At 38.9% G+C, this 1,069,397-nt stretch overlaps 2 protein-coding genes, 1 long non-coding RNA gene, 1 other non-coding gene and 6 pseudogenes across 23 annotated transcripts; 3 read left to right on the forward strand and 7 right to left on the reverse strand.

The window, feature by feature from the left end:
* Window positions 35,890–37,525, reverse strand: Gm4899 (predicted gene 4899; annotated as a pseudogene).
* Window positions 147,128–148,317, reverse strand: Gm5354 (predicted gene 5354; annotated as a pseudogene).
* On the reverse strand, window positions 173,109–181,803 carry Gm51582 (predicted gene, 51582). 2 transcript variants are annotated; one of them, XR_003947573.1, is made up of 2 exons: window positions 178,005–178,125; window positions 173,109–173,743 (listed from the first exon to the last, which is right to left on the reverse strand). XR_003947573.1 is itself a non-coding variant. In XM_030243908.1 (2 exons), exons 1-2 carry the CDS (start codon window positions 181,790–181,792, stop codon window positions 173,641–173,643), a joined length of 492 nt encoding a protein of 163 aa, XP_030099768.1. In that variant the 5' UTR covers window positions 181,793–181,803; the 3' UTR covers window positions 173,109–173,640. The 2 variants fall into 2 exon arrangements, 1 of the variants encoding a protein (XP_030099768.1); XM_030243908.1 differs by lacking the exon at window positions 178,005–178,125 and adding an exon at window positions 181,404–181,803.
* Window positions 181,416–973,462, forward strand: Inpp4b (inositol polyphosphate-4-phosphatase, type II). 18 transcript variants are annotated; one of them, XM_011248351.3, is made up of 27 exons: window positions 181,416–181,947; window positions 311,907–311,969; window positions 515,541–515,591; window positions 554,351–554,414; window positions 580,448–580,650; window positions 582,920–582,964; window positions 607,244–607,362; window positions 609,958–610,074; window positions 683,606–683,656; window positions 695,842–695,921; window positions 723,283–723,394; window positions 729,861–729,933; window positions 741,876–742,023; window positions 791,329–791,459; window positions 791,838–791,942; window positions 808,661–808,769; window positions 824,387–824,564; window positions 836,350–836,553; window positions 849,689–849,854; window positions 872,207–872,379; window positions 873,531–873,654; window positions 881,040–881,157; window positions 885,373–885,513; window positions 887,610–887,707; window positions 908,082–908,194; window positions 910,831–910,985; window positions 960,367–961,710. In XM_011248351.3, exons 5-27 carry the CDS (start codon window positions 580,560–580,562, stop codon window positions 960,539–960,541), a joined length of 2,826 nt encoding a protein of 941 aa, XP_011246653.1. In that variant the 5' UTR covers window positions 181,416–181,947; window positions 311,907–311,969; window positions 515,541–515,591; window positions 554,351–554,414; window positions 580,448–580,559; the 3' UTR covers window positions 960,542–961,710. The 18 variants fall into 18 exon arrangements, with proteins under 18 accessions (XP_011246653.1, XP_006530918.1, XP_030099350.1 ...); XM_006530855.3 differs by lacking the exon at window positions 515,541–515,591 and adding an exon at window positions 575,996–576,067; XM_030243490.1 differs by lacking the exon at window positions 515,541–515,591 and adding an exon at window positions 575,996–576,067 and having other exon boundaries at window positions 960,370–961,710.
* On the reverse strand, window positions 629,477–630,099 carry Gm17169 (annotated as a pseudogene).
* On the forward strand, window positions 666,826–667,506 carry Gm17072 (predicted gene 17072; annotated as a pseudogene).
* Window positions 973,463–991,869: 18,407 nt separating the features above from the next.
* On the reverse strand, window positions 991,870–991,932 carry Gm25267. The gene has a single exon (XR_003947670.1). It is a non-coding gene; the product is annotated as a U7 small nuclear RNA (small nuclear RNA).
* A 7,826-nt stretch (window positions 991,933–999,758) lies between these two features.
* Gm9520 lies at window positions 999,759–1,000,311 on the forward strand (annotated as a pseudogene).
* Window positions 1,000,312–1,029,774: 29,463 nt separating this feature from the next.
* On the reverse strand, window positions 1,029,775–1,046,512 carry Gm38590. 2 transcript variants are annotated; one of them, XR_878977.1, is made up of 7 exons: window positions 1,046,413–1,046,512; window positions 1,042,724–1,042,888; window positions 1,040,301–1,040,332; window positions 1,039,766–1,039,808; window positions 1,031,459–1,031,584; window positions 1,030,599–1,030,761; window positions 1,029,775–1,029,910 (listed from the first exon to the last, which is right to left on the reverse strand). It is a non-coding gene; the product is annotated as a predicted gene, 38590 (long non-coding RNA). The 2 variants fall into 2 exon arrangements; XR_878976.1 differs by lacking the exons at window positions 1,039,766–1,039,808; window positions 1,040,301–1,040,332.
* On the reverse strand, window positions 1,044,569–1,044,700 carry Gm51610 (annotated as a pseudogene).
* Window positions 1,046,513–1,069,397: the final 22,885 nt, after the last annotated feature.

Below are 1,069,397 nucleotides of genomic sequence, written 5' to 3' on the forward strand. Positions count from 1 at the left end.
CTTCTTGAGATATATATATGATATTACCCCTATCGGATTTAGGATTGGTAAAGATCCTTTCCCAATCTGTTGGTTGTCATTTTGTCATATTGAGAGTGTCCTTTGCCTTACAGAAACTTTGCAATTTTTTGAGGTCCCATTTGTCTATTCTCGATCTTACAGCATAAGCCATTGCTGTTCTGTTCAGGAATTTTTCCCCTGTGCTCATATCTTCGAGGCTCTTCCCCACTTACTCCTCTATAAGTTTCAGTGTCTCTGGTTTTACTGGAGTTCCTTGATCCACTTAGAATTGAGCTTTGTACACGGAGATAAGAATGGATCAATTTGCATTCTTCTACATTCTAACTGCCAGTTGAGCCAGCACCATTTGTTGAAAATGCTGTCAATTTTGCACTGGATGGTTTTAGCTCCCTTGTCAAAGATCAAGTGACCATAGGTGTGTGGGTTCATTTCTGGGTTTTCAGTTCTATTCCATTCATCTACCTATCTGTCACTGTACCAGTACCATGCAGTTATTTCCCCCCCACCCCCCACAATTACTCTGTAGTACAGCTTGAGGTCAGGCATTGTGATTCTACCAGAGGTTCTTTTATCATTGAAAATAGATTTTGCTATCCTAGGTTTTTTGTTGTTCCAGATAAATTTGCAAATTGCCCTTTCTAACTCAGTGAAGAATTGAGTTGGAATTTTGATAGGGATTGCCTTGAATCTGTAGATTGCTTTCGGCAGGATAGCCATTTTTACTATATTAATCCTGCCAATTCATGAGCATGGGAGATCTTTCCACGTTCTGAGATCTTCTTTGATTTCTTTCTTCAGAGATTTGAAGATCTTACACAGATCTTTCACTTCCTTAGCTAGAGTCACACCAAGATATTTTCTATTACTTTTGACTAATTTGAAGGGTGTTGTTTCCCTAATTTCTTTCTTAGCCTGTTTATCCTTTGTGTAGAGAAAGGCCACTGATTTGTCTGAATTTTGAATCCAGTTACTCCACTGAAGTTATTTATCAGGTTTAGGAGTTCTCTGGTGAAATTTTTAGGGTCACTTAAGTATAGTATCATATCATCTGCAAGTAGGGATATTTGGACTTCTTCCTTTCCAATTTGTATTTCGTTGATTTCCTTTTGTTGTCTAATTGCTCTGGCTAGGACTTTGAGTACTATATTGAGTAGGTAGGGAGAAAGTAGGCAGCCTTGTCTAGTCCCTGATTTTAGTGGGGTTGCTTCAAGTTTCTCTCCATTTAGTTAAATGTTGGCTACTGGTTTGCTGCATATTGCTTTTATTATGTTTAGGTATGGGCCTTAAATTCCTGATCTTTCCAAGACTTTTATCATGAGTGAGTGTTGGATTTTGTCAAATGCTTTCTCAGAATCTAGAGAGATGATCATGTGGTTTTTGTCTTTGTGTTTGTTTATATAGTGGATTATGTTGATGGATTTTCGTATATTAACCCATCTCTGCATCCCTGGAATGAAGCCTACTTCATCATGATGGATCATCATTTTGATGTGTTCTTGGATTCGGTTAGCGAGAATTTTATGGAGTATTTTTGCATCGATATTCATAAGGGAAATTGGTCTGAAGTTCTCTTTCTTTGTTGGGTCTTTATTTGGTTTAGGTATCAGAATAATTGTGGCTTCATAAAATGAACTGGGTGGAGTATCTTCTGTTTCTATTTTGTGGAATAGTTTGAGGAGAATTGGTTCTATCAGACCTTTGAAGGTCTGATAGAACTCTGCAGTAAACCCATCTGGACTTGGGCTTTTTTTGGTTGGGAGACTGTTAATGACATTAATCTGATCCTGATTTAACTTTGGTACCTGGTATCTGTGTAGAAAATTGTACATTTCATTCAGGTTTTCCAGTTTTGTTAAGTATAGGCTTTTGTAGTAGGATATGATGATTTTTTTTTTGTATTTCCTCAGATTCTATTGTTATGCTTCTTTTCTCATTTCTGATTTTGTTAATTAGGATATTGTCCTTGTGCCCTCTAGTTATTCTGGCTAAGGGTTTACTTATCTTGTTGATTTTCTCAAAGAAACTGTTCCTGGTTTGGTTGATTCTTTTTAAAGTTCTTTTTGTTTCTATTTGGTTGATTTCATCCTTGAGTTTGATTATTTCCTGCCGTCTACTCCTCTTGGGTGAATTTGCTTCCTTCCTTCCTTCCTTCCTTCCTTCCTTCCTTCCTTCCTTCCTTCCTTCCTTCCTTCCTTCCTTTCTTTCTTTCTTCCTTTCTTTCTTTCTTTTTTTTTTTTAGAGCTTTTAGGTGTGCTGTCAAGCTGCTCATGTATGCTCTCTCCAGATTCTTTTTGGAGGCACTCAGAGCTATGAGTTTTCCTCTTAAGACTGGTTTCATTGTGTCCCATAATTTCGGATATATTGTGGCTTCATTTTCATGAAACTCTAAAATGTCTTTAATTTCTTTCTTTATTTCTTCCTTGACCAAGTTGTCATTGAGTAGAGTGTTGTTCATCTTCCACGTGTATGTGGGATTTCTATTATTCATGTTGTTATTGAAGATCAGCCTTAGTCTGTGGTGATCTGTTAAGATGCATGGGATTATTTCAATATTTTTGTATCTGTTGAGGCCTGTTTTGTTACCAATTATATGGCCAATTTTGGAGAATATACCATGAGGTTCTGAGAAGAAGGTATATCCTTTTGTTTTAGGATAAAATGTTCTACAGATATCAGTTAAATCCACTTGTTTCATAGCTTCCGTTAGTTTCAGTTTGTCTCTGTTTAGTTTCTGTTTCTAGGATCTGTCCATTGATGAGAGAGGGGTCTCCCACTATTATTTTGTGTGGTGCCATGTGTGTTTTGAGTTTTACTCAAGATTCTTTAATGAATGTGGATGCCCTTGCATTTGGAGCATAGATGTTCAGATTTGAGAGTTCATCTTGGTAGATTTTTCCTTTGATGAGTATGAAGTGTCCCTCCTTAACCTTTCTGATGACTTTATGTTGAAAGTTGATTTTATTCAATATTATAATGGCTACTCCAGCTCGTTTCTTGGAACCATTTGCTTAGAAAATTGTTTTCTAGCCTTTTACTCTGAGGTACTGTCTATCTTTGTCACTGAGGTGGGTTTCCTGTATGCAGCAAGATGCTGGGTACTGTTTACATATGTTAGTGTATGTCTTTTTGGGGGAATTGAGTCCATTGATATTAAGAGATATTAAGGACCTGCTGAAGGTCCGGGGAAGCTGGCCCATGCCCTTATCCCTTTGGAGATGGAGAAGTAGCTGCAGCTCAGGTCAACTCACTCTGCTCTCCTTCCCACCTCTCCCTTTTCTCTCTGGTTGGAGTAGTTTGGGAACTGGTTTGTCCACAAAAACTTCCCCATTGTTCCTTGGCTCACGTTCATGGCAGAACCCCCTGCCCAGGCTGGGTGAAAGATGGGCTTGGTCCAGCAGGCACCCTGAGGGAACAAACCCCTCCTTTGGGGAGTATGCCCTCCCTACTGTGTAGTTGAACAGGGGCTAGGAACTCCACATTCTCTCCCTCTAACAGCAGGCTGTGTGGGTTTCAATTCCCTTTCTCCCCACCCTGGCTAGGTGTCGGCCACCCTGTATCCTATCATGTGTCTGTGTGTGTGTGTGGGTTCTGTACTAATTTCCATGGCCAGTGGCTTTTCCTTCCATGCATCACCCCCCCCCCCCATGCCCAGGGGCCACCCGCCTGGCATTACTGCATGCTGGGGTCATTGGGGGGAGGGGATGGGGCTCATGCTGTCCTGTGGTCTTGAGATTTTTATTTTTGCATATGTAATCCATCCTGTACAGGTAGCTAACTTTGTAAACGCTGTGTATCTCCTCTGCCCCCATGGCTGCTAGTGTAAATAAACTGCATCTCCCGTTGGTTAAAAAAAAAAAGAGAGAGATTTAGGAAAAGTCATTGTTGCTTCCTGTTATTTTTTGTTGTTAGAGTTGGAATTTTGTTCATGTGGCTATCTTCTTTTAGGCTTGTTGAAAGATTACTTTCTTGCTCTTTCTAGAGCATAGTTTCCATCCTTGTGTTGGAGTTTCCCCTTTATTATCCTTTGAAGGGCTGGATTTGTGGAAAGATATTGTATAAAGTTGGTTTTGTCATGAAACACTTTGGTTTCTCCACCTATGGTAATTGAGAGTTTTGCTGGGTATAGTAGCCTGGGCTGGCATTTCTGTTCTCTTAGGGTCTGTATGACACCTGTCTGGGATCTTCTTGCTTTCATAGTCTCTGGGAAGAAGTCTGGTGTAATTCTGATAGGCCTGCCTTTATATGTCACTTGACTTTTCCCCCTTACTATTTTTAATATTCTTTCTTTGTTGTGTGCATTTGGTGATTTGATTATTATGTGATGGGAGGAATTTCTTTTCTGGTCCAAACTATTTGGAGTTCTGTAGGCTTTTTGTATGTTCATGCACATTTTTCTTTCGGTTGGGGAAATTTTCTTCTATAATTTTGTTGAAGATATTTACTGGCCCTTTAATTTAGAAATTTTCCTTCTTGTCTATACATATTATCCTTAGGTTTGGTCTCCTTATTGTTTCCTGGATTTCCGGGATGTTTTGGGTTAGTATCTGTTTGCATTTTGCATTTTCTTTGATTGTTGTGACCATGTTTTCTATGGTATCTTCTGCACCTGAGATTCTCTCTTCTATCTCTTATATTCTGTTTGGTATGCTTGCATCTATGGCTCCTGACTTCTTTCCTAGGATTTCTATTTCCAGAGTTGTCTCTCTTTGTGATTTCTTTATTGTTTCTGCTTCCATTTTTAGATTCTGGATGGTTTTGTTCAATCCTTTCACCGGTTTGTATGTGTTCTTCTGTATTTTTTAAAGGGAGTTATTTATGTCTTTCTTATAGTCCTCCATCATCATCATGAGAAGTGACTTTAGATCCATATCTTATTTTTCTGGTGTGATGGTATATCCAGGACTTGTTATGGTGGGAGTGTTTGGTTCTGATGATGCCAAGTAACCTTGGTTTCTGTTGCTTCTGTTCTTATGCTTGTCTCCTGCCATCTGATTATCTCAGGTGTTCCCTGCCCTCAATATATCTGATTGGAGCCTGTCCTTCCTGTAATCCCAGTTGAGTCAGAGTTTTCAGAGTCCTGCTTTCTTTGTGATCCTGTGATGCTGAGATTCTGGGTGTTTCAGAGTTATTGGCAGTCAAGCTTCCTCTGAGACCCTGAGATCCCAGTGTGACAAAGCTCCTGGGATCCTGGGATCCTAAGATCCTGGGCATGTTAGAACATCTGCAATGGTACCTCCTCTGGGAACCGTGGGGCTATCTGCTGAGTTCTAAACCAAGGTAGACTAGCACTGACAGGAAGGAACCTGAGCCACTGATTGGGTGGGATTCCTGTGTCTGTGTTCCAGCTGTCCCCAGGCACCCCTGGTTCTGTTGGAACAGATGTTGTGTTCCATTCACCAGTGATCCTATGATCCTGGGTGTGCTAGGGAGCCTGTGGGGTGGAGAGTCCTCTGGAGACAGTGAGACTGCCCACCAAGTTTGGGTCCAAGGTGGCCTGGTGCTGGTACTGATAGGAAAGAACTGAGCCACTGATTGGGTGGGGTTCCTGTGTCTGTCAGGACTAGGATTTTAAATGAAGCTACTGAGTTCTGTCTTCTTCAGGCTTGTCTTTCAAAGTTAGAACTCTATGTTTTTTAAATGACAATATATTTTTACTAGATATTTTTTTTCGTTTCAAACGCTATCCCCTTTCCTAGTTTACTTGAACATTTGTTGACTTCCTTTGTTTTTTTTGTTTTAGTTTTCTCGTTTTGTTTGCTTTTTTGATTTTTGTTTTTTGCCTTGTGGATTAAAAATCCAGAGATTTCCTGGCTTCAGGGGCTGATTGATGAGCCTTATAGTAATTTTTATGACTTATCCAACTAGGCTTGATAAAACACATAAAGTTATTTGAACTCATGGTTTCCTAAGGCCCAGTTGCATCTGTGTTTTTGAGATAGCTTTATTTACCTATTATCATACTTTAAATATTAAATCCTTTAAATACTTTGTGCTACCCCAGCTGGGTTCCATCAGACCATTTCTACATATCTCTCTATCACAGCAAATCGAGAAGAAACATAAAACATGGTACTTTTTCCCTGTCATCCAATAGATAACGAGTTTCTGGGATTTAGTCCTTAGATGATATTAAACAGTGTTTCAAAACTCTTAAAAATTTTTAACATCTTGTGACATCTAAGTGATAAATCATCAGTGTTTTCCTAACATGTCAAAGAGAACCATTTTTATCGCATAGAGAGACTTTATATAGAAAGATAATGTTAGTGTAGTTAACATAGTCCAGGCTGTCCTGCTCCTCCTGCATCCACCTCACTACAATGGAATTGCAGGTGTATGTCTCTGACCAGCTAACAGGACAGATTTTACTCTATGCTGTTATTTGTAGTGTTTTACTTGTTTTCAAGAGAAAAGTGTTGTGTTTTATAAAAAGATAAGAAGGCAGGGTGTGAGTAAAGGGGGTGTCTCTGCAGGCTCATGCTGAGGCATCTTTCCCACTGAGGTACCAGCCACATGATGATATAGTATAGAATAGAGTTTATTTAGGCGATGGGGAGGGGAATTGAGGGGGGTAGTAGATACAGAGAAAGGCAGAGAGAGAGAGAGAGAGAGAGAGAGAGAGAGAGAGAGAGAGAGAGAGAGAGAGAGCAAGGGAGGGAGGGAGAGAGGGAGGGAGGGAGAGAGAGAGAGGGAGGGAGAGAGAGAGAGGGAGGGAGAGAGAGAGAGAGAGAGAGAGAAGAGAAGATGAGAGGAGTAGAGGTTGGTCACGAGCACATGGAGGGAAAGGGGAAAGAGGGTAAGGGAGCAAGGGCAAGGGGAGAAGAGAAGAGAGCAAGAGAGAGGAGGGGACAAGCAGCCTTATGGTTTAGCATGAGTATTTTATGCAAATGCATATGTCATGAATGAACATATAAATACATAACATATATACTAAACATTCTAAACAATGAAGTTCTGTGATAGGCTGGAAGGATGGCTCAGTGGTCTGGAACACTAGTTGCTCTTCCAGAGTTCCCGAGTTCAATTCCCAGCAACCATATGACATCTCACAAGTGTAAAATTGTAGTCCCATGGGATCCCATGCTCTTCTTTGGTGTGCAGTGCTACATTCAGACAAAGCACCATATACATACTCTGAAAATAAAGAATTGTTTTCAAATTGACTTTTGTTATTATGTAATTTTCACATTTACCCTCTCAAAGAGAGTAACCAAATAGTATCTTAATGCATGATTAGACGTGCATACAAACTCAAAATTGAACACTTTCCCCGGTCTTGTTCAAGGGTCATGTTAATTTAAGCAGCCGTACTTACTGTTCTTCAAGCTATGTTTAACAGCTTCTTAAGTAACCACAAAACGGTACTTTCCCAGAGGCATCCAGGAAATGTAAGCCTTCCTGGATTTGGACCTCAAAGTAGGCCTTGTGGCATATCACCGACAGGATGGCTGAGGAAGCCCCAGACTCCTGCTAATTACTCTACAACTCAACAGCAATGCATCATGGGAAATCCAGAAACCAGGCAAGCAGCATCAGCAGGCTAAGAATGCTAGCCTAGAAGCAGGAGGAGAGTGCCTGTGGCTCTCCCTTGCTATAGTCTCCCCTCCTGGGTGAACATAACATCACCGGAAACTTTTAGCATGTTAGTCCTCTTGACAGAACACAAAAATCATCCAGACAGCAGAGCAGGGGCCAAACTTCATGCTTTCAGTGCACCTGACCCCCCCCACCCCTCCCCGTGAGACCAGTTCCTTGCAGACACTCTCCAGCTGTGGTGAAGTGCAGGAGATAGAGGGAGAAATCCTCAGAGAGCTCGTTCCTCTGCAGCTGCCAGCTCCTATCTCAGGTCAATTCCCTACTGCATTAACTTCCTTTATCATTGATTTTACACTAAATAAGTGGGAGATCGGTGAGAGAGGTGAAGAGCAACGTTTGATTTTTCTCTCATTTAAGAAAACCTCGAGTGAATATTTGCCATTCCTTGCGTATTCTCTTTAAACTGGAGTTCCTTTGAACATTTACTCAAATTTCCCAGATCACAGAAAAATGCAACATAAAACTCATTCCTAAAATTTCTATTTGATTTAATGTTTTAAAAAGTTACATATAGTCAATACTTTCTATTCCTAGTCATGCTACATAATTATATGGTGAATTTGATCTTTTGATTTTGGCCCTTCACAATTAGTCTAACAGCAATGACATAAGAAACTCAAAATTTTACTGATATAAGAATGCGAACCAGGGATCCACCCCATAATCAGCTTCCAAACGCTGACACCATTGCATACACTAGCAAGATTTTGCTGAAAGGACCCAGATGTAGCTGTCTCTTGTGAGACTATGCCGGGGCCAAGCAAACACAGAAGTGGATGCTCACAGTCAGCTAGTGGATGGATCACAGGGCTCCTATGGAGGAGCTAGAGAAAGTACCCAAGGAGCTAAAGGAATCTGCAACCCTATAGGTGGAACAACATTATGAACTAACCAGTACCCCAGAGCTCTTGACTCTAGCTGCATATGTATCAAAAGATGGCCTACTCGGCCATCACTGGAAAGAGAGGCCCATTGGACATGCAAACTTTATATGCCCCAGTACAGGGGAACGCCAGGGCCAAAAAAATGGGAATGGGTGTGTAGGGAAGTGGGGGGGAGGGTATGGGGGACTTTTGGGATAGCATTGGAAATGTAATTGAGGAAAATATGTAATAATAATAATAAAAAACAAAAGAATGCGAACCGAACGACCATGAGGGTGAGCCCAGCATGTTTATCTCAGCATGAGCATGTCTTTCTCTACTTGTCCACAGGGACTGAAAGTGTCAAGTAAGATTGTTTAAGAAAAATGAATATTAAGAAGGAGGAAACTTGTGTCCAAGTTGGAAGGGTAGCTATTAATTGTTCAGCCAGGATGGGTGGGGTATCAGGTGTCATTTTATGGAGGTGGGAACCAGGGAAAGCAGAGCTAAAATGGCATTATTTTCCATTTTGGACATTTATTAACAGTTTACAGTGAGTAGAACAAAAATCTGAGCTCAGTTATATCACAGGCATGTTCAAAATATGCATTTCTTGTATGGGAGCTGCAGACATGGCCCCGGTTTTAAGAGTGCTTGTTGTTCTTCCAAAGGAACCAAATTTGGTTCCTAGCAGCTGTATCAGGTAGCTTACAACTTCCTGTAACTTCATTTCTAAGGAATCTGACACCTGTTTTGTAGCTCCCACAGGCACCAGCACTCATGTGCACTCATGTTCACATATATGCCCCATATACGTAATTAAAGATTTAAGAAATCCATTAAAATTCTTCCGTTTAATAGTTCTCTCTCCTCTCTTTCTCCCCACCCCTCTTCCTTTTACTTGTTGGTAATATGCAAAGGAATGTTTACTTTTTTTTAAAGGCTTTATCTCTGTTTGTAGTATTTACCAAAGTGTATGTGTTTCTGTTAGTATTTTCCCCCAGACATTTGCTTGTCTTCATCTTTTTTTTCTTCAAATTTCTTTTCAAATATTACCTGTTCATATATACCTGTAACTATGTTCTGATCTAAAAGAACAACTTCTTACCCTAGCCCTGAGTCCCTCAAGTTAACTCCATTTTTCTTTCAGGATGTTGAATCTCTGGTTTAAACATTGCTATGTAATTATTGCTAATATGCTTACTTACTCACATTTATACACTTGCTAAAATGTAACTTCTCTGTGTTCCAGTGTCTTTAGCTTAATAGGCCTTAGCCAAAACATTTGTGAAGGAAATGCCTGCATCAAGAGAATGTTTTCAGTCATTGACTTCTCCTAGGATTTTCTGCTATTTTGATTTGAGTTGTGAGTTCATTTGCTCCCGTTTTTATTTAATAACCAGTGTTTAATTAAAAAATAATGACTTTAATTTCTTTTCTGTTCATGCTACAGTTATTTAGCAAAGCCCTTTCCCTTTAATTTCCAACAGTCTTGGGTGGTTTCTGTTTCTTCTTTTTTTTTAAGTTAATTTTCTGTTTTAGTTTTCAGTCTGTTAATGTACAACACATTGTGTTCTTTTTAAACAAAAATTTTTTTTTAGCATTTATTCGGTTGCCACCATGAAACTATGGCATGGTAATTATTTTTGTAAATAGTATCTGTGGAATGAAGTTTACTTCATATGATAAACAATCTTATTAGCTGTATTAGTCACATCTTTATGGGGTTTTGTTCTGTAATATAGAGTTGTTTCAAATTCTCATTAACAAAACTAATTTTTCTCTTAGCTTTGCCTTCTGGGAGAGAGGCTCATGACTATTTTATTTTCATTTGTTGAATAAATCAGTCATCACTACAAATGGCTCTCTTTTACATGTGAAATTACACTGCTGTTTGCTTTGCTTTGATCTCCTAGTCTATTTGATTCCTAGCATTTTGATGTCTTTATGCTGAGTTAGTTTGAAGTTGAATACTCTTAGGTGAATTCAATTATTTTGTCTAAATTCTGTGTGTGTGTTTTTACTTCTATCATCTTTCCTTTTTATTTGAAACATTTGTTACTGGAATTCTGCCCCCTCCCTGACTTTGGTTCCCTTTTCTCCTTATTTATTTAAGCTAATAGTCTTAACTTCAGATGATATTGGGGGTATTCAAGGTGGTATGGTTGTTTTAACTTCAACAGTAGTAATTTAGTTAAAAACTGTTTGAAAATAAATTGCATCTAACTAGATAGATTAAAGACTTTCAAATGCTACCTAAAATGGTTTAGCATATTGTCTTATGTTCACTTTATATAGAACCCTTAATATAGTTAAGGATTATACACTGGGATTGTTATTTTTATTTGGTTATAGAGTTCAAATTTATGTTTTTCTCTCAAGCCTCAGCTTTGATCTTTTGTTTGTTTGTTTGTTTGTTATTTTAGTTGTGTGAATATGTGTGGTACATATACATGTATGTACAAGGGCACACATGCATACAAGGACACACATACACACACCAGTCTAGAAAAAGATGTTACTGAGTGTTCTGCCTTATCTCTCTCTTCTTCATTTCCTTGAGAGAGAATCTAAGATGTTACTGAGTGCTCTACCTTATCACTCTTCTTTATTTCCTTGAGAGAGAATCTCTCAATGACCCTGGAACTAAGCTGGAGGCTGGCAAACCTCAGTGACCTCTTAGCTTTGTCTCCCTTTCCTCTTGCTGGAGTTACAGAAGCACACATAGCCATGCCTGATCTTTTTTTTTTTTTTTTTTTTGTGGGTGCTGGGATTTGAACTCAGGCCCTCATTCTTGCATAGAATAAACTCGTACTCTTAATACATCTCCCCTAGCTCCTGATTTTTCTTTTAATTTTGTAATGATAGGTGGCAATGAGCCCACACCAGTGTCTGCCATCCTTCTAGCTTTCCTTCTATTACCCACACAGAGACTGGGGTATGGGGTGGAGGTGGGGCTTGGTGTGGGAGGGGGAAGCATGGCAGCATCCAGGCAGACATGGCGCTGGAGGAGCTGAGAGTTCTACATCAGGAACCACAGACAGCAGGAGAAAGAGAGAGTCACTGGACCTGGCTGGAGCTTCTGAAACCTCAAAGCCCACTTCAAGTGAGATACTTTTTCCAACAAGGCCACAATTACTTTGAGAAGCCACAACTTCTAATGCTAATGCCACTCCTTGAGGACTAAGCATTCGATTATGAGTTTACTGGGGCCATTCTTATTCAAACCACCACAGTATGTGGGACCATCTCTCTAAAGTTTGTTAATTTGAATACGAGCAAAGCATAGTTTATAATCTCATCAATTTTCTATAAGGAAACTGCTGACTTTGCCCACTCTTTGTTTCCCAGTGGCCATGGCCTAGAATACAGATGTGATTACCCATCCACCCCTTGCCATCTGCGTGAGAATGGCACTCTTAGAGAAGATGGAGCACTCAGAGGCCGAGTCCTCAAGTGGAGTCTGGCGTTCTGCTTCTATGAAGAGAAAGAAGAAAGTATAATCCTATTTCTGCTACTTCATTTTGTTCTAGCTCATTATTTAACCTCAATCTCTAATGCACCATTTTGTGGTTTTAATATTTTTTTCTATTTTAATAAATAAGTTTTTAGTTCTTTGAGATTTTCATACATGCATACAAGGTATTTTGGTTATATTCAATCACACTCCTCCCCATAACTCCTCCCAGATCTACTTCCACTCCTTAATCCCTCACAACTTCAAGTTCTTTTTTCTCCTTTTTTTGTAACCTACTGAGTCCAATCTGTTCTTCCCATGTGTGGATGGTGTGGGGCCATTTACTGGATCCTGGTTGATCTACCAGAGACCACACCCCTATGGAAAGCCCACTCTCTCTTCCCAAGCGCTCAGCAGCTGACACCCAGTGTTAATATTTGAAACTGTCCAGCATCCTCTTTTTTAAAATCCAGATTCTGGTTCTTACTTTAATTTTTCTCTCATAACTCTGAAGTAATTTTGTTTCTGATACTCTCACATGAATAGGAGAGTTTTAAGCAATTTGCTGCTATTATCGGTCTGAGAAAACCAGTGTGTATCATTGCTGCCCAGCTTCTGAAGACTGTAGAGAGCATTCTGGGTCACTGAGATGAGGCAGATCTTTGTGATCTATGGCCTGAATGAATCGTCATTTCATCGTGTTAGAGTTTAAGCATCTGCCTGTTTATAGTTTAGCTTTCTAGTGGCCTATGTGTTCATCCTTTCTCTGCTCCGGCATTACTACTTTTCCTCTTTAGTGAATCTCCATTGGTTACTGCTGTTTTGTTTGTTCCCATAGGCTGACTTTCCTTTTGTACCATCTCTATCACTTTTTTGAAAATTTCTCTAGGTTGTTATTAATATTGTTTTCTGTCTTAACTCTGTCATGTACAACTTACAATGCACATTTTAATTTTTCTCTATTTTACTATGGTTCTTGAATGTGTCTCTTTTTTTTTCTGTTGCCTCAGCTTTCATCATGGTCCACCTTTTACTGCACTGAGTCCATGATCATTTCATTAAGGTTAAAAAAAACAGAAATAATATAAACTTTTATTTCTATTTTTTTTAGGGCAGTAGCTAAGTTATTTTTTGTATGCCACAATGGTGCTTTTATTTTAAAGGTGTCTCTTTTGCCATTTGTATTCTATGTCTTACAGTTGAACAAGGAATTATTTCTCTGGGTCTGTTATTTGTCAAGTAATATGGTAGTTTCATCCTTTTCAAGTCTATGTATTAGCTACATCTTTATTGCTAGAATTCCCTTATCAACTCTTAAGCTGGCTGCCAATGTCATGAGCACAATGACATTGCTGGCATATAGCAGCCATTTAGAAGAGCTTTGTCATGGAGAGTAAGAAATTCATTTTAGTTGTTCACTTCCAAACAAAATAATGGCTGTGAACTTCACGCTGAGAGCCATGTAGAATTTCCAGTCCCAAAGGTGTCTAATTGCCTGTGGAAAACACTTGTTTGTTAGAAAATCCTGAGTGTTCATGAAAATTCATAGAAGTTGGTTTTGTACCTCATTCCAAGTGTGTAAGAGGTTATGTAAGAAGTCATGTCTGCAAATGCATGTGAGGGGTAAGTAATGAGAAGAAATGGCTGCTCACAGCATCCTTCAACAATATCCATACAAAGGAAGAGTGCCACTCACAACATTGCTCAACAATACCCACATAGACAAAAAGCACTGTGGAAGCTTGTGAAAACATCAACATTCAAGTAGCTTAATGCATATCCATTATCTACTCCAGTCTCTGAAACCTGTTTCAATGATTCTCAGGTAGGTTCTACCTCTTCCCTGTTTTCTTATTTCTCAAACTCCCTGTCTCTGCTCACACCCACTGAGTCATCTTAGTCTGTGGCAATGGCACGCTTCATCCCTGACTGTTGGTCTGCCTCTTGGTCTCCTGTTTCAACTTGATTGACACTTTTGGTTTTTTTATATACCTTAGATCTAACTTCATCCAACCCATATCTTTGGCTGAGTGAATTTGGTTCTACTCTTAATTCTGTGACTCCCCATCCCCATACTGAAAGTCTTTAATGAGATGAAATGTCTAACAAATTTACTTTCAAGGTAAGTATATGTAAATGTGACTGCATTATAAATTTTGAGACAGAGTTTCACTATGTCCAGCATGTTCTCAAACTTGGGCTCTTCCTACTTCCTACAAGAGTCCCAAGTGCTGCAAAAACAACCATGTATCACCATTCATAGACAGACTACATAGTGATTTAACAAAATGTACATATCATAAAACCTTGAAACTGTCACTCCTAACCCCCCCAAAGCAAAGTTATTTAAATTTACAAATAGCATCAACAAACAAATGGGAATAGTTTTCTATCCTCTCTATTCTGACTTCTAAATAATACATTCTTCAGAGACATCAGGATCAAGTGAATCAGAAAAGTGTTAATTTTCACTGCTTGGGTTACTGTGGAGTCCAACAATCACACAGTTACACACCGCCTTTCAAGTCTAAGATCACTACTGTGCTATGTTTCTCTCTTTGTATGTTTCCTGGGAAGTAACAAAAGTACCAGCTGGAATGTACTCTACTTAAAGAATGAGAAGGGGTTGGAAAGAAGGTGTTTGACAAATGTTATATTTAGTTTTAGAAAACCTTCAATAAATTATATTCTTATTATGATAAGCTTACTATAGTCTTTAAAATAAGGGGATTAGCCAAGTCTAGATGATCTTTGGGGAGTACCAGCAAGGCTCTGCTGATTGAGATAACAGTTCCTACCCTTGTAATATTTGCATTATCATGAAGAATCTATAAAAGCATTTTGTCCTAATGAGATCTATCTTCTTTCCATAGTATTCTAAAGAGCACACAAGTAATAAAGGTACAGATTTTTGGTATCTAATAATTGGTGACCTTTATTTTGCATAGTCAGCATTTATTATAGAACTCTAACAGAGCAAAGCTAAAACAGAATTTGTTGTTGTTTAAGGAAGGCCCAAGGGAGGATGGCTGAATCTTTCTCAGCAGGAGAAATAAAACAGATATCAGGAGTGGATGGAGGGAAGGAACGTGGTGGGAGAAGGGATGAGGAAGGGAGTAGAGCAGGGGAGTTGAGGATCAGGTGTAAGAAGTGCAGGGGAGAAAGAAGAAACTGGTGTTGGGGGAGCATCTCTAGATGTACCAGAGACCTGGGATGGGGGTTGGGGAGGACCCAGAGTGCCTATAGATCCTGAAGCGGCCACTTCCTCTAGCCAGGCAGGACTCCCAGTGGAGGGATAAAGACAGTAACTCACCCACAAAGCCTTCAACCTAAAGTGTGTTCTGCCTATAAAATATGCTAGGTTAAAGATGGAGCAGAGATGGAGGGAATCAATGAATGGCTCAAACTGAGACCCATCCCATGGGCAAGAACCAATTCCTGACACTACTGTTAATGATACTCTGTTATGCTTGCAGACAGAAGCCTAGCATAACTGTCCTCTGAGAGGCTCCACCCAGCAGCCAGTGGAAAGAGACACAGAGACCTACAGCCAAACTTTAGATGTAGCTCAGGAGTCTTGTGGAAGAGTTGAGGGAAGGATTGAGGGACTGGAAGAGGACAGGGACTCCAGAAGAAGACCAACAGAGTTACCTAATATGGATCCTCGTGGGCTCCCAGGGACTGAGCCACCAAGCAAAGAGCAAGCATGGGCTAGACCTAAGCCCTTCACACATATGAAGCAGATGTGCATTTTGGTCTTCATGAGATTCTTTCAACAACTGGAATGGGTACTGCTCCTGACTCTGTTGCCTGCCTGTGGATCCGGTTCCCCTAATTGGGCTGCCTTGTCTAGCCTCAGTAGGAGAGGATGTGCCTAGTCCTGCAGAGACTTGATGTGGTGTGTGTGTGTATGTGTGTGTGTGTGTGTGTGTGTGTGTGTACATGCTCCCGCTCATGCATGTGATTACTGAGGGGGGTCCTCCTTCTCTGAGGAGAAGGGGAGAGGGAAATGGGGGAGCATCTGTGTGAAGAGAGGACTAGGATGAGAGGGGGGACTGACATTGTAATGGCATGAATAAATAACATAAGTCAATGAAAACAACAACAAGAACAAAAATCTAGCAGGGAAAAGATTCTGAGAAAAGGGAGTTGTTTGATTTTAAGATAGGATCTCACTATACATTCTAGGCTGGTGTAGAACTCCACTTTAAAGTTTAAGCTGGCTATGAACGTCAATCTCCTATCTCACTGTCCTCAGTGCTGACTGTAAAAGTAAACCATCATGGTAGCTGCTGGAGAGGGCCGTAGTGAATGGTGGCTAAGAATGAAACTGTTGTGAGAGGCAACAGTCCATGAGATTTCAATTTAACTGCATCTAAATGCATTTGTAAAGCAATTAAAAAATATTCTGTAATAGAAGAGAACAGCAACCGTGATAGGTTCTGAAAAGAAGTAGACATGGGATTTCATTTAATGAGGTTTATTATAACGAAAGCCTTCAGGACCATGACTGGGCCTCTAGGTAGAAGTGAGAAGGCTAGACAGAAACACAATAATACGTAGAGAAATCTCAACACTTTAAAGAAGGGAGAGGCTTATTTTTAAAGCCTGTAGAGGTTCTTCACTAAGAAAAGGGGTAGGGAAAGGGGAGAGGGAGAAGGAGGGGAGGACCACCATGAGAGGAGGGTGTATAGTGTGTGTGGCAGGTCAGAAAAGTCTCTTCCAAGAGCAGCCTTCAGAGCTATCTCCCCTGAGTCTCAGATCAATCTCCAGAGCAAAGGAAAGTCCTGACTTTGTCTAACTGTTCAGGAGTGCTAGGAAGGTTCTTGTCACATGACTTAGTTCAACACAGAGTGTGGAGGATCTAGGTGCTGATTAGGACAGTGAAGCAGAGATTGCTGTTAGGCCACAGCACAGATAGCTTCATAACTCTCTTTAGAGGGAGCTACAGGGACATGTAGCTGGATCTCTTCAGGCTGTGGAATTTGGATCATAAATCATAAATGTAAAGACTTGTGTTCTAACAAAAAACTATTTCATATTTCTACTTTAAATGAAATTCAAAATTTTTGTATGTTTATTAAAATTATAAACTTTACTTTTTTCTCCCAGAAATGTATCATTCCTGGTCTTGCTTATGACTTCATAGAGTTCTATTTTGGTATTTCTCTGTTTCACCAGTGTTTAGCAATTTGCATTACTTTTGCTTTAGACTTTCATCAGTTTGCTTTTGCTTAGCTTTCCCTTTCATTTCCCCAGCACTGTGTTTTAATCTTGTTTTCTCTTGTCATTCCTTGATGTGATTTTTATTCTTTTAAATTAATTCATCTTTGATCTCTCAGTTATTTTTTTAAAATCATCATTCATTGTGAATGTAGATCTAGGAATACACCTTATGAACTATAAGGTTGTTAAGTACAAACAAGATGGATTGTGACTTGAGGTAGGACTTTCTACCTCAGAATACCATGTTTCCATAGCATCCATGATACCTGAGGGCTTAGATCTTGTTAACTAAGGATAGCAAAGGCTCTGTGACTTAGAGCACGTGTGATCAGACCAGTGTGCCCACCCCAGGCCACTGTAGTAAGAATACTGAGTCTAATATTTATTTATTATAGAGAAGTGACATAGCTTCTCATCTTTTAAAGTTTTATATTAGTACTCAATGATACACACAGGAATAAATGTTTATAAGCTCATATATTTCTTTTCCAGTTAATAGGGTGGTCAGAAAAAAAGTCATTATTGCTCAAAACTCCAGGGGCAGCTCATAAGTGAAGCACAGTATTCGATTTGTAGGAAGCTTCCAAGCTTGTTTCTGTGTACAGTAAAATGTTTTTCTGAGCAAAGTAAATCGATAAGGATTATGAAACTTAACAGAAGGTAGAACACACAGTCTTAACATTCCTTTTCTGCTCAAATACAGTGTACTTAACGATTGAGATGTTCTCCTGCATGCAACAAAATCACAGAAAACAACATTGATTTAAGCTTGAATTACTCTCTATAATTTATTTAGAAAAATTAGTCCACATTTTATTTCAGAAACAAATTAAGGTGTCTATACAAGGCTGTATCTCAAGACTCTCCTGAGAGCACAAATAAAGTCACAGAATGAACCGACTGAGTTAGCAAAGCAGCCCAGCAGCTGCCAAGCAGTTTGGCTGAGATCTTCCCCTTTCTTAAGCAGCAGAAATCCTGGTAATTTCAATCCAGAAACATTTCCTACCATGAGAACCTTCCTGATTCCCCACCCCTTACCTTTGCCCAGGAATGATGTAGAGTTTGCTCTGTAACCTTGGGGCACGGGAAGAGGTAGCCATGAAGTCATGACCTAATGCTGATTCTGTGGCGAAGGCTGGTCCTGCAATTAGCTCCTGTCTGGAAGATCACCACATTTGCATAATAACTGATGATCTTTTTGTTCCGTCCTCAACATAATGGTTTTAAATTTAATATATTCAACTCATAGTCTCATTAGGGGCTGTTAGTACAACAAAGGTGTTTGGGGAGCATAATTAAACTCTGATTTAATCATAACGCTGTCACACATGCAGTAAAGGGCTAAGCATATTAAGTCATTTCAGAAACAAGAAGAGAAATGCACAGAATCTTTAATTCTCATGAATTTAGGACTCAGTTTTCCTTTTGACAATATTTTGAATTCATTAATTTTCTAAGTTCTAAATGACAGCTTTTGAGTCCAAGGCTCCAAGAGACCTAGTGCTTCTTGGGTTCTGCTTTCTGTGAGATTTATTTGCCTTTTCTGAGAGTTCCTGATGATGACAATGGGTGTGGTTCTTAGGTTATTAATATGGTTTACTTCATCATCTCTAGTTAAAAGGAGCTCTAGTTCATACCTATCATGCATGCATGTATGCACACATACATGTATCTCTCTCTATCATCTCTATTTATTTATCATTATCTATCTATTTATACATACATGCATGCATATATGTATGTATGTATGTATGTATGCATGCATGCATCTATCTGTCTCTCTGTCTGTCTATCCATCCACCAACCTGCCCATCTATGTGCCTGTCTGTGCTGAAGTTCTGGACTGCACCCAAGGCATTTTGTGCATACCAGGCAAACACTTACTAAGGAGCTAACATTCCCAGCCCCATTTTATTCGTCACACTGACACTTGCTTGAACATTTATTCACACAAATTATTAGAAACCCTAGTATGTTAGTAAAAAAAAAAAAAAAACCTCTCTCCTTTGACAGTAAAACTTATTCACCCTCTGGGGATTTACTTAAGTCTTACTCATGTTTCTTCTAAACTCTTGGGAAGATTCTGCTTTTAACACCACTGCATGTTTTTCCAAAAAGTGAAAGTTCTTTTGTATTTAATATGTTTAACTATCAATTTTCTGTCATTTAGTTCACAGTTTCAACACCACCACTTTGGATCTAGTAGTAGGTTTTTATTGCTGGGAGCAATCTTCTGGATAAGTTTTCCTACATGGTTAATCCCAACTATGATAATAATAGCCTAAGCTCCAAATAGTAGTAATGTTCTTTAACTGTGAAAAGTGGGGCAGATGCCAGGATGCATGGAAGTAGTTCTAGAAACAATGATCTCATTCCTTCAGTGTGATGCTTTAAAGTGTTCTGTAGATATAGGCCACTAGGCTCAATTCTGGTTCTATCTATAATTATTGATCTGTTGCAATCAATCAGTCCATCATGAACTTTTGTCTTGATTCTGAATTGTCTCATTTCACAAGATGCCTTTCCCCTGCCTTTTCTCTAACAGTTCCTTTCTATTTTTATGTCCATTCTATCTTTCTACTATCAGTCTGTCTGTCTCTGTCTATCATCTATCTATCTATCTATCTATCTATCTATCTATCTATCTATCTATCTATCTATCTATCTATCTATCATCTATAATCTATTTATCTTCATCTATCTACTATCTACTATTTATCTACTATCATCTATCTATTATCTATCTACTATCTGTATCTATTATCTACTGTCTACTATCTGTCTTCTTTCTCTTTCTTTGTCTCCCTTCCTTCCTTCCTCCCTCCCTTCCCCCCCTCTCTCTTTCTTTCTTTCTTTCTTTCTTTCTTTCTTTCTTTCTTTCTTTCTTTCTTTCTTTCTTTCTTTCTTTCTTTCTTTCTTTCTTTCTTTCTTTCTTTCTTTCATTCTTCTCATCTATATAACTCATTGCAAAATCTTAGTAAGCCATCATTGGAGATCCACAATAATTTTCATTTTAAACCAAGCCTATTTTCTCTAATAGCATGAGAGACTTGGTTACCTGTTTTGTCACAACATTATGCTTTATTTTTTATGACTTGCTGTTTTCAACTTTAATGTATTCAATAATATGTCAAAAAGTTTAGGGGAACTTGAATATGTGATTATAAGTAAACAAATATGTGTCCACTTCATTATTTATTCACTACTCATCTACCAAGTTAAGCAATGCCCAAACTACTCAAACACCAAAGTGGCAGTATCTCATTATTATCTTTCAAAAAGCAGTGACTCTTCCAGGGTTATATGTGTATTAGTTAGATGTAATTTCAACATGGCACATCACAAAAGCAACTTAATGAAGGAAGGCTTTATTTTTTGCTTATTTTTTCCAGAGGATATGTTCTATCCTGGAGGGGCAGTTCTGGCACCAGGAGCAGGAGGAAGCTGGTCACTTTCACCTTTCAATTTGCTCCTGGACTGCATGAAATGGTGTCACCTAATTTAGGATGATTCTTTCATTTCAATTAACCTAATATAGAAATATTGTTTATATTTTGATTGTAAATTCTATCAAATTAGCAGTTAAGGTTAGTCATCACATAGGATAGCAAAGGACATACCCTTTCAAAAAAAGAGGAAAGGCTGAGAGAAGTAGTAAGTTTAAATTGGGAAGCTGAGGAACTAGGTGATTAGGTTACATGGAGATGGGTAACCTAGAGACTCATCACCAATGATGGTACGGTACCTCCCAGATGCTAGGCAGAGCTCATCCACTCTGACTAATCCCTCTGGAACCACCCTCTCACTCACACCTGGAGCCACACCTTCACCCATCACACTGCTATTCCAGTTTCCTTTCTGTTGATGTGATAAAACACTAGCCAAAAGCAAAGCATCTTGGGAGAAAAGAAATTTTTTTTTTTGCTTATGTTTTTATATTTCCAGGTCAGGGAGGAACTCAAGTTGGAAACACAGCAGAGCCCATAGAGGAATGTAACTTACTTGCTCACTGGTTCGATACAACCCAGGCCAACCTGTTTGAAGATGTTGCCACATCAATCACAATTTAAGAAAAATCACTTGCAGAATTTGCCACAGAACAATAAGAGGCAATTCTTCAGTTGAGATTCCCTCTACCCTCTAGGATGTTTCAAGGTGGCAATGGAAATAACACAGCCTGGCTGATTAAGCCAACCATTACAAGCAGACATGAAGGTAGATATGGTGGTGTAAGCTTGGAATTTCTTTCCAGAACTCACTTTTTTTGAGAAACGGGAAAGAAGATCCAAGGGGAGACAGTGCCGTCAGTGTTTGCACAGACTGCAGAGGAGAAGGGAATGTGGCAAGCTCACATCGGCATGCTTCAGTGCTTTTTCCTTGGGACAGAAGTTGGAGTAGAATCAAACTGGACTTGACAAGGAAAGAGAAATAAGGAACTAAGAGTGAGTGCTCTACAGGGGCTTTTGGAGCATAGGACCCCTGCTTCTGAGTCCGACCTGTGCAGCCAACCTGAGATTTCCCTTTTGTTCTGGTCCTCTTCACCATGGCATACAAATGGTATGAGGGATTTTCAGGCTTCTGTCAGGTCTTTTAAAATTAATTAATTAATTTATTTTTTACTTATTCACTTTACATCCTACTCACTGCCCCTTCCTGGCCACCGCCTCCTCCTACAATCCTCCCTCCCACCCCCATCCTCATCTCTTCTGAGTAGTTGGGGGCTCCCTGGGTATCTTTTTTACCTTGGCACGTCAAGTCTCTTCAAGGCTAGGTGCTTCCTCTCCCACTGAGGCCAGACAAGGCAGCCTAACTAGAAGAACATATTCCACATACAGGCAACAGCTTTTGGGATAGCTTCTGCTCCAGTTGTTTGGGGCCCACATGAAGACCAATGCACAGCTGTTGCATATGTGTGGGGAGGCCTAGGTCTAGTCTGTGTATATTCTTTGGTTGGTGGTTCAGATTCTGAGAGCCCCAAGGGTCCAGGTTAGTTGACTCTGTTGGTCTTCCTTTGGAGTTCCTATCACCTTCAGGGCCCTCAAATCTTCCTCTTATTCTTCCATAACAATCCCCAAGCTTCATCCACTGTTTGGTTGTGGGTGTCTGCATCTGAGTCAGCTGCTTGGTGGAGCCTCTCAGAGGACAACATGCTCCTATCTGCAAGCATAACAGAGTATCATTAACAGTGTCAGGCATTGGTGCTTGCCTATGGGGTGGATTTCAAGTCAGACAGGTTATTGGTTGGCCATCCTCTCATTCTCTGCTCCATTCCCAGTTCTTGCATTCCTTGTAGCCGGGATAAATTTTGGGTGTACCTTGAGTTTGGTAACTGAGACATTCAAAATTCACACCTCCAACAAGGGATCTTTCTTGGATGAGTTCAGCCTATCCATTTTCACTGGATACTCTAAAATACTTTACTGATACATTTAAGGCTCCATCTCTGGGGCAACAAAGTGTATAGACTTAATGCATTAGAGGTTTTTCATATTGGGTACTAAAATGCAGTCAGTTTGAGCATGTTAATAAACTCAGAGTCAGCATTAATGCACCAGTATAACGTTGAGAACACACTCTCAACCCCTTGGTGTCACTTGGCCAAGGGTGAGCCCATATTTGGAGTCTCTGCTTTCTTCTCCCTTTGTCTTTTGCCATTCCTGTTTGTCTGTTGTCTGAATCTTTGCCTACTGTCCTGTTAATTTGTCCTTATGCCTGTGTCTGTTCCCTGTGTGTCTGTCCTTAACTGAAGGTTTTTTTTCTTTCTTTTATTGAATGGCACAAAATGAATTTTATGGGGAAAGACTGGGACACTTTACAAAAATCTTTAACAAAGTTTAACAAGGAATTAAGTCACTGGCTCCAACCGACCCTAACTAACCCAGATGAGGAACAAATAAACATTATCAAGCAATATTCAAGTATTGCTTTCCACATTTTCGGTGGAGACTCATTTTATAAGATTGCTTTCAACTTATATTTGCTGCTTTCAGCAAATGATTATCACAAACCACATACAAACATACAAACATTACTCTCAGGTCAATAGTCTGGAAGAGTATGTAGTTTAATATTACAGCAATGGTGAAGCAAAACCCAGGGTTGCCCCTAGAGCTGCAACAGAACACCAGGTGCAGCCTCCCTTTCCCGTTTTTGACTCTTCCTGTGCATTCCCACAGACCATCAGCTCTGACCTCTGCTTCCTTCCTTGTCTTTGTGTCCCAGACCCCAACTTGGGTGGACACCCCCTGTTCATCCACAGGACACAAAAGCCAGAAGGTAAGGTAGGCCCCTGGCAGACCTTCTCCATTTTCTCTGTTCTTCCAGACTCAATCTTTAGGATTGCCCTTCATGCTGCAATAGACCAGCTCCCCCGGCCTCCTCTTCCCCCAGCCTCCAACATTAGCAAGCATTCCCTGTGAAAACACCATCCAAGCAGGCAAGTAAAACAGAAAACATTGCCATTACACACTCTGAAAAATCAGAGACTAAACAGAAAGGAAGGGACAAATCATCCATCTAACAAAGACAAACCCAGAAATCAGCACCTAGACCTATAGTCACCCTAAACCCAGACACCTAGACACCAGAGTAACATAATCAATATAGCCAGAGTAATATGTCTCTGCCAGAGCCCAGCTATCCTACCACAGCAAGCCTTGAATATTCTAACATAGTTGAAGCACACACACGCACAAGACCTTAAAACCAATTACATGAACATAATAGAGGTGGTTAAAGAAAATATGAATACATTTCTTAATGAAATCCAGAAAAAACGCAAACATTGGAGGAAATGAATAAATCCCTTAAAGTAATGAAAGAAACAAAACAGGAAAACCACAACCAAAAAGTTCAGGATCTGAAAACAGAAATAGAAGCAATAAGCAAATCACAAACTCAGGGAATTCTAGAAGTGCAAAATTAGAAATTCAAACAGTAACTACAGAAGCACACCTCACCAATAGAATTCAAGAAATGGAAGGCAGATTCTCAGGCACTGAAGATCTAAGGGAAGATATGTATACACCAATCAAAGAAAATGTTAAATCTAAAAAACTCTTGACACAAAACATTGAGGAAATCTGGGAATTTATGAAAAGGTCAAACCTAAGAATAATAGAAATAGAGAAAGGAGAAAAATACCAGTTCAAAGATCCAGAAAATAATTTCAACAAAATCAAAGAAGAAAAAAAATCCAACCGAAGAAAGGACCTTCCTATATAGGTACAATAAACATACAGAGCACCAAATAGATTGGATCAGAAAAGAAAGTCCCCTGGACACACAATAATCTAAACAATAAATATATAGAACAAAGAAAGGATATTAAAAACCTGTAAGGAAAAAAGACCAACTAACATAAAGATGGACCTATTAAAATTACACCTCATTCTCAACGGAGACACTAAAAGCCAGAAGGGCTAGGACAGATGTGTTGTAGATTTTAAGAGACCACAGATGCCAGCCCAGATTACTGTATTCAGTCGATCATCATAAATAGGGAAAATTTAGATATTCCATGGTAAAGTCAAATTTTAACAATATCTACCTTTAAATCCATCCTACATAAGTTTCTAGGAAGAAAACTCCAACGCAAGGAGGCCAACTACATCCAAGAAAACACAAGAAATAATGTCATACCAGAAAAATTAAAGAAGAAAGCACACACACACACCACCACCACCACCACCACCAATATCATCAATACCACCACCATCACCAATATAACAGAAATTAGCAATTGTTGGTCAGTGGTATCTCTCAATACCAATGGTCTCAGTTCTCCAATAAAATCACACAGACTACCAGAATGGATGTGAAACAGGATCCATCCTCCTGCTATATACAAGGAATATGCCTCAACATCAAGGGTAGGCATTTCCTTAGTGTAAAGTGGCTGAAATGTAATTCCAGGGAGATGGACCTAAACAGCAAGCTTTTGTAGTCATTTTTAACATGTAAAAAATATGCTTCAAACCAAAATTAATTATTAGATCGGGAGGACACTACATACTTATAAAGGGAAAAACCCATCAAGATGGCATTTCAATTCTTAATATCCATGCCCCAAACACAAGGACAATGGTGTTTGCGAAAGAAACATTACCACAGTTTATATCACGTATTGACTCTTACACACTGATAGTGAGAGTCTTCAGTACCCATTCTCACCATATGACATAATCTAATCAGAAAAATTCTGGAGCTAATAGGCTCATTTATAAACCAAATGAGCCTAACATAATACATCTATCTATATTTATATATCATTATACCCAGACACAAAAATATGCCTTCATTGCACTTTACAGAACTTTCTTCCAAATTGACCATATACTATGACACAAAGCAAGTCTAAACAGATATGAAAAAACTGAAATAACTCTCTGTATCCTATCAGACCACCATTGATTTAATCTGGATATCAACAACAGAAAGCTTACAAACTCAGGGAAACTGAACAACTCTCTACTGCATGAAAAAATATGTCAGGAAAGAATTTTAAAAAAATTGAAGACTTTTTGGAAATGAATGAAAGTCAATACACAGGATGTCCAAACTTATGGACACAATGAAAGCAGCTCTAACAGGAAAGTTTGTAGCACTAAATGCCCACTTAAAAAGTTGGAGAGATTTCATTCTAACAACTTGACAGCATACCTGAAAGCTCTAGAGCAAAAAGCTGTAAACTCACTCAAGGAGTAGACTGTAAGCAATAACCAAACTGAGAGTTAAAATCAATTAAGCTGAAACAAAGAAAACAATACAAAGAATCAATGAAACAAAGAAAATCAACAAGATTGACAAATACTGATACAAACTAATGACAGACTATCCAAATTAAATATAAATAAGCTGAAAGAAAAGAATCACATGATCATCTCATTAGCTGATGAAAAAAATCCTTTGATGAAATCCAACACCCCTTCGTGATTAAATTCTTGGAGAGATCAGGAATACAAGGCACATACCTGTTGTGTCTGGCCAGCAGATCACAGGTCTGGGTTCTAGCCTGGAAAGGCATTTTGGAAACCTGGAAGAGAAGAGGGGCTAGGTGGGCGAGAAAAAGATGCAGCTAAGACAGTCATTTTGATCAAAGCTCAATTTTACTATTTCGACACTCAGTTATGAAGGAGGGAGAGGGGCCTGATTCCCGTCAACTCATCTTAGGGTCCAGTAGCAGGGTGACCACGTGTATGGCTCTGGAACAGCAAAGTGGCAGGCTCCAGCAGTGGGCGTGGCAGAGCGATTGAGTGGCAAGCTCCACCCTTGAGCAAACAGGTTTCAGGCTGGGGAGGGGAGACTACATCTCCTCCCTGTTGTTAATAAAAAAAAAAGAAAAGGCTGGCCTGAGGCAAAAATTTTATTTATGTTCAATAGTTCTGTCTGAATTTTAAGGGCTAAAGAGAAAACTTGTGTCTGTGGGATTTCTTAACTATTCTTATGGAAAACCGTATCTGGAGAAGACTGTCCTTACAGTCCTAGTAAACAACTAACAGAAAAGCCCTGAGCTGTAGGCTCTGACTTTATAATGTTAATTAGTATTGAATAGGTAACTTTCTAGTTGAATTTTAAGTAGGGCGTTGGAACTCTGGCGAAGGTTGACTGTACGAATTGAAATGCTATTGAACTTTATTATGAAGAACACTGAGTGGATATTTCTCTGCATTCTTGGCTGACAGGCGGGGAACAGGGAGGAGGGGATTATGACCAGCTCTGTAGTACAAGGCCAATTGGTTTTTTTAGGGTGGGAGGCTGTGAAGGGCTTGCCCTTCTAACAGTATGGTCTCTAACCTTTCTCTCCCCCTATTAATTAAGTTTAATAAGGCCATGCTTAACTGAGGTGATCAAATGATTTTTTCATCCGTAGATGAGTGGGCTTTTAACCTTGGCTTGGGTGGAAATTGACCTGATTTTTCCCATGGGTGTTGTCACGACCCATACCTGTGACTCTTGGTATCTTTTGGGGAGGGGAGGCAGAGCCTTAGAAAGATATTTTTGGTTGTAACTGGAAATAGATACCAACCCCCATCCAAACTGGGTGTATTTTACAGGGAACTCAGAAATGGTCAAGCTGGACCTTTTCCTGTAGTAAATTTTTGCACCAAGCGATACCCATATTGTATTTGTATGATCACGAACCAGTATGTACAATTTTGAGTATTGTGTAGCTTCTAAAGGAGAATTGTCATCCTCAGATTTAGCAAGGCCTAGACAAGAATTATGTCATTAGTAACACCATGATTTGTGGCTAAAATAGGAGCTGGAAGTCATCCTCTTCATCTCTGTTATTCTCACAGCCTGAGGAACTAAGGGAACTTGCAGTAACAGCAAGGGTGGAACACCAGAGGCCAGCTAAGGGACTAAGCCCGTTTATCAGAATAAAAACCAATCTCTTCTAGTATTAGAAATATCTGCCTTTCTAGTTAAACTTAAATCTCAAATCAGACCCAAAGCCATGAGACGTGCTGGAATAACAGTCGCCACCTGGACACTCTTGGGGGCAGGGATGTATGCCCGCTGTGGTCTGGCTGGAGGATGTTGATTGACCTGATTTTAAAAAAAAAAACAAAAAAAAACAAGATCTAGACATGAGAAAGTAGCAACGTAAATTTTTTTTTGGGGGGAAGTCTAGGTACTTTATTTATTTGTAAATTAGCAATGCTTAAGCTCAGAAGGCCAGAGACTCTCTGGAAGTGGGGGATGTGCTCTGAATTAACTTTGCTAGGTAATTAAGAATATAGGAATCTCTAATATTGGACTGAATATTAGACCAGTCTAAGATTGAGTTAGAATGACTGGTCACACCGAAGAAAAGAGAAAAATCATTATGACTCTATTAAATGACTAATCTTACTAAGTCAGAATATACAGTCTCTGATGTACTATTGCCATAAAGTTAAAAGGCCTGAAGCTAGTCTAAACTGGAAAAATTGTAAGCAAGGATGGATCTAAAACATGAATTTAATTTAGTTTCTTAGTCATTTCAATTAGGACACTGAGTCAACTTACCTGTCAGCTTGCCACACGAAATAACCAATATGTTTTTGCAGCATTTAGTGGAGAGAACCTGTTTTTTCCTTTCTTAATAAGGTAGCTGTTTTAGGATCAATCTATAAGCCAATAAGTAGATCTTTTTAAGATACTATAAAGCATTTATTAAATTCTTTGACATTTAAATTTAAAAATTTGAAAATAAAGGTATGATTTAAATAGTGTGCATGGGAATGCACTAAATAGTATGTACGGGGATACAATTTTTCTCTTTTTTGTCTTTTAAGAAGTTAAAGTTTTAAAGTTTTACAATATCTAATCTTTTGAATTAATAACTTGTTGACAAAACATTTTAAATACTTGACTGTAAAGGGGCAGTGACTAATTGCACTTCCAATCATTTTTCTTAAGGAGTGGTTATAACTAGAAAGCTTGAAAAATTATTAAGAGTCACATGTGCATAATTTATTTATTTATTAACTAGAAATAAGAGCATTTATTTGTAGCAAATTATTAAGTAAAAGTTCTCAAGAATTAACACTATTATGTGGAAACAAGTAGTAACTGAGGACACTAAAAGGAAAGAATTATACATGCACAATTTTTTTTTACAAAAACTGTGGGAAGCCACATGTGCCGTTGCAGAGTGGCACTGACTACTGCTGGCCACCACGCATAAGATTGGACAAACAACCAATGTGTACATATGCAGTAAAGTTTTTTGCAAAGACACTGCCTGGCCCAGGCATGATAATGAGGTTCTGTAAGGTACTGAGAGTATAACCAATCAGATGTGAGACATGCAAATGAGGTATGATAATGAGGTTCTGTAAGGTACTGAGAGAGAGTAGCCAATCAGATGAGGAACATGCAAATGAGGCTTAGTGCATAACCAATCCGGGTGTGAGACACGCCCCTCCTAGGCCTATAAAAGCAGCACCAGTTCTGGGCTCGAAGTCTTTTCGCCTCTACAATCAAGCTCTCCCAATAAACGTGTGCAGAAGGATCCTGTTGCAGCGTCGTTCTTCCTGGCCAGTCGAGTGCGCGCAAGAAGTGGTGCCGAAAGCCCGGGACAAGAAACATCTTCAGGCACAAGCGAAGACCCCCTGCTACAGGGAGGATTCAGAACTGCATCACGGGGAAGGAGCAGTTAATAAAGGTTCCCGCAAAACAGACTGCTGAGAAGGATCCAGCGTGGATTCAGAACTCTTCAGCTGGGGAACGGTGGTAATGAAGTGTTCCTGCAAAACAGACTGCTGAGAAGGATCCGGGGTGGATTCAGAACTCTTCAGCTGAGGAACGGCGGTACCGGTAAGTAGAAAGAAATTAATGTGAGAGGCATGCTCTCCTACGAAATAGATCTGATAATTGTTGCTGGGGTTGCTATCTTTCTTGCCTTGATCTTATATCATGGCTTTAATTGTCAACTCCCAAAATGTAAAGATACAAAAAATAGTATAAAAAATAGTAAAAAGCAGAAAATTAAGTCAATTTACCCTCCTCTCGAGGACTCTGAGTCGTTAGAATTGTCTAGCTCAGAGGATTCCGAATTATCAACAGGAGAGGAGGAAGATTTGAAGGAGGCTGCTGCGGAGTATGAGGCAGAAAGATCTGGTCCAATAGGGAGGAGTTTCAGTGCTCCCCCACCTACTCCGCCTTATGCAGATAAGAAAGCAATTGGCAATGGTCACTCTTTTTGCACTCCTAAAGGGTTGCAAAAAATATGTCAGGCTTTTCCTGTTTTTCAGGATCATGCTCAACAGCGATATTATGAACCAATATCGCATAAACAAGTAAAAGAGCTAGCAGAGTCAGTAAGGACCTATGGAGTTAATGCCTCATTTACTCAGTCCCAAATTGATAGATTGGCTCACAATGCCATGACTCCTTTTGACTGGATGAGTGTGGTAAAGGCATGTCTTACGATGGGACAGTATCTAGATTGGAAGTCTATATGGCATGATCTGTGTTTGAGTCAGGCCCGTACTAATGCTACTGCAGGGCAACAAGCATGGAGCTTTGAAATGCTTACAGGTCAGGGTATATGGACAAACAATCAATTAGGATACCCAGTGCAGGTCTATGATCAAATTAATCAGGCAGCAGTGAAAGCTTGGAAAGCATTGCCTAATAGAGGAGAGGTATCTGGTAACTTGACAAAAATTATTCAGGGAACTAATGAGCCATTCTCTGAATTTGTGGCTCGCATGATGGAAGCGGCAGGACATATATTTGGTGATACTGAGGCCGCAATGCCATTAATTGAACAATTAGTTTATGAGCAATGTACCAAAGAATGTAGAAATGCTATCACACCATGGAAAGGGAAAGGGCTACAAGCATGGATGAAAGCCTGTAGAGAAATAGGAGGACCTCTTTCAAATGCAGGGCTGGCTGCCGCAGTTTTGATGGTGCAAGCAAAAGAAATAACCTGCTATAATTGTGGACAAACAGGTCATATGCAAAAGCAGTGTACAAAGGGTAGAAAGAATAGATTTGAAAAGACAGAACCAGGTACTTGCCCAAAATGTGGGAAAGGAAGACATTGGGCAAATGAATGTAGATCAGTCAGAGATATAAAAGGAAGGCCAATACCTCAGTTTAAAGTGCAACAGCCAAAAAACGGGGTGAGGGGCCCCCGTCCCCAGGGCCCCCAAATGTATGGGGCATTTCAGACCACAGTGTCCATGAGGCCACCCAGAGACTGAGGAGAGCCACTCCGGGTTCAGCAGGATTGGACATCTGTGCCACCTCCAGAGTAATTCTTACACCTCAAATGGGGTGCCAACCTATTTCATCAGATTTTAGAGGTCCCTTACCAAAGGATACAGTGGGCCTACTGTTGGGTAGGTCCTCTTCTGCTTTGAAAGGATTGATGATACATCCCGGAGTTATAGACTCAGATTATGAGGGACAAGTTAAGATTATGTGTTCTGCACCCCGAGGTATTGTAGCCATTTCTCCTGGAGATCGCATTGCTCAATTACTGATTCTTCCTAGTTTGCATAACATGTTCCCTAGTAGCCAGGATTCCCGAGGAGATAAGGGACTCGGTTCTACAGGAACTAATGTGGCCTACATATCTTTAGATTTGGATAATCGTCCCACTTTACAATTACAAATAGAAGGAAAAACCTTTCAAGGTATAATGGATACAGGAGCAGATAAAAGCATTATATCCAGTAATTGGTGGCCCGCTTCTTGGCCTGTTAATCAATCGTCACATAGCTTACAAGGATTAGGATATGAGGCTACCCCAACTATAAGTGCAAAATCCTTACAATGGAAAGATAAAGAAGGAAGAACAGGGCTTTTTCAACCTTATGTACTCCCTTTACCTGTAAACTTATGGGGAAGAGATGTGTTGTCAGCCATGAACTTTATATTGACTAATGATTACTCTCAGAAAAGCAAGGAAATGATGAAAGGAATGGGATATATACCTGGACTAGGTCTTGGAAAAAACTTACAAGGTAGAATTTCACCAGTTAAAGCCACAGAAAAAGTAGATAAGAAAGGGCTGAGTTTTTTCTAGGGGCCACTGAGGAGCCTTTGCCCATTCCATGGCATACGGAGGACACGGTGTGGGTGCCTCAGTGGCCTTTACCCTCTGAGAAGTTAAAAGCAGCTAAAAAGAATTAGTACAAAAACAATTAGACCTGGGACATGTGGAACCCACTCAATCACCCTGGAACACCCCTATTTTCGTTGTAAAGAAGAAGTCAGGTAAATGGAGATTGTTACATGACCTAAGAGCCATTAATGCACAAATGCAAGTTATGGGTCCTGTACAAAGAGGACTCCCTCTACTCTCAGCTCTACCTAAGGATTGGAGAATTATAGTAGTAGATATTAAGGATTGTTTCTTTTCCATTCCATTAAATAAGAAAGATAAACCTAGATTTGCATTCACCTTGCCTTCTATTAATCATATGGAGCCTGATAAAAGGTACCAATGGCGGGTATTACCCCAAGGAATGGCAAATAGCCCTACAATATGTCAGTTATATGTAGGAAAAGCTTTGCAACCGGTTAGGGATAGTTTCCCCTCCTTAAAAACTTGTCATTATATGGACGATATAGTGATTTGTGGACCTGAAGAAGAAAGTATACAGCAAGCTTATGGCTTGCTTAATGAAACTTTAAAAAATAATGGCTTGATTATTGCACCAGAAAAAGTACAGCAGTCTAATGTTAGTCATTTTTTAGGAGCCACTATTACTTTACGATGTGTCACCCCACAAAAGATTAGTATAAGAAAAGATCATCTAAAGACATTAAATGATTTTCAAAAATTATTAGGAGATATAAATTGGATTAGACCTTATTTAAGGATCCCTACTTCGGAATTAAAACCTTTATTTCAAATTTTAGAAGGAGACTCACATATTACCTCATTGAGACAATTAACACCTGAGGCTTCTGATGTTCTTAGGAAAGTGGAAAAGGCGATCCAAACAGCACAGTTAACTCGTATAAATGAGCAAGAACCTTTGTGCCTATGCATATTACGCACCATCAATTTGCCAACTGCTGTGTTATGGCAAAATGGTCCTTTAGTATGGATACATCCACATATATCCCCTAATAAGACTATAGAGCATTATCCCACCATGGTAGCAAATATGGCCCACAAAGGGATAAAAACTTCAATTACTCACTTTGGAAAAATGCCTGATAGCATAATTGTCCCTTATACTGTCGCACAAATGCAAATACTGTGTGCTACTATAGATGAATGGGCCATTCTTAGATGCAGTTTTTTTGGTTTAATTGATAATCATTATCCTAAACATCCGTTATTACATTTTATGTTATTACATCCAGTAATATTTCCAAAGGTAACAGCTAATACCCCTATAAAGGGAGCCATTGATATTTATACAGATGGATCAAAAACAGGAATTGGAAGTTATGTAATCAATGAAAAGGCTGTAAGGTTGCAATTTACCCCGGAGCCCCTCAATTGGTAGAATGTTTGGTGGTTTTAGAAGTTTTTAAAAGATTTCCTATGGCCATAAATATTATCTCTGATTCTGTTTATGTAGTTAATGTGGTTCTAGCATTAGAGACTGCCGGAAATTTTAAACAGTCTAGTCCTGTATCTGAAATTTTGATGAAAATACAAAATTGTATTTTGATGCGTGAGCATCCCTTTTATATTCAACATATTAGAGCACATACATCATTACCTGGACCTATGGTTAAGGGAAATGCAATTGCTGACTCAGCCACCAGAGACATGGTTTTCCTATCACAAAGTTCTATAGAAAGTGCTAAGAATTTTCATCAGCTTTATCATGTCCCTGCTTCTACATTACGACAAAAATTTAAGCTCACACGAACAGAAGTCCGAGATATTGTCCTACAGTGTGGTAAATGTGTAGAATTTATTAATGCACCTTCCGTGGGTGTTAATCCTCGCGGATTGCGACCCCTAGATGTTTGGCAAATGGACGTCACGCATATCCCATCTTTTGGGAAATTACAATATGTACATGTATCTATTGATACCAGTTCTGGTGTCCTACATGCCTCTCCCTTGACAGGGGAAAAAGCAGTTCATGTCATATCTCACTGCTTAGAGGCTTGGGCTGCATGGGGCAAGCCCCTAGTGTTAAAGACAGATAATGGTCCTGCATATACTTCTTCTAAATTTAGCCAATTTTGCAAACAAATGCAAGTAAAACATATTACTGGATTGCCCTATAATCCACAGGGCCAAGGCATCATTGAGAGAGCCCACCGCACTCTGAAACAATATTTGCAAAAACAGAAAGGGGAAATAGAGGCTATGACGCCAAAGATGGCTCTATCCCTTGCAATATTTACTCTTAATTTTCTAAAATTAGATGATGCTGGAAGATCACCAGCAGAAAGGCATGGACAATGGCCTCAATCGCCCAATGAAATGGTCAAATGGAAAAATGTCCTTGATAATAAATGGTATGGCCCGGATCCTATCTTAATCAGGTCCCGGGGAGCTATTTGTGTTTTTCCACAGGGTGAAGAAAATCCACTTTGGGTCCCGACGCGACTGACAAGGACCCTGAAAGAGCAAGATGAACCCCAAGATGATTCTCCTGCTCCTGATGATTGAAACCAGGATAAGTATACCTTTATGGGCCATAGTAAGATCATGGCCAGTACCTTTACCGGTACATTCCAATTCTTCTACCTAGCCTTTGTTTTTTGCAAAGGAATGTTTTTTGGATGTGCCTTATGCACGACAAACTCCTCAAGAGCCACGGGTGTATAAGAGTACTAGTTTTCATTTAAATTATACATTATGCTTTGTGCATAATGTGGATAAACCTTTTACACCCTGTATATTTTTTAAGAAAAAGATTATCTCTAATTGGGCAGATCAAATTAATACTGCTGACACTATAAGTCAGATAGCAGAAAAAACGTCTGAGGCATTGCTTACCCTGCAAAGGGTGGATTCTCATATCACCTCAGGGTTAATGTTAGTGAATCAGAGAGTGGATATTTTACAACATGACATGGAACAGATGATGGATGTCATACAAATGAGTTGTGTGGCATCCACTTTGCATGTGTGCATTACTCCCAATAGGTACATTAATAATTCTTTTATTAAAAGTACAGACCTATCGAATTACCTGAAGGGGAACTGGTCGCAGGAGCTGGGAAGGTTGCAGACGAGGCTGCAGATGCAGATCCTGAACCTTAATGGGACCAGAGTGGAACCAGTGACCCTTGGAGACTTTACCTCTTGGCTTACCTCTGCTTTTTCTTACTTTAAGGAATGGGTGGGAGTGATTTTGTTTGGTGCTGCCATATGCTGTGGACTGGTGTTCATGCTCTGATTGGTATGCAAATTCAGAACTCAACAAAAACGTTACAAGGTGATTATAACTCAGGCACTTTTAGCTATTGAAAACGGCTCCTCCCCTGAAATTTGGTTATCTATGCTCAAGAATTAGTCAGCATGAGATGGGATGAGAGAGACTCAATGATCATTGATCAGCCCTTGCTCATCAATAGGGTGATCATGATTTCCCCACTAATTCATTTTTTGGCTGGCCTCTTTTGCAGAGTTCGCTCTAGGTCATTTAGCAGTTATTGTCACACAGCACTGCGGTATCCAGAGACGGGCAACTTTCCTCGTGCACAGTCCAACCTAAGATATGGGGCCCGGTGGCGATAGGGTCACCCTATGACGGGTAAGGCTGTGACATTAGAGGAACGACCTAAAACAGGAGCCACGGTGGATGGGCATAATTGCACAGGCCTAGTCCAGCCTCATTTTATTAAAACAAACAGGGGGAGATGTGGGAAGCCACATGTGCCGTTGCAGAGTGGCACTGACTACTGCTGGCCACCACGCATAAGATTGGACAAACAACCAATGTGTACATATGCAGTAAAGTTTTTTGCAAAGACACTGCCTGGCCCAGGCATGATAATGAGGTTCTGTAAGGTACTGAGAGTATAACCAATCAGATGTGAGACATGCAAATGAGGTATGATAATGAGGTTCTGTAAGGTACTGAGAGAGAGTAGCCAATCAGATGAGGAACATGCAAATGAGGCTTAGTGCATAACCAATCCGGGTGTGAGACACGCCCCTCCTAGGCCTATAAAAGCAGCACCAGTTCTGGGCTCGAAGTCTTTTCGCCTCTACAATCAAGCTCTCCCAATAAACGTGTGCAGAAGGATCCTGTTGCAGCGTCGTTCTTCCTGGCCAGTCGAGTGCGCTCAAGAAAAAATAAATAATTTAACTTTATTAAGTCATGACTTTAGCCTTTATACTGATTTGTGGTTTTTAAAAAAATCAGTTCAGAATATTATTGAAAGTGAATATGCACAATAAATAGAAAATGCCTTGTGTGGTGCTGGAGACAAATTAACTACTTACTTATCTGTTGCCTACAGTGGCAGACAAAATTTTGACACACAATCAGCACAAAGCACCTGGAAGGAAGTTTCAAATGTCTAGAAAAGTAGCTCAGAGCTCTGGATCACTCACCAAATAAAACAAAAACAAACAACAACAAAAACAGAATAAAAACCCAACTCAGTACATCTGGGAAACAACTTCCCAACAACACTGAATCATCTACTGCTACCCATAAGAACAATTTAAAATACCCAAAGTGCTAAGACTTCATTAGCAATACTGTAAATCACAGTTTTAATGATAAATATATGATTACTCAAATACCCTAAGCCATATGGCATTCCGAATAACAATAAGTTACAAATACTCTGAACCTAATCTTAAACATGATATGGTTAATATAACACACATTGTATCTCAGCTAACCTTTTCATGTAAGGTGAGAATTAAAAGACTTGTTCATTTGTACACTCAAACGAGGAATGTGGTATCCTAGCAACAGTGATGACATCTGTTATTACAAAGGTTGACAGAGCCTGCAAATGTACATGATACTTAGAGTCACACTTGATTGAAGAAATAATTCTATGTACAAGTGGGTCCATGTTCTATGTGCAAATTTTCAACAGAGCAGGCTTAGAATCCAGGCAGGTTTAACAAATGCTTTCCGACTTCTCAATAGATGGTGAAAGGACTTCCTAGAAGTGAACAAACTAGCCAAGAGTAGGTGGAGGCAGCTTGTATTTTCCTCTTAGGTGTGGTGAATTTCATGAAGCATTAATTCCCGAGGGATGTTTGTCTCTGGACCATACATTTTACATGCTCTTCTTTCAAAAGCTGCTACCATTTGTTTCACAACTTCATCGAAGAACAGTGTAGCGAGCTGAGAGTGCAGAAGGGAGCAGAATTCAAAAGAAATTGAAAAATCCAAGGTACAAGTTTTTGGATAGCCAGGAAGACCTGGGCTAAAACGCCAAATAGTCTCCAAATGATTGAAAAGTTTCCCGTCAGTACAAGATGCCTTTACCAAATGTGGTTTTACCAAGGTTACTATTGATGTGTATCTCTCCAGAACAGGGGGGAACCCAACTTCTAATCTGGTTTTACAGTATCCAGATCGCCTTGATATTATATCTGACTTTTTACACCAAGGAACGAAATGCTGATAGTCCTCCATTCCTGATACTACGTCATGCATTTCTTGCATTGAGTACCCTACAATTCTTCTCTCTGAATAGTCCTTTCGATTATTTACTAATGGCGCAGTGATTCTGAAGAAGGTTCTTGCACAGATCTCTTTAGGCAAAACTGAGGCACATGGTGGAAGGGTTCTGTTCATCAGTATACACAGGCAGCTAAGTATCTGACGTCGTGAGCAGACCCCCGCGCCGGGGCTTCCGTCACGGTGGTCGACTTCAGATGGCACCCTGATGCCACCCTCGCCAGGGCCCTCTGACTGGTACCAGCTGCCAAGATCATCTTTGTGAAGCCAGTAGCCAATCACATGCACAATTTTTAAAGAATATTAAAATATTATCTTAAACCATATCTGTTATGAATATATAAAGAACGAGGTTATATATCTAATTTATTTTATATGGATGGCTTATAGACGGCCTGAGATTAAATTTATCCTGGCATTGTTTTAAAAATGTCCAGGCAATTAGGACAATTTAATAAATGTCTAAAAACTGCCTTCTTAAAAGGACAGCATTTTTTAATGAGTTGTATATGCATAAGCAATTGCAAATTTGAGAATTATAGCATCTAAGGGATGAACAATCTTAAGCAATTGTGAGTTCAGAGATATAGCATTGACTATTAATATACAAAATAAGGTTGGATTGTTTAGTATTTTAAAACACCATCTACAGCACACAACTAGATTATTTGTGCTGAAACAGGGGAAACTGTGTGTCTTAAGGCTCTGCCCCACAGCAGCCCCACAGCTAGCTGGGCCCACGTGGGCCAACGATCCGCTGGGAGGATGAGAAAAATGACTTTACAATATTTTTCTGGCCAAAGAATTGTCTTGGGCACAGCTAATATTTAATTACCAATGAATATAATTAATAACAATTATAAAAGTTTTTTTTTCTAAAACCTCTTGTAGTAAACTAAAACCCTAAGTAATAAAAAGATATTGTCTCTGAATCTTTTGGGTGAGAGCAAGGATTTAAGGTAAACTTTTCTTGAGAAGCATAAGTTAATAAAAATACTTTCCACTTAGGAAACAAATACACTGAAAGATTTAAACTTTTAGCTTCTTGTATAGAAGCAGAGACAATAAAAAAAATCCTTTTTACATAATGTAAAGTTACATTAGCCATACCTAGAGGCAAAATTTTTCAGTGATTACCAGTTCACTAGAAGCAAAACTCTTTGAATTTAAGCATTATTTTAAACATCTGAATAGATCTGCAACAAAGCTAAAAAGAAATTTCCTTGAACACAGGAAAACACAAGAAGTGCCACAAACCCTTCTGGGGCTCTCCTGAGCCCTGTATTGACTCAAACGGAAAATAATTTTTAATCTGAGCATCTTGGCCCTCTTGTAATAAGGACCGATTCTAGAGGAACAATTTAACTGTTTATGCCTCTAATTTTTGATACTCTTTTTTAAAGATGACTTACAGTTAAAACGTTTTTCACAACTTTAGTGTTGTGAAAAAATTGCCCATACTGCAGTTTCCTGCCAGGCAGCAACTATAGCCAAACTGATTGTTTGAGGGTCTAATCTATGCACAAAGATAAACATAGCTAGATAACACTGTCCCAGTTTTGTATGAAGTGAGCTGTATTAGCGCTCTCATAAGATGATTACTCTTGCAATAATCTTAATTAACAATATATGGGTGAGTAGAAAATCTTAAATTTGCAATCAAACTGCAATCTGTAGTCAATGGAACACTGGCAGTTTTAACCAGAATTTTCAAGTTTTTTATGTAACGTTAGGATAATATCTAAAACCTTGGGAAAGCAATACCCAAGTTTAAAACAATTTATCATCTATAAAGTCAATATCAGAAGCATTACTATTTTATTACGAAGTTTGGCTGCCAATTAATACCTATGAATACATGCAAGCTTTAATGCTTTAATAAAGAGACATTGTTTTGAATCTTATCTTTAATTTTACTTTTTAGGATAGGAACTACATTAATTATTATCTAAACTAGAAATATCTTTAGAGACCCAGCCTCTTGGCCTGCCTTATGCCATGTGTCGGAAGGACTCTAAACTTGATTTATCAATTTTAAGACTAACCATCTTTAGCAATGTAGCAATTATTAATCTTAACCAACAACTTATGAGCTGATTGTGAAAACATGCAGAGCATATTACCAATAAAAAAGAACCAAATAAATCAGTTACATTTAGACCAATCAGAGAATATTAATTTTTCTAGCTACAATCATAGAATAAAAGGCACTTTATCATTTGTCAAACACATTAATCACGAACCATTTATCAGCTTTTTTACCCCGAAACTAAGAGGCTGTAGACTCGCCCTTTTTACCTAAAACAAACAGTTTTTCTAGTAGGGACCCTCCTGCTATGTGTCTGTTTCCTGGATGAAGCACATGGCAGCTCACGGCTTTGCAGATGAAGTTTTTTATACCATCTTTATTATCCAACATAAAACATAGAACATTCCACGTCCTAGAAAAAACAAGAAGATAATCCCTCAACAAAACTAAAAGAAGACAGCCACAAGAACAGAATGCCAACTTTAACAACAAAAATAACAGGAAGCAACAATTACTTTTACTTAATATCTCTTAATATCAATTGGCTCAACTCCCCAATAAAAAGACATAGACTAACAAACTGGCTACACAAACAAGACCCAACATTTTGCTGCTTACAGGAAACTCGTCTCAGAGAAAAAGATAGACACTACCTCAGAATGAAAGGCTGGAAAACAATTTTCCAAGCAAATGGTATGAAGAAACAAGCTGGAGTCGCCATTCTAATATCTAACAAAATCGACTTCCAACCCAAAATAATCAAAAAAGACAAGGAGGGGCACTTGATACTCATCAAAGGTAAAATCCTCCAAGAGGAACTCTCAATTCTGAATATCTATGCTCCAAATCCAAGGGCAGCCAGATTCATTAAAGAAACTTTAGTAAAGCTCAAAGCACACATTGCACCTCACACAATAATAGTGGGAGACTTCAACACACCACTTTCACCAATGGACAGATCATGGAAACAGAAACTAAACAGGGACACAGTGAAACTAACAGAAGTGATGAAACAAATGGGCTTAACAGATATCTACAGAACATTTTATCCTAAAACAAAAGGATATACCTTCTTCTCAGCACCTCATGGTACCTTCTCTAAAATTGACCACATAATTGGTCACAAAACAAGCCTCAACATATACAAAAATATTGAAATTGTCCCATGCATCCTATCAGATCACCATGGACTGAGGCTGATCTTCAATAACAAAATAAATAATAGAAAGCCAACATTCACGTGGAAACTGAACAACACTCTTCTCAATGATACCTTGGTCAAGGAAGGAATAACGAAAGAAATTAAGGACTTTTTGCAGTTTAATGAAAATGAAGCCACAACATACCCAAACTTATGGGACACAATGAAAGCATTTCTAAGAGGAAAACTCATAGCTCTGAGTGCCTCCAAAAAGAAACTAGAGAGATCACACACTAGCAGCTTGACAACACACCTAAAAGCTCTAGAACAAAAGGAAGCAAATTCACCCAAGAGGAGTAGAAGGCAGGAAATAATCAAACTCAGGGGTGAAATCAACCAAGTGGAAACAAGAAGAGCTATTCAAAGAATTAACCAATCAAGGAGCTGGTTCTTTGAGAAAATCAACAAGATAGATAAACCCTTAGCCAGACTCACTAGAGGGCACAGGGAAAGCATCCTAATTAACAAAATCAGAAATGAAAAGGGAGACATAACAACAGATCCTGAAGAAATCCAAAACACCATCAGATCCTTCTACAAAAGGCTATACTCAACAAAACTGGAAAACCTGGATGAAATGGACAAGTTTCTAGACAGATACCAGGTACCAAAGCTAAATCAAGATCAGGTTAATGTTCTCAACAGTCCTATATCCCCTAAAGAAAAAGAAGCAGTCATTAATAGTCTCCCAGCCAAAAAAGCCCAGGACCAGACGGGTTTAGTGCAGAGTTCTATCAGACCTTCAAAGAAGATCTAATTCCAGTTCTTCACAAACTATTCCACAAAATAGAAATGGAAGGTACTCTACCCAACTCATTCTATGAAGCCACAATTACTCTGATACCTAAACCACAAAAAGACCCCACAAAGATAGAGAACTTCAGACCAATTTCCCTTATGAATATCGATGCAAAAATCCTCAATAAAGTTCTTGCTAACCGAATCCAAGAACACATCAAAACAATCATCCATCCTGACTAAGTAGGTTTCATCCCAGGGATGCAGGGATGGTTCAATATACGAAAATCCATCAATGTAATCCATTATATAAACAAACTCAAAGACAAAAACCACATGATCATCTCATTAGATGCTGAGAAAGCATTTGACAAAATCCAACACCCATTCATGATAAAAGTCTTGGAAAGATCAGGAATTCAGGGCCCATACCTAAACATGATAAAAGCAATCTACAGCAAACCAATAGCCAACATCAAAGTAAATGGTGAGAAGCTGGAAGCAATCCCACTAAAATCAGGGACTAGACAAGGCTGTTTACTCTCGCCCTACCTATTCAACATTGTACTTGAAGTCCTAGCCAGAGAAATTAGACAACAAAAGGAGATCAAGGGGATACAAATTGGAAAGGAAGAACTCAAAATATCACTTTTTGCAGATAATATGATAGTATATATAAGTGACCCTAAAAATTCCACCAGAGAACTCCTAAGCCTGATAAACAGCTTCAATGAAGTAGCTGGATATAAAATTAACTCAAACAAGTCAATGGCCTTTCTGTACACAAAGGATAAACAGGCTGAGAAAGAAATTAGGGAAAAAACACCCTTCTCAATAGTCACAAATAATATAAAAAACCTTGGCGTGACTCTAACTAAGGAAGTAAAAGATCTGTATGATAAGAACTTCAACTCTCTGAAGAAAGAAATTAAAGAAGATCTCAGAAGATGGAAAAATCTCCCATGCTCATGGATTGGCAGGATCAACATCGTAAAAATGGCTATCTTGCCAAAAGCAATCTACAGATTCAATGCAATCCCCATCAAAATTCCAACTCAATTCTTCAGCGAATTAGAAAGGGCAATCGGCAGATTCATCTGGAATAACAAAAAACCGAGGATAGCAAAAACTCTTCTCAAGGATAAAAGAACCTCTGGTGGAATCACCATGTCGGACCTAAAACTGTACTACAGAGCAATTGTGATAAAAACTGCATGGTACTGGTATACTGACAGACAAGTAGACCAATGGAATAGAATTGAAGACCCAGAGATGAATCCACACACCTATGGTCACTTGATCTTTGACAAGGGAGCTAAAACCATCCAGTGGAAAAAAGACAGCATTTTCAACAAATGGTGCTGGCACAACTGGCGGTTATCATGTAGAAGAATGCGAATTGATTCATTTCTATCTCCTTGCACTAAGGTCAAATCTAAGTGGATTAAGGAACTCCACATAAAACCAGAGACACTGAAACTTATAGAGGAGAAAGTAGGGAAAAGCCTTAAAGATATGGGTACAGGGAAAAAATTGCTGAATAGAACAGCAATGGCTTGTGCTGTAAGATCAAGAATCGATAAATGGGACCTCATAAAATTGCAAAGCTTCTGCAAAGCAAAAGACACCGTCAATAAGACAAAAAGGCCACCAACAGACTGGGAAAGGATCTTTACCTATTCCAAATCGGATAGGGGACTAATATCCAATATATATAAAGAACTCAAGAAGGTGGACTCCAGAAAATCAAATAACCCCATTAAAAAATGGGGCTCAGAGTTGAACAAAGAATTCTCACCTGAGGAATACTGAATGGCAGAGAAGCACCTGAAAAAATGTTCAACATCCTTAATCATCAGGGAAATGCAAATCAAAACAACACTGAGATTCCACTTCACTCCAGTCAGAATGGCTAAGATCAAAAACTCAGGTGACAGCAGATGCTGGCGAGGATGTGGAGAAAGGGGAATACTCCTCCATTGTTGGTGGGATTGCAAGCTTGTACAACCACTCTGGAAATCAGTCTGGCGGTTCCTCAGAAAATTGGACATAGTACTACCAGAGGATCCCACAATACCTCTCCTGGGCATATATCCAGGAGATATCCCAACCGGTAAGAAGAACACATGCTCCACTATGTTCATAGCAGCCTTGTTTATAATAGCCAGAAGCTGGAAAGAACCCAGATGCCCCTCAACAGAGGAATGGATACAGAAAATGTGGTACATTTACACAATGGAATACTACTCAGCTATTAAAAAGAATGAATTTATAAAATTCCTAGGCAAATGGATGGACCTGGAGGGTATCATCCTGAGTGAGGTAACCCAATCACAAAGGAACTCGCACAATATGTACTCACTGATAAGTGGATATTAGCCCAGAAACTTAGGATACCCAAGATATAAGATACAACTTGCCAAACGTATGAAATTCAAGAAGAACGAAGACCAAAGTGTGGACACTTTACCCCTTCCTAGAAATGGGAACAAAACACCCATGGAAGGAGTTACAGAGACAAAATTTGGAGCTGTGATGAATGGATGGACCATCTAGTGATTGCCATATGTAGGGATCCATCCCATAATCAGCTTCCAAATGCTGACACCATTGCATACACTAGCAAGATTTTGCTGAAAGGACCCAGATATAGCTGTCTCTTGTGAGACTATGCCGGGGCCTAGGAAACACAGAAGTGGATGATCACACTCAGCTATTGGATGGGTCACATGGCCCCCAATGGAGGAGCTAGAGAAATTACCCAAGGAGCTAAAGGGAACTGCAACCCTATAGGTGGAACAACAATATGAACTAACCAGTACCCAGGAGCTCCTGTCTTTAGCTGCATATGTATCAAAAGATGGCCTAGTCGGCCATCACTGCAAAGAGAGGCCCATTGGACTTGCAAACTTTATATGCCCCAGTACAGGGGAACGCCAGGGCCAAAAAGGGGGAGTGGGTGGTTAGGGGATTGGGGGGGTTGGTATAGGGGACCTTTGGGATAGCATTGAAAATGTAAAAGAGGAAAATACCTAATTAAAAAAAAACATAGAACATTCATTTATACAGACTGGACACGAACATACATGATTTAAACACGAGAACAGATTGGTGCACCAGACATTAGACAAGACACAAAAGGGTCAGAGTACTTCTGCTATAAGGCCCAGAGAGAACAACGCATGACACTCCTGAAATTTGTCTCTGCTTTTTTGGGACATTTTCTTCCTGCATGATGTAGTGGGTTTTTTTGTTTGTTTGTTTTGTTTTTTGTTTTTGTTTTTTTTTAACTGCGGCAATCTGCCTGCTTATTAATTTCTCCTTAATAAACCCTTTCTTTTCTCATGCCTAAAAATGTAGCTTCTGAGAGCTATGGCTAACCGTCTGTTACAGTTCCTAGCTCCTGTTAAGCTTACTGCTGAACCTAAGTGAATTAGCGCTCAGGTTAAACTCTGTTTTAGTTTAGCCCATACTGACCTTCTCCGGTATGAATTTCCTTTAATTATTTTCTTTTTCTACAGAGCTCCAAACCAGCAGTTTCTTCTAAATTTCCTCTGCTGTTTCTCAGCCCCACGTTGGGCGCCAAATGTTGTGTCTGGCCAGCAGATCACAGGTCTGGGTTCTAGCCTGGAAAGGCATTTTGGAAACCTGGAAGAGAAGAGGGGCTAGGCAGGTGAGAAAAACATGCAGGTAAGACAGTCATTTTGATCAAAGCTCAATTTTACTATTTCGACAATTATGAAGGAGGGAGAGGGGCCCGATTCCCGCCAACTCAACTTAGGGTCCAGTAGCAGGGTGACCACGTGTATGGCTCTGGAACAGCAAAGTGGCAGGCTCCAGCAGTGGGCGTGGCAGAATGATTGAGTGGCAAGCTCCACCCTTGAGCAAACAGGTTTCAGGCTGGGGAGGGGAGACTACACATACCTAAACATAATAAAGGCAATTTACCTTTTGCCTATTGCCAAAGGGGAAATAGATTAGATTTTGTGGATTGACTGGAGGTAGTTGGGGATGGGAGCAGGAAAGACCAGATGGAAGGGAGAGAGAGAGAGAGGTGGCAGCTGGAACTGGAATGCTTTGGGAGTGTATATGGAAGCAAACTAGTGCAGTGGAAACTTCCTGGAATCCATAGGGGTAACCTTAGTGAGAACTCCTAGTAATGTAGGATATGGAGTCTGAATTGTTTGACCATTTTTGTAGCCAGCCAAGGCTTCCACTGGTGGACTGGGTTGCATTTGGTTAAGTTGTTGGCTGAAGGGTGTCATGGAGATCCCCACACAATGCAGGCAGATGCTAAGGCAGAGGGTTGCTTTCTGAAGACTGAAAGTGTCCCATAACTGAGTACAATATTTACATAGCCCACCGAATGTAGAGAGGTCAGCTGGTGCCTGCTTGGGGCCCTCACTCCTATGTTCTAGTGTTTAGGTTGCTTTTACTTTCCATGCTATTGAAAGAGGAAACCTGGACATCAACCCAGCTTATAATGTAAGATACATCTTATACAAGAAGTGTTGGGACAATGGAGCTGCAGAACTTGTTTAGTGGCCAACCAATGTTGAATTTATCTTCAGACCTAAGCCACAGAGGGGTCCCATGTGGATGGCTAGGAACCTGAGACTGGGTAGCCCAGAGACCTAAAGTGGAAGCAAACATGACTGAAAAAAAAACCCCAATTAAATGCTTCCCAATGGTTTTATTTTATATTCATAAATTAGTGCCTTGTCCAGTCATCATCAGAGAGGGTTCCTCTAGAACAAGATGGTAACAGGTGGAGAGAGAGAGAGAAGGAGAGAGAGAGAGAGAGAGAGAGAGAGAGAGAGAGAGAGAGAGAGAGAGAGAGAGAGAGAGAGAGAGAGAGAGAGAGAGAGCCATGGGGCTTGGAGACCCCTGTGGTAGAGGGGGTTAAAAGTTGTGGGAGTCAGGAGATGTAGGACACCAGCAGAATATGGATCATTAAATCAACTAAGCACGAATCTTATGGGCTTACAGAGACTGAAGTAGCAAATGGAACCTGCAAGTGTCTGCACCAGGTCCTCTGTGTCTATGTTATGGCTGTTACTTGGGTGTTTTTGTGGGACTCCTAACAGTAAGATCAGTGTATATCTGACTCTTTTGTCTGCTCTGGGGACTATTTTCTTCCTTTAGGTTGCTTTTCCCAGCCTCCATATGAGGACTTTTGCCCTTTCTTACTGCTTTTTGTTTTGTTCTGTTAGGTTGTTTTCTCTTGGAGGCTTCCTGCTTTTCTTTGAAAGAAATGATCAGGGAGTGGATGGTAGAGAATTGGGAGGAGTTGGGGGAGGGGAAACTGTGGTTACAGTGTACTGTATGAGAGAAGAATCTACTTTCAATAATAAAAGATTACAGCCTTAGGTTATGAATGTTGATTATATGGGGGGTATCCAAAGTAGTGAGGTTTCTGTTATATTCTTCTCTTATGTGACCTTAAGGTGTGTCTTTAACTCTGGCTTTGAGGTACAGAAAATAGCCTCTGAATAATAAATATTTTTATGATAATATATTTGCCACAACAAATGTCAGAAATAATAAGCTATGCAAACTCAAGAGTGAACAAATCTAGAAAGCAGAAAGCAGAAGCTCATGAACCTCTCATGGTCAGGTATTAGGAAGAAAAGGAGACCAAGTTCTGTGCTTTTCTTTATTATTATTATTATTATTATTATTATTATTATTATTATTATTATTATTATTATTACATCCTGGTTATTGCCCCGCATCTTGGTACCACCTCCCACAGTTCTTCATCCCATTCCTCTTCCCCTTTGCCTCTGAGAGGGTGCTCCTCCAAGAACTCCACCTTCCCTGGGGCCTCAAGTCTCTCTAGGATTAAGCACATCTCCTCCTACTGAGGCCAGACCAGGTAGACCTCTGCCACATGTGTGCCAGATGCCTGGCTCGTGTATGCTCCTGGTTAGTAGCTAGTCTCTGAGAGCTCCCTGGTATCTGGGTTACTTGAGACTGCTAGACTTCCCATGGGGTAGCTCTTCCCTTCACCTTCTTCAATCCTTTCCTTAATTCAATCATAGGGGTCCACAACTTTAATCCAATGGTTGGGTGCAAGTATTTAATTCTGTCTCAGTTAGGTTCCGGTAGAGCCTTTCAGAGGACAGCCATGCCAGACTCCTGTCTGTAAGCACATCATAACATCAGTAATAGTGTCAGACCTTGGTGTCCCTCATGAGATGGATCCCAGGATGGGACGGTCCCTAGATTGCCTTTCCTTCAGTCTTTTCTCCCTGCAGTTTTTTTTTTTTTTAAGACAAGAACAATTCTGGGTCAGAAAGTTTGGCAGTGTTGGCAACCCAGTTGCTCCTCTTGAGGCCCTGTCTATCTCATCTACTTTAGATGGACTCATAGAATTCCCTCTCCCCACTGCTGGGCATTTTGACTAAGGTTACCATCATTGAGTCCTGAGGTTCTCTCTCCTCTTGGATCTCTAATATTTTCCAGAGGGTCCCCCATCTCCTTCACAACAGGCTGCTTATTTCTATTCATCCTCCTGGACCTCTGAGCTTCTATCCTGTCCCTCCCCCAGTACCTGATCCTGATCACTCTTTCCTCTCCACCTCCATCCTCCCACCCAGTCCTCCCCTCCCTCTGTCTCCATGATCATTTCCTTCCCCCTCCAAGTGGGATTGAAATGTCATTTCCTGGGCCTTTCTGCTTGTGACACTCCTACGGTCTGTGGGTTGTATTCTAGGTATGCTGTACTTTTTGGCTAATATCCACTAATCAGTGAGTACATACCATGACTGAGTTACCTCACTCAGGATGGTATTTCCTAGTTCCATCCTTTTGCCTGAAAATTTCATGATGTCCTCATTTTTTAATAGCTAAATACTATTCCGTTATGTAAATGAACCATATTTTCTGTACCCATTCTTTGTTAGAGGGACATCTGGGTTGTTTCCAGCTTCTGAGTATTACAAATAAGGCTACTATGAATATGGTGGAGTACATGTCCTTGTGGCATGATGTTGCATCTTTTGGGTTTATGCCCAAGAGTGGGTCTTCAGTTAGAACCATCTCCAGTTATCTGAGGAACCATCAGATTGCTTCCCCCTATCCTATCCCCCTCCCCTTGCTTCTATGAGGGTGTCCCTCCACCCAATCACCGACTCCCACCTCTCTGCCCTCAATTCCCCTACACTGGGGCATCTATCGAGCCTTCATAGGACCAAAGACCTTTCCTCCCATTGATGCTGGACAAGGCCATCCTTTGCTACATATACAGCTGGAACCATGTGTACCCCTTGGTTGGTGGTTTAATCTTTATGAGCTCTGGGGGGTCTGATTGGTTGATATTGTTGTTCTTCCCATGGGGTTGTAAACCCCTTCAGCTCCTTCAGTCCTTTCTCTAACTCCTCTATTGGAAACTCCATGCTCAGTCCAATGGTTGGCTGCAAGTATCCTCCTCTGTATTTGTCAGGATCTGGCAGAGCCTCTCAGGAGACAGCTATATCAGGCTCCTGTCAGAATGCAATTCATGGCATCCACAATATTGTCTGCATTTGGTGACTGTATATGGGATGGGTCTCCAGATGGTGCAGTCTCTGGATGGCTTTTTTTTTTCCAGTTTCTGTTCCACACTTTGTCTCCCAATTTGCTCCTGTGAGTATTTTGTTCCCCCTTCTAAGAAGGACCAAAGCACCCACACTTTGGTATTCCTTCTTCTTGAGCTTCATTTTGTTCTATGAATTGTATCTTAGGTATTCAGAGCTTTTGGGCTAATAGCCACTTATCAGTGAGTGCATACCATGTGTGTTCTTTTGTGATTGGGTTACCTCACTCAGGATGATATTTTCAAGTTCTATTCATTTGCCTAAGAATTTCATGAATTCATTGTTTTTAATAGCTGAGTAGTACTCCATTGTGTAAATGTACCACATTTTCTGTATCAATTCCTCTGTTGAAAGACATCTGGGTTAACGTTCCAGCTTCTGGCTATTATAAATAAGGCTGCTATGAACATAGTGGAGCATGTATCCTTGTATGTTGGAGCATCTTTTGGGTATATGCCCAGGAGTGGTATAGCTGGATCCTCAGATAATACTACATCCAATTGTCTATGGAACCGCCAGACTGATTTCCAGAGTGGTTGTACCAGCTTGCAATCCCACCAACAATGGAGAAGTGATCCTCTTTCTCCACATCCTCACCAGCATCTGCTGCCATCTGAATTTTTGATCTTAGCCATTCTGACTGGTATGGAATATCAGGGTTGTTTTGATTTGCACTTCCCTGATAACTAAGCATGTTGAACATTTCTTTAGGTGTTTCTTGGCTATTCAATATTCCTCAGTTGAGAATTCTTTGTTTAGCACTGTACCTCATTTTTAAATAGGGTTTTTTGATTCTGTGGAGTCTAACTTCTTGAATTCTTTGTATATATTGGATATTAGCCTTCTATCAGATGTAGGATTGGTAAAGATTTTTTCCCCAATCTATTGGATGCTGCTTTGCCCTATTGACAGTGTCCTTTGCCTTACAGAAATTTTGCAATTTTATAATATTCCATTTGTCGATTCTTAATCTAAGAGCATAAGCCATTGGTATTCTGTTAAGAAACTTTTCCCTGTGCCCATGTGTTTGAAGCTTTCTCCCACTTTCTATTCTATTATTTTCAGTATATCTGGTTTTATGTGCAGGTCCTTGATCCACTTGGACTTGAGCTTTGTACAAGGAGAGGCAATAAGAATGGATGAATTCGCATTCTTCTACATGCTGACCACCAGTTGAACCTGCAATATTTTTTGAAAATGCTGTCTTTTTTCCACTTGATGGTTTTAGCTCCTTTGTCAAAGATCAAGTGACCAAAGGTGTGTGGGTTCATTTCTGGGTCTTCAATTCTATTCTATTGTTCTATCTGCCTGTCACTGTACCAATACCATGCAGGGTTTTTTTTTTTTTTTTAATCATGATTGCTCTGTATGAGGTTGAGGTCAGGGATGGTGAGTCCCCCAGAAGTTCTTTTATTGTTGAGAATTGTTGTCGCTAACCTGGGTTTAATTTATTTTTTATTCCAAATGAATTTGCCAATTGCTCTTTCTAACTCTATAAATAATTGAGTTGAGTAGGAATTTTGCATTGAATCTGTAGATTGCTTTCAGCAAGAAGCCATTTTTACTATATTAATCCTGCCAATCCATGGGCATGGCAGATCTTCCATCTTCTGAGATCTTCTTCGATTTATTCCTTCAGACACTTGAAGTTCTTGTTATACAAATCTTTCAGTTGCTGGGTTAGAGTCACACCAAGGTATTTTATATTGTTTGTGACTATTGTAAAGGGTATTGTTTCCTTAATTTCTTTCTTAGCCTGTTTATTCCTTGAGTAGAGGAAGGCTACTGATTTGTTTGAATTAATTTTATATCCAGCTACTGCACTAAAGTTGTTTATCAGGTTTAGGAGTTCTCTGGTGGAATTTTGGGGTCACTTAATTATACTATCATATTATCTGCAAATAGTGATATTTTGACTTCTTCCTGTCCAATTTATATCCCCTTGATCTCCTTTTGTTGTCGAATTGCTCTGGCTAGGACTTCAAGTACTATATTGAATAGGTAGGGAGAGAGAGGGCAGCTTTGTCTAGTCCCTGATTTTAGTGGGATTGCTTCAAGTTTCTCTCCATTTAGTTTGATGTTGGCTACTGGTTTGTTGTATATGGCTTTTACTATGTTTTGGCACGTGCAATGAATTCCTGATCTGTAAAAATCTATTACCATGAAGGAGTGTTGAATTTTGTCAAATGCTTTCTTAGCGTCTAATGAGATAATCATGAGGGTGTTTTTGAGTTTGTTTACTAGTGAATTACATTGATGGGATTACATATATTAAGCCATCCCTGCATTCCTGGGATGATACCTACTTGATCATGATGGATGATTGTTTTGAAGTGTTCTTGGATTCAGTTTCTGAGAATTTTATTTAGTATTTTTTCATCGATATTCATAAGGGAAATTGGTCTGAAGTTCTCTTTCTTTGTTGGGTTTTTGTGTGATTTTGATATCAGTGTAATTGTGGCTTTATAGAACAAATTGGGTCGTGCTCCTTTTGTTTCTATTTTGTGGAATAGTTTGAAGAGTATTGGTATTAGATCTTTTTTGAAGGTCTGATAGAATTCTGCACTGAACACATCTTGTCCTGGCTTTGTTGTTGTTGGGAGACTTTTAATGCCTGCTCCTATTTGTTTTGGGGTTATGGGACTGTTTATATCATTTATCTGATCCAGATTTAATTTTGGCACTTGATATCTGTCTAGAAATTTGTCTATTTCTTCCAGGTTTTCCAGTTGTGTTGAATATAGGCTTTTGTAGTAGGATCGGATGATTTTTTGGATTTCCTCAGATTCTGTTGTTATGTCCCCCTTTTCATTTCTGATTTTGTTATTTTGACTGAGGGTTTATCTATCTTGTTGATTTTCTCAAAGAACCAGATCCTGGTTTGGTTGATTCTTTGAATAGTTCTTTTTGCTTTCACTTGGTTGATTTCAGCCCTGAGTTTGATTATTTCCTGGAGTCTACTCCTCTTGGGTGAATTTGTTTCCTTTTGTTCTAGAGCTTTTAGGTGTGCTGTTAAGCTACTAGTGTGTGGTCTCTCCAGATTCTTTTTGGAGGCACTCAGAGCTATGAGTTTTCCTCTTAAGACTGGTTTTATTGTGTCCCATAAGTTTGGATATGTTGTGGCTTTATTTTCATTAAACTCTAAAAAATCTTTAATTTCTTTCTTATTTCTTCTTCGTCCAAGGTATCATTGAGTAGATTGTTGTTCAGCTTCCATGTCAACATTGGCTTTCTATTATTTATGTTGTTATTGAAGATCAGCCTTAGACCATGGTGATCTGATAGAATGCATGGGATTATTTCAATATTTTTGTATCTGTTGAGGCCCGTTTTTTGACCAATTATATGGTCAGTTTTGGAGAAAGTACTATGAGGTACTGGGAAGAAGGTATAATCTTTTGTTTTAGGATAAAATGTTCTGTAGATATCAATTAAATCCATTTGTTTCATAACTTCTGTTAGTTTTACTGTGTCTGTGTTTAGTTCTTGTTTCTAGAATCTGTCCATTGATGAGAGTAGGGTGTTGAAGTCTCCCACTATTATTGTGTGTGGTACAATGTGTCTTTTGAGCTTTACTAAAGTTTCTTTAATGAAAGTGGGTGCCCTTGCATTTGGAGCATATCTATTCCGAATTGAGAGTTCATCTTGGTAGATTTTACCTTTGATGAGTATGAAGTGCCTCTCCTTGTCGTTTTTGATAACTTTAGGTTGAAATTGGATTTTATTCGATATTAGAATGGCTACCCCAGCTTGTTTCTTGGGATAATTTGCTTGGAAAATTGTTTTCCAGGTCTTTACTCTGAGGTAGTGTCTGTCTTTGTCCCTGAGGTGGGTTTCCTGTATGCAGCAAAATGTGAGGTCCTGTTTATGTAACCAGTCAATTAGTCTATGTGTTTTTATTGGGGAATTGAGTCCATTGATATTAAGAGATATTAAGGAAAAGTCATTGTTGTGTTCTGTTATTTTTGTTGTTAGAGTTGGGATTCTGTTCTTATGGCTATCATCTTCTAGGTTTGGTGTAGGATTACTTTCTTGCTTTTTCTAGGGCCTCATTTCCTTCCTTGTGTTGGAGTTTTCCCTTTATTATCAGTTGAAGAGCTGAATTCTCGGAAAGATATTGTGTGAATTTGGTTTTGTCATGGAATTCTTTGTTTTTTACATATATGGCATTTGAGAGTTTTGCTGGATATAGTAGTCTGGGATGCCATTTGTGTTCTCTTATGGTCTGTATAATATCTGTCCAAGATCTTCTGGCTTTCATAGTCTCTGGGGAGAAGTCAGGTGTAATTCTAATAGGTCTGCCTTTATATGTTACTTGACCCTTTTTCCTTACTGCTTTTAATATTCTATCTTTGTTAATGCATTTGGTGTTTTGATTATTATGTATTGGGAGGAATTTCTTTTCTGGTCCAGTCTATTTGGAGTTCTGTAGGCTTCTTGTATGTTCATGGACATTTTTTTCTTTAGTTTAGGGAAGTTTTCTTCTATAATTTTGTTGAAGATGTTTACTGGCCTTTTAAGAAAGAGAGGCCCATTGGTCCTGCAAACTTTATATGCCCCAGTACAGGGGAACACCAGGGCCAAGAAGTGGGAGTGGGTGGGGGAGCATGTGGGAGGCTTTTGGGATAGCATTGGAAATGTAAATGAAATAAATACCTAATAAAAATTGGAAAAAAAAAGAGATAATCCTCATTCTCATCTATTATCCTTAGGTTTGGTCTTCTCATTGTGTCCTGAATTTCCTGGATGTTTTTTGTTAGAATCTTTTTGCATTTTGCATGTTCTTTGATTGTTATGTCCATGTTTTCTATGGAATCTTCTGCACCTGAGATTCTTTCTTCCATCTCTTATATTCTGTTGGTGATGCTTGCATATATGGCTCCTGATTTCTTTCCTAGTATTTCTATCTCCAGAGTTCTCTCCCTTTGTGATTTCTTTATTGTTTGTACTTACATCTTTAGATCCTAGATGGTTTTGTTCAGTTCCTTCACCTGTCTGGTTGTGTTTTCCTTGTAATTCTTTTTTTCTTTTTTCTTTTTTCGAGACAGGGTTTCTCTGTGTAGCCCTGGCTGTCCTGGAACTCACATTGTAGACCAGGCTGGCCTTGAACTCAGAAATCTGCCTGCCTCTGCCTCCCAAGTGTTGGGATTAAAGGCATGCGCCACCACTGCCTGGCTCCTTGTAACTCTTTAATGGATTTTTCTGTTTCCTCTTTAAGGACTTTTACCTGTTTAGCTGTGTTCTGTATTTCTTTAAGGGATTTATTTATGTCCTTCTTAAAATCCTCTACCAGCATCATGAGATATGATTTTAAATATGAATCTTTCTTTTCCTGTGTGTTGGGAGTACCGGGTTCTGATGATGCCAAGTACCCTTGATTTTTGTTGGTAAGATTCTTTTGCCATCTGGTAATCTCTGTTGTTAGATGTTCTAGCTGTCTCTGGCTGGAGCTTCTTCCTCTTGTGAGTCTGTTAGCCTCTGTCAGCACTTCTAGGAGACAAGTTCTCTCCTGGCAAGACCAGTACACAGAGCACTGTGGAATAGCCTCAGCTCTTGGTCCCAGATGTAGGCCCATAGGACCCTGTCCTTGAAGTTCTGTTGAATGTGCTCTCCTGAGTTGATCTGCCTCAGAGAGACACTGGAGAGAAAATGGCAATCTCACCTTAGTCCTGGGGTCAGAGCACTCCCTGGAGGTAAGCTCACCTCTGGAAGAGATGGTGCACAGAGGACTGAGTATCAGCTCCACCTCCTGGTTGTGGATGAAGGCCCATAGGGACCATGTCCAAGAAGCTCTGTTGCTTCTTTGGCCTGTGATCTCCTGCATGCATCTGCCTCAGAGAGATACCAGAAAGAAAAATCTTTTTTTGGGTTTCTTGAAAAAAAGATTACTTTTTCCTTTTTCTAGGGTGTAGTTTCCCTCCTTTCATCGGAGCTTTGGATTTGTGGAAAGATTCTGAGTAAATTTGTTTTGTCATGGAATATCTTGGTTTCTCCATCTATGGTAATTGAGAGTTTTGCTGGGTTTAGTAGCCTAGACTGGCATTTGTGTTCTCTTACAGTCTGTATGACCTCTGCCTGGGATCTTCTGGCTTTTATAGTCTCTGGTGGGAAGTCTGGTGTAATTCTAATAGGTCTGTCTTTATATTTTACTTGACCCTTTCCCCTTACTTCTTTTAATATTCTTTCTTTGTTTTGTGCATTTGGTATTTTAATTACTATGTGACAGGAGGAATTTCTTTTCTGGTCTAAAGTATTTGGAGTTCTGTAGGCTCCTTGTATGTTCATGGGCATCTCTTTGTTTAGGTTGGGGAAGTTTTCTTCTATAATTTTGTTGAAGACATTTACTGGCCCTTTAAGTTGATAATCTTCATTCTCATCTATTATCCTTAGGTTTGGTCTTCTCATTGTGTTCTGTATTTTCTGGATGTCTTGTGTTAGGACCTTTTTGAATTTTGCACTTTCCTTGACTGTTGTGTCAATGTTTTCTATGGTATCTTCTGCACCTGATATTCTCTCTTCTCTTTCTTGTATTCTGTTGGTGACACTCACATCTTTAAGGGAGTTATTTATGTCCTTCTTAAAGTCCTCTACCATCATCCTGAGAAGTGATTTTAAATCAGAGTCTTGCTTTTCCAGTGTGATGGGGTATCTAGGACTTGCTATGGTAAGAGAACTGTGTTCTGGTGATGCTTAGTATCCTTGGTTTTGGTTGCTTATGTTCTTGCACTTGCCTTTCACCATTTGGTTATCTCTAGTGCTACTTGCCCTCATTGTCTGTAAGTGGAGCCTGTCTCTCTTGTGATTCTGGGTGTGTTAGAACTCCTCAGAGTCCAGCTGTGTCTGTGATCCTGTGATATGGTATCCTGCGATCCTGAGATTCTGGGTGTCTCAGGGCTCCTGGGAGTCAAACTGCCTATGTGATCCTGAAATCCTGATGTGACCAAGCTCCTGAAATGCTGTGACCCTGTGCATGGTAGAACACCTGGGAGTGGAACTTCCTTTGGGTGTTGTGGTACTGGTGGAGATCTAGTGCCCAAGCTCTAATCAGGGTATGGCTCAGAACTGAAGAAACCCATGATACTGGCTGGGTGGGATTTCCTGCATCCCTGGATCCTGGGAGTCCCAGTTACTCCTGATGTTGGGGCAGACATTGTGGCTTCCTCATCTATGATCCTGGGAGTGTTAGAGCACCTGGTAATGGAGCTTCCTCTCTGAGGTCTTCTTTGATTTATTTTTCAGAGATTTGACATTCTTGCCACACAGATCTTTTTCACTTGCTTGGTGAGAATTACACCAAGATTTTTTGGGGGTATTTATTTCATTTACATTTCCAATGCTATCCAAAAAGTCCCCCACATGCTCCCCCACCTACTCCCCTACCCACCCACTCCCACTTCTTGGCCCTGGCATTCACCTGTACTGAGGCATATAAAGTTTGCACGGCCAATGGGCCTCTGTTTCCATTGATGGCTGACTAGGCCATCTTCTGATTCATATGCAGTTAGAGACACGAGCTCTGGGGGTTACTGGTTAGTTCATATTGTTGTTCCACCTATAGGGTTGCAGTTCCCTTTAGCTCCTTGGATACTTTCTCTAGCTCCTCCATTAGGGGCCCTGTGAACCATCCAATAGCTGACTGTGAGCATTCACTGCTGACACCAAGATCTTTTTTTATTATTATTATTACATATTTTCCTCAATTACATTTCCAATGCTATCCCAAAAGTCCCCCATACCCTCCCCCCCCCACTTCCCTACCCACTCATTCCCATTTTTTTTGGCCCTGGCGTTCTCCTGTACTGGGGCATATACAGTTTGCGTGTCCAATGGGCCTCTCTTTCCAGTGATGGCCGACTAGGCCATCTTTTGATACATATGCAGCTAGAGTCAAGAGCTCTGGGGTACTGGTTAGTTCATAATGTTGTTCCACCTATAGGGTTGCAGATCCCTTTAGCTCTTTGGGTACTTTCTCTAGCTCCTCCATTGGAAGCCCTGTGATCCATCCAATAGCTGACTGTGAGCATCCACTTCTGTGTTTGCTAGGCCCCGGCATAGTCTCACAAGAGACAGCTCTATCTGGGTCCTTTCAATAAAATCTTGCTAGTGTATGCAATGGTGTCAGCGTTTGGAAGCTGATTATGGGGTGGATCCCTGGATATGGCAGTCTCTACATGGTCCATCCTTTCGTCTCAGTTCCAAACTTTGTCTCTGTAACTCCTTCCATGGGTGTTTTGTTCCCAATTCTAAGGAGGGGCATAGTGTCCACACTTCAGTCTTCATTCTTCTTGAGTTTCATGTGTTTAGCAAATTGTATCTTATATCTTGGGTATCCTAGGTTTTGGGCTAATATCCACTTATCAGTGAGTACATATTGTGTGAGTTCCTTTGTGATTGGGTTACCTCACTCAGGATGATGCCCTCCAGGTCCATCCATTTGGCTAGGAATTTCATAAATTCATTCTTTTTAATAGCTGAGTAGTACTCCATTGTGTAAATGTACCACATTTTCTGTATCCATTCCTCTGTTGAGGAGCATCTGGGTTCTTTCCAGCTTCTGACTATTATAAATAAGGCTGCTATGAACATAGTGGAGCATGTGTCCTTCTTATTGGTTGGGACATCTTCTGGATATATGCCCAGGAGAGGTATTGCTGGATCCTCTGGTAGTACTATGTCCAATTTTCTGAGGAACCACCAGACTGATTTCCAGAGTGGTTGTACAAGCCTGCAATCCCACCAACAATGGAGGAGTGTTCCTCTTTCTCCACATCCTCGCCAGCATCTGCTGTCACCTGAATTTTTGATCTTAGCCATTCTGACTGGTGTGAGACACCAAGATCTTTTATAAGATCTTTTATAGTATTTGTGGCTATTGTGAAGGGTGTTGTCTGTCCAATTTCCTTTGCTGCATGTTTATTATTTGTATAAAGGAAGGGGATTGATGTGTTTGAGTTAATTTTATATCCTGTCACTTTGCTGAAGCGGTTGCTGGACTGTAGGAGTTCTCTGGTGAAATGTTGGGGTCACTTATGTTTACTATTATATCATCTGCAAGTAATGATACTTTGACTTCTTCCTTTCTGTAGGAGTGGTTTCTGATGCTTAGGTTCTGCTGCCCAATTGGTTTTTGATTTATCAGTAAAGATGTCATGGGCCAATAGCTTGGCCAAAGGAATAGGTGGGACTTCTGCTTGATTTCTCTGCCCCCATATTCCTCTGCAAGCTAACAGACAGAAGGAGAGGTGGGAGAGAGTTTTTGTCATGCTTTGGAGGGAATGTCATGCAGCCATGTGAGATTCTGGTTAGAGTAGCCACAGGCTGCTTCTACAGGTGAGAATTTGGGACTGAAGGTGGCTGAGCAACAGGAATTGAGTACAGATTTAGGGTATTGAGCTGGGCATTCTGGGAAGGACACACTAGTCAAGATAGATTGGAGGCACCCAGCAGTTGAGCCAATTAGACAAGTTGAAATTGAACAGCTGAGTATGTCCAGGATCTTCGGGCTTTTACAGTCTCTGTTGAGAAAACTGGATAATTCTGACAGGTCTTCCTTTATATGTTACTTGTTCTTTTTCCCTTACAGTTTTTAATATTCTTGCTTTGTCCTGGGCATTTAGTGTTTTGATTATTATGTGATGAGACTATTTTCTTTTCTGGTCCAATCTATTTGGTGTTCTTTAGACTTTTTGTACATTTGTGGCCAACTCTTTCTGTTAGGGAAGTTTTATTCTATGATTTTTCTTGAAGATGTTTTCTGGCTCTTTGAGCTGGAATTTTTTACCCTTTTCTATTCCTTTTATTCTTATGTTTCATTGTCTCCTTAATTTTTTGTATATTTTGGGTTAGGAGCTTTTTATACTTTATAATTTCTTTGACTGATATGTCAATATTTTCTATGGTATCTTCTATTTTCGGGACTCTCTTTTCTATTTCTTGTATTCTGTTGGTAATGCTTGCATCTGTAGGTCCTGATCTGTATCCTAAGATCTTGAGTGTTGCTTCCCTTTGTGTTTTCTTTATTGTTTCCATTTCCATTTTTAGTTCTTGGACCATTTTGTTTAATTCCTTCACCTGCTTAATTGCATTTTTCTGTATTTCTATAAGGGTTTTATTTGTTTCCTCTTTAAGGGCCTCTACCTGTTTGCCTGTGTTTTTTTTGTATTTTTTTAAGGGAGTTATTTATATCCTCCTTAAAGGTCTCTATTATCTTCATGACACGAGTTTGTAGGTCATTATCTTGCTCTTAGATATACTTGGGTATCCAAGGCTTGCTGTGGTGGGAGAACTAGAACTAGGTTCTGCTGGTGCTGCATTGCAGTGGGTTCTGTTATTTATGATCTTGAGCTTGCGTCTGGCCCTCTGGTTATCTCTGATGTTATCTGAACTGGATGTCTCTGACTTGAGCTGGCTTCCTTGGAGGCAGGTAGAACTGTGTGACCTGAGTTAGAGCTGGTCTCCTTGGAGGCAGGCAGTGCTATCTCTGATTAGTGTGGACCTCTTGTGTCTCTGGTTACAGCAGGTTTCCTGTGTCCCTGGTTACTGTGGACTTCCCATGCCCCTTGTTATTGCAGACCTCCTGGGAGGCAGATAGGCTGTGTCCCTGGTTATTGAGGAGCTCCTGGGCAGCCTGTAGGCTGTAACATGTGAATGGGTTGATGATTTCGCTGTGCTTTTTTTGTAGTCCTATTTGGTTGTTCAGGTGCACAGGTGAAGGAAGCTGGGAGGTGGGTTTCATCAGATGCATACAGTTGAAGGAGAGAATGTAGGGAGAGATGGGTACCTGCAAAGAAATTATCATAATTATTAAGTATGGGATTGGACTTCTATAGGGTGGTATGTGATGTCAGAGTGGAGATAACAATGAAAATGCTGTGGTTGATGGATTGTAGGCAAAGGACTAATAGAATGTCTACCTGAGAGTAGGTAGTACATGGAAGGTCTTGGCTGAAGTATTGATGGGAGGAACAGAGAACTAACTGCATGTCTATGTTTTCAATCTGTTTATTTTATTTCTGTCTCTTTTAAAAAAGATTTATTATTTATTTATTATATGTAAGTACACTGTAGCTGTCTCCAGACACTCCAGAAGAGAGGGTCAGATCTTGTTATGGATGGTTGTGAGCCACCATGTGGTTTCTGGGATTTGAACTCAGAACCTTTGGAAGAGCAGTCAGTGCTCTTAACCACTGAGCCATCGCTCCAGCCTTCTATTTCTGTCTTTATTTCTGTAGCAAATATTTAATTGCCTCATACTCATGGTGAGTTTTGTTTGTTTGTTTTAAACAGAATCTTTACTTAGTCTTGGCTGTCCTGGAACTCACCAGGTAGACCAGGCTGACTTTGAACTCACAGACATGCAGTTACATCTGTCTCCCAAGTGCTTTCAAGTTTTTAAAGGTGCCCTTTTTCCTGTAAACTACATTACTTAGCAATCACTTGAGCAGCATCTATCTGACGACTTCGTCTGATCTTGCTACTAAAACTTTTGAAAGACCCTTTCAGATCATATTTTGCTATTCTTTACAAATGATGTCCCCTATAATTCTATTATATCTACTACCTTTTTGAAATTTTGTCCATTCCATGCATTCATATTCTACATATTTCCCAGGAGTTCTATGGAAAGGGGATCACTTTCTCTGTCTCCTTCCATCTCGCTGTTCAGAAAGTGAAGAGTATATCCTATGGTTTCACTTTGATTGTATAAGTGGCTCTGTTTAGTGGCTTCTCACCATCTCTCCAGAATGATCACAACATAGGCAGATCTTGCTCTCTACCTTTTGGCTTATTTCTTCTTGTGATAGAGGCTCAAAGCATAGACTTCAAGTTGTATTTATATTTAGATATTTGGCAAGATTCAGGAGGTATATTCAAATGCAGTGTGGGCTTTGCTCTGTTTTCCTCCAGGCAGAGATCCCCTGTGATGTATTTGGAGGAGTTGACTTTGTGAGCTTGCATCATTATACCCTGTTCCAAGCTCCAGGCTCCAGGCTCCAGGCTCCAGGCTCCAGGCTCCAGGCTCCAGGTCCCACTTGACATCCTTCCCTTAACAGCATCATTTTTGAGGGCTCAGTGCTCCCCTTTCTCCCTCTCAACAAACCTTTGGTTACACCAAGTAATCATTTTTTCTCATTTGATCAATCTCTTCTGTAGCATCTACAGAATAGTGAAGCTTGGCATTTTTTTTTGTTGTTGTTAAAACAATGATCCAAAAATATGCCCTTTCTGTTTCTCTCTTGTCTTACTACATCATTCACCCCCTGCCCTGGGGCTTTAAGAAAAATTACTGTTCTACTTACAGCGATGGCTCAGGAAATAGTTTTCACAATGCTTTTAGGCCCAACAGACACTTTCTGGTAAAAACATAAAGGTGTTTCTGATGCCTGGATATTCTCAGAGATGCCCAATATAGGACAATTCATCAATCACATGAATTCTTGTTTCCCTTTGAAGAACTGTTTTAGTGTTTTATTGCTGTGAAGAGTCACCATAACCATGGCAACTCTTATAAGAGAAAGCATTTAACTGCATTTGAAAGTACATTCAGATGTTTAATCCATTATCATCATGGCTGGAAGCATGGAGGCATGCAGTAAGATGTATTGCTGGAGAAAGAGCTGAGAGTTCTACATGTCCTTGGGCAGGCAGGAGAAAAAGCAAGACACTGGGCTTGGCTTGCGCTTCTGAAACTTCAAGCCCATCCCCAATGATTTACTTCCTCCAACAAGGCAACACCTACTCCAAGAAGGCCACACTTCCTAATAGTGCTACTTCCTGGTGGCCAAGTATTTAAATCTAGGAACTTATGGGGGCCATTCCCATTCAAACCACCACATTCCGTTCCTTGGTTCCCATAGGCTTCTAGCCATATCATAATGCAGCCCAACTTCAAAAGTCTCCGTAGTCCATAAGAGTTTTGACAATGTTTAAAAGGTCAAAATTCAAAGTGTCTTCTGATTCACATGATAATCTCTTAACTGTAACCCCTTGTAAAATCAAAATTGAAACTCAGATCACATACTTACAATATACAATGGTACAGGGCATAGATAGCATTTCCTAAAGGAGGAAAGGAAACTTAATAAGGAAATACTGGACCAAAGCAAGGCTGAAAGCCAGCTGGGCAAACTCCAAACTCTGCATCTCCATATCTGATACCAAAGATCTCTACAAATCTCCAACTCTTTTTAGCTTTGTTGACTGCAAAACATGTCTCTCTCTTGGGATGGTTCTACTCTCTATTAGCAGCATTCCTCAGCAGGTACTTCATGGCTCTGATATCTGCAACATCTTGGGGTCTACAAAATAATCCAAGCTTCATCTTTATAGCTTTACACAATGGTCTCCCCAAGCCTACATACATGCCTACATACCTTTCTACATGCCTGATATATGGCTTAGTGGCTTTCCTTGGTAATGGAGATTCTATAACCCCCCCCCCCTTTTTTTGTAAACTTGACTATCAAGCCAGAACCTCATGAGTGAAGCTGCCAAGTTCTGCTGCTTGCTGGGGCTAGAACATTGTCCCCTTGCTTAAATACATCTTCACCAGTTTTTTGTTTTCAATAGTTTCCTTCATTGCCTAAGCTTGCTTGTCATGGAATTAACTCACTCTGTAGACCAGGCTGGCCTAGATCTTAGAGATATGCTTACCTCTGCCTCCTGAGTGCTGGGATTAAAGTGTATGCTACCATGCCTATCTCAAAACTTCTTTTCACAAGTTGAAAGCTTAGCTGGGTGAGGTCTTAACCTGAGGACACTACTACCTTTATTCTATTTAACTTTTCTTTCATCTGTTTATCTACATTTTGCATTTCTCAACTTGCTTCTTTTCTTTATTGATCTGCATAAACTGGTCACTCATAACCATGCCACATGGGCAATACTAAACTACTTTGAAATCTCTTTTGCCAATTCTGTTAATCCAAAACTCAATTTAGTCTCAGGCAAGTTTTTTTTTTTTGTTTTTTTTTGTTTTGTTTTTTTTTTTGTTTTTGGCAGAGGCAGAAAGCAGCCACATTCATTAACAAACTATCACAAAAATGGTCCCTAGGACACAAACTAATATTCTTCTCTTTGGAAACCTCTTAAGCCGGGTGCCGACAGCTCCAATCACACTCAGCACCCTATCTTCCATTCCACTAGCATGGCCATTGCATCTTAGCAATCATTTCTGCTTCACTTCTGCTGTGCTCCCAGAGCCTCGGGTGCAAGGATTATAGATGTATTAACTAGGTGTATGCACCCTATGATAAGTTGTTCTCCGCATTTAACCAGTTGTGTTTTTCTGAATGGTCTCTGTTGTAACGAGAAGCTTCTTTGTTGGGGGGTAGGAGCTATACTTATCTGTAGGGATAAGGATAAATATCTAGAATGCAATTTGGAGTTATGCTGGTAGTAGATCCTCTTTTAAGACATGTGACATCACCAGCCCTTAGTAGTTGGCTAGGATCCCAGTCCCAGGCATGACTTCCTTACTGTTGAATGGGCCTCATGATATACTTGTGTTTTTAATTACAGTGCCAGTGGAGATGATAACTATGGATTGAAACTTCCAGAATAAGTCTTTTCTTCTTAAAAATTAACTGCCGTACATATTTGGTCACAGTAATGGAAAAACCTCCTAATACACTCTGCTGAAGCTTTTCACTGTGTTTATGATGAAGAACAGTGGCAACAACAACACTAGTTAGTGTTTAATAAATGCCTACTAAGTGCTATCCACAGCACTGGGTTATTCTGTTTATGAATTAAGCCTTACTCTTCTTCCTAATTTTCAGAAAAGAAAATGCACTTAACTTGGTTTCCTAAAGTCTCCCAAGCAGGCAGGGGCCTGAGAAAACAAAGGTCTTTAGTATAGACTCCAGAAACATTCCAGTAAGTCCTTACCTGTATCCTTACCTGTCATTTTTAGTTAGAGACATCACCTGACCATTTATTATTCTAACTTTAAAGCTCAGGTTTTAAGCCTTTTCTAACTCTTGGGTGACAAGCAGTGTAGGCTGTGGTTATGCAATTACTTGGGTAGATGGTTAATTTATCTGGATTATAAAGCTTTTAAAGGCTTTTCTTGAAGGCAGAACTTGGCTTTGTTGGGGCTTAGTAGTTCCACAAACCGTACGAACACTGATGTCAGTTAAACTGGGATAGTTTATTGAATGCACACCCCAAGACTGATTGACCACAGCAACGGCTCAAAGTTGTGCACTGGATATTTCTCAGCGTCAGCTTACAAAGGCAAAAAGAGCAAAACCCACAGTGAACTCATACACTGGTGATGGAAGTGCTGCCCAGTGGTTAGCCCTGACTCAAATCATTTTATATGTAATAGTTCATATTGACCTTTAATTTTATGGGTCCTACATGAAGCTTTCAGTTGTGGAATTTCTTAAGATTAACAAACCTCATAACATTCAGAACACAACAGGGTATTTGGTCAGCATGACTCTGCTCTGAGTCAAGTTATTTTATTTTATTTTATTTTTTGTCAATGACTGGCAGTCATGTTAAAGCAATAGTGTGAAATATATAGCTGATATGGAACAAAATAACTACAGCTATGCTAGGTGGGGCAGGCTTCAACAGCTTTAATTAATTTGCTCTTCCTAGAGTAACACAGTAAGGTACTGTTTGCTGTGCCATTTGAATTTAATCTTCATTAGTTTTTTTTTTTCATAAGTTTATGAAGGTAAGAACAGTCTACTTCAACAACCTCCCAAATTTCTGGCTCAAGTTAGATAGAAATTAATTTCCATGAGAGAGGACTAGGGTCCAGGGAAGGTAGGGCACGCTGTCCTCAAACAGATCAGGGAAACCAATTTCTTCTGGCTGTTGTTCAGCAATTTTCTCGGCTTTGCCCATCTGCACAGGGGAAAAACTGGTTTACTTGTTTTGTGTTCTGAATATATATTGTAATGAGAAGAAGTATAAGAGAAGCAGTTTTCATATAAAGAAGCACATCAGAATTGATTCAACAGATTTTCATTTATATCCAGTGATGGGAATGTGACCACGTAGCTACCCTGCGCTTCAAGGAAGTTTAGGAAATGCAGTTTCCATATGTGTAGTATATTCATGTGTAGTATATTCAAACCCTTATAAATTCAGGGCATTTTAACTTCTCAAAAGAATATTTAGGGAGTTAAAAGCAGGGGATAATTAGCAGTCACTATACTTCCTCAACTCTGATTTGCTGCATTATACATTATCTATGGTCTGGGTTATCTTAGAGATTCACTAGTCTGAAAATTAATAAATTTTAATAAATAAGAAGCTTTATTAAATACTGGCCAGGACCATTAATACTGGTCAGGTCCACACCTGAGATTCATGCTCAGAGTATGGACCCGAATTACATTAATCAGGGGCTTATAAAGGCAAGGCTAGATGGTCCATCCTTTCGTCTCAGCTCCAAACTTCCATCTAGAGACTGCCATACCCGGGGATCCATCCCATAATCAGCCTCCAAAGGCTGATACCATTGCATACACTAGCAAGATTTTGCTGAAAGGACCCTGATATAGCTGTGTCTTGTGAGGCTATGCCAGGGCCTAGCAAACACAGAAGTGGATGCTCACAGTCAGCTATTGGATGGATCACAGGGCCCCCAATGGAGGAGCTAGAGAAAGTAACCAAGGAGCTAAAGGGGTCTGCAACCCTATAGGTGGAACAACAAAATGAACTAACCAGTTACCACCCTGCCCCCCTCATGTTTCTAGCTTCAAATGTATCAGAAGATGGCCTAGTCAGCCATCATTGGAAAGAGAGGCCCATCGGTCTTGCAAACTTTATATGCCTCAGTACAGGGGAACGCCAGGGCCAAGAAGTGGGAGTGGAGGGGTGAGGGGGTGAGGGGGAGGGTATGGAGGGACTTTTGGGATAGCATTGGAAATGTAAATAAAGAAAATACCTAATCAAAAAAAATAAAGGCAAGGCTACATAACTACCTGTCTTTGGTTAAGCACACATCCTGCTCATCTGGGGCAACCTACCTTAACTACAGAAGAAAAGACACTTAGATTATTATCTTATATGGGCAGTCTCTAGTATTCCTGAACATTATCTGTCCTTGGGCAAGTAGGGATTACAGGTTAGAGGCATTTTTGTTTTATAGATAAGCACTTAAAACATAACATTAGCCATCACAGACATCTTAGACAGCTCACTATGTAGTCTTGATTGTCTTTCAGCATGTAGCAACCTCCCTGTCTCTGACTCATAAGAACTCAGATTACAGGCATGAATCACCTTATTCAGCTTTTAGCATCTTCTTATAATAACAATCCTTTATAGATTAAGTCATTGAGGGCTTTTTGATAGTTGAGTAGATACCTATCAAGTTACTTTTTTTTTTTTTATAAAAAATGATTCTTTGGACACAATTTTTTGGTACTGCCTTTTCCATTAAATTATGGCATCTTTAATATCATATCTTGACGATCAGATTCTTCTTTATGACCATCATCATCATCTATATTCTGAGCTGAAACAGAGTAGTGTCCTTGGATGGTACAGGTTCCTCTTTATACAATCTCACTACCCAATTTGATATAATGAAGTGGTGCCCTTGGGTCCTTTGGATCTAATTTGAAAAGTCCCCCTATGAGATGCTTACTGATAACAGCTGGCTGGTATCAAGGCAGTTGCCTATAGAATCCCTTCTCCCTCTCCTTTCTTGCTATTTCCATTATTTTTATGAGATTAGAAATGAAGCAAAAGCTATGCACCTGGCATAGTTCTAGGTGTTTCCCATATTTTAATTTAGTTCATTATTGTAAAAACCCCATAAAGATATTTTATTTCACTCATCCTATGCTCAACCTAGGAGAGCCAAGCTTAAGTCACTTGCTCAAGGTCACAGAGCCGGTTGATGTCAGAGTTAAGGTCTGCTTCCATCTTCACCAGTGCCAGTGCCTGTAGTAGTCACACTACACTGCCTTTAGGCTCGTCAGACTCTGCTTGTTGTGCATAAGAATAAATGGCTCTGAAGTGAGGAGACCTCTAACACACACAGCCTTTCTGATCTTCAACATGCTCTCTGCTTGCTCTGGTACATACTGATTGGACTGCAGGATAGGCAAGTTCCACAGAGGTAAGGTTTGGGGAGATTAAGGAAGTTATGTGGGAGAGTACTGAGATAAGTTGTGCTGTGCTGTGGAAAGACTATCTTATGTGTGTATGGATGTGGCACCTGTCAGTAATAAATCTGATGGCCTATGGGTTAGGCAGGAAACAGGAGGTAGAACATCCAGGAGGAGAATGAATTCTGGGGTAGAGTGAGGCATGCAAGATTCTCCTGGCAAGATGTGAGGAGAGGGATGCATGGTACCTGAACACAGGTAACCAGCCATGGCAGAATGTAGATAAGAATAAAGGGGTTATATTAAGTTATGTTGTAGTCAGATGTAAGCCTAGCTATATGGCCAAGGCATCTGTAAATATATTTTGAGTCTGAGTCTTATTTCTGGGAGTATGGGGCTGGAAGGCAGAACCAGGCCAAACTTTTACACTGTGCCACTGTGATCAAATGTGATGGAGTCACATCTGTACCCCAAGTCAGGTCTGGCCACCTGTCCTCAATAAACCAATCAAAAGAGCCAAACTTAAAGTGGAAAGCAGAAACTGGAACACTGGGGCAAGGAGGTCCAGAGGAAACCCCTCAAGTCTGTCTGCAGGGTCCTGAAATGAGCTGAAGGTTTAAGCAGAGGGCCAAGGATGCACCTATCTAAGGAGTACCAGACCAAGTGTGCCAGTCTCCCACCACTAACCCATCACTGACTGAGATTCATCATCATCCTGTCAGGTGATCTGTCTGGCATATTGTTAAATGTCTGAAATCTCTAGGGGAAAATATCTTCTTCTGATAGATACATTTTCCCTCTCCCAGCATGAGAGTCTGGGGAAATTCACATTTCTTTGGAGAACATTGTTTCAACAGTCTTATAGTCAGACTGAGAGACACAAGTGTCTCTCTTTAGACTCTTCATCTGCCAGGCTAAGTACACTAAGGGAAGAAGGCCAGGTACCAAGAAGGGGATCCAAGGTAGAACCATGTGTTATTCAGTCTTTGTATCATTGGTTTTGGAAAATTTTCAGTCTCAAAACCAGCCAAGAACATCATTCTGACAGCAGAGAGGCAAACCTCCAATTGACAAGCAAGTATTTTCCTCATTTACCCAGTACTGTGCTGCTCAGGGTTTCAGAAGACATCAGTTTAGTATGAGACAATCCCGGCAGCTTTGCAGAATCACAGAGCACTGGCAGTTTTTACCTCTGTATATCATTAGCCTGTGAAAACCATCAGTAATGTTCAAGTTTTATGTGCTAACACAAAACTGTAAGTTATGGAACTTAGACTAAAATGGGGAAAGGAAAAGGCCAAGGCTAAGTGTCATTAACATGAGTTGAAGGGTCTAGGCTCTGGTGTCCTAGCAGAAAGAAATGTTATATTTCATGAAGATTGGCAGATATCATCTGCATTCACCCACACTCACCAGACACAAGCACCTCCTACTGCTTGTCATCTGACCCAGCTACGAGAATACAAAAGTTGCTTGTCCCTTGGGTGGGTTAGGCAAGTATGTTGAAGTTAATTATTGGTACATGGCCAACAAATCCCTTAACTGGTACAGATTTTCTTAAATATGAGCAATATGGGCTGGTGCCCATTTTCAAGGCTGGCCTCACTTCAGAGTGTTTAGGTCCCTGTGATGATGTCACTAGTTTAAATGAGTAGGAAGAGATGGGCCAAGGTCAAATCCAAATTGCTTGGGCTCCTGTGAGAACGTAGAATTGGATTAGCATTGTCGCTTTGAATTTGGAATGAAGCAGTGATGGAGAGAATCTCCTGTGCTTGACCTTGTAACTTTTTTCTGATCTTTCTGACAGAGCTGGCTCCTCTGACTACAGCACCAGTATGCGATTACCAGACAAAGGGTGATGCCCTGTGTCAGCTGCCATGTTCCTGCCACTGGAGAGACGAGTACCTCCCCTGTCACAGGTAAGGCTGAATAGTAACCCACATCCCAGCTCTCCCCCTATTCTTGGCTTTTATGTCTGTGAGTTTTCTCTCTCTCTCTTTTTTAATTCTAAGAAAAAGTTGAATTCTATCATTCTATTGGATTGTAAAAAAAACACAACAAAATCTCTATTGACAGAGCTGTCAGAAGTTTTCTACATGGTTGACTATTTGAAGGCTGCAAGATCTGTTTCTGCATTTTTCTCTTCCCTCTTCCTTCTCTCCCTCGAACAGTTTATTTTGTTTCTGGTTATCATGCATTAATTGTATGTATTAAGGAGGTCCAGGGTGATAGTTTTACACATGTATCAGTGTACTTGATTAATTCAGCCTCCCTGTTTCTACCCCTCCCCCCTTTCTAATCTCTAGTCCTCACTGTCCTACATTCCGGTAGGAGAACAAGTTCTTATTTTTCTGCACTTACTATTATTTTGTGTTCCTCTTGCCTTGCAATTCTCAAGACTGCGTCTTTACACTACATAGCTTGTCGCTCTTTCCATGGCTTTCATTAGTTGGTATTTAGGCCTTGGTGAGCATTAATTTTATTATAAAACCTTGTTGTGTTTTTGTATCTGAGACAGCTTTCTTCTCAGAAGAAACACCTGGACATCTGTTACAACCTCTAATTAGATTATCATGGGCAATAAGATAGGTCTAGTTGATCAGCCTAGTATGGGCATTAAGATAGGTCTGATCAATGAGCCTACCATGGACATTAAGAGAAGTCTGATCAATCAGCCTACTATGGGTATTAAGATAGGCTGAAACTTGGTCAATTGTTTACTCCCTTACACTGCTCTGTCCATTTCATAGTATCACTTCTTTCCTCTAGTCTTTCTCTTTTACTTTCTTATGACATTTTATCTATGTAGTTCCTATACCAGTGTGTGTGTGAGTGTGTGTGTGTGTGTGTGTGTGTGTGTGTGTGAGTGTGTGTGTGTGTGTGTGAGTGTGTGTGTGTGTGTATGTGTGTGTGTGTGTGTGTGTGTGTGTATGTGTACCAAGGGCCACAGTACATACGTGGAGATGAGAGGACAATTTTCAGAGTTCTGTTTTCTCCTTCAATTCCAAGAATCCCAGAGATAAGATTCAGGTCATCAGGCTTGGTGACAAGCTTGTTTACCTGCTGAGTCATCTTCTCAGCCCCTTTTCTCCTCTCCTTTCTTCTATCTTGTACACCGATAAGCTCTAGAGATCTCCTAGCCACACATATAGGATGATGCATCAAGTCTATGTGTTACCATTTAGGGACCTTAATTGGATTCATTTTCTCTGCCAATTAAAGAATTAAAAGGCAGGAAAACCTTAAAATTGTCAGGTAGCAGTGGAGAAATCTCATGCACAGTAGAAGGGAGTGGACAGAATCAGTGGTTGAAGAAAGAAGTTTATTGGAGGTTGAGGGAATAGGTATGTAACACACACACACACACACACACACACACACACACACACACACACACACACACACACTCCCTCTGAAAAGCAGTTGGGAACTTGGGAAGCTAAAACATCCAGTCTTCTCTTGAAGGCTGGGGATTTTCAATCTCTGAAGAGTCTTTCACAATTTGGCACTGGTCAATCTGAAAAAAGACAGGATGGCTGATTGGCCCACAACTGTTGTATAACAATCTTAGTCTGACCTTGAACATGTTGAACTTGACCATCAGCAGGGAGTCTGCTGTTGGGAGACAAAAGCTTGCAAGGCCTTTGTTTTAAGTTGTCAGACTTCTATCTCAGGTCAGGAGAGTGAGGAGGAAGGCTGGTGTCTTAGTTTGGGTTTTATTGCTGTGAAGAGACAACATGACAAAGGCAACTCTTTTTTTTTAATTAGGTATTTTTCTCATTTACATTTCCAATGCTATCCCAAAAGTCCTCCATACCCTCCCCCCCACCCCCCTACTCACCCACTCCCACTTTTTGGCCCTGGCGTTCCCCTGTACTGGGGCATATAAAGTTTGCAAGTCCAATGGGCCTCTCTTTCCAGTGATGGCCGACTCGGCCATCTTTTGATACATATGCAGCTAGAGTCAAGAGCTCCGGGGTACTGGTTAGTTCATATTGTTGTTCCACCTATAGGGTTGCAGATCGACCAAGGCAACTCTTTTAAGGGCAAATATTTAACTGAGTCTGGATTACAGTTTTGGAGGTTTAGTCCATTATCACCATGGTGGTAAGCATGGCATCATGCAGGCAGATTTGGTGCTGGAGGAGCCCAGTGTTCTATATCTCCTTCCAAAGGCAGTCAGGATCTTCTGCAGGCAGCCAGAAGGAGGGTCTCTTGTGCACTAGGTGGAGCTTGAACACTAGAAGACCTCGAAGCCCACCTACAGAGTGATACACCTCCTCTAACAAGGCCACACCATATCTCCTAATAGTGCAATTTCCCAATGGGCCAAGCATATTTAAACCACCACATTGGCCCTCTTGGGATTCACTATCTTTATTAACTAGTTATGGTCCCTTTTCTTATTTGTCTGCCTACCAGGGAGTCTGTCTAACTCTTATTCCCTCATATCTTTAAAGGAAACATCAGAATAGAAATGGAAACCAAAATGCTTTCAGTGTCACATGCAGAGGGGGAAGATTTGGATCAGGAAGTCATCTCATAGTTGGCTAATTTGTGGGTTCCTTTAATGAATTCACCACTAGTGCAAACTTGAATAAAGGAATCCAGGTCCTCTGCTATGTGCATGGGTGTAGAGCCATTCACTGGAGCATGGGAAACCAACCCGTGGCCACATCTTCAATAAAGAATTATTTGTTTTGAGCTGGTGTGTGTGTGTGTGTGTGTGTGTGTGTGTGTGTCTGTGTCTGTGTGTGTCTGTGTATGATGGAGCTGAAAAAATAGAATAAAAAAGATCAAGACAATCATTAAAAGATTTTCGTAGTTAAGACGATTCATGCTGAGGACTTCTCTAAGCATGGAGAGTGTGCAATAGTCATTGTAAACTGGGAATACTGAAAGGGCTCTCTCACTCTGCAAGGGCACAGGAGCTGAGGAGATTACATGCTTGTCAACAGCAGAGTTGGCTTTTCTGAAGTGATAAATTGCTTTGCATTTGACACCTCACAAAAGGTGATTTTATTCTTCTATTTTGTATAAAATAAGTGATTGGTTTTTATGATCATTTTATATTATTTCATTGCTTTTATAAGGATCCTTGCAATAAACTTCAGTGAATTATTTTTACAAGGAGAACAAAAAGATAAAGTTGTAATAGGGCAAAAATAATCCTTCTTATCCATACATACAACATATTACATATTACAAAATAAAGTTGTAATAGGGCAAAAATAATCTTTCTTCTTATCCCTACATACAACATATTCCATCATAAAGTTGTAATAGGCAGAAATTATCCTCCTCCTTAGCCTAACATACGCATGTATATGAGTTCAGTTAAAGCGCTGTGAGCCCAGGCCTGGTCTCTGTCCAGGTTGAAAGGCTTATACTCTATCTCTCTCAGAGAGAAGCAGTCTTCTCCTTTGTCAAATGTGGATGCTAGGGATTCTATGACTCAGATGCCAGTCCATCCTTCACACATATCATGGGAAGAAGCTACTTGATCTGTAAGCCCCAAGTCACGATAACTTTGAAGTTTCCTTTCAGACTTACTTGTCTGAGCAGACACAACTATAGTGAGGGCCCCAGTCCAGAAGGGCTCAGGAGCTAGACTAGGTAAAAGGTGACTGGTTGAACAAATCTTACGATATTTTTTAAATATAGGGCAAAGCTGTAAGAATTTTACATTGAAAGCAAACCCCCACTTGGCAGTTCTCACATTTATAGCACCCATAGATGCTTCCTCATGTCCCTTTAATCCAGTTATCTCTTCTACAGTCAATGCAAATTTGAGAAGCCTGTCCAATTCCCCTTAAGAATTTCAGTGTACACGTATCAATAGCTGGAATTCAATATGAGTTACTGTTTTTCTTTTAAATGAGCTTTATCAATATAAAACATATAATACATAACACATTGCACAAATCTTACCATCCCATCTCTGGATTTTTGACTAAGCAGACACTTGTAAGCCAACACATGTCATGAAGTGAAAAAGTGCTGTACCTGGGGCCGTCTATGCTGGTGGAAGAATATTTTCTACACTATAGGTTAACCTTTTCTTTTCTAGAACATCATATAAATATAACAGTAATATATGTATTCTTTTGTATCTGGCTTTTAAAAATGATTACAATAATTTGTAATCTATCTAATCATTTTGTATATAGTTCATTCTTTATAGCACCTAGTGATACTCCTTTAAATGGACTTAATACATATGGCTTATTTATTTTTCTATTTATTTCTATTTATTACTCTGGTGTCCTAGAGTTTCCCAGTGTGTTACCATAATAATATTTCATTATGAGTGTGTATGTGCCTCTGTGTGTGTGTGCTTGTGTGTGTGTGTGTGTAGAGTTTGATGTCAGGTGTCTTCCTTAATTGGTCTCCCTCCATCCCTGCCAACCTTTTTAGAGACAGGATGTTTTAGTAAACCTGAAGCTCACTGATTGGCTAGAAAAGCTGGCCAGGGAGCTCTGAATCCGTCTCAACCTCCTTAGCACTAGGATTAGAACTTTGCCCCTTCTTAGAAATGGGAACACCCATGGAAGGAGTTACAGAGACAAAATTTGGAGCTGTGACAAAAGGATGGACCATCTAGTGATTGCCATATGCAGGGATCCACCCCATAATCAGCTTCCAAACGCTGACACCATTGCATACACTAGCAAGATTTTGCTGAAAGGACCCAGATATAGCTGTCTCTTGTGAGACTATGCCAGGGCCTAGCAAACACAGAAGTGGATGCTCACAGTCAGCTATTGGATGGATCACAGGGCCCCCAATGGAGGAGCTAGAGAAAGTACCCAAAGAGCTAAAGGGATCTGCAACCCTATAGGTGGAACAACATTATGAACTAACCAGTACCCCGGAGCTCTTGACTCTAGCTGCAAATGTATCAAGATGGCCTAGTCGGCCATCACTGGAAAGAGAGGCCCATTGGACACGCAAACTGTATATGCCCCAGTACAGGGGAATGCCAGGGCCAAAAAAAAAATGGGAATGAGTGGGTAGGGAAGTGGCGGGGGAGGGCATGGGGGACTTTTGGGATAGCATTGGAAATGTAATTGAGGAAAATATATAATAAAAAAAAAGAAGGGCTGGGTATTTGCTCTTTAACATTTCTGAACTTGTCCTGTGCCCTCCCCTCATCTTCTGAGATCTTTGATTGATTTCTTCAGAGACTTGAACTTCTTGTCATACAGATCTTTCACTTGTTTGGTTAGAGTCATACCAAGGTATTTTATATTGTTTGTGACTATCATAAATGGTGTAGCTTCCTTAATTTCTTTCTCAGCCTGTTTATTCCTTGAGTAGAGGAAGGCTACTTATTTGTTTGAGTTAATTTTATATCCATCCACTTTACTGAAGTTATCAGGTTTAGGGGTTCTCTGGTTGTGGGAAGCCATATATGCCATTACAAGGTGGTGCTGGCTACTGCTGGCCACCACGCATAAGTCTGGGTAAATAACCAATGTGTACATATGCAGTAAAGTTTTTCACCAAGTCACTGCCTGGCCCGGGCATGATAATGAGGCTCCATGAGATACTGAGAAAGAATCACTAATCAGATGAGAGACATGCAAATGAGGTATGATAATGAGGCTCAGTGAGGTACTGAGAGAGAATAACCAATCAGATGAGGGACATGCAAATGAGGTAGAATGCATAACCAATCCGGGTGTGAGACACACCTCTCCTAGGCCTATATAAGCAGCACCAGTTCTGGGCTGGGGGTCTACTTTCCTATGCAGTCAATGCTCTCCAAATAAACGTGTTGCAGAAGGATCCTGTTGTGGCGTCTGCTTTGTTGTCGAGTCGGGCGCTCACATCTGGTGGAATTTTTGGGATCACTTAAGTATACTATCATGTTATCTGGACATTTTGACTTCTTCCTGTCCAATTTATATCCCTTTGACCTCCTTTTGTTGTCTATGCTCTAGCTAAACTTCAAGTACTATATTAAATAGATAGGGAGAAAGAGGGCAGCCTTGTCAGTCCCTGATTTTAATGGAATTGTTTCAAGTTTCTCTCCATTTAGTTTGATGTTGGCTACTGGTTTTCTGTATATGGCTTTTAGTATGTTTTGGCATGTGCAATGAATCCACGATCTCTCAAAGACTATTACCATGAAGGAGTGTTGAATTTTGTCAAATGCTTTCTCAGCATCTAATGAGATAATCATGTGGATTTTTTTCTTTGAGTTTGTTTACATAGTGAATTACATTGATGGAATTTCATATATTAATTCTTCCCTGCATTCCTGAGATGACACGTACTTGACCATGATGGATGATTCTTTTGATGTGTTCTTGGATTCTCTTTGCAAGAATTTTATTTAGTATTTTTGCATCGATATTCCCAAGGGAAATTGGTCTGAAGTGTGGGTGCTGTGGTCCTTCTTAGAAGGGGGAACAAAATACTCACAGGAGCAAATTGGGAGACAAAGTGTGAAACAGAGACTGAAGGAAAGGCCATCCAGAGGCTGCCCCACCTGGGGATCCATCCCATATATAGTCGCCAAACCCAGACACTATTTTGGATGCCAACAAGTGCTTGCTGACAGGAGCCTGATATAGCTGTCCCCTGAGAGGCTCTCCCTTGCCTGACAAATACAGAAGTGGAGGCTCACAGACATTCTTTGGACTGAGCACAGAGTCCCCAATGGAGGAGCTAGAGAAAGGACTGAAGAAGTTAAGGGGTTTGCAGCCCCACAGGAGAAAGAACAATATGAACCAGCCAGTAGCCCCAGAGCTCCCAGGGACCAAACCACCAACCAAAGAGTAAACAAGGAGGGACTCAAGGCTTCAGCTGTGTATATAGCAGAGGATGGCCTGTGGGACTTCAGTGAGAGGAGAGGCCCTTGGCCTTGTGAAGGCTCGATGTCCCAGTGCAGGGCAATGCCAGGACAGGGAAGTGGGAGTGGGTGGGTTAGTGAGCAGGGGGAGGGGGATGAGATAGGGGGATTTTGGAGGGGAAAGGGGGTAAAATTTGAAATTTAAATAAAGAGAATATCTAATAAAATTGAAGAAAATTAAAGAAAAATAAAAGGATCCTTCTTGATCTTGGTAGGAAGTGCACTGGAGGGGAGCAAGAGTGTAAGGAGGGGACCTGCTGGAAAGTTTTCTGTAGTCAGCACCATGCATGACTGCAGTTCAGATAATGTATTTAAACTCTCTGACCCTGGATTTCCCAGGTATGAAATTATGTTTGCCGCGAAGTACTGCTGGAATATTGTGTGAGGGCCCTGTGCAAACATGGAATACAAGGGAATTGCTTGTCATAGTGCCTTGCCTGTGTTAGGTATGCAATGCAGTCTCACTGTTTTAATATTATTAGTGGCTATGGCTTTAACAGGGGTTGAAGTTTCTGCAAAATAATTCAACATGAAGTGATACATTATAAAAACATTCCTTTATATTGGATGATTTAGGAGATAAAGACTTAAGAAGAAAATTTAAGTTGAATTGATAGGTATATGTATATATATATCTGTTACATAATATTTCAAGTTGGAGAATATGGCTGGAATAGATTACATATTAGGTCTGAATTTGAGCATAATTAGAACCTTTCCAGTGTCTGGGAGACATAAGATACATTCTATATAATGAGTATTGTATAGAAGAAATGAACTACAAGGGATTCTACAACTGCAGAACAAGCCAGAGGTCCTTGGGAAAATGATTGCAATGTGTGAGTAGTCTGATATCAATGGGTGTGTGCTAAATTGTTTAGATTTTATTCATATTAGTTGTGAATGAATCTTTAATTGTGAACTCATGTTTGCCCATTGAAGTACTATTTTTTTTTTGTTTTTTCATCTGTTCTTCAAAATGCCTTTTCTTCTTTTAGTTATATCTAGTGGTTTATATCAGTGAACACTTACCTACCCGTCTCTGAAGAAATATTATAACTTTGCTCAAGGACAAAAGCTTTGCAAGAAACAAATAATGAATCAGGGAAGGTATACATTAAGGGCTCCTCCAGGAGTAATAGACTAGACAGCCTCAGGAGAGCAGTAAGAAGAGTCAATAGGAATTAACTAAGTGTTTAAAATAGTAAATATTTTATGTCTAAGACAAATTGGATTTTAAAAGTCATCAAGACTGTGGAATTGAAGCAAATAATACTGCAATTCATTCACTCCTGTGAGGGTGTGAGCATCTGAAGATTCAGGAGAGAGCCATTCTTGAATGGAAGCATATAAATAATTAAGATAATCAAGCCGTAAGAACAGCATCTTAAAGCAACCGTGCAGGCCTGAATTTAATTTCTCACAGATTTAAGAAGTTAAAATATGATTTTATTTTCTTACCACTAAAATTAGTCTTTGTTCTAGCTCATTCTGTCTAGAGGAACAGATGTAAGTACTGTTACTTTAAGACAAACTTAATTAATGAAAGAATTCATTAGGCCATTCAGGATTTTCTCTTTTCCACTCTCTCTCTCTCTCTCTCTCTCTCTCTCTCTCTCTCTCTCTCTCTCTCTCTCTCTCTCTCTCTCTCTCTCTCTCCCTTTTTATGTTCCTATCTGTATGTTTTTGTTCTTGTTATTTGTTTTTTTTTTGAAACCACCTCCTGTGTTTAGTAGGAGAAAGGCGGGGCATCCCTTATTCACCTATCAAGCATCCCTGGAATTGTTCTTGTGCAGCAGCTCTTCTTCATTGCCAGTTTTTGACAGTCATCCATATGACATCTTTATTCTTTGGAGTATTGCAACTCTTCTTGTGGTGCTGAGTTCACCATTGATATAGCAGGAAGGATGCCTTGCTGTGACATGTCAGAGATGGGTTTGATGGCACACCTCTAAGATGGGTTTTGTCACTTTTGTCCTGCCCTGCTAGTCTTTGTAAGCAATAGATGAATTTATCCTTCTCTTCTTGACTTTAGGCTCATCCAGTTGACATGCTTGACCAATAAAATGGGTGATAGTGATGTTCTGGGATTTCCAAAGCTGGGTCATAGGCAGTATTGCAATTCTTATCTGGATCTTTTGAATATTTTTGAACGGGATGGAGAGATGAATCAGCAGTTAAGAGCACTGACTGCTCTTCCAAAGGTCCTGAGTTCAATTCCCAGCAACTACATGGTGGCTCACAACCATCTGTAATGGAATCTGATGCCCTCTTCTGGTGTGTCTGAAGACAATGTCAGTGTACTAACACACATAAAATAAATAAAATCTCACAAACTATTTGGGATAAGTTTTTAGGTGAGTTAGGGCTTAAAGTTCACCTTTAGGGGCTGGAGAGATGGCTAGGAGTTTAAGATCACTTACAGAGAACCAGGGTTCTGTTCTCATAAGCCACATAGTTGTTCAAAACTGCTCATAAATCCAGTTCCAGGGGATCTGGCTTCTGTGGGCAGCTATACATATGGCATATAAACAAACAAACAAACAAACAAACAAAGAAACAAACTTTTAAAACATTCATTTGTATTTTATATGGATGAACAACCCAGTACTGTGTGTAGGTCATGCATCAGGTGAATTTGTGCTTTCTTTGTCTGGTATCTGTTCATTGACACATTTATCTCTTTCCTGAAACCTTTTTCCCCTCATCATCTGGGGTTGTAATATATCTTGATATCAGAGAATGCAAACTCTCCAAATTTGTTCTTTAAAACTGTTTTAATTTGTTTGTTTGTTTGTTTGTTTGTTTGTAGAGAATCAATTTGTTAATTTCTACCAAATATCTTGAGGGATTTTCATTGGTAGTCTATTTATCGCTCAATCTGAAAAGGATGGACTCCTTCCAATATTGATTCTTTGAACTCATGGATTCATTCTCCATCTCTACCCTGTTTCTCCCTCTTCCTTTCTGTCCCCCCTCTTTCTCCTTTTCTTGCTCTTTTTAAAATTTTATCTCACTGATGCTTTGTCAGTCTCTATGTGGGATTCTGTCATGTCTTTCATTTGATTATTTCTCCAGGCAGCGAGCCTGGGGATCTCATCAGTCTCAGAAGAGCAGGCATCTCTGAAAGAGAGGGTAAGAAGAGAGATTTTGATAGCTGTGACAGTCAGCAGAAGATTTACTGGATTAGAAATTTGTTCTGTGGCTTGACCAACATTTCCTCTTTTTAAGTAAAGTGATACATAGTCACATTTTACATGGTGTTGGCCTTATTTGTAAAACACACGAAACTCAAGAAGAAGAAAGACCAAAGTGTAGATATTTCATTCCTTCTTAGAATGGGGAACAAAATACCCATAGAAGGAGTTACAGAGACAATGTTCGGAGCTGAGACGGAAGGAAGAACCATCCAGAGACTGCCCCACCTGGGAATCCGTCCCATATGCAACCACCAAACTCAGACACTATTGCATATGCCAGCAAGCTTTTGCTGACAGGACCCTGACATAGCTATCTCTTGTGAGGCTATGCCAGTGCCTGGCAAATACAGAAGTGTATGCGCACAGTCAGCTATTGGATGGAACACAGGCCCCAATGAAGGAGCTAGAGAAAGTACCCAAGGAGATAAAAGGGGTCTGCAACCCTATAGGAGGAAAACAATGTGAACTAACCAGTACCCCCCAGAGCTTGTGTCTCTAGTTGCATACGTAGCAGAGGACGGCCTAGTTGTCCATCAATGGGAGGAGAGGCCCTTGGTCTTGGGAAGATTATATGCTCGTACAGGGAAATCCCAGGGCCAGGAAGCGGGAGTGGGTAGGTTGGGGAGTAGGGCAGAGGGAAGATGAAACTAGGAAAGGGGATAGCGTTACTTGAAATGTAAATGAAGAAGATATCTAATAAAAAACAGAATCTTCATTGCTAGCACTCATTGCAGCATAAGAACAATCACTGGCAATATTTAAATGCATGGCATGGTTATGTTGCAGGGAAATTTTACATACAAACAGCCTCCATCTGGATTTGGTCCAAGGACTATCAGTTGTTGCCCTTTTGTTCTGGGGCTATGTTTAGAAAGTATTAGCTTCCATTTGTAGTTGATCCATTTTAAGGTCTGGTAAGCTTTTCAAAACATGGCTACATGGTAGGATGCTCAATATAGTTCAGAAAGTGAAAATATATCTACATCTCTGCCTGAGGGAGCAATGTGATTTCTGCTTCCTCAGAACTGGGGATCTGGAGCAGAACAGAGCCGCTTCTCTAATATATTCCACTAAGAGCCTTCACCCCTTTTAATGAAGAGGGAAAGGAAAAATGAAATTCCTCCCTGATTCAAATATGCATACATATCAATGTATGTGTCAGTAAATAAATATGTATATTGCATATACTTTTGTTATCCTACCTGTATACAGTTTTTTTTTTTTTTGAGACAGGGTTTCTCTGTGTAGCCCTGGCTGTCCTGTAGACCAAGCTGTCCTCGAACTCAGAAATCCACCTGCCTCTGCCTCCCAAAGGCTGGGATTAAAGGTGTGCACCACCACTGCCTGGCTCTGTATACAGTCTTTTAGAGCTAGTTTTTCTCCTTTAATAAAACTCAAATTTACATTGAGTTCTATATGTCAACAAGGTTATTTGTTAATATGGAACTCAGGTAACTTATTTTGAACTTTGGAAATTTAGCTACATATTTCTTGGTGCATAGTGTTTTCGTATAATCATATCTAGAAGACACAAAATTCTGTACTCAAAAGCTATCAATTTGAAACTCCTTAAAGGAAGACAATTTGATTAACCATTTAAAACAGTGGATATTTTTAAATCACCAGTCATAAAAATGGACTAATGAAAAGGGCATCTGGATATGTGGAGTCCTGATAGGATGAACAGAAAAGTAACAATTGCCTGGGGATTTTGAAAACTTTCTTATGTGATTTTGGAACTCAGCATTGTGTGATGCATCCTGTATATGGCGTAAGTTCGTCTCATTAGCTAAGGAATCAGAGGTGCAATTTGTAACGCCTATATTTGGAACTAATTATTTTAGCTTTAGTACTTTCCTTGACATATTGCTAAGCATTTGCATAAGATGAGCTTGTAATAGCTTCCATTGCAAAAGAATGAGTTCAAATTGATGTGGGATTCTTTTGTTAGTATTTCTTTGTATATCCACCATTCATATGATGCAGCAAGGGCTTCAAGAAGTCTGGAAGTTAACACACATCCTCACGCCTAGCCTAGATTTCTCCCAAACATTTTTGATGATGAAGTGATTTGATCTCTCACAGAACACTTAGATTCTAAAGTCATGCTTCAGGGGAGATGGGGTGGGAGACAGCTGTCTTAATCCATAATTTATTATTTCATTATTTCCTCATAACTGCATCTTCTCGTTTCTGACATTTTCAATGAAATAGTTATGTTTGCGTCTGTCTTTCCTTCAAGGCATTTAAAGCCAGCTTTCTGCTGAAGTAGCTTGGTTAGAGAAGTGTATTTCTTGCTGCATGGTTATTCCGGTCCAATCGGAGAGGGCAGTGAATGCATACTTGTGCCCCTCTGACTCTTTCCATTCTAAACATTTTAGGATCCTGCCAGAGGATCAAATAACATCTTGTAGATGGTCTTTTACAGCTGTTCTCAGGGGTTAGCCTAAATCCAGGTAACCCCTCACAGGTATTCTCTGAGACCTATCTACTAGGTGATTCTAGAGCCATCAAATTGACAATTAGCATTAACAACCACAGTCTGTGTCTGAGAAGCCAAATGAAATGCTCCAAACAGCACATTTAGTTATGTTACTTTCAGCATGTTTTATGGAATCCAAGCAAACATCCAGTGATATATGGTGATGGAGGTGGTGGTGGAAGGGAGAATATATTTAAAAAAGAACAGGAAAGATAAGACAAGAAAAGAAAAGAAAAGAAAGAACAAAATTTAAGTATGAAAGTGTGATTTGTGTACTATACATAAAAAGCCCATTTCTTCAAACAGGGGGCAGGGAAACTAAAGAAAGCAGCAGGTGTTCAACTGAAGTTGTGCGCACAGCTCTGCACAAGTGCATCCAGGCTGAGCATGAACGACAGCAGGACCCCAGTGGCTGCTCCTCTGAGGGACGTGAGAGACACCGTGATCAAGCATCCATGTGAAAATGTGTTTATCAGTCTCACCAAGGGGGCTGCTGATGGCAGGTGATTAGTGGGGAGCACTCCCATGGGGCAGGTATGGCACAGGGTGATGATAAGGATGGCTCATTTTGTTTCGAAGTATTGAGCAGCTTGTGGTACCAGAAAAGTCAGCCACAGTGACAGGTCCTGCACTCACAAACGCTGTTTGGAGCAGTCTGTGGGCACCAGTCTTCCTTTTTAAAGCTAGATCCATAAATATGGAAAGTAGCATTGCCAGCATCATTAACGTTATATCTGAATGAAGATGATACTTGTCTATAAATCATCTTAATGAATGCCAGCTAATGGTGATGTACCAGGGGCTGTGTTCCATCAAAGTCTTCCAGTCATCCTCTAGCTGAGTATCCTGATTAATTTTCTTCATGGTCTCCTCTTTGCCAGATATTTTATTATATACATATTTATTCCATTATAAGTTGTTTCCTTCTTATTCCTTGCCAAAAGAAAGATCGGAAGGTGGGTTGATATTTGGTCTTTGAATATTCTGGCTTACTGCTGCATACCCAGATCAATACTGGAACATAATAAGGACACATTTGCTGAAACATGAGTTATTAGAAAGGCCCAAGACATCACTTTAGAATCACCATGGTAACACACCTCTTGGTTTGTTTTTGGGGTGAGCTAAGCACGGAAGACGCATTCCAACCGTTTATGGTATCATCCCAGAGTTGTGGTTCTAGGCTGAATATAAAGCAGAAAGTGACCTGAGTACCAGCATTGATTGTTCTCTTTCCTGACTGCTGATACACCATGGCCAGCTGCCTCATAGTCTTACTGCCAAGCTTCTGAGCCATGATGGCCACAATGGACTGTCCCCTCAAACTACGAGTCAAAATAAACTCCTCTTCTCTTAAGTTACTTAAAAAGAGAGATTTATTTATTTTATATATGTGAGTACATTGTCTCTGTCTTCAGACACACAAGAAAAGGGCATCAGATCCCATTACAAATGGTTGTAAGCTACCATGTGGGTACTGGGAATTGAACTCAGGACCTTTGGAAGAAGAGTCAGTGCTCTTAACCATGGAACCATCTCTCCAGCCACCTTTTAAGATGTTTTTGTCATATGTTTTGCCACAGCAATTTTCTTCAAAGAGATTCTCAGCCGCTGAATTTTAAAGTGTTCAAGATGTGTGATGTGACTTTCTATTCAGTCATATTTGTAATTGTTTTCTCAGTTAGCACTGAAAAGTTTAGCTACTTAACTACTTGTTTTGTGAGTGCTGCCAGGTCCAACATGCTTTGATTAGATGCCTCCCTTCTTCCCCCTCCTGCCATATTGCTGAAGAGATGTCAAAGCACAAAAATACCTCTAAGTCATTGCCAATACAACAGTAGCAGGAACTCAGGCCTCTGCTTCCACTTAGAGCAGCTCAAGCAAAGATGAGGTAAATGAAGTCACGACCTCTGTAAGGCAGTTTGGATTTCATTCCCATTTTAGGACTGTTAATAAGTTTGCAAACAAAATAGCTTATAAAGGTGTTTGATTATTCAAGGTTCTCTGGAAGAATAGACCCAACAGAACACATGGAGAGCAATGAAAAAGATTTATTTTGAGGAATTGAGCCACTTTAGTCTTGGAGACTGAGATGTTCCACAATGTGTCATCCTGAAGCTAGACAAGCAGGATAGCCAGTGGCTCAGTCTCAACCTGAAGGTAGAAGACACAGAGGAAGTGCCGATGGGCAGGAGAAGAGAGCAAACTCAACTTCTTTCATCATCTGCTTTCCGTGGGCTTCAGCAGGTTAGGTGGTGCTCACTCACACTGGGGATGTTGGATTCTCTACATTCTGCCTGACAAATCAAATGTTTATCTCTTTCAGAAATATCTTCATAGATATTCCTGGGGACTCTGTGTTACAGCGATGATCCTATTAAATGGATATGCAAGTTGATGTGTTACAACCCCTGTTGTGAGGTTGTGGTTCCAGTTCACCTGTGGAAGCAACACTAGGCTTGATTTCAAAACTTAAATCAATCAAGACTTCAACTGAGTGTAAGGTACAGTTTCAAGTTGCAGAGGAATTGAGCAGCATCAAGCTATGAGTAACTGTCATATTTACTTAAGGCTTTCTTCCCCACTGGGGTTCTGATTCAGTTGTACCAAACCCAATCTTTTTTATTTTACTTTTTAATAAAAAAGTCTTTGAATATGCATGTGGTGTCTGTATGCATATTTGTAAGAGATGTGAGTGTGTGTGTGTGTGTGTGTTTGTGTGTGTGTGTGTGTGTGTGTGTGTGGTGTGTGGTCATGTGTCTAAGTATATGACACATACGTGGAGGTCAGATGACTTATTTGTTGGAGACAGTATTTTGTTGTTCAGCTCTGTGTATAGCAGTCTGGCTAAGCCTTGAGCATCTGGGTATTCTCTGGTTTCCTGCTCCCATCTGACTGTAGGAGCTCTGGGGTCCCAGTCACTGTGGTTCCTGAGATTCAAACTCAGATTCTCTCCCTTGTGCAGCACGTGCCTAACCCATTGCATCACTCAGCTCTTTATGAGCTCTGCATAAGGCTCCGGTTGATGTTTATTTCCAGATATATAGAGGGAGCACAAACGCCTAAGACCTTGAAGTATGATGCAGTCCTTGAATTTGATGATTATTCTAATCCTTTTCTGTCACATTCAGTGTAGTATAGCCTTTAAATCACATTCCTTGTTGCTATTAGGAGTCATACAGTTGAATTCATAGATGGTGGTTTATAAATTTGGCAGTTTATGTCTGGCTTAAAACATGCAGACGAATATAGGGGGCTCATTTCATGCAAACTTCTCTGGGGAATGACATGCCCCATGGATCACTGGGCCCGGTAACGTCATTTGCTAGCATGCTCTGTGGGCCTGCGTAGTTGGTGGTATTCAAAGGTTAAACTCAACAGCTAGAAAAATGATGACAGTACCAAAGTTTAAGTAACAAAAAAGCCTGGTGCATGAAAAGCAATCTTCAGACTCTATAAAAATCCTCGGTGACAGTTCTTCATTATATTTTTAATGGTGTCGTGATTGTGGGATGTGACCTGTGCCATAAGCTGGAGAGCAAGCAGCTAGGATAAGTAGCAGGGGTTTCCCGATGTTTGCATTGAATTTTGGGTTTGCTTCTTTTATTTTTTTAAATAAACTGCATGATTCGAGTGAATTGAACAGAGGGCTTAATTAAGAAACGAATGTTCCAAGCCCAGTTTGCTTCTTGGCTGCTGTATTCTGTGGTCTAGTGAGTTCTTCAATGGATCGTAACATGGCAAGATGTTTCTACTTTCTTTACAGCCGTATCTCCATCAGCAGTATTTTTGGCAGACTTTCAAAGTCATACTACTTTACAAAAATGGATATTTTTAGAAATACCTTACTGATGTTTAATTTTTACCCTATGTTAAAAGTGCCTGACTGGAAGAACAAACTATTTTCATCCCAAGAAATGGTGAACAAATCCTGCCTCATCAAGCTGTTTTATTCAGACACATACTACTCAAGTGGATGGGCAACTGTTACACTTTAGTCTGGGGTCTCCAGATACCATTGAGAACAATTACAGGAATACAGAGCATTGGAAATCAAAAGAACATTCAAGAGAGTCCATGGTAATGTGCCCAGCTTGCAGATGTGAGGAACGAGAGTCTAAAGGACTCAGTGATGTGATTATGGCCACTTAGTTCATGGTGAGCCAGTGCTAGGTCCTGAGAAATTGAAAGCAGAGTCTTTACTCTTCTCACCCTTCATATTGACATTAAGACTCATTGGATTTTAATTTTTCTTTGAAGTTACTGAAAAGTTTATTGTTGGTAATTCTGAAAATGAGATAGCTTTACTCATATTCTATGCACAAACAGGCACACAGGCATTTGTAATGCCTGTAGCATTGAATGTATGGCATGAAGACACTATGCAGACCTCCACTTACAGTTGATTTCCTTCAGGAAATCTGTGGCTTCCATGTTCCTACTCTCCTTCATTTGTATCTCTTCTTACACTCAGTATATTTCTATTCTGTCATCATTGTCTTAGGGAACCTTCCTTCCTATGGCCAGAGTAGGTCTGGAGTGTTGTGCATCTGGCCCCAGAGAGGCTCCCCACCTCACAGCTTTTCTGGCACCCATGATTCTATGTTTATGTGCTTGACAACTTAATTAGTGTCTTCCCTTCAATGCTCTAGACAGATTCTAACCATATGAAGCTCGGGATACCTGCTATGTTCCTCTGGCACCACAGCACCTTGCTTAATGCCCAGAACATGGAACATTAGTGTGTAGGGGTTGAAGAATTAAGTGAAATATCCTTTAACCTAAAATTAAATCTATAATCAATTTTTTTCTTTTAATTCTCAGATAACTTTTATGAAGATGGATTTTGATTTATAGTTTTTATTTCTTCTTCTGTAGGAAAGGGATTTATCCTGTGTGTTCTCAGGTGGACCCTGGCCGAGGCTTTCCTGAGTGGGGTATTATAGGGTAGGGTAATCTGACAAATATCAAAGTCCCCTCATTCATGTGGTTAGAGGTAAAGAGGTGATGGGAGTGAGAAGCCCTGTATACTCCCAGCAAGACTACAGCTGGTGACGGTAGATCAAAGGTGTTCAGAACAGAGCTCCAATATTTATTCTAAACTAGAGTCAGGGGAGATCAAGACAAGAGCTACTAAGAGTCTTCTTGGCTACATGTTAAACAAGCATGTCTGCTATTCTGTCTTGGCTGTAGGGTGATAGTGACGTTTTCAGAGGGTTTGGAATACTCTGCTGATACCAGCAAGATAAATCCCGGTAACCTTCTGAACTCTGTGGGGAAGACGCCTCCCCGGACAGGGACAGTACAACCAGCGTGATCTCTGTGTGGCCGATGAAGCCTGCAGGGAAGCACGGGCTTCCCCAAGCACCTTCATGAGGGGAGAGTGGAGGGTGTAGGATGTCTCTCTATACATCCTGATCCCTAAAAATAGGAACGGTGAAGAGCGTTCTCCGTGTAATTAGATGCCCCTCTCGCTTGTAGAACAGAGAGCCAAATAAATGCCTGCTCAGATTTGTATGAATATTACTAGGATGCTTGGGAGGAAGTCCACTCACGATTGAATCTGAGTACAAAGGCACCTGAGATTATAAATGAACTTCTCTGTATTTTAGATGAAGGTGAACAGAGAAGGGTAGCCATCTTTGCAAGAAGTTTCAGGGATTTTACTGAGAAGGACATATCCGACACTTTCTTACTTTCAGACTCTGAAAGTTGGGCTTGGACTACATAGGACAGATATTAATCCCGAGATTTGTTGGAGAAAAACCAATTCCATCATTTTGGGGCAAATTTAAAGGTAGCTTTCTTTAATATTAAGTACTGACCAAGAGACCAACTTTGGTCAGGACCATTTTCTGGAATTTTCCAGCTGATTGGCCTCAAGACATCCATTGCAAGGGTTTAATAAAGACAAACCTATAGGCCACCACACTTTTCCATGAGGCTTTTGTAATATTCCAAGAACTACAATATCCAGCATTCCAGGAGGTTAGCTGGCCCTTGGGCAAGTAGGGCTTTTGGGTTAATTTTGGCCATTACGGCTGACACATAGGGGCTCTGGCTACATTGAGACAGAGGAAAGCAGGTCCCCGAGGAGGCTCACTGACTGCACATGAGGCACCACAGGACATACCAGAAAGCAAAGGGACCTATTTCTAAGGAATCACAAAAGCATTAGACACAGTGGGGACAGACTCGCTTTCAAAGTCAGCCATTAGATTTCTATTAAGGAGAGATGTGAAATCTTTGATGCTTACTGGCTGGTAATGTGAAGATATGTGAATTAATTTGTCCCAAACAGCTTCCAAAGAGGTGCATCAGAGTTCCATTATATCAGTAGTAGTTAGCATTATTGATCACTTGCTATGTGTCAGTCACTATTATCATCATTAATTTCTTTTCTGTTCTAGGGAATTAAGATGAAGTAACCATTATGTCTATCATCTATCTATCTATCTATCTATCTATCTATCTATCTATCTATCTATCTATCTATCTATCTATCTATCTATCTATCTATCATCTATCTACCTACCTACCTATCTATCTATCTATCTATCTATCTATCTATCTATCTATCTATCTATCTATCTATCTAATCATGCTTGTATGTATCTATATTTCTGTCTTCTATCTATCTATCTATTTATCTATCTATCTATCTATCTATCTATCTATCTATCTATCTATCTATCTATCTATCTATCTATCTATCTCCTATCTATTCATCCACACATATACATGCATATATGAATACACATAATATAGTATACATTATATATATGACAAATGCTAACTATTTTGTTTTTCACATCATCATTATATCTCTTGCTTTATTCTTTCTTGGGAGCTCTTCCTCTTTCTTCATGTCTCTCTTTCAGTTTCCTGTCTTATGTTTGAGGTTCCACAACATGAAAGAAAACTTTTTTTGTCCCTCTGAATTTAATTTATTCTGTCTAACATGATGACAGCCATCCATTTTTCTTACAAATGATACAATTTCATTCTTCTCTGTGACTAAATAAATTTTTCTTGTGTATATACCATAGTTTCTTTGTCCATTCATCTATGAATGGGCATCCACTCTGAGTCTATGTCTTGGCTATTGTGAATAGTGCAGCTGTAGATACAGAAGTGCAAGTGAATCTATAACATGGTAAGTCAGATTGTTTTTGAGATATAGCCAGGAGTAGGTTAGCTACACCATGTAGTGTTTCTACTTCTAGTTTTTGAGAAGCCCCAAATATATTCCTCAAATTGTTTCACTAATTTATGAAGTGGAAATTTCTAATTTTGTTGGTGAGTCATGTGTCATGTGATGTTTTTCTGGAAGCTGTCTTATGGGAGGATGTTTTGCTGAAGCAGACATGTGAGAGGATATTTTACTGAGAACAGACACAAGGTGTGAGGGTTTTTTGGAAGCTGCCTGGAGAAAGGGCATGTGGATATATTGCTGTAGCAGATGCTTGGGGGGAGGCATATGATGGTTGGAAAGAATATAAGCATAACCCAACAGACAGTGCGTGTTCTTGTATTAGTTTGCCTTGAACTGTTTGCTGGTCTTTGTTGGACTTCACCAACACTGACTGATCTTCGCTGAGGATGCTCTTGCATTGATTCTCCTTGCTTTCTTTGCTAATCTTCGATTGTTGTGACTTTGTAGAGAAAAATGCACCAGAGAACTTCTGGTAGTATTTCAGTTGCTTCTTGCCACTTCCATAGATTTTTGTTGGTTTCTTCTGGATCAAGTTGCTGCTACTGATTCCTGTTTGGTGGTTTGCTAGTGGACTGTACTGCTGACAACAAAGATTGGAAACATACTTCTAAACATGTCCACATCCCTTTGTCCTCTTTTTTTTTCTTTTCTTTTCTTTTCTTTTCTTTTCTTTTCTTTTCTTTTCTCTTCTCTTCTCTTCTCTTCTCTTCTCTTCTCTTCTCTTCTCTTCTCTTCTCTTCTCTTCTCTTCTCTTCTCTTCTCTTCTCTTCTTTCTTTCTTTCTTTCTTTCTTTCTTTCTTTCTTTCTTTCTTTCTTTCTTTCTTTCTTTCTTTCTTTCTTTCTTCCTCCCTTCCTCCCTCCCTCCCTCCCTCCCTCCCTCCCTCCCTCCCTCCTTTCCTTCCTTCCTTCCTTTCTTTTCTTTTATTCTTCTTTTTTTTTTTTTTTGGTTTTCTGAGACAGGGTTTTTCTGTGAAGGCCTGGCTGTCCTGGAACTCACTTTGTAGGCCAGGCTGGCCTCGAACTCAGAAATCTGCCTGCCTCTGCCTCCCGAGTGCTGGATTAAAGACGTGCACCACCACACCCGACTCTCCCTTTGTCCTCTTAACCATCTTACTCCCCTACCTCTGGTTGGTGGGCTTTAAATGAGGTTGAAACATTTAAGAACCTTTATTAAAGGTTAAAAAATCTAATACAAGTTTACAGCTCTATTATCAGTGTGTGAGAGTCTCTCTTTTTTTGTGCCCTCACCAGCATTTGCTGACAGCAACATATTGACTTGGGATGAGATGGAATTTCAATTTTTTGATTTGCATTTCTTTGATGGATGAGAATGTTGATCATTTTTTAATAAAAAATATTGGGCTGGAGAGAGGGTTCAGAGGTTAACAGCTGCTCTTCCAGAGGTCCTGAGTACAACTCCTAGCAACAACATGGTGGCTCACAACCATCTGTAATATAATCTGGTGCCCTCTTCTGGCCTGCAGGCATGCATGTAAGCAGAACACTGTACACAGTAAATAAATGAATAAATCTCAAAAAAATACTGATTAAAATTTTTCTTCATTTGAGATCTCTTGGTTCAATTTATGAGCCCATTTATTGTTTAGGTCCTTTTTTAGTGCTTAATTTTTAGAGTTCTTTATAGAGTCTAGACAATAATTCCATTGTTGGCTATATATATATATAATTTGTGTAGTTTTTTAAAAAAGTTTTTACCCTGTCTGGTCACTCTAATGATGGTTTTCTTTGCTATGAAGAAGCTTTATAAAAGATTTATTTATTTTATTTATATGAGTACACTGTAGTTGTCTTCAGACACACCAGAAGAGGGCATCAGATCCCATTACAGATACTTGTGAGTCACTGTGTGGTTGGGAGTGTAGTGATGCATGCCTATAATTCCAGCACTCAGGGGGTTGGAGGCAATTTAGCCTGGACTACATAGCCATAAGGAAAAAGGAAAAAGACTCAGGGCATATGCTCTCTCCAAAGTGTTTCAACTTAATCACTACAAATTATAAATATTAATGGGAAATACTTTCTTTAGATTTATGGTTAACTATTCAAAGTATTTCAATTTTCATTTGAATTTAGAATATGATAATAAGCATTTTGTAGATATTTAAATCAAAATTATATGTTAAATATTTAACTTGTACATTGAGTTTTTATTGGTAATAAATATAATACTGAAGTAAAGATGAAAAGCCACTTAAAAGAATATAGAAATATTAATTAATATTTTAGTGTTTATATTTTGTAGAATTATTCTTTGGAATTACCTTGTCTCAAAAATTAGAGCATAAAGTAAATTTATGAATATTAGTTTTTTCATATAATTTTGTATATAAAAATTTTGCTATCTACATAGGTATAAGCTTTGTTTATGAGGAAATCAACTATGTCCTTGGTGGGTATATGAAGTGCAGTTAGTAAAGGAAATCTTCCTTTTTGTGGGTCTCTAGAGGAGAACTTGCTAATAATGCTTTTAACCCTTCATATCAGAGAAGTTATTATTTACTCTGGGTATATAGTTATATAATATATGTAAATACTTACATAAATTATACAAACATAAAATCAAACATTTAATATTAATATAAAGGTATTAAAAAGAATTCGTTGGGACACATATAATTTTTACCATTTACTAAAATGGAAAGTACATTTGTATGTTAATGATATGCATGTGCGTCTTTATTTTTGCATAAAGAATTAAATCTCGGCTGAATATTTAATCCTGCAGACTGTGGAGCAGGATTGACATTTTGATTTTGTTACCCAGTGTTGAGACTTTTGCATAAATACCTAGTACCAAAGTACAAGAACAGACTTAGAAAGATTTGCAATTTCTCTTCTGATGGCAAGCCAATAGTTATTTAGTGATTTTTAAAATGAAACTACAGTCAGCAGCTCAGACAGGACTCTTGAAAGTCAGATATTCTAAAAATACACTCTAAAGATATACTAGGTTGAAAGCTGCTGAGCAATGATAGTATGAAAATATCGAAAAATATTTTTGAAATTAAAACATAGTTTCTAAAAGAGCAGAACATCGTAATTGATGATACTCAATCATCTTAGCTCTGAGCTGCATTCACTGGAGTCTCATGGCACAATGATGTGCATGCACATCAAGTTGTGCAGTGTGTCATGGCTGAGCATACACTTCAGACTCATTATGCACTTGCCTTTGAATTAAGTTTTTTTTATTAGATATTTTCTTTATTTACATTTCAACTGTTATCCCATTTTCTGATTTCCCCTCCAAACCCCCCTCCCCCTATCCCCTCCTACCTCCCCCTGCTCACAAGCCCCACCCATTCCTGCTTACCTGTTCTGGCATACCCCTACACTGGGACAGAACCTTCACAGGACCAAGAGCCTTTCCTCCCATTGATGACCAAGAAGGCCATCCTCTGCTACATATACGGCTGGAGTCGTAGATCCCTCTATGTGTACTCCTTTGTTGGTGATTTAGTCTCTGGAAGTTCTGGAGTTGGGGGGTCTGGTTGGTTGATATTGTTGTTCTTCCTATGGAGTTGTAAATCCCTTCAGCTCCTTCAGTTCTTTCTCTAACTCCTGTATTGGAGACTCTGTGCTCAGTCCAATGGTTGGCTGAGATCATCCACCTCTGTATTTGTCAGACACTGGTAGAGCCCCCCAGGAGACAGCTATATCAGACTCCTGTCAGCAAGCACTTGTTGGCATCCACAATAGTGTCTGAGTTGGATGACTGTATGTGGGATGGATCCCCAGGTGGGGCAGTCTCTGGATGGCCTTTCCTTCAGTCTCTGCTCTATACTTTGTCTCTGTAACTCCTACCATGGGTATTTTGTCCCCCCTTATAAGAAGGAATGAAGTATCCACACTTTGGTCTTCCTTTTTCTTGAGCTTCATGTGGTCTGTGAATTGTATCTTGGGTATTCTGAACTTCTGTGCTAATATCCACTTATCAGTGAGTACATACCACGTGTGTTCTTTTGTGATTGAGTTACTTCTCTCAGGATGATATTTTCTAGTTCCACTCATTTGCTTGTGAATTTCATGAAGTCATTGTTTTTAGTAGTTGAGTAGTCTTCCATTGTGTAAATGTTCCACATTTTCTGTATCTATTCCTCTGTTGAGGGACATCTGGGTTCTTTCCAGCTTAAGGCTGCTATGAAGATAGTGGATCATGTGTCCTTACTAAATGTTGGAGCATCTTCTGCGTATATGCCCAGGAGTGGTATAGCTGGGTTCTCAGGTAGTACTATGTCCAGTTTTCTGAGAAACTGACAGACTGATTTGCAGAGTGGTTGTACCAGCTTGCAATCCCACAAGCAATGGAGGAGTGTTCCTTTTTCTCCACATCATTGTCAGCATCTGCTGTCACCTGAGTTTTTGATCTTAGCCATTCTGACTGGTGTGAGGGGGAATCTCAGGGTTGTTTTGAATTATATTTCCCTGATGACTCAAGATGTTGAACACTTCTTTAGACACTTCTTAGGCGTTCAGAATTCCTCAGTTGAGAACTCTGGGTGCCTTTCATTTAGAGCATAGATGTTCAGAATTGAGAGTTCTTCTTCACAGAATTTTTCTTTGATGAGTATGAAGTGTTCTTCCTTACCTTTTTTTTTTTTTTTGATGACTTTTGGTTGAAAGTCGATTTTATCCAATATTACAATGGCTACTCCAGGTTCTATCTTAGGATCATTTGCTTGGAAAAATTGTTTTCTAGCCCTTTACTCTGAGATAGTGTTTGACTTTGACACTGAGATTCATTTCCTGTATGCAGCAAAATGCTGGGTCCTGTTTACATATCCAGTCTGTTAGTCTATGTCTTTTTATTGGGGAATTGAGTTCATTGATGTTAAGAGATATTAAGGAATAGTGATTGTTCCTCCCTGTTATTATTGATGTTATTTTTATGTTTGTGTGGTTATCTTCTTTTGGGTTTGTTGAAAAACGATTACTTTCTTGCTTTTTCTTTTTCTTTTCTTTTTTATTTCTTTTTTTAAAATTTATTACATATTTTCCTCAATGACATTTCCAATGCTATCCCAAAAGTCCCCCATACCCTCCCCCCCCCACTTCCCTACCCACCCATTCTCTTTTTTTTTTTGGCCCTGGCGTTCCCCTGTACTGGGTCATATAAAGTTTGCGTGTCCAATGGGCCTCTCTTTCCAGTGATGGCCGACTAGGCCATCTTTTGATACATATGCAGCTAGAGTCAAGAGCTCCGGGGTACTGGTTAGTTCATAATGTTGTTCCACCTACAGGGTTGCAGATCTCTTTAGCTCCTTGGCTACTTTCTCTAGCTCCTCCATTGGGGGCCCTGTGGTCCATTCAATAGCTGACTGTGAGCATCCACTTCTGTGTTTGCTAGGCCCCTGCCTAGTCTCACAAGAGACAGCTATATCTGGGTCCTTTCAGCAAAATCTTGCTAGTGTATGCAGTGGTGTCAGCGTTTGGAAGCTGATTATGGGGTGGATCCCTAGATAAGGCAGTCTCTAGATGGTCCATCCTTTTGTCACAGCTCCAAACTTTGTCTCTGTAACTCCTTCCATGGGTGTTTTGTTCGCAATTCTAAGAAGGGGCACAGTGTCCACACTTTGGTCTTCATTCTTCTAGAGTTTCATGCATTTGGCAAATTGTATCTTATATCTTGGGTATACTAAGTTTTGGGCTAGTATCCACTTATCAGTGAGTACATATTGTGTGAGTTCCTTTGTGATTGGGTTACCTTGCTCAGGATGATACCCTCCAGGTCCATCCATTTGCCTAGGAATTTCAAAAATTTATTCTTTTTAATAGCTGAGTAGTACTCCATTGTGTAGATGTACCACATTTTCTGTATCCATTCCTCTGTTGAGGGGCATCTGGGTTCTTTCCATCTTCTGGCTATTATAAATAAGGCTGCTATGAACATAGTGGAGCATGTGTCCTTCATACCGGTTGGGACATCTTCTGGATATATGCCCAGAAGAGGTATTGCTGGATCCTCCGGTAGTACTATGTCCAATTTTTTGAGGAACCGCCAGACTGATTTCCAGAGTGGTTGTACAAGTTTGCAATCCCACCAACAGTGGAGGAGTGTTCCTCTTTCTCCACATCCTCGCCAGCATCTGCTGTCACCTGAATTTTTGATCTTAGCCATTCTGACTGGTGTGAGGTGGAATCTCAGTGTTGTTTTGATTTGCATTTCCCTGATAATTAAGGATGTTGAACATTTTTTCAGGTGCTTCTCTGCCATTCGGTATTCCTCAGGTGAGAATTCTTTGTTCAATTCTGAGCCCCATTTTTAATGGGGTTATTTGATTTTCTGGAGTCCACCCTCTTCAGTTCTTTATATATATTGGATATCAGTCCCCTATCTGATTTAGGATAGGTAAAGATCCTTTCCCAATCTGTTGGTGGCCTTTTTCTCTTATTGACAGTATCTTTTGCCTTGCAGAAACTTTGCAGTTTCATGAGGTCCCATTTGTCAATTCTCGATCTTACAGCACAAGCCATTGCTGTTCTATTCAGGAATTTTTCCCCTATGCCCTTATCTTTGAGCCTTTTCCCCACTTTCTCCTCTATAAGTTTCAGTGTCTCTGGTTTTATGTGAAGTTCCTTGATCCACTTAGATTTGACCTTAGTACAAGGAGATAGGAATGGATCAATTCGCATTCTTCTACATGATAACAACCAGCTGTGCCAGCACCATATTTTGAAAATGCTGTCTTTCTTCCACTGGATGGTTTTAGCTCCCTTGTCGAAGATCAAGTGGCCATAGGTGTGTGGGTTCATTTCTGGGTCTTCAATTCTATTCCATTGGTCTACTTGTCTGTCACTATACCAGTAACTTGCAGTTTTTATCACAATTCCTCTGTAGTAAAGCTTTAGGTCAGGCATGGTGATTCCACCAGAGGTTCTTTTATCCTTGAGAAGATTTTTTGCCATCCTAGGTTTTTTATTATTCCAGATGAATTTGCAGATTGCTCTTTCTAATTCGTTGAAGAATTGAGTTGGAATTTTGATGGGGATTGCATTGAATCTGTAGATTGCTTTTGGCAAGATAGCCATTTTTACAATGTTGATCCTGCCAATCCATGAGCATGGGAGATCTTTCCATCTTCTGAGATCTTCTTTAATTTCTTTCTTCAGAGACTTGAAGTTTTTAATCATACAGATCTTTCACTTCCTTAGTTAGAGTCACGCCAAGATATTTTATATTATTTGTGACTATTGAGAAGGGTGTTGTTTCCCTAATTTCTTTCTCAGCCTGTTTATTCTTTGTGTAGAGAAAGGCCATTGACTTGTTTGAGTTAATTTTATATCCTGCTACTTCACAGAAGCTGTTTATCAGTTTTAGGAGTTCTCTGGTGGACTTTTTAGGGTCACTGATATATACTATCATATCATCTGCAAAAAGTGATATTTTGACTTCCTCTTTTCCAATTTGTATCCCCTTGATCTCCTTTTGTTTTCGAATTGCTCTGGCTAGGACTTCAAGAACAATGTTGAATAGGTAGGGCGAGAGTGGACAGCCTTGTCTAGTCCCTGATTTTAGTGGGATTGCTTCCAGCTTCTCACCATTTACTTTGATGTTGGCTACTGGTTTGCTCTAGATTGCTTTTATCATGGTTAGTTTCCCTCCTTGTGTTGGTGCTTTCCATCTGTTATCCTTTGTAGGGCTGGATATTTGGCAAGTTATTCTGTAAATTTGGTTTTGTCATGGAATATCTGTTTCCCTGTCTATGGTAATTGAGAGTTTTGCTGGGTATAATAGTCTGGGTTGGCATTTGTGTTCTCATAGGGTCTGTATGAGATCTCCCCAGAATCTTCTATCTCTCATAGTCTCTAGTGAGAAGTCTGGTGTAATTCTGATAGGTCTGCCTTTATATGTTACTTGACCTTTTTCTCTTACTGTTTTTAATAGTCTATGTTTATTTAGTGCATTTTGTGTTTTGATTATTATGTGACAGGAGGAATTTCTTTTCTGGTCCAATCTATTTGGAGTTTTATAGGCTTCTTGTATGCTCATGGGCATCTTTTTCTTTAGGTTAGGGAAGCTTTCTTCTGTAATTTTTGCTGAAGATACTTACTGGCCCTTTAAGTTGGGAATCTTCACTCTCTTCTATACCTATTATCCTTAGTTTTGTTCTTCTCATTGTGTCTTGGATTTCCTGCATGTTTTGGAATAGAAACTGTTTGCATTTTGCATTTTCTTTGACTGTTGTGTCAATGTTTTTTTATGGTATCTTCTGCACCTGAGATTCTTTCTTCTATCTCTTTTATTCTGTTGGTGATGCTTGTATCTGTGACTCCTGTTTTCTTTCTTAGTTTTTTTTATCTCTAGTGTTGTCTCCCTTTGTGAATTCTTTATTGTTTCTATTTCCATTTTTAGATCCTGGATGGTTTTGTTCAGTCCCTTCACCTGTTTGATTGTGTTTTCCTGTATTTCTTTAAGGAACATTTTTTTTTGTATTTCCTCTTTAAGTTCTACCTGTTTTCCTGTGTTCTCTTGTATTTCTCCCTTAAAGTCCTCTATCATCATCATGAGATATGATTTTAAATCAGAGTCTTGCTTTTCTGGTGTGTTGGAGTAACCAAGGTTCACTGTGGTGGGAGAACTGGGTTCTGATGATGCCAAGTAGTCTTGGTTTCTGTTGCTTATGTTCTTCTGCTTGCCTTTCACCATCTGCTTATCTCTGGTGTTATCTGGTCTTGCTGTCTCTGAATTTGGCTTGTCCCTTCTGCAAGCCTGTGTGTCAGTTGTCCTGGGAGACCAGTTCTGTCTGGGAGGAATTTGGGCATGGAGAGCTGTGGTACAGGGTCAGCTCTGGAGTACAGAGAGAAACCAGAAGGATCCTATCCTCAGGTGATCCTTGGTTCCTGTGTTCTGATGACTTTGTGAGTGTTCCTCTTGAGCCAGGAATTTGAATAGTAGTGGTGGTGTTATCTGTGTTTGCAGGTGTATAGGCACTCCTGGGAGACTAGCTATCTCCTGGCACTGTTTGGGTATGGAGCTTAATGGCAGAGCATCTGCTGCAGGCAGGAATGGAAACTGGAAGCTTGAATTTATTTTTGATAGTTACACATTCATAACACTTTTACTATTGCCAAACTTCTCTTAATCTTCACATTTGATAACTTGATCCCACACAGAGTCAAAGCCACATAGTTCAAGAAGATAGGTTCAAGATGACTTCTCCCCTCCTATGATGATTAGTTTTAAGATAAATTCATCACAAAATAGATTTATCCAAGTAGGGACCTCAACTAAGGGATTGCCATTATCTCCTTAATTTATGTGAAAAAACTTTTTCAAATGTGGCCCTTACCTTCTGCTAGCAGACCAGATAACAAGGGCAAGGCAGAGGGACAATGACTTCCACTTTGATCTCCTGACTCTCTCTATTAACACCCAGTTTATTTTCTCTATTTACCCTGCTGATTCTTCCACTGATACCAGAACCATCATCTGCAGGCTTCCTCTGTGGACTGAGGACTGAGGACTGGTGGCTCTCAGGACTACTGAAACACCAAAGCTTTATGGCCTGAACAACTTCCAGGCTGTCAGCCTTCCCAGTGGGAGACAGCCACTGTGGTTCTATCTGACTACTGTGGCTCCCACATATTTATATGTTTGTCTTATTGATTCTGTTCCTCTAGAGAGTCCTGACTAATTCACCCACCCTTTATCCCCCATTTCTTTTGGTGTGAGGAGTTTGTCCTGTTGAGATTTGGTCTATGTAGCCCAAGCTAACCTGGAATTCAGATTCTTCCTGCCTCAGTTTCCTGAGTGTTAGGATTACAGGGGGCTACCATAACCAGGTCTCTTTTTTCAATATAAAGATGATTTGTTAATAATAAGATACTGCATTGTTTGTTACTGTTATAGAATCCTTGATGCTGGGTAATGCATAAAGAAAAGTAGCTTATTTGGCTCATAGCTCTGAGGATGTGAAGTCCAAACAGCAGGGCATTGCCATTTAGCTGTAGTCTGACAACAGAGAAACAGAAAGGAAAGCAGCTGTGCAAGAAGGAAGACATATGTGAGCAAGGAAACCAAATACCAGGGAGGAGCTGTGCCTGCACATTTATAAAAACCAAGACTCAAGGGAGCTGACCCTGCCTTCCAAGAGCTGACTCACTCCCGAGAGACAGGATGGATCCATTCACCCAGGAGGGCAGAGCCCTACGGCATAAGGACCCCCCAGTAAGTCTGCCTCTTGGGGATTACACCACCTCAACACTGTCATACTGGGAACCAAGCTTCTAACATAACCTATCTAGTACAGCCAGAGTCTTCTTAGAACATCACCATGCCCTCCAGAATTCTGTACCAAGAGTTAATGCCTTGGAAGCCAGACAGTCAGCAAAAACCCACTTTTGTAATTCAGAAAAACCTTTCTTGTCTGTACAAAGTATTTAGTTTAGACTGTGTGGATTTGTTCCTCACCAATTTAACATTATTATGTTTATTATTAATTAATTAATACATAATTACAGATGACCATGACACAGATGGGGGCACAGACAACTCAAGGACAATGTCTTGGACACTAATCAACCATTCTGACTCAGCAGCATTGTGTGCGGAAGCCACAAGGTGGCATATCCTGAGACACTCAGATCTACATCTTTGGCACCTTTATAAATTATAACAAGTGGGGAGACACCAAGCATGGTGAGTTTGTAAAGTAGTACAACTCTGGCTCCTCAGAGTCAGCCAGGCAAGTCTGCTTTGGCTCCAGGTGTCCACATGCTCGCAGCTATGGCCTTGTAAACAGAAGTGACGTCAGTAGGGCCATCTGTGCTGCACTGCAGACCTGCAGAGGCCTACCAAGGGTAGGAGCCTGAGGCTATGTCATGATGCATCCAGGCATCCACTGTTCTCTTGAATGGTTTCAGGATCCAGCTGACACATCTGGAGGTTTTATTGAGTCAAGTCTACAGGGAAAGGAGTTTAGAGATGTTTAACTGGCTCAGCTGTTTGGAGGCAGCTGTGAGTTCAGCTGTAACCAGAAGAGTCTCAGAGCGCATGCCTGTGTTGCCTAGACCCAGACATATAACAAAATTCAGTAGACGATGATTGTCAGGTTTCTTCATGGGCGTGAGGTGTTCATTGGCTGCCCACAGTCTACTGAACTGAGCTGTCAGGAAGATAAAAGGAATAAAAAGAAGAAGAGATTAAGAAAAAAATCCACAGAGATGTCATTCTAAAGGTGTCAGAGAACATTACAGAAGATGGAATTCTAGGATGCCAAAGAGTGGAGAGAAGAAACATTTCCAAGCAGAAGGACCAAGTAGCTAGAAGCATGTGTTTTTGATTTAGACTGTTTGATTCAAACTCCTGGTCCACCACCCAAGGCTAACGGCCTCAGGGAGTAATCTATGCCTTCTTTCCTCAGTTTCATCATCTGTACCATACTAACATATATATTTGTCTGTTAAGATTGTGGTGGCACAAAATGAATTAGTATACGTGGAGCTTTTGAGACAGTGTGCAGCACACATGAAAGCAGTTTAATAAAGGCCAACCACTGAGACAGATCCCAAGAACAACACTGTGCCACACTCACAGTGAGATAGCACACAAGCCACCAGGTGCAGAGTGTGGGGAGCTATGACAGTCCTTGTGTGCGCCTCTGTGTTTGAGAAATTACCACACTAAGAACAAACCACAGATATGATTCTACAGATCGTCATATCACTGGAATCATTAACATGAGGCTACCTTTGGACAAACGTTGGTAGGATTGTAGACATATTTGTGTGAAATACAATGTACACAGGTAGCTCACATTCTCTTAAGCTCTTTCTATGTGTGTGGTGGTTAATCTTGCTCAGCAGCTTGATGAGATATAAAGTCCATTAAGAGGAAAACTTTCCAGTGGGTCTATGGATACATTTCCAGAAAGGATTTACCATGAGGAGACCATTCCTCAGAGCATATGGCACATCCCAGGGTGTGGCCCTGCTCCACACTTGTTTGACAGACAAAGCAATCTTGCTTGCCTTCTTCCCTTGGCTCTTGCCAGTGAGTGCATCACCCTGTTTTTGTTTTTGTTTTTTTTGCAACTGCTGCTGCCACCACTGTCCAGGATTCTTTCAGGCTTTCAGGGCCAGGTAGGACTGCTTCCTTGATTGAGCTGCTCTCAGCCCCACAGTGCACAAACTAAGTCAGATGTGGTGACATCATCTAGGATCACACCATGTAGTTAAGGTTGGAGTCACCCCTGTCCAACTCGGAAATGCAGGCTTTTAGCCATTGCCTGTGTTCACAAGCATGGGCCAGTGTTTAAAGGACCACGCTGGGCAGTACATTTACCATTAGAGAGAAATTAATCCATTACCTTCTGAGTAGGGGAAAAAAACCAAACACTCACCGTATTTTCTGTAGAACTCAAACAAGACATCTAAAAAGTCACATTCTTTGAAGTCAGGGTATACATTTAACAGTTAAAAATAAGGTTTACAAACAGTGGAGCTTTGTGTTTTACTCTGAGCTCAATATCTTCTCAGCCTTTCTTGCTATTAATGACTGACAATAGTAAAGACCTTCCCCTTGACACTTAAGAGGCAGTTCACATATTTTACGATATTACAGCTTTCTGGGAGTAAAATAAATCTCGGTTCGAAGCTCATGACATCTCTAAATGTTTTCTTTCCATGCTTCCCAAGACTGTAAGCTTGGCTGCTCTCAGGTTGGCCAGGTGGCAGGCAAGGCAGCCAAGCCAGTGACTAAGGTAGGTAGAGGTCTTCTTCCACGTGATCAAGGTCAGGGCTCCTTGCTTGCTCACTGAGTCTCCTTGTTTGTTCTCTGAATGTTGCTGATTCTATAAAGCATGGCAAGGCCCTATTTAATCTCTGGTCATGTCACTTCATTCTTTATAATGGGACCTTCCCACCTTCACCTTCTAGTAGCTGTGCTAGACTGCATTGCTGGCAATGGGTCCTGTAACTTAGGAATGTGGAACCTTCTTTATAAAGACCCCAGGAGAATGAGTGCTCTCACTGTTCTATCCATATACACAGTTCTGCTAAGGTGTCTCGGAGGAGCCTGAACAATAAGAGACTTCCTGCTGAGATGACCCAGAACTCACACTTTGGCCACCCCACCCAACAGCAGAAAATGAGCCTAATGGCAAGGGAGCAACCATGGTCTGTCCAGTGCTTGCCCTGCGCTCTTCTCTGCTTTCTTCCCTTTGTTCTATGGGAGGTGCAGCCAACAGACCAAGTTTTTTTTTCAAGCATTTATTGATTTCATAATTAAACAAACAAAGAAAGCAAAACAAAAATCTCTTCCAAACATTTTTCAGTGTTTGAGGGGAAGTTTCTGGGAAGTCTGGGGCAGGAGCATGGTGTGTGTGTGGCTCGAGGAGAGAATTGCTGAAGGAGACCAGACTTCAGGGCTCTTCCTCACCATCAATGTAACAGATGTGTTTTATTTACTTAGATTTGGGCAACCCCTGTTTTCTAGGTATTATAGGGTTTCTTTCCCCCAAAGAAATTAAAGTTCTGAATTCAGTGCCTGAGAGAATGACGAGGATTTCAAAATGCTAGTTTCAAGATATGGCAGCCATTAACCAGACATGTAGTTTAATGCTACTTTTGGAGTATATTTTCTGTTAATGATGTTCAATTCCTGAATTTCATTTGCCCAGTTCTGTGTAATTACAGTTGTGGTTTAGCTGACTGGGTTTGGACCAGTGCAGTGAATGACGAACAATCTTCTGTACGACAGGGAGAGGGGAACAGAGGTAGGCGTGGCAGTCAGATGCTGTCCTTACAGGGAACAGCTTCTTTAGTCCTAGCTTTGAATGTGCTGGATTTATTTTGTTAATAAAGGAGGTTGTTTGTATCCAGAAAAGTTTAATGGCTGGCAATATTTTTACTATTTTTTCCTGTCTGCGGATGTTCTGCTTATGGGTTTCATTGACTATAGAATGCAAAATATGCACCATTACCCAGGATGTAGAACGCTGTAACAGAGGAGACTTCCTGTGAGGGCTTATCCATCACATAGGCAAGGTACAGGATGTTAAATCTTATTACATTGTTGGAGCTGACATCTCATTGTGGCTTGTGCCTGGTATTCTGTTAAAACTCAAACATTAACAAGGACTCGATGAGAAAAATGTAGCCTGTTCCTGTTTGCAGGAGTAGGTTTTTCTGATGATGAAAGAGAGTTTAGAGACTTTCGTGTAATCATTCCCAGCAATACCACAACTTGTAATTTTGCAGTGAGTAGTAATGAGATTATCCTTCCCCAGCCCTGATTTCTACTTGCTCCCACTCTTGACCTAAAAGGGTGGGGGAAAGATGTTCTTTCTGTTCCATTTTTTTTTACTTTGCCTTGAATATATCCATACCAGTTTACCTTTGTAAAAATGTGAAAAAAAGCCATTTAAATGAGAACATTCTGTGGGTGAAGGCGGTAACCTGCTTTATATGTTGTATTTCTCCAGGTTCAGCTTGGCTTATGAGATTCTTAGTGTAGTAAATAAGCAATTTGAGACTGACTCTCTAATCCAATGAGGAGAGGGAGAGAGGGAGAGAGGAAGAGAGAAGGAGAGAGAGAGAGAGAATATATTGAGGTATGTGAAAACCTGCTAGTACCCCTCCTGAAATACATATACATATACATATACATATACATATACATATACATATACATATACATATACATATACATATACATATACATATACATATACATATACATATACATATACATACACATACACATACACATATACATATACATATACATATACATATACATATACATATACATATACATATACATATACATATACATATACATATACATATACATATACATATACATATACATATACATATACATATACATATACATATACATATACATATACATATACATATACATATACATATACATATACATATACATATACATATACATATACATATACATATACATATACATATACATATACATATACATATACATACATACAAGAACATATCCAGGAGTTCCCTTTAGGTGTAGCTTTAAGGCTAAGAGCTGAGGAGAAGCAAGGTTATGAAGGGGAGAAGAGGTAGGCATGATGAAGCTGGGGAGTCAAGAAGGGAACAGGGCAGGAATGATCATGAAAAGGGCCAACCTGCTATATTACAGTGACAGAGAAGGTCTCCATGACTGTCTGACACGTATTGGCTTCCTTTAAATGGCCGTTGCCAGATACGCTTGAAAGAATATCTCAAAAGAGGAAGGACTTACTCTGATTCACAGGCTTAGAGGTCATTCTGGAGTCCACGTGCTTGGGCAGAACATTCAGTGTTAGGGGCACAGGAAATGAGGCCATCACTTTATGGGGGATAGTAACAAGAACTGGCAGGGAAAAATTACTACCCAAGAGCCTCTCCCAGTGACCCACTTCCTCTAGCAAGCTCCCACCTGGTTTCCAGAATTGTATCATTAGCTGGGGCCACAGCCTTTAACACATGAGTCCCTCATGGACAGGTCAAGTTCAAACCATAATGCCACATTTTAAATGGTTTCCTTACCCCACTATCTAAATGAGCCTGTACCTTTAAATGAACAAGAGCCAAGATGTAGCTAGAGGCCGATACATTTAAATTCCAGGCTTCTGCATGTTGTTCATATTTAATGTTTCCAATTCTCATCTCGGAATCTTCATATTTCTCTTTCATATCCTATGCTACATTTACCCGAGGGCTTGCCTTTAAATAAGGGTCACACACCATTTTGTGCTGTATTTCCCATTCTCTATGACTAGACTAAACTTGACTAATGGTAGAGCTTTTTAATTGCTCCCAGAAATGCCTTTTCTGGCTCTTCTTTGTTTGTTGGCTGTGTGCATAGCCAAGGCAAAATGATGACTATTGGTGTGGGTGCTCCAGGCTGGTCTGCTTGTTTTATTTCCCAGCTTTGAGTTATTAGTAGGTAAACTCAAGTGACCACTCTGCTGATGACCTCTAAATGAATTAAAGGAATTATATCAATAAAAGGGGGCAAGTTCAAATTTAGTTGAATGTACTGATTTACAATTGCTTTAAATCTTCATTCTTGTATCTAATTTACTTTTATGTTGTTGTTTTGGGGGAACCAGTGAGACAGGATTTCTCTGTGAAGCCACAAGTGTCCTGAAACTCACCCTGTAGATCAGGATGGCCTCAAATGCAGAGATTCACCTGTCTTTGCTTCCTGAGTGCTGGAATTAAAAGTGTGTGGCACCTCAGCATTCTAATTTCCTTTGATATGTGATTCTTCAGGGCTCTTTATTCAGGGACTGACCTGACACATAGCCCCCCCCCCTTCTTGACAATGTGCTGACCCTGTGGTTACTTTAGCTGCTATTGCCTTGTTAACAAAAGGTGTAAAAGCAAAAGTCTCGGATGTATATACTGCTTGGGGCTTTCTTCCTTGAGCTTCTCCTAGACAATAGATGTGGGCCTTGAGTGACCTTCTGAAAGTTGAGATACACAAGAGGAGACATGAACCCTAGGCTGGACACTGGGCAGCTGTCAGACATACACATGAACCTAAATGACATCTATCTGATAGTGGACTCTGAAGCAGTGCTTGCTATTCTGAACCAGGCATTCTCAGGCCTGAAGCATGAAGTGGGCAACTGGAACTGGAAAAAGAGAAGCTTGTGAAGAGCAGAGCTGTACAGTTGAGTTAAGGGAAGAGTCCAGAGCATATCTGTATCATGGAGAGTTAACTGTGGCATGAATAACCTAACCCCATTCTCTCTAGTGGACCCATTGCTGCAGTTGTTGGAGAGTTGACAAGGACTTCATGAATCCTTCTTGTAGGGAAATGTTGTTCATCAATGCTCAGAACTAGGCTTGTATGAACTTCTGAAGGTCTGAGATCTTTCTTTTCCTTTCTGTGGTACACAGATTTGGAAAGTGACCACAAGACAGGGACATGGTTCACGTTTAAGGGCCTGGGCCTTTCTCAAAGCTGAGGAAGGGACTCTTGGATTGTGAACTGGCTTCAGTATAATAAATGGGCTTTAGATCTGCACTAATTGTGAGCTAAGTTTTAATACCCAGATCAAGAATATGTCTGTGAATAGACTCTTCTGCTAATGTGTACAAGAAAACCTTTCATTTGCAGCCCATCTGCTTCATTTGTAGGGAACCTCTGATCAACTCACTATGTGCACAAATTCCTTTGGGATAAAATAGTCTGGCTGCTTTTTCCCAGAGGCATGCTATTTAATTGAACACACCTTATCACCGATGGTTAAGTGCCAACATCTGGTCTCTCTTCCTCCAGGATTCCATTATTGCCACTGAGATCAGAAAACCAAATTTTCATGCAGCGTCATCCATCGTTATCTCTAGCTTACAGAGGAGAACCAGCATGGGCTTTAGGATATATTGGTGGCCTTTGCATCAGTGCCTTGGTGGGGGAAACATTTTCATGACATGTGACTAGGGGTGAACAAATTACACACAATGGGTCCATTCCAACCTTCAATTTACCATGGTTGCATCTTTTTCTCTAATGCTTTAGCATTTTGATCTTAGTGATGTAGATCATGGGTGAGTGTTTTCAGTAAAGGATTGGATAGTAAATATTGTAGATTCTTGTCTCTATCTTTTACTCAAAGGAAAATCTCAGATAACATTTAAATAAGCAAACCTAGGTGTGTTTCTCTACAATTTTATTTACAAAATCAGAGGATGTAGTGGGCTATGGTTGATGTATCAGAGCTTGTTGACCTCGGCTGTGGGCACTTTTAGGTCCTACTTCAACTGGCTAACTTAAGAGGACTGTAACTTGGCTACCATGCTCATGACGGAGTGTATTAATTTTGAATCCTATATTGATTTAGCTGGATCAAGCTTTGGGCTTCATTCTTCAAGATGTAATCCTCCGAATCAACTTCCATATATGCCTCCCAGCTCAGGACCTCTTCTCTCCTTGTTAGTGTGCAAACTCTGTTTTGGGTCTGTCCTTTAATTTGTTTCTTGGATATTTTCTTTATTTACATTTTGAATGTTTTCCCCTTTACAGGTCTCCTCTTCAGAAATCCCCCCTCCCCCTTTTCTTTAGGTGTTTCTGAGCCCTTCTAGTTTCCTCAGTTGAGACTTCTCTGTTTAGCTCTGTTCCCCATTTTTAAATAGGGTTATTTGGTTCTCTGGAGTATACCTTCTTGAATTCTTTGTATATATTGGATATTAGGCCTCTATCAGATGTAGGATTGGTAAAGATCTTTTCCCAATCTGTTGGTTGCTGTTTTGTCCTATTGACAGTGTCCTTTGCCTTATAGAACTTTGCAATCATAAATTTTGTCCCATTTGTCGATTCTTGATCTCAGAGCATAAGTCATTGATAGGTGTTCTGTTCAGGAACTTTTCCCCTGTGGTCATGTGTTCAAAATTTTTACCCATTTTCTCTTCTATTAGATTCAGTGTATCTGGTTTTATATGATGGTTCTTGATCCATTTGGACTTGGGTTTTGTACAGGGAGACAAGAATGGATCAATTTGCATTCTTCTACACATTGACTGCCAGTTGTGTCAGCACCATTTGTTGAAAATGCTGTGATTTTCCACTGGATGGTTTTAGCTCCTTTGTCAAAGATCAAGTGACCATAGGTGTGTGGGTTCATTTCTGGGTCTTCAATTCTATTCCATTGGTCTACTTGTCTGTCGCTATAACAGTACCATGCAGTTTTTTTTTTTAAATCGATCACAATTGCTCTGTAGTACAGCTTGAGGTCCCAGATGCTGATTCCCTGAGAAGTTCTTATATTGTTCACAATAGTTTTCGCTATCCTGTTTTTTTTGTTATTCCAGATGAATTTGAGAATTGCTCTTTCAAATCTATGAAGAATTGAGTTGGAATTTTGATGGGGATTACATTGAATTTTTAGATTGCTTTTGGCAAATGGTCATTTTTACTATATTAATCCTGCCAATCCATAAGCATGGGAGATCATTCCATATTCTGAGGTCTTCTTTGATTTCTTTCTTCAGAGACTTGAAGTTCTTGTCATACAGATCTTTCACTTGCTTGGTTAGAGTCACACCAAGATACTTTATATTGTTTGTGGCTATTGTGAAGGATGTCAATTCCCTAAATTCTTTCTCAGCCTGTTTATCCTTTGAGTATAGGAAGGCTACTGATTTGTTTGAGTTCATTTTATATCTGGCCACATTGTTGAAATTGTTTATCAGCTGTAGGAGTTCTCTGGTGGAGTTTTTGGGGTCACTTAAGTATACTATCATATCATCTGCAAATAGTGATATTTTGACTTCTTTCTTTCCAATTTGTATCATTTTGACCTCCTTTTGTTGTCTAATGGCTCTAGCTAGAACTTCAAGTACTATACTAAATAGATAGGGTGAGAGAGCAGGGCCTTGTCTAGTTACTGATTTAGTGGGATTGCTTGTAATATCTCTCCATTTAGTTTGATGTTGGCTACTGGTTTGCTGTATATTGCTTTCACTATTTTTAGGTATGGGCCTTGAATTCCTGATCTTTCTAAGACTTTTTAACATGAAGGGATTTTGAATTTTGTCAGTTGATTTTTCAGCATCTAATGAAATGGTCATTTTTTTCCTTTGAGTTTGTTTATGTAGTGAATTACATTGTTAGATTTCCACATATTGAACCATCCCTACATCCCTGGGATTAAGCCTACTTGATCATAGTGAATGATGGTTTTGATATGTTCTTGGATTCTGTTGGCAAGAGTTTTATTGAGTATTTTTGCAATGATATTCATTAGGGAAATAAGTCTGAAGTTCTCTTTCTTTGTTGGGTCTTTGTGTGGCTTTGGTATCAGCATAATTGTGACTTCATAGAACGAATTGGGTAGTGTTCCTTCTCTTTTTATTTTGTGGAATAATTTGAAGAGTATTAGTATTAGGGTTTATTTGAAGGTCTGATAGAATTCGGCACTAAACTCATCTGGTCCTGGGCTTTTTTTAGTTGAGAGACTTTTGATGACTGCTTCTATTTCTTTAGGGGTTATGGGACCATTTAGATGGTTTATCTGATCCTGATTTAACTTTGGTATTTGGTATCTGTCTAGAAAATTGTCCATTTCATCCAGATTTTCCAGTTGTGTTGAGTATAGGCTTTTGTAGTAGGATCTGATGATTTCTTGAATCTCCTCAGTTTCTGTCATTATATCTCCCTTTTCATTTCCGATTTTGTTAAATTGGATACTGTCTCTGTGCCCTCTGATTAGGCAGGCTAAGGCTTTATCTATCTTGTTGATTTTCTCATAGAACCAGCTCCTGGTTTTATTGATTCTTTGTATAGTTCGTTTTGTTTCTGTTTGGTTGATTTCATCCCTGAGTTTGATTATTTCCTGCTGTCTATTCCTCTTGGGTGTATTTGCTTATTTTGTTCTAGAGTTTTCAGTTGTGCTGTTAAGCTGCTAATGTATGCTCTTTCCAGTTTCTTTTTGGAGGCACTCAGAGCTATTAGTTTTCCTCTTACTACTGCTTTCATTGTGTCCCATAAATTTGGGTGTGTTATACCTTCATTTCCATTAAATTGTAAAAAGTCTTTAATTTTTTATTTCTTCCCTGACCAAGTTACCAGTGCGTAGAATGTTGTTAAGCTCCCAGGTGTATGTGGGCTTTCTGTTGCTTTTGTTGCTATTGAAGACCAGCCTCAATCTGTAGTGGTCTGATAGGAGACATGGTATTATTTCAACCTTCTTATATCTGTTGAGGTCTGTGTTGTGAGTGATTATATGGTCAATTTTGGTGAAGGTATCATGAGGTGCTGATAAGATATATTCTTTTGCTTTATGATGAAATATTCTATAGATAACTGTTAAATCCATTTGGTCCATAACTTCTGTTAGTTTCACTGTTTGTCTGTTTAGTTTGAATTTGCCTGATCTGTCCATTGATGAGAGTAGGATGTTGAAGTCCCCCACTATTATTGTGTGAGGTACAATGTGTGCTTTGAGCATCAGTAAAGTATCTTTTATGAATGTGGGTGCCCTTGCATTTGGAGCATAGATATTCAGAATTTAGAGTTCTTCTTGTCAGACTTTTTCTTTGATGAGTATAAAGCGTTCTTCCTTATCTTTTTTTTTGATGGCTTTTGTTTGAAGGTTGATTTTATCTGATATTAGAATGGCTACTCCAGCTTGTTTCTTGGGACCATTTGTTTGGAAAATTGTTTTCCAGTCCTTTACTCTGAGATAGTATTTGACTTTGACACCGAGGTTCATTTCCTGTATGCAGCAGAAGGTTGGGTCCTGTTTATGTATCCAGTCTGTTAGTCTATGTCCTTTTATTGGGGAATTGAGTTCATCGATGCTAAGAGATATTAAGGAATAGTGATTGTTGCTCCCTGTTATTATTGATGTTATTTTTATGTTTGTGTGGTTATCTTCTTTTGGGTTTGTTGAAAGAAGATATTTTCTTGCTTTTTCTAGGGTGTAGTTTCCCTCCTTGTGTTGGAGTTTTCCATCTATTATCCTTTGTAGGGCTGGATTTTTGGAAAGATATTGTGTAAATTTGGTTTTGTCATGAAATATCTGTTTCTCCATCTATGGTAATTGAGAGTTTTGCTAGATATAGTAATCTGGGTTGGCATTTGTGTTCTCTTAGGGTCTGTATAAGATCTCCCCAGGATCTTCTAGATTTCATAGTCTCTGGTGTAATTCTGATAGGTCTGCCTTTATATGTTACTTGACCTTTTTCCCTTACTGTTTTTAATATTATTTCTTTGTTTAGTACATTTGGTGTCTTAATTATTATGTGATGGGAGGGATTTCTTTTCTGGTCCAGTCTATTTGGAGTTCTATAGGCTTCTTGTATGTCCATGGGCATCCCTCTCTTTACGTTAGGGAAGTTTTCTTGTATAATTTTGTTGAAGATACTTACTAGGCCTTTAAGTTGGGAATCTTCATTCTCTTCTATACCTATTATCCTTAGGTTTGTTTGTCTCATTGTGTCTTGGATTCCCTGGATGTTTTGTATTGAAACTGTTTGCATTTTCTTTGACTGTTGTGTTAATGTTTTCTATGGTATCTTTTGTATCTGAGATTCTCTCTTCTATTCTGTTGGTGATGCTTGCATCTATGACTCCTGGTTTCTTTCCTAGGTTTTCTATCTCTAGTGTTGTCTCCCTTTGTGATATCTTTATTGTTTCTATTTCCATTTTTAGGTCATGGATAGTTTTGTTTAATTCCTTCTCCTGTTTGATTGTGTTTTCCTGTAATTCTTAAAGGAATTTTTATATTTCCTCTTTAAGTTCTTCTACCTGTTTTCCTGTGTTCTCTTGTATTTCTTTAAGGGAGTTATTTATGTCCTTCTTAAAGTCCTCTATCATCATCATGAGATGTGATTTTAAATCAGTCTTGCTTTTCTGGTGTGGTGTGATGACCAGGGCTCACTGTGGTGGGAGAACTGGATTCTGATGATGTCAAGTGGCTTTGGTTTCTCTTGCTTACATTATTGTGCTTACCTTTCATCATCTGGTTATCTCTGCTGTTAGCTGGTCTTGATATCTCTGACTTTGGCTTGTCTATCCTGCTAGCCTGTGTGTCAGTACTCCTGGGAGACCAGTTCTCTCCGGGAGGAATTTGTGTATGTAGCTCTGTGGCCCTGGCCTTTGATTTATCAGTTCTTTTGTTTAGGGTCAGAAGTTAAGGTTGACCCCACATAGGTAAACCTCCTGAGGCAGCAGCTTTCTCTAGTTAGTCATAAAAAGACTCTTATTTAGCATTAAATTGTTTTCTTCAGAGGAAATTCCTTCTTCAGGTAGAGTTTCTAGAATTCTTCGAATTATGAATCTAGGGTTGTGGGTTCAAATCTTTAGCCTCTGCGTTCTAGGAAGATGTCTGTGCCAGTAAGGAGCTCTCTGTATAAATATGAGGACTTAAGTTCAGATCTCTGCACCTACATAAAAAGCCAGGTGAGAGGTTACTCCTATAACCCCTAAATTCTAGGAAGGCGAAGGAAGAAGATTTCTGAAGTTTTCTGTCCAACCAATCTAGCTCAATTGGTGAGCTGTAGTTTCAATGACAGACCCAGTCTCAAAAAATAACGTACAGAAAGATTGGGAAAGACACATAGCATTGACTTCTGGTTTCCACCCATATATTGTATTCCATACTTTAGGCTATTCTTTCTTCTCTGGGATTCTACATTTGGAGATGTTGATCAATTAATTACTAATGCACTACTACAGAACTTAAGGCTACATTTTCAGATTTTCAAATGACAAATGTTTAATTTGAAGATAATTGGAAAAGATTATTTAAGGATGGGGAAGGGCATAAAGGAAACACTAAAAATAGTGCAGCACTCAAAGGCTAATTGTATTGTGTCCTCTTGCCCATCTTAGGCTTATAGTGGCCAGGAGAGGGTGTACATATATTTATATATGCATATATTTACTTAGCCTTCATGTTGAAGAGATGCAGGAAGCCCGACTCTGCTCTTTCTCACCACTAGTGCAGAGCTCCCCTCCCTCCCTGACCTTTCAGAGAGAGCCTGGCCTGGCACCAAAATATTGCTATCCCTATTTTCATTGTGGTACTACCTAAGAACCCCCAAGACCCCGGGAGCAACAGATGCCTGCTTCAGAATAGACAAATGGCAACACCTCTTAGCCCCCGTTTAGCAGAAACTGGCACCCTCTCTGATAGATGGCTATCACTTCCCAGTGCAGATGGCTTCTGCCCTTGGGAGAAGAAAAGACCAAACATCCTTGAAGAGATAAGTGCCCTACTCTTGGGCCATGAAAGGAGAGCAATTAAGTGATCCCATACAGCTATGGCCAGTTTGTAAAAACACACTAATTCCTGATAGCACCATAAAGTTACTTTCCAGGTCAGAAGAGTCTCCCTTCCCCATCCTGCTGCTTCCAGTTGCACAATTCTGCTCTGATGTCTGAATAAACGATATTGTGTTTGAAGGATGACTTCCCTTGTTGCCTCCCCCCTGTTAAATAACCCTGAAGTACAAGAATCCCTGCTTATCCTTGTATGTGCATAAAAACTTCTAGCTCCTAAACTCGGGGTTGCACTCCTAATCCTCACAGTGGGAAGGTTTGCCATCCAGGTCAGACTGAAATAAAAGGCTCTTTTGTTACTTTGTGTCAGGTTGGAAATTCTAAGAGTTCTGGGAATCCCGAGACCTGAGCATAACAGTGTGTGTGTATGTGTTTGTGTGTGTGTGTGTGTGTGTGTGTGTGTACTTTTCTTTGAACTTTTTACATTGAGGCATTATCCCCCTTCTTCATAATTATTTTTATATATTTCCTAAGAAATTAAATGCTTATTTAAAAAATCAGAAACTTAATATTTGTGCAATGCTATTACCAACCTTCTGTGTATTCAAATTTCTTTAATTTTTTCATTCCTGATTCATCTCCAGTCTAGGAACACAGGGGTTTACATCTCTGGTTTCAATGTCTAGAATATTTCTTCAGTATCACATTGTCTTTACTGACAATTCTGGGCATTTTTAGTGATATTTTATTTAAGTATAAAATTATATCACAAAATAACTCTTAGAGATTATCTGATGTCTCTATTTTAGCTATTGTAATGATTAGCACTGATTGTCAGCTCAACAGGATCTAGAATCGCCGAAAACAAGCCTTCATGTTTATCTTAGGTTTTCACTGATGTGAAGAGACATCATGATCAGACAACTCTTATAAAGAGAAACATTTAATTGGGGCTGGATTACAGTTTCAGAGGTTTAGTCTGTTATCATCGTGGCCAGGAGCATGGCAGCATGCAACAGATATGGAGCTGGAGAATCAGCTGAGAGGTCTACATATTGATCTGAAGGCAGCAGAAGGGGACTGTGCTCCATACTGTGTAGAGTTTGAGCATAGGAGACCTCAACACTCCCCTCCCTCATGACACACTTCCTCCAACAAGGCCACACCCACTCCAACAAGATCATACCTCCAAATAATGCCACTCCCCATGGGCTGAGCATTCAAATCCACAAGTATATGGGAACCATATCTATTCAAACCACCACAATGTCTATGGATTGTCTAGATTAGGTAAATTGAGGTGGGACGATCTTTAACTGTGGATGGAATCTGTGCGTTGGAGTCCTAGATTTAATAAAAAGGAAAAAGTGAGCTGTGTATTAGCATTTATTGACTTCTGCCTTCCTGGTTGTAGATGCAAAAGTGTGACCACTTGGCTTCCTACAAATGCTGGCATGCCTGCTTTACCTTGACAAAACAATCCTCAGAAATTGTAAACCAGATTAAAACCTTTAAGTTGCTTTTGTTAGCCATTTTCATCCCTGTCTTCTCCCCCCCTCTCTGTCCTTATCCCCCCTCCCTATCCTCATCCCCCCTCTCTGTCCTCATCTCTCCTCCCTGTCTTCACCTCCCTTTCCTGTTCTCCCTCCTCCCTGTCCTCATCCATCCACTCTTTCTTCTTTCTTCTTTATTTTCATTCTTTTCCTATTTCCCCCCTTATATTTCACTTCCTCAAATGTTTACTGAATGCTAGACATCCAAGTTGTCATTCACAGCTACTATTTTAATGGTAAGGTGACTGAGAAATGTTTTCTGGGTCAGGTCATTCCTTGCTACTTCAGATAAGACTCATTTCCTAGACTTTATGGGTTTCAGTGTTAAAAATCATCAGAGAGCACACCAGGATAGCTTAGAATTGGGGTTCCCAGAAACTAGACAATTCCTGCTTCCTTCAGCCATCTTTGTATCAGAGCTTGACCATGGCCTCCATTAACAGACTTGTTACGCCAATGTCCTCTGATGCCCCTAGTAAAGCCTGCTTGCTGTGAGCTTCACTGAGTTAGCATGAGCTCGTGGTTCTGAGAAGTACTGACCACCCAGAGGGCTTCTATAGCACAGGATTCTACCCCTTCCTCCCTGGGGTTTGAAATTGACAGATACTGGATCCAGTCTCGAGACTTAAACTCTGACTGACTGCCAAGTGTTGCTAGTGTTGTGGTTCTGGATGAATGCTCCTAGCAAAGGCTAGCTCACAAAGGAATGCTCCTAGCAAAGGCTAGCTCACAAAGGAATGCTCCTAGCAAAGGCTAGCTCACAACCTTGATGCCCATTTATCCTATCATCTGCAGCTGATGCTGTGGATTTCAGTTAGCATACAGGTTACACTGCATAGCTAAGGGACTTTAAACTTCACAACCCCATTGAAAGAGCAGTCAATTATTTCTTTTGTTCTTGAGATTATAATAGCATCATTTCTCCCATATACTCTTCCTTGATTTCTTTCAAATTTGTTGCCTCCTTTCTCATTGTCATTACACACACACCCCCACCCCCCACACCATATAGCATAGAACATATAACATTATATATGATATAATATGTAATAATATAATACATCATATATAACATACAGTATACAATATATACTATAATATTATACCTAAATATGTTTTAAGGACTGCCTATTTTGATCATTTGTGATTAGATAACCAACTGGTGTGCTCTTTCCTGGGAAAGAGTTTCTCCCACTCTCAGTATTCCTTAGTTGCTTGCAGTTCTTCATGTATGTTGAGATCTTGTTGGTTTCTTTATTTCTTCTCTTCTTCTTCTTCTTCTTCTTCTTCTTCTTCTTCTTCTTCTTCTTCTTCTTCTTCTTCTTCTTCTTCTTCTTCTTCTTCTTCTTCTTCTTCTTCTTCCTCCTCCTCCTCCTCCTCCTCCTCCTCCTCCTCCCCCTCTTCTCCTCCTCCTCCTTCTTCTCCTCCTCCTTCGATTTATTTATTTATTTTATGTATGTGAGTACACTGTAGCTGTCTTCAGACACACCAGAAGAGGGCATCAGATCACATTACAGATGGTTGTGAGCCACCATGTAGCTGCTGGGAATTGAAATCAGGACCTCTGGAAGAGCAGTTAGTGCTCTTAACTGCTGAGCCATCTCTCCAGCCCTGGTTGGTTTCTTTTTGTTATAAATATTTGGTGGTTGAGTGGCTAGTCTAGGCCAAAAAATAGGCACTAACTCAGTCTGTGCATCTCAACTCCAAGCTAACAAGAAGGGAGAAGGCATAGAACAGCCTGTGCTGACTCTAACGAGATGACCTGGCTGTTCCTAATCCTAACCCCCAAACCAGGACTGTCACTAGTCACATGTCACTTCAAGGAGGCTGGACAGAAAGTTACCATCTGGGTGCTCACATACCAAAATTGGCTGTCACATAGCTTTTATTGCAAAACTCAAATAAGAGGGACCATATTCTGGGTGACAATTTGGTGTTGCTGCTTCAAATAAGGTACCTTAAGCAAATATCTGGTAATAAAATATTGGCAGGAACTTGATGGCAGTATGGTGCCCATACATCTACTATGCTTGGGAGAACTACGTTTTGGTCTGATTTTGTAAACTAGTTCATGGAGATTTAGTTCAGGATTCTAATATAATTGTTAAAGAACCCAAGTATGTTTATTCGTCTGAGGGCAGCTGTATAGTAAGTGGTGTTCTTTAGTTGAATGGCTGTCTTTTTCCAGTATCTTGTCCAGTTTGTATTGGAGCATGCCTTATATTTAAATTAATCTTTCCAGCTAGCATCTGCACTAATGAAAGGTCAAGAACCGAAGAGGATTCTTGGAATTTAAGAACAGTTTACTCTGACAAAGTTTGGAGCTGAGATGAAAGGATGGACCATGTAGAGACTGCCATATCCAGGGATCTACCCCATAATCAGCATCCAAACGCTGACACCATTGCATACACTAGCAAGATTTTATTGAAAGGACCCAGATGTAGCTGTCTCTTGTGAGAGTATGCCGGGGCCTAACAAACACAGAAGTGGATGCTCACAGTCAGCTAATGGATGGATCATAGGGCTCCCAATGGAGGAGCTAGAGAAAGTAGCCAAGGAGCTAAAGGGATCTGCAACCCTATAGGTGGAACAACATTATGAACTAACCAATACCCCGGAGCTCTTGACTCTAGCTGCATATATATCAAAAGATGGCCTAGTCGGCCATCACTGGAAAGAGAGGCCCATTGGACTTGCAAACTTTATATGCCCCAGTACAGGGGAACACCAGGGCCAAAAAGGGGGAGTGGGTGGGCAGGGGAGTGGGGGTGGGTGGATATGGGGGACTTTTGGTATAGCATTGGAAATGTAAATGAGTTAAATACCTAATAAAAAATGGAAAAAAAAAAGAACAGTTTACTCTGTTCAGCAGAGGTAATATTTCCACACTCTGGAAAGACTTTCATTGCATACCATAAGTTTAATTTTTTCAAAACCTATTTTTAATGATGGTTCTTAAATGTTTTAACCTCTCTTTTAGCCCACCACCCACCAGAGGTAGTGGGAAATAAAGAATATGGGGGAAGTAAACATGTTCAGGAAGTTTCTTTGGAGCAACTTCCATTGTTATCTGGAAATCTGCAGATCAGTTTACAGGTCAACAGCAGCAGCCTGATCCATTCACAAACACTTCATGGATACACCAGCAGTCTAGTTCTGTAGAGTCAGCAGAGATGGCACTATCTAGCAGAGAAAGCCAGGCCTCAGCCTTGGTTCTAGTCTGCAGGAGGTACCAAAAGGAATGCAGGAAGAAGTTCTCAGCTGTGCATCTCTTAGGGAAGCAAAGATCAGCAAAGATAACCCATAAGCTTGCACAGATAGCTCTATAAGCAAGCCTTGACCCTGTGTCCACTTTAATGAAAGGTTCCTTCATGTGTTTGGCCCAGCAAAACACCACCCAACACAACTGATTCTACAAAGAATCCTTAAGTTTCCACTTCAGTGTATTGATGAAGGTCTTACACCTTTCTATTTCTCCTTCTGTCATATAGTGGGGGACATGTTACTCCTCCATCCATGAAAATCTAAATGCTACTGATCATCATTCATAATAATTTGATAAAAGTTTGAAAGGAATGCAATATTAAAAGTGGAGTGCACATGGTAATCAAAGGCACAATGGTGGTTTTGACATCTCCATTCCTGTTGATGTTGGAACTGATGACAAAGAGAGATGAGTTTTGACACTTTAAACATTTTAGGAATGATGAATCACATCTATGTGACATTATCCTTTTGGGTGATGCCTATCTCTCTTAATTTTAACTGTAGGGAGTGAGATAAAAAGGTGAGTCTTTTCTAGAAGATTAAAACGCGTTTTTAATCTGATTTCTCCAGGCTAAGTAGAGTGAAGATTTGAAAAATTATATGAAAAGTCAGTGATATTTTTAGATTGTGTTTCTGTGTGCCCAGTGCCAATGTCTTTGCTTTTCACAGGCTGTGTGAGGGTATTGTCATTCCCATGTTACAGGGAAGTATGGTGAACGGTGGAGATTAGCACACTAACTCAAGCATGAAAGACTTTAATTTGGCAGGAAAAAAAAGGAATAGATCAACTTCTGCGTTAAACTTGGGTTTTTGCCCTGCCCTAACTACAATGCAACACTAATTATGATAATTTATATTTCAGATAGCATCTGTTATTCTAAAGTTAGTATACTTATCAATATTTTCTAGTGTATATATTTCAAAAGAACACTGGGAATGCTCAAGTTCTTAGACTGGCTTTCTGGAGCTGTTATTAAACATGCTTGTATTCATGATCTATGCAGATACTCTCCACAGTGTCTACAGGTTTGAGTGTAGGCAAAGGTGACATGCTTCAGAGTCCCATGTACCATGGAGGCTGCTGCTGGAAGAATATTTCTTAGTCTTTGAACTGTGCATCAACATAGGGGTGACTTAGCATCAGGTGGTAGAAAACTCCTTTCCAATTAACAATTAAATTTTAAGTAAGGAAAAGCTTCACAATAAAATACAAAAAGTTCCAAGCTCATAATTGTTTTATCCAAGTATGAAGTGAGATGGCTTTGATTTCTCCTGAAATAATACACTGCTCAGGGTGGGAAGTTTAAGCTTTTAGACAAACAGCCTTCTCCTGCTTTATTTTTTAAAGAAATCTCAGCCTGTGTCGATTTGGCAAATAATGATTCTAGACATTCTGATCAAATATGTATCTCGTGATGTTACAGGCTTCTAGTGACATCACCCAGGACTCCCTTGATGTGAAGCTATCCTCCATAGCTAGAAGCGTCCACAGAGTGGAAGAGCTAGTAATTATTGCTTAGGGAAAAAGAAAACAGTAGACCCCTGGATTTAGTTTGAATTTTCGTTAAACTCTGTTCGGTGTCAGAATTGACATTGATAAAATGCTTCATCACATACAAAGTATGCGGTCAACAGCAGCCGCAGTGGGAAGAGGATTAGCAGTGAGCAGGTCAGAAGCCGCGCTCACGGAGAGAGCTGCACGCATCACCGTTTGTTCTTCAGAGGTTCTGGCTTCTTGCTTTAATGAAACACGGACAGGTTGGCTCTTGTCTGTGTAGTTGTGGAAATAAAGCTCTCAGCCTGGTGGATTCTCAACATGGCCTTTCTCTGCTACTTCAAGCAAGAGTACTTGCATCTTGTGAGAGGGGAAACAGAGGGAAACATGATTGGCTTCCTGTCCCATCTCAGCGGCTGACTTGGCTTGCTCCTGGCTCTTTGCACTTGCTGGGCTCTGTCGAGAGCTTCAGCCGCTGTCGTTTCCGTCTCTACATGCTCAAGCCTGGTGCTCGGCTTGCCTTCCTTTCTTGTCAGTGCCGAAGAAGTCCACACTTATTTAAGTCACCTGAAATTGATTTCTTTGATTTTTTTCTAAAGAAAATTGACCTGATGATATTAAAAATGTTTGCTATTTTCTGCAACACCAAATCAATCACATTTTTTTTCCCAGAAAAGAATAGACAAAGCAGGAGATTTAACCAATATTTTGGCGCAAAAATTTAGTAACAGCCTTCCATGATTCATAGCTATGAAAAGAAATCCTAACACATCATTTTGAGGCTACCTCACTTCTCAAGAGATTATAACCAACTTTTGAAAAGGCATTTCCTTATGTAGTATGAAGTCCAAGTTGAATGTAACAAGAGATCATATTTACCATATAAATATTAATTTTTATAATTTTTAAAATTAAAAAATTTTGATTGAAAACATATACCATTAGGTTATATGATTTTAGAGTGTTTTAAGTTTGGCTTAAAGCATATCCAAATATAATCAATATTTTAGATTTACTCTATGAAAAGAACAGATTTGCTCAGTTGGTGTAGTGCATTCCTATTGTCCAAGAAGATTTGGGGTTTCTCCCCAGTACCACACTACCTAGGAGTAGTGGTGCACACCTGCACTTACAGCACTTAGAGATGAAGCCTGGAAGAGCACAAGCTCGAAGCTGATTACTCAGTGACACTGAGAATAGCCTGGGCTATGCGAGAGCTTATCTCAGAAAACAAAAATCATGTCAACAACAAAAACAACAACGACCCTCAAACCCCACAATCAATTCATCTAAATACAAGGAAGGATGTATCGTAGCTCCACATTTTGTGCCATGGCTATTGCTGGATACCCCACCAATGCACTTTTGATAGAAAAAAAACGTTGCCAGTGATGCATTGCTTTCTTTCCAGTACCATATTTTTTCATTAACTTTGGAGACTTCTTCTCAGCAATGTGATCTGTATGTTGTCACCAGAAAGTGTGTAATAATGAATAATGCTTCTGCAGTGCCGTCTCTCCCCTCTCATTAGTATGAAACATTATCAAATTTCTTCCTCAGAAATATTATTCTGTAACTGTTCAGAAAAGACAAAATTCATTTGCAAAGCGGCCCCAGTGCTTTGTCTGAAAATGGAAGCAAAGCCTTGAAAATGTTTCATCCAGGAACTGGAAACTGCCAGTGGGACCACAGATAAATGGAACAAAGATCCAGTAAAATTTAATATCAAAACTTATGTAAAATTACCACAACTCTAAGAGGCAATTGTTTCAATTGACTTGGTGTATTCATATCCATTAAGCAAGCAAATATTATTTTCTAAGTTGCAACATTTACATTAATATTTTCATTAGTACTATCATGCTTTGATAAGCCAACCCTAACCTGGAATTTCTGCTTTTGTTAGCAGAACAACATTAGGCAATTGTATGATAAAATGCATTAAATAACAAAACCCAAAGCAACAGATGTAAATGTTAAACACACGAATGATGAAAACATGTTTGGGGTTGATTGCCCTCTGTGTACTCACTGAGTGCCATGCAGACTGCAGAGCATCCCTAGAGTGTGCTTGCACTCATAAAGATGCAATGATTGGTGAAAGCACAAACTGATTCAGAGTTCAGAGGTAATATTGCTCTGCCTATCAAAGAGGATTATGCAAATATATATATTTATTATTTTTTTCTCCTCTAAAATCATCAAAGTCCAGATGATTAGCTGGTAAACCACAAGGCACTTTGCCAACTACATGTTAAGAAACTCTAGGTTAGAATGATGTTTTTCTATAGGATTTTTCTTCATTTTGAGTTAGGGTCTTTTTTTTAAAAAAGATATATATATATTATGGGAGTGGGAGTAACTAAGCAATGTCTGATTTGATGTAAGGCCCATTCCACAAGATGGAGCCCATACTTGATGACTGCTTTATCTATGCCAACTACTGCATCCTAGAAGCCATTTGAGGCTGGGAATTATGTCTTCCGTATCCCATGCACCTATGTAGAAAGAATGTCTGTCATATGTCAATCTTTTTTCTTTTTATTGAAAATAGATTCTTTTCTCACATATATCCTGATTATGGTTTCCCCTAGCTCCTCTATTCACAGTTCTTCTCTACTTCCCCTGCCCTCTGAATCCATGCCTTTCTTTCCCTCATAAGAAAAGCACTGGTTTTAAGAGGTAATAATAATAAAATAGAACAAGATAAAACAAAAACTATCACATCAAAGCTGGACAAGAAAAACCAACAGAAGGAAAAGAGCCCAAGAGAAGACACAAGAGTCAGACTCATTTGTTTGCACACTCAGGAATCCCATAAAAGCAGTAAACCAAAGCAGACCCACATCAGCTGCTTCAGTCTCTGTGAATTCATAAGAGCTTTACTTAGTTGATTTAGAGAGCCTTGTTCTTATAGTGTCCTCCATCCTTCTGGCTCTCACACTCCTGCCTTCTCTTCTGTAGAGTTCCCTGAGGGGAGGGACTTGCTAGAGATATTGCATTTAGGGTTGAGTATTCCAAAATCTCTCATTCTCTGCATAGTATCTGGCAGCGGGCCTATATATTTATTCTCATCTGCTACAGGAGGAGGCCCTCTGATGATGACTGAACAAGGCAGTAATTATGAATATAACAGAATGTTATGAGGACTCATATATTACTACATTTTATTCTGGTTCTCTGGGCTATCTAGTCTGTGGTTCTTGGTCATACAACCAGTGTTTGTTGTTCTTTCCATCTTGTGAAGTGGGCCTTAAATACTATCAGACTTTGGTTGGTTACTTCTACAAGTTTTGTGTCATAATTGCCACAGTGTATCTTGCAGGCAGGACTGCGTTAAAACCAAAGGTTTATGGCTGGCTTGGTGTTTCCATTTTCCTTTGGTACTATGTAGAGCACCTTCTTGTACCAAAGATACCAGAACATGAGAGTCAAGGCTCTATGTAGGTACCAGCTCAATTTTACCATGTTCGATGAGTTGTGTGTGGGTTATCTTAAGCAATGGGACCTTGCTTTTACTTGTTGGTGGAGAGCAACTTATAGCCTTGGCAACAGCCTGAGTTGTTTGCAGATTCCCAGAACTAGGAGGCTTTCTCATTGGGTATGTGAACCACCCACTCAGAAACTGAAGTTTTCTACCTGCCTAGTAACAAAGTGTGACCACACGAGGCTGGTTAATAAGGTGTAAGCAAAAGTGATCTATGTGATTTCCAAGCAGATGTTAGATTTAAAGGTCTGTACAGTTCGCTCCTTTCCCTTGCACATTGAATTGCAGCAGTGATGGCAAAGCTTCCTGCTTGGAGCCGCGGATGGAAACTGTTTCCTGAAAATGGCAGACTCATCTTGTCAAGGGCTGAAACATGAAAGAGAAGTAGGCTTTCTCTTTGAGCCAGTGCATTATAGTTTTTCAGGCTTTGTTTTGTTTTTAAGCAATGTCCTACCACACACTGGTGAGTGGCTTACAAGTCATGATGGCCTCAACCTTGCAGCAGTCTTGCTGCCTCTGCCTCCAGAGCATGGACTCTTGCCCTGTGACCTCTATTATGGCTCCATACTTCTTTATGTAGGAGGGGCATTGTTAAATTATCTCTGTGAATAGTTTACCCAGAAATGTCTACAATAAAGCATAGGTGACTTTGACTCCTCCTCTTTACCCATAAGAAGCAGAAAGAAAGGACAGCATCATGGACAATGTGTGCATACAATAGCAACCGCCACTATTTACCAGGCACGTACTGGTGTTCAACATAGCCTTTATCGGTCAATCCCAAATATCTGTACATTTTTAATCATTACTCTAATTTTTCAGACAAATGTGTTTGTTTAGAAAATTCAAATGCTTTACATTTTCTAAGAAAAAGGTCTAATACATCATTATGATATTAATTATAATGTCATTATGACTTAAGAGATATATAGATAAACATTATGAGAGTGTTTACAGAAAAGACTAGTATTTCCATTAGCATATGGAGTAGAAACTACATGTCCACTGGTATGAGGGTGAGTATCATTCATATCTGGGGGTCTTGGACAGATGAAAAAGGTTAGAGGAGAGAGGGCAGCACCCTACTCTGCTGGACCTTGCCATAGCCACATCAGAGGAAGTCCTGGTTCTCTAGGTGGTGGGTGACACTTCACACCACTTCTTAGCCTTTATAATCTCTCTAGTCAAACTGTGATAAATCTACTCTTATATCTCTAAACATACCATTAGTTTCCTTCCTCTAATAGCCAAGGTCTCTAATCTCTTCTAATTCAGATCTTTAAAGTTTTTATAAGGATATAACTTGATGGGCAAAGTCACACTAAAGTTTCCCCAGTTTTTTTTTTAAACAGAGGATTCAGATTAGATATTAGAATTCATAGTTGTGGATGTATTCCATATGGAAACAGGATGCTAGGGTAGTGTAGCTTATGTAGGCCATGTATTTCACCAAGAGGTATCACGGTCGATTTGACAAGTTGGTTTACATGATCTTCCATTGAGTCACTATGATAAATAAGCTTTCCAGGAGAGTAAGTAAAAAAACCTTTGTTGTATATCAACTGTCAGTTTTAAAGAGCTGGATGATTAAAAGGACTTAATGTGTTTTTCATGGTCCACTCGTTTTAGGTTAGCAAGAGGTAAAGTGACATAGTATCACAAGGGGAGGAAGGACAGTCTATTAGAGAGGCACAGGATTACCTGGTCCTGCTCCCAGGATCCTCCCTCAGTCACACAGGACTTGTTTTGTCCTTAGCTTATGATTCATCAGTGCATTTGCAAGTTGAGCTGTCAGGGAAGCTGGAGTCCTAGTAGGTAGATATCTTATATAAACTTCTTTTCACATGTCTTAAAATAGTATTTATGATAAGGCTCCAAAACAGAGACCAACAGAATAATAGAAACCAGGTGCAAGCCATCAACCTACACTTTATATAAACAATACTGAGAAACTGGTACCAGTTGTCCTCTGATCTCCTGGGTCCCTAAGTTCATAATGAGGTAGTTAGTTTTATTCTGGTTTGGCAAAGGATTAGCAATGTAGCTCAAAACATCTCTGGTGAGCACTGGGTGTGGTGTCCAAGCACTCAGGAGGCTGAGACAAGAGGATTATAAATTCAAAGACAGCCTTGGCTACATGTGAGATCCTAGTTTTTTGTTTTATGTTTTTTTTTTAAACTGGAAGCGGAATACCAGATTCAATAGATTATCAAGAACTACTCTGTACCATTCACATTTCTAACCTTTCATCAATTTTCTTAACTACAAATTGGTCTTCACTCTCCTCTTCTTGTTTGATAGCATTTGTAGACATAAAAGAGTGGAAGGAGAGCTGCCCAGCTACTAATCATTAGTACCACTCAATGATGTGTGGATGTCACATGAAAGAAATGCTTTGGAAAAAAATTCTAGCAGAAAACTCTTCAAATGTTTTACTGTATATATAACCTCACTAAATTTGGTGTCTTTCACCAAAAACATTCTCCATGTAAAAGCAATAGAAGTAAATAAAAAGTTCAAGTTAGTAGACAAAAGGAGTCTGGTAAGGTGTCATCTAAAGGAAGCTATGGATGAAAACCAGGATTTGTCTGACACAAGGAGGGGACAGTAGAGGACACCTCAACCCCAGTCTTGTAGCTCAGGGCAGGGTCTTCACAGAATCACAGGGAAACAATAGCCTAGGAAATCAGGCAATAATTCAAGACTCATTAATTTGAATTCTATTAAGAAACAACTTTGGAAAGCTGGAGCCTACCAAGGAGACCAGAGCAGCCATTGGTTCTTCATTCATTTATTTCACTACCTGAATAACTGTTCTCCTAGTACCCATTGCATGTCAGAAATCAGGGACAGAATCTATGGGGCTGGGTGAATGAGAAGCAAAATTCATATTTTCATGATTTACATTCTGCCGAGCAACTGGGGAAAAGCTTCCAGAATACAATGGCTTCATTTCTTCCCCGGTAGGAATCATGTCAGCACCAGGGTCCTGAGTTAGAAGGACACTGAAGGAGAGGGCCTGGTATCCATAAATATGCTCTTTAAAAGCCTGCTTTGAACAGGCAAGTGGGCCATTTCACTGCCTACCTCTTTAGAACAGGGGCTAAAATTGCATAGTCTGTGTTGAAAATATAAATTCCTGTAGAAAATTCAGAGTCTCAAATTTTCTTTTATTGCTATGATAGAATTGTGACTCTATGTAATTGGCTGTTTCAGCATCCCACTTGACTTTGTTATTATAGACCTAGACCAGAATGAACCACAGACTGAGGAAATATGTAAGCCTTTGCTCGCTGATGGCTGGTTTGAAAAGTAGGTGTTTAACAAAGGCTGTGCTCAAACCCGCAGCTTAGTCATAACAAGTGAACTTAATGTCATCCCTCTGCCTTGTCATTCAGGGTAAGTACTTACTACAGTTAAGCTCTGTGGGTTAAGAGACCCAAGCTTAAAGATAGATATCTTCTATCAACTACAGGCATGCAGCTTCAGTGTTATCTCACTTCCTGAAGTTTTCAGAAGCTAACTTATTTATTGCATTTTGCCTTATTTTTAATCCTAAAATAGGAGTGCTAATACATGTGGCCACAGAGGCTGACAGTAAAGGCAGGAACTTCAGTAGCCAGTCAAAATTTTCTTGTTGTTTACTGGTAAAGAAAAGAGCTCATGTTTCCATCGCATTAAAAGATCGACCTGCTCCTTTGCTCCTTTAAAGGAATAAAGTAAATTGTCATGGAATTAGCTGCCCTTTTAAAGACTCTTATGCAAATTGGTAGCAGGGCTTAGCAGCTAGGGAGGAAGCTGATAACTGTGGCAAATGAGAAAATGGGGGTGCGTTTGCTTATAGACACATAAGTGACAGAACCGAAAGGTCAAACATGAACTAATAGACTCCACAGAAAAGCAAGCCGGGTGTCTGAAGTCTGTACAGTGAGCAGAATGACACAGCGAGTCAGAATCTTTGAGAGGAAAATCAAAGTGGAGAAAAAGCCAAAGAAATATACTGTGGACTTAGAGGCAAAAAATGGGCATAGCAATAGATTGTTCTGTGCTAATCAGAATATGAAGAACGGAAAATGAAGGCAGCAGATGTGAAGTCATGTACCCATGATAACTTGGGTCATTCTCATTTTCTGACAAGCTCTCTGCCATGCTTAAATCTATAGTAATGGCTTCCTGTCATAAGAGTTTGCAGTTTTGTTTTTGCGTTTGTATTTCACATATCTGTCTTCTGATGAACAGCCTAGTTGTATTTCTGGAATGTAGATCTCATTTTGGAGAACAATGATACATTTTTAAGTAAAAAGGCATAAACAAATCACAGCTTTGCTGACTCTCAGAGTCCTTGGCTCATTTTTCATTTGTTTCAATTATAGAACCTAATTAAACAATAATTCTTGCACATTTCATTGGAAGAAAGATCGTGCACCATATGCCAAGGTTAATTATTGGGCAATTGAGTCTAACAACGAGGGAAGGATGTTGTAATTAGGTTCCTATGCAGAGAATAGTGTGAACTTGCACTTTTTGTGATGTGTAAAGCCACATCAGAAATGCATTGTCTACAAGTGACCGGCAGGATGCCCAGCTCTGCCTTCAGTGTTTGTGGCCAGCTTCTGTACACTGCGTTGTTTTCTAGGGAGGAAGCTTTACTGCCCATTCTGGGTGCTGGGCTGATGTCTGCTTTTATTTTCAGATGCATGGCCAGCTCTACAACAACTACCATGAAGCCTGCATTTGGAGTCAAATGCATTGGGCTTAGTTGTAGCTTTTGATTTTCTTGACCTTGTTGACTATAGAATAGAAAAGTTGGATTCAGTGATCTTTAAATCATTTGTTTACAGAATTGTACATCTTTTCCAAATTCTATCATTTCTTTTTTAAAAAAATTCTCTTATCTCATATATTTATTAATCTTTTTACTTCTTTATTGGATATTCTATTTACATTTCAAATGTTATGCCCTTCCCACCTATCCCTAGGAACACCCCCCATCCCATTCTCCCACCCCCTGCTTCTATGAGGGTTTGTCTCCACCCATCCACACACCCCTACCTCCCTGCCCTAAGTTCCCGTACATTGGGGCATCTATCAAGAATTCATAGGACCAAGGATCTCTCCTCCCATTGATGCATGACAAGGCCATCCCCTGAAACTTATGTTGCTGGAGCCATGCATATTTTTGGTGATGGCTTAGTCCCTGGGAGATTTGGGGGTCTGGTTGGTTGATATTGTGGGCTTGCAATCCCCTTCAACTCCTTTGGCTCTTTCTCTAACTCCTCTGTTGGGGACACTATGCTCAGTCCAATGGTTGGCTGCAAGCATCCATCCCTGTATTTTTAAGGCTCTGGCAGGGCCTCTCAGGAGACAGCCATATCAGGCTCCTTTCAGCAGGCACTTCTTGGCATCCACAATAGTGTCTGGGTTTGATAAATGTATATGGGACAAATCCCCAAGTGGGACAGTCTCTGGATGGCCTTTCCTTCATTTCTGCTCTACACTTTATCTCTTTATTTGCTCCTGTGAGTATTTTGTTCTCCTTCTAAGAAGGACCAAAGTATCCATACTTTGGTCTTCCTTCTTCTTGAGCTTCATGCAGTCTGTGAATTGTATCTTGGTTATTTGGAGCTTTTGGAATAATATCCAATTATTAATGAGTGCATACCATGTGTGTTTTTTGTGATTAGGTTACCTAACTCAGAATGATATTTTCTAGTTCTATCCATTTGCCTAAGAATTTCATGAATTCATCTTTTTTTTGGGGGGGTGGGGCTTTTTCGAGACAGGGTTTCTCTGTATAGCCCTGGCTGTCCTGGAACTCACTCTGTAGACCAGGCTGGCCTGGAATTCAGAAATCTGCCTGCCTCTGTCTCCCAAGTGCTGGGATTAAAGGCGTGTGCCACCACTGCCTGACTGAATTCATCATTTTTAATAGCTGAGTAGTACTCCATTGTGTCAATGTACCACATTTTCTGTGCCCATTCCTCTGTTGAAGGACATCTGGTTTCTTTCCAGATCCTGGCTATTATAAATAAAGCTGCTATGAACATAGTGGAGCATGTGTCCTTATTACATGTTGGAGCATCTTCTGGGTAAATGTCCAGTAGTGGTATAGCTGGGTCCTCAGGTAGTACTATGTCCAATTTTCTGAAGAACCAACAGACTGATTTCCAGAGTGGTTGTACCAGTTTACAATCTCACCAGCCATGAAGGAGTGTTCCTCTTTCTCCACATTCTTGCCATACCTGCTATCACCTGAGTTTTTGATCTTAGCCATTCTGACTGGTATGAGGTTGTTTTGATTTGCACTTCCCTGATGACTAAGCATGTTGAACATTTCTTTAGGTGCTTCTCAGCCATTTCATATTCCTCAGTTGAGAATTCTCTGTTTAGCTCTGTACCCCATTTTTAATAGGCTTATTTGAATTTTTGGAGTCTATATTCTTGAGTTTTTGTATATATCGGATGTAGGATTGGTAAAGATCTTTTCCAATCTGCTGGTTGCGTTTTTGTCCTATTGACAGTGTCTTTTGCCTTACAGGAGCTTTGCAATGAGGTCCCATTTGTCTATTGTTGATCTTAGAGCAAAAACCATTGGTGATCTGTTGAGGAATTTTCTCCCCTGTGCCCATGGGTTCAAGGCTCTTCTCCACTTTCTCCTCTATAAGTTTCAGTGTATCTGGTTTTATGTGGAGGTCCTTGATCCACTTGGACTTGAGCTTTGTACAAGGAGATAAGAATGGGTCAATTTGCATTTTTCTACATGATGATCACCAGTTGAACCAGCACCATTTGTTAAAAATGCTGTCTTTTTTTCCCCACTGGATGGTTTTTGCTCCTTTCTCAAATATGAAGTGACCATATGTGTGTGGGTTCATTTCTGGGTCTTCAATTCTATTCCATTGATCTTCCTGCCTATCTCTATACCCATACCATACAGTGAAATACAGCTTGAGGTCAGGGATAGTGATTCTCCTAGAAGTTCTTTTATTGTTGAGAATAGTTTTAGCTATTCTAGGATTTTTTGTTATTCCAAATGAATTTGCAAATTGCTCTTTCTCACTTATGAAGAATTGATTTAGAATTGTGATGGGGACTGCATTGAATCTGTAGATTGCTTTAGGCAAGATGGCCACTTTTACTACATTAATCCTGTCAGTCCATGAGTGTGGGAAAATTTTCAATCTTCTGAGATCTTTGATTTCTTTCTTCAGAGACTTGAGGTTCTTGTCATACAGATCTTTCACTTGTTTGATTAGAGTCACACCAAGGTATGTAATATTATTTGTGACTATTATGAAGGGTGTTGTTTCCCTAATTTCTTTCTCGGCTTCTTTATCCTTTGCATATAGGAAGGCTACTGATTTGTTTGAGTTAATTTTATATCTGGCCACATTGTTGAAATTGTTTATCAGCTGTAGGAGTTCTCTGTGGTCACTTAAGTATACTATGATGTCATCTGCAAAGAGTGATATTTTTATTTCTTCCTTTCCAGTTTGTATCCCTTTGACCTCCTTTTGTTGTCTAATTACTCTGGCTAGAACTTCAAGTACTATGTTGAATAGACAGAGAGAGAGAGAGAGAGTGGGCAGCCTTGTCTAGTCCCTGATTTTAGTGGGATTGTTTCAAGTTTCTCTCCATTTACTTTGATGTTGGCTACTAGTTTGCTGTATATTGCTTTTACTATGTTTAGGTATGGGCCTTGAATTCATGATCTTTCCAAGACTTTTATCATGAAGGGGTGTTGGATTTTGTCAAATGCTTTCTCAGCATCTAACGAGATGATCATGTGTTTTTTTTCCTTTGAATTTGTTTATATAGTGGATTACGTTGATGGATTTCTGTATATTGAACCATCTCTGCATCCCTGGCATGAAGCCTATTTGATTGTTGTGAATGATCGTTTTGATGTATTCTTGAATTTGGTTGGCAAGAATTTTATTGAGTATTTTTGCATCAATGTTTGTAAGAGAGATTTGTCTGAAGTTCTCTTTCTTTGTTGGGTCTTATATGCATAATTGTGGCTTCATCGAGAAAATTGGGTAGTGTTCCTTTTTCTATTTTGTGGAAGAGTTTGAAGAGTATTTTGTATTAGGTCTTTCTTAAAGGTTTGATAGAATTCTCCACTAAACCCATCTGATCCTGGTCTTTTTTTTTTTTTTTTTGGTTGGGAGACTATTAATGACTGCTTCTATTTCTTTAGGGGTTATGGTACTGTTTAGATCATTAATCTGATCCTGTTTTAACTTTGGCACCTAGTATGTGTCTAGAAAATTGTCCATTTCATCCAGATTTTCCAATTTAGTTGTGTATAAACTTTTGTAGTAGGATCTGATGATTTTTTGGATTTTCATGGTTTCTGTCGTTATGTCTCTCTTTTGATTTCTGATTTTAAAAATTTGGATACTGTCTCTGTGCCCTCTGGTTATTCTGGCTAAGGGTTTATCTATCTTGTTGATTTTCTCAAAGAACCAGTTTCAGGTTTCATTGATTCTTTGTATTTTTTGTTAGTTTGTTTTTATTTGGTTGATTTCACCTCTGAGTTTGATTATTTCTTGCTGTTTACTCCTCTTGGGTGTATTTGCTTCCTTTTGTTTTAGAGTTTTCAGGTATGCTGTCAAGATGCTAGTGTAAGCTGTCTTCAGTTTCTTTTTAGAGGCACTTAGAGCTCTGAGTTTTCCTCTTACCACTGCTTTCACTGTGTCCCATAGGTTTTGGTATGATGTGTCTTTATTTTTTTAATTTCTAAAACGTCTTTAATTTCTTTCTTTATTTCTTCCTTGACCAAGTTATCATTGAGTAGAGCATTGTTCAGCTTTTATGTGTATGTGTGTCTTCTGTTGTTTTTGTTGGAATTTAAAACCAGCCTTAGTCCATGGTGATCTGATAGAGTGCATGGGATTATTTCAATCTTCCTGTATCTGTTGAGGCCTGTTTTGTGACCAATTATATCGTCAATTTTGGAAAAGGTACCAGGAGATGCTGAGAAGGTATCCTTTATTGCTTTAATCACCTCCAAGTCTAAGGTCTCTACAGGTGGTCACCCAATCCAATGGTGCGCCATTCAGAGAAGCAGAGGATAACTAACTTGCCCTTCTTTACTACTACTGACAAGTTTTCTTCTCTTTTTCTTCCTTCCAGTGGTTGACTAGGATGTTTAATGGTGTAGAGTCAGTCTGCCCAATGTCCAAAAAAATGTCAGTCCAAGTCAAAGAACACAGAACAAGATAACCAACACCAACAAACACAGAGAAAGACAATCAACACACAGTTTGCTCTTGCCACACGCACAGAAACCAGGTTATAGCAAGACTTGGCCCCTGCTGATACTGAGTCTTGCCATTTCCAAAAGGAGTGGAAGTACTCTCAACTCCCTCTGGGGGCGGGAGTTGTGGTAGGGGCTGAAGCATCCTCCAGACTTCCCATGGTCATGGCATTAAGGCATGTCTGCCTGCTGCAATTGACCACATCAGACCAGAGGCTTTCAGGCCTACAATGTGCTTGCAAGCCAAAAGTGGAAGCATAAGGCAGAAGACAAAGAGATAAACACTTACTTAGGTACCTTTGCCATTGCCAAGCTTGGTCTTTTTCCCTCTGATCAGCCTAATTGGTGGTCACTCCGGGGTCTCCTCAAATCCTGGACAAAGTCCTCAAATGTAAGATCCTGATGCTGGGCCAGTGGTACTTACTTTGAGATGCCCTGAGTGAGACACTGAGATGCAGATTGATGCAAAAGCAAGAGGTTTATTTTCAAGGTGAGTTACTAAGAAACCTACCTTTCCTGTATTTTTTAAAGAAAATTCTTTGTATCCTCCTTAAAGCCCTCTATCATCTTCAGATGGAATTTTAGGTAAGAATCTTACTCTTCAGATGTGTTAGGGTATCTAGAGCTTGCTGTGGTAGGAGAACTGGATTCTGATAGTGCCAAATTACATTGGTTTCTGTTGCTTATGTTCTAGTGATTGCCTTTTTCCATCTACTTATCTGTAATGTTAACTAGCCTGAGTGTCTCAGACTGGAGCAGGCCTTTTTGGATACAGGCAGGACTGTGTGACCTGGGTTAGCATACACCTCCTGGGAGACAGGCAGTGCTGTTTCTGGTTAGAGCAGACCTTCTATGTCCCTGGTTAGAGTAGGCCTCTTGTGGCCCTGGCTAGGACAGACCTCCTATGTCAAGACAGGCAGGCTTTGGGGTCCAGGGACAGGTACTCTGATATGCCACCGATAGGTCATTTTCTTAATTGGTGACTGATGTAGAAGGACCCAGCCCACTGTGGGTGGGGCCACCCGGATCTATTGGTCCTGGGTTCTATAAGAAAGAATGGAGTACTACCCAGCTATTAAAAATGATGAATTTGTGAAATTCTTACACCAATGGATAGAACGAGAAAATATCATCCCGAGGGAGGTAACCCAACTGCAAAGGAACACACATGCTATGCACTCATTGATAAGTGGATATTAGCCCAAAAGCTCCAAATAACCAAGATACAACCACATGAAGCTCAAGAAGAAGGAAGACCAAAGTGTGGGTGCTTTGGTCCTTCTTAGAAGGGGAACAAAATACTCACAGGAACAAATATGGAGATAAAGTATAGAGCAGAGATTGTTCCATCTGGAGATTCATCCCATATACAGTTACCTACAGTTACCAAACCCAGACACTATTGTGGATGCCAAGAAGTGCATGCTGAAAGGAGCCTGATATGGCTGTCTCCTGAGAGGACCTGCCAGATCATGACAAATACAGAGGAGGATGCTTCCAGCCAACCATTGGACTGAGCACAGAGTTCCCAATAGAGGAATTAGAGAAAGGACTGAAGGAGCTGAAGGTGTTTATAACCCCATGGGAAGAACAACATCAACCAACCAGACACCCCAGAGCTCATAATGATTAAACCACCAACCAAGTAGTACACATGGCTCCAGCTGCATATGTAGCAAAGGATGGCCTTGTCATGCATCAATGGGAGGAGAGGTCCTTGGTCCTATGAAGGCTCAATAGATGCCCCAGTGTAGGGGAATTGATGGCAGAGAGGTGGGAGTGGGTGGGTGGGTGGAAGAACACCCTTATAGAAGCAGGGGAGGGAGGATGGGGTAGGGAGTTTCCGGGAGGAGGGGGGGGAACCAGGAAAGAGGGGGGGAGAAGAGGGAAATAAGGCTGGGCATGCTATGTAGAACAAGGCAGTAAGTAGCACTCCTCCATGGCTTCTGCCTCAGCTCCTGTCTCCAGGTTCCTGCCCTGTTTAAGTTCCTGTCCTGATTTCCTTTGTGGTGGGGAAGTATAAACCAAATCCTTTCCTCCCCAAGTTGCTTTTAGTCCCAGCAATAGGAATCCCAACAAAGACAAAATTCATGAAAGTATAACTCAATGTAATTTTTAACCACTGGCCCTTTTTGATTTAGACAAATCCTGAATAGGGACACTACTTTACTCAGATCACTTAACTCAAGGGAAAAAGAGTTGATTCAACTTTTTTTTTTCTCTTGCTTGCTTCAAGTTTATTTGTAAAAAACAGCACAGGACAGTGGTCATCTGCAAATAGTCTGCAGGTAGGTGTGTTTCAGCAGTCCATTGTCTTCACATTGGCAGGAGCCTTTTCTGTGGGGCTTTCACTGGGGCACGGGCACATTTGGCAGCCTAAGCAGAGATGAGGCCTGGGCCTTAGCTGGAGCTGGGGTGGCCCCTGCCTTGGTTTGAACCTCGGGCTTTGGTTGGCAGAGCCTATGACCCTTGGCCATGTAGCTTCAAATCTGCTTCCCAAGTTTGCAGTGAGTGAAAGCCAGACGGCTGAGTTTGTAGCTTGGGTCTTTGGCATCTTGGGCTCTGGCCTTAGGCTTCACAAGGGCCTTGATGGCCTCTGCACATGCACTAATTTTCTTTGTGTTGTTGGCCTGCATCTTCTTCAGGCCTTTCTTGTACTTCTTGACAAAGTGCAAGCTCCTCAGGAACTTGGGGTCACCCCCTTAAATATCCTATCTTTGTGACGGGGCTTCTGGGTGATGTTTCTGTGCCATTTATTTGACTGGTTGTGTGTGGTGTGGTTCTTGGACTTGGCCAATATCTGCACCTGTGTATTGGTTCAACTTCTACTAATTAAATTATACAATTTCAGTGTTTGAAAATGAACAGTGACTTATCAATATATAAACCATCCTCCTTGTGCTGTTGGCTGCTGCATGGTGAGATTATGGACATCATCACCATCTTAGGAGCACCTCTAGGCAAGATCATGATTTAATTTGTGGATTATTTGGGAGCCAAAGAATCTGGGGTAGTGTGTGTTTCCCTTTAAAAAAGAACAGAAGAGAGAGCAGAACAGGACAGCAGCCATGGCCACACAAGGCCGCACACTGTACACAAGGCACACATGGCCATACACGGTCGCATGCATCCATGGAAGACTGGAGCTTGGGGTTTGAGCCTCTAAGACATTCAACTTTAATCATTTTGGCACAACTGAATTTCAACTGAGAAATCATCGTGAAATAAAAAAGTAATTAAAAAACAGTTGTCCCGGTATTGGAAGACATCATGCACTGTTTTTTTTTCCCAAGAACATTTTATAAACACACATTTTACTAAGTGACTACAGATGACTGTTGGAGATAGAAAGAAATGAATGTATTTATGTTTTTCATGGATCAGTGAGGAATTTGTGTTGTTTCACTTGATGGAAAATTAGAAAGTAGTAATTTAAGCAAGATGGAAATAAGTTCCTCTCTCTCTGGGAAAATCCTGAGGTGGACAGATGCTTGTGTAAATTCTCTCTCTCTCTCTCTCTCTGTCTCTCTCTCTCTCTCTGCACATGTACACATATGTTCACGCATGTGTGATGCATGTAAAACTGAAGAGATAAGAAAGACCTTCCTCTATTGCTTTCCACATTATTGTTCGAGACAGGGTGTTTCATGGAACCAGACATGCTCTTCTTAAACCAGGTTCCTGGTTAGCATGCATAATGGATCTTCCTGTTTCTTCCCTGCAACACTGAAATGACAAATACTTGCAGCCATGCCTAGCTTTTTACATGGGTTCTGGGGATCTGAACTCAGGTACTCAGGCTTGCACAAGTAATCTTCTTATACACTTAGCCATTTCCTTAGCCCTGTATTTTTTTAAAATAAGATTAGTCTGGATTTTGTACTATCACATCCATCATCCAATCTAAGATCATTTCATCTCCAGGACAGCTAATGCAGCTGAGCCCATGTTATTTCTGTCCCAGATAACAAGGAGGAGGAGAGATAGAGAAGAGAGTTTTTCCTTTTTAGTGCATTTTCCTGAAGATTCAAACACCATATTCCTTGTATTCCATAGACCAGGACTTAGTAACTTGTCAATGAAGAATTATACTTATGGGTAGAGAATTTCATTATTTGGAGTAGGCATGTGCGGAACCGAAGTTAAAGGACAAGAGATGGATGGCAGAATGAAGAGATAATAGGTGATACCTCCTTCCAACTTGGATGCAAACCAGTAGCTACAAAATATGCCTCTCACTGTCTGGGTGACCCATATTGTCCCTGGACCACATGGTCTATAGGCATTCATCCCTGTGGTTCAGTGTGTGAAGACTCACAAGTTCCCTCAACAACTGGAAAGAGAACACTGAATCCTCAGGTGTTATGGAATATTTATCTTGTTGTTTGGAGTCTATTCATCCTACTATCATCGCTGTCATCTCCTTAATATTGCATAGGATAGGATCTTGCTTTGTTTCTGTCTTCCCAACATTTACCATCCTTTTGGTTTATTAGCGCTGGAACTACATTTTTTTTTTGATGTACACATTTTGAAGGTTGTTTTATATTGTACCCTTTATTGTTGTAAACAATATATCATGCACTGTTTTCAATTATGTAAATTAAATTTTAAGATAGTCCTGTTTCATTAACTCCTGCATCTATAACAAGTTTAATTGTATGTTATAGTTAAGTAGTTATGAATAAATATAATTTCATAAATAGCTCACTGCTAACCTTCACCAAAGGTTTGGTTTTATATGTTATATCTCTGGTAAGTTTGTTGAATGCTTCTCTGTATTCTATTGTTAATCTTGCTATGAATAATTTGAAGGCAACTTAATTTTCTCTTTTCAAACTGAATTGAATTTTTTACTGTGTATTCCTAGAACAATATATATATGCATATACATATCATGTATGTGTACGTGTACATGTACATATACATATACATAATGTCAATGTATTGCTTCGCGATCTTGTCTGATTTTGTATTTGTCTCAGATTTTCTACTTTAAAATTTTGAAAAAATTCTATTCTATTTTACAAATAGCTGAATTATAATAAACCTATATCAATCTGGTAGACATGTACTTTATACTTTCAGCTTCTCCTTGAAATCTGTTAACTATCCACACAGACATCAGAGGTAAACATGCAGTTAAATCTAAGGTTTGATTGGCAATGAACTTTTTTTACTTGTTTTGACTCCAACTACCTATAGCACTATAACAGCTCCCCCAGCCCTGCATGTTCAGTATGTGGAGCACAGTCTATGAATGCAGTCACACATGCATATCAGGGACCACTGGTTCCATTGACTCTGGAGGTGTGCCTCCTGCCACTTAGTGTGCAAACAGCTTATTCTGTGTCATGACCTTTGAGACACAGAGAAGCTTTAAGATGTGAATTCTTGTTAATAGCACAGAGAAGTAAGCAACGAGGTTCCCCTGGATAACTAGAGGTCATGGCTGTATCAGGCAGCAATCTTCGAACTCAGATTTAATTCTGAGTGTCACAGTCTCTTGTGTCTTGATTTTGCCTTTGCTTTGTTGAGCTACATTGCTGATTTCATCTTCTCACTTCCCTCCATCCTGTTATACCTGCTCCTGCAAAGGTGGCATGTTCCAGCCCCTTGTAGAGCTCTGCCCTTTCACTGCTTTGGGCTGCTGGTAGAGCTCAGAGGTGTGCATTGTTTCCAGTGTCCCAAGCTCCAGCAGGGCTCATTGTAAAGGGTGTGCAGCATACTTTGGGGGACTTCTTAGGTGCCCACAGTCTTTCTTCTGTTCTTCCTTAATTTAGTCTTAAAGGTGTTAATTATTTTAAGTAACTTCTTGTTTTTAAACATAACCCAACATTATTTATTATACTCTCTATCTTTACTTTTTTTTCCTCTAGGTTTCAGTTAGTAAAACTGTAAAAGAAACACACTTCTTTGCACCTGTTCCAGTTCTGTTTTAGCCCCATACAGGTCTTTGGGTGTCTGATGAGCTCTCTTATACAAAGCTCTGGACTACTGTCTTTCTTTCCATCTGAATTCTGTCTTTCTGCTCCCCTCTCCTGTGTAATCAGAGTAGGAAAGCCAGTGTGCGGTTTAGCCTGAGGTGAGCAGTAAATATTTGTGGCTTAGCAGTAAAGGACTTTGTACATTGGGGTTGAAAAAGGGTAAGAAAAAATAGCCCCAAATTCGCTGAGATCGTCTTAACTAACGCTTTTCGGACGCTGTCAGCTGAAGTAGGCTTTTTCCCATCTTTAAATCTCGGTTCTAGTTGATTACTTTGCAATTCTATTGTTTCCTAAATAAGACAGAGATTCTGGGAGCTACACAAATGGACTCACAGTATCCCTTGCAAGACATTGAGCTATGATTTATGGGGGAAATTTAAAATGAAAAAAGATTCCTGTCCATCTAACTGCTCTGACATCATCATTCAGAAAGTATCTGAGAGATGCCCATCATCCTTGCGAAACGGGCCTGTGTTGGTTTCTTTCTAAGTACAGTGGGACACATATTTTAGAAAGTTACTTCATGGTTGAAAATTGTCGCCTGCATTCTAGAACAGACCATATTTCATCCCAATTATATGGAGGATAGACATTCAGAGCACCTAAGATCTAGCATAGGTGAAATAAAGGCCAACTCTAGGATTTTTAATAGTCACATGATCAGAAGCTAAATACAGAAAAGATAGAGTTTGAAAATTAGGGGATGAGCTAGAAAGCCTCTTCTATAACTAACATAAAAAATGACACAGACTTGGACCAGGGTGAAGGTAGAAAGAAATGACGCCATTAATAATATCTGTGCAAGACAGTACGTGCTGATAGGCTACGTGAGATGTGTGAGGAGAGAGAATATTAAGATGAGACTAAGTTTTTGTTCTTATCATTTCCAAAAGCTCGATTGACTAGATGAGATAGGGAAGTGTGTGGGATGATCTGGGGAATAACAGTGCTCCTGTGAGGACATAGGTTCCCTCGGGTACTTAACAAACACACAGAGAAGCTGAGTAGATATAGGGTTCTGAGGTTTTTTTGGAGAAGTGTAGACTGGAAATAGCGTTTGGGAATCCCTGGCATCTAGATGGTATTTAATACTTCAAGTCTGAGTGACGTCACAGCTCGGGATAAAGAGTTCAATGCTGTTGATAGGTATGATGGCTAATATTATCATCTTGACAGGATCTAGAGTTACTGTCTTAGTTATTGTTCTTGAGACTGGCCATGCTTTTGAGTCTATGGGAGTCATTTCTATTCAAACCACCGGAGTCATCTGGGAGTCAAACCTGTGGGAACATCTGTGCGATGGGTTAACTGAGGTGTGAAGGTAACAGCATTCCATGGACTGGATGGAGTTACAAATGAACACGCTCATTAAGCACCAGTATTCATCTCTATTGGCTTGTCTGTGGACACAGTGTGTCTAAGTGACTCAATCTCCTGCCTCCAGGATTCCCCCATAGTGATAGACCACCTCCCCAAACTGTGAGCTGAGGGAAAACCTTCTTTCCTTCAAGTTGATTTGTCAGTCATTTTGTCACAGCAGTGAGAAAAATGATGAATGTGATGGGTATGTAAGAACAACTTGAGAATTAAACATGAGGTTGGAGACCTCAGAAAAAACTGACTGAGGTGTGTGTGTGTGTGTGTGTGTGTGTGTGTGTGTGTGTGTGTGTGTGTGGTGTAAGTGCACATGTGCATGCCAAGGGCTGTGAGGAAGAACAACAAATGGCTTTAGAACTCATGGAATGGGTGTGTCTTGAAGGCATGGTCCTAAGGACTACATGTCCTGAGGACGTCATGCAGTTGTGGAGTCCTGCTCTGCTTGTTGCCCTCACATCTCTCTTGATCTAAGAATTGTATGAACACTTTATGGTACCTTCCAGTCCCTCACCGGGCAGTATTTCTGGCAATCACAACAAGAGTGCTTGATCTTTTTCAGGCATTGCTGCTGAAATTAGAGCAGATTGATTCAATCACCCTAGGAAAGAACTTAGAGATGTAGATGGTCAGCAATGACTGCCACTCTTAGAAAGCATTTGGAAAAATAAAATAGTGAAGCGAGGCTGAGAAGCTTTTACTGTTGGCTCTGATGTAGAAAATCTTAGGAACAATTTGAAGTTCAGAAAGCACTCTCTTATTAGTAAAGCTAGGGATCTTTTATGGTCAGGGAACAAGAACAATGGAAGCACTGGCTGGCATGATTTACTGAGGCTGGGTTTGTGATGGTTGATTTCTTATACCATTTTTTGCCTTTATATTCTTCAAATGCTTTAATACGAATTGTTGATGAGTAGATATACATTCTGAGGATTTAAAGTAGATGTGACCATAGCTAATTTTTTTATATAAAAGTTTAGATTTGTGATTCTTTTAAGATTCTTACAAGATTATTTTAAGATAAATAATAGAATAATTGATCCTTTCTTTGGAACCAAAATTGCTGCCTGTCAATAGAGAGACTAGCTGATGAAACTATCCTGCGTGCTTACACTTTGCTGCTTGCTTATATCTATAACAAGTATGTGGATCTTGGGAATAATTCTGGTTTTTTTTATGTTTTTTTTCACATGAAGGTATTGGGCAGCATACTGTTTTTTTTCATAGTCTTTCACTAAAAGAAAACTAGAATGTAATCACATTGTAATTTTATACTGCTTGAAAGATTTTGCTGGAATCTATACAGTTTGGAAGTAAAAAATAGAGTGTGAGTTTGAGTCTGCTCCATCCACCAACTGTGTGTATATGTGTATATGTACATGCACATACATATACATAAGTGTGTGTGTGTGTGAAATGCTTGAATCCTGCCTGTTAGAGCTTTGCTCCACTCACTCAATTTGTGAATATGTATATACATCCATCTATTTGTCTGTCTGTCTGCCTGATGTATTTGTTTGTATGAAGTTATTGGAACCTGCTTTTGCTTCAACCACTCTGTGTGTATGTGTGTTTGATTTCTCCCTCTTTTCTTTTTAATCTATGGCTGCCACAGCCAGCAGCCCCAGTCAGTTGCTCTCAGGACCAACTCCCCCATCAGCCCCTCTTAGTGCTGATCACCTTCAGCTGCTTTAAGAACTGACCCCAATTGCTGATGCCACAACTTGCTGGCAGGCCTGTGGTGCCAAGGCTGGTCTTTGACATCGTGTGTGTGTGTGTGTGTGTGTGTGTGTGTGTGCACATACACGCGTGCATCTGTGTCTATGTATTTTGAAACAGGGTCTTGCTGTGCAGATGAGGCTGGCCTTGAATAGCTATCCTCCTGCTATAGCCTTCTAGTTGTGAGGATTACAGATGTGCCATGGTGGTATCCATGCTTGGTTTTATCTATCTATCTATCTATCTATCTATCTATCTATCTATCTATCTATCTATCTATCTATCTATCTATCAATCATCTATCTATCTATCTATCATCTATCTATCTATCTATCTATCTATCTATCTATCTATCTATCTATCTATCTATCTATCTATTTTTTGCTTTTAAAACAAGTATTTTCTCTCTAAGGAATTTCATACACCACAGACAATTGTCTTTCTTTCTCAACAGATTACTAATCACTTAATATAATAAACCTTGCAGATATTTGTTGGCTGAGTAAATTCTCAAAAGACAACCAACTTTCTACCCTTGTCTCCAAGATATTTCTGAGATTCTACATTATATTTTTACATATAATGAGAATTCTCCTCCTGATTTTACCTGTCATCACCAAGTTTTAAGTTACCACAATGGACTGATCCTGGTTTTGAGATTTTTAAATGAGATAAAATTGGAGCTTGTGATATTGAGGTAGCAAAGAAATGAATGGATCATCGGGATGCCCTTGGATGAAGGTAATGGTGAATGGTGAATACAGGTGGGCCAGGCAGACCTGGGAGTAAGGGCAAGGGGAATCTCAGAGTCTACATCTGCCAGTGAACTGAATACATATACAGATGAAGGTATGCAGGAGGCAGTCACACAACAGGATGGGCCTGAGCAGACACAACTGTAAATAGATACATCTATTTCTCCCAGGATTCTTTGTTATGAGCACGCCCTTCTGTACCTAGACCTCTGATCTTCTCCAGCTTTATTTTGCTTACTTTTAAAATCCTTATTTTTCTCTCCACTCCATCTCTGTTCCTGTTTGTGGCTGGAGTTTCTTCTCAGCACAGCCCACATGTGGTTTCCTATGTCATTTATTTAATTTAACCTGAAGTCTAAACTGTTCCCTTCTCATTTCTTATTTCTCCTTCACTCTGAGTAGGCTCCACAACTATGACCCACCCACCTCTTTCCTCCTTAACAATTTTCCCATAACTCCATTTTCTTGTACATATAGGCCACACAAAGTTTCCAGAATTTGATTTTTAACCTCTCTGAACATGTTCTGTGTCCACCCTGATCTTCTGCTCCAACATCCTTTTTCCTTCTTCTGTAACCTACTTTGCAGTATAACACACACATCTGCCCACTTGGAATGCATCATCAAGAAGGGCTGGGTATTTGCTCTTTAACATTTCTGAACTTGTCCTGTGTCCTCCCCTCTCTTCTCTTAAACTCATTCTTAGTTGGTATTTAAAGTTCTAAGCAGTCTGAATGTAAAATAAAATACTGAAGAATGGAAATATACCTTGACATTTTAGCACATGCAGACATGTTTTTTCAATAATGTGCCTCACTGAACTTACCCATTTAGTCCTAAAATTGGGTGTCTTAGGAGGGTGGGGGGGATTGCTCAGTGGTTAAGAACCATTGCTGTTCCTGTAGAGGGTCTGGGTTCAGTTCCCAGCTAAGAAACTATCAGAATCAGCATTATTTCAAAAATTGTTAAACACAGAGGTTCAATTTCTAACCTAGACTTTCTGCTCTTGAATCCTTAAAGATCTCAGATGATTCATGTTCAGGCTAAAATTTAAAAGCAGTGTTCTGCAATGCTGTCAGAAGTTTCTAGCTAAGATCATGTATTTCTCCTTGCATAGGTGAAGGAAACATGGCTGGTCTAGCATTGTTTTATGCCTGGCTTTCTCTATTATGGTTGGTCTATTATCAAAGAAATAAAATTAATTGCTCCTAAATAGCTCTAATGTGGCCAGTGTTAGGTTAGTCATGGATTTAGACATTCTGTGGGAAGTTAGAGAGTTTACCAGTAAATGGAAGCAGTGAAAATTGATGTTATTAATTGTTGCTGTTGCTGTTGTAATTGTTACTGGACACACAATGTTCACCCAAGATGTGGAGGTAATGAGTAACCTTGTTTCTTTGGAGGTTGTAAGGATTTATTTTCCAACACAAATGAGACACACAAAGACACTTTTCTTCAACCAGCCTCATGGGCCAGATACCTTTGCTCATTGGTTTTAAGACATGTAAATGTGGTCACTTAGCTGATCTCAGAAGACTATACAGATACTGTGAAAATACCAGTTGCTCGACTTCATAAAGTAAGCACTCCTCTTTATCCTGGATACGAACCTTAAGAACATTTTTCAGAGTTATTCATGAAGAGAGTCCCTTATTGCAAGCATCTTTCATGTGAAGATACAGCAGTGATATGTGGTACCTGAGATGATTCAAGGAGGACAGGGGTGTGCTACACTGGCTCACACCTGAGTGATGAACACAGGGAGCCAGTTGAATCTAGTCAAAGGGTGATTTGGTACTGTGATAAACTTTCTATCTCATGAACATCAAAGGGCAAGTTTTACTGAGAAAGTATTGTTTTATGATCTGCCTTGAAGCTCCACGAAGAAGGAAATCTCACATCATCCATCACAATGAATAGTGAAGCTCAGCATAGAAAATGTTAGTGCGGAGTTATGTGGGAGATTTCACTCTGGTGTGAAAGATTGCTAAAAGATTCTCCACAACTCTAAGACGACTTTGGTTATAGGAACAGCATTGTACAGGGCGCTCATAGGCGCATCTGAAATGTAGGTTCTATCCAAGAGCCATCAGTATGGATTTATTGCAAAAATACTATGCTGGTTTTAGTGGTTGTACGTTTCCGAGATCCTGTGGTTGTAATGTTCATTTTGCTTTACCCATACATAAAAAAAGCCATTAAAATTTATTGGATAATAAATTCATAAGCAAGTGGCAACATCTAATATTATCTGTCAAGTAAAAAGAACCAGGCCAATTTTATCACATATTTTTGTGGCCTCCTTAGCATATTTTCTTGAAAACATATCAAACAAACATAAATGAGACATATGTACCAGGGAGATACCACTGCATCTTCTTAGCAATCACAGCAGTTTGCACAGCTATTTTAACTTGTTTTGATGGATTAATTGGTACTTACAACAAGGATTTCTTGGGTAGTTTAATATTTTGCAATGTGATCATGAGCAATATATGAAAAACATCTTTATGCCATGACAAAGGCTAGACATTAATGATGAACATAAATGAGTGGGGATATTTCTGTCTTAGTTGTCTTTCATGTTTTGCCAGAAATATTCCTACAGTCTTCTCAAAGAAATGGTACTGCTGACAGAATATTCTTATGAGGTCAAATTTCTTGTTTTCATACCTAGTACTTTATGTATTCTTCCAGCTCTGTAGTGGCTGATCTGTCAGGGTGACTCAAAAGCACCTTGTTTTCCTTGTCTGTTTTTATTTTTCATTTTGGAGATAAGTTGCATGTAGCCTTGGTTAACCTCAAACTTAAATGCAGCTAAGGAGGACCTTCAACTCCTGACTCTTCTGCTTTCCCTCCCAAATATTGGTATACAAGTGTGTATTACCCCAGCTTTGTCTGTTGTTCTATTAATAACACAGCATAAAAATGACACACTATTGAAGCTTTAAAGGTGTTTGCTTGCTAAAAATGGATAAAAAGTATCAGGGATAAGCAAAGAAAAAAATTAAGGACAAACAAGAAAAAAGTAACAAAATGGAAAGATGTTCACTTTATAATTTCACTAAGATGCCATAGTACTAGCATATGGAGAGACACAGGAAGTGTATTCTGGAAGTAAATTTTTATGTTTTTGGTCAAATTAACATTTTTCAAAGGAATTATTATAATTCAGTAAAAGAGAGAAACAGTCTCTTTTCAGCAGATAACTCTGAGACATGTGAAAATATAAACCAAATACAGACTAGATTCCCAACTGTACAGACACTCAAAGTGAATCAGAGATAGAGGTAAGTTCAAAGACTTTTCAACAGATAATGCTTAGACATGTGAAAATATAGACCCAAACTGCTTCCTGCACAGACACTCAAAGTGAATCACAGATGGAGATGAGAAGTTCAAAGACTTTTGAAGGAAAATACAGGAGATATTAAGATATTGGGCAAGGCAAAGATTTATTAGCTATGACAATAAGAGCTTGATTTTTCCATAGTATAAACAATTAATAGATTGAACCTCATCAAATTTCAATACATTTTATGCTTCCAGACTTACTATTATAATAATGAAAAAAGCAAGCCAGAGAAAGGGAGAAAATGTTTGCAAATCACAGCTCTAATAAAGGGTGTGTATTTCATGTATAAATACCGCTCTTCCATTCCCCAAATAACGAAGTTAAGCAACCCAACAAAAATGGGCAAAGTATCTGCTCATTCATATATCTTCTTGGATTAGGTGTCCACAACCTCCCCTGTTGTCAATGTCCCACACCAGAGAAGTACAGGTTTACCATGAATGAGTGTGCACCAACACACTATGATCATTTAAACCTACAACTTAGCTAACGGTTCTGTGTCCTGCCTGCTCATCACCCTTAGAGTGTGTACACTCTAATGCTTACCCTCAGTTTTACTTTTTCCAGAATGCCACATATTCACTGTCATGCAATATAAAAAGTGTGCATCTTATCCAGACGAGGCTTATATACTTAGCAATAACTTCCTAAGGATCCTCCATGTCCTTTTTTCTAGCACTAAGGAATATACCACTGTCTAGATGTACCAAGTTGATTTCATTCACCTACTAAATAATATCTTTGTTGCTTCATAGATATATAATACATCATTATATATACATTACATTATATTATATGATATATGACACACACACACACACACACACACACACACACACACACACACACACACACAATTAGTGATCTAGATTCAGGTATTCCTTTCTTTCAAAGGTGAGAATCTTGAGAGCCATTCTGGACTTTTACATCTTAAACTCACTGATATTGGACCTGTAGTGACTTGTCAATCACAGTTTGAGGCTTCCTTTCTTGGCAGTAGTGGTATAGCAGTCTCTATCTATGAGGGTCTTACCCAAGTAATTTGTAGTTTCTGTTTACCTGATTGTCTCTTCAATCTTGGAGGCTTGGTTTTCTGTATGTTCCCACTTCCTTGCTGGATTCTAGAAAAGTCATTTTTCAGTATGCTATTTACTTATTATAGGACAGAGTAACAACTTCCTCATTTCTGACATGTAGAATAGAACCACTGTATTTTTAAAGAAACAATTATGTGTGTATATGTGTTTCTCATCTATGTCTGTCTATCTATCTGTCAGTCTGTCTGCCTTCTTTCTGTCTCTCTGTGTTTCTGTCTCTGTTTGTCTGTCAGTCTGTCAGTCTGTCTGTCTGCCTCTCTCTCTCTCTCTCTCTCTCTCTCTCTCTCTCTGTGTGTGTGTGTGTGTGTGTGTGTGTGTGTGTTTGCACCTGTGGATGCCTGTGAACAACTGTGGGACCCTGTCCTCTTTCTATCGTTTTGATCCCAGAGATTGAATTCAAGCACTTTTGACTGTGAGCTACCTTACTGACTCCTGAACATTTTTAACACTACTTTACTTAGGAGTATTTAAAAGAGCATATAATGCATCTCTTCAAAACATGCCTTTTAATGTAATTTAACATCTTGTAAAATCATCATCAGAATATTCTTGTCACCCCAATGATGCCCTTCATGCCCATTTTCTGCCCTTTTCTATCTCCAGCATACACAGCCTGCCTTGGATATCCACTAATCTCATTGCTTTCCATAGAGTTTTCTGAACATTGCACAAAAGTGATGTTTGAGTTTAAGGATTTAGTGTCAATAACAGATGAATGCAAGATTCAGAATAGATGTATCCGTGGCTCATTCCTATTGTTGGTTGCTGAGCAGTATTTCATTAGAGAGGCTCCCTACACTTTCTCTACACATAGTTTTTCTTGACTGATGCTTCAATTGTTTGAAAAGAAAAGGATATCATGATTAAAATGCCTAATAATACTTGTGTCCAAATGTTTGTGTGATATGTGTTTTGGTTGTTTTTCTTGGATAAATAGAATATATGGGTTGTGCAGTAAATTCACATTTAACTTTATGAGATAGGACCAAAGTGTTTGATAAGGTACTAACACAATTTTATCTTCTTAATTCTCTACGACTTGAGCAGCACTAGTGGTTACCTTTCTTGTGATAGCCATCCTAGTTGCCAAAATTTTCCCTACTAGTTAGTTGTCCTGAACATCTTTCGATGGGATTATCATCCATTAAGATATTTTTGTGGTGAATTATTGAAATCTCTTGACTATGTTTTTAAAAGTGTCTATTAATATTGTTCACTACTGCACTGTAAAGGTTCTTTACATATTCTGGACTAACTGTACAATGTGTATGTTTTCTCAATTTTTTTCTTTCCTATGGTTTATGGTTTATTTTTTACTTAATAGTATAATTTTAAGTACACATATTTTAGATTTAGAAGAAAACCACCAATTTTTATAGACCATGATTTTAGTATAGTATTTAAAAAATCTTTTTGTGTGTGTGTGTGGGTGAAGTAAAATTAATTGGTGGTATTCAGGAGAGAAGGGCCCTCTAGGCCCCTCCCATTATTCTCAGGGTTTGGGATGGAAACTGTGAGAGAGATGCTCAGTGTTGGGGGCTGAGTTGATACAGGGAAAACTCAGCAGCCAGGGGGCTCTTCCTTGCTCTCATGTTCTTGCCAGGGCAGGCAGACCAGGGGTTCTTATTCCTTGAAGGTCATGTAGACCATGTGGTCTACTACCCTGCTGTTGCAGCTGTATTCTTTGCCGTACCAGGAAATGAGCTTCACAAAGTTGTCATTGAGAGCAATGTCAACCCTAGCATCAAAGGTGGAAGAGTGGGAATCACTGTTAAGGTCACAGGAGACAACCTGTTCCTCAGTGTAGCCCCGGATGCCCTCTAGTGGGTCCTCGAATGTCTGCTTCACTACCTTCTTGATGTCTTCATATTTGGCAACTTTCTCTAAGTGGCATGTCAGATCTACTATGGACACATTGGGGGTAAGAATGTAGAAAGCTACGCTAGTGAGTTTCCCATTCAGTTCTGGGATGACCTTTCCCACAGCTTTGGCAGCACCAGTGGATACAGAGATGATGTCCTGGGCAGCCCCATGGCCATCACAGCACAGCTTCCCAGAGAGGCCATGTACAATCTTTTGGGCAGCAGTGATGGCATGAACTGTGGTTATGTGTCCTTCAACAATGCCAGTGTTTTTATGCATGACCTTGGCTGGGAACTAAGCAGTTGGTGTGTAGGAAGCATTGCAGACAATCTTGAGTGAGTTGTATTACTTGTGGTTCACACCTATCACAAACATGGGGGCATTGGCAGAAGGGATGGAGATGATGACCATTTTGGGCTGACCCTTCAAGCAGGCTCTGGCCTTTTCCATGGTGATGAAGATACCACAACATACTCAGCACCAGCATCACCCCATTTTCTCCCTCCTGGAAGATAGTGATGCCCTTCCCATTGATGACAAACTTTCCATTCTGAGCCTTCACTGTGCTGTTGAACTTGCCATGGGTGGAGCCATACTGGAACATGTAGACCATGTAGTTGAAATCAATGAAGGGGTCATTGATGGTAACAATATGAACTTTGCCAGATGAGCTGGAAGACCTGGTAACCAGCCATCCAATATGGCAAAATCAATTTACTCTGACCTTTGCCATCCTGCCTAAGGGACAAGGCTGGCACTGCATGAGAAGATGCTGTCTCTGAAACAGGGAGAAGCATAGAGCCATACTTAAGAAACCTTAACCCAATCAAAGTTCTTAAGCATTTTCAATGTTATATTTTAAGCACTATTGCCAAGACTCTTTTAATATGGGATAATTTTTGTGTAAGTTTTGTTGTGGGGTGTGAGGTAACGACATACTGTGGTTGGGAGTGGTTTGTAGTCAAAAGGTACATGCATGAGTGCCTTTTATTTAAATTGTTGTGAAGAGACACCATGAGCAAAGAAACTCTTATAAGGAATACATTTAGTTGGGGCTGGCTTATAGTTCAGAAGTTTATTAGTCTATTGTCATCCTGGTGGGGAGTATGGTGGCATGCAGGAAGACATTGCTGGAGAAGGAGCTGAGAGTTCCACGTTTGAATCAGTAGGCAGCAGTAAAAGTGAGTCACTGAACCTAGCTTAAGCATTTGAAACCCCCAAACTTTGAACTCCCCACAGTGACATACTTCCTCCAACAAGGCTACATCTACTCCAACAAAGCCATACATCTTAAAGCCATTCTCTAAGCATTCAAATATATCAGCCTATATATAAGGATCAATCTTATTCAAGTCACTACAATGAGAATTTGGTCTTCAATGTGATGATGACCACATTATTGAATCTATCAGAGGTGGGGATTATCAGAGTAATTTGATCCTTGTGGGTACTGCTTCAAAAGTAAACAATGCTGGTCTTTAGGGAGAAGTTAGTTAGAAGCAAACCTGGAGTATCCCTCATCTCTGACATGTTCTGCCTGAGAGCCTCTAACACACGCACTTCTGTTGCAGTGTGCTCTCAGCAAAGAAAACTTCAGGCCTCTATAATTGTGAACTAAAATAAATGCTTTTTGCCCAGTGTCAGGCCTTCAATGGAAAATAATATTTTAAATTTTTTGAGGCTTAAGTTCTTTTACCTTATGAGGACATCCAGTTTTCTAAGTACCATTTTCTGAAAGTCAAATGATTTTTTTCTCACTCTTTACAAATGAATGTCTGCCTGACATTACATTATCTTTTTAACTCTAGTTTTGTATTAGGTTTTGATACTGGAGTTGATTCTTCTCATTGTTCTCTTCTTTTGAAATTTATTTTGGTCATTGTAAGATTTCTGTAATGCTACATCATCACCTGGCCAATTTCTGTTTTACTTTTCCATCAAATCTGCAAAATCTAGTTTGGTGGAATTTTGATAAGCACTAATTCTATCGAGTGTTTTAGCTAATGCACATGGAATATATTTTGAATCATTTAGAAATTTTATTAATAAACATTTGCAATTTTTAGTGTGAAAATATTTCACATGGTTGTTACATTTTATTCTTATGCATTATATATCCCTGTGTCTTTCTGTCTCTTAGTCTCTTATCTCTTGAGGGATTTGAGGTCTAGTGAATAGATGTGGCTTTTAAATTGTTCCTGTAACAGTATGGTAGTTATATTTGATAATTTAATATTAGTTGTAACTTTATTTCTAAATATTTTCATACTGCCCAAAATGTCCAAAAGTTTTGTGAACTTGTTTTTAAGTTGATGTCCTCCCTAAAGTTTAATAAATGATTAATATAAGAAACTCATGAAGGAGAAGCCCTATGATAATAGTTAGAAGCATCATGAATTGTACTCTTCCTATGTACCATTTTTTTCACTGAACATCTTATATTACTAACTCATTTGGATTTGGTTTCCATGAATGGCTGTGGGGAGCAAAAGGAACCGTGTTTGTGTGTGTGTGTGTGTGTGTGTGTGTGTGTGTGTGTGTGTGTGTGTGTGAATTACTGAGTAACTGTGTTCTATTGACATTGTCATGGCCTTATCAAGAGCCTTAATTTCAGACACAGAATGAAATAGCAAAGTATTCTCCCTAGGCACTACCTCTCTGCTCAGGAAATGGCAAAGCCTCCTTATGGTCCATTTGTTGATGCTGACAGTGCATATAGAAACGATATACCTTAGATTTCTCCCTCCAGATATGTACCACCAGACAACTATTTCTCTGCAGAGGCTCCTCCTACATAGACTAGGTAAACCTGTTTCCTTGATCTAGCTGTATACTAATAACCTGCCTCCTTGTTTTTCTGTATGTAGAAACCCTGGCTTTTGTTCAGCTTTATATATAACCCTGCTACTCTGTTATGGTGATTTTAATGAAAACGGCCCCAATAGGCTCATACATTTGAATGCTTGGCCCCTAGTTCATGGAAATGTTTGGGAAGAATAAAGAGGTGTAGCCTTGTTGGAGGAGGTGTGTTACAATGGGCTCTGATTGTTCCTAGTTAGTGCTCTCTCTGCCTCATGATAATTGTGCCTCAATATCCCACCCTGCTCCTCACCAAAGACTCACCATTGAAACTGTACTCAAGCCTTAACTAAATGATTTTTTTTTAAAAAATAAATTGCTTCACAGTCATGGTGTCACTTCTCAGAAATAGGAAAGTAACTAAGACACTAGTCAGTTCCATATAATAAACATCCTGAGCTTCTGGGGCGCTGCATTTTCTCTATGTGAGAGCCAATGCCATCTGATCCCAGCTTTCTGTCTACTTGTTATCATTTCATTCCCTTGCTGCTCCATATCTGGATCTTTACTCCAAGCTGCAATTGACTTTGTGTGTTAGATCTATTACTATGGTGATTGTACTGATACAAAACAAAAGCACAAAGGAGCTAAATCTGTCTTGGTGCCACATGTAGAACCACTTAACAATTCAACAAATTAGTCAAAGTACGGATAGTAAATATATCTGTGTATTTTAATTTCAAATGGCCTCCTGAATTTTTAATGCTTATTAATATTTTTGCATTAGAAAGCAATCCTTTTAAATACCATAGAATAATTTATTGGTGAACTCCATTCTTGCTTATTCTGATGTATCATTTAGTCATTAATTAAGATGGTTAACTTTAATTATCAACTCAACACAACCTAGAATTACTTGGGAGATAGTTTCAATGAGGGATTGTCTGCATTGGGTTGGCCTGTGGGTATGTCTATGAGGTGTTTTATTAAATAAGTTAAATGATATGGGAATACTCAGCCTACTGTGGACAATGATATCCCTTAGGCAGGGATTCCAGGATTATATAAGAATATAGGTGTTGAGCTGAACATAAACAATCAAGCAAGTGGGCATATATGTGTTCATTTCTCTCTGCTCTTGACTGTAGATGCTGTGTGAATATCTATTTGAAATCCCTAGGTTGCTCTCCTCACAATGATGTACTGTATACTGGAATTTGAAGCTGAAATAAATACTTTTGTTCTATAAGCTGCTTCTTGTCAGGGTATTTTATCATAGCAATAGAAATGAAACTAGGACACAAACTTTGACTCAGTGAGTAGAAATCTTTTTTTTCCTCATTAAAATATATCCTATTAGTGCAATAAAAAAATTTCACACAAGGGTTATACAAACTGTGGGACAACTCTGTAGCAGGTTTCTTTTTCTATTTTAAAAAATTTATTTTAAAAGGGTTGCAAATAAAAAAAATCTCACATCAACATTGATTAGCAGTTTTTAATATACAACAAAAAATTGCCATCCTTGTCTTCAGATACACAATGAGAAAGCAAAGGAAGCTTAGATATTTCCAAATAAATCATTATTTATACAAGGCATACAATTCCATCCTTTTATTCCCATGTGCCATTTAAACTGACATTTCTGTTGTTTTTGTGTCTTGTTAGTGGACAGGTTATTTAATGCCTCCAAGGCAAAAGGCCATCAGGAAAAGCTTGTGTCTTATAATTAAAAATTGCTACCCTGGAGCTGTTTTGTTTAGCAAAGACACAGAGCTAAGGATCTTAGAGAGCTGTTGCTTCTGAGATGGGAATGAAGCACTTTGACCTTTTACTGTGGCACTCATGACGACCCTCATTTCTCATTTACTTTAGGTAAAGAGCTTACAGAGCAGTGGATGTGGTCAGCTATTCAGGGAAGGCTGGACTCACCCACATTTGGCTAGCCAAGAGTCTTAGGTAATGCTTCCACTTAAGAGAGCTTTGAATACTCCTGTCTTTAAAACATTAGTGGTCCTAAGCAGCTTGCCCACACAGAGACACACTCTCACACATGGACACATGTTGTGGGAAATAATTAAAAAATGGCAACATCCTGCGCTATGGCCGGCCAGTTATTCTCTACTCCAGCAGTCTCGCCACCTCTTGGCTAGCCCTAGTCGGTGGTCTTCCCAGCTCTGGTTCACCTGCTTCAGAACTGGCTGTTCCTTCTCAGCCATCTACCCCCTGCTGCTAGTTGTCACAAATTCCCTTAACCCAGTAAATCAAAACTCAAAGCTTATAATTAACCAGTCAGATTTATATATCAATGAATTCTCAATTCACAAGATACCCATACAATAATTGATAATGATACAAGCTTCCCACCTAGATTAGAAAAGCAGTCCCAATTATTCTATTTGTAGCTACCTGTGGCTATTTAAAGCCACAAAGAGTCTGAATCATTTTCCTCTTCCTTCATCTTTGTCCTTTCTCCTTCTCTTCCTCTCCTCCATCTCCCCCAAACTTTTCAGTTCCACTTTCCCTTCAGAACCACTGCCCAATCACTGGTTCTAGCCTTTATTTTCCAAGTTAAGGTGGGGAAAAAGTTCACAAGAAGTTACCTGTGTATGTGATTCACTCCAACCCCTCCTGGGAAAGTGCAATTAGCATCAAAATGCAAGTAACACCAGGGCTACCCACAACACACACACACACACACACACACACACACACACACACACACATATGTATATACTCACAGATGAACATGCATGCACATACACACTCATGCACGCACTCATATATGCACACATATGTACACATGATTAAATGACCAATCACTAGAGAACCACAGTCACCCAAGTATGTAAAAATTTTTCTCTTCTTCCTATGGATAGGACCCAGGCTTCAAAACTGAGAAAAAAAATCATTCAAAACATGACTTTTAAATGTAAAATAACTAGAGCCTTGAGGCTTCACCTAGATTAATGTTTAAATATATATATAATGGGCCAAGATCCATCTAATATTAAATCAACTTTATAAGCATAATGATATTGACGGATCCAACATGCCCATATATAAAACTAAATTCATGTTTAATATTGGCACTTGTTTCAACTTAACTTTAAAAGCTATTTTTAACTCTTTGAGAGTATCATACATTGTATTTTGATCATATTTACTTCCTCTTCTCTAGTTCTTCCCAGATACATTTCTTTCACACCCACCATAGTTTTGTCCCCATTTTTAGTTAAGAAATTAAAAATTAAATCATAATAGCATCACTTCCCCCATCCTTATCTTCCCTCCATCCCTCCCACATCCTTCTCTCTTTTCCAAACTGATATCCTCTTTGCTTTATGAGTGTTACATATACATTTATGCAGAAATACATAAACATAACCTGAATCCATTTAATGTGGCTTTTGTATCTATAATCTTAGGGCTGACCACACTGTATGGATAACCAGTTGGGAAGTCAACACTGTAAGAGGCTAGTTTTTCTTCCTTTCAGTGGTTGCCTGTAGCTTTTGTTTAGGGTAGAATCCCATTAGACCCCCTTGGGTCACCATGTCTACTGATAGTGTCAGTGCTCAGGTCATGTTAGGTAACCGTATTGTTGACATATCACAGCTATTGCTTTCATGCCATTTATCAGAGACACAATCTTCCATCTGACTTTTGGATGAGTGGTGTTTGCAATATTTCTACACACAATTACATGAGGCATCCTGAGCCTCAGATGTAACTTTTTTTTTCTAGATGTATTTATTGGGTCAAGGCTCATAACTGTCTGTTGATGTTTGCATTGTAACCAGCTATGTTTTTCTGAAATGGTCTCCATTTGCTGTGAGGAGAGACTTCTATGATGAAGGAGAAAGGTACACATATCTGTAGATGTAAGAAAAAGTTTTAGAATGCAGCTAGAAATTGTACATTGATAGTAGTAGGTTCTTTTCTAAAATATATGATTTCACTAGTTCCAGGAAGTTAGCTGGGCTTCTCATACTAAACACCATTTATTTCCTATCTAATAGTCCTTAAGAAATCCAATTAGACAACTGTTGGTTATAGCCAACATGTGATAGCCACTGCTGCACTGATGGGACTTCTTTAGCATGAAGGCTATTGTTATATTCATAGGCATCATAGCTGACTAGGACTACTGCTTGCTTCTTTACCCTAGTGGCTTACATAGTACTTGCTGGTATTATGAAAGCTAGACTACAAAAGGGAGGGTTTTAGATTAGACTCAATTTGAAATTATGAGTCCTGTGTCCAAAGTATGTGTTGTCTTCAGCAATAGCCACTTACCTTCAACCTCTGAGAGGCAACCAAGGACAACAGTAATAGCCTGTACTGTTTTTGGAGTTTTGTGTTCTACCTTGACTAACACCTTAAACAGAGAGTTCTCATTCCTGTCTAACAAACCAAACTCGGGGTTTGTTAGATAGTCTATAGCTCTTATGGGGAAGCATTACTAGCACAAGTTTCATAAAATATATGCACATGTATATGTGTGTGTATACACACACATATGCACACACACACATATATACATATATACACATATATAATGTATAGTCTATATTCACAACATATACTTATATCAATTGCATATGATTTAAGGTAAATATAAAATTAATATAATTTTTGGAGATTTTATCAAACATCCTTCATGATATTTGTTCCCATAAACTCCAGTTTATGCTACTCATATTGCCTTTGGTGTGTGGTCAACCAACCAAAGGTTAAATTGTTAAAGAAAACTAACTCTCCCTGTCCCAAAAGCTATCGTTCATTAATAGCTACTCAGCTAGGGATGGTACTTCATGCCAACCTCCCCACTCTGGAATGATCTTGTCTGATTTGAGCTCATACAGCTCTTGTGGATGCTGTCATAACTACTATGAGTTCATATATTCAACTGCTCCAATGTGCCAAGAAGATGGTCTTTCACTGCAGCCATCCACCACCTCTGGCTCTTTCTTAAAATTGTTCTACTTCCTCTTTCATAATTATCCCCAAGCTTTGGGGAGAGAGTATTATTAATTTATTTTTAAATGTTTTCTTTATTTCCTTACTTTGAGACAGATTTTCATGTATGTCAGGCTGGCCTCAAACTTTCAATGTAGCTGAGGATGACCTTAAATTTCTGATCCTTCTGCCTCTACCCCCACCACAAGTACTGGGATTACAGGTGTTTATAGCCATATCCCATTTATATAGTCCTGGAGATCAAATCTAGAGCTTTGTGAATGTTAGGCAAACACACTAATAGCTGAGCTACATCCTTAGATAATTTAACTTGAAAAGAAGCAGAAATTATTAAAAATAGTTAGGAAGATATCTTATTAAAATCCTTCTCTGCACAATTAACTATACTCTTCCTCTACCCTTCTGTGCCATATAGAATTACGGCCCTAAAAGTTCATATAGAATGTCAGAGAGTGTTCAAATTACTCTGTGTCTTTGTAGGTCAAGAAACAGTGAGTCTTAGGAAGGCAAGTTCAGTCAGGATTCACCATGGCTGCTCAAAATAGTTCGAAATAGCTGGTATTAACATGGTATAATTAGCCCAGCTGCAATAATGCATCAATCATTAAAAGAAGCTGCTGAGCACCAAACCCATGGATTCTGTCTGCCTTAGTGTGCCTATTAACCATATACTGACATCTCTTTACACATTTGGGAATGCAGGGCCTATCATAAAGATATACTTTGGAAAGCAATGTGGTCATAACATTTAAAAAAAATCTGAGTAAGTAGAAATGATTACTTTCAAAAGTCAGAGTATGGTGTGGGGAGCTATTTGAGGTGCCTAAACTTCCCGTTATGGTCATCTGGAAGACAGTCAGTTAATACTTCTCCTAGTCAGGATCCCTTCAAAGAATAAAGAAAGAAAGGAAGACTTAGGGATGATGGTGTTAGTGGGAAAGACAATGTGTTGATTTTTAAAAACAACATGGGAAGATACATTCTGTGTGATATTAATAACTTTGAAAGTTATGTAATTTCAGAAGGCTAACCTAGGAGCAATCCAAAATTTATTTTTAGAAACTAATGTGTCAGACACATTTACACAAAACCGATTTTCCAACCTATCAAAGATAGAAACTTTGGAACTACATGTTGGAGCCCAAATCTAAATTAAAAACAAAACAAAAGGAAAAATGGTCTTAGATTAAAATGCATATTTTGTTGGTGGCAAAAGTAACAATTCAACCAACAAACTCTTTCAAAGAATTAAACAGAGCTCTGGACCTATGTAGATTTTTAACTTGATCTAAATTGTGCAATGATCAAGAATAAAATCCTGTGATGCACCAGTAAAGATATTCAATACTGTTTAGCAATTCCATCATATTCTTTAAGCTTCAGTTAAACCCTCTTATGGATAGTGTAATACTTCATATCCTGGGGCTTAGAGAGATGGCTCAGCAGTTCAGAGCACTGGCTGCTCTTCTAGAGGTGCTGAGTTCAATTTCCAGCAACCACATGGTGGCTCACAAACATTTGTAATGTAATCTGGTGTCTTCTGGTAGGCAGATATACACGTAGATTGTGAACTCCCATAAAATAGATCTTTAAAAATTATGTACTAAGGCTAAATTTAATTCTGTGAAAGAAAAAATATTTTAAACAATTATGCGTAGAGAGATGTTATATGATTGTATATGATTTGCAGAAAAACCATAAGTTCCACACAAAGCCTCCAGAGTCATGAATGTTAGAGGAAAGGAAATGACTGAATTAGGGTAAATGTGATTAACTGAGAATAGTTGGTCAGTGCAATTAATATTATCTTGGGAACAAGAGGAAATACTTGAATCAGTAAAAATACTGTTGAACACTGCCTGTTATGAAAGGGAAATTGGAGATGTTATTTAGGTCTCTTACCTGAGCTGCTGAGTAGTCATTGTTGGCTAGCTGGTAGGAGATGAAAAAATGGCACCCTTCCAGTGGGTCTATTAACCACATCTCAGGGATCACTGACCAACCCAAAACAGATGAGAGAGAGAGAGAGAGAGAGAGAGAGAGAGAGAGAGAGAGAGAGAGAGAGAGAGAGAGAGAGAGAGAGGTTATTTTATAAAAGAGGGATAAAGCCATGAAGTTGGAGAGATAGGAAGGTGGGGAGGTTCTGGGTTCTGGTTTTCATCTTTGGAAGATGAAAAGAATATAATCAAAGTATGAAAAATTATAGGCATAATGTTATCGTGCATTGTGTTAAGACTATCCTTTTATACTGATTTCTGTGCCCCCATATCAGGTTACAAAACATTGCTCCCCAATTATTCTCTGATTAGTCAATAAAGAAGCTGACCAGTCAATGACTGGGTAGGGGAAAGAATGGGGATAGACTTTCCCCCAGCAAAGGAATGGAGGATGAAAGAGAGGAGAAGGGGATTCACCATGGGGAGAGAGTCCAGGAGACACCATGAGAAAACACCTGGAAACCAGAGAGCAATATCAGTACTAAAATGCAAGTATTACTGGGATTTTGACTGGGAAGTAGCCAGATTAGCTTAGAGGATTAAAATAGAATAACATTGCTCATTTTTTATGCCCTTAAAACTTGTTAACTAAATGTCATATTACAGTCTCAATTATTTGGGAGTTAGCTAGGGATAAGAGGGAAACTGCAACAAACACATTAAATTGTTACTAACAAAAACTTTTAAAAAGGAAAAAGTAAGATAGTGATATGTTTAGATTGATGTCTTTAAAAATCACTTTGAAAATATTACTGGATTTAATAATATGCTCAGGTAAATTGCATTGGGGATAGTCATGCAGAGTTCTAGGTCCTTTTATAGAGTAAGTGCTATGAGGAGACAGCCCTAGGGTAGGAAAAAGGTTCATCCTTGAAAGCATAAAATTATGCTCATTAAATATACCAAGGAGGTCATCATGGTATTCCACACTGACAAGGACCTTTGATAGCAAATTACACTTTGGGTGATATTATCTAATGGGTAAAGCAATACAGATGGGAAGATCGGAAGGTTGGTGGGTGAAAGTGGTATGAAGCATAGTTTCAACCACAGGGAACCCAATGCCCCGACAATATGGGTGTAGTGAATACTGCAAATTGCCTCATTCAGAAATGACCCTAGGCGCCTTCCAGTGTGCCTTCCTTTTTTTTCCCCACATTTTTAAAATTAGATATTTTCTTCATTTACATTTCAAATGCTATCCCAAAAGTCCCCTATACCCTCCCCCTGTTCTGCTCCCCTACTCACTCACTCCTACTTCTTGGCCCTGGCATTCCCCTGTACTGGGGCATATAAAGTTTGCTAGATCATGGGGCCTCTCTTCCCAGTGATGGCCGACTAGGCCATCTTCTGCTACATATGTAGCTGGAGACACGAGCTCTGGGGGTACTGATTAATTCATATTGTTGTTCCACCTATAGGGTTGCAGACCCCTTCAGCTCTTTGGGTACTTTCTCTAGCTCCCATATTGGGGGACCTGTGTTCCATCCTATAGATGACTGTGAACATCCACTTCTGTATTTGTCAGGAACTGGCAAAGCCTCACAGGAGATAGCTATATCAGGGTTCCTTCAGCAAAGTCTTGCTGGTGTATGCAATAGTGTCTGCGTTTGATCGCTGATTATGGGATGGACTCCTGAGTGGGGCAGTCTCTGGATGGTCCATCCTTTCGTCTTAGCTCCAAACTTTGTCTCTGTAACTCCTTTCATGGATATTTTATTTTGTATTCTAGGGAGGAATGAAGTGCCTTCTTATGCGTCACAGGCTGGTGAGGTAAAAGTTATTCTATGCCCATTTCTGCTGTGACTTATCTTTTGTCAGACAGATGCTTTCATAGAGGCTTCACTTAAAATGAGTGATGGAGAATTTATCAAACATAGAAACCAATAAAAACCTGGAGATGTATGATGTATTGATATTCGTTATACAAGTGACCAATAAGCATACAAAGTTCAGCATTACTAGTTATGATAATTAGGTTCAATTGTCAATGTGATGCAACCTAGAATCACTTTGGAAGAGTTTCAATGAGGGATTATCTAAACTAGGTTGGCCCAAGGGCATATCTCTTGGGGATTATCTTGATTACATTATTTGAAGTGAGAAGACTGGTCCACTGTAGGTGGCATCATTCCCTAGCTGTATAAAAGTGGAGGAAGTGACTTGAGACTTGGCATGCATGCGTTCTTTGTTCTTTGCTCCTTGTTATCGATGCACTGTGACTAGTTTCTGTCACTGTGATTTATTTTCTATGACTAGTGATCTGGAACTATGAGCCAAATGAAGCCCTCTCCCTCAAGATGCTTTTGGCAGGGTATTTTATCACTGCAACAGGAAATAAAGACATGGATTACTAGGGAAATGAAGATCAAAATGATGATGTGATACCACCCTATTCTCAGTACTAAGGCAACTACCACAAAAAGTAGAAAATCAGTGATGATGACATTGTGAAGAAGTTGCAACTCTTGTACACTATTGGTCAGAATGTACAATGATACAATGTAGAAGACACTATGGTAATTACAAAAAAAAACCTAAAACAGTTACTATATCATCTAACTGTTTTGGGTTTAGATACAATAACATTTAAAGTCAGGGCAGGAAGTGATGTTCACTTACTAGGCTGAATAAAAGCATCATTTTTTTATTAGGCATTTTCTTCATTTACATTTCCAGTGCTATCCCAAAAGTCCCCCATATCCTCCCCCCCACTCCCCTACCCACTGACTCCTACTTCTTGGCCCTGGTGTTCCTCTTTACTGAGGCATATAAAGTTTGCATGACCAATGGGCCTCTCTTTCCACTGATGGCCAACTAGGCCATCTTCTGATACATATGCAGCTAGAGACACAAACTCCGGGGGGTACTGGTTAGTTCATATTGTTGTCCCACCTATAGGGCTGTAGTTCCCTTTAGCTCCATGGGTACTTTCTCTAGCTCCTCCATTGGGGGCCCTGTGTTCCATCCAATAGTTGACTGTGAGCATCCACTTCTGTGTTTGCTAGGCCCCGGCATAGTCTCAAAGGGACAGCTATGTCAGGGTCCTTTCAGCAAAATCTTGCTAGTGTATGCAATGGTGTCAGCGTCTGGAGGCTGATTATGAGATGGATCCCTGGATATGGCAGTCTCTAGATGGTCCATCCTTTTGTCTCAGCTCCAAACTTTGTCTCTGTAACTCCTTCCATGGGTGTTTTGTTCCCATTTCTAAGAAGGGGCAAAGTGTCCACACTTTGGTCTTTGGAAACTCAAAAGCATCATTTTTGATAGCTAAAATAGAAGCATTCGCGTATCTAAAGATGAGTGAATATGTAAGAAAATCATGGCATATGCATGAGTGAATATTACTGACGCTAAATAAAAGTGAATTCTGACAAATGCTGCAACATTATGAGTTTTGAATGCACCGAGCCAAATAAATAAGTCAATCACAAAAGGAAAAATATTGCATTGCTTGAAGTATCTGAGAAACTTAAGATAGTCAATATCACAAGCAACAAAAGACAGAATGGGATAGACGAGACTGGAAAGTACTGTTTAATGGGTGTGGAGTCTCAATTTATAAGATGAAGGAGTTGTGAAGATAGAGAGTGGCAATAGTTAATTAAAATGGCAATGTAAATGCTGTCAGCAACATGAACTGCATCCTTAACATGATTAAGATGGTAAAGTTTGTGCTATGTATGTCATAACCTAGTTATATGCACGAAAAACTAGTGGAAGTTAACAGAGAAGTTAAAATGAATGGGAGTTAATGGAATATGATGCAGATGTTTCTGCAGACATATCAAAGTGCCAGTGCTTTGAACTTCAGCTATCAGCCTTGCTCATGTCTTCTTTTTCCTTCTTTTCTTTCAATTTTTCATTGGTGCATATCACATATTTATGGGTTTTATAATGACATTTTCATTCAAGTAAATCATGCATTTGACTATGTTCATCCCTCCTTTCTTCTTTTCCATAAAATTGAGACTCGTGTTTTTTTTTTTTTGATTCACCAGGCAGTTTCATAACTATAATTATTTCTACTTTTGTGGTAGTTGACATATTAATAAGGATAATGTGGTATTTCTTTGCCATTTTGATTTAAATTTACCTAGTGATTTATCCTTTTAAATTTCCTGTTGATATCATAAACAACAACAACAAGGACAACAACAACAACAACAAATCACAGCTTTAAGGAGTAGGGGTTTATTTTGGCTCACAGTTCTGGGCTATAGTTTACCATAGCTAGCAGATCACAGGGCAACAGCATCCTGTGTGGGCAATTGCTGCATCATGATTTGGGATTTTCTTTTTTTCCTGGAAGCATAGTCTTTAGTTTATAAGCAGTTTTATAAGCCTTTGAATATTCTACAAAACAAATTACTTTCTGTTGACACAAGTGAGGATCTGTTTTGTTCTTTATTAAATCCTAATGGAGTGGTTGCTGGCTCTGGAAATTACAAGCCATGGGCTCTCAAAGAAATAAGATTCTGAAGAGATTGGCCCAGGTGCTTGAACAGCAGGCAAATAGATCTCATTAGCATCATAAAATGGACTATGGTACCTGTGATTCTATATTAACATAAATCCTTACCTGAGATTATTTAGAATAGGAAGTTTATTAAAGATAAGACTTCTCAAATAATTCATCTGGAAAAATTAAAAATGTAAGGGTTTGTGTGTGTGTGTGTGTGTGTGTGTGTGTGTGTGTGTTTGGAGTAGGATGGGATTTTTTCCCAATCTGCTCAGAGAATTTAAAGAAGGAAAAAAGACATTATGAACTAACCAGTACCCCGGAGCTCTTGACTCTAGCTGCATATGTATCAAAAGATGGCCTAATCGGCCATCACTGGAAAGAGAGGCCCATTGGACACGTAAACTTTGTATGCCCCAGTACAGGGGAACGCCAGGGCCAAAAAGGGGGAGTGGGTGTGTAGGGGAGTGGGGGTGGGTGGGTATGGGGGACTTTTGGTATAGCATTGGAAATGTAAATGAGCTAAATACCTAATAAAAAATGGAAAAAAAAAAGAAAAAAGATAAACCACAAGGTAAATTTCTTTTCATTAAGCAAGGTCAGATAGCCACGATAGCCTCTGTGCTTCCCTAGGGAGTCTCTTCTTTCTCATCTGTGCTGACTTGGTAGGGGGAAAATGCAGAAGTACAGTTAGAATGGGATACTTCCTATTGCTGAATTGATATGTATCAAAAGATGGCCTAATCGGCCATCACTGGAAAGAGAGGCCCATTGGACACGTAAACTTTGTATGCCCCAGTACAGGGGAACGCCAGGGCCAAAAAGGGGGAGTGGGTGTGTAGGGGAGTGGGGGTGGGTGGGTATGGGGGACTTTTGGTATAGCATTGGAAATGTAAATGAGCTAAATACCTAATAAAAAATGGAAAAAAAAAGAAAAAAGATAAACCACAAGGTAAATTTCTTTTCATTAAGCAAGGTCAGATAGCCACGATAGCCTCTGTGCTTCCCTAGGGAGTCTCTTCTTTCTCATCTGTGCTGACTTGGTAGGGGGAAAATGCAGAAGTACAGTTAGAATGGGATACTTCCTATTGCTGAATTGATCGGCAAGGCAGGGTGGATCTCTAACTCAAGTGTTGGGTCACTTACTGGATAGAATGGGACTAAGAAAAATGAAAGGCACGTTGGACAGATCTCCAAATGTCCAAGACTCTTGAAAGCTCAAATACCAGTCAGGATTTTTGAAAGAAGCAAATGAATCCATTGTATGAGACTGATCTTTTTTTTTTTTTTTTTTTTATCTTGACAGGTCTGTGATGACCTTAACTTCAGAGATTTACTCATTTGATATACTGGTCACTTATCTTTGTAGTGTGGCCAAATGCCAAATATTTGACAAAAGAAACTTAAGGTCACAGTTTGAGAGAGGATACAGTTTAGCATGGTGGTGTGGAGTGCGAGGTGAATTTCCTTAGTCGTGAAACAGAGAGAAAAGAATGTTGGTAATCAGCTCATTCTCCCCATTGGAAAAAAACTGTAAAAAACCCAGGTCCCCAGACCTTGGGATTGTACCTATCACATTCAGGGTAGATACTCTATCCTCAGTTAAATTTTCTAGAAATTTAGAAAATCCTCTTAAGACCCAAGGAATTACAGAAGGTATGACTCCTAGATGATTCCCAGACAGGTTGAAAGTCAAGTGCTGCTTAGTATCACCAGAGACAACCAACAGGATGAAATTGGTAGATTGTGGTGAAGGCACATAAGTAGATAAACAGACAAACAGACAGACAGACTAGAAACTATCCTTAATAGAGAGATTAGCTCATAATTATGGGAGCTACTAAGGTTCATGACAAGTATTCTAAAAGGAGAGAGAGAGAGAGCTATACAATGACTCAGTGCAAGTCCTTGGCTGATGTAGCCTCCAATCTGCAATATAAGGTTAAATCCTGTGTGCATTGGAATCTGCTCTTATAGGTCTTGACAGCTCCAGAGCTTTGAAAAGGGAGAAAAGTGGTCTCCTCTCTGTCTTTCTGTTCCTTCCTTCCCAGCTGCCAGTTGATCAAATGGGGCTTGTACACACAGAAGGTGGACTACTTCTGTATGTAGACTATAAACTTGTATAGGAGCTTCTCCATAGATACCCTGAAAAATAATCTACTCATTCTTTAGGTTCTCTTAATTTTGCCAAGTTGACCCACAAACACCATCATACCAGGAAGCCAATCTTCTACGTGTCCTGTCATGTTCCTCCAATCCAGTAATCCAAATCTGTTCCCAGCATACTGGCTTTGCTGCAAACAGAAATTATGAGCTGGAAGGAAAAGGTTTAACCAACAAAAGCAGTCAAAAGGCTTTGCTCATTTGCAATGTCAGAAACCTGGAATATGCGTGAGAAAAGATTCAACAACTCTAACCAATGAAGGGAGAGATGTAATTTTAGACTGAGTTGAATATTTTGTGTTGATTGCACTTGCCAGAGATTCTGGGTTCAATATGTTCACTTGAACAGCATTTCATAGAAATGTGGGTGCAGTGTTAGTTGATGCTAGAGCTATGCTGCCAATCAACCCTTAGGATCATGTAGAAAAATGAATATAAAGACAAAGAAATATTGGGACATATTGATAATGTGTGAATTACTTATCGACATTTGATTATAACTCAATGCAGGAACCAGAGGCATCTTCTTCAATAAGCTTCCACTTTAACCAAGAAATAAGTTTCAGAGATCTGTATTTTATAGTCAAAAGGACTTGGGCTTCTCTTACTTGATAAAGTCCCAGGGGATTGGGCTCAGTGACAGAGGGAAGGCAGACAAAATTATCATAGGTAAGTAGACTTGAGCAATGATCACAGGGTTTAATTGTCAGGTATCATTGGCAGAGGTCAGCTGATTAGAGATTCCCAGGACTGAAAGAGATGCTATGCAGCCCATTATTTCCTTGATCTGTATAAAGTAATATCAAAGCAATAAGAATGCTTTAGGTAATATAAGGAACTAGAATTATAATTTATAACTCCTCTACTGTCCCACAGACTCACAGCTCATAACAAAGAATGCTAGTAACTGGAGAAAGTACCCTATGGCATGCTGCATGGCTCGTGCTAATTCCAGGTGACCAGCATTAACTGTGGTCCACTATTTACTGGGTTCAGGAAGTATAAATGGGGGATGATCTGGGATTGCCTTATGGTGGGCCAATATGCACCCAGTTACTTTCCCAATGTCCTTACGTACCTAGGATAGACATACTCTTAAGAATCTCTATATTGCTTCTGTGTCCATAGAGTCAAAGCTCTAGCAAGGTGTATGGAAGCCTCTGCACTCAAAGTGTTTCCCAGATCAACACCACACACTTGCTGGGATAGTGGGATCAGTGTTACTATCAGACAGTTGGAAAGGCAAGGCTACAAATTGCTCTTGTACCTTCAAATCATTTCCTACCTCATTCAGTTCTTAGATCCTCATTTAGCTCTTCTTTGTGAGCACTGAGAAACTAGATGGGTCCTTGTTACAGTATCAGTGGTTTACCAGAGACAATAAGAGAATGACTCACCCTGTGCTGTGGCTCCATATGTAGCTTGTTTTCTGAAGCCTGTGAGTACAGATTCTGTTACCCAATATACAGTTATTAAGTTGGTAAATGCTCTTTTTCTAATACCCCCCAAAGAGGCCACAGAATCTGTTTCTTTCTGTTGGCACAAGCAACTGTGAGCCAAAGGCTGTATCATTTTTCTGACACTGGGTGACAAATTAGTTCAGGGATTGGCATGTCTTCCTCCAAAGAGGCAAATAGACAAGTTAGGCTTTGCAAGCTGCATATGGTCTCTGTTGCATGTCTTTTTCTTTCCTGTTTAAACAATTATTTCAAAGTAAAAACTGGTCTTTGCTTGCAAGACTTGTATAAGATAGATTGCTAGCTAGATTTGACCCCCAGGTTGTGATTTTCTAATCCCCGATTCACTCATGGGGACTTTAGGGATCTCAGTGGTCCTTAAAAATACTATCCTGCCCCATTATTCTTCTAATTCTAGGGTTATAGGGACTAAGGAAAAATTGGGGTGTTTCATAAATATCTTGACACACTCTTCACTATCAATGAAATTAATTCCACGTAAGTTGAGTGGTCTGCCCATGACACTCAGCTTATTTTCAGGAACCTGAATTTAGAAATGGAGACATTAGGAGACTAGCCACAGGCTTTGGGGCAAGTGAACAGTGAGTATCTTTGAAGACTAGCTTCTCCTGTTCTGTCCTCACATCCTTCTCATTGAGGGCTCTGCAAGCTGACCAGGGCTGAGACTGCAGACTCAAATAGCTAGGCTTCAAGGGAGAACAGATTTCAGTGTCCAGAAACCAGGGTTTTGCAAAATTAGGTCCTTGGAATATTGATTTTTGAGTCTATTCACCAGTAAGCCATTTTGACTGAGAGTACTGTCCGACACAGATAAAAGCCCATCAAATTTTAGCATTAATTGTGTACCCCAGATTCCTAAGGAAAATTCTGCTTACAGGTAATATAAACAATTATGTGCCATGGGAATATAAACAAAGGATTCTGAATTTGTTGGAAACTCTGTAATTGAGCAAGCAGAGATGACTTATCTATTCTTGCTCATTTTAAGAACATTTTAAATTGGTTTGTGTATAATAAAATTTTAGCCTGTGTATAATAAAATTTTAGCCTGTCATCAATACTTACATAAATAAACTTCAGCCTCTCTGGAATATAGATTGTCAAGAAACAATCAAGCTGTGGTTTACTATTTCAAGTAGTATACTTTCTGTCTCTGCAATAGTAAAAGCCACAACCCCGTGCTTTATTATAAAGAACACAGCAAAGTGTAGGCAGCATTTTTATTACTTTAGAAAGGCAAAGCTTAACAACAAAAAACAGATTAGGGGTTTGACCTAAACAGTGAGAGACTCAACTTTCCCATGCTGTGTTGGTTTAACCCATCTCTAAGTGCTGTTGTAGCTATAAGTACTTGAATCTCTCCCTTGGATTCTATGACCTTTAGCAGAAATATTTTGCTATGTGGATATGTGCGTTCACCAATCACTTTTATCTTAGGTATTTGAAGGTATATTTGTTTTTAGCAAGGGTCCCTACTAGCCTGGTTCCCAGCATTCCTCTGATGTTGAAACCCTAGCTTGCAGCATCCTACTCTCAGAAACAATGACAGGCTGCCCTCTACAGCCCCTGGATAAGTGTAGACACTTGATCTAAAGCTAGCCTACTTATGTGTGGGGCAGCCTCCTATGAGTTAAGTTGCTGTAAGAGTGTCTCTTCTCTACAGGAGAGGTTTTAATGATCTTAGCCCGATGGATTGAATTGTAATTTAGCCTAAAGGGAATAGATCATATTCTGTCAATGATAGGAGGAGAAAAGGAATGTCTAAATAGAAATAGAGATGATGAAATCTGCTGCGAAGTGTTAATGACCAAAGATTCAGAAAAGAATGAAACGGTGGTCACAGATGCTAAAGCTGAAGCTCTCCTTCATCTCTCTACTCACAGCTGTCCCATAGAAGGTGACTACTTCCCTAGGAATAGCAACAAAACAGCTATCCTACAGAGTAGGGACCTACAAGGTAGACCAGATGCCATAATGTTTTGGTATTGAATTATTTCCACACTATATCACTACATATGTTCATCATAGCTACCACCTTTACTTTAAATGTCAAAGTCATAGAACATGAACCTCATTCTATTTTAGGGCCTAAGAGTTTATATTCGGTTCACTTTCTTCCATTTGAACAGTCATCACAGCCAAGCATTTTTTGGTTCTGACATGTCTTCTCCAGACTGTTGCTGCCATCTTATTTACTCAGAGGAGGAATAGCATGAGCCATGGCTCACTAAGCTCCTGTTTCTGTACTAGATACCACTGTGCCATGGAGTGAATGTGGGAAGGGATGACCAGGAACAGAGCAGGCACACTAAGGCCTTTCTTTGATATAAGGTACTTTCACAAGAGTAACCAAGACTGGCAGTGTTATGGGTTGCATATGAAATGTCCCTACAGGTTCATAAGCGTAGGTCGTCAGGTGGTGGCACTATTTTGAGGCTGCTGGAAACTTTAGGAGGTATGAAGAAAGTAAGAGGTGGGGAGCAGGTCTCTGCCAGTATCTTGCCTCAGCTCTACCAGTCTTTGACTACAATTCTGACCCATCAGGAGGTGAAGAAGTTCTTCCCCAACATGTGCTTATCACCAGGATGTTCTGCCTTAATGCCTGGGACAACCAACTGTGGACCAAACCCTCTGAAATGATGAGAAAAATCAATCTTTTTCCATTTAACTTGTTCTCTTAGGTATTGTGGTCATAGCTGTGCAAAGGTAACTGATACAGAGAATGCTGCCTATTGAACATTTGCTTCTGTCTGAAACTCATATGGCAAAACTTTAATAGAGCCTTTTACTGGCAAATAGGTCCCAAGAGTGGACCCTTTATGCATGGATAGAATTTCTGTTCTTACATGAGGATGGCTGAAGAAATGAACTCTGTTGTAGCCACATAAAACTGTAGGTAGACAGTGCTTTTGTTTGTTTGTTTGTTTGTTTTTCTAAACCAGAAATGGGCTTTCCCTAGGAGTGCTATCAAATGGTCCTTTAATCTTGGACTAGCAAGGTTTCACAACCATGAGCAATAATTATTTGCTGTTTAGACCATCCACTCCATTCTACTGGATTGTTCTGAACTGCCCTTGACATGGCAATAGAGCAGAATTATGTGAGAGAGGATGCTGCTTGGTCTGACAACAGAATTCAGGATATATCCTGGATCCTAATTCTCTCTAACGCTTTTAATGTCTAGCTAAAGAGACAAATCCAGTTTCTCCCTTATCTACTACACTTAAATCAGGTTCAAAGCCTGCTTGCAGGAGATACAGTCATCTCTACATAGTAGGACCCAGAATAAAGCAAGCACTTTTTATTGTCATAGAGAACTCTTGGTCTTTTCCCCTATGAGTCCTACAGGGACGTAGGTTCATATTTACTTTGTTTTGCCATTACAAAACACACCAAAGTACTTTATTAAAATTCAACACATGATTCAAGTTAAAACTCTGTTATGAAAACTTGATAAAATGCACAAACTTTGGAAATAGATGGCGGTCCTCAACTGTTTGTGGGATAACTCATCTATCAAGTTTGTAAAAATTAGTCAAGGCTACAAGCATCTAGGATTTTGTTGGTGCAAAGCAAAAACATACCGATGACCTCAAGTATCTTCTGCTTTGTGGAAGCATAAAGGGACTCATCCGTTTGCTAGCTTTGGAACAGTCAGGAAGCTGAAATCTGTCCTGAAAACTGCTACTTCATCTTAGACCAAATGAAATGGTTGTCTTTTCTTATTGGTAAATTTCATCTGTGCTTTTTTTTAATGTTTCAAATTGTTCTATTTGCTTATAAGTGCTGTGTTTCCAAAGAACATTTCTGAACCATCTGTAATGATTTCTCAGCTTTTACTGTAGAGAATATTATGGCAATTCTCTAATAGGCTTACGTTCTATTTGCAAAGAAAAATGTGTTCCTTTCTACTTTGTGGAATATAAGGCAGAAATGAACACACCAGTGTATATTCAAAGTTACTTTGAAATTTCAAGTCTTCAGTGAGTTAGTGGTTTCACATTGCATGCTCTTATTTCTGTATTATCTAGGACAGGATAATTTTTTTAATAACTCAGATGTTTTTTTCTCCCGGTGGCTACTCTAATTCTGTGTTTGCTCTGATTTTACATCTGTGAGAAAGAGAAGTATAATGGTTAACAGAGAGAGAGAAGGTTATGGAATTGGAAAGGCTTAGGGAATAGAACAACGAAGTGGAAAATGGTGAGAGGAGAGAGGTCAGAAAACGAGGATGAGAAAAATCCAGAGGATGAATGTGATCATTTGTTTTCCCTCAGAAGCTGGTAGCCTGGAGGTAATCAGTAGGAACCTTGAGACCCATTTTAAAAAATTCTAACAATGGGACTTCTCACATTCTACATTCATATTGATATGGCATCACTGTATATATGTACCAGTGGGCAAAGCTATATTTGTGGGGGACCAAAGTTCCTACCCATCTTGTGGAAAATGTACAAGTTCTCAGGAAAATGTTTCTTAGATGGTATGCTATGGTTGAACAAGCCTCGTCCAGGCAGGAGATCTAAGGCAGTGTTAGTGAAAGGTTCAAATTAGATCCAATTTGGTCAAAATTAATTAAAAATAAAATTTCCTAGAAAATGAGGGTTTCTATCTTTACATAAAATAAAACAGGATTTTGGTTTCCAGGAGGAACCTGTTATACAGACACATTGGTAAACTAAGGCCAGCACAGGTGGGGACCAATGGTCTTCAAGAAGGGCATGTACAAATCACACTGGAAGGGTGAGGTTATTACTGGATAGCCTTTGCTCAGACATATTGTGGAATATTTGACAATTATGTTCCTTGATATCCTTACCGTATCAAGTACAACCCACTTCATGAAGGTTATTTCTTATCCTTCCAATTAGACATGGTTTCTCCTGCTTCTTAAGTTTGACAGTTATTTAGTTTGTTTTATTGGTACATAGTAGATCACTTGGTTTTGAATCAATTTTTGTACTTGTATCCTTGCCTTTATCTTTCATCTAAATTTTGTTGGAATTATCCACATGCATCCATATTCCTGTTCCTTGTGTGTCAGAGATACTCAGTAAATACTTATGTTAGAGAAAACACTGTAGAGAATAGATACGAGAACACTCAGGGACATCAACTTTAAACACACTACATGATGAAAGTAAAGCTTTGCCTTCTCCATCTCTCTCCTTCCACCACTAAGTTCAATCCACGTTTGCTAGTAGTTGTCTATCTGAGTGTTTTCTAGGAGAGATCTGAAGACATTGGAGAGAGAGCTGGAAAGGAGAAGGAGGCACTAGAAGAGGTTTTGAAAAGAAATTTCACTACAGGCTCTGGTAAAACATCCTTCCGTGTGGTACCCACTTCAGTTGGTGTCTGTGAAACCATGTCATCTTTCCCAGGTTCTGTACATTGCTTCCATGGCAAACACCAGGTTTTAGATAATGATGACATAGATAACCTAGACCAAATATATTAGAAGATTTCCTCAAGAGATGATGATCTCCTTCTTGCATGTTCATCATTTCAGTCTCAGCAAAGGCATTGCTGAGCAGAAAAAACAGCACAGTGCCTCACAAAGTCTAGTGACTCAAAAAGCCAGACTCTGGGTGGCAGGAAACACCAGCACCTTTTGACAGAGAAAAGAATCAGACACCCCAATGGAAGGCAACTGTCAAAGTGCAGGCAGGCTATGGATGAGAGCACCGTGAGTGAGGTTTTAACTTGTTTGATATAGGAGTACAATTTTTGTTTGGATGAACCAAGTTCTCTCGAGAAGCTGTCTCTCTTGAGTCAATAGTTTAATTGAAGAATGGTGGTGGCCTCAGTTGTTTTGACTCACTCTGGTAATCACATTGTGTCTGTGCCACAGATAAACCAGGCCACTGGGAGATAACCATGATCCTCCAGGTAGAGATAGATGATTCCAGAAAAATAGATCAAGGATGGTAATTTGACAACATTATTGGATACATAGAAATTTGTGAAAATAAGGGTCCTCAGAAAAATTATGTATTTAAATATGAGATGCAATAAAGTATTCAAAAGTAATATATTTCTGTAAAGAACTCACTTCCCCCATAAATCTCCCTGATGTTATAAACATTTCTTGAAATATGTCTGATATATAAGTTTCTCCTCAATTTTATGCCACCAGTGACATAATTATGTAATAAAAAGCAGTTGAAATGGGAACATGAAGAATAACATTTAATTTAGATGTTTTCCCACTTCATGACTTTTGTGAGAAAATAATAGCTCTATTCTTGTTGAAGCAAAGCAGTAAAATATTACTGATTCTGAAGACCTCAGTCTTTAAGTAGAGCTATCTCTGCCCAGTGAGTGCCTACATCACCCTCATTTGTGAGTATTTTTTTTCTGGAATTTACTAAATGTAATCATGTACCTTATTATATTATAATTTATAGATATGGTTTCTTTAAAAAAATAAAGTTTCATGTTGTTTATTGGGTATGACATAGCCATTACATACATGAACTCACATTAACTGTGATAACATGCACAAGACTGAGCAAGTTAAAAGTTTTAGCAGAGATGGAGGAGTGACTGGAGGTGATGGATACTAAGGGAGGCAGAGTCATTTTTCTTTGGGGGATGACTACTGGCAGGTTGCCCATGCTCCTGTGGCTGACCCCATATCCATGTAGCAGCATTAATTGAACTCAATGGATTTAAAAAAAAGAATACATGTGGTGGGGAGGGAAATGTGTTGGGAGGATCTGGGAAAGGGAAAGGATATGATCAAAATACATTGTATAAACACATGAAATTTCAAAGAATAAATAAATAAAATTAAACATATAGTTTCAAATAATTCATTAATAGAAGTTTACATATATATATATATATATGTGTATATATATATATATATATATATATATATATATATATATATCTTCTATCAATATTTGTGTGTCATTCAGATAAAATGCCTTCATATAACTGGACTAAACAAAACAGATCCCCTTGGACAAATGTTCTTAATCTGGACTCATGGAACCACTCAGAGATACCTGAGCACTCCTTGAGAAGTTATGGGCTGCATGGTATGTAGATTAGATCAGCAGAGTCTTTAAACCATGGGTTGAAAGTGAAGAAGACACTCTTTCTTCCATAAAATTAACTTGTCATAAGATATTATTGGTACTCAGACAACATAATTTGGTTTTCTTTGTCCTACTTAAGAATGTAAACCAAGTTTATACTAGTTTTCAATTTACTCATTCAATGTTGCTTCTGCTTCCTCAACTCAAGAATAGCTTAAGGAGTGTTCAGGGAATATTTCTAAAGCATTGTGACACTGGGGATATCCCTGTCTGGTGATGGTATCTCCTGTGGTTTTCTGAAGAGCTGATTTTACATATGTTTGAATGAAGTGCGGCATGGCTCTAATGTAGCCACAGGCCATTCTGAGGTCATTGCTGGCACCAGCAGATGGGCCACAAGTTTTGTTTTGTTTTATTTTTTAATGATTTTTTTTGAGGCAAGTTTTCTCTATGTAGTATTGGTTGTCCTGAAACTCTCTGTAGACTAGGGTGGCCTCAAACCCAGAGATCCACCTGCCCCTGCCTCCCAAGCAAGCAGAGCCATTCAGAGTGCGCACCACCACACCTGGCTGAGCCACATTTTAATTGATATGTAACATAATGATTTCTCTTAAAGGCCCTCTTGGGACTTTTCTACCACATTGGATTTCTCTTCTAACTGATGCTCAAACCTCCTAGTGTCCTTAGCTTCAAGCTTCCCTCATCACCTAGGCAACACACAGACATAGTGATCTAAGCTCTGGAGGATTCAGGTAAGTACACAGTATACAGGTTTTCATCTTGCACACAGTTACATATTCAGGTTCTCCTTGAAGACTAAAATTTTCAAAAAGGGAGGAAACTGGGCTTTGATCTCCAGGGTTTTAATCACATAAGGCAGGATTCATATTATATTTCTTTGACTCTGAAGTTCAGTGCTGTGTTTACAGATTTGGATGAACTGTGTTCTTTTCCCTGATTCTCAGGAGCTAAGACTATTCAAAAATAGTGCCTTCATCAGGGTTACTGGGGAAAAAGGAGATCATTCAAGAGGTCTTTTAGTTCATATGATTGGTGTCATTTAAGAAGAAGAAATTAAAGCATAAGATTCCATGAAAGATGCCCAGAGAAGTGGCATCTACAAGCCAAGGAGACGTACCAAACAAATCAAGGCTTCAGATTCCTTGATCTTGGAGTTGCATTGTCTAGAACTCTGAAAGAAGTGTTCCCGTGTTTAATCCATCCAGTTTTGTGTTGTCTTGGAGCAGCCCTAGAAAACAAAGATAGCCATCTTGCATACAGTTTCTATCTCCCTGGGATGGCAGTGTTCTGTCCTTCTTTATACTTCAGAGTGCTGTGGCCAGGAACCGCTTCGCACATAGTTAGTTATGACATCCCTGCTGCAATGGAGCATGCTTGGATTGGTTCTCACACAGTCACACATATACTTGCTAGCATTTTGAATGCTTTGTTCAAGTTGTCTTTTGTTTCTTTCCCATTCAAGTGGGGATGATTGAGAGAAGATAAAAATCAACATAGAACCCACAATTCTATAACTCAAATAAATATACCAACTATTACCCCACTGTCAAGGTGAGTACATGCTCAGAGGTCAGCTATGTTTTGCCCTCTGGAGAATAAGTCTACAGATCTCTTCAAATTCCCAAATGTGTTTATGACCATAAGAATATTAGTATCTACCATCCAATTATATTTGAAATATGGTTGAATTTGAAATATATAATTTACATGCTATTCTAGAAAATATTATGCAAAGTAAGAGCAGAATATTTATCTTCAATAAATGTAAAATTATATTACACACGCTTCATTTTAAAAACATCTCTTATCTAATTTGCCATGGAAAAGAAAAAAGTAAACTCTCTGTAAAAATTCTAATTTCTTCTTCAAGCTTACCCAGGAGGGAGTCCCACATCAGGGGATTACAAAATGAGATTTCTCCTGGGACAAGTCACCCTAGGGCCACTGTTGTCAGTAAGAAGCATTCTATCTTACTCCTTGCTCAGGCAAGCAGATGCACTTGCACTCAGGGACCCTGACACTCCTTGGGCTGCTCTTCTTCGCTTCTTACTTCCTGTTGTGACAGTATTCAAGAAAGCAGAAGGAAGAGTAGCTAATAGCAGAGGAACAAACCCTGGTCCTCCTCTCATTGGGTAATTCACATGCCTTTCCTCCTAATCCAGTCTGCGGCTCCTATCCATCTCATTGCTATTGTCATTGCTTGACATGGTAACATGACTACTATCCTTGGCTAACTGGATTAGGGTTTGGTGACTGTGGCAATCATAGTGCTTCAGTGTGAATTGGCAATTGGTCCATAAGTCATGAGTTTCAAGGGGCAATAGTAACCACATAGCAATGCATATCAAGAAGCAAAGAAACTTTGTGGAAAAATAGAAGGGGGTAGTATTGAAGCAGAGAATGAAGTAGGAGGGAAGTTCCTATGGAATATTTGTTTTCAGTTTACCAAAGCCTAGCTTCATTCTGTTCTTGGCATCCATGAGATAGTTAACTTATTTCAGAATAATTCACCCTCTTTGCCTAAGTCAGGAAAATTTTAAATCTCTAATAATATTGCTTTTAACTTAAATACACATACATAAGAGTATGTAAGTATACAAATAACAAAATTTAATTTACAATGTTAACTTTTTAAAAAACTGGGCAAAACCACTCCTATATACAAATGACAAATGGATCAAGAAAGAAATCAGGGAAACAAAACTTTTCATAATAATCACAAATAATATAAAATATCTTGAAGTAATTCTAACAAAACAAGTGAAAGACACATATGACAAAAATGTCAAGTGTTTGAAGAAAGAAACTGAAGATGTCAGAAGATAGAAAGATCATCCATGCTCATGGATTGGTAGTATTAACATAATAGAAATGGCCATCCTACCAAAAGTAATCCACAGATTCAGTGCAATTCTGATCAAAATTCCAATAGCCTTTATAGATTTTAAGAGGACAATTTTCAACTTCATAAGGCAAAACAAAACAAAACAAAAACCCAGAATAGCTAAAACAATCCTGAACAACAAAGGAATTGCTGCAGGTTGTAGATTTTAAGTTGTATTACAAAGCCATAGTACTAAAGGTCACATGGTATTGGCATAAAAATAGACATGTTGATCAGTGGAGTTGAATTGAAGACCCAGATATATATCCACACACATATGAACTCTGATTTTTGATAATGAAGCCAGAAACACACATTACAAAAAGACAGCATCTTTATCAAATGGTGCTGGTCAAACTGGCACTCTTCATGAAGAAGAATGCAAATAGATCCACACTTATCACCCTGAGTCAAACTCAAGTCTAAGTTGATCAAAGACTTTAACACAAAACCAGATACACTGAACCTCATAGGGGAGGAAGTGGGGAATATCCTTGAATGCATTGGTATAGGTGAAGACTTTCTCAACAGAACACAGAAAACATTAAGATAAACAGTTAATAAATGGCATCTCATAAGACTGAAAGGCAGTCTTGGTCAAATTGGACAAAGAGGCAGCCCACAGAATAGGAAAAGATTTTACTCATATAAAGATTAATTATTTAGAATATACAAAGAACTAAAAAAAAACCCTAGATATTGAAAAAATCAAATAATGCAATTAAAAATGGGGTAAAGATCTAAACAGAAAATTCTCAGTAGAGGAATCTCAAAAGGCCAAAAAAACATTTAAAGAAATGTTCAATATCCTTAGCCCTTGGGAAAATGCAAATAGAAAGATGGATTCCATCTTATGCCTGTCAATAACATATATCACTGATAGCTCATGCTGGTGAAGGTGTGGAGTCAGGGGAACACTCCGTCACTTCTGATGGGAGTGCAAACTCTTATATAACCAAAAGGGAAATCAATATGGCAGTTCCTGAGAAAGTTGGGAATTGATCTACTTCAAGACCCTGATATACCAGTCTTGGGCATATACCCAAAGGATGTTTTATCCTACCACACATAAGGACACTTGCTAAACCATATTCATTGCAGCTTTATTCATAACAACTAGAAACTGGAAACAGGTTAGATGTCCCCCAAGAGAAAAATGGATACGAAAATGTACATTTACATAATGGAGTTATTACTTAACTGTTAAAAACAATGGCATCATGAAATTTGCAGGAAAGTGGGTGGAACTAGAAAAAATTATCCTGAGTGAGGAATACCAAATACAGAAAGATAAATATGGTATGTATTCACTTATAAGGGATATTAGCCATTAAGAAAATGATAACCAAGCTATAATTTATAGACTCAGAGAAGTCAGGTAAAGAGGAAAACACTAGCAGGTGGTGCATGGATGTTAAAAGAATTTTAAAATACATTTTTCCTTTCCAGCTCTTGCTCTAGGAATGACAACTTTGAGGTTAATTATTTATTATCAATTGCCTAAGCTACAAGGTTTTGACTCATTCTCTGCCTAGTTCCTAACTTATTTAATCTATTTAAACAACTTTATACGTACCATGTAGTTAGTTACCTCTTCTTCAGTCCTGGCCTGCTTCTTTCTTCACATCTCTCTCATCATCCCCCTTAGCATCTTCCTGAGTTTTCAGCTGCTTTCTGCTAATTTAGTTCTGTCTCCCTGACTAGTCCATCTCAGCTCTCTCAAATCTTTCCCCAATTCTCCTTTTATTCTCTCGATGTCTACCAGAATCCCATTTCCTGCCCCCAGCTCATTGGCCATCAGCTTTTCTATTGGCAGACAGTGCTTATTCTCTCTATACCCGAATCTCGATAGGAGAAGAAATAGAACAGATATTAAGGGCAGATTGGAACCAGGTGGGGTTGGGTGCAGGTGGCTGGGGATCAGGTGGCAGGGTGTGGGGTGGAGGGAGAGAATTTGAAGAGAGATGACTGGGATTGGGGAGGGGCTTTGTGGGGATGGTGTGAACATGAGTGCAGTGAAACTTCCTAGACTATGAAGATGATCCTAATGAGTACTCCTGGAAATGGGCAGTGTGGAATCTCAACTGACCACCTTTTACAGCCAGGCAAAGCTTTCGTTGGTGGGATCAGAGTGCATGCAATTAAGCTATTGGCTAAGGGGTTCCCATGGAAATCACCAAACATCCCGAGCTATTGCTAAGACAAAAGGCTGCTTTCCACCAAGTGACAGCAGGGCCCCATTGCTGAGGACAACACCCACACAACTCATTGAACATGGAAAAGTCAAGCTGGTGTATATCTGGAACCCTCACTTGTATGCTCTAGTCTCTTTAGCATGGAAGAGTGCTCTGCAGGCTACTGAAAGAGAAATATGAACACCAATCCAGCCACAGAACTCCTGACCTATAATCTGTCCTGCCTAGTAGCCTATCAATGTGTGATCTGATCTGTGACCCACTTCACGAAAAGGAACCCATGCCCAACACAGTTCAAGTGACCAAGAACCAAAAACTAGATAGTGAAGAGATCTGGGGTAAATTAAAATATTACTGGAAAAAATCAATAAAATGATTTCTAATGATATACTTGTAGATAAATGTCTTACCCAGTCATCATCAGAGAGGCTTCATCTGACAGCATATGGGAATGAATGCAGAGAGCCACAGCCAGACATTATGCAGAGAGAGTGTCTACGTTGGAGGTCTCCATCAAATCCCTTCCCTCAGAGGCAGAGAACATGGAGGACACCAGGAGAAAAGGCCCTTGGAATGAACCAAGTAAGGCACACATGAGCTCACAGAGACTGAAGCAGCAAGCATAGGGCCTGCAATAGGTCTTTTGCATGTATACTATAGCTATTAACTTAGTATTTTTATGGGACATGTTACTGTGATAATGAGTGAGTCTCTGACTCTGGTACCTGCTCTTGGGACTCTTTTCCTTCTGTTGGGTTGCTGTGTCCAAGTTTGATATGGTAGTTTTTTCTTCATCTTATTGTATTTTATTTTGTAATGTTTGGTGGTTGTCTCTTAGAAGTCTATCTTTCCTAATGAAAGACAGAAAGGGAGTGGATACAGTGGGGAAGAGCTGAGAGGAGTAGAGAGAGGGTAAACTATAATCAGGATATGATTAAAGGTATGAGTAAAGAATTTCTTTTCCATACAAGAGAAAAAAAATGGGCAAAACCAAAGACTTGCTTTGCTGAGTATCATAAACATGAATGGATAATTATGGTTAAGGACAAAGTCCCATACCACACATTTCAGAAGAAATTTTGAATGGCAAAAAATTGTTAGAGTAGAGATGCTCACAGATGGCCTCTCTAAAGATAATGAATATATGTATGGAAAGTGAGCAAACTACCTTATTGCATAGGAGGTGTGATACCAGACTCATGGCCGCTGGCTTGATTTTATTGCTTTAGAGAGCATGCTAACTCTTGGGAGTCACCTTTAACTTTTGACTCTATAAAGGTATATCAAAAGGAAATGAGAAACTATTCTGTCCTTCCCTGGCAAATGGAGTTTCATTTCAGCAGCAGAAGTGGCTGAAACTCCAGGGCTGTGAAAGCAGAGGTTGAATGAATTTAAGCCACAGAAGCACTGGCATCTTCCAGACCTAAGCAGGGGAAGTAACAGCAAATAACCAAAATAGGTACATAGCAGGCTGATGGAAATCTCTATAATGCTGTGTGGTACACAGGTCTGATAGAGCACTCCCCTCCTTTTATTTTAAACTTTCCAGTTGAGTTACATATATATGCCACATCCTTCTGTGAAGGAGATTGGTCAGAATGACCTGTGTCTGAATTTTAATCACACTGGGGCTTTTGAGGGGCGCCTTACTTTGAGTGTTCCTGTCCAGTCAGTAACTCTGCTTGACAACTCTATTTTAGAGGGAACAATTTTCTGATTCTGATGCTTCTATGGCAGCATCTAACCTCATTGTCTAAGAGCTCCATCTTCCTTTTGCACTATTTTTTTTTCCTCTGAGGCCAGGGAACAGATGCATAAGTCCTAGTGAGGTGAAGCTCTGGAGCTCCGGTTTCATTGTCTTCCATTCTGTGTATTTTTCTGGGCTGAACTTCTGCCAGCAGATGATCTGCACCATTTTTTCCAGTAGATTGCATGAAGATGGCTGGCAACTGCATGTTACAGGTGCATAGCCAACACCTCAAGAGTGACAGGGTCTAATGGACAAGTTGGTCCTCAAAATCCCACTTTTCCCCCTTCAGTTCACCTATGATGACATAATGGCTGAGCAGAACAGAAATGAATTGGAGAGAAAGCAAGGGAGGACTTTGGGGACTAGGGTGAGAGGAAGGCAACCCAGCTTCTAACCCACAGGGTTTTGAGTCAGTCTCTAAGCACTTGTTGGAGCCATGGTGTATTCAATACTACTCCAAGCTCTGGGAGTGTAGAGGCTAAAGAAAGTATCTGAAAACCAAACTAAGCAAACATCTAACCAAACCAAACCAAACTAACCAACCCAACCAAACAAATCCAACCAAGCAACTAGCCAACCCAAACCAATCAATCAACTAAACCAGTCAACTAGCCAACCAAACCAACCAATCAATCAACCAACCAATGAACTAACCAACTAACAAACTAATCAAATGAACTAACCAACCAAACCAGACAACCGACCAACAGAACTAATTCAACCAACCTATCAGCCAACTAACCAACCCAACCAACTAAACTAACCCACTAGCCAAACAAACTAATCATTCAAGCTAGCTAACTGACCAAAGGAATCAATCCTAACAACTTACCAACCAGCCAAACCAAGCAACCAACCAAACCAATCAACTAACCAAACTAACCATCCAAACCAGCTAACCAACCAACTTAACCAACTCAACCAACCTATCAAACAAGCAACCTAACCAATCCACCCACCCACTCAATTACCCACCCACTAACCAACTCAGCCACCAACCAACCCAAACCAACCAACCAACCAACCAACCAACCAACCCAATCAACCAACGGAACCAACCAAAGACACCCTCACACCACCACTAGCACCCCGCCCCCACACACATAAATTTAAACCATCAAACTCCCTGCCCTCATCAACAAAGATAATATCTAGTAGCAAATACTTGGGAAGTAAATGGATGTCTCGATTCAGGCAGTGACAGCAGGGGTGACAGCTGGGGGCAGACACAGCTTCCCATTTTGTAATACTGTAATACTGTTAAGCACTGCCTTAACCCAAATTGATTTCACTGACTTTAAGATTCCAGGCTCTTTGTGTGACAAATGTCACACTTGTGTACACGCGTTTTTACTTTATTTAGAGTGCCAGTTTAAAGGGTTGCAAGGAAGAAAAAGGACTAGTGTGCCTTTGTGGGTAAGCTCTGAGAAGAATTACCTCTGAGCAGAGTGGACAAAACCTCTCTAGGAAAGCCGCCAGGTGGCACCTGTAAGGCGCAGATGGAGAGAGTCATTTGCCCCACCCCCACAGGCCGGACTATCCAGACTACCCCTCACCCCTCGGGTTTGTTCGCGAGGAAGTGGGGGAGTTTCAGTCTCTTTCCAGACAGCGTGATTACACACCAAAATTTTCTGACACCTCAAACACACCGAGGGCGGATTGTCTCCACACAACCAGGCTGTCAAAGGCATGAGCCTGGTGGTTGGGAACACTTAGGCACTCTGCAAGGTGGGGAGTGGCTGTGGGCTGCCCCTGTGCCCAGGTCTGCTCAGTCTGGGTCTAGGGGAAAACACTGGCAAGGGAGAAGCAGTTCTCAGGACCGTGACACGCAGAAGTCACCAGAACGTGGGACAGCGCTTCACACTCCTCTAACGCCCAATCCTCCTCCCAGGGACAGTCAGTGGGGACTAGTCTGAGCTACCTTCTCACATCCTTTTACATTTCCGCCTTCTGCAGTCTCTTCTCCTGTCCGGGTCGCATTGTGATTGCCTTGCCCCCCCCCCCCCCCGCCCCGCGCGCTTCGCCCCTGTGATCCCGCACCCCAGGATTGGCAGCTGACCCCAGAGACAGCAGAGTCTGAGTGGTGGGTGTCAGTAAACAGAAGCAGCGTGTTGTGGTCATTTCGAGCTGTGCGGTCGGGCCACCAACTCCATCTGTGGCAGGGAGGCGAGCTGCACCAGTTGCGAGACTGCTGCTGTTCCTCTTTGGTGGCTGGTTGGTGACATTGGGAGGAGACCGCTCCGAGGGAGTGAGCCTAAGACGAGGAGGAAGAGAGGCAGGGCGTTGGGGGTGGGGACGTGGCGACAGTGCCAGGGGGCGTGTGAGCTGCGGGCGAGGAGCAACTTCTCCCGGGCGCGCGCTGCGGGGCGGCGGGCGGAGCGTGAGCTGCCAGCCCAGAGCAGGGAGCGGGGAGCGGGGAGGCTCGGCCCGCGCCCTGCACGCTACCATCCTCCGGGTTCCCAGCCCCGGGTGCTGAGCTCGCCGCTATAAATAGCAGGTTACAGCTTCTGCTTGGGCGCACACGCTTTCACTGGAGAACGCAGGAAAGTCATCCTGAAAAGTGTCTGCCGCTGCTATCGCCCCCTACTCAGCCTCTGCAAGAGGTAACATCCTGCCTGGGATCCTGGGGCTCGGGAGGGAATTTTGCAGGGTGCGGAGGGTGAGGATGGGTGAATCCATAGGCTGTAGTCGTGCGCATCGGACAGTTCAGGGTGGTGGTGGTGGGGAGTACGTCCTGCCTGAGAGACAGCTGGTGTGTTTCTTATCAAGTTTCCCAGCTTGCAGCCAAGATCGTCCCTTCAGCCTTGCTTCCCAGGGACCCTGGCTGCTGGTGGTACCCCTGTGACCCTGATTACTGTCTAGTGGAGCTCGCTTGGTCTGGGGTGAACACCACACACACACACACACACACACACACACACACACACACACACGCACACACATATGAGTTCCAACTCCCAGGTGACACTGAGTTCTGGCCCAGCTTATGGTCCCTTTGAGCTGTTCTTAAAAGGTGCTGCAGCGACCTGGAGTGCTTAGGGACTGCTTCTCAACCCTAGTCCCAGTCACTGGCTGTCTCCTGCTTCAGAGGAAGTGGTCCTGGTCCTTAGAACAAGGAAGGCATGCTGGGGTTGCAGTTGCCTAAAGAGCTCTCTTTTCATGGCTATCTCCAGCCCCACCTTCAGCAACTCCTGCCCTCTCCGTCCCCCCAACACCACCCCCCCAAGTCAGGCCTGTTACCCCTAGGCTACCTTCATGTTCTACCTACCCCAAAGAGAAGTCAAGAAAGAGTTAGAAAATCAGGGCTTCAAAGTAAGAGTGGGTGATGAGAGGCTCCTCTGGAGTCTCAAATTTGCACTACAGCCTACTTGAGCTTATCTGGCCCCTCTAGCAGGACAAGGGTCCTGAGCAAACCCAGGAGCCTGCTGCTAGTATGGACTTTCAGGCTTGCAACTGGCTAGCTCTAGGTGATGCGAGAACCAGAGGCACCGGTGTTTGCCCCTCTCCACCTTTGATTTTGCTTCCCTCAGGGGAGGTGGTTTCTGCCCCAGAGGACACCCAGAGGTTTCTGTTTGGAGACAGAAGCTTTATAGGTAGGGATGTGCATATTGATGAGATAGTTGCAGCCACACAAAACTTATTGGAAAAACCCCAGAGGAGAGAGAGGCAGCAGTGCTGTTAGGGGACCGAGGTTTGTTAAGGGAAAGGATGCTCAGTTGATTATGTGGTTCCTGCAGCGTCAACTTACCAGGGAAACCCTGCGGGACATTCAGTCACGCTGGTCTAAATGATGTAGAATGTCTTCTTTGTTCATCTTACTTTATGTTTTTCTTTCTCCTGATTCTGGCTTCCTTGCTCTTTCCAAAATGACATTTGAGGTCATTATGTGGGTATTACATTTTGCTTACATTTCCCTTCAGTCTGAAAGAAGTTATTTATAAAGGTGTAGCTCTATAAAATACATGAAAGAGCAGAAGACAGGGATGAGTTCATCTCTCCTATGATGGGCACTAGGTGGCCCCTTTTATAGGTGTACATCTACATTTAGAGGACTTGTTCGCACAGAAATTTTCTTAGTGAGTTCTGGAATCAGAATGTTATCAATCTGACTTGGTTCAGAGACTCAGCAAGAGAGTGGCTGCCTGATGCTGTGTTAAAGGTAGAGTTAGGAGAGGTTTGGACAAGTGGGTACTGTCAGCTTACTCGGTGTGGGAGGAAATACATTAGCTCATGTTCTTTGGGATATACTCCAGGGAAACATTGACATGAAATCACAGTAATTGATCAGTGCCTCTGGGCTCAGCACATGGGCCTTAAACTCAAACCTGTAGGAGTTGCACTAAGTTAAAATGCTTCTGCAGAAAAATAAAGGAGAGAAAGAAAGAAAGAAGGAAATAAAGGAAGGAAGGAAAAAGGGGGCGTTTTATGAGAGTCCTGTGTATGTGAGAGAATATGTGTCTCTGAGCCTTGTGTATGTTTTGTGGGTTTTTTTTGGGGGGGGGCTCTTTTTCTTCTTCTATTTTTGGTTTTTGTCTTGTCCTATTTTATTTTATTATTTTTCTTTAGATGCCTGTTTTCTAATGAGAGACAGAAGGGGTGTGGATTCAGGTGGGAGGAGGTGGGGGGATATCTTAGGAGTTGAGGAAGGCAAAATGCAATCAGAATACTATGTATGAAAAAACTATTTTCATTAAAAGAAAAAATAGAAAATATAGAATGTTTTTTTTTCTGTGAGTTTCTTTCAATAGTGACTTAAGAGATTGTCCTTGAAAGGTTATGAAACGTGATTGTGATGAGGCTACAAGCTCTGTGTCATTGGGAAACATTTTCTGATTGGTTTTTATCATTCTAAATTGTATTCTCACGGATGAGGTAAACCGGTATTTATTTGTGATAAACTGATGGCCAATAGGGTGTTTGATACGGGGCTCTGTTCTGACAAAGTGAGAACAGCTTGATAAACTGAGTCTTGACCCTCAAAACATATAAAGAATCATCAGTGTTCTGGGCAGAAGGTACTCTTAGAATATTGGCCTCAGCTCCACTCTGAGGATGCAAGTCAATCGAATGACTTTAAATCTTACAAGATTCTTCTGTCAAAATACTATCTGGCCCTAGTACTGTAGACAGGTCAGCCAGCTTTGGTTAGAAGATGATGCAATCACACTTTAGTTTTCTGAAATGCAAAGTGAAATTAAACGCTGGAGAAGCCAGCTATTTGTTCTACAGCATGCAAATGTAAAGTTTCTGATTTCTCTTCTGAAACCTTGCACTGCCTTCTAGTTCCTAGTCAGGCTGGTCCCCACATGGGCAGTGGGTAACATCCAAGGCCTTCAGGCAAAATCCTAGAAGGCATCCATGAAAGACAGGAATACCTGCCAACCCATCTTATCTCTTAGCAACCAAGTAGACATCAGTCTCAGGTAAGCATCCAGCATCTGAAAACACAAAGTCCAAACAGGAGAAAGTTGTAATTAGTAAGGAAAATGCTTACTGAGTATCTGCCATGTTTGCTTTTTCCACTCAGTGGTGCTAATAGTTAGAGAAACAAGTCTCATATGTTTTATAATCTGCATGGAGTCAACGCTTTGTCATTCATACAGCTTTTTCAATTGGAACATGCAATCGCAGGTTCAAAGCATGTATTTTCTATATTCTGTGTTTTTATTCTTTTAAAGTGACTGATTTCTCTCTCTAAAGGCCTAAGGAACTTACTCCAAAAGCCATGTTATTTTGTTCTCTTTTTCTGTATGTTGCTTAGAAATCTCTGCTAGAGAACCCTTAGCAGACACTGATCCCACACATATTTTGATATTCAAACTGTTCAATACACAGTTTCAGCATAAACATTTCTCAATAGATACATCTAAAGAACAATGCTATAACTGAGTTTTTGCACGTTAGATTCATGCAGTCTTTGTGTTTTAAAACCTTAGTTGTAGTATATACCTAAGAACGATACGTGGGTAGTGGGACACTTATAAGGAAGCTCCCAGAGTCTCATTGAAGTCAGGATATCTCAGTTTATCCTCTTTATGTGTTCAATGCTTCATCTGCCAATAAAAATGATTTTAAGATGCGTATGGCAAGGCTGGAGAGAAGGCTCAGCCCTTTCCGAGGATTTAGGTTTGATTCCCAGCATCTACATTGGTCAGCTCACAAGGGCTTTTAATTCCTGTCCCAGGGGATCTAAAGCCCTCTTATGACCTTCCTCAGATACCTAGATACACATGGTTCACATAAAACCCATACATGCACACATACATATACACACATAAAAGACATGCTGTGATGTTTTATGGATTGTGACTAAACCCCAGACTAATCAGTCTGTGACTGTTGAAGGACTTGTCTTTTATCCAAGGCACTCTGGGGGCTCACATCTTCTACCCTGTGAGTATCTTAGTATAGTCAATCTGCACAAGGCCTATGGACTGCGGTGTGGAATCTTGAGTTTACATCTTTCCAGTTGTTTCTGTAATTTTGCTGACCCGTGGGTATCATCACAGCACAGTGCAGCACTCTTAAGTAATATTTTCCAAACTTGTTTTTGAGGCATATTTGGAGTAAGTCTGCTCTGCACTATGCAGCTATTGTTGCTACGATCCCTGATGATATGTTGGGGACCATGCAGAGAGGTAATTGAGTGAGTAAAGGAGATTGTGAGTTTCTCAAATCATAGGGCTTTGATGGAATTTCCTTTGGGAATTATTTAAATTAATAATTTTCATGGGGATGGAGATAACACTTTAAAAGGGAGTTTTGTCTATCATTTATCTATCAATTATCTATTCATCTATTTACCATCTGAGTATCTAAACGATCATAAGTCTGCTTACCTATCAATGTCCATTTATCTATGTATCCATCTCTCTCTGTCTATCTATCTATCTATCTATCTATCTATCTATCTATCTATCTATCTATCTATCTATCTATCTATCTATCTATGTATCCATCTATCCACTCACTTGGCTTTTTATTTTCAACAAAGCTATTTGTCAGGCTTAACAGTGAAATTATTCAATGGTTCTCTCTGATGTTTTCCAATGTTAGGGATGTTGTGCTGGACATGCAGGCTGTGTTAAAGCCATGTTGATATTACATCACTGAAGTGACAGTAGCAACGGTAAACTTCTTCCAAGGTACAAAAGGAAATGGAATGAAAACTTCTAGACACTGTTTATATATTTATATATTATGTGTTAATTTAAAATATCACAGAAAGAAAGTGACATTTTTTTATTTCTCAAAAGAGTGAGTTTTTAAAGGTTAAGTGGTTGTAGTTTAAAGAGAACTTTCAGAATTATTCACTATGAAAATTCTATCTGAATGAAAGCTAGAAACACCTTTCACGGTGAGACTAGTACCTTGAACCTGAAGCTCTCTGGATTCAATCCCATCACTGTGACAAATGAATTGCTTTAGTTTGGCTTTCTATTGTTTCCGTGAAACACAATGACCAAAAGAGCAAGTTGGGGAGAAAAGGGTTTATTTGACTTACACTTCTGTATTTCTGTTCACCATAAAAGAAAGTCAGGACAGGAACTTAAACAGGACAGGAACCTGGAGGCAGGAGCTGATGCAGAGGCCATGGAGGGGTGCTGTATTTTGGTTTGCTTCCCATAGCTTGTTCAACCTGCTTTCTTATAGAACCCACAACTACTAGCCCTGGGGTGACACTAATCACAATGGGCTGTGCCCTCTCCCAAAAATCACTAACTAAGGAAATGCTCTACAGATTTATGTATAGTCTGATCCTATGGAGGCATTTTTTTTTGTCTCAATTAAGGTTTCCTCCTTTCAGAGAATTCTAGCTTGGGTCTAGTTAACATAAAGCAATTCAGCATATGAAAAACAAAAATGAAATACAACAACAACAAAAAACCCTCAAGCAACAGCGACAATGAAAATCTAACACCCATCCAACTATATATAGCTATATCCTACTGATAGCTTTTTGAGATGAAAATGTAGGTCCCCAGTAAAGCACTTGTCTAGATTGAGGAAGACCTTGGGAAGTCTCCAGTACCATACAATGAACTAACTAGCTAGAATTTTTATTTACTGTTACAGTGGTGGTCTTGAGTAGGCATGATACATTCCCAGAATTTGAGAGGCTGAGGCAGGAAGACTGCCCTTCTAGAATATTACACTAAACACACATCCTCCCAGGCTGTCTAAGTCCTCCACAGAGAACTTGTTCTTAGAATTTTCAATGTAGTTCTTGTTTAATCATTGTTGGTTGCTCTACCAGACAAAAGCCAAGAGGGGTGACCCGTTGACTAAGCTTTCTAGTACCTAAAAAGTCACTTAACCTGAGGGAAGCAAAGGAAAACTGAGAATCAGTGGCATGTTAACCCAAGGTTATAACCTGTGAGCTTGAGCTGAGACTTCAGCAGTTTTCAAGGAAGCATTAAAATCTCATTTATAATTATTTAATATCATCCAATGCTGTTCCAAACACTTTTGTATCACAGACTCCCTAGATGTGTCTTGCTTACAGATAAATATTTTTAAAAGCATTTTTGAGAGTTTACAAAATTTTATTGAAAATATTTTTGTAAGCTTTAGGTGTGTGTGTGTGTGTGTGTGTGTGTGTGTGTGTGTGTGTGTATAAATACACTCAGTTCTAAATATGAAGATCAGAAGCCAGTGTCTATTATCCTGTCTTTCTCTGAGTATTCCTTTAAGGGAGAGTGCCTCTTGAACCTAACACTGCCGTTCTCTGGGCTAGGCTGAAGCCACCAAGCTCCCACTGTCTCCTCTGCTTTTGGAGTTGAGGTTCCAGGGACAATGGTCTTGGCAAGTGTGTGCTGAGACCTGAACTCTGGTCCTGTGTTTGCTCCTAAGCACTCACTCAGCCATCTCTCTAGCATCCATTATAAAATACATTACTAGGTGAAGCACAGTACAAAAATGTCAGTTTTATGTGATATTGTACACCTGTAATCCCAGCGCTCAGGAGATGGAGGAAGGAAGATCTGGAGGAGCTCAAGGCTGTCCTTGGCTACACAGTTGGTCCAAGGTCCCTGTGGATAACAGGGAATTCTGTCAAAAAAGAAACAAATGAACAAACATATGCCCACCTTAGCTGGTGACATAGGCCAGTGGTAGAACACCCTGCCTAGCATAGGAAAAGCCATGGATTCAATTCCAACTGCCACATACACACACACCACCTTAAAACACACCTTTTCCTCTCTTCATTAACAAAATCTAAAGATTTTTATATTTACTCATCTGCTTGGATGTGTCTTAATAAGACAGGTTGCTTTTAATGGTATCTGTGATTTCCTCTGTTTCAATAGATTTTTTTTCTTTCTGCTGAAATCTTAAGGTTAAATATGTTTCCTCATTGTCCTCTGGTAAAGTTGTTTTAAAATACAGCATTCCCTCCTCAGATAGCTGTTCAAGGGAGGCTGGCATTATAGACACTCACCACCAGGTGGCAGTATGCAGCTCTTAGGCCATCTTCACTGCATCCATTTTTAAAGTTTTTCTTTTAAGCTATTTATTTTTATTGTGGGAGTTAACTGAGTTAAAACCCACAAGCACATAAACCTTAGAATTGTATCTGGGAGATCTGTTATTTGAAATACTTTAAAGATTTGATTTAGCATACGCTGCTTTTATGTGAAGTCTGCATACCTGGAGAACTCTTCGGAATTAATTGCCAGAATTTTGCTTATGACTGGGCAAGTGAGAAGGAAAGGAAAAATTAAATGAGCATGACAAAAATAAAGACATATGGTCAATCCAAAAACAGACATTGTGGCACCCATTATATACACACATTTGAATCTTAACCCTTTCACAACACACTCTGACTTTTTTCCTAGGAAACACAGACTATCATTGCTTCCCCTGAGCCTCCTCCCTGTAGTACCTCATCAGTGCAACAAACAAACAAACAAACAAACAAACTTTACAAGTGAGTAGACCATAGTGGTATATGTCTTTAATTCCATCACTAAGAAAATAGAGATGAGAGGATAATAAGTTAGCATTCATCCCTGGATACACAGCAAGGACCTTCCTTAAAATAAAAAAACCACACAAATGAAAAGCAACACTACCAACAAAGCAACAGGAAGGAAGGAAGGAAGGAAGGAAGGAAGGAAGGAAGGAAGGAAGGAAGGAAGGAAGGGAGAAAGGAAGGGAGGAAGGGAGGAAGGAAGAAAGGGAGAGAGGAAGGGAGGAAGGAAGGAAGGGAGGAAGGGAGGAAGGGAGGAAGGGAGGAAGGGAGGAAGGGAGGAAGGGAGGAAGGGAGGAAGGGAGGAAGGAAGGGAGGAAGGAAGGAAGGGGGAAAAGAAGGAAGAATAAATTACAATGTTAATGCTTCCATTATTCCCAAACACACTCTGTGTTATGATGGTAAGAGAGCAAACTAGACCAACCCTGCTGTACTTATGGTTTATTGGTGTTTATGCAGGTAAGAGTTACTGAAAGTATTTCTTTTGTTAACCTGATGGTAGACTTGACTCTATGTAGGTGAATGATTAAATTATGAGTCATAACAGATGCAATCAGTTCATTCATAAGTGCAGCAGGATGGAGCAACTGCATCGTCTCCCTTTCTGGATGATCTGCTTTTCAATCACGTTCGCTGCATTGTAGGAATGGAGATCAAGGGGAATAATCATCAACCAAAGCTGCTAATTATGAGATGCATTAATAAAAATATTTTATTATATGTAAAAGTTCAAAGGTCATACGCCTAGTTCACTGGACTCCTGTCTACCCCATAAGCCCAATCTATAGTTGTCCATTCAGGACGAGTGAATTCTTGTCTTCCCTGTAGCCAGATACTATAGATGTTCAGTAAGGACCATTTTAACTTCATCTCTAGTCTCCTGCACTTTCTAGCCTCTTTGGAGTGTGGGAACAAATTATAGAAATTATATCCAAGGAAGTATAGCTATAAAATAGTTCTTTACAAATGATTCCTTGCCTGGGATGTGCTCCCATTTTTTCTCCCTTTATTTGGTTATGTGTGTCTCCTTCGTATCTTATGCAACAGTGAGAGAGGAATGCTGATGCTGGGATAGTGGATCGGAACATAATGGAGACATTCTACCCTATTTGACTTCTCTATTTTTTCCACTCATTTATTTTCCTGATTAAAAGTGTGGTAAGGCTCCATTAACATAAATAATGGACAAGTGAGGTCTAAAGAGGCAGAAAACATCACCCAAATCAACATTGTTAGCATTTTATCGTTCTTTCTATAATTTTCTATGATTCTCTTATAATGATTATAGTCTATTTGTGGGTGTTTCTTTTGTTTGTTTTTAATTTAAAATTCTCTCCTTCAAGCTAGCTTAGATACTGATTGACACTTGTTATCTGCAAGGTACTCTGCTAGGCTATGTTCTGGTCATAGCAGTGAGTAACAAAGATGGCCACTTTCCCCAGGTTGTCAAACACATCAAGCTGAAAAAAACATGAATGTAGAAGTCAAGGAGTGGCTCACTAGGTCAGGGTGCTTGATGTACAACACCGAGGACTGACTGATTTGTATGCCTGGAGCCCATATACAAGCTACATAGAGCAAATGTCTACAGTCCCAACACTACTGGGGAGATGGGAGGCAGAGACTGAATCCCTGGACACCCTGGTCCAGCTAGCCTGGCATACACAGCAGAAAAGTTACCATATGACCCTGCCTCCAAAATGGTGGAAGGTGAGGGCAGACACTCTAGGCCATCCTCTAATCTCACATGTACATTGTGGCATGCATCAGCATCAGCACATATGAATACACATCACACACACACACACACACACACACACACACACACACACACACACACACACAAGTGTGTGTGTGTGGAACAGGGGAGATAGAGATCAGGGAATTATTATATAGTCATAGAAATTCTTAGATTTTAGATTATTGGCAATGATTTTGTTGTCATCAAATTGTGGCAAATATTTTCTATTTGATCTTATTTTGTATTATTCTAGGGGCAATTCCTAGAAACAGCATACTGAATAAAGAATGTGAAACTTTTTAAAAGCCCTCACACTATCAAATTGTTTCCCAGAAGGCTTCCATTTATTTGCTTTGTTTATTTGCATCGTCACAAGAAGACCGGTTATCATTTCACCAGCAGTAATGATATTAAAAATGTGTTAGTTCTAAAGGTGAGGATGGATTTAACAAGGGAAGCCAGGACTGACATCCTCTAGAAGCTGTTCATAGCACAAGTCCTATTGTCAGTGTCCATGTTATACACCCTCTGTGTGATAGCTACAGAGGGTGGTGGTCTTATGATTCAACTGTTGTTGTTTTTAATTTACTGCTGGGAACTGAATCAGGGCATCATATGTATTATTCTTTCATGAAGATTTATTCCTAGAGCCCCTCTCCCATTTTAAAAGTTAGGAAATGTTCTTTGGAGGATGTTAACTCACCTACCCAAGAATGGATGTATGACTAAAGTTGATTCTAGTTTGAGATCTAGACTTTAGAATTTGGAAGATGGCTCATTGACCAAAATGCTTGTTGAGCAAGCATGAATACCTGAGTTTGGATCCCCAGGACCCATATCAAAACTCAGAGAGGGGTCTGGGCTCACACCTGTAGCTCTAGCACGTATGGGTAGGGGACATAGTCAGGGGTAGTCTGCTGCTCCTTGGCAAGCCAGCAGAACCAAAATGAAAAGCTCTGGGTTTCCCAAGACCCCATTTCAAAGACTAACGTGGCCTCTACATGTACATGCATGGGTGAGCAGACTTGCACACATAGGTACATATACATGCACAGAAAATACACATGCACACACAAAATGAAATATAATCTAGGCTTTTATGTGACATATTTCTTTTCCAAGGCTCTGCTGAGTGAGATTGAATATTGTGTAGCTGTTATTTTCATTTGCATGTTATAATGTGATGCTAATTCACGTGTTTAGTGTGACTGTACATTGAGACCCTGAATTTCTTTTCACCAAACTGTTTTTTTTTCATAGAGTGATATTGGACTTTGGCCAATTATGTTACTTGCATCTTCTTTGTGTATATCAGTTGAAAATATGGTTGTGGTTAAACTGAATATCTTGTTTTTCCCATGGTGTTTTTGTGAACGAAACTGTATTTTTTCCAAACCAACAAAGAAGTTTCTGATTTGCCTAAGTTGATTTAAAATTATTCATATCTAGTTAGTAAATGCTTTTGTCTCTCACATAGTCAACATTTTCCAGGTAATATGAACTATGCAACCCGTTGAAATTCCTCTAAAATGGGTTTTTTTTTTATCATGGTAGTCTTTAAATATGACTTATTCTCCATTTGGTCTTGCTTTTATCGATGGTACCAAACATCCCCTTAGTCTGCAAGTGCACACATGCAGACACTCCCTTAGTTCGCAGGTGCACATATGCAGACACTCCCTTAGTCCGCAGGTGCACACATGCAGACGCTCCCTTAGTCCACAGGTGTACACATGCAGACACTCCCTTAGTCCACAGGTGCACACACATGCAAAAGCTCCCACATTTGCCTTTAGTGGACTTTCAGTTCCCCTATACTTATTTTACTCTAGTGGCTTTTTCAGTTCCTTTACGAATACAACCCAGCATTGAATGATTTTTATATCTTTATGTCCTGTACATCTGAGACCTCATTTTTTTTTAGTACTTTTCTTCCTCCTGTTCAATGTCCGTAAGACACTTCCATTGATCTTTCTTCCAAATTAATTTTAGAATAATTTTGTAATCCAATATACTTTAAGATTTTAATTGAGTCTTATTGAATGGATAAATGGGATTAAGGAGAATTGGCACCGTTTAAAGATTCAGTCTTATCTAAATCTCACTGACAGTCTGATTTTGGCAACTCTTCCTGCTGTGTCTAAGGACAGAGGGCAGACAGCATCCATTCGCCTGAGTGTTTTCTCGTTTTATGCTCCACTTTCAGAACTACCAAGACATCAGGCATTGTGATCGTGACCTGTGATCTTGGCTTGTGCTCTCTACTAGCTTAAAATCAAATGAGATTAGCCATTTTGAGCTATTTATTCTCATTGCGTTTTTAGTGGTATTGTATATCCCTGGCTCACAGTACTGGAGGATATTAGGGACAGAGTTAAAGGAAACCTGAAGGCTACAACCTTGAGTTCAACATATATTTATTTTAAACTATTTTACTTTAAACTACTGTACATTCAGTACATATACTTAAATGATAATATCAATCATAGGCCAATTTTTTAAATGGGATAACTAATTAGGTCTTACAATACAGCCCAAAAATATATACAATTTTGTCTAACAACAACATAAATTGCAACAGATATTGTTTAGGGGAGATTTTATTTCTTGTATTAAATCTGACAAAATTACCTGTAAGATAATCAACTCTGGCTAGTTGCAAATGTGTGGTGGGGTTGGTTGTCTTGCCTGGGGCTATAATTTTTGTGTCCACTAGCTATAGTGTTTCTAAAAACAAAAATTACTCAGAAATATTTCCAACTTGTTTAAGTGTTACTCAAGTGCTCCTTACTGTCTATTCCAGCACAGATCCTTTGACCTTGGAGTAGAAAATCACTTGCATATTCAAATCACACACGGAGGAAAGCCTTTGTTTTCTCACCAGGAAACATCCCCATTTTCTTTCTCTCTGATTAGAGGACTCCATCTGCTTGGGCTAGTCTCAGGCAAGAACTTTTTCCAAGGGCTCTTCATGCCTGTATCATACCTACACCTGTAGTCACATTATTCAAGGACAGCTGCTCTGTGAGATGGGGATTGTTTAGGGAGCTGCTATTCTGAGTTATGAACTTTGGCGCTGTGCAAGAATCAGGTTTATCCTTTATATGCCTCAGTACAGGGGAACGCCAGGGCCAAGAAGTGGGAGTGGGAGGGTGGGGGAGTGGGTGGGGGACTTTTGGGATAGCATTGGAAATGTAACTGAAATAAATACCTAATTAAAAAAATAAAAGAAAAGAAAAAGAATCAGGTTTATCTGTCTGTTTATAACTGCAACAGCTTCTGCACAGGTGGGTTGCCTGGTCAGGATCTACCAACATCCATGGGCTAGGTCATTGAACCTAGCACCAGGTGAAGCCAAGTGAATGGTTTCTAACTGGCTTCTAATCATTTTCTGTTTTCTGCATTCTCTTTTGAATTCTTTTATTGTGTGTTTGAAGCAGAGAAGAAAATCCTCCCAAAGCCTCAGGGGAGTTTCTCTCCCACTTGTCTAACATTCTCTGGCAGAAAGTCTTGGTGATGTGATGCTGAGAAGAATGTGCAAGAAGAACCGAGGATGCTCTCAACCAAAGATATCACACTAGTGTTTTAAATCACATGTTTATTTGGGTTCTCATGTACAAAGAGCAAGGTAGCTAGTTAAACAATCTGAATCAGTGAGTTTGGGGCTCAAGGGAGAGACCCTGCCTCCTTATATACAGTTGAGAGCAAACAAGGAAGACACCCAATGTCAACCTACGGCCTCCCCAAGCCTCGACCCCACACATGCATCTACATGTGCATGCATTACACATACACATACATGTAAAGAAAAAGAAAAAAGATAAACTCATATTGATACGTGTTTTTTCTAGCATACTAGTCCACAAATATTATTTAGAATAAAGCTGGTAAACACTTAGTAAAAATTCAGTCTCAGTTCAGCAGGACTTAACTATGAGTCTATTTCCACATTCTATTTTCTGATGAACAGCAGATTGATTCACTAGGCTCTGAGGTGCCCCAGTGTTAAAGGCAGGAGGGACACAGACAAATGGTATTGTTGGGTAACAACTCCCCAAACACTTTTGAAAAGTGCAGGGAGAGTGGTAGGCTGTAGTCTTTCAACAGTCTCCTGTGGTCAGGTGAAAAGAGCTTTATGGAGACAGGGTAGTGCTACTGGAACATCCTATGAATAACAATCACTCTAGAGAAGTCATGCTGGCCTTGTCGTCCTTTGCTGTCAGAAACTGGGTATTTTTATTTATGTACTTACACTAATTTATTCATCATTTATTCCCTGTATACTTAAAAAAAATGACCTGAGATGGCTTGTGGTAAAACCACAAATAAAGACAGCAAGGTTTTACAGCATTTCAGTAATAACATCAAAAACATATTTTAGAACTTAGCTAAACCTAGATGGCATTCAAATTAAATTTATGATATGAGTAATAGTGTAGTAGATGACTCTCCTCTCTGGGCAGAAAAATATGATGGGGTATTCAGAAACATTCCCTAGATTCCCATGATTTTTGATAAGAAGGAGGCAATTCTTTAAGTTATTACTTGATATCATAAAGTTTCTGCAGGCAAGCAGTATGGGCTATTAAGGTGAAGCCTGATGCAGAGAAGCTCCATGGGCAAATCCTATCAAGAACAACGGCTTGCTTTGACACACATGTTTTTAATCCTGGTGCAGCACATAGGACAACTTTTTTTCAGTCCAGGACCTGTGTTTATGGGATTATCACACTCATATCCAGTTCATCTCTGGAAAAACCCTCACAGAAGTACCCAAAGGTGCCTTGGTAATGCCCTGGGTATACCTTTAGCCAATCCAATTCAATGCTGAAATTAAATATCACACTTTTCATTCCTTTATTTGGAGTCTGTATTTGCTTTTGGTGCATTTACTTTGAGTTTCAGGTAATCATTGGGTCTCATGCCCAGTAGGACTCATTGTACACAATAGTCTTAATATAGTTTTGATAAGTGAATGATCAATACAGTAGGGTTTTTTTTTTTTATACAGTAAGTCAAGGAAAATCACACAGCTGGTCTCACAATAGAGATAAAGATCTAGATAAACTTGACTTAGTAGTAAATTCTTACTATTTCCAGGAGAATTTGGCACTGGAAGAGTCTATGTGTGCATGTGTACACTCCATCATGTGTATGGGTTTACAGAAGCTGGAGAGAGAAAGAATAGCAGCAATGGGAAAAGGGCAATAGCACTTGATCAAAGCCTACCTTATGTCATCAGGCATTTTAGTTAGCACATTGCTCTGAGTATACTCTGATTTCCTACAGGACTTTCATTGCCCGAGCATCAGAGCCTGGGCAAGGTTGTAAAATTCTCATCACATGTTGGCAGTGAACTTTGACAAAAACTTGCAAGGTATTTGCATAAAAGTGGTAGGACCAAATCTTGTTTTGGTGTAGATGAGCAATTTGGAGGGTTCTTCATCTCTTTTGTAGCAGTCATGAGAAAGAACAATAGAAAGATGAGATACACAGAAGGAAAAGGATGTATATTCATGAAGACACACAAAACAGTTCATTTTGATGAAAATAATATCAACTTGTGTTGGTTTGACATCCCGAGTCACATACTGATTCTTCTCCTCCCCACAGTTGTGTGATTCAAGTATTGTTGCCCTCGCCTTTCAGGGGAGAGGCTTGACACACAGAGAGTAGCTTGTCGTGTTCCAGGTGCAGACTAAGGAACTGGTAGATGGAGGCTTCTGGGAAAATTCCAGTTGTCCAGCAGCAGAAGTGTGTACAAAGTTCAGAGTTCAGTGTTCAGTCTTCTTCAGTGAACTTCTATCATTGGGAAAGAAAGTACTTACCCACTACTCTCACCTCCCCCGAGGCTTGAAGCCAGGGTGGCAGGAAGTAGGGAAGGCTTTGTCTGTTCGTGAACTGACAGTGTGACTGTTCCCGTCTGAGAGGGAGTCTGGCTAAAACCATGCTCATCTGTAGGATTATCGCTTTACTTAAGGTTGTGAAAATGCTTGTTGAAGTTTGACTGGAATCACTCTGCCAAGGACACACCTGATTTCTGGAGATTCTGGTGATTATGAGCATAAAAATTGTCCAGCAGTTGGAAGCCTTTAATCATTCACTTTGTTCGTTCTAGGCCAAATTTTGTTTCATGGCCTAAAAAGCCATCATAGTTGAAGGAAACATCTGCTATGCTGTCCACTAGAGCTTTGGAAACCAATCTGCTTTATTTACACGCTCATTTTATGAGCATTGGGCACGCTTAAGAACTCGATGAGTTGCTGAATTTTCAGCTCCAAACATTCCACATAAGTAGAAATAAATGTTAACTTCCATAAAAGGCACTGGCTAAAGCTCTCTATTGAGGTTGGTGGCTAAATTCAGAACAGCCACTGTATGTTCTGTGTTGTCTTCCCCTCCTGCTGTCTTAGAAGATACATATTGGGCACAAAATATATTTTAGTTTTAAGAAGGCTTTGTTTACTCCAGATGGCACCAGTGCTGTTAAGGATTTATTTGTGCTGCGGTTACTTATAGTGCAGATACCGTGGGAACTCAGCTACACTGCAAGAACAATGTATTTGGAAAAAACGAGCAACCTCAGGTGGCAAGTCTTCATTAGGATAAGCATGGGCCAATCGATCCTATGAGGGATCCTCCATCTTCCAAGGGAAGGCAGTTGTGAACTTGTATTGCATGACCGTTGCAGATCTGTTTACTGAGCTCACTAGTGAGGTTCATTTGCAGATCCTTCAACACAGATGCTTAATCTTGGGAGGAAAAAAAAAAGCTTTCTGGAAACATAAGAAGAATTTGAATTTTCCTTATCATCATTCATTGAAAACACAGGGGAATGTGTATGTACATGTCCTCTGAATTAATGGACAGGAAGACTCTCCCTTCACCCTAATCAATCCTTGAAGAAGATATTTGCAAAGAAATCACCGAAGTTGCCCCCTGTGGGGAGATTAATGTTTTAATGTGCAAAAGCAGACAATTCGCAATTCCTTTGCTCTGTGGCACTCTGAGCTGTGCAACTTACTGCCTCACCCCCACCCTATAGCTGCCTTCCAATAACTTTTGAAGAGTCAAATGGGGCAGAGCAGCAAGTGTAAGGCCCTATCTGGCCCAGACTCCAGGATTCAGTCTGCTGCATGAAACTAGAAGACAATGGGACCACTGTCTGCTGGTGAATACCTACCAGGAGTATTGACGGCTTCTGCCTATCCCAGTGTTGTCTTGGACTTGCTACTTGACTCACCAGCACTGAAGCTGGGAAAAGGAAAAATGGCATGAAGGAGGGCTGCATCTTTGGAAGCTCTCATTTGTTTAATTCTGAAATAAACATAGAAATGAAAAGAAATGGTACCTTTAATAAGTTCTCACCTGCTCAATTTCACTCAAGCTTCTTGTCATCATTCTTTGGTCCTCTTCCAGACTGAACTAAATCTGGACATTTGCTCTCAACTGCAATTCTGCCTGAAGCCTGAAGGACATCTGGTGGGCACTTTCTTCATCCTGCCTTGCTTCCTTCCTTCCTTCCTCTTTCCTATCCTTCTGCTGGTAAACATACTCAATATTTTCACTTATTCAAATGAATAAAACTCCCTTTCCCTCCTTTCTGTCCTCTGGCTACCTCCTTCCTCTTCCACAGAAGAGAACTAAGAACCAAGGCAGGAGTGTTCAAGATTTCCCACAGCTCTCATTTAAGTGTAGTCTAGCCTCCATCTCTATAGCTCCAGTGAAGGCAATCATGGTAACTGAAAAGGAGACTTTGTATATTTTAGGTATTTCTGTTTTTAATTTTACTTGATCATTTGGCAGTGTCAGAGACAGTTTTAACTCTTTTTTAAAAAAAATATTTTCTTGAATTTCTTGATACTGAATTCTTCCTAAACTTTAATTTTTGAATATAAAATACATGTACTGCATTATATAAGAAAAACTGAGCATGTCTATGCCTCTCCATATGCCTCTATTGTTCTGTGATTTGAATGATGTTAATCATTGGGTCAATCTGCGTAGATCAGACATGTCTAGCTTTTTATTTTTGTAGGCATCTCATAAATATTTAACCTTATGAGTTGTGACTAATTCACAGCCTCCTGTTAGAGACTCTTTACCAATGTCTGCCTAAAGTTTAGTGTAGAATCTACTCTATAGGGAGAGGACAATTTGTAATAATTGCATGGATGGGTGATCATAAGGCATCCATATAGAGTCTGATTGGTTTGTTGAACTATGAATGGGAGGGGGTTGGAAAAGACATAGAATCAGAAGTTCCAAATGATTTCACTTTATGTCAGCTTTCTGAGAGTATTGAATCTCCTCCTGGGAGCTATATTTTGACTTTTGACTTGTCTATACCTCCATACTGTAGAAAAGCTTAAGTGTTTTTGCTGTTTACTTTAACATTATATATCTGTGATAAGTGTGGTTCGGAGCTCTCAGCAGCCCCAGAAGTGATGGAGGTATTTTATTCTGTGAGCAAGATATTATTGAATCTCTTTTAGTAGATTTTGGCGGATTATTGTTGGCTTCCTCCCGCCCCCCCCCCCAATTAACCTTAGGACCTTTTAGTTTATGAGTGGATGGCTGGTTTTGAAGACTCTGTTTCAAGTGAAACAGATAAAATAAAATTAACTTCTGCTAATATTCAGAGCATGCAGCACCTTGACTACACAGAAGAGCAGCTTGAGCCAGTACAGCATGACTCAGATGCCAGCAGCACAGGCTTGGCTGGGAAATTCTTCCCACAAAGAACGGTTTGAGAGAACAAGTCATTGCTGAGGAGAGACAAACAAGTGATGCTAAGAAGCCCTGGCTTTGCCAAATGAGAGGCGACAATCCTGGATTGTCAGCATGCCAGGGTCTGATTTGTGCTCCCCAGGCAGATTTTGGATACAGTAGAGGGAGAAAGAGCCTGGGAGGTGATGGAGCAGCAGAAGGCATCAGAGGGCCTGTAGCAAAAGTCAAGATGCTTCAGTCTCAGGATCTGGAACTGAGAGCTATCTCAACAAGACTGCAAACTTCCAGGGCTTTTCAAAAGAAAACGGCTGTTGTACCTAATCTTGGCTATTTTCAAGAATGTGCTCGGTCATTCATTCTCCCTGTGTGCTTGAAGGTGGAGAGCTCTGGAGAGAGTGAATAAGAGACAGGCTTAGCTGGCTGTGAGTTTCTACTGAGAAGTAACATTGTAAAGAACAGTTCCCTGGGAAAGATTCTATAAGCAAGGATCAGGCCACCACAGATCTTTAGTCACTGAGCAATTTCAAATAACTGGAGTGGGAAAAAGTGTTATTTAGTTTTTAGTTTTCTGTTTTTTTTCTTGTGCATGTGATTTAAAATTTACACACAATAATTATACAAGCATCATGCCTTGCTAGAGCACTAAAATTACTTCTCGTATTTGATTATGACATAGTGCTCTCTGCCAACTCCCCCTCCCTCTCTCCTCTCTGCTGTCTCTGGTTCTTGGCAACCACCATTCTACTCTCACCTTGTGTGACTTAAACTCTTTGGACTCCAGATAGGAGCAAACTCATGTAGTAGCTGCTTTTCTGAGCTCGGTCTATTTCACTTACTATGATGATGCCTAGTTCTAGCCATATTACTGCAAATCACAGCATTTTATTGACTTTTTATGGCTGAAGACTGTGCTATAGTCATTTATTGCAAAGTGAAGCTCCTCAGACCAGGGCTGGAAGATGCCCCAATCCGTGGGTGTAGCAAGAAGTCATTAGGATTGGGTTTAGTGCTATGTCTATTTATCGAGTAATGATAGTAGGTTCCCCAGGGTCTAGGACCAGTCAGTCTAGTCAGGTATGAATTTAAAGGCATGAAGTGGTCAGTCACTCCCATGATGTTTGTGCGTTTGTGCCTCTATGGCACTGATGGGCATGTCTTGACAGGTTATTCCTTGTAGCTTTCAGGGTTCACAGCTGGGTATAATTGATATTAAGCATTTAAATCTTTTTTTTTTTTTTACATACCTGTTAGGAATTTGTATGTCTTTTGTAGAAAAATATTTATTTAGACTTACTGCCATTTTTCAGTGGATTTTTGTTTTGCTATCAAGGTGTTTCATTTATCTAATCTGGATATTAACCCTTTGTGAAGATGTAGTGTTCTTGGAGTTTCCTTCCATTTCCTAGGTGTCTCTTAGCCCTGAGGCCCATTTGTTCTGCTGTTTAGATGCTGTTGGTTGAGTGTAATTTATTTTTCTATTTCTCTCTCTTTTTTTTTTTTCTGCTGTTTCCTCTGCCAGTGTGCTGAAGCATATTCTATTCACATATATTAGCTTTTTGAAAATTTCATGCGTAAGTCCTATATTTACATAATTTTCATACCTTACTTTCTACTCTAACTGCCCCATCTCTCTCTCTCTCTCTCTCTCTCTTTCACACACACACACACTCACAGCATAATGAGTCCACTTAATGTTGCTCCTAGCCATACATTTTCTATTATTCTTAATTATTCATTATTCTGTAAATTCTGTAAAAATTGTCCTTGTTATTAGGATGAGTTGCATTGAATTAGAGATCATTATGCATAGTAAGGACACTTTTAACAATGTGGCTTCTTTCAACCTATAGACACAGAATGCTTTTTCTATTGTTTTATTATCTAGGAAGATGTTTAGTATTAGGCAATGGAGAAAGTGACAGGCCTCATTAATTATCAGGACTCAGAGATTTAAAGACAACAAGTACCTTCTCCAGAGGCAAACCTAAAGGGACATAAGACACGAGTCAATGCCATTAATTCTTGTGTGGCATTGTCCTGAAATATAAGGCTACTTAAATGGAAGGACTTGGGCCTGTGATACTTGATATACAAGTCTTACTCACATGTGAATTCAAATAATATAAAAGCATAACTAAACCATCTAAAACTTAGAAGGTTTATGTTCTCCAGTTTGGGTTCTCAGAATAGGAAAAATAAGATGTGGAAGTGTTTTCTTGTGTCTTTGCTCAAAGTGGAATCTTAAAAATCAACTTTCAGGAAAGTTTGGTTTACATTGAATGATAGTTGGGCCCTTTCAAATAGAGGGGCATCAATCCAAAATAAAGATAAGATTTAAACGAAGGCACACAAGGAAATATACAAGAGGACATGTAATAGTAAGAGAGAGAGAGAGAGAGAGGCTGTTGAGAACCCTGTTTTAGTATTTTCTCTGATACTTGCCCTTGAACATTTTGTTTCTATTGAGTAAGACTAGATGATCTCCCCCAAATACTCACTGCTTGTTCACACGATTTTCTCTCTTTAGTGCCCTAAAGTGTCCATCCATCATATCTCTGTCTCTAATGTTCTACCCATACTTTAAGGTCCTGCACAGGTAGCTGTACCCTCCAGGCATCCCAAAGCATGCTGGATGGATGTGACCTTTAGTGTGTGACACCAAGCACTCCTCATTGTTGCCATCCAGGACACGCTTCCTTATGGTATGAATATTTGCATTTTTTTTCTAGAATTCTTTAAGTTTTCTACCTTCAGTGGTTGCATTGCAAGATAATTGGTGACACACTGCAAAAAGCTTGGCACACTATAGGTACATGCTATTTATACCTTTACCTGAGAGTTGAACAAAGAAGACAATATGCTGGCAGATTAGAAGCAACCACATAAAATTACAGAATATTTTACATAATTAAAACATTCAAAACTTCTCATGTGTCTAAGTCAAGTGAGCATGCTCCTCTCTGGGCATCCCAGAGATGACAAGTTAGTAATTCAGGTAACTGTCTCCATTTTAAAAGGCAAGAAGCCTTCTGGAAGTCAAAAGAAAGAAACAAAGCTATTACACTCACAGAATGCAAATACCCTGCCCTTTAAATATGTCACGGATCTAGAAAAGTCTGACATGTAAGAACAAGTAACAGCAGATTTCTTCCCCGGCAACCCTAGGCTGCAGAGGAAATCCCTCTCTCTTCTCCTTGGTGTGTTTCCTAGTTTCAATTCTCTAGATGGAGGTAACTTTAAAGAATGCCCATCGTACCTTGTCAAAAACAACAACCCTGAATCCAAAAAAATTTCATTTTAGATAATTTTCAATTTATGTAATAAAAAATAATGTTAAGGTTGTTTTTCTTTCCTAGTTTTGGACTTTTTTTTAAAGAAAATATTTTTAAAGTAATTAAAAATTAGTTTTCTCTTACAGTGTCTCTTTGTGTATCAAACCATGTATAAGCGCAAGCCTTATGCCCAGCATCAGATGGCCACCCGAAAATGAACTCAATGGATTTTGGTGTTTGTTTTGGAAAGTTCTTAATGCTTTGTTTTGGGTGTTTCTTAATGCTTTGTCAGGGTTTTTTTTTTTTTTTTGCTTGTTTATTTGTCTTGTTTTGTTTTTAAACATACGGGTTCTTTGGATGTATACTATGGTTTCCAGTTTTGTGTTTTTATGCAGTTTCCTCTCTGTGTGAAAATGTGTATATATCTATGCATCTCTCTGTTTTTCTGGTGATTTCATTCTTGTTTTTTTTTTTTTAATTTTTTGAATCCTTCTTCTTCCTCCTCCTTCTCCTCCTCCTCCTCCTCCTCCCCCTCCACCTCCTCCTCCTCCTCCTCCTCCTCCTCTTCTTCTTCTTCTTCTTCTTCTTCTTCTTCTTCTTCTTCTTCTTCTTCTTCTTCTTCTTCTTCTTCTGTCCTCTGGTTTGTTTTCTTTTTTTTTTACTGTATTTTTACTATATTATTATTATTATTATTAGATAATGATTGCTTGTTTCTAATAAAATAGAAAAATATTGTCATGGATTTGGGTGGGTAGAGAAATGGGGAGGAGCTTGGAGAATTTGGTGGGTGTAAACCATAAACAGGATATAGTGTGTGAAAAAAGTTTTAAAGTAATTTTTATAAGGACTAAACTTTAGTTCCCAGCACCTGCATGTGGCTGCTCATATATCCATCAGCAGGGGGATTTGACACACACTTAAAGAAAATTAGAGTGCTTGTAATGTACTTATCCATTGTTGAGATCATGAGTAAATGTGACAGTGCACATGAAGTGCCACCGAATAAGTGTGCAGAGGGCTTTTGGTTTTTAAAATTGTTCTTCATTGTTCCATTTGTAAGGATTTTTAAATTCTTCTAGTCAAACTTCCTAGCTCACCATTACAATCATTAGATCAAGCTTTTGTTGGGTCTCTAGTTGCAGTGAGTTCACTTCCTGCTGGGGATCTTGAAATTCTTCTATGTGTAGGAGAACTTACTCTCCATAAAGAGTCTTCCTACTGATTCCTTGTTCTGGTCTTAGGGGACATAGAGCACAATCTAATTTTCTTCCATAGAAGAGTGTGTGTTCCTTTGAGTTGAAAGTTGGAAGCTAAGGTTTCCTCACACCTTAGCTCCTCTTTGGTACGATGTGACTTAGAAAGTGTATCCAGACCTAACATGGTCTTGCTGTAGCATCAATGCCTAGTAATGGGGAATCACAAGCTACTGAGGGGCAATTTTCTGCCAGGCTGTGTTCTTTCCAGAAGTCCAGCAGTGATGTTTTTGTTTGTAATTCATGCTTATGAGACAAAATTGAAATGTGTCATTCTGCTTACTAGTAAGATTGTTGAATACATAGGAAAATAATTCATGTGTAGTTATAATTGGAAAGTCACAGAATAAGTAGTAAAAAAAGACAAAAGCTACATAGTTGGTGGAAATATGAAAAGTAAAATACACAAACAGTATATGTATGAGATCAAATAATGAATATTATAATATAAAAATGTGTGTTTTTATCATGCTTATTAAGTCTTTTAACAACAACAAAAAATAATTTCCTCTAGAAAAGTATATCTACCTTGCAGTGCCATTTTAATTAAGGCAGAGCACACTTCTGACATAATATGCGAAAAATAGAAAACTGACTAAAGTATAAATCTAACTGCTTTGGGAGAAAGTAACATATAAGGCAAGGATATTATTCATTCAAGAGAATATAGGATCAAGAGAATGCGATAAATACTACATCTTCATTGGAGACTTTTATAATGTGAACTAAAACAAAACAAAACAAAACAAAATACTATCTCAGGATTTTCACTGCTATGAAGAGACACCATGACCAAAGCAACCATTATTAAGGGCAGCATTTAATGGTGGCTGGCATACAGGTTCATCACCATCACGGTTGGAAACATGTCAGTGTGAAGGCAGGCATGGTGAAGGAGGAGCTGAGAGTTGGAACATCTGGTTTCAAAGACAAACAGGAGAAGACTGACTCCCATGTGGCTAGGAGGATGGTCTCATTGTCCACTTCCACTGGAATACACTTCCTTCAACAAGGCCACACCTCTAATAATGCTATTCCCTGGGCCAAGCATATTCAAACCACCACAAAAAAACAAATAAAAACCAAACCCACAAAATAACAATTAGTCAGAGAAAAAAGAAAAAAAGCCTACCTTCAATATTGAGAAAGTAATCTATACAGTTTTCTAATAAAATGCAGGGCATAAATTAAGTTCTTAACCGACTATAACTAATATACAGTTGTAATAGAAAGTATGAGATAGAGTCCTCTTAAAATCAAATCTCTAAGGTCAGTTTCATAAGACACACAAAAATCTCACCATTAGAACAAAAGGATGCTGACTCTGGTAACCATCTTATTTCCTTCAGCTTCTGGGGCCAAGAATTTCACATTAGGAGATCAAAAACCAAGCAAATAAATAAATAATACACTAATGTATTTATGTATTGTATGATTATACAAAGGCAAACCAATCAATTGTACATGCATAAAGTTGCTGAAGGAGAGGATGTTCTAGCTGCCCACAGTCCTCATTTGAATACAGCACGCCTGTTTTCTTGTGCATATTGTCACAGCAGGGACAGATAATGAACTTGACAACTGAAATAGAAACAGTCCTGTCTTCACATCCAACCTATTTCCACTTCTATCAACTTGCTCAAAATCAATTAAATTCACATGACCTTTAGACAAGGCAAGGTTTATTCCAGTTTAACCTAATTGAGGTCTACATTATTTTCTATTTGAAGTCAAAAGTCTCACCTGGAAGTAAACTCTTTGATGCCCAATTTGTAGGAACAGAACCTGAATCAGGTGCCATAATTTACACCTTTCAGGAAAAGGCTGTGTGGGAGGAGATGGTGTGGGCTGGGCATGGGGAAGGGGTGTGGGCTGGGAGGGGAGGAGATGTGGGCTGGGATGTGAGGAGATGTGAATGGGGAGACATGATACAGGCTGGGGGAGTTAGCAACAAGGGGGTTCACATAAATTTTCCTTTTGCAAGATGTGAAGTCTAATTGAGGCTTCCTTATGTTTGGATTCACTTTGGGGTAAGAGAAAGGATTATGGATGCATCCACCATAACACATCTTGAGTTGTCAGCCACGGGTCGCAGTCAGACATTGGCTATGAGCCCTGTGGGTATGTACAGACGTGTGCGTGCTCTTCTGTGTGCTAACTTTCCCAAACAGAGCTTTGTTGCCCCTGGAGTTTAAAAGAAACTTCAAAACAGCTTCTACCACATTCTAACTGAATTTTAGTTTTGGCAACTCAGTACAATTTTCAGATATACCTTGCCAGAGAGTGAAGGAATATGTGTAGAATTTCAGCCCCAAACCATATGAGTGCTATCCCTTATACTGCTGGCTTCGGTAAACTTGGATGAAGGTAAAGCCTTGATTTATAATTCGGGTTTTGTCATCCTCTAAGTCTTCCTTTGCATCTTCTAAGTGCCATTGTGAGTTGTTCTATTTTGTATGCTGATTCTTGCCTGTTGCTTGGTGACTCATGGGAGTCAAACTCTGGGTTGTGTTTTCAGCAGGGTAGCAGGCTTTACAGGTGGTCTGGAAGGTAATGGCTCTGACATGTCAGCACAAAATATCTGAATTGTCTTTCCTGGTATGGAAAACACTGTAGAGAAACCATAGAGTCCAATGCTGAACTGAACATCATTGCTCAGCAAAAGGCTCCCAAGCCTATGGAAGTCCACATTGTTTTAAGTGCTGGGCATTGGTAATAAGCTAAATTGATAAAGTTCCTGTCTTTGGGCTTTTGCATATGATTGTACCAATACATCCTAAAGAAGGAGGGCTCACTATAGGTAAGAGCAACACAATGGTGAGTTAAGGGATGCTGAGTGGCTAGTTCATGTAGACAGTGAGAGAGAGACAAAGCAAGTGAATTACAGAGCCATGGCCCTGTGGGACAGGGCAGAAGTCCAAGTATCCTGCACAGCACTCACATGTGCATAGGAACCCTTATAGACTGGTGGGTTTGTAAGTGAGGCAGCCACAGAAATCAATATGGAAGTGCCTCAAAAACTAAAAACAGAACTACTATATTGTCCTATAGTCTTCTCAGCCGGTCCTTAGAAATATAGACAAAGGAATCCAGGTTAGTACAGAGAGAGCTGCACACCCATGTTTGCTGTGATACCATCCACAGAGCCAAGCTGTGGAATCAGCCATGGTCACAGGAGTGGATAAAGAACACTCACTGCATATTAGATACAGGGTTATGTAGCAGAGAGTTTCATTCATCTGTAAAAACGAAGTAAGGAAATGGGTGGAGCCAGAGATCACCGAATTAAGCAAAATTAACCAAATTTAGAAAGAGAAATTGCATGTGTTTTCCAGGATGTGTGGCATCCAGATTTTAAAATATAACATGAATACAGAAGCAAGATCATCTGGGAGAGGAAAGAGACCACTGGGTGGTGAAGAAAAGAAGGGAGGACCAGAGAGAAATGTGGGGGTATATACGGTCAAAATGCATGTATGTATGTATGAAAATGGCAAAATGAAGATCTATTTTGTACCACTGACATATATTAGCAAGAAAGAAAGAGAGGAAGAGTATAACGAGGTCACTGTTCATGGCAATATGGCTGAAGTTACTCCATAACCAAAATTATTTTTTATTGTTAAGGATGAATTAATTAATGTTTCGGTTTGTGGGAACTGAACCCAGGACCTGAGCACGTTAACCATGTTCTCTGCAATCCAAGCCTGTGATTTATTTTTCTATTTTGTCAATGGAATCTTTATAATAAAGACTTTGAAACATTTATGTTTATTCAAATTTCAATTTTTACAGAGCTTGTAATTCTATTCAAACTTTGTTGTGTTTGGAAATAGACACACCCACACCCACGCCTACGTGTGCCTATTTACATTGCATCTCTTTTTTTCTTTTTCTTTTTCTTTCTTTCTTTTTTTTTTTTTTCTGTTTTTTTGAGACAGGGTTTCTCTGTGTAGCCTATGCTGTCCGGCAGCTCACTTTGTAGACCAGGCTGGCCTTGATCTCAGAAATCTTCCTGCCTCTTTCTCCCAAGTGCTGGGATTAAAGGCATGTGCCACCACTGCCCGGCTCCTTTTTTTTCCTTCCTTCCCTCCTTCCTTCCTTCCTTCCTTCCTTCCTTCCTTCCTTCCTTCCTTCCTTCCTTCCTTCCTTCCTTCCTTCCTTCCTTTCTTTCTTTCTTTCTTTCTTTCTTTCTTTCTTTCTTTCTTTCTTTCTGTTTTCAAAAATATGGAAAATGTCCCCTGAAAAGCTGTCGTAATGGTATAAAAAGCAGCTTTTGTGTTTTTCTGGTAGGGCAGGCACTTCTCAGTGGAGGCATGATGATGGTCTTTGAAGTCTGAGTCTGAGAGAGAGCATGGTAATAGGTGGGGGTGAGGAGTAGAGTGAACAGGGTAGCTCAGTGGGGAGCGCCAGCACTGGCACAATGCAGCAAGAGAGGGCGCCTTACCTAGTCTTCTCACGGTTTAACCTGGTTAGGTTTGCATTTCACTGACATTTTTACTTTCTTTCTCTCTGGCTTCTTCTTGTTTAAGCTTCTCATTCCTTCTTTCCCTCCCTGACTTACCCCCGTCTTTCCCCCCTCCATTTCTTCGAAGCTTGCTGATAGTTTTTCTAATTCTAGCAAAAGGAAGCCCCAAACCCACCCACAAATTTATCTAAGAAGTCCCGCTTTCCTGGTGTGTTCTATTGTTATTTTGCATTCCTTTTTATGTGTCCTAGTCATAAAGTTGGGTGAGACACTTTTATTTTCTTAGTCCAGACGTTAAGCCTATAAAGTTCTGGATAGGATGATGGAAGAGAGCTGAGAAATATTAATGGTTCGGAAACCCACTTGTTCTTTTCTTCTTGAATGGTTACTTTCTGGGCAACGTTTAGTGAACCTAGCTCCAGCTCCGAAGTTGATGTGGGTGGGGTAGCCAAATATTTAATCGGGTGCATGTTTGACTGCGGTTTCTCCCTGTCTACCAGTCTCTCAAAAGTGTCCTTTGGAGAAGAGATGATTAGATCAGTGGGGAGGGTGAATGGGCTGGGCAGAGTCTGGGGCAGCAGCACTGCCAGGAATAAGAAAGCCATCCCTGCACAGTTCAGCAGAGTAACTGGGTGGGGGCGGGGGAGACGGGAACACTGGGGGATTGCAAAGGGCTGAAGGATGTTGCTTGCTCCTGCTTTGGAACCTCATCAAGTCTGTGACTGATAATTTCATTTCACACATCTTTAGTTTTATTGCTTTTTAGCCATGGCTGGAAACCTGACTGAAAAACTTTTATCCTATAGTCGGGATCGTCAACCACCCTGTTAAATGAATGAATGCGATGTGCAGTGTAGGACTGGGCTTCGAAACAGCAAAGGAAAAGAAGCAAGGACCATCTTCTCCCTGACGCCATCTTAATTGTATTTCCTTAGAACTTTTAATCTGCGGCATCTATTTTGATATATATGGGCAGGGATGCAGGATTTTAAAAAGTTTATTCCACCTAAATCTATTCTGTTTTAGAACTTATTTTGATCTTCTTTGTATTTGCCACAGCGTGTGTATGTGTACCACCTGCATGTCAGGGGCCTGCAGAAGCCAGAAGAGCGTGTAAGAGTGCTTATGAGCTGTCATGTGGGTTTCAGGTGGAAACTGAGCCCAAGTGTGCAGAAATCGAGGTGTTTTCAGGGCCTTGCTTGCCCAGAGGCCTTGGGGGAGGGGCTTTTTTGCCTCTGTTCTGGGTCTCTGGATTTCATGGTCATTCACAGTCCTTTGACTCATGGGTTTTCGAGTCTCTACGTTTCTGCCTCTGCTGTCACATGCTATCCTCCTCCTGTGTCTATTTCCCCTTATTATAAGGACAACAGTTTGGGACTGACAAATTTGGGATTATGACTCACCTCACTGTAGTGTACCCCTTTCTGAGCTTTACCAGCCTGAACACGCTTTATTTTCAAATAAGTTCACATCCTGGGCTCTGGCTGAACGTGGCTGTTGAGAGGACACTATTTGATGCATTGCTCTGACCACGGGGGTTCTGTACTCAGTCAAAGAGCAGTGTTGTTCTTCCTGTTCAATACAGCACTAAGGGCATGGATGCTCAGTGCTTGATAAATGCTGGCTTACTCTGAACATCCAAATGTCCTGTGAAGAAAAACAAACTACCAGAAAGTCCAGATTTGTGAGAGGGAATAATCATTTCTGAACACATACATGTATGCATGTGTATAATCACAGGCATTGTGTACACACTCTCACGCATGCACGCGCGCGCACACACACACACACACACACACACATACACACAAACACACACACACACACACACACACACACACACACACACACACACACACACACACACCAGAATTACCAGCTACTTTGTTAAATGAATGAATGAGTGCAATGCAAGGTATTCAATAACCTTATAAAAACTGAAATTAATTATGCACATATATATATATTATACATATATTTTATGTGTAGCTATATTTGCATTTAGTTAGCTTGTAATCTTTCTAAAGAAGTTGGACTTCTTTAGGATCTATTTGTCTTTCAAGGTGGGATGTTAGTCCTCTTGCTTGAAAGGAATGATGAGGTAGTTCCCTTTTCCTTCTCCCATGAGTAACTTTTCCTGTGGAAGCTAACTTAACCTGCAAGCAAGGCTACTATGAAAACATATTCAAACAGAGTATCATCAGGTTTTTTGTTAATGAAATAATTTCTTACAAAATACAAGAGAACAACTCTGAGTTGTGACTACTTGATTTATCCTGATAAATTCTTTATCCAAATGGTGCGGTGCTAAGAGTGGCTAGTGGTACCAGCTCTGTGAGTACTCTGCGCCTGAATCCTCACTGCTGTGTGTAAAAGCTGAGGCATTTCCAGAGAGGGTGGGCTGAGTAGCCCAAGAGAAGCTGTGTCTGTCTCTATCCCGCAGTCAGCTTATTGCTTTCCTCACATCAGTTTGTTGCCAGAGAAACGGTGATGTGATGGTAACACAAATTTAGCAATGTGACTTCCTAATAAAGCTGCCCTTTATTTTCTTTACACAGTGGGTAGACAGGAATCCACTACAAAAGGAAAAGCCATCTTGTTTGAATACACAGCAAGTGATTTACACAAGCGAAGATAAACTTTATAATCATCTCCGGAAGGAACCGGTCTCCTTCTGCAGTAGTTTTTAATTGAACTTTTAAAGTAGGACATCATAATTTTGGAAATACACTTCCTAACCATATTCCTAATTTGTACTGAATAAAATAAAATTAGCAAAGAATGTAGTTAATGCAAAGAACAGTGTGTTTGGGATTCATCCAGCATTTGTTAAGTCTCATGTATGTGGCATAAATATCAAGGACAGGAGATCCCTATCCAAAGATGCAGTGTGACTGACAGGGAAGGTAGACTGAGTGTTCTCTTTACAGTTTATGCGTGACTAGTGAGTGCCTGGAAGGCTGCTAAACTGGGATGAGTTTGTATTTGGATGGCTTTTGTTAAAATCTGCTTTTTTTCTAGAACAACTTGGAATTTATAGACAAATTAGGGTAATGCAATTCTCATGCAGTCCATACCCGATTTTCCCTGATAATAAAAATCTCACAATGGTACATTTGTTATGATTAACAAACCAGCACTCGTCATTAACTGTACCATTAACTACAGCTCACACTTCACTGAAATTTCTTTACTTTTTTTTTTAAACCTAATTTCATTTTTCGTCCTGAAATCCTACTGATTTTTACCTTGTTTCTGAGTTGTCACGTCTCTGGAGTCCCCATTTGCCTGTGACAGTTTCATGGACCTGTGTGGCTTTGGCTGACCTTGGCAGTCGTGAGGAATACCGGTGAGATGTACTGCAGATGCCCGGCTGGAGTGTGAGGCTGTCATCCGACACTGCTGGCTTTTCATGGTTTTCTGGGGAGGAAGACCTCAAGATTACATGCTGCTCTCACCACTTATTAAGAGTCCATATCATGACATGATTTTGCCCTTTAACCTTGGTCACCTGTTGGGTACAGTTGGTCAGTGTCACACTACAAAATTGTGTCACCACTATCCCTTCCACACCAGATCCTTTGGAAGGGACTCAACCCACACAGCTCATGACTAAGGAGTGTGGAGACTACTCTCCACATTTTTAGGTGAGCCATCTACATAGATTGTTAAAATCCTGTGCACAGGAGACTTGTCTCTTTCACATTTATTCAATCCTTTATTTATACTAGTATGGATTCTGGGATACTTATGAATATAAGACAATACTACTTTATGAATCTTTTTTTCCCACTCAACTTTTCTCCTGCTTGGCATTGAGAACCATTTTGAGTAGCTTTTGAGTGCCTGTGTATGATTTTTAGGTCAGTCAGAGAAAACTTAAATCATCAGTAATAGCTTTACAATCTTCACGGAATAAGTATATAAAACATTTTTTAAAAAAATCGGATGAATTATTTGTCTAAAGAGGGAGGTAGCTCAGCTAGATAGGGGTGTTCATTTATGTTTTTATTTTTATCTTAGCTTTCATTTAATTTTTGCTGTCTGGAGAAAAATGGATTTAGGTTTTATGATTTATACTATTTTATGTTTTGTTATGTTTATTTTATGATTTATGTTAATATATTTGACAATTCCTTCAGGTTTTCAAAGCGTCTAAGATATTAAACAGATAAGCTGGGGAATTAGATGGTAAAAGCCCTGTCTGAGTTAGGGTTGCTATTGCTGTGATGAACACCATGACCAAAGTAAGTTGAGAAGGAAAGGGTTTATGTGGCTTTATGCTTCCACATCACTGCTCATCATCAAAGAAGTCGGGACAGGAACTCAAACAGGGCAGGATTCTGGAAGCAGGAGCTGATGCAAAGCCTATGAAGGGGTGCTGCTTGCTGGCTTGTTTGTCATGGCTTGCTCAGCCTGCTTTCTTATAGAACAGCCCACGGATGGCAGCACCCACAATAAGCTGATGGGGACATCGATCACTAATTAAGAAAATACCTTACACGTGGATTTTTTCATAAACAATTTTTTATTAGCTATTTTCTTCATTTACATTTCAAATGCTATCCCACAAGTCTCCCATACTCTTCCCCCGCCCTACTCCCCAACCTACCCACTCCTGCTTCCTGGCCCTGGCATTCCCCTGTACTGGGGCATATAATCTTTGCAAGAGCAAAGGTCTCTCCTCCCAGTGATAGCTGGATCTTATGGAGGCATTTTTCCAGTTGAGGTTCCCTCCTCTCAGATAATGTTTGTGTCACAAGCTATCCAGGACACACTCTCCCTGGCCCTGTTCCTGCCAGCCCTCCACCGACTTATTTTTTATTTTTAGTTTTTAGAATGAGAGATTTTTATCAAATATGTAGTTTCTTTTTTAAGGAGGAGAGATATACAACTCTCTTTAGCCCTAATTTATTTTTTAACATTTCTGTTTTGTGTTATTTAGTTCCTATCACTGAAACAAATACCAGGGTAATAAACTCATAAATACAAGAACCTTTTTTGGCTTACAATTTTGGATAATTTAGTACACAATTAGTTGGTCTGGATGCTGCCTTTGGGCCTGTGGCAAGACAATGCAGCAGGGACAGGTGGTTCAACAAAGCTGTCCATCTCATGCCCAAGAACTGAAGGGAGAGATGAGGGGTGGGGTGTACCACAGTCCCCTTCAAGGGCCTATCCCAATGTCTTAAAGTCTTCCTACTAATACCCTTCTATTAAAGTATTGTCCAACTCCCAATAGAGGCATCGTGGAAAGCAAGCACAAAGACTTGTTGAGGGCACTTATGATCCAAACTCTAGCATCCCCTCTCTTTTGCACACAATGAGAAGATGCCCTGGTAGGGCAGAGACTGTATGACATCCTCTACTGGGTGTCTGTTACTTCCTCAGAAAACAAGGCAGAGCACTCAGCAACCTGTCCACCCCTGGGGAAAAATGGAGTTGGTTTATGTGATTATTTCAATTTCTCAGCAGGAGCAGTAAAGTGGATCCTGTGAGATGATGCAGAACAGAGTGTTTTTATGAGATCAACTAGAGAAGTGCGTATTACAATTTTTAAACACTTACAACTATGTTTTACTGGGTCCTAGTGCTCTGTTTGAGAATATAAACTATTGTCCAAAGACACAAAATGTGGCAAAATAAAGGGAAGTGAGAAATAGGAAGTGGGGTTTCCCCAGTTATTTTGTCGTTCTTTAGCACATGAGACACCAATATAGTATAGATTTCTGACTTAGTATTCATTATTGTCATTGGTGGCACAATGCTCTTTTAACGTGAAGAAGTTTTATTAGCTTGGCTCTGTAATCTGTGTTGCTAGAAAGCTTTGCCAGCTTCTTTTATGTGATGATGTTATTTCTTTATCTTTTTATTGCCAGTGGGAAGGTATAAAGCACAGCTCAACTGAGTAACACAGGACACTATCACGTTGCTTAGTAAAACAGGGACAAAAGGAGGGGTTGATGTTAGGGACCCATTGCTATGCTGGCTTACTGCATTAACCCAGATGACTTCTACAGCTGAACTGAGCTCTGAGCCCACCCAGAAATGGTTTTAGTTCTGTATAATATAGAGAGGTTTTTCCAAAAGACCTACAGACATTTCTTGTTGCTTTTTTATCCAATTAATGGTGACGAATGACAGAAAGAGTTGCTATAAAGAATGCTCAGAATGAGATTGTAGTTTCTATCCTGAAAAGACTCCTGTTCACTAAAGGTAAGGTGCTGATAATACAGTGTTATTTTTACTTCTCATTGGCTGGGAGAGGAACAGCATATTATGAGTTCTTTGTTGGATTCGGGAAAAGTGCTAGAGGGCTGGGCTGGAGTGAGAGACGAGTGGTTTCCTATAACAAGCTTAATTTTAAACTTTACTCTCAACATTTTCAGTGCTGTGCTCACAAGCACAGAGGGAGAAGGGGCTGCTGGACGTTCTCCATGAACACCTGGGTCATCACGTGATACACAAGTACATTTGATACTCACTATAGAAGACACTTTCTCTTTTTATGTTTGACATGTGAGGAAGAGTTGAAAATCCCCCATTTCTGTCTGAAATGATGTTCCAGATGAGTGGCCCTCTAAAATTCAGATGGAATTTGCATGCTTCTGTGTCTATAGTCTGCTAAATCCATGAATCAGAACAAGAAAGGATTCTTTAGCCCTCATTCCGTGGATTCTAGAATAGTTGCTCCAAACGGTATCTTTTTATTCTATTTTGTTAAAAGTTATTACAGAAATGGCACCAATAAAATAATAGGATTGTTTTAGGTTTCTCTCTATGAGGCCCATTTGTCTCTGAAAATGAGCAGGTCATGTTCATACATTAGGAGGGTGAGTCATACATTAGGAGGGTGAGCATGACCATAGTGTTTGCAAAGATGAACATGACCAGAACTTAGTAGAATTGATGAAACACCCATGTTGATAATAAATGCATAATAGTAGCTTCTAACTTTCAAAAAGGGAAAACAAAAACAAGAAATTAAATCACGGCACCACTGTGGTAGCCTGCAGAAGCAGAAACAAGTGGTGTCTCCATTTGAGAGTCACAGCCTTGAGTGGAACATGGCTTCTAGCACAATGTCGCTGCTGTACATGCCTAACATCGTAAACTGGTTGTTCACTGTCCCTAACTTACCAGAAACAGGGCCCTATGCATGGTGATGGGTACATGACTTCCTGAAGGCTCTGTTGTTGCTGGAATGTAGAGTTCAGAATGGAAATGTGTGACAGACAGCTAGTTCTCATTACGGTCTCTTCTGCTTGAGAAGAGAAATTGGAGGAATATTTTTTTTCATTTTATTTTTTTCCATTTTTTATTAGGTATTTAGCTCATTTACATTTCCAATGCTATACCAAAAGTCCCCCATACCCACCCACTCCCACTCCCCTACCCACCCACTCCCCCTTTTTGGCCCTGGCGTTCCCCTGTACTGGGGCATATAAAGTTTACGTGTCCAATGGGCCTCACTTTCCAGTGATGGCCGACTAGGCCATCTTTTGATACATATGCAGCTAGAGTCAAGAGCTCCGGGGTAGTGGTTAGTTCATAATGTTGTTCCATCTATAGGGTTGCAGTTCCCTTTAGCTCCTTGGGTACCCCACCTGTATAGATTTCCTATAATGCCTCGTGCTTAGTAGGTTCTTTCTAATCTTTGTGTATATGTATAATTGAATTATTGACCTAGAAATTGTGACTGGGAAATGACTTCTGAGTATACATTTATCTAGTTGTTTAACTTTTTTGTACATAATACTTTGGGACTACTATGTGGCTGGTTCTGGATTTTTCTTCAAGGGCCACTTGATGAGTAAACATAAGTACAGGCCATAATTTGCATGGAATAGAGGCTGATTAAAGTTAGCTGGAAAAATAACATTCAAAATATTAGTATTAGATGAGTTCATATATAAACTATTAAGATTTAAGACACTAGACATCCAATTGATTTTATTATCTGGATGACATAAGATTACTGGTGCCATGAATTATCTAAATAACTTTTTAGATCCTTTCCATGAACCCTAATTCACTGGTTGATTTTTAGCCAGCATTACTGTGATGATTTGAGAAGAGGACAGTAACTGTGGCATCCTTCTCTGAATTGCAGTGTAGTTAATTCCGTCAGTTTCTTAATGCTTTCCTGGTACCTTCCCCCTAGTTAGCTTGTTTGTGTAGTGGGAGGGTGGAGATATGGCGCTCCTACACCAGGGACAGACGAGCCAGCACCTGACTCTCAGAGCTTGTCTTCTGGGTAAGCACTAGGAAAACTCTGATACAGCTCTCTGCTGCTGTTACCCATGCCAGTACTGCTCCTTTGCCATCACCATCCTTCCCTCTCTGTGTCCCGCTGGTCTGAAATATTGACTGCCACTGCCTGTGTCACCACAGCATGGTTCTTCCTTGACATTCTAGAAATGCATATGAGTGGATGCAGGCAAACACCTTCAGCAACACTGAGCTGCGTTCCAGATCCTTCTGCTATAGCAATAGCACTAGTGACTCTTGTAAGACAACGTGTGTAGAATATCATGACTGGATGGAATGAAAGTTGATAATTAATCAAGTTCAGAATGAATCTGTTCTGTGCTTTTAGAGTATTGTACTATCCCCCATTTAGTGAGGTTATAATTCTTTATCTTTATAATGTCAGGAAGTCCTCAGAAATCTGTGTTAGGTCAGAATGACTCAGGTGACTATAATCTCATGCCTCATTGTTCTTCCATTTTGTGACCTCATTTTTGTGACATTTAAAATAGTTTCTCATTTTTTTTCCAGTCTTAACAATAAGCTTTGTATGACAGGCATTGTTCCTTGACTATTGCTTGCCAAGAACTAAAGAACTAAAGTCTGATGTTGATGGCAGGCTCATTCCTAGGTGGCCATGTCCCACTTAGTAAGGAAGAATCGAGGTTGCACCACATGTAGCCACAAATGGTCTCATAGGGGTCTCAGTGATGTGACTTTTGTAGATTCCTATAGTACATCTAGTGATTAGACTACTACAATTTTAATTTTTCTTACAGTTTTGAATTATTAGGGTATACAAATTAGGATTGAAAGTTACATAATCAAAGCAAAAATAGAACAAAAAAATGACCAGCAAAAGAACAATTTGAAAATCCTGACCTCTCCCTCTTGAAGATAGCAAACTAAATATTGAATTGGAATTGAGAAACTCTGGGTGTGATGTAACAGTGTTTGGCATAGTGTTCAAAACAGAGCAGATAGCAATGTAGGACTATGTACAAGTTAGGTCTATTTTGTATAAGTGTATCTCTCAGGGAACTTACAAGGGATGAAAGCCCTCTCTTTATTGTTAGAATTTTACCTTCAAAGACAGGTTTGCAACAAAACTTGATAGAAACCCATAACTCCTCAAAAACAAGAACAAAAGCAAACAAAATCCCACCAATTCATTTAGCCTCACATGACTTAAGCAGATTCTGACACTTTTTTGTTAGAAGTTTTATAAATCAACCAGCCTCATCTTAGCATCTCTCAATCCTAACAGCATCCAGAGGTGTGGCCTTGTGTTCACACAAGTCAGTCCTTGTCGCAGCTGCATTAATTCTTTTGTGGACTTTCCTGAAGGCATGATTCTTGCTGTTTGCAAAAGTTTCTAGACTGTCTCAAGACTAAGGCAACCTAACTGTGAATAATAGGACATTAAACAGTCATGACTATTCCCAAATGAAGGAGAATTTGGTTATTTTTATACAATATAGTAGTTTCATAAAATAATGACACATAATTCAAATGAGGGCTACTATACCGAGACAGAGTATAAGTAGTCTCTTATGAACATGAAACATAAGTAACACATTTATAAAAACTTTTCTAATATGCATCTTTTAAATATCCATGAATTCTGTGAAAATACCAAGGTTAAATATAGATCGAAAAAAACCTCTTAATTGTAAAATCTGATTTTTAAGCCTTTAATAAAAATACCTAGGTTTAAATAAATGCAAGAACAATTAATTTTTAAAAAGGGCATGGATTTGAAGTGGAGTGGGGTGTGTGTGTGGGAGGGTTTGGAGGGAGGAGAGAGAAGGGAGAGATGTAATTATATTAAAATCTCAAAAAGATACCAATGGTTTGAAATACATGCTACAGCATGAACCTGGTCACCCATCTGAAAATGAAAATGGATTATAATATAGAAGGTCATGTTATTTAACGCATCTTTTTATATTGAATCCCATTTTTTTTTGCATTCAAAGTTAATATGAAGACAAATTGTAGGATGGTAGTGGCATATGACTTTAATTTCAGCACTTGGGTGACAGAGGCAGGAGGATCTCTGTGAGTTCAAGACAAGCCTGGTCTACAGAGTGACTTCCAGGATAGCCAAGACTACAAAAGATAGGTGGTGGTGGATATTTGTGATCCCAGCACTCAGAGATCAAGGTAGGAGGATATCTGTGAGTTTGAAGCCATCTTGGAGGAGTTCCAGAACAGCCAGGGCTGTTACACAGAGAAATTCTGTCTCAAAAAACAAAACAAAACCTAACCACAAAAATTTAAGACAAATCCAGCTGAACATAATGATTAAAAACAGAATATAAATTTGAACAATTATAGTTATGAAAATATATTGATGGAGAACAGTGCGAGGCACCTGTACACTTCTTGTTATGCGGAGACCACTAAAAGCCTGTACCTTCCAACTGCATGAAATAAAGAATTTAAACCAAATGTTCCAAGTGCATTTAAATACATTTAAGCCAAGTGTATTTAAGCCAAACAAATCTTGGTAGTATAAGGCACAATTGTTTTTAATTCTGTGAACAGTACTCATAAAACTTAGCACTTCTACAGTTCTAAGACTCACCTTCCTTATGTAGTAAAGACCTCGTAACTGACAGTACAAACGGTTCGAGATTTCCTTGTTAAAACCTTGGACCTTGGTGTCTCAGGTCAGCAATCTGAACAGTAAGTAATACCTTTCACTGTCTGGTATTAAGAGCAAATCAACATTCCAAGGAAAAGTATTGTTTTAACACTGTATTTTAGCTTTGAGTGTGTGTTTTTGACTTAAAAGCTTAATCTACAGACAATTCTCTTCTAATTATACCCAACTTGCTCACACAGAAAATTGCTCTTAAAAATTTGCACTCTATTTTCTTACCCTTTTATAACTGCAGCCTGTTCAGGCATGGTGCACCTTTAGTTTGGGCCTATAATTTTGTCGAGGTTTACGTATTGTCAATAGATATTTCTCTCTTAACCCATACTTTTTCTTTTAATTTGCCAAAACCAAAAATGACTTCATACTTGTGACTTTCCTTATGGAAATGTCTGACTTTCCTCATCTATATCCCTTTTTACTTTGGTTATTGTTTATTAATGCGCAACAGCTGTGAAACAGCACTCCGCAGAACTGTACACATTTATAATTTACAGAAATGACCATTTAAAAAAGTTTTAAACAACATCCCAAAGAGGAGAGTTGTCTTCCTTTATCAATATGACTCTTTCATCCAAAATTTAAGCATCCTGGCAGCTCAAGGACTTCTAAGCAGCTGGAGCTAACAGCTAGAGCCTGTGTCCTCACAAGGGAAAAGCCGGGCATGTTGGTGTGGCCTACAGAGGATTGGCAGAGGTTCGGGATTGACCTGGATGACACAGTCTCCAAAGACTCGAGTTGCCCATGTTATCGCCACTCGACAGAACCCATGCTTCTGAGAGCACAAGCAACTTCTGCTGCAGAGTACACATTGTTGATAATAAAATCCTCGGGTATAGAGATATACTCCAATATTCATTGCCTTTTAATAATATCAAATAATATATCCAGGTATTTATAAATTTTAGGATGTATTTATTTTTATACATTTGGGTGGTCTGCCTACCTGTGCATGTGCACCGTGTGCATGCCTGGCCTGCGGAGGCCAGAGAACTGGAGTTACAGATGACTGTGGGCTGCAGTGTGGGTTTTGAGAACAGAACCTAGGTCCTCTGTAAGAGCAGCCAGTGATCCCAACCACGGAGACATTTTTAGACATACGCAGTGATTGTTTTAAAGGTTTAAGTTATTTAGAAATGATATACATATGTAATTAATGTATTTATTATGTATGTAATTAATTTTGTTTAGCAGAACCTTAAAAATTTCCCAAATCACATAAACTTTGAGATGCTTTTGGATTCATTTTACTTAATTTATGCGTTTTCATCTCTTCATCTGTTTAATATCATAAAGACAACTGTGATGTTTCCAATAGGTTTGGTTCCCATGAGTTTGAGTGCTTGACCATAGGGAGGGATTTCATCTCTTCATCTGTTTAATATCATAAAGACAACTGTGATGTTTCCAATAGGTTTGGTTCCCATGAGTTTGAGTGCTTGACCATAGGGAGGGACACTAATAGGAGCTATGGCCTTGTTAGAGGAAATGTGTCATGGTAGGTGTGGGCTTTAAGACCTCCTATGCTCAGGCTCTGCCCAGTGTGGAAGAAAGCCTGCTGGGTGCCTCAGAAGAAAGTCTCCTTCTGCTACCTTCTGATCAAGATGTAGAACTCTTGGCTTCTTCAGCACCACATCTGCCTGCATGCTGCCACGATTCCTGACTTGACTGATGATAACTGTAAGCCAGCCCCAATTAAATGGTTTTTCTTTATATATGAGTTGCCTTGGTCATGTCTCTGCACAACAATGAAACCCTAAGGCAACAACATACAAATAGTGTAGTCATAATCATTCCTGTGTGCTTCACAGTAGACACACACACACACATACACACACACACACACACACACACACACGAGACAGAGAGAGAGAGAGACAGAGAGAGAAAGAGAGAGAGGGAGAGAGAGAGAGAGAGAGAGAGAGAGAGAGAGAGAGAGAGAGAGAGAGAGAGAGAGAGAGAGAGAGAGAGAGAGAGAGAGAGAGAGATATCTGGTACTTTCCATTCAGTGCCTTCTTCCTTCCTTCCTTCCTTCCTTCCTTCCTTCCTTCCTTCCTTCCTTCCTTCCTTCCTTCCTTCCTTCCTTCCATTGTTTTTTTGTTTTGTTTTGTTTTTTATGAGACAGGTTTTCTCTGTATTGCCCTGGCTGTCCTGGAACTCACTTAGTAGAGCATACTGGCTTTGAACTCAGAAATCTGCCTGCCTCTGCCTCCCAAGTGCTAGGATTAAAGGCGTGTGCCACCACTGCACGGCCAATTAGTGCTTTCATTTGCTAGCTTCTAAGCTCTCTTTTCCTTAGAGACTTGGGGTTTTTATAACTCACGTTATTTTACCAATTGATATGGAGAGCTAAGCAACTCTAATTTTTGATTTTTTTCTTTTTGATGAGACAAGAAATTTTTTTAAAGAACTAGAACTTCATCTTTGCAGAGGTAAAGAAACATGGGTAAAAGGCTGACTGAGATACAGTGGTCCAGGGTGAGGCTTGTTATCGAGTGTAACTCACAGTCTTCTCTTGCTATAAGACCTCTCAGACAGGCAAGAACTTTACAATAGTCATGCAAAACTAGTAGTAGTAGTTAAGGCATTCTGGTGGAGTTTGTAGTTACTGGCTTCAGGGCAAGTAGGGCAAAGTGCATTAACTGAGCCTGTCTGACTGCAGTTTGGGGGACATTTAGAAGTCTTTTTGTTATACCATCTTTTAGTTAAATTAGGAGAGAATGCTGTAGAAAGATATTTTCCAAGTCCACCGACTATCAAATCAATCGGAAGAGTGATGGCAGTCTGGACATCAGTTGAGCAGCCTGAGGCGTTCTCGGGGACCTCTGCTCTGGTGCAGCTGGCTTCTTCACTAACGTCACAGAAAAGAAGTTCAGGAGAGTGCAGCATGTTGGCATTTGTTGAGTACAGCAATGCACACACCAAGAGATAGATTTAAGATATAAACACAGACGGGCCTTAACAGTAGCTGCATGTATGTGAATTCCTGGTTTTAAAGCCATGTTCTTCAAAGAGTATAATCTATATCTAAGCTAAGCCCCAGTATAGGGGAATGCCAGGGCCAGGAAGCAGGAAAGGGTGGGTTGGGGAGCAGGGCAGGGGGAGGGTATAGGGGACTTTCAGGATAGCATTTGAAATGTAAATGAAGAAAATATCTAATTAAAAAATACATGTACTGTGGAGGATATTCTCCCCTTATATGCCAGAGCAGAGGATAAGTGTGTGTGTGTGTGTGTGTGTGTGTGTGTGAGAGAGAGAGAGAGAGAGAGAGAGAGAGAGAGAGAGAGAGAGAGAGAGAGAGAGAGAGAGAGAGAGAGAAAAGAGTAAGTTGTCCATACAAAGCACAGCTTTTCCTTGAAAGTCATAAATCCGTTTATTCTGAGCAAAAAGCAAAATGTGCATGACCATGGACCAGGGGCACAGGAGCAGATTGCCCTGAACAACATGTTCCAACAATGAAGGTACTGAACATTTTATAGTCTCGGGGGGAAAAAAAAGAAAATCATAAATCAAAGACTTATCAAATGCATTGGTGGGGAGAAGAGGTAGGTGGGTTCCAGCAAGTCAGGGAATCTCTGATATTGGTCTCACATGTTGTTTTAATGGCATCCTTATATTCTTGGTTGGTAGAAGCCAGTACTCTGCAAAGAATACATTCCAAATGTTTGACGTCACAGTTACAAGGTTGTTAGGTGAATACAGAAGGAAGTGAGTCATGGATAGACATGAAGAGGCCTACAGTAGCCTGAGGCAAATTTGCTTATGTATCTGTAACATTCTACTCTACAGCCAGGAAGTTCTAGCCAATCAAACATTCTGTAGAATCTTCAGTCTAATTGTGCCCTCCCCACTTTTTCCAGTGAGCATCAATTATTAAAGTAAAATGTTTAGGTATTTTTTTATCTAAATATAACTCCTTCCATCAATGAGGTTGTAAGTTGTATTGTACAAGTCAACAGAGAAGAAAGGAGCATAAAGGACAGAGGGCTCTTCCTGTGTTCACTGCCATTCTTGCTGTCCTGACTGCATCCTTTTGACCAAAATGAGGATAAGACATGTGTTTTGACCAAACATGGTTTATAATCTCACTTGTGAGACTTTCTAAGTAAAGAGGGTATAGCCATTTACAGATCAGCTGTGTTAAAATTCCAAGATTCTTAGCTAGTAACAACTCAGATTCTGAAGAGAGTAACAAGCCCCTTTCTTTCTTGTGCCCCCATCTTCCTATTCCATCTTAACTATGGGAGTGAGACACCGAGTGTCTGGCTGTTCTAATGTTCTAAGTGCAGTCTTCATTCCTTGTTTAAAAGTATTTACTTCATTTCTCCTTAGAATAGGGAACAAAATACCCATGGAAGGAATTACAGAGACAAAGTTTGGAGCTGAGATGAAAGGATGGACCATCCAGAGACTGCCCCACCTGGGGATCCATCCCATAATCAGCTACCAAAAGCAGACACTATTGCATATGCCAGCAAGATTTTGCTTAAGGGACCCTGATATAGCTGTCCCTTGTGAGGCTATGCCAGTGCTTGGCAAATAAAAGATGGCCTAGTCGGCCATCACTTCAAAGAGAGGCCCATTGGACTTGCAAACTTTATATGCCCCAGTACAGGGGAACGCCAGGGCCAAATAGGGGGAGTGGGTGGGTAGGGGATTGGGGGGTGGGGGTGGGTATGGGGGACCTTTGGGATAGCATTGAAAATGTAAATGAGGAAAATACCTAATTAAAAAAAAAGTGGATGCTCATAGTCATCTATTGGATGGAACACAGGGCCCGCAATGGAAGAGCTAGAGAAAGTACCCAAGGAGCTGAAGGGGTCTGCAACTCTATAGGTGGAACAACAATATGAACTAACAAGTACCCCCAGAGCTCGTGTCTCTAGCTGCATATGTAGCAGAAGATGGCCGCATTGGCCATCATTGGAAAGAGAGGCCCCTTGGTCTTCCAAACTTTATATGCCCCAATACAGGGGAATGCCAGGGCCATGACGTGGGAGTGGGTGGGTAGGAGAGCAGGGCAGGGGGAGCGTATAAGGGAATTTCGGGATAGCATTTGAAATGTAAATGAAGAAAATATCTATTAAAAATTGGAAAAAAAAGAAAAAAAGGAAAAAATTCTTCTCCTATGAGAAGTGAATAGAAATTTCTGTCAAAAAGATGTAATGTTGTAGATGGACAAGCTGAAGAGAACTCAGAAGTAACTCAACCTGTGACAGAAATGCCAGAAATGTGTCAGCCATTTGAGTGGTTTCAGTACTTGGGAGAGGACAGACACACATGACAGAGTTGAGATCACAAAGATCCTGGTTTGTTCTCATTAATAGTTCAGTCTTCTCCTAAGGGGTTGATAAGAGGGGAAGGCAAGACTTCCTGGGTGTCTAAGCATCACCAGGTGGGAGATGCAGGGATTGTATTGATGAAGCTGAAAAATCTAAACAAACAAACAAACAAACAAACAAACAAGTGGAGGGTCTCAGAGCAAAACAATAGCTTCCCAGATCGGTAGGTCCCCAGAGAATGTCATGCTTTCCTGACCAATAGCAGAAGCCAGGCTGCGCTGGAGATGCAGTGGATTCCTAGTCCTTGGAGTGCAGAAAGCTGCAGTAGCACAGATGGGTACAGAAACAGCCCTGGCAGATGTTTAATCCAGATATTACTGGAAGGCATGACCAGGAAACAAGTTTGTTCAAATTCAGCCCTAAAGAAGACATAGGCTATGTTCCTCAAATCTCTATCCAGAAAATTTTAGGACACAAAGTGTTTTTGCATGATGTAAAGTGGGGACAAGTAGGAGGTGGACAAGAAGTCTGTGTGCTGGATGGGGTCTTTGACATATTTTCTTCCCTTCAGAGAAATGTCACAATGCATTGGCTTTCCTACAGGTGTTTGACTAAGATTTGAGGAATGGCTTTTTTCTTCAGTAGAAAAAAATTCATGGGGGTTGAGGGTTGGGGTTGGGGTTGGGGTTGGGGGTTAGGTTGAAGGCAAAAGGGAAGGGAGCATCACAAGACAGCATCAAATGAAACTTTATTAGATAAAGAGAATCTTGGTTAAGTTTTAATGAACTATTTGTAGGGAGCAGATCTTTGAACAATCTTCCAGTCTTTGGCTTTAAAACAGTTTCCCAATGGAACATTCAGATTATTACAATTCTAGAATTTCAGGGGTGAGGGAAATGCACCAGTGGTTACAAGCCCTTGCTGCTTTTGCGGAGGACCATGTTAAGTTCCTAGCACCCACTTAGTGGCTTTCAAGCATAGGTAATTTCAATTCCAGGGAATCTATTGCCCTCTTATGACCCATGACGACGCTTCATGCATGCAGTACACATACATACACATAGGCAAACATTCATACACATACAAGTAAAAATAATAAAGTCTACATAAAACTGGATTTCAATGTTCTCTCTTTTGGCCACTTGAAGGTTAAGATTGCCATGAGCGAGTATTGTTTTCTAGGTATCAGAAAGATGACGTACTACAGTCTTGTGCACAGTCAGCTGGGCTTTTCAAGGACAGCTTGGGCTTGTATAATTGTCTTTAATTTTGATGTGACTGATGCAGGGCTGTGTCTTGGTCAAGTATATTATTTATAAGTTTTTCCCTCAAAGTATCATCTCTGAGTCAGTTTTACTCTTTTTCTTTTTTGTGATTTGTAAACCCAAATATCTTAGAAGGAGTAGGTGACTGAGGTGCCAGGCACCAAGCCTTTTTTGCACCTCTGGCTGAATCCATGTGTCTGAAAGAGGAGGTTTTTTTCTGTACACCTGTGAGACCTCTACTGCACATCTAGACAGTCCTGATATTTTCTCTTTAGCGTTGTGTTTGTTTAAAGCATCCTTTCAGGCTTAGGAGCATCAACAGCTCTTTGCTTTTCTTTGAAGAAAAAATTGGCTCTCATGTGTTTTTATTGAGGTCAGACTAAAAAGTGTTGGTCACAGTCAAAGACAGATTTACATCACAAAGAACAAAGAGGGAAGCAACTTCAGTCTCTATAAAATACAGTAAAGCAACTGAAACAAAACTCTAGAACCTCACTGTCAAATACCCTTGCCTTCACCTGAGGCTTGAATTACAAAAGAAGCAGAACTGAGTTACTGTAACTGATTGAGACTGTCTGTCTTCATCCCAGACTCAGATCATCTGTAAAGAAGGTGGAAAGTAGTATCTGCCCATCGGCCATGCAATTTGACTCTTGTTTCAGATGAAGGAAACAACTTACATTAAACCCATTTTCAATATTCTGGGAGACTTAGGACCCTGAGAGGACTCAGCCTACATCTGCAACCCAGCCTCCAAAACAGAGAACACACTATCAATCTCATACCAAAGGCTGAAATTTGGACACCTAAGGAGAGTCACTATATGATCTAGTCACACTCACAAAAAAAGGTCACCTACGACATAAATTGAGGAACTTCCAGGAGAAATTGATGAGTTTATTAGCTTCAGCACAAAGGCTGAAATACAAGAGGAAAACAAGAGGGAAGACTAACAAACACACTCCAGCAAAAAGCCAGCTTCTCTGGGTAGACAGCACTCCTCAAACTAAGGAAAAATACTGTCAAGCCAACATATCATTGTTGATGGTAACTTATGTTTAAGGTACTTTTAATTATAGTAAGAGCATTAGAGGTCAGATATAAAATATGTATGTTAATCAGGGTTGGATTTGGGAAAGGTTGCTTACTGGCTTTGGAATTACAGTGGAGATTCATGGCAGCTTTACACATGACTAGTCTATTGGTTAGTCAGTTGGCTACTGAGACAAAAGTACATGCATCCTGGAGAGCACTTTGTGCTCCCCCAGGATTCAGCATGAATAAGCTGAGATGTATAGAACTGGATTTATTGTCTGCATTAGTGGTGATTCCGCAACAGAAATGCTAATCTCAGTGGACTTTTCTTCTTTATGACAGTGAAATATTTATATCCTGAATCTATGAATAAAAAGTATGGATGGATCAAAGTGTAGCTTGGGTTTATGCGCTATCAAATCAGACACCACAGGGACAAAGCCACATTCTACATTCTTCCTACGCACAGCAAACTAATGTGAAATATTTCATTCCATGATGAAATGAGAATTGACAGCCTCACTGATAAAATTTTTGATGGTGAATTCATTTCTTCTTTGCGGTCAAATAAATATATAATGCGTATTTTTAAATCTTGACCATTTTTGTTATGTAGTTCAGTGGTAATAGGTATAGCCACATCATTGTATAAGCTAATGATAAATTCTCAAGGTTAAGTTCACTTGTGCACATGCATACACACACACACACACACACACACACCCCAAAGCTTTTAAAATGTTTTACATTTAAAGCAGGGCCACACACACCAAAGCTTTTAAATTGTTTTAAAGCAGGGCCACTATGAGTGTTTTCCTATGCTCAGCCACCCAGACATTTAGAAGTCATGATAGCCATGATTCATGGAGCCTTGGCTACTGCTGCCACTAGCAGAAGTCCTTGACATATACATGATGCTCAATTTGAAGGCATATGGGATATAACGGTTATGCAGCGATGAATGTTTCCACTCAGATTTCAAAGTAAAATCTGTATGTGGGTGTGGGTTACACGCGGCATAGTCAGCATCCTTGCAGGCAGTCCGGGAAAGGATATGAGTGTGAAACTGAAGATGCCATGGAGACTACATGAAGTCAGTGATGCCAAGAACAATTTGCTGAGGACGCTCCAGACAGTTAACAGAGCCAGCATAGGCCTGAAAGCATGCAAGGTGTACTGAGCTAAGATGTGGGATTATGGCTGCCTATGCAATCCCTTTATAGACTTTACTATGTGGATGCATGTCAAAGACACTGGACATGGAGCTACAGGATGCCACGTTTACTCAGCTATGCTTTCTCTTACTTTGGTTAGATCTGTCCCTGCTTGCCTCTGATTTCTCTGTTGTGAAATCTGAATGTCTATTTTTTGTCATTGTATCATAGAGCCTTGAGTCTCAGAGCATACTTGGAGCTTGGACTTTAGAAAAGGAAGTGAAGTTAAGATGATAAGGAATCCCAGTGCTGAGCTGAGTGCAGTTTCAATTGAGATGGACATGAGTCTTTGGGTGATTGTGAATGTATCCTCACATTGTCATGGTTTAAGGAAATGCTGTTTGTGGTTTCACGTTGCTGAAGGATGGGCTTGATTTGAGGGGGCTCTGTTTTAGTGAAGGGCACCTCTTGATGTTTTTGTGAAAGAATTTGCTAGGGAGGAAAGACCCTTGATGAATGTTGGTGGTATCATCTCATAGGCTAGGGGTGTAGATGGCATAAGAGGAGAAAAATGCTAAAGCTTGTTACAATGGGCAGCCCCTCAAAGCCTGGGGCTCTTTTTTGCATCCTAGCAACTGTGAACTGAGCTACCCTGCCATGCCTCCCCAACCCTGAACTTTCTGAAACTGTGAGCAAAATAAATCTTTCCCTCCTTGAGATATTTTGCATTTGGTTACATCAATGAAATCCTGACTAATACAGCCATCAGAATGCATTTGGATGGATATTTGGCAGTAATGCATATTTGTGAAATGATTTTTTTAGTGCCTGTAGTGAGTATTTTGTGCTTTCTCTTCACATATAAAAATATCATCTTTCAGTCATTTATTTGGAAAATAACCAACTGGGTGTTGTATGCCTGGGACTATTGTCAGCAAGTGGGACAATATGGTGAATAAAACACAGTGTCTTAGACTTTTAGTGTTTATACTATAGTATGGGAGAAAAGAGTCATGATATATAGTTTGGTAAGTTTTAGAAGATGATATCAAATGCTTCAGAAGGAGTAAGGGAACCAGAGTTAACCTAGGTCGGGGTGGGACAGTTGCCACTTTGTGTGGGATGCTCAGCATACATCTTATTGTGAAGATGGCATTTGACCTAAATCTTTAAGAAAGTCAAGGCTTGAACTCTTCATTGTGTGGGGAAATATTCCAGACCAAGGGAAGAAGAGCGAAGGACAGCAACAAATAGTTATATGGATCCTGGAGGTCAGTGTGAGAGCGCGTCTTTTACTGAGCAAGGTGGGAAGTCTAGATGTTTAATATGATGTCTCCGTTCACTGTTAATGGCAGGGTTTAGCTCATTCATATGGAGAGCTGAGATTTCCCTGTTATTTCTGTTTTACAGCGTTTAACAAGAATTGGCATTAATCTGTTTCTTTTTCTTTCTTTTTTTTTTTGGTTGTTTTCTGTACTTTCATTTTTCTCAAGGTTTGCTGGAATCTACTAAAAAAACCACAGGCACATTTCTTACCTCTATTTCTGCATTTGACAATAGAAGGAAGCACATTGTGTAGAGTTCTGTGTAGTAAAATTCAAATGTAGATCTAAAAAAAAACAGTGGTGTTTTGCTATTTTCTAGAAAAATGCAAATAGAGCCTTTGTGGAAATCTTATTCTTATCCAATAGGAAAATAAAAAGCTAAAATGATTTGACTGACAATCTTTGCTCAAATTCAGTTGGTTAAAATTATTTACTGGGCACATGCCATTTGATTCTAGCAGGAATATATTCTTGAAATTATAATGAACTGCTAATTATCTGATAGCCATCTCAAAGCTCTGTTTGATTCTATAAGCTACTTTATTTTAATTAGCATACCACATAGGAGAGATTGTTATGGCATATTCAATCAAAATTTGTTCTGGTGAATTTTCCTCCCCTTTCCATCTCTCGTCCCCACTCTCTGCTCTTCGAAAATAAACTTTAACTTTAGGCATCTGTCAGTCATTTGCCTGTTTGCATTCAGCATCTCTCTTTACCCTTTGGGTCATTTGTCTAGTTTCTAAGGCTTTAGCCACATAAGCTACATGTCTGTCATGTGGCCTATGATGAGAAAGATGGACCAGATAGCAATCCACAAGCTGAGGTCCTATGTGAGTGAAAAATGTGTGGCTTTTGTCTTCCTGGGTTTAGGTATCACATACATTAAAGCCTTGGTTCTTTGCTTCTGATCCTGTCCATTGCTTTATCCAGCTTTACTCGTCTGTACATGGAGGACTGTTAGAACTGGTTTTAAATGATCAGTGTTTTCTTCATGGCAATTGATAAAGGAGGAATGTGCTCCAAAGCTAGAAGCTGGGGCTCTGTGACATCATGGCCCATACACAGCTGACTTCTGTATCATTTTGGCAGAATAGCACCTTGAAAGGAATCCTGGAATCTATTGAATTTTTTTTTTCTTTTAAGAAACAAGATTCATGACTGAACATGGAATAAGCCGTGGATGGTATTTTTCCATGTGACCTGTGGTTAGAAAGTTAGATCAGGATCGCCACCCAGAGTAAGTGGCCAAGCATGCAGCAGGAACCCCTGTTTGTTAGTGTCTCGTTACTCATGCCCTTTGGTTTTACAGGGTTAGAAAGTAACAGATGCGGCATTTGGTGCTTTGCTTTTAGAACTTAAATAACAGTTTAAGTTAATTTTTGCTTTTAGAGCTTAGAAACAATTAGGTTGTTTTGTTTTTCATCCAGAAACCAGAAAAAGAAAAAAAAATCAGTAAATCATGAGAAAATTCTAAATTCTCCAATATTCTTGAAATATCTGATTTTAACTTTATCTCCATTTGATATATATATATATATATATATATATATATATATATATATATATATATATATATATATCCTTTACCCCGTTACCTTACATTGATATCACACTGGAAGTTGATATCACACTGGAATTATTAGAATGAGAGAGAAATCATAATTTAGGAGATGATCCTTTTTTGAACAGTCTTGAAAGTACATCCTGGGTCATCCCAATGGACTCTGCCTGCTCTGCTGCCTCTGTAAAGATACACTGTTCACAAAACCTATGGCTGTGTTTATCTGGCGCACATTATGACTTACTTTTGGTGGAACAGATGCTGCTGTTTCTAAGGTTATGTTCATCCAACCTAAAAGGCATTATATTTTCTTACTGATTTATAGGGCAGTGGAAAGGAGCGGTCACCCAGCCTTTAAAATACCGATTCCACGAATCTTTCCATAAGCCAAAGAATTGCCATCCTTTGACTTGAATTATAACTCTTCCCAATGATTGCATTCGGGATGCCTTTACTACAGTTTGAATTTATTGGATAGCTCTAAGATTCAATATTTTAGTTTAGGAAATCTGAGCTCTGAAAACAATAAGAGGTGCAGACTTACACACAGACATTTTCATTGCATCATTACTCAACATTAGGGTAAGAAAAATACTGAAAGTCAGCTTTGTTCTTGAGAGCAAAGCAGGAGCTGATGAATTAAATAAATAAAACATGTAGAGGATATTAACGAGGAGATGAAGAAGACTTTTGTGCGACATTTACTTTAAATATGCTGTCATCAAACCCTGCAGGTGCCACAGGGCAGTTACTGAAAGCACAGTACACACAATCAGGGCAGCTGCAGACATAATGTGTGACATGTATGAAAGCTTGTTATCTTTGGATTGTGGAATTGGAAGATTTTCGTTGTTGCTTTGCGTTTTCTAACTTCTGAGTGCTAGGATTAAAAGTGAGCTAGAATGCTGTCGAACCAACCTGGCTTTCCATGGAGACTCGTGGATCCAAACTCCAGGTTTGATGTTTGCATAGCAAACACTTTATCCATTAGCTGTCACCTCAGCCCCAAATGAACTTATTTTCATATATTGAAGGGTTGATAAGATGTATATCTAATGTACTCACAAGGAAGTCCCTCGGGAGACACCTTCGTTCAAATGAAAACAGAAATTAAGAAAGGAAGAAATAGGAGGAATAGAGACAAATAAATAGTGGAAAGGAAATCTTAGTCACACAGCAGATCCAGAAAGCAACTGGCTTTGTGTAAAGCCGAAAGACACTGGAACACCAGATGAAAACCCTCAAATAAAAAAATGGCAGGGTTTTCCATTAGTATTTTTGAAACAAGTCAAAGATTGTGAACTCAGCATGCCATAACAGATAGGAGCTACCGGTCACCATTAGTGACTGTGAGAACGCAGGTTCTCAGAATGAGATCTCTTAGATTTCTCTTCTGGCTGAACATAAACAGCTGCTGCTGACTCTGTGTGTCTTTTGAGTGGACGAGAGGCTCCTTGAGGCAGGTTTTCCTGAAGGCAGACATCTCTTGACCTTCCTATTTGGTATCCCTCCTTTGCCATCAACAGTTTCTGTCGACTCCACACTGCTTTCATTCCTGGTCTGCAGTCTCTTGTACTTGCACACTTAACACATGTGCTAGACATCTGCCCTGTCTCAGGAGTCCAACAATCTGACAGCAGAACCTGCAACTTCTCTTTATAGAGAGATTCGTTTTTGTCATTTCCATGGCACTGTTGTCTTTGAACAAAGGAGAGGCCAACATGCAGTTCCTACTTAACTCAAACAAGAGCTCTTTGATTCTACTGTTTCCATGTTAATTCCCTCATTTCACAGTTACAAGAATCTCATGAACATGTACAAATGACATTGTCACTCAGGGTAACATGGTGGAGTAGAGCATTAAGCGGTGACCTTCTTCTCTGATCCTGTAGCCATGGTAGACTAATACTGTAAAGGAGTTTTGATTTAGTCCTCCAGAGCCTTGCATGTGGCAAGCACATGCACTGCCACTGACATGCACTCCTAACCTGACTTTATTATAACCAAGCTCAGTGATGAAAGACTTGTGTTAAGTATATAGGCAGTATTAATTGTTGTCAACTTGACATATGCTAGAATCATTTGAGAAGAGGGAACCACAACTGAGAAAAAGCTCCATAAAATAGGGCTGTAGGCAAAGTTGTAGCACATTTTCTTCATTAATTATTGATGCTAGTAGACCAACTCACCTAGGCAGGTGATTGTGCATTGTATAAGAACAGAGGCTAAATAGGCCACGAGGAGCAAGGCAGCAAGCAACATTGTTTTATAGCTTCTGCATCATTCCGGCCTCCAGATTTCTTTTTTTAAAAAAATTGGTTATTTTATTTATTTACATTTCAAATGTTATCCTCCTTCCAAGTTTCCTCTCTGCAACACCTCTATCCCTCTCCCCTCTTCCTTGCTTCTATGAGGGCTCTCCCGCACCCATGCACTCACTCCTGCTGCACCATCCTACCATTTCCCTACAGCCTCCACAGGACCAAGAGCTTGCCCTCCCATTGAGGCCAGATAAGGCAATCCTGTGCTAATATGCAGCTGGAACCATGTGTACTCTTTGGTTGGAGGTTTAGTCCCTGGGAGCTCTGGGAGGTCTGATTGGTTGATATTTTTGTTGTTCCTATGGGTTTGCAAATCCCTCTAGCTCCCTCAGTCTTCCCCCAATTCCTCCATTGGGTTCCTTGTGCTCAGTCCGATGGTGGATTCCAAGCATCCACATCTGTATTGGTCAGGCACTGGCAGAGCCTCTCAGGGAATAGCTATATCAGGCTTCTGTCAACAAGCACTTCTTAGCATCAGTAATAGTGTCTGGGTTTGATGTCTGCATTTGGGATGGATTCCCAGGTAAGGCAGTCTCTGGATAGCCTTTCCTTAAGTCTCTGCACCATTCTTTGTCCATGTATTTCCTTTAGGCAGGAGCAATTCTGGGTTAATATTTTTGAGATGGGTGGGTGGGTGGCCCTATCCCTCAACCAGAGGTCATGCCTAACCTCTGGATATGGTCTCTACAGGATCTCGCTCCCATTTTTTGGATATTTCAGCTAACGTCATCCCTGTTAGGTCCTGAAAGCCTCTTGCTTTCCTGGTATCTGGGAATTTCTAGTGTCTACCCCAAGTTTTCCATACCCCACTGCTACACACCTCCATTAAATTTCTTGACCCTCTTTACATCTCCCCCATCTCCTCCCACACCTGATTCTGTTCCCCTTTCCCTCCCTCTATGCCTTGACTTCCCCTTTTTCCTTCAGTGAGGAATTGTGACATGAGAGTTGTAAGCCAATATGAACCATTCTCTCCCCAAGTGGCTTTTCGTGATAGTGTTTATTATAGCAATAGAAACCATAAGACAGGCAGATGCATAGATAAGTGCACAAGTATATAGATATAAACTGTTAACACCACAACCAAAAGTAGCCCATTGTTTCTTCATTTTTAATTATATTAATTTGAGGCCATCACTGGAAAGAGAGGCCCATTGGACACGCAAACTTTATATGCCCCAGTATAGGGGAATGCCAGGGCCAAAAAGGGGGAGTGGGTGGGAAGGGGAGTGGGGGTGGGTGGGTATGGGGGACTTTTGGTATAGCATTGGAAATGTAAATGAGCTAAATACCTAATAAAAAATGGAAAAAAATTATATTGATTTGACAAACCAAATTGGGTAGAACTCACTACTGTAAGATATCCAATCTCCCAATTCACCATCCTGTAGAACATTTCTATGTGTTTGGCTCTTTAAATATTTTGAATAACACTTTAACAGTTTTTCATCAACATATTGGTTCTGTTTTATTAAATTTCTTTCTATGAATTTATTGTTTTGAGTACATTCTTATCACCTTCTTTCTATAGTTTCTCATTGTTGGTGTTTATACTTCAACTTTGTTTTGCATCGACCTCATAGCAATAGAGTGTGCTTATCATTGTATCTTTTTAAATTGACTTTTCTCCTCTGCTTCATCTTTGTAACCAAAGTTCCATATGCACAGGTGATTACAGTCACAACCCCTCTATCCATCATTCTTTAATTAGAACTTTGAGATATCTTAGGGAAATTTTCACAGAAATAGTTTCTTACTGTCAGCATCTAATTCTTGACTACAGGAATCAGTTTGCCATCAGTTTAATGTTTCCACTATTTGTTCTGCTGTCTTGATTATTGCATTGAAATATGGCCTAGATTAGCATCTTCTGACCTCTACTGTGTTTGGGTATTGCTCCACATAGTGGGTTGGATGCTAGAAATTTAAGAACATTCTCTGTCTTCTAGCAATTCGGAGTCTCATGGGCTTTTGACCAGTATGTGATTGTTTCATTACTCTATGTGGCTAAGTGTAATTTGTGTGTGTGTGTGTGTGTGTGTGTGTGTGTGTGTGACATTCCATATCTGATGGACAGTTACTGGAAACATAATAACCCAGATGAATTTTTGTGTTTTTATTTAATATGTATTTACTCATTATTTATTTATGTATTATTTATTTATTGTGTATTTGTTTTTGTGCATGCAGTCAGAGGACAACTTCTAAGAGTCAGTTCTCACTGTTCACTATGGGGCCCCCAGCAATTGAACTTAGGCCATCTGGCTTGTTTTTCTAACATGATGTTACTGATGCATCCCAGAGTCTGTGACAGACTGCGGTTCACTTCAGGCATCTTGAAATGGTTACAGATATCTATGTGGTCATGGAATGAGGATGGCAGTGGGGAGTAGATGGAGCTGCATGGATCAATGTGTTCTTAGGCTGACACTCAGTAACTGTGTCTATCATGTTATAGACTTTCGTTGCCAGTGAACTTAGAGCTTTTATGGATTTGGTTTGGTATTTTTTTGTGCATCAACCTTTTATGCATGCAGAGAGTAATTTCTGCACTTGTTTACAAGGGTTGTCATGCTTATGGGAAAAGTTTTTCTTCTGCAACAGATCTCAGAGAATATGCTATCCTCATGTTAGTGTACACGTGCACAGATCTCAGAGCACATGACATCCTTATGTTAGTGCACACATGCAAAGATCTCAGAGCACATGACATCCTCATGTTAGTGTAAATGTGAACAGATTAGACGTTCTAAGTCCATGAGGATATTTTTCGTCTCAGAAGCAATGTCCCGATCTGACCTCATCCTGAAGCAATTTCCACAAGCTAAGAGGAAAAGATCTCAGGATAGTGATTAAGCATTCCTAGGACGGAGAATCATGCAGCACTCAAGAACATTTTCAACAAAATATTAACGTCCTGAGAAAACGTTACGACAAAATACTAGAAGAATTGGCAAAACGATGGTTATAGTAAACATCCTAATACTAATATTTACTGAGAAGTTAATTGAGAAGCATGTGGAGTATGTACTTTTATTTTTCTCTTTTAAGACCCTAAAATTCAGATGTATTTTTTTTTTAATTTGGAGGTACATTTTCTAATAAGTAAGTGAATACATTTTTAATTTAATTACTGAACATTTTCTCTTTACATATAGCATTTTGATAAAGTCTACCCCTATTCCCTCCCACTTCCTACTCCTCCCATAATCCCACAACCATTTTTTCCCCACAATTCCATGTGTTCTCCTCGTTTGTTGTTCTTGTTGATTTTAAGCCTATGGAATCCACTTAGTACTGCTAGTATATTCAGGGTGTCAGGGCATTTACTAAAACACGTGTAGCCTCTCATGGTTGCCACCTTGAAGAAAACTAACTTTCTCCCAGCAGTCAGGAGCTCCTTAACTAAAGGTAGAATGTCTTTACCTTCATCCCTCATCGTGGAGGGATTTAGTTGGGCTCGACCTTGGCCATGTAGTTACAGCTATTGTCAGTCAGTTCGTATATTTGATTGTTCTGCTGTGTTCACAAATGACTGTTTCTCTAAAGTCATACACTACCTCTGCTCCTTAAAATCTTTCTACTCCATCTTCCCCAATGATCTCTGAGCCCTGGGAGGAGGCAATTAAAAAAATACACACACACACACACACACACACACACACACACACACACACACACACACACACACACATATACATGCATACATACATACATACATATACATACACATACACACACACACACACACACACACACACACACACACACACATATATATATATATATAATTTAGGGATGAGCACACTGCAGTCTCATTCTTTGTTTATTAACCAGATGTGTGTTAATTACTCCCTATTACATGATCTCCTATAAGGAAAAGATTCTTTGATGATAGTTGATAGATATGATTATATATGGCTATAATAATAAATCCTTAGAAGTCAGTTTACTGCTATATCCATCTAATAGGATAATAGCAACAGGCTCTTGCTAAGGATCTGTGGGCTGTTACCAGTTCTGGGAATAAGTTCCATCTTATGGACTGGGTCTGAAATCCAACTAGAGACTGGTTGGTCACTCCTGTAGCATTTGTGCCACTGCTACAACAGTAGGCATATCCTGCCAGGCTGATTGTTATTACAGCTCACAGGATTCACAGTTGAGTGAGATGGATGATTGCTTTTCTTGTCCTGTAGCTCACATAGCACCTTCTAGAACTATGAGAGCTACCCAGTAGGAGTGAGACATCTATGTCAGCAGCAGCTTGACTTCTCCACGTTTCATGACTCAATTTCGAAAAAGGAAGTATTACACATAAAATTTAAAAAATAAGGGGGATTGTGAGACATTCTAGGATCCTAAGATGTGGAAGGAGAGAACTGACTTCTGTACTTACCCTCTGACTCTTGTACAGTCAAAGTAGTCTCTCTCTCTCTCTCTCTCTCTCTCTCTCTCTCTCACACACACACACACACACACACACACACACACACACACACACACACACTGTCAAACAAACAAACAAACAAACAAGACCTGGAAAAATCAGAGCTACCATGACATGGTTACCACAAGCTGATTTAAATCCATGAAGCTGATGACCAAATCTTAGGCTTTTCCAACTTTGACCTTTCCCCAACTTAGCTGCTCTTGATCACTGCCACCAAGCATGGTTCTGAAAACTTCTTCCTGAACCCCAGGCAGTAGAGAGTATGTAGATGCCATAGCAGAAGCCATTTTAACTGCTGTTCTTTTAATTTCTGACACTGCAGCATGAAGCCATTTTTTTTTCTCTTGGCAAATTGCCCATGGGGAAGGATATTTGCTGAACAGCTGAAATCAAATGACACAAAACCAAAGCCTTAGAGACAACATGATTTAACACAGGCATTTAAAAATATGCAGTGGTAAATTTCTGTATTGCAATCTTTAATGCTTTGAAATTAGGCTTTTGTGATAAAGCTAGTAAGCCCAGTCTTTTTCTCAGCCCTCTGATATTGATCAGACCATTTCAATATTCTGAGTCCCCATTTTCTTTGTCCAGCATCACATTATATTAGATCCCAGTTATGAAGCCCAAAGTAAAAGGACTCAGTATGCGAAAGGAACTTGTAAATTCTACAGAAACGTGGGCTGTCATCACTGCTTTCCTTTAATGTGGAGAGATCTCACATGTGGGCAGCGTTCTAAAACATGGTGATGGAGTTTGCGTTCAGTGCTGAAGTTGAGTGGGATGAAGTGTGGTCCATTAACTGGCTCTCATTTAGGATGCCAGACTCCCACTTCATCCTTTCAGGATTTTAACTGAGAACATGGTTTGTTTTTAACATAGAGAGGGAAAATATATCTGAATCTAAAGCAGCATTCTGTTTTTTACCACACAGAACTCAATATAAATATAATAATTTAATATCCAGCCTAAGTAATTATGTCATTTTCCCTCAATTTGTATGTTTTTTCCCCTGTAGCAGCCTGCTGGTTTTGAAAATATATTTAATGAAACTTCCTCAGCTTTTCCAATCTTCACTCCCTCTCTTCTTCCTTCCTTTCCTTTCTTTCTCAGGGTTTCCTCTCACAGACAAGGCTGGCATCAAGCTTGCTATGCATCCAAGGCTGATCATCCTCTGTTAAGCCCTTGAGGTCAAGAGTTGTAGGCATGAGCCACCATACTCTGCTTTCTCTTGTTTTTAATACATACCCAGTACTAACAGAAGAAACCATCTTGTTTGGAAGAATTAATTTCTAACGTGTTTTTGGTGGTGGAAGGGAGGTACATTCAAATCACAGCAGGACAACTTTGTTTTGGCATTTAAACCTGGCATTTATTTGAATAGTTCTTATTTTTAGACTTCAGGTTTAGAATTAGGTTCATATCTAAAGTAAAATTGAGAAAAGAGGACAGAGAATTTCTACATATCTCAGAATATCTTGTTTTAAATACTACTCCTAATTAAGGATGTAATATTAATACTTCACCGATTAAAGCTTATAAATTATTCTTATTTCCCAAGGTTTTCCTTGATGCCACTGCTCTCTCTGAGAATCCATTCAGGACACCACATGACATTTATTTATCACCCTGTCTTCAGTGTCTCTCAGCCATGGCATTTCCTCCCTCTTGTTTTTGGTGACCTTGTTTGTTTTGAAGATGGCAGCTTTGACATTTTGTAGATTATCTCTTGGTTTGGAATTGACTGAGATGCTTCTATGATTGCACAGGAGTTTTGTGTTTTCAGAGGAAAGAGAGACAAAGCAGATGAAGTGATATTTATTTTTATCTCACCATGTGGGAAGTAGACATTATGAATACAGTTTGCCATTGGCAAAGTAGTCCTTGGGTCACCCGCATCAAGTTCTACTTGCTAGAAGTCTTCACTGCTAAACTGCCTCTGAGCCACATCCTTTCTGTTGTGTTTAATTGGAATATCTCTCCTCTCCTTGGTTTGTTATTCAGCATCAGTTTTCATCAGTATGGACTCATGAATTTAACTCCATATTTTAGACCAATACTACTTGGTCATTTAAATTATCCTTGCTTTGACCCAAAGAGGCCATTTCACTTGATTTCCATGCCTTTCTGGTACATTCAGATTGACCTATTGCTTAGGGTTTTGGTTTTATTTTCTGCCCCTTATAGGCACTCTAGACTAGAACAATCTTGTAGATTTATTGTTGCAGTCTCAGGACTGGCCATTCCTTCAGAGTCCAAGTTCCTTCTCTTGCAGAAGGGTGTGGAAATAAGTGTTGGGTGTTCATTTTTATTAAACTATCAGTGTTTTATCCACAATGAATTGCATGTAGACACTTGCCTGGGGGCATGCATACATACATTTCAATCCATATGAACCTACATCTGCATTGATCTCTGCTGTATATCCATCTGTGTGTCTTTCTAGTTACTCCTCTTGCTTTGCTTCAAAGACTCACTCCAACAGAGACAGTCTTGGTGGTCAGCTCCTACCATTTGCTACCTGTTTGCTTAATTTTTCTATCACTATCACTGTGTCAGAATAAACACACTTATTCTCCTGTGAACACAATCATGTCATTTAGAGAACAACACTTATGTGTGTTTTCTTTAGCCTTTAGTCTCTCAGTCTTTATTCAGTGTCAAAGTCACTTAGGCTAATACCTTTCCTTGTCTGTTTCAGTGAATTTGTCCCATATATTTAAAATACACTTAGATTCTCTAATAGTAGTCTACATTCTTGCTTGGAATGTTCTGACATCTCTAATTTATTTTAAAGTTTAAATTTAAAATTGTGATGGTTTGAAGTAAAATGGACCTCATAAGCTTATATGTTTGAATACTTGACCACCAGTTAATGGAACTCTTTGGGAAGGATTAGCATCCATTAACTTACTGGAGGGGAGTATGTTACTGGAGGAAGGTTTTGAGGTTTCAAAAGTTCACACCGGACCTAATGTGTCCTCTTTGCCTGTTGTCCTGCTCCCTGCCATGATGATCATGGATTCTAACCCTCTGGAACTATGAGCCCAAATAAATGCATTTCTTTTATAAATTGCCTTGGTCGTGCTGTATCTTAGCAATAGATATAGAACCAAAGGACTAGAAAAGTAACTAAAGCAAAAATTTACATCATTGGAAACTTTTGTGTACTGTATTTTATATGCATTTAAAATGTATGATGTTATAAATCTCATCAAAACAACATCATGTAGAATAGTTTAACTTTCCCCAAATCATGTCTGTTTTACCCATTTCTCATCCTCCATGTCTTCTGAGTTCTGGGCAAACACTGATTTTTAAAATGGCTCAATGGCTTTACCTTTCCAAGAACACCACACATTTAGAACCATGCAGATTGGAGTCTTACAGACTGGCTTCTTTCACTTATCTTTATGTGCTTATGTGTCTGGTCATAGCCTGAGAGTTCTTTTTTTTTTTTCCACCAAATACTACTTTGTAAAAATATTGCAAGTATTTGTATAAATTATTTATCATGGGTTTTTATTTTAACTAGCAAGGGCTTTGAACACAGTGCATTTAATTGTAAATACGACTTTATCTGTCTTCAAGAAAATTTGATAACATTTTCATTTCAACATTTTAAAATTTTTTCTAAGATGTCTATTTTGAACTATGTCATGTATCATATAGAAGAGTATTGTTTAATAGTCAACTAATACAGGCTTTTGTATTTCTTTTGTTGCATTTCCAGTTTAATTCCTTTTTAAAAAATGGTAAAATGCTGTGCATGACTTTTAATTATTCACATGTACTTTAAGAGGATATAAACTTGAGAAATAAATCTTTGTTGTGCCATGAAATTGTCTATGTATGTCCACCATGCTATGTTGACTGATTATGTATAATGATTTGTTTTCTAAAGTTTCTCACTTGTGGTCTATTACTATAAAGAGTGTGCAACTGAGGTCATGCTTTGCTGTTTCTCCTTGTAGTTCTTCACCTGCTGCTTCAGCATGCTGTGCTTCCTTCTTAGGTACATATATATTAAGAACTGGTATGTTCATTTGGAGATTTAACCCCTTATCATATATAAATAGTTATAAAGACTGTATGGTATTAGTATAGGAACAGATAGATTGATCAATGGAATCGGAATTGAAGACCCAGAAATAAACCCACCTATGGATATTTGATTTTTGACAAAGAAGGCAAAACATAAAATGGAATAAAGAAAGCCTCTTCAACAAACGATGCTCGTCTAACTGGATGTTTGCATGTAGAAGAATGCAAATCTATCTATGTCTATCACCTTGCATGAAACTCAAGTTCAAGTGGATCAAAGACCTCAACATAAAATCTGATACAGTAACTCTAATGGAACAAAAAGTGGGGAATAGCCTTGAGCCCATTGGTACAGGAAATGCCTTCTTCCTGAACAGAACACCAGTGGCTCAGGTTCTAAGATCAACAATTGTTAAGTGGAGCCTCGTGAAGCTGAAAGCTTCTGTAAGGCAAAGGACACTGTAGTAGGACAAAATGTTAACCTACAGATTAGGAAAGGATCGTCACCAAATCTACATCTGAAAAGGGCTTATATCTAAAAATTATAAACAACTCAAGAAATTAGGCACTAATAACCCAAATAATCCAATGAAAAAAAATGGCACACAGAACTAAACAGAGAATTCTTAACAGAGGAATCTCAAATGGCAGAGGCACTTAAAGAAATGAACAAAGTCCTTAGTCATCAGGGAAGTGCAAACTCAAAACAACTCTGACAGTGCATCTTATACCCTGCATGAGAATTCAGTTTCATGCAGGGTAATGACCTAATGGCTAAGATCAAAAACTCAAATAAGAGCTCATGATGGGGAGGATGTGGAATAAGGTGTAACCAAGTTGAGCTCAAAGTCCTGGTGGTTGTGATAGTCCTTCTACCTCAGCACCCAAAGGCTGGAATTTCAGATATGAGCCATCATGATCAGATCATTATAATTAATCTTAGTTGAGTTCCAATTACTATTATTATCATTAATTACACTATTATTCAATTAATACTATTTTTGTAGTGAATATTTATCATAAATATTTTAGTATTTTAATACAACAGCCCCAATTTGTTCCCACCCTTTAAAAACTATAATATTTTATTAATTATTTGAGAATTTTATATATACACACATATATACACATACATATATACATATGATATAGTCTTATCATACTCATTCTCCAGTCCTCCTAACTCACCTTCCATTTTATTATCCAGAATCTTGCTTGTGTTGCCCATATACTAGTGGGTGTGGGATCATTCAGTTGGAGCATGATTAATTAATTAGAGGCCGCACTCTTTAAAAAACTTACTTTCCGTAGATAGAAGCTATTAACTGTAGATAGTACCTCCCATTTTGTTTAATAGTGCTAACACAGGATAATTTGATAAGCAGCTATTAATTTAACTTAGAGAATAACAATTTTATTCATACTCTGACATTCTAGATTTTACAATGTAGATTAAATTCATCTACATACATTTTCTTTTCTCTTTAAACAAAACAAATAAATTTACAAATGAAATTCTTTGACCTTTGTTTGAGAAATTCTTTATCACTATTTCATTTTCTTGGATAGTAGTTTCGTTGGGTAGAGAATTCTAGGTTTGTCATTTTATTTTCCTTCCAACATCTGGAATACTTCATTTCCTTCTTGTTTACATGATTTCAGATTAGAAATTTGATACAGTTCTTACTCTTATTTTTTTAAAGGTATAAGGTGTTTTTGCTCTCTGGCATCTCTGGATTTCATTTCTTTAAATAAGACACGGAAGGTTCAGTGTTTTCTAGGCTACCTGAATATGTTGGATATGTTTGGTGATAGCTTTAGTGACATACCATTAATCTAAAAAAAAAGTTGGTGGCCCTTTTACTTTGTGGATTTCTCCTGAACCTTCTCTTTTCTTTTTCTAGTTGTGTATTTTCTTACGTCTTTTGGTCTTGTTTTGCAGTTCTTGAATAATCTGTTCTTGCATTCAAGATAATTTATTTTTGCAGTCTTATTTATCATCTATTTCTTTCTTTCTTTTATTTTATTTCTTTATTTCTTACAGTGCTTATTTCTTTTGTTTTATTTCTTTTACAATGCTTTTGACTTCTAGCATCCTTCCCAGTTATCTCATCTGCTGTTTATATTACTCCTCATTTTTTACATGTTGTTGAACTTTTTTATTAAAGTCTTTGATATGTTAATCATATCCATTTTTAAAATTTCAATTTCAAGACATGCTGTAGTGGACCAGGGTAAATTATGTAGATATCCTGTAGTGAGAGAATTTGTGTTTTTCTGATGAAGAACACGGTTATGTTTAGTACTTGTGACAGCTGTGATGCTGTGGTTTTAAGTATCCTTTCCATACCTTTACTTGTGTATTAACTGAAAACTCATTGCTATGTCTGGCTGTGTCTTCTTTCTCAGATATCATTCACTATCATGTCTGGTGAAGTGCTGTTAAGAACATGCGCTGTAATTTTGTTTATTAAATCTCCATCTTTTAGTGGGCAGTTTTCCCTGCGCTGGGATCACCACTGTATTTATTGTCCTTTGCTTTGGTAGAACAAGGAATCCAAATAGGCTAAGGTTGAATAATGGCTTTTCTAGGTTGGATAAGGCTCTAGCTAAGTCTCCCTGAAGCCTGGCTGTCAGGAACTGCTCTAGGTGCATTTAAAGATATTTCCCTTCACCATTCCAGAAATGTGAGGGCTTATATTGGACTTTTTGCTGTGAGGCTTCAGCAGGGATCCTGTGGTAGTGTTCACCAGGATTATGCTCCTGAGAATTAGCCTCAAAAACCTATCCTCGCACCGCAAGCAGGCCTTCACTCAGCTTTTGACAGTGCTTTAAATCACCAAGATCACCATTTAAGCCCTTTTCCAGCATGTAGTTCCAGAAGCATTTCTTTCCTCTAAACCTTATCCACTTGTGATTTTCTCCAGTTCTCTGTCGTTGTAGATATAGTAAGGATAATGGTTTGTCCTATGACCTCAGTTTGGCTTTCTTGGACTAACATACATGTAAGATAATTTTTGCCTTCTGTAGTAAAAGGTCACATTGTTGCTTAAAAATTTGTGCAATCACCTTTTGTCACCTAAAAATGAAAATATAACAACAACACACCTCATATTTGTATTTTATTTGGGCCCATAAATGTTCTGGATACGTTTTTTTTGGGGGGGAGGGGGTTTCAAGACACGTTTTCTCTGTGTAGTTCTGGCTGTCCTGGAACTCACTCTGTAGCCCAGGCTGACCTCAAACTCAGAAATCTGCCTGCCTCTGCCTCCCAAGTGCTGGGATTTAAGGCATACGCCACCACTGTTTGGTTCTGGATACTTTTGAAGGTAAGAAAATCACTACTTTCTAAGATAGACCCATCCCATATTGACCTGACCTGCCATTATGAGGTTCTTTCCTAGAGAGACTGAAAGCCATGTCCCCCACCCCCCAAATCTCAACCCCATGTTCTGCCTATAAAGAATGAAAGTCTGGTTCCAGGGGGACAGACACTGGGTGAGGCAGGGGTGTATTCGGCCCTTGGGAATGGGGCCAATCCTGGATCGGAAGGAGAATCTTCCCTTGCATTCTCTGCGGGGTGAAGAGTACACGCCACGCCTCCATTTTCCTGGCAACTGCTCTTATACTGACATTTAACTCACCGCTGTCTTGTTGAAAATCTACCAATTTTTACAACTATCTTACACACAGGCCAAGAGTCAGAGCAGCGATACTGTGCATTGCTACAGTCCTCTGCAGCTCACAGGCTCGGTGTGATGACATTGATTTCTCTAAACCTCTGAGGTCCTAAGACAAATGAGCTCAGAGACATTCTCTATATTCTCTTTAGTTTTATATTCATAACCCCCAAAGAAACAATCATGTGACTTCTGACAGTTTTACGAGAAGAACATTAAGATCAGTTTTAGTCGAGACAGAATCACATTTTGGGTTAAACTGAAAATTCCTTTCCTCGAGTTTTTAATACGTTCTATGTGCTAAGTGTGTGTGTTCTTGGCTTGTTCGGAGGCGTGACTGTGTTTTTCTCTGTTGCTCCTTCATCTTCCTCTACTTTGATGAAGTCTTGTTGATTCTTTTCCTGAAATGTCACATGAGTCCGTCCTGTCCCTTGATTTCCTTTGATATTCATTAGCACTCAGGTGGGATTTCCTTGAAGGTCAGAGATGAGGAACGTTGCTTGATTTTTATCATCTGTGAAGGCACAGCTACTTAACTCTGAGGAGGTGACATTAATAAACTGTAAAAATAATGTTTTCTTTCAGAAAAAAAAGATGTAATCCTCTCTAAATTGAAGCTGAACTTCTCCAAGCTGTCACTGAGTTGCCAGAATGTGCTCTATTCTTTTGTGGCAATGAATATAAAAGACAATGATATTTATTTAATAAATAAGAGCTATTTCCTCTAAAGAGCATCGTGGATATTAGACATCCCATCTCAGACCTGCTGTGGGTATTTTCTCTGGTTCCACTTGCTTGAAGGCTTGTCTTTGATTCCTCTGGTCTCCCTGGTGTGCTCCTTGCTATTTTGCTCTTAACTGCTTTCTTTTTGTTCCTTTTCAGCCTTCCTGATTTTCTTCTTTCATTCCATCATTCTCCTTCTTGATTTATTCTTCACTACAAATAAAAGTCCTATTTGCTGTCTTTTCTTCCTTCTTTTCTTCCTTCCTTCTTTCCTTTCTTTTTTCTTTCATTCATATGGTATACATGCATGTTTGTATATTTATGTGCTGATATAGGCACATATGTGTTACAGTATGGGTATAGAGGTAAGGAGATAGCCTTGTGTGCTGGGACCATTGCCTTCCACCTTGTTTGAGGCAGGGCCTCTCTTTTTTTGTTGACTATTGCACAGGCAGGACGGTGAGCTTCCATTCATTCTTCTAGCTCTGTCTTCTATTTCACAAGCATGCACTGCTTGTGCCCAGCCATACATAGGCTCCTGGGATTTGAACTCATGTTCTCATGGCAAAAACTTTACCCACTGAACTACCTTCCCAACTTATTGCTGCTGTTCTTCAAAGGATACATGCAGACTTCTGGTTTCTTAGGTGGGGAAATGTACCATTATCTCATGACTATTATTTTTTTCTTTGAACATGAAATGTAGGAAAACAGCTGGAAAATGCTGTAGCTATATTGGCTGACTCAATATTGATTCAGATGAATGAAGAATGGCAATAGTTTAAATGTATACAACGAATCTGGGGACCTGCTTTTCTGACAGGAGAGTAAACATATGCCACCAATGTGAAAACTTTCCTCATGGCTTTCTTTGACTACACTTTAAAACTTTTCTTTAAGGTTTTGTGTGTGTGTGTGTGTGCGTGTGTGTGTGTGTGTGTTTGTGTGTGTGTGTTTACATGCGTGTCACGGTGAACATATCAGGGTAAAGGGGTAATTTTTGGAACTAATTTTTCTTCTTTATACCATGCTAGTCCCAGGCATAGAACCTAGGTGACCAGGTTTGACAGCAGGTACTTTCACCCTCTGAACCATGTTACCAGCTTCCTTGTGTTCTTGATGGTTCTAGATGTCACAGATTTCATGTGGACTCCAAATCATGCACAGTCTGTAACCCAAAAGTTTGTTGTTAAATGGCTACCTTGGGGGTCCTATCCGATTAAAATGTCATTACAAATATTTAGAGTCGAGGGTGGTCCACAAAATACCATTCAACTCATTATAATGAATTTAAGCATCAACTGGCATTTATAAAATTGTCTCAGGAAAACAAACTCCTTGAATTCTCTCAGAATGCTAGGAACTTTGGTCTGTGATTCTATTAGTGACTGGGTTTAAATGGCTTGGATTAGTGTCATCTAATATCTGGTCCCCCACTCATCCCATCTGTGCACATGGAAAGTTATTTTTTTGTTGTTGTTTACACAAAATATGAAAGCTAACATTTCAGTGTCTTCCCTAGGCATAGAATTGGCTCTTATTCTCATGGGTTAGTCAAGTGTGAGTCTATGAATTTATAGCCTTTAATATCTTTCCACATGAACCACCCTCATCCCCAACATTAAATTGTGGGTTGCCTACATAAAAATTTATACAATAAAAAAGTCAGGAAGTAACAATGCATAAAAATCAATAGACCCAAAGAAAATAGATACAAGCTTTATACAGTCCTGGATAGGAAGTCCTGTGGGATCCAATCTCACCAATACCTCCCATAAAGAAGTGATGACAAGACAGACCTTCACCTTAACAGCCAGCAGAGACTCCTTTTCTGTCTTCCTTTCAACCTCCAAGACATCCTCAGTGGGAAATCTGTTGTGGTGAGTCACTGCTGTAATTGGCAATTTGTGACCTTGCTCAGTAATGATTGGTGGGGGACATTTTCTAACCATGTGCTTGTAAGAATATGGTAATCAGGTGGCAGGTTCTATTGCTGTTGGATGGCCTTGAGATGTTTTAACCTGTGCTATAAACTTTGGGTTAAGTTGCTTGTTTTAAAGATAATAAAGCACAAAAGGTACCTAAAGGCAAGTCTCAGAAGAAATGATTAATTTTATTTCTCCTGTAACCAGTGTGACATTAGTTACAAGTGGAATTGTACTAACTGATTTGAGGGAAGAAAAGGAAGAGGAATTAAGAAGTTTATATGTCTTTGAGGCTGATAATTCAATAATCAGCAAAGATTTAAAAAGGAACATGGAACAAATGTGAGTATATTTTAAGCACCTGAACTAGGACTTAGTCATTTATCATCTCCTTAACATTTCACAATAAGCCAGTAGAAATTAGTAAGAAAAATTACATTTTCCACAGACAAAAACACTGAGATTGAGTTTAAATAATCTGCTTGAAGTATATCCAGTATGGCAGTGAGCTCTGGCTTCAGGGATGCATCTGAAACATGTGAAGTCACACTGAGCTGTATACTAACGTGAGCTCCTTGCTTGGTGCTATAAGTTGTGGGTTGAAGCTGGTCCCCAGCTTGGCACCATTGAAAGATGAGAGAGACTGTGGAGAAGTGGGAAGCGACCATGCAGTCTTCTGATTATTAGGGGTGGGCTTTTGAGGGGAATCTTAGGATCTTTTCCTAGTCCCCCTTCCTGCTTCCTGCCTGTAGTGAGGGTTTTGTCTCCCACCTGATCCTGCTGTGAGATTCCCTCTTTCCACAAGCAATAAAGAGAATCATGGACTGAAACTCTGAAACTCCCAAGTAGACCTTTCTTGTTTTGAAATTAGTTGTCTTGGGTATTTTGTTGCATACTCACATGTAGCTAGTTCTGGTAATAGACTACACCAAAGTCTTTCCCCTAAAGACATGCGCTGAGGATTCTTAAGCTCTCTAAGGCAGACTATGAGGAAGAGAAAGAACTCAAAGACTCTTGTAGAAAGAACTTTGTCCTCTGTATGCAAGGTATTAGTCTTGATTGATGTGACACCCTTATTCCCTATGTTAGTTTTCATGGTGGTTTCTGGCTATCCATATTGGTTGAAGAGTTATACAATTTTCTATTGTTCCATTACCTGGATGGGTTAAAACAACTTATGTTCATTATTTCACATTTTCTTTTATTTCTTTTTTTTCATTAATTTATTTATTCACTTTATAACCTAATTGCAGCCCCTGCTCCCTCCTCTTCTCCCAGTCCCATCTTCCAATCCACCTCCTCAGAAAAGTAGAGGCTGATCCCAGTAGGTACCAACCCACCTGGCCCATCAGGTCTCATCAGGACTGAGTGCATCCTCTCTCACTGAGGCCAGACAAGGCAGCCTGTCCAGGGGAAAGGGATACAAAGGCAGGCAACAGACTCCAAGTCAGAGACAACCCCTGTTCCAGTTGTTGGGGGACATAAAGGAAGACCGAGCTGCTCTTACTGTTTTTGGTCAAGCCTGTTGCCAGCTATGAGCTAAGGTTGATCACCCACTAACTCTGACCAAGAAAAATACAAGTGGGGTGCATTTTCTATGGGCAGCAGTCTGGGTACACCTTGCCTGGATTCTCTGAGCAGGGAGGTATAAGACTGCATCTAGATACCGGTTGGAGCTTAGGGTCTTGTATGTATGAACTAGGCCTTGTGGACTTGCTGATGGAACCCAGAATCTTGGTATTCTAAGGCTAAGGCCTTTGGCTCACAGGTTACCCATAGTTCCCCCCATATGTGGCTATCTCTACAGGAAGTTCACAGAGCAGCAGGAGAGTCCGCCTGCTGTCCAGGTCTCTCCCCACTCTCCCCCAGCCATTCTAATCTAACCACAAGGGCTGATTTTACTCTTACTACATTCTGCTGATTGAAAGCAAGTGTAAGTATGGAAAGGAGTTAACAAGAATTACCAGGGAGTGAGGGGTAGGTGATGTCATCGGTTGAAGTCTGTTTGCAGCATGGAAAAGTTCATAGTTGTAGAAAGCATTACCCAACTGACAGTATCAGATACAGGTTAAGTATTTGGAAAGGGAGAAAATCATAATGGATCATGTATCATATGATGATTCGGATCTCCATTTGTGGGGTCTCTAAGCGCTTTATCAAACGGGCTTCCTGATCACAGCCTGAGCTCCTTGCTTTCATGTAGTCTATTCCTAGCTTGTAGAATCTCTTCCCAAAAGACGCAGTACAAAGAATGGGCCTTGAGACCTTGTTGCACCCCCAGGGAGCATGCTCATATTCCCCAGTTTTTCTTCTTGACTCTGCAAGTGGTCCAAACATAGCTGCACTGCAACTTGTGGGAGCGTCTTAGGAATCAGAATCTTTGACCCATCTATATCTGATAGAGAAGACTGAATTTTGGGAAGGCCTTGGGTGATTATGTTCATATGTATGCTGGTATTGGAAAGCACCACATTGTAGTACACATTAAACAACTCTGCTTCCTTGGGGGCTGCACCCTACTTGTATTTTTCTCTTGGCCAGAGTGAGTGGGTGCTCGACCTTAGCTCACAGCTGGTAACAGACCTGACAAGAAACAGTAAGAGCACATCAAACTGCTTTGAATTAATATAACTCTCCTGGGTCAGACAAATTACATCCTTGGGGTACAGAAAGAATTTATAGCTGTGATTAGAGAGATGCTGGCAGTAATCTGAAGAATTGCAGGGAGCCAGCTAGGTGCCATTTCTTTTTCAAAGAAGGAAAAGGATGAATCCTGAAAATTACTGGGTAGAGAGCCTGACAGTAATTTCTACAAAATTCTGGGAGGAATTATTAAACAGGTAACTTGCCAGCTCCTAGAAATAGGGATTGTAATCACCAGGAATCATGCCAAATTAACCTCATTTGTTTTTTCTTATAATACGTTTCTAAGACTGGCAGGCCCAAGGAAAGCAGTAGATGTGGTAGTTTGGTTTTTCAGGTAGGTATTTACAAAGCTCCTAATGACATACACACAGCTCATGTGCAGAAATGTGGTACAAATCATAATTTTAAATGAATTCATAGCAGGCTGAATTATTGTCTCCTCCAGGGTAAGTAAAAAATATTTGGAAGTAAGGAGTTTGATAGAAGTTGAAGACTGAATTGGGTCTCTGTGCCAGTCGGGGGTCTATTATAGAGGTTGGAAATCCTAGGAATGACGAGAATATGAGATTTGAATAGGGATTTGATCTTATAGAACTGTGAGATGGATAACATGAGAGGAAGCCAGGGGAAAAAAGAAGATAGATGTGAAGTAATGAGGAGTAAAGACAAACCGGGAGGTGGGGAACACAGTTTGGATCCCGCTGACTTGCTAACCTTCCAATTCTGATGCTACAGACATCTTCCAGAATAAAGAACCTGAGAGAACTGTGTCCTGACAACCAGTGCATGCCAACAAGGCTGACTGGCTGATTCAGGATTGATATGTAGGTACAGAAAAAGGACTGCAGCTCTAGTCTTGGCTTCCAATTTACATACATTTCTTTGATGGCTAGTCTTATCCCACAGCCACAATGGAGTTGAGTTGCACACAGTTCAAAGGTCACGCAGCAATAGAATTCTGTCCTTGGCCTTGCTTGGCTGAGTGATTAATAATGCAAAGCTTTGAAGAACACGCATGTTGGGTCTGAGGATTCAAAAGAAAATGCCAGTAAACTGGCTTCTCACTCTTCAAACATCCTTGCAGCTGAGAAAGCTCCTGTTCACCAGGCTCAATGAATCAGTTTCCTGCTTCTAATGTCTTCATATTACCTTTTGTATATTTTCATAGCATTTATTAGAGATTTTCTTCTTTACAAAACTTTGATTTATTCATGTTCTTTCACCCTGATCTGAATGCAAGGTATATGTGAGTAAGGTCATTTGCCTATTAGGGTCATTGCTCAAGCCACAGCAGTTAGAGTAGACTAGCACATAGATGACATGCTATAAATATTTATTGGTTGATATGTAACTAAATTTAATGAGCTACAAGAGTAACACCATTTATTGAGTGGTAAAATATCAACTCTCTGAGTAGAGAACGAAGGCTATCTAAATGAAGAATAATTCATGGGGAAAATAGATTTGGGATTTAGTGAAGAGCAAGCACAAAGGGAAATTTGGTTATTGGAAAATTAATGCACATTTTACTTACATAGTAGAAACAAAGGAAATAATATGCATACCATGCTGTATAAAGATAAGAATAGCATATTTTAAGAGAAAAAGAATCATTGTGTCAGCAAGCCAAGGGAAAAGCACCGCATGAAGATCATATTAGCAAAAAGCATCGAACACCATTCAGGAGGCATTTATGATAAACGTTCCCATCAAACTGTGAATGTAGAGTCATTCTGTCAATTTGGTGATGAGAAGCTACAACCAACCCCCCTATCATTACCATCAATCAGTCTCATGAGACTTTCCCCTTAAATAATGTATCTAATAAAACTCTACTCTTAAAAATACTTATAGAAAGAATTCTTTACTATTCAAACAATAGCATTCAAACAATCTGATATTTTTATAAAAAAAAGCTAAATATATAAAGAAACATCTTATTAAAGAAGACATGGATATGGAAAATAAAAATAAAGGGTGATTAGAATATGATTTTAATTAGGGAATTTTATGTCCAAACACTAATTTAATTCCACTATGGTTCTTATTAATGTGTCTAAAATCTAAGTAACAATACCAATTGATGGAGAGGATACAGAGTAATTGCTCTGCTAGTAGAAATTGTCCTCTGCTAGTAGAAAAGCAAAAATGGTAGAGACATTCTAGAAAACAGTTGGACAGTTTCTTATACAGAGAAACATTGCTATAGCATAATGATAACAACGGCTGCACTTTTGAGTCTTGTGAAGTTGATAGCAGCTGTCTTCAATTATGTCCACAACATTAGAAGTTTCAACTTTCCTTCCATAGGACACGGGGCAAATAAACGTATACATTTATGCAATGCGGTGAAATATTTTTCATCAATAAAAAGAAATTAAATAGGCATGAGGAACAGAGTTTCGATTCCCAGCTCTCATATAAAATGTAGGCTTGGCAGTGCATTTCCGTAGCCCTGGTACAGGGCTTGAGAGCAGAGACCGATGCTTATCAAGGGTTGACTAGTTAGCAAGCATATTCAAAATGGTGAGCTCCAGGTTTGGTGAGATAATCTTTCTTAAATAATATGACAGAGAGCAATAGAAAAAGACAACCCATGTCAACATCTAAACCAGTGGTTCCCAATCGCCCTAAGGCTTAACACAGTTCCTCATGTTGTTGTGACCTCCAACCATAAAATTATTTTTGTTGCTACTTCATAACTATTATTTTGCTACTGTTAGGACTGTAGTGTAGATCTCTGTCTTAGATGACCCCTGTGAAAGGGTCGTTTCATACTCAAGGGGTCACAACCCACTCATTGAAAACTGCTGATTTAGACTCTACACAGGTGTGCATAGGCAAACATATACTCAAACACACGCATTACATCTAGTAGAAATGGTTAATTTAAAATATAAGGGAGCAACATATACAATAAAATTAGACCAAGCACCTTGTAGTAACTGGAAATGAAGCAATATTTGAATAAATAAGTAAGTTAATAAAAACAAAACAAAATCCTCTCAATGTATTGTTATTTTTGAGAGATGCAAGTGCCTAAAAACACCTGTTAGTAGCCCAGCGTGAAATGATTTCACTTACAAAATAAAGTTTTAGGGGGTTGTCACCCAAGGTATGAAATGATGTTCACAGATTTCCTATACAAAATAAATGATTTGATATGTAAATGCATGAGAATAAAGACAAATATCCATGTGCAGCTCGTGCAGATAAAATTTAAATAATACACGTGGATCCTCCATTCTCATGGACACAAAGCTTAGACATCCAGTTTTTAAATACGGCATATGCAAAACCTGCATCCTGTCAATGAGAGGAGGCTGAAAAGGGATGGAGAGAAAGAGTATGTTTACAGGGAGGACACTTGACAGACATGTCACCAAGAGATGTCATCAAGTGGAGGGAGGTCATGGTTTTGCCATGTGCTGCTTGTGTGTTGTATGTCGATGAGACACTCTCTCTGTGGCTCTCCTTCACCCGCCCTGTTCTAATCATAAAAATATATATTTATGAGATGTACTCTACAAAATGTTTGATGAGACTTACCATAAGTATCAAAGCTGTCAGAATTAAGGACAGTACATGGGGCTGGGCAAATGGCTCAGAGGTCAAGAGTTCTTGCTTTGCCCCATTGAAGACTGCAGTCTGGATTCCAGCATCCACAGAACAAGTGAAATTTTTTTTTGGAAATGCTTGTCATCCCATCTCTGAGAGAGACAGACAGGAAGATCCTGTGGTTTACTGGTTTCCAGCATAGCCAAGCAAATGTGAGTTCTAGATTCAGGGAGAAACTCTGCCTTAAGCATAGGCAGAGATCATAGAAGACTACACTGGGTATCTATTTGGTCTCCACATGTATAAGTATGAGCATTCACTTACAGAAACAGTGGTACAATTAAATTAATCAATAAAATAAATCCTTTAACATTAGAAACTCGCAGACCTGCACAACCTAATGTGCTATCTAGATGGGGTCCTGAATATCAGGTCAAAATTAAGTAAGGCTAAATAAAGGATGAATTTTAGTTAATAATAATGTGCCAGCATAGTTTCACTGTGAGAATAATACTACACTAACATTATATGTTAATAATAAAGGAAATCATGTACAGGCATCAGTAAATTTTGCCCAATGTTTGAAAAATTTTAAAGTCTACTTTGCCAAAATAAATTATTGCATTGTTTTAAAAAGGCAAAAGAGGTGCTGAGAAGACAAAACCAATAAGCCACTTTTTGAAAAAAAAAAGCCTTAGAAAACAAGTGAGGGCATGGTTTGGGGAGTAATTGTTATAAAATAGATGCAGTTGAAGTTCTGCTACTTTAAAATGCACAGATGTCAAGTATGAAGGGATCAGACTTCAGCACAGTTTTGAGTGGTGAGATCAAGACAGACTGATCACAATGATGAGGAAGCAGGTCAACACAGATTAAAAATAGATGGTATCAGTCGTTAGAACTGTCCAGCTTGGAGTAACCTGCCTTTGGGGGAAGGTGGAACACTCCTCTTATGGATTCTCTGGCAAAAGCTGAAGAAGTGTCATGGTGAATAAGATGACGAGGATGAGCCTGAAGGTGTCTTCTCAGCTGCTGTGAGCATCTGTGTAGCAGCCAGTTCTGCCATGGTTACATTGGTTCAGGTGGCTTGAGGCAGGCCTTAGCAGCTAGTTATTTTCTTATGACATCCAGATGGTATGTTTCTCTCTGATTGTCTTGAAATTACACAGTCTGAATAGAAAGCAAAATATAATTGTGGTGCATGGTGAGGGATGAATTCAAGAAAAGAAGCTTCAGACAATATATCTCTCTGTATACACTTTGATCTCATAAGAGAATTAAATACAAGGAAGAGGGCTACAAAACCTAGGCATAAAGTAGCCCCCTGTGGTGGTTTTAATATTTGATATTATCACCTTAGTTTTAAATGCTGTCTGAAATCATGATGCTTGAGGCCATCTCCAGTGAGCAAGAGCGATTCTTGGAGGGTGGCAGTGCCATTATCTACAGTACCAGATGGCTCTTGCCCTCTATAAATCTAAACCCATTGCATCTCTTCTGGGAAAACAGCAACAGGAGGGATTTTGGTCCTTTTTCTCCTGGTACTACTGGTAATGGAGTGGGTCCCTGCTTATGGAAATTTGGGCTCTTATATTTCTTTGCTACATAGTTCAATTTGGTGATTTGTTCTCTAAAATGTGGAGCTTCAGAAATAGATATGATTATGAAGTCAAAGAGTTAGGTCTCTAACAACTATATTCCGCTGAAGCTCAGAAGATTTTCATACTGAAGTCCTTGCAGTAAAGAATGGTTAGTGAAATAGATCTCAAGTTAAGAAAGAGCCTAGCATTCTTGCAATATAAAGTAATGTATGTGCATGTTTGCATAGATGCATGTGAATATATGTTAAAAACAATAAACTGTATACCTAGTTAGGCCTGTGCTGCTGTGTTAATATAAATATTTGGTCTGTAGAATATCTGTCATTCATAAGCCCTATATATTGCTTGGAAAAAGTTTGCATGCACTAGGAAGTGTTAGGTTATTTTTTGTTGTTACCTTTTAGCAATGCTAGCCTTTTAGCTCCTCTGTAGCTAAGTGGGACTTTGAGCTCTGATCCTTTTGTCTTTATAGCCTAAATCCCTGGAGGCATGCCACCTCACTCAGCAATCAGCTAATATTTTAGAAGACCTATAAGTTGGATTTTATGTCTAAAGTCACAGTAGCTTTGGATTTCTTTGCTGATATTAAATTGCATCCAATGAATATTATGGAATATGAACAGTAGTACAGACTAGGAAGGGTCTTTTTGCTCCTTCATCTTGAGCACCATTAGGTACATCAGCTTAGTTTTCCTCTACTATAAAAGGAGCCTTACATTTTACTGCCCAGTCTCTAAACTCATCCATATTGTATTTCTTGAATGACATTTTCTTCACATGCTCATATACTCAGGACTTGGCTCTGTCTCCAAAAAATGTAGTCACACTATTTTTTGAGGTCCCAGAAACTTTAGAAGGTGAAGGGAGACTATTTTGAGGAAATAGCTCCCTGGAGGCCAGTCCTCAGAAGAATCTTGTCATTGTGTCCTCCTTGTTTCCCAGCTATACATTAGAAAGGGAAAGGTGCCACTGTTACAGGTGTGTGCTGGAAAACATTCTGTTCAAGTGCATGGAGCCAACCAACCATGGATCACACACTCTCAAGCTGCATGGCCGAACAAACCTTTGCTCTTGTCAGAAAAGCAACAAAGTCAAACTCTTTCCTGAATTCACCCTCTGAGTACAGCTATACTGCTAGATTCCATCAGTATGTTGTCAATTGTCATGATCCCAATTTTCCATGAGCCCCTCTACTAGCTGCTTTGGCTAGATATTTTGCTTGTATATATATATATATATATATATATATATATATATATATAGAGAGAGAGAGAGAGAGAGAGAGAGAGAGTATATGTTCCTTTACTCCTGGGAACTATAGCATATTGATTTCTTCATTTCTGTTCCTTCCTCTGCTTTTGGCCACTGGACCTTCATTCTGCCTTCAATCACTTATTAATGTTCATACATTCTTTAAGAATTAATTGAAGCATGTCTTGTAAGAAATAGATTGCTCAGTTGGAATTAGTCAAGTCTCCACCACACTTTCCTTCATTCATCTTTGACCTCTTCTTGCCTTCTTCGATGCCTCTGACTTCTTTACATGCACCTACACCCTCTGCTGTTAGACCCTGAAGGACAGGGATCCTGTTCATTCCAGTGCAGGACCAGTATCTGCTTTTGTACACTGCAGGTGCCTTAGAAGTATAACTGGAAGAATCCTCCTGGGGCTCCCAATATAGCTTCAAAATCATCTTTTCTCTGTGACCCACTGATCTACATGCCATTGCAACTCATCTTTATTCTTGTAGCCATAGATCCATTATGTATATAACATAGTTGAGTTTATAATTCGGATCAAACTTAACACAGTCAGAAAACTCCTGCATTTCCCTCTCATAAAGCCATTTTATCTTGGTGAAAGTTGGCATCATTTATAGTAATATGCAGGCTAGCACTGAAAAATCTTTATTTCTCTTTTCTTTATATTAAACATGAAAATTTTAATAGTTCTTGTCAGTTCACTCCAAAATGCAGCTGGAGTCATCTCCACACTGCTGGTTCAAGCTCCAATCCTCACTCACCTGTATCATGTTACTTCACTCTTACCCAAACCATAACCAGGACCTTCAAATTGACCCCCTTTCCTCTTTTATTGATCCTCTAAAATTTGCCCTCCTCACAGTATCAAGAAGTCTCTTAATGGCTTCTATTCACAACAATATGTGAATTGCTACCCACAATAACCAAGGCCCAGAGAACCTGAATTCTGGGTAACTTTGGCTTGCTGCCTTCTTTGTTCACAGTGCCACAGTGACCCTGACCCAATTTCTGTTCCTCAAATATGTCAATCTAATTTCTTCTTGTCTTGGAATTGTGACTTTGACCCACTTGGAGGTTAGAGATGTCTTCTTTAAGAACATGTGACTATCAAGTTCTCAGATGAGCTTCTTATAACACTTGTTTGTGAGTATTAGTGACTTTCATATCATGGCAACTAACACCAACAGAAGAATTTTGTGCTGAGTTTTTGGCTACACAGCTTTGTGCTACTGCTGGATCACACCCACCCAGGAGCTATCTTGGGTCTGTGAATGGAAAACACACATACATACACACACATACACACACACACACACACACACACACACACACACACACACACACACACCAGTTAATTTTAAAATGCCTTGGCAAACTCAATGACTGGGCACTTCCAAACCTTCCCTTGCTCCTCCAGGCCAAATTTGGGAAGTGGTCAGTGGCAACTTAACTAAAAACTCACAGTTGGCTTTATCTCCTGCTTCTCCTGCATCTCACTCTTCTTCCTCCAGTCATCACAATTCTCTTTTTTCTCTCTGTGTCCTACCCACACAACTTGAAGTGTCCCTCCCTGTGCCCAACCATTGGCTGCTGTCATCTTTATTGGTAGGTCAAAAACCAACTGGGGACGAGGACCTTCAGCATCTGGACATGCAGATTCAAAGCATTAGCACCAATTTCCAACAGAAGAGAAAAGGAAGGAGGATTTACTTTGGCTCACAGCAAGGAAGCAAAGAAAGGCAAATGCAGACGCTTAGCTCTTTTCTGTGCTTAACTCAGTTCATAAGGTTCTGGGATATTGTGGCCCATATATTCCTTCTTATTGAAGACACTGTTGTAAACACACACACACACACACACACACACACACACACACACACACACACACACACACACACTCACAGATGTGTTTCTATAGTGATCATTAATCCAGGCAATCAATGAAGATTTGGCAACACATCCTATAATTTCATCTTCTTTATGGCTTTTGCTGGGTTTATGATGTTTTCACTCACCCCCCCCCCCCTTTATGTTAGAGAGATAGAACAGGTCTTGGACACATGATCTGCCTTAATCTTTGTATAACTATCAGATCCCCTAGTGCTGTCTCATTGGCACTTGGCTGGGTTTCTTGGGGTCACTATCTCTTCTTCTGTCTCTTCATGGCTGCTCCTTGGCTCAATTAGGAGTCACAGGTGTCTCACAGGCAGACACCACCTTGTGTCCTCACTGCCTTTCATAGATCTTAGCTCTGAGCAGGTAAGCTCCGTGTGTTTTCCCTTTAACTCATGACTCCCTCTTTCCTCCATCCATCTTTTTTTTTTTTTTTTTCAGATGGAATTGCTTGCTAGTTAGGGAACTTAAATTCCTATTAGAGCTTTTAGAACTGAGATTGGGGAATTGATGAGGCCTATAATTGGTAAAAGAAACTCTGACCTAAGGTGCTTGCCTAATGAAAGAATGTGGTAGGAGGGCAGTGGGAATAGTTTCAGTTAATAGAGAAGATGAAGATTTGATGCCCAGGGTGCCAGTTTATTAGGCAAGGAATCCAACTATTAATTCACTGAAAAAATGGTCTGTCAGAGGTACTCATCTTCTGTCCCAGTTATGGGATAGGTACAAGTATCTCAATAAATTACAGTCCTTTTACCTTTATTAACATTATTAAATTAAAATTTATCTTTATTATAAAATTTTAGATTAGATAGCAATATTGGAAACTCAATATTATTCAACCAAGAGCATGATCCAGGTTCCTTGGCAAACTCTAGTGACAACGATATGGAATTTGAAATGGTGATCACTAGAGTAAGAGGATGGAAAAGGGAAGCCACGATTATTCTTACATTTTGCATGAAGGTTTTGAACTAGCACATTGAAATTCCATACGTGTGTGTGTGTGTGTAAAGTATAATTAATACATGTTAAGCAAAACAACATGCTGTAGTCTATTTTCGATGTTTTTTATTTCTTACTACACATCAAGGCTTCTTAACCTGTTTCTTAGGCATTACATTTTGCCTAAGAAATTTTTACACAACCCTGGGTAGAAAGGGATATAAAATATTGAACAAGTTGAACATTTATTTGTAAAAATAAACTCATTATAAAACAATTCTCTGGTATTGATGTACTTTATGAGTTTATTAAAGCAGGAAACAAATTTGCATACTGATATGTCCATTTAGTTTACCCAAGACTAAATATTGGCTGAAGATTTCATCCTGTGGGGCACAGAACATCTTCAACAGTTTAAAGGACTAGTTGGTATATATTTATTTTTCCAGCTTTATGTATATGTGTGATATCCATGTGCATATACTTTTCTTAGCACATGTTTGGAAATAGGCATGCTGAGTGTGATTGCATGTACCTGCCTGTGTGCGTTCAGAGGTCAGAGGTTGATGTTGAGAATCCTCCTTGGTCTCTTCTTGACCTTATTCACTGAGTCAAGGTCTCTCACTCAAACTTAGAGCTCGCTCATATGGCTACTTTTCTTACCAGCTTCCTCTGGGATTCTCTGTCTCTGTCTTTTGAGGATGGGGTTAAGACAGATTCACCATGCCCCCCAGGCATTTATGTGCACTTCTGAGAATCCGAACTCAGTCCCCACTCCATAGCTTTGGCTGATATTTTGATTTTGTAATTGTCAATGCTGAGCATATCATTTTGCATAAGCATGTAGTACCAAATGGCAAATGTATGTTTAGGGTCATTTCAGAAATGGTTTGAAATTCTGTTCTAGTCATAGGCCAAAATTCATTGAATAGTTTCTTATAAAACTCAGGCTGACAACTGAAAAATCAATTTTAAAAATAAAACATTCTCAGAAACCATAACTCAAACATTTGCTCTCTGGAATTAAGCCATTACGTTTCTGCAAGAGCAAAAAACTTTGTATGCACAGTGAAAACACTGAAATCCATAACTTACAACAGTATCAAATCTGAGCTGTGATGTTTAAGTTTGCTTAAGCCATATAGCATGGACTTAAAACAAGCACCAGGCAAAGCATGTATACCCTATGTTCAGAGCAAAGGCTGTGATGGCTTTGTGTGATGTGTCTGAGGTCAGCACCACCCAGCACATCTCCATCATTACATGTTTGCTTTTTAATTCACTTTGGCCATCACATATTCGGAAGCCTTTCAGTGTTGCCAAGTGTTACACAAGCCCCACACTCACTAATGTGATTTCCATAGGGAGTCATGACCCATAGATTAAAAGTCTAGGGCATACTTTACATCATATTTTAAGGACCTAGTTCAAAGAGCTAAATTAGCAAAGTTCATTCCTAGTGATTTGTCATTTCCTTTAAAGCTCCCCCTACCATTGCTGCCCACCTCCCCTCTGTGCAATGTTAGACCCACTGATGATGACTTCTGATCACAAGGAGAAATCACTCTTTCTGTCTTGTCCTTGCCCAAAGTACTTCAGATGACCTCATTCCTTTCCCATCTACACACCCATTTCCTTAGTGCCTTCCTGCTAGCTAGATTAATGAAGGAAAACAGAAGTTTGTCAATGAGTAATAACACTTCAGTGCTGGATCCAGTGGTATTTGCACTTTTAAAACAAAATTTCCTGGAGAGAACAATATTGCAAAAGTAATAAATCATGAGCAGTCAAATTATAGACATAACATTAATCCACATCATATTATAAAACAACCAAGTACCATTGTCGAGGTATCTTCTACAATGATGATGTAATAAATTAGTGGAGTTCAAAAGCAGGTCAAGTAACTTTGGTAGATTTTTAAAACACCACAACTGTATTTAAGTCAACTTCCAGTTTGAAATCCAATATGTGCAGTGCCTTTGAGAACATCATGGTGCCTCTCTGAATCTCTTTTCACCTAACCTGGACCAATTCCCTCAGTTTACAATGGAAATAAACCACAGCTGTTGCAGGCTTGGAAAAATCCAGTCAACAGACCCAAAACAAGTCACCATTTACTTCCTAATTCTCATCCTTTTCTGTGATCATGCTGGACCTGGACTATGGTAGTAGCCTCTCTCACTGCCTCTTCTCAGTGATCACTAAGGACCTGGACCTGTTAGTTTTATTATCACTGAGAAAGTGTTCTTTAGAACAATCTCATGGAGGGAAGGTTACTTCTGGACTCTGGTCTCAGATGTTTCATACTATGTAGTTGTATAGCAAGGTTACAGAGAATATGTGAGAAAGAAGGAAGACTTTCTTCACAGTGATTGTCTGGTAGCAAAAGAGTGAAAAGAGAAAGAAACCCAAGCGATATGGATATACACTAAGAACATATTCATACCATGCGGTGGTGGCACACACCCTTAATCCCAGCACTTTGGAGGCAGAGGCAGGCAGATCTCTGAGTTCGAGGCCAGTCTGGTCTACAGAGTGACAGCCAGGACAGCCAGGACTACACAGAGAAACCCTGTCTCGAAAAACAAAAACAAAAACAAAAACAAAAACAAAAACAAAAACAGAATGTATTCATTTCTTTTGGGAAGTTCCTCTGAGAACCAGAGTTGAATATACATATAGGCCTGTGAGGGACATTTTACATTCAAACATATACCAAGTCATCCTCCAAACTTCCACCAAGTTCATGAAATAGTAATCCTCCCATTGTATCTATTTCTAGAATTCAGTTCAAACTAAGACAAATACATCTCTGTCCCTTTTATGATTATGCCTATGTCTCTTCATGATAGAGCTCTATTGTCTGACTGTTCCCATGGGACCCTGGAGCCCCTTGTTGATGTCTCAAACCCCATGTTCGTTCTTTCTCTGATTACTTTCCCTACCCTATTACTGTTCACTTGTCAAAGATCCATGCAGACACCATATCTGCTGAGAAACCCAATTTCCATGTTCTCTCTGTAGACTGGGTTGCTCTTTAGTTTCTGTAGCATTTCAACCTAGTGTACATTTTTCTCATAACCTTTAGACTTGGTTGACCAATGCTTCTTTATTGCCTGTTGAAATCTGGGAAGATATTCAGTGCAATCTATTATTTACCCTCTTATTTATTTATTATTTAATTTTGAATCTCATGCTACAGTACTTGATGTCTTATAGACAATAAATATTAAAGGAATAATAATCAGTAATAACCTATAATGATCTCTTAGTCTTTGACAGCTTTATCCCAATCCCAGGAATCCATTTATTCAGTTTCTACAAGCTAGTGGCTAATGCTTCCAGTGTTCTATGTTATAGTCCTTGACTTGACTTTGATTGTGGTCATTGCTCTGGCAGACAGTTTTGTGATAGCATAGACTCGTGCCGAGTAACTTACTTCAAATGTACTGTAAATCAGTTTGCTTTCTCTCCTAGTCTCTCTCCAAAGTATCAGGAAGTCACTAGATCTGCTGTCAGCTTAGTACAAATTGAATAGGACTTAGCTTCTCTGGCCAACCTTCAAGCATGGATAAAGAGAGCTGGTAAGAACATTCTCCACCCTTCACTCTTTGGATAGACAATTCTACAAGGTCAGAGACCTTGGCTGACTCAAGGTTTCAATGCTTGTTGAAGTGGTAGTTGCAATTTTGTTTTGTATAGCTGTCTCACTCTTGTGACCTTTCATTTTTCTCTCCTAGAGGCATCTATCAAATAAACTTGAAAATATTCTCCCAGTTTATTTTGGAGAAACTCAAATTATAGATGATCATTGTCCCCATTGTGTTAGAATCAGGCACAGGGAACTAAGAGCCTTATGTAAGCTTCTTTCCTTGGACAGTGAAACAGGCTAGATTCAAATTCAAAGAACCTGGTTGCAGAGCCATTTCCATGATCATGCTGCCAAACTGATGATGGTAAAAGACTTAGGAAACTCTAACTTCCAGCCACAAAGCTTCCTGCTATTTTTGTGTCTACAACTTGTCTTGATAGAAAAATGAAATGCTGTGCATTTGGAACCAAGGCTATATTCCTTCTTACATCCTTCATATTTCAGGTCTCTCTGTTTTTCCTAGCAGAAGCTCAATATAGATTAATAAACTAACATTGAAGTGCTGTGCCTTTTCATTCTAGAAGATCCATTGTAAGGTTTCCCAGCTGATACATGCATCGTAGAGTTTCCTTGGATTTCTCATGGATCTGTTGTTCTCAGGGTAGATGATAGTTGACAGTGTGGATGGAAGCTAAGCATTTCAATAACATTGCACATACCAGTGTCACCAGAAATAGAACCCAATAAGATTTTATGATGCTGAAAAACCCTAGAATGTAAACCAGGTCTTGTTTTTCTTATATGTAAAATGAAGAGTTTGAGTTAAAGTGAATGTTTGTAGTTGTTTGAGAGCTTAGAGCCCATTAGAATCTATGCTCTGCCCTGATCTCTCTTTTTTCACATGAAGTGCACACATGGAAAACCATGTATCTCATATTATTTCAGGGTTCTTTGTCCTCTCTGGTCCCTATGGACATGCCTCCAGGTTCTATTTCAGTCCCGGTCTTTTATAGCTTTAGGTGAATGCATATCCACCAAACTCATCTTGTGGAAGACTTTTCTATGTGAATTGTCTGTTCCTTTTGCTAACTACTAGACTCACTGTGAGTCAATTATTTGATAAACATCCATGTGATTTTTAAACAAATATTAGGGCTAATAACAAATATATTTATCTACTTGCATCTTATTCTGAAGGTATTCTATGTTTAAATATTCTTTAAGCTATAGTCGTAAGAGATGTACATACAGTGATTGGGGTTATACCCTAAAAATAATTTTTGTCATTTAATATGAATGAAATTAAAAGTAATTATTCAATGATAGTTTAAATGAGTAAATTTTCCCATATATGTCTATTACTGATTCTATAGTTTATAATTAATGTGTTTGTGCAAATGTTATAGTGCTCTAGACTTTTTGATTGGATACAATATTATTCAATATTTCTATTTTGTTTGGCAAGAAGAAATATGTTAAATGGGATTCTAATGGGCTGGAAAAAAACCAACATACCAAATTCAGATGAACTAATGTGCTTACTGATAGAAATGTAGCAGCTTGTTGACTGGAAAAGAACAGTAGGTTTGATTACTTTATACTGAATTTTGATAAAAACCAGTAGCTTTTTGGTGACAGTTTCCTGTAAAAATTTTATGAGCTGAATTTTTGGCTTATAAAAGAGAGAATTGGTAATGAGAAAAAATAGAGCTCAGTTTTAATCCATGTTAGAATGAAAGAAAGACTATGTCATGTTGTATGAATATGCAGGTTCAGCAGATGATTCTCTTAGGATTGATAGAAAATATCTACAGATGTATTTTATTTTAACCAATTGTATTTCGAATGAATTTTGATCTCATGTGGCTGGAGGAGAGTAACAGGAATCATCTAGTTTGGTTTAATATGGGAACCCAAGTAGCTGAGGCTGACCTCAAGCTCTTTATGTAGCTGAGGATGGCCTTAACCATATTATACTCCTGCCTCCACTTCGTGAGTGCTTGGATTACAGTCATATTCCAACGTATTTTTTTGTGGTTCTAAGGATGTAACTTTGCGCACGTTAGGAATGCTCTCTACCAAGGCAACTATAGCCTTAGTTCAAATTTATCTATTCTAATTTCCTGGGCCACTTTCCGTTTATATATTAATTCTTCACCATGACTCTCTTTCCAAATATTACCAAAGTGTTTGGTCCATTATGACTTTTTAGTCCAGGAGCCTGCATTCTGATGTGATCTGTACTTTCAGCTTAAGGCTCAGAAGGTTCTCAAGGGTCCATGGCTTTGAAGGTTGTTTGATTATATAACAGACTCAGGTTTTTAGCTTCATCCATCCACCCTTTTTTACAACCTCAAGTTCCAATAGACCCCCACATGCTCCACTGGCCTCTCCAGACACACAGATAGCTACACAAACTTTACTACCTGATTCCTTTGTTAATTTTAATTGAGGCTCACTCTACTATTAGCTGCCTTCCCCATTAAGAAACTGTGTTTTGTTGCTGAAATCTATGAAACTGAGTACCATGTTCTCCCTATTGAGCTATGTTCTCATTGTGGCTTTGTATTTTATAATTTCTTATTGGCTATGTGGATGATTTCTGAAAGTAGTTGTGTCACCACAAAAGACTTGAGTGTCTACCTACTCCTCGCCTATGTCGGCTGAGAGGGTGGTCCTTGTTTGTTTCTTGATCTGGTGGGTTTTTGCTTCTTTTGGATTTCTCTCACCATGTCGACCACGTCGACCATGCCTAAGGTATTGGCCTCACATTGGAGCTAACATCTGGTCCTACTCCTATGCCTTGATCCACCCCTATGATTTACCCACATCCCTGTGCTCTAGCAGGTTTGTTGTTCGGTTTCTTTAAGTTCCTTACGGGAGACGCTTATCATGATTTATGATGAGAGATGGATGAGGAGGAATAATGAAAACATGTTTTATAGGGAAGATATCCTTAGGGATGTACACTATCCTCTCTCTGGAGCATATTCTATGTAGTGATGACTATTCTTAATTCTGACATATTCCTACAGCAGGAGCTTTTTCTTTGTGTTTTGTTAAAATAACTCAATCTGGTTCACAGAGTGGGAACTCATGATCATCAGAGCTCAAACTAAGTTATTACTTTTTTTTGGTTTGGTTTGAAAGAAACTATAACATCAACATCTTCTTTGATGTCAGCCCAGTGTGGTGCTGTGCCAGCTACTTTCTGGCAGTTGCCTTGAATGTTTTACTACTATATAAAGGGAAAAAATGACCTTTGAGATTTTCAGTATCTGTTTGATGCATATGTTCATTCATATACTTTTAAGAAATCACCTTGAAAGAGTCACAAAATGAATCTAATGATTTTAGTGAGAAAAGAGCATTTATTTCCTGTGTGTGTGTGTGTTTGTATGTGTGAGTGTGTGTACGTGTGTGCCTTTAAAAAGTGCTTATTAAATAGTTTACAGTTTGGGTGCAAATTATGTATTTTTACATATGCAATTTTGTCTGACACTAAAAAGAGAGCTTTAGAATACCTTGAAAACATGTTAGAATGTTTTTAGAAAGTAAAATAAAATTATGCTCTCACAAACTAAGTCATAAAATTAGCACTTTTTCATTACTTTTGAACTGGAAATAAAGCCTCTTAAAAATGAATAAGCTCAAAGAATTTCAAACAGCCCAAAGAGTACTTAGGACATTGTGAGTATATTTCATTATTAATTTCCTGCAGAACTTTGTGTTCCTTTTTTACAAAACCTTAAGTAACTTCATTTGTCTTGACTGCTTACATTTTTTTTGTTGATTTTTGCCTTTATGTTCAAATCTACTCTTTACTAAACAAACATATGCTCTCATCTTTCAAAAAAATCCCTCACTTCAGCAAAGTGAAAACATAACAGTTGAATTTTGGATTATAATATCCCTTTTCACTTGGTGGTGCACCTAGCATAATGACTTGTAGTTAACAGTGTTCTGCCCTTTGCCATAATATCTGCTGTTCTTTACAAGGGGAACAACTGAAAAATTGAAATAGTAATGGCTTCTAAATTCTTAGGATATCATATTGCAACTCTTAATCTTGCTTTCCCCTCTTAATCACATGTTATTTTCTGTGGTAAAACTTCTATTTGGGTGCCACAGGGCAATGTCTTGTCAATTTTGTGCTACGGGGAGAAATATACACAATATATATTTGATATTTCTCTTAAGCTATTTTTATTTTGTCTTATAGAATTATGAAAATCCTAGTGATATTATAGAATTATGAAAAGCTTTTGCTAGCATCAAAAATTGATATATTTTGAAAAACACTTACTTAATCATAGGTTACTATGCAATTTTCAGAATATTATTCAATGTTTAAGATAAGATGGTTTTGAGCAGTTAGAAATGGATGCTTATAAACTTGTAATGATTTCTATTAGATAGAAGTTTTTATTCATTGCTACTACTGTAACAGAATTCCTTAAACTGAGTGTATTAATAAATAAGAGAGGTTTAGTTCTTATGATTAAGGAAGCTAGGAAGTCCAAGGTCAGAAGCAGATTTGATGTTTAGTGTGAACTGCTGTCTGTTACAGGGTGATGGATCACTGTTGCTGGGGCTCATACAGCAGAAGATATAAAGTCAAAAAGGCATCTTTCCAATTCTTTCATAAAACCATTAATCTCATTCATGGCAGTGCTGCCCTTGTATCTTAATCACCTTTTAAAGGTCATGCTACTTAATACTGTCACATTGACAATTTTTAACATATGATTTGGGATGTGGAACCCATTCTGGTCACAGCAGTGACATGGCTAGAAGCCAATATTCCATTCTTGCTGTCACTTTCTTTTCTGTCTTGTGTATTAGAATAGTATACATCAATGAGGCAAATTGTAAAAATATCTTTTCTTCACCAGATGTATTCTTGGAGGTTTACTGTTAAATAGTTTACCCTTTCTAGATCTTTCTAAACTCTATCTGTATGGTTGAACTCAGCTGTTCTGGCTCAAAACTCTTCTATAAGCTGGCTGTATCAAACTGGTTTCTCTTGGCTTCTGACTGAATTTATCTGCTTAGCCTCAAACTAACTTCAATCTGTTCTAATGTTCGGGCTCTGTCTTATTCTCTGGCTCATTCTGTCTTCACCTGCAACCTGTTTGTAAAACTGTCCTGGTATAAATGCCTCCCCACTGCTGGTCTCCCATAGACTTTCTTTCCTCTGCTCTTTTCTGGAGAACTGGGCATATCCTGTCTCTGCTTCATTCTGTCCTTTCTCTGATTCATCATTTGTCTGCCCCTCAATTAGATGCCACTTTTAAACATGGCTGCTTCATTTTACAAACTAACCTTACCTTCTTTGGAATTAAAGGTGTGTACAAAGGGTGTATCTGTATCCCAGCCAGAGGGATTAAAGGTGTGTCATTCCTGCTGGATCACACAGACCTAGAAGTTCCTCAGGTGTGTGATCCCTTCCCAGAGTAGCCATGTTGCTGGGTTAAAGATTCTCTACAGTAGATACATACAAGTTAGGCAGAGAAAATCCATGGAAAAATAATGTAGATTATTGAAAAATGCTTTTTGAGATGACCTTATCATGATGTGTCACCAACCTGCTTTAATCAAAGTTATTTTTTTGTAAAATTTTGCACTACTGAATAAACTTACTTCACAAGAAAATGGTGATATATATGTATCACTATACTGAAAATATTTTTATTGCTAATATGACTTATCTTCCCAAGGATTTTTTCTTGACTTTAGAAAACTTCATGTGTATATTTATTTTTATTTGTGTGAAATATATTTATATTTGTGTGAAGGAAACAGGAGCTCTACTTGGAGAAATGATATGGCTATGGTCATGAGTTTAGATTTCCTCATTTCAGTTTCAACCAGAGTGTTCCCTGGAACTCTGCAATATCTGAGGTAATTTCAGAATGATTAGAGATATACATGAGAGTCAGGGCATAACAGACAGGTGGAGCAAAACCAAATGGATGATATTTGGATGAAAATTTCCAAAATTTAATAGGTTTTAAAGATCTTTCACACCAAAACTATAGTAATGCCTACTATGGAGTACAAAGTGTTTTGTTGTTGTTGTTGTTGTTTGTTTTTGTTTTTGGCATTTCCCCAACCCCCACCCTTTTTTTTTTACTTTATTGGATATTATCTTTATTTACATTTCAAATGTTATTCCATTTCCTGGTTTACCCACTGAAAAACCCCTCCCTCTATCCCTTCCTGCCTTGCCCTACTCACCAACTGACCCACTTCCACTTCCTGGCCCTGGTATTCCTCTACACAGGGGCATAGAGCCTTCACAGGACCAATGGCCTCTCCTCCCATTGATGACTGGTTAGGCAATCTTCTGCTACATATGCAGCTAGAGCCATGAGTCCTGCAATGTGTAATCTTTGGTTGGTGGTTTAGTCCCTGGGAGCTTGGGGGTACTGGTTGGTTCATATTGTTGTTCCTCCTATGGGGCTGCAAACCCCCTCAACTACTTGGGTCCTTTCTCTAGCTCCTTCATTGGGTACCCTGTGATCAGTCACATGAATAGCTGTGAGTATCCACTTCTGTATTTGTCAGGCACTGGCAGAGCTTCGCAGGAGACAGCTAGATCAGGATCTTATCAGCAAGCACTTGTTGGCATCCACAATAGTGTCTGGGTTTAGTGATTGTATATGGGATGGATGCCCTGGTGGGGCGGTCTCATTCCTTGAGTCCTTGCTCCACAATTTGTCTCTGTAACTCCTTCCATGGGTGTTTTGTTCCCCCTTCTAAGACAGATCAAATTATCTACACTTTAATCTTCCTTTTTCTTGTGTTTCATGTGGTTTGTGAATTGTATCTTAGGTATTCCAAGCTTCTGGGCTAATATCCACTTATCAGTGAGTGCATATCATGTGTGTTCTTTTGTGATTTGGTTACCTCACTCAGGATTATATCCTCCAAATCCATCCATTTGCTTAAGTATTCCATGTGTTCATTGTTTTAATAGCTGAGTAGTACTCTATTGTGTAAATGTACCACATTTTCTGTATCCATTGCTCTATTGAGGGACATCTGGATTCTTTCCTGCTTCTGGCTATTATAAATATGGCTGCTATGAACAAAATGGAGGATGGATCCTTATTACATGTTGAAGCATCTTCTGGGTATATGCCAAAGAGTGGTATTGCAGTATGTTCCAGTAGTACTATGTCCAATTTTCTGAGGAACCACCAAACTGATTTTCAGAGTGGTTGTACCAGCTTACAATCCCACCAGCAATGGAGGAGTATTCTTCTTTCTCCATATCCTTGCCAGAATCCGCTGTCACCTGAGTTTTTAATCTTAGCCATTCTGACTGGTGTGAGGTGGAATCTCAGGGTTGTTTTGAATTGCATTTGCCTGATGACTAAGGATGCTGAACATTTCTTTAGGTGCTTCTCAGCCATTTGGTATTCCTCAGTTGAGAATTCTTTTTTTTAGATCTGTACCCCATTTTTAAATAGGGTTATTTGGTTCTCTGGAGTCTAACCTCTTGGGTTCTTTGTATATGTTGCATATTAGCTCTCTAGGGGATGTAAGATTGGTAAAGATCTTTTCTCAATCTGTTGGTTGCTGTTTTGTCTCATTGATGGTGTTCTTTGGCTTACTGAATCTTTGCAATTTTTTGAGGTCCCATTCGTCGATTCTTGAACTTACAGCAAAAGACATTGGGGTTCTGTTCAGAAAAATTTCCCCTATGACCATATGTTAAAGGCTCTTTCCCACTTTCTCCTCTATAAGTTTCAGTGCCTCTGGTTTTATGTGGAGGTCTTGGATGTTGAACATTAGATGTATCAACTTGGACTTGAGCTTTGTATAAGGAGATAAGGATGGATCAATTCAAATCCTTCTACATGCTAACTGCAAGTTGAGCCCGCACCATTTGTTGAACATGCTGCCTTTTTTTCTACTGGATGATTTTAGCTCCTTTGTCAAAGATCAAGTGACCATAGTTGCGTGGATTCATTTCCGGCTCTTCAATTTTATTCCATTGATCTACTTGCCTGACACTGTCCCAATACCATGCAGTTTTTATCATTATTGCTTGAGGTCAGGGATGGTGATTCCACCAGAAGTTCTTTTATTGTTGAGAAAAGTTTCCACTATCCTGGATTTTTTTGTTATTCCAGATGAATTTGCAAATTGCTCTTTCTAAATCTATGAAGAATTGAATTGGAATTTTGATGGGGATTGCATTGAATCTGTAGGTTGCTTTTGGAAAGATGGTCAGTTTTACTATATTAGTCCTGCCAATCCATGAGCATGGGAGATCTTTCCATCTTCAGAGATCTTCAATTTCTCTCTTCAGAGACTTGAATTTCTTATCAAACAGAGCTTTCACTTGGTTAGTTAGTTATACCCAGGTATTTTATATTGTTTGTGCCTATTATGAAGGGTGTTGTTTCCCTAATTTCTTTTTCAGCCCATTTATCCTTTGTGTAGAGAAAGGCCACTGATTTGTTTGAGTTAATTTTATATCCAGCTACTGCACTGAAGCTGTTTATCAGATTTAGAAGTTCTCCGGTGGAATTTTCACATCACTTATGTATACTATCATATTATCTGCAAACAGTGATGTTTTGACTTCTTCCTTTCCAATTTGTATCCCCTTGATCTCCTTTTGTTGTCTAACTGCTCTGGTTAGGACTTCCAGTACTATATTGAATAGGTAGAGAGAGAAAGAGAGAGTGGGCAGCCTTGTCTAGTCCCTGATTTTAGTGGAATTGCTTTAAGTTTCTCTCCATTTAGTTTGATGTTATCTACTGGTTTGCTGTTTATTGCTTTTACTATGTTTGGGTATGGTCCTTGAATTCCTGATCTTTCCAAGACTTTTATCATAAAGGGGTGTTGCATTTTGTCAAATCCTTTCTCAGCATCTAATGAGATGATTGTGTGGTTTTTTTTCCTTTTAGTTTGTTTATATAGTGGATTAAATTGATGGAGTTCCTTATATTGAACCATGCCTGCATTTCTGGGATGAGGCCTACTTGATCATGATGGATGATCATTTTAATGTGTTCTTGGATTCAGTTTGCAAGAATTTTGGATATTTTTGCATCTATATTCATTAGGGAAGTTGGTTGGGAGTCCTCTTTTTTTGTTGGGTCTTTGTGTGGTTTAGGTCTCAGAGTAATTGTGGCTTCATAGAATGAACTGGGTAGAGTACCCTCTGTTTCTATTTTGTGGAATAGTTTGAGGAGTATTAGTATTAGGTCTTCTTTGAAGGACTTATAGAACTCTGCACTAAACCCCTTAGATCCTGGGCATTTTTTGGTTGGGAGAGTATTAATGACTATTTATATTTCTTTAGGGGATATGGAGCTGTTTAGATTGTTAATCTGATCCTGATTTAATTATGGTTCCTTGTATCTGTCTAGAAAATTGTCCATTCTGGTTTTCCAGTTTTGTTGAGTATAGCCTTTTGTAGTAGGATCTGATGATTATTTGGATTTCCTCAGGTTCTATTGTTATGTCTCCCTTTTTGTTTCTGATTTTGTTTATGAGGACACTGTCTCTGTGCCCTCTAGGTAGTCTGGCTAAGGGTTTATCTATTTTGTTGATTTTCTCAAAGAACCAGGTTTGGTTGATTGTTTAGTTCTTTTTGTTTCCACTTGTTTGATTTCAGTCCTGAGTTTGATTATTTCTTGTTGTCTACTCTTAGTGGGTGAATTTGTTTCTTTTTGTTCTACAACTTTCAGGTGTGCTGTCAGGTGGCTAGCTCATGCTCTCTCCAGTTTCTATTTGGAGGTACTCAGAGCTATGAGTTTTCCTCCTAGGACTGCTTTCATTGTGTCCCATAAGTTTGAGTATGTTGTGGCTTCATTTTCATTAAACTTTAAAAAGTCTTTAATTTTTTTTCTTATTTCTTCCTTGACCAAGTTATCATTGAGTAGAGTGTTATCTCCCACATGTATGTGGGCATTCTATTATTTATGTTGTTATTGAAGATCAGCCTTAGTCTGTGGTGATCTGATAGGATGCATGGGATAATTTCAATATTTTTATATCTGTTGAGGCCTGTTTTGTGACCAATTATATGGTCAATTTTGGAGGAGGTAACATGTGGTGCTGAGAAGAAGGTATATCCTTTTGTTTTAGGACAAAATATTCTGTAGATATCTATTAAATCCATTTGTTTCATAGCTTCTGTTAGTGTCCATGTGTCTCTGTTTAGTTTCTGTTTCCAGGATCTGTCCATTGGTGAGAGTGGAGTAATGAAGTCTCCCACTACTATTGTGTGAGGTGCAATGTGTGCTTTGAGCTTTACTAAAGTTTCTTTAATGAATGTGGCTGCCCTTGCATTTGGAGCATAGGCATTCAGAATTGATAGTTCATCTTGGTAGATTTTACCTTTGATGAACATGAAGTGCCCCTCCTTGTCTTTTTTGATAACTTTGGGTTGAAAGTCTATTTTATTAGATATTAGAATGGCTACTCCAGCTTGTTTCTTTAGACCATTTGCTTGGAAAATTGTTTTCTAGTCTTTCACTCTGAGGTAGTGTCTGTCTTCGTCCCTGAGGTGGGTTTCCTTTATGCAGCAAAATGTTGGGTTCTGTTTATGTAACCAGTTGGTTAGTCTATGTCTTTTTATTGGGGAATTGAATCCATTGATATTAAGAGATATTAAGGAAAAGTAATTGTTGCTTTCTGTTATTTTTGTTGTTAGAGTTGGAATTCTGTTCATGTGGCTATCATCTTTTAGGTTTATCAAAAGATTATTTTCTTGCTTTTTCTTGGGAGTAGAAACTCCTTGTGTTGTAGTTTTCCCTTTATTATCCTTTGAAGGGCTTGAGTTGTGGAAAGATATTGTGTAAAGTTGGTTTTGTCATGGTATACCTTGGTTTCTCCATCTATGGTAATTTAGAATTTGGCTGGGTATAGTACCCTGGGCTGGCATTTATGTTCTCTTAGGGTCTGTATGACATCTGCCCAGGATCTTCTGTCTTTCATAGTCTCTGGTGAGAAGTCTGGTGTAATTCTGATACGTCTGCCTTTATATGATACTTGATCTTTTTCCCCTTTCGTTTTTAATATTCTTTCTTTGTATTGTTCATTTGGTGTTTTGATTACTATGTGACAGGAGGAATTTCTTTTCTACTGCAAACTACTTGGAGTTCTGAAGGCTTCTTGTATGTTCATGAGCATCTTTCTTTGGCTTTGGGAAGTTTTCTTCCATAATTTTGTTGAAGATATTTACTGGCCCTTTAAGTTGGAAATCTCCCTCTAGTCTATACCTTTTATCCTTAGATTTGGTCTTCTCATTGTGTCCTGGATTTCTTGGATGTTTTGGGTTAGGATCTTTTTGTGTTTCAGATTTTCTTTGATTGTTGTGTCAATTTTTTTTTTTTTTGGTATCTTCTGCACCTGATTTTCTCTTCTATCTCTTGTATTCTGTTGGAGATGCTTGCATCTATGGATCCTTACTTCTTTCCTAGGTTTTCTATATTCAGATTTCTCTCTCTTTGTGATTTCTTTATTGTTTCTTCTTCCATTTTGAGATCCTGATGGTTTTGTTCAATTACTTCACCTATTTCATTGTGTTTTCCTGTAATTCTTTAAGGGATCTGTGTGTTTCCTCTTTAAGTGCCTCTACCTGTTTACCTGTGTTCTCCTGTAATTTTTTTAAAGGAATTTCTGTATTTCCTCTTTAAGGGCTTCTACCTGTTTAGCTGTGTTCTCCTATATTTCTCTAAAGGAGTTATTTATGTCCTTCTTAATGTCCTCCATCATCGTCATGAGAAGTGCCTTTAGATCCATATATTGTTTTTTCTGGTGTGGTAGTGTATTCAGGACTTGGTATGGCTGGAAAATTGAGTTATGATGATACCAAATAAACTTGGTTTCTGATGCTTCTGTTTTTATGCTTGCCTCCTGCCATCTGATTATCTCAAATGCTCCCTACCCTCGATATATCTGATTGGAGCCTGTCTATCCTATAATCCTGGTTGAGTCAGAACTCCTCAGAGTCCTGCTTTCTCTGTGATCCTGTGATTCCAAGATCCTTTGACCTTGAGTTTCTGGATGTTTCAGAGTTCCTTGGAGTCAAGCTTCCTCTGAGACCCTGAGATCCTGGTGTGACCAACCTCCTGGGATCCTGGGATGCTAATATCCTGGGCGTGTTAGATCATGTGGAAGTGGTATCTCCTCCGGGTGGGCCATGGGGCTGTCTGCTGAGGTCCCAACCAAGGTAGACCAGCACTGACAGGAAGGAACCTGAGCCGCTGGTGGTGGTCGTGGTGGGGGTGTTACTGTATCCCTGGCTCCTTCTGGTCCCTGTCACTCCTGGTGGTGATGGAACAGATTTGTTCTACTCACCAGCGGTTCTAAGATCCTGGGCATGCTAGGGCACCTGGAGAGTGGAGAGTCCTCTGGTGACTGTGGGACTGTCTGCAGAGTTTGTGCCCAAGGTTGCATCATATGTTTTGTGTGTACAACCACAGCAGTTTTTGGACTTATAGTATGATATAGATGTTCTCTGCTGTAAGGCTGCAAGTCAATCCAGACAACTGTCAAAATCTTCACTCAGTTTTCTAATTTGCAGAAGAACTGAGGACTTCTGTTTCCAGGGTCAGGAACTGTAGCCAATAACGTTCTAGCAGATTGTTATACATATTCCTGTAACGATGCTTATACTGTTTAGCCAACAAACAAAAAAAGCAAAACAAACAAACAAATACCCAAAACCCAAAACTAAAAGAAACAAACAAAAATCAGAACTCCAGGAAAGATATTTTTATTTTAGTGTACCTCTGAGGCAAAGTCTGAGATTCTTTCTGCATACTTGGGAAGATAGTACATATTGTGTTCCTTGAAGGATTTTGTATGTTTGTGTGGTGTTGTGTGTCTGTGTCTCTGTGTGTCTCTGTGGGCCTGTATGTGTGTTAATGTGTGTATGTGCATGCTAAAAGGTAAGAAGAATAAAAAATGATAATGAATTTGTGACTAGAGAAAGAAGTGGGTGTTGGGGCTTTATTCAACTTGTGGGCTTCCCCTAGCAAACTAATGGAACGCACACACCTAATAGCTAAAGAAGGATCACAGTTGAGGCTGAGAAGAACTTCGAATGAGAATTGAGTGAATATGAGGTTTTTAGAGGTGGTGGCACCATTTGTTTGTTTGTTATAAACAACCATATATATATATATATACATATATATATATGTTTTTGTGTGTGTGTGTGTGTGTATGCTTGTGTGTGGCTATGCACACATGAGTGCAGGTAGCTGTGGATTGTAGGAGAGGGTATCAGATCCCTGAAACTGTGGTTACAGGTGCTTGTGAGCCACCTGACTATGGTGTTTGAAACTGAAGTCAGGTTCTCTGCAGGAGCTGTAGGCACTCTTCATAACTGAGCCATTTTAAACCCCCCTCTTATATGTTGCATTTAAATTTACACTTAAAAACATTTGGAATCTCTAAACAAATCAAATTCACATTTTTAAAAATTTTGCTATTAGTCATTTCGCATATGGAGTATCTACTCTGTTGTGTGTAGGGGCCAGTCATTGAACATTTTCTCTGCAATTTTTATTACTCTTTAAGATTTTCTTCATCCTCAGAATTGATGTGCTCTCTGTAATTGGCTGTGATGGCCTTTATAGATGTGGACAGTAACTTCCAGGATAGTGCAGGTCATCCATATGAACTTTCAGTTTGATAAAACAATTACCTCTCAAAATAATTTATATAGTTTTGATGTGTGTTTTCTACCAGCTTTTCAGATTTTAATGCTCTTTCCACATCCCTTCAGTTTGCTACAAGACATTTTACTTTTCTTTCCCCCATGTGACGTGGAAGGGATGCTGGGAAGACGTTTTATTACTTTTTAAGAATATGTTGGAATGAGAATAGCATTTCCCAGATTTATTTGTTCATAGAGAGTGTTTTCTTTTTTGGCATTTTTATTAGATATTTTTTTCATTTACATTTCAAATGCTATCCCCATAGCCCTGCTCCCCAACCCATCCACTCCCATTTCCTGGCGCTGGCATTCCCCTGTACTGGGGCATATGAACTTCTCAATACCAAGGACCTCTCCTCCTATTGATGCCCCACTAGGCTATCCTCTGCTACATATGCAACTAGAGACACAGCTCTGGGGGGTTGGGTAATGGTTAGTTCATATTGCTTTTCTTCCTATAGGGTTGCAGATCCCTTTAGCTCCTTGGGCACTTTCTCTAGCTCCTTCATTGGGGGCCCTGTGTTCCATCCAACAGATGACTGTGAGCGTCCACTTCTGTATTTTTCAGGCATTGGCATAACCTTACAAGAGAGAGCTATGTCAGGGTCCTGTCAGCAAAATCTTTCTGGCATATGTAATAGTGTCTGGGTTTGGTGGTTGTATATGGGATGGATGCCCAGGTGGGGCAGTCTATGCATGGTCTTTCCTTTCAGAGAGAGTGTTTTCAACACCACAGAGCTATCTGCTTCATTAGAAATATGTTCCATTAGAATATGTTTCTGTGTATTTGTGAACTTTGGCACTTGTGCATTTAGTAACTCTTCTGAGAGATTTTGGTTTGTGGGACTTGGCTTTACATATCTGTGGCAAAATATCATTAAAAATATAATAATATCAAGAGTTTCTGATTTGCTTTTCCTAGAGCAGACAAAGAAATTTTATTATTTTAGTTTGAGGTGGCATCTCAGGTAACACAAGTAAGTTTCAAACTCGCCATGTAGCCAAAATTGACCTTGAATTTCTGGTCTCTACTTCCTGAGTGTTGGAATTATTGATATGCATCACTGGGGCAAAGACCATATTTTCAGCTTTGTGTAGGCTCGCCAGCCATTCCAGCATTTGAGCTATGTGCCCAGCCCTAATTAGAGGTCTGCTTCACTAACATTTCTCTGCCTTGTGCTCCTGGGTGAGCTAATTCGTTCGGTCTAGCATAATTTCTTTATGTTATTTGTTATCAGAAACATTCTTTCTACACTGGGGCCTGGACTCCTGGCTTTGCACATGCTCGTCAAATACTCTAACATTGAACTACATCTCAAATCCTTATAATAAAAGTTGTTTATGTGTATGTGTGTGTGTGTGTATGTGAAAATCTCAGTAAAGAATATGAGGCAAGTCTAGCTGTGATACAAATGACCTTTGTGGCCCTAAAGAAATCATTTAAACTACTTGTTGCTTTCAACTGTTTTATTTAGTCAAAATGTCTTATCTTCATTGTATGAGTCTACATTCAACTTTGGATGGATGTTTAAGGGGGGGACTTTCAAAATTCGGTGAGGGAAACAAGACACTTTAAAAATTGTTATTAGGCAAGCTATGGTAAACACTATTCTTATTGCCCAGGCTGTTGTGCCTTGCAACATGCTCAATAAACTTGCTTTTTAAAATCATATTTCACATGTATTATAGGTAATAAATGCTATGAGATGCCTCAAGACGGAGAATTTGATTTGACTTAGAGTCATCAAAAGTTTAAGTAGATTCTGACTGTCCTGGAGCATGCTTATGTTTAGAAAGAAGTGGGGACAAGAAGAAACAGTATTGGAACTGAAAAAAACAAACCCTTCTGTCGAAGCCTCATTGGCAGGATTCTGTGGGCCTGGAGAGAAAAGTAACTCCAGCTTAAGTGACTTGAAAGTTGCCATGAAACGTACATGGGAATTTTAGATGGTGACAGATTATAAAAGACCCGAGTACAAAATGAGCCTTACGCTTATTTTGTAGACTTTGAGAACTCACTAAATGTGTAGCCTTGAAAAAACATGGTTTCAAGCAGTATCTCTCCCTATTTCCCTCCTCTCTATCTTTGTCTCTGTCTCTGTTTCGCAGTGTCTGTGTGTCTCCCTCTGTGTTTGTCAGTCTGTCTATTTCACTCCATCCTGTCTATCTTCCCTCATTTCCTTCCCACTTCCCCTGGTCCTTCACATTAGGTCCTAACATATGCTAGGAAAGTGCTTTACAATCAAATCATACTGTGTCCCCGATTTCTTTTCACTTTTTATTATAAGACCAGCTCTCTAAAAGCTACCCCACCTAACCTTGAACTGACACTGTAGCTATTCAGGCCTTTGCAATCCTCTTGCCTCAGCTTCTTGTGTAGCTGGGATTTCAGGCCTATGACACCAGGCCTGGTCCATTTATGGGGCTTAAAAGTAACTTAGCCAGGGCCAAAGAAACTTGATTTCTTGATCTACAAACCCTGTGAAAATTAGCATGTTGATTTTGGGTTGCTGTGAGGATTAGGAATATGACACAAGGAGTTTCTGGCACTGCTGCTGCTTACTATGCAGTAGTGTTTGCTGTATATGCTGTAGACATAAATACGTGAGTCCAGTGGATGCTTCCTCCCTGGTTTGCTTGATCTCAGAATTAAAGCAGCCTTCAAGGTATTCTGGTCCATCCTCTGTTGGAAGCAAGTGTTCCCTTCATAGCCCTTCTGGTTTTATTTCTTTTTATCATCTAGCCTCCAGGGGAATTGCAGTTATGAGAAAATTTACCATTTTTCCAGGAACAGACATTTCCATGGCTGAACATTTAATGGCTTGAAAAGTGTTTTATGTATTGCTCTGGGTTGTCTTGTCAGTTCCACAGATTAGTTCTCTCTGCCTTTATTTCAGAGCTATCAAATGGCAGTTCCTCCTCCACCCATCAGACCTTACACATTGAACGAAAAGATGTGATTTCTTTCTTGGGTTCCCCTGAGTCCTTTTCTTCCTAGACTGAGCATTTCCCTCCCATCACCTGACACAATCACACAGCTCCTCACATCCCAATTTCTTTGGCTGCAATCTGATTTTAGGTTTCAGAACTGTGGCTTCCAGAGCTTAGTGATGCAACACTGATAAGATATATTCAAAGGCAAACTCAGCACTTTTTGTTGGATCTAGATTCTAGACAAGTGTCAATTTCACCATGGAATTTTACAAAACAGATAAAGCCAGGTCTAAATTCCAGTTATTTCGATGCAGTATATATGTTTTTGGGGGTAGCTCTTGACATTATTAGATACTTACAGCAATGGGAAGGAACATTATTCACCACTGCAAGAAATATAACATGTTGGAAGACACTATGTCAGGTTTCACTATAAGACCTTTCAATTTATCTAAGTTAACTGAAAGTTTACATCCATATGCAAACTTACCCAGGGATGCTTATACAGATTTATTCACAATTCTCCCAGCTTGGAACCATTTTGCTCACATTAAGAGCAAGTAAACACACAATGGTAAATCCCAACTCCAGCTTGTGATTCAGTGCTAAGGAGAAGTGACTAGCAAGGCAGGGAACTTCATGGGGAACTCAGAGCCATAGCTCTCAGTGAACTGGCCCATCTGGGAAGTCTACAGATTATACAGTTCCATATCTATTCTAGAAAAGACAAAGGTATATAGACAGTAGTAAGATTCCTGGTGACTTCAGAGGGAGGTAAGTATAATTAGTGAAATTATGAGATTTTGAGGGTAATGAACAATGAATTCTGTACAACAGTGTAATGATTGATACTTGTTCTACAAATATCAAACAAGAAAGTGCACCTGTACATACACATAAAAACCCAGTAAGTATTAGTGCACACTACCACCTTTGTTTGACAATGATGTGCCCATGTAAACATCAGGCAGAGCAAATGCACGATCAGTGTAGGCTTGGGAGCATTCAGATTGGATGGTTAATAATTGGGGATGGGGGGCAGAATTTTTTTTGTGAGGGACAAAGAGGCCTATGAGAATTCTATGTTCTTTTCATTTAAATTTCTGGGAACCCAAAATGATTTAAAAAATAATAAAATGTACTAATTAATCTACTTTTAAAGTCTCCACATTAAATTTAGTATTTAGGCATGTTTGTAAGCCACAAAAATATTTACTACAGAGAAAGTATTTATGACAACCATGGTGGACAATTCAGTCTGCTTCAAGTGTAGGAGAAGTTACAACTGTTAGGGCTCCTCTTTAGAACTTTACCAACATGTATAAGACATTTCCCAAGATACAAACCTATGACTTTGTCTGTTCAGATTATTTTTACCTTGGCCATTTCTGATTATCATTTGTGTATGCTCACCTGATTCATTCCGAGTACCCGTAGGTGTCATTTATTCTGGGTAGAGATTTCAGAATGAGATTTAGCAAAAGCTGCAGCTTTGGGTCTGTACCCTATTTATCACTACCCTTCCCTGGTGAGCATTCTGTGTTGCTCTCGCTCCTTCATATTTGAGATGCCTTTTATTTTGCCTTTGAATTGCCTTTCATTTTTCCAAACTCCATCATTTGCTTATAGAACCAGAAGGTGTCAGGGAATGCCCTTAGAACAGGCCATGTGGGAAGAGACTTCCTTCCCTTGTAGTAAGGTCAGGTGTCTTACTACTCTTGATAGTCTCATAAAATGATATTGCTGTAGTTTAGTTAGGATGATTTTGGCCGTGAGTATCAGGAATCCCAATTTAAAATGTCTTAAATAATGAAGGGATTCATTATCTTGCACAGCAAGAACCCTGGAGGAGGGCCATTCCAAGGTGAGTCAAGTCAGCATTTCCGATGGCATCAAAACTCTGCCTTCCTGCCATATCAACTTTCTACTCCACACACCTCAGCACTTCCTTCAGGCTGACTTCTTCCATGACCTCACAATGGCAGCTGTAGTTTGGTGGTGGCCTGAAGGCAAGGCAAATATCTTCAAGTGTTTTTCTTCTGTCTTTCAAATTTTCTCGCTGGATTTGCTCTCCTTACTGTCCCACTTGAATATACTCTTCAGTACAGTATAAACCAACCACTTTACTGGAAAAAAAAGGGCTCACTGTAGGGGTTTAAGGTGGTCTCTGGGTCTGGAGCTGGGCCTGGTTCCCTAGAAGTTAATGGAAGCCTCTATAGCTTTTAAAAAATGGGGCTTAATTAGAATATCCTGAGGAAAACTGGAATTTTGTGAAAAATGAGAGTGATTTATGTGAAATAATTTCTGAGCAAATATCAGTATTTACTTCATTCCTGAATAACGTAACCAAAAACATTTACCTTATTCAGAGTATATTGCTACTGTGTTTTTGGAAACAGGGCTCCATAGAAGTGATTTATTGTTAAAGAGCAAATTTTAATTGTTTTGAGCTTCATCTACATTACCCCTGTCCCTTCCTCACTACTTCCAAAGACCCCTCCATGACCGTCTTTGTTATTGTTTTACACACACACACACACACACACACACACACACACACACACACACACACACACTTATAGGCACATGTACATATAATCTACTGAATCCATTTAGCATTGCTAAATTGTGCATGTGTCCAGAGCTGACTACTTGAGATGGACAGCCTAAGCAGGAGCTAAATTTAACAGTGTGTTATTCTGTTGAACATGTGGTTACATTGTGCATGTGTCTAAGGAAAAATAATAAAAGTTTTCATAGGCAGTAACTGTGTTTATGGCTCCAGATTAGTTGTAGACAGATTGTTGGACCAACATGAGCACTCCTTGCTTAGCAGGGCATACCTTCATCGCTTAGCGACTATGGCTCTTTTATTTATATTTTAAATATTTCTCTCATGATGACATTATGACAGTCTCCCAAAAACCTTTTGACAGAAGATTTGAAATGGGAGTCTCTTGAATTCTCCTGACCCACACAATATGATTAAATAAGAACACTGACAAACCATCAGGAAGAGGAAATACAAATTTTAATAAGATCAATAATTAAGCACAAATTACAATTCTGTTTGGACAGTTCCATTTGATGTCAACATAGAATTCTTTCTATTGAACCTGGTCAAACAGAGATTCAGGAAATTGAGTAAAGTCAGTATTGGCATACATGTAGTCTGAAAAATTCACACACTATGAATTGCTCAATCTCCTTCTGAAAGAGAAGCTTGGCTGGATGAGTGCTGATTGGTATTTAAGTTTCAAGTTAACCTGCAGAAAAGACTAACAAATTTATGAAGAGTAATGGAAAAGAAGCATGTGTTGCTCACAGAGGAAAATGGAGGAAGTAATCAGAACAGGAGTCCCACTTGTCCTGACGATGTGGCTGGTCGGTTGTCTCACACAGCACTTACTCAGCCTCCCTTTGAGGTAGCTTCCTTAGATGGCAGGTGTAATCATGAAGACTTACGTAGTTATAGACCACAATGTGTTGTACTAATTCAAGGCATTTTCAGTGCATGTCTTTGTACCTATGTGTCACCCTGTTGCTGAGCATACTGCTTTTCTTCAATGCTAGCACGTTTTAATGCACAATAGGCCCACTGGTCAGGGTTTAGCTGAATAAGAACCATTAAGTAATTTATCTCTGATACCTCTCCTCATAGCTAGTACACTTATCAAAGCAATAAAAAATTACCAAATGATAACCACAGGTTGAATCATTTCATGCTAGTGTGTGTGTGTGTGTATGTGTGTGTGTGTGTGTGTGTATGTGTGTGTGTGTGTGTGTGTGTGTGTGTGTGTGTGTGTGTAAGACTCCATACTGATAGCATAAGATAATAACTTCAGTTTTTTGGAGGAATATTTCTATCTTGTTAAACATATTTACATCATGTTCCCCATTTACTCTCCTTCTTACCTTTACCATTTTCCCACCTTTTAAATCTTCTCGGGCCCCACTAAGCTACAGAACAAATGATGTTCTGGCCACTTTTTCTTTGATTATCAGTGTTACATGCTTGCACACATGCTGCATGCACAGGCACATTCATGTACGTGCATACATGCACACACACATGCACAAATATACAACAAAAACTTGCTGAGTCTGTTCTTAAAGTTTGTGTGAATGTGATTTCAGGGATGACCAATTGGTATCAGGTAAAACCATAAAGAAGTTTATCTCTGGGAAAGAATAGTTCTGTCTCTCTCAGCAGTCACACTTGTAGGTCTTAGTCTATGGATGGAATCCTGTGAGATTCACCCTCCTATCTGCATAAGCATGTCTATTGATATTGTCACTGTTTGGGTCATTTTGGGAAGCCTTTTCTAGAAGACACAGTCTCACACCAGATTTCTTGGTCCTGGGGTTCTTAAAATCTTTCTGCCCTCTTCTTCTACAACATTCCAGGAGCTTTAGATGGAATTCTGTTGTAAATTTATTCACTGGGGCTGATCCCACCATCCATTGATTTCTGCATTATGTCCAGTTGTAGTTTTCTGTAATGGTCTCAATATGCTGTATAGAAGATCTTTCTTAATGAAGGGTGAGAATTACACTCTCTGTGGGTATAGGAGTAAGTTTTAGATGTAGTTTGGAGTTATGCTGATCTAGTAAATTGGCAGAAGGTTTCTCCTCTAACATCCATGACCTCAGCAGCCCAAGTAGTTAGCTATATTTCCAATAGAAGGTGTGACTTCCCTCTGGTTGAATGGGCATCAAGGTCAGTTAGACAGCTGTTGATTACCACCAATATATAAATGGTAGTGCTACACTTTAATGTTATCTTGCCATGCTGGCCATTGTTGTTCAAAGGTATCCCAGGAGGAAGGACTATTAATTGTTTCTTCCTCCTGGCAGTTTGCATAGTATTCTGTGATATTATGGGAGCCATACCATAAGATTTTGGGTTAGACCCAGCTCAAATCATTCAAGATCTGTGTACTAAGTATGTAAAGTCTTCAGCAACAAAGACAGCCTCTGAGAGACCACAAAGGGCAATGCCAATAGCCTATATTGTTTTCAGAACCACTTGGACTGTCCCAACCAACAACTTAACCAGAGGTTTCTCATGCTTAGTACTCAGGTCTTTTGTTAGATTTTCTAGGGCTTTTTGTGAGGAACATTGTTGACTGAAGTGCCATAACACTTCATTTAAGATATATGTGTGGATATGGATGTGTATACGGATATGTGTATATATATCTGGATATATATATACACACACACATATATACACACATATGTATATATGTATATCCATAATTCTATATATTATATACATATCCATAATTATATATATATTATATATAATTTTGGTAAATACACAGTAATATAATTATAAGTAATATAATTTCTTGAGGTGTTATAAGTTCCTCTTCCTTGCTTCTCCTTCTGTATGGACCTCCCTCATCCTCCCCATCCTGGTTTCTGTGGTTCCTCCATGTTACATACTCATATCTGAAGAATTGGAGCAAGGAACCACAGATAAAAGAGGATATGTAGTATGTATCTCTCGAGGTCTGGGTCATCTCACTCAATTGAATCTTTTCTAGGCCTATCTGTTTACCTACAAACTCAATTATTTCATTTTCCTTTATAGACAAATAGTTGTTGATGTACCATTGTTGTGCTGTGTTTTTATTTTCATGTAGTTTTTGGTGTCGTTTTATTTCTCTCTTGGTTTCTCCTTTGGCTCATTCATCATTCAGCAAAGAGTTGGTTAATCTCCATGAGTTTATGCAATTGCTAAAAATTTGCCATCAATATCATGTTTTATTGCACAATGGCTAGATAGGATTCATGTAATTATTCCAATTTTTTTGAAATTATTAAAGTTTGTTTTGGGTCTCAGCATGTGTTCTATTTTAAGGAAACTCTTGTGGGCTGCTGAATAGAATTTATATTCTTCAATGTTTGGGTAGGATATTTATTAGATATCTGCTCAGTCTATTTGCTATAAGATGCCATTTGATTTTGAAGTTTTGCCTTATTTTGTTTCTTCATTTAAGGTGAAATAAAATTACATAATTTAATTTAATTAGAGAAAGTGGGGTGTTGAAATTGCCTACTATTGTTAGATTGGTCTTAATCTGTTTTTTTTTTAAGATTGCAGTAGTATGATTTAATGAAATTGGGTATATGGGAAATTTGGGGCATATCTGTTTAGGATTATAATATTTTCTTTCCTCCTTTTCAGACATGATTTATTTTAATTTTTATTTTATATGTATGGGTGCTATGTCTGTGTACCAAATTTGTGTCTTCTGCCATGGTGGGCAGAGGAGAACATCAGATCCCCTGGAACCAGAGTTACAGAGAGTTGTGAGCTACCATGCAGGTGCTGGAACTAAGTCCAGGTTCTCTGGAAGATTAACAAGTGCTCTTAACTGCTCATCCATCTTTCAATCCCCATCTTTCAAGCCCCATGTAATTTTTTGATTGTTTCCATGATTAGAATGGCCTTTATCTCTTCTGATTAATTGTAGTTTTAAGTTTCTTTTATTAGATATTAGAATGACAGTGCCTGCCCTTCTTTCTAGAACTACTTGTCAAGAATTTTTTTCAATCTTTTCACTTTAAGTTGGTGCCTATCATTAAAGCCAAAGTAAGGTTCTAGTAGACAACAGAAACATGAATTTTGTTTCTTATCCCATTCAGGTAGTTCATGTCTTTGTCTCTAAAATATTTATTAAAATATTTTGACTCTAAAAATATTTAAAGTTATTATTAAATGGTGTGCATTGGTTACAGTCATTTTGTTGTTGTTGTTGGGGTTCTTTCTCTGTGTATTTCTGTTTGAGTTCTTAGTCACACCTTGCATTTTATTAATTATAGCTTAATTTGTTTTCTTTCTAGAGTTTCTTGCTTTTTCCTCTTTGCAGTTTGAACTGTTGCTTCTAGTATTCTCTTTATGGTTGTTTTGGTGGACATGGGTTGTTTTTTAAGGTTCATTTTATCATGGAAAGTTTTTGTTTTTCCTTCTACTGTGGTGGATCGTTTTGCTAGGTACAAAAGTATTGGTTAGCACTCATGGTCGTTTAGAACTTGGAGTACATTACTCAGGCTATACTGGCTTCCAGAGTTTTGGCTGTTATTCTGATGGTTGTCATTTTATGTGACTTGTGTCTGTTTCTTGCAACTCTCAATATTTTTCCTTTCACTAGGTTGTCTAATTCCTCTATTTTTATCTTCAAGTCTGGATATTCTGACCTCTGCTTGATCCATTCTATGTGTACATTGCTCCCTTGAGTTTTTTAATTAAGTTATTTAGTTTATCAATTCTATTTTTATTTCACCTTCAATCTCTTTAATATTTCCATCTTTTTACTGAATTCTGATTCATAATTCTGAATTGGCTTTGGCATTTCATTTAGCAGTGGATATGTATTTTCTCAGACATTATCAAGGCACTTATTATTATCCCCTTGAAGTTCAATGATATTTTTGTTCAGGTCTTAACTCAAACTTTTAAAATTCTTTGATAAAGCTCTTTGGAAATTGTTCTTTTAAATTCTGTGTCCTGAGGCTCATCTAGGTTGATCTCATTGTAGAACATGTCTACAGGACTTGGGGTTCAACACAAACATGCTGTCTTGGCCATTGATGTTGGTTTTGATTTCGTGAAATGATGTAGATTTCTTTCTTTTGGTGTGTATCTGATGTGAGAGTCTGGTCTGCCTTAGATTGGGTTGGTGTAGGAGTTGCAAAACTAGTACTTGAGGTGTTCAGTTGGATCAGGCAAAGATGAATTGTGAATGTGGGAATAGCTGTGGGAGGAGTGAACACGAGAGAGTGAAGGAGTGACTCTTCAGACAAGGGTAGCTCAAAAACTGAGCTATGTCTATTTAGTGTCACTCAAATCTATAGGTATTTAGAGCTACAAACTTCTTCAGAGATGAGTCTCCTGATAGAATATTCCAACCCTAAGTGGTCAGCCCTAAATTTTGTCTTTAAAATCTCTAATTTTTAGAAAGGATACATTTTGTGAAAAACATATCCCCATGTTCTTTAGGTTGCTTACACCATAACCAAGGAAAACGATATTATATAATAGTGAATATTGATGCAGTCTGGGGTGGTAAAGAAGAAAATTAAAAGCAGGCTTACACTCAATAGCATACGTAGCTGATTCATGTCTATATACAATTTGAGTTTCAAGAAATTATTTTCATTGTCACATTCAGGGTCACTCTTGCCTTAGTTCAAATACAGCAGCTCATTAGAGAGAGAGAGAGAGAGATGTTGGGAGAACAGCATGACTCATTTACTTGAAAAATGGAATGTGAAAGAAAACCCCAGCTAATAATATTTTGCACTTATTTTGATTCAAGAAGATATGCAAGGGGGTTGTCAAACATATAAAGAGAACTTGAGAATGAAGGGTTCACACTCCCTTCTGCTATTGCTCTGGCAGTGTGGGACTCAAACAATTGGCATTGAGGTCATTAGAAGTGACCTTCCTGTTGCTGTTCTATATTTTCAGTTGCTGAAGGTGGAATCAGTCATCACAGTAAAGCCTTCAGCCTTCAGAGTCAGGTATTCTTCAGTCAGAAAGACCTGGGCTGAATAACTGAGAGCAAAAGAAGGAAGTGAAAGGAGATAGATGGAAAGTAAAACTGGCCATTACAGGAAGCCAATTGTGAGCTGTCTTCGGAGTTTTCCTATAAAATTACACTAAAAAAGCAAGCACTTAATTTTTTGTTTGGGAGTTTTTTTCGTAGCAATTTGTACAAACAAATGGGTTCTAGGATAGTTTTTCAGTATTTTGTTGTTATAAATATGCTTACATAAAGTGCATCCTTTTTATCCAAAGAAGGAAGAATATGTTATTTGAAAATGTTTTATTTCCTCTTGGAAGGACACATTATATTGTCATGAGGTTTCAACAGTGTAAACTCAGGTAAAAATGATATTGTGAGACTCAGGGACAGCTCAGGATAGAGCACTTGCCATTCAAACAGGAAGACGAGATGTTGGATCCCCAGATCTCATGTAAAATCTGGGAAGGCCAAATGCTTGCCTGTAATTGCAGCACTCAAGAGACAGAGTCAGGGATCCCCAGGGTGAGCTGGCTGGCTAGACTAGCTGGAATTCATGAGCTCTGAGTTTGGGAAGGGTGGCTCTGCCTTTATAAATAAGGTAGTGAGTAGTTGAGGAAAAGACCAATGTTAACTTTGGGTCTCTGCAGATATGCATACACTGTAGCTGCACACACACAGATCCACCTACACACATGAAAATATGCCTAATACACATGTACACACACACACACACACACACACACACACACACACACACACACACACACACACACAGAGTGACTGTGAAAGCATTGGTCTTTTTTCATATTGTGTGAAATAGGGAATGAAAGGACTTGGCATGCAAATTTGCTTTGAGCAGTTCATTTGCACTGACCTGTCATCACTACAACAGCTGGATTACTCCTGAGGGGATGGTAATTAGCATGTTGACAACAAATCAATTTTGGTTACATTGTAAAGAAGGTATGGGACCACATAGAATCTAACAAATCAAGCTGGCCAGCAGGTCATGTTGGATATACATAAATATCTCATGAGAAGGGAAATGACAGGATTATATTTCATCACTATTGTTGACCATTCTATTCATAGCAGTTAGGTGCTCAAATGTACAAATGGAAGAATTTGAAGTAAAATTCTGTCACTTCATCAGGTATCTTAGTTAGAGTAACTTGCTATGATAAAACACCATGACCAGAAGCAACTTGAGGAAAAATGGGACTATTTTCCTATTTGTTACCACAGTTTATTATTGAAGGTAGATAGGGCAGAAAATTAAATAGGTTAGGAACCTGGAGGCAGAAGCTGATGCAGAGTCCATGGAGGAGGATTGTTTATTGGATTACTCCTCTTACCTTTCTAAGCCTGGTTTCTTACAACTCAGGACTGTCAGCCCAGAAGTGGCATCACCCACATTAGACTGGACCCTCCTATATCAATCATTTATTAAGAAAATACACTACAGGCTTTTCTAATGCCTGATATTTTGGAGCCATGTTCTTAATTGATATTACTTCCTCTCAGGTAATTCTTGCTTGTGTCAAGTTGGCATGAAAACTAGCTAGTCCATTAGGTCAAGACATAACTCACCAGTATAATGTTAAATCTGATGTATAGTCTTATAACACTATTGTTTAGAACATATTTTAACTATTAGGTTGCAATAAAATGACTTTTTTTTTAAAGTAAAGTTCCTTGGGTGGTACATCTATAGAGTTGTCAAAATAAAGGATTTTAATTTTTGCATGTCCTTAGACAGATGCATCTCCTCTACCTTCTCCTAGACGGGGTGTCTCAGGAAATATTTGTACTGTTCTGAACAAAATCTATAGATTCCAGCTCCATATTTATCTCAAAGGAGATACATAGGAAACCCTTTGTAGGTTACAAGTGACTTCCTGTTGGTAATCCTGCTCCTTCCCTTGGTCCTAGTATAAAATGAAAATTTGCCTTTCTTCAAAGAGCGCTTAGGTTGTATAATAAAGTGTGGCTGATAAAGAAAGCACATCTTTTCCTTTTTGAGAGATTTATAGAAGCAGACTCTTAGCTTTCAGGCTGTTGGTACCTGATCATGTAAAATATAATCTTATTTAAAGGACGACAGAGTGTCTGTAAGAGTCCAGTTCTTGCTGTTTGGCAGCTGCGTTCTATGACTCTTTCAAGGACAAAGAAGGGCTCATTAAGTCCAGAATTTCCCCAGCTGGTTGCTTTAACATCACATAGTAAAGCCAAGAAAGGACAAAGCCTCCTTGTTCTCCTACGGCAACCGGCAGGATGTTCAATTCTGGCACAGGAAAGACAGAGCTTTTTAAGCATTTGGAGTAGAGGCTGGGGCAGGAGAGAGACAACTGAGAACACGTGTGTCACATGGACTCTACACGTGAGATTTGACACTGGTATTCAGGAACACATGAAATGTCACCTCCTGACCTCACACTCCCCTGACTGGGAGTCAGCTTTGGCCTCCTGCATCTCTGCTTCCTACATGGAACAGTTTTAATTTTCTATCTTAGCTGCCTATGGTGAGAATCACTGGTTTTTATAGTCAGCTTGGATAACTCCTGGTTGCCAGTGCTTGGTGTGGGCTTTACATATTGTAAGGTATGTTCCACATCCTAAGTTGTGTTAAACTGGTAAAAATGGAAATTTGTTTTGGGAAAAGCAGATGGATGCAGAATAAAGAAAGCATCAGCAATAGTGGAATAATTTTAAAATTCATGGAAAACTACTGGAAATGTGAGAAACAAAATGTACAGTGGTCAGAACTAGTTAAAAATATGAGGTAACCTAAGTTTCGCATTAATTGTCTCTTTTGGAGAATGTACAAAATCATCCAGGCCCAGGGACTGTTTGTAGTTTTCCTTTTCATATATCAGCATGATGCCGTTTAATGGTTTAAATAATTCCAGAGTGAAAATGCAGCATTTACTTTTGGTCTGCTCAGCCTGGTGACTGTCATACAAAGACCCTTCCTCCTTCCCTGTGTGTCTGTCCTGCCAGGCACGATTTGCTCTCTGGTTCCTTTCCTTTGCTTCTAGCTAGTCTGCTGCCATCCTGAGTTTTGGTATCAGTTTCTGTATTTCCTGGTAAAAATCACCCTGTGGTGTCATCAGATCTTCCCATATTCTCTGCATTGTTACACAGTGCCTGAGCTTTTCCTGCCTTCCTGGTTCTGCACTTGCCCCTGGAGCTTTGCCCATTCAGAAAGGACCATGAGGTGGTAAAATACCATGATTTTCATCTCTCCCCACCATTTTCCCACTGAATTGGATCTTTAAAATGTGGGACTCTTAGTCTGCCCTGTCAAGGTCACTAAAATGAGTTTCATTTATCCTGAGCACAAATCAGAACAAATCCAACTACAAGTGACTAATTTTCTTCTCTTTATACTTTTGAGTTTTTCCAAATATTCCTTACTAAAAAGAACATTACAATGAGTAGCTATAATAGTGGTCTCATGTCTTTTTAGTGTGGCAGGCACAGGGCTATGTTCTTTAAAGGCATTTTTTCACTTCATTCTGCAGCAGCCATGTAAGGTTTGCATTACTGTCTCATTCTCCATGTCAAATACTTCATTTGAGCCTCTTGAGTATGCTTATGATTCCAAAGATGAAGCTATTGATTGCTATACTCCTCTCAGTTGCCAGGATGAGAAAAGATTTCATTCTGGCTACTAACAAAAGCATCAGTCATTTTTCTTAATTTAGTATCATTTGTAAGATTATATGAGGTATATGATAGCCTGCATTCAAAATTTGAGACAAATCATGCTTAGATACTTATCTGCTAGTCCATATGTCCATCCACCCACCCACCCACCCACCCACCCATCCATCCATCCATCCATCCATCCATCCATCCATCCATCCATCCATCCATCCATCCATCCATCCACCCATCTCATCCCATACACTTTTTTTTTCAGGTGATTGCAGGTCGGATCCATTTCCTTCTTGTAAATCTGAACAGGAACAGGAACTTGGAATGCTTCAACTAGTAGATGTGATGATCTTTTGTGCCCCCCTAAGTTGTGAGTTGTGTAATGAAAAGTTTCTTTCTCCTTCTCCTTCTCCTTCTCCTTCTCCTTCTCCTCCTCCTCCTCCTCCTCCTCCTCCTCCTCCTCCTCCTCCTCCTCCTCCTCTTCTTCTTCTTCTTCTTCTTCTTCTTCTTCTTCTTCTTCTTCTTCTTCTTCTTCTTCTTCTTCTTCTTCTTCTTCTTCTTCTTCTCCTTCTCCTTCTCCTTCTCCTTCTCCTTCTCCTTCTCCTTCTCCTTCTCCTTCTCCTTCTCCTTCTCCTTCTCCTTCTCCTTCTCCTTCTCCTTCTCCTTCTCCTTCTTCTCCTTCTCCTCCTTCTCTTCTTTTCTCTTCTCCTTCTCCTCCTCCTTCTACTCTTTCTCCTGCTTCTTTTGCTTCTTCTTCTCTCTCATTTTCTCTCTCTCATGCTATATCTTTGAGGTCTTAATGATGAGGAAGAAACACTGAGACAGGAAGGGATATAGAGAGAGGCAGTAAGGAAAGGAGAGAGTGAAACTCCAGTTTGGAACTAGAATAGAATAGGTAAAATGTTTATTATTATTATTATTATTATTATTATTATTATTTTATTATTATTACTAATGATTTACGACTACCAGGCATTGAATGAAAGGCCTCATGAATTCTAAGTGCTTCATGTCTCTTAGCAGTAAGCTTTTAAGCAAGAAGTAAAATAGATATTTTTTTTATGGATAAAAGTGTTTTTTGAGGAAATAAGGTAAAATAAAATCAAAATTAATAGAAGAATGAGCAAAGCATGAAGCAAGAAAGACATTAAGAACAATATGTTTAAGGAAGAGCACTTTATAACACAGTTACCAACATAGGTAGCCAACAATCAGTTTTTATTATTGGTAACAACATGCTCAGTTGTAATATCTTGGATCTGGTGTGAGAATTTAAGACATTTCTAAGAACTTGACAGCAAATGCCACAGAAGCCACAGTTATCAATTAGGAAATATATATGCATAGAGATATAAACACAGCTTGTTCAGTCTATTTAGTGCTATTTGCTTATCTATGATTGCAGAGCTGAACACTTAGAATTGGATAAGCAGTTAAGAGCTTCATCCCCGGGATGGCTATTTCTCCCATGCTCAGCAATTCTTGGTTGCCTTCTACTTCTTTGGCTGGGGGTGGGGACCCATGCATTTTCCCCCTTCGGGGTTAGCACATCTATTGGTGTTGTACCTGTTCAGGTCTTGTTTAAGCAGCCATAATGTTGAGGTTTCACGGTGAAGCTTCCCTGTAATTTTTAGGGAATCACACAGCAGATTTCCTATTTCTCTGGCTCGTATGATCACTTTTTTTACTGCTCCTCAATGTTCCCTGAGCCTTTGATGCAGGGCTTCTGTGGTAGATGTAGTCACTGGAGCTGACATGCTGTGGTTTTCTGAATTGTCTCTGTCTGTTGCAAAGAGAACTGTCTTGATGAGGAGTCAGAACTACAGTGTGAATATAAGGAATAGTTTTTTAGAACATAGGAATTATGCTGATTTAGAAAAGAGGAGGTATGAGGTTTTCTGAGGTGCATCCTTCCACTAGCCCCAAGAAGTTGGGTAGGTTTCTAGTGACAAGTATGGTTTTCCACATGTTGAATGTTATTACATGCACATATGTATTTATATATCCATACATTCTCATAAATATAACCTCTTGATTCCATACAATGTTACTTGCTCTCAGGCTGAACATTTGAGACTGAACAGCTAGCTGGCATGCTCCCCCAGGGAAGACCATTTCTCCCACTCCCAGCTTCACTCAGTTCCTGGTGGTTCTTTCTGTAGGATTGAGACCTCAGGGGCATGAGGTCTCTTCTCCATCTAGTTTGACATTTTTATTGGTGTCATCCTTGTGCATCTAACATTTGAGCAATCATGTGACTTTACAGGTACAACTTCTGATGGTAGTAGGAGACACAATCTTAGAACAAACTCCTTGATCTTCTGGCTCATGCAATCTTTCTATCTGCTCTTTCCCAGTGATCCCTGAGCGTTGGGAGGAGAAACTCTGATGCATTTGCTTCATTTAAGCGGAGCACACAGCAGTCTCTTAATTCTCTGCAAGCTGGGTACTTGCGGATCTCTCTCTTAATCATAATCTACCACTAAAAGAAGCTTCTTTGATAAAAAGGTTGAAAGATACATTAATGTATGGGATTTGGTGTAATACTATGTACAGTTAGCACAATAATAGTAGTGGTGGCCACTAGACTCTGTGACCTGTAAATCATTCTTTGCTCATAGATTATAGAGCACATTATATTTCATATTTTGCCAGATTGTTTAGTAGTCTTGTATTTAGATATTATTTCTGTTTTCCTGTATATACTTTCACCATTATGTTTTTTTAAGATTTATTTATTTATTTATTTATTTATTTATTTGTTTATTTATTTATTTATTTATTATATGTGTGTACGCTGTAGCTGTCTTCAGACACTCCAGAAGAGGGCATCAGATTTTTGTTATGGATGGTTGTGAGCCACCATGTGGTTGCTGGGATTTGAACTCAGGACGTTTGGAAGAGCAGGTGGTGCTCTTAACCGCTGAGCCATCTCACGAGCCCCTCACCATTATGTTTTTATCTATTTTTTGTTTGTTTATATTCTCTACTGAAGTTTCTGATGTCTATAAAATCATGTGATCACGTGGTAAGAATTAATCTAGCCTGGGCTCTATTCCCCAGCATGGCAAAAGATTTTCTTAAACTTACTTTACAGTGATTTTTTATTAGATATTTTCTTCATTTAAATTTCAAATGCTATTCCCAAAGTCCCCTATACCCTCCCCCCGCCCTGCTCCCCAACCCACCCACTCCTGCCTGCTGCCTCCTGGCCCTGGCATTCCCCTGTACTGGGGCATATGATCTCCGCAAGACCAAGGGCCTCTCCTCCCATTGATGGCTGACTAGGCCATCCTCTGCTTCATATGCAACTAGAGACACAGCTCTCGGGGGTACTGAGTGATTTTAATAAAATGTTAGTTATTTTGCACAATGGAATTATTATAAAGTCATACATTTTTACCCGTTAATTTATTTATTTGCTTTGCATTCCTATTGCAGCCCACTTCCTCTCAGTGCCCCCTTTCTTTGAGAATTGGGAGGCCCTCCCTGGGACATCAAGTTACTGCAGGATTAGGTTCATCCACTCTCACTGAAGCCGGACAAGGCAGCCCAAGTGGAATGGGATCCACAGGCAGCCAACAGATTTAGGGAAAGCCCCTGCTCCAGTTGTTGGGAGACCAGCATGAAGTTGGGAGAATAGCATGAAGATCAAGCTGAATATGTCCTACATATGTGTGTGGGTTCTAGGTCTAGCCCATATAATTCTCAATGAGTTATGCACAGAAAGCTCTTATTGGGAAAATTGTCTTCTCTGGACCAAGCCAGAATATCTCAGAAATGAACACATTTTTAAAATTATCTTTCTTATATAGCATTATAAAGATTTAGACAGTGATCAATGTGATTAGCTTGAAAAAGAGTCAATAAAATACTGTCTCCACAGCAATTTTCAAAGGTAACATGACAATTTAAAGCCATTAAAATACATTTAAAAATTCTTTTATGTTATGTGTGTGGGTATTTGTCCGGCACTTATAGCTGCGTACTATATGCATGCCTGTTGCCTTAGGAGGCCAGAAGAAGTTATCAGATCTCCTCAAAACATGCTCCACTATGTTCATAGCAGCCTTATTTATAATAGCCAGAAGCTGGAAAGAACCCAGATGCCCCTCAACAGAGGAATGGATACAGAAAATGTGGTACATCTACACAATGGAGTACTACTCAGCTATTAAAAAGAATGAATTTATGAAATTCCTAGCCAAATGGATGGACCTGGAGGGCATCATCCTGAGTGAGGTAACACATTCACAAAGGAACTCACACAATATGTACTCACTGATAAGTGGATATTAGCCCCCAACCTAGGATACCCAAGATATAAGATACAATTTGCTAAACACATGAAACTCAAGAAGAATGAAGACTGAAGTGTGGACACTATGCCCCTCCTTAGAATTGGGAACAAACACCCATGGAAGGAGTTACAGAGACAAAGTTTGGAGCTGAGATGAAAGGATGGACCATGTAGAGACTGCCATATCCAGGGAACCACCCCATAATAAGCATCCAAACGCTGACACCATTGCATACACTAGCAAGATTTTATTGAAAGGACCCAGATGTAGCTGTCTCTTGTGAGACTATGCCGGGGCCTAGCAAACACAGAAGTGGATGCTCACAGTCAGCTAATGGATGGATCACAGGGCTCCCAATGGAGGAGCTAGAGAAAGTACCCAAGGAGCTAAAGGGATCTGCAACCCTATAGGTGGAACAACATTATGAACTAACCAGTACTCCGGAGCTCTTGACTCTAGCTGCATATGTCTCAAAAGATGGCCTAGTCGGCCATCACTGGAAAGAGAGGCCCATTGGACACGCAAACTTTATATGCCCCAGTACAGGGGAACGCCAGGGCCAAAAAGGGGGAGTGGGTGGGTGAGGAGTGGGGGTGGGTGGGTATGGGGGACTTTTGGTATAGCATTGGAAATGTAAATGAGCTAAGTACCTAATAAAAAATGGAAAAAATGGAAAAAAAATGGAGTTACAGATACTTGAGAGCTGCCATATGGGTGATGGGAACCAAACCCGGGCCTTATAAAAGAGCAGTCAGTGTTCATTTTTTGTTTGTTTTTTGTTTTTTTGGGGGGGGGGCAGAGTTTCTCTGTGTAGCCTTGGGTGTCCTGGAACTCACTCTGTAGACTAGGCTGGCCTTGAACTCAGAAATCCACCTGCCTCTGCCTCTCAAGTGCTGGGATTAAAAACATGTGCCACCACTGCCCAGCTGCAGTCAGTGTTCTTAACTGCTGTGCCATCTCTCCAGTCCCATTGTGGTATTATAACTAAAAACCACACTTTTTTTTATTACTTTTAATTCAGTAAACTTACAACTAAGCCTTACTTTTTTACTACTAAATTTCTCAATTATTGGGATCTTTTATAGATGTTCAAAGTCCCTCTTCCTTTCTGTTTTTGTTGCTTGAGGTATTATTTTATTTTATATTCATGCTTGGTGCTATGTTCTAGTATGTTAGCAATTTTTCACATTCCAGAAACAAATATTATCTTACATAACTGTCATATGATTCTGAACACTAAAAATTTAACAATAACTTTTTATCCCTGTGTAATACCCACTTCACACTCAAAGAAAGATGTCCCTTTCTTTATTATTGATAATAATATAAAAGTAATTATTTTCTTTGATATTATATCCTCAAGAAAATTAAAATTGTTATTGTATCTAGTTCATATTTTGGAAAACAATATCCAGTATCAAGGAGAAGGGTATCCTTTAGTTTCTTTTTTATTGCTGTGATAAGACACTATGACCATGGCAACTTTTTGACAAAAATAGTTTATAGAGTCTTATAGTTTCAGAGGGTGAGTCCAAGGCATATAAGAGGGAGAATGGCAGCAGGCAGGCAGGCATGGCAATGAAGCATTAGATAAGAGATTACATCCTGAGACACAACCATGGGACAGAAAGAAAGCTAACTGGGAATGATCTGGGCTTTTGAGATCTCAAAGCCCACTCCTTCCACGACCAAACCTTCTAATTCTTTCCCAGACAGTTCCATTAAACAGGAGTCAAGTACTCAATAGCAAAGCCACACAGGTCTCTTTGGATAAAATAGTAAAACAGATTTATGTAAACCCATATGTAGAACATCAATGAAGAGAGAAATGATGAGAATGTTTGAAGAATCCTAATGTGAGGGGGAACAGAAATGAGTGGGTAAGAAAGTATGACATCATGGAAACAGAAATAAAAAAATCACCTTCTATGAAGGTGGGAGCCAAAGAGAAGGATGGATTGGAGCAATGGGAGCATCGTGGGGAAGAAAATAAAGTTAAAAGAAATGTATGTAGATGTTATAATGAAACTCAACATATTGCTAGTGAAAAAAACCAGGAAAAATATTTAAAAATATGAGCCTATGGAGACAATTCTCAATTAAACACCACAGGATAAAAAACTTTTTTTAAAGATTTGAGTATTGGTATTTTATTTAATAGTAAACAAAACAAAATAGCAAACAATAACAACAGAACATATAATTTTATCTTAGCTTAAAAAGTGAAATGAGACTGACTTTTTTTTCTACACTGATTTCCGGATTTTGAAGGTGATTTTGTTTTTCAGTGAGACCACACACACACACACACACACACACACACACACACACACACACACACACACACACACACTCAGTATGCTTCATTGTTGATAGCGTTTATTTTTTTAGCATGAAGCAAGAATTGAATACCACAAATCAATTATTCATCTGGAACTTCTCTATGATAAGTTATGGCAAGAGCAAGAAATCTACAGGGCAGCTTGCAAGTGTATATGTAAGAACTAAAGGTACGCTGGTGAGGACGCAGAAGGACTGAGATCTGCACTATGCCATAACGCAGCATTAGGTCATACAGGACTTTGAACAACAGTAGCTCTTCTGTTAATCTCTTGCCTTAGGAACTTACATAGACATTTGCTCATCAGCTCTAAGACATGTCAGTTCTCCAGAGTGGCAGTTGGTGACATTTGTGTCTCCCGTAGGTAGTACAGAGGCATACAAACAGACAGCTTTGCACTTTGAACTAAATATGGCTAAAGAGAAACTTTCCTAAGTCCTCGATAATGAATTTATTCAAATTTAATAATATTGCTGTCAGAAACAATAGATAGGGATAATGAAACACTCTATAATAATTTTAATATACTTTGTGCTAAAGTTGATAAGACGTTCTTTCACCAAACCCAGGAACATAAATTAGTTGAAGAGAAGATTTTTAAAATCATTTAGTTTAAAGGCTTTACCATATGGTCAGCCTTATTGAATTTTATTATGCCTTTAGCTCTCCTGTGGTACTTAGGAAATGAGGAATCTTACTCCGTTCTTCTGGGTTGTGTCTAATGAGTGTTCAGTCAACAATGGGGATGCTGCTGGGTTTCCTACTTCTCTGAGTATAATGGATCTAGGGTCTTTCAATTTCACTCTGATACTGGCATGAAATCAAAGGTGTTAAAAAACCATAATGAAATATGTAAGAAGTAATCTAAAGAAAGCTATTGGAGGTGTATGTTTGCTTCAAGGAAAACTGAATACTGAATATACTGTCTTACAGACCACACACTGCAAACTCAAGACAGTATGTTTGCAATTTTAGTGAGTACTTGAAAAATATAGAAAGCTGCAAAGACATGCACAAATTAGACAATTTTTGTAGTTGTAGATTTATATAAACTATATTAGCTTACAATAACAGGTAATAAGTGTGAGTGTTTTCAATTTAATTTTTATTTTGTATGTATGTATATGTACCATGTGTGTACACCATCTGTGGGAACCAGAGAAGGTGTTGGGGTTACCTGGAGCGAGAGTTTCAGAGAGTTATGAGCCGCCACGTGGGTACTGGGAACTGAACTCTGTATGAACAGCCGTGTCAGTGCTTTGAACCATTAAGCCATCTCTTCAGCCATGAAATAATTTATTTTAATAAGACATAAGAACACAATATATTTTATAGTACTGTTCTGTTGATGGAACGAGCAAAGGTGTGTTAGCTCAACTGAAAACTCTGGATAAAATGCTGAGAGCTACCTGCTTACACATCCCATCCTTGCTCACTGGCCTGAGTCACAACTCAGGCACTTAGAGTAACCAAAGTGTGCGTCAGCTGTCAACTTCTTGATCTATAATACATGGCCACAAGAGCAAAGGTTGTTATGGATATTAATGAGCAAGAAACAACTCAGCACAATGAGTTGCTTGGGTTTGACAGAGATGAATGTGTTTTATTAGAAGAGCAAGAAGTCACTTTCAAAGTAATGTACAACATATAAATAAATAAATAGATAGATAAATATTATAAATTCTAATTAAGGTGTAGTTTTTTGGTTTCTTCCCTTTATCTTCCTCTTCTTATTCCTCCCATGTTTCTCTCCCTTTCCTTTCCAAGTTCATGAGTCTCCTCTTCTTAAGCCATTGTTGCCACACATTTTTGCACACACAAAACCTTGCATAAACACATGAATGGAACCCACTAAATTCACTCAGTGTCATCTGCATGCACAGATATAAAGAATTTAAAATTTCCTCAGGAAACAGAAGTTCTGAAGTTCTACAAAGTTGTGTATAAAAAATATTTTCTTATTTCTCTCTTTCGATAAATAGCAAAGAATCAAATATATCTGAGGGACTGAAATGGTCAGCAAAACTATGAATACTTTGTTACATTTGGCTCCCACATCCACTTAGCCAACAGATTGGAGATGGATGTATATTTGGTGAACAATTGAATTGTGTCAAACATGTCAAACAAACTTTTATCTTGTTGTTCACTAAATGAAAAGGATATAGCATCGTCCCACACCCATTTACCTTTTATTTGATATTGTAAATAACCTAGACAGAGTTCTAAGTGTATAGGACGATAAATAGGCTATATGTAAATATTATGGAAACCTGAGCATATGAGAGTTTGGAGGTTCATAGTAATTCTCGAGGAAATCTCCAGTACATATCATAGGGTGTCTTTGAAAAGGGGTTGAAGTTAATCACATAAAAGTATTTTTAAAAGAAATAGAATACAAGATTAGAATTGAGTTTCTCCTAACCTCTCTGTGCGTTAAATGTGGAAGTGGCCTTAGTTGTTGCTTTCTTTCTACCTGTCTCTTGCATGGATTGAGCACACCTTTCTAATGGTGTGGATCCCAATATCTCCTCAGAGGTTTCTTATTAGTGATTCCTGATCTAGATTTTAATTATGGGTCACAGAAACAAAAGACTTTCCTGTCTGGTTGCTTGTAAGCATGCACAAACATGTATTTATCTTATTTCTTTATTTTTCTATTTACACTTCCTTTCAGCAGTTTAAATGTAGATGTTTCTAAATTTAGTCTGTAATTCTAAGACTCTTTCACTTCTATTTTTTTCTTGGCTAATTATTTTCTAAGCCAATAAGCATGAGGAATTACCCAGCAATACAATTGGTAGTATGTTTCATACTATTTGCAAAAGCAATTAATTCCAAAGATTATCACACTGACAATCTGATTCATTTCTTCACTAAAGTTGTATAAATTAAAAATATAAAGCTTTCAAACATATGCACTGTTCAGTATTATGCAAATATGTTTTAGAAACTGAGTAGTGTGCATGCGTTGCTATACTGAAAACAGTTTGTTCTAGAAAATAATGTTCTGTTCGTGGGGCTGTCTTGAAGGCTTGGTTCTACAGTTATAGATGGTAATGAATTCTGCATTTTTATTTCCTCCTGATGTTATTTCAAATCAAGGATCATTACAAAGCATCCACTTGTGCCTCTTGTTCTGTGGGTTATACACTGGGAGCTAAGATGATATTGTGCCTAGGAGAAAGCATATGGAAAATCAAACACTGCTTAAGTGTCCAGCTTGGTAATTTGTCTTTCAAAGGGAGCACACTTGCCATAAGAGAAAGGTCAACAAAATAAAACATTTTCAGCATCCTGAAGGCTCTCCTGAAGTTCCCACAACTCACTGTTGCACACTTTGTATCAGCAGCCACAGGCTGTACTTGGCATACTCAGGGTTCCATTATAACTAATCCTTCATTACTTCAAAATATCCTAAGTTGAAAGAGTCTTTCATTCTAGAGTATTGGCTGTCTCCCACCCTAACGCCTGTAATCACAAAGCTCACCCAACACCATCAAAAAGTATCATACTTCAAATCACAGGTGCCAGCAAAGACCAGAACTCAAAGAGAGGTTCCTACCTAGGGCCTGTGCTTTCCACAGAACCATAAAGTTGAAACCTGTGAAAGCACGGTCTGTGAGTTGCCTTGATCTTAATCCTCCGGGGACTCTTCTTATGAGAAAATGAGTCATTAGGGATTAGAACAACTCCAAAGGATGCCATTAGACCATTACTTCTGGGGCTAGTGAGATGGCTCAGCAGCAAAAGCACAAGGTACCAAGGCTGATGACTACATGCTGGAGGAAAAGAATCAACTCATATGTGTTGTCCTCTGACCTCTGTGGACTTTTGATCTCTGTGAGCCCTCCTCTCACCAAATAAACAAATAGGTGTGATTTGAAAGTATTTTGTTTAAATAAAATACCTTTATTACTTCCCCAGAGGCCTCGACTCTAAATCCAATCACACAGGTAGTCAGTTTCACCATTTGACTTCCAAGAAGACACAGGTGGCTGCTAACAAAAGGCTGCTTGTACCACAAACATCCTTGCATGTGACTTCTTTTCTTCAACGTTGTCTGTAATATTCATCACACTCTACATGTAAGTGGACTTTGTTCCTTCTCATTAATATATATCATTTGATCGTACGAAAAATCTTAATTTATTTATCTGTTCTGTTCATAGGGATTTAAGTCATTTAATACTCTTGATATAAGTAGGGTTCATATTAATATGTCTGAATATAAATTTTTGACAACCATAAGATGCTTTGCATGGCTACATGTCTGAACATGGATATTCCCAGGTAAAAGTCAAACAATGTCCAGTTTTTAAGTAGATGCTAGTGGTCTAATTGTTGAGAACTACACCCATCCCATGCCTCACCAGCAGTATACAGCTGTGCCACCTTCCCACATCAGGATACAGCTGTACTACTCTCCCACATCTGTTTTATTTGTTGCCATTAACTTTCTCTTTTATATATTTTTTATGTAGTCAAATCTCCTGATTTTATCTGACATTTCACAGTACTAACAAATGTGAATATTTTATAATGTCTTTGTTGAAAAGTTGTGTGTCTTCTTTAGTGACATTTCTATTTATTTTTGCATTGTTTTTATTGAATGGTCTGCCTTCTTACTATTTGTGAAAATCACTTTATACCTTCTGAGTATCAGCTATTTGTCTGATGCATAGAAGAAGTATATTTGTACTCTGTGACTTGGCACCTCATTCACTACTTGAAATCTTTTGATGAAGATAATATTTTTATTTCAATTACAAATAAAATTCTTATGGATCAGTTAAATGATGCTTAAGAAATCACTGTCTACCCCAAAGACAATAAAAATGGGACTTTCTTTTAAAGTTATTTGCTTCTCTTATTTTCCATATACTAGATCTACAATCCATGCAGCCGAGAGTTTCTTATGTAAGAGTTAGTACTTCTTTTGCCCTAAGCAGATATTTGGAATTATCCTCCCTTCTACCAATTTGTATATGTTTGTTTTGGACCCTATAAGAAGATATGTGTATTCACACATAATCAAATAGTTGCCTTAATTATCAAAGCTTTTAATTAAGTTTTAAATTAATATATGTATGTACATATACATATATATGTACATGTCTATATATGTGTATATGTATATGTGTATGTATATGTATAGTGTTTCATGTGTATGATGCATATGTGAGTTCAGTGTGCCATGGTGTGTGAGTAAAGTCTGAGAATAACTTTGGAAGTCCATCCTCACCTCATATGTGGTTCTGAGGCAAGGCTTTGCTTGTCTCTTGCCTCTTCACTGTGCCAGTGGACCTGGGGCTTCCCAGTATTCTCCTGCCTCTGCCTCCTGGACTACAGATGTGCACCCTCACATTCAACTTTTACATGAACTCAGGATCAGAGCTGAGGTCACCAGGCTTGTATGCGGAGCATTTTGTTGAGCTGTCTCCTGGCTCTTTAAGTTTTAATATGTAAAAATGCAGCACTTTCAAATTCTTATTTTATCCATTAACATTGACTTGGGTAATCTAGATCCTTACATTTCTGAATAAATGTTGTTGTAAAAAAAAAATAAAGCCAAACTAACATAGCTAAGAATTGACTGTGAGATACTGAGTGCACTAGTCAAGTGTAGGAGGATTAACATACTGATGAGTGAGCCTTCTGATGTATGAGCATGTCCTGTCATTCTCTGCTCATTCACATGCTTTCTAGGTCTTTGATATAGAAGCTATAAACATGTCTTGTTAGTCATATTCCAAATATTTTACTTATCACCCTATTTCAAGTGCCATAACTTCCCTTTTATTTATTATTTTATGATAACATAATTTATTTTTGTACAATGACTCTCAATTCAGTAATATTTCTAAATTTACAAATTAAACCTAACAATTTTCTGTATATTATCTGTGTCTTGATTTTAAATGCACTTCATAATGTCTTAAAAATAAATTAATTAAAATGATTTTATTTTGCATTTATCTAAAATGGAATTTGAGTTTCTATTTTTATATGTTGAGAAATAACACAATTTTATATTCATGGTGAAGAAACAATGTAGGCTCAGGAGAGTTTTGGAAAATGTATCCAAACATGAGCAGATGTTATAAACACAAAAAGTTTTTTTCCCCTCATACTTCATGTATAACACTCAAGGAAGGACGTCTGTCATTCCAGTCTGGTGTTCTTATCTATAAAATAGTGACATAAGCTGCATTAATTTTCATTCTCTTTTACCGGATAGGTTGATGATTGGCTCAGCGGTTGTACTTTTAGACACTTCCCATTGTCTTCTGCTCACCCCTCTGTAGTCTTGTGATTTGTAAGGGTGGGTGGGGACAAGGCTCATAGGACCTCATTTTCTGGCAGGGTGGTGGGTGGTGCCAGCCTACTCAATATTCACACACTCTCTATTGAAGACATTTGAGAATGTCCATGTCTTTTAGACTTCTCCTATTGGCTATGGATGATGCCATCTTGTCTCAGCTCCATCTTTGTGCAGAATTACCTTTTCTCACACCTCATATTACCTCCACGATAAGCCAAGAGTTGCTAAGTGGTGAGTTCAGTTTCTCTGAGGATCTTAACTCTGAGCCATGAACATTCATTTTCTACCCCCAGGTCTCCTTTCACCCTCATGTCATTTCCCAGTGGGTGTTTCCCTCAAGGAGAACAGATGTGAGGGTTTTGTTGACCTCTTCCTCTTCAGTAGGTCTTCCTGTTTCACATCCACATCACGTCAGTTAGCTTTTCATCTCTGTGAAATCATGCACAGCCTAATCAACTTATAAGAAAGAAAGGTTACTTCTGGTCTCCAGGTCCCTAATTTTGATTCTGTGCTTATTCTGCTCTCTTTCTTTAGTGATATATCAGGATGGTGCATCATGAAAAGAGATGCATGTTAGAGGAGACTTGTTTACCTTATGGTGGCCAGAAAAGGATTAAGTCATTTATTTAGGGTTTTGATATTCCTTCAAGGACAGACTCCCAGTAACTTTTTTCATTCTCTTACCTCTTAAAGGTACCACAACTGCTGGCTAATGCTACATACATACCTTTGGGAGTAGTCTGGATCTAAATTATTAATTCTTAAAACCAAAGGACTGAATGACAATTTGTACACATAGTCTTGTGTTTTATTTATTTTGAGGATTGAACCCATGACCTAGTTCCACATAGTCTAATATTTTTATGTGAATCTTGTTTTATCTCTAAGTAAAACCTGATTTTGCTTTGGCTCCAAGATTCTGCCAGATGTCAAAACCCAATTCTCCTTTTCAGTTTATCTTGTAACTATCTTAATTACCCTCGAGGCAAGTGCTATCCTTGGCAGAAAAACAAGGTCAAACACGGACTGCCTTTGGATATATTCCCACATAGGATCATCCTTTGTGTGATACTGTGACTTCTTGCATGCATCTTCTGTGTCTTTTTATCCTTCAGGGTTTTTTTTTTTTGAAATTTATAATTGATGTGGCAAAAATAAGGACTTGCTATGCAATTGTTCTCAGAAGACACAGTGAGATATTCATGCTCCATAAGTCAACTCTTTTATCTGCATTAATATTTAATCTGTATGAAGTGGAATCTCCTTATTAAGGATATTTTGATGTATTAGTCATTGCATTAAGTGGCAAGGGAGATCAGCAATAGTCACAGCATGCACCTGTCCTTGAGGAACGTGGAATAGTCGGGGAGACAAGACAACACAAGGCAATGTAAGGAGTCAAAATGAATTGGAGCCCTTGACTTTAATTGCTATACAGTGGTGGCAAATGGTACAACCAACAGAGTCCAAAGTACCTGGGGATCACTTTGTGGGAAAGTAGGCATTAACGTTTTGACAGGTGGTAAATTTGGCTGGTGCTGAGAGGTAAGACCTAATCCTTAAGAATGTTATTAAGAATGGAAATGAGAGAACACCACGCAGACACTTGGGACTCTGATTGATATTGCAGGAAGGATACAACTGAAGAACAATATAACACTCACCAAATGATCATAAAATGGAATAGAGTATCCAATAGACGTGTCATTTTTAGGTAATTTCCTGTAGATAAGCAGGGATTGTGAAAAAATCACCACCACAAGATAGAAAACTGTTTAAAAATGGACCCTTTTGCAACAGTGGCTATCAGATATTCACATGATTTATGAGCTAGATCACCTGGGAGAAATTCCCCATTACCAAGACAAGAATCGGATAAGTTCTACATCTCTAAAATAAAATGATCCTGGGGTCTGGAGATTGCAGGAAGGTTTATTTGGATTGGCTGAGAATATGCTAGATATCTAGGTATATCTGTGTACAGAGGGAGGAAGGTAAGGTTGGTGCTGTTGGTGCTGGTAAGAGGTGTCAAAAGGAGAGCTTAATTTAGTCTCTGGAAGTTCAGGAGAGAGAGTACAAGTACCTTGCTTTCTGATAAAGAAAATGCAAAGAGATGGGCTAGTGAGCAGGTAGAGCTCAGCCAAGTGGAGGTGGCTGGGCAGCACGTAGCTGTTTCTACTGTGGCCAATGAATACAGTTTCCGTTACTGTAGGCCCTTCCTTAAGGGCTGTCCAGCAGCAGAATTATTCTCAGTAGATAAAAGCGAAAAGTGTCACTTGGAGCTATGGTTGCATTGATATATATATATATATATATATATATATATATATATATATATATATATATATATATATATATAACCAATATATATATGCTTCAAAGATTTCAGGGGATGAGGATCATCCAAAAACTTGGGCAAATGTACTTTTGTTGACACTCAGCCTTAAACACATGCTAGACTCAGATTCTGAGTCCTTTTGATTTCAGTGGCCAGAAAGTGAATTTCCCATTGCTCTTCTCATTCTTCGCTTCGGGGACATCAGGGCACAAAGTTAGCCAATAGATAAGGAAGGAACCAAAGGGAGCCGCAGATCCCTGCCCATGGCTGCGAGCCTCAGCATATCAGCAAATTAATTGCAGAGTCTATCTCTGAACAGAAAATTAACTTTAAATCACGATTTCTTTCCCTTTTTTGTCATTTTTTCATTTTTATGGGTTGTTTTACTTATTTCCATTTCAAATGCTATTCCACTTTTCAGATTCCTCTCCACAAGCCCCCTGCCCCCTTTTCCCTCCTCTCTGCCTCTATGAGAATGCTCCCCTACCCGCCCACCCACACCTCAGGCTAGTGCTCCCCTATCCTGGGTCATCAAGCCTCCATAGGATCAAGGGGCTCCCCTCCCAGTGCTCTGCTACATGTAGCAGAATTCTCTGCTACATATCCAGCTGGAGACATGGGTACCCCCTGCATACTCTTTGGTTGGTGGTTTAGTCCCTAGGAATTTTGGGGGGGGCCTCTGGTTGGTTGATGTTGTTGTTCTTCCTATGAGGTTTTCATATGCAGTTTGCATTCAAAGTCAAGGATGGTTTCTGTGAGTTATAGGAATTTTATAAAAACCTCTGGGTAATAAGAGTCTAGGAAGAGGCCTGCCTGATGCTTGAGTGAAACGTTTCACTAATTTCTTAAAGTGCCTGCAAATTCTCAGACTGCCTGGTTTGAAAGAAGAGACTTATGTTCTGCCACTTCCATGGGTAGAAATCCAAAGCTTTCTGGTTCTGATCATCAATTTTCTATTTTCAAAATGTATGTAATGAGCTTCTGATTCTAAAATATTCTTTTTGTGGATGTGTGTGCATGTATTTGTTCACGTGTGTGTACATGTGTGTATAAAAGTTTGTGGATCTATCTACATATGTGTTTGCATGTCAGAATGTACATATGTATGTATATATTCACATGTATTTATGTGAGTGAAATTGTGTGTATGTGAATTTGTGTGTGTGTGCATATTCTGTATCTGTGTACAGGGCTCCTACTTGCAGAGATCAGAGAATAACCTTCAGATGTTGGTCTCAGCCCTTTTACCACATTTATTATGTTAAGCAGAGTTTCTCTCTGCTTTGCCAGTAGACCTGACCTGCAATGTTTTGGAGCTTCCTCCATTCCTGCCTTCCACTTCATACAAGCAGACTGGCATTCCAAATGCTGGCACTAGCACTTGGGACTTTTCACATGGCTTATGGGATCAGAACCCAAGGCATGCATGCATGCCAACATGCATGGCAAGTACTTTTTGTGTTGTTTTTATGCACTGAGCCATGTCCTTGGCTCTGAAACAGTAGTTTCTAACCTATTTTAGGATGATTTCAGGTACTGGGAATGTTTGTATTTTGTCCAGTTTTATTCCAGTGTTGTTAATTTTTCCTTAGGGATTCTCTGAACATATTAAGAGAATTTGAAAACATTTATTGCAGATACTGTGGAAAGGTGGTAGTATAATAGTATTTATATGTTTCGTATTTCCAGTTCTTTATACACATCTTTCCTGTCTTCCTTGAGTGTTGGAATTTGCCTGCTGCTTGTTACTGTAACAGAAGACATTGGGATGGTTATTTTGTAAAGAGAAAAGGTTCATCATGCTTCACTGTTCTGAAGGTGTTGCTGCCACATAAAGTGGCCCCATATCCTCAGTCTGAGAATCACAGCTTGTCTTGGCTGGAGTTTGTGGTCAATCCAATCCCTCACCTTGTAAGACAAGACGCAGAAAGGATGGGCAACAGTTCCTACTCTCTTTGGGGGATGCTCCCTACAACCTAAGGACTTCCTACTAGACCCCACTTTCTAAACGTTTCCTCATCTCCCTGTAGCACCATCCTGGGAACTGAGAGTTCCACACGTGGACTTTCCAGAGAATGACATTCAGTGTCCAAACTGTGACTCCATCTTTCAAGAGTTTTTTTGTCCTGAGAAATTTTCAGAGGAAGCTGACTTGTCTGTCTTGTCTGTATATGGATTGTGGTTTAGATTACTTTTAAATTATTCTTTCCTATGTTACCATTTTCAATTCCCTACAGATTTCCTTGGAAAGTATTCTGTAACTTCAATATATTATATGTTTGTTTGATGAAAACATGCTTTCAAATTTCTTGGTATAATTGTCTGGATATATGTGGTTCTAATTACAGCACAGTTCTTATTCAGTTTATGTTTTGTTTACTAAAGTTTCTCTTAAGGGTATAAAAACCTGGCTTTTTATAGGTTTTTCTGTAATGGAATCAATATTTCACCAGAGAGGACAAGGGTAGATATGTTAAGAGACACTTGAAACATTTCACACTGTTGGAAAGCTTCTTTAGTCCACTCAAGAGGAAATCCTGCAGGAAAGCTGTTGATAGCTTATAGATTATCTTCCTAAGACATGATCTAATCTCTTTCATGTATCCACCGAAGATTTAAATTCAGTGTTTCCTTGACTATCACAGAGTTTGATTAATCAATGGGGAAATGAGGCAATTTCCAGTGTGCTATGGTTTAGTCACTCCACCTTGCCTCTCTCTAGGATGTTGATTTTCAATGGGGCCATAAGCCCTTTCTAAAGCAGAAAGTCGCTAATAATTCTAATAATTACATTGATAATTGTATTAGCCAACACTTGCTATGCTTGTCTGGCATTGTCTCATGTCCTTCATATTTATTTATCTCACTTAATCATCATGCTAACACTATAAAGTAGGGGGCACAATCAGCCCTGTGTTACAGAGGGAAAGAAAGCATGCAGAGTTTAATTTACTTGCCCAAGTTCTCACAGCTGGTGAGATGTAGTGATCGCAGTTATAGGATTATTCTGATAATGGCTGCCATACCCGATTATTTAATACTGCTTCTCTCTCTTAAAAAGTGAATTTAAAATTCTCACCTATGTATGGTACACCCCTTTCTGGAAAGCCGTTCCTCAGACTTGAGATTCTTCTCCTGCAATATGAACATTTCAGATAATGATGCAGTAAAGTCTTTTATGGGACACTCCTCAAGATTGTTATATGCTCTGGGAGGGAGCAAGATATATTTCCATAACTTCTGACTCCCATAGAGAGCTTTCCTCCCCATTCATAGCACAGAAAAGCTTTGGAATTGAGGGTAATCTGCAATTATTTACAGTCATCTTTTGATTTCTGTGGAAAGACACAAACTCTCATGAATATTTCACAGCCCAGCCTCTCAGGAAAAGGGGGGAAAGTAGGTTTGGGTAATTGCAAATTGCATTTTAGTCTTTTGTATTTCTATAAATGTTGGGTCCCAACATGGCTTATAGCTTGTCTTTTGAAATTACGGGGAGCTAATGCTTTTCTTTGCCAAGTGCAAATCATATTTCTGTGTGAGAAAAGAAGAGAATCAGAGAAAACAGGCTGAGGATCTGCACAGTCACCCATGTTCTCAGCTGCAGGGAGGAAAGGACCTTTGGGGAATTATTTGGCATTTACGGCAAGTGGCTCCTGGGGCAGCTGCTGAATGAAGCTGAGTATGGTGTTAAATGATTTTCTTCTCTGACCTTTATTACTAATGAATCTTCTTTAAGAAGCATTTAAAGAGTAAAAAGAAAGGTTGTTTTTATTAATCTTCTCTCTCTTTGCCCACAGAACCCAAAGAAATGGTGTCACCTGGCAAGAGATCTGCCGTGTTTCATGAAAAAACAGCCCAAGGTGGTAAAACTTATTTTGAATTAATATTTTTACAGTTTTTTTAGATACATGGAACTGTTGACTTTCTTTGATGACTAAGTTTAAATATTCTGTGAGCATCAAAACAGTAATTTTTTTGTTGTTGTTGAAAAAGTAGGAGGAAGATTTTTGGTGTTCATTATCTTTATAAAGTATAGAGTAAAAATGAAAATACAGAACAAAAATTGTGGGTAACTATCAATTTTTGATATTACTTTTCATTTATATTAACAAAATCTTGAGAGTTTGAACTTTCTTTTCCTTCTTCTTTTTTTCTTTCTTTCTTTTCTGAAAATAACTCCAAATGCTGAACCATGTTTACAAAGGGCAGGCAGTGAGAGAAATGAGTTTTGTTAGGATATAGTTATGTTAGCTTTTCTTTTATTTAAGCATTAGTCAGAAGGCTGTGCATATTACCTTTTGAATATGCAAAAACACATCAATACAGATTTCTAGAAAACTTCATCAAGTTTTATGAAGATACTCTTACCCAAAACACATATTTTCTCTGGGAAGGCTGAATTACATTACACAGTTGTTGAATAGCAGGCCTGATTATGCTTAACAGATTGCATATTTAGCTGCTAAATTTTCAAATCGCTGTGTGATTTATTTACATATGTTGTCCTAAGACTATGAAAACCCATGCAAATATTCTAATGGCATATACGTGAAAACAAATTGAGTATAGATGAAGATGTATAAAATGTACTTGTTTTGCTGATAAAGCTTTTGCGGAAAAAAATTCACATGGGTTAGAGTTGTGAATGAATCTAGATAATTCTGTTGAATGCTACAATTTTATAGAGTCATGTTGAAATATATTGTATAGTTGCATCGCAATAGGAACTAACTGCTTTTTATTTTGGATTAATTGTTGAATATACCTAACCAAAATGAGAACTGAAATAAGGAAAGAAATTTAAATTTAATAGACATTAGCAGAGAAAAAAAATCCTGTTTCTGAGCTTTGATTTGCAGTTGATCAAAGCTAAATTGTTAAATTACATTACAGATTAGGGTGTTTCTGTTTATTTTTAGTTTTAATTCCTAACAGGAGAAGCAAATTCCTTGAAAAAGTTCTATATCCTAAAGGTTTTTTCTTGTTTTGTTTTTTCTTGGGGTTGTAACCTTCTATCCAAGTTTATTGACATTAATATATCTTTAAAACTTAAAAATGGAACCTGGAAAAGATCTCCAAGGCTCATAAATTATCAAGAAATAAGGGGGGTAGAAAGGGTATAAGGATGAAGAATGAGGATGCTGTGAAATCCTGTCCTCTGGACATGTCATGGACGTTATGTACATGAACTCACAACAGCTGTGACCAGCCAACACAACACATAGACAGGATCCAGCCCAGAGGATAGAGCTCCTGAGGCCACATCATTAGCTTGGAGCTATTGGCAGTTGGCAGCTTCTTGGGCAGGATGTGAGCCAGTTTTCTTCAGGAGAATTATCCTGAATAGGCTGCCTGTGCTCCAGTGGATGGTCCTATACCCATGCACATGGTTCCTGTACTAAGTCAACTCAGTGGTTTATGAAGTAGAATGGAGAAAGAGGAAGGGGTGAGGAGGGAGATGTGGAGGAAGTAGGGGCTGGAAATTGAAACTTAAAACTTTCAAATACCTATTGAAATCATGTCATGGTCACCTTTTGCTTATAGTCACTATCCATGAATCTTCAGTGAGGAAAATAATGGTAACTTATACCTAGACAATACGCAGAGGATGCTGATGTTGTACTGATGATGCTGAGGGAAGTGATGGCAGTTTAGGGAGATGATAGACAAAATATGGTTGAAGGGGAATCAGTATTAGATGGAACAGTAGGGAAAGAGAAATATGATAGTTGGGGGATAAATCAGTGAGGAGGGCCCTGGGTACATGTGCTACTGGTATAAAAATATAGAATGAGGAAAAGCAAACTTTTCAAGGTATGTTTGCGAGATTTTTTTTTCTTTTTCTCAGAGGTCCATACATATTAATATATTCAGATGATGATCTGAATGACTGTGTGGAGAAACTTACTTTGAAGGGAATGTTGTAGAGGAAGAGTTAGGGTTACAGAGGCAATCTTATCACCATGGTAACATTTTAACATCAGCATGGTAACATTTTAATATGTGTTCCCAGAGCAACGAAACAAAACTTGCTTCTTTTCATTGTCACACCAAGGTGCTTTGTATAGAACAAAATATAAGGTTTTTTTGGGGGGGTATTTTGGGCAATATTCCCAAAGAAATCACAGTATAGGATGGTTTTGCATTGATGCCAGAGTGAGAGCAGGTGCAAAGTGGCTTGGGGTGGGAGAGAGAACTGATGTGGAGAAATTAGGCCATGTCATGATTTCTTGGTTAGTCCTTTAAGCAGGAGTGCTTGCCTCTTACAGTATTCCTTTCCTTTCCTGTCCTGTCCTCCTGTCCTATCCTGTCTTTCCTTCTTTTCTTCCTTCCTTCTTCCCTCCCTCCCTTCCTTCCCTTCCCTTCCCTCCCTCCCTCCCTCCTTTCCTTTTCTTTTTTTCATTACTGGAATTCACTTTGTGGACCAGGCCTCAAACACACAGAGATCTGCCTGCCTTTGCATCCTGAGTGTTGGGATTAAAGGCATGTGCTACCCCATCTCACTTATGATATTCATCTTCATAAGGTGACTAACAGTAATGTGTTGATGATCTGCCTGTGTTGGCTCAAGTAGAAATGTGCACATACATGTTAGTGTGCATGTAGTGGAGTTTTCCTACACCATGACTGACATGCTCATTTTGTCTAGGGTTAATTGTTAGTGGGGCTCAGAGTACAAGCTGTTGGATTAAGAGAATACATTGTATTTTGAGTGCTTTTAAAAAGGATGTTTAAATAATTTATCATGTATAATTGCATTATGTTAAATATTTGATATCTGTAACTTACAATGTACATAATTTTGTAATCCAAACGTAAAGGAAATTTCTATTATTCAAGTCAAAATGTCCTTTTCATACACAGTGTGATTCTATATATCATATAAAATATAGTATATTGTACTATATTCCATAAATAGTTATGTATAAGTATATATTTATTTTGTTCAATATTTACCTGTTCTCCTTATCTGAAAATACATTGAATTTCATTAACAATACTTAAGATTTGTACTGTATTTTTAAACTGTGCTTTTAGATTTATTTTATTTACATGGGTATTATATGGATGATGTATATATAGAAGCCAGAAGAGGGTATCACATTCCATGGAACTGGAGTTATGAACAGTTCTGAGCTTCCCTGTAGGATCTGAGAGCTGAAGCCATATCCTCTGAAAGAGCAGTAAGTGCTCCTGACAGCTGAGCCACCTCTCCAGTCCCTGTAATTTATTTTTATTGTGCATGAACATCAGATTTTCTTCTCAAATACATTTAACTTTTTTGGGGACACTAAGATATAAAATTAAAGGCTTAGCAAAACTTTTGCACTCTAGGCTGGAATCTAGGCTTTAGTGGAAACATACTTTTGAGAAATTTAAATAAACTGTATTAATGATTTCTTACATATATTCCAGAGCATTGAGAAATACTTTTTAAGTATACTACTTATAGATTGATTTTACTGTTGTTTTCTTTTCTTGATGTATTACATGCTAATATTTAGAATGATAAATATTTTGATATTTTAAGAATGTATCACAAATTTTTTATTATTAGCACACATACATCATTTTAATAACAACAGAAAGCAGAACATGAAAAATTGAAACGGAATAATAAAAAGCATGGTTTTAAGTGGAAATTTGGATCCTCCTGAGGCCCAATGTGTGTGAGGCAGTTGTAGCAGGGCTTAATTCAGAGCTCATGTTTGATGAGGACTCTGCTTTGCCTAGATGTAGTCACTGTGTCAAGCAATTAGTGCTCTCAAAACTCAGACAATATGTATGTATGTATGTATGTATGTATGTATGTATGTATGTATGTATGCATATATGTATGCATACATATATGTTTTTTTCATGCAATGAGTATGATACGCTTTCATCAGATTTATCTTTTCTCCTCCAACTTCTCCTATGGTCACTCCCATATCTTCTCTTAAAACCATGTCTTCTTCTATCATTATGTATTACATATGTACATAGAGAGCAACTGACTGACATAACCTACTGAGTCAGATGCACGTGAGGCTGATCACTTATCTATGTCTCTCCCTTTAACCCAAGCATTATGCAGATGGGGACAGGAGGGTTTAGTTCATACAGCCAGCCAGAGGTGCTCAATCAGTGAACACCCAGCTCAAAAACTCCAATGAAAAAAAAGACTGACAGAGTGAGATGCCCATCAGCCTCTAGCCTTCACACACATGCACACACACACACTTGCATGTATAGTGGCACACTTATGTACACACACACACACACACACACACAAATTAGCTTCTGAGATCTTTGTCATATTCCAGTTCTCTCCTCCCTCCCTCTCTCTCTCTCTCTCTCTCTCTCTCTCTCTCTCTCTCTCTCTCTCTCTCTCTCTCTTTCCTCTCTCTTCCCTCCCTCTCTCTCTCCCCCCTACCCCCTCTCTCTCATTGTGGGTGTCTGTGTCTCAGGCGCACCCATATATCATTGCTTAAATACATAATCTATTCCAGTATTTTTGATTTACATTGGCTTACATATGTCCTTCTGCTTCCACATGTATATGTATGCTTACATGTGTATATATTTCTATCATTTTAAATAAAGCCATCTGTAATGATGATTTTTCTTTCAATATAATTTTGAAAATATGTTGTTTTCCATTTGCCTTCACTCCAATGTGTAATATAGATATCCTTTGAATGAATATGCATGCTCTTTGATTCTCCAAGATTTTCATTGAAGGAGCATTTAAAAGGCTGAAAGATTCCTTTGTACTATGAGAGCTATAACTTAGCTATGCTCTGCATTAATTAGGCTTATCTGGAGAACATATACTATTTTCATCACATATTTTCAATAAGAATAAAATCATACTGACAATCCAGTAATTTATAAATTCACGGGTGGGACATACTTTGGGCCCTAGGAAGATGGCCAATCTTGTCACCCATTGTTGTGGGCCACACTGCATTTGTCATTGTGTGTGCCACACTGCACATGTTGTTGATGAAATGTCTAACCTGAGTTACTCAGAAAAGTTACTTTGGACTAAGAGAAAAGTCAGTGTCTTTTGTGACCTTTTCCTGTTTTACATCTTACACAAAAATTAATAAAAGTAAATAGTTATGTATTAATTTATTAATTTAATTTTTACCTGCTGTGTTCCCAAGTGCTGTAGTGCTGTAGCAGAAAAGTGCATCTAGAAATAGAGTGTCTTTCTTTTGTTACACATTCTTATATACACATACACACACACACAATTGTTGCATCTGATAGAAATTATCTGTAGGGTCTTGGTTAATGTCATAATCATTTCAGTTTCTTTTGTGTTTTCTGTCTCATCATCCATGTGGATACTAGAGACCCTTGAAGAAGCCCTGTCCTACCATGCACAAGTGTCATATATCTGATCCTCTGGGATCATGTGTGGCAGTTTCATGGCCATTTTGGGTGTGCCAGCATTTGAATGTGGAGTGAGATTTAACACACCCTGCTCGATGGTAGACAAGGCTTCTACGTTATGTAAACACTGAATGTCAAACCTGGGTCTTTGAGAAGTTGGGATAAAATAAAACCTATTGAGGTTAAAGTAGATTTATTATGAGTTGGGGTTCCCATTGCCAATATCCAGAAAAAGACTAAGGAGATTTGAAGGAATTGGTTTTCTTAAGGGTTAACAGACATGGTAGTTTTAATTTATTCAATATTGAGGGACTAGTCATGAAGGAGACTCAATTGACTGAAAATTAAATACCTGGACTGAAATTAATAGTTTGTAATTCAGTTCTTCCATATATATGTATACGTATGTATGTGTGTATGTGTGTATGTATGCATGTATGTATGTATGCATGTATTATACACTATGCATAGTCTGTATCATCTCTCTTTAAGCGCATTAAGCATTTAAACATCATGCCACTAGGTGTCAGCAGTAATCTCCTAGGGTTTCCGTGACCCTTGTCACAAAAAGGAACTTTATTAGAACATCATATTTGAAAACAACACTTATCTCATAATTTTAATGAAATATAAAAGTAGAATTGTAAAGATATAAAGTCTTATGAGATTATTTTATGCTTGTTTCTGCTCAAAGTTACTGTACCCTTCCTCTTGGTGTTTCTTATTTCAATATACTTGTAAGGTCTGCACATCTTCTCAGAAAGTGTACTTGATGTTACACCCTCCATTTCCACAGGTGTGCCCTGTGGTGCATACATTATGTATTGCATAAGCATTGGCTCTTTGGATTTTTATTTTCATTGTCATTGCAGATGTGTGTTTTGTAGCTACCAAATCTCAGAAGAGAGTGTGGCATTAATTTTTGAATACCAATACCTGTACCCTGCTCATTTACTAATGCCTAAGATATTCAGAATCTGTTTTGTTATTGCATGGAACTCAGAACATTTAGGAAGACAACACACTAATTGTGAATGCTTTCTCACCAATTGACAAAACAGCATGGAGATAGGAAAACTATATGTTCTGTGAATTGCAATCCACAATTTAGGCCTTAACAAGGTAGGTAAATATTTATAGACGTTAATAACAAACTATAGCTTGTCAGTGTTCAATGGATGGAATTTATTTGTTGATGCAGTTCTTATCTGGTTAGATTACTTCACATTAGGAGGACTCAGTCTAATCTTTTGGATTTTTGGTGCTAGGATCCTATCCTGAATGACTGTCTATCAACCAAATACCAAGCAGTTTTTATAAATAGTAAAAAAAAAAATAGACTTCTTTCCATCTCTCTTGTTCAGAAAATTTTTGATGTAAGTTGCATTTAAAAACATTTCAACAAAGGCTGTTAAAAGAATATAAAGAGAATTTCTCCCTCAAAGAAAATTCTAACAATGACTCTTCTAATATAAAGTTGCCTCTGCTTCATCCTGAAGTTATTCATTTGTGAGTTTTTAATTTAACTTGTAAGAGAAACATCAAGTTTACTGGAGTTTCGTATCCATTTTAGTAGTAGTAGAAGACTGTGCCGAGATTTTCCCCAACACCGAGGCTGTTAGTTTTAATTATATTCACAGGTGATGAAATCATGCTCCAATTATTTGACCCATGAAATGACCCCACCAGGACTTGATACAGGGGGCAAGTGCTGTGGATACATGAGAAGCACATCATTAGCCAACCTTGAACCTGGGGCCGAAGTGTGCAGCTTACTGGCTCTGTAATGGCCCTAAACCGTGATTCCCCTATTTAATCCCTTAAAAGAGGTCATTGCTGAGATCTGATAGGGCATCTATCATCCATCTGTCTGCTCATGACGTAGATGGAATAGAGATACTGCCAATTTCAACCTAGCTCCACAGTATGCTAACTCTTGCTTCATATCCATGTACATATTTCTCCTTTTTAATTGTAACTCATTATTGAGACTGTATGGCTACATCTTTTCTTGTTATGTATGGCAATTTAGTGCATGTATGCAGTATATTATAATTTAATACAATTGATTTCTTCATTCCTCGTTTTTATGTGTTGGGAATTTCATGTCCTGTGGTCATTGTGAAGTGTGTCCTATGATGTTTATTCATTGGTATCTCTACAATGATAAACAAAATTAGGGACTCCTACACCATAGCTGGACTCCGGTGTCTTTATTTGAACTCTGTTCCATCTTAAACCCCTCCTTTCCCAGTCTCTAGTTTTCCCAGAGGACATGTGGTATTTGATTTTCTGTGTCTGGCTTATTTCACATGGAATAATGCCCTCCAATTTCATCCATGTTACTTCAGATGATAGGATATTGGTATTTTTTATGGTGAAAATATGCCATTGTCTCTATTCATGGAAGGACATCTGAGTTTAGTCTAAATTTTGGCTATTGTATACAGGGCTGAAAGGAACAGGGGGCTGCAAGCATGTTTTTGATGTAACAATTTCTATACTCTGTATAGGTAATAGAATTTCTGGTTCATAATGGTAGTTCTGTTTTTGGTTTCCTGATATATTGCCTTCCTGTTTTTCATAGTGTCTATTCTAATTTATATCTCCACCAGTAGCAGATGCACTTGTATTTCTCCACATCCTTGGCCACACCTGTTAATTTCTTTGTGTTTTCTTTTTTTTTTCTTAGATAATTTTCTTTATTTACATTTCAAATGTTATCCCCTTTCCTAGTTTCCCCTCCAAATATCCCCTATCCCCTCCCCCGGCTTTCCAACCCACCCACTCCTGCATCCTGGCCCTGGCATTCCCCTATACTGAGGCATAGAACCTTCCGAGGACCAAGGGCCTCTCCTCTCATTGATGACCAAGTAGTCCATCCTCTGTTACATATGCAGTAAGAGCCATGAGTCCCACCATGTGATTTCTTTGATTGGTGGTTTAGTCCCAGGGAGCTCTAGGGTTACTGGTTAGTTCATATTGTTGTTCCTTCTATGGGACTGCAAACCCCTTTCAGCTCCTTGGTTTCTTTCTCTAGCTCCTCCATTGGGGACCCTGTGCTCCTTCCAATGGATGACTATGAACATCCACTTCTGTACTTGCCAGGCACTGGCCCAGCCTCTCAGGAGACAGCTGTATCCTGTCAGCAAAATCTTGTTGGCATCTGCAAGTGTCTGGGTTTGGTGGTTGTTTATGGGATGTATTGTTAATTTCTTTTTGATGATAGCCATTCTGATTTGGTATGATGCTGTCTCCATCAGGTTTTGATTTCCGTTTCTTTATGCATCTTGCATCTCTTCTCACATTCATTTGACTGTTCATTTACATGGATTAACCCAACAAATTGAAAAGACCAGGCTCTCTTTAGGATGTTCTGTAAATTTAAACACCTCATCAGGCCATTCCAAAAGCACTTTACCGCTGGCCACATCCCAAATTTTTGCAACTTTATTTCTAACCAATTCCTGGATAATATCTTGTAGCTCTCACAACCCTTCTGACGTCACTTGTATATGAAGTACTTGTGTCCACCAATATTTTTAGACTCAGTCACTTGTATTTTTAATCACTTCCTGTACTAATTTTTCCATCAGTAAAATGGGGCAGTAATAACAGGGAAAATGTGTATTCAAAGAATTTGATTTTTCAGTTATATCACATAGAAAATTTGACCTTTCCCATTTTGAGACAGGCTCTCACTATAGCCCATGATGGACTAGAAATCATGAGCTTCCTGTTTTAACCTACTTAATGTTGGAATTCCAGATTCCCACTATGCCCACTTTCAGAATATTTCTTCCTGGCTGAAGGCAAGTTGCATAATCTTCTGTGTTTTATCCTATTTTTTTTCTATAAATCCAGGAAGGAAAAAATAATTTAAAAAATGAGTTTTAAAGCCAGACTATTATTATTAATTTATAATACTTTCTAGAATATAGGAAATGCTTAATATAAGTTAGACAGTGGGCTGGGGTGATAACTCAATTGGCAGAACACTTCCATTGAAAACTCTGACCTGAGTTTGAGATCACGAACCCTTGTAGAAAAATCTGTATGCAGTGGTGCATCTGTGATATCTGAGTACTAGCAAGGCAAGCTGGACCAGATGCATGGTGAGCTGCCAAGTTCCTGAGAAACTCGATCTTCATAGATCCCTGTAAAGATGGACAGTACCCGAGGAATGACATGCACACATATACACAGCACACTCCCGCTTCATCACAAATAATTAATACATAAACAGCCTACATTAATTTCAAACTAGTCTCAGAATTCACTTCCATAAAACTTACTCTCAACATTTATTGTCATTCTTAGACTTATTAACTTCTTCCACATGTATTTGAAGCTTTAACTGGCCATGTCACCAATATTTTTAGGCTTAGTCACTTGTGTTTTTAATCAGTTGCTGTACTAATTTACTCATCAGTTAAATGAGGCAGTAATACAGGGCAGAGGTGTGTATAGAGTCAGACTAGAACATAAAAACAATAGGGTTGGTTATAGTTGTCACTCATTCCATTCTTGTTATGAATTAGGAGATAAGTTAAAGGCTTTTATTTACATCACTGTAGCTGCTAGAGTCTGCTGGCACAATGGCTTATGTGTGCTTTGCAAGTGACGGATTGGGAGGTAATGAAGTCTTATACCTGCTTTTCAAGCACAAAATCAATATATGTGGATAGATAAAGCTAAGGTTTGGAAAAACTCAAGATGTGTGGAAACTATTAAGAAGTTGGATGGAGGCTGTGGCTAAATACAGCAGAGGCAGTGATGAGCCACGAAGGACACCACCGTCCCCTACCTTACTCTTCATACTGTCATGTTTTCTACCATCTCCACACAGAAGGCACATAATAGAGCTTTCTCAGCGCTGACACCTTTGTCCTTTTTAAGTTTATGGTTGAAAGTACCACTGCACATAGCAAAGGCTTTGGAAAATACTGGGGCAGTTGAAATTGCTCTTGACCTAATTCTTGGCATGCTATAAATATCATTAACAACAGCAATTAAGCATGCCATCAATATTTTATTATACATTTTGCAAGAAGTTATTTGATTCTTGACCTAATTGTGGTATGATGGTTGGGCATATGTCAGGCATCTAAAGTCTACATATGACATATGAAAGGCCTTGGAGATCATTGATTTTTAATTTGTGGACAATAAATGATATGGTTCTCATAGTCAGAATTTAATTTCCACTGACAGAATCCATGCCTTTCCTTATAAATTTATTAGAATTGTTAAAACCTTAATAGGTCAGCACTCACTCATATTAACTCTGGCAAAGTTTGTGATAGACATCTAACTTTTGTTCTTGCTTATTTTTAGAGATTAGTTTGGATAATTTGTATCGGAAATAACTACAATCTGTGTGAAATTGTCAAACTATGGAAACTAGCAATAGCAAACATTGTCTACAGTCAGCTCTCTATATCTGAGATTTCTACATCCTTGCCATCAACTATTTAAAGATAAATAACATGAATTTCACCAGTACTGAACAAAGCCATTTCTTAACATTCTCCATGTGATGTTGTATAACAACTATATTGTAATAAGTATTAGAAATCATTTCTAGATTATTTAAAGTACTTAGGAGAATGTGTTTATGCTATATGTAAACTTTCACCATTTTATGGAAGAAATTTGAGCATGTGTAGACTTTAGCAATCATGAGAGCCCCCTAGGAGGAGGTATATGGTACTGCTATCAGCATGTATGTCTGAAAGTTCATTTATATTTATCTGTTTTATAGTTTATATTGTTGTGATAAAATACCTTGGCCATAAACAGCCTGTGGAGGAAAAGGTTTATTTCAGTTTATCTCAAGATAAAACTGGAATAAAGGAAGTCAGAGCAGGAATTCGAATAGGGCAGGAACCTGGAGGCAGTGCTGATACAGAGCCCTGGAGGGGTTCTGCTTACTGGCTTGCTCTTCACAGCTTACTCAGTGAGCATTTATATAGCACCCAGTTTGACTAATGCAGGGATAGCACCAACTACATCAACCACTAATTAAGAAAATACTGTACAGATTTGCCTACAGACCAGTCTTTTGGAGGAATTTTTCAATTGAGAGTCCCTCTTCTCAAATGAGCTTGCATCAAGTTGAATAAAACTAGCCAGAATATTCTATCTAACCCTGATCAATTGGCCAAAATAAAACACTATAATCTGGATGCCTTGTATACAATGGAAAGTCATTTCTCACAGTGATAGATGTCAGAAGTCCATGGTAAGTGAGTGGCAGAATTGAGACCTGTGGGGACCTTCATTATGGCTCACTTATGGTCTTTTATAAGATGTACCTTCACATGGAGGAAAGAAAGGGTCATGGAGGAAAGAAAAGGTCAAATAAACTCCCCCATGACATGATGCTTCAGAAGGATACTAACATCATCCAAGAGATAGAGGCCTGAGGACCTAATCAAACCAAGGAACTGTCTTAGTTCAAGTTACCATTGCTGTGATAAAACACTGTGACCGTCCCCAATGAAGGATCCAGAGAAAGTACCCAAGGAACTGAAGGGGTTTGCAGCCCCATAGGAGGAACAACAATATGAACTAACCAGTACCCCCAGAGTTCCCTGGGACTAAACCACCAATCAAAGAAATCACATGGTGGGACTCTTGGCTCTAGCTGCATATGTAGCAGAGGATGGCCTAGTTGATCATCAATGAAAGGAAAGGCCATTGGTCCTATGAAGATTATATGCCCCAGGATAGGGAATGCCAGGGTCAGGATGCAGGAATGGGTGGGTTGGGAAGCAGGGGGAGGGTGGAGGGGATAGGGGATTTTCAGAGAGGAAACTAGGAGAGGAGATAACATTTGAAGTGTAAATAAAGAAAATATCTAAAACAACAACAACAACAACAACAACAACAAAGCCACTATGAGCAAAGCAATTTAGGGAGGAAAGGGTTTACGTGGCTTCCGCTTCTGCATGGAAGGGTGCTGTTTACCAGCTTGTTCCTCATGACTTCCTCGCTTGCCTTTCTTATAGCACCCAATTTGACTAATCCAGGGATGTCACCACCCATATCAACCCCTAATTAACACATATGACATTTATTTTATTTTGATTTTCTAATATATAGAATGGACATTGCTTGCATAAATGAGCCTCAACTTCCATTTGCCCTTGACCTACCGATTGTGCTATGCTTTGGTTTTTCTTCCTCTCAAACAGTGGGGTTTGTCTGGACGTTTAGTTTAGGCAGTAGTGGTCCTGCTAGCATGGATAATGTGCTTTAAATACACTCTTAAGTACCTACACTTTTCCTTCCTGGACTCCTTTTGTAGTCATAAGGACAAGCATAGAATAGACAGTTCAGAGGAGGGACTAGGTAGAGAGAGCAGTTTGGGCTGGCTGAATTTCCTCCTCAGAACCCAGGGATTTGACAAAGATGAACACGCAAGCTCTACAGAGTAATCAGTCATTACCACACAGGAACTATTATTTAAGGGACAAAGATTCTTGAGATCAAAACAGGCAGAGTGCCAACACACAAGTTGGTTATTTTGTTCTGTCATTTGGAGAAGATAATGGCACAGCTATTTTTAACAATGGAAAAAGAGAAACAGGTAAGAGCCAAAAAACCAGAGACTGAAGGAGAAAATGTGAGAAAAACTTGGTTGCTTCATCAAGCCACTGGGGCCAGCCAGGCTTCAGGCCCACATGTCTGTTGTTCATGAGCTGGACTCACTGAAGTTTCTTCCTGTTCCTTGAGACTTAAATGGTCCCAATAACAGGGAGGGGTTATTTTACAGAAAAGAGCACCATGTTTCCAGTCATGTGTGCTATTTCAGAACCTCCTTGACACTTCCTAATATCAGGGGAAAATGCTTTTCTGTCCTGTGAACCTGGGTTGTTCATGTCTCATGGTAGAAGTGACAGTTAGGTTAGGCCCCCATAGGTTCAGCCTGGTTTGTAACTCCTGGGAAACTCTTGTCCCCAAAGCCTGGGTGTCATTCTGTGAGACTATCCAAGAGCGCTAAGCTATCTCATGACATTTTCTTCTAAGCTCTCAGCCAATAGTGAATGTCATCTGACAGCCATGTGAATAAGTTGCCCAACTTGTAGTCTAGGGGATGCCTTGGTGGTATTTATGAATAAAGCAAAGACAAACTTTGCTTTCATGAACCCTGTGCCAAATACAGATTCATGAACAAACAAACGCCACTGCTGTGAGCCTGAGAATCGTGGGTATTTTATTAGGCAGCCATAAGTGGGGGTTACATTAGGGGCTCCTTCCCACAGCTCACTTCTGCTAAATATTTTTCTGACCCTGCTCCACCTAGCAAGTGCACTAAATTTTTATTTTGACTTACTATGGTTTATTTCATAGTTTTGGACAAGTGTCTATTGTTGTGTTCTCTATCTTTGTGATGTAGCTTTTCCAAGATGGAAACATGTTGAAGGTTCCCAAAAGCCTCCTGGAAACCCCATTTTTGATAAATTTCTCTCCTGTTCTTTAACAAGGACTGTGATGTGTAATATGACAGGCTGTGGGCACAGGTGATGCTTCAAATTTGAATGGAATTAAAATCTAATGTAACTAGCAATTTTCTTCTGTGGCTATATTAGCCATATTTCAAGTGTTCCATATTTATGTGTGGGTATTGGCTAAACATGTTAAAGATAGAAGGATGTTGGAGCCTTCCCAAAACCTCACTGTTCTACTGGCTTGGGCTGATTCACCATTCACAGTTGGGGTTCGAGTCTGAATCCTTTACATACAGAGATATCACTCTGAGAAATCCCTGTGACCTTGAGTGCAGAGATTAAAGGGCCTGCTTCCCCCCCCCCCAGGCCTGAGCACTAGAGAAGACAGAGAGGGTATCTCTGTCTCAGTCAAACTGGTTCTGTTGCACTGTCAGTCACACAAAAGGATGGCCATTTGTAGCTTTGCCTAAATTCTTGCCTACTCCCTGGAAACAAGGACTATGATTTAGTTATTTTTTTGGTGATATTTTTAAAAAATCCAACCTGACTTCCAAAATTGCACAATTTACAGAAATTATCCGAGTAACAAAAGATATCCCTCTGCAAATACTTGGGGGTCCCTGTTCCTGCTACCCCCAGAGTCCTCAGCACACAGGGCCCCTGCTGACTTGACAGCGAACTCTGGCATGGGTTGGATATTGCTCCCTCAAAAAGAAAAAGAATAACTTCAAGGCAAAAGGACCTTTATTCTCTCTGGGCATAAGTTTCCTTGAAAGCTTGTTTATTGACTTTTCTTTTAACAACAGAAGTAAAAAAAAGAAAGGGGAGCAGAGAAATAATATCAGCGATCAGCAGGTATTCATCAGTGTCTCCTTGTTTGCAGTCAGCCACCGTCTGCTGTGAAATAAACAGTGCCACAAACCCAACGTCAGTTTTTTTGTATTTTTTTTTGTTTTTTAATGGAAACCATAGAATTTAATTGATCAAAGAGCAAAGTAAACATTTAAACTTTCCAGCACAGGCCACTTCTCCTGCAAGTGAAAAGTGCTTGCGCCTGGATTTGTGTCAATGAGGAAAGTGCTGGAAGCAGCTGAACAGATGAAGACATGACTGAGAAAGGGAGAGACAGACTCCTGGTGCCACCTATATGGAGCTTGGTGCCCAGCGCGAATCAGCCTGTCACATTACCTGAAATACCCCGCACATGTGCTATTTCTGTAGCAAGATGTTTTCCAAAAATCTGACTCATACATTGACTTTTTCATGACCCTTGACCTTCCCTAAATTTCTGACCCACAAAGGAGCTTCTTTCAATAAGATAACTCCACAAGCTGGTGTGTTTCACACCTCCCTCCCTCCTGACGTTCTGTGGTGCACAGTAGATGGTGAATATCCTGGTTTTTCTTCTGTTGTTGTGATACAATACCCTGGCAAAGACAACTTAAGGGACAAAGCATTTATTTTAGCTCACAGTTCTGGAGCAGAACAATGCATCACGGCAGTGACGACAGTGAGGACAGTGAAGGAGCAGGAGCCTGTCCTGTCACAGAGCATGGCAGTCTCGAGGCAGAGAGAACAGGAAGTTAGCGCAGGCTATAAATGTTCAAGGCTTACCCGCAATGTTGCCCTTTCTTCAGGAAGGCTTCAGAATAATCTGTAGCTTTCTCAAACACCACCACCAGCTGGAAACCAAGCATTCAAATCTGTGAGCCTGTGTGTGCACGTGCGTGCCTGCGTACCTGCATGTGTGTGTGTGTGTGTGTGTGTGTGTGTTGAAGTGGGGTGGGGAGCACTTACATTCAAACCATAATTGGATATCTGAAAATTTCTACTTAAATTTGTTTAACCCAATATTTTCTAAAATTACTGAATTGTGAGAAATTATTTTACCACATATTTTACTTGGCATACATGAAAGAAAATCTCTTTTAGGCAGCGGAGTGATACATTTTGAAAAGATGATTGGTTAGAATTCATAAATAGTGTTTAGGAAATTGTATCTTATATCTTGGGTATCCTAGGTTTTGGGCTAATATCCACTTATCAGTGAGTGAGTACATATTGTGTGAATTCCTTTGTGAATGTGTTACCTCACTCAGGATGATGCCCTCCAGGTCAAATGAAGACTGAAGTGTGGACACTATGCCCCTCCTTAGAAGTGGGAACAAAACACCCTTGGAAGGAGTTACAGAGACAAAGTTTGGAGCTGAGATTAAAGGGTGGACCATGTAGAGACTGCCTTATCCAGGGATCCACCCCATAATCAGCATCCAAACGCTGACACCATTGCATACACTAGCAAGATTTTATCGAAAGGACCCAGATGTAGCTGTCTCTTGTGAGACTATGCCGGGGCCTAGCAAACACAGAAGTGGATGCCCACAGTCAGCTAATGGATGGATCACAGGGCTCCCAATGGAGGAGCTAGAGAAAGTACCCAAGGAGCTAAAGGGATCTGCAACCCTATAGGTGGATCAACATTATGAACTAACCAGTACCCCGGAGCTCTTGACTCTAGCTGCATATGTATCAAAAGATGGCCTAGTCGGCCATCACTGGAAAGAGAGGCCCATTGGACACACAAACTTTATATGCCCCAGAACAGGGGAACGCCAGGGCCAAAAAGGGGGAGTGGGCGGGTAGGGGAGTGGGGGTGGGTGGGTATGGGGGACTTTTGGTATAGCATTGGAAATGTAAATGAGCTAAATACCTAATAAAAAATGGAAAGAAAAAAAAATTAAAGAAAAAAAAAAGAATTCATAAATAGGTAATTATTAATAGTTTTCCTTTGAAATGTGTAGTGATTAGGTACTGTAGGAAAAAAAAGAAAATGAAATGGTGTTCCTACCCTTTATAATGGACAATAGATGTGGGTGAACGTGTGCACGCATGTGTGAGTGTGTGTGTGTGTGTGTGAATGTGTGTGGGGTGGGGATGAGTACATGATAAAGTACACTATTTCAGACATGTAAGCAACACTCCTGGAGCATTTATGCTCACTGTGTTCATGTTGGTGGGGGTCCACGGCTGAAGCAAGGCATGGCAGGATACATATGTCCCTCTCCTTTAAGACCCGAGATTTTATTATCAGTCTGCTGCCTATGAGTGCCACCTATTTTCACTCCAGTTTTTGTTTGTGTCTCAGGCATGTCTACAGAATGAGCATGGTGGGTTTTATCCCATTCTTTCCCTCCCCCATTGCACTCTTCCCAGACAGTTCTTCAGCTTCCATGTCTCTTTTCTGTGTGTGGTCCAGTGAGTTTAATTAAGGTTACTTTTTCAAGCATGGAGAAGAAGTTATTCAGTGGAACAAGAGACATTCATCTGTGACCACAGTACTAAAGCAAGCAACACTCCTCTCCCAGAAAGCACTGACTGCCAATTCCTGCATTTGCTTAATGACCATTTTAGTGCATCATTTCTATTATAAGAGAAAGCCTTATACTGGGTAACAGGAATGTCTCTGAAAGCTAGATGCTCAAGACAGTTACTAGGATTCAGTATGGTGAAGGACTGGCCTTATTTTTTCCTCAAGCAATAGAAGGGGAGAATGTCAAATAGTTGCCTCTAGCCCCCTTTCTAATGGGACCATTAGTTCTGATCACCAGGAGGTCTTATTCTCATGTTCCCAAAAGACCTTCCTTAAACCCATCATGTTGGTAGTTAAGTTTCACTGTATGAAACTAGATAGGACCCATACAGACAACAGCAATGGCTAGACATTTGTCTTAAAAACCTATCATAAAGACAGAAGTACATGGACTGCAGTCACACCCATGTGAGCTCTCAGGCCTACTATGATAGGAAGAAGAAGTCATGATTAGCTATAGTCATCCTTTCTTTTAATAAACGCCTTCGGCCTCTCTCTATGGGCCATTAACTCTAGATGCTGGGATACAGCAGCCTACAAAACAGAGAGAAATCCCTTCTCTGCTGGATTTTATGTCATACTAAGAAGAGACAGATGGTAAACAAATGTCTATCACTCTAGAAAAGAGCTATAGAGAAAAGCAAGGGAAGGAGGGAGGCAGGGCATCTGTGGCAGGGTGAAGTTTCATATTTAAATTGGCAGGCCTGGAAGTCGCCAGTCAGATGCTGTTTAAGCAAAGACCTGAAGAGGTCAGTGAGTGGTCTGATCAAATGGATGGGCCAATTGAATTTTCTCTTTACCAGGACTGTGGGTCATGTATGCCAGCTCTGAGTTCAGACAGAGGAAAAAAAACAAGTCCATTGCAATAATCTTCACATGAGATGGTGGTGGATAGGGTTAGGTTAGTCAAACTGGAGGTGACACATGGCAGAGATGGTGACCTAGCAGATCTGTAACATCTCAAAGGCTGCAGCTGTTCTGCACAAGTTCTGAGGTCAGATTCAGGGCAGGGAACCGGGAAACAAATAAAAACACAGAGAAACCTTGGGAAGGCAGAACGATTCATTAGAGAGTGAAGCCAGAGAAGCAAAGATTATTCAAGCTTATAGGGGTCTGGGTAATGTTCAACACTACAGAGAACTTAGCAGGAATGTGCCCAAGAGGGGTGCACCACATTTGACAGGCAGGAGGCCATCAGTGGCCTCATCAAGGCAGCTTTGGCTGGTTGCTGAAGCTGAACATCTGAAAAATGGAGAAGTACACAGTGAAGATATGGATTGCCCTTTCAGGAAGCCTGATAGATACTGACACAACAGTCAAAGTTGTTATCATAATCCACAGTGAGATGTACATTTCCTCCAGTGATCTGCACATGTGCACAGACAGCATCCTGTACCACCAGAGCTGCTTTGTGACTTAATGAGTTCTCATGTGTATAGTGTATGCCAACATTCTTCATCTCCCTCATATAATATATTTTTAAAAATGCTTGCCAACAACAGATAAATTGATTCTGACTCTATCTCTAATATTGATTTATAATTTCCAACAATTTCATACACAACAGTTGACTAAAGAATTGCCACCTATAAGCTCATACTCAACCAGAAGGGCTGGCATCATATTTTGGACATTATGATCAAACTTTTAGACACATCATCCTTTCTTCATGTGTGGGATTTATACTCTTCGTGGTAGCACAGTTGTACAGAGAGTGGTTAGCATGTGCACGATCATGAGATTTATCTGTAACACAAAGAAAAAAGTAGAAAAAAAAGATTTGCCCTTGATGTACAGTTACAGTCACATTGTGTTCATAAGAAATCATTTCCTGCCAACAAAACGACATGGGTGTCTCCCTGTTTTGATTTTATTCTGTCTCTGTGATGTCTAATATTTGATCTGTAACCTTTGATCTGTGATCAGGCACAGGATAACTGTACTGGGGAGCTTGGTCCTCAGATGAAATATAGAATGGATCTTTCTTGAATAGGAGTTGGCATATATTATGGAAGAATAGACATCAAATACAAAAATGGCATTTAGTGATATATTTTTGAAAGGCAGAAAATCAGCATAAACTAATGAAAGCAATTTCTTCTTGGGCTGAAAGTCTGCATTAATAGAATTGTAAGGATTTTAAAGCAGAATGGACAATAAAATTTAAACAGTGAACAGAGGAAAGTATTGTAAGATCAGATATCAATCTTCTGTGCTACAGGATAGATCTGTCAGGTTTCAGTAGGAAGGTGAAAATAGAGATCTCTGAGGAACAGAGTGGATGCAAGCAGTGCTCCTTTGAGATTGGGTAGTTCCACACAGAGCTAGGTTTGTTGACTGACAATGAGAAGACAAGGGCTTTCTGTTTGGCTTTGGAAGGACCTCTCACCCTGAGCATGTATGATAAAAGAGGTTACTGAAGATTTGGGCTAGTCTGAGTGGGTGTGCTGCTGGGAGATCAGGACTTGGCTATTGATAGGTGAGCAGTTGTCAATTTGCAGATTCAAATCTTGCCTTTTCCTTTTGTTTTAAAGCGAAGGCCACAAATTGGCAACCTACCCAAAACATACAACACTCATAAATTTGTTTTTTTTCCTCCCTAGTATTTTATTCATAATATTTCAGATTTTATTCAACAGTAGCAAAATGCTACAGAAGTTCAATTTTTGTTCTTTGCTTTGCTTTTAGGGAAAAAAAAGTGGAAAATGTATCCTTTGCCCACATATTGGGACTTACTATTACTTACTATTTTGGGTTCATGATTGGAGAGCCAAAAGTAAAGTAGTAAGCATTAAGCATGCTTATAAAAAGTGTCCTAAAAAGGCATCTGGGATGGTAAGCTTTAGTGTTTGCTCTTTCATCTATGCAAATGCAAGCCTCCTTTTAAAACTCTTTGAGAATTTCAACCAATGCATTTTAATTGCATTCCCTTCATCCCTCAACTCTTCCAGATTCACCTCCCTTTCTCTAACCACACAACTTACCTTTGAATAGCCAATGAGTCCAGTTTGCACTGCCCATATCCTCTTGGATTTGAGGTCATACATTGGACTATGGCCACATAGTAGAGTTACACCATTGTATCCGTCTAACCCTCCATCTCACAACAACTATCAGTTTCCACAGCTCCTCAGTTAGGGATGGAACTTCTACCCACTTCTCTCTGTGCTGAGATTCTGAACGGCTTGAGTTTGAGTAACTCTTGTCTGTGCTACTGTAGCACTGTGAGCTTGTATGTGTAACCGTCCTGTGGTGTCCAGAAGTCACTGTCTTGTTGCATTCGTCTACCACCACCAGCTCCCACAATCTTTCTACTCACCTCAGCTTCACAATTTCTCCTAAGCTTTGGTAGGAGAGGTTAACAATGTAGATGGCCCACTTAGAGCTGAACATTCTGCAGTCTCTTATTCTTTGAGTTTTAATCAGATATGGGTCCCTAATATTTAGTAACCCAAGATTTAAATTAAAGAGCTTCAAATAAAGATGCAAGATTTTTCAGGAGTGATTTTGGGTCTACAAAAGCACAATAAAGAGAGCATTCTCTCTCCCTCTCCCTCTCCCTCTCCCTCTCCCTCTCCCTCTCCCTCTCCCTCTCCCTCTCCCTCTCCCTCTCTCCCTCTCTCCCTCCCCCCTCTCTGTTTCTGTCTGTCTGTCTCTGTCTCTCTATGTATGTCTCTTTCTATGCCTCTTTCTCTGTCTCTCTGCCTGTCTCTGAACTAAATAGTAAATTTAAAAAATCTTCACTTTTAGAAGAAAAAAAGAAAATTAATACATTCTTCATCTCTGCTATGGCTCTGCAGGAGAGAGAGGGCATTCCCTTTGTCTACCAAACTACCCTTCTTTCTATATCTTCCTGGGGTGTACTATCCTTAAAAGCAAAGACAAAAGGAGGGATGCCTGACCCCCTTTTTGAGTTTTGAGAAGTGATTTGGAAATGGCTTTATTTACCTGGTTAGTAGGAAGGGTTTAGCACAGAAATAAAGTTCCCTCAGCTTAGTTGACTCTGTAGACTATATCTTACATTCTCTCAGTGTCCCAGGTCAACATGAAACTTGAATTAAATATAGGGCAACAAAGGTACCAGCTAGAGTGGGCGAAGAAGGTCCAGAGTTTCCACTGTCAAACAGGGTTTTTTGAAGCTCTGTCTTTGAATAAATCTCACATGCTTGCATGATCTTCCCACATTCTCCATCTGACCATCTAAACTGTTTGTCTATTGCCATGAAATACTAGGTTATTCCCAACAGAAGTAGGAGATGATCTCTTTTGAGTCTATTCTGAGCGATCCTGGCCAAGGAGTTTGGATTCAAGTTATACATTATAGTCACTGCTCAAAGGAAAAAAAAAATAAGGCCTTTTTCAAATACTTGCTAAATATAGTAGGTAGACAGATAATAGTAAAGTTTGAGGGAAAAAAAAAGAAAACAGGTGAAGACTAACTAAAACAAGCCTGTGTTTGACTTTCTCCTAACAGGTCTGAGTGACTCTACAATGTATTTTTGGAAGCTATCAGATACCTTAAGACAAACTTTCTCTTTTGTATGCATTCCTTTACCCACTTAGCTCATTATGTCTCTTTGTCTTTCCTTGTTATCACCCCCTCCCATCATACTACAGTGGGCTTACACCTTCTTGTGATTTTTTTTTCTTTTGCCGAGTCCCCACTAGTTTGGATTTCCTAAGGCACCTATTTCAGTAAGCATCTACTTTATTGATATTTTGATTCTGAAAGCTAGAGAAGCTAGAAGGTGCTATTGCTTCCAATCTGAGGCTAGCTACTTTTCTCAATTCCTTGAAAGCCAAGAAGGAGCAGCATTATCTTGCTTTGCAGCTTCAAGACAGAGAAGGCATGGCAGGAGTGGCTGCTGTCCTTGGTGGTAAGGACAACAGGTAGCTTGTGTACATCTTTGCAGACCAGAGGGTATAGGGGCTGGAGCACATAAAGTCCAACCTCCTAGTGAGCTAGTTCTTCTAGCTAGCAATCCTTCCAAAGACCCCACAGTCTCCCAAAATGCACTACTGTGTGGAGATCGAATGTTCAAACACACAAGCCTGTGGGAGATACTTTATGTTCAAACTACAGTCATGGTTCCATGTGTAAGTCATGTGAAAATCATGCTCCCATGTATCAGCTACAAAAGTCCTACTTGCAGTCACTCTGTAGCCATAAAGGATTGGGCTGAATCGATAATTCTTTTGGGAAAATGAGGAGAATATGACTGATTGTTTCAAGGATAGCAAGGTTATGTAAAGATAACAGGCAAGAATGATACTACTGAAAAAGAAAAGAATGATACTACTGGGGCTTCTGTCTAGATCATTTAGCTTGAGCACGGTCTCTGTTGTTCACTGAAAATCAAGGAAAAGAGCTAGCTTCTCGGGGATTATAAATTCAGTCCCTATGTTAATTTAAGGTGCTCTGAGAGAATAGAGAAGAGCTGTCCAACGCAGATCTGTGATCTGGATTAGCAGCTGAGAAGTAGTCACCTTGACTACCAAGGCCCTGTGTAAGTCCACAGGAAATAGATTTATAGTAGGAAATAAATGGTGACATGTGAGATGTGGTGTTTTATGGATAATCAGAAAAAGAAAGGGGCAGTAAACGTGATTGAAAATAGGGATTAGAAAGAAAATTAAGAGAGTATACAGTTTCAGGGAGATAATGGCCTATACTATCCAATGTCTCCAAACTGCCAAATACTATAAGACCAGAGAAATTAATTGGATTTGGTGTTTAGTCTTGCCTTTGGGAAGAAAGGCACTGTTTGAGGGAGATACAGCTGAATTGCTGTGGGTCAAAGAATGAGTAGGCAGTGAAAAGTACAGGGAGAACTGCTGTTTATTTCAAGAGGTTTGGGATAGAAAAGAATAAACTTGTGCAACATCAGGACCAGACACTCAGGGAAGAGTTGCTCTCATCATTTACTAAGGAAAACCAGTCTTCCACATGTTTACTTCTCTGAAAAGAGTGAGCTAAGACTGGTGGAAGATAATGAAGGAGGACTTGTGTTTTAGGACTTCTCAAAAACAAGACACAGGGCTCTGCACATAGTGCTGGTGAAAGTTAACTTTAACTAGTGTCCATGGCAAACACCTGCAGAGAACTGCAACTCTGTATATTCTATGACAATAAGTTCAGAAATTTTCATATGAAGTTTTCTTTTGTCCCATGAATTTAAAGCGGTGACAGATATCATGGTTATACAGGATTTAAATAAAGTATGTATGGAGAGATAGTTTTACTAAATTATATATTATTCCTCTACCATTGTATACACTGCTTGCTATAGAACACAATGTAATTAAAGCTCTCTAAGCAGATGTTCTCTCTTGATTTACTGCTGGAAACTAGCCATCTCTAAGTAGTTTCAGCACAGTATCTATCAATAGAACTCCAAACTCCAGCTCCAGTTATCCATGATGTAACTTTCAATTTCAAGAGTGTCTGCTACCACCCACCCAATATCTGATCATGTTCCTCTCGTCCCCTCCATGTCCTCTTTCCTACTCAGGTCCCTCCCTTTCCCTTCTGCGATTGCTTTCTTCTTCCTCCCAAGTGGGATTGAGGCATCCTCACTTGCGCTCTTTGTCTTGTTAACATTTTTAAGGTATGAAGCTCTGAGGGCCAGCAGAAAGAATGGAAACAGATAACCTCAGGAGAGTGGAGATGGAGAATGTACCAGAGACCTGGGAGGTAGAAGACTTTCAGGACTCAAAGGGAGGGACATTAAAGTGAATGCCCTACAGTGCAGAGAGGGAACTCATAGAGCCCACCTGCAGCAGAGGTTGCCATCCCACAGTCAAAAACTCTGACCCATATTTTTTCCTGCCTGAAAGAACTGCAGGGACAAAAATGAAGAAGAGCCTGAGGTAAAGGAGATCCAGCAACAGGCCCAAATTGAGATCCAGCTCAAGGAGAGGTTCCAAGGCCTGACACTATTATTGAGGCTATGGAGAACTCACAAAAAGTGGCCTATTGTGACCACCCTCTGAAAGACCAAATAAGAAGTTGAAAGAGTCAGATGCAGATATTTGCACCCAACCAGCAGGCAGAAGCTACTGACCCCTGTGGTTGAATTAGGGAAAAGTTGGAAAAAGCTGAGGAGGAGGGTGATCCTGTAGAAGGACCAGCAGTCTCAGCTAACCTGAACCCTTGAGATCTCTCAGACACTGGGCCACCTACCTGGCAGCATATACCTGCTGATATGAGGCCCCTGACACATACACAGCAGAGGACTTACAGGTTTCCACTCAGTCAGAGAAGATGCACCTAACCCTCAAGAGGCTGGAGGCCCCAGGGAGTGGGAAAGTATAGTGGTGTGGGGAGCTGGGGATTGAGGGCATCCTTGTGAAGATGGAATGGGATAGAGAACAGTCAGAGAGTAGACAGGGAAGGGGATGACAGCTAGACTGTAAAAAAGGATTAAATGATTTATTTTTTAAAAAAGAGTGTCTACTGTGCAACAAGTTTCTATGCTTTGTCTCTTCTTGCTTCTTTATCTTGCTGTTTGACTCATCCTGTATTGCGGGTGACACCTTGAGTCCTCTTTGTGATAGACAGAGCTTCCTGTGTTACCCACTCTTACTGAGATATCTTCATTGGTTTTGGGGGTATTACTCTCTTTTTCTCTCAAGATCAGTCATGGCAACTGACTACTGAGTGCCAGGGTTTGCATATGTGTGTTTTCCACATGGCAGTGCTACAGACACTGATGGTTATGCTCAAATTTTGGCACAATGAGTGCTACCAGAACAAACAGAGACTGCGTGGTCCCTGTCATGTCTAGCCAACTCTTCACTACCAGAGTGTTTCCAGTGTTCTCTAAAGCTGTGTGGTTTGGAACAACAGCTTTTTGATCTCTAAGCAGAAAGTCCCTTTCTGTTTCAGTACTCATTACCTCTAATGGATATAAAGAACAGTGGTACACTTTCTTCCATTCTACTGGGGATGAGATAGGCTGCATAAAACTGAACCATTCCATAAGAAATTATATATATATGCATACACACACACACACACACACACACACACACACACACACACACACACACACACATAAACTATAAACCGTAAGCATCAGACCCCACCCATGCTCAATTATTTAATGGCACTCACTGGACTCATTGTGAAAACAGGGGGGGTACATTTTACTTTTGTCTTCCTGAAGCTCTTACCTTAGTCTTAATAATATGTTTAAGAAAAATCTTTTCACCTTTGCTACATACTGACCTCTTAACAGGAAATCTGGCTGATATAGAATCGATGTCCAACCATTTAATGTAACTGAGTGAAAAATTCATTACCTTTGTTCTATGATATTAACTCATCTTTTTAAAAAGAAGAAACTTTTTATTCACTGTGATGGAATTTTGAACACAGAATTATCACTTATGAGAAAGTGTCTCTGTTAGCAAAGATTAATGCTTCAGATAGGATTATTAAATTTTTTCTTGGGTTTAAAGTGACTGTGTCACTTTATGAGGGTTATTTTTTTTGCAGTCACTTCTGACAATATAGGACATCAGAAATATTTCAAAGTTTGTTAGCTAAATTATAGAAATAGGTTCACACATAGAGTAGGAGACAGTGTGCAGGCCACGTACTGTTCTCCCACACGCTCCACTTTAAGCGTGGTCTGATATCTTTTTTGTGTGTAGATGAGGGGTCAGTCCTAGAAGGAGTTAGGAAACCTGTTCTAAACAACACTTCTGTCTTAGTTAAGGTTTCATTGCTCTGAAGAGACACTATGACCAAAGCAACTCTTATAAGGACATTTAATTGGGACTGGCTTACAGTTTTAGAGGTACAGTCCATTATTATAGCAGAAAGCATGGCAGCTTTCAGGCAGACATGGTGCTAGAGGAGCCGAGAGTTCTACATCTTGATCTGAAGGCAGGCAGAAGGAGATTCTCTTCTGCAGGTAGCTAGGAGGAGGCTCTCTTCCATACTGAATGGAACTGAAGCATAGAACCTCAAAACTCACCTCAAAAACTCAGTGATGTACTTCCCCCAACAGGGTCCCATCTACTCCAAGAAGACCATACCTCCTAATAGTATCACTTCGCATGGGCCAAGCATGTTCAACCTTCCACAGCAGCATAGAAGTACTTAAAGTAGACTGAAATATTATCCCTGAGCAAGTTCTTCAAATTCAACTATTTTAGACATATTTGTCTCTGCTCAGCAAAGCTAGATATCAGTATTTCTGTATGAAAATGGCTCCATGGACTGGTATATAATTCAGTGATAATAATGTGTACTTGGTGTGTGATAGTCAGACATTGAATTTAATTTTCAGCAATAAAACAAAACCAGACAAAACCCAAACAAATGAACTTAAACACTCAATCAATACCACAAAGACTACTTTGATGTCATCTAATTTTAGATGGAGCCAGCATCAAGTTCAGGAGTGATCATGGCATTAAATTAAGGGTAACTATTATCAGATTCTAATATTTATTCTCAAATGTTGTAGCTTGGAAATTGAAAGGAAATCCAAATATATGCTATATCTAGAAACTTCTAATTATACATTTAAATAAGTACTTTTATTTGTACAATGTGAAAAATGCTGCTATAAAAAAAAGAAAAAAAATTACATAATTTCAGTTTTGAAATTCATTTTGTTTATTTCTGTAGAAAATAGGCCTAAAATTACTTCCATGTTGAAGGGAAGTAAAATTTAAAAAAAATTGGAGTTGAAACACTATTATGTCTGTTGAGTTACAAGATATTAAATTTCTACTATAATTGAAAACTGGATTTTATATAAAACAAACATTCAGGAAGTAAGAATACAAAAATTATGCATAAAATAGAAATTTTTGGAGGTTGAAGTCAGGGTATATGGAAATGGAAGCTTTTGACGAACAACTTGAAATTTTTTTCTAAGAAATTAGAACAAATCAAAATATTGAAAATTAAAGAAAATTATGATAATATATTAGTGTATGAAACTACAAAATTCTTCTAATTCTTTTAATCATTTATCTAAATTTTAAAGAATAATTTTGCCCAAACTTAGAATTTTTTATTAAAAATAATTACTTTTTTATACAATATGTTCTGATTACTGTTTCCCTTATCTTATCTCCTCCAAGATTCCCCCACCACCCTATCCATACTGTCTTCTTTATTTTTCTCTTTAGAAAACAAATATGCAGAAATAAAAATAAACAAACAAAACAGAATAAAACAAAACAAATATAATATAAAATAAACAAAAAGAGTAAGATATACGTAAAACACACAGACATGTAAAACACACACACACACACACACACACACACACACACACACACACACACACACACCACAGCAGCACAAAATCTGAAACCATAATATATAAGCAAAAGAGCACCAAGATCAAAACAAAACAAAACAAAATAAAATAATAACAAAACAAAAAACTGCTCCCAAAATACCATGAGTTCTTTTTGTGCTGGCCATCTACTGCTGATTTGTCTACACAGTGAGACTCTATAGGAGAAAACTGATTTTCCCTTTGTGAATGGTTGTCAATTGGAAATAACTTCTGGTTCCAGGTTTGGGGTCACATCTAATTTACCCCTCATTGCTGTGACCCCATTTGTCTGTGCAGGTGTTATGCATGCTACCATGATCTCTGAGAATTCATATGTACACTAGTCCTCCTGTGTCTAGGAGACACTGCTTCCTTGGCATCTTTCATTTCCACTGGCTCTTACAATAATTCTGCCTCTTTCTCATGGTTCCCTGACCCCCAAGGGGAGGGATTTGATAGAGATACCTCATTTAGGATTAAGTGTTCCATGGTCTTTCAATTTGTACATTTTCCAATTGTGTGTCTCTGTATTAGTTCAAATTTCCTGCAGGTAGTTACATAACTTTAAAGATGACATCATTACTAACAATTTGAGAACCAAGCACATATATTTAGAGACTCTCATGTCTAATAGGAATAGATATTTGTGTGTTTAGTTTTATGTCAACTTGACACAGGTTGGAGTCATTTGAGAGATATGAATCTAAACTGAGAAAATGGCTTCACAAGATAGGGCTATAAGCAAACCTGTACAACATTTTCTTAATTTATGGTTGATGGAGAGAGCTCATCCCATTGTGGGTATTGCCACCCTGGCCTGATGGTCCTATGTTGTATATGAAAGCAGGCTAAGCAAGTCATGTGGATCAATCAAGTAAGAAGTACCCCCCCATGGCCTCTGCATCAGCTGCTGCTTCTAAGTTCCTGCCTTGTTGGAGTTCCTATCTTGATTTTTTTTCTTTTTTTGATTATGGAGTATCCTATGGAAGTGTAAGCCAAATAAATTCTTTTCTTCATGACATGATTTGGTCACACTGTCTAATCATAGTGATAAAAACCCTAATTCAGACAATGTTTTTTAAACATAAATGAATAATTTTGTGAATAAACTAAAATTTAATGAAACTAAATCTATAAAAGTTCAAAATAAATGACAGATGGAATGCATGGAGTGACAGCCCAAGGAAATCTTGGGTGTCGGTAGGACAGCTCACAAGTCTCTCAGACTCAGTCTTAGCTTCACCTAAATAAGCTTCGGTGTAAGTGGAAGCCTCTTTCCTATGGCTTGATTTCATTTGGGTAGCTTTGTGTTGATTTATTATAATATCACAATATTCTTATTGAGTTATTTCAGTGTCAACACATTTCATTTTAAATTACTATTATTATTATTTGTTAATGTATGTATGGATGGATGTTTTTCTTACATGAAGGTCTGTGTACCATGTACTTGCCCGGTGCCATCTGGTGCTAGGAGAGGCATCAGAATCCTTGGTTCTGGAGTTATAGATGGTTATTAGCTATCATGATGGTGCTGGGAATTGAACTCAGGTCCACTGCTAGAGCAGCCAGTGTTCTTGGCATGAATCAATTTCTCTATCCCCTGAACGTATTTCTGATAGAAGTTTAGAAGATGTTGGTAACACAATACCAGTTTTCAGACTCTCAAAAGCTGTCTTTGTTCTTTGTTTGTTAGTATAGAAAAGATAATCCTGACCATTGGGAACTTTAAATAGAATCAGCGAGTCAGGAAAATATGTAATTATGGAAATGATAGTTTTCCAACTGGTGTTCATAACAAGGTCTAAGATTTCATCTATATGTATATATGTGTGTGTGAAATGGAAGACACCAAGGAAACAGTGTTTCATAGAAACAGGATCAAACACACACACACACACACACACACACACACACACACACACACACACACACACACACACAGTAAAGCAGAAGCAGACCTGAATGTTACCAAGCCTTATCTTCTCTCACACGACTCTTCTGTTTTCCTGCATGCTCAGTGCTCACTGATATCACTAGTTATTTGCAAAGTATTTCTGATGCTCATACCTGTTGGAGTGAGGCTGCCCATGGCAGGTGACATTCTTTGAAGGCCTGTGTTTGACCTTCCCCATTTTTTTTAGCTCTCCAACATAATTTTCTTTCAGAGCATCCCCTACTCTCTAGAGACTGTATTTAAAGAACTATCCATTAGCCATAGAGGATATATAGTGCACTCTTCATGGATGGTGGTGGATTGCTGGTGACATAGTGTGGCTCTTGGTTCACTTTTCTGAAGCTCCAGTTTACAGACCTTGTCAGTGGTCAGTAAAGCAGATGGCCCTTGCCCTGTGACCTTTTCTGTGGCCCCTGATATCTTTATGAAGCTCCCTGAGCCCGGCTTTTTCAGCTCTGATATCTTCCCAATGAGAATGTTTATGTCTTGATAGTCAGAGCCAATTTCCAGTATTTTAAATCTGGAACTCTGACATATGAACTTACTTTAGTGATAGCACCTTCTGAGATAATAATTATTTAAATCATATAGATGTAACATTTTCCAATATTTAAGATATATTAGTCAAATGTGTTTTGCCAACCGAGTTTTTAAAATTGACAACTGGCATAAAAATAGAAGTTCAAGACAATTCACTGGTACATAAACACAAAACCACATGGTTTCATAGAAAGATCATATGACTTTCTTCTAAGAAATGATTATAATCTGCGGTAGAAAAAAACACTTGCTGTAAAAATACAGAATTTTTATTCCATAAAAAATGAATAAAAACAAGGAGTAATACACTTTACAAATAGATGCTGACTGTATTTTTCCCATAGGAAAGTTTGAGTTGTTTATTTGCTTTGTTTTTGTTCTAAAGAAAGACTAAGAGGCTAATACAGTTTAGAGGAGATATTTAGATAAAGAAGGAGTAGTTTTCTATTCCACTAAAGAAAGATATTCAGAAATACAGTTCTACAGAAATCTGACTGATTCATCTTTGGAGATACGACTTGCTGTGGGATGAGTTGAAGGAAGATACACTACAAAGAATTATGAACATGTATTTAATTCATTATTGTGTCATCTATAGGGAATAGAATCCCTGCAACCCATACAACTAATCCTTCCATCATCTCAGATTAAATTTAATGATTCTATTTAAAATAATGAAAGTCTTATTATTGCTAATTCACAGATCTGTGAACTGAAGACACAAATTATTCATTTTCTGTGTCTACTCATTCCTTGCCCCCTCTCTCTCACTACTTCCATTTTCAACTTCAAAAGTGCTTATTTGCATCCTTATTAATATAAGCTAAATGTATCCCCATGACCCTTGAATCAGATTCCCTGGAAAGGCCAGTCACTATTAAGTTACTAGAAACTTTGCTGGTTGTTTAACTGTTAAGTCCTTTTCTCATGACCACTACTATTATGGATATCTCTAGTAATACAAAAATTGAATTTTGTCAGGGTGATGAGTACTGAATTTTATTGGAGTTTTGAATAAAGGAAGGGGAAAAATTAAATATGAGTAATATTGGCCAATGTTGTATGGTATTTTATTTTTCAGGAAAAGAGAGAAATGGTATGATTACTGGAGTAAGTAATTTCTGTTTTGTCTTTAAGTATGGATAGAATTGGCTATTTGTATACTGTAGGCTTAGATTATTTGTATATTATAGGCTTATATTTTTCAACACCTACTTTAATAAGTGTACTTAAATGCTTTAACCTCCATTCTAGCCTACCAACCACCAGAAGTATTGGAAAGGAAAGGTTAATAGGGCAAAGGAGGATGTGGACCTATTTAGAAATACTTTTTTGGTGTGAATCCAATCTGCATTGTCAGGATATTAGCAATTCAGTTCACATGAGTCAGCAGTGGTAGCTCGATCAGCAATGGCAGTTTGATCCAGAAGAAACTAGTCTCTGCCAATCACCCTGAGTCTGTGGAAGTGGCAAGAAACTGCTGTCACACCACCGGAAGTTCTTTAGTGCATTTTTCTCTATGAAGTCATGACAAAGTAGTGACTAGTAAAGAATAGCAAGGGGAACCAATGCCACACAGCACCATCCACTGTCTGTTGGACTATATTTATACCCTTTCCAAATATCATGTATTTTCTCAAGTGTTCATTTTATCAAGACATCACATGCTGTTTTTCCAGGCTGCTTCCAGAAAAACCACCAAGTGTCTGTTCTTGGCAAAACATCCTCCCACGTGTCTGCTTCAGCAAAAACATCCTCTCATAAGACAGTTTCCAGAGGAATATCAGATGACACAACTGCATCTCCAAAGAAACCAGAAATTTTCACTTCAGTATACTCATAAGATAGGACCAGAGAAAAGAAAAATTATTTAGGAAAAATAACATAAATAGGACAAATGTCTGAGAGTGAGTACAATGCAGGTGTGCTGGCTTGAACTATGAGCACTTAGTCATTCATCTGAAGTAGAAACTTAAGCGTTCTTTGGGAAATCGGTTGTTATGGATGGTGTTTTGCTGAGGCAAACACATGAAGGAGTGTTTTCCTGAAGCAGATGCAGGTAAAAGTAAGCATGTGAAAGAACAGGTGATGAAGGAGTCTTCGCTAACTACATGCATGTACTGTCTGCCTTACATTGCTTAGGTGAGCTCCATTTGTTGGGACTCCATAGAGAGAAACGTGGCAAAACACTTCTGGTGAAGTGTTACAGATTCTTGCCACTTCTGTGGACTTGGACTGATTGGCAGAATGATATCACCTGAGAAAGACTCACGTGTTGAGGCAAGACATGCTGGGGAAGGACCCATGGAGTACATGTGATGTTTGAAGGGAGCATAAATAGCCCCAAAGGACTGTGATGGAGGCTGAGTATGGCTTGCTTATAGAGCTGGCTATGCAACACTTGTTGGTTTTGGGTCTTAGCTGATCTTCACTTAGCTGAGAAAGGCACAGCTGAAAGCTTCTAGCATTCCTACTGGTCCCTCCTGCTGTCTCGTGCTGAGGCTGAGGCCTGGCTGATTTAAACCACTGCTGATTTGTGTTTGCTATCCCAATTCTACCAAACAGCACTACTGATATATCCATGAAGTGTTTGCTAGTGGATTGAGATGCTACTGTTGACCTGTGAAATAAACTGTCAATTTCCAGACAATACAGATGGGAGTTACTCCAAAGAACCAGTTCTAAACATGTCCACTTCCCCTATCCTTTCTTTTCCACTACCTTTGGTTGGTGGTGGGCTAAAAGGGAGGTTGAAGTGTTTAATAATCATCATTAAGTGTATGCCTTGAAAAAATTAAAAGTTCCACTCATCATGATATAGAAGGGTTGGGATGGCACAGGTTAAGATGGAGATTAAAAATGTATTGACCATCACCCACTGCTCTAAGAGATTTCTCTGGAGACATTTGAGAACCCACAGTTGTCAAAGCACAGAGTATGCCAAAGTCAGTGGAGTGCTCAGCAACAAATAGAACATCTTTACTTTCTCCACCCCAAGACTCAGGGACTATTTCATAAGAGAGGAGGAAAGGTGGCAAGAGCTGAGGTCAACAAAGATTAGAGCAAAACTGTTTCTTCTAGATTTAACGAGATCACTTCCATCATAGATTGACAACAACCTGAACATGACCCATATAAGAGGGCATCATCCTGAGTGAAGTAACACAATCACAAAAGAACTCAAATGATATGTACTCACTGATAAGTGGATATTAGCCCAGAAACTTAGTATAGCGAGATATAAGGTACAATTTGCAAAACACATGAAACTGAAGAAGAACGAAGACCAAAGTGTGGACACTTTGCCCCTTCTTAGAATTGGAAACAATCACCCATGGAAGGAGTTACAGAGACAAAGTTTGGAGCTAAGACAAAAGGATGGACCATCTAGAGACTGCCATATCCAGGGATCCATCTCATAATTAGCCTCCAAACTATGACATCATTGCATACACTAGCAAGCGTTTGTTGCAAGGACCATGATATAGCTGTCTCTTGTGAGACTAGGCCGGGGCCTAGCAAATGCAGAAGTGGATGCTCACAGTCAAGTATTGGATGGATCACAGGGCCCCCAATGGAGGAGCTAGAGAAAGTATCCAAGGAGCTAAAGAGATCTGCAACCCTGTAGGTGCAACATTATGAACTAACCAGTACCCCGGAGCTCTTGACTCTAGCTGCATATGTATCAAAAGATGGCCTAGTCGGCCATCACTGGAAAGAGAGGCCCATTGGACAGGCAAACTTTATATGTCCCAGTACAGGGGAACGCCAGGGCCAAAAAATGGGAATGGGTGGGTAGGGGAGTGGGGGGGGGGTGTGGGGGATTTTTGGGATAGCATTGGAAATGTAATTGAGGAAAATACGTAATAATAAAAAAATAATAAGCCAGTCAACATTCTATCATAGAGAAGAAAATGTAATCCAACTGTAGCTGAGAAACTCTAGGCTCTTTCTGTCTTTTGGGGGAATCTAAAGTCAATTAACTTCTTTAAGAGAGGGTTGACCACTCTCCAGTAGATGGCCACATACTCAGGAGTACATGAATGTCACAAAGTGGACTCAATGGTTTATTTAAAAATGACATCAAGTGTCCTGGTGTCTCTAGGAGTAGTTGGGAGAAACCTGAGGATGGATATGATCAGAAACAATGATTTAAAGTTCTCAAAATGAGCCGGGCATGGTGGCGAACGCCTTTAATCCCAGCACTCGGGAGGCAGAGGCAGGCAGATTTCTGAGTTTCGAGGCCAGCCTGGTCTACAAAGTGAGTTCCAGGACAGCCAGGGCTATACAGAGAAACCCTGTCTTGAAAAACCAAAAAAAAAAAAACAACTAAAAAATGTGTAAAATTATCATATCAACCTATAAATTATAAATTTAAATTATAAATATAAATAAAATTGTATTATAAACCATAAAATTATTCTATTAAAGAAAAATTAAATATAAAGCTACACATGGAATACCTCTTATGGGATAATGAGTAATTTCTGATTGTATACTTTTTTAATGAATTAGGAAGCAAGGCCAGGCCATAAGAGACACAGAACGAAGAAGGTTGGGATATTTAGTAAGATGGAAAAGGTATTTAGTAGACAATGGAAGAATGGATGGGGCAGGAATGAGGTATACAATGGTCATGCTTAAACCTATATTGATGATCATAGGTTTAAAAAGACACTTGTCAGCTTAGTGAAAAACAGAGTGGGTATGAAGCTGGTTGTACAAAATATGCAGTTTTCTAGTGTGAGCATGATGAACTAAGAGTAAAGTTCATTCTGACTGTGCACAAGATGCTAAAGGCAGTGAGCAGCCATGAAATTTGAGCTTGCTGAGAATGAAAGCAAGGACCAGGGGAAAGAAGCTACACACTGGTAGAGTGGAAGAAACTACACTGGTACAGTAGATGAAGCTACACTGGTACAGTGGATGAAGCTACACTGAGTGGAAGAAGCTGCACTTATACAGTGGGTGAAGCTACACTGATACAGTGGAAGCTACACTGGTACAGTAGATGAAGCTATACTGGTACAGTGGATGAAGCTACACTGGTACAGTGGATGAAGCTACACTGATACAGTGGATGAAGCTACACTGGTACAGTGGATGAAGCTGCAGTGATACAGTGGATGAAGCTACACTGGTACAGTGGATGAAGCTACACTGATACAGTGGAAGAAGCTGCAGTGATACAGTGGAAGAAGCTACACACTGGTAGAGTGGACGAAGCTAAACTGGTACAGTAGATGCAGCTACACTGATATAGTAGATGAAACTACACTGGTATAGTAGATGAAGCTACACTGGTACAGTGGATGAAGCTACACTGGTACAGTGGATTCTAGACAGGAAGGGTCCAGATTAGCTGAGCTGCTGTACATTAGAATACCTGGTGATGATGACCACCATCATGAAGGTAGCAGTGAAGCCTATAGTCACTGCCATAGAATAAACAGCGTTTAACGTGGAGTAAGTGCTTACCTGATCCTAATTCAATGCCATTCTCACCCACTGAGCAATGTGGGATGAGGCTCAGGTGGGTCGGCAGAGATGTGAGGACCACTTTACTCCCAAGAAGGCTGTGGTTACTTATTATAGTGTAATCTAACATTTATTTTCAACTGAGTGTAATCCACCTGTCCAATCTATCAATCCACCCATCACATTCTAAGAAGATACTCTTTTTTAAATTAGACAACATTTAACCTATTAAATATCTGGCATTCTGGGAGCGTGTCATTACTGAGGGAACTTTTTATATTCCTAATTTTTCAAATAATGATTCTAATATTACTAATTTTCAAAGTATGAAGGTAAAGATGACAGAGTTTAATAAATGAATGCCTAGAGAGCGATTTGTAGTATTTTGATTATTCAAAAGACCAGAGATTTATCCTGGTACTGAGCAAAGGAGTATGAAAACACCTAACTCATCAGATTAGGGAATGTAGTGATGATATTGCCTGCTTTTTGTTCAAACTGCTCAATTTATCTACTGTAATTTCCCAGTATACTCTCTGGACATATATACTTATGGAAGAGCAATAAGCTATATAGAAAAGACCACTAAGAATATTAAGAATACATTGTGCAAGCCATTTTGGTTGTGAATTACTTAATTAGTATTGGTTGATAGTATTACTTAATTAAAATATGTTAATTTTTCCACTTGTTTGCATGCATGGGCATGCTTTTGTGTGGGATTATGTGCTTATGAGTAGAGGTTCCTGCAGATGCCAGAAGAGGTTATCTGATTACAAACAGTTGACAGCTTTCCTACAAGGGTACTGGGAACAAAACTTCTGTCCTCTGGAATATGCAATAAATGCTCTTAACCACATCTTCACAGGCTTGAAATAAAAATTATCTCTCCTTCTGTGTTTGCCAGGCCCCGGCATAGCCTCACAAGAAACAGCTATATCAGGGTCCTTTCAGCCAAATCTTGCTGGTATATGCAATGGTGTCAGCGTTTGGAGGCTGATTATGGGATGGATCCCTGGATATGGCAGTCTCTAGATGGTCCATCCTTTCGTCTCATCTCCAAACTTTGTCTCTGTAACTCCTTCCATGGGTGTTTTGTTCCCAATTCTAGGAAGGGGCAAAGTGTCCACACTTTGGTCTTCGTTCTTCTTGAGTTTCATGTGTTTTGCAAATTGTATCTTGTATCTTGGGTATTCTAAGTTTCTGGGCTAATAGCCACTTAAAAAAAAAAAGAAAAAAGAAAAAAAAATCTAAGCCTCTAAGCCCAGCCAGAAAAAAAAATTATCTCTCTCTCCTCTCTCTCCTCTCTCTCTTCTCTCTCTCTCTCTCTCTCTCTCTCTCTCTCTCTCTCCTCTCTCCCTCTCTCTCTCCTCTCTCTCTCCTCTCTCTCTCTCTCTCTCTCTCTCTCTCTCTCTCTCTCTCTCTCTCTCTCTCTCTCTCTCTCTCTCTGTGTGCATGTGTGTGTCTGTCTGTCTGTTTGCCTCTGCAGGAATTGGCAGGGGTGAGGTGGGAGTGTGAGGAGGCAGTTTGGGTGTTTTCTTATATTTCTGTTTCTGTTCTTATGCATCACTGCACATGTGTGGAGGTGAGATGACAACCTTGAATATGGGTCTTCATCTTCAACCTTATTTGAGACAGAGTTTCTTAATGTGGGCTACTGTGTACACCAAAATAGTGGGCCCACGAACTTCTAAAATTTCTCTGTCTACATCCTATCTCACCATAAGGACTTTGGGATTATAGTGGGTCCTACCACATTCAGTTCCATGTGAGTCCTACCACATTCAGTTCCATGTGAGTGAGTTCTGGGGATCCAAGCTAGACCCCCATTCCTGAATGGCAAGCATTCCACTCACTGAGCCAACTCCTTTGCCCTAGCTAAATAAGGGTTTTAAGAGAAGATGAATTAAAAAAAAATGCACGACGCCAGGGCCAAAAAGGGGGAGTGGGTGGGTAGGGGATTGGGGGTGGGTGGGTATGGGGGACTTTTGGTATAGCATTGGAAATGTAAATGAGCTAAATACCTAATAAAAAATGGAAAAAAAAAGAAAATGCACATAAACTGCAAAGATTCAGTTTCCAATAAACATGCCTCTTGCACCATAAAAAAAAAATGCACGTGGCTTGCTTGGTTTGAGTATGATTTTGGTTCACTTGCTAATAAATATAATTTTCTTTCCAAGTTGACTCAGACTCTTTTATTTGTGACAACTATGTAAACAGTCAATTTTTTCTAGGAATGAGGTTGAAGGATTTAGCATGGGATTATCTCAAGGGAGGGCAATGTTGGAGTCACTTGCCCTATGTTCAGTCACAGATCTCTTTTCATTAGCCATCTTCCCTCTGTCATCTTTTCTTGGAATTATAAAGCGTGTGTACAAACAAGATACCTGATAACAACGCAACTTAGGTTGCTTACAGGTGACTTCAATATTATATGAATAAGATGTGAATTTAGAAGTTCGTCACAGGCTAATAAACTACAACTGGCAGACTTTTAAAGCAAAAGTGGAATCTCTCCAAGTTTCCTATTGTGTTTGGTTCCCTCTGACTTACTATTCTGAGAATAAATGCCTGCAATGGAGTGCACAGGCTGCACACTGAGGTTTTATCTACTTCCTCACTGGAGGAAAGTTCTTTTATAAAAACCACGTAAATCATGCAAGGAGAAGTAATTTCCCAAGTAATTTTACAACAAAAGAGTGAAATAGCAAACCTATTTTTTCCTGGACACCTGGGTGTTACTCAATTTGCTCCCTTGCTGGCCTTCTCTACTGGCTGGCTATAAAGGAGCACACTTTTATGACTGACTAGAGCCTCATTTTGAAATGCTCAGAGAACTACAGAACTGGTGGTTGGTGGTGATATGGGACTTCAGTGCTAGTACAGATGCCAGAATATGACAGGTTAAGTAAGGGTAGCAGTGAATTCAGGCTAAAAGTTGGGTAAGCCAAGATGATGTCCTTTGTCAACAAAAACCAAAGAAAATTGTTTGTTTGTTACCAAAGCAAATGGTAAGTGGAGAATGAGGGAAATGAAGGCTTATGCCACAAAATTATAGTATCTCTGTGTATTTTTTGTTTATCTCTCAGATGGACTTCACACTCTTGGAGGACTTTATCTTCCAGGCAGACCTGATCATCACCATTTTGAAACAGAGCAGCTGTCACGACATATAGGAGACCCTGATGTTATTGGACCTACCAACATTCCCTGTGGAGGGAAGTGGGGTTGCAAAGATTCCCAAATTCATAAGGTCTTTCCACGATACTCATGAGGGCACTTTCTTCCACAATTATCACCATATGAGAGCTTGAACAATAGACTGTAGACTAGGGCATGCTTCTTGACCTGGCTGCTTATAAGTTGCCCAGATCATTTATAGGTGGTAGAGTTGTCATTGAGTCACCAATGTTTCTGTAAGAAATCTTGATAAAGCAATTGGCTTACCAAGCTGGACCTGAATGGAATCTCTGCTTTGGTTTTTTCAGTATCATGTCTACCTGAGGGCTGGAGAGTGATTCTTTCTGTCTCTTCCCAGAAAATGTCATACAACAGGGTGGCATTTAGCTTTCTATCTACATTCTTACATGCAAGTTATGGTGTGGAATAAGGTTGCTTGCTGCACAGATGACATAAGATGTTCTCTCATGGTTTTATGGACTCTTCAGGATGTGTACGTGATTGGAGTGCCAGGCTACTCTGTCTTATCAGAGGACACAGAAAAGGGCAGAGAGGGAATATTCTGACTTAGGACCATGGCATGGATCAGTTTATCCCACAGACTAGTGTTGTTGTAACCTTCCTGGTATCAGCCTTCCCAGCCTCCTGTTCTAACCTTCTGATGACTCCTTCAATATTTAATATTTTCTGGGTCAACCTAGGAGCAGTTCTCACAATCCCAGCTCTCATTATATCACTACACTTGACCTCTTGTCTGATTAAATTTTGGTTCATCTTGGCCCGTCCTGTCTCCTTGATTCAATGTTATGACATGACACATGGCTTTCATTTGTATGAGTGACACCAGTACAACCATGGAGCCCTATGCCTGACAACTGAGATTTGATTGGAGATAACTCAGTGCTCATTTAGAAAGAACACTGGAGCTGTCTTAATGAACATTATACAACTGATTTAAATTCTGCTGCACAGTCTATTAAATCATAGCTGCTGGGTAGGCTTCTACATTTGTAGCATGCTGCTAAAAACACGATGCATCTTATTATTCTCCCAACCCTCTATTTCCAATCATAGATTTGTACATAGTATTTTACAAATAAACCACTAATTTTCAGATAATTGCATCAGGAAAGTGACAGCTCTATTATACTTGGTCTTTTGCTTAGAAAAACGCATTAATGTACAAGATACATTTAGATCTCCAGCCTGAGAAAGATTGTTTTCAGCATTATTCAAGTTTATTGTATGAATTCATCTTATCTTATTTTTTTTTTATTTTCAGGAAAAGAAAATAGCTATTGAATTTGGCAGAGTTGTCTGTTTGGGTTTTTCTGGTTAAGATCACCCATGCTTCAGCTTCTGCAGAGCTTTATAAGATCCATGTGTGCATTTTCAGCTCTTGTTTTGTTGGACATCCCCTGCAGAATGCTATGTCTTTGTGCAGTCATGAAACAGGGCCAAGACTTCAATGTCTCTAAATGGGAGTTTAATTTGTCAAATAATACTTTATATAGTTTAAATATAATTATAATTTTACTATGCAGGGATAGGTATTGTTTAAAACTAAATTAAAAGTGAATGTTTAAACCACAACTTGCTTTGTGGTTTTGTAACTATTCTCAACATTGTTGATTCTGGAATAATCTTCTCCTTTATTCTCCAAGACCTAACTACTGGACTGGTAGGGAAATGAAAGTTCTTATAGAAAACGGTGGCTTTTCTTGGGTGTTTGCTCCCTGGGGAGAAAACGTTTTCTTGAGAAGATTTAGTTGTTTTATTTCCTTGTGTGTGTAACCAAAGCAAGGTTATTTTACAAGAGTCTTTTAAAAGACATCAAATTTAGTAAATGTAATCCAATTTTGTTTAAAATTATTTTGTGTATGTATGAATGGTGTGTGTCTGTGTGGTTTTTATGCACAAGTGTGCTGGAGCACATGCCAGTGTGCCTGAACTCCTACATCAACTCCTAACTCAAGGATGTCCTGCTCTGTCACTCACTGCCTTATTTCTTTGGAAGAAGGTCTCTCAGTAACCCTAGAGCCAGGCTAGGGACACGCAAACTCCAGCAATCTTCCTGGTTCTATCTTTCACAGTTCTGGGATCACAGAGATGTGTAGTCATTTTTGGCTTTGGATGGATGTTGGAGATTTGAGCTCAGGTCTTCATGCTTGTTCAGGAAGCAGTCTTATCCACTGGACCATCTCTCCAGAGATCTTAAAACTATTAATCTTTCTACCAAGTAGAAGGCAGAAATTATGAAATCCTAGATATTTCTATTTCAATTCTTTATTTTTTATTTTTGAGAATTCTCTATATAAGTGCTGTATCTATATCATTCTCTTCCTCCTTCCCTCCATTCTCAACCATATCGCTTCCACTCCTCAAATTCATAGTTTCTTATTCTTTTATTCTTTAATTATAACACACACCCCCCCACACATGTATGCACACACATGTTAACTAGTACAACCTGCTGAAATCATTTACTTTTGCTCATAGGTATTTAGGCTGACTTCTTGGGGCTTACTGATTCTGCCATTGTCAACAACCGTCAATTGTCCAAAGTTCTTCTTCTGTCCAAAGTCCTGTGAGAATGTATGTTTTGGTCCTAACAATACATTAAAAGTAATTGTTGAAGAAATAAGACTCCAATCTATCTGGTCACATGCTGGCTTCTGAATAGTAATTCCAGAAAAAAATGATGTCACATGATCCAAAAGTTTTTCTCCCTCCAGTTATGAAGAGGCAGTGCTTCTGTTTCAAGAACACTGGGTAATTTGTCATAGATATTGAGTGAGAAGTGAGGGTAAGTCTCAGGTCCTCTGCTTCATCCACTATTTCAGAGTGACCTTGAGATGGAGAAGAGTATAGAACATATATGATTATGGACTGTCTGACCCAGGCAGTTTCACTCTTCCTCTGTGTTTTATATGAAGCAACTGGTAAGAGGTCATGTGAGCAAAGTGGCATGTCTAATTCAGTGAGTAATTTCAAGACTTTGTAGTAGAGACATAGCCACCTCAGTCTCTGGCTTTCTGATCTAGCCCAGGGAAACACAGAGAAGAGTGAACCCAGCAGATTCTTCAGTCAAATGAAGGCATACTGAGCTTGTCTTCATCAGGAATGACCAAGCAACTAAGATTTTAATCTCCTGTTGCTCCCAAATCAGGATGCATCATAGACTCTAGTACATGTGATTTTCTCCGTTAGTTCATCTCCCTCTACTTGATTTTAAACACAGACATCACAGCTTGACTTTATTAGAAGTGCTAATCTGAGCATCCTCTTTAGAGAAATCTATATCCTAGCCATGAACCTGTGCTATGTTTGGAAATGGGAATGGAATCGTTGCTGAATTCACTTTCCCTTCCTCTTTTGCAAAGGTATCACAGACACATTGAAGTCCCCGTGACAGAAAGGTTACTTTTCCCTCTGAGCTATTTCACCAGGCTTTGATAGAAATGTGGTGACATTGCAACTGCTGATAACATCAGGATAAGAAGAGGGTGGTGATGGTCCCATTGTCCTTGATGTCTGGTGATGAATCTGGGCACATGATTCCTCTTAAGTGCTTATCCCTGTTCGGTTCTGCAGGTCAGCTGAGCCTCATATACAGGACAGAATGCATCATTATCTATCAGGACTTGAATAGGCAGACTGACAAAAGACAAGTCACTTTCTATAAACCCCTTTCTCGGTATTGTCTAAAAATATCTTTGAGGGAAATGTGGCTGGTGTGTTGCTGGGGTGTCTGAGCTCATTTCTTAGTCCTGGCTGTGCTATGTGAAGAGCTCACTGTCATCACTGCCCAGAATGGAAAGGGGATGCTGGGATGTGTTTTAAGAGTTTAAATTAGCTTCTCTAATGAAGATGAAGCAGCCAGGGGAGGCCCTCTAGGTTGAGAGGAGGTGACCACTTACCTTTCCTTCTCTGGCCCTTCTGCCATTTCTCCAGCTGCTCTCTGCAGGAGAGCTCTGATTTCTTACAAGATTGTTTCCATGTTAAATCGACACTAAATCAAGAGCACAGTGAGCCCCCAACATACATAGTCTTTTTAAGTGAAGAAAATTTTGCAGGCAGTCAGGTATCCTGTGGGGACTGATGGAGAAGCAGGGAGACAACTAATAAAACCTACCCAAGAGGCTGGCACAAGAAGAAGTAAAAGAGTATCAAGATTAGTTAAAAACCCTTCACCCATCCCCACAGATCTTTTCTGTACAATATCAGCTAGAATTACTTACCTTACATGATTTTTCCTAATCTAAAAGAATCAAAAGACCATCTGAAATCTTTCTCCCCATGCTACAGCCATGTCAGGGCACTCCAGGTCATCCTGATTCTACCTGTGGGATACCTTGTGACTCAAAGGTCTAATCCAGTGTGTCCGTGCCTTGCAACACAGTCATCTCATATATTCATGGATCAATAAAAAATGTTCCATTGTGCCCTAAAGGGACTTAAGGACCAGACCCCGATTTCTCATCATGGTTCTGTTAGATGCTGAGTAGATCTTTTTTCCCTGCACAATGTTTCTAAGAATGCCATTGCTTGTTAAATAAAAATACAAAGGGCCATGAATGGAGATATAGAAGGTAATGTATCCTAGAAAAGATTTAGTAAATGTGTAAATGCCAATTAATTTGGTGCTGTAGAGAGTAGTATCTCTTCCTATCTCTATCTATCTATCTATCTATCTATCTATCTATCTATCTATCTATCTATCTATCTATCATCTATCCATCATCTATCTACCATCTATCTCTTATCTATCTGTCCATCTTACAAGGTAGAGACAATTCATTTGACTTAAAATTACATGAGTTTGGGGTGTAATTTAGTATCAGGAATGGAGAAGATGAATACTAATATTTAAATACTTTCTTAGTTTGTCTGAACATACATTTACGTAGAATAGGATTAATTCACTCAGAAATGTTTGTGTAAAGTAATAGTGAGACTTTGTGGCAACCTAGAATCCTAATGTATTGTGATATATCCTCTATGATTACCTTTGAAGAAGTAAGTAACACATCTTGAGAATTAATGCAATTAAGTCATACCATAAACCTTTCAAATATGCTATGGCTTCTTGTTCTAAAACAATCCTGGAATAGAGTTTGAGTAATTCTTTAAAGAATCATATTTTATGTTTGAAACTAATAAAATACGTTACAGTGGGCAATTTAGCACTTTCTATTAAAAGAAAACAATATAATTTTTTGCTGAAGATATTGTTCAGAAAATTGAGGTCATTGCACACATATGCTTTGCTATTATGTGGGAAAATTGCTTGGTCCTGGGTGCCAATCTGTGTTTCAAAGATCCCACAGCAAAGAAACATGTAAAGCTAGCATATAGATCTGTATCTCTTGTTAGAGGTTCCAGTAGATACAACAGAGGCACACAAGTGACTGAGATACATTCAGGAAGCATCCAAGCAATGAGGGACTCTGGAATTGGCTGTTTTCTTTAAAATATTACAGGAAGAAATTACAGCAAGACAAAATGACATTAACAGTGTCATAGAGGAAGATAAAACTGCTCTGCATGATCTCCTGTTGAAAGCTTACTTTCATTTCTATATTTGAGAAGAAAACAAATTATGTTGCTTGCAGCCAGTGTGAGTCAGGTGAAATAAGGACATGGCCTTTAGCAGTAGCTAAGCAGAATGACTTAGAATTGATTAAACTACTCATTCTGGTGATGAAGTTAATCTGATGTTATAGGGACACAATAAAAAATTACTATTACTTAAGGAGAGAGAGAGAGAGAGAGAGAGAGAGAGAGAGAGAGAGAGAGAGAGAGAGAGAGAGAGAGAGACTGAATTTGAAATAGAGAGGTACAAACAGGCAAAGTGTAGATGCTGCTTGCTGTTTATCCACAGGCCAGGGGTCATAGGGAAGTGAGTATGGAGTTTAAGGGTGGTAGGATAGTTGTGTTCCCTTCTGGGCAAATAAACCTAGAGGAACTTAGTGAAGTCTACCATGGTAGACCACAGGTTCTACAGATGAGGGGAGAGGCCAGAGAGTGATTCTGGAGGGCAGGTAGAATTGATATGAAGATGATAACAATGACATCCTGGTAGTGAGATGTTGGGTGTGTGTACAGCCTTCAAGAGTCCCATAATGGTACATGAGCTTGGATTATCTCAGCAAATTTTATCCACATATTTCATACTTACCAGACAATATCATCTATTCTTGGCAGTTTTAATGTGACAGCCAATAGACACAGGTGTCTGTCTTTTTTCTCTTTCTTTCTTTCTTTCTTTCTTTCTTTCTTTCTTTCTTTCTTTCTTTCTTTCTTTCTTTCTTTCTTTCTTTGCAGTTAATTTGACGTTTCTGTTTATTTCAGTTATTCACACTTGAACTGTGTATTTTCCTTACTTTCTCTATTTTTCTTTTTTTAATTAGATATTTTCTTCATTTACATTTCAAATGCTATCCCCTTTCCTAGTTTCTTCTCTGAAATTCCCCTATACCCTCCTCTGCCCTGCTCCCCAACCCACCCACTCCTGCTACCTGACCCTGGCATTCCCCTGTACTGGGGCATATAATCTTTGCAAGACCAAGGGCCTCTCCTCCCATTTATGGCTGACTAGGCCATCCTCTGCTACATATGCAACTAGAGACACAAGCTCTGGGGGTTACTGGTTAGTTCATATTGTTTTCCTCCTATGGGGTTGCAGACCCCTTTAGCACCTAGGGTACTCTCTCTAGCTCCTTCATTAGGTGCCCTGTGATCCATCCAATAGATGACTGTGAGCATCCACTTCTGTATTTGCCAGGCACTGGCATAGCCTCACAAGAGAGAGCTATATCAGGATCCTGTCAGCAAAATCTTTCTGGCATATGCAATAGTGCCTAGGTTTGGTGGTTGTTTATGGGATGGATCCCTGGGTGGGGCAGTCTCTGGATAGTTCTTCCTTCTGTTTCAGCTCCGAACTCTGTCTCAGGTGTTTTCTAGACCTCCCTATTATAGGGCCATTCATGGCTGTCAGTTTCCCACTGTACTTTGTCCTGCAGAATGCCCAAATCTCACAAAATCTGAACCAGGACAAATCTTCTCTTTTTTGTTTTTTCAAAAGTTTTCATGAGGAGAGGCAAATGAGTCAGAACAAAAATTAGCAAGCTCACTACCTCTATATCCTCTAATTCTTTGAATCCTGGGAAGTCTAAAGTTGGACATGCTCCCTATCTCAACAACTCTGTAAAAACTTTGTCACATATTTCTTTGTATAAATGCAAATCAGAGCCTTATTTAATTATCTATGGTTATTTTTGCTTTTGCTTGATTTTCTCAATGCTTAATTTTGTGCCTTGATGTTGGAGCTATTTCAAGAAGCTCTCTGAACCCTGGTATAATGAACTGAAAATTAATAAGTAAAAATAATCAGAAATCTTTCTAGGCTAAGAAGTTTCCCTGCATAACCTCAGCTCTCTGCTGAGTTGGTGAACAACCTTGATTGTTAGTCAGTGGGTAATTTTTGTATATGACTGTGTCCAACAGCCTTTCCTCTTAGCATATGTAGTTTTCCAAAAAAAAAAAAAAAGAACAAAAAATTAAGACAAAAAACTCGAATGATCTTATTAGTGGCAAAACATCACACTGTTTTCCATGGATGGGGAACATACTTCTCTACCTTACTTCTCCAAATCTACTTTTTTTCCCCTAAAAATAACACCCTGTGTTATCATCTTATCACCAGTGATAGAGCATTTTTACTTTTCAATTTTTCTCACTTTCCATGACTGACCTTCTAATTTCTATAGAAATGTAACAGAGACACACATCCCTCTTCTGTGGAGGTTATTTTCTCTTGCTTAACTGTACCTTTCAAAATTATTAACCACCACTCAAGAGTAAGTCCTGATTAGAACTGAAACTACTTTTGAGACATGCTGTTGGGTGTTTGGAATGAATTTGATGCTGCAGATCCTATTGAGTAATTGAGGGTGGCTGGCAGACAATAGCAATGACGCTTAGGGGCACCTGTACTTTTTCTTTGCATTTAGATTGTGTGATAAGTCTGTCTCTTTGCTTTATTATCACTTCCTTACCAGAATTTTCTTGCAGTAAACATAAGGACAACTTGCATGGGGACTATCTAGTCTCCTAATCCACATTATATTCAGGCTTTAGCCCTCATTCCATGATTGCTTCTATCAACATAAGCCTCACCCAGTTTGGCATTCAGAATTATTCAAATTATTTAATTTATTGAAAATTATTAGATTTAAATTATTTAAACTAAAGAATTGTTTCTTTTTGTTGTGACTCTTTCTTCTAGAGTTTGCAAGTGTCTGCCTTTGTCTTAATCATAACTACATTTATCTGAGACAGGATAGAAACCCAGTCCTAGTGTCATGAAAACATTTCCAGTCCTGATGCCAACCTGATTTTAGAAGCTGCACAGTTAAGTGAAACCCAAGAACTCAGTGTTTACAATGTAAAAGCAGGCCTTTTGGCTTCTGTGACCCATGTCTTGTAATAAGATATGGAATTCGTTGTTCAAGTTTTCCATATCCAGTATTTCTCTGCAGCTCTGGGATTCTGATTATTAAATCTTTTGATATTTATTACGTATCTGGTTGTTTGTTGTCTATGTACCTACTTAGGTCAGTTTTCTGGCCATTTGCTTTAAAATGACAGGGGAAGGTTTGCACATGAAAATGTCATGTGCTTTTAGTGTATGTAATTCATTTAGGATTTTAAAGATTATGTCAGCTTAATAGGAAAATTCCTGAGCACTTGATACTTTTAGAAATAATTTCAGATAGGAGTATTTCATAAAAATGAGAGAATACTGTGAAAGCCTGCCATATGATATGATTTACACCATTGGGGGTAAATATTAAAATTTTTGTATTTTGCCGGGCGTGGTGGCACACACCTTTAATCCCAGCACTCGGGAGGCAGAGGCAGCGAATTTCTGAGTTCGAGGACAGCCTGGTCTACAAAGTGAGTTCCAGGACAGCCAGGGCTACACAGAGAAACCCTGTCTCAAAAAAACAAAAAAAATGTATTTTATAAAAATCTTAATTTTAACCCTGGAACAGTTTCTGAGATATTACTTACCAAGACTTTCTCTATAAAGAAAGATTATTTCAACTTACAATTGGCTTCTTTTTTCCTCTTTTCTCGGAATATCGAAGAAATGGTAGCCAGATGCTCTTGTTTTGTAGTACCATGTATTTGCCTGCTTTCGGGAAGTGTGGGAATGTGTTGACAGACGCTGTCTGCTACCTGCTAGGTAATGTTACTGTGCCTTATAGAATTGGAAGTCAGTACATCTAAAATGGCAGTGGTCCTTTGATGTCTCACTGATTGTTAGGTCTTTCAGAATTAGTGAAGACATACTTAAACCTGAATCAGGGAATAATGTCAGGGAAAATGAATATCCACATTTTGGCAGCAGCTTAGATACATTCAGTTTTAGGAATGTTCAAAGGCACACACAGGATCTTTGACTTGATGCCTTTGTTGATCTATTACTGGCCTACTGTGTTCGAACTGGCCTTTTGGTGTTTGAATTATCACTCTGGCTAATTCTTTTTGGCAATCTGTGCCAATGTAGTCCAATTATATTTTGTTAAGTAATTACTAGTGTGAAAGTGATTTCTTTTCTGATATAGGAATACTGAGAAGAAGGTAAATTCAATTTACTGTATTTTGGATTTTTGCTTTAATCTGAAATAGCCAAATGTCAAAAGTTTCTTTTAAAGAAATGTTTCTGAACATTTGAGGAGATTCAATTAAATATTAGTTATTAGTAATATATACTAAATCATAAGTGCCTGGACTCATAATTAAAAAAAAATAAACTACCTATTTCTTTTTGAAAGTCTTGGGATTTCCTTTTCTTGTCTTCTTTTCTGGATGTTCAGCTACTTGGGTCTCATAGCTGAAGAATCTCTTGTATCGAGAGGGCATGTGGGAAGGAAGAGACATTTTTGTAGAAGATTTTGAATTACTAACTTAGATCTTGGGCCTGCTATGAGGATACTGTCATGGCCATACCTCTGCAAATAGCTCATTATGTGCTCTTCGGATGATCATTTTGAGCCCTGTTGCCCCTAATGACTTGAGTCTCTTATAAGGGACCAAATTTAATGGTTTTTGGAATGTCTCACTATGCACAATTTCATAAAAACCTACCCAATTTTGGCAAACCTCTCTGACTAACCTAATTGTCTGGCAGAAATTCTTCTTTCCATTGTGCATGTGAAAAGTCTGGCTTTGGCCACCCCAAATAATGGACCAACCAAGTCCTGGATCCTACTACATTCCTCCTTGATCCTATATGTTTGCATGATTGTCCAGCCACTGTCTAATAAATGAACACTCCTCCCTCCAGATTTGACTCAAAGACTTTTCCTCATTACTATCTTCAAAGCAGAATGGTTTGTAGCACTTTCCTACTTACTAATTAATTTCTACATCCAGTGGAAGAGTTAACGGGTTGTATTAATATTTTCTGGTTTGGAGCTGCTGGTTTGTTCATAGTGTTGTTTCATATGAACCCAATAATCTGTCCTGGTAGTTTCCCCCAAGGCAGATGGCATTTTTCTCTTCTCTGGCATGTTTCACAAGTGACCCTTGGAAGCCAATGAAGCTCATTGTCCTACACTTTATCTTTTCTTCTCCACATGGATGCCCGCAGAGCAATCTGCTCAAGTGTTGTGTTCACTCTGTGCATCAGTGTCCTTCCAAAGCCTCCCTGAGGGGAGAATTCTTTCACACTCTTGGTGACTTTGCTTATTCTCTGTTCCATTTTATGTTTTCAATGTTGTATGGAACAACTGGTGTCCAAGTTCTTCTGTCACAGTAATACAAATAAAGGAGCCAGAAAATGGAACAAGAATGACAGCATTTATTTGCAGGAGTCTGTGTGTCTAAGATGCATGTCCCGTGCTAAAGATGATCTAGGAGCTCATGGTTTAGAAAATCATCCCCCTTAGCAGATACATTTTTCTGGTACATCTTGTGTGTGTGTGTGTGTGTGTGTGTGTGTGTGTGTGTGTGTGTGTGTGTGTGTGTGTGTGTGTGTGTATGTGTGTAACATCCACATAATATACCCATTCCAATGCATGCATTATATACTCTCACTTGTGGTCGCAAATCACAAGGACTCACATGTCAAGCTTCTTTCTATACATAGTGACTAGTGTTTTTATTAATACCCAAATTATTATTTAAGTAGTTTTCAATTAAAATTATTCTAACTAATGTATAATGAGGAAGGATATGTGATTTTGATGCAGGTATACAGTGTATAACACTTAAATTAGGTTAAATACTTTATCTCATCAGACACTTACTATTTCTTCATATTAGGGACAGTCCAAATCATTCTTTCTAACTTTCCTTTGTTATTAACATGTAATCTTTGCACAATACTACATATTTCTCTAAAACATTTTTATTTGTATTTATTCTTTGAGAGTTTCATACATGTATGCAATGAATTTCAACCATATTCACCTTTCCCTCTAACTCCCTCAGGACACCCCCACGTGCAAATTCCAACTTCACGTTCATTTTCATTTTTGGTGTTGCTGCTTGGGTTTATAAGTTAGAGTTGCAGCACTTAGCAATCATGTTTAAAACAGAGTTAGCCTTCATTTTGAGAAAGGGTCTCACTATGTAGACTAGCCTAGCCTGGAACCTGTGGTCTCCCTGCCCCTGTATCTTAGTGCTAGAGTAGCAGGTGTGCATTCCTAGAACTATCCTATTACATATTTCTGAGCAAATCAACTTTCCAAATCAGATTATTCTTCTCTTTCTTTTTGGATTTTATTTATTTTTCTTACAAGATATTTCTAAACAATATTCTTCTGAGGATGAAATTGTGCTTTTATATTCCTATCTTTCTCATGAAATCTCTCAGAGTTCTTTGAGAATGATGCCCTTAGCTTAAAATGCTGATATGCTGTATCTTTTTTTATGTTTTTATGCAATAAAGAAAAAGTGTTGTATTTCAAAGAATGTTATTGTTTCAGTTCTAAACTTGGTAGCTACCACTACTAACTGATTCATTTAAGACTCTTAGAAATTGGTGAAATAGGGACACAAAGGAATTATTCTCAGTCTTTTCATAAGTTAATAGAGTTAATTAAAATTAATTAATTTTGAATCTTTGAAAAGAGTTTCACACTTTTAAAATAAACCAGTATACTTGCTGAAAGCCTTGGGTATACAACGATAGTCTTATTAGTCAGGATATTCCAAAGGCTTATAAATTAAGAATCAATGTTATTTACAGTGGTGTGGGTTTTAATAGCTCAGTCCTGTGTGTAAACAGCTCTTGGAGACTTCACTAAATAGTCATTCAAATAAAAGTGATACATAAGTTTAAACAAGGTGTTGTGAGTTTGTGAACTCAGAGGGCTATACAAAAATAAAAAGTCTTGTTTCAATATCATAAGACGGATGCATTCCCAGTGTATTTTAATTCTCAGTGTGTCTGTATTTTAATTAGGATTATTTTTTTTATTTAGAGGAAACTGCTGTATAGTTATGTTTACTTATATTTTTATACTTTCAGCTTACTGTATGTACATATTTATTACATATAGATAAACCAATACCTATTTGTTTAACAATTCTTTCCCTGTTTTAGCAAATTTATTTATATTTCAACATTTTTTGAGTAACACACCATGTATTTCCTCTTTTTAGAATAAGGCCCATGGCTGAGTCTTTTTAGAGTTCGTGCTGTGAGCATCACCCCTCTAAGAATCCTTCATCATTTTCTTTCTAATCCTTTACTCACAGCTATGCTCTGGGTATCAGCATCAAGCCCTTCTAGTTAATACACTGACTGTGCTACTTACAGCCACAGAATCTTATCTGTATATAATCTAAGCGAGACAAAAGCAACATGTGTGTCTAAACCTTTAACTTCATGCCCTGTATCTCAGAGAACTTCAGTTCCTTGTGATTTTGTGTACATTCATTTGTGTTAAACAATTTTATTTTTTTCATTAAGTAACCAATTAATTAACTAATTTACTTAAGGTTAAAGTTTTAAAGAAGAAAATGACATTTTCCACTTCCCCATTGTTAATTTCCCTAATAATCCGTATGCCAATCTTATCTGCTCAGAAGTCCTCTCATGAGCAGATAAGAATTATCTCAATACTCTGCATCCTTGACAGAAAGCACGTCAAAAGGATAGGAAATAAGAAATAGATCAAATTACCAAAGTGTTCTCAACAACTACAAAATGGGTTAGCCATCCTCTTCTTTCTCCCCCTCCTCCCCCTCCTCCTTGTTTTTCCTTCTCATCATCAAATGTACTGGTAGTTCATGCTGTTTTTCTTCAGACTTTTCCCCAGGATTTGACACCAAGCAAAAGACTCTATAGGAGAAAGAACTGTAAAGAGATAATAACATCTTAGAGTGGAGTATAGGGATTTTAGGGTTTCTTTTTTGTCTGGCTTTGTGCTCAGAGCATGCTGTAGTGAAACTGACCTGTTGCCATTCATGCCCACCTCAAACCTGATATAATGGCAGATTTGGATACATGCAAGTTAATAGGATTTTACTCTACTCCCCAACCCCTCATCTCTCATGGGTAGCACGGTGAGCGTGCTCACGCGTGTGTGCGCACACACACACACACACATAACTTCTCCCTAAGAATCCCTGTCTTGTGCAAATGAAAAACAATGTCTTATTCCTGGGAGTCCTACAACTAAAGAGAAGTTTCATCATAACTGTTTAAAGCCACTCAGCTGTGATAATCTTCTGAGAACTCGTTTATCTGATGCCAATGAAGTGTGGTCTATGACCTTCCATAGAATCAGACTTTCTTTTGTTTTGTTTGATCAAGCTATCACTGTCTCTGCAGGGCTTTCTCTATCTCATCGCATCACACAAAAGCGCTAATAATGGGTCAGTAAGAAGTTACTCATCTTAGATTGTGTTGTACTGAACCTCAAAGTTGTGCTGAACCAGATCTTTAAATATTCCAGATTTAATCTTACTCAAAATTTGCTTCTTATACAGTTCATATTTGTTCTTAATTGTACTAGTATAATTTTCAATATAGAAATTTGCAACTATCTTTATAGTAATGGTAATCAGCCTTAAGATAGTTTCAAGACAAAAATAAGGACAAAGGAAATATTTTACAAATCACACATTTTATGCACGAGCAAGGTGTATATTTAGTAGTGAATTATTGCCTCATTGATGATGAACTTGAGGCTTACCTGAATGTTCTCCTTGGATCTGGGAGTGGCTGGAACTTGACTTCTCTGTACTGGTAATGAGTGAGGGTACTGGTAATTATATGACACAGGTTTCCCTTTCAAATAGAACCTACTTTTGGGCTACAGAAATGGCAATAAATATCTGTCAGATTAGTCAAATGGTCAACATGGACATATGTTTGCAAGGAAACATCATTACCCTGAATTTTAAGATTTCCAAACCATTGTGGCAGAAGTTAAAACAATTTCTCTGCTATTGTATATTAAGATAGATAAAAATGCTAAACAATTCGTATTGATCTGGTCTTTCCATGCTATGTAAAATTTTAGTTCATGTTCCTGGTTATACAGTTCAATGTGGTTAATGTAACTTTGTCTGCATTTCAATCAATTCACTATGATACTGATCTTGTCATGTAAATTATTTCAAAGCCTAGTTGGCCTCTATCACTGAATCCAGATCAGTGAGAGGATAAGATTGCACTTCAATATACAGTGTTTCCAGGTAACTACCTGGTCCTTGACCCATCTTAGTACCCCCTGTGGGGTGAACCTTGCAATTCAAGTTTGGATCTTTGTACAAAAGTGATATAATCTCTTTCATCGGGTTATATTGCAAGAAAGTCAGTGATGCTATTTTAATGAAGAAAACACAATAACATAGTTATCTTAGTAGTTACATAATTTTAGGACTTTAAAGATTGTTCCTGTAATTGAAATATATTGTAGAAATGTGGTTCTTTTTCTAGAGTTTATTTTCACTTGACACAAGTGTCAGTTTTCAAAATAGGATAACAATTCTAATTCTTTAGAAAATCTGTTTTATTTCAATCCTAGTTCAAGGTTACATTGAGTAGGTACTGTTTTAGGGGAGAGAGGAGAGATGAGGAATGAAGGAGGTGGGGTAGAGAAGAACACTGGAAGGGAGGTATGGAGAGGCAAGGGGAGGGGAGAGAGGCAGGGGAGAGAGGAAGGGGAGGGAAGGAGAGGGGAGGGGAGGGGAGGGGAGGGGAGGGAAGGAGAGGGGAGGGGAGGGGAGGGGAGGGGAGGGGAGGGGAGGGGAGGGGAGGGAAGGGAAGGGAAGGGAAGGGGAGGGAAGGGAAGTGAAGGGAAAGGGAGGGAAGGGGAAGACTGGAATTCTTGCCAAGTAATTACCTTGAATATTCTGTCTGTAGGAAAAATGTAAAGAGAAGTGGAAATTGGTAAAATTAATTAATTTCTTGCAAAATCACTTTCCACATCATTAGAACATTTGTTTTCAAATGTCAGAGGCAGATAAAATCTTTTTTGCAGCATACCCTTCTTCAAGTGAGCTGAAGCCCACAGAATACAATGGTAGACATGTAGCATCTCAGAGACTCAGACAGACAAAATTGCCCTCAGAACAGAAAACTGCTGTGCTTTTTATGATCTTTAGAGTTGTTGGTGCATGGACTTAGGATAAATATGAGCAGACATCGAGAAGCATAGACAACAGGCTTGCCAGCTATACTCCTTACAGACTGAAACATTAAAATCCTACACAATAAAATTTGTTACATTAAATTCCAAGTAATTGTGAGACATGTTACTAGAAACCGTGGTAGTAAATGTGACTACATCTCTGCTTTCTGTTATATGACCTTCTTTTCATAATTCCCTCTCATTATTAATCATTTTTATTATTTTGTTATTTTAATTTCTAGCATCAGAAGAAAACAACTTTAGGGAGCCTTTTTGTCCTTCCCCTCTCTGCACCCTCTGCTCCTTCCCTCTCTTCTCCTTTCTCCCTCTGGTCTCTTCCTCTCCCTCTCTCCACTCTTTCTACTTTTGACCTTCTTTTATCCAGATGTTTGCTTTAATGTAAAAATTAATGCCACTTTAAATCACATCCTTTCATCTTAAGCTTTAAATACCTGCCCTTTCCTATCCATTTAATCTTTTTACTTTCTCTTCAACTTTACCCCGTACTCAAAGGCAGCTAATTAGTCAGCATCCACAGCAGAGGTGGAGAAAGGGTTGCTCTCATTTCCAATGCCTTTTATCTCGCTAATGAACTGCATTCCGAACTTTGAGAATTCTGATTTGGTTGAGGGGATTTCCCTGCTTGTTAAGACCCTGGTGTGGTCCTGGCAGCTCTGGGTTATTTGAAATCAGTTGCTCTGGGCAGCCTGCTCTCATGTTTATGTGTGAATAGACATATCGTGTCTATACTAGGAAAGAAGATCAGCTTCATGTGCATGACTCAACAGAAGACTATAGTCTTGAGAAAATGATGCTAAGGTGTATTTGAGACTGCTTAAAGGACCACGCACATACAGTCAATAATACATACTGAGTAAGATTGCAATAAAGTAGAATTTTATGCAAAACCTGGCTGAATAATATACTTACTTATGTTGTCTGTATGTTTGACTGAAAACTTACCTGGTCAAGTGACCTTTTCCTATATAAAAGCTTAGAGCCAGGCTGGATTGCTACTCTCCTTGGCTGATGAGAAGAGATATTTTCAAGAGAATTTATGTAACTATTTGGATTTTGTTATTTTTGAAGGTCTGTGTGGAGAGTTTAATTCATGTCCATATTGTAGGTTTAAGCCAAATCATCGTGTCTACAGAGTTCCTGAGGATAACATGAGCCATGAGTGAGGAAAGACAAGCATGGCCATGCCAGTGGGTTCCAGGTGACTTTCATATTTCAGGAACTTTTCCTAATTCCTAAGCAAAAAACCCACATAAAATGCCAGGTTAATGGAAATCAAAGATGGTGGAGAGGGCATATGGAGGATTGATAGACCAGCTCTAGAATTGTAGTTGATGAACTAATACACTATTGGTAGAAACAATTAAGATTAAATGCATTTTGTGAAATCAATGACTTCAATTTCTAAGAGCACACAAGTAAGTGGCTAAAGGAAGACACTTGAAATATACAATTTCTGGAAGCCGTTTTAGTCTGGAGAGGGGCCTTTGATTCTCTAACTTTCCATCCTTTTGAATTTTTATAGTTATTTAGACATGAATGACTATAAATAATGATTTATGATGCTTAGTCATAACCACATAACCACATTACTGGAAAAACCAAATAGCCTTTTAACTTGGAAGTGAAGTTAAAACAGAGAATCCTGTTAGTTGAAGTCCTTTCCTCTGGGGATGTGACAGGTAAGAGTGGCAGTAGGACTTGGCACATGCCAGGTAATTTGGGAATGCAGCATAGCAAAGAGCAATTTGCTTTCCTGATGATTTCTTGGCTGATGTTCTTGGCACGGTAGGAGAAAACCAAATTAATAGGAATATGTGAAGTTTTAATGTCTGATGTTAAAATACCATTTTAAAATTAGACTAAAAGTGATCAAGTATGGTTTGACTCTACCAAGTAAAACCTGTAATTAAATTCATGAGCAGTGATTCTAGAACTCTGACTCAGACTCAAAGGTGGTGAATGGTGAGGCTTGCTGAATCCAGCCAGCTGGTCACCTGCTGAAAAGAAAAATGGAACAATCAAGACTGAAATAGGTCCTTCATGGACAATCACTGTCTATCTTGAAATTTAACTGTTCAAGGCTTTAATGTTTCAATTAAAACACACCTTTGTTTTTAATGTATTGATAGTTGGATGGCTGAAGAACTAGAGAGTATTGTCTTAACATGATGACTGACAAAGGGTCTTCCCTGGGAAGTTCTGCACCCCATGTTGATAACACAAAGGGGCCCTGTATAGAAGTGCTCCTGTTGAATAGGTGCTTGGTAGCTCTTCATATCTAGACCCCAAAGTTCTGTGTGGGGTTGAACTTATTTACTCATAGTTACTACTGTGATGATTATTTTATTAATAGTTAACTCATGATTCTCACCCCCACTCTTTCTCAGTAAATGGGTTTATATACATCTGTGGACATGAGATGGCCAGAAATCCATGAGTATGTGGAGGACGGTGGTCCATGCCTGGTATCTTCCTGAGTCACTTTTCCACAGTCTCTCATTGTACCTAGAGCATGCTGATATAGTGAGACTGGATGCACAGCAAGCCTCGGGGATCCTTCTGTATCTCCCTCCCCAGTGCTGGGATTGAAGCACATAGTAGGTCCTTATGCTTGTGGGACAAACACTTTGCTTATTGAGTGATTTCCCCAGCCTTCTGCTTCTCAACCTTTCTGTAGCAACTATTTTAAAATATGGATTTCCTATTTAGAATGAAAACCTAGTAACTTACCTAACTCACATCATTTACATAAAAAAATCAGTCTAATGCTAGAGAGAGAGAATTAAAAGTAAACTGTCAAAATAATTTTCCCGCTAGAAACAAACACTCACATAGGAATTTATGACTGGGCAAAAACAGTCCCATAGTTTCCAAGACGCCCTTGGGGAACTGTGTTGATACTACAATTAGAAGTCAAGATTTGAAGGCAGTATTGTCTTGTGAAGCCTTTTAGGTCTAGATTGATGTTTATGTGACTTGAAAACACTGAAGAATCCCCTTCCCAGGGCAATCACATAGCTGTATCTTATTGAGAGGGTTAATGCTCTCACTATGAACTATGCCTGCTTCTCTCTGAGGCATCTCTGGCCGAGGGTCCAGCTCGCTAATTGTGTTAGCAATAACTTGGGAACTAAGTGTGAATTAAAGCAGATAAAAGGGAATCTATTTTCCTTTCATCATTTCTAGTAAGGAAATGATTTCTTTCTTCAAGTATCTTCTTGAACAACAGGACAATCCACTTGGCTTCCCTACAGAAAGGGATTTTTGAGCATTAGAAAAGATGAATTAATGCCTCTGGGGAGGATGATTCAGGGATATTTCATACACTTCTTCATTGCTCAGCTGAAGGGAAGTGCATAGGGTTGAGTGGATAAGATATCTACTTGCTAAATGTCTCAAGGCTATTCTAACATCAGGCCAGTTATTTATGTTCAAAATAAAGAACTATTGCCCCCAAATTGCTTCCAGTTCAGTTCAAACTACAGATTCAAATTATATATCATTATTGGAAGTATGACATATATATATATATATATATATATATATATATATATATATATACATATATATATATATTCCCTTTTTGGACCTTACGATATCTTAAATCAGTGTCAGATGTTTTTAAAATAGAGTCACTGTATTTTTTTGGAGATAGGCATGGCATTTATAACACCAATCTCGTTTAGAATCAGTGTTTTTGATGGCTAGAGCAAGCCTCAGGGACATTGAATGAAACATATCAAATTTGAAAATAAGGAAATGAGGCCAAGAGATGTGATTTTTCTCCCAAGCTCACACAGAGTCAGTTGTAAAATGGAGAAGTCAGGCTGACTGCTCAGACTGAATCTATTGATAATGCTCCTCACTAGAAGAGCACAAGTATTTCTCATTATTTTGGACATCACCCAGTACTAAGAATTAAATATCTAGTCTATCAAAATGAAATAGTTTTTATTGATTGACAGGAAGCAAGTATATTGCAAGGATAAAAATCTGATTCAGTTGGCTTCTCCGGTCTCACTATTCTACGATTAGCATTCCATCAGAAGGCCTTGTGGGTTTCGTTGGGCCAACCATTACCGAGAATTCCAATAGGCTTCTTAACCCCCATATTTCTCTCTCTCCTAAGTGCAGAAACTTAGACCTTCATATTCATTTGATCTCAATATGACAAGACTTTCTTGAGTACAATGTTGCAATTCTGTTTCATTGTTCTGATGAAACACTTTGACCAAAAACAGCTTATAGCAGGAGAGGATCCCAGTGGTCTACCTTGCTTTCCACTCTTTTCTCCATTGTGCTTTGTGTTCACTTCCACAGAAAGGTGTACTGGTCAACCTCCACTGGGGTTGCTTAAGGACTCTGAAATCCTGTTCCTTCAGTTTTTCTTAGGCCAGGGTTGACCAGTATACTTCCTTACTTATTTTAATTTGTGGTAGATTTCCAAAAAATGTACAAGAGACTATAAAGGGACTGATATCTTATTCTTTGTTCTCCTCAAGTTGCAGTTTTCATTATTTCTCTTTTATTGAAAATATAACTTTTTATACAACATATTCTAATTATGGTTTCCCCTCTCTCAACTTCTCCAGAATCTTTCCTACATCTCCTCCTATTCAAATCCATACATTTTCTGTCTCTCCTTAGGAAACAAATAGGCATCTAAAAAATAATAATAAAACAAGATGAAACAAAAACATGCAAACTAGAATAGAGCAAACTAAAAAAACAAAAAGAAAGGGAGCCAAAGAAAAAGTGCAAGAAATACATATGGATTCGGAGACACATATATTCATACCCACAGGAATCCCATAAAAACACAAAACCAGAAGCCATTATATATAAAATATTGACAAAATATTATGTGACAAAGAACCTCCAAAATTGATATATAGTCAGTTCCATTGGAGAGAACTGATTTTTTTTTTAATTTGGCGGTGTTATCAGTTGAGAGCTAGAAAATGGATTAAGAATCCAGGTTTGTGTCTGTTTCTCTTCCCTGAACTGGGAGCTCATCTTGTTCAGACACATGTAGCCTCTGTGTATGCTTCTAAGAGTTTCTGTGATTTTATCTGTTTATCTGTATTTACCAAGCCTAGTTTCCTTGGTATCCTTCATATTTTCTGATTATTACAATATTTTAACCTCATGTTGAGCAGAGTTCTCTTAGCCCTGAGTCCTGAGGGGAAGGGTTTGATGGAGACAACCCATTTAGGATTGTGTGTTCTGAGGTCTCTTACTCTCCACATGCTGTCTGGCTGTGGGTCTCTCTCTGTATTTGTTTCCATCTACTATAGTTGGAATCATCTTTAATTGTGGCTGAAAAACACTGATCTATGAGTACAGCAGAATGTTATTAGGAATTATTTTATGGCTCTGCTCTTTTAGCAGACAACTTAGGTCGCTAAGAACCTGAGACCAGATCAGCTAGGAACATAGGGGAAACCAAACAATCACATTTGAAATTATAAGTTTCATCTTTACTTAAGAATCAGAATGCATACAGTGAAATTTTAACTGTCAAAATGACTACTTATTTATTATTATTCATTATTTTTTAATTTGAGATGGAGTTTTACTGTATGGCCCAGGTTGTCCCCACCCTCTGAGCACAAGCTGTCCTAACATTTTATATGCTGGGACTACAGATGGGTGTCACCACTCTCAGTAAAATGATGTTCTACTGTAGAAGTTAGCAAGATTTCACATACTAGGAACTTAACAGCACACCTGAAAGATCTAGAACAAAAAGAACCAACCATACCCAAGAGGAGGAGATGACAGAAACAATCAAACTCAGGGCTGAAATCAATAAAATAGAAATAAAGTACAAAGAATCAACAAAACAAAGAGTTGGCTCTTTGAGAAAATCAACAAGATAGAAAAACCCTTAGCCAAACTGACTAAAGGCAGAGAGAATATCCAAATTAACAAAATCAGACATGTAAAGGGGACATAACAACAGACAATTGGGAAATCCAAAGAAACATTAAGTCTTACTTTAAAAACCTCTCCACAAAGCCCAAACAAACAAACACCCCAACAACAACAAAAACAAACCAATTTTCTCAATAGATGTCACTTACTAAAGTTAAATCACGATCAGATAAACAATCTAAATATACCTGCAACCCCTAAGAAAATAAAAGTAGCCATTAAAAATCTCTCAACCAGAAGAAAAAAGCACATACCAATTTTTCTCAAATTATCCCACAAAATAGAAACAGAAAGAACGACTGTCAAATTCATTTTATAAAGCCATAGTTACCCTGATACTTAAACCACAAAGACTAAAAAATGAAAAAGAATTTCAAACCAACTTCCCTCGTGAACACTGATGTGAAAATACTTAATAAAATAGAAATCTAATCCAAGAACATGTCAAAAAGATCATCCACTATTATTAAGTAGGCCTCATCCAGCAAATGCAGGGAGGATTCAACACATGAAAATCTGTCAGTGTAGTCCACTTTATAAACAAACTGAAAGAAAAACAAAACAAAACAAAACCTCATGATCATCTCAATAGATGCTGAAAAGGCCTTTGATAAAATCCAGTAGCCTTTCATGATAAAAGTCTTGAAGAAATCATGGCTACAAGGGACACACCTAAACATAATAAAGGCAATATACAGCAAGCCAATAGCCAACATCAAATTAAAAGAAGAGAAACTTAAAGCAATTCCACTAAAATCAGGGCCAAGACAAGGCTGCCCACACTCTCCATATCTTCAATAAAGTACTTGAAGTTCTAGCTAGACCAATAAAACAATCAAAGGAGATTAAGGGGATATAAATTAGAAAGAAGTTCAAGTATTGCTAAATGCTGATGATATGATAATATACTTAAGTGGCTCCAAAACTTCTACCAGAGAATTCCTACAACTGATAAACACCCTCAGTAGTGTAACTGAATACAAAATTAACTAAAGAAAAAAATCAGTAGCCCTTCTAACTTCAAGTGATAATTTGACTTAAAACAATATATGGGAAAAAATTCCCATGCCACAAATAATAAAAGATATCTTGGTGTAACTTTAACCAAGCATGTTAAAGACATGTATGACAAGAACTTCATGTCTTTGAAGAAAGAAATTGAAGAGGTATCAGAATATGGAAAGATTCCCCATGTTTGGTAGAATTTACATAGTAAAAATGGCCATCTTACCAAAGCAATCTGTAGATTCAATAGAATTTCCATCAAAATCCCAACACAACTTCTTACAGACATTGAAAAAAACAAAACTCAACTTCATATGGAAAATCAAAAGCCAAGTTATCTACAACAGTCCTATGCAGTAAAAGAATTTCTGGAGGTGGCACATACCTCATTTCAAGCTGTACCACAGAGCAATAGTAGTAGAAATCACATGGTATTGCTATAAAAACAGACAGGTTGATAAATGGAATCCAACAGAAGACCCAGAAGTAAGTCCTCACACACACGGACACTTGATTTTTTAAACAAAGAAGACTTATTGTCTATGAATTATACTTCAGTAAGATAAAAACTTTTTAATAATTTAATGGTGTTTTTCTTCTGCTACTTTGTTGAAAATATTACCATCTGGAAACTTAAACTTAAACTTAAACTTAAACTGGAAACTTAAACTTAAAATTCTAAACCCAGGAAGCTAAAGTTAAGAGGATTAAGAGGATTATGACCCAGGTGTTATCAACTCTCAATTGGGCCATGCTTCTATCTATTTATCCCTTGGGCAGAGAATTTTTCTCATGTGATGTTGAAGCACCATGTAAGCACAATTTGTTTGAGATCAACCTCACCGAAGGCAGTTGCAATATCCTTATACATTTACAGGATTTCCAGGAACAGGATGTCAAAAGAACAAGTACAGGAGAAAGAAGAGCATAATATAGCTTTGAGTCTGTTATACAGGGACACCAAGTACATGTAGAACTGCAGAGGGAGAAATGGTATGAAGAAAGCTAGGTTGTCGATTATTGTGTTGAAAAGGTATATATAATCTACTCAGTGGCTTTGTTTGATGAGCTAGCTGATAGTGACAATTGCCTTATAAGAGAATTGCTGGACCAGTAGTCCTAAGAATATATTTATATACCAAAATTTGGTGAGTTTTCCTCGATATCTATTATCTCCTCATCTAATATTAGAAATGATGGCTTTTCTTTCTGGGTGAAATATAAGAAGTATATTGTGGTGGTTTGAATATACTAGACCCTGGAAGTGGCACTATTAGAAGGTATGGCTTTGTTGGAGTAGGTGTGGACTTGTTGGAGGAAGTATGTTACTGTGAAGGTGGGCAATGAGACCCTCCTCCTAACTGCATGAGAGCCAGACTTTTTGCAGCCTTCAGATGAAGACGTAGAACTCTCAGTTCTTCCTGCATCATGCCTGCCTGGATGCTGCCATACTCTTGCCTTGATGATAACAGACTGAACGTCTGAACCTATAAGCCAGGCCCAATTAAATGTTGTCCTTTTAAGAGTTGCCTTTGTCATGGTGTCTTTTCATGGAATGCAAACACTAAGACAGCTACATCTAACATTTCAGGGAAGGCTATGGAAAAGCATTCTCTGTCACTGACCATACACCTACTTCTCTAGGTTCTTTTAAGATGAACACACTTCATGCCTTGAATCATTATCAAAGCAGTTATTTCCCTGGCTTCTGTTGCTTTCCCAATCACTTCTACCCAATCATCTACTCTGAGCCTTATTCTCCTACAGAGGGCCCCTGGTCTCCCATCATTCTTCACTGTCATTAGGAATCTGCCACTGCATCCACCTACTGATTGCTAGTCATATAAGTGGACTCTCCTATAAACCTCCATTGACTTTTCCCAAGCAGTCCTTGGAGGTCTTTTCTTGAATGAAAACACAGGCTTAGTGATATGTTATACTCTTTTGTACTCAGTCCCCATGAGGGCTTGGGAATGTCTTGTTTAGTCTCACAGCTGATCCTTCCAATCCTTCCAATATCAGATTCATTCAGCATCAAAATGTACATCATGGTGGAAATGACCTCCAATGCACAGATTTAAAAGTTCTCTCGAAGTTGGTTAGAACTCTAGGGAAACCAAATGGAGTATGTACCTCAGTAATTAGGAAAAGCTACAAGATTGTGTTCTAGGCTCACAGAGCAGAGTTTGGCAAGGAAAGCTACAACTGTGTCAATACAAAAATTCTGAGACTTGTTCCTGCATCTGACTATTTGTGGGGGTATTGGTAGGAATGGGGGTGGGGGTAGAGGTGGGTAATTGCCCCACCTTTAACAGGAGTCTTAAACCCATCAGGGTGTCTGTATGGCCAATGTTATTGACAGCTTAGATTTTCAAGTGTCAGGCCAAGATGATTGATCCAGGCTAAGGAAGATAGATGTTGACAAGTGTACATTATCTTCAGTGATTTTCTGTATTTATGAAGTCCACACTTAAAATGATGAGTGGGCACTTGCTGTGTTTATTTATAGTATCTCAGCTCCAGCAGTGATTAAAATGTGACAGAGCAGCATGACAATAGCTTCAGGCTGTGTTGATCTTCCATCCATATAGAATAGTTTGTTTATTGAGCCAATGAATATTAGGGTTATTAGTCCTCATTAAAACATTGATAGATTGCACTTGTCTCTACCTGTTGTCCCAGAGGCCGGTGCTGGTGATGCAACTGAACATTATTAAATTGTGGCGTTCAACAGCAGAGATACCCTCCCTTACTCACCGGGAGCCAATCTCAAGTTAAAATGCTGGCATCTTAAAGCAGAGTCTTAGCACAACTTCAAACACGTTACAAAAGTGCAATTCATATAAGTTTTGGGTTGTTAGCAATATCATTTCTAGGTTTTAAGCTGCCTCTTTTTGCCACATTCTCAATTTCATATGCTTTATATAACAGCATTGGTTTTAATAACAGATACTCATTTATATTTTTAAGTATTTTTTTTCTGATTATAAAACACATTTGTGTTTCAGTAGAAAAATAGAAACTTAAGAAGATCACATGGAGTGGGAGGGATGATTGAATCCCTTAGTGTTTACTAAGAATTCTTGCTAATCAGTGGTGGGGAACAGGGATCAGATTATTCATAAATAACCATTCATTATATATTGATTTATTTTTCAAGCATATTGTAAATAGCAGCTAGTTGTTTTCTAGCTGTTTTATTAATCAAATCTTCTAATTTTTTATGATACTTCACACAGTTTACAGGAATATTTTAAGGTTTATTTTACTTGTGTGGACTTTTTGCCTCAAAGTATGGGTTTTCACTACAAGAATCCAGAGCCTAGAAAAGTGAGTGTGATCCCTAGGGCTGGGATTTCAGTTGGTTTTGAGCTGCCAGGTAGATGCTACAAGAAAGGCAAGTGCTTTTAGTCACTGAGCATTTCTCCAGCTCTTTATAGGCATATATTTAATGACATGTGGAATTTTAATTGTGTTCTTTAGATATATTATTTTTAATCTCTGCATTTTGTAAACAAAGCTGAGTCTCTGACACAATATCATTTCTTGACAATAAATTTATAGAAAAGTAATTCATGAGACAAAGAAGATATGAAATATAATTATTTTGCTTTAAAATAGAAAAAGATATGTTTGTTTTCTATTCTTTCGTAAGCTATTTTGTTACTTTTATTGTTTTGGGATGCTGTTTATAACTTTGTATTGAAATGAAATACTACCATCTTTGTTAGTGTTTTCCTTTAAATATATTCATAGGGCATTGGCATAGTGGGTAAAGGGCATCCTGAGCAAGCATGAGAGGCTCAGGTTCCCAGCATCAATCTTAAGCTTTGTGCAATGGTGTGCACCTGTAGCCCTAGCACAGAGATTGAGAGTAGATTTTGGGCTTTGCCTACCAAATGGTCTAGCTGAAACACTGAACTCTGGGTTCAGTAAAATGTCGCATCTCAAAAATTATGACAAAGAAACAATTAAGGAAGTCATTTAATGTTGAATTCTGGCTTCCACACATTCATGTCCAGACATTAAGGTAAGTACATCTGCTTCTTTAAAAGCTTTTTAATATAATAGTTTTTATAAATTCTTTGAGAATTTAACGCAATGTATTTTCACCCTAAGCACTCCAATTCTTCTCCCATCTTGTCTCATACCCACTCTCTACATCCATGCCCCTTCCCACCCACATTGCCTCCTCTTCCTCCTTGTCTTAATAACCCACCAAGTCATATCTGTGCTGCCCATACAGTCATGGGGGTGGGCATTCTGTGGAATGTGGTATACCTCCCTTAAAAAGAACTGATGTCCCTCCCCCAGTCACCATCAACTGTCAATACATCCTCAATAAGGGTGTTGGAGATCGTGAGCACTATCCCTCCATGCTGTAGAGTTGATTGGCTTGATCCCGTGCCAGCTATGCACAGGTGTCTAAAACTGTTGATAGTTCAAGAATTAAGTGGTACCCTCATGTCCAGAAGAAACAGTTTCACTCCAGGCCTCCACAAAGTCTAACTCTTATAGTTTTTCTACTCTCTCTTTCACAATGCTTCACAAATCTTGGCAGAGCTGATCAAGGTGTTCTTATTTGTGGCTGAGCATGCATGCCACTAACACTTAGAAATTATAACTAGCGTGTAATTGTTGCTTTATAGTTATTTGCTTTCTGTCTACATGCTTGTTGATGCAAGAGAGTATCTATGGTGTGGGAATTTTAATGTGTAAGAAACGGCTGAATACACCATGTGTGATGCTTGCATAACCTAATTCATACCCACTATAGCACCAGGTATTGGAAAAGAATGACTTTTCCCAGAAAAAAACATGGTCCAGGGTTGAGTGGTACCTTGTAGGAGCATCAGCTAGGAGTCTGTAAAGAGACATGACCACACTAGGGAAGAGAGATGCTGAGGGAAACTGAGGACCAAAAAGCCAGGTGAATAGCTTGATCTGGTAGTTGAGACTTCTGGGCATGTGGGGCATGGCAGCTGACTTCCATCCAAGTCCTGGCATGGACTTGAATGTGAATGTGTTGAAGATGGCTGTCATCAATGCTGAGTGGAAGTGCTCTTCTTTTCAATGCTTGTTCCTCATGCCCACAGAACAGAGAAGCTGACCTGTGAGCCAGGTGGATCCTAGTAAAGACATTTAGAGCCACCATTGTTAGGTCTGTGGTTACTAAAAGGATAGTCACAGTGGTCAGCTAAAAACAAAACAAAACAAAACAAAAACAACTATCTATGGTATTGATCTTATGCATGTCACTTCTTTCTCACCTTTTTAGACTATCAGAAAGTATTTTCTCAAGATGATTCGTCCATTGAAACAAATTCAAAAATTCAAAAGTAATTTTTTCTCATTGTAATTCCATATTGCTTAGTTTTAAATTATTTTATTTTAACTTATGTATACAGGGGGTGGGTACCTGTGTGGGTACATGAGTGTAGGTGTCTTCAGAGGTCTCCTGGAGCTGAAATTGCAGGTAGACCTGAGCACCTGAGTGGGCTCTGGGAACTTATCTTAGGTCCTCTGCAAGAGCAGTCTGAGCTCTTAACTGATAAATTATCTTGCCAGCTCCTCTGTTTAGGAGCACAAATCTTCACTTACTGAATGTTTAATGTTTCAGGAGATTTGTTTCAAAATCTGATGACTATGATAATGGTTGTTTTAGAAATTTTTAGAATAGATAAATCACAATTAAAATGATCCCCATCAACATCAAATCTATTTATTTTTACTTATTAAGACAGAATAAAAATTTAATTATTGAATGTGGTTACTTTGGCAGGTGAGATAGAGTTTTAAAAACACACAATTGAGTATCAAAAACAATTATTCTCCTTGTCTCCCTTAAAATGCCAGTGTAGTCTGTTATGGAACATATCAGCCTTTTATTTTCATCTTCCTTTTGCTTCTGGGTTTTATTTCCTATATTAAAATATATAATTAAAAGTTTCCTTTTACTTTCTATTCTAAACGATAAATGAAATTAACACAATTTCACTATCCTTTAATCTACCTACCTTCTGATTAGTATGCTAGCCGTGACAGCGTTTTATGATTCGTAGTTCTCAGCAGCTTTCAAAAGCTTTCACATCTTCTTTGTCTGACTTGACCTTTTAACAGATAAACATGATGGATGTTAAGCATCTCCAGGAGAGTAAGGAGAGAAGGAATGGCTTGCCTGATTGCTTCTGGTCTAGAAAGCACCCTTTGCTCCTTTACACCCCTCTTGACACCTCCATCAGTGTTCTTAATGTCTTCCAATTTCTCATTTTCCAAATTGAATTTTCCTTTTACCTTGATAATTTATTTCAATGAGGGACCTGAGCTTGTTCCAATAGCCTTTTAACCCTAAGTAAAACAACAATCAAGACATTCACTAACTATGTTAGGCGAATTAAGGGCCTTGCATTATGGCTGTTGTTGAGTCAGGGGTCTTTTTATAGAGGGGTCTGGCTTTGAGATTCTTAATCCTCTGGCCTCAGCATCCTGAATGCTGGGAATGCAGATGTGTGAGAGCAAACCTACCTAACCTGTTAGTGATGTGAAAGAGTTCTATATGCCAAGTTTTCCTATGCTCTACTTTTGGATTTGGAGTTATAAGATTATTTTGTTTGCTGTAATTAAGAAAAGCACAAAAATACACTTATCACTTCTATCGGAGTCATGTTTGTGTTCCTCATTAGTGGGGGTTTTCCTTGTCGAAGTCATTCAGGGATCCAGTGCCTTCCAGTATGTTTTCCCATAGGCATTCTCTTACTTCTCTCTCTCAGGCCATCTGCTCTCAAAGGCTTTGTCATAGAAGTGTTGCATCTCTTCTCTGACTGTGCTGGGAACTACTCAATGCACAAACCCCAACTCAGTGCACTGTGTAGCATATTGGATAGTCAGAAGCCTTTCAGCCTCAACCCTATGTTCTCAGAGAAAAGGAGCAACATTTTGGTGGGCAGTTAGTTGTGAAGGCCACAGAAGCTTAGAGTTGTGAATGGCCCATTGGTAACATATGCAATGTTCAGGAATAATGATGTAATAAGAAGGAGTTTCAAGAGTTTGTGGAGAATTTTTCCAAGCATGACCACATGTTTAATTAAGATTAGGGTTAGGGTTTGGGGGTTAGGTTTCAGGGTTAGGATTAGGGTTAGGGTGTTAGGGTTAAGAGTTTAGGGGGTTAGGATTAGGGTTTAGGGATTTGGGTTAGTGTGTTAGGTTTAGGGGTTAGTTCAGGGTTAGGAGTTAGGGTTTAGGGTTAGTGATTAGTTCTATGGTTAGGGTTGGGGTTAGGGTTAGGGGTTAGTGGTTAGGGTTAGAAGTTAAGGTTAGGGTTAGGAATTAGGGTTAGGGCTAGTGTTAATGTTAGGGTGTTAGGGTTAATGGATTGGGTTTAGGGTTAGGTTAGGGTTTTAGCCTCTGACTGATAATGTTTTAGCATCCTGTTAACCAAGTCCCTGTATAGCCATTGGTGGAGATTTGAGCACAAATTAACATTTCCTGGGAGCTAACTTCTAACACTTTATCTAGGCTATACATGTGCTAAGAGCGTTGGACTATTTTCTGCTTAAGCAGAAGCTTTCCAGAGTCTGTAGTTGCAGGTATAGAAGTCTCCCATCCCTGTTTCCAGTCAGCAACTGGCTCAGGACAAATTGATGTTTCTGTTTTACACAAACACCTGAAAGAATAAGGAAGGTCCAGTAGTGTTTTTTTAAGGATTTTCAACTTTAAAAGAATTATGAAATAAAAATAGTTTGTTATAAAAGTTATACTGCTGTAAGGAGAAAGACTCAAATGTACTCCAGCATTGCAACTCTGCATTGTATTTGTAAAATCCTACCATCTTTTGTTGACAGGTGTCGTAAGGACTCAGTATTAGGGACCCATATTGGAATCTGGCTAAAATTGTTTATGCGATAATTATGTTTAATTCCTTTTTGGTTCTTCAGAAGAGATAATGGCTGGCTATGATACTTGGCCTACGGCCTACGGACACTTATTTTATGTGTGCCCATATGTTTTAATTTTGCTGCAGGCAGGTTAAAACCCTCCACAGGGCAACGATTTTGGTTTACTCTCTGCCTATAGCACTGATTTTACTCCTATCCTGCATTTCAGGAATGATGGTAAAATGTGTTGTATGTTGGGCTAGTATGTAAAGAGTAATTAATGTTAGCTTTCTAGCTGAAATTTATTTTATTTTGAAAACCAACTAAATTTTAAGAGACTCGGGAATAAAGGGACAGCCTGGATATTAAAAGCACTTGATATACTTTAAGGACTCAGATTTGGTTCTCAGATGTATACTTTCAGTGACTTATGCAAATGCACACACACATGTGCTCATACATGCATATACACACAAACACACATATGCACACATATAAGCACACGAATAAATACATATATAGAAATAAATAAGTAAATCTTTCAAAACCACAAGAACCATGTAAGGACACAAGACAAAAGAATAGACTGATTAAAGGGAGGCTACTTTTGTCTTTTATGTGGACTTTAAGAGGAAGCATAGACAAAATATGAGGAAAAAGTAAGTTTATAATCTGCAATAGGTTGTCACATTTCCATTTTTTATGCTTATGTAGTTCAGTGCTCCCATATTAGGTTTATAGAACAGTGTTATAGCCTTTTACTTAACCATAGCTCCATGCTGTCAGTTACTGAAAAAAAAATCTAAGCACAATTATTCTTTCAGTTTTTAAGAAACATCACTCATTTAAGATACCTCACAGCACTTCAAATTCAAGACACAAAATCAGCTGCTCTTGTTTGGCAATCATCAAGAAGGTATTGCAAATGGCGTGTGGAGAATCCTCTCAGTTAGAATGGGGCCAAGACTGAACAAGTGTGGTCCCCTGGAACCATAGTGCGATTGCAGTGTTCATTGATGACATAAAACGTTACTCTGCTCTTCTCTGCCAATGAAAGCTTAGAAAATGAGAAGGCAAGAACTGTACAACCATGGAGATAATGACACTCCCTGCAGAGTCAGACCACCAGGTGAGATGATTTCTGTAAGTATCTTCTAACCAGCAAAATTGATGCCACACATAGCAATAATGAAAGGATGCCCAGGAGGGATGCTTGCTGTTGATTTTTGAAGCACATTAACTTCAGAAATCAAACTCGAGTGCGACGAGTTAGAAAACAGAATATTTCAGATCTGTATCAAGCAGGCAACTTGTTATATTGGGTGCTGTTACTGTGAGGATCAAATCAGAGACCTTATTTGAAGATGACTGAGAGATTCTAGAACCTTTCAAATGTGTGTGCTCTGTTTTTAGAAGCACTATGGGGCTGTGTCTCCCAATGGAGGCACTACATTGGTTAGTTACCTACAGGTAAGAACTTAGGGATTAACTCAGCTTATACATGATTATCTATATGCTCCAAAGGAGGGGGACCTCTCTGGGAACATCTCTGCCTCTCTGCACACAGTCAGTCATCCAGACTTTAGGCAATCAGAACACAGAAGAACCATGAGGCATGGCTTGATGTTTTCCTCATCAAGCACATCTATTTATCTCTTTGTCTCTGGAAGATACCAGCACATGGGTTCCCACATTACTGACTACAGGTAAGAATGTTAAATTCCACCTCCATAAAAACAATGGGGAAAATACAGTGAAATAGTGTGACCCAGGCTGATTTTGCCTTTTGTGGCCATGGAATTCACAGTAGTGGGGATTCTTTCTTAGGAAAGAAATCATGTAGCACTTCTTTGTTGCTATTTGTGCCCCTCCTTGGGGCATAAGCTCGTGATGCAGCCTGGGTGTTTACCTGAATTTATCATTTATTTGAGGAGAACTACTTCTGAAGAATAAACTTGTCATAGAAAATGAATATATTTCTCTACAGAGGAACTAAACACAACTCTCTTATAATAGTAGGGCTACATCTTATAAAATTCCTGTCAGAAACAGGAAGCAACAAACAATGGAAGTAACCCATGTGCTCCCAGAATAGCACAGCATGGGCATAGTCCAGGAGGAAGCAACAAAGACGTCTTCTAAAAATATTTATTTATTTATTTATTTATTTATTTATTTATTTATTTATTTATTTATTTATTTATTTATTGTGCATGTGTGTATATGTGTACGAACATACACACACAATGAACATATACATAGACACACACACAGACACACACACAGACACACACAGACACACACAGACACACACACAAACCACACACACACCACAGCAAGAGGAGCTTAGAGGTCAACTTGCAGGAGACAGATCATCTACTCTACGAATGTTGGAGTTTAAACACAGGCCATCAGCTTTGGAACAAGTGCCTTTCCCTGCTGAACTTCCCATCAGCTGTGGATCATATTTTCCTTTAATCACCTATACTGGCGTTTCATTGGCTTTTAAATTTCATTCATTTCCCTCTCTTTGCTACCTGAGTCTCAAAGATCAAACTCAAGTTGTAAGTTTAGGCAGTAACCACTTTACCCACTGAGACATCTCAACAGCCAGGAGAGTAGGTCTTGAGTGGTACAGTGGCTGACAAAAAATAATGTGTAAAAGTAACTTGGGCACCAGGTAGCAGTAACTTTTATTCTCTTATAGTAATTTTCATCTCTAAAGGCTTACATTTGTTGTCAAGGGATTTGAAATGGAGTTTCTCATTTGTAATGCATGAAGAGTCTGTCTATATCATTTAAGTTGTCTTTTGGGGTAGTTTACTGTGATTCTCTATCTCAGAGGCTCCTGAATCTTTCCTTGCTCTGGGCTCCAGGTTCTGGGGTCTTCCAAGTTTCTTCAGACCAAATTTAAAAAAAAAATGTATCCTTCCTCTGGAGATGAACTCAGGTGAATTTCTACTCTGCAGCTTTCTGCAAGGTTGGTAGTCTTTCTTCTTCTCCAACCATGTTGAGATTTTCTTCCTATAATGTTGAGCACAGAGATAAAAATATCTTTTACTTATTTATAGGAATTGTCTCCGTGGCTTCCTACCTCCCTCTGCTAACATAGGCCTAGTCCTGGAAGCTTCTAATCTCCATATGGTCTATTCTAGGCCTAGAATATTTTCAACCTCTGGCACGTCCTGCTGAAGAAGATCACCTCTACCTATTTCTTTCTGGTCTCTGGCTGGCCGATTCAACTCTGCTATTCTGAATAAACCTGATCTCCAAGCTGACTGATTCAATCTAGTTTCTCTTGGTTTCTCCTGAATTGCTGTACTTGGCCTCAAATTAAGTCTGGCAATCTGTTCTGATCTGGCTCCTTCTCACTCTCTGACTTGTTCTGTCTTTACCTGTGTTTAGCTTGTTCTCTCAGAAACCTGTCTCTATCAAATTGTCACAATAAAACTGCCTTTTTCACCCACCTCTCTCTGTCATGCTATCTTTAGTAGCTTCCCTTTCCTCTCTCTTCTTGAGAGAGTTGGCATATCCTATCTTTTCAAAATTTTCTGATTTATCCAATTCTGTCTTTCTGCATCTCTTCCTTCCTTGAGTCCAGCCTTTCATGTGGAAGCTTCTCTTACTTGATTAGATCTTTATCAATTTTGGTGGAACCCATAGTCTTTCATAGGTAAAATTTCTTCCTCAATTTAACACATCTCTGAGTTCCATTCTGCTGTTAAAATATCTTTATTGTATACAAGTTGATATAATTCAGCAAGAGTTGGGGATTTCTTATTCTGTCAAATCTTTCTCTGATTTGTTACTTTGTCTGTGACTCAATTAGACATCACTTTCAAACAGGGGTGCTTCCTCCTATAAACTAACTTTACCTTCATTGTTTGGGATTAAAGTTTAAAGTGTGTAGTAAGGGTGTGTTTGTAGTCCAGACAGAGAGACTAAAGGTGTGTGCTAAGAGTGAGTCATACCACAACTAGACACAGCAATTTTTTTTTTGTTGAAATAACAGTATCACAGGGGTTCACAGAGTGTTCAAATGTCCTGTAACAATGATTTTCTGCAGAAGTGGCAGCAGTGAAGGGCATCATTCTAGGTGAGGTCTTATGTGAATGTGAAAGGCTATTCTCTTAGGATGCTATGTATTTTACCCTTCAGTGGTAGTGTGCTGCATGGAGCATCTTCAGAGTCTTCCAAGCAGGATCTTTGAACCTTTTGCTCATTATGCAGAGATTTTATTCAAAAACTGTACCAAAGACACAGATTAATGGGTAGTTTTTGATAGATATATACCATGGAGTACAGAAGTATAAGAAATATCCATCTTTTATCATGAAATATTATTTGAGGAATCTTTTGGGGGTCCAGGAGTCGCCTCACAAATCACACAAAAAATGATTTTAGTCAGACAGTGATAGTTTGTTGATCATACACTAGATCGGGGGTGCATACCAGATTCAGGAGCGGGCTGTGACACTGAGTCCAGATCCTTTAGGGTTTTAAAGCATGGAACCTACAAACATCTGTGCTAGGTTGTTCCATCAACCAGGACTTAGGTTTAGAGCATTTCTTTAGGAACTCGTCTTTGGTGTACTTCTATCTTGTCCTCATTGGTTGGGTTATTTAACTGCAGCAGGGAACTTGCCTTGTCTAACATTCATGTCTTAGCTTGTCAACCAGGATGTCAGTTACCCATGCACATGTCTCTTTCTGCCAAGTAGGATGTCAATTCCTAGGGAAGTTGTGGGAGCTTACATTTTGATTGATCCCTACTTAAAATGAAAGTCTTATTCCAAATAGCTTCTTATATTGGTGTAGGTGTCTTTTTTTTATTAAAGATTTATTTATTTTATGTATGTGAGTACATTGTCACTGTGTTCAAATACACCAGAAGAGGGGCATTGGATCCCATTACTGATGTCTTTGAGTCACCACGTGGTTGCTAGGAATTAAATTCCGGACCTCTAGTAGAGCAGGCTGTGCTCTTTAACTACTGAGCCATTTCTCTAGGCCCATAGGTGTCTTTCTTATGTTAGGGTTACTTTCAGAGGCAGTTTATAAACACAAAAAACATAAAACTCATACATAGGTGCAGTAAGTACTGCTGGGTGGTTGGTTCAGGCCCACACTTATTGTGGCTAACTATACAAAGCAATTCTAACTGACTTCTTTTGTGCTTGGTTTCCAAGAACACCCTAGCACAGAACATAACAGAACATATAATCAATGAGAGCATGAGAAAGTTTCCTAATAACAGCAGTAACAGCATATGAGAAAGATTTCTTATAACATTAGTAACAACATAAAATGGCACGCTAGACAGCTAATAGTTACTTAGGCCTTAACGGTTTATCTAGGCCTTACCATAAATGTAATCCGGTGTTAATTAATTAGTTTTACCATATGCTAGCTAGGTTGGGTCTTTCAGATGTAAAACATACATAAATTAGTTCTTATTGTTATATATAAGAATTCATATAAACTTAGTGAATTAAATCAGGTCCATTTCTGTGTTCATATGTAACAGGGTTCTCTCTCAGTATGACAAGGGGTTGAAATCATGTTGGGGTAAGTTCATCATTAGAGGTTAAGGTCATGTTTCCACATGTTTTGGTTCCTGGCAAAACCTAGTTCTTTGTGGTTGCAGAATCGAACACCCTGATTTCTAACTAAGGTAATATCCGGGTAGTAATATCCGGGCTCTGCAAAGCTTCTCACAAGTACTGGGTCCATGTCTCCTTTCCATTACCAAAGCCAGTCCTGGAGAATCCCTAAAATCTGAATTTATAGTCATGTTTTGTAAAAATTACCTGATTAGGTCTGAGCCACTCAGGTAACATGATTTTCAAATAGTTTGATCTCCACTATTTTCCCAATCATTGGAATACCAGTCCATTGTATTCACAGTTCTGCTCAAGTTGAGAAGGAGGGAAATGTGAAAGTCAAGTATAGCAGGCAATGGTAGTATTGGAAATCATCTCACAATCCTGCTGGCATTGTAGATCTTGGTCTTAAGAAGGTGGCTCTAACAATGTGTGAAGTATAGATTACTAAAGTATTGAGATATCCACCTTATATATTACTCCTACTTCAACTGCTTCCTGGAGTATGACGCTGAGGATTTACCAAGTCAGGAAGATTAGCACAAAGGACTAGGGGTTTGCTACAAGCTCTTTATGTGTTTAGCATCTTGGAGGGTTTGTGTGTGTTCAAGTGTGTTGTGTTTGGTGGGGGAGTTCTGTAGTCACAACAATGGGCAATGGCAAGCCTCATCTAAACATCTACAGGAGGAATGAGAAGACAGGGATGACAGATAACCAGGGTGTAGTGGAAAGACCTTAGGGTGAAGAAATCAGAGACATGAGCACAGTTCTGCTCAGGTGATTCCCACAATGTCTCAGGAAGACCTGAACTACAAGGACATTTAAAGCACAGAGAGTGGAACGTCTTAAGGGCCAAATCATCCCTTTTGGTAGATACTAATTCTTCTTGGTTTAGCCAGCCAGCTCTTTTAAATTTGATTTGTCATGGAGTTTGTACAATGATATGTACACTTGTGAAATAAATGGGAGGGATTTTAAGCATGCATATTACAACTCAATAAACCTGCTTCCAAGGAAAATACATTGCATGAATCCTGAAGACCAGGTATGCTACAAAAATTTATTTAAATTGACATTTAAGTACACATTTATGGAATGGTAAATGATGTTTAGATACATCTTGTATGAAGTTCAAATCAGTATTAAACATGGGTACTTCTCAAACATTCATCTCTTCCTTGTGGTGCAATGTTTAAAATCCTTTCTTCTAGCCTGTTTGAAATGTGTCACGTGTCCTTGTTTGTCCCTGTCATCTCACTGCGCCAGGACTTCTTAGTCATGGGAACAAATTGTTTGATTATTATTCATTAAGACACTTGTTTACATTGCATCCTGATTGCAGCTTCCATTCCCTTCTCTCTTCCCAGTGGTTTTCTCTCTGTTCCCCCTGTCTCCCTGCATTCACCTGTCCTCCCATTCTCTTAAGAAAAGAAGAAGACTCTCATAGATATAAACCATCCTTGACACATAAAATTGTAGTAACACTAGATGCATCTCTTGAGGATAGATAAGGCTTCTCAGTTAGGGAAAAAGGGTCCAACGGCAGGCAACAGAGTCAGAGACAGCCCCTGATCCCACTTTAGGAGCCCTCATGAAGACCCAGCTGTACCACTGCTACATATGTGCAGAGGGCCTAGGTCTATCTCATAAATTCTCTCTGATTTACAGTTCAGTCTCTATGAGTTCCAGGTTAGTTGATTCTGTGTATTTTCTTGTGGCATCCCTGAATCTCTGGGTCCTTCAATCCTTCTCCCCACTCTTTCACAGGATTCCCCGAGCTCCACTTCCTGTTTGTCTGTGGTTTTCTGCATCAGTTTCCATCAGTTGCTGGCTGAAGCCTCTTATGGCTCTTACACTAGGCTCCTGTCTGCAAGTATAGCAGACTATCATTAACAGTAACAGCAGTGGGCTTCCTCTCAAGGCATAGGTCTCAAGGTAGGCCAGTTATTGGTTGGCCTTTCCCTTAAATTCTGCTTCATCTTTTACCCCTGTACATCTTGTAGGAAGGACAAATTGTAGGTCTAAGTTTTTGTGGTTAGGGTTGTGTCTCAATCCCCCCATTGGAAGTTTTGCCTAGTTACAGGAAATGGCTGGTTCTGGCTCCATTTTCTTCATTGCTAGGAACCTTAGGTAGGGTCACCTTAGGTAGAGTCCTGGGCGTTTCCATTACCCTAGGTTTGTAGCTTGTGTCAGAGATGCCCCACTCCAATCTAGTTTGTCTCTTCCAATACTCTCTTCCTTTGTTCTCTCTTACCTCGTCCCTCCGTATCAATGCCTATCTCCCTACCCAGTCCACTCCCTCCATCTACCTCTGACGTTTAATATATTCCCTTTGTAATGAGAGTCAAGCATCACATCTTCCTCCCTCCTTGTTACTCAAGCTTCTTTGTATTGTGTTTCATAGCATAGTTATCCTGCACTTTATGACTAATATCTACTTGTAAGTGAATACATACCATGTTTTCTTTTCTGGGTCTGGTTGCCTCATTCAGGGTGATATTTTTTACTATCATCTGTTTGTCTGCAAATTTCATGATGCCATTATTTTTAATGGATAAATAATAAAACATTGTATAAATGTACCACATTTTCTTTTATGTTCTTCTGTTGAGGGGCATTCTAGGTTGTTCCAGTTTCTAGCTATTATGAGTAAAGCTGCTATGAACATAGTTGAGCAAATGTCCCAGAGATGTTTGTCCTAAACTATTGTGGTATGGTAGAGCTTCTTTGGGGTATAGTGCAGGAGTGGTATAGCTGGATCTTGAGGTAGAACTATTCTCAATTTTCTGAGAAACTGCCAAATTGTTTTCCAAAGTGGTTTTATAAGTTTTCCTTCCCACCACTAGTGGAGAAGTGTTGCCCTTGATCCACATCCTAATCAGCATGAGTTTTCACTTGCATTTTGTATCTTAGCTATTTGACATGTGTAAAATAGAATCTCAGAGTTGTTTTGATTTGCATTTCCCTGATGACTACAGATGTTGAACATTTCTTTAAGTGCTTTTCAGCTATTAGAGATTCCTATGTTGAGAATTTTCTGTTTAGATCTGTACCATCTTTTTAAATTGGGTTACTTGGTTTGTTGATGTCCAGTTTCTTGAGTTCTTGATATATTTTGGATATCAGCCCTTTGTCAGATGTGGGGTTGGCAATGATTTTTTCCTATTCTGCAGCTACTATTTTGTCCTATTGATGTTGTCCTTTGCCGTACAGAAGGTTTTATGTTTCATGAGGCCCCATTTATTAATTATTGATCATAGTGCCTGAGCTGTTGGTGTTCTGTCCAGGAAATTATCTCTGGTGCCAGTGTGTTCAAGATTATTCCCCACTTTCTCTTCTATCTGCTTTAGTGTATTATGTTGAAGTATTTGATCCATTTGAAATTAAGTTTTGTTTAGGGTTATAGATATGGATCTATTTGTATTCTCTTATATCCAAACATCCAGTTAGGCGAGTAACATTTGTTGAAGATGTTTCTTTTTTCCATTGTATAGTTTTGGATTCTTTTCTAAAATGAAGAGTTCATAGGTCTGGTTCTTTGATTCAATTCCACTGATCAACCTGTCTGTTTTTTTTTTTAATACAAGTACCATGGAGATTTTATTATTATTGCTTTGTAGTACAGCTTCAACTCAGGAATGGTGATAACCTTAGATTGTACAGGGTTGTTTTTATCCATGCTGGATTGAATATCTATGCTCCAAATGCAAGGGCAACCACATTCATTAAAGAAACTTTAGTAAGGCTCAAAGCACACATTGGATCTCACACAATAATAGTGGGAGACTTCAACACCCCACTCTCATCAATGGACAGATCCTGGAAACAGAAGCTAAACAGAGACAGAGTGAAACTAACAGAAGTTATGAAACAAATTGATTTAGCAGATATCTACGGAACATTTTATTCTAAACCAAAAGGATATATCTTCTTCTCAGCACCCCATAGTACCTTCTCCAAAATTGACCATATAATTGGTCACAAAACACGCCTCAACAGATACAAAAATATTGAAATTATCCCATGCATCCTATCAGATCACCATGGACTAAAGCTGATCTTCAGTAACAACATAAATAATACAAAGCCAACATTCACGTGGAAACTGAATAACACTCTCCTCAATGATACCTTGGGCAAGGAAGAAATAAAGAAGAAATTAAAGACTTTTTAGAGTTTAATGAAAATGAAGCCACAACATACCCAAACTTAGGGACATAAGGAAAGCATTCCTGAGAGGAAAACTCATAGCTCTGAGTGCCTCCAAAAAGAAACTAGAGAGAGCATACACTAGCAGCTTTACAGCACACCTAAAAGCTCTAGAACAAAAGGAAGAAAATTCACCGAAGAGGAGTAAAGGGCAGGAAATAATCAAACTCAGGGGCGAAATCAACCAAGCAGAAACAAGAAGAACTATTGAAAGAATCAACCAAATGAGGAGCTGGTTCTTTGAGAAAATCAACAAGATAGATAAACCCTTAGCCAGACTCACTAGAGGACACAGGGACAGCATCCAAATTTTTGGTTTTTCATATGAAGTTGAGAGTTTGTTCTTTGAGAAAAATCACAAGATAGAAAAACAATTAGCCAAACTAAATAAAAGGCAGAGAGAGGATATCCAAATCAACAAAATCAAAATCTAAAAGGGGGATGTGAGAACAGATTCTGACTGAGGAAATCAAAAGTACCATTGGGTCTTACTTCAAAAACTATATTCCACAAAATTGGAGAATCTAAATGAAATGGACAATTTCTTGGATAAATACCACTTACCAAAGTTAAATGAAGATCAAGTAAACAATCTAAATAGAACTATGACCCCTAAGGTATAAGCAGTCATTAAAAGACTCCCAACTAAAAAAACCTCAGAGCCAGATAGTTTTAGTGTAGAATTTTACCAGACCTTCAAAGAAGAGCTAATACCGATTTTTCTCAAATTGTTCCACAAAATAAAAACATAAGGAACATTACCAAACTCATTTTATTAGGCCACATTCATCCTGATACCTAAACCACACAAAGACTCAACCAAGAAAGAAAATTTCCGACCAATTCCCATTATGAACTTTAACCCAAAAATAGTCAATGACGTACTTGCAAACTGAATCTAGGAACACATAAAAAATACCTTCCACCATGATCAAGTAAGCTTCATCTCAGAGATTTAGGGATGGTTCAGTATATAGAAATCCATCAATGTGATCCATCATATAAACAAACTGAAAGAAAAAAATAAGATCGCTTATTAGATGCTGAAAAAGTGTTTGACAAGATTCAATAACCCTTCATGATAAAAGAGGCCAGGCTGTGGTGGCGCACGCCTTTTATCCCAGCACTTGGGAGGCAGAGGCATATGGATTTCTGAGTTCAAGGCCAGCCTGGTCTACAAAGTGAGTTCCAGGATAGCAAGGGCTATACAGAGAAACCCTGTCTCAAAAAACCAAAAAAAAAAAAAAAGGGCTTAGAGAGAGATCAGGAATACAAGGTGCATACTTAAACACAGCAAAGGCAATATACAGCAAGCCAGTAGCCAACATAAAATTAAATGGAGAGAAACTTAAAGCAATTCCACTAAAATCAAGGACAAGGCAAGGCTATTCACCCTCTCCATATCTCTTCAATATAGTACTTGAAGTTTTAGCTAGAGCAATAAAATAACCTAAGGAGACCTAGGGGATACAAATTTGAGAGGAAGAAATCAAAGTATCAGTATTTGCAAATGATATGGTAGTATGCATAAGTTACCCAGAAAATTCTATCAGAGAAATCCTGCAACAAAGTCACTGAATACAAATTTAACTAAAATTAATCCATAGCCCTCCTAATTCATTCTATGAAGCCACAGTTACTCTTATACCTAAACCCAACAAGGACCCAAAAAGAAAGAACAAAAGGCTAATTTCACTTATGAATATCAATGAAAAAATACTCAATAAAATTCTCCCAAACCAAATCCAAGAATGTATCAAAAACATCATTTACCATGATGATCAAGTTGACTTCACCCCAGGGACCCAGGGATAGTTCAAAATATGAAAATCCATCAATATAACCCACTATATAAAATAACTCGAAGAAAAAAAATCACATGATCATCTCATTAGGTGCTGAAAAGGCCTTTGAAAAAATCCAACACCCTTTCATGTTAAAAGTCTTAGAGAAACCATGAATCCATGGGACATACCTAAACATAATAAAAGCAATATACAATAAACCAACAGCCAACATCAAATTAAATGGAGAGAACCTTGAAGCAATCCCACTGAAATCAGGGACAAGACAAGGCTGCCCACTCTCTCCCTATCTACTCAATATAGTACTTAAATGATAAATGGGGTAAGAAAGAAATAAGGGAAACAATACCCTTTGCAATAGCCAAAAATAATATAAAATATCTCAGAGTAACTCTAACCAAGGAAGTGAAAGACCTGTATGACCTGAAATTCAAATCTTTCAAGGAAGAAATTGAAGAAGCATCAGAAAATGGAAAGATCTTTCATGCTCATGGATCAGTAGGATTAACAATAGTAAAAATGGCCATCTTATCAAAACCAATCTATAAATTCAACAGAATTCCCATCAGAATTCCAACACAATTCTTTACAGACCTTGAAAGAACAATACTCAACTTCACGTGGAAGAACAGGAACCTGTTTTGAGGACATTGCAGAGATAGGGCTCTCATTTGAAAGGAGACCAACCTAGTCTTTTGTGCCATTCAGTTTCTACTCCTGAGCCACCACTGATGTTCTGGAATGTGTGCTACTGCCTGCATCCCTTTCCTACCCTGCTTTGGTCTAACAGTCTTTTCTGTCTGATTCTTTCTCTTCTCCATTTCTATTGTAGAAGTTCTTTAATTCCACACTGGGGTTTCTACCCTGCCTTAGATCATTTAAGTTTCAGGATAAACACACACACATATACTCAGGCTTTATATTTACAATAAGCCTTCAACAACACATGACTAGGCAGATACTTAGCCTCTATGCTGTTAGAATCTACTTTTCTATTGATAACTCCAAGATATTATTTATTACTTACTGTGTTTCATCTGGGCTGCTCTTTTTTTTTTTAAATTTGGGATGTCATCTATATTTTATTTTTCTAAATTTTCATTTTAAAATATGCTATGTACAATCTTAAAATAAGTCATGGTGGGTATGACTCTTTCAGGAGATCTGGTTAGGCCATCCTCTGCTATATGCAACTAGAGGCACAGTTCTGGGGTGTACTGGTTAGTTCATATTGTCATTCCTCCTATAGGGTTGGTGACCCCTTTAGTCTTTGGGTACTTTCTCTAGCTCCTTATTTAGGGGCCTGTTGTTCCATCCAATAGATGACTGTGAGCATACACTTCTGTATTTCCCAGGTACTGGCATAGCCTCACAAAAGAGAGCTATATCAGGCTCTTGTAAGAAAAATCTTGCTGGAATATGCAATAGTGTCTGGGTTTCGTGGTTGTATATGGGATGGATCCCCAGATGGGGCAGTCCCCCACCCGCTCCCCCACCCACTCCCCCACCCACCCACTCCCACTTCTTGGCCCTGGCATTCCCCTGTACTAAGTCAGATAAAGTTTGCACGACCAATGGGCCTCTCTTTCCACAGATGGCTGACTAGGCCATCTTCTGATACATATGCAGCTAAAGACACGAGCTCTGGGGGGTACTGGGTAGTTCATATTGTTGCTCCACCTATAGGGTTGCAGATCCCTTTAGCTCCTTGGTTACTTTCTCTAACTCCTCCATTGGGGGCCTTGTGAACCATCCAATAGCTGACTGTGAGCATCCACTTCTGTGTTTGCTAGGCCCCGGCATAGTCTCACAAGAGACAGCTATATCTGGGTCCTTTCAGCAAAATCTTGCTAGTATATGCAATGGTGTCAGCGTTTGGAAGCTGATTATGGGGTGGATCCCTGGATATGGCAGGCTCTAGATGGTCCATCCTTTTGTCTCAGCTCCAAACTTTGTCTCTGTAACTCCTTCCATGGGTGTTTTGTTCCCAATTCTAAGATGGGGCAAAGTGTCCACACTTTGGTCTTTGTTCTTCTTGAGTTTCATGTGTTTAGCAAATTGTATCTTATATCTTGGGTATTCTAAGTTTCTGGGCTAATATCCTCTTATCAGTGAGTACATATTGTGTGAGTTCTTTTGTGATTGGGTTACCTTATCCAGGATGATGCCCTCCAGGTCCATCCATTTGCCTAAGAATTTCATAAATTCATTCTTTTTAATAGCTGAGTAGTACTCCATTGTGTAAATGTACCACATTCTCTGTATCCATTTCTCTGTTGAGGGACATCTGGGTTCTTTCCAGTTTCTGGCTATTATAAATAAGGCTGCTATGAACATAGTGGAGCATGTGTCCTTCTTACCAGTTGGAACATCTTCTGGATATATGCCCAGGAGAGGTATTGCAGGATTCTCCAGTACTACTATGTCCAATTTTCTGAGGAACCACCAGACTGATTTCCAGAGTGGTTGTACAAGCTTGCAATCCCACCAACAATGGAGGAGTGTTCCTTTTTCTCCACATCCTCGCCAGCATCTGCTGTCACCTGAATTTTTTATCTTAGCCATTCTGACTGGTGTGAGGTGGAATCTCAGGGTTGTTTTGATTTGCATTTCCCTGATGATTAAGGATGTTGAACATTTTTTTCAGGTGCTTCTCTGCCATTCAGTATTCCTCAGGTGAGAATTCTTTGTTCAGCTCTGAGCCCCATTTTTTAATGGGGTAAATTGATTTTCTGGAGTCGACCTTCTTGAGTTCTTTATATATATTGGATATTAGTCCCCTATCTGATTTAGGATAGGTAAAGATCCTTTCCCAATCTGTTGGTGGCCTTTTTGTCTTATTGATGGTGTCTTTTGCCTTGCAGAAGTTTTGCAGTTTCATGAGGTCCCATTTGTTGATTCCCGATCTTACAGCACAAGCCATTGCTGTTCTATTCAGGGATTTTTTTCCCCTGTACCCATATCTTAGAGGCTTTTCCCTACTTTCTCCTCTATAAGTTTCAGTGTCTCTTGTTCTATGTGGAGTTCCTTAATCCACGTAGATTTGACCTCAGTACAAGGAGATAGGAATGGATCAATTCGCATTCTTCTACATGATAACTGCCAGTTGTGCCAGCACCATTTGTTGAAAATGCTGTCTTTTTTCCACTGGATGGTTTTTGCTCCCTTGTCAAAGATCAAGGGACCATAGGTGTGTGGGTTCATCTCTGGGTCTTCAGTTCTATTCCATTGGTCTACTTGTGTGTTGCTATACCAGTACCATGCCGTTTTTATCACAATTGCTCTGTAGTACAGCTTTAGGTCTGCTCTTAACTCCAATTAGCCAACACTTAGGGCTGTGTTTTCTTGACTCCTTACCCATGGCAGCTTCTCCCTCCTTCTTCTTTCCTTGTGGTTCTCTTCCAACCTCAAGCCCACCTATGTCTCTTCTGCTCAGCTATTACTGTTGGCAATTTTATTCACCAATCAGAAATAACTTGAGGGCAGGGTCACTTATCATCTTAAGTGTGGACTCTCTCATCTCTGGCTAGTCTTGGGGGCTGGGTATTAGCATTAGAGTCTAAGAAGCATCAGGCCAACCTACTACACCCCCTTCCTTTTCTTTCTCCTCCCTTGGGTCCCTTCCTCATGCCTCTTCTGAAGGAAAGACAATTCATTCACTAGAATGAGCTCAAATCTTCCACTTCATTCTGTTTTATGCCCCATTTCTTTTATGCATTCAGTTAGTTTTTGCTATATCCAGTATGTTCAGGATGATATAAATCTTAAAATGTCAGAATGTAGGTGGACATCTCCATCTAGAGCTCTGGATTGAGAGAAAGAGAGAGTAAGAGATGGGATGTTTTTACAGTGGAAGTTTCATTTTTTGATGAATGGGAAGGACATTAACACTTTATGTCTTTATTGCGTTGTTAAAAGAAAAATGTGACAAAAATGAAGTGTTGGCAAAATAGTTTTATTTACTTCATTAACATTTATAGCCCTGGACAATATGCAGCTTATTGGAAGTCCATACAAAATATTAATACTGCAGTTACAGCCACAGCTACAAATGGAGATCTACACTGTGCTGAATTGCTTAATTAAGGTAATGCTGGTGTTAAGGTAATAGACTCTGGGGTGGGTATACTGAACGTCAGTTCTTAGTTTTCAATCAATTAACATATGACCTTTGTTAATTACATAATGTTGTTAGACCTGTAATTCTGGCCACTTGGAAGGCAGAAGCAGGAAGATCACAAGTTTAAGTCCTGACCTATAAAGAGAGTTCAAAGCTTGTCTGGGACACTTAGCCAGATTTTGTGTCCCAATTTAAAAATTGGAAAAATAGAGGTGGATACAGCCCAATGAGTTGTTTTCCAGCATACACTAGTTCCAGGATTTCACCTGGAGAACACATAAAGGAATAAAAAGAAGGATATATAGATATAGACATAGATAGATAGATAGATAGATAGATAGATAGATAGATAGATAGATAGATAGATAGAGATGATATAGATATATGAATCTCTCACTCTCTCAGATATATATATGAAAAGGTGGGATGTTGATGCTTTCCTACCTATGACAGAAGGGAAATAATAGTACTGATTTATAGAAGTTTTTCATTTTTAAATACAAGTGGGTTATGCTATGCAATAGTGCTTAGAATGGAGTTGTGGATATGGAAAACATAGTATGTTAGTTATATATTTTATGAGTATCATTATCATATACAATCCATACAGTTGCATAACCTAGTAGAGATGATCTTCCTATTTATCCGTGTGAAATAAGTTGAGAGATGCTTGACAGATCTTAGGAATGAGGAGTAAGTTGCACTTTAAATTCCACTGAGTAGCACTGGAGTGACGCATGGTTCTTTGACCACATCAATGCTATGACCCATACATATGTCAATATTGTAGAAGTACAAACAATTGAAATGGAAACTTCTGGTTTCTTTGGAAAGTCAGTTACGTTAAATGATGTTTTGCTGGGGCACATAAGTGAAAGGATGTTTTGCTAAAGCAAACGTGTGAAAGAATATTTTAATGAAGCAGGCACAGGTGAAAGGATGTTTTGCTATAGCAGAAATGAGAAAGTACACGTGATGTTTAGAAAGAATGTAAATGTGGCCCCTCAGACAGTGGGAGCTGGAGTGTTGGCTTGCCTTGCTCTGCATCACTAGACTTCACTAATGATGCACATAAATTGGTTTGCCTTACATGGCATTGATGAGCTTAGCTTGTGGTGACTGTGGAGAGAAACTCACAGTAGAACTTCTCCTCGTGAAGGTACTGCTCCTTTTTGTCAATTCTGTGGACTTGGGCCAGTTGACAAGTCTCACAGTTTCTTCTGGATTGAATGACTCCTGCTGATTTGTGTTTGGTGTTTGTTAGTGGACTGGACTGAGAACAACGAAGATTGCAATCACCCCAAAGGACTATTTCTAAACATGTCCACTTCCCATGTATTCTAATAATCTTTTTTTCCCACTACTTCTGGTAAATGGTGGGCTAGAATGGAGGTTGAACCCTTATTGAAGTAGGCTGTGAAAATATATGCCTACAGACAATGTCATCCAAAGTGTTCTCTTGTCTCTTGCAAGGTAAAACTAGTTGTAGCTGATACATGTCCAGTGCTGAATCTACTGTGCAAGGACTGTACAGTTGGTGGATAGTTGTAATCATTGTTGGCTTTACCACAAGCTATAATGGGACTGAATGAAATTGATACAGTTTTCTAATTTCTTAGTTGATCCACATTGTTTATTTGTCTGCTGTTAAATTGGTGAGTAGGCTTAATATAGGGGGAAAGAAATTCATACTTCACCCTCATTACCTTATTTCACATTTATATTCGATGTTAGAGAAAAATTGTGGGACTGTGAGAGGCAGCCTGGTTTCTGGTTGAGCTAGGTTTAAAACCCCAGTGCCCCAGAAGGTGACCGTAGCCTGCAAGGGACAGTAGGTGTTTTGTCACACTCCTAGACACAGGTTCCAGACAGGAGGCCACAGCTCTCCACTTCATGGGTCTGTGGACATCAGTCATGTAAGGGAATGCCTCAAGCCCTCCACAGGTAGAGGATGTGACCACAGATCATGTAGCCTCAAGACAGACCCCATTTTAATGAGGCACCTAAAGGTCTGAAGGGCTTAGTCAATTAAGCTCCCCTTCCCCGACACTCCTCCCTGCAAAAAATATTTTACCTCAGGCTTGCCCTGAGAAAAATGGGGTACAGTTCCACTTATCAGAATTATCTACCATGACAATAAGTGCTTTAAAACCATGGACTGTCTCTTATTTGGATCCACTGTGGGAAACAATGGAGCAGGTTTTTCTCTAAAGAGCAATGTCTAATCTCCCTCAGGAGGCCTCTCTGCATTCCCAGCGATGGTCACCATCACTGCTGAGCCAAGCCAAGGACTCTCTCCTCCCCACAGGACCCAGCCAGAGCCCTCCTCCTGCCCTTTTCCCTTCACCTTGGCTATATCCAACCTGCGGGCCACCACTCTGTTCTCAGCACTTCTGCTGCATCCAGCGACATCTGTGGTGCCCAAGAGTCTGAGGACCTGCCATGCTCAGCCTTCATGCTGGCCAGGACTCCGAGTCAACTTTGCCAAGTCCACGGGGACATTAGACTGTGCCTCCCCACCCCTGGAGCGGGATCCTACAGCATCTCACAGCCTGACCCTCGTCCTGCATCTGCATGTGGGGGTGGGGTGCAGTCACAACTTCCGTGTTCTGCCTTGTCCAGCAGCTCAAGACCTGGGCAGGACACTGGCTGCCTTTTAACCCACAAGAAATTGTGTAGGATGCTGAAAGCCACCAAACAAAACAGAAGCCATGATTATGGGCATGGATTAAAATGTTCTGCCTGTGTTCTTTTTTTCTTTTCTTTTTTCTAATGTTTCATTTTTTAAATTAGGTATTTTCCTTGTTTACATTTCCAATGCTATCCCAAAAGTCCCCCATACCTACCCCCACAATCCCCAACCCATCCACTCCCCCTTTTTGGCCCTGGCGTTCCCCTGTACTAGGGCATCTAAAGTTTTCAAGTCCAATGGGCCTCTCTTTCCAGTGATGGCCGAATAGGCCATCTTTTGATACATATGCAGCTAAAGACACGAGCTCCAGGGGGTACTGGTTAGTTCATATTGTTCCACCTATAGGGTTGCAGTTCTCTTTAGCTCCTTGGGTACTTTCTCTAGCTCCTCCATTGGGGGCCGTGTGACCCATCCAATAGCTGATTGTAATCATCCACTTCTGTGTTTGCTAGGCCCCGGCATAGTCTCACAAGAGACAGCTATATCTGGGTCCTTTCAGCAAAATCTTGCTAGTGTATGCAATGGTGTCAGCGTTTGGAAGCTGATTATGGGATGGATCCCTGGATATGGCAATTACTAGATGGTCCATCATTTCATCACAGCTCCAAATTTTGTCTCTGTAACTCCTTCCATGGGTGTTTTGTTCCCATTTCTAAGAAGGGGCAAAGTGTCCACACTTTGGTCTTCGTTCTGCCTGTGTTCTTAACTTTGTGCTGAAATTAACAGAGAAATTATAGTACGAAAAATTCAAATAGACTATGCAAGAGCATAGTAGCACTAAGGGCTTTTGAAATTTTTAGTTTGGGGTGTGTAGTTTTATGAATTTTAACACAGTGTAGACAGCCCCCAACACAATTAGACTGAGAAACCTCATCATCTCAGTGGGCTCCCAGAGAAGGAATGTCTTAAGTGAATCTTTAACAAATAAGATTAGAAGGTTAAACCCAGAGATACAAATAAATGTGAGAAATGACAGAAAGTAAATTTGAGTGAAATGGGAAGAACTCTCCATTGGCTAAAAATTCACCGTAATTTAGTGAAACTGACTCAGCCTTGAAAAATGTTTTTTTTTTAAATCTTCCTCCTTCTATCTCAGTATCTATAACTGTGAATCACTGTTACATCCTGTGAGACTGAACATTTAAGAAATAATATTTTATTCTAAATACTAAAGACATTTGTTTTCTTCTTCCATTTCCTGGTGGTTTACTCCTGAAACACAGCCTCTGTGTGCATACAAGTGGAGGTAGAAGACAGCCTTGGGTGGATTTCATTCTTCAGACAGGATCTATCAATGTGCTTTGTTTTGGTTTTCTGTCTGAACTTATGAGCATCAATTTTGCCCTAATAGGCTAGACTGAGTAGCCAGCCATGCCTAGGTATCCTCCTGTTTCAACCCAGCAAATAGCTTAAAATATGCGCCAAGATGACCATTTTCTTGTTCTTGTTAATGTAGGCTGGGTCAAGTGTAGATTGAACTCAGTCCCTCCTGTTTGGAAGGCAAGCACTTTACTCACTGAGCTATCTCCATAAACCTGGAGTTTACTTCTTAATGAATTTGAAAGTGCACAAAGCAGTACTGTTAGCCATAGTTGCCCTGTTGTATAGAAAAATCTATAGAATTTATGTTTTTATCTAACTGAACATTTTCTTTCATCAGATGCAATTTACTATTACCCCATTGCTCCTGTCCCCTAGCCTATTATACTTTTGCCCTCTGTATTTAAGCTATTTTATAACTTCATCTAAATGGTATTGCTAATAGTGGTCTTCCTGTTATTACATTATTTTATTTACGGTGTCCCCAAGGTATATTCATGTTCTTAATTATGACAGGTCTATATTCTTTTAAAGCTTGAATAATATTCAGCTGTGTTGTGTACCACGTTTGCTTTGTCATTTGTCTGTCATAGAAATTGAGGCTACTGTCATATCAAGGTTGCTGTCAACAATGCTGAAATGAATGTGTAAGTTCACAGAACTCTTGTTAATCCTGGTTCAAAGTTTTTTGGGTAGACATGGAATCATGTGGTTTGTCTGTTTTGTGTGATATGCAGACCACTGCACCCACACATCAGTACCTTCTTCCACTGTGGGTATGCTGTGTTCTTTCACACCAGGATATACTGGGGCTTCAGTTTCTTCAACACTAACATGTGCTTTAATTTCTTTTTTATTTTTTAACAATGACCATCTTAACAAGTGTAAAGCTCTTTGTATTTTTCCTATGCTGAGTGAGTCTGAGCATATTTTTGTCCACTGTGTGGTTTACTTGTATATCATTTGTCAGGGGAAATGTCCGTCCAATTTCTTTGACAATTGTTTATGATCTGGTGTTTTTGCCCAGCCCTATTTTCTCTTTGTATTTGGATCTCAGGTAGACATTGGGGGATTCTTTCTCCCATTCCACTGGTTGCCTTCTAGTTTAGTTTTTTCCCCCTTAACTGTGCAGTGTAGAGGGATTTTAATCCAGCAACATGGCTACTCTAGCTGGAATACAGACGTGACCTTAGCATACACCTTTAATTCCAAACAATGAAGATAAAGTTAGTTTTAGAAAGAAGCTCCCATGGTTGAAAGTGATATCTAATGGAAAGGCAGAAAAAGTGATGAATCAGAGAAAGGTTTGACAGACTAGGATATATGCCCAACTCTCACAAGAACAGAGAGAAAAGAGAGGCTACTTAAGAGAGAGCAGTGAAAAGGGGAAAAAGGATAGAGGGCAAGCAGATTTACCAAGACGGTAGTATAGAGAAAGGTTGCAGAAAGAACACAAGCTAGGCACAGGTAAAGACAGAATGAGTCAGAGAATGAGAAGTAACCAGAAGATTAGAACATATTTTCAAAGTTAGTATGAAGCTGAGGTGGAACATTTCAGTCAGAAGCTGGAAGAAGCCAGTTTGAATGGGTTAGCCTGGAGAGGAGTTTGCAGCCAGAACAGTTGAGTTGACCAGCCAGGCAAAGTTCAGAAGGAATAAAAAAGGGTGAGATTATTCAGCAGTAAGGCACAGAGGCTGAAAACATTATAGGCTTAGATTAGATTGTAAGGATGCTAGAAGCTTCCAGGATGCCCTAGGTTAGCAGATGGAGGCAGTAAACCTCCGCAATGACAATTACAGCAGGTGAGTAAAAGTTATTTTTACAGTGTAGCAGTTCGATATATTACTACTAATTTGCAGTATTATTTGTCTTGATTTTCTCACAACCAAGAAGCACTAGTTAAGGTCAGTGTCATGAAAGCTCTCCCCTGTTCTGTGTCTAGGAATTGTTTAAATACTTTCCCAAGCCATTTACTGAAAAGCTTATCCTCCCCATTCTGTAGTGCTGATACTCTGTCAAGGGTCATTTGATCATATATGTGTGTGTTTATCTAACCTTATTCTGTTCCACATCTGGCATATCTGTGTCTTTAGGGCAGCACCATGCTGTTCTAATTGCAATAGTATATTATCATATATTTTAAGGTCAGGAAGTACAATACCTCAACATTTTGTGTTCTTAAGATTGCCAAGACTATTTGAATCTTTTGTATATATGTATTATTTTTAGATGCTCTTTTTGTATTTCTATGGAAAATGTCACTTGAATTCTGATAGATATAGGATTAAATCTGTCACATTATATTGAGTGCATGAGCATTTTAACAATATTAATTTTTAAAATATCCAATGTTCAGGGTAACCATTGGAAATACTACTTCATCACAGAGAGTGTATGAAATCATATCTCCTTTGATTTCCTTTAGAAAGCATGATTGGAATGACCATCAATCACTATATGACAGGTGCCACAATCCTTCTTCTTTCATGCTGACAGTTTTTAAAAATTAATTAAATTTGCACTTAATTTCGTACATGTACATAATACAAGCTGACAACTATCCATTTCCATTTTCTTCTATGTCCCCATGACTCCTGTCCATCAATTCCTCACAAATCTTTCTCCTGCATATATATGTATACACATTTTGCTTTGTGATCCACGGAGGAGGGCACCCAGGGCCACTGATTTGACCATTGGTTCCTTGGTTTGGAGCTATCTGTTGCAACCTGTTTGGTTCAGTAGCACAACCACAACAGTGACTTTCCTCTCGCAGAATCTGAGTGGCCAATGGTTCAGCAGTAAAGAATGTGTTTCCAGAAGCCGCATCACATTCCATGACTGATTGTTGGTAGACCAAGTCATGTGCAGACCTAGTAGAACTGACTGCAGTTAAGTTAGTTCTAGTTGCAGTGCTTGTACTGAGGGCAGAGGATGGCATTGATTAGCCTTTCTCCGTGTCTTTCACTTTCATGTATTTCTCATATTATTTTTGAAATATTACAGTTTGTTTAACAAGTTACTATAATTTGGGGTAGTCTATTTCAAAAGGAGAATATAAAATGTAAGAAATGATAAGGGACCTGGGAAACTCCAACTCTCATGGTGTCTCCTTCCTCACATTGTCTAGAGAATGCATTAATGTGATCCCCATGGCCGGGCAAGATGAAGAATAAGTGAGCTCTCTGTCCAGGGTGACAGACTTGCACTGCAGTTGACTAATTTATCAGGTGATCTCCTCCAGGCCATTTTCCCTTCTGTGTTGGTTCTTCTCAATTCCAGGAGACATTGTTCTTGAGTAACATATACTCACTCAGCCTCTGGAAGATTACCATCTTTCCATTTGTTTCACAGACAAAACTTTATGAAATTAGTGTCAAAGCCACCTCTAATTGTTCTTTAGCCTCATTTCACCTGAGAGACATTTAGACACCAGTCCAAGTGTGGCTATCTGCTGTCTCTTGATGTCACTCTCTTCCTGCTGCAGGGAGGAAAGGTTATTCTGGACAGCACACAGTAGTCTCTGTCATGAACATTGCTTTCTTATCTGCTGTAACAAAGGCAGTATAACCTGCAAGAAGATGGATGCACATCAAGTGTAAGTACATGAGTTAGAGTGAAGGATGCCTCCGCATTTATATCTCCATATCCGGGGACTGAGTACAGTCTCTCCCTTTTAGTGCCTGTTTTTTTTCAATAGAATCAAAAGCTCTACTCATAAAACCTTCGGGCAGGCTAGCAGCACATGACTTTGAAGAAAGGTCCTGTCTGAGGAAGAGAGATGGTAAGTCAGGAGTATGAGCTCCAGCAGGCACATGCTTTGTTCCAATCAGACTGTCATTTGCCCTTCCCCTTTCTGTAACCACTACCACTGAGTTTGAACATGAGTTTTCATTTACAAAGAACTTTTAACATTGTGCAGTAGAAATTTGGATCTTAGTTTGTGTAAGTGGCTTGGAAGATTCCAGTTTGTAAACAACCTTAAGGTTCGTGACCTATGAATATTTACAGTTTAATCAGGGTATGGATTTGGGTATTGTAAATCACGAGGCTGATGCATGCGGCTAAATAACTAGCCTGCAACTGAACCTAACTGCTGTCAACCATACAATACTAATGAATTTTAATGCCTTTTGTAGACCACACTTTTAGTATATATAGGATAGATGACAACATTTTAGCATATTTTCTTTGCAATGGGAGGACATGAGAATCTAGATACAAATTATTTTTGTGAAAAATTCAGGAATCTTATAGCATTTTTATATACAAGTATATGTAATTTTAGCTTTCCCAGATGTCTTCAGTCATAGCTCCTCTAGCTATTATGTCTATTATCACACCATATATGTGATAGCCAGTCATAAAATTGAATCAACATAAAGATGTTTGTTATTGTAGCATATAATAAATATGCTACACTGTTTTATGCCCACTTTATTTATATAATATAATTTTCATGTGGGAAATAGGAGCCTTTACTTATGTTAGCTTATATCTAATAACATATGCTCTTAACAAATATGTATAAAATAGTTATTTGTTGTAGAAATTAATACTTAGAATTGGGAACAAAACAGCCATGGAAGGAGTTACAGAGACAAAGTTTGGAGCAGAGACGAAAGGATGGACCATCTAGAGACTGCCATATCCGGGGATCCATCCCATAATCAGCTTCCAAACACTGACACCATTGCATACACTAGCAAGATTTTGCTGAAAGGACCCAGATATAGCTGTCTCTTGTGAGACTATGCCGGGGCCTAGCAAACACAGAAGTGGATGCTTACAGTCAGCTATTGGATGGGTCACATGGCCCCCAATGGAGGAGCTAGAGAAAGTATCCAAGGAGCTAAAGAGATCTGCAACCCTGTAGGTGCAGCAACATTATGAACTAACCAGTACCCCGGAGCTCTTGACTCTAGCTGCATATGTATGAAAAGATGGCCTAGTTGGCCATCACTGGAAAGAGAGGCCCATTGGACATGCAAACTTTATCTGACTTAGTACAGGGGAACACCAGGGCCAAGAAGTGGGAGTGGGTGGGTGGGGGAGCGTGTGGGGGACTTTTGAGATAGCATTGGAAATGTAAATGAAATACCTAATTTAAAAAAAAGAAAAGAAATTAATACAATAATAGTGTATTAATTACATACAATTTTATTTCTATTTCATGTAAAATTTGGAGACTGACAGTGAAAAACTATTGGGTAGTTCTATGATGTCATCAGAGGAAAAACTCATTTATATTGAACTTTCATTCAACACTGAATTTTTTTATTTCATCACCTAATTAAGTGCCTGGATCTTCAGCCAATGTTCTCAATAGCCAGAAGGTAAAGTAAAGGGAAAAAGGCCAAAGATTTGGTTCAGAAAAATTTCCAGGTGCCTTTCATGTTATTTCTAGTTCTATCACAGAGGCTTCTATCACGGGGGCTGGAACTTCAGCGTAAGAGGCCTAAAATACAACTTTTATTCTAGATGGCATAGTATAAAGATAAATGCGCTCTCTCTCTCTCTCTCTCTCTCTCTCTCTCTCTCTCTCTCTCTCTCTCTGTCTGTCTCTCACTTGATTTGCAAAATGTTGTATGAGAATTTGTTTCACTTGCCTAGTGATGTCAACATCTGATAGGAGAGGGATTTTAAAGTAATTGTCACTTTATTCCGAATCTTGTATTTATCTCTTGTCATTTCATTATAAGTTGGCTCCCTGAGAATTCACATGTTAAAGACTTAATTGGCATGCAGAAATGTTTATAGGTAGGGCTTTTTGATGAAGTGAGGATCATGTGCCTGCTATCTTCAGTGCATTAATGCATTCATAAGATGCTAGGCTAGTGGACCTGATAGGAAATTAGACATAAGTGGGGCATCTATTTGAAGAAAAGAGTTTGTTTCACCCTCATTTCTGTTTTTTAGCTTGCTGACTTCCATGATGAGCAGCCTGCTCTGCCTTTCACCCACTGCTCTCATGATACTCTGCCCTGATAAGACCTCAGCAATTCATTAATCAATTCAGACTGAGCAATTCAAAACTGCAGTCCAAAATAAGCCTCCTTCCTTTCTATTCTTTCTATTTGAGATTTTAACATAGTGGTATACAGCTGACTAGCATATTATCCTTTGTGTTCTTGGTTGAGTATATTAGAATGGAGCTGCCAAATGTGGTAGTAGCCAGGTACATGTGGCTATGACATCTTCTACTATCTAAAATAAAAATGACCATTTCGTAGTCTCTCCTGTCACATCATGAATGCAAAATTTCAAGATTTAGGCAGTGCTTATTATATCTGCCCTTGAAAGGACACATTTCCAACATCCTAACAGGACTTCACACAGTGCCCTAGTTTGGGCCTGCTACATTCAGAGCTCTTGGTGCTTTATAATTCCATTCTTGCTTCAGTTGGTGCTTGGGGGTGTTGTGTGAAGTGAGCAAGCAAACCAGCAGTATCTAAGCGTTTGGAGAACAGTTGACTCTTCAAGAAACATTTTTCCTATTCAAGAGAAAATGAGTATGTGTGAAATTAGAATAATAAGTGCAGCTAAGCAGATAAGTGGCTTTTAGGAAGTCATCAGCACCATGGATATTTATAGATGGTCCTCCACATGAGACTTTATTTTTTGTGCATGAACATTTTTGGATCATAATTTTTATGAACAAAAAATTGCCTTTTGGGGACAATGTGGTAAGTATTTGTTTTAGAAACCTGTCAATGAAGTTTCAAACACATTAAGTTAATATAATATCCAACAATGTGAGGTTGAGCACAATATTCTCTCTGGGAAAAGGGAAAGAGAAAGACCCAGAGTGAAAGAGAAACCTGGGTTTTCATTTTAGGGTAGCACATATACTCAGCTTGTACTATCATATTGAAAGCCACTGAGCAGAAAGCTTCCAATTAAGTTAGTTCACTTCCAACCTGCATCATTGCCTTATCCAGACTAGACTGATGAATTACATCAACATTTTGACAACTGGTAAGGCAGACCCAGCAAGCTCTGACCTTCCACGTGTTGCTGTGGGGCCTTGGTGTTAATCATATTAAGCTATTACTAGAAAATCATTAGGAGTTTTGAGGAGAATCTAGGTCAAGAGTCAATCCACAGAACAAGCAGAAAGAATATAGTAGGTCAATATTTTTTCAAAGGAGATGAAATTTCGATCTAGAGTCATAATTGAAAGACAGTCATAAAGAAAAATTGAAACTTCCCATAAAACCTGAGTAATGTTTTGAGAAAGACAACAGGAAGATGAGCTCTTGTATGTGACTGGAATATACATACAACTCATCAGCACTGAGCAGGAGAGCAAACACAGGGCAGGTGACTGGGATGGGAACTCTCTGTGTCTGACATTAGTGACAACAGCTCTGGCTAAACAATGGGATTTGAGCAGGACAGGGAGGATCTTGGGCAAAAATCTGATGCATTTTTCAATGGCAGATTCTCTGGAATCTGGAATATATTTTCTTAAGAAGCAACATGCTATCTATAAATACTTGTACAGAATGAGAATATGATTAGGTGTAAAAGAGAGGATAGTATAAAAAGGAACCCTGCAGACAGAAACTTGCACTACTGACATCAAGCTTCATTTGTATACCTGCACCTGGAAGAACAACTCAATGATTTTCTAGTTTGATTTTAAAAGAAACTGACAAACCAGAATTCATTTCACATTTTGTAGCCACCAAGAGGTCTCCAGCAGACATGGGTGTTGTCACACTGTATGACAGCCATATCAGGACACTTCTTGATCTGTGAAGCTCTTGACATATACATAGACCCAACAGTCGATAGATTTTTGTGTGTGTGTTAACTAATTCCCTAATGGTAAAATAACAAAGATTGAATGTAGCAGTTTTCATATTTGCACATATTCAGTTTTACAGTTAGTTTCATATTTCATTAAACTATTTGTTTTTCAGATACAGTTTACAATATCCAACAAAAAACATGATCAAATAGATTGTGGAATATCTGCATAATGGCCAGTAGACAGGTTTAATTTTGCCTCTTGTACAGTTTGTTTTAGTTAAAAATTGTAGAGAAGTACTTATGCAGAACATTGAACAAATAGATCAGGATATAGGATATTTTCCGTATTGTCTCAGATATAAGATTGAAATCAGTATTACAGAATATAAAGGTACTCAATAATCATGATATATAATATTATATAGATTGCTGTTATTTAGATTATAAATACATATGCTTATATTCTACCCTTTTAAGTATTCTATAGTGAGAACACACTCTCTTATAATGAGAAAAACTTCAAAGCAAGGACTACAAACTTGTAATCGTTCCTTCTCTTTGTGTTTATGAATTTGTCTGTGATTTCCAAGTTCCTAAAAGATTTATAAAATGTTAACAGTCAAACCTGACACTTTCAAAATGACTCATTTCATAAGTTGATCTGAATTCAGAGTTATCTGATTTTACTTTTCATTTTCTAATAAACAGAAATATTGCCAATGGCTTCCTCCTGGAATTTTAGCACTTTCAAGGCCAGAATATTACATGAGAAATGATTGAAAAAAATTCCTTTAGGCAAACATTCTTAAGATCTAAAATGTTTGAAAATATGTATTTGAACAGCTGTGTTTTAATCTGATATTTTAAAATTGCTTAGTGCTTCTTCATGCAGGTCTTATTTCCACATTAAATTCACTGTGGAGTTAGGGACATTTGGTTTTCAGAATGTAAATTCCTGTTTTCAGCAGAGAATTTGTGAGTTTTGTGGGTTGCAGCCCTCTGTGTCTCAGGAAAGGCATGGCGGCCTTAGACACTGTGAACAAAATTGCTAATGAGTTACCAGAGATTCTTAAATGACACTTATCACTGTATTCATTAACTTTCCCCAAATGGAAAGATACTTACAGATAAAGGGATTTATATGGCATCAAGCCTGCCTTTGAAACCTGCTGACAACCACCTTCCAATTTTAATCCGCTCACAGGAGGAGGTTATCTAGTTAAAATATAGAGGATTCTGAGTCAGTTCAGGGGGAAGATCACCTGGCCTGGTTTGTCTATGCTGCTATGTTTGTCTCAAATCTTCCCTCTGATTTTTCCTGAAAGGTATAAGGTTCAGGAACTCTTTAGTCCTGACAGCCAGCAAATGTGGGTAGTAGTGACACCCACAGGTATGATGCCCTGTTAGTACATTTGTTATTCATGTACACAGCCATGGAATGCACAGGACATGGATCAGAATAAGGTCCTTTAAAGAAACAGTAACCTTTTAATTTGAACATTAAAATAGATTTAAAAAATAAGCAAGAAATCCTGTAGGCTTTGCTATCAATCACATCTCAAAGTAGAGTGCTGGTCTTTTTTCTTCCTATTGGGTGAAGCCAAAGCAGAGCTCTCACTTCCTACAGTATCATGCACTTTGGTGTTGTGAACACTGAGTGACAGCATGTGAGCTTCCAGCCCATTACTCTCATCATCATCATCATCATCATCATCATCATCATCATCATCATCATGGTAACAGTTTTAATAACTGAACTGTAACAGGACAAAGAAAAAGATGCTCCTTATTTGAGAACAAGTCAGATGTCACTTTAAAAATCAGAACAAAAGGTGGGAATGATGTCTTTTAGTTTGTGCAACTGCAGGTCAGGGTGAGCTGCCCGTTTTAGAGAGAGTAGACAGGTCATTTATTGAGAGTTATGGTGGTTTTAAAACCAGCATGGTTTAAAAAGCTTGCATCCTAAATAAATACCAAATGACTTCTATTGTGGTCATTGAAGTGTCAGTAAAGTTATAGGAAGGAAAATGGATTGGTTTTAAGTATTAGTTTCAGTTACTTTTTGTTGAATTAAAACAAAACAAACCCCAAACTTATTTATTTATCTTTTGCATTTAGAAAGAGGAGGGAGCTGCTTCATCTTTTGAGAGTCAGTCCTCCCCTGTTATACAGTATCCTATGCCCACACATTATGGGTCCAACACATGTTGTATGACCTTTTCACACCCAGGAGATCAGAAATCACATAAATAGCAGAATCACAGGGCAGGTAAGAAAGGAAATTAAGGACATTTTTTTTACAAAGAAAAATGAGCTTTCTATTTATGTACAGGCAACCAGCCTCAATAGGTTAAATATCAAGACACAAAAGTGGAAGGAGGACCACTGGGAGAAAGGTTTTGGTGGGAAAGATGGGTAGATGAGATAGATGGAGTGTGGAGGAAAATGCATCAGATTCAGAAGAAATGAAATTGTCAGAAGATGAGTTAGAAAACAAACTAAACACAAGAGGAGGAAGACTTATACTATAGAAAGTGATTCTAAGTGGCCAAAATGCCAGGTTTGCTGAAGGGAAGTGTGGAAGAAAGGAGCCACCTGATAACTGAGTTTCCACTTATCCATGTCTAAGTTTACCTGTGATATCTGGGATGACTCCAGGCTCAGTCAGTGCCTCTGTTTATATCTGCTGGCCAGGAGTAAAATTAAAAACTCATTTGAATATCAAACTTTATTTAATAAATTTTGTTGAAGTAATTCTACTCTATACATCTATATTTATTTCACTATCATGAAAGCAAACAGCACCACTCTTATCTAGTCTTGGATCTTCTACCATTTTGAGTAGCTTGAATGCTTTTTACCACATCAAGCAGCTAAGAAGAACAGCATCCACAGAAGAGAGACTAGAAAAGGTCCATTGTTCATGATATTGGTCATTGACACATTAGTTTGCAGTTGTGCAGGCTGCTGGTATAAAGATATCTATTGGGCGGGACTTGAGGGGCACTATCTAAGGGTTCTTTCATAGCAGACAGAGGCACAGATAGAAAGAGATCCTACAGGGAGAGACAGCAATGACTGCACAATCTACCCCACACTACAAAATGTAGGCACTGACAGCCTTCAAAACAATTCAGTTACTTATTGAAGAAAATACACCCATATACACATTTTATTTCAAGGAAAACAACAACAATAACAACAGAACAAATGAAAACTGTTATAACCACAAAACCTGAGATTTCTTACAGATAACAGTCAGAGGAAAAGCCCTGTTCTATTCTGTAGTAGACCTGTGGTACCATCAACAGTTATGTAACATCTCTATGATTATGTGACCCATGCCATTAGTCAATGGATGTGGCCAATAAAGTGACCATACTCTCAACTCTGTTATAAGACATGATTCTTGGTGAAATTGCTTTTTCTGTGAATGACAATAAAAATAGCATCTACCTTACAGGACTTTTTGTGAGAAGCAAATGATTCACTAGAAATAAAGTTCTTACTGTTCTCAACAGAAAAGTAAATATTTATAGAGGTCTTATACCTCCTAGCTTTTATGACTCTGACGGTGTAGACTAGACATTTTGTAAAAATGTTTTTCTATTGAGTTTTATCTAGGGCATTCTCATGCTTTCTCTTGGCTCATGTATTTCTTTAAGAACACTTCCTGTGTTTCTGGCATTCCATGTTCTTAGCCAGAAAATTACCCATGTCCCCAAAGAACTCTGTTACTTGTTGTCTTAGAGAAGAGTGTTGAAAAACAGAACTTGACATCATGTGGGCTTTGTTGCTACTTAAGTGTCAGTGGAGATGGATCCTGTCCATAGACATAGCAAGGAAACACACGGTTTTACATAAATCTGTGTGTGTATTCATATTTGTAAATATGAATATATTTGATTAACATCTATTATTTACCATGTCAACCGTACACACACACGCACACACACACACACACACACACACACACACACACACACACACACACACAATTTATCTACCTATCTAGACTCTAGCTAACTGATGTGATTTCATACTGCTGCACTTGGATAATCTATGAGTTTTCTTGTCAACAGTAAGGAGACTGGCTTTTACCATCTGCTCTACTCTGCTGGCTTCTATGAATAGTAGTATCAGAATTGCAAACCTGAAATCCAGTGGGGACATTGTCTATCAGCTGGGACAGTGTTTATGTTCAGCTCCTGTGGCCTTTGGTTCAATTGTTTGACATATGCAAAATACAACTAGATTTGCTTTTTATGTTCTGCATTGATCTTGAGACCCCCATGGTGTCCTAATGGATTTGACAATAAATCTGCAGACAAGGTTTGCCCTTTGGGTTGTGAATAACTATGGACCTAGAGAAAGACATAATATAGTATGTCCATCACAATAACATTCTACAAAATAATTTAATTCCTCTAGAAATCTCCCATGCTCTACCTGGTCAGTCTTCCACTCATGTCTCTAGCACTATGGCTTTAACTATCTGCACAGTTTATCAGTTTATCTTCCCCAGAATGGCACATAATTTTTTCAGATGGGTCTCTTCCAACTGGCAATAAGACTCCTAAATTATCCAATACTTAAAAACCTTCATCTTGCTGTGTAATGTATTATTTCATTACAAATGAGTGTGTTTATATATTCTCCCATTGAAATAAATTTTAATTTATTCCAGTGTGGCTGATCATTCACAGCACAAAAATGATGTATTCAGTTTCTGGGTAAACACAGGATTTCACATCAGTTTGGTAAGTGCTTCTGAGCACAGTTGCTAGGTTGTATGATAAAGCTATCTCTAGCAGTGTAGCATATTGTCAAATTAACTTCCGGAGTAGTGGTACTCTCACCATTAAGGAATTAATGGTCCTGCTGCTCTGCACCTTTATCACAATAGTTATTATAATCAGCACTATGATTATTAGATTTTAACCACTATATCAGATTTGCAGTGGTATCTCATTTTCTATAAGTTGTATTCCCTAATGAAAATTATCTTGCTCATTACTTTATATAATATTTTAAGCAGTTTATCTTGTTTAGCAAGTTATCCGTACAAGATAGTCTATTATTAATTCTGAAGTTTTTATCTTATGCTTAATTTTAAAGAAAATTATTTTTTTTATGTTTTGGATATAAATCAGGAACAATATTTTGCAAATAGTTTCTCCTTTTCTGTAACTCTTTACCATATGTTTTGCAGAGAAATTTTGAAGTTATCAATGTCCAGTTATCACATTTTCTTTCACAGTCATACTGTTGCTTAAAACTTATCACCAAATTCAAGGTCACCCAGATCTGTTCCCATAGTTTCTTGGTCTTCAGGAGTTTTGTAGTCTACGTTCAGTATTGCATTTAGGTTTGCCATGGGTGTGAGGCCTCACCCAGGTTCATTTTCTGCATATGGATATGTGTACATTGTGGCAAATGGTTGGGGAGACTATGCCTTCACCATTGAATTGCCTTTGTTTCTTTGCCAAAGATGAGTCAGCTGTGTTTATGTGATTCTTTTTCTGGGCTCTGGGCTCACTTACACTCATCTGTTTTACTAGTCCTTTGTCATTAAATATGACTGCTAGTAAATATGACTGCTCTGGGCCATGGATGATCTTGATTTGTAATTGTCAATGCAATCATGTTGCAGAACACCTTTGAGTTTCTAGAAAGGTCTTTGAGAAGTTTCTAGACATGGTTGACATTCTGGGAGAGTAATGGAGAAGGGGCTACCAGGAATGTGGCCATTTGTACTAAGTAGGTTGGTGGCCAGAGTGGAATGAAGCAGAAGTGGAAGGAAGCCAGTATACACACGCTGCCCTTGGTTCTGATTCTCTGCTTCCTGACCCCCATGGGATGAGCAGCCTTTTGTGTCTCATGCTTCCCCTATCATGATGCTTAGCTCCACATGAGCTAGCAGGTCATGAACTTCAACCTCTGATGTTTTGAGTATTTCTTGGTTTAAATATTCAGCACAATCTTATACTTAACCATCAACCTAAGTGTGAAACTCAAAACTACAAATGTTTCAATAGAAAAGAGGAAAAACCTAGGCCAGTGTTTCTCAACCTTCCTAGTGTGGCCACCCTCCAATACAGTTCCACATGTTGTGGTTATTCCAACCATAAAATTACTTTCATTTCTACTTCATAACTGTAATTTTGCTACTGTTATGAATTGTAATGTACATATCTGTGTTTAACAATGACCTTCGGCAATGCTTTTGAAAGGGTGAATGTCGTGCAGGTTGGGAAGTGCTGGTCTAGATCATTGTGAATTTGGTGACAAGTTTTCAAATACAACAAATTCCCAGACATTTCTCACAGCTGTCTGACTGTATGTCTTGTATCGCTACTATGACTTGTATTCTTGTATTGAGTCTTTTTAGAAGTTTGCTGTTTATTCAGTACTTTTCATACACAGAAAATTATTTAGATAGTAAAATTTTATTTTCAGGGAGCTTTTAGCTCTGTTCCTACGTTTCAGTATTACCTTCTGTTACCAGAGCATTTGGGTCAGTTTGGTATCTCTAACAGATAACTGTGATTTTTATGAATTTTTTTCTAAGTATGTAGATTGATTTGGAAGAATTAAAATCTTATGTCCTTTTAATTTATGATCATGACATATCTACTTATTTAAATGTAACAATTAATTTCACTAAATATTTACAGACTGACACATGTAAAGCCTGGAAATATTTTGTACACATTTTATTTTTGCTGTTATAATTGACAGTTGTTTTTAACTTGAAATTCCAATTATTAATTGCTAGTATGTAGCAAAGCTATTGGTTACTTACTGTGCGGAAGCTCATATCCTGCAACTATGGTTCTTCTAACATTTCAGGTGACATTCTTGACAATTTAGCATTTTCTAAATAGAACTATTTTAAATGTAAACAGCAATAATTAATTAACAAACTCCATATACATGTGTATGTGCATGTACACCACACACACACACACACACACACACACACACACACACACACACACACACAGCTCTATTCTTGTCTTAAGACAGAATCTTCCAGAACAAAATTGAGTCCGTGTTGTAAGGGAGGACCTACTTGTCTTTGTCCATGTAAAGGAATGGTACACATTTTCCTGTTTTTAATCTCATCATGGTAGTTGAATGTTGTTTGAGGATAAGTGGGCCAAGCCTTCTGTACACAACTTTACCCAAGTTTTTCTTGTGAACCATGATTGGATCTCATCAAAGTGCTGTCTCTGTCTTGGCCATTGTACTCATGTCAGTTGATAAGATTTCTTCTTACCTTAGACTTGTGCTATTATGACAAGTCACATTGATTTTTGGTGTGAATAATGAAATGAATGTCATTTGCCCTCCGGCTATAATTCCTAGTATATAGTAAGATATGATTGATTTCTATTTTGTTGAAGATTTTTACACATCTATTATAAGAGTTATTAACTTATGGTTTACCTTTTCAATATTTTAATATAGTTTTTGATTTAAGATAATGCTATTATAACACAATAACAGAACATGATTCTGTTTCTGTTTTTCAGAAGGAATGGTTAAAATTTCTATCATTTACTCCTTAAATATTTGGTAACATAAAACATGTTATTGGGATTGAGTGTTTTCTTTTTAGGACATTGTTAACTATTTATTAAATGTCTTCAATAAATATGAATATTCTAATAGTAAAATTCAAATTCTAAGAGAGTTTCAATTTTTCCAGTACCATACTTCGACTGAAACCAAACACCACTACTGTATACTTAAAGGCAACCGACAAAAACTGTGAGTTTTGAGGAAACTGGCTATATGAATTAAGTATGGCAGAGGGAGAGATGGCTCAGCTTAAGAGAGTATTTGTTGCACAAGCATGAGGACTCAGTGTTTATGCAGTTATAAATGGCCACCTGTAAACCCAGGCCTCTGGAGGCTGAGAGGGGAGCATTGCTAGATTTGCTGGCTGCCAGACCAGAGGTTCACTAAGGGACATTATTGTAAGGGAGAAAGGTAAAGGCAAATACCTGTGAATTTCTTTGTTCACTCTATATATACCTACACATGTATACACACATGCACATTCATACATACACATTCAAACATAAACATACACATATATACACATATACATACAAAATCATACATTCATAAACATACACACATATAAATATGTATATTTATATAATTCACAATACATACACATACAAACACACAGATATACATACATATACACACATATACACATATTCACAAACATACATATGCACATATATACATACATATATACACGTATACCCACATACACACACACACACACATATATATATATATATATATACATACACATACAAACGTACATATGTATACATACACACAGATACACATATATATATACACAGATACACATACACATATATACACATATATAGACACACATACACACATATATATACATACATAGACACACACACACACATATATATATATATATACATGCATACACAGATACTCACATATATACACACACATATACACAATACACACATAAGCATGCACGTACACAAATAGATGATGTATCACATCATTCATCCTTTTCTCCATTTTCCCTTCTTACTATCAATTACCAGCTGCATAATAACAGACTTTTGTCTAGAAAATGAGTGAATTAATGGTGACAAAAGAGTTCGCTCATTCAGTTCAAATGTCTACAAACTTATATGCCATTATTCCTCATATGATTGCGATCAAAACCTTCTATCTTTGCCAATAGGTTAAAGGCTTAATCTGCTTCTGGTTCCACTTCTCACTGTATCTTTTATCATATCCTATGTGGCCACCATATCTAATATTAGTAGTCTTACAGCTGAGCCTTTCTCCACTTGATTTTCCAGCCTTTGTTAATGCACTTTCTTTACTTAGAATCTCCAAATATCTCTGCTGCTGCTGCTGATAAAACATTCTTTATGGCTCAGTCTAAATATCACTTATCAGAATGCTTCTCTGTCTGCACACACCATCGATCTCATGTTGCCTCTTCCCTGAGTAAAACGTCCTTCAATTTATTGCAATACTGCAGTCCTTTACAAGCTCTGTGATGTCAATCCGTCTTTCCACTAGCAATCCTCATGCCCACCAGTGTATGTGTTAGTCCCTAGTTCTGACCTTTAATATCAAAAGCACTTATTAATGAAACACGGTATTAAAATGCGACATTTGACCTGGTTTCAGTATGTTTATGCAGAGAGAAGAGAAAATTCATTGCACTGAAAAGGAATTACTTCTCATATTCATAAGGCTTTGTGAAAGTTGCAGACAGGTTCTGCCTCTCCCTTAATTGTCTCCAGATTCCATGCTAGATGACAAAACTCCAGGGTGAGCTTATCAATATAAGTTCCTTTGAAGGTAGTTAGGTATTCTCTCTGTCCCATGTGCTCTTAATTCCCAATGTAAACTATGGAAAACAGATGTTAATAAAAGTCCTAAATCTTTGGCATAGAGCTCTGAAGTGCCTGGCATGGCTTCCTTCACACGTCATAACATCTAACGGTAAGAGGCCTTCTAGAATTCCTTTTGACAGTAGAATTAGAAAAAGGTCCAATTTGGACTCACTCCAATTCTCAAACAAGAAAAGATGAATTCAGCTATGGCTGCTTTGCCTGGTGGGCTTTGAAAATGTGCCTCATCCAAGAGGTGCGCATCCTTGGATTAGCTAAGTATACAGAAAGAGCTTCTGTCAGCTGCTATGCCAAGATCAACAGGAGGAGCTGAAGGTGATAAACGCAGGGCACTTTGATGTGCTAAGAATTCACAATACTGGGTCTCCTAAAGATACTTCTCTACACAGATCATTCCACCAACAGCGAAGAATATCCCCCAAGACATTACCAATTCACAGCTGAGAAAGAACCTCAGAGAGCACTGGTGTGTGTGTGGGGAGGGGGGAATCAACCAAAACTGGGTGTAGTTTAAGGACCGTCAGAAGAAAGAGGTCAGGAAACATACTGCCAGGAAGCAAGCATACAGAATCACTGATGCTCTTTCTGTCTACTTGCTTCAGCACACACACACAATGCTGTGGACACATCAAAGGGACAGGGGAATGAATGAATGAGTGGCTCAAGATGACGACATTTATGAGAGAAAACAAAACCACACCAGATTATCAGCTTTTAAAGTAAATGCCTATAAATTCATATAAATGCAAATATGCTATTCAATAAGTGGAAAGCATAGATGACCTGTTCAAACATGCACACACAAACACACACCAGTTCTCAATCTCTACAGATACTTTGTTCTCTAGGAATCAACTGTTTTTTTTTCTTTCCATTATTTATTAGGTATTTAGCTCATTTACATTTCCAATGCTATACCAAAAGTCCCCCATACCCACCCACCCCCACTCCCCTACCCGCCCACTCCCCCTTTTTGGCCCTGGGGTTCCCCTGTTCTGGGGCATATAAAGTTTGTGTGTCCAATGGGCCTCTCTTTCCAGTGATGGCCGACTAGGCCATCTTTTGATACTTCCACTCCAGAAACATGATCTGTGCACAGGGCCCTCCTAGTGCAAGTGCTTTACAGTAGAGACACCTGATAGAGTCTTGTCCAGTGTCTTCATTAAGTGACTTCCCTCAGGGATGATGGAACCAGACAGAAGATAACCGGAGGTCATGGAGGGCATCAAAACATCAAGGCCCTCTAAATCAACACGAGCAAAGCTCCTATGAATGTGCAGAAACTGAAGTAGCATGCATGGTGCCTGGATGGTCTGCCTTAGGTCCTCTGTGTATAGATTATGGTTTCCAGTTTAGTGTTTTTAATGGGATTCTTGACCATGTGAGTTAGTGGGTTTCTGATTCTTGTGCCTTCTTTTAGGCTCTTTTCCTTCTGATTGTTTGCCTTGTCCAACTCTGGTGATATTATATTAATTATATTATATTATAATTATGTTATAGCATAATATACTCCCTTAGAAACGTGTTTGTTGTTCATTTAGAGACAGAAAGGGAATAGATCCAGATGGGAGAGGAGATGGGGAGAAACTGAGAGGAAATGATGGAGAGGAAACCATAATGAAGATGAGTTCTGTGAGAAAATAATCTATTTTCAATGAAAGGACAAAGAGTCTCATTCACAAGAACATGTCAGTATGAACAGTGAGAAATCATACTGACTTCATGTGAAGTACACAGAGAGAGAGAGAGACCTTGTGAATTTCCTCTTCCAGTCCCAATTTGATCATAAGAAAAACATCAGGCACTTTACACATAACTGATCTGTACTGTCCGCTGCTGCCAGGGCCCAGGAGAGGCTAAAATGGTGTCATTTGCAAGAAATGCTTAAGAAGATAAGTGCCTTCATGAAAATGTTTCCATGGAGGACAGAAGAGTATGGGGCACCGCAGTCAAATCTTATGATAATGATAACGTGTAAATATTGGTTCCTTAACTCTGACAGGACTCTTATGCCAATTAGTGTTACATGTTACCTGGGTATGAGGTTGAATTTAGGTGTTTTGGTTTGGGTTGTATTATTGACTACTTGCTAATTTGTGTATGTAAAATCATCTTAAAACAAAATGTGTTCTTAAAAGTTCATGGTAAAAAAAATCAAAACTCTCATTTTTATTTTCATTCAAAGAATCTAGAGGGCTAGCAAGATAGTACAGTCACTAAAGTAATGGCTTCAGAATCAGGAAGACTTGAATTTGATCTCCAGAAATCATGAAAAAAAAAGTGGTGAGACTTACAGTTCCAACCCAGGGGATGCAGACAGATGACAGAGGCAGGTCCTTAGGATCAGAGTGCAGCTGGTCTACCCAAGCTGGTGATCACGACCAGAGACTCTGACTAAAACCACAAGGTGAACACTGTCTAAACAGTAGCATTGAAATGGACCTTTGGCCTTCACACACCTATGTGCACTTGCATGGTTACATTTACTCATCCAAGCACAGAGGCAGGAGGGAGAAGGGAGAGGGAGAGGGGAGTCCATTACTCCTGTCACGACTGCAGTTTCTAGGATGGGACAAGGGTGGAGACATTGGAAGTTTTAAAGTGACAAAGAGATAAAAGTCTTAAAATTGATTGCATAAAACTAATAAATATGAAGTATAAGAACAGGTAAAGAAACAGCTGGCAATGGGACTCTTCTGCAATACTGTTCGGAAGAACAGGTCATCTAAAAAGCTGAATGCTATTGAGAAACAATGTTATTTCCTGATTCCACTCTACAAGTCTCATTTAATAAGCTGCTTGGATGAAATAATTAATAGTCGAGGGGTTGCTGAGTGCATCCCTATGTGAACAGCCTTCCGTCAATGTGGCTGGATGCCTTAGGAGATGTTCCCACCCACCCCACATTTCTCATCAGAGGCTGTGTTTAGCCTTGCCCTTGCTTGCAGCACTGTTGTCTGGAAACAGCAAACCCTTCATGCATGTTGTTTGATGCAAAAGATGGGATGACAAAGGGCTGGACAGGATCACAATGTGCCACCTCTCCATTAAGCTTTGTGAACTGAGTTGATCACCAGGAGAAGGGAAGGAAGACTCAAATAAATCTCCTTTGGGGTGACCCATGAGGCATTGTTACAGAGAGGGTGTCCCTGAGTCCCTCCCAGGGCTAGGAAGGACACATTTCCTGTTTCTGGAACAGGGATGGGGCCAGCTCTGCTCCAGCCTCTGACAATTAGCAACTTCACAAGCATCCATGACAAAACCTTTTCACATCACTGTAGAAAGCAGGGCTGGGGCTCCTCATCCCAGCAGGGACTGGTTGATAGGATAGTATGTGGAAGTGAGAGGAGAGTGAGAGCCAGAAAGATTTCAATTGTTAAGTCCCTGTTCTAGTCTCTTGAAAAGTAATTGACACAGTCTTTGAGCTGGGTTCATTTCTCATTTAGGCAGGGAATATCTCTAAGTCATTATAATCTTAGCTTCAAAATAAATATGACCTCATGCAGAATAAAAAATTGGCAAGGCTAGCAATATCAGAGAAGCACATATTTTATCTCATGCTCGGGAGTAAGGGGACTGATATTATTCTTATATCCATTTTGATGATAAAATGAGGCTCAGAGAAGTTCAGATGTGCTAAGGTCACACAGCTAATAAACTAGAAAAATGAGACTCAATCTTAGTAATTTGTTTTCTTCATCATAAATGTGAAAACCAATACAAATGGCAATTAATCTCTAGCTAGCAGACTTTGTACATCAGAGAAATGTGCAGTAAGCAAAATGCCCAATCCTAGTACATTGTGACATAATCCTTCACCCTGTATTAATCAGTTTGGCTTTATAGTGTTCTTTGGAGAATTTTTTTTCTCCTCCTGATGTGTTTTCTTACCAGTCACTAAATCTTTTGCTAGTATTAGGTGGTGAAGCTGCTATGTCCCGAAAAAGATTTTAAGGTTTAAGCAGTCAGCCATGTGATCATTTGAATAGTTTGATTTCACACACACCAAGCCTGCCATGAGGTTTTTGGCAGAGCACCCACTAGAGCAAAGCTGTTCTTATTGTCTCTTAACATGCATTAACTGTGTGGGTAATCATAGATTTTATCCTTTTTATTTTCATATATGTGCATGATATATACCAATCATAATTCCTGTCCACATGTAATTTACCATCTCTTGTGCCCTCTCTGCTATTGCTAATCACTTTTCTCTTCTCAACTAGTCTTCCTGCTTACAAGGTTTAGTTTTGTGATCTGATGGGTTTTGCTAGGGCAGTTTGTGTGGAAGTTAGTTTACAAGAACACAGGCACCTTACTAGTGGTGTATGCCTGAAGTTAGTCTCTTTTCCTCCCTCATCAACCATTAACTTCACTGAATACTGTGGGACAGTGAAAGGCAGCTTGCTTTCTGGTCGAGCTAGGTTTAAACCCTGGAGACCCAGCAGATAACTCTGCAAGGGACAGAAGGAAGTTTGCCTGTTCCCAGGCACCAGGCTCCTGACACAAGGTTCCAGCTCCATAATTCTGTGGCCATCACTCACATAAGGCAACCCCAAGCCCTTGTTATTCTGTTTGGTCTTCACCTCAACAATTAAATGGCAACAGCCAGGTATGCTTCTTGTCTATTGCCAGGTAGGCCTGGCCCACTATAAAAGGAGTTGTTTGCCTCTCCTCCCTCTCTTACTCCTGCTTCCCACTTGCTTCTCTCATTCCCTTTTCCCCCTCTATCCACATGACCATGGCCGGCCTCTACTTCCCTACTCTCTTCTTCTCTCTGCTTTCTACAATAAATGCCTTAAAACAATGAACTGCCTCTTCCATCAGAATCTGCCATGCTGAAGCAATAGAGCAGGTCTTCCTTTAAAGAGAAGTGCATCTAATCTCCCTGCTTAGGCCTCCCTGAGTTCTCAGATATGGTTTCCACCAAGCCATCCGCCATCCGCTTGTGCAAGCTAGAGACTCTCTCCTCCCCACAGGAAGCAGCCAGAGCTCTCCTTCCGCCCTTTTCCCTTCAGCCCAGTGCCAGAGCCCGCCTGCGAGTCCCCACTCTGTTGCCAGCTCTTCTGCAGTTCTCAGCCTCCTCGCAGGCCTGGAGATTCCCGGTCAATTCTGGCAGGTCCGTGGGGGACCTCAGACTGAGCTTCCCCATCCCAGGAGCCAGGTCCTGCAACTTCTCACAGCTGGATGCCAACTGGCTGCATGGAGTATGTACAGTCAGTCAGATTTCTTGTGACTGGATGCAGGACTCCATTTTAATCCACAAAACACTAAAGAAAAAGTAGTGAGGTCATCACCCATCCATGCTCAGTCTTGTGGCAATCTCACGGATAATCCCAGGTAATTATTGCTTCTATGAGTTCAACAAGAAAATAACCTGATCATGCCCGGACAACAGGGTTCTACACCTCTAACTCCACTTCCTCTGGACCTTATATTCTTTCTGCCCTTTCTTCCAAGATGGCCTTTGAGCCTTGGAGGGGGTGACATAAATGTCGATTTATAGCTGGGTGCTTACTACTCATTTGCTAGTTGAGCCAAATTCCTTATAAAACAACTAAGCTGTCAACATCTAGCAACCTCCTTCTCATACGTCTGCTATTTTCATGTGATGTAGATTTTAGTTTGGACTGTTTTCTACTCTCCAGCTTCTGATACTCTGAAGTAATGGTGTTGGAGCACAGTACTGACAATTTCAGGGATCTTTGGGGATCTGGGTTTCACTCTTCATGCTTGAACCCAATCCAGATAGGAAATATGAAGCTGCCTGCATGGTCTCTCCTCTCATATATCTTTGTGGCTTTGCTTGGCAGCTTTAATAAGAATAATTGGTCCAATCCCAGGCCTTTAAAAACCAATTTATAATTTTATAACATCAGCCTTCTTATGATTTATAGCAATCTGCCATTAGATTTATTGTTTTCCCATTAGATGATTATGTTTTCTGCAGATTAAGAAGATGAGTGGAGAGGTGGGCAAGACCACTAAGCCCTTCCCAGGAAGAGCAAAGTATTTGGGAAAAGAGACAGCCTGGACACGATACAAATGGCTGGGGTCATGGCCATGGGCTCCCACAATGCACTGTTTTACCATATGGTCTTTTAAAGTAGACATTTTCTTAGTTTAATTGATATCCTTCCATTCCAACACAATTGCTGAAGGCCACGATTCTCTCAGGCCTCCATTACTGCCAGTCATTTCTTTTATTAAATAAATTTAAATGATATCCATTTACTTATCGCAGTTGCATGTCTGCTTGTTTGCATGCATGGATGCATGTGTGGCATGGCGTGAATAGGGATGTCAGAGACAACTTGCTGGTAGGAGTCAATTCTCTTCTTCCTCTGTGTGAGGCCTGAGGTCAGATTTGGTGGACAGTACCTTTAACTGATGAGACATCTCTCTGGTCCTCCTTCGGTACCATCGTGTGGGTACATGACATCTATGTCCATCAACTGCCAGAAACTCAGGACCAGGTCTGTGACTATAAGACTCTGGAACAATCTTATTGAAACAAAAATGGGTATCTGTCACTACTATATGTATATAACACAAACAAACAATTGATCGTTTGAAGGATTTCTTATTAGGTAATTTGAAGGAAGGTGTATAATTAGAAACAACAGCTATGGAAATAAGAGTGCTTTTCTCTTTCTTATTGACCTAAATTCCATGGAGCATGGCTGTCCACTGAATTTGATGATTTCAAAGATAGCGTGCCCATCAATAACCTATTAATCTGACAATGGCTTGGTAGTCTGTTTGGTTGCCCTTGATTTCCAGGAGGGCTCGCAAAGCTGGATCTGAGAGATAACTGACACTCTCTGCTGCTTTTCTTTGTAAAGCCCGGAACTTCAGGGCTAAGTCCCTGAAGGTCTTTGAGGAATATAAAACACAACCCCTCACATATCACATCCTCTCTTTAAAGAGGAAGTATGCTTGTGTTTCCTCAATAAGATGGCTTTTCCTCTGCTCTCATTTCTTTAGGCTTACTCTTTAGATTTTTTTCCACATTAATTTCACAGTGATAAAGTGAGAGAAAGATCCCTGAATTATTTTTTGATTTAAGAATAAAATATGTAATATTTTACAATTATGGAATGTCTTAAACCTGGAGAAAATCCATATAATATTCTTCATGACTCTATATGCAGAAACCACATAAACTATGAAAAATATGAAATAGCCCCATTATATGCTTTTCTAGAAGCCCAAAGTTTATAAGATGTGGATTAAATGATTTTGACAAGATTTTCTGAAATCTGTCTTTGTCTGTATGTCCACCCATTCCTCCTTCCTTTGCAGTCTTTGTATCTGTCTGTTTGTCTTTCTCACATGCACACACACACACACAGGGTTGGGGGGAGTAGTAGTTTCATGTCACCATTGCTGATGTTTGTCAAGTTCACACAGTGACAGGTAAAAACACTCAACACTATTTACCCATTCTGTCTTCAACCTACAAATGTGCCAACTCTTGTTAAATGTGAAGCCACACAGTTGAATTGCTTTTTAAGAACATAAAAATATTTGATAATGAAAGCATAAGCTCCGATGAGAAAATTCACAGTTTTTGTTTCAAGTGGTTACTCTAACTATAGAGAAGTTCTTTGAGGTTCACCGTCTCTGGTTAATTTTGCTGTATGATTTTTTCCTTTAATTTTTAATGCTGCACATTTTTTTTATTTATGATGTCACTTTTAAACAAAATTATTCACTTTACATCCCACTCACTGCCTCCCAGTTGATTTTTAATTAACATAGTAAGTGCAGGACTAGAATTTCACTAATACATCACCCGCTGACCACTATACTACCGCCTTGCCTGCTTTGGTACTTGTTGACATTTGCAAGAGCTGGCCTCCTTTCATCCAGCCCTCTGTGGCTTTCTGTTCCCCATTTCCAGGTCTTCAAGCATACTAAATTGTGCTTCTTTGACTTGCTTTGGGACTTTGCATTATGTTTCCTCAGAGAGGCAGAAGAAATAGTGAAGACAGCCACTCTTTCCAACGTGTATTTACCTTCACTATATTGGTACTTCACATTACAGTTGCGATTTCTGCGTATTTGCTTTCTTGGTTTTTTTTTTTGTTTTGTTTTTTTTTCTTTTTTTCCCATTTTTTATTAGGTATTTAGCTCATTTACATTTCCAATGTTATACCAAAAGTCCCCCATACCCACCCACCCCCACTCCCCTACCCACCCACTCCCCCTTTTTGGCCCTGGCGTTCCCCTGTACTGGGGCATATAAAGTTAGCACCCATCCTTCTATCTCCTCTACTCTTCTGTAAGTTCCAGGAGTCAAAGAAACCATGCAGACTTTGTTTTGGCCAATCAATTAAACCAATCAATTTTATTAAATGGGTGAAAACAGCCCAGCACAATGTCTAGCACATTAGATTTAGCAACACTGCAGTCATTGTCTCCATCCCTCTGGCTCTCCACCGCCCTGCCTTTCTAGTTGAGGTAGACCATAGGACATTTTATTTTCAGTTACAAGGGACCATGATATGATGCTTCCTCAGAATTGAAAACCCAGAGAACTAAGATTTCTCCCCAAGAGTTAGTTTCTCACGATAATGCCAAGAATCATAGTCAAGGTGGACAAATTATTTTAAACAGGTTGTATGCAGATGAACCCAGTTGCAAACTGACTGGTGCAATATTTCTCAAAAACTGTGACAGCTCTGAAGAACCACAGTGTATTCACAGATAGGAAGTTGAAATGAAGTCATTAGTGAGGCTCCCATTCCAGAATACAGTCTTTATAAGAAGAGAAAGTTGGGTACAACAGAGACACAGAGAGCTATATCTGGAGTAACAATTGAAACTCAAAGAACAGGCAGTGTCTGAAGGTCAAGGTATAAGTCTATATACAGAAGGAAGCTCGGTTCTGGAGATGAACACACACTTGGCACATAGGAAAGATGACCACTGCCGTTTCAGGGGCCTATGTAAGTTGTTGCAACTGACAAATGACAGGGTAGTCTGTGAGAGCAGACTTGCACAGGCTACCTACCTGTCTTTTGCAATGCAGACATCTTGGTCTTAATCCAAAGTTACCAGGATTGCTTTCTGCCTCTCTTCCCACTGTGTCTTCTTTAGCATACAGAAGAGCTCTTGTAGTAATAGGGTTATGCAGGACTCTATATTCTCCACAGAAATTATCATGAGGTTGGTCATGAAGAATAAATTACATCATTTTGACAGAAAAATCATGGAATGGCACATTCTGAGTTGCTTTTCCTAATTTTGCCTTCAGCAAGCTCATGTTGATAGACTAAATTCATCATGACAGAGAAAGAAATCTGTATGTCAAGTGTTGGCTTGCTCTCTTCCTGATTATCTAGACTGTTATGGCCATTGTGTTAGGCACACAAATGTGTTCAGTAACAAATTCCAGTCACATCAGAGCTCAGGTGTGGCCATGTTTAGCGAAAGTATAATCTGAGAAATAAAAAGTTATGCGAAATTTCCTAACATTTTACTGTTTGCAAATTATATGCCTCTTTTCTATCTATAATATTAATATTCAGTTCATACTTAAATGCTTTTGTGTGTCTATGTACATATTGTTACTAAGTCACTGATCTATTTTTGTATTCCCAAAAATGTTTGTAAATAGTATGTTGTATTTTCAGTGTAGCCTATTCCACCAATACTCCAAAGATTAATCACAGCTCTCCAGCTCTCTTTGAATTGTTTCCTGTGTATGGGGCTGAATTTGAACTTGTTATTTTGTTTCCTGTGTAGTGGATGAGGGGGATGAAGTTGCAGATGATGTGGAGATTCATAGGCTAACTGTGGGTGTTACTTTTAACATAAGGATTAGCTTGAGATGAAGGAGAGGGGGAGGAGAGAGGGAGAGACAGAGGGAGAAAGAGAAGTGAGGTGGGGGGTGGGGGTAGCTCAGTGTTACTCTCTTTTCCTTGAAGATATATGCACTTTAAACAAAAGGTTCAGTGTTTCCGTTTTATAATAATAATCTACAGATATCCACCCCATCAGTGGTTATCATTTATTTCTATATATTACTCTACTTTTGAATCTCTGGTCCAGATAAGGAAGTGTAAAATCCTAACCACACTGAAGAGACCACAGTTAGAAAACAGAAAGCATGGTATCATATAGATTTCACATAAAAAAAATCACTTCTTAAAGGCCCCAGATGCTTATCCTTTGCGCTTAGATAGCATTTCCTAGGAATAAACACTTTTATTTCCACTATTTTACTATTCCAGGTCACTCCTCCATAGGACATATTTCTAATAGATCATGGATTTCCCCCTTTTCGTATTCACTGCTATACTCTTGCAACAAGTAAGTGTTGGGCGCACATTAGTGATATGATAAATGTTTGTTTAAAATGGGTTAGCTCTGCCTGAGTGTTGGGTGGAAATATAGCTGCATTATGTGAAGGTTTCTGGAATACCCAGGGCAGTTCAAAGCATTAGACCTCCCAATCCATAGTTTGATATATTTATAACAGTCATGAGAAAGCACAGATAAGCCTTCAAGCTCTTAAAGTATGGAGGTATAAACTATTGCCTTGTGCATAACACCTTAAATCGTTTGAGAAGTCTTGTAACCATAGGGTCAAGGGTATAAAACAGTGAATTCATTTTTGTGGCACAGGGTTATATATGTCACAACTCTACCACTTTGGGTTTCATGCTAGCTTTGTGAAAAGATGTTTATAGAAACTGGTATTAGATTGAAACAAATAATGTCAGCTAGTGGCAGTTACGTTTATTGAGTTTTTCCAATATGATTCTTCTGACCTAACCCTTTTATGCTCATCTCCCATCTAATTCCAACAATGGTTCTGTGAGTTATCTCTTCTATTGCTTCCATGTTATTGATGAGGACTGTGGGGGCTGAGAAGTGTTTTTATTTCTGTTTTTATTATTTACAGTAGACCTTTTAAAGTTTATAGCAGCAATAAAAATACATCAGAAAAGCAGTCAGATATGGTAGGAAAAGTTGATGGTTGGTATAAAACACTAGTTCTGTGAGTTTGTCTTGGTCAACTCACAACCCATCCAGGGCCTCAGTTTTCTCAAGTTAATATAGAATGTGTTTGAGAAATGCTCTGCAGTTTTAAAGAAAAAGTAAAATTCTAGTAAATTTTTTCTTGCATACATATGCTGGTGGTTTCTATCACTAGAAATTCTTTGCTGTAGTTGGATAAGTGTTTCCAGAAGCCTACAGTATAAAGACTTGGTGAGGAATAATTGGAACTACCAGGTAATAGTGGAACTTTTAAAAGGCAGAGTCCATTGTTAAGAACTTAAGCCATTCAGGATACTTCTTTTTGAAGGGAGTGTCATTGGACTCAGCCCCTCCTTTCTTTCACAATCCTTGGTCACCATAGGATAATTAATTTCTTCTGCTACATGATCCAAACATCCAACTCATCTAGGCCCTCAAACACCCAACTAATCATAGAGGCCAATCCTCCCCCAAACTGTGAGTCCAAACAATGCCATTTCTCTTTTATGTTAAGCATCTCACACATTTACTACAGTAACAGAAATCTGATTAAGTAATTATTTTATTTTTTTCCTTTCTATTTCCCCCTTTTATTTGAACTCTGACCATGACTATACTGCATTATGAAGCAAATGGAACTTAAGGGCGTACTGATGAAAATAGCGGTTAGACCTCCGTGGGAAACACGGTCCATGGAAGTTCCTCTTGTATTGAATATTATTAGCTGAATGTTGTGTCATTCAGTGCTCTTCTTGGATAGTTTGAGACCCCAAATGGTATCCATTAACTGTTTCATGGATTCTTCTAAACCCATCCTTTCCTCTTTCTCCTCCCTCTCTCCTTTCCTTTGTCCATGTTTTCATCTCCAAAGTCACACAATGAACATTTAATGAAGTCCGTATTATGTGTGGCACAATGGGTGTATATGTTTTTTGTTGTTGTTTTTGTTTAGAAAACTATGAGGCTGAAGGCAAGAGACTACTATATAAACAATAAATATTAAATATCAAGTTTTACTGAGTAATATGAGAGGGATTTTGAACTAGTCATATGAGGAATCACAGAAAATGATATTGAAAGTATTTATTGGGGGAGATATTTTAATTTAATCTTGATGATTTCATAAAGCAGTCTAGTGATATCTAAGTAACTCATCTGATACATGGGCCGGTGTTGGACACCTTTTTGCCCATGTTCAAAATAAACTTGCTCAACACATGGTTTAGCTTGAGTTACTTACAATGGCATGCTTCTCAGCTGGCTCCACTCACATCTTTTATACAACACTTTCATGGCCCATAGTTATAAAGAGTAGAACTTAAAGCTGGGCAGGTAACAAATTTTTATCTTCAGCACCCTCAAATTTAGAAACAGACAGGAATATGTAACTTTTGTCTGTGCCAATATGTGGCTGATTTTTAAAATTTTTTATCCATTGGCAAAGTACTTTGGTGCTCTGCCTTAAGAAAAAAAAATCGTCTTCCTTCTGCTGTCCAGGTTTGAGGAACAAATGACTGCTGCCCATCAGTGACAAAGGTGAGATATAAATAAGTGTGAAGTGATATCATTCACTTTTCTTATCACTGGGGCAGATTACCTAACAAACAGAACTTACAGGAAGAAAGGATGGCTATTTGGGGCCTATGCTTTAAAAGGTGTATTCTATCATAATTGAAAAGTTATGGTGGGTAGAAGTGCTCAGTACATAGCTCGGCTTCCAGTGTGGCTTGTTCACATCATGGAAGATCAGGAAGCAGAGATGAAGGTCAGGATATAATGCAGAAGGCCCGCCTCTAGTGGCCTGAGTCTGCTAGCTGGATCCTATATCTGAAAGGTTCAAATTGCACTGTCAAGTAGAGACCACATATGCAAACACTTTATATTCAAGCTGTAGTATTCTTCCTCTGGACTCCACAGATCCATGACTATCCAAGAGTGTGAAATACATTTAATCCAACATCAAAAATTTCCATAGAAGTTCAAGGTCAAGAATCTCTACTGAGATTCAAGGTGATCTCTCAAGCTGTGACTCTTATGATGTAAGCAAAACAAACTTGAAAATTAAGTATCTTTCCGATATTTCTGTGGGAATTCATGCATTGTATCAAGTCACCACCACCTTGGGATGTCTCTGCTGAAAAGTGAACCTGACTGTTTTGCGCTTACCCTGATGTTACTTCCCATAGTCTATCCCCAGTCAACTACACTCCAGACGTTTTAAATAGAACATTCTAGAAACATTTGATAAACTTTAGAAAAGAAAAAAGTCATACACTTCCAATTTTCAATGGCATAGCACCAACCCCTGTAGCCCAGTGCCCATCATTTGGGGCTTTGTAGGGACAGCTTGTAGTTTCCAACAGTCTTGGTTAGCCTTCCCTCTATGATCTTACTGCCTGCAGCACACATGGCCTCTCTTAGCTTTACCATACTCAGTGTTGGTAGCCATTTTGCAGAACTAATGCATTCCTGGTATCTTTAACGTCCTAGGTCTCTAATGCATGGCCTTAACATCACAGTTTTGTTTAAATCTCTCTCAGAAGCTCCACATGTGGGATCTCATCTAGTTACATATCACCTAACTTCACTAGAATCTTGGTGTCAACATCCATGAGTCCTCAACTCTTATGAGGTGCTTGTCAGCAAAACCTCCACCATCAGGATGATGTCAAGTTCCTTTGCCAGCTCAATGCATAGCCATGGCTTGCTGAACTATGGCTGCATAAACTCAATTTCTACACAGTTAGACCATGAAAGGCACATCCCTATATGATTCTGCACAGGCAGGATGCCCAGGCGCTGGCATTCTCTGTCTAGACACTTTTTTTTTCACAGACAGTTTATGTTTTGAGGTCAAAAATTTTAATGAGCTTTTACTTTATACCATGGAGTCACTGATGGGCAGGCTCTTGCCCTTCAGACATCTTTCCTATTCTGGTGTAAAGTGAGGCTTTTTCCTCTTTAATAGTGCTGAATATCTTTAACAATTAGAGCCATTGTCCAGATCCACCCTGGCCAAAGCTTTATTTTCTCAGTGCACTTCTATTTATTTTAGTTTAGTTTAGTTTAGTTTAGTTTAGTTTAGTTTAGTTTATTTTAGTTTAGTTTAGTTTAATATTTTCAGAAATATCTGGGGTCTAGCTGTAAAATTTCATGATAAAGTATTCTCCAGTCTGAAGTTACATTACCTTGAAAATTGTCTCAGCCCAGGAAATCAGCCCCACTTTCCTTCCCAGGACTCAGCCCGAGTGAAAACAACTCACTTGCCAAATGTAACATAAATGATAAATGGTCTCTATCCCATTGAAGACAAGATTCTTCTTCCCCTTTGAAGCCTTATGAAAGCAGTTCTTTTTGTTAATGGATTGTGTAAGTAACCTTATTTAGTGTTTTATATTAGTAAAATATTTTTAATTAAAGTGCCTTTATGACATTCCTTTAATCCTAATGATGAGTCTGTAGAAATCAAGTTTTTTTCCCTCACCTCACTCTACCCCACCCCAGACTCCCCCCACCTCCCTTCAGAAAAAGCAGGCCTCCCATGGACATCAACCAAGCAATAACAAGCTATAAAAATCAGGCACATCAAGGCCAGACAATGCAACTAAGTAGGAGGAATAGGGTCCCACAAGTAGAAAAAGAATCAGAGATAGCTTTTGCTCCCACTGTTAGGATTTCCACGAGAACACCAAGCTTTTCAGCCAAACTTACACACCGAGGACCTACATCAGAGCCCTATAAGTTCCCATGAATTCCAGTTAGTTGACTCAGTGGACCCACAGAATGAACACAGTTATTAATCATCGGCTTTTCTGTTGGCACTCAGGTCTTCTGGATGTTCTACAATTGTCTATTAAGCACTAAATACAGCAGTCTGGGACTTCATCCCATAGCTTCAAACTTTTTACATTCCTCCCACAAACCATTTGCAGAGGCCTACAAATCCATGGCCTGTCTAATCAGGGCACTGACCACTCTTCTTATTACTACTATTTTTATGCCAGTGACTCTCTTGCCACTAGAAAAGAATACCTCACAAGAGGGCAGGTTTATTTTGGCTTACAGTTTGAAGATGTGGCTTGGCTTATGCGCTTTTTGAAGTCAGTAGTAAGGTTGGGTCTTACCCTAATGTTCTACATTACCAACAAGGCTTTCTACATCTCGGAAGTCTCACAAACTCCCCAAACTGTCCTACCAGCTGGAGTCAAATGTTCAAACATGACCCAGTGGGGGGCAGTTTAACAAACTGACCTGAACAGGAGCACCAGGCAGTGCCAAGATGGAAGGTTTTTATTTAAATATTAAACTAGGTAAACTAAATGAGCACATTTAGCCAAGATGGTGTGATAAGAAAACGCTCTGCCAGTAAAGGTGGTGGCTTTGTAGAACTTCCTGAGAGGCTGTGCTTTCATAAAGTGTCTCTGAAAGACATTCTAGATAGACTTGAAGGAGCTACTTCTGAGCACCACTTATCCCTGAGAGTTTCTGGAGGTTGGTTTATACTACTCTGTCCCTGATAAAACAGAAATTATTTTTCACATGGTCATATATATGCCTAGCTCATGTGCAGCTGCCTCTATTCCTGTAGACATCATCATCATCTGGTACCATCTGGACTGTAAAAAGAAAAAAAAAAACAAGTGGGTATAAAAGAATCAGGTAGCTTTTTTGGTTTTGGTTTTTTGTTTGTTTTTATTCCTCCATTTTTACTATAAAGAGCCTGGTGATGAGCTAAGACGATGATGAGATTTTTCTCTTCTTTCTGTCGTAAACAGTAAGACCTGTGAGAAAATCACAGTAGGTATAAAGAAGCTCTTCCCTTTGTGATGCTGTGACAGAGCACCAAAGACTGGATCGTTGACAATGAGTAACAGTTTGTCAGCTTAAGGTATGGAAGTTAGTAAGTCCAGTTTAACAAGTCATCTGCTGAATGCATAATTCCATAGCAGAAGGTGAGGTGGGAGTGGAGGGGCATAGCAAGCAAGAAATGCAACCATTTCTATAGCAAGCAGCCCATTTCCTTGAAGACAGTAATGAGTTCCTAAACACCTGTTAGTCTTTTCTATCTGATACCTTGTATTGGCAATTGAGTTCCTGATACAAAAACAGCAGAAAATAAAATCAACTCACAAATGTTACATATAGAAAAGGATATAAATCTATGTAGGTACATATGTATTATACACACACACAAAGTTAATAGCCATCACTATGTATCTGTAGTAAATGATTCCATGTCACTCCATGTGTACCAAAGATTGTGATCATAATTAAGTCTTTTATAAAAATGAAGACATTAAATCATTTTTATATTACTTAGAATACATAGTACACTGTAGACATTGCATATTTGTTGACTGTTTAGGGAATGAGTTTTAAGAAAAGATAGTACTTACATATTCATATAAACACTATTTTTAAAAAAATTATGTAGAGTTCATTGACTTTATAAATGTAAAGCTCACAATTACAGATAATGGTTTGCATTATATATAAACATACATGTACTATATATGATATTGATATATATATGTAAATATAAACATATATATATAGACTTATTCAACGCTTGCTAGCCATTTACTGACAATTTATTGAATCACAACCATGAGACTTATAAATATAAAAATAGGCATCTTATTTTATGATAAGCTGGAGAGAGGTGCAGGAACTATAAGAATATAGTCTAAGATCAGAAGTCTCTCGAATGGAACTTGGGTGTTTTGACCTACATCAAAACATAGCTCCTCCAAAATGCTTAAGACATTAAGCATTTGTTTCAATATATCCACCAAAATCTTATTAGCTGAGATGTTCAGTAACCTCTTAAGACTACTAATTACATGCAAATGTTTTCTTTCCTCTGTTTTGTGAGACTATGGTGGTGTGGTTGTGAGAAACAAGGAAGTCTTCCAAAGTCCTTCCACCTCAGCTCTGCAAGTCAGTGTCTTTAAGTGAGTGCCACACCAGTGTCAGGGTCCTTCATTCCTGAGGGGACAGTGACGAATGAATACATACATTCATTCACACAACACTCCTTCTTGCTCACAACTGTTTCCTGGGACATATACATGTCAGTGCCCAATTTACACAGGCACACCTTGCTCTCAGACATTTCCTGGAGGGGGGAAATACACACACACACACACACACACACAATCAGTGCCCCATTTACACAGGAATAATTTGCTCACAACTGTTTCCTGGGTCACACACATGCCAATGTGCCATACTTCTCAACATGTGCAAGACATTTCCTTTTTTGGTTTTGAGTAGAATGGCATATTTCCATGCTGGCAACAGAAAGAACTCAACAGTACACATGCCAATAGAGAGTAGGAAATACTTTGGGATGAGAAGATAAAATTGAAGGGACCCAGTCTTGACATCTTAACACAGATCTTTAATATTTATTAATAATGCAGCAGCCACATACAACTGAAGTATGTGGGAAAAGACTAAATATTCATGAAGTAAGTTGTCTTGGTATAAAACAGAAAAAAATATGGAATGGTCTACTACCTACTATCTACTATCTGTCTGTCTGTCTGTCTATCTATCTATCTATCTATCTATCTATCTATCTATCTATCTATCTATCTATCTATCTATCTATCTAATGTTTCCTGTATAGTTGGTGTGTAGCAGAAACTATCAACCATTTTTGAGTACAGTCTTCAAAAACATTAATTAGAAAAAATATATGTCCATGTTTTCCTTGACTGGTGCATTCTTTGTAATAGTATGATTCTATTTAACTTTGGCATTCCTTTGGCCAAATTCTCATTGTGTAGTCATTTTGCTCACTTCTATGGTAGCTCTAAAAACCTGCTCTCCCAGTAGATGGAACAAAACTCCTTTGACATTTTATAGCAAGGAATCAATTATGCTATGTATTCAGTGACTTACAGACTGGGTTTGTGTGATAAGAAAAATGTTCATTAGTGGATTAAATAATAGGGACAGTAATTCATTGTGATTATCTGCAATCACAATTGCCCATTAGATGTGCTAATCAGTGCATGGGAACCATGGTCATTTGACTTCTTTAATGTAATCAAACCTAGTGTCTGAAGTCACACACAAATATGGTATATACTTTTGAATGTAAATAATTTTTAAATTAAAAACATGTTAAATTTAACTTGGTTGAAAGGAAAGAAGTCAGAGTTTGGGACAAAATATCAGAGGCAGAAGAAGAGACAATGAGGGTGGAAGAGTTGGTAGGCTGGCAGTCCTTCTGCATGTGTTACAAGGTTTGCAGTTGAAGACTCTAGGGCTCTCTTCTCTCCTCCCTCAGCTCCTGCTCCACATGGTTGTCTCTTGGTTTTGAAAAACAGAAGTCTTGGGAAGGAATTCTAGGTCTTTTAGGGTGAATGCATTGAGCTAGGAAGAAGAGCACTTCTTAAGCCCAAGGTAAAGAGCAACTACAGGTTAAGTCATGAGGGTAAAGGTCTGATGAGGGACTTGTTTGAGGAAGCTGGGGTCCAAGGTGTGAGGAGGTGATGAGATGTAATACACAGAATGTCAGCCTGAAATGAAAGGGCAGGGGAGGAAAAGTCATTACAACTAGGCCGTGCATGATGAAATCATTCTTTGGATGGTAAAACTGATGATTAGTTTGTCTGAGGTCCACAGAGTCATTTGGTTAGCATGCATATGTGCTGAGATGAGTTAGATTGTTTGCACTTGTTAATGCCTTTGTTTCCTTCATCTTTTAATTGCTGTTTGAAATTGCTAGCTCACATGGAGCCTTCTGGTTGATAGAATTGCTATGAAGTTCCAAACTAGCTCGAAGGCTGACTCACAGAGCTTGAAGTTTCCTGAACCCTCACCCTACTCAGAAGAACTGAATTTTCTTCATTTCCACTGTGTGTTTTAACTTTCTCTTTCAAATTAAATTCTTTTGAGATATGTTATTCCTACTACTTTCCAATGAAAAACAGCAATAATATATCACTTGATTATTCCTTATAATGTGTTAAAAATTTTCAGTGGCTACAAAAACAAGTCTAATGAGAGGTCCGAGTTGGTTTTCAAATGAATGTTTGTGGAATAAAAGGGGGAAATGAGGACGTTCCTGGGAAGTGGTGGCTCAGCAGGAGAATGTATTAATAACACTGTTCAAAGTCAGTTCATTATGTGATAGGAAACAAAACACATAAGCAGCAAAATTGGATTTCTTCATTGTTTCACAGACACTGAAAAATGATGTGGCTTTTAAAATACATATTTTGATTTTCTCTAGGAAGAAACAAGCTGGTTAGCTTTCTTAATTTTTTTTTTCTAAAATTCTTGTGGGTCTCTCTCTCTCTTTCTTTCTTCCTTCCTTCCTTCTTTCCTTCCTTCTCCCTCCTTTCCTTCCTCCTTCCCTCCTCCTTTCCTCCCTCCCCCCTTTCCTCATTCCTTCCTTCCTTCCCCTCCCTCCTTCCCTCCCTCCCTCCCCCTCCCTCCCTCCCCCTCCCTCCCCCTCCCTCCCTCCCTCTCCCTCCCTCCCTCCCTCCCTCCCTCCCTCCCTCCCTCCCTCCCTCCCTCCCTCCCTCTCTCTCTCTCTCTCTCTCTCTCTCTCTCTCTAAGTAGGGAAGTGTCTATATGGGTTCTTGCATCCAGATAGTAAATGAAAAGAGTGAGGAATGGAGGGAGAGAAGAAGAAGAGTATTGTTTTTGTTTTTTTAAATTTATTTCCAACATATGGAAATTTATATGGGAGACAGCATTTGTGAAATGTGCATGTGTGTGTGTGTGTGTGTGTGAGTGTGAGTGATGTATGTATGAGTGGTGTTTGTGTGTGAGTGTGTGGAAGTGATAAGTGTGTGAGTGATGCATGTGAGTATGAGTGGTTGTGTGTGTGTGGTCTGTGTGTATATGAGTGTGAGTGAAGTGTGTGAATGAGTGATGTGTGTATGTCAGTGATGTGTGTGTGTATGTGAATGGTGTTTGTGTGTATGAGTGATATGCATGTGAGTGATCTATAAGATTGTATATGAGTGTGTATTATGTGAGTGTGTGTGTGAGTGGTTGTGTGTGTGTGTGTGTGTGATTGTGTGGGTAAATAATTTTAAGTCCTGTATCCTTTATCACTAGAGGAGGGAAGCATCATTCAGTTTTCATGTTGATTTGTTTTGCTTCTCTGTTTTCAAAGAAGAAAGTATCTGCTCAGAAGCTATTCACATGACGTCAGTGCTAACTTTGACTTGGACCGGCTATAATCTTATTTTGAGTTACCTATATCTCAGAGAAAATTTTATGACCACAAGAGAGAAAGAAGCCAGTCACCAATATGTAAGAGTAAATTTTTAGATTAAGTATTTAGAGAAATTCTATCAGTGACTGCCAGAATTCAAGTCCTGGCTTTTTTCCCAAATTCTCTCATCTGCAAAACAGGAAAGATGGCAGCGTTCATTTCATTTCCTGTGCTACATGCTGTACACACTCAGTGGTGCCGTATTTCTAAAGCATGAAGGACAATTTGCCACATAGTACTGTGGGGCACTGCTAACTAGCTGACCCTGCCACCTCTCCATGAAATTAGATGCATTTGAGCTCATGAAGAACAGAGTCATTTTAGGCCATAAAATTCCCATGCTAGTTTGAGGTAGTTGATATTTTGCATAGTTTTTTGATACTCACTTTTGAATAGTTGGATCAAATTATATAACCTTTTTGTGCTTCTTAAATACTGACAAGTGTCCCTCAAATTTCCACTTTTTACAAATTTGCATTGTGTGGCATGAGCAGGACTTTCTTTTTTTTAGTATTTTTATTACATATTTTCTTCAATTACATTTCCAATGCTATCACAAAAGTCCCCCATACCCCCCCCCCCCGCACTTCCCTACCCACCCATTCCCATTTTTTGGCCCTGGCTTTCCCCTGTTCTGGGGCATATACAGTTTGCGTGTCCAATGGGCCTCTCTTTCCAGTGATGGCCGACTAGGCCATCTTTTGATACATATGCAGCTAGAGTCAAGAATGAGCAGGACTTTCATCCAGCACTGTTTGTGTGTAGAAAGTTTCTCTGCTGCTATGGGAATCACTGCATAATTAAGAAATCAAGTATATCATTCAGGAGGCCATGGAACTTAGCAATGACAGGATTGTACTTACATTTTCCAAATATTATGGGGTCCAAAAGTTGATGTGTGTATGTGTGCGCACACACACACACATACACACACACACATATAAAGAAAACAACAATTTTCCTGTTCCATTTTGCCATTCTTGACCCTCTAAGATTTGTAAGATAAAACTGTATGTTCAATCTTCCCCATTCATGCCCATATGTAGTCTACAAATATTAAAAGTAAAATGATCTCAAATCATCCACTAATTTGATTTCTCATTCATCTATAAGTAAAAAATAAACAAACAGGCCAACAAATAACTATTCCTCACTTTCAGTTTGCTTTTAAATTGTAGTCTCACCCAAACTGGTACATCTATAAAGGTCATATCTTTTGACCTACTCTAAGTATTATTGCTCCTCCTGTAATTACCATGAAACCCAATCCATGTGCTCTAGAACTCTGCTCCCAACATACAAAAACATGAGAAAATGCCTGCCTACATCGTCTTTTTTCTTGTTGTTGTTTAAACTGCCACTGATATAATGGGTATTTTGGGAGGAAAAAAAATCAATGTTCATTTCTCAGCCACTTTGGAGAATCTTTACACAGTATTAAGTAGAGACAAAAGAGGAAAGCTAATGGGTAAGGATAGAGTTAGACTTTCTCTTACAGTTCTTTTAGTCATTGCTTCAACTTTTGTTTGTTTCTTTGTCTGTTGGTAGTAGGGTCTCACATAGCCTAGGCTAGCCTGGAACACACTGAGATCCTCCAGCCTCATTCTCAAGTGCTGGGATTGCCTGCATGGGCTACCCCAAGCCCTCCAACCCATTTGCTTACTCAGAACAAAGGAAGTGGGTCAGAACCAGCAAGCAGACTGTCAGGCAAGACTTCATGTAGCTCTTATGCAGACTTTGAAACTTGGTGAGTTACCAGAAGATGGAGGGTGATGTCTTAGAAAGGTAGGAACTAGAAACCAATGTAGAAAGGGGAGAAAGTTTGGGAAAATAACTTTCCTGGGTAAGTCAGATATGTTGTTCCTTTACCCTAGAATTACAATTCTGTCCAGTAGAAATCTAAAAAAGGGGGAAAAAAAGGAAAACAAACAAAAAAAATCAAGATAGAATGACAACCAAAATGGACAGAGAGCAAGGATGAAGCCCAGAGTTGGCCCCTCCCACTGCAGATCCTGACCCTGACAGTGAGGCCAGCTCAGTTCCAAGGCATGTAGCTGTTGGAGGTGACCCTCATGGAGTGATTTATTTCTTTTTTTGAAGTACAGTTATTGGAGGCACACAGGGTTTTAAGGACATTTGTGTTAGAATTGCAAGAGGGCAGAGCATGGCTCATGGGTGGCTGTGAGTTCATTCTCAGCATGGCTGTTCCTTTTTAGGGGGATAAATAAACAAACAGCAGTAATGAAAACATACCTTACAGCCTGCCGTGAACTGAGCGCTCAAGAACACTATTGCTTTGCTGAGACAGCCCTGGATTTATCTGGGGAATGTGTTCTTTTAATAATATGTCTACATATAGTTCAGTTATTGGAGGTGTGGAAATGAAAGTGCTAAATTAGAATAAGCTTACTTATTCTTAGAATAAGCTTACTTATTTCAGCAAATATTAATCCAAACTTTTAGTGTGTTAGCAAAAATAAAAGAGCTATTTTTCACTTTTCTTCTACCTTGTGGAGAAAGGCCCATTATGCCCCATAATAGAAGGATTGGGCACATCTGTCTGAAGACTAACTCTCACCGCTTGCTGGCAACTTTCACTGGAATGATTATTTACAGTCCTATTTGGACATCTTTTTCCCTTGGACATTCTGGGCCTGGAGTGTTCTACCAAGCTCAGTGCTGATACAAAACTGAATGGACTAAATGTGCTCAAAGAATGCTTCTTTTTCTCCAATAACTAGATTCTAGTACTTTATACAAGGAGTGGAGACTGAAGCTGTGAGCTCCTGAAACAGTGGGAATAAGAGGACATCAGTGTCTTATCTTATTCTTATATTTAAATATTGGAATACACAGAATCAGAATCCTGACCTTTGAGATGATAGCATCTGAGTGTATAATCCTTGAGATTAATGGGCTCTGACAGTCAACGGAGTGATTATTAAAATGATGCTCTGGTAGTTGTTTTTATTTGATATAAAGCCCAATGAAATTCAGAGGCAAAGGTAACTTCATCTATCTATCTGTCTGTCTGTCTGTCTGTCTATCTATCTATCTATCTATCTATCTATCTATCTATCTATCTATCTATCTATCTATCTATCTATCTATCTATCTATCTATCTACCTACCTACCTACCTACCTACCTACCTACCTACCTACCTACCTATCTATCTATCTATCTATCTATCTATCTATCTATCTATCTATCTATCTATCTATCTATCTATCTATCTATCTATCCATCCATCCATCCATCCATCCATCCATCCATCCATCCATCCATCCATCCATCCATCCATCCATCCATCTATCTATCTATCTATCTATCTATCTATCTATCTATCTATCTATCTATCTATCATCTATATATCTATCATCTATCATCTATCTATCCATCTATATCTCTATCATCTATTATTTATGTATCCATCTACCTATCATCTGTGTATCTATCATCTCTCATCTATTATCTATCTACCCACCTCTTTATGTATCTATCTATTACTATTTTAATAAGGTGCATGATGGAGGAAATGGCTGTTAATCACTTGTTTCACACATATTAGGACTTCAGTTTGGATCTTAAGAACCTTTGGAAAAGCCAAGCTTGCTGGCAAATACATGTAATCCCAGTGATGGTGAGATATTAGATATGGGTGGAGGAAACTTGAAGCTCACTGTCCAGCTAAAACTTGATCAAGTTCTGGGCTAATGAGAGATCCTATCTTAAATAAAAGATGGGAGGCCCCTGAGAAAAAGACACCTGAGGTTATCCTCTGGCCCCCACATGGCACACATATGTATGCACATCCCTGTGCTAGCATATTCACCAACACATGAATGCATGCACAGACACAAATAAGGAGTGTATAATTTTGTAAATAAGACGGATGTTCTATGCACTTAGAAAATAATAATTTAAGAAATTAGCAATTGCTTTTACATCTTTCCCCCTGATACACCTCAACATATGTGCCAGAGAAAGGAGTGTTGTATCTAAATATAAGCCTCTCCCTTTATGGCTTTATAACACTGGAAATGTTACAATATTCTCTTTAAAACCAGTTTCATGTCAGATGCAATCATTCCTGTGTGAATCTTCTTTCTCCAGCTGTGATTTGATCTTTTCTGCTGAATGCTAGAATTCTCTTCAGGACATCTCAATAATACCTGAGTATCTATCCAGGCAGACTTCCCTGCTGTCCTTCCATTTTCTCCCTCTTGCCTAGACACTCACGTACAGATTGTCACATACAGACCCATCTCCTCTTCTTTCTCCATCTACATAAGTTCATGAGTGAAATACTATCTTTCTCACTCTTTGGATTATTCCTCTTCTCAGCCTCCACATCTCAATTTTGGTGGCCATTTTTCTAGTTGGGATTATTATGATCATGTATCCAAATAATGGCATAAATTATTACAGCCATCAGTACCTTCAGTAATGTTAATTCCTACCCCTTCATTTTGCTTCTTTTCATTAATTTATTTATTAACTTTACATCCCAATTGTAGCCTACCTCCTTCCTCTCCTCCCAGACCCACCTTCATATCTCTTTCTCCACACCCCTTTGCCTTCTCCTGAAGGGGGATCCCCACCATGTGCACTGACCTACCTGGCCCATGAGGTCTCAGGAGGACTAGGCTCCTCCTCTCCCACTGAGGCCAGACAAGGCAGTCTAGGATCCACAGGCAGGCAACAGAGTCAGAGACATCCTTTGCTCCAACTGTTAGGGGACCCTCAAGAAGACCAAGCTGCTCATCTGCTTCATATGTGTAGTGGGCCTAGGTTCACCCAATGCATGCTGGTGGCACATACAGGTAGGATTTGCTGAAGGATGCAGAGGCAGGGGTCTCACTCCTTCATTCTATGTAAGACCCTCTGCTGCCTCTGTCATTCTTGGGGCACAGTTCTCACATACAACCCCTCTTCTTAAAAGTTCTTAAAATAGTATCTCTGAGACCCAAATGAAAGCCACACTGAGTGTGCAGTAAGGAATAGGAGTACACCCCTGTGTGTTTACTACTAAGTCAACAGGGTGACAGTCACTATATTTTCTCTGATATTTCCTAACATTCAGTTCAGTTATGCATCTCTGGCAAGGATACCAAAGTGAGGATGTGACTTCTATGCATGATATCAGAAGAGACTTGATGTTCATGCATTCCATTAACAGAAAAAAAATATTTTTGTTCACTTGGTAAAGGCAATTTAATGGCAGCTTCTGCCAAGTTCCTCTACTGAAAATTTCCTATATTTCTGCATTCATGTAAGTATCTCATGGAGGATAATTTGAATATTTGATTACTTTTTTATATATTACAACACAATCCATCACATCCAAGGATGATTATGCCTGAAACTGTTATTACCTCAATGTTTGACAATAGTAATTGTGGTATTTTTTTCTGTATATATGGTGTGTGTGTGTGTGTGTGAATATACATGTGTGGGAAGTGTAAGCACTCAGGGATGTACATATAAAGTGCGAGGATGGCGCCTTGTGTTCTCTATTACTGTCTGCCTTATCCCCATCAGAGAAACTCTGGCACTGAACATGGAGACCACTGTGCTATGCTGATATCCAACAAGTCTCAGTCGTTCTCCTGTCTCTATGCTACCAATACTACCCCTATGTAGTGCAGGGGTCCACGGTATGCACAGCCACAGCCTGCCTTCTACACAATGATGTGGAAATCCAAGTCCCCATGCTTGTGACATACTCTTATATACCAAGCCAAAACCCCCAGCCCAACAATCTTCTCTTCCCATTACATTTTAATCTGTGGACATTAGTTGACATTTTTAACGAGCAGTAATACATGTGGATGTGTAAGTATCTTTGCAGTATAATACAGAGTCCTTTTAGATGCCCAAGAGTGGTCTGGCTGGTTCATGAAGAGACTCTGTTTTTGGAAAGTACTTATTATTGGTGTGTGTAGGATATGTACATGTGGGTAGTCATGTGCCACAGTGCATGTTTTCTAATTTCTAAATTTAAAAAATGAGTTGGGTTTGGGGCAAAGTAATTAAAAAAACTTTATTGTTTATGATTTGGGGCTGGAATTATTAAGTATATAAAGACCATGCAATTAATTTCCTTTTGATTAGCATTTATCCTGTTCCCATTTTTTCATGACAGGATATAAGGCTACATTAGACATATTTATGCATGCATTCTCAAGAATTTTAAAATCTCCTTGGTATATACTTCCTGCAATAAGGTTGCTTCTATATGGTAGAGATAACGAGCATAAAATTCTTACAGATTATGACACAGATTATGTTTTGGAAAATGGCAGTCTCTGCAACATTCAATACCAGGGTCACTCTTTGCCACACCCAGTCATAAACTGGATAACTGAAGCTATATTTCTGAGGCTCATAATACCCACTTCATTTCCTGTCTAATTTTTCCCAGTTAGTTTCTAAATATAATATGAAATATCATCTACATACATATATAACACATATATACATAATATGAAAAGAAATATCATATATAATTTTATATATGAATATGATTTAAATTAAATATACTGTTGATTAAAAGTTGTCTATGGACTGAATTTGGAAAGTACTTCACCAAAGTATACATCACTAATTACATATTAATATCATATTTATACATATTTATAATATCTCCATCCATTGCACATTCTTAAAGAGGTCATATGTACTGTGCTTTCACATTTTCACTCTTAATCAACTTTATCATCCATCCTGTTGAGTTTTCTTCATCCAAAATACTAGTGAAGCTGAGCTGGCAAAGATCTAAAAAATCTTCCAGTGAGATAATATAATTTTGCATTTGGCCACACATCACAGAGTGAAGTGGAAACTTAAGGGTTCTTTGGAAGTTCAGTTGTGTTAGATTGTGTTTTGCTGGAACAAACACATGAAGGAATGTTTACCTGAGGTGGACCCAGGTGAAAGGCTAGGGAAGACTCATAAAGAAACATTTTGCTGAAGCAGACACAGGAGAAGGCATGTTGCACTAAAGCAAGCCCCTGAAAGGACACATGATGAAGGATTCTTTGATAACGTCATACATTTATTTGTATGCCTTATATTGCATAGTTGAGCTCCATTTGTTGGGACTTCATAGAGAGAAGTGCACTATAAAAGTTCTGGTGGTGTGCTGCAGTTTCTTGCTGCTTCCAGAAACGTGGGCTGAGTGACAGAGTGATGTTAGCTGAGACAGATGCACATGCTGAGGTATGACATGTGCTGAGGCAAGATATGTGGAGGACACATCTTGTTTGGAGGGAGTATAAAAAAGATTCGATGGACAGTGATGGAAGCTGAGCTAGTCTTGCTTATAGCTCTCTGTGCAATGCTTGTGGGTCTTGTGTCTTCACTGAGAGAGGCAGAACCAAGAAATTTTCCTGGTGTTCTTCCTGGTCCCACCTGTTGATTTGTGCTGAGGCTGGGGTCTGGTTGTCTCTGCTAAGCAGTGCCACCAGTGCTGATTTTTGTTTGCTATCCTGGACTACTGAAGTGCTTGCAAGTGGATGGAGTTACCACCGCTAACCTATGAACTGAATGCAGCCTTCCAGACAACACAGACTGGAGTTACTCCAAAGACCTGTTTCTAAACAGGTCCACTTCCTCCACATCCTTCCTTTTCTGCGACCTCTGTGTGGATGATGGGCTAAAAGCAAGTTTAAAGCATTTTTTAAAAAAACATCATTAAAAATAGATGTTAAAAATTAAAGTTACAGCAGTGGTTCTGCGATGTCACTGTGCCTTCGCACTCCAGTTCATCTACAAGCTGTGAGCTGGCTCTTCATTACATCTCTCTTCTAAGTCCTTCACAGGCTGATATATCCCTGAACTTGCTGTCTTCAACACCATCCCTCCTCACTGTCCTCATGTCCCTGGAGGTCGCCACAGCTCCCAGGCTGGGATTTACTGTCTGCCTATTCCTAACTCCTAGCCCTGTGTCTCTTGATTCCAAAGTAGAAGTCTCTAACTTCATCAAAATAGTTCACCTTCATTTTATTGTGTGCTATCTTTAGTGTTCCTCGCCCATTTTTTCAATCAACAAGATCCCTCTCCTGTCAATTCCCTGTGCATCCCTCACACTGGTCTACATCCTCAATACTTTCTCCTGCTTTGTATTTTCAAGGTTTTACCTCTTTCTTTGAATTTGTTCTTTTATACTTGCCTGTCAGTCTACAGGCAGAAAAAGTCAAATCAGTCTGAAATTCTGACCTGAACACAATATACAGATATCTGAAAACTTAATGGAGACCCTCTCCTTACATCTGTGTCCTTAGCAACCTGCATGATGCTTATTAAAAATGAAAGAGTCATAATTTTGTTCTATCAATTACTCAATCTGTAGTTCTTTATGAATAATATAGGGCTCAAACTCCATCTGCTCATAACAACATCACTAGGTGATTTTCATGTGCCCTAAACTTTAATAATAATTATCCTTTTAATATATTTATAAAGTATTCAAGGGGCCATACAAAATCTTCCATGGTGTAATTCTTGTTAAACTTTCAATTCTGGGACTAGAGCTTCATTTCTGCTAATATAAAGCCTGAACCCTCTCTGCTTGTATCTGCTTGCTTCTCTTTGTCATGACGTATCCATTCTTCTTGTCTAGGATACCATTCCACTTACCCTGCTGACCCACAGGTAAATCTGAAATCACTCAGGTAACTTCTGAGACTTGCTGATAGGCCCATGACAACTCCAGGCCACAATTTCTCATGATGAGTTCTGTATCCTGAAAGCAGTTACCAATGTGTGTCAGCATGCCAATGTAGGAAACATGTAATACACTATGGCTCTTATCCGTTGTCTTCACTTGTCTGGCAAATCAGCCTGAAAAATTATGCTTTGAAGAAACAGCCACTTGCTTAGCTCACAATTCTGTGGGGCAGTAGTTTTGTTCTGGTACCAGTTGAGTGGCTCTTTTGCTTCAAGTGTGCCCTCTCATATAACTCCTTCTGTTTCTGAAGATAGGGCCACTGTTGTGTAGAGCAACAGATATAGCCAGTCTATGATTCATAAATTTGAAGGGTATCTTATGCAAAGCAAACATTCTGTGGAAGAGACTAGGAGTAATTCTTTGTTACTGTTATTGGCTTGAGACAGGGTTTTACTATATAGCTCTGGTTGTCTTAGATCTTACTATAAAAGCCAGCCTGGCCTAAAATTCACAGAGATCTTCCCACTTTTCCCTCACAAGTTCTGGGATTAAAGGTGTGTGGTAGATAACCTGGCTTGGGAGAAGTTCTTTTGAAGCTTATTCTCAGAACTGGCACAATTATTACGTCTGCTACTTTCTGTTAGCTAAGGTGAAGTTCAACACCAGTCCATATCTAAAGACTGGAGAAGATTCCATTTCTTGACCAGAGACAAGAACTGTATCATGGTTATTTTTTATAATCTAGTCCCTGTTGTTTATGAATGGAAGTTTGATGTTTCCAATGTAACTACTGACTGGATGCTCATTTACATTATAAGTATACAGTTCTTTTATTGAATCTCCAAACTGTTCCAGTACCAAAGTTTCTTGCTTCTTTCCTGTCTTTCCTATCTGATTTCTCTTCAATTAGCCTCTTCTGGAGTCAGCCTAGCATCTGTTCAAGATGGATGGTGACAGTGATGTGGTCCTTAGTTAACTGTCTGTATTGAGTTAAGTCACATAAGGATGGTCTCAAGCTTGGAAAACTATAGACACCAAATGAAGTGGAGGGCAAGTTGCTAGAAAAAGAGCACAGCACTTCATATATATCCTAGAAATTCACTTTTCTCTTTCATCTTTTTGTCTTAGAAATGTGTTTCCTGTCTCCATTTACTCATGGCACTTGACCCACTTTCTTTTTAAAGTGCCATTCACCTTCCTGCCTGATACCGGACCTTTGTTGAACATTACTTTCTGAAAAGGCTACTTTGCTAATGGCACTGGGTGTGCTCTGATGTAAAGCTCGCATGTTGAGTCTCAATTTCATCAGTAGTGTTGGTACCTCCTTATTCTGATTTCCGTGGTCAGTCTAGGACTTCAAATGCATTGACATTCTTAGTTTTCTCAACGGGTCTTAGAAGGAAATGGAGCAATGCAGAGTAGTTGCAAATAACATGAGAAGTGAAATAGTTTGCAAATCACTAAATAGGCCTTTGGGCTTTCAGGTCTAAGCATTTCCTTTCTTTTTTCCTCCCTTCTTTCTTTGCCTTCACTTCTTCATTTGTTTATTCTCCTTCCTTCCTTTCTTCCTTCCTTTGCCATTTCTTCTGTTCTGTCCCTCTTCCTTTCTTCTTGCTTGTTATTTTCTTTCCCTTATATAACCTCTGATCTTTGCTGTTCTTCCTTAAGGATTTTGAATTAAAGAAAAGCCCAGGACTCCCCTAAACCCTACATTTTTGTTCTCTAAACACAAATAGGATTTTATGTGAGTGTCAGAGCTGGGTATGTCACTCAACAGCAAGATGTCTTCTCAGCTCCAAGGGCACTTTGTTCACCCGACTTTATTGTTCCTGGTCCCTTTGAGCTTGACATCTAATCCTGGCCTTCATCAAGGGAAAAAGAGCTCTACAATTTTCTTTGTGACCTGGCTATTTGGGATGTAAGTGTGTGTTGCAACACTCAATGTGTAAAGCTGTTGCCTGTGATAACAGTCTGCCCAATGAAGAAGTATGAAGAAATAGGATTTGGCTGCCTGTAATGAGAATTTGATGTGACTGGAAATTGAACAGAAGTGTCTTTCTATGGAAGGTACTGAGCCTATGACAATCATTCAGTGGCAGAACTTATTGTTTTTCACATCACTTTCACCTGCAAATCCTTTTAAAACCTCATAAGATGATTCTTATCATTGTATACTCCCTCCCTCCAACACACACACACACACACACACACACACACCCCAGCTCAGTAACTTTTCCCTATGGCCACATAAAGCAAAAAAGATACAGAGACCCCTTACTCTACTCCATAAAGATCTGTCATTTTCCCCCTCTAAGCTAAAGCTCTAATTCTCCTTTGCAGCACAATATAACTGTTTTCTCAGGAAATTTCATTTTTCCTCTCATATGGGAAAATCTTAAGTGAAAAGGGAGGGCGAGAGAAAGAAGAAATTTAGGTATGATACCACAGACTTGAAATGTGCATAGACACTCCTCAAAAAATGTTTTTCAAGTTTTTCATAAAATCTTTTTTTCAGTGTAAACAGACATGAACATTTTAGTCTGTACAGACCTAGAGGAACATGGCTACCAAAGAAATCTTGGTTTAGTATTCTAAGAAATGTTAGAAAAAAGAATTTCTGGCACTACTCATAATTCAGCTTAACAATCTTGAACAAGTTGGGTTGGAAAGATGGCTCACTTCGTAAAGTATTTCAAAATTATAGAAAACCAGACATTGTAGCATTTGCACTTGTAATCCCAGCACTCCTATAACAAGATAACATATGTCGGTAGGAGAGTCTCCAGAAGCTTGTGGGATAGCCATCCTGGTATAGACAGGGAAGACATGAAGGGACCTGTCTCAAGCAAACTGGAAGGCAAGGGGTAACATCAAAGTTATTATCTGACTTCCACTTATTTACACTGTGGCATGTATACACCTGTACACACACACACACACACACACACACACACACACACACACACACATATTTTTAACTTAAAAATGATTGAACACATTTTGAACTTGAACAGAATTTCTCCTTCTGTTTTGTCATATAGGCATTACATCTCTATTGTCAATAATGTCTTAGAACTTTCCTTTCATATAATCTCAAATTTCTTTTATTCACTATAATTTATTCTTTCACAACAAAGAATGTGCCAAGAAAATTGAGTAGAGAATTGTATAATTTTATTTGTTTTTTATTGCACTGGATAGCAAAGAAAGTTCTGATTTTTCAAACATTTTATAAATTATTGTATATGTAAAATATTTGGTAAAGTTTTATCTTACCAAACACCTTTGGGGGGAAATTTGTAATGTGTGTCTGTAAGTTTGAAAATTACTCATTCAGTTACTCAGAATTTCCAAAATTATAATAATGATCTTATCAACTACATCAGCCTTAACTTCTAAAAAAACCAAAGTAACACCTTCAGGTCTTCTAGTCTCAGGAAGTCCACTAAGCACCAGCCGTAGTTTTAATTTCTTTGTTTTCAATTATCTACAGACCACAATTATTAAATGTAAAAATTCTAGTAATAAACAGCTGATGATACAATAATCCCTACTGTATATTGTTTTCACTGCTCTATTTTCTCATTGTGGTTAATCCCCTGTCATTCATAGACATGTGTGCAGGACAAGCAACATTCATATGGTTTGATTAATGTAGTGAATTGATGCATACACTAAGGTCTTAGAGTATGTCTCTGAGGACAAGGAGGTGGTAATTTATCTTGTGTTCCACAGTCAGGGCTTGCGACCTTGTGTCCAAGAGTTCTTATGGCTGCAAAAGAGGGGTCACATCAAAGTTGACCCTCTCTGGGGCTTTTCCAGGGTTGAGGATTAAATCTGGCCAAGCCTTTCATTTATGTAACCACAGTGAGAAAGTCTTACTTGACAAACACATGTTATAAAGTTAGAGAATACTTCTCTTTCCTTCCTGCTGTTTATATGCAATGACATCATGAGATGTAAGAAAATGGGTCACTGGGTGGCTCTGCAGAGTGACATGAACTGAATACCTAACTGAATAGAAGTCAGCTTTATTCTTATTTTAGAAATCATAATATATCAAATCCATCATTACAAATGACATATAACAAATACTGCACAATGGTTCTATGCATATGATAGGGAAGAAGAGCTAGCAGAAGCATGGGAACATTCACAGCTTTCTGTTCTTATTGGTTTTTGTGTGCTTTTGACAGAATGTTCAACATCTGCATGGAGAATTTATTTTAATGCTGGGTCTAGTATTAGTTAATGATAACACTTTCCATAATTAATATATAAGTTTGGTTACTGGTTCACCTGAAAATTGCTATAACTATATAAAATAAATTTATTGCATGTATGGAGTATGTAGAGACATGTGGGTGATGTGTTAGAATTAAATCACAGTGCTGATAAAGACTTAATCATATGATTTCACTGTTTGTAAACTTGTAACCACATGAAAATCTTAAATGTTTCTATGACCAAAACATCTTGGTTATCTCAAGATACTTAAAGCTGGTGCCTGTGTTGATGAGAGGTAGAGGGGTGGTCTTATCAATACTAGGTTTTGGGTCTTTCTATTTCTATGAATTCTATTCTCTTATTCTCTGCAGAGGATTTGAAACTTCACAAAAGTCCTTTTAAGAAACCAAGGGAGCTTTCAAGTTCTGTTCTTGATCCTGTATCCATTCAGATCATCACAGCTGAACCTATATTCAGCCCCAACTTTTATCCATTCTTTAGTTTTTCCTCTCTTCAACTTCTTAAAATATCCTGTCAGCAGCTTACCCTGGAAAGCATCCAGGCTTTCTCCAGCTCTGTCAGCAGTCACGGACACTTTGGGAGATGCTCACCCTTGCACACAGATATTCTAGGCAGTCTTTTTGGAAGCCTTTCTCCGGCTGAGCAGCTGTTTGGAAGTGGAGGTTGCTTGTAGATCAGGGGCCCTGAGGACTAGTTTTGTGTTGTATCAGTTTTTATGCAATAGGAAAAGAGAAAAAAGTCCTCTCTTTGTCTCCTAGTCTTTCCCCTGGGTGTATAAAGAAATATTGTCATTTCCAAGGCATCATCTGGGGTGATAAAAACTGCAATTGATATTCTCCTCTACAATTTGTGCACATCTTTCAGGACCTTTATTTCTCTTCCTGTAACCGCTAAGCTTATTTTTCTGACTCCAAGTGGAAATAAAGCTGTCTCAGGTGATATAACACATTTTCCCAAAATAACATCTCAGTGGGAAATGGCCACATGCATATCTAGGCTTTTCTTTTTTTCAAACTGATCTTACCTTGGACTGAACTAATTGCCTTCCTTTTTATGTCCAGTGTCTGTTCTTCTGGGTGAGTCTGTTTTGATCACCTGCATGGGCTTTCTGCAACTGTACAAGTTTTAGACTCATCCTCTATCCCTGTCTCCCATCTCTTTTATATCGACTCAAACATTAAGTTCTTTTTCTTTTCCCCAAATTGTTTTGAACTATTGATCTCCTCTTCATTCAAGTGACACATTCCATGTCCTCATTTTACAAATAATAATCCCACTGAAATACAGCTTTGATTCCATCTGGAGCAAGGAGCCTAGCAGTGAGATGCCCTAGTTATAGAGAGGTGACCCAGAAAACAAGGACAGGATGTACCTGAACCAAAGACATTTCTAGATCAGATTAGAGTGGAACAAGAAGAATAATCTTTGTCCCTCTTGGAAATTACACCCTTTTCTACTTATAGATGAGTGGACAAAACGTTCCTCTAGCCAGCTGAAGATCTGGTTGCTGATGGTGTCTTGTCTTTCAATTGTGAGGTGGCAAAGTGTCAAGGTTTCTTTTCTATACTCTATTAGTTTCTTTTCTTAATTCAGATAAAGAACTTAAGGAAGAAAGGTGATATTTTTGATTCACAATTAGATGACACGGTCCACGGTGACAGGTGACACATGATCAGGAAAGTATTTTGGTGCTGGGTGCAATATCTGTGGCAGCAGGCATATGAGGCACTTGGTTGCATCACATCCTTACAAGAAGTGCAGAGAGAATGCACTCCTTTCATTTTTCTCTTCTCTTTGTGTACGATTGTATTGTATAGTGTGGAGACACCACACTACAGTCCAGGGAAAAGAGGTGTCTTCCACCTCAGTCAAAATTCCCTACAAACATCTTCATAGAAGTACTTGAAAATTGATCTCCTAGGTGATTCCAAATTCTGCCAAATTGACAATCAAAATTTTACTAACATCAAGCTAGAGAGCCAGTGGCTCAGTGGACAAGAGTACATTTGTTCCTGAAAAGGACCCAAGTTCAGTCCTGAGCACCCATGTCAAATGATTCATAATTGTGTGTGACTCTTGCTCTAGGGGATCTGATGCCCCCTTCTGGTCCCATGGCACCTGTACTCATATTTGTAAACACCCCAACCCCATTCCAGGCATACATACATAATCAAAATTAAAAATAAATCTTAAGATTAACCATCAACTTTATCCAACAATTTACAGAGCAATAACAACCTGTTCTACACTAACGTCTTTATATCCTCATTAGCCACCAAAAGCTAAATACTTTTCATTGTTGCTGAATAAGAAATGTTTGTGATTACATGTGTGTGGGCATACAAATGTACATATGCTGCTTGTAGGCAGAACATGGGAACACTTTTAAGTTTTATTCCACTACTCTTAAAATCCTTACCCAACTGAAGTTGGCCTTGGAGTCTATATAAATGAGCTGTAAAATACTAGTTTACAGCTGTTCAGTGTCTAATAAATATAGAGACAGACTGCGCTGTTCTCAGACTTTGCAGACTCCCCCTCCAGAACATCTTTGGGTGAACCCCTCCTCTTCAAGCCACAGCTGCTGTCTTTACAAGCATGCTTGCACCTGGGCTGCTGAAGTAGCTCCCTAAGCATGATACCCTTGCCAGCACTTTGTCAGCCCCCTGTTCCTCTTTCACAGTGTGCCAGAGCATGCTGGGGGATTCCTTTCCTGTAAGGATGTAGGCATCATCTGCAGGCTGAACTCCTAACCCATTCGCCACCTATTGTCTTTAGCTTGAGATGAAGCCATTCTGTTGCTTGCTATTTGGATCCTGAATGTATTTTACCTCGAATCATTCTCAGAAGAGATGTTCAGTTCTCCAGTGATTCTAAAGTATTATTCAAATGGTTATTCAAAGCACACCCACCTGTAATAGCCCCTTCCTTCAGCTACACTTACAGCTTAGGCAAAAGAAATGACAGGGTCCCTTGAGAGTGCAAAGATTCCAGGGGATTAACAGGTTCTGAAACTCTCAGTGGGGGAGTGGGAGGAGGCTTTTGAATTTCTAGAAAGAAAAAAAAATGAACGTTGTTAATGTTAGTATGTTGTTAGAGCATGCAGGGCGGGGAGTAGGGAGATAAGGTGCATTTAGTTAAGTAGTACCTATTCTACAAGTGGGGGATGTGCTACCACTAGCCCACTGATACGTGGAAGTCTAGAAAACTGGATGGGATTATTGATGGAGATGATGGAAAAGAAATGATTTGAAACTCTTTGTTAGGCAGTGCTTCTAAGACTTAGGAATCGTTGACTAGGAGGGAGGAATAGAGGACAAAGGTCTCACTTTGTGTTTTAGCCAATGCAGTTGGGCTTGTGGTACTCCCCCTTGCCGAGGAGGGAAGCTCAAAAACAGTGTGGAGGAAGACAGCTCAGCATGGCCTTCTCTATGTCAGACCTCAGGCAGGCCTATGGACAAGTGGTTTGAGAGTCAGTTTGGGGAAATACAAATGAAGAAGTGATGAAATGAAGTGGAGGCAGGAAAGCTGGTGATAAAAGGAATCACTATCTTAGCTTCTGCCTTGTGTGAACCCTAGACACCAGAATAGAACATGTGATGCAAAGCTTTTCCTCTTGAAGGGAAGCAGGCATGGGTATTGTTCTCTAGTTTGGCCTTGCATGTGTATAGTTGACTAGTAGACACCATCACTGTGTTCCTTTGTCTGGCCAAGTTGACTGAACATTGAAGCTGCCAATGGTCGAGGGTGGTCTCTATGCCAAGAGATGCAAATACTAGCAGTTGGAACTTGGGGCTATGAACTGAAATAACAAAGTCAGTAAAATATGCATGGGACACAGACAAAGGTGGAGACAGCAATTGTTAGCTTGGTTTTCGTATCTACTGCAATTGATCTGATCTTTTATATACTCACATTGGGATGCTGGGTTGTATATATGAACAGACTGCAATGAGGTCCCTGCTGAGTCTAAGCGATGATGAAGCAGATGCTGTCACCTATGGAAGAAACTATGAGGAACAAACTGAAGAGCAGATTGAGGCCCCAGGAATCATAGCTGTGAGTAGTCAAAGAAAGCAGAATAGTGCCCAAAGACAGCAAAAAGGAATGATTTGAAAAACAGAACAGAAAACCAGAGAGTCTCATGCCCTGAAAATTAGGACGCATGCTAGGAAAATAATTAGAGCAAGAAGGAAAAGTCTGAAAGATTCGATGGCGCATCTAGATCCAATAATGATGATGATGATGATGATGATAATAATAATAATTTATGACTCCTTCCTAGAGATTTGTCCACAAAGCAAAGCCATGTTAGGAGCACAGGAGAAGGATGAATGAGAATAAAATGACTATGAGTAGTGACCATAAGCAGGATTGTCTGTTTGCAAATGCTGGCTAAAACTTTCTGACTTTGGGTAAGTAATTTGTTTCTTAGGCCTTAGATACCTCCTCATTTAAATCACAAACAAGTATTGTCCCTACTTCCTATTGTTGTGCTATTATGAAGAATTAATCATATAAAATCATTAAAAGTGTCAGAGAGATGGTAAGCACTAAATGATAGTCATTGTGAACTTTGTTCTTTAGGGCTTGTTTATTTTTTTGAGACTCAATGTTACCTGGTTTTTAAAAATCTAAAGAGAATTTTAAAAGCATGTAGTGCTGTATGTTCCAGAGATGGCTTTAGTTGTTAGAGATAATAAGAAACTGATACAGTCTAGGGATCTTGGTTCGTTCATTTCCTCTGACAAATGAAGAATTAAAAAAGGAAAGGTCTGAAGTACCACAGCAGCAAAGAAAGCTGAAGTTGAAGAAAGCAGTTGAGGAAAGATAGAAAGCGCATGCAGGCAGCACACACCCACTGGAGAATCTCCACAAAGTGCAGCAGGGACTAAGAACTCTCTTCTCAGAGGCTGGGGTTTAAAGCTACTGAAGCAGTTTCTTCCCAAGACCCGTTAATTGCCCCAGAACTTTGGTGTGACATGTCCTGAACAAGTCTTGAATTCCTTGAACCAGTGGGTCCATCAGCAGGGGCTTGTTGGTGGCAGCCAAAAGGTGGCATAAATTTGTCTCAAGTCAGAAGGTTGAGGAAGAAACAGACCATCTTGGCCATTGACCACTTTTACTACCTATGACCTATCTCCCTATATGTCTACTTTACCAGGGAGTGTGCCTAACTCCTTCTCTCTCCCAACCCAAAGTCCAAAGTCCCCATCTGTAGTAAACAATCTGTGGTTGAAATCTAGTCTCCTAGAAACTGAGCTGAGATGTGCTACAGGATACCATTAAGTGCCTACTTCCTCTCTCTCTCTCTGTCTCTCTCTGTCTCTCTCTCTCTCTCTGTCTTTCTGTCTCTGTCTCTGTTTCTCTCTCTCTCTCTCTCTCTCTCTCTCATTTAGTGTCTTTTATTTTATTCTTCTTACCTTATACATACAATATACATTTATTGGTAGAATTCTGATAGATGGCTTGGACATAATTATGAGTCATATTTTCTTCTGTTTCAGGACATTTCTGTTCATAATTATTCCTGTAATTTTGGAGGGTTGTTTGTTGCTTTGTAAGGCAATGCTTTCAGCATGTCAGAATAGCCACAGCCACAGTGACAGTCATATTAGAATAAAGAGGGATTTTTCCATTAATTTATTTGTTTATTCACTTAACATCCCAATCACAGCCCCTTTTCCTCTCAGCCCCACTTCCTGGCCCTTCTGTCTATCATCCCCCTTCACCTATGAGAAGGAAGTTCCCTCTGACTCTTAGGTTCCTGAACTAAAGAAACAACTCAGTAGTGAGAAACACTCGTTCCTCTTGCATAGGGCCAGAGTTTGGTTCCCAACTCCCACATGGTAGCTCACAACCATCTGTAATTCCTGTTCCAGAGGTTCCAATACTCTTAGTGGCCTCTCTAGGCACATGAAGCACATGGTGTACATACTTACATTCTGAAATTTTGATGTGCCTACCCATCAAATGCTCGTTTGAGTGTAGGGTCTCATGTTGTGTCTGACAACCTGGATTTGTACATTGCTACCCCATCAAACCAAAGTGCAGACAAAACACTCATACACACAATGTGAAAATAAATCCTTTTTTTTCTTGACCCAAGACAAAATGTCTGATAGATTACAACAAAGGCCTTGTGAACTTCTTTTCTTGCCAATATGACCTCTGCTAATGGACTGGCTCAAAAAATTCAAGGTTGGGTCAAGATGTATTTACACAACTGGTATGGGCCAATTAGTCATCCTGTCTTTCCTCAAACTGACCAATCCTAAATTAGAGGAGGAAGAACCTTTAAAGACATTGAATATGACCACCACCACCACCACCACCAACTACAAAACAGCACTTAGGAAGCTGGGCTTATGCTTCCCTAATCCCCACTCTGCTCTGTAGGCGTTCCTTTCAGTCTTTCTAAAGTTGAAGCCTGGTGAGAAAGAAATGAGAGGCCCATTGGACACGCAAACTTTATATGCCCCAGTACAGGGGAACGCCAGGGCCAAAAAGGGGGAGTGGGTGGGTAGGGGAGTGGGGGTGGGTGGGTATGGGGGACTTTTGGCATAGCATTGGAAATGTAAATGAGCTAAATACCTAATAAAAATGGGAAAAAAAAGAAAATGTAAACGAGGAAAATACCTAATAAAAAAAAAGTTCAAAAAAAAAAAAAAAAAAAGAAAGAAGTGGAAGGGAGGGGGGAGGGAGGACAGAGACAGAGACACAGAGAGAGCACTGTGAATTTCAAGAATTCTATATACAAGATTAGTTTAGTTGATTCATTTTGTGGTTTTGTATTGTTATTTTATGAGACTTTGCCTATGACATCACAAACGTTGATGTAAGAGCAGCAGTTTCAGCAACATTGGGTGGCTGGTGAGCAACGCGCACATCCAGATTCTGTCCTACACAACAGGAAACTCTGCATTTACACAAACATTCTAGGTGATAGGTAGGCACATGAACAGGCACATCAGAATTTCATAAGCTTTACTCTCAAGAGTATAAAGCCCCTTTTTCCCTGCCATAGGCATTCAACCTCAGATACCTCTTTACTCACATGACATAAGATGATTTCCAAATGCATTTACAGCTCAAGGCAACCACGGTGGGGACACTATGACCTGCCTGACAGAAACTGAATCAGGCAGCACTTCCCTGACGTCCTCCACCCCCACCCCCAAGGTGGCAGCTGTCTGCTTCTGGTCCACAGTAGGGAAGATTTTTAATAGGCGAAACTGTGTTTAAATCACCTATGATCCCTTGTATGTAACTTCCCCCAAACTAGATAGAATTGACTTTATCCTCATTCATCATCTAACTTTTCAGTGTCTACACATACTGGATACTTTCCTGGTCATATACCATTTGGAGTTTCTGCCTCACTGGCCAGCTCTACTCTATGGGCCAGTTGGGCCACTAAGCATACTATTTCCAGCCCACTCTATGACAACACTTTCCTTGCTTTTCTCATAAACGGTGAGACAGAAACCCCTTCACTGGGTCTCTATACATACTGTAATAGACTCGAGGAGTTGGGAAGGGTTTGCAGGGCAAAAACACAGTGATCCAGAAGTGAGATACGGGCCACTCTTGGCTTAGAATGCCCTGTAGATATTTGAGTTAAAATGCAGTCAATCCTTTGTCCTTCCATGCTCATTATAATTCTATATCATCTCTAAAATTAAGTCACAAAAGGAAAATGCAATCACTGTTTTTCTGATCCTTTAATGGCTGTAATTTCGTATGTAGCCCCACTTTGTCAGCCTAGAGTCTGTTAGAGCTTTGAAAAGGCATCTGGTCATGCTGTGTAACAAAAAAAATTATATACAGTGTCTTCACTCAAGAACGTGGGGATGATGCAAGAAAGGCCAGGGGCCTTGTCCAAGGAAATTGGCGGATGTTCTCCAAGACAGGTCATATGCTCACTGACAACCATAAAACAACAAATGCCCCCATTATCAAACAACACATGTCCATTTATAAGCAACACATGTTCCTGCTGGGGAGATGCCATCTTTCTCTAGTTCCATGATTGTCATTCCTTGGTGAGTGTCACTACTTCCTAGGTTGTCTTCAGGAGCTAATGTCTGCCAAGCACACGACTCAGTGAGTCATATATTGAAACCTTCACATTTACAGAATTGATGGCCAGATTGCTGTCACTTTGTGCTCAGAGCCTAAGATTGTCCAACACAGCACGGCTACATAAAGGACCCATGTAATTTATGAGCTCCTCTGCTTCTTTAACAAGACTATGCACTTTTGCAAAGTGAAATCAAGTAAGCAAACAAACAAACTGTTGTCTTAATGCATGACTTTGAGATGTCCAGTGCTCTGACACACTGCAGGGCCTCAGTAACTATGTGAATTTAAAAAAATACTTCCAAGTTCAAAAGATGAGACATACAGCTCATTTCCTGGTAGATGGATCCAAAAATCTGTGTGTGTGTGTGTGTGTGTGTGTGTGTGTGTGTGTGTGTGTGTGTGTGTGTGTGTGTGTGTATGAGAGAGAGAGAGAGAGAGAGAGAGAGAGAGAGAGAGAGAGAGAGAGAGAAACAGAGAGGAGGAGGAGGAGGAGGAGGAGGAGGAGGAGAAGGAGAAGGAGAAGGAGAAGGAGAAGGAGGAGAAGGAGGAGGAGGAGGAGGAGAAGGAGGAGAAGGAGGAGAAGGAGAAGGAGGAGGAGGAGGAGGAGGAGGAGGAGGAGGAGGAGAAGGAGAAGAAGAAGAAGAAGAAGAAGAAGAAGAAGAAGAAGAAGAAGAAGAAGAAGAAGAAGAAGAAGAAGAAGAAGAAAGGAGAAGGAGGAGAAGGAGAAGGAGGAGGAGGAGGAGAAGGAGAAAGATCATGATATGGGGAGAAAATATTTGAAAATATCTTGTATTCTAGGAAAATCATCTCATGTCAGAGCATTTGCCCTTTACTTCATAAAGGCGATAAAATAAAGATGAAGACATGGCCACCCATTGAAGCTGCTTCTCTGACAAGTTTACTAACCTCTTGGTGTGCTCAGTTAAAGTTTTGGGTCCCTAATCATGCAACACATACATTTGGACCATGCTAACTATTCATAAGGAGAATTCCAATTTGTCTTCCTGACTAAAATCCTCTTGCTCACCACCATACACTCTGGTATGGGAAACCCTGACTAGTGACCATCCTCTGGCATACCATCATATGCCAGAGGTAATAGAAGCTCTCAATTATGCTCATTTGAACCTGGCCCATGAAAAGATCACTTTTAGGGTGTTTAGGTGAGTGTCATGAAGATCTAATGTGCATCCATCCTTAGCTGTCTGCTTCAAGACTTCTGCACTGTGAAGCCTGTCATCATTCCAGGAGGGAATAGGTAGGGGTGTAAGAGTCCAGAGACATAGCCAAGGAACATTTGATGGCTGTTGGCTTATGGGGAAAGAAGAGTCATTTTCTTTAAGGATGTGTCCCCTGGTAAGTTAACCACATGCCAGTGGATTTCCCTCCTTCCATGAGTATATAGGAAACAAATTGAATTCTGTAGGCTCTATAAAACGAAGAGGACATTAAACTTTGGAAGGGACCCAGGGTGAAGGATAGATCTGAGAGCAGTTAGGAAGAGGGAAGGTGGTATGTTACAAATACGTTATTATGTGTATACAGAGTCCTTAAAAAGTTAATAAAAGCATTATATTAGAAGAAACACCCATTCCATTGTATTGGTTTTCAAAACACAATATAGGACTGGAAAAACAACAACAACAACAACAACAAAACTCACACTTATCTCATCAGGGGAATTCAACCACGCCACCCTCCATGGGGATATGTCTGTAACTGTCCTGGGCAAGAGTGATGATATTCTAAAGACACTTACGTTCTTCCCTTAACCTATTTATTAGACTGTTAAAGCAATGGTCCCAAGGAATTGGAATTTCCTCAGGAAGCTTGTGCTGGGGAAAGAGAAAAAGTTGAAGGTCTGATGCCAGCTGGTGGAGGGAGCTGGCTCCCAGGAAGAAGTCACACATTCTTACTACCTGTTTTTTTACCTTGTCAGAAAAGCTGGAGAAGACACAATGACTCAGTGGGATGAGCAAAGCCACAGAGTGACCAGCACTAGGTAGATCTTGCCTTCTAAGTCAGAGTCTGAATTTCCATCAGTGGGCCAAATCAGAGTTCACTGGATGCTTTAATTTGTTAATCTCCCCAGTGTGGCCACAGTGAAAAATATCTTTTATCTGTTTTCCACTCATTTTTTTTAATTGGGGTGTTAACAGTGGTGTCTCTACCAAGCTTCTTGGGGCTTCCAGAGTTCAGGCTCTGTGTCTAAAAACTGCATTAGCACTTTCAGGGCCCCTTGCTTGATGACATTTTGTTCGTATACCCCGTCTTCAATTTACCTTTGTTTCTGTAACTCCAGCATTTGATCAGATCCATTGATTGGAGGCCAGTTAAGATATTTTACGTAACTCAGCTAAGTTTTAAATTTTTTATGAGCATGCCCAGAACTTGCCTGTCCTCATCAGTCACATTGTGATGGTCGTGGGTTCCTGAACAAGCATCTATGAAGAGTGCATTAGTGTATGGAAGAGAGATTATTATCAGTAGTAGCGAATAACGATGGGACCCAACAGGGAGAGGAGACAACATTCTGGAAAGCAAGCAGAAGGACCAGGAAAAAACGGAGGGTGAGGGACTCAGCTATGTAGGTTAATAGGAAGGATTCTGTATTCAAGTGGGGAGGTCTGAGATATGTCACTGCCATCTCTCCATCATGTCACAGCTCTCCTCCCTTGACATTCATGTTCTCATCCAGACCTGCAGAGGTTGGACAAGCACTCCAGTCCATCTGAAATCTGGCATTCTATAACTCTAAGGGCAGCAGAGAATAGACATTTTTGAAGGCATCAGATACATGCTTTCATTACTGTACAGTAGTATAATTAATATTCACACTGATGACTTTGGGTCATCAAGGAAAATTACATTATGCCCAGTGTGCTTTTAAGAAAGACCTCATAAAGTTTAATACATTCCAGAATGATTTTCTGTCAGAACGTTAAACAAATGTGCCTATCTCTGCACTTATGTGTGTGCACATATTATATTTGGTACTTAAGGCAGCCCTTCTGATAGTCTGAAAACATGCCATTTTGAATGACTTACACCTCAAGGATGCTACAGCACTCTATTGTGAGTGCATCTACAGAGTACCCAGTCAAAGTGATTGCTTTATACTAATGCTCTTTTCAATATCAGAGAAATGTTCCACATTAAACACAACAAATGATATTGTGGAAGAAATTAAGTTTGCCTGTTAACTATGAGTGTTATAATTTTAAAGATTTTATCTTCTTGGTGTATATGTCTTCTGTAGGACAGGTGCCTGACTTCACTTTCCCTTCTACTAACTTATATGTTGATCTTATCATTTGTATTCTAGGAAATCTTTGCTTCTGATGGCCTCTTTATATTCTGCTTGGATATTTTTACTATTTTAAATCTTTAGCCAGGGCTCTACCACTGACAGAGAAGATTAAATCACTTGGGTCACTACTAACAATTTTCACACATATGCTTTCATGCCTGTGACTCTTGTTGTTTGGGCTAAAATATGGATCAGTGGTAAGAGGTACTGAGCAACATGGGTCTCTACGGACTAAATATTCCAAGTAACATCACCAATGCCATTGTATTGCAGAGAATTCTGAGATATTGCTTGCAATGCAAAGTTATTCATTTGGGCTTCTTTCTGAGGAAACCACTGATCAGAACTGTGTCCATCTCAAATATCACTTCTGCTAATCATTAGCTTCCACTTTTCTCCAAGAATAAGGAAGATCTCCACCCAATATTTAAGGGTTCAGCCTCTTATATAAACCCCACGATACAAATGAACAAAGTTATGTTGTTGCACACCGAATAGTATGTTTAGGTGATTTCTTACTACAGATTCTTCTATCATCTTAGTCTCAAGATGTTAGACATGATATTGCAGGTTCTGAAATAATTTCTAACTCCTTTTCCCCCAAATAAGGAAGCACAACACAGTAGAAAGTAAGGATCATTTTCACTTATTATTTAAATTCACAGAGATGACCATTTTCATTTCAGGAAATGTGGGAGCAGTATTTCTTCTCCCATCAGAGTTTGAGCTACACTTGGGACACTGTCCCCAGCCAAGCCACTTAACCTGCATGCTCCTTAGATTTCCCGAGGAATAGAAGGGATATATACTCAGTGTCTGCTGATGACCCGTTTGCCGCTCACTCTCTCCAACACGCTAGTGATCAAGCTAGTGATCCACAGGATGAAGACAATTATTCTTTTGCCAAATGTTGCTAATTAGGCTGAAGAAAATTAGTACAGAGATTTGGAGCCAGTAATGATTGCTTAATGTTTAACTGTTGCCCAGGGAATTCTGTAAGCCCCTGGGAATCTAGAGGCTAACACATCCTTCACTGTCTGAGAGAGCCCAGAGCTTGGGAAAAGATTTAGGGCACAATGTTCTTTAGTCAGATGTTTGATTAAGAAGGATCTGGGTAGGATCTTCTAGGAATTCTAAGACACACTGTTTACACACAAAACTCTAGCTCACATAAGCCTTCTAAAGTATAGACCACAACTGTTGAGCGTTCTTTGAGCTTGTGTACTGTTCTGGTTGCCTTGAGCACGTCAAACAAGCAGTAGGAGTGGAATCAGGTGAAGGAAACAATAACTCAATAGCTCAGTATTGCTATGTAACAAAAGTATTTTAGAAGAAATCTGAATGAAATGATTGTTCCAAACACTAAGTTACCCAAAATAACACAAGCAAAGATTATAATAGTATCATCATTTTGAAAAAATGGTAACTATTGTGTTTACATAGCTACAAAAAAATCATAGGTAATTTCCATGTTGCTTATATTTCTCTGAGCTTTTTAATACTTATAAAATGAATTATTTTTATAAACTATGAAATGAATTGCAGTGGGAATTCAGCTTCCTCTTAGGTTGCTTCTTTTATATCCTCAGGGGTGTATTTTGTTCAAGTGTAATCCTTTTGAATCCTATAGCCTTTTTAGTTAAATCAACAAAAGATATTAAGATTGTGAAATATTGTTTTATGATCTCATATTCATAGTGAGAATTATTATCAAACAACTTTTAAGCACTTCTCTCTTTAATACCCAACTTCATTCATGAAATAATTTTATCTGGCCCTGATAATTATTTTTACTAATTCTACATAGCATATCAGTCCAGAAACTGTGTGGTTCTGACATAGGATTCTCTCTGGGTTGCATAAAAATCCTAGGTCCCCCAAGCTGTCTTAGAACTCATGATCCTCCTACCTCTGCCTCCTTCAGCAAATTCTACTGGCATGTGCCACCACAACACTCAGGTGACAGCAGATACTTGTGAGGATGTGGAGAGAGAGGAACATTCCTCCATTGCTGGTGGGATTGCAAGCTGATATAACCACTCTGGAAATTTGTTTGGTGGTTCCTCAGAAAATTGAACATAGTACTACTGGAGGATTCAGCAATACCACTCCTGGGCATATACCCAGAAGATGATCAAACATGTAATAAGGACTCATGCTCCACTATGTTCATAGCAGCTATGAATAATAATAAATTATAACATATTATTTATAATAGCCAGAAGCTGGAAACAACCCAGATGTTTCTCAACAGAGGAATGCATACAGAAAATGTGGTACATTTACACAATGGAATACTATGTAACTATTAAAAACAATGAATTTATGAAATTCTTAAGCAAATGGATGGATCTGAAGGATATCATACTGAGTGAGGTAACCCAATCACAAAAGAACTCACTTATCAGTGAGTGCATATTAGCCCAGAAGCTCGGAATACCCAAGATACAATTTGCAAAACACATGAAATTCAAGAAGAAGGAAGACCAAAGTGTGGATACTTTGATCCTTCTAAAAGGGGGAACAAAATACCCATGGAAGGAGTTACAGAGACAAAATCTGAAGCAGAGACTGGAGGAATGACCATCCATAGATTGCCCCACCTGGGGATCCATCCCATATAAAACCACCAAACCCAGATACTATTGTGGATTCCAACAAGAGCTTGCTAACAGGAGCCTGATATAGCTGTCTCAGGTGTGGCTGTGCCAGTGCCTGACAAATACAGAAGTGGATGCTCAAAACCATCTACTGGATGAAGTACAGGGTCCCCAATGAAGGAGTTAGAGAAAGTACCCAAGGAGCTGAAAGGGTTTGCAGCCCCATAGGAGGAACAACAATATGAACTAACCAGTAACCCCAGAGGTCCCTGGGACTAAACCACCAACAAAAGAAAACACATGGTGGGACTCATGGCTCTAGCTACATATGTAGCAGAGGATGGCCTAGTTGATCATCAGTGGGAGGTGAGGCCCTTGGTCCTGTAAAGGTTCTACGCCCCAGTATAGGGGAATGCTAGGGCTAGGAAGCAGGAATGGGTGGATTAGTGAACAGGGGGAGGGGAGAGGGGATAGGGAAATTTTAAAAGGGAAACCAGGAAATGGTATAACATTTGAAATATAAATAAGGAAAATATCTAATAAAAAAAATCCTAGGTCTCTCAGTATGAAATAGCTACTCTCAAAAGCACTCTATCAGTAATATTTTATTCTTTCTAGCAAAACATTTAAAATTAAAATAAATAAACTGATTTAGAAAGATGTATGTCTCTGCTCCTTTCCCTAAATTCTGCATAGTGATATAAAGGAAGGGTCTTTCTGGGAGCCACAAGATGGCTAATTATCTAACTGCTCACTCTAGTGTTTGGGGTTAGAGTAGAGGCGCTGGGTAGACTAAAAATCCTCACTGGCCACTATTTCTTTTTCAGTTATTACAGATATTTGAGAGTTTTATCTCTGGATCTCTTGTCACTTAGTACACAGTCCATGGTATGCCTGTTACTTTCTCAATACCTACCTCATGGGATATATGAGAACACTTTATAAGCTCTTCGTACAAAGTGCCTAGGAAAATGTTTTACACAAGCTCCTTAACTGCATAGTGAAGGTTATCTCTTGTTATTGTTAAGGATAAAATTCTTAGGCAACACTTGCATTGCATCTGTATATCATTCTGTCTAGAAATAATGCAGACAATCATTTGCTTAATACACTGTATTCTACTGCTTCACACTCATTAGCCTTTTTGGCATGAGTGAAAATAAACCCACATAGCTATATATATATATATATATGTGTGTGTGTGTGTGTGTGTGTGTGTGTGTGTGTGTGTGTGTGTATTTCTTTACTACATAACTAAACTTAGTGCCTTTCATATTCAAATTCTGGATTTGTATGCATAATACCAAGCAAGTACAATTCTTGGAAAGGAACTGTATGATTCAGGAGGTTTATTGTTTCCTGGTGTTCATGTAAAATAGATTTAGTAGAAGTTTTCCCTACTTTACTAGTTGAAAAACTTCAACAAGTAAATTACTCCTGGTTAATATAAAGACTTACAGTCACTGTCTGCACAAAACAGACCATCTTAAGTCAGAAAATAGGTTGTCTGTCATGTCTAATCCAGTAGACAACACTCAATCTTCATTCTCTCCTTTATCCTGGAAGCTATGGCTTCCAACCTAACCAGAGTGTAAAGAGGATCTTAGGGAAGGACTATAAGGCCATGATTGTCTTTCTTGAGTGATTCATTATATCGTGCTATAGGGGGAGAGTTTTTATGTTGGGGATTGAACCCATGGCTTACACATTTGATGTAAGCTTTCTACAGTGAGCTACATGCTTGCTAAGGCTTCGGAAATCTTGAATCATGGCCACCCCTGAGACCCAGGCAAAGCATTCTTCCCATCCAGCTACATTTCCCATCCAGCTACATCGATTAGCATGTGTAGCCTGTGATGGCCCCTTCAAGGAACCCCTTCCAGTGTTCTTCCCTTGTGAGGAACTCAAAGTAACACTAGGCTAGCTTGATCTCCCATGGTTTCTTACATCCAATCCACAGGACAAATTCACAAATACGTTCTAATAAAGTCCAAGAGTTAGAATGATTCTAATATAATAGCAGTACTGCCAACTGAATTACCACCACACCTACTCTTGCTACCTCACACTGGACTTTGAGAAATGAATTCTTGCAGCAGCAAGCTTTCTACCTATGTTCCAGGTCCCAAATAATGACACAGAGGTTTATTTATTTATGAATGTCAGATTTGTTCCCCAGGTAGCTTGTAACTTATATTTACCTGTTTATACTATTTTGTGTCAGTCACATGGCCAGTTAACCTTTCCTTGGTTTTATATTACTAACTTCTTCAGAGCCCAGGTAGGGAATCTTTTTGTGCTTAACTCATCTGTCTCTGTCACATGTCTTACTGTCTATCCTAAACCCTTCCCTATAAGACATAGGCTTCTTATTGACAGGTTATATGTCTACACAGTACATAAGAGATTATCCCTAGAAATTCTGAGCTCCACTGAGGACATACTTTTGTCTGTTATAAAGTCTTATGTTTCCAAAGAAAACTATTAGCCGAATTTCCATAAAATTCTGCTCGTCTTGTCTTTTCATACATTTACATGGTGAGGTACCATAGCTGTAGAGCAAGCTGCTAGGGGCTCTTCTGACCTTCCTGGGTAGAACTCCTTGCCTAACTTTGATGTCTGTTACCTTTAGCATCCTTGATATCTTGACTCAAGCATCAAAGTTAAAATATACTTTTAAGAAACAGATAAGACTTCTTATATCATTAAAAAAATCTAGGACCATTTTAGTGATTTTGTAAAATATATATTCTAGAAGATTTCAAGTTAAATATAACCCAGGCTGCATAAAACGGTACACAATTTAGACTTTGGGTAATAATTGAAGATTTAAAAAGGGGGAAAATGCCATGCAATGAAGGAGAGCAAACATCACTGACTGTCATTAGGAGGACAGTTTCTTAAATGCTGACTTTACAATTGGATTCTAAAATGAAGTGGAAGAAAGACTACTTATTTTACAATGAAGTAAAATGACCTTTTAGCTACACAATTTGAAGTTGCACTAATGGATTTAGCTCCATCAGAAAGGAAAGTTCCATTTCATTTTCTGCCTATTATCTACAAATATAATAGATTATAATGCTAATGGGAAATTAATTGTGCAACAGTGGAAATGAGTTTGCATAAAATTCATTTACTTGAAAATAGAAGCAATCATATTTACCAAATCCACAGTTAGCAAAGAAGTGGAAGAGAAGGAGCATCCCTGAGCCACGGTTCTTACACAGTCAACCCTTAAATGCAGTGGGAAACGGCATCGCTTTAGTGATTGAAACGAAAATTAGAAAATAGAGACAAAAGTAATGTTTTCTCTCAGGATTAGCTCACTTAAATGCAAGGATATTGCAAGTTAACTTGTAAATGCAAGCAACAGTCACTTTAAATCATGCATGTACATCGATCCTCTGAGAAATGGGCTTCTAATTCACATTAATGTAATTTTTAGGCCCTAGAATTACAATATTTCCAGAGGGCTTATTTTGCCAATGATAATGGAAATAAATTGTTTTGTGCATGTAAATATTCAGGTTTTTCTTTCTCTGAGCAAATGTTAATAGTTTCATTATAATACCAGAGAAATGATTGTTTATTTTGAACAAGGGAGATTTACAGTGTTTTCTCTGTGTAAAATATTAATTCATTTGGTGACCTCAAGTCAGGGTATACAACATCTTACTTATTCTCAGCAGATTATGTGGATTAGAAGACAAAAACATAGTTGTTATTGATTTGACAAAATATTTGACAAAAGTTTATTGCTTACACTCTCCCCAGTTTGGAAGGAAAATTATCTTTGTATGCAATTGGCTTTTGAAATAAAGATTGTACCAAAATGCTACAGTTATGGAAGCCAAAGTCTTTCTCCCTCTCTTAAGGTGATACATAGACATACACACAGAAATTCAAATATACATACACATACACACACATACATGTATATGATACATATGATATATCTATATATTGTGAAGTATGATTTATTGATATCTATGTATATCACTTCTCTCTTTAGATATTTGTATGTACATTACCTTATCATTCCTCTTTCTCTATCTATCTATCTATCTATCTATCTATCTATCTATCTATCTATCTATCTATCTACATATACATACATATATATCACACACATGTATGTGTATCATCTAAAAGTATTGGGGTGAAAGAAAAGTAAAAAGGAAAACATCTCTGAAATGAATAAACAATTATAGCAAGTTTGTAGGGTACAAATTTAATATATACAAGAATTAATTTTCTACAATCAGAAGTAAACAGTTGGAATTTGACATAAAATACTTTACTATTTATATTAGAATATCCAAAATTAAATCCTTAGGTCTAACTTTTGTATAACATGTGTGTGAGCAAAAATCTATAAGATATACATATGAGGAAAATTCTAAAACTCTGGTCAATGAACTTTTAAAAGCAAAATATTAGCAACAACAAAAACTCTACATAGCTGGGAAGCTACTCTATGTTCAAATATATCAAGATTACATATATATATATATATATGTGTGTGTGTGTGTGTGTGTGTGTGTGTGTGTGTGTGTGTGCATATATCTCCAGGTATCGTTTATTGTCAAATGAGTCTGCAAAACTCATTTAATTCTATCCAAAAAACTAGCATTTTTTTGTGGGTAATGTTGAGTGTATTTTAAAGTTTCTATGAAGAAAATACCAGAAAACTGTGATATAAGCCTGCATGAATTATCATACAACTTCAGAAAAAAAAATAGAAGTATATTGTCAAAATCATGACCAGTAGGGTAAATGGACCAGAATGAAGAGCTGTAAAATGGTCATTCTACACTCAACTGAACTTGACAAATGAATAAAGGCAAAGCAAGGGAAAAAAAGACACACAAAACACAATGCATGATAAGCTAAATAGACACTGGTAGAAAAGTACTTAGTACACAACTGGATATAGACCTCACAGCCAATAGCTCTCACAATTAGTTATAGACTCAAATATAAAGGGTGAAGCAAAATTACTTTGGAGAAAACCTGGAACTTGGGTTTGATGCTGAATGTTTTTAAAGTAGCATAGGCACCCAAAGAAAAGAAATAGTCAGACTTTGTTAGGACTGAAACTCTTGAGAAAAAACTGCCATATCAAAGAGATATAAGCTACAAAGTAGAACAAAATATTTTTCAAGGCTTGACCAGGTGAAGAACTGATATTAAAACAAAGGACCCAATGATAAGAACATTAGCAACTGCTTTTAAAAAAATGGGCAAAAGTTCTGAACTGACCTTTTAGTGGGAAATATATTTAAAAGGGGATCCATTCAATATTTCTTGCATGTATGTTGCTGGAACCACGAAGAACCAAAACCAAAGGAAAACTGACTCTTTTTCTTCCAGCAGCTATGAGTTGTCAACAGCTCCTTAGCTAAGTGGGGGAGGGACAGATTTTATACCCACCTCTTCACTTCCAAGCTGGGTTAGGCCTGGCTTATGCTCACACAGGCCTTCTTCATAATGTGTCTGTAAAACATCATTTAGCTCTGTTCATTTAGTGCCTCTTACCCCTACAATCTTTTCCCTTTGTTTTCTGCAATGATCCCTGGCCTTAGAAAGAAGATACATTATATAAATGTTCCATTTAATGCTGAGCATTTGAGTCTCTCATTCTCTGTACGTACCTAAATAGACAATTCCTATCTTAGTTAGGGCCATTATTGCTATGATGAAACACCATGACCAATGCAGCTTAGGGAGAGGTTTGTTTGACTTATACTTCCATATCACTGTTCATCATGGAAGGAAGTCAAGAGAGGAACACAAGCAAGGTAGGAACGTGGAGGCAGGAGCTGATGTAGAAATATTGGAGGGGTGCTGCTTACTTGCTTGCTCATCATGGCTTGCACACTCTGCTTTCCTACAGAATTCAGGACAATCATCCCATGGATGACCACACTCACAATGGACTGGGCCTTCCCCTTCAATCCCTAATTAAGACAATGCCAATCTTATGGAGGCATTTTCTCAATCGAGCTTCCCTCTTTTCAGATAACTCTAACTTGTGTCAAGTTGACCCCAAATTATCCAGCACAGTGTCCCTACAAGATACCAGAGATTAACAAATAAAAAGCTCAGTTCCGCCAGACATGGTGGTGCATGCCTTTAATCCTAGCACTTGGGAGGCAGAAGCAGGAGGATTTCTGAGTTCGAGGCCAGCCTGGTCTACAAAGTGAGTTCCAGGACAGCCAGGGCTACACCGAGAAACCCTGTCTTGAAAAAACCAAAATAATTAATTAACTAACTAATTAATTAATTTAAAAAATCTCAGTTCCAGTAATGGGTTTCCTCTTTAGGAGTTATTAGCCAGTGGGGTCCTACAGATCCCCAATTACAAAGACTAGTGCAACTATTTCAGGTTACCCTCCAGAAGGAAAGACAGTATGTTCTTACTGCAAAAGAGACCACATACTTGAGAAATAGAACATGGAAAAATCAAGCTGGCACCTAGAAGCTTCATTTCTATCGATCAGTTTTCATCATGTCTGAAGACGTTAAAGCATGCTACCAGAGGGGTGAAGTGAGCATCAGTCTTACCCAGCTGTTCACACCGAGATACAATAATGACCAGCTTGATACAACTTACCCACTGGCACAGATGCCATGGGAACAATCAACCACCTTCTGATTGGATTTATGGCCCACTCCTTAAGAGGAAACACTACTGGGGCCAAGAACCTGTGGACAGAAGGGTCCTGTGGGAGAATCCACTACTATTATACTACTAAGTGGGCATGACTCCTGAGGATTTATTGTTAATTCCACACAGCAGTGCATCTCTCAACCCCAATAAGAGAAGCTTCTTACTGCAGTAGATGCCATTTTAACAAGGTTAAACTCAAATACACATTTAAAGATAGAATTGTTCATTTGGGAAAAAAATCAAATATATTTCAAAATGCACTCTGCTTCAGTAGAGGGTATTTTTTTGTTGTTATATAATCATATAATATGCAAATAAATGCCATCTGGCTGTTTTATGAGTTCCCCAGATGTTCAGGTGTCTGAGGGACAAATATGTAGCAGTTGGTGTGAGCATCCTGAAGCAAGTCTTGCATCTCCAAACCTCCAGGACTGTGAATGAGGAGATAGGTCTGTCTACATTTCCTGCCTGTGAGCTATGATTGACTGATGAATGTCTCTTTGGGGTGGTGGTAGTGTGTGTATGTATGTGTATGTGAGTGTATGTGTTGTGTAATTTTAGTATACATGGAAGGAAGCTTGTATAAGGACAGGGTTGCTTATATAACTTCTTTTTCATTTTTTTATTTGTGCTATTTATTTGCATTATTGAGGTAAAATTGATCACATTTCTAGCCTGAACACTATCTTCAACTCTCTCCCCATCATTTCCTCATCTTATGTTTACTTTGTATTGTGAAGTAAAAATAATTATAAAGGTTTTTTTGTTTTGATTTTTTTTCAGTATCTAAGTAGAAACAAGTCATGTTTAAATAGTCATGTTTAATATTTTATTGAAGTAATTCTGGATAAATATTTTTATTCCCATAACCTTCACTCCCTTGTCTGCAATACAAAAAAAAAAGATATGAGTCCTTTTAGGAATGTTACAGTTTCAACTGGGCTATTTGCCACTGTGAAATTTAGACATTTCTCAGTTTTCATAAGAGAACTGTTCCGGTTTGATTCAAAATTATCTGACAGGTTCATGTGTTGAATTCTTGGTTCCCGGCTGTTTACTTTATTTTGGGAGACAGTGGAAATTTTAGAGAATGGGACTCAGCTTGAATACATAGATTTCTGGAATTTGCTTTTGAAGGGAGTGTTTGTTCTTGATCCTTGGTCTCTCCTCCATTGGCCACTTATTAGTGGCTGTTTAGAGGTTAACAAAATTTTCTCCAGTTTTTCCTTACTAGAATGTTCTGCCTCACTGAGACTCAGAATTGAGTCATCAAATTTTAACTCTCTGAAACAATAGGCCAAAGTAAACCCTTCCTTCTTGAAACTGCTTTCCTCAGCTATTTGGTCAAAATGATATAATGCTAAAGAACACAAGAGTCTTCAAGTTAATTCAGATAGAAGTTAAGATGAGTCATATTTTCTTCAACTACCATACACAAGGCATCTTTTTATAGTATCACTAAGGAACTAATGTTTTTAGTGTTATGAGCATTCAGGCAAATGAATGTGTGTTTGCTTGAAAGCTTATGGCTCGAAGTGTAGTTCTAGGAGTGAATATCTACAATCAAGACCTTGTTTGATATGAATATATACTCATGTACATGTACTGCTGATGAATTCTCTAGATCATAGCTAGAATGTCAACATTATTTTTTGTTGATTCCTGTCATAGAATTTGCAATAAATAATTTTTAATGAATCCCCATTTTTAAAAACACTCCAGATTGTTGGCTGCCCTTCGTGCCATGTAGATTTAATCAATTTAGCAGTGGGTATTGAGTATGTTCAGTGTTTAAAAAATAATGATCACAAAGAAGGAGTATAGCACACCACTTATGTAAGGGCTGAGTGGATGATTAGCAATCAAGACCAAGCTGTGCTATTTGCTTCCTATCGTGTAAAGGTCATGTGCAGTGAACAGTTCTGTTTTGCAAAATCCTCAGTTTCAGATGAGAATGGTGTTGTTTAGATTTTGTTTAAGTATACAGAAAGATATTCCAGTGTGGTTTAAAGTTGATAGAAGGTCATAAAAATGATACATTTTTTTAAAAGAATGGTTCCATCTTAAACTTGTACCCAATTCAGTTTTATACTATTTTCTTCAAATTTTATTGGTAAATTATGAAATAATTTGAAGTATTTATTTGGAGTGATTTTGAAGCTATTTGGAAACAATTCTTCAATTAGAGAGCTGCTTTAATTTCCTCCTGCATTTTCAGCTAATAGCTAGTTGCTAAGGCTTGGTAGGCATTCTCCCCCATGCCTGCTTCTCTCTTCTTTCCACTGGTAATTTTTTCCATTGTTCATGAGAGCAACATCTTGTATGTAGTTCTCCAGTCTCTGTACAAGGTGAGTATGCTGGACTTCCTTTAAGGACCCTATCACTCCACTCTCTCATTGCAATAAGAACCTATTTCTCCCACTGCCCATTGCCATCACCTTCAGAACCAGTGATGACTCAGAACTCGCCAATTTTAGTCAAAATTTACTACTTGCATTTTCCTGCACAATCTATGGACTACACTCATTGTCCTGATATTTAAGTGTTATTGACTTGATCACTTCTTTTAAAACTTTAAAAATATTAGCCAACATGGCAATGTTGTCACTTACATTATAACACAACCTCTATGCAACTGTTCAGTGGTCCCTGGTTACAAGACAAAATCAGTGTGTGAGGAAACAGAGCAGGAGACATACCCAATGTGAGTAGTCACTACTTGTTAAAAGTTGATCACAGTTGTTAAGTGCATGCATTTTAGCACAACCCTACAGTAAATCTGTATAAAATGTGGGGACTACAAGTGGAACAGAACAAATCACATCACAGAACAAATACATAGTGTGCTGAGGGGAGTCTGGATATGCTCAAAGTGGATGTCCAAGGCCGTGTGTGTGTGTGTGTGTGTGTGTGTGTATGTTTGTCTGTGTGCTTGTGTGTGTATGTGTGTGTGTGTTATAAATGCAGTTCAATTATCTTTCCACTTTTTGCTGATAAGCATAATCAAACTCAACTAGCAGCAACATTCTCATGCTTCTAAAGAGTCATTTCAATTTTGGGCAAAGGCCAATGACCACAACTTTAAATTGCACATTAAAACAGGGTCTATCTCATTTCTGTAGCTGGGATAAGGCACTTTGACCAAAAGTAACTTAGTAGGTAAAAGCTTCTATTTGATTTATGTTGTCAGGTCATAGTCCATCACTGCTGGAAGTCCAGGCAGGAAATCAAAGTCAAGCCTACTTTCTATTTTATGCAGTGTTTCTCTGGACTAGGTAACTAAAGCGCATCCAAGTGAGTACAGCAGAAACTCCAGGGGAAAGGTGCTTCTTGACTCATGGAGGCTCATCCTCAGCTGGCTTCCTCATACAGCTCAGGACCTCCTGTCCAAAAAATTATAACACCCACAGAGGGCTGAGCTCTCCATTGCCAGTTAGAAATCAAGACAATCCCCCACCCACATGGTTACAGGCCAATTTGGTCTAGGGAATTCCCCAGCTGTGTTTCCCTTCTGAGAAATCAAGTGTGTGTGAAGTTGACAGTTGAAGCTAGAATAAGCAGTAACTTGGTTTCAATAAAACTGCATATCTAGCTATCTGATAATGGTTGCTAACATTTAGATCAGTTAACAAAGGTGTAAATAGATTATTTTAAGTACGTAAATTTTTTTGTTTCAGTGTCATGTAATGTAAGACACTAAGTATTGAATGCCAGCCACACATATTATGAACATGAGTTTTGATTCTAAGAATAACATTTGACTTAGACCTTTTGCTTCCTTAACATCACCAGAGAATGTATATGCAAACAACAAATGAGGAAAGGCCCTACCCTGAGGTACTTGGCCAATAAAATAAATGTTTGAAGTCAAGCCATTGCTCATTTCAAAGTCAGTGGATAAATAATGCTTGCCCGTCTGCTGTCTGTGGCAACAACAAAGCTTAGATTGCCTGACAACAGATAGGAACACAAATGTAATATAAAGTTAGCCTTCCAAATTTCATGAAAAACAACAAAAATTAAAACTTATGAAAGGTAAGGACAGAATTATTGGTTTTGAAAAAAATATTCTTACTCAAAACAAACTATTTATTATATTGTATGTTAAGTTTCATTTTATGCCTTACATAGAAAAACAAAATCAAGGAAGATGAAGTTTCATACATCCAAAGCCACATATAATATTATTTATGTACTGAGTCATTCCTAGGGTTGGGCAGAAAGATTTATTATTTTGGCTGAGTTTTGGAGTAGATACAATAAATTTTTAGATAAAGGAGCAACTATGGAAGCAAAATAATATATTTTCAAAATTATAGGTGAGCTAGTATATTATGTACTTTGGAAAAAACATGTTTATTGAGGGAATTTTCATAGACTTTTATAGAGAGGAGAGTTACCAAGACTCTCTATGTCCCATGACTCTTTTTCCTTAGAGCCAAAGTGGGCAGCAGCTATCTCTCTCTTTTTCATTCCATTTTTATTAGGTATTTTATTCATTTGCATTTCAAATGCTATCCTGAAAGTCCCCCATACCACCCTCCCCTACCCACCCACTCCCATTTCTTGGCCCTGGTGTTCCCCTGTACTGGGGAATATAAAGTTTTCAAGACCAAGGGACCTCTCTTCCCAATGATGGCTGACTAGGCCATCTTCTGCTACATATGCAGCTAGAGACCCATAATCAGCCTCCAAAAGCAGACACCATTGCAATATGCCAGCAAGATTTTGCTGAAAGGACTCTGATATAGCTGTCTCTTGTGAGGCTATGCTGGTACCTGGCAAACACAGAAGTGGATGCTCACAGTCAGCTACTGGATGGAACACAGGGCCCCCAATGGAGGAGCTAGAGAAAGTACCCAAGTAGCTAAAGGGGTCTGCAACCCTATAGGTGGAACAACAATATGAACTAACCAGTACCCCAGAGCAGGTGTCTCTTATCAGTCAGGACCTTGCTTGGTTAGTCACCTCTCTTGTGTTGTTTTTTACTGTGTTTCCAAAACTACGAGGAGAAGTGTAGTGAATACTTATTCTTAAAAATGATATTTGTAATCGTCTTCAATTCCCATAATGACAAATACAGAATCAGAGTTTTAGATATAAGGAGCTGTCTTAATTAGGGTTTCCATTGTTGTAAAGAGACACCATAACCAAGGCAACTCTTATAAAGGACAACATTTAATTGGGGCTGGCTTACAGTATCATCATGGTGGGAAGCATGGCATCGTGCAGGCAAACGTGGTGCTGGAGAAAGAGCTGAGAGTTTTACATCTTGATCCAAAGACAGCCAGGGGAGGACTGACTCTTCCACACTGGGTGAAGCCTAAGCATAGTACCCCAAAGCCCACTCCCACTATGATGCACTTCCTTCAATGAGGCCACACCTACTCCAAAAAGGAAACACCTTTTAGTGGTGTATTTATGTGTGGGCCAAGCATTCAAACACATGAGTCTTTCCAGACCATACCTATCCAAACCTGCACAGGAGGCCTTGCATTTAAAGAGACAGAAGAGTCCAAAATAAAACATGGTGTTTAAAGAACTTGCCCAATTGACCTGACAGATTCTCAGCAGAGGAATAACAAAAGCAGTACCGAGCCCTTCAACCTTAGTTATTTTGCAGTGTGGGGTCAAGTTCATTGACAAGAGAAAGCATATGGCTGTCAGTGAAGTTCACAGATTTCTGAGAGCTTATGGGTCCCCACCTGCATTCTATGCTGCCCAGAGTCCTTAAGTTTTGAAGGAAGCTGTTTAGTGAAGGGCAGGCAGCAAATGCTTCAGCCTCAAGTGCTGGGGCACACCACTCCACATGCTGTTGACACTTTGATAAAAGAACTACTTTGTGGCTTAGAAGGAAATAAAATTCTGAATTTTCGAAAGGCTGAAAATGATGATCATACAGACTTTTGTGGATTTTCAGGTGGCCGATTATGTCTTGAATTAATGGCCATTTATCTTCTCCCTGTTTAGAACATTTTCAGTTTAAATTTCGAAAAGTTAAAATCAGAAAAGCTTCTGAAGTAGAAAATGGAAGAAAGAGTAAGTCCAATTGCCATAGCATACACAGCAGAGCTAGAATAGCAAATCAGTCAGTATTGTTTATCAAAACATTAAGTTTAAGACTTGCTTAGATGTATGAGTAAACACTTTTACATTAGCTTACTTTAATCCTTGTACAGATAATTAGAAATTTGACTTCGTACTATTAATATATTGGTAAATTTACCTCCTCTCGAAAACATGGGCAATTATCAAATAATTACACAGCTCTAAGACAAATTGGCTCTGCAGAATACTTGCTGTGGTTAAGTCTAGTCCAAGAAACAATAAAAAGCAGCTTCCTACTGGGGATCTCCTCACCCAGTTGTGCAGTGATTATGTTGGTGATATAAGGCATGAGGTAGACATGAGTAATTTAAGAAATGAGTGCCTATCCTGCTGGAAAGATTTCAGAGAGAGTAAGAAATAGCATAGAAGTAATGTGTGAGCATGAATACTAGGGAATTTTTTTAAGAGGTTGACAATGTAAGATTAGAGATTGGGTGACATTTCCACAAGAGAGACCATGATGGGAAAAATAAGGATGACTAAGACCTGAACTTGGGAAATACCCACACAGGTACTATTTACTAATAGGTAGTAATTACTTCCATAACACCAATCTATAGAATCATTACCATGTGCCAAATAGTTTGTGTGGACTGGCTCATCTAATTTTCACAATCCCCAGAGGTAAATGTCATTCTTAGGCCTGTATTACAGACAAATGAACTAACATATCTCCTTTCTTTTTTAACTTGGCTACATCACAGCCAACCTCTCCACTTGGCAACACAGCCATGTAGTTAGCTCATAGGTTTATGCAGTTTCCCAAGAAGAATCTCCAGTCTGGCCATGGTAGACACGGATGGCGATTGCTCAGAGTGAGCATGCTGTTACCTATGGAATTCTGTTCCTATTTAAGGTGCACATTAATTGTTGACATTTATTTGGAACCAAAAGGGCAGATGTCCCCAACTCCTTGTAGGTGGGCACACTAATTGCTTTTTCAGCTGTTCTTTCTCTCTAAGTTGTTACTTAGCTAAGGAACAGCATCAGGATTCATTTAGGGAAAGTGCAGGGAATCTGTTGAACCACAACTGATTCACGAGACTCCCCGAGTGTGGCCTGCTGAATGGATCTACATAAGTGTTGCCATGTGTGCATTCTCGTAAGAGGATGATGCTCTCCTGATAATGTATGATAATTAATTCTCTTTTAGATATGACTAGTAAAAATGCTACAAAATTAACTTCTCTTTCTCCAGAGGGTTTATTTTAAGCACAAGTAATATGGTTTTTGTTCAAAAGTAAATTGTTCTGTAACTTTGGAAAAGGCTACAACAAATGTTCTATATACTCTTGTAATAATTTTAAGACAAGCATGCAGATATCCTTCTTTTTTTTTTTCCAGAAATGACAATTTGAAAGAGCTCTTAACTAGCAATCCATTGAGACCTTTGGGGTTTTTTGTTTGTTTGTTTATTTGTTTTAAGACATTTTAGTAGATATTTTCTTCATTTACATTTCAAATGCTATCCCCAAAGCCCCCTATCCCCTCCCCTTGCCCTGCTCCCCAACCTACCCATTCCTGCTTCCTGGCCCTAGCATTCCCCTGTACTGGGGGCATAGGAGTTGTGTAAAGTAAGAAATTTCAATAACTTGGAACCTGATAACATTGCAGTCTCTGTATATATGAGTTTCTTTTTATAAAAAAATATTTTTAATTAGGTATTTTCCTCATTTACATTTCCAATGCTATCCCAAAAGTCCCCCATACCTTCCCCCCCCACTCCCCTACCCACCCACTCCCACTTTTTGGCCCTGGCGTTCCCCTTGACTTCATCTGCTAATTTTATATGTGTTCCTCTCACAGAACACTCTAAGTTGAGTAATTTCTAACAGATGTAAATGGGAGCTGAGATGGTTTAGTAATTGAGACTATGTTGCTCTAGTAGAGGCTCAGTTTCTAGCACCCACATGGCAGCTCACAGACACTTGTAACTCTAGTCTAGTGTGGTTCTGACACCCTCTCTGACCTCTATGGCCATGACACTCACCTGATACATAGCCACACTTGCAGGGAAAACACCCATACACATAAAAAAATCAATACACCATTAAAATCTGTTCATCTCAAAGATCTGGAGTGCTTGCTGACCCAAAGTCCTTTTAGAGGGATGCTAAAAACCATTCATGAATTTATCATCTATAAAAGGTCACACACACCTTTCAATGTTGTCGTACTTGGTTCAAAGTTTTAACTTAATTTTGAGGGGACACTGCCATACTAACCATAGAAACATCATAGTAGAGAATTTGAGAATAGTTTCAGTGACTTGAAATTGCATGCATGTATTATTAAAGATAGCTAGGTAAAGCTAAGCAGTAAAAACTAGCTGGAGAACAGCTCAGTGGATACAGAGCTTGCAGTGCGAGAATGAGAACCCAAGTTGAGCCTCTACAAACCATGAAGAAGATAGACATGGAAGCTTGCAGTTGTAACCACAGTGTTCCTATGAGGAGATTGAAGGAAGGAGGTGGAGACAGGAAAATCCCTGGAAGTTTCAGACCTGCAAGTCTGGGATTATTAGTGGAAAATGATCAAAAAAGTCCTCTTCCAAGCAAGGTGGAAGGTAAGGACCTCTACTCTGACAGGTTATCCTCTGACATATGAATGACATGACATAGCATATGTGTGCCTACAATTAGATAAACACACAAAATACCCTCACATAGAGAGAGAGAGAGAGAGACAGAGACAGAGACAGAGACAGAGACAGAGACAGAGAGAGACAGAGAGGCAGAGAGACAGAGACAGAGACAGAGACAGAGAGACAGAGACAGAGAGACAGAGAGACAGAGAAACAGAGGCAGAGAGACAGAGAAACAGAGGCAGAGAGACAGAGAGTCAGAGAAGGAGAGAGAGGGAGAGACAGAGAGAGAAAGGGAGAGAAATACATACAGAGAGACAAACAGAAAGACAGAGAAAGACAGAAAGGGGGCAGAGACAGAGAGGGGCAAAGATAGAGAGGGACAGTGACAGAGAGAGGGACAGAGATAGAGACAGAGAGAAATGGATAAACAAAAATAAATCACTTCAACTTACAAACACTTAAATAGAAAAAACATATTTCTCGGAAAGAAAAAATATCCAAAATGAGTTAAGGAGAGCTCTGTCCCATGCACTTCACTATAGACCCCAGATTAAGGCGTTTCAATCATGTGTAAGAATGCCAATACAGCATCAGTGAGGGGTAACCTAGCAAATTTGGATTAGCTGTCAAGAGCATTTACACAAAAGTGACGTCCATCAGTTTTGCTCATATTTCATTAACTAAAGCAAGGTTAGTTTAAATAAAAGTTAAAACTAAAGTTTAAACTAAAGGTTAGTTGCTTCCTAGTACTGTAATCTTACTACGTGCCCAAAGGGGGAAATTCCAGTATTTGGCAGTATTGTGGCTATATTCTTATAGGCAAATTATTTCATTGGCTCATGTAACTGTATTAATTACTTTTGGTGTTACCTAGCAGAAGAGGAAGCAGGACTTATTTGGGATTATGATTTTAATCCATCATCATGAGGATTCAGTTCGTGGCAGTCAGCATGTATGTCGGGGGCTTTTTCCTTTGTCATAGACTGAGAGGCACTTAGAACAGCATTAACCAGAAGCCAAAAACAATTTTCAAAGCCTGAATCTATCCACCTTCTTCTACCAGTTGAGTTTCAGCTCCTAAGGCTCCATGGCCACCAAACAGCCCCAGCAGCTTGGGAGGAAGTCTTCAAGACATAGCCTGTGGGAGCCCAACAGAGAAGATGTTTAGGATGATCTTTGAATGACACTTTTTCCTTGTTTCACCTCATTTATTAACAAAAATCAAGATTGTTTCTCATTCTAGTTTCTTAAAGTGTGTTACATTGACTGGAAAGAGTGGCCAAGACAAGAATCCATCCATTCTTGTTAAAAAATACAGCAACAATTGGCTTCACAGAGATTGGTTGAGGCTATTTAGATGGTCAAGTTCAACATTATTCCTAACATTTGTTCATTCTTCTGAAATACTTGTGGAAATTTCATTTGCTTTTTTAACATGTAACCCGATGCTGCACACTATATAGAACTGAAAGGCAAATGTCAGATGAAAAACTGTCTTGATAAGTTAAGTTACACTTACTTAAAAGGTACCATGAGGGCTGCAGGGATGGCTCAGATAGTAAGACTGTATAGTGCACTGCTCTTTCAGAGAAACAGGGTTCGGTTTACGAGCCCATGCCAGATGGCCCATGCCTGCTTGTAACTCTGCCCATAAGTTTCCAGGCCTTCCTCAGGCCAGTGCCCACAGCTGTACGCAAATGTGCACCCCCATCTCTCCTATATACATGATTAAGAACAAAATAAGTTTTTAAATTATTTATTTTATGTTTTCTTTTTAATTATATTTTATTATATAGAAGTTTTAAAGTTAAATACATTTTAGTTATATTCTTCCTTTCCCAATTCTTTCCAGATCCTCCTACCTACTGAACTTTAATTTTTCTCTCAAAAACAATCAAGAACCCTGTACAACAATAAAACCTCCCAAAACCAACAAAATGATATAAAATAACACTGAGACAGAAAAAAATACACCAAACTCTAATAAAATAAAAGCACAAAATAAACCTGTAATGTAGAAGTTGAACAAAGACAAATCAACAGAAAAAGAAATGAACACTAGAGAGAGTACAAATATATGTTAATAATATTCTTCCCTTTCTTAGTCCTTCTAGCACAGAGCACAGAGACCCACTCATTTGCACACTCAGAAATCTGATAAAAACACTAAACTGGAAGCCATACCTGGTACAGACCTACAGACCCATGCATGGCCTCTGCATGATGCTTCAGTCTCTGGGAGCTCATTAATTGATATTGCACACTTGTGAGCGCGCACACGCATGCACACGAGCACGCACGCACACACACACACACACACACACACACACACTTAAATATAACTTAATCATCCTGTATAATTTCACTTGTGGTATTAAAAATCACTAATTAATGTGTTCTTCCTTGAGGAAGACTATTTCTCCTACTCTTAGTATGACTTAGTTATCTATTCTGTGTGTGTGTGTGTGCGCGTATGTGTAGGGTTGAAGTCTTGTGTTCTCCCCTGTCTGCTTTGACATGTTTATTGTTTTGCCCTTGTTCAGCTCCTTTTTGGGCAGTCATGTGGGTGAGACTATGGGTATAGCTTCTGACATTGCTATGAGACACAATGTCATAGCAAATTCCCTTAACCTTCTGGCCCTTACAATGTTTCAGTCCCCTCTTATGCAACGATCCTTGAACCCTACATGCCAGAGTGCTTTGTAGATGTTTCTATTTGGAGTGGGTTCTACAGCTCTGCATTTTGATTCATGTGGTTTTCTGTAGTAATTTTGGTGCAAAAAGAAGTTTCCTTGATGAGGGGTGTTTTCTACCCTTACCTGGGGATAGAAGTCAGGAATTTTGTTGGTTTAGTAAAGTGGTGGTTTTTAAGTAAAGAGGTAATGTCTTTCATGTAGAGTTTAAGATTGCTACTGAACAATGGAAACTTTGGATTTGCTTTAGTTTGTATCCAAGTGGGTGAGTTCAAGCATATTTTGATAATAAGACAGGATATGTTCAGATTAGGTTTTAGATATTGACTGCCAAAGAGAAAAGAGAAAATGCCAAATCAGTTTTCAGACCTGCAGTTTTAGGTACCTTGGTACTGGAATTGTTTTTCAGTTCACAATGTTCAAGTTTGAGGCTGCATTTCTGGGATGCCTTTCATTCACTTCCCATGTTCATTAATTAGTGGCCTCTCAATCTATTTCCCATCCTTGGTCTAAACTCCTTACTATTTACTCTTGTGATTATTGCTGCTAAGATGGAGCAAATCAAAGTTGCAATGCATCCAGAAAGCACAGGAGGCAAGCAGTCTCCAGACAAACGGCCTCTGAGTAAAATTCTAAACATGACCTTACCAAGCTCATTCTCCTCTAATGATCCACCCCACAATTACTGCATAGTATTAGATTTCTAGGTGTTTGCACTTTTCTTATTTTCTTTCTGACAAATTTTAATATGCTCTATTTTAATGCATATGTTAAAAATACCCTCTTATTCTGTTTTGTGAATAATTTACATATACATTGCTATTCATCAGCTAGTTACCAAGTGCCTGTAAGCTTGAACTGACAGGGATCCTCTAGTGGAAGCTTGAGGGTCCTTGGATGAGGCAGTCAGCTATTCATCAAATCAGCACCTTAATTTAAAGTTACCATCTACCAGAGAAGGCCCAGAAGACCAGGGAATACCAGGGAGCCCTGAACTCACTACTAAACAGCTTAGATGTCAGGAAGATGTTCCTTGAAATAAGTTAGAATTATTATAAACCTGGAGACTTAAGGACTCAGAAGACACTGGAGTGATGAGTGTCATGTGAAGGCCTTGGGGTGGGCAACACAAGATTGACTCCCTGAAGACTGAAAAGTAATGAATTGAAGCAGGAGGGCATGGTGGCACAGGACAGCCAGGAGTGTGGTGACAGGCTTGGGCAGCTGTGTGTTGACAGAGGCTGGGAAGGTGCTCTGGAGGCACAGGCTGGGCAGGTGTTCTTATAAACAGTTGTGCACTTGTGAGAGATGCTGAGGACCCATGTCAGATCTGATACCATTGCTCATTTCTATTACTATGTCTTAGTTGTATAAAGTAAAGTGTTCTGTTGTGTCATATTGGATACATATGCACAGAATATACTTTGATCATCATTATACCTCTATTACTTTTCTTACATGATCCTCATTTTTTTCCTTTCCCTCTCTTTACTAATTTACTATATACTCTATTTTATGATCTATCTTTTCACCGAAAACTCAGGAGGAAACATTCTCTTCTCTCCTCACCCCCACTTTTCACTGTTTCTGTCCCTGATGTGGAGGCCTCCTTTCTTGGGAGTGACCCCTAAATGTGCACACCACTTCTCTATACATGCACTGACTATACTTTCAAACTGTATCCAGGACACAGTCACGTCTTTCCACCTTCACTTTACAGTTCTCTTCCAGATCAACATTACTCAATTATCAGGTTTTACAGTTTCTACCCATTCTTCAGGCTTTTACCCTTGAGCTGGAGCTTATAGTCTAGGTCCAACAGTCTTTAACTCTAACAATATAATCTATGTACTCATGTTCCTTTGAGTAAATGGTACTCTGTAATCTTAATGCAGACTAAAGCCCACATCCCCACCAGGACTCTGGGGAAACTAATGACTTTACTTGAACTCTGCTGATTCCATCATCACTCCACTTCTTTATCCTGTGCCTTACACTGGTTTTGCTCTCTCACACAGGCCATGCGTCCTACTACAGGATGACCTGGCCAGGTGCTATTTTTCGTGCCTGAATGTTCTTTCTCTGCATACCTTGATTGGTTCCTTCATAAGACTCGTGGATCTACTAAGTCTCATCAAAGAGACATTTGCTGGCTACCTTACTTAAAATAGCTCCAAGTACATCATTCAAATTCCATTTTCTGCCTTGATTTCCATTCCATGTAATATTTGCCTAGTAAGTATGAATGTTTATTTGATCTTCTGCTTTTCTACCTTTAATCATTTTAATATCCACTGCATTTAGAAGAGCATCTCATTGTTGCAGATGTTTAGTCAACATCAGCTTAGCAAAGAAATGTTACAGGACTGATGGTTTTTAGAAACAATGACAACACAGGGGACTGATGCTTCCCTAAGCTTCCAGAAACACAGCATGCCAGCACCCAGATCTTAATGCTTCTCACCTCTGTCATTGGAAATGAAATGTTGGGACTGTTTGAAGGCACATTTGTGACAATTAGTTTTACAGCTGGTTTGTGAGGTAAGGGACTGCTTTCAGTCAGTGCTGAGGCCCTGGTGCTTTTGAGTTGGCATTGGTGATAATAGTCATTAATATGTTCATATGTAACTGGTTTCCTTTGGGACATGCTACATTTTTCTGCCCTCTGGTGTTATCTGTGGCTGTGTGATTTCTTAGAATGACTAATGTTTAGAAATAACACATGTAACCATCAAATAAAACTTGTGTTGCTCAACTACTCTTAGAAGTGGGTTCTGTCCTGACATGTGGTCCACATGGCAGGGGTCACCCTATTAAAGAAGACTGACTCTCTCTTAGCACTACCTTGTGTTTTGAAAAAGGGTCTATTTGTCAGGAATTTTATGAATAGGCTAGGCTGGCTGTTCACAGGACCCAGGGATCTGTCTGTTCCATTTTTCCAGTACTGGCATTACAAGCACGTGCCACAATGTTCAACATGTCGATTTTTTATTTATTTTTGTTGTTGTTGGTGGTTTTTTTTTTAAATGTGGCTTTTAAGGTCCCCAGATCAGATCTCACGATTTTAAGGCAAACACTTTGCTAACTGAGCTATTTCTTCAATATCTGGTCTTTCACTTTAAATGAATACATGCATAATTTATAATATTGGTTGTTCAATGGCTTTCACTTACCAGCATACTCTTCTAAGACAGCAACCTCACCTCTACTTTTTCAACACTGCTATGAACCTCTTTAGATGAAATACATCTGCTAGGAACTTAAGACACTATTACACATGTATGTTTTCAAAAACCTCGAATATCTGAGTCTTAGAATTCTTTCTATGGGAACAAATACTACTTTCTTTAAAATGATAAAACAGCCTCTGTTAATTTCCAAGAAATATTAAATTTCCAAGAGCACACAGTTTATCTCTTAATTACTTGTTCACATAGAGCAGACTTTAATGGAAAGAGCAGCTAGATCAACTCTCAGTGATCACATTAGTAGTTTCCTGGAAACCCTGTGCTGGGGCATATTCTGACCTAGTATACAACAATCCTGGAATGCTGCAATCTTTGTTGCTCTGGAACTACCTCTTGTTGATTGTGAGCAGGGCCTAGTGACCCACCACAGAATGCAATGGAAGTAGAAGCTGTCACTTTAATGACTAAATCATGAAAAGCTGTGATTTCTCCACCACAGGCCTCAGCTCTTTAGCTCTTTTCTCCTGCCTCCTTGGGTGGAGTATAGGCTGGCAGGGAATGGGAAGCACACTCCAGTGAAAACCTAGGAGCTAAGTGACCTCTCACAACAGCCTTGCATGTGAGAATGGAAGCAAATGTCTTCCTAGTGGGGACTTGAGATGACTAACTCCAACATCAAACTGATGACAGTCATATGAGAACCTGATCCATGTAGAGATTCCCAACCCCTAGTGTGATAATTATTGCACAGCAATAGCTAGCTAGTGTGAACATCTATTTCACTACTTAGTAGAAGTTTCATGTGTTTTCATTTTTGTGGCATAGCATTGAAACATGTATTCAAGAGCCAAGTCTTAACAAAATTAATAACTTTTACTGTTTTATTAAGGGTAGTCTTAAGTACAAGTAGCATTTGAGAGAATGTGGTACAAATATACAGATTCTGCAACTGTATAGAGGTTTTGCCATTTCAGTTCCTTCTATATCACCAGCCATGTACACACTGCTCTAACTGGGTCAATGTAAAGGGCAGGACAGGGGAAGAACACAGATGAGAAGGCACTAGGAAGTCAGATGATACAAGGATGATCGACTGCACAGAGCTTCTGTGAGGTAGCCTGGGGCCTTTGCAGATCACTTCCAATCTATAGTACCACAATGATCACCTCTGGTGAATTAATTTTTCCATCCCTGGTTTGTATGTTTCAAAATAGTAAAGTTGTCTCAGGAAAAGAACATGCATGATTCTCTTTATTTAGCAAAGAAAAATGGACCCCGAAGACCTTACAAATTTTCCTGCAGAGTGCACCCACATTGCTGATGGCTTAGGCATCCTTGTCTATCAGAAGGTGTTTTTGCTTCAATGTGTACCTTCACTAGTTTGAAATTCTGCATTTCAAGGCCACAGTGTTGACTCTGGTGCTTGCTGTCTACATCTTTCCTCTTTCTCTCTCTTTTTTTCTTTATTTATATTGAAAATAGATTTGTCTCTTAGACAATATGTCCTCAGCCACAGCTTCCCCTCCCTTACTCCTCCCAGCTACTCTTACTTAACCAGAGAAATGTTGCTTATATGATTTTTGTGTCTTTAATATCTCCCTTAAAGATATTTTTGGTGTGTGTGTGTGTGTGTGTGTGTGTGTGTGTGTGTGTGTGTTTGTGTGTGTGTGAGACCTTGTGCACATATTTGTTTTTCTTTTATGTAAATTTAATAAATATGATTCCAGTATACATTTGAATATGATTATATATATATTTTCAAGCATACAAGATGCAATGAATAATAATTGCTATGATGGGAAATATTTATAGCTTTATATATTGATATAAATACATAACTTAAAGATTATATACTGCTGTTTACCAAGACAAACATCGTGCCTAGTGGCTTTATACAAAGATGCATGAAGAAACTCATAATGTATCTTTCATCTATCTCCCGTACATGAAGATTGTTCAGGGACGTGTTTAAATTCTTTATCAAAATAAGTAAGCAATTTCACCTTTTAATTTGCCTCAAAATTCCTACTTGTGTCTGTAGATAAAGTGAATAAACACATAAATTGATTAAATTGTGAAGTACCATCCTTTGATTTTGCACCATATAAGTGCATGCTTTTCTACCCATTTTCCTAAATTATTTGGAAAGTGATAATAAAAATACTTTAGTGGCCTGCTTTTCACATGAGATTCTATGCATTCTGTAGATCTTAAGTTTACACTTATGCATAGCTATATCAGTGATTATAAAGTAAAGGAAACTATGTCAGAATTATTTTATACTTAAAGATAGTATTGAAAGGTTACAAGGTATTATGTGTGGTCCCTGGTAAGACAGGCATAAGAAATGCTAATTTTCTTTTTTTTTTTGTCTTTATAGCCCATAATATTAAATCATTTTAAAATTTTTATTTTATTTTATTTTTTTAATTAGTTACTTTCTTCATTCACTTCTCCAGTGCTATCCCAAAAGTCCCCTCACCCTCCTCCCCCACTCCACTCACCACTCCCACTTCCAGGCCCTGGTGTTCCCCTGCACTGAGGCATATAAAGTCTGCACGACCAATGGGCCTCTCTTTCCACTGATGGCCGACCAGGCCATCCTCTGATACATAAACAGCTAGAGACACGAGCTCCGGGGGGCACTAGTTAGTTCATATTATTGGTCCACCCATAGGGTTGCAGATCCCCTCAGCTCCTTGGGTACTCTCTCTAGCTCCCCCATTGGGGGCCCTGTGATCCATCCAATAGCTGATTATGAGCATCCACTTCTGTGTTTGCCAGGCCCCAGCATAGTCTCAAAAGAGACAGCTATTTCAGGGTCCTTTCAGCAAAATCCCACTAGTGTATGCAATGGTGTCAGCGTTTGGAGGCTGATTACAGTATGGATCCCCAGATATGGCAGTCTCTAGATGGTCCACTCCTTCGTCTCAGCTCCAAACTTCATCTCTGCAACTCCCTCCATAGGCATTCTGCTCCCAATTCTAAGAAGGGGCAAACCATCCACACCCTGGTCTTCCTTCCTCCTGAGTCTCCTGTGCTTAGCAGATTGTATCCTATATCTTGGGTATTCTAAGTTTCTGGGCTAATATCCACTTATCAGTGAGAACATATCATGCGAGTTCTTTTGTAATTGGGTTACCTCACTCAGGATGATGCCCTCCAGGTCCATCCATTTGCCTAGGAGTTTCATAAATTCATTCTTTTTAATAGCTGAATAGTACTCCAGTGTGTAAATGTACCACATTTTCTGTATACATTCCTCTGTTGAGGGGAATCTGGGTTCTTTCCAGCTTCTGGCTATTATAGATAAGGCTGCTATGAACATAGTGAAGCATGGGTCCTTCATAAAAGTTGGGACATCTTCTGGATATATGCTCAGGAGAGGTATTGTGGGATCCTCCAGTAGTACTATGTCCAATTTTCTGAGGAACTGCCAGACTTATTTCCAGAGTGGTTGTACTAGCTTGCAATCCCACCAGCAATGGAGGAGTGTTCCTCTTTCTCCACATCCTTGCCAGCATCTGCTGTCACCTGAATTTTTGATCTTAGCCATTCTGACTGGTGTGAGGTGGAAACTCAGGGTTGTTTTGATTTGCATTTCCCTGATGATTAAGGATGTTGTACATTTTTTCAAGTGCTTCTCCACCATTCGGTATTCCTCAGGTGAGAATTCTTTGTTTAACTCTGAGCCCCATTTTTAATGGGGTTATTTGTTTTTCTGGAGTCCACCTTCTTGAGTTCTCTCTATATATTTGATATTAGTCCCCTATCTGATTTAGGATCAGTAAAGATCCTTTCCCAATCTGTTGCTGGCCTTTTTGTCTTACTGACGGTATCTTTCGCTTTACAAAAGCTTTGCAATTTTATGAGGTCCCATTTGTCGATTCTTGATCTTACAGCACAAGCCATTGCTGTTCTATTTCCCCCTGTGCCCATATCTTCGAGGCTTTTCCCCATTTTCTCCTCTATAAGTTTCAGTGTCTCTGGTTTTATGTGGAGTTCCTTGATCCACTTAGATTTGACTTTAATACACAAAGATAGGAATGGATCAATTCTCATTCTTCTACATGTTAATCACCAGTTGTGCCAGCACCATTTGTTGAAAATGCTGTCTTTTTTTCCACTGGATGGTTTTAGATCCCTTGTCAAAGATCAAGTAACCATAGGTGTGTGAGTTTATTTCTGGGTCTTCAGTTCTATTCCATTGGTGTACTTGTCTGTCGCTATACCAGTACCATGCAGTTTTTATCACAATTGCTCTGTAGTAAAGCTTTAGGTCAGGCATGGTGATTCCATCTGAGGTTCTTTATCCTTGAGAAGAGTTTTTGATACCCTAGTATTTTTGTTATTCCAGATGAATTTGCAGATTGCCCTTTCTAATTCATTGAAGAATTGAGTTGGAATTTTGATGGGGATTGCATTGAATCTGTAGTTTGCTTTTGGCAAGATAGCCATTTTTACTATATTCGTCCTGCCAATCCATGAGCATGGGAGATCTTCCCATCTTCTGAAATCTCCTTTAATTTCTTTCTTCAGAAACTTGAAGTTCTTATCATACAGATCTTTCATTTCCTTAGTTAGAGTCGCTCCAAGGTATTTTATATTATTTGTGACTATTGTGAAGGGTGTTGTTTCCCTAATTTCTTTTTCAGCCTGTTTATCCTTTGTGTAGAGAAAGGCCATTGACTTGTTTGAGTTATTTTTATATCCAGTTATTTCACTGAAGCTGTTTATCAGGCTTAGGAGTTCTCGGGTGGAATTTTTAGGGGCACTTATATATACTATCATATCATCTGCAAAAAGTGATATTTTGACTTCTTCCTTTCCAATTTGTATCCCTTTGATCTCCTTTTGTTTTCTAATTGCTCTGGCTCAGACTTCAACTACAATGTGGAATAGTTAGGGAGAAAGTGGGCAGCCTTGGCCGGTCCCTGATTATAGTGGGAATGCTTCCAGTTTCTCACTATTTACTTTGATGTTGGCTACTGGTTTGCTGTAGATTGCTTTTATCATGTTTAGGTATGGGCCATGGATTCCTGATCTTTCCAAGACTTTTATCATGAATGGGTGTTGGATTTTGTCAAATGCTTTCTCTGCATCTAATGAAATTATCATGTATTTTTTGTCTTTGAGTTTGTTTATATACTGGATTACGTTGATGGATTTCCATATATTAAACCATCCCTGCATCCCTGGAATAAAACCTACTTGGTCAGGATGGATAATTGTTTTGATGCGTTCTTGGATTTGGTTAGTGAGAATTTTATTGAGGATTTTTGCATCGATATTCATAAGGGAAATTGGTCTGAAGTTCTCTATCTTTTTTGGGTCTTTCTGTGGTTTAGGTATCAGAGTAATTGTGGCTTCATAGAATGAATTGGGTAGAGTACCTTCTGCTTCTATTTTGTGGAATAATACGTGCAGAACTGGAATTAGATCTTCTTTGAAGGCCTTATAGAACTCTGCACTAAATCCATCTGGTCCTGCGTTGTTTTTTTTTTGTTTTTTTTTTTTTTTTTTTTTTTTTTTTGGTTGGGAGACTATTAATGACTGCTTCTTTTTTTTAGGGGATATAGGACTGTTTAGATCATTAACCTGATCCTGATTTAGCTTTGGTACCTGGTATCTGTATAGAAATTTGTTTATTTCATCCATGTTTTCCAGTTTTCTTGAGTATATCCTTTTGTAGAAGGATCTGATGGTTTTTTGGATTTCTTCAGAATCTGTTGTTATGTCTCCCTTTTCATTTCTGAATTTGTTAATTAGGATGCTTTCCCTGTGCCCTCTAGTGAGTCTGGCTAAGGGTTTATCTATCTTGTTGATTTTCTCAAAGAACCAGCTCCTTGTTTGGTTGATTCTTTGAATAGTTCTTGTTTCCACTTGGTTAATTTCACCCCTGAGTTTGATTATTTCCTGCCATCTACTCTTCTTGAGTGAATTTGCTTCCTTTTGTTCCAGAGCTTTTAGGTGTGTTGTCAAGCTGCTAGTGTGTGCTCTCTCTAGTTTCTTTTTGGAGGCACCCAGATGTATGAGTTTTCCTCTTAGAAATGCTTTCCTTGTGTCCCATAAGTTTGCCTATGTTGTGTCTTCATTTTCATTAAACTCTAAAAAGTCTTTCTTCCTTTATTCCTTCCTTGACCAAGGTATCATTGAGAAGAGTGTTGTTCATTTTCCACGTTTATGTTGGCTTTCTATTATTTTTGTTGTTATTGAAGATCCGCCTTAGTCCATGGTGATCTGATAGGATGCATGGGACAATTTCAATAATTTTGTATATGTTGAGGCCTGTTTTGTGACCAATTATATGGTCAATTTTGGAGAAGGTACCATGAGGTGCTGAGAAGAAGGTATATCCTTTTTGTTTTAGGATAAAATGTTCTGTAGATATCTGTTAAGTCCATTTGTTTCATAACTTCTGTTAGTTTCACTGTGTCCCTGTTTAGCTTCTGTTTCCACGATCTGTCCATTGATGAAAGTGGTGGTTTGAAGTCTCCCACTACTATTGTGTGATGTGCAATGTGTGCTTTGAGCTTTACTAAAGTGTCTTTAATGAATGTGGCTGCCCTTGCATTTGGAGCATAGATATTCAAAATTGAGAGTTCTTCTTGGAAGATTTTACCGTTGATGAGTATGAAGTGTCCCTCCTTGTCTTTTTTGGTAACTTTGGGTTAGAAGTCGATTTTATTAGATATTAGAATGGCTACTCCAGCTTGTTTCTTCAGACCATTTGCTTCGAAAATTGTTTTTCAGCCTTTCTCTCTGAGGTAGTGTCTGTCTTTTCCCTGAGATGGGTTTCCTGTAAGCATCAAAGTGTTGGGTCCTGTTTGTGTAGCCAGTCTGTTAGTCTATGTCTTTTTTTTTTGGGGGGGAGGGGCAATTGAGTCCACTGATATTAAGATATATTAAGGAGAAGTAATTGTTGCTTCCTATTTTGTTATTAGAATTGTCATTCTGTTCCTGTGGCTGTCTTCTTTTAGGTTTTTTGAAGGATTACTTTCTTGCTTTTTCTAGGGTGTGGTTTCCGTCCTTGTATTTGGTTTTTTTTTTTGTTTTGTTTTTGTTTTTGTTTTTTGTTTTGTTTTGTTTTGTTTTGTTTTTTGTTATTATCCTTTGAATGGCTGGATTTGTGGAAAGATAATGTGTGAATTCGGTTTTGTCATGGAATACTTTGGTTTCTCCATCTATGGTAATTGAAAGTTTGGCTGGATATAGTAGCCTGGGCTTGCATTTGTGTTCTCTTAGTGTCTGAATAACCTCTGTCCAGGATCTTTTGGCTTTCATAGCCTCTGGTGAAAAGTCTGGTGTAATTCTGATAGGCCTGCTTTTATATGTTACTTGCATTTTCTTTAATTGTTGTCCCAATGGAATCTTCTGCACCTGAGATTCTCTCTTCCATCTCTTGTATTCTGTTGCTGATGCTGGCATCTATGCTTCCAGATTTCTTTCCTAGGGTTTCTATCTCCATCGTTACTTCACTTTGGGTTTTCTTTATTGTGTCTACTTCCCTTTTTAGGTCTAGTATGGTTTTGTTCATTTCCATCACCTGTTTGGATGTGCTTTCCTGTTTTTCTTTAAGGACTTTTACCTGCTTGGTTGTGTTTTCCTGTTTTTCTTTCTTTAGCAGTGTTCTCCTGTATTTCTTTAAGTGAGTTATTAAAGTCCTTCTTGATGTCCTCTATCATCATGAGATATGCCTTTAAATCCCGGTCTAGGTTTTAGGGTGTGTAGGTGAGGTGGGAGTGCTGCTTTCTGATGATGGTGAGTGGTCTTGGTTTCTGTTAGTAAGATTCTTACATTTGCCTTTTGCCATCTGGTAATCTCTGGAGTTAATTGTTATAGTTGTCTCTGGTTAGAGCTTGTTCCTCTTGTGATTCTGTTAGCCTCTATCTGCAGACCTGAGAGACTAGATCTCTCCTGAGTTTCAGTGATCTGAGCACTCTCTGCAGGCAAGCTCTCCTTTTGAAGGGAAGGTGCACAGGTATCTGGCTTTCGAACCTGCCTCCTGACAGAAGATGAAGGCCTGAAACAGGGCCTGTCCCAGAAGCTGTTAGCTTCTGTAGTCCACACTCTCACCTGCGCAGACTAGTCTCAAAGGGAAATGGGAACCAAGATGGCTTCCCCAGGTTCTCTGGCAAAGCCCTCCTGGGCAGGGAGGACACCTGTCCTCTGGCAGGGAAGGTGCTCAGATGTCTGGAGCCTGAAATGGGGTCTGCCTCAGAAGCTGGCCTCTAGGGACCTTGGGGGTATCCTCTGACTCCTCGCCCAGGTTACTGGGTGCTGCCCCCCCCCCCGAAGGGACTTGTGACCCTTGTCAGTCTCAGGTCCCGCAAAATTGGAATGGAACAGAAGTTGTGCTCCACTCACTGGTGGTCCTAAGATCTCGTGGAGAGTCCTCTAGAGACCTTGGGAGGCGGGGGTTGTCTGCTGACTCCACGCCCAAGGTGCTTCCCTAATGCTGTCTTAGGTCCCGCGCAATTGGAATGGAACAGAAGTTGTGTTCCACTCACCGGTGGTCCTAAGATCTCGTGGAGAGTCCTCTAGAGACCTTGGGGGGGTGCTAATTTTCTTATGAGCTTGAATAAGCTCAAGTTCCAGGAATCTCATAATTGAAAACAGCAGAAAAAAAGCCATTCCCTACCTGCGTCTACCCACTCTGATCACCTAGCCTCAACACCTCACTGAGGACCACAGACACTGGGTCCTCATGCTGATGAGGTATCTAGATAGGACCAAGCCAATGATGTTCCCTTCCTGGTTATTCCTTCCACAAAAGGTATTTAATCCTTGGTTCACCCTGAAGAAATTGTATGCATTCCCATCCACCATCAAATAAACCAGAATGAACAAGGAAGGTCAGGCTCAGAGAACTGCTACATTAAGGATCACTGCTGAGGGAAAGGCCTTCATCCTCAAGATCTGCACCAAAGATTCCTGGGTAAGGTATTATCTGCACTCACTCAGAATCATACCTTTCTGGCTGGTGTGGGCAACCTGAGGGGAAGCATGGAAGCAGACCTTCCCAGACTTTGTTCTACCTCCCCATAGTAGTATGTCCTGGGCACACCACACACCCCTGGCTGAGAGAAGGAACGCACAAGGCCATGGAACATGAATCTGTCTTATTAAACATGAATCCATAGCTGTTACAAGATAGTCTTTGTTAGTTTAAAATACACATTCTATTTTTTCACATGTCTTGTAAATCCTGCTGGGGTCCTCACTGATCTGGGGTGCCTGTTGATGATCCTGGTAGCCATAGTTTAACTAAACTTTTGCAACTAGAAAGAGCACGGTGGGTAGTTTCAGGTTACTGTAAGAACATGTCTCACCATTTCACCTCTCCCCCACACACATTTCTTTTATAAAATCTGAGAAACCACTGAACATGATGGAAATATCTGCATATAGGCAAATAATTTTTGTGGTTGGCTAATATTTTATTGTTTACACACAATATCTATTGGAAGCAAGAGAATTTTTTCTGAAATAAAAGTGCTCTTAAGTAGCAGAGACACCATGTTTTCTTGTGGATATCTGTGTTCTGAGTCTGCAAAGGGGAGCTCCTAGCTATGCATATATTAATAACTCTTTTATATTTAATGGCTGAGGAGTCCTACTATTAAAAACTGGGTCCTAGGCTATTTATCATTTATCATTAATGAATCTCTGTAAGTGTACATGGTATTTGATGTTAGATGGAATTGTGCCAGACAAATTGCCTTCCTTGAGGAGCTGAAAGCAGACCTGCACAGTACTGAGAAGGTGTGAATAAGAGGAGCTGATTAAGGTTATAAACCTGGCACTGCTTGGCCTAGCGGGTGGATAGGAAGGAGAAATTGAAAGTTGAGAAATGATTTTCAGGCTGTAAAGATGTTCACTAAAGTACAACTAAAACCTGAAAGCACGGAAAGACATCAGAAAAGAAAATTCTGGATCCATTATGTGTCTCTGCCCTGAGCTCTAATATGGCCTTGTGCATCATTCATGCTTGGAGCCCTGGGATTGTCTCCCACTCATAATCTAAGCCAGTGTTCTCAGACACTAGCCTCCTCAGAACCAGAGGGAAGACCAACCTGCGGAATGCTAGTCTGTACACACAGGAAAGCTTAGCCAGCAGGGTTAGTGCTCTGAATATGCATTTCTAGAAAGTTTTTGGGAAATGGTCTGGGGTTCTGGATTCTTGAGCCCCATCTGGGACTCTACTGTCTGATCAAACTCCTGTTCCTCTGGGCCTCCAGCTTCAGCACGGAGTCTGTGCTAATTTGCTTCTTTATCTGGCATCAGCTAAATGCTGTCTTTTCTTTTCTAGTAATTTCCTCCAGATTGAGTTTTATCTTCTAAATTTAGGGACAAAAGTTGAAAATGTATGCTGTTGTATATTCACCACAGTGCTGTTTGAACTAAAACCCTGGATGCAACACAATGTCTTCAGTTGATTATTTGATTAGTAATTTTTGTGGATTGTTTCTTTGATTGTGAGAATATTTTCCTCTCTGGTAACATCATAGCTTTTTATAATAAAGTTGAAACTCTTTAAACATGTTTATTATCATGTATTAATTGAGCATATAGCATAATCACAGAGAAAACATAATCTGTGTTTGTCATTACTTCTTACCTACTATTTCTAACATACACAATTTTCTCAAGTGAGGAGCACCATAAGGGTAATAAAGTAATAATGATATAAAGTGTCCTGAGTAGGACATAAAGTCAGAATCTACACACCTTTAATTACAGCTACTCTTGAGGCTGAGGCAGGATTGAGAGCTATCTACTTCAAATGATAGAAAAAGAGAGCAAGAATGAGGGATGGAGAGAGACAGAAATAGACAGAGAGAAAGCAAGCAAAGGAAAAGAGGGAGGAAGAGAAGGAAGTGGAGCGCACAGTTGTAAGTTCATCACCTTGAAGGTTGATGCAAAAGATCATGAGTTCAAGGAAACTGTGTTTTATGTACTGAGACTCTCTCTCAAAAAAAAGTCAAACTATGTATATAATGTAAACTACTGTTGTAGAAGAGAAACAACATTATATTTTTAAGGCAGCATAGAAAAACGTAATGACGGTGAACAGCATAAACCTGACTCTCTAACCCTTACTGTCTACACACATTACATTCTCTAATTTAAATCTCATATCAGTATTAAAACAAGGATCCTCACCTCACAGAGGTGGGGTTGGGTCAACAAGAAAGAAGGAACTTACCTTGTCATACATCTGCAGAGAGGAGAGAATAAGCCCCATTGTTAATACGTAGATATTATGAAAGATTAGTATCTTAGTTGATTCGCTGTGGAAATTTGAAATGACTTTTAAGTTGCAAATTTATAAATTTATGTGATTTATATTGCAAAGAAAATAAATTTTACATTTGGAACACACTAACCCTTCCTGTATGAACATAGATACCTTTCATTAAAAATGTTTAATAAAACCAATAGATTAAAAAGTAAAAAAATACATTCATAAAATTTAAGACAGAAATTATACAAATTATTTGTTAATATTAATACACTAACCAGAATCATAAAACTCATGGGCATAAATATATAGTTTCAAAATATTGGTAGCATCTGAAGAAATGGAGGTAGCAAATGAGATCAGGCAGCCTTAACTCTATAAAAAAGAAGTCATCCTCCTGTGGGTCATGACTCCTTTGGCAAAGCTCCATCTCTAAAAATATTTGCATTATGATTCATAACAGCAGCAAAATTACAGATATGAAGTAGTAACAAAATGAATTTTATCTTTGAGTGTCACCACAACTTGAAGAACTGTATTAAAGGGTCACAGAATTAAGAAAGGTTGAGGACTACTGGTAAAAGAGAGATTTTTTTGCAGTTAGACTGAGAAATATGGACCAGAGGCTGGAGAGATGTTTCAGTGGTTAGAACACTGGCTGCTCTTCCAGAGGATCCAGGTTTGGTTCTTACTTACCAAACCCAGTCCCTACATCACAGCTCACAACTATGGAACTCCAGTCCCAGAGGATCCTATCCCCTCTTCTGGCTTCTGCTGACCCTGTATGCACATGCTGCACAGACAGACATGCAAACAAAAACAAATATACTAATAAATAAGAATGAGGGAAAAAATTTAACACCAAATGTGCAAATGTTTTTAACTCTTAAAATATGGCAGTTATGTAAAAGTGTTTTTCTTTACATTTCTAAATTTAAATTTTGTTTGTGTTTGTGATTAAAAACAACAAAGTTTGTGAACAGTTCTTATAGCATCTAGAAGAAACATTTCATGACAGTCAAGCTGTAATTCTTAGCTGTTTTTTTCTTTTTCAACTTCTAAAGTTATTTTATTTTTCCCTTTATTAAAAACTATATTCCCATATAATATATCCTAATTACAGTTGCGCATCCCTCTACTCTAGCTCCTCCCCACATTCCATTTCATCCAGATCCAGTCACTTTCTGTCTGTCATTAGAAAAGAATGGGCTTCTAAGAGATAACAACAAAATATGACAAAATAAAATACAGTAAGATAAAACAAAAGCCATTACATCAAAGTTGACCAAGGCAAACCAACAGAAGGAAAAGAGCCTCAAGAGAAGACACAAGAGTTTTTTTGTTTTTTTGTTTTTCTTTCTTAATGAGAAGTATGAAGTACTTCATGACATTGCAGAGAAGTACTCTGACACTGCACTTTCTGAAGAGGTAACCCTAAAATCTTTTGGAACTCAATCAGGGATCAGAGCCCACAACACTCCTGGCCTTTCTGGCCTCTAGAAAGAAGGAAGCTGCCAAGAAACCTAAAGACTTTCCTAACTTTAAGCCAAGAATAAACTGATCACTTTCTTTTTTAAAACTCTTAACAGCCTACCCAATTTCTGCCTCATGTTCTCATATTTTTCTCTTTACAGAACCCTAATTGCCATCATAGAATAGGGATGCTGACCAGTATGGCTTCTACCAGCTATATGGGGATATCATGATCCATAGACCAACTGAAAGGACCCCACCGAACATTTCTCAGTGGTTTCATTTTTATAACTTCCAGATGTATGGATGAAAGGAAGTCATTGATAGGTGCCTGGAAAGGAGAAATATAGCTAGAGTTTTAGTATTAGAGACTGTATATAGAGGAACAGAAGAAGCCAAAATAAGATTTTGTTTTGAAACATCTAAATCAAAGCCCATTGAAATCTCTCAACAGGCTCTCAAAAGCATTCATCCATTTGGTTCCTCCTTATTTTAACTCTGACCTCAAAGGCTGTTTTTGTGAGTGATGAAACCAAGATCTAATTTCAGGCACTTTGATAGATGCTTTGGTGGGAAAAATCACACTATGAGGTCCCTCCCAGATGGCTTCAGAGAAGAGAAGAGAAGAGAAGAGAATTTAACTGTCTTTGAATTTATAGATTAAAACAATAAGGTGCCTGTCTCTCTTGGTGGCAGGGTGGCACTGTTGAATTGAGCCAATGACTGAGTACCATTTTTATTAAGAAGAAGAAAATCATTATGGAAATAAATTTCTAAATAATACAGCTTATGGGTTTAAGTATTGGGAGTGCATCCTCTAGGGCTGATAAAGAAATATGCAAATCACTGTAGCATTTGGTTATACCTTCCTGTTGGGCATTTCATGTAACATGATTTTTACCATCTTGGCTAGTGGACAGTATAGTAGTCCTCAAGGTGCCTTGAGATTCAGAGGAATTTCTGAATCCTTGGCCTTCCTTTTACCAGTTGTTCCATCTAGTATGAACCAAGGAAAATTTTCTCCATACTGATCCTTCTCTTTGTAGACTAGACCAGTAGATGATGGTTTATGTCCTCACTAAACAAGAGGACAGATGATATACCATAGCTAAGGACATTTCAAGAGCTAGCTTGAGCATGCCTGAAATCTAGTGGGCTTTGTAGGGCAAGGACAAAATACTGTCTCATAATTCCCTTGTCCATATGAGTATATGCCTCCCAGTGTGATTGCTGATCATATGTGCCAGTTATACCAGTCTGGCATTTTTAACTTCTATGCACTAATTAGACAAAGTTTGGACAAAACCCAAGGACTTTTAAATAAACCTTGATTAGAGATTTACATTTGTTCTTTAAGCCAGTACTTGTAACTACTATCAAAAGAAGATCAATAACTGTTGACTTACATACAGGTTTGATATCAATGTGTTGAACTTGACCCTAGAACTTTTAATATATATGTTTTGCTTTTCTAAGAGTGCAACTTTAACAACTGCTTCTATAGCCAATGAAATATTTGATATTCTGAGTTATACAGCCATTTTCATGTGGGAAAACATTTTAGTCATTAAAATGCTAATGGAATTGTGAATTGCCAAGATGGTAATGTCTTATGAAATATATCCCAAATTTATTTGACCACAGAAGCCTTTAACTTTTTATAATGAAATATCTATTAACATTTTGTGGATATTTTGAGAAATCCTGTTAAACATCATAACACTTAATTTTCCTTAATTGTTTTATATAATTTAACTTAATTTTGCTGATTACACTTTACATCTCCTTGATGTCAGGACCTCTGTTTTATTCTTCTTAGCTAGTATTACTTTGATGGTTTGTTTGATTTTTTTTCTCTTAGAAATTATTTCATAGTTCATGGTGTTAAGTATAGATCGGGGATGGCAGGCTATAATAATGTTAATTCTACAGTTTTAAAGGGGTCTGAAAAAAAATCTGAAGAAAAATAATTCTAAGACTCTATTTTTTTTTTCAGATAAGTGCAGTGTATTTGCACTAAAATATTTTCAGAACCAACTTATGGGTATTCATATATATATATATATATATATATATATATATATATATGAATTGTATATATATAATTTACCAGAGAGTAGAGAATACTGAAAAATGAGATCTTTGTAAAGTATAGAAGTTGGATATGATCCAGTGTAAGATTTCTCAGAGTTAAATCATTAGTAATTTCTCAGAGTAAATGTATCAATCTCTTGAAATTATATTAAGCAGAAATCCAATCCACAGGATTAACCAAGGAACCAACTCATTTGAGAGTTTGCATCATTAGATAAGTTACAAATTCCTTGATCAGCAAAGATAATTTTTATGTTATAAGCAGAATAAAGAGAGTTAATTAATATGAGACTTTTCCAAGCAATTTAAGGTTAGAAGTTAGTTTCCTTAATTTTATTCCTGTAATCATTTGTAAGCATATGAATAGTAGCCTTACATGGAAATAAATCCAAGTAAAATCTCAAGTGCCTTAAAGCTCTAAAACCTACATTAGCACAGTGCATGGGAGTTCTCTAGAAAGGCCGGCCGCTTGAGACTTGCATTCCAAAACCACAACTCTACCATTTAATATTGGATCAAATTCTCCCTTGATTTGTTTAAGAAAAAAAAAAAAACATTTGGCTCTAATTAAGGTTTTCATTTTATAATAAATATAACAGTCCTGAAAATTTTTGGTAGACTTATGGGGGGGGGGTAAGAGACTGAAGAGATGCCTCTGTGGTTAAGAGCACATACTGCTCTCACAGAGGACTCTTGTTCAGTTCCCAGCACGCGTGTAGAAGGGTGACAAGTGCTTGTACTCCAGTTCCAGCCAGTCTACTGCCCTCTTCTGATCTTTGAGAGCATTGCACATCCCACCACATATATAAAATTTGAAATACAAATAAAAATATTTGAAGAGTAAAACAACTATCCCTTGGAGAAGCATAATTTGTTCATATTTAATATTTCATTTAAAATTCAATTGTGTGCCTTTAGTCATTCTTAGATTAATTGGGAATCCTGGTAACATTCATACACTGCACTCCTTGTCTCGTGTTCCCATGATTCATGGTAAAATTATAATTAAGAGTTGCTTGAAAGTTTCTACACCTACAGAAACTCATGTTTGTAAATACACTGCTGCGCTTAAGCACTGTTCCAGGGAGCTCTCCCTCTTTTCAAAATAATTCCCTTTATCTCCAGTTAAGATAAGGGAAATCCATTCTGTGAGTTAACATAGGAAGTGGCTAACCGTGAACACACTACTCTGTGAACTCCCTAACAAATACAATGTCACAGGTATTTCACATTATTGTATTGAAGTGGAGTAATCTGTGATGATGGAAATGAACTAGAATATGAGTTAATAAAGTTAGGTTAATATAACTGAGAATGTGGTATCTAGTTTGGGGAATACTTTCCTAGATAAAGACATTTTATAAGTTCTTTATTCTGTGTACAGGAGTAAGCATGTATCTCTAAAGTTTTAGATCACTGTATCTCTAAAATGTGCTATTATCTGTGAGTACATATTATAGACATTTTTTTTTGTTCCTGTATGGAGGGATTCCTTGAACAATGAAGAGGGAAAAGATGGACACACACACACACACAGGCACACACACACAGGCACACACATGCACAGGCACACAAACACAAACACATACTTTGTATAGGACAGGAAAACAGAATTAAGAGTATCTTAGATATTGGTAAGCATATATATATATATATCATATATATATATCAGCTAATGTAGTTTATGTGACTCTGCTTTAGGAACAACTTTTCTGGGTCATGTTGTTTGAAAGATACCATAAGGCTGCAGTCATCTAGGACTCACACAGCTAAGTGTTTTATATGGTTGGGAGGAGCTACCTTAATCATACAATGAACAATGGTCATATGGTCATTGGCTCTTAGTAGCAGTTCTCAGTACTCCATCACACAGGCCATGGGATTGGGGAATTGAGTCCTGCTTCCCAGTACTACTGTCTTCTTCAAGAAAGAGTAATATGAGGGAACAAGAAAGGAACTGGGAGTTACTCTGGGAAGTCACACTCACTGTACATTTTGTATTAAATGCAGCAGTTGTCATTGATCATTAAATGAATTCACTATGGTGGGAATCCTTGAGAGAGGTGACCCACAGTGGTCTCCACCCCACCCTCCATAAATATCACTAATCTAGAAGATGCCCCACAGACTCAACTACAGCAAAATCTAATGGAGACATTTTTTTCAACTGAAGTGTCCTCTTCCCCGATGACCCTGGCTTATGATATGTTGATAAATACTAATTAGCACATAATCCATGACAATGTTGGAGCTCCATCAAGGCAGACCTGATGTAGTCATAGAATTTACTTCATGGGCCAAATTTGCTAAGGATGGAAGATGAAGATAATTGATGTTATGCTGCACTGTTAGTTTGATAGCCATTATAAACTAGACTAAAATTTTGTGCAGTGCTTAGATTTTTCTAAGGGCGAATCAAAAGTTTGGTAAACAGAGCTATTTTCAGAAGTGTTACAACAGTTTATGGAAAAGAGCAAACAGAATGTGATGAGTGATATGGTCAGTTGCTATTAGGGACAGGGGAAAGAGAAGGTATAAATCTGGAGGCAACTACATCACTTAGCAAAGCTACATCTTTCAATAGAGTGATGTAGCCAATCAGAGGCAACCTGCAAGGGAGACCTAAGACTAAGATGTCAGTACCTTGAGGTCATTTGCCCTTCACTTCTAATCCCTACATAGTGTCAGACAAATCTGGAATCTCATCTGTACGTTTCAAATACCAGGGTATTGATTAGGGTGTGAGATGTGAATCTGGAAAAGGTCCTAAGGAGATTCACAGTACAAAAGTGAAGTTATGATTGTCAGGGACCTTGCTGGAATATACCCTTTTCTTTTATTTTAGTACTATAGTTTCAAAACTAAATCTAAAGATAGCATTCTCATGTCTGATACTGGATCCCAGGACTGGAATCATCACATCACTGCATTATTTAGCTTTTGTAGGTGACTTACTCTCTGTGAGCCACAGTTGTGATTGAAGAATCATTGTCTTCGTCCAGTGTTTCATGGTTAGGAATGACTGACACATGTGAAGTACTTAAACCTGGGCCTGGTGCATTTAAAGCATTATACAGCTTTATGTTATTGATTTTACTGCATACAGCATTGTGCATTTGTTTACCATTTTAGGACCAATAATGTACATTGGATTAGATTGGGTTCCTGTTGTCAATGATTATTTTCAGTATCCCTTTGGTATTTGACTATGACCCTGGAATAAATATCCAAGTGCCAGTAAATGAATGGAGACCCTTAGGGCCTTCACTTCCAACAGAGTAAAGTGGGAAACATTCTTTTGCATGTCATCAAAACAACCAGAATGGCATAACGTGCATTTTTTCTCTCTGCTCAAGAGGACTGACTGAGTTGACCCTGTGTGATTTAAATTTGTGATGGAAGAATTTAGTCAACTGTTTCTGCTCCCTCCACTAAATGAATTCCTTTAGGAACCATGTTTCAAATGTGCTTATTGCACAGAATGGGAGAAGCCGAAATGAATCTTTGACTTGGAACAATGCCTGTTCTTGAGAAATATTATCTAATTAAGCAATTTTCCAATAAAGTAGGCATTTAAATTTTCACAGAAACCAGGAACCCGCCAAAATGGTGTTTAAAACTGGCAATGGTAAATCACTTTACAGTTTACCAAAGGCCTTTATTTTACTGGCTTGATGATTTTCAAACTGGTTTTAGTCACAGAACATTACATGTGTATATATGTTCAATGCTTTTGCTAATTGTATACGTACATAATGCAAGTAAGGAGCTTTCTCTCTAAGTTCATTCAGTTAGCCCTCTTTCTCTCCCTTATCTGACTTTCGAACAGTGGTCCTGAGAGTCTTAGGGTAAAAATTGCTCTCCGAATTCTGTCTCTTCCTTGAGTGTAGGCACAGACATCCCATTGCCTTTTTGGATTTGTTTTTCAAATGTAGAGTGGACTTCTAGGCTGTCTTCTGTAATGTGGAGGAAGTCATCTAATGCATGGCGAACATTAAGGCACATCAGAGGCACTTGAGAGGTCCTTTATCATCTTCATCTCCATGTCTCAGGAATGTCATGCTTGAGGCTTGATGTGAATGAACTCCATAGCTGAGTCAGGGCACCTTAGGCTTTCAGGTTTCCCAATTCCATCATCAAATGTTTCACTGATGTAAAAATTGGTGAATACTACTTCTTAGATGACTGTAGAGAGATGAAAGAGCTTTTAGGAGGTTATTTCAGGGTTTATAATTTAAGTCCCATCCTTACTACACAATTCTTTATATATAAAAGTACAGTAATCTCAAATTGCATGTACATATTTGCATACCATTTCCCCCCTAACTCATCTATTTATTGAATACTTCTTGCATGCTAAGTGATCCATCTTTTTTTAAACTCATCTTATGATTATTTAATATTGCATTTCCTTCCCAGTCAGGGTCTTACTATGTGATAGAAGCAGCTTCAACCTCACTTTCATTCCTCCTCTACTTCTTAAGTTCTAGGACAGGACCAGCAAACTCAGCAAAAGTCAAAATGTATTGTTGTGCCAAAGAAACTGAGTATGGCCTGGACAGCTGTAGTAGAACTGATGTTAGCAGCTACCCATAGACACAGCTTTTAATTATGAACTCAAGCACTTGTTCCAGCCTCACATATTTCAGCTCTGCAAATTATCATAAAGTGTAATAAAAGCAAGAATTGTGAATGTCAAGAGTCGCTCACCGTAGGTGTCTATAAAAATTGTAAAAGTAAAGGACAGCCAGATTTTTCATGTTATTTACCTGTTCCAACTCTATTTTGCTTAGATTCTTAGGAGAGATATGGTCATGTGGATGCTCCTTGTGAATGGTAGTGATGTAACAAAGGGATTGACTTCTATTAGGCTTCTGAGGAAGGAAGGAGGGACTCAGACTTCAAGGTGCCTTGAAGATAAGACATAGAATGAACTACACGGCATTTTGATGGCTTGACCACTCTGCTTGTACCTTGTGATGATGTCTGCCTGAGGTAATTCACGGCCAACAGGAAGACAACATTATACTCTCTTCATACTCAGATGTACTGAGATGCCCATGTTGCTGATTGCTGCTTATCATTTGCATGTCAGATCAAACATTACCACTCATGTAAAGCACCTACCTCAGGACCTGCCCTCTCTAACTTCTCCTTTTAATTTGATTTAATTATTCTTACTTGTATTATTATTATTGTATTCACCTTACATCTTGATTTCTGTTCCCCCCCCAGTCTACCCTCATACTTACACAGTCCCATCCCCCTATCCCCACTTTCTCTTCCTCACACGGTATGCCCTCGCCCTGCCACATCAATTCTATGTGGGGATAGGCACACCATCACCCACTGAGGCTAGATAAGGCATCCCAGTTAGGGGAATGGATTCCACAGACAGGCAACAGTTTTAGGAACAGCCCCCACTTCAGTTATTGAAGGACCTGCATAAAGACAGAGCTGCACATCTGCTACATACGTATGTGGGGCCTAGGTCCAGCCCATGAATGCTCTTTTGTTGGTGATTCAGTCTATGAAAACCCTCAGTGGTTCAGATGGGTTGTCACTGTTGGTCTTCCTGTAGAGTTCATATTCTCTTCAGGACCTTCAATCCTTCCCCTATTCTTCTATATAATAAAAAGATTGCCTTATCTGGCATCAATGGGAGTGCATGCCCTTGGTTCTGTGGAGGCTTGATTCCCCAGTGTAGGGGGATGCTAGAACAGTAAGGCAGGAGTGGGTGTGTGGAGAGCACCATCTTAGAGGCAAAGGGGAGGAAGATGGGATGGGAGATTTATAGAGGGGATACCTGGAAGGGGGACGACATTTGAATTGCTAATAAATAAAATAACCAATAAAAATTAATGAGTCCTCAGGCTCTTCCAATGTTTGATTGTTGATCTCTGCATCAGTTTCAGTCAGTTGCTGGGTATAGCCTCTCAGAGGAGACTTGTATTAGGCACCTGTGTACAAGCATAACAGAATAACATTAATAGTGTCAGGGATTGTTGCTTACCCCATGGGAGAGTTTCAAGTTGGAGTAGTTATTGGGTGGTCATTCCTTCAGTCTCTGCTCCATCTTTGTCCCTGCATTTCTTGTAGACAGAACAAATTTTGAGTCAAAGTTTTTGTGGGTGGGTGGTGTTATTGCTCCACTGGGGTCCTGCGTGGTTACCGAAGATAGCCTCTTCCATTTCCATATCCCAACTGCTAAGCTTAAGTCACCCTCATCGACTCCTATATTCCCCATCTCAGGTCTCTCCCATGCCCTAGAGATGCCCCTAATCCCCTACCACCCTGAGCTACAGATTTCTATTCATGTTTCTGGCCCTCTGGACCTCTCTCTGCAGACCTGATCCTGAACCACTTCATTCCCCTCCCCATGCCCTCTTTCTATCCCTTCTCCCACCCATTTCCCATCCTCCATCTTCCTCCTATGACTATTTTATTCCCCCTTCTAAGTGAGATTCAAGCATCCCTGCTTGGGCTTTCCTTCTTGTTTAGCTTCTTTGGGTCTGTGAAGTAAGTATCCTGTACTTTATGGCTAATATCAACTTACAACTGAGTACATGTCAGGCATATCCTGTTGGGTCTGTTATCTTACTCAGAATATTTCCTATTTTCATCCATTTGCCTGCAAAATTTCTGATGTTCTTGTTTTTAATGGCTGCATAGTATCCTATTGTGTAAATGAACCACTTTTTCTGTATTCATTCTTCATTAGAGGGGCATCTGAGGTGTTTACATTATCTGGATATAATGAGTAAACCTGCTATGAACATAGTGGAGCACATGTTCTTCTACTATGGTAGAGCATCTCTTGAGTGTAAGCCCAGGAGCTAAGGTCTTCAGGTCAAACTTTTTCCAATTTTCGGAGAAACGAACAGAATGATCTCCAGACAAGTTGTGCAAGTTTACACTCCCATCGGCAGTGGAGGAGTTTTCCTCTTTCTCATATTCTTGGCAGTATGTGCTGTCCCTTGAAAGTTTGATCTTAGCCATTCTGATAGGTAGAAAATGCAGTCTTAGGGTCATTTTTGTTTGCATTTTCCTGATGACTAAGGCTATTGAACACTTCTTTAAGTGCTTCTGGGCAATTTAAGATTTCTTTGTTGAGAATTCTCTGATTAGCTTTGTACCCCATTTTTATTTATTTTTTTCCATTTTTTATTAGGTATTTAGTGCATTTACATTTCCAATGCTATACCAAAAGTCCCCCATACCCACCCACCCCCACTCCCCTACCCACCCACTCCCCCTTTTTGGCCCTGGCGTTCCCCTGTACTGGGGCATATAAAATTTGCGTGTCCAATGGGCCTCTCTGTCCAGTGATGGCCGACTAGGCCATCTTTTGATACATATGCAGCTAGAGTCAAGAGCTCCGGGGTACTGGTTAGTTCATAATGTTGTTCCACCTATAGGGTTGCAGATCCCTTTAGCTCCTTGGGTACTTTCTCTAGCTCCTCCATTGGGAGCCCTGTGATCCATCCATTAGCTGACTGTGATCATCGACTTCTGTGTTTGCTAGGCCCCGGCATAGTCTCACAAGAGACAGCTACATCTGGGTCCTTTCGATAAAATCTTGCTAGTGTACCCCATTTTTAAATTGGGTTGTTTGGATTGTTTGTGTCTAGCTTCTTGGTTTATTTATACATTTTAGATATTAGACCTCTGTTGGGAGTACAGTTTGTGAAAATCCTTTCCCAATCTGTAGGCTGCTGTTTTGCCCTATTGACCCTTGTCCTTTGCCTTACAGAGACTTTTCAGTTTCAAGAGGTCTCATTTATCAACTGTTGATCTAAAAGCCTGAGATATTGGTGTTCTATTCAGGAAACTGTCTCTTGTACAAACATGTTCAGGGCTATTTACCATTTTCTTTTATTAGATTTATTCAATCTGGTATTATGTTCTTTGATCTACTTGGACTTGAGGTTTATGTAGGGTGATAGATATGAATCAATTTTCATTCTTCTACATGCAGACATTCAGTTAGACCAGCACCATTTATTGAATTTGTTTTCTTTTTTTTTCCCATTGTATGCTTTGGATTCTTTGTTGAAACTCAAGTGTCAAGGTGTGTAGGTTTATTTCTGGGTCTTTGATTCCATTCCATTGATCCACCTTCTACATGTACATGAATACCTTGCAGGTTTTATTACTGTTCTGTGTGGTACATCTTGAGATCAGCAACAATGATACATCTACAAGTTCTTTTATTGTTAAGTATTGTTTTAGCTATCCTGGTTTTATTTTTCGTTTGTTTGTTTTTCCATATAAAGTTGAGAATTGCTCATTGAAGGTCTGTAAAAAATTGTGTTGGAATTTTGATGGGAATTGTATTGAGTTTGTAGATTTCTTTTGGTAAGATGATTGTTTTCTCTGTTAATCATACTGATCCATGAACATGGAAGATCTTTCCATCTTCATATGTCTTCAATTTATCTTTTCAGAGACTTAAAATTCTTATCATACAGGTCTTTCCCTTGCTTGGTTAGAATTGCATTAAGGTATTTTATTATTATTATTATTCATGGGCTATTGTGAAGGTTGTTGTTTCCATCATTTCTTTCTCTGACTGTTTATAGATTGTATAAAGGAGGGTTATTGATATTTTTGAGTTATTTTTTTAATCCAGCCACTTTGCTGAAGGTGTTTATCAGATATAGGAGTTCTCTGGTGAATTTTTGTGTTGGTTACTTATACTATCATATCATCTACAAATAGGGATACTTTGACTTTTTCCTTTCCAATTTGTATCCCCTTGATCTCCTTTGCTTGTTTTATTGCTCTAGCTAGAACTTCAAGTATTATACTAAATAGGTAGTGAGAGAGTGGGAAGCTTTGTTTGCCCCTGATTTTAGTGGGATTTCTTTTAAATCCCTATGCATTTAATTTATGTTGGTTATTGGCTGTATCTTGCTTTGATTTGGCTTGTAAGAATTTTTGAGTATTTTTATATCAAAGTTCATAAGAGAAATTGGTCTGAAATTCTTTCTTTGTTGAGTCTTTGTATGGTTTAGGTATTAGGCTGAGTGTGGCTTCATAAAATGAGTTAGTTAGTGTTCCTATGTTTCTATTTTGTGGAATAGTTTGAGAAATATTGGTATTAGCTGTTCTTTGAAAGTCTGGTAGAATTCTGCACTAATACCATCTTGCCCTAGGCTTTTTTGGTTGGGAGACTTTTATGATTACTTCTGTTTTCTTAAGTGTTAAAGAACTGGTTAGATAGTTTACCTGGCCTTGATTTAACTTTGGTAATTGGTATTTGTCTAGGAAATCATGAATTTCATTTAGATTTTTGAATTTTGTGAAGTAGAAGCTTTTGAAGTAAGACCTAATGATTTCTTCAGTATCTGTTGTTATACCTCTCTTTTCATCTCTGATTTTTCAATTTGGATACTGTTTCTCTGCCTTTTAGTTAGTTTGGCTAAGGGTTTGTCTATTCTCTTGATTTTTTAAAGAACCAGCTGGTTCTTTGGTTTTGTTGATTCTGTCTATTGTTCTCTTTGTTTAATTGATTGATTTCAGCCATAAGTTTATTTCTTGCTGTCTACTTCACTTGGGTGTGTTTGCTTCATTTTTATTTAGGTGTGCTGTAAATTGCCATTATGAGATCTCTCCAGTTTCTTTATGTAGGCACTTAATGCTATGAACTTTCCTTTTAGCACTGATTTCATTGTGTCCCACAAGTTTGGGTTTGTTGTTTCCTCATTTTCATAGAATTCTAGAAAGTCTTTGATTTCTTTATTATTTCTTTCACTCAGTGGTCATTGTGTATAGGTCATTGTGTACAGTTTCTATGAGATTGTAGGCTTTGTGTTGTTTCTGTTGTTGAAGTCCAGCTTTAATCTATTGTGGTCTGATAAGATACAAGGGGTTATTTCAATCTTCTTGTAGATGTTGAGACTTGCTTTGTGACTGAGTATTTGGTCAATTTTGGAGAAGGTTCCATGAAGTGCTGAGAAGAAAGTATATATTTTTTTTTGTGTTTAGGTGAAAGGTTCTGTAGATATCTGTTAGGTCCATTAGGTTCACAACATCTGTTAGTTTCATTATTTCTCTGTATAGTTTTTGTTTTGATGACCTGTCAATTGGTAAGAGTGGGGTGTTAGGATCTCCCAGTATTAATGTATGGAGTTCAATGTATGATTTGAGTTTTATTAATATTTCTTTTATGTGTGTGGGTACCCTTGCATTTGGAGTATACATGCTCATAATTGAGATATTATCCTGCTAAACTTTTCATTTGATGAAGATAAGTGTCCTTTCTATCTCTTTTGATCACTTTTGGTTGAAAGTCTAATTTATTAGATCTTAGAATAGCTACCAGTTTGTTTCTTTGGTCTGTTTGCTTGGGAAACAAAAAACAAAAAACAAAAAAACATTTTCCAGGCCTTTATGCTGAGGTAGTATCTATCATTGATTCTGAGGTGTGTTTCTTTTATGAAGCAGAATAATGAATCCTGTTTTCATATCCACTCAATTAGCCTGTGTCCTTTTATTGGTGAACTGAGTCCACTGGTGTTGAGAAATATTAATGATGATTGATTGTTAGTTCCTGCTATTTTGATGTTCAGGGTGTGTGTGTTGTGTGTGTGTGTGCGCGTGTGTGTGTATGTGTGTGTTTATTTTAATGTGAGATGATTAATTTCTTGTGCTTTCTTTGGTGTAGTTAACCTTCCTTCTATAGGAGTTTTTATTCTTATATCCTCTGTAGAGCTGTATTAGTAGAAAGATATTGTTTAAATTTTGTCATCAGATATCTTGACTTCTCCACCTATGGTGATTGAAAGTTTTGATGGATATAAATTTCTAGACTGTGGTCTTTTAGGGTCTGCAAGACATTTGTCCAGGCTCTTCTGACTTTTATAGTTGAGAAGCAAGGTGATATTCTGATAGGTCTTCTTTTATATGGTATTTGTCTCATTCTCTTTGAGCTTTTAATATTCTTTCTTTGTTATGTACATTTAATGTCTTGATTATTAATTGGCAGGAAATTTTGTTTTCTGTCACAATCTATTTTGTGTTCTATAAGCTTCTTGTATGTTTATAGCCATATCTTTTTATAGGTTGGGGAAGTTTTCTTCTGTGTTGAAAATATTTTATGGGCCTTTAGCCTGGGCATGTTCTCCCTTTTCTTTTCCTATTATTCTTAGGTTTCATCTTTTCATAGATACCAAATTTCCGTGTTAGAAACTTTTTAGATTTGCCATTTTGTTTAATGATGTATCAATTTCATCTATTGTATCTTCTATGCCTGAAATTCTCTCTTCCATCTATTGCATTCTGTTTTTGATGCTTGCGTCTGTAGTTCCTGTTCTCTTTCCTAGGTTTTTCATCTCAATGGTTGCTTGCATTTGTGTGTGTGTGTGTGTGTGTATGTGTGTGTGTCTTTTTACTGCTTTCATTTCAATTGAACATATCTATTCTTTTACTTCATCATCTTAAGTCTATTTTCCTGTACTTCTTAAAGGGCTCATTTATTTCTTCTTTAAAGTATCATCATCATAAGATGAGATTTAAGGTCATAGTCATGTTTTTTAGGTGTGTTAGAATAGCCAGGGCTTGCAATAGGAGAGCTGGTTTCTGGTGGTGCCATATAGCACCGGCTTTTGTTGATTGTGTTCCTGCACTTGCCTTTAGCCATCTGGTTATCTCTGGTGTTGCCTGGCTTCCTAGTCCCTGGTGGTAGCAGCCTTTGGGACTGGCTATCCTAGGTGGCAGCAGGAAGAGCTTGTTGTCCTTGGTTACAGAGTGCAGATCTGCGATTGCAGGTAGAGTTATAGACCAGAAAATCTAACCTGTCCTTTTTAAGAGAGCAGAAATCCAGAAACATTTTACTTTCTTTGAGAGTAAAATTGCTGATACTTTTACTTATTTATTTTCTGTTGTCTGTTTTGCTTGCCACAGAGAAGAAATTTTATTTCTGTATTACAAATATTTTTGTGTCCCCAAGTCTCTATATGACATATTGGCTCCTAGTGGAATGAAGCTGGGGGTCTCAAGAAATTGATTAGGTTATAAGGATAGAAAAGAATTAGTGATCTTGTAAAGGAAACTCCAGAGATCTATGAACTAGAAAATAGGTTCCCTCTGGAGACCTTATATGCTGATATTTTCATTTTGGAATTCCTACCACTCTCCTATCCCCATCCTTGAGAAGTAAATTTCCCAATAAATTGTTTATATGTTTTTCAGTTTATGATATTTTTTTATGGCAGTCCAAATAAACTCAGTCATTGTCTTTGTTCCCTTGTGTGCTCTTACAATCTGGAATAGTCTCTAGCATATCGAAGACAGTATACACATATTTTTTTCATAAGATTCTAATTTCAGCCACATACTATATCAAATGTAGTTTATCAACAATTCTTTAAAAATTTAAAGTTTTATAATATATACTACATGAAAATTTGAAAATTATTCAAGAATTTTGTTTTTTCTTTTAAATATATATAATTTTTTTTTTTTTTTTTTTTTTTGGTTTTTCAAGACAGGGTTTTTCTGTGAAGGCCTGGCTGTCCTGGAACTCACTTTGTAGACCAGGCTGGCCTTGAACTCAGAAATCTGCCTGCCTCTGCCTCCCAAGTGCTGGGATTAAAGGCGTGTGCCCGGCTTCTTTTAAATATATTTTAATTCATTGATGGTTACATATATGCATACAATGACTAATAAATGTCTTCAGACTCTTTCATCCCCCTCCTTTCTGTTGAGATCTTTCTTTTTGACAAGTTCTCCTTCTATTATAATGTGTGTAACCATTGAATTTATTTAGAGTTAGTTGTTTGCATGAGCACAGATGAGTGGTTATTTATTGAAGCAAATTATCAGTGGCTATACCATAAAAGAGAAGGCCATACCTTCCTCTAGCAAACAATAACTAGCATTAATCCCTCATAAAAAAATGATCCTCAGGGCCTTGTCTTTATCTATGATGTTGATAGGTATAATTCTGTGTTCCTTTTGTGGAGGTAACATCAGTAGCAGTGATTCCATGAGTACATTAGCCATGCAACATTCTCAGATTCTGAGATTTTTTCTTTTCTTTTTTCCTTCTTTCCTTCCTTCCTTCCTTCCTTCCTTCTTTCCTTTCTACCTTTCTTCCTCCCTCCCTCCCTTCCTCCCTCCTTTCCTCCCTTCCTTCCTCCCTCTCTCCCTCCCTTCTTCCCTTCTCTTTTGCTGTATATTTGCCCATTCTTTAGCTCTTATATTCTTACTCTAGCTCTTTAGCTCTTATATGTCCCTCTTCCATGACATTCCCTGAGCCTTCAAGTGGACATGATAGATGTCTTATTTAGAGCAGTGCAGAGTGGTTCCTTTCAGTTATTCTTTCTATTTTAGCAAGGTATAAGTCTGTATCAACCACCACTCACTGTAATGAGAAGCTTCTTTGATGAAGTCTTAGTGAAACACTAAACTTTAGACATGAGTATTTTCAAGACACTTTAGTAATATGCTCATTCAGCAAAGCAGTATTAGTAGGCTCCCCACTATGGCCTATGACCTTTCCAACCATGGGGGTCTTATCTAGGTTTACAGTGAATGCTAAGTATATATTCCCTTCTTGCATAGGCTGATAATGTTTTGACCAGAAGCCATGGGTAATTAAAAGAAAATCTCATTGGAAAATGTAGGATATTATCTCCACAAGACTCCAAACAATAAAAACTATTACCATTCTTCTAAGTTTCCCATTTGGAGTTGATGGCATGACTCTATCTCTGAATATGCTTAGGTCATAGGACATAGAAAAATGAAGTTGAAACTGAATTGGAGGTTTTTCTCCCTATATTCACAGTGCCATAAAGTGCTATTTATAATACTGGTACAGAAATCTTCAGTAGTTCTACCCAGCTGTGAAGATCATGAGCTATAATAACCTGATGACTATGATATGCCCTTTGGTGCAACAGTTGTAAAACTATTTCGAAGATAACTAAGCACTTTGTGATCTATTTGAAGCCTTCATGATATGATCATGCACAAGTCTAATTAAATACCATGTTAAGGTATTACCAACCTTGTTGATTTATGAGTGAATTTGTCATGTAGTGTTTTCCTTTTTTCTTTTCTTTTTTAAAAATGTTTTGATACAAGGTCCAGTTGGTGACCATCCTGCCTTAATCTCCCACATGCTGTTATTTTCAGGTATGTACTACCACACCTGGCTCTTTCTTACACTTTTATTAAGGTATAATGAGCATAACATCTCTTTTTTAAGAAATATATAATATAAAGTAAACAAAAATTGAAACATTCAAAATGGGTCCTTTATTCAGATACTTCTTTGAATTTCCCATTAGAGTTTATGCTGTTGGAATCATGACAAGTATAAAAACGGTGACAATGATGATGCAGGGAAGAGAATATAACAAGGAAGAAAAGTAAGGGTGTGGTCAATAGCTGTCCTTTTCTTTTCTTCCCTGAATTTTTACATCTGCCAGAAAGAGATCAAAAAGTAATATTTATATTACTGGTCACAGACTTTTACAAATTTAGAAAAAAAGATTATCAACCAATCAAGACATTCTGAAAAATATATGAATAAATTGGATTTAATTCAAAACATGAAATTGTCCTAATGTCCAATGATGTTTTGTGTATGATAAGCATACAGATGGGGGCTTAATCTATGCCCTGACTCACATAATCATCTGGGCTTTATGTAAAAACTGGTAGAAATGAGGTCTTTTAAATTGTCATATCAGAGCCAAACCTAGTTGCCATATACATTGAAATTATTTGAGTATTTTTCAATGATTAAATCACTAACCCATTATTACCAGAGATTTTTAAAAGTATAATTTTATGATAAATTTAATACTTCTGTCTTCCTTTAGAAGAAATAAACAGAATTCCAATAAAGTCTTTGTACCTTTTTGTAACATGATTTGGGTCTCCACTGTTCCTGTCATTCTTAGAATTCCAGGCTTCCAACCTCTGGTTGAAATCGCTCCCTAAAGTTCTGAGTACTCAAGGCCTTTTGCAGACAAAAGTTCTGAAGAATTCAGCATTCTTTCCAAAGAAAACACAGTGAGGTTTGTAACAGTGACCTCTCAGTTTTGGCACCTGTATCTGTTCGAGTTTCATTTTACTTTTGATGCTGTTGCAAATAATCTAAGAAAAGCAAGGATTTTTGTTTTTGTTTGTTTTGATAATTTGGACTGAAATTAATTCCAGGTTACAGCCCATTATTGGTGGAAATCAAGGCAGGAGTTTAAGCATCCTATTCACACTCTATAGTAGATAAAGAATAAATAATCCTGTCTGTTTGCTCTTTTGTACTTGTACACATTTAACTTTCTTCATTCATAGAGTCCAGGGTCCACTCCACAAAATGTTGCCTTTCATATCCATCTGGATGTTTTCAGATCAATCAGAAATCAAGATGAGTCCCCCATAGGCCAACATGACTTACATAACTCATCATTAAGATTCTTTCCCCTGGTGATTCTAGGTAGGGTCTTGTTGACAGTCAAAATCAACCAACACAAAGTCTAAATATTCCTTTTAGTTCCTTCTAATCATTATTCAGTAACCATGTATGTTCATTTCCTTTCCTGTTTTGATGAAAGGGAAGTTTGTTTTTTCTAATAGTTTGGAGGCATAGAGACCATCATGGTGGAAAGCTAAAGGATGGTGAGGTATCTGTTCACATGACAGACACAGTTCCACCATCAATAAATAATGAGGAATTAATGCCTGTACTCAGCTTGCTTTCCCCCGTTTATCCAGACTCCAGCCCATGAAATGGTGTCACCCACATCTGGAGTAGATCCTCTTCTCACCTCAGTTAACCTAGTGAAGTCCCTCACATATATTCCTGAAAGCTAGTGTCTTCTGTGAGTCTAGATCCCACCAAATTGACAGACAATATTAACCATTATAGCATAATAACAAAATCTCCCATTTCTCACTTGAGAGAGCATCAAAAAATTAATTAACAAAAATTAATTAACAAAGAGTCTATGAATTTGAAGAAGAGCAGAAATAAGTATATGGGAGGGTTTGGAGGGAGGGAAAAGAAGGGAAGGACAAAAGATAATTAAAGTATAATCCCACAAATAAAGAACTACAGAAGTAAAAATAATAAAAACAAATGTCTTTGTTTGGGTGGCAGACTAAATATTCTGATTTAAAGAAAATAAGGACAGTCTAAGCCCTGGTGTCTTTACATGTTTGATAAGTTATACCAAGACACTATTAAAGCTGAGAATTTCTGATGCAAACTATCTGCAGTATCATTTAACTAAAAATACAAAGTTTTGTTACCCCGGAATCAGGACCTGGTGCTCATTTATTGACAAGTCCTTTCTAGACCCATCTGTAAAGGATTTCCAGACAGTAAGAATTTGTCTTTTAGACAGAGAATTAGGTAGATCACGTTCTTTCCTTTGATAGTTATTGTAAGACTCCCTCTGCTGAGTTACTAGTCTCTGTATTTCTCCCATTGTAAAGATCTTAACTTCATGCTCTGATCTATTGCTAGTGGATTCATATAAAGTCTCCCATCTTCAAAGGCCACTGGGGAGATCTGGTATTTGGGGGATTTTATTCTTTAACTTGAAATTTTTGGATAGAATTGAAAAATGAAAACAAGAGAAAGTTAAAGTGGGAATGGCACTCTGGACAAACCAAAACACACCCTGTGGAACTCATAAAATGAGAACAAAATTTGAAAATTTGAATACAATCCTGCTTTATGGAGGAACAGAAATGAGATAAGATGTTCATTTCTCAGAATTTCAGGACCCAAGTTGCATTCAGTTTGGAAGTCTGTCTAAACTGAAAATTGTGTTAGAAAATTTGGACTTAAATTTAATTTTTAAATTTAAATGTATGTTCTCTGGTGACTTAAAAACATTCATTCTTACTGACTTGTGAAGTAGGATAAAATAGAAAAGAGTGGTTTATTGATTTATTAGTGATTTATGTAAAACACTGCTCCTACTATGTATTTAACAAACATGACGCCACTTGTTATCTGTAACATGATGACCTGTCGCAATAGTGCAAAGAGTGGATAGTTACCTTTAACAACCTGCTGACTGCCACACACACTTCTATAAAATATCGTTTGCTTGCTCCCACCACACATTTTGGCATTAGAGTATAAAATGAAAGTATATACTGAACACAGGACCAAGGACCTTCAGGATCTATCCTGGCTTCTGGTCTGCTGGTGACATCTCTCTTCTACTCACTTTAGTGTCAGTTTATTCCAGAACGGTTTTCCCAGCACTTGGTCATAGTTTATTTGGGTGTAGATTAAAGAGGAGTCTGACACACATTTACTTCTCATGCACTAATGCATCCTAACCTTGAATAATAGTCCTTGATACACAAGTGAACTTGAAACTACCACTACAAAAGCATAAGGCAAATATAACCTATATAAGCTCTCAATGTGGAACAAACAAAAATAAGGTGTGGAATTTGCTGGCTACTGCTTGATATATAGTTAATGAAAAGTCATTAGATCATCCCATTATGAACGAAGACAAATTTATTTGCACCTGATTAATTCTCATTTTCCTAAGCTGCCTCACACTGATAGAAGTTTTCAAGCTGTATGGAAGTGAAGAGAAATGGGGTTTTGTTTCATGTTGTTTATTTCATTGACCAAATGAAATGAAATCTTTGCACCACAACTGAATTACATTAATTTAGTCTTTGTTATTGCTGAAATAACTGTGTTTCTGAGCAAATGAAAAAGAAACCAAGGCAATCTTCTTATGATAAGTTGCCAGATACTGAGGGGACATCTGCAAATTCATAATAGATTTTTGTTTGTTTTTTTGTTGTCCAAGGAAGCACTGGGTAAGAGCCATTGCTTGCAGGTAGATACTGAGTGGTGGTGGGGTCCTGTGTTAGGCTGATTGGACCTGTTAGTGCATAAATAAGTTAGTAGAGATGAAATTCTAAATCAGACAAAGGCAGTTCTGTAGTCTATGTAGGCTAATTAAACATCTAATCAGATTCTTATTAGAAAATATCTTCATGTGGATTATGAGTGCAAGGTGACATAGAGCAGAGCAACAAATTGGATTATGTGGGTCTTAAATTTTTCATAAAGAAATCATGGTGTTGAAAGTGTTAGTTAGGCAAAGAGAGAATCAGATAGTAAACTTGCAATTTTATTAGATTGCAAATAATTATGTAGGTGTCAGTTTATAGATTATTTCTTTTTAAAAACATATGTGGCGTTGGCATGTCACATGTGACAAATTGTACTGCTTCTGTTCACATTTCCCAATGGGGCTCTTGTATGAGATATGTAATATGTTTCTCCAAGGATACCTGATTCTGCGATTCTAGGAGATAGAGTCTGCTTTGCTGCAGGCTATTTGGCATACCCTTATTTTTGTGGCTGGTTTAAGTCCCAGAAAAGAGTGCTCTGGGGAATCATATTTATGTATTTATAGAAGAGGATCCAGATTCTTTAAAAGGGCCTCCCTTGAGGGTGCGAGAACCAGGTCTGGCAAGCTAGGCAGGGGACTGTAGTGTAACCTCAGAGCTCACCTGAAGACCTTGAAAACTAACAAAGAAATCTGGAACCATAGATGCGAGCATCAGCAACAGAATACAAGAGATGGAAGAGAGAATCTCAGGTGCAAAAGATTCCATAGAGAACATCAGCACAACAATCAAAGAAAATGGAAAATGCAAAAGATCCTAACTCAAAACATCCAGGAAATCCAGGACACCAAACCTACGGATAATAGAAGTAGATGAGAATTAAGATTTTCAACTCAAAGGACAGGCAAATATCTTCAACAAAATTATAGAAGAAAACTTCCCAAACCTAAAGAAAGAGATGCCCATGAACATACAAGAAGCCTACAGAACTCCAAATAGACTGGACCAGAAAAGAAATTCCTCCCAACACATAATAATCAGAACAACAAATGCACTAAATAAAGATAGAATATTAAAAGCAGTAAGGGAAAAAGGTCAAGTAACATATAAAGGCAAGCCTATCAGAATTACACCAGATTTTTCACCAGAGACTATGAAAGCCAGAAGAGCCTGGACAGATGTTATACAGACACTAAGAGAACACAAATGCCAGCCCAGGCTACTATACCCAGCCAAATTCTCAGTTACCATAGATGGAGAAACCAAAGTATTCCACAACAAAAAATTCACACATCATCTTTCCAAGAATCCAGCCCTTCAAAGGATAATAACAGAAAAAAAACCAATAAGGACAGAAACCACGTAGTAGAAAAAGCAAGAAGGTAATCCCTCAACAAACCTAAAGGAAGACAGCCACAAGAACAGAATGCCAAATTTAGCAACAAAAATAAAAGGAAGCAACAATTACTTTTCCTTAATATCTCTTAATATCAATGGGCTGAACTCCCCAGTAAAAAGACGTAGACTAACAGACTGGCGACACAAACAGGACCCAACATTTTGCTGCTTACAGGAAACTCATCTCAGAGAAAAAGATAGGCACTACCTCAGAACGAAAGGATGGAAAACAAGTTTCCAAGCAAATGGTCTGAAGAAGTAAGCTGGAGTAGCCATTCTAATATCGAATAAAATCGACTTCCAAAACAAAATCCTCAAAAAAGACAAGGAGGGACACTTCATACTCATCAAAGTTAAAATCCTGCAAGAGGAACTATCAATTCTGAATATCTATGTTCCAAATGCAAGGGCAGCCACATTCATTAAAGAAACTTTAGTAAAGCTCAAAGCTCACATTGCACCTCACACAATAATAGTGGGAGACTTCAACACACCACTTGCACCAATGGACAGATAATGGGAACAGAAACTAAACAGGGACACAGTGAAACTATCAGAAGTTATGAAACAAACGGATCTAAGAGATATCTACAGAACATTTTACCCTAAAACAAAAGGATATACCTTCTTCTCAGCACCTCATGGTACCTTCTCAAAAATTGACCACATAACTGGTCACAAAACAAGCCTCAAATATACAAAAATATTGAAATTGTCCCATGCATCCTATCAGATCACCATGGACTAAGGCCAATCATCAACAACAAAATAACTAATAGAAAGCCAACATTCAAGTGGAAGCTGAACAACACTCTTCTGAATGATACCTTGGTCAAGGAAGGAATAAAGAAAAAATTAAGGACTTTTTAGAGTTTAATGAAAATGAAGCCACAACATACCCAAACTTATGGGACCAATAAAAGAATGTCTAAGAGGAAAACTCATAGCTCTTAGTGCCTCCAAAAAGAAACTAGAGAGAGCACACATTAGCAGCTTGACAACACGCCTAAAAGCTCTAGAAGAAAAGGAAGCAAACTCACCCAGGAGGAGTAGACAGCAGGAAATAATCAAACTCAGGGGCAAAATCAACCAAGTGGAAACAAGAAGAACTATTAAAAGAATCAACCAATCGAGGAGCTGGTTCTTTGAGAAAATGAACGAGATAGAAAACCCTTAGCCATACTCACTAGAGGGTACAGGGAAAGCATCCTAATTAACAAAATCAGAAATGAAAAGGGAGACATAACAACAGATCCTGAAGAAATCCAAAACACCATCAGATCCTTCTACAAAAGGATATACTCAACAAAGCTGGAGAACCTGGATGAAATGGACAAGTTTCTAGCCAGATACCAGGTACCAAAGTTAAATCAAGATCAGGTTAATGATCTAAACAGTCCTATATCCCCTAAGAAATAGAAGCAGTCATTAATAGTCTCCCAACCAAAAAAAGCGCAGGACCAGATGGGTTTAGTGCAGAGTTCTATCAGACCTTCAAAGAAGATCTAATCCCAGTTCTTCACAAACTATTCCACAAAATAGAAACAGAAGGTATTCTACCCAACTCATTCTATGAAGCCACAATTACTCTGATACCTAAACCACAAAAAGACCCAACAAAGATAGAGAACTTCAGACCAATTTCCCTTATGAATATCGATGCAAAAATCCTCAATAAAGTTCTCACTAACCAAACCCAAGAACACATCAAAACAATCATCCATCCTGAACAAGTAGGTTTCATCCCAGGGATGCAGGGATGGTTCAATATATGGAAATCCATCAACGTAATCCAGTACATAAACAAACTCAAAGACAAAAACCACATGATCATCTCCTTAGATGCGGAGAAAGCATTTGACAAAATTCAACACCCATTCATGATAAAAGTCTTGGAAAGATCAGGAATCCATGGCCCGTACCTAACCATGATAAAAGCAATCTACAGCAAACCAGTAGCCAACATCAAAGTAAATGGTGAGAACCTGGAAGCAATCCCACTAAAATCAGGGACTAGACAAGGCTGTCCACTCTCTCCTGACCTATTCAACTTTGTACTTGAAGTACTAGCCAGAGCAATTAGATGACAAAAGGAGATCAAGGGGATACAAATTGGAAAGGAAGAAGTCAAAATATCACTTTTTGCAGATGATATGATAGTATATATAAGTGACCCCAAAAATTCCATCAGAAAACTCCTAAGCCTGATAAACAGCTTCAATGATGTAGCTGGATATAAAATTAACTCAAACAAGTCAATGGCCTTTCCTTACACAAAGGATAAACAGCCTGAGAAAGAAATTAGGGAAACAACACCCTTCTCAATAGTCACAAATAAAATAAAGTACCTTGACATGACTCTAACTAAGGAAGTGAAAGATCTGTATGATAAGAACTTCAAGTCTCTGAAGAAAGAAATTAAAGGAGATCTCAGAAGATGGAAAGATCTCCCATGCTCCTGTATTGGCAGGAACAATATAGTAAAAATGGCTATCTTGCCAAAAGCAATCTACAGATTCAATGCAATCCCCATCAAAATTCCAACTCAATTCTTCAACGAATTAGAAAGGGCAATCATCTGATTCATCTGGAAAAACAAAAAACCTAGGATAGCAAAAACTCTTCTCAAGGATAAAATAATCTCAGGTGGAATCACCATGCCTGACTTAAAGCTTTACTACAGAGCAATTGCGATAAAAACTGCATGGTACTGGTATAGTGACATACAAGTAGACCAATGGAACAGAATTGAAGACCCAGAGATGAACCCACACACCTAAGGTCACTTGATCTTTTACAAGGGAGCTAAAATCATCCAGTGGAAAAAAGACAGCATTTTCAACAAATGGTGATGGCACAACTGGTGGTCATCATGTAGAAGAATGCGAATTTATCCATTCCTATCTCCTTGTACTAAGGCCAAATCTAAGTGAATTAAGAACTCCACATAAAACCAGAGACACTGAAACTTATAAAGGAGAAAGTAGGGAAAAGCCTTGAAGATATGGGTACAGGGGAAAAATTTCTGAATAGAACAGCAATGGCTTGTGCTGTAAGACCGAGAATCTACTAATGGGACCTCATAAAGTTGCAAAGCTTCTGCAAGGCAAAAGACACTGTCAATAAGACAAAAAGACCACCAACAGATTGCGAAAGGATCCTTACCTATCGTAAATCAGTTAGGGGACTAATATCCAACATATATAAAAAACTCAAGAAGGTGGACTCCAGAAAATCAAATAACCCCATTAAAAAATAGGGCTCAGAGCGGAACAAAGAATTCTCACTTGAGGAATACTGAATGGCAGAGAAGCACCTGAAAAAAATCTTCAACATCCTTAATCATCAGGGAAATGCAAATCAAAACAGCCCTGAGATTCCACCTCACACCAGTCAGAATGGCTAAGATCATAAATTCAGGTGACAGCACATGCTGGCAACGATGTGGAGGAAGAGGAACACTCCTCCATTGTTGGGGGGATTGCAAGCTTGTACAACCACTCTGGAAATCAGTCTGGTGGTTCCTCAGAAAATTGGACATAGTACTACCGTAGGATGTTGCAATACCTCTTCTGGGCATATATCCAGAAGATGTTCCAACCGGTAAGAAGGACACATGACCACTACGATCATAGCAGCCTTATTTATAATAGCCAGAAGTTGGAAAGAACCCAGATGCCCCTCAACAGAGGAATGGGTACAGAAAATGTGGTACATCTACACAATGGAGTACTACTCAGCTATTAAAAAGAATGAATTTATGAAATTCCTAGCAAATGGATGGACCTGGAGGGCATCATCCTGAGTGAAGTAACCCAATCACAAAAGAACTCATTCAATATGTACTCACTGATAAGTGGATATTAGCCCAAAATTTTAGGATACCCAAGATATAAGATACAATTTGCTAAACGTATGAAACTCAAGAACGAAGACCAAAGTGTGGACATTTTGCCCCTTCTTAGAATTAGGAACAAAACACCCATGGAAGGAGTTACAGAGACAAAACTTGGAGCTGTGATGTAGGAGTGGACCATCTAGAGCCTGCCATATCCAGGGTTCCATCCCATAATCAGCTTCCAAAGGCTGACACCATTGCATACACTAGCAAGATTTTTGCTGAAAGGACACAGATATAGCTGTCTCTTGTGAGACTGTGCAGGGGCCTAGCAAACACAGAAGTGTATGCTCACATTCAGCTATTGGATGGATCACAGGGCTCCCGATGGAGGAGCTAGAGAAAGTAACCAAGGAGCTAAAGGGATCTGCAACCCTATAGGTGGAACAACATTATGAACTAACCAGTACCCCAGAGCTCTTGACTCTAGCTGCACATGTATCAAAAGATGACCTAGTCAGCCATCACTGGAAAGAGAGGCCCATTGGATTTGCAAACTTTATATGCCCCAGTACAGGGGAACGCCAGGGCCAAAAATTGGGAGTGTGTGGGTAGGGGAGTGGGGGGGTGTATGGGGGACTTTTGGGATAGCATTGGAAATGTAAATGAGGAAAATACCTAACAAAAAATATTGAAAAAGAGAAAAAAAGAAATAAAATAATAAAAAAGGGCCTCCCTTTCTATGCCATTATAAAAATGTTAAGCCGTGATGTTTTGTGGGCAAGGGGCTTCTCTGAGAGCTCTAAAATTCTGAGTATTCCTGGCCTTTATCACATCAGATCCCAGTAGCAAATCCTCTGAACTCTTCCCCTAGAAGTGATAACCAAGAAGGTTCACAGACTTTGCCATTTTTTTGGGAAGCAAAATTGATCTTCATTGGGAACAATGGATTTATTATATCATGAAATCCCATAGTGTGTGTGTATGTTTATGTGTATGTGTGTGTGTGTGTGTGTGTGTGTGTGAGCGCGCACACATGTGCACATGTCTACATACACATGCATATTTGTTTATTTAACCTAATGACAATTTTTCTCATCCATGTGCCATAGTTTGACTTACTATGAAGGACATCGAAGAAAGTTTGCATTAGATGGGGTTAAGTTGATCATGCTGAGTTTAATTGGGAGTGTTGAGATAGTGGAAAGAAATTGACCTCAACTCTACTGAGGCAAAAACTAGAAGATTCCATAAACATGGAGGGCAGTTAGTGAAAATGCTGAGCCGGGCGTGGTGGCACACGCCTTTAATCCCAGCACTCCGGAGGCAGGGGCAGGTGGATTTCTGAGTTCAAGGTCAGCCTGGTCTACAAAGTTAGTTCCAGGACAGCCAGGGCTATACAGAGAAACCCTGTCTCGAAAAAACAAAAAACAAAACAATATATATATATATATATGTATGTATACTGGAGGCTTTTAGGGACACAGTTGCTCAATGCTAGGGTGCCAGAGACTGTGATACGAACTGCCTGTGTCTCTTCATCAGTATGTTTCAGAGGAATGGCTCCAGGTCATTAGAAAGACTAGATGATCAAGCCAGAAAGAGTTTGGGAGGACATTTGTACTTCAAAGTGGTAGCTAAAGAATAGTAAGGGCTTTTTGTTTGCTTGTTTTTGTGTCTTTGTTTATTGTTTTTAGAGTAAATATAGTAGTCCAGATATGTGTAAGAGAAAACTCTGTTTCAAACTTAGTCCCAATGAGGCACATTGTGAACTTCCTGGGTTATAAATACGCTTATAAACTTAGGTTGAAACTGAATGTACCAGTAAAAAGAATAACAGCAATAAACATCAACTATGACAACAACAACACTTACAACCAGTGTCGCAACCAACACACATTCTCAGGACAGGAAGCCCGTGAGATTTTCAGGTGCTCACTCCTAGACTGCTTTACTTGCTCCGATGGTGTCTACCTCTGTCTGCATCTTTTCTTAGAAAGGGAAACTCAAGTTTCTCCAACTCTAAGTGTTTGCTGCTTTCAGCTAAGGACTGTCATACAATTCCTAACCTGGGATTCCTGTTACAGCATTGTAAGCTTCATTTGTAACACTGTAGGCAAGGATTAGAGTAGCTTCTGTATCTTGAACTCCCATTCCCAAGCCCTTACACAGTCATGCAGACAGGACACTACTTGTACCTCTGTTTTTCTGGGTCAGGCAGCATTTTGGCTCTCCTCGAGTGAGTCTTCAGGAAAACGTGAAATGCATTCTTCTGTCTATGGCTGGTCTCTGGGTCTAACTCACCGAGTTGCAGGTCGCAGCAGGTATTGGCTGGCCCTGGAGTCTAATGGACTCAACAGTTCATTTCCTAGCAACTCACTCAGCTAATGCTGAGGGTTTGCTTTAAGTGAGAGATTGTTGTAAATTCTGGGGATGAAAGAAGAGCAACACACCAGTAACCTCTTGAGGTACCTCACTGTTTTTGGGAGATGACCACACTTGAGGCTATGATGCTGTGTGGCTGCTGGTGCTTAAAAGCCATGGGAAGAAAAGACTAATTTGTTCAAAGATTATTATGAGAAGCACTATAGACATAGGGTCATGAAACCTAAGACTAGAATATTAAAAAATACTCTGAATGAGCATAGTGTGCAACATCAGATCCGAGAGGGAAGATGTTAGGTGACAGTTTGGAATAGCCAGGAAGCAGGTTTGTCCTTCCTTTTGCCACTGCCCTCCAATGACTGGAATTCCTCTTCTAGGCCTCTGGGTAAAATATCTCAGGCTTTGAAGAAATAATGCTAAAACAGTTGTGGGTTATTGGAACTGTCACTTTCTGATACTAAAAACACAACATAACTTTCAACCCTGTTTAAGCCATTCAGTTCCTGGCTTTCCAGGTATCCCCAGAGCAAAGGCTGAGGAGCCATGCACTAGCAAGTTTCATGTCTATACCTTCTTGTTCTTTCCCCTCCCAGCTTTGGCATGAGGCTAAGGAAGAGAAGCAAAGGGACTCAGACATCTTTCTGCCTGGTATCCTGCATCTGGGCACATTGCACCGTGTTTCTAATGTCCAATAGCTGATCTTTCTGTAATGGGATGTCTCTTGAACACTGTGAAAGAAATGAGGAGAGAAATGCTTGACACTCCCTCTTTCAAACTAGCCACTTTTCTAAAAAGCTCTCTTACCTCCTTTATATTCATTACATCTACAGCTGGTGATAGGAGACAAAGAAGGATGTAAGATCATGGATAGATTTATCTTACATCTTAGCAGGCCTGCGGAAGAGTGTTTGGCACCTCCTTTTAGAAGATGTGAACATTTGTCACTTGCTGTCCTCAATTTTAGGACCTCATCCAAGACTCTTAAGGTGACATCCAAGACTCTTTGTAAACTCTTCTGCTACATGTAAAGATGTAGAATATTTACTGTTTGCAGAGTGCTTACATTCACCAATGGCAACAAGCTATTTTAGGTCAAGTCCGATTTGTAACTAGATTTATCTAGTAAAGACAAACTTTTACACACATTTCAATTGAGGTAATAATAGTTCCTGTATGTGCAGACGGTAACTTACTGCTTAGTGTTACTGCAGACACAGTGGGCACAGGGCATGAGCAAGGTCGGTCAGTATCCTTTTGTTGTTTGTGCCTGCAAACAACTTGTAAAGTAAGTAGATTCTGCAGGAATTACTTGTAAAATGAGCGATATATATAGACATAGGACAATTTCACTCGGAATCTTTGAAATTAGATGAAAGGCTGTTTTAGTGGTTTTGTTGTTGTTGTTGTTTGGCATTTTTGTTTTTGTTTTTGGGGGGCATTGAATATCATGAGAGAATTTAATATTCTGTCTGAACATAACCTAGGAGATGGGATTTAAATGCAGCAGGATAATTCTTCATCAGCTAAACCTGAAGATCATCTTGCTATGTGCTCACCTTTGCTACTCTTTAACCAGGACCCACATTTGGTTGGTCTGCAACTATTCTACAATAAGATGATTGTACTAATTGCTAGTATGTTTTGATTTCTTCCTATGTACCAGCTACTGTGCTCAGCAGTAATTACAGTGTTATATTTTATTCTCAAAAGCTTCATGTATGCTTGAATACATTTTGGAACTGGAAAAGCAAGAAAATACAATGATCCTTTCACCTCTGGTTATGGTAGGACTTTGGTATTTTGTACAGTTTACAAGTCTCTCTCTCTCTCTCTCTCTCTCTCTCTCTCTCTCTCTTGGCCCCTGTTCTCCATCTTCAACATAAAATATCATTTTGACCACTTTTATATGCACAATAATTTGATGCTAGCTAAAGTAACACTTCCATGTTTCATTTCATATACTATAAAGACAAAATATTTATGCTATTTTTAGTTTATCACATGTGTACTTGAAATTCTTTAATTGTTAGTATGGTGATGTTTACATATTTGTCTCTGATTTGTGTCTGCTGTGATGGTAGAGTGTTGAGGTTTGCTCTTTCAAGTACTGAAGCTTTAACTCATTTCTCTTACTGGGAAATGATCTACTGTGTGCTGGGTGCTCACCCACCAGACACATTTCTGAATATGGGCTCTTGTTTAACAGAGCTTGTTTCTGTGTTCCTTTTTTGTCCAGATAAACATAAAACCAATAGTTTTTCTGTATGTAACTACTGATGAGCTGGGGCACATGAGCGCATTCCAAGGAAGGTTCTAAAAAGTGCTGGTGTTCCTCGCTTCCAAGTAAATGGCCATAATCATGTTTCTTTTAGTGTGTTAGTGTATCGTTTTCATAGATTCTGCCACAATTTCTTAATTTTTGAAGCCTGATATTTCACTGAGTTTTGTTGGTTTATTTTTAGCAATATTGGTAAAATTAATATTTTTATCTATTATTGTGATTTCCTAGATCTTTATTTCTATTGTTCTTTACATTTATTAATTTTAATATTTTTGTATATTTTAGAAAACTTTTGCTCTACCATTGGCTTTGAAAAATAGTTTTAATGTTATTGTTTCCTTATTGAGAATTTTCTTCAATAAGGTTTATACCATTCATATATATGGATGTGTATGTGAAAATGTAAATTTGTAGTTATAAAGTCCTATTTTAACTAGATTTTTGTCCTTTCTCATATATATTCTGTCTTTTGTTTTAAGTAAGTGAATAATTTACATAGCATTTGTAATTTGCATGTGACTTTAGACAAGGATAAATCTTTTTATTTTTAGAGGTATGCTAGCATATTTATTTAATAATCTATTTCTTCTCTACTTATCAAATATCTATGCATCTATGTATGTGTGACGGTATCTAGTGAGACCAAGTCCAGGCTCTCTTCTCCATTGATCTAGTTACCTACCAGTTGTGGAATAGTGTACTGCTCCTGTGTTTGCAAAGAACTCATTGTTCCTGTACTTCATGATTTTTACTGAGTATTGATTGGCTACTATATTTCTTGTAAATAACAAATTGTTTGATTCAATTCTATTTAAAGTCTTGTTAGTATTCCATCTATAATTCTGTTAAATGTACATAATAAGGAAATTATTATTTTTATGATACCACTTCTTCACACTTAATTACTTACCTATTTGGTTCAGCTATTGTTTGATAATCTTAACACAACTATTTGGCTTTCTTCACAAATCTCTCTATTTACCAGGGTGTTTTGTTTTGTTTTACCTTTTGTAATATTTATAAATGCTATAGGTGGTATTTTTTTTCAATTTATTTTAATGTTTGTTATTGCTTTAGACAGTAAAATCACTACTGTTTATGAAGTTTCTAGGTAAGGTTTTATACTCAATTATTTCTCCTTTGTTCTCTCATGGTTCACTTTTTAATTTTCTTTGATCTGTTCTTTATGTTCTTAGAATTTCTAGTATGTCTGAATCAGTTCTACTATATTTTTCATCAAATCTCCTATTTTTTTCCTCACAGCTTCTAGCATCACTCTATATTTCATCCTTGATTTTCTGAAGTAATTGATGTGTCAGCACATCATTTTGGTCCTTGATGATGAGTGTCCACTCCCTGTAATGAAATCAGTCGTTTAGAGTAAAGTTATTTGGCTGTGCTTGTGTTCACTGAACTGAAGTTCAAATACAATTGCCATTCCTCAAATATTATTTCTTTGGATGATTTTCTCCCTCTAACATTCTTATTCTGGCAGCGAATCACCTCCAATGTGCTTTTATACTGTGTTGTTTAGTTTTGTTGTTGTGACTTATTGTCATTGAGTATTTTTTACGTCATTGGAAAAATGCACATAGGGGATTTTTGAGGGACATCTGCAGATGCCCTGGTGAGGCAGAGAGAAGGAGTGTAAGTCTGGAACTGTGAAAGCAGATCTATCATTCTCTAATTGCAGCTCCTGGAAATTCAACTTTTTCCCTGTTGGAAACTGAGGGGTTGGGCACTGTTTTTAAAAATGATAATTAATTATGTCAAATATGAAGGCATACGTAATACAATCTTCCCAGATAGATCTGACCTGGCTCCTGAGAACTAGTCTTGGGTTTTCTGCAAAATCAGTGCCCATTCTTAACCACTGACCTATCTCCCCAAGGTCTTTTCCTTTATTCTCGAATATCCAAGTTAGATCACAGGAATAAGGGAACTTTTTATGTCTTATCCAGCTTCAAAGATCCTAATCATCAGTTTTTGCAAGGTTTAAGAAAGTCCTGCCAAATGACTTCTGAAAATGCTTTTTGGCAATATGGACAATTGCAATCCTCCTTTAAAACCAGATGTTAAAGATTTTGATTCACTAAATTTGCCTCTTTGTCTAATGATTCAGACTCATACCATGTCTGTAGTATTCAAATAGTGAATTCTGGAGCTTGTCTTCTAAATTTCTCTTTGAGGAACACTTTCTAAGTGTGTAGGTCCTTTACAGTGAAAGTTTATGGTCCCTCAGAATCACAGCAGTCCTTGATTATTAAAAGAGCAACATTTGGTGTGTTTTGCCTCACTTTTCTCTGCAGGAAGTGGCTTTTGCCTTCATAAGAATGATGTCATCAGGGGAGGCTGACACATCTGAGCTGTAGTTATGCATCACTTAGCATGGCATTTGTGAACATTGCTTTATTTTCCTTAGGGAATAAACCATGCAAAATTAACACACACACACACACACACACACACACACACACACACACACACACACACATTACAAAATACAATGATCTGGCAACAGCAGCGTGACATGTTTTCTTGAAGCCGAGGATAGAACACTTAAATTAGGGACACTTAATATGTACCTTGACTGGAGTTTCGTTTGTTTGTTTTCCATTGTAATTACCTTTCCAATTTTCTGCACCAAATAGATGCTGCCAGTCAGCATCCATTTAATCATTCCTCGAATGCATTTTCATTTCCCTAAATGTCAGGTGAGTAGTTGGGAGACATGTATTGATAGCCCTTGAGCTGCAGCATACTTGCCTTTGGCACTGTGCCAAGAATGATACAGGGTTTCTATGCAACGACTGAGTTGGTGATCCTCTCAGGGCAAAATGGGACAACTCCTGGGCAATATCATTGTCCTTGGACCATTTTGAAAAAGAAGTTACTGAAATTAAACACACACAGAGAATTTACATTTTAGGGTAGAGCTGTTTACAGGCAATAGAACGTGTGAAATAATTACACTCAGAGTTAAAGAATTAGACATGTTGGAATATTCACATTGAAACGTTTTGAGGATTTGTTGCTTTCTTTGTAAGCTTCAGAACTCATCATCTTCTGCAGGTCTGAGGTCTTCATCACTACCATACACAGTTTTGTTTCTTTTGAACTTTGTAGTATTTTCCAGCTACATGAACATTTTGGACCGAGGACTGGTTTTACTGGATTTCCCACTGGCTGGACATTCTGCATTTGTAGCACAAGTGTGTTAGCAGAGGCTGGCTTCATCTGGTATTGGTAACTTCAGTAAGTTACACCTGCAGTCATAGCGTGAGGCGGTTACTAAAGAGCTGGGTAAGCAGAACAGCTTCAGAAGGGTGTCTGACCAGCTCGAGTTATAACACAACTGTGTGCCTGTGGCTTTTCATGGCTCAGAGCAGTATGAGAAGAAACTAAACCACCCCTTTCCCACAAGTCTCTTCAACCTGCTAATTAGATCTGGGCTACTCTGATTCTGTTGTTTAAAACCCTATTTACAAAGATCTTGGATTTTCTTCTTCTTCTTTTTTAAAAACTGTTTTCTATTTTTATTTTTCTCCCCTGTGTCCACATAGAGTGAGGGTAGGGGTTTGTTCTTGGTAGCATTATTTTTAATCAATACTACAATTAAGTGATGTTTCACATGATAATACCAAGTACTGACGGGTAAGGCTGTTGCTAAGAAATTTACATTCTATAATAAGATTAGCACAATTATCTAATTTATTGAAGTGAATGCAGGAGTCCTTCAAAGTCATTTATATCTGTTTGACATAGCTACCACAAACACACACTTACACACACTTACACACACACACACACACACATACACACACACACACACACACACACACACACACACACACACACAAACAAACAAAACCAAAAGGCACAGTCATGCATTTGCTTTACAAATAGCAGAGGTGCTCTCTTTACTTCATTGAAGGCTTATGGAAAACAATAGGAAAACAATACTCCAATTCAAAGTGGGGTAAGAAAAAAAAGTTCAGAGAACCAGGAATATTAAGACTTTGAGCTCATTAAATGTATGTGAATGCAAACTTTCCCATAGCCATGGTGGAAATGCAAATTAGAAACCTGCTTTGGAAACATATTTCACAATAAATACTCAAGTGTACATGTGTTTATTCTGTGATCAGCAATTCTGTTAATAAACAGAGCTAGTAGACTTGCATTCATATATTCATGAATATATTTATACGGATGCGCAAACAGCACTATTTGGTGTAGCTAGCAAGTGGAAAGTGTCACAGTGGAATTCACAATTACCAAGAATTCACAAGTATAAACAAAGAATGAGAATGGCTAGGCAAAGCTGAGTGTGAGCAGGTAGAAAAGAGAAAGGACCAAGGGGCCTCTCTTCCCAATGATGGCCAACTAGGCCATCTTCTGCTACATATGCAGCTAGAGACACAAGCTCTGGGGGTACTGGTTACAGTCTTGCAAACTTTATATGCCCCAGTACAGGGGAATGCCAGGGCCAAGAAGTGGGAGTGGGTGGGTAGGGGAGAAGGGCAGGGTGGAGGGTATAGTGGACTTTTGGGATAGCATTTGAAATGTAAATGAAGAAAATATCTAATAAAAATTGAAAAAAAAGAGAAAGGAAAAGATTCAAGCAAGGAAGGAAGGAAGGGAAGAAAGAAAGAAGGAAGGAAGACTTAACTGCTATCTGGCTAATTTTTAAGACTAAATTGTTTAAATCTACTATTTTCTTTGTGGCTAACCAAGGAACATTGGTCTCTGAGATGTTTATGTAAATTCAGATTTGGAAACCAAAGTTAAGTGAGTATTGTCGCTGTTGTTTGGAAATGCAGATGCTCAGTCTAAAAGCTGACTCTCTAAAGTTCATTTGATCCTTCATTTCTTTTGTTTGTTTGTGTAAGAACATTTGTGCCTCAGTAAAGTGATCCTGAAAACGTTTAACTGAGCCTGGGAACATGCTTGCATTCTTGGGGCTTTGTTCTGTTCTCTGAGCTTTCTAGCCTAAGATCAAAGACTCCTTCATCAAAGTAACTTCATATCTCATTTGATGTCAGGTTAAAATATTTATTGCTGTGTGCTTTCAAGGGAGGCTGTTATCTTCCCCCATAAAGGAATGGAGGAACCTACTAAATTGATGTGGAACAAAGATTGGTTGGTGATGATCAGGTGTTTGCTTTAGTGCCCCAGATGACAAAGTAGTATTCTAGTATCTTCAGCTTTTACATTCTTGAGTATCCGTTTCAAAAACAGAAATCAATACTAATCACTAGCTAAATTCAGGACCTGTAATAGTAGTTCACCCAAGGTCAGGAACAGAGAGCAAAAGAATAACCTATGTGTGGTGGTTTGAATATGCTTGGCCCAGGGAGTGATAGCCTTAGGAGGTGTGACCTTGTTGGAGGACATATGTCACTGTGGGGGTGGGCAATGAGACCCTCCTCCTAACCACATGGAGTCAGTCTTCTAGTGGCCTTCAAATGTAGAACTCTCAACTCATTTTCCAGCCCCATGATTGCCTGGATGCTGCCATGTTTGCTGCTATGATGATAATGGATTAAAATCTGAAACTGTAAGCCAGCCTCAAGGAAATGTTGTCCTTTATGAGTGCTGCTTTGGTCATGGTGTCTTTTCACAGCAATGGAAACCTAACTAAGACACTATGGCAGTATTCAACTAACTTCTCCTTCTTATGTCCCCAATCACCCCAAGCCTGGGAGATGGTGCTACCCACAGTGCACAGGTCCTCTCACATCTGCAAACACAGTCCCATGCAGATGTCAGAAGCCCTTCTCCCAGCTGATTCTAGACTGCATCAAGCTTACAGTTCACACTAATATTCTCATGTCTTTCTTTATATCTTTCAGCCTTAAAGTATTTTTCAGTGTTTCAGGGTCAAAGTAAATGTTTTCTTAATCCTCATGGTTCTCCAAAGCAGAGAAATGGGCCTCCTATAGTTAGCCCCCACTGTTCTCTCCTGTTGTGGACTGGCTCAGAACAGGATTAGGTACTTCTTTTGTTTTTTCAATTGCTCCCATTTTCTCTGCTTCCTATAACACAGAAACTGTTTGCTTTAGCAGAACAGCAAACCTTTCTAAAACTGCTTTCTAACAGTTTTTCTTATATAGAAACTCCTAAAATGCAAGATAGCAAAAACATTTCTACACTCACCTTTCATATTTATGTTTTATTTCTCATCATCTTCTAAACCTTGATAATCTTTCACAGGTATCTTGTCACTACATCAATATTTAGCCCAGCCCCAGCAGGGCTTTGTCACTATCCTCCTGGTGTTTTGATTAGTCTCCTTAAAATCATTCATTGCTTTGTAGTCAAATTTCTGAAAACATCTTGAACGTGTCTCTTTAAGGCAATGATGTCCTACTGATCCGAATTTCTATAAAGCAAAGCAAAGCAAAGCAAAACAAAACAAAACAAAATACCATACATCTTGGTTTGAAATGTATGCACATGACTCAGGTGTAAATATCTCCACCAAGACAGAGCTTAATCTTCTTATCAGATTTACCCAAGTACATGGTCAACAAGTAGCCCTCATGAGCTGAATAGACTTCACCAGCAGAGCAGAGTGATCCACAATGTCATCTTCCCCATATACAGTTATGAACTACATGGAACAGAATCCAGTAACATTTTGAGGCTGTAGCACTGATTACTAGCCCTCCATTCTACAGCAAAACTCTACTTTCTGAAATCTTTTAGAACTATTTGGATTTTTGAGTCATGGTCCCCTCCATGTTGCTCATTTTATCACCTCCACAAGCCTGTGTATCTCAATAACTTGGGAGGATCTTAGTTTGCAAGAGAAATCATCCTTGTTTTGGATATTTTTCCTCCTGTCTTATGTGTGGAGTTTGGAATATTTGTCCACTTTTCCAACATGAGAACAACAAAGAAGTGATGATGATGATGATGATGGAGGTGATCAAGATAACGATGATGATAATGGTGATAATGATGATTGAGATGATAATAATGAGACAGTGTTTTAGGTACAGAACATAAACATAATAGAGTATTAAAAAATCTAGCTTCTACAGTTATTAATAGTCTCCCAACCAAAAAAAGTCCAGGACCAGATGGGTTTAGTGCAGAGTTCTACCAGACCTTCAAAGAAGATCTAATTCCAGTTTTGCACAAACTATTCCACAAAATAGAAGTAGAGGGAACTCTACCCAACTCATTCTATGAAGCCACAATTACCCTGATAACTAAACCACAGAAAGATCCACCAAAGATAGAGAACTTCAGACCAATTTCCCTTATGAATATAGATGCAAAAATACTCAATAAAATTCTCGCTAAACGAATCCAAGAACACATTAAAGCAATCATCCATCCTGACCAAGTAGGATTTATTCCAGGGATGCAGGGATGGTTTAATATATGGAAATCCATCAACATAATCCATTATATAAACAAACTCAAAGACAAAAACCACAGGATCATCTCCTTAGATGTGGAAAAAGCATTCAACAAGATCCAACAACCATTCATGATAAAAGTCTTGGAAAGATCAGGAATTCAAGGCCCATACCTAAACATGGTAAAAGCAATCTACAGCAAACCAGTAGCCAACATCAAAGTAAATGGTGAGAAGCTTGAAGCAATCCCACTAAAATCAGGGACTAGACAAGTCTGCCCACTTTCTCCCTACCTCTTCAGCATAGTACTTGAAGTCCTAGCCAGAGCAATTCGACAACAAAAGGAGATCAAGGGGATACAAATTGGAAAAGAGGAACTCAAAATATCACTTTTTGCAGATGATATGATAGTATATATAAGTGACCCTAAAAATTCCACCAGAGAGCTCCTAAACATGCTTCAGTGAAGTAGCTGGATATAAAATTAAACCAAACAAGTCAATGGCCTTTCTGTACACAAAGAATAAACAGGCTGAGAAAGAAATTAGGGAAACAACACCCTTCTCAATAGGCACAAATAACATAAAATATCTTGGTGTGACTCTAACTAAGGAAGTGAAAGATCTGTATGATAAAAACTTCAAGTCTCTGAAGAAAGAAAATAAAGAAGATCTCAGAAGATGGAAAGATCTCCCATGCTCATGTATTGGCAGGATCAACATTGTAAAAATGGCTATCTTGCCAAAAGCAATCTACAGATTCAATGCAATCCCCATGAAAATTGCAACTCAATTCTTCAATGAATTAGAAAGAGCAATCTGCAAATTCATCTGGAATAACAAAAATCCTAGGATAGCAAAAACTCTTCTCAAGGATAAAAGAACCTCTGGTGGAATCACCATGCCTGACCTAAAGCTTTACTACAGAGCAATTGTGATTAAAAACTGCATGGTACTGGTATAGTGACGGACAAGTAGACCAATGGAATAGAATTGAAGACCCAGAAATGAACCCACACACCTATGGTCACTTGATCTTCGACAAGGGAGCTAAAACCATCCAGTGGAAGAAAGACAGCATTTTCAACAAATGGTGCTGGCACAACTGGTTGTTATCATGTAGAAGAATGAAAATTGATCCATTCCTATCTCCTTGTACTAAGGTCAAATCTAAGTGGATCAAGGAACTTCACATAAAACCAGAGACACTGAAACTTATAGAGGAGAAAGTGGGGAAAAGCCTCTAAGATATGGGCACAGGGGGAAAATTCCTGAATAGAACATGAATGGCTTGTGCTGTAAGATTGACAAATGGGACCTCATGAAACTGCAAATCTTCTGCAAGGCAAAAGACACCGTCAATAAGACAAAAAGGCCACTAACAGATTGGGAAAGGATCTTTACCTATCTTAAATCAGATAGGGGACTAATATCCAATATATATAAAGAACTCAAGAGGGTGGACTCCAGAAAATCAAATAACCCCCTTAAAAGATGGGGCTCAGAGCTAAACAAAGAATTCTCATCCGAGAAATACCTAATGGCTGAGAAGCACCTGAAAAATGTTCAACATCCTTAATCATCAGAGAAATGCAAATCAAAGCAACCCTGAGATTCCATCTCAAACCAGTCAGAATGGCTAAGATCAAAAATTCAGGCGACAGCTGATGCTGGTGAGGATGTGGAGAAAGAGGAACACTCCTCCATTGTTGGTGTGATTGCAAGCTTGTACAACCACTCTGGAAATCAGTCTGGCGGTTCCTCAGAAAATTGGACATAGTACTACCGGAGAATCCAGCAATACCTCTCCTGGGCATGTATCCAGAAGATGTCCCAACGGGTAAGAAGGACACATGCTCCACTATGTTCATAGCAGCCTTATTTATAATAGCCAGAAGCTGGAAAGAACCCAGATGCCCCTCAACAGAGTAATAGATACAGAAAATGTGGTACTTTTACACAATGGAGTACTACTCAGCTATTAAAAAGAATGAATTTGTTAAATTCCTAGGCAAATGGTTGGACCTGGAGGGCATCATCCTGAGTGAGGTAACACAATCACAAAAGAACTCAAATGATATGTACTCACTGATAAGTGGATATTAGCCCAGAAACTTAGTATAGGGAGATATAAGGTACAATTTGCAACACATATGAAACTGAAGAAGAACGAAGACCAAAGTGTGGACACTTTGCCCCTTCTTAGAATTGGAAACAATCACCCATGGAAGGAGTTACAGAGACAAAGTTTGGAGCTGAGACAAAAGGATGGACCATCTAGACTGCCCTATCCAGGGATCCATCCCATAATTAGCCTCCAAATGATGACACCATTGCATACACTAGCAAGCGTTTGTTGCAAGGACCGTGATATAGCTGTCTCTTGTGAGACTAGGCCGGGGCCTAGCAAACACAGAAGTGGATGCTCCCAGTCAACTATTGGTTGGATCACAGGGCCCCCATTGGAGGAGCTAGAGAAAGTATCCAAGGAGCTAAAGAGATCTGCAACCCTGTAGGTGCAACATTATGAACTAACCAGTACCCTGGATCTCTTGACTCTAGCTGCATATGTATCAAAAGATGGCCTAGTCGGCCATCACTGGAAAGAGAGGTCCATTGGACAGGCAAACTTTATATGCCCCAGTACAGGGGAACGCCAGGGCCAAAAAATGGGAATGGGTGGGTAGTGGAGTGGGGGGGGGGGTGTGAGGGACTTTTAGGATAGCATTGGAAACGTAATTGAGGAAAATACGTAAAAAAAAATCTAGCTTCTATGATTAGATTTCCAAACAATAATTTTTATGCATTCCTAACCTATAATTATAGGGTATAATTCATGGCCTCTAAAATTCTTCCTTTTAGTTATAATAACCTGTGATAACTAGCCTTTCTTTAAAATATAATTCTCAAGTGCTGTGGTATGTATATATCTGTGGCCCCTGATAGGTTAAACCCACATTAGTAGAAATCCCCATATTCAGGAGTATATAGGCTGTACAAATTGGATGGGACAGGTTCTTTATAAAATAAAAGAGGATATGAAGTTAGGGATATGTATGGAGGTAGAATTGGGAGAGTTACAGTAAAAAGCAGGATGCAGATACGATTGAACTCACCAATCATGCTAACCCTGATGGCAAGAAAGCTCCAGGTTTCTGTCTGTCTTTAACTCCCACTATGACTGGGAATCATTTGACTAGGCCTTTTCAGGTGAGTTTTGACCAAAGATCACTATAGGTCTCCTAGAAACTCCAACTGACTTCTTCCCCTTGGTTAATTGAAAAAGCTTGTTTTAAAAATATTTCTTATCGAAAGGACCCAGATGTAGCTGTCTCTTGTGAGACTATGCCGGGGCCTAGCAAACACAGAAGTGGATGCTCACAGTCAGCTAATGGATGGATCACAGGGCTCCCAATGGAGGAGCTAGAGAAAGTACCCAAGGAGCTAAAGGGATCTGCAACCCTATAGGTGGAACAACATTATGAACTAACCAGTACCCCGGAGCTCTTGACTCTAGCTGCATATGTATCAAAAGATGGCCTAGTTGGCCATCACTGGAAAGAGAGGCCCATTGGACATGCAAACTTCATATGCCCCAGTACAGGGGAACGCCAGGGCCAAATAGGGGGAGTGGGTGGGTAGGGGAGTTGGGGTGGGTGGGTATGGGGGACTTTTGGTATAGCATTGGAAATGTAAATGAGCTAAATACCTAATAAAAATGGAAAAAAAAGACTTAAAAAAAATAAAATAAAAATATTGTAAAAATGGTACTCTGCTCAACTTTCAATAGATTGGAGTCAAGGTGTTAACATGAGCCAGTTCATGAGATTAGATTGATGACATTTAACCATTGTCCAGGAAATTTGTCCAGTTTGAAGTGCTAAAATTTCATGTTTATACAGTATTATCTCATAGTTGATAAGGCTGGTTGAACTTTAAGCAAAGCCTATGTGCTTTTCCTGATATAATGATATTTTTGTTTCCCTCTATTAGTCATGATTGTAGTTTGGTTTTAATGTGTAATTTTTTCAGCATATTTCATACAGTCATCATAATTCCTACACAGGCTCTTAAATATTTTAATTTAAAATTACTTCTTTATTAACATCCATGTATTGTCTTATTATTTTTTTTCTAATGTTTAACTATCTCTCTTATTTTTCTCACCATGAAAAGGATGCAGAGACTAATGCCATCAGAAGGATTGCTGCTTTGTGTCTCAGAGAGCTTTTTGTTCTAGTGTCTTCTATGCACTAGAGCACATGAGATAAAGCCCATGACCTCTCCTGAGCCAGCTTTAAATGTTTGGAGGAAGTGGATGTCCACCTTCCTTAACTTCCCAGTGCTAATCATGTGCCTGTTGGCTTATGTTCAGGGGGATGACCTAGTTGTATTTTTGACTGAAATGTGACTTAACAGTTTTTAGCTCAGAGGTGCCTTCTTCTCTAAGTTTGATGAAGTTGGGAGATTTCCAGAAAAGTATCACACTCATGCTGATTTTACTGAATCTTCATTGTTCACATAATAATGGTGTGCAGTGTTTTTCAAAAACATATACCTTATTTTATAAATTCTCTTTACATGTTCCCTTACTCCCTAAATAAATGGCAATGATTTCCTTATATAAAGACATGGTATCAAAAAGTTAAAAGTTAATAGATATATTAACAAAGCACAGTATCACAAGCCACCATATCATAAATAATTTAATTCTAAAAGGATACAAGGGAAGCGGTTTCTCTGTGATGTATAAAAGACTTCCAGTGAGCTGGTGAAATGTCAGCAGGTCAAAGATGATGCAGTGTTCACAGAGAGGATGTGAGAAACCACAAAACAAGGCTGATTCCATGCAGAGAACCAATGAGGACTAGAAATGGGCAGCTGCTTAACATCTCAGATGAACTTGTGTGAAGCAGTTTATTTTTATTTATATGATAATGGAAATAATATTCTTGGGAAGAGGATCTTTCCTTTTGGATCACTGATTTATGTTGTCCAAGCTGTGTTAACTGCTTGTAGTTATCATACTTTCCTGATTGTCTTTAGTTTTTATGTATCTCACATACAGTTTTATGAAAGCCCTTTGTGTACTTCCTTATGGAGATATCCAGCTCTGGTCCAGGCATATGCCTGGTGCCTGCCATGGACCAGTTGAGTATCATAAATGCATTGTGATGAGAGATAGACAGCTACTTTTCAGAGATCCTGTCCCTCTTTTAGAATTATAATACATATTCTCAGCCTCGTATTTCTTGCCTCTCAACTGAACTATTGGAAATACCCAACATTGGCCAGTAAATGCCCAGTCTGTCTCACCCTTCATCTCTCTACTGGATGCACGGGTGACTAAGTACTCTTCAGGTGATATGCAGAGTGTGTGTGTGTGTGTGTCACTAGGTTTCTGAAGGATTTCATTAAGCAGATTCCTTCTTCACCTGCATGTTCCCTTTACACACCAAATTAGATTCTTGAGTAAAGAGCTTAAGTGACTAAACTTTCAAAGTTAACTATCACAAAACACGGTACTACCCAGATAATGGAAGAAATAAATACTGTTCAGTAAGTGTATCTGGGGCCAGCTAGAAGTCAACATGTGCCTTCAATGATGACTATGCAAGCTTTGCCTAATTTTAGGTAGGGCAGCTCTTATTTGAAATAAGAACATCAAAATAAGTATTGAAATATTTAGCATACAGAAGATGCATCTGTTGGTTTTCAACCACAGAACAAAATCCACACCTGGAGTGATAATCAGAAGAATCATGACATCAAACTTCTGCTGGCCACTTCATTTGACACTTCCACTTATTGATGGAAAGGAAATCAGGGCTTAAATAAAATAATGTTGATCAGTAGCTTGTAGGTTTATATTTCACATGATCAATGACTTGAGTTCTAATCTTTATTAGAAAACATTACCACATTTTAGATATCGTTGGGCCAGTTAGAAAGCTCAGTGTGTAAAGGTACTTGATCTCAACTAAGCCTGAGATTGATCCCTGAAAACCACAGAATTGAGAGAACAGAATCTGCAAATTCTCCTCTGATCTCCATGTGCCCAAACACACAGAAATATCCATATGTACACACACAAACACAAACACACACACACACACACACACACACACACACACACACACCACCAAATGTCATAAAATTTAGGAGGAAATGAGTAAGCTAATACTTTATACAGTTGGTCCTACAGATCCTATCCATGGCTTTGCCATGTTAGTAGAGCACTACTAGATGGGCATCACATCTTTCTACATTATTGCTAAAGTGGCTTCTACACTTTGACTTTACAAGTCTTAAAATTGCTAGACTGAGAATCAACCTCACTAACTAACCACTTCCTTCTTAGGGGTTTTTATTTCCCATGATCAACAACTTAAGACTTCTAATCTTTATTAGAAAACAAGTTATCCAAGTTTAAGTATCTTCGGATCAGATAGAAGATTTAGTGGGCAACAATACTCTAGGTTTTGTTTTTATATCTGGCTACCTGCTTCAAGGAAAAAGTAAATAAAATTGGAAAGTTTTGTTTTCCTCAGTTTAAATCTTGGTATGTTGTATTGGATTCCAAATTTCTTTTGAAGTTAGAACCCAGGAACAGCAGAAAATTTGTTTACTTCTCATGTATCAAAGAAGTGATGAATCCAAGCTCTGAAGAGGCAGAGAGACTATGGAACCGTCCATCTCTGCTTTAGAGTAACACATTACCCAGGAAACTGTGGTTTGGTGTAGAAGCATGTATCTGAACATCTCCTGAGCAGGAAAGCTAACCCAGAGGTTTAAGAACTGAGCATCTCAGCTGGGTAGTAAAGAATGTTCATAATCACCAAAAGAACATTTCAGAAATGTGTTTTGGCTCAATATGGAAAACCAGGTGATTTTTGGCAATGCTGAATGCCTTCTGCATTCCATGCACGTTAACACTCTCTCATTAAAGCTACAACCTCTGGCCCAAGAGAAAGAGATTCTTACTGAAGATAAGGAAAAAAGACAACACTGCTAATCTAACATTTGATAATAACTTAAGGCTTTGAAAAGGTGTTTCTTCAACTAATAAAAGAAAATTAAAATTTTAATTTAGCTTAGAAAAATCATTTTCACCTGTGGTTGAAATGTATTTTATTTCTCATATACTATATGCCAATTCTGTTTCTTTTCTCTCCACCACTCCTAGTTTCTCCACATCTCCCCTCCCATTCATCTCCAACAGTGTAAATCAAAGAGTTTGTGGCTGGATTGATACTTCCTTTTATTGGTAGCATGCAGATTACCTACCTGTACCAAAGATTCTAGAAAATATGGTGAAGGCTCTACATAGGCATCATTCCTACTTGTTTATATTGAATGAGGTGTGTAGGTGTTGTGTTCAGTAATGTGCTTTGCTGTCAGTTTGTGGCAAGTAACCTATAGTCTTGGCAAAAGCCTGGATTATGTAGATATACTAATAAGACTCATTCGGCCAATGTTTCAAGTACACATGATGCTATCCTGGTACAGGAAGCTTTATTTAGTGACAAGAGATGCTAAGTTGGTGCTCAATATCCCCATAGTATAATCTTATACTATTTTGTTTCTAAACTGTCTCTCAAATATAACTTAATTTTAGCTGTCTTCCCCTAAGTTCTCTCTCCCCTCCCTATTCCTACTTGATTCTTCAATTAAAACCTGCTATCTCCCACACTGATCCATAACTATTTATTCTGTTTTCATTTTCTAGGGAGATTTATCCCCTTTTCCAGTCTTTATACCTAATTTCTGTGATTCTATGAGTTGTAATTTGGTTATTATTGACTTAACAGCTAATATATATGTGTATATATATATATATATATATATATATATATTACCTTTCTGGGTCTGGGTTATCGCACTCCAGATGATGTTTTTCTAGTTATGGCCATCTGCTTACATATTTCATAATGTCATATTTTTAAATGGCTCAGTAATACTCCATTGGATAAATGTACCAGTCTTTTCTTTTCCTTTTTCCTTTTTCTCTTTCTTTCTTTCTTCCTTCCTTTCTTTCTTTCTTTCTTTCTTTCTTTCTTTCTTTCTTTCTTTCTTTCTTTCTTTCTTTCTTTCCTTCCTTCCTTCCTTCCTTCCTTCCTTCCTTCCTTCCTTCCTTCCTTCCTTCCTTCCTTCCTTCTTTCTTTCTTTCTTTCTTTCTTTCTTTCTTTCTTTCTTTCTTTCTTTCTTTCTCTGTCTCTCTCTCTCTGTCTCTCTCTCTCTCTCTGTCTCTCTCTCTCTCTCTCTTTCTTTCTTTCTTCCTTCCTTCCTTCCTTCCTTTTTCTTCTGTTGCAGAAGATCTGGATTCTTTCCAATTTCTGGCTATTATGAATAAAGTAGCAATAGATATGGTTGATCAAGTGTCTCTGGTTGGATGAAACATTCTTTGGGTATATGACCAAGAATCGTGTATAGTTGAATCTTGGGGTGAGTGATTCCCATCTTCCCAGGAATCGGACATACTGATTTTCTTAGTTACTGTCCAAGTTTGCACTCTCACGAATAGTAGATGAATACTGCCCTTACCATGTGTCCTCTCCAGCATGAGCTGTCACTTGATTTTATTGATCTTAGCCATTCTGACAGGTGTAAAATGCAATCTTAGAGTAGTTTTGATTTGTGTCTCTCTGATGACTAAGGATGTTGAACATTCTTTAATATTTCCCAGCAACTTGTGTTCCTCTTTTGAGAACTCTCTCTTTAAACCTGTGCCCCATTTTTACTTTACTTACTTTTCTTGATTTCTAGATTTTTGAGTTCTTTATGTATTTTGAATATTAGCCCACTATTGGCTGTGTAGTGTATGAAATGTTTTCCCTTTCAGTAAGCTGCTGCTTAATACAAATGTCAAGATCCTTTGCCATAAACAGCTCTTTTAACTAAAAAGAGAGCTTCCAACAAATAAGAGTATCAACATTTTTATTCCTTTGAATTTACTAGCTAGTTCTGGGAAAGAAACCAAGGCCTCAGTTATATATGTATATGTATTATACACACACACACATATTTTATATATATACATATATATACATATATATGTGTGTGTATATATATGTATATATCTTCAGTCTTTTAAATGCATTTTCTTTTAATTTTGTCACTACTGGGCACCAACTCTCGAATGTCCACACTGACCTTGTCATGGGCCAAGGCTCTTTTAATTTTGTATGTCATGTATGTAATATATTATGATTATGCTTACCTTCACTCTCATTCATTCTTTCTGAGCCACTGTTTCTTCCCAATTAGACTGTCTCTTATATGTGGACATATGCACTACGTATACACAAGTATGCACTGAGGCACCATTGCTGTGTTTACACATGTAATAGTCATGACATATCTATCACAGCATTCCCCAGTGTTCCTTGGTGGCTCTTATATCTGTCTTTAATGATGTTCCCTAAGTCAATAATGTTTTAAGCAAACATTTACTCCAAGAATCAGAATGCAAAGGATTAGGATGTAGCTTACAAGGAGCAATAAACAAGTCCCAGGAATCACCTCCTCCTCCCACCAATGAGCGAGAAAAATTCCTAATCCATTATCAGTTCTACATCCAAAGAAAAGCTTTGTAACAGTCAAATATCAAGGCATAAGATGTCTGACTTGCTTCTGGAGTGGTACTTTAATGGACTCATTATCACTGGGGGAGATAATCTGACCAGGGCAAGGAGTAAAGGTGATTCAAATGACAGAAAAATGACCTGATACAGTGACATGTGCTGATCTTCAAAGGGTTTGTCTAACTAAAGAACCTGAGTTGTGCATAGTGTTTTAAATGATGCTACAAACTACTGCTAAATATATTTTACCTTTAATATGAAAAGAAAATTCCCATTGGTTTGCATCTGTATATCCATGGCTTTTAGCCACAAACATACAATCTACTCTGCACTTTAAAATGTATTTCTTCAATGCACTTATAAAAGGTGAGTGTGTGTGTGTGTGTATGTGTGTGTGTGTGTGTGTGTGTGTGTGTGTGTGTGTGTGATGTAATGAAAAAAATTGTCTGTTTCACTAAAATAAATAGCAGATGTGTAGAAGTTCAGATCTAAAGGCCTTTCTCCTAGGAGCCCCAAAGCATGATGGCTTTGGGATGATTCTGGCCCACCAGCATTTGTCTAAATACCAAACAATGCCTGAGGGTTGAGTCTCGGCTTGGTTGCTTCTTAGAGTTGGCAGAGGTGTCACTTCCCAGAATAAAGAGCCAGATGGCTTCTGTGAAGCATATGTTCTGACCTGACTCTATGTCCTATCACATCATAGGACCAAGACACATGCTTGCACTCAAATTCAAGAAGAATCAGAAACAGGGTTCTGATATCTGCTTTGGTTCTACATGAACTTTTCCAAACATAAAACCCATGTGTTCCAGGTTCTGCTCAGCAAAGCAGCTACGCTGGTCTACCTCCAACAAGCCCAGATATTATCATCTAAACTTTCTGGTATGAATAGAATTGGTTCTTGCTCAGTAAGTAACATAAATGCTACAGCTGCAGTTGTGAAACCTTATTGTATGATAGGTCTTCTTAAGACCAGTGGAATTTTCTAAATTTGTTATTACATAGAGAAAATATGATTTGCTATTATTATAATTACTACATTATTATTATTAGCTGATTATATCACTTTATAGATGAGAAAAGTTACTAATATATGAATGAGAACAGAGATAGAAGGTTAGGGTTCTCCAGAGTCCTATTGGCTGCAGGACACCATTCTCAGAAAGGAAAGACAACTCTGAATATTGTTATGTAAACTCAGCATTGTCCTATGAGCCTTTGAGAATTTTTAACTCTTCATGAGTATCTGCATAATGGTGAAAATATTCAACTCTATTAATATAACCTACATTTCCAAATATTTTATGTTGTTAATATCTAGGCACATTCGAATTTTTCCTATTTAATGTATACTGCAAAAAGTCTTCATACGTTCTTTCTTTCTTTTGTTCCTCTGTTCTTTTTCTTTCTTTCTCCTTTGTTTTGGGATGGATCCAGCTGGCCTGGAACTCTCTCTCTCTCTCTCTCTCTCTCTCTCTCTCTCTCTCTCTCTCTCTCTCTCTCTCTCTCTCTCTCTCTCTCCCTCTCCCTCTCTCTCTCTCTCTCTCTCTCTCTCTTTCTCTCTCTCTCTCTCTCTCTCTCCAGCTCTGGATGGCTCTACCTATGCTGTGAGCTTACTGTCAGGCTTTCTAATGCATGGTCTAGATGTGAGCTGCCACACCTGGCTTACTTTCTGCCTGTGTTTCTGTTTACTTCCCTAGCATAGAATCCTATAATTAGAATTGCTTAAAATTGCCACATTGAAAGTATGAATGAATGTTTTCTGAAAAGCCATTTTCTGGGAAGCCAGTGCCACACTTCTGCTTGTACTATTATGAAGAAACAATTTTGTAATCTCACCTGTTATTATTCTGCATGCCTGTTCAAAATGTTGACTGTGGTGCCTTTAAGGCCATGGTGAATGCTTCACAATAGGCTACCTAAAACATATTTGGCGGCTGTTAAGATACAATGTTCTTGGTATGAGTACCATCCATTAACAACATGGAGTTTGAGTGATTCTTGATGTTCTGATACAGGTACAAGGACACTCAGAGAAAGTGTTTTGGGATGCAGGAAAATGGAGTTCAAAGCAGCTTCAAACTTGAATATTCTTTCTTCCTTGCCAATATGTTAGATGAATTTTTTTGATCACTGCTTTACTAGTTATTTCCTTGTTTAGTAAAGAAGTCAAACACGTGTGTCCTGGGAATATACTTGAGTTATTTTGTTAATACTAACAATTTTTGAAGTATTATACAGTGTTCACTTAGGAGTTATGTTTCCAATTGTAAATTATCCTTTCACTACTTATCTCTTAGTATTAAGTATTTATTTAAAATATATTTTAATGTAGTAGAGTAATTACAAATAGCATCTACTTTTATTTTGATGTTTAAGAAAAGGACTTTTCTCTAGTATAATGTACCTGATGTTTTCTTTGTATAAGCATAGAGGTTTCAAAAGCACTCTTGATCTCTATAAAACTGTATGTAAATGAACTTCATTTACTTTTATTTTTATTTTGTATTTCTTTGTGTTCGTCTCCACAATACACCTGCAATTGGTATCCATGCTGGATATTACAAATGTGTTTTTCTTTCTAAAATGTAGGCAATTTTCTCCACAGCTCCTGGACAATTTTTTTCTTTTGCACTTGTAGTTCTTTTAATGCACCCTTAATTTATGTTTCTCTCTGTCTGTTTCCATGGAGTCCATGTCAGTTTAAATTAAATTATACTAATGAAAATGGCAATTAATTTTTCCCCTCCAAAATTAATCTGAGGGTAAAGTAATACGTCGTCATTTCCATATGTAGCATGGTTGTACATGTCAGGTGCTACGTAATGTTGAATGACAGGATGAATAAAGCAGTACATTTGGCAGGTTCCCATATGGTACCATAAATATGTACATTCCTTTCCGAGTCATTTCTGTATGGTGTTAAATGTTGTATCACAATGACATTTTATCATTAGAGCAAACATCTTTAGCATCCATACTCAAAATTTTCTTTATGATATGCAGCTTCAATGAACTCAGGAAAAATTTAACAGGCTGTAAAATTACTCCCGTTAGAATTTTTGCTTGAAATGTATTAAAAATAGAAATTAATTTGTGCAAAAGTGATATTTTTATTGTAAATACTTTTCCACTCATGCTTGCATTATCGTGCCTTAGTTCATTTTACAGCTTTTTATAATTTTATTTACACAGCTATTCATAAGTTATTTTATTGATTTTGTTGTTACTGCAGCAACAATTCAGGTTATTATTGCTACTACTGGGAAATCACTTTCATATATTTTGAATGGTTTACTTTCTATTTCTTACTATTACATAGAAAAGTTATTGTTACAAATTTACCTTCCATCCTGGGAATATGCTTGAGTTATTTTATTAATTCTAACAATTCGAAGTATTATACAGTTGATTTAAGACCATTTTGAGGTTAACCTTCATGACTGCTAAATTGCACTTTGCTCTTGAAATAAATGATGGAAATTAGGCTACAGTAGTAAGGTTTTAGAAAGTTGATGTAGGGGATAGAATTTTTCACCTTATTTTAGAAGAGGTTAATTATAATAACATTCAATGATGACATATAGATATTATGTTAAAACAGATATATAAATCCCAGCCCTTGTAGGGAACAAAGGCTTGATTTGTTTCTGGGATACTTGAAGACTTCTGTATTTCAAGATTCCCTGAGGGCCTTTTATTCTCTCTCTGAACATTGACCACTTTTTAATTCAACCGTCCCAGCTCCTATGGTTAACATATGACAAAATCTCTTACTGAGAAGGCTCTTCTCCAAAATCACCCAGATATCTCAGGTCAGTATAAAGCATCTAAAATTCAAGTGTCTTCTGTGGGTCAGCATGTAAAATACAACAGTCTCCAGTACAGTTCCTGTTAGATTGATCCACATAAGCCTAGACATCTATAGTAGAAGGGAAGACTGGACCTGAGAAGGGAGACACAGACCAAAGAATGCACTGACCTCTGTCATGGAAAAAGCAATCCCAGATGGTGCCATTTCCACCTCTTTGAATGTGACACATCATAATCATAAACAATAATGTTCAATATGGTCTAAGACCAGGAAGTCACTCATAATAGAACTTTAATGTTTGTCTTAAAAGAAATGCTCATATTCTAATGAATGGAAATGTCCTGTTTGATAATTACTGAGCAGGTAATGATGATTGTGTTAAATGAGACTTACTGTTTGCAATAACTTCCTTGGGGTGTTTGTTTAGTGGGTCTATGGCCTTCAGAAGATTAGAGCAAATATTAGTTCTGGCTACAGGATGGGGAATAACAAGCAATGAGTAACACCACAACAAGGACAAAAGAAGCCTGAGAGATTCAGGTTCATACCTCACAACAGAGGTTTCTGCATCATAAAATTTTGTTCTTTGGTCTTGCACAATTATTCTATAATTCTTATTTATTTCTTTTCTTGCATTTAAAAAGTCATTTAAGGACATGTTGGGGCACTATGTATCACATAAAAATGTTTTTATATCTAAGCAGCTATATTTCTTTTGTATGGATAGACTCATCACAATTTTTAATGTAATGATATTCACTTTATTGTGATACTAAGGAAGGGACATTGACTCCTGTAATATGTACAAGGGGACACAATGTTAATTTCTTTTTTTTTTGTTTGTTTTGTTGTTGTTGTTGTTGGTTTGTTTTTGTTTTGTTTTGTTTTGTTTTGTTTTGTTTTTTGGTTTGGTTTGTTTTTTGAGATAGGGTTTCTCTGTGTAGCCCTGGCTGTCCTGGAACTCACTTTGTAGGCCAAGTTGACCTTGAACTCAGAAATCCACCTGCCTCTGCCTCCCCAGTGCTGGGATTAAAGGCGTGTGCCACCACACCTGGCTTAAAATGTTAATTTCTTGGTGACCTTTAAAAGATGGGTAACTTATAGTATGTTTAAGTGCTAGCATGAAGTTTGCATCTCAGGTACAAAGCGATCATGATCTCATGACCAGAGTGTCTTTTGTAGTATTTACCAAAATAAAAGCTTAATATGCCAAACATATGGCATATGTTGTGTATTACAGATTGTTTTACATCTATTTCGCAACTGATTGATAGGTTATATTTCCTTCAGTTTCATTGTTTTATCTAACTTCTTATTACAAAGATTCCTATCACTTATCCAACCCATTACTGGATCTATCACATTTAAATCAGATCTTTTAAGAGAATTAGTGATGGAATATTTTGTTTCCCAATATAGGTCTGATGTATTTTTTACTCCACTGCAGTTTAATTAACTGTCTAAATTAAAAGCCATTTGCCATGGGCTCTTTGTATCAATGTAGTCTATATCCTTGAGCCCATCCCTCAATATAAAATATTTTTATTCTATATGTATGGATAATTTGCATATTTTTGTTATTACATTCTAAAGAATATAGCATATCCATTTTCATAACATTGACCTTAAGTCTTGCTAATTACTATTATTACGATACAACTTAGATAGGCTGCATTTGGGCTCCATGCATATACTACATCATTTTCTGGAAGCAACTTGCATATCTGAATATTTTAGCTTTTGGTGTGACCTGGGAATCAATGTGAAAGGGATTCACATGTTGCACCTTCATCACTGTGAGGACTGGAAGAATTTTGTTTTCTAAGTAGCACAACAGTTTAAAAAAGTATAATTAACTCAATGAAATATTTTCCATTATCGCATTCATTCCTGTATATTGACCCAACGACCTTGATGTGAGCTAGTTTATTATAACTCTTATAGATAAAATGAAATATTTGTAGTTAATAATGAAGATAAAAAATTGAAAGTTATCTTTCCTTATTGTAAATACAAGGAGTGGGCTAAGGTGGCATTAAAAAATATACTTATTCATGGCATATAAAAATAAATACTGTGATTAAAGAAAACATTGCATATGGGCAAAATGTTCAAAATTTCGATCAATAACATTGTGCTAGAATTAACGTAATGATTCCAACTAATGGCTGGACTATGACTGTGATACGTGAGCTTTCTTTGCTCAGTTCCTTTCATATACCGATTCCTGAGACAGAAAGTACTTATGTCCCCAGGGCCACTCTCAGATAGGCACTAAGAGCCTTCCTAATACTCAAAAGAGCTGAACAACCTTGGCATATTTTACAGGAGTAAAAGGATGTAAACTTGAATCCATGGTAGGAGAAGGCTCATGAAGGTACTCAGAGAATGACTTTTGGTATTTCTTTCTGATGGAGTCCTGTACATCCATGCTCAGAGATCTCAGCAAAAAAGATGCAACAGGAATGACTTATGGAAAACCAAGTGAACTCATTTGGACTCTGAGCTCCAGAGTCCTAGCTGAAGTTAATTACATGAGCCAGCAGGTGAATGACTGACTTTAGTTGTCTAGACTCCAGTGTCCCTTTCCCTAAAGCATTTTCAGGTCTTCATTCTAAGCCATGCTTTGTAATATACTCATCTGACTATCTGGAACAACAAAGAGTAAAGCATCATCCATGCCAAGGCATGCCTTTAAAGAATTAATTAAAAGTATCTCATATAAGGTGTCCTATATATTCATCAGCCATCATCTCCAATTCATTACTGTTTTTCATCTCTGGGGAAGACAGATATTCCCTTTCCCAGTAGTCATTAATTACCTGTTGCTCTTCCTCAAGGGATGGGGTGTTGTGAGATCACCCTTATTCATATTGTATGTCAACTGGTGTTATCATCTTTGACATCTTGTTTAAACAACCATGTTGTTGAGTTTCACACATGCACCTCTCTGTAATATATAGAAGACATCTCGCAGCAGATTTCCTGATCCTTTGGCCCTTAGATTTGCTGGTCCCTCTTCCACAGTGCTCTGTGATTTTGGTGTAGGGAGCTGGTTAAATATGTCACTTGGGCTGGGTATCCCACTATCATTCTCTGCATTTTGACCAGCTGTGCTTTCTGTATGTTTTTCTATCTGCTGCAAATAGAAGCTTCTTTAATGAGAGACACAAGACATTTACCTGTTGCTCTAAGAATATGCATTTAGAATAGTGTTAGACATGATACTTACTCAAGAAATGTCAGTTGTAGGTTCACCTTTAGTCTCCATAGCTTCACAGCCATGACTAGGTGGCTAGATTTCGAGTATGAAGCATAAAGCTCCTCCTGCTGAGTGCATCTAATGTCCAATTAGATAGGTGCTTGTTACTACTAAGATACAGTGCCAGTGGTGCACCTGGGTATCTCTTGTTATGCTAGCCATTGTGGGTCTTGGTGTCACAGCTGGGTAACACTATTGATTCTTTTTCCCTTGACATCTTGCATAAGATCTTCTGGTACAATGAAAGTCAGCCCTTAGGGAAGAGACATTTGGGTAGGATCCAGCTGGATTCCTTCAAGTCCTTTGTCTAAAGTATATGGTGTCTTCAGTAACAGAAACTCACGTTCAAGTTCTGTGAAGCAATGAAATACAACAGTGATGCCTTTATACACATACACAAATACATGCATTTATTATGTAATCTTATGTAAATGTAAAGCAATATTATTCCCTGTCTTTTGTGGGCATAAACCCTGGAAAAAATACAGACACTAGGAAAGGAAAGGGGGCTATGATGTGAGAAGAGAAACTGAAGAGAGATGATGTGAATATGAGGAGGGGTTGGTAGGGGGAGGGTTTGAAAGGTGAGGAAGAAGGTAATACTGGGAAGAGGAGAGACAAGGTACAAATGACACTAAGGTCTGAAAAGTCCAGAGCCTCTTATCAGACTGTTTTAAGAGTTCATAAGTTGTCCCCCAGAAGCCAACTAAAGGCTAGCCTTGAAGATAGTCATTCTTGGAATGTGTAGGGTTTGGGTAATATAGACCTACTGTGTTGAACTCATGATGGCCTGTGGTATGAGGAATAAAAGAATTAATCTATGCAATGTAGAGCAGTGTCTGGCAAAGAACAGTACCGGGCACATGTGAGGAGGACATAAAGGACAATGATAATTCTTCTAGTAATCTCTTTGAGTTACAAGGTTATTATCTCAGACTAGAAGTAGTATTTTATGAACAATGTAATGAGTCCCCCATGTTTATAATGCTGTGTATTTATTTGATCTATTCATGGATGGATACTTTAATAAGATGAGGTGTGTGTGTGTGTGTGTGTGTGTGTGTGTGTGTGTAAAATACAACATTCTAAAACTTTGTTCTTTTGTACTTTACAGAGCCCTAAAACCAGCGAAACAATAATCAAAGGTACAAGGTGTTGAAGAACACAACCTATATCAGGTACAGGAGTCATTCCCCATAACAATACATAATAAGCATTGCAATGATAACTGTTCAAGCATATCACTTCTTTGTTAACAATCTGTTTTATAGCAGTGCTTGTTTGGTGACTTAGATAGGTGTGAATGCATACTGAAAGGCAGTTGAGTATATTATGAATATAAATTAATTGCTTTGTCTACAAAGGTAATATTTGGAAGCTTCAAGTACAGTGGGTATAGACAGAAATGTGAAAATTAACAAAGTATCATTACCCATTAGGAAGCAACCTCTGAAAGGCTTTTACAAGACTGCACGGGACAGGAATGTTCATTCTTGCCTTTACAGGACTTAATGCCCAGTGGGAGAGATAATATAAGCAAATATTCATATGTGAGAAGAGTTTATGATTAAATGCTATTAAGGAAAAGTGCAGCATTCAATAGGGCAACACACTGAGAAAGAATGGAAGAGTTTACTGAGTTTGGATAAATAGTATTTATTTTCTGGGTGTCTTTTAGATTAAGACCTAAAGTGTGAGCTTATATAAAGATACTCAGGAATATTTATGAGCATGAAATAAAAATGGAAGGAGGAAACAGAGGAAGATGAGGAGGAGGAAGAAAAGGAGAAGAAAAGAAGGGAGAGGGGAGGAAGAAAAAGGGGATGGGAAAAGAAAAGGACTCAGAAATAAGAAATAGAATGGGTACTGTGACATCATTATGATCACGCAGGTGGAGACAGACATGAGCTAAGTCTAAGGTGAAGAAAGAAACCAGCCTGGCATGACAGGGGATTAATATCTATCATAAGGTGACTATGGACCATTTGCCTTTGTAAATTTAACGTATGTTTTGTTTTTGCTGTTGTGCCTGGCCCATGTATTTTCTCTTGATTCGCAGCATAGAGATGGTTTTAGATCTTTCCCTTTCCCTCAAACTTTGCATTCCATCTCCTGGGGAAGTGAAATTGGGTCACTGCTGCATGGAGAAGTGTCCAATGAGTTCATACCTTTGGGTGCAACTTCCCTGTAACAAAATTTATATCAAGGTTTGAGGTAAAGAGAGTTTGGACTTATCTGAAAACTGAAATTATCAGCTGCTTTAAGCACAGAATAACAGCATCAACTCTTTATACATCGTACCAAAGCAAAATCAACACACACACACACACACACACGCACACACACACACACAAATTACTATTAAAGGACTTTTTGGGGGACCACCAGCTCTTGAATAATGGGAGACATTTATTATGAATGCCTAGACCTTATAGTTAGGCTCATTCTCAACTAGCTCATAACTTAATAACTCATCTGTTCTATGTTTGCCACGTGACTTATTAGTTCCTCTCCCACAATCCTATCTCTTCCCGAAAGTCCCATCTTCTCCCTCCTGACTTTGCAATAGGCCATGAGATTCTTAGTTTACTGATCAGGTGAGAGAAGGAGTGTTTACAAAACATTGATACAAGTGATGGCTAACAATACCAAAACTTGACCTGTAATCAGATCTCTGCTGGTTACAGGTCAGCATTTGTATGATATAGAGATAGCTTTTACCTAATGTATTAAAAAAAATCACTCCAGGGGACTGGAGAGTTGCCTCAGGAGTTAAGAACACTGGCTGCTCTTCCAGAGGACCTGAGTTCAATTTCCAGCAAACACATGGCAGCCCATAACTGTCTGTAGCCTGTAACTACCGTTCCAGAGGATCTGGTACCCTCACACAGACATACATGCAATCAAATCACCAATGTACATACAATAAAAATAAACAAATTATTTTTAAGAACACATCACTCGAACACACTACACACACACTACACACACACACACATTGGCAGATATGTATGTGCAGACACGAACTTAATGTTTAATATTGTACGTTTATGTTCTACTTATCTTAATATTTCCCAAATCTATTTATAGGATTGTAGTGAGAGTAGTTTCATTAGATTTTCTTGGGATCTGTTTTAACATATTCCTTTACAGCTGAGCCAAGCATGCTTTTAGGAATGGAGGCCCATTTTATGTTTATGGATACTAAACCAGCACAGGTAGTTTCCCAAAACCCAGACAACTGAAGCCAGGGAATCTCCTCACATGGGCGGTTTAGCTTCACCTAGCACAGAGTGTTCTTGCCTAGATTATATGGCTAGTTGCTTCAAGTACTCAGTATATTTGGAAGTGAAGAGCTAGTGTTAGGTGACAATAAGGATCTCTGAAATAAGAGCTTAATAAATAATGTTTAATAACAGCATTAGCAATGTTGGTTTTTAAAGTCAAATCAACACAGGAAAACCACCAAATTACTGTTTGCATCTTAACTAACCTGACTCATTTCTTTCCACCCAAAATGCTTAGTCTTAATTTTAAAATTCTCATAACTTAAGCCTACCCTTAATCCCCAGATCAAGCAAACTTCTTGCAGCGGGGCTAGTGAGTAGAGCTGAGGCTTAGGTCCATATGTTAAAGAATATATATGCTGGGATTGCCTACACAAGGTGACAAAAGTCCCAAGGACTCGGAGATCTATAGCTCATTCACACTTTACCAAGAGAAAGTTTATCACTTCTGTATGAAAGGCCATGGGTTTTTATAGATGAATTCAACATCTTAATTATTATTGAAAAAGAAGAAAATCAGAAATAATTCCCCAAGGCTCTGTTTTACCTGCTGAGAGACACGAGGTAGCTTCCTTTCACTATTCATCTCCTCGTTTGCTTTCTACTAAGGAGCGTTTCAAATCTGGAATATAATTAGAAATCTTAATTGAAAATAGTTTCTTAAGACAAGGAAAAGAAAGCCAAGGATCAACATGGATTGACACGGAAGCAAGTCAAGAGGAAAACAGAAATAGTGAGATAACCTGTACTGAGCAAGAACCAGTGAGGGCTTACAGGGGCCTCTGAGGATTTGCTACACAGTTGCAATGTGAACTTACTGAGGCCCCTTTTCAGACGAGTAAAATCTCTCATTCTTCATAGGTTATAATTCCCAGAGTTTTTGTTTTCTTTGTTAGGAAGAATAGTGGTCTTCCGTTCTGAAGTCTCGGATACACATCGACTCCCTCCCTCTCTGTGCTGCCCTGGATTCTCTTTAACTATTCTCTACATGTCGCACCCATCATCTTTATCTTTAGATTTTCTAATTTCAGTTTTCAGTACAATTTCTATTTGGCCTGGTGTCTCCAATTACATACTGGCTGGTGCTTCGTACGCAAGCTAGATGTATATTAGTGAGCACTAGAAAGGAAACAGCAGGAAGCCAAACCAGAAAGGATGCTAGCTTTGTGGACATGTACCGTGATATCTAGCACAGAGTGTCTCCATTGAAAGCATGGAGACTGCTTATCGATTGTGTCCAACACAGGCAGACTCAAAGGCAGATTCATTGATCTTTTCATTCAAACTGGCTCTTGGTGGTGTTATAATGTTATAGATTCTTCCACCCTGGCTGTAAGCTCCACTTATAGTCAAGGCAGCATGTTGCTGAATTGCACATGGCACTTTGAGGCTTACTCAGTAGGTGCTCAGTGTTTGGTTCATTGAGTGACACTGTCAGTTCACAGTATCACAGAACAAATAAGTCCACTTATGCTATTCTTTGGGTTAAAAACCATGCCTCACATAATGGCAGGAATTATCCGAGCTTCCAGTGAATGCTGCCATTAGATGAGATCACACCTATATGCTGCTTCCATTGTACCAGTCACTTTGCTGACATTCATGGATAGTCCACATCCTTGGCCATTTGTCTTTGATTTCATTTAGAATCCTCTCTTCCTACTGCCTTCCTTATTCTTTTTCTCTTTCCCTCTCACTCTTTCTCCCTTCCTCCTTTTATTTGTCTCCAAATTTTTTGACATACAAATCTTTTAAATTCCTATTAAACAGGAAATTCATGGAGCAGCGCTAGGTGCCCCATGAGATTATTATTTCACTACTTTAATATTTGTTTAGTTTTCAGAAAGTGTTCTGTGTTTGACATCAGTAGAAATTGAGCTCAACAGAGTCTATGAAAGCCAAGTGACATGCTCTCTTCCTTTTCTCTCTCTTCTGTATCATCTTATTTTTCCCTTCCATGAGAGTGAACCACGAGAAAACTCGTGATTTGCTCCCATCCTGACACCTGCATTACTGGAGTGAGGAATTCAGCCTGTGAATATCATGACAAAAGACTTATCAGTTGGCTGTGTCAGGATAAATGGGTCCTCCATTTCCTGTTTATATTCTTCAGAGTCAGGAGCCAGACCTGCTGCTATCCAGTGGAACCTTGGTTCATTGAAAGTTTCATGCATCTTTTTTCTTATGTCTTTTCCTATGTTCCATCTTTGGTTAATAAGTTGCATGTGCATGATGTTGAGAACTGTTTCTGCATATCTGCTTCTACAGCCTCCCTGCCTCTTCTCTTGACATGAAGGGGTATACCACAGGTAAAGCTTGAGTAAATCTTGCTTCGGTGGTCTTTTAGAATGCATGGCATGCACTTCCATTTGCTTCTGGTCACCAGGAGAGTCTTCAGTTGCAGTACCACACCCTGCTTTCAACATTACACCCAAAAACATACTGCAGGTTAATATATTTAGTTGTTGGCATAGTCTAATAAATGGGAATTAGCATCTTCCCAATATAAAAAAGTGTATCCAAGGAATAATATAGTGAAATAAATTGTCCAAGAAGCCAGAGTAAGCAGAAGAGCATGGTAAGCTGACTGATACTCATTGTCAGTGCTTTAAGCACTTGCTAGTCACTTGGTGAATGACTAGAATTATAGATGCCATGTGAGAGGAACTCCAGCATATACACCAGAATAATATGGCATAAAAGAATGTAAAGAGGCCCTAGAATAGCAGCAAGAAGTATTAAAACAAAGGCAAGATTGTTACATCAATAAAAGAACAGAGACTAGTGAGGAAATGTTCACAGTACTTCTCAGGGAAAAGAGGAGTCAGAAGTTCTATGTGACAGTGATGAAGGCAGAGGTGTGTGGAGGACAGAGCAAGAGATGACGCAAGGGAAGTACAGAGAGAGGGGCCAGAGAGAGGGGTACAGAGAGAGGGGTGAATAGAGAGGGGTGCAGAGGGGGTTGCAGAGGGATGTAGTGATTGGGGGCAAAGAGAGGGGTACAGAGAGAGGTACAGAAAGAGGTTTTTGGAGAGAGGGGTGCAGAGAAAGGGGTATAGGGCTGAATATAGACCCAGCTGCAGTGCTAGTAATATTAAGCACTGAAAACCAGTGTTACAGAGACTGAAGAGGAAACTTTTCTATGTGTTCCATGCACTTTGTACATGTTCGGTGCTTATTAAATGCATGTCATACAAATGGAGGGTATATCTTCTCTTCACTTTTCCTCTTGCTAGAACTGAAGAAGTCATGGAATTGACCTCTACAAGCCATCAGGAAGGTAGGCAAGGAGAAGTAGTGAAGTTGTCCCATGATTTTATATATATTATTCAGGCATAAAGTGCGTTCCCAGTCCCTCCATGTCTTAGTGCTTGCCATTCCTTTCTGATCAGAGAAGACAACTCATGATATGGATGGATTTATTAAATCAACCCATGGCTTGTTCTAGTTCTGTGACATGTCTTAGACAATTGCAGCATGAATGTGTAGGCGCCTTAGTGTCCTTGAATGTAACACTTCACCCCTGTTCATTTGGAGTCAGTTGTTTAGCAACTCAATCTTCCTTGCTTCACACTGTACAATTTATGTTCACTGTAGAGTGATTTTACTAAGTAAATATTTTAAGCTATGATGTGTGATTGTGTGTGCTTCAGAGAACTAAGAATCCAGCAATGAAAAAATGTTATATCCTTTGTAGATAACCCTGGGCACTATGTGAACTTCTCTACAGAGCTAAAGTGAAATTCCAATAGTCACACCTGGACATTTATTCTTGCCTACAATAATAAAAATGCAGAAGACAGTGTTTGAATAAAATGTGTTTTCTGTCTAACTTAGAAATTTTAAATTTCAAAAAAGAGAGAGAAATGCATCATCCGAAACTGCAGATATTTTGATCAATACTGCTTAGAATTTGAAATGTATCATCATAAGCAGAGAACCGGACAGCTTCTGGGACGGGCAGAAGCACAGAGCCGCTGAGGCAGCAGCCTGGGCAGGCCGCAGACAACCGACCACCATCCGAACCAGAGGACAGGTGTCCGCCTGGCTTGGGAGGCAGCCTCAGCCTCAGCAGCAGCTGTCGCCATCTTGGTTCCGGGACTCAGCAGAACTTAGGAAATTAGTCTGAACAGGTTAGAGGGTGCGCCAGAGAACCGGACAGCTTCTGGGACGGGCAGAAGCACAGAGCCGCTGAGGCAGCACTCTTGGCGGGCCACAGACAGCCGGCCACCGTCCGGACCAGAGGACAGGTGTCCGCCTGGCTCGGGAGACAGCCTCAGCCTCAGGAGCAGCGGTCACCATCTTGGTTGCAGGACTCCCTGGAACTTAGGATTTTAGTCTGCACAGGTGAGAGTCTGCACCACAGAAGCTGACAGCTTCTGGGAACTGCCAAAGCAACACAGCTTCTGAGAGAGGCCCTGTTTTGGGCCTTCTTCTTCGACCAGGAGGAGGTCCAAAAACAAGATATCTGCGCACCTTCCCTGTAAGAGAGCTTGCCAGCAGAGAGTGCTCTGAGCACTGAAACTCAGAGGAGAGAATCTGTCTCCCAGGTCTGCTGAGAGACGGTAACAGAATCACCAGAAGAACAATCTCTAAACAGAGTCAACTAAAACTACTAACTCCAGAGATTACCAGATGGCGAAAGGTAAACGTAGGAATCCTACTAACAGGAACCAAGACCACTCACCATCATCAGAACCCAGCACTCCCACTTCGCCCAGTCCAGGGCACCCCAACACACCCGAAAACCTAGACCTAGATTTAAAAACATATCTCATGATGATGGTAGAGGACATCAAGAAGGACTTTAATAAATCACTTAAAGAAATACAGGAGAACACTGCTAAAGAGTTACAAGTCCTTAAAGAAAAACAGGAAAACACAATCAAACAGGTAGAAGTCCTTACAGAAAAAGAGGAAAAAACATACAAACAGGTGATGGAAATGAACAAAACCATACTAGACCTAAAAAGGGAAGTAGAAACAATAAAGAAAACCCAAAGTGAGGCAACACTGGAGATAGAAACCCTAGGAAAGAAATCTGGAACCATAGATTTGAGCATCAGCAACAGAATACAAGAGATGGAAGAGAGAATCTCAGGTGCAGAAGATTCCATAGAGAACATCGGCACAACAATCAAAGAAAATGGAAAATGCAAAAAGATCCTAACTCAAAATATCCAGGAAATCCAGGACACAATGAGAAGACCAAACCTACGGATAATAGGAGTGGATGAGAATGAAGATTTTCAACTCAAAGGACCAGCAAACATCTTCAACAAAATTATTGAAGAAAACTTCCCAAATATAAAGAAAGAGATACCTATGAACATACAAGAAGCCTACAGAACTCCAAATAGACTGGACCAGAAAAGAAATTCCTCCTGACACATAATAATCAGAACAACAAATGCACTAAATAAAGATAGAATACTAAAAGTGGTAAGGGAAAAAGGTCAAGTAACATACAAAGGCAAGCCTATCAGAATTACACCAGATTTTTCACCAGAGACTATGAAAGCCAGAAGAGCCTGGACAGATGTTATACAGACACTAAGAGAACACAAATTCCAGCCCAGGCTACTATACCCAGCCAAACTCTCAATTACCATAGATGGAGAAACCAAAGTATTCCATGACAAAACCAAATTCACACATTATCTCTCCACGAATCCAGCTCTTCAAAGGTTAATAACAGAAAAAAACCAATACAAGAACGGGAACAATGCCCTAGAAAAAACAAGAAGGTAATCCCTCAACAAACCTAAAAGAAGACAGCCACAAGAACAGAATGCCAACTTTAACAACAAAAATAACAGGAAGCAACAATTACTTTTCCTTAATATCTCTTAACATCAATGGTCTCAACTCCCCAATAAAAAGACATAGACTAACAAACTGGCTACACAAACAAGACCCAACATTTTGCTGTTTACAGGAGACACATCTCAGAGAAAAAGATAGACACTACCTCAGAATAAAAGGCTGGAAAACAATTTTCCAAGCAAATGGTATGAAGAAACAAGCTGGAGTAGCCATCCTAATATCTGATAAGATTGACTTCCAACCCAAAGTCATCAAAAAAGACAAGGAGGGGCACTTTGTTCTCATCAAAGGTAAAATCCTCCAAGAGGAACTCTCAATTCTGAATATCTATGCGCCAAATACAAGGGCAGCCACATTCATTAAAGAAACTTTAGTAAAGCTCAAAGCACACATTGCACCTCACACAATAATAGTGGGAGACTTCAACACACCACTTTCACCAATGGACAGATCATGGAAACAGAAACTAAACAGGGACACACTGAAACTAACAGAAGTGATGAAACAAATGGATCTGACAGATATCTACAGAACATTTTATCCTAAAACAAAAGGATATACCTTCTTCTCAGCACCTCATGGTACCTTCTCCAAAATTGACCACATAATAGGTCACAAAACAGGCCTCAACAGATACAAAAATATTGAAATTGTCCCATGTATCTTATCAGATCACCATGCACTAAGGCTGATCTTCAATAACAAAAAAAATAACAGAAAGCCAACACTCACGTGGAAACTGAACAACACTCTTCTCAATGATACCTTGGTCAAGGAAGGAATAAAGAAAGAAATTAAAGACTTTTTAGAGTTTAATGAAAATGAAGCCACAACGTACCCAAACATTTGGGACACAATGAAAGCATTTCTAAGAGGGAAACTCATAGCTCTGAGTGCCTCCATGAAGAAACGGGAGAGAGCACATACTAGCAGCTTGACAACACATCTAAAAGCTCCAAAAAAAAGGAAGCAAATTCACCTAAGAGGAGTAGACGGCAGGAAATAATCAAACTCAGGGGTGAAATCAACCAAGTGGAAACAAGAAGAACTATTCAAAGAATTAACCAAACGAGGAGTTGGTTCTTTGAGAAAATCAACAAGATAGATAAACCCTTAGCTAGACTCACTAGAGGGCACAGAGACAAAATCCTAATTAACAAAATCAGAACTGAAAAGGGAGACATAACAACAGATCCTGAAGAAATCCAAAACACCATCAGATCCTTCTACAAAAGGCTATACTCAACAAAACTGGAAAACCTGGACGAAATGGACAAATTTCTGGACAGATACCAGGTACCAAAGTTGAATCAGGATCAAGTTGACCTTCTAAACAGTCCCATATCCCCTAAAGAAATAGAAGCAGTTATAAATAGTCTCCCAGCCAAAAAAAGCCCAGGACCAGACGGGTTTAGTGCAGAGTTCTATCAGACCTTCAAAGAAGATCTAATTCCAGTTCTGCACAAACTTTTTCACAAGATAGAAGTAGAAAGTACTCTACCCAACTCATTTTATGAAGCCACTATTACTCTGATACCTAAACCACAGAAAGATCCAACAAAGATAGAGAACTTCAGACCAATTTCTCTTATGAATATCGATGCAAAAATCCTCAATAAAATTCTCGCTAACCGAATCCAAGAACATATTAAAGCAATCATCCATCCTGACCAAGTAGGTTTTATTCCAGGAATGCAGGGATGGTTTAATATATGAAAATCCATCAATGTAATCCATTATATAAACAAACTCAAAGACAAAAACCACATGATCATCTCCTTGGATGCAGAAAAAGCATTTGACAAGATCCAACACCCATTCATGATAAAAGTTCTGGAAACATCAGGAATTCAAGGCCCATACCTAAACATGATAAAAGCAATTTACAGCAAACCAGTAGCCAACATCAAAGTAAATGGAGAGAAGCTGGAAGCAATCCCACTAAAATCAGGGACTAGACAAGGCTGCCCACTTTCTCCCTACCTTTTCAACATAGTACTTGAAGTATTAGCCAGAGCAATTCGACAACAAAAGAAGATCAAGGGGATACGAATTGGAAAGGAGGAAGTCAAAATATCACTTTTTGCAGATGATATGATAGTATATATAAGTGACCCTAAAAATTCCACCAGAGAACTCCTAAACCTGATAAACAGCTTCGGTGAAGTAGCTGGATATAAAATTAACTCAAACAAGTCAATGGCCTTTCTCTACACAAAGAATAAACAGGCTGAGAAAGAAATTAGGGAAACAACACCCTTCTCAATAGTCACAAATAATATAAAATATCTCGGCGTGACTCTAACTAAGGAAGTGAAAGATCTGTATGATAAAAACTTCAAGTCTCAGAAGAAAGAAATTAAAGAAGATCTCAGAAGATGGAAAGATCTCCCATGCTCATGGATTGGCAGGATCAATATTGTAAAAATGGCTATCTTGCCAAAAGCAATCTACAGATTCAATGCAATCCCCATCAAAATTCCAACTCAATTCTTCAACGAATTAGAAGGAGCAATTTGCAAATTCATCTGGAATAACAAAAAACCTAGGATAGCAAAAACTCTTCTCAAGGATAAAAGAACCTCTGGTGGAATCACCATGCCTGACCTAAAGCTTTACTACAGAGCAATTGTGATAAAAACTGCATGGTACTGGTATAGAGACAGACAAGTAGACCAATGGAATAGAATTGAAGACCCAGAAATGAACCCACACACCTATGGTCACTTGATCTTCGACAAGGGAGCTAAAACCATCCAGTGGAAGAAAGACAGCATTTTCAACAAATGGTGCTGGCACAACTGGTTGTTATCATGTAGAAGAATTCGAATCGATCCATACTTATCTCCTTGTACTAAGGTCAAATCTAAATGGATCAAAGAACTTCACATAAAACCAGAGACACTGAAACTTATAGAGGAGAAAGTGGGGAAAAGCCTTGAAGATATGGGCACAGGGGAAAAATTCCTGAACAGAACAGCAATGGCTTGTGCTGTAAGATCCAGAATTGACAAATGGGACCTAATGAAACTCCAAAGTTTCTGCAAGGCAAAAGACACCGTCAATAAGACAAAGAGACCACCAACAGATTGGGAAAGGATCTTTACCTATCCTAAATCAGATAGGGGACTAATATCCAACATATATAAAGAACTCAAGAAGGTGGACTTCAGAAAATCAAACAACCCCATTAAAAAATGGGGCTCAGAACTGAACAAAGAATTCTCACCTGAGGAATACCGAATGGCAGAGAAGCACCTGAAAAAATGTTCAACATCCTTAATCATCAGGGAAATGCAAATCAAAACAACCCTGAGATTCCACCTCACACCAGTCAGAATGGCTAAGATCAAAAATTCAGGTGACAGCAGATGCTGGCGAGGATGTGGAGAAAGAGGAACACTCCTCCATTGTTGGTGGGAGTGCAGGCTTGTACAACCACTCTGGAAATCAGTCTGGCTGTTCCTCAGAAAATTGGACATAGTACTACCGGAGGATCCAGCAATACCTCTCCTGGGCATATATCCAGAAGATGCCCCAACTGGTAAGAAGGACACATGCTCCACTATGTTCATAGCAGCCTTATTTATAATAGCCAGAAGCTGGAAAGAACCCAGATGCCCCTCAACAGAGGAATGGATACAGAAAATGTGGTACATCTACACAATGGAGTACTACTCAGCTATTAAAAAGAATGAATTTATGAAATTCCTAGCCAAATGGATGGACCTGGAGGGCATCATCCTGAGTGAGGTAACACATTCACAAAGGAACTCACACAATATGTACTCACTGATAAGTGGATATTAGCCCCAAACCTAGGATACCCAAGATATAAGATACAATTTCCTAAACACATGAAACTCAAGAAAAATGAAGACTGAAGTGTGGACACTATGCCCCTCCTTAGAAGTGGGAACAAAACACCCTTGGAAGGAGTTACAGAGACAAAGTTTGGAGCTGAGATGAAAGGATGGACCATGTAGAGACTGCCTTATCCAGGGATCCACCCCATAATCAGCATCCAAACGCTGACACCATTGCATACACTAGCAAGATTTTATCCAAAGGACCCAGATGTAGCTGTCTCTTGTGAGACTATGCCGGGGCCTAGCAAACACAGAAGTGGATGCCCACAGTCAGCTAATGGATGGATCACAGGGCTCCCAATGGAGGAGCTAGAGAAAGTACCCAAGGAGCTAAAGGGATCTGCAACCCTATAGGTGGATCAACATTATGAACTAACCAGTACCCCGGAGCTCTTGACTCTAGCTGCATATGTATCAAAAGATGGCCTAGTCGGCCATCACTGGAAAGAGAGGCCCATTGGACACACAAACTTTATATGCCCCAGAACAGGGGAACGCCAGGGCCGAAAAGGGGGAGTGGGCGGGTAGGGGAGTGGGGGTGGGTGGGTATGGGGGACTTTTGGTATAGCATTGGAAATGTAAATGAGCTAAATACCTAATAAAAAATGGAAAGAAAAAAAAAAGAAAGAAACCTAACTGGTCTTGGATATGTATGTGTGTATATAATGTGTATGTGTGTGTCTGTGTGTCTGTGTTTGTGTGTCTGTGTGCATCTGTGTGACCTCACTTAGAAGGATTTTGAAGCATCTGCCACTGTTCAGGCCACACTTCTCTAGCCTTCTCCTTGAATAAATATAAAATAACCTGTGGTCATATAATAATCTCTATATATCCCTGCTCTTGAGACACAGTGGAGATGTACTGCTAGATACCATATTTGCAATACACACTTTAAAGAAAATATCAAGGAAAAACCTTTGTCATTTAAATATAGACATTAACATCTCATTATTGCATCATTGCCTTAAGTTCTTATACATGTTATTCTTAGAAGACAACAGAGGTTATACAAGCTTGCAATCCCACCAGCAATGGAGGAGTGTTCCTCTTTCTCCACATCCTCGCCAGCATCTGTTGTCACCTGAATTTTTTATCTTAGCCATTCTGACTGGTGTGAAGTGGAATCTGAAGGTTGTTTTGATTTGCATTTCCCTGATAATTAAGGATGTTGAACATTTTTTCAGGTGCTTCTCAGTCATTCGGTATTCCTCAGTTGAGAATTCTTTGCTTAGCTCTTTATCCCATTTCTCTAGCTGCATATGTAGCAGAAGATGGCCTACTCGGCCATCACTGGGAAGAGAGGCCCCTTGGTATTGCAAACTTTATATGTCCCAGTACAGGGGAATGCCAGGGCCAAGAAGTGGGGTGGGTGGGTAGGGAAGCAGGGCCGGGGGGAGGGTATAGGAACTTTCGGGATAGCATTTGAAACATATATAAAGAAAATATCTAATAAAATTAATCTATAAGAACAAGAAGAGGAAAAGGAAGAGGAAGAAGAAGAAAAAGAAGAAGAAGGAGGAGGAGGAGGAGGAGGAGGAAGAGGAAGAGGAAGAGGAAGAAGAAGAAGAAGAAGAAGAAGAAGAAGAAGAAGAAGAAGAAGAAGAAGAAGAAGAAGAAGAAGAAGAAGAAGGAAGAAGAAGAAAAGAAGAAGAAGAAGAAGGAAGAAGAAGGGAAGGAAGGAAGGAAGGAAGGAAGGAAGGAAGGAAGGAAGGAAGGAAGGAAGGAAGGAAGGAAGGAAGGAAAGGATTCAAAATGAAAGAACTTATGATGTTGCTCAAGTGTGAGAACACTAGCTTGCAAGCAAGAAGTCCTGGATTCAACTCTCAGCACAACATGAACCCAGCTGGCAGTGTATGGCTGGGCTAAGTAAAGTAGGAAGATCTCAAGTTTCCTGGTCATTCTCGGCTTTGCAGTGAGTTCAAGGTCAGCTGAGATAGAAAAGACCCTATCTCAAAACAGAAAAACAACAAACTGTGGTGTGAAAGTAGTTATAAAACTGTTTGGGGTTACAGGGTTTAAAGACTTTCTTTCTCTCTCTCTCTCTCTCTCTCTCTCTCTCTCTCTCTCTCTCTCTCTCTTTCTCTCTCTCTTTCTCTCTCTCCCTTTCTTTCTTCCTTCCTCCCTCCCTCCCTTCCTTCCCTTCATTCTTATTTTCTTTTTCTTATTTTCTTTTTCTCCTTCCTTCCTTCCTCTCTCTCTCTCTCTCTCTTTCTTTCTTTTCTTCTTTCTTTCCTTCTTACATTAATTAATTAAAATTCAACCTGCCACATAAAACTGCTATAGAAAAAAATGTTGTAAAATTTCAGGACTTTGTTAAACATCCAGTGGAAGTTCTTAGATTTTTAGATGATACAAGAGGGGTAGCCAGGAATGTCACAGGCTAAAGGCAGGATGCTACTCAAGCTCATTTTAGAACAAGGACCTGTTAATCTGAGAGCTGGGTCCATTTCTGGTTCATTTCTGGGTCTTGGTGGTATTCTCTCATCAGACATAATCATCTCAAATTTCCCATAGTGTGTTAATTCTATGTTCCATTGACTCACTCCAATACATGAGCCTTGTATTTGATTTTTAAAATATCTTTGTTTTGATTCTTTTAAAGTACTAGTGCTTGAACCCAAAGATTGTGCATTCGAGCCAAACATGCTACCATGGAACCAAACTTCCAGACCCTGTTCTTTTCTAGATTGGTAGAAGGTAGAAATATCATAAATGTATCAAAGAGGAAATGAAGACAAGATGAAGCATACATTCACCATTCCTCAGTGTGCCTTGCCTGTTGCAGACAACATGGAACCAGTCAGGAGAGCCGACAATACCCAGTGCTCGCAAACGTGTCTCCTCAGTACTCTACCTAAAGGCCCAGGTTCCTACTGCCATCCCTTCCTATTTTACTATAGTCTTGGCTGACCATAACTTCTCATCTCAATTTTCAAATTGTCGTATCAAGTCCATGAGTATTTCTGCCTTTCATTTTCCTGGGTAACATTTCCCTTATAAGGACCACAATTTCCTCAAAGATACATAAAGTCTGCATTATAGAAATGAGAGTGTTATCTTTTTCTCAGGCCTGGAAGATGCCCCCTAGGTTGCTATGATCTCATTAAGATTCCAGATGCCTAACTCCTCTGTACTTCTCACAGTGATCACATTTATTGGTCATGTCTCTGCTCTCTGCAAACTTTCCTTTAGGCACATTATCTCCTCCTGGTCCCCAAGTTTCGACTGTTATACTTTTAAGTGATTAGATGATTTAATTTCCATAGAAAATTCCTCTATTACACCCTTCATACATAGTTTCTTTGTCATTTAGATGCTAGCCAGTTTCAGCCACCCACTTATCTCCTGATTGTGCTTTGAAGTTCTCATCATTTAGAACGGAATACTTTGCTCATCTGCCACTAAACCATATCTTCCCCTTTCGATGGCTTCCCAATTCAGCCGAAAGGACCTTCAATTCTCTTATTACTATCATATTATCAGTTTCATCTTTCCCTCAATGCATCATGAGACAAATATTTGACATTAAGTCGGTTGTACTCTCTAGGCTTAGTCCTTGGGGAGAAAGCCCTCAAGCAGTTAAGTTGTCACTCACCACCCCTCACCCCTGTCTGTGGTTCTAAGCACAGGCCATGTGTTCCTACTCAGTGTTCCTAGTGGCCAGCTTAAGACTCCATCTACCTACTAAAAGCTCCCCTCCCCCATATACTCCCTTTCTATATCTTCCCAGCACTTGGCTTTGCCTCTTTTTTGTTAATTAAATTTGTAAGAATAAACAAAAATTAAGGAATAAAGAAAAATACAGTACATTTTTAATGGAATTTTAAGAAAACTCAAAACTACTGTGCTCCCTCCTCACATTCCCAGTACCTTCCTCATTCCCACCATCAAGGGGCTCTGACTTTACAGATCATCCTGTATGTCCCTATAGTTGTGTCTCATGTCTGTATACTCGGTGTAACATTGATCTGCAGATCACTATTTTCATAACTTAAATGATGAGGGTGTTGGGTTGCATGTTGTCTTAGTCAGGGTTTCTATTCCGCACAAACATCATGACCAAGAAGCAAGCTGGGGAAGAAAGGGTTTATTCAGCTTACATTTCCATGTTGCTGTTCACCACTAAAGGAAGTCAGGATTGGAACTCAAGCAGGTCAGGAAGCAGGAGCTGATGCAGAGGCCATGGAGGGATGTTCTTTACTGGCTTGCTTCCCCTGGCTTGCTCAGCCTGCTCTCTTATAGAACCCAAGACTACCAGCCAAGGGATGGTCCCACCCACCAGTGGCCCTTCCCCCTTGATCACTAATTGAGAAAATGCCCCACAGCTGGATCTCATGGAGGCATTTCCCCAACTGAAGCTCCTTTCTCTGTGATAACTCCAGCTGTGACAAAACCAGCCAGTACACATGTTTTGAATTGCTCTAAACATCTTATCATGTCTTGTCTTCCTGCTTGGCCTGCCTCTGGTTCTCTTTTCTTAATAGATTCTGAGTGTTATCTTTTGGCTATATGAAATAAATATTTACTAACTTTGCTGCCAAATAGAATGGGAACTTCCCAATATGCTGATGTACTTTCTTAGTAATGGTTATTTGGCTTGTTTGCAACATTTTCTTTTTTATTGGAGCTTCACTAGTGAACATTTTCCAAACAATTTCTTTACAACCATGTGTAAACATTTCTTTCCAATAACTGCTTGAAAGCAGCATTGGTTTACCACTTTATCAGATATTATCAGCTTAGCTTGTACTACGTCTGTCACTCACTTCAACTGTATCAGACATCACCACCTTGGTTTCTCCTATGGCTGGCATCAGTTTTCAGCTACACCTATATGTAGTCAACTTGGTTTCTGCTATGACTTGCCTTGGATTTTAACAGGTATTGCCAGCTTGGTTTGTATTCTGGTTGATGCTCCATCAGTGCAGAAACTTCTATGACTTAAGTTCACCAATATTTTGATTTGAAGTTTAATAGTGTTACCTTTTGGTGTCATATCTCATTTACTTTGCCAGATGGCTAGTGAATTTCAAAATTGTCCGATGTGTTTCTCAGCCAGTTCTGCTTGATATATTTAATTACTAGTAAATACAATTGGAAGGATTTTGTTTCTGATGGAGGTTTTTGCCTTTTGCTATTGATTTGCTGGCATTTAAAATATTTCCTGGAAAGTAATCTTCATCTATTATAATTGTTATCTATATTTGTCTTCTTTATTCCACTTTTGCAAATGTAATTTGACCTTTTCTAATTATAAAGTACAAGCTTAGATTATGGATTTGTGATGCCTTTTCCTAATACATGCATTTAAATCTATTGCATTTCCTCAAGAACATTTTGACATGTATTATATATATTTCCTTGATTTCAAATATATAACACATATCATTATAACTTCATTTTAGATCCATGGGTTATGTGGAAATATACAATTTAACTCCAGTTATTTGGAGGGCTTTCTAAATATCTTTTACTGAGTATTTCCCTGTATAATTTTACTGTGGCAAAAAATATATCTTCGATGACGTTGTATCTTTTAACTTGCTAGGTTTTATTTTATGATCCACACACATTACCTTAGTGAATTCTTCATGTTACTTTGCAAAAGAAAATGTGAGTTGTGCTGTCAGGTGGCTAGGGTTCTCGGTGTAAGATAGGTGATTTTGTTGGTAGGATTGTTTGTCTACCTCTATAGTGAAGAGGAACATTGATTTCTTCAGATATAACTCTGCGTGTATCTATTTCTTTTCCTGTTAGATTTATATCAGATTATTCACATATGACTTATTTAGGCTTATTTTGCCTTTTGGTGATTAACATTTTAAAACTAACAATGACCCTGTTAAAATTAGTAGATATATAATAAATTGTGTTCAGTATTTGAGACGTGACCCCAGCCTTCTTCTGATGAGTGTTTGGAGTATACATGTTTTCTCATCCTTTTGCTTCTTACCTATCTATAATATCATATTAAAATGTAACAAAAATAATTAAACATAGCTGTGAAATAGAGTTTGCATGTTCTATTCTGCATATCTTAGTTCTAAAAACTGGTGTGTATGTGAAATAAATTCAAAGTAATATAATTAATTGATGTTTGGATTAAAACCATTATGGTCACTAGATTCAATATATTCTAGTTTTTTTCTGTTTTTTAAAATTACAGAGGCATTTAAAATTTTTATTCTACTATATCTCCATTATTAGCTTATTGCACACATTTAAATGTCATTAATGGTTATCTCATAATTGTCATAGTCAGTGCAATTCTTCAGTGTCTACCTTCTTTTTTTTTAATTTTTTTATTACGTATTTTCCTCAATTACATTTCCAATGCTATTCCAAAAGCCCCCCCACCCTCCCCCCCCACTCCCCTACCCACCCATTCCCATTTTTTGGCCCTGGTGTTCCCCTGTACTGGGGCATATAAAGTTTGCCTGACCAATGGACCTCTCTTTCCAGTGATGGCCGACTAGGCCATCTTTTGATACATATGCAGCTAGAGTCAAGAAGCTCTGGGGTACTGGTTAGTTCATAATGTTGTTCCACCGATAGGGTTGCAGACCTCTTTAGCTCCTTGGATACTTTCTCTAGCTCCTCCATTGGAGACCCTGTGATCCATCCAATAGTTGACTGTGAGAATCCACTTCTGTGTTTGCTAGGCCCCGGCCTAGTCTCACAAGGGACAGCTATATCACGGTCCTTGCAACAAAGGCTTGCTAGTGTATGCAATGGTGTCATCGTTTGGAGGCTAATTATGGGATAGATCCCTGGATATGGCAGTCTCTAGATGGTCCTTCCTTTTGTCTCAGCTCCAAACTTTGTCTCTGTAACTCCTTCCATGGGTGATTTTTTCTAATTCTAAGAAGGAGAAAATTTACAAAATTCCTAGGCAAATGGTTGGACCTGGAGGGCATCATCCTGAGTGAGGTAACCCAGTGTCTACCTTCTAATGTGTTAGTAGAATAATCATATTCTATACCCTTAATATATAAGCAGTTCAATATATACATCAGTGCTTCTTGTGCTTTTTAGTGTTGGTTTCACACACACACACACACACACACACACACACACAATTCATATTTATATTTTAGATGATTTAAGCAAAAATACTTTTATATTATTTTTGCTTTAAACTAGTGGTTGCTGTCTGTGGCTTACAAGTCAAATCCAGATTATAGTGAGTTTTGTCTGTAAAGTTTATCAGTATAGCATGCCTGTATTTTATATATTATCAGTGGCTGATTTTACATTGAAACAACTAAGTTGAGCATTTTTGTAACGACAACAACAAAAATAAGGCCCACAAACCATTTGCTTTTTCTTTAATTTTTGTTCTGTTCTCGGTGCCGCAGGACCAGCCCAGGACCTTGTACACTTACCGTAGGAATAGACAATGTTCATATCTGCCTTAGGCAATTATCTTTTGTCCTTATTAGAAGCAAGAGGAAATGAAGTTAACTTCTATTTTCTTTGTGCCATCCTGGAGCTGCTCATTTATTTCATAGACCTGCATGTGTCTGTTATGCTTGAAGAACTTCTCTTAAGGTTTTTTGAAATGCTGATAATGAGGTTGTCATTCATTATTTCTGGATAAGAGCTGTTAGCACACAACAGCACTTAGCAGTTGCTTCCTCCTTGTGTAGAATGCTGGGTTGATGGGTTTTCTAATTTCAGAACACAGAAGACACCATTTGTTTTTTTCTGTAATGCATAGCTTCTAGCGTGAAGCCATTGTGTTTCTCAACTTGTTTTCTTTTGCTTGGATTTTCCCTGTGATTGGTGTTCAATGCTATGAATAAGACTTATACTGTGTGTGTGTGTGTGTGTGACAGAGAGACAGAGACAGAGAGACAGAGAGATACAGAGAAAGATAGAGAGACATAGAGAGAGAGAAGAGAGAGAGAGAGAGAGAGAGAGAGAGAGAGAGATATGCCTACTGGTGTATAGGGGTCTATTATCTTTTATAATGTTTGCTGAGCTTGGATATGTGTGTCAATGCCTTTAATCATTTTTGGAGCAATCTCAGTCAGTACTGCCTCAAATATTTGCTCCATTCTCTCCCCTGAGAGATAGAATGTGCTTGGTGTTGTCACCCACATGTCACCAGTCTCTTTGCTTTCCATGACTCTGTTTGGGTGGATTCTACTGACCTATGTTCTGGTTTCCTAGTTTGTAGGTTATGACACAGTTATACATCAGTCTGCCAGAAACAGTCTTCATTGTGCTACTCAGTGTATTTTACATTCTTAATATTAACTTTATTTGTTTTGCTGTTTCTGTCTTTGCTAACATTTCTCATGTAGTTGTGTAGAATTTTCTGCTATAGCCTCAGAATTATCTCTTTTGATTTGGTTTTTGATCGTTTCAGCATTTGTGTACTGTCTAGATCTGACTTTTTAGATGACATTCCTACATTTTTTTCTTAAAATAATTTTCTTGTTTTAGCTCCCCCTCCCTGCTTCTTCTGCTCTTCCCCTTGTTCTTCCCATCCTCTTCCTCCTCCTTTCTTCCTCGTTTTTCTCCTGCTCCTTTCCCTGCTCCTCCTACTTTTCCTTGTTCATTTACCTCTTCTTCCTTATCTGTGTGCTATGTAGAACAGTTGAGTCTCAGCAAAAGAGTGTTCATGACTAGAGGTAGACATCCCAGTTTTACTTCTAAGCCTTTACTGTTTGTACAGAGGAGGTGGAATCAGTCTAGTAAGTAGCTTAGCAGGGCTTTGGTATAGTTTCTATGACAACCCTCAGTGCATAACTGAACTAACTGCATGTTCCTTTGGTGTTGCTATTACTTAGTAGAGGGAGGGCTGAATGAATGGAAACTTTGCTCTCTGCTCTCAACTTTAGGCTTTTGCTGGGAGAGAAGTTCACTGTTCAATGCTGTCGTGTCTCTACTAGTGGTGTGCAAGTATCATTAGCACTCGGTAGTCTGTTGAGGTGGGGGTAGGAGTCAGGTAGGAATGTCCTCTACTATCTTCTTAGAGCCCACACCTTAGAGCCCACACCACATAGTAAGCTCTTTGATCTTGGAGCACTGTAATAAAGCATGTGAAAGTCCTTACTGACCCTGTCTCCTGAGATTTCCCTCTCTTTATCTGTTTCCACTACATAATTGCAATGGGTCTAGGTGTGTAGCATCATGGACGGACCTGTTATTTCTGCACTGTTTGGATGTGATGAGGGTAGTGCTATGTTCTTTTTCTGAGATGACTGCTCTTCCTCCCATGGGTATGTGTCACAAAGAGGTGCAGTCTCTAGACACCCACTCAGCTCTGTGGTGTTTTTTTTTATAAGTACCTGAGTGATGCCTAAGACAGAGAATCTATTAATGAGTCTAGACAACCCTTGACTTGTGGGTCTTGTATATCTGATGCTACCTCTGAACTGACTATTAGTAATTCATCAAACATTCTGACTGAGTTTTTACTACCAGTGTGTGGCCTGGCATTCTTCTCCTCATTCTTGGTCCAATGTGTTTTCTAGATTCAGATTGATTGATGACCTTTCAACATTTTTGGAAAGTTTTGATTGTATACATTGCTGACTTTTTCTTGACATAGGGTAAGGCTCTTTCTCTTAAGTCTTTGCAAATGGAAGCTTGAAAGTTCTGTGTCTATTTTCTAGATGTGTATTCTGGTTTTTTTCATTGCTACAGTATTGTTTGTTCACAGACAATACTGTTATAATAATAATAATAATAATAATAATAATAATAATAATAACAACAACTGTTACTGTTGATAGATATCTTTGATTTGCATTACTCTTATAACAGATGCTGACCAAAATCAACTTGAGGAGGGGTTTACTTCAGTGTATATGTGCCGATCATAGGATCCATATCAAGGTAGGGACTCAAGGAAGAAATATAGAGGAAGAACTAAAGCAGAGATCATGAAAGAATGCTGCTTATTGTCTTTGTCTTTAATATTTGGCCAGCTTGCTTTCTTGGTCACCCCAGGGCCACCTGTTCAGTGGTGCCACTGTCTATGTTGTCCTTGTCTCTCCTACATCAATCGTTAACAAAAAAATAGTCTCACAGACTTGCAGAAATCCCAGTTTTATGGAGGCATTTTCTCAATTATGATTCCTTCTTCCTAGATATGTTGAGGTTTTTGTCAAGTTGAAAAAAAACACTAATTAGAAATATGGATTTATTGATCTTTACTTATGTGGTCTGAGCTTTTCAAGGTGGATTGGGAAATTTTCCCTATATTTAATTTATGAATATGTGAATATATCTTTTTTCTCAACAGGAAATAAGGTCATTTTGGAGAGCATACTAAAGTTCCTACAGCTTCCTGTGTGACCCTTGTCTTATTGCCAGTGTCTGTTCATCTTCCTTTCTTAAACCAGACTGTTTGTTTTATACTTTATCTTACTATTTCCTGTTTCCTTCCATCAATCAGTTACTCTCATATCTGCCCATAGAAATAGCCCAGTCTCTACTCAATGACCCTAGTTCTTACCAGCTAACATTTCAACAGAATAATGGCAGTTTTCCATTGTTTTCTTCTGTACTCCAGTCTCTAGATTTCCTCATTACTTTTTATGCTTTGTTTCCATAGGAAACACTAGTTATCCCACTAAATATCTTTGTATCTTATGATTCTTTAAACCTTTCTTCTCATTCTATGCATTTTTAGCAAACTTATACATTACATTGACTTAGCCATTAGCCAGTGTTTCTGAATGTGTGTGTGTGTGTGTGTGTGTGTGTGTGTCTGTATTTTTCTCTAGCCTGAGTCTCTCTCTTGAGAATCTATACACTACGTTCAAGCACTTTCTAAGTTGTTACCCTAGGACCACATGCTTAAATTGAAATCTGCTTCTTTGACTGTTGCCTTGTTTATTATCTGAAAGCTTCAGTTGTTCACAAATTCAATATTACTCCTATTTTCACAAGTGCTACTGTAATATGGCACCAAATTCTATCATCAAGACCAGCAATTCTGTGTAAAAATTTCCTTTGAAATTATGGCTGTCTTTTCAAGGGTGATTTTCTTTGTTGGTATAAATTCTCATTTTATTTTTCTGGACTATTACATTCACCTACAAGTAAGATGATTTTCTTATCATTACCATTGTTCAGCATTTTACAACCATCTTTGACACTTGGTGAATGTTCTACAGTTCAACTGTGGAATAGACTTGCTATGGTTAGTTTCTTCTCCTTCTACTTAGTTTGGTCTGAAGGCCCTTTCATTACCTAGTCACTTAGTGTTGTATATTTTTAGTCTGAAAGCAATTTCAATTTCTTTTTTAAAAACTGTCATGAAAACAAGAATAAACAACCTTTTCATACTGGGTGCTAGGAGATCTTTCGTGAACTCTGTCTGAATAGGAATGAGGCCAAAGAATGAACTTGAAGGTGGCATTCCTACACTTAGGATGGATGGCAGGACATCAGAGTGTTTATCCCCTCTGACCCTGTCTGCCCTTTGGGACTTTGAAGTTCAAGAGTGGAGTAAAACTCCACTATCCTTGAATCTAATCACTCAATATTCTTGTTATACCTCCAGTTACATCTTTCTAGAAATCCAGAGTGCCCAACCAGGTGCATTCACATAATATAGAGTAGAAGAAAATGTGAGCTCATCTTGCTTCATCAAACTCTGTTGTCTTTCTCTTCCCTGTCCTAGAATAAATAGCATGGCTCAGTCTTTAGACAGATGGTACAGTTTGATACAACTAAATTGTATCATTTAAAGCAAGTATCTTTATTTTGTTCTCTGAATGTAATCACAATAAGACCTGATTCCTCTATATTTCTTTTACATTATTTGTAATTTTAATTAAATTTTCAGTGTTATTTTTTCTTAGAACTTAAAAAAAATTCCCAGATTTGACAAGGCTACATTGACATTAGACAGTGTGGTAGAAAAGATGCTTTCTAAAACATGGAACAATTTCTAAGTACAATTACTTAGTATGCCCTGTACTTACTACTTATGGTTAGCACTCTGTCTTGACCAGATGATGCCATTTGATCTGCCTGTCAGTAACGAATGACAAGCAACACACAGCAGCCTTGTAATGTTGAAGCTATCTCATATTGCCACTCCACTGTGGAAGGTCTTTGCTTTTATGTGTGGTCAGTCTCTTCCTAACTAAGCATAATTCCTGTAAATGACTTTTATGAGCATTTCAGAGTTTTCATTTTAGTGTGAGGTATGTAAAATACTTAACAATATTTATTACATAGTCTATGAGAAATATTGTTTAATTAAATGTAACTTGATAAAGCTACCCATCATTTAACCTCCTTTGGTGGTAGGAACAGGAGAGAACGAACAGTCCTTTTCAGCTATTATGTAGTACAAATATGCATTTGATTCATTGCTGTTCTGAGTAACTCTAAAGGACATGAACTGGACTGAATAGTTGCTATGCTTAAAGATGGACTTTTAAATAATGTGTGGTGTGCAGAAACAAGAGTTTGTATATGATCAGCAAAGTAAAACACTTCCAAAAAGGCACGGATCAGAAAGCCAGCCACACCAATATTTTCCTTGCCACCTGGAAAGTTAGTGAGTTTTCTGGAACTTTGCTATTGATATGGTCTGAGGTGTATATCTCAATCGCAAGTATCAAATCTTAAACTATTCTTCAATGCAACAAAAGAAGAATAAAAATAGGACCCTGGGCTCAGCAGTAGCACTTGCTATTCCTTTGAGTACTGTTTTCCCTTGCTGCATTTGTTTTGAGCAGAAAGATGATATAGTTCAAATGGGACCATGGCAACAAGAGCTCAGATGTGTCTAACTTTATTCTTCTCCCGTCTCTCCCTATCACACAAGTGCATATGTACCTACGCTAGCATTTATTTTATCAATTATTTCACAAATTGTGCTGAGTGGTTATTATATCAAAGATTCATATTATCTTTCAAGGTTTTTTAAAATGACCGATCAGGATTAAGGGTTGTGTATTTAATTAAAATATTCTAAGGAGTTTGATAAAGTCCTTGTCAGAATGGTGACGGAGTAGTATCAGGTTTTGGGGAAGACTATGCAATGAGAATATGTGTATTTATCAGAAAAGAATTATAATTGTAAACACCCAAAAAAGAATGTAGAGAGAATTTTCTTAATTAAAAAATATTTTTAAAGAGATGTTTACCATCTAACTGATGGTAAATGGTTCTTTATTTCAGATAATATTCTCAATGCTATTAATATTAAGAACCAAATGGCTATCTTATAATACTTTCTAAAGATTCAGGTTGCTTTCTCCATGTAATTGTTGCCAGCTGATTTCTAAGAACTAATGCTGACTCTTAAATGAAGCCACTTTGTTAAGGACAACAAAACGAGAGAGTGTTGATTTGTGGGTTTCGAGGTCACATCAATATTTTGAACCAAAGTTGTTGGCCGCTATCTCATTAAGCATCTCTCTGTAGACATGTAAAGATTTTTGCACATTTTAATTCAGCTGGTGACTTGATTTAAAACATTGATTTTTCCCCAATTCATTCTTGGTTGTGTATATCTGCATGAATTTGTTACTATTGAAAGCTTGCTTTCTACAGCAGCGTACTAAATTGGGGTGGAGCTTTCTCTCCTACTGTGGATTTCCATAAGTTTTCTTCTGTTGCTTTCATTTTCCCTTGTGCTTCATCTTTTCAGAATTATTTTTCATTCTTCTCACACCATGCTCTGATCATTAAGCAATTAAATCACTATCAGACAGAGCAGTAGGAGAGTCTATGGAAAGTAACAAAGTTGGGAATGCCCTGTTCAACCTGTTGGCCTAACTTAGAAGAAAAATGCATGCCACATTATGGTTATGTGCTTGTGACTAATTCTCTGAAAAGAGCACAGCGGAACCTAAGGGACATAAAGGGAAGGAGTCACAGTAATGGTCATGGTGGCAACACAGGCAAATTTCTTGATAGGAAGCCATCTGCTCCTGCCACCTACTCTATTTGGTATACATTAAGTTAGGAACCCTGTATCTACCTTATAGCTCAGAAAATTAATTTGAAGGGATGAGTATCTCTTTCTGGGAATTTAGAAATTTCTCATACTACTGCAATAATTCTCTTGAAACTACTAACTTAACCTAGGGCTTCCAGTTTTCTTCCCAGCTTGGTTCTGTGAATGTCACAGGGCTGGGTGTGGAGGGAAGGGAATTTGAAACTACTTGTATTTTCTATATTGATTCTTAGCTTTGAATTGAGGTTAAAATGACAGCAATGTTGAATATTGATATTTTCTATGTGCAGAATTTCACAGTGGACTATTAATGTGAAGATACGCCAACGTTAAACCGGAGCTCATTATTTGGTACCATTTGAAAAAGACACCGTGGAGAATAGGTCCGTTGTGAGGTGGATCATGGAAATCAAAGAGGAAGGAACATCAGAAGAAGGCCAGCATTTTCTTCCTGCAGCTCAGGCAAATGACCCTGAGGACATTCAGTTTACCAGTAAGTGTGTATGTGTATGTGTGTGCCTCCTGTAGGTCTCTAAAGAGCCACTGTATTAACTAAACAAATATCCCTGTGCATTCACAGAAACCTGGGTTCCACCAAATGCCACTAGGTTACCTCATTTCTTTGCCATTTTCCCTCTGTGTTTTAAGTTGTGCTTTAAGTCCTCTCATCCTTTATCTTGGATGAGACAGATGATAGGTCATGGACCAGAATCAAATGATAAAATTTCCAATGTGTATTAAATACTGATAAATATATTTTATGGGCTCTTCCCAGATGCTAACCATACTTAAAAAGAGCTCCCATTTGGTACTTATTTATTGTTATAGAAAATTAATATTTTGGAAGCTAGACATGTTTAAGACCAAAAGGTATTTAAGCTGAAAGCATTAGTGAAAAATGTTGCACAAGAAGCTTTGCCTTAGTGCTTAACAGAGGCCACTAATTCACATAACAGTGAAAGCTTAGAGATTTGGCTGAGATTTACATCTGGACATTGGAATCAGTTTTTGTGCTACTCATGTAATTAAGAAGTGTAAGCGTGTGCTGTGCTTTCTCTCCTGCTTAAATTACAGGGTTTCCATTTGTTCTTTAGAATCAATAGTGTCCTTTCTTTCGGAGTGTTCCCTTTACCCATTTTTTTTAATGCTAGCAAGTAGGTCCCTAACCTCATTAAATTTATTGCCTGAAAATTATCTTCCAAAAATGGTATTGGTTGGGTGCATTGAATGTGGTGTCAAAGCTTAGAGCAGAGTTAATTATTAGTATCAAAAACAAAAATAAAAACCAACCAAAGCAAAAAACCCTATATTATTTGATTTTCACAAAAACATACATAATGATTCTAGCCTATGTTGGATAGTCTAACATTGGTAACTGAAACATTTTTAAATGTCAGCAGGAGAGAAAAAATAAATGGTTGCTGTGCAAAAATAAATCAAAACAAAAATGCTAACTTTGTAAATAAAATAGGCATTCCATTTTATTCAAAAAGATGGTTTTAAAAATAGCGTATTGACCAAATGCCAGTTAGTTTAAACAGTCTTTGAGTGACAGACAGTCAGGGACTTTACATTTGTTTTCAAGTGACATAATTTCCTATGTTTTGGCTACTTATGAGTTTTAAGAAATGTCATGTCATTCATTCATGTCCTCCTCTATGCTTGTTGCGGTTTCTGTTGACTATCTATGTCCCACAAACCGATCATTCCACTTCCTAACCTATCCACACTTGTGGATACCTGAGACCCACCCGCCCACACTTGTGGACAGCTGTTCTGAGACCCGCCCACACTTGTGGACAGCTGTTCTGAGACCCGCCCACACTTGTGGACAGCTGTTCTGAGACTCGCTTCTGCACTTCTGCTTCATCTTAAATCATTTTATATGCTGTCTTCTTTTTGAAATATCACTGACAAAGTTAGTTGAAGTATTTGTTGATTTTTAAAAACAAATCGCTATCATTTGATTTTGCCAAATGAAAACTCCTGAACCAGATTCTGGGGTGTAAAACTTCTAGTGCAGAGAAGCAGAGAAAGTGCCCAACTGACTTAACTCCTCAACCTACATCCCAGAAAGAAAGAACCCGTTTTCTTCTCCAGATGTCTTAGAAACCCTTGTAATGGAATGTCCCTCCTTTCTACTTCCAGTTTGTCTTTCTAGCCATCCCCCTAGTTTCCTTTCTCTTTCTATTATTTTTTCCTTCGTTCACTTCCTGTCAACTCATTGCTTGGTATACCCCTTGATCTATGGTTGACTTTATTTGATCTTGTTTACAGTATACAGAACGCTCTGGATTGAAGGTGTGTGCTAGGGCTGAGCCACAACACAATTAGAAACAGGATTTTCCAGCACACAATTTCATAGTGTGATCAAATATCCTTCAACACTCTTAGATTCAAGGTGGAGGCTACTGCTCAGCCACTCCACTAGAGACAGACTTTTCTAGTATACAGTTTCAGGGGATCACAGTATGATCAGGTATCCTGCAACAAGTATTGAGCAAAATACTGTTGAAATGGCCAATAAACAGAATAACCAACTCCATACCCATGCCTACTAGAACATGGTTTTTAAATCTCCATTGAGTTTACAATGGATAGCATGACTTCACCAGAGAATTCATAATGATTAGCCTGATAATTTGTCTTTATCCATTCTTCCAAAATGTATGTATTATTTGGTATGGTGAACTAGTGCATATGCTATTGTAACACGTTTAATGCATAATTTTAAAACCTGAACTTATCCCTACTATTTATAGGCATCCAGAAGATTCCGAACGAGCCACAGTTGGAATTCATTCTCGGTAAGGAATTCTTCCTTATTTATAGCAAGCAATAGAATGAGAATTTGTGCAGACATTCGTAAATTAGGTTGTATTACTTGTATCATTAAATTTTACTTTTTAAACATTGTTCTAGTAAAAAAATTTCCATAACACAGTAATTATTTTCCTCAACTAGTACTAATAAAGAAATAATCTGGGCTTGCTGCCTAGATCCATTTGGTGCCACAATGGTGTATATTTTCTTTTGAACTAAACTTTTTAAATTAACACATGCACACATTCAAATTGGTATGCTGAGATGAGATATATTTTACATGTCAGTAGATATATTTTCTGTAGATTGGGAGAGAGATTTAAAAATATAGATATCTGATCTGAGTTTTAATAATTTGAAGTCTCAATTTTTTAGGCTCATACACTTTCATTAATTATGTAGCAAATTTGTAGCCTGTTGTCAATGTATTTTATTTTGAGTATATCTTAATGTGATAACAATTATATATAATTAATATTTTAAGCACCCTTTAAAGGGTATATGTCAACTAATCATTCTGGATTGGAATTTCCTAAGTATTGAGAAACAGGCAAACTTGTGAAAACTCAAGAAATACTCATGGAACAGCTGAAAAGCTGTACTTTGCTTCTTTAAGTTTTGAGATGCTTTTGGGCACAGAAAGAAGCTGTTTTTAGGAAGCAAGTGAGAGGCAAAGGAGATGAAGGTATCCTAACACCCTGATGAGTATCCAGAACTTCTCAAGCATCTGTCTACCTTCCATTTGAAATTAATTTTAAAGAAAATAAAACCTTTCTTTTGGGCTTTCTGGAAAGATAAGAGTAGTTAGAAACATTCATATTTCAAACTACAAACCAAGCCTTATTTTATTACGTACAGGAAAAGAGAGATCTGAAGGGGACAGGAGTCTGAGATTAAAGAGAGACATGGAAACCAGTTTACAAGGGACAGTTTACCAGAGCTATTTCATATAAAAGCCCAGTTTAACAGCAAATCTTTAATGTTCAGTAGCAACTCTTTTGTGTCTTATACTTTGGGTCTTGAAGCATGGAAGATAATCACAGCCATTACAATTTATTCATAATAATGTCCAGTTTAAATAATGTCCATTTCATTTTTCCTCATATCTATTAAAAAACAGAGCAATATTGTTAAAGATGGTTAATTTTATGTTATCAAATAACAAGAAATACCTAGTAAGAGAACACATATTTATCAAAGATGTTCAGTGTAGAGGAAATTGGAGATTTAGAAAATGAATGTTACAAACCACCCTCTTCAAAGCATGTGAAGACTCCCAACACTCCCATTTCTTACAGAACTTTTTCATTACTTACAGTCTCATTGAGGATGTCATCCCGAACTTTGCCTGTAGTGTATTAGTCTTGTAATTCCCCCCCTAGACTATTTTTTTAATTCCCAAAATTCTTTGGCTCTAAATACACCATTAACTATCCATTTTATGGTGAATAGATAATAACAATTCTCAAACTATCTTTACTATTATTAAGGAGATACATAGTTACTTATTTAAAATAGAAAAGAACAAATTCAAGAACATTATAGAATAGTGAACAAGAGAGGAGACTATGGAACAATATAAAATACAGAACAAGAGAGGAGACCTTTTCACTATTCCAATATTTTGATATTTGATTCACTCCCCTTAACCAAGATGTTGAAATAGCTTGAAATTTTCAACAGCTTTGCTTTATAAAGTGGGAAAGCACACACACTTATTATCTAGACAGGTGATTTACTGGCTTGCATAAGTTATTTCATGTGGAAACTTGTTTTTCAGTGATGTCTGTGTTGGTATAGTATCATTTTATCTTTCTGGAATTTCCCTGCTACATCTTTATTCAAGTAAATGAGGTTGCAGATTCTTAGTCAACAAGCAAGCTAATTGGCTAAAGACATCTTGATAGAGGTAGATAGGAATGCTCTGAGAAAGCTCTCTGTCCACTACTAAGCACGTATTTTAATGGGTGACTGGAGCTAAATGAAGTAATTTACCCTTACAGCTGGAAGATTGCAAACACATTAGTTTCCTTGCCTTCCCACATGTCCTTTATTTTCAGAAAGAGAGAAAGAGAGAAAGAAAGAAAGAAAGAAAGAAAGAAAGAAAGAAAGAAAGAAAGAAAGAAAGAAAGAAAGAAAGAAAGAAGGAAGGAAGGAAGGGAGGGAGGGAGGGAGGGAGGGAGGAAGGAAGGAAGGAAGAAAGAAAGAAAGAAAGAAAGAAAGAAAGAAAGAAAGAAAGAAAGAAAGAAAGAAAGAAAGAAAGAAAGAAAGAAAGAAAGACAGAAGGAACCCAGAGAATGCTGATTTTATTAAACAGTTTAATCAAATTGTTTCTATTTTATCAAAGCTATCACACACACACACACACACACACACACACACACACACACACACACACACACACACACACACAGGAGCACCTGGGCATATGTCCTTCTTGAAGACAAATTGTGGAAAAGGTTTAACAGAAAAGTCTACACACTGTTGAATTTTATTTTCCAAGTATGCTTAAATGTTTGTTGCTACTTCTCTATTATCTTGAGTCAATAAATTGCTTCTTCAAAATAGGATTTTACTACTGAGAATGGTGGCCCATATCTTAAATCTCAGTACATAAGGAAAAGACAGGCAGAACTCTATCAAGGACTTGTCTATATAGCGAGTTCTAGGTCATCAAAGACTATACAATGAGGCCAGAATAAAGAAAAGCAGATGGGGGGATGGAGAGATGGTTCGGGGGTTAAATGCTCCCACTGTTCTTGCAGGAGACCTGGATTTCAGTTCCCAGCTCATGCGTACCAACTAACAACTATCTATAACTCCAGTACCAGAGGATGTTACCCTCCTCAGGAATCTGTAGACACTCAATGAACACAGGCACAGATATTTACACAGGCAATATGATGAAATACATAAATAAAACTAAATCGAACTTTAAGAAGCAATGCATGTTTAATTCATATGCAGATGATGTATGTTATAATTTAAGTCATTAGGTATCAAACGAAATGCAAAGAGAAAAACAGCAAGTCTAGTTTTCACATGGTCTTTGAATTCTTTGCTTGACACTCTAAAGTCATATGTGTGAAGCTAATTTATCTCAATGATGGATTCTCAATGGCAGTCAATGGACAGAAAAAAAGCAGAAAACATAATTCATACACATCAGCAGGCTTTTGTTATGATAGGATGAAAACATGGAAACTGGGGTGAGCTCCCTAACAAAAGCACTCATCCACTCATTGTGCTAACCATATCTAGCTCAAAATGAGTATTTCCAACAAGTATCAAGTCCCATATACACAGAAAATCCAGGCAGCTGGGAAGAGCCTATATGAAAGAAGCCAGTTTACTTAGGGAAAAGGAGCTTTCTTAAATATATATTTCAAAGAACCCTCTAGGAATCCAAAGGTACAAGTCTAAGGTCTATGCATATATTTGGAAATTGTCATATTGAACTGAAGACCTCAGTGACTTTACATGAAGCAGCTAATAGAGAAATATAAACATTAGAACAGCAGGTCATATGGTTCTCATGATGACAAATGAGGACTAAATGGCTGTAAATAAATTTGTAGTTTGAAAAGACATGAAAACAATTATTGACATGCTAATGGAGTTTTGAGACAAAACATACTACATGGGGATTGGTAGATAGTGGTGGACCATTAGCTAGGACACTGGAATGGCAAAGTAGAGCAAAACAGTTGGTAACTAGAGTAAATGTTGAGTCATCTTTCATTCCTGACTCTTAACTAATCCCAGCCCCACGGAAAATAGAAAGAGGCACCACAACTGTTTACTGTGGAGAATCCAACATATAAGGGTTAGAGAGAAATGTGACTAGAAGCTTGCTGATTGCTAAAACTTTTGACTTTTGTGAAACCATTTTGATTTTTAAGACTCAACTCTATCAGGACTTCTTAGATACCTCTAACAGGTAAAGATTCCTACCACCAAACATGATGACCTGAGTTTCATCCCCATAATCTACATGGTAGATAGAAAAAACAAACTCAGGCAAGTTGTCCTCTGAGCTCAGCAATACACATTACCATGAGCATGCACACACATACAGGCCCTCATGCACACATAAAGGCCCTACTTTAGAAGCTATGCTTATCTAGGAAGTGAAATATTACATAAAAAGCCTAGGTAAACACAAGCCCATTGTATACAAATGCCATGCAAATAAAGTTTAAAATCAGTTCTATCATAACATTCTCTCCTAGTCCAATGACAAGATGTCTTCAGTACATTACTTCAAATGCCACAGAAACGTAGATCAGGAGAAACTATGATTTCTTTGGTTACTAAAACTTTGTCCAAGAAAATGCAGGTGCAAATTATTTTCTGCATTTTTCCATGTATCAGATTGTGTGCACATATTTGGGATTTGTATAGAAAGAACAATTATATTTCTAACTATCCCATTAGGAAAAGAAGACAATGAGATCTGTTGTCAGTGCTCAGTGTGTGAGAATGTATAGAATTGTGGCTAGCATAAAAAGCTGTTCAAGAAAAGCAGATTTATCTATTTAAAAACATAGACACCTACAAGGACTTTCACTAACCTATGTGTCAAGGTCATTCACTTCTTGTAAGTGCCCAGAGATCAGTCATTGTTTATAATTTCCCTGAAGAGCATCTTAGAGAGTTCAACTTATATTTCTGCCACAGTCTTACTTCTACTCTTTCTCTCTTGCATTCTGTAAATGGTTATAAAGCTCAAGTGTTTGTAAAGCAAGGTAGAAAACTTCACACATTTAATGCATTTTGATCTCTTCAATATATGCCAGGCCAGATGAAAGGATTCTGAGCATAGAAATATGTTTTTACGATTTGATATAGTGACAGAAGCATGTCTTTACTTTAGTGGCTACAAGGCAATCTTCAGAGGGATAAGAGAAGCAAGGACTGCATAGGAGGCAAGATTTGCATAGCATTTGTTTTCTGCTCTTTCATAAACTAGCTGTCATTAACATGCCAATGATTATGGTATGTTTCACCACATGGAAAATGATCTATTCCTCCAGAAATAATAGATCTATGTGCAAAGTCCTGAGAGACACTGGGGTCAGCTGCTTTAGCTTCAGCTTAGCTATATACAGACAAGGATACATCACTGAAATCTGGCAGATACTAATACAACCAATAGATACTTACTGGATGTTTAATTTTTGTTCATAATTAACTGATGAGTTATTTTTAAATTTGTGTGCATGCGTGTGTGTGTTCATGTGCTTGTGTGTGTTTGTGTGTGTGTTTGTGTGTGTGTGTGTGTGTGTGTGTGTGTGTGTGTGTGTGTAATGGCACCACATACATGTCACACTGTACCTGTGGAAGTCAGAAAATGGGAGTAGCAAATGCCTTTCTTGCTTGCCCAGATTCCTTCCCTCCCTCCCTCCCTCCCTCCCTCCCTCCCTCCCTCCCTCCCTCCCTCCCTCCCTCCCTCCCTCCCTCCCTCCCTCCCTCTCTCTCTCTCTCTTATGTGGAGCTTTTTTCCTATTAATTAATTTATTTATTCACTTCATATCTTGATCACAGCCTCCTCACCTCTCATTCCCTTGTCACATAGTTCCTCTCCTCATTGCTTCTCCCCTTCTCCTCTGATAAACTGGGAGTCCTACGACCCTCAGCATATTAAGTCACTGCAGGACTAGGCACATCCTCTCCCACTGAGGACAAATGAGGCAGCCCAGTTAGATGAACTGGATCCACAGACAGACAACAGAGTCAGGGACAGCCTTTGCTTCAGTTGTTGGGGGGCCCTGCATGAAGACCAAACTGCACATCTGCCACATATGTGTGTGGGACCTAGCTCTAGGTCTAGCTTAGTTGACTCTGTTTGCTTTGTCATGGCACCACTAGCTCCTGTGGGTCCTTCGATTCTTCCCCTCAACTCTTCGACAAGACTCCCCAGACTCCATCTAATGTTTTCTGTGGGTCTCCGCATCTGTTTTGGCCACTTGCCACGTGGAACCTCTCAAGAGACAGTTATATGAGGCTCTTGTCAGTAAGCATATCAGAGGATCATTAATAGTGTCAGAGATTGGTTCTTGCCCATGGAATGAGTCTCAAGTTGGGTCAACCACTGAATGGTCCTTCCCTCAGTCTCTGTTCCATATCTGTTCCTGTACTTCTTGTAGGCTGGACAAGTTTTGGGGTTGAAGGTTTTGTGGGTGAGTTGCTGCTCTTATGCTTGCACTGTAAGTTCTTCAGGTTCCATATTCCCCACTGCTAGATTGATTCCTGGAGCCTCCCCTGTCTCAGGTCTCTGACATATCCTATAGATGCTCCCACATCCTAGGATGTCCCCCCCCAACCAGGCCCTTTCCTACTCAATTCCCTCCCTCCACCTCTCCATGATTATTTTATTTCCCCTTCTGAGGTTCATGCATCCTCCTCTGGTTCTTCCTTGTCATTTAGCTAACATCCATGAATCAATGAGTACATACGACAGACTTCCTTTTGGATCTGGGTTACCTCATTCAGGATGATATTTTCTAGTTCCATCCATTTGCTGGCAATTTTCATGTTTGTTTTTAATAGCTGAGAAGTATTCCATTGTGTAGATGGAACCATATTTTTTAATACGTTCTTTGGCTGAGGGACATCTAGGTTGTTTCCAGTTTCTGGCTACTACAAATAAAGAAGCAATGAACATGGTTGAACAAGCACTAAGTGTCTTCATAAAAAAAAAATGAAGAGATCTCATAGTAGCAACTTAACATCACATGTGAAATCCCTAGAACAAAAAGAAGCAAGCACACTCAAGCAGAGTAGACAGCAGGAAATAATCAAATTCAGTGCTGAAATCAATAAATTAGAAAAAAAAGAGAATACTACAAAGAATCACAAAACCAATACCTGATTCTTTGATAAAATTAATAGGATAGACAAACCCTTAGCTAAACTAACTAAATGGTAGAGAGACAATATCTAATTTAACAAAATCGGAAATGAAATGTGGCACATAACAGCAGACACTGAGGAAATTCAAAGAATCATTAGGTCTCACTTAAAAAGCGTATACTCTACAAAATTGGAGAATCTAAATGAAATGGACAATTTTCTGGATAGAAATCCACTTACCAAAGTTGAGTCAAGATCAAGTAAAGACATTCATTATTTTAACTTTAACATATGAATGGTTTGTCTCTCATCGTGCTTATTTTACAGGTAAGAGAAATGTGATATGAATAGGTTCTATAATGAGCACATTGTTTGAACTCAGGGTCTTGGGGCCAGATAACAGTCTCTTACATCATGCTAACTCAATACATGACTGTTAGCTCACAAAGATGAGCTTTCCAAAGAATTCATGTATGACCATACAGTCATGGTCCAAGTTAACTTTGCCAGATTCTAAAGCTCTGCATTTAACAGTCAGACTGCATCCTCTCCTTCTCATTCTTGCTCACTAGGAATCTCCAGCAGATGAGACAGGGAGAGCTGTGTCATGCCACGCCTGCTATGATATGGGGCACAAAAGGCACACTGCAGTTACTGTGGCTACACAGAGGAAGTAGTGATGAAATCAGATGCAGTGTATTGTAGGAAATGGCTTTGGATCCAGATCTTGAAGAATGAGCTATATGTCACTTGTTTTAGAAGGAACATATGATGTAACACAGAGTCATAAGCTTCAGAGAACATAAAATCCCAGAGCTCCCTTTCCACCTAGAAACAGTTGGTACCAATTTGCACTCTATTCTTATAATCACACTCTAAAATAGGAAAGAGACAGAAATCCTCTTACAACTTTTACTCTTATTATAGTAAAGGCTTGTTTTGAAAATTCTAAGTGATCAGTCTTTAAACATTTTTAAGGAGCTACTAAACTACATCATGTTATCATGATCAAGTGAGTCCTTCTGACATTAAGACTGTGATAGATGAAACTCAAGAGGCCACTCTGAGATGGATAGAAAGGACTGCCATTGTATTATGTCTTGATAAGTAAGTATTGGTTTAGAGTTGTGTATGTGCAAATTTTCCTAGGGAGTCTTTGAACTATGTCAATTTTGTTAACAGTGGGTAATCAGTTATACAATGGAGGAGCTATTTTTCTAAGCAAGCATTTAGTAAGGACACACAAAAAATTAATATGATGCATTAACATTTCAGATTGTATTGAACCTGAGCTTGGAACTTACTTAGTAGCTCACCTTCTAAGATTTTGGGATGTGTCACTAGCTTGATAACTGTGGAGTACTATCTTAACAATCTAGCTATGTGATCATAGGATATGCACAGTACCTATGAATGTCATGTATAATATCAAAAGCGTATTTGTATCCCTCCCAGAAGGTTGCTGTGCAGATTATATGAGTTGATACATGTAATCCACTTAGCATGCAACATAGTACTGTAAGATTTTTTTAATTGTTAAGAGTATGACTTTGGATGGGTCTATGCAGTATAGTCACTGCTTCCTTGAACTTGCAATCTGGATCCTTCAATCTTTGTGCATAACAATCGTTACAGCGTACAGAATACCTTGTAGAAGCTGAACACTTTGCTTTCTCCCTGATGTCAGAATAGATACCAAGGGTTCTTTTTTCCTTATTCCCATCTCCCAGACAAGTCCAACCCTTTGTACAAATGGTGTTGAATGAGAATATGAAGGCTTCTAGACCTTAACTTCAAAGGCCACATTCTCTGTGGTTTAATAAAAAAAAAGTCCAGGAATAGTGGAGTGAAGAGAAATCAAAGGTTATCAAAGACCACATAATAGATTTTGCATCGCTGCAATAATTAGAAATTTAACTAAAGAAGAGAAAATGAACCAATAAGAACATCTTAACAGGTCTGGTGTGTGGCAGTGTTTCCCACAAAATCAAAGACTTAGTGCATTCTGCACATAAACCTTTGCCTTTCTCTTTAACTAAAAGCCAACATGGCACTGCCGACAGGTGTTGAGAAACATGGCACCAGTCACCAAGCCAGAAGTCTATCAGAGCAAACTTTTCCTTTCTGACCCTTGTTGCCAGACCTGTTACTTTTTAATGCAGCGGAGTTGCCATGATATGGGTATATTTTCCCTGCCACATTTCACTCTGTGTAATATATCGCAGGAGCTTTTAACAAAAGTGATGCTTTTTACCAAATTACAGCATTGCTTTGAGTTGACTGTTATTATTTGAGTCTTTCAGTCATGACCCACAGTCCTTATCCAGTTTATCTCCCCTTCTGTGTGAACCTAGTTACTTTCCCTTGCATTGTCTAGTTGTTGAGAGCTCTGGTCACTGGGATGAGATGCTTTTGAAGTATTTATTGCTACTTATAAGTGACTGAGAAATCAGGTCTACCTTGGGGCTTTGTTCAGTGGGCGTTTTGACATAGTGTTAAATTTAAAGCCACTGAGACTGTGGGGTATAGGATCGCTTAATGCTGTCTTTGTGGTTAAATTTCATCACCCAACATTCTTGTTTAGCAAATTAGTGTATCTCATACCAACTGAGAGACTCATGCTATGGAGAAAAGAGACCAAGCAGAGTGGAAGGGGAGATTTAGAAAAAGTACTTCTGCAGAAAAATGTCTTTTCTCAAAGGCTTCATCATGAAGCTTGTACATTACACAACTGAAAACAGAGAAGACTTCTGTTTTCTAATGGAAGGAACTGGACTTCTTGGGCATCCAGCAACCGGATTGCAGTTATATCTGGAAGGAAAACACTTGAAGCTTCTTGATTCTTCTTTCTTTTCTGTCCCAAGTCCCTTGGTGACACTGGTAAATGACACAGAATGCTGTGATCAAGTGACAGAAATCTCTTTTAGCAAACAAGGTATTCCTAAATTGAAATTTATTTAAATTCTGTGTCTGTTTTCTTCTGTTTCAAAACAGATAAATATCTGAAACAATGGACTGACCCAAGGCTTTAAACACTACTTAAGAGCCTTCCTAAAATTCCTAAAATTGGACTTACTGATCAGCACTCTTGTCCCCAAAATATTTTATACTTTTCGGATGCAAATGTCGGTAAACTGTACTCAGTGAATTTCCCAAACTCTAGCTCCATGAAGACAACTTCTCCCTTGTTGACTTGACTCAGACTTGCAGTCTAATTCTACACGTGCTGTGTTGAACATAAACAATAAGCTCAAACTGTGATATCATTCCCCACCACTGCCCTTCAATGCCAAGCTATGGGGAGTTCTCATCTGGACCCCTCATGGATAACCTCTGCTGTCAATGTGGCTTTTTATCTCTGAGCACTCCGTTTCTGACACAATAGCCAGACAAATCTAATGTGACTTCTTGTTCCACTACTATGGTCCTCCAATGGTACCCAGCCTCTCAGACTAAAAAGTAACTTAGTGAATTCTGCCTAGATCTTAGGAAGGTTGCTGGTCTTACCTTACCACACACTACTTTGATCCAGTCCACCTCTGATACCTGCTGTTTTTTCTACTCCTTGAGTGGCTGAACATTGCCTACATATTGAACATATTTGGCTCCTTAGGTCACAGGTAGAGGTAGATCATCCTGGAAGCTTGTTCTGACACTTTCTTCCTGCAGTTTAAATTTTATTTTCCTGTTTAGAATGCTTACTTGCAACTTTATGAAACTTTTACCTAACCCACACAGGGGACCTTTGCAGCATTCAGTAAAGTTCCTTGGGCAGGATGCAAAAATGAATCCCAATCCTTATGCCCTTCTTCAAATGGTGCATTAATATTAATATCTGTACAGATGTCTCTGAAAGTCTTTTATATTAATTGCAAGCATATGACTTTAAAAATTAAGTTGCAATTATAATGTATATAATTAGTTAATCAATCTTAGTTCATGGCTTCCAAGTTCTCTTCAGAAGAATAGAGTTTTATGGGCTTTGGGGTTCTTCCAGAGAGATGTGACATTAAAGAATCAGTTAAGGGCTGGCATTAACAAACCAGTTCTATAACTAAGCTGTACCTGACAGCGAAGATTTAAATCAAATGTGTGCCCAACTTGATGTTCAAAATTCCTCACAAAATAACTTTGAAAGCCCTGTGTTATGATGACAGTTCATGCTGCGATGTTCTTAGGAATAGACACATACAGATGGCAAAAAGAGGAATCAATAGCAACTAAGATAACAGAAATGGATTGGGCCAGAGATTTGAGATTACATTGGAGCCTGCAGCATGTCTCAGGGAGAAGCAGAGCTAGGCTGCATTTGAGAGCAGTTGGCTGGGTAGCCAGTTCCAGACCTTGGGGTCCTAACTCTACCCATTGGCAACTGCGTGGCCATGAAATTGTCTTTTACACTGTGTTGTTTCTCAGATTGAACAAGAGTTCCCTAAAGTAGTAAGAATGTGTATGAGGGTCACGTGTGGTATGCTAGTTATCATTTTGAGTGAATCCTTCATCCATTCTGACATTCTAATTCCTATTCTATAAATTATGCAGGAATGCTCCTATTTCCTCACAGGGTTTGATCTAAGTGTATGAACATAAGAAATGCATTGTTAATATAGCATTGGGAATTTCGTAAATCATTTCCCAATACTTCTATTTAATTGGATCCTCATATGAATCTGGTGAGAATAAATAGTGTTGTTCATATTTCCAGATGAAGATAAGGGGGTATGTTTTTCAAAATTAAAGACATATGGTTGGTACCAGAATCTCTAATCTTGAACTTTTTTTTGACTCTTTGGCATATGGACAGGGTGCACAAAAATGTTCCCCAAACCAAAATAGAAGATGCATTTTTACTGCTTTTTGTTTATTTCAGACAGGGTCTTGTTATGTAGCCCAGGCTAGTCTCAAACTCTCAATCTTCTCCCTGCAGCTTCCAGAGTACTGGGATTACAGACTGTAGGCATGTGCCAGCTTCAACCCCTTCTTACTGGGATTACAGACTGCAGGCATGTGCCCACTTCAACCCCTTCTTAACTCACTTGGGCCCCTGTTTATTATGGAGGAGTCAAGAAGTTCTTTCAAATTTAATGTGATGGTTTGGACTACGTCCTTGGTGTTCTGTGTTTCTAGGTTCTGAGGAGTCTGAACTCAGAGAGCTTCTGCAGATATGTAGGTCTAAACTATTCACTCGGAGACCAAGCATATTTTGGAAAAATAAACCCTTTGGTATCGTCACTTTTAAATTGACTGATCTTTTTTTTCTGTAGACCATTAGAGTAGGAGGGTTTGCTTGGAACCATCACATACTTTCTGCTTTCAACTTGGCCTTTTGTTTTCTCACCTCTTCACTCTGCCTACTCCTATACCAGGACACTTAACTATTCCGGATGTGCCTTTTCAGTCCTGAGTCAACATCTTACCATGGAGGACTGGGTATTCTCAGTCTTCTTATTTAAACTTGTATTGAGATATTTCCTTGTTAGCACAAACTCACGTGTGCTCAAAGACTCGAGCCAAATCAGCATCAGCTTCTTCAAGAGATTCAAAATTTGCTTAACAAAGAAAGGCAGAGACAAAGACACTTAAAAAGATAGATTCATACCCCCCTAGAAACAACTCCTCTTAATTATTTTTTCACCCTTATTTTCTAATCTACATTTTGCACGTCTTTGATTTTATTTTATATTTTAATTTTGCTCGTAAAATATTTGTCAATAGACTGGAGACAATTTAGCAATTGCACATGCATGCTCTCTCTCTCTCTCTCTCTCTCTCTCTCTCTCTCTCTCTCTGTTTCTCTCTGTTCTGTTTTGTTTGAGACAATGCCTTATACAGTCTTGCTTAAAACTAACTATAGAGTTGGAGATAACCTTAAACTCATGATCTTTTTGCCTCTACCTCTGCTTGCTTGGATTACAGATATATGTCACCATTCCAAGATATTAAAACTATTGATTTTACACATTAGAATTGAACCCTATATATTCACAAGGAAAAATTCTAAAAAATTACTTTAATTTAAGCACCATTTTCTAAAAAACTAAGTGCTACGCACAGTTTCTCCTTGAAACCCTTCTATAGCAACTTAGATTGAGAAAACTCATCCAGAAATGGCCTTAGTCATTATTTGTTTGAAGCATACACATGACTCAGTGTGCTGGATGAGAAATCCCCCAGGAAGTGGCTGTTTCCTTTGCTTCTTCCTGCCCAGACAAGCAGACCTCAGAGTGCTTCTGTAAGCTGCCATGCCCGCAAGCTAGCACTCCGGCTTCCATCAGAATTCAGCAACCTTGCACACACTCTGCTGGCCATCTTGTTTTGCAACTGAGGCCCCCAGTATCCTGAGACATTTGTTGAGACCTCCTGTATCCATCAACTGCACTGGCTTTATCATTGGAGCAAGATTGGTATCAGTAACCACTGGCCTTGTTGAATGAATCCACTAACCAGCCTTGTGCCTGGTAGTGATCCTATTTGTTGCTGTGTTGATGGCACCTTTCCTGAAAAAATGTTACCCTTAGAGAAGGGAAAGTAAGAGTCTCAGTAAAGTCTTCTCTCTCTCTCTCTCTCTCTCTCTCTCTCTCTCTCTCTCTCTCTCTCTCTCTCTCTCTCTCTCCCTCTCTCTCTCTCCTTTCCTCCCCCTCCTCTATCTCTCTCTGTCTCTGTGTGAGTGTCTTTGTGAGTCTGTATCTCTTTATGTATGTATCTACTTGTGTCTCTGTGTTTGTGTATGTGTATGTCTGTATGTATGTGTGCATGTGTGCATGTGTGTCTGTATGTGTCTCTGTGTGGCATTTATGTGACTGTGTGTCTGTATATGTATGTCTCTCTATGTATGGCTGTGTATATGTATGTGCACATGTCTCTCTCTCTCTCTCTCTCTCTCTCGTGTGTGTGTGTGTGTGTGTGTGTGTGTGTGTGTCCCAGAGCTCATCTTTATGTATTACTCCTCAGGTTTTACTTTATTTTTAAAGACAAGATCTCCCTGGCATGAAGCTCACTAATATGGTTAGGCTGGTTGTCAGGGAGTGCCAGGGGTAGGCACCACCACACCCATTTATTTATGTGTGTTCTAGGGAATGAATACAATTGATCCTTGCTTAGCTCTAACACTGCAGATGCCCTTAATGGCATGTAGATCCTCCTTTTAGTATTCAGCAGAGTCTGCTGCCTCCCTGGAATAACATCTTCCTGCCTTCTGAAGCAGCACATATGTTCCTGCTGAAAAGAACAACAGAAAGCAGCAAGCACTTGCTATCTCTCCAAAGTGGAGAGAAGTCTAGGAGCAAGCACAGGCAGAGCCCTGCCTGTGTGCTCTGCTAGGCGATGCCAGGCCAGTTGATGGTCTATGGCATGCCACGTGACATAGCAAAATCCAAAGAGACTCAAGCACAGACTTGTTTATAATTCAATTGCTAGCAGATAGAATCTTAGCCACCTAGGTAATATTCATGAAAACAAGACAAAATAGGATTTTCTTTTTTTTCCATTTTTTATTAGGTATTTAGCTCATTTACATTTCCAATGCTATACCAAAAGTCCCCCATACCAACCCACCCCCACTCCCCTACCCACCCACTCCCCCTTTTTGGCCCTGGCATTCCCCTGTACTGGGGCATATAAAGTTTGCGTGTCCAATGGGCCTCTCTTTCCAGTGATGGCCGACTAGGCCATCTTTTGATACATATGCAGCTAGAGTCAAGAGCTCCGGGGTACTGGTTAGTTCATAATGTTGTTCCACCTATAGGGTTGCAGATCCCTTTAGCTCCTTGGGTACTTTCTCTAGCTCCTCCATTGGGAGCCCTGTGATCCATCCATTAGCTGACTGTGAGCATCCACTTCTGTGTTTGCTAGGCCCCGGCATAGTCTCACAAGAGACAGCTACATCTGGGTCCTTTCGATAAAATCTTGCTAGTATATGCAATGGTGTCAGCGAAAGAATGAATTTATGAAATTCCTAGGCAAATGGATGGACCTGGAGGGCATCATCTGAGTGAGGTAACACATTCACAAAGGAACTCACACAATATGTACTCACTGATAAGTGGATATTAGCCCCAAACCTAGATACCCAAGATATAAGATACAATTTGCTAAACACATGAAACTCAAGAAGAATGAAGACTGAAGTGTGGACACTTTGCCCCTCCTTAGAAGTGGGAACAAAACACCCATGGAAGGAGTTACAAAGACAAAGTTTGGAGCTGAGATGAAAGGATGGACCATGTAGAGACTGCCATATCCAGGGATCCACCCCATAATCAGCATCCAAAATAGGATTTTCTAAGGATTGAGGGAGCAGGGGCTGAGTTCAAGAAGGGGAAGAAGTCTTCTGGTACTGACAAGAGTGATCTGAATGAAATTTGTTCTTTTTATATGCAAATTAGCTGTTTGCTGTACAGCTGGGATCCTTGCTGCTCCCCAGCACAGACCATCCAGGAGTGTTTTCAGAGAGCCCTGTCATTCCAGGAGAGAAACATTTTCTTCTTTCCCTGGACTATCCAGTGAAGCATTTTGTACTGGTGCTGGGTATTGAGTGTTGTTATTTCAGCATCCACAGTGTTCCCTAGGTGAAGAAGTGAGTTTCATCTTCTTGACCACTTTTTCCTCCTCTTATAAACACTTTTTTTTATTTAATACATACAAACACACATAAAGTATGGTGACTTGTTTTTATATTGTTCCGTATGTGACAATGTAACATATTATATTTCCAGGCATATTTCCCAACAACTTGAGCCTAGCCTTTTGGAAGAAAGAAATCAGTTTTATTTATAAGTGAATTGACTGTAATACAATTTAGGAGCAGTGGGGCTCAAATTTCAATGTAGCAAGAACTGTAGAGCAGTGTTTCTGAAGCTGGGACTTTTAAATTCCCACTTGTAAATCATCACCACGGTTCCTCAAGAATTCTGTCATCTGCTTCTTCCCTAGAGCATTAGCCTCATGTTTTTTTCCTAAGTGTTATGTGAATTCTATGCTCAGAATACGAAGAATCTCGATATTTTGGTTGCAAAGCTTATCACGCAGGCAGAAAATTAACTCTGATTCTGAACACTGACATTTTGTTAAAGTGAAAAAGGGAGTGTTCATCCTTGAACCTTTTATCATAATCTACAGATATTCACTGACTATCAAAAGAGTGAACATTTGGACCTGATGGAACGGTGTGGCTGCCGCAGGTGGAATCACCCTGGGCATTAGCAGAGCAAAGGGTCTAAGCACAGTGCTGTCCAGACAATACCGTGTTCCAGAAATTACTGTTCCTAGAGGTCCCACACTCTTAGCATGTCCATATATTATCTTACAGTCTGCAGGATGGCAACTGAAAAGCACACATGCACAGTGCTACTTCAGTGTGCTCAAGGGGCTCAAGCATTAGAATCCTCTCCCACATTTGTTTTCATCTATTCCTTGGTTCCTCCCTTGTCATTCCAAGCTACATGAATGTGAATGCAATCTTTTCTTTTTTTGAGAGAGAGAGAGAAACATACTCATTTCGAATTTTAGAAAGCAGCTCTTTCAAATTTATTTTATTTGGCGACTACATAGAGAAAAGAAAAATCTACAAGAATAAAGAAAATTTCAAAATTTCAAAAGCTTTCCCTACATACCCACTTTTATACGTTTATTCTTATTTTTCCAAAAACTCTCGGTTGTGTTGGCAGTTATGCATAGTTTATGCTCTCTTTAGGGAAGTATCTGATAATTAAAATATCCCACGCAACACTTAAGGGGAATATAACACTTAAAAAAAATTCTACAGAGATTTTAAAAAATGGCTAGTGAATTGATAGAAGCTGTCCTTTGTTCTTTATCTTGAGAATCTCAAGTCCTAGAGACACAAAGGGGCAGCTCCTGCAATCTTGCCTTCCAAGCCAAGATGATGAGAAAAACATGCGTGAAAGGGGAATTTGATGTATTAGAGAAAAAAAAAAACAGAAATCAATAAAACCGATGAGAAAAATCACAGAAATCAGACATGTTCAATATAAAATAAACAGAAGGAGCAAAGAGAAAAAGGCTAAAAATTAAAAATAAATACAAACACTTAACGAACTGAAGATGTGTGAACATCTCAGAGGTCAGAGGACAGATATTCTAGAGGGGCATGTCAGTGGCCATCCCTCAGCTCAGTAGCATTAGAGCCAGGTTCTTCTAAGAAGTAACTTGAAGCTCATGTTACCAAGTGAGTATGGGATCCCAGCTGCTGATGGAGCTCTCCTTGTGTGGGTGTCAACACAAGTGCATACACTGTACACAGGTTGGTTTCCTCCACCCTATTGTGTTCTGGAGCTCAGAGCCTGGGAACTAGGCATCATTTTCTAGTAAATCTACCCTGAAGGCCTGTGCTTGCAGAGGCTGACATCCCAGTCTTCCAAAAATTGCTTCTTGAATTTCCTCAGGGGAATGGGGAGAAACCAAACCAGCTAAACAACCAAGCAAAAAACAAAGCAAAACAAACTAAAACCACAATAAACCAGCCAGACAGAGGCAACTAAAAAACGAGAACACCTAATCCACTGGAGAAGTAATTAAGGAGAGGGGCTATTAGGTATCTTAAATGTTCTATATATCTTTTTTTGTGTATGACATAAATTAACTCAATCTAAATGTAATCACTGGTGTACACTGGAAACTGTGAAGCCCTAAAATGGAGTTCAGTGATTTATTGGACTGGAAACACAAGCTAAATTGGTTTATCAATTGATTAGTGGAATCTTATTTTCTAAAGCACAAGAAGAAATATACGTGTTAGTTTGTAGAAACGTAAGCAACTGTTAGTAATATAAGAGATGCTAAGACTCTGTCCTCAGGCTGCAAAAGTCTTCCTGATTTCTCAGGGAAGAGATGGATCCTTATCACAGAGGTATTAGAGAAGACGTGTCACTTGGGAGAAGCTGGAAACAACGTGGTTATTGCTCTAAAGCCTTGTGTATATAAGGCCACATTTCTGATCTAGAGCGCTTCCTGTTCTTTATAGTGTGGCCTTTTTGATCTTCACCAGTTTATGTCTTCAGGTTTTCTTAAGAACATTCAGAATACAGAGTTCCTTATACTTACTGGAGTTCAAGGCACAGCTCCACCACGCTGTACTGGGTTCTCATTTACTGCTTTTAGTTTTGCTGGATTGGTGATACATGATTTTAATTCCAGCACTTGGGTGAATGAGGCAGGCATATTATAAGGTCAACCTTTTTTCTCTCTCTGTCTTTCTCTCTGTTTCCTTCTCCTCTCTCATTCACACACACACACACACACTTATAAAAATGCACATGTTCACACTCACATATTCATAAACACACAAACACACAAAGACACATACTCATACACACTTATCCATTCATACGCACATTCATAAACATGCACATTCTCTCACACGTATCACATTGACACACACACAAACTCACACACACACACACACACACACACACACACACACACACTCACACAGGCACATACACTACATGATTTTTCCTAAAGCTGTGAAAAAATATTTTGACAATAGCAATTTAAATAAGTCCAGGCTAACTTTGTCTGCACAGTTCCTAGGATACTGTCCATCATCACAGGGTAGTTATGTCAGCAGGAGCAGAAGGCACTGCCCACATTGCATCCACAATCAGGAATTCAAAAGACTTGAATGTTGGAGCTCAGTTCCTTTTTATCCTTCCTGAGCTCTGACCCCGTTCCAAGGGAAGTTGCCACCCAAGTGTAGGGTGACTCTTGTTATTTCAGTTAAACCAATCTATATAACCCCTCACAGACATGCCCAGAGGTTTGTCTCGAACATGATTCCAAAGCCTGTCAAGTTAATAGTCAATATTAACTATCATAATTATTTTATATAGTTATATGCAAAGTTTACAAAGTCTTTGTTATTGTTGTTCCTATTGGGTCAGAAAGAATGAATCATTTACAAAAAGCCACATAGTACTTTACATATGATCCAGTTATTAAACACAATTTTATCCTTAGTCAAAATAAATTGTCTTTAGACTTATTTGGTAGAGTATTGTCCCAGAACATGTCACTATGGGATCCATCTCCAATACCATATTAACTATGGATTGACACTTACCTGTAATTCCATTATAAGGTAGTAGAGATGGCAGGATTTGAAGTTCAAGGTCATCTCTAGCAACACAAATTGTTTAAGACCATCCTGAAATACATGAGATCCATCCTGGGATACATGAGATCCTGTCTTGACAACAATACCAGAACCCAAACCCAAAAGAGTTTTATATTATATTAGGCAGTCTCCTCTGTTCCTCAATGTCCTCTGGTTAAGTTTTATTAGAAAATTTTAGAAGTGTGGAAACTCTTGTCATCATCAGCCCTCCCTTCTAAACACACACACACACACACACACACACACATACACACACACACACACACACACAAACACACCACAAACATACACTCCTGATCTAGTTAATTCTTAGGGAAAGAAAGTAGACTTTGCCAGTTGTGACAAACACTGAAAGCTCGTGAGGCAAGAAAAATGACTGAGCTTCACAGAAGAATAGGTCTTAGAGTGCATGAGATGATTGCTTGGGCTGTCTACAAACACAGGCTACCCTAAAGCTTACACCCTGTCCTCCCACAACCCTGCACCCTGGCATGCTTATTTTAACACTTCAATCCATTATAAGGTTCAGACCCCTGTGAATTTGACAGCTGTGTTATTCTTTGCTGTGAGTCAGGAGAAACTTTTCAGCTTTTAGCTAACGTTGGCTAGTGATAGAAATGTTCTCTGACCCTAATAGGCATGGCATGGTCTAGAGAACTGCATGGACAGAAGGTGATGTTTTACTCAGTAATAAGAACATCTTATGGATGGTGGAGTCCTTAAGAACAGACCTGAAGATGCCTGCTCTTTGACCTCAGGATCGTCCAATAATAGAAGAATTATGGGAGCAAAAATAAGTCTTTACACTTTTTGGACATCTAAGCCATGCCACAAGTTTCCAGAACTGATGCTGAAAAATTCTAGCACTCAGGCTGAGTTGAGTAGAGAGGGTGGATACTATGTTGTTCTTCTAGTGTTTGCTTACCCAGTGACTGGGATTTCATAGTTTGAACAAGTGCTAGAATCAGGCTAAATAAGCTGTCTCCTCCCAAGACACAAAGGCTTCATTTATTTTATTATTATTTTTTTCTGATCATCATTACTCTTCTAGTGAGTATTTCTTTCTAAGAGAGTAAAGCTGCCTGGCTCTTTTACCAAGCCCAGAGGAAGTATGTTTTATCAGTATCCTGTTCAACATCATTGGAAGAAGAAAGTAAGCCCTCCTAATTCTGGATACTACATCAAGTTACCAGGAAAAGAATCATTTATAATTAGCTTAGATATTTATGAAAAAACATAAAGTTGGGCTGGAGAGATGGCTTAGTGGTTAAGAGCACTGACTGTTCTTCCAAAGGTCCTGAGTTCAATTCCCAGCAACCACATGGTAGCTCAGAGCCATCTATAATAGGATCTGATGCATTCTTCTGGTATATCTTAAGACAGCTACAATATCCTCATATAGATAAAATAAATAAATCTTAAAAAAAAGAAAAACCATAAAGTTACAATTTATAAAACTTATGCATCCTTCCCTACTTTCTACTTTGTCATATAAACCAGTCAGTCAATGGACATACGCACATGGACATACACACACTTTCATCCCAACCTTTTAACATCTGGATATTTAAACTCTTGATCTTGGGAAATGTTTTTTAATAGCTCAGCCCAAAGAAATCACATTAAGGAGGCAGAAGTAAAGGTTAAAATCTACAGATGAGTGGATCACTTGACAGTACCCACTTAATTTAGAATTAGAATTATTTTTTAATCAACCATTTAGTCTTTAGGAATTCTTAATTTAGTAGCATAAATTACCTATACCTAAGATGAGTAGATATATATGCTACATTTTCAGGCATACACATATTTGATCAATTTATCACTTACTCCTCTCCTCTGTCTCCATGATACTCCCACTGAGTCCATTCTCCATCCCAATTTAATGGCCTAGTGTGTTTAATTAGTGTTCCTTCTTAGAATGGTGCTATTTATAAAGACACAGGCACTGTACCAGACTAAAACATAGTCTCTCCCTTCTCTAGTCACCAGCAAATACTCATAAGCTTTTGGATGGTTTGAGGCAAATTCTTAAATAAAATAGAAGCAAAATTCCCCAAACACCATATGTAGTCTTCTAGCATTACACATCAAGGAAAGCCTAGTATCTAAGGGACTCTTGGAGTAGAGTTTCATGTGTTAACAGGAAGGGATAAGGTGCTTTGGAATATGGATATAACATTCTTAGATTTTGTAAGCACATACTTAGGGTTCTTGTCTTAGTCATTTTTCTAATGTTATGATAATAAACCATGGCCAGGGCAGCTTGTAGAAGAAAGAGTTTCATTTGTATAGTGGTTTTAGAGTCTTAGAGTCCATGATGATGGAGCAGGAACATAGGAACAGTTGAGAGCACACATCTTGACCCAGAAACAGGAGGCAGAGAGAAAGCCTTGGGAGTCATACAAGTCTTTTGAAACCTGAAAGCTCACCCCAGTGACACACCTTCTCCAACAAGGCCACAGCTATTAATCCTTCCCAAGTAGTCGCACCAGCTAAGGACCAAGCATTCAAATATGTGAGACCATGGGGACTATTCTCATTCAAGCCCCCATAGTTCTTTATTAACTACTAAATAATCCCATGTAGATTAGATTTCATAACATTCAAATGAGCATCATCTCTTTGCAGTGCCCAGTGATTCAGCCTTCAGTAGTCCTTCAGGGGCAGTAGCAGGGACACAGACCCATGCGCATCTTCTTCACTTTGACAGGAAGTGTGTCATATACACTCATATTCATATGGAGATCTGGCTCTGTAACAGTCATCTGAGTAGAACTATCTCAGTAAGATGTATGTTACATAACAACAACAAATACTCTTAAATATTAATATAACATGATTATTGATCATGTTATATTAGTATTTAATATAGTATTTAATTAGTATTTAATATTACTATTAGTTTAGCATATAAAAGTCCATTTATAAGAAACACATGGCTTTTACACCCTGACAGTTGAGGCAGTGGAGTGACATTTTGTTTTATTTACTCTGTGCCATAACACTAGAAAAGAAGAAAACTAAGCCTCCATTTCAGGAATTCTGTTTGATTTCAGGATTTCTATATGCCTCTTGCTACCTTAGTGGTAAAAAAACAGTAAAGGCTGGGAGCTGTTTGTTAGGAAGAATGGAGATGAGAGCTCAGCTTCAACATCACTATTGCTGCACAGACAGTAGCTGCATACAAATTGTTAAGTTGCCAGTCTTCGTCCTTGCCCACTATCAGGGCCATCTGAAGAACTGCACAGAACCTTGAATTTTGTGTGCTGTCTGTTCTTGTAGGAAGTGCAGCTGAGAGGCTCTCTGTTGGAACAGAATAGCTGCTCACTTCTGGGAATAACCACAGCCACAGCGAAGCCTGATAAGAACTCAGAAGGGATGTGACTTATTTTGATCAAAGATGTCAAGCACTCATAAGACAGAGGGAAAGCTGCCACCAGAGAGTGGGCGAGGTGTATGCATGTGAAACTCCAAAGCCCCTCGCTTTAAACTCCCAAGATGCTTGTCAGCTTCAGTAGAGGTTCACAGCGAAGAGAAAAGCAAGAGTGCTAAAATGAAATGCACATCATAAGGCAAGGCAAGGAAATGATCAAACTAACCACCGAAGAGCAGGAAACCTTTCAGTGAAAGACATTTTCCAGTGGTATATTGATATTATTGAAACCATGTGTAGGTGGGTTTTTGTTTGATTATCTTTAAATGTAGATTTATCAGGGTGAGCAACAAATAGTAGTGTTAGAGGGTCTCCCAAAGGCCGATGCACTCTACCAGAGATCAGGTTGGTATGCCAAGGACAGAAATGGAGAGAAGGATATTTTGATATAGCTAATGAGCAGAGTTCCTCAAAACAGGGAAGGTTAAATAAGCGGTAGCTATTTTTTCTCCACCCATGCCTTCCTTAGCTTCTTTTGTTTTGCTTAAGGCATATGATTTCAGTAAGAAAAATTTAACAACAAAATACCAGACAGGAATAAAACTCCAAAAGTTTTTCAAGACATTAAAAAGTTAAATAACACCCCCCACACACCGCATCCCCCCAGCATTTATCAGAAGTGGGCCTAAGCCAGATGGGTTTCCTTTGAAAGGGCCTGTATTTTCTCTCATTCCCCTTCTATAAATAAGGTGCTCTGCAAGCCATTGAAAGGTGATAATTACATCTATAAATTGCTTTGCTTTCAACTTTCAAATTTAAGGAGTATTACCTTTGTCCCAGTGCCCCTGCAAACTGCAGAGGTGCCATTGCAGGGGGTAAAGCCACCCCCTCCTCTGCCTGTCTTCTTGGTCCCTGAATGGGATAGGGATGGTGTGGAACCCTGGACACCATCACTGCGAACCACTTATGGGGCTGCTTCCCCTTTACCAGAAACTGCGTCTGCTGAACAAAGGGGACTTTTTAATCACAGTCAATTTCAAGAAGTAGAAATACTATTTCAAAATCAGAGGTGGAAAGTAGGGAAGAGAGTAGATACTAGACTTATTGAAAGGGAGTATCTTTTATTCCTGCTATTTTGTTCCTTTCCAAAACTAGAAAATGCTATGCAACAGAGGAAAACACTCCAGGGAATGTAGTCCTGTAGCTGGCGCTGTAACAGGAGCCAGGCTGTGTCAAGGAAAAGCTCGTAGAATGTGGGGCCCCTGGGCAACAATTACCAAGTTGCTCTCTCTCTGGATGGTCCTGAAGTCCAGACAGAGGGCTCTTTAACCCCTGGCTGCTTCCTCTTCTGCCTAAGCTCCGCTGTGGCAGAGTAATCAGCCTTCCTGTTTCCTCAGTGCCGAGGACTATAGAGGACCAGGTAGAGGATTGTGAGGCGTACATTCAGACATTTGACTTAACCCAGCCAGTGTCAACAAGAGACATCTTAGTTTCCTGGCTGTGGCCCAAATCAACTTACTTCATGCAAGAGTGTGAAAGAAGCCCTAGGGGTTATTGGCTAATTAGAGCCCTCACATTCCCTGGCTGTGTGTGTCTACATTTTCACACACTGGAGCTGCCATCCCGGAGCACTCAAGACTTGCATGTGCTGCAAATGTGGTCAGTGGAAATGAACTCTCAATTCAGCTTGGCAGCACGTGACTTCCTATTTCTGTAAGGTACTTCCAAGAGACTTCCTCTGTAAAGCCAGCTGAGAGCCAGGAGATTTCCTTCACCGGCTAGACAAAGTTGATTTCAGCTCTGCTCAGAAGTTTGCCTAGAGAGATCGACTGAGTTCCTTTCTTTCTTTCTTTTTCTATTTTTTTTTCCTGCTCTTTCTTTTTCCTTTGCTGTTGCCAGCCTGCAGGGATCTTGTGGCTCCTGTCAGTGATCGGAAACTGAATACAGTAGTCCAGATCTCAGTAATCCACCCGGTGGAGCAGACCCTGACGAGGTACTCCAGCACAGAAATTGTGGAGGTGAGCCTGGCTTGCACGTGTTTCTCTCTGACTCTGTCCACCTTTGCCTCTCTCTCTCTCTCTCTCTCTCTCTCTCTCTCTCTCTCTCTCTCTCTCTCTCTCTCTCTCTCTCTCTCTCTCTCTCTCTCTCTCTCTCCCTCCCCCCACTCTCTTTCTGTGCAAGCTTTTGTCTCTGTGTGTGTGTTGTGCTCCTGCTCTCTCCTCCCCCCACCTCTTGCTCTCTCCTGCCCCTCCGCCCCTCTGAACAGCTGACTTGAGTTAACTTGTGGTCTCTTGCTGGCTGTTGCTTTTGTCTGTCATTAAGGAACACAGATCTGAAATGTCTAAGCACATGCAGAGTAAACACATGGAGAAGAACTGGACTTTTCATTGAAAGATTTTAGTTTTCTTCCAGAAAAAAGCTTTCCACTCCGAATTCCCAAACAGAACAGAATGTTTGTCTAGAAATTTGTGTTTCTCTATGTACATTATCTATGTTGATTTTAAATACAGTGGAATGAATATATTTAATGAGGGAAAAAGAATAAAGTACCCACATAGTTCAAAACAAGTGAAGAGGTTTTTGCTCTCCCCTCACACCCGGGGGCCCAGTCTAGTCCAACAGTAAATACTTTATATTCTCTGCTAGGTATGCATTTCAAAGTACTGTGTTTTCTAAAGAACAGTAAGTGACTAACTTGATTAGCCATTTGTTTCCAGACAGACATTGTAAATATCACTCATGAGATGAGAGATTCCCTGCTTCCATTTATTGTTGCTAATACAACATTCACCACGTATTGAAGGAAATACAATATTGTGCTGGCTCAGATTCAAAAAGACAAGGGTTTCCCTTTAGATCATTTTGTTCTTGAGAGACATTTCATGACCTTAGAGAATAAGAGATATGTATTTGAACATTTGGGGTTTTGGAGAGTGTGTTCTGCAGCTCCTTCAGCCAAGCATGTTTTTTTTGTTTTTTTGGGTTTTTTGTTTTTTGTTTTTTTCTGCTCCAGTCTTGGCTGGTTTAGCTCACTGGTCTCTCTGAAGCAGTGGCTGGAAGAAATGATTCAGCCTACAGTTGGAGTCACTTGTATTATGAAAATGACCTAAATCCTGTGTGCAGCCCTGCATTTCCCCCTCAGTTAGCCCTGAAGGCTTCCTTCCTCTGCTCTCCCTCTGCATGGCCCCTGAATGCAGGCAGTAATGAGTCTGCCCCTTGCATTCATCCCTGAATCTGCCCTTTGCAGACTTTAAGTTCTAATGCTGGTAAAATGTATAGTTAGCCCATAGTTGAATTAAAAGTAGTCTTCCAGCTGGGCGTGGTGGCACACATCTTTAATCTCAGCACTTGGGAGGCAAAGGCAGGCAGATTTCTGAGTTCGAGGCCAGCCTGGTCTACAAAGTGAGTTTCAGGACGGCCAGAGCTATACAGAGAAGCCCTGTCTCCGGAAGAAAAAAAAAGTAGTCTTCCTCATAGAAAGGCAGTTTGACTAAAACTGTAAAGTCATTTTCTTAATGGAAACACTTCGGGGATTATTGAAACTTTGTTACCTTTTGAACATTGGTAAAGTTTAAAGTATCATGTGTCCTTTATTTTTCCACTGTCCTCATTATTCTTCTGTGATAAGACACACATATCCTAAAGTGTATTATCATAGTTATAAAGGCAATTTATGTTGTTGTGATTTATACAATATTGGCACACTTTTCTTAGATGTTTTATTCACTGCCTGCCTCCAAATGTGTCTGACGTAATGCCAGGAAAAGAGCCTTTTGCCTTCTGAGGGAAAGAGTGAAGGAATGAGTGGGTGAGTGGGTGAGTGGGTGACTCCCCCAGGCTTGCAGAAACTTTGGTAGTCCAGTGGCCTATTGAACTTTTGGAACATTTTCAGATATATTTGTCTGTGTGCATGGGTGTCTACAATGTGATGTTAGATGCCAGCTTTCTAAATTCTGAGACCCTGAAATGTCTTGAGGATCATATGCCAAGCAATAATTTCATTTCCCCAGTGCATCATATTTAGAGTTCTTCTCATTGCTTTTCACGGTGGTCCAGGGTGCGGGGAAGCCACTGTTAGACACCTGAAAGCAATCACACGCATAGAGGATAGCTTTTGGTTGAAACAGAGTAAAAAACAACAACAAAAACAAACAAACAAACAAACAAAATAGAGAAAACTTGGGAAAGCATCTTCATTCAATTTGGTGAGGCAGAATCTTAGATCATTTTTCTAAATTATCAATATATAATGATTATATTTTATATAGAGTTTTTAATAGATGGCAACTTGACCTAAAGAAAGGTTCTGAATACAATTTTTAAAAACAAGGGTTTTGTTTGTTTGTTTGTTTTTGTTTTTTTGTTTTTTTGTTTTTTTAAGAGTCCTGGGCCACTTAAAGAAATGAAAGTTCACCTACTCAGTATCCTTCAATACAATGGGGCTCTGGGCTCATGGCCCACAAGTAACACTTGGCTCTTCAGATCTCTTTTAATAGAACTATTTCCTAGAAAAGCAGACAGACACACTCTCTGTGTTCTCATTTGTCCCTGCATGCTGTCGGCTACAGTTACTGCCTTAATGAATCCAAGTTTTCTGCCTATACTGTTTTCAGGGAACAAAAGACCCACTGTTCCTAACGGGTGTCACATTCCCACCGGACTACCCCATCTATGAAGAGACAAGAATAAAACTGACAGTCTACGATGTCAAGGATAAGTCTCATGATACTGTAAGTACTTGAACTTCTTTCTCTGGGAATAGAGAGAGGTCGTCATACTTTGCCAAGCTGTGGGATTTTGGATGCTACTGGCATTTTTAAAGAGGGCTGTTTGTTATGTACTTGTGTTTGTCTTATGAGTGCACTTTTCTACGTGGTATTCCAACTCATTTGGCTTGATACCAAAATGCCAATTGGTTAGGCACAAAAGCTTACTGAACAGACCTACCTCTCTCTCTCTTTTTAAATAAAAGCCTAATTTGACCTCTTAGCAGATAGTTTTGCTGTAATTTGAAACTGATTGGATACTATTTTGTGGTGGAAGAAAATGGAACAGATTAAATAGCAGCTCAATTTTTTCAGATCTTGTAATTACTAAAAACTGGAGGTTAACATTTCTTTATTCTCACGATTTATCTTTTCTTGTCAAATGATTCCTCCCTCCTGGTTAGGCACTGCCCATGGATGCATTACTTAAAACTCCTGGACAGGTAGTGATGCTGGTGGGACACACTGAGAGAGGGCAGCCTGACCTTCCCCTTCATGTAGCTGTGCTACCGTGAAGGCATATGCATTTTCAAGGCAGCAGAATGGTGGGATTTTAATAGTCAAAAGTGAAGCATGAGGCAAAGAAGAGTTTTGATGGCAGTTAGGTCAACAGGTTCCAAGAAGGGTCCCCGCTGAAGCCAAGGGAGGCAAATGGGCTTGAAAAACCCCACAGCCTGTAACTGTACATGACTCTGACTTTACTTAGACATTTCTGTTTTGACTATAAGGACTTGATATAATGTAAGTAGAAGGGACTTGCACACACTGTTCACTGGTGAGGGTATTTAGTAGAGAAAAATACATATTGAAGGCATTTGTATGCATCATAGTACCTGGAATGGTCACTTCTCTTAAATTGTGTAATGAATGTCCAACAAAATGAATAGCATATGCACAAATAGAAATAGCCATGGTGGTCTGCTGAAGTTCGTAAGGAAGAGGGTTGTATGTTCAGGCCTCTGGATTTATTTCACTTACCAGCTTTATGAATACAAGAGCCTGTTTTCTGTATGTTTCCCTTGAGGACTTTTTGTAAGAACTAAATGAGTAAATGTGCATAAATTGTTTAGGGTCCAGCATGTTCAGAGACATGAGCATCACTAGTTACTACTACTATAGTCATCACTTTGCTGACTGTCTCACAGCTACTCATAATAAGTAAAAGCCAAATAAAAGTCTCATGGACAAAATCATTTTCTGTGTTTAGTAACTTTCTTTTCTAAAAAAAAAAGTATGTTTTTAAACTGAAATAAAATGTAATATATTCCATATATATTGGGAGAGAGAAAGAGAGAGAAGAAAGGAGAGGAGAGGAAAGGAGAGGAGAGGAGAGGAGAGGAGAGGAGAGGAGAGGAGAGGAGAGGAGAGGAGAGGAGAGGAGAGGAGAGGAGAGGAGGAGGAGAGGGAGAGGAGAGGAGAGGGAGAGGAGAGGGAGAGGAGAGGGAGAGGAGAGGGAGAGGAGAGGAGAGGGAGAGGAGTGGGAAAGGAGAGGGAGAGGAGAGGAGAGGGAGAGGAGAGGGAGAGAGGAGAGAGACAGAGGAGAGAGACAGAGAGGGAGAGAGGACTGAAGTTGGAATAGGAATAGGACTGGGTTATAGCCCCCTCAAAACCCACTCCTATGCCTACCAGCTAGGACACATGCCCAAAATGTTCCAATATCCTCGAGATCAGATAGAATATTCAGATATATAGGCCTGTGCTATATATTTCTCATTGAAACCTTCACACAATATGAACTAACCGACATGTCTTAATCCCCTATAATCCTTGTCATCTGAACTAGGGATGCTTATTCATCCCCCGCAGGTAATCAGTTTGTGTGCTGGCCATCTATGCTTTTTATTAGCTTTAGTTCTGGGAACTAACTATGTGGATTTTTAAAAAGATGTACTTCCTTGATCGGCAGTGTTAACATGTTAAAGTATTGGGTGAGCTGGAAGCTCTTGATGTGGAATAAATTGTTTGGAGCTTGAATGCACTTTGGAGATACAGCTGGCTTCCTCTCCCCAAATGCTATTAATTAAAGCATAACCTGTTCCTTAAAATAGCTGGTAAAATAATCTTGGTGATGGAAGTGTAAATAGACATACGGTTCATTAATATGCTAATAGTCCTCATAGATGCATGTGATCTTACATCTCTCCCCTCGTCAAGTTCTCTTCCGGGTAGGGCGAGGAGGTAAGTGTGTTGAAGTACAGCTTATACTTACTTAACAATCTAAGAGCTTTAGATCCTAATACTTCTGAGCCAAAGGAATGAGGCTGTGAATGTGTGTGTGTTTCAGGAGATTGGTGATTCTATACATATACTTTAAAGTATTTTAAATATCTGACTCCAGCAAGCCTTTAACCATATTAGATCCAGAATAATCAGATCTTCTTCTTGGCAAATGCTAGTTGGCTGAGGCAGTGACCTGGCTGTTGGAATCTTCCTATGGTGTTTATCGTTACTGAGATAACCAGTCAGTGTGATACCTTCCTATTCTATGTTCACGTGCAGACAGACATGCTTTGTGTCAGAGCTCTATAAGAGAAAAGGTGACATTTTATCTGCACCCAATTGACCTATCACGCTGAGGCCTAGCTCTTCTTCTTATAGTCTTCTAACAACTGACTTAAGATTGATTATCTCAGTGGTCTCAGAAGAAATAGGATTCCTCTTTATAACAGATTCGAGAAGTCTAACTGCTCCTACTCCTTCATAATCTCCTGCATGGTGGCACTGCCCTCTGAGACAGATAGACAGATAACACCGGGCTAAGGGGTGAGGGGGAAGACAGGAGGTGTCAAGATCATTACCAAGGCTTCATAACAGTTTGGTTCCCCTTTCATTATGAAAAAAAATACATTTTCAAGATGGGCTGCTCTGATATCCTTTTGCTTGTTAGGGCTGTAACAGCTGAAGCAGAAGCACATGGGCTAAACGATCGGAGGCTTAGTCTGGAAGAGCAGTTGATGTCTTGGCGCTGTCTTCTGGTCATATGCAGCGTGTAAAAATCTCCTGAGACCTGAAATGTAAATAAATGCATCTTACATTTAAATAAATGTTATGTGCAATGTTCGGCCTCGGGGACAAGGAAGGAAGTGTAGTCTTTCATATTTTGTTAAGAACTTCTGTGCAAAGAGAAACTTGTGGCAAAAAATATATCATTATCAAAACTTGTTTCTCTCCTCGTTAGCACTAACTTGAGTTGGAAGGTACTGGGTGAAGTTCCTCCAGCTCTGCTATCTACACAGTCAGCCTATGATTAGGTCAGAGCATTGCTTCTGCCTGTGGTTGAAATGTGAATTTCTGCTCTATTTTGGAGAAGTACACATTGGCCTCCTTGTTTTTGCCCTGAGGATAAATAATCCTTTGCTGTATCTGCAACTGAATTAGTTCATAACACAGAATCTGGTGTGCAGTGGACACCGGACAATCCTAGGTTTAGGCAATATAGCTTTATAACATCATAAAAACAGCCTGTTATTTCTATAGCTTCCCACTAAAGCCGCAGCAACAATGGATGCAAATTTATTGTTTCCTGTGTTCTCTGCTCCAGGTGGATTAGTGTTAACAAAGATTAGTCCCTAGACAGAAATATTCAGTATTCTTTGTTCGTGATTTCTGTGTTGGCTCTTTCAGAACATTCAGTTTAACTAGTTAAGAAACAATATTTTGTTATCAGAGAAAGTCATGATGTGGTAGGAGACAGAAGGCAACTGAGATAATGAACCACTCAAATGCTACCAAGTGCTCTTTGCATGCTTCCTCTTAGTTACACAACAGTCCATTATTGTGTCATCATTGTGCCTACTCTGAAGATGCAGCTGGAATCTGGAGAATTCCAGATGTTTAGAGACCCTTCAGTTCTCCAAGCTCTGCTGTGACATATGCATCCTTGGTAGGCTTTCCTTCACTTTTATGCCCACTGTCTATTTTAATGTCAACAGATGTAATAAGGACACTCTTAACATAGAGCTTAAAACTGCTTAGAAGTTCATTATTTTAAAGAATCAATGTTCAAAGACAAGAGAAATCTACAAACCAAATTGTTAGCATTTAAGACATATATCACTAAATATCTATGTCTTAATGTCTGAACATATTGTATAATGAAGAGTTTAACAAATCATTCATAAAGAAACAAATAGTGGTTAAGACTATTTGTGCATTTCTAAGTTTATGCCTCAAACATTTGCTTTATTCGTTTAACCTTGCTTGCTTGCTTGCTTGCTTGTGTTTTCTGTGGCCTTTCAGCCTGTCCCTTCTCTCAGATCTGACCTTTGGGAAGTCACAGTTTACTGTGAGATACATGGAGATAAGAAATGATGAGTTTATCAGCTACATTTACCCATGTATCTTCTGCCCAAGTTAGGATATGAACCATTCCATTTATTCCAGAAAATTCCCTTGAGTCTTTATGCAGTTGACTGTTATCCTATACAGACTCAGACAACCACTGTCTCATATAACTATTTCATTTATTCTTGAAATTTACAGGATTGAGGTAGTACAGTATGTTTCTTGTAGTGACTAATGACTGTTGCTCAACATAATGTTTAAATTTATTCATTTGCTGTGTAGATCAATTCCCCATCCTTCTTCATTGCTGAATCACTTACTTTTGTGATTTATTTATTCATCTCCTTATTGATAGACATTCAGGTTGCTCCTAGAGTTTGACAATGATGAATGAATGTCGAATATCTGTGTTTTTATCCTCTTGTATATATACCAGGGAGTATAATTGTTAGATCATGGAGCAGATTAATGTTTACTTTTCCTAAAGCAATCAAATCTTGTGTCATACCCCACTCGCTCTTTGATAGCTGATATTACTAGTGCATTCATTAGCAGGATTTCATGATTTGCACTTCATGATCACTAATTAGGCTTCTACATAAAGCACATTATCCTGTGAAGAATGTCACCTTCACATTTATAAGATTCCATAATGAGTGTCCCTTCCCTTTCTAACACACACACACAATGCACCACACACATACACACACAAACACACCACACATACACACACATAAACACACACATACACATGCATACAGACCCACACACACACAAACACACACACAATGCACCACACACATACACACACAAACACACCACACATACACACACATAAACACACACATACACATGCATACAGACCCCCCCACACACAAACACACACACAATGCACCACACACATACACACACAAACACACCACACATACACACACATAAACACACACATACACATGCATACAGACCCCCCCACACACAAACACACACACAATGCACCACACACATACACACACAAACACACCACACATACACACACATACGCATGCGTACTCACCCACATACACACATAAACACACACAAACACACATATACACACAAACACAGACACATATACATATATACACAAACTCACACGCACACACAAACACACACACACAAGGGCCCACTGTGAACAAGTGGCACATGGTGTGGCCTATGAAGATGTGAGAATATGCTGTCAGGGACAGTCCATATGCAATGGGTCTGTCTCTAAAAATACCAAAATCAAGTCAGAGTAGAGAAGGCAGAGAATAGCAGTCACCTTGACACTTCCTGAAACATAAGACCTCTCTGAAATATGTAGGAGGAAGTTCACCTGGGCTGTGGGATATCACATAGAAACCCACACTCTTGTGCTGGTGGAGTCAGTAAGCTATAATTTATTCATGATTCAAAGTGGACCTCATATCACTTACCTACTACCTAATCATCTGATGTCTGACCAATCTCTGAGGTCTGTGAGTGAGGCTGCAACCCTGTACTGAAAGAGCACATTTCTCTTCCCCGCTATTTTCTTCTACTTTGTACTCTTTGCCCTGCTCCTTTTAGCTTCAAGTGTTCTTCAGCTGTCACCATTTGCCTGGTGGCTTAGCTCTTATTGTCAGTTTAGTCGTCAGCGGTGTGTCTGTCTACACTGCAGCCCATTTGGCACAGCTGTCTGTGTGGGCTGATGTTTGGTAAGCTTGATGTCTGATGGCATTGAACAATCAGCCCAAATGTGGGCACTTAGGGACATGTGTCTTGTATTAGATTCTTACTAATGCTTGGCTTTGCAAAACTGAAGTGCAATTCATTGCCAAAACATCCTTCTGTTTTGAAAGGAGCAGCAGTTAGGAATTCAAAAGCTTTCACTGATCTGGCTAGGAATCGTTTTTAATTACTGTAAGTTTATATACACAGCACAGTGAGAACAAAAGGAAAGTCTACAGAAACATGGGCTTTTCTTGGAGTCATTTGAATGGAATGATAATTACAACCAGGTTAGGTTAAACTGAAGTAAAAATTACTTTGAAGTGATTGGCAAAGTCATATGTACATCAGCAGAAAGTATGGCCCTGCTGATGAGTGTTAAGGGCCATCTGTCTGCACATCACAAAGATTCTGATCTGGTCTTGTCATGATCTTGGTTGTTTGAGTGTCATGCATTAAGTTGAACTGTCTCTTAATGTGTGCTCACCTAGAAGGTCTCCAAATGCTGTGCTGGCAGTAGTTTACTGTACTGTGGTCCTAAGGAATTCAGCGTGTCATTGTGCAATGACATTAGTCTTGAATACAAACTGTGGGAAGAGTTTTGAACCCTGTCAAAGACCGTTGCCTTTGGAAGGTGTCAGAAATATTTATTTTACTACACATGCAGCTTATTGTTATAAAGTGCATAAAGTTTTAAAAATTGTCATTTGAATTTTTTTGAAGAAAGTATTGACAAACATTATTATTATTATTAAACATTATTATTGTATCCAACAGTGAGCCCACTCCACTTTTAGTTAGAATAGGAAGAGACTATTCTAACTGTTAAACTTGCTTGTCATTCTCAAACTTGAGCTGAGATGTAACAGAATGTGCAGAGTTGCTTGCTCAGGCCCCAGAACAATGAAGAACTCCGGGCCTTATCTCAGAAGCTCTAGTCTGTATTTGTGGTTTAACATGCTCACAAATATAAATATGAATTTGTACATTAATATCTGTGTATGTGTGTGTGTGTGTGTTGTTAGTTACAGCTTTAAAATTTAAATTCCAGGGTCAAGTTTATTTATAGATCAAAAAAGACCAAAATATACTTGGAAATGTTATTGAAAGAATAGTACTTGTCTCTTCAAAGAAATTTGGTAGCTAATAGAGCCTACAGGTAGAACATGCCTTTTGGATGGTGAGTCGAAGACACGGTGATTAGTGGTGTCTCCAGTCGCAGATCTGCTACAGACTGAGTGAATGGAGAGTATCAGCTTCTATCCTTCTGAAATGGACACTTCAATCCTTCTCTGTCAATGACTGGAAGGTTAATATAAAACTCCTGGAAAGTTACTTCAGGAAAACAGGATGCAATGGGAATGCCAGTGCTAGACACATGTGTAGCATGGTTTACACTCAGAGTTCTTCTTTGAGTGACACTTTTATGTTTTAGACAAGACTCCATGGTACCAGACCCTATAAGGTAGACTCTCTCTGCTGAGTATCCTTCATCCTGGTTCTTGTCTGTGCTCTTGTTGCATGATGTGTGGCTGGTCCAAGTCTGTAAGATGCTCCAGGGCTGGGTCACTTTGACATCTGTGAAGGGCGTTGAACAAAACCACATTTTTCTATATATTTTTTAAATTGCTCTAATACTCTGCCTTCTGATACTGTGGCATTCATTTACTGGGAGTCTCTGTTTCAAGAAGGGAAGGAAAACTGCAAACTATGACCACTGTGCAGCCATGCACCCACTTTCCACTGTAACCGAGTTGTCTTGATTCTTTGTTCTCATTTCTGCTCCATTATTGGCTGTATGTCTATGAGTCCATCTTCTGAAGTGACTGGTGGGGAAGAATGAGAAAGACAAAAATAGATGCTTCTTAGACTTGCTGACTGAGCTACAAGTTGCTCTGTCCCTCTTTCTGTCCCAGTCACCATCCAATTTGATGTTTGAGAAGTCAAAGGTCTTTGTAGGAACCTTTGACCTTAGACACAGACAGTGAGAAAATGATTGTCTATGATTTGTGTAGTCACCCTCTGCTGTTTTTATATTTTTAAGACATGTTATAGTGGGGGAAAGATTAGCTAATTAGCTCTCCCACAACTCAATCTCATGAAATTTATGAAGGCTAACTAGATTAGATTATTTCAAGCTAGGAAAGTCACCATGCCCCAAATAGATATAAAACCTGACTCCTCCCCTTCCCCACTCCTACATATTAGACAGACTCACAGAAGCATCAATGATCAATAAAAGAAAGGCATAAATTGTATTATTAATTGCATATTAAACAGTGTCAAGTGGTGCTTATTAATGAATGGTAAGGGGGTAAGATTATTTCACAGCTATGTACTTACGTGCTTGGAGCATATCAAAAATAAAGATTAATTAATGGATATGAACTTTGACAGATTACAAATAATTTCTAAACAGAGTATCACATTTTATTCCTACAGGGTCCCCATTATTTCACTACAAGGATGAAGCTGGAAACCAAATTTAATTTGCTTGAGGTCATAGTTAATTGTGATCAGAGTTCAATTCTGACAGTGAACGCGCTGACAATAGGAAGTGTCTCAGCAGCAGGGTTAAAGTATGCCTAATTTTATTAAGCCTTTCACTTTGAAGGCGACTTTCAATTTTTTCACTACTGAAGATAACCTACCCTTGTCTATATGATCAGCATCTGCCTCTGTGTTGAGCTTCCTGAGGAAGGAAAAGGGTCTCAGTATCTGAAGACTCTTTAGATGTTTATCCTAACGCCTTGGACAGTGCAGGATTCTCTAGAAATCAGTAGATCTCAGTTTTTCTGCTTAATACCGTGGTTGATTTTGACTGTTGATTTTATTTTCATTGTCATGAATCTATATTGCTGTGTAACAGGGACAACTGTGACAACTTAGTGTCACTGGTCCACTCTCCAACCCCTGCGGGTAAATAAAGGAGTGGGAGACCTGTGTCCCACCAGAGTTCAGGTAGACTACAACAGGACCACATGGAACTGCCCGGAATGGGCATCAGGCCTCACAGGCTGCATAACCCCGCTCTGGGTATGGGAAGGCGCAGTTTTGGCTCCAACTCTTGGGCACTACAGGTGGCTGGGTACTGTACTGTGGAAGAGATGGTTTTGGGGTCCCTGGGCCTCACAGTGGCCAGGGATGACTGGTTCTCACTCCTGGACATCCCAGACCACTGTATGTCGTGGAAGAGTTGAGAACGGGCCCTTGGACGGACTCTGACCCCAGGGCCGAAGGGGAAGGTAGGAGGAGAGCTCTGGCAGGTTACCATGGGGGCTAGAGAACCTGGCTAGCTCAGGCTGCTAGATTGGCAAGTGGCTTGGGTTGACTGGTGGTGGTGGTGGTGGCTGGAGCACAGGAAGGACTTCCGGCAGAAGGTTAGATGTGCAGCTTGTTAAGAGGGAGACCTGCTCCATTACTCTAACATGGCAGATCTTGATGAGCAGAGACGGTCCATAGGTTATTGAAGAAAGTCAGAGAGAGAGAGAAGGGAAGAGAAGTAGAGGACAACCATGGCCACGTGGAGAGATGGGGGAAGGGAAGGGGAGAAGGAGAGCCACAGGTAAGAGACAAGGAAAGAGCAAGAGTTTAAGAGAGAGAGGAGGATCTGAGCAGCCCCTTTTATAGTGGGCTGGGCTACATTGCTGTTGCCAGGTAACTGTGGGGAGGATCTTACCTGGCTGTAGCCAGAATACCAGGAGCTTGGGACATTGTCTACTGATAGACTCAGGATTATGGAGTTGAAGAGTTGATGTGGTGTCAAGCGCTTGTGTCTGGGAGCATAGCTTATGGTTCGGTCCCTTGTAGATTTTTCTACTGGGTCTCCCGAGTAAGCCTCGCACGACCAGAACACAGACTGCCTTTCATGGTCCATCAACCCCCACGCCCACCTCAAGGTTTGCTCTGTGACAGAAGCAAGGCTTAGGAATAGGTAAGCTAATCAATTGATCTTTGAAAGAATCTCAGACATGTTGTCAAGTGATCAGGGGATCTCTTCCCAGGGTGCTTATGTCAGGTTAAAATCAGAAAAGTTTGAATCTCCAGCTACGAAGTAGTACAATACCACTTCCTCAAGGGAGCTTCCTAAAGACTTTTTCTGTATTAGGTTTAGTTGTGTCACAGTGTTATAAGTTCCTTTAACTTTTATTTTATATAAAGTCCTGCTATGTAATAAGTGTAAAGATGCCACATATATACGGCTCCTTTCTATCAAATTTATTTTCATTATGATTAATTTCACATTCAGATGGAAAACCTATAAGGGCAAATCTAAGAAGTCATTTGGAGGTAGACACAGGAAGTGAAGAGAGAGTAACAGACATACCTTGTCTTCTAGAAATATTAGTCTAACAGTTGCATAAGTGATTAGTTACCCACATTTCTCTCTTTCTCTCTCTCTCACTCTCTCTCTCCCTCTGTGTGTGTGTGTGTGTGTGTGTGTATCACACACACACACACACACACACACACACATGCACACACAAGTGCATGACTACAAGAGAGGTTCCACTTTTCTAGGGCTTTGTGTTTCATTATCAAAGAAAGGTTTCATCTGCCCTCTCTCTGCTAGGAAGCACACTCCCATGCCCTCCTTGAGTCTCATTAGCCAGGACTCTGCCTGATGTGTCTATCCTCCCCTCTTTGAACTAGGAAGTATGAAACACAGCAAAGTGGAATGATTTTGGATTAAGAAAGTAACAGTGGGTTTGAAATAAAGATAAGGGAGGTAGCTTACAGAAGTGACCTTGAAAAAGGAAAGATTTTTTCAAAAACAAGAAAAATAGGATGAGGAACTAGTCCATGGTAAGACTAGAGCCTTGAAACACAATGGCACATTAGGAATTAGCAGTGGTTGGGCTCTGTTACAAGTGAGGACTCATGACTCTAGCTGCATATATATCAAAAGATGGCCTAGTCGGCCATCACTGGAAAGAGAGGCCCATTGGACTTGCAAACTTTATATGCCCCAGTACAGGGGAACACCAGGGCCAAAAAGGGGGAGTGGGTGGGCAGGGGAGTGGGGGTGGGTGGATATGGGGGACTTTTGGTATAGCATTGGAAATGTAAATGAGTTAAATACCTAATTAAAAATGGAAAAAAAAAGAAAAGAAAAAAGAAGGAGCAAGGCAGAAGATAGCAGAAGTGAAACTCAGATTATAAAAGTTTTTCAGATGGAGATAATGGGATAGACTGCCAGATCTGCAGAGATCAGGAAGGTGAATAACACTGCATTTAGTGATTTGCTGTCACTGACCTCTCAGAAAATCCTTAGTTAAAGAGTGGCTGAAAATTAAAGGGAGTGATAAGACCACCAAGGCTGAATCTCAATCAGAAGTGGAAGGATGTATGTCAGGGGGAACATGGAAAGATATCACTATCTTAGCCTGTACTGATAACATATGGTCATGTGTCTTAGGCCATGGAGCAACCTGGGCTGAGTTCACATAAATCTTGGAGTAGTACAAAGTAGCATTCAAGAGGAGAGAGCTGGAATGTCTTAGGAAAGATTTTAGACTAATTATCCAAATTTTACTTTGTAAACTTTAATTTGCAAACTTTCATATGCAACATCAATTATGTTTCAATTCCTTTTTTGGATCACTTTTCCAAATAAAATATAATAGTATGCCCACTTTGGACCTAGCTCATTTAAGAGACAATTTATTAGGATATGGGGGAAGTTGACCTGTTTATAAATAGTTCTTTGGGGGCTAGCTCAGTCTTCTTTGTCAGAAGTTCAATCCTGTAGCAAACACCAAATACAAACCAGCAGCTGTAGTCCAATTCTGAAGAAACCACAAGGCTCACCAACCAACTTGAGGCCACTGAAGCAGCAAGAAGTCAAGTCACAGGAACCTCACGAGCAGTTCTTTGGCAAGTTTCTCTAAATGGCAGCATTACCACAAATGGGGCTCAACAATACTAGGAAAGTTGAACCAACGCATATGTGTCTTTAACGAACAGGCAGAGCAAAGGAAGCCAATGCTCGATGCTCCCTCCCCCACTGTCTGTGGGGTTATATTTGCACTCCTTCATCATGGCTCCTTTCATGTGTCTGCTATAGCAAAACATCCTTCCACCTGTGTGGAAGACAGTCCTCTCCAGCAAAACATCCTTTCACTTGTGTGCCCCAGCAAAACATCATTTGAAATAACTGACTTTCCAAACAATCTAGAAGTTTCCACTTCAAGTATCATTGTGGCTCTTCAGGTGTGAAGGAGACCAGGCTGTCTAGTTATCTCTTCCTATTTACACTGATAACACAAATTTTTCTGACTAGTTAGATAAAACCAAGGCTACAAAGTAAACATGGAAATGGATAGAAGGATAGAAGGAAGACTGAGCCAGAAATGTCACTTGGCAGTGGCATGCATGCCATTTGCTTGAATCAGCTCAGCAACACTGCAGTCTGGAAAGCTCCCCCTTTTATTACAAATCAATGTCACTATTTTACGTCTTCAAAAATATTCACTTTTGCTAATGACAAATCCAGCTCGTTTACATAAGTGAATGTTAACATGAAAGCACACTGATTCTTTAAAAAGCACTCTGACATTACTGTTAAGCTTGTGCATTGGATTAATATCTGGGCTCCAATCTTTGATTTTGTGAACAGGGGCCAAGTCACTTAGTGTATCTGGATTTCCATTGACAAGTTAGTATAACGAGGGAGAACTAGAATAAGTTTGTAAAGACAAAGTAAAGATCATCATTGCAAAACAGTCGCTGTTCAATAAGAACAAGTTGTTGTTACTGCAGGCCTTCATCTTCTATAATTAAAACAATTGCTACATGTTTTTATTAAGTAGGGCAGGGCAGGCTCTCAGGGGCACATAGAGAGATCAGAGGACAACTTTGAGGTCTGGTTTTCTCCTTCCATCATATGAGTTTCAGGTTAAACCAAGGGCATCAAGCTTGGCAGCAGGTGTATCTTCCCTCTGAGCCATCTCATTAGTTCAGTCTTTTATCTTCAGTTGTACTTAATCCTGTAATTAACAATGGAAAAGTGTTTGTTTTAATAATAACCAGAGAAGGTTTCTTTTTCTTCTTCTTCTTCCTCTTCTTCTTCTTCTTCTTCTTCTTCTTCTTCTTCTTCTTCTTCTTCTTCTTCTTCTTCTTCTTCTTCTTCTCCTTCTCCTTCTCCTTCTCCTTCTCCTTCTCCTTCTCCTCCTCCTCCTCCTCCTCCTTCTCCTCCTCCTCCCTTCTTCTTTGAACTATTATTATTATTTTTATTATTATTAATTATTTCAATTCTCACTATCTTTCCCAAGCTAATTTCAAACTCGAGTTTAAGTGAACCTCCCTTCAATTTCAGTCTCACAAGAATATAGTAGCTGGAACTACAGTCATGTGCCACCATGCTCAGCTATTTATATTTTAAGAATGCAATCTTCCCCATACTGACCATCATAACATTGCATTTTTCACATACTATGCTCTATCATGCCAACTAACAAACAAGCATGATGGGATAACAAGCCATCTGGTATTCTGTATCTCATGTTTTTTCACTTAACCTCTAGAATATGCCAAAAGGAGAGAGACACCATTGGATGATCCTCATTGTCTAAGTAAGGATCCTGAGGCACAGGCAGAGAAAGCATTCATCCAAGTTTCATGAGACCTTAACTAAAAGTTAAGGTTTGAGTAGCTGCTCAGCTCCAGAGTCTGTGCTCTTAACACTTAAATGATAACATGTCAGTGAGTAACATGCTAAATCAAATTCATTCTACATGTATCTGTCATATTTTCCATGGGAGTGTTTTATCATATATTTTGAGCGTCAATGGGAACATCTCTAATCATTTTACAAAAAATATTTCTCTAAGGATTCTAGATTTACTGTCGCAGGGTTCCAGAGCCTTAGACGTTCAAAAGTTGCTAACTCCATTCGTCTTCTCACCTTCAGCTCTATGAAAGGGCACTGCTCTGTTAGCTATGTATGCAAAAATAGAAGTTATAACCCATCTGGGCCTCTGCTCTTCAGTCAGACTGTTTCCACTAGGTTGTAGCACACAGAGTCAGCCTTTCAAAACAGTAGTTGTTAGAGTCAGCAGCTGTTTGGGACAGAGCCCTGTTCTAGCAAAGAAAAGAAATGACTCAGTTGAAAACTGGCTCTATTTCATGTCCAGATGCCCTTACATGTGTGAATGCCTGCATTTGTAGATTTGGTAGGTGGGTGCAGAAGCTAAGATTTTGGTTCAGAATATAAAAACCTAAATAAGCAATTGTGAGATTCTGTCTAGTGCCATCAAGTAGGAAGGGGCAATAAATACTCCAGGGTTGTTACTTCCAGCCTGAGACTGCACTCATTGCTTCTACCTGGAGAGGGAGAACTAAACACCGTTTCTCATCAACTTTACTCTTTGCTCTTGGAAACTGTCGCCTTCTGAGGCACACATTCCTAGCAGAGGGCCAGAGCCACATTGGAAATGTCGTTGAAGACTTAGTGAGGGAGGCCTGCCTGGCAATCACCTTTCGCCCATGTTCCCCAGTGCAGAACCAGTGTCCGGTCTTATTTTCTGCCTGTTGTAGGTCTACCTTTGTTCTTTTCCATAAATAAGAATATAGATCTCATGATTTGGAGGCTCACCGAGTCTGAGCTACTTTTTATTGTTAATGCACTTTGCTTTAGAGGAAGGGTTTTAGAACTCTACACATGCTGCACTAGAGCACAGGCACAGTGCACTGTGTCTCTCAGTATGGGAGGTGAGGGCAGGGATTCAAAGCAAACTGCAGTACATGACCCCAAGCTGGCAACTATTATAAAGATAGACACCGGGGATTAACAAATGAGTTTGAATACTGATCAGGTGTCTGCAAAATCTTAACCCTTTGACTTCCTAAATGCTAGCGTTGTTTAAGCTCCTGCTATGTGCATTGCTACCACAGGTGTATCACAGGGCTGTGTCTTTAGTTTCTTAGACATGGGACATAACAGACTAGAGGGAATCTATCTGATCCTGACCTGAAGTTTGTTTTTTTCCTTCTTGAGAATACTGTCAAGGAAAGCTTTCATTGAGATGTGTGGGGATTCCAGGTTCCCTTCCTTTTCTTCTTTCGGTTTTTACTCCTTTAACTTTTCCTTCTCCACTTTTTCCTTCCTTCTTCTCTTCCCCATCCTTTGCCATTCCTCCCTCCTCTCCTTCTGTGTTTCCTCCCAGCTTCTCTCCCTCTCCCTCTCCCTCTCCCTCTCCCTCTCCCTCTCCCTCTCCCTCTCCCTCTCCCTCTCCCTCTCCCTCTCCATCTCCATCTCCATCTCCTGTTCTCTCTCCTCTCCCTCTCCTGTTTCTCTCTCTCTCTCTCTCTCTCTCTCTCTCTCTCTCTCTCTCTCTCTCTCTCTCTCTCTCTCTCTCTCTCTCTCTCTCTCCATTACTTTTGGAGAAATGTCCAAGAGCTACATGCCTCTTTCTACATGTACCTCCTTCCCTTACAAAGCCTACCTCAGTGTCCATTTGAGGGAACTTCTCTTTTTTTTTTTTTTTTTTGGTCTGAATCTCCATTCTTTTTTTTTTCCATTTTTTATTAGGTATTTCGCTCATTTACATTTGCAATGCTATACCAAAAGTCCCCCATAGCCACCCACCCCCTCTCCCCTACCCACTCACTCCCCTTTTATGGCCCTGGCGTTCCCCTGTACTGGGGCATATAAAGTTTGCATGTCCAATGGGCCTCTCTTTCTTGTTTTCTTCCTTAGGCCATTGTTTTCTCTATTTCTCTATTGTTTGTTCATAAATACATCTCAGCAATTCCTACTGAGTAGCTGGGAAATTCTGTTTCTTGTGCACAGTCCTAGCTGAATGGCATACCTTTGTAATACTTTTCTTGTTCATTTTCTTGCTCAGTAGCTTCGATGTGGTTCCTATTATATGTCTTTTGAAAGAACAGCTTGCTCAGTTGCTTCTCTTGGTAAATGGTGACATTCTCTCTAGATTACAGTTGTTACACACATCAAAGAGGGAAAGCCATTCTTGTTAATATTTCATGACTATTTGACTAAGAGTACCATAAGCAAAATATGCATACTAAATGATAGAAATCAAAAATTATTACTTGGTTTTGAGAACATTGTAGTCACATTGTAAAAATCATATATTTGTTTATACTTTATTTTTTAGCTAGTAAACAAAGTCATATGTATTTCCTGTGTGTTGTGATCCTTGAAGCATCCACTTGATTTTAATTCAAAATTTGAAAATCATTAGAAGGGAGTCATTAATTGACATCAAATCCTTTATTATAACTTTATTTAATGCTTTGAGTTAGGAAACAGGCATAAGAAAGTAGTAACTTGTTTTCATTATAATAATGAAGATACTGACTTTTGTTTTAGAAAGTTATCTGAGTCTTAGACAATTTCTGCTGTTTAATCACAGAGAGTTTACTAGTTAGAGAGGCCATGTAGAAACCATTTCAATCAATAGTGAGCTTTTGTATTTCTGAATAGCTTAATACAGAGAGAAGAGTATAACACTTAGTAGGCCTTTTATTTTTACACTTACAGAACCTGACCGGTAATATTTCCAACCCCCCCTTTTCAGTAGTTTAGTGTCATTAGACAAAAATTAAATTCATAAGAGAAATTATAATCCTTCTATCTCATAAAATAGATTATCCCCAGATTCACAAGCTTTCTACACTATCCTAACAGGGTTAGGTATTTCAAGGTACTCTTGTGGCAGGGTCATAACAATAGAGCACATTCTAAGTTTTGAACCCAGCACCTCTAATATGATCCATTATGACTGGTTACTTATGTGTTAATTTGGGAGAATAAAGGATGGTATGAATGCAATGCCTCACATCAAACAAATGTATCTTTGAGTCTCAGCTCCAGAATTCTGATTCTGTGACCTTAGGCAAATTCAACCTCACTGAGGCTCCAGTGTTCTCATCATTGAGATTGACGCAGTAATAAGCTGTTCCTCATCTACTGTAAGTAATAAATAAAATGTAAGCACATGAACCCTTAGGCAGAGTTCCTCTTTTCTAACCTCTGATAACATCTAGTAGGTAAAAGCTGGACTAGAAAATTAAGGGCATTTACAAAGCACTGTGCCTTCCAAGAAAGCTCATTCTTCTACCCTCTATTTATTTTCTAAGGTCAAATAAGAACTTTAATCACAGATGTCTACATAAATATTCTCTCTCTCTCTCTCTCTCTCTCTCTCTCTCTCTCTCTCTCTCTCTCTCTCTCTCTCTCTCTCTCTCTCTCCTATATCTAAATATAGAATCCAAAACGAACAATAGACAAAAACCTCAAAACATTCCAAATATTGACCATCAAAAAAATGAACAGTATTCATGTAAGTGAAGACTAGAGGGTTTGGTTAAAGACTTGTACAGTGAGACTTTTCTTACAAGGATTCTAGAGGAAAGCTTAAGGAAGGTTGTCAGTTATTCAATTAGCATTTTCCCTAAAAGTACAAGCATTCCAATCTTTCTGATGATTGTTATAGTCATAACAAAGTTTCTTTTAAAATTTATTTCTCTTTCCCTCCATCTACACCTCTGTGCTCCTTTGAGGTTATGTTGGGGATTCTAGGTAGTAGTTTATCAATGCTATCCAGAGAACCTAGCCTTGAATGACAGCCTCCCGTGGTACAGGAATGCTGCAAGGATTGAGGGCACCAACCACTGTGACATATGTTTCTTACTTGTTTGTTGCTGTCATAAGCATCATGACCAAAGGCAGCTTGAGGAGGAAAGAGCTTATTTCAGTTTACAGCTAATAGACTGTCAGAAAGGAAGTCAGGGCACGAAGTCAAGACAGGCACTGAAGCAAAGCTCAGGAGAAATGCTACTTACTGGCTTGCTTCTCATGCTTTCTTCATCCTGTTTTTATTCAGCCCCAAGGACCCCTTCTCCAGGGGTGGTACCACCACAATAAGATGTGAGCTCCCACACTAATCACTAATCAAAAACTGTCTCAGTGGTGGGTCCACAGGCCAATGTGATATAGGCATTTTATTTTTTGAGGTCCTCTCTTCCATGATGACCTTAAAGTATATCAAATTGATATAATGTTACCATGTAACAATTGCAACAATATAACCAGCATAAGAGGTAAAAAAGTAAGGAGATCCTTCCCAACCCCATCCTTCAACCCAAGTGCATGTTTGTTTCCTTTTAAGGATTTTATTTTTATTTTCAGTTTTGTGTGTGTGTGCTTTTGTCTGAGTGTGGACAGATAAGCATGAGTGCAGCACTTGGGAAAGCTTTGGCTACCCTGGAACTGGAGTTACTGGTAGTTGTAAGTGGCACGAAGTGGGAACTGAACTTGGACTCTCTACAAGAGCAATATACATTTTAAAAAAAAAAAGATAACCAATACAAATATTTATTGAATAATGCTGAGCAATACCTAATATTAACATAGTCAAGCCAGGTCGGTCAAGAAGATAAATTATTTACCTTGACTTTATCTAAGTCCTCAATTGTAAACAAAGTTAATAAATTTACAGGTAATAAAAAAGTTTGCCCAGGCCCAAGTAATAAAAGTAACAGTATGGTTAACACTGGTAAACTAGGCCTGGAAAGAATGGCACTTAAATATGTAACTTTTAATATTTTATTTTATGAGAATAGATGTTAGGCTTGCATGTATGTCTGAATGGTGTGTGTGTGTGTGTGTGTGTGTGTGTGTGTGTGTGTGTGTGTGTGTGTGAGAGAGAGAGAGAGAGAGAGAGAGAGAGAGAGAGAGGGGGGGGGGGAGAGGGAGGGAGAGAGAGAGAGAGAAGAGAGAGCAAACATGCATGTGCTATGTCCAAAAAGGCCAGACAAGGGCACTGGAACCCCCTTGAACTAGAGTTAGAGACTGCTGTAAGTCACTTTGTGGGTGCTGGGACCTGAACTCCATCTTGAAGAACCACCAGTGCACTTAACCATTTAGCCATCCAGCTAGCCCTTAAAATATTTAGCCTAAACAACAGCAACAAATCATAAAAGCATAGGGACTCTTAGCTGCCCTTGACCTTGGACCCTCATGTTATTTGTCATGTTCTCCTTGGACAGTAATGAAGACAACAGTTGTGATACTTGTTAATAGAAGTTAACCTAACATTAAAAATTTGTATGTAAAATGATTCTGGGAAGGTTAATACCTTCTGAGAAGAACTGTGGTGAAGCAAAGAGGGGGAAGTAGGAATATACTTTCTCACTAAATCTTTGGTGTATTCTCATTTTTTTTAAACACAGGATGCCTAATCTACTTAACATTCTCTGGGGATAAAGGTATAGAGGCTTGAGCCAGACACCTTGACACATGCCTATTATAATCCCAGCATTCAAGGGGCTAAGGCAAGAGGAAATGTTTGAGGCCAGCCTAGACTACATATTGACACCTTGTCTCAAGAAACAAAACCCAAAATGTAGAGGCTCATTCCTGGAAGGACAAGCTGTAATGGAGGTTCTTTAGGAAACAGTCCTGCTGTACGTATGTTTCTTGAGGCGGCTACATGAATGAGTACAGAGTGCAAACAAATCAAAGGTCTACAGAGACTTTCCTGGAATCTTCTCATGTCTACCAGGCAAAATGGGTGGAGAATAGTACTTGTATATTCAGTTCAGAGGCCTGTGCTTATTTGCTTGGAGAACCATGAGGGTAAACTCCCGAATCCAGCATGGCTCTCCTGTGAGCTGTTTCCTTGGCCATACTGTGATTTAACTGCCTTAGTTGTTCCTGTGCATTTTGTAAAATATTGTTGACCAAGACAACTCATCACCTTGCATGAAGCAGCTCCTTAACACGGATCTAGATCCAGGGCCACCTTCTGAGCCTCATGGACCCAGCACAGTTCTGTAGCTAGGTTGTCAATTTGTTCTCGGAGCTCTACATGGTTCATGTGAGTTGAGCTGCTGCACAGCGGCGTCACAGGAACTCCAGAAGCCCCTAGGCAAAGAGGTCTCATGGCCTGTGGGCCCTGCCACTGGGGTCCCAGTCCTTGACACAGCAGCAGATGCAGCCGTAACCATCGTGAACTCACAAGATACATTCTTACCTATGGAGCCAGTTCTCTAGCTCTATATAAATTGTTTCTAAGTATGACCCTATAGTGTCTCTTACAGCTGAACATTGTTGACTCTTTCATAACATTTATGAAATTATGCTGATCCAATTACTAGACCATGTTATTTATAAAATTGTCCAATGCATTGTGTCAGGTGATATTTAAATTTTGGCAAATGATGGTGGTAAACACACACAACCCAGTATCCAGGAAGCTAAGCAGGACAGTTATGAGACTGGGTACAGTAAGGACAAGATTTTATCATTACAAAGTATTTTTTAAAATCTTGTATTTGTTTGGTGCCTTATATGTAAAGTCAATGACCAGGGCCTGGAGTGATTATTCAGCAGTGAAGAGTGCTGGTTGCTTATCTAAAGGACCCAAGATCAATTCCTGGCATCCACTTGGTGGCTCAAAATCATTAATAATGCCAGTCCTAGGGAATATGATATGATACTCACTTCTGGCTGCTGTGGTCACTATACCCATGCATTCTCAGACATAGATGCAGTCAAAAAACCCATACACATAAAATTAACATATATTAAGTTATGTATTTATAAATAGATGATTAAGAGCTAATCTTCAAACACCAGAGGGAATTATTTTCCTTCATATCCATTTTTATGTCCTTTCACACACACAGCTTATCCCACAAAAACCCACCTCATTTTATGAACTTATGCAGTTGTGCCACATGGGTGCACTAGGATGCTCACGGGACTCTAGGAGAATCATCTGTGTTTCTCTTTCTGTCAGGTAGAGGTACAACTCCTGGCCTCCTGGTAAATTCCTGGAGGATGCTTAGGTCATCATTTCTTTGTCATTTGGATTCAGTAAATCAAAAGAAGGATCAGACTTGTCTCATTTCCCATGAGAGCGAGGTAGCATGGGGGAGGGCTCACAGTTTTCCATCTACAATTGAAAGTACACTCCCTCTCCTAAATTGTCATTAAAAATGGAGAACAAAAAGTTGACTATCTCCTGACCCATGTATATCAATTCTAAAAAATCCATCCATATCACAAATGTCAAGAATCATTGAGAAAGGTTTATAGTCAGGAATTGGAGATCAAGAAAAATCTCTTGGAATTTGAATGCAAAGCTTTGGATAGTCCATCTTCTGCCTGCAGCCTGCTTTATCAGAGCCCTGGTGAAACAGTTCTTTAGGGTGAATCCCTTAGACCTCAATAATGTCCTTCCCACGATTCACATTAATTTTCCTAACCCCACATAGCTCTAGTCATCTGTCTCCTTTGAATATTTCATCTGCTATTTTGTGAATTAAACACGACGTTTTCAAGCTCTCTATATTTTCTCCTCAATGTTTTCTGAATCATTAAAAATGTGTAGAATCTTTTGTTGGTTAAGTGCTTCCATTAAGTACTCATTGAGTGGCAAATTCATCCTGTAAAAATAAGCATGGCTGGAGAAGATATCAGAGCTGCACAAAAGAATGTTCTCATTGTATCAAAGTTTTCACCTGTGTCTGGGGAAGGACAAAGATTTTTCTACTGTCACTTCTTTAATTTATTGTTAGTGATATGGACTCTTAGTTTTAGGATGCCAGATGGCTTGATTCAGATACTAAGCTCTTCAACATCTTGTTCTATATTCAGTTTATATGACCAAGATGATCATAAGGTCAAATGGAAGTTATCCCGAGTGAGGGAAAATGATTGATTATTTTGGCCCACATTAAGCCACTGAAAATTGTAATTTTATTTTAAACTCACGATATGTGATCAGAAATGGTATTTTGTGGTTTTCTGCCTTGCTGAATTTTGGCTGCTTTTGCAGAGAGCATGCATTATAATCAGCGGCTGTGTGAAATGAGTAATGTTGTGGATACACAATGCATTCAGTTGTCGCAGCTCATGCTTAAAACAAATGTTCTAGCCATGTCAAGTGTGACCCTCTCTAGATTAGTCAGTGTACACTGGCCACGTCCAAGTTTGAAAGAAGGAACCTGAAAACGACAGGTGCTGCCACAAGGAAGGCACAGCCTTAGTTTTCTTGGTATTTCTTGTGGCTAGTGCTGATGGACCATTTTCACTGCAGTAAATCATCTCTGTGGCGAGGCACAAATAATACTCGACCTTCCCTGCTTCCCTGTCCTTCCTTCCCTGGGGTCTCTGTTTATTTTCGTGTACATGTCTATCTAGTAGAGTGAGAATGCTAGGCTCAGTGGGAGCCAACATAAAATGGTTTTCAGTTTTCACTAGTTCTTGCTCCCCTGTTGTGTTATGTCAAAAATTCTTCCCAGCTGGGTAACAGATCCCTTAGCAACATCCTAGGCAGATTAGACAATTTTCAAGTCATTTTTCACAACTCACATTCTGTCCAGTTGAAAACTCCAGTATCATTTCTCATACAGAAATTTCACCACTCCAGGCCAGTCTTGGGATCTTTGATTTCTGAGGAAGCTGTGACTTAGCTTTCTTATCTACATCTTCCTCTTCAGGGGAGGATTTGTTGACTGGCCTTTGGACTTTTTTCCTCTTCTTCTTATATGTAGAGGTAGGAAGTAAGCAAGGGCGATGAGCCAGGCTAGTCATCTTTTACATTACTGGGAATGTTTTTTTCTGGGGATTATTGTTGCTTTCTAGGCAGTTGCTTGTTAGTGGCATAAATGTCAGTCTCTCCTATAAACATACACAGGCTTGATAGAAAGCTCAGGGGGTTGGAGTATCCTTTCTGCAATCATCTGAAGTAGTTCCTGAGACAACACTTGTAGGTTCTTGCTGTAGGAATGCCTCCCCTGCCCAGATTCCACTGCTATGAGGTTAAGACAAAACAGGTCCCTTGCAGCTTTCTTCCTACACCCCCACCTTCCCATCTGATGCATCATTGGAGAGCCATCTGTGGTGCTGAGATCACCACCCTTGTCTGCCATCCATCCTCTTTTCAGTTTTCTTTTTCTCATCCTGGTTGAATACAAGATAGAGCAGGAAAACCCTGCATGAGTGGAGACAAACAAGATGTTAGAATCTCCAGCTGCATTTGATGTTCTCTTAGAACCACGGTAGTTAGCATGTTAAATAATGGGTGGGTTGACCTCACATTAGGGCAATTGTTTAGAGTAAAATATAAAAGTAGATGGTCCATCCTTTCGTCCCAGCTCCAAATTTTGTCTCTGTAACTCCTTCCATGGGTGTTTTGTTCCCAATACTAAGAAGGGGCAAAGTGTCCACACTTTGGTCTTCGTTCTTGAGTTTTCATGTGTTTTGCAAATTGTATCTTGTATCTTGAGTATTCTAAGTTTCTGGGCTAATATCCACTTATCAGTGAGTACATATCATGTGAGTTCTTTTGTGATTGGGTTACCTCACTCAGGATGATGCCCTGCAGGTCCATCCATTTGCCTAGGAATTTCAAAAATTCATTCTTTTTAATAGCTGAGTAGTACTAGAGATTTCTTCTGTCTCTTCTTTTCTGTCTTTTAAAATCACATAAAGGGACTTTGAAAGCTACTGTGACTTTAAATCCACTTCAGATACCCAAGGAGGCTTGCCAAATAACTGACCTATTTGTTTGCCTTTCTGTTTAGACTATTTGGTCAAATTTAACTTCAGTTCTCTGTTATCTCACAGCCTGATGGGTAGAAGTACTAGAGAATGAGGTTAGAAATCTGGAAACCGACTGATAGGCATAGCCGCTTCCTCTTCACTCACTCGTTCTGTTACCCAGGTCATTAGAAGGAGCCTAAGGATGAGAGCAGAGACTTCAATTATAGTCTGATGGCTGCATGAGCTCAGCAACTCATCTCAGCTTCATCCTTCCATGTCTTCCATGATTCATCTCAGGGAATGCAGGCGAGCCTACCTGCTCGTATTCATCTTTCAGGGATGCTGGAAGACAAATGAGATATTTGAAAACCTTAGGAATTAATGTAATGTGTAGTCTTGAGTGACACCATATGTAATGCACACCTCAATCACTCCTCCATGTGCTATGAGAGGTGCCTGTGTGCTGCTCATGGAAGTATGGAAGACTCATGGAAGTCTTGGAAATCATTCTTCTGTTTCTCTTGGGCACACATTCTCTTGTTTCTTTTAAAGCAAACTGTTCCCTCTTATTCTTTGAGTTTACTTTCGTGTCTAAAGATGTGTAATAAAATAATACACAACTCTCAAAGGTCCTGAGAGCCAAACAATTCAAAGAGTAAGAAATCTATGAACTGTGAGGACATTTTGAAATACAAATGAGGAAAAATCTATATTAAATATGTATTATAGTCTATTAGTCAGCTTTATTTTACTATAGCAAAACACTTGAGGTTATTAAATTATGATGAAAAACCTTTGCCTCATAGTTTTGGAGATTTGTGTCCCCATCATTTGGAGCTTTTGGTAAAAGCATTGAGTGGCAGTGTCAGACAGGTGTGGAATGAGGTCAATTAGGAGCAAATTTCATGAAATTAACCAGGAAGCAAAGAAATTCTCAGGATCCCAAATGCCTATCAGGTGCACACCTCTGTTATTCTAAACACACACACACACACACACACACACACACACACACACACGCACGCACTCCTGTTACTGTAGTAATTGAATGGTCCATCTGGAGAAACAAAATTTTACATTTCTTAAATTAACATAAGCATGTGAAATAGTCAATTTAGTGGAACTCTGAAAATTTGAAAACTTATGCACTCATACATTTGGCATGTTTCCTTGTGTTACTGGATTTTCTGAGGTAATTAAAGATAGTTTTTTTAAATTTTTTTATTGGGTATTTTCCTCATTTACATTTCCAATGCTATCCCAAAAGTCCCCCATACCCTCACCCCCCCCACTCCCCTACTCACCCACTCCCACTTCTTGGCCCTGTTGTTCCCATGTACTGAGGCAGATAAAGTTTGCACGACCAATGGGCCTCTCTTTCCACTGATGACTGGCTAGGCCATCTTCTGATACATATGCAGCTAGAGACACGAGCTCTGGGGGCGTACTGGGTAGTTCATATTGTTGTTCCACCTATAAGGTTGCAGATCCCTTTAGCTCCTTGGTTACTTTCTCTAGCTCCTCCATTGGGGGCCCTGTGATCCATCCAATAGCTGACTGTAAGCATCTACTTCTGTGTTTGCTAGGCCCCAGCATAGTCTCACAAGAGACAGCTATATCAGGGTCCTTTCAGCAAACGCTTGCTAGTGTATGCAATGGTGTCTGCGTTTGGAGGCTGATTATGGGATGGATCCCCAGATATGGTAGTCTCTAGATGGTCCATCCTTTCTTCACAGCTCCAAACTTTGTCTCTGTAACTCCTTCCATGGGTGTTTTGTTCCCAATTCTAAGAACAGGCAAAGTGTCCACACTTTTGTCTTCGTTCTTCTTGAGTTTCATGTGCTTTGTATCTTGTATCTCGGGTATACTAAGTTTCTGGGCTAATATCTGATAAGTGGATATCACTTATCAGTGAGTACATATTGTGTGAGTTCCTTTGTGAATGTGTTATCTCACTCAGGATGATGACCTCCAGGTCCATCCATTTGCCTAGGAATTTTATAAATTCATTCTTTTTAATAGCTGAATAGTACTCCATTGTGTAAATGTACCACATTTTCTCTATCCATTCCTCTTTTGAGGGGCATCTGGGTTCTTTCCAGCTTCTGGCTATTATAAATAAGGCTGCTATGAACATAGTGGAGCATGTGTCCTTCATACTGGTTGGGACATCTTCTGGATATATGCCCAGGAGAGGTATTGCTGGATCCTCTGGTAGTACTATGTCCAATTTTCTGAGGAACCACCAGACTGATTTCCAGAGTGGTTGTACAAGCTTGCAATCCCACCAACAATGGAGGAGTGTTCCTCTTTCTCCACATCCTCGCCAGCATCTGCTGTCACCTGAATTTTTGATCTTAGCCATTCTGACTGGTGTGAGATGGAATGTAAATGAGGAAAATACCTAATAAAAATATTTAAAAAAAAGGATGCTGAACGTTTTTCACATGCTTCTCAGCCATTCGGTATTCCTCAGGTGAGAATTCTTTGTTTAGGTCTGAGCCCTTTTTTTAAATGGGGTTATCTGATTTTCTGGAGTCCACCTTCTTCAGTTCTTTATATATATTAGATATTAGTCCCCTATCTGATTTAGGATAGGTAAAGATACTTTCCCAATCTGTTGGTGGCCTTTTTGTCTTATTGATGGTGTCCTTTGCCTTACAGGAGCTTTAGTTTTTTAACTCCAACATTTTCTGAACTTTGCCTCTGGGAATGGCATTTAAGCTATAGTGAGGACAACATCATTTAAAGTGGAGAAGAACTACAAGGACACAAAGCTTTCAGAGAGAAATTCCTTCTCATTTTATAAATTCTGTAATTCATATGTTCTCTTTCCCAACTTTTGGCTGAGCACTAAACTATGTCTATACCTTTTCAATAAGTGACTTCTCTTTTTATTTTTCAATGATTTTAATATGCACCCCTGTAAATGTTGGTAGAATTTGTTTAGGACACCACATCCTATGTCTTCTCTTTCTCCCATCTCCAGAGAGAACATTTGTAACTTGCTCACATCAGAAAATAACTACTCCTTTAAATTTTTTCTTTTAATTTACATGTGTGGTGTCTTATGTGTATGTGTGTGTGTGTGTATGTGTGTGTGTGTGTGTGTGTGTGTGTGTGTGCATGTGTGTGTATGTGTGTGTATTTGCCACATCATGCATGTGTAGATTAGAGGACAACATGTGGGTACCGTTATCTTTTTTGTACTACCCACATAGTACAAAATTATCTCATTTTTAGAAATCAAACAAGGATCATTAGCCTTGTCAGCCAGTGCCATAATCCACTGTGCCATCTTGCCTCTCAAAGCAGTTATTACTCCAAGACCAAACGAAACACACAAAGGGATGTTGTTTGTATATCTTATATGTACTAAGCTGTTTCATATTCCTTAATGCAGCCTGAGCTTCAAGAAGCACCTTCTGTGTATCCTGCCTGAGATGTTGCTCTTCCCCACTGTTCACTCTTCTTACCTACTTCATCCAAATGGGACTGAGTGTTGTAAGCTTAGACATTGGTCACAGCATGTTCCCAGTACTCAACAATAAGGATATCTTTCTGCTTTGAACAATCGTGACATCTGTGTCTGTGCTGTGCTTGTGATACCCACAATGTTTGTGTATGCCCATGCATGTCCCTTTGCACTGGTCTTTGTCATTCTTTAGGGCATGACCCATGTCACAGTTACCATTAATTACTCTTACATCATCAATATTAATGCCTTTAACAAGCTAAGTGTGTCACAAATGCTCACTGATGTAATGGACTTATTACATAATGTACAATGTTTAGTTCTTATAAAGTAAATCATTTTATCCTTCCTTATCCACTACAAGTATTTATCTAGTACCAATTCTGTGAGAGGTGACAAGGACCAATTATAAATAAGGCAGAAATGGTGATTATAGAACTTGCAGAGGAGCCCAGAGACACCAACAAAACTACAGAAACATGATCAATTATAAATTGTAATCGATGTTAGAAAGGACCGGAAGGATCCTATGGCAAACGTTAGTAGTAGGGGATCTAATTTTATAGGATGAATAAGAAATTTGTCTTTGACAGCTAACTGGAAACTTAAAAGGAGTTCCTCAATTAGAGACAGCCTCTTATATGTCACAGGTGCTACAATCAAGCTGAGAACCTTCACTATAAGAGTTTAAGAAAAGCTGGGAAAATTGCCAGTCCTGACAAATCTGGTGTTATGCCATTGAAGGGACACATGCCAGGTTGACACAGAGTAGGCAGATAACAGTGCCTGCCCCACTTAACAAATCTTCTCTATATCCCATTAGAGAACATTGTGCCAGGGTTTTAGTTTGCAGTAGCCTACTTAGGATCTTAGCAATGGTTTCCATTTCTTAGACCTTGAGAGACATTAGATGGTTTTAGATAAGAAAAAGATATAACAATCCTATATGTAGGTTTTATTAATTAAATATATATATTACACACATATAATATATACATATATAGTATACATGTATATGTATATATTATGTGTGTGTGTGTGTGTGTGTGTGTGTGCGCGTGTGTGTGTGTTTGCCTGAATGTATATGTGTGCACCATGAGTATGCCTAGTACCCTTGAAGGCCAAAATAGGATATCACTAATGCTTAAATTTAAAGGTGGTTGTGAGCTGGTGCGCTGTTATGTGGATGCTAGGAATTGAATCCTTGTCTTCTGTAAAAGCGGCAAGTATTTGCAACCATTCAGTTATCTCTCTGACCCCTTGACATCCCCCCCACCCCTGCCCACTGTTGCAGTTTTAAATGATTGTGCTATGTGCTCTGTGGGTTAGGACTCTGTGGCATCCAATTGACAGTGTATTGACAGTGTAATGGAGCAAAGTGGTGAGACTTTAGATACACTTAAAGACAGACTTAGCAGATCCTTAGAGAGTAGTTGGCATAATGAGACAGCTTGATGCTGAGCAAACTAGCACGTGCATGCTAACTATAGAACATAACGAGCAGGTAGGTAGCTATCTACTATAAATATTTGCCCTTGGTGAACATTTCAACAAGGAAGATGCTGATACAGATTCTTAATCATTTTGCAAGATTTCCTTCAAATGTTATCTAAAATTATATTCTCTCTTCCTGCAGTGTGTAGGTCTCTGACCTGAATCCTGTGGGATTTGGAGAATTAACATAGACATTATCCTATCCACGGAATGACCTAAATTCCTCACAGGCTAGAGAAGGATTTTAGTGTTAATTATTTCTACTGTATCATAACTACAGTTGACTTTCAATAAAAGTAGTGCTGAGGAATATGAATCTCTCAAATGAACTTTCAGAGTAGGTTCCCATGAATTTCCCTGGTTTTAAATGCCTTTACAGTGAAGATTTGGAAACACTTTGACAATAATATTTCTCTGTCTGGTAAAAGACCAAATGGTTTTAGGTGATAAGCTCTTTCTTAAAGACAAAATAGATTGCTAAATAGTATTGAAAATCATAAGTGAGCAATTTTTATGATTTGACCCAATTTTTATGATTATACCTGCTGGATTGGCTTTGCACTCATCCTTCAAAACAGTGGTTTTGTTTGTTTCTTTCTTTCTTTTGTTATTTTCACAATTATCTCCTGTGTATTCATTATTATTATATGAATCTTCCCATAGAGACAGAATTTACATAGTTGATGTCAGGACTGTGAACACATCATCTATAATGGGATCAATTCTGTTGTTAGAATTCCTCTCAGAATGCTTTGTTTGGCGTTCTTTAAAAGCTTCTCGTTCATATGACATTTAGTGCAATGGGAAACAAATCTCAAGGTTCCCAGACAGTTTTTAGGTTTTATGCTCTTCCTGCAATGGGGGTTAGATCATAGTAGCTGCCACTTTGCCATTTTTCTAAATGGGCACAAAACACAAACTTAGAGAAAAAATGGGATTAAAGTTCATCATGACTGAGTAAACTTTGACATGAAAAAGAATTTCTTGCTGAGACAGTTATTTTAACTCAACAACTTATTGAAATAGATTATAGGGCTCCAAGATCCCAAGCGCCTTGAAAAAACATTAAATTAAAAGAAATTGAGGTTTATAACCAATGTAAACATAATCCACATTTTACTTTTAAATTCATATGCCTCAATGTAATTTGTTGATAGTGACAGCAATGGACATAAAAGCAATTTAATATCTTTTTTGAGCTATATGGAATTTGTACATTTTTCCGGTCAAAGGTTTAAGAGTTTTGTTTTTCCCTCAGAACAGATATTTATGGTAAAGACAAAGCAAAGGAGTTTGACTCCTGAAACTGGGAGGAATTCCAGACAACACAAAATTCAGACATGTGAGGTTGGTGGGAACTGGCTTACCAGTTCTGATTCCAGTATGAGCTGGGGTTATCAGTAATGTATATGATCCTTTGCCAAGTGCTTAGCTCACAATCATACATCCCTATTTTTCTTGCCATATCCATGATGACAGTGTGAGGGGAGGTACTGTGATCATAGTTCCCTACTTGACAAAAGAGAAACCTGAGCATGGTACCATTCAGTGAGAAGCTAATGTTGCATGACTAATTTTTATGAGTCAAGGTTTCCCTTGAAGCCTTGCTCCAAAACCTATTTTTTAACCATTGTTCTTTACTGTTTCTTGAAGTAATGTCAGAAGGACTATTGAAGCTATAATATCAGTGGTTATTTCTAAGTGCAGTGCATGATATGCACATGGGGTAAAGGCGTGACAATCCCAGCCATTCATCATTGTATAAGTTCCTCCATAGGACAGAATTCTTTTGTAATGGTTTCTGAACTGATTTTCACAATTCCAGCCAGATGAACCATTGCAGTGAAAAGGTCAGAATGTCCATTAGACATGGGTGTTATCTGAAAAGACTAGATTACTTCCTAACTTGATTGTTCCAGCAAATGAGGGCTTTCCAATGGCTGTACCACAGCCCTCTGAGTATTGTTCATTGAGACATAACAACTTTACCACTGGGTCTCTAGCTGAAGCACAGATTCCCAACCTGCATGGTGAGGTCTCCTTCTGGTTCTCAGATTTTGGAATGTGAATCCCATTGTGCAACCTGACTTTTAACTCTGGCTGTGTTAGAGTCACCTGGAGATTCTCAAAAGTAATGAGAGTTAAAAAAAAAAAAAGCAAGTCTTGATATTTTCCTCTGCATATTTTTACCTGGCATAAAATGAGTACAGCAGATTAAAAAGAGAAAACTTACTAACAAATTCCAGTGTGCAGATTGATTTAAGAATTCTGTCTTTATAAAGTTCGGTCTATTGAGATTTCATTTATTGTAGCTCTTGGTGTGGTTAGGTGGGCTCTCTGATTTGTCGGAAGAATGTCTCCTTGCACAGCCTGTGAGTAATCTTCTTTCTTTACTTCAATATAATTTGCACATGTTGAATTTGAATTCTGTTGTGGTATCATTTAAATGTGATATGCATGGATTTAGGACAGGACTTCAGGATTTATAAAAACTTATTCAGATAATTACAATGTTATTAACTATATTTACCTCCGTCTCCCAGAAATCTCACTGCAAAATATTTTGTATTAGTATAAAATTATAGGGGATTTAAATGACCATTATCATGGGATGGATATTTTTATTTTGTGTGCTTCTAACTTTGTGAGACCTTTATTGATCCTGGATACTAATTCCCTGTTATATGTATAACTGGAATTTTTCCTCTTATTCTGTAGGATGTTTCTTTATTCTGGAATTTTCTTGCTCTAAAGCCTCTTCTAATTCAATGCAATCCTGTTCATCCTTTTCAGAAATTCCCTGTCTTTTCTATATCCCAGTGTTCCCTGCATTTTCACCTAGCAGTTTTGAAGTTTGCCATTTTACCCCATGCCTTCTTCTCATGTAATTTATTGTAGCAGACAATCACTGATTCTCCTTCCTGACCACTCGTTTCCTCTGCACGTAATCCTACTCTCTGTGGCCAGACTACATCTCCTGGAAATACTTCATTTATTTCCCTCCATTGCCCAATAGCCTACAGTTGTTTTCTAGTACCTCACAAAGCAAGGTAGATTCTTTTTCTGTTCCCCCACCCGCTCTTGACCCTACCTCCTTCCCTTCCTCTATTCTTTTCTGATTTGCTTGTGGTTTTTCTTCTAAGACAGGTTTTCATAGTTCAGGCTGACCCCAAACTGCACCCTTACCCTCTGAGTTTCAGGGACTATCTGCATGTATCACCCCCGCACAGTTCTAAATACTCACTGGGCTGGCATCTACGGGTATAGATATTTTCCTTTATGCTTACATTCACACACAACTAATTTTTTAAAACTGCTTTGTTTTCTATCCACACCCAATCCCCTTTGAAAATTTAGAGTACTGCCTTCTTCTTTTAACATGGAACATCTGATCCATATTTAAATGTGTTCTGGAGATATTACTATCTTTGCACATGTAAACAAATTATTTTATGTTTTCTGTATGGATGCTTTGTCTACATGTGTGTCTGTGCACCACACATGTTCCCTATTCCAGAGGTGAGAAGAAGGCATCAGGTCCTTTAGAACTGGAATTACAGATGGTTGTAAGCCACCATGTGAGGACTGGGAATCACATATGGGTAACTCTGGAGGAGTAAGTCAGGGTAAGTCAGGGCTCTTGACTTCAGAGTCATCTCTCCAGCCCCCTTATATATTGTTTATATTCCTTAATAAAAGTATCTTTGTCCTTTGAACATAGTGCATAATCTGTACTTCCTGATCAGACCTTGGTCATTTTATACAAAAGTCTTCTTGGAAGACTGGACAAGACAGTGATGCTATCCTTTACAAAACATCTCCTGTCACGTTCATAGTTATATTAGGACCCATGAGTTAATGGGTCTGGCCAAAATTTGGACACACCTGACAGCCAATAGCTATTTTAAATGTCCTGCTTTTTTTTTCTCTTACAAATCTGATAATTTCTGGAAAGAGAGCCATTTAGGTCATACTTTTGTAGCCCTAGCAGCACCGAGCAGAGTATATGGTATTCACAAAAACTGACATTTCATATTGAATTCTATTGCTCATATTTCCTTGAGGTTAAGGAAGGACTCAGCAGGGTGAGGAGTGATCAAGGCTCTCCTTATGTATATGAGGGTTTCTCCCCTTGAAGTTAATTGGCCTTTCTCTGGGGATCAAAGCTTTGGTTTCATTAGACTCATGCTCTGATAAAGCTGAACTGCTTCTTGGAGCTTTTTCGATGAAACACCAGCTGCTTTGAATATACTCGTCATGCCTGAAACTGGTAACTTCTGAATCTCTTTTGTGTTGTTAACTACCAATTCTCTGTGCAAAAGTAATTGCTTCCCATGTCTGGGAAGGTCGTGAGTCTTCTAGTGGGTAAGGATATGTGCCTAACAAATAAACTGCCAAGTTATAGCTTTGCTCTGGCGAAGCTGGCTCACTCCTACTTCTGTCAGCACTGTTAGGGAGTGAGGACCTGCTGAGCCCCATTCATGACACTATATGTGTGTGTGTGTGTGTGTACATTCATGCATATATACATATATGTGTATGTGTATATGTGTGTTATGTATATATGCATGTATACATGCATGCATGCATGTGTTTATGTAGGCAAGCATAGCATTGTCACAGCTCCTGTTCCTTAGGCTGAATAATTACTCTAAGCACTAAGCCCATGACCTCTAGCTGCCCATCTGTTTGTAAGTACAATCTCTGCTGAAAGAAAAGGGTCTACAACCCATCCATCATCCAACATCCTGGATCCTCTCATTTGTGTTTATGTGTTTGGTCAGATGTTTTTGGAAGTTCTTTGAAGCTTCTTTCATATAAGGGTGGGGTCTAATTTTCCACTTTGTAAATCTGTGCTGTGATGGGTAGAAAGCCATGGCAGTGATATGCAATAGCTTCTGATCCTCTAGTTTAAGAGCCACTCTTGGTTTCATCTTTGCCCCCTCAGAAGACTTACAGCATCATTGGATGAGCTCAGATGAAAGACTGATAAAGCAGTCAGCTCCAATGTCACAGTTATGGCAACCATCTTGGTTGAGGATCTGAGCACATGAGTGAGTTATCCTAGGGCATCAGGTTCCAGTCTAGTCAGCAGCTTGTCCAAACCCATGAATGCAAATATAACTGCTCACTCAGCCAGTTCACAGCAACCTGAGAAGCAACAGAACATCCTTAAGCCTGTAGGCAACCGGGGAAAGTGAGATAGCTCAGTAGGTAATGCACTGGTATACAACCCAGATGACCCACGATCTATCCCTGGGACCTGCATGTCATAAGAAGAAAACCAATGCCTATGGTTTGTCCTCTGTCCTCCACATGCACGGCATGGTATGCACATGCCCACACACATACAAATAAGTAACTAAACAAATAAACAAATGTTTTAAAGAGCTTATAAATGGATAACTGGCCTGTAAACCATATTTCACGTATAGTTTAACCAGAATCCATAAACATTAGTATGGTCTGAAGTGGATTTCCATTATGCCACATAGAAAGCAACACAATAACACATAAAATAAGCCTATAAGCCTAGATCATTTTAATGAAGCCTCTCATTTCAGTTTCCTAATTTGGAAATATAGGTAAATATGTAAACACAATTTAAGATTTTCTTTTGATTGTTGTTCTATCTTCCATAATTCCAAATCTTCTTGTTCAGATGAATTCCTTAAGATAGTTCGAATCCACGATTCTAGATTCTACTCTTCTTCTCTGTCCTTTACCTGAATTGATCTGACCAGTTGATTCCTCAAGTATCCTAAGTACATAAACAAAGTGGAGGACCAGAGAACAGGCTCCTCAGTAAAGAGCAAGCCTTGTAAATCATGGGAACCTTAATTTGATCCCCAGAATACATATAAGAAATGTTAGTGTGGTGTGGTGTGCTTGCACTCTCCAGAGTGGGATATAGAGGCTCAGGAGCACTGTGGGTTATTAGCAGGCCAGTCTATCCTGCTTCAGGGAAGTAAAAAGTCCTGTGAGACATCTCCTGAGCAATGGTATACACTGATGCTCTCTGGCCTCCACATGTACATATGCATATTCACACAGCACACACACATATAGACATGAACACACATCCACACACATGCACACATATACATCCATGCATATACACACATGAACACATATATATCCACACATATACACATATGCACACACATATACATGAATGCACACACATCCACACATATACACATATGCACACATATACATACATGCACACATACCCACACATATACAGATATGCACATACATTCCATATATACACACATGTACACACATCCCCACATATACACATATGTATACACATCCACACATATACACACATGCACACACATGCACGCATGCACACACATGCATACAAATATATAAATAATAATATATGAGAACTCACCAGGTGCAAGACAGAGACAAGGAATCCTGTGTGTGTGTGTGTGTGTGTGTGTGTGTGTGTGTGTGTGTGTGTGAGTGTTTGTGTTTGTTTTGAAAGTCCTGTTCCTTTTTTTTTTTGCAAGGATGCGCTGTGCCTTCCAAATATGTGCCTAATTACCACATAGAATATATGCAAGAAGATATGCAGCTGGCTCAGAAGGACAATGATTTATGCAAGGTGTCTAAGCACCCTATGAGTTGGTAGGTGTAAGAATCAGTGTCCATATTTGCTGAGACCAAACCCCACAGCTCCGAGGGAGCTTGTGGCCCATGGTGAACAACATGTGCTTGTGGCCCATGGTGAACAACATGCCAGAGTACATTTAGCAGATGGGACTTCACTGGTGAGATTTCTATTTGGGTGGTTTGGGGATTTTGAAAAATCAAATGCATCTTTCTTGAATTTTTATATGCTTGCTGTAGCATTTAGGTTTTGTTCTGTGACCTTAGCTACAATACACTAATTAAATCACATAGTAGAGAAATGACTTGACTTATTAAATACAAGTTGATTTGGAAAGAAATTTCATTGACAATAAATTGTTGCAAATAAAGATGCACAGAGCTCTGTACTTAGGGACACATCAGAAACCATATATCAAAGAAAGTGGGATTTTGAGAGTAAGAAAATGCATGCAAAATGATATTCTATGATGTTCACATATCATAATATACTAATTGAGAAAGAATTAGAGCTAGTGTGTTTAAATACCATGGCCAGTTCACCAGAAACACCCAAAGTCTCTCTCTCTCTCTCTCTCTCTCTCTCTCTCTCTCTCTCTCTCTCTCTCTCTTTCTCTCTCTGTGTGTGTGTGTGTGTGTGTGTGTGTGTGTGTGTGTGTGTGTGTGTGTGTGTGTGTGTGTACTAGAGAGAGACAGGGACAGAGAATGGGGGTAATATGGGGTGCTGGTTAGGTATGGTTGCTACATGGAAGGAATGGAGTCTGTGAGCCATAGTTGCTAGATTGACTTCTTAAGGCCACTGAAAGGCCCAGTCCTGCAAACACAGTCCCTACAGTGTCATAACATCTGACCAGTCAGGTCAAACTTCCCCCTCTCTCCCTCCTCCTCTCTCTGCCCTGTCCTTACTTCAGGAACAGGGAGGAGAAGAGCCTGGAGCTCCCCCTAGAGGCTAACACACACTTGCCAATTAGAGATGCTGTATTATATATAGCAATGCTAGTGTTTTCAGCCTTGACAATTTAATGATAAATATGCTACTGTAAGCCCTACTTAATACCCTCAAACTTTTGAAGGATAATGTTAAAATGTTCACAGTTGCACCACATTCATAAAATATTAAAGTATTATGCTTAACATAATTTAGTATTTAGTAGTAGAAGTAGTGGTGTGTGTGTGTGTGTGTGTGTGTGTGTGTGTGTGTGTGTGTGTGTGTGTGTGTGTGTGTGAGCTTGTGGATGCCAGAAGCCAATGTCTAGTGTCTTTACCCCTTTGTGATTTGAAAGTTGCTCACTGAACCTGACGCATATCCATTCTGGCCTCTCATTCTGGCCTCTCAGATGGGTGCGGTTATCTGCCTGTTGGATCTTCTCCACTGGGCTTACAGTCATGAATCCTCACACAGGCATGAGTCCTGGGGATCTGCACTCAGGTCCCCATGCTCCTGTAGCATCTACTTTACCAATGAGCCATCTCTCCTAACTCCACTTTTAAATTATTAGTATGTGTTTTTGGGTAGAGCTCTGAGCATTAGTGATTCAGTGTACAGGGACTCTCTAAAGTGGAGTGATAAAGTTTAATTACCTGAGTGATGGGGAGACACGATGCTATGGATTTCCCAGACAGCACATTCATAACTCAATAGGCTGCTTGTCAGCAAAAGCTGCCATGCACAACTGAGCGCATGACTGCTGTGAGAAACGGCTTCCGGCAGGAAATTCCACTCACCAGTACACAGGGGCACCTTGGAAGCTCTCACTTGCTAACATCTCTCAACGACAGATTGTGATGATATTGGTGTTATAAAATCAGTTTACACTTTCAGAGCCATCTCATTGAAAACGAATAAAGAAGAGAAGCAGAAACATTTGTTTTATTTTGTTTCTTTTTTATCCTCTTTTGATTTCTGTCTATTGTGTGCCATTAGCCCCCAAAAGGAGTTTCAGTATTTAACTAGGATTTTAAATAGGATACCAATTTTCCCACTTATTGGAGTAGGCAAGGTGACTAAGCCTGATAATGCTCTTACCACCAAGCTCAAGAGCCCGAGTTCCACCCCTAGGTCCTACATGGTCAAAGGAGGGAACCAACTCCCATAATTTGTCCTCCAACTTTCATATATGGACCATGATATAAGCATCACTACTACATACATAAACTAAATAAATGTGAAAAAGATATATTGGTGAGTCATAAACATATGGTTGGAAAAATGTATAGTATAGTGTATACATGTGCTAATATATGCACACATGAGATTGTGCATATATTAATTGAATATATTAAAATTTATTTTTAAAATAAAAATTTGTATTCATAACATACAAAACATGTCTTAACATATTCATACAGCATAAGCAATACAAATATAATTGCAACTTTAATTTCCCCCGTGTCAATTCTGATGTTGTGGAAAGAAGAGAAAGGGCTCATGTCTCTGCTTTTACTTTCTTTGGTTGTCTTCCTGTCACTAGTTGCCAAGAGCCACTGAGGAAGTATTTGTGACACTTTCACCAACTTGATTAGGCTTTGACCATTGTCTCCCACTGTGCTGTGCAGGAATTCCTGTAATTTATAAGCACACAAAGCAGCCTTTACAAGCAGAGTCACTGAACAGACAAGAAGAAAGAGAAGTACATTGCTTGGCCAAGCAGAGTAAGGAAACCCCTCTCTGGAGAGCTGGACTGAGTACCCCATAAGAAAGGAGTGTCTGCTTCCATTCTTATTGATCACTTCCATGTCTGCTTCCCTTCTTGCTGTACACTTCCATGTCTGCTTCCGTTTATTATTATTATTATTACTATTATTATTATTAAATTTCTTTATTTACATTTCAAATGTTATCCCCTTTCCTGGTTTTCCCTCCAGAAACCCCCTATCAGATCCCTGCTCCCCAACCCACTCACTCCTGCTTCCTGGCCCTGGCATTCCCCTATACTGGGGCATAGAATCTTCACAGGACCAAGGGCCTCTTCTTGCATTGATGACCAACTAGGCCATCCTCTGCTACATATGCAGCTAAAGCCACAAGTTCCACCATGTGTTTTCGTTGATTGGTGGTTTAGTTCCAAGGAGCTCTGGGGGTACTGGTTAGTTCATATTGTTCCCCCTATAGGGCTGCAAAACCCTTTCAGCTTCTTGGGTCCTTTCTCTAGCTCCTTCATGGGGACCCTGTGCTCTGTCCAATGGATGGCTTTGAGCATCCACTTCTGTATTTGTCAGGTACTGGCAGAGCCTCTCAGGAGATAGCTTTATCAGTCTCCTGTCAGCAAGCTCTTGTTGGCATCCGCAATAGTGTCTGGGTTTGGTGGTTGTTTATGGGATGGATTCCCAGGTGGGGTAGTCTCTGGGTGGTCATTCCTTCAGTCTCTGCTTCAGACTTTGTCTCTGTAACTCCTTCCATGGGTATTTTGTTCCTCCTTCTAAGAGGAATTAAAGTATCCACACTTTGGTCTTCCTTCTTCTTGAGTTTCAAGTGGTTTATGAATTTTATCTTGGGTGTTATGAGCTTCTGGGCTAATATCCAATTTTCAGTGAGTGCATATCATGTGTGTTCTTTTGTGATTGGGTTACCTCACTTTAGATGATATCCTCCAGATCCATCTATTTGTGTTAATATTTCATAAGTCCATTGTTTTTAATAGCTGAGTAGTACTCCATTGTGTAAATGTACTACATTTTCTGTATCTATTCCTCTGTTGAGGGGCATCTGGGTTCTTTCCAGCTTCTGGCTATTATAAATAAGGCTGCTATGAACATAGTGGAGCATGTGTCCTTATTACAAGTTGGAACATCTTCTGGGTATATGCTCAGGAGATGTATTGCTGGATCTTCAGGTAACACTATGTCCAGCTTTCTGAGGAACCACCAGACTGATTTCCAGAGTGGTTGTACCAGCTTGCAATCACCAACAGCGGAGGACTGTTCCTCTTTCTCCACATCCTGGTCAACATCTGGTGTCATCTGAGCTTTTGATCTTAGCTATTCTGACTGGTGTGAGATGGAATCTCAGGGTTGTTTTGATTTGCATTTCCCTGATGATTAAGGATGTTGAACTTTTTTTTTTTTTAGGTAATTCTCACCTATTCGATATTCCTCAATTGAGAATTCTTTGTTTAGCTTTGTATCCCATTTTTTAATAAGGTTGTATGCTTCCGTTCTTACTGGATACTTCCATGTCTGTCTCCATTCTTACTGGTCACTTCCATGCTCTCTGTTCATGCATAGGAGTGCCTGGCAAAGCAGGGATGGGAGAGAAGACATTTTACCATGTTTATGCTTTTTGAGTTTTAAAGGCAACAAGAAGCACACATTTTGGTTAGGACCTGTTTCAACAAGATCCCTTTCTGTGAGGCATTGCTGCTCTAATGGGTATACATCTCAACCTATTGTCAGGAGTGATTGCAACTAGAGAGTCTTGATATGAAAATTAACTTAGAGTTTGCATAATACAGAAGATCTGCTCTAAATATCCATGTTTCCCAGGGTATCTCCCATATTCTTTTTAAAGGTTTGACTGTCAGGGTAGTTTTTAAAGTACTTTGCATATTTTATAGGTGCAAAGAATTTCTGCAGGAACATTACTGGCATTGAAGCTTGAATTCTGAGTTCAAGTCCCAGGGTTTCTTCCATTCTACCAAAAGGTTAAGCAAATGTTAGGTATGTGAAGTAAAGACAGTGGCAACTACTCTAACTCTCTAGGAGAGTTATCACAGTCCTCCTGCCCAGGGAGAAGGCAACCACACTACCTATCTGAATACAGTATTTAAAGGAATCATTTATTATGCCAGAAGCTCCTGTGGCTCTAGAAAATGTCAAATGAGCCCTTTAAATTGACATTGAGGTCCCAGGCAACAGAAGGGAGACAACAGGAAACACTACCAACACTTGGACTTTGGAAGGAAATGACCAGTGGAGTTGGCTTTAACTGATATCCAATGAGTGTTGGCAGTAACCCTGGCTGAGGCCTGAGAGCAAAGACTTCACATAGGGAGCAGGAAAGGCTGGCCCAGGGGTGGCCCTAGCAGGTTTGGAATAGTGCTGCAGCGCTGGAAATACTGCCAGGTGGTCTCAGCGCCACTGCAGGGAGGACAGGCAGAAGGGTGATCAGTGAGAGAGAGAGACAGCATCTTTCAGTGTTTACAGACGTTCCCTATTAAGAAAGCCTAAAGAAGAAACAGTTGTGACAGTGGAAACATAATCTGGGGAGTCTCAGGCCCTTCTTTCCATTCTGGACTTGGAGCTTAGATTGAGAAGATTGGTAAAATGCTTTGCAACAAGAAATGCAAATTTAATCTTGAGAGTAAAACCATAATTTTGTAAGCATTAACATTCTAGCTCTCTTAAATCTTGAAAAAATAACAGTGGAATAGGTATTCTTAAATGACTTCAATGTTGTCAGAAAGGTTCCCAATAGTACTTAACCAGTGTTTACATCACATGAGGTCTACTCATGGTTGAGGCTCAATGGCTTGTGAGTAATATGCTTATTTTGCTATTATAAAGTAGTGATAAATACATTAATGAGGGTGTAACAGTTATGGAAAATATTTTATAATACCAGATTGATAGAGTGATTTCTATATTCCTTTTTACTCCCATGCATTTTCTTCAAAGACATTGTAAGAAATTATTGAATATTTTCAGAAACTATTAATGATATAAAGAAGCCTGTGCTTCACATGTTTTAGAGAACTGGTCTTTTGTCTCTGTAAGAGATAAGAACCAATCCCTGTGACTGCTAGTCTAAATCTTGCTGTCTTTCTAAGTAGTTTGATGATAGTCCTTTGACTCAGCTAAAGATCTGCAGGATCGTGTGGTGCTAAATTGCTATGAAAAAGTAGATCTGGATTCCTAGCAACCTTGCTTACAGGGAGAGAGAAAGAGAGGAGGGAAGGTGGATGGAGGGAGGGAGGGAGGGAAGGAGGGAGGGTGGAGGGAGGGAAACTGTGAAAATAACATCCCTTTTTACAATAGATTTCTTTTTCCTTTGATTTGGGAAATGGTCCTGCAATGTTCCTTTCATCTTCTGTGCTGGTCATTCTTGTTGTCTGGGATTACCTCCACTAAGAGGCCTGTCTTCTGTGATGTCGGAGTTTCTATTGAAATAAAGATATGTAGCTGATAATTGACTGGGAGTTAATTTATTTAAACACAGATTGTAAACAAGTGGCTATCGCCATGACGATCTTGGCTACTAGACAGAGTATGCAGCTAAGCTAATAAACAGACAAATGTAGCAGGAGTCTGGCAGGGAAACAACAAATCTTTCTTGCTGAAGGGAAGAAGTTGTAAAAAAAAATTGAAAAAATAAAATAAAAAACCCTGGAAAACTCACAGCTGCTCCACTCCTGATGCTGGCAAGGCTGAGAGCTAAATACCAGCTTCTTCAGCAACCCTTCAGTTTGCAGCATCCCCAGGCTGTGAATGTTTTTTAGCCCCTTTGAGCACCAACAGAGTAGCTTTGCCTGGGAGGAGGCAGTGAAGAGAACTCTGGGGGCTCAGGGGACAATATGGCTTTACTCTGGTGACCTGCTGTGGCCTTACAGGGAACTGCTCTTTTGTGGATTCCTTACTAGAGATATTTTAGGCATAGCTGTCCTGAGTCAGGCCACTTCTGGTCTGCAGGCAGGAAGTATTACTGCTTGAATTAGCCCATCATCAAACTCCTGTTTAGAAAGATGAAGTTAGTTCTTATATTCTAGATTGACACTTGTGAATTATTTGAACAGGGCCCTGGCTCATTGGGGAAAAAAAAATGTGTCTCTTATGCCTAACATTCTGGGTTAACCCCAGTATTGCAAAGGAAAGTAAGAAAGAGATAGATATTCAAAAGGCCTTCCATCTACTGATTCCATGCTTCTCCTCCATCATTCTCTGCTGGTGATGGATGCAAACCTGATTTTAACTCCTAATTGATTACTAATCTGATTTATCCTGTAAAGGAAAATATTTCAGAAATACCTTTTTTTTGATCAAACCTTATCTTGGCACATCTGTATGCTAATGCCTTGAGTTCTTTAAGTAGGTGAATATTGCCACGTTATTTTCACCTTCAGTCAAAACAATTAATAGAAAATAATTGACTTATGATTGATGAATGTACAGACTTTCTGGTATCCCCTCGGGAAACAGGGGTAGGGTGGGTCTCAACCCTCTGCTGTATCATAAGCTAAGACTTCAGGATGGAAGACTATTATTCCCAAGATGGACCTAAGAGTATCTTTGCTTTCCATGGTCTTTTACAGTCACATAATTGTGCCTGTTGCTTCATAATTAAAGGACAGCATTTGGAGTTATGGTGTTTCTCATGTCCTGTTAACCTTCTCAGAATCACAGGTCTCTGTACCCTCCATGTCAAATTAAGGGATGAAATTTCAGACTTCTTCCTGGGTTCATTTGCCCAAGAGTGAGTCCAAGTTCGAATTTTCCATTTCTCCCTATGCTTTCCATCTGTCTGTAGTTTGTAGCTGGCCTTTCTGTAACCTGTCTGTGTTTGCTCTGAGTGAGTCTCTTAACAAAAACTTTGTTCTCCGGTTATTGGACGGCAGAGAGACTACCACATGGGAGAGGAATGATGCTTTACAGAAATCTTTAACAGTTGCTTTTTAAACAAGGGATTAAGTTATTTACTTCAACTGACCCCAAAGAACTCACTACTGCAAACATTGTGTTATCAAGCATCTTCCATATGCTTTCCCCAATATTTATGGTAGATATTTGTTGGATAAGGTCAATTTCACTCTGTCTGCTGTTTTCAGCAAACTATTACCATAACACTCACACATATCCATATGCATTGCTCTCTGGGTCAGGGACATAGATGAATACACAATTTAAAATTAAAATTAGTCATTAGCTTAGGTGGTAGAGCTGATTACACAGAGGAATCCAGGCAGGTAAGGCTGGTGGTTCCCAGGGTCTCTTAATGGCAGGTTAAACAAACAACTGAGAACCCAATGGGATAGCAGTCTTAAATCGTAAGTGAACTCATAGTGTAGTATTAACTCTGGCTGTGAGGTCTAGAAAAAAGTGTCAGTCTCTTAGAACACAAGAGATTTAAAAAAAATATAACACCTCACAGTCGTCTCCTCTTTCATTTCGCTAAAGGTACTGATAAATTATTGTGACATATAAAGAGGATAGTGAACCTCAAACTAGGACTTGGAACCCTGCTTCTCTGTGTTTTCTGGGAGATACTCCCATTTTTATTAACCACCCTTGTTTAAGTATAGCTAAATCAAGGTGAAAGTATTCATCAGTTTCAATCTTCCCCAGTGTCATAGTGCTTTGTATTTCCATTGCAGTTGTCTATGTTCATGATACCAGAAAATTGTTGTAGTGCTTCATTCAGAATGTATTTATTTGGATAGTTCTATTAATGGATCATTTAAATAAATTTTATTGAAATTTACTAACTTTCGTCTTAAGTTTCTCAAATTGACAATTGAGTGACAATAGCAGCATCTATCTTAGTGCATATAAAAATAAAAAGGTTAATTTTATTGGACACTTCCCTACCCCGGAAGATGTGCAAGTAAGTATTTAATTTACTTTCTCCAATCTTTATTGTGTGTGTCAGACAGCTTTCAGCCCTGCCTGGTTTCCCTTGTATCTGCAGACGAAAGACACACACATTAGCTTATTTTTGATGTGCTTTAGCTCAATGGCCGGGTTTGCTAAGCCTTCCTTGGCTATTGTGCTCTTCTTTACATTCTCAGCTCAACACCTCCAAATCTGCCCTCAACTTTGGTTGCTAAGTTACTTTTAGTCCTAGCTCAGTACCCTAAATCTGCCCTCAGCTCATTGCTCTCTAATTTCCTGCCTGCTACCCCAGGCCCAGTCACAGAAGCAGCAGAGGGCCATTCCACTTGAGATCTCACGTGGCTAGTGGCTCTTTCTCCTTCCTTTGCATCTGCTAGCCTGCCAGTGGGAAAACTGGAAGTCCGACCTATGCTGCCCAGCTCCTTGGCTGCTAGCATTTTTAATGATGGATCAAGAACCAATTGGGGAACAGGATCTTCAGTGTTCCCAAGCAGATACCAGATCAAAGAAAGCATCAAAACAACCCTGTACAAAGGAGACCTGAGACTTCTCAGAAGGCTACATGCTGACAGGTGATAGTACCTCTCATAGAGGAAAACTAAGGACCAGGGTTTTTCTCAGAGCACTGGCCAAATAAGGTTAATCAAGTGTTTTGAATATATGTAGTATTTTCTTCTGAAAACTGAAATCACGTGTGTTCTCATTTTTTTACAACTCTCATATTTACACAGCAGAAAGTTGAAGAATTCCCATTCCAGAAGACAGGAACAAGGTAGATATTCAATATGTACTTGTGAATATTAATTAAATTTGAAAGTTAAGTAACATACACTTTTATATAGCTCCCACTTAACTTGTTCCCTTTTTCCAAAGAAAACCATTATTTACCATAGAAGTTTGTAATAGAGTGGCATTTATGATGGAATCAGATGAAGGGAAATGTCATTAGTCAACCTATTTTTATCATATTAAAGATTAATTGGTTAGCAAGGCACTTTCAGACTACACATTACTTTAAAGACAGGTTGTTTTAATATTTCTACAAGGGAGGACTGGGCTTCATGTTCACAAAGTGAAATAGAAAATTAAAGCAATTGCAGATTTCCAAGCAAGCCTGGCATCTAATGAAATCCAGATGAGCTGTGAAATTGAACCTGGTCAATGGGAGAATAAATGGCTCCAGGTGCACGTTCCCTGAGTCAGATTCAGACGATTCTGATTGAGGGAAGTTGTTCTCCTCTTGGACTGTCCTAATCCCGCATTTAAGCTACCCAGTGTACCAGTTTATGACTTGAAACGTGGGCTCTGATTTCAGCAAATAGTGATTTAGATAGCAGTGACTTGCTTTACTAGGTATTTCTCCAATTTTTTTAAATTTGCTGAGTTGTGAGAACAGAAATCATATTTAGGAAAGCACATTTTTCTTTAACAGATCCAAAATCTGCCTTTTAACGTTTTATAAATGCAAATCCTCATTCTTTTCTCTCCCTGGCTTTGATCTACCATTGTTGATTATCATTATTCACCCAGATAAAAATTTTCACTTCCTGTTTATTTGGCATCTAATTTGGTTTATGAGGGCATTTTTTTAAAAAAAAAATCTTTCTCACATGATTAGAATGCTATGTTTCATGCTCTCAGTTCAGTTTCTATTATTTCATGGCATTTTGTATTAGAAAATACTTAGCATATGTTTCTATCTATATGCTATCTTATTCTCACAAATCACCTCAAATTGCAGAGTGTAACAGAAGGCAGGAGTCAAAAGGATGGGAAGTGAAATGGAACCAGATAATGATCAGTGTTAGAGTGTTAGTGTGGATTTAATAATTAGGGCATCTGCAGGTAGATTCTCCTGCAAGGGAATATAAAGGCATTATGGATTCCTAGTTCATAAACTTCTAGGCCACAAAAATGGTGTCTCTGTAAATTAAATGCCCAAGCCAGAATAATAAGGACAGGCAGTGAGTTGGAGATCCTTTTCCTGTTGTGACTATGTGCTCATGACTTCCTGAGAAAGACAGAGAGCTGTTTGCCTGTGTCAGTGAACTGAGGAGGGCATCTGAGATGAAAAGGCTTGTCCAAATTACTGGGCAACACTTTCCAGAGGTTAGCTTGCTAAGTTAGTTGTACACTATAAAATGAGAAATATTGAGAAAGGTAGGGAAGTGGATAATTATTGTTCCTAATATCTATGCAATATAAAACACTTATTTTCTTTAATAATTTCAGTATTTTTAATAATTGTAAATTAATTCAAATGTAGGTTTCTATTGTTATGTTGGGAATTTACTATTGTTCTATTTGGAATATAACTGAATTGCGTATCTATTTTTGCTTAGATTTTGTGCATGCTCATGTGAGTGCTCACACATGCATATGCAAGTGTGTGTGTGTGTGTGTGTGTGTGTGTGTGTGCGCCCCATAGTCATTTGTTTTACATTTTAGATCTGCCTAGAACTCCTAGCTACTTAAGAAATCTTTGCAGAGGAAGGAACCATCAGATTGCTATTCCTGTGGTTGTTCCTCTTTAGCTGCAAGAGAGGGACTATTTTATAAAGTATGAATAAAATCAATTTACAATCATTATTAGAAAATATAGGCAAAGTCTGCCAACTACTAAATAGTGATATCCTGAAAGCACAAAAGAGCCATTGCTAATAAATGCTGCTAAATTCAGTTTATGAACTAACAACAGTCACACCCAATGGGCCAATGTCCAGAGATGCTATATCAATATTAATAATAATATGATATATTTATATTTTTCAAAGTGTGTTCATGCTGTATTGCTTCTGAGTCTTCCCTATCTCAGGATAAAGAATGAAGGACATTATTCCTTGATGTTTGTAGAGACAAAGGGTCAAAAAACATTAAATAGTCTGACCAAATTTACAAGCAGTTAGTGGCTGAGCTATCAAAAATGGGTAATTGTTAAACATTGTTAGCATTCCAGTTGATGAGAAGGTATATAAATCAGAGTGCAGGGTAAATAAAAATGGGCATAAAAGGCATTTTGCGTGACTTAGAATTCTCGTATTTAGTTAGTTAGTTAGTTAGTTAGTTAGTTAGTTAGTTAGTTATCAGACCAGGCAGCAGCTCTGCCTGTAGAATTCATTAATAAAAACATAGGCAAAACTCCAATTTCCAAGTTTAGTGAAAGACCAATTTATATTAGTTTGATTTATTATAAACATTCAGGATCGTTTTAAAAGCTTTCATAGGTATGGGGATTTATGTGAACTCAGAAGCAAAGGACTGTATTATTATCCATTAGAAAAATGCTCTGTCCTTGTCTCTTCCTCCATCTCTTGAACATCTGTATATTTGTCAGCATGAAATGGGGTGGGCTATAAAGTTATTGAGTTACAAGTTATTGAGATCCCTGTAGACTTCACCAGTCAGAAGAGTACTTTACATGTTATTGTTCATCTGGTTGTATGGCAAAGCATCCTCTTGGCTTCAGAGTGATAAATCGGGACCACAGAACTGTTTTACATCAGCTCTGATGCTGCTAATATTCAAATGTTCTCTAGTGTGTCTGCACTGAAAATGTATTAATGAGGTTCTTCATATTCACAATTGTGATTCTAGTAACTAAATTGAGGTGTGGATGGCACTTACAGGTTTAAGTAAATATTCTGGTTTTTTTTTTTTTCATTCTTTAAAACACTAACCACTCTTTGGTTTTGCTTTTTCTCTACTAGTAAAAGAGATTTTACAAAATTTTTATGATAATACTTTACTTATAAAAATGGTTTATAGAACATTTGGAATGAGGCCACTATCTATTCTAGCTTTAAAAACATCCACATAAGTAATATCCCATTCTGTATTGGTGCTTGCTTTTTATTGGTAATTAAAGTGATCTGAAATTAAAATGAGAGTAATAAATAAAGCTCACTTTCAGAGATTCAGACTGAAAGCAATCCAGTTCACATGACTATTAAAGAAAATGAGGTCTTTTGCAATGGGATTTCTCTATTCTAAATGGATGAAGCCTATTTTGAAAATTTTATGTGTTGTGAAATTGTTTTTGTTATAAATATTTCTCTATAATTTTAATTTATCCTCTTGTACGAATATGGAAAAATTCTTACATTTTGGCAGAAGAGGTGATTATGTTCCAAACATGGCTTTAGCTGTTGTAAGCTTAAAATAGATTTCTTCTTCTTCACCGTACAAAGTTACTAAGGGAAACTGTGCCTTAGAGGTGGGCGATTGTTGTCAGGATGGAGAAAAGGCTTGCAAGGACACAGGAGCCTGCCTTAAGACAATTTCTCCTGACTTTCTAGCTTGTTTTTGGACTGTTTGAAAAGTCAAATAAAATTCAGTTAAGTCCGTTAAGTTATTAGCTAATCATTATCCTTCTTGATTCCATCTTCACTATTAACCTTAGTTGAGTTCATATCTTCCTAAGACAATTATGTGTATTCTTTAGAAATTTAATTATTTCACTTAGTGCCCACAACTAATCCAGAAGATCCAAACATTGCTATTTTACATGGAAAGGAACTGAGGATAAAGAAATGTATAATAACCCAAATTCAGTAGTTTCCCACCACACATATTTACTATCTCTGAATTCCTCTAGGTCCAGACTTATCGTTATTGAGTTCTTTTTCTGGGGCCTCAAAGGCTAGAATAAAAGTATTGGACACATTTCCTTCTTGTCTTGCAGTTCAGCTGGACAAGAGCCGTGGTTTTCCCATTTTGGTCAGTCTTGCTGTAGACCCCGAAGGTCTTTTGCCTGCATAAGAACTCCAGCTTTCTCTACCTTTTGACTTGAGGTCATCTCAGATGTTGGAGGCTACTTGCAGTTTCTTGCAATCTGAGCTTTTCTGAGTCTGGAAAGACAGCCTTTAGGCCCATCCCACTGAATCAGAATATTAAGCTTTATAAAGATGACATCCATCAGAGTTTCTATGCAGTGTGGCCATTAGAAAGAGTCGCACACCTTTAATCCCAGCACTTGGGAGGCAGAGGCAAGCAAATTTCTGAGTTCGAGGCCATCCTGGTCTACAGAGTGAGTTCTAGGACAGCCAGGGCTACACAGAGAAACCCTGCCTCAAAAAACCAAAAAGAAAAAAAAAAGAGTCATAGCACATCACCTTTGTTGTATTCTACATTAGAAGCAAGACGCAAATCTTGTCCACACTCAAGACAAAGAAATTATGTGGACCAATGATACTGAGGATTTGAGAGGACAGTTAATCTGTAGGATCATAAAAGATCTGGTCTACCTTTGGCACTAAATAAATTAATCATAGCCACACAGATCTGATTACAGCTAAATTTCCCCTTATTAAATGTGATTACCAGTTGCAGATTGAAAACAAAGTATCTCTTATAGGATCATGTGTTTGGATACTTGGTCCCCGGCTGGAAGCACTGTTTTGGAATGTTTAAGAAGCTTAGTAGGTGGGACCTTTCTGAAGGAAATAGGTAGTTGAAAAGCAGGCCTTGATGTTTCATAGTATAAAACCCTTATTTTCTTTCTTTGCTTCAGGCCTGTTGATGCAATGTGACCAGTATCTCCACCCCTCAGCTGCCATGTCTTTTACCATGGGCTGCACTCCTCTAGTTGTAAACCAAAGCAAAGCCTTTCTCTCTTTGATATTGCTTTTGGTGTTTCGTTCTATCAATGAGAAAAATAACTGATACAGTGTATTAACCAATATATTCCCTGATCTCTATGGAACACAATTAAATCCAATACAACCCCATAAGGATATTATCTCTACCTATTCTGATAGACTTTAAAAAAAATGAACGCAAAAAGAACTTCAGTAATAAAACTTCGATAAATGAAAAGTTGAACCTAAATAAAATATGTATATTTCATATCATATCTTATATTTAAAATATGAACATGACATTGGACTTAAATATTAACTAGCATTTTCAAAAAGAGACCCATTTTAGCTATCTCTAAAGTGTTAAATGTTAGCAAAGGAATGTCTAAGGTAGCTTTACTGTCAAATAAGTATATTTAAATATTCACTATCAAAATTTTTTGTAGTTCTTATCTGTTACAAATATAACTTAGTTTTTACCTTCAGAATCATTAGTGAATAATGACGCTGTTTTCTGGACTGCAGTGATCCAACTATGAAGGTTTAATGGGTGGAAGTTAAGTTCTTAGGGTGTAGTTGTCTGGTCCTATCTCAGAAGAAAGATTGACAAAGCTTGAAGAGCCAATTTTTAACCCAGATGGAACCTGATGGCCTGTTACTAACAGATCCTTCATGTTTTTACATCTATGTTGTAGGGGTCATCAGATCATGCTACTTATAGAGCAGTATAAAGCCAGAGGTTTCCTGCTACTGTAGGCTGAAGGAAGCGAGAAACCCTGATGCATTCGGGAGATGCTGTCTGGCACTAGTTTCTCTATTGCCCTTTCCATCCATCAGCAGCAGAAGCAGATGTATGGGGGGCCAGAGGACCTTGGGCTAAGCCTTTCTCACCTGTCATGGGACAGCTAGGCCACCTTTTCTAAAGGGGCCCAGTGAGGAGAGTACCTCACAGTTTTTACCCTGTACAGAGATAGTATGCATATTTCCAACTGCTAATTTCATTCAACAGGCTGTATTAATTGAAACACTGTTCCTATAGTATTAATTACATCTTATTATGGAGTCATGTCTACTTGTGGCCTATAAATACTGGACAGTAAGAAGACATCCATATCCAAAAAATGTTGTTTTCCCACAGCATCCTGATGTACATTTATTTACATTTCTAATAATAATTTTACTTTGAGGGACTAATAATTGCCTTCTAGCTGTGTGTGAGCTACTAAATGGGGGCAGGCAGTTAATATTTAATACTCAGAGTGGTATAATCTGGAATATATAATTGATGAATAAACATCAAGAATGTCTGTCTCATCATTTTTGACAAAGGGAAGAAAGAAAAAACAGTGAGGGAGAAATTTTATGAATTCAGTTCATAGCTAAGATTAAGTTTATAGCTCATGAAGTAAAATGAATTATAGTAATCTCTCCTTTTAGTTTCAAAGTATGGTGGTGACTTAACAAGAGGATTCAAGGGACTGTAAAGAGACAGTGCTTTCCACACATGACAGCATGAAATTCAGCTGTCAGTCAAAGCCTGTTGTCTATAGCCCAGTCCTGGTAGAGAGCACCTGTTCTTCTAGAGAGATGGATAACTTTGTTCTCATTATTCCATACATCTCCAAAGCTCAGCATGATGAGCTTCTTGACTGTTCTCTGAGTTCCTCAGAAAAGAACATATATGCCTCTGTATCCTTTACCCATGAGCCAGAGAGAGCAGTTATCATGGCAATGCACCTTAACACTTAACACTTTGTTTTGGTTCTCTCTTTTATACATGCATGGCTATTAAATGTGTATCAGCCAGAGTACCAAAAGGAAACAGATGGCACTCACAAATGAGAATAATTCCTTGAGAGTTAATTTACAAAGGGACTGTTTCGACGTGGAAGTGTGGAGCACTGCAGTTACCTGGTTTGATAAAACAGTATAGCCATTAGCACTCCTGGGTCTGAAGGAAAGACGTTCCAGGAAATACACAGAGAGAACTGAGCAGCAGGTATCAGTGAGGACACTGCACACAGCCAGCCAGAAGCCACTTAGCAGGAAGGAAGACAGGACATTCTGCATCTCAAATTCAAGCTTCCCTAGGGATGTTTTGTTCTCCTGTCAGGATCCTTTCTGGTGTAACACACCTTAGAAAAGCAGAAACCCCTTTGATAGAGTCTTGAGGGATCAGGCTCCAGACACAGAAAGCAAAACAGAGGAGGGCAAGCCAGGGATATGGAGAGCCAAAGGGAAGACTGTATCTCTTGATACAGGCTGTGGAAGGGCAAATTCTTCATGATTGGTGAAGCACCAAGCAATTGGTGTTGATGAGGAATTTAGGCACTGAGAACCTTGTTTTATTGAATTTGAAAGGAAGAAAAAAAATCTAATGCATTCATTGGCTGGGATACGCTTAGACAAATGATTAGACCTCCCACCCCCATACACAATCTACTTTATTTACATTGTGAGTTGCCTGTAATTGCAAATTAGAGAAATTGGAAAGTTAGTCTGTCATGTGGAATTTAATACAATGAATTTCTCAAAATTAATGTGTTTATATATTAGTCAGGATCTAGATTTTATGGAAGGGAAACTTAGAGACAGATGAAAAATGCAAAACCCTCTGCAAAGGCAATTCTGAGCTGATATAGCTTAAACTGGATCTATAAGTACTGATGGGCCACTACTAGGGCAGAGAATCAGGGGGAATGAATGATATTGGATGTACTTTTGAGAAGTGATTCTTTAGAGGAATAAATGGGATGGCACAGTATTGTTTATTATTGTTTGTTCATTTGCTTTGCTATGTCATAATGTTATCAAACACAATTTCTGGGCCAGGTGCAAAAAACCACAAGGAGTCAAAAGAAAAAAGTATGGAATGAGGAAAGCCTTTACAACAAATGTTAGAAACAAGGGACAAGAAACATTTACATATACACTACCCTTCTAGATGAACATAAGCAAGTCAACTGTAAGAGGAAAAAGAGCAGGAAACTTGAACCCACACATTACAAATGGGAAATCTCAAATACCCAATAATCAGGTGGCAGACACCCTCATTAAAATTACAGTAAGAGGAAATCCCCCACCCACAGTTGACAAGAAAACTAGTTCCAACAATTTCTAAAACAGATCAAGACCTGAAACTTCCATATGACTAAGTATTCTTAAAATAAGCCGTTGTGAGCAAGTCCAGTTACAGTTGAGAGGGATGAAAGATTGTAGCAGTAATGGTTTGAGTCTCTCTGTTAGAAAGTTATTTACACATGGTCCTCAGACCCTTGCAAAAGAATTTTATAGCATCAGGTTATTTTTAATTGCAATGCAATCAATACTATGAAAGCAATCAAATATCCATCAAAAACAATAGGAATGGAACACTATGTACAGTCACAGAAAAATGTACATCTGCCAGTAAAAAGATATCTTAGTTGTATGGATAATGTTAGCAATTTTCAAAAGATGTATGAACCAGATAGTATGTTCAGTGTGTATGTGGGGTTTGCTGGGTATACAAATAATTAGCAAACACCAACACTTTAGCCTCTGGCATATTGGTTTGTGTTATTACTCTAGAGAAAAGACAAACCCTACTCAGAACAGCGGTTGTCTCTGTGGCAGAGACAGGGGCTCTATGGGGAAAAGATTAAGACAAGTTTTGGTCAAACTACATTATTTTCCCCCAGATAGTAGTTTCACTGTGTTGATATTGTGGGTAGTCATTAAATTTCATCTAAGAAATTATGCAGTTTTCTGTTCAATAAATACAGATCAAACACATTTAAAAGTCAGTTGGTTCTCCTGTCTTCACGTTCTTTAGTTTCTTATTAATTTTGCCTGATTTCCAAGGACTTTAGAGGCTTTGCTTTAATATCCCAGATTTCATTTTAGTATTTGAGAATTTAGAACATCAGACACTTAACAGGACAGGTGAATGCAGGTGAGTATCCATGTGACTCACAGCAGTGTTTCTTCTGCCACATGCAAAGCACATTTCTCAAGAACTGAATGGAAGCAGTGGGTTCTAAGGAGTAAAACTGTTATTGTTAATGACTGAAGTGCAAAGGGTATGCTCATTGACAAAGAATGGTTGAGAAGTCAGCACACCGTGGGCAAGACTGCTCAATAGGCAAAGGAAGTAGCAGGCTGGTTGGTGACCCGATTTCAGTGACATGAAGGTACTGAGAATATGTAAACATAGAAGGGGAAAAGCAGCTGTACAAATTCATGCACTAAACTCAAGCACATAATATACACATACAATCACACACATAGACACACACAAACAAACATATACATAGATACACAAAAACATACATTCACAAACCACACACTCATACACACACAGGTTCACACACACAAACATATGCTCACATACACAAAACATGTTGATAAACTCACATACCACAACATACATACTCAAAAATATACATACACGGATATGCCACATAGACATACACAAACATATACACACTTATATAAAAGCATACATTCACAAACATATACCACACACACACACACACACACACACACACACACACACACACACACACACACACACACACCATCCAGTACTACAAGTTAGGCAAAAAGCATGCTTTGCCCCACACAAATTTAGATAGCTGTTCAAAGCTCTTTCTTTCTTTCTCTCTTTCTTTCTTTCTCTCTTCCTTTCTTCCTTCCTTCCTTCCTTCCTTTCTTTCTTTCTTTCTTTCTTTCTTTCTTTCTTTCTTTCTTTCTTTCTTTCTTTCTCTTTCTTTCTTTTCTCTCTGTCTCTTGCTTTCTCTCTCTCTTGCTCTCTCTCTCTCTCTCTCTCTCTCTCTCTCTTTCTCTTTCACTCCTTAATAAAGATAACGTAGTCATGAAGATGTTCCCATGGAAATAGTCAAATGCCTTTCTTTTTATAACTTCTCCTGCTGCTCTGGGAATTCGCAGATCCTCAGAAAGACATTCTTTTTTCCTGCATTCTTTCCCAGGAAGCAGCAGGCAGAACACTAACTGCTTGACTTGTAAGTACTATTCCTGGGAGGTATGACAAGCAAAAATTCTAATTGGGCATCAGCTTGTGTTTGCTAAATGTGTAGTGACTTCTTAAATTATTCTAGTTATTATTTAAAGACATGTCATTAAGAAAATGAAAAGGCAGTCTAACACATTAGAAAAATGGTTTTGTGTGTGTGTGTTTGTGTGTGTGGTTGTGTGTGTGTAATAGGGGTTAATAGGCAAAATATGTAAGAAATATGTAAAAGAAAACTCATAACTTAGTAGCACAAGCCAAACAATACAATATCTAATCTAGAAATGGACAAAAAGTGCTGCTGAGATAGCTCAGAGGGAAGAAGAACTTGCTGACTGAGTTCAGTATCCAGGACTCATGTGGTGGGGAAAACTGACTCCCACAGACTGCTCTCTGACTTCTACCCAAATGCTCATAAATGTGAACACACACACACACACACACACACACACACACACACACACACACACACACACACACAGCATGTGCTCACAGATGTACATGCATGCATACAAACAAATAGAAGTAGTTTTTTAAGGATAAAAGGCTCTTTGCAAGCATGAATACAGAAGGTCAACAAATACAGGGACAGGTGCTAAAATTCACCAATTATAAGAGAATGTACATGAAAATAAGATTACTCCCTATCTGTAAGAGTGTTTACTATCAGAAAGGCAAGGATATCAGATAGCACAATTAGCATTTAGCACTTTTTCTATCACATTGTTCTTTTCTTGAATATTGATATGTCCTATGAAGGCTACTCATTTAACTCTCTTTACAAAACCTGTTCTAAATGTTTACTGATAGTTACCCTTTCTGCTTTATTTTAAAGATAAATAAATAAATAATCTCACTACAGATAATACATTTTCTTCCTCTATTATTAATAAAATCATCTGATTTTTCTGAAATATAGTAACAAAGCAAAAGCTATGTTTTTGCTTTGATAAACACGCAAAAAAACAACACACGGAAATAAAACAAAACCAAAGCTAGATTGGGACTAGTTATACAAATTCAGATACACTAGAATAATTACATGTAAATCAGATACACTAGAATTTACCTTTTCTCCTATAAATGATATTATCACTGTAGTCAATATATTTAAAAAGCAAACACAAAAACTAACTTCTCTTTTTAATTGGTAAAACATTTTAAAATTCCTTAATGGAAGATATTTCTATTCATTTTGACACTCACCTACAAACTATGAATCATTTGTGGACTGGCAGTGTCTGGGTAATTTTTTTCCTTGTTTTTCTGAGACCTCGTGTGAGATTACTTTTCTAAACACGGGTAAAGAACATGAACTGTGGTTTCCAAAGCTCTTAGTGAGATGCTCCAAAGATAGAGAAAATTTTGAAGCATGCAGCACTCATTGCCAAGACACTTAACACTGACCCTGGGCCCAGATATGTCATGAGACCAGTTCTAGTAAGCCAGATTCTTGCAGTGTGTGTGTCTCTTTCCCATGACCAAAGTTTCCATTGGTTTTAAAAGACCTCTCCAATTAGGACTCTGAGAAGATAGTTCTGGGTACATCTTAGCTACACATCTACACTCTACTGAATCTTAATTTAATTAGAATTATTGGTTTCAGAGACATGATCATTTTTTCAATTAACGTATTTATTTCTTCACTTTACATCCCAATTGCAGTATCCCCCCCTCCCATTCCATCACCACATGGCTCCCTCTCCTCACACCCCCTTCTCTTAACCTCTAGGAGATAATCTTAACTTGTAACACATAAGGTGAAAAAATTATATATTAAAATGTAGTTGCATGCCAATTTTTCTATGTAAAAGGCTGTGGTAGCTGCAGCTGTCTCCTAAAACACCAGAATCTCAATGAATAGACCTCACTGACATCCCTACCACTGGACCATGTGATCATATACTAGGGTATTAGAATGTGCTGTAAGAGCCCTGGAGATCTGATCACACACTTCTCCCAACCCTATAGTTGGTAATTTCTTGTCAATAGTATGATAACTCTTCTTTAGATGTTTATACTACAGATAGATAACAGATAGCTCATAATATTCCATCCTAGCTTTTGAGAGTCAACAGTTAAACATTTACTACCTACCATTGTTCTTTAAGAAGTAAAATAAAAAAGGCTTAGTATCTACACCCCTAGGGCATTGTCTCTTCCTTTACCAGCAGTTGTCAGTTTCCAGTAACTCCGTGTCTTGTGGGTGAGACTGTGTGTCCAATCCTCTCTCCTGGCTGGAATTTGGTCTGGCTTATGCTGCATGAGTTTTGTACACACTGTCACAGCTGCTGTGAGTTTGTATGTGCAGCTGTCCTGTGTGTCCAGAAGACAATATTTCCTTGGAGTTATCACCTGCCTTGGGAGCTCAGACTCTTTGGAAGTTTGTGAAGAGGGGATTTAAAATATCATTTTGAGCACTATATTCAAACCTTTCAAAGAATCGAATCCTCATCCTGCCTCTGAGAGGATGGCTTTGTCTGTCACATATGCTGATCTTGGCAAGTCTGCCAGGAATGTCTTCACCAAGGGCTACAGCTTTGGCCTAATTAAACTTGATTTGAAAACAAAGGCCATAATGGGTTGGAATTTATCAGCTCAAACTCTGCCAACATGGAGACCATCAAATGGCAGTCTGGAAATCAAGTACAGGTAGACTGTATACTGGTTAGCATTGAACTCTGGATATCAAGATCACTATGGAAGACAAGCTTATTGAAGCTATCTTCAGGTTCATCCTTCTGGCTTAACACTAGGGAAAATGCTAAAATCAAGACAAGTAGAAGACTTGGACTTGTGATGCGACTTCGACATCCCTGGGGTCTCCATCTAGGACATGCTGTTGCTTGACTGTGAGAGCTGGCTGGCTACCAGATGAATTTTGAGATCTTGAAGTTCTGAGTGACCCAGAACAACTTCACAGTTGGCAACAAGATGGACAAATTTCCAGCTTCATATCAGACTGAATGATGGGTCAGTTTGGTGACTCCTTTTATCAGAGGTGGAGTCTGAGTCAAGTCAGCTTGAGCAGCAGAAAACAGTAACTTATGTTGGAAATAAGTATCAGGTGAATTCCAATGCCTGCTTTTCAGCCAAAGTGAACAACAGTAGCCTGATTGAATTAGGGTACACTCAGACCCTGAAACAGCAGTCATCAACCTTCCTAATGTGATAATTTAGCAGAGCATGTCATGGTGACTCCCAACCATAAAATTATTTCATTGCTACTTCATAACTATAATTCATTGCTAATTCATAGCTGGTATGAATTGATATGTAAATGTCCGATATTTCTGATGGTCTCAGGTAACCTCTGTGAAAGGGTCATTGGACCCACCTACTCCCAACTCATCCCCACCCCTGCAAAATGTTCACAACCCACAGTTTGAGAACCACTGCTACATCGAGGTATCAAACTGACACTGTTGGCTCAGCTGGATGGTGAAGATGTCAGTCTATCACCCACAAGCTTGACCTAGGATTGGAATTTCAAGAGTAAAAGAATATTGTACATTCATCAATTTTAAAGTATCTTATAACATAGATACCTTCAAATTTTAATGTACCTTTTAATCCTGTGAGTTAGGAACTTGAGAATTGAGAAATACCACATTAGCTCCCTGGCTAAAGTTGACCCACTTTGAGGTACAGCAGAAATCCCATTCCAGGTATTTTTAGCCATAGAACTTGCTGGGGAAGAGTTCCTGTAGAGATGCCAAGATGAAATGGAGGCTGGGAGTGCCCAGACCCTTTGTAAATCTGCAATGAATCCATAGATGAAATTGTGACTCCTTGAGCATCTAACCCTGTTTTCCCAAACCTATCTGTTGGGAAGCACATACACACCTATGCGATGTGGACTTTTTAGACAAATAGTCATATCCTGTTCTTTTCCTAGCCCAACAGTTACCTGTTTTATAGTAAAAATACTATTCAGGGTGTGGATAGCTATTTCTTTAGTGTAATTTTAGAGTGGAGGCAGAGGACATTATAGAGCCAGTCATTCAGGACTTAATATTTTCTTGTGTGTAGTGTTGTTTCTTGTTGTTCTTAATGTTCTTGTTGGTGTTGGTGTTGTTGTTATCCTTCTTCTTCTTCTTCTTCTTCTTCTTCTTCTTCTTCTTCTTCTTCTTCTTCTTCTTCTTCTTCTTCTTCTTCTCCTTCTCCTTCTTCTTCCTCTTCTTCCTCTTCCTGCTCCCCTTTCCCCTCCCCTTATTCTCCTTCTCTTGTTCTTCTCCTCTTCTTCCTTTTTTATTTTTATTTTTTGACATTGCACCAGAATATGATGTAGCTTCTGTGATCTCCAGCTCTGAACTGAGGAGGTGATTGTGGTCACACTATGACACAACACTAGGGATCTAAACTGACTTTTGTTATGTTACTCTCTCTCCTCTCTCTCTGTCTCTCTCTCTGTCTCTCTCTCTGTCTCTCTCTCTCTCTGTCTCTCTCTCTGTCTCTCTCTCTGTCTCTCTCTCTGTCTCTCTCTCTGTCTCTCTCTCTGTCTCTCTCTCTGTCTCTCTCTCTCTCTCTCTCTCTCTCTCTCTCTCTCTCTCTCTCTCTCTCTCTCCCTAACCCCAGTTTAATGGATACATGTTAGAGTCTTCCATTTTGTATGGAATTATCTATTCCCCCTCAAATGTTTTAATTAGCATCATTTAAAATAAAACTTGAATAAAATATTGAAAGCTCAAAAAGAACTTTCAGAACATGAAGTGAACATATAAAAAGGACAGGGGAAGGGGACACAGGTCAGAATGAAATCCAGTGAACTCTGCTCTCTGCAGCTTCATCTGATCTATGAGAATAAGAAATACAATTATCTCAGATGTTTTACTTTCTCCTTGACAGCAACATAAGAAAATTCGCCTTAAGAAATGAAAGCAATATAAAGCTATCTGTGTCAAAAGGAGTTTGTAGCTACACTCCATGTTTCTCTTATGAGTGGTCATTGCTCAGTGCATTGGATTTTGGAATTCTCTAAGATAACTAATCCCATTCCTTGTGATTCATTAGATCTGAGACAAGAAAAGCACTGAGTAAAAACTAAACTTAAGCAAACACACACAAACAATCTCTAGCACTTAATATTTCCAATGTTAAGCTTTTTATTTCTAATGTGGTTTCTTTGAAATAGTAGAATCTTTAAGTATCTGAGAAGATATATTTTATAAAACTTTAAAGTTTGGACATACAGGCATTTGTTAAATATAGTTTACTGAAGTTGACCTGCTTTGTTTGATATACATCCATGTATGTGTATGTGTGTATACATACACCTGTGTGTGTGTGTTTCTCTCTCTGTGTGTAAATGTACCTGTGTATGTGTATGTACATGAAGCTGGGTGTGTATGTGTTTGATTTTTGTGTGTGCATGTGTGTATACCCACCTATGTGTGTGTGTGTTTGTTTGTATGCATGTGTGTATGTGTACATGCACCTATGTGTGTGTATGTGCATCTGTGGCAGACTGCCTGTTGTTTTGTAAAACATGGAGGAGCCTGCTCAGTAGACAATGAAGGAAGCATGTCACAAGGCTTGTGCTTTTAAAAAGATGCACAGATGAAGCATGCCTCCTCACTCTAAGTAAAAAGCCAGGCATACAGCTGTAGCCACTTATTTTCACCAAAGCCTTGTTGATAGGACTTTTGATTACTAGAAAGAGGAGTTTGCTTTTAAACCTTGTGGGCTCTGTCCTTTACTTTTTGTCTTTCCCCGTGTGACACCATTTGGCAGTTACATGTCATAGAACCCTGGCTTGCTGATATGGACCCAATGTAGACAGAAGCAACAGATACTTGCTGTTCACCACTGCTGTAGGTTCTGGCCGGAAAATGCAAGTCCTTCCACCAACACGCTTATTCTACACTTTCACAGGCTAGTATAAATATATGGTTGTCTCTGAATGCCTTTTTTTTAAAATAGAACTCAATTCCTTTCTTCTGTAGGTTATGTGTCTAAACATCACTATATTTTAAGAGCTGTGCTATTATTTAATAGCTACAATATAAATATGTAAAGAGCATGCCACATACAATTTAGTGTGACAGTTATTTAAATAATGATGAACATGTTTGTGACCTTTGAGTGTTATTTTCCTCAATGGTGAATGTCATTAGAGTCACAGGACTTTTAATATGCTTGTTGGTTTCTATCAGTATGAATGTGCTTTGTATAAATATTTGAAAACAAGAGATTTAGGAGACCCCTATGGTGAGTCTCCTAAAACTTGCAATCCTAGCTTGATCCTCACTCTAGCAAAAGGAGAATCATGTCCTATGCCTCTTACTTGTAAATGGCTTCTTTCTCATCTCCTTCCATTACTGAGCTATTGCCATCTGTTCTCCACATATTGGATGCTATTTTTGAAGCATGAAAAAGATCACCTCACCTCATTTCTTGGCTCAGGACCCAAGAGTTTCCCCTCCTAACTGCAGTGTGAGCCCAATATTACCACAGCCCTGCCTTTCTTTGACCCTGTCTCTCACTCCTTCTTTCTTCTTCTCTTTGAACTATCAGTCACTTTGGTTCCAGAGATTGTGCACTTAGTGTTTACTTAGCCTGCAGAGACACTATTCTTTCTTAGTTCCCACCAAGTTGGGACTTTCTCATCAGAAATTATTTAAAGTCACAGAATCAGTGACCTAGCTTCCCTAGACCTGGTGACATAATTAGTTACACTTAACCGCACTAGGCTTTTTCAATACTGTACACCCTTCCCCTGTTGTGATACTTTCCACCTCTTCCCGATGTTCACACTTGATCCATAAAGAAATTGTTTCATGTTTATGACAATATTGTCTTTCCTTACCATGTGCAAAGACACTAAAAATAGAGAGCAACCGAAGTCAAGAAAACACCGTGGTACAAGGAAGCTTTGGGTATGGGGTACCTGAAGTAATTGGATGCCTAGTGTTTTCAGTGCCTGTGACATATATCCATCCATTGACCTCTGACAGCAATTTTGACATAGAAACTTCCAAAAGGGAGAGAATGTCTCAACACTGAAGCCCACTTGCAGCAGTATTTCTCAAACATTGGGTCTCAGGGCACTTTACATTTTTGAGAGTCTTTGGGAATTTTGTTTATATATCTTGTGCTAACTATGGAAACTTTCCACATTATAATCAAAAGTCAGAAACTTTCAAAGTCCCAATTTATATAAAGTCACAAATAATTAGCACAAGTTAAATTATACACATGTTTGTAAAATCTTTATGGAATATAAAAATCTGTACTAAGAAGGTAGCAGTTTTATGTTTGTAAATCTCTTAAATTCTGATCAATGAGGAAAGAAGATGTGTGCTCTGTGTGTAAGGTTTTGTGATATTATAGGCCCTATGAGCCTCAGAATACTCTACTGCGTCCTGGGCAAAGAATGAGGATTCAAAACAAGACCTGAGTATCATTATGGACATGGCTTTGACCTTACACATCTCCTGATTACATCACAGGTGAGAACTGCAAACCTGTGGTAAGAATAATTGCCTGGATGGGCTGCATGGAGAAATGGTTCAGGATTAAAGGCTAGGCTCACAACCAAACTGTCAAGAATTGCAGGGAGTTGATATGCTGCCACTATCTACATGGTAGCAGGGGCTAAAGCACTGGCTTAAGAAATGGCAGATTTATATTGCCTTTCCTTACCATGTACAAAGACACTAAAAGTAGTGAGCAAGCGAGGTCAGGAAAACACTGTTGTGCAAGGTGCCTTTGCGTATGGGGTACCTGAAGTAATTAGAAGCCTAGTGTTTTCAGTGCCTGTGACTCTGAAATCATAAATCTCTCCACTCTCTCCTTGGTCGTATGTCTTGGTGGAGAAGCTGCTTATCTTTGGGTTCTGTTTTCTTGTAAGTTGAAAGTAAAAGTGGGATCCTCACTTTCCTTCCAAAGTACACTAGAAACAAACAAACAAACAAACAACAACAACAACAACAACAGGATAGAAAAGTCTGTGCTTAGAGTGATCTAGTTAAAGGAATGAGGCCAGGGACCCTGGCATAAGCACACACATTTTAAAACTTCTACAGGTGATTCTAAGGAGCTTTGTTGAGATTTATGAAACAAAGTAATAGAGGCTTTGGTAAAATTCCCACAGATAAGGAATCCAGTGTGACAGCGCTGCGCATAGTAGAGTAGCCATCTCCCTCTTGCCTGGAAAGGAATCAATACTTGTTGAATAGACTCATTGTAGTCCTTCCATTCTGTGACTCAAAATAACCTTCTATTTTCTAGTTCATGGAAAAAAATAGCCATTATAGGTGTATTATAAAAGTCATTATTCAATAGGGCTATATAATCTCTTGACAAGAATAAACAAAATCTAGGTTGTAAATGATCATATGGAATACTTGGGCAATACCACAATTGTTTTGATGAGACCTTGAAATTATTTAGCCTTAAATTTGTTGGGCTAATGACTTATAGGGAACAACAGATTAATAGACACATGCTTGCATTTATATTACTGTTTTCTGTCTAATGGCTTGTTCATTAACTCATGACTATGGTCTTAATTGGGGGCTGTTAATATGTAACAGTGGTGTTTTCAGATCTAGTAGTGTGATCAATTTTGTCTGTTTCTATTCCCTAAGGCTAATAGAGTTTTAGTTTAAAAAAAACTTTTATTAAGCTACCCGAGGGAAACTCATTAGACTCACCATTTGTCCTGTTTCTGAAAAGACACAATACCATCAGGCACAGTTTAACATCTAATGTCAAACTGCCTTCTTGCTAATGAACTGGTGTAGGACCATGAAAGGCAGCCTGGTTTCTCATTGAGCTAGGTTGGAAACCAGGGTGACCCTGCAGGGCATAACCCTGCAAGGTAGGTTAGGCAGTTTGCCATGCTCCTGGACACCAGGCTCCTGACAGGAGGCTGTAGCTCTCCATAGGTCTGTGACCATCAGTCATAGTCATGTAAGGGCAATGACCTAAGCCCCTCCAAAAGTAGAGGACAGAAGACATGACCACACATCATGTAGCCTGAAGAAAGATCTCCATTTTAATGAGGCACCAAAGGCCTGGAGGCTTAGCCTATAAACTCCCCCTTCCCAGACACTCCACCTTGCAAAAGGTATTTAACCCCAGGCCTACCCTGAGAAAGTGGGGTATGGTTTTACACATCACAACTGTCTGCCATGACAATAAATACCTTAAAACAATGGAATGTCTCTTTTCTTTGGAAGCTGCTGTGGGGAACAATGGGACAGACCTTTGTGGAAATAGTCATTCTAATCTCCTACAGAAGGTCTCTCAGCTTTCCCCAACTCCCAGAGTGATGTCCAACAGCTTCATGTAGCCAGACACCTGCCCAGCGCTGGGGTTGAGTAAGATCAGTCAAAACTTCCCGGGTCCTTCCTCCACCAGTGACCTGAGCCCTGGGGCAGAAGCAGGCCACCTTTTAACCCATAAACTGGCATTGACTAATAAATGGGCAGTAGTAATGCAACACAGATCTGGGGTGCCATGTGTTAAAATGAGCATATGCATCCCTGAAATAATGGAACCCAAGCCTAAGTTTCTCTTGATCTCTCACCTTACTTTCACTATCTCAGTTCACCAACTGTAAGTTTTCAATTGCTATTTTTGACAGTAGAAAATTCTTAAAAGCACATAGATCTACCTAGGTCTAATGTGAGATTAATGAATCAGCCTTAATGGCTTTTGTTCCATTTTTCAGAAAAATGACAGAATATGTTATATGTTAAGATGCTGGATAAGGGCTTGGGGTAGACTGCAACTGGAATTACCTGTGAAGGTTTGCTTGACAAACTCAATATAAATGCATGGAATTGAACTGGGCTCTGTACATACTCTTTATATTCATAATAGCCATGTGTTTGGCAATGTATGCTTGTTTTTAATTATTAAAATACCATAGGAAATCAACTTATAAAGAGGAAAGATTTTATTTTATTTCCAATTTATATTGTTTCATCAGTGACTCAACAGCACTTTTGGCTTTGACCTCTGGTGAGGCAGTGGAGCTTGACGTGAGTACATGGAAAAACAAAATGGCTGGGAGAGAGAAAACAGGAGGAAGAAAAAGGGACTGGCCCTCGCTTTCTCCTTCAAGGGTATACCCCTGACTATCTAAAGCCATCCCATTAAAGCTCAGCTCCTGAAGTTTCTACTGTATCTTCATAGAGCCAAGCTGGCACCAAGCTCTTGGCAGACAGGTAGATATTCCAGGCACAGTGAGTGCCTGGATATTCAGCAGTGAGTATCAGGAATGGAATTCATATATATATATATATAAATTATTAGGTATTTTCCTCATTTACATTTCCAGTGCTATCTCAAAAGTCCCCCATACCCTCCCCCCCTCACTCCCCTACCCACCTATTCCCACTTTTTGGCCCTGGCATTCCCCTGTACTGGGGCATATAAACTTTGCATGTCCAATGGGCCTCTCTTTCCAGTGATGGCCAACTAGGCCATCTTTTGATACATATGCAGCAAGAGCTCCGGGGTACTGGTTAGTTCATATTGTTGTTCCACCTATAGGGTTGCAGATCCCTTTAGCTCCTTGGATACTTTCTCTAGCTCCTCCATTGGGGGCCCCGTGATCCATCCAATAGCTGACTGTGAGCATCCACTTATGTGTTTGCTAGGCCCTTGCAAAACACAGGAATGGAGTTCTAATATCCAGAGAACAGCTGCTTAGTCAGGGTGCAGATATCATCTTCATCACCTGTGGATCCCAACTTTAGAATATGCTTTTGAATTGTGAAGAGGTATTATACTTTAGTTTCATTTTAGATGATTAAATATTTCTTTCTATTTTAACAAAACCAGCTGCTGTTATAGCCCGCACAGCTCTTGGGAGATTCATTCCTTTTGTTCAGGGTGGATCTTGCCCCATATACATAGTCAAGAAAGACAATGTCTGGAGGATTCCTATATTCCTAACCTTATGTTGGTTTCAGGAAGATCCACAAATAAACCATCTAGAGAGCAGAGTAGAAGGGCTGTAGAGAGACATCTTTTACCTACAGAACTGAACCATTTCTTTTGACAGTTTGTATTTTCATCAGAATGTATGGATCTTCCAGATACAACCTGCAAAAGAAAAGAAATATCTGCAAACATATTTTTTTTACTATTTCATGTTCTTTCACCTGTGTGCAATAGATCTTTTTATCATTGGAAAGGGAAATGGAACAAGATGGAAGTAACGGCAGGGATACTTAGAGTTATTGGAGTCTGGAGTCCCATCACAGTCAACATTAACCTGAAGAACCACATGCCTCCTGTGTGATTGCTAGACTTCAGAATCATGGTGTGTTCATAGAGAGAAATTAGAAGTCTTAAAGTGCCAGCCATTCAGTGTAAAGGGACCCATGTGGCCAGAGAACTGTAGTGTGAAAATCACTGCTTTAGAGAAATTTAAAAAAAAAAATCTTACAGGATGCATCCAAACTAAAATTGTACTTACATTTGCTTTTATTCATATTTTTCTTTAACGTCTGTTGAACGTTCATGTGTGTATAATTTGGTACAATATGTTTTGACATTTCAAAGATTATTGCATTTACCTAGTACCAACCAAGATGGCCTATCACTGTCAGTAATTATTGCAGCAATTTTGGATGTTATTCAGCCTTTGGGACAAATGCTATTTACCAAAAGAGCCACTTATAGATATGTATTTGTAAGTCCTTTTTTGAGACTTCTCAATGAACAAACCAACATACATAGGCATCATTTGAATTACCTTTGCAATCACACTTAAGGACCTCTATGAAATACTAGTTTTTCATCGTTTAGTTGTATGTTGGAAGATTCATTAGTTTTCCAACAAGTTCTGCATATTAAGAAGTTCAGAGGGTAGAGGTATAGCTACTTAGCATATGCATCACACACATGAGACCCTAGGTTCAGTCTACACACACACACACACACACACACACACACACACAGTGTATACAAATTTGTTTGAATATGATGTGAGACATGAAGAAAGCAACACTCTGACTACACATAGAATAACAGACAGATGACACAATCCATATGTTTCCACATATTTGAACACATGATCAAGCAGCATAAACATAAATGACTAGATAGAGTCAATTTTGTCTGTGGACATTTTTGTATTTTGAGGATCAGCTTAGCATCTGCCTGCATGGAGAAAGCATAATCAGCAAAGTGTTCAGGCTCTGTACTGGGTTAAGTGAGAGATGGAGACATAAAGGCTTTCTGGGTAGCTTTTCTTTTCATTAATTCAAAACTGATGTACTTAATTCCTATAAAGTGGGATGCTAAAGGAACACACAATGGATGAAAGGGGAGGAAGCAGAACAGATTCTCCCACAGTTCCATAGTACCCTGGAAACTAAGAAGGACAAAATGCAGGACAGTTCAGAAGCACAGAGGGCATGTGAACTGATTCAGGAGGGCAGAGGGGCCATGTATTAGTCAGGGTTCTACTGCTGTGAACAGACACAATGACCAAGGCAAGTCTTATTAAAAAAACAACAACAACAACAACATTTAATTGGGGCTGGCTTACAAGTTCAGAGGTTCAGTCCATTATCATCAAGGTGGGAGCATGGTAGCATCCAGGCAGGCATGGCGCAGGCAGAGCTGAGAGTTCTACATCTTCATCCAATGGCTGCTAGTGGAAGACTTACTTCCAGGCACCTAGGGTGAGAGTATTAAGCCCACACCCACAGTGACACACCTACTCCAACCAGGTCACACTATTCCAACAAGGCCACACCTATAAATGGTGCCACTCCCTAGTCCAAGAATATGCAAACCATCACAGGCCATTTCTCACCTGGAGGCATCCATGGAGCCTGCTGGAATGGAAATCTGAAACATCCAGGATTCACTGGGCAGAACACCAGTGCTGCCAAGCAGAGAACTCTACAATGATTCTGGATTGCATGTGTAGCTGAAATGACAAACTTAGAAACCAAAAGCAAACTCAAATTCCAGGCTACCTTTATGCTAAAGACATTTCCAAAAATTTGAGGCAGTGTAAGATATAATGCTTTTAAAGAGATACACAGAAAACATGGAGGAAAGCCCTGTGCTCGTTGAGGGTTGAGAAACAAAGACTGTCATCTCACTTAAATCTTGGAAAGTCATATTACACAAAACTAGAGTCATCACCAAGCTGCTCAGGACAAACCACATAGAATTGGCATCTACACAACAGAAACTGACTTCTTCATAGTCCTGTAGTCAGGAAGTACAACCTAGAGATGCTAGCAGGGTTGGATTCCTCTGAGGTTCTTCTTGGTTTGCAAGTAGCCACTCCCTAATGACCAAGCATTAAAATATATTAGCCTATTGGGGCTATGCTTACTCAAACCAACATATCAAGTGATTCAGTCTTTTGTCCCTGGGTCTGTAGAAATGTCTCTACAATCCTCACAAATGAGCTAGTAAACTGGAAGTATTCGGGATGAACTTCAAAATGGGGCCCCAAGATGCCGAGGACCATATTTCCACATTGATAGATTCATTCTATTGTCAAAACCATTTAAATTTTCACATATTGCATGTTCTCTGCTCAACAGAAAAATTGAGCAATAGTGGAATCATTTACTGTCTCAGACTCATTGATGTATTTTATTAAGTTCAAAATTATTATCAATTATTTTTTTAAAGTTTGCCTCTTAAATAACCAGGTAATCCTTATTGTCCATGGACAAACAAACAAACAAATAGAAAACAAAACAAAATAAACAAATAACAATATCCCCTGCAAAAGAAAGTCCACAAAAAATACAAAACAAAAACAAACAAAACAAAAGAACCCCTTTGTCTTATTAGCCTTTACCTTTCTGAGATCTATAGTTTCTATAATGCTGATTAGACCATAATAAAGGCTTGATATATATTTGCGGGGATTAATGTAGGGGAAAAGATCTAGCATGAGCTATTTTGTTTTATTTTATCACCACTACAATCTGACTGTGAACTTCCATTTAAAACAAATGAGAATAGAGTTACATTGGCTTCTGAAAGAGGTGTAAATATCAAATGTGTGCCTTCTGCTGAAAGCTCTTCGTTGGTCATCATGGAAGGCAGAATCAAAGTGTGCTGTGAGATTTTCCCTCCGCCGCACAGTCCACAGAGTGCCCAGAATGATAGCATTCCTCTTATTTTTCCATCGGCCTACATGGCTCCACTTAAGAGAATGATTACATCACGGAGCCTGAGAGTAAAATGGTGCTTACAACTCATTGCGGAGAATTCAGGCAGCCACAGGTAGAGAAGATTGATCAATTGGAAATAAGTTAGAGATATATAGAGGTAAAACATCCTGGTGAGCTACTGCACAGTAGAGAGGTGTGTGTAACACTTAGATATTATATATTTCAAAAGGAGAAAAATTTCAGTGTTTTCATGATAAAGAAATGATAATACAAAGACTTTTCTAGTGCTCAATTTGACCATGGAGGAGGCCACACGTTAAGAAGCACAAACATGAGGCCTCTGGCATTTTCATTTGTTTCAGCTGACAGTCTTCCAGAAAATGAAGGCCTCTCTTCTACAGCTGTGAAGCATATTCCATTTGACTTACAGTCTGTGGATGGTTAGGGACCAGATCTTTCCTAGTGGAGCCTCTGAATGCCAACATAGGCAGCTTGTCCTTGGACCACAGCCTTGTGAGATCCGCCTGGAAAACCAGTCACCCCACGTCTGGAGTTCAAAGCTGTACAAAGCTCTATGCCAGTTAATATAGAGACACGCTGGTTACTGGCCATTAGCTGATGACTTTCTCTCATGTGGCTATGTGGAGACTTGGCTCTCTAAGTCTGAAGGCATACCAAACCCTCTCGAGAAATTCTCCACGTAGATGCAACAGATATTCCTGACATATGCTGTTGGTGGTGGGGTTGAGTTAGGGGCTCACACCTGAGTCCTAAGACACTTGTTTACAGGATAGTTATACCTCTGGAGGAGGTAGACATTTTTCCCTATCTTAATTTCATGTTTCAATATCAGGGATTCATTACTGATCTCAACGGGGGTCTAGAGTAGCGTTTATGTTATGAAACAGACTCTGATTCTGTATCAAATTCACTTCCAAATACATTGCCAGGTTGGACCATATTCTTTGTGGAGGATGTATGCTCTTTAATGGGTATTCCCATCTATATCTATCTAGAGGAGCTTGCTTCATTCATACCTATCAATACAGAAATGGACCTATGTGAGCTCTGAAAAAATGCAGCCAGGGACAAATTCTGGATATTATGGCCTTCTCCTTGGCTGGCTCTAGATCTCCAGCAGATTGTACTGCCATAGGCTTAGTCATTTCATGGCCAGTGAAACTTCAGTAGTCTTCTCCCATGGGACAGAGGCATCCATGTTCTGTATAATAAGATTAACTAGCTTCAGGAGTTTTCCTCTGTGTATATGAGCTTGAATGTGCTATATTCCCCTACTGCAGCCATATACTAGAGCTCCTGGAAGCTTTAAATGTTGGCAGAGTAGTCTGCAGGAAGCTGATGAGTCAGGATTACTCACTGCCTGCTAGCATATGGTTATCATATCAAAGTAAACTACCTGTGTTTATCATTTCCAAGTTAACATACATGAACCTTGAACTTTTGGGATTGATAGGGGTTTTTAAAAGAAGACAGGAGGGCAATTTGCTTTATATGAACTTAGGGGACAAGCAAGATGTCTCTCACAGTGTGGGCAAGCATCTGGTCACACCCATCACCAGATCCACCTTGATTTGTTTGTTGTCATAAACCTCTAGACCAAAGCTGGAAGGGCTTTGACTGGATAGTTGCATGAACAATTGTGTGTTGTGGGAAAAATCTTGGAGAAGCACATTGAAGACAAAGAAAAAAAATGTGAATAAGACCAAAAAATGAATTCCCAAGAAAGGCCACTAATTCTCAGGAGGCATGGCATGATGAGGAACTAGAACATACTGCAGTACCAGCCCTGGCTCCTTACATTCCATAACTATGTTATCAGTGACACATTTCCTCTCCAGCATCTTTATTTCTCTGTTGTTCTAAGTTCCTCTGCCTTCTTTCTGTTTCTCTGTTGCTGCAATCCTTTCTGCTTATTTATTTAATTCCCTTAGCTCTGCTCTCACTTCTTACCTCCCCTTTCTAGCCTCAAATGCCTCCAAAGACTGCAAAGGATACCATACAATGACTTATACTAATCTTATGTTAGAAAGTCAACACCAAGACAGCAAAACAAGGGCTGAGAGCTCTCAGGTGTTGGGATAACTCAAGTGCTTGTCCCAATAGCTACCCCCGATTTTCTGTTGCCTGGAAGAAGTATATAAAGAAAAAGTGCCAATTATATAATATCACAGCCTTATAAATATTTTGGTCCTACCTACTTCTCCAAACCTATTTAACTCAAGTCACTTCCTTGCAAGTTCCCTGAAGCATCCTCAGTACAAAGTCTTCGCAGAGGCAGTTGGACATTAGCAGCCATGTGGTGCATACTTATTACCTTACACCCCTTATGCTTCATTGTACTCTTCCTTGCTGAAAACTCCTCTTGTCTTTCAAGACCCTAAGCACCTCTTCTCTGCAGCCCGCCCTGGTAGCCACAGGCTGAGTCATTAGTCTCCTGTCTAAATGTCAAGAGTAAATGCTCACATTTCTATTGTAGCACTTAATATATTGTACTTGAATGGTTCCTATTTGTCACAGCCACTAACCACTAGAGCCCCCAAAAGAAGACAGAGGTTCTATTCACTGGCAAGCCACTGTTCTTCACACAGCAGTGCTGATATGTAGTAGAATGTATTGATGTAGGAAAAACTGTACCATGATATCAACTGTATCAACTCAAATGTTTTAAAACTATACAAACCCGTACTTAACCTTTTATTATTTAAAATAAATAAAAAGTTCTTTTTCTCTTGTCTTCTTCCCTTTCTCTTTCCCCTTCACAAATAGAAACACACATACACAGAATATTAGCAAAGTAGCCCATATACCTTTAATTTTCTATGTACATCGGATATAGACTTTTCTTTCTTTTCTTGCTTAGTCATATTTATAAGGAATAATAAAAGTCTCATGAATATAAGAGTTTAATGGGCCATGCTGGACTTGTTAATATAATTCTAACTTTGTCTCTTTCCATATGCACATATATATAACCTAAATCAACAATTTCATGCAATCCTACTCACGTTGAGCCTCACCAATTTCTGTCACTTTTTATTTTATTTTTCAATACAAGTACATCCCTTTTGAGAATGATTTTGGTAGCCAATATTTTAAAAAAGAATGCAAAGAGCATGTTTATATGTGTATATGAGTTGTACATATGTGAATACTGATACACACACACACACACACACACACACACACACACACACATTCATTTACAAACCAAGTAGACTGCTTGTCTATTACCAAATAATTGGGTCACTTGACTACTGGCCATTAGAAGAAAGAGGCAACTAAGAAGGCATACTGTACCCTCTTGAGAACCCCATCCCACCTTGGGTGCAACAGCTATTCTTGACATATGCTGTGTTGGTGGGGTTGAGTTAGGGAGTCACACCTTAGTGAAAGGAGTCCTGAGACACTTCTTTAAAAGATATTCATATTACAGACATTTTACATGTATTGTTCTACATTAATGTTACAGACATATTACAGACTATATATGTATATATGTGTATCTACATATACACATGTATATATATATATATATATATACTCATATATATTTATTGTATGCTAACTATGAAGAGAAAAACAAAGGTTATATTTATTAACAATTTCATATAAGAAATACATGTGTGTGTGTGTGTGAGTTTGTGTGTGTGTGTGCTTGCCATGGTCCCTAACAGCTCCAACAGCTCAATATTTACACAATTTTCCCATCTTCTGAGGGTATCTAATGGCTCTCAGATAACCAGACTGAATAGTGAACTCAATAGTAACAATTGTGCAGCCACCAAGCCACCAAACTCTTTACAAGGGAATCTTCCACCATGTATTCTGAGCGGAGTATGGTCTAGTAACTCTTTTACCTATTCTGTTAGGATATTTCCTGTCATTTATTGTGTGCACTGGTAAATAATTTGCTGGTACAATATCTGATAAATAATGCAAGTATAGAAGTGCTTCTATCACAATAGATAAAGAGCCTCTAGCTGGGAATCAAAAGGTGTGTTCTGTTATACCTCATGACTTTATCCAGAGATGGAAACTACTAAAGACCAGCAGGTCATAGAAGCTAGGGATATTATAACCATCCTGTCCTCTGGGACCATTGCTCTGGTATACACAGGCATATCAGAACCCCAGGTACTCACAGGACTGTCTTCCTAAAGAAGTTGTGTTAGAATGAACTCACAGAAAGTTTTCCATAGCTTACTTCCAGTCTGTTTATTTATCTCAGCCCTCCCAGCCAAAGCTTGCTCTACAATTAAGCAAGGCACACTTTGATAGTTCTCTGTATCCGTTTAACTGTTCTGCCTTAACTTTATTTCAAACTGTTATACCAGTCTTATTTGGTCTCCCTTCCTTCTCTTATGTGAGAAAAAATAACCTCTTTCCCTCTTTCTCATTTGGAACATTTTGTTTTTAGGAAAACTAGGCTCAGCCGCTACATATTAAATCCAGAAAAATCCAGTAACAAGACTGAGCACAAACAGTTTGAAAATGCTCCCATCATAAGGAAACAGAGTAGATAACCACCAATCAGTAAAGTGTATCTATCTAGTTAATTCAATTCTGCAGAATGCTCACGTGACAATCTGCTCCTGTTGACATACTTTTGACCCTTTTCCCATCAAGTGAAACTTACTTTTCAAATTAATTCAGATGTCACTGTCCTATCCCATTGCCCAGAGTTTTCACAGGAACGGAATCTCCTATAAGGAGGCTGGGTATTAGCTCTCATTCAGAGAGTAGTTATCCAGGATGCATGAAATTACTTTCTCTACACCAATTCTGTCACTCCCTTGGAATACTGAATATAAGTTGGGTTTTAAGGAGATAAAAGATGACTCACTTAAGTCCCAGATGTCTGCTTCTGACAAGAAGATGGGTGAGGATCAAGCAGCCCTGCCTACTGGGAAAGTCAAGAAACTTTAGAATTGTAAAGACAGGTTTATTGCACTGCAGTGGATATGGAGCGCGCAGTCTTTTTCATTGATGATTAACTCGACTGTTTGAATTGCTATCAGATGAAGAAAGCAGAAGGCCAGAACTTGTGTGAAACTTCTTCCTAACTTTCTATCCAGAAGTCACATAGGACATGTTTGTTTTTCTCCATAGATTCGAACCAGTGTCCTTCCGGAACACAAGGATCCCCTGCCAGAAGTTGCGGTAGGTGCTTCCTATATTTCCGAAGGTACACAGGTCATTTGTAAGTTAATGGTTTGCATTTTCTCTGACTTCCTGCCTGCCTGCTAGCTGAAAACCAAACAAAACAATTAAGTTAAAAAAGTGTGACTATTTCAGGAGTCACCTGTCTTTTGTTGCTGAGTTGAATAGAATTCAAAAGAGTTTTGTATTTACTTTAGATGGTGAGAGATGAGTAGGGACATTGTCCTACAGGTAGCTGAATTGCAACTCTATGTCGGCACTTCTGGACTCCTAGAGGTTAGGGAAATTACATGTGTTGGCTGCAGCATCACAGGGAAAATAGCAGAGAACTAGTCAGGGCAGGGTGCTGCTTTCTGCCGTTAAAATGCTAGGACACAGATCAAGCAGCGGGCTACTCTTTGTAGGGCTGAAAACCCACTGAGGTTTGCCTGACACATGTGAAGCACTGGGTCTCTAACCTGCAGAAGTTGAAAGAACAAGAGAGTATGAGGGGGACTAGTGTTTTCTGCTTAGACAAAGCCTGAGTTGGCGGTGGCAGAATTTGAAGAGACAGAATCCCTGAGGCTTCTTCCCTCAGAAAGGAATAGAATGAGTGTAGCTGAAGCAACTGAAGGCCTATTTAGAAATCTTTCAGGGACCTGACAGTCTTCTTCCACTGAATGAGAGGAGCACGGGGCTATGTGCTATTCATTTCTTCTCATTGAAAGCAGCCACTTGGCGACATACCAAGGGAATATTTCAAAAGCACACACCGACGTGAAAGCTGATTGAGCAGAATGCCAGTTCTCAGAGCACCTGCTAGTGCAGAGGGAGAAGCGAGAGCAGGGTGGGGCTGTTCTTCTCTTTCATTTTTCCCAAGAATTTCTCGGAGGTGGCAAGATGAAAGACTTCCACGGATGAATTCAATCTTCACCATTGACTTTCATCTTCTACCTTGAACCCATCTCAGACTTTCTAGTCTAGTGTTGGTGGGTTCTCAGATGACATGAGTAGTTTATGCTTTAGTTTGCAATGTTCCCAGAAAGTTCTTTCCCTGTTAGGGAAGATCCACAACCGGGGCATTGCTGAATTTGGGTGCAACTCTGTGCTTGCTTGTTCTTGCCTCAGGTTTACAATCACCATTCAACCAACAACACCTCCATCCTATAGACGAGGCTACAGAAACATGTTCTTATCATACCTTTTAGACATCCTTCATAAAACCGCAAATCCATTAATATAACCAATGCAGTGTTAATTTTTTAAAATATTTTTATTAGGTATTTTCCTCAATTACATTTCCAATGCTATCCCAAAAGTCCCCCATACCCTTCCCCCCACACCCCTACCTACCCACTCCCACTTTTTGGCCCTGGTGTTCCCCTGTACTGGGGCATGTAAAGTTTGCATGTCCAATGGGCCTCTCTTTCTTTTCTTTTCTTTTTTTTTAATTAGGTATTTTCCTTGTTTACATTTTCAATGCTATCCCAAAGGTCCCCCATACCCACCCCCCCAATCCCCTACCCACCCACTCTCCCTTTTTGGCCCTGGCGTTCCCCTGTACTGGGGCATATAAAGTTTGCAAGTCCAATGGGCCTCTCTTTGCAGTGATGGCCGACTAGGCCATCTTTTGATACATATGCAGCTAAAGACAAGAGCTCCCGGGTACTGGTTAGTTCATATTGTTGTTCCACCTATAAGATTGCAGTTCCCTTTAGCTCCTTGGGTAATTTCTCTAGCTCCTCCATTGGGGGCTGTGTGACCCATCCAATCTCTTTCTAGTGACGGCCTACTAGGCCATCTTCTGATACATACGCAGCTAGAGTCAAGAGCTCTGGGGTACTGGTTAGTTCATAATGTTGTTGCACCTACAAGGTTGCAGATCTCTTTAGCTCCTTGGATACTTTCCCTAGCTCCTCCATTGGGGGTCCTGTGATCCATCCAATAGCTGACTGTGAGCACATCCACTTATGTGTTTGCTAGGCCCCGGTATAGTCTCACAAGAGACAACTATATCAGGTTGGTGTCATCGTTTGGAGGCTGATTATGGGATGGATCCCTGGATATGGCAGTCTCTAGATGGTCCATCCTTTCGTCACAGCTCCAAACTTTGTCTCTGTAACTCCTCCCATTGGTGTTTTGTTCCCAATTCTAAGAAGGGGCAGTGTCCACACTTTGATCTTCGTTCTTCTTCGGTTTCATATGTTTTGCAAATTGTATCTTATATCTCGGGTATACTAAGTTTCTGGGCTAATATCCACTTATCAGTGAGTACATAACATTCAATGCAGTGTTAATTAAAGAGTTTCATTTATTTAGTGAAGTTCAAGGACTGAGTTGGTCTAATTTTCTATTCTAATCACCAAGTTGCTCTTGTTCTCAATTACCCATAATTACCAATTGTTCTCAATTACCAATAATATCTTTACTTAAATGTGTTAAGTTTTATTTATGTTTTATCAACTTGTTGGGGAGCCATTTTATTTATTTTAAATGCTGAATTTCTGATTTTATTCCCTTCTGTCCTGTCTTCCTGCCTTTTCCCTTGCCAGTCATGTCTCTGTAACTCCAGGCACTGCAGGAAGTTTAACATGTTTGCTCCCTTTCTATAGCTCAGTCTATGACACAGAGCAGTAAGGGACAGGGGCTGCTCTTTTGCCAAGGTCAGGATAGGGCCCTATTTGCTGGTTTTTACACTGTCAGAGTCCTCATTGAGATTAATACAGAAGTGTCAGCTGTCCTGTGGAGGTGATTCAGATACCCACACTTCCCTAGCCTGTCAGCTATGGCTCAGGGTCAGACACTTCACTGTCCTACCCCACTCCAACCTTGTACTCTTATTGCTTATTGCTATCACTCTAAACCTATGGCTGCAGATGAGCCCCATTCTGTGCTACTGCTAGACCCACTCAATCTCCTCTACACTTACCGGGTCACATTAAAGTCCCACAGGCACCTTCACTGATGTGTCCTCTCTTAGCTCAGCTTTTTCTCAACTATCCCTTCATTCAGGACCCAATGACACTCAACATTAGATTGCCCCATGATTCCCTAAGGAGAGCATCCTGGAGGAAGGTAGTTTTGATATCTCTGTTCTTTACAATTGATCCATTTGTTTAGGACAAAACTCTTCTTGCCTTGAGCATATACGTATTTTCTTGGGAAACATTAGGGAATAGCCCTAGCTTCTAGGACTGAAACTCTAGCCTTTCCTATTAGAAGCCTACATTTTTGCTACTGGGATATTTTGGAGTGAATGCTTGGCCAGTTCTGGTAAACCCTCTTCCCTTTTAGAATTTTTCTGAGAGTCCTGGTACATGAGGGAGACTCTCTGAACTTAAGATGGGGTGTATTTGATATTGCTTTGATATTATGTTTGCTATTCTTTGATAAAGACAGCTAAAATTCCTGGTCCCAAATAAATGTCTTAGTTGGGATTCTGTAACATGGTTGTTATACCAGTCAGGAAGACATTTGTTGAATAAATTGACAAACTGACCTAAAGTAATTGGTTAGGTTTTTATTTTATTTATTTTATTTTAATTATCTTGAAAATGGTTCCCAGTAATGTAGGCACAGAAAAATAACTTCGAACATCCATTTCTCTGCGTCCTTTCATAGGGTATTGTGCAATCTGACCACATTGGTTATCATATTCCTCATCTTCCTGCTTGGAAGAGTAAGTTGCCAAATTTTAGGTCACAATGCTCTTTCAGTTTTAGAAAACATACTACCTGCAAATTCCTGCTCATTATTCTGCATTTTATGTGTCTCTGAGAAGAACTGAATCCTTAAAGGAGATTCCAGGAAAAGTATCTCCTTAAACAACAACAATAAAAACACTACTAGTAATGAAAATGTGGGTATTAGGTTTCTGTAATCTTTCCACACTCCTAGACACTGGATTTATGACAAAACATGACTCCTTGACTTTGGTCAGTCTAATATTTATAGTTTTATATCAAGATTCTTTATTAATACCAAAGAGGAATCCATTTTGGTCTACATTGTTTCTAGAGCCATAAGAGAACAAATTATAGACAAAACAGAAGACTCTAGAAATGACTGTACTAATATAGAAAATCTAGTGTGTTTTATGACATCAGCCCTCAAGAAAATTGCCTAGTGTAACTGCTGAACCAATCCCACACACGGGAAGAATGGGCTTAAATAAGGAGGAGTCAACATAGCTTGAATTTCTGACAGACTGAGTCATGTTATTCTGTACAGTGAAAATTTAACACATATTTAATACATATCCCACCAATCTTCAAAATATTTCTTTGACAAAATTGTCTAAGCATTTAAGTTATTGGTCAAGAAGACATGGTGACTCTGTCCTTACTATATACTAAGAACACTTATTCCAACATGAGCTAAAACCTTTCAGTGTAATTCCTACTATTATGTTCCTTTCATTTCTGAGCACACTTAGGCAACATTTACTGGATGTATCCAAGCATTTTCCCAATGGCTTAGTCAAATAGATACCAATTTGTGTTCTTAAATCTTCTGGACTGTATTCATAACAAACATGTAATTCATTAGCAAAAACCTAGCACAAAGTACTGTTTAGTTTTGAGGTTATTCATAAACTCTTAATAGTTAGCATGCATTATTTTCTTTATAATGCTGTTTTCAGTATTAACAGTTCTTACAATGGAATGGGACATCAAGCAAACATATTTCTTATGGTTGACAGTGAAGACAAAATGCCCAGGCTATAAAATTGTCTTATTCTGTAATTATGTATGCATATATATATGTTTGTGTATATCATATATGTATACACATACATGTGTATATATCACAACAGTTGCATATCAACTTTTGCTTTTCAAAGGCCTTCAAAATTTATACTAACAATCCTGTATATGACTTTGTAAGAATAGGTCAAAGTATCACTTATAAGCTCATTTAATCTGCAATAGACCAGTGTCTAGTCAAAATGAAATGAGTAACATATAAGATTTGCCACATACGTCATTTAAAAATGTCCAATAGCCATATTTTAAACAGTTCAAAGAAACAGACTAAATTATTTATATTTTTCTTTAACTCACTATAAGTAATATATTCTTAAAATATGTTCAATATAAAAGTTACAGTCCGTGCTCCATTTCTTCATGGTAAGTCTTCTAAACCTGGTGGACATTGAAATTTTATGGATCCCTTTACTTGGTGTAGTCACATTTTAAGCTATTAAAATAGTAGATAACCTCTTTGAGAGAAACAGCTCTGTGTGGCACTTGGAATATCCATTGAGTGAAGACTTTGTGAGATGAGCTTCCTGATGGAGGTGTGGCAGTTGTGGTACCTAGGTTGACTTCCTTAGTAGTGAACAGTGGAGCCATTGTGGACATAGGGCATGTGGTTTCAAGTCTGATGAGCTGTCCAAGTCCCTACAATGCACTGAAGAATAAACTTTTGGTCTCACATTCCCTGTGATGAGACTTCAGGAATAACCATTGATAACCTCTTCTTATACTCTGGTTATTACTCTCCAGCAAAATGAGTGATTGAAATGATATGCTGTGTGTTTTAATGATCATCTTCCCCAGGCTGATACTTGTGAGTGTTGTATTGTCGTGAGCAGGAAAGGAAGGTCAGAGTTATGAGGTGTGCAAACAAAATATCTATCAGGACAGGAATTGCCATCTGTGCTGGAAACTTGGCACAACATACTGTGGATGAAAAGATGCTTGGCAGAGAATCAAGAGACTAGAATTCCAGTGTTACAGGATATTGGATATTTGGACCTGTTTCTAGTTAGGGTGTGGCACAGCCATTAGCTCACAGCTTTAACCCCTCTGGCTAGCATACAGACATGCCCTTTGTACTTATCTCTAATTTCAAACAATGAATGTAAAGTTTGTAGAAAGGAGCACTCATGTTTGAAAATGTTGTCTAATGGCGTGGCAGACAAAGTGATGAATCAGAGAAAGATTTGACAAAACAGGATATTCCCAACTTTCAGAAGAAGAGAAAAGGAAGGGAAGAAATTTATGGAAAAGACAGAGGGTAGAGGAAGAAGAGAATATAGTCTAGGGATACAGTAGAATTTGTGGAGGCTGTACAGTAGAGTTGAGAGGGAGAGTAGAGCAGCACAGAGAGGGAAAAGGAGGCAGTTTTACCAGGAGAGTTATACAGAGATGGATTAAAGATAGAACAAGTTAGACACAGTTAAAGATGGAATGAGCAAGAGAATGAGAAGAAGTCAGAAGATTAGAAAAGATTGCCAGAGTTAGTTTTGAGTGCAAATAGAGAAATTCAGAGGCTGAGAGAAGCCAGATTAAATCAGTAAGTGTGGAGAGGAGTTTGAGCCGGAACACCTGAGTTGAGCCAGCCAGCCTGAGCTCAGAAAGAACAAGAAATGGTAAGCTTATTCAGCAGCAAATCTCAGAGGCCTAGTTTAGATTGTACTGAGGCTAGAAGCTTGCAAGACTAAGCCCAGGTTAACAGATGGAGGCAATAACCTTCCAAGATAATTATAGAGACTAAAAGGTACTTTTATGTTCTAACCTGGTCTAATATGGCTTCCTGGATGCTATCTATTGTGGCTGTGTACAGGACACATCATTCTTATGGACTTCTGCAGCTCTTCCCCCTGATTACAGGCAGTTTTTCCAATGATTTGGAACTTCTTGTAAATACCTTACATATCCTAAAACAAATCTGAGCAAATTGGAATCATAGGAAATATCTTCTCAACAGCAGTAACTGCATAAGACTTCATATCCTTTACATCTTAATTTTTAAAATCTTATTTAGATTTACTTCTGAAACAAACTTTTTCTTATGCATATATATTGTTCTTTTTGTACTGCAAATATTTTTCAACTAAATAATAATAATCCTTTCTTCTTCCTCTTCTTTCCTGTCCTACCCACTTCTCCCCTTCTTCTTTGTCCAGGTTTTCTCTCTCTCCTCCCCCTTCTTACCTCTCCTCCTTCTTCTCTTTTATCTCCTCTATGCCTCTTCTTTTTCCTCACCTTCAAATACTCTATCTTTCCATAGAATTTTAGTTGGGCAGAAGACGTATCTAAGGCACCAGACCCATGGGTACAATATCTTAAGCCCCATTTAAGTGTCAATAATGCACTGTCTGCTTTCCTCACTGAGCTACTAATGGTGTGTTGATGACTTTATGCTCAAAATGATGCTCTGCATCCTTATTGTTGTGCATTGTGTACCGTTTTCCCCCTCTCTGTGGGTATTCAGAACTTAGAAAGAGAGAAAATTGATTTTGCTCTAATTCATTCTCTTCCAATGTCTCCAGTGAGTGTTTACATCGGTGGATGTTTTGTTCTCTAATTTGGAGTTGGGGATTGGATAAATTCTATGTTGACTTATATTGAGGTGAAACAAACACAAATAACAATATAAGAAAAATAGAATGTAAGTGTACTGGCAGTTATCCTGTTTGGTGTTACAATGTAAAACCATAATATACTATTTTTAGAATAAAATAGAACCCCAGGAGACATCATGGAGGAGGGAGCAGAAAGACTGTTAAGAGCCGGAGGACCACCAATTCTGTTCTGTAGCTGCCTGTCTTAAAAATGTTTCCTGGAGAAGATTTGAACAACGACAGATCAGCAATCTTGCTAATATGAAATCTTGTAGGCTATCACCCCTAGACAGAGAACTACAGCCAACTAATGACTGTTCCTGCTAGAGAATTAGCCTTTTATAAGGATGACTTTCCTAATTGGAGGTCCAGTGCAAAGTGGTCAACCCTAAAACCATATGCACAGAAGCAACAAAAATAAAAAATAAGCTCAGCAAACACACACAGAGGCACACCCAATTATATACTGTATTCATGTATTTGCCCATATATTATATATAATACATAATAATAAATACATATGGAAATTGTAACTTTATGGCTAATAAGACTACCATAATATCATGCCATATATACTTTGCTTTATTCTAAAGTCATCCAGACCAGATCTGCACAATTTCAAAATGTAAGTAAAACAAGCTTAGAAAGTTAGTGGCCTTGTGAAATTTATTATCTGTTTTAGATATATTCTCTTGTTTGGTGTAATAACAAATCATGAATATTATACATAGAAATATACATATATATAAACAAACATTACTCTGTATCACTATAATTTTGCATTAGCATTATGTGTTTTCCCCTCTGCATGGGTATCCATGTATGTATATCCATATAGATACATACATACATATATACATTCATACATTTATACATACATACATATGTGCAATGATAAAGAAGCAATCAGTTCTAGTTTTGGGGGCATAGAGGGACTAGAAGACGGGGGCATGGGGTCTGGGTGAGGAGAGAGAAGGGGAAAGTGATTTTATTTCCTAATTAGAATGCAAGTAAATAAAGAAAAATAAACAAAAATGGGAATTTAGGTATTCCATTTAATCCAACATGGATTCCCTAGATAAAATTAGGTTTTGAATAAAATAAACTTTTGTAACTGAAAACCTTATTATACATATAAATATACATATATATAAACAAATATAACTCTGTATCACTATAATACATTCATACATTTATACATACATATGTGCAATGATAAAGAAGCTATCAGTTCTAGTTTTGGGGGCATAGAGGGATTAGAAGACGGGGGCATGGGGTCTGTTTTCATTTGGCAGGCCATTACCAATACTAAGGTTCGATGTGCCTTATTTTGGAAAGCTCTGACAGTGTCCCCTGAGATAAAACCTGGGCTAACAATTGCAGTGGGACTGCTTGTCTCAGGGTTATTGTCCCTGGCATTCTGTGTACATGCCCTCTGTTTCTGTTGTTGGGCTGTCTCTGATACTGATCAGTTAAAGAGCTGCATGTGAAGGGGCTCCTGGTCCAGCAGACGAGACAGTCAGTGGTTGTGGTCACCAAGCTTGCTTGCACCTGTGCCTTATGGCGCGTCCATAGCTCATGCCTAAAAATAGCCATTCCACCTGTCTGTCCATCTGGCTGAAGAATTCCAGTCTGGGACGATTGCTACTTTATAGTTAAAAAGACCATCATGTTATTATGTTTGCTTTATTCTACATTCCTCCAGACCCACATGATTTCAAAGGGTACATTGAACAAGCTTAGAAACTTAGGGGACTTGTGAAATTTATGATCTGTTAATAATTTTGTTATAAGTGAATAATGAATGGAATGGAATATAAGAATTTAATTAAAATCCATAATTATCAGTGAAAGATAAAATGAAACATATAATCAATACATAAACACATAATAAATATAATTATAAAATATTTATATATTGTGCCCAATTTCAAAACACACACAAACACACATACACACAAACGTACACACATATTCAAGTTTGTAGCGTGGTCTAGAGAGATGGCTAAATAGGTAAGAAAACCTGTTATTCTTTCAGAGGACCTAGGTTTAGTTTCCAACTTCCATATGGCAGCTCACAACTGCTTGTAACTCCAGTACCATGGAATTCCACATCTTTGTTTCTGTGGGCAGCTGAACTCACGTGTATATACCCATCCCCCAAAACACATATGCATAATTTAAAAATCATAACAAAATATGCATTTACAAAGATTTAAAATGCAAATTGGTGGAATGGCATTTGCTATATAATCTGTACGGGATGGTTTTCGTTTATTCTCATTTTGGTGAGTTACAGTGATGTATAAATAATTGCATAATGAGCTTGTCTCGTTCATGAATTAAAGTAACTTTATCTGGGTGTCACGGTTGGTACATGACAGTTCTTAGGAGTTTGAGACAGGAGGATAACTGTATGTTCAAAGCTCTCCTGTGCTATTCAGTGAGTTCTATGTGATTCATGGAGATGTTGTCTGAAAAACAAATAAATGAGTCATTTACTTGAAAGCGGGGGTCCATCAGTGTCAGTTAACATTTTGTTCTTGTGTCTAGTGTATATGCAGTAGGGAGAGTATAAGAGAAAATAAGTGTCTTTGTCGAACTTCAAATCTCAACTATTTGTGGAGGTTTGAGATAAGCCATTTAAATATATCAGCTAGTGTTCAATACAAGTGGAGAAAAATAAGCGATGAATAGAGAGCCACAGAGAGTATCTGAGAGTGCCTTCTGTCAGCGCCTGCTCCAGGGGCTCTCTGTGGAGGAAGTTGGTGCCTCTGGCTTGCTGAATCCTCTGCCCTTGTTAACAGTCCTCAGGCTCCGTGTTGATAAAGCCACTGTGTTGGTTTTCAGCTTCGGTTCACTCTTATTTCCTTGCTCCTTACATACTTTCGTTTCACTCATTGTTTTTCCATCTAACAGTATGAGCTCAGAATTTCCAGGCCTTGGTGACTGGGTGCTTGTTATGAAATTCAGTGCGGTGATATAATTGCTGTGTAATGCGGTGGGAGTGAAGAGTACCTGGCCGGCCCATGTTGAGGTGTCGCCCTGAGACAGACCTAGTATACACTGTAGGGGAAGAGAGTGGGGACCTGGAAGTGGTAGAGACGGGGGGGGGGGGCAGAAAAAGTGGAAGAGAGGCTGGCTGGGAGTACATGGGGAGCGAAAGGGAAGGAGGGAGAAGAGAGGGAGGGAGGGAGAAGAGAGGGAGGGAGGGAATGAGGGAGGGGGAGGGAAAAAGGAGGGAGGGACACAGGAAGGGAGAAGAGAGGGAGACAGGGAGGGGGCACAGGGGAGAGGGAGGGGGAGATGAGGGAGGAAGGGGTTGTGGTATCAAGCAGTTCTCCTTATATGCTGCCAGTGCTGAACCTGGCTGGCACCTGGTGGGTGACAGGCACTCATGATGACTCAAGCTGTTGGTAGGTAGCTGTTGGGCAGAGCATGGCAGAATTGTCTGTAAGCCAATAGTTCATATCCAGGTGTGTTGAACGTCAGCTTTTCTAGTTGGTGCTAACATTATTAGAGTTGTCTACAATTTCAAAGCCAAGTTGTGTTTTCAGATGTCTGTCTTTATGCCTTTCCTGTACCTGTTCCTCTAAGGTAGCGTTTTCAAAAGAGATTTACGTTTTTTTTACCTGGGGCTTGAAAGATGACTGAGGACTTTGCACAGGGCCTGGTCTTGGTCCCCAGCACGCACAGGGCAGCTCACAACTGTAACTCTCCTTCCAGGAAGTATGGTTCCTTCTCCTGGCCTCCTTGCTCACTCAAATGACATGAAAGCGTGCACACAGGCCACACAGCTACACATTACAAAAGAAAAAATATAACCTGGATTTCAATTTTTCAGTAATCACCCAGTATACACACACACACACACACACACACACACACACACACACACACACACAGCCTCTTTTTATATGTAGAATGATTTTTTTTTAATTTTCTTATGGAAACATTCAACTGGTCTCAGGCATTCAAACATAGTCTGGAGCAGAGCTGTGCCAAGAGGAAGCCCGAGAGAAGCGCTGTTGTTCTGTTGTGGGACTACACAGGCTGCCCTTTATCAATGGCTAGGTGATGATAAGGCTTGATAATTTTATGTTTAGCCATTGCCCTCAAGAAAAGTGAGAAATACACCTTATGGTATTTATGCCATAACGTCACATTCAAATCAAAAGCAGCCAGGAGCAGTGAAAAGATTTAACCCTGAGACAGAAAGGACCAGTTTACAGTTTTACTCTTTATATAGAGTTGAAGAGCAGATGCCCAATATTGACTGGTAAGCATGACACCTGGTTGTGAGATGTTTAAAAACTAATTTTAGAAAATATAACAGAGATGCTGTTTATTTCTGTGGGTGGGTTGAAATTGTCCTATGCTGCTAAACAACAACAAATGGAAGCAAAGCTTCTAAATGCTTCTGTGATGGAGAGAAATATTGTCTTTCTATTTATAACTTTCACAGAGCCCGGTGTAAAAATAGCTCCAAGAGGCAGATTTTCTCATGTCTTGACACAGAGTTGCTGTTGCCAGTGATTTGAGGAACATCCTGCCGAATACTGAATGCTTAGCACCGTCTATGACACCAGTTTTCTTCTGGGGAGGAAATTAGAGTTAGTAGTAAAGTCCTGACTGCTGGGTCTTACCTTCTTGTTACTTCCCAGACCGTCAATATCTGTCTTCGGCGGAGCTGATATTTCAGTATTGTCTTTCTGTCATTGAAATATTTGAGTGCTAATTGATTCAGTATTTCATTCTTTTCATAATGAATTCTGTGTAATTGGTGTGAGAGCCACCACAACAAACTTAGGAAGAATCCCAGGAATTGATGGAAACCATTCTTTCTTATTTTCAGAGAAGCTTCCTGGGCTGTGCCAGTTTTAAAGTTGGGGAGCTGCTGAAGTCCAAGGAGCAGCTGCTGTCCCTGAGCCTGAGGTGAGTCTCTCTGTTTTCACGTTGGTTAGTTAACACTGAGGTTTGGCCTCCGTACCTCCCTCGAGAGTCAAAGTTCTCCCAGGCAGAGGACTGGAGATCCGGGTGAAGGACGGCAACTCCAGTTCCCCCCCCCCCAGAATTGCTGCCAGCTGCAGAATTATTAGTCTGCGTGGGAAAAGAAGTATGGAGGGAGTAAGGGGATAACATTCTTTAAAAGAAAGCAAATGCAAACTATGATCATGCTATTAAATAATTTGCTCTCATAAAAGTGTCACTGTATTAACGAGTAAGTTTTATGATTGAAGGAAGTTTTTGTAGTGTAGTAGCTGCTGATAGGAAAAGTGAGCTGACGTTTTCAATGTCCTACCTGCAGCGCTAAGCCTAAAATCCTGATAAACTGAAGCAGATCCGTAGATCCTAACTCATTCTGAGCATCATTTGTTTTGATATCAGAGATGTATAGTCTTAAAAGGTTGTAGAGCATATTTATACTAGGAAAAATACAGAATGAGTATTTCTTTTTAAAACTACAATAAACACACACATACACTCACAATCACACATATTTATAATTTTTTTTTCTTTTCCCAAAGAACCGCTTGGAGCCAACAATTTATTTCATTAAATTTAAGTAATTTTCATTCAGTGAATTTCCTTACGCGTACTCTGTGTCTCTTGGTGGAATTTGTATTCATGTGTTTTCCTTACTTTAGTTCCTCAATCCTGATGTGTCTGCTTTTGATTAGGAAATATATAATTATACTAATATATATTCTAATATATATATTCTTCAGACAGCAAAGTATGACTTCTGTTAAGGCTGCTGCAGTCTCTGTAGTTTCTGTCAGAGAAAACCACGCTTGGCTTACCCACAGCTTTCTGGTGAAATTGAGGAACATTCATTCCTCATCCTATGCGCGCTCTCTCTCTCTCTCTCTCTCTCTCTCTCTCTCTCTCTCTTGCTCTCTCTCTCATCTTCAACATGCTATACACTAGTATACATTATATTCAATTGAAGGAATGAAACAGAAACCAGAGCTTGTATTTCGAAGACAGCCTCTACCCATGTAGCCTTGGCCGACTTTGGAACTTGCTCTGCAGAGCAGGCTAGACCTCAGACTTGCCTGCATCCTCTTGCTTTTCCTCTTAAGGGATGATATTAAGAAGTCTTCAGTGCGATAAAAGCTAGTGAACATATAAACTGTATTAGAGAGTATGAATGGAGGGTCAAGTTTAAAATACTAAGGAGAAAAAAACACAATGCAAAATCTTTAGAATTACATGAAAGAGGAGCCCATTTCCATTTTGTTCTAAATGTCTGATTCCCAGTCATTTAATTGTGATGGTATGAAAAATATTAAATGCAACAAAATAATTATTTTCTAGAAAAATATTAATTTTCAAACTAATTTTGAATGGCCAGTTTTTTCACCTTGTTTTTGTCATATTCATGGGATTCCTTCACTATGAGCCAGGTAGATTATAACCTACTGTAACCTGTGTATTTTTCACACAACATCTAATTGTTCCGTTTGTTTTTATGATATGATTCGTCTTATTTTGACGTACTGTCTCTGGGATTCTGAGTTGGAAGATCATTAGATTAGGCTTAAGGAACATTCTTTGTTATTGTTTTCCTTTGCTTTTTATATTTATTTGCACTGACTATTTATAACTTTCCTTCTTTCAATACTCCAGCTATTGCTTTTAAACAATAGAATGAAACACTTCTACAGAAATAAAGACATGTTTGTAGATATCCTTTCAGGTTGCTGATGTTTTATGGTACTGTTTGTTTCACTTCCTCAAACCTGAAGGTTCTGACTGTACTTTTTCTAGCTCTTTGGGAACTAACCGGTAATTTAAATTCTACGACTCCATCTAACTCACTACAGGAGGAGCCTGTGTTCAGAGTGGTTTCTCTTACATGTTCTTAGCGCTGGACATCAAGTACGTTGGATTGTTTTTCTTACTGAAAACTTAAAGATGAAAGAAATATACATATAATTTATAGATTTAGTCTCAAATTTCATTTGTGTATCTTTTAAGTTGTAGAGTAATATTGTTGATATATACATATTTGGGAAAAGACCTCTGATATATAATCTGGTTCCTATGTCTTTTTGATGTGCATAATACAGGGTCACCGGTCACCGGTTTGGAGTGTTCCAGCTTTCCAAATGGACTTGGTGTCTTTATTTAATATTGACCGCTATACTATTTTGTTAAATTGACTTGGTTTTGCTTGTTTATGAGTTCCATCTCCCCGGCTTCTTTAGTATGCTAATTCTGTTTTCTGATGGTGTTTTCCAGTTTGATGCTGTGCAGTTCTGATTTCTGTACATCATATGATTGCCATAGAATTGTTTTATAGCAGATTATAGTTTTAATTTTGGCAGATATTGAATGATCCTATCTTAGCGACCAAAGCTGTAAGAGAGCACGCCAGGAACAGCAGAGTAGAGTGCTCCGTGCTGAGAGTGTACTGAGGGTGGCTCATTGATCCTTATCAAATTAACCTATGATGTTCTTTAATCCAATCCATTAATCAAATAGACATGGAATACAATTTATTTAGCATTTTTGTAAAGTTACAATGTTCAAATAAGAGGAAGTTGACCTGAGTCCAGGCCTTTCTGATTGGAAAGCTATTGATTCCAAAGATGGACTCTTTTCAACAAGAGACAACTGAGACCCAAGATTAAATATCACATATCATATACTTGGTGGCTGAGTGGTAGCAAGGGCTTGAATACAGGACTGTCTCTTCAATGATTTACACCTGTCTGATTTCCTCACAGTACCTAGATTTACACTAGGTAGTAAGTAGATGAATATTAGCATGCTCTGGGGAATTAGGATATGTTACCCATGGTGGCAGAAAATGGGATCCAACTGTTATTTCAAAAGACTGAGGGGAATATATGCTATCTGTTCTAAGCAGCCGCAGAAACATGGGGCCCTGGAGCAACTCAACAACATTTGCTATCCAAGTACCTGACAGTCAAATGCGTTTCTAGCTTGTCCCAAACCTTTGAGGCCATTCAAGCAGAGCTCAGGAATACTGTAATGTTTTCTACTGTGTTATAACAGAATGGAAAAATTTCAAAGTTTTGTTACTGAGTGGGGTGGGCAGTTAAGAGAACAATCCATTGTTCTTGACATACTTATGCAACCACAATGGAAACCAACAACTACATGAATCAATCAAAGAGGTAAAGCTTTTCTGCTAGGAAATTCCCAGAGGGAGGGGGAAAGAAGGGAGTGTTTCAAACTCCCCTGGGCTTTGTTCAGTCTCCCACGTCCTTCCATTCAGTATGTATTTAGTCAGCAAACACTAGGATTCTTTTTGCATACTATTAACAGTGACAGGTTCTTCAGAAAATAACAGCAATAATCATTTTGTAGTTGATTATATTGATAACATGTTTAATGAATATCTATTAAGCATATATACTCCATGCAAGCACTGTGTTCGATACTAATAATGCACCAGGTTATTTAATTCATGCAACACTGTTTCCGATTTACATCTACTTGACTGAGATCCCATGGCTTCTGGTTATATAAGAAGAGGAAAACTCAATTAATTCCTCAGTTTATTGTTTCTATTTTGCTGCCTTGTAGGAAAGTCACAGCCATGATAGAGTCCTTACTTATTTCTCTGCCATCTACTCTATTCTTAGGGGTCTTAATTTCTTGATGTTGTACCTTAAAGTTCAGTTTTGCATGTCTGAAACAAAGCTGGGCTTCAGTAAATGGATATTGTTTGGAAATTTCATTTGTGATATTGGGTTTCTGAGAAAGTTTTTAATTGCTTTATGTAAGTCAAGTAACAAGGATTTACTCCTAGCTAGATCCGTGTAGCTCGGAAACTATGATAATCTAAGCATAAGATTGCCTGTGTGCTGTTGTTGGCAAGTGAAATGCCCTTCAAAGGTCATGGCTCATGTGTTTGAACTTTTGCTCCTCAGTCCCTGGAGCTGTTTTGGACTGCTATGTAGGCTTTATGAGGTGGAGCCCGGCTGGAAGGATATGGGTCACAAGGGGAGGATCTTAAATTTTCATAGCCAGACTCATTTCCTACCCACTCTATGCTTCCTAACTCCAATGCTGGATAAACAACCTTCTCCTATTCCTGCTGCTATGCCTTCCCTGCTGTGATGGACAGAGCCCTTCAAATCTAAGCCAGAATCAACCTCTCCTCACTCACCTAGGTATCTGTCCAGGAGTGAAAAATGAAACTTTCAGAGCAGTAGTGAGGCACAGGTTGCAATCTCTTTGAGTAACTAAAAACCAAATTCCAAATTCCAGTCCCCACACTTACATAGTAAGAGTTTTCTCCACTGAGCCACCTCCCTGGGGTCTGTTTTCTTTTGTTAGTCTTTCAATTAGTTCTCTTACTAGAGTATAAAACATGACTACAACAGAACTACCTGCTGGTCCAACAAAATTAAATGTTATATATGTCTAAAATATTTTCTGTCTTAAACAATATATTATACATTAACTGTTATCCAACAGTTTAGGGAAGAATAGAACATCTCTGATTAATTTTAAAGGAGAATAATGCAGAATATTGTGGAATATGTCTACAGAGATACAGATGTCAGGAGTGGTATGTACTCAACTATCAACAAAGTAACACTCACATCACTATTACCTGAGAACAGCACATCAGGACGCTGCTCGGGAAATGAGCATTCAGGAATCAGGGATGAGTCACCTTCAACTCCACAGCAGGGTGAGCCAGAGAAATGAGCATGCAGGAATAGGTATGAGTCAACAGCAGCCCCACAACAAGGTGAACCAGAGCCTGGGCTTGGAAGTGGGCTGTCTCGGAAAGCACTGAGTTCACAGAGCGTCCGCGTCCGTCCCCTGCTTACCTCTGACCTGCTAGCACAAATACACAATGTTTCAGCCGCAGCAGCTCAGAGACCTACACAGATCTCCACAGAGTAAGCTTCTTCAGTTTTTCTGTTATTTAATGTTCTAAAGGGCTGGATAATTATATTTTTCCTGTTTTATGGACATGCAAACAGTTCACTAGCAACTTGATTCTCTAAACTCCCACGGCGGCAGCGGCAGCAGGAAGACTCGAAAATGTCTATCAAGGTCTTCCCGAAACCTGTGTGAAATCTTTCATAGCAAGTTAGTTAACACTCAGTTATTTTGCAGACAGGAAGGCATCTTCAAACTGATACTTGCTGATCTTCTTGGATCCCTTTTGTGACAGGGCTCTCACACTGGGTGTTCATCCCACTTGCAGATAGATGGATAGGCCTGCTATTAGAAACATATTTCTACTTTGTACCAATTTTCAACTTGTAGATGAGTTGAAGTTCCCTTTTCTATGGTGCTTTTGAAAGCATCTTCTCTACCTTAAGTCTTCTTTTGTTCTTTATCAAAGAGCAAAGAAGTAGGACAAGGACTTTAGCTCAAGTCCCTTCCTTGTGACCACTCAAATTACCCCAGGCAGACTGCTCACTCTCTTGCTAATGTCTGTTAATAAAAGTAACAAAAGGTTTCTCTTCTGTGGTTGGTGGGTGGGTAAATTAATAATAAATGCAATAAGGTCCCAATCCCTACCTTGTACTAGGGAAAAACATTATAAATACCTTTCCCATTGCTTCTTGCTTTAAAGTTTCTTCAAACATTCATTAATATTGTTTAGTTTACTTGAAATTATAACCTGCACAGTTCTCTAATCTGCCAATGGCAGAGTTGTGGATTTATCTTTATATACATGTAAAATTTCAATGATCAAGAAATGGATTCTTGCCTGAATCCTAAATCCTGGCTTTTCTCCCTTTGACATCCTATCTAGCATATACCACAGAGGAGGTCCCAATCAGAGGACAAGTGCAACAGTTTGAATGAGAGTTCCTAGGAAAAATAAATACAACTTTTTTCTAATAATTTTATGAGCATAACATTGAAATCAAGACAGAAATTTGTAAATTGTCACATGACTATAACTTATGCCTGGAATTATTTAAAAATAAATTTTAATTTACTATTTAAATGTTTAAAAATAAATTTTAATTTATTGAAGCTTAAATATCCTTACATAATTTTCTCCTTTGATTTCCTTTTTCTAACACTTCTTGATTTCCTTCTCCTAGCCTTTCTTATCTTTAACCTAAGGGAGATAGCTTCAATGGTCTCTAACATGAGTCATCTTGTAGTAAGTAGCTCTTGAAATTCTATACATTTGTTATAAATTAGTGGAAAATGCAAAGCATGCAAGTGTTACTCTGTGACAATAAACAAATAGAATATGTAATTTAAAATTACTCCTGAGCCTAAATCCTGGCTCTTCTATAGCCTTGCAAATGGTTGAATAATCCAAGGCTAACTGACCTTCAAATTCTGGTTACCCTTCAGCTATCCATCAAGTTCTATGACATTTACCACCACACCCAGCTATGTGGTACTGAGGGGCCTACCCAGAGCTTTGTGCATGCTAGGGCAGCTACCATATGGGCTCTGTTACCAGTCCTAAGCTCAGTTTCATATCTGTGAGATATGGGTGCCAGTCTCTCTTACAGGGCTTGTTGTAAGGATCCCACGAACCACTAACATGACATGCTATAATAATGCCAACACAGAAAATGCTAATAATTATTTTAATATTTTTCTTTGCTGAGATCTTTGAACAGTTTTTGTTTGTTTGTTTGTTTTTGTTTTTTACAGGATTGGATTAGGCATTCTATAAATAGTTCAGCTGAAATAGGAGCTGATACAGCTTATTCTCAACCATAAATTATTTGACTGATAATAATATTATCATATTATATCAATATGTTTTTCTTGCATTCACTAGGTTAGATTCTACAGTTATATATTCTGTACTTTTCTTTATGTGTCTAATACATTTTCATGATTTGTGGTAAGGCCATGGAAGCAAATCTGCACTTCCTTAGTTTTCATTGTTCCAAAGACGTGGGATTCATCAGTTTGAAAATTGGTTTAAAGTTCTCAGACACTGACAGGACAGCACATGCTTAGCATACATTTCAGTACTTCCACAATTTGTACAGAAAACCCTGAAGTCTATTAAAATGTGAATGGCATGAAATTACCCTCTGTACACAAAGACACACGTGCTTAAGAAGTATGAGAGCTAATTTACCTGTGAGAATCTTGTGCTAGACTTTCTCATGCGTCCCAGCATCATGCCCATCATTGTTACCTGCTCTCCTGTTTCATTTACATCATCTCTGTGCAAACTGCAACATTTGACTCGCTAGAGGCCTACTTGTTAATGGTATATATTCTTTGAGCAAAAGCAATTTGATGATAAAAATGGTTGAAGCTCTGATAATAAAAAGAAAAGAGAAGCAAGCTTTCCTCCTATATGGCTTCACAGCCCTCACTAGCCCTCTGAGGTCCTTTGGAAAACTCAAAGAATGCATGTCACAGGCAACTTTATTTTAATTGACTAAGAGCCAATTTCTCCATGAAACATTTATTAACAGCTTATTAGTCTCCAAGGCTCAAAAAATACTTATGTAGTTTAGAAAACCCTGCTTTATAATAATAGTAACAAAAGAATTTTCCAAGGAAATAAGGAAGGTACTGCCTACTTGTATCTTTGAGCTTTCTGTTACCATAAGCACATTCTTAAGCACACATGTGCGTAGGCTGGTATGTGGAACTTTATCAAATGGATATTCACTTTCAACTCACATGTCAAGTCTCTTTTCTCCCATTTTTCCACATAGGCTTAGAGGGCCCTAGTGCACTTACACTCTCACTCCTGCCTGTGTAGATCTCCACTCCTGCAAATCAAACAAAACCTGTGAGAAAAGACTCTCAAAAAGTCCACTCGTCCTTGCTCAATTTTTTTTTGAGATTATAGTATAATTACATCATTAACTCCTTCACTTTCCTCCTCCAAACCCTTTCACATTTCTTATCTCTTGCTTTCCTTCAAATTCATGTCCTCCTTTTCTTTAATTGTGTGTGTGTGTGTGTGTGTGTGTGTGTGTGTGTGTGTGTGTGTGTGTTCCTATGTTACTTGTATATATGCTTTTACGGATGACCACTTGGTATTAGATGACCAACAGGTGTGATCTTTCCTGGGAAAGATTATATTTTGTGCTCTAAACATTCCTTAGTTACTTATAGATCTTTGTCTATGGTTGAGGTCATGGCAAATTCTTCCAAGCTTGATTATGTAGCGCATGCATATTTCACAATTATTGCTTGTTTTAACTATGCCAGAGCAAACTTTACTCTTCTTTTGAAAGTGTTTACCTTTCTTAATAAAATGAAACACTTTCCCAAATGAAAAATGTCAGATTCACACCATCTACTATCTCTTCCTGAAACTCTCATCTGATTGTGTATATTTCTTCTTAAAACTTCACATGATGCCCCCTCCATACCTATGAGCCTTCTATCTACAGCAAGTATAATTGGGCACACACAAATGTAGACTCTTCAGCCAGGAATGCAAGCTTCTCCACCTTAGCCTGATAGAGGTCTATACTTAAATCTTACAGTAGCTACACACATCATCTTTGCCATTACTCTTTCCTTACATTTGTGTTGTGTATGGTCATCAAATGCTTTCCTAATGTTAAGTCAGAGTTCTTATATTTCTGTGCTATCACTTTGTGTCATGTTCTCTGTGCTAGGTTTAGACTCTGGCCATGGTCATGTTTGTATGTTCACTATTCTGATGTTCATCCCATATCTCGTACCCCAAATTTTCTTACCCCAGCCCCCTAGAAATCTGAAGTGATCCAGGCATGTTCTCAGGAAGGTCAAGTCACCATCCATATCCATGGCTTCCAATTGACTCAATTTCCTTTTGACCAACGATTTCCTTCTTGTCTTTCCTTTGAGCTCATCATTTATGATCCAGCCCAGCTAATAAGAGTCTGAGCAGTCACAAGAAGGTCACCAGCTCTTAGCTGTTTCCCATGAGGCTATCTTTGGATTTTCTGTTGATTAATTATCTGTCCTATTTAATATTCACATGTAAGAGTGATTGAAAGTACAGGCTGGGAGCACAGGGGAATGACCTTCCTTTGTAAACCTTGTTTCCTCTGACAGCCTCTTGAGTCCAGGACCTCCGTGTTGACTCACTAACTGGAATTCAGTGAGTACTGCTGTTGTGGAATGCGATCTTACTGGCTTCTAATAGAATCATAGCTAAGGGGCCAGGAATCTGGCTCAGTAGGTGAAGGTGCTTGCTGCTAATCCTGACAACCTAAGTTTGATTTTATGGGCCTACACGCTGGAAAGAGAGAAGCAGTTCCAGCAAGCTGTCCTTTCTCAGGCATGATATTTGTACCCACATTCAGGCACATGGCAACTGCTCAGCACCACAAAATAAATAAATGTGTAAATAAACACAGTTAAAACCACCATAACAGGGTTATTTTCCTCAATGCCATGCTACAGTGGGAGATGTCTACTGTCAGCCTTGCCTGTAGTCAGATGAGTGAGTTACTTGTCAAAGTATTTGGAACTTATTACATTTGCATGGAAAATGCTGTTCTCTTATCTAAAATCAAATTGAAGATTTATCAGGGGCTTGCATGGTAAATAGGAGAGTGGTCTCCTAAGGTTGTTGTTGGGCAAATTGCCCACAGACACTAAATGCCTTGGCTTCTGAGATTGGCCACTAGTTCCAGTACAGATGGATTTCTGCAGGGCATGAGTGCATTGGCATTTAAGAGCACGGAAGGATCAGTTGAGACTCTAACGAAAGAAGTTACTGTCACCAGGAACTAATTACTTTGCTTAAATTCTCCAACCTATCTAGTTCCGAGAATAACACCAGTAAGAGAGCTAAATTATACATGCATGTGCCAGGTTTAACGTCAATGAGCTTATCATTTGATCACAAGGAGGGAATTTTTCTCCCATGTCATCTTTGTCTCCGAAACCTTCATCATGAATCAGATACTACTTAATGGCTATGTTTTGTTATTTTTGTTTTTTCATTACAAAGTCACTTGAAGAATAGATTGGCAAAAGTTGTAAGTGAAATGAAGACTGTAGAATGAGGAAAATTGTAAAAATACATCTGGCTCATCTTATAATATTTATTATGGAATTGTAGTAGTTCCTGACAGATTATCTTTGCAATGTCTTTGAAGTCTTAGAATGTCAAAATGCCCAGTCCTGAATATAAAATAATACAGGAGGCAACATTTTATTTGAATTTTATGATCAGAGAGACTAAAAATGGGAATATGTGCCCTTTCTGTAAATGTGTTTTTCCTATTTTTACATCTTGCACTTCTGTCTTCAGAGAGAGCTAGCCTTTCTGTCCTGTGCCCTCCTGCAAGGAGGTGAGTCAGAAAGAATCAGAGAACTTTCCAGACATGTTAACTGGGATTGGTTTTAAGCAGAGGCTTCAGGTTACTCATGCAGCCGTGGGGGAGCCTGAAAGCGGAGAGCAAAGCAATGAGTTATAATTACACATGAGTAGTCACTCCGGGAGAGTTTTCTCTTCAATTTTTGAGTCATCTGTGTTCAGTCACCACATCCATGTGACTCATGAGATTCTGCAGCAGACTGTAGGACTGGCATGTTGGTTACTTTAAAGAAGTTTTAGGAATGGAGAAACAGAGGCACTAGTTTGGGTTCTCAGAAAGTCTCACAAAAAATGCCTGTAACTGGAGCTAAGAATATCAGGTAGTTTATATTTTTAGATATATTGAATGTGATGCAATTGTAATAGTGCCTGTTACACAGTCTATAATGAACACTGCACACTATTACGGTTAGGAGCATCAATCTGAGATTTCCATAAAACCTAGACCACATTTGCTTTCTGTTTTGTTTTGTTTTTTTTTTCTCTTTTTTCAAAAATGGGATTTAATTGATCCTAGGCTGATTAATACATTCTTGCCTTTGTCATACACTGCCCTCACAATGAAGTAAATCAGAGAATGATACTCCAAAGGGCTCTGGGCTACTCTGCTTCTTGGGCAGTTATTACTTAAGCTCATGATTCTCAGGGATAACTATGTGGTTAGAAGACAGATATCTATATATCCTATATAATCTGATGTTCTCACCACATATAAACAATATGTATAAAGTGATATATACTCTGTATTTGATTATTTTGTAAAACATAATAAATGTCTACGTGAGTACAAAATTCTCTGTGAGACAGTCTAAGTGTACCAAACATTGAATAATGGTTCCTTGGCGAGAAGTCTTCCAAGTGTTGTGTGACACAACAGATGCCATGTGTGGAAGGCAACGTGGGGTCTTTATGGGTTGATAGGCTGGGAGATTCCTGGGATTTGCATTCACATAGGAGGTGCTGAGAACTTGTTCCCTTTCCCTGTGTGAGGACATAGCTGAAGGCAGCCAACTGCAAGCCAAATGAGAGCCCCCTGCAGAATTTAGCCACTCTGGTACTATAAGTTCACACTACAGCCTCCAGAACTCTGAGAGAGCAAAGTAGTGGCTAGAATGGTAGTTGGTCTAGACTAAAATGAGTGTTGCAAGATTTTGCTACAGTTCTTTAAATAACGTCAGACAATGCACTTGCTGTGTGTCCTATGCATTTTCTTGTTGCTAGTAAAAATCCAAGCATAACAATGACTCCACCTCTGAAAGCAACAGGTGCGATACTCAGGTCTGTAGAATGATGCTCACAGACCTTGTGAGGAGTGAAGCCCAGTTAAAGAGATTGGTGTGCTTAAAAGAAGGCAAGAATTGAGACAGGTGTCGGCATTTGACAATATAGTCATCCAGATGAAAATGGACACGAATCTGTAGATAGGAACACAGTTTGTGTGACCCGCACACTGCTCACAGCTGTGTAAAAAAAGGCTTTTGTTTTTGTTGTTGTTGTTGTTGTTTTGGTGCTGTGATCAAGCACATGGCAAACACACCTTAAGGCAGAGCTTATATTGCTTTACAATTTGAGAGTACAGACCATCATACTAGGGGAGGCAAGAGAGAAGACCGTGATGAAGCTGTTTATGTGTCCATAATCAGGAAGCAGAGGAAGATCAAGTCTTTCCCACCATTTAAAAAAATTTTTTTAACCTGCCCAAAAGTACTTTTCCATGGAGAGTCTAAATCCAGACAAGTTGACATTGAGGATTGATCAGTACAAGGCCTGAGTCTTGTATAGTCTGTATAGCCCATGCCTGTGAACTCCCCTCACAGAATATGAAGACACTTTGCATATATACTTCTTGCTTGAAATATTCTGGAAATAAAGTATTTAACAGGCTCTGAAGGGAGTTATAGGAGGAAGTTTGCCTATCTTTCTTGGTAATAAACGATTCCCTGGTCACATCTGAGAAGCGAAGAATTCACTGTAGAAGTAATTTGGAAGCACACCATGGATCAGAACATTGCAGATAATGTGTGTACTCTAAAGGGAGAAGATGAGATGCTTTGAAGAAAACATTTTCTTTATACATAAAGAGCAGAATAACCCAGCACAGAGGAGACATGTAGGGGAGCGCCTGCTGCTATATAGACAATATAGTCTATGAGAAGAACTCAAGGAAGGAAATAAGGAGAGATGAATTCATCCCAAATGTGACTTGCTCAGAGGAAAGATCAATTAGTACAGCAGAAGGAAGAGTTCCTCAGAGCACCAGAGCAGGCAGCTGAGAACAAAACCAAGCCACAGCCATTTCCCATGAACAATCTTTTGACCCTAGTCTTAGATACCTGTCAGTACTTCTGACAAATCAGTTTCTATAGGATGAACTGGAGATTGTTCCTGGGCTATAGGCCTCACTCATCAGTGTCACACTGGTACTCAAAGGGCCTAAAAGCTTGTCCAGTAATAACAGGAAAAGGGGCTAAATCCAGGATTAGCTAAAATGAGTGAATCCTTTTTTACTAGGAATACATCTCTTTTAGTTACCAGAAATTTGCACAAAAATATAATCTCTTTTGATCTGTAAAATTTAGTACTATGGCTTTTGATCATATATCTCCTCTTTCTATTTGAACTTCAGCATAGAAAAAAAGCCAAACTTATTCTTTCTTTATCTGAGTCCTTAGAACTCTGCAGGGATCTTTCATTGACTAATAGATGCTTCTTGCTATAGCCAAAAAGCTGAAATAACATTTTGAGGGGGGAAGAAACAGAGAAAGAAATGGATAGTTTCTTGGGTGCTCTATAGAAAACTGGTAAAAGATTAATGATTGCTAGTTCCCACATTTGGAACAGATAAAAACAATATTCCTGTTTCCTCCATGAAAATGTAAGAATTGTGGTGCACAAATCTGTATGGTTCTATTTACGATGTTTCAGCTGTGAAAACCAACCACATTTGACTTCCAGAATATTCACCAGATGGTTTATTGTTTATCAGTACAGAGTCCATACAGTATGACAGAACAAGTTAGAATCCTAATTAACTTGTTTGATGGGTTCTTGCAGTCCTTACAGGATCTCTCCATTACCAAGACTGCCTGCCCTAGCACACTTTGACTAAACTTGCTGTCTATTTTTACTGCAATTTTTACTTAGCATGCAGCATTCCAGGATGCTCTTTGTCATCCCTCATCTTCATGGACATGTATCCTTCTTTATCTTTTGTGCAGACTCTGCTTCTGATAACTTCTGCTTTCCAAGTGAATTCTGATATCTGAGCTCTACCCTCACATCCCTGCCAGCTCTTCCCAACCACTTTTGTTTTGTTCCTTTTCATTCTTCATATAAGAGCTTTATTTTCTTAAAGCTCTGGATAGAGGCCTTTGGCGTCCAATCATCTGATTCTCTCCCATGTCTAAGGTGAACTTCATTTGTCACTCTCCATCTTGTAGGACTTTAAATTGTTGATACAGTGTCATCTCCACATGACTTCTGCATTCAGTAGCCAAGTCAATGACCTTTACAATTCACTGAGCTCTTAGGGTTTTTCTATTCCATATCAGCCACCCATTTGGCCTTCATGTTACTGTCTAGCTACTTGACAGATGGTGTTAATCTTATCCCTCCAGGGTTTCTACTTTAATCATACTGTTTCATATATTTCTAGAACACTCCATGTAATACTTCGGTGACTCTTGAGTCACTACTTTTACTGGGCCATCCTTGTCTTTCACAGCATTCTCCAAAATCCTCTGCTTTGCCCAACTAAGAATTTTCTGGTCCATCCCTTAAAAACCATATGTCATGCTCAACTCACAAGATTTCCCTTTTCTATTGAGCAAAAGATAACACAATTAATCACTTAGCTAAAACTATAAGCTATTATTTTTGATAAAAGTAAGTCTAACTAAAACTACTGTCTAGCTCACTTACCTTGCAATTGCATTTCTACAACTAAGTAGAGAGAGACACCTAGCTTCCATGTCCCCAGGCTACACTTGGTAGAATGCACCCTAATTTCTTGGGTGCCTTCAATAACAGCATAGTAGTAGCATTTAACCTTTGTTTAATTCATTCTCTCATTATCTGGACCCCTGATTAATGCCACGTCATTCCGCAAATCTTGAAACTTTCTCACCTTTTTCTGTTTCTCAAGACATTTAAGCCAGGCATGATAGCACATGCCTTTAATCCCAGCACTTGGGAAGCAGAGGCAGGTGGATTTCTGAGTTCAAGGCCAGCCTGGTCTACAGAGTTGAGTCCCAGGTCAGCCAGGGCTATACAGAGAAACCCTGTCCAAACAAAAAAAAAATTAACTGGTTTCTGTTTCACTAAGAGAATTTGGCATTTTCCCACAGTAGATTTACCAAGCACTAGTATTTTTCTTGTCCTGTGAAGATTAATTCTGACTCTTGAAAACAACTCCTGTTTTAGCAAGCTTTAGTCTCATCTGAGAGCCTGGCTCCAGGGATTAGCTAATTCAGCTCACACATCACAGACTGGTATCTGCCAGTTGTCTATCATGGTAAACACATGCCATTCATTATTCTACATGTCTAACTCATGCTCTTGTCCCCTGCTCTTTTTCCAACAGAACCATTTCATCTTCTGCAATTTTTTTTTATTTTTTATTAGATATTTTCTGTATATACATTTCCAATGTTATCCCTTTTCCTGGATTTCCCCTAAACCCCACCCCCTCCCCATTCCTGCTCATCAACCTACCCATTCTTGCAATTTCAATAGCCTTGATTATTCTTTGTTTGTGCTAGAAAAAATGTACAAGGCCTTGTGCATAGTATATGTGCATCTAACTACTAGGACATTCCACCAGTCCTTAGGTCTATATTCTGATATTGGTATCCATAAAATCCCTTATTATCTGTCCTCTTCCTTTTCTCAGAAGATTTATCTGGTTTCTATTTTAATGGAAAGCAGAATCTAACAGTTGTCCACACTGTATTGACCAACTTATCTTCCTGTCTTACTTTCTTGTCAAAAGCCAATCATCCTCCTACAGATAAGTGAAGTCCAAATAGGTGTCATAATTTAAACTATTTAAAATTGACCCCCTTACTGTGTACTACCTACCTTCCTCCCCAAATCTTGTTTTTTTTTTGACACAGTTCCCCATCTCAAAACATTCTATTGCTGTATTTCTTTTCATCCTAACAATCTTATAAATCAGGTCTTCAAATTAAGGAAGACTCTAATCTGCCTCAATTCTAACCTAGCCTTATCTCTCTCACTTGCCTTCATGCTGTTCCATGTTTCCAGCTCTCCATCATTTCTGTACATGTAACTCATGCTCTCACTTCAAAACTTTAGTTCAAAATGTTTTGTTGATTATTTTACTAGAAGGAAAATAAAGGTTCCTACATTAGCCTGTATAGTTCTAGAGTCTGAACTCTTTCAACAGCCTTTGCTAGTGAGAGACAGGAAGCACAGTGAGTTCCAAAGATCCCCACCACAGGAGTAATGCTTTGCATAACACCTTCCTCTTCAGTGTGGGTATAACCTGGGAAAAGAATATTAAAACATTTTGTCCACCAGTTCACATCTCATCCTGTCATGCACATTAGTAGTCACAGTACCATAATAAGATACTGTCTTAAGTAACTGGATATGGCAAGCCTACTATTAGTTTTGAAAAAGCAACCTTCTATGTTGGAACTTCTATTGAGAGAGCATTATGGCTATAACTTTGACATAGAGAGCTGAATGTCACTTTGATAGCTTGAATGGAAGTGAAAACCTTGGGCACATAACCACAGGGAATACATTTCCACAACTCTCATAAGAATCATGTTCTTCGCTATAGCCTCCATGAAAGAGTAAGAATGTACTACCCAGGCTACATCTTGACTTCAACTTGGTTAGATCCTGATTCAAGGGCCTTGATGATTTCTCATCCATAGAACCCATGAAATCGGAGTGCTGTTTAGAGTTACCAAGTCTGTAAGAGTTAGCTAGGTTGTATTATAAAATTCACATGTTTCTCTTGTACTGATTAATCTGTCAACTGGACACAACCTAGAATCACATAGGAAGAGTCTTAATGAAGAGTTATCTAGATCATATTAGCCTGTAAGCTGGTCTATTGGAACTGACCTGATAACTGATATGGAAAGTTTCAGCCCACTCTGGGTAGCACCATTCCATAGGCTGGGTCTTAAGAAGGAAGGAAGGAAAGAAAGAAAGAGAGAGAGAGAGAGAGAGAGAGAGAGAGAGAGAGAGAGAGAGAGAGGAAGGAAGGAAGGAAGGAAGGAAGGAAGGAAGGAAGGAAGGAAGGAAGGAAGGAAGGAAGAAAGGAAGGAAGAAAGGAAGAAAGGAAAGGAAGAAAGGAAAGGAAGAAAGGAAAGGAAGAAAGGAAAGGAAGAAAGGAAAGGAGGAAGAAAGGAAAGGAGGAAGAAAGGAAAGAAAGAGAAAGAAAGGGAAATAAGATGGTTGCTTGGTGTCTTCATCTCTCTGTGTACTTGACTGTGCATCTGATATGGCTCTGTGAAAGTCTTGACTTTGTGACTTTCCTGTAATGATAGAATATAACTTGGAACTGTTAGTCAAATGGACCATTTCTCGCCTGCATTACTTTTGTTCAGAATATTTAATCACAGAAATAGACATAAAAGTGCTACAGCTCTCTTTGTCCTTTTCTTCTAGCTACCTGGCATTTGTGCTGTTTTTAGCACAGGAGAGCACAGATTCATTTCAAGGCCTTTGACCCTTATGTTTCCTGGAATGCGCTTACTTCAGGGATATGCATAGCTCATTCTCCTCTCCTTTTGGTGCTTGTTCAAACATCATTCGAGACATTCGCCTGTCTCTGATTATAAAGTAACAGCCTCATCACAGAACTCCTCTGTCTGTCTGCATTACTTCATTTCCTCCAGGGACCTGCCCATCTGACAGACAGCTTGTATGTTTCTAGTATTGGTATGGGAACTTTCATAAAGATAGGCACTTTTGTCCTTTTCCGTGTTCCCTTTCTGTGACTAGAAGTGATTAATGTGATAATTAACAAGTGTTTTTAAAGTAATGACTATTTTTCTATTAATCTTACATTATTTGTATACTTTTATAGAATTTTTATGGATTTTAAGAAGTTATTGGTGGAAGATGTTGCTAAATTAGAGGAGAGTAAAGAAAATGTCACTTGGAAAACTGGAAGATTTGATTAGTGAGCCACAGAAGAATTCAAAACAAACCCAGAAGCAATTAAGTGTGAGAATGTAGGTCACAGGAGCTGTTCAGTTTCAGAGAACATGTCTCCCATAATTTAAAACTCATTGAATTTCCAACTGTACAGGTTTGAAATACATTATACTTTAAAATCATGTTCTCACACCATAATTCTGACCTTTTGGTTCTGGCATTCTTGGAGAAACCTCTTGTACTACTTCCTACTATTAAAAGTCAACGAAAAACTAAAAAGCACAAAAAAATGTCTGATTAAAAATATGTACCTCAAAATCTTAATATTAAATACTGTTTTATCATCAGTCTTTAATAATGGAGTGCTCCAACGCTCCATGATTGTCATGTACGTTTTTCATATCTAAATGTATTTTGATTAGCATTATAACATTTGAAAGCCATTCACATAAAATAGTTCTGTAGGAAGAACAAAAACTCTGCCTAGCTGCCATGGTAATTTGTCCCAGCCTTAATGATACATTCTTTTCTTTTAAATCTTTGGATTTTTATATTCATCTAGTTTTGTGTGTGTGTGTGTATGTATGCGCGTGTGTGTGCATGTGTGCATGCCTGCCTGCCAATCTGTCTTCCTGTCTGTCTGCCTATGTGGGCATGTGCATGTCACAACACTCATGTGAGCATCAGAAGATACCACACAGGAGTGGGGCCTGTCCTTCCACTCTGTGGACTCTGAGAATCAAACTCAGTTATCAAACTGAATGGCAATAACCTTTACACAGGAGATCATTTCATCAGCCCCCATATTTTTCTTTTAGAAAAGTCTACACACTAAGTTTCATGACTGCCTATGTACTAACCCAGTACAATCCTCTTCTTTATATCACTTGTTTCCTTTTTCAATAGCCTCTTCTCTTATGTGTATCTCTCTTCTCTATCCATTCTTTCCTTTAATCTAACTAAAATGAATAATACTAACACATAATAAAACAAAGCAATAACCTAGCAATAGTTTCTTTTCTATATGTCTAAATGAATACTTTTGGCGGTAGATTCCAGATCACTGGTGGTGTAAATTCATTGTGTGTTCTTGAACGAGCAATTTTCTGTCCAGTTTGATGACTTGCTTCCAATTGTTCTTGTGGCCTTTTTTACCCATATATATATATATATATATATATATATATATATATATATTCTCTAATGTCCTTTGATACTTTAAAAGCATAGTGCCTAATATAAAATATATGTTGACTCTGGCATCCCAATAAAGTAGTAAAAATTAAATTTGGTTGAAATGGAAGAGTAATCCTCTTAAGATGAGCTTCTTTATATTCTCAAAAGAAATAGTTGCTTTGCTTGCTAATTTATTATCAGAGAAGATGACAGTCGTCTTTCTCATTTATTCAACTTCACAAACTAGTAGAGTAAAGGTATTTTTTTACATTTCTATAACTAATAGAAACTACATTCTCATGAGAGCACCAGACTCAAAATGTAGATCTGGCCCTTCACTAGATCACCACCCAAAGCATTCTGCCACCAAAGGATCTCTTGCCCCTTCTAGTACAGTTTTAATGTTTAAGATAGAAGTTGATCATTTGATATGTCAGAGTATCTAAGCCTTAGAGATCAGCTTCATTCCCTCAGCCTAATACCTACAATTCATACAAGTTTTGGTGTCTATCATGTTTCTTTTCTTGATAAATAATATTCCACAGTGTAGATATACCACAGGTAGTTTAATAATTCATATTAGATGACTTGTAAGGTGTCTTCATTGCCTGGTGACTATGAACGGGGCTACTAAATATATTGTGTGCACTTTTTAAAGTGATCACAGGTTTTTATTTCTGTAGGATAATTATGTAAAATTTGTGCTTCTAAGTCACCTAAGAAGTGTTTGGTTTTTATAGGAAACTACTGAAATGTTTTCATAACAGCAATGCGTGAGGATGCCAGCTGGTTGGCAGCCTCCTTGGTTGTCCAAGCCATTGAAACAACATATTATAGTGATTTCAGTTCTCATCAAAGTATACATTCTCTGGCTGTAGGTCATCTCCTCACATGCCTTTTGCTGTCTGTGTGCCCTTTTTTTGAAATGTAAGTGGTCAAGTGTTTCACACATTGGTTACTTAGGCTGTCTTCTTGTTTCATTGCTACAGAGTTTGTAGAGCTTCTTCTTTATCTTAGGTTCCAGTTGTTTTTCACACAGTCCATACTGGAAACATTCTCCTAGCCATACACTTGTCCTTGTATTCTTACAACAACCTTGTCTAAAGAGATAACGTCAATTTTGATGAAGTTCTTATTTCTGGATTTTCTTCATCTTTTTTTCTTTCCCTCTCTCTCTCCTCATCCCCCTTTTCCACCTTCTCTCATTGCTTTGATGTTTTGAGATAGCCTTATTATTTAGCCTAGGACTAGCACTGAATTCACCATTCTCTTGCCTTCACTTTCCAAATATTGGCTCTATTGTAATTAGCTTCCCTATCCTGATACCTTTCTCTTTCCATAGGTATGAATTTGGTATCACCTGTTCAGGTTCACAATCTCCCTTGTATCATTTTTATAACTTTTAGTTCCATGAGCTACTTACTATCTATTACTAAAGTTGTGAGGTTCAAGCAGAATTTTGTTTTTATTACAAATAAAGATCTAATTGTCTCGGCAGCATTTACAGAAAAGATTTTCTTCTCCATTGCCTTGCTCATAACTTTTTCAGAAACCAATTAAGCATATTGCCTGTCTCTTCTTCTATTTCGTTTTTACTAATGCATCTGAGCTGTCGTCATAGCTGTATTATCTCTGTGAGTTTCTAGTAGCAATCACTTAAAGCAAATCTTACTAGTCTTCTTTCTCAAAGTCGTTTTCCCTGTTCTGTTTCCTTTGCCTTTCCTTGAACTTCAGAAACCTGCTCAAAGAACTCTCCAAACATTTGCCCGTGGATTTTGGTTCCTATCATCCAGAGCCTATGAATCAGCATGGGGAGACTGGACAGCTTGTAATCATTTATCTTAGTCGGCCTACTTATCTAGACTTTTTGATGCATATCATTGGTATTAATAGGTTTGATGAATCAATCCTTTTTGTATATTTGAAAGAGTTACGTTTAAACTTATTTATTTTGAACCTCTTGTGAACATATTTAAAACTGTGTTTTCCAGTTGTTTGTGGCTAAATATTCGTGTTCCATCCTTTTGTCTGTAGACCGCCTCAGTTCTCACTCCTGGTCTCCAAACTATGTGTCTTTTGGCTCTAACCCTCATATTTGTCATCCAACTACATGGAGACTTTTTGACTTTTTGACTTCTTGACTCACTTCTTGGAATCTGTGGTCTCCTCTTCTACCTCAGACTCTCAGTCTGGACTGAGGTATGGAGTCTATACACAACATAAAGAGGTCTTTTTCTCTTCATTCTTTCCTTATAACCTTGCTGGCCCTGCTCTGTGTCCTGCAGCTTCCCCTTGTTGGTTCCCCCTCATTATGATTTGCCCATTTTTTTATGGCAGAATTCTACCCTTCACATGGCAGGAGAACAGAGATGAAGGAGATGTGAGACAGATCATTCCACACAATTTCAGATCTCATCTTCCCCTAGAAAAACCCTCCTCTCATGGTTTATAGAGTATGTGAGTTTTAGAGCAGCCTGTGTCCCCGTTTCATCGGCTTCCTTTGCTTCTACCCACCACTGTCATGGCAAGATTACATAGACCTAAAGCACACAAGAATGAAGAGAAAAAAGAGATTTTTTTTCATTCATTTTGGAGTATCAGGAGCCTTAAATCCTATATCCTGAGCTAACACCAGAGGTCTGGATTCTGTCTACACTAAGGATAATCTCTGAGCCTGGGGCTGTATTTGTCTAGGTCAAGGAAGATCAGAAGGGAAAATGGAAGCTCATAGATACTGGTTTGCTGATATTTGAGATTCTGGCTTTCTCCTCTCCTGTGCCTGGTGCTATTTACTTTTAAAGTCCTCAAATACTGTAGCTTATCATGCTTTCTGCACAGATACTATAGCTCCTTCAGCATATGGTAATAAAGAAGCCCGTCCACATCGCCTACACCTGCAATTTCACCTGCAGCTTACAATGCCCTGTTAACATCAATGTTACTCTAGTTGTTTCAAACTACCAACACAGTTGTTTCTACCAAGTCAGCCTTGCTTCCTCACCTTGTTGATCAATATGCCTAAATTCAAGGAAATTGTTTATGTTCCACATTTACCTCAAAATCAACAGCATTTCAAATAAAATTTATTAATTTATCATCTGTTTTAGTAGAGTAGAGTAAAATTTGTCTGTGCTTATTTGTGTCAGTGGAATTCCTCATTCCTAGTCAGCATTATTTTCAGCAATAAGAGACATTCACAAACCAGTGGGTGTGAAGCATGCATGGCCAGTATTTTTACAATGTACTATTTTTGTAGCCCAAGCTTTGTAAGACTAATTTTATAATAATATTAACTAATAATAAGAGTAGTCATTATTATCTGATAAGGCATACTCATACTCTCAGGATCTTCGGACTGTGTCTACATGAATCAGGATGCTTTACAATATTCATGCTCTATAGCTGGGAAAACTTCAGGAAACAGGAGTTGCCCCCTCTTGATCACATAATTATTTATTGCACAGAAGGCTATTGGGGTAGCCTTGGGGCTTGCTACTCAACTATCACTGTACTGTCCCCTACTCAATGCTCTAGGGATTCTGGGTCTGGAAATGTGCCAAGGATGGTGAATGTTTGTCTAGCATGATCAGAGTCATGGTTTAGATCCCCAGCTCTCTTTGTACCAGGCATTACAGTATACTCCTCTAATCACAGCACTTGACAGGAGGAGGGAGAAGGAGCTGAAATTCACACTCATCAGTGAGTACACAGTGAGTCCAAACTAAACCTAGAACCGGTGAGAACTCATCTTCCAAAGAAACAAGGGTCTGGTATCTGACTCTGCTCTTAAGAACACATGCTCCTCTTGCAGAGAACTGCAGTTCCCAGCACCCATATGAGTTGTCTCACAGCTGCTTATAACTAGGGTATCACACACACACACACACACACACACACACACACACACACACACACACCTAGGCACACACGTACACATAACATAAATGCATATATCTTTAAGACAAATGACAATTGTTTAGTGATGAGGTAAATCTATATGAATCCAAATGCAGAGTTTTCCATCAACTTGGACAGTGGACTATATTGTTTAGCCACTAGTTTAGATTGAATAATGGCTAGCAGGTTTTAATATGATAAACAAGTATTAAATTATAAAGAGAAGGGTATAGGCAAAACCTGGCATGGATGGGATGTTAGAGAAAGATGGCAGGGAAGAAGTGTGTGTTCTTCCAGTAGAGCGGACAAGAAGTGAGAAAGCTATCAAGATTCTGCATAGGGGACAAACACATTTAAGGGGTATCAGAAAGGAACACTAGGGTTTGGATTTGAAGGGATGGAGGTTTTGGTTTAAAATTTATAAAATATAAAGTAGTGATATCAGAAGAAAAAGGAATTAAGAATTCTAGATTGGAAAATCAGGGATTTCCCAGCAGCTTGGATATGGGATTGGGCTAGAGCTTCATAGAAGGGGAGTTGAATCACGTAAAATTTCTGGGGTGAGTCTATGAAAAGACTAGATAAATACCCCAGAGATTACACAATAGAGTATATAGGCTAAACCACAGAGACCTACTGGACCTAATCCTCCACTACTTGCTTGGAAGACTTCTGTGGTTATGAATATTCATGTCTGCCGTTCAGAGTGCAGACATCTTCAGTTATCTTCCTACATGGACTTCTCACTTCCATACAACCCGGGTTAACCCTACAGTCTAAATATATGAACCAGGAAGACTCACCTTCCCTGCTACATATGGCCTTTGTTTATTTTCTTGTCCAGATGAGATTTTTCATTTCCTAGCTACATGTCTAGATGGCTTAGATGCAGAGTGTGTTTCGCAGCTGCAAATCCCTGAGTGTGACACCGGAACTGCTTGATATTCACAGAACCTGACAGTGCTAATGATGGCTTTCCCCTGGATGTTTACAGAGGCATTTGTTAGTTTGCATTGCAGTGGCATTTCCAGAAGAGAGGAGTTATTTACATTTTGATGTTTAACATCTTCAGGAGTGTTTTTTTCTCTTCTTTTTCCTTTTGATCTGTTAAAGGATGGCAAAATATGTAGGGCAGAAACTCAGAGAATGAGTGTCATTAACGACTGTTTTACATTTCCTCTGTCTTCTAAAAACAGATGTATGTTCAGCATGTGCGATTGAATATTTCATTAGGAAGCACTGGGTGGTTATTTTAAAGGTAGATTTTTAAGAGCCTCCATTAGTGTTGTACTCCATGTCTCAGAATGCCTAGGTAGGAAGGGTGTGTAGATTTGTGTTGCTGAAATCGTCATTTCTTTCTCTTCCACACATTATCACAGTTAAATATTTAAGTTCCTTCGATGACAGAAAGGGACTGGATATTTTGGTGGGAGCACTGAGCATCGCAGGGGGTGTGAGTTTTCCCTCTCTTTCTTCTTTTGTGCTTTTCTTGGTTTTAATGAGCCAGCAGTGCAGCACACAAAAGGCATGATTTTGCCTCTTCATGTGTGGTGGGATATTTGGAAGGCATTGTGAAATGGTATGAAGAGTACTGTTGAAATAAAAGAAAATTTGGGTTTGGTTCCCAATCTGAAAAACAACAGCAACAACAACAACACAAAATCCATATATTTCTAAATCTTTAAGAAGTTTGTTTGTTTGTTTTCTAACCATCTTTAGGTACATGAACTGTGGCCAACTAAGAGGGCATTGATGGCTGTGCTCTGGGTGGGAAACTGTTGTAGAGCAATTAAGAATCTAAAATGAACTTTACATTTTAGCTCAATTAAAGGGCTTATCCAGATTTGGGGTGTCATGAATTCAGTTCTATAGTTTATAACCAGGTTCACCTCTGTGTGGCACAAATCTCAGGAGGGGGTGTGCACTTGTGAAAACTTTAAACAGATGCCTATGTAAAGCTTTATGAGATAGAATTAGATGTAGAATTTTAGTCAAAGCAAGAGCCTTACTCTTAATCCAATTAGTAGCTAAAAGAAGTATATAGGGCAGTGGTTCTCGACCTGTGGGTTACCACCCTTTGGAGGTTAAATGACCCTTTCATAGGGGTTACCTAAGATCATCTGGAAACACAAATGTTTTCATTATGATTCACAACAGCATAAAAATTACAGTTATGAAGTAGCAATGAAAATTGTATGACTGGGGGTCAGCACAACATGAGAAACTGCATTAAAGGATCACGGCATTAGGAAGGTTGAGAACCACTGTTACAGGGGCTAAGACAGGAAACACACAAGGCAGTAGTAGGTCACTGAGCAAGTAGCCAGATGTTTTTCAAAGGGAACAAAAGATCAGTGGTTCAGAAATATACAAGTAACCATGAAAGTGGGTGTGCACAACCTCTGCCCCTCCCCCACAAAAACACCCCTTCACACATACACACCTCGTGCATTGACTATTCATCTGCTTTAGCATTTAGAGAAATCTCTCTTGGATTGCAAAAGTGAGTCATTTGTTCCCCACCATTAGGATTTTAAACTTCACAGCAGAACTAAGCTCCTGTATGCTCTAACATTCAAATACTCCTGAAGATGCTATGAGATACCGTCATCTTTGGGCACAGTCTTTCTATCCATTTCAGTAACATTTCTGGGGTGAACTGCATTGAATGCGGTGCACACTAATGGGTGTAGAGTCTCTGTTTGTGCCCGCTGCTTCATAGTTGCTTCCATCAGGTTGAAGTGGAAAAGTAGCCACCTGTGTCATACAGAGGGCTGAACACCTTCCATTTATCATCTCATAGGAACCAGCCTACAGAAGAAGAATTGAGTCACAACTGAGGAAAGCAAAGCTTCCCTTGACATGCCCAACTCAGTCCTCAAGTACATATATGTACCCATTATGTCATAAATTCTTTTATTGCTCAGCCCTGGAAGAGAGAGGATGGGGGGGCATCTTCAGATGTAATGTGTGTGCTACTTGAGAGAGAAAATTCAGTGTTATACACAGGCATTGCATTTCTTAAAATTAGAATAGCTTAGTGTGCTCAAGCCAAAAACATTCAAATAATTATCTTTAAGAATTAAAAGCTATCTGTGTGATGGGTAATCAGTTTCATGGAGGAATATCTATACCTTTCAAGGAAGCAGTAATTGGTAGTACCTATACAAATAATGATTAAATCTTTATTCAGACATATGCTATTTTATGACTTGGAACACCTTGTTTTGACATATTTAAACAGAACATGATAAAGTGAATTATGTAAAATTTTCTCAGAATTAACATTAGTATTGTTTTCTATACTATGAAGATCATACTTCACACTCCCACACTTGCAATACACGGATATATACACACACACACACACATACAAGGTGAATTTTTTCTATTTTTATTTCAAAACTGAAGTTGATATTTTAATTCATATTGGTTTTACAATTATAAGAAGCATTTATTTCATATCTTAGTAAGACATTTAACATTTTATTTAACAATAAATCATATTTTTCAATGTGAAAAATGCTTATTTTATTGCAATGTGAGTTTGGTTGTACAAATATCAGTAGGACTTTTCTATTCCAGTTTCTTTAGGTACATTTTAATTGCTGCATTTTGTTTTACTAGAAGAAACTGCCATGATCTAGTAACAGAATTGTATATCCTTTTCACTTAATTTAGTCATTCTTTAATTAGCATTTTGATAAACTACATTAATTTTCTTATTTCTTTTCTGATACCTCTTATAACGACACAGCCATATTCACAAGGTGCTGGTTAAATTATATACAGCATCAACACTCAGACTAAAGTTATACAAATTTCAGAATAGGACACAGTAGCCAAGATAATTAGTGTCTAACCCCAGACAGTGAGGCAGCCAGGCTCAGATCTCTGGAATAGCACAACCCTGTTTTCACAAGGCGAAAGGGCAACTATGTATCACGGTGTTGACATTTACATGGTGTAATAGAGCCATTCATTCTGCAGATTTTCTTTTTTGCCTAAGAAAAGAAACTAGAGAATCATTAAGCATGATAGTTTGCTAACTTTATCTTTAGCTTGCTTTATAGTTGTCAACCATAATTTTTACACCAATGAAGATTGTGATGATGATAATCTTAGTAATAAAATCAGCAGCATCATTAAGTCTGGATGAGTCATTCAATGACTAATTAATGTGAGGCGGATGAAAGCCTAGAGTTGCCACTTGGCTCCAGGAGAAGTCATTTCTGCTTTAGATTCGCACCTTTGTCTCAAGAATGAGATGCTATACTAAGCACATTCGTTGATACTCCTTTATGCATCTTCACTTAGTTTGCTGGCACACAATTTTTACTTTCTCTCCTAAGAAGAAAAAATATTAAAGAATAGGATCATAGTTCAATTGTGGAGCCATGACTCAACTGTACCAGTATACATGTATAATTCTTTTCTGTTTTACTTGCCAATAGTGCTGTGATACACATAAGCTTTATCTCATGTGGTTGGGATAGAGGGGCAACAGTTTATGCCACTGTAGACATTTGCATTTATAACACAGGGTTTATAATACAGTGTAGGGTTTTGATTTCTTTCATTGTGTTATTCCCTGAAGGTGCTCCTGAGAGCCTTCCTGGAGGTCCAGTCTGTGGTCCTCCCTAATGAATTCATGAATATGGTATAATGCTAACAACACGATTTCCTGTGCATTGAGCTGCTCTGTTTAAAGGAAGTAACAATCCATGGATTTCAGAAGTAAATGTGTTCTGGATGGATTACAAAACAGGTGACACTTACCTTAGTATTTCATTGACTTTTTACTTGCAGAACCTCAGATGGTGGCAAAGTGGTCGGCACCATAGAAGTCAGCCTCGTGAAGATGGGAGAGATTGAGGATGGGGACACCGACCACATCACAACAGATGTGCAGGGACAAAAGGTAGGACTGCAGTCAGTTCATAGCATAGATTAAATTGGAAATGATAAGCTTTGCCAGACGCCTGTATTGCCAACACCCTGTGGGGCTTGAAATCTCATTATTCAAAAGCTAAATGAGAAATCATCCCTGGAATTGAAGTACAATATGTGCATTTCCTCCTGGAACCAGAAGGCCCATTTACTTGGAGCTGTGTGAAGCTCGGTGCCATTCAGAAACACCTTTCTCCACTGTGCCAGCTCTCATGTTGGTATCATCTCTCCTCAGTTGGAACAAAAGTATTGATCACTGTTGCGTTCTGCCATAATTACCCTGCATGAGACGCAGGGAGGATTCTGGGAGTGTGGCTGCCAAGAGTAGCCCTCTCTTATTCCCAGAGACATCTTTGGAAGAGATGCAATTTTAATTTTATATGAAGGGAGGCATACTTAACAAGAACTTTGTAGTTTTTGTAATTGTATACACACAGACACACAGAAGACACAGAAGGAGGGGTAGGGGTAGGGGTGGGGAGAGAGAGAGAGAGAGAGAGAGAGAGAGAGAGAGAGAGAGAAATAAAATAGGCACATAGGTTTGGAGAAGGTTGAACAACAACAATATAATGAACAAAGTAAACAGTGTATTTGAAACCTAAGCCCAAGAAATGTCTGCATAATCCATTATATTTCTTCTTCCTTTTCTGTTACAGTAACAACAAACAATATAAATATCAGCCTAAATCTTTTTCTTACAAGTGATATTTTTTATAATACTAAAACAATTGGGCACATTGTTCCAGCTTTAAAAACTTCCAGGAGTTTTATAGGAAATAATTTTTATGTTATAATTTTAATAGCAAAATACCTTTTCATAATATAATGTATATGTTTTTTAAATAAACTTTTGAAGGGATAAAACCTCCTATGACTTATTGCTTCTTAACGTTAAAATGTAGGATGTGTGTTAGTCAGAGTTCTTCTGTAAAGGAACTTTTGAAACTGATAGAATGTGTGTGTGTGTGTGTGTGTGTGTGTGTGTGTGTGTAAAATGTGTGTATAGAGTGAATATATATATACATATATAAACATGTGTTATAGACATATAGAAAACATTTACATGTACTTTTACATATTATATTTAATATATAAATAATTTTATATATTTACTGCTATTTATATATTATATAGTTTTATGTAATATGAGTATAAGAATGTGAGGGGTATGGTCCACACAGATGAACAATAGCTGCCTCACATTGAAGAGGCTGAGAATTCAGTTCAGTTCATGAGGCTGGATATCTCTGAAGTCCCATCTGGTGCCAAAGGCCTGCAGGATTCCTGGGGAGCTCTTGATCTTCACTAACTTTGGCATTCCAAAGAAGTTGTTTCTAACATCAGGTAAGGAATGCCACAACAGCAAAAGTAAGGGCAAGCAGGCAAAAAAAAAAAAAAAAAAAAAAAAAAAAAAGACAAAACATAACAAAAAACCAAAACCATGTTCTTCTTGCTGGATTGCCATCAGAAGGTAGAGCCCACATTCAGGATATGTCTTCCTCCATCAAATAATCTGATTGAGAAACACCCGTAAAGAAATGCCCATTGGATGACCTCATTTGTAGCCAAGGTGACAAACAAGATTAGCCATCACAGAATATTCTTGACAACTGAGCCTTGGGAAATATCTACTTGGGAGATGATATTTACCTAACAATTAAAAAACACATTTATTTATTTATTTATTTATTTATTTATTTATTTAAAAAATACTGATTATTGCCTTTCAAAAATTGTTTTGCTTTCTCTGAGCAGGCTAAGATACTTCTTCGTTCCACATACCTCTCTCTTCCCATCCTCTGGGGACATTATCACACACTGGATTATCCCAAGGCTGCTTATGAATGCTGAGCCATGATGTGATTTGGGCTTTGCATTGGAGACCTTTGGCCTGGGACTTAGTCTTTCTGTTCCAGCCATGTTCCTGGAGCATGCCACATAAAGCTCATTTTTGCCTCTGCTATGCACGTTTTCATGTTAACATAGACAAAGAATAACTAGAATTCTAAACTGGTTACCACGTGCTGAAGTGGACTGACAGGCCTGCCTGGTCCTGTAGCAATCCACCAGGATCCTAGCTGCCAGAGCATCACTTCCCATTTCAAAGCTGAGCTGCTATGTCCAGTCCATCTGTCCCTGGATGTCTCTTTACTGTCTGTTCTCTCTGCTTACCTGTCCCTTTGATACCAGACCATTCCTCAATGAAGCAGTACAAACTGAAAGATGTCTTAGCAGTCTGACCTAGGACACCTCTGTTTTCTCCCAACAGTTCACCAAGCCCTAGACACTAGTTCATTGCTATGATAAGGTCATGCAAAGTATGGGAAATGAGTCTGTCTTGATCCCTCTCTGTATTCTGCTCAGAGCTCACCTGCTCATGGCTCTAGGTCATCAATAAGATGAAGCTCTATAACCTGAGTGACATTCTTTTCAATGTCAAGCAATGCCCAGCTTCTTACCCACAATGTGCCTCACCAAAGGACCACATAATTTTTCTGAGCCAGCAATGTGGATTCATAACAGATAAAACTTTTTCTCTTTATAAAATGACTTACACTTTTGTGTCAATCCCTAAGAATATTTATGATTAAGTGAAGAACATATATTAAGATCTAAGATATACAATATTTATATGAGTTACATGAAAAGAAATATTTCATTGATTCTCTGTATGTTCTTAGAACAGCACAAGTATAAACCTTTCCATAGATCTTTCTATTCAAAATTGTTATGAAGGATGAGACACAGTCTGCCACTAGTGTTGATCTAAATCCTATGTGGTTGACAACTGATAAAAGAAATTAAGTAATCTAGGAGGGACTACTGAAATAATACCCCTCTTTATAATCTACGTGGTTTTGAAAGGTTGGCAAGATTGCTTAGTTGAAATACCATTAGCCAAACAAGCAGCTTGAGTCTTAGCACCCACTAGAAAGGTGAACATGGCTGTAAATAACTCCAGCACTGAGGACCTGGGGTAGACACAGGTTGACTTAAAATCAGAAGTTTTCTTTGCTGCAGTTTCTGTTCTAGGTGACTTAGAAAGCAGAAACTTACTTTGTTATAGTTCGAGAGTGTATAAACTTAAAATCAAAATGCTAGTCAAATTCTAATTTGCTTTCTGGTGAGGAATATTAGTTGAATTAATTATTTGGGTGGGGTCTGATTTTGTGTCTTAGATCTAAATCTCCAGAGAACAGTGGATAGTAATTTCAAAAGGAAAATGCTATTAAGTTGATATTATACCATCTGATTTGCCATTTAGATGAGAGATGAGGAGTGAGAAGTTCACATTTTGGTGGCTTCTCTGACACAGAGGTGTTGTGGGAAATATTAAAATAATGTCAGCACCATCCGTGCTATACCCAGCTACTCTCCTCCCACGGTCTCTTGGGCCTCTAGGCTAGCCCCATGCAGAGACCAATTGTAGTCTTCCCAGCTCTGCTTTGTTTGCCTCAGACTGTCTGTATCTTCTCAGCCATCCACACCCTGTGGTCTGTGGTCACAAATCCCCCTAACCCAGTAAATCAAAACTCTAGAAACTTACAATTAATCAGTAAGATTTATATATCAATAAATTCTCAATTCACAAGATGCCCAAACAATAATTTCAGAGCCAATTCATAATGATATAAATTGCCCACCTAGATTGGACAAATTGTCCCATAATTATCCATCTCTTATAAGATATTTATAGCTACCAGTGGCTATTTAAAGCCACATGAAATCTGGGTCATCTTCCTCTTGCTCCATCTTCGTTCCTTCTCCCTCATCTCTGTCCTCCTTTTCCCTTTTTCCCCAAACTTCTCAGCTCCACATTCCCTTCCACGGCCCAATCACTGGCTCTAGCCTTTATTTTACAAGTTAAGTCACCCCCACCCCCCTCTGCAAACCTTCCTGGGAGAGTGGAATTAACATCAAAATACAAGCAACACCAGGGCTATCCACAACACAGAAGAGGGCCTTCTGATAGGAATCATTGAGTAGTCTTTGATGACCAGGAGCCAGCACTGCCTCTGTGGATGAAAATAGTATCTCAGAAGAACATCCCAGATCTCTGTGAATTCTGTATTTTGTTTAAAAGGTTCCATATAAATTGCCCTGCCACATCCTATTGACAGCGTTCTTCTTGTCAAAAGACAGTGTCTCAAAGCTATATCTAATTATTTCATGGACAGCTGTCATACATGCACACACTGAAAAAGTGTATGCCTGTCTGCGATAGTTTGATCGGTCTACAGCAAATTGACCTGGCATATTGACAGGCTGATTACTGTGTTTGTAAGTGATTTAAAAACTTTGTGTAAATGGAAATGAGTTGAGGATATATTAGAAAGAGGAGAAATGGCCTTCAGTAGGCTTACTGCATGAGTGTCCAGTGACTTCAAGACTTTTAAGCATGTACATCTTCACTCTACCTGTGCATTAAGGAGGACCACATGTAACTTCTAGTTGATCAGAAAAATCACTGAAAAGGCATAACATTCATAGTAACACTTCTGTAAAGAAAGAACTCAGTAGAGTAACAGAAAACTGTATTTTTCTTTCCAACAAATTAACTGAATAATGTATATAATGTCACACTCAAAGCAGGATTTGGTGTTATTAAGACTGACTTGCTGCTTTCCTCTTCTAAACATTTAAGAAGTGTCTATTTCTTTATTATTCAGGGTTCCATGTCTGAACTTCTAGAAAGAATGGTCTCTGGGGAAAGGAAGTGGGGTGGAAATGAGGGTAAGGAGATGCATGTCTGAGCAGACAGGAAATAGTCCAAGGAATTCTGGGTCAACCCCCTAGGGACAGTGATCTGAGGCTGTGGCCTCTTTCCTACAGAGCCTAGCAGGACCTACAGACAAATAACAGCTTCCTTTAGACTCTTTCAACTGGAGAACATGCTAGGCCTTTTATTTGCTTTATTTTGTTTATGTTAAACTATTAGTATCTGGCATACTTGCTGTGAAAAATTTCTCATACTTCCTCCTCTATTGGGTTAGAGACAAAGGAACATTAGTCTCTCACCAGCCCCTTGGGGCCAGAAGAATCTTGTTTCTTCTATTGATTACAGCTTCATAGGAAGATGTGGAGGCGGCTGTTTCAAGGACTCTCTTCTGCTATGATGGACCATTGAGGTCATGTCACTTCCCTCTTCTATATCTTTTTTCCTTCTATCCAGAAAATTCTTAGCTTCATATGATGCACACTCTCAATCATTGACTTTGCACAGCAGGTTATTTAAAATGTACCTCTTTATTATTTTTATGTTTTCATTTATAATATTTTTCAAATTTTATTATTCACTTTACAGCCTGATTGCTGCCCCTTTCTTCCCAGTCCTACCCTCATCCCCCTCCCACATCCCCCCTCCCCTTTTCTTTAGAGAAGGGAGACCCCCCCCCCCACTCCCCATGGATACCAACTCACCCTGGTACACCAATCAGCAGGACTAAGTGCATCCTCTCCCACTGAGGCCAGCTAAGGCAGCTCAGCTAGCAGAAGGAATTCAAAGGCAGGTAACAGGGTAAGAGCACCACACAACCCTTTAATTGTTAGGAGACTCACATGAAGACCAACCTGCTCATCTGCTACATCTGTGTTAGGGGACTTAAGTCCAGTCCCTGCATGCTCTTTGGTTAGTTGTTCCATCTCTGTGAGTCCCCATGGGTCCAGGATCTTTTACTCTCTAGCTCTTCTTACAAGTGTCCTTGATTCTCTAGCTTCCTAAATCCTGACTCGGGCTCCTTCCACAAGACTCCCTGAGCTCTGCCTATTGTTTGGCTGTGGGTCTCTGTACCGTTTTCCATCAGCTGCTGGATGAAGCCTCTCAGATAGTTATGTTAGACTCCAGTCTGAAAGCCTAGCAGAATATCATTAATAGTATCAGGGGTTATTTTTTATATTTTTATTTTAATCATTTTATAATTATCTTTATTATTTGAAATGAGTGAGGGTTTGCATTGTTTTACTAGAGACAAAGAATATGTTTGTCCTATAAATGAGGTTATTCAATATACTTTAGTTTTATTTAAATGTTTCCTTTATTTAAAATCTAGATAATGATATGCTGAAACTCACCAGTGTGAAAGGAATACAAATACTCCGGCCTTAGCATGGCTCACTTTCCTAAGAATGTAAATGTTGTTTTTATGCTTGAGGGATAATCATTTCCTCTTTTTAGTTATTCTGTGAGTGCCCTTTAACTAGAGCTAACATGTACTCTGCAATTAGTCCAAATGCATTACATATAAACATGAGTAAATAGTCATGATTTAAGTAAGCAATACAGTCGAGATGAACCTGGAAGCTGTTTAAACAAAATATTTGTATAAAACTCTTGCAACCAAATGTAGAGCCTCATGTTGCTTCAAACAAAAGTAAATAATTTCATCTCTCATTTTATTATGTTAAAGTAAGATCAATTTTTTTCTATTATGTTCCAGTGTGCACTAATGTATGAATCCACAGCACCAGAAAGTCTGAGCGGGAAGGAAAACTTACCTTTTATGAATGCAGGTATGTAACCCAAACTTGAATACTTGTGTTGATGCTATATGAAGATAAATTTTAATTTGTTATGAAATCTATGATATTGAACTTGGGCAGTATTTTCTAAAACATATTTCTGAGTATTTAGTTTTCTCCATGCTTGAGGGAGCTGAACATAATGTATTATTAATTTTCTCTTTTCATGGAGACAGGTTTGAGAGTGACCTTACAGTCTGTTCTAAATATAGTTTTCATTTTTTTGTTTGTTTGTTTTTTCTCTATAGACCAGGCTGGCCTCAGACTCAGAAATCTGCTGCCTGCCTCTGCCTTCTAAGTGCTGGGTTTAAAGGCATGTGCCACCACTGCCTGGCTAGTTTTAAATGTCTTAATCCAGGTAACCTGAAGAGATGTGCAGAAGGTAATATGTCAACAGCTTCCTTTTTGTTCCCTTACATTAGGGAGAATGAGACCAATTCAGTTATTATCCTAAACATTAGGGTTTTCAAATTTTAAAAACCCAAACTGAGTACTATATCTTAAATAAGAAGTTCATTGTTCAGACAAAAAACAAACAAAAAAACAAACTATCTCCCTCCCTCACTCCCTCCCTAACAAGACACTCATGACTTTGGCCTATGTGCTTCTCTATCTTTCCTTTATTTATTTGTCTATCTAAATTCGGCAGTTTTGGCATGAATCTGTTGAATCCCCCTGTGGGAATTTTAATCTTTAGAAAAAGGGATCTATTGGCATTCTTCTCTGGGCTTTGCAATAATGTATTCTATGGAACTTGGCGGTCTGGAGTGAGTTATGGAGTCCTTACTGAGTGGGAGAGAATGTCATATCTACAATCTCCCATTTATATCTCTAGAGGTATTATCCACAATTCAGGAAATTCACTTATTTATTGTAAGATGCAAAAACCATTTACATAAAAGTCTTCTCCCTTTCCTAGCTTGTTTATGATGATGCAAATTTGAAAGTCTGTGTTGGGAATCTTGGGATCTGAAGGGAGCAGAAAAAGCTCAAGGTGGAGCTTCTAGGTCACTAAAACAGCTTTGCAAGCACCTTAGCTGAATGAGAAACAAAACACAAGAAGCCATAGCAAGAATCAGATATGTGAAGCTCTGCCATAATTTTATAATTACATAATTCATAAAATAAAGTTGGAAACATGTTGGTTCCTTTTCATTGCTGTGATAAAATATTTTAATCTGAAGCAACTTAAGGAAAATTTCGTTTGGGCTTACAGTTACAGAGAGGTTAGAGTCCACCTGTAAGACCCCCTTTCGGGGACCCCCACTCACTCTAGTCTCGGGAGTGTGAGAGCACCCAAAGAAACATGAGGACCCACTCGCTGTAATTACATGAGGACGTTTAATTACGGAGCTCCGGGCGGACATGCATCCCACACAGGAGATAACGGATGTCGGCCACGAGGCTCGAAAACCAGGGGCTTTTATGGGGTAAGGGGCTTAGGAGTGTGGAATTCAGCATAGCGACACACTATTGGCTTATTCAAACATTAACAGAAAGAACACAGTGCATCAGGACTTTGTTCCTGTGGGCTTATCTTTGTTCACATAGCAACCAGTTGATGTATGACTTTACCCGGCACCAAGGGGCAATAGACAGAGGGGAGATTCTGGCCAGATGGTGTTGACTTAGATAATATAGCCCTGCTATGTCTTCACAGTCCCCTTTATCTTATGGTCAAGATGTTCCCAGGAATGTTTTAACTACGAGGCATACCCAGGTTTGTTTTTCTCTTTTCTCAGCCCCAGGCAGCCTCTAGGCTCACAAACAACCAGCAATTTCTGAGTACTTTATATGACTTACAGGTCTTGAAATTTCATCTTTCTTTCACACCAACTATCATGGCAGGGTCTCATAGCAGCAATCAGTTCTTGATGGCAAAAGCAGGAAGCTAAGAGACAACATCTTCAACCCAAATGGAAAGCATAGTGAAATGGAAGTACCATCAGTCTCAAATCCAACTCTCAGCCATGTATGCCTTCCAACAAGGCTCTACCTCCCCGAAGGTCCATAACTATCACAAATGGAACTAAGAACTAAGGACTGAGTGTTCTGATACTTTAGCCTATGCATAACATTTTTCATTTAATCTACCTACTGTGTCTCTTTATTTTTATTTATTTCAAGCAGAGTCATAATAAGAAAGTTAAATTTCTTTGGGGAATGGGGAGTAGGGGTAGTTGGAGCACAAAGAAGTGTGGGTGAGTGATGTCTCTGGGTTTTATCACTGTGAAAAGATACCATGACTAAAGCAACTCTTATTAAGGAAAACATTTAATTGGGGCTGGCTTACATTTTCCAAGGATCAGTACATTATCATGGTGGCAGGAAGCATGACAGCTTACAGGCAGACATGGTGCTAAAGAGGTAGCTGAGAGTTAGTTCTACATTTTGATCAGCAGGCAGCAAGGAGGGACTGTGTGTCACAATGGGAATAGCTTGAACATATATAAGACCCCAAAGCATGTCTCCATAGTGAAACACTGCCTCCAACAAGGCCACCCTACTCCAATAAGGCCACACTTCTTAATAGTGCCACTCTCTATGCGCCAAGCATTCAAACATCTGTGAGGGCCATTCCTATTCAAACCACCACAGAAGTCTTACAGAGTCACAGGGTTCAGTGTTCCAGTTAAGTTACATAACAAAAGCACCTCCTGTGCCCCTCTGCCATTCAAGAGTAGACAGGTTTTTGTGGTGTTGAAAGATTCTTGCACTATTAAATTAAGTGCACTATTGTCTTTTAAATTACATTTAGAGCACAGTCAAATCCTATGCTCCCAGAACTGGTGTCAAAGCCTAGGCTTGCCAAACAGAAAAGGGTCTGCACCTAGCACTTTAGCCTCTTTGCATGTCAATGACCAAATCCCCCTTAGGCTCCTGTTTTTTTTAGTGTGTGTGCATGCAGTTTATCCTTGTTTGTGCATGTGTGCTTGCCTGTTCACACATGTTTTCAGGCCAAAGTTAGGCTATACATATCTTCCTTTGTTTCTCTCCACCTCGTTTTTTAGAAACAAGGTTTGACATTGAACCTACAGCCTGTTTCACCTAGACCAGCTGCTATCAGGCACCTGGAACTGGCAGGCCTGTCTTGCTCCTGCCAGTTTTTCCCCAGGAGTGGGGTTATCTGTACATTCAACCACTCTTAGTGCTTTACAGGGGAGCCAAGAATTCAAATCCAAGCCCGCAAGCCTGCACAGTGAGCATTTTCCCCATTGAGACATGTCCCCGGACCTGAATTCTTTTTGACTCTTAAAGGTTTGAATTGACTGCAGCCCAGTTTTGCTTTTGAAAATTTCCCATCTTTTTTTTTTTTTCAAAACATTCCATAAGCATGTTCATTTGATGTAATTCATGTGGAGCCAAATACAAACCCTTAGTCTTTTGTAACTATGTTTCAGAAATTCTCATTTGCTTTCAAATAATTTTAAAATTTTATTGAGAGGACACTTCTCTCTATATTATTATCACATATGCACATACATCTATTTCTAAGGAGTACTTCATTGACTGAATGTTTCTATTAGGATTTTAAATCAGACTGGCTAATGACCCTGTTATGAGTTTCTGGCTGTCAACAAATGTTAGTTTTAATATAGCACCTGCCTTGCATACATCCCTATTTTTTTGAGTAATGAAATTAGCTCCTTTTCTTTAAAGACTACTATTGTGTTGTAAATTAAAACACTGCCTGTCCTTCTTAATCTGAGAGGGCTTAGGTATTGTATCACACAGTGGTAATTCCTAGGAGTGTAAATTGAATATATACAGATATAAGGGATGTCCCTTGTCATTAATGAATACATAGAGGCTATCTTTCTATTTACAGAATTTATTAGTTCTTGATTCAGAGATAAACCATACCTTTCTTCAAAGTAGGTTCAATGTATCTACTTCTTTCTTCATAAAATAGAATTAAACTATTTTCTCTTCTTGGCAGCTCATATAGATCACCAGCTACTACAGATGGACTTTTGCTGTCTTTTCATTTTAAAATTTATTTCATACACTAACAAATATGGGACCCTTAAATATTGCAAATTTAATTTCATATTGTTTAATAATAATTCTTTCTGTGGACATAATAACAATTTTCCATCCTATAGTACTGACCCAACCATTTATTAGTAAAGCAAAATTTAAGTTTTAAATATAATTTTCTTTCCTAGTGAATACACAGCTTTGAGATTTCAAGCGAACCAGATAAAACAGCCAGTTCTTACATATGGTTTTTATTTAAAGGTGATTCCAAACCAGAGGAGGAGAGAAGAAGAGGGGAGAGGGGAAAAAAAGGGGAGGGGAGGGGAGGGGAGGGGATGAGAGGAGAGAGAGAGAGAGAGAGAGAGAGAGAGAGAGAGAGAGAGAGAGAGAGAGAGAGAGAGAGAGAGAGCTTCATTATTTCAGCTTCCTTGGGAATGAACTCCAAGCTTCAAAAACAGAGCGACTTGGAATTGGAATCTTGATATACATATTTCCACTCAATAATACTCTCTGAAAACACACAAGATACCCAAGACTAGCTTTCTTATGATAGGATTGCCATTAGTCATTGATGGCACACAGGGAAATAGAAGGTGCCTAGAGCTGCAAGATGCTTAGGAGTCCAGAGAATAAGTAGAGAACACTTTAATCAGCAATGCATTCCTTACTCTCAAATGTGTAAGGCACTCCACATCCATAATACAATAGGAAATTGATAATACCTTGACCCATATTCTTTCTAGATCTTGTGCTTCAGATATCAGATAACTGCATTTAAGTTTTGAATAATATAATTTCTTTGAAAATCACTAAAAAGTGTGTGTGTGTTTCAAGATAATTGCATTCCACAATTCTCCAACTATTTTCAATTAGTGTGTGCTAATATATTTATGTTGTTAATCAGATTCATGGGAAGGGTGGATTTGATATGATCAGTGGTACCATTTTGTGAATACCTTTAAATGCTTCAACTCTGTGCTCTGTTTATCTCCTCTCTTGTCTGCGTCAGATAAAGTTAGATAATCAAGGAAGGAAGATGGTGTTGTCTGAGCAGAAGAACTTTGTATAAAGATATGCAGAACACTCTCAGCCTTGCTTAATCTTCCCACCATTCTGAAGCTATGTGCGTTAATAAGCAAGGCCTTTAGTTTTGACTTGTTTTTCTTGCCTTCCCATCTCAGACCACACAATGGTTAGTGCTGTTTCTCCTCACCTCATGAGGAAAATGATGTTGGGAACATGTGAGTTGTATTTTTGTAGAATGTACCTTGAGTACTGGAACACATACAGGGAGGAAACCAACAACCAGCCCACTCCTCCCTAGCCTGCAGAGGTGGGTCCTATCCCATGCTATCATGCAGCAGATTATAAGATTCCTGGTATTGTGACCAATTTCATGAAGCAATAAATTATAAAGAGAAAGGTAACTTTGACTCATAGGTTTGGAGTTTGTAGTCCAAGGTCAAGTTTTACTTGATTGACACATGGTGGGAACACATTATGGAGCAAATGGCTTACAATGAGTCAAGAAGGAGCAGGAGAAGGGAAAGAGACAAGAATCTAGAGTTTTCTATTTCCTCTGGAGACAGTGTCTCCAGTCTTCAATGACCAAAAGATCTTCAATGAGGTCTCATTTCTTAAATTTACTACTGTCTCCTATTAGCACTAACTGAGGGTCACTCATTTTACACAAGGACCATTAGAAGACATTTATGACACCTAAACAAACAGTACAGTTGTATAGTATCAACCATGTTCTTGTGGTACTCTCCACAAAAAGGTGTCTCTCTCATTCTCTGTTACTGTTTCTCAGCTCTCACTTTTTTCTGACTTTCTCTTCTTGTCAGTGTTTCTGTTATTCTGTTTCAATTGTTCAGTTCTTGTCCAACCTAATAAGAGCTGAGTTAAATTTCAGATACATATGAATCTAAGATAATTTTGAATACCACTTGATATCTAACTGAATTACATAATAATATAGGACACCATTTACAGAGGAGGCAGGATCTGTGAATCAACTGAAAAAACAAAGCCATTAAATAACTGTATAATTGAGAGTACGGAATGAATGGATTCCTATAAAGTTTCCACAGAATCCTAATTAATCATTTTGGAAGACCCCAAACCAGTGAATTCAGGTCCTATTTAGGTAAATCATCTTACCCTGCTCCTGAAACACAGGAGGGATGTCAAGATGAGCATAGATGTGCTTCCTCTGGAGAAAAATATGAAGAGAACATGATGAAATAATAGTGCTTTCTGCCAATCCTTGGACCCTGGGTCACATTTTACAATCCAGCTATCCCATCCAGAACCCCTCATCCTTCTTCATTTCCAGGAAGAGATACGAGGAAACCATCTCTTATGATTCTGGTTTGTCTTTTTGCCCCAGGTTGTTGAAACAGCGGATTTTTACATGTTATTTGTCTTGGTTTTGTTGAACATTTCCTTGGCATCTTTACTTTGAATTACTCAAAACTGTCAAAGCTTGGCTTTCATAATTGATGAATCCCAGGAAAAGCAGGTGGCATGCCACCTTTTAGCACACTCCTGTTACAGCGTCTGGGAGAAATGACACAGACATTTATTTGAATAGAGATGCTAAAATGACAGAAATCTTCAATTTACTCTCTGCTCCTGTGTTTGTCTGAAGCTGGACCTCAAGGGAGTAATATATCAGTTGAGATCTGGACCTGTTTAGAATAGCACTCATTAAGTTATCAAAAAAAAAACCATGGCTCAATGCAAAACAGCTCAAGAGCATTTCTCCTTGTGGAATCCGTCATATGGTGTTTTTAACCTTTGCTTTGGAAAAAGCATAATAAACATGGAAATGAGAATACATATAAGGTGGTCTTAAAAAATGACTCATGCAGGACTGGAAAGGCACCTCAGCAGTTTAGAGCACTTAATGCTCCTGCAGAGGAACTGAATTTGGTTCTCAGCACCCACATCAGGCATCTCACAACTGCTCATAGCTCCAGTTCCAGGCATCTGAGCATAAGCAGGCACATATACATATCCACATAAACATAGCAATATCTTTTAATTAATTATTCCCAGTGGTAGATTTGCTACCCACTCCAGTGGTTTGTGTTTCCAAATGAAAGACACACACATGCACACGTACACGCACACGCACACACACACAGACACACAAAGTTTTTAATTTTAATATACTTTATAAAGCTCAATAGCAGGGCAACTGCCTAATCACCACGTGGTTAATCCAGAGTTATTACTTACTAAATTCTCTCTTCTATCTTGGCTGCTCTGGACCCAGAGGGCTGCCCAACTGGTCCACACTCAGGCCGCATTCTCCCGACTCCTTCACATGGACTCTCTGCACTCTTCTCAGTCATGGCAACTTTCCTCTCCTCCACACTCATAGTGGCATAGTGCATCTCCCTCTGCCTTCTCCTCTCTTCCAGTTCCAAGCCTGGGAAATTCCAAAAAACCCTGCCGCCATCTGTCCTTCCCAGCTATTGGCTGAAGGCATTTTTATTTACCAGTCAGAACCAACTGGGGTTAGGTACAGAGACTTGTATGAGCAGTTTTTGGTACCCAAATTATCATTAGAATACAAGCAGTATCAGGCCACACCCACTATGGAAATGTGTCTCATATTAGGTGTTGTGTAAGTGTTACAGCTCTGAGGGGAAAAGCTTTCACAATGGAAGTGCTACAGCTCTGCTCCAGGGCTCAGGTGCTCAGGCAGAGAGAGGTTTCCCCAAAGTGTTAGAGCTCTGATAGAAAAGGTTTCATGTCAGTCTGGAAACAAGGAAAATTTCTCAAAATTACACCAAATAACAAATCTTACACAAGAGATTTGTTAGAAGGGAAAATCCCCGGAGGATGGCTACCTCTGCTTGAGCAAGAAGCAGCAGAGAGATGAGCAGAATGCAGGGTTCATATAGTGTTTCTTGAGGTGGGAGGTGGAGCAGAGCTTTCCAGAGTGGAGATTTTCAGGGTGGGAACTGGTGGGGTTTCAAGTCCAGAGCTGGGAATGAGCCCAGTACTGGAGGTATTGATGGAATTTTAAGTCCAGAGCTTGTCTTTTTTTTTTTTTTTACTCGATAAAGCAGGGTCTGGGTGGACTCATTAAGGTACTTCGAGTGTTCTGTGGGTGGACCCTGGTGGTTGGAGGTCCTCAGGATAGGGCCCTAGCCATTCACATGTCTTGAGGAGCTTACATGTCACACACTATTATTAAGGGTGTAAGCCTGTGGAAATTCAGAGTTCAAGGTCATAGTCATGCTTTCATTTACACGTCTAGTACTCGTAGAATGGATGGAAAAAGAGTTGGTAAACACACTCAGCCTTTGGGTCCACTGTGAGTGCCTGATGCAACTATCACCTTCCTTTATTTCCGATGAGGATGTGAAAACTGTTATTATCAACACAGCAAACAACTGAGTTCAGTTCATCTTATGTTTTGTTTTGATTGCACAGAATGTTATGGTGGTTAAAAATCAGGTCGTATCTATTTACCTATCTGTCTGTCTGTCTGTCTGTCTTCTCTATTAATTAATTTGTTTATTCACTATATATCCCCATCAATGTCCCCCTCGCAGCTCCCCCTCACACAATCCGTCTTCCATCCCCCTCCCTTTCTCCTCTGAGAGGGTGGAGAGTATCCACCCACCCTGGAACATCAAGCTTCTACAGGGCTAGGCTCAAACGCATGATCCATTGAATGATATTCTAAGATATATAGGAGGCATCCTTGTCTAAGACGCAATATCATCAAGAAAAGCTGTTGAATTAAGTTGAATTGCAAAGAGGACCTTGTCATGTGGTAGGTAGTTGGCTTCCTGCTCCGTGACAAAACACCTGAGCAATTGAACTGAGGGCTTTTTTTTTGGCATGGTCAGTTGACTTCAATGTTATTGGGCCTATGGCAAGACAGATTATAGTGAGGAGTGTATTGTGGTGCAAAGTGGCTCAACTCCTTGTAGCTAGAAAGCAGAGAAACAAGAGGTGTACTGAGAGTTTTCAGGACGAACCATCAGTGATTTTGCCATCTTTCCACAGGCCACCTGCTGGAAACCCAATCTTTAAGAGAGACTTTGAGAGACATTCCAGATGTAACACATAACATGTCACATCAGTGTTCTGAGATTGGCAAGAGTATCATTTGATTTTGCTTTGGGAAATTGGAGTCTCAAATTTCAGCACCCAACTATAAAAGTTAGATAGGAGACATTCATGGAGTCGTTTTCTTTCATGAGTAACTTGCCAGAATTGTATGTGTGTGTGTGTATTTGTGTGAGACATTCTTGGAGTGGTTTTCTTTTATGAGTGACTTGCCAGAACTGTGTGTATGTATGTATGTGTGTGTGTGCATGTGCGTGTGTGTGTTTATGTGCATGTGTTTGTGCATGAGTATGTGTGCATGCATATTTTGTTCTTGTTACAAGGTTCCTCCAACACTATCAGCAGCTCTATTGATCTATTGACTCTATGGATAATGTGTGCATAATGGTCAGAGGAGACTTTCTCAACTGCTCAGCAATCGAAATGTCCTTGTTTTTTGCTTAAAAATTTTCAACATAGGTTTATATTTAGAAAACATGGAGAACATTGAAATGAATAAAATTCAACCAAAAAGTTCAAAAGATGAAGGATTTGTTTGGGACTCAATAGACAGCGGAGAGCTTTGCTTCATGTTTTCTGACAGAACTCAAAATCTAAACTTTATGAAAAAAATAATTACTGATCTTTAAAGGGCAAGAAATATCCAAGGAGTCTTTGTGTTTGTGAGACAGCTTTAGAATTCCACAAAGGGAAGTTTGAAGCACATGAAGTGGTTATATAATAACTAAGTGATTAACATTTTCATACGTTACTAGGAAATCTTGTAGACATTTCAGATGTTGAGGTTTTGTTTTACAACAACAAATAAAGATACATCACATTTCTAAACTCTGTATGTTTATAAGAATTTATAAGATCTTGCCAGGTACAGTTAAACCTGAGTGGCCTTTTATTGAATGCAGTACAAGTTTCTTTTTTTCTTTTCTAAGTCTTAGAGATAAGATAACAGAAGTGTTAGAATGTTTTTTATCCCTGAAACATTTTTACTTCAGTAATGAATGAGATTGAGTAGTTTCTGGCTATACGTTCTCACATTCTTCTTTCAGATGAAAAATATAGTAAGCTATGAGTATTTGTGATGTAGTCAAATTGATAAAACTTAAAATAATCATGAAAATATCCAAATGATAATCTCTTTGAGGATGCATTTCTATATTTTAAGTTATTTTCTCATTATTCTGGAACGGTGCAGCTACTTCAAGACTTTGGTAGAAAATGAGCTTTCTGTCTAATTCTTGGCCTGGGTATAGAAGTATTTTAGAAGACTTGAATTTGTTGACTTGAAGATGAGATTTGGAGAATGGAGAGCTATGTCAGTGGACAAGAACACTACTCACTGTACAAGCACAGGAAGCTGAGCTTAGACCCCAGCATTCACATACAAGGCCACATATGGCCATGTCTCTGCATGGCCAGCACTGGGCCGCAGGAGGAGACATAGGAGCTTACTTCCTCCTAACTTATGGTGAGGCTCAGTAAGAGACACTGTCTCCATCAAGTAAGACAGGTATCGAGCAGAATACCTGATGTCCTCTTCTGCACTCTGAGAGCACATGCACAGGTTTACTCATTGCACACCCATGCACATATAACACATATTGCATGCACATAAAGTAATGACATTTGGAATAAAGCTTCTGGTGAGTTATATACATATTCATAAGGATAACGTTCAGAGTTCCTCTTTGAGACTAGGTGGTTACAGAGGATGGGTATGAATATTCTCATTTCAATGCTAAGGAAAGACTTTTAAAATTATTTTTCTCAAGTAGAATATGATATTCTCACTGAATTTTAAAGATTTGAAAGACACTTCCCATGTTATGCCAAGGGGATATGATCCATGTATGTGTGCTCAAAATTGCTTAAAATCTGATAAATTTACTTCAATATCAACTAATAGTTTTAATCAGATTTATTGGTAAACTGGAGTTGACTCACTCTATATACTTACCTGACTGGTGTTAGCTCAGGTTTTCCTGCCATTAAGCTTTAGTGTATGAGTGCAACAGTGGTATCATTGTCCAGTGTAAGTTGGAAGAGAATCCTCCCTGTAAGTGTATGATTTGGGAGTGTGCTCTGAGTTTGGAATTCATAAAGAAGTATCAAGTATAATGTTAATATCTAAGGATTATGCTCTAGTCCTGAATTTTTGGTTGTATGACATAGTTATTTTTTAAACACTGACTAACTACACTAAATATTTCTTCCTCCCAATATCAAAGATTTGCTTCTGATAAAACATGGGTTCAGGGGTTCTGGAGAGTGTGGTATTGACTTATTAATATTTTAAATATGTATAATATTGAATTTAATAGATCTTAAGCTAAAGAAATAAATCTCTCTGATATATGAACATTTTTACCAGTAGGGCCTTTTGAAAAAGAATTTTAAAATTTATAATATAACCTGCCTATTGCCACTTATTTAAGAACATAAAGTGAGAAAAATCAGAGAAGGCTTATAAATGTGCCCAAAGTGTATTTTATGTGTATGTTCTTGTATTTTCATCTGTACTTATAGATGTGTATGTTTCATAAAACATTATAAGGAAAAGAAATGAATAGGTAGTGAAAAACCACTATACTTACATTACCTAATTGAAGTTTTAGACATACATATCAAATTTCACAAAAGGTATGGGTTTCAGACACTAACACCAAAAATATGATGTTATGATGTAAAACATATACAATGCTTAAAAATCCAAATTCACTAATGGATTCTTATAGGCAGTATTTTATTTATTGAATGGTAAACAAAACATTTCTCTGATTGATTGTTTTTTGACTGAGCTTCATGTGGTGTTCATTTGCTAGTCATGTAACTACTGCCTTTTCTTTCTCCTTGCCCAGTCTTAAGGAATCCTGTGTGTAAGCTGTATAGATTCCCCACATCTGACAATAAGTGGATGCGAATCCGTGAGCAGATGTCAGAAAGCATCCTTTCTTTTCATATTCCTAAGGAATTGATTTCCCTTCACATAAAAGAAGACTTATGTAGGTAAGAGAAATTAAACTCTCACATTTCCTCATGTCAGTTCTTTTTTATGCTGTATTAAAGATATTCAACATGTACTGCATGTGGTGTTTTTTGAAATATGAAAATTGAGAAATGATCACATTGAGTAAATAACACATACATTGCCTCACATACCTGTTAATGATCTACTTTCCTGGGGCCTTTTATCATATATGATCACAAGATAATCTCGACCTTCACTACCCAGTCTGGTACGCAGTAGTCCTGCAAGGCTCTGGATCCTTGAAATAAGTCTCATGCAAATTGAGATGTTCAGTGACTATGCCGTGCACAGGAATCTTAAGTTCTTAGAGCCTGCAAACTCATGTAACCTAATGATGGAGTCTTAACATTCTGGACATGCAGAGCTCTCTCTGTTTCTCTGTCTCTCTGTCCCTGTCTCTGTCTCTGTCTCTCTCTCTCCTATCTATCTATCTATCTATCTATCTATCTATCTATCTATCTATCTATCTATCCATCTAGACAGTTAAAATTGACTTCAACTACCTATTTACTTTTACCATTTCCAATATAGATAATCTTACATTTAAAATCATGGGGCTCAGCAGACAGTTTAGTGTTTTCTGTAAAAGCAGAAGGACCTCAATGTAGTCCCCAGTGCCCATGTAAAAAAAACAAAAACAAAAAACAAACAAACAAAAAACAGGTGACACAAACTGTTATCTCATTAATGAGGAGGCAGATCTAGAACGATCCATGGATCTTGCTGGCCGTTCCTGCTCACTAAGTGTTGAAGTTCCAGGTTCTGAAATAAATTTTGTCTCTGCAGAAAAGGTAGATGGTGTGGGGCAGTGGGCTTGGCGGAAAGAGGTAGTGGGAGAAAACCAGCGTCCCGCCAGAGTTCCGGTGCTTTGGCTGGGAGGACATGGAAGGACTGCTGCATGCTTTCCACGTGGCCCCGTGGGTGTCTGGCTGTGGGAAGCCGCGAAACCCTAGCTCGGTGGAGGAGGGGGGTGGACGAGGGGCAGTCCTAGGTAACAGGTTCTCAGCCTCCGGCATCCCAGACACTGGGGAAGAACAAAATAGAGGCCCAGGGGCAGCTTCGTTAGCCCTGGAGCAAGGGGGCACTGGGTGGTTCCAGCGAGAGTCCTTGATGTGGTCCATGGCTGGAGCACAGGAAGGCCTTCTGACAGGAGGTTAGAAGCGGCTCTTTAGGGGAAAGCCTAACCCATCGTTCAAGCACAGTGAGCCTTGATGAGCAGAGAAAGTCTATGGTTTTAGGGTTTTATTGTAGAAAGGCAGAGAGAAAGAAAGAAGGTAGAAAGAGAGAGGCCAGCCATGGACACATGGATAGAGGGGGGAAGGGAGAGAGAGAAGGAGGGCTACAGATGAGAGAGTAAGAAAGGTGAGAGCTTAAAGAGAGAGAGGAGGGGCCAAGCAGCTCCTTTTATAGTGGGCTCGGCTATCTTGCTGTTGCCAGGTAACTATGGGGTGGAGCATACCTGGCTATAGTCAGGTAACTGTGGCAGTGGAGTATAACCAAAATGCCAGAAGCTTGGGATATTGTCTGCATGACTTATAGTCACAGAATCACGAAGTTGGGGGCTCTGTGGTGTCAGGCACCTGTCTCTGGGAACATGGCTCACTGTTCTGGCCCTTGCAGAGTTTTCTACTAGGTCACTGGAGCAAGCCTCATTCAACCAAAATAGGCTGCCTTTTACAGTCCCACATGAGGGTGACCAAAAGAAGACAGAAAGTATAGACCTTTGTTCATCTACATACTATATGTGTGCAAATGCAGAAAAACAACACACTACACACACAATTTCATACATGATGCTATTTTGTGTCTTGGGTTACATTTTATATGCAAAGCTTTGTAGTGAACTATTACTACCAGCTCCGACCCATGGCTTTCCATCATCTAATTAGGATTACTCGTTCTTTGGCTCCTATTTGAATTAAAGACAAGAAGCTTTGTCTATAGACACACTTAGCAAGGCTTTTAAACACTTGTTGATTTAAAAACCATTTAAGATAAATTATAAAATATGTTAATTGAAAATATTTTTTTAAACAAGGAAACCAAATCAATTTCTAGAATAACACAGGAGGATTTGTGAGTTTATTGGTTTGTAAGAGAATCTCTGAACCATGACTAATTAGATAATCCATTTCTCTGCCTTTTAAATGAGCCTTTAATGACTTCAAAAATACAAAATACTGTATCATAAGAAACACCTTTAAGGCCCCAAATCTCAGATAGCTGGCCATGTTTCATAGTTATAAAATTCTATTATTGCTGAAATATACAATAGAGAGTGAAATGTCCTGTGTTTTGATTCCTGCTTTGTGCCAACAGCCATACACCTATGACTAATGGTATCATGCCATTTTGTAGACTCTGAAGTCTCCAGAATTTCCAAATTGATCTATGCCATAAAGGGCACCACAGAAGGGTGGGTACTGTGGCAAAGTTGGCTAAGCTAGGAGTCAGTACACAGCTATTGTTTATCAAACAAGGAGAAGTATTAACAAGAACTGAAATTCATGAAAAACTGAGAAGGGTCTTAGACTTAGACTGGTCTAGAAAAACAGTGGTTGAAATGAAAATAGAGAGGGGGCATTTAGGGTGGATGGTTGAAGAAAAACAGGACCCAGAAATCAGCTTTCATAGATGGATTCAGGCCAAGAAAAGCTGTGTCACAGCCAGGAAGCTACATAGACAATGGAAGACTCAGCTGCATACATGTGCTAGGAAGAAGGACTCACAGCCCAGAAACATCAGGCAGGACCTGAACCATCATCACTCAGCTGGGAAGTACAAAGATTTCCCTAGAGAAGCACATATAAGACGCAATGACTAGGCATAGCCCTCAAAATTCCAACTAAGGACACCATCTAACTTAGTCTCCAACCGCAGAAAAATAGCTGAAGGCACAGAGCCTGGACAATGAAGGTATTTCACAACACATAGTAATTTATTCTCATACTAATAATATATAATTGTGCTACCTTCCAATATTGATATAACTTACTTTAAAGAAATTTGAGGATTTAAAAGCTTACTTGAAGAATCAAATCATACCACTTCACTTAAAAATACAACAAGCTAGTGAACAGAAATATGTAAAAAACAACAACAACAACAACAACAAAACCCAAAAAACCAAAAAACAAAAAAAACAGACTCTTATATCTCCCTTAGTCTACCCAAAGCATCCCCTAGGTCAAAGAGCTGCTCCTCGGCCTCATACCTGCTCCTGTCTCCAGCCTTTGCCTTCTATCTGCGATCACTTCCCAAATACTGCTCTGCCTAGCTGTATTCACTAGTGGAAAATCAAAAGCAACAGCAAGGAGGAAACAAGGAATCTGTAGAGTTTGTGTGGTACAAGCCAGTCCACTTTCAGCTCCATTGCTGGGGTGCGGGGTACGGCTGCTGGGGAAGTGAAACATGTGACTGAGTTGACCCTGAGCCTCCACTGTTGGCTGCTGGGCTACTACAGAAGTGCCAACCACCACTTAGAGGATGGGAAAATGCAGTCTAAGATCCTGGAGGCTGAAGTTGGGGTTCTCTGACTCCCGTGCTTCTGGCCACCACTGGAAAACTGCAAAGAGTAGTTGGGAATGAAGTGTCGGGGTCCATAGGTCATGACAAGGTGCTCCCAAACTCCTGGACGTCCAGGTGCTGCTGGGTCAAGAAGAGCTGAGAATTGACTGAGGACGATGATTAGCCCAGGGCCAGGGAAATGGGAGCTCTGGCTTATCTATTGGCGATTGTCTTTAGCTTGGCAGTGGTTGTCTGGCAGCACAGAAGGCCTTCTCCAGGAGACTTGGGCAGCTGCTTGGTAGTCGAAAGCTTTCTCCATGCTCCTCACAGCAGCTCTAAATGGAAGAGGCAGTCTGCGTTTATCCATACCATTTATTGGCTGTTCATTGTGGAAAATGGATGCATACTAACTTTTCAGGGTGGACCAAAGATTAAATGTCCTTTTCGGGGAGGAATGTCTGAGAAAGGAAGCTTATTGGCTAAACCCTCAGGGCCTCTAGTACCTCATTAGCATGCAGAACTCTGTCCTGGGCTTTGTGACCAACATCAGGGAGTGTTGGCTCTGTTCTAGGCCAGGAATCTAGTAGGGAGCAGGGAGGTGCCTACTGTCCCAAGTGGGTACCTGTATATGAGGGTTTCAGACCCACTCTATCTTACCAAGTTTTCTGGCATGGTCCATTGTCCTAGTTTGTTTTTTGTTTTTTGTTTTTTGTTTTTTGTTTTTTGTTTTTTGTTTTTTGTTTTTTGTTTTTGTTGTTGTTGTTGTTGTTGTTGTTTTCTTTCCCTTTACAGTCTCAGTGAGTCTTCCTTTCCTGACCCTGTTTTTTGCTGTATCTTTGCCTTCCATGGCACACATATACAGAAGGCTGGTGGAAAGTATTGATGTAGTCCCAAGGCTGGTACTGGACCTAGGAACTAGGACTTTTCAGAGTAGAAAATCATATTTCAATCTTAGGAAACTGAACTGTTCAAAACCTGATAGATTTTTAAAAACTGATTAAGGACAGTGAAGACTGTAGCCTGCTTTGTAAATGTTTTGCTGCCTCCTGTACCATTCCTATATAAATCACCTATTGTTAGAATTTGTTACAAATTCAACAAGGAACCTTTAACATGCCATAAAGAAAAAGAAAAAACTCAGAAGATTCAAAAGGGAAACAGGATAACAATCATAGAAAAGTTAACCAGACATTGTTACAATGTGAGGAGATAAGACCACTAGGAAGCAGTCAGCAGTCCCTCAAGAAAAGACCAAGGAAAGGGAGAAAGGACAGGAGCCTAATAATGGAAGAAATATTGAGATGCAAAGATACAATAGCCAAATTAAACCCACAGTACCAAGCAGAGAAGACAGGACCCGAGCGTCATGTTAGCCACTTGGAGGAGGATTGTAATGCTCCCTTCCTTGGTGCTAGGCAACAGTATAGGAAGTAAAGTAGGAACACATAAGTGGTGTTGGAATTGCAAAGAGCTGGAAGCAGGTATATGATGTTAAATATTCTTAGGGAATACGCTGTGTGAGAAAGTTTGCAGGCAAACAAACACAGGTCCCTGAGTCTCCAGTTCTGCTGCTTGCTGTGCGAGCTGAAGCAGGCTAGCCCTACACTGCTTTGCAGGATTGGGTGTCAAGACCCAGTGCAACTGTGTTCTGTGACATCTGAGAGAAGAAGTGTATTACATCCCATTATTATTTAGAACCAAGTTATAGTTTTCTGTGAATGAAGGTGATGAAGACAGCATGCTTAACTATGTAGGATCTTATAAAATATTACATATAAAATTTTCTTGAGAAACCTGCTTGAAGATATAGGATGCCCAACTGAGAAAATAGCCTAAATGAAAAATATCTATTCTATTATCCTTTTATATAAAAGTACGAATGCACATCAAATTAATATAGAAGATATCAATTAAATTATCAGGGACTGGGAAGATGACTTAGTAGAATGTTTACCATGTAAGCCTGAGAGCTTAGGTTTGGATCCCCTGCACACCTATAAAGAGGTAAATGTGTGGATGTGTGTTCTTCAGCTCGGTGGTGGAAATGGAGGCAAGAAGATGACCAGAACTAGTTAGACAGAAAGCCTAGCATAACTGCTGAGCTCTGGATTAAATGAGAGAGTAGACAAACATACACAATTAACCCTGGACCTCCACACATGCATGTGAGTGCAACTACACACACACACACACACACACACACACACACACACACACACACACACACAATACATATGAACAATATAAGAAATTCTTAAAACATCTTTCATCTTCCAAACATAGCATGACTCTGAAAGCCTTTGTTCAGAAGTATTTATACCACCTTCATTCAGACTTCAGAACACTTCTTGTCCCGTTTGCCTTCTTTCCCAAGCCCAGTGTCAGATGGATTCTTCTTGAGCTTGTTGAAGGCTGGAGTGTAGCAAAATGTCATCCTTCAGTACTTGCAACTATTTATAAAACATTTTCTCACCATGCTTAGAGAATAGATAAAGAAAAGATCAAGACATTTAAAAAAAAGTCACCTGGGTCACTTTATATGATGGCCACTTACAGAGCTCGGTGTCCATGTACACAGAAAGATGGCAGCTAGATAGACACACACAATCAGACAGTGATAGATATTTTAAAAATATAATTCAGTAAACACAGCATTAATTGATTTATAAATAGTCATGTTTATATTATGTATGTCATGCATATATATTTGGATATAGCAGATATCTATCAGTATCCATTAGAAAACTCTGCAAGGACCATTGTAAAATTTTTGTCCTTTCTAGACAGATGTGGTTTCTATTCCTGCCACTTGGCCCTGTCATTTTACCATGAACAAACAAGCAGTCATGGGCATTTAGAAGAATAATTACAAGTTGTGTTATAATCAGATTCAAGGAAAGCAGTCCTTGCTTCTCAGTTCCCAAGATGATGAGCTCACGAGCCCTATCCTTAATACCTACACAGCCTGTATTAAAATGTCCTTTATAACAACTCTAGTTCTTTTCAGCTCTGTTCTGAAGCTTTGCCTACCCATCAACAGAAAAGAACAGAAGTTCTGAGTTGTGTGTTCCCATCTCTCTTCAGGAGCATTTAGATGATGATGTGAACATTTTGTTGTGTAAATCCCCCTAATTATGAAGGATGTGAATGCAAGAAAACTACAGGAAGGCAGTGGGGTTCTTGGAGCTCCCACTTTGATGATGAGGCCTTCGGTACTCAGCAAAGTGACTAAGTTACCCTGGGGAACTACAGGTAGAAGGTAGCAGCTAGATTATTGTTTCCCTGCACTGGGGGGTGGGGGTGGCATAAGAACTCTATGGAACTGCACATGCTCACTGAGGACTAATGGAAGATCCCATGGTTTCTAATGGAGTTGCAGAATCAGGGTCAAGGAATTACCATGGGTAAACACTTTGACATTAGATACAGGGACATATACACTGGGGTGCCATGACATTATCTAAAGGGACAGACAGAGCCCATGAATTCTCTGTGGTTACAAGTCATGTCACAGTACAAGCCATCAAAGATCAAAGGTCATCAAAGATGCTACAAGTAACCAAGAACCAGATTCCTGTGTCCTTGTGCATATGTACCATACACAGCAAGTCCATCACCCACAGGTACATTTCCTTTGGGTAAATACAGGAGAAAGCAAACTTCTAAAGGATTATATGAGTGTGTGTGTGTGTGTGTGTGTGTGTGTGTGTGTGTGTGTGTGTGTGTGTGTGAAAATATGTATATATAGCAATTATAATAAAAGAAAAAGAGGGTATCAGTTTGAGAATTTGCATAACTGAAACCCATAGGTTCTTCAACTCTGACTGAGTTTACTTTTGAAAGGAAATGTTGAATGTAATGCTAATTACGCAGAATCAAATCTGTCTCTAACAGTCACCGACTTTCGTGTATCTGAGTTTGACATACGTCTGTAAGTTAGTCCGGGGATGTTTGCAGGGCCACATGTGTTCACTGTTTACTGGTTTGCATAATGCATCCTTATGGTGTAAATGAGGGAAAACCATATTCTCTGCAGCCAATCCTGACAGAGTTTAGATGTTGCTGGCAGGGATGTAATGAATGGCTCAGCGGTGATTTCACATCATTCATTCACAGTATCTCTCCTTGCCTGCAGCTGCCATCAAAAACCACTCTTGCTATTCATCTCACAGTGAGTGTGACATTTGGACTCAGTCTGAACTATTTTTTTTATTAAATTTGAGACTGTACATACACAAAGTCTTATGGCCATGACAGAGCTTAAATCCTTTGGGAGCACCCTCCAACTGGCCTGAGCAGTGGCATCTTCTGAGTTCAGATTCAAATATAATAGCTTTTGAACTGACAGCGAGGAGCTCTCATAGTCTGGCACTTTGGATTTTATGCTGTGACTTAACTCCAAAAACCTCAGAAGCAGAAAGTCTGAGCCATCACCCATTTACTGCAGTGAACATGGGATTTATTTCAGGTTCAGTGACTTCGGAACACTTGTTCCTGGAAATATAATTTCATATATGAAATATATAAATGAATGTTTTTCATGTAAAGAACACATGTCTAAATTAGAGCAAGTAAAAAGTGGGTAAAATCTCGAGACTCGAGCCCCGGGCTACCTTGCCAGCAGAGTCTTGCCCAACACCCGCAAGGGTCCACACGGGACTCCCCACGGGACCCTAAGACCTCTGGTGAGTGGATCACAGTGCCTGCCCCAATCCAATCGCGCGGAACTTGAGACTGCGGTACATAGGGAAGCAGGCTACCCGGGCCTGATCTGGGGCACAAGTCCCTTCCACTCGACTCGAGACTCGAGCCCCGGGCTACCTTGACAGCAGAGTCTTGCCCAACACCCGCAAGGGCCCACACGGGACTCCCCACGGGACCCTAAGACCTCTGGTGAGTGGAACACAGCGCCTACCCCAATCCAATCGCATGGAACTTGAGACTGCGGTACATAGGGAAGCAGGCTACCCGGGCTTGATCTGGGGCACAAACCCCTTCCACTCCACTCGAGCCCCGGCTACCTTGCCAGCTGAGTCGCCTGACACCCGCAAGGGCCCACACAGGATTCCACACGTGATCCTAAGACCTCTAGTGAGTGGAACACAACTTCTGCCAGGAGTCTGGTTCGAACACCAGATATCTGGGTACCTGCCTTGCAAGAAGAGAGCTTGCCTGCAGAGAATACTCTGCCCACTGAAACTAAGGAGAGTGCTACCCTCCAGGTCTGCTCATAGAGGCTAACAGAGTCACCTGAAGAACAAGCTCTTAACAGTGACAACTAAAACAGCTAGCTTCAGAGATTACCAGATGGCGAAAGGCAAACGTAAGAATCCTACTAACAGAAATCAAGACCACTCACCATCATCAGAACGCAGCACTCCTACCCCACCTAGTCCTGGGCACCCCAACACAACCGAAAATCTAGACCCAGATTTAAAAACATTTCTCATGATGATGATAGAGGACATCAAGAAGGACTTTCATAAGTCACTTAAAGATTTACAGGAGAGCACTGCTAAAGAGTTACAGGCTCTTAAAGAAAAGCAGGAAAACACAGCCAAACAGGTGATGGAAATGAACAAAACCATACTAGAACTAAAAGGGGAAGTAGACACAATAAAGAAAACCCAAAGCGAGGCAACGCTGGAGATAGAAACCCTAGGAAAGAGATCTGGAACCATAGATGCGAGCATCAGCAACAGAATACAAGAAATGGAAGAGAGAATCTCAGGTGCAGAAGATTCCATAGAGAACATCGACACAACAGTCAAAGAAAATACAAAATGCAAAAGGATCCTAACTCAAAACATCCAGGTAATCCAGGACACAATGAGAAGACCAAACCTACGGATAATAGGAATTGATGAGAATGAAGATTTTCAACTTAAAGGGCCAGCTAATATCTTCAACAAAATAATAGAAGAAAACTTCCCAAACATAAAAAAAGAGATGCCCATGATCATACAAGAAGCATACAGAACTCCAAATAGACTGGACCAGAAAAGAAATTCCTCCCGACACATAATAATCAGAACAACAAATGCACTAAATAAAGATAGAATATTAAAAGCAGTAAGGGAGAAAGGTCAAGTAACATATAAAGGAAGGCCTATCAGAATTACACCAGACTTTTCACCAGAGACTATGAAAGCCAGAAGAGCCTGGACAGATGTTATACAGACACTAAGAGAACACAAATGCCAGCCCAGGCTACTATACCCGGCCAAACTCTCAATTACCATAGATGGAGAAACCAAAGTATTCCACGACAAAACCAAGTTCACACAATATCTTTCCACGAATCCAGCCCTTCAAAGGATAATAACAGAAAAGAAGCAATACAAGGACGGAAATCACGCCCTAGAACAACCAAGAAAGTAATCATTCAACAAACCAAAAAGAAGACAGCCACAAGAACAGAATGCCAACTCTAACAACAAAAATAAAAGGGAGCAACAATTACTTTTCCTTAATATCTCTTAATATCAATGGACTCAATTCCCCAATAAAAAGACATAAACTAACAGACTGGCTACACAAACAGGACCCAACATTCTGCTGCTTACAGGAAACCCATCTCAGGGAAAAAGACAGACACTACCTCAGAGTGAAAGGCTGGAAAACAATTTTCCAAGCAAATGGACTGAAGAAACAAGCTGGAGTAGCCATTTTAATATCGGATAAAATCGACTTCCAACCCAAAGTTATCAAAAAAGACAAGGAGGGACACTTCATACTCATCAAAGGTAAAATCCTCCAAGAGGAACTCTCAATTCTGAATATCTACGCACCAAATGCAAGGGCAGCCACATTCATTAGAGACACTTTAGTAAAGCTCAAAGCATACATTGCACCTCACACAATAATAGTGGGAGACTTCAACACACCACTTTCTTCAAAGGACAGATCGTGGAAACAGAAACTAAACAGGGACACAGTGAAACTAACAGAAGTTATGAAACAAATGGACCTGACAGATATCTACAGAACATTTTATCCTAAAACAAAAGGATATACCTTCTTCTCAGCACCTCACGGGACCTTCTCCAAAATTGACCATATAATTGGTCACAAAACAGGCCTCAATAGATACAAAAATATTGAAATTGTCCCATGTATCCTATCAGACCACCATGGCCTAAGACTGATCTTCAATAACAACATAAATAATGGAAAGCCAACATTCACGTGGAAACTGAATAACACTCTTCTCAATGATACCTTGGTCAAGGAAGGAATAAAGAAAGAAATTAAAGACTTTTTAGAGTTTAATGAAAATGAAGCCACAACGTACCCAAACCTATGGGACACAATGAAAGCATTTCTAAGAGGGAAACTCATAGCGCTGAGTGCCTCCAAGAAGAAACGGGAGACAGCACATACTAGCAGCTTGACAACACATCTAAAAGCCCTAGAAAAAAAGGAAGCAAATTCACCCAAGAGGAGTAGACGGAAGGAAATAATCAAACTCAGGGGTGAAATCAACCAAGTGGAAACAAGAAGAACTATTCAAAGAATTAACCAAACGAGGAGTTGGTTCTTTGAGAAAATCAACAAGATAGATAAACCCTTAGCTAGACTCACTAAAGGGCACAGGGACAAAATCCTAATTAACAAAATCAGAAATGAAAAGGGAGACATAACAACAGATCCTGAAGAAATCCAAAACACCATCAGATCCTTCTACAAAAGGCTATACTCAACAAAACTGGAAAACCTGGACGAAATGGACAAATTTCTGGACAGATACCAGGTACCAAAGTTGAATCAGGATCAAGTTGACCATCTAAACAGTCCCATATCACCTAAAGAAATAGAAGCAGTTATTAATAGTCTCCCAACCAAAAAAAGCCCAGGACCAGATGGGTTTAGTGCAGAGTTCTATCAGACCTTCAAAGAAGATCTAATTCCAATTCTGCACAAACTATTTCACAAAATAGAAGTAGAAGGTACTCTACCCAACTCATTTTATGAAGCCACTATTACACTGATACCTAAACCACAGAAAGATCCAACAAAGATAGAGAACTTCAGACCAATTTCTCTTATGAATATCGATGCAAAAATCCTCAATAAAATTCTCGCTAACCGAATCCAAGAACACATTAAAGCAATCATCCATCCTGACCAAGTAGGTTTTATTCCAGGGATGCAGGGATGGTTTAATATACGAAAATCCATCAATGTAATCCATTATATAAACAAACTCAAAGACAAAAACCACATGATCATCTCGTTAGATGCAGAAAAAGCATTTGACAAGATCCAACACCCATTCATGATAAAAGTTTTGGAAAGATCAGGAATTCAAGGCCCATACCTAAACATGATAAAAGCAATCTACAGCAAACCAGTAGCCAACATCAAAGTAAATGGAGAGAAGCTGGAAGCAATCCCACTAAAATCAGGGACTAGACAAGGCTGCCCACTTTCTCCCTACCTTTTCAACATAGTACTTGAAGTATTAGCCAGAGCAATTCGACAACAAAAGGAGATCAAGGGGATACAAATTGGAAAAGAGGAAGTCAAAATATCACTTTTTGCAGATGATATGATAGTATATATAAGTGACCCTAAAAATTCTACCAGAGAACTCCTAAACCTGATAAACAGCTTCGGTGAAGTAGCTGGATATAAAATAAACTCAAACAAGTCAATGGCCTTTCTCTATACAAAGAATAAACAGGCTGAGAAAGAAATTAGGGAAACAACACCCTTCTCAATAGTCACAAATAATATAAAATATCTTGGCGTGACTCTAACTAAGGAGGTGAAAGATCTGTATGATAAAAACTTCAAATCTCTGAAGAAAGAAATTAAAGAAGATCTCAGAAGATGGAAAGATCTCCCATGCTCATGGATTGGCAGGATCAACATTGTAAAAATGGCTATCTTGCCAAAAGCAATCTACAGATTCAATGCAATCCCCATCAAAATTCCAACTCAATTCTTCAACGAATTGGAAGGAGCAATTTGCAAATTTGTCTGGAATAACAAAAAACCTAGGATAGCAAAAAGTCTTCTCAAGGATAAAAGAACTTCTGGCGGAATCACCATGCCAGACCTAAAGCTTTACTACAGAGCAATTGTGATAAAAACTGCATGGTACTGGTATAGAGACAGACAAGTAGACCAATGGAATAGAATTGAAGATCCAGAAATGAACCCACACACCTATGGTCACTTGATCTTCGACAAGGGAGCTAAAACCATCCAGTGGAAGAAAGACAGCATTTTCAACAATTGGTGCTGGCACAACTGGTTGTTATCGTGTAGAAGAATGCGAATCGATCCATACTTATCTCCTTGTACTAAGGTCAAATCTAAGTGGATCAAGGAACTTCACATAAAACCAGAGACACTGAAACTTATAGAGGAGAAAGTGGGGAAAAGCCTTGAAGATATGGGCACAGGGGGAAAATTCCTGAACAGAACAGCAATGGCTTGTGCTGTAAGATCGAGAATCGACAAATGGGACCTAATGAAACTCCAAAGTTTCTGCAAGGCAAAAGACACCGTCAATAAGACAAAAAGACCACCAACAGATTGGGAAAGGATCTTTACCTATCCTAAATCAGATAGGGGACTAATATCCAACATATATAAAGAACTCAAGAAGGTGGACTTCAGAAAATCAAATAACCCCATTAAAAAATGGGGCTCAGAACTGAACAAAGAATTCTCACCTGAGGAATACCGAATGGCAGAGAAGCACTTGAAAAAATGTTCAACATCCTTAATCATCAGGGAAATGCAAATCAAAACAACCCTGAGATTCCACCTCACACCAGTCAGAATGGCTAAGATCAAAAATTCAGGTGACAGCAGATGCTGGCGAGGATGTGGAGAAAGAGGAACACTCCTCCATTGTTGGTGGGAGTGCAGGCTTGTACAACCACTCTGGAAATCAGTCTGGCGGTTCCTCAGAAAACTGGACATAGTACTACCGGAGGATCCAGCAATACCTCTCCTGGGCATATATCCAGAAGATGCCCCAACAGGTAAGAAGGACACATGCTCCACTATGTTCATAGCAGCCTTATTTATAATAGCCAGAAGCTGGAAAGAACCTAGATGCCCCTCAACAGAGGAATGGATACAGAAAATGTGGTACATCTACACAATGGAGTACTACTCAGCTATTAAAAAGAATGAATTTATGAAATTCCTAGCCAAATGGATGGACCTGGAGGGCATCATCCTGAGTGAGGTAACACATTCACAAAGAAACTCACACAATATGTATTCACTGATAAGTGGATATTAGCCCCAAACCTAGGATACCCAAGATATAAGATATAATTTGCTAAACACATGAAACTCAAGGAGAATGAAGACTGAAGTGTGGACACTATGCCCCTCCTTAGATTTGGGAACAAAACACCCATGGAAGGAGTTACAGAGACGGAGTTTGGAGCTGAGATGAAAGGATGGACCATGTAGAGACTGCCATAGCCAGGGATCCACCCCATAATCAGCATCCAAACGCTGACACCATTGCATACACTAGCAAGATTTTATTGAAAGGACGCAGATGTAGCTGTCTCTTGTGAGACTATGCCGGGGCCCAGCAAACACAGAAGTGGATGCTCACAGTCAGCTAATGGATGGATCATAGGGCTCCCAATGAAGGAGCTAGAGAAAGTAGCCAAGGAGCTAAAGGGATCTGCAACCCTATAGGTGGAACAACATTATGAGCTAACCAGTACCCCGGAGCTTTTGACTCTAGCTGCATATATATCAAAAGATGGCCTAGTCGGCCATCACTGGAAAGAGAGGCCCATTGGACTTGCAAACTTTATATGCCCCAGTACAGGGGAATACCAGGGCCAAAAAGGGGGAGTGGGTGGGCAGGGGAGTGGGGGTGGGTGGATATGGGGGACTTTTGGTATAGCATTGGAAATGTAAATGAGTTAAATACCTAATAAAAAATGGAAAAAAAAGTGGGTAAAAAAATCACTCTAAATTCTCCTACGAGAAGAAAAGCCAGGGTTTATAAATTCTGTATTAACCTCAACTTCAAAAGCCTGATGTGGTAAGCAGATTTTTCTGTCTCTGGGGCCATCATGACCTCTTAGGCATCAAGTTTAAAATTTCCTTTCTCATCTGAGATGTATTTTAAGATGTAGCTTTGTGAATATGTGTAGTACTGGAAAAAGAACCTGGAGCCTCACACAAACCAGACAAATTCTCTATCACAGCTCTCTACGTTCAGCACTTGATTTAGTTGTAAATGTTTCTATAGTTCGGCAATGTGACATTAAATAAAATATGGCCCAATAAACAGTTAAATATATCATCTTAGTTTTGGTAAGTACATATAAAAGCACACGGAAAGAAATATCCTAGCATATTAACAATGCTGTTTCTACATTATAAATTGAAAAATGTGAAATTGACTTTATAGCAATATAAAGTTAAAACACAAAACTCACTCCTCTTACAGAATGCTTAGGCTTGCTGCCAGTAGCAGCTCCATTTCTCTAGTTTATCGATGTCACTATGAATGTCTCCTTAAAGTTTAGGACCACAGCCTTATTTTAAATGTTTTATTACTTTCATTTTAGGGAAATTATCAACATTTTATTCTTTTTCTTCCTTTTCTCGTTTCTTTTCTTTTTTTTATGTCCCCACCCTACCAGACCGCTCCACTCCCTGGGGCTTCTAGTCTCTTGAATGTAAGGTGCATCTTCTCTGACTGAACCCAGACCCGGCAGTCCTCTGCTGTATATGTGTTGGGGGCCTCATATCAGCTGGTGTATGCTGCCTGGTTGTTGGTTCAGTGTCTGAGAGATCTTGGGTGTCCAGGTTAATTGAGACTGCTGGTCCTCGTGAGCTGGATTTGTCCCTGCAGCTTTTTCATACTTGAACAATTATGGGTCAGAGATTTTGACTGTGTGATGGCAACCCCATCCCTCACTTGATGTCCTGTCTTTCTGCTGGAGGTGGGCTCTAGAAGTTCACTCTGCCCACTGTAGGGCATTTCATCTAAGGTCCCTCCCTTTGAGTCCTGAGAGTCTCTCACCTCCCAGGTCTCTGGTACATTCTGGAGAGTCCCCCCACCTTCTACCTTCCGAGGTTCCCAGTTTTCATTCTTTCTGCTGGCCCTTAGGGTTCAGTCCTTTTCACCCACATAATACTTGATCATATTCCCCTCTTCCCCACCCTGTCCCCTTTCCTACCCAGGTCCCTCTTTCCCTCCTCGTCCTGTGTTTTATAGAAGAAAGAGAATTATTTTGTATTTAACTTAATATAATTTATAGGTTATATATGGATATCAATATATATGTATACATAAATAACATATAACATATTTTCATCAAAATAGAATCATTGACTTTCCCCCTTTCCTTTTCTTGTTTGAACACCTACTTTGCCACAACTCTTGAATCAATAGCATCCTTCTCTTTCATTATGATTGTCTCTCTCTGTCTCTGTCTGTCTCTGTCTCTGTCTCTGTCTCTCTCTCTCTCTCACACACACACTCACATACACACACACTCATGTAATCCTTTAGAAGTTTGCTTTCTCCTGTATTTACATCAAGGAAACGTATCTGTGGGTGATGGACTTGCTGTGTATAGTGAATATGCACAAGGACACAGGAATCTGGTTCTTGCTCCCTTGTAGCATCTTTGATGACCTAGTGGTTTGTGTTATGACATGGCTTGTACTCACAGCAATTTCATGGGCACTGTTTGTCCCTTTTAGATAATGTCATAGCATCCCAGTATATGTCCCTGCATTTAATCCCAAAATGCTTACCCACTGTAATTCCTGCACCCTGATCCTGCATCTCCATCAGAAATCATGGAATTTTCAGCTGTTTCACTAGTCCTCAATGAGCCTGTGCAGTCCCCAAGAGTTCTTATGCACCCTGCATTGTCTGTGGCGTTTCGGGGAAACAAGCATCTAGCTGCTGCCTCTGCCAGTAGTTTCCCAGCACGGCTTAGATACTGCACAGAGTAAAGATGACCTCATCATCAAGACCATGTGGTCTCAAATATGTACCATACTTTGAATTATATTAAGAAATCTAACGTATTACACATGAAATTTACTTTCCCTGAATTTTATTTTATTTGCATGGCATAATAAATTTCCCTAAAATTTCATTTATAATAATTGCATGATATTCTATCATAGAACTGTTTGCTAAAACACATATAAACTGTTGCTTCAATGTTTGCACATGTATTATAAAATTTAGCTTTCCTCTTTTTATTTTGTGTGCTTAGTGCATGGGTATGTGTGCCTGCCATGCATATGTGAAGGCCAGAAGTTGAATTTAGATATCTTTCTCTATTCTTTACCTTTTAATGTGGCATCTGTCACTGAAACTAGAATATGCTATTTTGGTTGCATTAGTTGTTTTGAGAGCTCCTGGGATCTGCCTGTCTTCACTGTCCAGATCCTTTGTTGAGTTTCAGGCATTTGCTACCAAATCAAGCTTTTCTGTGGGTTTGTGGTGGTCTAAAATATGTCTTCTTATTGCACAGTCTTATCATATTGATTACTGAGCCGTGTTCCTAATACTATATGATATAACTAATAGTAAGCATCTGATAAACACATTTTTGAATATTTTTAATATGTTATAGTTTAATCACTAGAAGTTAAGTTTTTGAGGCAAAGTCTATTTGAATTTTATAGCCTTGGTTTCCTATTTCCTATTTGTCTCTGGCAACTTTTCATAAAAATGTTTCTTTTTACTTATACTTGGAAATCATGAACTCACTGGCTTTTGGACATTTACATTTTATTTCTTATATGGATGAATATTTACCCATAGGTTGATTACCAATATAGAAGAATACAAGAACCATATCAATATAAAATCCAAAATAGTTATCACTTACTTTCATTTTTAAAATTTTAAATAAACATTATTTTAAAATATACAACTAAAAAATTACACATCAAAATTAGCCAAACTCAAAGTCTTTTTTTTTTTTTAAGATAGATTCTGACCATGTTCTCTGCATTACCATCCAACCCAGAATTCACAGTGTATGCAATTTATCCTTCTTTTTTTTTCCATTTTTTATTAGGTATTTAGCTCATTTACATTTCCAATGCTATACCAAAAGTCCCCCATACCCACCCCTTCCCACTCCCCTACCCACCCATTCCCCCTTTTTGGCCCTGGTGTTCCCCTGTACTGGGGCATATAAAGTTTGCAAGTCCAATGGGCCTCTCTTTGCAGTGATGGCCGACTAGGCCATCTTTTGATACATATGCAGCTAGAGACAAGAGCTCCGGGGTATTGCTTAGTCCATATTGTTGTTCCATCTATAGGGTTGCAGTTCCCTTTAGCTCCTTGGGTAATTTCTCTAGTTCCTCCATTGGGAGCCATGTGATCCATCCAATAGCTGGCTGTGATCATCTGTTTCTGTGTTTGCTAGGCCCTGGCATAGTCTCACAAGAGACAGCTATATCTTTCAGTTAGAATAGCCATTCTGGAAGTGTAGAGCTTCATGTTGGTTTTTATGCTTTAATAATCAAATATATTTCCATTCACTTAGCCACCACCCAAACCAAAAAATCTATGACAGCATTAGAACTAGAATAATGTTCCTTTTTTTACTTTTAAAAGTTATCATAACATATATAGTATGGTATTTTTCAAATATTATTTGTAATCTTATTTTTTTTACTATCTTTCTGGCCCAGACAATCTTTTTAAAAAGCTTGCACTAATATTAACAATTAATAAATGGTACCTCAAGAAACTGAAAAGCTTCTGTAAGGCAACCCACATAGTCATTTGGACAAAGTGGTGGACTACAGCATGGGAAAAGATGTTTAGCAAGTACATATCTGATAGAAAACTGATATACAAAATATATAAAGAACTCAAGAAATGAGATATCAAGAAAAATACTTTTAAAATAAGGTACAGCTATAAACAGAATTCCCCAAGGAAGAAACTCAAATGGCTGTGAAACACTTAAAGATATTATTGACATTCTTAGTTATTAGGGAAATGTAAATCAGAACTTCATTGAGATTTTTATCTTACACCTGTCAGAGTAGCTAAGATCAAGAAAACAAATGACAGCTCATGCTGGCGAAAACGTGGAGTAAGAGGAACACTCAAATTGCTGCTTGGAGTGTAAACTCATACAGCCATTAGGGAAATCAGGATTAAACAGGAAGATAGGAATCAAGCTACCTCAAGTTCCAGCTATTCCATTCTTGGAAATATACCCTAAGAACACTTCCTTCTACAATAGAGACATTTGCTCAATCATATGATTGCTGCTTTATTCATAATACTCATGATGTAGGAAATAGGTAATCTCAATCCAGATTTCTACACTACCTTTGATCATTCAGTTCTCAGACAAAAGACACACAACTTTTATTTTTATAATAAGGTCTAATCATAATTAGAGCTGGGACGATATCTACCCTCTTTGCTATTAGAATCTATTTTCCCATCGATAAACCCAAATTACAACTTTAGGGCTTATATGATTTGGCACCTCATGAGAAAGTATTTTATTATCTATCCTATCCTGATTAGTCCAGAGTTCTGTATCTAAATGATTTTCTATCCTATCTTATATTGTTAACCTAAAAATATCTTCTTAGACCTAAAATGTCTTCCTAAATGCTAAAAAAAAAAATGAGTTTAGTTGTGAGACCATCACTATCTAGTCTTTAACCCCATCTGAAACTTGAGAAGGAATAAATATTACTTGAGTATGTAGGGAACACAGGAATGCAGCTCCCAAAATTACAGAAATGACAGAGACAGTTGGCTTCCTAGATAACTACCAGTATTCTTTATAATGTTGGAACATCTATCTTCAGACTTATGGCCCAGAACATCTAACAGACCTTAAGTAAATCAAGAATTACGAAGGACTACCTTACCCTGTATTGGCAGAACTTAGTAGTTGATTATCCTGCATCTGTTGCCCGCTTTGGACAGCATTCTTTCTGTTGATGAAGTTTGGGCATATTTTGCCCAGTGGCTAGGCTTGCACAATTCAAGCAATAACATATCAGGTTATTGGTTCTCATCATCTTCTTTGAAGTAGAATGGGGGCACTGTCATGAGCAGACCTATCTCATAGTTAAAAGGTCTTTTAATAATGAAAGAATTTCATATATGCCATATTCCATGGATCTCTGATGATTTTGAAGATCATTCATCTAGTTATAGGATATCTGAACAAGCAAACATTGCCTGTCCATAGCTATTATTAATTATCTGTCCATCCCATGATATATATTTCAGTGATGATATAGATTAATATCTGATATTACCGTGAGTTTGACTGTCTGACTATTAATTTGCATTCTATAATTATTTTTAACAATTTGTAATAGTAGTCATTAAAAGGACTGGGACTAAACCTTGTATTTTAAAATAAGTTGCAAAGGCAAAATACCTATACAAGAGTTGAAACATGAAAATATGTTGTAATAGATTAATCTTAATTTTTTATCAGTATACAAAGATTTAGATCAATGAGAACCTTAAACCTGTATCAGTATACAAGATTTTACATCATTGTAAGAAAATATAACTTCCAGCTCTGCCCCAAAATATAAAGATCTCTACCAATGTAAGATCATGGCTGTAACATGCTTTTGTATAAGAGTAGATTCATATGTATATGTATAGGTATATATACTAAAAATTACCAAAATCATCTATCTCAATTTAAGGGGCTGTGACAATGGTCTTCTTATAATTGGTTTCTGCTGAATTGGGGTAAAGAATTTCAGTCTGAAGGCCCAAAAGGAAATTGGAAAAATGGTTCAGTTGAAAGAAAGCTAGCAGGCATCATTTGTTGTCCAGTCTCAGTGTGTTGAGAAAGTTCACATCTAAATTGAAGTCCTGACTAGAATAATCTGAAAAGCTGGATGAACCAAGGTCATCTGAGATCCAGTCCTTTCTGATGTTTTTCTAGAAGCAAGTCTCAGGAAACAGCATCAGTTTGAGGCAGTATCAACTAGGGAGCTGGAACAGCAGGTCTCAGCATCTCTGAGGGTGAGTCTTTTCATGGCTGCCCTCTTGATATTACATTCTGTAACATATAAGCCTTGCAAGCAATATTCATGGTTCTATAAAGACATCCATATGGAATGTAAAGGGTACACAGATCAATTAAGAATGATTTCATTCTCTTGGTTGAGTAGGTGAAAAGTAAACTGTCTCTGTCTTTAGAAGTTAGTTTTTCATATAAACATAAGTCTCTATTAATACCACCTGTAAGGATGGTACATACCAAATCATGAGAATTTATAGCCAGTAAGATTTACTGACTTTGTAAGCTGAAGTTCTAGTTGTCAGTTCAAGCCTTGTTTCAAGAAGGTTTATCATTATGTATTGTCAGTCTATTTTTTTCCATTTGAGTTTCTGCTGTCAGAAAGATCTTTGGGGCGGGTCTCCCTCTATCAAATCTGATCCTTATTACTTTGGAAGGAGTCCATATTCTTTTCTTCTCACCCATTAACAAAAATAGAGAGCCACTCTTCAAACATATCATGCCTTTGGTCCAGCAATTTGAAGTCATTGAGCATATAGTCTAGCCCAATTTAGCAGCACCCTTTTTTATTTATGTCTCCTCTATTTTGACTTTTCTTATAGAGGATTTGAAATGCCATCATAACCAAAGAACTTATAACCACCTTCATTTTGATAAGTTTAAACATTTATTACTTATTAAGAAAGGGTTTCTGGGTGTAGCCTGGGCTGACATGGATTTGCTCTGTAGATTAGGCTGGCTACAAGCTCACAAGAAAACTCTTTGTCCTCTTTGTCCTTGCCTTTGTCTCACAAGTACTGAGATCAAGGCTTGGATTTCTTTCTTCCTTCCTTCCTTCCTTCCTTCCTTCCTTCCTTCCTTCCTTCCTTCCTTCCTTCCTTCCTTCCTTCCTTCCTTCCTTCCTTCCTTCCTTTCTTTCTTTCTTTCTTTCTTTCTTTCTTTCTTTCTTTCTTTCTTTCTTTCTTTCTTATCTATGTGCTCTTGAAAACATTTATGTCAATTTACACCACTTTCTCCCTTCTTTGGAGATTAGTCTCTTTGATAATTTAAAACAAAACAATTAAAATATTATTTATTAAGACAGGGTTTTGTTCTGTAGATAAGAGTGGCCTCAAACTCACAGAAAACCTATTTTTCCTTTCCCTTATTTCCTAAGTATTGAGATCAAAGTCTTGGATTTATTTATTTATCTATGTAGCCTTGAATGTTTATACTATTTCTCATTTCTTTCTCCCATCTTTAAAGAGTAATATCTCCATGAATAAATATACCTATATCACATTTCTCTTTGTATACATTAATTTAATATCCTTCTCTACATTCAACTTTATTCAAATTCACTTTGATGTTTTGTATAAATATATTCTCAAGCCATCATTGCCATCATGTGTGTGTCATGTTTTAAGCCAAGCAGTGAAACATTCTCCCATGGAAGCCCATGCTTCTAGTATTGATATCTTAACTCATGTTATTTTCCATAATTTTTTGATTGTGGCAAGTATGCAGCCTTGTTCTCTACTCTCTGACCAGCAGGACTTTGTTCATTTCATTGCATAGCTGGGGTTTTCAGGATTCATGTGATTATGCTACATTATCTTTGTCATCATAGAGCCCCACATAGGCAGATCTCCCCCCACCCCAAGGTTGATGTTTGAGCTTGCTGGTTTGTATCTCATGGACTTTGCTGTTTAGCCTGTGATTGAGTTGGGGGTGTAGCTGTATTTTACCTCATGCTTTGACCCTTGGAACTATATCCTGTAGTCGAGAGCACCAGAACTCCAATCTTACAGGAACCCTGTGTGGCTTGAGGAAAAACCGACTTTGCTAAGGAAATGATTCTCCCCACTTTCCTAGACTTTAAGGAACAGTGCACATTTCCCCCCCAGAAATATTAAATGAATTTTGTTAAAAATTGGTTCTTGCCTATGTTGGGCACCGATTTGTTGTAGAAAATATTTAATCTCAATCAGGGTTTCTACCCTGCCTTTGATCATTCAGTTCCCAGACAAAAGGCATGGAACTTTTATTTTTATAGTGAGCTTTAGTCAGAATTAGAGTGGAAGATATCTACCCTCTATGCGATTAAAATTTATTTTCCCAACAATAACCCCAAGTTATAGCTTGGTATGTTCCATCTAAACTGCTCTTAACATCAATTGGCCAGCCTTCATGGCCATGTATTCATAACTCACTTACCCCATGGAGGCTTTCTACTGTCTTCTCTATGGAGAACCATGAGGGAGAGATACATAGGCAGAGCTTGACATTCCTATGTATCTTCTACCCAACTATTGGCTGTTGGCATCTTTATTTAACTAAGAGTTTTAAATTAAGAAACAAGGTCACATGATATGCACAAATTCTCTTGTCTTATGGGCAACCAGGCCTTGGGTGTGTGTGTGGAATATTTATCATTACAATACATAGCAAAAGGTCAAACCTTAACATACCCAGAAGTCAGAAACAAACTAGATGGCAAGTAACAGATGAATAAGAAAATGAGGTACCATACAATGGATTATTACTCAGCCATTTAAAAGATGAAATTCTTAGGTAAATGTGTATAACTAGTAAAGAACATCCTGAGTGAGGTAACCTAGCAACAGAAAGAGATATATAGTGGGTATTCATTTATATGGGGATATTGGCTGTTAAGTCAATGATATCCAGGCTAACACAATCCATTGAACATAGAGAATTTGAGCTGTTACTTAAATAGTGTTCACCTCTATGTTCCAGTGAGTTTCATTCAGGAAGACACTATATCTGCTACCAAAAGGAAAAAACATAAACACTGACTCAACCACAGTCCCTTTGACATACAATGCAGGCCTGCCTGCAAGATAAGCTAGTGCAATGGTGGCACAAAGCTTGTGGGAGTGACCAACCAATATCTATTTAGACTTACAACCCACTCCTTGAGAAGGGATACATATCTAACACTGCCTAAGTGACCAAGAACCTGGGACTAGATATTCCAATGACCTAGGGAGAGCATAAAATATTGCTGTTCTAAAACAAATAACAAGCAAACAAAAGTAGTAATAAAATCACTCTTGATGACATCTTATTATACTCATGGATCACACCTTGCTCAGTCATCGTCAGAGAAGTTTCTTCAAGAAGCAGACAGGGACAAATACAAAGAGCTACAAACAGACATTATACAGAGAGTGAGAGACTTTGGAACACTCAGCCCTAAGTTGGATGTCTGTATCAAATTCCCAAGGAAGAGGAGGCAGAAAGAATATAAGAGCCAGAGGGGTCGGAGGACACCAGGAAAACAACTCCTCTAAATCAACATGAGCAAATCCTATATGAATGCACAGGGACAGATGCAACATGCATAAGGCCTGCACAGGTCTGTACCAGGTCCCTTGTTTACATAACATGGCTTCCAGTTAAGTATTCTTATGGGACTCCTGAATGTGCGAATATGAGTCTGTTTCTTCATCTCTCTTTTGGGCTCTTTTCCTTCTGTTTGTTTGCTTGGTTTTTTGTTTGTTTGTTTGTTTGTTTGGTTTGTTTTTGTTTTTTTCCAACTCCAACTATAATGTGTTACTTTTATTGCACTTTACTCTATTATTTTATTTTTGACCCTTATAAGTTTGTTTTCTAATGAGATACAGAAATGAAGTAGCTCTGGATGGGAGGGCAGCGATGGAGGAATTGAGAGGAGTAGAAGGAAGGGATGGATATCTTATGTGAGAAAAAATACATTTTCAGTAAAAGAGATAAAATGTGACATTTTAATACTTGTTCTTCACATCAGGAGGGTCACTGTGTTGTGTCTTCTTTCTTTTTAAAATTATATTTGTTAATTATTTGAGAATAACAGTGTATTTTGATCACATCCATTCCAACAATATCCCTTAACTCCTTCTGAATCCAGTGTTATCTCCCTAATCCTCCAACTTTTTCATTTTAATTTCTTTATATTTCATAGTGCATGGACTCTAACTTGTGCCATTCATATATCTGGTGCCATCCACTGGAGCATTGCTGACCTGCCAGGACCCATAATTTTATAGAAAACTGATTATACTTCCCAAGGAAGCCATGGACTGTTGGTAGCTTCTCAGAGTTGAGTGTTTATTAATCTCCTCCCTCTCCACACTAGAATGTGGACTAGCTTGATCTTGTTGAGGCCACCAGAGCTGCTGTGAGCTCGTCAGTCCTGTGATGTCGAAAAGATCCTGTTTCACACCAGTCCTCCCTGAACTCTGGCTCTTAGATTCTTTCTGCTCTCTCTCCTGGGATGACCAGTCCTTGAGCCTTGGAGAAAGGATTGCTATATAGACAACCCATTTGTGGCTGAGCTTATTCTCTACACCTTGACCAGTTCTAACCCTTCTGCACTGACAACCATCCACTGCACGAAGGAACTTCTCTGAAGTCTGAGAGTTGTACTAATCCCAACTCAGGACTGGTTGACCCTCACAGTTCCCTAGTCACTGCTGGAGCTGCTGGAGAATGGGAAACCACCCACCTCATGATATCTTTTATTCACTAATGCAGTTCTATAGTTTTATTCATATAGCTTATGTTGATGTATTTTACTTTTAGTGTTTATTTAAAAGAATTTCTATGGGCTTATCTCTCCTACATATCTCATTGAATTACTTGATTTTTATCTCCATTGTTTGACTTCTGTCCTGTGCAGGCTGTATGTAGTTTTCTCCTATATGTTTTGCAATTGCCCACTATGGCTAAAGTTTAACTCATATTGACTTTTTCAAAATTATTCCTAGCCAGTTCCTATCTCAATAAACCAAAGGGCTCCCTCCACCCCCAACAATATGTCTTACTAAATTTATCCCAAATCAACTCTGATTTCTGATCATTCTTGTTTTATAGTTTTTCACAAACCCATTCCTCTTGTGTCTCCCATCTCTTGCTCTGATCAAACCCCATTATGCTGTTTCTATGATAGTTCAACTACAGCTTTTGTTTGTCCACAGTCTTAACTCTTCCTTCAAACCCATGAATTATATTACATTTATAAATATTCAAAATATTTGTAAAATACTTGTTATAATGAGAGTTCTTTGTAGACAGGCTTGATATTGAGTCATTTAAGAACTGTATCAGAATTATATGCCAGGATGGATAAAGGACACCAGTATCTCCTTACAGAGCATTCTGAGTTACACTGTCTTTTTGAGAAGTTTACATGTTTCAATAATAATTGGAGATAGGGGATTTGGTTCTCACAAGCAAATCACTTCTTTGATCTGGCACAACTAAAGAGTGATGGGCATGGGGCTAATTTACCATGGAGTAATTTGAAGAGAAAGAATGACATAGTAAAACAAAATCTCTGTCTCTGTCTCTCTGTCTCTCTGTCTCTCTGTCTCTCTGTGTCTCTGTGTCTCTGTGTCTCTGTCTCTCTGTCTCTCTGTCTCTCTGTCTCTCTCTCTCTCGTGTGTGTATGTGTGTGTGTGTGTGTGTGTGTGTGTGTGTGTGTGTGTGTGTGTGTGTGTGTGCATGTTTATATGTGATTTTCCTTGCTGTTGTAGTTCTAGCTTGGCTAAGTGTAAATAAATTATACAGACCTTCACAACTACTAGCTTAAAAACTTTACAGCATGCTCTAATGTCACCACATATTTTCTTTATGCTGTATATTTTCTTCACATTTCACACTATTTCAAAATTTGCAAGGCTCAGTCTACAGAATTGTTGTACTTATATAGTGTAAGTTCTATGGAAACTATAAACACTGCATTAAATCTACTGTGGCATGTATTATTTAGACTGAACTCCTATGGCTATATAGTAATATCAAGCCATACATAAATTACTATACCTTAAAATGGCATTTATAAAATAAGACATGCTTCAGCATAAATGAATTTTAAATAATTTTAAATAACTGTAGCCAATATAACTCTCCAGAAAAATTACTTTAATTGTACCCGTGTTTATGTTTCCCCCATGACACTATTCTTTTTTTGTATACAATTCTAATCACTAATTTAATTAACAGAGAGTAAAGAAAATTTCCAGTATATACTATTATGAGGTTCGACCTAGGATAAGAATATTCCATAATCATTAATTTAAAGACACTTTAAAATTTCTATTACATATATGTCTGTTCCCTTGTATTGTGCAGAGAAAACTCTTAGATCGATATTGAGAAAGGGGTGCTGAAATCTGCAGCAAGGTTTGAAAACACAAACTTTAAATACGAATTTCATTGACTTCTTGGGAATAATAAATAGTCTTAGTTTTGGTATCTCAATTTCCAAAGTTTGAACACATCCTAGATACATGATGATAAATCATATTACCTAGAGTCATATGGTTTAGTCAGTAACTACCTCATTTGTTTCTTTTCTATTCATAAAATTTGCTTCAATAAAACTTGCAAGATAATTCATACATTATAATAATAGTTGATGTTCATTGAATCTTCATAAATTTATATAAATTATTTATTAAAGAAATCTATAACTTGGTGCTATAACTATTTACAGTTTGCTAATAAGTTTTGGGGAGCTAAATACCTTTTAATGATCACAAACTAGGAGTTTTGTATTACCTATTTAATATTTTTAAAATTTTGTTTGAAAATTTTATGCATGCATATAATGCTTTTTGATTAAACCTCTCCCGAAATTACATTCCAAACCCTCCTCAGATATCTTCCCAAGCTCCCCCTGGCATTCCCTTTACAACACTAATTTCATTTTTATAAAAGTCGTTGACTCCATGGAACATTGGCTGTATGTTGTGGTATCAGCTGGAGAACTCTTAGCCTCTCAGTATCCACATCCTTAAAGAACATTGACTGTCTCCCTGGAAGCTCTTACCTGTCAGCAGTTCCTCTGATAGGGGTAGGACTATAGGAGTCCCATTCCAATTCATTCCTGGAATTTGGCTGACCCAATTATATACAGGTCTTGTACATGTAGCCACAGCCACTGTGAGTACTAAATAACATATTAAATATATATGTGGAGTATAAGAGTGCATCAGGTCTAAATTGTATAATTTAGAGCTGAGCACTCCATGTACTCTTATTCTCCATATATTGACAAGTGATAGGTCTTTGCATTAATTACCATCTTATTCAAAGAGAAAATTTTCTGATGAGAATTGAGATACACTATTCCATGTGAATAAATATAACAACTTAGGGAGGGCTGCTTCATGCTCTGTCAGTTTAGCAGTATAATATTACTGGGTACTCCCCTCTGGCATGGGACTTAAACAGCTATACATTTTAACCCAGTTAATAGACCAGGCATAAACTCTGTCTTTTGGACCAGAGCTTAAACCCAGTAAGAAAGATTGGTTACTGTCTTAACATTTGTTCCACTATGGCACAAGGAGTCTTACCTTGTCAGCCTGGTGCTTATTGTTACTCACTGTGATCACAGTAAGGTTGCTGATCTCTTTTATCTTCCAATAGCATCCACAGAGCTTTCTATCATTGTCAAGACTTCAAAACTTTATGAAAGTATAGATGAAGATCCCAGGTTGTTAAACGCTTGATTTTACCACATGCTATGACATGATTTAAGCATGTGTGTCTTCTAAAATATGGTCTTATTATCAAACTCTAGAAGGTAACTGAGAGCATTGGCAATAGCCTATAATATTGGGGTGGGGTATCATTGGGAATCAATGACCCCAAATTTCAAGGCTTTATAATTTCATGTTATTTTCAAGAATTATGATGAATGCATCTACAGCGATCTAAATTATAGCTATGTTTATTCAGTATATCATTACATATGAAAAATGTACGTTGGTAAATAGCTGTAGAGTCTAAGATTTGAAATAATAGAAAATTCAAACAAATATGTATGTATGTACTATATATATTCACCTAAATATTTTCATATATTTTTGCTGAATTTCTAAGCAGTAAAGCTATTCAGAGAGAAGATTTTTGACCTTTCCCCTTAATTTAAACAAATTTGTATTTTAAAATTCATCATTTAAAATGTTTATTTCCCAATTATGGTACTGTGGAAAATATTTTAAAACTGAACTGCATATTAAAAATTTAAATGGAAGACAGATTTATTCAGTTAAATCTCATTGCAAACAATAATCTCACAAATAGAAGAAAGTAAGCAGGATTTTTGCAAAATGACTTTGCTTATTCAATACTAACCATTTCCCACCTTTGCCCTCACAGAGTGTGTAGTGGCACAAGCATGATCTTTGTCAATATAGGTGTGATCTTATATTTACCTATTCTCCATCCTTGTCCTATGACTTGCTTTTTTCACACAGATGAAGTGTATGCCCTCTGAGCTTTACATGGTTAGCATGTAGAAAAAGAGTTAATGGAAATCTTTACAGATTTCAATGAAACGTGGCTTAAAGAGTAAAGCAATCAGGAGTGATCTCCACTTCTTAGATGGTATATTTATCAAATCACCCCAACCTGATGGATGCCATAGATGATGTTTAACACTTCAAGGACCTCTGTTTGTGTGCTTCTTATTTTCCATGCTCGCACTCTGAGAATATTCAAACCCCGAGGATTCCAAGGAATGCATTAACATCCTGATTCTGTTGTGGGCTCACGACTGAAAATGTCACTTCTTCTCTTTCCTGTCTGTAATGTTGAGTCACAGTCGTGTATTATTCATAATGTGAGTGTCTTTGACCTACCAACTCCTGACATGGAGGGAAGATGCTATGTGCCATTAAATCAATTTCTGTGGATTCTTTGAATCATATATTTTATTTATTAATTTATTTTTCATCTATCATTCAATTCGCTTACATCTCAAATGATATCCCACCCACTTCCTGGCTACCCCTCCACCAACATCCCACATCTGCACTCCCCCTTCTTTTGTCTGTATGAGAGTGATCCACCACCACCCACACACTCCCACCCCACCACTCCAGAATCCCCCTTCTCTGGGGTATCAAACCTCCCTAGAACCAAGGGCTTTCCCTCCCATTGCTGTCGGGCAAGACCATCCTCTGCTACATATGTATCTGGAGCCATGCATTCTTCCAGATACACTCCTTGCTTGGTGGTCTAGATTTAGGGTGAACTGGGTAGTCAGGCCAGCCTATGTTGCTCTCCTAATGGGGTTGCAATCCCCCTCCACTCCTCCAGTCCTTCAGCCAGCTCCCCCACCAGGTTCCCTGAGTTCAGTCTGATGGTTGGCTCCAAACATCCGCATCGTCATTGGTCATTTGCTGGCCAGACCTCTACAGGAACTGCCACACATGGATCGTGTCCACAAGTGCCTCTTGACTACACAAGAATGTTGGGTTTGGTATCTTCAGACATTATGTATCTCCAGGTGGTGTCATTCCTGGTTGGCTCTTCCTTCAGTCTCTGTTCCATTTTTCCCCCTGTTCTTCCTTTGGAAAGGAACATTTCTGGGTTAAAAAACTTTGAGATGGGTGGGTGGCCTCATCCCTCGATCATGGGCCGTGTCTATCTCCTGGAGGCAGTCTCCACAGGTTCTGTCTCCCCCTTCTCTGCACATTATGACTAAAGTCAATCCCATTGGGTCTGAGAAGCCTCATACTTCTCTGGTGTTTGGGACCCCCCAGTGGCTATCCCCAGTTCCTCATCCCCCCTGCTACCTATTTTTTTTTTAATTTCCTGACTCTCTGTACCTCTCACATCTCCTCCAGTTTCTGATACTGACTCCTTTATTTCCTCCTCCTCCTTCTTTTGCCCTCCCTTGTCTCCCTCTACTTCTACATCCCACAATCGTCCTGTTTCCCCCCTCAATGCAGAAATGAAGCACTCACCCCCCCTGGTCTTCCTTCCTTCTACACTCCATATGGTCTGTAGGTTGTACTGTAGACACTGTGAGCTTTTGGGCAAGTATCCATTTATGAGTGAGTATATGCCATATGTGTTCTTTTCCATCTGGGTTTCCTCACTCAGGATGGTATTTTCTAGTTCCATCCATTTGCCTGTGAATTTCATGAAGTCATAGATTTTAATCACTCTATTGTGAATATGTACCACATTTTCTGTATCCATTCTTATGTTGATGGACATCTGAGTTGTTTCCAGGTTCTGGCTACTATAAATAAGGCTGCTATGAACATAGTGGAGCATGTGTCCTTGTTATATGATAGAGCATCTTTTGAGTATATGCATAGGATCAGTGTAGCTGGGTCTTGAACTATTTCCAATTTTCTCAGACTGATTTCCAAAGTGATTTTACTAGCTTGAAGACCCACCAGCAATGGAGTGTTCCTCTTTCTCCATATCCTTGCCAACATCTGCTGTCACTTGCATTTTTGATCTTAGCTATTATGACTGGTATGAGGAGGAATCCCAGGGTTATCTTGATTTGCATTTCCCTGTTGAGTAAGGATGTTGAACATTTCTTTAAGTGTTTCTCAGCCATTTGAGATTCTTCAGTTGAGAATTTTCTATTTATCTCTGTACTCTACTTTTTAATAGCCTTATTTGGTTCTCTGGAGTCTAACTTTTTGAGTTCTTTATATATTTTGTATACTAGCCCTCTATCAGATGTAGGGTTGGAAAATACCTTTTTCCAAATTGTGGGTTGATGTTTTGTCCTATTGATAGTGTCCCTGCTTTACAGAAGCTTTACAATTTTATGAGGCCCTATTTGATGATTGTTACTCTTAAAGCATAAGCCACTGGTGTTCTGTTCAGGAAGGTTTCCCCTGTGCTCAAGTATTTGAGGCTCTTCCCCCACTTTCTCTTCTATTAGATTCAACATATGTGGTTTTATGTGGAGGTCCTTGATTAACTTGGATTTGAACTTTGTGCAAGGAGATAGGTATGGATCAATTTGCATCGTTCTCCATGCAGACTGCCAGTTGATACAGCAACATTTGTTGAAAATGGTGTGTTTTTTTCCCCCACTGGATGGTTTTAGTTCCTTTGTCAAAGATCAAGTGTCCATAGGTGGGTGGTTTCAATTCTGGGTCTTTGGTTCTATTCCATTAATCTACCTGCCTGTCGCTGTACCAACACGATGCAGGTTTTATCATTTTTTCTATTATTTATTACATATTTTCTTCATTTACATTTCAAATGCTATCCCAAATGTCTCCTATACCCTTCCCCCCTCCCTGTTCCCCAACCCACCTACTCCTGCTTCCTGGCCCTGGCATTCCCCTGTACTGGGGCTTCGTAATGCAGCTTGAGGTCAGGGATGGTGATTCTCCCAGAAATTCTTTTATTGTTGAGAATATTTTCCCGCCATCCTCGGTTTTTATTATTCCAGATGAATTTGGAAGTTGCTCTTTCTAACTCTATGAAGAATTGAGTTGGAATTTTGATGAGGATTGCAGTGAATCTGTAGATTGCTTTGGGTAAGATGGCCAGTTTTACTCTATTAATCCTGCCAATACATATGCAATGGAGATATTTCCATCTTCTGAGGTCTTCTTCGATTTCTTTCTTCAGAGGTTTGAAGTTCTTGTCATACAGATTGTCATACATCTTGTCATACAGTTCTTGTCACACTTGCTTGGTTAGAATCACACCAAGACATTTTGTATTGTGAATATAGTGAAGAACGTTGTTTCCTATCCCGAGCTAGTATCTCACCAGCAAGAATTCACTCGGACAACCGGATTCTTCTACGGCAAAGCTTTATTGCTTCATCTGAAGGAAGACCCCGAACAAGGAAAATGGTGCTGCTTATATACCCCTCCGTGTGACGTGTCAGCTCCTGATTAGCTGCTCACTCATCACCCCACTACTACGCCCCGGGATGGGCAGTGACTTGGCACGAATTTACTCTTGCACCTGCGCACATTACTTGTTTACCAGTTAGGCACAGTGGAGGATCATGATGGCGATTGCTCACGGCTCTCCACAGTTTCCCTAATTTCTTTCTCATACCTTTTAACCTTTGAGTAGAGGAAGGCTACTGATTTGTTTGAGTTAATTTTTTATCCAGCCACTTTGCTTAAGTTGTTTTTCAGCTGTAGGAGCTCCCTGGTGGAATTTTTGAGGTTGCTTATGTATACTATCATATTATCTTCAAACAGTGATATCTTGACTTCCTCCCTTCCAATTTGTATCCCTTTGGTCTCTTTTAGTTGTCTAATTGCTAGAACTTTAAGTACTATATTGAATAGGTTGGGAGAGAATGGGCAGCCTTGTCTTTCCCTGATTTTAATAGGATTGTTTTGAGTTTTGCCCATTTAGTTTAATGTTGGTTATTCGTTTGCTGTATATTGCTTTTATTATATTTAGGTATACAGCTTAATTTCCTGATGTCTCCAATACTTTTAACATGAATGGGTGTTGTATTTTGTCAAAGGCTTTTTCTGCATCTGATGAGATGTTCATGTGTTTTTTTCTTTAAGTATGTTTATATAGTGGATTGCATTGATAAATTTCCATACTATGAACCATCTCTGCATCCCTGGGTTGATGTATATTTGATTATCAAAGATGATCATTTTGATGTATTCTTGGATTCATTTTGCAAGAATTTTATTGAGTATTTTTGCATTGATATTTATAAGGGAAATTGGTCTGAGTTCTCTTTCTTTGTTTGGTCTTTTATGATTTAGGTACCAGGGTAACTGTGGCTTCATAGAAAGAAGTGGATGGTATTCCTTCTGTTTCTATTTTATGGAACAGTTTGAGGAGTACTGGTATTAGGTCTTCTTTGAAGGCCTGATAGAATTCTGTACTCAAACCATTTGGCCCTGGGCTTTTTGGGTTGGGAGACTTTTAATGACTGCTTCTATTTCCTTGGGGGTTATGGGACTGTTTAGATAATTAATCTGATCCTGAATTAACTTTGGTACCTGGTGTCTGTCTAAAAAAATCATCCATTTCATCCAGGTTTTCCAGTTTTGTTGACTATAGACTTTTGTAGTAGGATCTGATTAATTTTTTAATTTCCTCATTTTTTGTTGTTATATCTCACTTTTAATTCCCGATTTTGTTAATTTCGATACTTTCTCTGTGCCCTTTGGTTAGTCTGGCTATGGGGTTGTCAATCTTATTTTCTGAGAGAACCAGCTCCTGGTTTGGTTGATTCTTTGTATAGTGCGTTTTGTTTTTATTTGGCTGATTTCAGCCTTTAGTTTGATTATTTCTTGCCATCTACTCCTCTTGGGTGAATTTGCTTCCTTTTGTTCTAGAGCTTTTTTGTTTGCTGTCAAGCTGCTCGTGTGTGCTCTCTCCAGATTCTTTTTGGAGGCTCTCAGAGCTATGAGTTTTCCTCTTAGGACTGCTTTCATTGTGTCCCATTGGATATGTGTGGCTTCATTTTCTTTAAACTCTAAAAAGTCTTAATTCCTTTCTTTATTTCTTCCTTGACCAAGTTATAATTGAGTAGAGTGTTTTTCAGCTTCCACGTGTATGTGGGCTTTCTATTATTTTTGTTGCAACTGAAGTCCAGCCTTACTTTATGGTGATCTGATAGGATGCACAGGATTAATTCAATGTTTTTGTATCTGTTGAGGTTCCTTTTGTGTCCGAGTGCTGAGAAGAAAGCATATTCTTTTTTTTTTCCTTTTCCATTTTTTATTAGGTATTTAGCTCATTTACATTTCCAATGCTATACCAAAAGTCCCCCATACCCACCCACCCCCCTTCCCCTACCCACCCACTCCCCCTTTTTGGCCCTGGCGTTCCCCTGTACTGGGGCATATAATGTTTGCGTGTCCAATGGGCCTCTCTTTCCAGTGATGGCCGACTAGGCCATCTTTTGATACATAAAAAGCATATTCGTTTATTTTAAGGTAAAATGTTCTGTCCATATCTGTTAAATCCATTTGGCTCAAAACTTCTTTTAGTCTCAATGTGTCTCTGTTTAATTTCTGTTTCCATGATCTGTCCGTTGGTGAGAATGGAGTGTTGAAACCTCCTACTATTATTGTGTGAAGTTCAATATGCTTTTTGAGCTTTAGTAATGTTTCGTTTACAAATGAGGGTGCCCTTGCATTTGGGGCATAGAGTGAGTGTTCATCCTGGTGGATTTTTCCTTTGATAAGTATATAGTATCCGTCCCCGTATTTTTGATAACTTTTGGTTAAAAATCTATGTTGTTGGATATTAGAATGGCTACTCCCACTTGTTTGAAAATTTTTCCTATCCTTTCACTTTAAGGGAATGTCTGTCTTTGACTCTGAGGTTTGTTTCCTGTATGCAGTAAAATGCTAGATCCTATTTATATTTCCAGTCTGTTAGCCTATGTATTTTTATTGCAGAATTGAGTCCATTGATGTTCAGAGATATCAGGGACCAATGATCATTGCTTCCTGAAATTTTTTGTTGTTAGAGTTGGAATTATGTTTGTGTGTTTCTCATTAATTTCTTCATTTTTCTTGGGTATAGTTTCCTTCCTTGTGCTGGATTTTTCCTTCTATTATCCTCTGTAGGGCTAGATTAGTGGAAAGATATTATTTAAATTTGGTTTTGCCTTGGAATACATTGTTTCTTCATCTATGGTAATTGTGTGTTTTGCTGGCATTTTTGATCTCTTAGGGTCTATATGATATCTGCCCAGGCATTTATAGTCTCTGGTGAGAAGTCTGGTGTAATTCTGATAGGTCTGCCTTTATATGTTACTTGACCTGTTCCTCCTTACTGCTTTCAATTTTCTTTCTTTGTTCTGTGCATTTGGTGCCTCAGTTATTATGTGATGAGAGGAGTTTCTTTTCTGGTCCCATCTGTTTGGTATTCTGAAGGCTTCTTGCATGTTTATGGGCATTTCTTTCTTTAGGTTAGGAAAGTTTTCTATAATTTTCTACAGAGTGTTTGCTGGCCCTTTGAGTTGGGACTCTTCATTCTCTTCTATACCTATTATTCTCAGGTTTCGTCTTTTCATTGTGTCCTCGATTTCTTGAATATTTTGAGATAGGAACGTTTTTGCTTTTTGTATTTTCCTGGACTGTTGTGTCACTATCTTTTATTGTATCTTTTGCTGCTGTTGCTATTCTCTCTTGCATCTCTTGTATGAGAGAGGGAGAATACCCTGTGTTATCAAGCTGGCAATGAAATGTGGGTTTTATTTTACTGTTTTGATATTCTACTATCACAGGCAAGAATAGGGTAAAATTTACCTAGAAATATACTTTATTCTGTTGTGCTACAATTATGTCCTATTATGATTGTTTTATCATTTTTGTTTTGTTTTGTTTTGTTTTGTTTTGTTTTACTTTGCTTTGCTTTTTTGAGGTACTGCAGCTCAAACCTAGATCTACTCCACACTAGGCAAGCACTCAATCACTTAACTACAGCCACATTTCTATCATGCCAGGATTCTTCATTTAAAATTACGGAGTTTAAGAGAGTGTGTTGTGAATATATATATATTAACCTGGCAAGATGCTCATCAGATAAAGGCACTTACTGCTATACCCGAGAACTGGAGTTTGATCCCTGATCCCTGGGTTTCATGTGGTAGAAGGATGCATTCAACTTCTGCTAGTTGACCTCTGACTGCTACATTTGCACATGTATTCCATGATCAGCAAGTGAGCTATAGCTGGTTCAGAAACACATATGGCTTTAATATATTAAGATTCTACTTTGCCTTATGAATAGTGGAGACAGCAGCCACAAGATGTATACATAAGTTATTAGTAATTGTTTTTTTTATCACAATAGTATGTTGATAGTCTTTGAGGCACAAAAATGTGCACATAGTGTGTGTGTGTGTGTGTGTGTGTGTGTGTGTGTGTCTCCATTTAGGGCTGGCACACATCATTGACACCATAAATATACTATGTCATAAACTACCAGTGATAAAACATGGACTGAACCCACTTTCTGTTCATGGTGTTGGGAGTTTGGAGCTACAATACTGATTTTTGAATAGCAATGAGGCTTCAGATGCATTAGGGTATAAGGTATTCTACAATAAAATGGCACTTCACATTTTCTGTTGATACTAATAGACTTCAGTTCTGTTTCTAGTATATCAAGGTAATACTATCTGTTTCCTGATGAACTTTTTAATTGTTTTTAGAGGCCAGTACAGCAGCCCCACCCAAACTTTCTTTTGATTTCTTTATAAGTACACAACAACACACAATTTAAGAGTGAGTGCTGAAATGCATTTGGGACCTATTTTTAGGGTCTCTTGGGTATCTGCCTCCTTTACTGATTCCTGTTTCCCTACTCCAACATTAAAATTGTATTATCTAATACTTGCAATGTGTGGCTATTTAACCTTGTTAAAATTTATTACAATTAAACAAAATTAAAATTTCATGTTAATAATGTCAGTTATATTTCAGTTTCCTCATAGCTACTTGAGGCTAATAGCTGTCAAATCAGACAGAACAGATATTATACAATTTTATTTGAAAGAACTGATCCCAGATAATGAGTAGTTGAATCTATAATTGGTTTTTTTTTCATTTTTGAAATTATAATATAACTACAATACTCTTCTCCTTCCCTTTCTCCTTGAAAACCCTCCCAGGTAGCCATCTCTGACTTCTTTCATATTTATGGCCTTCTTTTTCTTTAATTGTTGTTGATAGCATATCCTAAACATAATCCACTCTGTCTATATAATGTTACTTGTATATATGGGTTCAGGGCTGACCATTTGCTATTGAAAAACGAATTGACATGCTCTACCCTTTGAAAATAAGATGCAGAATAGCATAGTGTTCTTTTTTCCCCCTGTCGGCTGGAATGAAGGCTGGCAACATGTTTTCTACTCTTGTGCTCCTCCACTTACTTTTTTACTGAGATTGGTAGACTCAAGATAGAAGAAGAAAGGAAGGGAGGGAGGGAACGATGGAAAGATGGAGATAAAAATAGAACAAATAGAGAAAGATTGTGTTGTGTTTCTCATAGTCTCCATGTGTGTTAGTACCCTTTGTATCACACACAGACACACACATACCACAGATAAAGATCTGCTGGGCTGAGGATGTGGCTCAGTCAATGGGATTCTAGCCCAGAGTGTTGAGTTTAGACAGGAATGCCACATAATGCAAAGGTGATAGCTTACACCTATAATTCCATCACTCAGTGGAAGCTAGAAAATTAGAAGTTCACATTCATCCTTGTTTATGTAGTTCAAGGCCAGACTAAGATACCGGACTTGGTTTCAAAAACATAGTCCAGAAAATATTTAGTTTGGCTCAAAATCCACTATTTCAGTCCACAAAAACTGAACACTGTTGGTTTGGGCCTATGGCAAAACAATACATCATAGTAGGAACACATACAGAAGATACCTCTTTCCGTTATGATGGCCATAAAAGGAAGGGTAAAGGAAAGATCCAGAGTCACAGCATTCTTTAGAAAACATGACCCTTATGATCCAAATTTCTCCCGCCAAGCCTCATTTCGTAAATATCACAACTATCTCCTAATGTATCCACAGCTAATGACCACACTATTAACATATGAGGTTGGGGGCTAAATTTCAGATCCAAGTCAATGCAGAGCAGAATATTAGTTACAACCACAGGCTCTGTTTGTCTTGACTCATGCCACACCCATTGTAGGAAATAGGACACTTAAAGGTAGCTAAGTGATGAAGAGGCTCTTATTTTATTAATAGTCCTCATCTAATTTGTTCAATGTTCATGGAAATAGGAGAAATATGGAGTTGAAAAAGAGAAAGCAAGGATATGTATACATAGAGGAAATGCAAAGATATGCTTCAACAGAAATAATTTTCTGTAAGGCACAGGACAGGTATCAAGAAACTCAAACTGCTGATATCTTCCTCTTGAATTTGCAAACTTCAGAATTCTCTACAACTACATTCTTCTTGGGAAATCATCCAGAGTATGATTATCTTATCATTCCATTCTAACTATCCATTATTGCTTCCAAAGCCAAAATGGCTGCGAGCAATGCCAGCTCAGCTTCTCACCAGGCAGGTGACCATGTATGGATTCCTTGACTTCTCCCAGTCTCCAGTGCCTCATTTGTAAAGGACAGACAGTGACAAGAATTGTATTTTTGTCCCCAGGTCACAGCCAATGAAAGAGTGACTATCTCAGCTGCTCAGGGCAGTGTCAGGCAGAGAAAATGCCCCACACCAATGTTTGTTAAATCCATAGCAAAAACCTATTTTTCCCATATTGTTTGACTTTCCAGCAATTGAAACAGCCAAGACTATGTATCAAATGCACCCCAGAGAGTAGTTGATGCAGTTTCTTTTGGAGCTTGACAGTATTCAAATGAGTCCTCCACAAAGAAGATCTTAGTCCTTTCCTTTTGTAATACTTTCTTGGGAAAAACATAGCTCTCACTAGGAAGTAAGAGAAAATGGATCAAATTTACACTCGAGCCCTGTTTGTACATCCCAGTTCTTCCTGTATCTTCCCTGGGCACCAAGGATGTCACTTCACCACTCTGTCATGTTTTTTGCCCTTGTCTAGAGCAGTATTGCCCAGGAGACCTTTCAAGGATAGAAAATGTTCTATATTGCTTATGTGTTACATAGTATGTTAGCTATGTGGATATGGGGCATTAAAATGTGCCTAGTACCATTAAATTCTCAATTTGTTTAGTGTAAACATGGAACAATGCATTCTGGGTCTTGTGGTAAGAATCAAATGTTTAGATATATTTTATAACAGGTTAGCTCTGAATACCAAACAGACAGCAAAGAGAGACTAGCCGGGAGGTATGAGGATGATCGCTTGCCAGCCAAAATACAATGCAGCTAACAGTTACATCCTCCAGGATTCTACAGACCTTCCAAGCTTCCCTGGGTAGCACCTGCAGTCCCAGGGCAGCTATGAAATTTGAACAGACAATATCCAGACATGATTGTGTATTCAAGAAGCCGGGAAAGGATCTCACACTGCTCTATCAGTTTCTGTATTCAATTTGTGCTTTTCATTGACAACTAAGAACAAATTGGAAGAGGACTGAGGGGTTGAGAGAAACAGTCATTAGCAGAACTGCAGTGCAGAGCTTACGATATTAAGAAGTAATTGCTGTTCATGTTTTGTAGCTTTCTACAGCAACAAGAGCAAAGCATTGCTCAGATGCAAACACCAATTCACCTTTATCAAGAGTAACAAATAGACTCTTAGCCTGGAACAAGGCATGCTGGTCGCTCCTCGTTTTTCCTAATGCAGTCACCTAAAATTAAATTATAGAATCCCGCTGTTTATCACATACAAACAGATTCTGTGATTACAACTAAATCCTGAAATAACTGTGTTCTAGTTCCCAGTCTTTGCATATAAATTGAAACCTTATTGCATACAGAGAAACCACTTATTTCAATGTCACATGAAAAGCAGAGTGAGTGACCACTCAGAAGATTCCATCATTTCTGTGACATAGTGGCTCATCAATTACAGCACTAATTACACAGTCATTTATAAAATGTATGTCAAAAAAAAGAAACCTGCAATTTATATATGCAATTGTCACCCCTGTATCAGTTAAAACACAGTTTCAATTGTGAGCTGAACATATTGTGAAACCTGGCAGCTAGTTGAACTTTGCCAGGTTTTATGCTGTGACCCAACCACTTTGTGAAATTGAAGCTGCCCACCAATCATTTATGTGCGCTTCTCTTCACTGGCCATTTAGTGTTTAATCTTTTTCCCCCTCACAGATAATTTTTGTGACTTCTTTTGGGTTGGATTTAAGGTCTAGTTTTGCTTAATGAATGAAAACAGCATAGCGGTTAAACTTTGCACCCATATTTGATTTTATGATATTCTAACTACCGAAGTGCTCCATTTAAATTGTGTAGCGAGAAGCACCTGAAAAAATGCTCAACATCCTTAATCATCAGGGAAATGCAAATCAAAACAACCCTGAGATTCCACCTCACACCAGTCAGAATGGCTAAGATCAAAAATTCAGGTGACAGCAGATGCTGGCGTGGATGTGGAGAAAGAGGAACACTCCTCCATTGTTGGTGGGATTGCAGGCTTGTACAACCACTCTGGAGATCAGTCTGGCGGTTCCTCAGAAAACTGGATATAGTACTACCGGAGGATCCAGCAATACCTCTCCTGGGCATATATCCAGAAGATGCCCCAACTGGTAAGAAGGACACATGCTCCACTATGTTCATAGCAGCCTTATTTATAATAGCCAGAAGCTGGAAGGAACCCAGATGCCCCTCAACAGAGGAATGGATACAGAAGATGTGGTACATCTACACAATGGAGTACTACTCAGCTATTAAAAAGAATGAATTTATGAAATTCCTGGCCAAATGGATGGACCTGGAGGGCATCATCCTGAGTGAGGTAACACATTCACAAAGGAACTCACACAATATGTACTCACTGATAAGTGGATATTAGCCCAAAACCTAAGATACCCAAGATATAAGATACAATTTCCTAAACACATGAAACTCAAGAAAAATGAAGACTGAAGTGTGAACACTATGCCCCTCCTTAGAAGTGGGAGCAAAACACCCTTGGAAGGAGTTACAGAGACAAAGTTTGGAGTTGAGATAAAAGGATGGACCATGTAGACACTACCATATCCGGGGATCCATCCCATAATCAGCTTCCAAATGCTGACACCATTGCATACACTAGCAAGATTATGCTGAAAGGACCCTGATATAGCTGTCTCTTGTCAGAGTATGCCTGGGCCTAGCAAACATAGAAGTGGATGCTCACAGTCGGCTATTGGATGGATCACATGGCCCCCAATGAAGGAGCTAGAGAAAGTACCAAAGAAGCTAAAGGGATCTGCAACCCTATAGGTGGAACAACATTATGAACTAACCAGTACCCCGGAGCTCTTGACTCTAGCTGCATATGCATCAAAAGATGGCCTAGTCGGCCATCACTGGAAAGAGAGGCCCATTGGACACGCAAACTTTATATGCCCCAGTACAGGGGAACGCCAGGGCCATAAAAGGGGAGTGGGTGGGTAGGGGAGAGGGGGTGGGTGGCTATGGGGGACTTTTGGTATAGCATTGCAAATGTAAATGAGCGAAATACCTAATAAAAAATGGAAAAAAAAATTGTGTAGCTATTTTTATTCCACAGAATAGTTTTATGGCTAGAGCTCATTGTGGTAAAAATATTTCTATTTACCTCAATAGTGATAATCTCAAACACTGCTTTACTGTTCCTTTACACAGTCACCGTCTTTGGAACATAAATTTCCACCATGCTATTTGGTCTTCTTGCTTTCTTGTAACTGAATTAATTTTTAGCCTCAGAGACTTTGTGCAATACTTGCTTTTCATTATTTTAGGGTTTTTAAAAAATTAACTAATTAACATCCCAGATGCTGACCCCTTTTCAGCCTCCCCACACAGAGTCCCTTCCCCCTCCCTTTCACCTCTGAGAGTGTACCCCCCTCTCATAGTCCCCCACTCTGGCTCATTGGGTTTCTGCAGGATGAGGGATACCCTCTCCCATGGAGGTCAGACAAAGCATCCATAGAGACTAAGTTGCCCATCTGCTACATATGTTCAGGGGGCCTCAGTCCAACCTGTGTTCAGGGGGCCTCAGTCCAACCTGTGCATGCTCTTTGGTTGATGGCTCAGTCTCTGTGAGATCCCAACTGTCGGGAATAGTTGATAATGTTGGTCCTCCTGTGAAGTTTTTACCCCCTTAGAGCTTTTAATTCAGGGATTTTTTTTTAAATATGTAAACCCATTTAAAAATTTATCATTGTGGATGTGTTCACATATGTATGGTACCTCGGCTTGGGAATTAAAGAAATTTCCTGTACCTATAAAATTAGCTCATAGACCATTGATTTATTTGAGGTAACCCAATCGCAAAAGAAGTCATTAGATATGCACTCACTGATAAGTGGATATTAGCCCAGAAACATAGAACACCCAAGATACAATTTGCAAAACACAAGAAAATCAAGAAGAGGGAAGACCAATGGGTGGATACTTCATTCCTCCTTAGAATAGGGAACAAAATACCCATGAAAGGAGTTACAGAGACAAAGTTTGGAGCTAAGACGAAAGGATGGACTGTCCAGAGACTACCCCACCCAGGAATCCATCCCATAATCGGCCACCAAACCCACACACTGTTGCATATGCCAGAAAGATTTTGCTGAAGGGACCCTGTAATAGCTGTCTCATATGAGGCTATGCCAGTGCCTGAAAAATACAGAAGTGTATGCTCACAGTCATCTATAAGATGGAACACAGGCCCCCAATGGAGAAGCTAGAGAAAGCACCCAAGGAGCTGAAGGGGTCTGCAACCCTATAGGTGGAACAACAATATGAACTAACCAGTAACCCCAGAGCTCGTGTCTCTAGCTGTATATGTAGCAGAAGATGGCCTCTTCGACCATCACTGGAAAGAGAGGCCCCTTGGTATTGCAAACTTTATATGCCCCAATACAGGGGAATGCCAGGGCCAAGAAGCGGGAGTGGGTGGGTAGGGAAGAAGGGCATAGGGAGTGTATAGGGAACTTTTAGGATAGCATTTGAAATGTATATAAAGAAAATATTTAATAAAAAAATAAGTAAATAAAAAAATTAGCTCATAGACAAGTTGGACATCCCTATATCCATTTTTATTTTAGAGACTCAGGAGAGTATTTGTGAAAATAGTCATAAGGAATAAAACCCGTGGAAGAGCTGAACATCTAATATTCTGGATGATTCTCTCCTGATTCCCCCAATTCCATCACTGATCTGCTCCTTTCACCCTTATGTATTATGCAGAGAGAACTGTAGCTATGTGAAGGAAGTACAGTTTAGGTATCAGTTTTACTCAGAGAAAAGATACAGTATTTATTCACATATGTACGTGCATATGCACATATATATTCTCATTTTATTTATATAAATGTCCATACGTACATGTACATAGTCGTGTATATGTGTATTTCTATTATTCATTATAAGGAGATGGCTTATAATGTCATGGTTCCTGACAATTCCTAAATGGCAGTCACTCAGGGTCATGATACTTGTGAACCATCTTGGAATTCCCCCTTCACTACAAGCTCTTCCCTCCCTCCAGTTTTAAATTTTCTGCTTAGTCATCCTGAATCTTGATCCATTTATTGCTGCAACAGAGACACATCTTGTCTCCTGCAACATAAGTATACATTGAAATCAAATAATAAATGAAACAGCTTTGGGGGAGGAGGTGGGTAGGTGAAGGGAAGGGCTGGTACTTACCCACATATTTGGCCTTCTTGGGATAATGTCCTTTTCCATTCCTCTATTAACTAAAGCCCCAAGGAATTTACCAACTGAGCACACATACAAGTTTTATGCATTGTGATAAAATGTAGAATGCAGGTTTGGTTGTTTATGAGGCAGATTCTGCGAGTTCGTTCTATATTCAATTATTTACTCTCATTCTTCATGGTTTTATTTCTAAATCTCTTTTCTTTTTGTATTATTCAGTAGTTTATGCTTTGCACATGGGGTAGGGATGGGACGTTATCCCATGTTGTGGAAGGTTCAGAAGATGCTGTTGACTTCAAGGAATGAGGATTTGGACTGACAGGGAACTCAGGTGTCTTTGAAATATTTAGATTAAGGCAAGAGAAAACAAGACACACAGATAGTAGGTTAGTAGGTACTTCACAGAGTCTTGCAGAGGATCTGTTTTAATAATTCATTGAGTATGAAGAATGCTATACCTCGCACATGGCCTGCCCAGAACTATAAAGCCTGGGCTGTCTCTGAAGCGAGGCGGAGAAATCACCTGTCTTTTTATGTTGTATTATTTTGTTCAGATTTGCTGGTGGCAAGGAGAAATGGGACAGATGGCCAGGAGTGATGAGAATTGTTCCCTGCATGAAGGACCTGTGCTTATTAATATTTTAATATCCAGCGTATTCTTCTTAGCCTCCTCTACTTTCTTTCTTTCTTTGTTTTGTTTTGTTTTGTTTTGTTTTGTTTGCTAGGAGACTAGGTAGATGAGTGGCATGGCGGAAGCCTGTGTAAGATGCATAATGTTAGTGTGATTACAGCGAGGCCAAGAGCTTGTTCTTGGCAGGGTAGTGGATTCTCTGACAATTAGTGTGCTATTGGAGATGCAGAGTCATGACTGAAAGACAGATTTTTAGTATTTTATTTGTATTAATTTTTTTGGTAATTGTACATGCAAATACAATATATTTAGATCTTATCCAGCATGCCAACCTCCAACTCCTTTTGGACCCTCATAAATTCCTCTCAATTTCACATCTTCTATGTTTTATTTTTCATTTCTTTTAAGTTGTATCATCTACTGCTTCCAATTAATGTTACCCATATGTTCATAGGTGGAACATAGGCAATCTAAAGGGCCCAGACCACTAGAGAAAAAACAAGTTGTCAACTAGAGCAAGTGAGGCTCAGGAGCTACACCCATCCCTACTGGAATGTTGCTTGGCTTGGCTCCATTTGGTGTAGGTCTTGTGCAGGCATATATATACCTGGATTCTGTTTTTTAAATTCATTTTATATCCACATTACTGTATCCCCTCCCAGTTACCCCCTCTCATAGTATCTCCCCCCTCCCCTTCTCCACTAAGAGAATAAGAGACCCACCCACCCATATCCCTCCCACACTGGTACATCAAGTCTCTGTAGTGCTACACACTTCTCCCACTGAGGCCAAACAAGACAGCTGAGTTAGGGAAACAGATTCCCCAGACACACAACAGCTTTAAGGATAGTCCCTGCTCTAGTTGTTTGAGACCCACATGAGGAACAAACTGTAATCTGCTACAAGCTGTGAATCTGCTACATATATACAGGGTGGAGGGGGGTGTGAGTCCCATCCCATGTATGCTTTCTGTTTGGTGGTGCAGTCTCTTAGAGCCCCCAAGGGTCCAGGTTAGCTGACTTTGTTCATCTTCCTATGAAGTTCCTATCCCCTTGGGGCCCACAACCCCCCCCCAACTCTTCTGTAAGAATTCCCAAGTACCATCCAATGTTTGGGTGTGGGTCTCTGTTCCTGTCTGAGTCAGCTGCTGGGTGTATCGTCTCAGAGGACAGCCATGCTAGTTTCCTATCTGCAAGCAAAACATGTATCATTGATACTGTCAGGGATTGGTGCTTGCCCATGGGATGGGTGTCTAGTTGGTCTGGTTATTGCTTGGCCATCTCTTCAGTCTCTGATCCATTCCCCATCCCTGCATTTCTTATTTGATTATATTTTACACAGTTTCATTTAGTTTGTACTGTTTAAATATTAGAAGAAAAAAATTCCCAGGGTGTAACTTATTTTATGTTCAGGTTTATTCTTTTTAAATTTTTTTATATTATAATTTAATTAAAACATTTCTCTCTTTCCTCCCTCGACACCCTCCCACATACTGCTCTCAACTCCCCTTCAAATTCAAGTTATCTTTTCTCATTTATTTCTATTATACACCTACACATGTACATGTACATACACATATGCATGTACATGTACATATACATACACATGTATATATACATATGCAAATGCTATTTGTACATATTCCTAAATATAACCTTTTCAGTCTTTATGTTGTTATCTGAATATACACTTTCAGGACTGGCCGTTGAGGACTGGATAACCAATTGGTGTGCTCTTCCCTCAGATTGCCACGTCTTCATTCCTAGCTTTCCTATGTCATCCACAGTTCTTTGTGTCACATTGAGGTCTCATGTGATTTTCTCCATTCTATGTGGCACGTTCATGTTCATTATAGCACATGGACATTCTCAAATACAGTTCTGAAGGTGAATAATCCAGATTATAAATCCTACTCCTTCCATATTTGTTCACTAAGTGCATTTTGTTTGACATTTACTGTTTATTGTTTATGTTCTGTGCACAGTAGATAAGTGTATGCTGTGAGGCAAGTGTGGATTTGGGGCTGGAGCCTATAGTTTTACAGATTGTAGTGCCAAAGATGACCCATAACTTCCACATAAGCCTCTCATTGGTCAAGCAAGTTTTTAGATTAGTTTTTGAGCTTCCTTCCCGCTGTAACAGTCTGTGTGCTACAAGTTGGCTTTCTCTGGTGATATGATGTATTTACTCTGATAACATGTATCCTGAATAGTCTTCTCTCACGTTTTGACAGTGAAAGCTGTTCTAATACTACAGTAGAATTAGCAGAGGTGGATAGTTAAGCCATCTCTGTGTACATCTCTTTGTTGCAGAAAAGGAAGACTGTAACATTACATGCATTCATTCAGAATCAAAACATAATCTTTTTATACATATGTACAAATAATTGTGCTTTGAATTGTCTTTATGATACGCATAACACTAAGACTGCATCTTCTTTATATATTACAAGTGTATTCATTAGACTGTGTTCTAGTATGATTTCTGTTGCTGTGATAAAAACACTATTAAAATCAATTTGGGCAGTAAATGCTTTACTTGGCTTACACTTCCAGCAAACAATTCAGCATTGGGGGGAGTCATGGCAGGAACTTAGGTGGGCACTGTAGCAGAAAGCCATGGAGGAATGCTGTTTGGTATGGGTCACTCCCTAGATCATACTCAGCTTGATTTCTTAAATAGCCTGGGTCCACTTGCTTAGAGATAGTGCCACTCACCTTTGGCTAGCTCTCCCATATCAATAATCAATCAAAGCAATCTTTCATTGACATGACCATTGCCAATCTGATCAAAGAAATTCTTCATTTGAAATATCCTCTTCCAAGGTTAACAATTGTTCTTGAACTTCTGGCAATATATGGAAGACATTACTTTTTAATGCTAACAGCATCTATGAAAGTGATATGTATGCATGTGTTGTACATGTGTGTTGTATATGTGTATGTGGGTGTTGTGCAGGTAGTTACTAGTCCTAATCCTAGTTTACTTGCTTTTATGTGTTTACTGACTTCACATACGTATTTATGCTTGGGCTTGGCCTTTAACTCAACAGTGAGTTTAATACTGCCATAATTGAGATTTCTCTTTCCATATCCCTAAGTATATCAGCTCTCCTTGTGAGAAAGGTCAGGCTATAGTATACTCTAAATGATGTCAACCATGGTAGGATCATCAGCAGTGCAGGCACCCATATCTCCTTATAGGCAAGAAACAGAATTGTGTTTTCACCTAGAAAATTTGCCACTCCAGTGGCAACTTCTCAGGAAACCTACTATACAGGTAGAGTAGAAAATTCATGTTTTATGAGTTGACTCTTAACCAATAGGACGTAGAATAAGGCATTGGAACTTGGAAGTTTTGCTCACTTAGTAATAAATTACAATATCAGAAAAATACTAAAAATAAAATTCAAATAGCCCTTGACCTCTGGATTGTGAGGTTTACTCATTTCTGTTGCCCCTTAAGCTCTGTTATTTTTATTTTTATTTTATCTACCTTAGTGTGTTGTAATGGTTACTTTATATTAATTATTTATTTTTAACCTTACAGCTACTCAGTGCTCATTTGCTGTATCAGTGCTCTGGTTTCATCCTATACTTGAACTTTTCTCAATGTTAATGTTTCTGGGCGTGTACCCCTCAGTGTTATGTTAGAACGAACAGAGCTGTCTATGTATTTCTCTCTGCAGACTGTGACATATAGGAGGAATGTAATAAGTTTTATTTCATCATCTATAGAACGCTGTAGGTTAAGTCAGTCCCCATAGGATGCTGCATGTTTCTGACCATGTTTCTGAAAACATCTCTTAGTCACTGGCATGTGTAACCACTCGGACACTCCCACATTAAGTTCGGCTACACTGTCATCTTATGCCTTCCCTTCATCAACCAAACCTTTCATTAACATTTCTGATGAGAATTTATATGCTTCATAAATCATAAACACATCTTTTAATATTATATGGAAATATTTAGCACTAATATTCACATAGAACTGCATGTTAATAGCAAAGCCTGAAAACTTAGCTATTAGATCTATTAGGCTGATATACCATGAAGCTCTCTCTCTCTCTCTCTCTCTCTCTCTCTCTCTCTCTCTCTCTCTCTCTCTCTCAGACCCAGTCTCCTTGTCTTGGCTCTTCTAGGCTTGGATTTCTGGAGCCTTCTGGAGGCATATGCTTGCTTTGTCATTTGTTTTTGTACTCAATTTGAATTTCCTACAATTTGAGGTCAGAGAATAAGACTCCTCCATTTTTTAAACCTTCTCTTCATAACCCTCTCTCCACCTCCCTTTTTATCTAAGCTTTCTACTCTCATTTTCTACTGATTAATTGCTTCTCTGATAAATGTTGTGTCTTGAAAGCTAAACTTCGGGAAATCTGAGACTGAGATTAATGTGGGCAAAGATTGTGAAGACCTCAGATGAAAGGTGGAGCGGGCTTCAGCACAGGCCCATTGACACAAGGCAAAGGCAACAGACAAGTCACATTTGTACACACCATCAATTATCCTTGCACTTAATATTCCTATGTGTTAAAGTTTCTACATCTTCTGAATTTATTAGCTTGGTATTTAGCATGTTTCATGGACAAAATAGCAAAGACAGTTCATTATTGCTGGTTAAATTAGCATCATGAAAATGTGGCCAGCAAAAGGTCACAGAAATGAGAAAGGAATTCAGCTAAGCAGTATATCCAGCGTTCATCAGCATTCCTTTCAAAAGGCAAACCGACTCTTTAAATTAACTTGGCTAAAGGCTAGAATTTGGATAAAAGTTAATAATTTAAATCTAAATGGCAGGGTTAGGCATTCCTTTGGATAAAGCTGAGATAACATATATGAATGTGGAGTATTGAAATTGTCCTTGAGAGAAATGAATGTCAAGAAAACTACCTGAGCCTACTATCTGTAGTATTTCATTAAAATTTAACTTTTTGAAGTTTGTATAGTCTAAACTTCTTATACTTTATCTAATTTTATTTTAAGCTGGTAAACTCAAGATTGCCTTTGAAGGACTTCGATAGTGCTAATTAATAGTTCTATTATGTGTACTTTAAAGACAACAATAAACATTGTCTATCATTTTGTATTCTTAACAGAAACCAGGAGTTAAAAGAACTTGGTGACCTTTCCCCACACTGGGACAACCTACGGAAAAATGTCCTTTCTCACTGTGATCAAATGGTGACTATGTACCAAGACATTCTGACAGAACTTTCCAAAGAAACAGGTATGAAGCAGCAACTTCACTTTCCCAGATTATATTACAATAGTGGATGTCCCAAGGAAGCAATGACTAGAACTGTGGAGGTGAGATAGAAGAGCCAATGGTTAAACTTCTAACTCTCTTATCTTGGCATCTATAGCAAGGAAGAATGGACTATGATACTCTGATTTATGGTATTGTTAAGGTAATATGATAATGACTGAAAGAGTTTTTAAAATTAATTTTATGTGAAGAATGTAAAGGGGTTAATGTTTTCCTTTCCGAAGTTCTTGTAAGATCTCTTATCTTTTCCACATGTATTCTTGCAGGCACACATACTACATATTGGTTTATATGTCTGCTTATTCATTTGTTAATCATTTCTGATCTTTATTCTTCTAGGGTCCTCTTTCAAATCCAGCAGCAGCAAAGGAGAGAAAACATTAGAATTTGTTCCAGTAAATCTACACTTGCAACGGATGCAGGTGCACAGCCCTCACCTGAAAGGTATTGATATTCCTTCAGGAGTTTCAGACTGTGTCACAGTGTGTGTGTGTGTATGTGTGTGTGTGTGTGTGTGTGCGTGCGTGCGTGCGTGTGTGTGTGTGTGTTTAGAAAGCTTGATGATTGGCTGACTCTCTAATTTATGAGCTAGATGAGTATGAAGAGGAAGCAACCAAAGTTGGTGCTGGTCCACACCAGTGAAAGAAAATGAAACCGTTGCTGCTTTTCATGGAACAGCTTATAAATGTGTACTGGACTTAAGTTAGAGACAGAAACTCCTAGTCTTAGCTCCCTAGATAGAATTCATAATGGCTGAGGGGTAGTAGTCTTATTACTGTTCTAATTGGTTAAGAGAAGTAAAAACAAGCTTTGTGCTGTCATCTTTTGTAGAGGGCTAACTCCAGAATGAAGCTGTACACTGCTTATCTGCTTCAGTGGCAGTTAGTACACATGCTCTTCTTGTGTGAACAAGGGAGCTGGCAGAGTTTAGTCAGTGGAAAGTGGGGAAATGTTTTGCTTGTCTCCTGTCCAGGAGAAACCAGTCAGTTCTCAGAGCATGGCTGAGCTGGGTCTCAAAGGACTGGCGCAATATATTCATTACAGTTTATAAAACCCTTATGGTTTCGTTTCTTCTATTATTATGACATTTGTTTGGTTTGTGTGTATGTGCACTAATATAACATGTATGTGGAGGTCAGAGAACAACATGTAGGAATCACTTCTCTCCTACCAGGAATCAAACTCAGCTCATCAGGATTGGTGACAAGCACTTCTAAACAATGAGTTATTTACCAGTTCCCATTGTCATTTGAAAGTAAAGTATTTTGAGTGTTCGTTCTAAGTCCTCCTTAAACTTATTTAACTATCAATTTTATTTTATTCTTTGTCTTGTTTTAATTATGTTCTTTGAGGGTCATTGCATTTGTATGTAGATCAGGCTGATATAATTTACTATGTAGGTGAGTTTCCTGACTCTGCTCTGGGGATCCAGTTATGTGTCCACAAACTTGATTTTATCATGTGCTGGGGATATGACAGAGGGCCAAGGTGCTTCAGAACTCTTTCTCGATTTCTTTCTGTCAGTAATTTGAACATTAATGATATAAAATAACTGGAAAGCCATCAAAAACTGAAGTGTGAGACATTATATTTATGAACTATCAGCCATGTATTTTTCCTGATAGCCAATGTGAAAAGATGCCTATAGGGCAGTAAAATCTTGGTATGGTATGTCTGAGTGTGAATTTGAGCTATACTGAATCTTACATATGGCCCATGTCTTTCATTTAATCCTTTAAGGCATATTGATCTCAATATTATTTATTGTTTATGGTTAGGTGAGATGCAACATGTAAAACATTTAGAGAAATATAGGAATAGCAATTTTATAACTTCATTCGTTGACACCATGAGGCTAAAGTGTATCCATGTATGTCATCAAAATGGTTGAAGCTACAGAAAAATAAAACTATATTCCAAGTGTATAAAGACTTGAACTAGGAATTAGCCAGCACTAGGGAAGAAGTGATCTAGAGAATAATTTGCAACAGTTTTTACATATAAGTATGTAATTATATAATAAATTTGGAAGGAGAGTAATTTTGAATGGAGCTACTGGTGAACAATCGTGTCTTCACCCGCACATGCCATTTGGAGCCAAATGGATACAGATTCAGGTTCAGATTTAATTAGACGTTGTAATATTTAGTAATGATTACTTACATAATTTCATTAAACTGTGAGTTTTTTACTCTATATTACTTATGAAAAACATTGTATGTTGTGGCATGTTTTATTTTTTTTTTCCATTTTTTATTAGGTATTTCGCTCATTTACATTTGCAATGCTATACCAAAAGTCCCCCATAGCCACCCACCCCCTCTCCCCTACCCACCCACTCCCCTTTTATGGCCCTGGCGTTCCCCTGTACTGGGGCATATAAAGTTTGCGTGTCCAATGGGCCTCTCTTTCCAGTGATGGCCGACTAGGCCATCTTTTGATGCATATGCAGCTAGAGTCAAGAGCTCCGGGGTACTGGTTAGTTCATAATGTTGTTCCACCTATAGGGTTGCAGATCCCTTTAGCTTCTTTGGTACTTTCTCTAGCTCCTTCATTGGGGGCCATGTGATCCATCCAATAGCCGACTGTGAGCATCCACTTCTATGTTTGCTAGGCCCAGGCATACTCTGACAAGAGACAGCTAAATCAGGGTCCTTTCAGCATAATCTTGCTAGTGTATGCAATGGTGTCAGCATTTGGAAGCTGATTATGGGATGGATCCCCGGATATGGTAGTGTCTACATGGTCCATCCTTTTATCTCAACTCCAAACTTTGTCTCTGTAACTCCTTCCAAGGGTGTTTTGCTCCCACTTCTAAGGAGGGGCATAGTGTTCACACTTCAGTCTTCATTTTTCTTGAGTTTCATGTGTTTAGGAAATTGTATCTTATATCTTGGGTATCTTAGGTTTTGGGCTAATATCCACTTATCAGTGAGTACATATTGTGTGAGTTCCTTTGTGAATGTGTTACCTCACTCAGGATGATGCCCTCCAGGTCCATCCATTTGGCCAGAAATTTCATAAATTCATTCTTTTTAATAGCTGAGTAGTACTCCATTGTGTAGATGTACCACATCTTCTGTATCCATTCCTCTGTTGAGGGGCATCTGGGTTCCTTCCAGCTTCTGGCTATTATAAATAAGGCTGCTATGAACATAGTGGAGCATGTGTCCTTCTTACCAGTTGGGGCATCTTCTGGATATATGCCCAGGAGAGGTATTGCTGGATCCTCCGGTAGTACTATATCCAGTTTTCTGAGGAACCGCCAGACTGATCTCCAGAGTGGTTGTACAAGCCTGCAATCCCACCAACAATGGAGGAGTGTTCCTCTTTCTCCACATCCACGCCAGCATCTGCTGTCACCTGAATTTTTGATCTTAGCCATTCTGACTGGTGTGAGGTGGAATCTCAGGGTTGTTTTGATTTGCATTTCCCTGATGATTAAGGATGTTGAGCATTTTTTCAGGTGCTTCTCTGCCATTCGGTATTCCTCAGGTGAGAATTCTTTGTTCAGTTCTGAGCCCCATTTTTTAATGGGGTTATTTGATTTTCTGAAGTCCACCTTCTTGAGTTCTTTATATATGTTGGATATTAGTCCCCTATCTGATTTAGGATAGGTAAAGATCCTTTCCCAATCTGTTGGTGGTCTTTTTGTCCTATTGACGGTGTCTTTTGCCTTGCAGAAACTTTGGAGTTTCATTAGGTCCCATTTGTCAATTCTCGATCTTACAGAGCAAGCCATTGCTGTTCTGTTCAGGAATCTTTCCCCTGTACCCATATCTTCAAGGCTTTTCCCCACTTTCTCCTCTATAAGTTTCAGTGTCTCTGGTTTTATGTGAAGTTCCTTGATCCACTTAGATTTGACCTTAGTACAAGGAGATAAGTATGGATCGATTCGCATTCTTCTACATGATAACAACCAGTTGTGCCAGCACCAATTGTTGAAAATGCTGTCTTTCTTCCACTGGATGGTTTTAGCTCCCTTGTCGAAGATCAAGTGACCATAGGTGTGTGGGTTCATTTCTGGGTCTTCAATTCTATTCCATTGGTCTACTTGTCTGTCTCTATACCAGTACCATGCAGTTTTTATCACAATTGCCCTGTAGTAAAGCTTTAGGTCAGGCATGGTGATTCCACCAGAGGTTCTTTTATCCTTGAGAAGAGTTTTTGCTATCCTAGGTTTTTTGTTATTCCAGATGAATTTGCAAATTGCTCCTTCTAATTCGTTGAAGAATTGAGTTGGAATTTTGATGGGGATTGCATTGAATCTGTAGATTGCTTTTGGCAAGATAGCCATTTTTACAATGTTGATCCTGCCAATCCATGAGCATGGGAGATCTTTCCATCTTCTGAGATCTTCTTTAATTTCTTTCTTCAGAGACTTGAAGTTTTTATCATACAGATCTTTTACTTCCTTAGTTAGAGTCACGCCGAGATATTTTATATTATTTGTGACTATTGAGAACGGTGTTGTTTCCCTAATTTCTTTCTCAGCCTGTTTATTCTTTGTGTAGAGAAAGGCCATTGACTTGTTTGAGTTAATTTTATATCCAGCTACTTCACCAAAGCTGTTTATCAGGTTTAGGAGTTCTCTGGTGGAATTTTTAGGGTCACTTATATATACTATCATATCATCTGCAAAAAGTGATATTTTGACTTCCTCTTTTCCAATTTGTATCCCCTTGATCTCCTTTTGTTGTCGAATTGCTCTGGCTAATATTTCAAGTACTATGTTGAAAAGGTAGGGAGAAAGTGGGCAGCCTTGTCTAGTCCCTGATTTTAGTGGGATTGCTTCCAGCTTCTCTCCATTTACTTTGATGTTGGCTACTGGTTTGCTGTAGATTGCTTTTATTATGTTTAGGTATGGGCCTTGAATTCCTGATCTTTCCAAAACTTTTATCATGAATGGGTGTTGGATCTTGTCAAATGCTTTTTCTGCATCTAACGAGATGATCATGTGGTTTTTGTCTTTGAGTTTGTTTATATAATGGATTACATTGATGGATTTTCGTATATTAAACCATCCCTGCATCCCTGGAATAAAACCTACTTGGTCAGGATGGATGATTTCTTTAATGTGTTCTTGGATTCGGTTAGCGAGAATTTTATTAAGGATTTTTGCATCGATATTCATAAGAGAAATTGGTCTGAAGTTCTCTATCTTTGTTGGATCTTTCTGTGGTTTAGGTATCAGAGTAATAGTGGCTTCATAAAATGAGTTGGGTAGAGTACCTTCTACTTCTATCTTGTGAAATAGTTTGTGCAGAACTGGAATTAGATCTTCTTTGAAGGTCTGATAGAACTCTGCACTAAACCCATCTGGTCCTGGGCTTTTTTTGGTTGGGAGACTATTAATAACTGCTTCTATTTCTTTAGGGGATATGGGACTGTTTAGAAGGTCAACTTGATCCTGATTCAACTTTGGTACCTGGTATCTGTCCAGAAATTTGTCCATTTCGTCCAGGTTTTCCAGTTTTGTTGAGTATAAGCTTTTGTAGAAGGATCTGATGGTGTTTTGGATTTCTTCAGGATCTGTTGTTATGTCTCCCTTTTCATTTCTGATTTTGTTGATTAGGATTTTGTCCCTTTGCCCTCTAGTGAGTCTAGCTAAGGGTTTATCTATCTTGTTGATTTTCTCAAAGAACCAACTCCTCGTTTGGTTAATTCTTTGAATAGTTCTTCTTGTTTCCACTTGGTTAATTTCACCCCTGAGTTTGATTATTTCCTGCCGTCTACTCCTCTTGGGTGAATTTGCTTCCTTTTTTTCTAGAGCTTTTAGATGTGTTGTCAAGCTGCTAGTATGTGCTCTCTCCCGTTTCTTCTTGGAGGTACTCAGAGCTATGAGTTTCCCTCTTAGAAATGCTTTCATTGTGTCCCAAAGGTTTGGGTACGTTGTGGCTTCATTTTCATTAAACTCTAAAAAGTCTTTAATTTCTTTCTTTATTCCTTCCTTGACCAAGGTATCATTGAGAAGAGTGTTGTTCAGTTTCCACGTGAATGTTGGCTTTCCATTCTTAATGTTGTTATTGAAGAATAGTCTTAGGCCATGGTGGTCTGATAGGATACATGGGACAATTTCAATATTTTTGTATCTGTTGAGGCTTTTTTTGTGACCAATTATATGGTCAATTTTGGAGCAGGTCCCGTGAGGTGCTGAGAAGAAGGTATATCCTTTTGTTTTAGGATTAAATATTCTGTAGATATCTGTCAGGTCCATTTGTTTCATAACTTCTGTTAGTTTCACTGTGTCCCTGTTTAGTTTCTGTTTCCACGATCTGTCCATTGATGAAAGTGGTGTGTTGAGGTCTCCCACTATTATTGTGTGAGGTGCAATGTGTGCTTTGAGCTTTACTAAAGTGTCTTTAATGAATGTGGCTGCCCTTGCATTTGGAGCGTAGATATTCAGAATTGAGAGTTCCTCTTGGAGGATTTTACCTTTGATGAGTATGAAGTGTCCCTCCTTGTCTTTTTTGATAACTTTGGGTTGGAAGTCGATTTTATCCGATATTAGAATGGCTACTCCAGCCTGTTTCTTCAGACCATTTGCTTGGAAAATTGTTTTCCAGCCTTTCACTCTGAGGTAGTGTCTGTCTTTTTCCCTGAGATGGGTTTCCTGTAAGCAGCAGAATGTTGGGTCCTGTTTGTGTAGCCAGTCTGTTAGTCTATGTCTTTTTATTGGGGAATTGAGTCCATTGATATTAAGAGATATTAAGGAAAGGTAATTGTTGCTTCCTATTATTTTTGTTGTTAAAGTTGGCATTCTGTTCTTGTGGTTGTCTTCTTTTAGGTTTGTTGATGGATTATCTTCTTGTTTTTTCTAGGGCGTGGTTCCCGTTCTTGTATTGTTTTTTTTCTGTTATTATCCTTTGAAGGGCTGGATTCGTGGAGAGATAATGGGTGAATTTAGTTTTGTCGTGGAATACTTTGGTTTCTCCATCTATGGTAATTGAGAGTTTGGCTGGGTATAGTAGCCTGGGCTGGCATTTATGTTCTCTTAGTGTCTGTATAACATCTGACCAGGCTCTTCTGGCTTTCATAGTCTCTGGTGAAAAATCTGGTGTAATTCTGATAGGCTTGCCTTTATATGTTACTTGACCTTTTTCCCTTACTGCTTTTAGTATTCTATCTTTATTTAGTGCATTTGGTGTTCTGATTATTATGTGTCGGGAGGAATTTCTTTTCTGGTCCAGTCTATTTGGAGTTCTGTAGGCTTCTTGTATGTTCATGGGCATCTCTTTCTTTAGATTTGGGAAGTTTTCTTCAATAATTTTGTTGAAGATGTTTGCTGGTCCTTTGAGTTGAAAATCTTCATTCTCATCCACTCCTATTATCCGTAGGTTTGGTCTTCTCATTGTGTCCTGGATTTCCTGGATGTTTTGAGTTAGGATCTTTTTGCATTTTCCATTTTCTTTGATTGTTGTGCCGATGTTCTCTATGGAGTCTTCTGCACCTGAGATTCTCTCTTCCATCTCTTGTATTCTGTTGCTGATGCTGGCATCTATGGTTCCAGATTTCTTTCCTAGGGTTTCTATCTCCAGCGTCGCCTCACTTTGGGTTTTCTTTATTGTGTCTACTTCCCTTTTTAGGTCTAGTATGGTTTTGTTCATTTCCATCACCTGTTTGGATGTGTTTTCCTGTTTTTCTATAAGGACTTCTACCTGTTTGGTTGTGTTTTCCTGTTTTTCTTTAAGGACTTGTAACTCTTTAGCAGTGTTTTCCTGTTTTTCTTTAAGGACTTGTAACTCTTTAGCAGTGTTCTCCTGTATTTCTTTAAGTGAGTTGTTGAATTCCTTCTTTATGTCCTCTACCATCATCATGAGATATGCTTTTAAATCCAGGTCTACCTTTTCAGGTGTGTTAGGGTGTCCTGGATTGGGCGAAGTGGGCGTTCTGGGTTCTGATGATGGTGAGTGGTCCTGGCTTCTGTTAGTAGGATTCTTACGTTTACCTTTCGCCATCTGGCAATCTCTGGAGTTAGTTGTTATAGTTGTCTTTGTTAAAAGATTGTTCCTCTGTTGATTTTGTTACCCTCTATCAGCAGGCGTGGGAGACAAGCTCTCTTCTCTGAGTTTCAGTGGTCAGAGCAGTCTCTGTAGGCAAGCTCTCCTCTCTCAGGGAAGGTGTACAGTTATCTGGTGTTTGGACCTCCTCCTGGCTGAAGGTGAAGGCCCAAAACAGGATCTTTCCCAGAAGCTGTGTTGTTTTGGCCAGGAAGGTGGCCAGTTGTCTGGAGTCGAAGATGTCGCAGCCTCAGAAGCTCTGTGGCTCTTGCCGGGAAGGTGGCTGGTTGTCTGGAGCTGAGGATGGTGCCGCCCCAGAATCTCTGCGACTCTCTCGCCCGTCCCAGAAACGGCTGGCACTCTGTATTCCACACGGTCACCCGTGCAGCCTGCCCTCCGCGGAGTCCCGGAGCCAAGAAGGCTCCCGCCGGCGCCTGTGCCACAAACCTCTCAGGCCAGGCAGACCCCCGTGCTCTCACCAGGAAGGTGGCCGGCTGTCTGGAGCTGAAGATGGCGCCGCCCAGAAGCTCTGCGACTCTCTCGCCCGTCCCAGAAACAGCTGGCACTCTGTATTCCACACGGTCACCCGTGCAGCCTGCCCTCCGCGGAGTCCCGGAGCCAAGAAGGCTCCCGCCGGCGCCTGTGCCACAAACCTCTCAGGCCAGGCAGACCCCCGTGCTCTCACCAGGAAGGTGGCCGGCTGTCTGGAGCTGAAGATGGCGCCGCCCAGAAGCTCTGCGACTCTCTCGCCCGTCCCAGAAACAGCTGGCACTCTGTATTCCACACGGTCACCCGTGCAGCCTGCCCTCCGCGGAGTCCCGGAGCCAAGAAGGCTCCTGCCGGCGCCTGTGCCACAAACCTCTCAGGCCAGGCAGACCCCGTGCTCTCACCAGGAAGGTGGCCAGCTGTCTGGAGCTAAAGATGGCGCCGCCCAGAAGCTCTGCGACTCTCTCGCCCGTCCCAGAAACAGCTGGCACTCTGTATTCCACACGGTCACCCGTGCAGCCTGCCCTCCGCGGAGTCCCGGAGCCAAGAAGGCTCCTGCCGGCGCCTGTGCCACAAACCTCTCAGGCCAGGCAGACCCCCGTGCTCTCACCAGGAAGGTGGCCGGCTGTCTTGTGGCATGTTTTAAAACATCATGTGAGAGGTAGACAGCAGTACAATAGGGTGGACACACTATCTTTAGTGTCTGATTCCCTGAACCAGAAAGAAAACTACAGGAGTTTAAAAGGAAGGAATTTAGAAAGAAAGAAAGAAAGAAAGAAAGAAAGAAAGAAAGAAAGAAAGAAAGAAAGAAAGAAAGAAAGAAGGTTAGAGAAAGAGAGAGGGTGAGGGAGGGAGGGATAGAGGGACGGGGAGAGAGAGAGGAAAGAGAGAGAGAGAGAGAGAGAGAGAGAGAGAGAGAGAGAGAGAGAGAGAGAGAGAGAGAGAACTTGCTCTGCTAATTTGAGTTTATATGGGTATCCAATGACTTCAGTAATGAAATTCTACAAATGAGGGTATTTAGACAACCAGCAATTCAAATGTTAGCAAGGCCATATATCCTCTGAGCCAGAGCCATAATTCCTTCATTATTAAGTGGTTGATTTTTTTATGTGAATGTAAACCTTTCAAATCCTGAATCTTTACATGTTACCTGCATTTATTTTCCATATTATTCCTCCCTCCTCCCTCTCTGTGTGAGAACTCTCCCCCCTCCACCCTTCCCTGATTTCCATCTCTCTGTTTCTGCTCAGATTTCTTCCATAAGAAATGTAGGCCATACCTCAGTGATTTGTCTTCAACTTTGAATGCAAAGACTCTTTTTCTAAAACCTGCATTGCTAGTGGACAGACACTGCAAATGGCAGGCTAAAGCCTGGCTCATGGAACAGGTGACTGAGCAGAACTACTGCTGTGTCATCTTCTACTGATCAATGAAATAACCTGCAGTTAGCATTAGGTGCTTTCAGACTGCTAATTTTTCATTTTTATTGATGACTTAAGTGTAACAAATCCACACAGCAATAGAGAGGCTAGACACAATAAAACAACAATGGAAATAGAAGCAAAATCTCCACGATGAAATTCTTTTAAGTGCATACTCCAGAATACTTCAGTGTATTTCATTTTTGCAGTCCATCCGTTATCAACACTATAAGATACAGATTCTTATAATATAACAATAATCCATTGTAATTCTTTTTTATGTTAGATATAATAATAAAAGCATTATACTTGGGGTATAAAATATAATGAATTCAAATTAAAGTAATTGTTTTTCTTTAAAGAAGTAATACTTTAGTGTTAGTTCAGGGCTCTTAATGCTGTAATTGATAGTGTAATTGAGCGGCAACATTTTAGCAGGTCTATTTGAAACATATATAATTGAATTCTTCTGTGTAACTGCATTATTCATGCATTACTAATTCTGAATATCAGTGCTCTGTAAATCTTAGATATATGACCAGAATTTTACAATTCTACTCTAGTCATTTAAGTAAAACTTATTAAAGGGATATGATGACATAAAGGGAGGGAGGGAGGGAGGGAGGGAGGGAGGGAGGGAGGAAGGGAGGGAGGGAGGGAGGGAGGGAGGAAGGAAGGAAGGAAGGAAGGAAGGAAGGAAGGAAGGAAGGAAGGAAGGGAGAGACAGAAAGGCAGACACTAAAATGAACACTTGCCTCAAACTGAGTCAATGAAGCTTATCTCCTGAGTTCCATTTTGAGTTTCCCGAGGCAAGCCAGTCTATAAGTTTAACTCTAATTTTATTCTAGGGAACCAACCATAGGTTATCTTATCCATGTCTCTATCCACTAGTTTACTGATGTAAAGAAGCACCATGACCAAGGCAATTTATAAAAGGACGTAGTTAATCAGGGGCTTGCTTTGTTTTAGGGGGTTAGTTCATGTTTGTCATGGCAGGGAGCATGGAAGCAGGCAGGACGGCATGACACTGGAGCATTAGCTCAGAGCTTATATTTTATCAGCAAGATGAAGACAGAGAGAGGACAAGACTAGTCCTGGTGTGGACTTTTGACTCTTAAAGTCCATTCCCTGGTTTCACAGATCCTTTGTAGGCCATAAACATTTCACCAACTAGGAGCCAAATATTCAAACATATGAACATGTGGGGGCCATCCTCATTTAAACTCACACCAAGAAAATAAAAATTAGAGATATAGTTCTGATGCCAGCAGAAAATGGGAGTCTCTCGAAGCCTTTTAGCTGCTGATTGAGTTAACAGGGAATCTACCAGCTCAGAGTTGGCATAATATAAAACAAAACTTCCAAGCAGGCCGTGTGCAGATGTTTGTCCACTGCTTTCATTTGTTACATGCTTCAAACCATTGCTATTGAAAGTACCTTAAATAAATATAAGAAAACAAAACCATTCATATCACAGGAGTGAATTTAGAGTTACACTCGATTAGGTTTTTCAGTGTAACTGAGAGTAATAGCAGAATGGGGGAAGGAAGGAACTAGAAGAGCTGTTTGAGGCCCCTCAACTCTGTGTCTTGAGAGTTTGGATGCATCTTCTTGTCAGTAAGGATAATTCCTCTCAGATTTGCTCAGTGATGATCATAATCTAAACAGCTTGAGATATTTAGAAATACAAACTCACAAAAGCCAGGTGATTCAGGTCAAGTGGATTTTGGGTGCCATTTCAAAGCCCGGATTATGTTTAAATTGTTCCTTGATATGCGATCACCATGTATAGATTTTCCTATTAACATGTTTTATAGTTAAAGGGATTTTAACAAGACCTCCTATGAAAATAGAGCTATCTCATTTCTATTATTAAACGCCACTTAAAAGGCTACAAGAAAACTTTATTATGAATTCTCAAATTATTCTGTTCTCTGCAGCTTGATGAGACTCACACATTTAAACCTTGCTTCCCCGAGGCATGGAACACATTACCATTTTCACAAAACTAAAAGTATTTTTGAGATATCATATAATGTCAGTGAAGGAAGGAACATTTTCTAAAAAGACAAAGGATGGGAGGCTTTAAGTACCTATTTTAGGGTTTGTTTGTTTTTTTAATCTTTTCTCATACAGTACACCCTGACCTCAGTTTCCCCTCCCTCCTCTACTTCCAGTTGCCTCTCATCCTACCTCCCCTCCCCTCCCATCTAATCCTCTTGTTTCCTTTAAGAAAAGAGCAGGCTTCCCAGGGATAACAACAAAACAGGGAACAGCAAGACACTCTAAGACTAGGGACAAACCCACATCTTACTTGGGCAAGGTAACCAAGTAAGAAAAGAGTAACACCGACAGGTAAAAGAGCCAGAGATGCCCCCACTCTCACTCTTGGGAGGCCCACAAGAACACCAAGCTACATAACCTTAACACAAATGCAGAGGACCGAGGTCAGAGCCATGCAGGCTCCCTGACTGCTGCTTCCATTTCTGTGAGCCCACTCTGAGCCCTGCTTAATTGATTCTGTGGACCGTGTTCTTCTGGCGTCCTAGACCCTTCTGGCCCCCACAATTTCTTCTCCCACAAGGTCTCCCATACCACCTTGTTTTAATGGTATTTCCTTGACGCCAAAGTCTGAAAAGTTCTGTTAGACGTGACTAAAAACTATTAAAATGTTGAAGTTACACAGAGTGGAATAAAATGAGAAAATTTAAAATAACAGTACAACTTCTAGTTATTAAATTGTTAAGTTTCACTTTGGATTTTGTTCTATTAGTGATTCTAGTCTCACTTTTCTGTCTGCTCCTGCCTAAAGAAAAACAATCAATCGTGGTTAATTCTAATTTTAAGGGAGTATGGCTAAGAATAAATGTGGTTCTTTAGCTGGACATTTTTCTTCATTATTTAGAAACCAGGAAATTAACCTCCTACATAGATCAATCCACTATTTTGTAGTAATTACAAGCAAAATTCAGGGCTCTGGGATCCAAAGAGAAAAACCTAGTTGTTCTAATATTTATCAGTAATTGTATATTCTCAAATTAGTATTACAATATACTAAGTAACCCTCTCTTAGATTAAAATTTAAAAAGTAACTTTCATAGAAAATACTGTTTTTTGAAGAGTGATCTGTTTTGAATATGACAGACTTTCTCTGAATTTGAGTTAATAATTGTACACTGTATACATTGTACTGCTATTTCAGATCATGACACAAAGTTTACATAGCCATATACATAACTGTAGAACAAAGCTGTTTCCTGTTATTGAAATCCATGTTTATTTGGGGAAGAAGATTCAGTAGGTATTTTCCAGTTTGTTCTTCTGAGTTACATTTTGAGTTTCAATGCTAAGATTTAAAACTTCAAATAAACCTACTTAAAATGTGAAACAGGATAAGCCTTTACCATCGGAAATCATGAACATAGAATAGACTCTCAGTTATCCATGATTTATGAGAGTTGAGTGTGGCTAAGAGGCAGAAACAACACAGCTTTAGGTACAGGCATGACTGGCCAGAGTGAGACTTTGTATGCTTTTCTCAATATCATGACAAAGGCATTATGTGTCCTTGTACAAGACTTCTTGGCACTAATGTAAAATTACATTTGAGGAGAAACATGGGAAAATGAAAGAGACACTGTTTTAGAATTTTGAAAAAGTGCTATGTTTCTGCATCTGGATGATTTCAAATGTTCCTATGCAGGTAGATGCTAAGTGATACTTGAAGTCTTTTCTCTCCTTAAAATTCATCTAATGATTATTTAGAGTTTCATAATTAGTGTATATTGGTTATGCTTTAATTTTTAATTTAAAAATTAAATTTTAAAATTTAGTTTTGAATTTTGAATTATTGATGCAACAATTTAATTTGAACATTTCTTTTCTATGTGTACACTGTGTGAGCATGTGGAAGTCAGAAATGGACACTGGGTTTCTTCCTTGTTTTATTTTATAATTTTAACATTTTTTTTAATTCAATTAAGTATCTTTCTGAACTATACTGCCCTTAAATGATCCCCAATTTCAGCTATCTCTCTCCACACTCTCTTATTTCATTCCTCTCCCACTCCTTCCCCAAACTTTCCAGAGTCTACCCACAAAATCTTTTCTATTTCTCCTCCCTAGGGAGATCCACGAACCCCTGCTAGAGTCCTCCTCTTTACCTGGCCTTTCTGGATCTGTGCATTGTAGCTTGATTATAATCTATTTAACAGCAAATATCTGTATATAAGTGACTACATACCATATTTGTCTTTTTGGGTCCAGGTTACCTTAGGATTATTTTTCTAGTTCCATGCATTTGCCTGCAAATTCCATGATGTCACTTTTAACAGCTGAGCAATAATCCATTGTGTAAATGTACCACAATTTCTTTATCTGTTCTTCTGTTGTAGGCTATCTAGGTGATTCCAATTTCTGGTTATTATGAATTAAGTTGCAATGGACATAGCTGAGCTTGAGCAATTATCCTCATGGAAGTACAATAAACATGGGTTTATGCAAAAGAGTGATATAGCTTGGTCTTGAAGTAGATCAATGCCCAATTTTCTGAGGAACCACCATATTGATTTCCATAGTGTCTGTACAAATTTTCATTCCCACCAGCAATGAAGGAGTGTTCTCCTTGCTGCACATTCTCATCACCATGAGCTGTCATGTGTCACTTTTTAATCTTAGCCACTCTGAAATGTATAAGATGACATCTTAAAGTAGCTTCTAATTGCATTCCCTTGATGGCTAGAGATGTATTGCATGTCTTTAAGTGTTACTTAGCCATTTGAGATTCCTCTATTGAGAGTTATCTGTTTCAATCTGTACACTGTGTTTTAATTATATTTTTTATATCCAGTTTCTTGAATGTGACCATAGAATGTGACCTGTATGTTTTTAGTGTGAGCATTTGGTATTGGACAGCCAATTGGTGTGCTCTTTTCTCTTGCTTTTTTTGTTTGTTTATTTGTTTGTTTGTTTCCTGGCATTTTATCTTCAGGAACAAACACACCTTGCCTTTTAACAATATGTAAATCTTCCCTAGAATTTCATACACTCTACTATCATTCATTTTTAATTTATTTTTACTTTCTCGTAAAAATAATAATAAATGATACATAAAATACTCAAGCTGATAATTTCATTAAGTTCATTAAGAACCAAGTTCATTAAGAACCAAGAGACTGCTAATAAATAATGGGGGAGACTGTGTAATGCAAACACTGCAGCTTTTTGATAAGCATATTTCTTACAATGGTGTAGTCAACCTACAAAGCTAATTCATTTGTATAGGAGGATTGATCACATATGTAGATTTGCTGATAATTAGAGGCCAGTTTCTTAATGTCAGGCACAGAGTTTACATGTAAAATTTAAAATGTAGAGAAAAAAATCAGAATCTATTTTATAGTTCTAGATTGAAGTCAAAGTCATCACTGTGACTCGTGATGTTTGTTGTTGTTGGCCTAGGATAGATAGATGAGTCAGGAAAGAAATTTGGCTTTTAGTAGTTAATAAGTGTACACATGTTTTCTAATTCTACCCACTGACAGGAATGATGATATATGACATTAAAGTAGAACAGAGCACACCTAATTCTCAGGGCTTGAGTGTTAAGTTTTATTTTCTAATCAAAACACAATTGTTCTTTGCATTGACCAATTGTGGCCTTCTACAATGGTCTCCATCTAATGAAAAGAGAAAGTTGAGAGCTGCCCTTACCTGTGGGCTAAAGGATGCATATTAAGAATGTGGTTAGAGATTATACTGGTTAGGACAACTAAACTGGCAGTAATGGGTTCTCCTCTACAGTCCATACTACTATAGGTAGTGGCCAGATTTTCAGTGCTACTCATGAAATTTCCTATGTTGTTCAGGTCTACAGTCAAATTAGACAGCTGCTAGCTACATCCCAAATATAATTGCTATTATATATGCAAAAGTTGTAGCTATAATTACTATTCTATACTTGGTAATCTATTCAAATGGTGGTCATTCTGGTTTATAAGTTTCACATTGAGTGGAACCCTTGGATGTTTTTTTCCATGGCACTTTCTTGTCTAATGAAAGCTAATCCTTTGGATAAGATTTCTTTTTTAAAATATAGTGTAAATAATTGAATTTGTTATAAAACAAATATTCTACTATCTTAAAATGCTATAATTGAATTTATTAGTGGCTTTTAAAAAGTTAAGAAATTATTACTGCACTATAATTATTGTTAATATTCATTAATTTATTGTCAAACTTATGCTGTATTGACTGGTTGTTGGGTCACATTGGAAATTGTATTTTATTTCTTTTGACCTTCTATTTTCAGAATGGAGATGGTCTAATTTAAAACAATAATAATTCAGATGAATCAAGACTGTGTAATTTTCAAGAAGCAATGATGTTTGCCTGAGGCTAATAAAACAACTTATGTTTCTTCAGTAAGCCATATCTTAGAAAGAACCAATATGTCAATATCAAAATCAATTTGAGAAACATCTTCTATGAAATTAGATTTCTCAACAAAAATGTAGTTTAACCAGAAAACATTCACTCTGCCTTTCTTAGATAGATATCTTCCATTTGAATATAAAAATGATGGCATGTTTTGAAGCCATAAATTTCAGTATCAAAAGATTGAGTTTCAATTTAAATGTATGGATTTTTGTTATTAAAAAGTAAGATATCTGTTTGGAAACATAAATTGATACATTTTGCATTCTTTCCATGTTTTATAATAAACTACAAATGTATGTATTCAAAACTGTGTAAATTTTGGAATAGATAAGCAGGAAATGACTGGATAAATTTTGTTTTTAATGTACTGGTACTGTTCTGCCCTTGAGCAAAAATAAATTAATATTTTTTTGGTTCTTGTCTCTATAAGCTCTGGTTGAGAAAGTGTTCATTATTGTTGAATTTCAATATGATTGCAAATTAAATGATGCAAAACTCAATAAAGTAAAACACACAAAAGACCAATTAACATGTTATCTCAGTAGTTATGTGGAGGAGTGAGGAACATGCTGTTCTGCACTGTAGCATATAATTAAAGTGTAGTCATCAATCTTGGAAATATAACTTTTTGATGTGCACAGGTGGCTTTTAGAAAGATTGATTAGTTCTTCTTGCCCCCTTGAGATGAGAGTTCATAGTTATTCATACAAATTGAAACAGAATAATTTCTCAAACTTCCCTCACCATGTATACTCTCGTCTGCAGTGTGTGCAGGAGACATGTTTGCTAAGTGTTCATCTCCGTGTTTCCCTTCCAGATGCTCTCTATGATGTCATCACTGTGGGGGCCCCAGCTGCCCATTTTCAGGGATTCAAGAACGGTGGTCTTCGTAAACTCCTCCATAGGTTTGAGACAGAGAGAAGGAAGTAAGTAATGTCAGAAAGAAAACAAATATTTTATTGATGACATTATCTTTTCTTTGAATAATTCTATAGACAAAGTTAATACTTTGGAGACCAGTCTATCCCAATGAATGGTTCTTAGCATTTTAACTCATCAGGTAAATTAAACTTGCTGAATTTCTTTAAATTACTTGAGAATAGACTAGAACCATCAAAATGCATGATTGGGCTTTCTGGGAGCTCTGAGGAAGAACACTGAATGGTAAGCTATGCTGCTCAGTGAGACATTCTGGTATCACTCTTGCTCAGTAGAAAAAAAAATTACCATGCAGGGCTTTAGCTAGACCCTTGACCCAATATAACCATAGAGATAATGATGTTTAATGAAGAACATATTTCTTTTTAAATCTTTTTCATTTTAGTTGTATTTTTGATGATATCTCTGTTAGTGATTTCTTCCTTGGAATGAAGCACAACAAACAACTTCCCTAGTCTGTAACTGGGGCATTGGAAAGATGAGCTGTCAATGAGATAATTAAACTAACACACAAAGCTTGGTTACTTAGAAACAAATAACACACAGCCAATGCATTATTTCTTAAGAGTTTTAGATTACTATTCCTTCACTTTTGCTTATTAACTATGTTTAACTGCTGTTTAATAAAGTTTCTGCCTCAGTACTCATGCCACCTCTCATCCTACATTCAAAAGAAATTACATAATAATTTTCTCTGGCTGTAAAATAGAAAAAAATAACCTGTAAGAAAGAAAGAAAGAAAGAAAGAAAGAAAGAAAGAAAGAAAGAAAGAAAGAAAGAAAGAGGGAGGGAGGGAGGGAGGGAGAGAGAGAGAGAGAGAGAGAGAGAGAGAGAGAGAGAGAGAGAGAGAGAGAGAGAAAAGAAAAGAAAAGAAAAGAAAAGAAAAGAAAAGAAAAGAAAAGAAAAGAAAAGAAAGAAGAATGTTGGGATAAGAACAGTTATGTTTCCTTCACAAACAGTTGCTTTTTCCTTTGATTAGAAATTCCCATTCCCATATTTTGGCCCTGGCGTTCCCCTGTACTGGGGCATATAAAGTTTGCCTGTCCAATGGGCATCTCTTTCCAGTGATGGCCGACTAGGCCATCTTTTGATAGGGAGTGGGGGGGGGTGAGGGTGTGGGGGACTTTTGGGATAGCATTGGAAATGTAATTGAGGAAAATACGTAATTAAAAAAAAGAAATTCCCAAATTGTACGCTACAATGGAACAGTTATCATTCAGTGACAGATAGTTTTATAAAGTATTAGACACTAAAAAAAAGTGACAAACTAAGGACATTTAAACATGTGAGCACATTTGTCACAAAACCATCCATTTCCATAGTACCCAGATGTTTTAGAAGAAAGTATTCTAGAATTGAATTACTCTATCTCCAATACATATGTACTATTTCTTCTTCTTCTTCTTCTTCTTCTTCTTCTTCTTCTTCTTCTTCTTCTTCTTCTTCTTCTTCTTCTTCTTCTTCTTCTTCTTCTTCTTCTTCTTCTTCTCTTCCTCCTCTTCCTCCTTTACCTCCTCCTCCATCTCCTTCAGCTCATCTTCCTCCACCTTTTCCTCTCTTCCCTGTCCTCCTCCCTCCTTCTCCTTTTTCTCCTTCTTCCATAAACTACTGATATACTACTATGATTTCAGCTGTAGACATTGTTCATATTTTTCTCATATTTGTTTACTGTTTCTTAGTGAGACCTTATTTGACTCTGATATTGTATCAAACAGGAAGATTAGAATACCTATGACTGTAATCACAGGGAAGTACTGGTATGCCCTGCACGCTTCCCCTTAATATCTATGCCTTGCCTCTAATTTTTTGTGCTGTAGAAAGTGGAAAGTGGTTCTGTTTCCTTAGGATTTAGAGAAATAGAAATCAGAGTTCTATTGATAGGCACTTTAGTAAAGAAATTTACTTCTGACAGGTGAGTTGGGAGTCTGTTTAAACCACAACTCCAGCTTTCTTGGGCCTGAACTTGGCGGACGGTCCTACAGTCTCCAGAGGACACTCCACCCCCCAGGTGCCCTAGCAGAATATTTGTTTCATTTTTTTATACCATTCCTCTGCTCAGGGACATCTGGGTTCTTTCCAGCTTATGGCTATTATAAAGAGAAATATAATATAATTAGAAGACGCAAAACTATCCCTACGGTATCCAGAATCCAGTTGAACATAGATTGTCAGATGTGAGGTGAGAGGTAGGACAGAACTCTATTGTTTCATAATTAACCACTGATGGAATTGGCAAAGACAAATGTTGAGTTCACCATTGCACCATATTTATACCTTTAATATGTGCATGAAAATATGTATTCTACACTAGTAACTTTCCACTGGGACAATAAACATAAGGGTATAACTCAAGAATTAAATTTAAGGTAAATACAACAAAATAATGTGCACTGCTTTTTAGCACTCATTTCTTTGTTAAATATCCAATTGTTTCTGTTTTATTTATAAAACACAGTAAAATGCTTACTAGTAAGGTTAGTGCCAATCATTAAACTGTGGTATAGGGAAATATATGGATCAAATATGGCTTGCTGAGACAATATATGATTTAAAATGCTACGGGGTTTTTGAGAGCTAGCCTGAACACACTAGGCATCAAAAGATCTGTTACACCATTCCAATATGTTCCTGTTGCTTTTTTTGTTAAAAAAAATCGACCAATATTGTATTTTCAGTGAAAGTCAATGTAAGGGGGTACACTTCAGTGTATAAAAATGAGTAACTTTAAGTCTGCATTTTGGAAGCCAGGCAGAGAATCGCCTTAAATAATGGAATTTTTCTAGCTTTGCTTTGCTTTGCTAAAAGGTTCAAGCTGGCATCTTCAGCATGACTTGGGAGAACTACCTCAGCCTTTGTGTTGATTTATCGTTGCCTTCTCAGCCATCCTGGGTGATATTAACTGTCAACTTCATACAGCCCAGACTTGTCTAGTATTAGAATCTCCTTCTCCTAGTATTGATGAACAGTCAATAGTTCCTCAGCTGGGGTTGGGTGCTTGTGTATGTTACTCCACACTTACTGGAATTTTTACTCTCTTGATCTTGTAGGCATAGTAGTCAGTTCATGGGGTTACCAGCCCTATTATCTCAGAAGAAGCTCTGGCTCTTACAGTCTTTACCGAAAGGCCAGAGTCTTGATAGGTGGGTGTCTGAAATATTTGTGTCATGGATGGGTGAAGGCCTTTTACTTTTTAAAACAACACATGTTTTTTTTGTTTCATAGGGAGTCATGTCCAATATACCAAGGACTAATTTGTTTTAAAAGTCCAGTCTCAAGTCCAATAGTTCTAATTCATGTCATTCATTTTCAAGTGCAGCTATTGTTCCTGCTTTCAGAAAGAACGTATTCCATTAACAACTTTCTTTTTAAGTCATTTAATGAAATTACATAGGCTCAGTGAAAATACGACCAACTGAAAAATCAGGGTTAATCCCTTTTCTTTTTCTTTTGAACTGAACGCAGTTGCTGGAAATATGCTGTTTAGAAGGAGACAGTAATTTAATTTTTGTGTTGATTATAATTTTATTCTTTAAGGATCTATTTTCTTCTTGTGAGTTGATTATCATTGGCTACTTCTATTTTAACGCCCCATTATATTTTAGCAAATACAAAACACCTTATGCCAAACCTGCTCATGTGCACATCTGTTCCAGGAGTGCTGACCTGTATATACCCTCTATGCATGATAACCAACTGCTTCTGAATAAAAGGGCCTTATTTTTATTTACAACTTGAGATAGGTAGATAATGGCATAGTCTTAATTAAATACTCTTGCCGAGACTTAGTATTTGTGCAAATTTGCTTGCACAAGGAGGAAGGACAAGGCTTGTCGAATACAGACTGATTGTGGTATAAGTGATTAGAAGTGTTTTTACTAATTTGCCTGTAACCCTAAATGAATTTTAAGTGTTATTTTCTCCATTGTAAAACTCCTATTTTATTTCTGCATTATATTTTCTTGTAACATATACATTCAGTGACTAAAGGAACATAGGGTTGAGGACCTAAATGCCTCAGAGTTCTTTGCTGGAATGAACGAGTGTAGTGTTCTTCTCTAAATGGTTTCAGATGTGTAAACACCATGTGTTAGCTGTTGTCCTCACAAATTCAGCCCATTGAATGTAATGTTATTGACTTTTTGTAATTCTATCTAACATTTCTGCCTTTATTCATTGGCAAATAGAAATTTCCATCTCATAGACAGTTCACAGTATCAATCCCTGCTCAAATTTGTATTCTAACATATTTAATTGCCTTTGTGGCATTAATGAAATTACCTTACCTTCCTACACATTAGTTTTCTTATTTATAAGGTGGAAATTGTATTTATTACCCAGTGACATTATTTAGAAACTTCAATAATACCTGTGATTGTTCCTTGTGTACAGTAAAACTTATAAATATTATCTATTGATGTAGTTTAGAAACTCAACTCAGGTTGGAATGCCATTCTTTTGTGTATGTAGCATGTATACACATACTTATCTGTGTGTGATGCACATAGGTATAGAGATCAGAGATGGTAATCATTTGTCTTCTTCGATTGTTCTCAGACTCATTTTATGTGGCAAAAATATCTCACTGAACCTGGAGCTCGTTGTTTTGGCTTGAATATGCCATGAGGCTGCTGGTATCTGGACTGGAGATACATACAAACACACACCCACACGCACACACACACAGACAGAGAGAGACACAGAAACAGAGACAGACAAAGAGAGTGACAGAGAGAGAGCACCTTTTAGGTATGTGCTGGGGATTTGAACTCAAGTCTTCATGCAGGTACAGAAGGTACTACACCAACTGAGCCATCTCTCCAGGTCCAAATTCTATATTCTTGAAAATACAACTTGTATTTATTGATTGGACATAGCAGGATTAATAAGTATACCACAGGTTTAAATTGTATCTAATTATCTTTATAATCATTTCCTAAAATATATTTTATTCATAAAACTCTAGAAATTTATACTTTTAGTTACAAATTTTAGTATAACAGATGCATTCATGTCAGAGATGCATTGCCTTTTGAGAAAACATTAATTTGCATAAATACTCAGTTTGCTACTAAATCTCAAGTGCTGGGCTTTAGACACTGTCCTCATGTTGAATTGAGGTTGGGAAGGAAGGACAGACTAGTAAAATCTTAATGTGTGCGTGAGTGTGTATCTGTGTGTGTGTGTGTGTGTGTGTGTGTGTGTATGTGTGTGTAAATACTCATAGTTAGCCCCACTTTACTCATAGCCTCAATGTAGCCATCTCAAGTCACTTCCCCTGCCATTGACTCCTGAATATTCTTTGTCTTGGACATTTTTCATGCAAGCAAAGAAATGAACAAAATCCCCCAACTGCACCATCATCCACTCAGATTTTCCACTTAGAAATCAACAATCCTTGACACCCTTAACCCCATGGCTGCCACTTAAATGACTGACTGTCAGTTATGCTTCCTAACTTCTTTGGAGGTTTTTCATTTCAGTAATGAGTTATGGGTTAAGATAATCCTGACCCACAAGGCACCCCTCTTCTAGGTCTTCCTCTGCCAAGGAGCTTAATCCTTCTTCCTTTTTGTCTGGCACTGAGCCTACCATTTGGTTCATTTTTTCTGTAATGACATTTCTTCTAAAAGGAAAATATAATGTGATGATTTAATAATTCTAAATAGTTCGGCTTCTTCTTACATGGAGGTCAGACCTGAGGTCTGTATTATGCATTAGTATTACCTTGCCCTTAAGGACTATATCCCTAAATCCAACAGGAATAGCTAAATCCACCAGGCCATTTTATTCTGTTTCTCCATACATACATATACACCTGTGATAAAGTTGTGCATATAAACAGAGAATAGAAGGAGATTAATAACAACTACTAACAAACTAGAACCTTAACAATATACTGCAATAAGATATAAGTAGCAGCAATTTCTGATTGTTGTGATATTATTCAGCAAAATCAAGTTTCCTTGATCACAAGCTCAAGTCTATCCAGAGAGTTGAGCTGTCAAGCAGGATAACTAGTAAGGGGTCGAGTAGCACATTCAGCAGGGATACTCTGAGAAGAGGGATGGATCAGGCCATCAGAAGCAGAGCAAGATGGTCCAAGATTCCATCCTACTATTAAGAAGGTCATGTAATTTTAAATTATACAAACTGTTAATTTTTGTAATTCTCCATTTAGACTATGGTAAACCTAGATAGTTGAAACTGTGGAAAACAAAATTTCAGAGAAGTATGTTAGGAAGTTGTCTGATGTCTAGGTTAAAAGTCCTGATATAAACAACTTAAAAGGAGATGAGATTTATTGTAGCTCATGGTTTCACAGATTTCAACCCATATTATTTAGCTCCCTTGCTTCTGAGCCTATGATAAGGAGAAGGTTATTCGCCTTAAGATGGACAGGGAGCTGATTGAAGGGAAGGATATGAAGGCTTGCTATAATCTTCAGAGGCATGTGTTTATGCCTTGACATACTTTCCCTTTCTGCAATTTTTAGAAATTCCATAGGAGTACTACAAGCTGGGACCCAGCATTCAACACACAAGCATGTTGGAGTACTTTTGACATTGGAATCATAACACAAGGAATCTTTTTCACATGTCATTGCATTTCAGCTTCATCTCTCACAGTTATCCCGTCCATCCTTTTCTCACGCATCCCTTCATAGTGAACCACAGATCTGTGTTGGGAGATGGTTCTAATGCTTTGTCTTAATTCAGCTCCTAAATGCCACTTCCAGATGCTGGGGGTCTCTGCCCCCAGCTGGCTTTGACTGATAATAAAGAATTGTCATATAGCAAATGGCTAGACAGGGAGACAGAGGTGGAAAGAAACCGTGGAAAAGAGAGAGGTGATTCGCCAAGACTTGGAGGTAAAGATATCAAATTTAAGAGCTGCAGGAGAGAGGCCATCCAGCAATGGCGGTGTAAAGGGAAAGCAGCCCTATGAGGGTGTGTGGTCCAGAAGATAACAGGGCAGCAAAGATAAAGTGGAGACTTAGAAGGTGTTAAGCCAGGAATACCTGAGGGAGTATGTGCTAACCACGTGGAGGCCTGGAAATTTCTAGCCATTGAGCTGAGAGGGCATATCAAAATTAAGTTTGTGTGTGTGTGTGTGTGTGTGTGTGTGTGTGTGTGTGTGTTTTATTCGTGATTCCAGAGCTCTTGTGCAGGTACAGAGGAGGCACACAACCTGCAGGGAACATAGAGTGGCTTAGGTACTTACCGCTAAAGATCTGAGCTTAAGACTGAGCCCTATTTAGAAGCCTGGTCTGATTTGATTGTGTAATTAAGGCATCTGCTTTATGCCTTCAGTGTAAGCATCCTTATAGACAGAGCTTGATCTGAAGTCATGGACCATGCTTTCTGGTATACTCTGAATTCCCAGGAACTAGCTTAGCAGGTATTTGGTGCATTAACAAGGATAATGAAGTAAAAAGATTTCCTAAAAAGCAAGTCACTCTTTCTGCAGTGACTGGTGTGACTTAATGAAGTGACAAAGGTGTGGGCATTTGGAGATATCAGGAATCAGAAGCAGGAATTCGTACTTGTAGAAAATACCTTGTAGATACTTGCAGACAACTTCTAGGCTTGAGAGCAGCCACATGCATGTCTTAGAGAGGTGCTGTTACTCTGTATCCCGAAAGAAGAAAGATGACAGTTTTTATAAAGGATAGCCAACTTAATTACTGACAATTAATAGTCCCCTTGCCCACTTTTATATTTAATACTTACACATTAGAGACGTGCTCCAATACATCCCAGTATCTGGGGAGACCAACTGCATTCTGTTGTTTGGGCAAGAAGCATTGCATGACAGTTCAAAGTTCTGAGAAGTGAAATTGTTAAAGGCTTACACATTCATAAATGATAATATGTAAACAACTCTAGAAAATTTGATACTACATTTGTCAAACTCTGTAACAGTGTGTGAAAATAACAAACCAAGAAGAGTTTGAATTGTGAGATTTCAGAAAGCCATTCATCCTTCGGTTCCTTCATTTGCAATGTAGATATATGGTTGATGCCTCTTGATTTACCACATTGCTGCTGTAGTTGAATTACTGGAAATCATAAATAAAACAAATCTTATATTTTTGAGAAATGACATATTAAGTAAATGAGTCACAGTTGACTCAGAAAGATAATCTAGATCGTTTTATTTTACAACTCAGTGTCTTAATTTAACATTAAATTTAAACATGAAAATTTTAGTTTTCAATATATACTATATTGATTTGCATATATATACAATTAAGACACAAAGAAGAAAGAGAAGGGAGGGATCTAAAGGAAAAGTTAATCCACCAAAAGATAGGAGTTTAAGTCAGAATACTGTATCAATAAACAGATTATCAGAAAATATTTTCTTTTGCTCATTTTGAAGCACTGTGAGAAGAGTCTATAGTGGACTTGTTCCCTGTAAGGCAAAGCAATACTTGAAACCGTGACACATTGTGTCATGTCAATATGTATGAAGCAAATGAATCCTGTAAGGAACTTTTGCACTCAGGTTAAACACAGAGATTTCCAGAACATTTTTAGCAACTCTTCACTAATCTATATGCTTAGCTATCATCATTGCAAAAGCAGAGAAAGAAAATCATTTACCATATATCAAAACAGTATATTCCAGATTTTAAAAATTATCTGGGAAGGGGGTGGAGCTCAACACCTGATGCTCTTACAGAGGAGACGTACTTGGTTCCCAGTACCACATTGAGTGGTTCACAACCTCCTGTAAGTCCAGTTCCAGGTGATCCAAAGACCTTTTCTGGCTTCCATGTGCACACATTATGCACATGTGATAAGCAGGCTTTCACACACACACACACACACACACACACACACACACACACACACACACAGTATTTAATAATCTAGGCATAATCTCATTTTTGTAACATTGTAATAAAATACACATGTGAGATTTGTATATTTATATCATGGAGAAAATAGACTTACTCAAAGTAAGATAACTCATTTCTGCAAAATTCCATTAAAATACAACTTTCTCTGAAAAATTCCAGTATTTTTTTTATCATGTTCTTACAGGAGATAAAGATGTCTTCAATTTTTTGGGAAAACACAGGTAAAAAGAAAGAGTGTCATTATAATGGTGTCTAGGAGGGTTTGGGTATTGTCTGGATTCACTGTGCTTGTTAACTTGGGAGATAAGAAAGTACCCAAGGAACTAAAGGGAACTGCAACCCTATCGGTGGAACAACATTATGAACTAACCAGTACCCCAGAGCTTCTTGACTCTAGCTGCATATGTATCAAAAGATGGCCTAGTCGGCCATCACTGGAAAGAGAGGCCCATTGGACTTGCAAACTTTATATGCCCCAGTACAGGGGAACACCAGGGCCAAAAAGGGGGAGTGGGTGGGTAGGGCAGTTGGGAGGAGGGTATGGGGGACTTTTGGGATAGCATTGGAAATGTAAATGAGGAAAATACCTAATAAAAAAAGGCAAAAAAGAAAAGAATCCAGATACAACAAGGAAGAAAACATTGGTCAACACATTGGACAAGTTAGTAAGTTTGCTGTGTGGAATGGAGCCCCCTTCTCCTTAGAAATAGTTGGTATTTATTTCTTTATTAGTTGTAGATTGATTGATTGATTGATTGTGTGTGTGTGTGTGTGTGTGTGTTTGTGTGTGTGTTATGGAAACCTTCTGCCCACTCTATTTTCCACAAGCATAAAACCTTGAAGAATGGAAATATTACTGACTATAGTCTACCTAGGAAAACAAATCTGTGTAGTATGAAGAGAACATGAGCTTAAGTAGAATGTTTAGTGAGAAAGTTCTGACAGTGTGGGCATGCTCAGGGTATTAGAGAACACTTGAAATTGAGAGTCCAGCATTGCAAAATTTTCTAGGGTATTGACACACCTCCTTCAGCCAAAGAAAACTTTCCTTTAAAAAAAAAATCCCATGTAGCCAGCCCTTGTATGGCATTTAGTGAACAGAAATCATATGTGGCCTCTCACCACACAGCTTCTAGCTGTGACCACTTGCTTTTCTCAATTCATTGGCCAAGTAGCAATCATTAAATATTTGTTGATTTAATTTAGCATAAGATGATTCACAAATTCTTTTTTAGACTAATTTGTATTATAAACCAGAATCATAATCTTCACTAATGAACAGTCTTAATTAGAAGATAAGAGACTTAATTTTATTTTAATTTTTATAGTCTATACTTGCCATGATATTATTAAATTATAGATCATTTCCAAATTACTTATAGCTTTATAATTTTTTAAAAATCTGAAATGATTCAGAAAAATCTTGAAATGCGCAAAAGATAGGCAAACATAGTTAGGAGTTCAATTTGTGTGATTATAGGGAAGTAATCTAGAATCCATGTTTTACCATATATGCTAGCTATTTGACCTAGGCAAAGCTCCACCTAGCCTTCATCTTTTATGCCTAATTAATATATTATTATTTATTCTATAGAAAATTTCTTCTAATAGTTCTTACTCAATAGAGAGTTGTCAAAATAAAATAATGTAACCTATGAAAGCATTAGTGTCATATGAGACCCATAAAGTATAGGTTCAATAATTATTTATTTAGTGATAGAGAAAAATTTGATTTTAGTTAAATTTATAGTATAAATTATTTGCTTTATTAGACTTTCTCTATATTAAATTAACATGGAAAATGAAGAGGTTAGTGTACCTTTTCCCCTTGTATTTTATCCCTGGATAATGATTACCAAAACATTTGTTTTTATAAAAAAAGATTAATCAACATATAATTTTCATAGCATGAAGATGGCCTATTATACATGTACAATCCATAGAATTTTAGTAAACAGAATGTTGACTAAATTCCAGTCCAATTTTGGGACATTTCCAGTACCCAACTATGCTGTCTCAGGTCTTTTTGCAGTCACAGGAACATATGCAGAATACTTTCGAATGGATTTTAGTTTTGTACCTCACCCCGTTCCTTGATTAGTAAAGATTGTTTTCAGAATAGAGGTGAAGTCATTTAGTTTGAGGTGAGTCAGAGGTCCTTGTTTAGGTGTTATTCCATCTCATCTGGGAAAAAGTGTTAAGTGTGAAAATACCATAAACCAAACTGCATCAATGTAGAACTGAACAGACACTTAGATGTCCAAAGAAGTCAAGGCAGGAACACACGGAGAGAAGTGGAGACAGGACATAGAAGATATGACAGCGAGACTTTGTTCATTTCAATGTTATATAATTATACCTAGAACATTTCTATGTGATCTGCAGAGGGTAAAGAAATTACATGTATTTACACATCAGTGAGGCCATCACAGTTAAGAAATCAGTCAAGAGCTTAAACACTAAGACAGATGTAAGAGACAAAGCAATTCTTAGTGGGAGGCGTGGAGTACCTAACGCAGGGTTGTCTTCTGCATTAATGCTAGTTGTCAGGGAGTTAGAGTGATAGAATCAAACTTTGATCAGAACACACATGGAACCTAAATTTTCCCGGAGTCCAAGGAGGAATTTTCTTTCTTTCTTTTTACCAATAGTTTGACAAAATAAACACCAATTTAAGCATAGTTCTTGTAAGTCATTTAATTTCTTAAGTGAACCCCACAGGAGGCAAAGGAAGAGAGTTTTGTTTTTCCTTAGCTCTTTTCTCTAAGCCCCACATCCAGCAGGAAATAAGAAGCAGGTGATGGGGGAGGAGAGACATAGGATTGCACCTTCAGCAATTTCAGGAAGCATGTTGTTAAGCCCTGTGAAGCCAGAAAGGTATGTTCAAGTGTACTGAAGTGTGAAGTTTTATGTATTATTCACATGGCTTTCTTCTTACTTAGAACTAAAAGCATGTCTATGCCTCTCCATATACTGAGGACACACACACACACACACACACACACACACACACACACACACACACACACTTCTATAAACTTGAAAAATGTAAGTCAAAATCCCCCTGTGGTTTCCTTTGGAGATTTAACTCCAACACAGAGACTTACTACTAAAACATTTTTTCTCAAATTCATTGCCTCCTGTCTTTAGCCTATTCTCCCTCTGTTTTTTTTTTCTCTCCTTTATTGTCTGTCCTTCATCTGTGATCCACATTCTCCCACACTTCCCTTGGCTACAATAGTGGGATGGAAGAGTGATGTTAGGGAGAGCAGAGGAAGAACTAAAATATTACAGTTAAGTCCCAGGATTAGGTCTTGGGTTGAAAAATTCCCCCTCCTCCTCCTGCCTTCTCTCTATATCTTTCAATTCCTAAACAGAAGTAAAAAAAAATTGTCCATGTCTTAAAGCACAAATTCCCCAGTAGTTAAAGGTAATGCTAGAATTTGCATGGGTTTTGTAATAACCCGCATGTTGGAAGATGTTAACCATTTGTACCACAATATTTGTAGTGCATATGGGAACAAATGGTTGGATTCTGGCTTTATTTAAAAGGAAAGGGCAGCTTTTCTGTTGAAGGCAAGGGAATAGGAGAGGTTAGTAGCCATGTCATTATGTAAAATGCAGAAAGGTGCAACTGAGCTGGTTGTTTGAGAGTGGAGAGCATTCTGGAGACTCCTTTTGACACATTTAGTTAGATCTGCCCAGAAACGTTTTGTTTCAGCTGGAGTTAGGATTAGAGATGTGCACTGAGGAACTCTTCACATGGATGACACATTTAAACTACAAGATTAAATGCTTAGGAATGTTAAATGGATCCCACAATCCAACGTTCTAAGGATTGAAGCTTGCTGGCACTAGAAGAACAAGCGGTAAGATAGATCAGCAATAATAGACTAAGGTACATGAAATATGTATCCGTGTTCTCATTGTATTTACCTTTATGTAAGGTCTATTCTACTTTGAATTGCTTTTTATTTAATACAAATATGTGAAACCCATTTCAATTTCTATCATCCATAATTTGTTTTTATATTCTATTAACCTTTTTCAAGGAATTTTCTTCTGATTTTAGCTTATTTTCTTCTTAATTTAGCTTATTAACTCAAATATTTGTATTTAGCCTAAATCCCAGACTCATATAAAGTAGTTATTTTTTCTACATAATTTAACTATATTCACAAATGTCTTTTTAAGAAGCTTAACTGTTAAATATATCACATGTTTAAAGAGTAAGTTATTCAACAGAGACATGCAATACCGCATCATCTTGGACAGAAACATTGATCTTCTCTGTGGAAAAATGAACCTTTCAGCTTCACTAAGTTGCCCAGCACTAAAAGAGAACATAATAGGAACCAATGGATGCTCACAACAGCCTCACAGAAGACCTGTCTGAACCACAAGAGGCAGGATTCTGGGTTATGTCCAAGGCTGTGATTGAGCAGGCTCAGAGTAAGAGGATGATGTAATCAAGAGAAAAGATAAAAGGGTAATAGGGAACATTAGAAGAAACGGTAATGATGGGAAGGGAACAAGAGGAATGTAGGTAGAATGTAAAGAACATCTGTAAATGGAGCCTGATAATAACGCTAAGAAATTCAGAGTAACTTAAGTGTTAATTTTTTTTTAAACCAGACTCATTATGAAGTATGATCCAGCATTTATAGGGGAACCTCAAAATCAAACCAAGAGGAGCAGGTGTCTATATATACTACAATGATGCAGTAGTTCATTTGTATCAATACCTCCAGAGGATTTGCTACAAGCGCAGAGCCCACGTTATGCCTGCAAACACTCATCTAAGGCAAAAGTGGAAAAAGCATATAGAAAAGTTTCTTGGAAACATAAATGGTAGACACCATGTGGAGAATTCTAAAAGGATTTTCAGGGCAGAAAATGAGAAAAAGATAAAGGGAAAGTGGACAATATCTACAAATAACATCAGAATGAACTGTCAGAAAAGCCAAGAAGGAGGAGAGGCAGCCATCACAAAGATGCATCAGAAATAGTGTACTGAGAAAGAAGGCATGGGGGCAGAGAGATGGTAGAACACTTGGCCTTGGGCATTTTAGCTTTCTAAGGACAAAGCCATTGGGGAGCCTGTCAGTCTCTATAAATCCAGAAGGCACATGGTGGTGTCAGGAATTGAGGCCCGTGAAGCCACAATGAATGTAGCACACATAGCACACAGTGTTTTCTGTATGTGGTGTGCAGTGAGTCCTCACCTCTCTAAGCACATCTGTGGGATATCTAGAACTACCCCCGCCTCCATTGTGGTGCCACATCAATACCTTTAGACAACTGTTTGCTTTGCAAAAGTCATGTGGAGTTGTTTTATTTCTTGAAGACTGGAGAGTTGAATTGTGTAGCTAGCATTCCTAATCTGAAAGGCAGCTCAAGACAGGAAAATGAATGGACCCTAGACTTTCCAGACTACGATGTAGATCTCTGTTGCCCAAGGCTATGACCATCGTTGTTCTTTTGTTCTCTCATATCATTAGTTCAAACATACAAGGACATCGATTATAATCACTTTCCAAAATGGCACATACATTGTGAGGAATATATTTGTAAACTATCACTGTCTTTTAGGAGATTTTAAACAGTTTTCACTGAGGAAATCAAGAAAAGGAGAGACGAAAAACTGCTTTCTAGATAGTAATGGTTTTCAGAGACATCTTAAATTTTCAAAAAACAAAAATGGAATGATGAGAATTTAAATATTTTATCTAGTAACTATAAGGAAAATATTTTACAAATACTCAACAGGCTTCAATGCATTTTAAAAACAAGTTGTTTGACTATTGGCCATAAAGGGGTATAGAAAAGTTTTCATGAAGCCTTTGAGCTCAGGGACTATGCCTCTCTCTCCCTCCCTCTCCCTTCCTCTCCCTCCCTCTCCCTCCCTCTCCCTCTCTTTCCCTCCCGCTGTTGGGTTGCCTTCCATTCCTTCACATCCTGGCAGGCAATGCCTGCTTTGTGCTCCTGATTTCTTGTCTCCACATAATCCCTCCTCTCACCAGATTCTCCATCAGTTCTTGCATAGTGATTATGAAAGTCAACAATTACTAATTAATAACCAGTTTTCAGGTTCTTAAGCTAAATTTAAGAACAAGTGTGGAGATAAAATAGTATTAATAAAGCTTTAGATTCAATCTTTTCCCTTTAAAGTAGAATGGCCTATGTGGCCACTTGGAGTTGATTTATTTTCTCTTCAATTTTGAGTTCATAGTGTTTGTTACTCTCTTGGGCTTGCCACTGTCATAGAGAAAAATACAGGCACAGTGTGGAATGATTGCTTCCTATCAAACATTGTTTCAGTTTCATGTGAATTTCTCTGAATTTAACCATTTCATAGATTTGCTTATGTAATTGATTCTCTCTTCCTATTGGGGATGACAAAGCTGCTGAGGGATTTCACAGCCTACTGAGCTTCAAGCCAGGGTTTAAACTGCTTGAGTTGATTGCAATGGTTGAGGGCCCATGTTCAATCATTTGGCCCGGTTTTCTTTAGTGATTATTGTTATCAGTCATTTTTAGAGTAATTAACATATGTAATCATATACAGTCTTTCTTTTGGTTGACCAAAGGCTGGATTTACATTTAGCCTTAAATATGTATAAATCAATCTCACCTCTGTACTTATTTGGTAAGTAAGAGTAATGAAACATGAGTTTGTTTTGCTGATGCTGTCCATTGCTTGCTTTGTGTAACTGGCTGCCGTCCTTGTCTTTGCAGCACCGGCTACCAGTTTATTTACTATTCACCTGAGAACACAGCGAAGGCAAAGGAAGTTCTCAGCAGCATCAATCAGCTACAACCTCTCATAGCAACTCATGCAGACCTGCTGCTAACCTCTGCCAGCCAGCGTTCTCCAGACAGCCTGAAGAGCTCTTTAAAGCTGCTTTCAGAAAAAGTAAGATCCAAATCTTGACTCCAGTGGGGAAAGCAAAATCCCCATCGGAGTTGCCTTCTGACGGCATCACCTTTCATGCCATCTGGAAATGTAAAAGAGACTAGGTTAAAAGTAAACTTCAAAGCATTGCCACGGGATCAAAATGAATTGGCTTCTTTCTCTTTGTGCGTTCTGTATGCATTATTTCTTTCTCTTGTAGGAAATAAAATTTTATTGCCTGGTATATAGTTCCTCTTTTCCATGCTATTTTATCTCTTCTTTTGGTTTGGCTAAGTAAGTGAAGTGAATGTCTAAGTGAAGTGAATTAGATTTCAAAGTTATTTTCCTCTAATGATCATGTAATTCTTTTGCATATGTAGCTATACATTTAAATGGTAATATCACTTGATCTAAAGCAGATCCTGGATGTGGGTCCCATTAGTGGCATGAGACAATCCCTCCTTTGTCTTCTACAACACTGTCAAATGGGAAAAAATTAGCAATACTACAAAAACTGTTCATTGCTGTTTAAAACCTGGTAGACCTTAAACTTCGCTTTGTCCAAAAGTGTCTCTACATATACATTCAATAAAGGATCGCTAGGCCTGGGGGCATATGCACAGTATAGATAATTAGAACTACTCTAAAACATAGAACCAAAGTGGAAAGAAACCAATTAGAGCAAGATTTTTAATAGTAAGACTAAACATCCTAGAGTGTATTAAACTTAGCTCGCCTGCCTAGTGTATGTACATACTTGTGTACTCCCTGATGAGGCAGTTTAAATATTACACAGTATAGAACCTGACCAAAGAAAATGCTTCTAAATTTTTTAGAATAATTCTACACTGTAGTTCTTTGCCTCCCTAAAGACAATGTTTGTAGAACCTGGATATAATATGTGTCTGTTTATTAACAAAAATTCTGTTTTAAAATTTTTACCTTAAACTGTTCATTTCTATATATTCTTCTTACAAGAGAAAACTAAGATCTGCATTCGTTGAAAAATAGTCATGTTTTGTTTAGAAGGGTTGTCTTAGTTAGGGTTTTACTGCTGTGAACAGACACCATGACCAAGGCAAGTCTTATAAAAAATAACAACATTTAATTGGGGCTGGCTTACAGGTTCAGAGGTTCAGTCCATTATCATCAAGGTGGGAGCATGTCAGTATCCAGGCAGGCATGGCGCAGGAGGAGCTGAGAGTTCTGTCTTCATCCAAAGGCTGCTAGTGGAAGACTGACTTCCAGGCAACTAGGGTGAGGATCTTATACCCACACCCACAATGACACACCCATTCCAACCAGGTCACACCTATTCCAACAAGGCCACACCTTCAGATGGTGCCACTCCCTGGTCCAAGGATATACAAATCATCACAAGGGTCAAATGTCTTTTCTAATAAATTTAAAAGAAAGAAGCTATCCCAGGATTTCTGGTTTAAACCTGGTATCTTTCCATGCTACAATAGGTATGTCTACAATGCAAACAAGCAATATGCTTGTCAGATTTTACCAGTAGCTACTTTGTGTCAAGAAAGGGACTCCTAGAATTTATTTTTTGTTTGTTTAATCTTCTCAATTATTGGGTACATATTACCTTCATTCCACAAAGGAAAGGTCTAAAATTTAGATAAACTAAAAAGGCACAAAATTGTAAAGTTTGAGTCCTTCCTAGGAAACCATTAAAGTCTACCACGTGATCTAGCTATCCAGACCAAATTACTTTATCTAAATTAAAAACTTCACACATTTCCTTAATTAATGTTTTTGGTGGATCAGAAGAAAACCCCAAATATGTCTATATACAGTGAAATAGTGTAATCTCACTTTGATTCATCTCTCTTGGGGGTAGGTGATGGGAGGAGGTGCACTTTTTCTGAGTTCACCTAAGCAGTAAGTCTTAGCAAATAGTGCATGTGCAGAGTAGTATTTATATTCTTCCTGTGCACTGGGCAGGGGTGGGTCATTTCCTGCATCATTTGCAGCTTGCTGAGGGCATAGGGAGGGCACGGTCTCCACCTTTAACGCAGCATCACTGGACATTTTTCTCAAGGTTTCTGTGGAGTAGAAAGGATTTGTCTGCTGATAAACCTCCTGACCCCAGAAACTAACAGGATTGTTCTTAAAGTTAAATTTATAAGTCACACAGCCTTTTGTGGATCCATGCCTGGAATTTCAAAGAGTTCTGTAAGTCAATAATATTTCATGGTTTTTGGAAGGAGTCAGCCTTGGTCCTTCATTTTAGCATGAGGAAAAGTTTAGTGTTATCATACATTTCAATATAATTTAATATTCTGCTTTATGTTTCCACATTTCTTTCAGTTCTGTTAGATGAGAAGACAAAAGTGACCCCATTGATAGAACACACATTTATTTTTGACAGGGTTTCTTTGTGTAATCCTGGCTGTCCTGGAACTCACTCTGTAGACCAGGCTGACCTCAAACTCAGAGACTTTCTTACCTCTGCCTTCTAAGTGTTGGGATTAAAGGCATGTGCCACTACACTTGGTGATAGTATCTACTTTTAAAATAAATTTGTAAAGTTGATTTAAGGTGTAAATATGACCTTAGTGATCAAAGGTCACTAGGATGAAGCAAATTACCATTTTAGTAATTTAGACTCTTGATGGTAATGATAATGGCAGCCAAGAGTGGCATTTGCCTCAGGATCAATTAAAGGCACCATTCCAGCGATATCCTCAACTTTAACAACTACATGTGTTAGCTTTTATCAATTCTAATATTTACTATTAATAATCTCATCAAGTGTTTTTAGTATTCTCATCTGGCACACAGAAAAGTTAAACAATTGTTAACACTCACACAAGTTGTGTCACTGTCTCAGGCTTCTTTTAGCACATGCCACTATACACTGTCTTTGAAGATTGCCCTGATCTAGTGGACTAAGGAACATGTTGGGGGCAGGGGGAAGGAAGCATAAGGGAACATCACAATAGTGAATGTTTACTGTGTATTCTTGTCCTAGAATACACAAATTCAGTAAGATTACATTATAATTTAAAATCTCTTATATATCCCTATGTGGTATGGGAGATTAAATATAGGCGTTCACACATGTCAGTCAAATACACTGAGCTATTTCTGTAGCCCTTGTCTTACTATGTCTTCTAATGGATAGTTGTTCTTGGTAGTAAATTACTAGTCCATAAAAATATTAAAGATGCAATTTAATCAAAATATTTTAATATAGAGCAAACTCTGAATTTAGCTGAATAATTCCATCCATAAGGGCACAATTTTCACATAAAAGTTAGAATTATATCAAATGACACCAATAGTTGAGTTAAATGAGTTGAAAATGTAATTTTCTTTTCCTTAAAATACAAATAATCTCTTTGATGAACAGAATTCAAGGAAATATGTAATGTAAATAAATTCAAATGAAAAGTCAAGGAGAATGTAGATCGTGCATAGATATCCCATAGATCAGAAATATGAGTGACATCAGCCTTCAAATGTCCACCTCTTCTCTCCATTCCATAGGAAGTCACTATTGTCCTGCTCAGCCAAAAAACACCATTGAGCATTTAATTATGCATGGTACTGTACTTTATGCTATAAGATAATTTCTAGACATGGCCATTAACTTTTACAACCACAGATCCTCAAAGAATGAGGCTATTTCACAATATTGCAATGCTTAAAGTAGTTAAAATGTAAAACTTGGATGCTAAGCTCACAACGTGCAGAAGAAATTGTAGTCCTAGCATCTCTTCAAGCACAGAGTACTGTAATATGATCGTGTTCAAAGAAGAATGAACATCTTTTTTTTCTGAAACTCAAGATTTCCTTAAAATTCTTTCTATAGAGCCAGCGCCATCAGCCAGTCTTTCAGAAGTTAGAGTGATTTGTGGTATTGAAGAGAATACTATGTTAGCTACTTAGGTACTAAGAGGGATTTTCTCATTGTTTATCCACTTCAATGATCCCTAGGTCTATCTCCTGTCCATCTGAAAGAATGGTGGGTAGGAGAAAGCTGGTTTGTTTGCTATTGGTTGTTAAAAGTATATAGAAGTGGAGGGCAAATCAGAGCTTAAGAATTATGGCCTCAAACTCAGGTGAAACTTGAAGATTTGACTTTATGTTTCTGTTTTCCAAAATCCCTATCAAACTGTAAATATTTAATTAGTAAAATAATATCCAATGAAAATTTATGTTCATTGGTAAACTGAGGAGCAGAAAAACAAAGTGACATCAAAGATGATGCCAAGCTTTTGACTTGTATATGAAGCATATAGTGTCTGGAGGCTCTGCTAGTGATGCAGGTCTCTATATCTGCCTCCTCAACAAGGATGCTGGATCAATGGGCTCCAGGCTTTCAAAAGTACAGAACAGGGGGATCTTTGTTTATGCCCAGCTTACTCCCTAAGGCTGTTTTCAGACAGTAGTACAGGAGAGGGAATTTGAACTGTATTTCTCAATGAAAAGACAGAATCTACATTTTGGGAATTCTGAATTTACTAGAATATAGAGTATAATTTAAGGAAGATGGGACTTAACATAGAAAGAAGTGTGGAAATCTGTGAATGAGTGCATTTATATCTTTATTTCATGCATGTTTAGGAATAAACACCCAAGAAAACAATCATCAGACATTAGCCAATAGAGCTATTTCTGTTCTCAAACAGTGCTATGAATATATACTTTTTAGTGGTTCTTTGTGAATATCACAGCATGTGCCCCAACCCCAGACATCTTCCCCTCCACTCATCCCTATCCTCCACCCACAAGAGAAAACAAAGCTCATCGTGGAAGCTGTAGTGTGACACAGCCTGTCACAGAGTATACCCTTCTGTCCACACCTCCTTGCTTACAAATGTTCGTGGCAATGACTTGTTTGTCTGGTACAAGGCCTCTGGCCTTCTTCTACTTTATCAGTACTGGAACCTCACTGAGACCCCTCTTGCACATCCTGCTGTTGCCCTGTGTCATGGAGATCCTGTAGTTTGGGGTCTGTAAGAGCAGGTCCTTCATGTACTCCAGCAGTTCATCAATGGGTTAGATGTTGGAGTGGGTCAATTCAAAGCTCTGGATCTGGGACCGAGAGGCATCTGAGTTTGTCAGCCTGAAGGTTGGCTCTCCCACTTTCACACCCTTGGGGCCAGCTCACTGGCAACCCCTCAAATAGAGCCAGTTCTTCTCTGCCACGGAGGCCTGCTATCTTGATTGATGCAGCCGGGGTAGAACATAAGCAGTTCTCCCATTCTCATGACCTTGGGGACAGCTCTCTTTCCTATCATAAGTAGCAAGGGACAGGGGAGGGGAGGAGAGCATCTCTCCCTCTGTGCCACCACAGCACAGCAGACTAGAGGCAGGGTCCGCTCTCCTGCACTCATTCTCTTGGAGCTGGCTTACCTACAACCCCAACATCCAGGACCAGTGCTGCTTGCTGCCCAGGCAAGGTGAAGGAATATGGTATGAATATTATATCTTCACTTCTGCAAATCTGCAAAGGAAACAAACAAAAAAAAACTTACTAGCTATTTTCTGGATAGAGTCTTTTGAAAATCTTGGGTCTGATAATGGAGCTAAAAGAAAGCTAGATTGAGTTGTGGTCCATCTCCATGAATAAGGCTTTAAAACAAGGCTCAAGAGGGTCTCATTTCAAGGCACCTAAATTTACATCAAAACAAAACAATCTTTAAAATAATATAATAGAAATTAAGCAACTGATACTATAAAATCAAACTGCATGCCAGTCAATAAACAAATACCAATCGTGGGTTGAAAAATTCCTGGAGAGTTGGTTCACTGGTTAAAGGCTCTAATTGCTCTTACAAAGGACCTCAGATTGATTTCTAGCACTTCCATGGCAGCTCACAACTGTCTGTTACTCCTTCTACTGCATCCCATATTAAAGTTACATTTTTCTAAGTGTTAATTTTAAAATTTTATTAAATAATCTTTATGAACTATTTGAAAATGTTAAAAAATGCATCTTGACTTATATTCAGACTCCAAAAGGAAAATTTTTTTCTGGAGGCTAGATTAATGATAGGGATACTTTCTACTTTATATTGTTGTAAATATGTGAAAAGAGAAATTAAAATATAATGACAAATATTTTTTTCTGATTGAGGAGACATTATTTAGAAAGTAAAATATGCAGTCTGGAAAAATAGCTCAGCAATTTAAAAAAATTTGCTTCTTTTCCAGAATAGACCTAAGTGTCCCACACCTACATCTGACTGCACATCATGTCCTAAATCCCCAGGTCCAGGCTATTTGAAACTGCACTCACATGCACAAACCCACACCAGACTGACCGAAAGACAGACAGACAGACAGACAGACAGACACACACACAATATATACATATGGAAGATGTTAAAGTAAAAATGAGCTGGTCAGATGGCTCAAATAATTAAGACACCTATGGCCTCACCTGGTATCCTTACACTCAAGTTCCATGACCCACATCAGGGCAGGGGAAAATAATGATTCTTGCAACTTGTTCTCTGACCTCCAGACAATTTAATTAAAAACAAAAACAAAACAAAAACAGAAAAGGCAAGTCATGAACTTTGAAAAGTATATGGAAAATACATGTCTCATAACGATCCTGTATCAGAATATAAAAAGTGTTCATGTGACTTAATAAGACAAGCAACCCAATTAATAAAAGGAAAAAAGATTAAAAATATACTCCACTGCAAAATATACATGAGTGGGAAGTAAGTACATAAAAAGTTTCTCATCAGCATTTTTTGGCAGAGAAATGCAAATGAGATTCCACTAACCACCTATTGAAATAGGAAATGCAAATGAGATTCCACTAGCCAGCTAATAAATGAAGCAGCTTGCAGAACAACTTCTATGTAAATACAGGAATGGAGAATGAAAATTCTCCCTCATACAGCCCTGATACCTAGCCACCTAATTACTACCTAGTTATTTCCCCAATAGTTTATTCTGCTGGCTGGAGAGATGGCCCCTTAGGGAAAGGGCTTGTTGTGCAAGTGTGAAGATGTAGGTCTGTATTTTCAGAAACTCATGAAATGCAGGGTACAGAGGCATAGAAAATTATTTCCAGCACTCCTACAGTGAGATGAAAAGTGGGCTGGAAATCTCATGAAGTTCACATACCAGGTACTCTAGTAAACAATATAAACAACTAAAGAAAGACCCAGCGGAAGAGACCAAGACTCTGGGTCATCCATCTTCTGATGTCTGCACATGTGCCATGATATGGGCCATTGACACCCATAACCATACCCACATTCACACTCAGAGAAAGACAATTTTGAAGGTAGAAAATTAATTCTCCTGGCACATAGAAAGCCAAGAAAGGATATCTGCTTTGTGCAGGTCATCCCTTTGTAGCAATAGACAAACTAATAATGTATATTTTGCATTACTGGTCAGTATTGGGCATTGCTATATATCATGCTTCTGGGCCACCTTTTTAAACATTTGAAATATGATCAATTATTTAGCGTTAAGACTCTGGTGTTTACATTTTAATATTTGTGGCTTTTAACTAATTTCCTGGAGAAGGAGACAGGAGAGAGAGAGAGAAAGAGAGAGAGAGAGAGAGAGAGAGAGAGAGAGAGAGAGAGAGAGAGAGAGAGAGATTTAGTATTTGAAAAAGAAATCACCCCATAAAAGCAGTGTTGGACAGAAAAAAGAAAATTTAGTGTGGATGTAATGAAAAGGTCTGATTCTTACATTGCTGGGACAGTTTTGGTAGAAGAAACTAGGGAAGAGTCCAACATGAAGAGGTCAGGGAAGAATGCTCCAGGAATTTGCATTCTGGGTTGCTGAAAGGAATGACATCATCTGGCAGAATATCTTACAACACAACTGCAAGGAAACAAAATAGATGCAAATTCCTACTTCCAGTTCATGCTGTAGCTCTTAAATTGTAAGGACCTTAAGGTGCTGGTGATGGTCAGAATGTGCGTGGAGATGGGCCTCAGAGGCCTGGGCTTAAGGACGATAACGGAGGCTTTCTGGGAACGTTATATCACCAACAGAGGAAAATGAGGGCTTTGGAGAGAGTGATTTAAGGCTCCTGGTTTGATTTTCACTGTCCAGAATGACCAGGAGGTGATGAGGCACAAACGGAAAACTTATTAAAAAATTCAGTCAAAAAAGAGGAATGTAAATAGAAGAGAAAACTTCTAAAGTACATAACAGCATCCACAAGTAGAAGTGCTACTTTGTATAAACTGATTAAATGGTTAAATGGTTGTTCAAGGTTAAGTACATGATACATGAATGCTCAGGGTGTCAGTGACCTCCTGGCTGCTCAGTATAATTTTCCTTAAGGAATTCTGAAAAAAAGATATGGACATGCCAATGGTGAAATATAAAAGTATTTTTACTCTGAAATAAATAAGGTATATCAAATATAAAAATAAATGGATTTTTTTCTTGCTGTATACATGATTTTTAAAATAGCTGTCACCTACTTATGCCATCAGTTACTTCTATATTACCGATGTAATCTAGTTGACATTGCCTTGAACTCATTTTTAATGAGAATGAAATTCTGAAAAGAATAGATTTGCCAAATTTGTCATGTTCTCTAGTGGAGAAGAGTAGTCTTAAATGAACAGATCCTAGCCACTCTTCTGTTATTAATATTCAGAGGCCTGGTACCTTTTTTTTTTCAGGCAACCCCAAGAGAAGTAAATTTTAGTGCTTTTAACCTTTAAGATAATTCTATGTTCACCTTGAAGAATGGTAAACATGGAAATATAAACTTCAAAAATGCCACAAGGGTAAAATATTGTTTGACTTACCTTTTTACACAATTTAGACCACTCTGTTGTTTTCGTTTGTTTTACATTTAGTGTAACCTAGTAACTCAGTAACAAGAGCAAACCATTCCTGTGCATTTAACTTCCCTTGTCTTACACTATCAACACCAAGTTATAAGAGTCACAAGATGCCAATGAGTTGTATTAAGTGACCTAATAATTTCCTGAAACTACTACTTTGATCATAAATCATCTAACTTCTACTCATCTTATTTAATGAGTGTGTCAAGAAAAATAAGACATTTCCCCCAACTCACATGAATCTTGCAAATGAAATACTTAAGTTTTTTTTTTTTTTTAAAGAAAATCAAATGTGACTGTATGTGTACAAGTTTAAAAAGGGCCAGAGAGATTCCAATGATCCAGGAAAATTTTTCCACAAAGTAAGTCAAGGCTCAACTCTGTGGGCTTTGTGTAAGACTTTATTTCCTTGTATTTAACTCTCATACAACAATTCTGGCTGTAGAAAGACAGCCTTCAAGACAGTATTGCATTATCTTCCAAGGGATGTTTATAAAAGTGAAGTAGAGAGCCTGTGTGTCCATGTTTGGAAAAAAGTACTATAGAAGGTTCCACTTGGTGTGAATAGCCATGCCTCAATACAATAATCGTGCAAGTGTTGCAGGAATCAGAGCTGTAGTAGCAGGGATGCAGAGAAGGCCAGCTAAGAATGTACTGAATCAAAAGAAACTAGCAAGAAGTAAGTTTGGCTAATCATAATGGGAGTAAGTTCACATTTTAACAACTAAAGTGGCATTGACGGTCATATCCAGGTTATAGGAAATGATGTGGATAGCATGTTTGTCTGGATAGAGCACTGTGTGTCTAATTTTTTTCATTATTATTCATTATGCATCTTCCATAGCCATTCTAACACTTATTGCATGTACTTTTCCAATACAAGCCAGCTGACGTTTCATAATTTATTTTAAAGTATTTTCCAATTGTTAATGGTTTACGTCCAGCTTTTCACATTTATTGCTTTCTTACAAGGTGACTAATATATCTGTTGAATGTTGACAAGAGTCAAAAATTTTGCAGCAGTAATAATCCTATGGGTAGTTTGTAGCAGGAAAATGTAGTTCTGAGACATATACATCTTCAAACTGTGTGGAGATTCAGAATGAGGGAAGGGACACAGACATCTAGACTACTTGCAAGTGGTGGTTGGGTTGGAATGAGGAAAGGCTACTGAGTTTGGGAGACAACTGAGAACATGCGTTACTTGGGCCGAGAATCAGAAGTGTGTTAACAAAGACCATAGCGTTACTGTCTTCCCTCCCTTCCTCCCTCTTTCTCCTTCCCTCCCTCCCTCTTTCTCCTTACTTCCATCCATCACTCCCTCCCTTCCTTCCTTCTTCCTTCCTTCCTTCCTTCCTTCCTTCCTTCCTTCCTTCCTTCCTTCCTTCCTTCCTTCCTTCCTTCCTTCCTTCTCTTTCTTTCATTGTGATTTGTTTGAGAATTTACTATACAAGTTCATACATTGACACTTAGTACCCAGTTGGTGGGACTGTTTGGGATGTAGTAAGCAGAGATGTGGCCTTGTTGATGGATGTCTCACAGGGGGAAGGTTTTATCATTTCAAAAACCCATGTCTGCCCCAGTTTCTCCTTGTGTCACTTGGGTGCATATTGAAAAGTGAGCTCTCAGCTACTGCTCTAACACCATGCCTGCCTCCCCCTGCCATGCTTCCACCCCGATGACCATGGACTCACCTGAAATGCTAAGCCCCAAATAAATTCTTTTTCTTGTAAGTTGCCTTGGTTATGGTGCCACACCATAGCAATAGAAAAGCAGCTAATATTGTTTTATATCTGATTAATGGTCAACCACAAGATCTGTCCCAGCTCTAGAATGTTACAATCTATTGGAAGAAAATATAGAGCTATAATAAATAATTTTTGGTACTTGTTTACAGAGGGATTACATGATTTTCTTTAATTAATGACAGTTATAAGAAGATACAGAGAAAGTTTACGAATTTGAAGTTACCAATGGCACGTTTGATTGGATTTTGATAGTAGACCAAGAAACAGTTATTTTGAAATGAAGTGATGATTAAGTTAGCATTATTAGAAGTTGTTACATTAAAGAAAGATATCAATTATCCTAAAAAAAAAACCAATTAGGTTAAGGATCTTTTCCTAACCGACTACAAGCTATGAACCACACTGGTCAATGCTGGCTTGTCTCTGTAGTGTTTATACATGGTGTTAGGCCACACACATGCTATGTTTACTATATTAAGGAAAATCAATTACTGCATCTTCCAGTCTATTACAGCATGAGGCTGTTAAACATTTCATCAGAAAATTACAAAGTACAGCTGGAAAGCTCTTTACTGCTGGGAAGCTGCCGATATCCTAGCACTTACTGGGTATTTACTACTAGCTTGTAAAACCGTCCATGCCAAATTTCACCTTAACTTCATTAACATCACATTATTGGCATAATGTGGTAAAGGAGACAGTTCAGGGTAGGATAATAAATTATAAAAAGCAAACATTTTCATAGGGAAGACTGCTCTTTTGTTTCTTCTATTGAAATCTTTCCATGATGTGAAAATATTCTGAATATACATATTTTTTTGCAATGAAGTCTTTTATTTTTTTTTTCTGAATTCTTTGCTTCTGTTTTATAGCACAATCAGGTTTTCTTTTGGGGTATGTTTGGGATTACTTGAGAGATGCAGTAGGTAGTTGTTGAAATGATTATCCCCAGTGAAATATATCTGCGAAGACTGTGGAGCTCAAAGAGAGTAGGCTGAGGAGACAGATGGTGTTTATAGTACATTTAAAACCTCAGCATTTACTTTAAAACAGGAGGACTCCTATCTTTGGCAGCATCCCAAAGCCAAACTATTTCCCATTGATTGGTATGAATCACTCTCCCTACTTGGCTCCTGGGCCTTTTCCACCACACACACCTCTTAAGTGCCAACAAATCTGCAATTGACCTTTTTACAGCTCTATGCAGAGATGCCTACCATGGGTTTCTAATCCTTGTCAATTTCTTTGCAGACTGAGCTTTTTGTCCATGCCTTCAAGGACCAGCTGGTCAGGAGTGCTCTTTTAGCTCTCTACACTGCAAGGCCAGGAGGCATCCTTAAGAAGCCACCCTCTCCTAATGTCAGCACAGAGGAGAAAAGTACTCAGCATGATACCCCACAGCTTAGAAGACAAGACTCCATACCACATCATTCTGACTATGATGAAGAAGAGTGGGTAAGTCTCCTCACACCATTTACTCTCATGGTTTAGTGTAAAGAAATACAGGGAGCATAATAAGAAAGCTCTCTCGCTCTCTCTTTCTCTCTCTCATATATATGTGGAAATAGTTTTATATATACATATATATTTGTATATATATACATATATATACATATATATACATACATACATACACACACACACACACACACACACACACACACACACACACACACACACACATACATATACCCCAAACATGCCCAAAAGAAAACCTGATCATCCTATGCATCCTCTGTTTATTTCATATTTAAAGCATAAACAAAGATCACACAAAAATTTTTAAAAATTTGTTTTAAAGACATATTCAGAATATTTTCACATCATGGAAAGATCTCAATAGGAATCACAACAGAATTGTGGATAGATAGGACAAGCTTTCTCTTAGGATCAACTTGAACTTGAAAATTGTATTCCTAATCAAAATGATTTGTCATCGATGTTATTTGTTGTCAAATAAGTCATGTACATAGCCATGAATGAGTCATTGAATTATGCTATCAATATTATAAAATCCTATAATGCATTCTCTTATTCATTCCTAAGCTATTTAAGAATTCTAAACTTTGCCGACAAAGACTAAAAAGTCATGGGTATCATCCAGTCTTGGCATCGAGTTGCTGTAAGACAAGGAACATCTTCTACTGAGGCTTAGACAGGGCAGCCCAGTTAGGGGAAAAACATCCAAAGGCAGGGAACAGAGTCAGAGACAGCCCCTGGCCCTGCTTTAGTAATTCCACATGAAGACCCAGTTGTATGACTGTTATATATGTGCAGAGGGTCTAGGACTATGCAGAGGGCCTAGGTCTGTCCCATGCATGCTCTCTGGTTGGCAGTTCAGTCTCGGTGAGCTCCTATGGGTCCATGTTAGTTGATTCTGCAGCTTTTGTTGTGGTCTCCTTACCCCTGGGAGGCCTCCCCTTTTCTAAGTATAAGGGGAGGAGGGATGGATGGAATGAAAGGCAAGGTAGTGAGACTTAGGGACTTGAAGGAGGAGCAGCTATGATTGGGATGTAAAGAAAATAAGGACTTAAAAATAAGGAAAACTTGAAACCATTGTCATAAAAGAGAGTGACCAGTAAGTCTTGTCAGCCCTACTAGATAAAACATGTATTTCCATTATTGCTAGGTAGAGAGTTACATATGTGCATACTTTAAAGCCACATATTCATGTTTAATTGAAAGTAGACATAAAGATCCATAAGTTTCACCTGCTGGTGATTCTGTATGTAGATTCTGTATGTATTATGTACAGGGGCTCTGACATTATGGGCTCTGTATATGTATCGGGATAATTACTACTAGCAAAGGCAAATTAACAGAAGAAGAGAGCAGTGTGAAAGGAACTGACTTAGAGAGGAATAGGATAGGAAGACGAGGAAGGGTACAGAGGCAGGAAGAAGAGCGAGCTGTAATGTATATTAGCACAGACATTCCCCACATGTCTCTGCATGCACACTGGAATCCCTTCATTGTTCCACATGCTTAAGAAAATAAGTGCATTGGCTGCACTAGATGTTTAGTTTTTAGTTAACAGCTTTGTCCTTTCTTTCCTGGAATTTTAGAGTGTTTAGAGTAGGGTATTTGAAAGGCCAAATCTCTAAAATGGTGTTTGAGGGACTCTGAAATCGCAACTTATCTATCTTTCAGTACACTTTCTACCCCAGGAAGCATACCTTCAGCTTGCTCTTTTTTTCAGTACAGTTTCTACCCCAGGAAGCATACCTTCAGCCTGCTCGAGGTAAACACTGAATAAGTGCTGTGGTTGCTGGTGAAGATTGCTTTTCCCACGTGGCAGCGTTTCAAAAGACCAAGTCAGATACTTCTTCAATTTAACCTCACCTTCTTCAATTTATTCAGAGCTCCAAGAGGTGTATGCCTCTTAACCCCACTCAAGTCCAATTTTCTCAGCTGTAAAATGAAATCTGTACCTGTTCTGCTTAGCTCTTAGGATGTATGTACAAGAGGTGGTTTATCATTTTGTGGTGATGCCTGGACAGGCCTAGTCAGATGTAGTGTCTGTGTTATTGATATGTGGTTCTTGGTGAAAATACATGACTTATAGTCTTATTATGACAACCTAGAGATCTGTAGAAGTAATATACATATATGTATAATATACAATATGCTAATATATTATACATATATGTATAATTATGTTATTAACATATATTAACATATGGGAAGATTAACCAAGTAGATCCTCAATGATAACTCAGAGTTAACAAATAAAAATGTTGAAACAAACATTGGAATACTTTCTCTGACAATAGGATTTCATCCAACCCAGTTTGAAGTCAGATTGTCCTATGATACACAAAGAAGAGAGATCCAAGTCATTGGGTGGGGAGGTTTATAAAGAGCCCTTCCCTTCATTCACAATGAACATTCTTCCTGAGACACTACACTTGCACATGGGAAGCTCTCAGAGCACCCTAAGGCCTCTACACAGCCTACAGTGTAATCAGAAAACCAGAAAGACTGGTGGAAGCCTGAGAGTTCCACACAGAAAGGTGCAAAAATGAGGCATCAGACACCATTATGGAGATGGGCATGAGAACAGAGGTTAACCATTCAAGAAAGATAACCGAGTGTATGACCATTGTGGGGAGAGGTAGTGACTAAGATACAATGCACAGATAGTTGCTGTTATTATTGATTTTCCTGTTTTTTTTTTAATTGATGAAATTTTACCATAACTGTAATGGAAAGAGCATTTGGTAGTTAGAGGTGATGATGGGCAGCTTTAGGCCCTCATAGAGTAAGGAACTCACTTCTCATCAGAGGAGTCTTAGGAGAAACGTTTTATACAGCTGAGACATACAAAGGACTTGCAGAGCTTTGGTGAGGTAGTCTGGACTAGATGGATGCTTGAGTTCTTTTCACATAAAGGAGAGCTGTGCATTTAGAGAAGGCCAAGGAAGATAGAAGAAGAGAAAGGAGAAAGCTTAAGAACTGATTTGGTGCAATACTAGCGACATTGGAATAACAGTGAGGAGCTCCAAGCTTATGAAGGACCTGCCAAGGTGAGCTGTGGTCTGCATGAATCTGCTCACCACAGGCCATCCTCTTTGCATTCATCTTGAGCTTAATAGGTCGTCATGCCTCCCAGGTCTCCTTGCACATGTTTGGAATCTCCTCCGAAAATCATTATGTCTTGGAATCACAGAAAGAGTTCTAAGCTTAACACAATTAGAAGGAAACTCACACTCAGTAGAGGTAACTATAACTCCCTCTTCCAAATATTTTATCTTTGCTGATCATTGCTGGGATGATTATATAGCATTCTTACTGATTTTCTCCAGCAATAAGTTTTGACCAATAAGGTTCGTCTGCTTAATCTCCATAAAAAGAAAAATACTCAGTAGTCATAGTAGCTATGTCATATTATATTCATAATGTTCTTTCCCTCTGACTGACATAGAAAACCTGGAGAAAATGTAGATAATAGAAACGTCTTTAGAGGTGCTGGTACATATTTGAAACATAAGTTAGTGTTAGTACTTTCCTTACTTGGCTGTTATAAAACTACCAGTACCTATTACTAATGTAGTCAACACCTGAAAGCAACTCTATTTTAAATGAATAAAATCAGGTTTCAGTGACATATGAAAATGTTCTCTGATGATTTAAGTAGGCTTCAATTTGAATGTAAGGTTGTACAGGTCCATTTTTTAAAAACTGCTGGCTTCACTTGGTTTCCAGAAGTTTACTGTAACAATAACATAGCCTGAAGACTACAGCTTCTAATAAATATCAGAGAAGTGAATACATCTTGGTAAATTATTCTTGACTCCACTTTAATGCATCTAACAACCCTTTTCTTGTAATCATGAAAAAGAATTTCTGTTAACCCTACGTGTGTGTGTGTGTGTGTGTGTGTGTGTGTGTCTGTCTGTCTGTCTGTCTGTCTGACTGTCTGTTCTGGTTTCAACTAGCTTCCATGAGAGAAGATAATGACAGGAATGAGGTTCTTAATTGTCAAGCAGATATGACAGAGGTTGATACTGAAATGAGCCATACTGGAAAATGCTTTGTTATTTGTTTAATTTTAGTTATTAAATGATTGAATGCTCCACAGGTTTGTTTTCCTAAAAAGTTAGTAAACAATGAAACCCCAATGGAATACTAAGGGAATATTTCATGGAAATATGTGCCAGGAAATTGACTAGTGCAGCATCTTTCATCTCCCAGTCAGTGAAGATGACATATCGCATTTATCTCTGTACCCCGCTAGAACAGATGCTTCCAGCAGCTGGGAGCCCAAGATTAGTTTGTCCAGAATATGAAAGCACACCATCTAACCAAACGATTAGGCTGTCCCAGATTTTGTGGCTTCAGTAATTACACCATTCTCTACAATATTGTGGTTTAATTCCAGCATTTACTACATTGGTGGGTTTGGAGCTAAATCTGGCTATTGCTAGTCAAATAAATAGTTTACTTGATCTTTATCATACTTTAAATCCTGATCCATTATAGTGAGCCACACAACTAGTAAAACTGTTCCTATTATTGGAAATATCCTAAACTATCATTTCACATTGAATTACATTGAATTACATTTCAGCATTCAAATTACTGAACTGATTTCTGCTTCATGTTGAACCCATGAATTAATGTTTATTCTGGGAATGAGAAGTTTTGGGATGCCCCTCAGAAGAAGAACTGCTGTAGGGAACATGAATGTACACTGCACATTTCCAAAAGCTGCACATTTGAAAGTTTTTACCATGGAAAAATAGCAAGGTTAGAGAGAACATGTATTTACTTGACTTAAACATTAGGGAATGCATGTTCATTGACACGTTGTAAGTCACTACATCTGTGTGTATCAATGCTGTTCAAATATAGCAAGTAAGTACAAGGTTTAAAATGAGTCATAAACCTGATTTCATAAACACAGTTTAATCTTTCCTAAACTAGCATACATTTTCTTTTGTTTCATGATACATATATTTATGTTCACACAAGAAAATGAGTGTCATATTTAGTTTATAGTCAAATTCCTAGCAATATTCATGTCAAAAGTTCCATTAATCAGGTCCAAATATAATCTGGAAATTAATTAAGGCTTCTCTATCATTCAATGATGCCAAATATTCTGCTTTAGAATCAGATTTCTATAAATGCCTTTCTGAAAAAGTTCTTACAAATGCTACTGGGACTTTTGTCTAGCGATGTCTGGGGCAAACACAAATATTTCCATTTGTGGGAGTGCTGATAGATATATTTATATGAACCTAAGTAGTGGAAGTGAACATAGATGCTCATAGAACAATGTTCAGGACAAGACACATTCAGCTAGGTAAATCCAGAAACAGGCAGCAGCAGTCTGCATTCTCAAAGCCTCTTGCAGGTTTCTCTGTCCATCTTTCACCTCACCTGTAGTGATAAGAAGTTCAGAGTCAATGCAAACACAGTGGCGCCTACACAAGTTAACCAAAACATTTTCCATCTGTTCTCTAGCTAGAGAACACCTAGCTAGAGTTATGCTAGGTGAAGCCATGGACATAAGAAAGTATTAAATCCTCTTTATTCCTTAGAGGTAACTAATCCTTATAGTCAGCCTGACAATAACTAATATATGGTCAAGCTTCTTTATTAGCAGCGCCCTGTAGCATAGAAATCTACACACTAAAATATGACCATTCACTTCTAACATTTTTGACAGATAGCTTTGTACATAAATGTGTGTATTTACTTGCATATATTTTCAAATATAAGTGGTATTGTTTACTAGTTACTCTGGCATCCCACCTACACAGCCTATGAAATTCTAAATTATAGTAAGTTGTTTCTAGTTCCTTTTTTTTTAGATTCTTTGTGCACCTAATAAACTTCTAAAGGAAGCTCATTCCCTTTCTTGTTCACTACTGTTTTATTGGTTAGCAAAACAGCTTGTGAACCAATGGTGATCAGTACACCATTATACAATGAATTAATTTCCTTAAAATTAACCTCCAAATTGTCACTTATATTTATGTTCTTATTTTGAAAAACTTAAGATTTTAATTTTTTATAATTATCTACTATGTCTAGTACATTTTTAATATTAGAACTCATTAATTCTTTTACAACTTTGTTCTCCAAGTAGTGAGAAGCCCCTAGGTATCTCCTTGCTTCATCTGCTTCAAGATTTCACAGCTTCTATTAGTATTTGTGAAGTATACTATTCTTTGTTAGGATAAAATTTTGTGCAAATTAGAGTTTTTATTTATAATTTTATACTGTCATGTTAATGTTTTTTGATTAAATCCACCCAGCCCCACTTTACATTCAGTTTCTTCACTATTTGCCCTCTCACTGCCTCATCCCTCCTTCACCTGCTGTCTCTTCCTAAACTGCTGAGACTGCTTAGTGCTGCCTCTGGGTGTACGGCAAGGGACAGCCACTGAAGCATGGGCAGCCTTGTTTCATATTTATTGGTATTCAAACACCAAAATAACTATTCTAGCAATCTTCCAATTATTCCTCTCTCCAACCATGTGCCCCACTCTTTAGCACTGCAATGGCTATTCATCTCTCAGTAGAGAGAAGGAAAACTCGAATAGTGCTGATCAGAGGCTGCTCAACCAAGATCTAGGAGAACTTCAATGTCCTAGAAATTTGGTGGCAGCAGCTTTAATTTTGCTTGGTGTTTCTCAGATTATAAAGTCCTGTCTCTTTTTAAAAATTCAGTCATTTAAAATAAATAATTCACCCAAAGAAGTTCTTTCCCTTGTCCCACCTTTTTTGCTTTCCATCTCTCAGCCACACTATACAAGAGTCTGGTTTTGTGATTAAAATGGGGTCCTCCAAGCAGTCACTACCAGCATCAGAAAGAGCACAGAAGAGAAGATGGGGATTTAGCCAGTTGGTCCCTACATGGCAACTGAGCACAGTCTATCTTCTGTTTATTTGATGGATGGGAAGCATTCCTGAACTACTCCAGTCCATTTCGCCCAGGAGATATGTGCTTGGAATACTCACCCACTATTCAGATCTACAAAAGGCGATTACGCAAAGTTCATGGCTGCCCATTAAGATGCACAAATGTTCTATTAAAGAAAAGAAACCCCAAATGAGGGCTTTATGTGCATGCATATTCATGAACCCTTGCTCGTATCTACATTTCCCCCACCTATGGTTAATGCTTTCAACTCCAGTCCCTGCTTTATGGCACTTAACCTGCAGCTTGATACATACCTTTTAAAGGTAGTTTTATATGTTAATGTGGGAAGAGCCATTTGGATGGATTGGCCAAATCAGGCACTTGTCATACTCCAACTCAGTCTGAGTTTTACAAGAACTATTTTATTCTGTTTTATGTAGTAGTGATGATTTTTAAAAATTTGTATTCTATATTGAATGCAGCCATATCTTTGGGAATACCATCCCAAATCTTCCATTTCCTAGTCTAGTATCACATATTTTGATGACCGTATTGATTTGCATGTCCACCTTAGAAATGTATTAATACCATTACACCAGGTGCCTTCAGACATCAATACATTCTATAAGAGAAAATGAGATTCTCTTCCAAGGAGATATCATTGATGCTCCTGAACTAAGTAAAGGAAATACAAGGTATACACAGAGAGTTGACTGGTTATGCTAGAATAATCTCAATTTAAATGTAGTCACCTATAAAAACATGTGGTAACAGTTGTGTGAGTGTAGGAAACATGCAACTTTCCATTAAAAGTTAAAATCATTGAGTCATACGGTGGCAGAACATGCTTTTAATTCTGGCACCCAGGAGGCAGAGGTACACAGATCTCTTAATTTGAGGTCAGCCTGCTCTACAGAGCAAGTTCCTTGGTAGCCAGAGCTCCACAGAGAAACCCTTATCTTGGGAGGGAGAGCTGAAATGATTAGTATGTGAGTGGAGATAAAACTCAGCATGCTTAACAATAGAAATATTGGTTCCTCCATATCTTTGATGTTTAATACTGACCAAGTACATAGCAAGTGTCTGGTGAATATGTGTTGATATACTTTAACAGTATGTTTTGAGGATCGCAGGGCTGATAGCCTTAGCTAGAGTATTTTTGTTAAGATTAAAGAGAAATGAAAATCATCTTTGTCTTCCTGGTTGTTTTAGGGGCTCCCGGCTTGGGCACCAGCTCTGGTGCTTAGCTTTCATTTAATCAAGAATGAGTAAATAATCATGCTGATGAATGAAAGTGGCTGAAGCACTTGTGGCTAAGCTTAATTGCTACCTGACTGGGAAACAGATAATAGGTCTGGGCAAGGAACCAAACAACAAGTATGAATAGAGAATCCATTCCTCGCCAAAAAAAAAAAAAAGGTGGCTGACTATCTAAGATTATTGGGGTGAACAGAATTGAATCTGGAGAAAAGACAATGAATAAATGACAGACCCAGTTTGTTTGTTGGGATGTGACAATCAAAGGATTTTGCACTAGCACCTGAGCTGAAGCAAAGCAAGGTCAAGAAGCCAAACTGGTAGATGGCATTCCAATGGATGCCACAAGTCTTGGTATTTTTTTCAGTGGTCTTACATACACTGATAAATGTTTGAGCCCTATATACCTTGGGTCATGTATGTGCTGGTTGTCCTATAGAACATATTATGTGCAACTCATTTTAACAGTTTACATTAACATCCATAGAGAAGATCTATCAAGCTATAGAAGGACCAAAGATTTTTAGTGTTAAGGAACATGGTTGGTCTAGAATAAAATGCAAGGATAAGTTGAGGATAAGATTGACCTTGTTAGTTCACTGAGTATTTGTTATCAAAGATCTTATATAGCCAATGAGAAAGTATCTGTGGACACACGCACACGCACACGCACGCACACACACACACGCACACACACACGCACACACACACGCACACACACACACAAAATTTTAGACATCCACATCAGTTCTGGTTGTGTTATTACATTCTTGCTGTTCAAACATTGACCTCATTAAAGTTGATCAGCTAAGCATTACTGAGTTGTCTTTCCAAAGTTCTGTATTGATCTAGGAACTTTCTTGATGCTACAGGGTTCATAAACATGTAGCATGCTGAGTAATCACTCTGCTTTCTACCCTCATGGTTCACTCTGACAGCTATAATGTTCTCCCTGTTACATGCTACGACATCTATCAAGCTTTTTCAATTATGTCACTGGTTTTGACCTTTATGTGAGCTTATATCCTAACCCGCAAATAAATAAGGGCCTACATCAGCACCTAACTTAGAGTGAAATTAATGTTGCCATAGCTTTTCACTTGCTTTGTACCCTCAGTGACTTGAAAAGTTTACAGCCACTTAGCCTCTCAGGAGAAGGGTAGTCATGGAGTCTCCATCCAGGTTAATGACCTCAAATAGAGCTCAGGCTCTATTTAATAAGGGTTACACTGTAACCCACCACCTTTCCATTGCTTCTTCACAGTCGGGTAATTGCTACTAGTTCTGGGGAATGGCCTTCCAATCTTTCTCTCTGATGTGGAGTCCTTCTCTTAAAACACCGCTGGGTACAGGAGAGCTCCACAGAATTTGAGTTTCATCCAGCACCTCTGGCCTGAAGAGAGTACAGAGATATAAGCCCTTTGAGTTAGTGACACATCGCTATCCTTCGTGTGTCTTCTCACAAATCTCTGTCTTTCTGCATCTTCTCAAGAATCACTAGCCAGCCTTTCTTCAACCTGAAAACAGACTGGAATGAAATGTGATAGCAGTGGAGAATAGAAAGGAGTGGCCCCTTAACATCAGCAATATAACTTGAATGAGCCTCGCTCACAGACTGGCATGACAATAACCCTCAGAATAAGAAGATATGTTTGTTGGGCAGTGCCTTCTATGTGTGTTTTCAGATGTAAATGATCAGGCTCCTTTCAGAGAGAACTCAGACGCCCAAGGATTCTTTTTAAGAATCTTGCTAAAAAGTCTTCAGCATCCTGCTTTCAAAATGACTGCCTAAAGTTGTTTCATAATTGAATTATCACCTTTGTCCCTGTTCTCCTTGCTCTTCTGTACATCCCATTTATGAAATGGATCTGGGGTCTGTCCTCTTCCTCGATTAGCCAAGACATTTGAGTTTGTTAAAGTTGCCTGATGGACATTTGTGAAAGGACTATGTGTGAGTAGTCTGCTCTTTTTATCAACTGTGTTTTAGTATGACATGTTGTGGTCTCATATTCAATCTCAGATACTTGAGGGCTACCATTAGCACCGTGAATGATATTTGTCTCTCTGAACCTGCATGGTTCCCTCTTCCCCTGACTCTGTTCTATGCATTACAGTGTGCCGTCAATATCTGGGAACTCATTGGAGGAATCAAATATTTGGAGTCAAGAAAGATGAGGTTCTAGTTCATTTTTACCACATTAATGGTGACTGTTACTATTCCTCTCTTATTTAAGGTTCTAGCTTTCAGAAAATGGAGTCAGTGTCTGCTGGCTTTTAATGTTGATGTTAAGTAGTGTACAGATGCTAGATGAATATAGACAGTAGCCACCCCATCTTGTTTCCCTCTGCCTTTTCATCCCCTTTCTTACTTCCAAAACAATCAGTTGAGGGATAGTCTCTGTCCTATAGTGTGAAGGCAGAACTCTTAAAGAATTTACAGTCTGTCATTAGAGGCAGGCACAAATCAATAAGTTTAATCTGCAGATATCATAAAGAGGAGGCAGTAATGAGCAGAGTTGGTTTCCCCAATTTCAGGGAGATGGCTTCTCTTTTCCACAGATGAAGAATGGGATGTGTCTGCTCAGGCTCTGCTGCTGAGTATATTCTAATAAAGTTTGATTATCCACTCATTACATATAAGGACTGCATAAGAGATCGTTCATTTCACTCTCAGAAAATGCCCTCTAAACATGAATAACTACGTATGTGACTTCTATTCATCACATTTACTGCATCCCTAAGGGCCCTGGTCAGTGGACAAGCCCCTCAGGCCAATAACAGTGCCTCTGCTTGCAACTCATGTCATGTTCTCTATCAGTGGAATCATGTAATCTTAGGATATGCAAATGAAGAACCATTTAGAGATGTGGATATCAAATCATGTTCTAAATACTTTTGTGTTCAGGTTTTTCAGAGATAGCATTAAGAAGAACCAGGTATTCTCTGGTTTTATATTAGAAAGGCAACATGAATCCTTTAGGGACAAAACATATTTTCAATGTGGGCAGCGGGAAGGGAATTGAAAGTTTGTCTTCCATGTGAAACTAATCTGAAGATTTGAGAAGAATCTGTTCATTGTTTGCATCTCAGTAATAGAGGTTATTCCCAGGTTCCACTAGAGTTTTGCTTCATTCTTTAATCTCATTATTTTACAGAAAAGATGATGGTAACAGTTAAGGTATATTTAGAATAGAGGTCATTGAGTTAGTCATTGTGAGTGGTAGGTAGGTTCCCTACTGAATCCAAAACTGAACAAAGCCTGGCTTTCTAGCTGTTTACTTTTTTTTGCCCAGTGTTTCTTGTATACTGGAGCCCACTCCCAGTGCAGGGCTCCTGCAACCCATTTCCCCAGGAAGCATACAGAGGGCGATACAGTTCACAGACTTGATTAGTGTTTTAATTTCTCTGAGAGAGGAAAAGATCTGCCTCTTGTGAAAAGATTGTTATGATTACTTGTGATTAATAGCACACTTCCCAGGAAAGATTATAGTGCGACATGAACCAAGATTGAATCACTAAGGAATGCGATCAAGGCTGCCAGTGGTCCTGCTAAATTTTAATAACTTCCCCCGAATGCTTTCACACAAGGCACAGTGCATCAGTTGGCTCTGACTACCCCACAGTAAAGGAGGTGGAACAAGAATTATCATCCCAAATTTAGGTTACAAGTGAGTCCTCAGAAATGAGGTGCTTTGCCCACAGTCTCACATTTATGTGTTTCATAAATCCTCAAAATTACCTTTCCTTACTTTGTGCCTTTTTAATGGGAAATTCTGTTACCTTCTCATCTATACTGAACAAATGTGTACATACCCAGGAGGATAGACTCTTCAACTTAACTTTTACAAGAGAACAATCCAATAACCCAAAATCAGGTACAGGTTTTTCCTTTCAGATTTGTCCTCTTCCAAATCAGTTTTCTACAAAATTAACTTAGAGGAAAAATGCACACTTTTAGGAACTATTTAAACCAGCAATAGTATTCACTCTATACTAAACAGCCATTCAGGGTATCTGAAATAGCTAGGTCATGAGGAGGTAGCCCTTAAAAGAGTCTTCTCTTCATGGAAAATGCCTCAAACCCCCCTGATTCGTATCAGAAGTCATTGCTCTCATCAGTGCCTGAGCTGTGTGTCTGACTTATGTAGGAAGAATAATAAGGGAAACTGGTCTCCTTTATCAAAGTAACTATGCTTAGAATATTTACTTAAAAATTAATACAGCTTTTATGAATCAATGAATCTAAAATGTACGAGCTTGTCAGAACTGGGGACACAAGAAGCAGAGAGGCCCCTTAGTGACATGAGATGTTTTACGGGAAATGCATTTCTGAGACGACATAAGTTATATAGCTGCATCACACCAAACGGTGCACAGTGATCAGAATATCTAAGGATCTGGTTATCAGAACTGTGTTGAGAGTGGGAGAAGGGTGGTTTGTCAACAAGGGGGAAAGACTTTTATTTAGGCAGATGAAACACATTCTGGAATTAGATGTTGGTGGCAGTTTTGCAAGAATGAGAGTATTGGTGATGGTATATCCCCAAGTGTGCAAGGTTTATCTGTTGTACAAATGTTGACACAAGAATGAAGACTTTGTGATATAAATAATAGTCATTCTTTAAGATGTTATTGTATCTTTGCTTTTTTATTATATGGATAAAGAAAACCTATCTCTAGCAATCTGTCATAATTTATGCTCAATTACTGGTTTAAATCATCTAGCACTTTATTATTTAAAACATATTATATTAGCTAAAGAATTAATGAAACTTAACTTGGATTTTAGCAGGAGAAAAATGGATTTAGGGGAGATTTGAGATCTAATATCTAACCCAACTAGTGAAGATATTGTAGCAACTCATTCAATACTCAGATGTTTGTAGCTTTGTTTGCTCCTTAAGATGGTTAATGACAATTTAGTCATAAAAATCTTAGTGACTCTCATACTGTCTTCAGGATAGGGTGTGGGCCAACGTGGGGAAGAGCCTGAACTGCATTATCGCTAAAGTAGACAAACTGATCGAGAGAGACAGTCACAACGAAGAAGGTGCTGGAGGCAGCAGTAGCAAGGATGGAGAGGCAGACCATACCCTGGAAGATTCCATCACATCTCACCCACGTGGTAAGAACTCATTTTTCACCAATCATTGGCTGAGTAAAGAAAATGAGAAAAATCATGATCAATGAGATAGAATGAGAGGAGTCAATAGCACCTTTGGTGAAAGAGCTGTGACAGGACTTGATGCTGTTCTGGCACAGACGATGGAAGGCTATTTGTCAAATTGTGTCAGTTGTGATTTCAGGGCTACTTGTCATGTTCACTTTTTTTCTTTTGCTATATTAACCTTCTTGGAAGATAGCCACTGTAGCCTTTGGAGCAATGGTTCTTAAGCCGTGTGTTGTGAACCCCAAAGGAGCATCAGAAAACAATGATATTTACATTACAATTAATTCATAACAGTAGCAACATTACAGTTACACTGTAGCATTAAAAATAACTTTATGGTTGGAGGTAACTACTGCATGAGAACTGTGCTAAGTTCAGCAGCATCTGGAAGGTTGAGATTCACTGCTTTAGATTGGAGTCAGTCTCATCTTCTTTTACAAGTTGTCAAAATGGTAGTTGAGATACAATAAAGCATGTGATTTTAATTCTCAGTGACTTTTAAATATTTCAGAACATGATATTTCCCACGGTTCCTGAACAAAAAGCAGCATGATGCAGAACTTTTACATTGTTCTGAAGGCATTTTGTTATTCTAAAACACATGAGAAGGCTTGATTCTGAGTATTATTCTGTTATCATAGCCTAATGCTGTATTTTCAGGCATGTGGGTACACAAAGACACACGTAGACATATGCATATTCATGTGATTCTATAAGTGTATGAATAGAGGATTATACAGAGAGGGTCTAGGAGAAAAGGTTATAAATTGGCAGCTAAATAGATACTACATGGTTGGATAGCGAGATCATAGATGATAGGTAACTGCATTCAAATATCTACTATATCGGTTCCTTGACTAGCAAGTATGATAAACATTTTAATAATATTTATGACTTTGTAAATAGTTTTGTTAATTTTATTAATGCTAATAAGGACAAAACAATATTGCATATATTCATTGACATGAGAAATCCTATCATAACTGGCCTAAAATTTTGCTGAGTATCTTGTGCTTGAGGGAATTAAAAGGCATTTTTCTCATTTTGATGTCTAAAATCTATTCTTTAGGTATTTTGTTAGTCTGTTTTCTGGTGTTTGTTTGTTTGTTTAGAAAAACAAGTCATAACTAATTATCGATGGATATTTTCCATTAATTAATTAATTTAATTTACATCCTGATGGTAGCCCTTTCTCCTCTCAGTCTCTCTCTCACACAGCCCTTCTTTCTTCACTTCTCTGAGAAGGGGGAGGCTCTGCTGGCTACAGACCCTCCTTGACAAGCCAAGTCACTGCAGGTCTAGGAACTTCCTCTCCCACTGAGGCAGAAAAGGTAGTTCAGCTTGAGGCAGGCAACAGAGTCAGGGACAACCTCCAATCCAGTTGTTGGGAGACCCTAATGAAGATAAAGTTATATATCTGCTACATATGTACAGTGTGCCAAAGTCTAGTGGATGGATAGATTTTTAAATTATTGTTTTCCCAATTTGTTTGCTTGAAGCTCCACTGCTTCATCATGTGTTCCACATATGCATTTATCAGTGGCTACATAATATATAAAATATGAGCTTTATACACACACATGCAAGTGTTCATTGTGTCCACGCAACCACTTGTGTGCCCTCTCTCTCTACACACACACACACACACACACACACACACACACACAAGATTTAATGGGGAAAAAAAAGAGGACATCAGTTTGAAAGAGGGTTCTTTTTTTTCTTTTTTTATTTATTTATTATGTATTTTCCTCAATTACATTTCCAATGCTATCCCGAAAGTCCCCCATACCCTCCCCCCCACTTCCCTACCCACCCATTCCCTTTTTTTTTTTTTTTTTTTTGGCCCTGGCGTTCCCCTGTACTAGGGCATATAAAGTTGTGTGTCCAATGGGCCTCTCTTTCCAGTGATGGCCGACTAGGCCATCTTTTGATATATATGTAACTAGAGTCAAGAGCTCCAGGGTACTGGTAAAGAGGGTTCTTTGGGAGGCTTTTGTAAGAGGAAAGAAGAGGGAATAATGGTGTAATTATAATATATTCTAAAAAATAAGAAAAATAATTTTACAGTTATATGTCTCCTCACATGTTTAAATGATAGAATCCTTCATAAATTCTATTTGGAAGTAATATCATTTTGGAGTTTCCTTGTGTAGATGGCCCATGTTCCTCTGTTGTACATCCCAAAGTGAATAGACAATGTTCTTTATGTTCACACTAGGTCTATATCTCTATACGGAGATGTTTTCTTATTTGGTAATACTGTACTTACTTTTAAATTAGTGAACCTAGTAAGTCTTAAACTTCGCATGAATTAAAGTAGAAACTTGTCGTAGTTATGTGTTAGCTTTCCTCAGTTAAACCTGCATTTGCTAACAAGTGTGAGCCAGAGTCAGTCGTGTTCCAGAAAACAGAGTTGTTTTGCAGAACTGAAAGATCAAAGATACAGAGTGAATCAGGCTGAGGGATTTTCATTGCACCATGATTTACAGTAGAAATAGTGTCCATCTGACTTTGGTGTATGTTAAAACCCTTCAAACAGCCCAGAGATGCAAATAAAGTCCTTGAAATATTGGAAATGACACAAGTTTTTCATATCTGGTATTTAACCAGAGCAAAGTTTCTGAATTAATATTACACTTTTAAAATAAAATGAAGCTGGAGAGATGGCTCAGTGGCTAAGAGCACTGACTGCTTTTCGAGGGGACTGGACTTCAGCTCTCAGAACTGACACGGCAGCTCACAACTGTCTAGGACTCCATTTCCAGAGGATGATACTCTCTTCTGGTCTCCAATGGCAACAGATGTGCACATATATGTAAAGACAAAATAACTGTATGCATAAAATCATAAATGAATTTGTAAAAATTCCTGTAGATTCACAATCTGATCACCCTCTGGGATGGTTGTAATCAAGTATAATGTGAGCTAACTGGTTTTTTGTCTTCCTTATTTTCACCTGATTAGACAAATACTTTTGTTTTACATTATTTTGCTTGTTATAAAATTCCTTATATCTTGGGTATTCTAAGTTTCTGGGCTAATATCCACTTATCAGTGAGTACATATCATTTGAGTTCTTTTGTGATTGGGTTGCCTCACTCAGGATGATGCCCTCCAGGTCCATCCATTTGCCTAGCAATTTCATTAATTCATTCTTTTTAATAGCTGAGTAGTACTCCATTGTGTAAATGTACCACATTTTTTGTATCCATTCCTCTGTTGAGGGGCATCTGGGTTCTTTCCAGCTTCTGGCTATTATAAATAAGGCTGCTATGAACATAGTGGAGCATGTTTCTTTCTTACTAGTTGGAACATCTTCTGGATATATGCCCAGGAGAGGTATTGCGGGATCCTCTGGTAGTACCATGTCCAATTTTCTGAGGAACCGCCAGACTGATTTCCAGAGTGGAAATTTTTAAAGTCCAATCCAATGATGTTTATGTCACAATGAGATTTTGCCCATTCAATATGTAAAAATCCAAATACCTCAATAATACCATTTAATCTCCTTTAAGAAACCAAGTTTTGTTCTTGATTTTTGTAGTTTAAAAAGCAAATCATATTTGTTATATATGATAAAGTCACTAAAATAATTAGCTATTGTGAAACACACACTCTCAGGAGATCAGTGCCTCTACATAGGTGTAAATGTGTGCACTCATTGAAGACATAAGCTGAGTAAGCATTTACAGTGGGTGGTAGATGCCAAGACAACAATCACATCCCTAGTCTATAATATCAAGTGCTCTCTATTTGTCAATAATTATAGTGTATGCTATGGATTCAGTAATAAGTTACAACATTTGGCATATTTCTCACAGAGCCAAGTCTAGTAGGGGGATGGCATTTAAAACAGCATGTGTAGTCAGTCAGGGACTTGGAGATTTCAAAAGAATTATAGCTATCTCTTGTGAGACTATGCCGGGGCCTAGCAAACACATAAGTAGATGCTCACGGTCAGCTATTGGATGGATCTCAGGTTCCCCCAATGGAGGAGCTAGAGAAAGTACCCAAGGAGCTAAAGAGATCTGCAACCCTATCGGTGGAACAACAATATGAACTAATCAGTACCCGGAGCTCTTGACTCTAGCTGCATATGTATCAAAAGATGGCCTATTCGGCCATCACTGGAAAGAGAGGCCCACTGGTCATGCAAACTTTATACGCCCCAGTACAGGGGAACACCAGGGCCAAAAAGTGGGAGGGGGTGGGTAGGGGATTGGGGGGAGGGTATGGGGGACTTTTGGGATAGCATTGGAAATGTAAATGAGGAAAATACCTAATAAAAAATATTAAAAAAAAAAAAAAGAATTGCCAATGATCCAGTCTTACTCAAGCTGAGAATGAACGTTCCTGGCTATCACATGGTTTAACACTTGACTCCTTTAAATGAAGTGTATTATATAAAATTTCTAATTTTTACTTGAGACATTTTAGGCAGTGATAACTTTGTCCTGTCCATGTCACGCTGTAGAAATGACAGGCAGAAGGCAGAACGGCGGCCACTTCTGCAGAGATTCTCTCTCCTCGTTTCCATTCCAACCCTGGATTTGTTCTTATTATCCTGCATGATGCCTTTGTACTTGCAAGCCCTACAGAAAGTAGAGCTACGTAATTGGCAAACCAAAAAAGAGTGAAAAATACATCCTGGGGCTTTATTCAAAAGCTATAACCAAGTTTTCTGTTTTCTTTCTCAGTGGTGCTCTTGCTGACCTGTCACAGCAGTCAGGAGTTTTGACTTACTTGTTCATGTCTCACTTTCTTGGGCATGGGTGTGTGTGTGTGCCAAACCTCAAAGACTCCAGCCTGAATATGACTCAATAGTAAATATAATCTCCCTTAGGCAAGTGGACATGTGAACTCTTTCTGGCTGTGTAATGGTGGCCAGGCTGAAGAGACCCTGCCAAAGGCATCCACAGGAGAGGGCACGATAGAACTCATGAATTTAGATCCTCAACTCCTGTCGCAGGTTCCACTACCCCATTGAACTTCACTGATGAATCAAATCCAATGACATCATCAGGATTTTCACTAGAGGAACACAGCCCAGTAAGCTCAGAGCACCATTTCTTCATAGGGAAGAATCAACTGCACTGACTCCTTGAAGCTAGCTCAGGGAAGGCACACCAAAGGATGTGAAGGTTTTGGCCTCTGGGAGGTGGAACCACAACATCTCTCAAAGGCTGACAGAGACAAGCACAGGGTAAGTTCTTCAGGGTTCATAATATATGAGCATGAAAGAGTGAGAAAGGGGAGCAAGTCAAAGCTCTGCAACCAGACACATGTGGAAAAATAATCACGAGGACTTTAAAATAAGGGAAGCCTTAGCAAACAGATAATGCCAATCTGTGACTAAGACACATCTTAAAGCATCAAGGGAAAAGACACAGGCAGGGCAATCCACAGGCACAGCTACGATCAAAACTTATGCATTCCCGTTTTCAAGAGCTATTCTAAGAACCTCAGATCTTTTCTGACTTAATCACCCTTATAGGCATCAGTCTGTCCAGACTGGAATTCAAACTCTCTGATTTTAGATGAATGGTTTAATCTCATCTATAAATCAGGGATCAGTACGACATCTGCCCCCACAGATTCATCATGAGGAAGGAGCAGAGAAAAGTGGCTTGCAAGTATACTGTACATACATGTGAGCAGGCATGTGAGCTGTCAATGTGATTCTCATCAGTCTCTCAACACCTGGGATTGACATCATGAACCATGCTAGCTGGGTGTCAACCCAGCTTCGCACGGTCGCATGAATGAACAGTTTCCTACAGGAACTTCACTGTGTGGACACTCTTACAGTTTGGTATATTAGGGCAGACTATCCAGCTATGCAAGATATCACAATGCACATGAAAAGACTCTAGCTGCATATGTATCAAAAGATGGCCTAGTCGGCCATCACTGGAAAGAGAGGCCCATTGGACACACAAAATTTATATGCCCCAGTACAGGGGAACAAAAAGGGGGAGTGGGTGGGTAGGGGAGTGGGGGTGGGTGGGTATGGGGAACTTTTGGTATAGCATTGGAAATGTAAATGAGCTAAATACCTAATTAAAAAAAAAAAGAGGGCAGCTACTCTACCAGGAAAAAAAAAAAGAAACATAGGCTGTGCAACAACTTAGCAGGTGAATATAGGGCTTACAGAATGCACATTCTAAAGAGCAAAAATCTGCAAAGGGATTCAGTTTGCACAGTCCTTTTGGCTTTGTGTCTGAGGACCTGCATTCAGTTCTATTTTCTCCCATTTTTATCAATGACATCTATGAGTACAGAAGGAATGTATGTGAAATGTGAATGAGATAAGCCAGAGTGGGACAGTAGATATGATAGGTGAAACAAAAAACAAACCAAGTATTATTAGGATGCACTCTCAACAGTGTTTCACACTGCAGACATGGGTGGACATCCATCTGCAGCAGCAGCAAGATAGGCATCTTAATCTTTTAAAGCCATTAATATTTCAGAACATGTAGCATAGAATGGTGCTTAAATACTGCTTAAATCTTGAAAACACATGAAAAATAAGTCAGCCTAGTAAGGCCGATGCCTATCCATATTATTGCTCCTAAAATGTGGCTGCCCAGGCAGCTGGGATGAGTTTAGGTATCATTAATATCAGCAGTAACTAAGAATAGAGAGCTGATTCCCTATATCGCTCCTGCAGTTGCCACAGGACACTGTGCCACTGCTTAATTCTAGGGAAAGCCAAGACAAATGAGCAATGCCTTTGAGAAAAGCCACTATTGAGAGTCTTGAGGCTGTTCCTTTGAAAAATGCACCCAAATGTGCCAATTCAAGCAAGACATGATGGTTGTTTTCAGATATAATTTTGGCTTAATGTGGAAAAAAGAAAATAAAATTGTTTTGTTTATTGCAAAAAATTGCATCTGGGCCATTGGGGAGAATTAAAGCAAGCTTATTTGGACCACTGTCTGGAATGTGAGGCACTAGAAGACAAAACAGTATTTCCTGGAACCACAGCTGCACATTACAGCCTAGACTGGAATTGGCAGAGATACTGTAGGTAAAGCCTCTTAACGTAATTCAGGAGGTTTAATTACATAATCGTTAAGTTCACATCAAAATCCAAGAGTTTAATATTCACTGATTTAATCTTTGCAGCCTCAATTTATTATGAAATTGAAGGCATGTGGTGCTACGCAGAGAGCAGATGTCCGTAATTGTGTTTACGTGTATGGAAAATAAAGGGGCAATCTGTGTTTACTGGTTCAGTAGACATTCCCACATAGATATACACACATATGCAAATGTGCATACACATACATTAGTCCACATAAATGCAGACATTGAGAAAATATATTTAATTATTTAAATCTAAACAGGAGAGAAAGCTTGACTTCTCCTAGAACTGTTTATATTCATGATGAAAAAAATGAATAAAGCAAGTCAGAGATATATCTTAGAGCCTCTGCTTTGAAGTAAATGTTCAAAAAAAGAAAAAACCCATACTGCAAATGTAAAGTAGTATTACTGTATTAATTCACCATAAAAGGAAACAAAGTGTCTGCTCTGAGAAAGGACAAATGTGCTAGGAACTCAGGAGACCATCAGAACCATCAAAAGACACGAGCAATGCACACAAATTAAGGCGAGAATGGAAATGGTAATGGGAGGCTATGACCGGAAATCCACCAGGATTCTGGCTTACACTGTGAAACTTACCACATACCAGGAACAACCAAAACCTGTTCCATAACTGTATCCTAGCAGTAGTTTAAAAATATTTGCAGAATTGAATTTATAAAAAAATAAAAAAAAAGAAGAAGCAGAAGTAGTATGGCCTGATGAAACTAATCACTCACATGGTCAACGAGATGGGTCAAAGGGTAAAAGTCCTGCCACCCTCAGGACCCAATTAGTGAACAGACAGAACCAACGTTCTATAGGTTGTCTTCTGACTGATGCATGCCATGGTATATCTCCACAGAGCACAAATAAATTAATAAATGAGAAAATATGGTCTTAAGAATCACTAACAATGATTTTGAATAGATATCAGACAGAATTTGGCATGCCATGTGTACAGTAAATATTAGATAATTAAAATCACTCAGTTCATTGAAAAAATAGAAACATTTTCTTCTATAGCTAGTGGATATGGATAAACATGAGAATATTGATCAAATTGATTTCATTATTAATGAAAATAGTGTGAAGATATTATTGATTAATACATTTTATACTGTTAAACTTCCGTGCAAGCAAGAATATAATAATAATAATAATAATAATAATAAATAATAATGATAATGTGGCATGAAATTAGAAATTCACAGGTGTGTTCTTGTATACTGCATATACATAGTAGATTCAGGACCTAGGCTTATGGAAAATGTTTCTATAAAGCAGATGTTGGGTCTAAATGGTGCTTCCAATGGAAGCAACAAGATTCCTTGGAGACCATCTGAACCTAGGGCTGTGGAGAGGAGCTAAACTCTTGGTTGCTGAACACACAGTAATTTGAACCCAAAATAAATAGTAATGATATTGGATTATAAAGCAAAAATAAGGAGCATATATGAGTCCACAGTAATAAAAGTGATTAGCTAAACAAATAATGCCTTGGAGGAAGGAAATATTGTAAAATGTTTCCACTCTTAGCAGTCTAACTTAAATGAGACTATCCACAAAGTTGAAGAATTAAATATTCAGTGATACTTGTGTGTTAATTATAGCATTAATATAATAAATGAATATTTTAAAAAGCAGTTTCTACTTTGCCAAATTCATTTATAATCATTAAAATCTCATGTCCATGAAACATTGATGAGAGAATACTGATATGTAAGACATAAAAACATACATTTTATTTATGATGGGTATTCCAGTTTATTTGAAATACATTTGTGAGTGTGTGGATGTATCTGCTTATAAACAGAATGCTCTAAATACTTATATCTAGTTGAAATAAAATCCCCATGCATATGCAATCCTCTCTGCTCTTTGTAAAGAGCCTCTATAATGTATTGCCTTTGCTCATAGCATTACTAGGGGTAAACTAGGGAAAGGTAGGCACACGGCTAAACTATCCTTATCAGTAAGAATTTGTACCACAGCATGGATCAAATGCATAGCTTTTCTTGATTTTTTTTTATCAGTTCAAAATCCTTCTGTACTATCTTGGTTGTGTGACAAGTCAGTATAGGGATTGAAAGTGCTACCTGCCTCCATCAAAGAGGCTATAAATTGATAGAAAGTAAAGATATCGTCATTAACCAACTGACTTAGTTAACTAAAGTCATTCTACCTAAGCAGAAGCACATGAAATTTATTTAAGTATTATTAAACATATAATTGCTTGCAAGATGCATATTTATGTATGTTAATACTTTCAATAGTACTATCTAAGGAATTTTCCCCCCCAATGGGGTAATTCTTTTTTTTTTTTTTTAGGTATTTTCCTCATTTACATTTCCCTGTGATCCATCCAATAGCTGACTTTGAGCATCCACTTAAGTGTTTGCTAGGCCTCAGCTTAGTCTCATAAGAGACAGCTATATCTGGGTCCTTTCAGCAAAATCTTGCTAGTGTATGCAGTGGTGTCATCGTATGGAGGCTGATTATGGGATGGATCCCTGGCCCTGAAAAAATGTTCAGCATTCTTAATCATCAGGGAAATGCAAATCAAAACAGCCCTGAGATTCCATCTCACACCAGTCAGAATGGCTAAGATCAAAAATTCAGGTGACAGCAGATGTGGAGCAGCTGGGGAGGATGTGGAGAAAGAGGAACACTCCTCCATTGCTGGTGGGATTGCAAGCTTGTACAACCACTCTGGAAATCAGTCTGGTGGTTCCTCCGAAAATTGGACATCGTACTACCAGAGGATCCAGCAATACCTCTCCTGGGCATATATCCAGAAGATGTTCCAACTTATAATAAGAATACGTGCTCCACTATGTTCATATCAGCCTTATTTATAATAGCCAGAAGCTGGAAAGGACCCAGATGTCCCTAAACAGAGGAATAGATACAGAAAATGTGGTACATTTACACAATGGAGTACTACTCAGCTATTAAAATCAATGAATTTATGAAATTCTTAGGCAAATGGATGGATCTGGAGGATATTATCCTGAGTGAGGTTACCCAATCACAAAAGAACTCACATGATATGCACTCACTGATAAGTGGATATTAACCCAGAAACTTAGAATACCCAAGATACAATCTGCAAAACACAAGAAAATCAAGAAAGAAGACCAAAGTGTGGATACTTTGTTCCTTATCAGAATGGGGAGCAAAATACCCATGGAAGGAGTTACAGAGACAAAGTTTGGAGCTGAGATGGAAGGAAGGACCATCCAGAGACTGCTCCACCCCGGGATCCATCCCATAATCAGCCACCAAACCCAGACACTATTACATATGCCAGCAAGATTTTGCTGACATGACCCTGATATAAGCTGTCTCTTGTGAGGCTATGCCAGTGCCTGGCAAATACAGAATGGGTGCTCACAGTCATCTATTGGATGGAACACAGGGCCCCCAGTGGAGGAGATAGAGAAAGTACCCAAGGAGCTAAAGGGGTCGGCAACCCTAAAGGAGGAACAACAGTATGAACTAACCAGTACCCCCTGAGCTCGTGTCTCTAGATGCATATGTAGCAGAAGATGGCCTACTAGTCCATCATTGGGAGGAGAGGCCCTTGGTCTTCCAAATATTATATGCCCCAGTACAGGGGAATGCCAGGGCTAGGAAGCAGCAGTGTGTGGGTTGGGGAGCAGGGAGGGAGAGGGTATAGGGGACTTTTGGGTAGCATTTGAAATGTAAATGAAAAAATATCTAATAAAATTGTTTAAATAATAAAAAATTAAAAAAATTTTGTTGGAGAGCTGAAATTACTTATAGCTTATAATTTTAATCAATTGATATATGTATTAAGACTATAATAGGATCATATCTATAATGATAGACTTTCTAAAACATTTGAATACAAGGTCATTTTATAATGAGCATTCCTATTAGAAATTTATTATTCTATTATAAAATTATACAATTTATTATGAGATAGCATAGCCATGTGGGATTCAGAAGATACTTAACAGGTATAAAATATGCTGCTTACTTGTTAGTGTAGTGTTGAAAATCATTGAAATTCTGAGTCTCACTATGCCAGGCACGATTTTAGACACAGATGATAAAAGATTGACTAAAACAAACAGAACCCTCATCCTCCTTGAGTCTGTGTTTTAGTTAAAAGGAGGTATTAAAAAATATCACGGGACAGGAAGCATCATATGGTACAGATGGGTTGGTAGGGACAGAGGTATTGGAGAGTATAGAGCAAGTCAAACCAGTTTGAAGGGATGCTGTGGGTCCAAGGTTGGGGGTGTGACATAATCAGTTGACAAAGACTTCATTTAGAAGCTAATGTTTGAGCAAAGACAAGGAAGATAAAGGGGATCAGCATGGCTATCTCAGGGAAGGATTACTGAGGGCAAGAAACAGCTGGTGAGGACATGTGCTTGCCATATGCAGAGAACATCAAGGCTACTGAAACAAAAAGTGAAATGAGAGGCAAGAGGAAGAAGTAAAATTCAAGAGATAAGTGCAGGATGGATCATCTCTCTGAGAAAATTGGGGAGTAGCTGAGAGGCTTAGAGGTGATTAACCCAATGCAGCCTAGAGAAAAACACAGTTTTCTGTTGCAATTAGGATATAAATGGAAAGAGTCAAACCTAGTGTAGATGGTAAGAAACCCAACAATTATATAGGTGGGATATGATGATGCAGTTCTTAGCATGGAGTGGATAAAACAGTACTGAGATACTGTGCCTACTTTGAATGTTATTCCATGAAGTTTTCTGTCAGCTTGAACAGACATCAAAATAATTTAAAAATGTTTAACTAGAGCAATCAAAAGGACAAATGGTCCATGTAGGAGTTATAGAAAATACTAGATGGAATAAATCTTTTTGGAAAGGAACACAGGAAGTCATCTAGAAGGCATTAAGTTTGACATGCAGATATTAGCTATGACATTAAATATAAGAAGCTGAAGTTCTGACAAGCAGATGGAAATTTATTCAAGAATATCAATGATGTGTTGAATGTTCAGAGAATAAGAAATCCATCTATAGATTATTCCTTAAGACACATCAGTGTTACTAGATAAGAAGTACAGAAAAGAGCAACATTTTACTTGAAAATCACCTGTGAGTTAGGATTGTGGCATCCTGCAACCCAGGGTTAAATACTTAGAACAAAATTAGATTGAGTAGTGACTTTGAATTTTGCATTGGTGAAGTCCTTTGTGACAATGAATAGGGTGGTTTTGCTTAATGGGTAGGTATTAAAACCAGAATGGAGAGGACTAAGAAGGAGACAAAGCAAAGGAACTGAGGACAATTGCATATTCATTTAGGAAGGGTGACCAGTAAACAGAAACATGGTAAGATCTGTGGCAGGAAGTGCAGTCAACGGATTGTTACATTTTAAAGTGAAGGAGATAAACAGGAGCATCATGTCATTTGCTCGAGGGAATAAATTAGTAAAAAATGCAGGCTTGGGAAAAAGAAGTCTTGCCAGAATGATGCTTCTAGGTGGGTATTAATGATAAGATCTAGTGCATACAGAATAGAGTTGATGATCTACACTTGAAAGTTCAGTCCCTCATCACAAGTCAGAGGAAAATAAGGACACAAGGGATGAATGTTGGCAGGTGTAGAGATACAGTAACACGGAGAATTGATATTTCTTTATTCCCATCTCATAGAGGGTTATGAACATGGACTCTGATGTCCACAATACTCAGAGGAAGAGTGCTGTAAAACCGGTATGGATGAGCTATAGATTTAACGTACCTTATCACCAACAACTTCTGATGCATTGGTAGACAGGTTTCAGGCCAGATGGGCATTCAAATACACAAAGATAACCTGAGATAGGTTGAGGAAAGGGGAGATGATATTTACAATCCAGAAACTTTAAGACATGTGACTACTGAATGGAACATCCTGATAAATGTATGATCACATTATCTTGGTTAATTGAATATATGTTTAACATTAGTCAATTTTTTATTTATTATTTTTTAATTAGGTATTTTCTTCATTTACATTTCAAACGCTATCCCAAAAGTTCCCCAGACCCTCCCCTGCCCCCAGCCCCAGCCTGACACCATTGCATAGGCCAGCAAGATTTTGCTGAAAGGACCCTGATATAGCCATCTCTTGTGAGGATATGCTGGGGCCTGGCAAACACAGACTGGATGCCCACAGTTAGCTATTAGATGGAACACAGGGTTCCCAATGGAGGAGCTAGAGAAAGTACCCAAGGAGCTAAAGGGATCTGCAACCCTATAGGTGGAACAACAATATGAACTAACCAGTACCCCCGGAGCTTGTGTGTCTAGCTGCATAAGTATCAGAAGATGGCCTAGTCAGCCATCATTGGGACGAGAGGCCCCTTGGTCTTGCAAACATTAGTCAATTTAATCTATGTATAATGTTCTATTTTTATATGTATAAAGAAAGACTAATATTGGATACTATATTCCACTGGCCTAGAACATTGATTAAAGAAAACGTAACAAAAAAAAAACATTGCATATATATTATTAGATGTAGGGTGAAATTGTAGTTATTTCCTTCTTCTAGCTTACAGGATTCTAACTTAGTCAACACAGCATCCACTTGTGCTGCCTTCCCAACTTTATATGCTGCTATTGAAATGACAGCAACTATGTAATATAGACAGACTAGTCATTTCTGTCTGATCCATGACCTCTGGAGCTTGTTTCGACTACTCAACCTACATGGAGACTACAGTCACAAGACTTGAGTTTATTTATAGCCACAAGGCAAGATAAGACTGAGAAATGTGAATCTGTGACTCTTCTTGGTCCAGCGCAACCTGGATTTAAAGCTTCGGGGCTGTAACAGATGCAGAGCTAGCATGATGAACAGATGCAGTTGCTGGAAACGGTCTTAGCAGATTATTTTTTGTTGTTATTTTTTTCATCTTTAATTTTTATTAGATATTTTCTTTATTTACATTTCAAATGTTATCCCCTTTCCTATTTTCCTCTCTGAAAACCCCCTATCCCCTCCCCCTCGCCTTGTTCCCCATCCCACTCACTCCTGCTTCTTTCATTGAAGACGGTGAAGTGAAAAGTTTAGCTGATGTTTAAGCTTATGCAGCTCCTTTGCTGGTTGTCTAAGAGCAAGAATGGAATTTTATAACACTCTTCCCAGCCTGTCAAGGTTTAAACAAACAGGGTCCCTCGACAAGAGCGAAAGTGGCCTCTGTTCTTCTGCTGCTCATTTGTCTTGGACTGAGTATGCGCATTTCTAATTCATCTAAAAGTTGACAAGAACAGTCGCTCACCCCAGAGGACAGTAGAGTGGTTATATTTTAAGATGTTGTTTTGTCCTTTGCTTGAATACTGCCATGTGGGGAAAACAGGAGAAGGACATTCATTCATAGGCTTCTCCCAGCCATGGCTTCCAGAGCCTCCCTCCCAGCCACAGCTTCCAGAGGCTTCCTCACAGCCACAGCCTCCATTTGCTCTGATAGTTATTATTTCTAGACTTTTCCTTAACTTGTGCCTCCTGTCATTTATAATATGGCCTGTCTTGTTTTCTCCTCACTTTTACCTTCCTCTATTCTTTCCTCCTACTTTGATGACATCATGCAAGGTTCCTATTGGCTAACATCCATTATCGCTGCTATCTTAGTTACTTTTCTTGTTCCTTTGGAGAAAAAAAAATACCTGGTAAAACAAGTTAAAGGAAGAGAAATGTACTTTGGATCACAGTTTTATCAATTGCAGCCCTGGATGATGACCCAGGCATGCTGAAGCTGAGTGGCCCATGTAATGGCAGCCGCGAAGCAGAGAGAAGCCCACTCATTCCAGTAGGTTTTTGCCTTTTTCCTCTTAGTCTGTCTGACACCTGTCTGTTCTGATTGAGCTCATGCTAGAGGCTATCCTTCTGTCAGGAAAGTTTGGAGAGGCTCCAGGTATTTGATTTAATAACCTTAGGCCCATCTATTCTTCTACATTGAATTTCAACATTAGCAAGCATAGATAAACACCTCAGTGGTATGGTGAATTCCAGGCCAATCAGACAGTTGGGTTTCAATCCCTGAAACTCACATCCAGGAGGGAGCACAACACAGAGATGTTTTCTGGACTCCAGGAATGTGTCCTGGCATGCAGATGCCCTCACCATGCAGCATAGTAATGACATTTCTAGAAAATAGATCAGTATAATGAGCAGCATTTATTGCATCAAATGCCTACATCTCAGCTTATCTGAGTCATCTAGGTTAGGAGCAGTGTGGTACAAATATCGTTACACTCATCAAAACACAAGATAGGATCATTGTGACCTCATGAAATCACATCTCTCATGGTGGCTGTGTGAAAGCAAAGGAGTAGCTCTGTGGCTTGGATCTGAATCTCTGCTATTTGTTAAAGGCTTGATCCTTTGTGCACCACTCCTGGGAGGTGATGGAGTCTCCAGGAGATCAGACCCCATGAGAAGTATTTAAGTTATTAGGGATTTGGCCCCTAGGGTGTTTGGAGAACCACTCTCTCCATTTCCCTCTTTAGCCGTCTAGCTATGGAATGAGCAATGTACTTCACCCATACTCTCTGTCATTGTCACAAGGAAGCCCACCATAGAGTAATGGATTTAGTCAGCCTGGGACTAGATATTTCAAAGCTTTTAGGCAACATAGATAGAACTTTGCTCTTTTCTAGGTCATTGTATTTTGACTAATACAGTCGGTAATGTAAGGAAGCCAAATCAGTATTTATTAGGGTAAGATAAATGCAAATTGAGTTTTCAATTCCTGGACCACAGTTAGGAAATGAATCATAAAGGCAAGAACAGGAAGAGAACACCCTCAGCCTGCAGAAATAACTATGAAGCAGCCAGACCCCAGCACACGCTCCTTTTCCTCAATTGCCTATCGCTGTCAGGATTTAACCTGCTTTTTCTATTTTCCCCTTAGGATATGTCTAGATTAGAGGCCTCAAGAGGGCCGGTGTCTAGGCTTATGATTAACATTGGCCACATGTATTGACTCACACAAAGAAACTCGCTGTACCTTGTGCTGAGGCATGCTCCCCAGTAATTTACCCTTCCATGCTCATATTGATGACTAGAATACTGTTCACGTGTGCACACCGAAAAGTTGAATTTTCAACACATGCTCACACAGAGGGGCTCAGAAAGAGCTGTAACTTTGCTGTCATAGCATGTGGGTTTTTGAAAGGGACATTCTAAGAGTATAGATCCCCATCCCCATCTCCTGTCCTTAACACTCAACCATGAAGGTGTTTTCATTTTGGTATTAAGTGAGATTTGTGTGTAATATAAAACACATGTTGGATACAGATTGGTTTGTGTTTACCTCAAACCATTGGGCATTTTGTCAGCTTCCTTTGGAGCTACTTCAGCTGTTCCTCTTCATAGAAATTCATGAGAAAATGAACAGAGCTGAGACATCTCTCAGCTCTTTGTAGGGCATTTAGTGGCTATTCGATCTTTTTAGCTTTTCTTCCCCCCCCCATATCTGAAAAGTTGTGATCCCAAAATTAAGACTGTCTACATGCTTTTGTGGAGTTAATTATTTTAAATGAGGAGAGAAAAATCAAATACCTGAGAAGAAAATGGCTCAGCAATTGGCAGGACAGCATTACACCACGCTACAGTTGGTTGCTACATGGCCCTTTTATTTTTCTCCCGAGTAACATAAGAGCCATTGAGCTCAGAGGACACGGACATCCTGTACAGGAAATAGATGGTGTGTGGAGGGGAGGGAGGGCACCCAGCAGTCATCCTTTGAATCCTTTAGCTAGTTTCACTTGAATACATTAGAGAAGGCTGTAAAAGGCTGGGAAGCAGAGATCTGCCTGGATGGCTTCCAGGTTCCATCAGAGCTCAGGAAAAGCTCAGCTAAGCCACATGCATTTTATGTTTTCCTGAGGAAAAATTCTGCTTGTTGGTCTCAGGGTTAAGGAGTCTCAGCAAGTTTTTATGAAGATACTAAAACATTCTCTTCATTTTTTCATCTGCTGCTGAAGGAAGCCCATGAGAGAACTACAATTCAGGGACTGCCAAGGTGATGAGCTATGAGGTACTGATGTGGTGGCAAACCATGATGCAAGCACAGGTGCTCTGCTTCCTAGGCACATCTTACCAATGTGTTTTCCCACGTATACACATGATCATACATGTGTGGTCATACACATGTGTAAAGTGGAAAAAAAACTAAACTCAGGAAAGTACATGTGAGTGCATGCATAGATTTTTACTTTGACCACAATGTAAAAAGAGATGGTTTTGTGTGAAGCACAAAACAGCCACCATGCAAATGGGGGACTATGGAAGGACATGACAGCAATGTGAGAAGAGTGAGCTCTTTTCCCCCAACCAATCATCAGCTTTAATAAGAAAATGGAAGCATAGTTTGCTCCTTGTAAGAACGCCATGAAATGTTCATTGTAGTAGGAAGACCATTTACGATCTGAACTCTGCCTCTCTCTGGCCCTCCATAGCCTAATGTGCTCACGTCAGAACTTGGGATTTGCAGAGTGCACTGGGTGTTAACATGGGAAAGAAACATGTAGTCATTGCAGTTGGCTGGGGCAGTTCCTTTAACTACTGGCAGAGCTGATAGTTTCTCTTTATAAAAGATACATATCTGTTACCTTCCTTGATGCCTTGTGTGTCTCCATAGAAAGCATACTGTCTTCCTCAAGTCATCTTACCATGCTCAAACACTTCCAACTCTTCAATTATAACGGTCTTCTAAATTCTCATTTTTCTTAAATTATAATCAAAAGTATATAATCACTATTTTTTTATAGAATGTGTGGTATTAAATGGAGATGCTGGAATGTTGCTAGTGAGTGAAATGCCTCCTGTTTCTCTTCAGTTTAGAGTACCTTTGTATTTCTATCCCTATTCTAGTAAAACTAGAAATGGTCTCTATCTTTCTCTCTTTTGTTTCCACCTCTGTCCCTCTCTCTTCTACTTTCCTCTATCCCACACTCTCTCATTCTGAAATTTATAAGTGGCCTGTGAAGCTTCCACTTTCAAAAACCTTTAAGAAAAGCAAACAGCTGTATTTCGCTTGAATTGACAAGCTCATTCAAGGACAAAAACCTATACACTTAAGTTAGCTTTTTGTTTTCAAAGTAGAAAGAGCACATCACACCCCTGAGCAAGCTACTACCCCTTTGGCATGGGAGAGTGTGATTCAAGATGCTTAAGCAGTAGATACATGTTCTTTGAGAACTATGCAAATGTAACAAGGAAAATGTTTTATTCATTCTTGAATTAAATGACTGACAACGTAGTTCTACTTCAGCCTGATAAAGCAGCTCCACCTACTGCACAAAAGCTGTATTTCCTGCCTGATAATTCCACAGTGGGACCTCAAACCTACAGAACCAATCACAGGACAGAACATGGTTGTAGTTAACTTTCAACATTGAACTATGAGTAAACTTATCAGAACTGTCTTTTCCTAGTGTTTTAATATGTAAGGGTGTGTGATATCAACACACACACACACACACACACACACACACACACATGCAAATACTTTTTCACATTGAGGATAACAGGTACAGAATGAGAGAGGATGGGGTATACAAATAAGTATGGAAGATATATGGTAACACAGAGCATTGTTTGTTGGCACCTGAAATGTTATTTATTCAAAAATAAGTCATCTTTCCCATTTTCTTATGTAATCAATGGTATAAGAATCATGTCAGTTGAATCACTGTTCATATTTAAGCCTGAAGCATAAGCAGACTCTTTGTCAAATGAAACCAGCTGTAATAAGCTTTCCTTGAATTTCTCCTTTTCTAGTGTTTTCTTTTCCCCCAATACTAACACTTAAGTCTACAATATCTCTTGGAAAGATGAAACATAATGTATTGTTTACATTGTAGCATTTCTCTCTTTATGAAGCTTGAGGTCATTCATTTTCCTATCAACCATTTGAATTAGGTCATTTAGTTTATATTATCACAACAGAAAATAAATAATAGTGAATGCAGCACAGCCCTCATGTGATTTGTTTTTTTATCATTCTTTACTGTTCTTTTAAGGTCTTAACTGATAACTGACGTTGTTGTTCTGAGAATATGATGTTATCACAAACCTACTTGTTAATTACTTTTTAAAAAAATCTTCCATCATTTATGTTGTATTTGTCAATCCACCTTTAATTTATTTAGATTGTAATAGACTGTCACAAAACCCCAAATCTGTATTTAATATTTCTCAACTCTTCGTTCTCTAAGTAAATTAAAATACGGTATAATTTGTTCATAAATCATAGGTCAAATTCATAATTATATAGTTGATAAATGTTAGAAATCTAGACATGTAAGTACCCTAACTGGTTTTGATTTTTCCTATTATTAAAAATAGATTTTTTTCTATAGATATATCCTGATTACAGTTTTCCCTTCCTCTACTCCTCCTAGATCCTTCCCACCTGCCTGACCATTTGCATCCACCCCCTTCCTGTCTCTCATTAGAAAAGAACAGACTTCTAAGAAATGATAACAAACCATAACAAATTAAATATAATAAAACCACAACAACCATCACATTGAAGTTGGGCAAGACAAACCAAAGGAGGAAAAGAGACCAGAGAGAAGGCACAAGAATGAGAGACCTACCCACTCACACACTCAGGAGTCTGATAAAAATAATACGAAAAAGAAAGCTAGAATAAATATGCAGAGGACATGGTGCAGACATTTTGACTGTGAAACTAGACCACTAATCAAGGAGTGTAACTGGAGGGATCCATGACTATATATATATATATATATATGTATATATATATATATATATAGAGAGAGAGAGAGAGAGAGAGAGAAGAGAGCAAAGGATGGCCCTGTCTAACATCAATGGGAGGGGAGGTCCTTGTTCCTGTGGAGGTTTGATGTCCCAGTGTAGGTGGATGCTGAAGTGGTGCAGTAGGAGTGGGAGGAGCACCCTTATAGAGGCAAAGGGAGGGGGAGAGAGTGGATGTGGGATGTGGGAGCTGGGGGAAGTGTAACCAGGACGTGGGATATGATTTGAGATGTAAACGAATAGAATGATAAATTGAGAGAGAAAGAGAGAGAGAGAGAGAGAGAGAGAGAGAGAGAGAGAGAGGGAGAGAGAGGGAGAGAGAGAGAGAGAGAGGTAGAGAGAGAGAGAGAGAGAGAGATTAGTGCTAGAGAGATAGCTCCCTGAGTAATGTATGTGATTTGCAAAGGCCTGATTTGGATCCAGTCCTGTCACTCCTTCTTCATTAAGTAAAATGTATAAAACAAAATCCAACCAATCAGTATCCAAGAAAAAGGCCAAGCATGATGAAGTACCCTCCTAGTTTTAACAATGGACAGCAGAGAGAAAGGACAGAGCCCAAAGCTCATTGGCCAGAGGCTTTAGCCAGTGGGTGAGTTTCAGGTTCAGTTTGAGACTATCTCAAATTAAAAGATAGGAACAATGGAGGAAAATGCAAGTGTGTCTCTACACAGGGACAGAGGCACCCATACCTGTACACCTAGTTGCACACGTGTACATACACATACACACACACACACACACACACACACACACCATTCTCTAAAATCCCTATTTGGAACTCTAATAATGTCAAAAGTTTGACTTTTTCATATATGCCTGAATTTTACAAAAACATATACAATTTTGTCATAAATTGACCCATTCCTTGACAATTTTGGCGTCTGCTAAAAGCTAGCCCTGTTCTAGTTTCTGGGGATTTAGTGATTAAAAAATAAAATTCCTCTCCCTTGCTGAGTTTCTTCTTCAAAAGTATTCCCACATAGCAATATCAGAGTGAAGAGGGACACCGGCCTTGGGAAAGACAAACACACGGAGGGAGGGAAGGAGAGAGGGAGGGAGGGAGGGAGGGAGGCAGCTTCTTCCAGGACAGAGGTTCCAACCTAAGTTTCCAGAGAAGATAAACCATCAGATAGAGAAGTAGAGAAAAGAACATTTCTAGAAGAGACTATCTTCAAAGTCCCTAGAGTGAAAGTAGAGCATGCTGCAAGATAATTTAATACACTTAGAACTCAACATAGCAAACATTTTTAAAAAAGAGTTATTTATTTTATGTACATGACTATACTGCCACTGTTGTCGGACACACCAGAAGAGGGCATCAAATTCTATTACAGATGATTGTGAGCCACCATGTAGTTGCTGAGAATTTAACTCAGGACCTCTGGAAGAGCAGTTGGTGCTCTTAACCAGTGAGCCATCTCTCCAGCCACAGTTTTCTTTCTTCTTTTCCTTTCTTCCTTCCTTCCTTCCTTCCTTCCTTCCTTCCTTCCTTCCTTCCTTCCTTCCTTCCTTCCTTCCTTCCTTCCTTCTCTTTTTTCATTCTTTCTTCCTTTTTCAGATTTATTTATTAATTCCATATACAGTGTTCTGCCTGCATGTATGTCTGCAGGCCAGAAGAGGGCACCAGATCTATAGATGGTTATGAGCCACAATATGGTTGCTGGGAATTGAACTCAGGACCTCTGGAAGACCAGCTACTGCTCTTAACCTGTGAGCCATCTTTCTACCCTGCAAATGATTTTTTTTAAGGTGGTACTAGAACAAGTGTGCAGAGGTGTAGGATGCTTCATAAATTTTGACTTATCCTACATGTGATGGTTTTGCTTGCTTAGCTTTTGTTGCTTTATATGAGTTGAATAAGGAGAGGGAAGCAGCAAAATGGAATTCAGACTGACTGAAAAGTTCCCATCCACACTACAGAGGAAGGGCAGGATCTGAGGATGATAGAGACAAGAAAGGAGTAAGTTAGGGAGAGAGCAGGAATCAAACCTAAGGATAACAGTGCATGATGGGCACAACAAGGGGAAGATTGATATCAGATGAGCCACCATGGGAGAAAAGCTGAATTGATGGTCACGTTTCTATGAAATCTTTGGGAGAAATCCAGCAAAAAAAAAATCTGTCTCCAGCATAGAAAGAAATTGGTGCATCATTAACAGACAGGCAGGGAGTGCTGACCTTAGAGAAGAGTGAAGTAGAAAGGCAGCCTACGGCCTTATATGACACGCATCTAGCTACAACAGGAGACTGGCTGTAGACTTGAATTCAGGGAAATTGCTGGACTTAGAAATTTTCAACACTATTCTTCATGAATCATTGATAGGAGCAAGGTCATGGAAACACTGAGAGGTACACGTTTATGGAACATATTGGTTCTATACTCAAAGCCTCATTCTCATCTTTCCCGCTGTTCTTTCTCCATATGCCCTGCCACAGAGGACTGGTATGAACAGCTGCACCCACTCATCCTTACCTTGAAGGAGTGCATGGGAGAAGTGGTGAACCGAGCAAAGCAATCCCTGACATTTGTACTGCTTCAGGAACTGGCCTACAGTCTGCCCCAGTGTTTGATGCTGACTCTGAGAAGAGACATTGTCTTCAGTCAGGCGGTGGGTGCCCCTTGATGTGTATACAGAACACTGTTGAATTGCTAATGCTCTGTCCTTGGTGGAGGTTAAGCTCTTTGCTTGGTTTTATTTTTAAAGATCCTTTTTCCAAATTCTGGTACCCTGTTTTGTTTATATAAATAAATAGGCTGACTAGATCATGAACAATTTCTGAACTATTGGTATTTCTTCATGGAAAAGATGCATATTTTTTCTTGAACAGTGGATGGAGTCTGTGAGGAGGATACAGTGGTTCCTTGTATCATTCCCTGGGACTGCCTAAAGGTGAAAAGGAAGGGACTGCCACCTTGCACTGCAGGTGATGGCCAAGAACTCACTGAAGGGGACGTTTGCATATAACTCCTTATTTATTTGGCTTCCTCATAAATATCAGGGCAGGGTTTCACATTGGTCTCTCCTCTCATTTATAAAAGATGTTTGCAGGGCTGTAAGATTTGTTCATAAGGGCTTGCACAATCACCTGCTTTGGCTATATCCAACCCTAATCATGACTCTAAGACCAGGTCTACCACTAGTGCAGTGCTTTCTGCATTTCTTTCTCTCCCCTTTCTCCACTCCACAGTTCACTTTCAGAGGTCAAGTACATGAAGCATGAAGGGAAGGAGACAGCAATTCTTCACTTTGTAAGCAGTCTATGCAAAGGGGAGATTTTAACCAAATTGCCCCATTACCAGTACACGATGTCATTAGTGGTCCAGTGGTAGAGAGAGCTAATCAGGCATTGAACTCCCCCTTAAGCCTGCTTATTAATGATTTGCTTTTAGTGACTCTAGTCACATGTGCAAAAACAAAATAATAGCATAATTTGAAAAATCTTAAGAATGTTTAATGGTGCCATCGTTATAGGTGGTAGACATACAATTCAAAGGCTTTCTACCATGATTCTGAAATCCATTTATCTAGCTCTACCTTCCTTCCAATTCTGTCTTCCAAAGCCTTTCGACAATGCTGCTCTAGATCAAAGACCATCAATTTATTTTAATAAATATGCGCCAACTTTAGCAGCTTTGTTATATATGCTTGAAGAATTTTAATTAAATCTGTGATGTCAAAAAAGTCTGAAGATATTTAAAAACTGAAGTGATATAAGTTTGCTGACCCTAGTAAATTTCTTGAATGGTTTCTTTTCTCAGCTTGCTGGATTGGTTTGTGGTTTTATCATCAAATTACATACAAGTTTGCATGACCCTGGCTTCCTACAGCAGCTTCATACAGTGGGCTTGATAGTACAATACGAAGGACTGCTAAGTACTTACAGTAAGTATTGCATGAGTTTATTTATTTTTTTTTTAGAACCAGATGTCAGTTTTTATTTTCTCCTGCAGCAAGAAGTTTCACAGGGCAAGCATATTTGTCCCCAGATTCATTGGCATTGAGACCTGACTTCTCTGCCCACCTAATCCAGATTTTTTCATTTTTATTAGGTATTTAGCTCATTTACATTTCCAATGCTATACCAAAAGTCCCCCATACCCACCCACCCCCACTCCCCTACCCACCCACTCCCCCATTTTGGCCCTGGCGTTCCCCTGATGGGAACATGGGGCATATAAAGTTTGCAAGTCCAATGGGCCTCTCTTTGCAGTGATGGCCAACTAGGCCATCTTTTGATACATATGCAGCTAGAGACAAGAGCTCCGGGGTACTGCTTAGTTCATATTGTTGTTCCACATATAGGGTTGCAGTTCCCTTTAGTTCCTTGGGTGCTTTCTCTAGTTCCTCCATTGGGGGCCCTGTGGTCCATTCAATAGCTGACTGTGAGCATCCACTTCTGTGTTTGCTAGGCCCTGGCATAGTCTCACAAGAGACAGCTCTCTCTGGGTCCTTTCAGCAAAATCTTGCTAGTGTATGCAATGGTGTCAGTGTTTGGAAGCTGATCATGGGAAGGATCTCTGGATATGGCAATCACTAGATGGTCCATCCTTTCGTCACACTTCCAAATTTTGTCTCTGTAAATCCTTCCACGGGTGTTTTGTTTCCTATTCTAAGAAGGGGCAAAGTGTCCACACTTTGTTCTTCGTTCTCTTGAGTTTAATGTTTTTAGAAAATTATATCTAATATCTTGGGTATCCTAAGTTTCTGGGCTAATATCCACTTATCAGTGAGTACATATTGTGAGAGTTCCTTTGTGATTGGGTTACCTCACTCAGGATGATGCCCTCCAGGTCCATCCATTTGGCTAGGAATTTCATAAATTCATTCTTTCTAATAGCTGAGTAGTACTCTATTGTGTAAATGTACCACATTTTCTGTATCCATTCCTCTGTTGAGGGGCATCTGGGTTCTTTCCAGTTTCTGGCTATTATAAATAAGGCTGCTATGAACATAGTGGAGCATGTGTCCTTCTTACCAGTTGGGGCATCTTCTGGATAAATGTCCAGGAGAGGTATTGCTGGATCCTCCGGTAGTACTATGTCCAATTTTCTGAGGAACCGCCAGACTGATTTCCAGAGTGGTTGTACAAGCCTGCAATCCCACCAACAATGGAGGAGTGTTCCTCTTTCTCCACATCCACGCCAGCATCTGCTGTCACCTGAATTTTTGATCTTAGCCATTCTGACTGGTGTGAGGTGGAATCTCAGGGTTGTTTTGATTTGCATTTCCCTGATGATTAAGGATGTTGAACATTTTTTCAGGTGCTTCTCTGCCATTCGGTATTCCTCAGGTGAGAATTCTTTGTTCAGTTCTGAGCCCCATTTTTTAATGGGGTTGTTCGATTTTCTGAAGTCCACCTTCTTGAGTTCTTTATATATGTTGGATATTAGCCCCCTATCTGATTTAGGATAGGTAAAGATCCTTTCCCAATCTGTTGGTGGTCTTTTTGTCTTGTTGACGGTGTCTTTTGCCTTGCAGAAACTTTGGAGTTTCATTAGGTCCCATTTGTCAATTCTCGATCTTACAGCACATGCCATTGCTGTTCTGTTCAGGAATTTTTCCCCTGTGCCCATATCTTCAAGGCTTTTCCCCACTTTCTCCTCTATAAGTTTCAGTGTCTCTGGTTTTATGTGAAGTTCTTTGATCCACTTAGATTTGACCTTAGTACAAGGAGATAAGTATGGATCGATTCGCATTCTTCTACATGATAACAACCAGTTGTGCCAGCACCAATTGTTGAAAATGCTGTCTTTCTTCCACTGTATGGTTTTAGCTCCCTTGTCGAAGATCAAGTGACCATAGGTGTGTGGGTTCATTTCTGGGTCTTCAATTCTATTCCATTGGTCTACTTGTCTGTTTCTATACCAGTGCCATGCAGTTTTTATCACAATTGCTCTGTAGTAAAGCTTTAGGTCAGGCATGGTGATTCCACCAGAGGTTCTTTTATCCTTGAGAAGAATTTTTGCTATCCTAGGTTTTTTGTTATTCCAGATGAATTTGCAAATTGCTCCTTCTAATTCGTTGAAGAATTGAGTTGGAATTTTGATGGGGATTGCATTGAATCTGTAGATTGCTTTTGGCAAGATAGCCATTTTTACAATGTTGATCCTGCCAATCCATGAGCATGGGAGATCTTTCCATCTTCTGAGATCTTCTTTAATTTCTTTCTTCAGAGATTTGAAGTTTTTATCATACAGATCTTTTACCTCCTTAGTTAGAGTTACGCCAAGATATTTTATACTATTTGTGACTATTGAGAAGGGTGTTGTTTCCCTAATTTCTTTCTCAGCCTGTTTATTCTTTGTATAGAGAAAGGCCATTGACTTGTTTGAGTTTATTTTATATCCAGCTACTTCACCGAAGCTGCTTATCAGGTTTAGGAGTTCTCTGGTAGAATTTTTAGGGTCATTTATATATACTATCATATCATCTGCAAAAAGTGATATTTTGACTTCCTCTTTTCCAATTTGTATCCCCTTGATCTCCTTTTGTTGTCGAATTGCTCTGGCTAATACTTCAAGTACTATGTTGAAAAGGTAGGGAGAAAGTGGGCAGCCTTGTCTAGTCCCTGATTTTAGTGGGATTGCTTCCAGCTTCTCTCCATTTACTTTGATGTTGGCTACTGGTTTGCTGTAGATTGCTTTTATCATGTTTAGGTATGGGCCTTGAATTCCTGATCTTTCCAAAACTTTTATCATGAATGGGTGTTGAATCTTGTCAAATGCTTTTTCTGCATCTAACGAGATGATCATGTGGTTTTTGTCTTTGAGTTTGTTTATATAATGGATTACATTGATGGATTTTCGTATATTAAACCATCCCTGCATTCCTGGAATAAAACCTACTTGGTCCGGATGGATGATTGCTTTAATATGTTCTTGGATTTGGTTAGCAAGAATTTTATTGAGGATTTTTGCATCGATATTCATAAGAGAAATTGGTCTGAAGTTCTCTATCTTTGTTGAATCTTTCTGTGGTTTAGGTATCAGAGTAATTGTGGCTTCATAAAATGAGTTGGGTAGAGTACCTTCTACTTCTATTTTGTGAAATAGTTTGTGCAGAACTGGAATTAGATCTTCTTTGAAGTTCTGATAGAACTCTGCACTAAACCCGTCTGGTCCTGGGCTTTTTTTGGCTGGGAGACTATTAATAACTGCTTCTATTTCTTTAGGTGATATGGGACTGTTTAGATGGTCAACTTGATCCTGACTCAACTTTGGTACCTGGTATCTGTCCAGAAATTTGTCCATTTCGTCCAGGTTTTCCAGTTTTGTTGAGTATAACCTTTTGTAGAAGGATCTGATGGTGTTTTGGATTTCTTCAGGATCTGTTGTTATGTCTCCCTTTTCATTTCTGATTTTGTTAATTAGGATTTTGTCCCTGTGCCCTTTAGTAAGTCTAGCTAAAGGTTTATCTATCTTGTTGATTTTCTCAAAGAACCAACTCCTTGTTTGGTTAATTCTTTGAATAGTTCTTCTTGTTTCCACTTGGTTGATTTCACCCCTGAGTTTGATTATTTCCTGCCGTCTACTCCTCTTGGGTGAATTTGCTTCCTTTTTTTCTAGAGCTTTTAGATGTGTTGTCAAGCTGCTAGTATGTGCTCTCTCCCGTTTCTTCTTGGAGGCACTCAGAGCTATGAGTTTCCCTCTTAGAAATGCTTTCATTGTGTCCCAAAGGTTTGGGTACGTTCTGGCTTCATTTTCATTAAACTCTAAAAAGTCTTTAATTTCTTTCTTTATTCCTTCCTTGACCAAGGTATCATTGAGAAGAGTGTTGTTCAGTTTCCACGTGAATGTTGGCTTTCCATTATTTATGTTGTTATTGAAGATCAGTCTTAGGCCATGGTGGTCTGATAGGATACATGGGACAATTTCAATATTTTTGTATCTGTTGAGGCCTGTTTTGTGACCAATTATATGGTCAATTTTGGAGAAGGTCCCGTGAGGTGCTGAGAAGAAGGTATATCCTTTTGTTTTAGGATAAAATGTTCTGTAGATATCTGTTAGGTCCATTTGTTTCATAACTTCTGTTAGTTTCACTGTGTCCCTGTTTAGTTTCTGTTTCCACGATCTGTCCCTTGATGAAAGTGGTGTGTTGAAGTCTCCCACTATTATTGTGTGAGGTGCAATGTGTGCTTTGAGCTTTACTAAAATGTCTTTAATGAATGTGGCTGCCCTTGCATTTGGAGCGTAGATATTCAGAATTGAGAGTTCCTCTTGGAGGATTTTACCTTTGATGAGTATGAAGTGTCCCTCCTTGTCTTTTTTGATAACTTTGGGTTGGAAGTCGATTTTATCCGATATTAGAATGGCTACTCCAGCCTGTTTCTTCAGACCATTTGCTTGGAAAATTGTTTTCCAGCCTTTCACTCTGAGGTAGTGTCTGTCTTTTTCCCTGAGATGGGTTTCCTGTAAGCAGCAGAATGTTGGGTCCTGTTTGTGTAGCCAGTCTGTTAGTCTATGTCTTTTTATTGGGGAATTGAGTCCATTGATATTAAGAGATATTAAGGAAAAGTAATTGTTGCTTCCTTTTATTTTTGTTGTTAGAGCTGGCATTCTGTTCTTGTGGCTGTCTTCTTTTTGGTTTGTTGAGGGATTACTTTCTTGTTTGTTCTAGGGCGTGATTTCCGTCCTTGTATTGCTTCTTTTCTGTTATTATCCTTTGAAGGGCTGGATTCGTGGAAAGATATTGTGTGAATTTGGTTTTGTCGTGGAATACTTTGGTTTCTCCATCTATGGTAATTGAGAGTTTGGCCGGGTATAGTACCCTGGGCTGGCATTTGTGTTCTCTTAGTGTCTGTATAACATCTGTCCAGGCTCTTCTGGCTTTCATAGTCTCTGGTGAAAAGTCTGGTGTAATTCTGATAGGCCTTCCTTTATATGTTACTTGACCTTTCTCCCTTACTGCTTTTAATATTCTATCTTTATTTAGTGCATTTGTTGTTCTGATTATTATGTGTCGGGAGGAATTTCTTTTCTGGTCCAGTCTATTTGGAGTTCTGTAGGCTTCTTGTATGCTCATGGGCATCTCTTTCTTTATGTTTGGGAAGTTTTCATCAATTATTTTGTTGAAGATGTTTGCTGGTCCTTTGAGTTGAAAATCTTCATTCTCATCCACTCCCATTATGTGTAGGTTTGGTCTTCTCATTGTGTCCTGGATTTCCTGGATGTTTTGAGTTAGGATCCTTTTGCATTTTGTATTTTCTTTGACTGTTGTGTCGATGTTCTCTATGGAATCTTCTGCACCTGAGATTCTCTCTTCCATTTCTTGTATTCTGTTGCTGATGCTCGCATCTATGGTTCCAGATCTCTTTCCTAGGGTTTCTATCTCCAGCGTTGCCTCGCTTTGGGTTTTCTTTACTGTGTCTACTTCCCTTTTTAGTTCTAGTATGGTTTTGTTCATTTCCATTACCTGTTTGGATGTGTTTTCCTGTTTTTTCTTTAAGGCCTTCTACCTGTTTGGCTGTGTTTTCCTGCTTTTCTTTAAGGGCCTGTAACTCTTTAGCAGTGCTCTCCTGTAATTCTTTAAGTGACTTATGAAAGTCCTTCTTGATGTCCTCTATCATCATCATGAAAAATGCTTTTAAATCTGGGTCTAGATTTTCGGTTGTGTTGGGGTGCCTAGGACTAGGTGGGGTGGGAGTGCTGCGTTCTGATGATGGTGAGTGGTTTTGATTTCTGTTAGTAGGAATCTTACGTTTGCCTTTCGCCATCTGGTAATCTCTGAAGCTAGCTGTTATAGTTGTCTCTGTTAAGAGCTTGTACTTCAGGTGACTCTGTTAGCCTCTATAAGCAGACCTGGGAGGGTAGCACTATCCTTGGTTTCAGTGGGTCGAGTATTCTCTGCAGGAAAGCTCTCTTCTTGCAGGGAAGGTACCCAGATATCTGGTGTTCGAACCGGACTCCTGGCAGAAGTTGTGTTCCACTCACTAGAGGTCTTAGGATCCCGTGGGGAATCCTGTGTGGGCCCTTGCGGGTGTCAGGCGACTCTGCTGGCAAGGAAGCCCGGGGCTCGAGTGGAGCGGAAGGGGCTTTTGCCCCGGGTCAGGCCCGGGTAGTCTGCTTCCCTATGTACCACAGTCTCAGGTTCCGAGCGATTGGATTGGGGTCGGCGCTGTGTTCCACTCACCAGAGGTCTTAGGATCCCGTGGGGAATCCTGTGGGGGCCCTTGCGGGTGTCAGGCAACTCCGCTGGCCAGGAAGCCCGGGGCTCGAGTGAGTTTATATTACAATCCTATTGCTACTTAGAGTGATAATACTTCCCTCTTTTTCAAATAGCATCAAAAGTAAAAAGTGAACCTTTCCTGTACCAAGCATTACAGAAATAAGTCAGTTTCTAAGTTTTATACTCATTCACCCTTGGGATTTCTTTTGGATTCATATTACATTTTGAAAATTGAATTGTGGATTATTTCAGAGTGGACTCTTGAGCAGATATCTGGATATTTTATTCAATAAAGAGACTCATTGACAAATTGGTTTCATTGGATTTTAAACACAGCAGCCTCGTGTCTAGAACTGTGCTGTTCAAATATGGGAGCCCTAATGTATTTACGGAGGACTTCAAATGCATCTACTCCAAATCAAAGTGTTCTAATCATGAACATCAGATTTCAAAGACCAGCGCAGAGTGTGCTTTGTATTAGCCAGTAAGAAATGTTTATTGCTTTACATTTGAACCTGCAGTTTGTATATGTTGGAATGATCTCACTATATTGTTAAAATCAATGGTGCTCTGTTTCACTTTATTCTTTTAAAAATGAATAGCAGAAAATCTGCAGATATTTATGTAACTCACATTCTATTTCTTTGGATTGTATTAGTGTAGAATATTCATTGTATCTCCAGGCTATATTTTTCAGAGTTTGAAGATGAAATTAGCATTAGGTAATTGATCAATTGATGAAACGATCATTGCAGTTTTCATTCTTCTAAAAAAAAATAATAAATTAACAGTCCTGTCCATGAAAAGATGTCCAAATGATACTTTGCTTTATAAAAGGTTTAGAAATCTCTCTCTAGGCTCTCAACAAAGCTGGACATTCTTCTTCCCTCAAAGGGAACATTGACTTCTGGAGTCCATTGAAACTGTTCTTCCTTCACTGATGAAACCCCTGAGCTGAATGGGAAAGTATGCTGAATGGGCTCACTGCCTTCCTAAACTCATTCACTGAACTGCTAGGGACAATCCCAGCAGGGAGATACAGCAGCGACCAACATTTTATTTTAATAGTCTATTTGTAACAAGGTCCCTTTCTCCCTGTGCAGGTGATGAAATTGGAATGCTGGAGGACATGGCAGTCGGCATTTCAGATTTGAGGAAAGTTGCATTTAAAATAACTGAAGCCACGTCCAATGATGTCCTTCCTGTTCTCACGGGGAGACGGTGAGTGGTGCCCATGTCCAGAGCCCAAACTTTCTCACTGACACAGAGTTTTTTGGACAAGTTTCCTTGGATAATTCAGGTTGGAGATTTTTATTTTGTTTGGTTTGGTTTGGTTTAGTTTGGTTTTTCTCTTTTGAGGGGTTGGGAAATAAACCTGGATGGCATGCTATAAGGAGGTCTTGACAAGCTCCTAGAATTCTCCTAAGTGTTTAGAATGGTCTTGAGGTTAAACAGGAGGATGCATGTGAGATGTAGAAAATCGAAAGCAGCAGCAGCGGCATGAGAACTGCTTCTGAGGACGCCTTCTCTTCATGACTGTCTAGTCCAAAGCTCTGGGTGTTTTCACTTTTGCAGGAATTGCCCAGCTAATAGCTTCATAATTCTTGAGATGACTTGAAATTAAATTCAGTTAAATGCAGCAACATGTTAGGAAGGGTATATTCTTATGTAGGGTGCATAATCCACCATTTTTCTTCATCATTTTTGACAATTCACTTTTAGACTGAGACATTTCCGAGAAGGGTTTGAAATAAATAGCTCTAAGGTCAAAATATAATGGGCAAAGTGCTAGAAATAATAAAAAATGATGGTATGAAAAAGAGACTTCTAATAGGAGAAATACACTATATGAAATGTTGTTTCAATCCAAAGTCATCCAGATTTTAATTGATTTGATGTTAACATATTTAAGTACTATATGAAGTTACTTGAATTTTGAAATAGTCTTAGGTCACAGTGTAAACTTGCATTAGAGAAAAATGGAAAGAAGACTAAACATAAAGTAATTATTTAGACATGTGCTAAAGGTGCATACAAAACAGTCAGTCCCTCAAGTACAGTTGAAATATAACTCTGTAGCATAAGTAAAGAAAACACAGCCCCCATGAGAGTAAATGTCTCATCTAGATATTAATGCATTCTTTGCTATTCATAGGAGGAAAAAGTAAGTAAAGATTGTTCACAAATACACCTGGAAAATAGCACAGCTATGTACATTATTCTGAAGTTTATTATCAAATGTGACAAGCTGATACTTTCCCCAAAATTCATGGGGAAGTTTACCAGGCCATTTGTGCAGGCAAAGAGAAGGGTGTTCTTACTGTGGACATCCTTCAAGCTATGTTTATGATCAGAACTTGTCGAAGGAGTGCAAGACTCCAGTAACACAAAGGACTGCTTCTGGGTAAATTCTCTCTGCTTTAAGCAGAGTCACCACAAACAGCTGTCTCATCTGGAAGAAAGTTTAGTTAGTAAAGTGCTTGCACACCACTAGACCTAGGCACCTTGATGTGATCCTTAGCCCAGAAAACTGAGCCTGGGACCCATCACCAGCACTGTGTGTGTGTGTGTGTGTGTGTGTGTGTGTGTGTGTGTTTGTCTGTCTGTCTGTCTGTCTGTCTGTCTGTCTGTCTCTGTCTCTGTCTCTGTCTCTGTCTCTGTCTCTCTCTGTCTCTGTCTCTGTCTGTCTGTCTCTCTCTCTCTCTCTCTCTCTCACCCATGCACATACACCCCCACACACACTCATGCACACATCTTTAAAAGATATCACCAAGAATGTGAAGAGACAAGCCACAAACTCTGAGAAAACACATACAGATTATATATTTTTAAAGCCCTTGTTCCCAAAATGTACTTAGGCATTTCACATCTGAATAATAATTACAAATATAATTTAAAACAACAAAACTTGAATAGAGACAAATGATAAGAAGCATATGAGGAAGGATTGTAGTCCCCGAAGGCAATCGGAATCCACAAGAAGACCAACAGACTCAACTAACCTGGACCCTTGGGGCTCTCAGTCTGAACCATCAACTGAAGAATATACACAAGGTGAACCTAGGCTTCACCACTCATATGTAGCAGGTGTGCAGCTTGGTCTTCATGTGGGTCCTGAACAACTGGAGTGGGAGCTATTCTAAAAACTGTGACCTATACCTGGGATGCATTTTTCTAGCTGGGCTGTCTTGTCTGGGCTGTCTTGTCTGGCCTTAGTGGGAAAGGAAGCACCTAGCATTGCATAGACTTGAAGTGCCATGGTAGAGGGATACTCGGCTCAGAGGAGAAATGGAGGGAGAAGAGGGGAAGGATTGTGGGAGGAGGCAGTGAGAGGAATGTTAAGAGAATAAGTAAAAAATAAATTGAAATTTAAAAAAAGCATATGAAACCATACTCAGTATCTTAGTCAGTGGAAGAGGGGTGGAAACTGCCCGTTCATATTAGTTTGCTCACACTGAAATCACCCTCAGGACTTCTGATAACAAAAAATGTTGCTACAACAAATAAATCCTGGGAAGTTCATACATTACAGATAGGAAGGAAAATAGAGCACCCTAATTGGTTATCCAACACCAGTGGTCAGCCCTGAAATCGCATATACGCAAACAACCCTGAACAGACTCCGCAGGTTGTATTTATGTATTTTCCATATGTGTGTGTATGTTTATATGTATATGTATAAAAATGAAGGAAAAGTAGCTATTAACTTTTGAAGGAGTAATGTAATGGGAATATCTGGCTTGGAGGGAGGGAAAGGAAGAAGGGGAGGAAGAAATGATGTAATTACATTTTAATTAAAAATAAAGAAAATAGCTAATCGGTTGTTTAAAATCAAATACAAACTTATACTATGGTTCTTAACTATATGCCCAAGAGGAAACAAAGCATTTGCTCACTCCATAAGCTTTTACCTAAATATTCATCATGGGACTCTTTGCAATTAAAAAAAAATACTCTATATAATCAGTCTACTTGCGAATGAATGGGAAAGATGCAGCGTGTGCACTGCTAAGCTAAAATATGACTTAGCCATAAACACTACCAGCAATGGTGCAACATGGTGAGTTATAAGCATGAACCCACTCATCCATGTCTTGATAGTATTGAAAGACTGGAAATAAACTTCAACCTATTAGAAGTTAACCAAGAGCAAGTAAACATGGAAAATTACAATGTATGCCTTTGTAGGGCGCTGCCAATGTCCCTGGCTGCAGACTCAAAACAAAACAAAACACAACACAAAAACACCAACAAATGTGAGTCTATGATCGATAGTGTTTGACACAATGTTTTACTTAAACATTGGAAAGGATTGTCATAAGGAGACTCACCCAATGCATGGATTATGATCCTGCCCACTCCATATCCTTCTGAAAGTTCATGGTTCCTAGGCTAAACCCCTTTACATGTCTACACTCAAGTCTTTCCTGCATTAGATAACAATTATAACAGATGCAAAAAGTTACTTCTACTGAGCTCATTTTATGGATTCTAAATTTCCATCATTGTACAGTTAGGATCATATTTAATGAAATTTTCTAATGAAAGTGTTTCAGTTTTATGCAAAATTTTCCAAAGAATCACAAATACCTAAGATTACATATACAGTAATTAAACCACTTTATTTCCATCTGGCCATCAGAAACACGGAGGCTCATCCATCTGACTAGGCCAAAAGAATCACTTATGCCAGTCACTTTCCTTATCGTTATGACCATGTACCTCGAAAGAAGGGAAGGCAGACTTATTTAGTCTCATCATCTGAGCTAATGTGGTCTGTCGGGAAGGGAAGGTGGGGCTGTAGCTGTGGCTGTGACATCATCATGATGCAGAGCCTCTGACTGTGACTGTCACAGCTCTGAGCACCAGGGACAGGGATGCTATAATCATGAAGCATCCCAACCCATAGTCAGTGGCCCCCATCCTCAGCTACCCCATCTCCGAAAGCACAGCCACTATCTATGGACCAACTGGTCAAACACCATAGATTGTGTGGGGCAGTTCACATTTAGATCATAACAATTTTATTCATTGCTTTGTTTATTAAGCCTCGTTATGCTGAAAAAAAACCCACCATTATATTAATTCCTCATATTTGGAGGACTGCATTCATTCTCATAGTAAATGAAAACAGACTTGAGACTACCTATGTGCTTGGCCAGGGGTCTTCAAAATGAGCTAATTGCCCTCTGTTTCCTATAGAACACAGAGCAGTGCTGAGAATGTAGGTACATATGTACTTGCCAATGCACACGCTATGCATTTTAACAACGAAATGGGTGTATATCCCTTCAGTGATCAGACAGTCAAATGAAAGTACATAACCAACAAAAGGCCAAGTCAGTGCTGTATTCCAATCCATCCATTGATGGTTTTCCTCCCAACGAACTGCAGCCAGCCTAAACCATTTCTCTCTTCCATCCTTCCTGTCTGCAGGGAACACTATGTGGTGGAGGTCAAGCTTCCAGCTACAGTATTTGAGTCGCTCCCACTGCAGATTAAAGAAGGCCAGTTGCTTCATGTGTATCCCGTTCTGTTTAATGTCGGAATCAATGAGCAGCAGACTCTGGCTGAGAGGTAGGCTGAGAAAGATGGAGCTCAGAGTTTCTTTTTCTCTTTTTGTTGCAGACTGAGAAATACCATATTTCTGTGTATAGAATTTAGATATGTGATGTGTAGCATTTTCCTTTCAATTAATACACTTCTAAGTTGTTTTTTATAACAAAGTAAACTGTATATGGAGGAGGCATATGCATAATTAGATTTAAATGTGTCAAAACCTTGAGAAATATATTTATACCAATAGCAAACTGTGTATGCAGCCTATGAGTGTGACCTAGAGTGCAACCTCTAGCTCTCCTGTTTACAGACTTTCAAAGAGCTTCTAGGAATTGTCAAGGACCAGTGAGGCTCAAACCAAACTAGTTTTATCGCCTGTGTCATTCTAACTGCGATAGAGGTCACTTCATTTTAAAAGCATTCATTTTCCTTTATCTCTCTTGTAAATTAAAACTGTAACTTTTAATTACCTGAAAACTATTTAAGAGTGACAGGATTTGAAAAAAATGACAAATTTGCAGAATACATGGGGGATGGGGAAGCAGGAAAGTCAGTTTGCTTAGCACATTGACACCAACACGGTATTGATTCCAGCAGAACACTTCCCCTCTGCGCTTTGATCCCCATTATTCTGATTTAGAATCTTGGTCTTCTCCAGACAACTCTTGCATGTGAGATACTACATAAACTCCATAACTTTCTATTTAATGTTTATCCTCAATGATGTCTTTTATGTGACCATTTTTACAAGATAAATGCTTACTGTATTGAAAAACTTAGACTAGCATGAAGATAAAAGACTAGATAGCTTAAAAAAATAAATGTCATTCCTCATAGTAAAGAGGCTTGGAAATATCCCAGCCAGTTCCAAGACATTGATATCTGGTGAAGGCTTTTTCCTCTGTGCTCACCAGAAGGGTAGAAGAGATTTTTGGTAGCACTTTTATAAGGACATTAATGCCATGGAACCAGAACTTGCCCTCACTTTATTTAACCTTGGTCATTTTCTCAGAGGCCAAACCAGTAGATACAGGTACACTGGAAGTAAGGTTTCCATACATGAGTTTTGTGAGAACACAAATCATTAGTTCAACAATTCTCCAGCTGCTTACACTATTTGGCAAAGTCAGAGAACACTGAAGAAATTCTCTGTTTCTTTGTTTGTTTGCTGGATACTGTATTTGATATAGATGCATAACATGGCTTCTTTCAGGCACTACTTGCTTTGCCAAGCTGTAGAAGTTAGGGAGAAATGATTATCATCCTGTACAAGAAGTGTATCAGCAAATGTAACATGAAATTGGGTCATTAACTTACCAAAAATGTTGAAAAGACAAAACTGACAAAGAAAGAATTTGATTCCAGCATAGGGACATTCTTAGGGCAGTGTTTCTCAACCTGTAGGTTGTGACCCCTCTGAAGGTTGCATATCATACACAATGCATGTCAGATATTTACATTATGATTCATAAGAGTAAAAAAATTTACAGTTATGGAGTAGCACTGAAACTTCAATTGAAACCAAGAAAAATATATGTATAGGTTTGAAAGGAGGTACATATTGAGAGCTACTTGCATGACATCCTTTGGTAGAAAGACAAACTTTATGCGTGAAAGTGGGACATACTGAAAGAGAAGAGAGATGTAGTAGTATATAGAAAAAAAAACGGACATGATGAAGGCAGGCGAGGAGAGCTCTGGCACACAGCTGCAGGCCCATGCAGAGTGGTTTCAAAGGTGAAGTGCTCCCTTGGGAGGACTGTAGCATGCACTCAGTAATTGGCATAAGACAGCATGACACCTAGTCCAACTTCCAGACATGTTCTTCTAGATCTATGTGAAAGCATGAATAGGGAATCTCAAATGGAGAGAGATGGAGGGGATTCCTCTTTGTGATGAGGTGTGACCTTACAAGCGAGCTGTAAACTGTAAAAAATAAAAAAAATCATCTATGTAAAAGGATAAGATAGGCTGTATTAAGTTTTGGTGCTGTTTTATATCCCATGCCTCTCCTCTTCCTCCTCTTCTTCCTCCTCCTCTTCCTCCTCCTCCTCCTCCTCATCCTCCTCCTCTTCTTTCTCCTTCCCCTCCTATTCCTCATTTTCTATTTTTAGGTTTGGAGATGTTTCTTTGCAAGAAAGTATTAATCAAGAAAATTTTGAACTTGTACAAGAATATTATTCAATATTTATGGAAAAGATGCCTCCTGATTGTAAGTATATGGGTTGTAGAAATCACTAATAGTCATTTGTTGATTAACAATCATTTGTTGATTAAAACTCTTAAGCAAAAGAGGCCTGTGAGTAAAGTAGCATGGGGTGTGGAGTGAATGTGACTTTGGGTTTGTGTGAAGAAAAGGACTGATTGCCAAGGTGACATGGCTGAAGCCTGTTTCATAACCTTGATTGCCATCCTCAGTGTGCCCAGTGTCCATGCTGGGACACTAAATGTAGAAAAGGCCAAGATTTAGAAATATGGAAGGTATAATTAGAAATCTCAACTGAGTCCAATAAAAGTTTTATACAGTTAACACTTAAATAGCTGGATCATTTGTCTTTAATACTTTGTCCATATGAAATATAGCACATGAATATAAAGAGAAAGTCAGATAGAATACAAGTGCTCCAGTGTGACGGTAAGTGATATAAATTACAATTTCTCTAATCCAATCTTAAGGCTTATAACTTAAGGGACAAATTCATTGGGTGCACATACTGCACCATTTTATGTGAAAATTTTAACCATCTAAGCAGATAGCCGTGTTTTAAATGTTGGATGTGTGCTCTCAATTATTCACTAGGGTAGCTCTTTCTTCAACTTGAGCTCTTGCGTATTTGAATTTATGGACTGACCAGGATTTCATCTATCTCCAGTATAATTCTCATCAGATATGTATGAGAAGAAGAAACTAAAATTAACTAGTAGAAATATTACATTTCACCAAAAGCCACAAAGTATAGTTCTCACCAACTTATGAGCAATTTTCTCACTGTTTGTGTCTGGTGCTTGGACTCACAGGTGGCAGAATACTTGCCTTTTCATAATGCAATGAGTATTATTTCATAATACTGAAATGACCCATGAAGCCATGTGCAGAGATATAGAAAAGTTCCTGTCCTGGTATTTATGTTACGATTTTTATATTACTGTATTTCATATAAGATATATTTTCCCAAAATTAAAATCCTCCAATGGAGATTCTTTAGCACACAACATACTTTGTATTGTATTTTTCTTACGTTCACTAAGGTTACTGGTACATGTAAACGCAACTACTTTTCTTTAGTGATTAATGAAGTTACTAAGACTTAGATATTGGTTATTTTTTGCTCCAAGATTTGGCTTTTCTTATCATTCCAAAGTAATGTCAGAATTTTCATTTATTTACAACATGACTTCTGTCTACACTGATATATGAAAATTAGCTGTATTCCCTTTCCCATTAGCATCAGCAGACCTGGGAATCAATCAGCATTGAGGGCCTCAGTGCCTCTTCAGACTCCTGCTCCTCCCTGAACACATGCTGCCAAGTGATGTCTGATTCATATTAATGTTTGAGAACTAACATGTCTTCTTTATTCAGGGAGTAAATGTAAAGTAGGTTATGGAACTTTGTGAAGGGTTTTATTATACCAAAACCAACCATTTCGCCTAAAGAGAAATTAAGTAAAAGTACTTACTGAAGAATTCCCTAACATGAAATATAAAACACTTATATACTCAAGTAATTTAAACTATTTGAAGGAATAAATGTTAAAAGATTGAAGAGGGAAGGGAAACTGTGGTTGAGATTTAAAATAAAATAAAATATAAGTCTTATGATTTTATCTAATAAAAGGATTTATGAACATTAAAATTTCTATATTACCAATTAAAGTTGTCTTCTCAATCTCCATAAGAGAAGGGTTTCTGGACACCATATAAATACATTAAAGTACATAATTTCTACTAGTAAGAGCCTATTACAGTTTAAGCAGTATGGAAATGTTCATTATGCTGTATTTTTATAGGGAATATCCACTTAGACATCAAGTATACCACAGGTTCCATACAGATGCAGGTTTGCTTTTGAACACTTATGATCTGTGGTTGACTATTTACGGATGGTAAGCCATGGAGTGTAAAAAACTGACTATGTAACAAAGTATCTTTGAAACTTGAAATTGTGTTATATAAAAATAAATTTATTACACTTATTGTTTATTAAAAGTATGATCGAGAATTGACAAATGGGACCTAATGAAACTCCAAAGTTTCTGCAAGGCAAAAGACACCGTCAATAAGACAAAGAGACCACCAAAAGATTGGGAAAGGATCTTTACCTATCCTAAATCAGATAGGGGACTAATATCCAACATATATAAAGAACTCAAGAAGGTGGACTTCAGAAAATCAAACAACCCCATTAAAAAATGGGGCTCAGAACTGAACAAAGAATTCTCACCTGAGGAATACCGAATGGCAGAGAAGCACCTGAAAAAATGTTCAACATCCTTAATCATCAGGGAAATGCAAATCAAAACAACTCTAAGATTCCACCTCACACCAGTCAGAATGTCTAAGATCAAAAATTCAGGTGACAGCAGATGCTGGCGAGGATGTGGAGAAAGAGGAACACTCCTCCATTGTTGGTGGGATTGCAGGCTTGTACAACCACTCTGGAAATCCGTCTGGCGGTTCCTCAGAAAATTGGACGTAGTAATACCGGAGGATCCAGCAATACCTCTCCTGGGCATATATCCAGAAGATGCCCCAACTGGTAAGAAGGACACATGCTCCACTATGTTCATAGCAGCATTATTTATAATAGCCAGAAGCTGGAAAGAACCCAGATGCCCCTCAACAGAGGAATGGATACAGAAAATGTGGTACATCTACACAATGGAGTACTACTCAGCTATTAAAAAGAATGAATTTATGAAATTCCTAGCCAAATGGATGGACCTGGAGGGCATCATCCTGAGTGAGGTAACACATTCACAAAGGAACTCACACAATATGTACTCACTGATAAGTGGATATTAGCCCAAAACCTAGGATACCCAAGATATAAGATACAATTTCCTAAACACATGAAACTCAAGAAAAATGAAGACTGAAGTGTGGACACTATGCCCCTCCTTAGAAGTGGGAACAAAACACCCTTGGAAGGAGTTACAGAGACAAAGTTTGGAGCTGAGATTAAAGGGTGGACCATGTAGAGACTGCCTTATCCAGGGATCCACCCCATAATCAGCATCCAAACGCTGACACCATTGCATACACTAGCAAGATTTTATCGAAAGGACCCAGATGTAGCTGTCTCTTGTGAGACTATGCCGGGGCCTAGCAAACACAGAAGTGGATGCCCACAGTCAGCTAATGGATGGATCACAGGGCTCCCAACGGAGGAGCTAGAGAAAGTACCCAAGGAGCTAAAGGGATCTGCAACCCTATAGGTGGATCAACATTATGAACTAACCAGTACCCCGGAGCTCTTGACTCTAGCTGCATATGTATCAAAAGATGGCCTAGTCGGCCATCACTGGAAAGAGAGGCCCATTGGACACACAAACTTTATATGCCCCAGAACAGGGGAACGCCAGGGCCAAAAAGGGGGAGTGGGCGGGTAGGGGAGTGGGGGTGGGTGGGTATGGGGGACTTTTGGTATAGCATTGGAAATGTAAATGAGCTAAATACCTAATAAAAAATGGAAAGGAAAAAAAAAAGTATGATAGCCTTTAACATCATTTATTCTTTGAGATTAAGATACAGTTACGTCCCTTCAGCCTTGCCTTTCCTCTTTTATTCCTTCTCAGGCATCTCCTTACTATCAAATTCATGGTCTATATTTCTTCAGTTGTTTTAAATACAAACCGAGATAAATTATATTAGTGTATGACAGTATTATCATAGAGTTAGATAGATGATAGAATATAAATTAACCTGATCAATCTCTGTAATGTTACTTATACATATATGATTTTGTAACAGACTATGTGATTTTAAGATACCCAGTCTGGGACCTCTTTCCTGGGAAAGACTCAACATTCCTCAATTGCCTGCCCTTTCTTATCAAGGATTGAACCCCAAGAGATTTTTCTCTCTCTACATTAGCATGTTTCTTGGTGTATATCTTGTTCAGGTCTTGTCTAGGTGGCCATGTAGTTTTGCTGACATTTCAAGAAGAGTCAATCTCAGGTAAAACTCCCTTTCTTCTCTGGCTCTTACTATCTTCCCCTTCTTCCCCCATGATCCTTTGTTGAAGAAGCTGTGTTGTACATGTATAAACTTGTGGCTGATTATCACACTAATTGTTCTCAGTATTTTGATCTGTTGCAGTTTTCTGCAATGGTCTCTGTCTGTTTCAAGGAGACATATCTTTGATGCAGGGATGAGACCTTTATCTGTGGAAGTTATGGATCTTAGACGAGAACCCACAATGGTCTTTTTACCAAACCAACATAATTTCTATCTACACTCCAAATACCTTATAACTACAGATTAAACTAATTTGATTTGAGCCAATTACATTTGATTAGTTAGATTTTAGTATACCTGATTTCCCCCACTTTGTTATGTTTTGCAGCAAAACTATCAGATTTTCAGCAGAATCAAGTGGTGGTGTCATTGTGGTTGCACTCTGCAACAAAAGTACAACAGAAATCTGTATAATCTCCCAAACAAATATGGCTTATACCTCTTGTAGATATGTCACATACCAAAGCAGAGCTGGACCTCACTCCATTTCAGAAGGCAACCAAAGAGCTGTGTTAGGACTGTGACTAAGGGCTACAGGATTACCCAAAATGGCAAGACCTACCATTCTGGAAGATAGGACCATTCTAGGTCATCTCTTTAATGCACAAAATCTATTACTTGTTTTTACAGTCAATTTAAGAAGTTTATATTGAAGGACAGATAATTTATGAAATCCAATACTTTCTTTAACAATGCATATGCTGCTTATTAATTTTCTAACCCATTTTTTAAATGACTTACAAGTGAAATGTTTGGATTCTATGTGGGTTTCTAAGTAAAAATTGTTTCTTCACCAAATATGTCATTAATCTTAGTGGAGATACTCCACTTTTGTCACAGCATGGCTATGATGAAATTGCCTTAGGCTATGTCATTCAGTGGCAGATAGTTTTTAGTTTTCTTTTACTCATAAAGGAAATTATTGTGAGCAAGTATAATCTTCCCCAAGTATCAGCTAATTCCCTGACATATGTAGGCTAAGTGGAGAGTCTCAATTCAGAAATCTATAAAAAATGTAGTTTTCTTTTAGTAGCTGCTATGAATGTTAGTAAACATTTAGTCTTTAGTTGTTAGTAAGTGCGAGTATGACGGAGAATTAAAGGGGCCTATCAGGCTTGCCTATGCCCTTCTGAGATGCTCAGCAGTCTAGCGAATCATCAGCTAACCTGTTCAAAATTCTTAATGCCATTGGAATAAATCCTCATTTAAATTCAGGAATGATCCTATACTCTCAACTTCCTGTTAGCTGAGAACAGAGAGCCTTTGCTGGAAGGTGTAGTGGGCAGTGGTCTCTACAGGGGAACATTCATTCTCCTGCCAGGATTTGCTGAGCGTTGGTCTCATGCAGCTAATAGGGAATCAAAAACATATGTATAACATCATATGTATAGTAATATGTATCCTTGAGCATTGATTAAAAGGTCCTTTGAGCTGTTGTGGGTTTTTTCCTCCTGGCTTTTTTTAATACATTGTTGCAGATCCTTTGAGCTGTTGGGGGTTTCTTTTCTTTTTTTTTTTTTTAATACATTGCAGTTGTCAGATGTTTGTGCTCTCTGCCTTGACAGCAAGGCAGGGAATCTTTTGGAGTGTTTCCCCCAGGCCCTACCTGTGATATTCCCAGGCACCTTTGATCTGCTGGGCAATTTCAGTGGGCAGGGCAGGCTTACCCTTCTGCTCACTCTCATCTTTGCACTGGGCTTGTTGCTGTCAGGAACCTGTCACGTTCCGTTCCTGCCTCCCTAAAGGATTTAACTTTTGCATTAAGAATAACTTCATAGAAAGGGCTCTGCTCTCAGTCACTTGCACAGAGAACTGCATGCTTGAAAGTCACCATGACGTTGTAGTGGCATACAAGAACTAGGTAAAGGGGGCCAGTGAAGAGTTCTTCCCTCCTTAAAGGAAAAGAGAACAGCTGCCAAATTATCACATCCGAATTTACTGACACTTTTTTTTTCTGACATTAATGTCCAAACATTTTATTTTTTTATCCAAAATGCAGTAGGGATATGATAACCTAGATCTGCTCGAAATTTATCATATGTGGACTTCTTTCTTTATACAGTAAGGCTGGGCTATGTAGCACTGTGAGCTAAGAGAGAAAAACGGGGTGACCACATTTTGTTGTAGCTGTTCCAATCTATTCCTAAAACATTTGACATACTTGTCATATACAGTATCTCATTCATTATACCAATAAAGATGGCATATGAAATACATTTTTTAAAAAAAAATCTCAGGTTTGCAGTGAGAATAAGTATAATACTGTCATATATTTCATCATAGATATGAAACTTTTGCTGGAACTCTCACATTCAATTTAGCAGACACTAGCAGAGATGATACAGTGTATAAAATTTCGTGTCAATCACCAGGGAGGATGAAGATGACAAGGCAGCTTACAGATAATAAGTCAGTGTAACCAAGGGATAATCTTCACTAAAGCCCAATCCTTTCCAGAAGAAGAGTCGCTGCGTGGGCCGATGGATTTTTCCTGTATAATTTAGCTCTGTGGCCTTGCTGTTGTTGTTTTGCTTCCTCCTAGGTGGTTTTTGACATGCGTGGTTTTGCTTGATTGAAGCATTAAGTTCTGCACGGGGAAAAATGAAACATCCTACACAACATCTCCCTTGACAAAAACAGAGAAATAAAATACAAATCTAATAGTGTTTTATATAGAATTAATTTTAGAGGTATTATGTGAATAGTTAGTTTTCTATGCAGTCCCTATGAAAAATGAGGAGCCATACATCATAAGGAGATCTGTGTGTGCAGAGAATGGGAGACTTAGCCCACAACACTCGCAAAATTATTTAGACTATAGTCAAGTAAGAAAAATGACAGACCTGTCATCCAGGGGAAGTGAACAGAAAGAGTAAGTACGTTTATTAATAATGAGAATTAAGTAGAAGTAATTAGACTTGGGGAATCAATGATAGCATTTAATAGAATAGGTTTTTAGGGTTGTTTTTTGTTTTCGTTGTTGTTATTTTGGGATTTTTGTTTCTTTGTTTTGGGTTGGGGTTTTGCTTTTGTTCTGTTTTGGTTTTTTGTTTGTTTTTGGTTTTTTTGTTTTTTGTTTTTTGTTTTGGTTTTGGTTTTGGTTTTGAGACAGGGTTTCTTTGTGTAACCCTGGCTGTCCTGGAACTCACTCTGTAGAACAGGCTGGTCTTGAACTCAGAGATATTCCTGCCTCTAGAGTGCTGGGATTACATGTGAATACAACCACACCTGGCTGTTACAATATTTTTTAATAAAATGTGTAAAAAAAAAAAAACAAAAACCCTTCTGTTATGGACTTTCAAGGAGAGAACATTCATGGTACATGTAGGGAGACAGAATGGAAGGCACATGCTTAGGAAACTCAGCAGTATATGTAAGAGAGACAAGGCAGGTGCACGTAAGAGAGATAGAGGCAGGCACAAAGCAACAGGAACAAGACAGAGTGCTGCTGTCTTCTATGTTCCCTTTGCCAAGATGACAGGTGAAGATGTTTAAGAGCAGATGGAAAGTGGAAGCTCAACTCTAAGGATATGTTCCTCCTGAGAGGTTCTGGAGGAGACAGTAGGACTATTGGCACTACCAGAAGGCCAAAGTGAACCCGTAGAGTCAATGGCCTCACCTCCCTGTGAGACAAACCAAACTAAGCTCAGGGAAAGAAAAGCAGCAACACTCTGCTTCTAGAAAGAGAAGCCTGCCATGCCTTGGGAGGTCCCTGAACCGCCTCTAGGAGGCTCCCACAATTAGACTGTTTATAGCTCTTTAAGCTTCGTATTCTGTGTGGAGGTAATTTGGGTTGTTCTTCACTGCTATGGGGCTCCTAAGGTCACTAAATGGCTTTAGAAGAAGAAACCTCAGAAACAAAGACTTCTATTTACTTCACTATCTTTAAATCAATCGTGGTATCAATTATCATTACTAAAAGATGCTTTTCACTTTCTTTTATTGCCTTGATTTAGGTTTCACTCACATGTCCAAAGCTAACCCTGGATTCTGTGGCCTTCCTGCTTCCGCATTCAGAGTAATACAATTAAAGGCATTATCCATCATGTTCAACCTAGTATATAGTTTTTAGATATACTTTTCAAAACTTGTGTGCATGCATAGTAAGAAATAAATAGAGATTTAAATAAATCTACCATAAAAAATTGTAGTTTACTGAAAACTGAAAGGTTTTATACCTTTGAACTTTTACTTTATTTTCAATTTTCACTTTTTGTTTTGTCTTTTTTGCTTGCAACCAAGCCTAAGGAGCTCCGCCGCTGGGCTGTTCTCCAGACCCTCAGCACTTTCTAGTCTTACTATGTCAGTTGACCTTATTCTCAACCAAGCATGGACTATATGGACCAAGTCTCTTCTTAGGACAACATTATACAGAAAAATTAACTATTGAAACAAAAACTCATGTAAAACGTACTTTAAAAATAAAGTAGCATCACCACATTGAAAGAGTAGCCCTGTAGATTAAAGAACTTTATGAAAGCTGATAGGAAAATGATTCTTAGCTATTAATGCCATGTAGAATAACAAAAGTTGGAATTAATCATGCCACAGACAGGAACAACACATTCCTAATAGATATTGCTATTGGATTGTTTACTTAGTGTGTGTGTTTATGTCTGTACAAGGCACATGTGTAATTAGTGTTGAAGCCAGAAGCCAGAGAATAATCTTAAATTCCATCCGCCAGGGTCTCCTACTGCTGCTTTTGATACAGGATAGGCCAGAGTTGATGACTAGCCAGCTCCAGTGGCTCTACCTGCCTCTAGCTAATGAGTGCTGGAGCTACATTTGGGCACCATCTCATCGTGCTTTTTCTATAAGGGTTCTGGAGACCTAACTCAGGCCATCATGTTTGTGAGGCAAGAACTTTTCCAACTAACCAATCTGTCCAGCCCACAGGACTTTGCATATTTTGATATTGCCACTCAGCCATTTAATATTTGGCTGGATTTTAAAACATGGAACAATATTTTTTCATAAATCTAAATAATATATTTTGCAAAATAACTATATGATAATACTTTCTGGAATAAAATTACTGGATTTTGTTTCTAAAAGAAATGAAAAGAGCTGATCTGCCAGGTGCTCAGTCAGACTGGATTCCATACATAGCAGAACTACGCGTGAGGAGTATCACTGAGATCCAGAGAAGTTCCTGTGAAAGGGATGATGGCACTCATCCTCTAAGGACAAAAGAGTCAGCCTCACACACTGCTCAATGTCATTGAGTCATCTGCTCACTGGAGAGTAGCCTGAAACTCAGCTCCTAAATACGGCAGGTACCTATGTCAGAGAAAGTTATGTCACATTCTGCATATCAGTGAATGCTGTGGCTACTTAAGTGGGTATGGCCTTCAATTACTGACCATTCTATGAGCCCTGTCTCAGACAGCAATATTCAGTGGAATTGACTAGGACAAAAAACACTTGCTCACCTGTGCCACAAAGACTGCCAGTGTTTCACAACAATGGGTGCCTATAAGTACTATCACTTGCTCATCCTCTTGACACAGGCTTTGTCGCCACATCAGGTTCACCACACCCAGGAACTTGAATATGCTGCTGCCACATATTCATGGTCATGCTTTCCATACACAGAAATTAATGTTAATCCTGAGTCCAGTTATCTATGCTTCAACAGGCTCTGGAAATAGCCTGTTTTTATAGAATGGAGAAATAAAGCGAGGTAACTATACAAAAGAGCATGAACACACACACACACACACACACACACACACACACACACACACACATACACACACGGACACACCCTTCCCTGCTCCTCCTCAGAGGTCTTCAAACAAACAGTATAAGCATGTCTAATTGGTTAATGGACTTTCTAATACAATTGACTATTTCCCAAGCTCCAAAAGGAATGTGTACGTTACTAACTTTAACTCCACTTGTAGTAACAATAGATTTTCTTGAACTCTTCACATTTATATAAGTCACTTATATAAGAGAGAATGCTGCACATGCATTCTTTGGGGGCTGGGGCATGATTCTATTCTGCCCAAGGTTTGGCTGTGAGCAACTGAAACCCTGGTTAGACTCATTTCCTTTGTCATTATTCTTGCTCAAACACCTACTGTGACTTACTTTCTTCTCATTGTCTCCAAGAAAGGAAGCCAGGCTGCTCATGACAGACTAACCTGCAGATCTGATTAAGTCAGGGAAGGCACATAACTCAGAAGCAGTATACCACAATAGACTATTCTGTATTATAATATATAGAATGCCATGTTTCTTGCTACCTGTGCTCCTTAACCATGAAAGAAGAGGCACATCAATTCTGGAAATCTTCAGAGTTCAGCAATAGCTAATTGTTCATGTGCTAGAGGGACATTTCTCATTAATTTGTAGCTAAAGATACAATTCATTTGTTTTTTTAATTTTAGCATTGGGGGATCATAAACATATTATATACCATTAGCATATTGATAAATAAGTGTTCCCCAAGGCATTGTTTAAGGGATACTGATTTAGGTCAACTCTATCCTTTGTAAGAGGGGACTTGGTTTTTCACTTTAGTTTGTGGTAGGTTCCTAGCTATGACTAGTGGGGCATCAGAGATTAAATTCCACATATGATGACTTGCAGATGGGATTTTTTCTTCACCTTTAGGCCATGATTCTACCAGTGCTGTCTAGAACACTCTGGTCAGAATTTAAAATGATAGACTCTAAGGTATCTGCATTTTTAGCTCTATGCTGAGGATTTGCCTTTATGTTTGGTATATTTGTAGCTGGGGATTTGTTCTCAGCTCAGATCCAACACATCTCAAGGACTTTGTTGAAAGAAAAGGCCACCAAATACAATCACATGACCACCGGAGTTTGATCTCTAAAACTCCCTGATAGGAGGAGAAGGAAGAAAATACCAACTCCTGTATGTTGTCCTCTGGCATCCACATGTACACACACACACACACACACACACACACACACACTGAAAATTTAATGTACTATAATATAGTATTAACTCTTTCTTTTCTAAATAGGCATAAAATCAGAGATAGAGACACTTAATTGTCATTAAACTGTAGACTGGTTAGAAGCATGAAGCACAAACACTTCAAAAGAAAAGAAAAGTAGACACATGGGTAGGCATGCAAATACCCTCCTGCCTAGCAAACTAGAAACTGACCCCTATATCCCAGTGTTGCCTTTTAGTGTCAACAGCTCAGATATGTAATTTCTTCATTATCACAGCCACTCTGCTATGTGCAGGTACGTGGGGAATGTACTTTGAAGTACAAAGTGTGTGTGTGTGTGTGTGTGTGTGTGTGTGTGTATGAATGTATACATGTATGTATATGTGTGTATGTATACATGTATGTGTATGTGTGTGTATGTGTTTGTATGTGTGTGTCTATATTTGTGTGTGTGAGTGTATGTATACTTTGTACTTCAAAGTACATTCCCTCGTGTACCTGCACATAGCTGAGCAGAAGGGATGTCTAAGCATTCTGTCTTCCTTACACTTCTTCCTCTTTCCTTCATTTGGATACCTAAACTTAAGAAATTCCATCTTACATTTCACATTTGGCCACTTGTTGCATTTGGATGGCCTCCCAGTACACTAGCCTCTTCAGCTAGCATGTAATGGCTTAGAATAAAGGGACCAAAATTCAGTTGAAAGCTCACTTAGATGAGTCTCTAGCTGTTTGAACACTTATATTCTATCACCAGCCAAAGGGGGATAATTAGCACACATATACTTTGTACTTCAAAGTACATTCTCCCATTATCTCTCTAGGGAAAGGAAGTTAATATTTCCACTGTCAGTTTCCATGACAAAAAGATGTCACACTCCATGTAGAAAAGTGAGAGCGATGGATAGGATAATGATTGTTGTACACTCTAAGATTCTCAAAGAATTATATTTCTGCAGTGTTCTAACAAATCCACTGATCCTTCCAGTCACAGTTGATTGTGAATTCTTTTCTATTATGTGAACAGATTTACAATATTATTTTCTTCCATAACCTTTCTTTCTCTGTCTTGTATATTCTCCTTCAGAGCTGTGTTAACTTTAATCACTGTTTTCTGTGATTATCAATTCTCTGATATTTTTTCCAAAAAGAACTAGGTTTGCTTTTGGAATACTCTTATAGATGAGTTAATTAAAAATCATCATGAAAATAAGATTTGTTGTTTTTTTTTTATTTTGGGTCATTATACAGAAAAGAATAGGTTAGCAGTAATTATCTTAATTTTAAAGATATACATTTAGTATATAAATATCTGAATTTGACTTGGATTAGTTCCTGGGTCTCTAATGGTTTCATTTTTATTTGATATTATATCCAATAAGCTAAACATCTGTTAAAGGTTACTAAAAATTAATTTCAACTTCTAATTTAAAATCAAAGCATGGAGGTTAGAGAGATGGCTCAGCCTTTGTTGCTTTCCAGAGGATTTGAGTTCAAATCCCCAAGTGCACACGTGTTACTTCAAAAGCATCTGTAACTCCAGTTACAGAGAGATCCAGCACTATCTTCTGGTCTCTGAGGGCACCAGGCACATCCATAGTTCACAGAACACACACAGACAAAACCCACAAACACGTAAGCAAAAAATAAATAAAATGATTCAAAGGGGGAACTAAAAATAACTTAGTATTTGATCTTTTACAGTATACGTTTGAAATCCCTTTGCTATTCAATATGAATAGTCAATCCTCTAAACAGTAACTTGTTAATTACCATGACTCTTCTTTTCAAACCACAGAGGTGAAACATTTTGTGTTCAATCTATCTTTTTGTCCATTTTATATCATCATTTTCCTCCTGGCTTGGTATCACTAAACTCCAGGAATGTGGAAATGACCTTGGGACACCAGTACAGGGAGGAGTAACATTATCTTTATTAGGTAGGTCAAGATGGGTTAAAAAGAGAAGCCTGTGAACACTAATTAATTAGTACTTGGGGCCGCCATTGATAAACTGCAAATATGAGTGTCTCAGCTTGCCAAGTAAGAGGCCACTTCAAGCTGAATGTGCTATAGAAGAGGAATAAAATGTACGCAATATACTCGTGTGTATTCAGTGCTTATCTTTCTAGTTTGGAGACTTTCAGTGTAGTCTTTTCATTATAAAATTATCTCTTACTTCATCTATATCTCCCCTAGTGCCTAGAAATTATCTATAAAATCCCTGGCAGAATTACATGGGAAGACTTCACTTGCCTCTAAGGGATAGTGAACTGAAGATCAGGACTATGGGGAGGATTGCCTGATTAGTTATTTCTATGTCATCAGAAAGAAGAGGGGTGAAGACGACCAAAAGGAAAGGTCTTACTTCTGCCCCTCCCTCTGGCTTCATTGTGACCTTCTTCTGCTGCTGGGCTAGCAGAAAGGACATTGGTATTACCTCCAAAGCTGCATTCTCTCTTTAACTCCATTCTTGTTCCTGTCTTCACCTACTCCCCAACAGTCAAATCCTCTCTGTTGTGATTGTTGGACACAATAGGGCATGTGGAAGTTAGCCTACAGGAAGGGGTTGCTCACCCATGTCCTTTCAGTGCTCAGACCTCTGCTACCTTAACAGAAGCAAAAGCGATTATCTATGCACTTCTGTCTGACTCCCAGATCCCTGAGCTGGCTATGCATGCACAGCCTCTCCTAGCTCAGACCGCCTTTGTCCATCTAGCTCTAATTGACATAGAAAGCCATCTCAGGCAGAACAAGGGATTCGAGGTCAGCTGCTGAAGTACCATCGAACAACAAAGAGTCTCTTAGGCTTTTACAAAATGTAGGCATGTTTTGGGATTGTGTAATCAAGCCATGAACTATTTCTATGATATTTTCAAAACAAGGAAAAAGGTTAATGTGTTATTATTTCATACCTTCTTTTTCAATAAAAGGCATGGATCATATGAAGAGGGGATTTCATAAAATCTTTAGTACTGTATCTGAAACATTTTAACTACAGTTTTGAGGTATTTTTCCCTGTTGCTTCTGGTGATGAGTTTCATTTAAGAGGACACTCTGGAAGTGTATATAACAAAAAATGTTCAGCTCTAAACAGGTTGGAATTTTGGTATTTGATTTCTTTTTTATCTATCTTTTATTCATTTATATTTCAAATGATATCCCCCTTCCAGGTTACCTCTCCACAAACCACCCATCCCATTACCTCTCCCCTCATCTTTGCCTCTATGAGGGCTCCCCCAGCCACTCACCTTCTCTGCCTCACTGCTCTAGCATGCTCCTGTGCTAGGGCATCAAGTCTTCACAGGACCAAAGGCCTCCCCTCTCATTGATGTCAGATAAGGCCATCCTCTGCTACGTATGTATCTGGAGCCATGGATCCCTCTATGCATACTCTTTGGTTGGTAGTTTAGGCCTTAGGAGCTCTGAGTGGGCCTGTTGATTGATATTATTCTTCCTTAGGGGTTGTAATCCCCTTCAGCTAATTCAGCCCTCCCCCAAACTCTTCTGTTGGGGTCCCTGGGCTCAGTATCTGCATCTGTATTGCTGATGTGCTGGTAGAACTTCTCAATGAACAGCCATATCAGGCTCCTGTCAGCAAACCCTTCTTTCTTGGCATCAGCAATAGTGGCAGAGGTTGGTGTCTGCAGATGGGGGGGGTTCCCTAGGTGGGGCAGTCTCTGCATAACCTTTCCTTTAGTCTCTGTTCCAATTTTTGTTCCTGTCTTTCCTTTGAACAGGAACATTTCTGGGTTAAAAAGTTTGAGATAGGTGAGTGGCCCCATCCCTCAATTGGGGTCCATGCCTATCTACTGGAGCTGGTCTCTACAAGTTCTATCTCCCCTTTGTTGTGTGTTTTGGCTATAGTTGTCCTTGTCGGGTCCTGGGAGCTCTGTGATCTTGCATGTGTCAGTATTTGATTTCTTAAAATGCCTCCTTCATACAGGTAGATGAGAAACATGATTTTATGAAGCTAGCTTGAATGCAGCACTGTCTTTTTATGTCTTTCGAGATTCTGTAGCCTCCTACAGAATGTAATTTATAATTTAAAGATATTTCAATGATTTTCCTAACTGTGATTGTCTGCTTGCTAATACAATCAATTATAATTGTTTAGAATTAATTAAAGTAGATTAATATTGCAGAGTATATTGCTAACAGGAGCACACAGTGAAAACACTGTCCTCTATGCAGTACAAGCCCTTCTACATTGTCTCTATTGAGGTGTTTCTATATATATATATACTGTCTTGTAACAAGCTGTACCAAGATTACAGACATGTAACAGCATCATATAACCTCTGCTCACGGATTTGCTGGGTTAGAGAGTCTAATGGAAACAGTGGGGCACCTTCTCTCTTCTCTTTTTTTTTCTATCACTTTTTAAAAAATTTTTAAAATTTATTACGTATTTTCCTCAATTACATTTCCAATGCTATCCCAAAAGTCCCCCATACCCTCCCCCCCCCACTTCCCTACCCACCCATTCCCATTTTTTTGGCCCTGGCGTTCCCCTGTACTGGGGCATATAAAGTTTGCCTGACCAATGGGCCTCTCTTTCCAGTGATGGCCGACTAGGCCATCTTTTGGTACATATGCAGCTAGAGTCAAGAGCTCCGGGGTACTGGTTAGTTCATATTGTTGTTCTACCTATAGGGTTGCAGATCCCTTTAGCTCCTTGGGTACTTTCTCTAGCTCCTCCATTGGGGGCCCTGTGATCCATCCAATAGCTGACTGTGAGCATCCACTTCTGTGTTTGCTATTTGCTAAATGCTAGAAACTCAAGAAGAATGAAGGCCAAAGTGTGGACACTGTGCCCCTTCTTAGAATTGGGAACAAAACACCCATGGAAGGAGTTACAGAGACAAAGTTTGGAGCAGTGATGAAAGGATGGACCATCTAGATACTGCCATATCCAGGGATCTACCTCATAATCAGCTTCTCTCTTCTTTTATGTCAATGACTTTTGGTAGAAGGAAGAATGGTCAGGAAGTGCTTTGTTGTCTGGAAACTGGAATCATCTGGAGGTCTCACAATTCATGCCCTGGTATCTGGGACATGGTCACCTAACTTGTCCCAGTTACCTTGCGACAATGCCTGTTGACATGATCACCTAAACAGAACTTGCATGTGGCATGAGCATTTCCTAGTTTATATTAGATTTATCATTATAGAACTAATATAGAAGACTACAAACAGGGAAGTTCAAAGCTTTAGGAGTTATAGAATCACTTACAACCTGGCCTCAGAAAATACCATTATTTCTACCTTGCTCATCAGTCAAGATATAATTTCACCCTGAATATGGTAAGAGGACATATACCCTAGCTCTCTAAGAAAAGCATGCCAAAGAATAAAGGCACAATGCTTTAGAAACATCATTTCAGGTTCAGCTGTTTGGCTGATATTCATTAATAATTGTATTTGTCTTTTCCATACTCTAATAACACTATACATTTATAAACTAAAGTAGCCAGTTATATATATATATATATATATATATATATATATATATATATATATATATATATATATATATACCATGTGTGTGTGTGTGTGTACATATTTTTAACCTAATTATCTTTGGTGGAAAGAGGCATAAACCCTGACTCAAACTATTTTGAACAATAAAGGATATTTATTGATGATTGACCCTGGAAAGTCCAACAGGAAGGCAGGCTTCAAGAGAGGGTTGTTTTAGTGTCTCAGCATAGCTTGGCCCTCACTTAATCTTTCTGTTTCCCTTAATGTATTGACATGATTATGCAGCTAGTCTTCTCGTGACTTAAAATTGGCCACTGCAGCACGTTCCCTAGCCATGCAGTATTATCTGACCATGAGATAATGAAGTGGTTCCCAGTGTTCCACATGTGTGTTACATGTGAGTTAATCCATTGAGAAGCAACATCCATTCCTGTTCACATATAAACACTCAGCCATTGATTCTGGTCATTATTCTGTTCAGAATACTTGCTGCTGAAGGTACATCATTTGCTGAGCCACAGGAGATAGGTATAAAATATAACTCTCTGCCTTGCCTGTTCTGCTCCGTGGGGGAACAGTAGAGAGGTGTCCACTGGTTCGTGAATGGGATGGAATTTCTACCCATATGTGTGTGAGGAATTTGTTTGCTATTCTGAGGAGACCCTGGATATCTGGATATACTGATGAAACTGGCTCTCCCAAGAGTAATACTTTCTTCTGTTTTTACTGTTGAAACAGGATTGAATAATGTAGGCTGTTCTGCCACAGCTTTTATTAATTGTGATCTCTTCAGCTTGATGAAGCACTGCAGGGTTGCTATACTCATTTTACAGTTGAGGAGATAGGAGCACAGAGCCAAACAGCTCACCCCTGACCACATATCAAGCAGGGGCGGAACTGACATTGAAAGTCATTTTCCTGGATTTATGGCTGTTTCAAGAGGCTTATGATAGTTTCACTTAAAAAATCACTACAAATAAGAAAGAATTAGTTACTGGGAAGCAATAACCCAGCATAAAAACTTTTGTGAAAGGAAAATATTCACAGATAAAATAAAAGCACCCTTTCTGACCTCTTACTCTGGCTTTTCAACATGTAAGTTTTTCTTCCTTTGAGAAAAGAAAGACCTTGATACCATTATTTTATAATCTCATGTATATTTTAATATACACACATAGATTTTCTAAAATCTGACCAGTTGGGATTGGATAATCTGCAGCAGGATTGTTCCTGAGAGAGATTCTTCGTCTCTCAGCAGAGGTTGCCTGCAGCTCTTCTACTAGGGGTAGGGCCTGGCGAGTTTCCCCCAACAACTTTGTCATGTCCATTGATGTGCCCATTATTTTCTTCTTGTTTAGGATATCATATTTTTGAGATCTCATGGGTTCATGGCTGGTCTGCAGCCTTTTGCCGTGTTCTACAACCTCTTTTATAATGTTCAGAGTGTAAAATCTCATGTCAACAATGAAAACTATCATTTTAGTAAATATAAATGTTTTGTTCTGAGTATGATGGTCTATTATAAAAATGCTAGAATTGTTTGTAAAACCCCACTAACTGTGTAAGTACAAATAAGATTTGAGGGTGAATTCTAAAGTTCCTAGAAGCTCAGAGACTAGTTAAAACTCCCTTCTTGGAAAAATATGCTACTCTTTATGCTCGGTGATGCTAGTTTGCTATGATAAAACAACTCAGATAACAAATTCACAAAAGAAAAGTTTTACTTTGGCTATTCTGGGGACTTTGATTAGTCAATGTCACTGCTTCAGGTTTGCGACAAGTCAGACCATCATGACAGGAATACCCGGTAGAGAAAAATCACATTATGGCCCAGGTAGGAAGTAAGAGAAAGAAAAGAGAAAAGCTAGAGTCTCAAAGGCTCCTGTGAGAGCAACACTAGCGCCCTAAGCTGCTACTCCAGGGCCCCAAGTTCTCAAAGTGCCACTCTTCCCAAGCCTTCCTTAAGAATCACACACTTCCCATGTGGCTTCTGAAGGGAAATCAACACCCAAATTACAGCATGCATGTTACCATGAATCTTCTCTAAGCCAGTGCTTTGCAGGGTTTTATACTGGCTCTCTGTGTTAGTGTTGTGTTCTTTCAGGGTGCTGCAACTAGATCATCTTAAGTTGGCAGAACATTAACAGGATGCACTATATACCCTAGGATTAAATGTTATTTCACAAAAGTTTTGTTACAGGGCAGAAGTGTGTATGTGTCTATAATAAGTCAGCTCCATGAGATATTGCATTAATTAGTAATGAAAATATATTTAATAGTTAAAGACTGTACATTTAAGGAAGAAAATTTAGTGGATTAATGTAGAAATAATGAAATATCCACCATAGTCAAACTAATACATCTATTACGTTACATAGTTATCATGTTCTTTGTTTGTGAGATCGAAAATATGTAATAGAGTAAATATTAATTAATTACCTGTGTTCATTCAGTATTGTGGTTTCAGAATTTGTTATATTGCATTAAATTAGGCATAATGTTTTATGCTTTAAAAACAGTTACAATGTACTTTAGTGATATATATTTAAAAGAATCTTTGGGACCTTGAAGATGTGTGTGTGTGTGTGTGTGTGTGTGTGTGTGTGTGTGTGTGTAAGAATATTGAATATCTATTTTATTCTGTAGTCATGATAACCTGAGATGACATGTGATCATTTTTAGTGAGGGTGTCTCTTCCCAACCTTTGTGAGGTTTTTGTGCACATGCATTGCTGTAATCTCACTGAGATGTCCCCCTCTATTCTCTTGCAATCGTGCCAGAAACTACTTACATAAGCTGTTTGGCTACGGAAGCATCTGGTACAAACTCAGAAATTGCAAACTCTCATCTCTGCTAAATTAAATCTGGGTTAGTTTTGTGACTGGAACTGCGAATGTCTGTTTTGTGTCATCCATGTAATTGGATAACTGGGCAAGGTCTTTAGTTCTTACATATCTTCTGTTTATCAGTCTTAGTCTAGGATCTCAGGAATTCTTCCTGCTTTAGATAGTGAGCTCCCACTGTATTAAGGATCCAACACTCTTTTTAGGAGCATTTTGCCCCCTTCATTGAATCACATTCTGTCAAGTCTCAGAAACATTTGGCTCATAATTGCATGTTTCCTTTGGGTTCAGTGTGCAGTGCAGGCCATTGGCTACCTATGTATTGGTTGTTAGAATGCAGACATCTGGGCAGCAGCACACTCCTACTCCCACTTCTGTTCTTGTGTGCCATTCTCTGTCGCCTATGCAATCTTACCTCCCTGTCACACCTGTGCTCCTTGACAGCAATGCCTCCTCCCTTTTCTGTTAGAAACATTTGGCAATGCCTAGATACAGTTTTCACTGTCAAAGTGGAAAAACTCCTTTTGGCATCTGAGCAGGAGACTTCATAGAAGCAGTTATAAATCCCACAACAGTCATTAGCTCCCTCCCAAATAAAAACGAATCTTAACTGACCCAAAATGTCAATAGCATCAAGACTAGGGAAACTTTTTGTTTAGAAACTGGCTTCATATTTATAAACTGAACTTAGAGATTTCTCTCATGTGTGATGTCCAAGTTAATATATAGCCTTGATCCAGGTTGGTTAGTTGCAAAAAAGAGATGATAGTGCAAGACATTTCTGGCACATACTGCCTAAAGAAAAGCAATGCCTCTTCATGAGAAATGTTTTTTCTTGTTGGTAACAGTGCTTCATGGACAGTTTGATATTACCATAGTTACATAGACTAGAGGGATCTGAAGTGTGTGTTCAGATAAAGGGTAAAACTGAAGGGTATTATTAAGATCTCCCTTACATAGCCTTTGCTCCAGAGGGCATTTTTTGTTTTGAAAGTTGTATTTGCAGAAGTGTTTCAATAAAACTCCATAGGAAGCATCATGCTAACTCTGTCTCCTGGTTTTCTCCTTTACATTTTAATCCTGTAGATATTTCACATTTTCAAGAACAAACTGATTTAAAAGGACTGTTGGACAATCTCCACCAAAATATTCAAGCCAAAAAAAGAAAGAATGTAGAAATCATGTGGCTGGCAGCAACGGTAAGCACTCCTGTCTACCATTCCCCCCGGCCCCCCAGCATAGCATCAGCAGCAAGCATTGCCAGGGATTCATCACACAGGGTCTAAGGCTATTCACTTAAAAAGCATCATCTCTTCCTTAGTCTTAACAATTGAGATAGAAAAAGATGAACTCAACAGGGGAAAATACTCCTGATTGACGCTCCTTACCGACTTTGGGTTTGCTTGACGTTCCAAGGTGAAGAAAGGATCTGTGGTTTTCTTGGTGTTACATGTTATGGGCAATTGCCAATGTTCTGTAACAATCAGAATTTTGAACTACCACTGTAGAGCCATGGGATTCCAATAGTGTGGTTGTCAGATTCTTGACTTAAGGCTCATGGACATATTGTTCAGTTAATGAGCTTGTAAATGTGTTTGTTAATTTGGGTGTTGGCATAAAATTTATTACTGATTGATTGTCATGGGGGTAACGAGCTGAATTGCCTATGGTTCTCTCTCACTTAATGGCACCCTTAGGCAGGAAGATCTGCCTGTTTTCCTGCCTAGACTTTCACACGAGTTAGGGAGAGAATCATGCCTGTGTTCTTAAGCTCTTATCTGGCAATTTGAAACAGAGTTCCTATTAAATTTATAACTTTTGTTAAAATCTCAGGTCCCAGGGACTTTCTTTGGGAAAGTATCTTGTCACAAGGAAAGGCGCCCTGGAGATCTCGGGATGAGCGTCTTGTCACCTTGGCCGTATCACTCCTACAATTCAGAGTTCAGGTTCATTAGCCTTGCAGCACACGTTATTTATGCTCCATCAAAAGCATTTACATGAGCGTTCCTACTCTCCCAAAGTTACACAGTCTCTTCTGGAACAGGGAAAGAGATAATTTATCATGAAGCCATGTGTAATAATCAAGAACAAGGCAGAGGAAAGTCCCTGTCATGCCTCCCTAGTGTGCTGGCAAAAAAAAAAAAAAAAAAAAAAAAAAAAAAAAAACATCAAAGAGAGCAGAAGAAGGAATCTCTGCTTTCCGATGGGCCATTTACACTGCAGTGATCTGCACCACAATACTTTCAGAATTCTGGGTGTCTTCAGAGACCACTTTGGTTATTAATTCTCAAAGATTCATTATGGGAAGCTTTATGAACGTTTGCATGTTTTGCTGCAATCATTGCAGCACACAGGAAGACTGATCATTTGCAAGGCTCTCCAATATCTGGAGGCCAAATGAGTATGGCATTGGCTACATGTGGTAAAATCATCTAAAAAGATAAAGCAGCGATAGATACAGGAAACTGAGTGGATATCTCCTCTTAGCATATGCATTTTTCCATTTGGATATCTAAACATTCCCCATCAAGTCTGCATATTTCTAAAAGTTTTTCTGATATGCATATCAATCACATGAGGTTCTTACTCAGCTCACAGTTGATTGTACAATTGCTAGCACCACTGTAAGCGGAAAGCAAGTTTCCATATCAGCTTTCTAAACAGAACAATTTAATAACACTCTTAAAATAAGGAAATACGGGAATGCCTCTGATATTACCAAAATGCTTTGATTCTGTTTGCCCGTTTCCTCTCTCTTTATCTGCCTACTGAACTGCCGCCTTTGTCAATGTTTTACAGTCTAATTAAGTAACAAAGTTGTTTGAGTTTTTCTTGATTTAATTTAAATAACAAAATGGGGAAATTTAAGAAACCAAATGTAATCTGAGTATATACAAACAAGCTTGTATCTTAAAATCAAGATTCTTCTGTGAACTATGGAGAAACATTCTACCTCCATTTGACTTTAAATGCAGAGCACTGAATATCTTAAGAAGAAGAGGCACCTGTGAAAGTAGCACTACATTTAAAGAATATTAATTATTTTAAAAATTATATCTCAAAAGTGTCCATTAAGGTCCATTTTATGACTGTGGATATAGTCAGCCTTAAAAATGTGAAATAGTATTTATTTGAAAGAACTAAATTTTTTTCCGAAGGAAAAGAGATTCTACAGTAAAACCATACTCTCATTTTTCTGTCGTCACTTTTATTGGAAATAGAAGAGAATGAAAATGTGAATTAATAGGGCTATATAAATCTTAATTTAAGTACCAGAACCACAATTAAAATACAGTGAAAAAAATTCACAATAAAAACTGTTTTATGTTTCCTCTCTGAGAAGGCACTTTTAAGGCCTCGTTGATTACAGATAATAAAGTAGATGGTTATTGTGTCACGTTAAATTTATCTTAAATGCAAGTTGATTAGCATTGCTGATGCTGCAGTTGATTATTGGTATCTCATCTCAGAAAGCCATCATGCCTAAGAAAAGGGAACAGAGAGATCTACATGCTAAGCATGCTAAGCATAAGGCAGTGAGAAAATGGACAATCCTGAGCTGGAGACTCTTGTCTGCCCTATAATATCAAGATTTACCGAGAAACACCAACATGCAAATGTTAAAAACTGGGACTTCATGAGACCTTCTCACATCAGTGATGATATTTGGGTTGGTTGTTGTTAAAAATAACTAGACTTCAGGTAGGGATCATTTCACTCAAAGATATCAACCAGTCAAAGCTAACCCTCTAGCTTAGAGAATGAGAAAGGACTGTGTTTACATTTGACAGGGTGGTTGGAACCACCTGACTCCGTTTTCATTTGGGTCTTGCAGATTTGTCGGAAACTCAATGGCATTCGTTTTACCTGCTGTAAAAGTGCCAAAGACAGGACATCGATGTCGGTGACACTGGAACAGTGCTCCATCCTGAGAGACGAGCATCAACTGCACAAAGACTTTTTCATCAGAGCTTTAGATTGCATGAGAAGGTATCGTACATGCCTTACATTGTTTTTATGTGACTATCACTTTTTGCTAATTTTTAAAAACACATATTTCACTAGAAGACTAAATACTTTATGACTTCATTGTATTTCCCCATATTAAATGAACAATTTGTAACAATAAAAGGTAATACAGCCGTGTATACGCTCAGTATTATACATGGAAGGCATACATTATTAGTTCTTCATCCTGAGTTAAAGGGCTCTATGCACCTAAGGCACCCCTTAGAGAGTACATTTTCTTTACTTGTTTGAATATGTGCAAAATAAAACTAGGTCAGCAGAAAAACAAAATTTCTCCAGACGTCAACTAAGAAATCTACCCATGGCAGGCAGGGTCTTTGCATTGGTGACATTCCCTGTTGTAAAGGCAGATAATTTAGAGAGCTGGTGTTACAGCTTTGCTGACATTTAAAATGCTATGCCCTGAGTCATGTCTCGATTAATCTCTACAGTAACTGAATTGGAACTAGAAGTAAGCCATAATGGAGAGAAGGTGTCTCATTTAAAGTGTCTATCATCAAAACCACATGTTGCTATAAAAGGGACATGGCAGAGATCAGCATAGAAGAGGTTTCTTGGCTCCACTGAGAGCTGCTCTTTGTCTGTCTTACCATTTGCTGGACACTCATCTTCTCACTCTCCCAGTGGAGACACAGATGCATGCCTGCATTGCTGCATGCCATGCTTTCCACAAGCAAGAGGCTCCTTATGTCTTCTGTTTTTACATCTCTTCATGTCTCCTTGTGTTATCATTGTCCAGTAGATTTCTGCCTTCAGTTTTAATATCCATTTCAGAAGGGTTTAGAAGCCTGCCATGAACATCTCAGCCATATAAAATATGTTTCATTGCTATAAATTTCTTTCAAAAATAATCGTTCAGTGATAATGGGAAAATAATGAATGTACGGACAAAATCTGATGTGCAGAGATAGAATGCAGATGTCACTCAGGATGCGTAGCAGAGTGAGCGCACAGTGAATAGGCCAGGACAGCACAGGATAGATAACATGACTCATCAGCTATCTGGAAGGTGTAACTGTCATCTATTTGTTTAACATGGGAAGAGCATTAGAACCCCTAAGTTAGAAAGCAAATTCTTCAAATAGGTAAACTCAATGTTGATATGTATGCTGAACCATAAGAATGTGCATTACATAAGTTTGCTCATAATTAGCATTATATATGAAACCTATTTGCTCGTGATGTGGCATGTATGGAAGCTTGTGATTTGGAATTGTTTTCAAAATTTAAAATGCTAGAGATTTACCTAAATCCAATTATATTTTTAAAATTCTATGTCTCTCTTATTTGGGTAATGTTTTAAGCTAACTTTCAAATCAATAAAATTTATCCCTTAGTTTTATGTATATGAAGTGGTTATTTTAGAACATGAGGGTTTCTTTGAAAATGAGTATAGCTGTGTACATATTTCAAAAGCAGTAAGGCATGTTGATTCAAAAAAAAAAAGAAAGAAACGTATAACTGCCTGTATTTCCCTCTTTGCATATATGTCTTTGTAAGATTAGCTCATGGGAGTATGCACTCTATGAGTACAGCAGAGGAGACAAGAGTTGAGGGCTTGGAGCTATATGGTCTAAGTTTGAATCCAGGCTTCACCATACACCACTCAGGGACAGTCCATCTCACTGCCTGTTTGTGCCTTGGACAATTTAAGTTAGTCAATCTCCTGATGCCTCAGTGTCCTTGTGTGAAAACACTTCTGGGGATAGAAATCTCTCCCTGGGAATGCCATGAATTGGAAGACTTGAGGAATTTAAGGTGACAAGACTAATATTTGATACACCAGAAGCTACACTCATTAAGTAAAAACTAAATGCTATCATTTTGATACTGTGATCTCGTAGTTTAAATTAAATCTATGTATAGCCTTTGCAAAAACTATATATTTGTGAATATGTTGGTATTTAGGTTATAATCTAGAACTTTATATTAAATCCTATGTGTTTTACACATTTACAATAACTAGCTTTTAAAAGGTGCATGTATGTGTTTACAAAAGCTATACTAATTACGGAAATGCACTGTGACATAAGAACCCTGGGAAGATTCCCTGTGAACATTGTTGATATTTATATATATTATTATATATCCTTCCAGAGAATCATGGACTTTGTTCCCAAAAAGTAATCTTGAAACTTTCTCCCCTGAGACAATAGACTTGATGGCCAGAGTGACATTGAACACTCGGGGAGCGTTAGAGCTAGCTGTTATGGGTCCGCAAACACATACATTCTCTGTACCAAGTGAAATGAACTGAAATTATTTTATTATGTATTTAAATACCTGAAGTTCATTAGTTAAAATAGAAATCATGTAAAAAAAAAAAGTTATGTGCTTTTGGAACTTCAAGGCTATGTGCAAAACCAGAGTGCTTTGTGCCCATTTTATGAGCTGTGAAGAGTCAACTGTAATGGTAGGCCTTATACTCCTTCACTTCTCTAATAGTATGGGGCACGCAGGCAGAAGAGCATCACAACACCACAGAGGACATCTCTTCTTCCCACACAGACAGCAGTTTCACAGGAACAAGAATGTCTCAGCTTGGTAGACTTGATTAGCAGAATTTTGAAGTGCTAATTTTTGACCATTAAAACGTCCCAGCTTTTTATTCATGGTGCGAAAGCTGTTTGCTAACCTCTACCCCATGGTCTGTGAAGTTCTATTCCCCGGACATTGGCCTTTAAATGATTATCGAACACCTTCAGACAGTTGTAAAATTACTTACCTTTAGGTCTGTACGGCTGATAAGTAAGAGACTACAGCAGGTGTAGACATTTAAGTTAGTTAAGAACTTTACCAGTATTCTAGGCTATAAGATTGGATTTAATAATATTTTAAGCTTTTAGTTAATTTGTGTGTGTGTGTGTGTGTGTGTGTGTGTGTGTGTGTGTGTGTGCACGCGCGTTTTCTTCGTATGTTTATGGAGGGCAGAAGAAAACTTATTAGAGCAGGGTATCTCCTAATGTGTTGGGTCCAGAAATCAAATATTCATCTTAGGATAAGCAGGAGTACCCTTTACCCTTTTCCTCGATCCATCTACCTGGCCACAGTGTTTTAATTTTCATATTTTTTCCCTGCATTTTAAAATTTTAGCTACTTTGATGGCTTTTCCAAAGTTCTGTCAAAGCTACCATGGGTTATTCTCTGGTGAAATTGATGGCAGCAGTGACCTGTAGCTCCCAGTCAATCACACAAGTACAAGAGGGACACAATGCCATGTGGTGCTGTGTCACTATGATACAATGCCATCAGACCAGGATCATTAAACACACGGACAGCTTATTGCACTGTCAACTCACAGTGGAATTCCTGAGACTTGATTCTGTCACAAGCTGAGGTCTGTCTATATTGCTTTTGGTGCTGTGCTCATGACATGATGATGTGTTTGATCAAAATGGTGAATTTCAGACCATCTCTTTATATGAGAAAGCTAGCAAGAAACCTGACTGAGTCTTAGTCAGGATTTCTTAGAGATGACTGTGTTTTACAGGGTAATTTTTGTTAACCCTCACTCCCCACACCCATCAGAACCTACATAAATCAATCAAACAAACAAACAAACAAACCAGCAGAAGGCCTGAGTCCCAGAAGACTGGCTACTGGGATGCAGCCAGGGGTGAGAACCATTCAAAGTCTGCTTCATTTAAACCACTTGGATATGGATCTACTTTCTTAAACAATCCATTTCTATTATTTTCTTAACTTGTGAAATACATTTGTACTGCAAAAATCTTCCTCATCAAAAACACAGTTTTACAAAATGAATGCCTGATTGGATGGTTGTTTATTGATTAGTTTGAGGTTTTGTTTTTGTTTTTGTTTTTGTTTTTTGTTTTGGTTTGGTTTTGGATAGGATACAGGAAGGACAGCTCTGTTTTCCATTTTGGACTTTCCATCGAGAACTAAAAGCTATATCATCTTGGTGTATTTTTCTTTTCAGAAACCCAAGCTTACATTTAATTAATAGTTATGCAGAGCCAATCTTTAAAAACTCAATAAATTTGACTGATTTTAAAGTTGTTTAACCTAACATGTTTGCGCATCTATTGGCTACTACCAAGTAAATTCAAACAAAATTCCCTTGGATAATTATTTCTGTAAATAAGAACTTATAGATTATGTGTGTAAATAGTATAAATAACATAGAACAACATACTTTTCGGTTGCCTGTCCTTTGTCATTCTACCATGGCCCTTGAAATAATAGTTGAGAAACCATTAATAAGGCAGATGAGTGTAAATTTAGGCACACAATCAGTTTAATCACCTTTTAGGCCCACTGTTATGCTTTTTAGTAAAAGAAGTTATGTTTTTTAGTAAAAGAAGAAAGGCTCAGTAGCCTGATTTTATGTAAGGTGTGTGTGTGTGTCTTTTGTGCATGCACTTGTGCACTAATGCATATAGGTAAACATGCCTATGTACCTACATACAGGTGCACATGCCTATGTGCCTGGGTACATGTAGAAGCCAGTGGTCTATGTCAGTTGTCTTCAAATGATTCTCCAGATTATCTTTGGAGGCAGTGACTGATCCTGAAGCTAGTCTGAATGGCCAGGGCACATGAGGAATTTACCTATCTCAGTCCCCTGACTTTCTAGTGCTCAGGTTACATATGCACACCACCATGCCTGGCATTTTGGAAATGATGGACTTACAACTCAGATCTTCATGTTTCTACCACAAGCAGGTAATTTAATGATTGAGCCATTTCCCGTGATCCTACATCTTTATTATCTTGTGGAATGCCTCATTTCCAGCACGTTGCATCTGAACTTTAATAATATGGGGAGAGGCAGGACTGCTACGGATTGGACTCAGTTGGTCCCTCAACCCCATGGGAGAATCAGGGTTCTGGTACTCAGGTGGACAAGGAGTCAGCAGGGTGACAAACAAGCACGAACACTAGATAGAGTGTTGGATCTGAGTGTAATTTCTCAAAGCGAGCATCAGACTTATATTACAGAAGAAAACAAGGAAGTTAAATGATACATTAAGGGCATTCAAGGTACATTGAGATTACCTGATTCAAAATGACTCTTTACACAAAACAGAGGAATACATACATAAAATCTAACAGGAACAAGGCAGTGTTTACAACTGGGATAAAAAGCAGCCACACCTAAGGTCAGCTTATTCTTAGAAGCCTGGGGCAAGGGCTTTATGATCTTGCCATAGTTCTAATTCTAGTCTATTGTATAATCCACCTTCTCCTTAGGCCATTGTAAATTTCTGTGTAGGAGAGTTATTCGGCTGTTATCTAAGTATTTATACTAGTTCCTTCTTAGACCACAACCTTCCTTCTTTCTAGGCCATTGTAAATTCCTGCACATGAGAGTGACTCGGCGGTTATTCTAAGTTTACTTTGTAGAACTAGCCCTGAGATTCCTAGCTCTTTTCCAGTAAATTGTAATGCCTGATTTCTTTCACTATCTACACTGGAGGCATTTTGTCTGAATGAGTAGCATTCTTACTAAATTTAAAACCCAAGGCTGGCTCAACAATTTGCTAGGATATTGGAACACCAGTGGAGGCTAATCTAACTCAGCTATATTTCAAATCATTCTTGGAGGCACTTATAATAAAACAATATTGGAGAAAAGCACACAGAACCATTCACCGACTGATATAGTGACATGTTTGGAGCATTCATGCTACAGGATGTCAAGATTCCAGGAGACTAAGTTTCCATGAAACTTTTTGCCTCAGAACTATGTCCAAGCTTTTGGGCCTGTCACACAGTTTCCACTGGAGTGGGTGTAGCACAGGATTTGATTTCCAAAGTGCTTTGCTTTGTTATAAGTAAACCCTAAACCTCTGAGTGCACAACATCAAGGGTGCCCTAAGTCTTTGTAGGGAGACTTCTGAGGAAGAATAAGTAGCTCATCAATTATTTAAGTAGGTATGTCCCCTCTCTGTCTTTTTCCCATGTAGGTTTATTTTTCTTTACTTTTCTTGATCAGACCAGTTTAATGAATTTCTAGACTTTTCTTACTTTAGAATTAAGGAGATTTGTGAGCCCTGGACACAAAAGTGCCTGAAGCTAGCAGATAATTGTAGATTGTTTATAGAATATGTCAGTATAGTATAATATAGGCAGGGATACATTTTCTATTACTGCTGCTACCTCCCTCAAGAATTTCAGTGGTGCATTTCTGAATTATCTCTGACTATATCTGTTACCAATGGCAGGAATAATCTCAGTGGGATGACTGTTAGTGATGTGTAGCTTGAGGACCTGGTATGTGCTGTCAGAAGCTCCAGTTCATTATCAAGTAGCTCCGTTTCCTTGGTCCTGCTTGTGCAATGCATCTTGACTTGAGCATGTGATAGAGGTGGATGCTCATGGCACGGTGACTTGGAACAAATAAGAGAGATAGAAAGGAACCATACTCATTATCTTCTTCATAGACAGACTCAAATTAACATAACCTACTTCTGCTAAGTCAAACCTTCCTGTAGCTCAACAGATTGGCAGCACACCTTTAATAAAAAGAGCTGTGGGGGCTATTCTGGAACCAAGTTATAGCATCCCATTCTTGACCACTGAAGAATGCTGTTTATCTCATAATACAAACACCAGGGCAAACACTTGGCTATAAATTCCTAAAAAAATCCTAAAGAAATTACATATTTTAACATACAGTTGAACAAAAATGATGAATAAAAAAGAGGAGAAATCAAACCAAAGCAAGAACACAAGCCAGGTGGACACACATCACATTCGGTAGCATCATGACTGGTATCCTGGGTACATGGTGTCATATTACAGGCTCAAGGGGTTTGGCAGCCTGTCACGTATGCCCTTGCTGCTTACAGTACCCATGATGCCTCTGTTGTGCTGACTCTGCTTGGATCTTCTCTCATCACTCAGCCTTACCAGATCCTATAAAGTCACTGTCTAAAATATCAACATAAATTTACAGTATATAAGATAATTATATACATGTTTTCATCTCTCCACATTTCCAAACACAATGACTTTAAAAGTTTAGAAAATTTAAAAGTTTAAAGAGATATTTTAATTTATACATTTACAATGACATATGTGAGAGAAACAGTCTGCCTAAATGTTGATTACCCATCCAAATATCCACTTCTAGTTTCTTGTTCCTAATATTTTATGTATGGGGAATTTGTGGATAATTACAGGATAAGATTGATTTCAATATGTATAGTGAGATTTTTTTCTATATGCAATTCCTGAACTCTTCCTTAGATGAAGATTTTCATGACTGTGCATACTTGGTGTTATGTATTCCTATTTCCCTTGTTCTCACACATAGAAAAAATACAGGGAAATTCAAATAATGTATTATGAGTGCATCACCTAAAAACTCTTGCCTTCCATCAGAACCATCAGATCATCATAAAAAGTTCCAATCCTCTCTTTAACTTAGATGCTGTTTGAGCTACTCCAGTTTCTAGTCTAATGGAACAAACTTGAGTTTTCATAAGCCAAAAGGCTGTAAACTTTGCTCCATAATAGATCACAGTTGCTAGAGGTATTCAGATGTCTAGTTTAATATATTTGTGCCCACAGGATCATGGCTGGAAGCCCCATGTAATTATGCACAATTATACCCCATTCTATGCCATTCAGTGAGTACTCTGAATTCACATGAGCAAGGATGACATCATTATAGGGAATCAAGAATATAATTTATAAAGCATATCATTTGCAAAATTGTTAGTTTGTTAGCTGTAACAAATCACATGTCATCCCTTCAGCACTGCAGCATTGCTTGCTGGGGATCACTGCTCAAAGTGCAGACACTCAAAATGAAGAGCATTTTTTGCTGGGGATCACTGCTCAAAATACAGACACTCAGAATGAAGCTAGGGCTGCAGAGAACAGTGAGCTTCAATATGGCACATAAAGTAAGCACAGAACAGAGAGGGGAAGGGCGATGTTTGAAGTTAAATTTCCCATCTCTAAAGAAGGGGATTCTAATTCTAAAGACTCTTATACACTTACCTGTAAAGAGAAACATACACACATGCATGCATACACACAAGCACGTGTGAATGCATGCACAGAGGGTCTGGTAAATATATTATAAAGTTGAACTGTTTAATGTGGTAACTTCCCAGCTTCCTCATCTCAGCATCCAGCATCCTCATGAACACATAATAAAATAAACAGCTCTGAAGCACTTAACATAGTCCTAGTTACAGTGAGCATCAGGAACAGAAAAGGCTGCTATGGCTGTCACTGGTGCTGTGTAGTAATGGTTTCTGATTGTCTGCTGCTGTTGTTGATGATGATGTTGTTGTTTTCTGTTGCTGCAGCTCTGTCAGATTGGCTCCCCAAAGAAAAAGAACAGGGTCTTAAGATATTTATTTATTTATCTATTTATTTATTTTAGAACACCTTTTTAGGAAAAGACATTTGTACTTATTTGTGTATTATTTGTGTGTGTGTGTGTGTGTGTGTGTGTGTGTGTGTGTGTGTGTGTGCTTGGATTATATTCACAGGCCTGTAAACCCATCAACAAAATAATTTTGGTTTGGATTTACTCACTAGCACACAAAGCAAACCACAAAGCTATTGGCAGTGCATCTCCAATGTCTTTCTATATCTACAGTGAACCATAGAAATATATATAAACATAAAAAGTAATACACTGTATGGCTTGTTTGAAAGCTTCTTCCTTCTAGTATATTATATTTATATAGTGTTGACTGATATTTTCCAACCTTACAAGTTCTGCCTTACTGATCATTCTTTGAGTAATTCCCAGCCTATTTCTGATACAATGATTGGCACATGTTATGTATATCATCCTCCATTACAGGGATACAAAGATGTGGCCTGTGTGTGTGTGTATGTGTGTGTGTGTGAACATGTATTGGTTTCCCTCTTGTATGGATTAGTCAATAGCTCGGGACCAGCTTTGCAAGGCATTTATGTAAAATGTGTAGCATTTATACAAAATGTGTAGCATTTTATGGGCTCTTTGTTTTCATTTGAATACGTCAACCTCATTCATGGCTCTATTTTATGATACAACCCTCCCATTTACCCTTTGTTTCCAATGTTTCATCTTTATAACTGGTTGAGTTTGTTATATTCATTTAAATTGACAGAAGTTTCAAATATAAGACAAAGTACAAGTAGTTAAATGATCATAAAGAAGTATCATGCACTAACTCCTTTCTTTCCAACCAACGCTGAGTATTACTAAGGCAGCTCTTCTAAATTTCAAGCAAATCTAGTCTCTTACATTTAACTGAGTGTGTTTTAAAAATTATGCACACTCTGTGCTATTTTAGAGAGAAAGTCACTATTACACTCCAGAGAGTCTGCCAATCACCTGGATGGCCCCTTTGCTCTTGAGTGAGGAAGTCCATTTATACCATCTTTTTGTTCAGTCTCTAATACTTAATTTTGCAACACAAACTGTTGGGATTATTATACCATGAGGTTTTATTTGATGCTGTGTTTGTCTCCCAAAGAGACTAGATCAAGAGATAGAGGCCTATGAGAGTTTCAAGACACTAACTAGTTTGTACAGGACAAGACAAAGTAACTCCACTCCACTCTGTAGAGATGAGCTGTTTTTGTCATTGTTGAAATAGATGGCTTCATGGAAAAATCTTTAGTTAATCTCAAGAACAAACATTATCTTATAGCAAAATACATATAATGCACAGGATATCAGTATATTTTATTAAGCATTTCATGATCGTAAATTTAAATGACACATGATTGATCCACTATCAGTAAGTACATCTTTACGACAGAACATTTTGCTGTTGGGTGGTTTTCCAGAGCCCAAGATCCGACTCTGTTGGATGGTTGAGTGTTTTGCCCTCAATGATTTGCTAAAGTCATACAGTTTTAACATGTATATTAGTAACTACAAGTTTGGAGATAAACTGTGCAATTCCAGAACAGGGAATTAAGACTATTTCTATAAGCTTAATAATGAATACAAATGAGATGCGCTGGAAATAGAAATGACCAGGCCCAGGTAACTTTGTCTTGCAATAACTTTGTAGTGTTGAAGCCTGCACTCATGATCTAGAAGCGTAATGTTTCATTAGAACTCAGTTCTAAAAAACAGAGCTTTTGTGGGAAAGAAGTTAAATGCATCTATTTTTAGAAAATCATGCAATTTTGATATTAATATAATCAGTTGTAACCTGCTCAGATTCAGCGCTTAAGGCACTTTCTTTCATAAATTAAAATTTCATGCTACAGAGGTTATGGTTTCAAATCATAATGGAAAATGGGCACTGTATTTCTTTCTATTTAGGGCAAGGTAAAGGAATGTCATGGCTCCTTGCAATCTGCCCTATATAGTTTTATGATAAATGTGAACATGGGGATTTTGCTACAGTTTGCTATAAACCTTGAATAGCAAAGAATGGGGTTACATTAATAACCTTGTAATGGGTGCTAAGATGAAAGTGGAGAATATTCCACTTTAGAAACCTTAATAATCTTGGGATGTTAACATAAAAAGGCTTGGCAAAAGTGTATCTTGTTCTTCTAAATTTAACCTCAATTTGAAAGTTAGTAGTCACCTGTTGGATATTCCTACCTCCAGTTATGTGTTTAGCAAGAAAGGTAAGACTGATACATAGGAGGGTTTGGAGAAAAAGAAAAGGGAAACATTGCAACTATGTTAATCTCAAAAATGCTTTAAATGCTATTAATACATTTACAGCTGTTTTTGATCTTTGTTAATTTACTTCAGATTTGGCAAGGAATCACCACATTTCTTTTTTTACATAGCAGATTTTTTAAAATTATTTTCTTCATTTATATATCAAGTGCTATCCCAAAAGTCCCCCATACCCTCCCTCCACCCACTCCCCTACCCACCCACTCCCACTTCTTGGCCCTGGCATTCCCCTGTACTGGGACATATAAAGTTTGCAAGACCAAGGGGCCTCTCTTCCCAATGATGGCCGACTAGGCCACTTCTGCTACATATGCAGCTAGAGACACGAGCTCTGGGAGTACTGGTTAGTTCATATTGTTTTTTCCACCTATAGGGTTGCAGACCCCTTTAGCTCTTTGGGTACTTTCTCTAGCTATTCCATTGGGGATCCAGTGTTCCATCAAATAGATGACTGTGACCATCCACTTCTATGTTTGCCAGGAACTGGCATAGCCTCACAAGAGACAGCTATATCAGGGTTCTTTCAGCAAAATCTTGCTGGCGTATGCAATGGTGTCAGCATTTGGAGGCTGATTATGGGATGGATCCCCGGGTGTGGCAGTCTCTAGACAGTCCATCCTTTCGTCTCATCTCCAAACTTTGTCTCTGTAACTCCTTCCGTGGGTGTTTTGTTCCCAATTCTAAGAAGGGGCAAAGTGACCACAATTTGATCTTCGTTCTTCTCGAGTTTCATGTGTTTTGCAACTTGTATCTTGAGTATTCTAAGTTTCTGGACTAATATCCACTTATCAGTGAGTGCATATCATGTGAATTCTTTTGTGATTGGGTTACCTCACTCAGGATGATACCCTCCAGGTCCAACCATTTGCCTAGGAATTTCATAAATTCATTCTTTTTAATAGCTGAATAGTTCTCCATTGTGTAAATGTATCACATTTTCTGTATCCATTCCTCTGTTGAGGGGCATATGGGTTTTTTTTCCAGCTTCTGACTATTATAAATAAGGCTACTATGAACATAGTGGAGCATGTGTCCTTCTTACCAGTTGGAACATCTTCTGGATATATGCCCAGGAGAGGTATTGCAGGATCCTCTGGTAGTACTATGTCCAATTTTCTGAGGAACCGCCAGACTGATTTCCAGAGTGGTTGTACAAGCTTGCAATCCCACCAACAATGGAGGAGTGTTCCTCTTTCTCCACATCCTTGCCAGCATCTGCTGTCACCTGAATTTTTGATTTTAGCCATTCTGACTGGTGTGAGATGGAATCTCAGGGTTATTTTGATTTGCAGTTCCCTGATGATTAAGGAGGCTGAACATTTTTTTCAGGTGCTTCTCAGCCATTCGGTATTCCTCAGGTGAGAATTCTTTGTTTAGCTCTGTACCCCATTTTTAATGGGGTTATTTTATTTTCTGGAGTCCACCTTCTTGAGTTCTTTATATATATTGGATATTAGTCCCCTATCTGATTTTGGATTGATAAAGATCCTTTCCCAATCTGTTGGTGTCCTTTTTGTCTTATTTACAGTGTCTTTTGCCTTACGGAAGCTTTGCAATTTTATGAGGTTCCATTTGTTGGTTCTCGATCTTACAGCACAAGCCATTGCTGTTCTATTCAGGAATTTTTCCCTGTGCCCATATCTTCGAGGGTTTTCCCCACTTTCTCCTCTATAAGTTAAAGTGTCTCTGAATCACCACATTTTTATTTAACTAATTTAAAACAATGAAAAAGAAATATAATTAAAAGGACTTAAGGATACTCTAGAGCTGTGTGTGCAGTTAGTAAAGGAAGCACAAGTGTTCTTTATTCTTTTTTTTTTTTTTTTTTTGACATAGTAGACCTAGCTGAGAATTCTTCCTTCCTCTTAGGGCTGAGATGCTCTGGGCCACATGGATGCTGTGAGGCCCACACCTTTCCCCAGAAGATAACTGTCATGCTGCTCTTCTGGACTAAAAAAATACCCCAGTGTCTAAAGAAAAACATTCCATAGTAAAGATAGATGTGACACCACAGATGCAAGTTTCCTCCTGCAGAAATTGCTCAGCATTTGATGATTCTGGCATACCTCTAAAGAATCCAGGCTAATAAAGCAGGACATCTTCTCAAATATAAAATAAGGTTTTTGCCCAATAGTTAGGGGACCATTGGTTCTAGATCAGTATGTCAAAAAATCTTCCACAATAGCTTCAACAAATGCAAATCTCTTTTCCATTTTTGTCATGAACATGTGAAATCTATTAATATTTTTCCTATTAAGTCAATAATATAAGATAAAGTAGATGTAATCTTTCCTAAACTTCATAATAGTATAAAGCACAATCATTAGTTTGAATGTCTGCATTATTCTTTTCACTAACCTTGAGGATTTTTCTGCTGGAGATTCGGTGTTGAATCTAAGTGAACATGTTAAATTTCTGTGGAATTAGATCTAGTGTGCTTAATGAGGGTGGGTGGGCCTATTGAGTGGAATGGGTTGTTTCCATTTATTTGATCTGTTTCCACTCTATGAAGGCATGCTTCTGTGAACAGTAGTGAGCATTTACAGGGAGTAACAAGGGTAAGTTTATACCCTTGTGTTCAAGCAAATGATATAAAGTTGCTTACTTTTCCATACATTGAGAGACATAATCCAAATAGAGTAACTAAAATTGAAAAAATGAATTGGAATGCACTTTTTAAATGTTATTCTTTAGCTTGATCTAGAGACCAAAGTTATAGATATTATACAGAAACACACACACATATGTATATGCTAGTTCATATAAATAATAATCTATACTAGATTATATAAATACAAAATAAAATACTTATATAAAGTTCCTTGACTATTCTTTTGCTTAGACCTAACTTGACTGTCTATGAATCTATTCACATTACCTAGTCATTGTTGCAGTGCTTAGAGAATGATTTGTTCTTACAAGGCCCTTTCAGTAACTAAATTTAATACTGATTTTTAAATTTCCCAGTACTCATGTATCTATTAAAGTGAGCTAGGTTGAAAAAAGCCTGTAAATCGATGCACAGGCATTTCCTGATTGCTTTGTTCTTTGCTTTCTTGAGTTGGTGAACCATTATGTACTTTTAGTTGCAGGAAAAAAAACCTATTAATGTCTTGATTATTCATCTCCTATCAGTCAGCCTTCAAGCTCTTTCTATTTCTTTGTATTTATATATTTTCAGGTTAATGGTATTTTATGATGAAAACATTTGGAGGAGCCCTTGGTTGGTACCTAGTGACCCTGCCAACCAAGGGCAAGGATTTTTTATATGACACCTGTGACAAGTTGTCAGCTGACCTTTCCCTGCAAACATCTAACCACCAGAGGCTCTTTCTTCCTGTGATGATCTTTCCCCTGGCTGGGTAGCTATAGGTTTAATAAAGGTTCTCATCATGTGAAGCTGAAATCAGTCACTTCATTTCTCCTCCTATCTGGGCACATGCTCCACCTAGATCCACAGGGGCTAAGTCACTGTCTCCTCCTTTGCCTGCTTCTCAAAATTTGAAGGTGGTTTCCAGGTTGCAGGATACGATGATAAATCTGACATGATGGAACTGCATGTACCACTGCTCCCGAATCCCATTTCTGCCATCATTTAATTCACTTTCTATTTTAATTCCTCACAACTATTTACAAGAAAAAAAAAACAAACTAGCTAGCCTGTTTTCAATATGAATGATAAAAGTAAACTAAGGTCAGAGACTGCCCCAGCTGCAGGTGACCACGTTCAAAAAACTGATCTCTTTGGCTGGGTAGCAGGTTTATAGCCCCATAAGCTGTTTTCTGTGAGTAAGTCAGGGCCTGGGGTTGACCCCTCCTCTCATTTCCTGGCAATGGATGGCCCAGAGTGCCTGGCTTGGATTTGCACACCTTAGCCCAATGGTTGCCCTTTCTGCACAGGGGACAAATTCCTGGTGCATGGCCTGTTTGCCCACTCTTGGCACCTTTGTTCTTAGGACAATCACTTTTAAAATGACCCAAACTTTCACACTTAAAACATGCATTATTCCCTCATTTCCTTGAGAACATTGCTTGTACAGCAGTCTCTTGTAAAGAGGCGCCGAAAGCCAAACCCTGATTATATGACAGCCCGATTTCTGCACAAGGACGACATATCTCGCTAAATCTGTTTGTCCTTTGTACGGTTGGAGAGCGCGACACATTGCTTTAGTGTTCTCATAAGCCAATTGCATAATGAAAGGACTTCCCATGTCAGATTTTCCAAGGATTCTACTAGCTGCTATTAATAGCCTATCCACAAAGTTCTGGTAAGGCTCATCAGGACTGTGCCAAATGTTGGCTAAACTCTCACCAACATCCCCTCTAACTGGTAACTGTCCCCAAGCGCAGTGGCTGCCCGCCACGATCTGCTCATATACTCCAATGGGAAAACCAATCTGATTAGCCTGGCCCTCATATGGACCTTCTCCCAGAAGCATGTTACTATCTCAGTCTAGATTACCAGTCTGAGCATTTAAAGGGGCAGGTTTCTTACTGGCGTCTTGCCATTCAGAATCCCAAAGTAAGAAATCTCTTCCTGACAGGGTAGCCCTACATAGTCTTCCAAGCTAGAGGGGTTAAGTATGACTCTACGACCATATCCAGTAATGCTTGTGTGAAAGGGGCTGAAGGACCATACTGCACAACAGTTGTTTTTAACCCCTTTATCAACTTGAAATCCAAAGTCTGGTAATGTCTAACTCTAGTATCTTGCTGGTCAATTACTTCGATGACAGGAAAGGCTAGCACATCACATGTATCTTGTCCTCTCCCACGAGCCTGACTCACAGCTCTTTTTAGAGGCGCTTGGTACATTTCAGAAGAGTTACTCCTTTCTGTATCTGACATCCTTTTTAGCTCTTGAAGCTCATTACTCAATTTTTGTAGCCTAACTTCAAACTCTCAATTTGCTTAGTTGCGTGTCCCTATGAGTAGCATCTCCCACGGTGGAGGCTATAGGTGGAGTGGGAGACTTGCAAGGAGGCCAAACCTCCTCAGAATATTTGGCAGCTCCTCTTTCTGAGTGATCTTTTTTTGTCTAAAATTAGCTCATCATCAGAGTCTCTATATCTATCAAATATAGAGTTGAGAGGACCCTTTTCTGAGAGGCGCTTTTCCTGAGATTCATCAAGCTCTGCCTGGTACCATCTAACCCCTGCGAGATCACCTTTTCAATAGCGGCCAGAGGCAAAGGGTGAAATTATCTGCCTGAGTGATTTTCAAGGCTTTTCCAATTTTCTCCTAGGTTCTGATATCTAAAGTTTCTTCTTCCTTGAACCTTGGGGAACAGGAATCTATCTTATCTAAAAGATTTTCTAACAATTGTACTTCGAGTCCTATTCCTCTTGCTTGAAGCAACTCTTGAAAACTGAGGACAATCGCCTGATTCATTTCTTTTTTTTAAAACCCTTTTCCTCTCACCTGAGGCAGCTTTTAAAAGCTGCGGACAACCGCCTGATCAGTTCCTAGTTCCAATAATTCCGCTGCAGTCCTAAGTGGATCCAGTGCTGGGTTAGCACCGAATCCAAAATTAGCCCAGATCTTTCTATACTTGTAGCAACCCTTTAAAAAATGAAGTTTTAAACTAGCACTAGAATGTGTACCTGTTGTTTCGGTGTCCGATATGATCTTTTTCTTTTTCTTCTCGTGGAGCTCCACACAAAACAGTGTTCTTTCAGCATCTTCCTGAACTTCTTCAGGTCCCTGTTTGGGCGTCAAATTGTCGCGAGCTGTCCAGTGGTTCACATGGACCGGGTACACCTGACTGGCAGGCTGGCACTGAAAGAAAGGGAAACTAGGTGAATGAGAGAGAAATGGAGCCAAAACAATATTATGATCAAGGCTCAAATGTTTAATGGCGACTGCGCTTATAAAGGGGGGAGGGGTGGCCCGTTCTTGCCAATTCATTCTTTGGAGCCCAGCTGCAGGTGACCAGGTGCAGGAGAGGGTGTAGTCTCCGGAATGTCTAGGTGGCTTACCAGCAGGTAGCAGCCACAGTGGCTGAACAATAGAGTGATCTAGGGATGCTCCACCCTAGATAATCTCCTTAGTGGCAGCAAGGCCCAAGGTCTGGTTCAGCCAGCTTCAGGCTGGGTGCAGTGCACATTCATCCTTCTGTCTGCCCCTCCTCTTGATACTCCTAACCCTTCCATTTTCCTATCTTACCCTCCTTCTTGCCTTCTGCCTCCTGTAGGATCATGTTGTTTAAAGGAATAAATTCCTACACTCCTATTTAAACCCCATGGAGTAGGTATTAAAATAGGAAAGAAGAATACAGTTATAGAGTTTCTCATTTTTTATGACTATGAAGTACTGGAGATGGGGCTTCTTTCTTCAAGTCCATGGTTCTAAGAGCAGAAGATGGCCAGTTATTATTTGTCTTTATTCCTGGATTCATGAGCTGTATAGCATTTTAAAAAAGTTTTCCACACCATTATGTAATAATAGGAAGATGTGTTCAGTTCCCTATGTATTTATGTGTACCAGGGTTTCTGGTCATCCTTACTTAGATATTTCATATTTCACAAGGACATAAAAATAAATACACTCTTACTATTGGCCTTATCACTGAGATAAGGCCATTGAAGTAAATGGGAATTGTATGTTTCCTGTGTTTTAAGGGGATTGAGTTTTGTGATAGGACATAGTTGAGTCTCTGTATGTTTGTGTTGTGTGTGTATGTGCATGTGATTTATTCATTTATATATAGGCAGTGTCTCTTACTGTCCTGAAACTCCCCAAGTGGGCTAAACAGTCCTCCTGGTAAGCACCAGTAGCCCACAACGTGTCTGTGCTTTCCCAATTAAAAGTATCCACCAACAAACACAACTTTGTGTGTGTGTGTGTGTGTGTGTGTGTGTGTGTGTGTGTGTGTGTGTGTGTGTGGTGCGTGTGTTTTGGGAATCAAAAAAAATTATTTAGTGAATAAGCGACTTTCCCTGTTCTATTCAATGAGACCTAATTAATCAGTAATTAGAGCTACATATGACATATTTATATAAATAAGTACTCTAAATTAATATTTAATAGGTAACTCCAGAGTACTGATGTCTTTGGGTACTGAGTTACCTACAATTGTGAAATCATGGAAAGCCTAATATTAAAAGCCAGAGGTGCACACACAGGAAGCCACTCTGCAGCTCATTCGCAGTTAAGTCTGGGATTACACTGGAACATGAGTTCTTGCCTGAATTTGCAGTTTGGGGACATAGCTAATTTGGTATTTGGTTTCATATCCCTTTAGTTCCCCTACTGAACACAAGCAACACAACAAAGCTGAATGGAATGAAATGTTCCTTGGTGACCAGTCACAGTGAACATGCACCCAATTTTAGTGAAATAAGGTACAAGTCACAGTGCTGAGCTGTGGTGTCTTTACTGGAGTGCAACCTGTCTCCATCAGTTGCCTGTCTACCACCACGACAGGACAGATCTCTCACAATAATTTGACATGCTTTTCTGTTCTGCTGATTTTCTGCAAACTAGAGACTGTCCAGGGTGGTTCTAGTTGACATTACTGTGTATTACATCTATAAGTCACTCTATTTTATGCTGGGTCATCATACCACTATGGCAGAAGATAGCTCCCATAGGATGCTCATGATTCTGAATGCTTCCTTATATCAAGGAAAGCAGGACCTACATGTTCATCATTTACCCAGCATCATCTTCATTTTGGAAATGTAAAACATGTACTAGGTTCTTTCTCTTTAAAAAAAATTCAAACCTGTTTGAAGAGAATCACATGCAAACAAATAATGACAGTCATTCTTCTATGTTCCTGTGTACAAACTGCTTCTGCAAAGGTTGGAGAGCAATTAAGACAGGCAGAAAGGGAAGGAAGTGTAGGACATGTTCAGAGCCATGAGGAGTGGGCACCCCCTAAGCTGGTATCCATGCCAGATAGGATAAGCACTTCCTACCCATAAAGAGAACACAAAGATGCCTGCTAATAATATGTTCTTTCTGGGGCTAGGGAGGTGGCTCTCTTGGTAAAGTATTCACATTCCAAAGATGAAGATCTGAGGTTGATCACATGTAAAAGGCCAGGCATCGTGACCTGCTTTTGCAATCACAACGTTGAGAAGACCAAAATACACAGCTCACTAGGGCTGTCTTGCCAGATAAACAAACCTACTTGGTAACTTCTAGCCCAGAGAGAAAATATACCCTAAAAATAAGAAAGTAAATAAATGTGGATGGCAGAGAAGATGGACTTCTGCCATAGTCAGTCTTCTGCCATACATATATGCATACATAATGCACATGTTTGACTCTTCACAGAAACATACATAAAATGCAAACACACACACACAGAGCCCTCCCCCACAGCTGTAATCTAGACAATCAGCGGGGTTTGTCTTGAATTCTAAAATTGACACATATTGACAGTTAACATTAAAGTGGATTACTTTATCAAATTATGAGCTTAGAGGAAGTAATGGTTTTAAGAGGATTTGAGAAGTGATATTTGTAAGCATACATGTTCTTTAATCTGCCCATAAAGATGGGCAGCTGAATTCTAACCTGGTCATATTCTCTCCCCTTATAGCTGACTAGAAAGCTAGGCAACAAACAAAAACATGCCATCCCACATTAGCTTCAGTCTCAGTTGGCTGAACATCAATACTTGTAAAGACTGTGAGTACTCCACTCCAGCTAGTGACCCTTTATTATCAAACAGGGACAACTGTGTCTGAGAAAGCAAATACTCATGTGTTGGTTTGTTTCAACAATCCTCCCAATAGCGATAATATTAAACTAGACTTGTTAAATGATGTTAAAATTTATATTTACATAAAATAAAACTATATAACAGGCTTTTCAAAATCATCAACCCCCTTTTCTCCTCACTCTTTCATCTAGAATAGGTGAGTATGCTAAATGAATTCTTCTGTAGGTCTTTGAACACGATATTGAACTGGGGAATACTGAGTCTCTTACACAGCTATGTATTTTTGGAACAAAGTACAGATAGGGGCCAAACTGGTTTCTTCAGTAATGATCTCAGGAAAAAGGAAACCAAATATAATCAGGAAAACAATAGACATTTATGAAAATAAATGAAGGATTGTATTCTTGGGAATGAGCCCAAGAAATTAGGGTTTTTCTTCATCCTGAAGATTTGTTGATAATATGAGCTGATGAGACAATCAAATAGATATGAAAACCACCATTACATTGTTTGCAGCATGACAGTTCTCTGATGTCAACTGAGATATACACAACTTTAAGGCCAACATCTTCATCTTCTGTATAACTAACCTATTAATATCCACAAATAAAATAAAACATAGTTCACAGAGAGGGAAATACTTGTCTGTTATCTCATGGAGGACCTTATTCATTAAACATTTTTATATATTCTTCTCTACTGTATTGCATGCTAGACAGACAAAGTAAAATATTCCTCGCCATGAAATGACTCCAGTCTGATAAGGTGTAGGTCTGCTTGTGATGGGCTCCATCTGCTGTAGGCAGGCAGAGTTCTGAGAGCTTTAAAGAAGGAGGGCAGCCTCTGGTACATTTGAGTTTGGACTGGAGGGACAATGAACTGATTCTTTCATTTTAAATTTTTTATAAGTCTTAGGCACAGTGAATTCTAGAAATATTTAATAAGGAGTGATATGAGTATGACACAAAAAATGGATTGGATTTCCATAGATTTTTAGGGCATAATTTTGATAGAATTTAAGTATGTGTAGCTCAAGGGAAGTAGAATTCTACTCATTCTAGATTTTATTCCTTCACCTTTTGCCCAAGGATGTGTAAAAATTTCCATAATGTTTATTAAAATGGAAGCTTATTTCTGGCCTGGCCTATGGAATTTTGTTAACACAAACGACAGCGCTGCCTGCCCTCTTAATTTCAAGCCCAAGACTGAAGATGCACATGCCAGTTTGCCTTTGGCAGGTGCGATAACTAGGAAGCCCTCTCATTTTTAAGCCTTAGGTAGAAATAGATTAATTTACCTACTTCCTTGAATGAAAGTTTGACTTATTCTCCCTGCAGCCACTAAGCAAGAACTAAAGGATGAATGTGGCATGGAAGTGGCAGCCAGTGGAGTCTGATCACAGGTTAGACTTCAGTAACTTTAGAATAAAATAAAGATAAAATAATACAGATAGGAAATGGATGAGTAAATTTTTAATATTTTTATCTTAAAATACAATTTTGTCTTTTTGGAACTAAATGTGTTAAACTTCATAATTATTGCCTTGTGACATGACAAACTCATAATGTATTTCTTCAGTTATTAAATCATTTATCATAGTGATGCCTGTCATAATTGCATGTGGGCATGTTGACCTCACAGGCAGTATAATACAATTTTAGAAAATAACTTAGATTCTTAGTGTTTTTCCCATCCCATCCTACTTGTAAATATGGTTGCCACATAGAAAATGAGAACTCTGATCAGTTTTCAGAATTCCCAAGCAAACAAGAGTTGAGAGAACAGCCAAGTGTGTCTGTCTATCCGTGGGCCTTCTCTGTTAATATTGTTCAATCTTCCAAGGCTTAAGAGAGGACAGTTGCCTTTTGACCAACAGTACATCCCTTCTTCACTATGGACAGGTTGTGACTGGGATACCAACCCTTTGTGAAGTTACGTTTCAAACTTAGTACTTGATGTTCATTTCTAGCAACATATATGTGCTGTTTCATGCTTAGCTGTTTCTAACATTCAGTGCCCTTTGTTACTACCCACAGCATTCTCAGAAAGAACAGTAGCTTCTTTCTGAGACATGGAGCTTAAGTTTTCATAGAAATAAAAATTTTTAAAAATCCTTGAACTGACTTTCTTCATCTTCCTATCACCAACCTCCTGGACTAGATCTTTGTATCTTTACATCATTTTATCATGTTTGCACAGTTTCTGTCTCCTGAATTCCTAGGTCTACCTTGCTATCAAAATGCTAACAGTACATTGATTTGGGTCCTTTTTATCCTGCTTATATAAAAATGCTGAGTGGGCAAAAGGTGGTGGTGGGTTTTTTGTTTTGTTTTGCTTTGCTTTGCTTTGTTTTTCTTTTTGTGGTGTTTGTAATCCTTGACCATTGCTGAAGGTCCATTGTGTGCTGGAGAGAGATATGGAGGCTAAGAGCTCTATATACTTGTGACTCTACTTTTAGGTTGAGATATTCAGCTCCAGCTGCTAAGGTTGCAAGGTTACTGTCATAGGATTTGATTATCCAGGCACTCAGGAGTGAGTGAAATCTCATTTTTAGCATTTAGTGATACACCATTCAATGCCAGCTCAGGGGTGCAGCTATGAAGCCTTACACATCAGGACATGGTCTTTGGAGGCTTGACAGTTAACATTAGTCTTTCAAGGAGCTGGGTTATCAGTTTCTATCTTTGTCTTTTGATCTTGTGCTGGATATGCTAGTTTTATGTCAACTTGACCCAGGCCAGAGTCATTTGGGAAGAGGTAACTAATTTGAGAAAATGCTCTCACCAGATTGGCCTGAGCACAAGCCAGTAGTACATTTTCTTGATGGTTGGTAGGTGAAAGCCAAGCTCACACTGGATTCATAGTTCTGTGTGGTATAAGAAAGCAAACTCTCTAAGCTATAAGGAGCAAGCTATGTAAACAGTGTTCATCCATGGCTTCTGCTTCAGTTCCTGCTTTCAGAACCCTACCTTGAGGTTTGGTCTGACTTCCTTGCACAATGAATGGTAACATGGAACTGTAAGTTAAATGAACCCTTTTCTTCCCAAGTTCCTTTTGGTCACAGTGTTTCATCGCAGTAATAGAAACTCTAACTAATGCAACAACCTTCTTTTCCTCAACTTGCTTTGTTCCCCTGTCCTGCCTTTTTTCAGCTGTCCCTGCTTCCCACTGCCTTTCTCTGTAGTCATTCAAGCTGCCTTTTCACAACTACTACTGTTTTCCCCACCTCCCACCACTGTTATTGCCATTGATTGGCACTGCTGCTGCCTCCCCTTTACATTACAAGTTTAGGACATATAGTGATAGCAATGATAAAACTCAAAAGTAAGCATGCAAAGATCATTTGAAAAAAAAAAACCACAACACTTTTATTGGGTTTAATATAACATCAGAAGTAGCACAGGAGGGTCTCCCAACTGATTCCAAAAGTGAGTTGAACAACCTAGTTATACATATGAAGGTGAATTTGCCCAAAATGTGGCATAGAAATGGATTTTTAACTTGCACATCACTGGACAACTCCTAGCATTATAAAAACAATCGAATCAGATGATAGGCACAGTCCATCTATCTATCTGTCCATCATAAATGTTTCTATGAGTTACTACTGAGCTGTTCTTTTGGATCCAACTGACATCAGTGTTGGCCAAAACCAGGATCCTAGAGGAGCTATAAACACAGTTATGCAAAGTTCATCTCAACTTGACTAGCGTGCTGTAAAAGTTTTTGGAAACAGTGCAGACTATACTAACATGAAGCTTCCTGAAGCAGGAGCCATCCATGTCTTCAACATCTGTGATGAGAATATTCTTTGTAGCTGGAGTATGATCCCCTTCAGTCGCTCCTGTCTCACATCTGTCAGGCATGTGCAAGTGGAGGATTGGTTGATTAGCTCACTCTCAGCAACTTCACTTACTCACAGAAACATAGGAAAGGGTTTCTATAGAAAAAGGCTTGATGAAAGTTGAACACAAAATTAACATTCTAAGTACCACCTAATAATACATTTCAGAGTTTAATAGTGTCTAACCTTGGCACCATGTCACAGGAAGGGTCACGTTCCTGACTCACAAAGTCTTCCTGAAAGCTTCATATTTGGGAGGAAGGGAATAGACACCTTCAATACAATTGATACCTTTAATTCTTTTAAAAGTCAAATCTGGGGCTGGAAAGATGGCTCAGTGTTTAAGAGAACTAGTGTTTAGCTCAAAAGATTGTATGCCCACTCTGGCCTACATGGACATGTTGTGCAAATAAACATATACATACAGGTGAACAGTTGTGCTCAGAAAATAAAAGTCAATCTAATTTTAAAAAGTCAAATTTACTTAATACAGCAGTGTTAATAGAGTTTACACCTCACCTTAAAATCAATCATGCAATCCTGTAAATGTACAAATACTGGTTGCTTTTGGTCTTAATTTCTTACTTTATTGAAAGGTTATTTTCACATTCTTGATATCAAAACTTTCTGTAAAAAAGCTTATTATAGAAAATCAATGCATACCTGTGTCATGTTGAAAAAATAATATTTGTATTATAACACTTAAGATTCAGAATGACCTCTTAACAATTTCTAATGCTGTAGGCCCAGGACCAGTGTAGGCAAATCCTGAGAATGAAGCCAAATATTAATGAAATTTAATCTTCGTTTTAATGATCATACCATCTAAATACAAAGTATACAACACTATCAGTGAAATGGTTTTTTTTTAAATAGTTTTCCTATTTAACAAAGAACTGCTTTTATTTATTAGCTAGGATCAATATGTTTTTAGTTATTTTTCCATAAAGGTAGTACAAAGCTCACCTAGACCTAAGGACCATACATCCCATCACAAATGACAGCAATTAATTTAGAACATGAATTTATATTTCAGTGCTTCTTAGAGTTGGTACTGATAAAGATGTATTGACTGTTTGGTTATTTTAATTTGGGGTTCTTTTTTGTTGTTAGTTGTTTGTTGAGACAGAGTCTCTCTGTATAGCCCTGACTGTCCTGGATCCTACTTTGTAGACAAAGCTGGCTTCAAACTCATGTAGATCTTCCTGCCTCCACCTCCCAAGTATTGGGATTAAAGGTATGTGTAACCAAATCCTAAAATTTTAGATGTATTTATTTGTGTTTGTTTTTAATGATGAAACCAGTTTGAACCTGGTATGATATAAAAGATAGTTCTCTTAGAAGTTACTCCTGTGATTCATCTCACTTGGAATTATAAATTCTCATAGTAGGTCCATGAAATATAAAATAAAATATAATATAATATCTGTATGTATGTATATATATATACATACACACATATACAAACATATATAAATACATACATACGTATATATACATACACATACACATACATATATATATGCAACGACAGATAGTTGTGACTGTGGACACACATACATACACATACACATACACACACACACACACACACACACACACACACACACACATATATATATATATATATATATATATATATATATATATGCAATGGCAGACAGTTGTGACTGTGGACACACAGGTAGACAGGTCTTCCTCTTCAACATTTATAAAAAGTACATAATGGAAATGAAATGACCTTTATGTATGCTGTCATGTCATCTCTAAATACTCCCTGGCCAACAGTGTTGTTGTTTGTCAGTAGATGTGTTCAGACATAATTTGTGAATCCTTCTGGCTATCCACCCTCTTATAATCACATCACTTAGCATTGTAGGAGGTCAGAAAATATTAAAATAAGTGCTGCAGAGCCCCAACTAATTCAGGCGGACACTGGCTGATACAGTCTTCAAGGAGAGATAAAGAAATACTGAGCTTTGTGGGATGATCACGGTTTTAGATTACTGTGTATACATGTGCACTGCCACAAACTGTTTTCAGCCTCCAAAGCAATCGCTCTCCCTATGACCATGACACACTTTCCCCGAAACTAAACAATACGAATAACAAAACCCATTTCCTGATTAATTTAAGTTTAGTTTGTAGCCAGAACATGAAAGGAGGCTGTGATGAACTTTGTCATCCAGCAGTGCTTATCTCGTTCTTGAAGAGCAAAATTCTCAGATACAGATGTGGCTCGGAAGGCACTCAGCTCTTCAGAATCAGATAATAAACCAGGAGGCATGAATGCTGTGCTCTTACACGGAGCACTGGGCAGCCAGCGGGGTTTGTGTTTAGTTTTTCAGCATGGCAGAGGATACTTGTATCAGGGGTTTCCAAAATAAAATATTAAATGTCACTAATGAGTATGCAAAGAAACTACATGAAACTATTATGTGTATCTAAGAAACAAAGCATATGTTCCAGCTCCCTACAAGGTTCCTATCACTGAGACCAGATACATGCTTTATAGACTATGAGTATAGACTCCTGTCATAGAAGCCAGAGTTCAAGTTTATACCACCCACGTGGGACAACTCATATCTAACTGTAACTCTGACTCTAAGAGATCTGACACCCTCTTTGAGATTGTGAGGCCACTACATTCATGTGTATATGTGTACATGTGTGTGTGCGCACATACACAAGTAAAAATAAAAAGTAAATCTTAAATTAAAAAAAAATTCTTTCACCACTTAAGCTTTTAGGAAGATGCTTCTACTTACCTCTCTTTATAAAAATGTATTTGTTATTTTATTTATTTACATTTCAAATGTTATTCCCAGTCCCAGTTTCCCCTCTGAAAATCCTTATCACACCCCCTTCCCAACACTTCTATGAGGGTGCTCCCCACCCACCCACTCACTCCTCCCTCACCACCCTAGCAGTCCCTTACATTGGGGCATCAAGCCTTCTTCGACTTATTTCTACTATTCAGATACTGAAATAGAAACTGTAGATGTGATCCTACTGTGGCTCCTTATGACTTCCATAGATCAAAATTCAAGTTGCAACAAGAAAGCCTGGAGTAGGTTAAAGAATGTTTTCATCCTTTAAAGTGCTAGAGCCCATACTAATTTCAAGCATTTCAAGGATGCAGGTAAATTCTTAAATACTCTAGCATATGTTCTGTAAGATTGAGCCATAAGTTCAAATGTGATTTTAATTCTTCTCTATGTAAGAATGTAACAATCGCCAATGAAATAAATGACACCAACTACTGTGCACAATTTTCCCATGCAAATACCAACATTATCACTAGTCTGTAGAAAATACATGTTACAATACAACTATATGCGTAAAGAATATAGAATTAGTTTTGTTTGTTTGTTTGTGTGTTTGTTTGTTCGTTTTTTTCAAGACAGGGTCTCTCTGTGTAGCCCTGGCTGTCCTGAAACTCACTCTGTAGACCAGGCTGGCCTTGAACTCAGAAATTCACCTGCCTCTGCCTCCCAAGTGCTGGGATTTAAAGGCATGTGCCACCATGCCCGGCTCAAATATAGAATTTCTTGCTCCTAATAACAGCATGTCTGCTTCTAGTCACTATTTGTCTTTGCTCCAGCTTACCAGCCCCCTCCAGTTTCCTCTCAACTGCCTGCTAGAAGACAAGATTATAGTCAATGCTTGGATATGAGTCTCCAAACACGTCTGATCCATTCAATATTTTCTGAGAGGCTAATGGTCTCTCACAGAATCCATTTTGTCCTTTACTGCCCCTCCCCAACAAAGCTCCAGGGTCTGTAGAGTTGTGTCCCTTGCACATGACCCCCCCTTTTTAAAAAGTGTCTACAGTAATTAAATTCAATCAGATACAACCATTCACTAAGCATTTCCAACTTACTTGTTTAGTATAAGTAATCTACAAAGTGTATGGAGGATGTGTAGTATATTACAAACACTTTAGGTACAGAGCTTAAGCACCCTCCAAAACAGATATCTACAGGGGGAATCCTGAAGTTAGTTCTCCAAGAGCACCAAGGCACCACTCTGTTTATATTAATGGTAATGAGAATCAAACAAAAATGTACATAAAATCAATACAAGGTACATACATGACAAAGTCCTCCAAAGTCCATAAAGTAATATATTGTTAGCCTCCAAAGTCTCCAATATACATTAAAGTCATGGGGAAACTCAACCTCATAGAACTTCACTATTATGAACCCAGTTCTACAAACCCATAAGATGCAATACAGAATTCCATCTTAAGACACCAAGCAATTTAAGCCTAAGTTTTGGCTAATAGATGAAGCAAATATATGAAATTAGTCAGTGCATTCTCTACTGCAAAACTCACCCATGTTATTTTATAAATATGTGTCTTGAATCTGCATGCGATAGCTCTAGCTTATATTTATCAACATGGGAGAGCATGAGTTATACTTAAATAATCAAGTAATACTTTCTGTATAAATTAATTTTCAATAAGTATTTCCTGGGGAATAAATAAACTAAAATAGTAACAAAGGAGCAACAATATTTTCATTATAAATTATGCACGTTAGTAATTTATTCTGTATCCAGTCTCCAATTATCATTATCTAAATTAAAGGGATTAAATGCTCACAAGTATTAAAGATATAAATATTTGAAAATTTTCAATACATATTAATGATTTATGATTAAAAGTATTTACAGGTAAATTTTCAGAATGCAGTGATTACTTCAGGCAGACAAAGTAAACAATAAGATTGATTCAGTGTCTCTGTGAAAGTGTTCTGTTAGATGCAGAACAGGAAATACTAGGATTATAATTTATATCAGAATAAAAGAAAGCAGCAATTTTTCCATTTTTAAAAATTGGTTGTTTTATATATTTATATTTCAAATGTTATCTCCCTTTCTGGTTCTCCCTCCACAAACCCCCTATACCACCCTCCTCCCCCTGCCTCCATAAGGGTGGTCCCCCACCTGCCCAACAACTCCCCACTCAGCACACTAGCATTCCCCTACACTGGTGCATCAAGCCTTCACAGGACCAAGGGCTTCTCCCTCCAATTGAAACCAGATAAGGCCATCCTCTGCTACATATGCAGCTGGAGCCATGGGTATCTCCATATGTATTCTTTGGTTGGTGGTTTAGTCTCTGGAACCTCTGGGGGTTGGGGGTGTCTGGTTCGTTGATATTGTTGCTCTTCCTATGGGGTTGCAAACCCCTTCAGCTCCTTCAGTCCTTCCCCTAAGTCCTCCATTAGGGTCCCCATGCTCAGTCTGATGGTTGGCTGCAATTATCCACATCTGTGTTGGTCAGGCTCTGGCAGAGCCTCCCAGGACACAGCTGTATCAGGTTCCTGTTAGCAAGCACTTCTGGGCATCAGCAATAGTGTCTGGGTTTGGTAGATGCAAATGGGATTGATCGGGGTGGGGGGGGCAGTCTCTGGATGACCTTTCCTTCAGTCTCTGATCTACTCTTTGTATCAATATTTTCTTTAGACAGGAGCAATTCTGTCTATTTTTGAGATGGGTGAGTGGCCCCCATCCCTCAACCAGGGACCTCTGGATGTGGTGTCTACAGGTTCTCTCTCTCCTTTGTTAAATATTTTAGCTAATGTCATCCCCATTGGGTTCTAGGGGCCTATTACTTGCTTGGAATCTGGGACTTTCTGATAGCTACCCCCAGTTCCCCATCCCCCACTGCTATACACTTCTGTTCAATTTCCTGACCCTTTGTACATATCCCTTCCCTGTTTCCTTGTTGGGCATTGGGCTATACACAGACAGCCTAGTTTCCAGTTGAGGCTAGATGTTGAACCCTGGGACCTGGTGGTGATAAATCACCTACATGGGATGGAAGGTGTTCTCTCATGTCTCCTGGACCCTGGCTCCTATTGAAGTTTCTGCCCCCTCAGCCCCCACAAGAGAAACATAACTAGCAGTCACATAGGCACTGTGCCAAGCTTCTGACCTTCAGGCTAGGCTCCTCCCCAGTTACCTAGCAGGAGAAAAGATAGCATACTTTAAGCGGGGCTGTTTGGCCCCTCCTTGCTCGCTCACTACCTTGCTCTCACTCCTTTCTTCTCTCTTTGTCTTCTCTTCTCCTCTCTCTTCCTCTCTCTCCCTCTTATTCTCTAGCCTTTCTTCTCTCTATATCCCTTTCCCCCTTCTCTCCTCTTGGCCATGGCTGGTCTCTCTCTCTTTTACCTTCTCTCTTTCTATAATAAAGCTCTAAAACCATAGACAGTCTCTGCTCATCAAGGCCTGCTGCGCAGACTCGCACCTGTGTGGGAAACTCCCACAGCCCTCTCTCCCATAACCCCGGGGCTACAGGGTGTAGCCCCAGATCCCCAGTCGGGTTGCTGCCAGTTGTCCACCCCATTGAGTGGGATCATAGGCTTAGATGCCCACCCGGGGCAGAGTGGAAAGCATCTGGCAGCCCTCCCACATCTGCCTGCCCAGAGCATAGGTGGAAGTCTGGCAAGACATGAGCTATCCTTCCTCCCCCTTCTTCCCCCAGGCCCCTTTTTAGTTCCCACATCTCCTTCCACACCTGATCCTGCCCCTTTTTCCACTCCCCTTCCTCTCTCCCTCCCAAGTCCTTCTCTCCCTCTACCTCCTGTGATTATTTTGTCCTACCTTCTAAATAATACTTAAGCATCCACACTTTGGTCTAGTGCTTCCTCAGAAAATTGGACATAGTAATACCTGAGGACCCAGCTATACCACTCCTGGGCATATACCAAATAGATGCTCTAAAATATAACAAGGACACATGCTCCACTATGTTCACAGCAGCCTTATTTTAATAACCAGAAGCTGGAAACATCCCAGATGTCCCTCAACAGAGGAATGGATACAGAAAATATGGTACATTTACACAACTCAGCTATTAAAAACAATGACTTCATGAAATTCACAGGCAAATGGATGGAACTAGAAACTATCATTCTGAGTGAGGTAACACAGTCACAAAAGAATACACATGGCATGTACTTACTGAGCAAAAAGCTCAGAATACCCATGATACAACTCACAGATCATATGAACCTCAAGAAGAAGCAAGCAGTATTTTCTAATTAGGTCTTTTTGTTATTGTTCAAAAGAGCCAAAATCTGTGCCAGAGAAATAGCACAGGGAAGGAGTTTGTTCCTAGCATTCATGAAGTCTTAGGTTCAACCCTAAGAACTGAATTTTTAAAAAAATTAAACACAAGCTTTAAAATATCCAATCAAATTTGGCCTTGAAATTTTAAATTATATTTGGAGAAAGCAATACAATATGAATTATTTATGTATGGAAATCTGAAGACCACTATAGTAATGGGTAATAAATGTTCTTACTGTGAGATCATTACTAGGAATTATAAACATCACAGAGATTATTCTAATTACAGGCAATATTCTTCGAATAATGTATTAATTAATTAACAGAAATAGTTGGTGGATTATTTCACTGTTATTTGTTCAATAAATAATTAGCAATAATTTTATCATAGCTACAATATTTGCAGCTACAGAGTCTGAATAACTTAATGTACCCCGGATGTGGTATACTAATACAGGTAAGTATAGGAATATACATACCCTCAGGTAGACAAGGTATATAATAAGACTGATTGATTTAAAGGTGTGTGTGTGTGAATCTTCACACTCTTATCTAGCTTTCACATTAACCCCTGTATAATGATATAATTATCATCAATCTTTCAATAAGACTATTATTAATGTAAAGCAAAATTATGCAGCCTTTCCAAAAACACAAATAACAAATGGGAAATCCACATTGCAACCTAGAATTTTCTCACCCCATAGAATGAAAGCATAATTTTATACCAGAAAAACAATGTGTTGTGCTTGCTGATTTCTATTTGAAAGAAAGCTATCCCAATATTTATAGAACTATCAAAATTCACAGGCTAATAATGCATCTCTTTGTTTTAATCATTTATTGCCATTTTATTAATATTTTGCTAATGGGAAATAGTTTTATGTGATTGTGGAGACAGATATGTCTTCTGCTGAAATAACTTCCATTCATTTATTAGAATGCAGCCATTTGCGGCAGAAGGAAGTGGAATTTTAGCTTTGTATTTCTAAGTAAGAGAGGTCAGTGTCACTACTACATTGACTTTGCAATCTCATTTTACAAAGGCAATTCTCCATAGTTTCTTCATCAACTTCCTGTCAGCAGGTTTTACTTTAACTACTTGATTTTTTTTTTCTAGTAAAAGGAATTAAAAGAGTGGGAGTATTTTAGGTCCTATGATTCTGGAGTTCAGCAATTGTAAACCATTTGATAAAATGGCATGAAATCAGCTCCTAACATCCATGGGACCTCCAACAGAATAAGCCACAGCTCTTTAGATAATTGACTTGTGGTTTAGAGGAGTGATGTGTGGTTCTTATATTTCTGGATACTTTGTCTTTTAGAGTTCTTTGTATATCGTTATCCATTAATTTGCCTATGAAATGGATTATGCCCATTGATATATTCAACTTTGTAGACAGAATTATATGAGTACATATCTATCATACTCCCAGAATGTCCACATTGTAGCCAACTCTCAAGTGCTGCTCATTCATTACATTGTTGCTTTGATTTCTTCTACCTCATCTTCTATGCCTCCTTTAGAATTTTGCATGCACCCATACATTTCTTGATATAGTCTCAAATACTGTTATAATCTTAAATTCCATATAGATTTCACTGTTCCAGAGGGATCTGATTTATAAACCAAGAATCTAGGTAAAGGTTGAAGTTTGTCAATCCCCAAAACCTACTTGATTTATTTCACTGTCTTTGAACTTGAGATGATGCACATTTCAATAAAGATAATCATAGCATTTCTTATTTCTGGATATATAGCCTATACAATCTCAAGCATAAAAACAGGCCTAACCTGTGCTGGTTATTTTTTTGTCAAAACTTGACAGAAACTCTAGAGATGAGGAAACCTAAAGTGAGTTGTCTCCGTCAGCATGGTCTGTGAGCATGTCCGTGTGGGGCATTTTATGGATGAATGACTGGTGTGGGGAGGGGCTCAGGCCAGGCATAGTGTTTCTCACAACAAAGAAACCCAGAGGATTCTAAAGTCCTATGCTTGAATCCTTTGCCTAGCTCTGCCTTTCCTTTACATCTTTGATTTCTCAAATCTTGTGATTTAGTACCAAAGCAGCCACACTGATGGACTCATCATTGGACAAGGAATGTCTGCCATATATCCTGGGAATTGTCGAAGACAAAATAGGATTTCCAGCCATATGCATGGTATCTAATCCTCCTAGTCACTGGGAATATTTCAGGAGAGAGAGAGAGAGAGAGAGAGAGAGAGAGAGAGAGAGAGAGAGAGAGAGAGAGAGAGAGAGACAGAGAGAGAGAGAGAGAGAGAGAGACAGAGAGAGAGAGAGAGAGAGAAGAGAGAGAATGTAAAACATGTTGAGTTCCATTAGGAATAGGCCGTGAGCCCTACAGTGTGTAAAACCTATGGAGTGAGGGGCATCTCTGGGAGAGAGGGCTCATGAGTCCCCTTTGTATATAAAGGCTGAGGAGTTAGTGAGTCCTCTGATAAAGATGGGCTATGAGAGCAGGATTTTGTGTGTTAAAGCTAGAGTCTCATTGATCCACTTGTTGTGCACAGTCCCAGCCCTGTGCCCTTTAGACTGCTAATGAGCCAGCATTCCTCCCTTTAGAGCTCTTAACCTCTGATGAAAACACAGAGACTGGGCCAAGAGGACCTGCAAGCATCTCTATTAGTGCCACCCATTTGAGTGAAAGGAAGGCTTTAAGCAATTTAGAAGGAATCTAACTAAACAAGTGAAGCATTGGGTGTGGGGAAGTACTCCTCTCTGAGCTTGGAGTCTGTGTCTACTCAGTTGAACATAATAGTCAATGCAGAATGGGCCTTCTGATTGATGTGCAGCAAAACACTGGGAAAATGGATGGGGAGAGAATAAGCTGTGCCCTTAGAGTTCTCCTGGTAATTCTAGAATGAAACTGCTGCAACACTTTTTATTTTAATCAGAAAAGTTAACTTCAGGCAATTACTACAATTGACTCCGGGTGGTATTTTTACTCTTCCTGATGGCCATCTGTTTGGCAAAAGGCACGGCCATTTTCAGCATTGTTGTGGCACATTGTTTCAAGTGACAAAAGTGATGGCTCAGTTGGACCCTGGGGTGATTATCTGCTTCATTGTTGTTACAAGAGGTCATAGAGAAGAGTAGAAAATGTACCTGAAAAACACTGACTCCTCTTAGCATTTGCAACTGCTTCTTTCCAGGGGGGGGGTATTTTATGTTAGTTCCCCTCCATCCTCAGGGGCATCAGGAGTAAGGAAGAGAAGGAGAACAGGAGGTGAGGCCAAGCTATAAAACCTCAGAGCCTCCCCCACTAACACACTTTCTCCAGCAAGACCCTACCTCTTAAAGGTTTTAGAGCCTTCCAAATCAGTGCTACTAGCTGCAGACCAAGTGTGGCCTCTTGGGGTCATTCTATATTCAAGTCACAGTGCCCTTCATGAGAAGGAAGGTATGATGTAAGCCAAGTAGTTGGCACCAACCTCTGTTAGCCCTGTTGCCTTGCAAGGCTAGTTAGACATCTAACTGGATGTAACAGTGTAATTCAGAGATGGCAGCTAGAAAAATAGTTCTAAGACTCATCAGCATAAAACATTGAGAAACTCAGGGAGGTTTTTGAACTAGATAAAGGAGAAACTGAGCATACTTCCCATACCTGCAGTCTCAGCAATTGGGAGGCAAAGCATGAAGGACTAATGTAAGTTCAAGACCACCCTGATCCATGTAATGAGTTATACACCAGTCTTGAATATAAAATGAGACCCTGACTCCCTGACTCATAGAAAATGGATAGGTAAGAGTGTCATCCCACATCCTTAATGATTCAACAACAATACATGGGAGAAAGAAAGAAAAAGCTAAGCAGGCTACATCTTGTCAGGGCATGCTTCCTTTACACACACACACACACACACACACACACACACAAGAAGAATCACCTAAGGGGGAGAAACAGAAGGTAATGTTAAAATTGTTTTATTTACTCATTTTTACTATTATGAAAGTACTGTGTACATTTGTGTAATTCTCACAGTAATCCTGTGGGAAATGTGAATGTTCTCATTTTAAAGGAAAGAAGTTGAGACTTAATAGAGTTAGATAATAAGGATCTGGGCTCTTTTCCTTTGTGATTTTCCTGCCTCCACCTTTATATGCACCGTGCCTTGTTACCAATATCTGCCTCATGTCCCTGTTTGCACAGAGAATAAAGCAGGCTAGGGTCTAATGATGTGGATGAGCATCTGGTTTTATTTAGGAGTTTCAGAGCAGAGCTAAAGTGCACAATCTGCATAGCGCGCTTCTTGCTTTACATGAAAGTGAGGCTCATGGAGAGCCAAGCTCCACCTCTTTCTCCTAAGCTTTACCAAGAGGGAAAGAAGCCTTAGGTCTGACCATTAATTCCACCTTAAAAGGCAGTAGCCCATTGTAAACCTCACTAGGTTATTAATTAAAGGGGAAAGTATCATGGTTGACATTTGAAAATATTTTAGCAATGTTTAATGACCACTTTTAAATCTGTTACTTTGAAACAAGTCGGGCTGAGACATGTTGTTGGAGTATCTTTACAGAGGAAATCAAATCACATAAGTTCTAGATAACGTATATCTCTATGTAGGTGCCCATTTATTTGCAGAAGTGTTTTACTTATTTGTTCACTGATATTTAGAAGATGTAATGTACTTAGGTGTTTGTTTCTTTGTATATATGTGCGTATTATGTGTATGTCTGCACATGCTTGTATGTAGATTCATATACCCATACACTCATGTTTGAAAGTCAGAGAAGAATTTCAGTTGCTTTGTTCAGTGCATGGTATAGAAACCTGCAATTTCCAAGGGCCTTGGCACCTTCCCTGTGTCTGCCCCACTCCCACTGAGTGTTCAGGCAGTGGGCACATGAGCCACACCAGGTGCTTATGAGAGTGCTAGGGATCTGAACTCAGGCCACCATCCTTGTGCAGCAAGTAGTTTTGCTCATGTTTCTTTAATATCTTATAAATACACAGCTGTGGACATTTCAATTCATCTCTGCCCAGAGGCCAGTCTCTGATTTGGTGCTCTGCTCCTGCCATGGGGTTTGGCTGGCACTGGAGCTTGGTTTTGTCTGCATCCATGGTCAACCTTGCTCCCACCCCCCCTTTTCTTTTCCTCTACTGCTACCAAACATCATCACCTCACTGCATCCAAGTCAGACATTACATATGAGTCTTTTAGACTAGCCTCCCCTACCACATTCCCCAGCCTACCCCTGGTTGCACTCTGTTACCAGTTAGTTACACAAATTCCTCATGGCACCAGTCATCTCTGCCAAGACAGTGCTGTGTATGCACCACTTGCCTTAATCACTCCCCTCCCTTCTCTTTTCCTCTTCCTTCTATTTCTCCCTCAGCCTCCACTCATCCTGTGCACTGCCCTTCCCAATAGACAGTTCACATTTTTTTCTGTCGTGAAAGAAGGCAAATCTATTTACCCCAGGCAAGCCTATACTTTTAATGCTTCTGGAAATCCCTGGGGCATATACTTTAAACTCTACCCTCAAAGAACATGATGAAGAAGGAAAACTAGAGAGCAAACCTCAAATGGATACATCAAATTCATTTCTGTGCCTTACATATGCTAAAAAATACCCTGCACATCACTCATTAGTTTTTTTTATACAACAAAGTAATCCTAATTTATTCTCCACAGTGTTTCTCCTTGATCCTTTACTCATTCGTAATATTTTTTTTTCTGGACCTGATCCAAATATTCTCCTTTGTAAAATTCAAAGACTCAAATCAGCTCTCTGCTAAAGGTCTGATGAAGGGAAGTATATTTAAAACTAATTATCTCTCTATCATTCCATTCCTTTTATAGTAATAAAAAAGTTTAGACTAGATATAGGTTTTCTCTTGCTATCTGTTTGAGAATGACACTTCTACGTGCATGTCCTTTCTTTGAAAACAATTTGTATGTACCACCTGAAAGTATGACCACACATACTTGCCACCGCAAGAAGATATTTTTACTTTCTACATATTTTATGAAACAAAAACTTCAAAATGAAAACAAAAAGTGTCATCAGGGAATATTAAATTAGTTTTATCTACTAGGTCAGTTTTACTTTGCTTTAGTTCTCAAATTTGAGTCCAAAATAGATCAGAATGACAAGAACTTCATTAGAGACCCAACAGAAGATCAACCTACTCAGTATTCTTGAGTTGTCCTTTTACCTACTGTGTCTTGATGAACTGTTTACATGTGCTTTAAGGGCAGAAAATGTGCCCTATGTAATACTGCATTTGCCTTCATCCGAGTGCTCACAGGAAACATAAGCTTAAAGGGACTCCAGTCACATCAGGAAAGGAATGTGGCTTATTTAATGAAGAGGTAGGGCTCCAAATCTCTACTTGTTGTTTGACCCAGATTTAGAGCTGTTGAAAGTTCATAAAATAAATGTAACTTCCAGTTTGTTCAGAGTAAGGAATGAACAAAGCATCTAGAAGGGAAGATCTCGTGGTAGCATCAGCTGCAGACATTTTTCTCTGCCTCATATGTTTCCTCTGCATCCCAAGGACTCCAGGTACCCCGACTAACATTTGCCATCTATACTAAGTCACAGGCATTCTTTTCCAAGCCAATGGAACATCCTAGTTTAAAGGTTGTCCCTTTTCTCTGCTAGGAAAGGGTTCTAAGCCCACTTACATTTTCCTGGGCTGTTTACACTGGTGTCCTCACACGTACAACAATCCTCTCCACAGAAGTTCATGCCCAGGAACCTATGCAGTGCCCCTTGAACAAAATTTACATGTTCTCTTAGGGCTTTAGGTAATAGCCCAAGCTTATCCACTCTTTGGAATCAAATTTGTCTATGCTTATTATTATAACAGAAGCAGCACATGGCCTGGACTTCTGTGACAGTGACATAGCTTCCAAGTGACTTTCTCTGAATAAAATATGTTTACATTTATTCATTTTTGTGAAGTCATCTATGCATGTACCTGCACAAACACACACACACACACACACACACACACACACACACACACATGCACACACACCCACAGAGGTTAAAATAGAATAATGGATCTCCTAGACTTGGAACTGCAGGTGGTTGTGAGCCACCTAATATGAGTGCTGATAATGAGACTCAGGTCCTCTGCCATAAGTACTCTTAAGCACTGAGTCATCTCTCCAACCCTAGAACAGGACTGGTTTTAGAATTCATATGCTAATACCATGTTCTAAGCTCAAGACTGGGAATTAATTAGAAGACGTTTTAAATGTGTCTGATGTCCCTGCAACCAGACACAGTGCCTGTCCTTACCTCTAGACCAATAGAAAAAACTCCATCATTGATAGTATTTATGAAATTTGCATGTTAATTTAAATATGTGCACAGCTGTTATGTGGTTCTGTGGGAAACTCAGAGGTTTGAAAACTGGGAAGGCCATTTGTCTCCAAATGTATCTATGTGTGTGGTGAAGGTGCAGGCCTAGCAAACTCACTGGGTCCATGCAGAGAAATGTTGTCTCATAGATCTTGAGCTAACTTGAAAAAATTAAAAAAGAATAACAAACATCTCTCTACCTTAGACTATAACATAAGGAAGACATGGACCAGGTAAATTATATTCCTAAAACACCCTTCTTTTTACATGTTGTATAGAAAGCAAGAGAAAGCTTATCTCCTCCAGAATTAAGTGTTTTGATTCAATATAAAGATTTCTTTTAAGGTGAGAATATGCACTACTCTGATTGCTTAGAGCATTTCCAAAGCTCTCCTGGGCAGCAGCATGCACCGTATTCACTTAGTACTGGTATGACAATTTGAACTCTAATGTAATTAAAAAATCTTGGAGGGCTTAAATATGGCTCTCTATAAAAATTGATATATAAGTGAGTATTGAGTCAAATAAAGCTCTTTAAGATATTGGCTTTCAAAGAATGGATCATAAGGCAAGATGGTATTTCCATAACTCCAAACTTAAAGCAAGAGATTAAATGCAAAATGGTCTCAGGTTACTGGTCAGAAGAAAAGTTGTTTTTTTTTTTTCCAATCAGTTTTAATTTCTGATTTTCCTTTGAGGAGCTAGAAGTGCTATAGCAGTTATATACAAAAATATCAAGTAACAAGACTATTAATGAACAGTTATCCCCACTGGGCAAGCTAGATACCCTAATTTTCAGTGCAGAATTCTGAATGGTTGAGAGCTTACCTGTGGTGAGTGACTGAAGACTCCGCATGCAGCATTGTCAATAACTGAAAACCAGCAACTATTATAAAGTCATGAAAACTGGGTTTTGTTTGAGGAATCCCCTATGCTTATAGGTAGCAATGTGTTTAAAAATGATACGTGTCTTATTCGTTCCTATTCTAAGTGATTGTTTTGACGGGTATTAGAACATCAAATTTTATCCTTCATATTCAGTAACTTCCCTTACATGTCTGATGATGTTGCATTTCTGCTGGAAACTCCAGTGAGATTTGCTTTCATGGTGATCCACAGTCACTGCTAACTAATGCTGATGACACTGAATTGTCAGGGTGTATTGAAAGGTGGTCACCAATTACTTCTCATAATCTCCCAGTGAAGCAATTGCTAATCGTATTACTGAGAGCATCCTTTACATTCCTCACAGTCAGAGTCCTAAGGAGTCCACTGGTTGAAGAAATGTCTCTGCTGATCTTGGCAGGAGTAAAGAGGGCAGTCCCAAGCCCACCTGTCAGCTCTGGACACATCACTAGCTTCACACATTAAGCAGCTTTTTTGCCAGGCTGCTTCGAATTCTAACTGCATTATGTGCTGATTATATGGGAGGCAAGTTTAATGCATTACTCTAATCTCCAGAGATAGAAGTTAATAAGCAACAAATTAATTTGATTCTAAAATTGCCCTTCCAAAACCAAAATTCTTTGACTTACTAATGTTGACATGGAAAACACATACAGCATCCAGACAATAAAATAGGAAGTGTGTTCTTTGAGTGGCAGGGATAAAAGTGCAATCAGATTGAAATTAGCACTCTGAACTTGGAGTGAGCACCATCATTTTAAAACATTTTCTTGCCCTTAGTTTTTCTCTTTTTCTATCGGTCTGAGTGCTCTATTCCTTAAGTGTGCCTATTTATAGGATCAGCCCACTAGGAAAGAGGGTACTTCTGCATTACACATACACAAATTGTAGCTAGTATTTTAATCTGAATTTGAAATCAGCATGGAGCATGTGCCCTGTAATAAATGGATAGATAGGTGGCTAGATGATGGATAGATGATGATGATGATGATGATGATGATGGAGGAGGAGGAGGAGGAGAGAGAAGAAGGAGAAGGAGGAGAAGGAAAGAGAGAAGAAGGAGAAGAGAGAAGAAGAAGAAGAAGAAGAAGAAGAAGAAGAAGAAGAAGAAGAAGAAGAAGAAGAAGAAGAAGAAGAAGAAGAAGAAGAAGAAGAAGAAGAAGAAGGTGGTGGTGAGAAGGAGGAAAAAGAAAAGGAAGGGAGGGAGGGTGGAAGGGAGACAACTGCAATAGATCACGATTCTTTTAAAGAAATATTGAAGAAGCATAATGTCAACAAAGTTGCAAAGATAGCCTTCACATTAAAACTGGACAAGTCAAGAGTACACAATGAAAGGATGGCATTTATACTAATTACAATAACAAGAGCTACCATTTAGTCAACCTTAGATTATGCCTGGTACTATACTTAGAATCTTTCTTTTTTTCCCCATTTTTTATTAGGTATTTAGCTCATTTACATTTCCAATGCTATACCAAAAGTCCCCCATACCCACCCACCCCCACTCCCCTACCCACCCACTCCCCCTTTTTGGCCCTGGCATTCCCCTGTACTGGGGCATATAAAGTTTGCGTGTCCAATGGGCCTCTCTTTCCAGTAATGGCCGACTAGGCCATCTTTTGATACATATGCAGCTAGAGTCAAGAGCTCCGGGGTACTGGTTAGTTCATAATGTCATGTTACTTAATGTCTTCAAGAACTATAAAATTTATGTGTGTATGAAGAGTTTGCCATGGAGTAATATTATTTGATAAGATATATGCAGCCCAAAGGTGAAAATGGCTAGGATTAGAAAGATCAAGTGTTATTTCAGGGCTTCTCTTTATACATCTGAAAATCAAACAGGATCTTAGAGCCTTCAGGCTCCTTGTCCCTTTGCCCCACCTGCCTGCAAACAGTCTCTGACTGAGCCCCATATGTGGTGAATGTGGATAAGATGCAGTTCATTGAAAAGTACCATTTCTGAGTCCCTATAATTGCCCCATCATTTGGGGAAGATCAGTTATTTTCAACTGTTCTTTTTGCACAGACCCTAAACCTGTCAATATTTGACCCATTGCTATGTGACACTATGTGATCCAATTTGAATAGTTATGGCTGTTGTTTACCTGGGCACTGTGTTACTACACACATAAATATTCTGTATAGGTGTCCTAGTAAAATATGACAGCTCTCACTGGGCCTCTGGTCCATGGTAAAACCCTATGGACACACCCACTTCGAGATCTACTGGCTTTCAGCCTTTTTGGGTATGTGTCACTCCTAGAAAAAAAATATTTGAACTATATTACCACACTGCATATATTTACTGATATGATCATAACAACTATTATTGCATGTCTGTGATATGCTTCCTATCTTCTCACATTGATGTACACATGCTAATTCACAGCAGTTCTATGCAATTGGTTGCCTACATTTAGGGGCAAGGAAATTGAAACATACTGTTTTGACTACTTTTCCCAAGAACACTCAAATGATCCATGAAAGAACAGATCTTGTATAAGTGTTCAAACTCTAAAAGCATCATTGCATATGTGCTCCTTAGCTGATTGCTCTGATGGAATATGGGTAGAAAATCTCAAGCTGCTGTTGTAAGTGGCCACTGTCATAGTACGATGTGGGAGTGAAGTACATAACTGTGACATCTTCATTTCTATTTATCTGTTCATTCACTCCTTCTTGGACCACCTCTCCTTTTCTGCTTTTAGATACAGCCAATCCAAACAGGGTTGTCCTGGTACTCTATTGTTCCTGTTTGAATCCAATCCAAAACAACTAGTATTAGTATACCAGGAAGTTTGTGGGTGATGCTTCCTCTGAACAGAAAAGTTACAAGACTCCTTCCTCCACCTTCTGTCATGAGATTTCCAGGAACACTTTCCTAATCTCACTTAGGCTCACACACTCTTCTCTTTCTCTGATACTTTATCACACGGTGCTTTGAGCCAGATGTTATCATTTTCCTTTGACCTACTCAAGTGGAAACTTCATCAAAGCAGAAATTTCATTATCCACTGTTTTATTCCTTTTCTGAAGCAGTGAGTGGCCCATGACAATAATTTAATGAGTGAATAAAATGTTCTCTGAGATTTACCAACAATGTAAGTAATTCAAAGCCAAAAATAAATAATACAGCACAAGATGCCTTATCACAGACACATTCAAAGGTATTGATACTTTAAAACTGACTGTACTTTGAGGCTGGAGAGATTGTGACCTGGATAAGTTGCATCATTTTTTAGTGACAGGGTTCTGAGAGAGAGGACCAGGAAGTCAGGAGATAAGAAGATAGGACACAAAGAAGATACAGCATAGGGTCAGGAGGTCTTGCTCAAGTTCTGTCTGATGCCAACCAAACTTATTAAGAAATACAACATTTTACATACTAGTTCCGGGGAGAGGGGTGGGGGGGGGACAGAGTTCAAAGAATCTCTCATACAATGGGACAAAGTCAGCAGGAGGCTAATCCAGCAAAGTTGCACAAAATGAGCACAGGCATTACAAACTGAGTGCACAATCACCTTGCGTCTGATAACCCCAGTCTCTTTAAAGAGAAAAGCCAAGCTCCCAGGACAAACCTTAACTGCTGTGAAGCTCTCTACCTGTAGCTCTAGAGTGGCCTTGCCCAGTCTCCTGAGCAAGGAAAAAGGATTGGTTCTTTTTGTCCTCTCATCAGGGCTTCTGAGAAAGCCTTGGATTGGTCTAGGTCTCAATAACTCCCCTTGTTTACTTCTTGAGGTCAGATGAATTTTGGTGGTTGAGTGTTTAAAAGACTCATAAGTTCTCTGAACTCACAGATATCTCCTACTGAAATCAAATGGATTGTTAACCTAAGTATAGCAACACTGAGTATAACACTGAGTGGATGTTGAAGGATGAAAAGAGAGTTTAGATTCCCATAACTTGTCCAAGAAATTTTGGGGTAGCTTAGAAGGGGAATTTACATAATTGGTAAAGGAACCATTGATAAGGTAATTTAGAAGTGTCTCTCATTTTCTGAAATAGAGGAACATTTTCTGAAATAGAGGAACATCAGACATGAGTCCAAATGTAAAAGGATTTCCATGTTATAGTAGTTCTTCCCCACCCCACAAAACTCTCTTAGACAATCACACTACTCAGGGCTGGGAATCCCAGCCAAAGATCCAGTTGAGCCTCCTGCCCTACTCTCCTGGACACATTATAAGAGGATGTATCCAGTGAGGAGATCTTAAGAGGTTATCTTCATTCAGACCTGGTGGGTGCCTCCAGGACTAGTCAACCAGCACTTCAGTTCACCTTCTTAGAGGCACAGAGTTCTTTTGAATCATGAAGCATGTCCCCAGGGGGGACATCATCCTATAACCAGGGACCCAGATTCTCACTGCATTCTGTGAAACATCAATCGAATGGGGCAACCTGGATCATGAGAAACTATAAAACGCAAGTGATTAAATAAATTGACCATGTCTGAGAAACTGAACTTTAGACGTCTCCTGGATTCCAAAGCCATAGGCTATACTTGTCAAACAGACAGAAGGTTGTACCTGTACTGACCCACCAATGACAAACAAGCAGGAATGGTTGATCATACCCCAGTCTGGCTAAAGAGCAGTGAAGAACTTCACATGAGAAAAACCCGTAAGGTCATACACCAGTCTGATATATTTAACTATTGGGTAATATCTTAAGGCATTTTTATTAGATATTTTCTTTATTTACATTTCAAATGTTATCCCCAAAGCCCCCTATACTCTCCCCACATCCTGCTTTCCAACCCACCCATTACCACTTCCCGGCCTTGGCATTCCTCTGTACTGGGGCATATGAACTTTGTAATACCAAGGCCTTTCCTCCCATTGATGGCTGACTAGGCCATCCTCTGCTACATATGTAGCTAGAAACACAGCTCTGGGGGTACTGGTTAGTTCATATTGTTGTTCCTCCTATAGGGATGCAGACCCCTTGTGTAATATTTTAATAGCCAGTTATTTTAAAATAAACCTTGATTTTTACATGCATTATAGCCAGGTTTTTGTAACTGTTTTGTTGTTGCTTTTTTTTCTTGTTTATTTTTGTTTTTCGAGACAGGGTTTCTCTGTAGCCCTGGCTGTCCTGGAGCTCACTTTGTAGACCAGGCTGGCCCTGAACTCAGAAATCTGCCTGCCTCTGCCTCCTGAGTGCTGGGATTAAAGGCATGTGCCACCATGCCCGACTTTGTAATTGTTAATCTTAGATCTTACAAATTTCATATCATATGCATTATCTTTAAATCTTAGCCTCTCTATGCCTATAGACCATATTAGGGCATTTGTAACTTTAAAAGTCTTTTAGTTTTCTATTTTATAAACATATAAACATCTTTATAAATAAATCTTTATTTATTGAAATAGTTTGTATCTTTTATCTTTGTAGCAGTTTTTATTATTTAATACCATATGACTTTACAGATCCCTCCCCAGTCCCTGTTTGTACGTAAAATTGGCTTGGAAGGCCTTATTGGGGCATATGTGTCTTAAGGAAATGAAGACCCAGCAAAGCTCACTTGGATGTTTTTTTCCTGGCAACAGCTTTATGGTTTTTACTGCCTAGCTGTTTTTTTTTTTTTAAGTATACGTGTTATCTATCATGCAAAACAATTAAAATTATAGCAAAACATTAAAATCCCGACACAATATCCTTTTAGCTCAGGGAAGCTGAATACAGAGGTAGTTGTGAGGGGCAGTGGGGTTTGCTTTTTGTTTGTTTGATATTTTGGGGGAGTTTGTTTTGTTTTTTAAGAAATGAAGACGGAAGTAGGGAAAGACAAAGAATTACATTTTCAGGTCTCCTTAAGGAACGTTACCAGCTCAGGTCCAGCTTCTATTTTTGTATTGATCTATTAGGTTGTTTCTTCTTTTCCCTGTCAGAGGGACCGTCTGACCCAGGAAAGGGAGTACTAACATACAGAGAAAATCCATGCTTGAATCTGAAGTGGGAAGGTCAAATCTCAGACTTCAGCATCAGCTTCTCCGCTCTGACATAAAAAGCACAAGACAACTGGGTACCAGAGGCTGCTCTGCTTCAATAACAGTACTTTTTAGCCCTAAGGCATCCAACCTGACCTGGGAAAACCAGATGCTGGTGGTGGGTGGGTGGGTGGGGTGCGAGGGGGTGGGGTGACTGCAAATATACTTGCAAGGGGGAAATGTTCTAGACATTTTGTCATTACGGAGGAGTCTAACTTATCTCTGCCTTTCCCTCTCAGGTGGTTTTGCCACACCCTCTCTGTTGAGGGCCTGCTGCTCCTCACTAGTCAGACCTAAGAGACAGGTCTCCAGGGAACCAGGGGTGGGCCACATTGCCAAGGAACCTGGGGCTCTGCTGCTGAGTGGGCCACTCCCAATCTCCCCAGCCTGGGCTACTGTGCAGCTCCTCCTACTTCTCTCTTCAGTAAAATCCTAGGTTGTAGTGAATGGCATGCTTTTTCTGTCCAAAATATCAGGGGGCTCAGGCTCCTCCTGCTCCCACAAATGAAAGGTGGACAGCATTAACAGATCTAATCATCCTTTATGATAAAGGAGGAAGCAACTTGGTCAAGCTAAATGAGACAGAGCCATTCCAGGTGGTTTTTAAAATGTATGATCCAAATGAAAAACATTCTCCTCCTCTGAAGCGTCATGAAGGGAAAGTAATTTAAGAACTGACCCGCTTTCTCACCTTCTGGGCCTTTTACATTTTATACTCTCTCTCTCTCTCTCTCTCCCTCCTCCTCCTCCTCCTTTTCTGCCTCCTCTTCCTCCTTCTTCTCTCTATCTCTCTCTTCCCTCCCTCTCTCTCTCACTCCTTCTTTCCCTCCCTTTAGCTCCTTCCTTTCTTCTCTCTCTCTCTCTCTTCCTCTCTCTCCCTCCCTCCCTCCTCCTCCTCCTCCTCCTTTTCTGCCTCCTCTTCCTCCTTCTCTCTATCTCTCTCTTCCCTCCCTCTCTCTCTCACTCCTTCTTTCCCTCCCTTTAGCTCCTTCCTTTCTTCTCTCTCTCTCTCTCTCTCTCTCTCTCTCTCTCTCTCTCTCTCTCTCTCTCTCTCTCTCTCTCTTTCTTCTCTCCCTCTCTCTCTCTCTTCTTGCCTCTCCCCTCTCTCTTTTAATTATTTTAATCTCTTGTCTGGCCATCTGTTTCAGAGTAGACTGACCAGATTTACAGGACTGTAGAATGATAATTGAATCAAATTTGTGCTGTGAATCAAAACAATCTCCAATCAAATTCTATCTTGCCAATTCATTAATACATGTGATCTTTGTAGGTGATAGTCTATCTTTTTAAATAAATAAATAAATAAATAAATAAATAAATAAATAAATAAATTCATTTATTCACTTTACATCCCAATATCACCCCCAAGACCCCTTCTCCATATTCCCTTTCTTCTTCTCTGAAAATGGGGAGCCCCTTCCCTGAGTATCACCCTACCCTGGCAGATCAAGTCACTGCATGACCAGACACATCCTTTCCAATGATGCCAGACAAGGCACCCCAGTTAGGGGAAAATATTCCACAGACAGGCAACAGCTTTAGGGATAGCCTGACTCCAGTTGTTGGAAAACCCACATGAAGACCAAGCTGTACATCTGCTACATATGTCTGTGTGTATGGTGGGGCTAGGTCTGGTTGGTGGTTCAGTGTCTGGGAGCCCCGAACAGTCCAGGTTAGATGACTATGTTGGCCTTCATGTGGAGTCCCTGTCTCCTTCATGTTCCTCAATCCTTCCCAAACACTTCCACAAGATTGCCGGAGCAGTTCCATCCAATGTTGGGCAGTGGATCATCTGCATCTACCCGTAGGTTGCTGGGTCCAGCCACTCAGAATAGTTGTACTGGGCTCCTGTCTGCAAGAATAACATAATACCATTAATAATGTCTGGGATTGGTTCTTGCCCATGAGATGGTTCTCACTTTAGGCCTGTCTTTAAACTTATATGGCCTTCTTCAGGGGACCACGTGCAGAGTTTTAGAATGGAAGGAAATCTCTAAGTGCTTTAGCAATACATTGCAAAAAAGGAGAGAGAATGCAGAAGCAAAGGAAACATGGGAAGCAACCATTCTCCACCTTCCTAATGCCTCAACCCCTTAATACACTTCCTCATGTTATGGTAACCCCCAAACTTTTTAAGTTTGTTGATACTTTATAACTGCAATTTTGTCACTGTAATGAATCTTAATGTAAGTATCTGTGTTTCATGGTGGTCTTAGAAGACCCATGTGAAAGGGGTCATGACCCACAGGCTGAGAATCATTGATTTAAAGAAAAATGTTCTAAGAATATTGCTTTCCCTTGTTCTGACCCAGTCCTTCAGCCTCTTCCCTCAGGCTGACTTGTCTTATATATCTATATGTTATGGCTGCACTTGTTTTCCTGAACTCATGTGTCCCTGGTTGACATTTAGAACTGGACCAGTAGGTTATTCTCCCAAGAGAAAGCACCAGGAGACAGAAGATAAGGAGATATTGTGATAAAGAAGATGAAGTTTGGGTCTGGGAAGACTTCCTCAAGCTTTCACTTGATCTTAGCCAAAAGGCCAAGAATCGATTGCTCAAGCTTTCTTATACCAAGCAAATTTATTTAGAAGGACAGCATCTTATATCCTATTTCCAGGGAGGAAATGGGACAGAATTAGCAAAATGTCATATACAATAGGACAAAGTCAACAGGAGGCTTATCAAGCAAGTTTGCACAAAGGGAACACTGGGTATTTCCAGAGCATTACAAACATAAACATGGTGGACTCGGGACTGATAACTGCAGTTTCTTTAGGAAAAAAGCCAAGTTCCCAAGAGAATCTTTAACATCTCTGAGACTCCAGCTTCAGCTCCAGGCTGGCCTTGCCAAATCTGCTCCTGAGCAAGGACACAAAAATGGTTTGTTTTTGTCCTCTCATCAGGGCCTCTGAGAAAGTCTTGGATTGGTTCAGATCACAACAACATAGCAGTTTAGAGTACCCGAAGTATGTGCATGACTTCAGTGCTGACCACCCACAGTAGATCCATTTGCTGTGCTCTTCCCTGAGGAAGACTGTTCCTGCCATTCTCAGAATACCTTACTTGCTTGCAGTTCTTATGGGGCTGAGAATCTCTGAGATTTCCCTACCATTATATGGGTTAACCCAATTATCTTTATATAATTTAGGTATAGATACGTATACAATGTGTGTATAAAAACCATTAAAGTAATAGATACCATAAACTTAAGAAAGAGTAAGGGGAAGGTACATGGGATGGGTTGGCTGGAGGAAATCAAAGGGATAAATAATATAATTACAGTGCAGTTTCAAATTTAAAAATATTAATCTATAAAAAAGCACTTGTTGCTCTTGCAGGAAGGTGCCTTACAGACATCTGTAACTACAGTTTGGTTCAGTTAACCACGAGCACCAGGTTTCCCTCCAAATCATACATAGATGCAAGCAAATGCACATAAAAAGACAACTATTTAAAAAATGAAATCAGGCCTAAGAGTCTGGATTGCTCTCCCAGAGGCCCTGGATTCATTTCCCAGAACCCCCATGGTGGCTTACTATTACTCTATAACTCCAGTTCCTAGGAGATCCAACTTCTTTTTTTTTTCTTCTGGTATCCACAGTCAACAGATATGCACACGATACACATATATACATTCAGAATAAACGCACAAACAAAATTTCTTTAAAAAGTTAAAACAACAACAACACAACACAAAAAAATCTAGTTCACTAGACATTTAGAAGAAAGTAGAACAAGTAATATAATTATTTTTATTATAAATAATTATAGAAATTTTGCCAGTCCAAACTTACCTTCATTTTGTCCAATAAATTATGTTTTGCAGTTCATCAGGTTTGTCACTGGATAAAATGCTTAGGTCTTAACGAACAGGGAGACCAATCTGCACCACAGTGCCATTGATCCAATATTTCAAACTAACACCCAGTATTCTGTGAGATGACAATTTGTCCAAATGTGACTGCTGGTGTAGTCAGAACCTGGTCAAAAATCAGTATACAAAGTGTTCAGGCAATGCACAGTCTCAGAAAGGAGCCTATCCAGAAGTAATCCAGTTGCATAGCAAAATAACCCACAACTGACCAAGTACAGGAGAAGCTAACAGAAAGGGGACTCCTCCTTCCCAGTGACTGTCACTGAGGTTTTGACTATGAATTTTAGATTTGTCATAGTAATAACTGTTGTAAAGCATACTGTCATTCTTACATGTGGCATGCATGATCTCAGAAAGTACATCTTTGGTTTTCTGAAGTATAATTGCAATATGCCTCTGTTTTCAGAAAAGCTGTTTATAAAAATAGCTTTGGCCCTTTAAATAAGATTAGCTGAAGGCAAAATGATTTATTTGCTAAACTAGTAGTATGGCTGGCAATGATGGCATGTCAGGGGTTTCATTCCTTTCAAAGACCAAACCATGTCAAGAAATGACTTGACAACTGTAAGTACATTGCACAGATGCAATCCCAGGAGAAGGTATGTTTGCTCTGCCAGACACATCCCTTGTTTCCTAAGTCCAGTGTCTCATGTCCTCCCACTCCCATTTCCCAAAGCTGTATTTATCAGAGCATTTTATGTGGGCTGTTTCATCATTTAATTGTATTCATGTGGTCTTGTGTACAGGAACCATTATGGCTACCCAGTTTTTCCTTCTGCCTGTAGCCTCTGTGTCACCATAGTGTTATATTTTTCCCCTTCAAAAAGCAAAGAGTGCATCATCAAAGAAAAAAGACACTCAGGGCTACTTAGCATAAACACTTCTGATGCAGATGTATTGCATGAGATAATGTGTGTCTGTTAGAGTTTAAGATCACCTTTGATGCTCTGCAAATGCTATTCTATTTTCTTCTCTCCTCTATCCCTCCCTGTTTAACAGCAGACAAACCCAGGGAGCCTTGAATGAATCCGATGATCCTGAGACAGGCTGCCTAACTGATAACAAGCCAACTTCTCGACACTTCTATCCTGTCGCCTTGCTTCTTGTCAGCTCACACCTGCTAGTTGTGTGGCTTATTTTAAGTCTTGCATTACTCTTAGCCAAATACCAATAAGTTTTATGTTGTGTTCCTTGCTTTTCTACAAATGACAATGGACTTTAATTCTGGGGACAATGTTGTAAGATTTCTACATTTTCAGATTCACAGAACTTAAAAAAAAACTAGAAGAAATGTTTGAATTGTGGTTTTGTTTTGTTTTTGTTTTTCCCTAAAACTTAAAGGCAAAAGGTACTATGCATTAAGTGGATTATTTTGCTCTTTTGTTCATGGAAAAGTGTTTTACCTACTGTTAAATAGCTAAAGACAAGTTTTTAACTTATTGTCTTTGGAATAAGACAAAGAATAGAATCCTGCAAGCTTGAAGTTCCGAACCTCCTCTTCCCAGGTCATTTATTAAAGAAATTAGGTCTGACATTGTGCAGCAGTTAAGCCCCCAAGACAATCCGGGAAGCGGAGGTTGCAGACTTTCTTTCCACTGTGCTAATATTAACATAGTTGTCATCGGCTGATCGAAATGTGTCTGCTTTCTTACTCTGTTCCTAGTCACCCCTTACTCATCCATGTGTTTAACCTTCTTCTGTCAAGTGACTTTATGGAAAGAATGGCTATTTCTGTTTTGTAATTAAATTAACCTGTTTGTAACTCTTGTTTGGGTTGACTTGGCTTTCAGACTACTTTTCTATTCTTTTTAACAAGGTCTCATTTGTGTCTTGATGCGCCATTTTTAGCACCTGTGACTTTTGTACTGCTGGAGAGGAACGGCTGTTCAGAAAGCCATTTTCTCTCTGCAATGCATAGCTAAAACAATGAGGTAAAGTAGGGATGGAATTTCCTTTAAAAATCTATAGGGCCAGACTTAATAAATTAAATGCCTTATTCCTAGAACTGCATCCTTAGGGCTACATGTAGATTTTAATGTGTTTTAAGGGACAGATAGTTAATTTGTGGAAAAGTTATACAAAGGCAGATATATTTATGAAATTAAAGTAAAGCTGTATTGTGAAGCAAATTATATTTAAAGAGTTTATTAAAAGTCAAATAACTGTTAAGAAACTTAATCATATCTTTCCGAAGGCAATAATGGTATTGGGCCTGGCCTAGGATTTAATTTTGTAAGATGTATCATCACTTGTGGAAAAACAAAATGTAGAGTTGAATCTTTGTTATTTTTACTTGGACTGTTGCTGCAACTCTGCATTGAACAAATAAAGCATATTTATTTATTCTGTGTTTCATGAAGTTGTCCTTTTTTCCCCTTTCCCCAGAGAAGGATGCCGCATAGAGAATGTACTGAAGAATATCAAATGCAGGAGGTATGCTTTCAACATGCTACAGCTGATGGCTTTCCCCAAGTGCTACAGACCTCCAGAAGGCACTTATGGAAAAGCTGACACCTAATTTTACCATCATGGAGACAAACAGGAACACAAATACACTGAGCTTTGAAGATCTCCACCTCTGTCATTTTTATTTTTTTATCGTTATGAGTAGGGTGAGGCGCTCATGAGTGTTGCTCCCATGAAGACCAGTACATTACTCAGAAAGCAACCCAGATCTGAAGTCTTACCAGCACTTCCGTGTCCAGTCTATCTGTTCTCCTTTGTGTTAACACACCTCACTGGTTGAGGTTAGTTGAGAAAGTGTAATTCCATTTGTAGGGTATTTAAATAAAACATGTCCTGAGAAAACTAGGTTGTTCCCATGGTGCCAGGGATGACTTGGAGAATGCCACCCTCCACCTAAGCAAATAAACGTCCATGTGATGCTACTTTAGAGTCCTGACTGCAGACAACCTCAGAGTCCAGCTTACTGGCTTTTATATAATATGTGTATAGTAAATGCAATTAGGGATTGGCAAAACATGCCCTTGATTACTGACATGGTTTGCAGGTATGCTTGTACAAATCTTTGTCATCCACTTCAGATGTGATCCCACTTTCTAAGCTAGTAGATGAAAGTGTGATCAGAGTCATGAGCTACAACAAAAATCTATGGCTTTTCACAAAACTGATGTGGGTTGGGTAACCCACCTAGACACAGCAATGTAGAGCCTGTAATGGTATAGTGGGAAAACACTTTAAGGCACTAAAGTTACAAAGAAATTTAAGGATAGTGCCTGCTGATGACCCAAATGCAAATCTCCAGCAGCTTAAAATTCACTTGGAAAAATTCATGAGAGAGAGAGAGGAGTATTATGAGATGTTTCCTGGGAGTCCTCTTAAGTGTGTAAATTTGCTTTTTGTCATAGGTCAATATATGTGAAGTAAATAACCCTAAAACATGTGTGTAGCCATAAACAGTAATAAATCAACACAGTACCTGTCAGCTAATTCTTACAGTAAAATAACACCAAATGTAAAATTACTAATATTCCAAGTTAGTCATTTCCTTGGAGACTACGTTGCAAGAGAAGTGAATGAATTAAGGCACTGGACTTGATGACTGTAGAATAGCCATCTCAGCCACCCTTGCCATCTTGCTCTTTAAACTTCCTAACCTACAGCTTTCTTCTTCTAGATTGCTGTGCTATGTGTGAATATTGACAGAGGAGAGCCAAATAAAAATTAGAATTTATCACTGAATTAACATTCAGAATAAAGTGATATAAAAAAGTTTATTCTTCCTTTTCTCCAAGCTCATATCTCCCCAGAGCATGCTAGAGGCTTCTTACATTGATAGTTCTCTGCTATGACTTCATTCATAGAGCCATATTGCTTATCTTCATGTGTATAACATGATAGCCATTTGCCTAAAAGGCTCCCTTCCTGTAAAGGTTTTTCAAGTAGCCATATAGTCCCACGTTGAGTTTTCCAAGAGACTGAAAACAGAAGATGACCCTCAGAGGCTTCTCACAGTGGAAATATCCATTCTTTTTAAAGGTAATGACCTATGGCTGTTACCAAACTATTTATAGCCTTCAAAAAGAAAAATAATGCATTTATATATAAAATTATCTTAGTGTTCACAGACTTAGTCTCTGTTTTAGTCATTTAGTATAATGTTTGTAATTATTCTGTTTTTATCAAGGTGGTAAGATTTGTGGTTAATTTTGTTACTGTACTGAGTTTAAGGTAGAGAGAGTTGTGACCCAAGAGTGTCTATTCCTGATCTTTTCTTAGTATCTCAAGTAGAGATATGCAGTCCAGGACACATTATATAATTTAAGGTCATCTTGATTCAAATATGGTAAATATTTATTAACCAGAAAGCCAATACCAGGGTTTCCCAGTTTTGCATGACATTTCATAGGATACATTTTCTTTGTCAATAAATGCTTATGTAGAAATATCAAAGGTTGACCTCTCTAATGCACAGGAATGAAGTTTTACTCATTGACAGCAGCAGCATTTCCTATGGGGATCAGACGTGTGTACATCCTCGCCAGAGGAGTTTAACAAGAAAATTCCTATTTCCTAAGTGTGACTGCTCTTCTCTAAATGCACTCAGGCAACCAAGCCATGACACATCATTACCAAGACTTTCAGAACCAAACATTAAATGAAACCTTTAAAAAAATCTCCCTTTCCTAAACATAGCTGCAGCCATACAGCTCTATCAGCAGCCTTCCTACTGTCTCAAACGTGCTTCCATTTAAGAGCCATACCAGCAGGCGGATCTGCGGAGATCATGTAGAGTCAAACAATTTATCAAGAAAATAACATATCCAAACATTGAAGTGGGTTTTTTTCTTTCTTTCTCAAAAAAAAAATGCTTTTCTTCTTAACAACTGCAGGTATCAATTCTGGTTTAACTATTTACAGAGCAATCAGAGAAATGTATTAAAAGCAAAAAAAGGAGAGCACACCCATGCTTATTATCCAAAGGTCTAGAGTTTGTGTGTTTTCTCAGGACAACTAAATATCTCTTTGAAACATCTGATTGAAGAAAAGGTACATTTGTGTGCACCACGCCACTGAGTTTCCACCTCTGCTTTTCTGCCTAAAATATTGCTTTGAGCTTTACCACACGCTGCTTAAAACAGCTTCTAAATGCTAACATTTTGGTCAGTCTGGTAACCCAGTAGAGCCATGATAACTGTATGATGTAGCTGATGAATTCTTTAAAACCAGTCCCTCCCCAGTCATGCAGCACTCCCTATGGCCACTAGACATGCAATAAACCATTGCTTCTGACAGACAGTGCTGCCTTGAAAGCCAGCACAGACTGGGTCATACAGCACCGCCCCCCCATTTTCACACATTAAATGATTAGAAAAAAATGTGATTTTTTTTTTCTAGTCAGATCCCTCCCTCTGCACCTCTGCAAAGATGTTGTGCCAGGAGGCTTTCTTCCAGGGGTCCCTGAGGTGGCTGATTCATGAGAGGTTTTCATTGAGTTTTCTGGAATTGTACAAAATAACTGCTACACGCGACCATGATTAGCCATGTTATGAAATGACTTTGTTAAAAGTAAAGATGAAAATAAAATCTTGTAACTTCCTGCCTTTTTTCTATCAGATTTTGCTATCTATTATATTTCTAAGTGTAGTTAGCCCTTATGGTTCTGCACTGTTCAAATTCTTTGTTGATAATATGCAACCGTGAACCACTAGACTCCACATTTAGGAACACAATGTTGGTATCTTGAAATCACCCACTGTGGGAATATTTAAACCACAGAAATTGCCAAATGTTATAAACTAGGATATTTATTTTTTAGAACACCAGTTGTTAAACATTTACCAGCCAGAGTATGGCTCCATGCCACTACAAATATTCTTTTTTCCTCCAGAAAATAACAAATTATTGGAAGGAGGATAATTTTAGAATGGTTTTTAAAGGAAAGCAGTCTTTTATCAGATTATTATAATTTTATTGTAGATTTTATCTTCCTTAAGGAACTTATATCCAGTATACTGGATACTTATATTTATTCATAATTCAGTTACTAAAAATAAAGCAATTGTTTTATTAATTAAATTAATCATCTGCTGCAAGTAGTCCTTAGAATCCTAGCTTTATTATAAATAATATGTCACCACCAAATTCAGGAAAGTGTTAATTTAATCATAATACCCCAAAATTCATAAGTTTAAGATTATGTTATTGTTGAAATAAAAGCAGATTTATATCATTATACCCAATGTTTACTAAATTGAGCACAGTTGAAACCCATTTTGTTTAATTAAATAAATTCTGGCAATATAGCAAGAAAGCATAGATATACATATTTGATTCTGACATGTGTGGCACAACATTTTAGTCCAATCTGTGGGACACATTTTATAATCTCTTAAGAAATAAATGAATTTTGAAACACATTTGAGGAATATGTCTGAGACACACTGATCAGCATCTGTGGAGAGCAGTATATCGGACACAAAACATTTCTAATAGTTAGAACCTGTATAAAATATACGATGTTCATAACTGAAAAGAATAATTAATTTTTAAGAACTAGAATGATTTATTGACATTTTTAACATAAATTCATATTCATCCAGCCTACCTCCAATCCGTGTAAGCTATGATTCCATATTTATCATGTTAGCTTTTAAAGTAAAAGAGGAGGGGCTTACATTTATCTTTTCTTTCTCTGACAGCTTGAAATTAGAAGTTTCCACACAAAGATGCTAACTATAGCAAATATTGACTTCAAAAATACAAAGCTAATAACCAGTGGTTTTGATAAAATACAGTATGCCAGTCAGTATGGAGATAAGGAACAAAAATTTGCACTCTTTATTTTTTTTTCTGAGCAATGGGGCATGTTAGTTTCTCTTTGTATTTTATTTCTAAGACTCCAAAATACAACCATTCTTCTAATTAAGAGGGCCATATAATACTTAACTAGAAAAAGGGGTGCATATAAGGTAATGCTAATCTCCAAAATGGTGAATGCAATTGGTTTTCCTACACTTAGATTTGCACTCAGGCATGCATACTTAAGGAAGTAGAAGCTCAGAATTTAGTTACAGAGAATGTGGGTATTAGTGTAAATACAACTTGCATAAATGATTCTGTCTGTAAGCCATGTGCCATAGATGCATGTTAGCACAATCTGCAATGCAGTAAAAGCGATATTTAAGGAAAGAGGTATAAACCATTCTGTGGTGGAAGAATAGATTTTTCCATAATATTTCTACAATCTTTAAAATTATTCCTAGATAACAAAGGGCAAAGTGTAACATTCTGTCTTTTATAATAATCTGCGAATTTGGCCAATATTTCTGTAATACCTGTGTAATTTTTTAAGACGAGTCATGTCATGATCAACAGCAAAACCTATCTCGCGTTGAAAAGCCTTCACAGTTTTCAAAGGGCAGAACCTTCATTTATCTGTGCATGCCCCACCCTTTGTGCATTCTTTGTGAACATTTTTTCTTTTAATTTAATGCATCTTCAGTTTCCTGTAGTACTCATTTGAAAGGTTGGCACTTGCTTTCTTTTTATGTTAGATATATATTCTAGATAAACCAATAATGTGTTGTATTCCCATATGTCATGGAAATGAGTCATGTGTAGGTCACTTTATATTAGAATTGGAAGAAATATCACATCCATTTTATTTTCTGTAAATCATATTCATTGTGTACTGTATGTATATTTTTGTTGAAATAAATATGGCTTTATTTTTATGTTTCTGGCTTTTCTCCCCATTATACATTCTTTTTCATTGTAATCCATGTAGCAGTATTTAAACGTTAATGGAAATATCAAAAAGGTAGCACACATCACACTTCAAGGAGAATATACCTCAATTCTGCTGGACCATCATAACAGCACATGCTTTCCATTGATGACCACTTAGCATCACTTCACTGACAGAGTGGGCTCCCATGGTCACCCTTCTTGAGTGCAGCATCAAGCACAACTTCCAAGCAGAGTCAATGGCAGCTGTGATGATTCTACATTAAGAAATTATAAAGAATTATTGTAAAATTTTAGATGATAGATACACAGATAGAAACAGAGATGACAGGTAGAGAGATTGATAGAACTTAACCCAGTGATCCCAATTAAAACTGCCCACATGTGTGTATAAGGTCATCCACCAGGGCATAGGCAACTTACAGTAGCCACAGTCTAAAAGAAGTATGATTCTCTCTTCCCTAGTAACCGTCCTCTGCCAATGGCTCCTCAGCGGAGAGTGGGCAAATCATTAGTATGTTGTCTAGATTAAATGTAGAGTCATTTGAACATGACAAACTAATTCCTTTTCTTACAGACTACATCAAGCTGCTTCTTTGTGAATCTTTATAACAGATAACAATAGAATACAAATGCCAAAGGCATTAATTTAGATCTTTTACAAAAAAACTAATCAAATTGGAGCTCTGGGTCATTTTTTAGGAGTGAACTTTTACCTTCTGTGTGTTTTAAGCACTTAGCTGATACAGCAGTGAGCATTCCCTCTTCTCAACAGTCAGTGTTTTCACTAATCATCTTCCTGTATCAGGACATGGAGGATGTTGGAGGTAGATACATCCTGAGATAATCCACAGTAATTTATAGTAAATACTGCTTAGCAGAGAGATGGGGAGTAGATTGTATGAAATAATATTATGCTGTTTTTTTAAAGCATCCATGTACAGGCGCCTAGATTCTTACAAGTGAACAAAATCATCAGTCAAAATAAGAATACCCTAAGGGACTTGGAAAGACTGTCCTGGGGCAATATGTTGATCAGAGAGAGGATTCAGAAATATGTGTAGGTATAGTTGATGCTGGTCAAGCCAACAAGTAGTCTGTGTGAGTGAAGCAACCAGGCATTATTCTGTGGCTCTGTCCATCTGTCCATTTAATAGTAAGCACTAAATTCTCTCTTGATTTTAATAAATAAGAATAATTGTGGCTCAAGAAAAAATATTTCAATAGACTTTAAATCAAATAGTGAGATCTGGGGAAAATACATTGGAGTTGAATACTGGAGGTTGTCCCCATCCTGGTAATACCATGAGTACTTTCTTGTCCATGTGACTTTACTGTTCAATGTGGTGCCTAGTTTCTGAACTGTGCTAATACCCCCAACCCCCTTTGGCATGAACGAAGGTTTCTTCTGTCTTCAGTCAGTCACCACATACTTTGTGACAATTCATCCTATCTGTGGTTCCTTCTCAGTCCAAACAGTCCTGTCTTCTGTATCCATGTCCTGCTTTCAAGATGACACCAAGGTCCTGGAGAAGTATTCATCTTTGCTCAGTTTGCTCTCCCTTAAGATTCACAGCTATTGTTTCCAAGGAGAATGCACTAGCACAAAGCTAAGCTAAGTATATTTCTGAGTGTCTACACCTAGAGATAAACCATCAGTCAGTCCTCTGTCCATTAGATAAGAGCATATTTCAAGTTATCTAATGCTCCAATGTATACACATATGAATTATGGGGGACAATAATATGACTTACTACTCAGTGAAGCACAAGAAAGATGCAGGAATAACCTTGACATTGGTGACTCCTGGGCAGAGGTTCACTCCTGTGCTGTTGCTCAACATCTCAGGCTCATTATGATTTATAGCCCTGAAACCTATGTACCTAAAATTAGAAGGACTACAACCTAACATTAAATTGCTTGGACATGTTTGCTGTGATACCATGAAAGTTCAGCTGACAGTATCTACCTATTCCACACACAAAAGCAGGAGGGGCATTTTCCCTTCACCTGTGTGGGTACATAAGCAAGACCCATCTGAGTGCAGGCAGCAGATAGAATCCTACATCTATTATCAACACTTCAACTCCCTAAGTGGGGCAGCTAAGGCTTCAGTGGGGGCAGGAGACACCAAAACATTTTCTTGACTGTCGGTTGACGACAGTGACTCCTGATACTACAGTAGAGTTGCTTGAAGCCACACATTTCTCTTTCGGTGTAAGATTTTAAAGTATCTCCCAGCAATTTTTACAAATATCTCATTCCATTAATAAAATGTAGCAAATGATTTTCTGCTACTAATAATTGAATTATCTTTTTAAAAATCAAACTCCTACTTTTTCTTGATGTTTGCTGCTAATTATCTTATTAATCATTGATATTTTCTTAGGCTGTGTTTGTATTCTAGGATATGTGCTTTCTGTGAGTGGATGTACATGGTCTAGGATGTTTATAATTGCCTGGCTCTTCCACCAGTTTATACACAGACCTCCTGTCTGTTCATAGGATCAATATATTAGTCATAAACATTTGTAAGCTATAATGAGTTTTGTCTCTTCCTTGCCTATCTACACATTTTAATACTTTAGTCACAAATGTTGTAGATGTTACCACCATGGAGCCTTGGAAGTATTACTTCCCTTCATCACTGCCAAGGGGATATCTTCCATTACCTTACAATCTTAGTTCCACCCAAAATATATGCTGATTGTTATTTAATCATTTTATAATTTGTTATCACTTTCCCTATAAGGCTATTCTTCCAAACTGGGAGTCACTTCATAAAGTGCAAATACACACACACACACACACACACACACACACACACACACACACACACACACACACACACCTGTATGCACACACCATACTCTTCCAGATTGCTTTGAGGTCATTTCTTTATTTCTGTTGAATATTTTCAAAACTATCATATTGTATTAAGCTATTATGTATTCTATTCCAAAAAAAACTGAACAACATTCCTGCAAATATAATCAAACATTTGTTTCATTTTTTATTTATATCACACCCCATATCTATTCCTTTCTACATTTATTTAATTGAGTTTTACTTGGTAGTTTCTTATAGTACTAGGATCAAACCCAGGTCCTCAGAAATGCAAGGGAAAGGGATCTTTCTAAGGCTAAGCTGCAGCCACAGCCAGAAGATGCTTCTAAGCATCTGTGAAGCTAAGTCAAGCAAGCTTAGCAGCAGACAAGAGTAATGGTTTGTCTGGTTTGTTTATTAATGGAACTTATAGTCTTGTCTAGTGTAAGACTTAGTGAAAAAGAAAATTAACTACTAAACTACAATTATTAATTATAATATGCAATATAAAGAATATCATCTAAGGATTTGATAGTTGTTTTTAAACATGTAGTCTCTAACAGATGATTCTTGTTCTTCTCTGTCTCTCGAGTTCTTGGGTTTATACATATAACCCACTATTCATGGCTTGATGAATTTATTATCATTTCAGTTAAGAGTTTCTTCTCTTGAAATGATAGCTTCAGTTAATCATCTCAAGGAGAAGTATTCTACATTGAGCTCTAAAGGAAGAGAAACATTTAGTTAAAAGAAGGCGGATGCACATAAAGGATGGTGTGTGTGTGTGTGTGTGTGTGTGTGTGTGTGTGTAGTTATTAGGAATCTGTATAAGAAGGGACTCAGTCTCACTCACATCAGATGCAATCAGAATCAAATGAAAGGTGTGAGCAGAGAATAAAGAAGTCTAGCTTACATTCTCAAAGACTCTAAATGTTGTACAGATAATAGATTGTAGGGAATCAAAATGCTAAGTCCTGAGGCAACTGAAGAAGTATGTAAAGTGGTGGGTGGCCTGACATAGACTGGGTTTACATCAGTAAAAAATGAAGAGAAGGCAGAATCTTGATGTAACATTTGAGGATCAGAAAGCCAAGTCTTGCTGTAGTTGGCCAGGATAGGAAACAGGTCATTGGGGTGAACAGTGTCCAGTCCCGGGGACTGCAAGGCAGTGAGGGCATGCCATCTGTGTGAGTACACAGGTGGACCAATCCACACAAATTTGGAGGAAAAAAACAATTTTTAGCTTTGAGTATTATGGGTTCAGTTGCCTCTGAGTCATGCACCCAAATAAATATGTCCAAAGGTATGAATCTACAATTTGGAGTGGAACATAAATGGAATATAATAAGGTAAGTTTCTCTGCATGCATGATTCAAACACTTTCAATACTGATAAGTGTTGAGTTGAAACTGTTCCTGTGCATGTGTCTGTCTCTCTCTCTCTCTCTCTCTCTCTCTCTCTCTCTCTCTCTCTCTCTCTCTCTCTCTCTCTCACACACACACACACACACACACACACACACACACACACTCACACACACACAAACACACACACACACACACACACACACACGCACACACACACACAAGCACACACAGAGAGATACTTAAGCAAAAGACAAATTTTTGCCTCATGAATGAGAAAGCATGAATTGAACTTAAGACATAATTGAAACAAGCTCTTAAATGAGGATATTGTCCTTCTATGTTTATTCTCCTCCTCCTCTTCCTCCTCTTCCTCCCCCTCCTCCCTTTCTCCCCCTCCTCCCTTCCTCCTCTTCTCCCTCCTCCTCCTCCTCCTCTTCCTCCTCCTCCTCTTCCTCCTCCTCCTCCTCTTCTTCTTCTTCTTCTTCTTCTTCTTCTTCTTCTTCTTCTTCTTCTTCTTCTTCTTCTTCTTCTTCTTCTTCTTCTCTCTCTCTCTCTCTCTCTCTCTCTCTCTCTCTCTCTCTCTCTCTCTCTCTCTCTCTCTCTCTCCACGCATGTGTGTGCACACTGCATGTAGCATTGAGTTATCTTTACTTAGTATATGTCTCTGCTACTTTTACACAAGCGTGGTAATTTCACTTCATGACCAATAACTTAAACGATCTTTGGCCATTCAGCATCCATGTTACTCACTGGACCAGTTTGGTTCCCATCTTTATACTTATGGTGGATGAATAGAGTGCTTTAATGATAGCTATGCCATGTCTCCATCACTAGAAAGGTCAGTTCCCACAAGGAAATAACACACAGAAAAAACAAGTCCACTTACAAAATCAAAGTACTGAGAAAATTCCCAGACTTAAATCTTAGGAACTTCATTATTAAGGATTTTGGCCACAGATAAAAAAAAATCCTGATTTTAATAAGGATTCTTTAAGGTTTAAGGTAAAGTTACAATTAATCACAGCTGTACTCTAAAGTTACCATAAGGTAAAAATGCAAAGTAATTTCATAAGAAATAAGTGTAATGAGAACACAGCGTCAGGCTATGATGGGAAGCAAGGGTTCTGATGCTGTCTTGCTTCCAGCACATGTAAATAGAAGTTCTCGAGTCTCTTTTCTGCTCATCATTCGACATAACACTAAAGACAGTGTCATTACCTCTATACATGTCCTTTAATGACAGGCAACAACAAGCCTTGCTTAATTCAGAGGGCTTCTGAAACATGCCTTGCTATACTTCAGAGGTCCTTGACTGACTCCTGGAGGCAACTGTTGTTTTGAACTTCTTTTATTTGTATAATTAAGCAGAAAATATAATTATGAGCATGCATTTGGTTTTGTGTCACACCTTTGTTAGCAATGACCTCTGGCATGAAATTTATCATCTTCCATGACTTACAGACTAATGGCATTGCCTTTGTTGTTTGATTGTTCAATGTGGAGAGAGGAACAGAGCATGTATGGTTTATTCATTACCTATTTCTTTTTACCCAATATTTTCCTAGTTATAGAAATTATATTTTATAAAACCAAGAAAGAAGAAATATTCCCAAATCATTCTGGGACCCAGTGTTAATTGTTGTCCAAGATATACACTACAAGGAGGAAAACTATGCCAGCTAGCATTGCTTGCAAAAAAAAATTGCAAAATTCTGAACAAGTTTTGCAAACCAAATGCAACAAATGGTAATTAGTGCAAGTGTTTATATGGTTTGATGTTCTACACCCAGTCTGCATGATGGCTCATAGTAACCAATTACAGAAGGACCACTATGTAACATTTTCCTCTGCAGAAGCACAGAAAAGAGCTGAATCCAAAGGACAAAAGAAAAGGACAGCAATTTCTTTTGACACTGGGCATTCTTTGAAAAAAAAAAGGTGAGTATGTCTTAATGAGAGAACTGATTTTTTTTCCTCTTTGAGATCTGAATAAGACATGGACATCTATTCTTAGTTCTAATTGGAATTTCACTGAAGGTTCTAGCCATACATATCAGTGAAAACACACAAAATCTAACACACAAACTTTAAATTATCTCTATCTGCAGAAAAAACAACTATGTAGAATTGTAGTGAACTGTATATAAATCAAATGATACATGAACTTAACAACATTGAAGAACTCAAAATGGATGGTAGATTGATGAAAACTATAGATAAATAATTACCTATACTAAGTTGTTCTAATTAATCAAACCCACATTAAATAAAAAGAGCATTTAGAAAAAAAAGTAGCTAGATTTTCACTAAGTGGTGCTAGAACATATTTATGAATAGTAAATGCTCACCACTACATCAAGTTGCATACACTTCACTAAAAATATAAACCCTAAGCAAAGTGCTATAGAATTACAAGAGGAAACAAAAAGAAATGAGTTTCGATATTTAGTGAGGCAAAGAGACCTTAGATATATCAAAAAACAAATTATGAAAGTACAATAATGGATCAATTTAGTTTCATTGAAATGAGAAATATGTGTTCTACCATCAACATTATTGACAGATAGAACATCTTTCCTATTGGAAAAAAATGCATGCAAGTTACACACCACCAATGACTTGTATTTACAAATATAAACAAACTTCAATATTAATCTATAAGAAAATAAACCAGTCAAATAAAAGTGTCACAAGCAAATCAGCTGACATGACACATTTTACAAAGGAGATTTGTAGTTCAATGTTAAGAACATAAACAGATAATTAGATAAAAATCAAAAGTAGTTCTACAGAAAAGCACAAAGAGAGCCACATGTTCATATATTGTTGCAATAGAAAATTCAAAGTAGAGCATCTAGGTTTGAGTATTATTTTAGTTTCTTATAATATTGAAATTATGTCTACACATACTATAGACACTTCACTAAGTTATTTGCCATAGAGAAACAAAAACATGCATTTATATAAAAACATAAATATTTGTTAGCATTAATTATAATTTTATAAATATAATTCTAGTTTCCCAAACCAGAATTTTTTTTCCATTTTTATTAGGTATTTAGCTCATTTACATTTCCAATGCTATACCAAAAGTCCCCCATACCCACCCCAAACCAGAATTTTTAACACATCCTTCAGCCATTAAATGGATAAAGATGTCATCATACATGTGTTCCTTGAATAACAACCAGTAACTATACTAACTCAAAGATGTCCAATATAGTCAAGGGAAGTATAGGGTAGGAGTGACTTGGGAGGAAGACAGGAGGGGAGATGGAAAAGAGGGGCAGAATCAAGTATGGAAGGAGATGGAGGAGATGTACAGAGGGTCAGGAAATTGAACAGAGGTGTGTATCAATGGGGGATGGGGAACTGGGGGTAGTAACCAAGAAGTACCAGATGCCAGTAAAGCAAGAGCCTCCTAGGACACTATAGGGATGACATTAGCTGAAATACACCATCAAGGGGAGGGAGAACCTGTTGAGACCATATCTAGATGTTAGGCATGGCCCCTGGTTGAGGGATGGGGTCACCCAGAATTGTTCCTGTCTAAAGGAAATACAGGGACAAAGAGTGGATCAGAGACTGAAGGAAAGGCCACCTGGGAATCCATCCCACATGCAGACACCAAACCTAGCCACTATTGCTGATGCCAAGAAGTACTTGCTGACAGGATCCTGATACAGCTGTCTCCTGAGAGGCTCTGTCAGGTTCTGACCAGTACAGCTGTGGATGCTTGCAGCCAACCATCAGACTGAGCACAGGGACTCCAATGGAGGAGTTAGGGGAAAGACTGAAGGAGCTGGAGGGGCCTTATCTGGCATCAATGGGAGGGGAGTCCCTTGGTCCTGTGAAGGCTTGATGCCCCCAGTATAGAGGAATGCTAGGGCAGTGAGGCAGGAGTGAATAGGTGGGTGGGGGAGCACCCTCATAGAAGCACAGTATTGGGGCATGCAATAGGGGGTTTGCTGAGGGGAAACTGGGAAAGGAGATAACATTTGAAATGTAAATATATAAAATAAAATTTAAAACAAGAAAGCAAATTAGATTGTGCCTTCAGTGTAATTTAGTTTTAGAGGAATGGATTCATATTACTGAATTGGAATATCACCTTGATTATTATGTTATTTCATTGCATTTATTATGTTTCTATTTTATTTAAACACTGTCATGCAGCACATAATGTTTTGTCTGATGAGGGGCCCTTCTCAGAAGGGCAATCACATACAACTTGACTCCCTGGTGACATGAAAGATCTTAGTTTCTGTAAGGCATCTTATTATGTTCTCACATTCAAAATTGCCTTTTAATGTAGTTCTTGGAGAGTATCTCCATCTTTGAGTTATGAATAAACATTTATTAATGTAATATACTACATATATATGACTTATGAATAAATGGAGGTTTCAAGTTAGTGGAAATTATATCATCATAATGACATAATGATAATAGCAAGGTATTCTTCAAACTCACCAGATTCTGCATTTTAAACAAGTTTCATATACTGTATAAAAATTATCCTTCTGTGAAACCCTTTCAACTCAATATTCAAAAGTAACCAACTCACCTGTCATCATTATTTTACATGTTTTTCAATAAGTTGTCCAATCCAATGGCACAGACTTGTCAAAAAATCAAAACACAAGCTCTTAATAATAAAAGCTAGTTTAGCCTTAAAGACACATTTATGCTGATGTATAAGATGTGGACACTGATATAGCATGCTTTTGGCAGCTAACAGTAAAATAAGATTGTTAATAAATAGACCATTCAAGATGAGAGCTTCAAAATTACAAATAAATATATTTACTCACTATGGGAATTTCTAAAACATAACCATAGTAATAAATATGAGAGAACACAAACGAATAAAGTAATAGATAAGTTAATAATGTATTTAAATCAGATAGATAGATATAGATTAGAAATAGATGTAGATACAGATATAGGTAGATATATTCTTTCATATGTATGAATAGTGGGTTACAACACTATTTTTAGTTCACAAAAGAACATTCTCCAGGATAGACCATATGTTGTAAAACAAACAAGTCTTAACAATTTGGAGAACATGGAAATGATTCCAAGTATTGTTTCTGACAAAAATGTTATGAAACAAAAAATCATAATGGGAGGAATTTTGGAAGATCTACAAATATGTGGAAAATAAACAATATACCAATTAAGCAATTAAATAAAATTAAACCGTAAGTCAAATGACCACAGAAAAATTCAAGAGGACCATTTAAAAGTTATTTTAGATAAACAACCATATTAACACATTATACCAAAAACAAAACAAAACAAAACAAAACAAACGTGGGCTAAGGTCAAAGGGAATAAAAGAGGGACAATTTTAACAAGAGGAACCTGCATCAAATAACAAAAATATTTCCAATAAGTGGCCTAACATTATGCTCAAGGAATTAGAATAAAGAAAAACAAAGTAAATGAAAACCAGAAATGTTAGTAAATAATAAAGATCCAAATAAAACAAATTTGATATAGGAAAAAATCTAGAAGATGAATAAGCCTAAACATGTTGTTTTAAAAATTTAAGTAATCAACCAACAAATTTCCAGGTAAGTATAGCAACAACAACAACAACAACAACAAACCTCTAGAACATAAAATTCAAAGGAAAGATGCAAATACCATGAAGTGCCTCTGAAATAAAATGGTTCATAAAGCACGATTACAAATATATACCCAACTCAGTAACACACACAGACTGCCAGGGGGCGGGGGTGGGGGGAACAGCAACCTAATGAAGCTGTTGACTCGATAAGAAACTGAAACCTTGTATCCACCAGTAGAAACAGATTGAAGTAACAATTAAAAACCCAGAACCCTAAAGGAGAAGAAAGAAAAGAAAAAAGAAAAGAAAGAAAACAAGTATATGTGGTATTGTTTCCTTTTAGATTTGACACAAGTCATGTTCATCGAATCAGAGTTGGGCTCCTTTGGTAAAGCTGCTCCCAGTGGCAGCATGGTTCTCCCTAAGCCTTGGTCTCCTCTGCTCAGTGATCATCTGTGGCCGAGTTCTGAACAGACACGGGTACAGAGATGATAACAATAACCAGAGGGGTGGACACCACCACCGCAGAGCACTTTGAAATTGTATTTTACAAAAGGAAGAAGGGCAATGACAATTTCGGTGTAGGATGGTACACAAGAACCCCATTGCTCAAAGAGGCAGGGAGTAGGTACATGAAATAGACACTCAAAGTGTTTAAATGAATGCACAGGAAAGGGTTGTCCCAAATCTAAATACATGATAAGCCCTGGAAACATGGTACCTTTTAGCATATACAGGGGAATGGAGGGACCTTAGTTGCATATCATTATGGAAAATTAGGCACTCTAAAAAACCTGCATATTCCATGATTCTTATTTTATATCATGAGTTTTTGATCACAGAAAGCAAAATGAAAGAGAAAATGTAAATGTCATAGGCATAAGCTTGAGCAGAAATGCAGAGGATTCTTAAGGCAGTGAAATTGTCCTGCCTTACAATAACTGGCCCAAGTTGAGATGCATTCTATGGGCAAGCACCAACCCCTGACACTATTAGTGATACTCTTGTTAAGCTAACAGAAAGAAGTCTAGCAGCTATCCTCTGAGAGGCTTTACCTAGCAGCTGACTCAAAGGACACAGAGACGCATAGCCAAACAGCAGATGGAGCTTGGAGACTCTTATGGAAGAGTAGAGAGAAAGATTGCATGCCTCAAAGGAGATAGGAACCCCACAGGAAGACCAACAGAGCCAACTAAACTCTTAGAGACTGAACCACCAACCAAAGAACAAACACAGGCTGGACCTAGGCCTCACCACACTTATATAACAGATGTGCAGCTTGGTATTCATGTGGATCCCAAACAACTGGAATGTGAACTATCCCAAAACTGTTGCTTGTGGGGCTGTGGGTGTAGGGGAAGAGGGGGGAGGGAGAGAGCCTGCTTTGGGCCAGAGTTCCTGTGCTCTGGGCAGGCAGATGTGAGAGGACTGCATGGCCCCACGTGAGCATCTGGCTGTGTGAAGCCACTGACCCCACATGGCAGTAGGTGAACAAGGGGCAGCCCCCGGTAACAGGTTCTCAGTCTCTGGCATCTCATGCTGGATACAGCAGAGGAGCTGAGAACAGATTAGGGGCCCCAGGGCGACACTCTGGGCCCTGGAGCTATGGGAAGAGGGCAGAGGGAGAAAGGTTCCCACACAGGTGAGAGTCCTTAGTCTAGTCCAAGGCTGGAGCACAGGAAGGCCTTTTTAAGGGAGATTAGGCACATTAGGAGAAAGCCTATCCCATTGTCCAAGCACAGCAGGACTTGATGAACAGAGACAGTCTATGGTTTTAGAGCTTTACTGTAGAAAGGCAGGGGGAAAGAGAAAAGGTAGAAAGAGAGAGAGACTGGCCATGACCAAGAGGAGAGAAGGGGGAAAAGGAGAGAAAGAGAAGGAAGGCTAGAGAGTAAGAAAGCTTAAAGAGACAGAGGTAAAAGCTGAGAGAGAGAGAGAGAGAGAGAGAGAGAGAGAGAGAGAGAGAGAGAGAGAGAGAGAGAGAGGGAAGAAGAGGGGGAGGGGGAGGGGGAGAGGGAGAGGGAGAGAGGGAGAAAGGAAAATGAATTAAGAAAGCAAGGAGGGGCCAAGCAGCCCCTCTTATAGTGGGCTTGTTATCTTGCAGTTGCCAGATAACTGGGAGGAGTATAGCCTGAAGGTCAGAAGCTTGGGACATAGTCTGTGTGACTGTTAGCCACAAGCCTCTCCTGTAGGGGCTGTTGGGGGCTGTGGGGGCGGTAACTTTGCAGGAGCCAGGGGTCCAGGAGACATGAGGGAACGCCTTCCATCCCATGTAGGTGAAAATTATCACAACCGGGTCCTACTGGGGTTCATGGCCTCAGCTTGACTGGAGACCAAGCTCTCTGTGCATATCCCATTGCCCCACAGTTGCCTGTACATGGGATTTGTTCTTCTAGCTGGGCTGCCTTGTCTGGCCTCAGTGGGAGAGGAAGCACTTAGCCTCACAGAGACTTGAAGTGCCAGGGTGTGGGAATACCCAGGAGGGCCACCCCTCAGAGGGGAAGGGGGAAGGAAGAGAGGATTATGAAAGGGGGTGGCTGGGAGTGGGTATTGAGCAGGATGTAAAGTTGAAAAGTGAATAATAATGATAACAATAATAATATTAATAATAATGTAGGTTTGTTTTATTGAATAGTCATCAAAGCCCATACACTTACTGTATGTATGATACAGGAGAGAACTCTTATGTCAACTGTAAATGTGGATGATGCTAACATGACAATGTAGATTGATCAATCCCGATACACGTGTTATTGTTGTGGAAGAGTCTATGCATGTGTGAAGACAGAATTGTCTAAGAAACTGCTGTTCCTTTCAGCTTTTCAGAGTGAACCTAACCCTTTAAATAATAAAGTCTGTTAAAGGAAAACAAAGCCCTTGTGAAACTGTAGCAATGTTACCCAGGGTGGCCACTGTGGGAATAGAAAGGAAGGTGCTGAACTTTCCCTGGCTCTCAGGATTGGATTTCCAAATGTGGTGACAGTTATTTGAAAGATTTCTAATTACTGAGGTTAGATTAATAAATCATGAGCTCTCCAGAAAACCAATAGTAATGAGACATTAATTGGACTAAAATCAATAAGACATTTACTATCTTTCCACCCTGTTTCTTGTCATTGTCATTTGAGTTTTTGGGTTGTCTTTGCCAACACCAGGTAGTAAATTCTGAGTTAGGAGTTGGGGGCTCTTTGTTTTTGAAGTTGGAGAGAGCCACCGGAGATTATAAAAACATGCCTCAGTAAAACTTCACTTTAAGAAGTCTCATAACTCTGAAGTTGACTGTAAGTTACTACAATTTCTAGGGCCTGAGAGACCTACACCCATTCCAAGAAGACCCTAGATTGTACCTGATTGAACAAACAAACAAACAAAAAACCAACAACAACAAAAAAAAAAACCCTCTATCTAGCCATGGAGGAGCAACATTGAATTAAGGCTAAGCAGAATGAAAAATGGTGAATTCTTGAATTCAATGGATTTCTGACCCATAAAGAGTACACATGGAAAGACCCATGGCTTCAACTAAACATGTAGCAGAGGATTACCTTATCTGGCATCAGTGGGAGGGGAGCTCCTTAGTCCTGTGGAGGCTTGATGACTCAACATAGGGGAATGCTAGGGCACTGAGGTGGGTTGAGCATCCTCATAGAAGGAGGGGTAATGGGGAAGGGGGATAGGGGACTAACTGGGAAGGAGGGGTAACAATTGAAATGTAAATAAGTAAAATAACCAATAAAATAAAAAATAAAATGATCATATGAATTTGCTGCTTAAAAATATTTATTTAACAAGCTTAGCACCAAAATTTCCAGGAAGAGTCTGCTGGTTTTAAAGCTTCAGAAGTAAACAACTTTACAGGGTCACCTGATCTGACCACCGTACCATAAATGCTAAATCTATAACAATATGGCCGGTTCTAGTGTGAGAAAGAAATGAAGACTGAAAGCCATGGCCTTAGAACTCTGTATTACAGCCTAACTCATTGAAAGAATTTCTGGTGGCTTTCCGCCATCTTTGGTTGCTCTTAAAGCATCATTAAGAAAGGGCAGATGTCAATTCCAGCAGATTGCTTCAGTTTATAACAAATAGTATGACATAACAGTTTTGTAAAAGAAGGAGGATATCTGTTTGTTTTAGACCTAGAACAGCCATGTAAGAACATTCTAGAAGGTTCTAGAATAAAATAGTTACCACTAGTAGGTTTTTTTTTTTATCAACTTGATACATCCTAGCTTTCTAGGAAAAGGGACTTACTTACAATTAAAGAAATGTATTGATTAGACTGGCTTATAGCCACATCTGTGAGAACCTGTCTGGACTGTTGATTGATCTAGGGGGTCATATCTTACTGTAGGAGATGCCATCTGTATACATATGAGCCTGAACTGTCTAAGAAAGCTAGCAGGGAGCAAGTCAGAGAGTGAGCAGAATCCCTGCATGGTTTCTCCTGAGTTCCTGCCCTGATCTCCCTCAATGACGGATGGTGAGTTTTGAATTGTAAGCTGAAATTACCCCTTTCTCCACTAAGGTGTGTTTTATCACAGCAAGAGAAAGGGTACTACACCAATGGTGAACTATGAGCTGTCTTTATTTGAGGTAGTGAGCAACAAGAGTAGAGAGAACAATCCAGAGATATCGTTCTAAAGGCTCAAAAAGTAAAACACCATCAGAGGTCACAAAGGGGTGACTGGTCTGCTGAAAACAGTCACCAAGGAAAAGAAGAATGGCATATCTGGCTCCCACCATGTGGCTCACAACAGAGGAAGAAGAAGCAAAGGTCTCATTCAAAGGTCAAGAAGGAAGCTCAGATAAAGAGATTAAGAGTTTCAACACAGGAGGGTTATGGCTGACTGCCATATTGAGAGAGAACATATTTTTTAAGACTGAACTGATCAAGGCTGGGATGGCAAAGAACAGTTACCAGGAAACTGGAAGCAGACATTTCCCTTCTCTGTTTAGGGGAATGGCTGCATGAAATTGCTGTGGATTGGAGAGGAGTGGACCTAGTACAATGAGAAGGTCAATGGACAAGAAGCTTGGGTTCTGAAGGTCTTGTTTGTTTATGGTCTCACCATTTTTCTTTGGAAACAATAACTGAGGTGGAGACTCAAAGATTATTGGGTAACTTCAGAAAGCCATATAGCTTTCCACTCCAGATTAACTCTTTATAGATCCAGCGGAGCTGATTTCCCACAGCCACCTGCTCATATGATAAATTCAATACTGAACCATACAAGAAGGACCAAGATGGGTCTTCTAGTAATGGGTCTCAGTGTTCTACCTCCCTAATCCACACCCCAAACAAATTGAGGAGACATCTCATGGCCTAGATATCAGCAGTCCCACCAGCTGCAAAGATTAAGGTTTCTGGAAGCTTGTCCTGATACAGAAAGGATGGAAGAAGACATGCTGATAGCAACTTGCTGAGCTACAACCAGTTCTGGACTCAGGACAGACTAGAGCAGTCTTAAGTGTGTCTCAGACTTTAGCTGACAGCCTTCCACCTGGCATTCTCTGGTGTTAGAGGATTCAGAAAGAATCTGCTCCACTGCCTTGCTTCTAGGTTAGGAGTTTTTGTTGTCTTGTTTTGATTTTCTTTACATTTTTTTCTTTTACCTTGAATGTTTTTGCTTTTATTACACTCTTTTATTATTTTATTTTTAATGCAGCTCACACTGTTTTGTGTTCTTCAAGTAGCTAAATAATTTTGCTTACAGACTTTTTCTTTGCAGAGCAGTCCATTTTTATTTAATCCTTTCTAAACCTCTTATAATGTTGTCATGATTCTGCCTATTTATATATTTATTTATTTATATTTAGACTCTTCTTTCTCCTTTGCTTCCTTGCCTGTTCCTTTCTTTTCTGTGATTATTATTTCTACCATTACCTTGCGTAATCTTTTAAATGTCCTTTATATCATACTTCATGTTGTCTTTCCAGTCATCATTGGTGATATAGTAGAGCAGTTGGCAATACTATATTTAAAATGTACAACTACATTTGGGTTGGTTTAGTGTTTTTGCTGTTATGGTGAGGGACTTTCCACTCTAAAAGTAGTATTGGGAATGAATCTCATCTGGGAAGGCTACTCATTGAGAACAAGACCAAATATGGAACTTGGGAAATGGCTCAGTGGATTAAAGCCCTTGCTAAATAGTGTCAGGAACTGCATTCAAATTCCACAGCTACCATAAAAATTGAACAGAATGGCATAAGCTTCTGCAGTCCTAGCACTCAAATGGGAAAGTAAGGAGATACACATGTGTACACATACACACACACACAAACACACATGCACACACATTTGCATATGCACACACTTGAATACACACACACACACATAAGACTACTTAAGAGAAGACAACTTAAATATTTAATCCATTGATCAGAAATGTGGAACATGTCACACGAATAAATTGAATGTTTTCTTGTGAAATGATCAGTGACTTCAAAGAGGGTACAATGAAGAGATGAATGAAGTGATGAAATCAATACAGGACCTAAAGAAGAGAGTTGGCAACATGGATGGGAAAGGGCCACACAATAAACACAATTAAAGAAGTCTACAAACTCCATGAGGAACTCAGTAATAAACTAGGATTTGCCAAAAAGGTAGAAATCAGACAATGCATGCTCTAATCTTCCACATTGTCTGTTTATGTCCAGTTTCTCTGCCTTGCTCTCCTGGACTAGTGTAGACACATGCCTGGATGAGTTCTTTCTCCTATCAGAAGCTGCAATGGTGGTACATCTGGATTGATGCACACACTTGCAGCCTATGAAGAAAGGGGAATGAGATCAGAAAACCAGCATTAAAACTCCTGGTGCTCTCTCTTGGAATATTTCCTTTTGTTGGGTTGACATGTCCAGTTTCAATGTGATATATTCTGTTTTATTTTATTCTATTTTATTTTGTTATATTTTTAAATGAATAAATAAATATGTGGATGAATGAAAAACTAGCCACTATAGTAAAGGCTAAATACTGATCTTTCATACTTTCTGGGAGAAGAAAAATCAGTTTTCTCTAATAGACTTACACTGGGTAAATCAACCATACCAAGACAGTCCTAATATTCAAGAGTCGATGACCCACATATAATGGACTTCACAGGTTTTGAGTGTGTGTGTGTGTGTGTGTGTGAGAGAGAGAGAGAGAGAGAGAGAGAGAGAGAGAGAGAGAGAGAGAGAGAGAGAGAAAGAAAGAGAGAGCGAGCTTGCATGTGCACTTTTATTTGGTTACACTTTAAGTTGGGCTTTTTGTTTTGTTTTGTTGGTTTGGGGAGGCGTGGTTTATTTTGTTTTCTTTGTCTTGGGGTGTTATTGTGTTTGAAAAACTTAGGGGAGAGAAAGAATATAATCAAATTATGTTTAAAATTTAATATTGTTTTAAGTAATAAAAATATAATTAAAATTATTTTAAAAAAAACAAACAAAAGCCATGCAGTGGTGGTGCATGCCTTTTATCCCAGCACTTGGGAGGCAGAGGCAGGCAGATTTCTGAGTTCAAGTCCAGCTTGGTCTACAGAGTGAGTTCCAGGACAGCCAGGGCTATACAGACAAATCCTGTCTTGGAAAACCAAACCAAACCAAACCAAACCAAACCAAACCAAACCAAACCAAACCAAACCAAACCATGAAACCAAACCAAACCAAACACCAAACCAAACCAAACCAATTAAAATATCTCCAGAAGGATAAAATTTACACTTCTAATTATAAAACAGAACACAAATGCATGCATTTATCTGTTTCTTGCTCTCTTTTACTTCCTCACATTAATATTGTTTTAGTATATTTTTTCTCTCTGTACCCACTAAGTAATGGCTAGTACTAAGTGGATGCAGATGGATTTTACAAAACAAAATCCTTGGATAACTAAAATAATCCTATACAATAAAAGAAGTTCTGGAGGTATCACTATCCCCGATCTCAAGATGTTCTACAGAACAATAGTAAGTAAAACAAACAAACAAACAAACAAACAAAACTGTTTGGCATTGGTAAAGAATCAGACACATTGATCAACAGAATCAAATCAAAGACCCCAAAATAAACCCACACATCTATGGACACTTGGATACTTGATTTTTGATAAAGAAGCCAAAACCATACAATGAAGAAAGCATCTTCAACAAATGGTCTAACTATATGTCTACATGTAGAAGAATACAAATCGAACCATATTTATCATCCTGAACTAAACTCAAGTCCAAGGGGATCAAGCACCTCAACCTAAAATGAAATATACTAAATCTTAAAGAAAAGGAAGTGCAGAACCTCATTGAACACATTGGCAAAGGAGACAGCTTCCTAAACAGAACACCAATGGCTCAGGCACTAATATTGACAATATTAAATTGGACCCCATGAAACTGAAAAGCTCTGTAAAGCAAATGGTACACTAATAAGAACAAATGGCAGCCTACAGAATGGGAAATACATCCACCATCTAACAGAGGAAAAAATTCCAAACTATGTAAAGAACTCAAGAAATTAGACACCAACAATACAAATAACCCAATTTTAAAATGAGGTGCAGTGCTAAACAGATAATTTTCAACAGAGGGCTGTCTAATTGCCAAGAAGCACTTAAAGAAATGTTCAATGTCCTTAGTGATCACGGACATACAAATTAAAACAACTCTGAGATTCCACCTTACACCCATCAATATGGCTAAGATCAAAAACTCAAGGGAAAGCACATGCTGGTGAGAATGTAGAGCAGCAACACTCCTCCATTGCTGATGGAAGTGCAAACTTCTACAATCACTTTGAAAATAGATTTTCTGGTTTCTCAGAAAACAGGGAATAGTTCTACCTCAAGATACAGCTATATCATCTCTGGGCATATACCCAAAAGATGTCCCACTATACACAAGGACACTTGCTTAACTATGTTCATAGCAGCTTTATTCATAATAGCCAGAAACTGGAAACAATCTAGACATCCTTGAACTGAAGAATGGATAATGACATTGTGGTATGTGTACACAATAGAATACTCAGCTATTAAAAACAAAGACATCATGAAAATTGCACATTATAAATAAATGGAACTAGAAAATATCATCCTGAGTGAGGTAAACCAGACCCCAACTGACATGCATGGTATGTTCTCAATTATACTTGGATAGTAGGCAGATGTCTACCTGGCATTCAGCTGTAGCACAGACCTTGGACACCCACATGGCTTCAGTGGCAGTGCAGTCAAATGAACATCCACATGAACCCCAGGCTTAAACATGGCCTGGGGCAATGGACAATAGTCTTCATGGGCAGCAAGGGCTATAGAGGTTTTAGAGGGGATTCAGTCCAGAAAATTAACCATTCTTCATTTTGGACATCCTGTTCTTGTCCAGAGCCAGAGTGATTGAATCTGATGAAGTGCCAGTCTAGTGAACACCAACTATTCGTTATTTAGTAGTTAGTTAGTTACTTAGTTAGTTAGTTGGACAGCTTTCCATGCACATATTCATTGCAAGTCTTTGGTCTAGTTGTGACACACCAATGCCAAGATTCATCTTTGATATTCTGCTATTGCCTAGAATCTGTATGAACTTGTGGCTATGCAGGGCATCTGGAAGTGAGTTCCCAGCAGCCTCCAGTCTGCTGCACACCTCCCTGTCCCTGACATCAGCCACCCTGAGGCTCAGCAAGCTCAAACTGTGCTTGTAGGCTACAAAGTACACCACTGCCTCATGCCCTCAGCAGAACAACCAGTATAGGTTACAGCCACGGCAGTTACATGCTTAGGACTGGCCCTATTCAGTAATAACATCTCACTCTGCAGGACTGCCTTCTCTACTTGATCCAGCAGCTCATAGATGAAGTATGTTGGGGTATACTGACTCAAAGTGCTGGAAATGGGCCCAGATGAGTTTTTCAGACTGAGCTGAGTATACACACCTCTTCTGGAAATGAATAATTTTTATTACTTTTATTTCTTTACAGTCCAGTCTTTTCCCCCCTCCCAGTCTGTCCTTCCACAGTTCTTCATCCCATTCCTCTTCCCCTCTGTATCCAAGAGGATGTCTCCACCTCCACCTCCACCCCCCACCTCCACCCATACCCCATCCCACCAAACCTCTCCACTCCTTGGGGCTTCAGGTCTCTCCAGGGTTAGATGCATCTTCTCTCACTGAGGCCAGACCAGGTAATCTTCTATTGTATATATGTCGGGGGCCTAAGACGAGCTTGTATATGCTGCCCGGTTGGATGCCCAGTGTTTGAGAGATCTCAGGGGTCCCTGTTAGTTGAGACTTCTGGTCTTCCTATGGGGTTGTCCTCCTCTTCAGCTTCTTTCAGCCTTTTCCTAATTCAACAATACGGGTCCCAGACTTCAGTCTAATGGTTGGGTGTATCTGCATCTGTTTCAATCAGCTGCTTGTTGGACCTCTCAGAGGACAGCCATGCTAGGTGCCTGTCTGTCACGTCTTGGAGCTTCCCCTTGAGATGAATTCCAATTTGGGCCAGTAACTGGACCTCGTTTTCCTCCGTATCTTCTCCATTTTTGTCCCTGCAGTTCTTTTAGGATGGAACAATTAATTCCGGGTCAGAGTTGTTTTTAAATGTACATTTATCCCTCCCCTCTCTGTCTCTCTGTTTCTCTCTGTCTGTCTCTCTTTCTCTTTGTCTCTCTCTGTCTCTATCTCTCTTTGTGTCTCTGTGTATGCATGTACATGTGTGTGTATGTGTGCATGTGTATATTTGTATGTACATGTTTAAAATCTTTTCTCCTTCTACCATGTGTGTTCCAAGGATAGAACTCAGGTCACTATGTTTGATGGCAAGCATCCAACTGGCTTCTTAATATTTACAACAGAATTGTGTTGTTGTTGATGATAATGATTTTTAAAATTGTAATTTTCTTTTCCTTTATTATTCTTTTTTATTACTTAAAACAATTTAAAATTTTAAATACAATTTGATCAAGTTCGTCCTATCCCACTACTCATAGCCCAGCGCCTTGCTCAGCCATCATTGCAGAAGCTTCTTCCTGCAGCAGATGGGGACAAATATGACAACCCACAGACACAAACCATGTACAGACAGAAAGCTTGTAACACACGTCACTAAGTGGGGTGTCTCCATCAAATCCCTGCCCTCAAAAGGAGCAGGGACCCCTTGGAAGAGGAGGCAGTGTGGGAGCCAGAGTGGATAGAGGACACCAAGAAAATGAGGACCTCTAAATGAACATAATCAAGGCACCTATCAAATAACAGAGGCTGAAGCAGCTTGCACAGGGCCTGTACAGGAATGTACTGAATTCTAAATTATTTTTTTTTAATTTTTATTTTTATTATTTTTTAAAATATTTTTATTACATATTTTTCCTCAATTACATTTCCAATGCTATCCCAAAAGTCCCCCATACCCTCCCCCGCCCACTTCCCTACCCACCCATTTCCATTTTTTTGGCCCTGGCGTTCCCCTGTACTGGGGTATATACAGTTTGGACAATGGGCCTCTCTTTCCAGTGATGGCTGACTAGGCCATCTTTTGATACATATGCAGCTAGAGTCAAGAGCTCCGGGGTACTGGTTAGTTCATAATGTTGTTCCACCTATATGGTTGCAGATCCCTTTAGCTCCTTGGGTACTTTCTCTTGCTCCTCTATTGGGAGCCCTGTGGTCCATTCAATAGCTGACTGTGAGCATACACTTCTGTGTTTACTAGGCCCCAGCATAGTCTCACAAGAGACAGCTACATCTGGGTCCTTTCGATAAAATCTTGCTAGTGTATGCAATGGTGTCAGCGATTGGATGCTGATTATGGGGTGGATCCCTGGATATGACAGTCTCTACATGGTCCATCCTTTCGTCTCATCTCCAAACTTTGTCTCTGTAACTCCTTCCATGGGTGTTTTGTTCCCAATTCTAAGGAGGTGCATAGTCTCCACACTTCAGTCTTCATTCTTCTTGAGTTTCATGTGTTTAGCAAATTGTATCTTATATCTTGGGTATCCTAGGTTTTGGGCTAATATCCACTTATCAGTGAGTACATATTGTGTGAGTTCCTTTGTGAATGTACATATATTGACTTCCAGTTTAGTGTTTTTGTGGGATTCCTGAGTGAGCAAAAGAGTGAGTATCTGATTCTTATGTTTCATCTTTTTTTTCTTCTGTTCATTTGTTTTGTCCTGATTGTATTTTAATTCGATTTCATTTTTCCTATTCTTCCTTCCAAACCTTCCCATATACCCCTCTTTCCATCTTCATGGTCTCATTTTTCATCAATTGTTATTATATGCATACAATATCATCCCTAATGTAACCTGTTTGAATTCCTGTATCAGAATATTTTTAAGCTTTTATCTATTAGTTAACTCAAAAGTAATAGAGGTTGTGAATATTATAGTTCAAACTGCTTAGATCAATGTGGAACCAGTAGTTAAAATTGTTCCTCAGAGGAGATGAAAAGCACTTAGATAAATGTAAGCAAGACAATGCATTATCCATTGATGGCTGTGTGTGTGTGTACCTGTATTTGTATGAATATACATATGTAAACATATATGTATTGGCTTTATACACACACACACACATTATATATATTGGCTTAATCCTGTGGGGCAAGAAGCCAATACAAAGAGAGGCTTTAAAATATATTATGATGCATAATGAGTTTTCAAAAAGAGAATAGAAGAACCTGCTCAGAATGTGTAACAGAGTTTGCTTGCAGATGCTGCTCTATAATAGAACTCAAAGGTGATACAGAAACCATAGCAACCCTAAAAGGCACCTGTCACTCAGCCATGCTAATTTCTGCTTCATTAAATTCAGTGGCAAGGAGATGCACAAAGAGAAATAACTCATTTAGCCTAGAGTATTCAACATGGATGCCAGTCTGCCAGTATAAACTATATTATGTAAGATCCATTCTGTGGCTTGTATTATAATTTTTAAAAAATATAGTATGGTATCTGTGTGTGTGTATAAATGGGCAATTATGAGGGAGTCAATTGATGTTTCTATTCATGTATACCTTGCATACTACCCAAAGCAATGTAAGAATACAAAGATACGCAGGTGTTTTTTATTTATTCATAATGTAAACATTAACATCTTTTTTGGCTACTTGAAATGGAGACTTCACAATTTTCATGCATAGTAAACTCACCACAACTAGATTCTTTTACCTGTAGTTGGTACACATGAGCAAACCCTATCCATCTCCCCTATATTTTTTTTTACCTTCCCTAACCACAGTTCTCACTCCAACACTCATGATGTTAACACTTCCATGTCCCCTTTTTAGAATGGTCATAAATTACTTGTATTTCTGTGCCTGGATTATCTTATGTCCTCTAAAGAGCTTTAGATGCACTGATATTGTTACAAATGACAGAAAATGATGGTTTTGTGGATAAGGAGTGTTGTATTCATTGTTACATTTTCTTCATCAGTTCATTAATTAAAGGGATTCTAAGTCATTATGGCTCCAACTGCAATAAACCTGGGAATTCAGAAGTCTCTTCTACATGCTGATCCTTACCTCTGAATAAGCGACCATTGGTGGAATCATTCCAGGTGGTATACCAGCACCCAGGTACCCATAGAGGAGACTTGGATCAACAGCATTTGTTCCAGACCCCACTTTGCCCTTCCCAGTTCAGCTTGCAGTCCCAAAGGAAAAAATGGGCTGTGGAGGCCAGTTTTGGATTTTGACCTGCTTTCTCCTGGCTAGCATCGTGGCAGTATTTGAACACCTGAACACTCCAGGCAAGAAGCAGAATGTTGTAGCATATATGTGTGGGTGTATGTGTCTGTGTGTCTGTGTGTGTGTCTGTGAAATAACTCATAGAGCCTAGAATATTAACATGGATGCCAATCTACTAGTATAAATTGTATTATGTATTTTAAAATTCTTGTATGGTATATGTATATGAAATAATATATTCCATTATAAATAAATTAATTTTATTATAATTATTTATTGCTAATAATTGATGATTAAAATAATTAATGGCATTTAATAAAATTTCAATTTTTTTGTTATAGGAGGTTATATGGACATGAGGACAGTCACCACTGAAGCCACAGATGTCAGGGCCCCTAGAGCTGGAGTTAGCAGTGTTTGTAAGATGGATGTATTTTGAGAATTTAGGTGCTTTGGAAGAGGGGCTTTTATTCACTGGGCCTTCTCTGTAGTACCAAGATTTTTAAGAATACTTTTGAAATATATATGCTTTTTTCTATAATGTTTATATTATTTACATTTCCATGGATAATATGAACGTCTGTTCTTTTCTTCATAGATTTAACATGTACTTGTTAGTGTTTGTCTTTTTGATAATAAAATAGTTATTCTTCCTGTAACTAGATGGTATCTTACTGTGGGTTTGGTTTCCTTTGACTTTATAAGTCTGTAAGTTAGTGGTTAAGTAAGTAAAGATTTGGTGGTGGTGTATTGTTGTTTTGTTTTGTTTTGTTTTCATGGTCTGTTGGTTAACTGAAAGCCTTCCTTTGACAAATATCCTATTTATTTAAATTTCCAATTTTACTGGTGAAAGGGAGGCAGGTTTTCTTGGGTTAGTACAGAACATACCCAGACACAAGATTCTCAGCCCAAAAGAGATTTATTTTCCTAGAGGGTAACGGGGGTCAGGATGGTACTGCAAAGTCAGGCAGCAAGTAGTAGCAGTAGTAGCAGCAGCAGCAAGAATTAAGGAAATAAGCAAGCTTTTTTGTTTCAGGATGGATTTTTAAGGAGAAAAAGTAAAAGTCTTCACTAGGGTGCACTGGTAAATCCTGATTAAGTATATTAGCCAAATAATAAGTTTTGATTGTTGGACCTTGGTGTTTTTTGTCTCAGGATTGAGTCAGTGGTCAAATGAGGTAATAGAACTTGGGGAATAGCTTTGGAAATGTAATCTAAATTACCAAGGTACAGACTCTGCTTGGGAGAGAGGTCTGGAGGAAGGAGTGTTTGAGAGTGTTGGAAGAAACAATTCAAAGTCGGCAATGGGTACAAGCTGACTGCTCTGTGTTCTGCTCAAAACAGTTCTCTAGGTAGTTCGTGGGTTTTCTGACTGAAGTCAGAAAATCTGCTAGACAAAATTTAAAAAGAGCTGTGTTAGCTCTCTAGATAGCTCGGCTCTTGCAAACCAAAGTCCTGTGCTTTATTTACATATCAATTCAGTCATTTACTACAGGTTCCCTTTTGATTATCCCATGAATCATCATTTTATGATATTAGCCCTTTGATTCTTAGAAAAAAGACATCAAGTACTATTGTGTCCCACTCGACCTGTAAGAAAGACGCAACAAACCGGAATCTTCTGCAGCAAAAGCTTTATTGCTTACTTCTTCAGGAAGGCCCCTAACCAGGAAAATGGCACTGCTCATATAGCCCGCAGCGTGATGTTTCAGCACCTGATATGGCGTGACAGCTTCTGATTCGTTGCTCGCCCATCACCCCACTATTATGCCCCGAGACTGGGCAGTGACTAGGAGTGAGTTCACTCTCGCACCTGCGTACAAGGCTTGTTTACTAGTTAGACACAGCAGAGGCCAGCGCCATCTTATAATGGCTATTGCTCGCGGCACGCACAGCTCTCCTCAGCGGTTGCTGGCAGCACACACGCATGCGATTGCTCGCTGCACGGCTCTCCACAAAGTACATTTTTTAAACACAAGTCCTAGAGATTTACCTACCTTTGTAAACACAAACAATAAGCTTAGCTGGGTGGGATCCCTGAGATTTCTACTCCCTTACCCTCAATTTCTGGTCCCTCTTTATTACTTGAGCCATGAGCCTCGTTTTTGTTGTTTCTTTGTTTATTGTTGTTGTTTCTTTTTAAACTATTTTTCCACTTATGGACTCATTAGTGCAACTGCTGGTGTTCTTTTGAGTCCATGAAGCCCCTTATGCAATTGATATTGAATCCTTATATTTTGCATAGCTGAGAAATCTTGATTATATGTACTTGAGCTCATGTTTTCAGAAGTCTTTCCCACAGTCTTAACAGCTGTCCTGAAGGTCACACAATTACCATTTTTGCTGAAAGACATTAAATACCCCCTTGCCTCCTGGAATTGTGCTGTTTCTAATTATTATGCATTAACCTTGCAGGGAGAGCTTCCCCCCAGTAACCATGCCAGGAAGAACATTCCCTAGAAGATGAAAAATATGTACATTAGTATGCATACTAGCTTTATCCCTATAGCAACTCATGGAGACCTGTGTCCTGTTGGTTCTGTTCCAGGGGTAGGAACCGTGTTACACTGTCCATTCTATGGGCGTGCTAGGCCTGGCACTAAAGACTTTTAGCTATAGGAAGAAGGGTAAAAGGCAAAATCTGTTGGCACTATATTTGCTATGCTGAGGCCTGTTATTGCCATGGTTGAGCCAGTTTTACCCACTATAACTGACTTTTATCTTTTGCTGGTGATTTATTGGAATCCCTTATATATATTAGCTGCTAAACCCTTGCAAATTTACAAAGTTTTTCTACTTTTTATGTATGTATGTATGTATGTATGTATGTATGTATGTATGTATATGTGTGTGTATGTATGTGTATATGGACTTGAAATAGATTCTTGTCTCATACACTATATCCTGACCACAGTTTCCCCTCCCTCCATTCCACCTAATTCCCCTCCCAACCTTGCCCTCTTCCCTAGATTTGCTCCCTATCTGTTTCCCTTCATAAAAGAACAGGTCTCAAAGAGATAACAGCCAAACATGACAAAACAGGACACAATAAGATAAGGCAAAAACACTCACACTGAGGCTGAACAAGGCAACTCAATAGGAAGAAAAGAGTCCCAAGGAGGAAAAGAGCAAGCAAAAGAGATAGACATATATCTGTTCCGATTGTTAGTAGTCCCACAGAAACACCAAGCTAACAGCCATAATGAACAGGTGCTGTGCTTGCCACTTCAGTCTGTCTGTGTCCTCTCTCCTTCCCATCCTGCCTCCCTCTCTTCCTCCATCTCTTTCTTTCATTCTTTTTCTGTCTCTCCCTCCCTCCCTCTCTCTCTCTCTGTTTCTCTCTCTGCCTCTCTGCCTCTCTGTCTCTCTGTCTCTGTCTCTCTCTGTCTCTCTCTGTCTCTGTCCCTCCCTCCCTTCCTCCCTCCTTCTCTTCCTTTCATTCTTTTTCTGTCTCTCCCTCTGTCTCTCTATCTATCTCTGTTTCTCTCTCTGCCTCTCTGTCTCTGTCTCTGTGTCTGTGTCTCTGTCCCTGTTTCTGTCTCTGTCTCTCTCTGTCTCTCTCTGTCTGTCTGTCTGTCTGTCTGTCTGTCTCTCTCTCTCTCTCTCTCTCTCTCTCTCTCTCTCTCTCTCTCTCCCTCTCCCTTTCTCTCCATATATGGTTTTTGGAGGTTAGGCAGGCATGTTCAGTTCCACCTTAGGTCTCCAGGCATTATAGAGCATGAGCTCTCTTTCATGGCTTGAGCTTCAATTTTATTCAGACATTAGTTGGCCAGAGCTACAAGTTCTGTGCCATCATTGCCCCAGTATGTGTTCAAGAGAGGAAAGATTGTAGGTTGAGGATTTTGTGGCTGGGCTGCTGTATAGGTGTCTCTTTCAGTAATCTATAAAGTACCTTCCCATGCCAAAGAAACTAGAATGTAGGGATGAAGTCTTCATGAAGGCACTAGCTTTACATCTCCACATTCAAAGACCTATGTAGATGCTGTCCTTTGCAATGGGGTCACACTGTCAGTTTTTAGGGATCTACCCTCTGTCCTAGCATCAGCCAAGGTTGTTTAGGGATTTCCACAACCCACCCCTCTTGGATAACAATTCAACCAAATGCAACCCACTCCACTTGTGGAAGGCTTGCCTGACAAAACAATGACCAATTTAGACTCCATATCTCCCATTACTAGGAATTCTCACTAGGAGCGTTCTTAGAGAGTCCAAAAAATTCCCACTGCATTAGGTTTCCACCACCTAAGAGCCCTGGAAGTCCAGCTGTCTCTCCCGACATTATATTACTCTATCACTCCTTGCTTCCACCTACTCCCTCCCACTTCCATCCCTACCAGATCCCAATTTCCACCCATGAAATCTATTTTATTTCCCTTTCCAGGGAGATTTATGCATCCTGCCTAGAGCCATTTGTTTTAACCTAACCTCTTAGAGCCTGTGGTTTGTAGCTTGGTTATCATTTACTTAATAGCCAACCTCTATTTATAAGTGAGTTAATACCATGTTTGTCTTTCTTGGTTTAGATTACCTCACTCAGGATGATTTTTTTCTACTTCCATCTATTTGCCTACAAACCTTATCATGTCATTTTTAACAGCTGAATAATACTCCATAGTGTAAATGTACCACTATTTCTTTATTCATTCTTCAGTTGAAAGACATCTAGGTTGTTTTCAACTTATGACTATTCTGAGCAAACACAGTCAACATAGTTGAGCAAGTGTACTTCTGGTAGTTCAGAACATTCTCTAAGTGTTTGCCAAAAGAATGGTATATCTGGGTCTTAAAGTAGATCAATTTTCAGTTTTCTGGGGAACCATTATATTGATTTCCATAGTACTTGTACAAGTTCGCACTCACACTAGCAATGAAGGAGTGTTGGCTTATTCCACATCTTCTCCAGCATTATTTGTCACTTGCATTTTTTATCTGAATCATTCTGAAAAGTGTAAGAAGGAATCACAAAGTAGTTTTGATTTTTATTTCACTGATGGCTAAAGATGCCAAACATTTAAGTGTTTCTCAACCATTTGAAATCCCTTTGTTTGAGAATTCTCTGTTTAGATCTGTAATACAATTTTTATTTGGATTATTTGTTTATTTGATGTCTAGCTTCTTAAGTTCTTTATATACTTTGGATATTATACCTTTATTGGATATGTCGTTGGTACAAAATCTTTTCTCATCCTGTAGGCTGCCACTTTGTCTAAAGGATGGTGTCCTATGCCATGCAGAAGCTTTTCAGTTTCATGAGGCTCCATTTATGAATTGTTGATCTTAGAGCCTGTATTATCCATGTTCTGTTCAGGAAGTCATCTCCTGCACCAGTGTGTTCAAAGTGATTTCCACTTTCCTACTAGCTCTTCACTCTAAAATCATGCCTATCCCATTGAATTTCTGTGCTATGACGACTTCTTACTGAGCTGAATTTCTTTTACAATGAAATCTTGGTCTGTAGAATGAATTGGGCTAAGTGTATTAGTGAGCAGGAGAGTATTATTCAACAGTATTAGAGAAAATTGAATTATACTTCTTACAATACTATAAATCCTCCGGTTGTAAATTTCAACATAAAAAGTTTATATCACAATATAGTACATAAAATTTTACTGGTTTTATGTTGTGTCATGAATTATTTTTTAAAATATAATTGGAATCTATACATTAGCTAACATTTCTAATAGTGAACACTATAATAAGATGACCTTTCTCCATTTGTTCCTACAGAAGTAGCGGTCTGTGTAAAGTGATTTAATTACCATCTTAGATGAAATGGTAAAAGTGAAATGACTCAGGTACATAAATGTAAATATCACTTGTACTCTTTCATATGAATATCTTGTAAAAAGTCATTTGCAATGTATGATAATGATTAGATGTGAGAAAAGGAGTGCTTATGTGTATTTGGACAATTCTTACCTAACTGAACACAATGGCAACCGTGAGGAGCACAGTCAGAGTTCACAGTAGCCTGTTACATATTTATGACTAACTATAAGAGAAGAGCTTGAAGACTCAAAATCATGGCATAATATACAGTTACATTAAAATAGCATACTGTATCCATAAATGTGGACAATTAGATATGTTAATTAAAAATCTTTAATGCTTAAAGTGAAATATTCACTGTTCTGATATGATTACTTCTTATTGTATACATATATCAAACTACTGTACTGTGCTTCATAAATTAAGATAGTCATTTAAAAAACTAAAAGATATCTGCTTGCCTAGAAGAAAAATTTATTGAATATGGAATTTTAATTAATGGAGAGTTATAAATTTCTCATATTAACTTTTATCCTTTAGTATGTTCTTTACATATTATTATATCATAATTGTTAGAAACAATTAATAATTCTAAATGTATCCTTTGAAGACTTATATTAACATTTTAGCTTATCATTTAATCTAATTGATAGGATGAACTTTTATCATCTTTGATCTGTCACATTTGACAAGGAATATGCCCTGGTTCCTCTGCCAAGTAAAAATTATTATTATTATTATTATTATCATTATTAATTTTTCTCATGAGCAAGCCAAATACACAGAGGTGAACTTATTTTTACTTGTGTAATGTTAACATGAGATGAATTCATGTCTAACCAACTCACCCATGGTATGTTGCATGCTATTGTTCTGAGGGGTTACATGGTTTCAGTACTACAATGAGATGCTGAAACTCATTGCTCTACTACTAATGTCAGTATCTGTGGCAAGAAATGAGATAAGAAGTATTTATCTGGGACTATTGCGTACTTTGTGTTATATGTTTCCTGGGGAGGCTTTAAAAGGGACTCTGTTCACTGCAGATAAGGCACCAATGACAAACAAAAGAAAGCATTCTATTGAAGTAAAATTTGATAACTTGAGGTTAGTGAGGTTATTTACAGGGATCTGGATAAGGGGATACTCACAGAAATACAGAGGATTCAGTGCCATGAGAACAAAAACCCTTGAGTTCTTTGTACAACTTGAAGGACTATACAGGTATAAGACTTTCCTCTTTCCCAGCTGTCTTTACTGCTAATTAAACATAATGGAGACAAAGGCTTTGTGAATTTTGCAAGTTTCAGGGATTTTCTGAGACTTATGTGTTATGTTCTTCTTAAGTCTTAAAAAGTCTTCTTCCAGGTTAGAAACTTGTTTACTTCAAGGATATTGTTAAACAGCATTTGGCGATTACTTTAGAATGAATTTATTTATTCAAACCAGTCTCTGAATTGATTATGTTCAGTTCAATAAACAACTATTGAACATATTTTATATGCTAGGATCTTGTACTCAAGATTAATCAGGTTATCAGTTTTGTATACAAGACAGATGAGACAACTATAGTTTTACTCTTGTGAAGATCAAATAGGAAATGTATTTAGTTGTTACTGAATAGGAAGAAGGGATGAAGAAAAAGCTTACTGAAAGATAGTGAAGGTATATCCTAAGGGTATAAAAATAAGTTACAGGAGTTGACACCATGTTCTCACTTCAAGCTTTCATAGATTATATTGTGTTTAAATATGTGCTTATATACATAACACTTATACCTATGTCTATTTATGTCTCTTCATATCCCTATTCATATCTATCTGTTATCTATCATCTATTTGTCTATCCAACTTATAAAAATGCTTAATGAAAGTAGCCAGTTTACATCAAGAAACTGTGTTGTGGTCATACAGCTGACTCATTGTCACAGAGACCAATGACCTGAGTTCAAGTCACATGATATAAGAGGAAAACTGACTTCAACAAGTTGTGCTCCAACCCTCACACTCATGCCACGGCATGTAAGACATCCCTACCAAAAAAAATTGATGTAAAATATTTAAAAAAATTGTGATGAACTTAAAGTACTTCTTCCTTCAAAAACAATATGGCAATCTAACACCAGAGCTGTTATTGGCATTCTCATTTTCCCATGTCCTTTAAAGACTGTATCTCTGGGTATGTAAGCTAGTATATACTTGGTCTTCAATTGCAGATAAAATGGTGGATTTTTTTTTTAAAAATGAAAATAACCAATTTATATTTATTTATTCATGAGATTTTTAAAGAGGGCAGTGGCAAGAAGATGTACTTGGCAAGTTAAAGACATGTATGTATGTGTGCATGCACACATCCCAAATGATACAACTCAATTTGCATCAAATTTATTAAGTCAAGTCAATTTTACGGACATTTGGTCAAGAGCTTAATTTCATTTGATCTTCCACCTGGTAAGCTTCATTTCCCACTGTGTATCCCTGCAAATTATTTTAACATTTTTGGACATGGTTAGCAGAAGAAATAGCATCACTGAAGATGTATGATGTAGAAGAGCATCAAGACACATCAAAGAGATAGCAATCAAACTCACATAATGAGTTATAGAATCACATGATCAAAAAAGTGGATATACACGCTGTTGATGAAGACTGAAGATACTACTTGCCAAGCTTATCTTCATATATACTTGTATCTCTTGTCTGCAGGCTTCTTTCATCACTGCTACCTAAGGAGAGTTGTATCCTTTGGGTTGGTACAAACAAGTAATACCTGATTTTAGGAATGAGTCATTAAATTTTAGAAATATGTTTACTTTACTTAGATTTTTAGATGTTTGTAGAAATAAAAATCTGCTTCCTTTCAAAGACTGTGTCATAAGTCAATTATTTGCTAAATATCATCAAGGGATGCATACTTATGTAAGGCTCCATCACGCTGTTAAATGTGTTCCCTGACAAAGCCACTGAGTATATCAGTGTACAAGTGTCTCTATAAAACTACAACAGCCATATAGCCCGTTTGTACCAGTCTTCGGTATCTACATTTTTTTTTTTTTGGTACAGATGGGAAGCAGGACTATTGAGGATGAAGGAGTAGGGAGGGAGTCAAATAAAGCTATTGTTTTGAAATGCCATGATGAATCCAGTCTACATTTGTTAGCTAATTAATAATTTTTCTTCACACACTACCGAACACCTGCCTTGTTATATGTGCTTCCACTCCAAAGAAATGTTTTGAAAACCCCAAATCCCTTGCTACAAGAAGTTCCTGACAGGATTAGCTCCTGTCTCACTTGAAAGATGTAAATGTAGTGGGGATACCTGAGTCTTAAATGTTTCAAGTTTGACGACCTTTTAGTTAATGTTGCCACTGTTACAATAGAGCCCAGGGGAAGATAGCGTGACAGTTGCAAATCAATTGACTTACAGGAAAAGTATCAGAGCTAACTTCTTCAAGATGTTTGCTATTAACATGGATGAAGCTGGAGTAACACCACAATAGTTACTGTCCTGGCATGCGCTGCGGTAGAGGAGGGCCTAGAAAAGAGTACCAAAGGTGGTAATCCAGTGGAAAGTAGGCAAGATGTGTTTCTGGCTGTTGATGCTGTAATCACTGCATTTAAAAAGCATGTACACCAGTGACGATCTGGACAGAAATCTCTCAGGTTGCTACAATTCCTGAATATGGAGACAAAGATACTGGAAACATCATTTCTGATGCAACAAACAAACAAAAAACATTGGAAGAAAAAGCATTTTTATAGTTGAGTATGGTAAAATCCTAAATTATGAATTGAAATTATTGGAGGCAGGAAGTTTCATAGAAGGTATAGTTCTCCATATTATATTAATATATCAAAAGCTAAAAAGTGTAAATTCCAAGATGCCTGTGTTCTGTTGAGTAAAAAGAAAATATCTAACGTGCAGTCCATTGTTGTTGCTCTTGACAATGCTGGTGTTCACCATTGGAAGAAAGCCCTTGGAAATGATTGCTAAAGGTGTTGATGCAGAACTTCTAGGAACACTGGTTTGAAAAGACTAAAAGTTCATCAGAATTCTATAATCTGGGTATAATAAGAAGAACTAGCTTAAAAATATGTTATTAGTGGTACAGTATTTGAAAAAAACATGATTGAATATAAACCTTAAAGATGTTCAAGCTCATAAGTTAGGAAAAGTAGAAAAGATCATTGTCACCAAAGATGATGTCATGCTTTTGAAAAGAAATGGTATTTGTTTATATAGTGTATTAGGTTAATGTATATTGAACCATCGCTGCATCCCTGGGATTAAGCCTACTTGATTATGATGGATGATGTATTAATATATTCTTGGATACAGTTTGGGAGACATTTATTGAGTATTTTTTGTACTGATATTCATTAGGGAAATTGGTTTGAACTTCTCCTTCTTTGTTGGGTCTTTGTATGGTTTAGGTATATGAGTAATTGTGGCTTCATAGAATGAATTGGGCAGTGTTCCTTCTGGTTCTATTTTGTGGAATAGTTTGAGTATTGGTACTAGGTATTCTTAGAAGGTCTGATAGAACTCTGCACTAAACCCATCTGGTCCTGGGCTTTGTTGTTGTTGTTGCAAGACTATTAATGACTGTTTTATTTATTTAGGGGTTATGGGATTATTTAGATCATTTATCTGATCCTGGTTTACCTTTGGTATCTGGTATCTGTCCAGAAAATTGTCCATTTCATTTAGATTTTTCAGTTTAGTTAAGTATAGATTTTTGTAGTAGGATCTGGTGATTTTTTTATTTCCTCAGTTTCCATTGTTATGTCTTCCTTTGCATTCCTGATTTTATTGATTTGGGTACAGTCTCTGTTCCCTCTGATTAGTTTGGATAAGAGTTTATCTATCTTGGTGATTTTCTCGAAGAGCTAGCTCCTAGGTTAGGTGATTCTTGTATAGTTCTTATTGTTTCTATTTGGTTTATTTCAGCCCTGAGGTTGATTACTTCCTTCCTTCCACTCCTCTTGGGTATGTTTTCTTCTTTTTGTTCTAGAGCTTTCAGTAACTCAAGGGGGAAAAACACACACACAATAATGTCATTAGATGCTGAGAAAGCATTTGACAAAATCCAACACCCCTTCATGATAAAAGTCTTGGAAAGATCAGGAATTCAAGGCCCATTCCTAAACATAGTAAAAGCAATATACAGCAAATAAATAGCCACCTTCAAACTAAATGGAGAGAAATTTGAAGCAATCCAACTAAAATCACGGACTAGACAAGGATGTCTCCTCTCTCTCTCTCTCTCTCTCTCTCTCTCTCTCTCTCTCTCTCTCTCTCTCTCTCTCTCTCTCTCTCTCTCTCTCTCTCTCCCTGTTCAATATAGTACTCAAAGGTCTAGCCAGAGCAATTAAACAACAAAAGGAGGTCAAAGGGATAAAAATTGAAAAGGAAGAAGTCATAATATCACTATTTGCACATGATATGATAGTATACTTAATTATCCCAAAAAATTTCCACCAGAGAACACCTACAATTCAAAAACAACTTCAGCAAAGTGGCTGGATATAAAATTAATTCAAACAAATCAGTGGCCTTCCTCTACTCAAAGTATAAACAGACTAAAAAAGAAATGAAGGGAATGATACTCTTCATAATAGTCACAAACAATATAAAATATCTTGGTGGGACTTTAACTAAGCTAGTGAAAGATCTATATGACAAGAACTTCAAGTCTCTAAAGAAAGAAATTAAGAAGATTTCAGATGATGAAAAGATCTCCATGCTCATGGATTGGTAGGATTAATATAGTAAAAATGTCCATCTTGCCAGAAGCAATCTACAGATTCAATGCAATCCCCATCAGAATTCCAACTCAATTCTTCATAGAGTTAGAAAGAGTAATTCTCAAATTCATCTGGAATAACAAAAAACAAGGATAGCAAAAACTCTTTTCAACAATAAAAGAACTTCTGGGAGAATCAGCATCTGGGACCCCAAGCTGTACTACAGAGCAATTGTGATAAAAAAAAAAACAAAAAACAAAAAACAACAAAAAAAAAAAACTGCATGGTATTGGTGCAGTGACAGGCAGGTAGATCAATGGAATAGAACTGAAGACCCAGAAATGAACCCACACATCTATGGTCACTTGATCTTTCACAAAGGAGCTAAAACAATCCAGTGGGGAAAAAAGATAGTATTTTCAACAAATAGTGCTGGATCAACTGGCAGTTAGCATTTAGAAGAATGTAAAACAATCCATTCTCATTTCCTTGTACAAAGCTCATGTCCAAGTGGATCAAGGAACTCCACATAAAACCAAATACACTGAAACTAATAGAAAAGAAAGTGGAGAAGAGCTTCGAGCATATGGCCACAGGGGAAGTTTTCCTGAAGCGATAGTTTATACTCTAAGATCAAAAATTGATAAATGGGACCTCATAAAATTGCAAAGGTTCTGTAAAGCAAAGGACACTGTCAATAGGACAAAAAGGCAACCAACAGGTTGGGAAAAGATCTTTATCAACCCTATATGCAGAAGAAGGCTAATATCTACTAATATATACAAAGAACTCACGAAATTAGACTCCAGAGAACCAAATAACCCTACTAAAAATCGTGTACAGAACTAAACAAAGAATTCTCAACTGAGAAATACTGAATGGCCAAAAAGCACCTAAAGAAATGTCTAACATCCCTAGTCATCAGCGAAATGTAAATCAAAATGACCCTGAGATTGCATCTCACACCAGTCAGAATGACTAAAATCAAAAACTCAGGTGACAACAGATGCTTTCAAAATTGTGGAAAAAGAGGAACACTCCTGCATTGCTGGTGAGATTGCAAGCTGGTACAACCACTCAGGAAATCAGTCTGGAGGTTCCTCTGAAAATTGGACACATTACTACATGAGGACCCAAATATACCACTCATGCGCATATACCCAGAAGATGCTCCCACATGTAGTAAGGACACATGGACCACTATGTTCATAGCAGCCTTATTTATAATAGCCAGAGCTGGAAAGGACTCAGATTTCCCTCATCAGAGGAATGGATATAGAAAATATGGTACATTTACACAATGGAGTACTACTTAGCTATTAAAAACAATGAATTCATGAAATTCCTAGGCAAATGAATGGAACTAGAAAATATCATCATGAGTGTGGTAACCCAATCACAAAGAACACACTTAGTATGCACTCACTGATAAGTGAAAATTAGCCCAGTAATACAGAATATCCAGGATACAATGCACAGACCACATGAAGCTCAAAAAGAAGAAAGACCAAAGTTTGGATACTTTGGTCCTTAGAAGAGGGATCAAAATACCCATGGGAGGAGATACAGAGACAAAGTGTCAAGCAGAAACTAAAGGAAAGGCCATGCAGAGACTCCCACATGGGGTTCCATCCCATATATAGTTACCAAACCCAGATACTATTGTGGTTGCCAACAAGTGCTTGCTGACAGGAGCCTGATATAGCTGTCTCCTGAGAGGCTCTGCCAGTGCCTGACAAATACAGAAGTGGATGCTCACAGACATCCATTGGACTGAGCACAGGATCACCAATGGAGGAGCTAGAGAAAGTACCCAAAGCGTTTGCAGCCCTATAGGAAGAACAATATGAACCAACTAGTACCTCCAGAGCTTCTAGGGACTAACCCACCAACCAAAGCATACATTTGGAGGGACCCATGGCTCCAGCCACATAAGGATAGCATTGTGGGACATCAATGAGAGGAGAGGGCCTTGGTCTTGTGAGGGCTTGATACCCAAGTGTAGGGAAATAACAGCTAGGGGAGCCAGTGTAGGTAGGTTACTGAGTGGGGGCGGGGAGAGGGGGATTTTCAGAGGGGAAACAAGGAAAGGGGATAACATTTGAAATGTAAATAAAGAAAATATCTAATTTAAAAATAAAATAGATAAAATAACCAATAAAATGGGAAAAAAGAAAAAGAAAAGTTGAAACAATTCAAATTGAGAAACATATTATTCAAGTCATATATCACAGGTTGTATCTATGAAGAAGAAAAGCTGAGAGGAAACTGGACTAAGCCTTAGATAGAGCAGCTGTGCTGAAGGATGAAGGGAAAAGTTATACTAGTGAATGAGAACAGAGAAGAACTCATGAATGTCCTCAATACTATGAGGGCAGCTGTTCAAGGTGTCCTAGGGTACATCTTATCCCAGCCTTGGACCCATTAAAGCCTGCAATGAAGATCAGGAAATACTTTACTTATAGAACTTATACAAAAGTGCTCAAACTTTCTGCAGTGACTATTACAAAGAGAAGAGATATGGAAAGGATCTTTGATAGTTGAGAAAGGTCTGCAGAGTTCCTCAGTGTCAGTTATGATGCTGTGCTCAGAGATTTTGTGAACATAGTATGAAAGGGAAACACTGGTTCCACAAAGGCTATAATAACTGCTTTAATGATGGCTGATGAGGTGGCCTTTCTGTTATCTACAACAGAAGCTGTAGTGGCAGAAATTCTGGCAGAAGGCAAGGACCCAGGGATGGGTGTGAATGGAGGGATGGGAGCAGTATAGAAAATAACCTATTCTAACTCCTAAAATGCTGCTTTGCCCTTATCAGTGAACTGTGCATTCCTCTAGATAGGCGCCTCATCAACAGCTTACGAGAAGTCACCCAAAGAAAATGATTGAAGTAAAGGCGTGCTCATTCACTGTATCCATCAGTTACTGCTTTCAGTTAGAGGGGAAAAGAAAAGGAAATAGAAAATTATTTTGCTGTGGAAAAGAACATTTATGCTTTGAAGGGTGTTTTAATTTAATGCAACCTCTTTATTAAATGATGCCTAGTTTGATTTCAAATAAAGTCTATATTCTTCATTGTATAACTTTGTGAACTTTAATTTCAAAATGAATAATAGTGTCCTAAAATTAAAACAGAGTGAAAAACTCTAGTTCACTTATTCCCTGCATTTAATCAAATCTAACTTTAAAAGATTAAGCATGTGGGCTGGGGAGGTGGCAAAGCGAGCTTTAAGCATGAGAATCTGAGTTCAAATCCCAGGTCATCATCATGTAAAAAGTTGGTTATGGCCATATGCACCTGTAAACTAAGCTCTATGGAAAGGGAAATTAGACAGATTTGCTGGTGTGTGGTATAGTTCCAGGCTCAGTTAAAGATTCCATCTTGAAATAAAATGAATAGGGATAGAGTAGAACACCTGATAACCTCCTCTGTCCTCCACACATACAGGGGTGAAAGTCTTTCATTTTTCTGTCATCATGACACAAGCTAGAGATGTATCTGTAAGAAGGAGCCTCGGTTGAGAAAATGCATCCACCATATTGCCTGTAGGCAAATATTTAGGGTATTTTCTTGATTGTTGATTAATGGAGGGCCCAATGCACTGTTGGTGGTGCCACCTATGAGCCATTGTCCTGAGTGATGTAAGAAAGCAGGTTGAGCAGGTGATGAGGAACAAGTCATTGGCAGTCACTCCATGCCTCCTGCTTCAGCTCCTACCTCCAGACTCCTGCCTTGAGTTTCTGCTCTTTCTTCCCCCAGTGTTGGCTTATGACCTGAGAGATGTAAACTAAATTAAAACCTTTCTTCTCCAAGTTGCATGGCAATGGTGTTTATCACAGAAACAGTAACTTTATAATTGAGACATGTTATATACCTGTGTATATATACCACACATAATATATATACAAGGTAGACATACAAACATACACACAGTCTCAAACACACACACACACACACACACACACACACACACACATCAAAACTAAACAAAACACTGGACAGTTAAATAGAGTTAAAGCAATGAACTTTGGAGTGAGAGAAAATAAAATCAACAGTGCAATTTTTCTACTTGTGTATGATCTTAAACAACTTACCAAATAAAGGCACACTTACTTCATCCATTAAGAAAGTAACCATGTAGGTCCTGGGTAAATAGTGCCAAGTAAATGAAATAACGCAAGTGATATTCTAGGCATATAAGAGCTAGTTGACAAGTGGGGATTACTGCAAATATTTTTAATAAGCAAGTTTTGAAAAATGAAAGTAAAGTAGCAGTTAGTGCTTATTATTTAAAGGTGACAGGTCAGGGATCCACGCTCGAACACCATTCTTCTCTCTGCGCATGAGCTGCTCATGACCTATGTCCCAAGCAGAAAGGCTAACTGGGCTGTGAGTGTGTGATAGCCATGTTCACTCCACTTCTTTATTATTGCTACTGTGCTAAAGTCTCCTTTACAAAAACTCTGTAAATTTTTATTAACATTCCTCTGAGCAGAACCAACATATAATCATAGTCACAGCAGCAATTTGTGTGGGAAGTCATATCTAACGTGTGTAATTGTGAGATCTACTAATGTGCTTTGTGGTTATATAGTATTTATTCCTTCCAATGAGCAAAGAAAGTAAAACACAGGCCTTTTACTCCAAGTTTGTAGTCCCCATTTCTCCTCTTAATAAACAAATCAATAACATAGGCCTCTGCTCAGCAGATATAATGGAACCCCTCTCTCAGAGTCCTTTCTTCTGGACAGTTCTTCAATACTGTTGGAGAAGACAGCAAATAAAATCGTTGGTCTATTGATTTACTACCATGACTTAAAGGACCAGGTCTCACAACAGTTTGCTTTCAAAGGCCGTAAAAATCTTTCCAGGAAGCTCAGAACCAGATAGGTTGAAACTCTTTTTGTTTCTTCAAAGAAGACACATTTACTATAAAATCTCATCTGGTTGATGAAGAATATGTTGATTTTGTTTTGTTTTTTTTATTTTCTTTTAACTGTGTTTGAAAACTAAGACTGACAGTTTGCCTTAGTACAAAAAAGCTTAGGAAGTCATTGTGGGAGTGGATAAAATTGTTATAATGTCTGTATTGCCACTTCCAATGTCTAGGTAAAATACTGAACAGCCACGATAAGGCAAAGATGTGTTAGAGAACAACTCAAAGTTTTTGAAATCACTACCCCTTCTTCTTTATAAAAGAAGAGATACAAATGAAGTGATAATTGAATTTGACATGCAGTTGTATGAAGATAGTGAAAAAAACAATATGAACCATGGTCTTTTTAATCATGTCCAATTTGTCCTCAGGGAGATAAAAAGTATCACATTTTATGAAACTGTTTAATGAAACTGAGTGGTCATCTATTTCTTGAAATTGCTCCCTGTGCAAAGTTGAGACCTTGGACAAGAGTACAAATGGTGGAGAGATTCCTAAATTATTCAGTCAAAACCTGCCTGCTGCAGCTGCGAGTTGCTCATCAAACCTATACTCTGAGAAAAGCTAAGGTACTCACAAAGCCCACACTGGAGTTTGTCGTCCATGTTTCTGTGTACTGTCGTTTTCTTCTCCATCATCATGAATGCCTGTAGTGTGGAGAAATACATACAGCTCCATGTGTTGCTCGGCCTAGGTTGCTGTCAGGAAAAGTTTCTGACTCAGGAATCAGAGAGCCCACAATAGTGCTGACTGGTGCTTACTGACTTATATGTGCCTTCAAACCTCCTCAAATTCAGAAGCTAACACCTGTCACATAGAGACTCTTTACTTCATTTTAAGTAGGTCCGTTTTGTCAGGTTCGGCCTTTATATTGGGCTACATTTTCCAGAAATGAAGAAAATAGTGACATATACTACCAGTAATTTCATCATAAATCATTAATTACGATGAAGTTTTAAAAATTATATTATATTTTATCATTTAATTGAAATTTTAAATTTAAATATGTTTGATCATATTTTTCCACTCCTTCATGTCCTTCCATGTCTGCCTCCCAGGTCATCTCCTTTTCCCTATCTACCCAACATTAAGCTCTATCTCAAACAAACAAAAACCTAATACAACAACAAAACTTACCCAAACCAAGAAAACAAAATTAAAATATGCCCCAAAAGAAACAAACAAAGCAAAACAAAACAAAACTAAACAACATTAAAGTCTAACTCTAAATATAAGTATTCAAAATCTGTGGAGTCTATTGTATGTTGGTCAGTCACTCCTGAACATCATGTCTGTTCTGGAGTGGTTGATATGCCCAGTGTCACTTTGCTGAAGAAAATTGATTTTTCCCTCTCACAGCAGGTATAAGTGACAGTTCAGTTGCTAAACTCTACTCCAGTAGCTAGGTTTTCATTCATTCATTCATTCACTCACTCATTCATTCATTTACTCATTCAACCTTTCTTTCTTTTTAAAAAACAAGCCACCCCACATCCAAAAAATCTGACCCAGAATTGTTCCTGTTTAAAGCAACTGCAGGGGCAAAAATGGAGAAGAGACTAAGGGAATGGATATACAGTGTCTGGCCCAACTTGCAACCCATCTCAAGAGGAGTCTCCAAGGCCTGACACTATTACTGATGCTATGGTGTGCTGCTTACAGACAGGAGACTAGAATAGCTATCCTTCAAGAGGTCCAACAAGCAGCTGACTGAGACAGATACTTACACCCAACCAATTGACTGAAACTGGGGAACCCTGTGATTGAATTAAAGAAATGTTGGAAGAAGCTGAATAGGGGGTGACCCCATTGGAAGACCAGCAGTCTTAACTATCCTGGACCTGAGATCTCTCAGAAGTTGAACCACCAACCAGGCAGCATACAGTAACTGGTCTAAGGTCCCACACACACATATAGCAGACGACTGCTTGGTCTGACCTCAGTGGTAGAAGACTCAACTAACCCTCAAGAGACTTGAGGACCCAGGGAGTAGGGAGACCTGGTGGAGCAAGGGGAACAAGCAGAAAGGAACAAAGGAAATAATCATGAAAGCTTTAAATTCCTCCTCTGCCTGCCATATCTTCCCTCTATTTCCTACAAATATGAATTAGAACTACATTTTTCCAAAGTATACCTGTGTCATGCCGGATCCCACATTGTATCACATCATAAAATATATGGTGTGGATGAGTAACCATTTAGGCTATTAAGACTGAGCATGGCCAGGACAGGATCCTTCCAGTTTCCATCTGTGCTCCGGGGCTAACCCTCTGCCACAGCTCTTCATACCCAAATCCTGCCAGGAGAGAACTGATCTTCCAGGAGTGCTGTCACACCTAAGTTCACAGGTGAGACCATTACTACTGCTCCAATACCTGGCCCAAGAAGGGCCTACGAGAAGGCCATGGGGCACAGAAACCATGGAGCAGCCAGGGACAGGATCTTTCTGATTCCCATTTGTACCCTGGAGCTAACCCTGTACCACAACTTTCCATACCCAAATCCTGCCAGCAGAGAGCTAGTCTCCCAGCAGTGCTGATACATCTAAGATCACAGGTGTAGTTGTAAGCTGCTTGCAGCCTACAAGAACCTGGTACTCCTGAAAGGCAGGCTGGGGCTGAAAAAGAGACTTAGACTACGAGAGAAGAATGAGGCCAAAACAAATTGTTCTGATCAAAGCCCGCAAGTTTACTAAGAGACTGTGCTTATAAAGGGGAAAGTCCCCCCCCCCCAGTTCATCCTTAGTGCCCGGAGCCAGCCCAAAGACTCAACATGGATTGTCTCAAAGGTGTCTCAGCAGGCAGCAAGATCTCAGAGAAGAGCAGGGCAGTTGACACATCAAAAGAAGCCAGTCAAGTCAGAAAGCTGCACCACAGGTGGACCCACTTCAGTGGCAACAAGGTCTGCACAAGCCCACTTCAGGCTGGGGGAAGCTACACACAGGCTCTCAGGCTGGCTCACAGAAGGAACAAACTGGGCAGTAAGACCAGCTAACACCAGAGATAACCAGATGGCAGGAGGAAAACCCAAGGAACTAATCAACAGAAACAAAGGCTACTTGACACCATCAAAACCCAGTTCTTCCACCACAGCAAGCCATAGATACCCCCAACACACTGGAAAAACAAGATTTCTGATTTAATTCACATCTCATGATGATGATAGAGGAATTTAAGAAGGACATAAATAACTCCCTTAAAGAAATACAGGAGAACACAGGTAAACAGGTAGAATTCCTTAAAGAGGAAACACATAAATTCCTTAAAGAAATACAGGAAAATGCAAACAGGTGAGGAAATTGAACAAAATCATCCAGGATCTAAAAATGGAAGTAAAAACAATAAAGAAATCACAAAGAGAGACAACCCTGGAGATAGAAAACCTAGGAAAGAAATCAGGAGTCATAGATGCAAGCATCATCAACAGAATACAAGAGATAGAAGAGAGAATTTCAGGTGTAGAAAATACCATAGATTTCATGTGATCAGAATACTCTCTGGGAAGAGATGCCCATTGGTATTGCAAACTTTATATGCCCCAATAGAGGGGAATGCCAGGGCCAAGAAGTGGGTGTGGGTGGGTAGGGGAGCAGGGTGGAGGAAGGGTATAGGGAACTTTCAGGATAGCATTTGAAATGTATAAAGAAAATATCAAATAAATAAATAAAGGAAGGAAGGAAGGAAGGAAGAAAGAAAGAAAGAAGGAAAGAAAGAAAGAAAGAAAGAAAGAAAGAAAGAAAGAAAGAAAGAAAGAAAGAAAGAAAGAAAGAAAGAAAGAAAGAAAAAAAGAAAGAAAGGAAATACCATAGAAAACATTGACACAATAGTCAAGGAAAATACAAAATGTAAAAAGCTCCTAACCCAAAACATCCCACAAACCCAGGACACAATGAGAAGACCAAACCTAAGGAAAATAGATATAGAAGAGAGTGAAGATTCCCAACTCAAAGGGCCAGTAAATATCTTCAACAAAATTATAGAAGAAAACTCCCCTAACCTAAAGAAAGAGATGCCCATAAACATACAAGAAGCCTACAGAACTCCAAATAGATTGGACCACAAAAGAAATTCCTCCTGTCACATAATAATCAGAACATCAAATGCCCAAAACAAAGAAAGTATTAAAAACAATAAGGGAAAAGGTCAAGTAACATATAAAGGCAGACTTATTAGAATTACACCAGACTTCTCAACAGAGACTCTAAAAGCTATATGATACTGGGCAGGTGTCATACAGATACTAAGAGAACACAAATGTGAGGTCAGCAAAACTCTCAATTACCTTAGATGAAGAAAACAAGATATTCCATGACAAAACCAGATTTATACAATATCTTTCCACAAACCCAGCCCTACAAAGGAAAATAGATGGAAAACTTCAGCATAAGAAGGGAAACTACACCCTAGAAAAAGCAAGAAATCAATCTTCTTTCAACAAACCCATAAGAAGATAGCCACACAAACATAATTCTACCTCTAACAACAAAAATAACAGGAATCAATAAACAATGGTCCTTCATATCTCCTAACCTCAATGGAATCAATTCCCCAATGAAATGATATAGACTAATGGACTGGATAGGTAAACATACCCAGAATTTTGCTGTATACAGGAAACCCACCTCAGTGACAAAGACAGACACTACCTGAGAATCAGAAGGCTGGAAAACAATTTTCCAAGCAAATAGTCCTAAGAAACAAGCTGGAGTAACCATTTTAATATTAAATAAAAATCAATTTTCAACCAAAAGTTACTAAAAGAGATAAGAAAGGATACTTCATACTCATCAAAGGAAAAATCGACGAAGATGTACTCTTAATTCTGAACATCTATGCTCTAAATACAAGGGCATTCACATTCATAAAAGAAACTTTACTAAAGCCAAAGCACACATTGCACTGGGCACAATAATAGTGGGAGACTTCAAAACCCCACTCTTATCAAAGGACAGGTCATGGATACAGAAACTAAACATACACAGTGAAATTAACAGAAGTTATAAACCAAACGGATCTGACATACTTATAGAACATTTTATCTTTAAAAATATATATGTACCTTCTTCTCAGCACCTCATCGTATCTTCTCCAAAACTGACCATATACTTGGTCACAAAACCGGCCTCAACAGATACAAGAAGATTGAAATAATGCCATCAGATCACCATGGACTAAGGCTGCTCTTCAATAACAACAAAAACAACAGAAAGCCCACCTACATATGGAAGTTGAACAACTTTCCACTCAATGATAACTTGGTTAGGGAAGAAATAGAAAGAAATTAAAGACTTAAAATATAATGAAAATGAAGGCATAACATACCCCAACTTATGGGATACAGTGAAAGCTGTGCTAAGAGGAAAAATTACAGCTGTGAGTGCCTCAAAAAGGAATCTGGAGAGAGCGTACACTAGCAGCTTGAAAGCACACCTGAAAGCTCTAGAACAACAACAACAACAACAACAACAACAACAACAACAAAAATACAACTAAGGGGAGTAGAGGGCAGAGAACAGGGGATAATCAAACTCTGGGGCTGAAATCAACCAAGTAGAAACAAAGAGAGCTATACAAAGAATAAACTAAACCAGGAGCTGGTTCTTTGAGAAAATGAACATGATAGATTAAGCTCTTAGACTAACCAGAGGGCTCAGAAACAGTATCCAAACTAGCAAAATTAGAAATGTAAAGGGAGGCATAACAGGAGAAAACAAGGAAATTAAAAAACAAACAAACATCACTTCCTACTACACAAGCTTATACTCAACAAAACAGGAAAATCTTGATGAAATGTACAAATTTCTAGAAAGATACCAAATACCAATGTTAAATCAGGATCAGATAAACTTTATAAACAGTCCCATAACCCCTAAAGAAAAAGTCTCCCAATGAAAAAAGGCCGAGGACCAGATGGATTTAGTGCAGAATTCTATCAGACCTTCAAAGAAGACCTAATACCAGAACTCTTCAAAATATTCCACAGAACAGAAACAGAAGGAACACTGTTGTGAAACTAAGGGGGTGTATGGGAAAAAGGGTGGAGGGAAGAAGCCCACATCCTGCCAGAGTTCCTCCTATGCTTTGAACAGGCAGACTTGGGAGGGCTGCCAGTCACTTTCCATTTGGTCCCGGGTGGGGATCTAAGCCACTGACCCCACTTGACAGGGGTTGGACAAGAGGCAGCCCCCGATACCAGGAGCCCCAGGGCGACACCCTCGGCCCTGGGGATACAGGAGAGAGGGCTGAGGGATAGAGGTTCCCATGCAGGCAAGAGTCCTTAACACGGTCCATGGCTATAGCACAGGAAGGCCTTCTGACGGGAGATTAGAAACGGCTCATTAGGAAAAAAGCCTATCCCATCATCCAAGCACAGCATGCCTTGATGAACAGAGATGGTCTTGGTTTTAGAGCTTTCTTGTAGAAAGGCAGGGAAAAAGGAGAGACAGTAGAAAAGAGAAAGAGAGAGACCAGCCATGGCCAAGAGGAGAGAAATGGGGAGGAGGAGGAGAGAGAGAAAAAAGGCTAGAGAGTAAGAAAGAGAGGAAGAGGAAGAGAGAGTCAGAGAGTGAGAGGATGAGGAGAGGAGAGGATGAGGAAAGAGGAGAGAGTAAGAGGAGTAAGAGAGTGAAGTGGGGACAAGCAGACCCTCTTATAGTGGACTGTTATCTTATTGTTGCTAGGTAACTAGGAGGAGTCTAGCCTGAAGGTCAGAAGCTTGGGACATTGTCTACCTGACTACTAGCCAAACTTCTCTTGTGGGGACTGTGGGGGCAGTAACTTCGACAGGAGCCTTGAGTCCAGGAAACATGAGCGAACACCTACCATGCCATGTAAGTGAATTATCACCACTCAGGTTCTACCAGGGTTCAGACCTCAGCTTGACTGTATTTGCATAGCCCAATGCCCCACAGAACACTACCAAATTCATTCTATGAAACCACAATTATTCATATACCTAAACCACACAAAGACATAACAATAAAAGAGAACTTGAGACCAATTTCCCTTATGGATATCAATGCAAAAATACTCAATAATATTCTCACAAACCAAATTCAAACACATCAAAAAGATTATTCACCACAATCAAGTTGGTTTCATCCCAGGGGTGCAGGGATGGTTCAATATGAGTAAATCCATTAATATAATCCACTATATAAACAAACTGAAAGAAAAAAAACACATGATCATCTCATTGGATGCTGAGAAAGTATTTGACAAAATTCAACATGCCTTCATGTTAAAAGACATGGAAAAATCCAGAATTCAAGGCCTATACCTAAACATAGCAAAAGCAATATATAACCAATCAATAGTCAATTTCAAACTAAATGGAGAGAAAATTGAAGCAATCCCACTCAGATCAGGGACTAGACAAGGCTGCCCATTATCTCCATATCTACTTAATATATTACTCAAAGTCCTAGCCAGAGCAATTAGAAAAAGAAAACAAAGTCAACAGGATGCAAATTGGAAAGGAAGAAGTCAAAATACCACTATTTGCAGATGATATGATAGTATATTTAAATGATCCCACAAATTTCGCCAGAGAACTCCTACAACTGATAAAGAACTTCAGCAAAGTGACTGGATATAAAATTAACTCAAACAAATCACTGGCCTTCCTCTACTCAAAGGATAAACAGGCTGATAAATAAATTAGGGAAATGACACCCTTCACAATAGTCACAAACCATGTAAAGTATTTTGGCATGACTCTAACTAAACAAGTGAAAGATCTGTATGACAAGAACTTCAAGCTTCTGAAGAAAGAAATTAAAGATGATCACAGAAGATGGAAAAACCTTCCATGCTCATGGATTGGCAGGATTAATATAGTAAAAATGCCCATCTTGCCAAAAGCAATCTACAGATTAAATACAATCTCCATCAAAATCCCAGTTCAACTCTTCATACAGTTTAAAAGAGCTATTTGTAAATTAATTTGAAACAACCAAAAACCCAGGATAGTGAAAACTATTCTCAACAAAGGAATTCTGGGGGGAATCACCATCCCTGACCTGTATTTGCAATTGTGATAAAAACTGTGTGGTATTGGTACAATGACAGGAAGGTAGATCAACAGAATAGAATTGAGGACCCAGAAATGAGCCCACCTACTTATGGTCACATGATCTTTGATAAAGGAGCAAAAACTATCCTGTTGATAGAAGACAGCATTTTCAACAAATGGTGCTGGTTCAACTGGAAGTCAGCATGTGGAAGAATGCAAATAGATCCATTTTCATCTCCTTGTACAAAGCTCAATTTCAAGTGGATCAAGACCTCCACATAAAACCAGATATACTGAATCTAATAGAAGAGAAAGTAGGAAAGAGCACATGAGCACAGAGGAAAAGTTCCTCAACATAACACCAATGGCTTATGCTCTAAGATCAACAATCTACAAATGGGACCTCATAAAATTGCAAAGTTTCTATCAGGCAAAGGACACTGTCAATAGGAAAAAACAGTAACCAACAGGTTGGGAAAAGATCTTTACCAACCCTACACCTGAAAGAGGGTTAATATCCAACATATACAAAGAACTCAAGAAGTTAGAGAACCAAATAACCCTATCAATAAGTAGGGTACAGAGCTAAACAAAGAATTCTCAACTGAGAATATTGAATGGCAGAGAAGCTCCTAAAGAAATGTTCAACATCTTTAGTCATCAGGGAAATGCAAATCAAAATGACCCTGGGATTAAACTTCATACCAGTCAGAAAGACTAAGATCAAAAATCTCAGGTGACAGCAGATGCTGGCAAGGATGTGGAGAAAGAGGAACCTTCTTCCATTGTTGGTGGGATTGCAAGTTGGTACAACCACTCTGGAAATCAGTCTGGAGGTTCCTCAGAAAATTGGATATTGTACTACCTGATTACCTATCTATATCTCTTCTGGACATATATCCAAAAGATGCTCCAGCATATAACAAGGACACATATTCCACTGTGTTCATAGAAACCTTATTTCTAATGCCCAGAAGCTGGAAAGAACCCAGATGTCCCTCAACAGAGGAATGGATACAGAAATTGTGGTACAATTACACAATGGAGTACTACTCAGCTATTAAAAACAATGTCTTAATGAAATTGACAGTCAAATGGATGGATCTAGAAAATATCATCATGAGTGAGATAACCAGTCATAGAAGCACACACATGAAATGTACTCACTGGTAAGTGGATGTAGCCAAAAAGCTAGCAATACCCACGATACATCTCAAAGACCATATGAAGCTGAAGAAGAAAGAAGATCAAAGTTTGGATTCTTCAGTCCTTCTTAGAAGGGGGAAAAATTACTCACAGGAAGTAGAGGGTGGGAGGGACTTGGGAGAAAGAGAGGAGGGGGGAAATGGGGGAGGCAGAATGAGGTATGGGATGAATTGGGGATGGTATACAGAAAGTCAGGAAATTGTACAGAGTTGTGTAGCAATGGGGGATGATGTACTGTGGGTAGCCACCAGAAAGTCCCAGATGCCAGGAAAGTAAGATGCCTCCAGGACCCAACCGGAAGGAAATTAGCTCAAATACCCAACAAAGGGGAGGGGGGAACCTGTAGAGTCCATACCCAGAGGTTAGGCAAGGCCTCCTGTTGGGGGAATAGGGCCACCCACCCATCTCCAAATTTTTAACCCAGAATTGCTCTTGTCTAAAGGAAATACGAGGACAACGTGTGCAGCACAGATTGCATAAAAGGCCATCCAGAGACTGCCACACCTGGAGATCCATCCCATATACAGACACTAAACCTAGACACTATTGTGGATGCCAAGAATAACCTGCTAACAGGAGTCTGATATAGCTGTCTCCTGAGAGGCCTGATCAGTACAGAGACAATGCTTGCAGCCAAGCTTTGGACTGAGCATGGGGACCCCAATGGAGGAGTTAGGGAAAGGACTGGAGGAGCTGAAGGGGTTTGCAACCCCATAGGAAGAACAACAAGATCCCCCAGATGTCCCAGGGGCTAAACCACCAACCAGAGTACACATGGAGGAGGGCCCATAGCTCCAGCTGCACATGTAGTAGAAGATGGTATTATCTGGCATCAGTGGGAGGAGAGACCCTTGGTCCTGTGAAGGTTCGATGCCCCAGTATAAGGGAATGCTAAGGCAGTAAGACTGGAGTGGTTGGGTCGCTGGGGGAGCACCCACATAGAAGCAGATGGAGTAGCAAGAGGATAGGCACTTTGCAGAGGGAAACCCAGGAAAGGTGATAGTATTTGAAATGTAAATAAACATAATATCCAATAAAAAATGATTGAGCATGGCCATGACAGGACAACAAACAAATGCTTCTCTGTAAAATCACATCCTCCCCTGTAAGGGCTAGGGACATCCACAAAGCAATTGTAACTTGTACATCTATGGTCAACCATTACCCTACATGCTTTGGTTGATAATTAGTAACATCATTGGAGAGTTCCAGGGTGCACTTCTGTAATTCCATACTCCTTTCCACTTGTTTGTCTGGGCTTCTCCCATGTTATTCCTTTAAGAACCTTGGAAAGTCTCCTGTAGGATATATTCTGCTTGACTTCAAAGTTGTATCACACTGATGATGCAAATACAGTTTGACCTTTGATCTCTAGTGACTCCTGGGTTTCTGATTATACTTAGCTAACTACTCCACAGTGTTTTCAGCTTAAACATTTCTGTGCCAGGGCAATTTAATCAGGGTGCATATTGTAAACACAGTACATTCTAGTTCATTGGTTTTTCTTAGTAAGTGGAACTGAGGCCAAAAGCAGACAGGACTTCATTAAAAACCTAAAGTAGTATAACTAATGAATGACTACATGATAAATATATGCTTCTGACTTGTTTATAATAACAACTATCTATGAAGTAAAGATAGCTTACTTAATATCTTTTTATCTGTTTATCTATCATTCCTAATAGAATTCCAAGAAGGACCTCATGAACATATGTTAACATAAGCATTTAAAATTGATTTTATTTTTATTGTAATTCACCTGGTTAGTGAATAAAACCAGACAAAAATTAAGGCATGTTAACTAGCTGTGCAGTACATAGCTTACTTATATCATTACTTTCCTGCCAAATATTTGTAATGACTTTTTATGTTAATCTAATTGGTTTTGAATTTCATAAAAACTTAAGTCCCAACACATTCAAAGACTTCTAATAGAGAGCAGGCCTCATTTAGGACTTCATTGTGCACATTTGATTTTTTTTCCCTTCATTGAAGAAGTTAATAGGCTTCACCAGACTCAATAAAGAATGTTTAAGTCTATGAAATGTTGGATTTTTGACAAATATTCCCTCCATTTAAACTGTAGAGAACAGATAATCACACAAACACAATTTCAGCCCCTTTGACACCATGGATTACCCCCAATCCTGCTCTATGGAAAGCATGTTTAATTATTTCCATGAAAGTCTGTTAATAAAAATCGTCTCACACTTTTTTTTCCAATTTTTTTCTAAGAAGGGAAAATAGTAAAATAGGTTCGATGCTGCATTAATAAGAGAGCTAGAAAACCAGGGCTTCATTGATGGGAAATGATATCCTACCAGAAGCCCACAGCAGGCAAATGTACAGAGTAGCTGATATCTTCTAAGCATCTTTGTGAAATTTCAAAGACAGCACGTTCCCCTTAATAAGCTCTCTTTCTTATGGGGAGCATTTAATTATCTAACTGAGTTATCTGAAGAGGCAGCATGTCACAATCTATGTTGGTTATATGGAAAATGAAGGGAATAAGCAAATAACTGTAATTTTGAAAATGTGTCATGCACTGGCTGTTTCCAAGTCTATTTTAAAGGCCAAAGTAATTGGGAGGCTTCACTAGAAATGAATCCCATACACAGGTGGCTGCAAGGAAAATTCAGCTGCAATTACAGAGGGATGAAAATGTACCTCATTCAATCACTGTTTAAACGCTGATTCCTCTGTTTCATGGTCACTCTCCATTACTAGTTGCTACTTGATATCAAGACAATGACAGGTTTCACAGTTAGCGTTAGAAAATCCTATTTGGGAGCCTGATGTAAATATATTACTTCAGTAAGAAGAAGTCATTTTCTTCTAAGTTGGTCAAAAACTCAAGAGGTCATATAGATAGTTGGAAAGCCATTGTCTTCCTCAAAAGTGGTAATGCAATTTTATATGATTATATATTTAATATATTTCAATCAAAATATAATTACATCATTTCACCCACTTCTCTTTCCTCCATTCAATCCAAGCCATCTTCCCTCCTCCTCTTGGGTCCAATAACATACTTTCCCCTCAAATTGGTGACATTTTTTGCTTTCATTGTTAAATGTGTACAGAGAGATAGGACACAAGTGTTTATTCCTGAAAATTTATGTATATAAACAACAAAGGGGACTTGTAGGGGTCATATTTCTAATTTTGTACAACTTTTATGATTTACTTATTTCTGTTTAAACTTGTGTAGAGTAATTAATATCCATACCTCAGTTGGTCATCTGGAGACTAAAAGAACTGACAACTATCTTAAAGAGAATGAAAAAGTGGCATGTATGGGTGAGAAAAATTTAAATAAACAAATACCAAGACTATGAGTAGATTTCTGACACCAGAGGTAGAGGAATTATGTCAAATTAAAAGAATGTTGGAGGAAAATTCAAAATGATAAGCAACTAATTGATATGAAAGAAGGCTGTGGAGTGTGATTTGATTCCAGTGGAGAAGAGATGTCATTTTCTGTTCCTTCCTTCTTGGGGCCATTCTGGAAACTGAGCAGTTGAATGGAATGGCATTGTCTTTGTGATGAAGAACCAATATTCTTGTATTGATCACATCAAAATATCTTTTTCAACACCTGAAAATGCAAAAAACATTTCTAACATCACATATAAAGGATACAGATACTTGAAAAATCAAAAATCAAAAACAAATCCAGTTTTGTTTTCGTATGCAACTTGTATACACTGGTTGATTTTTATCACAATGAATGCACCAGAGTTCATTTCAGGATATGTGTGTCTATACTTAGTATGAAAATAGTCTTAGATCGCATGGAGTGAAATAAAGTGTCACATATCAGTAATCCTGGCACTCACTATGGAGTCAAAAGCAGGAAGATCACAAACTTGAGACCCACCTTGTCTGCATAACTCCTATCTCAAACTCACTCTCACTCTCTCTCTCTCTCTCTCTCTCTCTCTCTCTCTCTCTCTCTCTCTCTCTCTCAATCTCTCTCTCTCTCTCTCTCTGTGTGTGTGTGTGTGTGTGTGTGTCTGTCTGTCTGTCTGTCTGTCTGTCTGTCTGTGTGTGTGTTGTATGGGGGGATGCATATATCATAACTGATACATATCAATGTGTTAAGATTTTAAATACTTCTCTGATTGAGAGATGAAGTACCTAACCCTCAAGAGACTGGAGACCCCAGGGAGTTTAGAGGTCAGGTGGAGTTGGGGCTGGGGCACCCACCCACGTGGAGGCAGGGGCGTGGGGAGGAGGTATGGGATGTGAAACAGTTGGAGGGTGGCCATGGGTGAGGTAGATAAAATATGGAGTATAAATAAATACATTTTTAAAAGATTCTAAATATGTAATAATATCACAATTTTAATCCAGTTTTCATTCAGTTGGGCATGATTGTATTAGAGAAAAGCTATGTTTACTTTTTATTTATTATATGGTAAATATATGACTAGATCATTGCTACTTTTTTGAGACTAGAATCTTGCTAGATTACCCAGGCTGGTATTGAACCCACAGCTTTTTGTTTATGCCTCAGTCTTTCTTTCTTTCTTTTTTTTTATTACGTATTTTCTTCAATTACATTTCCAATGCTATCCCAAAAGTTCCCCCCCCCACTCCCCTACCCACCCATTCCCATTTTTTGGCCCTGGCGTTCCCCTGTACTGGGGCATATAAAGCTTCACCACACAGAGTTTTCTTTCTGTGTTCTCATTTGAGAACTTCCTAATTAGAACTACTACTCATTTTTAATTGGGATATTTATCATTTTTTTCCCTTTTGAGTACTGTATATTCTTTATATATTCTGCCTATCAGGCCTTGTCCAAAGGAGTTTCCAAATATTTCTCTTTCTATTTCTTATTTTTTTATGGAATATTTTCTTTATTTACATTTCAAATGTTATCCCCCTTTCCTGGTCTCCCCCCACTGGGAACCCCCTATCCCATTCTCCCACTCCCTGTTTCTATGAGGGTGTTCCTCCACCCAGCAACTTACTCCAACCCCCCTGCCCACATTTCCCCGACACTGGGGCATCTATTGAGCCTTCATAGGACCAAGGACCTCTCCTGCCATTGATTCATGACAAGGCCATCCTCTGCAATGGATGCAAGCTGAAGCCCCGTGTACTCCTGTGTTGATGGCTTTGTCCCTGGGAGCTCTTGGGGGACTGGATGGTTGATATTGTTGTTCTTCCTGTGGGGTTGTAATCCCCTTCATCTCTTCGGTCCCTTCTTTAACTCCTCTATTGGGGAACCTGAGCTCAATCCAATGGTTGGCTGTGAGCATCTGTTTCTGTATTTGTAGGCTCTGTCAGGGCCTCTCAGGAGACTGCCATATCAGGCTCCTTTAACCATGAATTTCTTGGCATCCACAATAGTGTCTTGGTTTGGTAACTGTATGTGGGATAAGTTCCTAAGTGGGACAGTTTCTGGATGACCTTTCCTTCAGTCTTTGCTCTACACTTTATTTATATTTGCTGCTGTGAGTATTTTGTTCTCCTTTTAAGAAGGATCGAAGCACCCACACTTTGGTCTTTCTTCTTCTTGAGCTTCATGTGGTCTGTGAATTGCATCTTGGTTATTTGGAGTTTTGGGGCTAATATCCACATATCAGTGAGTGCATGCCATGTGTGTTCTTTTGTGATTGGGTTAACTCAAACAGGATGATATTTTCTAGTACTACCCATTTGCCTAAGAATTTCATGAACTCATCATTTTTAATAGCTGGGTAGTACTCCATTGTGTAAATGTAACACATTTTCTGTATCCATTCCTCTGTTGAAGGATATCTGGGTTCTTTCCAGCTCCTGGCTATTATAAATAAGACTGCTATGAACATAGTGGAGCATTGTCCTTATTACATGTTGGAGCATCTTCTGGGAGCATCATCTGCCCAGGAGTTGTATTGCTGGGTCCTCAGGTAGCACTATGGATCAAGAACCTACACACAAAACCAGATACACTGAAACTTATAGAGGAGAAAGTGGGGAAGAGCATTGAACACTTAAGCACAGGGGAAATTTTTGAGAACAGAACACCAGTGACTAAAATTAAGAATCAACATATGCGACCTCATAAAATTAAAAGGCATCAGTAAGGCAAAGGACACTGTCAATAGGACAAAAAGGCAACCAACAGATTGGGAAAAGATCTTTACCAAGCCTATATCTGATAGAGGGCTAATATCTAATATATACAAAGAACTCAAGAAGTTAGACTGCAGAGAACCAAATAACCCTATTAAAAATGGGGTACAGAGCTAAACAAAAGAACTTTCAACTGAGGAATATAGAATGGCCAAGAAGCACCTATAGAAATATTCAATATCCTTAGTCATGAGAGAAATGCAAATCAAAACAACCCTGAGATTCCACCTCACATCACTGAGGATGGCTAAAATAAAAAACTCAGATACTGATGAGGATGTGGAGAAAGAGGAACAGTTCCCATTGCTGGTGGGATTGCAAGCTGGTACAACTACTCTGGAAATCAGTTTGGTGATCCCTCAGAAAATGTGACATAGCACTATCAAATATTTCTCTTCTCCTTAACTGTCAATAGTTTCATTTACTATACAAAAGCTTTCAATCTTAGTGTAGTCCCATTTGTCTGTTTTTAATTCTGTTTCTTGTGCTTTTGAAGATTTGTCCAAAACTCCTTGTCCAGTCTGATGCCCAGTCTGATTCCCATGTTCCTTCAAGAAATTTCTTAAGTTCAGGTATTGCACACTAACTTTAACCTGGTATGCGTTGATTTTTGTAACTGGGAAGAAGGAGGAGTCTTATTGTACTCTTTTACACATAGGTAGCAAGCCTTTTAAGCACTGTTTTGAAACAGTGGTTCTTTCTCCAATATGTTTTTTAACACTTTTGTAAAAAATAATCTGGCTATAGGTGAGAGGGGTTACCTCTACTCTCCATCTCTAGTTTTATTGGTTTGTGTGGTATTTGTTTATTCCAGTACCATGGTGTTTTCTCGAGCTACTACAGCTTTATAAAATATTACAGGAACAGATAGGGTTGGCTGATTTAACTAAATCATATTGGCACTAACTAGACTCATCTTCAATTATGTGATTGTTTGCATCAGATTGGCCTGTATTCCTGTGGAAGGGCCCAAGTAACTGTAGGAAGTACTGTCCCTGGGCAAAGAAAGCAGGCTCAGCAACCAATAGAGAGCAAGCCAGTCACCAGGAATCTCCTGTGGTTTCTGTTTCAGGTCCTATCTCCAAGTCACCATTCTGAGTTACTGCCCTGCCTTCAATTGATAAAGGGCATTACTCTGTAAATTAAAATGAGCCTTTTCCCTTAAGTTGCTTTGGGCTGTGGTATTTTATCATAGCAAGAAAAAGAAAAAAAAAAACAACTAAGACAGGTAATAACTTTTGATGTTTTTATCAAAATGACTTTACCTATTTTGGATTTTATGGAACTCCATATAACTTTTATTTTTTTCTAGAAATAAGAGGACTGACATTGGTGGTTGCATAAGGACGACAGTAAATCCACAAATTGCTTTGTGTAGTGTGGACACATTAATAACATCGATTCTTCTAATTTGTAAACATGGGCTGTCTTTCCACATCTTTTTCTGTTCTCCACAATTTCTTTCGTCAGTGCTTATAGTTTGCTTTGAAAATGTTTTTAGTTACTTGATTAAATTTATTTCTGGCTATTTTGTTTTGTAATTTTGTAGCTAGTATTAATAGAACTCTTCTTTGATTTTCAGATGGTTACATTTTACATACAACAATACTATTGATTTTTATTTGATTTTGTTTACTGGAAGCATGTTGAATTGATTTGTTTTGTCAAATAATTTTTGGTGGGATCCTTAGATCATCCATATACCAGACATCATTAAGAATCAAAACTTTTGAAATGTCCTCCTTTTCAGTAAGACTGATCTTTCTCATTTCATTTCTGCAGTGAAGACAATGGGTATTGTGTTGGATAAAGTGCTGACAGTGGACATCAATGTTTTCCAGATCCTGAAAGAAAGCATACAGACATTATATGTTGTCTCAATAGCTAATATTTTTAGGAGTACATATGTACATACAAATACATATATGTCTGCAGTAACATTTAGAAAAAACAAAACAAAACAAAACAGGAGGCCACCACTTGAGAAAGAAGTATGGAGGCTTTAAATGCAGCCAAAAAAAACAAAAAACAAAAAAACAGAAACCACAGGAAGAAATGCTGTGATTAAATTACAATCTCAGAGGTAAATAAAATAGAAAGTACTAGATATTGCCAATCTAAAGATTTTACTGTCCTTTGTTTCTTCTGTATGGCTTTTATACCAAGCCTAAAGTGTGTTCCAGCCTTTATAAAGTGTCCACAAGCTGTCTTTGTTGTGTTCACCCTGGTTCCCTGTGCTTATTTTCTTCATTTACATTTCCAATGCTATCCCAAAAGTCCACCATACCCTCCCTCCCACCCCTCTACCCACCCAACTTCCACTTCTTGGCCCTGGCATTCCCCTGTACTGAGGCATATAAAGTTTGGAAGACCAGTGGGCCTCTCTTTCCATCTGTGTTCATTGACAGCTTTGGCCAGGACTATTTCCTTTTGACAGTGTTTTCATTGGGTTTTGGCATCATAATTTTGGAAGAATTACCTCCTCACATTTTTGGCATATCTAGGAATATTGTTTTTACTACTAAGTGTTTGATGAAATTCAGTCATAAAGCCCTTTGATCTTCACCTTGAGTAGGCAGCATACTTACAAGACTATTGTGCATCATTGATTTGGTTAGGTTTCCTGTTTCCATCTGATTTACCGTTAGGCAGGTTGAATCTTGGAATATTTCTCTTCCTTGTAGGATATTGGACATTTGATATGAAGTTGTTTGTAATAATCTTTAATTATTATTAATGAAATAATCTCTTGTTGTATTGGTTGTGATGTCTCCCTTTTGAAACTCTGATTTGCTTTACCAGTTTTGCTCATCATGTTGGACATTCAGTTTGGGCTCATCAAAAAGTGTAGAGAAGGAGGCCCTTTCAGCTGTTGGGAATGTAGATGGCTAGAGTCAACGCATAAAGAAAGCAAGCTAGAGTTTCCTCAGAGCTGGAGGACTCACCACGTGCTCATATAATTGCATGGATTGTCTGCTGAACGGTACTGTAGGGTAGATACATGAGTAAACCCTGTATTTGATTCTACCTCTTGTGTTTTAGAATAAAACTGTAGGAAATGATATCTAGCATCGGAGATTAATCTTAGCCTGCCTATCTACATAGAAGACAGAACCTGTTCCCAAATCACCCCTCTGTGGGAAAGGCACTAAGCCCCATTCTCAATAAATCAACAAGGGTAGTAAATTTTCATTAGTAAATATGAGTAGAAAATAATTCAAATCCTAAATTATAGTTATATTTTAAAACACTAAGAGAAGTTAAATAACACTCAAAGCAAACATTACATTTTGCTGTCTCATTTCAGTATTAAAGCATTATTCTAACATTTATCATAAAACTATTCTGTTTTTCTCATGCTTCATCTAGGAGACAGAATAATGATGCTCAAAGGAATGTTCATCAATTAGCCATTATTTGTATTGTGTCTGTGCCATGATTAATAAGCAGCCAGGTATGACCAGTGGAATAAGTATATCTAAACAGAAAGAAGTAAAGATCTTAGTGGTAGGCAGGGCATTCAGGATGTGCATTTAGATCCAGGGAGACCTTTTTTTCTGTGAATGGTCGACTTCTCCATTTAAATGAAATACAATTTAGTTGCATTATTCTCATTTGAAACCTATAGGCCTTGACTATTTATTAATTATTGCTTGTTAACTTCATACTCATTAATTTATTATTAACTTCTTCTTTTACAATGAACTGAATTTCAAAGAAAAATAAAGACAAAGGCATGTAGCTGTTTGTATGTGCACACATGTTTTTAAATACTAGCCTTGGTCAATGATCAGCAACACTTGAAAATGAGATGAAACAAAATTTAAAGATAAACTGCAAAAGAAATGATCAACTGTTGGAGGCAGCTTTACACCCTGGCAATCTAGGGGCCACTTACACATTGGTGCTTTGTAGAGATTATGCTATGCCTAGTAGATTTTTTACTTGGCAAAATTAGCTTTACACAACTATACCCATAAATAGTCCTTTAGACCTAGACATTAGGTAATTTTTACTTTATCATAGGGCTGCAACTTCTTCTTCTGACCCCAGTTGATTTTCATTAGCAGACCAAAGTCAGCACATATGGCCTCAGAGTACAGACTGCAACAGTTTGACCTTGAGTTGTATGAGCCAAGGACCTCAGCAAAGGCAGCTTCTCTGGCAGGTGTGAGGCCTCAGGCTGCAGGCTGTGGTAGTTTATTACCATGCAGGAACAGTCTGGCGTGGTGTCACTTGCTACAAAAGTAGGGTTATGACTTACAGAGCAGGCAGCTCCATTATGCAGGAGCCACAGACAGTAGGGGGCTTCTCAGCTCTCTTGCTGAAGGTTGCAGTAGGTGTAAATCTTTCTACCTTTAGAACAAAGCCTCAAACTATCACTAGAAAAGTGCTGCAGAATGGTAGTGTGCACTTTATAATGCCTAGCTGGGCATGTGGCTATCACGGTACTTAAGAAATTTATGGGACAGAAAAGATAGCAGTTATGCACCCTAGAGAGGCACACAGGACTCTCACTGAAACTATCTGGCCCAGCCCCTACCCTCTCTACAAACACCTGCCCCCATGCCTTCAGAACAACTTTAGGCCAGCTGTCTTCAGAAGGCAATTTTCTGCTGGTTCTGAGGTGTATGCTCTTATAGATAGCAGGATATTTTTAGACAATAGCAGTTCCATTTGAGGAATTTCATGCCTGTGTATAAGTGCCTGCTCAGAGGATACCTTAGTCGGTACTATTCAACAGAAACAGTCTCCAGGACTGAAATGCTCACAGGTAAATGGGAGGAGACAATTGGTTTAGAATATGATGGGGGGGGGGACTTTCTGAGCTCCTGGGGAGGAGGCTGCTGCCAACACAAAGATAAAAACATCGATTCAGTTTAGCCCTTCCTCAGAAAAGATGGCACAGCAAAAGAGACACACGAAAGCCACTTCTGGATTTCTGTCCTCCCCAACAAGTGACACTTGGTTTTCATAGTCAGCTTCACTGGGTTTAGAGTTGACTATGTGATACATAGCTGAATGGCTCTGTAAGGGCATTTTTAGACAGACTTTACTGAGTATTGACGACTCACCAGGAAGCTGAGTTTCAGAATCTCACAGGGTCCCAGATTGAATAAAGGAAAGGAATAGAAAGCAGGCCAAGTCCCCAACGTTCATCTCTATGACAGTATCACTGCCAACCCTCTCCACCATGATGAACTGAGATGCCATTCTGAGGGCTGAAGGTAAAATCTTAAAGTTAAAAAGTGATATGTTATGTTTCAGACATTAAGTTGGGTGGCTAAGGTAGGGAGGAACCTGTGAGGATTTGGGGAGGGGGAAAACATGATCAAAATATACTGTATAAAAACTTTAAATAAAAATATCTTAAAAATGTAAATAAATGAAAGTGACACAATAGGTGTCAAGTCAAGGAGTGGACTTATGATACTCAAGCTTCATCATCAAGTCGCCTGTACTTAGGATTTATACAGCCGGACAAGTCCATGAGGCAGGGTTTCAGAGTGGCTTATTTGACGAACAAAATGTACCTAAATGAGGGTAATACTAACCCATGAGCTGAGGTTCTCAGCTAAATAAAAAGGAGAAAGAAAATGAGCTGAGCACTTGCGTTCATCTCTCCTTGTTTTCTGCTCACAGAGACAATATTGCCAGTTGACATTACTCTTCCTTTCCAGGTCTTCCAAACATATTGGACCACACTCCCTCAAGCCATAAGCAAATCCTTCCCTCCTTAAATTATTTCTCCAGGAATTGTGTTACAATAACTAGAAAAATAGCAAACAGCAATTTATGTAGTTATACATGGAATTAAAATGTAGCATTTATAGGAACTTTCCTACCAATCATCATAGCAGATTGTGGGTTGCAGGAAGATACCTAGATTGGCTTGCAAAGCAGCTAAACTGACATGAAGACTTTCAGTATTTCATATTTCCCATCTGCTTTTCCTCCTCAGAAAGGAGTATTGCATCACGTGACACCCGTACATGCTGGGATTAGGCTGTCGTACAGATTATTGCTGAAGATTTTAAGATTTATCTTATGTCCCAGCTTTGGTGAGAGGGGGATTAGAGCTGTTTTGAGTTTCAGAATCCTGTTGGAATAATAATTTGGAGGGGGAGGGGAGGAAAGGTAGCTTAGTGGTTAAAGTTACTCAGTGGTTAAAATCATGTACTGTTTTGCCAGAACTAAGTGTGGTTCACAGCACCCATATTAGGCAGCTTATGAACTCTAACCCTAACCTGTAACTCCAGATAGATTCAGCACTATCTTCTTATCTTGGTAAGCATTACAGCATCACAAACACATACACACAAGTAATTGAAAGATCACAAATAGAATATTGTTTAAAACCTTATAGATACTGGGTCAAGAATTTCTGAGGACACAGAAAGTTGAGACTATATCTACCTCAAGACCCAGGTGTTATGATGAATCCAGGCCAAGGTGTGCCCCTTAGTAATTGCACCATGCAACAGATCTGGTATAAAGGGGGTTTATTTGATGGAAGCAAGGGGAATGAGGATCTGGAAAAATGGTAGATTCAGACAAGTGGATATGTAGACAGATAGACAGATGGCAGCAGAGTCATGAGGGTAGAGAAGGGGAAGGAGACAGACAAAGATAGAAAGGGGGAGAGACACCAGCCAGGAACACATGGGAATGAGAGTCAAGGCTGCAGCCTTTTTATATGAAACCCACACCTGAAGCACCTGGAACTGACAGGTGATGATGATATAAGCTATTGCTAGGTCCCTGAGAGGAGCCTAGTGGAATTTCCTGTAAATTAACACCAACTACACCACTCTACGGCATATACCCAAAGGTGACTTTATTCTACTGCAAGTACACTTGCTGGAGCATGTTCATTTCTGTTCCATTCATAAGAGCCAGGAATTGGAAACAACCTAGATATCCCTCAACTGAGCAATGGATAAAGAAAACACAGTCCATTTCCACAATAGAGTAATACTTGACTACTAAAAAACTGCTGTTAAATTTGCAGGCAAATGGTAGAAATTAGAAAAAAAATCCTGAATTAGCTGCAACCTAGCTGCAAACATTTGATCTATAATCTGTTCTGCCTGCAAAATATGCTAGGATAATGACATAAGGGTTACTCCACTAGATGAAACTCATACATGACACTGCTTGGGTGACCAAGAATCACAGACGAAATAGCATAGAAATCTGGGGTAAAAGCAAGCACTAGTCGTCTAAAAAAGGTAACAATGAAATGACTCCTCACAATATTGTGCTATACTCGTAGACCAGTGCCTTATTCAGAAAGCATAGAGAAGCTTCCTCCTGTAGCAGATGGGAACAAATACAGAGACCCACAACTAGACATTAAACACACACACACACACACACACGAGAGAGAGAGAGAGAGAGAGAGAGAGAGAGAGAGAGAGAGAGAGAGAGAGAGAGATACACACACACACACACACTGAGAGAGAGAAGGGAGAAAGAGGTAGAGGAAGGGGAGCATGAAACACTCAACTTTAAATGGATTGTCTCCATCAAATCTCTTCACTCAGAGTGTTGCCGTCCAAAGCCATGGATGAACTGGGTCTACCTGAAAGGGGGGCTGGAAGTGAAAAAGAATGTGGTGTGAGAGAAGGATGAAGCCAAGACAAAGTTTCTGATCAAGGCTCAAAGTTTAGTATCCAGCACTGTATGCATGTATGTATGTATGTATGTATGTATGTATGTATGTATGTATCTATTCATTTATTTATGGTTTTTTGAGACAGGGTTTCTCTATGTAGCACTGGCTGTCCTGGAACTTACTTTGTAGACCAGGCTGGCCTTGACCTCAGAAATCCACCTGCCTCTGCCTCCCAAGTGCTGGGATTAAAGGCGTGAGACACCACCGCCCAGCTCAGCACTGTACTTATAAAGGGAGAGCCCACAGACCCATCCTTCTTTTCAGCTGGATTGTTTCAAAGTAAGGTCAGCTGGCAGTCTACTGTATTTCCTACAAATACAAATGCAAATGCAGCAAGGCTTGAGGATGTGAAACCATTGGGGCAAGCACTCAAGATCTGTTTAGCCTACTCAAGGCTGAGGAAAGTGCACAATTCCCCTTTTTTGTTTTTTAAAGATGAGCTGGACAGGGACACAAGATTTACTTGTTTTCTATAATCCTGGCTAGGGTAAAGGATGCCTGTCTTAGGCCAGTGTCTATATTGCTCCTTCTTACCCATCAGGGAGACAAACATAGCATTGATGCATATCTCTGTCTTAGGTCAATAGGCACTGAAGAACACTCTTACCCATCTCTGACTACCAGCCTTCTATAGCACACTCTTTTCCATTCAGACCAAAGCCATGAAGGACATATGAATATGCACTCAATGCATTTCTTCAAGTTGCTAGATAACTGTCATGGTGAATAGCTGAGCTTGTTGAAAGTGATCCCGTGTGAAGGCAACCAATCTGTTTAAATACAAGGTCTAAAAGTTAAAAGCAACAAAATTATAATTAATGGTCCAAGCAGTGTAGAAATTAAAGATGTAAGCCTTGTTCGCATCTGCTACAGGAGGAAGCTTCTATGTGCTTTCTGAATAAGGCACTGGAAGTAGAGAATCAGGATTTAAATCATGCCTGATTCTAACCTTTTTCTCTTTTCCTTTTGGCTAGTTCTTGAACTTTAGCCATAGAATCCTTTACTATTCCTGAATGATTGATGTAAAGGTAACGTTCTTCATGGAGGGCTGTACATAGTCCTTCTTGTTAAAGGAATAAAAGATTAGGAGCTTAAACACATGCACTAACACTTGTCTGAAATCCAGGTCTTGTCCAATTTTATTACACTGCAAATATAACTTCATAAAGAGCTATAACTAAATTCCAACTATGTTTCTGAAAATGTTCAGAACCAGCCTTCCAAATGAAGACTGTCATTTCCTTTTTTCCAATATAGGATTGATTTCTAGACCAGTCCATGACTGAGTCAGAACAACTGGTCACATTAAAGGAAAGAGAAGAGTCATTATAACTTTTCCTTTCTATTGGTTTTTCTAAGTCAGTTTCCACAGTCTCCATGTTTTCTGTTCCACAAGGTCAAAAGCTTGAAGCAAGGTAGCTTGTCCAATCTGGAATATAGGCAAGCAAAGGTGGGTCAAGAACATACGTCCAATACAGCTTTCCTGTCACATTGTCAGGACACTCAGCAAGTTCACGGGTTAGCATCATTCTTTGTACCAGCAACAGCACGTCCCACCAATCACTCTGGCAGTTAGCATGCTCCTGCAGCATCCTGCGGATAAAACACAAACATGCTCTCTTACCCATATTAAATACCTGATCAGGATGTAAGTGAATCCTTTTATTTCACCTAGGCATAAGTATGCCTAATTGTAGGGTGCCATAGACACTCAGTAGAGAGTTTCTTGGCATCCATATTTTAAAATGTTCCAAGTAAAAAGCATGTTTTAAGTAAGGTAGTGTACTGGGATATAATTCCCCTTTTTTGGTTTTTTTTTTTTTTTTATGAACATATTGTTTCCAAGTTCCATGGGCCTGTTCCACAATACCTTGTCCTTTAGGATAATAAGGAATCTCAGTAATATTAATTTAATATTAATTATTATTAAATTATCTACAAAAGATCTCAAATGCTTGACTGTAATAGTCAGTTCCATTATCTGTTTTAATTTGATTGGGAACAACCAGCATAGAAAAATAATGTAGGCAATGACTAATTAAATTTTTAGTTGCTTCTCCTGTTAAAGCAGTTGCAACTAAAAAGCCTAAAAAGGTGTCAATAGTCACATGTACATATTTTAATTTTGCAAAATCAGAAATATGAGTACCATCTATTTGCAATTGTTGCATCCACTCTCAACCAGCAAGGAAGACACAACATGGTCGGATTCTTCTCAACAGCCTTTATTGCAGGAACGCCTTGATGCTGCTACAGGGATCCTGGGCACCCAGGGAGGTCTGCTTATATACTCTCAGCCCCTATCCACTCACAGCAGGCCACGCCACCTCACCAAGCACGAAGCTTCAGCCAATCAGGGCAGCAGGGGCATGTCTCCACCAAATATGGACTTGTTTACACCGCCAGCATCATGGTATACCTGTGCAGCTCTCATGATAGTTGTGGCTTATTTTCAGGTGTATGAGGAAGTCAGGTGCAAGTCATAAGACTTAGCTGCAGTTCTGGGCGCCATCTTGGGACTGCTGCCACACCCGCTCCTCACATGCAATAATTGATTCATATATAAGTCCTCAATGATTGACAGCATTATGTGGTACAGGTAGAAATTGAGGACAAGTCTTTACAAATTGACTTTCACATTTTCTAGAAATACCAAATTATTGTCCAAAGCTATTACTATTTTGATGATGTAAAGAATGAGATTGTATGGCCAAATGTTCCTGTATAAGCTATAATCTGCCTGGTATACAAATCTGCTGTGGCATTGCCCAGGGGTCCAGGAAATCCAGTATGAGCTCTTAAATGTCCTATAAAGTTAAAGAACAGTATGTTCTCTTAAATTAAGTTGAATTTGTATAAATAACTGTGAATTTTAAGAATTAGCAATATATTAAAAAAGAAAAAACTTCAAGCAATTGTAGACCATGAGCTATCAGTATACAAATATAATATCCAAATATATTGGCTCTTAGTATACAAATTAAAAGCTTGATTTTTTTCAACATTTCAAAAACAGTGACTACAGCACATAATTCAATTATTTGTGCTGAAGTGTAGAGAAACTCAAGAGAAGAAGAGGTAGGAAAGGGCTGGGAGGGGTATATTGGGGAACTGTATGCAGGATGTATTGTATAAGAAAAGAACTTATTTTTAATAAAGGAGGAAAATTAATTTAAAATTCCTGAGGGTCTGGAGGATATGTCAACTTCCTGAGATGTGGTTACCGAACTTCTCTTTACTCAGGTGTGGTGAGCTTCTCCATTTGAACACAAGGGGATAAAAATATTTGTAAGGTCATTTGGAGTCTTATATGTATGTATATGTAAGCAATTGAGTATATATATTTATATGGTATATAAATGTATTCTAAAATATTCCATGTGTACATATATGTGCAAATGTGTGTGCATACATTGATGTATAGCATATATACTTACATACTTATACAAAATATGTTGAACATAAGCCCCATGCATACACATCCATCTATGCATTCATTCTAGTGTAAAACACACCATTTTTTTCTAGACTGTGGTATTGTTAGTGATATTTTCTGATATTTTGTTTGTTTTTTGTTTTTTAACTTGTTTGTTTGTTTGTTTTGTTTTTTCAATATAGGTTTTTTTCTCTCTCTCTCTGTAGCCCTGGCTGTCCTTGAACTTACTCTGTAGACAAGGCTGGCCTTGATCTCACAGATATGTATCTGCTTCTACCTCCCAGCTCCTGGGATTAAAGGCATGTGCCACCACTTCTAGACTTCTGGTTTTTCTATATTTCCTTTCACCTGGTACTTTAGTAAGATAGAACATGTTCCAGTGAGCAAAGCCATGGATTTCCATAGCCTATGTGCTGCTTCCATCTCTTTCCCACGTGTAGCTCTGTTTTAGTCACAAGATAAAATTAAAAAATACAAAGAACTCATTTAAATGTATTTATGTGACTCGTTTATTTTGTTTAAATTTGGCCACTGGTGTATCATATAACCTACTTGAGGGCAGTGCTTATATCTTAATTTGGGGTTAGCATCCTATGTACATAACAGTTATCAAATAGCAAATCCCCAACTCTTCACTGATATCAAGAGTCTACCTGATAAAAATATGTTTCCAGGTAACCGAGTTATAAATCTTTGAACCAATTACAGAAAACCAGAGGACAACAACACCAGATGCAAAGCAATGAAGTCATTTCATGCAATGGTCATGCAGTTCATCATCAAGAAGGTGATCATGTAAAACTTCAAATAAATCATATTCCTTGTAACAGCTGATTCGGTTAGACCAGTCTTGGGTGAACTACTTTTGCTACAAGGAAAAATAAAGAGAGCTTGTTTGAAATCAAGGCCAGGCAAAGTGATTACAGATTCTCTTTGTAAGACTGTCATGTGCTTCGTGCTTGCTCGGAGGAAGAAACAGAATTTCCTGCTCAATCAACAGCTCCTGTTGCCTTGCCAGCTGGGAGAAGACTTAACACAGAGTGCAGATGTGAACTCTTTATACTTATTTTTAGTACAGCAAGCACCAGAGGAGTGTAATATCTCACATCTCTGTGAGGCTCCCTCAGCAGTTGACATGAGCCTGTGTGCACAGTTCTGATCCTGCTCGGAGATATTCTGATTCAATTGACCCAATAGGCAATTGAGCATCCTCGGAAAAACATTATGATGAAAAAAATACTTCTGAATATGATGTGTTGCATTTCCCCTGTGAGATGGTTGTAGACTCCTCTTTAACTCTAGGTATTCAGAATGTTCAAGTGCAGGCACACATAATCTAAGGGAGTATTATGAATTGCAAGGCTATGCTGGATAACTATATAACTAGTTCTTCAGAGTCCCTTTCTAATTACTTAGCACACAGAAAACATTCAGCATGTAAGAGAGTGTGCTGATTATTATGTCACAATCGTTGGGGTCATCATTGCCCCCTGCTTGGGCAATATACTTGTTTGTCTTCATCATACACTGTGGAGGGACAGAGATCTAGAACTTTGTCCTGATAACTACTCCTGGATTCTAGAGTCACTCTGGCATTGTAGCTTTGTGTGTCTTTTAATATTACTGATAAACCCTTTCACTACTAGTTTTATGTTCAACCTAGGAGCAGTAAAAGTGATGCTCAAACTGTAAGGAGTGGGTCCTCCCCTGCCTTTCCTACCTATAAACCATGCTGGTAAAGTTACATTTCCTGTTGGTGGTGAGAGAGTAGGGGAGCTATCCAAGCAGTCATTTATGTGATGAAATATAAGTACATTGTTGAGTAAAATACTGCTCTGGGAAGTTGAATACATCTATGATGTTTAAGGAAGCCTGCTGCCTAAAAGAGCTTCTCTTGTTAACATAACATAAATCATTTCAGTGCTGCTGAAGAAAATTAAGGACAAAATGTTCATATGAAATAACAGAGAGAGAAATTCTCATTCATCTCAGACATATGGGAATTGTCCAGGTATCTTCATAAGCTATGGAAAACTTGTGGTGCCTTTTGCCAGGGTTTTAGTGCTCCCTCCACAAGACTATTAACATTAAGTAGAGTACAATTTACATTAAAATCGATGCAGCTTTTTATATGTCTGTGTAGGGGTGTGCATGTGGTTATGTGCACAAACACATTAAGATCACAGGAAGAGGCAGGTTTTCTGTTTACATTTACATGTGACCCAGATAGTTCTTAAGTGAAGGCATGAGGGGATAAGAGAGAAAGAGCAACCGTGGGAGTTCAGGGTACAAGAGTTACACACTATTATTCTATCATGAAACTCTTCCAGGATGTCCTTGCCAGGCTCTCGCCCTGTTCCAGTTGCCAAGGTAGAAAAATCCTGCTTAATTTTTCAATATAATGAGACTCATTTGGCTTCCGGACAACCTCCAACTTGGCCTTCATTAACAAGGACAATGACATACTGGCCTCTGCTACTCTTTTTCCCTTCCATTTATTCAGAACTCAAGTAGAGAGGAAATAAATGCACCAGCTTATTGAAAGGGAGGAAGAGACTAGAGACATGGTTCACTGGGTTAAATGCTTAGCACACACAGGGACTTAAGTGTCAGACCCAGAACCCACCAGATAAAGGTGGGATATGAGGCTCATATTGTAATTTCAGATGGGTACAGGCAGATCCCTGGACTCACTGGCTAGCCTAAGTGTCTATTGTAGTTCATGTTTCAATAAAACATGGTGGGTGGCAATTGAGGAATAGTGCTGGAGGTTAGCTTCAAGTCTAGATCTCACACACACACATACATACATACATACACACAAACAGGCAGACACACTCACAGACACAAAAACATATGGAAAAGAAAACACACAAAGGATATTTTCTCTAATCGTCTGTAAATATCTTTCAATCTTTATTACAAATATATCCTTCAAATAACCTGGAAACACCTCGAGAGTGGTTGAAAGAGATAATTAAGCCCAGCTGCTAGCACATACCTGTAATGCCAGCATTCTACAGGATGGGGTCAGAGGATAACTACCTGAAGCCAAGTCTGGAATAATTAAGGGATATTCTGTTTCAAGAAACCAAAATCCAAAATAAAACAAATGTATGCGTAAATCATGATTATTTACAACCAATAAATGCTGGCTGGTTCTAGCACAACCATCAGGGGGCTCAAGTATAGTTCCTCTGCTTGTCCTTTAGCTGGCTGTCTAGGCTAATTTTGAGCCCTGGTACCTCAGTGAGGATAGCAAGTGTTTGCAAAATCACAGTGTATGAGAACTGACTAGAAAAGGTGTAAGGGGCAAAGAGATTAAAGCAGGAAGTGAACAAACCCAGGCTTGCCTACGATACTGTTCAGTAGTTGCTTACAACCCAAAGGATGTATTCAGAGGAAGTGTGTAAAAAGAGGATGGTCCCTCCAGGCCATGATGAGTGGAAAGGGGTCACGGGCTAAGCTGGATAAGCCTGGTCCTTCCATGGCCAAGGCATGGGGCAGGAGGCATTTTCTTTTTCTCTTTATTCTTTTTATTTTTTTTAAGTTAATTAATTATTTTTTTAAAAAAGCTATTTACATTTCAAGTGTTATCCCCTTACCCAGTTTCCCCCACTCTTGGAAACCCCCTAACTGCTCCCCTTCCCCCTGCTTCTATGAGGGTGTTCCCCCACCCACCCACCCACCCACCCACACCTGCCTCCCCACCCTCAATTCCCCTATACTGGGGCATCTATTGAGCTTTCATAGGACAAAGGACTTCTCCTACCATTGATGCCTGACAAGGCCATCCTCTGCTACATATGCAGCTGGAGACCTGTATACTATGAGTTTGGTTGCTTAGTCCCTGGGAGCTCTGGGGAACTCTGGTTGGTTAATATTGTTGCTCTTCCTATGTGGTTGCAAACCCCTTCAGCTCCTTCAGTCCTTTCTCTAACTCCTCCATCGGGGACCCCACACTCAGGGGTTGACTGCAAGCATCCGACTCTTTATTTATAAGGCTTTGGCAGGGACTCTCAGGAGACAGCTATATCAGGCTCCTTTCAGCAAGCATTTCTTAATATGACCATGATGAGCTTGTCAGTAGTTGACACAAAGCAGCCATGTGACATCTATCGACTGTCCTTCAAATGCTAGAGTTAGTTGGCAGGTGGGTAACAGTGATGTCAAGATGACCACTCCTGCTAGGCTGTATCCCTCTGAGAATTGTGAATGGTTGGATAACTCTCTTTCCATGTGTACCTTCTGCCTGACTATGTAGAACTCCTTTGCACAGGAAAACTCAGGAATCTCATGACATATTACATCACTGTACAACATACAGATCTCATAGGGTTAGACTTCTCAATGGTTACTGGCTTCTCCAAGCATGTTGAACTTCTCTAGTAATAACTGGATTCCCAAAGCAAATGTGTCTCAAGAGATAACAAAATAACATTTATTCATGACCTAGACTTGGAAGCCCTGACACATAAACATGATTTTTGTGCTTCTGTGCATAAACATGATTTTTGTGCTTCTATGGTCAATCTAGATTCAGTATGTGAGGGGTTAATGTCGGCAAAATTCCAGGAGCCTTGGTACATTGAAAATGTGAGAGTGTGGAGGATTAACCACTGCTCATTACATTGGAAACGTGGATGTTTGCATAAGAAGCTTCATTTATTTGAAGGCTTATTAGGGAAAAGTATAATTTGTTCACTTTAATTTGTAATGCTTGTCAGTGAAAGCAGGAATTTATCCATCAATCTTATTATAATTAAGTTCTGACTAAATACTGATTATGACTTCCTTGAACCTATCATAATCTGTTCAATAAATTTGAGTGCTTTCTTTTTATCATTTTGAAAACTATCTGCTTTGTATTATTTTCTTATTTAAAATAAACTCTAATGTGTAATTTTAAAATATAAGTCATAATATGTTTCCTCTACCATGGGAAATACCTCAAAATATAAACCAATTGTTTGTGCAAAAAGGAAACAGTCAAAAACAAGCCTGGGATGCTTTATAAAATGCTAGAGTCAGGCCATCGTGTGACTTTCCTAGATAGACATATAGAAATGTCAGTTCACTTCATATAGGACAGAAATAGACCTCAGAAATGCTTTCAAGGTCAGCTCAGAGAGGCAGTGAGTTTATGTGGGTCCCTGTAAACATCTGGGTCAGAGGTTACATTCAGGAAAATGGATTGAGAGGAAGGCAACCATGACTTTGAAGAGTCCCATCATCATGTGAATGATGATTTGTGATCTGCATCCATGGACTCACACCTTCAGCCACCCTTGGCTGTTCTCTAGCAGCCTCGAGTTCATAGCTGCAGAACTGAGAGTGGTAAATAAAATCTCAGGTGAGCATGTGGTGACCTTGCCTTTCAGGTGAGAATATTAACAATTCCAGTACCTTAACTGTGAGGATGCTAGAGTAATCTCTACTCCATTATGGCATTGTTATACCCACAGGAAACAGCCACATCACAAAACAGGCAAGTGGAAAGAGCAATTTGAAGGGATGAGTGCATAGGACATCCTTCCATGAGAAAGTGGACTTCCTGGAGTCTCTGTCTGTCATGTGGAATGGGTATTCAGAACAGGATTCAGTTTATGTGTGGTAAGAAAAGACAAGGCTTTATGAAGCAACTGAGGGTTAGTAAAAATGGCTAAGGTGAGTACCACATTTTTAAGCATCAGAATCTTTTGTGAGAGTATATGTGTCGTCGTATTATGCAGAGAAACGAACAAAGCACCAAATATTGAGTAGCTTTTCATATAGAAACATTTCTAGTTGTTTAAAGCATGGATTTCTGATTGATGGCTACCTCTTCTCCAAGCAGATATTAAGAAGCCCACTATCCTTGAATCTTAAAATTCTGTCAGCTTGATCATGGGGCTTTCAAGGTCACCATGCGGATCTGCACACAGCAACCAAAACAAGGAACCAAATGAAACAATTATGAGATTTTCCCAAGCCAGGGATAAAACTGACATGCAGACTTTAATCATACTCTATGAGACAGAATCAGGAGTGTGGCTGAAGAAAGCTGGGCAATGAGAAAAGAGCTAGCAGCATGCCTGCTAAGCAGATGACAGGGTCCACAAGCACATGACCAATCTCTGCTAAATTCAGGAAGTAAAATTAGGCCAAGGCTTGATGCTGAGTAATATCGTATGCTGGAGCCTAATGCCCAATGGGATATAGTTAAGAGGAAAATCAAGCAGACTTATTAGTCATAAAGACTCTATCCTTATAAATGATAGAAAAGGTTGAAGGGAATTCTTTGTGCCTCCCGCAAGTAAGAAATACAACAGCAGAGTGAGTACTTAACTAGTACTTACCACTCTCCAAATCTGATAAAGCATTGACAATGGACTCCAAAGTCTACAGAGGTATGAAGAAAAAAAGTCCATGGGTATTATTTCATAGCACCCCCTATATAATACGACAAAAATTAAAAAAAAAACAATTTCCTTCTCTTACTATCCCCACCTATCTGTGTGTGTGTGTGTCTGCGTGTGTGCTCGTTTGCGTCTATGTGTATGCCACCATAAATGTGTGGAGTGGAGGTCAGAGGACAACTTGGGGCTGTGCTCTTCTCTCACCATGCGGGTCCCAAGGATCAAACACAGGTTCTTCCTTGGGGTTTTTACCAGAGCCTTCACCTGCTGATCAATATTTTGACCCTTGTTTCCTCCTTTCCTGCAAGCTAGAGTAGTCCTGCACTGGTGGAAAGGTTGAATCAATAAGGAGACTTGCAGTCTTTGGACTTCAGACTATAAATGCCATGAAGACATGCTGTATCTATAAAATCTAATCTGGATTAGAATCACCTCAAAACCCCTGTGAAGAATGTCAAAGGATTTCCAGGATTACCTGGAAGGTTTAGGCTGAGTCAACAAGTGTCGCTGAAAAAGAACACACTTTGGTAATGTTATAAGTAACTACAAATGGTTGCTCAGAGAGGCAGTGTGGTGCCCCAGGAAAGTAGATATTGGTCACTGCTGTTTCTCTTAAGGAAATTACTTAATCTACTCAACCATGGCAATTACCCCTTTGAATGTAGACACACTTGATAACTTTATCTATGTTATATGTCTACCTCACTTCTGGCAGCCACCTTGATGTAGCTATCAATGAGGAAAGAAATGTTTTGTTTAGGTAAATCTCCAACCCAACAGGCAGGCCCCTCTTGAAAAAGTGGAATTAGCATCAAAATACAAACAGCACCAGGGCAACCCACAACAATCTTCTACTTCATTCCCTCAGCCTTCACAGCTTACCTTTTCTCTAGATTATCTTTTAATAGTCCCTACCTGTGCATACTTCCTTCAAAGCATAGAAATATTTGCATCTTCATGTGTCACGAAAATAATCTCCCTTTAACTGCAGCTGAAAATTGTACTCAGGAAGCACCAGCAATGTCAAAGCAACCAGAGTCAGATCAACAAGCATCTCCCACCCCAGACAAAGTGAAAGAAGACATTGCTGAAAACTCTTTTGCAAGGCATCTGCAGGTGTATGGATTCCTAAAATAAAACAGTGATATGGAGAGTCCTTTTCGGTATGGGACATCTAGAAATCCAGCTGTTTGTTTCAGTGCTCATCTGATTCATTTCCAAGGAAGTGTGACTCTGCAGAGATTCACAAAGGGAAAATGGTTGCTTAATTACCCAGAAGAATTTCCTAGAAATGCCTCAGTAACAACTCACCTTCCTTTGCTCGTGATCTGTGAATAACACAAGAATTGAAAATGAAAATAAAACTGAAAAATTTACAGTGAGCTCTCTGGTCACAATGAGGCACAGCTTTGAAATCATTATGTAAATAAATTAGCCCTTTCTCCACCCACTCCCGAGGCAGTCATCATTTTTATAGCTTAGTTTGCTACTCCATAAGACTTGAGAGTAAAGTGTAATTTAATTATTGTCTTTACTTCATCATGTGTGAACAATTCAGCTACTGGGAATAAATGCCAGAAACCATCTATTTGATCTGTTAGCTACTCACGCCCTCACCACCCCCAGCCTCAGGTGTGGATGGATCACTTTCCTTAGTGACAGCCTCATGCTGTAAAAATAAATAAATAATGGGTTAGGACTTGGATATCTGTGATTCTTGCATACCCTCGCTCCCCAGTTATGATTTGCTCACAAGTAAAGCATTCTGTGTCTCTGTATCTCGCCTATAAAGTGCAGAGGATTGCAGCTCAGAGAGTCACCTAATTCTGTTAATCTTCAATTCTGTTTTGTACTGCTAAGGGGAATATTACTATGAGTAATAGTAATTGAAAGGTAGATCAGGTGTCGGTCTCAGGCTAGGGGGTAGCTGGTGATGTCTGTAATAAAGTGTTCACTTATCTCAAACCTCTGAGCTTCACCCAGCAAAACACACACACACACACACACACACACACACACACACACACACACACACACTCAGCATTAAAAAAACAATGTAAATAAATAATTCTCAATGAACTTACTATTGAAGAAAAGCAAAATAAATAAATAAAATCATAAAATTACTGATCAGAAGTCAGGGTTAAAAAAAATCAATGTATTTATCATGGGGTGGAAATAAAGTCTGAAACTGTAAGTACATTAGTCAAAAAAGGTAGCGTCTGAGTTAGCCTTGGATAGATATGATAATTATATTAACTACATAGATTTTGGAGTGGGCCAACTCAAGAGTCCTGGATCTGGGCCTAGGTGGTAGCTAAGCATGGGTAGGAGGCAGGGCCAGCTTTCTTGCCTTCATACCATCAGGCTTCCTCACTTGCACCCATGCCTCTAGCCCCTGCTATTCTGTCAAGTCAGGTCATGAGGCCCACTTTCTCAAGTACTGGAGCCTGCAAGGGACTGAATCAGCTCTCCCAAGTGCTACTGCTGGTAAGAGGTGAAGCTAGTTCTTCAAAGTGATTCAGCTGGTGAGGAACAAAAGCTGCTCACCTGCTCTTTTGAGCCTGGGGCTAGCCCTTCCAACTGCCACAGTCCTAAGGGTTGTTGGGGTGAAGGCATCACCTCTATACCCACACTACCACGTGGAAAAACAGTGACAGGGCCAGATCTCCTGTGCCTCTTCTGCCAGGGTCAGCTCTGCTGTTCTGTCCAGGTGCAGGGCCCACTCTTCCAAGTTCTGTTCTGGTAAGGGCAGGGCTAGCTCTCCCATTGCATGATCCTGTAAGCAGCTTTCCTGTTCCTGTTCCACACCCAAACCCTCACAGCTGGCTCACCCATACCCAGATACCAGACTAGGGCCAGCTCTACTGTGCTGCCTGGGCATGGTACAGGGCCTACCTGCTCTCCCAAGTTCTGATGCTGATAAGAAGTGGTACCAACTTGAAGTGGAAATTTCTGGTCTCCTTAAAGACCCAGTTGTGATGTTTTTCTGGAAACTCTTAAGACATTTTGCGAAGCAGACACGTTGGAAGATATTTTGCTGATGATATTTTGGTTGGTGGGCTATAAGGGAGGTTGAAGCATTTTTTAAATAATTTTATTAGGTATTTTCCTCATTTACATTTCCAATGCTATCCCAAAAGTCCTCCATACCCTTTCCCCCACTCCCCTACCCACCCACTCCCACTTTTTGGCCCTGGCATTCCCCTGTACTGGGGCATATAAAGTTTGTGTGTCCAATGGGCCTCTCTTTCCAGTGATTGCTGACTAGGCCATCTTTTGATACATATGCAGCTAGAGTCAAGAGCTCTGGGGTACTGGTTAGTTCATATTGTTGTTCCACCTATAGGGCTGCAGATCCCTTTAGCTCCTTGGGTACTTTCTCTAGCTCCTCCATTGGGGGATCTGTGATCCATCCACTAGCTGACTGTGAGCATCCACTTCTGTATTTGCTAGGCCCCGGCAGAGTCTCACAAGAGACAGCTATATCTGGGTCCTTTCAGCAAAATCTTGCTAGTGTGTGCAATGGTGTCAGCGTTTGGAAGCTGATTATGGGATGGATCCCTGGATATGGCAGTCTTTAGATGGTCCATCCTTTCATCACAGCTCCAAACTTTGCCCCAGATGCCCCTCAACAGAGGAATGGATACAGAAAATGTGGTACATTCACACAATGGAGTACTACTCAGCTATTAAAAACAATGAATTTATGAAATGCCTAGGCAAATGGATGGACCTAGAGGGCATCATCCTGAGTGAGGTAACCCAATCACAAAGGAACTCACACAATATGTACTCACTGATAAGTAGATATTAGCCCAGAAACTTAGGATACCCAAGATATAAGATACAATTTGCTAAAGGCATGAAACTCAAGAAGAACGAAGACCAAAGTGTGGACTCTTTGCCCCTTCTTAGAATTGGGAACAAAACACCCATGGAAGGAGTTACAGAGGTTGAAGCATTTAAGAAACCTTATTGAAGTAGATTTTGAAAAATATAAACCTATACCAACTCTCCAAAATGATGCAGCCAGTGAAAGGGTGGAGCCAGTTCTGCAAAGCCTCTGGACATCCATGGGACCCCTTCACCCCTGCAGCAGCTGTCCTGACCTAGGGACATGTTCTCTAGTGGTAATGTGAGCCATGGACATGCCAATCAACATCTGCTGCTGCTGCTGCTGCTGCTGCTGCTGCTGCTGCTGCTGCTGCTGCTGCCACCGCCGCCTAGCAATGGACTCAGATATGTTTCTGGGTGGCAGCTCTGCCTGAGACCTCACCATGGCCCCAGGTGACAGGGCTGACCACTCGCAACAGGCTACTCCTTTCCACCTTGAGTCTCCACTTCTATCTCCTTCATAATGCTCAAGCTGCTCCACTTCTCTTGCTCTTCCATCTGACCACCACACATACACACTGTGGTTGCTCCTGTGGCAGGCTAGCCTTGTGGCTGGTGGGGCCCTGGATAACATCCTCAGTACATAGCCCTCCTGTGCTCTGTGTTGGAGGGCAGGTCTATAGGCAGTGTGTTGGTCTCTGTCTTTCTTCCTCCTCCCTTGCTGGGCTGCATGGTGGTAGGCCCAGCTCTGTGTATCTATAACCTAACCTGTGCCAGGAGATGAAGAGCAGGTCTGTGGGCATATTGCCTCTGCCTCTACAGGGTGGCATGGTGGAGCACAAGTCTCTGTCTTTCTTCCTTCTTCCACAATACACTGCCTGGGTTAGACTTGATTTAATTTCATACTTATGTATCCTAGGTATAAAACAGCTTTGGCCACCAAGCCAGGCATCAAGCTAGAACGAACACAACTGTACAATCCCTGACTGATATAACAACACCACCAGCAAGGTGTCTCTTTATCCATGGCCAGGGGGCAAGTTCCCTCTTTTAAAAATGATAGTTTTTCATTTGTTCCCTCAAGGCTTACTATGAATACAATCTTTGTTTCTAAAAGCCTATTTTAAAATTATCAGTATATTTTAATAGTAGATTCTTCTCACATTGTTCATCTGCCTTTCTAAGTTCATGGTAACTCTTTGGGTAAAACAGACCAACCACAAAATCTAACTCTACTAGGAGTTGTCCATTGTCCCCATCCCCACCCCATGTTTCCCCTTTATCAGGTGAGAGTATAGGTATGAGAACACCTTGCAGGGTCTTTCCAAACACACCACATAGTGCTCAGTTGTGCTTTTGAGCTATATATCTAAATCAAGGGAAGTAGTACTCAAGACTGCTCCTTTAGCCTTGTTTTAAAACTAAGCCCTCAATCTCTCCCTCCAGGGTCTACTTACAACATTTATAGAGGGATCCACATACATTCTTTCTCCAGAGGAACCACAAATTCGTTTCCTTGAATATACTCAGAGTGGCATAAAACAAACCATCATGTATTTGTATCTAGGCTGAAGTGATCAGGACAAGAATGCAAACTAATGTCCAGTGTGCACACAAGTACTTTATTTTATTCCAGGATGAGTTTTAATATTTCCTAGGAATCTTGTGACTTTTAGTAAAGACAGCTTCCTCTAAATGAAGAAAGCACTTGTCACTTTTCTCATGACCTATCAGAAACAAGGTGACCTGCCTCAAGACAAATGAATATTTAACAATAAGTGATAGCAGCATTGCCTCTCTTACTGTGAGCTAATGAGGTCACCTGAAAGATGTCCCTCCATCACGAGCTTCATTTCACATGTCAGTGCAATGTCAGCTTCTCTGTGAAGAAAGCTGAACTAGAAACATTTTTTTCTAGAGTTTCATATATATAAAGTGATAAAGGCAAGCAAATCACATACTTAATAGATATCATGCCTTAAATGCAGAAACTCCAAATTCCTCTGAAAGCAATAACTCAAGGTCCAAGCATTGTAGTAAACATGTTTGTGTGATCATGTATGTATGTATGAATTTATATGTATGTATATATGTATTTATTTATATGTGTGTATGTATATGTATATATACACATACATATATGTGTATATTCTAATTTTCACAAACATATTTAAGATATAGTTAATCCTATTTCTAATTGCTGAAAAACTAGAATTCAGAATATTTTAGGTTTTCTACTTTTGACTGGCAGTGATATTTAAAGAAGGGGTTATATGCAGGACCACCTGATTCTAAAACCATTTGGTGTTTTGTCCTTTGCAGTCCACAGCCAATGACACCAGTTACATGTCTTTGTAGCACCTGTACACTTTTCTAGCACTCCATGACCACAGAGGAGACTAGTCTTGTCTAGATTAGGAATTGGTTTAAAAGCTCTTATAATTGAAGCAATGTCATAGAAAGCCTTATGGTATGTTTCATTTTCTTTAGTTACCTCAAAGGGGTGAAAGGGGTAATGCCACAAACTAAGGTTCTATATTTGACTGATTTCTAAATTAGTTTCATATTTCCCAGTCTGAGCAATTTCTCTATCAGCTTAGACCTAAGCATCAGAAACAGAGCCAGGATTCATATTGCTGTGTAGTTACTCTGTTCACCCACTGTCTTAGCTGCAGTTCTATTGTTATGAAGAGAAACTATAGCCAAGGCATCTCTTATAAAAAGAACTATGTAATTAAGGTCTTGCTTACAGTTTCAGAGTTAGCCCATAGTCATTGAGGGAAGCAGATAGACATGACATTGGAGTGTTAGATGAGACCTTTACATCAGGATTTGCATGTAGGAGGTAGAGCAGAGGAGAGAGAGAGAGAGAGAGAGAGAGAGAGAGAGAGAGAGAGAGAGAGAGAGAGAGAGAGAGAGAGGAGAGAGAGAGGAGAGAGAGAGAGAGACTCCAAGCCCACCTCCATTGACATTCATGACACATCTCCAACAATGAAACATTCTCTCTTAAAAGGACACACCCTTTAATTCTTACCAAACAATACCACTAACTGGGGATCAAGCATTCAACATGTGAGCCTATGAGGAAGGGCCATTCTCCTTCAAACTACCACACCATGAACATCAAAGGTTTGATTCATGCTGCTGCGGGTTTCTCTATTTGCACTTATCTATACCTTCATTTGACACTCTTGCTGAGGTTCTATTCTGTTCAATGTATGCAGTGTTCCATACATTTTCTAGATTCTTGGTGTGAATCAATAAAATAAAATATAGCAATATCTCTAACAAACTTAAAATTTCAATGTCCTTTTATAAGATTGAGTTCATAATTATGGAGCGCTTTAAAGACTCAGGATAATGGCAAGACTGAATAGGAATGTAAGCAAGATATATGAGCATGTGACCAGCTGCATTTCTATCTGCACTAAGGGCAGTATTAAAATGTATTAAAGTATTAGTATATGCAATAATTAATGTTAAGCAATGAGGGCAGGAAAAAGACTACAAAGACTTGAATTTATCTGAAATCCTCTACCCTCCCCATATCACTTCTTAGACTACTCTATAAATTCATGTAAGATATGAAGTTAAAATCACAGTAACTTCCTTCAAGAAAGAGATAACATGGAATATTAGTGGCCTGAGTGAGACAGAAAAGGGAAGTGTAAAGACTGACATTGGCCTGACACATGCTCCAAGACACCTAGCATCAGAACAACCTGAAACAATGTCCTGTGTGGCATGCAGGCCATTACCTGGTGGTAGGGAAGTCGAGGAAAGAGGGCCCAATGCTGTATGTGAGGCATTGCTAAGCTAGCAATACAGTCAAATGAGGCTCAAGCAGGAGACCATGGCGTAACTCAATCTCTCTGAGACTCTGAGCAATATTTAACCTGTAACAACGGCACTGAAGCAACTTCCTACAGTTCTGCTCATGTGTATCAAAAATCCCCAGCCAGTGCTTCTCAAACTTCACCATTCTCTGGGTTTTTTCATATTTCTTTCCTCACCTTTGGCAAAATCCTACTTAAGGAAAGCCAAAGCTGGTTTTAAGTAGGAGAGAAAAAATATTTTTTTTTTAAATCAAGTTTTGAAACAAAGAAGTTAGGCATATCATAAAATAATCACTTACTTTTATTTTTATTTACTGGTATCATTGTGTGTATATGAGGCATATTCAGAATTGTGCATGTGCCCATGGCAATGCATGTATATAGAAGTGAAAAAACTACCGGAGGATCCAGCAATACCTCTCCTGGGCATATATCCAGAAGACACTAAACAGGGACACACTGAAACTAACAGAAGTGATAAAACAAATGGATCTGACAGATATCTACAGAACATTTTATCCTAAAACAAAAGGATATACCTTCTTCTCAGCACCTCATGGTACCTTCTCCAAAATTGACCACATAATAGGTCACAAAACAGGCCTCAACAGATTCAAATATATTGAAATTGTCCCATGTATCCTATCAGATCACCATGCACTAAGGCTGATCTTCAATAACAAAAAAAAAATAATAGAACCCAACACTCACGTGGAAACTGAACAACACTCTTCTCAATGATACCTTGGTCAAGGAAGGAAGAAAGAAAGAAATTAAAGACTTTTAAGAGTTTAATGAAAATGAAGCCACAATGTACCCAAACCTTTGGGACACAATGAAAGCATTTCTAAGAGGGAAACTCATAGCTCTGAGTGCCTCCAAGAAGAAACGGGAGAGAGCACATACTACCAGCTTGACAACACATCTAAAAGCTCTAGAAAAAAAGGAAGCAAATTCACCCAAGAGGAGTAGACGGCAGGAAATAATCAAACTCAGGGGTGAAATCAACCAAGTGGAAACAAGAAGAACTATTCAAAGAATTAACCAAACAAGGAGTTGGTTCTTTGAGAAAATCAACAAGATAGATAAACCATTAGCTAGACTCACTAGAGGGCACAAGGACAAAATCCTAATTAACAAAATCAGAACTGAAAAGGGAGACATAACAACAGATCCTGAAGAAATCCAAAACACCATCAGATCTTTCTACAAAAGGCTATACTCAACAAAACTGGAAAACCTGGACGAAATGGACAAATTTCTGGACAGATACCAGGTACCAAAGTTGAATCAGGATCAAGTTGACCTTCTAAACAGTCCCATATCCCCTAAAGAAATAGAAGCAGTTATAAATAGTCTCCCAGCCAAAAAAAGCCCAGGACCAGATGGGTTTAGTGCAGAGTTCTATCAGACCTTCAAAGAAGATCTAATTCCAGTTCTGCACAAACTTTTTCACAAGATAGAAGTAGAAGGTACTCTACCCAACTCATTTTATGAAGCCACTATTACTCTGATACCTAAACCACAGAAAGATCCTACAAAGATAGAGAACTTCAGACCAATTTCTCTTATGAATATCGATGCAAAACTCCTCAATAAAATTCTCGCTAACCTAATCCAAGAACACATTAAAGCAATCATCCATCCTGACCAAGTAGGTTTTATTCCAGGGATGCAGGGATGGTTTAATATACGAAAATCCATCAATGTAATCCATTATATAAACAAACTCAAAGACAAAAACCACATGATCATCTCATTAGATGCAGAAAAAGCATTTGACAAGATCCAACACCCATTCATGATAAAAGTTCTGGAAAGATCGGGAATTCAAGGCCCATACCTAAACTAGATAAAAGCAATCTACAGCAAACCAGTAGCCAACATCAAAGTAAATGGAGAGAAGCTGGAAACAATCCCACTAAAATCAGGGACTAGACAAGGCTGCCCACTTTCTCCCTACCTTTTCAACATAGTACTTGAAGAATTAGCCAGAGCAATTCGACAACAAAAGGAGATCAAGGGGATACAAATTGGAAAAGAGGAAGTCAAAATATCACTTTTTGCAGATGATATGATAGTATATATAAGTGACCCCAAAAATTCCACCAGAGAACTCCTAAACCTGATAAACAGCTTCGTTGAAGTAGCTGGATATAAAATAAACTCAAACAAGTCAATGGCCTTTCTCTATACAAAGAATAAACAGGCTGAGAAAGAAATTAGGGAAAAAACACCCTTCTCAATAGTCACAAATAATATAAAATATCTCGGTGTGACTCTAACTAAGGAAGTGAAAGATCTGTATGATAAAAACTTCAAGTCTCTGAAGAAAGAAATTAAAGAAGATCTCAGAAGATGGAAGGATCTCCCATGCTCATGGATTGGCAGGATCAACATTGTAAAAATGGCTATCTTGCCAAAAGCAATCTACAGATTCAATGCAATCCCCATCAAAATTCCAACTCAATTCTTCAACGAATTAGAAGGAGCAATTTGCAAATTCATCTGGAATAACAAAAAACCTAGGATAGCAAAAACTCTTCTCAAGGATAAAAGAACCTCTGGTGGAATCACCATGCCTGACCTAAAGCTTTACTACAGAGCAATTGTGATAAAAACTGCATGGTACTGGTATAGAGACAGACAAGTAGACCAATGGAATAGAATTGAAGACCCAGAAATGAACCCACACACCTATGGTCACTTGATCTTCGACAAGGGAGCTAAAACCATCCAGTGGAAGAAAGACAGCATTTTCAACAATTGGTGCTGGCACAACTGGTTGTTATCATGTAGAAGAATGCGAATCGATCCATACTTATCTCCTTGTACTAAGGTCAAATCTAAGTGGATCAAGGAACTTCACATAAAACCAGAGACACTGAAACTTATAGAGGAGAAAGTGGGGAAAAGCCTTGAAGATATGGGCACAGGGGAAAAATTCCTGAACAGAACAGCAATGGCTTGTGCTGTAAGATCGAGAATTGACAAATGGGACCTAATGAAACTCCAAAGTTTCTGCAAGGCAAAAGACACAGTCAATAAGACAAAAAGACCACCAACAGATTGGGAAAGGATCTTTACCTATCCTAAATCAGATAGGGGACTAATATCCAACATATATAAAGAACTCAAGAAGGTGGACTTCAGAAAATCAAATAACCCCATTAAAAAATGGGGCTCAGAACTGAACAAAGAATTCTCACCCTAGGAATACCGAATGGCAGAGAAGCACCTGAAAAAATGTTCAACATCCTTAATCATCAGGGAAATGCAAATCAAAACAACCCTGAGATTCCACCTCACACCAGTCAGAATGGCTAAGATCAAAAATTCAGGTGACAGCAGATGCTGGCGTGGATGTGGAGAAAGAGGAACACTCCTCCATTGTTGGTGGGATTGCAGGCTTGTACAACCACTCTGGAAATCAGTCTGGCGGTTCCTCAGAAAATTGGACATAGTACTACCAGAGGATCCAGCAATACCTCTCCTGGGCATATATCCAGAAGATGCCCCAAGTGGTAAGAAGGACACATGCTCCACTACGTTCATAGCAGCCTTATTTATAATAGCCAGAAGCTGGAAAGAACCCAGATGCCCCTCAACAGAGGAATGGATACAGAAAATGTCGTACATCTACACAATGGAGTACTACTCAGCTATTAAAAAGAATGAATTTATGAAATTCCTAGCCAAATGGATGGACCTGGAGGGCATCATCCTGAGTGACGTAACACATTCACAAAGGAACTCACACAATATGTACTCACTGATAAGTGGATATTAGCCCAAAACCTAGGATACCCAAGATATAAGATACAATTTCCTAAACACATGAAACTCAAGAAAAATGAAGACTAAAGTGTGGACACTATGCCCCTCCTTAGAAGTGGGAACAAAACACCCTTGGAAGGAGTTACAGAGACAAAGTTTGGAGCTGAGATGAAAGGATGGACCATGTAGAGACTGCCATATCCAGGGATCCACCCCATAATCAGCATCCAAACGCTGACACCATTGCATACACTAGCAAGATTTTATCGAAAGGGCCCAGATGTAGCTGTCTCTTGTGAGACTATGCCGGGGCCTAGCAAACACAGAAGTGGATGCCCACAGTCAGCTAATGGATGGATCACAGGGCTCCCAATGGAGGAGCTAGAGAAAGTACCCAAGGAGCTAAAGGGATCTGCAACCCTATAGGTGGATCAACATTATGAACTAACCAGTACCCCGGAGCTCTTGACTCTAGCTGCATATGTATCAAAAGATGGCCTAGTCGGCCATCACTGGAAAGAGAGGCCCATTGGACACACAAACTTTATATGCCCCAGAACAGGGGAACGCCAGGGCCAAAAAGGGGGAGTGGGCGGGTAGGGGAGTGGGGGTGGGTGGGTATGGGGGACTTTCGGTATAGCATTGGAAATGTAAATGAGCTAAATACCTAATAAAAAATGGAAAGAAAAAAAAAAAAGAAGTGAAAAAAAACAACAGCTTTGAAGAGACGGTTCTCTCATGCTAATTTACTGAGAGAAGAGGTCTCTTATTTTTGCTGATCTATGTGCACCAGGTTAGCTGCCATACAAATGCTGGAGTGATACCATGTCTCTGCCTCCCATCTTGGAATAGACTTTGTATCTCTGTATTGGGTATATGAGCACTATATTTGTCTTTTGGGGGTTCCCAGGTCACAAACTCATGTTGTTGAGTTCTCACTCTAAGCACTTTTACCTGCTGAGACATCTTACCACACTTTTTGAAGGCAGGGTGGAGTTTTATTTTTACCAGTTTCATATGAGTCTCTCTCTCTCTCTCTCTCTCTCTCTCTCTCTCTCTCTCTCTCTCTCTCTCTCTCTCTCTCTGCCTCTGTGTATACCTTTCTGAGAAAAAAGTATTTTTTCATTTGTTCTTTTTCTTAGCTGAATCTTTTCATTCTTTGTGTGTTCTTTGTCCTTTGATTATATAACTTTCTTTTACTTTCTGAGTGGGGAAAATGTCATGGAATTGAAGAGATGTTTGGTTTCTTCTCACAAATGTGTTAAAGTGACCCTAGGATGTTATTTATTCGAGAATTCAGTGATTTACCTGACCATCCAATGCCTTCATCTGACATTTAATCTTGATTTCTATGTATCTATGCCATTGCTATTATTAAAACCTTCACATGCACTCTGTTCCCTACCACTAGCACTACCCAATACCACACATCCAAATAAAACTTCAACAACTACCCTTACCCAAACAACTATCCTTACCCCAACGACTACCTTACCCAACCCCAACCCAACCCCAACGCCCACACCTTCCCCTTGTCATTTAAGGAATAGTTAATCATTTGTTGTCACTGTCTAACTAACTCTTCTTAAACAAAATCTTTGCTGTTTGTGGGACCATGAAAGGCAGTCTGTTTCTGGTTGAGCTAGGTTTCAACCCCAGAAACCAAGCAGGTGTTCCTGCGAGGGGCAGAACACCAGGCTCCTGACATGAGAACCCAGCTCCATAGTTCTGTGGCCATCAGTCATGTAGAACAATGCCCCAAGCTCCCAGTATTCTGTCTGGACTCCATTTCTACAGTTACCTGACAACATCCAGGTAGGCCTGGCCCAATACAAAGGGGGCTGCTTGACCCCTCTTCCCTCTCTTACTCTTACTCTCTTCTCTTACTCTTTTATTATTTCTTACTATCTTGCTTCTCTCTCTCTTGCTCTCTTGCTCTCCCTCTCTCCACCTTCCCTTTTCCTCTCTCTCCATGTGGCATGGCCAGCCACTATTGCCCTACTCTCTCCCTCTTTCTGCCTTTCTACAAGAAATGCCTTAAAACCATGGACTCTCTTCTCGTTGGGATCTGTTGTGCTGGAACAATGGAGCAGGTCTTCCTCTAAAGAGCCATATTTACTCTCCTGCGGGAGGCCTCCCTGCATTCTCAGCCATGGTCTCCAACAACCCAAGCCACCTGCCTGAACAAACCAAGGACACTCTCGTCCCTGTGAGAACCAGCCAGAGAGCTCTATCCTCCCTACACTTTCCCTTTGGCCCTGGGCCAGAGCCCACCAGCAGACTCCCACTCTGATCTCAGCTCTTCCTCGACATTCAGTGGCCTCTGTGGTGTCTAAGAGCTTGAACCTGTCGTCCTTGGCCTCCTTGCAGGCCTGGGGACCAGAGACCTGGCTCTTCCGTGGCACCCAGTGGCATCTTTGCTGCCCAAGAGTCTGAGCTACCTCCGGCACTTCTGAGACCTCAGACTGCACTTTCCCACCTCCGGAGTGGTGTCCTGCAGCTTCTCACAGCCTGATGTCCACCCAGAGGTGGCATGGGGCATGCACAGTCAGACTTCCCTCGTCCTGCCTCACCCAGTGGCCTGAGCCCTGGACCGGATGCTGGACCCCATTTTTAACAACAGTTGTTTATACTATGTACATGTTTTTATTTGCTTGGTATTCTGATATTTTTATTTATTTGAAAAATGACAGAGAATCTTAGCTGAAGCAGAGAACTGGAGCTACTTAAACTCCTAATACAATAGTGTCCTGGTAGTTCAGAGTGTCTGTCAAGTTTGACACAAATGCCTGGGGGAGGTGATGAGAACTGTATAACACACTAGGGGTAAGTTGTGCTAAGGCAGTGAGACAACCCCAGTTCCAAGTAAACCATGCTACAAGAATTACTTAGCTTTGTTCAAATGCTTGCTGCTTAATTTTTTTATTATCATGAAGAATCATCTAAGATTCTTTTGTACTTGCAAACTCCCATTGCTTTATAATGTCAAACTAACATTGACTTCAGCATTACTTTAAACAATACTCCTTCATAACCGTCTCTCAGCATTCAAAACTCTTTTTAGTTACCATTTCATAAGGTTTGTGTTTTTACATACCTACATATTTTATTACTCCTAAGTTTAAATGTTATTTAATATAATTCTTATTTTGACAGTTCTTGCACAGCCTTTTCTGATTTCTTTGTGAAGGAGGATTACAGGTTGGCATGAGTTACTCTACGGAGTTTCTGTTATACAGTTTTTAGAATCTGGTAATGCAGATTAATTCAATCTTCAGAGATCCATCCCTCTATGCCATGTTCCAACTTCCAGAAAGGGCAGTGGATCTAGTAGTTGATGAAGCAAATGTTTATTTTGTGTGCTTTGGAAGGAATCTTTTCCACTGAAAGCTAATCCAGTATGGTTATGACTATAGCATAGGAAAACCAAATCAAACCAAAACAACAAAAACATAGTAGGGAAGTCTTCCCTTGTTGAAATATGCCATATGGCTGGGAGAAAAAAATGCTATAATACCAAAGGCCTCATGCAAGTCCCCAGTCATTAAATTTCTAGACTAGAAATTTCCCACCTTCAGAAAGGCCCAAGCGACTACAAGCCTCTCAGCAGCAGGCAGCAGGAATGGAGCCTGAACAATAGCTAAGAGTTGACATCCTAATCTACAAACAGAAGGCATAAAGAGAGTCAGACCAAGGTGACATTTTCCAGCTATTCTTTCTTAATATGGGAATATTTAGAAGTGTTCCCACCAGAATAGTTCACTGCCACCTGCCACCACTACCATTATATTTTGAATAGTAAAGACTACTATTTTATTAGTAATTATTTATTTGGTTTTGAGAGATGTGTTGATAAAACTTCTTAAAATAAAAACTCATTATAAAAGAATCAAGATATCTATTTTAAAAAAAAGAAGTCAGTCAAGTTTACTAAGACAAAAACTGCACAAAGCATACGATATATAGCTTATAGCCCAAAGACATATAGAATTGAAGAAATAAACTGAAAATCTAGTTATGTGTTTGATAGATATTAGTTGTGTGTGTGTGTGTGTGTGTGTGTGTGTGTGTTTCTGGCCCATGATTGCTCTGTGTGTGTCTGGCCCATGTATGCTCTCTGGTTGGTGTTTCATTCTCTGGGAGCCTCCAAGGGTCCAGGTTAGTTGACTCTCTTGGTCTTCTTGTGGAGTTCCTATCTCACCCAGGGCCCCAATCCTTCCCCCAACTTTCCCCAGCTCTGTCTAGTATCTGACTGCAGTCTCTGCATCTGTTCCAGTCAGATGCTGGGTGGAGCCTCTCAGAAGACAGTTGGTTAGGCTCCCTGTCTGCAAGCATAACAGAGTATCATTAGTTGTGTCATGTATTGGTTCTTGCCCATGGGATAGGTCACAAGGGTGGACCAGTAATTGATTAGCCATTCCCTCTATCTCTTTCATTTTAATATAAAGCCCCAGCCTAAGGATAAGCAAGTCTTTGCCTATAGGCACATCATTTAATCTAGATGGACTTGGGGAAAGTACAACTTCCAAAAGCTCAATTAAAACAGATACAGTAAGTAGCATCAGAACTAAAATCGGGGTAAAGAATCCCGTGGGAGCTTAATTTAGTCTATGATTCTGGATTTTATGCAGAAAATATGCTTATTTGCTATTAATATACTTGCAAGAACACTCTCTCTTTTCTTTTGTACATGGCTTCCTTGAAGAAAACCTTCTCTGTCCCTGACCCCACCATATGGCAGAGTTGTCTTGATGCCCATTGAAGTATTTAATGAGATGCTATAGATTAAAATCCAATATAAAAACCACATACATCCTCATTTCATATATAATATACTATTCTCTCTGCAAAAATTTGTAGTGGACAGAGGAACCTGGATCACAGGTTTTTGATTGTACACATCTAGATTCAGATCATGATTAACAGACCTAGAATTTTACCACTAACCCTTGATATTGCAACCTATTAACATTCTTTTTCCTCTTTCCTACTAATTTTGCTTTTAGAATAGTCTCAGCAGTGATTGGCACACATTGGTACAAAATTTTCGAGAGCAGATAGCGGTAAGAGCACTTTAAATCACAGAAGCAAGGAAAGAAATCTTGTTAATCAAAGACATTAGAACAAAATGCACACAACCAAGTTGACACAGAAAGCCCTACAATAACTTTGTGAAATGTGATCTCTAACAAAAGTTGCACAAATTGGGCTTAACTTACCTCAAATGCTTTTCAGAGTAAACTGTCTTGTGCTGAGTTTATAGAATGTGAGAGGTAAGCAGTCCTTTGAGAACATATTGCAAGTTGTTATATAAGACACACATACACCTTCAGCATCTGTTTCAGCCTCTGATTACAAATGATGAAACTGACAATCATTCGCACGTATGCCATAAAAAGGAAAAGAGGTAATTAAGGAAGAAGCATAATCTTTATTCAATACAAAGAACACTCTCTCCTTTCTTTTGTACATGGCTTCCTTGAAGAAAACCTTCTCTGACCCTGACCCCACCATATGGCAGATCTGTCTTGACTGAAGTATTTAATGAGATGCTATAGATTAAAAACCAATATGAAAAACCACATGCACCCTCATTTCATATATAATATACTATTCTCTCTCAATAAAGGATATGGAAAGTTTGAGTTTAATGGTAAGTAAGAGGCTGCCAAGTACAATAAGGTGAAGAAAACATTTCACAAAGAATGCACAGCATGCTGATGTGCAAAGAACAGAAAGGATATGAAAGAAGGGACTTTAATTTTCCAGAGACCAGGGAAATGTTAGTAATGGTGGGCTAAGTAGAATAGCTTAGGTGCAAAAGCATTCTGTATTTTGCTTAGATACTCAAGGTTTTGGATTTACAAGGAGTTCCTTACAGACTGGGTGAGAAATTTCATTGTGAATTCCTATAATTAGTGAATCACCTTAAAGATTAAGCACCAGGGTAAGTGGAATGGGTTTAACTCTCTCTTTTGCTTTATTTACTATTTATTGTTTTATTACCCTTCCTTCCCCTCTTCTCCCTTCCCATATTCTATAAACTTATATGTCTAGAAAAGGCAGGCAAATGAAATGTATATGCACAGAGAGTATCAACATTGGAGTTAAAGGTCATAGGCTTACTCTTTGACATTTGACCGCCATCAATACTTATATTGTCTATCCAGTAGAGACTGGTACAATTTTATTTGCAGAAAGAATTAATGTTAGAGCAATGTTGCAGTAATTTCCAATGCCAATAAGCCTGTATAAAAAAACACACAAAATCCAATTATATTTATAAGCTATATGTCTAGATTGGGCAGTGCTGGGGACAGCATACAATAGCAGGGACTGCCTGCAGTAGGCCAGGATGGAGATATCTCAGAAGCCTGTGGCAGCTCCTGGTAGAAAAGGATGGTGTTTGGGACCCTAAGAAGCAGGAGACACATCCCTCCAGGGGACCTGCCATCTGAAATAAGGGACTGCCTGCAGTAGGCCAGGATGAAGACATCTCAGTAACTCGCAGCAGCTCTTTGTAAAATACAGTTGTTCCCATTTCTCCTAACCTTGGCCCTGGACAAAGGCTGTATAGATTTCATTTGTGCATGAATGCTTTTCAGTTGACCTTGGTGTGCATAATAATTCTATTATATATGACTTTCTTACTTCTTTCTCCTTCTGCTCTGTTGAATTCTGTGAAACTAGATGTTCCTTGACGTAATGATTCTTAAACAATTAAATTGAGGCATGAGACACAGCACAGCACAGCACAGCACAGCACAGCACAGCACAGCACAGCACAGCACAGCACAGCTCAGCTCAGCTCAGCACAGCACAGCACAGCACAGCACAGCACAGCACAGCACAGCACAGCACAGCACAGCACACACAGCACAGCACAGCACACACAGCACAGCACACACAGCACAGCACAGCACAGCACACACAGCACAGCACACACAGCACAGCGCAGCACACACAGCACAGCACAGCACAGCACAGACAGCACACACAGCACAGCACACACAGCACAGCACAGCACACACAGCACACACAGCACAGCACACACAGCACACACAGCACAGCACAGTCCAAATGGCCCAGGTGCATGTTGTGTGTTCTCATCTTGGAAACAATGTAAGAACTGCACAATGATAGTTCCAGATTAATGCAAAAAAGTTTGAAGAAATTATTAGAAAATTAAATAGAGCCAACATTGGGACCCCAAGAAAGAAAAAAAAAACTATTGAAGTTATGAAATAAGTTTTACATAACATTTGAGAGTAGTTCCTGGATAAGCATGCATAGAATATGTAAAATCTTATATTAGTAAAACTAAGTCAAAACCCTGGGAGTCTTAGGAGAGTCACTGTGTGCAATGTGCAGAGGCAGAAAGCTAGCAGAACTATTGAGTTATGGATTAACTTGATTCTTTCTGGCCACTGCCTGGCAGCTTTGCCCATGTCATTTATCATTAGAGCTTCACAAGAAAATGCAAGTAGCTGGCCTCTGAGCTCTGAGCTCTGAAGTATAATAAGTTAAAGTGTAAATAATGATAAGTTTGCAATTATTATTATTTTGGCTGTAGGCCTGGGAATAGGGAAGCTTGAAACTTTGGGGAACAGTTGTAATTCTTGAGTCTTTGTGAGGCGTGGTTATTCTTTTGAATTTGATTTGGCAATGATTGTATAATGGCTTTTTTCTACCTGCTTTTGGAGTATCAATGAAAGACTTGGGCAAGAGAAAGGCAAGGGTGAGCATGTAGAGTGTGAGTAGAGAGCCAGTGAGGAGTATGTGAGATGAATGTGGAGAGAGAATGAAGAATGAGAGAGAGAGAGAGAGCAGGAGAAGAATATGTGAAGAGTGAGTGAAGAGAGAATGTAAAGAGTGGAGAGAGAATGTGAGGCATGGATGGAGAGTGTGTGTGTGAGTGAAAGGAGAGTGCATGTGGTGTGTGCGTGAGATGTGTGTGAAGTGTCTGTGATAGTGTAAGCGGAATGCACAGAGGTGTGTATGAGTGTAAGAGTTCAAGAAAAGAAAATATCACAGGAAGAAAGCAGAGTTCCCAGGAGAATGCAGTGTGTGCAGACTCAAGTTGCCAGCAAATGAGCGAGTGAGAGAGAGAGAGAGCAGAGAATGAAAGAGAAGAGAGAGAACCTTTAAGCCTTGAAAAATTGCCTGTCAGCTTGTACCCAAAAAAGTAGTCTGTATATATTTATTATGTGCCTTCCAGATATCCCTGCTTCCAGTTGAGAACTTTGATCCTCTGATGAGGCTGGACCCCGACAGGGCAGATGCAGTCAGCCTAAGAAAGCTTCAAGATGAGAGTGACTAAGCTTTCCCAATAAACAGCTACTTCAAAAAGGCTTATTTCCACAAGAAACAATTGCTGTACAAGCAACGAACATAGGCATGGTCCTTCCCTGAAGCCAGAGAGGATGCCTCAAGCAGCAAGCAAGTGAACTGGTGCTTTGTCAGTCTAAGGTTTTGGAGTCCTAATATTGGGATTCTCAAAGGATCTGTTGATCTCAGTCCTAGAAATGTAGGGTTAATGTTCAAAGACAGAGGGATCATGGTCATTCTTGCTAGGTACACAATGCTCACGGGCAGTAACAGACATGTTTGTGATAATGTTCTCCTTTTACACAGTAGATTATATAGGTAAAATGATAGCCAAATTCTGAGAGGTAAAACAAGTTTCGTGGAGATGATTCGTGTTTATTGTCCAATAAAGCTTTTAGGCAGAGAGAGCAAAGAATAGATTTTATAGTGGATAGAACTATACTCCATTTCCTTTCTCTGTTGTCCTCTCTTCCCTTTCTCACAAGGAGTCTGGAGTTCTTCATCTGAGTTGTCGACACTTAATTTTCTGTTTTCTCCCAGATTTTCTGTGTTTCTTGATCAGAATCTGTGACAAATTCAGCTTCATTTTTATTCTCCAATACTCTATGGAAATGTTTCTATCTTTTTTACCTTAAACACTTTAAATCTTCGGTGGGTCTGTAGATGGTTAAATAGGTCATCACAGAGACAAATTAGAACAGTGTAAATATTCCATATGATTTATGACATCATAGAAGCAGATACATATACATATTTGCACAAATCCACACAATGAATACCGGCAAGGATGAAGTCTCATGCAATATATGGGATTTGTGTGATCAAAGAATGTAAATGTAGGACCATCAATGACAGCAATAGTCACACCACACCAAGGATACTGAGAATGGGGGGCTGTTTTTGTGCATGGACATGGGGTATATAAGGTATTTCAGAACTGAATCTGGGAATATATAGATACAAAGACAGAAAGATAATGAAACAAAATCAAATATATAAATCAATAAAGTACAATAGAGCAGTGGTTGCTCAACCTGTGTGTCATGACCCTTTTGGCAGTCAAATGATCCTTTTTCATAGCAGTCACCTAAGACCATTGGAAAACAGATATTTATATTGTGATTCAAATCAGTAACAAAATAACAATTATGAAACAGCATAATTCATAGGTGCTCTTTGGTTGGTGGTTTGGTTCTTGTTAGCTCTGGGGGTGGGTGTGGTTGGTTGATGTTGCTGTTCTTTCTATAGGGTTGCAGACCCCTTTGGCTCCTGCAGTCCTTTCTCTAGATCCTCCATTGTGGTCCCTGTGCTCGGCCTGGTGGTTGGCTGCAAGCATCCCCCTCTGTGTTTGTTGGGCTCTGGCAGAGCCTCTTAGGGGACAGCTATGTCAGACCCCTGTCAGCTTTGCTTGTTTTTATTTCTGTCCTCCTCCTCCCCCTCCTCCTCCTCCTCTTCCTCCTTATTCATCATCATCATCTCCTCCTCCCTCTCTTCATTTTAGATGACTGTTTTTACTCTAATGTAAGAATGAATGAATGGGTGTGCATTTGGGTGGATGGGAAAATGGGGAGGATGGGAGGTGCTAGGGGTAGGGAAACTGTAATACAAATATACTATATAAAATATATTTTAATTAAAAAAGTATTTCCTCTATGACTAAAAAAAGTAATAACAACAAAAATAATTTCATGGTCAGGGCTCACCACAGCATGAGGAGCCATATTAAAGGGTCTCAGCATTAGGAAGGTTGAGCACTACTGCCATAGAGAACCTAGAGGCAAACACACAGCCAGGTGCACCTAAATTGTAACAGAGGTGTAAGAAATATACACTGGACAAAATATAACTTATCAGTAAATTGTATTGACAAAAAACTGATACTAACTCAAAATAATGAAATGAGATGCATGTCCATCTTCTTGCACAGAAATAAATCAAAAGTGATTCAGCAGCTGTAACTCAGAGCCTGACACTGAAATGCAGAGAGTCTGAGTCAGGATGCAAATATACGAAAGATGCATATATGCATATAATTTAAAAATCCTCATAACAAAAGAAATTATTATCAGGGTGAAAGTACAGACTACAGAATATAAAAATATCTTTGCTGTTCTTCTGATAAAAGGTTAATATCTAGAATACATGAAGAACTCAAACAATAAAAATAATGCTAACCATTAAGTTAGCCCATGAAATTAACTGAGTTTCCAAAAGAAAAACATAAAAGTAGGCAACAAACATTTTCAGTGTTTAGTACCCTTCTCCATCAGAAAAAAGAATTGGAAGTAATCCGAGATTCCATCTTATCCTGGTAAAAGTGGCTAACATAAAACATTCAAGCAAATGAACAATAAATGTTAGCAAGAATGTAGGAAAATAATGGAATAGCTCAGGAATGATCGCTAGTGTGGTTGCTAATATTCTTCCCCTCTGGAACTTCTTCAGCTGGTTCTCCACAGTCCACATTGTTCTCGCCACTACAGTCTGCCAAGCTTTTATCAGAATTGTCCAGTAAGCCTTGCTGACAGTATTTTCCTAGGCCAAAGTCTCAAAGTCTTTCATGTTCCTTCACAAAAAACCATGATCAGGTCTGTCATAGAAATAGCCCACTCCTTAGTATCAATTTCTATTGCTTTGAAGAGACACCATGATCAAAGCAACTAATAGTAGAAATAGACTATAGTAGAAATAGTTTAGGTCTCTCAGTTTCAGGGGATTAGAGCCCATGGCTGTCATGGAGAGGCATGGCAGCAGGCAGACTGGGGTGATGCTGTCATATTAGCTGAGAGCATCAGTATCTGTGAGTAGGGGTCTAACTGGGAATGGCCTGGGCTTTTGAAACCTCAAACCCCATCCCCAGTAACACTTTTCCTCTGACAACTCCACACCTCCTAATCCTTCTGAGAAACTCCACAGCCAAGGGAACAAGTATTCAAACGTATATGGAGGAACATTCTCATTCAAACTACCACAAGGATGATGCGTTCAATGTGAAAACTCTCAACCTCACAATGGAGATGGAATTACTACTGAAGTTTGGTTATGCTTTCTGTTAGGCATATCTAGTGCTAGGAAATGCTGGTGGGCATCTACATATTTAGAATGCTTCCATGTCAAATAACATGTAGACAGATCTAAGTGTCAGGGTCTGACCCACATACAGAAGGCAAGGAGAAAGTTAAAGGTTGACTCTTGTGCAACATTTGTGCCTAGGAGAGTGCAGAATTGCCTGGTAACATTTTAAACAACTCCCACCCCAGGGTGTGCCCACTCATCACAGCTAAGCTCAGAAATCTCCCCCTCCTCAAAGACCAGGGTCTCTCAGACCTTTAATTGAAAAGGTGGGGAAAGACATGGCAGCCTTTGGAGGAGGATCTTAGTTATGTTAATTGAAATAGGAAACTGCATTTAACTGGGGGGATCCCAAATTCACTTTCTTCTAGAAAAGTTTCAAAATTATTATCATTACTATTATTATTATTACCATTATTTTCATTTTCAGAGGAGACAATAACTTCCTGAGAGGTAAGTACCAGTTCTTTAATGGGGAAAATTTTGGTTTATTGTCCAATGAAGTCATTATAGACAGACAGGCCTAGAAATAGACTTAGTGAGAATAGAATTCCTTCCTCATGCTATGGTTTCTTCCTCAAAAGGAACCTGGAATTCTTGGTCTGTGTGATTGACACTCAATAAAGAACTTTGAGAAATAACTGCTAGCCACTCAATGTTCTACATTTACTCACTGACCCAAAGATGTATGTTAGGTCCAAAGGGAAAAACTTCTAACACATACAAAGGGCAGGCACACTGATGAGACCGAGGATGACCATCTTGGCTCAGCTCAGGCTGGATTATAGAATAATTGATAGCATAGAGATAAAAGCCTACAGTCAGCTTTCCCAGGGAACCTGTGAAGAGGGTTTCTGCCTTCCAAAGGGCCACTTTCTTTGGGTATAGCTGTGGCTGCAGATTAAAGCCCACGAAATCCTCCAGACTCCTCCTGTCCTTATGCACATATATTTGGACTATATTGACCCACTAAATTTTAAATTTAGTTATAAATTTCAAAGTCTGCACTAGCCTTCTGGTTCTTCTTACCCTCTCCTGCATCTTAAACATACTGGCTGTTTCAGTTCATGGGGTTCCCTCCCCTCAGCTACTCATCTTCCTTACACCACCATGATTTTCCATATCCTGTTATCAAGCATTGGCCACAGCCAGTCTGCTTCTTTTTCTCTCAGCTTTTAAACTTGTCCAGAAACATCTGGCTTATCTCTCTCTCTCTCTCTCTCTCTCTCTCTCTCTCTCTCTCTCTCTCACACACACACACACACACACACACACACACACATTCCCACAATGCAAACAACCTTCCCCCTAACCATGGAATGTCCATTTAGGTGGTTTCTTTACTGTCCTCATTGGTCCCTTCATACTTTTCTTTAATTTTTGTTTTTGTTTGTTTTACAATTATTTCAGTTGTCTACATAATGATTTAGTAATTGTAGACTGTATGTAAAGATCAACTAACATATCCAATCCAGCTTTCTTGTACAAGGAAGTTTAAGTTTTTGTGGATGTGTGATATTTCAAAACAAAGTGATCAACTCAGGAAAATTAATACTTTTATCTTCTTATCATTACTTTGTATTTAGAACTTGTCTGTGTTACCTTTTCCTGTGAAGGACAAAAGGCCTTATTTTGGCTCACAGTCCTTCAGAGAAGCAACCGCAGTGGGAACTTGAAAGCACTGGTCTTCTTGCCTCTATAGAAAAGAAGCAGAAAGCAATGAGTGCTTGTACTGAGCTCACATTCCCCTTTTTATGTAGTCAGGCAAGAATCTCAGCCCAGGGAATAATACTGTTCACAGTGGGTATGCCCTCCTGCTTCAATTAACCTACTTAGCATAATCATCCAAAGGCATGCCCAGGTGCACACCCCTTAGGTAATTTTAGATACTATCAAATTGGTGACTCGTATTTACAATCACAGACTAATCAAACTCCTTTATTCATTGATAAAATTTATAGTTGATTTTAAAGCATATGAATATGAGCTATAATTTTGAAGTGCTAATTTATCATACAACATGCTTTTTAGTTTGCAGGTGCTCTTTATTTAAATCGGTTGCCTTATTATTTAGTTCAGTAGTTTTTAAACTTTAGTGCACACTCTCACATAGGGAGCTTTTCAAACTGTGATTGTTACATTTCTAGCTCTCTATAACTGGAGTGGAGCTAAAAATTTTCACTTCTATTGAAAGTTTCCAATGATGTTGATGATACTTATCTGATCCATCCACAATTTTGAGCAACATGGAATCCTTAGTTGGGATTAGTCTAATTTAACACCTACAAAGAAATCCAGAGTTGAAGCAGAAAACTGGTAAAAAGTTTTTGAAGAAATCACAAGATTCATACTTATATGCAATATAAGTGCCAGAGATTTCAAAATATAGAGTGTATTTGTTGTGATGGTAAAAAGCATATTTAAGTCAATGACTGGTTCAGTGGGGTCACTCGAAATCTCTGTGATGAATTCTGTTTGAGAAGCAAGATTTCGTTTGTTGTCTGTTCAATGCAAAGAGTCAAAACCCTAAGGTCACAGAATGAAAAAATATAAGGAAAAAGCTTTCAGTAGTGACAGTGTTATAAACCTCTGTGCCTGGAGGGGAGTAGAAAAATTCCCTTTCAGATGAAGATGTGTGTATTTCCTGTGGTGCCATGTTAGGTGATAAAACATTTCGTGAGAAGGTTAGTATCACTTCAAGACACTCTAAGAACAATGCCAGATTAATCAAAATTTAATTATGTCCCTCAGCTCCTACGAAGTTTTGTTCTACTTTGTGCTTGACTATATCTTGAGTTCAAGTCTTAGACTTCAGTGATTTCCAACATATCTTACAGAGAAAAGATAAGACAAAAAAAAGTATCCGCTCATCAAAATCTAAAGAGCATTTTTGAGGAATAAACCTGTAAGTTTAGGTTACTTTCGACTCTGCATGTGCATCTGGAGAGAGAAAGTGAACAGAGAAATGAAAGCAGACATGCTTGGCTGGAGGGAGAAGATGCCATCTTTCTGATTGTTCTTCTTCCCCGCAGGAGATATGTGAGGTTTGAATTTCAAATTAGTTTTGCTATCTTAAGGCTAATATCTGCACTCTGTTCTGATGACTGGGACCTAAATGTTCCTTGAGTCCCTAATGATACCTACCCCAGAGGCTGTGTGTGGTCTTACATATTTTCCAGCAATCATCTGAGATGGTTATTTTTATCTCCGTTTTAGAGATAGGAAACTGAGCCTCTGTTGGCTACTGGCTGTCTTTGAAGGTAGAGGAGTGATTTGAGGTCTATTCTTTTTCCCCAAATCCCATGCAACTGCCCCTTCCACCTAATCTGAAAATCTACCCAAAGCTTTATCTTTTTCAAAGCTTGAAGCAGGGCTGTTTCGACATGGCTTTCTCTGCCCTGACGTGTGTTTTCATTCTCAGGACACTTCTATCTTCATGGAATGGGCATTGAAGTCTGCATGACACACTTGCTTTCAACCCAACTTCAGTATTAACATCTTCTCTGATCTTAGCTTTTTCAAAACATACAGGAAAATATTTTATCTAAATACTAACAATAAAATATATAAAACAATAGGAATTTAAATATTTTTACCATGTTCTTGCTATGAAACTAAAAGAGAATTTTAAAACACATTTGAACTTGAAAATATAAGTTAGGCAATTGAAACTTTAACGTTGAGGGAGACTTGAAAATATGATATTTTTTAAAAAGCTTAACCCAATGTCAAGTAATTCTGAAAAGAAAACTGAAAAGATTTCAGTGAAAATTATAGGCAGTTAAAGAAACTTCTGCTACTATTACACAAAATGCATTTTTTAAATGTATAATCATTGGAAAGGAAAATTAGTTATTGTTATTGATTTTGATTGACATGATTATACACCAGTGAAGAAATTTAAAACCACTTTCAAAATTAATAAAAATAAGTGTATAGATAGTTGTTAGAGAGGGAAAATTGAAAAGGATTGAGCCCTCTCTAGCCTAGGCATAAACTTCGGGAAAGCAGACATAAAATGAATATATGGGGGTGGGTAGAGGTTGAACCAGGGTCTCACATCCAAGAATGCTTCAAACTCAGACCCTCTTTACTCAGTCTCCTGAGTTCTGGAATTACAACTGGGCACCCTATGCTAGGTTCTCAAACCGTAGGTTAGACTGGAGTATTTGACACACCAAAGATGGCAAGATGGGGTTTAATTATATAATGAGAACACCTACATACCACATTTGAAACAAGGAAAGCATTAAAAATTTTAGTGATAATTACTATTGGACCAAAGAGTGAAGCTTCTTTATCCAGTACTATATTGTTGTGGGAATAGAGAAATGGATTATTGGAAATTGTTTACAAATTAATCCAATCCTATTATTCCATTTTATTATTTTCTCTCTCATTTGTCTTACTCCCTCCTTGTTCTTTATTCTTTCATGTCTATTTTCAGGTAACTAAGCCCATCACATAGATAGATGGATTATGAAAATTATAATTTAGTATCTACTTATAAGAAAAAATATGATTTTGTTTTTCCATGCCTGTGTTAACTTAATTTCTCGTTCTACCATTCTTCCTACAAAAGTCATAATTTAATTTCTTTATGACTAAATAAAGTCCCACTGAGCACATGTACTACATTTTCCTTAACTATTTTAGGCTATAATAAATAGGGTAACAATAAGCATGGATTTACATGTATTTCGGTGTTGTATGTGGAATTCCTGGGTCTCTCAGGAGAGGTATAGCTGGGTCATCTGGTAATTCTATTCTTAGTTTGGTGGGAAACTTCCATGCTGAATTCAAAATTTAAACTATGAGAATAAATCCAAATCAGAAAAGGAAAGATTTTAATTTATGATCAAGCCTGGATACTAATTAATGTCTAACAATAAATGTATTTGTCTAGTTGAGTCTCCCTCTCAACGACTAAAAATGACCTGACCTCTCATACAGATATAAAAAAAATTAAGACACTTTAAAAATACGTTGACACAAGAAACTAAAAGCAAAATTTGTTTATGCAATTAAACATTCAAATTCAAAACAGCAACTGTCTCTGAATAAAATTGTAGCTATGACATACACAAAGTTGTCAAGGTAATAGAACTAGCTTTAAAAAATGTAAATATGCAAAATTTCCATTCCATATTTACATATTTTACATGAATTTATACAAATAAAAGAAAGATGTGGAAAAAGCTTATTAGTGTTGACGGCTTGATGTGGAGTGTTTGTAAAATAAAAGGGTATTTTGCATATTTATATTTCTGTAATATAATTATTTTGTTTTTGACAAGAAATTTTTTTGCTCTGCATCATAAAAGAAAACATCTGAATGCAGAAGCTAAATTATATAAGAATCCACCTGTCAGTCAAGGTACCATCAACATGATATCTCTTAAAATATCTCTCAGTAGAAAATATTACAAATTAAGCATCTGTCAGAGTTATTCTAAAATTATATTGCATGAAAAATGATGCCTGTTAATAAATCTGTATTTGCCTGCCTCCCATCCTTCAGTGCAGGAGATTTTTGGAGCCACAGGTGGCAATTGCCATGTAAGAGAAAATACTTAGTGGTGAAAGGTAGAGCATACCTCTCTCCCTCCTCCTCAACCCCTCATTTCTTCCCTAAGTTAAACCCAGACTGACAGATCAGACAAATTTCAAACTGCATGAGAATCTAGACTTTTTACTAAATTGATCAGTCAATAGTAGAGGATGGCCTAGTCGGCCATCAGTGGGAGGAGAGGCCCTTGGTATTGTGAAGACCATATGCCACAGTACAGGGGGATGCCAGGGCCAGGAAGCAGGAGTAGGTGTGTTGGGGAGCAGGGCAGGGGGAGGGTATAGGGGGCTTTGGGGATAGCATTGAAATGTAAATGAAGAAAATATCTAATAAAAAAAGAAAAATTTTGTATTTCACCCTAAAAAAATAATAAATAATAATTTGGTAGGTATTGACATTGTGCCTGGCACTCTTAGGTTCAAGGAGTAAATAAGTGAACACACACACAGACACCAAATACAAAATGATATAAATAAATAATTTTTGCCTCTCAACGGATTTACTATTGAAGTAAGGCAAAATAAATGGATAAAATTTTTAAAATTACTGCTCAGAAGGCAGAAAAAAAACAATCAATGTATTCATCATTGGGTGGAAATGAAGGATGAAACCATCAGTAAGTTGGTCAGGGAAGGCAGCTTCTGAGTGAGGACTGGATAGATAGGATATTTACATGGACTTACTTAAAAAAGCCAATCATTTCACACATTACGGTGATTGAGTAAAGTGTAAAATTCACCAGAGTTTTAATCAAAAGGCAGGGCCGACTATCCCATACAGTGAATTAGTAAAGCCTGACAAGGAAGGAAAATGTTATTCTGCTAAGTACGAACTGGTTCACTTTAATAAAGTGATTACATACCATTTAAGGACAAGAGCATCAAGGACCAATTCTACAACTTCCAACATCCCATATCCATAAATGTGTATGGTTGAGATTGCATGGGTACCCAGAGGGAAAGGCATATCTCCACCAGCAGAGTGCAGTCTACATAACTCACTCAATGCAGCCACAGCTCTTGTCACGACTGCACTTCTTTAGAGTTACAAGAATAGTTATGCAGTTTTCAGGAGGGAACAAGCTATTATGTGAGTGAAGAGCATGGCCAGCCTCTGCTGTTTAGAGATAAGAGTGCACTTTTCAGTGTGGATG

Source organism: Mus musculus, chromosome 8 (assembly GCF_000001635.26).
Source record: "Mus musculus strain C57BL/6J chromosome 8, GRCm38.p6 C57BL/6J".
Lineage (NCBI taxonomy): Eukaryota > Metazoa > Chordata > Mammalia > Rodentia > Muridae > Mus > Mus musculus.

Bases quoted from the DNA above. Each gene is read 5' to 3' on its own strand.
- Gm51582 (XM_030243908.1), bottom strand. From the start codon at position 181,792: ATGGTAGCGTGCAGGGCGCGGGCCGAGCCTCCCCGCTCCCCGCTCCCT. The intron at 173,744-181,403 runs GTCAGCTGCCAA...TTTGTTTTCTAG, and splicing joins CAGACTCTGCTGTCTCTGGG to GGCTGCTCCAAGACAACACA.
- Inpp4b (XM_006530854.3), top strand. From the start codon at position 580,560: ATGGAAATCAAAGAGGAAGGAACATCAGAAGAAGGCCAGCATTTTCTT. The intron at 836,554-849,688 runs GTAAGTCTCCTC...TACTGTCTTCAG, and splicing joins ACTATGATGAAGAAGAGTGG to GATAGGGTGTGGGCCAACGT. The intron at 908,195-910,830 runs GTAAGCACTCCT...TGGGTCTTGCAG, and splicing joins TCATGTGGCTGGCAGCAACG to ATTTGTCGGAAACTCAATGG.